The following is a 1,153,433-nucleotide window of genomic DNA, read 5'->3' as shown; positions in this document are numbered from 1 at the left end:
GGTTTGGTTTTGGTATTTTTTGTCTAGGAGGACTTTTACTGTATTTGCTCATTCTTTTTTTAAAATTTTTATTTTACATTGGAGTATAGTTGATTTATGTTGTGTTATTTCAGGTGTACAGCAAATTGATTTAGTTATACATATACATATATCTCTATTTTGTTTCAGATTCTTTTCCCATTTAGGTTGTTACAGAATATTGAGTAGAGTTCCCTGTGCTATACAGTAGGTCCTTGTTGGTTATCTATTTTATACACAGTAGTGTGTACAAGTCTATCCCAAACTCCTAATTTATCGCTCCCCTGCCTTTCCCCTTTGGTAACCATAAGTTTGCTTTCTACTTCTGTGGGTCTATTTCTGTTTCGTATATAAGTTCATTTGTATTGTTTTTTTAGATTTCACGTTTAAGTGATACCATATGATATTTGTCTTTCTCTGTCTGACTTACTTCACTTAATATGATCATCTCTAGGTCCATCCATGTTGCTGCAAATGGCACTATGTCATTCTCTTTTACAGCTGAGCAATATCCCATTGTGTATATGTGCCACATCTGCTTTATCCATTCATCTGTCGATAGACATTTAGATTGTTTCCATGTCTTGGCTATTGTACATAGTTCTGCGATGAACATAAGGGTGCATGTATCTTTCTAAATTATAGTTTTATCTGAATATATGCCCAGGAGTGAGATTGCTGGATCATATGGTAGCTCTATTTTCAGTTTTTTAAGGAACCTCCATACTGTTCTCCGTAGGGGCTGTACCAATTTACCTTCCCACCAACAGTGTAGGAGGGTTCCCTTTTCTCCACATTCTCCCCAGCATTTATTGTTTGTGGACTTTTTGATGATGGCCATTCTGACTGGTGTGAGGTGATACCTCATTGTAGTTTTTGTTTTTTTTTTTTTTTTTTTGCAGTACGCGGGCCTCTCACTGTTGTGGCCTCTCCCTTGCGGAGCATGGGCTCCGGACGCGCAGGCTCAGCAGCCATGGCTCATGGGCCCAGCCGCTCCGCAGCATGTGGGATCTTTCCGGACCGGGGCACGAACCTGTGTCCCCTGCATCGGCAGGCGGACTCTCAACCACTGCGCCACCAGGGAAGCCCCTCATTGTAGTTTTGATTTGCATTTCTCTAATAACTAGTGAGTGGTGTTGAGCATCTTTTCAGGTGCTTTTTGGCCATCTGTATGTCTCCTTTGGAGAAATGTCTATTTAGATCTTCTGCCCATTTTTTGGTTGGGTTGTTTGTTGATATTGAGCTGCATGACCTTTTGGTATATTTTGGAGATTAACCCCTCTTCAGTCACAAATAAATTTGAGGCCTTATTTTCTGAACATTGAGTTGTTAATAAACAATTTAGTCATATCCATGTAATACTTCAGACCAGGGATCCCTAAGCTCCAGGCCATGGACCAGTACCGGTCTGTGGCCTGGTAGGAACCGGGCCGCACAGCAGGAGGTCAGCAGCAGGCCAGCGAGAGGAGCTTCATCTGCCGCTCCCCATCGCTCCCCGTCTCTCCCCGTCGCTCCCCACTGCTCCCCACCGCTCCCCGGCGCTCCCCGTCGCTCCCCGTCGCTCCCCGTCGCTCCCCGTCGCTCCCCACTGCTCCCCGTCGCTCCCCACCGCTCCCCGTCGCTCCCCATTTCTCCCCACTGCTCCCCACCGCTCCCCATCGCTGGCATTACTGCCTGAACCCCAGCCTCCTTCCCGTCCACACCCCGCCCCAGTCCATGAAAAAATTGTCTTCCATGAAACCGGTCTCTGGTGCAAAAAAGGTCAGGGACCGCTGCTTCAGATCACTTTTTAATCAAGACAAGCTGCAATAAGTCCATCCCAGTATTGGGGGCTTAATTTCATCCTCAGACAAATTAGGTGATTATTTATCCCCAGGTGCTTTAACTTGTATTTAAATCATCACATTTATTAAACAAGATGACCTTATACAGTATCCACTCCCTAGATGTACTGGTTTGCTCGGGCTGCCATAACGAAATACCATAGACTGGGTGGTTCAAATAACAGAAATTTATACTCTCACGGTTCTAGGGGCTGGACGTCCAAGATCAAGGTGCAGTTTCCTCTGAGGCCTCTCTCCTCATCTTGCAGGTGACCGCCGTCTTGCTGCCTTTTGGCATCGTGGCCTCTCTGTGCGTCCTGATCTCCTCTCCTTGTAAGAACACCAGTCACATGGGATTAGGGCCTCCTTAGGGGGCTGATTTTAACTTAATCACCTCTTTGAAGGTCCCATCTCCAAACACAGTCGTACTGTAAGGAAATGAGGGTTAGGACTTCAACCTATGAACTGGGGGCAGGGGGTGGGGAGTGGGACACAGTTCAGTCCAGGCCATGGACACGCTTTAGGAAGATGGAGGCTGTGAAGTCAAGCGGTTTGCAGCAGTGAGGTGTCCAGCATGTGAATGCCCCTCCCTGATGCTTCTGGCCACAACAGGATGTGGGGCAGATGGTGTGTTTCTGTGACTGTCCACCTCTTTACCTAAATATTTGGGGGCAGCCTTATTAAGTTTAATATGCAGATTATGTAAAAGCCCATCTTGGACTTGGTCTTGCTCACGTTTTCACCAGCTGGGCAAGAGGAAAGGCTGAGGTCGCAGTAGCAAACGTTTTGCTGGAAAGCTCAGTATGGTGAGTGGACTAAGCTGGTCTGACAGCAGGTGTTCTGGGAGCTCAGAACGATGTGGGCTTCTCACCAGAGAACAGCTGTTAGCCACAGATGGGCTGGAAAGCAAAGGTCAGTGATCAGCACGGACCAGCCCCTTTTCTAAAGCCATATCTGCAGAGAGCTTAAGGTGCATGGCAGCAAAGGAAACACCTTGCCTCTTTCGGGTTATGGGAATGGAATAAGAGAGCTTGGCTACATCACTGGGAAAGACTGGAAGAATTCTGAAAATATCATCAAGGGCACTTATTCCATCCACCTCACAAAAAGATTCTGAACGATCCTATTTTTAGCTTTTTGAGCACTGTGTATCTTTCATTATAAACCTCTTTGGAAAATGGGAAGAGGAAAGAGAAACAGTAGACGTTATGGCTTGTAGGATTAAACTGGAGAATGAATGAGGGAAACCATAAAAGTCCAAGAACCCTCATGTGATGTTCTAAAAATATTCTTCAGACCTATGAAACTTTTAAAGTTGCACTTATCTTGCATGGGATGAAATATAATCAAGAACCTTGGCCCAGCACAAAAGGAACATTTTTGTTTGTTTGTTTAAAAATTACCCCAAAACCCTACTATGGCACTGTTGGAACCGACTGCCTAATAAAACTTTCCAACTATGTGGTCACTACGACACTGAAAGCATCTGACACCAACAGAATTGCTGGGTCTTTTCTTGTAAAGAATGGTCTCTGGAGATCTGTGTTGTGTTGTACATAATACAAAGTACACACAACTGTGTGCGGTTAATGCTGGGACTGGGAGGACCAAGACCTTGAGGTCAATAAGAATCAATACTAATATAACATCAATACTAATATAACAGCCGCCCCAATGGTACCTAACCATGCATCCTGAGAGCATCAGGTCGGAGGCCACGTGAGGGCCTCCCAGGCTGCACCCACCACTCACTGAACTCGGGTCAACCTGGAAATGCATCCATCTCAAGGGGCGATGCTCCCCAGCACCTCAGGACCTTTACATATGCTGCTCTCTTGGCCTGAAATATAAATCCCCCTTCACCATCGGCGTGGAGTTAAAATTTCCTTTGAAAATCCCTTGGATTCCAACCTGTGGTGTCTCAAGGAGTCCAATCCTGTCAGTTGGATTGTTTTGCTGCTGCTTTGTTTGCACAGCAGATGAAGTAGTTGGTTTATGTTTAGGCAGATGATTTTAGAGCTCATCATAAACTCTGGAATTCTCCTCAGGAACTGAAATAAAGGGAAGGAAGAGAACGTCTGCATTTCTCACCTCCTGATTCTGCTAGTTTATGAGCTCATTCAGTGTCAGAGCAAGCCACAGACCCCCCTCACTGTTTAAACTGTTCCCTCTCTCGCCCTCTCCTCCTCTCTCTGTATTATTGCGTTTACGTAAAGTAAATACCTAAAGCCAAACAGATATAAAATAAATCCTCCGTGTTGCACTGACACTGAATCACAATTAAACAGGTACTTGCCAGCCTCTCCTACGAGGCCATGAGCTGCTTGGAATCAGGGCCTCTTTCCTTTCCACGTTTATATACACAGCACTGGCCTGAAGCACTCAGGAAACAGTTCCTTGAATCAGTCAATAAAGGAGTGAATGAACAAAACATATTAGATTATCCACAACAACTTTCCTGTTAAAAATAACTGAATTTTGTCACTGTACATATAAAAAAGTAAATCTTATTGCTGATCCCATGTGTTACTTTCAGGGTCACCAAAAGCTTGCACTTACTCTGTAGGTTTCTCTGTGTGACTTGACGGGACATTATTACTTTTATTAATCTTTTGGACTCCAATTGTTTAATCCATTAGGTGATATTCTTTTACTGATTCTTCCAGTTGATGGATGGAATTGACTATTCGTTTGGCATTAGAGGCTGCTCTGGCTAAAAGATGATTTATTGGACATGATCTATCTTTATCCACCTCTCCAACCAATAATATTAGACCCGGAACTGTTGTGTTTCATCCTGTGCATTTGTCGATTCCCCTCTGCATAGAAACAAGCTCTGATATCACACGTCTTAAAACATAGACAACCTGCTCTCATCCTATGTGACTCTCCAGATACTCTCAATGACTGCAGACCTTTCGGAAACGGTCCAGGCGCTGCTCTGCAGTCTCATCTCTCACCCTGTCTTCTGATTGATGGTTCCCCTCAGGCCCCCAAGCCCCCTCGAAATCAGCGATACCCATGGAGGCAGGCACTGTCATCGTGTCTGTGTGTCTGTTCCAAACTAAAATTCTAAGTAGTAATCGAGCCTTAATTATTTTACTTCCTGTAACACTTCACTCTTCTGATTTGTGCACCGCGACACTTACCTCTTTTTCTCCGAACCTTAAAAGGTCTTCCCTTGGAGACCCCTTAGCAGTCTTGATTTTCTTCTGGACCTTTAAATGTGGATGTATCCCAGGCTCCGCTGCCCTGCCCCCCTGTTAAACACTGGTCTTTATCCCACCTGCATGCCCAGGCCGGTGCGTCCTCTCTGTCTGTCTGCTGCCTCCCAACCTCTCCAGCCTTGAGCTGACCCTCGTGCCCGGACTTGTACATCTTCTTCCTGCTTTACTCTCACTGGCGCCGCTATCTCGGGGACCCCCCCCGAACGTCCACCAGAGAACTCAGAATGTCGACCCCCTACAACGAGTTCCTCTCCCTTTCCAGTAAGTGGCACCGTCATCCAGCTAGTTATCCTAACTGAAAACCCAGACGCTCGGGATTGTTGCAGTTTTCCTGGTCCAGAGCGCGCTCGGGCTGTCAGCTCCACCGCAGGACAAGCTCAAAGCCCCTCCTCGCGTATCCCTGCGGCTCCCCCAGCCGCGACCGCCGTGTTTTCTCTCCTTAGGTAGGAAAGCTTCCCCGGCCCCTGCTTCTTCCACTCCTACTCTTGCAGTTTAGCTCGAGGGGCCTTTGGAGAAGGGAGATCAGACCGTGACCCTCCCCTTGGTTTCACGGTCAGCGCAGAGTCCCCGCGGCCGCCCAGCGCACGTCTCAGACCCGCCGGGGAGGTCAGGCCCTCCTCAGGGTCCGCCTCTTGCTCCTCTGCCTGGAATATCCTTCCATCAGACCCTTGCACGGCGGCCTCCTTTTCTACAAGTGGCCTGCCCCGCCCAGCTGATCAAAAGGAATTCACTCGACTGAGACGGGCTCTTCATTATTTTTTTATGATGATTACCAGTATCTAAAATTATCATTTTTAAACAATAATTTATATTATCTTTATTATATAAGTTATATTAATGTATGCTATCTTTTTTTTTAATTGAAGTATAGTTGATTTACAATATCATGTCAGTTTCAGGTGTACAGCAGAGTGATTCAGTTATACATATTCCTATCTATCTATATAACTATCTAATCTTTTTCAGATTCTTTTGCATGATAGGTTATTACAAGATACTGAGTAGAGTTCCCTGTGCTATACAGTAGGTCCTTGGTGTTTATCTATTTTATATAAAGTAGTGCGTATATGTTAATCCCAAACTCCTGATTTATCCCTCCCCCTTTGGCAACCCTAAGTTTGTTTTCTATGTCTGTGAGTCTATTTTTGTTTTGTAAATGAGTTCATTTGTATCTTTTTTCTCAGAGTACACATGTAAGTGATATCATGTGATATTTGTCGAAAATTATCATGTTACCCGACCTGTTTCAGTTATTTATGGTATGTGATATCCTATCTTATTACTGGTGTAGCTCCAACACCTAGAACGATGCCTGTTAGATTATAGGCCCTTGGTGCTTAATGAGTATTTATAGAATGAATTAATAAGTCAATAAGTTGTTTCTAATTATAGCATCTCTAGGGCTTCGCTGGTGGCGCAGTGGTTGAGAGTCCGCCTGCCAATGCAGGGGACGCGGGATCGTGCCCCGGTCCGGGAAGATCCCACATGCCGCGGAGCGGCTGGGCCCGTGAGCCATGGCCACTGAGCCTGCGCGTCCGGAGCCTGTGCTCCACAACGGGAGAGGCCACAACAGTGAGAGGCCTGTGTACCGCAAAAATAAATAAATAAAATATAGCATCTCTAAATGTGAAAAGTGAGAGTTCATATATAAATAGGACACATTTTGAAACATTCTGTGAGAGAAAATCTGCTCTTCTAAAGCATGTGTAAAATACTTACCCCCAATAATTGGATTTTACTAATTTTTGTGTGTTTGTGAATGTACGAGCTTTCTAATCCTTTTGTTCTTTGTATAGTACTTAGGACAGAAGTTTCAAGTCAAATGTTTCATGACATAATTTGATAGCAAACTTCACGTCTTATCTGTTTAATGATTCTTCAGTGGATACAAGTTATTATTAAATACTGGTGGTATCTTTAACAGACATAACAGTATTTTCTAATATTTAATGGTTTAATACATTATATTGGTATTAAAAATGACATGTAACACATTTATGCTATAATTATAGAGAGGTGAATACAAATAATTATGTACACTTGTATAGAATATATGTGCTTCTAACAATGATTTCAGATGAACTTGTAAGCCCTTATGAAAATGTATACATGAAAATATCTGTGTAGCTAAACTATTGTTCTGTTTGTAAAATTAATCAGATCAGACACTGTGTTTTCCTAAACTGTGGTATAATGGAATGATCACAAGACTGTGGTTCAGAAAATCAGGTTTCTCATCCAACTTCTGGGCTAACGAGGAGGATGCTGAACAAGACTTTGTTCCCACTAGAATGTAAGCTCCATCAGGCAGAGGTTTGTGTCGGTTGTGCTCACTGCTGTATCATCAGCATCCAGAAAAGGCAAGGACCAGTGCAAGTGCTGGACAGATATTTGTTGCATGAATTATGCTTCTCCAAATGTACAGTTTCCACATCTATAAAACAATGTTCCTTCCAACCCTTACATTCTGGATAATAAGAGAGCCCTTTGAATATAAATCAGACAGATTCATGGCTGGAATTGTTTACCCAGCTGTTACCCGGGCTTTTCTACAATTGTCTAGTGCATCAGAACTCTTTGTGATGCATATTTATTAACACGGGTAAGACAAGCGATATCGGTTCATGATTGCCATCTTCAGAAGGACTAAAACAAAAACTTTAAAATTAAAAACTATTATTCAGGGCTTCCCTGGTGGCGCAGTGGTTGAGAGTCCACCTGCCGATGCAGGGGATACGGGTTCATGCCCCGGTCTGGGAGGATCCCACATGCCACGGAGCGGCTGGGCCCGTGAGCCATGGCCGCTGAGCCTGCACGTCCGGAGCCTGTGCTCCGCAACAGGAGAGGCCACAGCAGTGAGAGGATTGAGTACCGCAAAAAATAACAAAAACAAACATAATAATAATAATAATAGCTATTATTCAAATCCACAAAATTAAGTAAGTATAAAAGAAAGTTCAATAACCAACCTCTTAAATGATGGTCTTGCAAAGTGTGTAGCACTTACATTTTGAAAGCTATGAAGGTTTAAAACTGTTGTAAGGATTTGGGGACACCCTGTAGATACACCTTTCTTTGAGAAAACTTGATATCGCCATAAAAAATGCAAACTGATAAAGAACTCTTCACTTTTAATTTTTTTCTTTTCATTCATTGAACAAATATGTCATGACAACCACGTGTAGCAGGTGTTAGGAAATGCAGGAGAGGCCAGGCTCTGACAGTCTCTCCCCATCATCTGGATGGCCAGGCACACAGAGCCTCCTGGCCGGACTCAGGATCAGCACCGGAAACACTGCAGAGGAAACCTGAGGACTGGGGACTGATGACCAGACAGAGGCCCCTCCTGACCGCCGTCACTCACAGCCTCCCCAGTACAGCCACCAGGACCAACCCAGCCATGGGGGCCACCATCCAGTCCCTTCACGTCCTCCAGACCGATGCTTGATGAGACCCCGACCCCCTTTTTAATAAAACCATTGCTGCTCTGCCCCCAACACTCTCCATCCCCCTTCTCCTGCCTATTTTTATCTGTAGCACAGATTACCAGGTCTATAATGTATATTTGTTGATTTGATCATTGCCTTGCTTGTATACACACACGTACGTAAGCTCCATGACGGCAGAAAATTTGTTACTCATCAGTATATACCCAGCACCTAGAACAGTGTGGGACACCTGGTTGGTGCTTAGTAAATATTTGTTGGATGGATGGATGCATGGATGGGTAAATAAATGAACAACTGAATGAACAGATACTCTAACCAGAACCCCTTGCAGCTGATTCTCTTAACTGTTTCTCTCCAGTTTTCAGTATTCCCCCACCATATAGATTTACAATTTGCCCTCATTTTTCTAGCTATCAACCTCATTATTTTCAATAGAATTTGGTGTTCTACCCTTGTTTATTGCCTCAGGCTGCCTGGGGTAAACATTTTTCACGATTCTAGTTGGCTCACTTGGGTAATACGCCCTGGGAGCTTGACCCTTCCCCTCAGGTGGGGTGCAGCCAATATGCACGCAGGGATGGAACATTGCTCTACACGGTGACTTCATACAGGAACTACATCTAAGAAGGAGGCACAGGATACACATAAATAAACACCCAAACTAAGCTAAACGGCACCCAGAGTGGCCAAAGGTGAAGTCCCTGCCTTGAGGAAGTGTACAAATTCTACAATGACAAGTCCAGTGGGCAACACAGAGACCAGAAAGAGGACAGGTGGAGAATTCAGAGCCATAGGTGAGAAAATGGGTACGTCCATGGGAAGGTTGCTACCAAGGTTTCTAAACGACAAGTTAGAAACAGTTAATAAGATCAAACAGATTCCCACCCCTTCACTAGCATTTCAACTTCTAAATATTTATTCTATAAAAACTCCTGTAACAACTGGAAACATCCCAAATGCTCATCAGTAAAGAGGTGGTTTAGTTGTGATGCCACATAACCATACAATGAAACAGTACCATCTTTAAAAGAATATAGACCTGTTTGTATTGTATTGTAATTGTGTTAACTGGGATGAGAAAATGCACTTTCTTATGAGAGCTGTGATTCATACCACTGTTCTAGATACTAAAGAAAATGGTGAGGAATATTCCCCACGTCCCCCTCCTTGTAGAAATTAAATTCAAATTGGTGAAACAACAACAAACAAACAAATGAAGTTTACTAGCAGACGGAGCAGCGTCATGAAGAAATATAAAGCGTGGCAAGGGGATAAAGAGTGATGAGGGTCAGAAAAAGCCTCTCTGAGGAGATGATGTTGGAGCAGAGCCCTGAATAAACAAGAAAATCAGGAGGACAGACAGAGGGCAAAGGGCCCAGAAGCAGCATGCTTGGGGTGTCCAAGCAAATGCAAGGAAGGCAGAGTTGAGGGGAGGACAGCGACCACGTGGGATGGGGGGAGGGAGGTTCTGAGAGTCAGCCAGGGACCCGATCATATGCATTTTGGAGCCATGATAACAGTTTGGACTTGCTTTTAATTTTGATTGATAAACCATCAGAAAATCTTGAGTAAGGGAGTGACATATTCCAATTTACTCAGCATGGCTGTTATATAGAGAATATTCCACATTGAGTCCATAGGATATAACCCATGACATCTTTTATTAGACAATTTACAAAAGTGTTGCAGTGGCCCAAAATGAGAGGAAAGCGTTCAGTTTTCATACAGTTTATTTAGGAATGTGTTTAGGCATCTTCTTCACAGGGGTTTTATGAGGATTGAAAAGGTTATGTGTATAACGTATGTATGTATTTTATGTATGTGGTTATGTACATGGAGCATTTTTCATATATTATTCATGGGTATTAAATGATACTATGTGAAAATAAAATGGAAAGAATACGAGAAATACATATAGAATGTGTAGGTAGAAACAGCATGGCAGGTTGTAAAAGTCTAAGTTTGTCTAACCTTTCGATATTGCTCTAATTAAATAAATGTTTTAGAAATCCATATCCTTGCTATGAATAGTATACTGGCTAGTGCATTTCAAAGGGGCTCAAGAAAGTTGCTCTGAACTTAGAGTTTATCAAAGAAATAATCAGCCAGTATGATTCACAGTGCAAAAAGAGACTCAGCCCAAAACTGCAGTCAGAAGGCTACAGCTGGGTCGAAAGGCCATGCATAGCTGTGAAGCCTGGAATTAAGATAGTACCTGGGGCTTCCCTGGTGGCGCAGTGGTTGCGGGTCCGCCTGCCGATGCAGGGGACGCGGGTTCGTGCCCCGGTCTGGGAGGATCCCGCGTGCCGCGGAGCGGCTGGGCCCGTGGGCCGTGGCCGCTGGGCCTGCGCGTCCGGAGCCTGTGCTCCGCGGCGGGAGAGGCCGCGGCGGTGAGAGGCCCGCGTACCGAAAAAAAAAAAAAAAAAAAAAAAGATAGTACCTGTACAGCCTACATAGGTAACCTCTGTGTCATGTCAGATGAGATCGTCTATGTTACAGTGTTGCAAAAATCTTTAAATAAAGCGCTGTTTTTTTTTCTTTGTGAGGATTGCCAATACCTGGCAGTACCAACACAGCAGTATTTTTCATGCTGAGTTCCAGGTGCCTCTTCTCTTTTAAAGGATATGGTCCATTCATTTAAGTTTGTCCCTATGCAGTTGGAGCATCCCAGATTAGGAGAAACCTGTTAGGTTCCACAGAACAGTTCAGTCCAAAATCCAGTTTTTCACTGAACTTGACAACTTCAGCAGCAGTAATACAGGGAGTGCATTTTGCCTCATTGGGATACAGGCAGCTGGTCTGCCTTCCGCCGCTACCCCCTTGGCCAAAGCATCCTTTGGCAAAGAGATTTAATTAATCAGAGTATTCTCTTAGACACTACTTTTCTTCGTAGATTTTTAATTACATGCATAATTAACTATCGTACTTGCAGAATCAATCGACATTCAGGGGGAATCGTCTAAAACAAACTTAGAGTTTCTTTTACTCTCTCCTGCCAGAGTCAGGCCACAAGAAGTTAAAAAGCACCATCCAGAGAAGCACAGAGACGGGAATGGCGGCCGAGATGAGAAAGATGGTAAGGCAGCCGAGCCGGGAGTCTACGGATGGCAGCATCAACAGTTACAGCTCCGAGGGAAAGTAAGTGGCCTCTGCACATCCACGTGGCCCGGGGCCAAGGGTCCTGTAGTCACAGGGCAGATAACAAGGCCCCCAGGGTGATCCTGCAACTTCTTTATACAGCCAGGAGGTCAACCATCCATTTGAAAACAGCCTGACCTCTTTGGATACACACACACAGACACACCTCTGCACCTGGTCACACAGACATTTCAAAGGGATGAAGAAATTGGCGGGTGAACGAGAATAAACTGACTTCTATCATCCAGGAAATCTCAGAATAGTCCATGACCGGATGTTTATTGTAGACATGCCACATTTAATGGATTCTTTTATATGGGAAATTCATTGTCTGGCCCAGTTACCAAAATCTGAATTAAAACTTAGAAGTGTGGAACTAATTGCCCATATTCCTACTTTTCTCCAAACTATTTTGGGCTCTAAGATGTTGTAAGTCTAACGTTCTCATAATAGCAACTTGAAACTTCTTGTTTTTAAAACATCACAAATTCATTTTTACCTTAGGAAAAAAAGCCCAGGAGCTATCTGCTTCATTATTTTTCTGATTAAAGAATTTTAGCTAATCCTGAAATTAGTTAATTTTGAAAAAATATAACTAGATTTTTGTTTTGGTTACTTGACATGATTTTTACCATTTCATATAAATCTTGCACAAAACCTGCATTTTCCTATGCTTGAGAATTTTTTCTGGTAAAATTGAACTTTTACTAAGGTGATAGATAACAAGTAATTCATATCCTACAGTGGGTTACTTGGGGACTGACCATGTACAAGTTTTCTGTAATTATTTATTACCATTCAAATATCTTTTACCAATTAATATTAACAATTTATTTTATTTTACTGGCATTTTTCTATTCTGTTCAGAAAATGAAGTACATTCTGCCAAGTTAATGTTCATGATAGGCTTTCCCATTCCTAAAACTAGTGAATCCCTTTATTTGCTCCAATGAGTGATATGCATACTCCCAGCAAGATACAGCCAAGAACAAAAATCAGCAGGCATGATGTTATGTAGTTAAACTTGCTGACAAAATACCAATATTTGCTGAAGTACCATGAAGCAATCTACAAATAAAAAACTAGAGACACTATTTTCAGATATAAAAATTAACAAATCTAGATTGGGATTGACATATACACACTACTGTACATGGAATAGATAACTAATAAGGACCTACTGTATAGCACAGGGAACTCTACTCAATACTCTGTAAAGTCCTATATGGGAAAAGAATCTTAAAAAGAGTGGATATATGTATATGTATAACTGATTCACTTTGCTGTACACCTGAAACTAACACAACATTGTAAACCAACTCTACTCCAATAAAAATTTTTAAAAAGTAAAAATTAACAAACCTAATAATATTTACCATGAATAAGCCACTTAACCTCTCATAGATTTATTTTATATTCTCTAGATGGGATAATAGTTAATACTCTATCTAATTCCTTTGATTGTGAAGAAATAATATGTGTGAAAGCACACTGGAAACAATCAATCCTTATAGAAACCTGTTTATTCAAAAAAATACTTATTGAAGTCCAACTATGTAACAAGCCTTGTTACCCAGGAGATGTCAGTAAACAAGAGCACAGTCACTGCTCTGGGAGAGCCTGTAGCCGGGGGCTTCAAGCAGTCCTGATGTTGTGAGAGATGTACGTTAACCAATTCATTTCCATTTGAATTAAATAATAATCTCAGGTAATATGAAATTTTAATTCTTTCAAAAATGAAGAAATTAAACATTTTGATTTGTAAATAAGAATTTATACCATGCTATAATATTTATTCAAGGAATTATTAACCATTTCTTAACATTTAGCATTAATGTTACTTAATGCTCATGAGCAATTATTTATGTATTAGCTCATGACATAAAATTTTGCACCTTGTATCTTATGTCAGTGACACATTTATGTAGGGATTTGTATTTTTAAAGTGTGCAGAAAAATTACTACATTAAAAACTATAACTGAGCTCTCCTGAATAGAAGATCAGGTCTTTTTTTAAACTTTTTATTTTTTATTGGAGTATAGTCGATTAACAATGTTGTGTTAGTTTCAGGTGAAGTTATGGTTACCAGGAGGGAAGCAGGGGAGTGATAGACAGGGAGTTTGGGATTGTCACGTACACACTGCTATATTTAAAATGGATAACCAACAAGGACCTACTGTATAGCACAGGGAACTCTGCTGAATATTATGTAACAACATCAGGTCTTAAATTGATAGTTTAGACCTTTTCGCAATCAGTGCTGAGCTTCGTGGGCTTGGTTCAGAGGAAATGCAAAGAATCAGTAAGTAAACCAATTGCCTGAGTACTGTTTGATTCATGATCAGAACTCATCATCTAATGGAAACTAATGAAAAGAATTCTAGAAGATCTAATGTCTTGATTTTTGTCCTTTTGGTAATAGCTTGATATTTCCTGGAGTGAGACTAGGAGCGGATAGTCAATTCAGTGATTTTCTCGATGGACTGGGACCAGCCCAGCTTGTTGGCCGCCAAACCCTCGCCACCCCTGCAATGGGTAAGAATAATGTTTTTCTGTAGGAAAACTGATGTTTTATGCTTGATAAGATCATTTAAAGTAGCATAATAAAAAAATAATAAAAAAATAAAGTAGCATAATAGTAATACAAGCGAGAAGCAACATTTTAGCTCAGGTGTTGCTGGTTTCAAATGACTATTCTAATTTCTAATGCATTTTTCTAACTTGAGATATGCAAAATGAATAAAGTTAGTCATTAATCTCTGAATTATCAAAATTCTGTTAAGACAGAGAGTCTACAGTAAGTCCAAATGTAGGAGAAGGGTAGAATTTTATAGCACAGAAAAAATGATGGATTATTCAATAAAGGAGATTGGCATAAGTGTCTAGCTATACAAAAAAATATTAATGAAATTACCTCCCTACTTCAGAGCTTAAAAAAATAATGTTTTGGGGGCTTCCCTGGTGGCACAGTGGTTGAGAATCTACCTGCCAGTGCAGGGGACACAGATTCAAGCCCTGGTCCAGGAAGATTCCACATGCCACAGAGCAACTAAGCCCGTGTGCCACAACTACTGAGCCTGTGCTCTAGAGCCCGCAAGCCACAACTACCGAAGCCCGCGTGCCTAGAGCCAGTTCTCTGCAACAAGAGAAGCCACCACAATGAGAAGCCCGCACACCACAACGAGGAGTAGCCCCTGCTCGCCGCAACTAGAGAAAGCCCGTGCGCAGCAACAAAGACCCAACACAGCCAAAAACAAATTAATTAATTAATTAATTTAAAAAAAATTTGGACTCAATTGTAAAGGAGAAACGGGGTGGAGAAAGACACTGGAAAATACTGAAAATCACTTAAGTTAATGTTTCTATACTCTTGGTGTGGGAAAGAACTTCCAGACCAAAGCCAGATAAAATTCTACTAGCAAAATATGCCATATGTAAAGTTTAAAAAGATGATAAATGGAGAAAATTATATGCAGCATGTGAAATAGGTATTTCCTGAAGGACATGAGATTCCAGCTTGAAAGAACCCGTAGAGTAGTCAGCAAAATGCATGAGAATAGGTCAACACAAAAACATCATCGTGAGATTTTACAGCACCAGAGGTTGATAGAACACCCCACAAGTTTCCTAAGAGGAAAAATAATTTTATGCAGACTATCAAAAATCTGCTTCTCATTGGACTCTTCAATAATAATACTGGAATCCAGAAGATGAGCATTGCCTTCGAAATTCTGAGTAACAATTGATTTCCAATGAAGACTAAAATAGCCAGTCAAATCATCAAGTAAGTATGAGGCTAGAATAAATACATATTCAGACAGGAATGGTCTCAAAACATTTTCCTTATACCCAACATTGCTTGGAAAGCTATTGGAGGATATACTTCAACAAAATGAACTAAGTGAATGTAAAAATTGTGAACTAAAAAAGAGGAATATGACATCCAGTAAATAAATGCTTCCACACAAGAGAGAAATGGGTGGGATACCCAGGACGGTAGTGAAGGAAAATGTAATAAAACAGCTGCAATGGGCTTTATAAGCAACCTGTCCAAGCTGTATCAATAGCATGTCAGATTTGTAAGATAAAATCTATAGAATACCTAATATACTTGATTTTGTGGAAGAGATAAACAACCAGGAGAGAGTAAGGGGTTGAATGAGTGATACATCCATAAAAATGTCAGCAAGGGCTTTTTAAAAGACACTTAATGGGTGTAGGGAAAAAGAAGAGTGTCTAAGAAATGAGAAGTAATCATGGTACTCCAGTTCACTCGGCTACAAATAAAGTTGCCTAATCATGATATAAATATTAATATTGGGAGAAGAGGGTGACAGAAAATGTCAAGTATATGGTGGGGGTAGGAAGCAGTGAGAGAGAGCAAAATTGGGGGTCAATAATGATATCTAAAACTGAAGAAAAAAGGAAAATATATGTACAGTATTTAGAGATAGGGATGCAAATGCCAAAATGTAAAAAATAAATCAGTTAAAATACTGAGGATTTTGAAAACAGTGACCTTTGGAAGGCAAGAGGTTGAGAGAAAGGCCGGGAATATTTTATACTAATAACAAGTCTTAGAGAACAGTTTGAGTCTTTAAACTATGTGTGTATGTGATTGAAACAAAAACAAAAGCCCAAGAGTCCAGGAGCTAAGGTCTGAAACAGAATTATTATAAACAATAAACGATAAACAATCCAGAACCACAACATTGATCAATGGACCAGGCAAGTAAAAGGAATTCACAACTGAGAAAGTAGAGATGATTCAACCAACTAAAAACAACTTAGAAATAATTATATTTAATATTTTCGGGGATAAAGTATCGTATGGTTCAGAAAAAGTTGAGCATCTTATAAAAATAGGTAAAGGACATGAACAGGCAATACAAAAGAAGGAATGAAAACTGAAAATATTTAGAAATATGTTCAACTTCTCTAATAATCAAAGAACTTCTAATTATAACTTTTTGAATGTCCGATAGGCAAAAAGTAGGCATGTTTCTCATAACAGCATTGTGGGCTGTGGGAAATGGGAAAGACAGATTCTTCTGGTCACAGTACAAACTGGCACAACCTTGCTGAAGGATGTTGGCAATACACGTGGCATTTTTAAATGCCCATTCAATTAGACCTAACAATTTAAAATCTGGGAATTTATGCTCAAGAAACAATTGACCAAGGGTGCAAAAATTCTTTGTAAAGCTGTTCATTCTAATGCTGCTTATGATGACAGCAATGTAGATAACCTGTATTTTCATCCAGAGGGATCTGGTTAAATAGGTAATGACATGCCCATTCAGTGGTTCATACAGTCAATAAATTGAGGATGTATGGTCATGATGGATAGATAGATAGATAGATAGATACACATATAGTTAGAGAGATAGAGATGGATAGATTGATATAGTGATAGAGAGAGAGATAAGGAAGGAAGGAAGGAAGGAAGGGAGGGAGGGAGGGAGGAAGGAAGGGAGGAAAGGAAGGGAAGAAGGAGGAAAGAATGAGTGAACTTGTGAAATTGCTAAGATATTTACCAAAACATTAATGGAGGTTTTCTCTGGATAATGGAAACACAGATAATTGTACTTTTTATTAAGAAGTATTATATAATAGATGACATAAAGGATAAGAAATCTTATTAGAGTACAAGAATCACTTAAATACTTCAGTATTGTTGCAGTTAAGTAATTTGTAAACCAGTATGGGACTCTCGTAAGTTAGATTAGCACCAGAAAAATGAAGAGAAACATTTCAAAACCTGACTTGGATGGAGGCAGGGAAAGAAAATGGTGGAGGCGAGCTCAAAATATTCGTTATTTATGAAGATCATGGGGATCGTAATTTGGAGTCTCTTATGGACCTCTATTTTGTTAACTGCATGTGACTGCAAAGAAGCTGAAACATTTTGCTTCCTCCACTCACAGGTGATATACAAATTGGAATGGAGGATAAGAAGGGCCAATTAGAAGTTGAAGTGATTAGAGCACGAAGCCTCACGCAAAAGCCTGGTTCCAAATCCACACCTGGTAAGGAGCGGTGTCACTCTTTGGACAAGAGAGTCTTACATGGGCAAAAACTCAAAACATTTGCTGCATTTGAATTTCACATGCTCTATTTTGCATTATCTGATTGATTAACAAGGCAGCTTTTCTATGTTCTTTCATTGTGGATCAAAGAAAAGCGGATCTCCGGAGCCTGTGCTCAGCGGCGGGAGGGGCCACAGCAGTGAGAAGCCCGCGTACCGCAAAAAAAAAAAAAAAGTAACAACAAAGAAAAGCGGATCGGGCTTCCCTGGTGGCGCAGTGGTAGCGAGTCCGCCTGCCGATGCAGGGGACACGGGTTCGTGCCCCGGTCCGGGAAGATCCCACATGCCGCGGAGCTGCTGGGCCCGTGAGCCATGGCCGCTGAGCCTGCACGTCCGGAGCCTGTGCTCCGCAACGGGAGAGACCACAACAGTGAGAGGCCCGCGTACCGCAAAAAAAAAAAAAAAGAAAAAAAAAAAAAGAAAAGCGGATCATAAAAGTGGATCTGGGTTTTCCTTGCACAGTTTTTCTGTCAAGAAGTATTAGGCAGAGTCTTGTTGTATTAAGACAAAGTTTAGTTATGATGGCTTCTTAGCTGTGTCAGTTATTTTTTTTTCTGCCCATTTATAAATGCGGGATAAAAATTCAGTTCTAATCACAAAAAGGATGAGCTTTTAGATATAAAATGTGCTTTAAGATATAAACCTGTTTTGAATTGCCAGTCATAAACCAAGTCAGTCAGAATCTTATGATAACTTTGCATGCATTTACTTCAGAAGAGGAAAATGGCGTTAGTGGTAACATATGGGTTTTAAGGGATAGAATTTATGGAGCACTGAAAATTTTAAATGGTTTAAATAATCAATGGGAAACTTTCAACAAGCATCTCTATTTGTCTAAGGAAGCATTCTCTAATAAAAACAATTTAACTTGAAGGATTAACTTCTTATCTGTTAATGTTACCTTTGTTCAGCTCCATATGTCAAAGTGTATCTTTTGGAGAACGGGGCCTGCATAGCCAAAAAGAAGACAAGAATTGCACGAAAGACCCTTGACCCCTTGTATCAACAGTCCCTGGTTTTTGACGAAAGTCCACAGGGTAAAGTCCTTCAGGTCAGTAATAGCTGGTTTGACATTTTCCACTGTAACAGGCCCATTATCCATATCAACATTGAAGAGGTGGTCCAACAGGAAGAGAATAAAGTCCAAATTGTTCATTTACAATATAAGTAATATATAGTATCAAAATATCTTTTGGTTCTAATGGAAAACAAGATTTTAATTTTCACTCTCCTTTTCTTCCTCCTCTCCATCCTCTCCTTTTACTTCTGCTCTATTTCCCACCCATTTCCTCTCCTAGATAGATAGATAAATAGATGATAGATAGATAATTGATAGATAGATAATCAGGGCAACCAATGCTAATACTAGTTTATTGAGCTAGACATGGGATTCAAAGAGGAAGAAAGGAAAGGACCAGAAAATATTCAGGATGGGTTGAATGTCAGGTGCATTGTTAGGTGCTTCCTTTTCTAAATGTTTTGACCACAATTATTCCCATTTTAAAGATTATGTCTGAGGATCACAGGGATTAAATAATTTGGCAAGGTTACTCAGTAAATTGAAAAGGCAAGATTCACCATCCCTGCCCGTGTAAAGCAGTTGAGTGAGTTCATTTGGGAACCTCCACTGGGGATTAAAGTGTTGGAAACAGAACCTGGAGCAAGTGTAATGGAAATCTTACCTGACACCAAAAGGAGACAGAAGGTGGTAATTGTCAGTGAGCTCACTGACTTATTAACCTTCTGATCAAGTCAAAATTGTCAGGCAAGTCCTCAAAGGCACCAGCTTACAATTATTGTTCAACTTGCCCCTTCACTAACAAGTCTATAATATAAAAGAAATTTAATGAATATTCTCATCCTTTGCACATACTCCACCATCCACACACGCCATGGTACAGGGAGTTGGGTTGTTTCACCCTCCTAGCTTGCACACATTTTCATTTGTATATCTCTGTGACCCTGCACTTTGCTTACTAGATCGTAGTTGCTAAAGATGGTTTTGAATTTATACATACATAAACTTGTGTATTTATTTTTAACATAGTTTATGTAGACAATACCCTCATTGACTAGGGAAACGTGATTTGCGTTCCATCACACCTAAAAATTCTGGTGAAGTGTCTCTCGGAGTACCTGAAGGATAGTACCTTTTTATTATTATACCTCTTTGGTCTTAGTTATATTCACTTCCCCCACTTCCCTCACTGGCTCACTTTTACAGAATAGTTTGCTTTAAACTGTTCACACATGAAGGAGAGAAGCTCTCAGGCTTTACTGCTGTTGTCTGTCTCTGCAGGTGATTGTCTGGGGAGACTATGGCAGGATGGATCACAAATGCTTTATGGGCGTGGCCCAGATCTTGTTGGAGGAACTGGATCTTTCCAGCATGGTCATCGGCTGGTACAAGCTGTTCCCCCCGTCATCACTGGTTGAACCCACGCTCACCCCTCTGACCCGCCGGGCTTCCCAGTCATCTCTGGAAAGTTCCACCGGGCCCCCCTGCATCCGGTCCTAATGAACTCACACCAGTAAGACTCTACCTTCAGGATAATAATCTGAACCAGATATTTCATGATCGAAAGAATGGTTGGAGACAGACAATCAACTTGTGTTTTGCTGGTAGTCATGTTTCAATAATACGTCCCTATCGTTGTTTAAAACCTGGCTTCACATGACAGAACAAGGCAGTTATCAAATACAGGAAGTCCACGTGCTAGTGAGAACCACTGATGCTTCTGACAAATGAGAGAGGGGAAACTGCAAATTCACACACACACACACACACACACACACACACACACATCCCAAATTGAACTGGAAACTCTCACTCTGTGAAAAGCTGTATTTTAGCTGTTTTTTGCACAAACCACAAGCAGTGTTATTTCCCTGGGGTTGACAAGTTTTGTTTATTTGTGTGTTGTTTGTTGATTTCGGTTTCTTGATTTGTTTTGTTTCGGTTTGGTTTTCACTGTATTTGTTATTTCCACTCATTTTTGGCTGTGTCATGACAGACAGGCCTAGTGATAATTACAGAGACCCTTCCTTTCTTTTTCCAAAAGCACCAAAAAAAGGGGCTGAAGCAGGCTCTGTAGCATCTCCGCAGAATGTGTACAACAAGACAAGATGAGGCCAATGCAGGGTTTCACTAGCTTTCACTTTATAATCCTTCAAGGTTTTATGTGTAGAAACCCAGAAAACAAAAAGTTATCTTCCAAAAACAAATAACAACAGAATCACCTTTTTTGAATGAAGCGCATATCTGTTTGCATTCTAAAACATTAATTTATGTTTTCCACTGTTTTGCATTGAATACTTTTACAGAACCGAGTCTGCAGCTAGTGCTGGGAGCTAAACTAACAGCATCAGGGTACCTTGGAAACACTCCTGGTAATGCCTTTTCCTTCCTGACATCCAAAAAAGAAAAAAAAAAAACAAGACAAGTATATGCTCATGTGTACAAACCATATGTTGACTTCCCAAAATGGTGACTAGAAATGGACTTGAGCCTCAGACCTTTGAGCAATGCCCGGGCTCCTCAACCATGTCTCAGTGTAGACACACCACCTGTCCTGGAAAGAGCATGGTATGGGCTGTTAATATTCCACTGGAAATTCCAGTCAAAATATTCTGCACTAAACGAATGTTTTTTATCCAATTTTAATTTACATTTCTTTGAGATTGATGCAAGCACAAAGCTTGATTTTTTTAATGCAAAGTATCTTACTTTTGGGGGGGGGAATGAAACAAAGTCCAATTTCAATTTGCATTTTCTTCATCTGAGTTTTTCTCAGCTTTGAATTCCCTTGTGACCTTCTGTATATGTGCTACCAACTGCAGTCTCTGCAGGTGCATTGAGATCTTCTCCCTCCTTTTATGGGTCCGTCCACTTTTGTGATTTCACAGATAGAGCAGCATGACTTGGAACTGTTCAAAGCTGCATGCACGTTTTGTAAAAAAAAAAAAAAGAAAGAAAGAAAGAAAAGAAAAGAAAAGAAAGAAAGAAAAAAAGAAAAGAAATAAAAGGTTATTTAATAATGTATGTTAGTTCCACATAGGCCAGCTTGTATGTTGCATGTACTTGTACAGTTTGCTTGTTAATTACTCTACTGAAATAACCAAGAAATCTAAGCCATCCATTTTTTTGTTATAGACATTTTGCAGGTTTCAGCCAGACTCAGTCTATGAGTCGAGAGTGAAATGTCTATAGATGGACTTTATTTTTTACCCTCTGGAAAATGTGATGTAGTATGGACCAAATTCCTTCTAATAAATATTTTGGTGTAGACTCCTCCTGTGGGGCTGTAACACATGTAGACACTGTGTACACATAGATTTTAATCCATAGACATACTGCCTGCACCAAGTGAATTATTTATTATTTACACACGCCAGAACGACCTGCCCATCATTCCCAGGGCACAGATTGACCACTGGTCACCATGCTGAGCAGGAAGGACTGAAGCATTGGTGTACTTCTACTAGATTCCGTTCTGTCTTAGTGGCCAACAATCAACTGATTCTAATTGGGTAGTATCTTTCTATTTTGACCACTTGTCTTAACACTCCCCTGTGCTTTTAAATGAACTTCCAACTCATGTATGTAAACATGTTTAATAAAATTTACTTTTCATGTCAGTCGGCAGCCATCTGTGTTCTGTGTTTTGCCAGATATTCATTGTGGGTTCTACGGGGCAAGATGGGAGCCAGATCGCAGGAAGGGAGGTGGGGTTTGTCATCTGCTGGGGGCACTTGACTTGTCACCACACCATTTGTGTCTTAATCTCCGGCCCAAAGGGTACTTTGCATCACGTACAAGTTTTCACTTTGTCAGCCTGTCTAAGTGAGCACGTGACTATACTTCTGAAAAGTGGCATTATTAAAAACAATAAATCTCAGTAAGAATCAAATGGAAGGTTGTTTTTCTGCTGCTGTTTAGGTGCGCTGTTGTCCAATTGCCAAATCATTTCAAGTACAATGCAACATGTCAAAAGTATTAATTCCTGCATCTCTCATGGAGGTGTCTGGTTCCTCTTTCCGTCGGTTCCTTCTGGACCCCTGACCAATTTGTAGAACTTTGCCTTAGAGTTGGTCAACTTAACCAACCAAGCAATGCATTAAATCGTCTTCAACAGAAACTTAGGGAAAAAAATATATCTTTAAAGATAATAGATGAGTCTCCAAAAGTAATATGTTAAAGAAAAATTATTGACTTTCTTAATTTAATTTCATGATATTTTCTTTTCTTCCCCCAGAACGTGTTCATATATGATGCTAAACCTGGTCTCTGTATACCTGCACCTAATTAAATCTCAGAGACAGAGTTTTGAGTGAAAGAGGAAAGAATAGCTTTATTGCGTTGCCAGGCAGAGGGGACCACAATATGCTAATGCCCTCAAAACTGTGTGCCCTGCCCTGGAGTGGGTAGTGAATGCTCAAGGAGCAGGGCATGATCAGCTCATGGACATTCTTTTGATTGGTTGGTGGTGAGGTCATCGGGAGTCGGCATCATTAACCTTCTGGTTCCAACTGGTCTGGAGTCTACGTGCTTATGGGCAGTGTACCGTTAACTTCTCCCATCTGTTGGGGGTTCTGGTATCTGCAAAACAGCTCAAAGATATTGTTATGTGTATCCCTTGAGGGGAACCAGGACCCTGCCCCAAGGCTGCACTGTTGTTTCTTGGCTGCTCCTCCTGTGTCTCTGCATCCCCTCCCTTCCCTGATTAGCTGTTTGGACCTGCCCATTGGAACTCAGGGAAGGTTCTGGAGGCTGAATGAAGCCTATTTCCTATAATCAAGAAATGGAGGACACAGGAAGGCTTGTGTGCCCAGAAAGGCTTTTGCACCTAGGGTCCTGCTCGGTTTCATACATTTCATCACCATCACCCTCACAACACTTGGTGATCACTGATTTCATGTTGCATTCCTGTAAAATAACTGTTGTGATCTAGTCGACACATTCTAGGAGACCTTAAATTTTTATAGACCACACGGGCTTTAACTTTGTAAAGCACAGTAAACACAACTAAATCAAAATCAAATTTGAGGCAATCAGTTGTTTAAAGTTTTTTAGACAGTTGACTGAATTTTACCCTATCAAGTCAGCCATTTGTTTGGTCTAAAAGTCTTTGAATTATCTGTGAGGCTGGGTCAACAGGAGACAAAAACAGCTTATCAGTTCATTGTACAACACACTATCAGAGCAGAGCTGTTTAACGCACCAGCAGTCAGAAGGCACAGGCTGGAGGCTGGCAGGGGCTGCCACCGAAAGAGAAGGCAGCTGAAGGCAGCTCGAGAATTCTTCTGTCTAGACAAGCACAGAAGCAGAAACCGCTCTTCACATCACACAGGTTTGCACAGCGTTATGATTTCAGGGCCTGCATGATGGAGAGGAAGTAACCGAAAGGACAGTCATTTTGCTAAATCCTCAGGGTTTCTTGCCGACTCTGACAATTTAATTTCTGGAAATCCCAGCCTGAGATATGTGATCGGATTTTACTTAACCAACAGTATTAAGGACTTTGTTGTGTACTAGATATTAAGTAAGTACTTAGGATATAAAAATAAAAACAAAAAACTAAATGGACCCTGTCTTAAAGGACCCCCCTGTCTACTAAGAGTGATCATTACCTAAAGAAATAATTACAATGACATATATTTGATTTGCATACAAAGGGCTATGGGATTACAGTTAATTCTCACAATAGCCCTATGAGTTACGTATTCTTATGACCCCTATGTCACATAAGGGATCTGCAGCGTGGACCTGTAGCTAAGGTGCAGGTCAAAGTTTGCAGTGTGGGTCTAGTGATGGAGCTGGAATAGGCACCATGGTCTGCTGACTCAACACTCGGCATCCTGCCTATGTGCTCACAGCTGAGCTCGACCTTCAAGAGCAGAGAGTCCACTAGATGGGAAAGGATGGAAACCCAAACCATTCTCCCACCTCAAGGCGGGAGTAAAGGAATGAACAGAGGTGTCTTTGGCTGAGTCCCAGACTCATCCTTGGGTTCCAAGGCAACATTGTCTTGGGTACCCTCCCCAACTGTCCCCAGGCCCAATGCAGCGACTGTACCCCTCAGTTCTGCATCAGTCACAAAAATCTGCACCTTGGGGTTGAATTCAGGCCCATGGAGCTGTCGTGTCCTCCCGACTCAGTCCGCACACCCTCTAAGTTATTTGCTTCCAAAGGAGATTCCATGGTCATCAGCTAGGTGTAGAGTGCCCTGTCTTCAGAGGCAGCCAGTGGTCATCTGTCCGCTGTGCAGCCCCCATGCCCAACCTGTGCTGCCACCCCGAGTCTCCTTGGGAACCTCTCAACAGGGCACAACAGACAAGTCTTCACATCTTTGAAAACCAGAGGGGAGCAAGTCAAGGCCACCATGTAATGACATTTTTAGTAATTGGTCCCATGAAGGTTACTCTAAGCTCATAGCTTGGGACAAAGTCTTAGGAGTCGTGTGTGGTTTGGTTTTAATTGCCACAAAGAGATGCTGTGGGGTCACTGTATCCAATTACTGCTCAAATTTTTTCCTTCATCCCATCAGCTCCCAAAATGTGAAATGTTAGCCCACACACACTCACCATGGGTGTATGTGAGACGATCTCTGATAACGTGGGTTAGTTCTTTGCTACTAAGAGAACCCTTCACTACTATATAGACCCTCCAGTTTATCCCACCCTCCCTCCATCACCAAACTTCAAAAATGGTCTTTTCAGTCCTTCTTCCAATACGTCACCTTCTGCTCATTCATGACCCCAATGTAAGGCTGCCAGATCAAAATACAAGATACCTATGTTAATTTCAATTTCATATAAACAATGACTAATTAGAGCTAAATATCATTTTTAAATTAGTTTTTGTTTATCAGAAACTCAAAGTCTACTCGGGGGGCTTCCCTGGTGGCGCAGTGGTTAAGAATCCGCCTGCCAATTCAGGGGACACGGGTTCGAGCCCTGGTCCGGGAAGATCCCACATGCTGCAGAGCAGCTAAGCCCGTGCACCACAACTACTGAGCCGGCACCCTAGAGTCCGTGAGCCACAACTACTGAGCCCACGTGCCACAACTACTGAAGCCTGCATGCCTAGAGCCCGTGCTCTGCAACAAGAGAAGCCACTACAATGAGAAGCCCGTGCACTGCAATGAAGAGTAGACCCTGCTCACCGCAACTAGAGAAAGCCCACACACAGCAACGAAGACCCAACACGGCCATAAATAAATAAATAAATTTATTTTTAAAAAGTCAACTTAGGGGCTTCCCTGGTGGCGCAGTGGTTAAGAGTTCACCTGCTGATGCAGGGGACACGGGTTCGTGCCCCGGTCCAGGAGGATCCCACATGCCACCGAGTGGCTGGGCCCGTGAGCCATGGCCGCTGGGCCTGCGCGTCTGGAGCCTGTGCTCTGCAACGGGAGAGGCCACAACAGTGAGAAGCCACAAAAAAAAAAAAAAAGTCAACTTGGCATCCTATATTTTTATTTGCTAAATCTGGCAAGTCTACCTCTATTGCTGGGTGGTTTGTGCTCTCACCACTTTGCTGAAATGCTCTCCTAAATGATACCTAACCACAAACACATCCAACAGCCTTTCCTCAAGGTAGGTATTGACCCTCTCTGCATCTACTATTGAAGACTTCCTTCTTGGAAGGAAGTCTCATTGTCCTAGTTCTCCAACTTGAAGACTGGATTTTCTGTCCGATTTCTCCCTCCTCCTGAAAGGATCACACACTCAGACCTGCCGCCGTGTTTTTCCCAGCCCCTCACAGTAGAGAAAGATGAGAAGAAACATCTTTGGGCCACTGACTTGGGCTTGGCCAGATGACTTGCTTCTTTTTATAAAATTTATTTTATTGAAGTATAGTTGATTTACACTGTTGTGTTAATTTCTGCTGTATAACAAAGTGATTGAGTTATATATATATATATATACACACACATATATATATATATATATATATATATACACACACACACACATAGTAGTTGTGGCTCATGGGCTCAGTAGTTGCGGTGCATGGGTTTAGTTGCTCTGAGGCATGTGGGATCTTCCCAGACCAGGGATCAAACCCATGTCCCTTGCATTGGCAGGAGGATTCTTAACCAGTGTGCCACCAGGGAAATATATATATATATATATATACATATATATATATATATATATATATATATATATATAACTGAATATATATATGTATATATGTATATGTATATATGCATTCTTTATTCTTTTCCAATATGGTTTGTCACAGGATATTGAATATATTTCCCTGTGCTATACAGTAGGACCTTGTTGTTTATCTATTCCCTGTATAATAGTTGGCATCTGCTAATCCCAAACTCCCAATCCTTCCCTCCCCCACTCACCTCCCCACTGGAAACCACAAGTCTCTTCTCTATGTCTGTAACTCTATTTCTGCTTTGTAAATAAGTTCATTTGCGTCATTTGTTAGATTCCACATATAAGTGATATCATATGGTACTTGTCTTTCTCTGTCTGACTTACTTCACTTAGTATGATCATCTCTAGGTCCATCCATGTTGCTGCAAATGGCATTATTTCATTATTTTTTATGGCTAAGTAATAGTCCATTGTATACATATATAACACATCTTCTTTATCCATTCTTGTGTTGAAAGAAATGTAGGTTGTTTCCATGCAGATGACTTGCTCCTGTGTTAGTCGGTGAGTTCGTTGGTTAGTTCCCTAACAGGGAATGTTAGTGAGTGTGACACAGCTGAGGCCATTCTCCAAGGGAGGGGCTTTCCGCAGGTGGGCACTGCTCGTTCAACCTAGTCCTTGAATGAAAGTCACGTGGAGCAGACCTGCACCCACCTCCCAGACTGAAACAGAGCTGCTCCCAGATCTGTGCACAATAAAAAGTGTTCTTGTCAGCCACAAAGATTTAGATGTTGCTTGTTATGCAGCACTGTTACAGGAAAATCCATTACAGCATCCTTTACTGGGTCCTCTTCATCAGCATTCACCATGTATAGTTATTATGTTGGGCGCTGAGTAGGGCACAGAGTTGAACAAGACACAGATTCCATAACAATCCTTTATGTTGTTTATTCCACAATAGTATGACATTTTTTCTCTTTTTCTGCCCTCTTTCCAGGATCTAATATACTCCCAGATTTCAGTTACTGCCTCTGTGTTCATCTTAGCACAGCCATTTCTACAGTTCACAGGTCTGACTTCCAGACTGTTTGCAGGATATCTTTTTTTTTTTTTTTTGCTGCATTGGGTCTTCATTGCTGTGCACGGGCTTTCTCTAGCTGCAGTGAGCAGGGGCTACTCTTCGTGGCAGTGCACGGGCTTCTCACTGCGATGGCTTCTCTTGTTGGGGAGCACAGGCTCTAGGCGCACGGGATTCAGTAGTTGTGGCATGCAGGCTGAGTAGTTGTGGCTCGCAGACTCTAGAACACAGGCTCAGTAGTTGTGGCACATGGACTTAGTTGTTCTGCGGCATGTGGGATCTTCCCAGACCAGGGATCGAACCCGTGTCCCCTGCATTGGCAGGCACATTTTAACCACTGTGCCACCAGGGAAATCCCAGGGTATCTCCTTAATGACTCAGTATCACAAACTGAACACATCTCAAGCAAAAATGTGATCATATACCCCTAAAATCATGTTATTTCTGTTGTCATCACCCTTTCCCGGTTTCTGATATTTGATTTAGTCTTGATATTGATGGTATAGGGAGTGAGAAATAATTAATGAATAAAGTCCATGAGGAGTTGGAAGAGGATGGGGTCCATGTACACCTTACCCACTCAACAAATTTTTACTGAACATTCTCTACCAGGTACCTTTCCAAGTAACCAACCACATGATGTTAAAGAAAATGAAACAGAGCCCTGACCTAAAGGAACCTATAGTCTAGGAGGGAACTAAGATAGTATCAAATAATATCACGTATAAAATGGCAAATTATAATTAATGCTATAAAGGAAAACTATATAAAATATAAATATAAAAATACATAAAATGGTATAAAAATATGAAATGGTTATCTTGCCCATTCTTGTGGCTGGACTGTGAAGGCTTTCAAGGAGAAGCAAAGTTTCAGTTGAGACCCACACAGAGGGAGGAATGAGACATTCTAGGCAGAGGAAATGTGTACAGAAGTCAGAGACAGGAGAGAACCTGGCACATTCTGCGAATGGAAGGAGGCCCCTGTGAGTGAAATGCAGAGAAGAAGAGGCTGCCGGGTGGGCAGGGCAGGTCATGCAGAGTTCCCTTCAGCCCCGTGGAAAACCCAGAGGGGTTTATAAGGCTTACCACAGAGCTGCCTTAATTAACAGAGTATGCCTATCTGACCTCATACTTGGTGCTCAACACATTTAGGTAAATGTATTAGTTGGGGGGGGTAACTATGGTAAAGAGTGGACCCCAAATGTACAACAGAAATTTACCCCTTACTGGGCAGCAATAATGGGAGAGTGAACAGGTGACCACAGGGTTTGGGGACCCAGGTTGGTGGATGCCCAGGCATTTTGCACACGGGACTTTGAAGGCTCCCTGGAAATTGGCCTGCCACACAGTGTGAGTGGGAAAAGCCATGGAGAGTGCATGAAGGTCGGAAGGGGCACACGGCTTCCAGTTCTACTCCATCTGCTAGAATTCGGTCACACGGCCTCACCCAATTGCAGGAGAGGCTGTGAGTGATGGGAAATAGAAGAGCAAGGGCTTTGATGAGCAGCTCAAGGGCTCTATCCCAGTGAATGAGTGAATACACGGAGGTCAAAGCAGACTCTGTACCCACACTAGAGTCTGTGGTTCCCTTTGGTTTCGGCAGCATGACTGGCCCACTTGACACAGTTAGAAGACATCCTGAGGACAGGACGACCATCCTATGACACATACATCATCTGTTTGAGAAACACCCAGCTTGGGAATTACTGGTCCCAAGACATTCTCTCTTTTCTTCAACAGGATCCAAGCAATGGGATCCACATTTAACCAGTGGTCAGTATTTTCAGCTGTTCTGGTAAGTTCTGTTCTCTAGGAATAAGCTTTCTTGGGCAAAGGCAGGTTGCTTGGGCCCAGTGGGTACTGGGCCAAGCAGCACGTGAGGATGACCTAACCCACTGCAGACGGACCACTGCCCGGAACCAGCAGTCAGCTTGCTACCCTTCATGCAAACACCATCCCAGTTGCCTCCTAACTGAGATGTCAAACAGGCTAAGGTCCTGGGTCAGAATGCTTTGGGATGGAATGATCGATAGAAAGGTGAAAAGGCATATACCAAAAAAGGGGATCTGCAGACTCACATGAGTGAAAAGTCTACAGGTTGATCTGGTTTCCGGCACAGGCTGGAGTTAGTGTATAAGAGATACACCAGAACCTGGTCTCCATCTTCTAATGGTGATTCCTCTCTGCTGGCTTCATGCTCAGATAGGCACTTCCAATGTACAGCAGCTGCTCGCAGTCCCAGACTCATAAATCTTAGCTTAGCAACCTCAAAGGATAAAACACATGGGATGGGCTGTCTCCCCATCATCCCAGCAAAATGCCAGGCTTGACCCTTGTGGACCAACTTGAGTCATTGCCTGACACTGAGCCAATATCTCTGGCCAAGGAGATGAAACACAGATGGACAGGCTTGCATCAGGAATCCCACCCAGAATCCAGAGACCCTGACAGTCCACCTAACTACACGGTGCCCTGAGACCAATCCAGATACTATTTGAAGGAGAAAGATGCTGGAAAGTCCTGTCTGCTCTAGACCCGTTCTTCCTCTTCTCTCAAAACCTGGGGCAGTTGGGACAAGAGTTCTCAAGGCCAACCACACCCAGTCACACCCACCTCTCTCTCCAAGGACACCCATCTTTCCCTATCTTCCAAATTAAGGAGTCCTTGTCTGGTACCTTGAATATTCTAAGATGCACGGCTAGAATTTTGATGGATATGCCATTGTAAAAATATCAATAGTAATTGATTTATTTTTATTTATACAAGAACTTCTAAGACTAAGTTAATAATTTCCTTTGTTCCCACATCTGGGAATGCCTGAAACTGGGGAAGCTGCCCTCACCACAAAGTTGTATTAAGAGAAGAATAAATAAACATACTAAAGAACATATCTGTTCAATGGAATAATGACACCACCTGGAATGACACCACCAATTTCCAGGTTCATAGCATTATTTTGGAGATTGAGGTAAGTAGTAAATATTAAATTCTTAGGACCAAATCTGAATTCATAGTAAATAGCCAATAAATGTTAGCAGTTATAACTATTATGCATCATTTTACCAAAGTCACCACTGTTTTCTTTCCCCAACCCTGGACCAGGCCCAGTCTGGACTTCTTTGAGATGCTGGATCCTGTTTCCTCTTCCTCTCCAGGTGCTTTATTCCTGCACTGATTTCCCAATCATATGTCTCCACAAGACACGGCCACGGCCTTTCTGACCAGCTTGTGTTTCGTTATCTCTTCATTCCTCTAGATTTTCAAGTTCTATCAACACATAAAGTAAAATCCCAAGAAACTGCACACCCAGTTCATGCTAACTTGTTCCTGTCATCGTGTTCACTCCACCATAAATTCACTAAGTTTTTCCCTAATGCTTTGCCTTTAGTTTTTATTAAATGTTAATTAAAAATTCTTCTCACATTGACTATGCATTTTTGTCAAAATATTTTCCAATACGTCACTCCGTATCTTTCTTTTGCAAATAGATGCACATGATATTTTTGTTTGTGTGTTCTACACTTTATTATCTTGTATCTGAAGAAGATCTTTCTTCTGTGGACTATGCTTCTTTCTACCACAGGTTTCTTTTTTTTTTCTTTTTTTTTTTTTTTTGCGGTACACGGACCTCTCACTGTTGTGGTCTCTGCCATTGCGGAGCACAGGCTCCGGACGCGCAGGCTCAGGGGCCATGGCTCACGGGCCCAGCCGCTCCACGGCATGTGGGATCTTCCCGGACCAGGGCACGAACCTGTGTCCCTGCATCGGCAGGCAGAGTCTCAACCACTGTGCCACCAGGGAAGCCCTCTACCACAGGTTTCTTAACCATGTGTATGCTTTGGACCCCAGTGGTGGCTGGTGAAGCTTGGTGGATGCATCAGAATAATGTTAAACTCATTTTAAAAATACATAGCCAATTAGAGGCAGGAAAAGAAAAGTAAAGGCACAGTATTTTCTCACCCAGGTTCACAGACCTCCTGAATTCACTCTGGGACACTGGGGGAATCATATAACCCATCATCGGGTCCCCATTCGCCCCAGTGACCCAGAGCACCACACGACAACTACACTGTCACATCACGTAGCACAGCTCATGGCTAATATGTTTATTTTTTCTTTCTTTTTAGGCCTTATTCCAATAATGTTATAATGAAATGGCTTGGTACAACTCTTAGTAAATCCTTTTGCAATTATTCAAGGATAAAAACAATGACATGAACTAGTCCTTCAGCGACAGGCGCATTGAATGTGCACAAAACCAAGATGGCAGAAGGAATGGGTGCAGGACGGCCGAGAATCGCATGTTCTCCTGGGTCACTGTTTCTCGGGCTGTTAAAACTCCATCTCCCTTTTGATAAGTGAAACGTTCTCCTCCAACACTGCTGCAGTCACAACACTCCAGGGGCAGTAGACCCCGAAAGAGCCCTTTCTTCAGTTGAGATAGTAAATTCTATACTTTTTTGTTGCCTCTAGCCAAGAGTTTTATTGCCTGCTGTTCTCTAGCTTGTATTCCAAAAACAATACTTCTGCTTTGTTTGGTTTGCCTTTGCTTTTCCTTTATCTAGTTGCATCGACACATCAAAGACGTTGCTTTAATTTCTCAAATGATGCATACCAGTAGGGAGATTTCTACACTGGAAATGGAACAATCCGGCTCCTTAAAACTGCAGGGACAACCAAGATGAACCAATATTCCTAGTCAAACATTGTTTGTAATTATTGCAAGTGTACAATTTTAGATTATAAACCGATTTAAGCTCTATAAACCCACCACCACTATTTCTAGCAGGTGGCCTATTGGAGCCTTCTCCTGGGAGATTTTGTGTTCTTCGGAAAGCAGTGAAGCCTGTGGTCAAATTCTCTCCCAATCTGTTCTTCTGTAACTGTGGAAATTCCCTGATGATGTAAAGCAACGTGTACCTGTCCAGAGAGAAAGAGGAGCTTTGAGATCTAAAAGGGAAATTGAGGGGGAATTTCCTAGAAAGAGTGAGGATACAAAGAGGAAGTTGCCCCTAGTAGCAGGGATTCCTGCCCCATTCCAGGAGAGAGCAGTAGCTCATCAGCGGTCTGACTAGCCCCAAAGTCAAAGGCTGGGCCCATTCACTGTTCAGTTCTCCTTTTCTCCTCTAATCTTAGAATTGAGTTGCTCAAATCTTCTGACATGTCACTGAGATTTAAAGGAAATGGTTCTGAAGAAGCTGTTCCCTGGATTATACAATACTTTCCCTTACTCTCCTTCTCTCTCCTCCAATTTAATCATCTCCCAACTTCAGATTCAACTTTTGGAAGTCTGAGGTGGGGCCTCAGATTATGGATTTCTAACAAACTCCCAGGCAGGACCTGTTGAGTAATTTGAAAGGCTCAGTGAAAAATAAAAATGCAGGGGCCCTTGTTAAAAAATCATTGAGAATTTCAAGATAGTGACAACAGAGGAATATGCCAAGCACCAGGCCTTTCCAAGTGCAGGGCCCACGGGACTGCACAGGTCCATGCCCTCCTACAAGGCCAGCCCCAACTCTCGATGTTGCAGGTGTAGGTGGAACTCACTCTGAGGAGAAAGGTGTGAGAAGAAAGGCCTGGAAAGCAGAACCCTGTGGTTGGTCATCCTTTCCAGGGGTAAAACTGGTCATGACTTTTCAGCCATTTAGATCCCTGATTCATTTGATTGAAATTGGTAAATAGATATCCCTGAAACAATGCTGTAGGAATTCTCTCCCTCCCCCCACTTTGGAACACTTTCTCTCTCTCTCTCTCTCTCTCTCTCTCTCTTTTTTTTACTGAAGTATAGTTGATTTTCAATTTTGTGTTAATGACTGCTGTACAGCAAAGTGATTCAGCTATACATATACACTGTTTTCTTTATATCCTTTTCCATTATGGTTTACCCCAGGATATTGAATATAATTCCCTGTGCTGTACAGTAGGACCTTGTTGTTGATCCAGTTTATATATCATAGTTTACATCTGCTAATCCCAACCTCCCGATCCTTCCCTCCCCCAACCCTTGGCAACCATAAGTCTGTTCTCTATGTCCGTGGAACACTTTCTCTTGACAAGAACTTTTCATGTGACGTTCTAGAGTACTAAGGAACAGTCTCGGAGCTTGTCTGCAGGTATTGGTGGAAAAGGTAGAAGGCCCCAGAACGTCCCCCTTGCTCCAGCCAGAGCTCTGAGCTTTCACCTGCCTGACAATCTCACTGTAGGCTGGAGGGGGAACTGGCACAGGTCCGTCAGGAAAGTTCCACTGTTGTGAAGTAAGGTGGAGGCCAAGAGAGAAAGATTCTTTTAATCTAGTGGCAGCCACGCAGCAAATATTTCTGAGCCAGGTAGATTCCATTTCCAGGGAAATCAGGCCATCAAAACCCTAGTTGTTGGAGAGTGAAACCAGCACTCAAAAGTTCCAGCCGTTTAGGGAGAGGTGACTGTCCGTGCCAAATGTCACAGAACACACAGAGCAGGCAGAGGAGGTATTAGCGAGGTTCTGACCCTCATCCTCTCCCCAGCCCAGGTGCCTGCCTGCTGGCTACCGCTGCAGCAGAGGGCCGGTAAAGGATTGGAAAGGTAAACTAGCACCTCCAGCGGTATGTTTCACCTCCGGGGAGGCCGCGCGGTGTTTGTGAATTTCCACAGCCTTAATAACAGGCAAACAGACGTCGTATTATATAGTTCTTCTCGGTATTCGGTTTCAGATAGCACCCTGTCCTCCTCGCTAAATGCCAGAAGCTCAAGGTTATAAACAAGGATTTCAGTCTCCAGTCCAGAGCCTCAATCCCTGCCTCTGGATCAGAGCAAGAGCCAGCCCAGTGGGTGTGCTGGCGCATCCCAGCCACACGATGGCAGTGGTACTGCACAGCTCAGGGAGGTCTCTAGGATGGAGGACCTCCTATGGCTACTTAAAGACGCTGTGCGGGTCTCAAGAAGACTCGGACCAGGGCGAGCTAGATCTTAAGGTTAAGGACAAAACCTGTGGGGAAACAGCCTTTTGAAAGTATAAAAATATTTGAGAGTAAAAACATTTGCTGACAATAAACAGGCCCAAAGCTTTTCCCTGTTCATCTCCATCAAAGAGTCATTAAGATGTTGCACTCCTGAAACAAACACAATATTGTAAATCAACTATACTTCACTTTTTAAAAATTATTGAAATAAAAGAGCCATGTTGCAATGGAACCAATTTACTTTAAAAAAAAAAAACAGAAGAAGTAATCAAGAGGTCTTATTTTGTTGAATGAATTCTGAGTTGTGAGTTCCCTTCCCTGAGGGTAGGGCAAGCTCGTTTTCCATCTGCAAACGTGTCTGGACAGAGACTATCATTTCCATGTATCGAACTGTAAGTTGCCCTGTCCCCAGGGTTGGGCCCACCATGCTCCCTGAGGTCACCATGTGGACCTCCAAGCTGAAGCCCAGAGCCTGGGACACCAGGATGGGGCAGCCCGGGGACAGGTCCCCAAGGCTGGACCACTTTGACCCTGGGACTGTGCATTGGCTTCTCAGAGAGACCCCAGCAGATTGCTACCACCTCCGTGGCTCAAAGTAACAAAAAAGTGTATTGTTCTACAGTCCTGGAGGCCAGAACTCTGAAATCACAGTGTGGGCAGGGCCGCGTTCCCCGCAAAGGCTCTAGGGAGGCTCCGGCCCGCCCCTTCCTAATCCTGTTGCCTCTGGGCACCCTTGACTCCTGACAGCATCACGCCTTCCTCTGCTTCCATCTTCATGTGCCTTTCCTCCCAGGGTCCCTCTGCATCTCCTCCTTTTCGGTCTCTTAGAAGGACACTCGTCACTAGATTTAGGCCCACCCTAATCAGGATGGATCTCATCTGGAAACCCTGGCCCAAATTAAACCTACAAAAACTCTTCTCTTCCGAATCGGATCACATTCTGAGGTTCCAGGTGGACTTTCATGTTGGGAGAAGGGTACACCTTTCAACTCACTACAGCTTGGAGGCAGGTTATTCCCTGACATCTCTCAATTATCCTCACCAGAATTATGGAATTTCAGTCAAGCTGGACAGCAGCCAGTAAATACTGGGCCAAGGCAACATAGTCCACTTGACTATGAGTATGGGACTTTGAGGGGTAAAGAAACCCCCCTTCCCAGAGGTGTCTCTGTGATCCCCCACTGTGATGCATGAAATAACTTCCTGGTAACCTAAGCCCACTTAGATTTAGAGCATTTCAATATTATGTGTGTGTGTGTGTGTGTTTAATAGCAGCCATAATACTGATTTTCTCATTTATATACAAATACTATAATAATGACCAACATAATAGTGACAGAAATATTCTATTTGGATTAGTCTTTTGTGGCAAAAAGGTGTGAAGATTTGGATCTGGAATCTCATTGGTTATGTGTCCCTGGGCAGAACAATTGGACTAATTCTACCTACTCTGCTACCTAAGAGGCACATACATGAAAACGCTTTTTTGACAACACTGCAGAATGAAAGCCGAGCTTTCCTTTCTCGTCCACTTTCGCAGCGTGAACTGGCACACATGTGGTCATGTGAACACAGACACGGAGCCTGAACTCTGGCTCCTGTGAGTTCAGCATCACCGGAGAACTTGCCAGAGATGCAGACCCTCCAGTGCCACCCCAGACTGATGACACCAGCACCGGCTGTTTAACAAGCTCCCTGGGCGATTCCTACAGACGCGAGGGCTTTGGGAAGTCCTGCTCTGGATGGTCCCTGTGTGGTAAGTTGCATATTCCACGACAGGGACCCTCAATCTTTTTCTCACCATTAGGGGCTGGCTCTTTAAGGACACCCCAGTCATGAGCAGTGATGGGGGTCACCCTTGTCACTGACAATCCCCCCCGCAGCCAGAGCATGAACTGCAGCCATGACGCCTGGCTTGGACATCAGTGCTTGGGTTCAGCTTTGATTACTGTGGAAGATCGATGGGGTAATGATGGGGAAACACAGAATATTCTATGATCTTCACCCCAGCACTTTAGTGTGACATTTTCACAGGAAACTGAAAGAGTAACTGCCAGGGTGTGTCAAGGGCATTGCTTAAAATGATAAAAAAAAAAAAAGGAGAGAAAATGAAAGAAAGGAAGGAAGAAAAAGAAAGAAAGAAAGAATGAATGAAAGAAAGAGAGAGAGAGAGGGAGGGAGTAAGAAGGAAAGGAAGGAGGAAGCAAAGAAAAGAAAAGGGAAGAGAAGAAAAGAAAAGGAGAGGCCAAAAGAGCCCTTTGGAGAAGCCCTTATGGAACTATGTGAATAACGATGCTGCTCCACTCAATAGGGTGAGGCCGGGCTCTGAAAGCATTCCTGCTCTGAGCTGCCCAGATGGAAGGGGCTCTACAGACACAAAGTGCTGGCAGCTGCGCTGGCAGTTTTGCAGGAGAACGTGTCTCCAGGGTGGTCTCTTACTCTCTCAAAGCAGAAAGCAAGCTGACACTCCCGCAGGGTTTCACTTGGTCCCACTGTGGCTTGGCGAGCTCTCTGGCTGGACCCTGGTTGCCAAGGAAACTGCTGCCAGTGATATGGGGCAGCCCAGGTTCTTGGTTGATGGGTTGAGCTGGGAACAGATTTCACGTAAAAGACGTGTATTTCGAGTGACCCAGGGCGATAGCAAATTATGGCCAATGAAAGGGACCCATCTTCTGCCCCAGCAGACCGCATTAGGACAGGGAGGGAAGTAGCCTTCTCAGGAGGAATAAACAGAACAGAGGATCCTCAGGTCTGGACTTTTGTGCTCTATGGGGAGCCATCGTCAGCCAGACGTGAAGTCTTCCCACTCTTCTGCAGGCAAACCTGGGAACACACAGACGAGGGCAGCCTCAGATCACATCTTTGCCTTGTCTTGGCATGATGCTCATGAAGGTCCACAGAGAGACTGTCTTGCCGTCTTCTTCTTCTGGAGGGGCTCAGGATTTGGATCCGCTCTTTATTTGCCTTGCTGACTGCACATCTGTGAGCTCTTCTTGACTGACCCCAGATATAATTAGTTGTCCCTCTGTGCTCCCAAGTACAATATTCCAGCCTTCATTATCACATTTGACTGTAACAATTTTGGGTCGACTCCTTTGACCAGTCAAGTAATTTCCTGAAGGTCAAGGATGATGCTTATTTCTCTATTCTGAGCGTCCGGCAGAGTGAGTTCTCAATCTTTATTGGAATGAATGACCCTCCCTCAGTTTAGGCTGAGAAAAGAGGCAGCAAGCACAGCTAAACAATGACGAGTTTTTCAGAAAACCTCAGTGAAGCAGAAACAAAACAATCATCATATGGAAGCCTTACTAGCTGCCAGGATTTTATATCATTACTACATTGAATACTCATGTTCCCACCAATCCTGTAAGGTAGGTGTGGCTGCCTACACTTTTAGAAAAGGAAACAACCTCTGCAACTAAACAAGTAACTTAGATGTGCCTCCCAACTAGTCAATTCCTGAGCTGGGTTTGTACCCAGGTCCACCTGATGTAAAGTAGTATTCTCAGCCATTACACCAGACTGTTCAGGGTCTCATGACAAGTCATTTGGGGCCTCTCAGATGGCCTTCTCCAGAGGGCAGGATGCAGACCTCAGGTGGTGGTGAAACCATCCTGGGTGAGAGGGCGTGAGCTCAGATTCAACTGAGAACAGGTGCTGTGTGATCACTAACCCGGCACCGTTACAGACAAGGCACAGTGGAGGGAAATCCACACTGCAGGAATCACTAGCTTTGGAGTTTTTGCAAGTAAACACTGTTCTTTAGATCCCTCACACCCAGACTGAGGCACACAATATTCCTTTCCTAAAAGGATTACGGTGAGAATTACATTAGACGATACATGCAAATATGCTTAGTACAATTTACAACACATAATAGGTGCTCAACGAGTTATTTTTATCATCTGTATTATCAACACATCATACTAATTCTTGAGCTTACTTTTATTATAAAAAGTGGGGTTTTTTTAAAGGCTTAAAGCAATTGTCCCCAACCTTTTTGGCACCAGGGACCAGTTTCATGGAAAACAATTTTTCCACAGACTGGGTGTGTGTGTGTGGGGGGGATGCTTTCGGGATGATTCAAGTGCATTACATTTATTGTGCACCTTACTTCTATTATTATTACATTGTAATATATAATGAAGTAATTATACAACTCACCCTAATGCAGACAGGAGGTGGAGCTCAGGCAGGAATGCGAGCGATAGGGAGCGGCTGTAAATACAGATGAAGCTGCGCTGGCTCACCTGTCCACCACTCACCTCCTGCCATGAGACCCGGACCCCTGGCTTAAAGAGCTGCACAAATTTGAGTGTCACTGGAGTATCATTTCAAAATCACCCCTCCTTTAAAATCTTAGAGAAGCCGGAAGGGTGCTCCCCGAGAGAAGAGGAAGGGTTCTGCCTGGTGAGCCAGCATTCTCATCACAACCTGCCAACGAATCATTGTGGGATTCGCATCAGCCCTTCGACATCCTTTCTACATCTGTGAAAGGAAGTGGTCAGCGGGAAGAATAATTTGAGGAAGTGCTCTGAAAACTAAGAAGTACCGGGCTTCCCTGGTGGCGCAGTGGTTAGGAATCTGCCTGCTAATGCAGGGGACAGGGGTTCGAGCCCTGGTCTGGGAGGATCCCACATGCCGCAGAGCAACTAGGCCCGTGAGCCACAACTACTGAGCCTGCACGTCTGGAGCCTGTGCTCCGCAACAAGAGAGGCCGCGATAGTGAGAGGCCAGCGCACCGCGATGAAGAGTGGCCCCTGCTTCCCGCAACTAGAGAAAGCCCCGGAAAGAAATGAAGACCCACACAGACAAAAAATAAATAAATACATTTTAAAAATAAAAGCTTTAAAAAAACAAACAAACAAAGAAGTACTACACAGAGGCTCTTAGTCCCTGTTCACCAGCTCAAATTCACAAAAAAACATTTCCGTTTTTCTTCCCTATTTAATGTGGACAGGTGGGAAAACCTGTCGGATCTCCTCACCTTTCCACGTGCCCCGCCCTAGCTTGTCAGGGCCAGGAGAGGAGGAAAGCGTGCTTTCTTTGCACAAAACTCATTAAATAACAGCTTTTTTAAAGGACGCGGTCTTTGCTTTTTATGTCTTGGTGGCTTTGCTATTTCTGTAAATTCATTATCACACACTAATCCATGTACCCCGTAAGTAGAAGACTCTGCACCCGGGAGAGCCCTCTAAGTAATTTGATGGTCCAGACGCAGTCTCACCTGTCACTAGGCAACCACCAGCTGCCAATCAGCAGCCCCGCTGACTCCCGCGGCCCTGCCTCCTCCTTGGAGAAGGAGCCACTTTGGTCCTTACGACTTACGTGCTCACCAATGATGGACAGCTCCCCTTGCTAGCGTTCTTCAGCACCATCACTGTGCACTTTAATCGGGCCTATTGGTAACATCCCCAGAAAGCTAGTACTTTCTCCAACCCAGTGGTGGCTTCCTGGGGGCTTCTTGACTGCCACAGTTCCAGAGCTGGCTGGCCTTCACCCTATAGAGTTTATGTGATTACGTTTGCTTTGCTCCCAATTTTGCTTGTTTGTTTGTTTGTTGCACACTGCAAAAAGGTAATCTATTTACGGAAGACTGATTTAAAGATATTATATTTTCTTTACAAACAAATGTAAGAACAGGGATTGTCCACTTTTAAAAAACTCTACATTTCAACTCTCCACTATTATTATTATCCATTGAATTTCCTGTATCAAAGGCAGGTCCCCCTTCTCCGCAGCCTGCATTTGACTCTGCAAACACATTTCCATCCTTTCACCATCATCCCTGGTTGAGACTCTCCTGAAAAGTCTCTGGGCACAAGCCATAGAAGGGCACGTTTTCGGCCTGCAATTAAAACCAAAACTAGAGATACCTCCCCACACCCTGGCCCCGCCAAGACCCCCTCCCTCTGCAGCTGGAGCACCACCATGCCACAGCACGTCCTGCTGTGGTGACAGCAGCGGGGTTCCCGAGCCCAGACCCTGTTCCTCGGTAAGGGGCTGCTTGTCCGCAGAAGAGGAAGCATCCCACAGCCTGAGGGTTGTTAGGAAACCAGTGGAGCCTTCTGAGGCCCACGTGGACATCTGCCTGTGCGCCTCCCACCCTCTTAAGGTACAGAGGAGACCCGAGAGGGCCAGTCGGTTCCTAGGTGGCCTGGCCCAGAGATGGAGGTGGGGATTTCCTGCTGGTCAGTTGGTGGGACCCTGGTTAATAGAGGCATTTCAGCCCAAATATTCACTCAGTTAATAACAGCCCTTTTCTTTGCAGTTTATCTGGTTATTCAGACTATAGCCCCGCTTGAGATTCCTGCTTCTTTTCCATGGACAATTCCAGAAAGGCTGCAGTTACAGGCAGTGCAGTTTGAACGTGCTCAGCACACCCGGCTGTCTAGCTTTGAACCAAACAAGCTCATCTTGGCTTAGTCAAAGGAGCCATAAGCAGAGACAGAAATGCAGTTAGAACTTTATATTTAGCATTGCATATGCTTAGGTCAAAAGCTGCCTTACAAAAAGCAGTGCCAGGAATCTGATTTAACTCCCTAAGTGTGACTGAATCTGAAATTGCTAAAGCTGGCAGGAACTCCTCATTCTCTAGAGGAAGGAATGAGAGCTGGACAGGTGAAGTGATCTTCTCGAGCTCCTTGTTGGAGAAAGAGCCAGGACTATAGGACCAGCCATCCTGAAGCCCAGGGACAGCCCCCCTCCACTAGATCTCCCGGTTCAGACTCTTCACAGACCTTATCTCGTTTGAGCACGCGCATGTTGTATTGATGTCTACACAGCAGTCTTAAGTGAAGATGGAAGCTTCCTGAACTGACTTTTTGATTCCCTTCCTCTGCCTCTGGAGAGATTCCATTTTGGGGCCATTCTGGGAACGAGGAAATGCCAGGAGTCACATCTCCGTGTGCACAGAGGTAGCTTGGCCGCCTTCCTTCTCCTCAATACAGGCTCAGGGCTTTAGAGTGATGTGAGCCAGCTCTGGGAGCATTATTCAGTGACAGCCACACAAAGGAAAAAGACAGAAAGGACAGCGCATGAGAGAGGTTCGTTTTGGAAGTCTTTGCTGCACATTCCTGGCTTTTGTTGACACGCAAAGGGATGAAGACGGAATGATAGAAACGTGACTAAGCCGGAAGGAAGCCTGCTCACCTCCACGGGTGCAGTTCCTGCGGGTCCCTGCGTCTCAGGGTGGGTCGGAAGTGGGCGGAACCACCGGGGAGGCAGCCAGGCCAGCACACCTGCACAGACCTGCGCCCAGTGTGGTAGGAGCATTGGAGCTCTGCACAGCCCGTGCCACGCTTGCGCAAGTCACCCACTCCCACGGAACCCCTCTCTCAGGACGTGGGAGAGCTGAACCACATCAGCCGTTTTAAAACATTATGATGACTGTTGTTACTGTTATCATTATTAGTCTTTGCAGCAGCAGCAGCCTGTCTTCCAAGGAAAGCAGAAGCCTCATCTGGAAAAGGGATCTTGTCACAGGAGTGGCTTTCTGCCTGTGGGTCCTCCCTGCTGGTCCCTGGAGCAGCCCAGCCCGCTCTGCAGGGCAGAGCCTGAGCAAAGGGTTGTTCTCTGAGAGGCTCCCTTTTCTCACCTTATTATTTCTGCTTCTGTGGAAATCTGTTCTCTGTGCCTTCTGACCTTCTGACACGTCACCAGGAGGGCATCCAGACGGTCCCCAGAGTCAAAGTGAGCATTGCCATCCGGATGCCACTGAAAAGAAGACTCCCTGCCCCCAACCCAACTGGATGGTTTACGAGCCATGGCTGAGAGGCGGAACTTAAGAAGATTTTGCTGTTGTTAGGTATAAAATGCCTCGGGATTTCTAAGCAGCCATTTGCTGAAAGGCTACCCCTCTTAGTGACTACAAGATAGGAGGTACATGTAAGTTGACGTGACAGTCCCTTTTTAAATAAGAGTGATGTCGAATACCTCAGTTCATCTCTGGTCATTCCTGGTACCCGAGTTTCACTAGGTCCTGTATTTTCTGTTGGGACATGAACTTTCTCTGGTAGGTGTTAGTCCCTGGCATCTTCCCCTCCAGCCTTTTTATTCTTGTCTTATTTTTCTGCATCTGGTATGAAAAAAGTGGGGTCCTATATCATGTATATCATGATTTAATGTGACAAAGATTTTTCTCAGTTGTAATTGGTGGGGTAGTAGTAGTGAGACTTCCCCAACCTCCATGGATATCTCTCCATCCCAGTCTTTAAAATCTCGAATCCAGTAATTTGTCGATGCAAATGGTCAGCCATCTTCTGTAAATGCCTGCATCTTTCTCTCAGTGTCCTGCACCTCTGATGTTTATTACCCAAAATATGATTTTCACTAAATCCTAAGAGGCTTTACAAAACAACCACAAATCACACTGTGTAATACATTTGTGTTTTTTCCTGAAATGTCTTGGGTACCATTGCCTTAAAATAATCTCAAAGGCAAGCCAGGAGGGCGCTAAATTTGATTTCCCTGTTGTTTTAGAATTTTGGCTGAGGTTTCAGAAGGAAGCTGATAAGGAGGGGTGTTAATTGCCTTCACATTCTAAGAGGAGATGCCAGAGCACTTAGGCAAAATTTGCAAAGTGGTAATTCAAAACACAGTTTGGCCACCTTTAACCCAACGCTCTGCTTGTAGGGTATTTACCAAAAAAAAAAAAGAAACTGTGAGAAGGTTAGGATTGAAGATTTTCTCTGGGGAGAGTAACTAGAGTGCAGCGTCTCTCCTTTTGGGGTAAGAAAAGAGGGCTGGGTAGGGAGAGCTCCCAGGACCCGCTCCTGTGGGAAGCTGCCTCCCGGCCCAGGCTGGTTGGTAAGAAGCAAAAAAATACAGGCCTTCAGTCTCCATTTCTTACAGATGCTGCCGTGCTTAGCTGGAGTGAGGGCCCGAAGGATGGGCATTTGACTCCTAGCTGAGGGGTCTGGGGTCTAGATCCCCTCCAGGCAGGGAGAACAGAGCCCTTGCAGAGTGAGCAGTGCTCCTATTCTGGGTTTCTCTCCAGCCCAGTGGATGCATAAAAATTAACTGATCTTGAGCCACATTGACAAAGACCCTGCTCTGAGGCTCCCTCCAGGACTGAGGCATCCCTGGCAGAAGGAGACTTGGGGCACAGAGTTAGAGGGGCTGAAGGTGGGAAAGGTGTTGTAAAGGGCCAACCAGAAATGGACCTCACCACTGGTCTGGGAGTTAGGGCTGAGGGAGGAGGTGGGCGGGGAGGACTGGGATACACCCACCCTGTGGAGGGCAGAAGGCTGGATCACCACCCTCTCAGGTCCCTCACCCTCTCACCAGCTCTCAGCACAGCCCTGGAACAGCTGGGAGCCACAGAGAGGAGGATTTAATGGAAACAGGAGAGAAACTGATCATGCCCCACTCAGCACCGCAGATTTCTGAGCAAAAGTGAGAAGTTTAAATTGGGTGAGAGGTTGAAGTTTTGATATTAGACTGGACCAGAAGACTTTTTTTAAACTTATGGAATGCTCAACTTCACTAATTAGTAGAGAAATACAAATTAAAACTACAATGAGGTATCACCTCACACCAGTCAGAATGGCCACCATCAAAAAGTCTACAAACAGGGGGCTTCCCTGGTGGTGCAGTGGTTGAGAGTCCGCCTGCCGATGCAGGGGACGCGAGTTCATGCCCCGGTCTGGGAGGATCCCACATGCCGCGGAGCGGCTGGGCCTGTGAGCCATGGCCACTGAGCCTGCACGTCCGGAGCCTGTGTTCCACAACAGGAGAGGCCACAGCAGTGAGAGACCCGCGTACCGCAAAAAAAAAAAAAAATCTACAAACAATAATCCTGGAGAGGGTGTGGAGGAAAGGGAACCCTCTTACACTGTTGGTAGGAATGTAAATTGATACAGTCACTATGGAGGACAGTATGGAGGTTCCTTAAAAAACTAAAAATAGAACTACCATAAGATCCAGCAATCCCATGCCTGGACGTATATCCAGAAAAAAACATAATCCGAAAAGATACATGCACCCCAATGTTCATTGCAGCATTATTTACCATAGCCAAGACATGGAAGCAACCTGAATGCCCATCAATCGACAGATGAATGGATAAAGAAGATGTGGTATGTATATACAATGGAATATTACTCAGCCATAGAAAAGAATGAAATAATGCCATTTGCAGCAGCATGGATGGACTTAGAGATTATCATACTAAGTGAAGTGAATCAGACAGAGAAAGAGAAATATCATATGCTATTGCTTATATGTGGAATCTAAAAGGAAATGATACAAATGAACTTATTTACAAAACAGAAATAGACCCACAGACAGAAAACAAACTTATGGTTACCAAAGGGGAAAGAGAGGGGAGGAATAAATTAGGAGTTTGGGATTAACATATACACACTACCATATAAAAAATATATAAACAACAAGAACTTACTGTATAGCACAGGGAACTCTACTCAATATTTTGTAATAACCTGTAAGGAAAAATAATAGATACATATATATGTATAACTGAATCACTTTGCTATACATCTGAAAATAACACAATATTGTAAATCAACTATACTTCAATAAAAATAATAAAAAGTAAAATAAAACTTATAGCAAATTTCAAACATACCAAAACAGAAAAGTATAATAAACTTTCACCTAGCACAAATGGCCATCATCTATTTATACCCAACCCACACCTGTCTGCATATTAAGTTGAGCCAAACCATGCATGTCTATTTTCACACCTAAACGCAGTGACTCCATTCTGATGTTTGACCCCTGGTGGCTCCCAGGCCCACTCTTCCCTACCCAACTTGTGCCCCAGCAGAAACCAGTAAGGAAGCCTGGGTGCAAATGTGTGATTGGACAGACTCTGTAGACCTTCTGGTCTCTTTCAGGTATTAATCAGCAGTCTTAGATTTAGAGTTTTGTGGCCATCCCACTGAGGGAGGGATGGATCCCACACTCAACATTCGTTTGGGTGTCAAGACCGATGGTGCCACACTGGCACCCATGATCTCGGGTGACCTCAGCCTGCAGCGGCTTGAAGTACGGTTTCAGTTCCCGGCCAGTGATTGAGGTCGGGTCGCAGCAGTGAGAGCACCGAATCCTAGCCACTAGACCTGTGGTCAGTGACAAGGCCCTGGCCCTACGGCTTTGCAGAAGAGGATTCCCACAAAGACGGAAAGTAGTGAAACAAGAAAAAGAAGTACAGTACGTGTGAACAGACACAAAGGCAGGTTCAGAGAGAGAGTCGCTACCTCATGGCAGTTTGAATCACTTTTATGGGGCATTTCTTCTGGGTTTCCTTTGGCCAATCATTTTGATTTGTCTGGTTCTGAGTCCGTATTTGGTATAACTCAGGATCGTGCCATATGTGTGTGAGCCTCTCTTAGCCAAGATGGATTCTACTGAAGAGCCCTACGGGTAGCTTAGCATTGCTCCCCTTTTGACCTCCAAGAAGCCTTTCTGCACATGTGCAGTCGGGGAGGTCTCCTGACTTCGAGAATGAGGAATATGTGGTCTCTTATCTTCTATCTGGGCAGGGCCCAGCCTCCGCTCTCCATTGTCCTGTTATTCCCTTCTCGGAGTATCAGTCCACTGGAAGGAAATCCAACCATCTACCCCAGGGGCCCATCTGTCTCCTGCCTCACCCCGAGGCTGTGAAGAGGTTTATTTCTCACATGCTCACTCTGGGGAGAGAGTGGCAGCATCCGCTGTCTTGGAAGCACCCAGCCACTTGAGGAACAAGTGTTTGGGTTTTGGCTGTAGCAGAGGTAGAGCCTGGGTGCGTGTCCTGCAGCCCACGGAGGCACCACACACCCAGGTATCACCTGGGAGTGCGCAGGGTTCCTGTGTTTGTCCTCCTGGCTGGCTGGGTCCTGAGCATGTGAACGGAGAGCTGAGAGTTGCTGCAGAAAGCAGTTCTTTCCAGCCCACAGGGCTGTGCCAGGATGCAGAGGCCAGCGGTGGGATGGCACCTGGCCCAGGACCTCTCTCACTGGGAATGCTAAATGTACATCACAAGTTATAGCCCTTCACAGACGAGTTTCTAGGAATATTTTTGTTTCCTACTTTCATTACTGATTCCTCCCTATGAACAGATGCTAGGGCCCTAATTGGCCCACAGGAGAATTAATTCAGCAAATCACCCAGCAACAACGTCAGACGTCTACCTCTGGCTTCTGCAGCTGGATAGAATCACTGTTTGCAATCCTAGGACTTTGGAATCAGCACATCACCTGAGAAACTACTCAAAGCCCTGCTAGGTTTTGAAAGGAATACCACAAAATCTACTGGGGGAAATTGCTTCTCTCTGGATACTCAATGTACCAAAAATATCAAAGGGCATAAACCTCTCAACCCCCAGTTTCCTTGTGGAATTTATCACTTCTCAACGACTAAGTGCCCATTCTGATGGGGTAAAAACAATGGTGTCGGAGCCAGTTTACAAGAACGAATGGTGTGTATGACTCCCCAACTCTGTGTTCAGTTAGATCACATCGGAAGCTTGAAATCAGCCGTGGTGGGAGTGTTTACACCACGGAAATTGGCAAGTGCTATAAGTCGGGGCTTTTTATAGAGAAAGCATACCGTCAGTTAAGGTAGAATGAAGATGGGGAAGGAAAGGAAACTTTGAAGGTTTTACTAATATGTGGCAAAACTGTATAACTTTTCAAGTAGAATGATTTGATTCTCATCTCTCTTTCCTTAGCTCTCACTCGACTTATTTCCCTGCTTCTTTCATTTATGAGAACAAAGTTATGCATTGCAAGGCAGCTTCCTAATTCCAGGTTTAATGAGGCAGTGTGACCTCTGTTTTAAGAGCTTGGTCTCTGATCAGAATCCTAGCTCTGTGTCTCTCTAATTCTCTGATGATGGGAAACTTCATTAAGCTCGAAAACCTCAGGCTCCTTGTCAGAAAATATGGATAATAAGAACTCTTATTTTATGGAGTTATAATGAGAAATAAATAAGATAATGCCTGGCATATAGTGGACATACATTAGATGTTTGTTTAGTAAATGTTGTATAAATGCCTGTAAATCATTTTGTCAGTGCCTGGAATAAACTAAATGCTTCATAAATGTTAAATAATATAAAATTAATTTCGATAACCTAGAATTACTCTCATTATTCATTCATTCATTTTCTTAATCTTTTTTCCATATACACACCGGTCTCTCAAAATGTTATGGCAAGATCCATTTCTGAAAATATTTTAACTAGTCATTCTCAGATGAAACAATAGACATTTATTTCCCACCCAAACAAATGTCCATTCACAGCTCAGACAAGCTGGAGGAATGGAGAGGCGAGCTTAGGGGCGGCAGGTGAGAGCTGGTGCACCCACCCAGGACGGCTTGATATTCTGGGTGTACTGAGCATATTCTCAGGCAATAGTCATCAACCATCCCTTGGACCTACAGCTTTATATATTTGGCAACATGACCTTTGAGCATGGTCATTGCAACACCCATTTTTATATTTGAATTTTAGTTGTATCCAGGCAAGCCACTAACAACTTTAGCTCTTAAGGTATTGGATTATCTTAGAGATTAAAAAAAAAAAAAAAAAAAGATTTAACTAAAGAATACAACCCATTGCATATAAAATAACATTTTAAAAACCATGTTCCTATCTTTTGTTTTTCTAATAGACTTTGTTTTTCTGAGCAATTTTAGGCATACAGAAAAATTGAGCAGGGGTACAGAAAGTTCTCATGTGCCCCCTATCCCCTCACCTTTCCCAGGCTCACCTGTTGGTAACATATTGCATTAGTGTGGTACGTTTGCTACAATTGATGAGCCAATATTGATACACTATTATTAAGTAAAGTCTGTAGTTTACATTAGGGTTCATTTTTTGTGTTGTACATTCTACGGGTTCTGACAAAAGTACAATGACATGTACCTACCTTTACAGTATCACACAAAAGACATTCACTGCCCTAAAAATGGTCTTTGCTTCACCTGTTCATCCCTCCCTCCCTCCCTCCTTCCCTGTGAAGCCCTGGCAGACAGTGGTCTTTCTACTGTCTCCACAGATTTGCCTTTTCCAGAATGTCACAGAGCCAGAATCATACAGAATGTAGCCCTTTCAAACTGGCTTCTTTCACTTAACAATATGCATTTAAGGTTTCTTCTTGCCTTTTGGCGGCATGATTGCTAGTTTTTAAAAAATAGCTGAATAACATTCCATCATTCGAATGGACCCATGTGTTTATCCATTTACCTATTGAAACGCATATACCAATTGAAAGGCGTCTTTCAAATTTTGGCATGCTCATCTTTTAGAACTGAAACGCTTGAGTAAATGAAATGTCCTAAATTTCATTTGTTTACCTTATAGAACAGATTATTTGTTATTTCTTTTTTTTTTTTTTCCATTAATGATCCTGGTTTAGTTTTGGAAACAGGTAGGTACTTTAGAACTTCTAGTGTGTCAAGAGAAGAAAGGTAACACATGATTTTATGGGGGTTTTTGATTGTATTTTTAAAATTTATTTATTTTTTGCTGTGTTGGGTCTTTGTTTCTGTGCAAGGGCTTTCTCTAGTTGCAGCGAGTGGGGGCCACTCTTCATCGCGGTGCACGGGCCTCTCACTATCGCGGCCTCTTGTTGCGGAGCACAGGCTCCAGATGCGCAGGCTCAGTAGTTGTGGCTCACAGGCCTTGTTGCTCCGCGGCATGTGGGATCCTCCCAGACCAGGGCTCGAACCCGTGTCCCCTGCATTAGCAGGCAGATTCTCAACCACTGCGCCACCAGGGAAGCCCTTGTTATTTCTTAATGTGCAGGAGTGTGAAAAAGGAGTCATGAGTAGTCAAATAAATTGATATACAACTTTTCAGAAAAGAATGCAATCCAGCTTAAAATTGCATCATTTTAAATTTAAGTATTTATATATTTCCTTGAGTGTCTATCTTATCTGGTATTGAGGGTGGATTTATGCCTCCCTGTAAAACTTATGGGAGAGATTAATGGTAGCAATATCTGTTACAGAAAATAGAGACAATAACAGCTATTTCCTTTGGCTAAAAAAAAGGAATAATAGAAACAAATTGAAAATTTACTACACTAGCAGTCAGCTGTCAGAAGAAGCTATGCTTTCACATAGCAGTGAGTTTTTAGAAGCTTATAAATCATATGTAGGGCAGAGAGCATTTTCATAGGAAAAGTCACAAGAATGAATGAGAGTCTAACCACATTTTCTTTATCTATTCATCTGTCGATGAACATTTAGTTTGCTTCCATGACCTGGCTATTGGAAATAGTGCTGCAATGAACATTGGGATGCATGTGTCTTTTTCAATTATGGTGTTCTTTGGCTATTTGCCCAGTAGTGGGATTGCTGGGTCATATGGTAATTCTATTTTTAGTTTTTTAAAGAACCACCTTACTGTTCTCCATAGTGGCTGTATCAATTTACATTCCCACCAAAAGTGCAAGAGGGTCCCCTTTTCTCCACACCCTCCCCAGCATTTATTGCTTGTAGATTTTTTGATGATGACCATGCTGACTGGTGTGAGGTGATACTTCATTGTGGTTTTTTTTTTTTTTTTTTTGAGGTACGCGGGCCTCTCACTGTTGTGGCCTCTCCCGTTGCGGAGCGCAGGCTCCAGATGCGCAGGCTCAGCAGCCATGGCTCACGGGCCCAGCCACTCCGCGGCATATGGGATCCTCCCGGACCGGGGCACGAACCCGTATCCCCTGCATTGGCAGGCAGACTTTCAACCACTGCGCCACCAGGGAGGCCCCTCATTGTGGTTTTGATTTGCATTTCTCTAATGATTAGTGACATTGAACATCCTTTCATGTGTTTGTTGGCAATCTGTATCTCTTCTTTGGAGAAATGTCTCTTTAGGTCTTCTGCCCATTTTTGGATTGGGTTGTTTGTTTTTTGTTATTGAGCTGCATGAGCCGCTTGTAAATTTTGGAGATTAATCCCTTGTCACTTGCTTCATTTGCAAATATTTTACCCCATTCTGAGGATTGTCTTTTCATCTTGTTTGTGGTTTCATTTGCTGTGAAAAAGCTTTTAAGTTTGATTAGGTCCCATGTGTTTATTTTTGTTTTTATTTCCATTTCTCTAGAAGATGAGTCAAAAAGGATCTTGTTGTGATTTATGTCATAGAGTGTTCTGCCTATGTTTTCCTCTAAGAGTTTTATAGTGTCTGGCCTTACATTTAGGTCTTTAATCCATTTTGAGTTTATTTTTATGTGTGGTGTTAGGGAGTGTTCTAATTTCATTTTTTTTACATTTAGATGTCCAGTTTCCCCAGCACCACTTATTGAAGAGGTTGTCTTTTCTCCATTGTATATTCTTGCCTCCTTTATCAAAAATAAGGTGACCATATGTGCATGGGTTTATCTCTGGGATTTCTTTCCTGTTCCATTGATCTATATTTCTGCTTTTGTGCCATTACCATACCATCTTGATTACTGTAGCTTTGTAGTATAGTCTGAAATCTGGGAGCCTAATTCCTCCAGCTCTGTATTTCTTTCTCAAGATTGCTTTGGCTATTCGGGATCTTTTGTGTTTCCATACAAATTGTGACTTTTTTTGTTCTAGTACTCTGAAAAATGCCAGTGGTAGTTTGATAGGGATTGCATTGAATCTGTAGATTGCTTTGGGTAGTATAGGCATTTTCACAATGTTGATTCTTCCAATCCAAGAACATGGTATATCTCTCCATCTATTTGTATCATCTTTAATTTCTTTCATCAGTGTCATAGTTTTCTGCATACAGGTCTTTTGTCTTGTTAGGTAGGTTTATTCCTAGGTATTTTATTCTTTTTGTTACAATGGTAAATGGGAGTGTCTCCTTAATTTCTCTTTCAGGTTTTTCACCATTAGTGTATAGGAATGCAAGAGATTTCTGTGCATTAATTTTGTATCCTGATACTTTACCAAATTCATTGATTAGCTCCAGTAGTTTTCTGGTAGCATCTTAAGGATTCTCTATGTATATTATCATGTCATCTGCAAACAGTGCGATCTTTACTTATTCTTTTCCTATTGGGATTCCTTTTATTTCTTTTCCTTCTCTGATTGCTGTGGCTAAAACTTCCAAAACTATGTTGAATAATAGTGGTGAGAATGGATATCCTTGTCTTGTTCTTGATCTTAGAGGAAATGGTTTCAGTTTTTCACCATTGAGTATGATGTTTGCTGTGGGATTGTCACATATGGCCTTTATTATGTTGAGGTAGGTCCACTCTATGACCACTTTCTGGAGAGGTTTTATCATAAATGGGTGTTGAATTTTGTCAAAAGCTTTTTCTGCATCTATTGAGATGATCGTACGGTTTTTCTCCTTCAATTTGTTAATATGGTTTACCACATTCAGTGATTTGTGTATATTGAAGAATCCTTGCATTCCTGGGATAAAGCCCACTTGATCATGGTGTATGATCCTTTCAATCTGTTGTTGAATTCTGTTTGCTAGCGTTTTGTTGAGGATTTTTGCATCTATGTTCATCAGTGATATTGGCCTGTAAATTTCTTTCGTTTGACATCTTTGTCTGGTTTTGGTATCCCGGTGATGGTGGTCTCTTAGAATGGGTTTGGGAGTGATCGTCCCTCTGCTGTATTTTGGAGGAGTTTGAGGAGGATAAGTGTTAGCTCTTCTCTAAATATTTGGTAGAATTCGCCTGTGAAACCATCTGTTCCTGGGCTTTTGTTTCTTGGAAGATTTAATCACAGTCTCAATTTCAGTGCTTGTGATTGGTCTGTTTATGTTTTCTATTTCTTCCTGGTTCAATCTCGGAAGGTTGTGCTTTCCTAAGAATGTGTCCATTTCTTCCAGGTTGTCCATTTAATGGTATATAGTTGCTTGTGGTAATCACTCATGATCCTTTGTATTTCTACATATCCATATCGTGTTCTACATATTCATGATCCTTTGTATTTCAGTTGTTACTTCTCCTTTTTCATTTCTAATTCTATTGATTTGAGTGTTCTCCCTTTTTCTCTATATGAGTCTGGCTAATGGTTTATCAATATTGTTTATCTTCTCAAAGAACCAGCTTTTAGTTTTATTGATCTTTGCTCTTGTGTCCTTCATTTCTTTTTCATTTATTTCTGATATGATCTTTATGATTTCTTTCCTTCTGCTAATTTTGGGGGAGGGGTTGCTATTCTTTCTCTAATTTCTTTAGGTGTAAGGTTCAGTTGTTTATTTGAGATTTTTCTTGTTTCTTGAGGTAGGCTTGTATTGCTATAAACTTCCCTCTTAGAACAGCTTTTGCTGCATCCCATAGGTTTTGGGTTGTTTTGTTTTCATTGTCATTTGTTTCTAGGTATATTTTGATTTCCTCTTTGATTTCTTCAGTGATCTCTTGGTTGTTTAGTAGTGTATTGTTTAGCCTCCATGTATTTGTATGTTTTACGGATTTTTTCCTGTAATTGATATCTAGTCCCATAGCATTGTGGTCAGAAATGATACTTGATACGATTTCAATTTTCTTTAATTTACCAAGGTTTGATTTGTGATTCAATATATGATCCATCCTGGAGAATGTTCCATAAGCACTTGAGAAGAAAGTGTATTCTAGTATTTTTGGATGGAATGTCCTATAAATATCAGTTAAGTCCATCTTGTATCACTAAAGTTTGTGTTTCCTTATTTATTTTCATTTTGGATGATCTATCCGTTGGTGAAAGTGGGGTGTTAAAGTCTCCTACTATGATTGTGTTACTGTCGATTTCCCCTTTTATGGGTGTTAGCATTTGCCTTATGTATTGAGATGCTCCTATGTTGGGTGCATAAATATTTACAATTCTTATATCTTCTTCTGGGATTGATCCCTTGATCATTATGTAGTGTCCTTCTATGTCTCTTGTAATAGGCTTTATTTTAAAATCTATTTTGTCTAATGAGAATTGCTCAGCCAGCTTTCTTTTGATTTGCATTTGCATGGAATATCTTTTTCCATCCCCTCACTTTCAGTCTGTATGTGTTCCTAGGTCTGAAGTGGGTCTCTTTTAGACAGCATATATATGGGTCTTGTTTTTTTATCCATTCAGCCATTCTATGTCTTTTGGTGGTAGCATTTAATCCATTTACATTTAACGTAATTATCGACATATACCTTCCTGTTACCATTTTCTTAATTGTTTTGTGTTTGTTATTGTAGGTCTTTTCCTTCTCTTGTCTTTCCTGCCTAGAGAAGTTCCTTGAGCATTTGTTGTAAATCTGGTTTGGTGGTGCTGAATTCTCTTAGCTTTTGCTTGTCTGTAAAGGTTTTAATTTCTCCATCGAATCTGAATGAGATCTTTGCTGGGTAGAGTAATCTTGCTTGTAGGTTTTTCCCTTTCATCACTTTAAATATGTCCTGCCACTCCCTTCTGGCTTGTAGAGTTTCTGCTGATAGATCAGCTGTTAACCTTACAGGAATTCCCTTTTATGTTATTTGTTGTTTTTACTTTGGTGCCTTTAATACTTTTTCTTTGTCTTTAATTTCTGTCAGTTTGATTACTCTGTGTCTTGGTTTGGTTTTCCTGGGGTTTATCCTGCTTGGGACACTCTGCACTTCCTAGACTTGGGTGGCTATTTCCTTTCCCATGTTAGGGACTTTTTCGACTATAATCTCTTCATATATTTTCTCTAGTCCTTCCTCTCTCTCTTCTCCTTCTGGGATCCTTATAATGTGAATGTTTGTGCATTTAATGTTGTCCCAGAGGTCTCTTAGGCTGTTTTCATTTCTTTTCATTCTTTTTTCTTTATTCTGTTCTGGAACAGTGAATTCCAACATTCTGTCTTCAGGTCACTTATCTGTTCTTCTGCCTCAGTTATTCTGCTATTGATTCCTTCTAGTGTATTTTTCATTTCAGTTATTGTATTGTTTATCTCTGTTTCTTTGTTCTTTAATTCTTCTAGGTGTTTATTCTTCAATACTTCCAAATCTCTTTTAAACATTTCTTGCATCTTCTCGATCTTTGCCTCTATTCTTTTTATGAAGTCCTGGATCATCTTCACTATCATTATTCTGAATTCTTTTTCTGGAAGATTGTCTATCTCCACATTTTTTAGTTGTTTTTCTGGAGTTCTATCTTTTTCCTTCATCTAGTGTATAGCCCTCTGCCTTTTCATTTTGTCTATCTTTCTGTGAATGTGGTTTTCGTTCCACAGGCTACAGGATTGTAGTTCTTCTTGCTTCTGCCGTCTTCACTCTGGTGGATGAGGCTATCTAAGAGTCTTGTGCAAGCTACCTGATGGGAAGGACTGGTGGTGGGTAGAGCTGGGTGTTGCTCTGGTGGGCAGAGCTCAATAAAACTTTAATCTGCTTGTATGCTGATGGGTGGAGCTGAGTTCCCTCCCTGTTGCTTGTTTGGCCTGAGGCAACCCAGCACTGAAACCTACCTGGCTCTTTGGTGGGGCTAATGGCAGACTCTGGGAGGGCTCATGGCAAGGAATACTTCCCAGAACTTCTTCTGCCAGTATCCTTGTCCCCATGGTGAGCCACAGCTGGCCCCCGGCTCTGCAAGAGACCCTCCAACACTAACAGGTAGGTCGGTTTCAGTCTCCTATGGGGTCACTGCTCCTTCCCCTGGGTCCCGATGCACACACTACTTTGTGTGTGCCCTCCAAGAGTGGAGTCTCTGTTCCCCCCAGTCCTGTCAAAGTCCTGCAATCCAATCCCGCTAGCCTTCAAAGTCTGATTCTCTGGGAGTTCCTCCTCCCATTGCCCGACCCCCAGGTTGGGAAGTCTGACATGTGGCTCAGAAACTTCACTCCAGTTGGTGGACTTCTGTGGTATAAGTGTTCTCCAGTCTGTGAGTCACCCACCCAGTAGTTATGGGATTTGATTTTATTGTGATTGCGACTCTCCTACCATCTCATTGTGGCTTTTCCTTTGTCTTTGGATGTGGGGTATTTTTTTTGTTGAGTTCCAGTGTCTTCTTGTCGAAGGTTTTTCAGATGTAATATTTGCCCTTTGTTCCTGACACAGAGATCCTGAGACCCTTGCAAATTCCCTGATAAGAACACTAAAAACTTCTTTTGTTGCAATATTTGGTCTCCCTGGTTCCTGATGTAGGGTTCCCAAATCCTCTCTAATTTTTTGGGCGATACGAGTGTCTTTTATTCTAACGAGGTGAATCTGGGTGGGCTCCTAGATGGCTCCTGGATGGTGATCTGTCATCAGAATGACCAAAGCCATGATTAGAAGCTTGGAAATTTTAGCCACACACCCCACCCTCCAGAGACAGGAGAGGGGGCTGGAAGTGGAGTTAATAACTTATCATACCTCCATGAGGAAGCCTCTGTAAAATCCCAATAAAATGGGGTGTTGGGAGCTTCCAAGTTGGCGACCAAACCCCTGTTCCAGGAGGTTGATGCATCCCATCTCCACGGGGACAGAAGCTCCTGCACTGGGGACCATCCCAGACCTCACCCTTTGTATCGCTTCACTGGGCTGTTCAATTTTATCATGTCCTTTAAACTGGTAGATGTAAGTAAGTGTTTCCCTGAGTTCTGTGAGCTCTCCAAGGGGGAGGAGGTCATAGGAATCTCCAGTTTGTAGGGAAGTCGCAGTAGTGGGTAATCTGGTGACCTACGACTTGGGACTGGCATCTGAAGGGAGGCAGTGTCGAGGGACAGAGCTGTAACTGGTAGGACCTGCTGCTGCCTCCAGGTAGATGGTGTCAGGATTGAGTGAGATCGTTGGATACCCAGCTGATGCCACAGCATCGCTAGGTGCACCGAAAAGACCCTACACTACACACCTGGCATCAGAAGTGCTGAGTGTGGCTGTCAGGGAGAAACACAAGAGTAGTAGGGCTTCCTACACAACACACCAGGCAGACAGAAGCACACATTGGTAAGACTTTGAGTCATTAGGAAGGACCCTTGAAATGGTCTGACCATAATATATAAGCCATAAAGTGAAGCCAATAAGGAATTGATCAATCAGAATTAGAGAGCAAACAAAGACCTAGAGGTTTAGTCAGTCAAAGATCAGATTTGGTGAAAGTAAATGAGACTGGGAGACAAGGAGGGTGTGGTTGCAGAGGGGAAGGTCACAGTTACTGTTTTTCATTTAATAATTCAAAGAAAAATATTGATTCATAAGATAAAAGTAATTTGACTAAAAATGATCGTGTAACAGCTTCATCCATGGGATATTTTTTTTTCCTTTGGAAATTGAATTCTTCCAGGTTAGGGCAGGAGCGGGGGTGGGTGGGGGGGGAGATGTGAAAATCCTTGCAGTGTGTGTAGTGAAGTGATTACAGTGTCTGTGACCAGGGAGGTGGAGCTGCACAAAGTAAGCCTGGAAATAATTCTTTATTTTTTTTAGAGCCATATGGGAAAGCATGGATTCCAAAGTGGCAACAGAAAATAGCATAAATATCTTCAAGATGCTTTTAGGAGTGGGACAAGAAGAATACTGTTAAGAATACTGCTAAGTCGAAATGCCCTCCAAATAAATATAATATTTTCAAATATGCTACTTTTTATAACTCAAATGTTTCATTTTTAAGGTACTGTCAATATTTGGAAAACAGAATAATAAGTAAAAGAAGTCCTTAAATTTAACTATGAGGGTAATGGAAGGCTTACTGTCTTGTGAGGAATCAGACCTATTTGGTGCTAAATTAGGGGTCATCCTCTTTGTGGACAGAAAAGTCCTCAGTTCCTGTATTGTTAACATTTTACGTTAGCAATAGAAAAAATATCCTTGAAACTCTAGAAGGGTTGCCACCTAAGACTAGTGTACCTTTCCAAGTGACCTGGGGTAAGAGGTTGTTAAAAACACCAAAAAGTAATGGAATGCCCTCCGGAAACTATTTGTAAGAGCAGGTGGCTTTTTGCTTCCAGGAAGTCATCATTTCACTTGTCAGTGTCCTTGACATGCTTCTGTGAGCAGGGGCTTCGGGAAAGAATGACATTTCAGGCTTATAGAGCCAGGCCTGAGTGCCCACAGCTCAAAAAAGAACTTTTCTGGCCTCTGTTTCCAGTCAGGGAACAATTAACTAATGATTACATTTATGAATGGTTATGTGTCATTATAAAATGTTCAAAATATTAGAGAATCCCTTGATAAATTGTCAAAATATTAGGAAGTCATTCTTTGGGAAAAAATTTAAAAACAGAAAATAACACCAAAATGCAAACAGAGGTTATCTCTGGGTTGAGGGGTTACAGGTGCTCTTTTCTGTAGCTTCTAAATTCTCTCTCTTGTAGAGAGGTAATGAACCCCGATCAACAGGTTCCCTTCTGATGATTGCCAACTTCTGATGCTAAATGTGGAGCATTCCTTTTGTAATCAGAAGTAAGCAATAAATGCTACTAAAATAAATAATAAAAATAAAAGATGAATTATGTACGCAGAAAGTTGTTTCTAAGTTGCTAGGTACAAAATTTGGAAAAATGCCAAAAAGAGAAACATTTCTAATATTTGGGTTTTTTCATCAGATTTGGAAAAATGAAATTATGTTAAAGAGAGCTCAAGGTTAGGTGTTTGGTCATCCCCTTATGGTCCCTCCTTCTCTCCCCAGGACCAACTCCAGTTGCTTGCATCCTCCAGCCACCTAGATCTCTGCAGCACTGGGTGCATCAGTTAACTTAGCACTTAAGAATTTTGTGATATTAAAGATAAAGTGCTAATAAATCCACACTTTCCTTTACAAAATACACACACAGATGTGCACACGGTACCAAGGCCATAGGTTCTTCTTGCTAATCGGCTGCTGACAGTTGTCTCCAGAACCCTGGCCAGTTTAGGGTTCTCTCTGGGTTGAGAAGAAACTGAAGTCTGGGTACACCAAAGGCTGACTGAACACTTGCACCTGAGGAGTCACCCATCAGCAGAGTCAGCTCACTGAAGAGTGGGGAAAAGCATCCTTTTTGAGAGAAGCCTGAAGACGTGCCACTCTTTCTGCCTGGAGATTAGTGGCATTAAGATATTTAGAAAGAGAAAACTCTGGCTTTGACGGCACCAATTAGAACGTTTCAAGAGCTTGCTCGGAGAGTAGCCAATTTGTAGGATGGGATTACTCTTCCCAGGAGATTTGCTGAAACGCTTCCTCTGCCCTGGGCCACCCAAATACTAATCCTGTATAGACATACTTTTAACAATTTGATGTAAGAATTCATAGCTTTTTTTCATTCCAGAAGAACAGAGTGCCTTGCTATTGTGTGCATATGTGTGTATTTGGTAAAGGAAAATTGTGGATTTGTTAAGCTTTCATCTTTAAAATCACTTTCAAATGCAGCAAGCAAGCCCTCTTTGCTTGGCAGGTACTTGGCATTTGGTTTTGTTGACCCAGGTAATGCACAGAAAGGAGAATTAAAAACACTCTGAAAGTCTAGATTAATCTAGATCACAATGAAAGAAGAACATTTGATGGACAGTTTAAGAGAACAAAAGATGGTAGAAGGTACTTGACCTAAGAGAAACTTAGTTTGGGGACAGTGTTGTAGGGTAGAGAAGAGAAATTTCCCAACAGCTTGCTGGATAATAGGAGAGAGATGGGGAAAGAGACTTTGAGGTTATTTCCTGTGTGATATGAACAAAAAACCCTTTTGACAGTGGGTTCAGCCTCGGCAGTAGAGATGCACATCACTTTTCAACTATTCTGGACTTCATACTTGTGTTTCTGTGACTGACACAGCATGTTGAACCTGACTTTAAAGCTGCCTGGCTTTGTGCAGCTGACACCAAACCATCAACTGGGAAAGGCTTCCCAATAATCTGAAATACTAAACATGAGCGAAGGTGTCACCCTACAGATAATGACTGTCCTCACTTCTACTGAGAAGCAATTTTCCAACCAGGAGTTTCACCACGTGTGAATTTCCGGGGAAAATGCAACGGTGGAGATTCCTAAGCAAACGGAAGAGATGACATAGAGGTGGGGGCATCCTGGCAGAAGGAGACAGAGGGGAGAGCTCCTCCCTGCCTCATAGGCAACTGAGTCTTCCTGAAAAGAGCAAGTGAATCCAAAGGCACAGAAGGATGGAAAACAGGGGAGGTGCCGGCTTTCTGGGAAGGGACGAGCTTCTGCGTTGGTACAGTGAGTTCCACCCCTTAACTGTGCTTAATTGATCTTGATTCTCTCCTGCTGTCCCGCTGGCATCTTTTAATACTAACAGATAGTTAATTTCCACCTTTCATTTGGCTTTGTCCTTGGAAAAACTAGTTCACCATTTTCCCTCATCTTTACTGCTGAACCACTCAAGCCACGAGTGGCACTGTCAGGTGTCCTTGTTACTTGGCCCTGAGGGATGCGGTTCAGGAAGCAGCCCTTACATTCTCCATCCCTGACCCCTAAATTATGTCCCTTCTTGTCCAGTCCCCCTACCACACAAAAGATATCTGTGAATTTTTTACCTAAGTTAATTATTGATGTCCTGACCACAGATGAAGAGAGGATTCTTTTATTTCTCTACATCCAAATAAGTTATATAAAATTTTTTCCTAAACTTCACCAATAGGGTTATACTTCTGTTTTTTTCAGAAGATATACTGTTCTGATAAGAGTACCAGGGAATCACCAAAGGTAAGTACTAGCAAGAAGGGAATTTGGGCAAAAGACCCTTCCTCGAGGCCCTCAGCCCTGCCTGACAGAGAGAAAAGAAGTTAAATATTTCTAAACAAGGGATACAATCCAATGAAAGTCATTCCAGAAGAGCCCCATATGGTGCACAAGACAGAAGGCTTGTGTGCTGAGTGAAGCACACAGATTCTGGAAATCAAAAATGAAAGCCCCACCAAACAGGTCATCTCTCATAATCAGACTCCAAGACCACATTTCAATATGCACTGACGTCTCATAAGCATGTCTATTAAAAGCAAATTCAATTCTCACCTCAGCATGGATCATATTTGTGCTGTAGCTAAATGGCTTCGTCTGATGAGTGATGTCGTGGAGCATATGTTATTCAATTATAATAGCATCTTCTGATCTGAGCAAGAAATGAGATAGAGATGCACGTCTGAACTCACTTGGCAAGCATTTATATGCAACATTACTACCTTGTACAAAAGCACCTAGCATTGGCACAATGTTGTAAGCAATAGGTTCAGAAGTAGGAAAATAACTTTTCTTGCTTCCTTCTGGACAAGGTTTTTCTAACTTGGTCCTATTGACATATGAGGCTAGATAATTCTCTTTTTTAAAAAACAGACGATTTTTTAGAGCAGTTTTGAGTTCACAGCAAAACTGATCAGAAAGTACAAAGAGTTCCCATTTACCCCTTCCCTGCCATAATTCTTTTTTTTTAGGGAACTGATGTATGCATTGTAAAATGTTTAGCATAGTCCCTGGCCTCTGTCCTCTAGATGCCCGTAGTATCCCCCAACTGTGAAAAACACAAATGTCACTGGACATTGCCAAAGGTCTCCTGGTGGACAAATTCATCCTTGGTTGAAAACTGCTGTTTCAGAGTTTGACCTTCTCCCTACAGGAAAAATAGAAGCTAGATTCTGTCTTCAAGTTTCTTAAGAGGCATCATTTGAGCCCTGGTTGACTAAAACAGAAGAACGTGGCTAGATGTTTTATATTTATTTAATCTCTTCAGACAAAACAAACTGATTATAAATATTAGAGAAAGACAAGACAATTGGGTCGGGGAGAAATTATCGCAGGGAGGAGACCAGAGATGAGACTGCCCGCAGGGATCATCCGGCGTTTCTCCAGCCTTGCATATTCACATGTGTGATACACTTAAAAGAATTCTTAAAGAATTGATCGGACTCGGGGTTCCAATTCACAGGAACACAGCTCACAAGAGATTAGTAAACAGAGCAACCAAGACTATTTGTTAATTGGCAATGAGAAACATTCTGAAAAGAACGGAACATCACATTGGCTGTATCAGTCCCCTCCAGTAGGTTAGCTACAGTGGAAACTGAATTCCAGAGGGTTCCTAGTGAGCACGGATTCGAGACATGTAATCTGACAGTTTGAAGCCTCCGATGCCCGTCTCCACACGGGGACCCTCCCCCTGTCCGGGGAGCTCTGGGCAGGGGCACATCTGAGTCAGTGCTCCCAAGGCTGATGGGCCAAGGAAACATCAGAGAAACGTGCTAAAACTCAGATCCATGGCTCCACTGCTAGAGATTACGATTTAGTGACACTGAGATGGGGCCTGGTCACCAACATTTTTTTTTTTTTTTTTTTTTTTTTGCGGTACGCGGACCTCTCAGTGCTGTGGCCTCTACCGTTGCGGAGCACAGGCTCCGGACGCGCAGGCTCAGCGGCCATGGCCCACGGGCCCAGCCGCTCTGCGGCATGTGGGATCTTCCCGGACCGGGGCACGAACCCGTGTCCCCTGCATCGGCAGGCGGACTCTCAACCACTGCGCCACCAGGGAAGCCCACCAACATTTTAAACAAGCGCCCCAGGTGCTTGAGAAACACTAAACTGTGGTCACCTTTGTAACTGCCCTGCTGTCTCTGCTTCTGTAGGATTCTGCCCAGTCGGGCCCTGGTCAGCACAGTCTTTCACGCTGTTGACACCTTCAGAGGTTGCAGTAAAGACGGCCAGCCTGGAAAACTCTGTCTCTGTAGGTGACAATCAAAAGTTCAGTACAACTCCCTTATTTCCTTACCGGGAACAGAGAGCAGCAGGTGGGGACAGCACAGCCTCAGCCCCAGGTGACACCTCACGTACTAAAAATTGTTCTCCATAAAATAGTGTTGAAGGCAATTCACTTGAAGGAAGGACATTCCTCTCAAGCAGATTGAGACTTTTCTGTTGTTGGTTTCAGGTGATTGGTTTTAGTGATATTACAAACGGGAGAGCGGATCTTACGTGCTGGGTCGCAGGCATCTCCACTTCTCTCCCAGGCCCCCAGTTACTGAACAAAATGCTCTGTTTCTCATATTAACAATCCATCTGTTCATTCGCTCTAGAAACATGTATTGAACGTTTATGGCGGGGCAGCTGCAATGTTCAGGTTTCGAGACATAAAATGAGCTGTAGGCCGAGGACCAGGAGGGAGCAGAGAAGTGAGCTCAGGGTCTCTGGGTGTCAGGAGGGAGTAAGCCGTGGGTGAGGGGGTGGGGGAGGGGCAGGGCTCCTCAGAGCACGTGACAGCTGAGCCGAACCGAGAGGTGGAGAGGCGCTCACAGCAGAGCAGGGAAAGACAGCACGCCAAGGAAGGAGAGGCACCTGCGAGGACAAAGCTGGGTGAGGGATTCTGGTGCTTCCCGAGACCCCCAGGTACTGGTTTGGCTGGAGCGTGGTTGCACCAGGGACGTGGGATAGAAGGGCGTGCGTGGGTAAGCAGAAGCCATCCATCAAGGACCTTGTACAGAATACTGGGGACGTGTGACAGTGAGGACGTGAGTCCTTAGGTGCTTTTAAGCAGAGGAAAAGGACGTGATCCAGTTCATGTTTAAGAGCGATCTCCCTGTGGCCAGGAAGAGGTTTCGGAGTGAGAGACTTGAGCAGGGTTGAAAGTTTGTCACGTGTCGGAGAGCATGGACAAGGGGAAGGCACAGGATCGCCCAGGGCTGTTGAGCATATTGCTGCAGGTTTTTAAAAGTTTAAATGCTTTGAACAATCCATTTGTTTGGGGGACTTTTTCTGGCAGTGAGCAGAAGTCCAGTTGTAGAGCACAGAAAGATGGTGGGTGAATTAATTCACGGTTGTCACATGTAATTTTTGTATAAATCGGGGGGGTGAGAATTTGTAGGTTTAAAGAAGAGATGTGGTAGAAGAGGTGATGGAAGGAAAGGAGGGGGAGGGTCTGATCTACGAGGCCTTCATGAATTTGAAGTTAAAATGCTGGGGAAATAGGCTGTGACAGAGGAGCACTGAAGAGCAACTCTATACAGGCAGAACAATTCCAGCTGACGAGTCAAAACTGTGTATGACGTTCATGGGAAATCCACGCGGTAGGGACAGTTTTGGGTAACTTCCTAAACCACTACTCACCGCCTTCCTTCTCCTACCCCTGAAGCTACAGCAAGTAGGATGCAGGACCCTGTTTTCACAGTGCTCATACTGTGGAACCGTCGACTAACTGGACCCATCAGTGTCTCACTTCTGAAGATGTAAAATCAGAATGTCACCGTTTCGCTTGCACTCTGGTGCTGTGGTGCGTCGTGATCTTTGCCGGTATCATCTAGTTCAGCAGAGAGAGCTGATTGAGAGAAAGACAGAGAGAGTGAAAACAGAACTGACAGCCCTTAGAGCCACGAGAGGGAAACTCCGTTTTTCCCAATGGCCCTCCAGTTCTCAGTCTATTTCCTTGGATGTCTTTTTAACAGTTGGTTTTGTGAGCTGGTCCTGAATAATATCATTCCTTAAGAAAAAAAAAAGGCTCACCCACACTCATAAATTAAGCAGTTCATATCTAAACATTATTCACTCATGGGATTGGCTGAAGTGTTACCATTCAGTACAGGTTCAAGGGTCTGGGAATTCAGTCCCTCTCTGGACAGTCCCCTCCTAACAACAATTTTACCCTTTATGTAAAGGGCAGAGTGAAGCTTTAGCTGCCTATGTCACAGCCATCTATGTCATCTGCTCCAGGACATGGAGAAAAAATGAAAGAAAAGGTACAGAAAATAGAGAAAAAGTACTCTCATATTCATTTAGAAAGGAATAGGAATTGGCGCCATCTTTTTGAAGGACAGTTTGGCAACATCTTATAAACATTTCTTTTTTATTCTTTAAAATTTTTTTCTTTTTTTTGGTTTTGTTTCTTTTTTTCTTCCAGTTTTATTGATATATAACTGACATACAGCACTGAGTAAGTTTAAGGTGTACAGCATAATGATCTGACTTACATACGTCATGAAGTGATTACCGCTATAGGTTTAGTGAGCATCATCATCTCATACAGATACAAAATTAGTGAAATAGAAAAACAATTTTCTTTGTGATGAGAACTCTTAGGACTTACTCTTCTAAGAACTTTCACATATAACACACAGCAATGTTAATTATATATGTCATGCTGTACATCAAATCCTAGTAGTTATTTATCTTATAGCTGGAAGCTTGTGTCTTTTGACCCCCTCCATCCAGTTGCCCCCCGCCTCTGGTGACCACAAATCTGGACTCTTTTTCAATGAGTTTGTTTGTTTGTTTTTGAAGTATAATTGACCTACAACACTCTGTTAGTTCCTATTACACAACATAGTGATTTGATATTTCCATGTGTTTCAAAATGATCGCCACAATAGGATGTTACAACCTGTCATCATACTAAAATATTACATTGTCTTTGATTCCTCACATTGTACATTTCAGATGTGTGATTCTTTTATTTTGCAATGAGAAGCTTGTACATCTCAATCTCCTCACCTAATTCTTTCCTCCCCCTACCTGCCTCCTTTCCAGCAAAAAACTTTTGGCTCTCTGTATCTATAAATGTTTCTGTTTTGTTATATTTGTTCATTTGTTTTGTATTTTAGATTCCACATATAAGTGAAATAATACAGTATTTGTCTTTCTCTGTCTGACTCATTTCACTTAGTATAATACCCTCTAGGTTCATCCATGTTTCCAAAGATAGCAAGATTTCATTCTATTTTTATGGCTGAATAATATTCCATTTTATATGTATATGTATAACTTCTTTATCTGTACATATCTGTTGATGGCCATTTAGGTTCCTTCTATATCTTGGCTATTTTAAAGAATGCTGCAATGAACGTAGGGGTGCATATATCTCTTTAATTAGTGTTTTCCTTCTCTTTGGATAAATACTCAGGATTGGAATTGCTGGACCTTGAGGTCATTCTTTTATAATTTTTGAGGACCCCCCCACACTGTTCTCCATAGTGGCTGCACCAATTTACATCATTCTGACAAGTGTGAGGTGATGATATCTCATTGTAGTTTTGATTTGTATTTATATAATAATTAGTGACGTTGAGCGTCTTTTCATGTGCCTGTTGGCCATCTGTATGTCATCTTTGGAAAAACGTCTATTCAGATCCTGTACCCATTTTTTTAATCAGGTTTTTTGTTTTCTTGGTGTTGAGTTTGCATGAATTCTTTGGATAACTTGGATATTAACCCTTTATCAGGTATAATGTTTACAAATATCTTCTCTCAGTAAGTGGCTTTTTCATTTTGTTGATAGTATCCTTTGCTGCACAAAAGCTTTCTAGGTTGATGTAGTCCTTTTTTTTTTTTTTTTTTTTGCTTTTGCTTCCCTTGCCTGAGGAGACACATGCAAAAAAATATTACTAAGATGAATGTCAAAGAGCTTACTACCAATGTTTTCTTCTACGAGTTTTATGGTTTCAGGTCTTACATTTAAGTTTTTAATTCACTTTGAATTTGTTTTTTTGCATGGTGTGAGAGAGTAATCCAGTTTGGTTCTTCTGCATGTAGCTCTTCACTTTTCCCAATAGTATTTATTGAAGAGACTGTCTTCCCCATTATATATTCTTGCCTCCTTTGTCATAGATTAATTCTCTTACAAGTGTGGATTCAGTGTTCAGTGTTCTTACCCTAGATTACCTTTTTTTTTTTTTAACAGCAGGAAGTACTCATCAGCTAAGGAAGATGAGATTCTTATTTTCTCAGTTGGCCTTTGTACGAATCCATAAAAATGTATCCCGTTTCTACAGTTCCCATCTTATTCCCAACTCTTGCTTCTCCCTCTCTCTCTGTCCTCTCTTTCCTCTGCCTGATCTTACTTAAACTGATATTATAGGCATGCAGCCCCATAAATCAAATTTGTTTATTCTAATGGAAACTTGAACTGGTGACTGTCATTTGCTCTCAGTCTTATTATAAGTGAAATTGATTCTGGATTTCTAAATTTCTCCTCCTACAAAGGGTGATCTTAGATCTCTAGTCTTTTATATGTTATTGCTTTGTACAATGGGCTTTTTAAAGAGTTATAGACTTTTACAGTAAATCTCTTATTGCTCACTTAAATGTGATGGTTATGTGTTTAATCATTAATGGTTATATCAAGCAATCTCATATGTATGTAAGATATGTATGTCTTATATACATATTTAAAACAAACAAACAAGCCATTCCACCCATGTTTGACTGTGTAGCTTAGAGGATTTGTGTTTAGAGTTCAATCTCCCAGCATCAAGCTAAACTGGAAATTCACAATCCTACTACTCTTCTTCCCTCTTCTATTAACTTGTGCTGCTTTTTTTTTTTTTTTTTTTTAATTTCTCTGAGTTTCAGTTTCTTCCTCTGGGAAATCAAGAATATTCAACTAAATAGTTCACAATGTCCTTTCTAACACCAAAATTCTTCTTACTTTGTTAATAAATCAGCAGATTTTCCTTGATACAAGCATCTTTAGAATCCCCACAGAGAACTAATCCAGAGTATGTGCTAATATTGTGATTCATTACCCAAGTCATTTCTCTAAGCACTAGTTTTCACATAGGTAGAATGAGATGATTTTTAGACCCATTTAAGACCTATGATGCTGCCATACACATGACAGATTCTTGTTGCCATTTCCATTTAAGATTTTTTTTTTTTTACTAGAGACAAATTTATATGTTTTCTGTTGTCAGAAACTGAAAACTCCAGAACCCTAGCACATTTCTTGGCTATACGAAAGCTTACACTCAGATTCATTGTCCAAATGTCACAATATGCTCAATGCTGTGTCCAAAGAAAGCATCTATTCCCTTTCAAATGGATTTGTTCTCTGTTGTCCTCAAATGCCTTACTTGGAGAGTTGTAATTCGAAGGTGTGAGCAGAATGCAAGACTTCAGTTCAATTCACAGTAGAATCTCCAATTTCATGCTGCTACATTTAACCCACTCTCTTCCCAGTCTCTTGGGACATTGGAAAAGTGGACAAATTATCCAGAGACTGTAGTGGTTTATGCAAGAATCACCTGCTCACCTGTGCACTAATGGAACTGCTTTGCATAAGCAGATCCTGTTCCCTGAGGCTACACAGTTTCCAATCTTCTATACCCCAGGGGACGTTGCCAGTGCTGCAAAAGTGCCTCTGTTCTTAGGCTGAGAACTACAGATACTTGGTTCCTTTCTATCTCAAAGGATTTCCTTCTGGGCACAGGATTATGGTGTTTTCTCATCAAGCCATAGCAGCCACATACAAGGTTAATAGTGCCCTGAAGATGTACAGTGCACAACCTGTACAACTGTCAACAGCTGCCTTGTGGAGTTGTTGGGGAGAAAATATTTTCCTCTAACTCTAGGTCTGGCTGGTCTGAGGATTAATTTACATGAGACAGATTAACATATGTGTACATGGGAGAGACCCAGGAAGACTGAGCAGCTGGCTAAAAAGTCTGAAACCCTCCCCTTAAATACCGTCTTCAGCTAAAGACAAAAGAGGATGTGGGGGGGGGCGGGGTTTGGAATTTCAGAGGCAATTCACATGGAGATGGAAAAGCACATGTTTGCTAGGACAGCAGAGACCCTGGGACACAGAGTGGCCTCTGATAGCTAAGTCCCTCTGGTACCCCCCAACACCCTATTCTTTGATGGCATCTCCATCCCAGGTGATGGCACCTCCATCCCAGGTGATGGCACCTCCATCCCAGGTGATAGCATCTCCATCCCAGGTGATAGCACCTCCATCCCAGGTGATAGCACTATTCCTTTATCCAAGTTCTTCCTGTAGCTAAGGGGGAGGTAAAGAGAGATTTACTGAGTCGTTTCTTAAAAATAATCAGCCTAAATTAATCCTCATGCCCAGAAGACACATTTTGGGCTGCCAGATTCTGCTCCATCACAGTCCTGCCTTTGAAACTTCTCCAAGAAGTCTCACAGTCCAGAAGCTGAGTTGGTAGATTGTTCCAGCTCATTAAACCAGTCTCATAGTCCTGACAATGAGTCAGCCCTGTTAAGTTCATTTCAGGAGGCTATGAAGCAGGTGGTCTTCCAAAGTTAGGCCTATGAGGTGCAAGCAATTAAGTTTTAATATGAGCCATTTCTATGGAGATGAAAGAAAAACAACAGTTATTGATCAGAGCAAATTATAACGCAGTGTCTGAGTCCTGAGAGCTGCCAGTTGAGAACATTTCTAGGTGTCAGCCTTGAAGCATCTTGAGATGGAGTGAGGACAGAAAGTGACAATCTGACAGATTTTCTTGGTTTGTCATTTTAATGTCTCTGACGACGTCATCAGCGTGGAGGTAAGCTTTCTGAGTGGCTTACACAGCAATAGGCACGAAGACTGTCTAACATGGGCTATCGTGGTGATCCCTCTTAAGTTTGTATCAAGTTGTTCAGCTTCAGTTTTGAGGGCTTCAGGAGAAGGAAGCTTTAGTTTTCAAAATTCCAAACCGAAAGTGGGAGAAAAGTTGGAAACGTTAGTTTGGAGAGCTATGGCTCAATATTTTAGGAAAATAGAAAAATTCAGGGTTCAGTCCAGTTTACAGGTGGAAAAGCAAAACCTCAAAGAAAATTAACAGAACTAAAATCTAGTATCTATGATTGTGTATTATAGTTTCCACTGAAACACAATTTTTCTCTCTAAAATTACCCTTATTTTTACCAAAGAGAGCCAAAGTAAGGCTAATTTGTTCGCCAAATAAGTGTAGTTTCAGTAAAATTGGCCTGATTATTTGCATAAGGCCAGCAAGAATAGTGATTGACCTTAAAGGCTTTTTAAAATCTGCTTTGCTGGAACTTTTCATAAGGAATCTCCAGATTGAATTTTAAATGTCTCTTGAGGCCGGGAAGCCAAAGCAAAGACTTACCATCAGACTTGCCTGTAATAACTATAGATTTAGGTGAATTCCTCTCTTCTTGAGATCCTCCCAAATATCCTGAGGTTTCTGCACCTACCAGGAAGTGACCTTCCTTACTCACCTGGTAGGGCTGCTGGGAACCCTGTAAGCAATGTGCCTGCCTGTTTTTCCAAGGGGCAATATTGCTCCATAAGGTCAATCTTATTTCCTTAAAGCTGTCTGGTCATATCTGAGTCTATGCACATCCTCAAATATGACATTCCAGTCAAAGCCTTGGTAATGTAACCAATGTTTGCAACTGTGTCCTGTTACAAGAACAAATTCTTAGTGAGCTTATGTAAATAGCTATATTGCCATGAAAATAATAATACATACGAAGAGTTTCCAAGTTCTGGAGGGATCAGGTAGGGAGAAAAAGATAAATGTTTCAGTTCTGCTTACAAAGGTATAATTTACCAAATTGCTGTAGGTCATAGTTAGTCTAAGAGGAAAGATTTCCTTATATCTGGAAAATAAGGATTAAAAAGTAATATTTCAGCCAAAAGTCATAAAAATTAATATCATATTCATCAATTCATTCAGCCCCATGTACACTAATTAATTCTTGTTGATCTTGATTTTTTTTTTCTTGGCTGGACCACGTGGCTTGTGGGATCTTGGTTCCCTGACCAGGGATGGAACCCAAGCCCTCAGCAGTGAAAGTGCAGAGCATTAACTACTGGACTGCCAGGGAATTTCTGATCTTGATCTTTTGTTAGCAGTTTATGAAGCCAACAGTTTTTTCATTAGAGTTCTGTAATTTCTTACCCAGTTGAGTGGTATAATCTGAAAGTTATCAGAAACCTATATTTATCAAAAAATCTTTTCTGTGAATCTTCTTGAAGATAAACATTTTTGCAAAAACATGAGATTAAAACAGTAGCTGTCTATAAATGACAAAGACTTAAAATGGCCTGGTTAAAGATCTGATTCATTATAATACAATTGACCTGGAAATTTTGTTATTTCTGTGACACAGAGCATTATAAGATAATAACTAGAATTATGACTAATAACATTATACCAAGACATACCTGAATTTTAGGAATTTTATATAATTTCCAGAGCATTTATATTAAAAAACATTTACCCATACAATATAGCCTAGGAAGGTTTATCATTATTCATTTGACAATGCTTACCATGTAATTTAATACACCAAATAAGCCTAATTAGATTAATAATGCTCTTTTATAAGGAAAGAAAACATATCTTTTCAAGTGTTCTAGGGGCTGTCTGGAAAATCCCAAACTTAGTTTCAGGTCCATAAGACTTCATTTAAAATTTGATTTGGGGGAAGTTTGTCAAAAATACCAAAAAGGTCTTAAAACACTTGGTCAAATAAGAACATACGTCACTGCAAAACAATTTATCCAAAACGGCAAAAACTTCACAGGCAAATACAGAAGGTTTAAAAGTTGTAAAAAGCCATAGCTCTTTTAATATTGAAAAGGTTCAGTTTAAGCATTCAACGACCTGATAAAAACAACATAGGCAATTATTTTGATAAAACATAATCCCTCCCTGATGTTTTTAGGCAGACTACTAAAGGTAAAGAAAAACCTTTTACTGTTTCTTTACAAGCACAGACTTCTGTCTTTTTAACAGAGAGAAAAACAAATTGTAATTTTGCACCAACTTACTTTGATATTAAAATTCATTCACTTAAATTCTTTTCGATCTTAACCAGCTTAAGCATGCATAAAACACTTTTCTCAAGGTTTCTTTTTGACAAACCTTCTACAACATTCTATTTCCATTTTAGTTTATCCCTTGTCCTTTTCTTTTTTTCCCATTCTTGAAATAACCAGCCTTATTTTAGGCAAGATCATTTTCATTTCCCTCAACAAAATTGTATCTCCATTTCTCATATCTTTCTTACCCAAAAATACAGCTTACTTTTCTTACATACAGAGATGTCTTTCATATAATTTTCAGTAACTTTAATCACATATATTAATTATAAATCTTAACCCCTAGAAACCTTAACTAAGAAGTAAACAACTCTGAACTGTCTTTTACATTAGTATTTTATGGCTTGGTAAATTTATAAATACATTTTATAATTCTAGAGACATAGACTACTTCATACTATAATCTTTCAATAAAGCACAAGACATGTTTACTAATAAACCCAAATTTACCTTTACTTTGTAATAGGAAGCTAAAAGCAGATATACCTATGTTTAGTAATTAATCTTTCACCATTATGTTTTATTTGGAAATCATCTAGACATTCAATAAATTTACTTTATAATTTAACTCATCTTAGCAAAACTTTAAGGTTTCTAGGAACCAAAAATATTTTGACAGCTATTTTTAAGAACACATAAACCATAACACATAATAAACATTTATAAGTTTACCTAAAACCCTTTTATCGTATATCTAACTTTACTTGCTCTTAACAATTGTTTATATAACCTATGAAAACTTCATGACACATTAGACAAGGTCAAACATCATCTCCAGCTATTTCTTCTTCTTTTGTTGGCAAATTTTTGTAACAGATAACATGACTTTTAGTAAACTTAGATAGAATAAAAGTATTATACTTAATGCTGATAATTAAAGACTTGTTTTAATTAAACTAAAAACCTTAAACTTGCTATTATTTATTAAAGATTAATCCTAGACCACATGGACTTGAAAAACATTTGGGTTGCTTTCTATGATACTTCTGAGACTTAGAAATATTTATTTCATAAGCACTCTTTTTAAGCCAATTAAATTGAGCTACTTTACAAAGTGATTTTTGTCAGTTCCGTCTGAAGGTAGAAAAAGGCCCTATGCGTAATGTACAAAGACACACATACAGATGTAATCAGAGATTTCATAGCTTTCATTTTAAGACCTTAGTCATGAATCAGGTATAAATATAACACCTATGTTATATAAAAGTCACTAGTTTATAAATAATGGTTGGAATAAATTAAGTTTATCTGTTCAGATGGCCAAGCCTCTTTACTTTTGTGGAAAAAAATTTTAAGATTTGTATTTGTCCTTGACAAATAATCTTAAGGAAGCTGTAGGCTAGATTTTGGGCAAGGGAGATTTTCCAGTAGTTTGTCCTTTTTTAAAGGGCATCTTTCCCTCCAATTTTCCCCCTGGTGTCAGGTTCTCCCAATTGTGTTAATTGGGCTCAGTCTCAGGAGACAGTGGGCTGTGTTTACATTTCTGATTTTGTAGATATTTGCAAGACAAAGACAGCTGTTTTTAATTCCCCAAAGAACTGGGCTGCTGCCTAAGTGATATCAAAAGTCTGTTTGCCCATCCAACTATATTTCCTTTAATATGCTTCTTTGTATCAGGGAGAAGATTTCCAACTAAAATTGCAAACTGAAAGATTTCTATGTTCTAGAACTTCAGGGTTCAATTATCACACCTAAAAAAAATCTGCATGAGGCATTCAACAATGGCCCTTTGTTCCAGAGCACAATTCAATAGACCAATTCCCCCCAGGGGGCAAAAAGCCTCCACCATCTCCCCTATTAGGCCTTGACTATCAGTCCCACATTCTGGGGGCTCAGGCAACCCTACTGGCTCCCCTTGGCAAGTTCACTTAACATTGCCTGAAGGACAGACTCCTGCACCCTGTTTGACAATTCCAGGAAGGGGGAACATTCCCAGTGACACACTATGTCCATCCCTACAGTACAGTCAGGCAAAAGAGACACAACCACTTTACAAAAAGCGTGTTCAAATACATCAGATTGCTTCCAAGCTTGCACCTCAATTTCATTACCTCTAACCAGGACCCTATCAACAGGCCTCAGTCTTACATACTGAGAAGGGGGAGCATTCCTAGCCAGACAGAACCCCTAGGCCCATAAAACACTCAGGCAACACTGACCTGACCTTTTCACACAACTCCTGCACAAACATTCCAACCTCTGTCATCCTCTCAACCCTTGCACTTTTCATTTTTTCAGTCTAACTGCAGCCCAAGCCAGGGCCCCGACAGTGGGTTTTGGTACCACAGCTCATGGGGCTTCTGCCTCAAACACTCCTGGAAATTCCTCCTCTTTACCCTTCAGCCATTTAACCCCCTCCTGTGAGAGAGAACTTGAGTCCCCAGAGAGGGGTGGGGCCAAGGGACCCTTTTGTCAACTTTAGTGGGATTCATTGGTCTCACTGCTGCTTCAAGCAAATTCTGGCCCTGTTTCTCATTGTAATTTTTGCCTCAGGCATTTAAAATTTCTCCAAACTGGGGTAAATAGAGTGGACATTTTGGGGGCCCTTTCATGTTGGGGGACCACTGGGGCCCTTTTGGCTCACCCAAACTTAGGTAGTACTGTATTAAAACCTTTGTTTTTACCCCATCAATGTCCATTTCATTCATCCCATGTCTTATTAACCAACTAAATATTTCCACCTGTAGAGATGAGTCCTGTGGCTCTTCCTTTCCTGATTCCTCTTTGCTCCACCTTTTAATACTTGCTTTATTTACCTTATTTCTTAATAAATTTTATATTTCTTTAAAAATGTCCACCTGTTGGGAAGAGTCCCTTGACTTTCCCCTTGCCTTCTTCCCATTCTCTTGTTAGTTAACCTAATGACTTTATTAGCATCTGTATAGACCCATGAGGGGAAGCAAACTTGATAATGTTCCCCAAACCATTCTTTAAATTAAGCAAGTTCTTCAGACTAGCTGGTATATTTCTTTGTATCCACCTTTTAATTTAGTCTTTCCATAAGTACCAATAAAACAGCTGTTTGCCATGAGAGTTCTCTAAAAATTTACCAATTTAGAAGTTTTTCCAATTCAAAGGACCCATTGTCTGGCCATTGATGAGGAGGATGGTAATAGTGAATCAAACCAATAAGATTTTTTATGGCTTAACCAAGGATGCAAGATGTATTTCACAAGAGAGTGCAAGGGATGCAGCCCTCACAAGATCCAGAAAGGTAACTTCCCCAAATAGCCTAGGAAAGCAAAGACCCTTGTTGCCCAGGTGTTAAGGATGGTGTAGTGCCAGCACTAACAATGCAAGGAAGGTTGAGATGACAAAGGCCCTTTATGGGACCCCTTATGACAAACTACACTGAGCGCCGGCACAGCTCAGGTTGTTACCTGTGTTTCAGACCGACTGGCTACAGCTGCTCAGACTCCCAGCCTACTTGACTGACTGCCAAGTGCCCGCTGGCACACACACCTTTCTGATGGCAGAGACCAGAGAGAATATTCTCCCTGGTCATAGAGTCAAGCTCTCAGGACATAAGACAAGACAAATGACACAACAGACAGAGACAAAGAAAAACAGTGACCATCTCTGGGAGTAAAAGGATCTCTAAGTCCACCACATTTACCAGAGTTGCTAAGTCCAAGGAACCAGCACCAAAAATACTTTCTCCTGCTAAATCTAAATTTAGAAAAGAGAAGAGAAGGGAGGCTTTTGTCGGTTGTCCCAAGATCTCTGAGCCGCAGCAGCTTCAGAGTGAACACTGTTCAGCCGGTAAAGTTGAATTCTGTCAGCTGTGCCAACTGTTGAGGACGAAGACTTTCCCTCTGCCCTTCTGGGTTCTTCTGTCTGGTCTAAAGATTAAATTGACATGAGACAGATTAACAGGATAAAATCAAACAAGAGTTTGACAACAGGTATACACGGGAGAATCCCAGGAAAACTGAGTAATTCCCCCAAATGGACAAAACCCTCTCGTCAAACACCATCTTCAGCTAAAGACAAAGGAAGATGTTGTGGGTGCTAGTTTGGGACTCAGAGGGGAGAAGCGTAGTTCACACGGGGATGGGGAAGCGGGTGTTTCCTGGGCCAGAAGAGACAAGGGACAGAGTGGACTCTGGTCTTCAGGTCTACTGAGTCTGTCTCCCGACGCCTGGCCCGTATTCCTTGGAGACATTTCTGATGACAGCTCTATTCTGGGAACAGAGCCTTTATCTCAATTCTTTGAGGCAATTAAGGTGTAGGTTACAAAAAAACCAAAAACACAACTTCCTGAGTCTTCTGGTTCTTAAAAATAATCAGCCTAAATTACTCCTCACGCTAAAGAGACACTTTGGGGGGCAGATTTTGCTCTCTACAGGATTCTTCTCATAATCGGCTTCAGGAGAGCTCTTTTTGGTTCCCTCTTGCAGTTTCGATCAGTCCAGCACTAGTCAGACTCCAATAAATGTTCAGAAGTCTGTTTGTAACTAAGGAAACTCTTGATGCCATTCAAAAATCACACAACAGATACTACTCCCTGAAAACAGTAACCAGTTCTTTTAGAAGTACTGGCATTCCTGTACCTCTTATGAACACAGCAGCTAAGGAGAACAGCAACAACAAACTAGTGATGGTGACTTTTGAGAAACAGTTAAGAAAAAAAGAGATGTGTCAGCTTAAACTCAAGAATGTATTCAGGCACTGTTTATTTTAAAAATAGTTGTCTAAAATAAGTGTTATTCATTAAGTACTAGAAAAGTGGATATGGGTCCATTTTTTTCTACTGGAATTTCGTTTAGTTTAGACTTCTAGTTAAGCTGTGAAAATGTCTCCAAGAAAGACGTAGGCATATCCATCTGATGCTTGCTAAAAAAGCAAGTGAGACCTAAGAAGTTTTCAGACTTATAGGTGCTTCACCTCCAAGTCCTACAACAAGGGCTAAACTCGCGGGCTATAAATAACCTTTGCTCAAATCTTTCAGGTTTTGAAAGTGCTTTTATTCTATGCATTTATTTGTTTATATTTGCTATGTTCCAGTTTTAGGGAGAAGGGGTGCCCTATCACAGAGATCATGTTGACACTCGTCAGAGGTGGTCCCAGCCTGTACACATCTAGTTTACTTCTCTACTGCATCCAAACCTAAAGATGGTCAGCTGCTGTTGAAAACAATGTCACAGCATATGAGGGTATCAAACATCCACACATGGTTTAATCATCTGGATTTAATCATTCTTTAACAGGTAGCAGTTTAATAAAATAATTGCACGATTTAGAAAGAATTTCAATAGTAAGAGAAAAGAAGTTTTTAGCTGACCCCTGAGTTATTTATTACTTCCCAACTTTGTTCCTTAGAAAATAAAAATCTCATAATGTTGTGTGAATATAGCAAAGAGCCCCACAACCTCTTATTGAAACTAGTTCACGGAAAGCCTGAATTGAAAAAGGTGGATGAGGTACTAGCTTATTTCTTGAAGTTTGTCTGAGAATCAAATAGAAATTTTCCCCATACACAGAGTTTGTAGCTTTCCCATTCCTGAAGAATACCCAGTGTCGACTAAAAAATTGTTCACAAACTAAAAGTTGAGAGTAATGTTTTCTTGGGCGCGAATTCCTAGGACTTCAAGCCTGGGAAGCAGCATCTCAAGTAACCCTGAGAGAACTGCCCCAAGGAGGTAAGCGGGGAGCCAGGATATATCGGAGTTTTTGCAACAAAGACTAGGTAGTCAGAGCATCAAAAGATCACTGTTAATTAAAGAAAACCAGACCTCTCAAGTTAAGGAATGTAGCGCTTTTCTGTGTATGGGAAGATGCAAGAGTCTGAACTCACTGAAATCATTCCTTTGATAAGCACCTCAGCTACCTGGGGCCAGTATCCAGTGCTTTCACATCCTGAGTTTCCTCAGGGCTCACCGTTGGGAGTGGCTGCAGTCTGATGGCTGCTAGATGGCAGGTATTCTTTCCTTCCTGAGTTTCTGTAGGTCTCACACATTCACGTCAGAGGGCTGCAATCGCTGATGACTGTGATGTCCTTGGTTTACTAATATGGCAGGAAATATTCCACTTCTCACCAGCCTTCCATACTCCTGGAGACACTTCTAGCATGCAAAATCCATCTGCTTTCTGAGGAATTGCCCTATCCACCTCACAAGAAGACCCACATTCAGCATTCCACCCTATCTGGGTTTGTATCCTCACCCTCTCTCTGCCGCTCCATCCTGCTTTAGTTGTCTTCACAGCACTTATCACTGCCTGACAAGATTTTAACTATTTGTTTCTTACCTGTCTTCCAAATGAGAATGCAGACTCCAAGAGAGCATGGATTTTTGACTGCTTGGTCTGTTGCCATAAACTGCACACTTAGAACAGTGCGGGGTGCAGAGAAGTCACTTGATAAATACTTTTGGAATAAATGTATAAATACATTTTGGCAAATTCCACTAGTGAATTGTCTCTTATTCAGTTTTATTATATATATAGGAAGAATCAGAATGCTAGGTGAGATTGGGATTGACATACATACACTGATATGTATAAAATGTATAACTAATGAGAACCTTAATCATATGTAATATGTATAGGAAAAAGCATAGTATATATGGGGTTCAGTGCTGTGTGTGGTTTCAGACATCCACTGGGGGTCTAGGAACGTACACCTCCGAGGATAAGGGGGATGACTGTATACCTCCCGTACACATGGGAGATACTCAGGAGAACCAAGTAACCCTGAAATGGCCCAAGCCCTCAATTAAATAACACCACTAGCTAAAGACCAAAGAAGATGTGCAATGGGGGGCAGTTATGGGAGGTGACCGGGGAAAATGCTGTAAACAAGAGTGAGGTGGTTATGCGGATTTCAGTCCTTGCCTTCTCTCTTGATAAAAGTTTCTAGAACCAACCTTCTCTTTCTGGTACAGAGAGAGAGACACCCTTACAAAGGGAGATTTCCCTTACAAATGTGAATGTCTCTTACAAAAGGGTAACTTTTACTTAGTTGTCAGAGCTTCTCCTGTGTCTGCAGTTTCTTAAAAAATAACCAGCTTAAAATAATCCTAACGTGAAAGAGGCATAATTGGGTGACATATTCTGCTCTCCTTCAAGGTTAAATTTGTCTCTCTCTCTCTCTCTCTATATATATATATATATTTTTTTTTAATTGAACTATATTTGATATGTAATGTGTTAGTTTCTAATGTACAGCAAAGTGATTCAGTTTTATATATACATATATATATATACTTTTCATATTCTTTTCCATTATAGTTTATTATAAGATATTGATTATAGTTCCCTGTGCTGCACAGCAGGACCTTGTTTTTTTATCTATTTTATGTATAGTGATTTGTATCTGTTAATCCCAAACTCTTAATGTACCCCTCCTCCCCCTTCCTCTTTGGTAACCATAAGTTTGTTTTCTATGTCTGTGAGTCTGTTTCTGTTTTGTAAATAACTTCATTTGTATAGTTTTCTTTAGATTCCACATATAAGCGATCTACTGTGATATTTGTCTTTCTCTGTCTTACTTCACTTAGTATGATAATCTCTAGGTCCATCCATGTTTGCTGCAAATGGCATTATTTCATTATTTTTTATGGCTGAGTAGTATTCCATTATATATATGTACCACATCTTCTTTATCTATTCATCTGTTAATGGACATTTAGGTTGTTTCCATGTCTTGGCTATTGTAAGCAGTGCTGCCTATGGGTGCATGTACCATTTTGAAGTAAGGTTTTCACCAGATATATGTGCAGGAGTGGGATTGCTGGATCATATGGTAGCTCTATTTTTAGTTTTTTGAGGAATCTCCATACTGCTTTCCACAGTGGCTGCACCAATTTACATTCCCACCAACAGTGTAGAAGGGTTCCCTCTTCTCCACACCCTCTCCAGTGTTCATTGTTTGTAGACCTTTTGATGATGGCCATTCTATGCCAGCTCCTTGTTTTGTAAGGTTTTATAGGAACATATCCATGCCCATCACTTAGAAGGGGATAGATAAAATTGTCATTATATGCAGATAACATGATATTATAAATAGAAAACCCCAAAGACTCCACACAAAAATTACAAGAACTGATAAACGAATTCAGCAAGGTAGCAGGATACAAGATTAACATACGGAAATCTGTTGCATTTCATTACACTAACAATAAAATATCAGAAAGAGAAAGTAAGAAAAAATGCCTTTTAAAATCACATCTAAAAATATAAAATATTTAGGAATAAACCTGATCAATGAAGTGAAAGACTTATACACTGAGAACTTATAAAACATTGATAAAGGGAATTGAAGATAATTTAAAGAAGTGGAAAGATATCCCATGCTCTTGAATTGGAAGAATTAATACTGTTAAAATGGCCATACTACCAAAAGCAATCTACAGAGTTAATGCAATCCCTATCAAATTACCCGTGACATTTTTCACAGAACTAGAACAAATAATCCTAAAATTTATATGGAGCAATAAAATACCCAGAATTGCCAAAGCAATCTTGAGGAAAAAGAATAAAACTGAAAGCATAACCCTCTCAGACTACAGTCATTAAAAGAATGTAGTACTGGAACAAAAACAGACATACGGATCAATGGAACAGAATAGAGAACCCAGAAATAAACCTACCCACCTATGGTCAATTAATCTTTGACAAAGGAGGCAAGAATATAAACTGGACAAAAGACAGTGTCTTCAACAAGTGGTGCTGGAAAAGCTGGACAGCTGCATGTAAATTAAAGAAATTAGAACACTCCCTAACACCATACACAAAAACAAACTCCAAATGGCTTAAAGACTTAAACATAAGATATGATACCATAAAAGTCCTAGAAGAGAACATAGGCAGAACATTCTCTGATATAAATCGTACCAATGTTTTCTTAGGTCAGTCTCCCAAGGCAATAGAAATAAAAGCAAAAACCATGGGACCTAATCAAACTTACAAGCTTTTGCACAGCAAAGGAAACCATAAACTAAAGTCATGAAGATATTGTTCTATATTATTTTGTGAAAGTTATTTTGTTTTGATTTTCATATTTATCATATATCTACATATCATATATCTATAGATAGATATATCTATCATGTATCTACAATTTTTTTGTGAATAATGTAAGGTAGAGGGTCCAATATTTTCCCCATATAAACCCAATTGTTCCAACACCATTTATTGAAAATGTTACCATTTCCAAGTGCTCTGATGTGCCACTTTTATCATAAATCACATGATCATATATTTATGGGTCTGTTTCTAGGCTCTTTATTATATTCCATTCCTCTTTTATCTATTCTTATGCCAATTCCACACTTTTTTAATTGCTATAGTTACTTAGTTCTGAATTGCTAGAACTGGGGTGGGGAGGGCGTGTCTAAGCATTGAGGAACCTGAAGCTTATACAGTTTTCTGCTCTTCTACTAGAAAAAAATCTAAAATTAGGCACGGAAGTAAATGAGAAAATAAACCACAACAAATTATAAACTTTTAATAGCTGACAAATACCATAAACATCATGAAATCCAAAACCACTTAAGAGATTTTTCTCTATATTTTTGGCTCCATATTCTTTGATTGACTTTTCCTATAATTATAATTTTATAATACCATTTTCTATTTAAAAAATGAAAAGCAAATTCAGTCTTTCCTCTAGCTAATCAAAATTTATTTTTTTTATTTTCATGAATTTAGGAAGGTTTTCAACGCATTGTTACTTAAAGATTAAATATTTTTGTCAAATTTCAAAAACATCCACCAAAATTTTTACGTCTGAGTTACAGATATACTCACCATTTGTATACTGCTACAAGTTTGTGCCCTACAAATGGAGGAACTTTGATCATTTCTGCTTTGCGTGGTCCCCATAAAAAATGTATAGTGGGGCTTCCCTGGTGGAGCAGTGGTTGAGAGTCCACCTGCCGATGCAGGGGACACGGGTTCATGCCCCGGTCTGGGAAGATCCCACATGCTGCGGAGTGGCTGGGCCCGTGAGCCATGGCCACTGGGCCTGCGCGTCCAGAGCCTGTGCTCCGCAACGGGAGAGGCCACAACAGTGAGAGGCCCGCGTACCGCAAAAAAAAAAAAAATGTATAGTGAACTTATGATTATACCCTGCATTGTCAGGTATATGCCTGAAACAAAAGAACTTCCATTTCGATTTAATCATCAATGAGAACTGAATTCTCTTCTTCATGTTTTACATGTGTGTCATTGGGAAACTTTCCCACAGAGTAGCTTTAGGCACCACTTTTTCCATCTGATTTCTCCTCCTCCACCCACCAGATATCACGAGGAAAACCATGCTGTGATGTAGCCTCTGGTCTCACCTTCAGGTCACATGACTGATGAGCTAGCGCAGGGGCCTTCAGTGCATTCCTAGAAGCCATTCTTCAGCTGAAGGCTAGCCATTAAGTAACTACATATGGAAGTCACAGAGAGGTACATACATATGCCACTACACTAATTTTAAATAGATCCCCAGCTCAACTCTTCTCATTCAAACCCCTCAAATGCCACAGCAATTCCAAAGCCAGCCAACATGAGTAGGTGTATAATGGAGGTTAATTTAGAGAGAAAAGACCTAGCAGTTAACTGTCTATGGTTAAGTTACCTTGCGTAAGTTACCTTACACATTTTACAGAAACAGGTGATCATGTGCACACAGTGTTAGGACAGCTCCAGGGGTCCTGAAAGTGGACAGTGTAGGCTCCATAGTAAATCTGCCTCTGACCATACCTTTATAATAGGAGTTAGGAGCCCTTAGAACCTGTTCTCCCACTTTGTTCTGCAGAGTGTTTGTGTTACTCTTGACCTCTGCATTTTTGTATGAATTTAAATTCACTTTCTCTTGCTCCACAGAGATCTGTGTTGGGATTTGGATGAAGATTCCACTGAATTTATAAATCAATGTTGGAAGAACTGACATCTTTACAATATTATGTTCCCTGATCGATGCACATAATATATATCTCCATTTATTTCAGTCTTAAAATTTCACTTAAGTGTGTATGAATTTCTACAAAGAGGTCTTACACATAGCTTCCCAATTTCATTAATAGTTCATAATATTTTTGTTAGAGCCGTTTGGGCTTGAAGTTTTTTTTAAGGTAAAAAAAATTTTATTACTATTTCTTTAATAGTTGTAGGGTTTTGGTTTTTTGGGTTTTGTTTTTTTGTGTGTGTCAGTTTTGGCAAGTTATATAAATTTTATTATCTTTTAACAGGACAAACTTTTGGCTCTTTTGATTCCCTCCATTTTATGATTAGTTTATATTTCATGAATTTCTGCTCTTATCTTTTTTTCCCTCTTTTTACTTTCCTTGGCTTAATTTGCTTTTCTTTCGATAACGTCTTGAGATGGTTGCTTACTTCACCTATTATCATCATTTCTTTTCTAATAAATGTATTTTAAATGAAATATCCTCTAGGTAATGATTTACCAGGACTTCACAAGTTATGAAATCTTATATTTTCATTGTTCAATTTGAAATATTATTTAATCTATTATAATTTCTTATTTGAACCATACATTATTTTCATGATTATTTCTTGAATTTCTAAGCATATGGATATGTCCTAGTTTTATGGTTGTTTTCCATTTCTAACATAATTGCCTTATGATAAGGAAACATAGTCTGTAATATTTCAATACTTTAAATGTGTTGAGACATACTTTATAGCTAATATATTGTTAATTTTATAGCCAATATATGACTAATTTTTCTAAATATCAGTATGTGCTAGAAAAGACTGTGATTTCTGCAGTGAGTTGTATAAAGTGCCATGTAATACTATCAAAGCAAAAAAAATTCAAGTTACCCAAACAGAATTAGAAATTTCTCTTGTTCTTCCTTTGCTCTCTACATTCCTAGAATTTTTTAAAGCTGCTGTCGTGAGATAGCAAAGAAATGGCCAGTTTTGTTTGCATATGAGTCTTCCAGCATTGCTCTGCTTAGAGACACACAGCAGTGTGGTTATGCACAAATTTTGTTTTTTTTTTTTTTCCCATAAGCCAAGAGACAGCATATTTTTAGAGTTTCAATGTCAGTAAATAAATGATGCATCTGGGAAAGAAATTTTGCTGTTAGTAACACACCTACTAATCTAAAATGAATAACTTATACATTCAATGCGGTTCCTTAGAAAGAAGTCTCAAAGGGTAATATTTGAGATCACTAATTTTTTAAACCTGGGAATTCGTTTTTAGCTTAACACTCTTGCGAACAGAGTCAGTTTTATTTTCCACCTAATGTTCTAAAGAATCTTTTATAGGAAAAGTCATTTCATTGTGTATTAATAACATACATAAAATACAGTGTTATCAAAACACTGGGGATGCCATATTAAAGGCAAGAAAATGAGACACCAAAGCGCCCAAACACTGAATTTCCTGTGAATTTACGTAACCAGAAATGCATAAGACCAGTTCCCATGACACTGATTGATGTCCAGAGAGTACCAAGCATAGTGACAGGATATGTCTTGTGAATCTTGTTTTAAGTTGCCCAAGCTCAGGTAGGAATCCCTGAAAGCAGCAGCTCCATTTTTATTCCGAGTGAAAGGGCTGGAACAATAGCCCCTGAGGATGGTGGTAGTAATAGGAGAGTGGGAACAAAGAAGCTGAGTGGAAATGACTCTTCCTATCCCTTCCCCTAGTGGCTGTGCGACCTTGAACAGGAGACAACTTTTGTAGCCTCGTTTTTCTCATCTGTAAAGTTAGAAAAATCAGACAAACGTTGCAAGGTTGCTGCTGAGAGTTACATGTGAGCAATCCTGCACGTGACTACACAATGTACGCAGTCGTGTGTGCGTAGCGTTCTGAAGATGGGATCGTTTCTGTGATTATTAGATTAGTATTAGCTTCTGGGTGGGCGCAGAACCTGCCACATACGGGAGGACTTACTGGTATTAGGAGACAAATGGATCGAGTCTTTTAAATGCAGGCTTGAATCCTTATGGCTGTTTCCCAAAAGCAACAATTTCCACTTAAATCTTTGGAAATGCAACTAGATGAGGCGCTTTTCAGACGACAAGGTCCACTCCAAGACACGAGTGGCTTTTACACAGAAAATAATGGGATAATGAAAACAATATCCAAAGTCTCCTGGCAGACATCGTCCTTTTCCTGATTCATTTTACTGCAGGTACAGACGTCTCAGTGTCATTGTGTGGTCTGGTTCCTTTTAGACATCCTTCCCAATGGAAAGAAAAATGATTGTTTAGGTCTTCTCAGACAGAAAAATGAAGCTAACTTATTTATGAGTCTATTTTGTTCAACTCTTTTATTTATGATTCTATTTTGTAAGTGTATTTTTTTAAACTTTCTTCCGGAAAAATAAAAATATGGTTCTCCTTATCAGAAAGATTTGAGAAGGGAGTGCTTTCTGAATGCCACCAAGTAATTAATCATGTTACTTAGGAAAAGCTACCAAGTTACCTCTCTCTGACATTCTACCATAGAAAAATGATAAATTTCATTGGCATATAGAAAGACATTGAATGCTAGGGCTGAACACATTTTACATGTATAACAACAGTTAATAAAGTTTATTAAATTTTCAAAAATTAAATATAAAAAAGAAAAATGGATAATAATAATTTGTTTCTTCTTTAGGCAAAAAGAGGCAAAAAGACAAGGTTAATACAGTCATAATAGTAGCTGATAATTATTGATCACTACCTACGAGCCATGTACTAACCCAAGCACCCCACATGTAATTAATTATGTTTAATGGGCTTCCCCGGTGGTGCAGTGGTTGAGAGTCTGCCTGCCAATGTAAGGGATGGATTCGTGTCCCGGTCCGGGACGATCCCACATGCCGCAGAGCGGCTGGGCCCGTGAGCCATGGCCGCTGAGCCTGCACGTCCGGAGCCTGTGCTCTGCAACGGGAGAGGCCATGATACTGAGAGGCCTGTGTACTGCAAAAAAAAAAAATAATAAAATTTTAAAAAATTATGTTTAACCCTCATTATAACATCATATAGAAGAGTCCCCATTGTCAGATGAGGAAAGAGGGGAACAGAGAGGTTAAGTAACTTGCCTAAAGTCACAGAACTAGTAAGTGGGATATTCAGACCCAAGCAGCCTGTCTCCGGAGCCCAGAGAATTTTGCTGCTTTTCCAGTGAAATGACAGCTCTCAGTTCTAATGCCCAATACCAGACATTTAGTGCATCAGCAGAGATGCAAAACTTTCAGTGTTGGAATTTCTCTGCTAAAGTTTGTTTAAATATGGTATGCTCCTCATTGCTTGGCTAAAGCTACGTGTAGGCTTACTTTTCTCTTCTGACAAGTAAACCTGGTTCTTGGTAAACATCCTGACGCACAGAGGGTAAACTTCAGTGTGGTCCATCCTCTGAGTTCTAAGGCCTTATTTCACATACTTTCTTGTAAGCTTTTTTTCTGGAAATTTTGGTTCAAACTGACTTGCCCACCTCTCAGCCCCCTGTCCACGTACCTGGAATCACCACAAAGCCAGGGCCCGCGGGGCTTCGGTTACTGAACCCGGTTTGTCTTACGTGAAAACCCTGAGATGGTGAGGTTTGCAGCAGAGAGAGGGTTTATTCACAAGGTCGCGGGGGAAGGAGACAGGAGAACAAGTCTCAGGGTCGCCTCCCCAAGGCAAGGGGCTGGGGCATTTACGGGGTAGTGAATAAAGAAGCAGGGCCGCCCGGCGTGGGGAGCACGGGGGAAAGGTGATTGGGAAAAGGTGCAGAAATCATCGTTCTGCCTCAGGCGTTAACTAAGCTACAGGCCTCTCCACGATCAAAAATGCAGGTGCTTAGCGTGATATGCAGGGGGCTTTCTGGCCCTCAGATGTCAAAGGACCACCGCAGCAGACACTCACGCCGGCCGGATCGGAGGGTCACTGGTCCTATCCAGTCGTAACCAGCTCAGCTTGAACTGGGCGCCCGTAACCCCAAGCTCCTAGAAAACACCTGGGGTTAACATCTTATTGTTTAGGGTCCATGCCCCTTGGAGGACACACAGATCCTAAAGCTGCCCGGATTAGTGATCTCACTAATCATTACACAGGGATTCCCTTCATCATATTCTTGCAGAGGCACCCCACGCCCACAGAAGCATCGCGCTTCAGCTGAAAACAGTGGGCACACGCGCCCACCAAGCCGGGCAGAGGTGAAATTGATGCCACCTCACTTGAGTTTCGCTTCTGTCCTATCTCACGTTCTGCTGTCAGTGTGACCTCCCTTGAGAAGCAGGCAGTTTTATCGATTTCCATTTTCCTATCACAGAAAAGGAATGTATCCCTTCCTTCCCGGGCCTCCTTGAGTGGATTCTGCCCTGACCTCCACCCTTAGCCTTGCATCTCTAGTTGGGCTAGGGTACTGCCCAGCACAGTTTTGCCTTTGCTGGTGCATTTATTTCAGTAAATATTTCATGAGCAGCTACTACGTCCCAGGTGTAGAGCAAGCCCCTTGTCAGGGATGACTTCCTCTCCGGGTCTATCCTCACCCATATTTCAAACTCCACTTATTCCATCCTTCCCAGTAACACTGCCTGGATTTTCCAGGACTCACGCTTCTTTATGAATTTAACTGTCTCCTCAATTAGGAAATAGCTAGATGCTCATAGGCGTTAGACCTCTGCATCCTTCCAAAGGACTTAACATGGTGCTAGGTAGATGCTAAGTGAGCAAAAAGTGCTTGTTAACAGAGGAACTTCAGTGAAGCCTTAGCCTTATTAGAACTTCAATCCAGTGAAGGTCTCCTGCCGTAACTTAGAGCATGCTGGTGGCTTGTTCAGAAATGGATGAATTATTGTTCCATCTGTGCAGATGTAAGTGGGAGACATGAAGTCTCTTTTCTCTTTAAAAATGTATGGTGTTGACGTGTGTCTGAGGACAGCAGTGGTGGGATGAGGGGAGAGAAAGAATGTACTTTTTTTTTTTTTTTGCAGTACGTGGGCCTCTCACCACTGTGGCCTCTCCTGTTGCAGAGCACAGGCTCCAGACGCGCAGGCTCAATGGCCATGGCTCACGGGCCCAGCTGCTCCGCGGCATGTGGGATCTTCCCGGACCGGGGCACTAACCCATGTCCCCTTCATCGGCAGGCGGACTCTCAACCACTGCGCCACCAGGGAAGCCCAAGAATGCACTTTTCATCTTACACAGCCGGGTCCAAATCCCTTGGTTTTCTACGTTTGCATCTTTCCACCAGTATGAAATGGTTTCAATACCTCCTGGTTTCCATTTCTCTGCATTTTCTAATCATGGTTTTGCGTGTTCTTTATGTTAGAGCTAGGAATTAACCCAGCCCTCTGACCCCTGCCTTATACCTCAAGATCGACTTTCTACAATTCTTATTTTATGCTGGCCCAATCTAGCACTGTACACATAGTGTTTTCTTCACCTATTTTGCAATCTCTTTAGCCATTCCAACACATGATCATCCTGAAAGGAGCCTGGCTTAACTCATTTAGTCAAAAGCCCACTTTATTCTTTTTACTTTGTAATTCAGTCCTCCGTGTGTCTTTTGCAGTACAATTGTGAGGAATTTTCAATGGATTTTATATCTAATTTTATAACTGCCACTTCTACAATGTGGCAAGCTTTTTTCCCTTAACGTTAAAAACATCATTTCCGAAAGAAAGCTGTTCTGAAATCTGGCTTTTTCAGCAAACCGAACACCCACACGATAAAGACAGAATGACAGGAGTTAGAGGTGGAAAAGATGAATAAGGTCACCTTGTCTAATTTTTTAGCAAACACAGAGATGTGTACACGGTGGTGCTTGAGTCTACATAACCTAGCATTTTAACTTTAGAAAATATTGCTGACGACCCTACAGCCCCCCGCCATTATACAGTCTCTTATCTGTGGGTTTTGCTATTAGTTCGCATTTTCTTTGAAATCAATGTTTATCTTTGTGATAGAATGTAAGTCTGATTGAGTCCAATTTTATTTTGCCTTTTAAATGATAATAATAACTTTATTTTTACCCCTCCCCCATTTTTAGGAGTAGCATCCTCCTTACCTATGGAAACAGATCACCTCAAAACCTTAACCATTTAAAATCACAGCAATCTCTTCTTCTTATTTCTCATTGTTTGTCAGGGAAACTGGGCTCAGCTAGGGCGTCCTTGTCCAGGGAGCGGTATTCAGCTGCAAACACTCGGTGGTGGCAGCCGGCATCATCTTAAACGCTTTCTCACACACCTGGCTGTTGGCTGGAACCTTCGCTGGGCCTCCAGCCAGAATACATACCTACACGCGGTCCTTTGGGGCGGCCTGGGCTTCCCTCCCAGTAGGGAGGCTGATTCCAAGGCAAACAGCCCAACACAACAGGGAGGCTGACTGCCCTTTATGACTCAGCCTGTGAAGCATCATCTCACCAAACAGTCACAGAGGAGCACCCAGGTGTAAGGACAGGGTGAGGAGCGGAGCACGTGCAGAAATCAACCTGCCTCTGGATGAGGACAACGGGATGAGAGGTTTGGGCACCACCAACTTCTTCCATGAGTAGTTACACAATCAACTGCTAATTCTAAATACAAAGTGGATACGAAACTGAGAAGGACCCTGTGGGGCTCCTGGGCACGGAAACCTTTCAAACAGTTTCTAATCAGGGAAGGGAAGAGATGCAGAGACAAGGGAGGAGCAGTCAAGAAACAATAGCGCAGCCTTGAGGCAGGGTCCTGGTTCCACCTCAAGGGATACACATGAAAATATCTTTAAGCTCTTCACAGAACTAAAACCCCCAGCAAATGGAAGATGAGCTACTTGATGAAGCATTCTTCATTCCAGAGAGAAGATCATGGCTTGATAGACTCAAGAACCAGAGAAGCTCATCAGGAGACCACCTGAGACCAGATTAAAGGAGTGCAGGTCCTGTGTGCACCCTGATCCTTCTCAGCAACCCCACCCTTGAACTACTGCTGTAAAACTCCTCACCAAATCCCCCCAGGTTGGGACACACAGTTCTCCAGTGCACAAGCCTGCCCTGTCCCCCTCTGCCTGGCAAAGCAATAAAGCTATTCTTTTCTACTTCACCCAAAACTCTGTCTCTGAGATTCAATTCAGCACTGGTGCACAGAGGCCACATTTTCGGCATCAGAGAGAGAAGGAAAGATTTTGGCTTAGATACCAGTTTCAGCTTCTTTTCACACCAAACCACATGCAGTGCTCATAACAGATCTTGCAATGAGAACAGTGCTTCACTTACTTTGTCTCAGTGTTTCCTGATCTCTCCCCCTAAGATAGTGAAAAAGATAAGAAGGAAGGGCTTGCTGTTTCCTAATCTGTACACCTGTCTCTGGTCAGTTGGTTATCATCATATCTTCAGTGAGTCTGGGCTATTTCTTTACTCGCTGTGTGACCTTGAGTGACAGCTCACTTCCCTGGTTAAATTGCCCCCAAATTCTCTTTCAGTTCTAATGTTTTGGAATTCTAACTTATATTTGCAGGTCAAAATCTATTTTCATCTGCTAATTAAATATCATTACCAGTATCACCAGATACTTATCTTAATTCACGTGCATGTGTTTCTTTTTCTATTTTGAACCCCATGGAAAACCATGAAATCAGTTCCTGTCACATGCTCCCTTCTCACAAATAACAGGATTATGTTTCTACTTGGAGTAGAGTTTATCTAAGTTACACACATTACTTTTCCTTTCCCTTTATCCTAGAATAAGGCATCAAGCCTCAGAAGTTTCTTTCCCATGAAAATAATAATACTGCACAGACAAAGTGTCCTTACTAGGCTTGTTGAGAACCTCTTTCTTCATCCAACATGAATCTGTGGACATGATGAAGTGAAAAATCTGGCATCTGTCAGAAGCATGAAACTCACTTGGGGATCTAGTGATGAGTGTGCGGGGTTTCTCACAACACAGCAATCACCCTGTGGGTTTACAGAGAAACATGAAACCCAAATCTCCAGAACGGCAACTCAAGCTATTTGAACCAATGTCTGGCAGAGGTGGCAAAGCACTGGTCTCCAGTGTCACTCATGGCTAATCTTTCATTACCTGGTGCAGTCACGCTGAATAAAATACATTGTTAAGTATGGAGAAGATCTTCTCTTTCCCCATCAATTACAGCTTTCAGAGCTTAATTCACATGTTCCTCCATTTACTTCAAACATTTCTTTATCCTCCCAATCAAGTGATTTACTCTATCTTGCTGTTAAGGAGAGGATTCACGGCCACAATTTTCCTTTACCATTTTGCCTTGAAACCAACAAGGCCTTCTCCCAGCTTTTCCACCATAAACTCTTCCCTCTAACAAATTTTTCTATTTACACCTGTGTCTAAATCCAAATTACAATCATAGGTCAGTTCCTCTGTGAATGTCTCTGCCTGCATACAGGGCTCTACTTAGAAGCCGTAGACCAACATGGAACTAGATGTTGGGGAAACGGCTCATCCTTCCCATCTCTGTTCTAGCAACAGTCTTGACTGTGCCCTCACTGACTCATGGGAGCCCCGCCACAGCTGGCTGAGGACCTGTGCAGCCCGGGTTGAGGCCCAGGGCACTGTAGGAGCATCACCAGGAGACTGGAGAATGCAGACTGTCAAGTCTCTCCCTGAGCCACCCTGACTCAGCTTCCGAGAGGGGGAACACCAAGGGCTGTGCTGGCATCTCTCTCCATACCCCAGCACTCCCGGTAAGGACAACATTTCTAAAGGCAGCTTGAAATTAGGGGACAAAAATGATTGCCACAGCCTGTTGTCCATGTCAGTGTTTGGAAAATGGTGGAATCAATACCCCATCAGCGAATCCTGTTTACTTAATGACTCATCCAGAAATATCTGGCCAAGGAAAGAAGCGGAAGGGATACAGCTGTCCTGACCTGATCAACGAGCTGTACAGGGAGGGTCCCCAGGGCAGGCAGACCCCCGGGTCCCCCACTGCAGCCCTAATGCTACTCTTCCCCTTGCTGGAAAAAGTCCTTATTAAGCAGCCCGTTAGGGAATATACGGAGGTTCCTCTCTTCTTACCTGTCTCTTAAAGCAAAAATGCTATTTTCAACATACAGAAAAAAAAGATCAAAAATTCATAAAAATCAGCTTGCTCTTATGCTTCTTTTCTGCCATCCCCTCAAAACCGTCTTTTTAAAAATAGCCAGCGAGAATCCATAAATATAACTGGATTAAAGATATGTTCTTAAAATGTGCAGAGAATACTTATAGTGTGAGAATATTCTGTCAAAAAGAAAAGAAATAAGCACAATTTCCCTAAGACACATGGTTAAAATAAAAACATGGAAAGGAAATTAGAGGAAAGACATACACACAGTCTATACTGATGCTAATAAAAATTAAAATCAAAAGCATATTGGAATACACAGATAGGTCTGGCTGATAGAGAATGGAAATGAAAAAATATTAAGGAGCCTTGGGAGTTTGCATTGTTTCTTAAATGTGTGTGTATGTCAATATACATATGTATTGATACATATATATGTGTGAGCATCTGTGTGTGAATATAAATATATAATATATGTATAATTTTAAAATATTGAAATTACAATCAATTTCAATTGAAATCTAAAAAAAAAATGATACAAATGAACTCATTTACAAAACAGAAACAGACTCACAGACATAGAAAACAAACTTACGGTTACCAAAGGGGAAAGGTGGTGGGGAGGGATAAATGAGGAGTTTGGGTTTAACATGTATGCACTGCTATATACAAAATAGATAATCAACAAGGACCTACTGCACAGCACAAGGAACTCTACTCAGTAGTCTGTAATAACCTATGTGGGAAAAGAGTCTAAGAAGGAATAGATACATGTATATGTATAACAGATTCACTTTGCTGTACACCTGAAACTAACGCAACATTGTATAGCAACTCTACTTCAATATTAAATAAAAATTTTAAAACATATTGAAACTGAGTTGAAATTCTGATGTCTCTAATGTGACCTGAATTTTAAAGAATGGATATGGCATTGAGGTGGGACCCAAGCCAGTGGCCTCCTCCCCTTGGAGCTCTGGGGTGGAGCAGCCTACCTCCCACCACCCTGAGTGGCCCACCCAGGGTAACCTACACCGGGGCTAATGAACACCTGTCCCTCAGGACCACAGGTACGGACTTGGCTTAGCCGGTGAGAGGTAGCCGTGTTCGTGGCCAAACACACACACTCCCAGACTGGAGCACACAAGCCAGTGATGCTGGTGGGTGATTCGGGGGGAGAGGATAAGTCCACACATCATAAGAAGTCACGGAGCACTACTCTTCCTGGTATAAGAACATGTTGGGCAAGCTCTAAGATGACGTGATTAAGTACGGTACACCCTTTACTCTTTTTATATATATATAAATTTATTTATTTTATTTATTTATTTTTGGCTTCATCGGGTCTTCATTGCTACACTAGGCTTTCTCTAGCTGTGGCGAGCGGGGGTTACTCTTCGTTGCAGTGTGCAGGCTTCTCATTGTGGTGGCTTCTCTTGTTGCAGAGCACGGGCTCTCAGCACACGGGTTTCAGTAGTTGTGGCTCATGGGCTCAGTGGTTGTAGCACGCGGGCTCAGTAGTTGTGGCTCGTGAGCTCTAGAGTGCAGGCTCAGTAGTTGTGGCACATGGGATTAGTTGCTCTGCGGCATGTGGGATCTTCCCGGACCAGGGCTCGAACCCGTGTCCCCTGCATTGGCAGGCGGATTTTTAAGCACCGCGCCACCAGGGAGCCCTACACTTTACCCTTAAAATGTCAAATTTGCCCGAGTTTGTGTTCTTGAATGGGTCTGCATATTTCTGTTTGGATGTAAAACAGTGGGCTACTGGATGTTTCAATGCTTATGTTAGGGTGTGGGGTGGAGAGCTTCTGACATGAGGCGATTACCCCAGAATGACAATTCTGATCACCCAGAAGTCAAATCAAAATTGACAAGATTTTATTAAATTTACTAAATAGCTGTATGTTTTGACCTCTGTCTACAAAATGATGTCCCATCAATTTTAAGATCCCAGCATCCTCTCTCGTGATGACAGCCCCTTCAGAGGGTCCAACAGTGAGTGGTCAGCGTCTCCAGAAGGAGGCTGGCAGGAAAACAGCACTGGTCAGTTGGCTGCAGCTCTGGGTCAGTGGCTTCCAGCTGGTTCTCTGGCCCTAGCGCCCACGCGTCCATCATTTTTGGCCATGAATTGTCCTAGAGACCCACAGGCATTGCTGACTGTGCTCGTGGTGAGGACACCATTGTACACACCAAAGCCGGGTCTCTCCAGTTTCCCGAAGCTGCTGGTCTCAGGGTGTCGGGGTCACCTAGTTCTGTGAGGGAGGCGGACAAGAATGTGCACACCTACCGTCTATCTTTCCATCCACTGAGACGCAGCTCTCTGGAAACAGTTTCTCTCTGATGGCATTCTTTTCCCTCTGAAGAAAATGTTTTTCTGCTCAGAGCCACAAAAGCAGTGCAATCTCCATTTCAGCTGTCGGCTTTCCCTTACCTTGGCCAAAACAAAACAAAGCAGCACGACTTGCTCCACACTAAAAATTAAAAAAGAAAAAAAAAAAAAGACAGCACTCTTTGATCTAAAAAAGTCGGGAGCAAAAGAGATTTCCAGTCTTTAGCTCCGATACAAAGTAACTGGAAGTTTTGAAATTACAGGGTTTGGGAATTTTTTTTTCTTTCATTTTCTACCCACCACCCACCACCCACTTCCCCCACCAGAAGGTTCTTGGTTTAATTAAAGCTACTTACAAGGTAATGTGTACTTCTCTCCTCGGCAGCCTCTGATAACACATGGTCTTAAACGAAGAGCTCAATCTTGGCAATGATGATGGTGGATTCTCAAATGATGATCCATCCAAAGCTCTAGAAATCATGGCCCTTTGTTCTTACGTATGCTAAGTACCATGCCAGATGCTCTGAAACATGCAAAGACACCTATTCTCCATGGGCTTATAGCCTAGAAGAAAAGGGGGATGTATATTCAGACCTGTGTGTATGTGTGTGTGTGTGTGTGTGTGTGTGTAATTCCAAGGCAATCTGTGAATAACCATGATTATCTAAGGTAAGAAGAGCTCACATTTGAGTTTTTAAGACAAATTCTTGGAAGAGTTGAGTTTCGACTTACGAGTTGAAAGATGATGACGCATTGCCAGGCAGCTGTATAGGGGACTGGCGCTGTGGGCAGCCCCGCATCCATCAATGGTCAGAGGCACAGATGCAGCCAGGGTGAAAGGATGGAGAGAAGGAATGTGGTGAAGGTCAAAGGCAGGTAACTGGGGTCATCAAATTATGAGACATTGAGCATCTGGCTGAGATGTTTGAACTTTGTTCTTATTTAAGTGAATGCTGTTGAATTTTTGGAGTAAAGGAATAATAGATAATAGAATAAAGATTTGAGTTTTAAGAAAAATATAAAACCTAGAGCTTCAAAAGTAACTGACAACCTTAAAGTAGAGAAAATGGGACAGGACAAAAGTATAGCATTTATTCCAATGTTAAAAACAAGGGATCCATACCAGAGACACACAGCCTCTGGGGATTGCCACACAACACCCAACAGTAATGACTATTGATAGGAAATGTGTACCCAACCTCACTTAGCTCAGGGTCAAATCTCAATTTATTTGATTCTTGGGAAGAAAGCAAAGATGAATGTTGTGTTGAATTACATGAAGTTAAATGAATCACACTCAGAAAAAAACTGCCTTGTTTTCTCCAAACAGTTTCATTGTTTATAATATAGTAATAACAATCATGAATTATTCTTGTAGGCTTCAGTATGGAATTGTCTTTAGATACCATTACCTTGAACCATACTATGGCAGTCTGGAAATATTTTCAAAACTGTTATCCCCTGGAATCTAGAAATACGCCTGATGACCGTTAACTGTGAGACCAGCTGAAAATGAAATGCATATTATTTTTTGCAGAGACGATTAGGCTAGTCATGCTGTAATCAAACTATCAGTCTTATATAGAGCTGCTCCTTTTCCATGATGGCTTCATTACACAGCTAAGTCAGAAGGAAGATGCTATCAGTAAAAGGAAGAATCATTTCCCTTAAAATCAAAACCACTGGACGTGGAGATGCAGGAAGGGAGAAGTAGCTGATGTATCCATAAGGAAAATTTCACTTCCTTACTGAATTATCAGGGCTATATTTAACTTCAGAAAGTTTAATTCCAAAACCTCTTCATGATATTAATCTCTGGTTATAATCAGTAAATGTTGCTTAATGATTAATTCAAGCAGTGGGCACTAGACATTCACATAGCGCAAGAGGTTGAAATGATTAAGTGTAGTTTCTTGATATTTTGCTGTTAGTCCTCAGGGTTTTACTTGGTGTTCTTACAGCTTTTCCATGGGAAATAAACAGTCTCCATAGAGCTACAGTGTTGTTTCACTGATGCCTCTGTATAGCACACACTTTCTCTAATTGAAAGAAATGTATTAGTAGCAGAGGTCAGCAAACTACAGCTCATGGACCAAAATTGGCCTGCTGCTGCCCACTTATGTAAGGCCTACAAACTAAGAATGGTTTTTATATTTTTTTAATGGTTGGTAAAAAATCAAAAGAAGAATAATATTCCATGACACGTAAAAATAATAAAAAACTCAAATTTCAGTGTCCATAAATAAGGATTATTGGAACAAAATCATGCCCGTTTATTTATGTGGCTGCTTTTAAGCTACAACAGCTGAGTTGAGAAGTTGAAACAGAGACCCAATGACCCACGATGGCAAAAATATTTATTATTTATCCCTTTACAGAAAGAGTTAGCCAAACTCCAGTTTACAGCATTCCCGGAACAAAAATTTATATAAGAAAAATTGAAAGTCACTTTTTTTAGAGCCAACAAGTTTTTTTAAAAAAAATTATAAGTATTTAACAAGAGAGTAAAAGTTGCCTTTAACAAGGTTTTGGTTTGTGGGACATCAGTGAACTCTCACTCGAAGCTGAAAGTATGTGATTTTGAACCATGTGGAAAAATCCGGGTGTGCCAGTAAAATAATGCATGAAAGCACACAGTGTAGGCTTGAATCCCAGGGAGACTTGAGAAAACACAGCGAGCTACAGGAGGCTGGCCTGTTTATGTTTCTTGCTGGCAGGCACGTGAAACTGAGTTATATATAGTGTCAGGCAGTGGCTAAATGCATGTTAGCTGCACAACCACCTTAGAAAAGAACCCGAACAGTTCTTAGGGGAAGGGAAGGGGCACAGAAAAGTCTCCCTTAAATGATCCAGAAGAGAAAAACGTCAAAGTAAAAGGAGAACGTGATACATACTTGGAAACATGAGAGGGCATGGCCAGCATCTAATGGGAAAATTAACTAATTCCGAGGACCTAGCTGTCCCTCCAGAGTGTCACCGGCATGGCCAGGAGATGTTGAGGGGCTCCATCCTCCGATCGGGCACCTAGACCCACTCCAGCACACACAGCTTGTGTTCCCAGGGCCTGTTCAAGGCATTTCTCTGACAGAACTGGGAGAGCTCCGTCCAGACAAGGACCAATGAACCATTGGAGCTCAGCTGACAGCACGCACTCCCCCTTAGGAAGCAGGAGAGGAGACAGAAACAACCTTTTGAGGTGTCTGTGTTCATCTTCTGCTTCCTACAGATCAAGAAAACAGAACCAGGCTAAATGGCTTCAGGCCTCCACGGCAGGTTGTGGGATTTACTAACATCACAGCTCAAATCAAATGAGAAAATCCGGACCCAGGGCCTCCTGAGGCTTCTAGAGCCAAGGACCTTCACTGTGAGCACATTTTAATAGACATCACTAGGATGCATCTTCTTCTTTAGGTCACAGGACCAGCTCCGTGCTTCTGGACTCAGGCCCCAGACGTCGGGACCATGCGTCCGAGCAGCGCAGCTGGCAGCACGGAATCAGAACATGCCACTTTGGGGACAACTGTTGCTCTGGGGCAGGCATCATCTTATTGCTTCCTCGGCATGGCCACTGGCTGTGTAACTACCTTAGCTTTGTGGCTGTTTTGATTTGATTGCCCTGATTTTTCCTTCAGTTCATTGAATTTGAGCAGCTGCTCCAAGGTCCACTCAGCCTTTTCCTGCTTTCAGCTCTCTTTGCATAAAGCTCCTTGATTCCCAAGCATTGAAATAAGAAGTATTTTCCTTTTGCTAAAACAAGTAAATTGTTCTTAACTAACTGGGTGCGTTGAATCCTATAGATCTGATTCTACACTTGCCCTGGGTTGATTCTACCGTTATTCTGAGGTCTTGCACTAGTTTTGCTGCCGTTTCCAGTAATTGAACAGGCAACATAGCATAATTCAGCAATTTGCTTTTAGCTGCCGGTTACCTTTTCTCCAAGTGTAACCCCTCAAGTCTTCATCTCTCGCACACAGGCTCAGTTAGGACCTTCGCTTAAACTCAGAAAGTCATTGCATGAACCAGTAATATTTTTAGCACTGTTGGAAAATTGACAATCGCCACCCACAATGCAATGAAGATGAAGAAGAAAGCAATAATGGGAAATGAAGTAAGTGCTTTTCATTGCAATCAATGAAAAGTACTGAGAATGCCAGTGTGTCTGACACTTGCAAATGTGAAGTGGTTAAGTCCAGGGAATACAGAGGAAGATTCTTTATCTATTAGGAACATTATATGAAGTGTACATGTATAAAGTGCTGGAGGTGTACCAACTTTATTTTAGAAACAACACATAGAGAAGAGAATTTTAAAATTACCCCTCATTCTATTGCATTGTAAACTCTAAAATAACACTTATCTAGAATCTACCACTTTAGCCAATGGTTCAATACTGTGTTGATGGCTAAAAATGGAATTACCTCTTTGTGGAAAAAGGAAATACAAGGTATTCAAAAGGAGTCATTACCAAATCTCTTCAATTAATCAATTGAAAGTGGCAGACAGTGAGATTGTGTGACGGTTCCAACAAATACAGAAGCAATGTCTAATGTGTGCTAATTGGTCTGTAAAATTATGACGGCTGAACCCACAAGATTTGGAATAAAGGGGCCTGTGTGGTTTTGGACAAGTCACCTAAATTTCCCAAATCTTAGTTTACTAGGTTTTAAAAGCAGGTATAGAAATACTGGCCTCCAGAGTTTGAAAATGAGATAAATATGTACAAGGTATTTACATAAGATCTATTTGTAAACTGGGGAGCAATTACATGAAAGAAATTTTGGTTCAACAGACTTTCTTCTGTCTGATGCCAATGTTACTGACATTGGTAATACTTTTTGTTTCTTGAGCACCTGTTGTACGCTAGGCCCTCTGCTAAGGGCTCATAGCACACTTTTTCTAATCTTTAAGACAACCTTGAAAAATTAAGTATTATTATTACTACTCTGACTATAGGACACATTTTCTAGGACCTAAGTTTCTATTTGTTGTACACACGTACCTTCTTCACCTGCTGGGTTTAGATAAAGACTTAAATACTGAAGCACCTCTTATTTATCTTTTTATTGTTTAATTGAAGTATAGTTGAACTACAACATTGTGTTAATTCATCTTTTAAAAACTAGCTTCAGTGTCATCATGTCCCCCATGATGGGCCTAAGACCCATCCTCTTTGCTCCTTTAGTGGCAATTCTTCTCTCCTGTGAGAGTTTCGACAATTTCACAGACAACGAACGTGAGGGGTACATAAGGACTTTTGGGAGGGAGAGAGAGAAAATCTTCTCAGTTTATACATATGACAAAAAAGCAGTGATCTGGGCTTCCCTGGTGGCGCAGTGGTTGAGAGTCCGCCTACCGATGCAGGGGACACGGGTTCGTGCCCTGGTCCGGGAAGATCCCACATGCCACGGAGTGGCTGGGCCCGTGAGCCATGGCCGCTGAGCCTGCGTGTTCGGAGCCTGTGCTCCGCAACGGGAGAGGCCACAACAATGAGAGTCCCGCGTACCGCAACAACAACAACCAAAAAAAGTAAAAATCATTTAAAATAGTTTCTCCAGATTTTGGTAACTATTACTTGCCTCTTGGTTGTCACTAGAAATTAAGGTTTTTAAGAGTCGGGGTTTCTAATTTAAATATACAATTAAAGCTACTGAAAATAATAAAAGATTTCAGTATGGTAGAATGTGTGTTTTCAGTTAAGAAGGTATGAGGAATGAAATTACATTTTACTGAGAAACTTTTGTATATGGTCAGGATTAACTCAATTTAGATTGAAGTTAAGTAAATGGGTTTTGTTAAGTAAGCTAATAGGAGACTGGAATTTGATCTCCCTCTCTGTTAGAAGTGCTCCTTTTGATAACAGATTATATGAATTTCTGTGTCCTTAGGTGACCCGTATTTGCTTTCTTTTAATCATTTTGTGACTTTGGTTAAATGAATAAGTACTGCTTCACAGTGACCTATGATCCTGTTGTGTTTTAAAACCTTCTTGATATTTTCAACAGACTTCCCAAATATCAAAATCTGACTAGAGCTTTTTAGCCTCCAGTTGATTCCGGGATGCTTGGAAGGAATATCTCTGAGACATCTCAGAGAGAGATGTCAAACTAAGTTTATTTGGTATGTTAAATTACTTCAAAAACGTTGTCAAATAATTGGAGATGAACTTTAGATTACAGTGTATGGATAAATGTCATTTATATCGATATTCCAAAATGTATATGGAATCCCTAACTTCTGATATGTCCTGATATGTTATCAATCATTATACCAGTTATTCTAAAATGTTATATCCAAGTTTCCTGCTAATTTCATTGTACTCAAATCTTTAAACATGCTATTTTAAGTTTTTTGTCCTGATGCTTTTACAAAATAAAATCTTTTTCAAGAAGACTGATAAAAAGGAAATTTTTAACAAATATAAGTTTCTGATAGCCTTTAGGTGATATCACTGGACTGGGTAACAAATGACAAAACTAATGGGAAATGTGATTATTTCATCCAGATCAATGGGAATTAATGACATGGGACTGAATGAACTGGTAAATATGATTTATAACTTAATGACTTTGGGAAATATATTAGCTTTAATCTTTGTTTTTCGGAAAAACCTTTTCTCTTATGCTATAATCTGCAATAGGTTGATAAAGTATGTCTTTGTAAATAAAGATGAAACATTTATCTTTTTCTCTCTACTTGATCCTGCCAGAATTTGTTGTCTCCAGCTGGCTCTCCTGTGGACTTGATACTATGGTAACCATTGTTTTAATTTGTTCTTTTTTTTTTTTTTTTTTTTGCGGTACGCGGGCCTCTCACCGTTGTGGCCTCTCCCGTTGCGGAGCACAGGCTCCGGACGCACAGGCTCAGCAGCCATGGCTCACGGGCCCAGCCGCTCCGCGGCATGTGGGATCTTCCCGGACCAGGGCACAAACCCGTGTCCCCTGCATCGGCAGGTGGACTCTCAACCACTGCGCCACCAGGGAAGCTCCTAATTTGTTCTTTATTTCCAAATTGTTTGTGCTTTGTGTCTCCCTGCTGCACTATGTCTTTGTCAGTGTTAACTAGCTACATCACTTATATCGTGTATATTTTATAAGATTGTTGTCTCTTGCAGTACCCAGTGTGTATCCAGGACTCCAATAAAACTTCTATGGCTAAACATCTTAAAGAAATAGATCACATTTATAACATAAAATAATTGTAATAATGTGATTCTAGGTATGGGAAGAAGCAACAAGGGAAAATGTCTCCTGGATCATAATTAGACAGAGAATCTAGAGAATCTTTAATTATCAATAGGGCTTAATCCGAAAATTAGCACCTCGAGTGGCATGTCAAGAATTTTCGCGTGAACTGGTGTGAGCCTCCCAGCACCGTGGGACCAAATTTGGTCATGAATTGTCTCCCAAATATTGGTCAGATTCCTGACCAAGAGGAGAGGATCAGTCATCAGCGATTGCAGCCCTCCAATGTGAGCTGCTGAACCCTGAGGAAACTCAGGAAGGAAAGAATACCTGCCATCTAGCAGCCATCAGACTGCAGCCACTCCCTATGGTGAGCCCTGAGGAAACTCAGGATGTGAAAATACAGCACATAGGCCCCAGATAGCTGAGGTGCATATCAAAGGAATGATTTCAGTGAGCCCAGACTCTTGTATCTTCCCATACATGGAAAAATGCTAAATTCCTTAACTTGAGATGTGGTCTTCTGGGCTTGAAGCCCTCAAAATTTCTGATAACTCTCAACTTTTAGGTTGTGAATATTTTTAAGTCTACAGGTGTAAAGTAGACACTTCCAAAGAGGAACAAAAGACAGATCTCAACATTTGGGACACTGACACCAATGGCAGGCACTCCCAGAAGGTTCCATCTGATGGAGCACTTAGAACATTGTCACCCCTTTTTCCACATGATCGTGGAATGGACATTGACAGTGGGGAAGTGTAAGAGGGAAGAGCCAATTTTCATTGCTTTTATTATAATCATACAATATGACCTGCCTCAGGGAACCCTGTCCACCTGTGAATGGCTGCAAGAAAGAAGAAATTAATACCTCCCCTCCCTGAGGCTGGTCATTCCAGGAAGTGTTTTGCAAGACTGATGGCCCTTTTACATGACTTCCTCACCACCTCTCCCTCTCTGATTCTGTAAAAGAAACTGGCATCCAGACCCCGATAAGATGGTTTTTCAGAGACACTTGTCTGCCATCTTCTCAGTCAGCTGGCTTTCCAAATAAAGTTGTATTTCTTGCCCCGGACACCTTGTCTCCAAGATTCATTGGCCTGTCTTGTGGCGAGCAGAGCGAGCTTGGACTCAGTAACACAACCTCTGGAAAGACTTTCCTTCACATGCCTCCTTCATCGGCCTCGGGGGCTGTTGGATGCCCCATGGTGGATGCCAAATTCCATGACAGTCTGGACTCTTCACCCAAGTTATTGTGTGACTGGCACACTTCATTTTGCCTTTTGAGACTTTTCAACTTGCTCACTTGAAAAATCAGGGTTCTAATCAAATAAGGTCTAAGACGTCTTCTATCACTGGCATGCCATGATTGCATGAATCTTTGCCATTAAAGATGTTTCCTCAAAATGAATTTGGTTGTGTGACAACTATAAGACTCCAGCATTCCCAGTACCTGCAGATAAGGCCTGATATTCATATTTGATCTTACAACATACAGCATACATTCTGTCAGCATGTACCTCTTAAGAATTGTACATTGTGTATCTTAAATATTACAACTAAGATACATTTCCAGATATAAAGATGTATACGTAGGCTGTGGCCTTAGACTTTGTTGTGGTTTAACTTTCATTTTTTTGGATGAAATTAAAAACACTTTGAATGGATAAAAGAAATTATTGTGTACATTATAGTAAAACAATATTGACTAGAAAAGAAATCTCCTTTTCCTATAAATCTCTATTTTGATATAAATAATTTGACCTCAAGAAAAATATTACTCAGTAAGTTGACAGGAATACTTTTGGCAAATAAGAGGTTAAAATGGTGTATAAGGCACACATCAGCCTAGAAATCATAATGCTGGTGAATATTTTTGCTGTGCTTTGTGGATTTCAACTTCCTCTCTCTACTGTTAATATTACAACTGTGCCTTGAGAGTTTCTCTCATCTCTGGAAGCAGAATTCAATTTTTCTCCTTCTTCTGATTATGATGGAAGAGTGATTTATGAAGAAATATATAAAAAGAAGAAAATATTTGTCCAAGTGTGATGTCTCAGGCATTCTCTTATCAATCACCTCATCTCATTTTCACACAGTCTTTCTATCCTTATTATTATATAATGAAAGAAACTGAAGCTCAGAAAAGATAACAGGCTGATAAATGGGAGAGAAAAAATTGAACTCTAGGTGTGTCTGACTTTACTATATGTAACATATAATAAGATTCTAGAAGGAAATAGTAAAATGTCCTTTTCTTGTAATTAGGAAAGTGTGAACAGTTTGTAATATGATTTATAGAACATTTAGAAACCAATACCAGCTTCAAAATTGATTGCAAATCAATTTTTGTTTTTGTTTTTGCTTTTCACCCATAGTAACAAACAGCTGCCATGCACTTACTGCACTTCAGGCATTGTATAAGGAATTGTATATGTATGACCTCATTCAATCCTTACACAAACCCTGTGTAATAAGAACTATAATTATCACCATTTCATAGATTGATATTTTAAGATTCTGAGAAGTTAAGTAATTTAATTTGCCCAAAGTGCCCTGTTAGTAAGTGGAAGAAGTGAACCTGAACCTCAAGGGCTTCCTGACTTAAAATTCTAAGCTTAATCACTGGACTATAAAGTCAGGCACTAGGTCAAATGGAGAACTACTTCTATGCTGGCCTTCTGCTAACACATTGAGTAACTTCTTATAATGATTTTATCTTCTCTTGGCCTTGGTTTTTTCCTCTGTAAGATTAGAAGGTAGAACGAGAACATTTTTTTTTTTTAAATAAACTTATTTATTTATTTATTTTTGGTTGTGTTGGGTCTTCGTTGCTATGTGTGGGCTTTATCTAGTTGCAGCGAGCGGGAGCTACTCTTCGTTGCAGTGGGTGGGCTCAGTAGTTGTGGCTCATGGGTTCTAGACTGCAGTCTCAGTAGTTGTGGTGCACGGGCTTAGTTGCTCCGTGGCATGTTGGATCTTCCCAGACCAGGGCTCGAACCCGTGTCCCCTGCATTGGCAGGCAGATTCTTAATCACTGTGACACCAGGGTAGTCCCTAGAATGAGAACATTTTAAGAGTTTCTTCCTCTTTTCAACATACAATGAGTTTCCATGGCCCAAAACAATTCTCAAATGTACAGCGATCAAATTAAACAGACTTCTTCCATCTGCCTTTTTTTTTAATTAAAAAAAATGGCTCGGCCTACCATCTCTGAACTTGAGCCCCATGTGAACTTCTGATTTGGGAAACACCATTGGTTTCACTCTACCTATGAAATAAATGCTGATAGAATACTTCACTCTCTCTCTACAAGCCATCCTCCTGAGCACATTTAAGGCGGGGTGGGGCTGGTCGTGTGATGAATTGGGAGATTGGGATTGACATATATACACTAATATGTGTAAAATAGGTAACTAATAAGAACCTGCTGTATAAAAAAATAAACAAAATTAAATTAAAAGAAAAGATTAATATGAGAGAGTGTAATGGTTTCTAGAAGAAGGACTTTGTTTTTATTTATTTATTTATTTATTTATTTTTGCTGTGTTGGGTCTTCATTTCTGTACGAGGGCTTTCTCTAGTTGTAGCAAGTGGGGGCCACTCTTCATCGTGGTGCACGGGCCTCTCACTATCGTGGTCTCTCTTGTTGCGGAGCACAGGCTCCAGACACGCCGGCTCAGTAGTTGTGGCTCACGGGCCTAGTTGCTCCACAGAATGTGGGATCCTCCCAGATCAGGGCTTGAACCCGTGTCCCTTGAATTAGCAGGCAGGTTCTCAACCACTGCGCCACCAGGGAAGCCCAGAAGGACGTTTTAAAATGTTGACTTCCTAAACAGCAGAGAAACAGCAAAACCTACAGCAAGCCCACTAGAATTTTTAACCTTTAAATAAAAATTAGGATAGGAAGTAGAAAAGTCTCCATCCATTTTAATCATAAAAGTTGTTGGTTGGTAGAGATCACAAACTGTCCTTTTGCACATTTCCTCTTGCAATTTCTTTGAAAATTGGGAAATATACACACAGGTATATTATACATGCACATGCAGTGTATCCACATCATCCATCTTAAAACACAGAATATCAGGAGCACCTTAGAATATATGTCTCTCTCAGATCTCATCCTCACCCATCCTCCTGAGCTAACCTCTAACCTGAGGTTTGTGTTAATCATTCCCTTGCTTTTCTTTATAATTTTTTTATTCTTGTATGCACCATTGATGTAATTTTTGGTTTTGCCTGTTTTTGAACTTTATATAAATGGAACAATCATACTGTATGCATTCTTCCACAACTTGCTCTTCTCACCCCCATCATTCCTTTAAGACTCATCTATGTAGAGGATTTAGCTGTGGAGTTTTCTTTTGCTACTGTTAGTAGTATTCCATGGTATTAAATATAGTACAATTTATTTACCTGTTCTACTGTTAATGAGTCTGTAGCTTAGTTCTGTTTTTGTTTTGCTATTATGAATATACATTTATCTGTTTCCTGGCACACACATGCCACATTTTCTCTAGCATCTATATATGGAAGTGGGATCGTTGGATTTTAATATATGCTCATTTCAACTCTACTAAGCTAGTTTGGTATCATTGATAGCTTAAACTTTTAAAATTAATTTATTGTAAATATTTAACATCCTGGAGCATGAAAGAAGTCATAATCCTGTTGGACTGTAAAGTCTGGCTTCCTAGCTGTACTTCAAACACAGCAAAAGAATACTGTGCTCAGTTAGACTTAAATGGCTTTAACCAAGATATTAGTAAAACCTACTAGAAGAGCAGGTTGTTACCTTGAGCTGGGCTACTGAAATAAGGAGAAATTGTCATTGCATAAAAACTAAAAGAAAATCAGCATAGGAATGGATAAATGAAGAATACAGGAGACCCTTCTGTTTCCAAAAAAATAACTTAGAAAGATGGGCAGTCTTGCTTCTTCTCTGTTACTATGTAGATATTTATGCTATTTCAGCCCCCTGAAGATGATCAGCGTCCTGTGAATTCTAGGCCAAGGAACGCAAGCTTACAAACCGGGACCACCAAGTAAAGCATTGACACCGAATCCACTTCCCCATCCTTCTTGCCTGTGCCCCAGCCTTCCCCTCCCCTGCCACTTCCATCTATTCCCCTGTAGTCATCACGGATTCCAGGGATAACCCGAGTCACGCTCCTGGTGAAACTCCCTGAGAGTTACAGTGCACAAGGGAAATAGTGCAGAAGTTTCTAAGAAATTGACATCTTAAGGAGTATGTTCTTAGACATGTAAAAGGTAATACAGAGTTCATGTGCACTTCATGAGTTTAAACCTTTTTTCCATTATGGAATCTCTTGGAAGTCATCCCAATGGCCCTCAGAAAGAAATGCCTGCGTGTCTCTCTTCAGTAAATATTTCCAGCCTGGACGGATGCCATGAAACTTGGTGGGCACTGAGCTATTCCTAGTGAGTGGTGACTCGTGTGCACAAATACCATTGTCCTGGGCTAAATAAAGGGTAAAGAGCATCTCACACACCTATGGACAGCGGCTAATCCAAGTATGTAGATAACATTGTGATGAATGAAGGACAAAAGTATTTAACATCATACATTAATCCTAGGTGGTTTTTTATCCTCTCAATCAATGGATATATAGATTTCAGCTATTATGGAAATGAGAAGACATTTTTGATATTAAAATTGTTTTTGAGATCTAAAAGTCTGGGAACTACTGCTGTGTAACATACATCTGCACCTCTAACATTATGTGTGTGTGTGTGTGTGTGCACATGCAAACACACATGTACATATCTCTAGATATATTTTATAAAAATCCACATTGCCAGAGGATGGGAAGACATTAAGAAAAATTTTTCTGCAGAGATGTACCTTCCAGCCCTCTCTGAGACAGCATTTTAAATTATTAAACAGAATACTTAACTTTGCACTTGAATCTTGTTTGTAAACAGAAACATTAGAGTACATCATCATTCAACAAGATTTCTCACACTGCAGATGGAACATAGCATCCATTTGAGTTGCATCTTTGTAAACATTATTTGTAAATCACTAAATACTTAATAGAAAGAGGATCAAAAAGCTGATTTGCTTATATATGAATCAGAAAATAAAATGAAGCAACAATTGAATAGCAGTAAGTATCTTTCCTTATTTATTGTCCAGGTTTTGAAAAACTGAGTTTCATTTTTTTTTTATTTTGCCAATTCAGTTTTGTTTTTCAAAGACACACAGTTTCTTCCAGACCAGAGAGTAATTATTAGCAGCCCTGAATATACACGTGAGTGCATTGATTTTCTCTTGATTTGAGAAAAAAATTTCCTTGAGTGAAAGAGACTGATCTTTCCTAATTAGCATAAAAATGACACCCTTCCTTACAACTCAATTTTATAATTAAACTCTCAGAAGAAAATAAAAATAAAAAGAACGATTCCTCACATAGCTAAGACTCAGCATAATGATTTCTCTTGTTAACGTCCCTCAAAGAACTAAATCACTAAACCGGCTACTGACAGTGTTTTCATATTTAAAACAAAACATAAATGACAGTATTTTCATTACTGCTAATAATGAAAATATTGATATCTAAATGTTTATACTCTGGAAAAATGTGAGACAAGAGCTTGACTGAATAAAACACTTGTTGATCACTGAAATAGATTTTTTTTAACTTATAAAACAATCAGCATCTAATATCTTACGTGGGGTTACGTCTTCTCCCCTGATGATGCTTAGGAGAGAGAGAAAGAGTAAAAAACAAAGTGAAGCAAATACACCAAGGAAAATGATAAACTTAAAAACTCATAATTAGATGACCCATGAGGTTCCTACCTTTGCTTGTATTTCTTCCCCCACAGGTGATTCAATAAATCGCGTGCCTGAGAGCATTCATGTATGCAGTGTCTTGGCACCAGGGAATGGTAAGTTTGGAACTGACCCCTGCAGTCGGTCCTGGCAGCCTTGCTAAACTGAGCAGTTCTTTGGTGTGAGTTGATGCACAGGAGATCATGTGCAGGACAGATCATCCTTCATATCTGCTGTATCTACAGATGTGAAAATATAAATACTGTAGCACATGAAGATGAATAACCCATGTGAAGTTCAAATCTATTCCTCCTTGAACAGAATTATTCCTTGCTTTGGCCCTTCAGTAGAAACTTTTCTCTTCCCACATGCAAACAAAATGTCGCCACGCAAAGACCTTGCTAATGAGAAGTGAGTGTTTGCCGATGCTTGTTTGGAGAATGAGGGTGGCTTTTGTGGAAATGTCTGGAGTCCCTGGCAAGCCCTATCTGCTCATAAACAAGGGGCATCTACCAAGTCTGGCTCCTTGTAAAAGGATGAACCTGAGTCTTAGAGGGAACCACCCCAGAGGAGTTCATCTACTAGGAAAGACACAATTTCCTTTAGAGCAGACAGTTCCAGACAGTTAGCAATTATTTCTCATTTTGAGAGGACGATGGAAACCCATATTTTCCTTCTAACACTTGCACATTGCTTCCACACTGCAGCAGGATCCCCTTGGCTACCAGATACCTACCTCACAGGAATTTTATAGTCTTTCATCCACTAGAGTAAACCATTTTCTCACCCAAAGCAAGAGGGTGTGTCTTTTTACACTTTCAAACTTTGCTTCTACCTTAAAGATCAACTTACTCAACCTGGTTTTGATTAGGCATAAAACAGACTTAGAATGACAATGCTTTGCTTCTATTTCCTAAAAAATGCATAAACAAGCAAGCACGGGCCACTAACAAACCATTTCTAATATTCCTTGGCATTTGAGGTGTTTTAGTTGTTTTTTTAAAATTAATTAATTTTTTGGCTGCATTGGGTCTTTGTTGCTGTGCGCGGGCCTTTTCTAGTTGCGGCGAGCGGGGTTTACTCCTCGTTGCGGTGCACGGGCTTCTCACTGCGGTGGCCTCTCTCGCTGCAGAGCACGGGCTCCAGGTGCACAGGCTTCAGTAGTTGTGGCACGCGGGCTCCAGAGCGCAGGCTCAGTAGTTGTGGCGCACAGGCTTAGTTGCTCCGCGGCATGTGGGGTCTTCCCAGACCAGGGCTCGAACCCATGTCCCCTGAACTGGCAGGCAGATTCCCTACCACTGCACCACTAGGGAAGTCCGAGGTGTTTTAGTTTTGACTTCTTTAAATGCATGCAGATTCATGGCATTGTAATTTAGGATTTGTCTGAATACAGTGTTGAATTGTGCCATCTTCACAGTTAATTTTAGGAACAAGTCACTTGGGCCAGCTGAATGGCCTGGAGTAAAGAATTATCTAATTAAAATTGACTCATGTTATAGGGTACATAAGTCTCATGCAATGATAGAAACATTTTTTTTCTTGGAAAAATAATTCTCCAAAGAAACTATGCCTAAAGTTACAGAAATCCTCCAAACCAAGGATGTGAAAGACCCAAGACATACCTTGCAAATATCAGGGGTCTCCTGAATGAATGAATATTTCATGTTTTCATGGTACAAATTCTTGAAAGCACCAGTATTAGCACTCTGAGTTACAAGTGACAAAAAATAAAAATAAAAAATAATAACACTTCATAAAGGATAAAAAATACAAAGGGAATCCAATGCTTCACATGACTGAAGAGGTCGGGGAACAGGAGGGTTTCAGGAGAGTCTTGATGCCAACAAGACTCTTCCCTAGGTTCTTCCTCCCTGTGGATGCTTCTTCCATGTGGATTCTTCTTCCATGTGGATTCCTCTTCCATGCAGATTCTTCTTCCATGTAGATTCCTCTTCCATGTGGATTCTTCTTCCAGGTGGATACCTTTTCCATGGAAGTAGGATGTCTGCAGCATCTACAGCCTCATATCCTTCCAGCCTCAGGTCTAATGGAAAGATGACTTGTCCCTGTCTCAATACCCCAACTAAAAGTTACACTCTGTCTCATCACTGCCCATCCTTCCATCAATTACTGTGAGCAGGGGATTATGGGAGCACAGTGCACTGTTAGACTTGGGGCTCTGTCACCCTGTGTTCCACTTTAGAGCTGAGGACAGAGGCCCATCCGGCCTAAAAGAATGAGGATGGGGAAGAACCTTAAACTAAAACTAAAATTGGAGGCCTCTGTCATGAGGAGGATGGCCAATGGTGATGCAAGCCCCACTCTCCCAGAACCCTTTGCCATCAGCTCATCTCCTACTGTTCCTTACGCGACAAGGATGTTTAAAAATGCAGGGACTTCCCTAGCAGTCCAGTGGTTAAGACTCTGAGCTCCCAGTGTAGGGGTTGTGGGTTTCATCCCTGGTCAGGGAACTAAGATCCCACATGCCACACAGCCAAAAATTAAAAAAAAAAATCATAAGTGGGGGATAATTTTATAAACCTACTAATTAGTACTCTAACACAATGTTTAAATTTTTAATATAATTATTAATTATATTGTACTCAGTATTAGCTATTTCTTAAGTGGGTTCTTTATATTAACATGCACAAGGACTTGCAACTTTCATCCAGAATGCAGAATTCAAATTTCATTTTAGTCAATTTGAGGCAAAGGATACTGTTAGGACAATTTACACGTGCATAGTTGTAAACTAAGTCATCAAGCTCTTCCCTCCCTGCCAGGAAAGCATTTTGTGATCCTGTGCTTAATTTGTTTTATTAAAGACCCCTCCAAAAAATAGGAAAAGCAAGCATTGATTAAAAACAACATGGCCTACAAATAGTAGAGAATGCAGAAAAAGCATATTACTTGGTACAAACACTCCAAATAAAGTATAAAGACACTCATATTTAATATCATATTAAGTAGTAATTTTTCATGGCTGGAAGGACCACAGAGATCATTCAACCCTAAAACTTCTTAATAAAGATGCTTTCTCAGTAAGCTAGTTGTCATTATTTTTCCCAGTTGTCAGGATGGCCAGGAACATTCACATCAGCATATCCTGGGGCTTGTTCCATAAAGAACTCTCTGCTCCTCCAAGAGGACACCTGTGACCCCAGCTCAGCTGATTGCTTCCCAGGCTCCATTCATTCCAAGTGGCTTTGAGCCCCTCCGTGTTCCTAGCTCTGTGCCAGGTGCCGGGATACAAAGATGAATAGGATGACGGTGGCCCCTGACCACCTGGTGCTTCCAGCCCAGTGCAGGCAACAAACATCACTCATGTTATCACACAAGTACATTCGTCAGTACAAAGTGTACTTTGTGTGATAAAGGGAAGTTTCAGCATCCTGTGATAGGGTCTCAGGGCCTGTCCAGCCCGGCCTAGAGACTTAGGGAAGTTGCCTTTGAGCTGAGAGTAAGACAAGGATGAAAGTCTGAGCTGTACCACACACTGAAGGCCCTCCCTTCCCAGAGCACAGGGAAGGAAGTTCTGCGGGCCACATCATGCAGGAACATGTAGACTGCAAGGATTTGAGTCTTTTTTTTTTTTTAAGAGAAAGGGTATGTTTTATTTTAAACACCAATGATTTACAGCCAAATAAATAGCCGAAGGAAAATTATGAAATACACTGCATATTATATTTAGATTTAAAAATTTAAGATAATTAGAAGGATTTGAGTCTTTATTCTGAAGTTTTAAGCTAAGGGTGACAGAATCAAATTTGCATTTGAAAAATCACTCTGGCTAGTGTGCAGGGAACAGATTGGTGTCAAAATGATGGAGAACAGTGAGGAAGGTAGTAGGTCAGTCCAGGTGATGGAGGACGATGGGGTGGTGGCCTGTCCTACTGGAGAGGAGAGGTCGGACAGATTTGAGAGAGATTTTGAACTTAAAATTAAAAAGACACTTTGGTTGTCACAGTCTGAAGAGTCACCAAATGCTGGAATGTTTTTTTTGCAGTGTACTTTCTGAGAGCTCCAATAACTGATCCCAGTTTCCCTAATGAGACTGTCATCCTCCAGCGGCCACATCCCTGCAGTTCTTCACCATGTGTAGATGCTCCAGGAGCAGAGATGTTCACACTCTGTAACTTTCTGGTCACTGCAAAAGCCTTTGGATTCCCAGCCCTGTTTATTCAAGTCACTTTGTTTCTGATTAACTCATAGATGTCTTCAAAATGTGAAAGCATCCAAAAACCCAGGGTGCCTGTGTGTCTGAAGATCTTTTGAGTCATATCATAGTTTCTAATTATCCGTTCCTTAAATCCTTACGCCAGCGTGGTCTGGAGGACTTTACAACTGAGCAAAGATAGCTGACCTCACATAACACGCCGTATGAGTATCGTTCCTTAAGTGGATACTGGGTCTTGAAAGTAAACATTCACATTTACACCAAAGTGATGCAGACCTTCCATTCTTCCCCCACTTTCCCTTCTCCTCCCTGCTTCCAACTGTACCGGTGCTGCCCAGAATCTTCCCGCAGGCTGTTTTCTCTTTCTCCAAAGCAGAGGTTCGCAAACCACTGATGCTGGTCCTGAGCTTTCCACCTTCAGGTTCAGATGCTCATATACCCGTTCAGCCAGGACATGTTCTTCAGAGCCTATTCTATGCCAGCCCCTATTAAATATCTCCAAGAGATGGTCCTCCAACAACTCTAATCCACATATCAGAAGTTAAATTGATCATCAGAATGCCCCAAATCTACCCCTTACTTGTGTTCACCGTCTCAGCAAAGGTTAACATAACCCACTTTGCTTTAGCTCCGCCAACGCCTACCCCCATCCCTCCCACCCTCCACAGCCCAGTCACCAAGTCCTCTTTCAAGTCCATCCCCTTTCCTGCCATCCTTCCCTGTCAGGGCCTCTGTCCACACCCTTGTCATTCCTAGTATAATAAGCCACACCGAGTCTCCCACAGCCAATCAATGTTTCCAATGCAAGCCGTCTATTATAAAGACTGATCCTGTCACTTCTGTGCCTGAAAATCTCCAGGGCGATGTTTCCTCGTCTCCTTTAGGATAAAATCCTAGCATCCCCGTATAGCAAACAGGACCCTTAGGACTGTGCTCCTTCGCCCTTTGGCTGCATCCCAGCATCCCCCCGGCAGAGCAGTCATGACTGATTCCTCATTCTGCAGTTTTACAACAAGTCCATGTACATGCTCTCTGTGCCTCCTGCTACTGCCCGTCACCCTCATGGTCCTGTTCTAATATTACTTCTCTGCACAGGATCCTCGGGGTCAGGTCCACGTGTGCCCCTGTCATTTTACTTTGTCCATCAATCTACTAAGACACTCGGATCACCACTTACTCTGATCCTGTGTCCTGTCTCTCTCTCTTTCCCACTCAACCCAACCTTCTGGAGCACAGACCTCTGATCCCCTAGGACCGACCACCATACAGGAAACGCAGTAAGTGACCAACCAGCACTTGCTGAACCAGGACTGGCGATTGTAATAAACTTAAAAATGATCAAATGCTTTTGTGTGCTCAGTGCTTTAGCAAGTTCAGGAGAAATGCACACATACCCGTTAAGGAAACAGAATTAGATCTTGAGTGAGACAATGAACAGGTAAGTGTAAAAAACTCAACTATGGGATGCCCTGAACAAAATGACTTTCAAGATATCTTTTTACACAATCAATAGTAAAAATACTTTTTCTATCACAAATTCTCCCCATCCAATCATGCTTAATAAAGAAATTTAAAATTTTACAAATATAATACTTCCTCTCACTATATAGGATGCCTTCTGATATTTTTTCTGTAAATATTTTTTCTTTTTTTTTTTTTTTTTTTTTTTTTTGCGGTATGCAGGCCTCTCACTGTTGTGGCCTCTCCCGTTGTGGAGCACAGGCTCCGGACGCACAGGCTCAGCGGCCATGGCTCACGGGCCCAGTCGCTCCGCGGCATGTGGGATCCTCCCGGACCGGGGCACGAACCCGTGTCCCCTGCATCGGCAGGCGGACTCTCAACCACTGCACCACCAGGGAAGCCCCAATATTTCATTTTTTAAATGTTGGCTCTAAGCCACTCAATTTATTTTATGACTCATTTTGGAAAATACTGCTTTAGTATATTTACCATATTTTATTTACACAGATTTCTATTCACCCAACTTCTGGAAATAATTAAGGCTGTATGTAAAAAGTAAATAAGTAATTTCTCTAATTTTTAGGGCTGCTTGAAACTCATCAATTTCCTTAACAGGAGATCCTCACTGCCAAAGCCACACTACTTTTTTTCTTTTTTTCATGAGATTCATATTTGTTTACTTATTTATTTTTGGCCGTATTAGGTCTTCGTTGCTGTGCGTGGGCTTTCTCTAGCTGCGGTGAGCGGGGGCTACTCTTTGTTGCGGTGTGTGGGCTTCTCACTGCGGTGGCTTCTCTTGTTGTGGAGCACAGGCTCTAGGCACGAGGGCTTCAGTAGTTGTGGCTCGCAGGCTCTAGAGCGCAGGCTCAGTAGTTATGACTCACGGGCTAAGAGCACAGGCTCAGTAGTTGTGGTGCATGGACTTAGTTGCTCCGCGTTATGTGGGATCTTCCTGGACCAGTGCTCGAACCCATGTCTCCTTCATTGGCAAGTGGTTTCTCAACCACTGTGCCACCAGGGAAGTCCTATACTACTTTTTAATGACAGCCAATAGCTTGTGATGAGAATTTTTGGAGATATTTCACACACATTGAACTCAATGGAAGCGGGCTGAGACTTGAAGCAGGATTTGTCATCACCAGGTTGACATTTTCTGTCTTCTAGGTCGATTATAAACATTTTGAACCATATTTCCTATTACAAAAAGCTCTCTGATTGTTCTCCTTTTCTATTAGTGTGATTTATTTTTTATTTGTTTCTTAACGTGATACTTTAATGTAAAATACGATTATGGGATAGTTTTCTTGAAATGAAGCTAGTGATAGGAATAATTCAACATTGATATGAAGAATCATTCCAGAATATTATTCTTTTTTTTTTTCCTATTTCTAGACAACTCTATTACTTGGAATAAAGGACATATAGTTCTCCTATCAGCTTGGTACTTGGCGAGGAAATTTGCAATGTTTCTTCTTTAATCTTAAGAAACACGTATCTGCCAACCATTATGTTGCCTTGTGAAAAGTAATAAATGTTACACTTCATATGTCAGCATTTAAGTTCCCAGTAAAGGAGAGTGTTCATTGTTTTCTAAATGAAAGAGCAAAAACTTGAGAAAGATAAAAAGATTTTGCCAGTGTTTCACGGTAGAAACATTTTTCTCTTAAAAAAAAAACAACCTGTTACAAGAACTATACCTGAAATGAGGATATTTGTCACTATATATATGCCTTCATGACTAAAATTGTGAATATTTTAAATTGAGACTTTGAAAAGCACACTTATATAAATAATTGTTTTGTTTTTAAATAACTTATATTTCAAAACAAGATTTAAGCTCTGCTGAGAAATTTGTCAAAGTTAAGTTTCTACCCATCTTTCTGCAAGTATAGTAGCACAGCTGCCGTGAATTCAAAATCTGAATACACAACTTTTATAAGTGAGACTTAGAGCGCCATTTTCAACATATAGTATGGGAACCTCTTGATGTTTCAGGGCCATGGATTTCCTCACTACATTTAGTGGTGATGCTACCTCTGAAGACTTGAGAAGAGTATAAAGAAGGAGGCTATGTGATTTCATATTCATGTAGGTATTGTTCTATTTCAGGTGAATTAGAACTGTTTACACAAAACAATGTCAAAACTATTTATTGGGAATTTTCCATATTGTTTTGTGGACCATAGGACCCAGAGTGGGCAGCGTCCACGAAGGGGGGAGGACCTGCAGAGGCCACTGTCCAGTGAGGTGTAGTACCCCAGTGGGGAAAGAGATGTCTGGAGTGCAGTGACGAGGATGCTGTGGCGACACTGGGGCGTGTAAGTGGCTGGGCAGGGGACGGCAGTGCTGACAGTCTGGGAAGAGTAAGGAGGGCACCGGTGCAGGGAGACGGGGTGGCAGCGGTGATGATCACAGGTCACACAGAGGAGTGTGATCCAGTAGAGACTATGCCAGGGCTGGTGAGAGCCAGGTTTCTCACTGTCAGAGGAGGGGGCACAAGTATGGAGAGGGAGAAGACGAGAATGAATCTTGTGGTGTGGCATCAAAATTGGACATCTCGGCTTGAAGTCATGTTTTCCAACATAGGTGACATAGAAATAGATGCAGAGGTAAATGTGTGTGTATCAGGGTTCTCCAGAGAAACAGAAGCAGTAAGATGTTCGTGTGTGTGTGCGTGCGTGCGTGTGTGTGTGTGTGTGTGTGGTTTACTCTAAGAAAATGGCTCAGGTGATTATGGAGGCTGGCAGGTCTCAGGACAAGCAGTTGGCCAGCTAGACCCTGGGAGAGCTGATGGTGTACTTCCCGTCTGGACGTAGCAGGCTCAAGACTCAGAAAGAGTCGGTGTTTAGGTCTGAGTCCAAAGGCAGGAGAAACGGATGTCCCAGTTCAAAGGCAGTCAGACAGGAGGAGTTTCCCCTTGTTTGTGGGAAGATCAGGGTTGTTCTATTCAGGTCTTCAACTGATTAGACGAGGCACCCACACTGCAGAGGGCAACTTGCTTTACTCAGGGCACTGCTTCACGGGTTAATCTCACCTGAAACACCCAACACCTTCACAGACACACCCAGAATAATGTGTGACCAAGTGTCTGGGCACCCCATGGCCCGATCTCATTGACACATGGAATTAACCATCACAGTGTGTGTGTGCTTGTGTGTCTGTGTTTAAAATACCTACCACCCAGATCTTGGTTACTAAATAGTATTCTCCCTTAAAAGAGCTCCTTGGAGAAATGACTGAATCCATGGCTGGGCAGGGAAAGCATAAGATAATCCTGGACCATCTTGCTGTGCTTTAAACAAGTGCTGGAGGAATAGTGAAGGTGCGTCAAAGGACACAGGGGCCAGCCTGAAAAGACTCCCACTGGCCAAAACCAGGACAAAATAAGTAATAATAGCAACAGGCTATAACATCAAATAGAATAAGAATCCATGAGCCCATACTTACATAAATTAATAGAAAGTTTGATGAGGCCACTCTCATACTTACATAATCTCAAAGTACATACACACTAAATATGTAGTAATTACGAAGGGAAAATTGGTAATTTCTCATGCCGAATCCTGGCAGACACCACTTTATACAAATGATTGACATTAATAGTCAATAGGACAAATCAAATCAAGGACACAATGAGACAAATGTAGTGCCCCTTCTAGGGTACTCCTGCAAGGCATAAAATGCATATTCTGAATCTAATCATGAGGAAACACAAGACAAACCAAAATTCAGGGACATTCTACAAAATAGTTGACCTTTATCTTTGAAAGTGCCAAGGTCATGAGGTCAAGGAAATACTGAGGATCTGTCCCAAATTGAAGGAGAGTAAAGGGATATGAAAACAAGATGCAACATGTGATTCTGAACTGAATCCTTTTCTCGTAAAAGACATGGTTTGACAAAATGTAAATGAGATCTGAGATTATACATGAGTGGTATATTTATATTAATTTCCTGATGTGGGTGGTCTGTAGCAACATAAGGTAATGTCTTTATTTATAAGACACACTCATTGACGTACTTGGGGTGATGGAGCACCACGTCATTAACTTACTCTTTGCTCTGTTCTTGCAGCTTTTCCCCATGTTTGAAATTGTCTCAAAATTTATATATATATATAATGGAACATTTTATTCCATCAGCAATCTGAAATATTGCTGGTTTCTTTGAGAATACAGTTCTTTGGGTACACTCCCTTAACCATTATGTCTGTTTACTTTGGAGCGAAAAGGCAGTAATTACTACACCTCATCTTTTTTTTTTTTTTTGGCCTCTCCCATTGCGGAGCACAGGCTCCGGACGCGCAGGCTCAGCAGCCATGGCACACGGGCCCAGCCGCTCCGCGGCATGTGGGATCTTCCCGGACTGGGGCACGAACCCGTGTCCCCTGCATCGGCAGGCGGACTCTCAACCACTGTGCCAGCAGGGAAGCCCCACTCTCATCTTATAAATTACTAGTTATGATTTTTTAAATCTGAAACAAATTCTTAGGTTTGGATTTTCATTATGCAAAACCTTATCGAGCTAGTCATGGTACTTGAATACATGTAGTTGTGAGGGGACGGTCTCATCATTTTCCTCCTTGTGTTACCGAAAGTGGGGTCCAGCTGCTTGCCGCTCAAAAGCCAATAAAGAGGTAAAGTTGGTGGAAAGGAAAGTTTGCTTTATTTTGGATGTCAGCCACTGGGCGGGTGGGCACAGGGCAGATGCCTGTCCAAAGGCCAACTCCCTTCACTGGCAACCAGTGGCCAAGAGCTTTTATAGGCAGAGGGAGGGGGCCACATGCAGAAACAGCACAGGCAGCTCTGACCATCACCTTGAAATTGGTCATCAGTAGTCTGACCAGCGTCATCTTGATTGTTTTAAGCACAGTTAATCTTCAGGTCCAGGGTCAGTTTGTTCCCCGTTCCTTGAGGCCAGTTCTCGAAATTGTGGCAGCTTGTGTCATGGCTCCAGTCTGGTCTTCATGTAGTTAACTTCTTCCACCCAGTGGGGCTTCCAGTATCCATAAGATAGCTCCCAGGATATAGCTCAGAATATTCTCTATAGCCCTTGAGAAGGAACTAAAGGGTCCTTGATTTTGCTTAATGACTAAACTTTATTATTTAGTCTTGTTGGACTGTTTCCCTTTGTTTCTGCATTTTCTCACTTCTCTGATTCTTTGGCTAAAGTTTTTCCACAGACAAAAGGCAGGCTGAGGGCATGGGAGGCAAGGACCATTGAGTCCTGCTCTGTTTCACTTGGATATCCCTCTTCTTTTTAGAAACTTTCCCACTGCCACTTCAGTGAAGTTGCTTTAGCAGTTGTTCTCACCTATCTCTTTATTATTAAACTCTGAGGACACATCAGTCCTTGCTTGATGTCTCCGAAACTTTTATACCCTTGACCTCCATGTCCTTGCAACTCTCTTGTCACTGGCCTCTGTGACAGACCTCCTCAGCGCTGGCCTCTCCAGGAATTGCTTCTCCATAGCATCCTTAGACTCCGTCCCTCCGATAGGCCCTGAAATGTCGATGCTCCTGAGTCCTGTTCTCCTGTGTCATCTCATCCCGTAATGCACACCTTTCCTGACTGCCTCTTCAATCTTGGTCACCACCTGCTTGCTGATGGGCTCGAGTCTCTCCTGCAGCCAGAGACCACGCCTGAGGGTGACCTGAATGGCCCACTGCCTGCTGGACACGCCCACATTATGTCCCCCGAGCATCTCACAGTCTTTACATCATTTACGCCATCTCCCATCCCCACCCCCTTAAATCCTCTTCACCAGGCTTGCTGCTCTGTTTATCCCTCCCACAGTGAATCGCATCACCATCTACCTAGGGGCCAATCAGCCAAAAGGATCTTTTGTAACTTTCTTATTATTTATCAAATCCATAGGTTTCTTTCTCTCCCCTCCCACCGTCTCAGTTCAGACCACCGTTACCTCTTCTCTGGATGACAGCCTGAGTTGGTGTCCTGCACAGAAGGTTGGTTTTGCCCTCTCCAATGTGCCTTCGTGGTGATGCCAGGTATGCAAGTGACAGTACCATCCTGCCAGGAAAATCCTCTGATCACAATATCCTCTGCTGTCTTCCCATTGCCTTTGGGCAGAAATGTGAACTTCTTAGCAAGACGGGAGCGACCCTTCCCAATCCAGTCACCACTCGCCTCTTCAGCTTCATCTTTTCTCACCCTCACCGTCTCATCAACATTGTGTCCCTTGCTGCCCCGTGACAAAGCCATACTTTACCCAACTTCTGACTGGAACACGCTTCATGCCCCATTTCTTTTCTCCTTCATCGTCTGGTTAATTGTTGGCCATAACCCAGAGGCCCCAGGTGCTTCCCAAGAGTCCCTCAGTCCCTGCTTCTTCCCTCAGAGTCCTGTGATTGTCCCATCTTTCGATCAAAGCACTTATCGTACCGTATTACTATGTTCTGTCTTTACCCTTGTAACCACAATCAAGCTTCAAATCCTTCCATAGCTTCGCACAACTCTCATAGTGAAATCCACTTCTTTCCTCTGGTTCTCGTAACTTCACATTATCTGACCCTTCTACAAATCTCCCACGCCCCCCCAGCCCACTCCCTACCATTCCCAGTGTCCTCACATGCTGCTGGCCCATGTTCACTTGGAGGTTAGCTTGCGTCCCCCGGTCTTTCCGTGGGCGATCCTTCCTGCCATGCATACTGACCTTAAATGTCATCTCAGCAGAGAGGCTCCCCAGACCACCCTATCTGCGGCAGCCCCTCCATCATCCTCTGCCCTCTACACCATTTTGACTCTCGGCATTGGACCCATCACTACTGTTTATTTATCTTCTTTATTAATCTGTTTATTTCTTACCTGTGTGCCCCCAGCCAGAAGGTCAGCTCCATGAGAGTGCACACCTTGTCTGCTTTGTATCTTTACATGTTCCTAATGCCAAGAAAAATGCCTCAATAGATAATTAGTCGAATGAATGACTGCCCTATAGGACTACAGGCTTCTTGATGACAGACTCTATCATTAATCTCTGTTTATGTGACACCATCCTTAGCATATCAAAGGTAGGACTCTCACTAATTCATTCAACAGATACTTGGGTTATCTGTGGATCCAAGCTCTGTGCAACAGACGCAAGTGAGCAAAACACAGTCCAGTGACAAAAACTCATCTTCCGACGGAAGAGACCCCAATTATGCAAATGCAGCCCAGTTTTCCCAAGTTGTCCAGCCTTCCAGAATCACCCTTCACTTTGATCACATAATATAAAATCGTTCAAAAGTCCAAGCCAAGTGAAATCCAGCCAGCTGGCTGATGCTGCTAAAAATCCATCAGGGGACAGGAGTGATTGGTTTCAGCAGTGCTTTGTCACCTCTTTGCTCTAATCCCTGCCCCACGTTCCACTCTCCACTTCCTACAGCTGCTGCCCACTGTCCCCCACAAGAGAATTTCCCTTCTTTCTTCCACCAAACACAAGCCTGCTGTACATTACTGATCTGTAATGAAGATTTGGGGATTTAAGGGGAAATTATAATTCAGAACAGAAAACAGTCTACTATTAAATAGCAATTCCGAAACCTCACAGGCTTTTTTCCAACGAGAAAGCTCTCACTCATCCTGGTCTTTTTTTTCCTTAGTTCCCAGCCTGCCACTGTATTGCTAGACCCTATGTCCACCTACAAAGACCTTTCTCCCAGAAAGTTCCCATTAGTTTATTATCCAGAGCATTTAGCTTCCCCAGCATCCCACTTTCTCTCCTAAATAAGTCACCTATGCCATTCACAGGGGGCCACGAATAGGTTTTCTTGAAGGAAAGAGTTGCCCACTCCCCTTGATGGGAGGTTGGCTGTGTTTAAACAGAGTGGAGCTATTACCTCCCACATTTTAGATAATGGACTTCTCTTAAAAATGCTTAAAATTCCATTTAATTTGGAGTTAAACGTACTGCACGACTGACTCACTGACACAGTTGAGAATGAAGTCTTTAAGTCTTTCGGAAGAGCTGCTTTTCAAGAGAATCTCTGCCACTTTGTACTTGTTGATTTGGAATTCTAACCAAAGTACAGACGTTTATCCCTATTCAGTTTCATCTTATTATATTTGGCCCATCATTTCAGACTGTCAAGATCTTCCAGGAGCTTGGTTCTGGCACACAGTAAACTCACTACCCTGCCAACTTTGTGTCAAATGCAACTTGCTGAACTACGTTCTCTATCCTCTCAGAAGCCACCAAAAATGGCTGGTAGACATGTGCTGTTCTGTTACAGGATTCCAAGAGCTAAAGAAGATGAAAATCACCAAATGAGACACATAAGGACAAATATCTTTAGATGGAGGGTGAAGATCTCACGTTCAGGCGTGTGTCTCCCATTTCTCTAGAAAATCCCATCACTACTTATCTTGAGGTGTAGGTCGTTCTGGGGGAGGGGATGAGGCTGGGAGCAGGCAGCTGCCCTAAAACACGCTTTACTGTGGCAGGCAGGGCAGGGTGGTCTCAGGCAAGTGTCAGGCAAGAGCAGGGTGGACTTGCACGGCTTTGGGAGGCAGCAGCCCCTGAAATTGTGCAAACTAGACTTCCCACCTGTCATCCCATCCAAGGTCCCAGAGTGTGGAGAAACATTCACTTTACAGAAGGTGTCTTTACCAAAGTTTACCCCATCAGCCCGAGCTTGAGCTGTCAGATTACCATCTTCTTTTCTCTGCTGGCTGAAACCCCACCATTAAGCTCATTTCTCTAGGGATCCAAGACCACAGTTATTGACGGAGAGTTCCAGGCACCAGAAATGATAATAGGGTCAACACACCTTTTTATTAAGAACCTAAACCAAAAAGGCCAGTTTATTCAATGCATCTTGCAACCTCCTGTGTCAGCCTCTGTATTATTTTCTTTGTTCTGCTTTTCCCATTTCCTTGCAGTTGGGTCCATCAGTACCATCACTGTCAAAAAAGCCAGGTTTGAAACCAATTCTGGCTTAGTTAGGTGTGTTGGGGTCCTCTTGGCAACCCTGTATTCGTGCATGCAATTAACTTGCTCTATCCAAACCTGCTCGGCCGTGCTTTCTGGGGGTCTGGGTCACTACTCTGTGCCAAAATATCTGTTCCCCAGGACAGCCGCCTCAGTGCCCCTGTAGCTGCAAGTCACGCTGCCCCCTCTCCTTCCCCACACCCATCGCTGTGACACCAGTGCTACTGAGCCTTGGAGGTTGTGTTCTCAGCTACAAAATTGTGTCTCTTCACCCATGCTGTTCTTATATAGCTGTTTACTGGGTTGAATACACACAAATTCTCTTTTACATTTTAAATAGTAGGTAATTCATAGTTATTTGATGAATGAGTGAAAGAGTAGTAGTCACTGGGTGTTCAACACTCAGGAAGCCGTGAGTAAATTAACTGAGCGGCTAATGGTCCTCACAGTGTTTGAATACTTGGGAGCCGGACAGAGGACAGCTCTGCTGGCCAGGGGTCTGCAGTTCAGTTATGCTTCACCAGCTCTAAGCATTGCTTCACTTAACACTCTAGTTGGCAAAATCATGGTTGACAAGTTCAGTGCCTAGTGAATACAGGGAATTCACAGAAAAATAACAAAACCGAGTTTGGAATTGACAAGTACACACTGCTATATTTAAAATGGATAATCAACAAGGACTTACTGTATAGCACAGGGTACCCTGCTCAATATTATGTAACAACCTAAATGGGAAAAGCATATGAAAAAGAAGAGATACATGTGTATGTATAACTGAATCACTTTGTGTCCATCTGAAACTATCACAACAGTGTTAATCAACTATACCCCAATATAAAATTAAAATTTTTAAAAATTCTTAAAAATAACAAAAATGCATTCTGTGTAGCAGACAAACTTATGGTTACCAAAGGGGAGAGTGGAGGTTGGGGTTGAGGGAGGGGAGAGATAAATTAGGAGTTTGAGATTAGCTGATACTCACTACTGTATATAAAATAGATAAACAACAAGGTCCTACTGTATAGCACAGGGAACTATACCCAATATCTTGTAATAACCTATAATGGAAAAGAATCTGAAAAAATATACATATGCATAACTGAATCACTTTGCCATATACTTGAAACTAACACAACATTGTAAATTAACTATACCTCAATTTTAAAAAATTTTAAATAAAAAAAAACACAATAGGGTTTCCCTGGTGGCGCAGTGGTTGAGAGTCCGCCTGCCGATGCAGGAGACACGGGTTCGTGTCCCAGTCTGGGAAGGTCCCACATGCCGCGGAGCGTCTGGGCCCGTGAGCCATGGCCGCTGAACCTGCGCGTCTGGAGCCTGTGCTCCGCAACAGGAGAGGCCACAACAGTGAGAGGCCCGTGTACCGCAAAAAAAAAAAAGAAAAAAACCACAATAAATAAATATGACTTCCCACTGGGGGGAAAAATGGACCATGTGCGCGTTTGCACGCACACACACACACACACACACACACACACACAGATTTAAATTCTTAAAGGGCAGTAGCTCCAGAACAGGCCAAGTTCTTTGCCACTCCTCTTGCTCCAGTATCGCTCTTTTCAGTATACAGAAACAAGCAGCTAAGGTCGACTCTTATGTTAACTTTTTGCAAGGCAGGTTGTATCCCTTCTTAATGTTTTAAAATTTGACCCAATGACTTAAAATGTTTTAAAACAATTCATGTCTAAGATGTGATTAAAAACAGTGGTTTTATTTTTGCAATGGCACTTTCCCTGAAGATGTTTTCACAAGTCCTATTTGCTCTTTCAATAATTGTATTTTTAAAATTAATTAATTAAGTGATTTATTTATTTTTGGCTGAGCTTGGTCTTTGTTGCTGGGGGCGGGCTTTCTCCTATTACGGTGTGTGGGCTTCTCATTGCAATGGTTTCTCTTGTGGAGCACTGGCTCTAGGGGTGTGGGCTCAGTAGTTGTGGTGCATGGGCTTCAGTAGTTGTGTCACGTGGGCTCCAGAGCACAAGCTCAGTAGTTGTGGCACACAGGCTTAGTTGCTCTGCAGCATGTGGGATCTTCCCAGACCAGGGCTCGAACCCATGTCCCCTGCATTGGCAGACAGATTCTTAACCACTGCATCACCAGGGAAGCCCCAATAACTGTATTTTAAGATGTTATGTGACATTACTATAGGCACTAGGAATACAGCAGTGAAAACATCCATAATTCCTACCTTCATACAGGTTATAAACTAGAGGGACAGGCAGAATAAACCTGCACCTAGGAAACATGTGGTTAAAGATGCGTTACATCTTATATCCAACACCCCCATTAAAATTTTATGAACCTGCTATTTAGAAAAAGAAGAGGGGATGGGTCATAAACATGAGAGATTTTAGCAAATTTATGGAATTCATAAAAGAGGTGAAGTATTAACTGGGAATTAGGTCAGAGGAAATCTCAAGCCTGGGATACACAGAGAAGCTTATAGTCTAAACTCATCTGTAATGCAGAATCCAGGTGATACTTAGGACTGAAAAATGCTACTTTCAATTGAGAGCAAAGTTAGGCATGAGGCTAAAAACAGGAGGGAGAATAGAAAATCTGTATGTGGACCAGGGACTGCACCACACACCCATCTCCCCAGCCTCTACATGAAGTACACTCAGAAGCAGGCTTCTATCCACTGAGCAGGAGGGAATTTCTCTAAAGAAGCTGAATGATACTATTAAAAACAGCTTATTTAAAAGAAATTTAGGGACTTCCCTGGTGGCACTGTGGTTAAGAATCTGCCTGCCAATGCAGAGGACATGGGTTCCAGCCCTGGGCCAGGAAGATTCCACATGCCACGGAGCAACTAAGCCCATGTGCCACAACTACTGAGCCTGTGCTCTAGAGCCTGTGAGCCACAACTACTGAGCCCACGTGCCACAACTATTGAAGCCCATGCACCTAAAGCCTGTGCTCTGCAACAAGAGAAGCCACAACAATGAGATGCCCGCTCGCCTCAACTAGAGAAAGCCTGCGCCCAGCAACAAAGACCCAACTCAGCCAAAAATAAATAAAATTAAAAAGAAAAGAAAAGAAATTTAATGTTGGGTTCCCACCCCCCTATCCTGTCCCCCCCTCATTACTCTAAAGTGTTTGCCTGTCCACTAGCCCTGTCCACATACAGAGAGCTACCAATCAACCTTTTCACCAGGTTATTTGTAAAAAATAAACAACCAAGATGCACCAGAAGCCTGAAGAAAGCCTTCAATGTAAAAGAGTGACCAAAATAAACTAACATAAAAACCAACTTAAAAAAAAAGAGAAAACAACAAAATGCTACTAACTGTTATTCTGAGAGATGCATAAAGAAATCACATCCACAAAACAAGAACAGGAAGTTACAAAAGAAACAACCAGAGAATTAAAATGAGCTCTCATCTAGGAAATACTTTGCTGCCCAAAATGTCACAGGTGGATTGAAAGGTAAAGATGAGGAATTCTCCCGGAACATACAGCAAACAAACAAACCAAAAAAAAAAAAAAAAAAAAAAAAAACCCTAAATACCTAAAACCAAAATAAAAACAAAAAAACAATGGACTGAAGATGTGAGAGACAACAGAAGCATGGAGAAACAATCCAGACGGTTCAAACACCTGATTAATAGAATAGAATCTCTAGAGATAAAGAGCAAAAGAGACAAGAGAAATTACCAAATAAACACTGAAGACAAACCTCCAGGGTTAAAAGATGCAAAGTCTCCAGGTGAAAGAAGCCTCTGAAAAACCAGAGCCGTGAATTAAAATAGACCACATCGGGATTCCTCCATTCTAACATTTTGGAGCACCAATTACAAGGTTTTAAAACCCTCCGGAAAGAAAAAGTCTGCACACGTTCAAAAGAGAGAATCATGAGCATGAGCTTTTTTTTTTTTTTTTTTTTTTTTGGCAGTACGCGGGCCTGTCACTGCTGTGGCCTCTCCCGTTGCAAAGCACAGGCTCCAGACACGCAGGCTCAGAGGCCATGGCTCATGGGCCCAGCCGCTCCACGGCATGTGGGACCTTCCCGGACCGGGGCACGAACCCGTGTCCCCTGCATCGGCAGGTGGACTCCCAACCACTGTGACACCAGGGAAGCCCAAGCACGAGCTTTTTTTGTTTTCGTCAGCAACAGTGGTTACTGGAAGATATGGAAGCAATGTCCTGGGCACTCTGGGAGACAATTATTTTCAGCCTAGAGCTCTATAATATACAAGTCATATCAGACTTATCAGGATACCAGTATCCTTCTCTCACTCTTCCTCAAGACAAGAGCCCTCTGGGCTTTCAGGTGACTGCTGCCCAGCCCTGTTGTTGCCACATACTGCATCAAACCCCTAAAACCGAAAAGATGCCCCTCTCTGTCACCACAGAGCTTACTGTCTGGGGAGACACGTTCATTCTCCCTGAGGTAAGAAGGGAAAACCTTCCATACCTAAGAGACAGTCTCTAGGGAGTCACGAGTCCCAAGGGACTTCCCAGCTCAAAGCTGAGAAGAGCAACCCATGCCCCAGCAGTGAAAAGCCAAACCCATGTTCAATCTTTAACAAGTGATGTTACTTTTATCTTCGCCTGGACTGCCTGCTACAGACATTTTTCCCAGTGAATTTAACCAAAGACTTTATTTTCGGGCAAAACTGTGAATGTGAACAAGTTGTCCTGGCAATAGGCTTTTATCTTCCTAGGAATAGGTCAACAAAAGCATTTTGTGAGCGTGCATGTGTGTGCGGGGCACCGAAGGAGGTGCTGTGCGATGAGAAGGAGATGGCGGTGACTAACAGCAGCTAGAAAATATTTATGAAGAGGCATCTAGAGTCCTCGCGTCCTCTCCCCTGCACTTTCTTTAGCCTCTTGAAACAGTGGCAAAGGCAGTTATGAAGAGGAAGCTTTTAGTAACCAGGATATTTGAGAGAAGAACATGATGGAACATGGCTTCTCAGAGGAATTGATTACTAACAAGCTTTAAGTTCTGTGCATTTCCGATAAGACTCCTAACACCAAAGCTTGTGTTCCGCTTTATATATAAGACATCTTGTGACGACTTCACTTACCTCAGCAACCATACTTCACAAGAACCAGACAAGCTTTAGACTCAAAATATATCCCCCCTCTTAGAAGGGAGTCTTGCAAAGCTTGAATCATTTCCTATTAGTTCATTTCTGTCTCACTATGTATTTCTCACTTACTCAGTTCTCTAAATTCTCAAAAAGCATTTTTATTTTTCCTCCTTCCTTTGGCTTTTCTTCCCATGTCAGTAAGAAATCCCACTCCCACACTTGTTGCCTTCTTTTCTGCAGGAGTAAAGAGCTCTAACATTATTGCGTTGTGGCCGGTGGTGAGGTCTCTTCAACCTCTAATGAAACGCTGTTTGCAGAACTTAAGCCAGTGTCACAAAACGTATAGTCTACAGACTCTTCCCTCATTTGTAAAGTTAACTTTTTACCTTTCAAAACTCTGTTCCAAGTTGAGCGTAGCTACCAAGAATCAAATAATGTGTGGAGAGTGAGGGGAGAGCTCTGAGGTCTGGCCCAGAAAAGTATAGGAGTGTTTCACGTGCTAAAATATCTATATGTATTTAGAGAGATGTAACTGTGCGTTGCAAATGTCAAAGAAAGTTTATTTACGCAGAAGGATTGTGGTCACTCACTAGATCAAAATTAGGAGAATGATCATTGGTACAAATTACATGAAAGGGGCTCTTTCACCTCAAACAGAGTTTAGCAATTACCTTTTTGCAGGCTCTCCACTTGAAGGATCTCCCAGCAATTCAGGATGGGAGGGCTTAAACGGCCCCCAGATATAACCACATCCCTGAAAATTAGATCTTTTGGCCTATTTCTAACTACCTTTAACAATGGAAAACACCATTGCCAAACACTGCCTTTTTCCTTGAATTTGTGGGTTTCCTGGAGTCACTCAGTGCCTTTAAGTATAAACACAGCAAATAAACACTACCCCCTCCTCATTATCTATAACATTCCTCGTAGCAAGCCAGTAGTTTTATCCCTAAAACTTGGACCCTTGGGTTCCCGCTTTTCCTTCTTACATCACCCAGAAGAAATGGAATCCATCTCCTGTGTGCAAACAGTGTCCTCGAGGGCCACCCATCATGGGCTTTCCTCAAAGTCCTAATCCTGCTCTCCTACACGTGGGCTCTGATTTCTAGACGACTCGCTATTCCAGACACCTCCCACTGGACACCTGTCAGGAGGCTCTTGACCTCTCCTTGAACAGATGATTCCTGGTGAGGTCTAATCAACACAAAATCCAGCAAGACCACTTAGACACTTTCTATAAACCCGGACTAACCCCCCAGAGCTTTCTTAGCAAACACATCTGCTCGTTGTTCATTGAGCTCACAGTTGGCTAAGCCAAGTACCCTCTAACCTAGAAACGTCTTACTTGACTTCTGAACCCGAGCACATCACTTTGCATTTAGACCTCTTACATGTCTTTACGTTCTATTTAAACGTTCTAGCCTTTAAAGTTATTTTTGATTCCTGCTTCTTTAGCCAATGCATTATTTATTCTTCCTAATTTTTTAAATTTCTGAATTTGATTAACATGCCGTCAAAAATATGCATTTTTAAAAATCCATTTATTTAAACTGTTCCATAGAACAGGATGAAACAGAATCTTTTGTCATGTCTCTACAGAAGTAAGCCTGGATTGAGATCAGTCCAGTAAACTTTCCATTCTCTTTTGGGCATAGCCACTCTGGCCTCACTATTCCAGCCTGAGCTTCTGAAATAAGCACCCCTCTCCACCGTTTCCTCAAAACATGGGAAGAAATAGGAACTTTTATCAATGCTACCGAGTTTTTATAGACACATCATCTCTTCTCCCAGGCCCTCAAAGCCATACAGACCTACACTCTGCAGGACACAGCCAGGATGGTTATTAATTACGAGTAGCTGGATGCATACATATGGGGATTCTTTTTGTTCCAGCATCCTTTGCATCCTGTATATATATCATCCCAGCTGCCCTATACTCTGTACAGAAACAAAAACAGATGCTACAAGTGTTTGACCCTAAACCAAATTCTGTGTGGTCTAAAGGGACAAAGTTAGAATCAATGAGTCCAAGTTTTATGGGGAATGATTATAGATCAGTTTCCTGGCTGTGGGGAGTGGTTATTTGACATATTCATATTAAAAGGCACTGAGTTACTGCAGGGAAAGAGACATGGGTAAGCATCATCGCATTTCCTGTCTGCACTGTATCACTCCCAGCATCTACGCCCTGTCCACGAAAACAAGCAAGGGTCTTCATCCCAACTACCACCCTTCAAGCTGAGTGTGCAACCTGAATCCTTCAACACCAGGAATGCCCTCATACCCCAGACCTTTCTTTACTCCACACATCTCCAAACTGAGAGGATACAGCCCATGTCAAGTGTTCTCCTAAAAGCTGAGCCTAGTACTAAGTCGACCTTATATATGCACTTGAGTTAAGGGACGAATGTCGACAGTAATGAAAACATCAGTGTGCCAATTAATATCTGCACTTTAACAAAAGGTGTCAATGCCTTAAACCATATTGTGTATGTTGTGGGTCCTTGGCAACCCTGTCAAGAAAGCAGCTGTGTTCCTCCACTGACATGCAAACCAGCCCCTAAATCATTACCATCCCTGTGAAGCTGGAAACGCTGACCCATATGTGCACACTCCTCGCAAGTACGATTGATTGCTATCTTTATTTCTATTTTACATATTAATGATAAGCCCCATTAACCTCCCCTAGTTAGAATTAAATAGATGATTTTATTTTAAAAGGGGCGGGGGGAGAAATTGGGAGATTGGGATTGACACATACACACTACTATATATAAAATAGTTAACTAATAAGGACCTACTGTATATCACAAGGAATTCTACTCAATACTCTGTAATGGTCTATATGGGAAAAGAATCTAGAAAAGAGTGGATATATGTATATGTATAACTGATTCACTTTGCTATATGACAGAAACTAACACAACATTGTCAATCAACTATACTCCAGTAAAAATTAGTTAAAAAAAATAAAATAGGGCTTCCCTGGTGGCGCAGTGGTTGGGAGTCCGCCTGCTGATGCAGGGGACGCGGGTTCGTGTCCCGGTCCGGGAGTATCCCACATGTCGCGGAGCGGCTGGGCCCGTGAGCCATGGCCGCTGAGTCTGCGCGTCTGGAGCCTGTGTTCCACAACGGGAGAGGCCACAACAGTGAGAGGCCCGCGTACAGCAAAAATAATAATAATAATAAAGTAAGTTAGAAAATTAAAAAAATAAAAAATAAAGCCTGCCTGGTTAGTAAAGAGCTTTTACTCCAAAGTTCGGTTTTCTATATATTTAAAACATCTTCACTGAGAATAAAAATCTCAGAAAGATTTCAGAAGCAACACCCCAAAACCAAGTATACACAAAAACAATAATAACAATACCAATGTCACCAAGGCGTTGCAACAACCGGACTAGAATGTCAGCTTTCGTTATACAAGATCTCAAGCACCGTCCCCTCACTCAAAGCTGTAGCCCATCTTCACATTCAAATGTAATCAAGTTTTTAAAACTGTCACAACCACATCTGTTCCCACAAAACAATTTACCAGATCTTGAGTGTTTTAGGATACTTTTCACCCATTTGATTGGAATTAAGCTAGTTCCTATGTACGTAAACACAAATGCACAGTTTTGGATTGCTTACAAGAGATTTCAGTCAAAAGTTCATTAATCTTTAAAAATTTTCTGGTGATCCCAGCAAGTTTAATAATAAAAAGGCTTGTTTTCAAGGGTTTATTAAAGAAAAATTATCATTAAACATGGATAGCATCACAGTGTCATAAGGATTTAGAAGGGATTTAGAAAGTCATCTTCCGCTATGAACCCCATAGGTTTAAGCCAAAGCTAATCTCAGAGAGATGAGAAGTCTTCCCTTCTGTGGAGGCTGACAGGAAAGATTTCATAAGCAAGAGCTTCCATGGTGTGACATAATCTCTGTTATTTAATAAAGGTCCTAGTCACTGACCTGGATCATAGCAACCCTTCCTTTCTGCCTGCCCTCGTGCTGGCTGTCCTAGTGCCAGGGGCACATGGGGAAGCAGCTCCCTCCACCCTCCAGGGTGCACTGGAGGCTCCCCTTGGCTGAGTGTGGATTCAGCAGGGATCCCAGGGAAAGACAGAGAAGGGATTGGTACCGCTTTTGTCTCCCAGAAGATTGTTTGCAGGGGCTCTGTAGTCTTAGATGAACCCCTGAGTGTGTCTCGGGGTGCTGACCTCTGCTCCCGCAGCCCCTCCATATTAGTTATGATCCCCATCTTGTGGGAGGATGGCAGATCATAGCACGGATCATAGAATCAGACCCTGTGGGTTCAAATTATTAACTGGTTCCAATACCGGTTAACTCAGCAAGTCATATAAACTATGTAAGTTTCTGTTTCCTCATTCAGAAACCGAGGACGATAAGCAGGTTGATGTGAAACGTGAATGACAAGATGGATAAGACTTAACCCCTGAGTCACAGACTAGGGGTTTAAGCTGGACCCTCGGACTCTAAATCCCAGGCTTTCCCCCTTACCATGCAATCTCCGTTACGTGTAACCTTGAACAGCATCAGGGCAGGACAGAAGATAAAATAAATGGAGCGTCACCAGGGAACCCTTAAACTAGTAGGTGAAATGCACCACTTATCAAGAACCAGCTTGATCTAGTTCAGTGATTCTAGTGTAATGAGGGCAAAACATCACCTCACCCACCACATAGGAGGGGACCCTAAATCTCCAATGATGTGACTTCTCTTCTGACCCACACAATCACCTGTGAGTCAGACAGGGCAGGCAACTGTATCCTGGACACGGGTCCAGAGAAGATCCCCAAGCTACTAAATATGAAACTGGGACCCCAAATCAAGTCTCTGGCTTCCAAGCTTGGAGCTTTTACAACTGCCTATTACCCACATTTCTTACCACAAATTATTTGCTTGAAGCCTCACTTTACTTTCATCATAGCCACAGTGATCTGTACATAGTGGGCTGACCTTGCTCAGTAAAATGGGCTCATTGTATTTCCCAGAGGAAGCATCACCATATAGAGCATCACTGGGGAAAATCATTTCTCCATTCCAAATGTAGGAAAGCCTGCTGCTTTTCACGCCGCCCGTGAGTTTTCCGCAGGTCCTAACTTGACTCAATTAACATTGGTCTTTCTGTTGATGGCAATGGATTTGGCTGACAGTTTACCAGATATGCAGTGCCAGCATCGTCTGAGTCAGCATCCCATACCACTGCGATCTTGGCCCCAACTATGAATTACTTAAATAGTAATTATTTGGCTATGAGACTTTCAGTATAGTTGGTTAAGTCTAAATCGTGCTGATCAATCTTTTTTGCTTCTCTGTTTTTAGCTATCTGTGTTTACAGTACTGTGCCACCCTCAGGACTTTTTTTTATTACAAAAGAGTTGCCTATATAAAGATTTTGTAAACCTTGTAGAGTTGAATTTTGGTACAAAATCAGATTATCTTAGAGACATATGTTAAGAACATTCACAAGTGCATTTATTAATATTTGCTGCACTTAAAAAAACAGAGTGAGGGTGGGTGGAAGCATCTGTGGTGAGATGAACATATGTAGCAACTTTGTTCATTGCTTGTTTGAGACTGGTGATCTGTCAATATATACACGGGGTAATTACTCAACTTGCAAGTGTTCAATCTGGGGGATCTGCTAAGAGAAGAACTACAGTAAAGCAGAATAAGTTAGCTAGTATCCAATAAGAGAAACTATGAAAATGTATAGAGAAAGATGTTCCCAACTCCGTTTATAGTTATCCTTGTTCAACCGTGGAAGAAACCATGGATCTAAATTATTTTAGTCAACACTTAAGAAGTAGAAACAAGGGCATAAGGGAGAGATGATGTTTTCATTTCTTATGAAAAAGGTTTCTGATAAACTTTGATGCTACCCTCTAAATATTCCGTGCACTGTAATTAGTTCTGCAAAAAATGGAAAAAGCCATGAGAGTGCATTAAAAGCAGAATGAACGAGATATGGAAGCAAATGTTAGAAAGCAATTTGGGGCTTTTGGGGGGGAAGAAAAGTGATGTGTGTTTACTTAACATCACCTTTGCTTAACAAAATGCTGATATTGCAGCTGGCCTGAGGAATGCGCCTCCCTTGAAAGGCTGCATTTGGACTACAAGCTACCCAAGGTTTGGTTTTCAAATACAAACATAAACATACACCACCGCAACAATCCATATTCCCCCAACATTATTACATCAAGTTTCACTTTATGCCTAGATATTTTTAGAAAAAAACCTATTTCTTTTGCCAACACAGTATGGAGTGATTATTTAATTACTTTTAAGCTTCATGTGTTCACCCAAAATGTGTCCCTTGTGCAAAGTATGTAATTTTCTAATAGAATGTGTGGCTACTTTTCAAGATGCTCTATTAAGCCAATTGCTCATGAAAACCCTTATTGGCTCTTTCCTCTTCACAAGGGGGAGGCAGTTAGAAGTTTACCACCACCAGATGGCGTGGGAAATGTACGCCCAGGCTGGGTAATGCTACTCTGACATTAAAGGATAGAAGAGTTTCTAGAAAACTCTCTGAAAGTGGAGGAAGTGCTCACTCCACTTGTTTTGTTTCTTTTTTGCTGTTGTTTTCCTTCCCTTGCTGTTTTTAAATTGGAGTATAGATGATTGACAATGTTCTGTTAGTTTCTGCTGTATAGCAAAGTGAATCAGTTAGACACATACATATATCTGCTCTTTTCTAGATTCTTTCCTGAGTGAAGTAAGTCAGACAGAGAAGGAAAAATATTGTATTATATCGCTTATATGTGGAATCTAAAAAAATGGTACCAATAAACTTATTTACAAAACAGAAATAGAGTCACAGGTGTAGAAAACAGTCTTATTGTAGAAAACCAGGGGGGAAAGGATAAATTGGGAGATTGGAATTGACATATACACACTACTATATATAATATAGATAATAAGGACCTACTGTACAGCACAGGGAACTCTACTCAATACTCTGTAGTGGCCTATATGGGAAAAGAATCTAAAAAAGAGTGGATATACATATATGTATAATTGATTCACTTTGCCGTACACCTGAAACGAACACAACATTGTAAATCAACTATACTCCAATAAAAAAATTTTAAGACATATCTGCACCCCTATAGTCATAACAGTATATATATATATATATATATATATATATATATATATATATATACACACACACACACACATAATGAAATTTTATTCAGCCATAAAAAACTGAGAAACCATTTGTGACATGGATGGACCTTAAAGGCATTATGCTAAGTGAAACAAGTCAGACAGAGAAAGAGAAATACTGTATAATCTCATTTACACATGAAATCTAAAACAAACAAAAACCTCTCTTTGATATGGGTCTTGTACAGGACAGTGTGCATAAGCCACGTTTCCCAGATTACTGCCCCTAAGTGAGGGCGGCAGCCGTGGCTTCTCAGCGGCACGCATCAGCGCCACGCCATCTGTCCCCCACGTGGAGGGTCCCACGGCAGCTCACAGCCATGCCCTACTTGCTGTTAAACCTGCTGACCTCCTGTGCCACAGCCAAAAGGCTCCGTACTTCCGCTCCCACCCGCAGGGCTTCTTTCCTCTGCAGCAGTGCTGTTCTGGCTCCCATGGTGGCCACGATGAGAGGCTCTGGGGACGCGACCCTGTGCCCCCAGCCAGGGCTCTGCTGAGGCCCCTCCATCTCCACGTGTCACACTGCTGAGCACTGGATGCGTGCAGCCAGGCTGTCTTCCTCGGGTCGCTGACAGCTTGTTTGTGTCCCACGGGCTGGACCAGTGCTCTGGGGTAGAGTGTGGGCTTTGTCCCGGGGCTGATCTGCTTCTCCTGGACGTAGGTTCCCACGCAATGCCTCCCCTCACGCTGTGGGAGTCATACCTCCTCTCTATTCCCAGGAGCTTGGGGGGACCCTCCTTCAACTCTACCCTCAAAGTCTGAAGTTCTCCTCATCCTGCCCCAGAGATGATTTTCCATTACTCTAGGATTTCTTCCTGCAGCTCAGCAGCATCATAATCTTAATTGTTTTTTATGTTTTTCTTGTGAATTTCTCTTTCATTGGAAACCTAACTTAGAGCCAGAAAGAAAAGTGAAGTTGATTCAGCACCCAAGGTATATAATATAGAAACAGAGCAGGACCCAATGGTCCTTGCCTCCCACGCCCTCTGCCTGCCTTTTGTCTGTAGAAAAACTTAAGCCAAAGAATAAGTTTAATCAGAGAAGTGAGAAAAATGCAGAAGAAAAGGAAAACAGTCAAACTGGACAAAATAATAATAGTTTAGTCATTAAGCAAAGTCTGTGACCTTTAGTTCCTTCTCAAGAGCTATTGAGAATATTCTGAGCTATATCCTGGGAGCTATCTTATGGATACTGAAAGCCCCACTGGGTGGAAGAAGTTAACTACATGAAGACCAGAGTGTAACCATGACACAAGCTGCCACAATTCCGAGAACTGGCCTCAAGGAAAAGGGAACAAACTGACCCTGGAACTGAAGATTAAGTGTACTTAAAACACTCAAGATGACGCTGATCCAACCACCGCAGGACCAATTGCAAGACGACTGTCAGAGCTGCCTGTGCTGTTTCTGCACGTGGCCCCCTCCCTCTGCCTGTGCACCCCTGAAACTCCCTTTTAAAAGCTCTTGCCTACTGCTTGTCAAGGGGGGTGCGAGTTGGCCTCTGGACATGAGTCCACCTTCTCCCCCAATTGCCGGCCTCTGAAATAAACTTTCTTTTCCACCAACCTTGCCTCTCGAGCACTGGCATTAGAGCAGCGAGCAGCCAGACGGGAAAGGAGTGAGGCCTGGGGATGAGTGGCACAGAGGTACTTTTTTTAGTGTTGACAACAAAGGCTCCAGAGCCAAGTTTAGAAGTGCTGTCTCAGATTTGCTTGGGCCCCAGAACTCATGTCTACCTTCCCTCTGCTCCCATGTTCAACTGAGTGATTCAAAAATCCTCCAGAAGCTGCATCACAGACATCCCCCTCTATCTTATAAGTGTGAAGCAATTACTTCTCTTGATCTTGCTGGAACCTCCCGTTGGTAGCCTGTGAGTGACTCAGTGTTGCTCAGTCATCTGAATTTTAATGCTGTAGACAAGAGAAAGTTTTGTCAAGGTTAATGAGTCTTCATCAGCTCTACTGCAGTGTACTGGGCTGACTTCGCTTATCGGCACAATCAGAGTTTGGGGTCCCTAGAGACTATGTCCCATGAAAATCACAATCGCCCTTTTCACCACAGAATCACTGGTATGTTAGCTTAGCACCTGGTACCTAAGAGGCACTCAGTCAGTACTGAATGAATACATGAAAGAATGCTTTTATTTGAAAAACATGTATGTGTGAGTGAAGAAAGATGTAAAAGTACAATAAAATATTAAATATACTGCAATAATGATCTCTGCTGAGACCTGACTACACAGTAATGTGCACACCAGACACCTCAGTCTACCGTGTTTCCCCCAACACCGATCCACTCGTGAGTCACACTTCCCTGAATATCCTCATGTTCCCCTATCCTGACTCACTGAGGGTCTCTCATTTGTTCTCCCTCAGTACCTTGCTCTTAAGGCTTACAGTACACAGCATGTACTCTATTCACCCATTTACTTACCTGAATCCCTCACTGGTCTGTATCCTTCTAGAGGGCAGAGTGTCCTACCTGTGTCGTACTCATCACTGTATTTGCAGCCCCCAGAAGACCGCCTCACTGCCTAGTACCTTGCTGGCTCTCAATTAATATTTGTTGACTGACTAAATGAACACTTGATTGACTCAAGTCTTTCAGGGTTTTAGCCCCCATTGAATTTTCTTGACCTTTTTACCTTACATTGAGAGAGATTAGTCAAAATCACATGTAAACAAAAATGTGTGGGGAAAAAGGTCTCTTTCCAGTAGTTTTAAACTCTTTAAATCACCCCTAAAGCAGTGGGCGGTGGAGTTGAGCATGTGTGTTTGTGTGTGGAAAGGGGGGAGAGCAGGACAGAGAACTGGCCTGAGCACAGGGACTGAACTTTGCTCCCGGACTGCAGGTTGTCTCTCAGGGGTGACAGCTCAGCTTTTGCCCCGTGAGATGTCAGGTCCTGTCAAGTGAGAGGTAGACCCGAGTGTCCCCTGCTTTAATGACAGCCCACACTCTCCCTCGGGAAGCATGTCCCCTGGACGAGCCCTGGGTAGGACGGCTCTCCAGCTCTTCAAGTGCTCACAGGGTTTAGCTATGTATGTTCTGAAACAAAAATTCTTAATCCCCATAAAACTTACAAAGCAGCACATTGATAGGAAGTTTTTTTTTTTAAACTAACAGATTTTGTTTTCTACTACTTTATCACCTTTGTATTTTGCCTATTTGCTTGGAACCCCAGATGTCCTTTTGAGTTTAAAGACCATCCTTGGGAAAAAATGCTGATATCTCCATATGCCTAATGCCCTAAAAACACTGCTGCTTGCAACTCAACCAAACCATAGTCTGAAGCTTCTTCCAGAAGAGCTGCTAGGGCAGACTCAAAGAGAGCTCTGGCGAGCTGTCAAAATAGCGCAGTCATCTCATCTTGAGGTTCACTGAGGTGGTAAGCAAAAAAAAAAAAAAAAAAAAAAAAAAGGAAAACTTGGACATGAAATGGCAAGGATGCCCCGTAATACTGTGTTATAGAACAAGAAACAGGATGGATAGACAAGAAGATGGAAGAAAGCAGGAGTTGGCAATTTTCTAAGTGAAGCAGCAGGTAGTTAAAGCTGAGGCTATAGAAATGGAGAGATCTCTGGGGGAGAGATTCGCTGTTTTCACTAACCACTAACATAGCTCAGGGATTCACTACCCATCTCCAGCATCAGCTTATGAACCCGGAGATCCACATGGCTCCATCTCAGAGCAAGGTTTTTTGTTTTTGTTTGTTTGTTTCTTTGTTTTTGCGGTACACGGGCCTCTCACTGTTGTGGCCTCTCCCCTTGCAGAGCACAGGCTCCGGACGTGTAGGCCCAGTGGCCATGGCCCATGGGCCCAGCCGCTCCGTGGCATGTGGAATCCTCCCGGACCGGGGCACGAACCCGTGTCCTCTGCATCAGCAGGCAGACTCTCAACCACTGCGCCACCAGGGAAGCCCTAATTTTAATTTTTACTCAAAGTCTTTACTCACATTTTTCTAAGACAATGAAAAGGATCCAGATGTATAGGGTTAAAGTAGCATGCAGATCTTCCTCAGCTTGTGATGGGGTTATATCCTGATAAATCCACTGTAAGTTGAAAATATCATAAATTGAAATGCATGCAATACACCTAACCTACTGAAGATCATAACTTAGCCTAGACTAGCTTAAATGTGTTCAGAACACCTACGTTAGCCTACAGTTGGGTAAAGATCATCTAACACAAAGCCCATTTTATAATGAAGTGTTGAATATCTCATGTAATTTATTGAAGACCATGCTGAAAGTGAAAAACAATGGTTGTCTGGGTCTAGAATGGTTCTAAGTATCTCAGTCATTTACCCTGTGATCACGTGGCTGATGGAAGCTGCCCGGCATCACTACAGAGTGATCATCACCACAAGAGCTGGCCCAGGAAAAGATCAAAATTCAAAAGTCAGAGTATGGTTTCCACTGAATGTGTATCGCTGTTGCACCACCATGAAGTCGAAAAATCGTAAGTCAAACCGTGGTTAAGTCAGGGACCGTCTGTATTTAGATCCCACGTGTCCCCTGTGCTCTCCCGCACACCCTGCTGCACTGCTCCAGCATCCCTCTTTAAATCCCCCCCCAAATCCCTTTCCCTTTCCCTCCTTTCCCAGCCCCAGCCCAACTCTTGATCTTTGTAACCCTCTACTTTTCTTCTTATCTTTCTATCTTCCCCTCCCTGTTAACTTTGTTTTTTTGTCACATGATTCCAAAAAGCTGCTTGGGCATCTTCAGATTATTTCTCAGGGACTGGAGGAAGGAGAGTCACTGGTGGGCAAAGTCAAAACTTCCCTTTTCAGGGAGATTGAAAAAGCAAGACTGGATTCAGAATGTTTGTCCTAACACGACAACCCATCTCCCTGCCTTCAGTTTTTTCAGGGTTACATGGTGCAGAAAGGGGAAGGGTCGTCAGGGAGAGGCACAAGCTGAGGATTCCTCAGATGGCAGAGTAAGCGAGTGGATGATGCTAACAGATGATGTAAGCATGGCCCCTGGTTCTCCAGTTCCCACCTGGGAGTGTAGACTAGAAGGATCCTGAGTGCTTGGCTCTCGGTCCTGGAACGATTGGAACCCATCACACTTCCTTTGTCTTTGCAAGTGTGAGCATACATACTTTCTTTAGTAACCATCACATTTCCTTCACAGTGGGTGATGGGTAGACTTTCCTGGTTTGCTTTCCAACATCATTAGGTAAAGTACTCATAGATACTCTGAATCCAGCCTTGGATTTTCATTGCCTGGATTGTTGGCAAGAGTGAGACTAGTCCGCGATGTTGGTACCTTTCTCCCTATTTTTGCCTTGACTTGAATCTGCTTAGTGGTACGATCATCTATACCTTTGTATGTTGATTGTGTGTTGTGTATACGTGTGCGTGCATGTTTTAAGCAGCATAAAGGTCTTGTAAATGTTTGCCTCAAGAGTTTTTGATGATCACAGAACACTTCTGAGTTGAACCTCTCTCTTCGGAGACCAACACATATGAACTTCAAAGCTGTAACTAGGCTTGCACCACTCTTCAGCATGGGAGATCTGAAATCCTTGGACCCCCCTTTATCATTTCCAATGTCAAGTAAAAGTCTACACAGATACTTTAGACACATTCCCTGTACTCCTGAAAGCGTTATTAAGTTTTCCAAAGGTTGCAGACAGTTTTCTTTATGATCACCATAGTTTTTCACTGCAATCCTGGCATGTTTGTCAATAGGACACCAATTATTTTGGTGATTCCTATATTTTCAAAAACATCTTCTCTTCTATAAGGAAAACTTCTTCTCTCTGTGGTGGCCTCTAAAATTTATGCTGCTCCCAACTTGTCAACTTCAGGACTACACATCAGGTTGGTTTGGATGTGATGGTCACTTTAGATTTTTCACCCTACCATGTTCACACAAGGTCTCTCTTATTAATTAACCCCAAATCTCAATCCAGGATTCTATGTATGGCTTATTTGTAATAAACTTACCCTACATCAAATTTTAAATATTCATTAGTTTTGTGAAGGCAATTGCTATGAAATGATATGTTTCTACAATTTGGGGGTAACACATACTCAATTGTGGAAAACAAGAAACCAAAAAAAATCACATTAGAAAATAAAAGTCATCCTTAATAACACTAAGAACTTAACTAATGTTTATTATGCACCAGGGGTGTATTTATCAACTTACTTAGCTCTCACAAATATCTTAGGAAATAGATGTAGGCATTTGTATGGTCCTAAAAGAAAAACAGAAAAACAAAACAACTTATGTTTTGAAGAATCACACTCTAAACATAACAGAATTTATTGGAAAAACAGTGTTAGGACAGTCAAAATTCATGTACCATAGCAATATATACCATAACACATAAGAGAAACATTAATTGGTATGCTCAGCGATGACTCTGACAGCTGGAAAGGCAGTTTGGAGTGGCTGGAGGCTCTCTCTGGGGTGGGAAATGCTGATGTGTGGGCACTGGCCATGCAGGTGAGCCTGTGGCATTTAGAGTAGGCACAGGGGAAAGTGAAACCCACCAAGGGCCAAAGTCCATGCAAGACTGGAGCTGTACTGATGATGTCAGCCTGGTGTTTTCTTTGTGAGTAGTTTTTTGGTTACTAATTCAATCTCTCTACTTTTTGTAGATTTATTCAATTTTCCTATTTCATTTGACTTAGAGAGAGTTAGTGTCTTTTTGAATTTGTCTATTCCACTGAGGATGTCTAATTTTCTGCCATACAATTGTTCATAGACTTATGTTCCCTTATCATCCCTTTTATTCTGGAAGATTAGTAGTAAATTACCTAGTCCATTCCTGATTTTAGTAATTTGATATCTTTTTTCTTTGTCAGCCTAGCTAAAGATGTGTTAATTTTTATGATCTTTTAAAAACACAAGTTTTGGTTTTATTGATTTTGTCTATCTCGATCTCATTTATTTCCACTCTAATTTTTATTATTTTCTTCTTTGTGTTTGTTTGGGTTTAATTTGCTTTTCCTTTTCTAGTTTCTTTCAGGAGAAAATTGTTATTGATTTGAGTTCTTTCTTCCTTTTAGTATAGAGATTTATAGGTATAAATATACCTCTGCACACTGCTTTTTCTGCATCTCATAAGTTTTGGAGCCAATCCAGAAAGTGTTCTTGTTGTCCAGTACCTCTACTTGTCCAGCCAAAAGACTAGCAGCTGGTATCTATCTTGTCCTTTAAAGGCTCGAGAGGTAGCAGCTTTATAGATGAGGGCAGTCCTGACCATAAACCCGACTGCATTTTCACAGGACAGTAGAGTTAGGCTATCCTGTCCAGCCTTATACCCTGGTGCTTGCTCCTCTTCCTTACTAATAAATGCCCTTATGACGCTTTTTTTCCAGAATAGGGCACTTTCATCTGTATTAAAACCTGTCAGGCAGATGTCCTTTCTCCTCAATGACTTTCTTATGTGTCTGGGAGCTCGTCTGCTGCCTCTTGGTCAGCAGAAGATGCTTCTCATGTTCTCTTGACATTTTTTAAACCAAACCTCTTCCTAAGATCATCAAACCAGCCTCTGCTGACATTAAATCTCCAGCTTTAGTTCCTTCACCTTCCTTTTGCTTTAAGTTGTCATATAATGACTACGCTTTTTCTCAAATCATATTAGAGTCTACAGGTATGTCTTTCTTATAGCAATTCTGCACTCACAGAAAAGCTGCATTTTCAATGATAAAAAGGTATTTGAAAAAAAGTGCAAAATTTTCACACCTGCCAGCATAGTTGCAGTGACAGCTTCACGAATTTCCTTTTCTTTTTTTACACTGGTCCCTACACTGAATTCATTTATTTTGAAATGGTGGCAACTGCAGCTGCAGACCTCAATCTACAGTCCATGTCAAGCAGTTCAACTTTTTCTTGTAATGTCGTGACTTTGCTTCTTGGGAGCATGTCCAGCATCACTAGCAGCATTTATTATGGGCCCATGGTGTTATACAAGGTTCATGGTATTGCACTAAACACGATGAAAAATATGTAAGAACCATGAGAGATCACTTTTTACAGCAATACACAGCTTACTGGAGAGAGGAGCTGCTCAAGTTGAGATGATGGGTGTCACGTGGTGTTTCAAGCAGAAACTCGAAACACCTGAGCTCAGCACAACAGCAACAAGAGAGGCCAAGAAATTATGACAGCAGCACAGTATGTACCACAGTTCACTTTATGCAGTTGTGATTTAATACTGAGTCTTTACATTTGCCACATTTCTCTAGACTGAATGGTGCCATGGTGCCACGTTCAGTCTGTGTTCGTGTGCGTACATTTTTATAAATTTTAACTTTTTATATAAATTTGTCTGTATTTTATGGTAGTAAATAATAAAATAGACTATGACCTGCATATATTTTACACATCCATGACATACCTAACATTTTCTTAATTTTTTTGATATTTCTACATGACACAGTTTGTCTACAAGTTTTTACAAATTGTCAGAAATCTCCAAAATTTTTCCCAATGTATTTATTGAAAAAAATCCACATATTAAGTGCACTGGTGTGGTTCAAATCTGGGTTGTTCAAGGATCATTTAAAATTAAATATACAGGCAAATTGTTACATAGATTAACATTTATAGGTGTGCACACAGTGGTTAGTATATAAACATATTTCCTTGTGTTGCCAAGCAGAATGGGCCTAGAGACAACACCGCCCTGATACTCCCTTGGTGGGTTACATTTTCTCCTGTGCCTACTCTAAATGCCACAGGCTCACCTGCATGGCCAGTGCCCACACACCAGCATTTCCCACCCCGGAGAGAGCCCCCAGCCACTCCAAACTGCCTTTGCAGGTGTCAGATTCATCACTGAGGGTACCAATTAATGTTTCTCGGATGTGTTATGGTACATAGTGCTATGATACATGAATTCTGACTGTCCTAACACTGTTTTTCCCATAAATTGTGTTATGTAAGGTAAAAAAAAAAATGGTAAAGCAGAAATCCAGTGAAGTAAACAGTCATTCATGCTCACACGAGACCTAAGAATGTAACCTAATTTGTAATCCAAAAATACTTGAGAAGGTCATACTGGAATAGTTTGGGCCCTAAGTACAATGACTGGTTTCCTTACAAGAACAAAAGGTACAAAGAGACACAGAGAAGAAAAAGTTATATAAAGACAGAAACAAAATCGGGAGTGATGAGTCAACAAGCCAAGGAATGCCAAGGATTGCCAGCCACCATCAGTAGCTGGAAGAAACGAGGAGGATTCTTTCCTGCAGCCTTCAGAGGGAGCATGGCCATGCCAATGCCTTAATTTCAAACCTCTTGCTTCCAGACTGTGAGAGAATACAGTCTGTAGTTTCAAGCTCCCAAGTTTCTAGAACTTTCTTACAGCAGCTCTAGGAAACTAACACAAAAAGGATGTCAAAGAGGCACAGAGAACTGAAAGAAACCCAATGGCCTAAGCTAGAATATTTACACAACAAAACAAATGAAACAGTATTGGATTATAACACACAAAGTATAAAATATTCACAAGTCCATGCTAACATAAATAAGTGACTTAATAAATAAATATATGGGGAAAAGAGGCAAATCTTCCATGCAGAAGAATGTCAAACATTTTACCAGGAGCTGGAGCATGATTCTCAATCCTTAATTAAATGCGGGCCATGCATAATGGTTTTATTTCAAATAGGACAGTATGAGGGAGTATAACTTTACAGTGGAAAATCTGATAAACGCTGTTTCAGCCAAGTAATCAAGCTCAACATTAACAATCATAAGTCGTGTTTATAGCATGTACCCTTGATATGGTGTGAAGAAAATGATGTTTTAATTCTGTGGTCTTCCTCTCAAGAACACATAAATCCAGTCAAATCATGAGCAAAACATCAGACACACCCCAGTTGAGAGACGTTCCGCAAAATACCTGATCAGTACTGCTCAAAACTTTCACGGTCATCAAAAACAAGGAGAGTCTGAGAAAGAGTGATTTTTGTGCTTTATTACCTCCCTCTTGTTTGGGGACTCTACTAGTGTGTGCATTAAAGCTACGTGATATTATTGCATAGGTCATTCTTCCTCTAATTTCTGCTCTGTTTCTCAGATTATCATTTCTACTGCTCTAACTTCCAGTTTACTAACCCTATTTCTGACATCTCCAATATGTTGTTAAGCTCAACAGTGAACTTTTTTTCCTACGTTGAACTTTTCAGGTAATGAATTTGCATTTGCTTCTTTTCTCTTTCCATTTCTCTGTGGAGATTTATTGTCTGTTCACTAGATTCCTCATGGCTCTATTTTTCCTTTTGGTTCTTGAATAAGATTATTATAAGTTCATTAAAGTCATCATCTCTAATTCTAACATCTGCACCATATTAGTCTTTTTCTATTGACTCCTTTCTCCCTTGACTATGAGCACGTATTCCTATTTCTTCACATACCTAATAATTTAAAAATTTTACACTGAACTTGGTGAAATACCTGTTGTAGTGATTGAATTCTATTGTTGGCTTCTGAAGAGTGTTGATTTTTGTTTTAGGAGGGAGTTCACTCAGCTGGACTCACACTGCAGGTATCTGGAGTAGCTGAAATTGCAGCTTCTGGTTCTTTAGTTTCCTTGTAATCACTCTCATGCTTGCATAATTCAGGTTCAGCCAAGGACTTGTATATGGCATTTTGTAGACTTTAGGGCTTCCACTCTGTAGACCCCTCCTTCCCAGCATGCACCCCTCCACCACTCTTCAATCTTTATGGCAGAACCTCACTTCATCCATTGATTCGTCAGGTCAGCAAGACAGTGGTTTCCTGTTTCAGTTCTAACTCCCTATCACTGTAGACTAGAAAAAAGCCATAAAAATGGGAATCTTTCCCAGATCTCTTTTTTTTCAAAGATGATTCCCCTCAAGTTTCTACCTCCTAGTATCCTACTCCTGTGCCTTCAAATAATTGCTCTTTAAAGTAGCATTTTGTACAGAGCTTATAATTGTGATCTGCAGTAGCGTCAGCCCAAATCATGATAATCCACCATTAGCAGAAGCAGTACCTCTGTCTATTCATTTGTGGTGATTTCTTAAGGACGCTTTTCTATTTTTATTTCCCTAAACATATTAAACGAACTCATTTCATCTTTTGTGTCTAATCATTCTGATTCTTGATTTTATAGTTCCATTATTTCTTTTTTCTCATAAGTTGGGTTTTGTTGTTTATCTATTTGTACATTTTTTCTTAACATGGGTTCTTATTTGTTGGTGCTTCCTTATCCATTGAGGTCTGCATTTAATGTTTTTCTTTTCTGGAAAGTTTCAGTTTACTTTTCTTTTACTTTCAGTTTTTGGTTTGTTTGTTTTTGTTAAACATGAAAATGATCCTCCAATTCAGGATCACTTCAAACTAAATTCTTTTTTTTTTTTTGCCAAAGAAATAAGTAGTGAGAATTTTGTCTTCAAACACACATAAGGAGTTTTTCCCCTCCCTATCAAGAGCCAGATCTCTGGGAGGCAAGTTTATTTACGTAGCTCACCCTGTAAGCCTGGGTGTTGCCCTTTAGGGATTCTGGCTCTGTAACAGGCTGTCTAACCCAAATGTCCCTCTTACACACACGCTAAGCACTGCCTCATAAGTTCACCCCCCTTGCCACCAGCACCACGTGTGGGGCTCACTTCTAGGTCACTGAGGGTTGAAAGATGCTCAGAGCATCCATGGCTTCTGTGACTGCTTACTTCACTAGCTTTCTACTTTACCTTTTTTTTTTTTTTTACTTTTTACTTTTCCTTTACTTTCTGGCTCATTCAGCTGAGCATTTAGAAAGATGTATTTTTTTAAACCAAGAATTTGAAGTGTTTGGTAGCTGAAGGATTTTTTTAGGATAACTAATATACAGGTTGTCAGAAAGAGAGCTTTTTATTCTAATTTTACTTCATTTTCTTTTATGTTCATTTTTTTACAGTAGGTTTTTGTTGGTTACCTATTTTAAATACAACAGTGGGTACATGTCAATCCCAAACTCCATGGCAGTCCAGTGGTTAGGATTCCATGCTTCCACTGCAGCGGGCATGGGTTAAATCCCTGGTCAGGGAGCTAAGATCCTACAGCCAAAAAGAAAAAAAAAAAAAAAGAAAAAACACAATCCATAATACAAAACATTGACAATTTAGACTTTATTCTAATTTTAAATACATGTTATTTTAGAGTGCTTTATTTACATTTAATTTATTTACATTGTCAATCCATGTGTTGACAATGCTGTGAAAAAACAACTTATTCTGCACATCAGGTGGGTCTTTTGGGGACTTTTTCAGTCTAGTAGCTTGTACACCACATATAGCAGAAAGTTTGCACTTTTGATGATACATTTCTATAGTTTCCCAGGCTGAGCTGGGTTTCATGTTTTTTTTTTTTTTCTTAAGTGATAAAATGTGGTTGTCACCTATAATCATGTTAATGACTTTCTTAGAACTATCTTAGTAATACTACTTATCCACAAAAATTGATAAAATTAAGTAAGACTGTTTAAGGATTAAATTGTGTCTCATGAGCACTTCTGTTTCTAAGAATTTGTGAGTTTAGAGAGAGTTATGATCAGAAAAACATGATTCTCCTGCTTCACTTAAATGAAACTTGAGTAGTCATCTAATCCATTCATTCTAGTCAAGCAAAATGATAATAAAATTCTTTTTATAGATTAGAATATATTCTGTTTAAATGTTTCCAAAGAAAACCACAATTTCTTAAATTTTGTTATAGTATTTATCATCTCTGACTCTAAAAGAAAGCTTCTTTCTTCTACAAGCATAGCCTTAATCCCATCTGTCCTACCCTAGTCTGCCTCTTGGTTACCAAAGTTTTCTTCTGACCTACCTGAAGAAAAACATCAAAGGTATTTGTAAATATTTAGGAAGAAGTGAGACTAATTCCCTTTCCTATCTTTGACCATTAAAAATCAAAATCATTGTAACTTTACAAGATAAGGATGGCACAGCTCTCTTGTTTCCTGCCACTCTCACAGAGGTTGCTTGTCACAGCAAAACCACCACACCTGCCCCACCTGGTCTTCCACATTTTTGAAGTAGCTTACTAAAATGTCTCTGAGAAAGAAAACAATGTAATCAAAATCCAGCATTTTCTCTAGCCTGTAAATGCTACGGCATTCTTTTATTTCCCAAGGTGGTTATGTTTAACACAGTACTTGATTCCAGCTATTAAATCACTTTTCACTTTATTCTCCACAAGGCAAGTTGATCCTGTTCTTTTCATCTCTTCTCACAGATTCAACTTTCTTATCCTTTAATCATGTCATTTGTTTTTTCTCTGAAATCACTTCAAGATATGATCTTCATGCTCATCTCAAGATGAGTCACCATCATTGTCCCTTTGCATCTCAAGAAATAATACACCCACCCCACCCCTGCCCCCTCACATCTGCATGGAAACATCCCAGTTGATATTCAGTTCTAACTGAATGTTGTTAGACCTTTTAATTGTAGGTTCACTTACACATTTATAAATGCTCCAAAACCAAAGTTTTTCTGATACCCAAAGCCTTGATGTTTAAGATAACACTAAAGTGGAAACAAAACCATACGTTGAATCTAGAAATTTAGAGTTGATAGACATATATATATATATATAATTTTTCTAAGTTGTGCCATATACTTCTTTGGTTGTAAATACACACGACATAAAATTTGCCATATTAAGAGTAAAATTCAAGGGCATTTAGTACATTCAAAATGTTGTACAACCGTTACCGCTATATAGTTCCAGACATTTTTATCACCCACAAAGGAAACCTGGTATCCATTCAGCAGGCTCTCCCTTCTCTCAGCCCCTGGCTACCACTAATCTGCTTTCTGTCTCTACAAATTTGCCTTTCCTGGGTATCTCATATAAGTAAAATCATATGTCCAGAATATGTAGCATTTTGTGTCTGGCTTCTTTCATTCAGCAACATGTTGTCAAGCTTCATTCATGCTGCAGAATGTATTAGTATTCCACTCCTTTTATGACTGAATAATACTTCACTGTATGGATTTAACACAGTTTTTCATCAATTCATCAGTTGTTGACATTTAGGTTTTTTCCACTTTTTGGCTATTACAAATAGTGCTGCTTTGAACCTCCTTGTACAAGTGTTTGACCACATGTTCACATGTTTTAAATTCTTCAGGGAACTGCTGGGTCATATGGCAAGTCTACGTTTAAGTTACGGAGGAACTTTCAAACTTTTCCAAAGAAGCTGCCCATTTTACATTCTCACCAGCAATCCACAAGTGTTTCAATTTCTCCTCATATGCATCACCACTTCTTATTTTCCATTTTTTAATCATGGCTAGCTTAGTAGATTAAAATGCTTTCTCATTGGGAATTGGATTTGCATTTCCCTAATGACAATTGATGTAGAGCATCTTTCCATATGTTGGCCATTCGTATATCCCTGTTGGAGGAATGTCTATTCAAGTCCTTGGTCCATTTTTAAATTGGGTTCTTTGTCCTTTGTTTTTGGGTTGTAGAAGTTCTTTACATGTACTAGACACCAGACACTCATCAGATATATGATTTGCAAATATTTTCTGTCACACTGTGAGTTGCCTTTTCACCCTCTTCACAGTATATTTTGATGCACAAAATGTTTTCTTTTTGATAAAGTCCAATTTCTACATTTTGTTATTGTTATTGCTCCTGCTTTTGGTGTCATATCTAAATATCTGTAGCCAAGTCCAACATCACGATCAACTCGTATTTTTCATTCTAAGAGTTTTATAGTGTTAGATCTTATACTCATAATATTGATCCATCTCCTCCCTCTTGCATCTCCCTCCCACCCTCCCTATCCCACCCCTGTAGGTGGTCACATAGCACCAAGCTAATCTCCATGTGCTATGTGCTGATCTCCCTGTGCTATGCAACTGCTTCCCACTAGCTATCTATTTTACATTTGGTAAATGTGTATATATGTCCATGCCACTCTCTCACATTGTCCCCACTTACGACTCCCCTCCCTATGTCCTCAACTCCATTATCTACGTCTTCCTCTTTATTCCTGTCCTACAACTAGGTTCGTCAGCACCATTTTTTTTTTTTTAGATTCCATATATATGTGTTAGCACAAGGTATTTGTTTTTCGCTTCCTGACTTACTTCACTCTGTATGACAGACTCTAGGTCCATCCACCTCACTACAAATGACTCAATTTTGTTTCTTTTTATGGCTGATTAATATTCCATTTGTACATATATACCACATCTTCTTTATCCATTCATCTGTCGAGACACTTAGGTTGCTTCCATGTCCTGGCTATTGTAAATACTACTGCAGTGAACATTGGGATGCATGTATCTTTTTGAATTATGGTTTTCTCAGGGTGCATGCCCTACATGCCCAGTAGTGGGGTTGCTGGGTCATATGGTAGGTCTATTTTTATTTTTTTAAAGAACCTCCATACTGTTGTCCATAGTGGCTGTATCAATTTACATTCCCAACAACAGTGCAAGAGGGTTCCCTTTTCTCCACAGATCTTTTGATGATGGCCATTCTGACTGGTGTGAGGTGATACCTCATTGTAGTTTTGATTTGCATTTCTCTAATTATTAGTGATGTTGAGCATACTTCTTTGTGTTTGTTGGCAATCCGTATATCTTCTTTGGAGCAATGTCTATTTAGGTTTTCTGCCCATTTTTGGATTAGGTGGTTTGTTTTTTTGATATTGATATGCATGAGAAGCTTGTAAATTTTGGAGATTAGTCCTTTGTCAGTTTCATCATTTGCAAATATTTTCTCCCATTCTGAGGGCTGTCTTTTCATCTTGTTTACGGTTTCCTTTGCTGTGCAAAAGCCTTTAAGTTTCATTAGGTCCCATTGGTTTATTTTTGTTTTTAATTCCATTTCTCTAGGAGATGGGTCAAAAAGGATCTTGCTGTGATTTATGTCATAGAGTGTTCTGCCTATGTTTTCCTTTAAGACTTTTATAGTGTCTGCCCTTAGATTTAAGTCTTTAATCCATTTTGAGTTTATTCTTGTTTATGGTGTTAGGGAGTGTTCTAATTTCATTCTTTTACATGTAGCTGTCCAGTTTTCCCAGCACCACTTACTGAAGAGGCTATCCTTTCTCCATTGTATATTCTTGCCTCCTTTATCAAAAAAGGTGACCATATGTGTGTGGATTTATCTCTGGGCTTTATATCCTGTTCCATTGATCTATATTTCTGGTTTTGTGCCAGTACCATACTGTGCTGATTACTGTAGCTCTGTAGTATAGTCTAAAGTCTGAGAGTCTTCTAAAGTCTGAGAGCCTGATTCCTCCAGCTCTGTATTTCTTTCTCAAGATTGCTTTGGATATTTGGGGTCTTTTATGTTTCCATATAAATTGTGAAATTTTTTGTTCTAGTTCTGTGAAAAATCCCATTGATAGTTTGATAGGGATTGCATTGAATCTGTAGACTGCTTTGGGTAGAATAGTCATTTTCACAATGTTGATTCTTCCAATCCAAGAACATGGTATATCTCTCCATCTGTTTGTATAATCTTTAATTTCTTTCATCCGTGTCTTATAGTTTTCTGCATACAGGACTTTTGTCTCGTTAGGTAAGTTTATTCCCAGGTATTTTATTCTTCTGTTGCCATAGTAAATGGGAGTGTTTCCTTAATATCTTTTTCAGATTTTTCATCAGTAGTGTATAGGAATGCAAGAGATTTCTGTGCATTCATTTTGTATCCTGCTACTTTACCAAATTCATTGAATAGCTCTAGTAGTTTTCTGGTAGCATCTTTAGGATTCTCTATGTGTAGTATCCTGTCATCTGCAAACACTAACAGCTTTACTTCTTCTTTTCTGATTTGCACTCCTTTTATTTCTTTTTCTTCTCTGATTGCTGTGGCTAAAACTTCCAAAACTATGTTGAATAATAGTGGTGAGAGTGGGCAACCTTGTCTTGTTCCTGATCTTAGTGAAAATGGTTTCAGTTTTTCACCATTGAGAACAATGTTGGCTGTGGGTTTGTCATATATGGCCTTTATTATGTTGAGGTAAGTTCCCTCTATGCCTACTTTCTGGAGGGTTTTTACCATAAATGGGTGTTGAATTTTGTCAAAAGCTTTTTCTTCATCTATTGAGATGTTCATGTGGTTTTTCTCCTTCAATTTGTTAATAGGTGTATCACATTGATTGATTTGCATATATTGAAGAATCTTTACATTCCTGAGATAAACCCCACTTGATCATGGTGTATGATCTTTTTAATGTGCTGTTGGATTCTGTTTGCTGGTATTTTGTTGAGGATTTTTGCATCTATGTTCATCAGTAATATTGGCCTGTAGTTTTCTTTCCTTGTGACATCTTTGTCTCTTTTTGTTATCAGGGTGATGGTGGCCTCATAGAATGGGTTGGGGAGTGTTCCTCCCTCTGTTATATTTTGGAAGAGTTTGAGAAGGATTGGTGTTAGCTCTTTTGTAAATGTCTGATAGAATTTGACTGTGAAGGCAGTTGGTCCTGGCCTTTTGTTTGTTGGAAGATTTTTAATCACAGTCACAATTTCAGTGTTTGTGATTGGTCTGTTCATATTTTCTATTTCTTCCTGGTTCAGTCTTGGAAGTTTCTGATTTTGTAAGAATTTGTGCAATTCTTCCAGGTTGTCCATTGTATTGGCATATAGTTGCTTGTAGTAATCTCTCATGATCCTTTGTATTTCTGTGGTGTCAGTTTTTACTTCTCTTTTCTCATTTCTAATTCTACTGATTTGAGTCTTCACCCGTCTTGATGAGTCTGGCTAATGGTTTATCAATTTTGTTTATCTTATCAAAGAACCAGCTTTTAGTTTTTTTGATCTTTGCTATTGTTACCTTCATATCTTTTTCATTTATTTCTGATCTGATATTTATGATTTCTATTCTTCTGCTAACTTTGGGGGCTTTTTGTTCTTCTTTCTCTAATTTCTTTAGGTGTAAGGTTAGGTTGTTTATTTGAGGTGTTACTTGTTTCTTGAGATAGGATTGTATTGCTAAAAATTTCACTCTTAGGACTGCTTTTGCTGCATCCCACAGGTTTTGGGTTATCATGTTTTCATTGTTTTTTGTTTCTAGGTAATTTTTGATTTCATCTTTGATTTATTCAGTGATCTCTTGCTTATTAAGTTGTGTATTGTTTAGCCTCCATGTGTTTGTATTTTTTACAGATTTTTTCCTGTAATTGATATCTTGTCTCATAGCGTTGTGGTCGGAAAAGTTAGTTGATGTGATTTCAATTTTCTTAAATTTACCAAGGCTTGATTTGTGACCCGAGATATGGTCTATCCTGGAGAATGTTCCATAAGCACTTGAGAAGAAAGGGTATCCTGTTGTTTTGGGGTGGAATGTCCTATAAATGTCAATTAAGTCTCTCTTGTTTAATGTAGCATTTAAAGTTTGTGTTTCCTTATCTATTTTCATTTTGAATGATCTGTCCATTGGTGAGACTAGGGTGTTAAAGTCCCCTACTATGAATGTGTTACTGTCGATTTCCCCTTTTATGGCTGTTAGTATTTGCTTTATGTATTGAGGTGCTCCTATGTTGGGTGCATAAGTAATTACAGTCGTTATATCTTCTTCTTGGATTGATCCCTTGATCATTATGTAGTGTCCTTCTTTGTCTCATGTAATAGTCTTTATTTTAAAATCTATTTTGTCTGATATGAGAATTGCTACTCAAGCATTCTTTTGATTTCCATTTGCATGGAATATCTTTTTCCATCTGTATGTGTCCCTAGGTCTGAAGTGGGTCTCTTGTATACAGCATATATATGGTCTTTGTTTTGTATCCATTCAGCCAGTCTATGTCTTTTGGTTGGAGCATTTAATCCATTTACATTTGAGGTAATTATTGATATGTATGTTCCTATTACCATTTTCTTAATTGTTTTGGGTTTGTTATTGTAGGTCTTTTCCTTCTCTTGTGTTTCCCGCATAGAGAAGTTCCTTTAGCATTTGTTGTAATGCTGGTTCAGTGGTGCTGAATCCTCTTAGCTTTGGCTTGTCTGTAAAGGTTTTAATTTCTCTGTCGAATCTGAATGAAATCCTTGCTGAGTAGAGTAATCTTGGTTGTAGGTTTTTCCCATTAATAACTTTAAATATGTCCTGCCACTCCCTTACGGCTTGAAGAGTTTCTGCTGAAAGATCAGCTGTTAACCTTATGGGGATCCCCTTCTATGTTATTTGTTGTTTTTCCCTTCCTGCTTTTAATATTTTTCTCTGTATTTAATTTTCTATAGTTTGATTAATATGTGTCTTGGCATGTTTCTCCTTGGATTTATCCCGTCTGGGACTCTCTTTGCTTTCTGGACTTGATTAACGATTTCCTTTCCCATATTAGAGAAGTTTTCAACTATAATCTCTTCAAATATTTTCTCAGACACTTTCTTTTTCTCTTCTTTTTCTGGGACCCTATAATTCAAATGTTCATGCATTTAATGTCATCCCAGAAGTCTCTGAGACTGTCCTCAATTCTTTTCATTCTTTTTTTCTTTATTCTGCTCTGCAGTAGTTATTTCCACTATTAAATTTCATGCCACTTATCCGTTCTTCTGCCTCTGATATTCTGCTATTGATTCCATCTAGAGAATTTTTAATTTCATTTATTGTGTTGTTCATCATTGTTTGTTTGCTCTTTAGTTCTTCTCGTCCTTGTTAAACGTTTCTTGTATTTTCTCCATTCTATTTCCAATATTTTGGATCATCTTTAGTATCATTATTCTGAATTCTTTTTCAGGTAGACTGCCTATTTCCTCTTCATTTGTTTGGTCTGGTGGTTTTTTACCTTACTCCTTCATCTCCTGCATGTTTCTCTGTCTTCTCATTTTGCTTACTGTGTTTGGGGTCTCCTTTTCACAGGCTGCAGGTTCGTAGTTCCTGTTGTTTTTGGTGTGTGCTCCCAGTGGCTACGTTTGGTTCAGTGGGTTGTGTAGGTTTCCTGGTGGAGGGAACTAGTGCCTGTGTTCTGGTGGATGAGGCTGGATCTTGCCTTTCTGTTGGGTAGGTCCACGTCTGGTGGTGTGTTTTGGGGTGACTGTGACCTTATTATGATTTTAGGCAGCCTCTCTGTTAATAGGTGGGTTTGTGTTCCTGCCTTGCTAGTTGTTTGGCATAGGGTGTCCAGCACTGGAACTTGCTGGTCGTTTAGTGGAGCTGGGTCTTAGGCGTTGAGATGGAGATCTGTGCGAGAGCTTTTGCCATTTGATATTACATGGAGCTGGGAGGTCTCTGATGGACCAATGTACTGAACTCAGCTCTCTCACCTCAGAGGCACAGGCCTGATACCAAGCCGAGCACCAAGACCCTGTCAGCCACACAGTTCAGAAGAAAAGGTAGAAAAAGAGAAAGAAAGGAAGGAAGGAAGGAAGGAAGGAAGGAAGGAAGAAAGAAAGAAAGAAACAGAGAAACAAAGAAAGAAAAGAAAGTTATTAAAATAAAAATAATTATAAAAAATTAAAAATAATAAAGAAAAAATAAAGGAAAAAATGAAGAGAGCAGCCAAACTAAAAAACCAATCCACCAATGATAACAAGTGCTAAAAACTGTACTAAAAAAAAAAGAATAAAAACGTCCTAAACTCAGTTCTCCCACCTCAGAGGCACTGGCCTGACACCTGGCTGGAGCACCAAGACCCTGTCAGCCACACAGCTCAGAAGAAAGGGAGAAAAAAAAGAAGAAGGAAATAGAATAATAAAATAAAATAAAATAAAGATATTAAAATAAAAAATAATTATTAAATATAAAAATTTAAAAAAAGAAGGAAAAAGAGAAGAGAGCAACAAAACCAAAAAAAAAATCCAACAATGATAACAAGCACTAAAACTATACAAAAAAAAAAAAAAAACGGACAGACAGAACCTTAGGACAAATGTAAAAGCAAAGTTATACATACAAAATCACACAAAGAATGATACACATACACACTCACCAGAAGAGAAAAAGGAAATATATATATCTACATATATATATATATATATATATATATATATATATATATATATATATATAGGAAGAGAGCAACCAAATCAATAAACAAATCTACAAATGATAATAAACTCTAAATACTAATATAAGATAAACAGAAAAACAGAAGCAAATTAGATGCAGAAAGCAAACCCCAAGTCTACCGTTGCTCCCAAAGTCCACCGCCTCAATTTTGGGATGAATTGCTGTGTACTCAGGTATTCCACAGATGCAGGGTTCATCAAGTTGACTGTGGAGATTTAATCTGCTGCTCCTGAGGCTGCTGGGAGAGATTTCCCTTTCTCTTCTTTGTTTGCACAGCTCCTGGGGTTCAGCTTTGGCTGAACTTCAGGATTTGGCCCCGTCTCTGTGTGTAGGTCTGCTGAGGGTGTCTGTTCTTGGCTCAGACAAGATGGGGTTAAAGAAGCGGCTGATTAGGGGGCTCTGGCTCACTCAGGCCATAGGAAGAGAGGGGTATGGAATGCAGGGCGAGCCTGCAGTGGCAGTGGCTGGGTTGACATTGCCTCAGCCTGAGCCTGAGGCATGCTGTGTGTTCTGGGGAAGTTGTCTCTGGATCATAGGACCCTGGCAGTGACGAGCTGCAGAGGCTTCTTAGAGGGGCGGTGTGGATGTGACCTGTGCTTGTACACAGACTTCTTGGTGGCTGCAGCTGCAGCCTTAGCATTTCATGCCCATCTCTGGGGTCCACGCTGATAGCTGCAACTTGCGCCCGTCTCTGGAGCTCGTTTAGGCGGTGCTCTGAATCTCCTCTCCTTGCCCACCCCAAAACAATGGTCTCTTGCCTCTTAGGCAGGCCAGACCTTTTCCTGACTCCCTCCCGGCTAGCCATGTTGCACTAGCCCCCTTCAGGCTGTGTTCACGCAGCCAACCCCAGTCCTCTCCCTGGGATCTGACCTCTGAAACCCGAGCCTCAGCTCCAGCCCCTGCCCGCCTCAGTGGGTGACCAGACAAGCCTCTCCGACTGGTGGGTGCTGGTCAGCACCGATGCTCTGTGTGGGAATTTGTCCACTTTGCCCTCTGCATCCCTGTTGCTACGCTCTCCTCCATGGCTGGCAGCTTCCCCCCACGCCACCCCCATCTCCACCAGTGAAGGGGCTTGCTAGTGTGTGGAAACCTTTCCTCCTTCACAGCTCCCTCCCAGAGGTGCAGGTTCCTTCCCTATTCTTTTGGCTCTATTTTTTCTTTTTTCTTTTGCCCTACCCAGGTATGTGGGGAGTTTCTTGCCTTTGGGGAGGTTTGAGGTCTTCTGCCAGTGTTCAGTAGGTGTTCTGCAGGAGTTGTTCCACATGTAGATATATTTCTGATGTATCTGTGGGGAGGAAGGTGATCTCCACATCTTACTCCCCCGCCATCTTGAAGGTATCTCTGTTAATTTTTTATATGATGGGAAGTACAGATCCAATTTCATTCTTTTCCATGTGAATATCCAGTTTTCACAAAATCAAGTCTATTCTCTCCCTCACTGAAAGATCTTTGCACCACTGGCCAAAGACGTGAGTGTTGATTTCTGAACTCTTCATTCTATTCCATTGATCCATATGTCTATCCTTATGCCAATACCAATCTCTTCTGATTACTGTAGCTTGTAATAAGTATTGAAGTTGAGAAGTATGAGCCTTCCAACTTTATTTTCTTTTTCAAGATTCATGTTCTCTGTGAAAAATTATAGTTTTACCTCTTCCTCTCTGAGGTGGATGCCTTTTATTTCTTTTTATTGCCTAATTGTTTGGGCTAGAACTTGCAGTATACTGTTGAATAGAAGTAGTAAACTAAGACATTCTTGTCTTATTCTTGATTCTGTAGGGAATGCCATCAATATTTCATCATTAAGTATGATGTTAGCTGCATTTTCCAAAAATTCTCTTTATTATTTGGAGTAACTGTCTTTCTATTTTTGTTTGTGGTATATTTTACACATGAAAGATTATTGGATTTTATCAAGTGCTTTTCTGCAACAATTAACATTATCATGTTTTTTTTTTCTTCATTCTATTAACATGGTACATCCTATCTATTGGTTTTCATATGTTGAAGCATCTTCACATTCCTGGGATAAATCTCATATGGACTTTGTATATAACACTTTCAATACACTGCCGAATTCAGGATGCTAGTATTTTGTGGAGGATTGTGCATCTATATTTATAAGAGATATTGGTCTATAACTTTCTTTCCTTGTAACGTTTTTGGCTTTATTTTCAAAGTAATTCTGTCCTCATAGAACCATTTAGAAAGTGTTCCCTCCTCTTCTGTTGTTTGGTATCATTTCCTTTGTTCTTCCCCCCCCACCCCGATCCTCAGACCAGATTTTTTCAATTGTCCTATCTTCAAGTTCACAGGTTCTTTCTCCTGCCTACTCAAATCTGGTGTTGATATTCTCCAGTGAATTTTTCATTTTAGCTCTTATACTTTTAGTTCCTGAGTTTACATTTTTTATAATAATTTCTCTTTATTGGTATTCTCTATTTGATGATACATCATTCTCTTGTTTTCCTTCAGTTTTTTTTTTTTTTTTTTTTGTCCATTGTTACATTTAGCTCTTTGTCTAGTAAGTCCAATGTGTGGGCTTCCTCAAGGACAGTTTTTATTCTTTTCATTGCATGTGTGTGTGTGTAAATAGACTACACTTTCCTTTCTTGCCTCATAACTTTTGCTAAAACCTTGACATTTTAAATATTATTATGTGGTAACTTTGGAATTCAGATTCCCCCTGCTTCCTAGATTTTCTCATTGCAGTTTGTTGTGGGTTATAGTTGTTTGTTTAGTGACTTTTATAAACTATTTTTTGGGAGACTAAATGCTTTGTGGAATGATCATTGGAGTCTCTAGATGTCTGGAGCAAAAAAATAATAATAATAATTCCCAGTCTCTGGAGCTGGGCTCTATGAGTTTGTTGGGACATGTCTTCAATACTTAGTCAAGCTGTTTACAATTCTGCCTTGCCATTATTTTCCTACTTGCATGGTCTTAACTGCCAGCCACAGGTAAAATCTTATGGTCTGCTCAAGTTTTTTCCAAGATTTCCAACCCTGAGCATAAGCATGGTCCATTGATCTCAGTGTGGCAAAGAAATTTCTGAAGACAGAAAGAAATGCCAGAAGGGAAATATTGATAAATCTACTTCCAACTAACTATATCTATAATTTAGCCTTTGTGTATGAGTGTGAGATTTTTACCATAGATTGCACATCTCTCTATTATTAAACTTTCCATACAAAAGAAAACTTATGTCCTGTACTGAAAATTATGGCCTGAAATAAAAAATAAAATTGCAGTATCAGAAAGGATGAATTCTAAATTTCCAGTATAGGCTTGGCCTAAGGTGAAGAAGAGTTGTATGTATCAAGTCAAAGAATGATATTATACACTTTCATGATGATTATTTAGAAGCATAGCAATTTGGCACCAGACTAGACATTGCCTGATATACTAAATTTTAAAAGCAAGTAAGTGGATGAAACTAGAGTCTGTCATACAGAGTGAAGTAAGTCAGAAAGAGAAAAACAAATATAATATATTAAGGCATATATATGGAATCTAGAAAAATGATAGTTATGAACATATTTGCAGGGCAGGAAAAGAGACACAGACATAGAGAATGGACTTGTGGACATGGGGGGAAGGGGAGGGAGGGACAAATTTAGAGTAGCATGGACATATATACACCACCATATGTAAAATAGATAGCTAGTGAGAAGTTGCTGAACAGGGAGCTCAGCTCAGTGCTCTGTGATGACCTAGAGGGGTGGTATAGGGGGTGGGATGGAGAATCAAGAGGGAGGGGATATATGTACACATATAGCTGATTCACTTTGCTGTATAGCAGAAACTAACAATACATTGTAAAGCAAATATACTCAATTAAAAATAAATAAATAAGTAAAGTAGGAGGTAGAATGAAAAAAATAAAATAGATAACCAACAAGGACCTACTGTATAGCACAGGGAATTCTACTCAATATTCTGTAATAACCTATATGAGAAAAGAATCTGAAAAAAATGTGTATATGTATATGTATAACTGAATCACTATGCTGTATACCTGAAACCAACACAACATTATAAATCAACTATATTTGAATAAAATTATAAATAAATAAATATATAAAACACTTGGGGGAAAAAAAAAAGAGCAAGTATGTCTACCCAGAGACACAAAGAAACTGGTGAGGATTATCTTGCTGACCTCAAGAAGGAAAAGAATTAAGCTTATATGTCACTAGCACAGTTTACTGCAGGAAGGACACACTTTTCTTCATCAGAAAGAAGAAATGAATATTATAATAGCACCAGTGCAGAAGTGGGACCCAAGAAACAGAACATGAGCACCATCAACATTTTAGCTATAACTCTCTTCAGCACACCTCTGATCACAGGGTTTTTTGTTTTTCTTTTGTTTGTTTTGTTTTGTTTCTGGCTTCTGGGCACAAAATTTAGAAATAAACATGATTTCTTTGCATGCTTGAGAACAAAGATCAGCACTGGATAGTTTTCTAGAAAGTTTTTAAACTCACTTCCATAAAATCTGAAATAATTACATAAAAACATTTCTTCTATACATTACCACAAACTTCTAGAAGCATCGCTGGCTTGTAAAAAGGCATAAAAGAATATGCTTTTTATTGTCTTTCTTAATTTTAAATGAATAACTGGTTTAATTAAAACAAAATTTTTAGAGCAAGACTCAAATCATCTATATAAAGCAATGTATTCCATGACCCCTAAGGATACCACATTATGTTTGTGGTATTCACACAACACTGTAAGAATGGCAATTAATATCAAATTAAATCCAAGATGGACACAGTAAATTCCCATTGATTTGAACTATTTCTTTAGATGTTTTTGAATGTGGTACCGCTGGAGATTTTCTGGCAATTATTGGAGAGTGTTGACACTTCGGAAGTTGAATCTCTTCCTCACATGTCTATACTGCTTTCCAATCATCTGAGTGTGATACAATTTTAATTGGAAATCACAGGTGACAATGGAACAGAGCAGGACCCTCAGGTCCTTGCCATCCATGTCCTCTGCCTGCCTTTTGTCTGTGGAAAAATTTTAGCCAAAGAAAAATTTAATCAGAGAAGTGAGAAAATACAGAAATAAAGGGAAACAGTCCAACAAGACCAAATAATAATATTTTAGTCATTAAGCCAAGTCAAGGACCTTTAGTTCTCCTCAAGGGCTATAGAGAATATTCTGAGCCACATCCTGTGAGCTATCATATGGATACTGAAACCCCCACCAGGAGTAAGAAGTTAACTACATGATGACCAGACTGTAGCCATGACATAAGCTGCCACAATTCCAAGAAATGTGCTCAAGGAAACGGGAAGAAACCAACCCTGGAACTAAAAACTAACCGTACTTAAAACAATCAAGATGACAGTGGTCAAACCACTGATGACCAATTTCAAGATGACTCTCAGAGCTGCCTGTGCTATTTCTGCATGTGGCCCCCTCCCTTTGCCTATGAAAGCTCTTGGGCACTGGTTGTCAGTGGGGGGTACTTGGCCTTTGGACAGGAGTCTGCCCTGCCCCTGACCCCTGTTGCCGGCATCCAAAATAAAGCAAACTTTCCTTTCCACCAACCTTGCCTCTTTATTGCCTTTAGAGCAGCGAGCAGCCGGACCCCTACTTTCAATAACAATGAGACTGAGGAGGAAGCTGGCTGAAGCAAACCAGACACCAACAGCTGTAAAATCAGAAACAAGATAGCTTCACCAAGTGGCAACTGCCAGTGGTTACACAAGAATGACACTTTTAAGGTGGAAATTTATTCAGGCCTAGTTTGAAAACCACAGATTATTTAGCTATTCAACTGCTCAAAATGGTTAGTAACAAAGACACAATTACAAAGAGGTTACAACTTTGCAACAGGTATTTTCCATTTGTTTTGTTTGTATATGTTTTCAAGAAGTTTATTTTTGTTTGTTTTGCATTTGTCCTATGGCATTGAAAACAAGGGGCTCTTAAAACACTGTCCCCCTGTGCTCAGCTCTCTGCAGGAAGCCGTCTCTTCTCTCTGCCTGGACTCTAGTTTTCACCAGGCTTCATTCGATGTGAGGAGCACCAGCAACTCTGGCTGAGGGAGACTTCAACAGTATTAGAAAACAACAACAGCAACAACATCCTAACGTCACAGATGCAGGATCAGGATGCAGAGCTTATAAAGGAACACCAGTACCCAGATAAGATTGTGATCATCTATTTGATAGAGAAAGAAAATTAGTTCATTCAAATTCACTTTCACATAATCATAGAAGTCAGAGATCACTGAAGAAATCAAAGAGGAAATCAAAAATTACACAGAAACAAATGACAATGAAAACTCAACGATGCAAAACCTATGGGATGCACCAAAAGCAGTCCTAAGAGGGAAGTTTATAGCAATTCAATCCTACCTCAAGAAACCAGAAAAATCTCAAATAAACAACCTAACCATACACCTAAAGCAATTACAGAAAGAAGAACAAACAAAACCCAAAGTTTGTAGAAGGAAAGAAATCATAAAGATCAGAGCAAAAATAAATGAAATAGAAATGAAGAAAACAACAGCAAAGATCAATAAAACTAAAAACTGGTTCTTTGAGAAAATAAACAAAATTGATAAACCTTTAGCCAGAATCATCAAGAAAAATAAAAAGGGAGAGGACTCAAATCAATAAAATTAGAAATGAAAAAGGAGAAATTACAAATGACACTGCAGAAATACAAAGGATTATAAGAGAGTACTACAAGAAACTATATGCCAATAAAATAGACAACCTGGAGGAAATGGACAAATTCTTAGAAAGGTATAATCTTCCAAGACTGAACCAGGAAGAAATAGAAAATATGACCAGTCACAAGTAATGAAATTGAAACTGTGATTAAAAATCTTCCAACAAACAAAAGTCCAGGACCAGATAGCTTCACAGGTGAATCTATCACACATTTAGAGAAGAGCTAATGCCTATCCTTCTCAAACTCTTCCAAAAATTTGCAGAGGAAGGACTATTTCTGGACTCATTCTTTGAGGCCACCATCACCCTGATACCAAAGACAGACAAAGATATCACACAAAAAAAGAAAATTAAAGCTCAATATCACTGATGAACATAGATGCCAAAATCCTCAGCAAAATACTATCAAACAGAATCCAGCAACACATTAAAAGGATCATACACAATGGTCAAGTGGGATTTATTCCAGGGATGCAAGGATTCTTCAATATAAGCAAATCAATCAATGTGATACACCATATTGACAAATTAAAAATAAAAATCATATAATCATCTCAATAGATGCAGAAAAAGCTTTTGACAAAATTCAACACCCATTTATGATAAAAGCTCTCCAGAAAATGGGCATAGAAGGAACCTACTTCAAGATAATAAAGGCCATATATAACAAACCCACAGAAAACATCGTTCTCAATGGTGAAAAACTGAAAGCATTTCCTCTAAGATCAGGAACAAGACAAGGATGTCCACTTGTGCCACTATTATTCAACATAGTTTTGGAAGTCCTAGCCACAGCAAACAGAAAAGGAAAAGAAATAAAAAGAATCGAAATTGGAAAAGAAGAAATAAAACTGTCACTGTTTGCAGATGACATGATACTATGATATATATGCATCCTAAAGATGCCACCAGAAAATTACTAGAGGTAATCAGTGAATTTGGTAAAGTTGCAGGATACAAATTAATGCACAGCATTCTCTTGCTTTCCTATATACTAACAACAAAAGATCAGAATGAGAAATTAAGGAAACAATCCCATTTACCACTGCAACAAAAAGAGTAAAATACCTAGGAAAAAACCTACCCAATGAGGTAAAAGACCTGTACACAGAAACCATAAGACACCCTTAAAAGAAGTCAAAGATGACATAAACAGATGGAGAAATATACCATGACATTGGATTGGAACAATCAATATTGTGAAAATGACTATACTACCCAAAGCAATCTATGGATTTAATGGAATCTCTATCAAATTACCAATGGCATTTTTCACAGATTTAGAATAAAAATTTTACAATTTGTATGCAAACACAAAAGAACCCAAATAGCCAAAGTAATCTTGAGAAAGAAAAAAGGTGCTGAAGGAATCAGGCTCCCTGACTTCAGACTATACTACAAAGCTACAGTAATCAATACAGTATGGTACTGGCACAAAAACAGAAGTATAGATCAATGAAACAGAATAGAAAGTCCAGAGATAAACCTACACAGCTATGGTCACCTAATCTATGACAAAGGAGGTAAGAATATACAATGGAGAAAAGACAGACTCTTCAGTAAGTGATGCTGGGAAAACTGGACAACTACATGTAAAAGAATGAAATTAGAACACTCCCTAACACCATACACAAAAATAAACTCAAAATGGATTAAAGACTTAAATGTAAGGGCAGACACTATAAAACTCTTAGAGGAAAATATAGGCAGAACACTCTATGACATAAATCACAGCAAGATCCTTTTTGACCCACCTCCTAGAGAAATGGAAATAAAAACAAAAATTAAAAAATGGGACCTAATGAAACTTAAAATCTTTTGCACAGCAAAGGAAACCATAAACAAGGCAAAAAGACAAACCTCAGAATTGGAGAAAATATTTGCAAACAAAGCAATGGGCAAGGAATTAATTTCCAAAATATGCAAACAGCTCATGCAGCTAAATATCAAAAAAACAAACAACCCAATCAAAAAATGGGCAGAAGATCTAAATAGAAATTTCTTCAAAGAAGACATACAGATGGCCAAGAGACACATGAAAATCTGCTCAACATCACTAATTACTAGAGAAATGCAGATCAAAACTACAATGAGGTATCACCTCACACCAATTAGAATGGCCATCATCAAACCATCTACAAACAATAAATGCTGGAGAGGGTGTGGAGAAAAGGGAACCCTCTTGAACTGTTGGCGGGAATGTAAATTGATACAACCACTATGGAGAACTGTATGGAGGTTCCTTAAAAAACTAAAAATAGAACTACCATATGACCCAGCAATCCCACTACTGGGCATATACCCTGAGAAAACCATAATTCAAAAAGAGAACTACACCCCAATGTTCACTGCAGCACTATTTACAATAGCCAGGTCATGGAAACAAACTAAATGTCCATCGACAGATGAATGGATAAAGAAGTTTCAGTACATGTATACAATGGAACATTACTCAGCCATAAAAGGGAAAGATACTGTGTCCTTTGTAGAGGTGTGGATAGACCTAGAGTCTGTCATACAGAGTGTAATAAGTCAGAAAGAGAAAAACAAATATCATATATTAACGCATATATGTGAAATCTAGAAAAATGGTGCAGATGAACATATTTGCAGGGCAGGAATAGAGACGCAGATGGAGAAAACGGGTGTATGGGCACAGTGGCAGAAGAGTGGGTGGGATGAATTGGGAGATTGGGATTGACATATATACACTACCATGTGTAAAACACATCACTAGTGGGAACCTGCTGTATAGTGCAGGGAGCTCAGTTTGGTGCTTTGTGATGACCAGATGTGTGGGATGGGGGGTTAAGAGGTTCAAGAAGGAGGGGATACATGTATACATATAGCTGCTCACTTTGGCGTGCAGCAGAAACTAACACAACATTGGAAAGCAACTATAACCCAATAATAATAATAATAATAATAATAATAATAATAATAATGATAAACCAGATCTGGTATTATAAAGAAAAAAAATCTATTTTTTGATGTTTTAGTACAAGTAGCAGGGATTTTTTTCCAATTTTTTAAATTTAAGTATAGTTGATTTCCAATGTTGTGTTAGTTTCAGGTGTACAGCAAAGTGATTCAGATGCATATACATATATCTATATCTATATATTCTTTTCCAGATTCTTTTCCCTTATACATTATTACAAGATACTGAGTATAGTTCCCTGTGCTATACAGTGGGTCCTTGTTGTTTATTTGTTTTATGTATAGTAGTGTGTATATTTTAATCCCAAACTCCTATTCCATCCCTCCCCCCACCTTTCCCTTTGGTTACCACAAATCTGTCCTCTATGTCTGTGAGTGTTTTTGTTTTGTAAATAAGTTCATTTTTATAATTTTTTTTAGATTCCACGTATGTGATATCATATTATATTTGTCTTTGTCTGACTTACTTCACTTAGTATAATAATCTCTAGGTCCATCCATGTTACTGCAATTGGCATTATTTCACTCTTTTTTATGGCTGAGTGGTATTCCATTGTATGTATAACACATCTTCTTTATCTGTTCGTCTGTTGATGGACATTTAGGTTGTTTCCATGTCTTGGCCATTATAAGTAGTGATTCTGTGAGCATAGCAGTGTGTATATCTTTTTGAATTTCTAATTTCAGTTTTGAAAAAGAAAGAGAAAGTGATCTATCTTAGAAAGACTCACAGAAGCTGAGCTTAATTTTCGGCTCTGAAACAAGGGGTTGCAGGATATCACATGTGAGTTGTCAGCATTGCTCACTAGGTTTGGTGTGATGAGGGATTAGAGTGATACCCAGAATGACTATGAGAGGGTAAATTTAGTGGGATTAACTCCAAATGAGTTGGACAAAACTCATAAGAAATGACCATGAGATGCTGTTAAAGGATGACCAGTATCACTGGACCTTTCCTCCTGGTCTGTGGGAACAGAAATGAGTCGGATCTACTTAGAGCAAATGAGTATGTATCCAGCTTTTGCAAACAATATGAGATGCCATAAACAGAAACTATAACTAAACACCATGGGGAAAGAACAGAAGTCCTGTCACACAGCCATCTTTTCACCTATGTTAGCACTTGGAATAAGAGACCAGAGAAACCAAGAGCTCAACGAACCTTAGTGATGTTCTGGATCATCACATTCTGGGTTGCAGATAAGGAAACCGAGGTGCAGAGTGGCTGGTGAACCAAATTTATATGTGCGTGTGTGTACACAGGACAGCATATGCATGCACACACACACACACACACTCCTTGCCCTGATGCGAGCCCACAGTGTAGCCGTCTTCAATCTGATAATCAAGCCCAGTGCAAAAGGTCTTTCAGCAGCAGCATTGTTTTCCCATCCAACACTGACAAACATAGCAGGCTGGGCTTATTAACACATACAGAAAACAGCAAAGTCAAATCTCTGTGAGAAAATGCACTGAAAATCCCCTGAAAGGACCCACACAAAAACAACAGTGGTACTTACCTCAGAAGGGGTGGAGGTGAAGGGAGAAGAATCAGGGTGGTGGGCAGAGGCAGTTTTAGCCTCATCTATAATGTTTTAAATTTAAAATCAATTTTTAGAAATGGTGTTTTAGCAGACATATAAGTTAATCTTAGCATACCTACATACTCTTTTTGCTCTCTTAGATCTGTATTTTTTAAAATAAACATGGAGAACACACATCAGCATCTCCCCAATTCTAGTTGTATTATCCCAAATAACTATTTCTGAATAAGCATATCGAGTCAGTTATTTCCCCTGAAACTTTTACCATAACCTCATGTGTATTTTTTTCTATCGAACTGATGGATTACTACATTACAAAATGCCACAGAAGACAGATTTCCTTCCTATGGTACCTACTTTCAAACTGGGCACCATAAAATAGAAGTTACTGTCAATTAAAATTTTCTCTGAAACTTTTACGAACCACCAGGAAACTAAAATATTTATAAAGAAAGAGAGGAACAGCATTTCAGACATACAAAAATTTCATGAACATGTGTTAGAAATAGACAAACCTAAGATATTAAACCAGTGTTCCATCTAATTTAAACAGGTCTGTTCTAATTTGATGGGAATCAGTCTCGTCTATAGAGGCTAGCTTCCAATGCTGTCATGTTTCCCAAATTTGGGGCTCGTGTTCACATTTACATTTGATAATTTTGATATTTTGGACATACTGTAGATATCATAGTCTAATCTAATGTGCATAGGCATGTAACAGAAGTCAACGTTTAGACCTGGTAAGAACCTTCAAAATCTTCTAACATAGTTTCTTCAGATGAAAAATAGAGAACCTAAATCGTGTGGTTATTGACTTATAATCGCTCAGCAAAGCACTTCCCAGGTGGTGAAGTGGTTAAGAATCCGCCTGCCAATGCAGGGGACACGGGTTCGAGCCCTGGTCTGGGGAGATCCCACATGCCACAGAGCAACTAAGCCCCTGCGCCACAACTACTAAGCCACATGCCGCAGCTACTGAAGCCTGCATGCCTAGAGCCTGTGCTCCACAACATGAGAAGCCAGCGCAATGAGAAGCGTGTGCACCCACAACGAAGTGTAGCCCCCACTCACCGCGACTAGAGAAAGCCTTCCCAGGAGTCCATTAAGTAGTCTAAGGCACACCTAAGCAGAAGCCTGCCTCTGATATAGAAATTTTAATATATTATTTCTCTGTTTAACTAACCTTGCTTTCTCTCAGTTAATATTCTGCATTGATCAATGTTTCCAAACTACAGTTAAATCCCTAACACTGTTCCTTACAGATAGAGCAGTATTAGAACAATTGGACTCTTACCAATTCTCCCAACCACTTGTTTTGTACAACTTTCTATTTTTTGCTCTCCTCCTGTGATTAAATCAAACCTAGGAAGTCCTACTGCATAACTCCCCTTCATCTTGTATTGAAAAGTGCTCTCCCTCCTGAAATCTGATGGACAATTGAAATTTTCAAACTGCCAAGAAACAGCATGGATTCCGGGGTTGGGAAGCAGACCACCTGTATGCCAAACACCTGGGTGTAAAGAAGGAAATCCCAGGGCTTCCCTGGTGGTGCAGTGGTTGAGAGTTCACCTGCCGATGCAGGGGACATGGGTTCGTGCCCCGGTCCGGGAAGATCCCACATGCCGTGGAGCGGCTGGGCCCGTGAGCCATGGCCGCTGAGCCTGCGCATCCAGAGCCTGTGCTCCGCAACGGGAGAGGCTGCAACAGTGAGAGGCCCGTGTACAGCAGAAAAAAAAAAAAAAAAAAGAATGAAGTCTCTCATTATTGATTCAAAGCATGAATATAAACTGGAGAACTCTGGAATGTGACCAGACAATACATCAGAAGGTGCTAATAAACTAGAAACTTCACACGGTGAAGTAGACGTTGCTTTAAATTCTCTTCATTGCCCTTCTTTTCATCCTCTTATAGAGAGGGCTGTCAGATTTAGCAAATAAAAGCACAAGATGTCCAGTCAAATCTGAATTTCAGAAAAATAAATAAATGTTTAGTGTATGTCCCATGCAATATTTGGAACATACATATATCAAAAAAATCTTTGCAGTTCTTCTGAAATTCAAATTTAACTTAGTGTCCAGTGTCTTTTATCTGGCAACCCTGTTTGTATGCAAAATACCTTTGTGGTATCTCTGAAAATAATCTGGCCTTTCCTGAGTTAATATGTGATTTTCACAAATTGGGGGAAAAGAGATTTTCAGATATCAGGCTGAACTTCTGATAAACTTTGCCTCGAGACGTAACCAGGGACATTTTCCAGGCCTGGTGTGTGGGGTAGTCCACGAGTACACAAACATTTTCTTCTAGTGTCAGACAGCAAATATTTTAGGCTTTGCAGGGCATAGTCTCTGTAGTGTGAAAGCAGTCACAGACAATACATAAAAAAATGAGTATGGCTGTGTGTCAATAAAACTATTTACAAAACAGGTGTCAGGCCAGATTTGACCCACAAGATTCAGTTTTCCAACTCATGTCACATTTGAACTGGCACTTAGCCAATATTCCAGAGACATTCAATTTAACTTATTGGAAAATCAGTCCCACTAATTGGATATAGCTAGACTCTCCCAAATCAGAAAAATAGCACGATTGTTAAGAGAAATAGAAATCAAACTTTTGCACATATACTCTGAAGATCTGTACTATATCCCACTGCTATTGGAGGGAGAGCAGAACGATCACAGGACCACTTGGGTTTGAAGCACTAATTAGAACTAATTAAAGTTAGCACCTTATACCATTACCCAGGTCATAATTGAAAGAGACACTGTCATTCAGCCAAATTACTACTTTTTTAAAAAGAAATTAAAGAGGGCTTCCCTGGTGGCGCAGTGGTTGAGAGTCCGCCTGCCGATGCAGGGGAAACGGGTTCGTGCCCCGGTCTGGGAAGATCCCACATGCCGCGGAGCGGCTGGGCCCGTGAGCCATGGCCGCTGAGCCTGTGCGTCCGGAGCCTGTGCTCCGCAACGGGAGAGGCCACAACAGTGAGAGGCCCACATACCGCAAAAAAAAAAAAAAAAAAAAAAAAAAAAAAAAAGAAATTAAAGAAAATATTTTAAAATGGGGGTGATGGCTGGTAATTCAAAGACAGAAATTTTAAACAAGAGAAATAGCACTGAAGAAGGCATATTGTTCCAAGGGCAGCTGAAAGACAAACACATAACAGGATATGGCTGGAGGATAAACCGGGAGACATGGGTCTTGAGTAGTTTCCATGACTCACTGCTCAGCCACAGAAACCAGAGAGGGGCAGACGGATGCAAAAATGGACACAAGGACAGTGAATATGGCTGGGAGGAGGGAGACAGAAAGAGTCAAGGACCGAGAGAGGGTGAAGTGGAGTGATGGCTCGGAGAGATACCTTTCCTGGAGAGACTTGTGGAAAACAGAGACTCAGAGACTGGTTTTGTTTGTGATCTCTTGACAGCCTCTGCTTGTTTACAATCCAAGGGTTAAGTCAGACATGACGGTGTACCTGCCAGTGACAGGAAAGCCTTTTTTACAGTGTGTTTTGCTGTCCTAGGGTTCAGTCTTGTAAGAAAGACTCAGGCGTTCATTTAGAATCAATCATGCATGTGACAGCCAGCCCTGTATTTCAGATCATCCCTGGGAACAAACTTTTCACTTGCTAAATTTGAGGCACAAAGAGATGCAAAGCAAATTGAGCAGAAAAGAGGCACTTTATGAAAAAAAGTTTCTCTTTTCCTTTTCATCAGCATCAAAGCCCGAATCAACCTGTCACCACAGTAACTGTGGAAATGACTGAAACAAAGTAAAGCGGTTATTGTCATTGAATCGCTATTCTCATAGCAATAGGAATAGATCGTGTACATCAGAGAGCAAAGAACAGAATGAATTATGCATAAACACAGCACATATTCCGAGAGAACTCTGAGTCCAGCTGATGCTTGTGCAGGCCTGCCAACAAAGATACCCAGGAGTCAGGATATCAGAAGTGACAAATATTTTCACTTTGTTAAAACTGGCTATTCTGTGAAATGAAACTGTCCCTAAGTTAGAATACTAATTTAGAGGAAATGGTCTAGGATGGCTTTATGCTACTGCCTGGTTATTATCACAAAAAGAGCAAACTAATTTTAACAACATACAGTAAGTCCCCTACGTGTGAACCTTCAAGTTGCAAACTTTCAAAGATGCAAACGTGCATTGGTGTGTCCAATCATGAAAGTTAGTTCATGTGTCTGGTGTACATTGTCACGTGCCTGCATCCTCTAAAAATGGTTGTGCTTTTGTGTACTTTACTGTACTGTACGGTAGCACAGTATCTTTATTTCAAGCCCAGAATGTCTAGAAAGAAGTGTAAAAGCAGCGGTGATGTAGCTGGTACTGCTAAGAAGCGCCAGGAATTGGAGGCCCACAGAAAGGACAAAGAGAGACAAGAGGAAGAAGAAACTGAAGAACCAAAGTGATTCACAACACAGGAAATGGCAGGGGATTTTCTTTATTTAAGGAGGCACTGTTAGTTTTTGAGGTACAGGACCCGAACATAGAACGGTACATGAAGGTTGCAGCAGCCGTTCAGAATGCAATCCAGTGCTACTGTGTCATCTATGACGAGAAAAAAAGAGCTGCTACCCAGACATCACTGGATCATTTTTTCGAGAGGGTAAATAGCATTGAATCCAGCAAGGAACCGGAACCTGTGCCATCAACGTCAGGCGTGAGTGAAAGTGCAGCTTGCCCTCCGTCTCCTGTTGCTGATGATCCTTCAGCTCTACCATCTCCCACCTCCTCTCCCTCCTCCAGTCAGTAACTCTTCTTGCCTGTTCACTCGATGCCAGCCCCTGGATGCCAGCTGTTGTACTGTACTACTGTACCTTTCAAGGTACTGTAAGATTAAAAAGGTTTTCTTTATTTTTTATTTGTTTTTTTATGTATTACTTATGTGAAAAGCATTATAAACCTATTACAGTACAGTACTATCTAGCCGATTGTGCTAGTTTGGTACCTACGCTAACTTTGTTGGACTTACGAACAAATTGCACTTATGAATGCGCTCTGGGAACAGAACTCGTTCATTTGTAGGGGACTTGCTGTAATTTACATACTCTGATCAAGTGAACTCAAAAAAAAAAAAAAAAAAAAAAAACTTCAGCTCCTGTGTGAATATTTTGCATTTGTCACAATAAGGTGTGTAAGAAAGTCTTTATTCTGATAAAGTCGCTAGATATCATCAAAGGCAAAATTTATCTTGCTGGAAGCATAATAAGTAATCTTTACTGAGCATTTTTAGATGCCAGGCACGGTGATAAGTGTTTTTATGTGTCTCACAACAACCCCGGGAAGAAGGCACTTTAATATCTCTAGTTACATATGGAAAATAATGAGGGTCGGAAAGGCTAAGGAACTTCCTAAGGGACGCAGCTAAAACATGACAGTGCAGGTCCTGCACCCAGGCTGCCCCACCAGAGGCCGGGGTCTTGGTCACTTCTCTGCCCTGATGGGTTCTCTGCATGCCCTGACAAATAGCAGGTCACTCACCACAGCTGGCACAGCCAGGGTGGCCCTTATTCATTGCCACTGGTATCACCCAGGTTCTGTGCTTGGGGTTTCCCATTCGGGGTCACAAACGTCGCTCATCTATTTGTTCAGGATGCTGGTTCCTGGATGGAGAGGTGATCTGCTGTCATCGACCACACTGAATCCCAGAGTCAATTTTGCTGATCTTACTGGCTGGACAGAGGTGCCCTTGGTCCCTCTCCAGCCTGTGGGCAGCCTTCCAGAGGCCTGTTCTTTGGTTGTGAATATTCATTGAAGCCGTTCTGGTTTCCTGATGGAATTAAGTGTGGTACAGGGACTTCTTAGGGCTGTTCCATTCAAAGTCTAGACCGCAAAATAACAGAGCAGTGACACCTGGAAGCTTGCTGGAAAAGCAGCTTCTCGGTGCCCTCCTACCCCCCGACTCAATCTATCAGTAGCTCTGGAATCTGCATTTTACCGAGATCCCCAGGAGAGTCGTAAGCACAGGAAAACGAGAAACACCAGCTTCAGGGGCTTCCTCTGGCCATCAATTTTCCTCCTATTCAGAAGATTCATGGCTCTGTGTTGGGAGATCTTCCAGGACCCCAGGCCCAGGGCAGCCACTCTCCATCCCAGTGAACCAGAGTTTCTCTGGCTAGAGAGAGTAGAGAACAGTGGTAGCCACACTTGGAAATGCCTCTTCGTCACAGAAGTGTAAACTGTATATTTTTCTGGGAATCCTAGTTCTCCTCAGATTCCCAACAAAATCAATGACATGGAAGCTTCCCCCTGGAATCAGACCTGTCACAGCTCCATGTTACTTCTTGGCTCTAAGGTGCTTCCTGCATAAAAGAACTCAAAGCTTTGTAAACAATTTCATTTGTACTCTTTTTTTTAGATTCCACATATAAGCAATATCATATGGTATTTGTCTTTCTCTGCCTGACTTACTTCACTTAATATGATAATCTCTAGGTCCATCCATGTTGCTGCAAATGGCATTATTTAGTTCTTTTCTATGGCTGAGTAATATTCCATTGTATATATGTACTACCTCATCTTTATCCATTCATCTGTCAATGGACTTATCTGCAAAGCAGGAACAGAGTCACAGATGTAGAAAACAAACATATGGTTACCAGAGGGTAAAGCTGGGGAGGGAAAAATGGGAAGATTGGGATTGACATAAACACTACTGTATACAAAATAGACAACTAAGTAAGAACCTACTGTATAGCACAGGGAACTCTACTAATACTCTCTAATGACCTATATGGGAAAAGAATCTAAAAAAGAGTGGATATACGTATATGTACAACTGATTCACTTTGCTGTACAGCAGAAACTAACACAACATTGTAAATCAACTATACACCCATAAAAAATAAAAATGAGTAAATTAAAAAAAATAAAATTAAAAAAAGGACTCAAAGCTGAGCCTGAAAGACCACATAGAACTCAGTTCAGTGTAAGAGGGTGGGCGCCCTGGCAGCCAACAGTGATATTTCAGTGACAGATCTCCCACCCATCCTTTTGCTTTATTCCTCACTGCCTCAGGGATCACCTTTCCTGGATGTTTATTTAATATCCAAGAGATTAATTTTGACTGAGTGCCTAGTGCCAGAGTCTTATCCTGTCAAAAAGAATTTATTGTCTACTTAAAGGGATGCCTTGAGTGCATAGATTGCAGAAAGATAATACAAACAGAAGCACCAATTAATTGTATTACAAGCTAGATGCAAGCTCTATTGAAACAATCCGGTGGCCTTATTTATGAGGAAGCCCCAGCAAACAGCCCATGATAAAATAAGAAAACTAAACTTGAGTTTTAATTGTCCAGAACAATGAAAATTGTTAGTGTAGATTTCCTTTAAAATTAATTTTCTTTCTATTTTTCATCTTGTACTAAAATTTTACCCCCATCCATCTCCACATCTCACTTTCTCCTTGTCTATCTTCATATCTGCCACCCTATCCTTGAAGTTTTTACATCTCTCTCCCTGTGATCAAACAACTTATTTTAGATCTAGCCAGAGTCCCTTCAGAAGGTTTCAATCTGCACTCCAATCACCCAGAATTTAAATTCATTCTGCATCTTGGACAAAGCAAGAGTGAGAGACTTGTAGAGACAGACATGACATGATGTGAAGACAGATGCCAAACAAGTGTGGGTTAAGGAAAGACAGTTGTTGAGGGAGGGCAAAATTCAAGCGGGAGGGAGGTGAACCAATAAATACGTGAGCAGCCAATAGGTGATCAAGGAGAATGAAGACCCTGTAAAAAGGACCACAGGGCTTTACAAGATCCAGATGAGAGATCCTCAACTAACCACAGTCTCGGTACCTGAAATTAGCACTTATACTTACAGTCAACTTAATTATGTTTTAAATTAAACAGCATAATTATTTCACTTGTGAAAGCACTTGACTATTCGTTCAGGTAGAATGGTCAAAGTCATTGTTATGTCAAAATTTGAATTTAATATGTTTTTATTTTCTAATTATGCTATTAACGCCAGCAAAATTATTGCATATACTGCATGTAGCTTTTCAAACAGCAAAAGTAAAGAAGTACTTTGGCAAATGGGCAGTATAGGATACATGGTCCATATGTAGTTTTCAGAGCATCTTCTTAACGGATGGTGGATGCAAACAGAAGCAGACCGTCCAGGGTGCAGTCGGTTCACTTGCTTAAAGGAATTTGCCATGGAAATCTCCATTTTGGCCAGCTTTTCTGATGTTTACCTCATTTTTTGAAAATGAAAATATACAAACAAGCATAATTAATCTATTATTTAGGGATACTTACATACGTGGTAATAATATTCTTGAAAGGAAATATTTAATATTCTTTAAAGGAAATAAATAATATTCTTTAAAGGAAATAAATAATATTCTTTAAAGGAATTTTATGCTAAACATAAAATTCAGGATGAAAATTGCCTCCCGAAAAGGAAGGCAGTGGAAGGTCACTAAGGAAAACCACAGTGACCTTGGTGATATTCTTGTTCTCAAACTGAGCGGTGAGTGTTCCTTGTACTACTAGCATCATACTTTATATGCTACATGTCTTCATATGCAGAGAATGTTACATAATAAAAATTTTAAAAATCATCCAAAAATTTTGCTTTGCTGCCACATAAATCCTTAGAATGCCAATTCAGAAACACCCCAGTTATGAAAATTCATGTTTGAACGCTAATTATGTGAGAGGTTAAAGAAGGCTCATGCTTTGAAATGTTTTCCTAACTGAGTTGAAAGCAGAGAAGACATCACTCTGACAAAGAAATCAAGCAAAGGACACCCGGCCCTTCTGTCTCTTGGTTGTTCATCAGTGTAAAAATGACAGTTTTGGTTTTTTCCAGGAATAATTCTAGCAATTTTTTCCCAGAGAAACTATAAGCTTTTCAGATAGGTCGCATGGGTTTTCTTTTTTTTTTTTTTTTTTCCTGCGGTACGTGGGCCTCTCACCACTGTGGCCTCTCCCGTTGCGGAACACAGGCTCCGGACACGCAGGCTCAGCAGCCATGGCTCACTGGCCCAGCTGCTCCGCGGCATGTGGGATCCTCCCGGACCGGGGCACGAACCCGTGTCCCCTGCATCGGCAGGCAGACTCTCAACCACTGCACCACCAGGGAAGCCCACATGGGTTTTCTTAAATACTATTCCAGCTATGTGTTTTGGTCAGAATAAATGCCCAGAAATGCCACAAGGGAGTTGAAGAACAAACTGAAATAAAGAATCTACTATAATTGTTTTTAAATCTTTTGCCTTTTAAAAACTAAGTTTATGAGAATAATCAGAAAGTAATAAAGACATGCTGAAGAGCACATTAGGTATCTTAGGAAGCAAGATTGGGAAGGAGGAGGTGAATGTTTACCTCCTTGAATGACCAAGTCCTCTGGGCACAGGCTCACTGTTGAGTGCTGGGCAATGGCTCTTTCTCAGACTCTGCTGATGAAGCAGAAGTAACCTTCATCAGTGTAGCAGATTACATGAAAATGGAAAAACTAGCTAAGAAAATGTAGGATACAACCAGTATTCCAATGGTCTTGACAAGTTACAGTGGTGGACCAAATCCAACACAGTACATTCAATAAAGTCTACGTAAAGTCCAACACTTACGTTTTAAATATGTAGTAAGAAAGTACATGTGAAAAGTTACCAAAAATGATTTTGATCTCTGTCTCTATTAATGGAATTAAAGTGTCCAAAGGAAATGGGGTGATCATTTCCTACTCTGAATGGGTCATTAGGAAATTTTGCATTCATTGCTGAGTGCTGCATCTTAATGTTGAAAAAAACAACCAGGGTAATGAGCTGCCTTGAACCAACCTCGTAAACAGAACAGTGGCTATCCAAACAAAAAGCAAAGGCTAAAGTCAAAGAAACAGATGCAACATGGAGTCAACCTGTTACAAGATTAATTTTAAGATTGCTTCCAAATCTAAAGACTGTGTGTGTATGTGATTTTTAATTTATGTATTTTCCCAATTAATACAATTTTTCAAAGATTTAAAAAAATGTATTAGTACAATAAAATTTTGACTTAAACCATAGCATAAAGGCAGAACTAAAACCAGAATCAAGAGAGTCTAGAGGAACTGATGTTAAGAAAAAGATCAAACCAAAGAAAATTCAAACACGGTGACCAAGACAGCCTTCACGTTCCCCTCAGTTTGGAACTTTAGAGCAGGCATCTTTTTGACTCTAGGCCTTGACCTCCTTTTCTGAGAGCATTTATTTTAGAAAACTTGTAGTCCTAAATTCTTTCTCTGCCCCTTTGAGATGTAAATCTCCTCCCAACCTCTCCCCAGGTTTACTACCTCAGAATGTAGGTAGTAAAGGACCTGGGAGTCACCCCTTTGAAATGTACTCATTAGGAAAGAGCCCTGACTGATTTCCCAGTCTCTGCGGGAAAATAGGAGCCTGACTTGCAGATGCCATAGTCACAGAGACGAACACTTGCAAACTCAGGAGTAACTCAATGTTACACACACCCCGTTACTCAATCTCCCCCCTAACATCTTCCAGTGCTTTTCTACCAGCTCACCTGGCACTTAAAAAACACTCCTATGATAACACTTATATGTGGAATCTAAAAAAAAAAAAAAAAAAATGATACAAATGAACTTATTTACAAAACAGAAGTAGAGTCACAGATGTAGAAAAAAAACAATGTTACCAGGGGATAAGGGGCGAGGAGATAAGTTAGGAGTTTGGGATTAACATATACACACTACTTTATATAAAATAGATAACCAACAAGGACCTAGTATATAGCAGAGAGAACTATACTCAATAATTTGTAATAACCTATAAAGGAAAAGAATCGGAGAAACAGTGGATACGGAGATATATATATATATACATATATATGTATGTATAACTGAATGACTTTGCTGTACACCAGAAACTAATACATTGTAAATCAACTATTTCAACAAAAAAAAAGAGAAAATGAGTACCAAATATCTCAGTCTAAATTAAAAATTTTTTACAAAAAGAAAAAAACCTCCTGCCTTTTGTTTCAGCAGAAATTAGTTCAGACTGAGTCTCCGCCACACTGAAATAGCCTTGAATAAAATCTTCCTTGCCTGTTTCACTTGCTCCAGGACAAGTTTTGCTTTGACAATGGCAGCCAAGGTAAGACCCAAGAGTAGGAAGCCAGGAAAGAAACCAGGGGCTGTGCAGGTACCATCATCCGGCGAACATTTCCAAATGCCTATCTACCCACTGCCATGACAAAGAATATAGTATTTATGGTCTCCCAGCACATACGGTGTGACCACAGGTGACTTCAATGCAGGGTAGAAAATGAACAGTGGCTTGAGATCCTATCAAGTTCTCTGAGGGAATCATAAATTTCTATGATTGGCACTGGAGACAAAAGGCCCAAGATGCATATGTAAAACTCCAGCAAGAACAAGAACAAAGCAAAAAGGCTTTGACCCAGCTAACGCTGGGGCAACAGCCAATGACCAGGTTTAAGCAGGAGCAGGGCTGCTGAGTAGGTGATGTGCAAAGAGTGGGAGAGCCTGCCTCTCCTCGTGTCTTGGTTATTGTGTGGTCGCCAAGGGCTGTACTTTCGCTCTCTCTCTCTGCCTCTCGCATAAAGAGAAGAGCCTATATTTTGCGCATTGGTCAGTCACTCCATCGCTTAGACAAGCACACATCTGCTCTGGACTGGGCTCTACAGGAGGTCACAGAAGTAGTCCAGGTCCTGGCCCGGCCCCCAGAAGGACACCCAACATCCAGCTCCCTGACCGGTTCCAGCCACAGCAGCAAGGACTTCAGAGTCGGGAAGAAGATGCCGTGCCACCCTCCGCAGCTGTTCTTGTACTCAAGTGCTCAGCAGCCTGGCTGCGCGACATGAGATGATGTAAATACCGTGGAGAGAGAGAGAGCTGTCCCAGAGGGCCAGAGGAACCAGCGAGGTCAGCTGTGTGTGTTAATGATACAACAACAGCCAGTAAGAGTACCACATGTCACTGCACCCTTCTTATACTCCAATGAGGAGGATACTATTGCTATTCCCTCTTCTCTAAGGAAACTGAAGTTCCCACATTTACTGAGGCTGACATTTAAACTAACGCTGATTCTGGTTGTCAATTTTAGCTGAACATTAAAATCACCTGGAGTGCTATTTAAACTATCAATATCTAGGTCCCATCCCCAGAGATTCAGATTTAACTGGTTTGGCCTTAATTACTATTAAAAATTTTTAAATAAACCCTTCTGAAGGCGACTGCAATGCTGAGAACTGTGTCACTGAACTATTCTGTTTCTCCTCCCGCCATTTCTGTGGTGGAAATAACAGCAGACATCGATGCCAGCAGAGACAAAGCTAGCTTTTCACCACGTCCCCGCTCTAACTCACCTCAGAGAGTGGGAATCCGGCCTCCACACTCGCGGTCCACCCAGACTGCACCTGCTAAGGTCACCTGTTAACTCCTACCTGACACATCCACAGTCCCTTTTTTTTTTTTTTTTTTTTTTTGCAGTACACGGGCCTCTCACCGCTGTGGCTTCTCCTGTTGCGGAGCAAAGGCTCCGGATGCGCAGGCTCAGCGGCCATGGCTCACGGGCCCAGCCACTCCGCGGCATGTGGGATCTTCCCGGACCGGGGCACGAACCCGTGTCCCCTGCATCGGCAGGTGGACTCCCAACCACTGTGCCACCAGGGAAGCCCATCCACAGTCCTTTTAATGCTCATCTTCCTGCATCATTTGACACTGTGATTGGAGCATCGTGCTTGAAACTAGACCTCTTCCCCGTTTTGTAAAGCATGCTCTCTAAGTGTCCTGCAGTTCCAGTGGATTTCCTTCTGCGGCTCATCCCTGTCCCCTTGGTGCTTCCCAGGGTCCTGTCTGGACCCTCTACCTTTCTCATTCGGTGCCTTTGCACCCTGCAGATCTAGTTCACCAACCCCGCCCCTGACATTATCAGCTACCCCCCAAGAAAAACAAACTCATCCTTCCTGTCTCCAGACGGTCTGTGTCCTGGGCCTCCGTTCCCTACGTCCAGCTGCGTGTTCCAAATGTCTCCGCATGCTTCATTGCAGACCCAGGATGCTGGGCCACGGGGGCATTACAGCCCAGGGGCCTAGGGTCTCTCATGTCACGCAGGGCCTGTTGTATGCCTTGTGCAGGGGCTGGGTGGGCACCCAGTCCTCAGCTCCGAGGGGGAGGTAAACCTATCATGCCTTCCAAGCATACCTCTTTAGATCCGAGGGCATTGTTCTGCTGATAGTGAGGAAAGCTTACCAAGAATAGCATTTTAATAGAATGTTAAGGGAACAGAAATCAAGAGAAGTGTATTCTCTCGGGTGTTTGCCTATTTCCAGGTGTCAGGACTCAAGCCAAAGGAGAATTGTTCAGACTCATGTTGATTTGCTATTTCTCAGATTTCTTTATCCTGACTCTTTGTACTGCTGGCTAGAACAAGTATACTCAGGTTTCATCCTTTTTTTCACTTCAGATATTTAAGTAAAGAAATATAATTTGTCTCCCAGTTACTTAATTATATATAGTTGATGTATTTTTCTGTTTTTTTCTCATTTCTGAGATCACTTTTGTTAAAACACGCTGCCTCAATAAAGATATATTGTTAGTTCTAAGTCTCAGTGTTTGATAAAGTAATGTTCATTCATTTTACCCTGTAAGGTAATAATACTCTGAAGAAATCACTTTATTACTGGTTATTTTAAAATTGTATAGCATTATTCTGAACAGTTATGATACTGGCAATACTAGCGATAACAGTTAAGCTATTTTCTTTAATGAATTTTTTTATAATTTATAATGCCTATTACTGTAGTGCCCATTTTAAATTTTTCTCCCTAATACATGAGAACAGAAGAATGTTATAGCATCCCATCCTTTATTTTACAAGAGTTACGATAGAGTAATAACATAAAGATACATACATTGAGCCCCTGGTTCAATAGTCAAAGTCCAAATTTATATGAGTTACGAGCCCAGAGGTGCTTGCTCCAAGTTAAGTGATAATTACCTGGGCAATGCTCCATTTCATTTGTAATAAAGTGCAAGTGCTATAAAGACAAAAATCCAATTAGGAGGTTTGCATGTGTAGGCATTGCCCTGCTGAACATACTAACTTTGTCAAATTAAAATAATCTCCCCAGCATTACATCTTTAAATCAATTTCTGTTATAATTTCCTTTTGCTCTCAGTTAATATGCATACTGTGAATACTGGACACAAAAGCATTCCATAGATTCTCCCTTTTTGCTTCATGAATTTAACATAAAAATATTATTTTCTCTGTGCTCCACATAAGACTTGGGGAAACTTGCCCATGAACACAGAGATTTTCAGGATATTACTCACTTCAAGCATATCTCTAAACTGAAAACTTTAGGTTAGATGGTTTATAGTCTAACTTTCATAGGAAAATGTGAATCAAGAATTGGAACCTATTGTCTTTTTTCATACTAATCTTTTTTATAGATAATTGACAGGAATAAAAAGTCAAGCAGTTTCCAAATACGACTCATGATATTCAGTTGGGTATGAAATAGATGAATTAAGGATGGATTTCACTCTCCTTCCCACATGGAACTAGGACCTACTCTGTAAAATAAAAAGCCTCATGAGAAATGTGACTGGCTGGTGTATTTCTGAGTAATAGTTTTAGGGAGGAACAGGATTTACCTATTAAAGAGTAGCTTTGGTCAATCACAGGAGTCAGGCATTTGACCGATGCCCATGTGGCCTTCCATGAGAAAAAAATTGCACTGACCACCAGGGAGTCAGCCAGACACTTTTTCCTGCAGCCTGTGGACCACAGACATGCAGATTGAGAGAGAAACGCCCTGGCTGCCAGCACAAGTTCTCTTTGTTATCCAGCAGGAATACTCAGCCCAAATCGACAGTTTCTGACCTCCATCCCCCATCTCACTTTCCCCAGCAGGGCAATTCGCAGTTATTAACAGTGGAGAAATCTTAGTTTGATAGAGACTCCAAAAATTAAAAACAAGAAAATAACTTAATAAGTGGAATCTTAAGGGTAGAAACCAGGAGTGCTGGTTTCTATGTGTGTAGGTTAGGATTTTGTAGTCACATGCCAAGAAAAGGGGAAGTCGGAAGACAATCCTAGGGACTTCCCTGGTGGTCCAGGGGTAAAGAGTCCACCTTTCAATGCAGGGGACGCTGGTTCGATCCCTGGTTGGAGAACTAGGATCCCAAATGCGGGGGGGCAACTAAGCCCGGGCACCACAACTACCGAGCCACGTACAGCAAACTACAGAGCCCATGCGCCCTAGAGCTCACGCACCCTCGAGCCCACACGGCACAACTAGAGAGAAGCCCGCATGCCACAACTAAGACCAAATGCAGCCAATATATACATAAAAAAAATAAATAAAGTCAACATTTAAAAAACAAAAACAAACAAAAAGACTATCCTATAGCTCTAAGCTAAAGGAGTGAGATGCTCCTGGATTATGAAACTGAATTTCAGGGATTGCTAACATCTTAGTTTTCACTGAGAGAAAAGAGGTATCTGGTAGTCTCCATCAATTAAGAAAACACCAGCAAAGTAAGCACTCTGGAACTAGGTCTCTGCAGAGAGAGACCGAGCTTCCATGCTAAGCCCCTCCCTGAGTGCTTCCTTCTAGAAGTCAGGAACCAGGTAGGTCCAGGTGTCTTGATGTTCTTTCCAGCACATCTCTTGTACAAGGGAGACAGCATGCTGCAGTGGTTAAGAGCATGGATGAACTTTGGAATCAGACAGCATGGATCCCTTTCATAGCACATACTAACCAGGTGACCTCAGGAAGTTTATCCAACTTTACTAATCTTAATTGTTTTCCAACTATAAAATGGAAATAGTAATCCCTAACTGTAAGAGCTGTTGAAAGAACCAACTGGGATGTCTTGTGCAAAGGAAATATCACCATGCTTACACTTAAGAAATACTCAAATGGCTGCTAGAGTCCAAGCTTTTTCATATGCTGTGATGATTTTTGTACTCATTAGAAAGGGAGAGAAGAAATGAGTCCTTCTACCTGAATGTCCTGAGTTGTAGCTCCCTTTCTTCCAGTCCCAAGCATCTTTCTTGGTTTCTTTCTTTTTTTTTTTTTTTTTGCATGGTACATGGGCCTCTCACTGTTGTGGCCTCTCCCGTTGTGGAGCACAGGCTCCGGACGCGCAGGCTCAGCGGCCATGGCTCACGGGCCTAGCTGCTCCGCGGCATGTGGGATCTTCCCGGACCGGGGCATGAACCCATGTCCCCTGCATCGGCAGGCAGACTCTCAACCACTGCACCATCAGGGAAGTCCTTGATTTATTTCTAATAATCAATTATACCATTTTGCAAGCTTGTAGATTTTTGTGAGTTGGATTTCTTAATTTTTTCCCATTTCTTTCTGATATATTCTCTGTAGAATGAATTCCGTGGTCAAGGACCTCATCTGTAAAAGGTTTTCTAATTCTTTCAGAAGAACTGCTAGCTTCCTCCCCTGTGTTCCTGCTAAGAGCGGGGTATTTACTTGACTGTGTTTGGTTGGTTGTCTGACTCTCTCCCTTGATACACGGAAGCTCCTTGAGGGCAGAGGCCATGGTTACTTGTCCTTATTGAACTCAAGAGTGTGAAAAACAGCTTTAAAGTACACGCTTTGGGAAAACAAATACTGAGAATCATTCTGGCCAGCAATGTCATTTGGCATTTGAAGAGCCACTGGGGATGGAAAAGCACAGTCAGACATTCTGTGAGATTTTCTACCATAAATGTCACCGTGAAAAGTGACCAGGCATTTGGGAGCCCCTGAGAGCATCATATTTGAAGCTATTTGAAGCAGCAGCTTAGGAGTGCTCTTTTAGGACTCATATCTGTTCTTGATATTTTGTTGTTCAAAGACTATGCACAGCAGAATGTAAAATATCAGGAAATGGTCTTTTAATCCTTTGTGTTCTTACTTTTTTCTCTTAAAAAATAAGATAAAAGTATCTTTATTCTTTAAATATAATTAACTACTTAAGACTTCAACGATAATGACAATATGTTCTTTGTTCCATTTATAAAATTCTCAAGACACAGATAAAAGTTAATTCAAAACTCAGCTTATATTTCTAAAATATAAGAAATATGAAAACTGAATAATCACGTGAGGTCAGTGTCATTAGTGATAGCAAGTTGAGTATTAATTCACACTTGCTGGGTGTGTAAAAAATATAACAAACTTTATCTTTTGTAAAACTTGTTTTTAAAAAATTATTGGTGACCTTGCCACTCAATCTAATAAACACTTTGTTTACATAAATGGGATTTGGAGGGAAATGTTAAGAAAATAAAATACAATTAAGCAAATCAAATAACTATTTCAGGAAAGGTATATGTCATCTCTTCAGGTTTAGAGAGGAAAGATCACTCTACTCTCAAATGCAGCCCCTTACAAATACAAAAGCAACATAATTATACTAATAGAGCAGGTAAATAGTTGAAAAAGGAGAAGTTAGGGGAGCCACTGATTTCTCCATCTTATCCAACTACAACTTTTATACAAAACTTTAAATGAACCTACAAAGCACATTCCAGATTAAAATAAAAACTGAATTTTTACCAAAATGTATTCTACTATGACATAACAGATGTGGAACAAAATGTATCATTTGTCATTCTGAAGACTAATGACTTCCAAGTACATGAATGTTTAAATACATTTTAACAGAAATAAAATTTCTGAAAATTATCATAAATTTTACTGTATTTAGAAGTACCTAACCAAGCCTCCTGTTAAAAACAAATAAATCAGTTGAAATATTTAGAGTGGAAATTTATACCCATTTCAGAGAAAATATCCTTACGTACAATTCCTCGACCTGTGATTTCTTTCAAATTTATTGTGGGAAATTACATGCTTATCAGTCTAGTTTTTCTTCTTGAAAACAAAGACTGACTTTGGAAAATTTAGAAAAATTAATTCTAAGTATTTCCATGGTATCTAAAATTCAACTATGAAGCTATATTCCAAACTAGCTTATAACATAATGCCTTCAACAACATTTCAAAAAGTATAACTTTATATTAAAAGTGCTATTTTGGCAACTTAAGAAATCTTTACAAGAACAAGAACAATGAATAGAAAACAGTAACAAATATGGTAGACATTAATCCAAGGGTATCAATAATCACTTTAAAAGTCAGTGATCTAAATACAACAATTAAAAGGTAGAAGTTGTCAGAGTGAATAAAAAAATAAAAGTCAACAATATGTTGTCTACAAGAAACCAAATTTAAGTATAAAGACAGATATAAATTAAAAGGAAAGAGATAGAGAAAGATATACCATGCAAACAGTAATCAAAAGAAAGTGAGAGTATCCATATTAATTTCAGGCAGAGCAGACTTCATAACAGGGAAAGTCATTAAGGATAAAGAGAGCATTACATAATGATAAAGAGAGAATACTTCAAGAAAATGTAACAATCCTTTGTGTATATGCACTTAACAACAAAACATCAAAATACATGAGGCAAAACTACAAGGAGATAGACAAATCCACTGTTACAGTTGGAGACTTTTAACACTGCTCCCTCAGAAATGGATGGATTCAGAAGGCATAAAATCAGAAATAACATAGTTAACAGAGCTATCAAGCAATCAGGTAGTATAGACATCTATAGACGACTTCATACAACAGCAGAATACACATTCTTCTCAAGCTCACATAGAATATTTAACAAGATAGACCACATTCTGGGCCATAAATCACACCTTAAACACTTAAAAGAATGAAATTCTACATTTCAGACCACAGTAAATTAAGCTAGAAATCAATAACAGAAAGATAGCTAGAGAATCCCCAAATACTTAGAGATTAAAAAACATACTTAAAAATAACACATGGTTCAAAGGAGAAATATCAAGAGAAATTTAAAAATATCTTGAACAAAATGAAAGTAAAAATCAACTTACCAGGGCTTCCCTGGTGGTGCAGTGGTTGAGAGTCTGCCTGCCGATGCAGGGGATGCGGGTTCATGCCCCGGTCCAGGAGTGTCCCGTATGCTGCAGAGTGGCTGGGCCCATGAGCCATGGCCACTGGGCCTGCGTGTCTGGGGCCGGTGCTCCACAGTGGGAGAGGTCACAGCAGTGAGAGGCCTGCATAATGCAAAAAAAAAAAAAAAAAAAAAAAAAAAATCAACTTACCAAATTTGTTAGATGAAGTGAAGCACTTCCTTCAGAGGGAAATTTATAGCATTGAATACATGCAATAGGAAAAAAGAAAGACCTAAAATCAATAATCTAAGTTTCCACCTTAGGAAACTAGAAAAAGAAGAAATTAAATCCAAATTAAGCAAAAAAACAAAACAAAACAAAATAAAAATAGTGCAGAAATCAATGAAATTGAAAACAAAGAAATCATTACATAAAATGAACAACAAAAAAGCTAGTTCTTTGGAAAGAGCAATAAAATTGATAAGCCTATAGCCAGACTGAGAAAAAAGAAGACAGAAATCATGTATATCAGACGTGAAAGAGGGAACAGCACTACAGATACCCTGGGCTTTAAAAAGATAACAAAGAGATGCTATGACCAACTCTATGCCCACAAATTTTACAACCTAGATGAAATGGACCAATTCCTTGAATGACACAATCTGCTAAAACACACAAGAAGAAACAGACAACCTGAATATACCTATTAAAGAAATTGGATCAATAATTAATAATCTTCTGAAACAGAAAGCACCAGGCCAAGAAGGGCTGAATGCTACTGCTGAATTCTACCAAACATTTCAGAAAGAAATTATACCAATTTTCTACAATCTCTTCCAGAAGATAGAAGCAGAGGGAATACTTCTTAACTCATTTCATAAAACCAGCATTACCCTAATATCAAAACCAGACAAAGACATTGCAAGTAAAGAAAACTACAGACAAATCTCTCTCATGAACATAGATGTAAAAATTTCAACAAAATATTAGAAAATCAAATCCAACAATGTATTTAAAAAATGATACACCACAAAAAAGTGAGATTTATTCCAGGTATGCAAGGCTGCTTCAACATTCAAAAATCAGTTAATGTAACATGTAACGTCAACAGGCTAAAGAAGAAAAATTACATCATCATATTAATAGATGCAGAAAAAAACATTTGACAAAATCCAACACCCATCCATGATAAAAAGTCTCAGCAAATTAGGAACAGGAAGGAAGCTCCTCAACTTGATAAAGAATATCTACAAAAAACCATCTACAAAAACCAGCTAACATTATACTTATGTCAAGAAACCCAAAGGTTCCTCACTAAGGTCAGGAACATAGAAAGGATGTCCTCTCTCACCACTGCTTTTCAGTATCATACTGAAAGTCCTAGCTAATATTGTAGGACAAGAAAAGGAAATAAAAAGTACATAGACTGGGAAGGAAGAAATAAAACCCATTTTTAAAAAATGTAGATGGTATAACCATCCATGTAGAACATCTGAAAGAATCAATGACAACAACAAAATCATGGAACTAATAAGCAATTATAGCAAGGTGGCAAGATACAAAGCGAATATACAAAAGTCAATCACTTTCCTATCTACCACTAATGAACAAGTGGAATTTGAAATTAAAAACACATTGCTATTTATATTAGCACTCAAAAAAATACTGAGATATATTTCTAATATATACAAGATCTTTGTGAGGCAAACTACAAGGCTTAGAAGAAAGATGTCCACGAAGAACTAAATAAATGGAGAGATACTCCAAGTTCAGGGATAGAAAGCGAATGTTGTCAAGATGTCTGTTCTTACCATTTTGATTTGTAGATGCACCAGAATCCCAGTCAAAATTCCAGCAAGTTATTTTGTGGATATTGACAAACTGATTCTAAAGTTTATATGGAGAGTCAAAAGACAAACAATTGCCAACTCAGTACAGAAGGAGAAGAATCAGAGAACTGACACTACCCAACTTGAAGACTTACTATAAAGCTACAAAGATCATTAGCAAAAGAATAGACAAACAGATCAATGGAACAGAATGTAAAGCCAGAAGCAGACTACCATAAATATAGTCAACTGATCTTTGACAAAGGAGCAAGGATGGTCTTTTCAAAAAATGTATGCTGGAACAGCTGGACAATTACAGGCAAAGAAAAGAATCTAGACACAGACCTTACATCTTTCACAAAAATTAACTCAAAATGGATAATAAATCTAAGTTTAAAATGTAGAACTTTAAAACTCCTAGAAGACAATATAAAAGAAAATTGAGGTGACCTTGAGTATGGTAATGAGTTTTTACAGATAGAACACCAAACGCACAATCCATGAGAGAAGAAACTGGTAAGTTAAACTTCATTAAAATTCAAACCAAAAAAAACCACACAAGACATTTTTCAGTAAGTGACTGGATAAATAAACTTTGGTACATCTAGACAATGAAATATTACTTAGCACTAAAAAGTAATGAGCTATCAAGCCAAGAAAAGACGAGGAAACCTCAATGCATATATTAGTGAAAGAAATCAATCTGAAAAGACTAAATTCTGTAGGATTCTAACTTTATAACATTCTGGAAAAGGCAAAATGATGGAGACAGCAAAAGGATTAGTGGCTGTGGAGGGATAAATGGGGGGAGAGAGGAATGAACAGGTAGAGTACAGAGGAATTTTAGGCAGTGAAACAATTCTGTATGACAGTGGATACGTGTCATTATACGTTTGTCAAAACCCATAGAATGCACACCACCAAGAGTGAATCTAATATATACTATAAACTTCGAGTGATAATGAGATGCCAGTGTAGGTTCATCAATTGTGAAAAGGGTACCACTGTGGTTCAGGATGTTGACAGTGGGGGCAGAGGGTATAAGGGAACTCTATGTACTTTCTGTTCATTTTGCTTTACCCTAAAACTGGACTGAAACACGAAGTTTATTAATTCAAAAAAATCTTTAAGTAACAATACCACTTATTCTCTGTAGACTAGTAGTTAAGAATTTGAAATGTTATCAAAACAACTGTGGCAAAATTGAAAATAATGACTTTATTATATGTATACAAAATTGCTATTTATCATATAAGGTGTGAAAATTTTTTGTTCATGTTTCTCTTCCTCTAAATAATGTGCAAATTTTGTTATTCGTTGTCCATTGATAACTGTAAAATTGCTCTCTAGAGCTGCATATCTCACACTTATTTGATCCAAAAACTATTTTTAAATTATGATGTATTGTCAGAACCCCAACAGGAACTCATTAATCTGTGAGCATTTCATATGCCTTCAGCACTGAAAATGTCACCATCATGTGGTAAAGGTCCAAGACTGGAAGGTGCCACACAAGCAGAAGGTCAAGGTTGGTCTTCCAGCACCAGAAATATGTGGATGCTGCCTCTGCTTTAACACACTGGTCAAACAGTCTGTGTCAGGTTCTTTCTTTTTGACTTCTTAATACTCTTGTGAATTTTTCTTAGAGTTAGATTCCAGAATAATGATAAAACAAATATATAAATATTTTAATCTTTTTCTAACATTTAAAACAAATGCAGCTAACACCAGCCCCAGGAAGACTGCAGTTCTGAAGCTTGCCATACCAGGACACAGCCCACTGACCAGCAGGCCGGCAGCAGCCACAGGAATGCCTGGGCCCCAGCCCTGCCCACCAGTGGACCAACCCCAGCTTTGGGACACCCCACACCTGGCAGCCAGCCATGTCAGGAACTGGCCCAATCCACCAGCAGGTTGACATTAGATCCATGACCCCCAGCCCACAAACCACCCACTCCAGAAACTGGCTCTGCCCACCAGTGGCCAGCACTAGTCCTGGGACCCCCTGGTTTCCCACAGCCAGCATCTTCATGACCCAGCCCCACCCACCAGTGGCCAGCAGCCTCCTCACAAGGCAGGGCCTGGCAACCAACTGGACTGGGGGACAGCCACACCTACCAGACCGCCCACATAGTCAGCCCACCACACAGAAAGACCCACACAGCTCACATAGGGGGCACCCCTGGAGCATACAGCTCTGGTGACCAGAGGGGAGTGCACTGCTGGGACATATAGGATGTCTCCTACATAAGGCCACTTCACCAAAGTAACCAAACTACCAGATACATAGAAATAAACATTAGACAACAGAGGAATACGTTCAAAGCTAAAGAATAAGATAAAACCCCAGAAGAACTAAGTGAAGTGGATCTACCCAACAGAGAGTTCAAAGTAATGATCATAAAGATGTTCAAAGAACTTGGGAGAAGAATGTAGGAATAGAGTGAGAAGTTATAAGTCTTCAACAAAGAGTTAGAAAATATAAAAAAAAATAACCAAACAAAGATGAAAAATACAATAACTGAAATGAAAAATACACTAGAAAGAATCAACAGTAAACTAAATGATACTGAGGAACAGATCAGTGAGCTGGAAGACAGAATAGTGGAAATCACTATTGCAGGACAGAAAAAAGAATGAAAAGAAAATGAGGACTGTTTAAGACACCTCTGGGACAACATCAAGCACAGCAATATTCACATTATAGTGGTCCCAGAAGGAGAAGAGAGAGAAAAAGGGGCAGAGAACATATTTGAAGACATAACGGCTGAAAACTTCCTTAACCTGGAAGAGGAAACAGTCACCTAAGTCCAGGAAGCACAGAGAATCCCAAACAGGATCAACCCAAAGAGGATCACACTAAGACATATTATAATTAACATGGCAAAAATTAATGATAAAGAGAGAATATTAAAAGCAGCAAGGGAAAAGTAACACAGTATGTACAAAGGGAACTTCCATAAGGTTATCAACAGAATTTTCAGCAGAAACCCTGCAGGCCAGAAGGGAGTGGCATGATATACTGATATTTAAAGTGATGAAAGGAAAAACCTACAACCAAGAATACCCTACCCAGCAAGGCTGTCATTCAGATTAGATGGAGAGATCAAAAGTTTTACAGACAAGCAAAAGCTAAAAGAGTTCAGCACCACCAAATCAGCTTTACAACAAATGCTAAAGGAACTTATCTAAGTGAAAAAGAAAAGTTCACAACTAGAAACATGAAAATTACAAAAGTAAAAATCTCATTGGTAAAGGCAAATGTACAGTAAAGGTAGTAAGTCAACCGCATATAAAGCTAGTAGGGAGGTTAGAAGACAAAAGTGGTAAAATCATCTATATCCATAATATGTAGTTAAGGGATACAAAATCACAAAGATGTAAAATATGATGTCCAAAACAGTAAACGTAGGGTAGGGGAGAGAAATGCAGGGTTATTAAAATCCGTTCAAATTTAGAGATCAGCAACTTAAAATAATCATAGATAGATATATAGAGAGAGAAATAGATAGCCATGTACAGTGTGGAGAATATAGTCAATAACTATGTACTGTCATTGTATGGTGACATATTGTAACTAGACTTCTCTTGGGGATCATTTTGAAATGTTATAGAAATATCAAACCACTGTGCTGTACCAATAACTAACATAGTGCCGTAGGTCAATTAGACTTCAAAAGCAAAGAAACAAGCAAACTCATAGAAAAAGAGATCAGATTTGTCTGCCCCAGAGGCAGAGAGTGGAGGTTTTGCTAAAGAAAAGTACGAGGTAGAGAAAAAGCACATAACTGTGACAAAAAAAAATTCCACAGCACTGCTTCGGAGGAAATCAGAGAAGGAAGGAACAAAATGAAATCATGGACAACAGATATTGCTTTGCCATCTATTGTATGAGTCATCCTTTTTCTTGGAATATAAAAATTACACACATTGTATTTTACATTTACAAAGTGAAAACAAATGAGTGTGTTTCATCTGACAATGAAAAAGTAATGGCTATGAGAGCTCACATGTCAGAAAGTATCACAATATTCTGATTCATGAAGAGGCTCCATATGGCATTACTTCTGTGTTTATTTTGAATCCTGTAATTTCTTCTGAACAGAGAGGACAGTGTTTGGAACTTGCAGATCTAGTCTGTAACTTTGTCGGGAAGGGCTCTGTTCAGTTAGTTAGTGTAGCTTACTTTTCAGGCAATTCTGTGACCCTGAAGAGCAATTTAAGGTAGACCTCTGCTTTGCTAAGTGTTCTTAGTGCCATCTGCTGCATGCTTCCGGCTACTGTAGGGCGGCCACTCAGGTTAATAGGAGTTAACGAATCTACAAAGTGCCGACATCATATTTATCAATTTACAATCCATGTGTGGAAAGAAAACACAAGCTAACAGCATTCTGACATGGAAAATTCTTCTGAAACTGTCTTAGAAATAGTTAGCAATAATGATTAGCTTTGTGATTCTTACACTAAAACGATGGCTTTAATGTACTCTATTTCCTCTGTTTTAAAAGTTTATGTGTAATAATTTCACCTAATACTTATCAGTAGTATCAGCTTCAGCTCTTCTAAAGTTATGCTATTGTTCACAGGGAGCTATACTCAATATCTTTTTATTTATTTATTTATTTTATTTTTTTGCGGTACGCAGGCCTCTCATTGTTGTGGCCTCTCCCCTTGCGGAGCCCAGGCTCCGGACACGCAGGCTTAGCGGCCATGGCTCACGGGCCCAGCTGCTCCGCGGCATGTGGGATCCTCCTGGACCAGAGCACGAACCTGTGTCCCCTGCACTGGCAGGTGGACTCTCAACCACTGCACCACCAGGGAAGCCCCTCAATATCTTATAATAACCTGTAATGGAAAAGAATTTTTAAAAGAATAGATAGATAGATAAATATATGTATAAAATGGAATCACTTTGCTGTACACCTTAAATTGACACAACACTGTAGATCAACTATATTTCAATACAATTTATAAGAAAATAAAGTGAAGCTATTATTATCTTTCAGCTTGCTCCTAGAAAGGTAAAAAATCTATTGTATTTGGAAGCAGCAAAGATCACTTAATGGCACTAATAATACAGTTTAGTGGGAAATGCTCATATTGTTTGTTCTTAATTAAAGAGCTTATTTTTTAGCTGAAAATTAAAATAGGACAGATATAGAGAGACATAAAAAATGGTTGAGTCCATTATTCTGAAGAGTATTGCCAAAGATCCGTACTGGTAGCTAATGTCTATCTAAGTGGAGGGAAGAGTCTGCTCGTGATCAGATCACCTTGTATACAACAGGGAAAGTCACACACAAGTGCACAGCCCTGAGACTCCTTAACCAGCAACCCGTTTGGAAGCGCGGTCTGTAACTCCTCTGAAAACTGGTACCTACCACGTCACTACTTATAACCTTTGATATTTTATTTTCTTACTTAGGTTGCCTTTTCCTGAACAAAATCCATCACCATGAGACATGCTGTGTGCTAGGGAGACTGCCAGGTAAGCCTGAGCTCCTGCATCAACTCCGGTTCCAGTCTCTCCCCTTCTTCTGACACCAGGGGTCCTGATGTCCTTCAGGTCCAGGGACGTCTGCTGCCTGGAGCGGCTCCTTGATTTGGGGGATTCTATTCCAGCCTCATCTTGCCTGGGGGGGCCTTTTTGCATCACTTGTGATGGGCTTAGTAAGTGGTACATTTCAACCAGATTTTCACACTTGCTGTAAAGAGCATCATGAAACACCCCCTGTTGAGATAATGGCATAGTTCAATCCGCAGTCTTTGAGTGTATTAGCTAGATTTGTGGGTTTAAAATGCCCAGAGAGGATTGCCACAGTCTTTGTGTCTCAAACTAACTGTCCTCAACAGTTACACTGTTACAATCCCTTGAGTTCATCTTTCCTTTTATTCCAGAGAATTATGCCTTTCCTTCACTCTGTCTAAAGACTGTCCTCAGCTGGTGAATAATGAATCCAAGGATCCTGTTTCCTGGAGTGTTGTAAGATCATAGCCTCCTAAAATGTACACAAGCCATTTCCTCTACGTTGGAAATGAGGCAGACTGTGTGCAAATGCAAAGTGTTTAATTATGTATAAAACAAATCACAGTTGCAAAATAATAAAGAAATTAGAAGCATTAGGGTAAAAGGCTGCAAGGATAAATATGATCAAAAGCCTGGCAAGGCAATAACAAATATATCACAAAAGTACTTAGATTGTGAGGACTCTTGAAAGAAAGTGTCAGTTTATTATTTCTAAAAGCCAGTAGACTGGGATTGATTGAAATCTTCCTTAGTCACTATGAAAATAAAGTAATACAGTACTTAGATTTTCTTTTTTAGTCCCTGAGAATTTTAAACGTTATTCTGTGTACAGTAGAGACGGAAGGTCACAATGTTTAAACTGAGCCTAGGTGTATCCTTCCTAGGAATCTTTCTCACGTGCACCCCAAGATGATTAGGAAGAGAGCACTTCTCGGCCTAGAACACCTAGAATATCTGCCCTAAGACTCCCCATTGAATAGTTAATAAAACCATGAGATAGGTATTGTTCTTCTGTCCGTCATAAATCTCCCTCTTTCGTGGTGCGTCCAGTGCCCACGTTTCTGTGCTCTCCTGACACCTCTTCTCCTGGATGTAAGGGATCTGACAAACCCATTCTCTCTACACTGTAGTGCCTTGATGCGTTTCCTTTCATGGGAGGTTATACATGATAAGAACCCACCATGCAGGCAGGGTAATTAACATGCAAAACCCCCACATGCGCAGAGTGAGACCGACCCGGACCGTAGCTGTGTGATGGGCCGGTTAGCTTATCTGTTATGGTTGGAAAGTGTTTGCTGCCCCTACGATTCATTCAGGTCGTTATTTGACATTATTTAACCCATAATTGCTCAAGAGACAATAGTAGTGAAAATGGTGTTTGAACCCACTGGGGTTGAATCCACTGGGGCTCCGAAATATATTCATTATTCAGAGAACTACACCTACAAATATCAAGAGAGCTATGCAAAAATCAGGGTTAGACCCAGGGCATCTCATGGGTTTCTGCCAATGACCTAGCCTAACCAAGAATAAAACCCCGATATTTAGGTTTATTTTTCCACCTTCAGTTCGATTTAATTCTTTAAAAATATCCCTTAACTCAGTCACCTGCCTTCTGTCCTGACATACTTCACTTCTAGTCGGAATCAGGATATATGTTATCCTAAAGCATTTTCTGTCAGCCCGTCTGGGCCGCACTTTTACACGAAATTCAGTCTTTCCTTCCTGCTTCTCCCCATTTGCCTTCCCTCTTGGACTAACAGCCCACATCGTCCTCCACGCCAACTTCTGCCTCGTATTTCTTTTCTACCTTTCAGAAGAGAGATGTCTGAAGACGTTTCACAGAAGACAGAAAAGGTCAAGAAATAAATGTAGTTAAACCAATGAAGTGAATATAAGACGACATTTGCAGGGAAATAGGTTGGGATAATGAAACGGAAAAGAAATTCAGGATTTCCTGTGTTGAAGGAATGGAGCTGAGCATCTCTAGGCAATAGTGACTCAAAACAAAAAGCCTCTTGAAAACCAAACTGCTTCTGAGAGAGCCTTTCTTAGTGTTTTATCAAGCATAAAATGTCTAATAGCTATCAGTAGAAATGTGGAAAAGCACTCCTGCGGCCTTCTTGAGTTCATGCTGTGTTCAAAGTCTAGGAATTAAATGTCAGATCTACCCCATAACAAAAGCAGACCCTCAGGGGTCTCCAGGAATGAGACTCGAGCCCTCAGGAGACGGGTGGGCAACCTCCTCCAGCTCCGCCATGAGTCTGCCACGGGGTAAACACCCTTCCCACTGAAGAACGTTCACACAGTCCTGTGCTTGGGTGAGATCATCTGCGTGCTTTTTCTTCTCTCTATTGTACTGGATCTTACTTTAGGATGGTATAACTGCTTTGCTTTCCTTTACCATTCATCTTTCTGATTGTAATGTTCCCTCTCTATGTTACGGAATACATTGGATCAGATTAATTTTCATCGTATAAGAAGTAGCATAGAAATATTCTTTCTGTTTTGTTTCATAATAGCATTACACAATACAGTAGAACCACTTAAAAATGTAAGGAATGTTTCCTGATGAGCATGGCTGTAAAAGTCAGCATTCCTCCTTCTTCTACTGGAAAACGTAGAAAAGCAACCAAAACATGAATCTATTTTTTAGTGAAACTAGGAGACAGATAAATTTCAGGCTCAACATACAAGTAAGGCTGCAGAGAATTATTTCTGCCAGCGGTGGATGAGAGTTCCATTCCTTCTACCTGCGCAGCAACACCTGGCATCTTGGTGTGGTCAGGATTTGTAAGTTTCTCTCTCTGGATAGGTGTGTAGTTGTATTTTGCTGTGATCTTAATTTGTACTTACCTAATGACCTGTGATGTTGAGCACCTTTTTATGTGCTTATTTGTCACCTGAATATTTTTGGTGAAGTGTCTGTTAAAAAATTCTTCCCATTTTAAAATTGAGTTGTTCTTCTTTTATTGGGTTTTGAGAATTCAAACCTTGCCAATCTGTTGGTGAGCACTGGGGGGTAGTATTGTTATCTCATTATGATTTTAACCCACATTTCTCTGGTTGTAAATGAAGCTCAGCACTTTTTACAAAAGTTGATTGGCCTTTCGGACTACTTGTCTGGGCAAGTGCCTATTCATGTACTTCGCCCATTTTTTTCTATTGGATCTTCTCCCTTTTATTGATTTGCATGAGCTCATAGTATGTTATGAATATGAGTCCTTTACCTGTCAGCAAATATTTCTTCCACTCTCGCTTGTCTTATAGTCATTTTTATGGTACCTTTTGATGAGAAAATTTTGTAATTCTAAGATAGTCCTAATTTTTTTATTTTTTCCTTTTTGGCTTGGGCTCTTTGTGTCTCATTTGAGAAACATTTCCCTCCCCAGATGCCATGAATATGTTATGCAAACATTTCTATAAACTTTATCATTGTGCCTCATCCACTTGTGAATGGTGTAAGTAGGGACCCACTTGCATATTTTCCCACCTAGGTACCCATTACCGCTTCCTGCACTGTTTATTTAAAAGATATGCTTTTGGGACTTCCCTGGTGGCACAGTGGTTAAGAATCCGCCGCCAATGCAGGGGACACGGGTTCAAGCCCTGGTCCAGGAAGATCCCACAGGCCGCGGAGCAACTAAGCCCGTGAGCCACTACTACTGAGCCTGCACTCTAGAGCCTGTGAGCTACAAATACTGAAGCCTGTGCACCTAGAGCCCGTGCTCCACAACAAGAGAAGCCACCGCAGTGAGAAGCATGCGCACCGCAACAAAGAGTAGCCCCCACTCGCCACAACTAGAGAAAGCTCGTGCACAGCAACGAAGACCCAACACAGACATAAATAAATAAATAAATAAATAAATAATAAAATAAAAAATAAAAGATATGCTTTCCCACTGCTCTGTACTGCTTAATCCTGTTTCCAGGCTCTCTCTTCTGTCCCACTGGGCTATCTTAATTATTCCACACAGTCTTAATGTTACTAAGTCTTGATATCCCATTGAGATATCTGATACCTTGTCGTATTTCACAAACTATCACTTATCATTGTGACTGCTTTTTATTCCCTTGTGTATCTCAAATCTTTCACCCAGGGTCATTTTTATTCTTATGAAATACATCCTTCAGAATTTAGCATAGCTTTGTGGGTGTTGACCACTTCCAAATTTTGTTTATCTAAAAATGTCCCTATTTTATTTCACCTTCATTTCAGAGGATAACTTCACCAGCTGTCTATCTATCTTAAAATGTTGACGATATTATTCTACTGACCCCTAGCATCCTTGGTTGCATTAAGGAGTGAGCTGGCAGTCAAGCTGCTGGGCTCTTTCTTGGAGGTAATCTACCTTTTCCTTCTCCTGTTGTGTTTGCCTTAGGTATTCTGCATTTTCATTATCATGTATCAAGGTGTGTGCTTCCTTTTTTATTCAAATTTTATTGAGATAATTGTAGATTCACATGTAGTTGTAAGAAATAATACAGAGAGATCTCACTGTGCACTTTTCCTAGTTTTCCCCAATGTTAAAATTTTATAAAACTATAGTATAACAACGAGCAAATTAACATTTGTACAATCCTCTGATCATATTCATATCTCTCCAGTTTTACCTGTACTTGTTTGCATATGTGTGTGTGCTGAGTTTTATATAGTGGTATCACATATATAAGTTTGTGTTTCCCTTACCCTAGCAAAGGTAAAGAATAGTCCCAATACCAAAAGGATCCTTCATGTTGCCTTTTTATAACCACACCCACCTCCCTCCACAGCCTCCTGGGTCTAGAGGGACAAACGACAAAAATCAATTTCTACCCGAGTTATTTGAGATCTTCTTCATCTATGTTCTGTGTTTCTTAGTGTGTCCTATGCATTCTCCATCTTTTTGTTTCTTCATGCTGCAACCTGGATAATTTATTCCTAACCAGGCTTCTAGCACACTAATTTTCTTTTCAGCTATTTCTATTCAGTTGTGAAATCTTTCCACTGAGTTCTTAATTTTAGTTACAGTTTTAGGATGAGAAGATTGATTTGGGTTTTATAAAATCAGTGTCTTTCTTAAAATAATTTTTATTTTTTCTGCCCGGTGTTTTTTATAGTGTTAGTTTGTCACCATAAGTTGTCTTATAATACATGTCTGTTAATCTAAATATCTGAATTCATTATAATCTCTTTCTAATGTCTACTTTATTTGGCTGGTGCTAATTTATGGTATTTTCTTTTTAGAGTGTCTGATCATTGTATCTGAAAAAAAATAATTGCAGGAATAATTCAAGGCCTCAAAAGATTTCATTCGCTTTCATCAGGGTCTTGGGGGCTTTACAAAAGTGTCCTCTGCAGAGCCTGCAGGTTCTAGTAAGGGCTCCTTTCTTTCTGGGTCACCCTTCCTCAGAGGGGATAGCTCTTTTCAGACTCTGCAGTTGGGTAGGAATTGATTTTTGAAGCCTGTCTTTTTGCCTCAGGAGGCTGCCAAAACCACAGCTCAGTTCCACAGCTGTTTCTTTCAATAGACAAATACCATCTGGGCAAAAGCAGCTTTTAGTTTTGAGCTTAACCCTCTGAATTTTCAGTTTCTCCTAGATTTTGGCCAGGTAATTCTTCATTATCTTGTTAGCACTTTTATGCTTTTAGAAAAATTTTAAACATTTTACCCAGCTTTTTTTAGTTACCATTTCAGGATTCTGAGGGCCACTAGATATCATTTTTTTAAAATTTTTTTGAAATTTTGAGCCATGTTAATGTAATACCAATTTAGGAATTACACATGGGTGCACGCACACACACGCATGTGCACACGCACACACACACACACACACATTATGGAAAGATTCCAAAGATGCACTTGTAGGGGTAGAAAGATTTGGGAGAATTTTATCACAGTTCTCCATGCCATGATACTCTGTAAAATCAGCCACAGAACCATGGAGTCTGTGTTTTGTTATTTACTTTTGAGGTTTATAAAAAAAAGATGTACAGATTGCCAAAACTTCTTGGCACAAATACAACTAAAACACAGAATGGAGCATGGGGGTAGGGGAGAGCAGACTTATTTTCCATATTAATCATAAAAGTTCGTTTACTACTGAAAGTTTTTCAGGAAGTCAAATTCAAAATAGTGTATCAGTTATCTTTTCTTTAGTTTAAAAACTGTGCCTTCCAGTTAACTATGAGGAAAGTATCATGACTGGTACTGCTATATTCAGTTGGCTTCAGTTGCCTGGTGAGCTCTGGAAAAGTCACTATGAATATAAGAAAGTATATATAAGAATATAAGCAAGAAAGCTTGTACCTTGATCTACGATTAAGTGAAGGCACATCTCTACAAGGCAGCAGCAACTTCAAAAAGCAATAGCTTAGGGCTTCCCTGGTGGTGCAGTGGTTGGGAGTCCGCCTGCCGATACAGGGGACGCGGGTTCATGCCCCGGCCCGGGAGGATCCCGCATGCTGCGGAGTGGCTGGGCCTGTGAGTCATGGCCACAGCAGTGAGAGGCCTGCGTACCGCAAAAAAAAAAAAAAAAAAAAAAAAGCAATACCTTAGTGCCTCTTAAGTGTGGCTCCTTGGTGAGCCATTATGCCTTAAGCAGAGAGTTACAGATTATAAGCTCCCTGAAGACAGAAACAGTTAAAATAACACGAATAGAGACATAAGGACCTACATAAAACTGAAATTAAAAAACCCAAGAGTTCCTATTTAATAACCTGTAAAATAAAACAACAGTGGTGGGTAGTTCATAATATTGACAGAAAACTGTAAGATGTTTTTCACGTAAAAAGAATTATAGTTTAAATTAAGACAAAAGATGATATGGAATGTCTGTAAGTCAATCCCATTTCATATTGTCTATAAGTGCATCCCCAGACAGCAAATTCACTTAGTGATCAAGCTGTGCTTTATCCTCCAGGTATTTTAACCCTCTTCTTACAGCAATCTGAAGAAGGCAGAGAACAGTGATGATTTGTGCGCTGTCATTGCCCTGCTGTTCATCCCTTCTCCCTGTCAAAATGGTTCTACATTGAGAAAACACAGTTAAGAAGTTGCACCAGGGTTGACTTATTTAGAATCACATCTGCTCTGATAGGCCCTGGGATGTTCTCAGGTAACATGAATATCTCACAGGGAATGATTAGATGAAGGTCTGCAGTTATCACATTACGAATGTGAGTTTGATGCACAGCACTTATTGAAGGTAGTCTTTTTCAATTATTTTCATTAAATATTGTGTAGATACCAAAAAAGAATAAAATACATGTAAAGTACAAAAATAGCAATGCAACACTTGGACAAACACCTGTTGACCTGCAACCCAGCATTGATAACGCTTTCTAGGTCTAAATGCTGGTCTCCAATCTCATCCCATTTCCCGACCTCTCCGCTCTATCCTAAGTAACCATCACCATATTTTCTGCATCTTTCCTTTGCTTTTTAAAGTTGTCAGCAAGTATATATATATGCAAACGGCATACTGTTTACTTTAGTATCAATACTTCATATAAATGGAATTATCGAGTGTCTTCTTGAATTTGGCTTTTTTGCTCCTGAGGTTCATCCACGTCGGATATGGTTGTAATTCACTTGTTTTCCTGTAGTTTACTAGTCCCTTGTACGAATATTCCACAATTTATTGATTCGGTCTACTATTGGGTTGTTTCCAGCTTTTTGCTGGTAACAAGCAGTGCTTCTAATAACATTCTTGCACACATTTCCTGGTAATCCGTGTGCACGTGGTTTTCAGGAATAGAGACGAGGGTGGAATGCATAGGTCCTAGGTATGGTGTATCTTCAACTCAGTTGGAAAACACCAAATATTTTTGGTTTCAATTCACACTTCCTTCTACCACAGTGTTCTGCTGGTGTCATACTCAAGGCAAAACATCATCGCCTCACATTACAATTTTTTGCCAATCTAGTGGGTATGAATTGACTTCTCATTACAGTCTTAATTTCCATTTGCCTGAGTCTTAGTGAGGTTGAACATCTTATATTTTCTAGTTGCCTATTTTTCTCAAGTGAAATGACTACTTTTTTCCCTTTTTTTTTTCTTTTTGGCCCATTTTATTGGATTGTTTGTCTTTTTCCTGTTGATTTTTGTGATTTCTTTATATGTCCTGAAATCTAATTCTTTGTCAGTTATATATATTGCAAGTATCTTCTGCATTTGGTTGTCTTTTTAGTTAACTTATGGATATTTTGAGCAGAAGTTATTTAATGTATCCATTAATGCATTTGGGCCTTGTTTTAGAAAGCCTTCCCTATGCTGTAGACATAAAGATATTCTCCATCAGTACAACAACTGGAAATTATTTATGTGTTTCTGTTTAGGCCCAATTTTATTTTCACCATAGTTATCCCAATGCCTTTTCATTAAAAATCCATTTGTCTCCATTAATATAAAATGCCAACTTACCATCAAGCAAGTTTATATATGTTTTATTTCTGTTTCTGGGCCCTCTTCTATTTTGTTCACTGGCTTGATTATTATAGTTTTATAATTATTCTTAACAATTTATCTCAGTGACGCAAGTTTATTCTTTCCAGGGGTGTCTTAGCTATTTTGGACTTTTTGCTCTTCAATAAAAATTTTAGAATAAGTTGGTTTGTTAAGTTCTATAACAATAACATATACACAAACACAAACCAAAATTCATCAGATGTTTTATTAGAATTGCATTGAATTTACAGATTCACTAAAGGGAAAGTTGATTTTTTATGATGTTATATCTTCCACCCTATAAATATGGTGTTTCTTTCCATTTACTTAGGTCTTGCTTAATGCTGTTTGATTACATTTTATAATTTTCTCAATGAATGTTTTGCATATTTTTTGATAATTTATCCTTAAGTACTTGATTTTTATAATGGCATGGTAAAGGTTATATTTGTTTGATTCCATTTTCTAACTCTTTGTTGCTAATGTTTAGAGGTATGACTGAAGGTTTTCACTGCTATGTGTGTCCAGCAATCTTACTAAATTTACTCAGTGATTGTTTAGAGGATTCTACACACACACACACACCAAACAAAAAACAAACAAAAAAATTATACCATCTGTGAAAAGTAAGAGATCCATTTTTTCTTTTTAAATTTTACATCTTTTCTTGTCTTACTTTGCTGTCCTGATAAAATGTAACTGTGGTGATAGAAGGAACCCTTGTCTCTGTCTTATCTTAAAAAGAATGCTTTCAAAGTTTTATCTTTAGGTATTCTCTCCCCTGCTTTTGACAATACTTCAAATTAGGAAAATGTTTTGCTTTCACTTCTCAGTTCCATAAGCATTTTAACACAGAGCAATGTTTATCAAGTTCTTTATATCTGCCACCATTTATATGATTTTACATTTCTCCTTAATTTGTTAATATGGTATATTATTGAAGTTTATTTTCTGTTAAACCACCTTATATTTCTGAATCAACATAAATTTGTCAGATGTTAAGGTTTTAAAATCTATGTTCACAAGTCAGTTTGACCCATAGTTTTCTTAGAATGTCCAGGTTTTGAAATCAAGGTCAGGAGAGACACATGAAATGAACAGGGGATATTTCCTCTACTTCTATACTTTAGAATAGTTTGTGTAAAGCTGGAATGAATTCATCTGTTGAATGTTTGATGGAAATTAGAAGTAAAATATTTGAGCCTTTTTGGGAAGGTACAGGGGAGGGAAGAGTTTTTAACTATTGATTCAATTTCTTAAGAGTGAAAATTCTATTTAGTTTTTGTCTCCCTATTTCTCTAAAGTTAAATTTATACTTTGAGAATTTGTTCACTTTATGTAACGTTTTACATTCATTAGAATAATATTTGAATATTAACTTATCAAACTGTACAGAGTATCTTGTTATACCCTCCCCCCCTCTTCATTGTTAATATTATTTTTTCACTTTTGTTTTCCTTGCTCAGTCTCACCAGAGTTTGTCAATTTTGTTATCTATTTCAAATAATCAATTCTTGGCTTTATTGATTCCCTCTATTGTATGTCTGTTTTCTTTCCACTGGTCCTCTATTCTTTCCTGCCTATTTTTAGGAGGTGAATGCAGATTGTTTGTCTAATTTCTTGAGTTCATTTACTTTGAGGCTTTTCTATTTTCTAACATAATGACTTAAATCTCTGTATGTCCTAAGAACCACATCAGCTTCATCACATTAGTTTGATATGCAGCATTTTCATTACCATTCAGTTCTCAGGACTTTCTAATTTTCATTATGAATTCTTATTTGACCTATGACTTTTTAGAAATGTTAAATTTCCAGAAGTATGACTTTTATCTTATCTTTTGGTTAATTATTTCTAACATAGTCCCACTGTGGTCAGAGCATGTGTCCTATGTAACCTCAGCCGTTTAAAGTTTGGTGAGTCTGGCTTTACAGCAGAGTATGTGGTTAGTCTTGTGAAGGTTCTAAGTGCCCTTGAACAGATGAGCATTTTGCAATTCACCCGTTAAGCTAAATTTGTTAATCATGTTATTCAGACCTTCTGTACACTCACTGATTTTATGTGCCTCGTCTTTCAGTTACCAGATGAATGTGTTAAAATTTTCCAGTTCTGATAGTGTATGTCTTTTCATCTTTTTCAGTTCATGCATATATGAAGACTGTATTATTAAGCAGATGTATACAGATTAAAATTCTTAAATCTTGCTAGTAAATTGAAACATTTCTCCACTTATAATTACCCTTTCATCTCTACTACTGTTTTTTGTCCTAAAATCTATTTTGTCTGATGTTTAAAGAGTTACAGCTTTCTTTCAACTACTGCTTGCCCAATGTATCTTTATTCTACCCTGCATTTTCAGACTGTATCCTGAAGTTTCAGGTGGGCCTTTTATTTTTTAATCAAGAGTAAAAATTCTTGTCTTTTAAAGGATCTTTAATTTTTTTATACTGTTATACTCCTGCAAATAAAATTAGGCAAAAAATAATAATACAAAAACTGAGGTCAATTTTCCCAGGCATCACTGAAACACTCTGAAACTCAGTGTAACAAAGCACCAAAGATTTCTGCATTGTACAGAACATTTTAAACCCAATTTATCTAATTATTTAGTGCTTCATGATGTTAGTGAGTATGTTGTGTCTGCTGTGTGTTTATTCTGTGGAGTAGTGACTGCAAACTAACTTGACGTCCTATGCTTAATAATAAACATGTACTGTTACATAACTAAACAAAGAAATCATATGTTAAATATGGTAGGGATACTATCTAAATTGGATCTAGGTATTAGTGCCCCTAGGTAACCTACAGAAAGAAACAGAAGCTAAACCCTCAGGAAAATAACATTAGCAAGAGATCAGACATTATCAGGAAAACAGCTGAGATACAGAAAAGCCTCTTTCCTGAACATACACAGAACTTAACATTTTTGCTGATACATATGTGGTTATATCTTAGTTGGTTTTCATTTCAGAGAGTACATTTTTGATAAAACATATGCAAGTCATTATTGCAAATACCTAACTACTGAGAGCTCAGATGTGAGGGATATTGATTTGTATTACTTCTACTATCTTTGGGTGCTTTCTATTTGTCCCATCTTATCTCTTTTTTGTTTGTTTGTTTTACCTTTTAAAAATATTGATTGGATGGTTTTCCTCACTCATTTTTCTCGCTACAGATTTGAAAGTTAAACCTTCTACGTCCATTCTTTTGTTGGTTATCTTAGCATTTCCAGCCTGCTTACTTATCAAAATCTGAAATTATAATTTTCACTCTTTTTAAACAATGACCTTAATTAAGACTTTAAATCTACTGATGTCTTTCTGACTTACATGTAGTTATTATTGAATACCATAGCTCTACTGTTTTGAACCACAAAAGAAGTATTTTTTAGTGTTGTTTATGTTTCTCCACATATTTACTACTTTCTTTGTCCTTTATTCCTCTTTACATCTTCCACATGAAATTGGTTTCCTTTTGCCTGGAAGCCATCTTTTGAATTTTTTAAAGAGTTTATCTTTTGTGACAAATTCTCTCACTTTTCTTCATCTGGCAATATTTTTTTTCTTTTTTACTTTCTTCAAAGTGATTTTTGCTCAGTATACAATTCTAGATTGACAGATATTTTCTCTCATTCCACTGTTTTCTGGCTTCCACTGTTGTTGCTGAGAGGTCAGTTTTCAGCCTGATTATACTTTCCTTTTCTCTGGTAGTTTTCAAGATTTTTCTTTTAGTCTATGGCCTTCTGTGCTTTGAGCTAGATAACCTATGTGTTCATTTATTTTGTATTTACCTTGGATTCGTGACCCTATAGATTGCTATTTTTCATCAGACTGGCAAATTCCTCAGTCTTTTTCTTTTTAAATGTTACCAGTACCTCATTCTTTGTCCTCTATTTCTAGAACTCCAAATATTTGAATTATATTGGCATTTTCACTCTCTTCTACCTGTCTCTTTTTTGTGTTATATCTTCTCTTTTTCTCACTGTCCTACCGTAAGGATAAATTCCTCAGATCTATCATCTAGTTCATCATCATGTAGATAATCTCATGAAGTCTCTAATTACCCATCAAACCTAGCCACTGGTTTTATTTCAATATATATATTTTTTATTTCTGAAAGTATTATGTATCTTCTTCAAGTCTGCTTATTTAACTTTATAGCACTTTATATTTTAATCATCTCCTTTTTTTAATGTCTTTACTGGAGTATAATTGCTTTATCATGTTGCATTAGTTTCTGCTGTATATCAAAGTGAATCAGCTATATGTATACATATATCCCCATATCCCCTCCCTCTTGCATCTCTCTCCCTCCCACCCTCCCTATCCCACCCCTCTAGGTGGTCACAAAACACGGAGCTGATCTCCCTGTGCTATGCGGCTGCTTCCCACTAGCTATCTATTTTACATTTGGTAGTGTATATAAGTCCATGCCACTCTCTCACTTTGTCCCAGCCTCCCCTTCCCTCACTGTGTCCTCAAGTCTGTTTTCTACATCTGTGTCTTTATTCCTGCCCTCTGACTAGGTTCAACAATATTGGTTTTTTTTAGATTCCATATATGTACTTTAGCATACAGTATTTGTTTTTCTCTTTCTCACTTACCCCTTTCTGTATGACAGACTCTAGGTCCATCCACCTCATTACAAATAACTCAATTTCGTTTCTTTTTATGGCTGAGTAATATTCCATTGTATATATGTGTCACATCTTTATCCATTCATCAGTCAATGGACACTTAGGTTGCTTCCATGTCCTGGCTATTGTAAACAGAGCTGCAATGAACATTGTGGTACATGACTCTTTTTGAATTATGGTTTTCTCAGGGTATATGCCCAGTAGTGGGATTGCTGGGTCATATGGTAGTTCTATTTTTAGATTTTTAAGGAACCTCCATACTGTTCTCCATAGTGGCTGTATCACCATTCCCACCAACAGTGCAGGAGGGTTCCCTTTTCTCCACACCCTCTCCAGCATTTATTGTTTGTAGATATTTGATGATGGCCATTCTGACCGGTGTGAGGTGATACCTCACTGTGGTTTTGAGTTGCATTTCCCTAATGATTAGTGATGTTGAGCATCTTTTCATGTGTTTGTTGGCAATTTGTATGTCTTCTTTGTAGAAATGTCTATTTAGGTCTTCTGCCCATTTTTGGATTAGGTTGTTTGTTTTTTTGATATTGAGCTATTTTATATTTTGGAGATTAATCCTTTGTCAGTTGATTTATTTGCAAATATTTTTTCCCATTCTGAAGGTTGTCTTTTCATCTTGTTTATGGTTTCCTTTGTTGTTAATCACCTCTTTTTAAAAGCAAATATTTTAAGAATGCTAAACACAGCCATTTTATGATCTGTCTGATACACTCAATATCTGGAAGTTTTGCCCGTTTGATTCAGCTGTTTGTTTACTCTTTTTTTAAAATTAATTAATTTATTTATTTATTTGTGGCTGTGTTGGGTCTTCGTTTCTGTGCGAGGGCTTTCTCTAGTTGCAGTGAGTGGGGGCCACTCTTCATCGTGGTGCATGGGCCTCTCACTGTCGTGGCCTCTCTTGTTGTGGAGCACAGGCTCCAGACGCGCAGGCTCAGTAGTTGTGGCTCATGGGCCCAGTTGCTCCACGGCATGTGGGATCTTTCCAGACCAGGGCTCGAACCTGTGTCCCCTGCATTAGCAGGCAGATTCTCAACCACTGTGCTACCAGGGAAGCCCTGTTTGTTTACTCTTATGGTGCTTGTTTGTGTTGTCCTCTTTTCTTGTGTGTCTGCAGTTTTGACAACAAGCTTTTTTCGACATGACATCTGCGAGTCATGTTTTTTGACATGACATCTGCGAGTATTCCTTGAGGCCTTGGTGGAGGGTACTATGTTTGCATTTGGTTCTTCCAGACTCACGAGGCCACCTTTATACCGAAATACTGCTGACAGCCATTTTGAACCACCCGGATGACAGGACTGCAGTCTGCAATGCTGTGTACTGGTTTGTTAAGAATTAATGGGAAAACCTTCTTTCCCACAAACCTAATGCCAGTTTCAAGACAGGTAATTTTCCTTCAATGTTCTTCCAATTCACTTTGTAATTGAGGACTTAATGTGCTGAGGTTCTATGCAAGGAGAATCACCTAGGAGACCCCAAGCTTGAGTAGGTTTGCCTCCTGACTCGACCTGCCCCCAACCTGACGCCCTATGAAACCTGAATTTCAAGTTCACTTAAATTTTACAAATATCTTCAGGGTGGTAGCTCCACTTACCTGTCAGAGTACTCACTGTCATCAGGCTTTGGCCCTTGAGGGAGGCTGGATCAGGGTGTATTTTCTTTCACCATGTCAGACACAGACATCAATAGCACGTTTCCTTATTACTCCCATTAATGTACATATGAGTGTGTGTGTAAAAATATCTGCTCTCCACTGTTCATTAAAAAGTCAGTAATTATCTAATGCCTATGTCTGAGGGTAACAGTAAGGTATTTTTATTTATTTAACTAACATTTTTGATCACCTACCATTTTCATTTTGTGTTGTTTCCACGTTCATTGCCCCTCAAGAATATCTTTTCTGTGGAGCCTGGGACCCCTGACGGCACCATGTGGTAGTTTTTCCTTCTGGAAAGAAGATGAAATAAAACTCAGTTTCTTGTGACCTTCCCCAGAAGACAGAGAATATAAAATGTCATCAAATTCTCTGTTAAGTCTTTCTTTCTCTCTGTTTTCTGTTTGCTTATCTTTGAACTTACATTTGCTTGTGATTTATGTTTCTATAAAATACTAGAGACAAACAAGCACCTCAGTGTCCCAAAGGAGGTAAGAAACTTGTGTTTAGCTGTGACTAAAAGTGATAAAGGGAATGTGAACACCCACCATTTTGGACTAATAGCTCATTCTGGCTATGGAAACACAGCCCATGGCGGTTTAGAATAAAAAGTTTAAAAAGAAAAAAGAAAGAAAGAACATAGAGCAGGAGGGAAAGACTAAGCCTGTTTAGGTCCATGTACTTGAACGTTTTCATATATTTACTTCAGTTTGGGAGCAGCTAAAAAACATATGAATCTGTATGACTGAGCAATGTTGGATTTGCTGGTTAACCATGTTCCTTTATAGGAAAAGTTTTTAATGAATAGATAAACATTTCAACATGTTGTAACTCTTAATATTTTTTCCTAAAGTACCTTCTTTATTTTCCCTTAAAAACTAGAAGTATCCATAAGCTATTTAACATTGCCAGAGCACTGACAGGGTGCAGGGAAATTTGCATACATTATATAATTTAATTCATCTACCAGCAACTCTTGTCTCCCATTTTGAAAGTGAGAAAAATGAGGAATAAAGAGATTAAATAATGTGTCTAAGTTTACTTGTATGTTAAATAAAGTATGATTTAAGCTAATCCAGTAAACCTCTGACTTTTCCAGTTTAATTCATAACAGAAAAAAATCTAGCACAAGTTAAATCATTTTTATTTAAACCAAAAATTGGAATACCGTTCAAGGAGTGTTAAAGAAATAGGAATACTTTATAATTCAAGTTTGAGGAAGTTTTATTTTTCTTAAAGGAATTACTTGCTCTTCCACAGTGAAGAAGCTTAAGGAGCTTAGTAGATCAGTGAAGGTGGAAATAAAGCTAATATTTTAGAGGATCTATGTACCCATGTGTTTGTAACCAACTTGTATATGCATATGTATATACATAAAAAAATAAATACTACTTATAGAAAACTTGTCTTTGATTAAGAAAAGAGAGCTTAAAAACAAACTTTGCCATGAAAAATAGGTAAATTTATTCATGAATAACATGACAGTAAGAAAAGGCATTGTCACTTCATTCCTTCTGATATTTTCCCATCTGACAGGTTTCTTTCTAACCCAGAGACCATTGTTATGCAAGAAAATTATTAGCCACTATAATACATTCATATATTATTAACTGAAGTAAAGAAATATTGTCAATTTGATGTAGCTTTTTAAGGCTATGATTACCACAAGCAATGTATGTGTTTTTATTAAATTTCTCAAAAAAAAAAAAGATGCCGTAACCCACAATGGAAATACTTGCATTAAAATGGCACTTAGACCAAATGTCCATGCTTGAATAGCTCATAAAATATCTCCAGGAAAGTGGTGAATGGTTAGCTGTAAACCATAGTTATTCTAATCTGCTTGTTCACATTTTATCACCATCCTAACCTAAAGGGCTCTTGTATAAATTTATGTGAAATTAGATAAATCTTGAATAAATCTGTGGCATCATTTGAATGATCTATACTCAAATGCAACAAGAAAGAATGTCTCACAGAGTCCTCAAAACCCTGAACCAATTGGCCATTCCTTTGTTCCATGGCTCTTTTGCTGCCTCTTTCATTTCTGTCTGTGGTAGAGGCAGAAAGATATGCTAATTTTTAGGTAAACAGAATACTGATGTTGCTCTAACCTTCTAGAATATTACTGAGCTAGACATGCTTATTTACCTATTGACTTTCTCTGGTATTGTAGACATTGAAATATTTTATTTTAAATGAGAAAATAGTTTTCCTATGAATATCTAGCATCCTTTCCTCAGGTGCATACTAAAAACTAAAATTCTAAATATAGAACTATATGGTGCATAGAGCAACATATATTACCAGATGACAGCAAGAAAAACTCCCTTCCTCAGTGCCTTCAAAGGTTGGCTTAAAGGGTTTCTCTATAGTGAGGTTTCTCAACCTCAGCACTATTGGCATTTGGGGAAGAATAACTCTGCTGCGGGGATTGTCCTGTGTGTTGTAGGTTATTTATCAGCATCCCTGGCCTCTACCCTCTGAACACCATAGCAACACCTCCCCACTGCCTCTCTCACTTGCCCTGTGCCCACCAAAAATGTCTCTAGGTGTTGCAAATTCCCCTCAGAGGCAAAGTCACCACTGGTGTAAAGAATGCATAGAGGGGCTTCCCTGATGGTGCAATGGTTCAGAATCTGCCTGCCAAGTCAGGGGACACGGGTTTGAGCCCTAGTCCAGGAAGATTCCACATGCCGCAGAGCAGCTAAGCCTATGCGCCACACTACTGAACCTGCGCTCTAGAGCCCACCAGCCACAACTACTGAGCCTGCAAGCCACAACTACTGAAGCCCATGCACCTAGAGCCCGTGCTCCTCAACAAGAGAAGCCACCACAATGAGAAGCCCACACACCGCAACCAAGAGCAGCCCCTGCTCGCCACAACTAGAGAAAGCCCATGTGCAGCAACAAAGACCCAGCACAGCCAAAAATAAGTAAATAAATAAATAAGTAAAATTTTAAAAAAAGAGAATGCAAAGAGGAATGCATAATTAAAGAGCATATTCATTGGTCTTGGATTATCAAGTTCAGATAATTTTTCTATCATTCTATGTTATATACGGTTTTAGATCATTTTTCTATCATTCCATGTTATGTATAAAACTCTGGTCTAAAAAGGGTTTAAAGCTTTTGAAAAATTACAGTACACTGCAGGCTGCATTACACAGAGATAATAAGTGTTCTAGAGTTTTCACACATGTAGGCACTCAGTTAAGAGTTGTTGCATGAACTGATGCGTGGATGAGTGAATAAATTCTCACTAAGAGAATGAGATGGGGGTCTTCTCTAAACTCAGGTATTACTAGTCATGATCCAGCTGACCACTGCCAAGCTGAACACTGAGAGGCCCACCTAGGGGCCCTGGTGAGGAATTGTTCATTTAAGTCTCATGCCGTAGAGCAACACAGTAGCAGACTATCATATATATATATTTGCTGCTATAGGTTCATTTTCAAAAGCTTAATCTGGACATTTGTGGGACAAGTTGCAGAGCAGAGGAACCTGAGCTCACCTCCTTTCATGGAAACACCAAAATCACACCTAACTGCTGAACAGCCATCAACAAAAAAGACTAGAACCTACCAAAAAGACCTTCTACTTCCAAAGACAAAGAAAAAGCCACAAGGAGACAGTAGGAGGGGTGCATTCATGATACAAAAGTCTAAACTGATTAAGGAGGTTGCTTATGCTTACTATCTTGCTAAAAAAATTTTGTACTCATCAATGCATAGATGTTGAATTTTACTAAATTTTTAAAACATTTATTCAAGATGATAGTTTGATTTTTTTTTTTTTTTGCTGATGGAATGATTTACATGATCTACTTTTTTTAACCTTTTTAATTGAAGTATAGTGATGTACAATATTATATGTTACAGGTGTACAATATAGTGATTCATAATTTTTAAAGTTTATACTCCATTTATAGTTATAAAATATTTGCTATATTCCCTGTGTTGTACAACATATCCTTGTAGCTTATTTATTTATTTAAATTTATTCATTTACTTATTTATTTGGCTGTTGGGTCTTCATTGCTGTGTGCAGGCTTTCTCTAGTTGTGGCGAGTGGGGGCTACTCTCGTTGCAGTGTGTGGGCTTCTCATTGCAGTGGCTTCTCTTACTGTGGAGCACAGGCTGCAGTAGTTGTGGCTCGTGGACTCTACAGCACAGGCTCAGTAGTTGCGGTGCACGGGCTTAGTTGCTCCACAGCATGTGGGATCTTCCTGGACCAGGGCTGGAACCTGTGTCCCCTGCATTGGCAGGCGGATTCTTAACCATTGTGCCACCAGGGAAGTCCCTGTAGCTTATTTATTTTATACATAGTAGTTTGTATCTCTTAACCCCCTACCCCTATCTTGCCCCTCCCCACTGATAACCATTAGTTTGTTCTCTATATCTGTGAGTCTGTTTCTTTTTTGTTATATTCATTAGCTTGTTTTATTTTTTAGACTCTACATATAAGTGATAGCATACAGTATTTGTCTTTCTCTGTCTGACTTATTTCATTTAGCATAATACCGTCCAAGTCCATCCATGTTGCTGCAAATGGCAAAATTTCAAACTTTTTTATGGCTGAATAGTATTCCATTACAAATATATATACAATTGTAACTGGTGCTGCAATGAACATTGGGATTCATGTATCTTTTTGAATTAGTGTTTTCATTCTTCTCAGATATATACCCAGGAGTGGAATTGCTGGATCATATGACAGTTCTATTTTTAGTTTTGTGAGAAACCTCCATATTGTTTTCCACAGTGGCTGCACCAATTTACATTCCCACCAACAGTGTACGAGGGTTCCCTTTTCTCCATATCTTCGCCAACATTTATTTGTGTTCTCTTTGTTGATGGCCATTCTGACAGGTATGAGGTGATATCTCATTGTGGTTTTGATTTGCATTTCCCTGATGATTAGCAATGTTGAGTATCTTTCAATGTGTCTGTTGGCCATGTGCATGGAGTCCTTGGAAAAATGTCTATTCATGTCTTCTGCCTATTTTTATTGGGGCGTTTGTTTTTCTGATGCTGAGTTGTATGAGCTGTTTATATATGTTGGATATTAAGCCCTTATCAGTCATATCATTTGCAAATACTTTCTCCCATTCAGTAGGTTGTCTTTTCATTTTGCCGATGGTTTCCTTTGCTGTGCAAAAGCTTTTAAGTTTAATTAGGTCCCATTTGTTTATCTTTGCTTTTATTTCCTTTGCTTTAGGAGAAAGATCTGACTTAATTTTGAATGCCAATACACCCTTGCATTTTTTAGTTTATCCCACTTGGTACTGATGTATGTATTTTTATATATGGCTACATTCATATAATAATATTTTTCTTAGAATATATATATATCTGTTTATGAAAGAGATGATCTAAAATTTTATTTTAATAATATGATGCAACTACGGTATCAATTTTATACTGGATTCATAAAATAAATTGAAAAGTATTTTAAAAAAATATGCCTTAAAGGAATGCTGTAGCCAAGATGATCCACAGGTTCCAGTGGGTGAGTGGGCAGGCAGCTGGCAATATGGAGGTGGTAAACTGGTGATGGGATGCTTTTGAGACACAATGTCAAGACTTTAATTCCTGGAGAACAAAGCTGAGGTTTTCCCATGTCAGGATATTAATCAAGAGTGAAAGGAATTTAAGTATAGAAATGACTATGATCCACTTATCAGAGTTGAAGCCCTGGGTGGGCTCATAATCTTCCCTGTATTGCATAAGCAGATGGTTCTTGGTGGATTTATGTGCTGGTGGGCAATATTTTAAAGCACTGGATTGCAATTATATTAATACATACTTATATGTGTTTATATATACATACACTAAGCTACACACACAGACACACAGAGTGATACTGTTGGATTTATAATATCCAAACTCTGAACAATCTGTGTCATCAGGGTATTCCTAACTACAGCTTGAGAAATAAAATTGGTTGTTCCGGGGAGGGCGAGGAACTTTCTGCTGCTCCCATTACCCTCATACACCCAATACAAAACGTCCTGAAGACAGGCTCCAGAGAGCCCTTGTAAAATGAATTCCTTTAAGAATACAGAGCAAGGACTCACAATCTGGAATCCATAAACTCCAGGTTTTATGAATTGTTTCAGAGTGTCTGTGAACCGTAGAGGTTGTATGCAAAGTTATAGGTATGCTTTTCAGATGTTTTCTGAGACTTTCACCAAATTCTCAAACCTCTCTCATCAAGAAAAATTTCAGAATCATAAATTCACAGATATTCTAGAGTGATGAATTCAACATCTATCACCAGACATCTAAAATGTCACATATATTTTAGAGTGAAAGAATTAAACACCCATCACCACTTGAATATTGCTATTAGAAGTATAATAATATCCAAAGCTAAGTATGTTAAAGGTTTACTTTGTTTAATTATATCTAGTCACCTTTAATAAAGTATTATTAAATAAAAAATGAATGCATAACCTGGAATATTATCAGATATGGCTGCTTTAATTTGCTTTTAAACTTCACAAACAGTTCACTGAAAGCTGTCATCTGCAAAATTTAAAAGTTTCACTTCTGGGTTATCTCAAGGTTTACCCAGAAAAGCCGTGTCTATGTACAAGTTCATGTTTCTATTATTTTTATGTGTCTGTTAAATTTCAGTTAATGTTTAAAACTTCGGAAGTTAATGTTTCAGAAAATTCATTAGCTATTACTTTCAAATTGTGGTGTGAATCACAAACTGAACCTGAGGTAAGTCTTGCAGTGAATGATCATTAAGAGCAGTGGTCAGATTTACTGTCAGAGCCATGCTAAGTTCTTACATCAACTCTTTCATTTAACCCTCTCAAAAGCCCTGTGATGAGGATACAATTATCTCCACTTTCAACAGGAAAGAAATGAAGACAGAGAAATTCAGTAACTCAGCCAAGAACCAGGATCCCATAACTTAGAAGTTTTTTCTGACACCCAAATCCCAACCAGTTTAAAAGTAACTTATTGGCCATACAACTAGATACAAAATAGATAAACAACAAGGACTTACTGCATAGCACAGGGAACTATACTTGGTATTCTGTAATAACTATAATGGAAAAGAATCTGAAAAAGAATATATATATGACTGAGTCACTGTGCTGTACACCTGAAACTAACAAGACATTTAAATCAACAATACTTCAATTTTTTTTTTTTTTTTTTTTTTTTGCAGTACGCGGACCTCTCACTGTTGCGACCTCTCCCGTTGTGGAGTACAGGCTCCGGACGTGCAGGCTCAGTGGCCATGGCTCACGGGCCTAGCCACTCGGCGGCATGTGGGATCTTCCCAGACCGGGGCATGAATCCGTGTCCCCTGCATCGGCAGGCGGACTCTAAACCACTGCGCCACCAGGGAAGCCCTATACTCCAATTTTAAAAATTCAAATAAACAAACAAATAAATAAAAGAGAGTCCTTCCAGCCTCTCACCCCACAAAAAGTAATTTATTGCTAATTATTTGTCCACTTCCGATTCTCATCACCCAAAACAACATTGAGTCTTGTGGCCCCCAGTTTCTTCCTCATTTTAATCTTCTTATACAAATCAGGAAATATCTTCTGCCTTAAAATGACTGTCAACTTCGTCCCTCTTTTTCTCAAAATGCCTCAGTTTCACATAAATAACAAGCAAAAACAAAACCAAAAATTTTGAAAAGTCACAAAGTAGTAGTCCCTCTACTTCATTGACCTTTTATTGTATCTCGTCAAAATTTTACACCATAGTAGTAAAAAAACATTCAAAAAATAATAACTAAAACAACTTGGTTGCAATCCCACTTTCCCCTCTGTTTATCAGGACACTTGCCTCTCACACGAATTAACTCTTCTTACGTTCAAGATTCCGACACAAGGTCCAGTCTCTTCGTACACTTGGATCCTAACCCTCTCCACAATCCAGAGCATCCCAGCCACTAAGCTGCAGAACTCAGGATGGCCGGAGCCTCAGGCCATCAGCTCTGGCTGTCCTTAGCCTCTCCCTACACCCCAGTGGGCAGTGACTCTTCCCATTTTGTAGGCACGACACAAAAAGTCAGCAAGCATGACCCTCAGTAGCCCAACAAACAGGAATTATCTTTAAAAATAATTTTAACAGCCTTTCTGTAAGTATAATTTTATTCAGAAACCTTATATTAAAAAAGAGAAAAACAGGAGAAAGGGGGAAGATGGTGGAAGAGTAAGATGCGGAGATCACCTTCCTCCCCACAGACACATCAGAAATACATCTACACGTGGAACAACTCCTACAGAACTCCTACTGAACGCTGGCAGAAGACCTCAGACCTCCCCAAAGGCAAGAAACTCCCCATGTACCTGGGTAGGGCAAAAGAAAAAAGAATAAACAGAGACAAAAGGATAGGGATGGGACCTGCAACAGTGGGACGGAGCTGTGAAGGAGGAAAGGTGTCCACATGCTAGGAGCCCCTTCGCGGGCGAAGACTGTGGTTGGCGGACGGGGGAGCTTCGGTGCAACGGAGGACAGCACAGCCACAGGGGTGCAGAGGGCAAAGAGGAGAGATTCCCGCACAGAAGATCGGTGCCGACCGGCAGTCAGCAGCCCGAAAGGCTTCTCTGCTCCCCCGCTGGGGCGGGCGGGGCTGGGAGATGAGGATCGGGCTTCGGTCGGAGCGCAGGGAGAGGACTGGGGTTGGCGGCATGAACACAGCCTGAAGGGGTTACTGCGCCACGGCTGGCCGGGAGGGAGTCCGGGAAAAAGTCTGGAGCTGCCAAAGAGGCAAGAGACTTTTTCTTTCCTCTTTGTTTCCTGGTGCGCGAGGAGAGGGGATTCAGAGCGCTGTTTAAAGAAGCTCCAGAGACGGGCGCGAGCACCAACACCAAGCTTCACTCAACGACCAGCAAGCTACAGTGCTGGACACCCTATGCCAAACAACTAGCAAGGCAGGAACACAATGCCACCCATTAGAAGAGAGGCTGTCTAAAGTCATAATAAGGTCACAGACACCCCAAAACACATCACCAGACGTGGACCTGCCCACCAGAAAGACAAGATCCAGCCTCACCCACCAGAACACAGGCACTAGTCCCCTCCACCAGGAAGCCTACACAACACACTGAACCAAACTTATACACTGGGGGCAGACACCAAAAACAACGGGAGCTACGAACCTGCAGCCTGCAAAGAGGAGACCCCAAACACAGTAAGATAAGCAAAATGAGAAGACAGAAAAACACACAGCAGATGAAGGAGCAACATAAAAACCCACCAGACCTAACAAATGAAGAGGAAATAGGCAGTCTACCTGAAAAAGAATTCAGAATAATGATATTAAAGATGATCCAAAATCTTGGAAGTAGAATAGAGAAAGTACAAGAAACATTTAACAAGAACCTAGAAGAACTAAAGAGGAAACAAGCAATGCTGAACAATACAATAAATGAAATTAAAAATACTCTAGAAGGGATTAATAGCAGAATAACTGAGGCAGAAGAACGGATAAGTGACCTGGAAGATAAAATAGTGGAAATAACTACTGCAGAGCAGAATAAAGAAAAAAGAATGAAAAGAACTGAGGACAGTCTCAGAGACCTCTGGGACAACATTAAACGCACCAACATTCGAATTATAGGGGTCCCAGAAGAAGAAGAGAAAAAGAAAGGGACTGAGAAAATATTTGAAGAGATTATAGTTGAAAACTTCCCTAATATGGGAAAGGAAATAGTTAATCCAGTCCAGGAAGCACAGAGAGTCCCATACAGGATAAATCCAAGGAGAAACACGCCAAGACACATATTATTCAAACTATCAAAAATTAAATACAAAGAAAATATATTAAAAGCAGCAAGGGAAAAACAACAGATAACATATAAGGGAATCGCCATAAGGCTAACAGCTGATCTTTCAGCAGAAACTCTGCAAGCCAGAAGGGAGTGGCATGACATATTTAAAGTGACGAAAGGGAAAAACCTACAACCAAGATTACTCTAACCAGCAAGGATCTCATTCAGATTTGATGGAGAAATTAAAACATTTACAGATAAGGAAAAGCTAACAGAATTCAGCACCACCAAACCAGTTTGAAAACAAATGCTAAAGGAACTTCTCTAGGCAGGAAACACAAGAGAAGAAAAAGACCTACAATAAAAAATACAAAACAATTAAGAAAATGGTAGGGGCTTCCCTGGTGGCGCAGTGGTTGAGAGTCCGCCTGCCGATGCAGGGGACATGGGTTCGTGCCCCGGTCCCGGAAGATCCCACATGCTGCGGAGCAGCTGGGCCCATGAGCCATGGCCGCTGAGCCTGTGCGTCTGGAGCCTGTGCTCCACAACGGGAGAGGCCACAACAGTGAGAGGCCTGCGTACCGCAAAAAAAGAAAGAAAAAAAAAAAGAAAATGTTAATAGGAACATACATATCAATAATTACCTTAAATGTAAATGCACTAAATGCTCCCACCAAAAGACACAGATTGGCTGAATGGATACAAAAACAAGACCCATATATATGCTGTCTACAAGAGACCCACTTCAGACCTAGAGACACATACAGACTGAAAGTAAGGGGATGGAAAAAGATATTCCATGCAAATGGAAATCAAAAGAAAGCTGGAGTAGCAATTCTCATATCAGATAAAATACACTTTAAAATAAAGACTATTAGAAGAGACAAAGAAGGACACTACATAATGATCAAGGGATCGATCCAAGAAGAAGATATAACAATTGTAAATATTTATGCACCCAACATAGGAGCACCTCAATACATAAGGCAAATGCTAATACCCATAAAAGGGGAAATCGACAGTAACACAGTCATAGGAGGGGACTTTAACACCCCACTTTCACCAATGGACAGATCATCCAAAATGAAAATCAATAAGAAAACACAAGCCTTAAAGGATACATTAAAGAAGGTGGCCTTAATTGATATTTATAGGACATCCCATCCAAAAGCATCAGAATACACTTTCTTGTCAAGTGTTCATGGAACATTTTCCAGGACAGATCATATCTTGGGTCACAAATCAAGCCCTGGTAAACTTAAGAAAATTGAAATCGTTTCAAATATCTTTTCCAACCACAAGGCTACCAGACTAGATATCAATTACAGGAAAAAAGCTGTAAAAAATACAAACACATGGAGGCTAAACAGTATACTACTTAATAACCAAGAGATCACTGAGGAAATAAAAAAATACCTAGAAACAAATGACAATGAAAACACGACCCAAAACCTATGGGAGGCAGCAAAAGCAGATTTAAGAGGGAAGTTTATAGCAATACAATCCTACCTCAAGAAAAAAAGAAACATCTCAAATAAACAACCTAATCTTACACCTAAAGCAATTAGAGAAAGAAGAGCAAAAACACCCCAAAGTTAGCAGAAGGAAAGAAATCATAAAGATCAGATCAGAAAAAAATGAAAAAGAAATGATGGAAATGATAGCAAAGATCAATAAAACTAAAAGCTGGTTCTTTGAGAAAATAAACAAAATTGTTAAACCATTAACCAGACTTGTCAAGAAATAAAAGGGAGAAAACTCAAATCAACAGAATTAGAAATGAAAAAGGAGAAGTAACAACTGACACTGCAGAAATACAAAGCATCATGAAAGATTACTAAAAGGAACTATATGCCAATACAATGGACAACCTGGAAGAAATGGACACATTCTTAAAAAAGCACAACCTTCTGAGACTGAACCAGGAAGAAATAGAAAATATAAACAGACCAATCACAAGCACTGAAATTGAAACTGTGATTAAAAATCTTCCAACAAAACAAAGTCCAGGACAAGATGGCTTCACAGGCGAATTCTATCAAACATTTAGGGAAGAGCTAACACCTATCCTTCTCAAACTCTTCCAAAATATAGCAGAGGGAGGAACACTCCCAAACTCATTCTACGAGGCCACCATCACCCTGGTACCAAAACCAGACAAAGATGTCACAAAGAAAGAAAACTACAGGCCAATAACACTGATGAACATAGATGCAAAAATCCTTAATAAAATACAAGCAAACAGAATCCAATAGCATATTAAAAGGATCATACACCATGATCAAGTGGGATTTATTCCAGGAATGCAAGGATTCTTCAATATATGCAAATCAATCAATGTGATACACCATATTAACAAATTGAAGAATAAAAACCATATGATCATCTCAATATATGCAGAAAAAGCTTTTGACAAAATTCAACACCCATTTATGATAAAAACCCTCCAGAACGTAGGCACAGAGGGAACTTACCTCAACATAATAAAGGCCATATATGACAAACCCACAGCCAACATCATTCTCAGTGGTGAAAAACTGAAAGCATTTCCACTAAGATCAGGAACAAGACAAGGTGTCCACTCTCACCACTATTATTCAACATACTTTTGGAATTTTTAGCCACAGCAATCAGAGAATAAAAAGAAATAAAAGGGATCCAAATCAGAAAAGAAGAAGTAAAACTGTCACTGTTTGCAGATGACATGATACTATACATAGAGAATCCTAAAGATACTACCAGAAAACTACTAGAGCTAATCATCAAAGTTGGTAAAGTGACAGGATACAAAATTAATGCAGAGAAATCTCTTGCATTCCTGTACACTAATGATGAAAAATCTGAAAGAGAAATTAAAGAAACGCTCCCATTTATCACTGCAACAAAAAGAATAAAATACCTAGGAATAAACCTACCTAAGGAGACAAAAGACCTGTATGCAGAAAACTATAAGACACTGATGAAAGATGATACAAACAGATGGAGAGATATACCATGTTCTTGGATTGGAAGAATCAACATTGTGAAAATGACTATACTACCAAAAGCAATCTACAAACTCAATGCAATCCCTATCAAACTACCACTGGCATTTTTCACAGAACTAGAACAAAAAATTTCACAATTTGTATGGAAACACAAAAGACCCCAAATAACCAAAGCAATCTTGAGAAAGAAAAACAGAGCTGGAGGCTCCCTAACTTCAGACTATACTACAAAGCTACAGTAATCAAGACAGTATGGTACTGGCACAGAAACAGAAATATAGATCAATGGAACCGGATATAAAGCCCAGAGTTAAGCCTACGCACATACGGTCACCTTATTTTTGATAAAGGAGACAAGAATATACAATGGAAAAAAGACAGCTTCTCCAATAATTGGTGCTGGGAAAATGGACAGCTACATGTAAAAGAATGAAATTAGAACACTCCCTAACACCATACACAAAAATAAACTCAAAATGGATTAAAGACCTAAATGTAAGGCCAGACACTTTAAAACTCTTAGAGGAAAATACAGGCAGAACACTCTATGACATAAATCACAGCAAGATCCTTTTTGACCCACCTCCTATATAAACAAAAATAAAACCAAAAATAAACAAATGGAACCTAATGAAACTTAAAAGCTTTTGCCCAGCAAAGGAAACCATAAAGAAAATGAAAAGATAACCCTCAGAATGAGAGAAAATATTTGCAAATGAAGCAACTGACAAAGGATTAACCTCCAAATTTACAAGCAGCTCATGCAACTCAATATCAAAAACCAAACAACCCAATCCAAAAATGGTCAGAAGACCTAAATAGACATTTCTCCAAAGAACATATACAGATTGCCAATAAACACATGAAAGGATGCTGAACATCACTAATCATTAGAGAAATGCAAATCAAAACTACAATGAGGTATCACCTCACACGAGTCAGAATGGCCATCTTCAAAAAATCTACAAACAATAAATGCTGGAGAGGGTGTGGAAAAAAGGGAACCCTCTTGCAGTGTTGGTGGGAATGTATATTGATACAGCCACTATGGAGAACAGTAGGGAGATTCCTTAGAAAACTAAAAATAGAACTACCATATGACCCAGCAATCCTACTTCTGGGCATATACCCTGAGAAAACCATAATTCAAAAAGATACATGCACCCCAATGTTCACTACAGTAGTATTTACAATAGCCCGGACATGGAAGCAACCTAAGTGTCCATCGACAGATGAATGGATAAAGAAGATGTGGCACATATGTACAATGGAATATTACTCAGCCATAAAAAGAAACGGAATTGAGTCATTTGTAGTGAGGTGGATGGACCTAGAGTCTGTCATATAGAGTAAAGTAAGTCAGAAAGAGAAAAACAAATACCGTATTCTAACACATATATATGGAATCTAAAATAAAAAATGTTTCTGAAGAACCCAGGGGTGGGACAGGGATAATGACGCAGACGTAGAGAATGGACTTGAGGACACGGGGAGGGGGAAGGGTAAGCTGGGACGAAGTGAGAGAGTGACATGGGCTTATAAATACTACCAAATGTAAAATAGATAGCTAGTGGGAAGCAGCCACATAGCACAGGGAGATCAACTCAGTGCTTTGTGACCACCTAGAGGGGTGGGATAGGGAGGGTGGGAGGGAGACACAGGAGGGAGGAGATATGGGGATATATGTATAAGTATAGCTGATTCACTTTCTTATAAAGCAGGAACTGACCCACCATTGTAAAGCAATTTTATTCCAATAAATATGTTTTAAAAAATAGAAGAAAAAAAAAAGAGAGAAAAACAAATGTCTGGTTAAATCTCCAGGAACTTGGATGCCCGGACCCCTGCCATTTCCTGACCTGTCTGAGATACCCCAGGCATTCCCCATGGCTCTTGGCAGCACTGCCTGAAAACTGTGTTGAATATTTCACAGATATTAGAGATATATGCATAGTTTTTCCTGAATGATCTGGTCAGTTCCACAGCCTTTCATTATAAATAAAATCAAAGAATAATGTATCATTTTTCCAACATGCATCTTCCTTCCAGATAAAACTATACATGAAAAATGTGTATGTATTAAATTCAACTTTGGGGGAAATGCTAGAAATGAAAAAGTGATCTTTTTTTTAAAATTAAAAATGCTATAAAAGTACTGAGCAAAATCAGTAGATGTTTTCCAAGTTGTCTGAGACCTCGCAGCTGGCAGTGAAATACTGTCAGTGTAATTGCAGCTCAGACTCAGCCAGGGGACCTGTGAGCCTGGCTGCGACGGCCAGCCACTCAAGTGTCCTGAGTCAGTATCGTGTTATGTTATGTTCAGAACCTTCGTCAAACCCAGAGCCTCTGCCTGCAGGGCCCTCTCTCCTCCCCTCCAGAATCATCGTCTTCACTACCTCACCTTTGAATTCCTTCCTGCCCACTCTGACTTGTTTTTTCTTTCTACAAGGAATTCTGCAAGAAAACAAAACCCAGAAACAGCTTCTTCCAATGGCCTCCTGTGGCCAAATCCCGAATTCTTATTTCAACTGGTCTCTGTTCGGCATTTCCTTGCTGAAGCGTCTTTTGTGGCTGCCGAGGCAGTGGTCCTCGGTGGTCCTCGGTGGTCCTCAGTAATCACTCAGCCTCCTCTTCTCCTTCCTCCTTCCCAACCCTCAATGCTCAGGCTCCCACTTTCAGGCTGGGTCCTTATGCCTCTTCTTTCTTAAGCCAATCTATGTATTTTCCCAGGCAATCTGACCCCAACCCATCACTTTCATCATATATATGAAACTATATATATATACACACACATATGATGCTGGTGGTTATATCTTTTATATCTGTATATACATACATATGCTGGTGATGCTCGAATTTTGAATCCTAGCTCCCCCTTGAGCCGAGAGCCGTATACCCACTGGACGCTTCCACTGGGCTGTCTCAGCAGGCGGGCCACACTCAACGTGAAGTTGAACTCCCCATCTCCCCCCTCCCCAGATGGCCGCGCCAGATGTTCTCTCCTAGTTTACTCAGAGACTCAGGCCTGAAAACGGGAGGTTTTGCTCGACACCCGCCCAAGGACTGGCAGTCATCACTACTCTCCACAGACGCATCATCTCTGAATCCCAGCCTGGAACAGTGTGTGCCATGCATGGGTGCTCAAGCCACACTTTTTTCTTTTTTCATTAAGCTGAACTAATATCAAGTGCTTTTCTGCAAGTGGAAAGAGGAGCAAGTAGAGTTTCTTGCTTTACATTCTTCAGTGGCTCCCTGCTCAAGTGAGAACAGAATCCTGAACAACCACTTGCCATTCTCAATGCACGATCAGCTCTCAAGCCTTCACATTTTTTCAAGTATTTTTTCTTTGAACACCCCGCCCTGATGTCACCTAAATCCAGCTTTTCCTTAAGACTTAGCACAGCATTATACTCCTCAGGAAACCCTCTGCAGCTCCCCATAACGTCCTGTGCAAACCTCTGGGAACTCACCACGTCAGAATTACTTATTCATCCGTCTCTCCCCCACCAGCCCAGGAACATAAGAATCAAGATGCTTTTTCCTCTCTGTACCCACTCCAACTAGCACAGCACTGCTGATTAATGATGGCTTGCTGAAGAGATGAATAGGTTTAGGGAGATTCTTAAAGGATGCTTTCTTATTTCCTCTTTGAGAAAGGTTATGGTAAAATGTGAGTGCCACTAGGGGGCACAGAATTATAACAGAATTTTCCCGTCCACTTGCTCAAAGGAGAGGTTTGCCTCCTGTATCAACCTCTTCACGCAGTTTCTAAGTATATGTATCTTAGAAAGATCAAGTAACCGTATTCAAATTATTTCCAGAAAGAAGTGTTTAAGCAGTTGGCTGAAAGAAAAACAGTAGCACTGCCGTCCTAACATGTCAGAAAAAAAATGAAATCAGCCATAGCCAAGCACGATAAACAGGATTTTGTGAATAAAACTGAAGGTAATGTTAGGAAAAAGCTAAAAATGTAAATACAATTCCAAGACATTGATACTACACGATTTGGGACTATTTTAAAACGTTGAATCCAAAAAAAAAAAAAAAAAAAAAAAAAAAACCTATCTATGCGGGGAAGCCCTATTTCTGCAGGAAAAGTGAACAGGAATATTAAGTCTATTTCTGTGTTTAGAATAAAACCCAAAGTCTTGCTGTACAACAGCTACTAGAAACTTTCCAACACTTCTCTTCTGGTAAGAAAAACAGTCAAAATTATTAAGACAATAATAGGCTAAAGCTTTTTATTTCAAAAGTTACTATAGTTTCATAGTTAAAAATCTGGTTTTGTTTTTTGTTTCTGTGGGGTTTGTTTGGTTCTGTTTTTGCATTGAATACCTGTAAGTTTGAATCCAGACTCAACTGCTTATTAGTTCTTAAAAATTATTAACTTGTTCACACCTCAGTTTTTTCCCTATAAACTGGATACGATTGCAGTGCTCACCTAAGAGGCTGTTGTCAGAATCAAGTGAAATAATTCTTGGAAATCACAGGGCCTCGTGCACAGTAAACACGTGCTAAATATTTGCTATTATTTTGTTTTGACAATGGTGACTGACACATTATTTTAGTAATTCCTAGGAAAGTAAATTTTGATAGTTCCTGGGATGAAAATGGTGAGAATTTTTGAGTCCTTCCCACACTATCTGTCTGGTCCCCGAGCAGCTTCTCTTCACACCTGCATCCACTCACACCTGCACCTTTTCTGCATCCCTGGGCAGAAGCTGTTCTGAAGGGGCCATGCCTCATCCACTGAGGGCAGGGCTGCTGTGTTAGAACCTTCGCGTAGTCTGGCCAGGCTCTTACGATCTCTAATGTTGCCCTGGGATCTCTAATTTCTACTTGTTGGTGAAACACATTGAGGATCTCAGCATCATGTCTCCTAGATAAGAATCCTCGATGGACTAAAAATGATATCCATGGTACACAATGCTGATACATTTGAAATAATAAGAGGAAGTAAATATATTTAGTGTATCAATGGTTATAATAAGATACCTGAGAAACACAATTATAGTTGCTATGCTTGTGAGTTTGGTGATGATCTGATAGGAGGGAAATAAAAGCTAAGGGAAAGGGTGGCATGGCTTAAAGGGCATTCCACTCAAGAGTTAGGGGACTTCGGTCCTTCCTCCAAAGGCCAACAGCCGAGTCTTGGGCAAGTCGCTGAACAGCAGCCAACAATGGATTTCCATTTCTTCATCAGCGAATGTCCCTTTTGCTCTAAGGTTTGAGGATTCTATTTGTCATTACCATCTGGTTGACCCAGCAACTCACAGTGGGTCAAAGTGCATTCATATCTCTACAAAGTAGCACTTCCATCCGTCACTAGATGATCAGAACCATGACAATGACTTGATGAGAGGTGTGTTGAAGTGGTAGGGCTGTGGCAGAGGGGGAATTGGGCAGGGGGTGGCGGCACAGACAAGAAGGAAAGGGAGAGAGTCATGGGGTCACTGACATTCTGTGAAAACAGCTCTGCCTTAAAAGTCTTCCCTGGGCACGTCTAGCTCTTGTATAGAATTTTCCATATTACTATTTTAGAGTACCCTTCAGATAAAAATATAATGGGATAGAAAACACATTGAAGTAAAATATTTCTAGTAACTATTTTCAATTGAAACTATCTCCAGGTAGACTTCAGAGGATAAAAGTTTCCATGGACATAAATTCCAGGCAGGCATCTTACAATGCGTTGAAAGCACTCCCATCTTCAAAGGATGGGGAGTAGAAATCACTTCACATGCTCTACACTAGAAATAAGCATTTGCTTCGAAAAAGGTGGTCATCTTTTACTCTTATACCTCTTTATAATGCTCTAATGTGATTATTATGGTTATAATACACACTACTATATTGTTTTACTCTTTGTGCTATATGCCACCCTCCCTTGTGATATTAGGTTTTAATATTTCAACAAAAAGAATGAAAGGCAGTTTCCTAGCAACATCTGTATTCAAAGGCACAAATAGAGAAAAAGCTTGATCACAACACTCTGTTTTCCCCACAGTTAATTCTTGCCTTTTGAGGGGAGTTAGCTGGTAGTGAAGAAGCCAGGTCCACACAAAGAATCCGGGGTGAGAGGCCGTGCAGCCTCACGTGGCCTTTCCTTCCGAGCACGTGCAGGCCGGGTGTTAGGGTTTGTGGCTGAACGCCTCTTTCCCAAGGTAGCAGGCAGAGTCTGTGAAATACAACCATATGCTGTTTTGTACATGTTCTATTAAAGATGCGGAACCAGCGCTGGGGTGGGGTGGGGAGGAAGGGATACTAAACTGGGAGGCGAGGTTGTTGGGTTCCTAGTAACCCTCATACCAACCACCTGTGAGCGCTCGGTCCGGTCCCCTCTGGGGTGTCTGGTCCTTCCCACCTCTAAACCTCTGCTGATGACCACCTTTGATGCTGTTTTAAAGTTCCATGCATTTACTTCATCAACACCACGCCTTCACTAACATCATTGCCGCACCCCCGTCACCCAGCATCCCTGGGAGATCAGGCAGCTGGCTCTTTTCCGCGAAACGTGTCCCGCCTTCCCGAACCTTCCTACCTGCACGCTGGGCCCGGTGCGCCCGTGAGATGGAAGGGACCTGACCTTCGTGGTGGGGCGGGGCAAAGTCTGCAAGAAGGAAAACCCGCTTGGTCAAGAGGATATGGTTTTCGTTCTCCTGCCTGCAGAAAAGACAAGATGTTCACGTTTAAAGCGTGCGCACGAGTCCTTTTAGGCCTCTAGGGCTTTGACCCTGAAAGTCCCCGCGCAGAAACTCCGCGGGGGCGGGTGTGGCTAAATATAGCGACGGCCAACTCCCCGCCCTCGGCCGGGTCCTCGCGCTGCTCGGGGACCGCAGCGCTCGCTCCGGGACGCGCTCTGCCTGGACCTGCACATCGGGCCACCGGGCGTCCTCCTCGCCCCTCCACGCGCGCGGGTGGGAAGTGAATTAGGGGACCGGAGAGCGACTCCAGGGGCCGGAGCTCAGCAGTCACGTGGCGCCGCCGCCAGCTGCACGGAGCGCCGCGGGGAAGTGTCCGCCGCCGCCGCCAGGCTTGGGGACAAGGCGGGATGGAAGCGGGGTCCCGCCGGCGGCCTGGAGCCGGCGAGAGGGCCGCGCGGGCCTCACAGCGACGACAATAAAAGGAAGGACAAAGCGTGGAGGCGCCGCGGCTGCCGAAGGCAGACGGGAGCAGCCGTGGGTGTGCGCCCAGAGCGGGGCCGGCAGAGCATCTCCCTCCGAGGGGCGGCGACCGCCGCCACCGGACTCGCGCCTCGACTTTAGGCTTCTGGAAGGGAGAGGCACTTGGACGCACTACCTCGGAAGCGTCTGCTCTGGCTTTGTGGTGGAACCCAGTTCTTCCTTCAGTTTAACGTGTGATCCTTTCCTTCCTATGTGTGTGTGTGGGGGATTCCACTCTGTTGGAAGAAGTTCCCAAGCCCGGCTTCCTTTCGGCGTCCCCAGCTGACTGCGAGGTTGAGCGGATTACGGTTTTTGACGCGGGCTCACTGAAGGCCAGAGGCGCAGCCAGGGACCCCGCGGCCTCCCTCCTCCCCGGGGGCTGGGGGCCTGGGGGCGGCAGGAGATCCAGCTACTCGTCGCTCGCGACGCGTCTCTCACCGCGTAAGTGGCGGCAGACGGCGGTGGGGAGGGCACCCCGCGAAGCCGGTGCCCTGGGCTCTCCATCCTCCAGGATTTTCCCCCCAAACTCTGGGGCCGCCGCCGCCACTGCCGAGACTCGGCCGTTGTATGACTATCTCGGACATCAATGAAAATTTCTTGACGGAGGGACCCGGTTTGTCCTCCCATGCTTCGCGCGGCTGCCAGGCGCAGCTCGGGGCCGCTAGTTCACCGCGGAGGAGCCACTCTGGAGTTCTGACGCCCTCCCCACACTCCACCCCCGGGCTGGGAGGAATGCCCGGCTACTCCTGCCTGATGCCGGGATGGAAAGTCACAGCCCGCCAGCTGGAGTGAGCGGCGGGGAGATGCCCGGTGCCCACCTCGCCGGCTCGGCGGCCGTGTCCTGCGGGTCAGCACCCTGAACGCGGGGACCCGAGCGCCCCCGCCCGGAGCCTCGGCCCGCGCGCCCGGGGACGGGCTGGTACCTGGAGGGAAGGGCCGGGCCGTTCCCGCGCACACCCCTCGCGGAAGGACGGCGGGACCAGCCCGCGCGGCGGCGTAGCGGCGGCAGGGAACGGCGCCTGCCTCTCCCGTCCCTCCTCCAGGCACAAGGCGGGCCGCACCTTCCGGACACCTCCAAAGCGCCGGGGAGAACACGCCGAACTCGGCCTCAGAGAGGGGCTTCGGGGCCCGCCCCCCTCTGGCGTGGGGAGCCCGGGGCCGGGCGTGCGCGCGGGGGAGCTCCCGTTCCAGCCCCGGGGGCGCTTCGCCAGGAGGGAGTATCCGCCACGGGAACGGAGGGGCCGGAGAAGCCCTCTTGGAGTGACGCCCCCGACACGTCCTGATTACGCATTCGAAGCTAAAGGCTGCTCGACCCCGGGACTCCTCCGTCTCCTCCGCGCGCCCTTCCGCCCCCGCTGCTCCCCCTTCCCCGGCGCGCAGGTCGAGGGCCGCCGGGCGCCCCGTCCGCCGCCGCCGCCTCCTCGAAAGCGGCCGGCGCGCATGAGGCCGCGGCCCCCGCCGGCGGCGCCCCCCTCGCGGTGCCCGCGGTGATGCCATGCCCCGCCAGCACGCGGGCGGAGAGGAGGGCGGCGCCGCCGGGCTCTGGGTGAGGAGCGGTGCGGCGGCGGCGGCGGCGGGCTGGGGGCGCGCGGGCTGCGGCATGAAGGATGTGGAGTCGGGCCGGGCCAGGGCGCTGCTGAACTCGGCGGCCGCCGGGGGCGACGGGCTGCTGCTGCTGGGCACCCGCGCGGCCGCGCTGGGCGGCGGCGGCGGCGGCCTGCGGGAGAGCCGGCGGGGCAAGCAGGGCGCCCGGATGAGCCTGCTGGGGAAGCCGCTCTCCTACAGCAGCGGCCAGAGCTGCCGGCGTAACGTCAAGTACCGGCGGCTGCAGAACTACCTGTACAACGTGCTGGAGAGACCCCGCGGCTGGGCGTTCGTCTACCACGCTTTCGTGTGAGTACCCGCGCCCCCCGCGCGCCCCCCGCCACCGCGGCGGCGGGGGCCCTCTTGCCTGGCCCCCCGGACGCCCGGCGTAGACGCCCTGGCCGGGCGCGCGCGTGCACACACACACGCGCGCACACACGCGCACACACACTCGCGTGCGCACACGTGGTGGCTTTTATTTCTTTGCACGTGTTTAGGGTCTTCCTCCTAGAGCCTTCCAGCTCCCTGAGCCCCACCTCTCCCGCCTCTGCGGACGGAGCCTGCCCGTCGGGGCGCCCCCGCTGAGCCACCCGGCCGCTCTGGGCGCCCGGGGGTAGAGCCGGGCAGGCGCGGGACCCCGGCTGCGCGGATAATTGGGAGCGATTAGGTCCCGAGATACGTCCACTCCAACCGTGGGGGGCGCCCGGGAGCTGGGCAAGGCTCAGGGAGGCGGAGCGCCCGCGTGAGGCTCGGGAGAGTGTGTTGGAAAGGTTAGGAGGTGATGGCGGGGTAGAGGCGGCGGGGAGAGGAGAGACGCAGGCCCGGGTCCTGGTCCCCGGGGCGGGGCTGGGGGGGCTGCCGCTCGCGGCGGGGGGTGGGGGGGCAGCAGCTAGGTTTCCAGCGCGCCCGGAAACACGCCTCGCAGCTACCTCAACTGCCACTAACGGAAAGTCTGTCAGTGCACGTAGTCCTTCCTGCCACAGTGGTGGCCGAGGCCCGGAGGAGGCGAGCAGGGCCGGGCGAGGGGATGCTCGCTCGGGCATAGTAGCTGAGGCTGGCGGGGAGCCCGGCGCGCAGGGGCGCGGGCCGAGGTGCAGGGCCGGCGTGCCGCCCGGGACGGGATCAGGCAGTGGGAGAAGCAGGCAGTGGGAGAAGCAGGCTGTGGTGGCTTGGAGTCAGAGCGTGTGTTAAGGCTTCATCATCTAACAGAGGATGCTTAATGAGAAAATGATTGGAAGCAAACGTTTATTTTTCCCTTAGGCATTTAAAATCTTTCAGTGCGTTTGAAGTTTACTACTATTTTTCCCACGATGACCATTCATTCAGTATCCTGTTAGAGTTAGATTTATGTGGACATTTTAAGGTAGTTTTTATGCCATTACGCCATCATCTTTTCTTCTTCTTTTTCTTCTCTTTTTAGTTCCCCTTTTTTGCTTCTTTATGTTAAAATGAAATATAAAGACAGCAGCCGTCGGAGGCCAGTAGAGAAAGTTTAAGGCACTCACTGACAGGTTCCTTGTTTCCTAGTAAAAAAGATTTGCAACACGTGAATTAGATGTCTTTTAGAAATGAGGCATGTCATCCAAACATAGCCCTCACCTGGGATGGAGGATGGGCATGACTCCAGAAACATTTTTTGAAATAACATGGATGAAGTGGCTGGTTTGGTAAATAGGTGAGCCTGGAATTTGACCACATAGTAGTCAGGAAATTGGTGGAGTCTACAATCTGTGTGACTCTGGTGTCTGGAAAATTTTACAGCCCCAGATTGATGTGAACTTGTAGCATGAGATGGAATATTCCAGCCAACTTTCCATCTTACAGTGTACACAAGGAGGACGTTGTGTAGCATCATTATTACATCAGAAGGTATAATGTGTGTAAGATTCACATTGCCTTAGATGTGGTTATTGCAGTAAATGCTAGACTTAGAGAAGCACTACTGGTACTTTTCATGTTCATGCCCTCTGAGTTGATATATAATGAATCCAATTACCTAATGAGCCTGAACAATTATTTTGACCTGTCAGGATCCACTAAAACATTTAGCAATATGATCTGTGCTCAGTTTGGCAGCAAAATATATACTGTATGGAAATTGGTTTTTTGTTTTTCGTTTTTTTACACAAGAGTTTGCTCAGAACATTCATAGCTTTGACTTTACAATACGATGCTATTTATCGGATTTAATTTTTGGTAATTTATGTATTGTATATCCAGAAAGGGTGAGAGACAACTTTGGTTGGTGCTCAATGCTTTGTATCTCCTAAGTGCTGCTCTTGAACATGAATGAGGACTTCTTGTAATGCAACGTTCTCTTTTCAATATGTTGGGGTCTAAAAGGGTTTTCTGGCCTTACAGAATCTTAAATTTTTGACAAATCATTTTTGGAGAGGTTCAAGTTCGAATAATTCTCTACTCACCAGGCTTTATTGGTCAATCATTGCCTTCAGTGGTAGATACAAAATAAATTATGTACTTGTCATTGCCACCTGCTGCTGTGAAGTTTTGCGTTACTGATTTCTACAGCCTGAAATTGTAATGCTTGAGCGATCGGGTAGGGGTGCTAGACCCACATTAGCACAAAGACAGAAGCATCTGCACAACTACAGCTGATGTAGTAGTGGGGGACAGGCCATCTTTGTCAATTGGTACTTATGATTTTAAATAAGCTTTAGAGTAGGTGGATTTCACACATTAAATTAATAAAAGAAAGTTACTTTGAGCTGTAAGTCTAACAAGACCATTAATAATAAAGGAAGTTATAAGAAAACCATTTCTAAAGCAGTGTAACTAACTAATTCCTTGCCAGCCTGGGAATCCCCAAATCTTACTTTAATAACAGGTTTTGTAGCACATTAAGGCTCTTGCCAAGAACAAGTGCACTGTGATTAATGAGGTACTTCAGGGATGGATTTACTTGGTCGACCCATGTTTCCTTGCCAAGAAGCAAGAAAAGTATGTTTATAGTTATGTTTCAGGTGACGAAACATTTCTGTTAAATATGCAAAAACCATGATTATAATGGTATTTTAATGGTATACAATGTGGTTTCAAGTGTTTATGTCCCAGCCCACTGATGAGATGGCTGGCGAGAACAAGAGATGGCCTGCTGTAAATCCTTTCTTCCAATCTTTATAAATCGGTGGAAATTAGGAGAGTCTGTTCTCTTACTGTTCTTTAGGATATTTCCTGGTTTCCTGTTTTCAGCTGTCCTTTAGTTTAATGGAGGAGCTATTCAAATATGAGGTGACATACTTCTTTGAGCATTGTTTGTCCATTTTTAATCCCTCATCTTTTTTGGGAAAAGTTTAGAGTAAATGGTGGTAATAGAAAAACACACGATGGGCTCCATATATAAATTTGCGCTGACGGAACAAATATGTTTCTGAGAAACAGCAAAGGCAACAGTGTGGCAGACACATGTAACTCGCCACTTTGTCCGGTGCATCTTTGCCAGGCATAATGCCATGGATCAGAATGTATATATATTTTAAACTAGAAGAAATCCTCCAGTCATCCAAGCTAGGAGCCCGGCAGGCATCCTTGATGTCTTCATTTTTCTCAGACTCGCTCCCGCTGTCCACCCAAATGATCATTGAAGTCTGTGTGTTCACTCTATAAATATTTTTCAAATCCATTCCCTTCTCTCCTTTGCTACTGCTACCCTCCCTCTCTGTTTCTCCATACATCCCCACTGGATCATTTATAATGGTCTCCAGCTTCTGTTCTCAGCCTTCCAGCTCTTTGCTCTGACACCACAGTGTTTTTCCTAAAATGCACATCTTATCATATCCCTTTGCCTCTAATCTTTCCATGACTCTCTACCATCTACTCATCTGTTCACTCATCCATCCATCAGCAAACATGTGAGTGTTCACGTGTGCTAATTCCCAAATTCATGAGGCGAAGGCCTCCACCCTCAAGAAGGGAAAAGACTCCAGCAGGGGATGAGTGCAAGCCAGTGAACAGGAGTGAAACCCTGCTGTTACAGAGGTGAGTACAGAGTCATGTGGGAAGAGAGGAAGTGGGGCTGAGAGCACAAAGGTCAGCACAGGCTTTCGAGAGGAAGAGAGGTATGAGCTGAGTTTTGACCAATGACTAAGTTTTCAAGTGTAAGAGCAAGGAGGGGATAAGCAATCTTGATGGAGAAGATAGCTTAGGTAAAGACGTGGCACTGGAATCAACATGGTGATCCTGGGCACCGGTGAGTATCTGCAGGACGAGCACGACCTCAGGAAAAGAGGGTAGAGCAAAAGGCACACGTGCCTGACCTTGGGCGGCTTCAGACGCCGGCCATGGAATCTAGTCTTTATCCTGTAGCTGGCACTGGTCAGTGAATGGTGATAATCAGAGGGTTGATGTCATCGGACGTGTATTTTGGGAAGATGTGTCTTTCCTTCATTCGGTAAATGGATTGAAGGGTGCCAGGTGGGACCAGGGTGGCCTGTGAGGAGATGACAGAAACTGTCCGAGTTTTCCACTCATTCTCGTATTCTTTTATCATAAATTCGTGCCACGATGTCTGTCAACTGTCTCCTTTGTGCCATGGACTGTTCTGGAAAGGTGAGAGATGATTACCTGAGGAGGCAGTAACCGTAGGGACGAGACGGAGGGATTTAATTAGAGAGCAGTTATGTAGGTACCAGGCAGATTGTTTTCACCAGTCCCACGTGCGGTGTGAGTAAGATGACCCTGAGCTGGGTGATCTGGGGAACGGAAGTACCATTCACTAACGTATGGGACAAAAGGCAAGGGGCATGCTTTCAGGGAATATAATGAGTTCCAACTTGCATTTGTTGAGTTTGAAACGTTTGTCAGACGTTTAGGGAGAGATCGTAAGTGGTAAACACACAATAGTGAACCAGGTACGCATGGCCTCTCTCCATCGGGTCTTGGATCAGCAGGCAGAACCATTTCTGTCGCAAAGAGAGCAAAAATAAATAAAATATATTTCAAAGAATGACTGCCTTTACAAATCTAGAGCAAAATCTAGATGTCTCGATTAGATATTCAGATTTAGAAGCTGCCAGCAGTTTTGTGCCGGTGAAAGCAATGAGTGGGACAAGTGAGTTAGCCCAGAGGTGCAGGGCGGGACGAGGACGTGACGGAGGATGGAGTGGGGACGGCACCAGCCAGCAGGGCATCGAGCTCTGGAAGAGATCACAGAAGGACCTGGGAAACCTCGGCAGTGACCACAATGCCACAGAGGAAAGCCAGGAGGCCTTCTCTTTATGAAAGCGAAGGCAGGAAGGCGTGTGCAGGAAGGAGCTGCAGTGGGCATTTCCTGTGCTGCAGAAAGAACTAGAAGAGGTGTGTTAGGATTTCATTGGTTGGTGACGAAGGAGGTTCCCTGGTGGCCTTTGCCGAAGCAGCAGCAGTGGGATGGTGTCATGACTGGGATTTAAGTGGGTTGAGGATGGCTGAGAGCTGGGACGGTGGGACAGGAGTGTAGATTAACTCTAGATTCCTTGGACCAGCTCGAAAGACCCCTCGTGATGTGGCCTCTGCCATCTTTCCTGTCTCATCTCTAATATACTCCTGAGCCCCAGCCTTGCTGAGCACCCCCCCCCCCCGCCATCCTGTATCTGCCACCGGACACAGTATTTGCTCATGCTCTTCTCTGGGGCTTTTCCCACCCCTTGCATTCTGGCTGCACAACTCCTACTGTTTCTTCAAAACACAATTCAAGGGTCGCCTCCTCTTGGGCACATCTCCCACTGCCAGGATAATTTAGGTGCCTCTCCTGTCAGCTTCCATGGGCCGCCGGGAATGACATTACCCTGGTGCTTGCCCCGCCTTGCGGTCCTTGTGAGCCACTTGGTGTGTCTCTCCCACGGGAGGGTAAACTTCCTGTACAGAAAATCTTCTATTTATCTCTGAATCCCAAGCACCTAGCAAGGTGCCCTGTATGGAGTAGACCCTCCGTTACATGCCTGCTTCATGAGTAGGTAAATCATTTCCCTTGGAAACCTTCCATACAGGAGTTGCAGAGTGAAGCAAAGCTGAAGGAATTACCAGGTGTTTTTGATTTGCTTAGAAGTAAGATACTGATGATTCATTTAGAAGAGGAAGGTATGGGTCCAGAAGCAGGAGATCTTTGCTTTGCTTCCAACTTGCCCACTAATTCGCTTTGTGACTTGGAATAAGTTACTTCCCCCCTCCTGGGTCTCCAAATCTCATCTGTGAAACGGGCACAGAGGTATTTGTGATGCAGCCACGGTGATGGAGGCTACTGAGGAGGGTCTGAAATGTAATCGGAAGGGGAAGGAGTATTTGTAATTAGTGACCTGATCTCTTAATCCTTTCCCTTCCTCCGCCCCGAGCTGCAGGCCCTCTTCCTGATTGTTCGCGTTAACTCCAAACTCCTGGGGGCGGGGGGGCAGTGAGCCACACATTAGCCAAGGGGGTCTTTCTAAGGAGTTAAACAGAGCACAGCACTCCCCTGTTGGACGGAGGATCTGCTGATCGCCATCTCTACCCAGCTTCTTAAGGGCAGGGGCTGTCGTCTGGTTCTCTGCTGTATCACCAGCACCCAGCCCATGGTCTGGCACGTAGAAGATGCTCCATGCTTGCAAACTGATTCACGCCCCTCATCCCCCAAAATACACTGCTGGTTTCCTGGTGGAAGATGGAATGTGACCCTCTTGGCCATTCCCTGTGTCAGGACTCAAACAGATGTGATGAACAACCTTATTATTTACATATATATTCTGTTCAGTGCTAAATCTCTGTCTATAGAAAGTGATGTTTGCATTTTATTTTCACTCCTGCATTCCTTAAAACCCAATGATTTCCCTTAAAGACAGAGAGGGCTTCTACAAGTTATGCTGCTTTTTGCCCTGCTAATCTAGGAACATAAAATCCTCTATATAAAATGCTCAAATCAATCCGTTTTCAGAAATTGAAACAATGCTGTAATATTTGTGGATCATATTCCAATTAGAAATGTTGAAAGTGTTAAAATCTTAGCACTGGGAACATTACGGCCTAAGAGAAATGAAACATAAGAAAAAAATATGTCAAAGTGGCATGAAGTCTTGATACAAGAACCACTAAAACAAGGAAGGTAGCCAGCAGTCTTTTGATAATAGCTTGCGAAGAGGAGGTGCCAGTTTTAATTTTTAATTGCAAATGGCTATTTTGGCAACTGAGAGCGCCAGCAGAGTGAGTTTTCGCCCAGCCCACTGCTGTGAAAGTGCTTGAAATGGCCCAATTGCTGGGCCACCATAGCTTCTAGTTGTGTTTAACGACAGGTACATGTTTTCACTTCAATTTCCTTTTCCTTCAACCATTTCAAGGGTGCTATTTGAGGTTTTATTTGGTTTCAACCTGGTAGACAGATTGGCTACAGAACTGCATTTTTTCATAATTTTTAAAATTCTTTGATGGCTCTCAGAGTCTTAGGTGATCCTTTTGATACTTTGTTATCAGTCTGTGGAAATAGTGAGTTTCCGAAATGTTACTGAGGTTATCTATTTATAAACTGAAAAATACTTTGTGCTTTTTCCATTTTATATATCTGTATTTCTCTCTATATATATATACACACACATGTATTCAGCCCTGTGAATACACACATGTATTCCATACATACTGTGTCCTAGCACAGAACTTGTTAGTGCAAATATTTATGTTTACCTTATTTTTGCTCCTCTAAAAGTAAATAAGACATTTGAATAGAATGCACTTGAAAATAAAAAGATCATATGGAGATTATATCATAACTTGAAAGATATTTAAATTTAACTGTGTATGAAGAAAACACTTGACAAACTTAGTCATAGTCTTCATTGCTTCCATTTTTAGTACCTGGGAGGTAATTCTAGAAACTCAGTTCCATCTTCAGTCAGTGGCAGAATCATCCTTTATAATTATCATGTTATAATTTCTCTGTTTTTATTTTTAACAATCAATTCAGATGAATACTTAACAGTCATTGTGTGTACCACTGAATGTTCTAGGTGCTGGTGGTGCAAAATGGGGAACCATGGTGGACCATGACCTCAAGGAAAGGACAATATGATTAGATTCGGATCCAGTTATCAACTTTACTGATTTTGTGACTATGAGCAAGTTGCTTCCAATACCATCAACTTAACCTGTAAAACAGAAACAATAATATTACATCAGTGTATTGCGATATTTTATGCGTATGTAATATATATGCATATAATCACAATGAGCACATGGTCATTATTGAAACAGGAGAGAAATACAGAGGCAAAGTGATGGAGGGAGGGACGGCTCTGTCAAGGTCCAGGATGCTCTCCTATAGGTGCTGGGCAGGTTTTGAATTTGGTGGGTTTAGGCAGCTGGTAATGTCCTTGAGTTTACATTGTATATTGTCCAGACTGCCAGCTCTAGGTATGATGGCTTAAAGGGGACAAACGAGGTGGGAGATCCATTTCAAAACTGTTGTTTCAACGGAGGCAAGAAATAATTAGGACTTGGACAGGGGGCAGTGGTAGCAAAGATGGAGAAGAAGATATGGCCCTGGTGGCGCAGTGGTTAAGAATCCGCCTGCCAATGCAGGGGACACGGGTTCGAGCCCTGGTCCGGGAAGATCCCACATGCCACGGAGCAACTAAGCCCGTGTGCCACAACTACTGAGCCTGCGCTCTGGAGCCCACAAGCCACAACTACTGAAGCCCCGGCTCCTAGAGCCTGTGCTCCGCAACAAGAGAAGCCCGTGCACCACAACAAAGAGTAGCCCCCGCTCGCCACAACTAGAGGAAGCCCGCGTGCAGCAACGAAGACCCAGTGCAGCCAAAAATGAATAAATTAAATAAATAAATAAATTTTTTAAAAAGGAAAATATGGTGATAGAGTTGCAATGTATTAGAGGGGTCAATGTGGAAGATGAAGAAGAAGGATGGATTTGCTGTTTCCCGGTTCCTGGTTTGGGTGGTGGGCTACGTAGTGGGGGCCGTTAAATGAGATTGAGAATACAGGGGGGACAGCAGGCTGCAGGGAACGTTGGGGTGATAGATGAGTTTAGTTTGAAGATGCTGAGCCTTCGGTGACTGTGGGCTCCTCGCTATATACGTCTGGCAGCTGTGGATGAAGATTTAAGAGACACGGAGGTACCGACAGTGCTTAAAATCACAAGGAGAGTGTGTAAAAGAGAGAGGATGGAAACCTGGAGAACGTAAGGGTGAGCAGAGAAAGGGGAATAAAATGGAGCAGACAGTGAGATGGAAGGAAACACTGGACAGAAGGATGGCCAGGAGGTCGTGGAAACCAAGGGTACCGAGAGTTTCAAGAAATAGTCCACTATGAAATATAGGCTGTGGTTACCACTGGATCTGACGGCAGCACGGGAGGCGTCCGTGAAGGAAGCGCTTAGGGCAGAAGCCAGGATGCTGTTCGCTGGGAAATGAATCGGAAGTGACGAGAGGAATCGGTGAGCGTGAGCCCCGTATTCAGTTAGCTTAGTGGGAATATTAACAAGGGAGACTGAACTCTAGCTTGAAGGAAACACCGGACTAAAGGGGAGAACAAGGGAGGGGAACTTGTAGGAAACAAGATTATTTACCATCCACGGTGGTCATTGTAACTATTGATTATATGCTGGACAGTGTTCTTAACGCCTTACACACATTCAGTCTTTTACTCTCAGAACAGCCCTAAGAGGTGCTATTTAGGATCATCATCTCCTGTGAACAGACCAGGATGCTGAGGCAGGGTGAGGGTCAGTGACCTGACCATGGTCAGCCAGCCACCGAGTTAATGGCAGAACAGGACTTTGAACCGGGCAGGTTGGCTGGCAGCCCGTGTTCTTAACCATTGTCATCACCACTACTGTGGATGATGCCTGTGGGCCCAGGGCCCCTCCTATTACATGGATGGCATCATTTAAAAATGGCTTTGGAGGGTGGGGTGGGATGAATTGAGAGATTGGAATTGACGTATATACACTGTTGATACTATGTGTAAAATAGATAACTAATAAGAAACTACTGTACAGCACAGGGAACTACTCAGTGCTCTGTGGTGACCTAAATGGGAAGGAAATCCAAAAAAGAGGGGATATATGTGTATGTACAGCTGATTCACTTTGCTGTACAGCAGAAACTAACACAACATTGTAAAGCAACTGTACGCCAATAAAAGTCAATTTAAAAACATAAAAATTTAAAAATGCTTTGGGGTGTGGTATAGCTCTTAGCAAAATAGCATATGCACAATAAATATTGTTGAAAAAAATGAATGATGGTTAAAACCCCTTATAACTTAGTATCAGAGAATTACATGTAACTTAACAGTATTAAGTATTATTAACAGTTTCTGTCTCCAAATTCTAACCAGCTCAAGTTTTAATTTTTCCATAAAGTTTCTCTTGATAGCTCTGGGTTATTTCCTTACTTTTATTTACCTCACATAGCTTTTATTATTTGGACCATGTATTTTAGCCCTTAATTACATTCTCGCATTGCTTTCTAATTGGATCATTTAAATAATTCTTCAAAAATAATTTGTGTCTAAAGAAACCAAAGCACCCTTTTTATTTGTATCTCCTCTGGCATCAAGCCTAGATTTTTATCCTTTGTTTTTAATGAAAATTTACCTAGTTTATCGCTACCAGGGGGACTATTTGAATGTTATAACTTTTTGTTTTTCAAACAGGGATTTCCTTAAGTTCTACTAGTTTAAATTGTGGAGCCACTTACATTGAGGACCCAAATTGCTATAATAACTTCTTAATAGCATTTCCTATAAACATTAAATTTTGAATTTATACTTTCACTGCAGAATGCCTAAGATTCATTTAAAATAGCAGCAGTTGCTTCATTTATGTTTCACAATGGCTGAATGTACCATAGAACCATTTGCTCCAAACTGATTTTACCGGATTTTCTTTCTTTAAACTAATAGAATACTCATGTTTTCTTCACACTAACATAAATATCTTCCATTTAGTCTCCATGCTTCCTTCTCCCCTCCCCCATCCACATTTTTCCTGGATGTTTCTTCCTTTCTTTATCTCATTTGTCCCATCATCTTTCCCCCTAATTAAACTATTCCCAGTTGGTTTTTTTTTTTTCCTTCCTCTCTGGGCATCTATATTTCTGAAATGAGTTTTCTCTTTATTTCTTTCTACCAGGTTGTATAATTTGATTTCTCTTCCTCTTAAAGCTGTCTGCTCTTAATCAGGAGATGGGCTGACCCTGTAATTGCTTACAGGCTGCAGGAGTGTCCTGCATCAGCAGACCGGGACACCTAATGTACACATCGCTCTGCAGTGATTCCTGAGGCCTCCAGAAAGATATGGGGGTTAGAGAACCCTACTTTTCTAGGAGTTTTAGTTAGGCTCAGGTTTCTTAGGAAATAAGAGAGTGAAGCCTTACAATTTCTCTGAGGCTTTCTAATATCTACCTATTATTTCTGAAATCCGGGAGAACTCAGATATTCCGTGAATAACTTTTAAAGATCATACTTTCCATTTTGGAAGTTGACTACTGTATACAGCTGAGAAAGGAACTATTTTTATTCCTGATGGAATTATTGTAGGAAAAAGCACATTGAAGAAGTCAATATGTCTGTCACGTAGAGTTAAATAGCAGGTAACTTAAAATCATTCATCGCATGTCCATCAATAGATGGATGAAGAAGATGTGTTACAAATATACGATTGAATATTCCTCAGCCATAAAAAAGAACGAAATCTTGACAGTTGTGACAACAAGGATGGACCTTGAGGGCATTGTGTTGAGTGGAATAAGTCAGACAGAGAAAGACAAATACCACATGATCTCACTTATATGTGGAATCTAAAAAGCAAGACAAGTGAACAAACAAAACAAAATATAAACAGAGTTATAGATACAGAGAGCAAACTGGTGGTTGCCAGAGGGAGCAGGGGGTTGGGTAAAATAGATGAGGGGGGGTTAAAAGGGCACAAACCTTCAGTTATAAAATAAATAAGTCACAGGAATGTAATGTATGGGATCGAGAATATAGTCAATATATAGTCTATAACACGGTAATAATTCTGTCTGGTGACAGACGGTTACTAGACTTATCATGGTGCTCATTTCATAATGCATTTGATTGTCAAATCACCCTGCTGTACACCTGAAACTAACATAATATTGGATGTCAACTATACTTCCATAAAACAAATATTTATCATGTAGACTGTTTACAGTCGTTAGCAGTTTCCTTTCTCAGTGATCCAGGAAATAGTTCTATAATTTGGCAACAGAGAGCCGCAGTTCTCCTGTTTAATTGGAGGTTAAAGCATGGACTCAAAATGCAAGTTGTCAGGGGAGTACATAGGAGAGAGAAAACCACCTGTATTTTTTCCTAGTTGGAAATTTTTCCAAAGCATAGGCTTTGTGAAAGCTATTCCCACAATCTTTTATGCAATAGGTACCAAGTTTAGGGCTCCCTTTTCTCTGAACCTGTTTCCCCTCATACCTGAATGAATCTGGGACTAGATGGGATTGAGAATTTGGGTTCTTCTCCCATGTTTGGGTCATCGAATACATTTCTCAGCTTTCTGAGTTGTACAGTTAAGACATAATTCTTCACTGTTTGTTCAATAACGTGACCTCATGCTATGTATAAGGACCTAAACTACACAAGAACTACAGAAACTGAATGGAAATAAGACACAGCCTATTCCCTCAAGGAATTTTTACTCCAGAAGGGTGTGAGTTTACTGTTTACTGAGCTACAAAAACCACCTCTCTGAGTTGACAGAATGAAAGCATAGGTTGGCCTTTCTCCAGAGACATTTAGTTACTGCTCCTATTAAAGGGATTTTCAGGGTAAAGTCTGATCACCGTACAGAGAACTACTGACTGCCAGCTCTCTTGACCCCTTGGGAAACTTGGAAGCTGGGTGCCCAGCTGCCCATGCAGGTGGGCATTCAGTTCAGTGCATCCCACACGGAGACCAAACCCAGGACTTCCCACTGATCACAGTAATTTCCAAAGAGCAGTAATTAAACTAGTTAAACTAAATGTTCTAGTTAATACAACATTCTGAGTATGTTTAATTTGCTCTCAAGTGTGTTTAAAAATAGAAAAGAAACCAATGCTGCTTCATAGTACTTTGTTTGGGGATGTTATTTTTTTTCTCCCCAAAATGACTTACAAAAAATAATGCAAACCGAAAGTTTGTTTTTTTAAAAAAAAAAATCAAATGAAATACCTGTTTATCTTCAGTATATATGCTAAATTTCTACTCTTGTTAACTTTCTTTATTTTAGTACATGGGGGAAGATATTACACTGGGTCTTCCATGGGGCCTAGAATTCATTCATTCTTTATTTCACTCATTCAGTATTTGAGTGCCCACCTCATGTCACGTCCTTGGAACACTTTGGAAATACTCTTTCCCATTTGATCGACTTTCTCCAGGCATGTGGGAAATGGCTCTTTTTCTTCAACCAGAGAGTGGCTCCTCAGAGTGAAGGTAAAGCCACTGAGTGTCAGAATGTGTGTTCACTGCAGTCCTTCAGGGGCACTTGGCTCTCTCCGTAAGACGACAGCCTAACCTTCAGATGTGTTTCTGAACTCGATGGGCAGTCCGGTGACAGAATTACACGGTGGCATTAAACTAGTTTTAAGTTTACCAGAGCCAGATGATTAGATCCTATAGTTCTTCTCTGCTCCGTCAAATGGAAAAGGCGAGGACGTTGGATGTCAATACATGTGACTTTGGGCGAACTCATTTATAACCTTCAAGATAAGATCATGTGGTCCTGGACACCTGGAAGAAATGACAGTCACTCTGTTTAGGGTCAACATTATCTCCAAGCTTGAACATTCAAATTGGCACCCAAGTGTTTTTCCCTAGAAGAAAATCAGATAAGTCCTTTAGATTCAGATCCACCAAAGAATAACACAAAGAGATGGTTGACAATCAGCACAAAGGAACCAGCTAGGCACTGAGATGGCCCTGCAGGCCTTCCAAAAGTAGCACAGGAGACACACAAGGAAAGGAAAAAGTATGCAGGTCACATTTGCGCCAATGGTGTTGACTTCTGCACGGTCACTTGGGCCACCAGTTTGTTGGGACCACATTTCAGTTATTCTGTCTCTCAATGGAAGGGACTGTAGTCATTCCACTGAAAATGGAAGTTATCTTTAGCAGGAAAGATTCCCTTACATGGATCCAGAGCTTTTCCTCCAATGTTGGACCTGATGAGTTACTTTACAAATGACTGTTCCCAAACTAGTTGGGTCATGCTGTGGAGAGCTGTTTTTCGGAGCTCATGGGTATGGAGTTTTATTCCAGGCTTTGGGGCAGAAAGTGGATAATACAAATAAATTTATAGATGGCACCAAAGGAAGGTGGCTTAGACAACCATAAACAAGAATAGTTAAGAAACTATCACATTGCGCCGCAGAAAACAGAATACTCATCTAATTCAAGGGTAGGTACCATAATTCACAATGGTCATTAATGAGAAAGCACTCTTTTTTCCTCCAAAAAAGGTGAAAGGCAATTACCCGAATTTTTTTCTGTTTGTTATTGGTCCAAAGTCCCTTTCCACGTTGCAGCCTTAATATAGATTTCCAAAGCACATGACAATACACTGAAGAGACCTAGTCACGTTAAATCTATCGTGTGTGTGTTTTTCATACTTGTTTGCAGAGCCCCATGTGAAGCTGGTGGTTATGCCAGAGTTAGTGTCTGGGGGGTGGGATGTAGGGGGGTGCAGTGACACAGCACCATGAGGGCCTGGCCTGGAGCATCAGCCATGGGACAGTGAAGGAGGGGAGGACAGCAGAGAGTTCAGAGGGAGAACCAGAGTTCCTAGCCCTGGATCAGCGTTTGATAGACAGAAGAGATGAAAGAATCATAGTTTTCATGGTTTCAAGCAAATGTGACTGTGACTAAGCAAAGATACTCAATTCTGTTTGAGGGAGAGATGGGATGCACAGGTGAGCATATAACCTATTTGAGATTTGGGAGAGGGAGGAGAGGGTCATTAGTTAGTGATGTAGAGGTGCTGGTGACAAAATTGAAAAGCTGTTGGAGAAGAATGTAGGGAGAGAGGTTTAGGGAATACTGGCATTTGGGGAGAAAAGAGGAGAAAAGGGGCTTGTGAAAGAGACAGAGAAGAGAAGGACTCAATACAGGGTAATACAGCATCCACAGGGGGACCAAGTCTCAAAGAAGGAGTGCAATGGGCTGAGAATATTATAAAGAAAAGAAATGAAGCTCTGAATGTTGGGGTGTATATGTCTTGTCTTTTTTCCTTCTTTTTTTCCAAATTAATTAATTAATTAATGTATTTATTTTTGGCTGTGTTGGGTCTTCGTTGCTGCGCGTGGGCTTTCTCTAGTTGCAGCGAGCGAGGGCTACTCTTCGTTGTGGTGTGCGTGCTTCTCATTGCGGTGGCTTCTCTTGTTGCGGAACATGGACTCTAGACACGTGGGCTTCGGTAGTTGTGGCACGCGGGCTCAGTAGTTGTGGTGCACAGGCTCTAGAGCGCAGGCTCGGTAGTTGTGGTGCACGGGCTTAGTTGCTCCTTGGCATGTGGGATCTTCCCGGACCAGGGCTCGAACCCGTGTACCCTACACTGGCAGGCGAATTCTTAACCACTGTGCCACCAGGGAAGCCCCGTATATGTCTTTTCTAATTAGTGATTTCCTTTCCTTTGGATATACACCCAGGAGTGGAATTGCTGGATCATATGGTAGCTCTATTTTTAGTTTTTTGAGGACCCTCTATACTGTTCTCCATAGTGGCTGCACCAATTTATGTTCCCAGCAACAGCATAGGAGGGTTCCCTTTTCTCAACACCCTCACCAACATTTATTATTTTGCTTGTCTTTTTGATGATGCCCATTCTGACGGGTGTGAGGTGATATCTCGTGGTGGTTTCAGTTTGCATTTCTCTGATGGTTAGTGATGCTGAGCGTGTTTTTATGTGTCTGTTGGCCATCTGTATGTCTTCTTAGGAAACTTGTGTATTCAGGTCATATGCCCATGTTTTAATTGGACTGTTTGTTTTTAGATATTGAATTATGTGAGCTCAGTATATACTTTGAATATTAACCCCTTATGAAACATATCATTTACAAATCTCTTCTCCCATTCAGTAGGTTGTCTTTTTGTTTTGTTGATGGTTTCCTTCACTATGCAAAAGCTTTTAAGTTTAATAGGTCCCATTTGGGTTGTTTTTTTCTTTTTTTCTTTTTTTTTTTTTTTTTGCTTTTTTGCTTTTGTTTCCCTTGCCTCAGTAGACAGATCCAAAAAAATATTGCTAAGACTTATGCCAAAGAGTGTACTGCCTATGTTTTCTTCTAAGAGTTTTATTGTTTCCCGTGTTACATTTAGGTCTTTCATCCATTTTAAGAACCTAAGTGTTCATGAACAGGTGAATGGATAAAGAAAATGTGATACATACACACGCCCACACCCACCCACCCAAACACACACACTGGAATACTACTCAGCCATAAGAAAGAATGAAATTTTGCCATTTGCAACAACATGGATGGATATGGAGGGTATTATGCTTAGTGAACTAAGTCCAAGAAAGACAAATACATTGTTTTCACTTACATGTGGTATCTTAAAAAAAATGAATGAATATAACGAAACAGAAACAAACTCATTGATATGAGAACAAATTAGTGGTTACCAGTGGGGAGAGGGCTAGGGGTTGGGGGAAGGGCAAGAGATTAAGAGGTGCAAACCACTGGGTATACAAGAAGATCCAAAGATGTAATCTGCAGCACAGGGAAGAGAGCCAACAGTTCACAGTAACCTTACGTTGAGTATCATCTATAAAAATAGTGAATCACTAGGTCGCACACCTGAAACCACGGATAATTAACATTGTACGTCAACTATGCTTCAACATAATTACAAAATGCTACTGACCGAAGTTTCTTAATTTCTAGAGGAAAAAAAAAGAGTAGACATGAAGATGTAGGTGTACAAAGAGGCAGTGATGTAGACAAGCAGCATAGAGCAGGGGCGGCCGGAACCCGGAAGGGGGGCCACCTGGGAGGGGACAGGTCTGCAGCCCCACATGCTCCGAGGACATCTGTGTCACAGGGAAGAAATTGCGTCCTGGGAAAAGGGCCAAAGTAACCCAGCAACCAGACAGTGTGGAGCACAGCAGTCAGCATTCAGAAGGCATCCCGCAGGTGTAAGGGATGTCCCGAAGGTGTAGCCTGAGAGACGGGGGTGTCCAGAGAGCCTCTGTGAGCAGACAGGGAAGTCTGGTGTGGGAGCAGCCTTGCAGTCCAAAGAGAGACACGGGGAAGTGCAAGGCAGTTCCAAAGAGCCTGTGATACAGCGCCGGCGCTGGGAGAGGAAGGAGAAGACAGACTGGGCTGCATAACTGACAATTAAATTGCTGCAGAGAGAGGGGTACGGGAGATTAGGGAGAGACGGAGTACAACCAAACGCTTCTTTATTGCTCCAGGCAGCTGGAGGGCTGCACAAGTATAAAAGCCTAGGGAAGGGCACCCCAGGTGGAGAAAGGTGAAGGTGATTGAGAAGTGGGGAGGGACAAAGACGCTGGAGGAAGACAGCTAGGGATGGATGGTAAGTGAAGGTCTGGGATGGCGGCTTTGGGTGTGAAGAGCAAGCCCCAGGAGGCAGGTAACAAGGTTTTTGGACAGCGACAAACGCCCTGATGCAGGTAGAAGGCTCTACATGTGACATAGTCAGGTCTCCCCGACGGTGGTGCACAGGCGAGATTTAAAAGGCGTAGGGACCCTGACGCAGAGCTGGCAGCTGCCTCCCAGGTAAAGGGAAGGAGGGATGCTCTGGAAGTCACACGGTGACCTTGGGCAAGTCCCCGGCTTCTTGGGGCCCGAACACCTGGTAAATGTGGAAATGTGCCGGTGTGAAAGCACCTTACTGTAACAATAGGCATGTGTAAAAACACATGTTTAATGAATAAATCAAGGAACGCATTACTTATTTTACAGTAGCATTGTATTTGGTGCTAGGATTACATACCAAGAGATTTACTGTTGTCTCTAGAAGCTCTCTGCACTGGAACAAAAAGATTTTTCTATAATCTCTCTGTTTTTGAATCTACAGAGAATAGCACATTCTTAAAGCTTAAAGTTGGAAAAATTGTCAGGGACTACCGCCTTGACACATTTAGTAATATGTTCACAGAGCTGCAAGGACCTTTGGTGACCTATTCCTACACTGTCCTTTCTTAGCTGGGAAAACTGTGGCTGCAGAAAAGTCAAGTGACTTGTTCCACATCAAACACTGCCAGGGGCAGCCCTGGTGGCCGGGCCTCCCATCAGCCTTACAGAGATGACTTCGCGATCTGCCCTAAGCTCCCTCTAGTAAAGGGTCTCTGTGATTTTAATACAATGAGAAGTGGGGAGGGACAAATTAGGAGTTTGGGATTAACAGGTACACACTACTATATATAAAATAGATAACCAACAAGGACCTACTGTACAGCACAGAGAACTTTACTCAGTATCTTGTAATAACCTGTAGGGGAAAAGAATCTGAAAAAGAATATGTGTGTGGGGTGTGTGTGTGTATGTGCGTGTGTGTGTGTGTGTGTGTGTGTGTGAAACTGAATTACTTTGCTGTACACCTGAAACTAACACAACATTGTAAAATCAATAAAACGAAAACAAAAAAATAAGTAGTGACATTTCAAATCCTATTGTTTGTTCAACTCTTATATGAAGCATATTCTTTTTTCTTTTAATAAATTTATCTATTTATTTTATTTTTGGCTGCATTGGGTCTTCACTGCTGCACGTGGGCTTTCTCTGGCTGTGTGAAGCATATTCTTTTAAAAAGCAGTTTAGAACCTTTTCTCTCTGTATATTAACAGAGAAAATATTCCTCTCTGTTACAAATTCCTAAAAGCCAGCAAAAGACATTATTTTTTATGACTTTTCTTTCCTCTGAAGGAGTCAAATTCTGAAGCAGGGGTCTCTTTAGGGGTTAAAACATATATTGACTTGCTCTTCAAAGGCTCCAATAAATGGAGAGAGCAAATAAGAAACAAAGTAGTATTTAGCACCTTAGTATTAATATTCAGTAAACCACAGTTGCAGCACTGTGGCTTCTTTCCAGATAGGAAAATTTTGTGAGAGATAGCCCCAGAATTCGAGGGAGTGGGAGTGGGAGAAAGTACATGTAAACATCATATGAGCATCCAAAAGCCCCTCTTTCATTCTGTGTCTCTCTGTCTCTGTCTCTGTCTGTCTCTGCTTCTGTCTCTGTCTCTGTCACAGACACACACACACACACACACACACACACACACAGACAATCTAATTACACTTGATAAATTCATGAGGGGAAAGCAGATGTGTTCATCCAGAAATTCAGATGAGCTCACACATCTGTACATAGGTGCACCCAGCGCCCTGCTTGTGTGCCCAGGAGGGCCTGGACCCGGACAGTCAGACCCAGGCAGGAGAAGCAGGGTGAGGTCACCCTCCTGACGTCTGAAAATCCTTGCCCTGTTCATGGGGTGAGGCACATCTCCAGCTTTGCAAGCACAGTGTCTTCTTCTTTTTTAATGTGAGTGGGTAAAATTAAGTTGAACTTGGTTTCCACCCTCCTGGTGTTTCTTTGTCTATATCTAATATGCTTTTTATAGTTCATATTGTCATTGGAAAACTAATGGTTTCACTAGCGAATTATGAGGGAGAGGAATTTGGGTGGGGTTTAAACTGCTGGCTTAAAGATGGCCATTTTTGCATGAGTCATGTACCTATACTCACTGCAAGGTTGTCGTGTCCTATAGGTGCTTCTTTCAGACATCTTTTTAGCTAAGAAAATTCTGAGGCAGAGAAGTGACTTGGAGAAAATGAAGGGCTCTCATTTAATTTTATCAACAATTCTTTATTGTTACTCCCGTGATCTTTGAATACCTAGGACATCCTTTCTCGGGCGTCAGAACCCTTCCCTAGTGGTCCTGATGCAGAGCTGCTTCATGGACCACCCAGCACAGCCAGCGGGGCATGGGGGGTGGGGACAGATGGAGCGGAGGGTCCGTTCTCCTTGAAACATGGCTGTTGCTTTTTTCCTTAGAGAAGAGGCGCCACAAAGCAAAGAGCACTTTACAAAGGCCTCCATTTGTACACAAATGCAAAGCACTTACCCTGGCCCTCAAATAAAGGGACCCTGCAGTTAATAAACTCTGACCGTCTGTATGAAAGAAAGTCTGATCCTGTGACATTTGTGAAACATCCTCACGGGTCAAGCCAACAGGCCACATCCACACCCCAGGTAGTGTTGTCAGTCTTTTTAAAATCTTTGATGGCTCCTAAATACGGCCCCAGTAGTTATGCGCTTGTTACAGAGGCCAGAAGTTTCTTTCATTCAGAGATCTGTGTCCTTTGCAAAAGTGTAAGCGTAAGAATTTCCCTGAAGCGTTGTTTTGTTTTCAAAAAAGTACAGAAACAACTAGATAATCAATGATGGTAAACTTGTCCAAGGGAAAACTGTGCATCCTTTGAGAAAAAGGAAGGAAGTATGCATGACGTAGTTTCTAAAGTGAATTATTAGGTGAAAAAGAATCAAGGTATAACATACCATATGTAGTGTACACAAGATCCACTTTTGTAAATTAAAAACACACACACACACACAGTAGATTCTCATTGTCCATGCTAGTTAGGGCCTATGAATTCACTGCGAACACTGAATTAGCTAATACAGAATCATTGCTCCTAGCAGAAACAGGGGAATAGGCTCCTTGGAGTTTTTGGTCACATTCCCATTAAACAATCGATACATAACCTTGTTTTATGTGTGTTTCTGTTTAAAGACACATTATTTAAGATTCAGTGGATTCATTAACATTGATCTCGTAGCCAGTAACACTGGAACTCCATCTGAATGAAGCTTACCTTACGTGTCTTTTCCCCAGGAAGTCACATCACAGCTTTCTTGCACTTAACACTGGACAGTGCTTCAGCACTACAGTGGACCCATTTTAAACAGCAAAATTACACACACACACACACACACACACGCACGCACACACAGAGCACACAAATGTAAAAATCATGACATTAAATAGACCCTGAGATGGACACTTGTTTACAATCTGAGCTGAAATCAGAAAGCGTAGAATCGCCTTGTTCAGTGGCAGCTGGGAACGTGGGCATTGAGAGGGAGACTAAGTTTTTGGCTCCCGTTTGCATGTCCGCAAATGACCGTGAATGCCCAGTGAGCATTGATGCTGGAGTTTCAAGTAACTTTTAGGGGCAGGCAGATCTGCAAACACAGAAAGTGTGAGTCATGAGAATCGGCATATATGTATGCACACACACACACACCCCATTTATGTGTGCATACAAATAAAAGGACGAAAGCAACTGCTGCCAGGAAGTGATCTGTCGAACAGGACGGGAGGTGCACCTTCTAGGGTCACACTCTCTGGCCCACGTGATTTTTTACTGTGTCCATAACCCATACCTCCTTCTGTGTCTTCTTCCTTCCTGTCCCACTTCCGCCACCCCATTCTCTCAACAAGGAGTGTGTATTTTCTGAGGAGCTCTACGGACAAGATCTTATTGGAGCCAGATTTATCATAATGAATACCCACTGAATCAGGCTCTCTGCAAAGTTGGTCAATATAATTTTGCAAATGAAGAGCGTTTTACAAATGCTGAGTGTGACACTCCGAATATGAGTTCTCTGGGTAATTTGTGTTACAGAATATTACCCATCTCCCTGCACCTTGGGAAGCCTAGACTTCAGGGCACTTGAACTCTGCAAATACTCTTGCTTAAATTCTTACCTGGTTCTCAGAATGGACACTTAATAAGTAGGAAACAACTTGACTAATATTAAAGCTGTAATGGCAGCTATCAAGTTGTATGTGACACACATGTGGAAATTCCCTTCAAGTAGATTCCAGTTTCTGTCTCTCCCTCCAACCTCGTTGGTGGCAGAAGAGGTGACAAGTCCCCAGATTTGGTCTCCACCTTCCCCAGGATGTCCAGAACTCAAAAGCATCCTTTTCTGGCTTGTCCCAGCTCCTGTGCTTGGTTTCTTGGATTATTTTTGAAGGCTTGCCATTCATAACGTGTAACTTTAGAAAAGAGAGAAAAGCTTTAATTTTGTCTAATGTTTCCTTCCTTGCATATATCACAGTGTTCTTTTCTTTTACCACCTATGGAAAGCCTGACTAGAAAGTAACCTCCCTGAAAGACTTTCTTCCTAATTAATCAGGAGATTTTCACTTTCCCCCAGGTACTTCCTGTGATTTATTGTAACCCTGGTTAAAAGCATGCTGAAGCTGAGCTGACAATGGGTAAAGAAAAAGATGTATAAGGCATGCACACATCCAATTATATTTGGGATTCATTAGTATTAATGGTCTCCCGTGGGCTGTTACCCTCTGTCCATTGTTAGTTTGTAACCTAAAATCATTCAAATTTCTGTGTAATTTGATTTCTGCCAGATGGATCGATTCCATCCATCACCGTATTTCTTCTCAAACATTGAGAATACTGTCTTTTTAAAAATGTTTGTATGCCTATACACATATATAATCAAAATGTGTAAAAACACCCCTTTGTTTGAAAAAAAAAAGTTTACAGCCTTGTAAGGAATAACTTTGGCAACAAATGGTGAAGTTTATTTTAAGAATAAACTTTGTTCATATGTGGACCTCTGAAAATAAAAATAGGAAGATTTATCAAGTGTTCATTTTTCTTACCAAATATAACAGTTACCCACAAGTAGAACAGGTTGTAGTTACTGCAGATCCTGTGTCTGTAAAACCACAGGTTTTTAGGAAGAAGCATTTGGACACCTCGTGGTCTGCATCGTTTACAGCTGCATCTGTACATAGGAGACATTGGTAAAATGAAATGGACCTTTTTGGAGCAGAACCAGTGTGCTCCACTGGCCAAGGCTTTCTGGAGTTACTGAGGATGCTCTGGCTAGGAACTCACTGGGATCAAGTTCTCTGTGGTTGGTTTAGTGTCTTTGTCCTGTGAGTGTACATTGCAAGGTGATGCTGCTGTCCACGGTGAAGTGCACACCCTTGGTGCTTTGTCCCATTTACACATCACCATCCAGCCAAGTCGGTGAGCAATGATGTATGAGCCACCATGACCTTGTACACCTGAGTCACATTTGAAGGGGTTCTTCTTATTTACTAGCCCTATAAATCTATAAATGACTACAGATAAATGACTTAGACTCCTCCAACGCACACAACCATCCAATTCTCTTCCTAAAAGCAGAGACCAGGTGCAGCACCAAAGCATCATCAGATGATGCCTTGGTGAGCATAAGCACAGGACAGTCAGATGCTGGTCCTGTCCTATGGATCCAGGGACCATTGCCTGTTCCTATTCTGATTCTATATAAGGGATGTGGGGAGATGCCTCCCTCCTGAGACCACCATTCCTTAGGCCAGGGGTAGCACACCACAGGCCACATCCAGCCTGCTACCTGCATTTCTTTTTTTTTTTTTTTTTTTTTTTTTTTGCGGTACGTGGGCCTCTCACTGTTGTGGCCTCTCCAGTTGCGGAGCACAGGCTCAGCAGCCATGGCTCACAGGCCCAGCTGCTCCGCGGCATGTGGGATCCTCCCGGACTGGGGCACGAACCCGCATCCCCTGCATTGGCAGGCGGGCTCTCAACTGCTGCGCCACCAGGGAAGCCCCTGAATTTTTTTTTATTGGCGTATAATTGATTTACAATGTTGTGTTAATTTCAGGTGTACAGCAAAGTGATCCAGTTATACATGCATATATATCTATTTTTTTCAGATTCTTTTCCCTTATCGGTTATTACAAAATATTGACTTTCCTGTGCTATACAATAGGTCCTTGTTGGTTATCTATTTTATATACAGTAGTGTGTACATGTCAATCCCAAACTTCTAATTTATCTTTCCTCTTTCCCCTTTGGTAACCATAAGTTTGTTTTCTATGTCTGTGGGTTTAGTTCGGTTTTGTAACGTAAGTTCATTTGTATCTTTTTTTTTTAGATTCCACCTATAAGTGATATTGTATGATATTTGCCTTTCTCTGTCTGGCTTACTTTACTTAGTATGATAATCTCTAGGTCCATTCACGTTGCTGCACATGGCATTATTTCACTATTTTTATTGCTGAGTAATATTCCATTGTGTATATGTACCACATCTTCTTTATCCATTCATCTGTCAATGGACATTTATTTTTTAATTTTTTCTATGAGTGAATTATAAGTGATTTTGTCTTTTTTAAAATTTATTTATTTTATTTTTTTAAATTTATTTTGGGCTGTGTTGGGTCTTCATTGTTGCGCGTGGGCTTTCTCTAGTTGCACTGAGCGGGGGCTACTCTTCGTTGCAGTGCGTGGGCTTCTCATTGCAGTGGCTTCTCTTGTTGTGGAGCACAGGCTCTTGGCACGCAGGCTTCAGTAGTTGTGGCACTCGGGCTCAGTAGTTGTGGCTCGCCGATTCGAGAGCGCAGGCTCAGTAGTTGTGGCTGGAATACTACTCAGCCATAAAAAAGAAAGTGATTTTGCCATTTGCAGCAATATGGATGGACTTGCAGGACATTGTGCTAAGTGAAATAAGTCCGACAAAGACAAATACTGTGTGATATCACTTATATACGGAATCTAAAAAATTCAGCAAGCAAACTAGAGAATATAGTAAATAGAAGCAGGTTCACAGATGTCGAGAACAAACTAATGGTCACCAGTGAGGGGGTGGGCAATATAGGGGTGGGAAGGGGCAGGTACAACCACTGGATGTAACACAGGCTCAAGGGTGTAGTGTACAACATGGGGAACAGAGCCAGCGTTTTAAAATAACCATAAATGAAGTATAACCTTTGAAAATTGTTTGAGAATAAAAAATTTAGAAAAAGAGAGACCAGTGTGTGCTTGTCCATCATGAAGCAAAATTAATTCCCATATTTCTCAGTTCCTATGCTTATAGACCCCCCTTTAGGTCCCAGTATTGACAATAAGCACCAGTAAATTCGCTTGGGTGGAACAGTCGTGTGATGTAGTGGATGAGAACCGTGTTCACAGAAAACTGAAACGTAAAGTCGTCTGCAGTGAAGATACCTCACACTTCATGACATTAACATTTCCCCTTTCATTTCATCAGTTTAGTCATTCTGTAAATATTGAGGACCTACTAAATATAAAGAGCCTGTGAATGACAGTTTGATGGTTGAGAACATGACATAACAAGACCCACTCCCAGGGAACGTAATTACACAACCCTGTAAGAAGATTGGACTGGGTACACCGACAACCGACATATAGGGAAATCAGCGGTGATTAAAGGTGATTGAGTCAGTATTTGTAGCAGACTCAGGATGCACTGATGCATGTGCCAGGCACCATGGGGACTGACCTGGGTGAGGCTGAGCCTTTGGCTTTGGAAGAACAGTCCTGCTGCCCATCAGGAGGAGGAGTTGCTCCCTGCTTTAGAGACAGGGAAGCCGTCCTGCAGGTGAGCATCACTGGTGCGTCCATAAAGGGAGGAAAGGGTAAATCGTACAATAGAGTACCATCCAGTAGCTGAAGGAAGTGAACTAGAGCTACGTGGATCAATACTGATGGATCTCAAATCTAATGAGCTAAAAATAAGGTGCAAAACATTCTTACAGTATGAGACCAACTATATGGTATTTGAAAATATGGAGGGATAAATTAGGAGTTTAGGATGAACGTACACACACTACTGTACATAAAATAGATGACCAACAAGGACCTACTGTATAGCACAGGGAACTAGAGTCAGTATTTTATAATAACCATAAGGGAAAAGAATCAGAAAAAAAAAAACCCATGAAACCAATACTTATATATTGCTTAGCCTAGCATGCATATGTGCTGTGAATATATTTTTTAATGTTTAGAATTGATAGCTACCTGGATAGCTTGTAAGTCTAGGGAAGGAAGGAGGGAAATGGGATTGAAGAGGCATATGCTGGGTTTCAACTATACCTGAACATTTTAATTCTCCTTTAAAAAAACAAACAAACAAAACCAAAAAGAACAAGTCCTAACCATGAAGGAAATACAGTAAAATGGCTGTTGGGAACATGCACATTTATTTTATTAGTCTCAGACCTTTTCTTTTTGAAACATCTCAGAAGAGAAAAGGAGAAAAGCCCGAGTGTGTTTATAGTGAAAACAATCCCAAAGAAAGGAAGCATGGATGGTTACACTCAGGGCATCTCCCAGGCCGGATGATGTGGATTAGGACCCAGTTTGAGCTCTGAGTTCCTCAGTTTTCTTATGTGCTGAATCGTACTGGTCGAGAGAGTGAAATTCGCTTTGTGATGGCATGACGGCACCACGTCCTGTGGTCAGAGTTCATAAGTGAAGCCTGGAGGCGGCCGTGTGTGAGCCCAGGCCCTGTGCAGCCCACGGGTGGGCAGCTGAGCCAAGGCCTCTTCCAGATTATGAAAAAAGTTATGAGCCATCTCCTTAGACAAACATGCGCACGAGTGTACATCCATAAACACATGATTGCGTCCATTTCCAGACGCTCAGAGACCATGGCATCTGAGAACCTTGGTTAAGGACCTCATGGGTAGACACATTGCCTTGGATAAATTTGGTCAAATTCTCCAGCGAAGACAACTGTGCTGCAGCTTCTGTGACGACACGGGACTCTGGACTGCAGACTCAGGAAAGGGTTTGGGCCACTAGGCGTTGACCTAGACACCCTGCGAACCGCCTTGGAGCACAGATGACCCAAATGCACAGAATCTGTCCTTGCTCTAATTGTTCTGTGATGATTCTTGAATGGTTCTTTAAAGAATGAAGCTACCAGGCATAGGAAATTCTTCAGCTTGTCTGTCACCTCGTATGCCACCTTGTGTGCAGTCATCTGGGTGGTATCATCCAGCCGAAGGATTGCATGGGAAAGCGAATTCAGATGGCAAGCATATTCTTGGCAACTAACTCTGACCACCAATGAAGAATGTGACTAAGGAGTGACATTTTTAGTAAAAGGTCACAGACAACATGAACTTAACACATTTTTATTCACTAGGTGGCAAACAGAAATAAAATCTTAGAAACTGCGTTCATTGAATAAATATTGCAAGTGACTGATGTATCCAAATATGCTTAATACAGACAGTCTCTCATCCCAAGTGCTATGTTTTTTTTTTCTGACTGTTACACATTTTAGTTCATGATTTAAATACTTGACACTTTTATAACATCCATTTCTCAGTCATCTGATATAATATTTACATGATTGTTAGTTTGATTGGACAATTAAAATGCACTTAAGTGAGATATAAACTGTTTCTTTTTCTTCTTTCTTAGACAATTCATCTAGTCATTGTTGTTCAAATACTTTAACCATTGTTTTCCTCTGAACTGGCCAACCAGCTACAGTATATAAAACCAGTGATTCAAGTCGTCTATTTTGAAATAACCAGTATAAATAGGTGCAGTCTGGTTACACCACATTTTAAACAACTGTCCAGCCAAATGAAATGCAAAAAGGAAAAAGAAAGGACTGCAAATACCTTGAAATGTGTGCTTCCAGCTGACTTTCAGAACAGGTCCACATTTATATAGCCGTGTAAAAAGCAAGGAAAAGAAACCAGAAATTCCAGAATATTTTCAAACTGCCTTAGACATTTTGACACTGTACTATTTTTCTCTGCCAAGAGAATAAATGAGTGGTTTGCCCTCTGGGGGAAAAATCTATTTAAAAGAGAAAATATTTTAAATTCTTACTGTTAGAGGGGAAAAAAAACAGGAGTTCTTCGTAGTGGGGGGATGGTATATATGTGTTTGAGGGCACAGTGACATGTATTAATGTGGGGTCTTCTTTGCTTGTAGTTATTTTCTTTCTTCTTCTGTTGATCACACATTTCTGTGATGAGTACTAGTCATACAAATGTTCCCTGCCTTTATGTAGTTACAGTTTTAAGGAGGAACCTGAGGGAAGAGCAGTGTGTTATGAGGGTGAAATAATCCCTCATTAATCCCATGGGGAACAGAGGCCAAAGGCAGGACAGATTACATTGTAAACTGCGTTAGTGAAGCATAAATTGTCCCTGGTGTGTGGAGGTGAAGGAAGAGGTGAGGCTTCTGCCTTCACAGAGCCTGTTTTCACACCTTTTGTCCGTATAGTTAACGGAGCTGCCCCCTCACTGTGCTATAATTACCTGATTACCCTTTAATCTGCTCTGTAAAGTTCTCCAGAGTTGGAACAGTATTAATTCATCTCTGTTTCCTAGTGATTAGCACAGGGCCGGGTGCCTGGTGGGTACAAAATGCATGCTCTTTTTGTTTAATTGAATGAATGAAAGGATGGATGGATGGATGCATGCAGGCATGGAAGGATGCTTTGTATTTAGAAAGAAATGTACTTGGGCTATGATTACTTCAGTGGAAATGACAACACAGAAGAAAAAAATGCAATACATTGGGTGTGGTAGTACATAAAAATATTTTGACTTGGATTTTACAAATTATAAATTATTTCCCCCATGCCTGGCCCTTCCAAAATTTCACACTCATGCATACACCAGTATGCTTGTTAAATTGTTGGACTAAACTCTCCTTCGATTTTGAAGTATATTCCTTCATTGAGATGACAGTTTTTAACTAGTAAAGAAAGTTTTCCAATTAAAACACGCATTTTGCAATGTGTACCTCAGTTATGTGAAAATAAACTGCTTAGTACATTGGAAAAAACCTTAATTCTGTTAAACTCTTTCAAATGGTATTACATACCAAAGCAGACACCTTTAAACTACCCATGGAGGAAAAATAAAATAGCTCTGGAGAAACAAGGACAGCAAGCAGACAGCTGGAATTTTGGGGAAATGTCTGCGGTATTCGGGTTTATTTTTAAGGGAAAGAAAAATTTTCCATCAAATTTTATAAGACAATAACATTAAAAAAAACTCATGCTCAATAAGAATCTTCATAATACTGATGTAGAACTCAGATTATATTTTATTCATGAATTATAGGTTTTTTGGATGGAGGTGGATAGGGTAAGAAACAGGTTTTTATAAGCTTCTTCCATCCCCTTTAATTACCTTCTCACCCTACCTCAATGCATACACTCACATGGACACTCACATCATTTTATTTTTATTTTTCATGGGACCCATGTGTCCACACCACCACACCAGACGTAAATTGGGCAACACACCAGATATTCACCGGGACGTGAAGAGGAGATCACACATAAAACATTGAGTAACGTGTAGGCAACTTGAAAAGTGCTTGAGACAGAAGCAAAAAACAAAGTAGGGAGAAAGAGGCTTTCTAGTCTTGGATCTTTTTTAGCTGATGTTTCAGAAGGTGAAGAAGTTTTTCTTTTTTTCTTTCTGCGATACGTGGGCCTCTCACTGTTGTAGCCTCTCCCATTGTGGAGCACAGGTTCCAGACGCGCAGGCTCAGCAGCCATGGCTCACGGGCCCAGCCGCTCCGCGGCATGTGGGATCTTCCTGGACTGGGGCACGAACCCGCGTTCCTTGCATTAGCAGGCGGACTCTCAACCGCTGCGCCACCAGGGAAGCCCCAAGAACTTTTAATGATGTGCGTCCTCAGCAGAGGGGGAACCATTCTCTGTGCCTCGCAGCCCCGCTCTGTTTTTCTCTGTCCTTCTCCTCCAACTGCCCGCCACTCCTTCCTGCACGTCCCCACCGCTGCAAGCTCCAGAGCTCGTGGTCCCCTCAGCTGGAGCAGGATGGAGCTGAGCCCTGCCCTCTCCCCACCGGGTCTCAAGCGCGGCTTCAGGACAGGAAGAGGACTTGTCTACACTTGGGTCCTTCAGGCTCTCACCGTTCCTGTCACAGCTCACCTCTCCCCTCACCCTGCTCATGGGAAGGCACACTGATTAACATCAAAATTGCTGTATTCTATTACTCAGCCATAGAAAAAGAATGAAATAATGCCATTGGCAGCAACATGGGTGGACCTAGAGATTATCATGCTAAGTCAGACAGACATCATATGTTATCACTTGTATGTGGAATCTAAAATAGGACACAAATGAACTTATCCATGACACAGAAACAGACTCACTGACAGAGAACTGACAGGTTGCCAAGGGGGTGGAGCTGGGGGAGGGATGGATTGGGAGGTTGGGATGAGCAGATGCAAACTATTCTATAGAATGGATAAACAACAAGGTCCTACTATACAGCACAAGGGAATTATTGGGTTGGCCAAAAGGTTCATTTGGGTTTTCCCAGAAGATGTTACGAAAACCCAAATGAACTTTTTGGCCAACCCAATATATTCAATATCCTGTGATAAACCATAATGGAAAAGAACATGAAAAAGAATGAATGAATGAATAAATAAATAAATGCTGTATTCTGTTTCAATCCTGAAAAGAGGCTCTATGCTAGGGATAAAAGAGCACAGTCCTAGTCAGAAGGCAGAGTTCAGTTCCGCTTCCCAGGCTACTCTGAGGAGATCTCAAAGGGGGAGACCTCCAGGCCTGGTTCCCTCGTCTGTGAGTCGAGGATGGTCAGGAGGACCTCACCCAGTGTCTTGTGGCTCCAGGAACCAGTGCCTGGTCCTGCTGTCCCTCCCTCTGTGCTGGTGCCCATAGCTCCCAGCCCCCTGGCACCAGACAGTCACAGGCATCACAGGTGATAAGAATCAGGACAGCAGTTGCCCCCTGGCATTTGTTTATTCCATGAGAGTAGTTTTAATTTGCTTCCAAAGAGAACCTCTCCCTTGGGTTTTCTTTGGCAGCCATGCTTTCTGAAACGTCCACTGTGTCAGTATTTGGTAACCAGCCTGCAGGTTGTCAGAATCACTGGAAAAAGCCATTTACTGTGTCTCTTACATACACTGAATGAGTCTCCTGCTGCTTCAGTTGTTGCTTTAAGGGTCTCCCTTGGTTTGAGTATACTATCAGTGTCTGTTTACATAATTGCATCTTCATCTCTAACCGTGAATTTGTTTCATAGATGTTCATTTCTTTCAATACTATTTAAGGGGGAGAAGATAGTGGATGGTACCCAAAAGAGGAGCTTAAAAAAAATGCCTTTTTTGCATTTTTACTGTATTTTGGCAAGTTTTATCAACTCCATTATTTTATAGCTGTGGTCATTATACTGCTTACTAAAAATAGTTATTTGGAATTACTGCATTAATGTTGATCTCTGAATAACATATTTGCAAATATGGCATTTTATTTTGCCAGTGCAAATATGTATTAAATAACAGTTCCTGTTGCTATGTGTGGATACAAAAAGAGTAAGCTGGGACGAAGTGAGAGAATGGCATGGACGTATATACACTACCAAATGCAAAATAGATAGCTGGTGGGAAGCAGCTGCATAGCACAGGGAGATCAGCTCGGTGCTTTATGACCACCTGGGGCGGGGGGAAGGAAGACACAGAGAGAGGGGATATGGGGATATGTGTATGCGTATAGCTGACTCACTTTGTTATACAGCAGAAGCTAATGCACCATTGTAAAGCAATTATAGTCCAATAAAGATGTTAAAAAAAAAAAAACCAGTTGGTTCTCTTGCTAAAGGTAATTATTTATCCAAGTCAAGTGACATTATCTTAATAATTTTTTCAAGACAACCATTTCCAAATGTTTATTAGAGAAAATGTTCTAGGAAAAATAAAATTATAGATATGAACATATTTAACCATGTGTTGGAAACATATATACCTGGAAATCAGATGGTTTCATATACAATTACATGCACTTGTACTCAGTAAATATCTGAAAGACTTTTCTCATCTGTAAAATAGAACTAATAGTAGCATCTTCTCATTGAGCAACTTTGAAAATTAATAAAAAGACTGTATATAGAGCTCCACTCAGTGCCTGGCAGGTGGTAAGTACTTAGTCAATGGTAGATACTACGATTGAATTCATGCCATAAACAAAGCCTAGAATAATACCTTAGGAATACAACAATAGGAATAATCAATATTTTAGATAGGGGGAGACAGGAAGGAAATAAACAGAGATGACTCCATATTTTGGGACCATGTAATATAAAAATAGGTATAGAAGGAAACGGGGGTCTGGGGCTGGGAGAGAAGAGGAAATACTGAGTTGTGTTTAGGATCTGTTGAATTGGAAGTGATAGAAGGTCACTGCGGTGAAGATGCACTGTCACCTTCTCATGGGTTGGACCAGAACCTCTATGTTGTTGTCATTTACTTGTTTTTCCAAGAGTTATATATTGTGAGCCAACTATGTACTAGAGACTGCACTTAGGGGAGAAACCGGGAGGGAAGTGTGTGAGTTTGTGAGTCAGTTTTCTGGGGGAATGAGACGTGAGGATGACTGTGCCAGGTGTGAAGAGTTGCTGGATGACAAACAGGGGAGGAGAAGTAAGTGGAGGGAACCTCCAGGGAAGCAGTGCAAGAGTCTGAAGATGCATCAAGAACACTGTGTGAGGGGAGAAGAGGGCTTCCAAGAACGATGCGTGTTCAGGAGCCTCACTTCTATCGGCCTCGAATATGGTTTTTAGAGGTTAGGATCATCCTTGTAAGTTACAGTGATAGAAAGTGAAGCTAAAGATAGACTATTCTTGGCTTGTATCTACCGTATTTACAGATGAAGAGGATTGCACGTGTCTACGTTCTGTCGTATGAAATCATTGTTTTCATGAAAGTGAGGGTATTAAAGCAGTTGTTCAGGGAACAGTGAAGGATGTGCTTTTGCCTGAATCCTGAACGTGCGTTGCTCAAAGGCTCGAAAATGCTCAGTTCTGCAATTTTCTGCATCGTTTGTAGTAAACCAGATCTATTTCTGATAAATAATGCTTTCCTTCTTTTGTTACGTGTAGTAGCACAGGTTTTCTTTTAAAGGAAAAAAAAAAAAAACACCCGGATGTTCTGTCTCAGTGGCTGTGTGCAAACAGAAGAGGAAAGTGGGGGAAAGGTCTTCAGAATCCACTGTGAGGGACTATGTATGATGTCTACAGGGCAACACCCCATCACCAGAGGAGCACTCTGATCCTGCTGGGTTCAGCTCAAAGCAACAAATCTGTACTGACCACCCATTTCTGAGCAAACCACAAGCTCACAATCTTCAAGGGTGAGGAGACAATTAGGTAAATAACCTTGACACAAAGGAAGCATGTGGGTCACCATGAGACGTTTCCAAAGGACTGCAGGTTCTAAGGAGAAAAAGCCCACCTGGTTGAGGGCGAGCAAGAATAGCCTCCTGGAGAAGGTGAATTCGAGGGAAACAAAGAGCCAGGAACCATGTAAACAAGGAGTGGAGACAGGCTTGGTGCCCTGTGCTCTTGGGCGATGAGTGTCCTATTGGCTGGAGGAGAAAGGACATAACAATGGCAGCGCTAAGAGATTAGGACGGAACAGATGGGGGGGCACCCTGAGTGCCAGTGTGCAGTGTGGGGAATTTCTGGCCCATTGCGGGGCGGTGAGGAGGCCTTGCTGGATTCTGAGTGGGGGAAGGACGTTTCTGGAGCAGAGGTTTAAAGACTGACATGTTGCAGTGCATGCTGTGCTCTGCAGTGAAGACAGAGGGGCTGAAGGAAGTGGCTGGAACTTATGGTTGTAGCCTCCCAGTCCGCGGAAGCCTGAACAGGATGGAAGGAAATGGGGAGGCCCTCCACAGGGGTCTTCCGAGATGCAGGCCTCTGGGAACATTTCCTGTGGGATTCTGCAGAGCACATGTCTGCAGGGTTGTCTTCACTTTCCACTTTGCCCCCGGTTATTTGGTGCAGGCAGAGCTGTGCTCTGATTTGCACAGGGGAACCTTGGCTGTAGAAGACCTCTTTTTTTCTATGTCAATGGGCTCTTCTCACCTTCTTGGGCCAGGAAAGTGAATCCTTAAGTCAAGTCAGTTGCTGCTTCTCGTCTGCATATCCTGGGTCCTCATGTGGCTAAATTCCACCAGGGGTTCAGGACCATAGAAGACAGTATGGCTGCCCCAGGAGCTTTAGAGATGCTTCTTCACTACTCTAGAAGGACAGCTGCTCCCCCTCATCCACTGTAGCTTGGACATCGCATGTCTGCCCTCTGGGTTCAGGCCTCAAATACAGCTCTACCTGGTACTCCATCAGGAGCAACTGGTGTGCTTGAAAATGTATTGCTGTATTTATTTTTGATGAATCTCAGTCTCCTACTCAGTGAAGAGGATAATCTCTTGCAAAGAGCATTTTAGTTAGTGATATCATATTATTTATTCACCTATTATATCTTTGCAATATTGGGATGTGTTTAATTCTACTAAAACTTCTAACACAAATAACTGTAAAACAAGAATCAGTGTGTAACCGAACCCACGTTTGGCTGCTTGCCACTCATAAGCCAACAGTTCAAGAGGCAAGTGTCAGTAGAAATGAAAGGTGCTTTAATCAGAAAAGCCAGCAGCCTGGGAGAAGGTGGACTCATGTCCTGGGACCAACTCTGAAGATTCTGCTCAGCAATGACAGTTTTTAAAGGGAAAATGGGGGAAGAATTTCAATGAATCATTGAGGCAATGGGTTGGGTTCTGCATTATTCTCCATTGTGTGCAGACTGGCTGACTCTTTTTCAGATGTTATCTGCGTGATCTGCCTGCAGGATTGCTAAGGGGGCTGTTAGGGGGTAGAGAACTAGCCATTCTTTAACTGCTTAATTCTTCATTCTTTCTTCTTTCAATCTAGGAAAAGAATCAACAGGTTAGACAAGGCATGGTGTACATTCAGGAGAGCACAAGTCAGGAGTTAGTTTCAATCGCTTAGTGATCTCATTCCTATAATTAGGTTCTTTTAAGGTTAGAGGGGAACAGAAATGAGGAAACAGAAAAGGGGCAAAAGAGCTGCTTTCAAATGATTAGCCAATGGTTCTTGGCCTTGATTTTCTCGTCCTTTCCCCTAGTGAAAAGCAAATTTAGTTTTCTTCATTTATGAATCAAATGAACATCCTAGACTCATCTTCCTGACCTTTGTGCCCCATGAGGGATTCACCACCACACACATGCGTGCCCACCGTGAGCCCCTCAGCTCTGGCTGCAAGGCTCTGGGCTTGGACCTGTCACCCCCATTGACCAGTGTGCCTGGGATACATCTGGCTCCATCGCTAGGTGCCTTAGGACATTATTACACAGCATCCTAAAGTAAATTATTTTATTTTTTAACCAAAATCCTATGAATCACAGGACAATTTAGAGCCAAATAAAATGACAGAAATGAGCAAAAAAATATGAGCAAAAAAAAAAAATAAGACCCTGAATAAAAAATCCATTTCACAATTTTTTTTTAGCGTCTGCTTAAATACAGTGAGTAATCAAGTCATATTTTTTAATTGGGAGAAGTCTTAGGCAGGTAGTATGATTTTTAGTATTTTTTTCTCTTCCTCTTTCAAAATCTGTCTCCTCATTAACTCATCCAGTTGATAACTGGAGCCTTTTTCAGTGAAGTCGATTTAAGTATTATAGTGTACTTTCTTAGAACAACAAAAGATAACTCATTTTACTTCCAAAGCTTTTGGAGTTTGTCTCATGGGCTGTTAGCGCCTGTGAGAAGAACAGAGTCGTCCACTCCCAGTGCTTCTAGGAGGTGCTTAGTGGTTTCCTCAGTGCTGCAGAATGACCAAGGCTGTGAAACTCTTCCCTGAAACAAAGGCCTTTGTTGGTAGAAATTCATAGCTTATTTGCAAGTGATTCTGTGATTACGTTTATGAATATAAATATATATCAAACCTGTATCACCGTCAGGATTTTACTAGAGAATTTAATGCAGCCTATAAAGCAAAATTAATTTCTCTTTAATTTTCCCAAATCTACCCATCTCGGTTGTTATTCTTACCTAGCAACCTCTCCAACTTCACTTTTCTTGGGAAGGTCCTCAGAATCAGAAGCACTCAAGTGACATTAAGATGTAACTATCACCAGACTTCTCACGAAGTTTGCATTTTTATCCACCACTTAGATTCAAATGAGTCACAGGCTCGAATGATATTTGGGGCACCTGCAGGCTAGGAGGTGAGATGGGAAACCCAAGGAGCTTTTCTGGAACTTCTAAAGTCCTTCCTGTCTGTGCTTAGGTCTTTGACAAAGGTTCCATTTACATTCCAAAATACCTGTCTTGAAAGAAGAAATGTCCACATAGGACCCTTTGAAAATAAAGTCAGTTTGTTCTGTGAATCAGTAATTTACTTTAGTCAACTTTAAGAGTCAGTTGCTTCATTTTTAATGACGTGAAGACAGTTCAGTTTCAAAAATAAGGATAGGACAGCTACAGGGGCCAACGCGGAGGCCATGGACATGAGTTCTTCCTTGTGCACGCCCTCCTCTAGCATCTACTTCCACTCCACATTCTCAGTCTGCAAGCTCCACCTTCTGAAAAGTCACCTCCTCCCAGAAGTCTCCCAGTACTTCATGGATTCAGTGACTGACTCCACCTCTGTGCTTCCTCCACACCTTGAGAGCCTGGGGTGGAAAGCACGGGATTTCTCCTCACTGGGCTCCTCGCGGCTCCAGCTTTGATTTGTCATCATTATTCCCAGTGACTGACTGGCTGAATGAATAATTGCTATTAAGTTCTTAGGGACGACAGCCAGCTGCCCATTTGAATTGTGGAGAGTTATTTTGGTGTTTGAATCTTGTAACTAAGCCATGATTAGTGTTCCTTGGATCAACAGTTGAGATCTGGTGACTGAACATTTTTTCTTGAGTATTGGCCACTTCCTGTGTTCTTACTCAAATATGCATGTTTCCTGACAGATGTTTCTTAGAATTGTGATTTTTTTTTTTTTACAGTGGTCTGTGGCTTTGAAAGAGTGTGAGATTTCCAGACATATTTAATACCATCCAGATAATGCCAAAGTGTGTCATGCACACAGCTTAGTGATTATTCAGATCATTTAAGGGTTAAAAAAAAAAATTCCTATTGAGGGAAAAATTAGTTTACCTTGTGGTTAACTACCCACTTGGGATTGCCTTCTTTCTACTTGCCATCTCACATATGAGTCTCAGTCCTGACCATATAATTTAATCAGCGGTGACTCCACATTTGAATCTTCAGCCCAGACCTCTTCTCTCGTTTATCTCACTGTCTCCTTGGCCTCTTCACATGGATGTGTGATGGACATCGCTCCCTGAACATGTGCAGAACCAGATTCCTGGTGGTCCTCATCTCCTCATCCCAACCTGCACCTGCTGCATAAGCATTCCTATCCAGGTATCTCGCCACTTCAGACTCCGTCCTCATAATCACTCAGGCAAAAGCAAACAAAGACCCTCAGCAAACAAGCAAATAACCCCCTCCACGAAAAACAAAACCCCAAATCAACAATTTTAACTCTCTTGACTCTTCCTCAAGCCCTGGGCCCTGTCGATGAGGCCGTCCTTCCCAATGTCTCTGGTGCCACTTGGTGCCACAGGCTCCATCCTCGAGCAGGGAGTTAATGCAGTGGCAGTTGAGGTTCATTTTCCTGCTTCTGCTCCCGTCCCCTCCAGTCTGTTCTCAGCACCGGAGCTCAGGTGAACCTTTTAAAACCTGAGTTAGAGCGTGTGCTTCCTCTGTTGAAAACCCTCCAGTGACATCACTGTCATGTTGTGTACACGATTGTAATAACCGAAGCTAATCTGTGTTGATCACGTACTATGTAGCTGGACCTGTGCTAAAGCATGCATGCCTGTTCTCACTTTATCCTGACCTCAATCTCTTATTATCACCACTGACTTACCCGTGAGGAAACCAAGCTAAAGCAGAATGGAACCACTCTCTGAAGATCATTCGGATAGCGAGGGGGCGGAGCTCTGCTTTGCACTGAAGCAGTCAGATTCGGAGCAGGGACACTAGAAAACAAAGCTCAGTCCTCTCATTCCTGGTAACCTCTTGGCGTGGCATGGTTGTTATAAACAAGACTTAGCTGATAATCCATTTTTAATGATGAAAAGTGCAAATAGTAACATGTGACACATTTTGAAGGGTAACTTTGTGATGAAGTTTCTTATCTTAGCATCCTGTTTATTTAAGAAGTACTCAGCAGCACTCTCAGTCACCACCCAGTATTTCTCTTGACACTGATGGCGCCGGTAGTGTTTTGGTCTCTTGCTGAGCTACCCTTGCTGAGTTCTAACCTTATATTGCAGTTTAGTCCTCACTGAAATTCTGCTATTAAGTTTGACTTTTTCACCATCCCTGTATTTTTAAAATCATTGTTCATTAAGGTGAGAAGTGAGCGCAAGTGATGAATGCTGTTCTCAGAAAAATGCATGAATAAATTCCATTCTTTAATGGGTACTAGCAAGAACTAAAAGAAATGTAATTGTAGATAAAGAAGAATTTTAGTTCAGCTGGATAGTGTTAGTGTTACTGTATCTTATCAGACTAATAATGATTGGAACCAAAATCATTATAATCTAAATATTGGCATATAATAAAAAGCACCGTTAAAAATGTATTGGAGATTCATTTTTTTATGGGTGACACAATTTTAAAAATCACATCTGAATTTTTCCATGAAGTTTAAGCAAAGGTAAATATCATCCACTACCCAGTTCTAATATATTTCTTCTTTTCCAGTATTTATTAATGTAGCCACGTCTAAATGACTGTCCAAAGGAAACTCATAATATATAGTGAGACCGAACTCTCTTGCCAAGAACTAAGCCACTAATATGTTCTTCAGTCCCTATAGTTTTAGAAACGCTTAAAATTCTGCATAATTGATTAATATTTCTATTTAAATTATAATAATCACATATTGTGAATTTACTGAATTGAGTACAACATAAAATTGACAAGATTATCCATCCTAATATACTTTTAAAACTTAATTTTCTTTAGTCTTACCTTGCAGGCTTATCAACTCATGTAGCATGATCACCGGTGCTCAATTATAAAATCAATGTAATAAACAGTGAATGCTTGCCTTGAGCTATTATTCCTAAATTGAGAGTTACTCTTGGAAAAATACAAGTTAATCCACCAACCATAATATTATCAAATTACCCTAACATAGTTAAAAGCACATTGATGATTTTTTCCCCATAGGAGTCAGGTTTTTTTTTACATTCATTTCCCACTCATTTGGCTTTACGTTTTTGTTTTGATTTAGGCTTGGAAATCATTTTAATATTGTTCTGTATTCTTGATGACACATACACCATTTTGGATCACTGCTGTAGTGATCAGATGAGCTCTAGGGACAGAAAGCCTTGGGCTTAAAGGCTGGCCTGGTACTTAATGAGTTGTGTAGACTTTGGTATTTGGTCAAGTTATTTAATCTTCCTAATAGTGCTCTTCATGGCTTCATGTCTGTAAGGCATGTAGCAGACTGCTTGACACATACTCAGCAATTGTTTCTGGATTTATCTCATCATGGGCTAGAATAAGCTTCATGAGATGAAGGCTGGGCTGCTCCTACATCATGGGTGTATGTAGCCATCACATCACAGCAGCTAACCCTGTAGAAGGGCCACATTCAGACCTGTCTTCCAATTTCTCTCCTATTTTGAGAGCAATGTTTATTATCACTTCCTTCCTCTCGGCACATTTACATCCTGAACCTTGTGGTGCAGCAGAGAAGAATTATAACCAATAGGCACATTTGCTTTACTTGCAATTACTGTTTAATATTTTTCAATGATTAAAAGTCCCCCCCCAAGAAAAATAGATATTTATATTCCAGGAATAAGAGGAAAAGTCAATGAAATCTTGTCCCTGCCCTGTGTAGAAATGTATCTGTGCTTTCTATTTTGTTATTTATAGCCATTCAAAAGGGTGGTGGTGATGTGATGACATAAGTAACTTTCATCTGGAATGTTCTTATTTATTGAAAGGCAGGTGTGGAGCAGCTACCAGGTAGATAACATTACACTAAGCCCATGAGAGACAAAAAAGAAATTAAAAATTAAATAATGTTCACAAATAATCACACTGAAACACGTGAGTGATCAAAAACTCAGGTTACCTCCTGGGGAAGGAGGTTTTTTTATACGTATACCTAACGGGGTATTTTTCTCTTACCCATAGAAAGGGCTCGCGGTGTCATTTAGCAAACACAGTGTTTTGGGCAACTTAAGAACTGGCATACGCTTCATCCTTTTAGATTGCCTTTTTATTGTTACTGTTTTGTCCAAACTACCCTAATGATTGGTACAAGAAAACTAAACAAGGCTGCTTTGACAGCTAAAACCCATAAAAGTGATGATCTAGAATCATTGCCAAACTTTCTCTGAACTTATAAAGGCATAGAGAGTAATACTGGTGAGTTTTCATGTTGCTCTTTTAAGAACCTGCCAAGAGGAAAGATGAAACATTTTAAAGGCCTTCCGGGAACTCTTGCAGGTACAGTAGAGTTGCCTGATCATTAAAACAGTCATGTTTCCAAGGCGGCTTAAAGTTTCATTTCATTAAGGTTTGTCATAAGATGTGAAGATCACCTACTGCAGTTATCGTCATACTTGGTATTTAGCGTAATGCGCTTCTGGAGGGACATCCTTTCGGGTCAGGGGTTTCAAACTATTCTTTCTTCTGTGTAGAAATGAGGGCTCTGGGTTGTGCTGAGGCTTCCCACCCGGAACCTCTCTCCCCCTTCCTCTGCCCTCGTCCCCCTGTTCCCCATCCCAGGGTTTCCCGTTTCTCCTGGGCTGTCCCCTCATCTGCAGTGGCTGCTCCGAGCATGGAGGGGACTTTGACCCCCACCCAGAAAGTAGGGGACAGTTTTAGGAAGTCGAATCCCTGGCCCCTTCAGGACCAGACACTTTGCTGACTTTAGTTCAAGCCCCACTCGTCCCATCCTCCTCCCTCCAGGCTGGCCCTGAAGCTCCTCCCTGAACTCCTTCTCCTCCAAGCAGGTCCTTGGAGGGCCTTCAGTAGTGACCAAGGTGGTGCAGTTTCTCTAGAATTCACTCCGTGGACACTTCTCCTCTGGTTTCAAAAGATCTAAGAGCATCCTCCTCGGAGGTCAGCCTTACATCATCACACCACAAGGTGGAATGAGAAGAAAGCCTCGTGCGTCATCACCGCCCCGGACACTGGGGAAGCGGGGCAGGTGAGGGGTTGATCCAACAAGGAGAAGCACATGGCAAGTAATGTTACACTTGTCCTCGTGTTTCCTTGTATGGAGCTGACACAAAAGACCCAAATATATGTTGGTCTGGTATCTCACACTCTAGGATTCGTGGAAGAATGCTTCTGATGTGGGAAAAAAAAGAGAAAATGCCTACATTTTCCAAAGGGGTGTGTGTGTGTGTGTGTGTGTATGTGTGTGTACATATATATATATATATATATATATATATATATATATATATATATATATATATATATATAGAGAGAGAGAGAGAGAGAGAGAGAGAGAGAGAGAGAGAGAGAAGGCAAGTTTATTGCAAAGCAAATGAACCTTAAGTTTCACAGTCCCTCACTCGCCCAGCCCCTTGCAAGCCTCTGAATTTAATTTCCCAATTTTATATTTATAATTTTGCATTCTTTTTCTCTCAAAGAGAGATCTATCTTTGGACCCACCTTATGGTCCTGTGATAAATTCTACCTCATTCTTTAATGTAACCCTAGTCCAATGTGAAGAAACTCTAAGAAATAAGCTCTGTGATTTGCTGAACAGCACAGTCTTGTCTCTAACACTCATAATCAGGGTCCTGAAATTGCTGAAGTCTGGGGTTACCCTCCAGCAGCAGATTGAGCCCTCGGGCTCCCCCATCTCCGATGCCTTCAGCCACCTGCAGTGTTGACCAGGGCTGGGAGTGGGACAGGTGTGCACGCTCTGAGGTCACACCCCTAGTTCCCTTACCCAACCTGAAGTTCTTAGGATGTCACACGTGTCTAAAATTAAGTGGAATTTCCTCAAAGTAATGTTCAGATTTGGGTTCTAAGGATGTAAGCCAAGAATAAGTCTGAAACTGGCGTACCATGTCAAAAATATCTCAAATATAAGTTCCCAAGTGAAGAAATCAGAGTTCAGAGAAGTGAACTGATTCTGGGACTTTCCCACTCAGGTGCGGTGCTTTTAAAATGCATACTTCCGTTCTAAAATCAGGTTTTCTTGGGAATTCCCTAGCAGTACAGCGGCTAGGACTCGGCGCCGAGGGTGCGGGTTCGATCTCTGGTTGGGAAACTAAGATCCTGCAAGCTGCCTGGAGTGGCCAAAAATAAAAATAAAAGAAAATAAAGCCTTCTTTCAACGATATGTCTTTTTCAGCTTTTATGGGGTGAAATACAAAATGTATCCTATAAAAATACATCTCATATTCATGAAATGCAATATTAGTAAATGTGTGGAAATCTGTGTGAGAGGCAAGGAGAATAAAATTAGAACTCAGGAAATGACAGGCTGAGAAAATAAAGGGATCAAACCTTTGATTTAAGGCCATGAATCAAAGGGACTTTATTGGAATACTGTGAATTAAGTAAATAAAAAAGAAATGAGGCTTGTTATTTAAAACTGTTACTTTCACTGTTACCATTAAATCTGTTTGTCGTTAATCTCACGAATCTCCCCTGAATTGCTAAAAGCGTGAAGTGGTTAGCAACATAGATATTTTATCAGATAGGTAGACAGACTGTCGTTTACTACATGCAAATATATTTTAGGATAAAAGCATTGTTTTTGAGAATAAAACAGAGCCTTTTAAGATATACAGCGAAGTCTTGCCTATAAATTTAAAAATGTTCCCCTTTTCACAAGATGGTATTCATATAGTACATATTGCAACCATTAAAATGTTCAATTCTAAGACTGTAATTTGGGGACAAAATCCACTTGTGTAGTCTAATGTTTGCAAATTACCAGAGTCTAAGGATCTGTTGTCATCATTTAGATCCACCCAAGAATTGCCAAGAATTTCTGGAAGGAGAATCGGTAGCATCTTCGTAAGCCTGTAATTAGCTCAGTGTGGATTATTCACATTGTAGATTGGCCATTACATAAGAATCCACTTTCAGAATCAGGGATCCTCTGAGGCCTTTAGAAGCATGGTAACTCTGCCCAAAGCCATCAGGAGACTTCCTTCCTTTCCATTTCGCTGTAGTTTTCATGGATAGCCCACCTTTTCAAATTTCCCCTTGTTTACCCTCATTGGTGCACATTATCAAGAGCTGTTTGTGGGAGGGTGGATACACTGAGCCAGGGGTTATGTATCCCCACCCCGTTGTCCTTGGAGTGACATCCCCAGGAGGCCATACCACTGGTGGATTATATCATGGCGAGCTATTTTCAGCCTGGATGGAATTGTCTTCAGTCACTTAATGAACCACATAAAGATTTCAGTCATCATTTGGCTTCTGGTCATGAATGAAACCCCAAACCTGTCACCCACTTTCCAAATTCCTCACTACTCTTGGCTTCTAATGACTTCATCTTTGTTTCCATCATCAAAATAAAAGGAAACAATTCCAAACCAGGAGTTCCATAAATGGGGTCAGCGTAGGAGTACAATAAACAATTTTACAGCTTCTGATATGATTGCACCTCATATACATGAGAATATTCAAGGATTTGATGAGGTTATTTCTATGCGTTAAAAAATAAAATTAAATATCATTCATTTTTCAGAAGTTAATAACAATAAAGAAATAGAGCCATATATTGTGAATCAAAGGGTTTTAATGCCATTATTTAAAAATTCCACCTCTAAACTTGTATTTATTCATTTGATCAGTCTATAAAGAGAGTATAACAAATGAAATAAATTTACTTATTGATTTGTGGGGAAGCCAAGCCTTAACTTCTTGATATTATCAAGTCATGAGTGTCAATGTTGTAAAACAGAATCATTTAAAAATGAAGGAGAATTTAATATTTTTCACCAAATTTAATAGACTGATAAGTGATTTACTCTTATTTTGAATCAATTTAGATACATAAGTTTAAATCTTATTTATGCCTTTAAAAATTATTTAATTTCTTTTACATAACAAAGTACTGAAATTATATGTGTGTATGAAAATGTTCTAAATATTTACAAAATATACTAGAAGGTGATCTGAAATATAGATTTATTAAATGTTAACATGAAAACATGAGACATACTTATTTTAATAATTAACTACAATAACTTCCTTATAATTATTTTATTATGAACATTTATGCTTAAAACTTTTAAAATGCATTATTGTAAAATTCACAATAAAGTAGAAGAAAGTCCAAAAAGAAAAGTATCAGGTAAAGTCGTAATATGGTGGTGAACTAAATGTACAATTTTTAGGTTACTGTTTTCATCTTCCACAATTTTATGTTTCATAAAATTGTTTATAGATACACCACGATAAACATTTCTAAAATATTGACCAAGATCAATCACCAAACAAATCAATTAATAAAACTTTAAAAAGATGTTTGCTACTGTAACATTAGCAAATATTCATTAAGAAACTAATGAAATACTGTTTTTTTTCAAAGAGGAAACAGCTACTGGTGAGAAAGATGTCTGATGGCTTTTCTCTCCCTCTCCCTCCACCTGTTTTCAGTTGCGTTCACAACAAGCCTTCAGGCTAACTCAGCTCAAAAATGGGGTCCTACCATGAAACAAAGAGAAAAGGGGTGGAATGGGCTTGATCTATCAAATTAAAGCAGCCACCAAAGCTACTTATGCCTGGTATCTTTCCTTGCTCTGGACGTGGATGCCCAGAAGCCCCTATTGTACTTGTGTTGAGCCCTTAGACCTTTTATTTGACTTGATCCCTTACTTCCATAGGCAGGGAAACTCAGGCCTTTGCCTTTTGTGCCTCTGCAGAGGAATGCAGTTGATCAGTTTGTTTTGAAGCTTGACAGATCAAAAGAATGAGGAAAAATTTAAATTACCATTAGGTGAACGCTACAGAAACAATTGTTTCTAGCAGGATCTGCCAATGGATGCTAAAAGGAGTAAATGAAAGTTGGAGGAGAAGCAGGATGTTTGAATAGTCTCAAAGTATTCCCCCCCAAAAGGTATTAAAACATAGTCACTTTATAGTGGAGAAACCCAGAAGACATCACTTTAACCAAATGATCAAGGCTAACATCAGCAGTAATAAGATATATGTGTCATGTTTCCCAAAAGGATGCTAATAGGACATACTAAAATCACGTATCCTTGTATGATGGCTTTCATGTTAATAATGCATAACTTCCATCTAACAAAAAGAAAATATCGTAAAAACCCAACTCGAGGAATAGTCTACAAAAGAATTGACCAATAATCTTCAGAAGTTCCAAGGTCATGAAAGGGAAGGAAAAACTGTCCCAGCTTGAAGGGGGCTAAGAAGATAGAACAAGTAAATGCAATGTGGGATCTTGGTTTGGACCTGAAAAAGAATTGACATTAGAGGAAAAACTGGTGAAATTAAAAACAAAGAAACAACTGCAGTTAATTTATAAGAATGTACTAATATTAATTTCTTGGTTTTTATAAATGTGCTGTTTACATGGGACACTGCCACTGAGGAGGCCAGGTGAAGGGTATATAGGAACTCTGTGTAATATTTTTGCTTCTTCGTAAGTCTAGAACAAATGCAAAATTTTATGTTATTTTTTAAAAAGGAAATCTGACAGTTCACATAAGTACAATTCAGTTGCCGGGACTAAACATAATTACTGAGCACCCACTATGTGCTGAGCACTGCAGAAGATAGGGTGATGGGTAAACACAGTTTCTTGGCTCAAAGAATTATAGTTTGGTGAGAGCAATAAAGTAAACTAAGCAAGTGGCTTGAGAGCTGACACAGAAGAGGCAGAGATGATGGCCTTTTGGGGCTGCGTGTGTGCGTGTGTGGGCTCGAGCCTGTTTGTGTGTGCATGCACGCACGTGTGTTTGTCTGTTGGGCATGGTAGGTTTAGAAAAGCTTTCTGTGAGTAATAACGAACATTTAGAACTTGAAGAGTAGATTGAATCTTGACAGAAGATAGAGAAGAAGGATTCCAGGCTCAGAGACCAGCATAAAGAATGGCAAGGAAGTGCCGGTGTTTGGAACTAAGAGATGCCCCATTTGTGGAAGCAGAGAGTGTTCCTTGTGTTACTCCAGGCAGTTCCTGGCAATTGTGGAAGCAGAGAGTGTTCCTTGTGTTACTCCAGGCAGTTCCTGGCAATTGTGGAAGTAGAGAGTGCTCCTTGTGTTACTCCAGGCAGATCCTGGCTGTTTTCATCAGCTCGGAAATCCCATAGACTGGGTGGATAAAACCATAGGAATGAATTTTCTCACAGTTCTGGGGGCTGGAAGTCCCAGATCAGGTGCTGGCCAGTCAGGTTCCTGGTGGGAGCTGTCCGTCTTCTCACTGCATCCTCAGGGCAGAGACCAGGGACTCCCTCCTGTCTCTTTTTCTGGGGAGAGGAGGAGAAGTAAAATTATCTTTATTTGCAGATGATATGATCCTTATTCTTAATTGAAGTACAGTAGATTTACAATTTTGTGTTAGTTTCAGGTATACAGCACAGTGATTCAGTTATACATACATATATATCCAGCTACACATACATATAATATATGTGTTCTTTTTCAGATTACTTTCCCTTATAGGTTGTTACAAAATATTGAGTAGAGTTCCCTGTGCTCTACAGCAGGTCCTTGTTATTTATGTCTTTTATATATAGCAGTGTGTATAGGCTAATCCCAGACTCTTAAGTTATCCCCCCCTGTACCCCTGGGTAATCATAAGTTTGTTTTCTATGTCTGTGAGTCTATGTCCATTTTGTAAATAAGTTCATTTGTATCATTTTTTTAGATTCCACATATAAGCGATAAACCATATGATTTTTGTCTTTCTCTTTCTGACTTACTGCACTTAGTATGATCATCTCTAGGTCCATCCATGTTGCTACAAATGACATTATTTCATTCTTTTTTATGGCTGAGTAGTATTCCATTGTATATACGTACTACATCTTCTTTATCCATTCATCTGTCCATGGACACTTAGGTTGCTTCTAAGTCTTCACTATTGTAAATAGTGCTGCAATAAAGACTTTAACTCTGCCAGATCAGGGCTGTGCCTTTATGACCTTGTTTAACATTACTACCTCCATAGAGGCCCTGTCTTCAGGTTCAATCTGGGAGCTGGGACTTCAACTTATGAATTTGGGGGGACACAAACATTCAGTCCATAACATTCCACCCCTGGCCCTCCCAAATTCATGTCCTTCTCTTATACAAAATACATTCATTCTGTCCCAACAGTCTCAAAAGTCTTCACTTGGACCAGAACCAACTTTTAAGTCTGAAATCCAAAGTCCCATCTATGTATCGTCTAAGTCAGATATGGGTAGGATTCAAAGTACGGTTCATCTGGAAGCAAAATTCCTCTCCAGCTGGAAACCTATCTGTCTCCCGACAGACACACTAAAAGTGCCACACCTCTAGTGTTTCCTTGGATAGGTTGAGAATTTTCCAAACCTCCAGATCTTTCTTTCCGCCTAACAGTTCTTTCTTCGGGTTCATCTCTCCTCTCACATTTTGCTGTAAGCAATCAGAAGGATCCAAGCCACACCTTCAGTACTTTGCATAAAAATCTCTACTGTTGGGCTTCCTTGGTGGCACAGTGGTTAAGAATCTGCTTGCCAATGCAGGGGACACGGGTTCGAGCCCTGGTCCGGGAAGATCCCACATGCCGCGGAGCAGCTAAGCCCATGCGCCACAACTACTGAAGCCCGTGCGCTAGAGCCCGTGCTCCACAACAAGAGAAACCACTGCAATGAGAAGCCCAAGCACAGCAACGAAGAGTAGCCCCCGCTCACCGCAACTAGAGAAAGTCCACGTGCAGCAACGAAGACCCAACGCAGCCAAAAATAAATAAATAAAATAAGTAAATTTATAAAAAGAAAAAATCTCTTCTGTTAACTATCCAGCCTCATGAATCACAAATTCTACCTTTTCAGAAAACACTAGATTGTAGTTCAGCCCTGTTCTCTGCTGTGTTTATAAAGGCCACTTTATAACAAGGGTGCCGTTTTTCCAGTTTCCAATAACCTGTCCCTCGTTTCTGTCTGAGCTCTCAGCAAAGTGGCCTTCAACATCCATATTTCCACCAACATTCTGTTGATGGTGATATGTATCCCCTAAGAGGATGAAAGCTTTCCTTCTAGCTCTCCTCTTTTCTTTCCGAGCTCCCACCTGAATGACCTTTAACACCACAGTTGTGCCAGCGGTCCATTGATGGCCATCATGAATTTCTCTAGCCTGCACTCAAAAACTCTTCCAACCTCTACCTGTCACCCAGGTCCAAAGCTGCTTCCACATTTTTAGGTATTTGTTACAGTAGTACCCACTTCTGGGTCCAGGAATCTGTCTTAACAGATGTAAAGACCCTGTCTTCAGATATAGTCACGTTGGGGATGGGGTCTTCAACAGATGAATTTAAGGGAGACACAACATTCAGTCCGCACAAGTGGACCATGTTTATGCTGAGAAAGCTGAGTGAGTCAGTTCTGAGAGGAGGTGGGATGCTGTTGAATTTCAAGTGGAATCCACAGTGAGGTCCTGCAGGGCTGAGGCTTAGACGTGTTTACTGTCAGAATAGCCAGAAGGGTTTCTCATAGTTTTGTCACCAGTGTTTAGATAGTCTCCGTAGCTGGGATTACTCAACTGGTCTTGAGCCTTATCTCCAAGCGTCATAACTCTGTGTTCATGATTTTTATTTTCTAGAGAGACAAGATAATGACAGTGAGCACATTTTTATTCATCTGTTTAGAATTGGGCTGCCTCTTGGGTTTAAATTTTCTAATATTATTTACTCAAGATATAGCATCAATTTCATACAATATATAGTAATTTCCCCTTTATACATAACAAAGTGTATAGGGATTATCAAAGTAACCATGACAACAAGCTTCCTCACAACCCAATCCATGATGGCAGAGCACATGGGCACTCAGATCCTTAGCAGGAAATATTTCTTTGTGGTGATATATAAATATATAGATACAGACATATATAGAGATATATACATTAGAAAGAGTGTCAATATATGTATGTATACATGTATAGTAATAATTTTTTTAACAAAAGAAAGATCAAAGATTCCCTAAGAGTGTATCACAGGCTTTGGCATGAATAGGCAGCCTAGCATTTTTAGAAATATAAAGTATAAGAGTTTAGGTGTCAGAAGTCCCATGTTCTAGGTCAGTCTTTGGCACTACATGGCTGCACATTCTTTGGAAAGTGACAACCACCTGGGGCTTCAGTTTCCTCATCTGAGGAAAACAGGAGCAATACACTGTGCAAGACCTACCCTGCAGATTTGTCAGGGTCAGAATACATCTGGCCCAAGAGAGGGCTTTGTAAAGCATTACATTTATTTCCCTCACTATTTCATTTCTATAATATTGATTATTTTCTAATATTTATTACTTTTTTGTTTCATAGTTAAAGGTAGTGAAAGTCTAGAGGTATTAGTATTACAGTTAAAAAGTCATAGGAGGGACTTCCCTGGTGGCGCAGTGGTTGAGAGTCCGCCTGCTGATGCAGGGGACACGGGTTCGTGCCCCGGTCCGGGAAGACCCCACATGCCACGGATCGGCTGGGCCCGTGAGCCATGGCCGCTGAGCCTGTGCGTCCGGAGCCCATGCTCAGCAACGGGAGAGGCCACAACAGTGAGAGGCCTGCAAACCGCAAAAAAAAAAAAAAAAAAGAATCCACCTGCCAGTGCAGGGGACACAGGTTTGAGCCCTGGTCCGGGAAGATCCCACATGCCGCAGAGCAACTAAGCCCGTGTGCCGCAACTACTGAGTCTGCCCTCTAGAGCCCGCGAGCCACAACTACTGAGCCCACGTGCCACAACTACTGAAGCCCGTGCACCTGGAGCCCATGCTCTGCAACAAGAGAAGCCATCACAGTGAGAAGCCCGCGCACCGCAACGAAGAGTAACCCCTGCGCACCACAACTAGAGAAAGCCCGCATGCAGCAACAAAGACCCAACGCAGCCGAAAATAAATAAATTTTTTGAAAAAGTCATAGGAGTAAGAAAAAGCACTTGTGAAAAGGTTCAGTGATTTGTAGAGATTGTGCAGGAGGAAGGAAAGGCCAGTAGATAATCCAATAGTCGTCACCAAGCAACAGTGAAAACTCCTCCAGGGCGTGGGTAACGGTGAGAATGGGGAAGTTAGGCATGAGTTATTTAGGCGAATTAAACAAAACAACCATGCAACAGTGAGTGTCACTGCAAAGTAGAACCAGCTTCCAGGTGGCTGTGGGACCGCTTTTGTGGCAGCTGTCCCATTGGCTGCGGACCCTTGAGCTTGCCTTGGAGTCGGGGACCCAGATGCCCAGACCCAGGGCTCCCTTTGAGCTCAGGTTCTGTGTGCCTCCCTTTGAGCTCAGGTTCTGTGTGCCTCCCTGTGAATCTCGGGTGTTGGGATGGTGAGCAAGGAGACTTCTGATTGTCCTGGTAAAGGTTGTTGACCTATAGAAAAATAAACCAACACGGAAAGTCACACGTTGAATACACAACACAGCAAGTGTATTTCCCTCCTTGAAAAATCAAATGTTCCGTTTTTCTTGTAAAATATTGGAAAGAATGTATTCAATGATGACAGTAAATAGTAAAACATACTTCTTTCCAAGGGAAGTTGTATTCATTTAAAGTGGTGGAGTTAGGGGAGAAGATGAGAAAAAGGGGCGGAGTGGGGCGGGGGAGGGAGCCTGGAGGGGGAGGGGCTCAGGCAGAGGAGGGTCCAGCCTCAGGGAGGAGGGATGGGTGAGAGGACGGGGAGGCGGAGGATGGGAAGTGAGGTTACTGTAGGCTTAACGAAGGGCACACCTGCTGTCCATTTAGACTGTGGAAGTCAGCATTGCTAGCCTTTATCTTCTGCCTTTGAAAGTCGGTTAGCTGGTTAACGACTTTGTCCAGATGTTCAGCCCTCTGATTCCTTTACTTTGGGGCAATAACTCGAGAGGGCCACCTGAGTAGCCACTGGACATTATTTTCTGGACTGCAGAAGCAGTGACAAAGCAGTTTCATCTGTATGAGATCAAACCAGATGTTCACAAACCAGTTCTCCACTTCAGCTGTAGGAAGAACTTAACATGAATCAGTTTTTTGTTTCTAGAATTTCTACCAGTCTTCATACAATATGTGACATGACAGGGATTGACAAATTATTTATTGTATTCTAATGAAACATTATCATATAAGCTACCTTTGAAGATATGAACATTGACATGATGCAATGAATAGTAAGTGTCACTCCGGATCCTTTTTGGAAACAAGAGAAGGAAAATCTATCTATCTATCTATCTATTTTCATATCTGTATCTATCTATCTATGTCTGCCTATCTATATTTATGTATCTATCCATCTATCTATCATCTCCAGTGTTTTCTTTTGTTTTTTAGGAGAGATTATTTTTTTACCTTCCCAAAGCCTTGATAATAATTAGAGTTAAATTTCTTAACTAGATGGGTTGAAGAATGGATTCAAGAGATGCTAAACAGGGGTCCTTAACAAGGTAGGAAGTAGGTGTGGCCGATTGTCTTTTGACAACCTAAATAAGGCTTTGCTATCAACTAATTCCCGTCCTCTGCTTCACAGCATAGCACTATGTTCTTTATTGATCAGTGAGTAAATATGTGTGTGAGAGTAGCTGCATGGATGCTTCTAGAGTTCTTTCTTTACTTGATTGTTACATAAGGACTATTTTGTAGAAAGTTCTCTCTATGTTGCACTTTATATTGCTCACTGTGTAAGACACTGTAGTTCAATCCTTAAAAGATCCAGTAATATTTGCTTTGCTCAGGTCTTTCTGAGACAAAAACTCAAACCCAAACTAAACAAACCTTTTAAAAGACTGTTAAGGACACATAAAGCTTGGTCATGAACTTATTTGTTAAATTTTCAAGTTAATTATACTTCTTATCCAAGGGCATTAAAAGAAATGATTAAATTGTCATCTGGTGCACATACAAGTTTAAAAGTTTAATTCCCAGGGAGAATTGTAGAAAGAGATCTAAGTTGTATGAACTTATCTTGGAATTGAAGTAATATCTAGGTTAAAACACTGTGCCTTTGATCCTGATGTGGAAAGTCAGTCTTAGTGTGTGGGCCACTGATTCAATTCTCAGTTCAGGCCCTCGTGTCGGCTCCCACTTGGTCCTGCAGCCTTGCTTTCTACTCAGACAGACAGGGACCATCTGACCTTGACCGTCGGTAGTTCAGATTGAATGACTGGATGGTGGTGAGAATTTCCAGTGAGGTAATGACTGTGAACTTTCCTGGCAGCTTCTGAAAGTCTGTGTCGTGCTTTTCCAGAATGACCCTCGGTGACACTCTGTCTTTGTGGAATTCATCTCCCTTGTTCCACCATAGATTCTTTAAAACTAAGCCTTAGGGTTTTATATTCCTGTAGCCTTATGTTATCGATTTTCAGGGTGGTGATGTTATGAGATGATATCCATGTCTTCAAAGAATTGATGCACTTCAGAATTGAGGGAGTGAATCGCTGGACATTCTAACCTAGCTTACTAGGACAGTCTTTCCTTTGTTTTTAAAATATATCCAGTCTGAGCCTCTTATTGATTTTGAAACTGTGTTGCTCCTTATGTAACTGTTTACATAAATGGGAGCTACTATTATAGGATCTGTTTTCATTAAACCTTAACAAAGACCCTCTGACTTTGGAGGTTACTGATGGGACCTGACTAACCTGCCTTGCTTTAGTGCATCCCATTTAGACTCCATGGAAAGGACTAGGTATTCCCTGCTCTTCTCTTGGGCCCAGAGACACCTCTGAGCCTATGAGCTAAGGATAGGAGAAGAGTGTCAGGGTGCAATACGTCCAAAATATGGAAATGTGACTCTCCCTCTTTTTTCCTGGATGGTTTTAATGTTGTTTTTCTCTCTCATGAATAATAGAATAAAAGTCCCATTATAAAGTATTTCACTCCATTATAAAATCAATTACACTGAGTCAGAGCATAGTCACAGATGACGTAGGAGGGATCAGTATATTTCTGTTTTATGCGAAGTCCAGGAAGCAGGTGGTTAACCATGTCCCTACTTTGCAAAGTGAATTTTTGGAGTAAGCATCTCAAACTTTCCTAGATTAAAAAATAATATAAAGATCTCTGTGTGGCCATGATAGAAAATAAGACTCTGGTAATTAGAAGGAAGCTTTGCTATTTCTTTCTTTATATTGCAGCTGTGACATTAATGGACCAGCATGACTTTTTTAAAAATTCTATCACTCAACTTAATATCCTGTTTTTGCATCTTCCCATAAATTTGACATTTTCTTTAACATCTGAGTGAAATCTTTGTTATGCTAAATTTATCCTGATTCTTTATAAAATTCTGACTTTCTAAACCTCTTTATTTGGAGATGAAATTGATGTGTCTAAATCTTTCACTTTGCTTTCATTCAAAAGCCTGATGGAGAATCACATAGGACCACATGTGATTTAGGAGTTTACTTAGGAGTGATTAGGAGTTCTTGTTGGCCTAAATCCAAAGCAGTTATTTGGATACCAGGGAGTGCTTAGGTCTTGGGTACAATTGCTTTTTGGTTCGTATTTTTTCTTTTCAGCTTTGTTTTTGGCTTGATTTGTGTGTGTGTGTGTGTGTGTGTGTCTGTGTCTGTGCCTGTGTCTGTGTGTCTGTGTTTCCATAACAAGCTTTGATATGTTTCAGGCTTCTCTCCTTGGGCCACCAAATCAAATTAGTTCAGTAATTGTAGTCTCAGTTGGTTTTGTCTCCCTAACAATGGGTCAGCCAAAACCTGGTTCTCGGGATCAAGTGCACACACGCCACACTAGTCTCTGAACCCTCCATGGCCCTGCTTCCCAGCTGGGGCGTGTGACAGGCCAGTGGGGTTCCTCACATCAGACCCATCGGTAACTGGTTTCCCTTTCAGATGCTGCCCTCCAGAATCACCAGCACCAGCCTTAGCTTTAAGATCCCCTGATAAGAGGCTCTCCAGGAATGGTACAGGTGGGATAGTCCCCAGAGAACTGGGGAGCATCAGGAATGAGGATGTTTATATTAGGATAACATCAAATAATTTTTTGACAGGGAGGCATCTTATGGTAAAGATTACCTGCTGTTTGTCACACCATGAACTCTTCTAAACTACTTGAACTTATATTGGAATGGGATCCGTGTCTGATGTCACAGAGAATAAATGTATCCAGCTTGAACATTTTACTGATGCTTGTGTTGCCTTGACTAAACCTTACCTTGTCATTGAAACACTTTCCTATTTTTTGTTCTGAAGACACAGCCCATTTCAGAATAAGGTTTAGAGGAGGGACCAGGTTTTAGCCGTAGTTTGTATCTGTGACACCCGGCACAGTGCAAGGGCATTCAAGTGAAGAAGAAATTTATTCTGGGCACCTACCATGTTCAAAACACACTGGGTACCTAAGAGTGACTTGTAGACTTGCTATAAGGCTGCTGAACTGTAAGTCAGACACGGACACACAAAGTGGGACGAGCAGCCTTGTTTGCCTCTTTTTGTTTTTCATTACATGGATGGAGACCCATGTCTTCCTTAGGTGTTTTTTTTTCCGGGTGGTTAGTAATTACTGCCATTTTCATGTGTGATGAGGCAGTGCTCAGATAACAGCTATTCTGCGTAGAATCAGATGAACAAAATATTATGTTTGGCTTTGTTTATGGGAAAAAAAAGACCTTTTATAAAATTGTGTTAGCAAAAAGGATGAGTGGTTTCTTGGAATTACAATTTGAATTTTTGAGGGAAACAGAGGAAAGTGTCTCCCTGTAGGGCTGAATGGGTGGGTGTTCTTGCTTCTCTGGCTGAAATCTGGGGATTCTATCAGAAATGTCACTGGAGTAATAAATGGCCCTATAAAAGGGCATTAAGCAATGCTGAAAGCAAGATGAGGACGATGACGACAACACGTCAGCTCAACCTGAACCCAGCACCACGTTAAGCGCTTTGAAGGTATCGTCACATTGAATTCTCTCAACGCTCTATCCCCATCCTCATTTCACAGATAGAGAAACAGAGGATTAGAGAAATTAAGAGACTTTCTCAGGGCATAAGTTGGGGCATCAGGATTCAAATCAGCCTGAGGCCAGGGCTTGTCCTCTTAACATCAAGTCCCTGCACATTATATGTGAAACCTTGTGTTAATGGCACCTCTAAATGCATTACAGTAAGAACTAAAGGAAAAGGTGGGGGAGGGATGGAGTGGGAGTTTGGGGTTAGCAGATGTGAACTAGTATATAGAGAATGGATAAACAACAAGGTCCTACTGTACAGCACAGGGAACTATATTCAATATCCTGGGATAAACCATACTGGAAAAGAATATGAAAAAGAATGTGTGTATATGTATAACTGAATCACTTTGTATACAGCAGAAATTAACACAACATTGTAAATCAACTATACTTCAATAAAAAAAGAAAGAAAAAGGAACAGCGATCATAATGTATGTGTACGTTTTTAATGAAAATTACCTTTTTCTTCCTGTTTATCTGGAAATTTTCACTGCATTAAGTTGCTAGAAGACTAAAATATAAAACTTGGCTTTTTCTCAACATGTGTGTGTGTGATGCTCCAGGAAGTGTTTAAGATGTCTTTGGAACAACATTTAATTTGTGAGGTCTTTTTTATTAATGTGCTCTATTAAGTAATTATTTCTCTCCCACTTTGGGTATGTTCCGTATTTGATCTGCTGCTGTTTTCAGGGAGCTGCGTAATATAATTCTTACTTAATTCCATCTTGACTCCACTTCATTCCAAAAACAACAACAAACAAAAAAGAAATGCAAGCACTTCTTTTATCCTACGAGAAGAGCCAATAAAAGGAAAGAATCGCCCAAAGCAATTTTTTTTCAAAATTTAAAATTGGCAGGAAATTTTGTTTATAAAACTATGGAGATGAACTTGAGATTTACATACAAGGATTTCTAAACTTGTTTTGCTAATGCAATGTCACTGCAGAATTCACTGAACCTCACAAGGTAAGCTTGCAGTGAACATTTGCTTTGGAATATGATGATGATGACAGGGAAGAATTTTCTACGTAGAGTATTGAGATATAATTCACATACCACATGATTCATCCCTTTAAAGTATAAAATTCACTGGTTTTTAGTATATGCACAGAGTCGTACAACCATCATCACTATGTAATTCCAAAAAGTTTCTGTCATTCCAAAAAGAAACCTCACACACATTAGCAGTCACTCCCCACCCCTTCCACAACCACTGCAGCCCTGGGCCACCTCCAATCCACTTTCTCTCTCTGTGGGTTTGCTTATCCTGGACACTTAGCATAAATGGAATTATACAATATGTGGCCTTTTGTGCCTCGCTTCTTTTATTTGATACTGTTTTCAAGGTCCATCCGTGGTGTGGCATGGTTAGTACTTGATTCCTTTTTGTTGCTGAATAATATTCCACTGTATGGATAGACATTTTATTGATCTATCAGTCAGTTGATGGATGTGTGGGTCATATATGTCTTTCATACTAAAAATCTGAAGACTGGAGCCAGAATGCAATCCATGCTAGTTTCCAGCTGGACAAGAATTAACACTGTTGCCTTTGCTCTCATATTAACAAAATCACAGTCTATGACAAGAAGATACCTTTAGAAAGAAAAACCCTGACTTCCATTATTCAGGCAGTAGAGAACAGGAGAATTTGTTTTCTTATGAAAGCACCTCAGTAGGCTAATTTTGCTTTTCCTTACTTTGCCTGATGTTTGATAGTATAAATTCGTTGGCTGGAAACCCACCCCCCAAAATCCACATTAACGAAAATATAGAGGAAATATATCTTTTAATTCTTGCGCACCAAATTAAGTCTGAAAATAATCAGTGTAGTATTATGAAACCAAGAGTAGAAATTAGTGTTATGTTCTCTTCATTGTCTGTTGGATTATTCCCAGATATCCCAAAAGGAAACATAAATTTCAATTTGTAGTGAGTTTCATGATCCAATACTTTAAGTGGGTGTTTAGCAAGTGGCAGTAGAAGAAAGAGCTCTAGACTACAATTATTTATTGCCAATCACAAGCTTCTAGAAATACCACTGACTAATTGTGTACCAAGGAGCTTGAATTAAAAAATGTGGACTGGCGATGAAGCTTTGCTCATCCCGTTACTTGCTTCTGCGAAGCATGATGCGCGTGGAGTGAGCTGTGCAGTTATCACAGGTCTTCCAGGAAACACGCAGGTCCTGTGTGTTTGGGAAACCCCAGCATGAGGGGTGAGAAGCAGGCGTGAGGCCTTGCTGGGTGATGGCACTTGTCTATGACTAATACAACGATAAAATCACAAGGATAAGTCGCGATCGTGGCAGCAGATACCCACTATCTGCTGGGTATTCTGCATCTATATTTTACCTCCCAACTTCCCAACCTCCAGAGTAGGTTTTAGTATCACCATTTTACAGGTGAGGAAGTGTGACACTGAAGAGTGGGGTGATTGTCCCTGTGTCCCGTGACTAATAAGTGATGGAGGCGGAATTCAGACACAGGCTGGACCAAATCCAAAGCCAGTCTCTTTGAACTAGTCAAAGAGGGGTAATTCATGTTTGATATTAAGACTACGTCACACACCCATAATGTTGACAATAACATGGATCCTGTGGCCCAAAAGATCCAGACGCTGCATGTGTGCTGCAAATAAACCCGTCTCACCTGCTTGTGTTCTGGGCCCTACGTTCCTCTCTGTCATTCCTCCTGCTGTGACCTTAGGGTTTTCCGGAGGAGGTTCGATAGAGTTTTAATGCGATCAGCCTGTGAACCTTCCCCTTCCACTAACTTCAGTGCCCGCTTCTGCCTTATACTAGTATCACGCTAAAATGCTTTCATTTTCCTCTGAGGAGTCTCTAAATGTACTCAGGACTTGCTGCTGGGTTGCCTTGGAGGAGGAAAGGAGTTTTCACCTGAAGGGAGAACTGGGAAACCCCTGAGGTTCTCCTGGGTTTGAGGGTTTCCTGGAGTAGCGGAAACTAATCCACTTCTTATGAGATCTTCAAATCTGACCCAACTTTCAAGTCCTTGGAGAAAAGAGCCTGATGGAGCTATTTCTGTACAAGGTCACATCCTAAAATATTTCTTTATATATACTTTAATGCTTAGCGATTCCGTTGGTAACATTGAAGGGGCTGGACCGATCGCTCCACAGCCAAATCCTTTTGTCCAGCACAGCATGATTACTACTGTTAATTTCATTGTCTCTAGGAAAGCCACACTTGCTGGCTCTCCACAGTTCCCTCTGGTGGCTGTTATGTTCACATCCATCCCATTTCCTTGATTGATATTCTCTGCCTGAGCCCTGCAGACATTCGTTACTGAAGCCCCCGGAAGACCCAGTCTCCCAAACTTCTGGCTCTGCTATCTCTGATTCTCTGATCATTTCCAGTTTACAAAACAAGACTCGCATTCTTTTTCTTTTGACACCAATATGTGACCCTCCTGGCTTCCTCCACCCTGCTCACCGCCCTTCCCTTCGGTGCCCCTGACACTCTTGGCTGGGACAGTCCTTCCCTCGTACCTTGCCGCAGCCCCCAAAGTACTGCTCATAGACGGCCCCCTCCCCACTTTACTCTGTTCATTAAATTGTCTGTCTCTTTAAGGAACCATGAAAATAAGCTGTTTGAACTGATTCACACTGAGAGTGAGTGACCCCTGGTACCTCTTACTTTGCTGTTAGGAAAGGGGTGGGCTGGGAAGTCCTTATGAATGCGGGTGATTCTTTAATTGGTGGAATGCCAAGGTGGTGAGGGCAAAGGGACTGTTGCGGGGATACTTCTGCTTATTTTTCATCCTTGGCAAAGAGAACAGAGGGGGAGGGAGAGGCCGTGGCCCCAGCTCCAGGAGGCTGTCGTTTCTGGGCTGCAGAAGGAGCTGACGGCTACCCCACACCCACATGCCCCGCTCCACCCCTCCTGAGTGTGCAGCCCCTCTAGGGACTGCTCTGCCCGCAACCGTATCTGACCCGGGACCTCACAGCGTCCACCTTGACCTGATGCAGCGGATGGAAGACGCTTGATTCTCCATGTTTGATTTGATTTGCATTCCAGTCTACAGCCAGTTCTGTGGGGCGTCTTTATCACAGCCTTGTAAGTGGGGAAATGAAGTGCAACTCGAGGTCACACAGATGGAAGGTGCTAAAAGTGGTCTTCACGCTGAAGCCAAGCCTTTGTCTCCAGACCTCCTCGGGCGGTCGGTACATCCATCATCAGAGAACTGTGGTCAGAGGAATGGGAAATGCCCACACATCCCATCCACTCCTGGACTCTGGTCTCCAGGGGAACCTTGACACAAGCTCCGATTGGACGGGTACCCCTTTTCTCTCGCCCGCCTCATCTTAACAGGGCTTGGCTGTCTCTTAACTGCCCCCGGTTAGGCTGCCTGTGTACCTGCTTACCAGTTAACTTACCTAGTTATGATGAGCAGAATGACTATGTCAAAATGTTCAGATTTACAGTGCCTGGAGTTTAATTTTATAATTGTTCTTGACAACTAGCTTTTTTTTTTTTAATTTTTTTTTTTACACATCCACATAAATCATCACTTTCGTCCTCAGAGGAAACCTTACCAGTAGGATAGCTTTTAGTACTTTTATTTTACCAGTAATGCCACTGAGACTTAGGGAGTTTGTGTCAACACACAGACTATGTTGATCTCAACTCCCGCAAGGCGGTTCCGCTCACGTGGTTCTCCCAGCCCCCGACCTCCACCCCGTTGTGGACAAGCCTCGCTCCTCGGTCAGGTCCAGGAGCTCTTGTTTTGTATCAGCAGAGACCACATCTCCCACTCCCCTGACACCTGGAGTCCCTGACAGAGGAGACCCTGGCCCTCATCCACGTTAAAGCACATCCACACAGTGGGCTGAGAGGCTGCAGTGACAAAGCATTTAGGTTTCTGCCCAACGTGTTACTTAATTCACCGTGTTGCCTGGGAAACTCTGTCCACCCTGACAGACAGTAAAAGCTTCCGAAAACTTTCATCGGGGTCTTTTTGAGCAGAACTGCCTCTGCCCCGGGCGTTATTATCAGACTCCAGGCATCGCTCCGTTCCTCCTCAACATGGCGCTTTAAAACAATTCCCTCTGGGCTGCATTTCTTGGCATAGCACATTGTTCCTCCTCCATTCTGGTTGTTTATACATCAGGCCCAAACCAAATAAACACATAGAATGAGAAAGAAAACAGGGCAATAAAAAAGGGTTGCAGAAATACCATCAAGAATGTCTTTTGCACAGCACAGAACCTTTCTGGGGCCATTTGGGACCTCCCGGGTGACTTGGGTCACGAAGGTCACTCTTTTAAGAGTTTTCTGTCTTCTCCATTGTCCCAGTCCAGATTGGGATCTGAGGCTTGACTCAGCACGTTTTCTCTCTGCCCTTTCTCATTTGCTCTTCTTCCCATGGCTGGTTGGGGAACACGGGTGAAGACGCTGGTCAGAATTACACCTGAAAGAAGTGACAGGAGCCCTGTAACAGTGTGATGTTCCTCCTACATCTGTCATCCAATCTGTTATGAAAATTATGGTTAATTTTCGGCAACATTCAATACACTTGAAGTTTCTAGATAAGTTATCTGGGGATAAGTGAGGTATGATCATACATAACAAGTGAAGTACAAAAGTTTTCCAGAACACGTTTAATGACATGCTTTCAAACCCTTTCTTAAAATTGCATTATATATCTATTAAAATATTTACATTTTATTATATTTATCCATCTAACTTGTTTCAATGGTATACAACAGTGAAACCTTCCTATGATTGAAAAAAAGTGAGTTTTAAAAAATTTCAGTCTCTTGGCATATTTTCTCACTGTCCCTGAATTGCCAAAAATAGAAGCTTAATAAATACTTATCACCTCCAGAAATATTTCATGTCAAAATAGATCACATGTAAAATGAAAACAATTCTTTAGGATGAGAGAAGCATTGCAGCAATAAAAAACAATTGAAGGGTTTTGACTATTAAAAATGTCACATTGAGGGCTTCCCTGGTTGCGCAGTGGTTGAGAGTCCGCCTGCCGATGCAGGGGACACGGGTTCGTGCCCCGGTCCGGGAGCATCCCACATGCCGCGGAGCGGCTGGGCCCATGAGCCGTGGCCGCTGAGCCTGCGCGTCTGGAGCCTGTGCTCTGCAACAGGAGAGGCCACAACAGTGAGAGGCCCGCGTACCACAAAAAAAAGAAAAAAAAAGTCACATTGAGTCATTAAATATCTTTTTCTCCTTCGAGCTCCTGGAAATTGGGACCTTAATTTTCTGACGGTCTTTTATACAGTTGGTTTTGTGGTTTAAAGTAAGCTTCACAGAGACAGCCCCTGGAGTCCCCTGGTTGGGATACAAACTTTGCAAATGTGTGGAGGTTTCTGATGTCAGCCATCGGGACAGAACGAGTGACAAGGAAGCAGTGACTAGCGGGCCTCAAGTCAGGAGGCCGCTCCCCCGCCGATGGAGTCGGCCTTCACGCAGGAACAGCAGGACAGCGCGAAGAGATGAGCTTCAGTCTCAGACAACATCCCCGGGTTCCTCCAGGCATCTCACAGACTTCACCGTTTATCACAAGGGAGGCCGGGTGAGGGCTCTGAGCGTTCACTCAGAAAGACTAGGAGCATCCTGGTGGGTGGAGGGTCGGTAGCAGCATCCTTGACCACAGAGTAAAACGCACCGCTATAGGTCCACACCATGAGACTGCAGTCTCCTTGGAGAGGGACACTTCAGAGGTGGCCGACTTTCCGGTAGCTCAGAAGTTGTGTTCAAATAAGAATCAAAGACCATATATGTACTCATGCTTACGAAGTATTGAGCAAACTGTTTATCTGTGTGAATTATATTAAGTTTTTTGTTATTGTTGTTGAGGAAAAGTTCACATACAAGAAATGCACTACAATTCAGACATTACGTGGATTTTTTAAGTAGTTTAATTATATTTAGCTTTTTTAGTTGAAAACAACCATTTTTGCTCTATGAATACTGTTTTATTCTCTGTGTCTTTTAAAAATTTTATTTTATATTAGAGTATAGTTGATTTACCATTTTCTCTTAGTTTCAGGTGTACAACAATGTGATTCAGTTATACATGTACATATATCCACTCTTTTTCAGATTCTTTTCCCACATAGGCCATTACAGAGTACTTAGTAGAGTTCCCTGTGCTATGCAGTAGGCCCTTGTTGATTATCTATTTTATGTATAGTAGTGCGTATAGGTTAATCCCAAACTCCTAATTTATTCCTCCCCCCACCTTTCCCCTTTGGTAACCCTAAGTTTGGAAAACAACCATTTTTGATTCATCCTCAATGCTGAAGGAAAAATGAGAAACAAAACCAAACTCAGTAGTAAGTTGACAGTGTCTGCTTCAGTAACTGATTTAGCTTCTATTTCAAGAGTGATTAAGAGTTAAAAAGTACAAGATTAAATTTGTAGCATGTGAATTTCAGAATTTAGCTGGAAAAGCTTGCAAAAGTGGGAAAACATGCTGTTTCTATGGAATCCTTTTGCCATACAGAAATGCACAGACACTCTTATGCTGATTAGTATAACTTCATCATCATAATCATATTTACAAGTCGCTTCCCTGAATTTTTGACCTGCTTCCAATTCTATGTGCCTTAGTTCCCATTTGCTCTTTGCCTTATCTCCCTGCTAAATCATGTTTCATAAAATATGCTTGCATCCTATTTAGGCTGTGAACAGACCACTAGTAAAATTCCTTGTCATACATAGTTGCATTGAATCCACTTAAACATTGTAAAACATTGATGTTAGCAATGACCAGGCATCTTCCTCTTGCCAAAAAAGCCAAACAGCCTGAGGGTTTAGATTTCTTAAGCCACAATAATGGAAGTGTATTATTTTTATTTTGCATAAAAATAAAAATTTTTATCTTTTCATTCTTTGACTCATGAGAAGGATATATATTAAATATCATTTAGAATACTATACATGAATTAGATATAAGTGGGCTTCAAAGAGTGAAAATTACATTTATCCCTTATTTTTCCTTAGTAGTAGGTAAACAATTGTCATATATCAAATAGTGATTCAAAAATATCCAAAATCATTAGCTGTTCTATCATCGAATTTATTAGCCTAAACTAATAACAGACAGCAAATTGGCTTTGCTTCTTAGCATAGGTTCTTGGAAGCTTGAACTCAAATTTTAAAAGATCAGTGAATTCAACAGGAGTATAGTTTCAGAGTACTTGACATACTATATCTGAAATGAATATGTATTCCTTTTACCTATCTCTCTGTTTGCCTTAGTCTTGTGTCAATTGTATGGTTTCTCTCTGTAATCTCAATAATAATGAGATTTCAGGTTGGACTGTATAGTTCTATTTTTACAAGTATTGTTTAGAAACCAATGTCTAAACCCTGTGATTTATGAAATATTTGTGAACAAAACTCTCAGTGTCTTTGGAGTGATCCAGATGAAAGAGGGGCTTGTACTGAGCGATTTGCCAGTTTGAGACCTGCCTTTCACAATTGCTCTGCAGTTGACCCTTCAGTCTTATTTCGAATCACCAGATGAAAATAAGGTTTCCCTTCAAGTCGTGGTTACTAAGGGCAACCGGTACTGACGCCAAAAGATGAATACTCTACCTCCTTAGTATAAAGCCTACTTTGTGAGCTAAATAAAGACCTAAACTGCAGGGAAAGCACTCGCATAAATGTGAAATATCGGGAAAGGAATATAAAGAGGAATTTGAGAGAGGTGAAAATCAGAAAGTGAATTCCTATCAGCACTTTCTTGGTCACCACCTGGCATTTTGGACAGATGTCCTAACCTCCTGTGGGCTCTGTATTTCCTCCCTTATAGCTAGAAAATCAGCATCGTTTACTGGGGCAAGACTTCCCTTTGTAAGACAAACGTATGTCATTGGTTCTTAGTGGATTTTGAAAAAATGCAAAAGAGCTTCTGATGGAATTGCATAGGGCGGTATTTGTCAAGTTTTTTTTTTTAACATCTTTATTGGAGTATAATTGCTTTACAGTGGTGTGTTAGTTTCTGCTTTATAACAAAGTGAATCAGCTATACATATACATATATCCCCATATCTCCTCCCTCTTGAGTCTCCCTCCCACCCTCCCTATCCCACCCCTCTAGGTGGTCACAAAGCACTGAGCTGGTCTCCCTGTGCTATGTGGCTGCTTCCCACTAGCTAGCTATTTTACATTTGGTAGTGTATATAAGTCCATGCCACTCTCTCACTTGGTCACAGCTTACCCTTCCCTTCCCCGTGTCCCCAAGTCCATTCTCTATGTCTGTGTCTTTATCCCTGTCCTGCCCCTAGGTTTGTCAGAACCATTTTTTTTTTTTAGATTCCATATATATGTGTTAGCATACAGTATTTGTTTTTCTCTTTCTGACTTACTTCACTCTGTATGACAGACTCTACGTCCATCCACCTCACTACAGATGACTCAATTTCATTTCTTTTTATGGCTGAGTAATATTCCATTGTACATATGTGCCACATCTTCTTTATCCATTCATCTGTCAATGGACATTTAGGTTGCTTCCATGTCCTGGCTACTGTAAATAGAGCTGCAATGAACATTGTAGTATATGACTCTTTTTGAATTATGGTTTTCTTCCATATGAAATATGGGTATATGCCCAGTAGGGGGATTGCTGGGTCATATGGTAGTTCTATTATTAGTTTTTTAAGGAACCTCCATACTGTTCTCCATAGTGGTTGTATCAATTTACATTCCCACCAACAGTTCAAGAGGGTTCCCTTTTCTCCACACCCTCTCCAACATTTATCGTTTGTAGATTTTTTTATCATGGCCATTCTGATCAAGTTTTTAATCTTGTATCTTCGAGCACAAATAGCTTGCACCATTACAGTTGCTTTAAGTTATTTGGAAAATTGTTTCTGGAACATATTGGTTTAATGAGAGAGACTTCACAGGATGTGTCTATAGCAGCATTCATAATTTCTTTGACCAGATTGTACTGTTTTAATATAGCCATTGCTATGATTGCAGAGAATCTTAAAGATGCTTCTTCATTGTATCCAAGGCATTGCTAGGCTTGAAGGGTGTGCTTGTTACTCTATCAGCATCTGCTCTGTGCTAGGGGTCACAGATGGATTGGGGAAATGGACATAGAATCAAGAAACGACAGATTAGTATACTATGAGCTATAACCAAGGCATGAACTAGATGCTATAGGAATGCAGAAGATGCAGAAGGACTGTTCACTGATTAAGTCAGATTTATCTTGTGGACGTGTGAGAAGCATCTGCCGGCTGCAGGTCACTTCCTTGATTATCAAGGCTCATCCAAGTGGTCTGTTTGTTTCTCTGCCCGTCTCTTTCCTTCCTCTCCACTTCTGGAACTAATTTGTTGGTTAGAGAAGATAACCAGGGAAGATTCTTCCTCCCAGAGTGGAGAGTCTAGAATTTGGGTTCCTCGACCCAAGATTCTGCAAATACATTCTATGTGAGCATGATGTTGTTGACATTTTCTAAGATGACAGATGAAGAGGCGAAAGAACTCTGTAGGCACAGCCAGGAACAGTCTCTGTTTCCTAAGGCAGTCTGAACTTCAGCTCAGTCTTTTTACCTGGGTAAGAACCTGCTTATCAGGCTTTATGCCCTGACACTGTTGATCCTGTAAATATGGTCAACATAGCAAAGACACAGAGGAGTGAATGAGTGCTGCTGAGTCCCTGCTGCGGTATGGGGCAAGCTTTAGGGTGAGGATCAGTAAGGATGGATACTAGGAAGGAATATAAGGACGCACTGTAGAGGCTTTGTCTGTGGCACTAGGATATTTGGACATCATCCACCAGGCATAGGAGTCATCATATGTTTCAAGAGAAGAGGTGTGATCATTTTTTTAAAAGAGAATAATTCCAGTAGCAAGATGGGGAACGTATCGAGTTTGGGTTTTCAGGAGACAGCCTGACTTGGAGGAATAAATGTATGTATTGCTAACTGACAGATAATAAAGCCGTGGATGGGAGGACGGAGGAAAAGCTGGTAGAATAGGAAGACGAATGGGAAGGAAGGAAGGAAGGACTCTTTAGAAGTGTCTGTGATTGGAGGTAAAGGAGGAATCTTGGGAAGGAGCGATGGGGAAGCTGAGAACCAGGAGGCTGTTTGGGAGCCGAGTGAGCAGACCGTTGAAGACAGAGGAGCCTCGAAGGGTGCCAGATGCCGCCGAGAGCCGAGTAGGATGGAATTGCAAAAGTACCAGTGGATTTGGCAACTGGAGGTCATTTGAACCTTAGGGACGTTGGGTTCACTTCATAAGGTCTCGTTTGTTAGAAAAAAAACCTCGTTAGTAATGGAGAAAAGGATTTTCTTGGGGGCAAGAGAGGGAACCTAATGGAGGAAAAGTTTTTCTCTGGAGGAATAAAAGGAAGGATTCCAGGAAAATGAAACTAAACTGATGCAGATCGAGGAAGCCCTCATCATAGAATCATCACAGGATGCCGGAGCACTGGTGTTTACACTGCACACCCTGGGCCAGGACACCACCTAACGAATTTCAAAGAGCTGAATATTTTAATTCCTTACACGGAATCCAAATTCTGAGCTAATAAGCAGGGATTTTAAAACTAGGACCCCACAGATTTGCTTTGGAGAGAGACATTATATTCACTGTTTCTAAGACTTTTCTTTCAACCTTTCTCAAAACCATAGTTATTTCATGATTGGCCCTTAATATTGTGGGTGTCAGCTGGTGAGACCCAGGCCTCTGGTACCTCTGGCAGCCTGTCAGGGGTATTGTGGATGTCTCCACCTGCGATCTGAATATTGGCATTGTGGTTAGCAAAACCCGTGGCCTTCAGATGCCCCAATTCTTGCTGGTGGTGACCTTCAGTGAGGGGGGATGAGCATAGGAGGATTAGTCCAGTGCTTTTCTGCAGTGCCAGGGGGGAAAGCTTTATACAGTCTCTCTGCTGGATACTGTATACTCTATGCTATTAGTGCATCACAGTCAAAGAAATCCTTTACAGTAGTCTTATTTAGGGTTCTCTGCTCTAAGAAATCTGGCATATTAAACCATGGGCTTGGACTTCCCTGGTGGTGCAGTGGTTCAGAATCCGCCTGCCAATGCAGAGGACATGGGTTCGAGCCCTGGTCCGGGAAGACCCCACATGCCATGGGGTTAATAAGCTCGTGTGCCACAACTACTGAGCCTGCGCTCTAGAGCCCAAGAGCTGCGACTACTGAGCCCCAGTGCCACAACTACTGAGCCTAGAGCCCGTGCTCCACAACAAGAGAAGCCACTGCAGTGAGAAGCCCACGCACCACAACAAAGAGTAGCCCCCGCTTGCCGCAACTACAGAAAAGCCCACGCACAACAATAAAGATCCAACGCAGCCAAAAATTAATTAATTAATTAATTAACTAACTGAAAAAAAAAACAAAACATGGGCTTAAAAGAGAAGGATAACAGGATTTACAGTTATAAACATCTTTGCATAGGGACACTCATGGGATCTTAAGTATCATTCGATGTACCAACCTTATTTTCAATGCTTCAGTAACACATCTATTGCACAAGGAAGAAAGGTACATCCATAGTTTGGAAGGTAGTAGTTTTAGCACTAATCCATGATTGACACTTCGGTCCACACCTTAGTAACTGTGGTGATAAACTCCATTGAGGAAGAGGGTAAGCAGGTTCCTACAGCCCCTTCCAAGCCTCAGAGTTGCGTCAATTGTGGTTTCATTCTTCATTTTCTCGTCTTGTCATATCCATCACTGGGAAGCTGATAGAATATTGTCTTCATTTTTCATTCTGTAAAATGAGAATGTTATAAATCTGGTGATCAAGCAGGGTTTAGTTTTGTGGTTTTAGTCAACCCAAGGACCACCGAGTGACCTTTTCCTTGTGAAACAGTATTTCAGAGTATTGATTCAGCAGCTCTATTAGGATGGGTTTTTTTACCGGCCACTCAGACTATTCCCTTATTCCCTGGCTCTTGCCAATGATGCGTTCCTGGGTGCCATTTGAAATGAAGAGGGAGCCAGTGGGATGCAGGGGCGTGGGGAGGAAGGGCCATGTAGAGTAATTAGCAGATCCAGTATAATTCATGATGGGTCACAGCTGTATTTCTTTCCGCGGCTTCTGCTGCTGAAATTTGGAATACAGATTCAAGGCTTATTCCTGGAAGAACATTTTTCTCTAAACTATATGCAAAGAAAGCAGGTGAGGGCAGCAAAGCAAACTGTAATCCAAGATGAATTTCAGAATTGGAAAACTGAGAGGAAATTAGGAAGTGAGAAAGTTTTGCTCAAGTCTTCTTTGTGGTATGAAATATTATCTATCAGATGACTGTGTCAGATTGAAACTAACAATGTCTGAAAATGAGGTCAGTGGTAAAATGCTAACAAACTGCTATTTAGAGTTTTGCAAATTGCTCCACTGGCCAAAAAGGCATCGAAACGATTCCTTTATTCATGATAGCTGAGGAAGACTTTGCTTAGCTCTTCTCTTGACCTCTCAAATGAATGATTTAGCTCAAATATTTTCTTACTATGAGAGTTAAATTATCCTCCTTGGCTGCCTGTATCATCAAGGTCATTAGAAGACTGCCAAAGCCCCGACTTCATTGTGAGCTATATAAATATTACACTTGAAGAACAAATGATGATTCTGTTAATCTTGAGAATTTACAATTTGATGAGTTGAAGTTTTATTTAATATAAGAACCCTTTAACCACATAAATTTCATTCTTAGCCACTTAGTTTGGTTTATATTGAGATGAAATGACTAATTTGAACTTTGGTTAATTTGAAAACAATGTAGAGTAGACTTAAGTACTCTCATACTGGAGTGTTCCTTGTTACTTACACTGTTAGATTAAACTTCTGTGAGCAAAACAGTTATAACATTTTTGAATCTGTGTTTCAGGCATTGTACTTTCTGTGCATCACACCTGATTTTTCATGCATCATTAATTATTCCTTATTCTGCTTCCTCATCTGTAAAGTGGAGGTAATAACTAGACCCATCTCAAAGACTCGTTTGAGAATTAAGTAAGCTCATTTACATAAAGCACTTAGAACAGTAGAGTAAGCACTTGGTCAATGTAAGATATTAAAATCAGCTATTTTGATAACCAAAACAGCTATATGAGATAAGCAGTGTTATTACTGACATTTTTAAATGTGCTGGTCGCTCACAGAGCAAGGAGCTGGCAAAGCTGAGAAGCAAACACAGTCCCTTATCTGCATTCAAAGAGCTAAACAGCTACCGAATTCTTTTTTTACTGTAACATACTCCAAATTCTTCACACCAACCCTGCCTTGAATAACCTCATCACCTTTGTCACAGTCCTAGCTCTGCTCAGACCCATTCAGCCCTCTCCAATTCAAGTTTTTGTTTGTTTGTTTTCTTATTTTTTTTTAATATTTATCTGATTTAGATGGAGTTTCTACTTTTAGAAGACAATATCTAATTCTGTGGTTCTCAACCACAGCTGTGTCATAGGTAATTTCACTCATTATAGTAAAATAGTACAATAAAGAACTAAAGTTTACAAAACCCCAACTTTAGACCCTCTGATACAAACTCTGCTTGGTATAACCTCAAAAGATGCTAGTCTGGGCCCGCCCTTTTTTTTTTACTTCTGAAAAACAAATACCAAATGTTTTGCTATCAGTTTTGCAAATAAAGTACTATCCAGGAATTAATTTAACATGTGGTAGTTTTATAAATAGACAGTATTATAAATTCTATAGCTAAGAATTATTTTGTGTTTCATGCATACAGAAGGAATAAAAGAGTATTATGGACTGGGTTTTTGATGTAGTCAACAAACTCTGGGTTACATCACTGTCCATGAGTAGTAAGAGAATGTTGAACTATGTTAAATTATTCCTAGAATAATTTAGAGCGTTAGAATTATAGACTCATTCAAAGCACATACAGTATTGTTTTCTTGGCTGCTTTTCTTAATTTTAGAACACTTTTCCAGAGAAAAGCCAATAATCACAAACTAATGCCTTTTCAATGAAGATACATTATGAGAGTGAGAGTGGGGTTGAGCGAAGGTAACATACTAGCATCTATGCAGCAGTGTGAAGCGCCATTGGACAAAAGGTAGAAGCCAAATGCAATCACCAGTTCATGTGGCTCAAGGAAAATAAAGGTGGGCATTCCTGAAGTATTGGCCAAGCTCACAGAAATATAGATTTCCTTTTTTCTTTTTAAAGGAGTACATAACAGGGGTTAGGAAACAGGTAGTTTCTGCAGGTGATAAAAAAAATATTAAGTTCCTGGAATGTTGCAATAAATAGCCATGTAGAGAAAGATGCGTTTTCGAATTTCAGGGAACAAAAGCTCCCTTTGTTTTACCCCACCCTCTGTGGAAATACTTTAAGACTCAGTCCCAGGACAGGGTGCAGTGTCAGGTAAGTTTGCTGTCGTGGTCCCATGTCCTCAGCAAGTTACCCCTTCACGCAGAACACTGACTCCCGTTGTCAAGACTTCATTGCCATTGAAAACAAAAATGGTGACTTTCCAGTAAGATTTCACTTCGTAAAGCTGTACTTTTGACAGATCCAAGTGAAAAACAATCATTCTTATTTATTATTGTTCCAAGTGTTCAGCCTTTTCATCTCCTTGGAATCAGTCTTGATTCCTTTCAACGTACTGACGAGTCCTCCTGCCCCTCTGATCCCTGTCACCCCTGACCTGTCACAGGTCAGCCCTCTCCAGCCAGGCTCCTGGCTGGCTGGCTCCTCCTCCAGCCTTGTCCTCCCAAAAGCTGCAGAGTGCTGTTATCTTAGGGTGCAGCTCCGTTGCTGTCATGCCCTGCCGGCGCCCTGCAGTGGCCCTGACCCTAACCCCCAGGACCAGCAGACAGAGGACAAGCTCTAATGAGCTTGACCCTTTACCGTCCTCCACACTGTTTTGTCCTTATTTGTCCTTATTAGTAAGTCGGCCTCCCCCATAGGTTAACTTTGGGGGGATAAGGACAGTGTCACAAAAACCAGCAAAACCAGAAGTGCTGAAAAGGCGGAGTTAAACCATTTCTTAAAAAATATTTTATTTGGCCAGAACCAGGGTACACAGCCTTATATTCTTGCAAAGAAGCATTTGCAAAGAAGCCGACTCAGTCTACAAACTAGCAGGTTCAGGTGGTCAGTGTCTTTAAGTATTTCTTCATTTGTTCTGATTTTTTTTCCATTTAACCAGTTCTGTTTGTAATGTATGCCTTAATTTTCAGCTACGTTGCAAGAATGTACACGGCCCTGCGAAGGAAGTAATTACCCAGAATAAGAATATCTGATATGTTTGCTCTTCTTGTGTAACTTGTAAAACTACTCATTCTGAGAGATTTTCTCTTAAAGTAAGGTTTTAAAATAGGGCAAATCCAATAAATGGTTTAATTGTGGCTGATTTTAAATACCAATATTTAGTACCACATTTTTGTGTGCCTTACAAAATATGGCCAACCCATACTATTCTGCGAAAATAAAAGTGAATCCTATCTTACTTCTCTCTGAATACAGATAACTGCACATAGCGTGTTAATTGTGTTTTTAAAATTCTGTCAATTGTTTCTATTCTAGGGTTGAGCTTCACATTTTTAGATATGTTTTTGGTATATCATAAATAGTTTGGGGGAAAGATTATTTCCTATTTTCTTTTTTTTAATAGTTTTGGGGAAAGATTATTTCCTATTTTCTTTTTTTTAATGTATCCATCATAAATCTTTCAAAAATATTTCTTCCTATATTTATGGAATGATTAAAATGTTAAGTATATAAAAGATACTGTTTTCTAATACCCACCCATAAAGTCCAAACTGAAGTATTTGCAAATCTATTACTTAAGTCTTTATTTTTTTCTTTTTCTTTTTTGATTGAAGTATAGTTGACATACAATATTATTTGCATACAATATTTGCATACAATATTATTTGTAGTGATTTACATACAATATTATAAATCACTACAACGTAGTGATTCACTATTTAAGTCTTTAAATGATACATTAACAGCATGCATGTTCTCCTGTGTCTTTATAAATTGCCCTGTTTCTCATTTCTCGGAGATTATCTGTTGAGAAGCCTGGAGAGGTGTCTGTAAGAGATGCTCAATCAATTATTTTAGGCAATTGCAACAATGACTTTCTTTACTTAGTATGATATAGTTAATATTTTTCTAAAAAATAAAGTCACATATGGAATGATATATGCCAATAGCAACTTTAGAGTTTAAGCAGCTCCTTCCTAAGAAAAAGGAAACATAAGTTTAAACTTTTCATACATCTTATTCTTGCTTTTAAAAAAGGTAATCTTGGTTTTTCTGAAAAATAATTGTTGCAAGTGTTGAAAAGTTATTTACATTCATATAAAAAATTTTCCTCTTTGCTTAGAATTATAATTTCAGTAACTAGCAGTCTTTTTAAACATGGAAGGCCGTTATTTGATCTTCGTGTCTCCGACTTCGGCTCTAGTCCATTACAAAGCTTTCAATTTGGTGATACTGTGTAAGACATGCTCTTTCTTTCCCTTTTTCTTCCTCTACTCCATTAAGTTTATTGCATTTGAAAGATGATTACGGGCTTCCCTGGTGGCGCAGTGGTTGAGAGTCTGCCTGCCGATGCAGGGGACGCGGGTTCATGCCCCGGTCCGGGAAGATCCTACATGCTGCAGAGCGGCTGGGCCCGTGAGCCATGGCCACTGAGCCTGCACGTCCGGAGCCTGTGCTCCGCGGCGGGAGAGGTCACAGCAGTGAGAGGCCCGCATACTGCAAAATAAATAAGTAAATAAATAAAAGATGATTACGTGCTATTGCATTGAATATAAAAGTTCTTTACAGAGAAGATGTGACAGTTGTCGATTTTGTTATGACCCCTCGGTTCAGAAACAAAGAGAGGCCTCCATTGCCTACACAATGGCTGTGGGCTTTCAAGTTATTTCTGACTTCACTCTTGGTGTTGTAGCTCCAAATGAACTGAATTAGTCAGCGTTTCTCCAATGATTTCTGACCTTTTCTGTTTCCCTGCCTTTGCTCAATCTACTTCTTTTACCTGATGTGCTTTCTTCTGTTTTGAGTCCATTTAAATCCCATCCACATCAGTTCCCTTGACCACACAGGTGGTAAGTTTCTTATTACTTGCACCCTGGTGTGTCCTAAAGAACTAGTTATCCACCTTGATTTCGATGGTTAAGTTGGAAGGATGTCTCCTGGGTCATTAGAATTCACTGCATATCTATCAATCATCAGTAAAGTTAAACAGTAGAAGCTCAAGCTAGCCTGTGTCTTCATATTGAATCCATTTACTACTTTTATCAGTGTTTAATAAGTATGAATAGGACAGACATGCTTGGTCGAGAGATAGATGGTAGAATTGCCTTGATACAGTAAGAGAGATGCCAGTTGCTTCTCCGTGGGAACTTCGTGTTTTCCTAAAAGTAACAGAGTTTGAGTAGGTGCAGTTTGAAATGTTGAAGTGCTTTTAACTGTGCAACTATTCTTTAAAATATGCCCACAGGTTTTACTGTCAAAGTATATTTCAGATAAAGCACAGCCAATAAGAGAATTGAAAATTTGTAAAACTCGATTTCTCCTCCTGCAGGATTTTGTGGTCCCTTTAAAAAGTAAGGGGGTATTTTCAAAGCAATTATCATTTCTAATTTTTAACATGAAAAGAGCTGTCAGATTTTATGCCTTAATTACTTCAGTTTGAGAGCTAACTTGTTATATTGTTACAATGTTGACAGGCTCAAATTCCCTGAAGTAAATGATCAAAATAAGAAGTCTAGTATAAGATAAATTTTTTTCTTTTTGATACTGCCATTCTACTAAAAAAAAATGAGGATTTTTGTGGGAAAAGTTAAACAAAACAAAAAAAATAGCAAACTGACTATGAAAATGTGGTGTTACATTTGCATAAATTATTTTGCAGTATTTGACAAATGTTAACTGCACAAAAGGCTTGGTTAATTAGCCTTGGAATTTTGATAAAATGAGGCAGCAGAAATCAGAAATATTAAACATTATAAAATTAAATTTGGTAAAATGCCACTCAAAGTGTAGTTGTATTTTCTTTTTAGAATGAGTTATTGAGTGGTTCAAAAAAGAAGCATCTTATTGGCCACTGTAAATCTAGTGATCATTCTCTTTCCTTTTGTTAAAACAGAAGCATTAAGATATTCTGAGTACAAACTGTGCAATGGAAAGAATGTTCCTGTATAAGCTGAGAAATTCTGAAAAATTTAACATTTAAAATGTCTTGTTATAATTGAGATTTAAAAGATATTTCTAAGGTAAGAATTAAAAAAAGTCAAATTCATTCATCCATTAGGCATTTCCTGGGGCTTTCTCTTTGCCGGACACAGTGGTAGACACTCGGGATAAAGAGATGAATTATAACTATCATTCCTCAGAGATTTTCAAAAGAGGGAGGGTAACAGACTTGTAACCAAACAAATACAATAGAAATAATAACTGTTATGTAGATGATTGTATGGGATATAATAGAATCACAAGGGTAGTGACCTTTTTTGCCCATGGCCTTGTGGGGCAGTTCCAAAGTATTGATTTTATATGCTATAATATATTCACATATACGCATATATCTATAATTGCAAAAATCTGAGCATCTATGTGAATGTGTGTACATGGGTGTGTATATATATACATATTCATGTTTTTAATCAGTTTATGAATATCGGACCATAACCACCTATTTAATATTCTTCCCCTGCCCAAGCCACTTCTTGCTATTAGATTAAGTAAATAAGAAAGCACATCAACTCCATAAGGCAACAGATTCTTTATTTTAGCTGATTCCTAATGTGACACTCTACATTGGTGTCACGATGGCCTTGAAAGCATCAAGGTGCCTTCCTAAAATATCTAAATTGAAACCAAGGCACAATTTAACCAAAAAAGGAGAATGTGACTACTGCAAATGTTCAGAAAAAGAAAAGCACAGAATAGTTTTTCTATAGTAATCCACACCGTTAATGATGATAAAATGTCATCTTTATCTGTTCCTTTCTTGTCAAAAGAACAGGAATTAGAACCACATGCACTAATTTTCACTCATATTCATAAACATGAAGACTCCCACGTTTACATAATCATTCTACCTGTATTATACTTAAGATATTTGGGGGGGGAAATTTGTTATCTTAGTTGTTTCTTGGTTTCCACATTAGGGACAGAGATGTCTAAGTATCACAGTCATGCAGACCATGAGTGTGTGTGCATGTAGGTACACCCACTTAGACATGTGTACCAACTAGGGTTTCCAGCTAGGGATGGCAACTAGCTACTTCATACGTGGTTTTTAGATTTGGGTGTATATTCACAAAGCCACCTGATTTTTAAAAAGTATTGACCATTTCTGTTACAAAATGTGAACTGTGGAATCTCACAGATGTTGCCTATCTCACTAGGGAACTGGTGTTGAAACATTTTTAAATATCAAGGCAGAAAGCCCTAATTAAATTAGAAGTGTCCTGTATGTGATCATTCTTCCTTCCCCAGCAGGCATTATCCAGCCTTTCATTATGTGTGTATGTGTGTGTACACGTGTGTGTGCATTTCAGATTTTTTAATAAATGACATTATTATATTGTATATCTGGATTCAGTAGGAAATGAAATAAAGTTTGTATTTGTCAATTGAAATGAATAATATTGAAAAAACAGCCAAAATAGTGCTTGAGATAAATTACAGCTAAGATAAAGTGCTTGAGAATGTTCAATTTATTCCATGATCCTGAAATCTCCTGGAATTTAAATTATTCATTAACCTGATAATAGTTCATTTAAGACAGAATAGGAACTAGATACAAATTATCTTTTTTTTTTTTTTTTTTTTTTGGGATACGTGGGCCTCTCACTGTTGTGGCCTCTCCCGTTGTGGAACACAGGCTCCAGATGCGCAGGCTCAGTGGCCATGGCTCACGGGCCCAGCCGCTCCACGGCATGTGGGATCCTCCAGGTCCGGGGCACGAACCCATCTCCTCTGCATCAGCAGGCGGACTCCCAACCACTGCACCACCAGGGAAGCCCCAAATTATCATTTTTATATGAACATATTTAATCGTTCAGCAGCCGTAGAACTTCTTAATGAAATCTGAATCAAAAAGATTTTTTCCTAAGAGCTGTCCAGAGCAAGTGGACAAGGGTTCAGGGTCCACAGCGACATGCTGGCATTTACTTAATCAGCCAGGACAGTCAGAGTGTGATTCTTAACTGGTCTTTTCCTAAACTCAGCTCCCAAACTGTAGTTCTTCCCAGTTTAAGATTCAGACCTTCCCCTCCACCTCGTTGATCAGTCCTAAAGCTGCAGTCCCATACCACTCAGCCAGGAACTTAGACCAGGTTTGAGGAAATCACATCACTTCCTCAAATTCCAGCCACACTTTTTAAGAAACCCACTCCTTCGCAGCCAGACCTTCCATTTTCCCTCCATTGACATCCTATCGTATTTCCAAAGGAACTGCCTTCTGTCAGCTCCTAGGGAATTCTCTTCACGCTTTATTTCACTGGTTTCTCTCACATTCACCTCACCCAGTTCTGCGTTAGGCCCTTGCAAATATGTGTTTTCCATGACACCCATGAAATGTACTTTCCTCTTAATTCTGTCTTCCACATCCCATCCAATCTTCAGAGCCCATGCCCAGGAATGCCTTCCAGAATCTTCCCTCATCACTCTCCACTACTTTGCATAGTCTCTAAATCACTGAAATATTTATTGCCAGTACAGGCCATCTAGACCTCAGTGATAAGTGTTTTCTATTTTACTCCAATGATTTTGTCTCTTTAACGTGGACTCAGCTTTTTAAGAGAAGGAGCTGGATCTTATTCTTCCCTTAATCCCTAGTGGAACACAAAAACCTTATCAGGCACTCAGTGAATGCTCATTTAATGAGTAGATTACCAAGATCATTATGAAACTTTAAGTCACTGGTTTTCAACCAGGAACAGCAGGAGACATTCAGCAATGTCTGAAGACATTTCTGGTTGTCACAATTAGGAGAGAGGTCCTATGGCATCTAAGGGGCAGAAGCCAGGGATGCTACTAAACATCCTACAGTGCACGGGACAGCCGCACAACAATGAGTTATCCCCACCTCCCAGTGTCAGTGGTGCTGAAGTTAAGAAATCCTGCTTAACTAAATGTTACATCTGACTGTAAATAATCAAGGATTTTATGTATTTCCTCAAAAGAAAGAACCTCTAGGGATTCAGTCACGGGACACAATTATATGCAGTTCTCCTTTTTCTTCCCACTATTTATGGAAGATCAAATAAATACTACAGAGATATCCAGAGGTGACTTAGAAATTTAGTTCTTAAAATCCTCATATGGCTACCATGCAATAAAATCAAAGATAAACTGAGTCTACATTGTATTTATCAAAATATGGTGGGGACCAACTTCATCCTTTGTTAGCAGCTTTCTTCTTCCTAAATTTATTCTTTGTGCTATTCAGTGGCTTTTACCCTTTATTTTTGTTTCACTGAAGTGTAATTGACATATAGTATTATATTAGTTTCAGTGTATAACATAGTGATTTGATATTTTTATACATTACAAATTGACCACCACAATAAGTTTAGTTACCATTTGTTAACATACAGTTATTACAATATTATTGGCTATGTTCCCTACGTTGTATAGTACATCCTCATGACATAGTTACCTTATAGCTGGAAGTTTGTACCTCTTAATCCCCTTCATCCACTTCACCTGTCCCCCCCCAGCACACTCCCCCTGCAGGCAACCAGCAGTTTGTTCTCTGTATTTATGAGTCTGTTTCTTTTTTGTTTTGTTTGTTCATTTGTTTTGTTTTTTTAGATTCCACATATAAGGGAAATCATATAGTATTTGTCTTTCTCTGTCTGACTTATTTCACTTAGCCCTCAAGGTCTATACATGTTGTTGGAAATGGCATGATTTCATTATTTTTTATGGCTGAGCAATATTTCATTGTGTATATATACCACACCTTCATTATACATTCATCTATAAGTGGACACTTAGGTTGCTTCCATATCTTGGCTATTGTAAATAAAGAACATAGAAGCACATATATCTTTTCAAATTAGTGTGTTCATTTTCTTCTTATAAATATCCAGAGAGAAATTGATGGATCACATGTTAGGCTACAAAACAAGTCTCAATAAATTTAAGAATACTGAAATTATATCTATCATGTTTTCCAACCACAATGGTATGAAACTAGAAGTCAATTATGTGAAGACTAAACAACACACTACTAAACAAGGAATGGGTCACTGAAGTAATAAAAGAGGAAATAAAAAAATACCTAGAGACAAATGAAAATAGAAACAAAAATCTCCAAAATCTATTGGATGCAGCCAAAGCAGTCGTAAGAGGGAAGTTCATAGCAATACAGGCCTACAAGAAACAAGTAAAATTTTAAATAAACAATCTAACTTTACATTTAAAGGAACTAGAAAAAGAAAAGCAAAGCCTAAAGTTAGAAGGAAGGAAATAATAAAGATCAGAGTGGAAATCAATGGAATAGAGACTGAAAAAAACAGTAGAAAAGATCAATAAAACTAAGAGCTGGTTCTTTGAAAAGATAAACAAAAATTGACAAACCTTTAGCCAGACTCATCAAGAAAAAAAGAGAGAGGACCCAAATCAATAAAATCAGAAATAAAAGAGGAGAAATTATAAGCAATACCACAGAAATAGAAAGGATCATAAGAGACTAATATGAAAAATTATATGCCAACAAATTAGACAATCTAGAAGAAATGGATAAATTCCTACACATACATACGATCTTCCAAGACTGAATCATGAGGAAATAGAAAATCTGAATAGACTGATTACTAATAATGAAATTGAAACAATAACAATTTTTAAAAGTCCCAACAAACAAATGTCCTTGTCCAGATGGCTTTCCAGGTGAAGTGTACCAAACACTAAAAGAAGAGTTGACACCTGTCCTTCTCAAATTATTCCAAAAAATTGAAGAGGAAGAAACACTTCCAAACTCATTTTATGAATCTACCTTGATACCAAAACCAGACAAAGACATTACAAAAAGGAAAATTACAGGTCAATATCCCTAAGGAACATAAATGTAAAAATCCTCAGCAAAATATTAGCAGATGGAATTCAAAAGTACATTAAAAGAATTATACATTATGATCAAGTAGGGTTCATTCCAGGGATGCAAGGACGCTTCACCCTTTCTTACTCATATTATCTCCTGCAATAAGGTTTTTTGTTGTTGTTGTTGTCAACTTATTTTTTATTGAAGTATAATTGACTTAAATATTATCAATATATTAGTTTCAGAGGTACAACATAGTGACTTGATATTTTTATAAATTACAAAATGATCACCATGATAAGTCTAGTTATCTCCTATCACCATATAAAGTTATTACAGTATTATTGACTATATTTACTATGCTGCACATCACATCCTTGTGACTTATTTATTTTATAATTGGAAGTTTGTACCTCTTAATCCCTTTCCCTTATTTTGCCCATCCTCCACCCCCCAAAATATTGTATTTTGATTACAACTAAGTGTCAGTGCATTCGAAAGTTTGATTTTTTCCAATTGTGCATATCAGTACATAGTTCATACATATTAAAATATGAAATTAAAGGGAGTGAGGGCAGAAAAAAATTTAGGAAAAATTTTTGAAATATAAAAGGGAGAATTCTTGAAGATGTTCTTAAAGACATGAACATTTTTGGAGTTTTACCCTATTGTAAAGGGATTAAAAAGTTATATTTGAGCTTATTAAACAAATACTTTTTTCAAACTTTCCTCTAGATGGAGGGACAAATCAAAATGATGATAAATATAGTTCCTTTTTTGGTTAACGTACTTTTCAATGAGGAATCAGTTTCCTCCTACCAGGGTACTTTGGAGGAGAAAGAACACAGTTCTCTAAGAAATTGCAAATATTATGTATATAGCTTTTATTAAGTTACACCTACTTTTGACAAACTCCAAATATACTATCCAAATATTAATCAGTTTTTCTCCCTCTTAAGATTCTCTAAAAATAAAACAGTCATAAAGAACATATTCACTTTAAAAATAATTACTTGGTTTGTAGTAGGAGTCATTCAAAATGTGTATTGCCTTGTTTTTAAGACCTTTATTTCAATCCGTACAAAATATCCAAATAATTTGGTCCTGGAATCACATTCATTGGTGAACAAAAAGACCATCCAAGTAAATAATAATCTTGGATTATGCTTGGTCCTTGGAAAGGAAATATTTCTAAAAATAAAAATACTGTTATTCTCTTTCTGCTGTAATTTTCATAGCACTCTGATGGCAGTTTCATGGCCCCTCACAGAGATTTGGCCCAGAAAGCCATGTGTAAACTGAGGGTGCACCTCTGATGAATCAAATTGAATTGTGAACTAGCCAGAAATGCCACAATTTCTCTTCATGTTCTTCAAATTGTTTCAAGATGTTTTCCATAAACTCTTGCTACTTTTGCTTTTATTTTTTTATTCATTCATTTGGCAAGTATTTGCTAAGAATGTACCATGTTCCAGCCACTAGTCTTGAGTGCCCAGTCACTGGTAAGCATAGCAGAATTCTTCCCGTTTGACAGAGATTACAGTCTGATGGGGTAAACAGAGAAGAATCGAAGAATCGTATTAATAAACACACTCATCTATTCACTCAAAAAATGTGTCTTGGGTGCTTCCAGTGTTCCAAACCTGTTCTAGACTTGGAGGATACAGTGCCAAAACCTAGTTAGCCTACATTCTGGCAGGCAAATAAGATAGTAAGTGAATGAAAAAATAGGTATTATCATGGCAGGGCACAGGAATTGGGAGTTGGGGTAATATGTTTAGAGACACAGGGGTCAGGGATGGCCCCTCCAGGGGCTGTTAGAGACCAGGATGAAGAGGGGGAAAGAGCCATGGGAGGAGGATTCCAGGCAGGAAGTGTCTGACATCCTAGAGGACCAGTGACGGGAGCGGAGGGGATAAAGTGTGAGAGGCAGGAAGGAGCCGGATCTCACGCATGGCGAACGGGTTCAGTTATTACAAACTGAGGAAAGTGCTTTGTAACAAACGAAAGGCATTACAAGTACAGGTAAGTGGGAGCCTATCCTGACTTGGGGATTTAGGGGAGGCTTCTATTGGACACTGGATTGTGTCCCCAAATTCACATGTTGAAGCCATAACCTCCTGTTTGACTCTATTTAGAGATAAGGCCTTGAAAGAGGTAATTAAAGTTAAATGAGGTCAGAAGGATGGGGCCCTAATCCAGTAGGACTGGTGTCCTTAAAAGAAGAGGAAGAGAAACCAGGGATCCTTGCACCCAGAGAATGGGCCATGTGATGATGCAGCAGGAAGGTGACCAAGGAGAGGCCTTGGGAGAAGCCAAACCTGCCTTCACCTGGATTTGGACATCCAGCCTCCACAGCTGTGAGAAAGCATTTCTCTTGTTTAAGCCACCCAGTCCTTAGAGTTTTGCTATGGAAGCAAGAGCAGAGTCATACAGCTTCTCCGAGGATGTGAACTTTGGGCTGAGAGCTGAAGGATGAGTAGGAGTTAACCACTTGAATGAAGCATAAGGGGACAGTGTGTGCAGAGACTCTGAAGCCGAGCAGGACCCCATGGGGCCCTCCAGGGTACAAAAGCCCTTTGGGGTCCCATTTCCTTATTTGCAAGACAAAGGCTTCAGCCTCCTGGACCTTCCTGAATAGCAAAGAGCAAATTCAAGCAGTTACTAATCAGGGAAGTGAGGCAATATAGAAAAAAAGGAGGAGCAGTCAAGATATGATAGTGCAGTCTTGGGGAAGGGCCCTGGTTCTTCCTCAAGGGATACACCTGACAATATCTTTGAGTTCCTCTGCAGAACTCAGGCCCCCACCCAGGTGGAGGATGGTAACTTCAGGCTGAGTGCAAGATTTCCAGAGCACTGCCCTTTTACCTCGCCATCAACCAATCAGAAGAAAATCACACACCCTGAAGCCCTCACCCTCAATGTTGCCAAAACAAAGTTCTCCCTGCCAAACCATTGGTGAGTTCAGGGGTTTTGGGGCATGAGCCACCTGGTCTCCTTGCTTGGTCCTGCAATAAACATTTCTCTGCTCCAAACTCCCAGGTTTTGGTTCATTTGGACTCACTGTGCATAGGGCACACAGACTTGTGTTCAGTAACCACTCTACCTTTGGAAGCATGTAGCCTGTTTGGGAACCTGAAAGAAAGGCCCATGGCTGAAGCTCCGAGAGCAAAGATGCAAGCAGTTGGTGGAGACATGAAAGAGGCTGTGGGGGTCACATCAGACAAGGCCTGGTAGGCTTTGGTGAGGATTCTGGCCTCCGTCTTGAAGGGGCTGACATGATCAGGGAAACATTGGGTCAGAGAGACCCACTGCAGAGGCCCCTCAGAAATGAAGTAGCTGGACTGGAATGGTGGCAGTGATAATGCAGAAAAGGGGACTGATATTTATGGACAGAGTTGACAGGGCAAGGGTTGCTCCCACATTTCTGGGTTTTGCAGATGGAAGGAAGTTGATACAATTCTTGAGGTGGGGAACACTGGACTCATAATTTTATCCCCAAACCTGACCAGTTACCATTCTGGACATGTTGAATTTGCGATGCTTCTAAAATATCCAAGTGGAGAATTGGTCAGTGGATGAATCTGGAGCTCAGAGAACGGATGGAAGCTGGAGATATAAACTCAGGTGTCACCAGCCTATTCAAAGAGTAACTGAAACCTGTTGCAATGTAAGTTCTCAGTGGACAGGGATCTTCTTTGTTTTGTTCACTGATGAGTCGCAGGTGCATCGAACATTACCGACATACAGGAGACACTCAGTCCACATTTACTGAGTGAAGGAATGAATAGATTACCTAAGGAGAAAATTTAACACAAAAAGAGAAACAGGTCTAGAATGGAACCTTGAGGAATGCCAACACTTTACAGGTGGGGTAGAAGAGGATGAACTTACAGAGAAGCAGCAAAGGAACAGGGAGGGAGAGGAAGAAATCAGTCTGAAGTTCAAGAGACCAGGGAAGAGGGCTTTTCTAGGAGAAGGCAAGTCTGTCTCTGCAGTGAGTGGCATGCAGCAGCAAGTCCAGCACATGAATGCACACTTTTCAACCTTAACAGCTAGACAGGCTTTCAAATTCTTGAATGTATTTATCATTGTTGTCAATCTTTGAATCCGAGAAGATTTGACTTCTTAGGTGTAAGATTTACCTTAGATAATGGTCTTCTGGAACTACCTTTTTTTTTTTTTTTTTTTTGAAATTTTAGTTTTATTTATTTATTTATTTACTTTAAAATTTATTTATTTTTGGCTGTGTTGGATCTCCATTGCCGCACACTGGCTTCCTCTAGTTCGGCGAGCAGGGGCTACTCTTTGTTGTGGTTTGCGGTCTTCTCAATGCCGTGACTTCTCTTGTGGAGCATGGGCTCTAGGCACGGGCTCAGTAGTCATGGCACGTGGGCTCAGTAGTTGTGGCTCGCGGGCTCTAGAGTGCAGGCTCAGTAGTTGTGGTGCACAGGCTTAGTTGCTCCGCGGCATGTGGGGTCTTCCCGGACCAGGGCTCGAGTCCGTGTCCCCTGCTTTGGCAGGCGGATTCTTAACCACTGCGCCACCAGGGAAGTCCCTGGAACCACCTTTGAAGGCTCATCTCTGACACATTCCCAGCCAGGGCGGGTATAATTTCATCACCATTCTTTGTATTAAACTATGATTATAGTGACAGTTGCAAAAAGATGTATTCAAGTCATAGAATTCCAGTAGCTTTTCTTGACAAGTTCACGTGGCGTCTCCTCTGTGATGAAACTTCCACGTGCCTGGTTTCCTCCTCCCCTCCCCTCCACTTCTGCACCACGAAGACTCTATTAGCTTCATGCAAAACCCATGATGAGTCACAATTAAGATTTGGATGAGGGGTGAAAAAGTAATTTTATTTCACCACCTGTGTACCTTCTCGAAAAGAAAAGGTAGACTGATTCAGAGAAAAAAATGATATTTTGGTACCTTTTGTACTTAATTCCCAGGGTTGTGAGGATACTTCAAATCCTAGTTACTCTCACACAGATTCCCTTCCTTGGAGCAGCACAGTGGAGCCCTTGGGACCATCTAAGTTGGGGTCAAGGTCTCCACCTAGCGATCTGGGATATTCAGCAGAAATGCAGCTTTCTGAATGGCCTTTTCCTTGAGGCAGATAATCCACGTGACTTTTACATGTTCTTATCGGCAGTGGAAAGAATAAGGTGAAAAGTCATTAATTAGTCCTTGGTTTAAATCTCAACCTTAGACTGTAAATATTTAGTTTAAGAAGTACTTTTCCCTCTTCCTCCTGCTTTGTTTTCCTTCAACACACTTCTCCTACTTGAAATGTTATTATATGTTTATTACTTTATTTGGTCTCGGGTCACTCTTCCCTTGAAAGATAATCTGCCTGAGGACAGGACCATTGGCTCCACCCCCAGCTCCCAAACTCCGCCTCCATATTGTAGGTGCTCTGTAATTTAGAGAGTGAATAGATGCTTAAAGCTAACGGCAGGAGGTAGGTATAAAACTGTTGATTGAGTTTCCAGTTTAGTCTGAAGAGAAATGCCAGAGATGAAGTCACACATTTGAAATCCAGGCAGAGTTTGGCTTGTTCACATCTCCAGCTGACTCCTGCTAAGCTCCAGCCCCAAGCTGGATGTTTCCACCTGAAGATCCAGCAGGTACTTTGGACTCAAGGTGTCTCCACCATCCAACCCTCCCATCTCCTTCTCCTCAAGGCCTTTCTTCTCTTTGAAAGAAGCATCACCATCTGCCTGCTCATTTGCGTTATAAACTCCTCTCTCTCTCATTCAGATACCCAACCCAGTCCTGTTCATTCTGCTCTACCGGCCTCTTACATCCACCTTCCAAACTACACGACCCCTGCCCTGGTTCATGGGATAAGTCCCCTCTTCCAGCAGTGCGGTGGCCCGCTGAGGTCCCCGGGGGCCTTAGTCTTGTCCGATCTTTATTACATACTCTCAGCCGAGATCTGTTAAAATAAGGTAACAAGGAACTGATGTGAACATGAATTCATCAATAAACAAACATTGAATTCCTTTCACGTGTCTGTTCGAGGCTCTAGGACTTGTCCATGCCCACCACGGGGCCCTTCGTCTTATAGAAAGAAGGGCGTAGAGACCAGAGATCTCACGCCACTGCGCTTCACAAAAACGTTCAGCCTTGTTGCTTACAGGAGACTAAAATGTAAGATGGTCTCCCCAAACTCTGTCGCCTTTCTGGCTCCATTCCAGACTATTCCCAAGACCCTAACCACAGACGCTCCACATCGCTCCTCGTGTTGTTTTGAAGGGGTGTGAACTTGCATCCTGGGTTTGCCTCTTATCATCTTAATCCTCTAACTGGAGTGAATGCCCCTCTCCTCTTACAATGTAATAAAATCCCATTCATTTGTAGAAGCCCTACTCAAGTGTCAGCTCACCCGTCAGGCCACATGTGCCCCCCCAGGCGGGACTCAGCCTTTTCCGTTTGCTCACAGACTCGGTTCATCCCTCTGTAGAAGCACTTACACTTGCTGGGGAGTTGATTCTGAGCATCTTAGAAACATATGTGCTTGGTAAGTCCTTTTTTCTGTGTAAGTCCTCTTATTACTAAGGCTTAATTTCTACCTGATTACCTATGTGAGATTTCAATTTCATATCATAATCTATTTCTAAGGCATCCCCAGATTCCCTCAGTGTGCTCTGGGGTGCTCACCTCGGCTTTACAGCAGGACTAACTGCTGTGCTCTGTTTCCCTGGCACTCTGTGTCTCTGAGCAGTAGCCACAGAGGAGGTTTTACAGCCCATTTGCTAGGAAGCCTCACACTGTGTTCGGAGTCAGAATGGAGATAGACCCTCCACTGGTCTGAAAAAGAGCCTTCATGCAACGTTCTAGGCCACATGGCTGATACTTCCTTTCTCTGATGGAGCCTAGGAGCAGTTGCTGTGTCTTCATGCCTAATACTGTGTGGTGACAAAAGGACATAAAAATCTCTTTATGATCAATATGGGTAGTGGTAGCCTCGGTGTTATCTGATAGCTGCTGTGCTTTCACTAATGACCATCAGATTCAGAGCTTAATTGTCAACTGATACACGTCAGAGCTCCTTCATGTACTGGCTGATTTCCGTTGGTTCCTAAATGATATCCACTAATGCCAAGGCAGTTCAGAAATAGCAAAAATGTGATTTCCCCTAATATCCTAAGGAGCATATTCATGGGCACCAAAGGAGTCTGGGCTATAAATCTGATGGATTTTTGCCTTTATATTTAGAATAAACAAATTAATGCTAGAAACAGTTTTCTAACAGAAGATAATACAGGAAATGGACAAAAAAATACATGTTACAAAGGAAAAATATAGTCTCGGTGAACAGATTAATTGCTTTTGGAAACTATTAATACATGGATCTTTATAAATGTAGGCAAGAGTTTTAAAATTATACATTTCAGCTAAATAACATAGTATTTGCTCCTATCATTAAATAAGTTGTCTTTCTATTGGGACCAAAACTGATGTTTAAATGTTTTATGGCCAAGAAGCACTTGCCAAAAAATTTACTAGTGAATAGTTTTTTAATTGGATTGAGGTAAGTGAGAATGTGATTCATCCCTAAAGTGGTCAATTTTAGGCAGGTCATCGCAGGGTGGGTGTGAAGATTAACTCCATTCCCCTATCTACCTACCTACTGACTCCACCTACCTACCTCCCTAGCCACCTACCCACCTACTACCTACCTACTCACCTACCTGTCCACCCACCTACCTACCTACCCACCAACTACCTACTCACCTACCTGCCTACCCACCTACCTACCTACCCACCTACCTACCTACCTACCCACCTACCTACCTACCCACCTACCTACCTACCCACCAACTACCTACTCACCTACCTGCCTACCCACCTACCTACCTACCTACCCACCTACCTGCCTACCCACCTACCTACCTACCTACCCACCTACCTGCCTACCCACCTACCTACCTACCCACCTACCCACCCACCTACCTACCTACCCACCTACCTACCTACCCACCTACCTACCCACTCACCTACTTACCTACCCACTTACCTACCTACCCACTTGCCTCCCTCCCTCCCTACTTACCTATCCACCTACCTAACTCCCTACCCACTTACTTACCCACCTACCCACCTACCCACCAGTTTGATCACTGAAGAATGCACTCACACTCTTAGGGTGTTCAAGTACAATCAAATTCCCCCAACCCATCCCAAATCCCCAGGCCAAGCCCCCAGGGCTCTGGCTTTCACTTGCAAACTGTGACTGTTAATCCCAGTCCTGTACCTGTAGGCTTCCAGTAAGTATTTGCCCTTTGATTATTACGAAAGCTTACTTGGTACAGAGGTTTCAGACAAGACCCTGAAGCATAGGATGAAAAGAGGACCAAGCAGAAGAAGCTAATTCTCAATTGGTCCCTCCCTAATAGGTAAAGAGGATGGACCCTCTCCCCAGCCGAGGCCGTGAACCAACATAATAACATGTAATTTACTCTGTTGTTGTTTTTAAAATAAAAGTCCTATATATTTAAGGCTATAACATGATGTTTTGGTATACACACATGGTCGGTTCTCTATATTCACGTGTTCCCCATCTATGGATTCAATCCACCCGTGAAAAAAAATTCCAGAAAGTTTCAAAAAGCAAAACTTGAATCTGCTGTGCACCAGCAGTTATTTACATAACATTTACATTGTATTAGGTGTTATAAGTCATCTAGAAATGAATTAAAGTATACAAGAGGATATACATGGGTTTTATGAAAATACTATGCCATTTGATATAAGGGATTTTATATAAGTGTCTGTGGATTTGGGTATCTGTGCGGGGTCCTGAAACCAATTCCCTGTGGATACCGAGGAACAACCATGCAGAGTGAAATGAATACTGTAGTCAAACTAACCAGCATGTACACATCCTCACATAGTTCCCTGTGCGTGTGTGTATTGAAAGCACCCGAGATCTACCATCTTAGCAGATTTTCAGTGTGCAATAGACTACAGATGGTCCCTGGTTTACAATGGTTCAACTCTTTGACTTTACAGTGGTGCAAAAGCAATGTGCATTCAGTAGAAACCGTACTTCAAATTTTGAACTTTGATCTTTTCCCAGGCTAGCAATATGTGGTCCAACACTGTCTCGCGATGCTGGGCAGGGGCAGAGATCCACAGCTCCCCATCAGCCCCAGGATCACAGGGTGAACCACCCATATGCTGACAACCATCCTTTCAGTACAGTCTTCAATAAATTACATGAGATAGTCAACACTCTGTTATAAAATAGGTTTTGTATTGATGATTTTGCCCAACTGTAGGCATATGTAAGTGTTCTGGGAACATTGAAGGTAGACTGGGCTAAGTATGATGCTGAGTAGGTGAGGTGTATTCAATTCATTTTTGATACAGTATTTTCAACTTACAAGGGGTTTATTGGGACGGACCCCAGCATAAGTCAAGGAAGACCCATATTATTAATTATAGTCACCATGCTGTACATTAAGTCTCTAGAACTTATTCATCCTGTGTAACTGCTTACTTTGATGTGTAGACACATTTAAATTAAAAAAGGAAAATTATTTATAAGATGACATTTATAAAATATCTTAAAAATAATATTTGGTTTGGGTTATGGCATTTTAATTGTAATTAGATAATAATAAAATGTTATGAAATTATAATGATATTCTCATACTGAGTTCTTAAGGATAGTTATTTCACAATATCTGAATGTTCTAATATTGTCTCAGTTTTTCATCTGCCTTGTGAAATCGTACATCTACTAAAATAATCTTCCCCCATGACATATATCAAAATTTAAAAGTTCATGACTGATGTTTATGGTATAATTTCTTTTATGTCATTACATATAAAATCATAAAAATATATTTGAGATTATAATTGTGCACCTATTTTAAGGCAAAGAGAACTCTTGTACAGTTTGTTAAGGATGAAATAAATGAAATGCAAATGTGAGAGAATATTTGCCTCATAACACTAGAGTCTGCATCTAGAAACATGATATTTATGTATATCAGACAAAATAATGCAGTGGATTTTATGGGAGGGTCTTTTGTTTTGAAAAATAGACAGCTTCAAATAGAACACTTTTAGTTCATGTGATTTATAACAAATTAAAAGATAGCTGATAAGTTTATTTTAATCTTCTCACACGTTAGTTCTCAAGAATAAATTGTTTGCGCTCTTTAACTTTTCATATCCCTTCTGCTCTTTCATTTAATACATTTTATAACTCATGTACACATATTTAAAGAAAATTCACTACCATTTTATAATAACTTATGACAATAATTTTATGGATGTCATTTAATGAATCCTTTATTCTAAAGAACTTCTAAATGATAATGAAACACCAAGAAACCTTACTTTCTGGGATTTGACATAAACAGATAACAAACTATATATGTCTATTTGGAAGAAAGGCCTAAAACTTAAAGGAAATGATACAAAGAACTGGTTGTGGGAAAAAAAATCCTAAATTGAATTTAAAATACCAGATCAGATCAAACACAGGCCAAATCTTCATTTCCTATAGACCCTCTTGGGGACATAGTTTCCATTATATTTTAAATTTTAATACATTTTCTCTGCTTATGGGTTATTTTAGCCCTATTATTAAATTTATCTTTCACTTTTAAGTATGAAATTTTGAAAGGTTTGCAGCAATGTCCTATGTGTGATTTCTTTAGAGAAAAAAATAATAATAATGTGATGAATAAATAATTATTCTTTTAGGAACACATCTTTAAAGGTAAGTATAAAAGACTGAGATTTCATCTAAAATATGACACAAATGAACTTATCTGCGAAACAGAAACAGACTCACAGACAGAGAACAGACTTGTGGTTGCCAAGGGGGAAGGGGTGTGAGGGAGGGATGGATTGGGAGGTTGGGATTAGCAGATGCAAACTATTATATATGGGATGCATAAACAACAAGGTCCTACTGTATAGCCCAGGGAACTATATTCAATATCCTGTGATAAACCATAATGGGAAAAACACTTTAAAAGAATATACATATATATATATATATATATATATATATATATATATATATGACTGAATCAATTTGCTATACAGCAGAAATTAACACAACATTGTACATCAATAAAAAACATACTGAGATTCAAGAACACATACATTTAAATAAGACAGTGGGAGCTGATCTTAACAATAGTCAGCAAAATAAATTTTCCACGTACTCCAATGATATTGCTATTGTTCAAAATTATTTTAGAACTCCTCTTTTGGATTTGCCTTTATGACTAGCTTATTAACTATATAAAAAGGTCCCTAACATGTTATAGTTGCATCTTGTTCCCAAATGTCATTACCCACCTTGATTATGTATATTGTTTGTCACAGGAAACTCCAAATGACCTTTTACAGGCTCCCCAAATAAATTTTATAATTTTTGTATTTTAAAGAATGGGACATAGTTCCAAAGAAAATTAAAAAGTGACTTTGACATACTTAATTGGCTGTTCATGGAAATAAACCTATGTCTCACGCGGTAAATGTTTTATAAAGGAAAGCAATTATTTGGGTGTGTAAGATAAGGTATGTGCAGTCATATGTTTTTATTCATTTATTTACTTATGAATGCATTACCATAATAGCACAAAAAACTCTTCTTAGCATTAAGGAGGCTTTTAAAACCTTTCTAATTTTGTTTTAGGGTTTTTTGCTTCATTGAATATTCATTCCGGTTTTGCAATGAGGGAGGTGAGACCCTCTATCAGAGACGCTACCATGGTCTTTAACTGTTACTTTTTAAAGTTTATTTTATTATTTTTAAAAATTGAGGTATAGTTGATTTACAATGTTGTGTTAGTTTTGGGTGTATATCACAGTGATTCAGGTACAGTTGATAGATAGATAGATAGATAGATATAGATATATTCTTTTTCAGATTCTTTTCCCTTATTGGTTATTACAAAATATTGAGTATAGTTCCCTGTGCTATACAGTATGACCTTGTTGGTTATCTATTTTATATGTAGTTTTAATTGTTAGTTTCAGCAGAAGTTTTACTTTCTAATCCTGGACACCACATTTTGTAAAGTCTGGTTCAATACCACAAGATTAAATTTATTTTCACATTCTTATGACATGAATAAGCCCACATCTGTTTGGTTCACTGGTGTGTGGCTGTCAGAGTACCCAGGATACAGTAGGCATTCAGTTACTGTCTGTGGGGTGAATGTCTGCTGTCAGACACGTACCTTGTCATGCTTGGGTTTCCTGGCATTTGAGAGAAGTGTTCAACTTTGGAGAGACAAGAGAGAAAATTGTGTTTTCACAAAAGCAATCTTTCAAGAAGAGATTTCAGGGCTACTTATTCATAGAGTGACATATAAACCTCTTATTTTCTTTAGCCGCTGTCTCCCCTGTGCCATTTGAAAGAAGCAATTTAAATTCTTTTATGCATTTGATCAACACCATGTTTATTAAGCACCTACTATGTGCAAAAGGGTGTTGTAGGGACTGGGAAAATAGCCTTAAACAAAACACAGCTCCCGAGGAATCTGTATTCTAGTGGAGGATGGGGATTCTCAGGATATTGTAAGTTATTTGTGAGCACTGTTTCTAATTATTGACAAAATGTGAGTGATGAGCCCAGTGCAGTGGGGTCTCATGGGCATAATTTGATGAGCTTCATAAACTAGAGCACAGAAGGGAGCTCTGAACAATTCCAGACAATCTGGATGCCTGACACTCATCCTTCTTTCACCGGTGCTGTAAATGGCCTGTTGCAATCCCACAGTTGCCCACCTTGGATTTGCCAGGAGTTACCAAACCATGTGTTATGGGAGAAGGATCTTGGGTGACATATGCTTTCAGAAAATACACATGTGAAGGGTCAGTGTAGGAACCCGTTTCTGGTACAATCTTTAATGAAGGCTGGGCTCTTTTCTCAGCATCACCCACATGTTTAAAGGCACAGCATCACTAAGGCAGCCTCCACAAGGATGCCTCTGGATTTTTTTTTTTTTTTTTTTTTGCGGTACACGGGCCTCTCACTGTTGTGGCCTCTCCCGCTGCGGAGCACAGGCTCCGGACGCACAGGCTCAGCGGCCATGGCTCACAGCTCATGCTCCGTGGCATGTGGGATCCTCCCGGACCGGGGCACAAACCCGTGTCCCCTGCATCGGCAGGCGGACTCTCAACCACTGTGCCAGCAGGGAAGCTCCCAACCTCTGGATTTTTTGACATGTATCTAAGCCACAGAAATAAAAACTGAGTGGATACTTTTGTTTATGTATTCACGTATAAGTTTCCCTAAAAGCATGAACAATATCCCTAACATTAAGGAGGCGTTTGAAAAATGCTTTTATTTTTTCAAGTCCATTTGTTGAGTCGATCTTCACTCAGCTTTGACTGCACAGTAGCACCAGAAGAAGCTGGAGCCCTGCCCTGGAGCCTTTCCCTGCGTGACTTCATGATTCTCTCCACCAGACACCACAAGGCTAGTCCTGAGCCCTAAGTGTCTGGAGGGCAAAGGTTGTGTTTCATGCACCCTGCTACTCACCACAGCCACCCCAGGGCTTACCCACACCTCGTGCATGGAGCAGCCTTAGGTTTTTACAAACTGGCTTTGGTGAAGAGCTGTGAAGAGCAGCTAAAAATGTCCCTTGAGAGGCTTTCCTGAGAAACTGAGGTTGCCCTGGCAGCCAGCGTTTACTTTTTCTCATTTCCTTTTGAGATCCGTGATCTTATAAAGAAGTTCCTGGGAACTGATCTCTGAGAGGGTTTGAATAGTTAATTATGTTACAGAGGTAGGCCCCCTTTGCTGGTCTGCCTGCTTTGCTCACCAGTTTTCCATCAGCAGTTGGTGGCATTATGCAGCAGCTGCCTTATCTGTGTCTTGTCTTTTTTTTCACTTGGAGATTCGGGAGCTAAGCCAGATCTTGAGATTCTTCCCTTCTGCTCTTTCTGATGGTCTTATTTGAAATTCTTTCACATTTTTGAGGGGGTACCCAGGCAAGGAAGGACAAAAAAACAAATGACAGTTTCTCCCTGCAGCCCAATAGAAGTCCCATTGCAGGCCTGCTTTTGTATGTGCTTGTATTTTATCGGTTGCTCCTTTTGTGTTGAAATGTAAAAATATTCTAGCTTTATTTTCTAAAAATGGCTCCTAAGAAATAGCTCAAACATGGATGTAAATTACAGTCAATGGGGGAAGAAAAGGTGCTACTGGCATCAGAGGGGAGAGTGCTCATCCAGTATTCATTCATTCATTCATTTATACCTTCTTTCAAAGACTATTTGTTGAGTATCTGCTATTTATTAGGATCTGTGGGGCATACAGAGATGAACAAAACATAACTGTGCTCCCCTAAAAAACGCAGCCTGGATGGAAGAACTGTAATCTTGCCCCAAACCAGCAGGAGTCTGAACTCCCACTCGGATTTTCACACCCACACTCTGCTAGGTTTTCGGATGGAAAGTGTTATTCTTTCTTCGCTCTGAGAAGTATTTTAAAAACCTCAAGATGAATTGTCCTGTGTGGACGGCAGAGGCGGGGGTCCCTGCAGACGTGCGGTGCCCCTCCGGGCCCTGGGCTGTTTCTGCTCACGTGGGTTCCTCAGCTTGCACCCCGAGCTTCTCAAGTCGTGATGGGAGCTGAAGATGCGGCAGCTCTCGTAGGTTCCTCTTCTCTGCCTGGTTCCTCCCCTCACGTCCTCCAGGGTCCTCGGGATGGGCGGTGCAAGGGTCGTCTCTGCACATCCCCAGAGCCCTCTCGTGCCGGGAACCGTCTAGACCTCTCCCAAGGCTCCTCCTCAAGGACGCCTGGACTCAGGCCTCCTGGCGAACCCCAGGGAGACTGAAGGACCGGGAAAGAATCTCATATTCCCCCTCATGCCCATCCTTCCTGGCCTCCTGTAAACCAGACTCGGGGGATGACTCAATGCAGTTGAGTCAGCGTTAGACACGAGATCCCAAGCCATCTGTCTGTCTGGCTTCTGAGACACTGCCGATCATCATTCTACCACTGCCCTCTGCAGTGACCTTTGTCCCACAGTCACTCAGGGGCTTTGGGCCCAGGCCTTTGAGTCACTGTGTCAGCCTTTTATAGGTTTGCTTTCCCCTCCATTGCTTTTTCTGCTGTATTTGCCCAGCTCAGTTAGGCTTCTGGCAGGCTTGCTGCTTTTAATCGGCAGTGGAACTCACGCTTTTTCACACTGTGTCTAAAAAGAGAGATGACAGGACTCCCAGGGAAGGGCTTCTCTGCGTTTGCTTAGGTTTCCGAATCTACCGAGTTCATTGTCACCTGTTCCGAAGACGGTTCTGCCTCTGAGGCTCTCAGCTGTATTCTGTTATTTGTGTTGCTGCACCCTTGGAATAAGTATGTGGTAAAGGATATTTTCTTTTCCCTTTGTTCCCACCAATTCTAGGCAAGGTTGAGCATGTAATTTTCTTCAATTTCTTTCTTATTTAGTCATTTTTCAGCCAGAGAGGTTTCTGCTAATACATAGAAGTCTTTCTTCGAGGAAACCATGATGGAATCAGTGTGGAGCGATGGGTGATGTTTGATGTGATTCGTAATTGTTACCATCATAAAACTCCTGGACATGTCAAGTAGGAAGGGATTTTAGAGATTGCTTTTTCTGGTCCTCTTATTTTCAGATTGCGAAGACACAGACCACAGAGATGAAGGGCTTTGCTCACGGCCCAGGGATGGTGGCCCAGCACCAGTATAAGACCCCAACCTCTGCTTCTTAGTCATTGCTTCCGCCTCTTTCCACTCTTCTCTCTCCCTCATCTTAAAAAGAATCAGGGATATCTACTAAGTGATTTGCAGATTTATATTTACATTTGTGAGTGGAGCAGTTAATCTCCAGTGAGGTAGCATCCTTCAGAGGACAAAGCAGCCAAGTAAGGAGTGTATTTATTTAGAAGCCACACAGACAATGACAAAACAGTAATTCCATCATTTTTCTAGCTGTGTGATATTGGGCCAGCTATTCAGAACCGCTAAACTTCCATTTTCTTGTCCATGACATGACATAAATACTAACCATGAAGAGAGAAGTAAATGACTGGACACTGTGTAATGCTTAGAATTGTACCCGACCCATAGTTAGTGTCCAGTAAGCAAGACACAGAATAATTCTAAGATGTCCTCTTCCCCTTTATCAGAAACAGGTAACTTTTTTTTCCCTTTATGCTTAAAATAGTGACTTTTTATTGTATTGCTATGATTTCAGGTTTTTGATAAATCTTACAAATAAATTTGTAAATAGGTTAAAATATGCATTTTATTTTTGTGGCTTACATGTTTTTTTATCCTGATCTGATCCCTGCATGGAGTGACGGAGTGGGTGTAGATTTATGAAGGTGTGTAAGTGTCATAGACCAGCATCTCTCAAAGCATCTCTTAGATCACCTGCATCAGAATCACCTGTGGGGCTTCTTTTTTTCAAAGGAAGATTCCTGGGTTGCACAGCCCGCTTAATAAACAGGAATCTCTAGCAATGAGGGGACCTAGAAATCTCTATTTTATGACAAACTCAAAATGTGATTTTTATGCACTCTAATTTTTGAGAACCACTGCTATAGATGAATCAATCTAAATGTCAGATTCCTAGACCTAAACTATTGCTTTAATCATGTTACTCCCTTGTTTAAATAAACTTCAGTAATTCTCACTAATCTCCAGTTTGGCCGAGAGGGTCATCCACTATCAGGTTGTGTGAACCTGACTGTATAGTTGTGGGATAGGCTGAAAAGTGTCCCCTCAAAGATACCCATGTCCTACAGATGGCCAACAGGCACATGAAAAGATGCTCAACATCACTAATTATTAGAGAAATGCAAATCAAAGTATCACCTCACACCGGTCAGAATGGCCATCATCAAAAATCTACAAATAATAAATGCTGGAGAGGGTGTGGGTGGGAATGTAAATTGATACAGCCACTATGGAGAACAGTATGGAGGTCCCTTAAAAAACTAAAAAAAAGAGTTACCATATGAGCCAGCAGCCCCACCCCTGGGCATATATCTGGAGAAAAGCATAATTCAAAAAGAGTCATCTGGGCTTCCCTGGTGGCGCAGTGGTTGAGAGTCTGCCTGCCGATGCAGGGGAAACGGGTTCGTGCCCTGGTCTGGGAAGATCCCACATGCCGCGGAGCGGCTGGGCCCGTGAGCCATGGCCGCTGGGCCTGTGCATCCGGAGCCTGTGCTCCGCAACGGGAGAGGCCACGACAGTGAGAGGCCCACATACCGCCAAAAAAAAAAAAAAAAAGAGTCATGTACCACAATGTTCATTGCAACACTGTTTACAATAACCAGGACATGGAAGCAAGCTAAATGTCTATCAGCAGATGAATGGATAAAGAAGATATGGTACTCTCACTTCGCCCCAGCTTCCCCCTCCCCCATGTCCTCAAGTCCATTCTCTATGTCTGTGTCTTTATCGACATATATACACTACCCAATGTAAAATAGCTAGCTAGTGGGAAGCAGCCGCATAGCACAGAGAGATCAGCTCGGTGCTTTGTGACCACCTAGAGGGGTGGGATAGGGAGGGTGGGAGGTAGGCTCAAGAGGGAGGGGATATGGGGATATATGTATACATATAGCTGACTCACTTTGTTAAACAGCAGAAACTAACAATATGGTAAAGCAATTATACTCAATAAAGATCTATTTAGAAAAGAAGAAAAATGAACAAAGAGAATAAAAAATCATTCACAAAATAAGGAAAAAAAGGATATGGTATATATATATACAACAGAATACTACTCAGCCATTAAAAAAACTGAAATATTGCCATTTGCAGCACAGTGGATGGACCTACTGATTATGATACTAAGTGAAGTAAGTCAGAGAAAGACATATTATATGATATCACTTGCCTGTGGGGTCTACAAAACTGATACAAATGAACTAATTTACAAAACAGAAACATACAGACATAGAAAACAAACTTATGGTTGCCAAAGGGCATAGTGACGGGAAGGGGGAGGTAAATTAGGAGTTTGGTATTAACAGACACACACGACTATATATAAAATAGATAAACACCAAGGACCTACTGTATAGCACAGGGAACTATACTCAGTATTCTGTAATAACCTATAATGGAAAAGAATCTGAAAAAAGAAAGAGAACATATATATATATATATAAAACTTATTCACTGTGCTGTGCACCTGAAACTAACACAACATTGTAAATCAACTATACTCCAATTAAAAACAGATGTCCATGTCCTCCTGTCCAGAAACTGGAAATAGGGTACTTTACGTGGCAAAGGGACTTTGCAGTTGTGCTTATATTAGGGACCTTGCGATGGGGAGATTGTCCAGTCGTCCACGTGGGCCTGTGTAATCATGAGGGTCTTTACCTGGGAGAGGCCGGCGGACCAGTGAGTATGTCAGGACAGAAGCAGGAGATGGGAGTGGTGGCAGGAAGGGGTCCTGAGCCGAGGAAGACACACAGCTTATAGTAGCTGAAAAAGCAGAGGAAACAATTCTCCCCTCCAAGCCCCAGAGGGAACCAGCCCTGCTGACACCTCAACTTCAGCCCAGTGAGACTGATTTTGACTTCTGACCTCCAGCACTATAAAACACAGATGTGTGCTGTTTTAAGCCAGTAAGTTTGTGGTAATTTGTTATAGCAGCAATAGAAAACCAATCCTTTTATTTTTCCAAGTGCCCCTCTTTTCATGCCCTCGCTCCTCCATCTCTGGTCCCTGCACTTTCCCTGGACTGACCTGTGCTTTCGCATCTCTGAGCTCTACCCACTTTCCTCCTCCAGGCACACCCTTTTTTTGTTCTCCTTCATCTGTCAGTTCAGCTAATTTTTCAAAGCTCTGAATAAATCCTTTCTCCTATTTGTTCAAAAGCCTTCCTCTATCCTCCCATCCAAGAGAGACTTTCCCTTCTCTGGAGTCCTAAGGCATTTGGGATCTGTGTGTCCAGTTATGAAAATCTCCACCCAGGAGTGGTTAGTGCAAAAATCTCTCAAATCAGAGCATCTGGGTTTAAATCCTGATTCTAACCTTGGAGAAGTTTCTTAAACTCTCTATCTCAGTGTCTTTGTTGGAATCAACCTTGTAGGGCTGTGAAGTTGAGAGATGCTCCACATAGAAGTGAACTGGCTGAATCAGAATAAGGACCCCGCATGTGCTGGGGACCCTGTGAATTACCTCTCAGTAGATCTCTAACTGTTGCCTTGAAGAGCTACTCAACCACGTTGTTTATATTTTAATGTGTTTGTGTTTTTGTTTCTCTACCTGTTAACTCCATGAAAGTGAGCATGATGACCAATCATTCAATCAATCAACAACAGTAACAACAACAACAATAATAATAGCAAAGTGATATAATGAAAGGAGCGTCAGACTGTTTCAGTTCTAGCTTCACAACTTACTGGCTGTCTCAAAAGAAAAGAAATAGACTTTTGGTTACCAAAGGGGAAAGGTGGAGGGAGGGATAAATTAGGAGTTTGGGATTAACATATACACACTGCTATACATAAAATAGATAAACAACAAGGACCTGCTGTGTAGCACAGAGAACTCTACTCAGTACACTGTAATAACCTATAATGGAAAAGAATTTGAAAAAGAATAGATAAATATGTATATGTAAAACTGAATCACTTTGCTGTACACCTGAAACTAACACAACATTGTAAATTAACTATACTCCAATATAAAATAAAAATTTAAGAAAAAGGAATTGAGTGTTTTCATCTGTACAATGGGAATGATAATGGTATTTACCTCTTAAAACTGTTTGTCAGGAATAAGTAAGATGATGAATTTAAAGTCTTAGCACAGCACCTGGAATATAGTAAGAGTTGAGTACATGGTAACCATGTTAGTCAGTATTTAATTTTCTTTTTACTTCATATTCCAAATATAAATCTTGATATCCCTGTTACTTTATATGGCAATAATATGAGACATGGGAGGAAGAAACCTGAGACTCTATCTAATACCCGAACCCCTGCTTTGCAACCACGTGCGTTACGGAACACAGAGCTATGCTCCAACCACAGTGAGCCTGCCTCTCTCCGTCCTGTTCTGGCTTCTTTCCTTTCTTCCTCCCTTCTCTTTCTTTTATCTCAGGTGATCATATGAATCCTTTGGTATTTTAAGTACTTTGAATACATTAGATTTTAGAATCATTTTTGGGACAAAAAAGAAAATATCTGTGATTCAGTACGTTGCCATTCATCATTACCTTCCTGTTACAGCCCTTCTTGCTATTTTGGTAGGGATGAGGGCTCTCCTATCCCAGCTCATTTGAATTCATGTTTCAGATGCAAGTTCCCAAGCTCCAATGCTGAAATTAACATCTATTACATCTTCTGCACTTCCTTTGTCTGCTAATGTTGTAATATGACTTTTAAGTAATTGAGTTTCTTTTGATGTGATTTCTTATTTAGAAACTCAGGCTTATTTGCAAGTCTTTTGTCTCTATACATGTGTATATAATTTGTATAGATATTTTCTCCTTGGTTGCCCTCTAATTGTTTTAGAGAGACTTGGAAATAGTCATTTTTATTTATTTTATAAATAGCTCCATATCACCAAGGAAATTTGATACAAGAATGCTAGGGAAAATGAAACTAATTTTTATAAAGGGAAAGAATAAGTATACTCAAATGTACTAAGTAGATGTCTCAGAACTCACCCCTTGTCATTTGTTATTTTTAAAGCAAAGAAAGATTAACTCTCTTCTTTTTCCTTTGGCCTCTATTATTCAAAGAAAGACTTAATTTTGTAAACAATGTAGGGGATTAAATTTACCTAAAAGGCAACTGGGAATTTCCCCTAAAACCTGTGGGACAGTCTGTCTTTGCGTGTTCTTGCTAGAATACAAAAGAGGCTGCGGGTTTTCCCTGGAAGCCTTGCCTGGTAGCCCAGTGTCTTGGAGAACTGTTCCTTTTGCTCTAGGGAGGCAGTCTGAAACCTGGATTCACTCACACGCCCCAGAGGTGCATGTAAAATGAGAAAGGGAGGAGTCATTTGACAAAGTGGAAAACGTTTGCTGAGTTGAAAGATGTATACATGCATCTTCCTGTTTGACCACCAGGCGTAAGAACCACCGCTGAGAAGTGAGAGGTGGGGCTGAACAAAGCCCCTCTTACTTTATGGACTTGATGACCTGTGGTTTATGAATAGGCGACAGCTCATGTTTGCACAGAATGTCTGTCTGTGCACACTCAGTGTAGGTCCTTCAGTTAAAAAGACGCATTTGACATCAAACAGAAAATATATAGTTTAACTTACCATAGACTTCAGAGCAGAAATACAAGCTGTTTTACTTAAGACATGGTTGCATTAGGACACAACAAATTTAAACAACTCAGTATAATCCTAATAATATGTTAGTTCACCCATGAAGAAATTAACAAACCATCCTAAAGAATATGTTAAGAATTGATTTGTAGACTAAAATAGTGATTTTTTCCCCTAGACATGATTCATTTAAAAAATCAGCTAATAGAGGAACCATGTTATCCTTTCAAATAGTCTTTTTAATGAGGTGTCAAATTATATGATAATTTAGTTGAGGATAAAAATAACACTGAGTTGCATTCAACTCTTAATATATAAACATATATTCTAAAAATGTATAAATTCTTAATATATTTAATGAAAGTCAAGTAGCAATCATTTTTCCTATGCTTACAAAAGTTTCCCCAAAACCGATGGATCATATTGATTGCTAGTTCAGGGAAGGAAGTTCACTGATTAATTTAAAAGTAGTGTATGTGGTGAGACATGACTTTTCTTTAATAAGTATAGTAGGAAAAATAATTCCTATAAGAATTATTTTTAATCACAAAAGATAGTATAACCTAGTTATTTTTATTCTTAGCAAGAATCCATTTTGGTTTAAAGTACTTGAATTTTTCAGTGAAAATAATTTATAAAATCAGACATATATTCATCAGATAGCTTACTTAAAAACAAAAATGGTTGCATCATCATCATGTCTTAGATAGTACAGTTTCCAGAAATGCCTTACTCCCAAAGTCAGTTACATGCAGAGCACATGGATTTCATTGTACATAAAAGTCCTCATTTCACATAATCTAAAATAAGCAGAAATTTGATAAGAAAATGTTTGCTTAATAATAATAGCATGGTCCCGTAAATTTATCCAGGTATTTTTCAATATTATCACCTTCTCACGACAAATGACTTCTTTTCATAAATTTCAATGTTAAAAATAAAGAGGGCACCTTTTAAATTCTTGTCAAAGGTGACTGGCCAATGCAAGGGTTGCAAATATGGGGAGATGATAAGGCGATTAGAAAGAAAAGTTAAGTGGAGAATAGATTATGAAATGTTATTGAATAAACACAGAAAATAGGTAATACCCTTTTAAAGTCTGTGCTGTGGTTGAAGGAAAGGAAGAACAGTGAGGAATGAAAGTTAGAGAATGCTGTAGGTGGAATGTCTGTCTCTTCCCCAAATAAGTATGTTGTAATCCTAGCCCCCCACGTGGTGGTACAGGGTGGAGGTGGGGAGATCAGGTCATGTGGGTGAGGCACTCGCAATGGAATCAGTGCCCTCGGAGAGTGGACAGAGGGTGGTCCCTGGCCTCCTGCCCCCCACCCTATGAGGAAACACAAGAGGATGACCATCTGAGGGCCAGGAGGCAGGCCCTCTAGACTTATGCACCTTGATCTTGGACTTCCAGCCTCCAAACCCTGAGAAACAAACATCTGTGTGTGACCCACCCAGTCCTTGGTGACTTGTTAGGGCAGCCGGAGCTGACGGAGATGGAGAAAGAGGGATTAACATCAGGGAGACAGAAGGTAGGCTGGAGCTCTGTGGTGTGAGCTCACACTTAGGCACGCAGGAAAAGTGACTCTTCTCAGAATAGTCATCAGCTGGTTAACTGCCATAGCAATGCAGTTCTCACAGATGGAAACGTTTTCTTGAAGTGGGCAGATGAACCCCTCGGTCCCCATGTAGCACAGCAGGGTCCTTGCCCTGAGGGCAGGAGGATGAGCCTGGAGCCGTTCTGAGCAGCAGCTCTTTGCAGAGTCACTTTTAGCTCCTGGGCTGGAGATTTCTACTTTTCATCTGGATCAAAATTCATAATAAGTGCAGAAAATGTCAACTGCATCTCTGAGATCATGATTTCCAGTTTCCATTTAAGACTTATTTCATAATAAACATTGTCCTTCATATTAAATGAAAATGTTTTCATGTTTCAATTCAGTTACAGCGTTTATGTCCGCAGTGCCCCTCCCTCTCAGAGACTATCTCCATTATTTCTGAGAAGCAGCCACTTGGTTTCATAATTTTCTGGATCTTTCTGGACTTCTGTAGACATATTCCAGGTAGAGATGACTTAGCAACAATTGCCCCTAAAATAAGTTGGAATCAATATCAAACAACTCTTACTCCTTCAATAATTCTTTGGATTCCTGGTTGTTGTATTAGCTAGCAGTTACCACAGTAATACTGGATAGTAGATGACGTAAACCCAGGGGCATTCAAGAAGCATTGATTTCTTCTTTGCACGAGTGTTGGGCCGGTTGAAATTTGGCTGATCTAGGCTGCCTCGGCTGGACTCGGCTTTAGATTGCAAGTTTGTTCCAGGTTGGCTTCACCTGTCTTTCATCCTCCTTGGACCAGAAGCCACATGAAGCATAGTTTTCTCATGTGCCAGAGCCCAAGCAGGAAGAACATTTAGCCCTCTTCTTGTGTACGTCTGTCAACAGTTCACTGCCAGAGCAAGTCACGTGGCTGCACATCAGTGAGAAAAGAAAATATGCTTTGATTGTGTTTCTGCACAGTCACACGGCACATGGCACAGCTCTGGAAAAGCAGGTAGCATAGGGAACAGTAGTGCAGTCTGCCTTGCTCCACCTTCTAGATCACAGTTAGTCTCAAGTCTTCCACACACAAAACACCTTAATTTTAATAATCTGCTTTCCCCCAAATCCCATTATCATTAACTTATGGAATCAGGTTCAAAGTCCAGAATTGTATAATTTAGATCAGTTATCGATGCAGCTCCTCCTGATGCGGAGACTTGTGAGTTTAAAAGACAAGTTGTTTAATCTTCCTCCACCCCCCTGACCCCTACACACCCAACACACAATTGTGAAACACAGACAGGACAGTCACAGTGACACTGCATTCACAAGGAGACAGTGAGAGTCATGGAGCAGTCACTGGTCCCTAGCAGTCCTGCAATCCCTCTGGACCAGTGTTACTGGGTCTCCCTACCCTGGAGGAAGGGAATATCCCTTGACCCCTTGAGGTACTGATGCTGCTCCCTGGGGAGTAGCCATGTAAGAAAGGAGGTTGTATCAGCTATTGTCTTGGTGAATGTATTCAGAAGCCATAAGGATTTTCAAGACAAGGAAAGAAAAAAGTTTTCCTTTCTATTTATTTTTGACACTTTTTATGCTTCTTTAATATGACAGCACATAGGTCTCCAGATTTGTAAAGTTCTCAGTAATATGTACACATATTCTTTATTTTATGAGAAAAAAATATTTTATTATTTTTTTAATTGAAGTACAGTTGATGTACAATATTATGTAAGTTATAGGCATGCAATATAGTGATTCGCAATTTTTAAAGGTTATACTCCATTTAGAGTTATTATAAAATATTGACTATATTCCCTGTGTTGTACAATATGTCCTTGTAGCTTATTTTATACCCAATTGTTTGTACCTGTTAGTTTCCCCACCTATATACCGCCCCTCCCCCCTTCCCTCTCCCGACTGGTAACCACCAGTTTCCTCTCTATATCTGTGAGTCTGCTTCCTTTTTTGTTATATTCACTTGTTTGTTGTGTTATTTAGCTCTTTGACTAGGTGATATATTTTAATGTCCCAAACATCAAAAAGTATACAAAGATGTATACACAACAAGGCCCTACTGTTTAGCACAGGGAACTATATTCAATATCCTGTGATAAACCATAATGGAAAAGAATATGAAAAAGAATGTATATACGTATAACTGAATCACTTGGTTGTACAGCAGAAATTAACACAACATTGTAAATCAACTATACTTCAATAAAAGTAATAAAAAAGTATACAAAGATGTAATGTGAACAATCTACTTCCCAATATATTTCCATTTTTCCTCTCTTTATTTTAAACAGTAAATAGTATTGTGTTATACTAAAGGTGTTTTGCAATGTTCTTTTTTCCGGTTAACATATCTTATAGATTTTTCCATATCAGTACAGAAAGAGCTCCCTTATTGTTTTTTAGAGCTGTGTATTATTCCATTGAATGAATATACATAATTTTATTTATTTGTTTACTTATTTATTTATTTTTTAACCATAATTTCAAATCAGTCCCACATTAAAGGACAGTTAATGTGTTCTGAGTGTTTTGCTGTGACAGATAACGTTGCAAGGAATAATCATATATAAGTCTTTTTACACACTGGTGACTATATTTGCAGGGAAAAAAATCCAAAAGTGGAAATGTTGAGTCAAAGTGTTTATGAGTTTATAATTTTGAAAGAAACTACCAAATTGCCTTTGATGGTATTTCTAACAATATTACTCCCACCAACAATATAGGGAGATCCTCTGTATTTACAGCCTTACTAGAAATGTGGCCAATTTCCTAACTGAAAAATGAAGTTGCATTTCTTTTATTATAAATGAAGAAGAATTTATTTCATGTATTTAAGAGCTATTTGTATTTTTTAAAACTTATTACCTGTTCTTAGACTGAGACCAAATTCCACTGAGCTGTTGGATTTTTTCCTACTGCCTTCAGTAGATATTGACTAAGGAGCTGCATATATATCAAGGAAATTAGTCCTTTTCAGTTATTGGAATTGCAAATATTCTTCATAGTTATTAACTTTGCTTATAGTTTTTGTTAAAAGACTATTTAGAATTTTATTTATTTTTCCTTAATGTATAGCCTAATTTATCAATTTTTCTTTTGTGCCTTCTAGGTTTTGTGTAATAGAAAAACTTTTCTCTAAGTTGATAAAAAAAATTCTCATGTACATTTCTTCTTGTAATTTTATAGTTTCGTTTGTTTTGTTACATTTCATCTCTGATCCTTTTAGAACTTGTTCTGGTGTATGTCTGAGATAAAGCCCCAGCTCTTTTCTATATAGCTACCCAGTTGTCTACACCACTTGCTGTATAGTCCATTTTTTCTCCACAGATATGAAATGCTACTTGTATCATATACCAAAATTCTATATATTTTGGTGTCTACTTCTGAACCTTTTTTAAAATTTTCCATCTCTACTCAGGCATGCCATCTTTCCATGTTGGTTTAATGACTGAGGCTTTAAGGTGTGTCTTATGTGGTAGAGTTACTTCTTCCTCATTGCTCGTTTCCTGAATTTTCCTGGATGTTCTTGTTTATTTATTTTTCTATATAAACCTTATAATGAACTTACTGTGTTCTAGGGAAAAAAATACTGACTTCTTTTGGGTGCAGTTACATTTACAAATTAGCTTTGAAAAGACAAATGTCTTTAGAGTGAGTTTTTCTATCCAAGAACATAGTATGTGTTTCTGATTGTTCAGGTTGTCTTTTATGTCCTTTAGAACCCTTTTTAAAGTTTCCTTCATATGGTTCTTGCATATTTCTCATTAAGTACTTTTCCTTCAGATTCTTCTTATGGCTTAGCATATGTGACGCTGAGAAGGAAGGGAGCTGTTTTAACCCTGGCTCTACATCCAGATTCCTGAAGGATTAGTACAAACAGACAGATGATGTTGTAAGAAAGCAGACAAAAGTTTTAAGTGAAAATGAGGGGACAGTTGGGAAGGTATGGCATACTGGGTGTTAACTAGCTGTTGTCATCCTATCCAGCAAAAGCCACTAGGTGAAGCACAATGTACATAGAAGGGCCCTGGAAGACAGAACAGTTGTCATTTAGAAGCAAAAAGGAAATGAATTTAAGAATTTGTGTCAATTAGGCTTGGCTGCATATAACAGCTCTCCCAAATAACAGTGAGTTTCAACAAGATAAAGGTTTATTTCTCTCTCTTATACATACGTTCTGGGTGTTGGCACTCCAACATTGGTGGGATAATTCCATAAACATCAGTGATCCAGGGTCCTTATTTCTTTTTCTGCTACTATTCATAGTGTGTGATTTCCATCATCAAGTTGGCCTCGTGGCTCAAGATGGCGGCCAAAGCTCCTGCCAACACGCACTTTTCAGGCATGAGGACAAAGAACAGGGAAAAAGCGTGTGCCGCCAAGCTGATCCAACCCTCTTCTAAGACCTTTCAGAAGCCCTACTCTTTTTCACTTCATCCCATCCTTATCTGTACAAGGGACTGCTCTCAAGAAAATAGAGATTCTGTTACTAAGGAGGATGGGAAAATGGATTCCAGGAAGGCAACTTCTGGTCCCTGACAGGACCAGTAAACATTCTTTTAAAATTTTCCTCCTCTAAGTGTATTGAGGTGGGGCAAGAAAAACACCTAGAGGGATAATAAGTGAATAAAGTGAGTACAGTCTGATTATTTTTTCACCTTTTAGGATCATTTTAGGCAACTTAGTGTTGAGCAAAGTCTGAGCTGGAAATCACTGCTTTGGGCTTGCAGTTGTAACTCTAAAATGTTTTCAGGAGGAATTGAACCTCATGTTCTCTTTTTCTTCTTTAGAACTGAAGCACCTCAGTAATTAGTTAAAATACAGTCCCCAAAGGGCACAGTTTGTACAAGGCTCACAAAGAGGGTTAAGACGTAGTCTCTGCCTTTGGATTCAAAGGGCTTCCAGAAAATACAGGTGATGGTTTTTTCTCTTCGGAAGCCACCAGACTGGCCAGAGTTGGGAGCAGCTTCCTGATGGGGAGCTTGGGTGGGCTCTGGAGGGGTTTCATCCTGTGGCTCTTGTAGATGGGATTGATGTAGATTTAGTGCATAAACAACAGCAAGATTGTTTCTGCTTGTTTTTTTTTTTTATTGAACTGAGGTCCTTTTTCTCTTTTATTTAAATATGAATGAAATCACATTTAATATTGACTTTATTATGTTTTTACTTTATCACAATACCTATAGGTAACTATTGTTTCATGAAACTTGTCTCAGTTTTGTGTTGGGGGATGGAGATGGAGAATATTAAATGTACTACTTACAATCTGGGTGAAAAACATTTGAAAAATGCTGCCTTAGAGGGCAAACATAATCTGTCAATGAACGAGGCCTGAGGACATTGATGTCTAGGTCCCTCAGACTCCAAAGAGCCCTCCCCTCACCTGGAGGAGGGACCGGAGCCTGCTTTCACTTCTCAGAGACTCCATCCAGGATCCAGATATTCTGGTGTGTGAAATAATGTTATTCTGTAAATAACTATAAATATACCAAAATATTACATTACATTTCAGGTTCTCAACTGTAGCCGTTCAATACTTCTCAGTATATCCCAAACTATATGTAAATAAACTAGTAAGACTTTCAATTCACATAGTCCAGGGACAACCTTACTTTTCTTAATTATTTTTGGTTCTGCTGTTGTATTGAATTTATTATATTACTTTCCATGGTAAATTACAAGAAATTGCATGGTAGCACAGAAGAAAAAAGAGTTTTAAAAGGAATTAGGGCACCCAAGATGTCTTTCAGTAGGAGAATGGAGAAATAAATGGTGGTACGTGCAGACACTGGAATATTATTCAGCACTAAAAAGAAATGAGCTATCAAGCAATAGAAAAACATGGAGGAAACTGCAGTGCCTGTTACCAAGTAAAACTGCTACACACTGTATGATTCCAACTATATGACATTTTGGAAAAGGCAAAACTATGGAGACAGTAAAGAGGGCAGTGGTGTCAGAGGCTGGTGGAGGTGGGGATGAGCAGGTGGAGCCCAGAGGATTTTTAGGGCAGTGAAACAACTTTGTATGATGTTATAATGGTGGATACAAGTCATTATACATTCATCCAGACCCATAGAATGCACAACACCAAGGGTAAATCCTGATGTAAACTATGGACTTTAGGTGACCATGACATGTCAGTGTAGGTCCATCAGTTGTAACAAATGGGCCACCTGGTGGGGATGGTGACAGTGGAGAAGGCTGTCCATGGGTGAGAGCAAAGCCTACATGGGAAATCTCTACTTTTCTACTCAATTTTGCTGTGAACCTAAAACAGCTCTAAAAATAAAGTCTATTTAAAACACTTTTTAAAAAAAGAAATTAGGGATTAATATAAGAATTGTGAGAAGGATGCAGTTGTGGGGAATTGTAGAAATCTGTTCTCTGGGGGGTGCTTCCATGGAGTAACTGCTGAAAAATGCTGAGAATAATGCTGCATCCAAAGGACAGAAGCCACCATTTGTGATGTGTTACATGGGACCAATAAATAAGACAGAAGGAAAAGTTTAAATCTTACCACAAGCTGTTCTATCAATGACCTTTCCACTCATGGCTCGTTTGGTGTTCCTCTACTTGGTCTCTATTGATTCTGAACGTCTTTCATTTCATAACAGCAACTCGGAGCTTTTGCGCTCCACTAAATTTCATTTTAAAACCTATTCTTCCTTAGAAATGATAATACAGACGCCACTCTTACAAGCACAAAATTTAAAGAACATCAAATCCCCTAAATAATTTGTTCCTCTCTCAGAGGAGGCAATGGAGCTGCAGATGGTGTGCTCAGTGAGCTGAGAACTTGGACCCGAGAAGCTATTAATTCTCACAGCAGCTCTTCTGCTAATTTATGGTCCCAGGAATTGATGTCATTCAGAGTCAGCTTCATACACTATAAATCTATAAAATGAGAAAATAAAATTCTCTTGTATTTTAAGAATACTTACAGCGCTCTAAGCTTAGGCTATTGTATTAGTTATCTATTGCAGTGTAACAAATTACCCCAAATATAGGGGCTTAAGGCAATATGAGTTCATGATCTCAGTTTCTGTGGGTCACGAGGTGTCTGTGCACAGCTTCTCTGGGTTCTCAGATCCGGGTCTCACCAGACTGAAAGGCAGTCGTGGGCCACCAAAACACTGAAGTACTTACCAAAGAAATAGCTTTTTCCAATGTTTATTACAATAATCCCATAGCCTTCTCAAAAAGTTTGAATTTCTGCCCTGGATAGAGTAGCATCTACAGAGACCCACTCTAGTTTTTCCATTCCAATTGCCTTCGGTTCACAAATATTTATTGAGTGCCTCTTATTTGCCAGTTCAAGGCACTGGACACATGAGATGAATAAGAGGACCTGATCATAGGGAATGAGTGGTCTTGTAGTGAAGCAGGTTGTGGGAGGGACATTAAGGGAGGCCAAGTCTGAGGCGTTTTGAGAGGAGGAAAGAGACTCAGAGTGGTTGCCAGGATCGGTTTGTCTTAGCGAAACTTCCCTACTAGTGAATAACTGGGCATCCTCTGCTAATGATAGATTTGCCATGGGCAGCTGCTATATCCGGAGACTACAGAGCAGCCAGCCAAGGTCATCTGAGTCGACAAGGACCGTTCCAAGGCTGAAGGGCTCACATGAGATTCTCAGTGAAAGACCCAGTGCAAGGAGCAGCTTCGTGACAATGTTATCACTGGAATGTACTCATGTTTCCCAGCCCACGAGGAGGAGGGTATTCTGCATAGAGGATCGAAGGTGGATGAAGACTTTTCTGAGCACAGTTACACAGATGGAAGGAAAGTCTTAGGAAGGAGAACTGTATGCTGAAAGTATCAACAAACTAGTGGTCCCATCTGGTACCTTGGACTCTCCTAGAACCCTGGGATCTTAACTGCTGCATCCTGTCAGCTCTCATGTCCTCCTCCAGCCCTTTCCTCTGTCCTCTAAGCACGACTTGATTGATGCCAGAATTGGGCATCTCTGGGGAGGCAGACCAGGGAATTGTTCTGGGATGATGTTATGTTGGAGATGATGTTCCTGACTGAAGAGCTTGCATTCCCAGGCTTGCAGTGTGATGAACCCTGTAGCAGGAGCCACAGGTGGAGGTGCTTCCTTCCAGAAGGGCTTGAAAATGTGAAGCTGGCATTGGGTCTTCTATCGGTTAGGGAAGAGGGTCTGTGATGGGAGTTTGGGTGGAGCAGTCAATGCACTAGTCCTTTCCTTAAGGGGACGTCCAAGAACGTTGAATTGGGAATGAATTGAACTTTAGCTGCCGCTTGAATGTAACATTGCCCAGTCAACGGGCTCCCAGAGGGAGCTCCAAGGCTAAGGTCTCGAGTGTCACAGGAGATCCCGCAATGTTTCCTTTTCTGTTGCCTTTCTAACAGTCATGGGTCACCAGGAAGACTGATTTCATTGAAACGATGGCGCCCTTCAACTTTCTACCCCCTTTACGAGGCAGCCTGTAAGAAAGAGCCTCCAGCGTGAATGACACTCAGTCTCTCAGATGGGGAAGCAAGAGTCCAGATGTCTCTTAAGGCATCATTTCTCAAGCCTATATGCTCCTATACATCCCCTGGGCATCTTGTTAAAATGCAGGTCCTGATGTAGTAGGAGTGGCGGGTGGAGTGGTGAGAATTTGCATTTCTAACACGTTCCCAGGTGATCTGCAGACCTCACTTGAAGTAGCAAAACTTGGGAGCTATAGAATAGGGAAAACGTACCTTAGAAGACATGATCAGGGTCTACATACACTATAAAGCCACAGAATTAGAGGAGGCTTGGCTTATCCCATGAAGCTGAAGTGAGAATTTAAGAACACTTCAGGAAGACTCACAGATCAGCAAGGAAAAGACAAAACCCAAGCAAATACAGTTTGCTGAAGCGAGTCTCTAGAGAGGGCATCGGGAAAGGACAAGAAGTCTGGCAGTGGCTGGAGAGGTAGACAAATTAAACTCCATTAACCACTGACTCTGAAGGATATGATCTTCTGGCTGAAATTTTAGGGGCCACTTAATTCCAGCTCCACACCCCCCATGACCCATCCTGTTCCCACATACTGGCTCTCAGATGCTTCCATACAGTAGGGAAACAACTGAAGTTTCCTGGCTTGTGGATGAATTTTAGGTTGTCAAATATTCATAGAGCGATTTGGTGGAGGCAGGGTGGTGAGTGTGAAACCTCCCTGGGGGAGAATAATGATGGAAGGCTGGTTAGAAAATAGCTTCAGTATCCTTTCTTGTAAGAGGTCATTTGAATATTAATACAACGCAACTCAAAGGTCACCAAAAGATTTGTATTTCTCTTAAAACATAATGTGGCAAAACTTCCCTTGTGTAACAGATGCTGTCGTAATACTGTCGTAGAAATAGTTTTCAAAGTTCGTAAGGGCTGCAGAAGTTCTACTTGATCTGCTCACATATAAAAATGTGACTTGCCCGGCTCTTCTTTCTACTGCTATTTATATCAGCTGTCCTCCGGGAGATCAGCTTTCTTCACAGCATAGGATATAAATAACCACAGTTCTCTTAAGTATGATCTGCTCAAGATTGCCAGGTAACATAACTGATATCTGCTTACTTATATTCATGATTTGTCAGTGATATGCTTTGTTACTTATATAAGTTAATACTTTTCATATACAATTCAATAACCATTATGCCTTACCGCAATGATTTTATTAAAAACTTTACTATTCTCGGTGAGCAGGTAAGTTGAGTTTAAACACTACAGGGACATTCAGAAACAAGCCCAGTGGAGGTCTTTTGAGGCCATGCCCTTGAGCTGGAATTTCTGTGAGAGACTTGGGTCAAGTACAAATGCAGAAGTGAGCATATGTACCCAATAGGTGCAGCTGTCTGATGTGCCTCAAGTCTGCTCTGATGTCTTTCAAAACTAGGGAGTGTGGGCTTCTGCTTCTTTTCATGCCCCTTACACTGTGACTAAAAGAAAGCTGAAGTATTCTTGCTTCTGTGAGAAAAATCTCAGTCAACAAAAGCTGGGATAGAAAACGTTTTCACGGGCAAAACCAACCTGTAACATTTTCATCTTAAAATTGTTCACGTTGAAGGCTACTCTGTCTAGCTTCTGCATAAGACTCTTCAAAAACCTTTGACATTTAGACCACTTTAGATGTAACTTGATCTAAAATGCAGTCTCGACCTCAGGTCATGTAGCAGCAATCATTAAATACTTAGAAAAATTAAAGATCAAAGTATGAAGTAACAGTAGAAATGTAGCTATGTACATAAAAGCATTAATAAATAAGCTATAGTTTTTCTCTACTAGTGATGAGTCCAAATGTTATTAAATCTAATTAATGAACTCCTTCATAATATAAATAATGTATTTCATTAAGTATTCTTCATGATTTTAGTCATTGAAATGTAATTTAATTATGTTAATAGAATTTTAATGGAATTTAATTTAACATTACCATGCAGCTTCATAATTTGAATTTTAAAATAAATTTGTTGTAAATATAAGCCCATTTTATTTTCATTTTTCATTATAGAATATAATGGATGAAAAGAGAGCATAATGAAAATTTCACAAATTCAATTTATTAACGTCTCTAGTAGTGACCATACCAATGTTATGATGCAATAAACATGTGCCCTTTTAAAATCCAGATACCATTAGGGATCTATTAGGACTATGCTTCTGTTCACTTTGCATCTAATACAAGCAGGTTATAAAGGAGAGAAGGCTGGAGCTGGATGCAGCTTTCTGCTTTGTATTCTTACAAGGGCTGTAGTTTTAACCTTCTATCTAGTGAACCCTGCCCATCTCATGGACAAGTCGAAACTGAAATGAAAATAAAGTATTAGATGTAGTATGAATTGTTGTTATTGCTGCCCTCATGATAAGCCAGGTTTTGCTGCAATAACAAAAGAAAATCAAAGCCCCAGATCTCAGTGGCCTAAAGAGCAGATGTTTGTTTCCCTCTCTCCTGCTGGTCTGCAGGAGCTTGGTCAGCTCCTTATGCCCTGCGAGGCCCAGGCCAATGGATGCTCCAGCCAACCTGTGCTTCCACAACCACCAGCCGAGGGGAGGCTGCCAGCAATTATGTCCTGGTGATTAAGCCTCCCTGCCAGACAGGACACACCACTGACTCTGCTCATGTTCATTGGCCAAAGCAAGTCCAAGGCCACACCGTACTTTACAGGGAGTGGAGAAGTCTGGTCCACCGGAGGCCTGGAAGGAGGGGGTCAGGCACACCTTTGACCAGTGATGGGCCGTAATGATTATCACAGGTATTTTATCCTGGAACTGGAGCTTGTTCATCCTGACATGGATTGAGTGAAGAAATTAGGTTTGTCTTGCAATGGTAGGGAGGACCATTATGTAACTTTCTACTCTAAATTGTGTATATGTGCACCCAAGATTTGAGAAGAGAAGATGCTCTCATATAAAATAAATAAAGATCAGGATACATTTTTTGAGACATATACAGAGTTATTAGGAACATTTTGTATGTATGTTATATATATAAAATATACTAGAAATATATATATAATATATAAGGAATATTTTATGTTTATATACTAAAAAATATATATATATACACTAGAAACATTATTTATATTAGTAACATTTTGTATATATATACACTAGATATATATATATTATATATATATAGTGCATATATATATAAATATATATACTATATATATACTATATATACTAGAAATATATATATTATAGATATACTAGAAATATATATTGAAAAAATATATATAATGTATATAATATACATTAATGTATATTATATACATATATTAGTGTATATTATATATACTAGAAATGTATTATAATATATATGTTATATATACACTAGAAATATATATATACGTATATATTAGAAAAACTAGTAAGAAAGACAGAAGGTCACCATACTTGCTAAGGCATCCTATAGCGAGACTGGGGAAGAGTTTTTGGAGAAACACCAGTTAAGAACTGGATGTTGAAAAATGGGAGGCATATGGATTTACGGAGAGGAAAGGATGAACTAAAATACAAAGAAAAATTCAACACAGAAATTCTGATTTCTGGGCTATTCTTAATGAGCACATTTATGTTGTTTTTGCTAAAATATCAGTACCCTTTACTCTAGTGACTCAACTTTTCTGTCTCCGTTTCTCCTGCACTTTGCCTTATTGCTTTGCCATTTAAAAGCCTAGCAGTGAGAGGGATTTTGGAAAGTGTGTCTATTTCTATGTGCACAGTGGCTCCTTAAAGCTGGAAAGATCAAGTGAGGAATCATTGGCTCCTGCATACTTTTGTCGCCTCTGATTTTTTTTAATAGATTTATTGTATTTATTTTATTTTTGGCTGCATCAGGTTTTCGTTGCTGCGTGTGGGCTTTCTCTAGTTGCGGCAAGCATGGGCTACTCTTCATTGTGGTACGCGGGCTTCTCATTGCAGTGGCTTCTCTTGTTGCGGAGCACAGGCTCTAGGCCTGCAGGCTCCAGTAGTTGTGGCTCGCGGGCTCTAGAGCACAGTCTCAGTAGTTGTGGTGCACGGGCTTAGTTGCTCCGCAGCATGTGGGATCTTCCTGGACCAGAGCTCGAACCTGTGTGCCCTGCATTGGCAGGCAGATTCTTAACCACTGTGCCACCAGGGAAGCCCCTGTTGCCTCTGATCTTAATTGCTTGAATTGTGCTGTCTAAACTTAGCAATGCATCATAGTATCAGATCAACAAAAGACTAGACTGAGTGTTTCAGTCAACTGGGTGTAACTGTCACACTCTATAGTCTCAGGACACTCACCCCAGGGTTCAGCAATCAAGGCCAGGATCGGTCAGGGTACTTGCAACTTTTCCTTAGTTTTACTACATTTTAGCCTCTATTAATGGGAGAATTTCAGCCATGCTCTCTTTAAACTGAGTTAATACTTTGCTATGGAATTAAAGCAACTTTTGGAGATAAAAACTAGGTGCTGACTTAATGCTAGTCATAGTGAATGTCCAACTCTTCTTAAAGGATGTGGCTGTGTTTGTTCTCTAGGGTTGTCATAACAAATTACCACAAATTGGATGGCTTAGAACAACAGAATTGTATTCCCTCACAGTTCTGAGACCAGAAGTCTGAAGTCAAGGTGTGGGAAGGTCATGTTTCCTCTGAAGGCTCCAGAGAAGAATCTTTCCTTGCCTCTTCCCAGCTTCTGGGGATTCCCATCAACCCTCAGCATTCCTTGGCTTGTAGCACATCACTCCAGTCTCTGCCTCTGTCATCACATGGCTCTTCTCCCTCTGTCTCCCCTGTGTATCTCTGTGTCTCTGTCTTTAAATTTTTTCTCTTCTTCTGAGGACACCAGCCATTGGACTGAAAGCCCACTGTGACCTCATCTGAACTATATTACATCTGCAAAGACTATTTCCAAGCAAGATCACATTGACAGGTACCAAAGGTTAGCATTTCAACATCTTTTGGAGAGACACAGTTCAACGCACAACAATGGCATTACTGAAACTTTCTGTAATCTGTGGCACACTGCTTATAAAACCCTGTGGAATGCCTCCTCTCCCAGCACCGAAATCCATGACTTAGACTAATTTCATTAAGGAGGTTCCCCGTGCTTCTGATTGCCACTTTATTTAAAATTCTGCAGCATTGTTTAGTTGCCCTAAGGCCGAGTTCCTTGGTAGCAGTTCTTCTCTTTCTCACGATTTTCTCGATGAGACTTGTCAAACTTTCACCTTCCTTTTTTAAAGTATCTGAGGCAGTTCAGATGAACCAGAGGAGACATGCCAGTGATAAAGGGTGAGTCATTCTTCCCCGCCGACCCCCATTTCTGGGATCTGCTGACAGATACTAAGGGTAGCTGTCATTGAACTAAATCTGAAGCAGTGGTAAAAGAAAATAAGGCTTGCACTGCTTTTAGTGAAGATACTTCGAATTGCTTTTCCCTCTTGCTTTTCAACTTTTACTTGGATACAATTAGCTAAACACTTTTTTTTTTAAATCTAAGTGAAATCTTGGAGCACTATCTTTTCATTCAAAGTAACATTAATATAATTTTGCATATAGGACTCAGGAAAATAGTTAGAAAATTCCGTTTAGGATAATAAATTGAGACTCCGTAGATCCGGATAATACAGTAGTTCCCCCTTACCCACAGTTTCCCTTTCTTCGATTTCAGTTACCTAAGGTAAACTGTGGTTCAAAAATATTCATTGGAAAATTCCAGAAAGAAACAATTTATAATCTTAAATTGCATCCCAGTTCTATGTAGCATGAGCAAATCTCATCCCGTCCCGCCCGGGATCTTCAACTGTCGACATCGTCCTGGCTCCCTGGTCCAGCCTCACCTGAAGCAGATGGGCCTTCTGACTTCTCATCAGAAGGTCAGCAGTATCCTAACACTAAGTCACAATGCCGACATCATTCACTCACTTCACCTCAACATGCAGGCATTTTATCCTCTCACATCAGCACAGGAAGTCTGAGCACAGTACAATAAGATATTTTATATCTTTTCTGCATAACTTTGATTACTGTTTATTGTTATAATTATTCTATTATGTTATTAGCTATTGTTGTTTATCTTCATCTGCCTAATTTATAAGTTAAACTTTATCATAGGTATGTATTTATAGGAAAAAAACATAGTACATATAGGGTTCAGTACGGTCCATGGTTTCAGGCATCCGTTGGGGGTCTTGGAATGTATCCCTTGAGGATGAGACGGGATGACTGTAAATTGAGACCCAAGAGCATCCTTCTATATTAAACTATGTTACTATGTTAAAGTGATATATGCCATACATTGTATATACTAATGTAGTGATTGCCCACAGGAGTGAAATGACTTGATTCTATCTAGCAGAACTGCAAACCCTTTCAATTATAGTAATGAAATATGATGTGTTGGAATGTAATCCTGCCTAGGAGGAGACAAGGATATGAATTTTGAGGTCTCTTAAGGATTATATTACTTTATAATTCTTATATTTACCTGTCCCTAGTTCAGGGAGCTTTACTTGGCAGCCTGTTATAAATGAGGATCTTGAGCCCCCTCCCAAATTTACTGAATCAGAATCTGCATTTTAAGCAAACTCTTATATAGAGAATGGATAAACAACAAGGTCCTACTGTAGAGCACAGGGAACTGCATTCAATATCCTGTGATAAACCATAATGGAAAAGAATATTAAAAAGAATATATAGTTATGTATAACTGAATCACTTTGCTGTACAGCAGAAATTAACAGAACATTGTGAATCAACTGTACTTCAGTACATTTTAAATAATAAAAATTTTAAAAAAGAATCTGCATTTTAACAAGATCCTCAAGTGATCTGAATGCACATTAAATTTTGAGAAGCACAGATGACTTGACTATACCTGAGAGATGACTAAATTCCTACACTCTCTCTTCAGTAGTTCTTTTTTTTTTTTTTAGCTGCTGCTTATACCTTTGTCAAGAGATATGAGGCCCCTGACTAATAAAAATGCTTTTACTAATTACTTTGGGTGAAAATCTCATTAAATCAGGCAAAAGTTCTAGAAGAGCCTGTAAACAGGTTTTCATAATGGAGAGCACAGTGGATTAGAAAAACCAACCCCTGTCAACACCACAGACTTGCCAGGAGAGCTCAGTGGGAACAAGAGGGCCCCAGTGTTGCACTGAAGCAAATCAGAAGTGTCTAGTGTGCCAGAGAAAATTCATGTTTTTCCCGCACCAGCTCTGACATGTTCACACATGAATGTATTTCATTCAGAAAAAGTCAAAGCTCTAGAATGGCACAGTGTGGCTCTAGAATGGCACAGTGTGGCTCTATGAGAAACAGATGTGTCATGGTCTACCCACCCCCTGACCACCTGTGGTTTGCCCATGACTCAACTCTCCTGAATAAAAGGGAGTTAACTCTTGGATCTAGAACAAATTCTAAATTACGGATTTATTTTCTTCCTTCTCATATTTCTCCTCCTTGCTCATTGCCATGACAGAACCTTACAATTCAGAGAAGTTTGAATGAACTACAAAAGGAATTCTCAGTGCTCCAAAGCATTTTATTTCAAAGGCAGGTCCTGGGGCTTCCCTGGTGGTGCAGTGGTTGAGAGTCCGCCTGCCGATGCAGGGGACACGGGTTCGTGCCCCGGTCCGGGAAGATCCCACATGCCGCGGAGCGGCTGGGCCCGTGAGCCATGGCCGCTGAGCCTGTGTGTCCAGAGCCTGTGCTCCGCAACGGGAGAGGCCACAACAGTGAGAGGCCCGCGTACCGCAAAAAAAAAAAAAAAAGGCAGGTCCTGGCTCTGATACTTAGGTTGAGGTTTTGTGAAAAGTTCAAACAGAATACCAACTTCTCCAGCCAATTAGAGAGACTGATTTTTGTTTATACTTTAAAGCCACCTGGTTGTGAGGTGTTTTCACTTTCTGCTTATTTTTTTAGTCGAGGGTAGGCATTATTCTCATTCAGAAATATGCTTTGGATGCCATTGGTCATTCACTTAATCTTCAGCTACCCCTGTTCATGGAATCGTGTGCACAAATTAAAACCATTAATATTCCTCAAACTTTAGTCCCTGCTGTTAAAACTCGCCCTCAGCCACTTCCTCCAGCTGCTTACAAGTAGCCAAAAGGAAGGATTTGAACGTCATTATGATTTGTTTCTCCCGCCATGCTCTGCTTTCCATTCCACAGAAAATGGGCAGGGAAATGGTCCCAACATGGGTAGGTGGATGGAAAAATACAAGGCACAAAAGCCCACACAGAGAATAATCAAGCCCTCAAGAGTCACTGACAGTTTTTCAAAATATTTTCATTTCCATTTATGTAATCAACTTAGGGTTGTTTTGACATACCATTGAGGTCTTTGGTTTTTCTTTTCATAGAATATTTCTTTATTTGTTTCTTCAGAAAGCATTATCTAATTAAAAGCAAACATATAAATCAAGGAAGTACTCACCATTCATGGTCCAGTTATAATTACAATGACAATACTATCCAAAAAAACAAAACCTTTTAAAAACCCATAATTACTTCATTATTTATAATTTTTAAATTGAAATGCAAATAACATGGAATTTAAATTCCATAAAACCTTGGTCTGTATATCTTGCTATCAAAATGCTATTCAGAATAACAGGTGGTAAATTCTACATGCTTTTTATAAATGGGGAAACTTGAGTGACAAAGAAGGAAATAACCTGGCCTCAATGTGAGTCATTCACAAACGTTGGAAAGAAACTTCCAAATGCATCTCCTAAAAGAGTGTTTTGTGGGTTCACATGTACTACGTATATCCAGAGTGAAAGAATGTCCTAGAAATAAATAATCTATGAAGTCTGATGGTTAAGTATTAATTATTTAATAATAAAGATTTACTAGAAACCAAATGCAGTGTCATTTTAGATTTAGTTTTCAAAAGAGAAAATATTCTGTTTCAACACACAGGTTTGGAAACAGCACAACTTAAAGTTTACTCAGGTCAGATAACCCTCAGTGAATTATCAATGTACTTTGGGAATATTTTATGAACAATAAAACCAGATGATGGCAGATTTTGGTCACAGGCTGAGCTATAGAAAAGTAATGAGCTTTTTTTTTTTTTTCCATTGAAGTGATTTTTCATATTGCCACAATGCGGTGCTTTCTAAGTCCAGTTGGTTAAAAAAGCCACAACACCGATAATTCAGAATGTAAAGCCACCCTATGATCAAGTATACATTTGATACATTAAAATCACTGAATTTGAAATTAAAAAGCTCTGAATTAAATAGATACATAGCTCTTAAAAGCCTGATCCACTGGTCACACTTAGACTGATCTTGTATCTTGTAAGCAAAGCGACAATGATGCCAAGTGTGATGTGCCTGAGATCAATCCTTTCACCTGAGTATAATATCCTAAAACAGACTGTACTGTTACATCCTCCCACTTCCATCCCTTCAACATGCATTTAGTGACTTTCACCAATTTGTGTCACTCAAAAATCTACACCTTCAGAGTATGCTGGTTGACCAAAGATATTATTCTAGATGTTCACTTGGACAGAGCTGGCCGTGAGTGCCAAAAAATGGCTGACACGTTGTTCCTACCGTTGAGAAGCCTACAATTTGGCTCAATAAAAAAACCTGTGCAAAATTAGCTTTAAAACAGGAAGGATTATCCAAGGCAGTGGTGGGAGAGGGCAAGGCATAGACGAGGAGTAAGAAACAACATCTGAACTGGATCTAAAGGGCTAGACAGTGGTTTTGATAGAAATGTTGGAAGACAATTCCAAGGAGTGGGTCTGTGTGAACCAAGGCACAGACTCAGGAAAGTCCAGGGTGCATTCAGGTAATGAATCACCTGGTAGGATTTGGGCTCAGAGTGGAAAAGGGGACTAGAAAATATGTATGAAAATGTAAGTTGAAGCCAGATTTGAGACAGCTTAGCAACACGCTATGGAGTTGACTATTCCTATTGGTAATGGGGGACCACGAAAATATGTTTGGTGAGTTTTTCTGTCATCAGATCATATTCACATTGGTTATAACAAGGATAAACGTAGAGAAAATATGCATACTTGTAATACAAAATCATCAAATAGCTTGGATCACTTGAAGTTACCAGTTTTGAAAATCAGTAATTGTCAAATATCATTAGTTTTCACCTTAATAAATTCATCCTTGAGTCAGAAATGTGTATTTTGTCTTTAACTTGTTTTATGAAAAGACATTCTTAAAATGTAATCTAATTAAGATTGAGTGAGGCATCACTGTGCTTTAGTGAAAAGCGCTGGATTGATTCTACACTTTTTTTGACCACCTTCTATGTCTTAAGCACACATATTACATACCTCTATTCATTACCTGGTGCTAGATTCCTATAAAGGATTAATTATGGTCAGAATGTTTATTAAGTTTCCCCAAATCATTAGCAAGTAAATGACTGTGTTCGATTTCAGGGTTACATCTTTTGCTTTTTATTTGGGACTTGGGCTTTGATTTTTGCTGAATACGGGGGCTAAGCTATTTCTGCAGCATGGCCAGCAATTCCTTAGTGAAAAATCATAGGTGTGTTGAGCGAATGTCCTGAATTACACACAGAATCAGGTCCTGGGTGAACAGCAGTCACCAAGAAAGACATTGTCCTTTTACTTGTGGAGTTTATATTTGAGTTGGGAAACAGATTTTAAATTATTTGTACTGGGAGACAGATTTTTAAAAAGACACTAATTACAAACTAATTGCTTCTCTCAAATCAAACTGTGTGCTACAATTCAGAGTACAGGTGAGTATAAAATGCGTAAGAGGAGGATCTTGATGCCAGGGCAGGAAGAATGTCCTCGGGCGTTTAAGCTAAGACCTGAGGATGAGTAGGCGTTAACAAGTAAAAAAGATAAGAGGATTTTAGGCAAAGAAAATAGCTTTTTCCTATTTTTGCTTTCTTCAAGAAGTAGCTCTATCTCAAGGCAGATGAGCTTGGCAGTAAAAGTCAGGGTGTTAAGAAAATATTAGTTTCACCCTGGCCCTGCCTCACCCACTGACATGGGCGCCATCATCAACCTCAGCACCACCGCGATCCATCACACAAACAGGATCGCCACACCCGCCGGAATTTTCTCCCTCCTACTTGGCACACAGTTTATACTGACAAACTGGGACAGCCAGTATGTGTCAAGTAGGAAACTAGATGAGATTATTCCGAAGCTCTGTTTCTGTCCTAGGAATCTGTGACACGGTGTTTCTGGTCCTTATACTGCTGTCATTTGAATAAGTGGTTTTATCAGAAACAGGGCACAACATGCCATGACAAAGGGCAGGAAGGGAAGAATCAATTGCTATAGATTCTTCTAGATTCTAGAAGAATGGTTTTTGAAGAGACAGGAAAACTGTGCCCACTGTGAATGTTGGAATGTTATTTATAAATTAATAATTAAAATACAATGCAATTTCTTACTTGCTAGGAAGATGGAAAATTTGCTTTCATATAAGATAGCTTTTAATTTCTTTGTTATTAAAACAAACAAAAGATGTCAAATATTAACTTAAAATATGTAGGCTAATAGGAGAAAACTGTGAGATGTAGGGGAAGAAATTGTGGAGTCAATCTGGTTTTTTGTTACTTTTCAATCCTTTCTTTATTCTGGTACTGAATTCCTGAACAGAGCAGAATTCATACTCCAGCCCCTTTATATACTGTTGGTTTCATTTAGAGATATTTTCCCTCTGAATGTTCCACAAAACACAAGTCCAATACTAATGTATTTCTAGGTTTTGGTGACTATGAATAAAACTGCTATAAACATTCTCAGAGAGGTCTTTGTGGGGTATTTTTTGTGGATAAATATGTAGAAGAGATAATCCTGGGTTGTATGGTAACTTTATAGGAAACTGCCAACTATTTTTCCAAAGTGGCTCTATCACTCTGCATTCCAGTCAGCAAGGTGAGTTTCAGTCCCTCGGTATCTAGACCAGCACATGGCAGAGGCAGTTTTTGAAATTGTAGTCGTTCAAGTTGTCTTATAGTGATGTCTTATTGTAGCTTTAATTTGCATTTCTCTAATACCTGATGGTGGTGGGCATCTTTGCATGTTACTTGCCACCCATTTCTCTGCTTATGTGAAGTATCTTTTAAAATATTCTGCCCATTTTTAAAATGGGTTCTTTGTTTTTCATTATTGATTGTAAGAGTTCTTTATAAATTCTGAATAGAAGAGTTTTTGATTGAATGTGTTTTGCAAATTTTTTCTCAGAATCTATGGCTTCTCATTTTCTTAGCAGTCTATTTTTAAATTATGTAGATTCTTTGAGCTTTCCTACATAGACATCATGTGGTCTGCAAATAAAAGACAGTTTTATTTATTCCTTTCTGATCCATGTACCTTTTACTCCTTTTTTATACTTTATTGCATTGGCTAAGATCTCTACTATGAGGCTGAATAGGAGTAGTGGAAGCAGTCTTGCCGTGTTCCTGATCTTAGGTGAAAGCCTTCATTCTTCCGTCATTAAGTGTGGTGTTAATTGTGGGTTTGTTGTGGGTGCCCTTTATCGAGTTGAGGAAGTTCCTTTCTACTCCTAGTTTCCTGATGGTGTTTACTATAAAGGATCCTGAGATGATCATGTTATTATTAGTGCAGCTGTTGTCAGTCACCAAATATTGACTCAATCCTGCATTTCTAGGAGAAAAGCACTTTGGCATAAAATATTATCTTTTTTCTGTACCACTGGATTTTTGTTGTGTTTTGAGAACATCTTTTACATCAGCGATTCCTAACCTGGGGACAGTTTTGCTTCCCAGGGGACATTTGACAATGTCTGCAGACATGTTTGGTTGTCAAAACTAGGAAGAGGGGGACGATTTGCTACTGGCATCTAGTGAGTAGAGGCTGGGGATGCTGCTAAACCCTCTAAATTGCACAGGAAAGCTCCCAATAACAAAAAAAAATTATCTGGCCCCAAATGTCAATGGTGACAAGTTTGAGATATCCCGCCTTACAGTCTTCCAAATCTTTAAAATTTGTCCACATATGTTTTATGGCCCAGAATATGACTATCTTAGTGAACGTTCAGTGTACATGTGAAAAGAATGTGCATTCTCTTGACGTCGAGGGGCTGCTGTTAAATGTCAGTTCCGTCAGGTTGGTTGATGGTGGTGTTAAAGCCTCCACAGTGTGGCTGAATCTTTCCCCTCCTTGCTCTGTGGATGGCTGAGCAAAGGGTGCTGCTGTCTCCACCTGCAACTGTGAGCCTGTCACCTCCCCTTTCAGCTCTGTCAGCTTTGCTTCACAGATTCTGAAGCTCGATTGTAGGGTACTTTCAGGCTTTTATAAATTCTTGAAAAATTGACCTCTTTATCATTGCAAATGTCCCTCTTATTCCTAGTAATATTCCTTGTTCCAGAGTCTACTTTCTTTTATGTAGTCATCCAGCTTTCTTTTCATTAGTGTTTATGTGGCATATTTTTCATCCTTTGATTGTTAACCTATTCATGTCTCTATAAAGTGTGCTTCTGTACACATCCTCTAGGTGAGACCTTCTTTAATCCAAGTTGACAGTCTCTGTCTCCGAATTACAGTGTTTAGAGCATTTACATTTTTTTAACATCTTTTTTTTAACATCTTTATTGGAGTATAATTTCTTTATGATGGTGTGTTAGTTTCTACTGTATAACACAGTGAATCAGCTATATATATACATATATCCCCACATCTCCTCCCTCTTGCGTCTCCCTCCCATCCTCCCTATCCCACACCTCTAGGTGGTCACAAAGCACTGAGCTGATCTCCCTGTGCTATGCGGCTGCTTCCCACTAGCTATCTATTTTACATTTGGTAGTGTATATATGTCCATGCCACTCACTTCGTCCCAGCTTACCCTTCCCCATCCCCGTTTCCTCAAGTCCATTCTCTATGTCTGCATCTTTATTCCTGTCTTGCCCCTAGGTGCTTCAGAACCATTTTTTTGTTAGTTTTTTTTTTTTTTTTAGATAACATATATATGTGTTAGCATACAGTATTTGCTTTTCTCTTTCTGACTTATTTCACTCTGTATGACAGACTCTAGGTCCATCCACCTCACTACAAATAACTCAGTTTTGTTTCTTTTTATGGTGGAGTAAAAATCTATTGTATATATGTGCCACATCTCCTTTATCCATTCATCTGTCGATGGACGCTTAGGTTGCTTCCATGTTCTACCTATTGTAAATAGAGCTGCAGTGAACATTGTGGTACATGACTCTTTTTGAATTATGGTTTTCTCAGCGTATATGCCCAGTAGTGGGATTGCTGGGTCATATGGTAGTTCTATTATTAGTTTTTTAAGGAACCTCCATAGTGTTCTCCATAGTGGCTGTATCAATTTACATTCTCACCAACAGTGCAAGAGGGTTCCCTTTTCTCCACACACTCTCCAGCATTTATTGTTTGTAGATATTTTGATGATGGCCATTCTGACTGGTGTGAGGTGTTACCTCATTGTAGTTTTGATTTGCATTTCTCTAATGATTAGTGATGTTGAGCATCCTTTCATGTGTTTGTTGGCAATCTGTATATCTTCTTTGGAGAAATGTCTATTTAGGTCTTCTGCCCATTTTTGGATTAGGTTTTTTGTTGTTTTGAAATTGAGCTGCATGTGCTGCTTGTATATTTTGGAGATTAATCCTTTGTCAGTTACTTCATTTGCAAATATTTTCTCCCATTCTGAGGGTTATCTTTTCATCTTGTTTATGGTTTCCTTTGCTGTGCAAAAGCTTTTAAGTTTCATTAGGTCCCATTTGTTTATTTTTGTTTTTATTTCCATTTCTCTGGGATGTGGGTCAAAAAGGATCTTGCTGTGATTTATGTCATAGAGTGTTCTGCCTAGGCTTTCCTCTAAGAGTTTCATAGTGTCTGGCCTTACATTTTGGTCTTTAATCTAGTTTGAGTTTATTTTTGTGTATGGTGTTAGGGAGTGTTCTAATTTCATTCTTTTACCTGTAGCTCTCCAGTTTTCCCAGCACCACTTATTGAAGAGGCTGTCTTTTCTCCATTGTATATTCTTGTCTCCTTTATCAAAGGTAAGGTGAACATATGTGCGTGGGTTTATCTCTGGGCTTTCTGTCCTGTTCCATTGATATATATTTCTGTTTTTGTGCCAGTACCATACTGTCTTGATTACTGTAGCTTTGTAGTATAGTCTGAAGTCCAGGAGCCTGATTCCTCCAGCTCCATTTTTCTTTCCCAAGATTGCTTTGGCTATTTGGGGTCTTTTGTGTTACCATACCAATTGTGAAATTTTTTGTTCTAGTTCTGTGAAATGTGCCATTGGTAGTTTGATAGGGATTGTACTGAATCTGTAGATTGCTTTGGGTGGTATAGTAATTTTCACAATTTTGATTCTTCCAATCCAAGAACATGGTATATCTCTCCATCTGTTTGTGTCATCTTTAATTTCTTTCATCAGTGTCTTATAGTTTTCTGCATACAGGTCTTTTGTCTCCTTAGGTAGGTTTATTCCTAGGTGTTTTATTCTTTTTGTTGCAGTGGTAAATGGGAGTGTTTCCTTAATTTCTCTTTCAGATTTTTCATCATTAGTGCATAGGAATGCAAGAGATTTCTGTGCATTAATTTTGTATCCTGCTACTTTATATTTAATGTGATTGTTGGTATAGTGGACTTAAATCTACCATGTTGCTAGTTGTTTTCTATCAATTCCATGTGCTCTTTCTTCCTTTTTCTTCTTTTCCTATCTTTGAATTAAATGTTTTTTATTATTCTGTTTTATCTCCATTATTGGCCTATGAGTAGTTGTTCTTTTAAAATATTTTACTTGTTCTGGATTTTACAGTATACATCTTTAACTTATCACAGTCTACCTCCAAATAGCTTTATAGCATTTCACCTGTAATTTGAGAACCTTCAACACATACTCCATTTACTCCTTCCCATCCTTCGTGCTATTCTTATCACCGGTTTCACTTCTCTAGATAAACCTCACAATACATTGTTACTGTTTTTGCTTTCGGCAATCATATTATCTTTAAAAGTGAGAAAAGATACCTCTCATATGGACTTTCTTTTTGCCATCTCCAGTGCTATTTATTTCTTTGGATAGCTCCAGGTTGCCCTCTGGTATCACGTGCGCTCTGTCTGAAGAACTTCCTTTAACTTTTCTTTCTTGTGCCGCAGGGCTGCTGAGTCCATGCCTGTTCCCCAGCTGGTCACCTGCAAGCTTCTGCCTAGACAGGGACCTCTCTCTCATTCCTGCTTCCCACCTTTCCATGGGCACCGGGTGGGGGCCCGGGGACAAGAGTTGATGAGCCAGTGTGGATTCCTTGTGTGTGGAGTCCCTGGCTATTTCAAACTGCCGTATTAGTCCATGCTTCTTCCTTACAAATTCACTAGAATTTTAGCTAATTTCTTCTTGCCCTCTGTAGGGAGGCCCCCTCTTCCTCTGATGCTTTGCCAAAGATGAGACACTTGTGTGATACTCTTAGGTGGGCCTGTCACTCTTTGGAGTTCGGTCTACTTGGTTGCCTTGCACCTCAGCTCTCTAAGGGGCTCAAGAGAAGTTGGAATTTTGTGCATCTTCTTCTGGCTTTGGTCTTTGAAGAAGGGGAGCTTCGTCTTGTGGTTTTCGGTGTCCTCTACCTCCTCTGTTGAAGTGGACCTCCCCTTTCCACCTCTTAGACAAACACAAGTGTTAACAGATTCTGGGTTTGAAATGGCTCAAAGCATTTTGGAACTCCATTTTACATGTGTTTTAGAATGGAGCCTATATTGCCGGGAGCATCTTTTCTTATCTTAGTTGTTAATTATTCAGAAGTATATTATTAGTTCCTTGTGGGGTTTTTGATTTTAGAGATTATTTATCATGACCCCAAAGGATATAGTTCTACATATGCATTAGAATCATTTCCCCAAAAGCAGTAATTGTGAAAGTGCTATAAATTCCATGGCTCAAGGTTGAGGAGCATTGGGGGTTGACGGCTGTGATGAGATTCACCTTGTGATCTGCCTAAATTCCTATTTATTACATTGTACTTATTTTAATTCCTATAAATTTTATGTGTAAGCTTAATAGCTAACTGATCTCTAGAACATATTTAGCATTCCCTGTTCATATGTACTCAAATAATTCAAAGATACATACTTGATAAAAGTAAATTAAATCCATTAAAAAACTGTAGTTATTTTTAATTCCTCTGAATCTGGACTGCATACAAGAAAACAAAGTTTCATGATTCTCTTGAAATGCTTATATGTTATTATGTCAGAAACAACACCAGCTTCTGCATAGTGAAAGCCGCCTACTAGGTGTATGGAATTAATATAGCAATTCAAATATAAAGAATAATGTTAACGTCCATGAAATAATATTATTTTCATTTATGCTGGGATGTTGTGAAGAAATTTAACATTATTATACAAATTATTATAAAAGGAAACTGTTAGTTTGTAATAAGGCATTCAAATTGAATTTTTCATGCAGCATACTTCTACGTTAGCCCTTTAGAAAATGCGATCAGATTAAATCATAGCAGGAATGAGAGATAAAACAAATTTCATTGAGTAAGGCACCCTAGGAAAACGCTATTAACGTGACATTTCCTGGTCAGTGTGCATCGAAGGCGTCTTTTAAGGAAAATATATACATCTTTTGTGCACATACCTTTGTTGGTTTCCTTTTTAGAATTTCCACCATGAAAAATTAATATAATTGGGGAATTAACACTTGTTTAAATCCATCTCTAAGAATAAAAGAAAATGAACAAAGTCAATTATGACTTTACAAGGCATGTCAATTAGCTCTTTTTGGACTTTGAGGGGCTTAGCTTTTGATTCAGAGTAAATCAAGAAATATTTATTTGCCAGGCACAGACCAGGTTGTTCATCCACCACGGTAGCGTAGTCTCTGCTCTCAAGTGGCTTCTGGTCTGGTCAGCGGGTGGAGGAAGCTCAGCACAGACCGAGCCACAAGGACTGCGTGAGTCTCACACGGAGTCAGGTTGCCCAGAGGTCCCCACGCAGCCCAGGGAGGAAAGCAGGATGCAGACACTGCAGGATGCTGCAGGAAGAAAATAAAAAAGTATCCCCGCTTCTCAGCCCAGGACACTGTTCAGAGGATTATGACCTCAAAACTGAGCTTCCTAAGTTTTCTATAAGAACGTGGAATTCTATGTGTGACCCACATGCATCACCCCAGCCCTCGTTTCTCCCATCAGCAATGACCTTTCTGTTTTGCTGTTCATGTGAGTGCACTTTAAAGCTATGCTATTTTAGAACGATTGCTTTTTTTATTTTTCCTGTGTCTTTATTTTATATCACTTTTCAGGATCTTAAGACATTTTTACTAGACAATTTTATTAATTTGTGTGAAAAAGCATGCTTTATCAAATCTGTAGCCACAGATAGCCCAGAATGGTTCAGGAGAACAGGTGTAAATGTTCTCTTTGTGTCTTCACCAGATACCCAACTACAAGGGGCTTAGGTCAAAGCAGACTTCTAGGCAGAGCTGAAGCCTGAACTGATGGCTAGGATATAGCAAGACGCCTTTGACATTACCAGTTGGCAGTTAGGGAAGTGGAAGAAGAGGTGTGCAAACAAGCAGAGGAATAGGAATGTGAGTTAGGGCAATTGTCATATGTTTACGCAGTGTCTATAATCATCTTTGAATGCATTCACTTATTTAGAGTGCACCCTCTGTGCTGCATATTTATTTACATTTTAATTTTTCCATTAGCTTACCATTATAAAAAAAAATAGGAAGTTATGCATCTGTAAGAAGGAGGCGTGTCAGAGCAAGGCCCTGTTGACCTAAAGGTACAACCAAAGGAATGAAAGTATGTTAAGAAGAGGTTATTAACATTGCCCAGAATGGCCAGAAATTTCACCATGGATAATTATGAGAGAGAATCTGTTGAAACTAGAGGTTGAATAAGTGGGGAAAGGGTATCTTTGACTTTCAAGAAGCTTCTGTCAGACAAAACACTTTAAAGCCAAAAGACAGTCAAAGGCACCACGTGATGCTTCTTATTTCGGGTGAACCTGGCTGTCCGGCCACAAACCACTGCTGGGCAGTGATCAGAAGTGCATCACATCCTTAGGAGATATGTGGTATCCTCATTACAATTCCTCTCTAAGAAGGAAGAGATGTGGAGATGTGTCTCAGTCCCAAAACTGATACATAAATCTTGGTGCTGTGAGTCTGAGGTCAAAAGACATGTCTTAGCAAACAAAGTCCCTTTTCTCCTAGGCTTTCAGTCTCTTTCCCATTTCAGTTATAAGCGCAAAATAAATATTACAGCTGAAGGAGGAGAGATCAGTTCAAGCTGATCTTGGCTGAGGTTGAAGGAGGAGCGGATCTAATCTCGGCTTCAGGTGAAGCCTCTTCCCACCTCTATGCTGCCCCAGAGAATGGTGAGCCGGCAGCTGAGGATTTGGGAACAACTGTTTCCAGTGAAGGCATCGCCTGGGTCTTACCTGTACATAAACAGAGGACTGTTTCCCCGTGGGTAAGTAACCGTGCCTCCCAGTTTACCTGGAACAGTCCCGGTTTATGCCTCTTCCATTCTCAAAATACGGTTTGGATGAAAATATAAAACCACAGGTCACCCTGCTAACAGGCGTTCCCTCCAGAGAAAGCCCCTCTCTAGAGGGGATACTACCAGCTAAACACACCCACAGAGATACTGCTAAATACTGCTGAAAGGTAAACGTCGTACATTTAATAGTCACATTAAAAAAAAAGTTAAACTTAAATAAATAAATAAACTAAAGTAAAAGAAGCACAATACAAGTAAAGGGACAAAGCTTCACACACACACACACACACATGCACACACACACTCCAGTCTTTTTTTAATCCAAGTGTCTGTGAGAATTAAAAGCATGGTCAGAAGAAAAGGAAGAAAGTAGAAAAGATGTGCAGATGAGAAGGCCCTCACTGCAAGGGTTGGGGGCCCCTGTTTCTGGGCAGAGCAGACGATGACCCTGGGCTCCTGGAGCAGACAGTCATGGGGGAAAGGAGCCCCTTTCTGGGTGACAGGCTTTCCCTTCATTCTATTGGGCTTCGTCCTCAGTCAGTAACTTTCATTGATCAACCAGGTCTGTCAGTCCAGCTGCACCGGGAAAGGGCCTGTTGCGAGTGCAGCGCTGGCCTCCAGATTTAGGTCTAATCTCCGAGGCCTCCGGCTCCTGGGTAAAGCTTTAGGAGCAATTAGAGCTAATTAAAAAGGCAGGCTTGTCAGCCCCTGAATGATGTGGAAAAAGAGACCAAGTGACTGGCTTTGGATTTCAAGCTGCACCCAAGTTCAAGCTGAATACAATCACTTTTTTCAGGAGTGTGTGTAGTGGTGTGTGTGTGTGTGTGTGTGTGGTATGTGCATGCGGTCAGAGGGTCCATAATCGTAGATACCAGATCAGCTTTGGAATAAAAGTGAAAGGCATTCTTAGTTGCTTTCAAATCCTCTAAAAATAGCCGCACGTCTCTGCCAAAGCTAATATAGACAGGATTCCCATGGAAACCCTCTGGGCTACAAGAGGCGGGTGTTATTTCTTCAGCAGTTATTGGTTGGATACTTCTGCCCATTTACACATCACTTTTCTTCATAACATAAGACTCTACCTATTGTCAGAACTGATGAGCCAAACCCTAAAGGCACTTGCATATCTGGTCTCTTCATCTGAAGGGAAGAAAAGTACAACAGTGACTCTACTTAATAGAAGGTGTTCACAAAGGCAGCTCAACAGAAAAAAAAGAAACACATCTGCCTTGTTTCACATTCTGTGCTTATACTTTTAGTTTTTGTAACTAATTTCTAATTCCTAGTTTGAGTCCATGGTCATGGCCAGATTTTATTATATTATTTGTTCCATATATTTATCAATGATAGTAGTCACTCTCCTTTACATTGTCACATTCTGTCAGGGGGTGGTCCTGTTTTTGGATACTTTTGTTGACTCCTAGGAACTAAAAAAATTAAAGTATATAAGGTCTGTGTGGAATATGACATTGTTACATTGGCCCTTGGGCAGTCTTACTTTGTTCACTTTCAGATGGAAAATAAAAATTGCAAAAAATATTAAGAGCCAGGAATGGTCAATTTATTTGTCTCTTTTCTCTTGGAATTTATAGCCCTTTTGGGAAAAGAGGTTTAACAAAATAACTAGCTGTAATCACTATCATTTTACAGATTCTGAGATAAGAAGAACTTAAATATTTTTAAAGATTATAAAAACGCAAGAGTACATAAAATTATACGGTAGTTTCCACAAGTTTAAGTAGATAAAAATCATGACTAATTTTATGACTAACTGGCAGTCTCTAAAATTTTTTTACAGCTTCATTCTCTCCTTTTATCTTTCCGTCTTTAGCCTTCTGTCTTTTTTTTTTTTTAAACATCTTTATTGGAGTATAATTGCTTTACAATGGTGTGTTAGTTTCTGCTGTATAACAAGGTGAATCAGCTCTACATAAACATATATCCCCATATCTCTTAGCCTTCTTCCTAATAATATGTTTTCTAAGCTGCACTATAAATAAAAATTAACATATGTACGTGTTTCTTAATAACCTACCAAAACACAGCCATATAAGTATGATTTAATCATCACAAATATAAACATAAAAGGTTATAAAGTCATAATTTTCCACAATGCTTCCAGGATTATTAAATAATATACATATTCTCCAAATGTCACTTCGTTTCTTTACGTGGCTAATTTGACCTCTGGTTCTCAAAGACCTCTTTGCAGTACTGCAATATGCATATTTTCTTGTTTAGTATTTACATCTTTGAATAAGGACTGGGGAGAGGGAACAATAATGTAAAATTTTGCAGCTAGCTCTCCCCAAGTGTGCGGTGGAGTTACACTTAAGATATTCTTACCCCCAATAGCAGCAGGAGCAATTGGATACCTTTGATAAGCAGGAGGCCTCAAGATTCCGAGACGGTATCTGGAGTGTCCAAAGCCAGGCTCTGGAAGGGCCTTTTCCTCCCCGCCACAGTGGCCGCGAGGCCCACCCACCCCCTTCATCGCTAGAGCCGGGTCAGGGGCATGATCAGGAAACATGTTCCTTCTTCCCAACCCCACCTGCAGGAGGTATTCACTCTTAGCCAGAGGCACCCCATTAGAGGGCCCAGTCAATCAAACATATCAAATATGAAGAGTTCATAAAATCACATTAAATGCTGGGGGGAAACAAAGAATAGGGTAACACAATCAGGAAAAATGCTTTTCTTTGTAATGTGACAGAGGTAAAAGTATCAGTGTGTAGGTTCAATTCAGTGAGAAAGCGCAGGGAAGCAAGAAGGAGAAGACTTGGCCCCTGACTAACTGGGTAACCTTAGAGTGTTTTTTTCAATAGGTTTTTAATTCAGAGGCTTCACGTCTCTTGAATGAAGATGACACATTTAATGATGTGACATCAGATCATTCATCATTTTAATCAGACATGAGCTTTCACGGTGGTCAACCAGTGCTCGACACTGGTGGATTTGGAAAATGTCAGGAACAAGAGGCAGTGCAGTACGGCCAGAAATGTGATACTGTTGGAATCCTCCAGGAATCCAATTTAGATTAGCATCCAAAGCTGGGCGAATTTTCCTAGATCCTAGAATAAACACAACCTATTGTCCAAACAGGAGGAGGATGGCCCTCTGTGGTGAGGAAATGAGTAAGTAATCCTACACATTGTTTGCTGCTGTTTGAACACATTACATTCACTGCTATGTCTCAAGAATTACTTAAGTTAGTATATCACACTCATCCATTTGAGTAAAAGTTGCCTTTTATGCTTTCTGCTAAATTCGCTTCTCATTGTCATTTGAATCTGATTTAAACATTTAATGTCATCTTCCCAAGATATAAAGCTAATTGAGTAGCACTGAACCATTTTAGTTATGCTTGTAGTAAACACACAAAACAACCCTACACAATTAGATTGATGAGCTATTATCCAGAATCAGACCTGTTTTCATATAACAGCAATAAAAATTCGTTCCATAAGTGGTAGATTTTCATTACCTATGAACTGCGAACGATGTAATATCATATATTACAAACATTAAAATTATCCTTCCTATAAAGAAATATCTTCTTATTTATTTTTCTGGAAAGGCGCTAGTGTCCTGGTCCCTGGGTGTGTCACTTCCACAGCACATTGAAAAATATCAACAAACTTACCTTAATTATTTTTTAAACAGGTGTCATTAGCCCCCCAGGCAGGCTGTGCTGGCTTGAAAGGGATGAGTTATGATAAACAGAGTGGAGACGTTTGGGAGAAACAGAGTGGGAGTTTAAATTACAGGTTCAAGAACGTATTTTTTGTCTTTCTCCCACACATTTACTCATCTCCTGTCATATTCTTTCCCCAAAGTTTGCAAATTTCCAGTGTTTTGCAATAAATCCTTCTTTTAAATAAATGCATAAAGTGTCAGTTACAAGTCATGTTTGGTGCCCTTTCTTGTCTTGTGTCAAGATCCTTCGTATTGGAAAGCCTAAAATATAAATTATTTTTTTTCGAAGTATAGTTGATTTACAGTATCATGTTGTTTCAGGTGTACAGTGTAGTGATCCAGTATTTTTGCAGATTATATTCCATTATAGATTATTACAAGATAATGGCAATAATCCCCTGGGCTGTACACTACATCCTTGTTACTTATCTGTTTTATACATAGTAGTTTGTAATTGTTAATCCCGTGCCCCTAATTTGTCAGCTTGCCCTCCCTCCCCTTTGATAACCACGTTTGTTTCCTGTGTCTGTGAGTCTGTTTCTGTCTTGGATATATATTCATTTGTACTATTTTTTAGATTCTACATATATGTGAGATCATACAGTATTTGTCTTTCTCTGTCTGACTCATTTCACTAAGGATAATATTCTCTAGGTCCATCCATGTTGCTGCAAATGGCAGAATTTCATTCCCTTTTACGGCTGAGTAATTAAAATATAAATTCTTGTAATTCTAATATGTTAGTACCAGAACAAATTAAGTTATCAGAGGAGAGGTGTTCATTTCAAGTTCCATGACTTCTATGGTAATTTCTGTCACAAAAGGAAGGGTCCAGCCAGTGCTTTCTCTGAATTCCATAGTATTCTTTTTCATTTATTAATTTAAAAAAATTTTTTAATGAATTCCATAGTATCCTAGTAAAGGTTTTGCAAGTAAGGAGAGAGAAAACCTGAAGGGGGGAAGATGCATTTTTAACATTCCATGTTTCCAAGAAGTCCCTTGACGGGTGATCATGTGCTATTGTGGACAGAGCAAGACGTGGGGAGAGAAGAGAAACCTGGACGGAGCTCCTTGCCCTGTGTCCTTGGGAAAGTCATTCATCTCTTTGCACTTTCTCTCAATCTCAATATACAACCCTAATGAATACAGGGTTTGGGGACAGATCAAGAGCTTGCTTTTGTGAGTGACTCTGTGACTCCAAGTTACTGTACAACTAGAAGGGCTTATGATCATTATGTGGGTAATAGCCCCCCAGAAGAGGAAGAGAAACTCTAGGTGACCCAAGTCACTAGAAAGGTCCACTCAGAACACTAAGCAGATATTGTCGATCTGTGACTCTTAATCCTGAGGAAACACTCACTAGTTTAATTGGAAATCTTGTCCCGATTCAAAATTGTGCTCATTTGGAGTGAATGGCAAAACAAGCAAACAAACAAACAAAAAACTGTATCAGGATTTACCAGAATATACTCCTCTAACTAGAAAAGGCATTTGCAATCAGATAATATTAAAAACTACAAACTATTTGATGCAAGAAATAAATATTAAGCATCAAGTGTGTGTCGATGACTGTAGTAGGTGACGGGGATACTGTGTCAAACAAGGAAAACACAATCATCTCTCATCTCTTGGAGCTTATATTCTAGTTGGGGGTGGGAGGGGGCAAGGCAGACAATCATCAGTAAGAGCGAAGACTATCAGGTCAAGATAAGGACTATGGAAACGATGTTTGTTTTCTATGTCTGTGGATCTATTTCTGTTTTGTATATAAATTCATCCAAAGGGGAACGGTTGGGGGGAAGGACAAATTAGGAGGTTGGGATTAACATATACACACCACTATATGTAAAATAGAGAAACAACAAGGACCTACTGTATAGCACAGGGAACTCTTGTAATAATCCATAAGGGAGAATCTGAAAAAGGATATGTATAACTGAATCACTGTGCTGTACACCTGAAACTAACACGACATTGTAAATCAACTACCCTTCAACAAAAAATTAAATTAAACAAATAAGAGCTATGGAGAGAGCAATGAGTCAGAGTGACTGGTGTTTGCATTGCACTAGGTGGTCAGGAAAGTCCCTTCTGATGAGGTGATATTTAAACTGCAGTCTCAGTGACCAAAAACAAGCCAGCCCTGTGAAGCCTGGGGTATGAGTGTTCCATGAAGAAAGACAAGTTAGCACAAAAGAAGGCCCTGAGAGGGAAGCGAGCTGGGGGTGTTTGAGGGTCCGTCTGACTGGAGTTACTGATCAAGGTGGAAGTGTGGACTTGGATGCTGACACTTGGGCAGGAGACAGCTCCTGTGTGCCTCCTATGCTACATGGAAGGGGTCTGGATGTAGTGCACGGAGGCAGTAGATGGATTGTATTGTATTGGGACTGCATTGTGTGACGGCTTGGACCGAGAGAGGCAAAGTGGAAGCCAGAAGACCCGTTAGGAAATTACTGAATTGTCAGGCAGAGACCACAGTGGCTTAAACTAGGAAGGTCGTAATAAAGACGTTGGTTTATTTGTTCTTTCATTCAACAGTATTTATTGATAGCCCAATATTGGATGCCCAATCCTGTTCTGGGCATTGGACATGCAGTAAGGATCAAAAGCAAAGAACCTGTCCTCATGTAGTCTATATTCTATGGAGAATATTGCCAGTGGAGGGGACTGATGGGAAGTGGGCCTGTATCAGGTGGGCTGGTGAAGGAAGTCCTCTGATCAGACATAAGTGAAGTGAGGAACCAGCACTGCAGTGTCTGAAAAAGAAGGACACGGGCACAGGGCCAGCCAGAGGACCCCAGGGTGGGGTGTGCTTGAGAGTGACCACAGCAGCAAGCTGGAGCACAGCTGGGAGGAGGCGAGGGCAGGATGGTGCACAGCCAGGTAGGCCACAGTGAGGACTGTGGATTTTGTTCTGAATCGTATGAAAAGCCATTGGAAGCTTCTGGAGAGAGATTCTATATTTTAAAAGAATTGCTCTGGTGGCTGTATAAAAAATAAAGGCAATGGGCGTGGGGAGGTAGAAAAGAAGTGGAGGGACTATTTGGAGAATAAAAGATGATGGTGGCTTGGCCAATGTTGGTAGCATTGTAAGTAGTAAGAAGTCGTCATGTTCTGGATGTAATTCGAAGGGAGAGCCTGCAGGATTTGCTAAACAATTGGATATTGGGTGTGATAGCAAAGTAGCCAAGAAAATGCCAAGGCTTTTATCCTGAACAAATAGGTGAATGGTGGTACCATTTGCTGGAGATGGGAGCAGGAAAATATGGAATGTACGGAGCAGTGGTGGTGGTGGAGTGGGAACCAAGTGCTTTATTTTGGACATGTTAAGTTCAAGATGCCTGTTAAATATCCAAATGGAGTTGTCTACTGGACAGTTGTATATATATATAAGACTAAAGTTCAGAGCAGGAGATGAAACTAGGGATATGAATTTGTGTTATCACAGTGTGTATAGCATATAGATAGTATTTAAGCCATGGAACTAGGTGAAATTACCTGAAAAGTGAAGATAGATAGAAAAGAGAAGAGATGATAAAGAGAATGGATTTAATATGTGTTTTGAAGATAGAGGTAAGAGAACTTGCTGATGGATCAGGTAAAGAAGACAAGGGTAAATTATTGGCTGGAACAAGTGTCTGTAATGATATCATTCACTGAGTTGGGGAAGACTGGAGAAGGAGCAGTGATAAGTTAGTAAGGAAAACTCGAGAATTCTCTTCTTGTGTGTTAAATCGGAGATACCTGCTACGCATGGGGATGAACTTGTTAATATGCAATAGGTATTTAAAACAAGGAGGTGGTGACATCAGCCATTGGTGCTAGGACAACTTGATAGCCACATGCAAAAGAATGAAGTTGAGCCCTGCTCTCACACCATATACAAAATAACTCAAAATGGATCAAGACCTAAACGTAAGAGCTAAAACTATAAAGTTCTTAAAAGAAAACTTAGGGGTAAATCATCAAGATTTGGGATTTGGCAAAGGATTCTTAGATATGACACCAAAATCATGAACAACAGAAGAAAAAATAAATTAATTGGACTGCATCAAAATTTAAAACTTTTGTACTTCAAAAGGTACCATCAAGAAAATAAAGAGTATTTGCAAATCATATATTCGATAAAGGTCTAGTGCCAGAATATATAAAGAACTCTTACAACTGAGTAATAAAAGGACAAATAACCCAATTTTAAAAATGAATAAAGGATCTGAATAGACACTTCTCCAGAGAAGATATAAAAATGACCAATTAGTACATGAAATGTACTAGTAATGGTTTGACACCATTAGCCATCAGGGAAATGCAAACCAAACAAAAATGAGATACCACTTCACTTCAACTAGGATGGCTATAATAAAAAAGGTGGTTGACAGTGAGTGCTGGGGAGGATATGAAGAAATTGGAACCCTCATACACTGCTAATGGGAATATAAAATAGTGCACTGACTCTGGAAAACAGTCTTGCAGTTCCTCAAAGGGTTAAACATAGATTCACCATATAACCCAGAAATTCCACTTCTAGATATATACCCAAGAAAAATGAAAATGTATGTCCACACAAAAACTTGAATATGAATGTTCATAGTAGCAATATTCATAATAGTCCTAAAGCAGAAGCAACCCAAATGTCCACCAGCTAATGAATGGATAAATAAAATGTGATGTAAAATGTGGCATAATTCAGCAATTCAAAAGGAATGAAGTACTAATACATGCTACAACATGGATGAACTTTGAAAATGGGATCACAGGGATTTCATTTATATAAAATATCCAGAATAGGCAAATCTAGAGAGACAGAGTGGAAATTAGAGAAGACAAGGAATAATATGAATTAGAGCAGAAATCAATAGAGAAAATCAATGAAACCAAAAACCGGTCATTTAAAACAGTCAAAATCTGTAAGAGAAAAAATGGGAGGACACAATTACAAATATCAGAAATGAAAGAGAGACATCACTACAGATCCCATGAACATTGCAAGATAATAACAGAATATTATGAACAGCCCTATGCCCATAAATTTGTTAAAGTAGGAGAAATGGACCAATTCCTTGAAAGGCACAATCCGCCAAAACTCACACAAGAGGAAATAGTAAATGTGAATAGGCCCATATCTATTAATGAAATCAACAATTACTAACCTTAAAACAGAAAGCACCAGGCATAGATGGGTTTACTGGTGAATTCCAGGTATTTCAGAAAGAAGTTATAGCAATTATCTACAATCCTTTTCAGAGGACAGAAGCAGGAGGGATACTTCCTAACTCATTCTATGAGGCCATCATTACCCTAATACCAAAACCAGACAAAAATATTGCAAGAAAAGAGAACTACAGACCAATATCTCTCATGAACACAGATGCAAAATTCTCCAATAAAATATTAGCAAGCCCAGTCCTATAATGTGTAAAAAGAATTATACACCACAACCAGGCATCCCAGATATACAAGGCTGCTTCAACATTCAAAAATCAATTAATGCAATTCATCACATCAATAGGCTAAAGAAGAAAAAAAATCACATGATTATATCATAAGTAGAAAAAGAACTTGACAAAATCCAATACCTGTTCCTGCAGGTAGGTTAGTGATTGCCAAAGGCTGGTGGGAGGGAGATGATTAAAAGGAAATGAGGAATGACTGCTAAAAGGTATAAGGTTTCATTCTGAAGTGATGAAATGTTCTAAAATTTATTGTAGCGATGATTGCACAACTCTGAATACACACACACAAAAAACACTGAATTATACAATTGAAATGAGTGACTATATGGTATGTGACTTATATCTTGGTAAAACTGTTACCAAAATATTAGTTAATTAAAGCAGAAAAAGCAGAGCAGCAAAGCAGCAGGCAGTGTCCTGGAAGGAGAGCTAGTGAAATGCATTGTCACAGGAGCTGGAAAGAATGAGTTTCTAGAAAGAGGGGATGGTCAACTGGGCCAGATGCTGCAAAGAGGATGAATACAAAGAGACCAGAGAATGGACTGTTGTGTTTGGCAACATGGCAGCAGGTGGTGAAGAGCCTTCCTGGTGGAGTTGAGGGGGAAAGACCAGCTGGGGAAGAGAAAAGGAGGTGAGGAGGGGAAGATAACGACTTATAGCTTCTGCAAGAAATTTTGCTTTGAACGTGGGTGGAGAGATGGGACTGGAGTTGGGTTAAGGCCGGGTGATTTTGCTGCTTTTTGTTTTGCTTTGTTTTCTTTTATTTTAAAGCAACTTTGCTCTCTGATGTGATTCTTCTAGTACAGAAGGAGAAATTGATGCTACGAGAGATACAGGATAATTACGAGAGAAAGTCTCTGAGAGAAGATGGGATTTGTAGCCTGTGAGGAAAAGGGATGCACCCTGGATAAGGGTTGGAATACTTTATCCAACATGATTGGAAGGAAGGCAGATAGAGTGGGTACAGATGAGTGGTCCCAGTAAGCATACCACAGTCTAGTTCATGAGGTTTGTGGGCTTCTTTGTAGCTGCCTTGTTTTAAAAACATTGTGTGTGTGTGTGTGTGTGTGTGTGTGTGTGTGAAATTTATTTCAGTTGTAAAACCCAATTTTGGGTTCCCTTTCATCATGGCCCAATCTGGGGCCATCTCACAAGGTTTACAGGCATAAATATTTCACTGGCCGATTCACTCCTGGACCTCTCTATTGGGCTTCAGCCAACAATTCTTGCCGTGGAGGAGCAGAGAGCATTTCACCATGTGCAGAAGGATAGCTCCCCAGACAGCAGGTCTCCCTAAACCTGACCCCAGCCGGGAACTTCCCAAATTGTCCTCTTTCCCCAAATTCTCCTCTTTTCCTATTTTCATTCATTTAGTGGTCAGAAAAGGATGAACTACCAGTAGAAGAACAGAGCAGAATAATTTTAAAGTAAAACAGAAATACTGTGGCATACCAACACATGAGCAAAGAACAAGTGCATGTATTCTCTGTTTTGTTCATCTTTTCAGAAGTGATTTGGGATTTTTGAAAGTAAGATGGGAATAAAATGAATGTTATAATGTTTAATGCCCTGTGCATAATAAAAATATAGCCTTTAAGGTAACAGTTGTGTTTGGGGTTGTTTGATAGAATTTTGAAGTATCAAAATATATCTAAGCACAATCAAATGCAAATTCATACACCATGAATTGTAAAAAGCTATCTGTACTTTTCAATCTTTAGAATCATCCGGTGAGGTTTTTAAATACAATACCAATGCCTAAGTTTCACCACAGATCAGTTCAATCAGAATCCTGGATAGAGATCTAAGCATCAATTTTTTTAATTTTTTATATAATTTTTAAAGGTTGCTTTCCATTTATAGTTATTACAAATTATTGACTCTGTTCCCCATGTTGTAAAATACATCCTTGAGCCCGTCTTACACCCAGTAGTTTGTACCTGCCCCTCCCCCGACACTGATAACCCCTGGTTTGTTCTCTGTATCTGTGAGTCTTAAGCACTGTTTTTTTTTTTAAGCGCTCCAGATGATTCCATGTAGGGGAGAGTTGAGGACCATTGTACTGAACATTGAGAATGCCTACTAGAAATGCACAGTCTTTATCCTGAACTGTGTCCTGGTCATTGCAAACTGCCTATTAAGACATATAGAAGGGGGGAAAATCCCACTAAAATGCAGTCCTACACCTTCAGAAACTTCTTACTTCATAGCTTTGTCTGAAAACAGTGTGTATAAAGGACAAGAAGCTAACTGTTGGGGTTTTCTCTTGGTTTGTTTCAAGATGGGGAAATAGAAGAAAAAGTTCAACAGACTTGGGAGATGCAAAGGACTCAACAGCTGTTAATTAGTTTGAAGCGGGAAGTCAGCAGATTATTTAAGAACTATTTTAGCACTGTGCTGACAGGTGACCCCTTTTGTCACATCCTGCTGGAGAGGGCTTGCCTAGAGTACGTACAAGTTTTTAAATCACGTTCAATAAAAGAAACAGAATCCTGTAAATCTATGAACAGACCCAGAAGCGTAGAAACCCTCTCAGTACCATCTTGAGCAACTGGATGAGGAAGGGCAAATGGAGGATATGGTTTAAAGATCGATTTTACTGGCTGATTTGATTGCAAAATTTTTTTTCAGAAGAAATAAATTCTAGACAATGTTAGTTATATCAGGTGAAATTATTCTATGATCAATAGTTCCCAGAAGAGAAGCAATGAGAGGAGAGGAAAGAGGCAGGATGGCTGGGTCTCGTTCTCCAGGTGACGGCAGGTATGAGCCCAGAGGACTCGGCAGGCTTCTCACCTGCTCTTCTGCTTTTGTGCTGAAGACACAGAAGCATCAGCAGACACTTGAGAGAAGTTTCTATGATGACTTGGAGTCTGAGGAAGAAGTTTGAAAGGAAAGAGATAGAATGAAACTAAATATTACTGTCTTTGAAAGGAATAAAATACACTAATTACAATCTGAAAAAAAAAGTTTTGTTTTTAACACCTGTGAGATGACCTGAATTATATTTAAATCAAGAACATTCCAGTGTGAAATCAATAATTATCCCAAGTAGAAAGGAACCATAAATCATATATGTGGGTCCACTTCATTTTCCATGCGTTTGGCGTGCTCTGTTGCATGCAGACTTAAATATTACAGTTCTTTGTCTATTATTGCGATTCATTCAGTCCTTCCGTGTAAATATCATAGAATAAACTGAAAACAGGTACTTGAGGGCTCCTTTGTGTTTACAGTCATAAATTAGCAAACGTTAGCCCCTGAGGGAGCTTTGTGCCCGTAGTTCACAGTACCCTATTGTGATGTAGAGAGTAGATCCCCATGCTGTGTTCTTATCACACTAAAAAAATAATTTAGGTAAATGTACAAATACAGAAAAGATTCCTTCCTTCATGTATTCATCCACAAACTTTTATTGTTTGTGCGAATAAATGTGCTAAATGCTGGCTCAGGCATTCAGGTGTATATATATAAAGAAAGATGAAATCTCAGCCTTCAAGGGACCCTTGGTCCAGAGATGAGAGTCGGGAGAGGGATTACATCCAAGAAAGGCAAGGACTGCGAGGCACTGAAAGAAGTTCTTGGGCGCTAGAGGAGGAGCAGGTGAAGGAGAGGGCAGCCTTCCTGGGAAGCTGAGCGGGGAGTGCGAGCGAGAAGAGCGGGGGGATGCAGGCTGCGCGCCAGGAAGGAGGTCTTGGGTGGGGGATGGGGGAGCAGGTCTCAACGTTCCGGTGGGATGCGCATGCGTTCATTTATTCCAACGCAAGAAATTAACACTGCATTACTCTCCCTTCAATTAAACTTACTTTTTGGAATAAAGGGCTTGAAGAATACGATGTTTAACACATTAGGAAACCCAACTAGTTTACAGTAGTTGATAAATGGCTGTTGATGGTGATGTGATTCATAATTAAGAACTTTTGTTCAGCCTTCATGAAACAGACTTCTGTGGTTTTGATAACAGATTTATGTAACCGTTCTTGTGGTCTGAGAAACTGGGGAGGCAGGTACAAGGGAGCAGAGGACGGGATCTACCGGCGGGGAATTTATGGCTAAGGAACAATGTCACTGAGAGTTCCTGAACTGTTGTATACAAATAATGTGTGTGTGTGTGTGTGTGTGTTTTCTGGGGAGATAGTCTGTAGTTTTCAAAAAATTCTAAAACTATTCATATCTCCAAAAAGGCTAAGATCTACAGGAACTTATTTTACATAACTTACGATAGAGACGTTTCACGAATTCATATCCTTATTATTCCAAGTTTATCAAACATACTGCACTCTAAAATGTGGCCCTAAATTAGTGAATGATATATCTTGAGATAGTTTACCCTATGAGCTTCCTTTTTATCCTAGTAAAATAAATGGGCTTTGTAGAAGTGAACATTCTTAACACATTAACTGTTGCTTTTGGGGTAAGAAGACAATACTACTTTTAAAGCAAACTTCACTGAACTGCAGCATTCAGAAAAAAAAAACAATGCAATCCAACCACCCCCCCCCCAAAAAAAAACCCGCTGAGAAATGTTCAGGTAGAGCTTTTTTCCTGAGAATACAGAAGATACCCCAAAAGTGGTCTTTATTGAAAATATAAGGTCAGCACACCCACCACACCTGAATTGTGATGGTTACTTTACAGGTCTCAAACAGGACATTTTTAAATTGAACTAAATTGCCAAGGATATCTTTTATTTCAATGTCACAGATAATCTAGATTTTAGCTTCTCAATAGTACTTTATTAAATGCACACTATTGAATATATCAATAAACAAAAGTAATAATGTATAGAAACTATTCACTAGTCTCAATATTTTTAAATTTCAAATTCACATCTGTTTGAAACTTCCTTCTCATATCTGAAAGTTATATTTTTAAAAGGGAAACCTTTTTTTCCACTTCCTCAGCAATCAAAATATTTGTCAAAAATCAATATCAAACCGTCTAAAATGCATGTGGAAATGCAAAGGACCAAAATAGCCAAGATCTTTTGGGGGGTTTGCATTACAAAGTATAAGACCTGTTATAAAACCATAGCATTTAAGATAATGCAGTATTAGTGTAAGGACGGACAGCAATAAATCAATGGAACAGAATAGAGTCCAGATACATACTCACACATACAGGTCCCCTGATTTATAACAAAGACAACTTTGTGGTACAGTGGGCAAAGGACTGTTTTTCCTAATAAGATCTGCAAGGTGAATTGGATAGCCTTATGGAAAAAAAAAATCTTTACCCCTTATCACAACATACATAGAAATCAAATCTAGATAAATTGCATATCTAAATGTAAAGTCAAAAAAAAAAAGCTTCTAGAATAAGAGTTGGCAAACTCTTCTTAAAGGGCCAAATAGTACATATTTTAGGCTTCACAGATTATACAGTCTGTGTTGTGACTACTCAGCTTTCTGTTGTTGAAAAGAGAAAGCAGCCATGAATCACACAGAAGTGAATGAACCTGTCTGTGCACCAATAAAACTTTATTTACAAAAACAGATTTGGCTTGCAGGCCATGGTTTCCCAACATCTGTTCTAAACATCTTTCTGACCTGGAGTAAGCAAAGATTTCTTAAACTAAACACAAAAGGTGCTAACAAAAAATAAAAATTTGATAAATAAGACTACATTTAAATTTTTAAATCTAGTCATCAAAAGTCACTGTTAAGATTGTGAAAAGCATCCCACAGAGTAGAAGAAAATATTCAAAATACATATATTCAACAAAGGATTCATAACCAGAATATATAAATGCACACGCCCCCCCCACACACACCCCCAATAGATTTTTTTTTAAAAAGACAACCCAATAGAAAAAAAGGCAAGAAATTCTTGAATGAAAGTTTTACAAAAGGAATGCCACAAAAGTTAATATCCAAATGGCCAATAAACCTATGAAAATGTCTCAGCCTCATTAGTTATCAGGAAAATAAAAAAATAAAGCTTCAATAATATTCTACTATGTAGACACAGATTTAAAAGGTGGGCAACCCTAAGTGTTGTCAAGGACGCAGGACAAATGGGTCTCTCACATCCTCTGGGGAGAATGTAAATGGGGTGTGATCCCTTTGGAAAACTGGACTATCTACTTGATGTAATCATAGGTACATCCTGTGACCCAACAATTCTATTCTTTGCTATAAAATCAACATAAACCCGTCCAATATGTTCAACTAAAAGATGCGTACCTGAATGTCCCCAGTGACACTCTCCTTAACTGTCACAAGCTGGAAACCACCCAAACCACATCAACCAAAGAACATAAATACATGTGGTTTAGTCACACTATGGTTACAGCATTGAGAAAGATCTACAACTACACACAAGGAACTGCGTCGTGGTGCACTCACCCAATATATTTTCCTAGTAAGTAGCGATAAGAATAATCTACAACTATATGCAAAACATGGGTGAACGTCTCCCCAGCGCCACCCTCCAAAAAATATTGAGTGAAAAAAGCCAGACACCAATAGAATACGTGTGATATGATTTCCATTTGTGTGACATTCAGAAACAGGCATAACTGATATGTGCTGTTGGAACTGAAGTTCCTGGTTACCCTGGGGTGGAGAACACAGTGACTGAAGGGATTGAGCATGTGGAGGGGCCCGGGGGCTGGTGACATTCTGTTTCTTGAACAAAGTACTGGTGTCATCCTTTTGTCCAGTGTGTGGGGATGAATTGCAATGTGCGTGTAGGTGTGCACTCTGCTGTGGTGTGCTGTACAGGCTTGACTCAGTTGCAGAGCATTAGATTAAGGATAATGGATGGAGATGCCTCTGGGCTCTCTGTCCCCTTCCTTGCTTTGTGTTTATTTTGTTCTCCTTTTACTTCTATTTAATGTAAGTCTGATGTTCCAAAAATAACCCACAATCTATAAGTCCATGCGGATAAGAATAAATGTTGAATAAATTAATAGATGGGAGAGAAGAGACACGCCTCCCCTGCAGAAGAATTCCAATGATCTATGTAGATATTCCACCCTCAAGGAGGTGGACGAAGACCCCCCCTCCAAGGGTAGGCTGAGCACAGTGATTTCCTTCCAGAGAGTGCTGTATGGAAAGGAAGGAAAAGTGTGACTTCACAGTGTGGAAACCTGATGAACACTACCTTAGCAGGTGATCAAGGTCAACATCATCACTGATACTCATATTGACAGGTGTGTACACATAATATGATGAGATAAGAATAATGCTTTACCTCTGTGGTCCTCCTCCAAAAGCCTATAACCCCACTCTAATCATGAAAAAACATAAAACAAGCCCAAATTGAGGGTCATTCCACAAAACAGATGACCAGGACTCCTCAAAACTGTCAAAGTCATCAAAAACAAGGCAAGTCTGAGAAAATATCAGAGCCAAGAAGAGCCTAGGAGATGTAACATCTAAATGTCATGTGGTATCCTGGATGAAAAGAAGGATACTAGGTAAAAACTAAGGAAATGTGAATAAAGTATGGACTTTAATAATAGTATATCAATATTCATTCATTAATTATGACAAACAACTCTACTACTTAACATGTTAAAAATAAAGGAAACGGGACTCTATGTACTATCTTTGCAGCCTGCCTGTAAATCTAAAACTATTACATGGAAACAACCTAAATGTCCATCAACAGGTGAATGAACAAAGAAGATGTGGTGTGTATATATATAAATACACACACACAATGGAATATTACTCAGCCATAAAAAAAGAATGAAATAATGCCATTTGCAGCAACAAGGGTAGACCTAGAGATTATCATACTAAGTGAAGTAGCTCAGACTGAGAAACACAAATATCGTATGTTATTACATGTATGTGGAATCTAAAATAGGACACAAATGAACTTATCTGTGAAACAGAAACAGAATCACGGACATAGAGAACAGACTTGTGGCTTCCAAGGGGAAGGGATGTAAAGGTTATGGGGTAAGGGAGGGATGAAGTGGGAGTTTGGGATTAGCAGATGCAAACTATTGTATATACGATGGATAAACAACAAGGTCCTACTCTAAAACACAGGGAACTATATTCAATATCCTGTGATAAACCATAATGGAAAAGAATCTGAAAAAGGATATATATATAAAACTGAATCACTTTACTGTACAGCAAAAATTAACACAACATTGTAAATCAACTATACTTCAACTTAGAAAAAAGAAAATTATTACAAAATAAAAAGTTTATTTAAAAGAAAAATAACCCACATAAGAAGCACTGGGTCCTAAACTAGGAAGCATACCCTGTGGGATCAAGTTATTAACAAAAAGGAAATACAAAAGTAGGCAACAATGACTAATTTTATAACCAAGTTGCCTTCTCTCCGAGTCTGAAGGCATTTCAAGCGATTGAACTTTATGAATGTGAATTTCTTTTGTTTACTTCAACACATGAAGGTGGGAGCTTTCTGTGCTATAACTCACTCAGAGATATTTTCAGTTAAACACTTCAAGTGTTAAACTTCATGCAGAAGAACAGAGTGATGAAAGAGGAACTGTTTTCGACATTTAATGACAGGCTATTAAAAATAAGTTTTCACTCCAGTACACTCTTTCAACAAACATAATAGTAGCATCATAGAACATTGGAACTGAAAGGGACGTTTAAGAGATTAGCTCAGCTCCTTCATGTTACATGAAATAACTGAGTGCCAGAGAGTTTGGACTTGCCCAAGGTCATCATAGGTTGGCAGGAGAGCTGGAATTTACTTGTTCACTTGAACAAGTATTTCCTGAGTATTTATTATGTTTCAAGTGCTGTGATGGGTGCTAAGGATATACAAATGAGTAAGACTTTCTCCCTCAGGAGGACAAGGCAGGGGCAGGGGTGGCAGCCAGCGGGTGGACGGGAGTACAGGTGCCATGACAATGGAGGAGCAGGTCACCTGACACAGCAGGGCATCACTTGAGCCTTGGGAAGGTGGCAGGATTAGACAGGTGAGGAGGCCGGGGACAGGTATTCTGAGCAGAGCTGATTACATGAGCCAAACGCAAAGAGGTGAGTAAGGTGTCCTACAGGAAACTCTGTGCTGCCTGCTGTTACTGACTAGTGCAGGCAAGAAGCAGGGGCAAACTATGAATTCTAGGCTGGGGGAGGGTTTGTGCCATTTAATGATCTGCGTCTTTATCCTACAAGAAGTGGAAAGTTATTGAACGATTTTGAATTTGGGGTCACTCGGATGGCTTTGTGGAGAACAGATCTGAGGACAAGACTAATTACTGGGAACTCTGAGAGGTGACTACAGAACTCAAGAGACAGAGGGCAAAGGGCTGGTTTAGGAAGATGGTAAGTGTGGAGAGAAGGGGGTGCGTTCAGTGTATGTACACACTGCTGTATTTACAATGCATAACCAACAAGGACCTACTCTGTAGCACAGGGAACTCTGCTCAATATTATGTAACAACCTAAATGGGAAAAGAATTTGAAAAAGAATAGATACGCATGTAGGTAAAACTGGATCACTTTGATGTTTAACTGAAACTAACACAACATCGTTTACTATACTTCAATATAAAATTAAAAGTTAAAAAAAAAAAGATAAACCACAAAAAAAAAGAAATGAAGAAAAGTGATTGATGATTAATTGGGTGGGCAGGATGAGTGGGGAGGGGGTTGGATGAAGGTGCTGGCCGACCCTCATTGTCTCTGGAAGATGTCAAGGAACACACAAAATCCCCAGGCCCCTTGGGCCCACGTGTCCACCTCCACCCAGGAAACAGCTCTGAAGACAAGCAAGAGAAGCAGTTTGACAGACATTTGAAAGAAAACAAACAACAACAACAATAAAACTCATCCTGGGACGAGAGGGACCTTCTCGCCCTGTATTCACAGAATCAAGAGAAAACATCAAGGTGATTCTCTGCAGACCCAAGAGGATTTGCTTCCAAGGCTTTTGTCTTCACTCTGAGGCTACAGAGAGCCCACCCTAAATTTGAAGTGTACCCCAAAAGAAGCACTGCCTTGGATCCGTGCCCTGATGCATCCTGTGTTAGGCTGTGGTGACCAGATGACCGACCTGCCTGTAAAGACAGAAAATGGAAAGAGGATCAGGAGAAAAGATAATGACTTTAGCTTTAAACAAGCAAAATTTAAAATGCCTGAGAGCATTCAGTTAGAGAAATTCAAAAAGCAGTAGGAAAATCATGTCTGAAATCCAGGGAAGACATACCCATGTGAGAGTCATAAGTTACGGCGAGGAAAGAAAAAACATGAAAGTGATGCCATTTCTCATGGAGAAGAACAGTGGAAAGAGGGCAGGCCAAGGAGGCCAGTCTCCAGGTCACAGCATTTGGAGCAGAAGAAAAGTCTTCAGTGGACGGTTCAAGGAAATAGTAAAAAGTCTACCAGGAAAACTAGAAGAGAGTTGTATCCCAGAGCGTAGAAGTTTGATAGTTTTCAGGAGAGAGTGATCGATGGTCTTGAATGTGGAAAAAGAGTCACTAGAAACAGTACCCAAAGGTATCCATTGAATCCGGCAATGCGGAGGACATGGGTGACTTTAGTGGCAGAGGTTTCCGTGGCGTGGTCGTCCTTAACTGCAGTGAGGTGGGTGATGAAAACGAGGGCCCTGCTTTTCTGGGCTGTTCTGTGAAGGTTTGGGTGAGGGTGAAAGGAGAAAGGCAAGAAAACGTCTAGAGGCAGAGCGAGACTCTTTGGCTGCTGTCTGTTTTATTGGGGATGAGATGTGTAGTGTATTTGTAGGCTGTACAGAGACATGCCCACTAGGAAGGCAGGTAATGGGGGAAGAGATCGTGATAAGGCAGAGCCCTGGCAGAGACAGGAGAGACCAGGGTGAGGGGCACACAGGAGGGGCTGCCATCCAGCAGGGAGGGACTATCTCCTTCTCTGGAGGGAGGGAAGGGAGGGAAATGAATATACAGATGTGTGTGTGTGTGTGTGTGTGTGTGTGTGTGTGTGTCCCAGAAAGGGTGGTGGGGCAGTACGGGGCTGAAGATCATGTTGCAGACTTTATTTACTTGTTTAGTTTTTCTAGTAGGAGGTAGAGTCATCCGCTGAGAATGAAGTTAAGTAGACTCCCGGGAGAGCAGAGAGGATTTGGAGGAAGATGAAGGCCTAGGGGTAAGGGAATTACTGAGGATGAAAATAAAAAGACTAATCTGAGGCTGTTAAGATGGGAGACTCAATGTCTGACACAATGATCTGCAAGCTTGTATGATTTTTTTCAGTTGTACCAAGCTAACAGAATTTTTTAAAGGCTTTTATTAAGTATCCCTTAATAAATTATTGGCTTTATGCATTGCAAACATTACCTAAACCCCAGTAGGTGGATATATTTATTACCCCGATTTACGAGTTAAGAAACTTCTCCAAGTTTGCACAGCTGGTAAAAAGGCAGAACACCAACACCAAACCCTGTGCTGTTCACCAAAACACTCTACTTCCTCGCAAGGAGTCAGAATCGATCTTTAAGAATCGACATGACATTTTGTGTAGTCTCAGGGAACTTCTAATCCACAAAAGAAGTTATGTCAAATGGAAACAACCTAAATGTCCATCGACAGGTGAATGGGTAAAGAAGATGTGGTACATATATACACTGGAATATTACTCAGCCATAAAAAAGAATGGAATAATGCCATTTGCAGCAACAAGGCTGAACCTAGAGGTTGTCATACTAACTGAAGTAAGTCAGAGAAAGACAAATACCATATGATATCACTTATATGTGGAATCTAAAATATGACACAAATAAACTTATCTACAAAACAGAAACAGACTCAGACATAGAGAACAGACTTGTGGTTGCCAAGGGGGAGGGGTGGATTAGGAGTTTGGGGTTAGCAGATGCAAACCATTACATATAGGATGGATAAACAACAAGGTCCTACTGTGTAGCACAGAGAACTATATTCAATGTCCTGTGATAAACTATAATGGAAAAGAATATATGTATGTATAACTGAATCACTTTACTGTACAGCAGAAATTAACCCACATTGTAAATCAACTATATGTCAATAAAATACATTTTTAAAAATAGCAAGTCGGGCTTCCCTGGTGGCGCAGTGGTTGGAAGTCTGCCTGCTGATGCAGGGGACACGGGTTCGTGCCCCAGTCCGGGAAGGTCCCACATGCCAAAGAGCAGCTGGGCCCGTGAGCCATGGCCGCTGAGCCTGCATGTCCAGAGCCTGTGCTCCTCAACGGGAGAGGCCACAACAGTGAGAGGCCCGCAAACCGCAAAAAAAAAAAGAAGTAGCAAGAAGTGTTAGGTAAAAACAGGTAGAAATGGAACAAAAAAAAACAGGCATGAAAAGGAACCAATTGGGGGTTGAAAGAAAAATAAAAACCAATAGGAAATCTTAGGGAAAAAAAGAAGTTATGTCAATAAATGATCTCAAGCGAATGTGAGGGACTGCCGTGCCCAGCGTGGAAGAGGGGCCTGTCACTGCGCTTCAGGGAAGGGTCCTCCCTCCAGGCTGATATCTGAGCCACGCGGGCAGTGCTCACCGGGTGGATGCGGAGGGCTGTGTTCCACGCTCGGGGGCTGTGAGTGCCAAAGCAAGAAGCCATAAGGAGGGTGCTGATTTTTGCTCAATGCTTCTGGGAAACAGGGAGACTGTGGAGTGTGGGGTGGGAGGGTTGGGTGAGATATGGGACTGATATTACAGGCGTTGAGTGGGCTGAGAACTTCCTTTATCTGGGAATCAGCTGAACATGTTAGGTCTTACAGAAGAGATGATATCAGATTTCAGTTTTAGAAACATGACCCTGCCAGGAACAGGCAGGATGGATTATACAACGGAGAGACTGATAACTATCAGAATGATAAGCTGTCACTTGCTCCGGGTCAGGCACTGTGTGAGTGATGGACACAGATTCCGTGATGCGATCATCCTAGAAACCCCATGAGTGAGTATAATTATCCCCATCTCACTGGTGAGGAAACCAAGGTACTCATGGGCTAAGTAACTTGCCAGGGTCTCAAAGCTAAAACGTAGCAGAGGCAGAACCTGGACACAGGCAGGCTGGCTGAGGCAGGAATCTTGGTGGGGGGCCTGATGCAGTGACCTTAGGTAAAAGACACAGCAGTGGGGGTAAGGAAGCGAGGACCAGCCCCGGGTCCTAGATCTGAGCCAGGGTTTCCTGATTTTTCATAGATTCCCTGTTGATATCTAAACATGGATCTCATGACGCCTGTAGTGAGCTGACTGGTGTCCCCCATAACCTTTACATCTATCTAGAGCCTCAGAATGTGATCCTACTTGGAACCAGGGTCTTTGCAGATGTAATCAGTTGTTAAGCATGACCTCACCTAACTCCAGTGACCAGTGTCCTTGTAAGGATAGGAAAGGACATGCGGAGAAGAATGAGAATGGACACGGCTTGAGATGACTCGGCTCAAAGCCAGGGACGAAGAGGGATTACCAGCCCCACAGACACCAGGGAGAGACACGGACGAGTCGATCTCTAGAACCTTCCGAGGTAGCGTCTCCCTGCTGACAGCCGGGTTTCAACCTTCTAGCTCCAGACTGTGAAAGTCTAAACTTCTGTTCTTTTAAGCCTAAACGTTAGTGGTAATTTGTTGCAGCAGCCCTAGGAAACAAGCACCACAACTTTCTGTGCTCAAGTTAAAGTTCTGCTTACAGCTACATTCTCATATACATATATATATGCACTTATGTGGACACAATTATATACATAATATTATAATCATAACATATATTATAAATATAATTAATTATATTAATGTAAGTATATAGCAACATATAATTATAGTATATATTTATATATACTATAATTATAATATACATATATTATATATGTATATTTAAATCATATATAATTATTAGATAAAACATATAATAACAATAATATATAATATAATATAATGATATATATATATATATATTATTGTGTCCAATTAAGTGCATGGTTTCAGAAGGAAAAATCCTTCAGGACCGAGGCTCTCCTCAGGCCGCCATCTTTATTACGTCTCGCACCATTTGCCCAGTAGACTAACCTCATTTGGATTCCCTGGGGCGAGTCCTGCTTTCCCCGTCTCTTGTTGCCACACTTTAACTATTTGGGGCTTCAAAGACAGAATTCTTTTTTTACCCTAACCTGGCAATAACACGGAGTTAGGATTTACTTTATACCCACAACATCAACCTCTGGTGCTTGTAACAGGGTATGAAAGTGCTCAAGCCTGCTTCAGGCTTGACTTTTGCCTCGACCTAGGAGTTGACCGGAGCCTGCTCTCCTTCAAGACTGGAAATATTAGAAGCTGTTTCCCAAGCTCATGATAAGCAATGTTAAGCAATCAAACACAAAGGGAGTCTTTTCACATCATATTTGAAAGACCGAGTTTCTGCAACAGTGCATCATAGAATTTCAGAGCTGGCCAAACAGAAGTGGCACGTCACTCCTATGTAACAAAAGGAGTTAAAGTCGTTTTAATTTCTACTAATACCATGGCGTGGACGTAACTTTAGCATCGTTTATCCTTTTCTCTGCAAGCCATTTTCTTGTTGACGTGTCATATATATTGCTTACCTATTTCACAGATGCTCTGGGATTGGTTCTGTTTACCATTCATTTTTCACAGAGAAAAGCTGGATGCAAGTGTATTTGAGGTTTTCTGGGGCCGCCTACGCAGATGCATCAGTCACAGAGACACCTACACACACACACACACACACACGTGCGCTCAGCACACACACGTGCGCTCAGCACATATACGTGCACACACGTGTGCGCACGCATGCATACACACATATGTGCGTGCACACACACACACACACACACACACACACCCTCCCAGGAGAGCTGGAGGTGCAGCCTGATGGTACCAAGAGAGACGTGGTGACTTGAGCAGTTCTGCTCGGAGCATCTTCTCTTCTCTGCACCTGCTTCCCTGACTCCAGACGATACTGTTCATTTCATGCTTTCCAGAGAGCAAGAGTATTGTGAGCTGTGTGTACATATGGAGGTTAATAACAGCCCTGTTCTCCAGAAACCAAATACACAGTAACAGAGCAGGTACCACTTCCCTGTTAAAATCCATTCCTGCAAGGTTTTTGCAGTTGTTGTTCTGATGAATTAGTAATATTACAGCACAGACTGCAGATCCTAAGTTCAGCGGTAAGCAAGTTGTTCTTGACCTTCAGATCCCAGCTGAAATAGCTGATCCTTGGGGAGCTCTGTTTATTTGATCATAACACTCACCTCAGTTTTCTCATTCGTTAATTTGTTCATTGGTCTATTTTCCGTCTGTCCGGACTTACAGGCTCTGACTCGTCTTCCTTGGTGCATCCTCTACAGAGCTGAGCACTGTGCCTGGTGCTGCTCAAGGATCTGCTCAGTGACTGAGCCCCTGCTGCAGGGCAGGCTCCCGGGAACCAAAAGGCGAGGATGGAGAGAGCGAAGCCATGTCATTGAAGACAGAGGCATAGAAGCACGGTCTCTAGTGGGGACCTGGGCAGAATCTTGGGTCGTGCTGGGAAGGGCTTGGCTTCAGGATCTGTAGAGACACAGGAGGGAGGCACCCTGAGCCAGAGCACAAGGCAGCAGTGAGTCAGGGACAACAGGGCACGTCCTAAGTCAGTGTCCTCTGGGCAGGTGTATGGAGGGGTGGGGAGCGGGAATGGAAGCTGAGCATTTCTAACGCTGGCCTATAAAATGTGACAAGTAAATGAGACTCTCAAAGAGAACTGCTGGATTCCCAAGTGCAATTTCCGGGGGCTTTATTAAAAAAATATGCACTTTAAAATCTTACGTGTATGTATACACTTCACGTATAATGGCATCATAACAGGAGTGGTGCACAGTGAAATAACAGGCTGGAAAAAGCTATTTGGACTTTGAAATAAAATAACTGAGCTGAAATGTGCAAAACACTTTCAGGCAAATATTCGGGTCAAGGCACCTGGCTTGGGGATATGCCTTTGCCTGTTCTCTCTCCATCTGATCCCATGTGGCTTTTTATAGGAAACAAAAGAGGCTTATTTCACCAGAAACAACCTAGGTATGTATTGCCAGGTGAAGAAATTGGGGAAAGAAAGCAGAGGATGTCACCATGTTGAAGGAAAAGTGGAGACCATAGCTGTATCAACATTACCCAGTGTCACCTGGTTACGTTAGAAAGTTCTGAATAAACAGCTCCAGGGGAAAAAGACACTTTCCTTTTCTGAGTTAATATGTCTCTGTGCTGTTGTCTGGGCATCTTTTCAATTTTCCTTTGTTGACTTGGCTGTTTTTGGATTGGAGACTCCTTTTTCTTATCTGTGGGAAGGAATGCTTTTCTAACTGGAGCCTCGTGGCTTTGTGGGGCTGACAGGGCTCATGTGGGTTTACCACAGAACACAAAAGCCTGTGTCGCCGTGAAGAACTGAAATATGTTGAAGTCTGTCCTGTAGTGCCCGAGGGCTCACCAGATGGGGAAATACGGTGAGCATGCCAACCGGGCGGCTGCCACCACCACCCTCCCTGCGTCTGTAGTGCTGGTGATGACTTCACCCTCCTTCCAAGGCCCCAACTCACAAGTGTTCTGATGGACACTTTGCTTCGGGAGGGGTGTGGAGGAGAGCAGTGGGGGCCAGGGGCTTGGTGTCACATGTGTTGTGTCGCATGTGATGCAGTTCAGGGCACTGTGTTTCTCCTTTATGCTACATTTCCGGAGAGTTTGGAACCTGCTGAGGCAAGACGTGATGGGGAGGAGAGAGGCAAAGGGGTCGAAGATGTGAGAGAGGCACAGTCATTGAGAGACTTCCAGGAAACAAATGAACAAAAAAAAAGACTTATTATGATATCACTATAAATAATCCTTACTGTGTTAGTTAAGATTATATTATCTGCAGGTAATAGAAATTGGACTAACAGTGGCCTATCAGGTTCAGGATTTGTTTTTCTTACACAACAAGAAGTCTGGAGGAAGTCAAGCCTCCACAGTGTCATTAAGGACTGGGCTCTGTCTGCCCCACCCTCCTCAGTCTGTCATCCTCATGTTTGTCCTCTCATGGTCACAAGATGGCTGCTTCACCTCCAACCTCACAGCTGCATTCCAGTCAAGTGGCAAAGAGCCCTACGGGCTCCTAACAAGGTTTGACCTTCTAAAGGGAAAAGATCCTTCTCCAGGGATTTCTACCCATGTGCCTTTGGCCAGAACTGAGTTACATGGTAACCCTTATGTGCAAGGGAGACGGAGAGCTTGGGGACTTAGTTTTCCAACATCTAGGGCAGATGGCAGCACTGAGACAGAAGTGGGTGGTAATAGGTGTTGAATCAACCACAGTGGATCAAGGCCAAACTAGCAAACAATACAAGGAAAATAATTCAGCAGACCTTGTTTTATTGCACTTCATTTTATTGTGTTTTTTACAAAGTGAAGATTGTTGGCAACCCTGCCTTCAGCAAGTCTATTAGTGCCATTTTTCCAATAGCACTGGCTCACTTCGTGTCTCTGCATCACAGTTTGATAATTCTCTGAATATTTGAAACTTTCTCATTATTATGATATTTGTTATAGTGATCTGTGATCAGTGACCTTTTTATTGAAGTATAGTTGCTTTACAATGTTGTGTTAGTTTCTGCTATACAGCAAAGTGATTCAGTTATATGCATATATATATTCATTTTCAAATTATTTTCCATTGTAGCTTATTACAAGATACTAAATATAGTTCCCTGTGCTATACAATAGGACCTTGTTGTTTGTGATTACTGGTCTTTGATGTTACTACCATGACTGGCTGAAGGCTCAGATGATGGTTAGTATTTTTTACCAATTAAATATTTTTAAATTAAGGTTATACATTGTTTTTTTTAACATCTTTATTGGAGTATAATTGCTTTACAATGATGTGTTAGTGGCTGCTGTATAACAAAATGAATCAGCTATACATATACATATATCCCCACAACTCCTCTCTCTTGCGTCTCCCTCCCACCCTCCCTATCCCACCCCTCTAGGTGGTCACAGAGCACAGAGCTGATCTCCCTGTGCTATGAAGCTGCTTCCCACTAGCTATCTATTTTACATTTGGTAGTGTATATATGTCCATGCCACTCTCTCACTTCGTCCCAGCTTACACTTACCCTTCCCTGTGTCCTCAAGTCCATTCTCTACATCTGCATCTTTATTCCTGTCCTGTCCCTAGGTTCTTCAGAAACTTTTGGGGTTTTTTTAAGATTCCATATATATGTGTTAGCATACAGTATTTGTTTTTCTCTTTCTGACTTACTTCACTCTGTATGACAGACTCTAGGTCCATCCACTTCACTAAAAATAACTCAATTTTGTTTCCTTTTATAGCTGAGTAATATTCCACTGTATATATGTGCCACATCTTCTTTATGCAATCATCTGTTGATGGACGCTTAGCTTGCTTCCATGTCCTGGTTGTTGTACATAGAACTGCAATGAACGTTGTGGTACATGACTCTTTTTTAATTATGGTTTTCTCAGGGTATATGCCCAGTAGTGGGATTGCTGGGTTGTAAGGTAGGTCTATCCATAGTTTTTCAAAGAACCTCCATAGTGTTCTCCATAGTGGCTGTATCAATTTACATTCCAACCAACAGTGCAAGAGGGTTCCCTTTTCTCCACACACTCTCCAGAATTTATTGTTTGTAGATTTTTTGATGATGGCCATTCTGACTGGTGTGAGGTGATACCTCATTGAAGTTTTGATTTGCATTTCTCTAATGATTAGTGATGTTGAGCATCCTTTCATGTGTTTGTTGGCAATCTGTATATCTTCTTTGGAGAAATATCTATTTAGGTCTTCTGCCCATTTTTGGGTTGGGTTGTTTGTTTTTTTGATATTGAGCTGCATGAGCTGCTTGTATATTTTGGAGATTAATCCTCTGTCAGTTGCTTCATTTGCAAATATTTTCTCCCATTCTGAGGGTTGTCTTTTCATCTTGTTTATGGTTTCCTTTGCTGTGCAAAAGCTTTTAAGTTTCATTAGGTCCCATTTGATTATTTTTGTTTTTATTTCCATTACTCTAGGAGGTGGGTCAAAAAGGATCTTGCTGTGATTTATGTCATGGAGTGTTCTGCCTATGATTTCCTCTAAGAGTTTTATAGTGTCTGGCCTTACATTTAGGTCTTTAATCCATTTTGAGTTTATTCTTGTGTATGGGGCTAGAGAGTGTTCTAATTTCATTCTTTTACATATAGCTGTACAGTTTTCCCAGCACTACTTATTGAAGAGGCTGTCTTTTCTCCATTGTATATCCTTGCCTCGTTTATCAAAAATAAAGGCCATGACCATATGTGCATGGGTTTACCTCTGGGCTTTCTATCCTGTTCCATTGATCTATATTTCTGTTTTGTGCCACTACCATGCTGTCTTAATTACTGTAGCTTTGTAGTATAGTCTGAAGTCCAGGAGCCTGATTCCTCCAGCTCCATTTTTCTTTCTCAAGATTGCTTTGGCTATTCAGGGTCTTTTGTGTTTCCATACAAATTGTGAAATTTTTTTTGTTCTAGTTCTGTGAAATATGCCATTGATAGTTTGATTGGGATTGCGCTGAATCTGTAGATTGCTTTGGATAGTATAGTCTTTTTCACAATATTGATTCTTCCAATCCAAGAGCATGGTTTCTCTCTCCATCTGTTTGTATCATCTCTGATTTCTTTCATCAGTGTCTTATAGTTTTCTGCATACAGGTCTTTTGTCTCCCTACATAGGTTTATTCCTAGGTATTTTATTCCTTTTGTTGCAGTGGTAAATGGGAGTGTTTCCTTAATTTCTCTTTCAGATTTTTCATCATTAGTGTATAGGAATGCCAGAGATTTCTGTGAATTAATTTTGTATCCTGCTACTTTACCAGATTCATTGATTAGCTCTAGTAGTTTTCTGGTAGTATCTTTAGGATTCTCTATGTATAGTATCATGTCATCTGCAAACAGTGACAGTTTTACTTCTTTTCCGATTTGGATTCCTTTTATTTCTTTTTCTTCTCTTATTGCTGTGGCTAAAACTTCCAAAGCTATGTTGAATAACAGTGGTGAGAGTGGACAACCTTGTCTTGTTCCTGATCTTAGAGGAAATGGTTTCAGTTTTTAAACAGTGAGGACGATGTTGGCTTTGGGTTTGTCATATATGGCCTTTACTATGTTGAGGTAAGTTCCCTCTATGCCTACTTTCTGCAGGGTTTTTATCATAAATACATGTTGAATTTTGTGGAAAGCTTTTTCTGCATCTATTGAGATGATCATATGGTTTTTATCCTTCAATTTGTTAGTATGGTTTATCACATTGATTGATTTGTGTATATTGAAGAATCCTTGCATTCCTGGGAGAAACTCCACTTGATCATGGTGTATGATCGTTTTAATGTGCTGTTGGATTCTCTTTGCTAGTATTTTGTCGAGGATTTTTGCATCTATGCTCATCAGTGATATTGGCCTGTTGTTTTCTTTTTTTGTGGCAACTTTGTCTGGTTTTGGTATCAGGGTATGATGGCCTCATAGAATGGGTTTGGGAGTGTTCCTCCCTCTGTTATATTTTGGAAGAGTTTGAAAAGGATAGCTGTTAACTCTTCTCTAAATGTTTGATAGAATTCACCTGTGAAGCCATCTGGTCCTGGACTTTTGTTTGTTGGAAGATTTTTAATCACAGTCACAATTTCAGTGCTTGTGATTGGTCTGTTTATATTTTCTATTTCTTCCTGGTTCAGTCTCTGAAGTTTCTGCTTTTGTAAGAATTTGTGCAATTCTTCCAGGTTTTCCATTGTATTGGCATAGAGTTGCTTGTAGTAATCTCTCATGATCCTTTGTATTTCTGCAGTGTCAGTGTTGCTTCTCCTTTTTCATTTCTAATTCTATTGATTTGAGTCTTCTCCCTTTTTTTCTTGATGAGTCTGGCTAAGTGTTTATTAATTTTGTTTATCTTCTCAAAGAACCAGCTTTTAGTTGTATTGATCTCTGCTATCGCTTCCTTCATTTCTTTTTCATTTATTTCTTATCTGATCCTTATGCTCTCTTTCCTTCTGCTAACTTTAGGGATTTTTTTTTTCTTTCTCTAATTGCTTTAGGTGTAAGTTTAGGTAGTTTATTTGAGATTTTTCTTGTTTCTTGAGGTAGGCTTGTATTGCTATAAACTTCTCACTTAGAACTGCTTTTGCTGCATCCCATAGGTTTTTGGTCATCATGTTTTCATTGTCACTTGTTTTTAGGTACTTTGATTTCCTCTTTGATTTCTTCAGTGATCTGTTGGTTATTCAGTAGGGCTTAGCCTCCATGTGTTTGTATTTTTTACAGTTTTTTTCCTGTAATTGATATCTAATCTCACAGCACTGTGGTCAGAAAAGATACTTGATACAATTTCAATTTTCTTAAATTTACCAAGGCTTGATTTGTGACTCAAGATATGATTTATCCTGGAGAATGTTCCATGAGCATTTCAGAAGAAAGTGTAACCTGCTGTTTTTGGATGGAATGTCCTATAAATATCAGTTAACTCCATCTTGTTTAATGCATCGTTTACAGCTTATTAATTTTCATTTAGGATGATCTGTCCATTGGTGAAAGTAGGGTGTTAAAGTCCCCTACTGTGATTGTGTTACTGTCAATTTCCCCTTTTATGGCTGTTAGCATTTGACTTATGTATTCAGGTGCTCCTATGTTGGCTGCATAAATATTTACAATTGTTATATCTTCTTCTTGGATTGATCCCTTGATCATTATATAGTATCCTTCTTTGTCTCTTGTAATAGTCTTTATTTTAAAGTCTATTTTATCTGATATGAGAATTGCTACTCCAGCTCTCTTTTGATTTCCATTTGCATGGATATCTTTTTCCATCCCCTCACTTTCAGTCTGTATGTGTCCTGAGGTCTGAAGTGGGTCTGTTGTGTACAGCATATGTACAGGTCTTGTTTTTATATCCATTCAGCCAGTCTGTGTCTTTTGGTGGGAGCATTTAAACCATTTACATTTAAGATAATTATCAATATGGAGGTTCCTATTACCATTTTCTTAATTGTCTTGGGTTTGTTATTGTAAGTGTTTTCCTTCTCTTGTGTTTCCTGCCTAGAGAAGTTTCTTCAGCATTTTTTGTAGAGCTGGTTTGGTGGTGCTGAATTCTCTTATCTTTTGCTTGTCTGTAATGGTTTTAATTTCTCTGTCGAATCTGAATACAATCCTTGCTGGGTAGAGTAATCTTGGTTGTAGGTTTTTCCCTTTCATCACTTTAAATCTGTCCTGTGACCCCATTCTGGCTTGCAGAGTTTTTGCTGAAAGATCAGCTATTTTCCTTCTGGGGATTCCCTTGTATGTTATTTGTTGCTTTCCCTTGCTGCTTTTAATATTTTTTCTTTGTATTTAATTTTTGATAGTTTGATTAATATGTGTCTTTGTGTGTTTCTCCTTGGGTTTATCCTGTATGGGACTCTCTGGGCTTCCTGGACTTGACTGACTATTTCCTTACCCATATTAGGGATGTTTTCAACAATAATCACTTCAAATATTTTCTCAGTCCCTTTTTTTCCCTCTTTTTCTTCTGGGACCCTTATAATTCGAATGTTGTTGTGTTTAATTTTGTCCCAGAGGTCTCTGAGAGCGTCTTCAATTATTTTCATTCTTTTTTCTATATTCTGCTCTGCAGTAGTTATTTCCACTATTTAATCTTCCATGTCACTTATCCATTCTTTTGCCTCACTTACTCTCCTATTGATTCCTTCTAGAGAATTTTTAATTTCATTTATTGTGTTGTTCATCATTGTTTGTATCCTCTTTAGTTCTAGATGCTTGTTAAATGTTTCTTGTATTTTTCTCCATTCTATTTCCAAGATTTTGGATCATCTTTACTATCATTACTCTGAGTTCTTTTCCAGGTAGACTGCCTATTTCTTCTTCATTTGTTTGGTCTGGTGGGTTTTTTCCCTTGCTTCTTCATCTGCTATGTGTTTCTCTGTCTTCTCATTTTGCTTAACTTACTGTTTTTGGGGTCTCCATTTCACAGTCTGCAAGTTCGTAGTTCCCATTGTTTTTGGTGTCTGCTCACAGTGGCTAAGGTTGGTTCAGTGGGTTGTGTATGCTTCCTGGTGGAGGGATCTGGTGCCTGTGTTCTGGTGGATCAGGCTGGATCTTGTCTTTCTGGTGGGCAGAACCATGTCCTGTCATGTGTTTTGGGGTGTCTGTGAATGTATTATGATTTTAGGCAGCCTCTATGCTAATAGGTGGATTTGTATACCTGTCCTGCTAGTTGTTTCGCATAGGGTATCCAGCTCTGTAGCTTGCTGGCCATTGAGTGGATCTGGGTCTTAGCATTGAGATGGAGATCTCTGGGAGAGCTTTCACTGTTTGATATTACATGAGGCTTGGAGGTCTCTGGTAGACCAAGGTCCTGAACTCGGCTCTCACACCTCAGAGGCTCAGGCCTGACATCTGGCCAGAGCACCAAGCCCCTGTCAGCCACACGGCTCAGAAGAAAAGGGGGAAAAAAAGAAGGAAAGAAAGAAAAAATAATAAAATAAAATAAAGTTATTAAAATAGAAAAAAATATTAAAAATAAAAAAGTAAAAAAAAAAAATGAAAGAGAGATAGAAAGAAGAAAGTAACCAAACCAAAGAACAAATCCACCAATGCTAATAAGTGCTAAAACTATACTAAAAAAATTTAAAAGGACAATGAGAACCCTAGGACAAATGGCAAAAGCAAAGCTATACAGACAATATCACACAAAGAATCATACACATACACACTCAGAGAAAATGGAAAATATATATATATATATAAGAAAAATTTTAAAAGGAAGAGAGCACCCAAATCAATAAACAAATCTACCAATGATAATAAGCTCTAAATACTAAACTAGGATAAACATAAAACTGGAAACAAATTAGATGCAGAAAGCAAACCCCAATTCTACAGTTGCACCCAAAGTCCATGCCTCAGTTTTGGGATGATTCGTTGTCTATTCATGTATTCCACAGATGCAGGTACATCAAGTTGACTGTGGAGGTTTACTCTGCTGCTCCTGAGGCTGCTGGGAGAGATTTCCCCTTCTCTTCTTTTTTCTCACAGCTCCCGGGGTTCAGCTTTAGATTTGGCCCCGCCTCTGCTTGTAGGTCTCCTGAGGGCATCTGTTCTTGGCTCAGACAGGACGGGGTTAAAGGAGCAGCTGATTCTGGGGCTCTGGGTCACTCAGGCCTGGGGGAGGGAGGGGTACAGAGTGCGGGCCGAGCCTGCGGCAGCAGAGGCCGGCGTGACGTTGCACCAGCATGAGGTGCACCGTGTGTTCTCCCACGGAAGTTGTCCTTGGATCACGGGATGCTGGCAGTGGTGGGCTGCACAGGCTCCTGGGAGAGGAGGTGTGGACAGTGACCTGTGCTTGCACACAGGCTTCTTGGTGGCTGCAGTAGCAACGTTAGCGTCCCACGCCCGTCTCTGGGGTCCACGCTGATAGCCACGGCTCGCGCCCGTCTCTGGAGCTCGTTTAGGCGGCGCTCTGAATCCCCTCTCCTCACGCACCCTGAAACAATGGTCTCTTGTCTCTTAGGCAGGTCCAGACTTTTTCCCGGACTCCCCCCCACCGCGGCTAGCTGTGGAGCACTAGCCCCCTTCAGGCTGTGTTCACGCCGCCAACCCCAGTCCTCTCCCTGCGCTCCAACCGAAGCCCGAGCCTCAGCTCCCAGCCCCTGCCCACCCCGACAGGTGAGCAAACAAGCCTCTTGGGCTGGTGAGTGCTGGTCGGCGCCGATCCTCTGTGCGGGAATCTCCCCGCTTTGCCCTCCGCACCACTGTGGCTGCGCTCTCCTCCGTGGCTCCGAAACCGCCCCCACCGCCACCCGCAGTCTCCACCTGCGAAGGGGCTCCTAGTGTGTGGAAACCTTTCCTCCTTCACGGCTCCCTCCCAGAGGTGCAGGTCCTGTCCCTATTCTTTTGTCTCTGTTTATTCCTTTTTCTTTTGCCCTACCCAGGTACGTGGGGAGTTTCTTGCCTTTTGGGAGGTCTGAGGTCTTCTGTCAGCGTTCAGTAGGTGTTCTGTAGGAGTTGTTCCACATGTAGATGTATTTCTAATGTATTTGTGGGGAGGAAGGTGATCTCCGCATCTTACTCCTCCGCCATCTTGAAGGTCTCCTACATTGTTTTTTAGACACAATGCTACTGCACAACTGATAGACCACAGAATAGTATAAACATAACTTTTATTTGCACACAGAAACAAAGTATTCAGGTGACATGCTTTATTGCTATGTCTGCTTTATTGCGGTTGTCTGGTACCAAACCTGCACTGTTTCTGAAGTGCACCTGTATCTCTGAGTGCCAAACTATGCAAAGTGAAGCAGGAGTTCTAACGATCAAAGGCCATCAGATAGAGAGGTGCACATCAGCCAGGAAAGAGGACAGCAAGCAAAGGCCATTGACCAAGCGCTCTAGAGTTTCTCTGCTTTATGTTTCCATCTTGTAAAATGTTTCTTTTCTCGCACTGCTAAAGGACAAACAGGATGACAATGTTTTATAACTTACAAAGGCAGTCTTCTCTCCCGGAAGGTTGGGGGCCAAGTCCCCATACACTACGTGCTCCTTTGGTTTAGGTCAGAGATGCTGGTGGCAAAGGCTGGAGATGCTGTAGAGCTAATCCAGTGAGCAGAAACCATGGCAGGGCTGGGGAGTGAGTAAAGAAACTGGGGCAACGAAGCTTTTTCTTCTGCTTTTTCTCATCTCTCTTCCTCTTTGGCCCCTGATTAATTTAGCCTCCCAGTGCATTATCCCCCTCCTCGGGGTCTGCTTGCATCTCTCCTCCATGGCGGTCTAAGTCACTCCTCTGTGCACCCGTGACAGCTGGTGTCCCCCCAGTTCAGGCCCGCATCCTTCCCCAGCAGCCTGCGACGTGGAGTCCATCATGCTCCGAGCTCTACCGAAGCTCTGAGTTTAGTGCAGCTCAGCCCCTGCCCTACAGCAGCACTACCCAACTGAAGTGAGCCCCACGGGTACTTTTAAGTTTTCCAGTATCCACATTCAAAAAGGTAAAAAAAAAAAAAAGGTAAAAAATTAATTTTAACAATATATTTCATTTAAACTAATATCTCAAAAAATTATTGGTCTAAATAACATTTATTAAATTTTATCTCAATATCATATTGACATAATATTATTTGACATGATAATGATTATTCCATATAAAATTATTCATGAGATATTTTACATTCTTTTTTGCACACTGAACCTCCAGAATCCCATGTGTATTTTATGCTTATGGCATATCTGAGTTCAGAACAGCTGGCAGAGCTACATGTGGCCAATGGCTGCCACGTGAGACAGTGCTGCCCCAGAGCATAAATAATGATTTATTATAAAACTTGTGAATTATGTCTGATAAGTGTCCGATATACAAGTTTGTGGCATGTGATAGTGAGGGAAAGCCCCTGGCCCCCCTAGTCTGTTCCTCAAAAGTAGGCGCTTATCTTAGTGACTTTACCATCCCCCGGAGTCTAGATCTCAGCCTCATAGATTCAGAAAAACCTGATTTGTTCCAAGTCCTAAAGTTGATTTACTTCAGAATCCTGATCCTAGTAACAAGATTCTGAGACCGGTGGATAAAATTGAGAACCCCAGTCCATTTGCCATGAGGCATGCCAGGTGCCTTGGTGTCACCTCTGTGGACTGGGGTCTGGCCCCTGACCTGTTTCTGTACAGCTGTGTCATAATCACCTGAGGAGATACTTTAGAATCCCAGTGCCTGCCCGGCCCCAGATCTGAGGGTGGAGTCAGGCATCACCCGTTTTCAATCTTCCAGATGACACCAGGGTGCGGCCAGCCTCAGGAGCCACTGATCTGCCCCAACCTGTGTGTACACACATGAGAGAAGATGCAGCCCAGAGGTTAAAGGATTGGCCCAGTGCCCCTCGGCTGAACTGGAGCTGAATCCCAGTTTTTTCTCCTCCAGACCAGTATCCAAGCTATTCCCAAACCCAGAACTTAGGATATGCAGTTTTCTTGATGCGTGCAAAAACCTCACTATATGGGATAGTGCTTAAATTAACTGAAATGTATGGATATCAAGAGAGGACCAGTGATACAAGCATTAAGGCATATATGTTCCATTCATTTCTTAGTTCAATTAAGCGCCATTTATGTATTTCATATGGTGACTCTTTAGTCATTGGGTCTGTTTTGTGAGCTGACTACCACTGCTCCCATTTTTAAAATGAGGAAATTGATACACAGAGAGGTCAATAGACTTGCCTGAGATCTCACAGATGGTGAATGGACAAGTCAGGAAACAAACCCAAATCAGAGGACTCAGTCCTGTCTTTCTGTTCTTTTTCCAAAAATAGAACCTTATATTTGTACAATTCTTCAACTTTTTTTTTTCCATCAGGCATTATTATTTCATTTGATTTGGTCATTTCATTAACTGTATGGCAACATTCTCTTTAGTCAGAAAACTAGAGAAAGATGCACGAAAAGGTGAACTTATAAATTTTCAGGCTATGCCTAATCGTTCCAGGTTGTACTCAGAAATCATGTAAGGCATCTCAGGAAGATTTTATAGGGCTATTTCTCTGATAAATTAAGTATGTGGGCATTTTCTTCTTCTGTTTTCTTTTGGGGCACTGGGTGGAAACGCTCCATGGAAAACGGGTGTGAGCAAGTTGTGCTTATGTTTCTCAAAAGCCATGTTAACACTGAACTTGGATGGGTCCCAGTCCAGGAGAACAGACTTGTATGGCTTCGCGGGCATCTTGGTGTCCAAATAGAATCAGATCTAGGCTCAACTCGTCAAGATAAATGTTGAATCTACTTGTCTCATTAAAATGTTGATTTAAACATTAACAGTTTCTGAAAGCAATACCTTTAGTGCTTAAAAAGTTATACTAACGAGCTTTTCTTTATGCTTCCTTCAAGTTTAGATTTTTTCCTCTCTATAGAATGAGAGTTGCCATGAGAAATGACAAGCCCCAGGGTAGGACAGGTCCTCTGTGTACATGAGAAGGCAGGGAGCTCAGAGAAGCCAAGTGTGTCACATGAACCGGCATGAGGTGATGGTGTGTCTAGTGGCTACTGCATCAGTTTGAGCCACAGATTAAATATACAATAATAACTTGTTTAGTTATTTATCTCTGTGGAGGTTAAACCTATTTGGGAAAACTAAAGTGAAGGTAAAGGACAGAACTTTTAGATCTAAAGAATTATATTCAATGTTTGCATATTCAACAAATATTTTTTTGAGTATCTTCAAAATGCCGGGAATTGTTCTAGGTCTGAAAGTAAGAACGGTAAACAAAACAGACAGGGACCTTGCCCTCCAGCGGCTTACATTCCAGTAGGGGGAAATCATCAGTGAACAGACAGTAACAAGATCAGTGCAGCCTTTTTTAAAAATTCTTTTCCATGATGGTTTATCTCAGGATATTGAATATAGTTCCCCGTGCTATCCAGTAAGACTTTGTTGTTTATCCATCCTATATATAATAGTTTGCATCTATTAAACCCAAACTCCCAATTCACCCCTCCCCCAGCCCCGCACAAGTCTGTCTATGTCTGTGAGTGTTTCTGTTTCGTAGATAAGTTCATCTGTGTCATATTTTTGATTCCACATGTAAGTGATATCATATGGTGTTTGTCTTTCTCTGTCTGACTTACTTCACTTAGTCTGATCATCTCTAGGTCCATCCATGTGCATTGAGGCTTTTTAAATGCCATGAAGGAAAAAATGACTGGTGGTGGGTGAGAATGGCGTCTTTACATAGAGAGTCAGGGAGGGCTTCTCCGAAGAGGTGATATCTGAGGGCTGAGAACCACCCACCTGACAAGTTGATGGCCGAGCGTTTTGGGCAGAGGAAGTGGTTTATGTAAATGCCCCATGTGACCACTTTACATACAAGAGGAAGGGGGGACCATCGTTCCTAATACTGTGTGTGTGCTGTGCAGAAGCGCTAGTGCACGCACACACACACACACTCTAAATTGTGACAGTGTGACATCAGCTAGACTACTCTCTAGAAATCAGGATGGAAAAATTCCCTTGATGTCGTACTTTGAGGTGTTCTAAGTCCCACCATTCTTTCCCTCCATCTCAAACGCACACATGTAACTTGCAAAAAGAGTTACAATATCGACATCCGGAAAGGTGCGTCACTGTCTCTAGTTCAGAAAATCGGAGCAAATGACGCCTGTCTATGCTTGGTTGGTGGGCAGCTTCTGTAAGTTCAACTATTTGGAAGTCATTCATTTTCAAAGGCTAGCATCCAGTAAAAGAAGTTATCTATATTTTCATGGGACAAAGGAACTAATATGACATACTGTCTAAATTAAGACTTCCACAAAATAATCTTCTTTGGATACTATGAGTATTAAACCCTGTTTTGACTTTCATTTCTTAGTCATGGTGGCAAGTCAAATTGTTGAATACGTTTGTGACTCTATGGGAAAAGCTAGTGTTTTACATTTGAAGAGGCTTTAAATTTTGTTTCTTTTATTCTTTTTTTAATGTCTCAGAGTCCTTTTTTTTGCCATTTCCACTTATTTCCCCAAATCACTGTTCACGAAACCTTTGCAAAATCTCATTTTAAATTCGAGTTTCTTTTGGCCATTTTTTCCACTTTGATAGGGAAAATCTTGCCATGTTTTTCTTTTGAAGCACAATAAAATAAACATTCGAGATATTTTCTTGTACCAGTATTTTGGAATCAATGTTTTTCTAGGTGCCTTGCAAGTAAATCAGCTCTTGAATGAAATAGATCTTTAAATAAACATGGCTCTTAAAATCGCTATGTTCTGGTAATCGCAGAGTCATGAATCAGAGCATTTCAGTGACTGGTCATGGGGTTTTTTTTTATCTTAATTTAGGATTTTTTTCACTTGACTTTGAGATGCTGTTACAATTCAACCTGCCTCTGGTGTTTTATGTGCCTAAAAACTTGTTGCTACTGTATAATAACCAGGAAAACATAACTGCATGGTTCCAATTACTCTGGCAAAGGAAGTTTATTACATTGTCTCTAACTAAGCGTGTAATTAATGTCTCTATTTCAAGACCATTTCAGCAAACTCAAAACCCAGAAACTATCCATACATATACAGGAATGCAGAGGAGCACCGGTGACGTCTTCATTGCAACGGACAACAATGCCAGAAAACTTTATCATGTGTTGCAAATATTTTATTAGAATTAAAGATGTGGTTTGAAATAAAATGTGTCACTCTAAAAAGTCTCAATGAGGATAGAATCGCCCCCTTAAGGAGAGTTTTTTAAATGGGTGAGATGCTTCTGGGTTGTCACAATGTCTGGGCAGAGATCAGAAATGCTGCCTGTCTGCAATGCAGAGGGCATTTGCACTTTGAAATCCTGATGGACATTTATGTAGGTAAGAAGCCTGTTTATAGTTGTCTGAACTATATTCAGAGCCTACTTGCATTTTGCAAATAAATGCAAAAATAATTTTGCACAATTTTATCACCAAATTTTTCAGGAATTCAACTACTGTGTAAATCAAGAGACAACTGTTGTTAGCTTTATTTGGAATGTTACAAAGAGGTGGTTATTATTTCCAAAAAAAAGAAGTGGTTATTATTTCCAAAAAAAAAGAGGTGGTTGTTATTTCCAAAAAAAAAAAAAAAAATGTCATTGATGGCAACACACCTTGGGGCATTGGAGTTGCCAACAAATCATTCCTGAATGGTTATACATTTACAACAGCTGCCGTCATGAGGGTTCTGTGTCTAGGTGCCACCACCCGACATTTAATGGTGTCTTCTAATCAAGTGTGTCATGCCCAAACATTTACCTATGGAAATATATTTTTACTATGAATTCCTTTCCTTACGTGTTTCCTTTATGTTAGGGTTTGGGGGTTATTCTGTGTTTTGGCAAATTATTTTATCTGTGATTTTCATTTCAAGGTATTAGCAGGGCCTTATGAAGTAATTATGTCTTTAAAAGAGAGTTAGGTAAGATAAAGTTAAGGACAATTCCTCTAAAACACATTGCTCCTTCCGGAGAAGGGGGATGCAGCATGCCTGCACTTTAGTGCAAAGAAAGAAAAGGCAGGAAAAACAGGTGGGAGAGTTGGCCTTGATTTCGGCTCCTACTGTGTGTCAGGCACTGCACCCAGCCCGTCAGATGCATGATCTCATTTCTGTGCCCGATGCTGAGAACTGCCAGGTGTGCTTTGGGTCTTCTGGCCCTGGCACGGCCTGTTTGGAGCCGTCTGCTTGGCATGTGGAGAGCAGAGAATGGGAGGAACTGAATAGATGACTATTCTTGACATTGCTGGGCCGTTAAAATTATTTAAATAAGTGACAGTCTCAGTGCCTGATTTATGGTAGCTAATGAAATTTTCACCAAGGAGTCTTCTCATAAAATTTGGAAAAAGATCTTAGTAGATGCAGGCAGGAATTCACATGCATATGAATGTCAGTGCACACCCAGTGCCGTACTCCCTATTTATAGCTTCCGGGACACATCCACCCGTGATAAATGAACACTGAAATGCTACACATATGTTTATACCTACTTTTAGCTGTGGAGTTGTTTCAAGAGTGGTGTCTCCACTAAGCCAACTCCCAGGCATTTAGAAAGTACAAAAAAATTTAAATTTCTAAAGTGAACCAGAAAGTGAAAAAAAGAGAGAGAGAGAGAGAGAGAGAGAAAAGAGGCTGAGACCGGGAGAGATGGCAGTCATAAATCTGACAAAATTATTTTTTAAAAGCACTGTATGAAACTTAAACCTTATCAGAATTCAGTACTTATCCTCCTTTGTTGGCTGATATAGTTTTGAAAGACTGACAAAAGAGGACCTTTCCGATACATAGAGATTGCCTAGGCATTTTTGAGCATCGAAGATTACTTCAGTATATAACATTTCAGAGATGTCAACTTAAACATATTATAATTTTGAGTAGGTGACAGGTTGCTTTCTTTTTAAAATGCAAAGGTAAGGCTAGAGGTTGGTACTTAATGAGGTGTGTGTTTCTGCGCATCTTGTTTTTTACTGACCAGAGTATTGTCTTAAGAAGGAATAAAACAGCGTAGGAAGGGCTGACTTCGAGACAGAGGGTACCTATGCTGAAAAGGTGGCACGTGGCAGCCACTGTGATGAAACTGAAGACGCCCAGCATCAATCTTTATAAACCCCTTTTTCTTAGGTTCCCTTTGGTTAAAAGTTGTAGAAACCCAAATAATACTGGTTTAAGCACAAAGGAGCGTGCGCTAGCTTGCTTAACTGAAAAGTCCTAGGGTCTTCCTTGCTTCCGGCATAGCTGGATACAAGGACTCAAATGCTATTGGCTTGGTGTCTGTCTGTCTTTCCATTTCTGGACTCTGCTGTGCTTCCTCTGAATTGACTTCACTCCAGAGTAGACTTTTTCAACATGTCATTGACAGAATCATCCTGCCTAAATTTTCCTTATCCAAGCAGACTGAAATGTCCTTTTTCCAAAAACTTTAAAAAAAAAAAAGTGTGTGTCTTATTGAACGAATTCAGGCAACATTCCCATGAAACAAATACTGTGGACCGGGGGTGGAGGGAAGATGCTGGCTGCCGGGCCAAGGTTATGTGCCTTCAGAGAGGGAGGGGTGTCAGCTCCAGCAGAACTTGAGCCAAATGCACTGAAATCTGAGGAGATGAGATTGCATGTCCTCCAACTGCTAACAGCCCAACCCCGGAGGAACAGCCAGATATTGAGAAAATCTGTTTTACTTATATGACAGTTACATAAATCCTAATTTTGTTCATCTTCCTTTTGAGATGTAAGGATGCATAGTTAGGGAATGACAGAATTTTAGAACTGAAAGAGACTTTGTAAATTATGTAGTTGAAAACCATCAATTTTAGTAATTTTTGAGAATTCGCTCATCTTTAAATTGAGTCTTGCTAATTGTGAGAGCTGGTTACCTTCCAGCAGTGCAAAGTGCTTGAGAGGAGTGATGTAAAATATGAATCAGAATTTTATTAAAAGCATTCAGTGTATATCCCAAAGATATTTCAGGAATGGCACCTAAGTAGACTACAGGGATTATTACCAAAAGCTTGCATAAAATAATTTTTTTAAATCCCATCTTTTTCACTTCCCAGCTATGTTTATCATTTCTAAAGTTTTATTATTATCATAACTTGTTAGTCAGTCTAAGATGTTTATTGAAGAGTAGTTCTGACTTTTTCTTCTTTATATTCTTGCTTCTTTGATCACTGTCTCTCCTCATTATTGCAGATAAGCACTGCTGGTATGCTCTCTTTGTTAGCAGAAATAATCGTTCTGTAACTGTATATGTGTTCATTTCAGAAAACGTACACCTTTAAAAGGAATAGAAAATGAACCCCCAATGGACAAATTCTCCCAACTCTAACTTTAATGTGAAGCGGGTGTCATATTCAAAGCTAGCTATGACTGCAGGGAACCAAAGGCACCCTTTGTGTCTGGAGCTGGTCTCTCAGTTCATTAGAGCTGGTGGAGGTCAGGGTTCCTACCTCTGGGATACCTGGAGCACCCTGGATCTGAGGCCACAGACTGGCACTGTCGTTGCTATTAGGGGGAACCGGGCTTGAAGGATGTGGAGAGAGTAACACAGAGCATCCAGCCCTTATAAGCACGTCTGCACACCCTCCCTCCTGAGCCGGCAGACTCTTCATTCCAGGGGCATTTCCCTCTCACGTGGAAATTCTGAAAGGATGGGGAAGGTATCCAACTGATTTTTGCTGACCCACGAAAGTTTATGTAAGGTTTCAACATAATTAGGTGTCTTCCTCATATTAAAAACAGTAATATTAAATTTTGCAGGAAATACTGCTTTTAAATTTTGCAAAGGTCAAAAATTGAAATGCAGACAGAAACTGTAATAGGATTAGAGGGCAAGAAGAGCCAGTGGTGAATCTGTTCATTGACTGTAATGAGATTATTCTCAGGCAGATGTGTCCTTAGCTTAAACAGGAAAATGAAGATACAGAGCAGACATGATAGTGTTGATATAGTTTAATCCTGATTTTGCTTTTGACACCAGAAACATTTATCATAGAATCTCACCAAAGCCTCATGGAAGTAACTCAATTTGTATTTAATCCTACGTTTACCTTTATTAACTATTTATTAACTATTCTAGTTCATCAGAATAGCGTATCAAATAAAACTCATGACTCTGAACTATGTCAGTGTTTTTATTTATTAAAATCTTAAGCATAGGGGCTTCCCTGGTGGCGCAGTGGTAGAGAATCCGCCTGCCAATGCAGGGGACACAGGTTCAAGCCCTGGTCTGGGAAGATCCTACATGCCGCAGAGCAACTAAGCTCGTGTGCCACAACTACTGAGCCTGCGGGATGCAACTACTGAAACCCGCGCACCTAGAGCCCGTGCTCCACAACAAGAGAAGCCTCCTCAATGAGAAGCATGCACACCGCAACAAAGAGTAGCCCCCACTCACTGCAACTAGAGAAAGCCCGCATGCAGCAACAAAGACCCAGCACAGCCAAAAATAAATAATAAATTAATTAATTAATTTAAAATAATCTTAAGCATAGATACTATTTGTTATAGTTACATCGGCAAATATCCCAATATGCTGTCAGAGCTTAGCCAATTAAGTTAATGATATATTTAATAGGTTATTATAATGGTATTATTTAGTTCAGTTGAGATTTTAATTGTGTGAATCGGCTTTATTACATATTAAGAAATTTTATTAAAGTTTTATAGAATCGGGACTTACTTCATTAGATACAACATAGATTTATGGTGTAAATAAATAATAAAATAAAAATCAAAGTTTGGCTAGTATTTTTGGCAGGAAAAAATCAACATATAAGTTATTAGGATTCTATTTACAGTTTTTTAAACTCTTATTAATTCTTTCTTAGAATTATACTTCCTATCTTCATTATTAGTTACCATGAGTCAGTTCTTGAGTACCTAAAATAAGAATGTCACCATGTGCAAGACATTAAACCAGTCACTATGAGGAAACAAATAAATACATATATCATTGATCTTAAGGAATTTACAGGCTAGATGGGATGCAAGACATGAAATTCTTAAAATAACAACAGTGTAAATCATTCTGTGATACCCAATGAGTGATTTGGAGAGTGAATGCTCTATTCATTGAAAATCAGAGCAAGACTATTATGGGACTTGAGCCTTGAGAGATGAATAGAATTCATATTAGTGGAATGTGTTTGAAAGTTCACAATTATGTCCAGATACCTCTTATCCTAATAGTCCCTTAGAAGTAATCAGTCTACATTTTTGAAAATATCATTTAAGCTGATATTTCAGTTTTGGGCATGAGGTTTCACTAAGACATGTTATTACACATAATGTGATTTATAAATGTGAATATTCTCAGGCGGGCACAGAAAGGGACTATTCAAGCCCTCAGTTTGTGGTACACTGGTATTGTTAGTCCAAAGACTGCCTTTCTTTAATATAGAATACTCAATTTTTTAATTGTGTTTTTCTACTTCATCTCCTGTTTTCAATCCCATTTTCCCACTTAGGCCCCTCTTTGTGTATATTTAATGTAAGACTTTCACATTTATGTACATATATACACAAACATGTATACATATGTACACACAACATATAATAATGTGTGGGATGTATTTTTAAACTTACAAACAGTTATTTACACAAATGGAAGGGCATGGTATATTAGTTGGGGTTCTCCAGAGAAATAGAACCCACAGGATATTTAGAGAGAGAGAGATTCATTTCAAAGAACTGGGTTGCATGAATGTGGGGACTGGCAGGTCTAAAGTCTGCAGGCCAAGCTGGACAGGCTGGACACCCCCAACAGGAGCTGATGCTGCAGTCTTGAGGGAGAATTTCTTCTTTCTCGGGGAAATCTCAGCTTTGTTCTTCAGGCCTTTCAACTGATTAGATGAGGCCCACCCATCTCATCAAGATAATCTCCTTTCCTTAAAGTCAACCAGTTGTAGATGTTAAGCATGTCTACAAAATACCTTCACAGCAGCGCCTGGACTAGTGTTTGATTGATAACTCAGTCCTATAGTTTTGACAAGTCAACACATAAAGCTAGCCTTCACACCTGGCTTTCTGGTGTCCTATTCTGCTGAGGAAGCTCTCTCTCACCCTGTTAAGTAACTTTACTTTGTATTCATTTTTTATTTTTTAACTGAAGTATAGTTGATTTACAATGTTTCAGGTGAACAGCAAAATGATTCCATTATATATATATATATATATATATATATATATATATATATATATTCTTTTTCAGATTCTTTTCCATTATAAGTTATTACAAGACACTAAGTACAGTTCCCTGTGCTATACAGTAGGTTCTTGTTTATCTGTTTTGTATATAGTAGTGTGTTTATGTTAATCCTAAAGTCCTAATTTATCCCTCCCCCACTTCCCCTTTGGTAACCATAAATTTTTCTATGTCTGTGAGTCTGTTTCTTTTTTGTAAATAAGTTCATTTGTATCGTTTTTCTTAGATTCCACAGACAGGTAATATCATATGATATTTGTCTTTCTCTGTCTGGCTTACTTCCCTCAGTATGATAATCTCTAGGTCCACCCATGTTGTTGCAAATGGCATTATTTCATTCCTTTTTATGGCTGAGTAGTATCCCATTGTATATATGTACCACATCTTCTTTATCCATTCATCCGTCAATGGACATCTAGGCTGCTTCCATGTCCTGGCTATTGTAAATAGTGCTGCTGTGAACATTGGAGTGCATGAATCTTTTCAAATTAGCGTTTTCATTTTCTCTGGATTTATGCCCAGGAGTGGGATTGCTGGATCATACGGTAGCTCTATTTTTAGTATTTTAAGGAACCTCCATACTGTGTTCCATAGTGGCTGCACCAGTAACTTTATTAACTTAAATTACGTGCATAGCTTCAACAAGAAAATAGACTTGTGCATTTAACTAAGTTAACCATTTTGACTCATGAAGAAAGCAGAGTCTGTGTTCTATACAGCACGGTCTGGTGACATCGTCCAGAGATCACATGTACCGGCTCCAGGACTGGAGTGAGAAATAAATGGCTGTGAGGCAGGCACGGCCCTTCGTGAGAGTCGGTGGCATGAGAGTCCTGACTTGGGTCTGCCCGGCATCCTGCTCTTGAATGAGAATGAAAACCAGCCTTCCCTGAGCAGGTCCCCACTCACCTCTCACGGCAGCCTTGTCAGACTCGCCCATGAGGCAGAACCGAGATTTAGGTTTGTGGCCCCCAGGTGCTGCTGAAGAACTATCAAGTCTGCTTTGCAAAAATATATTTCTGATTTTATTTATCTATACTTATTATATCCAAACTTCCTAATTACTGCATTTTAGGGCCATTCAGAACAATTCAGATTAAAGCTGGGGGAGGGAGGTGAACAACAATTTACTTTGATTATCAGCACCTTATCATGAGCGCTTTAGATCACGTGATCTTAATAGCCAGACTAACAAATCATTACCAGAGACAGCCTGCCTTCAGTCCCACCCCCAGTACACTCCCCAAGTTACAGTTGGAGTTTCAACAAGTAAAGCCACCCTTTTTTATTTTTTTAAGCTTTAGTGCCTTTAATTTTATTTATTTATTTAGTTGTTTGTTTGTTTGTTTGTTTTTGGCCATGCCCCATGGCATGCAGGATCTTAGTGCCCCGACTAGGGATGGAACCTGAGCCCCAGCAGTGGAAGTGCAGCGTCTTAACCACTGGACCGCCAGGGAAGTCCCAAGCCACAGGCTTCTTAATAAAATCTTATTTAATCTCTTTATCCCGTACTCAAGCATTTTATTCAACAAAATAAACCATCCTCTTCAAACTTAACGTGCTGATGAAGTTAACCACTGGTCCCTCAGGCAGGCAAAGCAAAACTCGACCTCATCGCATTATTTTAACTTATAAATTCTATTGATGTTACCTGTAGTTTCAGTCATGAAGATCAATGAAGACATACTTCTGAAGATGGGCTTTTTGTGTACTTCTGCAACAAAGTATTTGGTTTATGTTGATTAGATAATTTTTAAATCTTCCTTTCTTCACCATTGAACAAGCTACCTTTTTTTTTTTAAGATCTTTAAATTAATTTATTTATTTATTGGTTGTGTTGGGTCTTCGTTTCTGTGTGAGGGCTTTCTCTAGTTGTGACGAGCGGGGACCACTCTTTATCGCGGTGCGCGGGCCTCTCACTGTCGCGGCCTCTCTTGTTGCGGAGCACAAGCTCCAGACGCGCAGGCTCAGTAGTTGTGGCTCATGGGCCTAGGTGCTCCGCGGCATGTGGGATCTTCCCAGACCAGGGCTCGAACCCGTGTCCCCTGCATTGGCAGGCAGATTCTCAACCACTGCACCACCAGGGAAGCCCTGAACAAGCTACTTTTAATAAATGTATTAGTTTATGGTTTTGGTTTGTTTTTAAAAAGTATTTGGTTTAGAAAGAGCCTCAGGGTTCCTAGAGCAGGATCCTGTTAATAAGGTCCAAGGGCCCACATCCCACACTGGTAGAAATAGAGCAGGGAGGGATTCACACCCCCAGCTGCAGCCCAGCCAATGACACTGCCCTCTGTTCCCTCTTAGAGCTCAGTCCGGTGAAAGCCCTCCTCCTTGTAAGCTCCTTCCTTGAACGTGCATCTCTGCGCTAACCCTGAGGGCCCCACCAGGACGCTGTATCAGAGTCAATGAGCCTGTTTCCTCAGGGCCCTGCCCCAGTCCTGTCACCCTCCAGACTGCACCAGCATTCGGTTCCCCAGAGACAATCAGGGAGCGGTTCTAAGGTATTTCCCCAGGGCATCTGCTCTATCTCTAACAGGAAGACGTGGCCTTCTTCTCCTTTTTTTCTTTTCTTTTCTTTAATTTTGGCTGCGCAGCCTGCAGGATCTTAGCCCCCTGATGACCAGGGGTGGAACCAGGTTTGGAGTCCTAACCCCTGGACCACCCAAGAAGTCCCCTGACCATCTCCTTGAGGCCACCGCAGAGGCCAGTCTTAGGCCAGTGACACTCCATGTTTGTCTTGGGCATACTCTGTTCCTATGTTTCTGCTCCCACTGACCCCTCTGCTTCAGGAGAAACTTCATGTCTGACGTGGAGGGGGTGTAGGCTGGCATCATGCACAGGTTCATTCTCAGTGCTTTAATGTTTGCATATCCAAATCCATGCAGTGGACCGAAGATAAAATCGGGGCAAGGAACAGACGCTTCCTGGGGGAAGAGCCCCCATACTGCCTCCTCACTGCCTTCATGCCCCCCACGTCCGGGGTGGGAACTGCCAAGCTTGTGCATTTCTGCAAGGATCTAACTGTCATGGGCTTTTCCAAGAGTTTATGCTTAACGGTTTCAGTTTCCAAAAGTAGAGCTTGTTATCTGTACCAATGAGGTCTGACCAATGTATCCACAACAGAAAGTCCCTACAGGCATTCCATCTGCCCTATAAATTAGTCTCATACCATATTCCCCTCCCGAATTCTGGAGCTTTGGCTACATTGTGTTAATGCTTTAAATGTTTTATATGCTTGCTAAAAAGAAAAAGAAAAAGAGATTCCTAATATGTTCACAGACAGTAGTCACTGGCAAGCATTGGCTCTACTTGTTGTCAACAGATAATTTTATTTAATTGAGTCCTTGACCGAATGCTTCATTCTGCAGTCTTTCTCATCTTCTGTATTCTCCTGAAGTGGTTTTTCAGAGATCCCCAAAGAGTCTTCTTTATTCTTAGAAATAATACTTTTGTTTGTGAGAAATGTAAGCCCAGTAATCATTGCTTGATAACTTTCTCAGCTCTAAGTAGACGCATTTTAGGAGATGAGAAAAGCATAACATTTATAAAACTTAGACTCTTGAATAAACGCAAAAGCATTTATTAGTCACATTCATAGGACCGTACATGTCACTGCTCTGGATTTTTGAGAAATGCTTCATAGGGCACATTACTTCTTGCTGGTGCCTAAAATCTACTGTGAGGCAGCTGGTGACCTGAAGCAGAAATCAGGGCAGACGTGGAGCCCAGAAATATCTTGGGCTGTGATTTCGTCTCTTTCTTTGACAGTTTGCTGTAGTTTGCACTTATCGACTTTCGTGATGGTAAACAATTCCACGTGCCTAGACAAACTGAAGCTTCCAAGACTGTTTTCTCTTTTTTTTTCTTGACATTGACTGGGATCCTTGCCAGATAGTGCTAATTTCCTAACTATCTTTTTAATCATAAAAGGAGACGCAGTCATCATTCCCAACAATGTTCGTGGAGCCAGTTGACGAAAGAAATAAAACAAGCAAAAGTGCAAAAGGTAATACAACCTGCATCCATGAGGAAAAGGGTTGGTCACCATCTGTGTAATGCCCTTAAACATAGGGCTGCTGCCTTATCTTACTGGCTGAAATAGTGATATACATTTACTGGGTAAAATTCGAAAACTAGGAAAAATAGAAGGAATAAAATTTGCTAATAATCCCACTATACTGAGTACCACTACTTCTAACATGCTGCTATATTTTCTTCTGATCTTTTTAGAATGTATGTGTTTGGACCATTTGGGGTCATACTATATATTCTACTCATATTCACTTAACTTCGCAACATAATCATTTATCTGTTTTCTTGAACAATGCTTCACAAAACTCATTTTAATGGCTTGGTAGTAATTCATCATGTGGAATTTCCCTATTGATTAACATTTTGTTTATTTCCAATTTTTCACCATTACAAGTTTACAATGGTGAACACCTTTGTATTAATACCATCGTGTGTGTGTGTGTGTGTGTGTGTGCGTGTGTGTGTATCAGATTATTTCTTTGGGATAGATTTCTAGAAGAGGTATTAATGGTTCATAAGGCTATCTCCACACACATAAAAAAAACAAAGGGTCGTAAGCAATGTATAATTTACCCTTTTGCCACTCCTTTTATCAAAGTCTTAATTATGAAATCCATTTGTGCAGCAAACGAGGGGTACATTTTCCAGTACGAATGTAAATGTGAATTTTGAAAAGCATTTACCTAAGCGCTCTTTGGTAACATGGTATGTGGTGTGCCCTTTCACAGTGACACGAGATGAAATATGGAAAGGTTAATTTTAAAAGAGGACTTAATTGACAGGTACCACTGATTATCATTAGTGAATTACATCATTATATTCTCGGATATAAGCACTCAGACACTGAAAGAATTCAGTACAGACTAGTGAGAAGTAGCCCTTTTTCATCTTGTTTGCTGTCGGTTGTTTGTTTCCTCTTAATGAGTGTGTGGCTTTTCTAAGACTCATAAAGCACAGGACAGAGTATGTGTTTTTTTTTTTTCTCCTTTTATTTTCATCCATAGCTAGTCATCATGGTTCGCATGCTGCTTTTGCCCTTAAATGCTTTGGATGAACTTGGAGGAAGATCTTGTGAGCTCCAGTGCAGTGGTTTTTAGTTCAGGGAGCAAAAATGGGACTGCTTTGAGGAAATTGTAGCGGGAACCCAGTAATAAACTTACTGGCCAAATTAACAGTATGGGAAATGCAGGACAAACATTTAATTCCCTAGTTATAGAGGCATCGGCCAGATAGCTTGGAGTCTTGGAATTTTCAGACAAAGTTGTTTTCTCATACAGGTCATTGCCAGATGACCTCTTGAGGATGCTTAAGCGTTATGAGTCTATGCTTACTGCTTTACTTTCTCTGTTGCTATGTTTTTCCTCTGGTTTTGGTCCTTAAGGCTTTTGTTAAATTGACTCTAACGCCTTACCTCATCTTTCTGAGGGTGAATCATTTTCTTCTTTTTAATTGTATTTGTTAATTTTTATTTTCCAATGTATGGGAATAAATCTATAGATGGTTTTACAGTTTGAAAATCTCTTTTCTACACAAAGTAAATATTCCACACCATAAGTAGCATTTTCTTTCTTCTTATTTATTATAGGTGTGTCTCATTTCTCAGGAGATTTGCCAGTGAGAATTGTCTCAATCCATGTGGTACAGTGCTTTGATTCCAATTATTTTTTTGTGTGTGTTTTGGTTTATATTTGATATCGGGAAATCCTACAGTTGAATTCTTTAAACCAGTCAACACAGTAAGTGTTGAAACATCGCAGGTTTTGATGTCAGAATATCTGGGTTCAGGTACCAGCTACCTCTTTCTACTACATACGATATTTATACTATAGGACTTGGTTCGTAATAAGCACTCAACAAATTTTCATTACTACCTCGTCATGTTTATTTACTATTTACTATGTATTGCCATATGTAGCAATAGAATAGATGTTTCAAAGGTATAATTGATTTACACAGTAGTCATTCTCTCTCTCAAGCAGAGACAAAATCTATTAAATTATAATCTATAAATTTTCATCTAAGATCAACATCTTTTGTACTTTGAAATTATTTTTCTCTATGTATTATCTTCTTTCCTGATGACTTTTGAGCTGAAGCACTGGTCCTTGAAGTTTGGTGTGAAACACAGCCACCTGGGGGAGTTTGTCAGATTGATGTCCAGGACACACCCCAAACCTACTGCCCGTGGGGCTCAGGCAATTGCAAGGCCCCCTAGAGCTTACAGACCACGGAGGTACATTGTTACGCTTTACGCTCCTACGTGGCTTAGCGGGCTATGCAGCCAACATACCCCTCCCTTGGCCCCCACCAAGACCAGCCCCCCAGGAGAAGGGACATGCGGGGTGGGAACTGCAGGATGGGAGGAGTTACTCTGAGCAGGAGGGCCTTCCAGGCAGAGGAAGCCGCAAGTGCAAAGGCCAGTGCAAGTTCTTTGGGGGTAAGTAGAAGAAGTTCCCTATGGAAAAAGGGAAGTAGGGAGGAAGTAGGAAATAAGAGTGTTGAGGGCTTCCCTGGTGGCACAGTGGTTGAGAGTCCACCTGCCGATGCAGGGGACACGGGTTCGTGCCCCAGTCCGGGAAGATCCCACATGCCACGGAGCAGCTGGGCCCGTGAGCCATGGCCGCTGAGCCTGTGCGTCCGGAGCCTGTGTTCTGCAACGGGAGAGGCTGCAACAGTGAGATGTCCGCGTACCACAAAAAAAAAAAAAAAAAGAGTGTTGATACTTTGGGCTTTATCCTGACAGTAATAAGTTGGTAAAGAAGAGCTAGCGGGAGATTCATGTAACCAAATGCTTGTCTTACAAAATCCTTCTTCTGGCAGCAATCAGAAGAGTTTACCGGGGAAGAAATTGGAGGAGAGTCGATGGTAGCCTTATCTGGGTTAGTGGACAGAAGTGGGCTGATTTGAGAGATTCTTAGGAAAATCTAAGGAAGAAGTGGTTGCATGTAATTTTGAATTTTCGACTTCAAACGACTGAATGCTCGGTTAAGACAGGAAACAGGCAGAGCATCCACCCTGGGGTGGGCAAAGGCGGCAAAGCCACATAAAGAAGCAGCAGCTAAATTGATGTCTCTTTGTTTGGTCTGGAATATTCAGGGAAGGCATCTACATCCCCAAAATAAAACACACACTTGTTAGGCCTCCGTGTCAGTGGGGGAGGGGTGATGGTCACCAAAACCACGTGACCTTTGGATTAGCTGTCACTTTATTTCTTGCGTTAGTCATCCTGATGGTCCACTGTGTCCACCTAAAATAAATCAGTTTAAAGCTAGAAAAACCAAAGACCCTTTTTGTCTGCTACTGTCATGTCTTGTGCCTTGGAATGACAGAGGAGCCTCTCCCAAGCCAGTGGGGAGTGAAAGTGACTGCAAAAGCGACACCACATGTGTTGAGTCACAGCCATGTGGACGGGGCAAAACCTTGCACACAGAAGAGCACGTGTGAAAACAGTAACCCGCGTGGGCTGGAGGCGAACCGCATTGGATGCAAATTTGCACGTAGATCACTTCCCTACCGTTTAATCCTTGTTATGTCAAGACAAAAGGAGCTGTTTAGTGACGGTCAATCTGCCCCATAGGAGATACGGGGGTTTCTAATGCTTCCCGGGACTTTCACTTTTTTCTAGAGTTCGCAGACGTGCCCTTGATGGGGTCCGGGTATTTTTGTGAACTGCTGGAAAATTTCACTCACACACTCACGGTTCCAATGAACACAAAATACCTCTTCCAGGGAGCAGTTGCCAATAAGCAGTATTTTTAGAGGCACATGTCACAGTTTCTGTTTGCCTCTGTTGTGACTGTTAATGGGCCCCAAAGGATTAAGAAACATCTGATAAAAGGCATTGCCCACCGCTTCATTATATACTCTGGGCAGTGAACATTTACTACACTTTAGGCTGGAGCTAACATGTCATTAAACAAGCTCCCAGCTCGTAGCTGTTACTCTCTGCACCACGTTCCCCTGGGTCTGAAATAGCGAATCAGTCCTCTGGGTTTCTACAGCTAAATGTCCCTTCACAAGGACGCCACATCATTCGCGCCTGCTTCCTCCAGAAGTATTTTAGTTTGCTTTCTGAATTCTTTAGTAAACTTTGCCAACCATAGCCTTTGACCTGCTGAGTAAAGGAATCCTTTTCAGAGAAGTAGGAGGTGAAAACCACCCAGCACACAGGTCTAAACCCTGACCTGCTGTGGCATCTTATGTCACAGAATGCACAGTCTAGGATATTCTGGTTTGCTGGGCATAGAGTTCTCCTGGGAATTGGAGAACCAAGATTTCTAGTTATCTGACCAGACTAGAAATCTCTTTTCCTTTCCTATCGTAGGAGTGGTGACAGTACCAAACTTTCTCACCGTCCAGCTCTGCAGGGAACCTTTTTTTTTTTTTTTTTGCTGCGCTTGAAATGAAAAAGGAAGTGCTTTGCTATTGCAGACAGCCCCAGCTACTACAACGTGCTAGAAATTACGGCCCTAAGCAATTAGAGGGGAGAAGTCATCCAGGTGCTATTGGCTTTCTGTTAAGCACGGCTATAAAAATGAAGTGCTTCTTTGGGCATGCTTAGGCGTTATTTGGGGGTTAAGACTGGAGACAGGGGGGAAAATATCTGAAACGTAAACACGTGTTTTTCATCCTGACATGTAGAGTTAATATTATTTTCCACAGCTACAGTTCAGAAGGGTTAGTGTCTTTTCATCTATTTTCTAAAGCAACACAGTAACATTTTTCTGCCAGCTAACCTGGACGTCTGGCTGTCTCAGGTACAGGGTACACACTTGCATAAGTGGATGAGGTTCATTTCCACGTGTGTATTCAAGGACCAGAAAACCACTTCTTGCCTAAAGGTCAGGCCGGGCATCACTGCGCATGGCTTTGCTCAAGCCCAGACCTCGCCAGGTTGCTTCAGAGTGCAGGGTTGGAGCCCGAGGGCAAAATAAGCTGCCACCGTTGGCAACAAACTTCCACGATGCTTCCCTGGGCTAAGTCTGAAGCAAAGGAAAATTCTGCTGATGGTCAATTCTGGAAAGCGTACTTCTGGTAGAAAGGAATACTCATGGAGGGAGTTTTTTTTTTCTTTCCTCCTCTTCCCAGAAGAATCCGTTGCTCATGCTTCCTGAATCCAAGAAAGTCTAATAAATTCTGAATACTAGAGAATTTCATGAAGGCTCATTTGAATGTCATCAACCACTCAGATTCTATGCATCCTCTTTTAGGAAAGGATCATAATCTATTTTTCCTGCATTTGTGCATAAATATACTGTAAATGATAGATGTGGGTATCTCTTTCCTACTAAAAAAGGACACTCTCTTCCACCAGCAGTTTTCTTAAGAATTTCTCAGAATTACTCTTCTGCATTCCCACGGCACGTCTTGTGGTCGGCATGTAGTAGGGTTATTGAAGGATAAGTCCTTCTTCTCTGCTGGATGATAAGCCTGTGGCTGCTAAGTTCCAGGGCCCCTCACCAGACTCGCCCTACGATGCACAGAGCACATTACCCATAGGAGGTGCTGAACTCTTGTTTACTGAATGAGATCACATGGAACAGGGACCCCACAGGAGCATCATTCATACTCTGCTGAAAAACATTTGCTGTCAGAATTCTTTTTTTTATTTTAACATCTTTATTGGAGTATCATTGCTATACAATGGTGTGTTAGTTTCTGCTGTATAACAAAGTGAATCAGCTATACATATACACGTATCCCCTTATCCCCTCCCTCTTGCGTCTCCCTCCCACCCTCCCTATCCCACCCCTCTAGGTGGTCACAAAGCACCGAGCTGATCTCCCTGTGCTATGTGGCTGCTTCCCACTAGCTAGCTATTTTACATTTGGCAGTGTATATATGTCCATGCCACTCTCTCACTTTGTCCCAGCTTACCCTTCCCCCTCCGCATGTCCTCAAGTCCATTCTCTAGTAAGTCTGTGTCTTTATTCCCATCCTGCCCCTAGGTTCTTCATGACCTTTTTTTTTTTTTTTAGATTCCATATATACGTGTTAGCATACGGTATTTGTTTTTCTCTTTCTGACTTACTTTACTCTGTGTGACAGCCTCTAGGTCCATCCAGCTCACTACAAACAACTCAATTTCGTTTCTTTTTATGGCTGAGTAATATTCCATTGTATATATGTGCCACATCTTCTTTATCCATTGTCAGAATTCATTTAATGGCAAAACCCCTTCATACTCTGTCACGGACCTGCTGCTTAAATTGTGTACAGAGTTAACTTGGAACTGTCGTGATAAAAATCATTGAGAAGGAGGTAAAAAGCCACTTTGCATGAGGAATGTCACTCCTGGTCCGGGCTGGAGGCTGGGAGGCTGGTTAGCTTCACACAGAATGGAGTGAGGCTGCTTGGACTGGCTTCCAGGGCAAGACTACCAAGAATGGCACAGTACATGCACCCAAGCTTCACTTCTAACTGCACAGAAACATTGCACAGGTTTCAGGAACAAGCAAGAGCAAATTACAAAATAAGCCGCAGGCCAGGGCTGAGCCCAGAACCTTTGTCATGAGAACTGCTGGGTCAAGGGAGTGGCATTTTTAATTAGAAAATTTGTTTTTATTTAAATTAACCAAAATGCATCTTTCCCTAGGTGACTTACAACGTATTGAGAATTTACTTCTAAGCTAATGTTACAATATGGTGAAACTGTTTTGGAAGCATTCTAAATGTGATCACTTTCCTGGTGAAATCAAGCATTCTGGGGTTTGTCTGGCTTTTTCTTTTGTATTTCTTACCTAGAGATGCTATTTTTTTTTAATTGAAGTAGAGTTGATTTGCAATGTTGTGTTCGTTTCTACTGTACAGCAAAGTGATTCAGTTATACACATAGATATACATTCTTTTTTCATATTCTTTTCCATTACGGTTTATTCCAGGGTATTGAATATAGTTCCCTGTGCTCTACAGTAGGCCCTTGTTGTTTATCCACCCTATATATAATAGTTTGCATAAAAAATGCTATTTATTCATCAGTAAGGAACTGTGACATTTCATTTACTTAATTTTTGTGGTTCATTGTATTTGTTTTTATCAGCTACCTTCGACTAAAGTGAGCGGTCTGAGCAATATATATTTAAACCAAATAAAACTTTTAAATAGCCTTCTTTGCAGAGGCCTGCTTCTAGAACACCACCACCCCCGCCCCAGCATGAAGCTCTCACCCTGAGAATAAGGTCGGCCCCCTGGGGAGACAGTGATGTTTGAAGGCTGCTTAGTGCTGGGTAGCAGTCATAGGCGTTTACAAGCTTTTTCAGTGGTTTACTTGCATGCGCTTGTACCTGGGAAGAGAGAAATAACCTTTATCCACATGAGCCTCTGCTTCTCACAATTACAGACGTTACTGTATCTCACGGCACCTCACACACCACCTTTTTAAGTGAAGGCTCTCATTCAGTCACCTAACTGTGCCCCTTGGATCAGGCGTTTAGCAGTGGGCGCTGGGCTGGGGCTGGGGATGGGATCCCGGGACCACTGACTGTCCTGAGCCTGGGCTTGTGCTGCGGTCACCCAGGGCTCATGGGGCCAGGCAGGATGAGAGCAGGAAAGAGGGCACCAGGGCTGCTGCTGCCCGGCCAGCCCCGTGCCCGGCCCAGGGCCACTGATGCACAGTGGGGTGGGGACCCGAATGGAAGGAAAGCACAGGGGGTGGACCACAAAGTGTCGTACAGCAAAAGGGGCAGGAAAGGGCCAGTTCCTGGTGGAGGATGGCAGAGCCACCCTGCCGCCAGGAAGAGCCTGCCTCTGGGGAACGTGGACCCTCTGAGAATAGGGCGAACTTGCGACATCCCACCGCAGCCCCCGGTTCTTGGCTGCGGGGCCATTCACCCCTCAGCCTGTGCTCGGGCTGCCTGGCTTCAGAGCCCCCGCTCTGCAACCTACCGATGGTGCCACCTTAGGAGTATGCCTCAAGCTCTCCTCATCCCTGTGTCTTCCTTATAAAATAGATGTAAAATCATTACCAACCTCAGAGATGCCTGAAAAGGTTACTTAGAGAATGCCCTGGCTCTCCCCTGTGAAGAGCAGCACCTAAGCTGGAGACAGCATTCTGGCATCGTGTTGTCTGTTGAACTCCAAGGACGTGCTATTGAACGCTTTACCTTCTATGTGGCTTTCTTCCACCAGTAGCATTGGCGAGGGTTTTTGTTTCCTTACCAAACCCTTTGGAGTAAATTGATTTTAAAGTCTAAATCCAGAGGTATCCTCATGTGGAACGCCACAACATGGAGGTGTTCCTTCCTTTATCTTGTAAGTTGGAGAAGGTAAAAGGATGCTACCAGTCAAGGCCCCAGTGACAACAAGAAGTGCAACTTTTCCTTGGCTGGTTTTGTATGCATTTCTTTTAAAGCAGAATAAAACCCTTTTTAAGAATTTTAAGCAGGAAACAATTTGGTATGATATTCGTAATTTTGCATGGATTTTCACATAGACCTTGTCAACTGAATTCTGAAATCCAAGAGCAGATATCAAGCAGAGTGCACGGGACGGAGGTGGGAGAAGGGACCATGGTCAGGAAGCTTGGGACTCAGTATTTGATCATCCATTTAAATGATGTGTGCATGGGTGGCATTCCAATGCTCGATGTTTCAGAAGCTGCAGAAAAGAATGACAATTTTTACTCTCGAGAAGCTTATAGAGTCAGGTAGGTGACATATCATATGTACATGGGAACTTCACATGCCCAGAACCTAACATATACCTGGGACATGGGAACTCTGAGTTGCTCATTTTTTATCCCCAGAACACAGCAAAGTGAGAAAATGTAGTAAAAAGTTACAACCAGGTTTTTATAGGTGACCTGAGAAGAGATGTAAAATTCTACACAGAGAAGAGGGAAAGTCATGGGGGGTGAGCACCTGGGCCAGGTCCTCACTGACGTGCAGGACGTGTGGCCTTGTGGGCGGAGGACACACCAGCAAAGGCAGTGAGGTGGAAAGATTCAGGACACGTGGGCGTAACTGTAGGCAGTTTTCTTTGAGGAAAGGGAAGTGGTGAGAAAGGAGGTCAAAAAGTAGTTTGGCTCCTGGCCAATCAGGACCTTGAACGTTAGGCTTGGAAACTTAGACTTGATTCTCTAGGCAATGAGGACCCAGGGGAGACGTCAGAGCAGGGTAATGGCCAGATCAGAGCTGAGCTTCAGGAGGATGAGTTATTTAAATGAATCAGTAGGTTTCCAGTGTTGAATACAATAGGGGTGAGAGTTGAATCATCTGACAGTGAGCATAGGAAGGAGGGGACCAGTGCATTTGGAAGATGACACTGATATGATTCATTTTGAGCTCCTAGTGACAGACGATGGTGCCATGAGCAGAGCTGGACAGCCCAAGAAGGAAGAGCTGGCTTGACGGGAGAGAGGGTGAGTTTAACCAGGGATCTACGAAGTTGAGTTGCTGGCAGGATATTCATGAGAGAGACTTCCAGTGGGCAGATCATTCGCAGACAGAAGATAACTGAAGCCTTATAATTAACTGCCAAGGGAGAAAGTGCCTGAGAACGGGAGACTAAGGGCAACTCCTTGACGGACACTCCAGTACAGAGCAAAGACACACAAAAATGCAATGACAAAACGATGGCATGAAGACCTTGGCGTGTCGAGGAAGCTGCAGGGGCAGAAAGTGTCAGAAAGAAAAGTGCCGACAAGAATCTTAGTGTCGCGAATAAATATGGGACCTGAGAATATACGCTGAGTTTGGTGAGCAAGAGGAAACTGGTGACCTTTCATGAGGGCAGAAGAGCCATGATGGCCAAAGCCACACTGCAGGGTTAAGGAGGGGTGTGTGGTGAGGACGTGGAAGCAATGAGCACGGAAGATTTTATCAGGATGTTACGAGGAAAGTGATAGATTTATTTAATTCCACTCCCTTGGAAGTCACCAACCTCGCCTGGCAATTGAGGGGAATAGTAAAATGAGAGTAACTTTGTAAGGACAGGAAGACTGCAACAGATTTATAAACTGAAAGAAAGTCCCCCATACACCGTAAGGGATTCATTTTGAAAACTAATAGTGAGGAGTGAAAGATCTCAAAGCAAGAGGTAACATATGAGACCAAGGACATGACTGTGATAGGTTCCAATTTTACGAGCTCCACATTGCGCATATATATAACTGTTCACGGGTTATGGATGAATGTGTCTCCCCAGCTGCTCGGAACTGACCGTGAGCACCACCCCAGGGCTGAAGGAGCCGTGTTAGGGTCCAGCCCTGCGCTTGCCCGAGGAAGGTGGCTGGTCTTCCCATGGACGAATGACCTTATCTCTTTGTTACCGTCCTCCTTCCATGGCCGTTTCTCAGAAACATCAGAGAAACAGACTGAGTATCTCTTTGCAAGGGCTCCTCGAGACGGAAGAACCCAGAATCAGTACTGCCTTCAACAAGGGCCTGGGAGCAACAGTCCTCCTAAAACCTGTCTTGTGTCTAAAGGATAGGAGTCTACACAAGTATGTCACGGATTTGAGAAGTACAGAAGGTTATTTGGCATATCGTCCAGGAGCTGCTAGGATGTGTTTATTCCTGATGCTGAGTTAGAATTGCTTCAGAGTAAAATATTAGGGAAGATATAATAAAGATTTTTCTACTTCTACAACCAAGAAGGGATTTAGAGAAGCCTCTATCTTGAAATCACATTCAAATGCTATAATCAATGTGGTTATTATTATTTTTTTATTGAAGTACAGTTTACAGTGTTAAGATTTGCACTGATATGTTACTTTTGCTGTATGGAAAACTGATTCAGTTATGCATATATGTACATTTTTAAAAATTCTTTTCCATTATGGTTTATCATAGGATATTGAGTAGAGTTCACTACGCTATACAGTAAGACCTTGTTGTTTATCCATTCCATATATAATAGCTTACATCTGCTAACCCCAGCCTCCCACTCCACCCCTCCCCCAGCTCCCCTCCCGCTTGGCAACCACAAGTCTGTTCTCTATGTCTGTGAGCCTGTTTCTGGTCCATAGATAAGTTCACTTGTGTCATATTTTAGATTCCAGACGAGTGATATCCTATGATATTTGTGTTTCCCTATCTGACTTACTCCACTTAGTATGATAATCTCTAGGTCCATCCATGTTGTTGCAAATGGCATTATTACATTCTTTTTTATAGCTCGGTAATATTCCATTGTGTGTGTGTGTGTATCTATCTATCTATCTATATGTATATATAAAATGTGGTTATTATTATTAATGTTGTCAGCTTTAGTAGAAATGGTGACAACGTATCTTCCCACTTGCTACTGTATATCTAATCGAGAAATAGTGGGGATAAGGTACAATTTATCCTAGCTTAACAATGACTCAATTCATGACAAAAAAATCGTCATAGTAGGTTCATTTTAAATACCTAAACCCCCCAAATTCAAGGATTTACTTAGGTATACGTTGCTCAAAATTAGGTTCTAAAAAATGTGAAACATGTGGCTAGAGCACAAGTACAAAGGCAGCTAAGATTATAGCATAAAAGTAGAGATAATACTTCAGAAAAATGCATCAAAATTGAGCACAAGTTGAAGAAAGTCCAGCTCAGCCCAAACATGGAGCCATAATTAAAGCTGGACGGGAAATTGGAGGCTCCTCTGACAGCGTCCTGGCTTTATAATCGAGGAAAGAGAGGCCCGAGGTGCCTGAGAGCCCATTAAATGATGCAGATAAATCAAAGTCCCTTCAATAAATCAATAGGGTACATTAAATTGACACATTTTATAGTTTTATATTCATCAGTTAATTTTTGAAAAGATATCTAAGCTCAGTCTGAATGAAGCTTAACTCACAAGCAATAGGATTAGCCCATTTCATCACAAGAGTTAGAAGAAGTTGTGAATAAGCATTCACACAGACTTATTTAAACTTGTATTGAGTGTGAAGAAATGCTGATTAATGAAAAAAAATCCCTTGAGAAGTTGTTTGTTATTTTCAGCATGGTTTTAAAAATTAACTTGCTTTCTCTGTTTACTAAAATCGTCATCTCATAGTTCAATAAATTTTATGGACACTAATTAATACAGACTGCATTATTTTTGTACTGTTAAGAGGTTTTTAGAATTTTAAGAATCTGTATTTGTTTATTATTCAAAGTGAGCATATTGCAAGGAGAAAACAGCTAGGAAGGGTATTTTTCTTAGTTATATACATTTTAGTTGTGTTGACAGTGCATATGGGACTGTTTTGAATATTGGTTTTATGAAAGCTAAGATCAGTGAATTTGAAATTTATGTGAACATTTCCATTAATATTTAACTAAAATCTATGCATTACCTATAATGGGTGTGTTCTATTTGAGTTGTATTTTACAGAAGTATAAATATTGGGTTGGCCAAAAAGTGTCTCCGGTTTTTAAGTGAAAATAAAAGACACATTTTTCATTTTCACCAAGAACCTTATTGGGCAACGTATTCACCCTTTTGTTCCACTACCTTCTGCCATTTTTCAGGCAACTTCATAATTCCATCTTGAGCAAAGAACTGTTCCAGGTGCCTTTTACAGTCTTCCAGGGAATTGAATGTTTTTCCATTAAGAGAATTTTGTAAAGACTGAAATAAATGGAAATCCGAAGGTGCAATGTCCGGTGAATACAGCGGATGAATCAGAACTTCCCAGCTAAGCTATAACAGTTTTTGCCTGGTCATCAAAGAAACATGCGGTCTTGTGTTATCCTGGTGGAAGATTATGCATTTTCTGTTGCCTAATTCCGTATGCTTTTCATCAAGTGCTGCTTTCAGTTGGTCTAATTGGGAGCAGTACTTGTTGGAATGAATTGTTTGGTTTTCCGGAAGGCTCTCATAATAGAGGACTCCCAATCCCACCATATACACACCATCACCTTCTTTGGATGAAGACCGGCCTTTGGTGTGATTGGTGGTGGTTCATTTCGCTTGCCCCATGATCTCTTCCATTCCACATTATTGTACAGTATCCACTTTTCACAGCTCGTCACAATTTGTTTTAAAAATGGAACATTTTCATTATGTTTAAGTAGAGAATCACATGCAGAGATACAGTCAAGAACGTTTTTTTTGCTTAACTCATGTGGAACCCAAACATCAAAGTGATGAATGTAACCAAGCTGGTGCAAATGATTTTCAACACTTGATTTGGATATTTTGAGTATGTCGGCTATCTCCCATGTGCTATAACGTTGATTGTTCTCAATTAATGTCTCAATTTGATCGCTATCCACTTCAACTGGTCTACCTGACCGTGGAGTATCGTCCAGCGAGTAATCTCCAGCATGAAACTTTGCAAACCACTTTTGACATGTTCGATCAGTCACAGCACCTTCTCCATACACTGCACAAATCTTTTTTTTGCATTTTGGTTGTGTTTTTACCTTTCTTGAAATAATAGAGCATAATATGCTGAAAATGATGCTTGTTTTCTTCCATCTTCAATATTAAACTGGCTACACAAAATTCATCAATTTTGATAAGTCTTTTTTTAAACACATGCTGATATGTCAGCTGTCACATATCATCTAACAAAATTGTTTTGAATGAAGTTAAAGACAACTAAGTGCTCCTAGAGCCATCTTACAGAAAAAAATGAATAAACCTTTTGGCCAAACCAATATTACACCATGTGGGTGAGTCTCTTGACCCTGATGTGTTAGCAATTATTTTAGAGGTATTTTGGAATCTTTAATAACAGAAATAGTTGACTTGTTCCCTATTTCACAGTAATAGTCCAGTTGGATATGTGTGTGTGCTTAGATACGACATACGCTCTGAAAGAGAGTTAATGTCTGTTCGTTCGTTCATTTTGCAGCAAAAAGCTCTTATGACAATTGATGTCCAATATTTCATGATTTGAAAACTTGAGAAGTTAGTAATTTGTGCAATAGATACAAGGAATTAATATTCATCTGGTGATAAAGCTGCTAAAAAAACCCCAGTAAATCTGTTAATAAAAATACCAAGACTTAAAATGAAATCATGATATCACATCACTGAGTTCATATTTCTTCATAGTTTGAAGTTCTTTTTTATAAAATCACTACTAAAATCAAAGCTGTTTGGTGTTTCTTGCAAGAGTATTTAAAAGTAAGAATTATCTAATATTCCAAAAGCAAACCCAAGTGAGGACCAGCACAGATGAATACTCAGTAAAACTGCTGGGGCCCTGTGGACGGTCCTCTTGCTCCAGAAAAGACTGTCCCCCTTGTCACCCCCACCCGCCCCTCCAGCCCAATGCCCAGGCCTCTGTGGTGGATCCACTGGGTGAACCATCACACTTGTCTGGTGAGTTTACTTGGCGGACTAACTTCTCACCTATTGGGTTTTGCCAGCTCAGCTCTGGCCCAGCGCCTCTGGGGCTTCTCTAAAGGTAACCTGTGTTTACCCTCTGTCTGCCTGTTGCAGTGGCTCCTGATTTCGACTCCCTGGGCAGCTGCTGCCAGGCGGGCAGCCCCACACTGGGGTCCTGCTCTTGGGCCCTCTCTCTGCTTCCTCTCTGGTACCTCTGCTCCCACCCTGGCCTCTGCCCTGTGCTTTACAGATGCCCTTTACAGAGGCCCCTGCAGCCGGCACTGAACCCCTCCCTCACCCCTACTCTCCACATCCAAGGCCCCAGGGCCCCTCCCCTTACACCAACAAAGGCCCATTGGGTCACCTCATAATCGAGTCTCCCTTTAGGTTTTGCAGGGGGACACCTGTCAACTCCCTGTATTGTAGCGTGTGGAAGTTCAGGTTGACCAAATGGAGGAGGTCGTGGTTCCCATTTGAGGGCCAAAATACAGTTCTCATTACCTGTATATGTGGGAGGAGCTGAGCTCCATGTCCTTCTCCTCTGCCATTTTGATCCCCTCCCCCCATTAACTGGAGAGATGGGGACAATCAAGGTGTAGGGAGGGTAAGACGGGCTACCGGGTGGTGAGAAGTAGGGCTGAGATTCGGACTCAGAGGGTCAGAAGGTCCAAGTGTGGGCCCTTAAGCCCTTACCTTACCCTCTGAGGGTAAGTGGGAGGGGTGGAATACTGAGGAGACCACTAACTAACTACTAACCCCTTACAAGTCACCAGCAGGGCCTTACCTTCCCTTTTCTAAGTAGTTTTAATAGGTTGTGAACTTATGCATGCATTCCAAAAAGTAGGTGTGTTCTGTAAGAAGTCGTCTATTTGAATATCTCATTTCCCTATAGTAGGGAGAATGAAATGCATTGCAAACAGAAACACAGAGCAGGCCTGGGGGAAGCATTCAGAGAAAATGGCAGTTTTGCTCTTTCTGGCAGCAAATCAAAGACAGACTCACAAAGAAGACATAGGCCACCCTGGAGATATCGCTGAGCTGTACCCTTTCCTCTGTCCTGAGGATCTACCAGGGGAGCCTCAGAGCTGGACACTAGTGTTTATGAAGGTAGCATTTTATAGAAGTGGTGTAAGAATCCTCGTTTTCCAAGTAGTGTCTGGCGTGTGCATCTTGTGATTGCTGGGATAAGGCATGAGCACATTCATAAATGTGCAGAAGCCGCATTAAATTACATCACTGGACTTTTAGCGGGACAACTGGGGTAGAGAAGCTGATAGGGAGTGAATGTGTGCGTTGTGACAGCACTAGAGCAGAGAAAGAACAGCGCCGGGTCCCACCAGCGCTTGGATGGCTTGATGAGGATGTGAGGATGCTGAGATGAAGAGACGGATAAGCTTCTAGTAATGGCGGGACCCGTGTTGGCAGCGTGGCAGGCTTGCAGCTGCATTTTGTAAATGGTGGTGAAAATATTCCGCAGAGTTACGGAACATGAGTGTTCCAGACAATTCATAATCTGTCCACAAAAGGTGCTCTCTACTACAGTTTCTGTTCCACACACCCTCCCAGCTCCAACCCACCCCTTACAGCCACGCCAGGAAGAAACGCCAGGGCTCAGTCCTGGGTTCTAATTTTCTTCTCTGACATTTGCACACTTAGACACATTGCCCTTTCCCTTGTGCCCGACTGCAGCATGCGTATAAATGAGAGATAAATCTACTTGTCTTCCTCCCCAATTGCCTTCCACTGAGTTTCATAGATTATGTCCTGTCACCGTGAGAGACATTTGGAGCTAAATCTTCCATCTCAACTGAAATGCCACAGCCATTTATCTCTCCTTGTGAAGGGTGTTTATTGCAGCATCTCCGCTCATGAAGTTTCAAGGGATTTTTTAAAATGTATTACAGTCTCCTCCACATCTCCAGTCGGCTGCTGATTTCTGACATCACGCTTCTCTCAAATCATCCCTCCATCTCCTTTGCTTCTACTTTTATTAAAAACCGGTTATTTCCTACCTGGACATCATACTCGTGTTATTGTGTTTCTCGGGGTCTGGGACGCTCGTACCCGTGCTGCCGAAACTGCACTCACGCAACTCTGTTGGATGGTTTCTAGTCTTTCCCTCCACACCTCTTGCAATGCTTCTGAATGCCTAATAAACAAAGACCAAGAACTCAGTCCCTGCATCCAGGCTCTCATCACACCTGAGCTGCCCCATTGTATGACTTCTGCCTTTTCTCTGCTAATCTCAGGAAGGCTATTGATTTCCTGATCAGTCTCATCTTCTAGGACCGAGGCAGAGAGCATGCTCCATGCCACCCTCCTGAAAAATATATCTCCTGCATACACCATTTCCTGACCGACTTGGGGAAACTGTCAAATTCCTGAAGTGACTAAGGATGCAGCCTCCTGAGCCTCTACATCCTTCAACGCCAGTTTGAACTTTCCTCATAGGAAACGTTGTTATTGCTCAGATGCTATAACAAGGTACCATAGACTGGGTGGCTTGAACAACAGAAACTGATTTCTCTAGAAGTCTACGATCAAGGTGCCAGCTGAGTCTTCCTGGCTGGCAGAGTGCCTTTGCACCGTGTTCTCACACAGCAGAGACAGCTCTGTTCTCTGTGCCTCTTCTTGAGAAGACACGGATCCAGTCATGGGGGCCTCACCCTCATGATCTTATTGAAGCCTAATTACCCTCCCATAGCCCCGCCTCCAAACACCATTACATTGGGGTTAGGGCTTCTGCATATGTCTGAAGGGACACACATTCAGTCCATATCACCTGGTCAGCTCCGGCTTGGATGGGTGACTGTACATCTGCAGACTCTCAAGGAGCCACGAAGGATGTTCGTAAAAGACACTTAGGGTTTTACTGCTTGATAAAGTTGTAGGATCATGTGCCGAGCCGCTTCTGAGGCTGCTGCACCTCGAAGGCTGCACCCTGAAGACCAAACCACATGCTGGCTCAAGGCCTGAAAAATAGAGAACAAGGGAATGAAAAAACCTTTAATTACCTTTTTTTTTTTTTTTTTTTTTGCAGCTGTGTTGGGTCTTTGCTACAGCACGCGGGCTTTCTCTAGTTGCGGCGAGCGGGGGCTACTCTTTGTTGCGGTGCGCCGGCTTCTCTTGTTGCGGAGCACGGGCTCTAGGCCTGCAGGCTCAGTAGTTTCAGCACGTGGGCTCAGTTGCTCTGCAGCATGTGGGATCTTCCCAGACCAGGGATCGAACCCCTGTCCCCTGCATTGGCAGGCTGATTCTTAACCACTGCACCACCAGGGAAGTCCCAGAACCTCTAATTAACTTTGTAAACCAAATATAATGGGTAGACTGTGGATGGTGAGGACAACATATCCAAATACATTTCACCTGGTGAAGCCTGGCCACCTTCTGATCAATTGCTTTGATCTACTTCATCCACATTTGTCTATGATTAATTTTCTTTTTAAAAAATTTTTATTGAAATAGAGTTGATTTACAATGTTATGTTACTTTCAGGTGTACAGCACAGTAATTCAGTTATATATATATATATATATATATATATATATATATATATATATTTCCCTTATAGGCTATTACAAGATATTGAGTATAGGCCCCTGTGCTATACAGTAGATCCTTGTTGTTTACCTATTTTATGTATAGTAGTGTGTATCTATTAATCCCAAACTCTTAATTTATATCCCCCTGCCACCCCTCACCCTCCTCAATCCCCTTTGGTAACCATAAGTTTGTTTTCTATGTCTATGAATCTATTTCTGTTTTGTAAATAAGTTCATTTGTATCATTTTTTAGATTCGACAGGTAAGTGATATCATATGACATTTGTCTTTCTCTGTCTGATTTACTTCATTTAGTGTGATAATCTCTAGGTCCATCCATGTTGCTGTAAATGGCAATATTTCATTCTTTTTTATGGCTGAGTAGTACTCCAGTGTGTGTGTGTGTGTGTGTGTGTGTGTGTGTACATCTCCTTTATCCATTCATCTGTTGATGGACACTTATGATTACTTTTCCTCCATAGTACATAATACATAGAATACTTTCATGTGTTTTTGTTAGATTCATTTTAATTTTTCCAAATTATTTCTATTAATAAGTACCATGTTTACCTCTCTTATCTGTAATTCTTATTTTAAAAAGGATCACTGTATTCCAATGAGATAAAAATTAAACATCAGAGATTTGTCTCCCATGTTGTTTCAGAAAATTAATATTTGAAGATTATGAGTCATAAACTAATTGCAAGCTCCCTACCTACTATTTTAGAAGTATTTGGACAACAGAAATGGTCTTCAGATTTATGAACTCTTGATCTCATGAATTCAGAGGGGAGTCTATGAAATAATGAAAAAGGAAATTTTTGATTTTTTTTAAAAAGAGAACAAAAGTGGTAACTAAGTTAAGAAATTATTAGTTTTGTTTCTTGTATCAAGTTATTAATTAATCTCGACGTTCGCTATGTATTCTTAAAAGATCTTTTTCTCATCTGTGTTCTTCTTTTCTCGTTGGCAGTTGTAATTTTCTATTGCCTGAGTCAGTTGAGACGTGGCAAAGTTAGCCTGCCTTTCAGTTTACACATTTACTTAATAGGGTAAAGTCAATATTTTTGTCCTAGAATGGAGCATGGACTTTGCAGTCAAATGGTCAGGAGCCAAATTATTCAAGAAGAATCGAGCTGTGCTCTGCAGGGTTGGGTGGAGGAAGTCAGCTGACAGCTTGGTACTTAGGTTAGGAGGGACCAAGCCCGTGTTTCATCTCTCCATCTCTGTCTCTCATCTTTCTGCTGCAGTTAGTAACATTTGGATCCAGGCACCATCACCCCACTCATTTCTAACACGATTCTGCAGTAATGTTCCCTTGCCGGCATGGAGAGCGTGCCTTGTTTTCAAAGCTCCTTTGCAGCCCTCTCTCCTTTGATCCTCACAGCATCCCTGAGAGGCAGGCGGGAGGGACAGTGATAGCCCCATCTTGACACATGAAGATCCCTCTCCAAGCTGCAGCATCTTGGAGGACCCCTAGGCAATGTTGTCTTGTAAATGCCAGGTGAGCTTTGTTTAAAGAGCAGCCTGGGGAGAAACAAAAAGCAAAACACCCGTGCTGGCCTGGCGCACCCCTGGTGCCCCCGATGTGCTTTTCCCTTTTTCTCCTGGTGTAATGTTCGCCCCCAGCCTTCGAAGGTTCCAGGCCTTCAGGCTGTTTCTCCCCTTCCCCCTCCAGGTCTGCTCTGCAAAGTGATGATGACTTCGTCCCTACGCCCGACACTCTGCCCCCCTCTCTTGCCTGCTGCTTTTCCCACCACGCCGACCACTTCGGGACGTACTATACATGTCACGTGTCTGTCATCTGGCTGCCCCGCCGGAATGTCCGATCCTTGAGGGTCAGGCTTTCTGTCTGTTTTGTACGTGTCTCCCCAGCAACCGGAATAGTGCTAGCAAAGGGCACGGTCAAGGCCAGCAGGAGTGGCCGTGTGCAGTCTGGGGGCAGGAGCATCAGCGGGGGGCTCCCCTGGGCGGCGGCAGGGGTGGGTCTCTCCTTCTCAGAGGCCAGAGGGAGGAGTCTGATGAGCCAGGCAAATACAGCTTGAGTTAGAGTCACCAACAGTCTGGCCGTAGGGATCAGCCCTTTACAGAAGCCCACGGGGCCGCGTAGCATAACATGTGGACCCTCGGGGCCCATGATCCGCTGAGTCTGGGGCAGCCACTCAGCCCAGGGTCCTCCTTCCCGGGTGACCTGAAGAAAGTTGTGAGGGTCACTCCTGTCTGTCCACCCACACCGGCACACGCGGGGCACCGCATTTGTCCAGTGAATGAAGGAATGTTCGAACGAATGAATAATAGATGGATGACACCAGCCACTTTTATGTTAAAGTCCATCGATGTTGTGGAAAAGCTTTATCCTTAATTGTGGAGGGAAAGCCTCCATCAGGCCAAGTCAGTAAGTAAAGGAGGGCTGTTTGGAGTCTGGGAGGCCCCAGCTCAGGTGTCCGATCACACCTGCCTTCACAGGGTCAAACGTGGTGCTGTGCCAGCGCGCGTCACAAGCTCCCGGGCTGCAGAGCCCGTCTGATTTTGGGGCGCTGCTCCCTCCTCTTTGCTGTCATAGCCCCACCCCGGCCAGGAGCTCCGGCTCTGGGGGCTGTAATTTACACACAACAGTTCAGGGTGTGTCTGCAGAACTGCTCACCTGCAGGGTCCAGATGCGAGTTTAATCTGCTCTAACCATCAGAAGAGACATATACTCATATATGACACTGGGAATACATTAGTCACCAGCCGTCCTTCTTCTGAGATCAGTCATTAGACCCCCTGGTTAGCCTAATCAGGTGAATCAGGCAGGTTTGGGGAAAAACTAGATAATTATAATGAGCTAAATTTAGAAACAAGTCATTTTTTGTAGCTTAGAAATAGTGAAAGTTGGTGTCTGTCTACCAGCCTTTCGCCTCAGAAGCTACAAGAACATCATAAGAAATAATGAATAGAAAGAAATATATCCTTCTTCTAATTGGGAAAAAAATGACTTTTATTTCAGCTCTCTTGCATGCCTGTCTGCCTAATATAAGCATATTTATCTTTCATATTATCTCTTCAGTGTCCCCGCTATGATCTTAAATTTAAAAAATATATATATTCCTGATTTTAATCCAACCCACAAAATAAATGTGGGTTGTATAATATGTAATAAGGTACATATACACACATACACGTATATGTATGCATTTCTAGGTATATATTTTTACATACAGGTATGTTGACGTATATATATATGATGCACTCATGGTAAACCAGTTCGGCTGTGATGTGTCCTGCATCCGCTGTCGCTGGCTCATTTATCCTCCCCGTGAACCATGGCTCTCATCCCCAGGGACCCAAAAACAGTCTGCAACAGGACCTCTTACGAAGAGATCCTTATCAGCTAGCCTCTGCTTATTTCAATACATTCTTAAAATCTGAAAAAAACTCAAGACAACAAAGGAATTTATTTTTGAAAGTGGAGTTTCATGCAGCAGTTAGTTAGATGAGTTGTTTGGGGCCCAAGGCATTTTTGCAACACACACCAGGCAAAGGGGCCTCCTTGATTCCACTTGCAAATGACTTGACAATTGTCTTGAAGGCCTTGCTCTTCCTCTCCCGTTTAAGGCCTTCTTCCATCCATCCAACACACGCATTCTACGTGGAAGGCCCCGTGCTAGGGACTGTGGGACAGGCTTCAAGGCATAAGTCACATACCCCAAATTCTGCAGTATGGATTTGCCACGTGAATAGTTTAGGCCGCTCTGCAGATGCCATGGGGTTCCAGGAGAAAGGATGCTCTGGTCCAAAGGATCAGGGGAGCATTCTGGGAGGAGGTGGCATCTATCTGAACCAGCAGCGAGGTCATCAAAGATAAGTAGAGGCCCAGTCGGGGGAGAAGAAAGTGTGGGAATTCTAGGAAAAGGGAAAACATGATGAAAAGCACACAAGTGAGAGAGTGAGTAGGTGTTTGAGACAAGGCAAGTTTTCACGTTTACGTGAGATCTAGGAAGATTGGTGGACAGATTGCGGACAGCCCCAGGTGTGGGCTGGGGGACTTACAATTCGTGTATCGACTGATGAGGCGATATTTGAAAGAATGAGAGCAAAGAGAATAACTGAGCAGCATCTTGGTAGGTTTTACCCACATTTTAATGACCAGCCCTAGTTTTATGTGACTCTACACCAGCAGTTCTCAACCAGGTCGAGGATTTTGTTAAAAGCACAGCAGGGGGGCAGTGTGTGGTTCTCCTGGGTGAGCCCAGGGAAGCTGGTGAGCATCCTGCAGCACAGAGGATGACACCACAGCAGAGTGATCTGGACCAAAATGTCAGTAGTGTGGAGGTTGAAAAACTCTGCTCTGTGTTTGCCAAGGGAAAATCCCTTCAACGTCTTGTCTAGTCAGACAAACACTGTCTCTCAAAGGCTCTCATCTCCTACAAGAAGTAAAAAATAGAAATCCTTTCAGAAGCAAACAAACTCTCCTACCAGGGCCTCCAACTCTTCCCTCACGTTTCCCTGAAAAAAACAACAAAAAACAAAACTAAATAGTCAATGTAAGAAGGCCAGTTTTATATAGACCATTTAGAATTATTTGATTTTTTCTTCTTATTTTGATGACAATATATGACATAAAGATTGTCATTCTAATTGTACAATTCAGTGGCAGTAAGTACATTCATAGTGTTGGACAACCATCACCACTATCCAGTTCTAGAACCTTCTCATCACCCCAAGCTGGAATTCTGTCCCCATTACTTAGTAACTCCCATTGTTCCCTTCCCCAGCTCCCTGCTACTCATTGTTCTTTCTTTTTTTTTTAATTTATTTTTTGTTGAAGTATAATTGATAGTAATGTTGTCATTGTCCTACTACCTTTTGTCACTATAAACTTGGCTATTCCAGGGACCTCATATAAGTGGAATCATACAGTATTTGTCCTACTGTGTCTGGCTTGTTTCACTTGCCATATGTTTTCAAGGTTCATCCATTTGCAACATGTATCAGAATCTCATTATTTTTTATGTCTGAATAATATTTCGTTGTAGGTATATTCCACATTTTGTGTGTATATTCATCTGTCGATAGACTTCTGGGCTATTTCCACTTTGGGATAATTGTGAATAATGGTGCTATGATTGTGAATAATGCTGCTGCTTCATTTTATTTTGGATTCTTAGGAGTTATTAATAGCAAATTATATAAATATTAGTGTATAAAAGTTTAAAAAAATGAATGCCAGTTTTGTACCAAATAGTTTACACAAAAGCAAGCAAACACCCATCTTTTTTCAAGTAATTCCAGTTTAACACGTGTATGTAAAACCACCGAGGGATACCAGGAAGGAGTTCACACGTGGTCACATTCGTCCAGGGTGTTCACAGATGCACAAGGTAAATGAAGAGCACATCTGTGTGCTTCTTGCTGAAGGTCCCCTTGCCTGATCACCAGTGCATTGCCCAGGCTCCTAGTGATTCTGCACTTGGAAATAAGATTTTATTTTGATAACTTTCCTCAATAGATGCCTTCTTAATTCATTGTGATCAAATTAGGATAAGGAAATGTGAAAGAGTCAAAATATTCATGGACCCCTTGACAACTAGCCTGTATACTGGGATGTCATTTTTGTAAATGTGTCTCCTTGTTGATTATCTATTTTATATATAGTAGTATATACATGATTTTTCAGTTGATTCCAAGTCCCATTTGCTTTATATCATTTTCCAGCTGCCCCCTCCCAAAAAACTGTTGAACTGAGCCAGTTTTGTCTTCTTGCTCTATGAAGAGACTATCTTTTCTCCATTGTATATTCTTGCCTCCTTTGTCATAGATTAATTGATCATAGGTATGTGGGTTTATTTCTGGGCTGTCTATCCTGTTTCATTGCTATATGTGTCTGTTTTTGTGCCAGTACCAAACTCTTTTGATTACTGTAGCTTTTTAGTATAGTTTGAAGTCAGGAAGCCTGATTTCTCCAACTCCATTCTTCTTTCTCAAGATTGTTTTGGCTATTTGGGGTCTTTTGTGTTTCCATACAATTTTTAAGATTTTTGTTCTAGTTCTGTGAAAAATGCCATTGGTATTATGATAAGTATTGCATTGAATCTATAGATTGCCTTGGGTAGTATGGTCATTTTAACTATATTGATTCTGCCAATCCAAGAACACGGAATATCTTTCCATCTGTTTGTGTCATCTTTGATTTCTTTCATCAGTGTCTTATAGTTTTCAGAGTACAGGTCTTTTGCCTCCTTAGGTGGGTTTATTGCTAGTTATTTTATTCTTTTGATGCAATGGTAAATGGGATTGTTTCCTCAATTTCTCTTTTTGATCTTTCACTGTTAGTGTATAGGAGTGCAACAGATTTCTGTGTATTAATTTTTTATCCTGCCACTTTACAAAATTTCATTGATGAGCTCTAGTAGTTTTCTGGTGAAATCTTTAGGATTTTCTATGTATAGTGTCATGTCACCTGCAATGAGTGACAGTTTCACTCTTCTTTTCCAGTTCAGATACATTTTATTTCTTTTTCTTGTCTGATAGATGTGGCTAGGACTTCCAAAACTATGTTGCGTAAAAGTAGTGAGAGTGGGCATCCTTGTCTTGTTCCTAGGATAAAAGACTTGGTTTTCTAAAGTAGAGATTCTAAAGAGAATACTCTGGAAGATGTTTGGAGGACATAGGCATTGATGTTTATGATTTGAGGAACCTGGTTCTAGGTAACATGGTACCTCTCAAGGGTTCTACACAAAATCACCCCACAGAACATAAATTACCTCTTGGTAAAATGACCAAGACACAATTAAATTCTACCCTCTTCACTTAAGGAAAGTTTGGAATTGACCTTCTGCTGCAAGACCCCACTGTCCTTGCTTTTCTTATGTGGAAATAGGATTGTCCTACTGTGTGGAAAGCCAAAGCAAACCCTATAATCATTTCTTGAAATGCAGGTATAACTTCCATTAACACATTTCCCCAATAATACTTCAGCATCACTATTTTTTGTGAATGGCTCTCGAATGGAATGAAGGAAAATGTTGAGTTTTCTGTTGATTCCAAGTGCCATTTGCTTTATATCATTTTCCTGGTGCCCTTCTCCCCAAAAAACTGTTGAACTGAGCCAGTTTTGTCTTCTTGCTCTATGACCATAAATTGTGTAAATTTTTTATAAAGTCATCACCATATTTCAGTCAACCTCAATTTCAAATATGTAAATAACCCCCAAACTCAGGACCATGTTATATATTTTTTCTTCCTTTCTTTTGCAAGTAGCGTACAATATAAATTTTCTACAAGCATTGTAGGCATGGACATAGGTCAAGGGTGTTAAAGTACATGTTGTGGTTTCTTTCCTCTCCATCATTAACTACAATGACTATTGTTTGTTTATATATTAAAATGCTCTCTCCAGCAAGCATGGAGGCCACCTCAGAATCCTCCCAACATTCAACTTCAGTCTGATGCTCAGTTAACCAGAATTATTACATGAGATGAAACCTCTTACTGCAGGTGTAACGATTCCAGAATGTAGGGAATCCCTTTCTGCTTCACCATCCAGCTCATAAAGCACTGCTTCAATCATATTGGTTGAGACTTTTTTTTCTCCTTTCAGTTTCTAGTAGCAGATTACCATCTGCTGTCTAGGAAGCAAAACTGCTGTCTCTTCATAGATCACAAAATAAGAAATATATTTTCTCATCAGTAAAATTTCAGTGTTTTTTTCCAGTGTGAACAAAGTAATTTTACCAACAATGTATTGTGGTAGTAAAAATTTATAACAATACACTGAGTGAATTATTATTATGTTTCTGACATTGTGCTAAGTATCATACAGGTATTTCCTCACTTTATCTTTGCAACATCTCTATGAAATAAGTACTGTAACTACACAGATGAGAACACTGAGGTGTAGGGAGATTAGGTTATTTGACCAGTAATGCCTGGAGGTCCAGCCTCAGTCCGTGTGCCCTGCATTTGAACAACTGCACTGCACTCGAACAACTGCACTGCACTCAGGGTGTGCTGCCTTCTCGTATTGGCTCACAAGAGCCCACCAAAGAATTTTCAGGAAATTTGTACTTTGGCCACTGTTAAAAATTAAATTATATAAACTTAAAATTCAGTAAATTACATTAAAAATAAAGGCAATAAATACTCAGAGTCCATCACATCCTAATTATGTACTACACCTTACTATTATAACTCTCGATGTTATTTACATCCGTCATGCCTTTCTGGTGGACAGACAGTATAACAGTGTATTGTTGCACTTTTCTCCCCAGCTCTGCATTCAGGGGCATTACATAGGTAGCTTGCAGTCAGCCACGGATGGAGAGTTTATGCCACGGAAAATGGCAAATGCTACCAAGCAGGGTTCTGTTTAATTGTGTTTTGTCTGAGAGCCAGTTGTTAAACACGCACCACTGACCACACTGGTGGGCGTGTTCATGTTGTGTTTGTCGTTGTTTTTGGCTCCATTGGGTTCCTCACTGTTCACATAATTTGGAGTGAGTTTAGATTTGGGTGGATATGTCTAATCGGAAAGTGAGAAGAGTGATGGGCCTCATTACAATGTTACTAATGAAACGATCCTGAATTTTAAGAACAGAATATGCATTAGATGACAAATAGGAAATTAGAAAATGGGTCTTCTGGACATAAACTGATGATTATATGACTCTCAGGTAAGTATCTGAAATTCAGAGTGCATTTATTAGAGCAAAACTAGAGGAGATTTGCACTTTTTTGTGTGTGTATCTATATATACATTTTTAGGTATATATCCATTTTTATACAAGCATGATGATGTATTTTATAATCTCTAGCTACCCCCAGTGTCTGGGACCACTGTCCATACCAGATAATCTATTGTTTCAATTACTAAGTGAAAGTTTTTCAAAACAGGGCCATGTCTTTTTTTTTTAATATTTATTGGAGTATAGTCACTTTAAAATATTGTGTTAGTTTATACTGTACAGCAAAGTGAATCAGCTATATGTACACATATACCCCCTCTTTTATGGATTTCCTTCCCATTTAGGTCACCACAGTGCATTAAGTAGAATTCCCTGTGCTATACAGTAGGTTCTCATTAGTTATCTATTTTATATGCAGTATCAATAGTGGATATATGTCAACCCCAATCTCCCAATTCATCCCACCCAGGGCCATGTCTTTTTATCTTTATATTTCCATCCTCCTATTCTACTCTTTGTCTTGGGATAATGTGTTGAAATTTGTAGGTGCTGATAAATAATTGTGAAATTTATCTGGTCTTAAGATTCATAGCAGGTATTCTCTTTATAAATGCTGTTATATATTCTATTTCCTGGAAGTCTGCTAGAATATGGAACTAAGTGGAAAATTTGCATATTTTAGTTCTCACCTAGGGTTGCCAAATAGTGTTTTAGTTCACTTTTTATGTGAACTTTCAAATGAACAATTTAGCACTTCTTGGATGTCAATATAAGATAAAATTTTCAAAATTTTCAAATTATGTCATTATTCATTAATTTGTTCATTCATTCAATGAATTTTTTACCAAGTACAATAATAATATAAACATAATAACGACCTTTTACTATATTTCAGGTCCTAATATATGCACTTTACCTGCTCTGTCTTATACAAAATGTGCAACAACTTTATGAAGTGATTATTCTCATTTAAAAGATGAGAAAACTAGGGCTTCCCTGGTGGCGCAGTGGTTGGGAGTCCGCCTGCCAAAGCAGGGGACATGGGTTCGTGCCCCGGCCTGGGAGGGTCCCACGTGCCACAGAGCGGCTGGGCCCGTGAGCCATGGCCTCTGAGCCTGTGTGTCCGGAGCCTGTGCTCCGCAACGGGAGAGGCCACAACAGTGAGAGGCCAGCGTAACGCAAAAAAAAAAAAAAAAAAATGTAAAACCTCAAAAACCTGACAGTCAGCCCATTCTTGTTGCTTCCTCCAAGTCTTTACTCCCTTCAAAATATTCTTACTTTTGTTCACTCTTCAGAGTCTTCAGGTAGTTGTTCTTTTTGTATTTTGTTCAGAATTTATAGTTATTTGTAAAAGGTTCAATTAGGAACTTGTTCCTCCTACGAGAAGGGGAAACGCCTATATTGACTTTATGGAACAAAACATTTTACTGCCATTTACCAGAAGCATTGCCATAACATGTAAATTCAGGAAGGCTGTGATTCACACGCCTCCCTGAGGGTCAGGCAGTAACAGCCGTCCGTCTGTAACAACCCTGAGAGTACAAGCATATTACGTCGCAAGCACAAGGTTACTTTGACACCGTCATACCAGTGAGCGTATGGGTGACATTTTACACAAACTCTAAGGCTAGGTCTTACTTTTGTCCCTGCTCCTTACCTTCACTGAAATACTCACCTGAAGCACCCAGATGGCTGGGCAATCAACTGCGATCCCAAGTAACTGCAGAGAGTTTTTCCATCACTTCCAAATAATCCATCACAATGCTTACTATAGGATTGCTGGGAAAATCTAACTTAAACTGGCTGGCTGCCTGTCCCAGCATAGTGTTCACTGATTAATTTCTATAAAAGTATCATAATTCCCATTAATTTTGTAAAAACACTCTTGTGATTGTGAACGTCTGATGATGAAGACCAGCCAGCTACTTATCACTTGAGTCAAAACTTCTATCTATCTTGAAAAGACCCTCTTAAAGTGCATTTATCCATTCTTCCAACTTTCTTTACTATTATGTTATGAACAGGCCCTCATCCTTATTCTGTCATAGATACACCATGTCACTCTCTATCCAGATCTTTGTAACAAAACACTTGGGCTATCGAAAGAAATACCTCTAGATTTCTACATTCTTTTTGTTTATTTGTTTTGTTTTTTTATCACTTTATATCATATTCTTTACTTCTTTAAATTCATTTTTATTGGAGTACAGTTCCTTTGCAATATTGTGTTAGTTTCTGCTGTACAGAGAAGTGAATCAGCTATATGTGTACATGTATTCTCTCTTTTTTTGGATTTCCTTCCCATTTAGGTCATCATAGAGTACTGAGTAGAGTTCCCTGTGCTATACAGTAGGTTCTCATTTGTTATCTATTTTATACATAGTAGTGTATATATGTCAATCCCAATCTCCCAATTCATCCAACCCACCCCCTCCTAGGTATCCATACATTGGTTCTCTACATGTGTCTCTATTTCTGCTTTGCAAATTAGTTCATCTGTATCATTTTTCTAGATTCCACATATAAACAATATTATAAGATATTTGTTTTTCTCTTTCTGCTGGAGAGGGTGTGGAGAAAAGGGAACCCTCTTACACTGTTGGTGGGAATGTAAATTGGTGCAGCCATTATGGAGAACTGTATGGAGGTTCATTAAAAAGCTAAAAATAGAACTGTCATATGACCCAGCAATCCCACTCCTGGGCATATACCCTGAGAAAACCATAATTCAAAAAGATACATTCACCCCAATGTTCACTGCAGCACTATTTACAATAGCTAGGACATGGAAGCAACCTAAATGTCCATCAACAGACGAATGGAGAAAGAAGATGTGGTGCATATATACAATGGAATATTACTCAGCCATAAAAGGGAACAAAACTGTGCCATTTGCGGAGTCATAGATGGACCTAGAGACTGTTGTATGGAGTGAAGTGAGTCTACATTCTTTCTTATTTTTATTCCTCCCAGAACTGTAGTGCCATATTTCTTACATGTGGTCTTTATTCACGATAAACCCGTAGCTCTTTCTCTGCCAATATTACACCCGATTATTCCTTCAAAACCACATAAGTATGAAAATGCTCCTTCTTTCATTTATATACTGGATGCTAATTAAACACTGAATCCCAGTACTTAGTTCCTAAATGATGTAAAACTCATATGCCCACTTGTTTTGATAACAGGTTAACTGCATACATTACTGCAATTACTATGAAACATTTAAGGGATATTCAAATTAAATACAGCATAAAGGAAATGTATTAAAAATATGTTGAAATTAAATACTTTTAGAAGATTGTTTGTGGCTCTTGGTTGTCAAGAGGTCCCTACTTGCTATCCTATTACCTCTTGATTAATGCACACAAAGTACAAAAATATTTTTTTTAGTTTTTTTTGTTGAAGTATAGTTGATATACAATATATGTTACAGGTCTGTAATATAGTGATTCAAATTTTTAAAGGTTATACTCCATTTATAGTTATTATAAAATATTTGCTATATTCCCTGTGTTGTACAATATATTCTAATTTTATACCCTATAGTTTGTATCTCTTAATCCTCTACTACTATAATGCCCCTCCCCTCCCCTCCCCTCCCCCCAGTAACCTAGTTTGTTCTCCGTATCTGTGAGTCTGCTTCTTTTTTATTATATTCACTAGTTTGTTGTATTTTTTAGATTCCACATATAAGTGATAATATACAGTATTTGTCTTTCTCTGACTTATTTCACTTAGCATAATGCCCTCCAACTCCATCCATGTTGCAGCAAATGGCATTATTTCATTCTTTTTTATGGCTGAGTAATATTCCATTATATGTATATATGTGTGTGTATATATATATATATATATATATACATATATATATATACATATATACATATATATATATATATATATATATATATATATATATATATATACATCTTATTTATCCATTCATCTGTTGATGGATACTTAGGCTGCTCCCATATCTCAGCTATTGTAAATAGGGCTGCTATGAATATTGGGCTACGTGTATCTTTTCAAATTGGTGGTTTTGGTTTTTTTTATATATACCCAGGAGTAGAATTGCTGGGTCTTTTGGTATTTCTATTTTTAGTTTTTTGAGTACAAAAATAATTTTAATCACAACTAACTGAAGAATAGAATAAATTAGATTCCATGAACTGGAGATTACCACACATCATAAAGCAAGGGTTCATTAGAGATCAGGCTGAAAAGTTTCCTGAGCAGGGAGGGTCAACTGTAAGAAATGACACTTGGAAGTTACTGGGGTGTAGAATTGAGCCTGACATGAGGCATGGACATCATCTATTGAAGGGATTTCCCGAAAGAGAGTGAAACAGCTTTCTCTCTTTGTAAGTTCATTGACAAAATAGCTGGAAAGTATCCCCTCTGCCTTTGGGGCTAGGTAGTAATAGCCATGATCACAAGAAGAATTAAAAACTGTGATCCATTGAGTGGGTGACAAATGCAGACACCAGCCCATTTGTATGGTTGGTATGGCTGGACAATCATCATCCACATTTTCAGAGGAAGAACCCAACCCTGAGAGACATTGTGTAGTTCATCCAAGGCCATGCTGACGGAGGTGGCAGAGCTGGGATGACAGCGAACAGCCACCTAAGTCTCAGGCGTGGATGTGACTCAGGCCCCTACACTTTGGGGGGATGAGCTCATCCAATGAGAACAGACCTTGTGAGCTCTCCGTGGAAAGATTGCATCATGGATGTGAAAAGCCTTCCAGAGAATCCTGTGGAGGCGCAAGGCATTGTTCCTTCTTGTTTGCTTATTTGTCTTTGTTTTTCCCCTCTTCTCTCCTCGCACTTGGTAAATAGGTGAGTCATCCTGAAAATGTGCAATTCTCTTCAGTTTATTCATCTCTAAATCTATCCCAAAATGAAACCTACTCTTCAAAAACTGAAGACAGTATAAAAATAGTAGAATTCAGATAAAATAAACCTTTATAATTCACACACTACGTATTAGTCTATATTTTCTATTAATCTAACTTTCTGTGATGATTCACTGTAACAGAAAACATGGGAATCAACTGATAAACTTTCCTCAAGTCTCCACTTTCAAGGGATGCAAAATTGTAAGGATAGGAGTAAAGTCCCTCAACATAGAAAACAAACTGTGGTTACCAAAGGGGAAGGGGGGAAGGGATAAATTAGGAGTTTGGGATTAGCAGATACATACTACTATATATAAAATAGATACACAACAACCTCCTACTGTATTGCACAGGGAACTATACTCAATATCTTGTAATAACCTATAATGGAAAAGAATCTGAAAAAGAATAGATATATATGTATAACTGAATCACTTTGCTGAAACCAATACAACATTGTAAATCAACCATATTTCAATTAAAAAAAAAAAGATATAAGGTCCTACAAAAAAAAAATCCCGCCAAGTACATACTTAAAAAAATAAAACAAATTGTGAAGCAATCAGTTGTATAGAAATAATGTCCCTAACCTTTCCTTAAATTACATGAACGTTGTGACATTTCATGGCCACTGGCACAGCTAAATATAAACAGACTATGCTGGGCTGCCCCCTGTGCTTTTGCTGACTGACACAACAATTAAGGGAACAAGTTTCCTTTGTAAATTAAAGCTCCACACAGCTTTGAATAGGCAGAGAGTGTACATTAGAAATATTTTTAGCTTGACATGAAACTTTCCAAGGGCTCCTAATTAAGCGTTTAAGCCCAAGGAACTATAATTGCAACTGCCAAAATAACTGGGAAATCATACCTTCTGTGGGATCAATCTTAAACTAAAACTATTGTTTGGAAAGCCTTATGGAAAGGCTTTATTATTCTTCAACATCCTCTTAAACAGAAGGCCACTTCTAACACCAAGACCACTTGGTGAGCAATGCAGACGCACTGTTTATATGCAGGGAGTGTATGCAATAAATGTAGAAACACATACAAGGGAAAAGAATGTCTGTGAACATCAGTCCTCTGTAACTAAAGAGAAAGACTCCAGTCTTGTCCTACTGAATTCCACCATGGAGCATCCCATTTCCATGAGTCAGATGTGGTTCTGGCTGTGGCAGTTCAGCTCTCAGCATCACTGGGAGGGGCCTTATTAGAATAGTGTCTCACTTGCTATCTGACCCCAAAACTCTTGCATCTTTGTAAATGTGCGATATCTCTAGAAGAATAATACCATAATGGGGTTTTATGCAGAGTATTTCTCTACAGCTCGTACTTCAAAGATTGTTATATGAAGGTAAATTCTTTGTCCAGTTTAAATGCTAAGAGCTTTCAGATGAAAACATCAGTTGCTTTTAATGAGGATTTTTCAGGGCCATTTGCATATATGAATTTAAAATAACTATCATCTAGCTACCATTGTCAGAACAAGTCATGTTTTGGTCACTTGGTGCAATTACCCAGATCAATCTTCTGCGAGTATCTTTAGAGACTTTTGTCTTCGTGCAATTTTAAATAAATAATCAGATGAAAGTGATGTTGTTTATTTCAATATTATTTTATTGGAATGTATTTAAGTTCTCAATTATTGTTATGATTCATTTCAATCCCAAACCAAGAGTTTCAGCAGCACAGTGAGTGGCACTGTGGGTTTTCAGTAAAACTTTGTTGATGACCGTCATGTACGAGTCATGCCTGTGGGCGTCAGGCAGTGTGTGCATTGATCACTGAGCCACCAACAGCGCTAACATCATACCCATTCTGCTCAGATTAAGAGACTAGCCCAAGGTGAGGTTAGGTAACCTAGCCCAAGGTGACACAGTACAAAGTATCAGAGTTGTATTTGGAGCCAGCCAGTCTGGCTCTGGGCCCTTCTCTTAACACCAACACGATGTGGATGAATACATCCTTGTTCAATGAGCAAATAACTAAATGAATGATCCTCCACTGCTTAGAGGAAGACATCAAACTACAATAGAATATGTATGACAGTAAAGTAATGAGGCTTGTTGTCCAACAAATGGTACACCCCGTTGGTTTCATTTGCATACAGGTTCAGAATAGGCCCCTGGGATTCTCATCTTGTACTAATGGCACCACCAATTCTCAAAACAGTTGCAGCATTATCCTTGGAGGCTGACTTCAGACTCAGTTTATAAGCCACAAATGCACACGGCTTAGCCTAATGGCTTTATATCCCCCCCTTATTTCTTAACCAAAGAGGCTCAGCCTGCATGATCATGCACATTCCTCACCAGAGTTGGCTCTGGATGACATTTGGCTGTAAAAAGAGTCGAAGCCATCTTCCAAGGGTGAAAACATGCCAAGAGGCAAAGTGTTCATAGGGATTCTGTCGTAGTTTATTTTAATCAGTTCCAAAGTCGTTCTGAGTAACACGGGCATTGCTCTAAAGGTTTAGTCCACTAAGTTGGAAGCCCATATGGGGATCCTACTTATTTGGATAAATGAGTTATTCAAGAAAAGCAGAAATGGGACTCGTTCTTTTTTTTTTTTTTTTTTTTTACATCTTTGTTGGAGTATAATTGCTTTACAATGGTGTGTTAGTTTCTGCTTTATAACAAAGTGAATCAGTTATACATATACATATGTTCCCATATCTCCTCCCTCTTGCGTCTCCCTCCCACCCTCCCTATCCCACCCCTCTAGGTGGTCACAAAGCACCGAGCTGATCTCCCTGTGCTATGCAGCTGCTTCCCACTAGCTATTTATTTTACGTCTGGTAGTGTATATATGTCATCATTCTTTTAAAATCCAAGTTGAAAACCTCTGCCTTGCTCTAGGTTTGCTCTCTCTAGAAAATAAGGGATGGAGTAGAGAGAGAGGAGGGTAGCTACTCATTTTTTTCCTTCCAGGATGTTACAAGATTGAGGTCCCTGGGAAAATTCCTTGCCCTCCATCTGAGTCTTAATGGTGATGGTAGGAGAGCAGGAGACAACAATTTAGTAAAAAAGTGGGAGTGAAAGGTTTTACCAGCAATAGGGAATGAGTCTTAGGCAAAAGTTAAGTAGAAAGTTTGATTTTTGAACCCCTGTGAGGTGCCCCCATCAGGCTCCCCTGATTTCATCTCCCAATGAGACGGCACCCCCATTTCTCCCCGCATCTCAATTCTTGTTTACGCCGGATGTCAGAAAGGTACTAGCTAACGGCAGTTTGCCATGTGATTAACTGCTAGTATTTGCATCATGCAAGAAACTTTTATAGAAGGAGAAAGCAGCCGAATTCTGCCACCGAGGAACGCCTCTATCTTCTGTACCCACTTTCTTCACCAGTGAATCAACGGAGGCTTGTAAGCCACCTCTGAACGGCAGAGCTCCTTCCTTAGAGAGAGAAATAGCTTAGAAATAGCTATAGAAATTTAAATCAGACTTGCTTGTATAACCAGAATAATGCATCACAAGCAGCAACTATCTGAAGAGGACCTTGAATTTCTGGCACTGTATCTCTATCCAGAAAAGCCAGGAAAGACAACCCCTGGTGAAAATCATCCGGTTTCAAAGGAAGTATCTGAAAGTAGTCTAGCCCGTGTCTGGAAGGGGCCAAGGATACTGGGGCTGTGACATTTGCTGAGCACTTGAAGCGCCAGTGTGGCCTCCTGCTATAATGTCTTCATGAAAAGCTCTCAGGATGGCCTTTTAATATTGATAAGATAACTAGTGAAAAAGATTGTAATACTGATAAACATTTACATTGGTCAATGTTGATTCATTCATCACAAATGTACTTAGTTAACAAGATTAAAATTAATGTTTTCTTGTGCAATTTGGAATGAAGAAAAGCGTATTCTGATCTGGCTTTGTAACTCAAATAACCCTTCACGCATCCCTCAAAGTCTATCTAACCCCAAAGGAAAATGGTTGGCAGGCAGCTTATAAAAACAGCCTTTCTGGGCTTCCCTGGTGGTGCAGTGGTTGAGAGTCCGCCTGCCGATGCAGGGGACACGGGTTCGTGCCCCGGCCCGGGAAGATCCCACATGCCGCGGAGCGGCTGGGCCCGTGAGCCATGGCCGCTGAGCCTGCGTGTCCGGAGCCTGTGCTCCGCAACGGGAGAGGCCGCGACAGTGAGAGGCCCGCGTACTGCAAAAAAAAAAAAAAAAAAAAAAAAAAAGATTCCAGCAATTCCAAACTCAAATGGTGCAACCACGTTTCCATGGCTGTTGAGAGAGCCCTTCAGCAGTGGGAGAATCCAGGGACCTACCGCTGACCCCGCCGTGTCCTCCCTGCCCACTCAGGAATTTCCCCATCCCCGCCCATGGGAGATTTACTTCCAGTGAGTTACAAACAACCCCAGAGCCTCTACATCCCAGAATTTATAATAAACGCTCAGAATTTTAAACACTCTGATGTTTAAGAACATTTTTCTGCATCTTAATATATTGGTTTACTGAGTATGTTTTTTGAAGATCCGAACTTTTGCTGGTTTCCTCACAGAATCAAAGGCCACACTTGGTTTAATGCTTGCAATAGCCCTTGAACAAATAAAGTTAACTATCATCGTGTGAAAATAAGAAAAAGGGAGGGAGAAGAGGCAGACTACTTAGCTCAGGCTGTGATTCAGCTCTGTTACTGGCATTTATTGAGCACCTACTGCATACATGGCAGAATCGCTCTGTCCATTTCATCGTGACTCCTGGCAAACTCATCTCCTGTACGGCTCTTGCCCCCAACTCTCCTGTGAGAAAAATCATCTTTCACACTGTCTGGTTCCTGGAGACGCTGTGAAAATTGACAAGTGCATGTTTGTGAAGTACGCGAAATCCTCAGACTAACGTGTTATGTAAACACAGAAGTGTGCAGCCTTTCCAGGCCACAGCCCACGTCTGTAGCTTCTCTAATAAGCCAAGTTTTCCTGGTTGGGTGCTGTTTCATTCTGAGATAGCTGATGTGCCTTTTATTAATACATGTCCATGACTCATTGCCCAATAGAAGATATGGCTACAAAGATCAAATTGTATTTTACATGGACTAAAAGTCTCCTAATCTCTTTTGTTCAAGTAAAGTGCCTCAAATCTTCATGATTCATTATACATTAGGAAAAAAAAAACACTTTCTTCTTGGCTAACAGATATTCCTTATGTTCATGAAGATTTTTTCACAGATGTTCAAAACCCAAAAGTAATTGATTGCTTAGAAGTTGGTCCATATATAATTGAAATAAATAATTTTTAAAGTCCTATGAATTCCATAACAATTGAAGAAGTTTTAGTATTAAAATGATGCATTATCAGATTAAAGACCATATTGTTATCACCTTTTCAAGTAGTTCAAACATTAGAAAACAATTCATATGCAGGTTTTTTAATAGACTTGCTGAACATTTTGCAAATGCATTTTTTAAGTTGCCAAAAACCTCTGCTATTTAAAATTGTCAGCATCTATCTGAAATTATTAGCTCAATGACACTTTTTGAAAAATACAATTTTGTGCCCCTTGTAATGAGTGTCAACAGTGAGTGGTATTAATTAGCACGCAGCAGTCATGGACCCAGCTCGTTTCCAGCTGTTAATCTGGGACCAACTCAACAAAGACTCCTATAAGCTAATCAAGTCTAGCTACTGGTTCTTCAATTCACCGTATGTCATATTTCTCTGGGTAAAGCTTTATTCCCATTTGCTTTCTTCATTTCTACGTCATTATTGCCATTGCTTGCAATTTACTGAAAAGGTCACTTTTTGAGGAAATTGGCATGTACATGCCAAAATATAAACTCTTATCTAAGGTAGATGGCAGGTTATTTATATTTTTGATACATATTCTATTAATTCGAGTTCACTAATTTTTTTCCACCCACCATAGTTGTTTGCATAAAATAGAAATTATTCTGTAAATACTGTAGGGGAAAATTAATACTTTTTAAAAGGTATCTATACATGTTAATAAACTTAAGAATATTTATGAATAGTTTTGTAAAATCATATTTTGTAGAGTTATTTTTCTTGGAAATGATTGAGATGCTTTTTCCAGAACATAGTTTATATTCATATATAGATCAATAGAGATAGATCTCTCACAATATTAATCTATGTATCTCAATAGTAGATAGATGATAGACTATAGCTATAGTGAGATGGAGGTATTTCACTACATATATAAATAGACATATACTTAGTATTTGTGGATAATAAACTATCCCTTTCATTTCCCATTTTTCTTCAAGAACAATTAATTAGCAAACAGCAAGTTTCTTTGTGGCCTTTCTAATAATGTTTAAAATTAACTCTGTAACAAAACTAAAGAGAACACAAACAATAATTTAAGCATAAGTAGGACATGCTTCACTATATTTGTAAAAAATAAAATGATAAAAGTCCCCCTACCCAGCAATGTGCTAAGCGTGGCTCACAGCAGCTTGTAGGAGCTGAATGTTAAATTTTCAGGAATTTTGTGAACCAGTTGGCAAACACACATTATTAAATTTTAACTACATGAATTTATACATAAATAAAGTACATTTAAACCAAAATTAATAGATACTCAAACCTCATCCAACCCTAATTTTCTTGTGTGTGGTCTAAGTTCCTTATTGTGTCCCTGTGAAGGGGTTTTGGTCATGAGCTAATCTGTTCCTTGATGTCACATCCAGTGACATCAAGGGGGTAGCTTGAAAGTGGCCAGGGTGGGGTATTTACACCTCGGAAATCAGCACACCTATAGATCAGGGTTTCTTTCACTAGAGAGTTGATTAATAAAACATTTACCAGCTTGCCCTTGGCCTATCCTAACTAAATTACTGGGTGAATGTCTAATTCTAATGATTCTTCATATCATTTTATCCTTCTCCTTCTCATAGACTTTAGTGAAAATGAGGAAACAACAATATTGTGTCTTCCAATCTGTCAAAAGTGCTCTGAGATTTGATGATTCTAAGCCCTCTTTCTAACTTGAAAGTCAGATAGGATCTTAGGCAACACTGAAAAATGTACTTCAGGTGTAGGTTGGCGGATCATTTTTGCACCCCTCAGTGAGGCAGCCCTGGCTGACATGCAAGCTGCTCAGACAGCTTGCCCTTGTGTCCAGTGGCAGAAATGAAGATTGGTCAATATTCACTGAAAAGAGCAACCTTGGGAGGTTCTCGATCTAGATGTAGCTCATCGAAGTCACACATGAGTAGCCCTCTCCAGCAGTGCCCTGAGCCCTCACAATTCAGTTTCTATTCATTTTTATTTTGTAGTATATTATCCTGTTTCTTGTAAAACAGAGATAGACATTTAGAGAAATGTGTAGTTGCATGATTAATATATACACTGAAATCTTAAAGCCAAACTACATGTACGACTTACTGTACACTTCCTGGATGGGATCAGTTTGTCTTTTGTGTAACCCACTTCCAGCAGGGATCACACAGACCTGATCATACCAATGCCTACTTTGTAGTGAGCTGTCTGTGCAGTGAGGTTTCAATGACCTGATAAATAGAAACACAACAAGACTGCTTTTTAAAAATATGAATGCAACATTACATTCAGGATTTAAATTGGGTTCTTTTTTTTATTGAAGTATAGTTGATTTACAATGTTGTGTTAATTTCTGCTGTACAGCCAAGTGACTCAGTTATACACATATAGACATTCTTTTTCTATATTCTTTTCCATTATGGTTTATCACAGGATATTGAATGTAGTTCTCTGTGCTATACAGTAAGACCTTGTTGTTTATCCATCCCATATATAATTGTTTGCATCTGCTAAACCCAGCCTCCCACTCCATCCCTCCCCCACCCCCCTCCCCCTTGGCAACCACAAGTCTGTTCTCTATGTGTTTCTGTTTTGTAGATATGTTCATTTGTGCCATATCTTAGATTCCACATATAAGTGATATCATGTGTTTTTTATCTTTCTCTTTCTGACTTACTTCACTTAGTATAATAATCTCTAGTTGCGTCCATATTGCTGCAAATGGCATAATTTCATTCTTTTTTATGACTGAGTAATATTCCATTGTATGTGTGTACCACATCTTCTTTATTCATTCATCTGTTGGTAGACATTTAGGTTGTGTTCTTAAATTGGATTCTTAAATGAGTTCTCCTTCTAAAATATAATACAGATTTTTTACAGTGTAGTAGAAAAACATTCCTGTCCCAACTAGTAAAGTTATAAAAAGAGGGGGAAAAAGGTGTATGAATGTCAGTAAATCATGTTTTTCAATCTGGTTGTATTGAAATTTCAAATTAACCAACTAATGTTACATTCAGAATATTTACAATCACACTTTACTGAGACAACACTAAATATGGGATGATCAGAATATTGTTCATGGTGGCAAAACCCTTATGAGATTATGGAGCTTTAATGGATGGAAATGTTTCTTTTTACTATTAATATATGTTCATACATGTAAAAAATATTCAATAGTACTCTAAAATTCTGTCAGTCTTTTTTTAAGTAATCCAGAGAAGTTTCCAATATCTGTCATTAATTCTTTAAAGAGAGAAGAATTGTGTGAATAAAAATTAAAGGATTCTTTTATCATACTTTGGTCCTCTAAGGGACTGTATTTTCTATCCAAACTTTTTATAGTGTCAAAGCATGCAGAAATTATATCTAAATGACTTGATAAGAAGTTGGTAACAGAAAGAATACATATGTGTATGTATATCTATATAGATATAGAAATATATACATACCAAAAACCATGTTACATGGATGATCAGAGCAAGGAGATTAATTTTATCATGCCAGATGAGAAGTGTCATTTATGGATTCACAATTTTCCTATTGTAATTACATGGCCTTGTGGAAGAAAAGACATAATTATCATTTTCAACGTCCCTGGCCTGGCCTCATTGAGCAAACGGCTTTTGATATTGACATTTTGTACTGTGAATAATGATACTCTTCCTTCATTCAGAGGAACAAGAAGTGCCATAAAAGCACTCACTCATCAATGGCCATTGTTTTATCATCAATTTTCACACATTAGAAAAGAAACAGCACCAAGCCTCACCCAGTGCAAATTATTATGTTCTCACTAAGCCTCACCAGGATTAAACATTCAAATTAAATTCATGCTTTTGATAGGAAGATAGTAGCTATGCCATGGGATACCAAAGTATCTTTTAACAGATCTAGCATTTTAAGTAAGATAAATTAAGACTATTTGAAATTTAAAAGTTTATTTTTAAGGAACATAAAATGGCCGATATAAATTCGCTAGAAACTAGAAAATTGCTCGTCAAGTCATTAAATGCATTATTTTACTAAAATACTGGGTTTTAGAAATAAAGACTTATTAAAACAAATAGCAATTCAAATAAGGACAGGTCATCTTTGTTTCTGACTTTCTGAGTGTAAACACATACACACACAAAATTCATGCAGAAGTAAGTAGGTGTTAATTTTATACACCACGGTCTAGACATGGCAAGAATACAAACATGTTATTCAGTTTTTAAAAATATTTTCAGTTATTCCAACAAGACACAAAGGAAATGATATTCATATGGCTAATGTGGTTTGGAAAGGCACTCTGGTGAAATTTTAGCTGATGTTAGACTGGGGCACATAAGCACTATTATGGAAACCAAAGACTTGGAAGTAAGTGGTTTATGAGTCAGGAGCGTATTAAGCTGTAGAAATAATAAGCCCTACCATCTGAGAGATAAAATTCACCATGCAGAGTTCAGCCTCTGGTATAGATGAGAAATTAAATTAAATTTGAGCTAAAGACCTATCTTCTGAAAATCTTAACTTAAAATGTTGCTTTGAATTTGTCAGTATATCTGAGTTTACCTTGAGATTTGATTAACCAAGAAGTACAAGATAGGATCACTGTTTAAAGTATGTAATTCATATCTATCCCTCCCAACAGAAGCTAAAATGAGGGATTTAGTTCTTTATGAATTGAGGAACGTATACACTCCTACTGTTTAGATTTTGAATGAGCATCTTTAAATATGTTTATTAGATACAGTTGCATACAAATGCTGTTTCTATTTTGGCTCTTTTCTGTTACAGATTCTATCATTTCTGTCTTTGACTTTTTTCCTCATCTTCTTCAGGGATTCTAAAGAGAGGTCTTCTGAAAAGTCAGCACACACGTGGAACTTTGGCTTAGATCACAGCCTACCTGACATGTATTTACTTACTGATTTGTTTGTTTGTTTGTTACAATAATGCTTGCAGTCGACAGTGACATCATTTGGGGGAGGCCCTTCCCTTAAAATAGCGGTCCTTTTTTGGCACCAGGGACTGGTTTCATGGAAGACAATTTTCCCACAGACGGGGTTGGGGGTGGGTAATGTGAGCGATGAGGAGCGATGGGGGGCGGCGGATGAAGCTTCGGTCGCTCCCCCGCCGCTCACCTCCTGCTTTGCGGCCGGGGTACGTGTCTGCGGCCCGGGGTTGAGGACCCCTGCCTTAAAACGTTCCAAGATTCCCTACCTGGGGTTTAGTCTCTTAGACAAAGGTTCTTACATAGTTGGAAGATGTATGATTTAAGAAAAATTAATAATAAAAGTAGGCCAATTGTAATTTCACCAAATCCTTGACAGCAAAACATTTACTATATCTACATATGAGCTGTGTGCATATATTCACAAAACTGAACAATGAAAATGCCAACAAAAATGAAAATTCAGCAAAGAAACAAAAAGTAATAATGCCAGAAGTGAAATTTAAATCAAATGTAAATGGAATTGTGGAAGAAGTAGCTGACTGTGGAAATGCTGACACCTCCCCATTCCATGGGAACTTCAGGGAAGCAAACCTATTGACGTATGCGAGGAAGGTGGGGCAGTGGGATGGGAAAGATGAAGACGTCCCAGAGAAAGTGACCAAAAAATTCACATTGAAGGGATTCTCAGAGATATTTCATCCCATAAAAACACAAAGGACAAAATGTTGGCAGGTAATCCAAACCTAGAAAGCAGGGTGACAATTTTCCAAGCCATGGAGAAGATGCTTTTTCCATATCGTGCATGTTTCACCATCCACTGGGTGGCCAGGCTGTGTGGCCAAGGTTAAAAGGCAGGTAAGTGCCACCCAGGGAAGGACCGGTGCAGGTTTCAAGGTCCCTGAGAACAGACAAGGCACACACCAGGTGTAAATGGCACAGCATTTACTTGCAGCAAGAGGAGAGAATGTGCACAAGGCCCAGCCCCTTGTGATGCATCAGTTCCCACAGGCAGTGTCCATGTTGCCTAAGGCAGTGGGGCTGACACACCCCACTTCGAGCTGGAGTAAAAGGGATCAGGGAAAGATTCTCCCTCCAAAGGCCCAGGGAGCTCTTCATCTCCCAGTGAGGAGGTGTCAGGGCCCCCGACCACTCTTTATGATTTTTTTTCACTTTATTGAGTAGGTCTTAAGCATTCTTACCACACACACACACACATACACACACACACATGGCACCCCGTTACCTCTGTAAGGTGATGGATGTGTTCATTGCCAAGGCCACTCCTCTTAAGAGCTCATGTACCAACCAGAAGCTGGCATGACAGTGTTTCCCCACAGAAACAGGAAGAAAGCACTATTCAAACTGCTCATGTTTGTTTTACAATGAAGTAAGTCACTTTAATTCATGTTTCTAAAGTTTTAAGTTATACTAAAAAAAAAACTTGTTTCACCCTTTTTTTCTTTCCCTATACCTTTATAACCAACAATCAGAGAATTTTGAATGTTTTGACAAAAATGTTGAAATATCACGGTCAGTCGTAATTTTCCCTTGGTTATTCAGGTCACTTTGCATGGCTTCAGCTGTGATTTCACAGCCTGCACTGATGCTGGCAGCTTCCACTTTAAGTACCGAGCAAGTTTACAAGATGAAGGCTTTGCAATTATCCCGATTAATCTACCTTTTGGTTTAAGCATAAAACTAAATGACTTTAGAGTATAAATGAGCATTTGCCCAGTGAAATAATTTGTGGTTATTGCATATTTACAAGTCCAGAGAGAGAAAACAATGGTGGTTTTGTTGAGCCAGGACACTGACCTGTGACCTAAAATAATGGGAATTCTCTTGACATGTTTTACATCATCCAACCTGTTTATTAACAATTATTTCTTCAGAGCCCACTATGTATGCAGGAGATGATACAGAATGACATGGACCCTACTCTCAAAGAGTTTGCAGTTTAGAGGGTAAACTATATTCCTTAATGTATTCAATAAACATCTGGAAGCTGACTGTGGGCCTGGCACTGGGCAGATTCTTGGGCTACATAAGAGGACAAAATGCACAAAACTCTGCCTCAAAGAACTTGCATCCCACACCAATGTGTGAGGAAAGTGTAGTTAAGTGGACAATGATGTGGATCCAGAAGGGAGACCAGACAGTAAGGACCTGAGAGGCTGGGGACAGTCATTGAAGAAAGAAGACTTTGAGCTGATCATGACCAGTAGAACTATGTATGGAGGATACATTGGAACAAAATTATTCTAGATTTTCCTATGGCACTTAACTTTAAAATATTCTTTGGCTTTGAAAAATTCATTTATGAATAGAAAAATCTTTCAGATACTGATCTATAGTTTACGATTTTCTATATTTCTGCTAAACTATACAAGAGCAGCTTTGCCAGGGAGGCAGCTATCGTGAAATTCTCTCTGCTTATGTGGTGCACGACAGCCAGTGGAGAAAGTGATTTCTGTTGGATGAGTCCTTCCCCTCCTACAGGCGTCATCTAAGGTTAATGGCTTAAACCATCCTTTCTCAATACATTCAACTCCTTTCGCAAATGAGTGCAAACTTTTGGTAACTGAGACAATGGCATTCCTGGAGAGAAATATCATTGCTCATCCAAATGTAGTGATTTTCCTACATTTACAGAATTTCCTGTCCCCTTTTTCTCCTTTTAGGGGAGAGGAAACATCACAAACCCACATAATATGGATGTTTATTGTAGATGTGTAGCATACAGACCGAATCATTCATAACCATAAAGCCAGAAAATGGCCTTTCTCTTGCCAGGCAATCTCATACTTCCACGTTCTATGGTTGAAAAATATATTTAGCCATTGAATATATTTACAAAGGAACAGTCTTCAGATGCACATTTACATTTTTATTTTTTAGTATTTCAGTTCCCTTTTCATATCTGCCTTCACCACCAGCACCCCCAAAATCATAAATTCCTTGGTGTAAAAAGACAAAGCTTCCATATGGATTCTTTTCCATCTCCAAGATAAATGGATGGGCTGTTCGTTGGCCCATTCTTGGCTTTCAGTCATTTACAGTCCATGTATTCATAGGTAATTTGTTGGAGGCGATATTGAATAAAAGACATAGTGTCATGTTGGCACATGATAAAGTGTTTAGTAAGTGACTGCTGCATTTCTGCTGGATCTTAGTGACTGACTCAGTCAGGGTGCTTTGGCCTCAAGTACGAATCTGGCCATACTTGGCCAAAACAATAGGGTTTTATTTGATCAAATAAAAAGAAGTCCAGAGACAGACTATAGCCAGAGTTAGTTCGGTAGACAGAACTATGGTTCAGCTTCTCTGGGACTCTCCTGTCCTCACCTCATGGTTGCAAGATGGCTGCAGCAGATCCATCCTGTCCTCATAGAACACCTTGTCCTCACAGACCATCAACAGCAGGAGGGAGAGAGGGCTTCTTAGCTCTTTTTCCTGTTTCTCAGTCTCTTTCTCTCCTTTTTTAATCCAGGAAGAAATTCTTTCCTGGAATGCTCTCTAGCACACTTTCCTTTCACTTCTATCAGCCAGAATTGGATTGTAGGTCCGTGGACCAGCTGCAAAGAAGGTTGAGGAAGCAAGTTTAGCTTGTGGACACTGTTTGCAGCTTGGCGTACACATTGTAAAAGTTATTTTATTGAAGTATATTTGATTTACAGTGTGTTAATTTCTACTGGACAGCAAAGTGACTCAGTTATACATATATATATTCTTTTTCATATTCTTTTCCATGATGGTTTATCCCAGGATATTGAATATAATTCCTCATGTTATACAGTAGGGCCTTGCTGTTTATGCATACACATTTTAACAACTATGCAAATGTATGATTCCGTGAGCCTTTTAAAAATTCTCATTTTATAGCTGTAGTCTGTATCACCCATTTGTTTTGAGTAATGAAATTGGACAACATTTTTTCTTAATATCTATATCTCTGTGGCCATAGAAATTTGTTTCAAAAATTAATTTGCATTTCCTCAATAAGATCAGATGTTCCTATGTTTCTGTCACTTCACGCCCTTTTTTCAAGAAAAAAGGCTGTTTTCCTGACATGTTAAATTTTTATTGGGTTTGACCCCTTCGTTGTGCAATGTGTCTCATATATATTTATATTTCCCAGGTCTTCTGAAGGTAGTAACCTTCAAAATGTGATTTTTACATCATTGCACCCCAACCTTTATATTTATATTTTCAGGTTTTTTTATTTTTTATTTAATTTTTCCAAATTTTTCCTTTTAATATTTCTGGCCTGTCATCCCATTGATTTGTCTTTCTTAGAATAGCTTTCTTATATGAGGCATCTCTCTATTATCTGATCTCTCATTTTAAAGGGTGTTCTCCAGTTCTCTATCTTGACTGTGGTGTTAGTGGCACAAATCTATGCATGTAATACAATTTCATAAAATTATACACACAGATTCAAAACAGCATGAAAACTGGTGAAATCTGAGAAAGGTCTTAGTTTAGTTATTTACATTGTGTCAATGCCAATTTAGTTTTGATAAAGTATCATAGTTACTTAAGGCATTACCATTGGGAGAAGCTTAGTGAAGGGTACCTGGGAGCTCTCAATATATTTCTGCAAATTCTATAAGTCTATACTTATTTCAAATTTTTTTAAATTTTAAGGTGTTCTCTCATTCCCATCTTTCTTCAGACTGAGCACATTTGTGCCATGTAAATTTAAGAACTTTATGTACTCAAAGAGTGTATAAACTTCCTCATTAAAAAATTCCAAGGCTCTCTTATGATAATAAAGTTTTATTGTAATAGAGTCCTGTAACAATAACAATAAAGTGTTCCTTTTAACTACAAGAAATAAAACCCATCAATGGCATTTTAAAAATCTAATGGTAGAAATAATACTGGGCTTTTTTAAACATGGGTATAATTAACTTTAATCCAATGTGTAGAAATCACTGACAAATAATTTATAATTGTTTTCCCCACATTTTAAAATTTTTCTTTCAGGTTTACCTCATCATTCATCACTTCTTCCAATATGACTTTATCTTTGCTTCTCCTAAAATATCTAAGCTCTGTGCTCATCTTATTTTTATATCTTTGTGGCTGTCTCCTTTATTTATTCCTGATTCTTAAATACCTGTTTGTCCTCCTCTTCTGTTATTTAATTATAATTTTGTAATCTTACTGTTTTAAAAAAATCTCTTTTTTCCTCTTGTAATCTCTGCCCTCAGTAAGTGATTATGGACCTTCTTCTCTGTGTCAGAGACTGGACAGGACACCAGAGGGAAGACAGTGCCCTTTTCTGAAAAGCCAAAGCCCAGGGGAGAGAGAAGAAAGACAAGTCCTCAGATAAAATGATTCGAGGTTCACCATGCTATGTGTCACACACATGGTGACACTTCCCCTGGCCCACCCCCATTTCTGTTCTCTCTTGTCTCCCTCTGAAGTGCCACCCGCAAGGTAGCAGAATGTCACAAGTATTATACCTGAGACCCAGTCCTCTTCAAACTTCAGTCCTGGCTGATCATTTAGACAAGAACTTAGCAAAGTGCTTGGTCTTTCTTGGGGGGAAATGGTTTTTAAAAGCCCTGGCATAGAGAATCAGTTTATTAATTCTCTACTGTCAGAAAGTTAATCAAGCAGTATCCACTTTGCCTGTAAAGCCCATTCATTCCAGGTAGAGTTCTTCCTTCAAAACATTACAGTATTGTGTTTCATACACTGGGGTATGGATTTAATTCCTGTGATCTTTATTTCTTTTTTGTCTTAGTGTTAATGTATTTCTGGCTCACTGCTCCCCTTTAGGGCTCTAAAATCTGGATGTGTATGTGTGCACATGTGTGTGTGTATTTTGGCGGGACAGAGGGAGGGAAGAGGGATCACCCTCCATTCTGAGTGGTTTTCCCTTTGGTTGTATTTTCTGTACATTTCATGGAGCTTGGTATTGACATACACAACATTAGAAGCTTTATCTGAAGCATCCTGTGTAGCTTGGGCTAAAGAGCTCACCTTTTCAAACAGCAGCATCAGCGTTACTACCCAGTCTCCTAAAGTATTCCCAGGTTCACAGGATTAAAAGAGTGGCCACAAAGCCATTTGAAATCTTTCTAGGATGTGCCCAGATGGAGAAGTGCAGCCAAACAGAGACACAGCATGTGCCTCATAAATTTTCCCTTTTTCTTAATAATGACTCCAGAAGAAAACACGTGGTTTTAACTATGCGGACCAACCAGCAAAATTCCAAATACAGAAAATAAACATCAGAGATCCCTTTAAAGGATAATTTAAAACACAAGTAAATTCCCAGAGGGCTAGCAGCAAAATTGAAATAGTCATAGGACCAGAGATATGTGTGTGGGGGGTGGGCAGAGATGAATTAGTGAGTGTCGCCCTCGGGGTCCCAGGAGCAAACAAGGCTTCCAGATTTGGAGTGGCCAAAGTAAGGGCCTTGCCCTGATTCCCCCTGGGCCCTTGGTGTGGTTCTGGCTGCCTTGGTCAGAAACCTCTCGATCATAAAGCCAGGGTACCTGTAGGGTAACTGAGCTTGAGCTTCGGGGCCCTGCACCGAGTTTTGTATGGCGACTGAAATCTTCTGGAAGAAGGCTCCACAAATGGTGCTATGATTCAGGACCCACAAAACATGGATCCTCTCCCACCCCCGTTGTCAAGTCGAGAAACTCAGTTAAACCAACTCGAGGGGCTCATCTCTCGTGGGGTCTTTATTCTGTGTCCCCCACCCCATTCCTCCCTCCCTCTGCATCCCTGTCCTGCCGCTCTGGCCTCCCCGGCCACCATGCGATCCTGGCCTGGGCTGGCCTGTGGGCTACGCTGGTGGGAAGTCTGGCTCCTACTCTGCAGGTACTTTCAAAGCAAACCCCTGCAGGCAAATCACTGACGCCTGTCCTTAGGCTTCGATTCCAGATTCCTCAGAGAGGGGCCGGCAGTCCAGCCCTGTCCACTTGTCACCCGGATCCCATCAGCTGAGACTGGGCAGCAGGGGCCTGTCCTGGGGGAGGGGAGGCCTATCTTGGGGGACGGAAGGCGATATCTCTAAGGAGGAGCCGGTGGGTTGGCAGGAATGTCACGTCTACCGTATCTAAAAAGGAAGTTGACTCAGCGTACTGGATCTACTTAGGACACACTGATGGCTGGATGAGGAAGCCCAGTAGCGCGTGGCCGGCTTTCTCCCTATTATTCACCTTTGCTTTCCTGCAGTCTCTCTGTTTAGATTTTTAATCATTTTCCAGACTCTCAGCAAACAGCTTTCAAAAAACGTTTGTGCTAATTTGCAGAGTATCTCATGAGCTCATTCCAGTGTTAGATCAGCCTTCCAGCAACTCTGTTACACTAGGGGAAAACTCAACCGGTGTCTTTTTATATCTAAAGATAGTAACACTTGTTTGTTTTTCTCTCAGTGAAATACCTTTGCGCTGTTATTCGTAGGCACACAGCCAAAAGAGAGAAATGCTGTTATTTTCTGGAGAACACAGGCTGAAAAACTGCACGTTGCTTATGGCAGCTCATGGACTCACTTGATTTTGTGTGTGTGAACACACTCTATCATGTGCAGAGAATGCATTTCTCAGCAAGCAGGCGTGTCTGAAATGTGGTGGATGGGGATATAGGACAGGCATGATCCCAGACTTCTAGAAAAATCAGCCTTTCCTGGTCTCTCTGTTTGCACACCCATACTGTTTACCCACAGAGAGACTACACGTTTTCCAGCCCCTCCTTTATATATTAATCCTTACAAAAAAGTCACCAGAGAGCTCAACACAAACCGGGTCAAACAAGTCTGTCCTCAGGAGGCGAGACTTGTCAGCCTAACACCAAAAGTCATACCCTCTTTAGAAATAAATATTTCTTTGTGTTTTCTCAATAATGCATTTCCTGAAACTTACATTTTTAGATTCTTATTTTTGCATATGACTGCACAATATTTTTCTCATTAAACCCAACACATTTTATTGAAAAGACTCTAAAGGACTTAGGGAAGGGCAAATTTCTCTGCTAAGACAGCCAGCTGCACAACCATTCTGAAAACCAATAAAAACTAATATTTGGGGCTTCCCTGGTGGCGCAGTGGTTAAGAATCCTCCTGCCAATGCAGGGGACATGGGTTCGATCCCTGTCCGGGAAGATCCCACATGCCATGGAGCAACTAAGCCCGTGTGCCACAAATACTGAGCCTGCGCTCTAGAGCTTGTGAGCCACAACTGCTGAGCCTGCGTGCTGCAACTGCCGAAGCCCATGTGCCTGGAGCCCGTGTTCCGCAATGGGAGAGGCCACTGCAGTGAGAAGCCCGCGCGCCGCAGCAGAGTAGCCCCCGGTTGCCGCAACTAGAGAAAGCCCGCGCACAGCAACGAAGACCCAATGCAGCCAAAAATAAATACATAAAATTAAAAATTGAAAAAAAAAAAACCTAATATTTGAAAATAGCTCAATGGTAGGTAAGGGGGACTAGGTGGACCCAAAGAAGACTGGTTAAACTCTATTTGAGGGCTTCCCTGGTGGCACAGTGGTTGAGAGTCCGCCTGCCGATGCAGGGGACACGGGTTCGTGTCCTGGTCCAAGAAGATCCCACGTGCCGCGGAGCAGCTGGGCCTATGAGCCATGGCCGCTGAGCCTGTGCATCCGGAGGCTGTGCTCCACAACAGAAGAGGCTACAACAGTGAGAGGCCCGTGTACCACGAAAAAAAAAAAAAAAAATTCTATCTGAACAACATTAGTTTCATCAGATACAGGTATTTCTGTAACAAATACTTCTTTAAGGTATTATTTTTTAAATTTTGTTACAGTGTTTTGTTTATTCAAAAAATAAATTTCTTTCAAACTATGGCTGAATATGGTAGTGTAAAAATTACAGCTGGCAATATCAAATATTTAAATTCATATTGCACAGACATAAGCATTGTGTGTTGTAAGTGTAAAGTGTGAATTTCTTTTGATCACCACTTTCTCCCCAGGGGACTGACTGTTTCTCTGTCCACGGCAGAGGGATTGCACCCTCAATAAAACACTCAGATATCAAAACTGGGTCCACACGCTGCTGCCCAGCTGCATAAATGCTTGTATCTTGACATACCACTCTCGTCCCACATGCTTTATGGTTTTTAATTTTCCAGTTTTTCCGTTTAGGTTTATTTTATTTTTTTTATGGGGTAAAACTGCTTTACAATCTTGTGTTAGGTTCTGCTGTACAATGAAGTGAATCAGCTATATGTGTACAAATATCCCCTCCCTCTTGGACCTCCCTCCCACCCCCCATCACACCCATCTAGGTCATCACAGAGCACCGAGCTGATCTCCCTGTGCTATACAGCTCCTTCCCACTAGCTATCAATTTTACACATGGTGGTGTATTTACATCAATCCTAATCTTCCAATTCATCCCACCCTCCCCTTCCCCGCCTGTGTCCACATGTCCATTCTCTACGTCTATGTCTCCATTCCTGCCCTACAAATAGGTTCACCTGTACCATTTTTCTAGATTCCACATATATGCGTTAATATATGATATTTGTTTTTCTCTTTCTGGCTTACTTCACAATGTATGGACTCTGTGTGGAGTCCACTGTGTGGACTCTAGGTCCATCCACACCTCTACAAATGACCCAATTTCATTCCTTTTTATGGCTGAGTAATATTCCATTGTACATATGTACCACATCTTCCTTAACCATTCATCTGTCAATGGGCATTTAGGTTGCTTCCATGACCTGGCTATTGTAAATAGTGCTGCAGTGAACATTGGGGTACATGTGTCCTTTTGAATTATGGTTTTCTCAGGGTATATGCCCAGTAGTGGGATTGCTGGGTCATATGGTAGTTCTATTTTTAGTTTTTTAAGGAACCTCCATACTGTTCTCCATAGTGGCTGTATCAATTTACATTCCACCAACAGTGCAAAAGAGTACCCTTTTCTCCACACCCTCTCCAGCATTTATTGTTTGTAAATTTTTGATGATGACCATTCCCACTGGCTGTGAGGTGATACCTCATTGTAGTTTTCATTTGCATATTTCTAATAATTAGTGATGCTGAGCATCTCTTCATGTGCCTCTTGGCCTTCTGTATGTCTTCTTTGGTGAAATGTTTATTTAGGTCTTCTGCCCATTTTTTAATTAGGTTTTTTGTTTTTTTTGATATTGAGCTCCATGAGTTTTTTGTATATTTTGGAGATTAATCCTTTGTCCGTTGCTTCATTTGCACATATTTTCTCCCATTCTGGGGCTTGCTTTTTGTCTTATTACGGTTTCCTTTGTGTACAAAAGCTTTTAATTTTAATTAGGTCCCATTGCTTTATTTTTGTTTCTATTTTCATTACTCTAGGAGGTGGGTCAAAAAAGATCTTGTGGTGGTTTATGTCAAAGAGTGTTTTTCCTATGTTTCCCTCTAAGAGTTTTATAGTGTCTGGTCTTACATTTAGGCCTTTAATCCATTTTGAGTTTATTTTTGTGTATGGTGTTAGGTAGTGATCTAATTTCATTCTTTTACAAGTAGCTGTCCAGTTTTCCCAGCACCACTTATTGAAGAGATTGTTTTTTCTTCATTGTATGTTCTTGCTTACTTTGTCGTAAATTGGTGGACCATATGTGTGTGGCTTTATCTCTGGGCTTTCTATCCTGTTCCATTGATCTATATTTCTGTTTTGTGCCAGTACCATACTATCTTGATTACTGTAGCTTTGTAGCATAATTTGAAGTCAGGGCGTCTGATTCCTCCAGCTCTGTTTTTCTTTCTCAAGATTGCTTTGGCTAATCAGGGTCTTTGTATTTCCATGCAAATTGTAAAATTTTTTGTTCAAATTCTGTGAAGAATGCCATTGGTAGTTTGATAGGGATTGCATTGAATCTGTAGATGTCTTTAGGTAATATAGTCCTTTTCACAGTATTGATTCTTCCAATCCAAGAACATGGTACATCTCTCCATCTGTTTATGTCATCTTTGATTTCTTTCACTAGTGTTTTATAGTTTTCTGAGTACAAGTCTTTTGCCTCCTTATGTAGGTTTGTTCCTAAGTATTTTATTCTTTTTTCTGCGATGGTAAATGGGATTGATTCTTTAATTTCTCTTTATGATTTTTTGTTGTTATTGTATAGGAATGCCAGAGATTTCTGTGCATTAATTTTGTATCCTGCAACCTTACAAATTCATTGATTAGTTCTAGTAGTTTTCTGGTGGCATGTATAGCATCATGTCATCTGAAAACAGTGACAGTTTTATTTTTTCAATTTGGATTCTTTTTATTTCTTTTCCTTTACTGATTGCTGTGGCTAGGACTTCCAATACTGTTGAATAAGTGTGGCGAGAGTGGACATCATTGTCTTGTTCCTGATCTTAGAGGAAATGTTTTCAGTTTTTAGCCACTGAGTATGATGTTTGCTGTGGGTTTGTCATATATGGCCTTTATTATGTTGAGATAGCTTCCCTCTGTACCCATTTTCTGGAGAGTTTTTATCATAAATGGGTGTTGAATTTTGTCAAAACTTTTTCTGCATCTACTAAGATGATCCATATGGTTTTTATTCCTTAATTTGTTAATATGGTGTATCGCATTGATTGATTTGCACATATTGAAGAATCATTGCATTCCTGGGATAAATCCTACTTGATCGTGGCGTATGATCCTTTCAATGTGTTGTTGGATTTTGTTGAGGATTTTTGCATCTATGTTCATCAGTGATATTGGCCTCTAGTTTTCTTTTTTTGTGACATCTTTGTCTGATTTTGGTATCAGGGTGATAGTGGCCTCACAGAATGAGTTTGGGAGTGTTCTTCCCTCTGCAATTTTTTGCAAGAGTTTGAGAAGGATCAGTGTTAACTCTTCTCTAAATGTTTGATAGAATTCACCTGTGAAGCCATCTGATCCTGACTTTTGTTTGTTGAAACACTTTTAATTACAGTTTCAATTTCATTACTTGTGATTGGTCAGTTCATATTTTCTAATTCTTCCTGGTCCGGTCTTGGAAAATTATACATTTCCAAGAATTTGTCCATTTCTTTGTCATTGTCTGTTATATTGGCATATAGTTGTTTGTAGTAATCTCTTATACTCCTTTGTATTTCTGTGGTGACAGTTGTGATTTCTCCTTTTTCATCTCTAATTTTATTGATTTGCATCCTCTCCCATTTTTTCTTGATGAGTCGGTCTAAGTGTTTATCAATTTTGTTTATCTTCTCAAAGAACCAACTTTTAGTTTTATTGACCTTTGCTATTGTTTTCTTCATTTCTATTTCATTTATTTCTGCTCTGATCTTTGATTTCTTTCCTTCTACTGACTTTGTTTTCTTTCTCTAGTTGCTTTAGGTGTAATGTTGGATTGTTTATTTGAGATTTTTCTTGTTTGCTGAGGTGAGATTGAATTGCTATAGAACTCGATGTGTCCCATAGGTTGTGTGTTGTCATCTTTTCCCTCTTAGAACTGCTTTTGCTGTGTCCCATAGCTTGTGGGTTGTCGTGTTTTCATTGTCATTTGTTTCTGTGTATTTTTGTCTGTAATTTCTTCAGTTATCTCTTGGTTATTTAGTAGTACACTGTTTAGCCTCCATGTATTTGTGTTTAGCCTCCATGTATTTTACAGTTTTTTTCCTGTAATTGATTTCTAATCTCATAGTGTCGTGGTCAGAAAAGATGCTTGATACGATTTCAATTTTCTTAAATTTTCCAGGGCTTGATTTGTGACCCAAGATTTGATCTATCCTGGAGACTGTTCCATGCGCACTTGAGAAGAAAGTGTATTCTGCCACTTTTGGGTGGAATGTCCTATAAATATCAATTAAATCTATCTGGTATATTGTGTTATTTAAAGCTTGTGTTTCCTTATTTATTTTCTGTTTGGATGATCTGTCCATTGGTGTAAGTGGGGTGTTAAAGTCACCTACTATTATTGTGTTACTGTCAATTCCCCCTTTCATGGTTGTTAGCATTTGCCTTATGTACTGAGGTGCTCCTATGTTGGGTGCATATATAATTGTTATATATTCTTCTTGGATTGATCCCTTGATCATTATGTAGTGCACTTCCTTATCTCTTGCAACAGTCTTTATTTTAAAGTCCATTTTACCTGATATGAGTACTGCTACTCCAGCTTTCGATTTCCATTTGAATGGAATATCTTTTTCCATCCCTTCACTTTCAGTCTGTATGTGTCCCTAGGGCTGAAGTGTGTCTCTTTATATATGGGTCTTGTTTCTGTATCCAGTCAGCCAGTCTGTGTCTTTTGGTTGGAGCATTTAATCCATTTACATTCAAGGTTATTATTGATATGTATTTTCCTATTACCATTTTCTTAATTGTTTTGGGTTTGTTTTTGTGGGTCTTTTTCTTCTCGTGTTTCCTGCCTAGAGAAGTTTAGCATTTGTTGTAAAGCTGGTTTGGTGGTGCTGAATTCTCTTAGCTTTTCCTTGTCTGTAAAGCTTTTGATTTCTTTGTTGAATCTGAATGAGATCCTTGCTGGGTAGAGTAATCTTGGTTGTAGATTTTTCTCATTCATCACTTTAAATATGTCCTGCCAATCCCTTCTGGTTTGCAGAGTTTCTGCTGAAAAGTCAGCTGATAACCTTATGGGGATTCCTTTGTATGTTATTTTTTGTTTGTTTGTTTGTTTGATTTTGTGGTACACGGGCCTCTCACTGTTGTGGCCACTCTTTGCAGAGCACAGGCTCTGGATGCGCAGGCTCAGCAGCCATGGCTTACGGGCCCAGCCACTCCGCAGCATGTGTGATCTTCCCAGACTGGGGCACGAACCCGTGTCCCCTGCATCAGCAGGCGGACTCTCAACCACTCCGCCACCAGGGAAGACCTGTATGTTATTTTTTGCTTTTCCCTTGCTGCTTTTAATATTTTTCTTTGAATTTAATTTTTGTTAGTTTGATTAGTATGCGTCTTGGTGTGTTTCTCCTAGGGTTTATCCTGTATAGGACTCTCTGTGCTTCCTGACTTGAGTGACTGTTTCCTTTCCCATGTTAGGGAAGTTTCCCACTATAATCTCTTCAAATATTTTCTCAGACCATTTCTTTTTCTCTTCTTCTTCTGGGAACCCTATATTTCCAATGTTGGTGTGTTTAATGTTGTCCCAGAGGTCTCTGAGATTGTCTTCAATTCTTTTCATTCTTTTTTCTTTATTCTGCTTCTCAGCAGTTATTTCTGGCATTCTCTCTTCCAGCTCACTTATTCATTCTTCTGCCTCGGTTATTCTGATATTGACTCCTTCTAGTGTATTTTTCATTTCAGTTGTTGTGTTTTTCATCTCTGTTTGTTCTTTAGTTCGTCTAGATCTCTGTTAAACATTTCTTGTATTTTCTCTATCTGTGTCTCCATTCTACTTCTGAGATTCTGGATCATCTTTACTATCATTACTCTGAATTCTTTTTCTGGTAGGTTGCCTATTTCCTCTTCATTTATTTGGTCTTGTAGGTTTTTACCTTACTCCTTCATCTGTGACATATTTTTTTGTTGTCTCATTTTCTTTTTTGATGGGTGGGATTGTGTTTCTGTCTTACTTGTTCTTAGGTCTGAGGCTTCCAGCACTGGCTGTTGGGTAGAGCTGGGTCTTGGTGCCGAGATGAGGACCTCTGGGAGACCTCACTCTGATGAATATTCCCTGTGGTCTGAGGTTCTCTGTCAGTCCAGTGTTTCAGACTTGGAGCTCCCACCGCATGACCTCTGGCCCAACTCCTGGCTCGTGAACCAAGATCCCACAAGCAGTATGGGGTGGCAAAAAAAAAAAAAAAAAGGAGCAGATCTATAACAAAGAGTAAAAAATAAAGTAAGATTAGAAAACTAACAGATATGTTAGAAAGAATAACAAAAAATTTATATAGATGAAACAATAACTGGAAGGTAAAACAGAACCACAAATAAAAAAAGAGGAGAAAAGAAAAACCAGAAAAGGCCTTGGCTGTGGGGTGTGGGGCTTAGGCAGGGGCAGGGTTTAGGCAGTGGGTGGGGCCTATGCTTAGGACCAACTGGGCCAGAAAAGGCCCTGGGGAGTGGGGGGCTTAGGCTCAGCAGGAGAGACCCAGGAGTGCCTCTGGTCTTGGAGGACGAGGACCAGGTCCAGGACCTCAGCAGGCTCACTGGGCCCGAGTGGGCGGGAGAAAATGCTAGGCTCGTTCCCCCTGATCTTCTGATTCCAGACGGCCCCTCCCTGTTGGCCTCTCTACTTCTTCCCCCCTCCAGGCTCCTAGGACCCACACAGCCAGGGGGGGTCCCTGAAGGCAGGGTACCAGATCTGAAGCCCAGTAGGCTTCCTGGGGCCAAGCAGGTGGGAGAAATGCCTGCCGTGCCTCCCCTGATCCTCCGATCCCTCCCCGTCCACCTCCCCTCTTCTCCCCCAGCCTCCCTCTTATGCCCCTAGGACCAACATAGCCCAGAGGGTCCTCGGAGAGTGGAGGACCTGGCCAGGGAGCCCTGCAGACTTCCCGGGCCCCGATAGGGTGGGGAAATGCTAGGCACACTCCCCCCGATCCTCCAAGCCCCCAAGGGTCCCTCCAGGCATAGGAAACCTTCCCCCCTCCCAGCCCCTTTGGGGGGCGCCTGTCCTATCCAGCCTCTATTTCTCCTCCCCCTTCACTCCCCCCACGTCCTACCCAGTCCCTCGGGCATTCCTTCCATCTCCTTGGGTGTCAACGTCCCCCCACCAGTGTCTGCAGGTGCCCTAGCTGAGGGGAGAGGCAAATGCCACATCCTCCCCCACCACCATCTTGCCTCTATCCCCCCATATGCTTTACTTTTACTTACACTTTCCTTGTTCCTCTGCCCTTTCCCTTGTACTTGAAACCGGCTTGTGGTGCAGTGCATGCTTTGGCCACATCTGTGTCCCATTAGGGTTGCTTCCAGTGCTGCCTGACTCTCTGTGCTTCTTTCTATAATCACTAAGGTATTAATAGACCATCAGTACTACTCAGGACACAAAGCTACTTAGTACACATATATAATAAATTACAAAGTACTGTCCTAGTAAGTATTATCCTAGTAGTTGTAGTAACTTAATGCCAATTCCAAAATACCAAACTCTTTCCCCGGAAGCAATGTTTGCTCACTAAGAAAATCTAGGTCAGAACCTGACCATAATTAAGCCACTTGTCTTTCCTTCATCTGTTTTTTTTTTCTTTTCCTGAGGTGTTAGCCTGGTTATTTGCAAAATAACCTGATAGTCTCATGAGGTAACATTTATTAAACATAAAAATGTTGGCAGTAGCCAAAGCTTGAATGAATTTGACTTTAGGAAGCCATGCAGAATTATCTGAAAATACTATTTTCTATCAGTAATAACACCTGTACATAACTTAGTTTCACACACACACACAGGGTGCCAAACATTCTCATGACCTTTAGGCTTCATTAACTTAGAAATATAAATGCTACAAAGTTACAGAAAACATCTTTTGAAAGTTTAATTACTTAGGTTTCTTTTTCATTTATGTATTTTTATAAATTTTGAATAATAAATTCTAGTTTTTTTTTGTTTCAGATGCTTGACACCTTCAGTCAGAGCATCTGATATGTATTCCACGTAAATGGAAAAACTAGAATCCTAAGGGTCACACAGAGCTTTTCACATCTGAACCAATATTTGTACATTGTTTCAATTAGCAGCTCATACAGTTTCTGCTATTTGGAGAACCACCCGTGAGAAATATTTCATGCCTTTGATCCAGGAAACACTTGTTGAGAACGTTCTACCTTTAGGGTCTCTGTTACATTACTTATATTCCTTTGTGTGACCCTTACAGAATCTTTGGAGGTGGATATTGTAACCCCTTTTCTGTCGATGAGGACACTGAAGGCCAAAGTAGGGAAGTGACTTTGCCTTGAAACCTACAAGTTGTCTGTGCAAACCTAACCTGAACCCCAGTCTGTCTGACTCCAAGTTCTTTCATGCCATTGTGTTGTCACTCCTTTCTGTGTTGTCATTCAAGTGTAGGTATGTCTAAAATTCATCATGAAAAAGTATGCTGAAAGACAGTCTTGGCCAAAATACAGAAAATTAATAGGCAAACTATCTCATAGATATAATCTCCCTCATCCACCATAATTAAAGGAATCAAGTGGAATTAGTAGATTCAATACAAAGTACTGACCCTGTCTCAGAGTCACACAATGGTCCTGTCACAACCCTACTCTGTGTAGGATTCAGTGCATTATCTCTTTGACAGGCTAATCCTCATGCTGAGTTCTTTTGATCATAAGGGGTCCTGGACAGGATGTTTTCCCAACCAGAAAACCAGCACTACTAGGATGCCAGCTGGAGACATGACATGAAAACTTGGCCCCTATTCCAAAGCCAACAGTGTGTTGAAATTAGGACATATCATTTACTTGGTTCCTGGCTACATCCTTCACAACTGACAACTGGAGATCACTAATACTTCTGCTGGTACAGAGCCTCATCCAGGAGGGTTCCAAGTCATCAGCTCACTCTGTAGAAGTCATTTAACTCCTGATTGTAAGGAGGTTTTAGGTCCCCAGAATCTTTAAAGTGGGGCAATGGGGAAAGAAATACTGGTTTTCTGCAGAGAAGGGCTGCTGTACACAGGTCTTCTGCGTGTGCTAATGGAAACTGCACAGCACATCCCTTTAAAGTGAAAGAACAAAACCCAGCGTTTCTAAACAGCATTGGAACCAAACAAAAATTATGAATTAAAGATCTAAACCCAGCTAGCCCCTGCTTTAGACAGCTCCTGGTACCATATTGCCTGTGTCAACTTTCCTGGGAGATAAACATTTTATTGAACATATTAGTATATCCTGGTATATTGAACATATTAAATGTTAGTATATTGAACATATTAGTATATCCCGGGAGCTTTTTATATATATTTACATAATAAAATCTTAATTAATTCTTCCAAAAGTACTTCAAAGTAGCTATTATTAACCCTGTTTCACAAATACAAATACTAGTATTCAGATACATTAGGTAATGTGGCCAGATGTCACGCGGTATAAAATGACAGAACTATAAATATGTTTACAGCTTTGTTATGTCACCTCGGAATCTCCCCGTCATGCCCATTTCCCTTCCCATCACCCTCTGTATTTCATGCATCTCCCTCTTGGGCCTCTTCTGCGAGGATCTTAGTCTGATCTACAGGAAAAGCCCCAAAAGGTGATGCACATGTGTGTCAACAACTGGACACATAGGTCTGCCTCTGAACCACATTTTTGTCAGACCATCTAGGTAGTTCAATCATTGCCATGTATCCAACCATCAGTCAATGACTTTAAAAGCATGAAGACAGTTTCAGGATTCAGACAGCACTGTGATTTAATACACTGCCTACAGACTTGAACTTCATGACCTCTATCATTAACACTTCAATACCACTAAATTAGAAGATCCTTTCTTAATATGGAAAACTACAAAAATCTCTTCATTTTTTCCATCTCCCCTTTTTCTGCATGAAATATACTCCTCCCAAAATACATTTAACTTTTTTCTGTCTAGTCTTTTTTTTTGAAAACACTATTTTTTACTTGAATGGAAAAAGGGGTCTTTTAACAATATTGCTGATCTAACTGGATATAACATATAGAAAAAAATTAAACCATGACCCATACTACACCATACAGAAAAATCAACTTTACATGGATTACAGAACTAAATGTAAGAGCTAAAATTGTAAAGATTTCTTAGAACACAGAGTACTAACCATTTAAAAAATCAGTAAATTGTATATATCAAAATTGAAATATTTTCCTCAAAAAGATATTAAGAAAATGATCAAGCAAGCCACAGACTAGAAGAAAATATTTGAAAGCATATATCTGAAAAAGGACTTATAAATATAGTTCATATAAATAAATTCTACAAATTAATAATAAAATGACAATACAATTGAAAATGGGCAAAAGACTTTGAAAGACATAATTCACCAAAGAAACTGTGTGACTGATCAATAAATACATGAAAAGGTGCTCAATATTGTTAATGTTAAGGGACCTGCAAATTAAAACCACAATGGATAACAATACACATATTCTTAAACAGATAAAATTTTTAAAACTAAAATACCAAACATTGGAGAGGATACAGAATGACTGTAAATCTCTTACATTGTTAATGGGAGTGAAAATGATACAACCACCTTGGAGAACTATTTGGAGGAATCTCAAAAAAGTTTAAGCATACATCTACCCTATTACTCAGCAGTTCCATTCCTAAGAATTTAAATAAGAGAAATTTAAAAATCTCTCTAGAAAGGGTTTCATAGCAGTTTTATTCATAATAGCTCAAAACTTGTATGTAACTTGTTGCTTTTCCCTTGCTGCTTTTAAGAATCTCTCTTTATTTAAATTTTGCCATCCTAATTACATTGTGTCTTGGTGTGGATCTCTTTGGGTTGATCCTGTTTGGAACAGTCTGTTCTTCCTGTACCTGGATGTCTGTTTCCTTTCATAGGTTAGGGAAATTTTCAGCTATTGTGTCTTCACATATGTTCTCTGCCCCCTTTTTCTTCTGTCTAGACTTTATGAAATTATTCTAACCCATTAAGCTCTGACAGTGTGACCACTGATATGAAGCACAGACTGCATATTATTTTAATAATTGATAAATATATGTGTGTACATGGACTTGAAGGAAGAGAGTTTGAAAATATGTACATAAATCAGTATTTGCTTTATGGAGGGAAATAAGCTGGTAAACCTTAACCTAATCAGATTTCTCACATGAAACCAGATGAGCTCTTGCTTTCTCAGAGTAACTCACAACTTTCTTTATATTCCTTTTTGAGAAATGATCTTAAGAAAATATAACTTTGGTTTTGTTCTGTTCGTTAGTTATTTACCTTAGAATACTTGGTATTTAAAGCTCAGAGTCTCTCTTGCCAGCCTCTTCCAACTTGCTGCCATCTTAGGCTGATTTCAGAGAAACAGAGAACATTGTAGAACAAGAGGAATTAGAACCCCACTCCACTCCATTTTGGTGAAACCAACCTACAGTCCTGTTGTGTTTGGTTCATAGTGCACTTGAAGAAAAATACAGATAAATGAAAGCATGTTCCAAACAAAGCCAACAGCGAGGTGAAGGGGTTTGAAACATTTGTGAAGAGGAATAATTGAAGGAAGTAGAGATGTTTAACCCAAAGAAGAGAAGTTGCAGAGGAAATAGAATAGCTGTTACCCAATAATTGGAGAATTCTTGTATGAAAGAGCCGTTTAAACCTGTTATTTGTGACTCAAAGAAGCAGAACCAGAACCAATCCACAGACCACCGTGTAGCATTGCCTGGGCTTGTCTTGCTCAAGGGCACCCAGCCAAGGGGTCAGGACTGAAATTCTGTCCACACTCATGGCTCAGCCCTATGGCCTGGATTAGGCTGTGGGATGCAGAGGCCTTTTTTGAAATTGGTCTGCCTGAAGAGGGAACTTCTTCCACTTTGCACAAAATCACTGTGTGTGTTATGTAGGCCCTGATTTCAAGTTCATATAATAAGAACATTTCTGTTAGTCATTGGTTTTCATAAGATAAAATGTACTTCCTCAAAAACTAGTGCATCATCAGACCTCGCAGACTCTAGCAATTGAATGACCACTTAATAAAAATTACGTTCTAGTTGAGATCCCAAAAGGTGTGTGCACCAAGGCCATCTGGGAAAGCCAGGACCTGAGCCTCTCTTCTGACACTGGCAGTGGTTGTTGAGAGAGTGGGCCTCACTGCACAGGAGAGAACGGATTCAGGCAGGTGCCAGGCTGTATTCAGTGAGCCCTGTGACAGGCAGCAGGTGGCCTGCCCTGCACAGGTGACAGACAGCTGCAGCATAATCCCTGGAGAGACAGGAGCCAGGAAGCTCCAGAGATACAGCCGAATGGATGTACATAGACATCAGAAAGATAACGTCTGGAGTTGGCAAAGCTCCCATAGAAGGTGGTCTTCTAGTGCCAGTGAGGGTGTGGAGAAAAGGGAGCCCTTGTGCGTGGAATGTAAACTGGTGCAACCACTATGGAAAACAGTATGAAGCTTCCTCAGGAAATTAAAGATACAACTCCCTTAAGATCCAGCCATTCCACTTCTGGGCATATGACCAAAGGAAATAAAATCAGGATCTTGAAGCAGTATCTATCTGTCCTCCTTCATTCATTGCCACACTATTCACAATTTCCAAGACACGAAAACAACCTAAGTGTCTATCTACAGATCAATGAGTAGAGTAGATGTGGTAAATGTATACAATGGAATACTACTCAGCCATACAGACAAGGAAATTCTGCCATTTACAACAGCATGTATGAACCTTGAGGGCGTTATACTAAGTGAAATGAGCCAGACAGAGAAAGACAGAAACTGCGTGATGTCACTTGTATGTGGGATCTGAAAAAGCTGAACCCATGGATGCAGAGTAGAACTGTGGTTTCTGCGGGTTGGGGGCTGGGGGAGGAGGGCCATGTTGGTCAAATGGCACAAACTTCCAGCTGTGACGGGACAAAGTTATGGGATCTAACGTACAACACAGTGTGGTGTACTTGAAAACCCCTGAGAGAGTAAATCATAAATATTTTCACCATGACAACAATAACAGCAAGAAAATTATGTGAGATGAAGGATGAGTTAACTAACAAAGTAAATACATAAAATATAAAAATAAATTTTAAATTAAAAACTGTACTAATGTGTTAGGAGGGACATGGGGAGAGGGGACAGCCCCCATTTCCTAAGAAAATGACAAAAATAGAGATTCAAGTACAAGAAAATGTGTCAGGAGCAAGTTTCTGGCCAGGACTTAGTCTCGGCGGTAGGAAAATGCCCAGTTTAGCATTCGTGCTCACAGTGGAACGGGATTTGTGATGGGGGAGGGTCAGGGACTCTTATCTGGAGGGGGAGCACCCTTGGGAGCCCAGGGACCAGGCCACCTGTGGGTAACTCATGTGTGGGGTCACTGTCCAGACTGCAGGCTCTCCAGGTATTTCCCAGTCCTGAAGCCCTCTGATTCTGTAATAATATATGGACTCTCTTGTACTTCGTTTTTCCATTTTTGCAGGTACTTTAGGCAAATTCACGAGGGCCTTTTCTTCTGCAGTTTCCTCTCTCATCTTTGACAAGCATATCACTTCTGCAGACAGCACCTTTTGGCACAGTCTTTTTGACATTCAGTCATTTCAAGATGTAAGATTTTTAAAAAAAAATATGGAGGGGGGTGATGTTTTCAAGTGGGCATAAGATGTGCATCCTTCACGATACCCTCCACGGGGTGAGTGAGGCCCAAGGTCAAGGTCAGGCTGAACATGGGCTCCATGTGCCTCCACACAGTTCAAGCACCAGGGATGTGATGACAATCAGGGAAGAATGTGGATGACTTTTGTGCAAAGAACTTGGCATTTCAAGAGGATGATAATTTAATAGTTTGCTCTTTAGGGCATGTCAAATGTTCCCTCGCCAAAACTCCTGCATTGAAAATTCCATTGGGAGACCTTGAAGATGACGGAGGAGTAAGACGTGGAGATCACCTTCCTCCCCACAAATACATCAGAAATACATCTACACGTGGAACAACTCCTACAGGACACCTACTGAACGCTGGCAGAAGACCTCAGACCCCCCCAAAAGGCAAGAAACTCCCCACATACCTGGGTAGGGCAAAAGAAAAAAGAAAAAACAGAGACAAAAGGATAGGGGCGGGACCTGCACCAGTGGGAGGGAGCCGTGAAGGAGGGAAGGCTTCCACACACTAGGAAGCCCTTTCGCAGGCAGAGACTACGGATGGTGGAGGGGGGAGCTTCGGAGCCACGGAGGAGAGCGCAGCAACAGGGGTGCGGAGGGCAAAGCGGAGAGATTCCCGCACAGAGGATCAGTGCTGACCGGCACTCACCAGCCCTAGAGGCTTGTCTGCTCGGCCGCCGGGGCGGGCGGGGCTGGGAGCTGAGGCTCGGGCTTCGGTCGGAGCGCAGGGAGAGGACTGGGGTTGGCGGCGTGAACACAGCCTGAAGGGGTTAGTGCACCACAGCTAGCTGGGAGGGAGTCCGGGAAAAGTGTGGACCTGCCGAAGAGACAAGAGACCATTGTTTCGGGATGCGCAAGGAGAGGGAATTCAGAGCGCCGCCTAAACAATCTCCAGAGATGGATGCGAGCCGCAGCTAGCAGCGTGAACACCAGAGACGGGCATGAGACACTAAGGCTGCTGCTGCCACCACCAGAAAGCCTGTGTGCGAGCACAGGTCACTCTCCACACCTCCTCTCCCAGGAGCTTCTGCAGCCCGCCACTGCCAGGGTCCCGGGATCCAGGGACAACTTACCCGGGAGAACGCACGGCGCGCCTCAGGCTGGTGCAACGTCACACCGGCCTCTGCCACCGCAGGCTCGCCCCGCCTCCGTGCCCCTCCCTCCCCGCGGCCTGAGGGAGCCAGGGTCCCCGAAGCAGCTGCTCCTTTAACCCCGTCCTGTCTGAGCAAAAAACAGACACCCTCAGGCGACCTACATGCAGAGGCAGGGCCAAATCCAAAGTTGAAACCCGGGAGCTGTGTGAACAAAGAACAGAAAGGGAAATATCTCCAGCAGCCTCAGGAGCAGCAGATTAAATCTCCACAATCAACGTGATGTACCCTGCTTCTGTGGAATACCTGAATAGACAACAAATCATCCCAAAATTCAGACAGTGGACTTTGGGGAAAATGATATATATATTTTTTTTTCCATTTTCTCTTTTGCTGTGTGGCTGACACTGTCTTGGTGCGCCAGCCGGGTGTCAGGGCTGTGCCTCTGAGGTGGGAGAGCCGAGTTCAGGACACTGGTCCACCCAAGACCTCCCAGATCCACGTAATATCAAATGGCAAAAGCTCTCCCAGAGATCTCCATCTCAGTGCTAAGACCCAGATCCACTCAATGACCATCAAGTTCCAGTGCTGGACACCCTATGCCAAACAACGAGCAAGACAGGAACACCACCCCACGCATTAGGAGGGAGGCTGCCTAAAATCATAATAAGGTCACAGACACCCCAAAACACACCACCAGACGTGGACCTGCCCAGCCAAAAAGCAAGATCCAGCCTCATCCACCAGAACACAGGCACCAGACCCATCCACCAGGAAGCCTACACAACCCACTGAACCAAACTTAACCACTGGGGGCAGACCCCAAAAAGAATGGGAACTACGAACCTGCAGCCTGTGAAAAGGAGACCCCAAACACAGTAAGATAAGAAAAATGAGAAGACAGAGAAACACACAGCAGATGAAGGAGCAAGACAAAAACCCACCAGACCAAACAAATGAAGAAATAGGCAGTCTACCTGAAACAGAATTCAGAGTAATGATAGTAAAGGTGATCCAAAATCCTGGAAATAGAATGGAGAAAAAACAAGAAAAGTTTAACAAGGACCTAGAAGAACTAAAGGTCCTTGGCAAACAAAGGCAAACTAAAGGCAAACAAACAATGATGAACAACAAAATAAAGGAAAATAAAAATTCTCTAGAAGGAATCAATAACAGAATAACTGAGGCAGAAGAACGGATAAGTGACCTGGAAGATAAAATAGTGGAAATAACTACTGCAGAGCACAATATAGAAAAGAGAATGAAAAGAATTGAGGACAGTCTCAGAGACCTCTGGGACAATATTAAACACACAAACATTCGAATTACAGGGGTCCCAGAAGAAGAGAAAAACTAAGGGACTGAGAAAATTATGAAGAGATTATAGTTGAAAACTTCCCTAATATGGAAAAGGAAATAGTTAACCAAGTCCAGGAAGCCCAGAGAGTCCCATACAGGATAAACCCAAGGAGAGACACGCCAAGACACATATTACTCAAACTATCAAAAATTAAATACAAAGAAAAAATATTAAAAGCAGCAAGGGGAAAACAACAAATAACATACAATTGAATCCACATAAGGATAACAGCTGATCTTTCAGCAGAAACTCTGCAAGCCAGAAGGGAGTGGCAGGACATATTTAAAGTGATGAAAGGGAAAAACCTACAACCAAGACTACTTTACGCAGCAAGGATCTCATTAAGATTCGACTGAGAAATTAGAAACTTTACACACAAGCAAAAGCTAAGAGAATTCAGCACCACCAAACCAGCTTTACAACAAATGCTAAAGGAAATTCTCTAGGCAAGAAACACAAGAGAAGGAAAATACCTACAATAACAAACCCAAAGCAATTAAGAAAATGATAATAGGAACATACACATTGATAATTACCTCAAAGGCAAATGGATTAAATGCTCCAACCAAAAGACATAGACTGGCTGAATGGATACACAAAGAAGACCATATATATATGCACTCTACAAGAGATTCACTTCAGACCTAGGGACACATACAGACTGAAAGTGAGGGATGGAAAAAGATATTCCATGCAAATGGAAATCAAAAGAAAGCTTGAGTAGCAATTCTCATATCAGACAAAATAGACTTTAAAATAAGGACTATTACAAGAGACAAAGAAGGACACTACAAAATGATCAAAGGATGAATCCAAGAAGAAGATATAACAATTGTAAATATTTATGCACCCAACATAGGAGCACCTCAATATATAAGGCAAATGCTAACAGCCATAAATGGGGAAATCGACAGTAATACAGTCACAGTAGCATCCTATGGGATGCAGCAAAAGCAGTTCTAAGAGGGAAGTTTATAGCAGTACAATCCTACCTCAAGAAAAAAGAAATATCTCAAATAAACAACCTAAGCTTAAACCTAAAGCAATTAGAGAATGAAGAACAAAAAACCCCAAAGTTAGCAGAAGTAAAGAAATCATAAAGATCAGATCAGAAATAAATGAAAAAGAAATGAAGGAAATGATAGCAAAGATCAATAAAACTAAGAGCTGGTTCTTTGAGAAGATAAACAAAATTCATAAACCATTAGCCAGACTCATCAAGAAAAAAAGGGAGAAGACTCAAATCAATAGATTTAGAAATGAAAAAAGAGAAGTAACAACTGACACTGCAGAAACACAAAGGATCATGAGAGATTACTACAAGCAACTATATGCCAATAACATGGACAACCTGGAAGAAATGGACAAATTCTTAGAAAAGCACAATGTCTGAGACTGAACGAGGAAGAAATAGAGATTATAAACAGACCAATCACAAGCACTGAAATTGAGAGTGTGATTAAAAATCTTCCAACAAACAAAAGCCCAGGACCAGACGGCTTCACAGGTGAATTCTATCAAACATTTAGAGAAGAGCTAAATCCTTCCTTCTCAAACTCTTGCAAAATATAGCAGAGGGAGGCACACTCCCAAACTCATCTATGAGGCCACCATCACCCTGATACGAAAAACAGAAAAAGATGTCACCAAGAAAGAAAACTACAGGCCAATGTCACTGATGAACATAGATGCAAAAATCCTCAACAAAATACCAGCAAACAGAATCCAACAGCACATTAAAAGGATCATACACCATGATCAAGTGGGGTTTATTCCAGGGATGCAAGGATTCTTCAATATATGCAAATCAATCAATGTGATACACCATATTAACAAATTGAAGGAGAAAATCCATATGATCATCTCAATAGATGCAGAGAAAGCTTTCGACAAAATTCAACACCCATTTAGGATAAAAACCCTCCAGAAAGTAGGCATAGAGGGAGCTTACCTCAACATAATAAAGGCCATGTATGACAAACCCACAGCCAACATCGTCCTCAATGGTGAAAAACTGAAACATTTCCTCTAAGATCAGGAACAAGACAAGGGTGTCCACTCTCACCACTATTATTCCACTTAGTTTTGGAAGTTTTACCTCAGCAATCAGAGAAGAAAAAGAAATAAAAGGAATCCAAATAGGTAAAGAAGAAGTAAAGCTGTCACTTTTGCAGATGACATGATACTATACAAAGAGAATCCTAAGGATGCTACCAAAGACTACTAGAGCTAATCAATGAATTTGGTAAAGTAGCAGGATACAAAATTAATGCACAGAAATCTCTTGCATTCCTATACACTAATGATGAAAAATCTGAAAGAGAAATTAAAGAAACACTGCCATTTACCATTGCAACAAAAAGAATAAAATACCTAGGAATAAACCTACCTAAGGAGACAAAAGACCTGTATGCAGAAAACTATAAGACACTGATCAAAGAAATTAAAGATGATACAAACAGATGGGGAGATATGCCCTGTTCTTGGATTGGAAGAATCAACATTGTGAAAATGACTATAGTATCCAAAGCAATCTACAGATTCAATGCAAACCCTATCAAACTACCAATGGCATTTTTCACAGAACTGGAACAAAAAATTTCACAATTTGTATGGAAATACAAAAGACCCTGAAATACTATCCAAAGGAATCTACAGATTCAATGCAAACCCTATCAAACTACCAATGGCATTTTTCACAGAACTAGAACAAAATAATTCACAATTTGTTTGGAAACACAAAAGACCCTGAATAGCCAAAGCAATCTTGAGAAAGAAAAATGGAGCTGCAGGAATCAGGCTCTCTGACTTCAGACTATACTACAAAGCTACAGTAATGAAGACAGTATGGTACTGGCACAAAAGTAGAAATACAGATCAATGGAACCGGATAGAAAGCCCAGAGATAAACCCATGCACATATGGTTACCTTATTTTCGATAAAGGAGGCAACAATATACAATGGAGAGAAGACAGCCTCTTCAATTCATGGTGCTGGGAAAACTGGACAGCTACATGTAAAAGAATGAAATTAGAACACTCCCTAACACCATACACAAAAATAAACCCAAAATTGATTAAAGACCTAAATGTAAGACCAGACACTGTAAAATTCTTAGAGGAAAATATATGCAGAACACTCTATGACATAAATCACAGCAAGATCCTTTTGGACCCACCTCCTAGAGAAATGGAAATAAAAACAAAAATAATCAAATGGGACCTAATGAAACTTAAAAGATTTTGCATAACAAAGGAAACCATAAACAAGAATAAAAAACAACCCTCAGAATGGGAGAAAATATTTGCAAATGAAGCAACTGACAAAGGATTAATCTCCAAAATATACAAGCAGCTCATGCAGCTCAATTTCAAAACAACAAAAAACCTAATCCAAACATGGGCAGAAGACCTAAATAGCCATTTCTCCAAAGAAGATATACAGATTGCCAACAAACACATGAAAGAATGCTCAACATAAATAATCATTAGAGAAATGTAAATCAAAACTACAATGAGGTATCACCTCACACCAGGCAGAATGACCATCATCAAAAAATCTATAAACAATAAATGCTGGAGAGGGTGTGGAGAAAAGGGAACCCTCTTGCACTGTTGGTGGGAATGTAAATTGATACAGCCACTATGGAAAACATTATGGAGGTTCCTTAAAATCTAAAAATAGAACTACCATACCACACAGCAATCCCACTACTGGGCATATACCCTGAGAAAACCATAATTCTAAAAGAGTCATGTACCACAATGTTCATTGCAGCTCTATTTACCATAGCCAGGACATGGAAGCAACCTAAGTGTCCATCGAGAGATGGATAGATAAAGATGTGGTACATGTATACAATGGAAAATTACTAAGCCATAAAAAGAAACGAAATTGAGTTATCTGTAGTGAGGTGGATGGCCCTAGAGTCTGTCATACAGGGTGAAGTAAGTCAGAAAGAGAAAAGCAAATACCATATGCTAACACATATATATGGAATCTAAAAATAATAATAATGGTTCTGAAGAACCTTGGAGCAGGACAGAAATAAAGATCCATGTGGAGAGAATGGACTTGAGGACCAGGGAGAGGGAAGAATAAGCTGGGACGAAGTGAGAGAGGGGCATGGACTTATATACACTACCAAACGTAAAATAGATAGCTAGTGGGAAGCAGCCGCATAGCACAGGGAGATCAGCTCAGTGCTTTGTGATCACCTCGAGGGGTGGGATAGGGAGGGTGGGAGAGAGATGCAAGAGGGAGGAGATATGGGGACATATATATATGTACAGCTGATTCACTTTGTTATAAAGCAGAAGCTATCACACCATTGCAAAGCAATTATACTCCAATGAAGATGTTAAAAAAAAAAATAGTCCACAGCATCAAATTGGCCACATCAAAATTTCACCTGCATATGCTCCTTTTGGAAAGTACAACTATTTCTGAGTTGCTGGCATTTTGATTATAACTTTCTTAGACTACTTTTTTTAAAATGTTGAAATTTGGAATCCCGGTATAATTATTACATTACAGAGTCAGATAACTGGATTTCTGTTGTGACCACCACGACATCAGGATAAGCCTGCTACTCCATGCTGATATGCCCTGGAAGCCTGGCAAAAAATATAATAAATTCCTCATTGTTATTAAAATGCATCCAAATATTTATTAGACCAACTGATCATCATTTTATTTTCTTGAAAATATTATATTATTTCTCTGCATGCCCTTGTATCTAACATGTAACCAGGTGAAAATTTTATACCTGGGGGAAAAAGTTATACATTGCACAAATAATCCAGTAATGCACACTTGTTGTGTATATCATCATAATGACTATGATTTATTCTATTTATATTACACAGATTTTTTAAAGCCAAATACTCAACAAAGAGGATGATGGTTATTTCTCTGCTGCTTCAATTTTCTCTTGTGTTTATTTTTCCTTTTCTGTGTTAACCACTTGAGATCTATACTGTTGAAAAGAACAGGTTTCCTAGTTTCCAAGTGGATGCCCTGAGAACTTACACACATCGGCCCCGGGTTGGTCTCCCTGATGCCTTTACAAGCAGTCATATCTACGGCCACTGAGGGTCTCCTGTACCAAGAGCAGCATCCTAGATACCCGACCCCTGTCTTCCTAATCATCACCACACATTTTAAAGAAAATGTATGGGTAATTTCAGTATGTATCACTTCTGTGGTTTAACTTCTAACTTTTTTATTTGACCATGTAACACACTGTTACTGATTATGCAAAACCTGGTAGGAAACTCTGGGCAACAAAGAGAAGTAGGTTCTTAACTTTTTCCTTTTTCTTTTATCCCCCTCTTTGTTGTATATTTACATCTGTATGTAGGAAGTACTGTGAGGATATGGCCACCAGCTTCTTTGTCCTTTAACGTGTTAAATAAACAAACGTGTGCCAGAACCAATCGCTAAAGAAGTAGCTACCCACTGAAGTTAAAGATTGATTTTACTTTGAGTATAATAACTCCCTTGTAGCAGTAACAAGCTAAATTAAACAAACAATATTCTAAATTATACTTGCCATATTAATCCACAGAGAATGATATTTAACCTAAATGTAAACCAAAAGCTACCTTGCTGCTTCACTAAATACAGAATAATAAAAGCTGGAAGAAAATCAAAGACACTGCCCTAAGTACCATGTAAGGTACTCTGGTTCTGTAATAAAGATGCCTCTTCCTTTCCCTCCCATTGCTCTGAATGTCTGCTCAAGAATACTTTCCGTCTAGCAGACTCTGGGATTGGGCTGGCATTCATCTGCAGCCTCAGATTTTTTTTCTCAGACAGTCTTGAATTTTGTGCTCTAACTGATAAGAATTTAAAACAGCTGTTAGGAAGAAATCCAGCAAGCTACAAGAAAACTCAGAAAGATAATTCATTTTGAGCCTCTTAGGAGAAATTTTACTCTCCTTCCTTCTGCCAAATAGGAAGTTCCCCCTAAAGAGTAAAAAACAAAACCAAAAATCAACCAAGAACAACAACAAAGCAAACAAGCCTAGGACTCCAGGGAAGCATGCAAGCTTCTAGACAAAGTTTCTTCAGTATTTTCAGCCCCATGTTGATTTTCTATAAATATTTGATGGATAGAAGAATGGTTGGGTAGATGGATGGATGGATGGAGAGACAGGTGGATGGATGGACAGATGGAAAAGAAAGTGATCATAATTAATGACCACTGAATGGCTTTATCCAAAATCATGACCTCAGGACCTCTCCCTTCCCTTTATTTCCTAAAAGAAATGTTCTCAGAAGAACTAACTCTGTCTTAGTCTACTGGGACGTGTGTTCTTATTAGCCTGTTACTAAAATCAAGTGCTGAGGTTTTAAAATTATTTCTTAAAGTTAGAACAGATTCAGGGTTATCTCTGTAATGATGTCACTCTTGCTTATTTGCATTACAATATGATATTTGCCATGAGAGAGTGAGGAAGGCTGCTTTGTAGAAGTTGAACCCACAGGGTGTGTGACATCTATGGACATTCTCTGTCTTGTGAGTCTCAGCAAAAACAAAATGTTAGGGGTTACTGCTCTGAAATGGCAATCATAATTGATGTTTATTGATTTCTCTGTGCCAGCCAGTTTTCCAAGGGCTTAGAGTGAATTATTTCACTTACTACTCTCGACAACTTTCTTAGGCAGGTATTATTACCCCTATTTTACAGCCCAGTGCAGTGGAGTAACTAGACCAAGGTCACGCAGTTAGGAATTGGTAGAGTCACATCCTGAACCCAAGCTGTCCAGCACCAGAGCCTTTGCTTTTCTGGGGGGGTCTGCATTCAAAGCTCCCCTAACGAAATGCTCTTCATTGCTACCATCTTGGGCAAGTATTCAAAGTGTGTATTATGTCACCAAAATTGAAAAAAAAAAATCTTGAAATTGGTGTCCTTATTTTACATTAAATCATTTTGATATGGAATCAGTCATTCATTCATATCGGTTTTGGAAAGCCTATGTAATCCTTGCAGACAACAAATAGCTCTTCTACTAAAACAAAATCGGAAAGATATGCATGACTCTTCTGCTTTAAGTCTCCAGAAATGACAATACTCACATTTTTCTTGAGACCCTTACATGCTTAGAGGAAGAATCTCCTTTCCTTTTCATCTAAACCTTCCTAGAACGAGTATAGCTTTCAATTTCTCTTAAATCAAAGAGATCGGATTTTCATTCTCTCTGATATATTCAGATAATTTTTCTATTCAGCTTTGCTCTCTGGCATTAATATTACTAAACCTAAAATAAAATGTACCAATTGGAGGTGATATTTAAATTTAACGACATTTTTATTGTTGTTTGCAACACTTACTTATTGGAACTTGTAAGTTATGCTCTTCAGCTCAGGCAATTTAACAATTATTGTAGTCCATGGTTCTGTGTTATATCCACCACAAACATGATGTGCCCTCCCTAAAGTGTAGGATCAATTTTGGCAAAACAATCTCAAACTCCCCTAAAAAAAGCAGTTCTGAAGGTACCTGCACAGTCTGGGTGAGACTTCATTTGACTCCATCAGAAATCTTATTCTAATTCAATCTTCCAACCTTTTATGGACAGGACAAGAACAGAAATGCTTACCTGGTATTTCTGCTTCCAGATATCAGTTGTGATTTGTTACTGAGTAAGCAGCAGGCCCAATGGCTTTAACTGGCTTAGAAAAGCCTAGCTGTTCTTTCGCCTTAATCCTATTAGTAGTCATCTTGGTATTTAACTACGTTCCCAAAGTATCTCAATAAGAGTAGTGTTTTTAGTATATTATGAATAATCTTAGACAATGAGATGAGCTAAGGTCCATCCACCAGAAACAGTCTAAGTAGTCATTTTAACAGGCACACGTGTATATTTTGAAGTGCTTCCCCAAATTACGTACGTGTATATCCTTCACGAAACTCTGATGATGTCAGTGAGTATACTGATAGCACGAGGTGGTAGAAGACTGTATAAACCATGACACTCGGTGATGAATAGACTCTGAAAATGTATATTTGGATTAAAGCTCCACATTTTACATGTGAGTAAACCTAAAACCAGCAGATATTATACTTAGTGTCTTAATTATGATATCACTGAAGCATTAAAAATCATAGTTATTTAACCCAAATGAGAATGCGTCCTCCAATCTGGTAAGAGAAATATCTTAATAACATAAAACTTATGGTTACCAAAGGGAAGAGGGGGCGGATAAGTTAGGAGTTTGGGATGAACACATGGAAACTACTATATATAAAATAGGTAAACAACACGAACCTACTGTGTAGCATAGGGAACTCTACTCAGTATTTTGTAATAACCTATAAGGGAAAAGAATCTGAAAAAGAATAGATATATATATACACATGTATACACACACACACACACACACACACACACACATATATATATGAACCAAATCACTGTGCTGTGCACCTGAAACTAACACAACATTGTAAATCAACTATCCTTCAATTTAAAAATTCCTTTAAAATAACGCAAAACATAATTCATCTTTGCTATATTCAGAGAAGGAAAATAAAGGAGGATCATAGTTTTAGTTTTCTGGAAAATGGTATCATTAATTTAACCAAATTATTATTTATTTATTTATTTTTGCGGTACGCGGGCCTCTCACTGTTGTGGCCTCTCCCGTTGCAGAGCACAGGCTCCGGACGCCCAGGCTCAGTGGCCATGGCTCATGGGCCCATCCACTCCGCGGCATGTGGGATCCTCCCGGACCGGGGCACGAACCCGTGTCCCCTGCATTGGCAGGCGGACTCTCAACCACTGCACCACCAGGGAAGCCCAATTTAACCAAATTAGATAAGCTAAATACAGGTTTGTTGTTGTTTTAGAAAAAAAAAATAATAAGTGAACACATTCATTCACCTGGAAGAATTCGATATCAACATCACACTGAGTATCTTTGACTAAGTAGAGTGATTGTGTTGTATATAGAAATGGTGGGGAATATAACTCTGGGACTTAGTAATCATACGATGAGATTTTTCAGGGAAATTTATTTTTACTTCAATCAGTAAAATAACCAAACTCAATACAGAAAAGTATATCATTTCTCAAGTCTAATGGGAGTAATTTAATGAGAAGAAAAAAGTTGACAGGTCTTTTGTCAAATGAATACTATCATAAAAAATAGCCATTGTAATCATAATAGCTACCTCTGAGTGTCTGCCACAGACCAGACACTGTGATGGATCCTGCCTTGCCTCCCACTGCAGTCCGCTCATCCCCGCTGCAGACGCAGAAACTAAGTCTCATATACCACTTAGTGGGCAGAACACGAATTCAACCCCTAGCTGAATTCATAGCCCAGGTACTTCATTAAGTTATATACTCTCCTGAAATATTTGTCTTTAAAAGTGTAGCAAAAAGGGGACTTCCCTGGTGGTCCAGTGGGTAAGACTCCACGCTTCCACTGCAGGGGGCTCGGGTTCGATCCCTGGTTGGGGAACTAAGATCCCACATGCAGCAAGGCAGGGCCAAAACAAATAAAATAAAAATACAAAAAGAAGTGTGTCAGTATCAAAACAAATAAGGATGTAAAATAGTTCTAGAGCAATCTTTAAAAAAAAAAAAGTTTACCAAAAGAAAACATCATATCATATTTGTGCAAAACGGAATCACAAATTTCTCAGAAAAACATAGCAGGGCTTACAGTCAATTTTTATTTTCTTTAAATAGCACTATGTATAGTTCTTCCAATAATGCTGCCATCCATGAAAGTACTGGGGGATCTGGCACTGGAATTGCACATTCCCTTGACAGTCTTCACTGATGGAAAGTCTTTGTCCATTAGAGATGGATTTCACGTTTAGAAGCAGCCTTGAAAGCTTTCAGAACCTGGTTTTATGCATAAGGTGGGAGATTAAGGCAGGTACTACAACATTTGCACAGAAACTCTTTTACCAAAAGCCCATAGAGCAACGTCAGCATAGTGAAGGCAGACACACACACACACACACACACCCCGCAATCCCCTGGTTTTGTTTTACACAAAATCTTTCAGATGCATCATGATTTCTCATCACAATGAATTTAATTGAGTATTTTACCCAATACTATGAATTCTCCATGAATAATGTCATCGATATCACAGAAATACATCAACAACCATTTCACTTAGATTTTGGCAAATAAACTTTTCTCCTCGTTGGAGTTTCTACTGCAGACTTTTATGATGTATTTCCAGGTTTTATTGGAAACAACATATTCCATCACCAACTATTATTCTCAAATACACATTATTTTGTCCACTTTACTTGAAAGAACACAACAAATCTCAAACTGTTTGCTCAGATCAGTCACAATGTGTGAGACATCTTGGCAGAAACTTCATTTTTTTCTCTTTTTTTTAATTCAAATTTTGCTCCTTTCAGCCTTAAGTTGTTTTGTTTTAAATGCAAATGTTTTCTTTTATAATTTTAATTATTCAGTCATTATCCTCACAATTAATCTACTTAAATAGCTCAAGTCTCTGTCCAATTCACTATATTATTGGTCCCTTGGGTTCTTAGTGTACTATGACTTGAATCTTTACATTAGAGATATTTTAATTGAGAAAAATTAAAAACACAATGGATAGTAAAATAATTACCAACATAAATGCCACAAATAAATAAATATTAACATTTTGTTATGATCATCTTAGATTTTTTGACAATTTACATCTCACTAAAATTTGATGTCTGCTGTATTCCACTCTTTAGTTCACATTTTCATACTTTTTATTGCTCTCTATATGTTAATCCATATATAATACATGAAATTTTTAATTTTTCTTCATTTATAAAAATTACATCATAAGGTATATTATTTTCTATAACTTGCTTTTTTCATTTAACCTAGTCAATTGCCTTTTTAATATCTTGTGGGGAAGTGGCCTTTGTACACAGAGTTTAAATTAATATCCTGTTTAATAGAGTTTTAACTTTAAAGCCTAGCTTTTCATAAGATTAAAAAGTAAATTTATAAATCTATTTTCTAAAACCAGCAATTTTGTGAATAAATTAAAATACTAGCCTGTATTTGTTCCTGAATTAATATTCGATTTATTTATGCATTTGGTACAGTAAATATTTTAAAATATTTACAGAAAATTTAAGCAAACTGTCCTAAATGTTTTTAAATAAAACCACAAATATGATATAGCTGATACTTTCTAGCACTTTAAAACATCCAGGAAGTCAGACTTTCAAATACTCATAAGGAATCCAAACAAAAAAAACTTCCCAAGCACTCAAATGCTGCTTATACATACAATACATCTAAATGGATGGTTCTAAGAAGTCAGATTGCCTTGAGCATCTAAATATTGATCCTAAAGTTAAGTTAAAAATTCCTGAGTATTTCAATTAAAATCTCAAATCCTTTTTGTCAGATTCCTTTACATCAGCGGTCCCCAACCTTTATGGCACCAGGAACCAATTTCGTGGAAGACAACTTTTCCACAGCCCTGGGGAGGGTGGTGTGGTTCAGGTGGGAATGCGAGCAATGGGGAGCAGCAGATGAAGCTTCCCTTGCTCACCTGATGCTCACCTCCCGCTGTTCGGCCCAGCTCCTAACAGGCCACCAACTGGTACCAGTCCGAGGCCAGGGGGTTGGGGAGCCCTGATTTACATGCTACCCTTTAAAAAGCAGCACAAATACAAGTTAACAAAGTGATTACAAGTCATTACTACACTTGCACTGAATATAAAATTGATGCTGAATTTGGTTTGTTTCTTTTTTTGGCTGTGTTGGGTCTTCTTTGCTGTGTGTGGGCTTTTCTCTGGTTGCGGTGAGTGGGGGCTACTCTTCGTTGCGGCGCTCAGGCTTCTCATTGCGGTAGGCATGCAGTCTTCAGTAGTTGTGGCACACAGGCTCAGTAGTTATGGCTCGTGGGCTGTAGAGTGCAGGCTCAATAGTTGTGGTTCACAGGCTTAGTTGTTCTGCGACATGTGGGATCTTCCCGGACCAGGGCTCAAACCCCTGTCCCCTGCATTGGCAGGCGGATTCTTAACCACCGTGCCACCAGGGAAGCCCTGGTTTGTTTCTTTATCATCTGCATAATTTATTTGACAAGGAAACAAAATGACCATGTCAAGGTGGCTATTTGGTTAGAGATTAAGTTTACAGATTGTACCAATAGATTTAGGACCTCAATATGTTTATAGATTTAGATTATTAGACAGAAATTTGAGACCAAAACATAGGAACCTAAATGTTCCTTCTTATATGGTCCCACAGAGCCAGTGATTATTGGGATGGGGTTTGCTGCTAGGTGTCAGTTGGCCTGTTACTGAGAAAAGGTTTCTTGCAATGCATCCCATGGGCATTTCTTTTTTTTTTTTTTTTTTTTTGCCGTACGCGGGCCTCTCAATGTTGTGGCCTCTCCCGTTACGGACCACAGGCTCCGGGCGCGCAGGCTCAGCGGCCATGGCTCACGGGCCCAGCCGCTCTGCGGCACGTGGGATCTTCCCAGACTGGGGCACGAACCTGTGTCCCCTGCATCGGCAGGCGGACTCTAAACCACTGCGCCACCAGGGAAGCCCCCATGGGCATTTCTTAATGGTCACCCTTACCCATTTTTTTCTTAGCATCTCATACTCAACTTTTTGACAAAAGCTTCCTCCTTAATTTTTTACCCTCTGATTTTTCCTAGTGGGACCGATGAAAATAAAATACAATATACTTACATAGTTTCTGTTGATATACCTATTTTCTGTAGACATTGTTGGAAACCCATAGATGCCTCTGTTTCTATATACTTATGTCTATTTTGAGTAATTATATTATAAACTTGTGCCTCTGACTGGATCTTTATTTTCTTTTCTTCTCCTCTGATTGTCACAACCCCTGGAGGCACTTTCCTCCATAGTACTGTCTGCAGACATCTTTGAAAGCATTCTCACTTTCTGGTAAGAGCTACACATTTCAAGTACAACTTTATCTTCCCTACCTTGTCACAGGGAAGCAATTACTCTTCAAGAAGCCCTGGTTCCTTTTATGGAAAAGAGAGGCCAAAATCTGGGTATCAGGGGTGCACATCAGATTGTGATTTATGAGGACTGGAGGAAGACACAGTGGCATTTTAACAGAGCTGGCAGGGACATTTTTTGAAGTTTATGTGGACTGCATGAAGTTCATTTTACCTTTAAATTCAGTTTTACTAAGGTCTGTTTAATATCTGTGTTCTAAGGTAAAATGCCTTATCTCTTTTTTCCCTTTCATACTACCATTATTTCACCAGTTTGAAAATGTCATATAAACTATATCAGATTATATGATTAAGTTATGAGCATATCTAACCTTTGTCTAACTAGATGTGATTTGCTAGCTCCTGTATCCATCTCAGCTGCAACTGGGTCTTCTCTTTCTTTAGATAAAGCATTATTTTATAGTCATTTTTGGATAAATATGTTTTTGGGGTCTTTCCATATATATCTACACTATATATATTTATACAGTATAAATAGATAGATATCATACATACATAGTGGTTCCTAATATGACTATATCATTATTTATCCATGAGATTTAGTGTTTCTAATTTTTTCACTATTAGAGACAATGCTATAAACAAATATTCTTAAACATGTCTCTGCTATCAGGTGCTGGATTTTCTCTACGGTCTGTATCTAGAAGTGTAATTATTAGGTTATTCACGCTTCACTTTTAACTTTACTAGATATTGATAAATTGCACTTCAAACTGGGTTGACAATTTTCACTTCCACCAGGGGCATATAAGATTGTCAATTTCCTCTCATTCTAACCAACACTTGATGTTGTCAGAGGTTTTAATTTTTTTCCACTTCTGATCACAGGAAATGGCTCTGCTTCACTGTTTTGCTTCACTGCCTTGATTACAAGATTGAGCATCTTTTCATAAGCATCATTAATTGCCATTCAGGGTTCCTGCTTAGGGATTTCCTGTCCTCATCCTTACCCATTTCTCTTATTTTTTTTCTAAATGATGTTATATATTCTAAATATTTATGACATTATATATGCTAAAATATATATGTTTCAGGTACTTTACTTTTAGCATTGTGATGTCTTTTATTGTAAAGAAGTTTCATATTTTGATATAGTGAATTCATCAATTTTTTATCATCTATGTTCTTTGTCTTATATAAAAAACCCTTTCTTGCTCTGATATAATAAGGATACTCTACATTTTCAAGTCATTTTATTTTGTTTTTATCTGCAAAGGAAGTTGTCCCAATACTCCCAATATCATCACTGTCCATTTTCCTATTTTCCTTGCTAATTTGTAATGCCTCCTCATGATGTAACAAGATCCATGTGTGTACATACCTATGAGTAGGCTTCTGGGCTCTCTGTGCTTTTGTACAGATCTACTTTTTGTCTATCCCTGTGCCCACCAATACACTTGATTACTGTATATTTAAAACATCTGGTAAGTCAACTCTCCCCTCCTTTGTTTTCTTTTTTCTAGTAGTCTTGGTACTGGTACTCTTCTATAAGATAATTAAATCACTTTGTTAATCTACCCCCTCTCCAATAAAAACCACTTATAATTTGCTTGGAAATTAACAAAATTTATTTTAAAATTTGAAAGAATTATTATCTGAATAATACTGGGTTTTCTTATCCATGCATTTGACCTAACTTGCCATTCATTCTGGTCTCCTGAGAATAACAATAAATATCACAGATACCTGCATGTTTTGTTATATTTATGCCTGGAAACTTAAATGTTTTGTTGCCATGGTGTCTTTTTTCTATTTCATTTTGTATTTAGCTATTGCTGCTGAATAGAAACACTACTAGTTTTTATATATTGGTCTTATATCCTGCCACCTTGCTGAATTTCCTAATTAGTTTTAATAGATAGTTTTATATTATCTTGGATTTTTTTTATAGATGATCAAATCCATCAGTCATGTCAACTTTTTTCTCTGCCTTTCCAACTCAGTTTCTTGCCTTATTGCTTTGGCTACCACCTCCAGTACAATGTTAAATGGTAGGATTAATAGCATTCAAAGGGAAAATGACAAGAACAAAACAAAAAAATGGACAGTTGGTTTGATTCAAGGTTAATGGAACAGAAAGGAATTAAGGAATTAAATATTATATTTGAAACTATTGATTGTGGTAATCCAGTTTGATGGTAATGATGATGATTATGATGATGGTAATGATGATAGCCAACAATTAATGAGTGAGTGTTACTACATCTCAGACACTGCTAAATATTTTGTATTTGCATCATATTCAATCATTAGGAAAACATATGAGGAAGGTAATTGTTATTATCACCATCTTAGGGGTGCAAAAAATGGGTCCTAGAGAAGTTTAGTGACTTGCTCATGGTGGGACAGCTAGGGACTGGTGGATACAGGACACAAATCCAGTCTTAGAATCCTCAACACCAGACCATCAGCTAATTTCTTTAGTTCTAAGGACAGGAATAGAGGTAATGGACAACTCCAGCATAAATCATTTTAAAATCATTTTCACTCCTTTCTTGGGTATGTTTCTGATTATTTTCTCTGGAAGTTTTTAAAAAACAGGATAGAAACCGATGTTCCTTAGATTTCACTTAACAAATAATTCTTGAACATCGATTATGTGCTAAGCATGAGAGGATATTCAAAAATAAAAACCCAATTTCCTCAGTGAGATTTCAGTATACTGAAGCAGATAAATGAGGATGAGACTAACCATAATTTCAGGCAGAATAAAAGAATTGTTACAAATAAAAATATAAGCAAAATGCTACTTGGGATAAAAGCCAGGAATAAATTCAGTTACCTTTAAGACACATTCCAGATGGTGATTCTGCAATTCATTCTTTACTTTTCAGCTTTTTGATTGTATGGTCACTGACAAAAGAGGGAAAAGGATAGAGACAGGTGAATTTCTATGGAGGCTTGCCCATGCACTTAATATTTTTAATGAACAGAATAGGAAAATAAAAGACAGTATACCATCCCACTAAGTAATACTTTTATAAAATATATAATTGCCACTTCAAAAGCCAAAATATCCCAATTTAAATTTTAAAAGTCCAGCACTAGTACAGATATATTTAATCTCTGAATTTTAGTCCTACTGTACAGAGAGAGCTTCATGTTAGAAGTGGATGTGGGTGGTTCTAAAGTTCATTTGCATAATTATTACTAATGCAGAGCAGTGCACATGCAGTAACTAGGACGTACTCTTTTTCAAAAGGCCTGAATTTGCACAAGCAAATCTTTGGGAACTTCTTTTAAATACATAGGACGTCATAAAAATAAAGAAAAGTGCTGTCAGATGTTGTGGAGTGAAATGAGAGAATCCATCAGTAATGTCTTCAAGGAAAGCAAAAGGCACTGATATTACATAAAGTTGTTAAAAGAATCAGATTTAAGTACTCAGAAATGTTGATACGTTTTACTTGGCTTGTCTTTAATTTTCAGGTATTCATGTTTCTAAAGATCAGTACTTTTAAAATTCACTTTTGACAGTATTGGAGTAATCGTGCATATTGACATATTCCTATTATTCTTTTCTTCTCTCTTCAGCACACACTGCACATATTCTAGGGATGGTTTAACTCATTTCTCTGCATTCTGTTGGTTTTACGTTGACTGTGAGATGCTTTTCTGAAGAATTGAGGGAAGCCTGACAACAGCCTAGGCATCATTGTAGGAGCTATATGGTCGTTCATGTTGGAAACCACTTTTACTTTTTCATGTGGGAAAAATAGAGCTTTGTTTTATTTTCAACTTGACTTAGATAGAGTTTTAATGTGACTAAGAAGTTATGACTCATGCAGTTGTTGGCCTTTAATTATCACAAGCCTAAGATCCATCCAAAACCCACTCTTCTGTGGGATTTCCAGCAGTTGTGAGCCTTGGGCACACCAGGCTTCCTTCTCTGCCCTCAAGGTGTGCGGGAATCACTGTCTGATCAGAGCTGATGAAAGTCAGAACAGCATCTGTGCTCTCTGCACTCCTCAAAATGTTCCTCAGGGTGACTTTTCCTCTGACACTCTTTTTGTCTATTTTCTTGTACCATAATTTCCTTCTAGAACAGCTGATGGCTCCGTTCGCAAATGAACAATGTGTTTTTGCCTGGGTGTACTGTCTTTCTAAAACAAAGTGAGAAATTATAACATGAAACATCCTGATAAGACTACTTTTCCTGCTGAGCTCATGCTCTACTAAAAATCCCTGAGGCATCCATTGTTGGGTTTTATAGACTACTCTTGAAAATTCACAACCAAAACTTTTTAAAGTGTTTAGCAAAAGAAAGAAAAAGAAAAAAGAAGGAGGAATCCAAAATGAAACAAATACACTTGGGATGGAACTGACTCAGAAAAAAAAATCATCAGAATAGAGCATTTGCAAGCAACAGGGAAGGATAATGTCAGAAAGAGAGTGTTGTGTATGCCTAGAGGCCAAGGGTGCAGGAAAATGGAATGGAAAAGTTCCCATTGCTACCCACAGGAACTTCTCATGCTACAGCTCATCACACAGCAGGCCATGAGTGAGAATAACAGGCGGCCAGGTAGCTGCCTCAGCTGCCAAGAAAGATAAGGAAGTGCAAAGAACAAAGGATGAAAGAGGTTGGAACCTAAAATAAGGTAGACTAAGAGGAGTGGGGGGCCTTTAAATGTGAACCACAAGTGAGGCTGAACAAAGTACAAGTTGCTGCTGAAAGGATGTTGTTAATAAAATTACATGCAGCTACATACTGCATAGAGATCTATTGTCATTGCATGATATGTATGAAGATCCCATACCATTAAGGGCATAACCAATATGTCTTCTTCATTTTCTCAGAATTTATATGATGAGATAAATCAAGTAGGTGTCCAAAGATATGACTCAGTTAAAAATTCTGATACATGTAAAATAACCGAGGTTTGATCCTTTTAGCAAAAGGTTTCATGCTATGATTGGAATAGTGCTCTTGCCTGGAGTTACTTACTCTTTGCTCCAGGATATAATCTAGAGCCTACGACTGGGTCCACCTCAAGGATGCCTCCACACTTTACAAGAGTTCAAGTGAACCTCTGAAACTGTGTATTATGGTGAGTTTCCAGCAACAGGCAACCATGAAAAGAATTCAATAGAAAGATCATTTTAAATTTTAAAAACTGTGGCATGACCAGCTTATCTAATAATCAGCACTCTCTTATTAAATACAAGTATCTTCTCACCCTCCATTTTCTCATCTATGGAAGGAAATATTCAATAGCAATAATGGCAAACTCATTGGGTAATTGTGAAGATTAATATGAGACAATAAACATAAAGCACTTATCAGAAAAACTGGCCATTTGTTGAACTAGAAATGATTCAAAAAACATTAGCTTTTATTATTTTTATATTATCAGACCATTTCCATTTAGACCACCTTTGTATATACAACAACTAACAACACATCAGTGCAGAGTTACTAATAGAAACTGAATAACACTTCCTGACTGAATAAATTAGTACATGGAAAGAAACTGTTCCTGCCCCCAGGATGAGCTTGATCAACTGGGATAGATAAAACAGTTAATTGACATTTACAAAAGAATGTACTAGATGCTATCAAATGAGCAATTCAGAGTACTGAAAGTGAGACTTACCTTTCTAACAATATAATGGAACATGTAACCTGAAATCCTCTTAAAATATCACTTAAAGAGCCCATAACTGAACTGGCAAGAATGTAAGGGAGCTCCTCAAAGGCCAAGATTAAGGGGAAATCATGCCTACAGAGAAGGTAGTTGGCATCTGCCATGTGCTTCTGCCAATGCTCAGAGGCCTAGAGCTTAGATCACACATACATAGGGGAAAGGAGGCAGATCCCAGGGGTGTGGTAGGAGTGTCCCGAGTAAAGAAAGAACTCTTTGAGGACAACCACCACAGAGAAATAGTAGACTGGGGTGGGAAAACTACTCTGCAAAGTGAGAGACTAAAGAAATTAATTTCTTTCAGCAATGGGTCTCACTTGAGGGAAGAAAAAGTCTGTGCTGAGAACGCCAATGTGTGAACAATTTAGAAAGAAGGGTTGAGGTACACTTCATCAGAATTCCATAAAGAATAAAAAATATGGGGAAGAGGGAATATTCCCGAACATGATTGTTAAGAAATTTCTAGAATTAAAGATGCCAATTTTCTGATTTAGGTAGCCACGTTTATCCCAAATGGATAAATACAAAGAAATACATACACATCACAGGCAAACTGTATAACACAGAAGATTCTTATAAGAAACCCAAACCAATAGGAAAGTAAATAACCTAAGAAGGAATGACGCTTAGACTATAACTTCTCAATGACAACAAGGCAATACAGAAGGCAGTAGAATAATGATTTTAAAGTTCCAAGGGATAAATTACTGACAAGTATAATTGTATGTCTTTCAAGAACAAAGTCAAAACAAATATATTATTAGTCATTCAAAAAAATAAATCCAAAACCTAAAACAAAAGAATTTCTGACCAGACACTCTCACACATGTATTTGTCTAAAAGTATTAAGTGTTAAGTATTTGTACCTAAATAAAAAGGCAAATGATCCCAGAAGAAATACCTTGCTTGAAAGAAAAGAAAGAATGGTGAGCATAATTAGGCAAAGATAAGCAAATAAATGCAAAAAAAAGCTAATTTTAATAGTGTTAAAAACTATTGAAAACAGCTCTACCCACCACCAGTCCCTCCCATCAGGAAGCCTGCATAAGCCTCTTAGATAGCCTCATCCACCAGAGGGCAGACAGCAGAGGCAAGAAGAACTACAGTCCTGCAGCCTGTGGAACAAAAACCACATTCACAGAAAGATAGACATGATGAAAAGGCAGAGGGCTATGTACCAGATGAAGAAATAAGATAAAACCCCAGAAAAACAACTAAATGGAGATAAGCACCCTTCCAGAAAAAGAATTCAGAATAATGACAGTGAAGTTGATCCAGGACCTTGGAAAAAGAATGGAGGCAAGGATTGAGAAGATGTGAGAAATGTTTAACAAAGACCTAGAAGAATTAAAGAACAAACAAACAGAGATGAAGATTACAATAACAAAATGAAAACTACACTAGAAGAAATCAATAGCAGTCTAACTGAGGCAGAAGAACGGAAAAGTGACCTGGAAGACAGAATGGTGGAATTCATTGCTGCAGAACAGAATAAAGAAAAAAGAATGAAAAGAAATGAAGACAGCCTAAGAGACCTCTGGGACAATATTAAACGCAACAACAGTCACATTATAAGGGTCCCAGAAGGAGAATAGAGAGAAAAAGGACCCGAGAAAATATTTGAAGAGATTATAGTTGAAAAGGTCCCTAACATGGGAAAGGAAATAGCCACCCAAATGCAGGAAGTGCACAGAGTTCATACAGGATAAACCCAAGGAGAAACATGCCGAGACACATATTAATCAAATTGGCAAAAATTAAAGAAAAAGAAAAATTATTGAAAACAACAAGGGAGAAATGACAAATATCATACAAGGGAACTCCCATAAGGTTAACAGCTGATTTCTCAGCAAAAGCTCTACAAGCTAGAAAGAAGTGGCATGACATATTTAAAGTGATGAAAGGGAAAAACCTACAACCAAGATTACTCTAACCGGCAGGGATCTCACTCAGATTCCATGGAGAAATCAAAAGCTTTACAGACAAGCAAGAGCTAACAGAATTCAGCACCACCAAACCAGCTCTACAACAAAGCTAAAGGAACTTCTCTAAGTGGGAAACACAAGAGAAGAAAAAGACCTACAGAAACAAACCCAAAACAATTAAGAAAATGGTAACAGGAATTTATAAATTGATAATTACCTTAAACATGAATGGATTAAATGCTCCAACCAAAAGACACAGGCTCACTGAATGGATACAAAAACAAGACCCATGTATATGCTGTCTACAAGAGACACACTTCAGACCTAGGGACACATACAGACTGAAAGTGAGGGGATAGAAAAAGATATTCCATGCAAATGGAAATCAAAAGAAAGCTGGAGTAGCAGTATTCATATTAGATAAAATAGACTTTAAAAATAGACTTTAAAATAAAGAATGTTACAAGAGGCATGGGAGGACAGTACATAATGATCAAGGGATCAGTCCAAGAAGAAGAAACAGCAATTATAAATATATATGCTCCCAACATGGGAACACCTCAATACATAAGGCAACTGCTAACAACTATAAAGAGGAAATCAACAGTAACTCAATAATAATGGGGGACTTTAACACCTCACTTACACCAACAGACAGATCATCCAAACAGAAAATAAATAAGGAAACACAAGGCTTAAATGACACAATAGACCAAAAAGATTTAATTGATATTTATAGGACATACCATGCAAAAACAGCACATTACACTTTCTTCTCAAGTGTGCATGACACATTCTCCAGGATAGATCACATTTGGGGACACAAATCAAGTCTCAGTAAATTTAAGAAAACTGAAATCATATCAAGCATCTTTTCAGACCACAACACTATGAGATTAGAAATCAATTATAGGGAAAAAATTTTTAAAACAGAAACACATGGAGGTTAAACAATACCTTACTAAATAACGAAGAGATCACTGAAGAAATCAAAGAGCAAATCAAAAAATACCTAGAGACAAATGACAACACGATGATCCAAAACCTATGGGATGCAGCAAAAGCAGTTCTAAGAGGGAAGTTTATAGCTATACAAGTTATACTCAAGAAACAAGAAAGATCTCAAATAAACAATCTAACCTTACACCTAAAGGAACTAGAGAAAGAAGAACAAACAAAACCCAAAGTTAGCAGAAGGAAGGAAATCATAAAGATTAGAGTAGAAATAAATGAAATAAAAACAAAGAAAACAACAGCAAAGATCAATAAAACTAAAAGCTGGTTTGTTGAGAAGATAAACAAAATTGATAAAACGTTAGCCAGACTCATCAAGAAAAAGAGGGAGAGGATTCAAATCAGTAAAATTAGAAATGAAAAAGGAGAAGTTACAACAGACACCACAGAAATACAAAGCATCCTAAGAGACTACTACAGGCAACTCTATGCCAATAAAATGGACAACCTGGAAGAAAGGGACAAATTCTTAGAAAGGTAGAACCTTCCAAGACTGAACCAGGAAGAAATGGAAAATATAAACAGACCAATCACAAGTAATGAAATTAAAACTGTGATTTAAAATCTTCCAATAAACAAAAGTCCAGGACCAGAGGGCTTCACAGGTGAATTCTATCAAACATTTAGAGAAGAGCTAACAACCATACTTCTCAAATTCTTCCAAAAATTTGCAGAGGAAGGAACACTCCCAAACTCATTCTATGAGGGCACCATCACCCTGATACCAAAACCGGACAAAGATACTACAAAAAAAGAAAATTACAGACCTATATCACTCATGAATCTAGATGCAAAAATCCTCAACAAAATACTAACAAACAGAATCCAACAACACATTAAAAGGATCATACACCATGATCAAGTGGAATTTATCCCATGGATGCAAGGATTCTTCAATATATGCAAATCAATCAATGTGATACACCATATTAACAAATTGAAAAATAAAAACCATATGATCATCTCAATAGATGCAGAAAAAGCTTTTGACAAAATTCAACACCATTTTTGATAAAAACTCTCCAGAAAGTGGGCATAGAGGGAACCTACCTCAACACAATAAAGGCCATATATGACAAACCCACAGAAAACATCATTCTCAATGGTGAAAAACTGAAAGCATTTCCTGTAAGATCAGGAACAAGACAAGTGAACTCTCACCACTATTTTTCAACATAGTTTTGGAAGTCCGAGCCACGGCAATCAGAGAAGAAAAAGAAATAAAAGGAATACAGATTGGAAAAAAAGAAGTAAAACTGTCACTGTTTGCAGATAATATGATACTGTACATAGAGAATCCTAAAGATGCCACCAGAAAACTACTAGAGCTAATCAATGAATTTAGTAAAGTTTCTGGATACAAAATGAATGCACAGAAATCTCTTGCATTCCTATACACTAATGATCAAAAATCTGAAAGAGAAATTAAGGAAAAACTCCCATTTACCATTGCAACAAAGAGAATAAAATACCTAGGAATAAACCTACCTAGGGAGACAAAACACCTGTATGCAGAAAACTATAAGACACTGATGAAAGTGATTAAAGATGATACAAACAGATGGAGAGATATACCATGTTCTTGGACTGGAAGTATCAATATTGTGAAAATGACTATACCGTCCAAATCAACCTACAGATTCAATGCAATCCCTATCAAATTACCAATGGCATTTTTTACAGAACTAGAACAAAAAATCTTAAAATCTGTATGGAGACACAAAAGACTCCTAATAGCCAAAGCAGTCTTGAGGGAGAAAAGCAGAGCTGGAGGAATCAGACCCCCTGACTTCAGACAATACTACAAAGCTACAGTAATCAAGACAATATGGTACTGGCACAAAAACAGAAATATAGATTGATGGAACAAGATAAAGAGCCCAGAGATAAACCCATGCACCTGTGGTCAACTAATCTATGACAAAGGAGGCAATGATATACAATGGAGAAAAGACAGTCTCTTCAATAAATGGTGCTGGGAAAACTGGACAGCTACATGTAAAAGAATGAAATTAGAACACTCCCTAACACCATACACAAAAATAAACTCAAAATGGATTAGAGACCTAAAGGTAAGACCGGAAACTATAAAACTCTTAGAGGAAAACATAGGAAGAACACTCTTTGACATAAATCACAGCAGAATCTTTTTTGACCCACCTCCTAGAGAAATGGAAATAAAAATAAACAAATGGGACCTAATGAAACTTAAAAGCTTTTGCAAAGCAAAGGAAACCACAAACAAGCCGAAAAGACAACCCTCACAATGGGAGAAAATATTTGCAAATGAATCAATGGACAAAGGATTAATGTCCAAAATATATAAACAGCTCATGCAGCTCAATATTAAAAAAACAAACAATCCAATCAATAAATGAGCAGAAGACCTAAATAGACATTTCTCCAAAGAAGACATACAGATGGCCAAGAATCACATGAAAAACTGCTCAACATCACTAATTATTGGAGAAATGCAAATCAAAACTACAATGAGGTATCACCTCACACCAGTTAGAATAGACATCATCAGAAAATCTACAAACAACAAATGGTGGAGAGGGTGTGGAGAAAAGGGAACCCTCTTGCACTGTTGGTGGGAATGTAAATTGATACAGCCACTATGGAGAACAATATGGAGGTTCCTTAAAAATCTAAAAATAGAATTTCTATATAACCCAGCATCTCACTATTGGTCATATACCCAGAGAAAACCATAATTCAAAAAGACACATGCACCCCAATGTTCACTGCAGCACTGTTTACAATAGCCAGGTCATGGAAGCAACCTAAATGTCCATTGACAGACGAATGGATAAAGAAGATGTGGTACATATATACAATGGAATATTACCCAGCCATAAAAAGGAACGAAATTGGGTCATTTGTAGAGACGTGGATGAACCTAGAGACTGTCATGCAGAGTGAAGTCAGAAAGAGAAAACAAAATATCGTATATTAACGCATATATGTGGAACCTAGAAAAATGGTACAGATGAACTGGTTTGCAGGGCAGAAATTGAGACACAGATACAGAGAACAAACGTATGCACACCAAGGGGGGAAAGCAGTGGGGGGTAGGGGTGGTGGGATGAATTGGGAGATTGGGATTGACATGTACACACTAATGTGTATAAAATGGATAACTAATAAGAACCTGCTGTATAAAAAAATAAATAAAATTAAATTTAAAAAATACTACTGAAAGACAACAACAAATACATTTTGATGGGATTATCAGAATAAAATTGTTTCAAAGAAATGGGAAAATTTCCTTCAAAGGAACATCTCGGATGCAAGAAAGAATGGTTAGCAAAGAAGAGTAACCACATAGATAAATCTAAACAAACTTTGACTAAAAATGATTGAACATACTATTTAATTTGCACATTAAATAAAATCACTTAAAACCTGGGCAACAAGCATATCAGTTGCTGTTGGTGGTGGTGGTGATCAGCGGTAAGGTGCTCAAAGGTCCTTGTATGATTCCAAAGGAGGGTAAATATATTGATTAAATTTAAACGTTAAGTTAAATATGCATAGCAGAAGTTATAATAAGCACCAGAATAAAAGAATTCAAAAGTACAATTCCAAAACTAGTAGACAAGAAAAATAATCTGATTAATTCATAAAGTCTGAAAGTAGAAACATTAGAAGAAACAAAATAAAACAACTAGATTACTAACCTAATTAGTTGAAAACAGACTACATGCTCCAATTAAAAGACAAATATTGACAGATTTTTTTTAACTCACTATATTATACTTATAAGAAACCCACCACAGTAATATTGAGAAGAAAATTATGAGAAAATATATAACAAGAAAACTAACCAGAAGGAAGTTGGTGTAATTATATTAAAGGCAGACAAAATAGATTTTAAAACAAAAAAAGTTGTGAGAGATAAAGAGGGTTGTTGCACAAAATAAAACATTGAAAATTGGCAGAACTACAAGAAGAAATGGACAAATCCAGTATGCTAAGAAGTCAAGGGTAACAATGCATCCTCCGCAATTCTTAGAAGGCTTTAGGAAAGGAAGGAAGATTCTGTGCTGGGCCTCGAAGGATCCCAGGTGTTGGCCAGATAAGTAGGATAAAACTGATAACAGAAAACAACTGCGCAGACACAGAGAACATAGCATTTTTGAAAAACTGCAAGTACCTGGGTGTGATTCAGTGCACACAGCGCAAGCTGTATCGAGGAGAAAGTGAAGGACCACAAGTAGGAGTTTACGTGCTTTGTTAAGACTTTATCCTGAAACAAGTGAGACCAGTGAAGGATGTTAAGCAGATGAGTGCCATGATCAGATTTTGATTTGAGGTCAGTCATTCTGGTGGCCTGAGCGTGGTGGCCCAGGCTGGACTGATGATGAACCATAAGTGTTTCTGGTCTCAGGAGTGGGGGACGCTGAATTAGTGACAGCAAACCCCCAAACCACTGTCATTCCACGTAACGTGGCATTAGTTCTCTCAGGTGTTCCCAGATGATAACAGTTTCCTGCTCAACCTAGCCTTGGCAATGTCCATGGTCTGGCCATTTACAGGGATGCTCTGCTTTCCTGCCACATTTCATTCCTAGAGCATCCTTCATTCACCCATCTATCCCCTATCATTCAATATTTGTTGAGCAAACCACTGCAAGGCACACTTTTGCAGGCATTGGGGATACAGCAGTGGGCAAAAGGAGGAAAATCCCTGCCTGCATGGAGCCACATTCTTTGTGTCTGTGCGTATGTCTGCGTGTGTGTAGGAGGATACAGACAATAAACACAATACCCAAGTGACTTCTAAAGGACATTAGAAAGTGGTAAGTACTGTGGAAATATTTAAAAAGGCTAGAGAGTTAGAAAGTCCCTGAGCAAACAAGGGATTACAGTTTTAAGTAGGAGATCACAGCAAGCAGTCTTGCTGAAAAGGAAATATCTGAACTAAGACTTGAAAAAGCAGTGAGGAAGGAAGCCATGCAAATATTAATATCTGAAGGAAGAGTTTCCAGGCAGAAGCAGAGTTGCTTGAACATTTGTATTCTCTTGATTCAAATGAGTCAAAACAATTATTCTGACACTTGAAATTTTGCCTTTGATGCTTCCTAGGAAACATGTATGTTTTACATGCCTCCCCCTCCTGTAGGATCAATATATCACATTTAAAGAGGAAGTGATTTAGAAAACAGCCATGAAGACACAGTTACCCAGTGCCTTGATGTTTTCCTGTTTCTCTGCTGGCATTCAGCCCAACAGCTGTCACCCTTACCTCTGATAATTTGGGTCCTGCTCAGCAGCTTGAGTGGCACTGAGCTTTGAGAGATGGTCATAACATCTTTGTCAGAAAAGATGTGCAAATTGCTCCAAGAGATTACATCTCAAGTTTTTTTTCTGAAAGCAAGAAAAGACAAATTTCTTTATAAATCAAATGTTAAGAGTTGGTGAAATGAATTTCCCTCCAGCTTTGTCCTGGTTGACAATTCTTCTGGGATAACGTGGATTGTTTTTATGATTTTTCATGGAGACTGTCAGATCTGTCAGATGAAGTGAAAACTAGCAAAACGATATAAAGAATATTATTCACACAAAATAATTCCTCTTAGATGCTAAAGAAGAAAATTTGTTTTACATAGAAGGAAATGCAGGTACTTTAGGTTGGTTGTCGTATATTGATTACCAAAAATAATATTTTGAATTCGGTATGATAACCTCAGAGTAGGAATTAATCTCGGAGAGTAAATAACATGGTCACACAACTGTCATGTGTTCAGATAGGGATTTGAATTGGATCTTCCCCCGGAAACTAATGCCCAAACTCTAAAGCAATCAGATACTGTCAGCTAAGCCACACCCATAGCCATCAGCGGTTTCCTTCTCCATGGAGAAGGGCAAGCAGTGCTTATCACCTGGGGTGCCCATGAGAACACACACATGCAGGCCTCAGTAGGTTTATGGCGGGGTCCAGACTTTGTTTGTTTGTTTTCTAATTTAGGTAATTCATGTATTTTTTAAATTGAAGTATAGTTGATTCACAATGTTGTGTTAGTGTCAGGTATACAGCAAAGTGATTCAGTTATATATATGTATCCTTTTTATATATAAAAATAATCTTTTTCAGATTCTTTTCCCTTATAGGTTATTCAAAAATATTGAGTATAGTTTCCTGTGTTTTACAGTAGGTCTTTGTTGTTTATCTATTTTATAAATATATAGTAGTTTGTATATGTTAATACCAAATTCTGGACTTATCCCTCTCCCCCTTTCTGCTTTGGTAAGCATAAGTTTGTTTTCTACATCTGTGGGTCTATTTCTGTTTTGTAAATAAGTTCACTTGTATCTTTTTTTTTTCAGATTTCACACACAAGGGATATCATATGATATTTGTCTTTGTCTGGCTTACTTTACTTAGCATGATAATCTCTAGGTCCATCCATGTTGCTGCAAATGGCATTATTTCATTCTTTCTTATGGCTGAGTAGTATTCCATTGTATATCTGCACCACAGCTTTATGCATTCGTCTGTCAATGGACATTTATTGCTTCCATGTCTTGGCTATTGTAAATAGTGTTGCTATGAACATAGGGGTGCATGTATCTTTTTGAATTATGTTTTTTTCTGGATATATGCCCAGGGATGGGATTGCTAGATCATACGGTAGCTCTATTTTTAGTTTTTTAAGGAACCTCCATACTGTTCTCCATAGTGGCTACACCAACTTACTTACCAACTACTCCCACCAACAGTGTAGGAGGGTTCCCTTTTCTCCACACCCTCTCCAGAGTTCATATTTTTAAAAAGCTCTACAGTGATGTGGATGCTCAGCCCAGGTCAAGAACCACCACAGAACATGCTGCTTAAACCTCAGCTGGGCTGCAAGATGACAGGGATGCTGCCTGTGCTTCTCATGAGCTATTCAGATGCATGCCATCGAAAGCCTGCTTTTTTGTGTGGGGTAGCAGGGGGAGAGCAGGACTTTTTGAAGAGGAAAAAGACAGCATGCAGTTATGAAGTTTCTCTAAGCAAATACAAAACCAAAGGCAGTTAGGACAGTAACTGATACTTTGAATTATTAATTACATGTACAATATAATGCACTCAATTTACATGTTATTCAACCACTGATGATGTATTTATAACCTACCTGTAATAGGCCTAACGCATTTATTTAATGTTTAACTATATTGAAATTGTTAGTCTTTTTTAAAAATGGATAAAAGGACTTTAAAGGCTGTTCTCTTACATCCAAAACAATCCTTCATTCTCAAAGGATTTATAAAGTGTTACAACTCAAAGTTTTTGTAGCTACTCCAGAAAACTACTTACTTACTAGAAAATTCAGTAAGATCTTTACTAGGTGAGTTGGACAAATTCCAAACTCCAAAGAGTTGGAGAGTGCAGAAATTTTTCTTTTATTTTCAAACAGTGTGCTTGAGTTACAAAACTTAATGGTCTCAATATAGATATGAGTTGAGTTCTAAAGGCTCATTTCTTACCAAGCCTATTAAATTGTAACGATGTTATTTGTAAGTTACAATAACGTACCCAATAAGAATTTTAAAGGTCACATTGTAATTGAAATGTAATATAATTGCCCTGAAAGATAGTAGAAAACAATACTTGTATAATGCTAGTTTTTAAATTGAATACCTATAGTGGGTATAAAAGCATTGTTGGAAATATCAGACTGAAAGCCAGTTTTAAGTTTGTATGTGTACTGTACCCTAAAGGCACTCTGTACAGAACACTTACTCAATAAAATGTGTTGATGATGATCTCCATTATATGTTAGAGGAAGATTCTTGAAGATGATCACAAAGAAATACCTAGGTATTGGAGGAAAAATAAAACCTTTAGAGTAGCGGTTCTCAAATCTAAATTAATAAGCAACTAAGGAGCCTTTTTATTTTTTTATTTATTTTTTTTATTAGTTTCTGCTTTATAGCAAAGTGAATCAGTCATACATATACATCTATTCCCCCATCCCTTCCCTCTTGCATCTCCCTCCCTCCCACCCTCCCTATCCCACCCCTCCAGGCGGTCACAAAGCACCGAGCTGATCTCCCTGTAAGGAGCCTTTTTTAAATGCAGATTATGAGCCTCATACTCAGAACGTCAGAAATCCAGGAGCCTATATTTTTAACAAATACACAGTAAGAGTCAGTAAAAGTTTGTCCAAAACCGTTCTGCTTTTCACTTGTTATCCTTGTATAATTTTTAATAACACCCACTTCTATTCTCAGTGTGCTAGTTTGAATGCTAAATTATGGTCAGCTGGAGTTTAGAGTGCCTGAAATTTCCTAAACTCTCCCAAGAGGTAAAAAGTGATGCTGCTAGAATTCTTAGGCATGTCCCCTCCCCCCCCAATAGTCACTGGTACCCTCAGCTGTGTGCTGGTCACTGAGGCACCCCTCAGAAATGTACAGAAAGTACTGTAGTGTTTCAGAAGTTCTGTAGAAGCCACTCTGAAGGAAGGCCCATTTGGTGTTCTGTTGCTGAGAAATTCTGAGTCCTTTTTTTTTCCAGTAATTTCTTAACCCCCATATTCTGGTGTGACAGTCATCTTAGAAGGTCATTCCAAGTAAAATGGAAGGAAGAGTAAGACACCCAATGCAGAAAGCAGAAAGCAGAACACAGTTGGGTAACAGTGAGAAAAGCAAACTATTCCAGGAGGAGAAGAAGAGGGTGAAAGCATAACATTGGTTCACTTTGGGGCCCAAGATAATGGGGAAAAGAATTGGAATTTCACTGTACTTGTCATGGGAGTTTTTGCAGATTTTTGTAAGAAAATGAGGGCCAGTGAGAGCTGAAACCATTAGTTTCTTTTTTCTTGGTTAACTAAGAGAATATGTATGAAATACTTGGTAAACAAGGAAGGCTGGGAACCATTTTGAGAGTTATGAGGTCCAACAAAAATAGAACCAAGAGAAGACGTAGAAAAAGAGAAGGAAAAAGGAAGAGAGGAAGCCCTAAATGGTTGCGAGCCAGCTGGGGCTGCAGCAGGACAGGCCCTGGAAATGTGAGGAGGTCCAGGGTCACAGCCGAATGTTCATGTGGGCAGCAGGGGTTGGGTGGAAACTTTTCGAAGACTAATTTTAAGATTAAATGACCTTCCTAGGCAATGTTTTTACCTGATGATACCTTTATTTAAAGACTGAAGCTGGGCTTCCCTGGTGGTGCAGTGGTTGAGTCCACCTGCCAATGCAGGGGACACGGGTTCGTGCCCCGGTCCGGGAAGATCCCACATGCTGCAGAGCGGCTGGGGCCGTGAGCCATGGACGCTGAGCCTGCGTGCCTGGAGCCTGTGCTCCGCAACAGGAGAGGCCACAACAGTGAGAGGCCCGCGTACTGCAAAAAAAAAAAAAAAAGTTATTTTTAATAACCATATACTATTTCAACTTAACCTGTCCCGAAATTTCTCAGCAACCATCATTCTTCCTTGAGACACTTAAGATTCTTTTTCTCTTATACATAATATTGAAATGAATATTGCTGTGCATAAGGCTTTTCCTTATTCCAATTGTTTGCTGAGGCTACATTCATAATAGTAAATTACTGGGTCAAGTGGCAGGAGTATTTTTGAGGCAACATGATACATATTTCCAAATTACTTTGAAAATAGACTTGTACTCTTTACACATATTCTGCAGAGTGTAAAATTCTTTATCATGTTTTACTATTTTGATAACAAAATACATTATTTTTCTTAATTTACATCACTGATTACTAGTCGAGTCAAACTTATTTACCTGTCATTCTCCTTCTTTGTAAGTTTGCTATTTGTGTTACTGCCTCTTTACTAATTGGGATCATAATGTTTTTCTTAAAGGTTTGAAAGAGTTTTGTTTTGGGTTTTTTTTTTCAAAGAGTTTTGTAGTCTATGGCTGTCATATATTATTAACGGTACTATATATTTTCCAGCCTGATTGTGATCTACCTTTTTGATTTCAGTGTACTCTTTTGGATCACACAGAAATTTAACGGTTTTTATTGAAGTATAGTTGATTTACAACATTGTGTTAGTTTCAGGTGTACAGCATAGTGATTTGGTTTTATGCAGATTCTTTTCCATTATAGGTTATTGCAAGATATTGGGTATAATTCCTCACTGTGCTATACAGTAAATCCTTGTTGTTTATCTATGCTGTGTAGAGTAGTTTGTATCTGTTAATCCTATAATCCTAATTTGTGCCCCCTCCTTCTCCTTTGGAAACCATAAATTTGTCTTCTATGTTTGTGAGTCTGTTTCTACTTTGTATATAGATTCATTTGTATTATTTTTTAGATTCCACATATAAGTGATATATAGTATTTGTCTTTCTCTGTCTGACTTATTTCACTAAGCATAATGTCCTCTAGGTCCATCCTCATTGCTGCAAATGGCATTATTTCATTCTTTTTTATGGCTGAGTAGTATTCTGTTGTATATATGTACCACATCTTCTTGTTTCCATGTCTTGGCTACTGTGAATAGTGCTGCTATGAACATAGGGGTGCATGTACCTTTGCAAATTAGAGTTTTCTCTGGATATATGCCCAGGATTGGGATTGCTGGATCATATGGCAATTCTATTTTTAGTTATTTGAGGAACCTCCATACTGTTCCCAGTGACTGTACCAATTTACATTCCCAGCAACAGTGTAGGAGGCTTTCTTTTTCTCCACACCCTCTCCAGCATTTATTATTTCTAGACTTTTTGGTGATGGTCATTCTACTGTGTTATTTTGTACAGGCTTTTAAAAGTACATTCTCATATTGATTTTCTATATTAATAATTGATATTTTTAAGTATTTTAGAATGTTTGGGGCTTCATTATTTACAGCTAGCCCCAATACATATGGAATTTCCTTTTGTTGGTGAACTGTGTGAGACAAAGATTTAAGATTATTTTTTCTGCGTAAATAACCACTTGCCCTACAATTTATTAATCTTTCCCTTCTCCACTATATTTCCTTCATTTTAAGTAAAATGACCTTTGTGTATATTTCATTCTGGGCTATTTCTTTTACTTCTTTGATATGTGTATGTATTCTCATGATGTTGCAGACCATCTTATACTTTATATTTTTATAAAAATATAAACGTTCAGAGCAGTTTGTGACAAGTCAGGTTAAATTATTCTGCTTTACTTGGAGTAGAGATTCTGAGCTTCAACCTTTATGTACAAAATAGGTTAGCTCAGGGTTCTAAGCAACCAAGTGAAAACTTTTCATAAAAAGTGAGTTTTAGGAGGAAGTCACTTAAAAGACGTAGTGCTTGAAACCCACATCATTAGAGATTAAAGGCTTAGCGGTACCTCTCTTCTTTAGTTATTTCTAAGCACCTTTCATGCTGTGACACCAGTGGAGACGGAGGCTTTTCTTTTCCTAAGTGATTAGTATATACAGTGAACCAAGACAAGTAATTATCGTGACCCTTGAAATGTTAACATACAGGAACATTGCCAGGGTATTATTTTTAGACAGGTCTCCTAAATAGCTTTCTACTTAATCTTTTCAATAACACATATTGTGAAAATTGTTAGCCTTCAGTTTAGTTCTAAAGCTGCCTGAGAGCCGGCCTTGCATCTTACCGCTGGAGGGTGAGGATGGAGAATTCCCGTGAGAGACCAGCTCAGAAGGCCAGAGCCACCACTGGCAAAGCCAGAGCTTGAGGCCACGCCTCCTGAACACCATTAATTACCCTCAACCCATTAATCAACCCTGCCCTCACAGCCTTCGTACGTTTCCATGCCATTGTTCCCTTGGCTCATTGAGACAGAGTCATAGTAGCTCTTCATCCTCATTCAGCATAGATATGTGTATTTTCTTGTATTGGAAACAAAAGTACCACACAGCCCAGTCTGAGCCAGCAATGTTAATGGAAATGTGATGACAAGCAAAGACATTTTCTTCCACAAGTGCCTTTACCTAGTATATACATTTGTTCAACTTTTTTATCATCTTTATTTTCCCCTAGACATTTAAAAATATGTGAAGGAATATAGTTTATCTGCAGCAGATTTTTCATATCCATTTCCATTTAACCATGTCTCCAGAAAGCACTTATCAACAGAAGCTAAGCATATGGACTTTCTAAAATTAAGAAAAGCTTTTTGGAACTTGAAGAGACTTTTTCTAGCACTGAATGCAGCAAGCCATAGTGAATTATTCAAATACAGGAGGTCAAAGGAGCGGAGGAGACAATTTCATGCTTTAGAACCAAAATTCTATAAGTTAACATATGATGATATTAAGGATTATTTAATTTGGGGGCATGGATGAGAATCAGTGAATTGAAGAAATTCTTACAAATCTTTCTATCTTCCTTTTTAAAATTAAAACGTATCTGCTAATTTGAATATAGCACCTGTGCTCTACTCTGATGTTCAACATTCTTTTTATAAGTTTAGAAAAATGCATCTAATTTCACAAATATTCCTCACGGTCTGCAATTTAAATTATATACATATAAGTTAACATTCTTATGGAATTGAATATGTAAAGTAGAAAAATCCTGAACAGACCTGACCTGCAAGCATCCTTGTGATATTTTAAATCTGTGCATATTTTTAAAGTAAAGCTATAATGTTTCAGTGGGGAGGTTTTCAAAAATAAGGCAAAACTATCGAGGCATAGTCAGATCTTAAATCACTTGAAAGAAAAACATAGGTGTAAGGGAGAAAGTTACAGATCATAAGATTTAATGGTTGTGAGAAATATCAGACAAAAACTGATAGTGTTCTCTAGAGAAAATGGCTTTGGGGCAGACAGAAGAGAAATGAGGTGTGATACAGAGTGAGGTTTTAGAAATAAAGAAACAGAAACAGTAACAGCAGAGAAAGAGCAAAATTAAAGAGAAGATTAAACCAGAGGATAGTATGTAAGGGCTGCCAAGCTTTTTCCTTGATCAATCTGATGGAACATTAAAGGACTCAGTGTAAATTTTTCCAAAGTGTGAATGGTGATCTTTGGCCACCAGCAGATTGTTTTCGTGAATGGGGGCTGAGACATTTTACGTGGGTAGACGACCAGCCTGCACTGTGACTAATCCAGGACTGGGGTCCTTAGGACCATGGCAAGAGCCAGCACTCCTATGTGAAGGTCACACGTATTTGGAGGTTTCTTAGCTTCCCCAGTATAGAAGACAGACAATTTAAAGCTAAGATACCTACAGAAATATCTGGGATTTTCTAAGTAGACTTGCTGTGGCTAATACAGAAAATAAAAAGTTCTGAACTGAACAACTGCCATTCAGTAAGATCAAAGATTTAAGACATCTCATCAGAACTTCAAACACCAAGCTCATATTCAGTAGGTACAGTAAAAGGTGATCATCAGTGAGAAGAATCCCAGGTTGTTCCATAGTGTTAAATGTTACTGAATTTCTTTAGTGCAGAGTTATATCTTTGATAATAAAATGTAAGAAAATATATGAATCCTTTTATCAAATACAAATCAGTTTTTTAAATACTTGAATTGCATGATACAGCACATTACTGCTACCTGATGGAAATCCACCTGAATTGCAGGAATAGTATTTAACAGTAAAGCTAATCTGATCATTGTTTATGACATTAAGTGCTAGGATTCATTATGGCTTTTTTTTAAAACACATGTGCTTTGGGGGTTTTTTTTTTCTTTGCTCAGATCCTATTTATTTTTATATATACATCTTTATTGGGGTATAATTTCTTCACAGTGCTGTACTAGTTCTGTTGTACAACAAAGTGAATCAGCCATATGCATACATATATCCTCATATACCCTCCCTCTTATGTCTCCCTCCCACCCGCCCATTCCCACCCCTCTAGGTCTTTGCAAAGCACTGAGCTAATCTCCCTGTGCTATGCTGCTGCTTCGCCCTAGCTATCTATTTTACATTTGGTAGTGTATATATGTCCATGCTACTCTTACTTCGCCCCAGCTTTCCCTTCCCTACCCCATGTCCTCAAGTCCATTCTCTGTGTTTGCATCTTTATTCCTGCCCTGCCATTAGGTTCATCAATACCATTTTTTTTGATTCCATATATATGTGTTAGCATATGGTATTTGTTTTTCTCTTTCTGACTTACTTCACTGTGTATGACAGACTCTAGGTCCATCCACCTCACTACAAGTAACTCAATTTCGTTTCTTTTTATGGCTGAGTAATATTCCATAGTATATATGTACCACATCTTCTTTATCCATTCATCTGTCAATGGACATTTAGGTTGCTTCCATGTCCTGGCTATGGTAAATAGTGCTGCAATGAACATTGGGGTACATGTCTCTTTTTGGTTTTTTGGGGGTTTTTTTTAACATCTTTATTGGAGTATAATTGCTTTACAATGGTGTGTTAGTTTCTGCTTTATAACAAAATGAAGCAGTTATACATATACATATATTCCCATATCTCTTCCTTCTTGTGTCTCCCTCCCTCCCACCCTCCCTATCCCACCCCTCTAGGTGGTCACAAAGCACCGAGCTGATCTCCCTGTGCTATGCAGCTGCTTCCCACTAGCTAGCTATTTTATGTTTGGTAGTGTATATATGTCCATGCCACTCTCTAACTTTGTCACAGCTTACCCTTCCCCCTCACCATATCCTCAAGTCCATTCTCTAGTAGGTTTGTGTCTTTATTCCTGTCTTGCCCCTAGGTTCTTCATGACCATTTTTTGGTTTTTTTTTTTAAGATTCCATATATATGTGTTAGCATACGGTATTTGTTTTTCTCTTTCTGACTTACTTCACTCTGTATGACAGACTCTAGGTCCATCCACCTCACTACAAATAACTCAATTTCGTTTCTTTTTATGGCTGAGTAATACTCCATTGTATATATGTGCCTATATATGTGCCACATCTTCTTTATCCATTCCTTTGTTGATGGACACTTAGGTTGCTTCCATGTCCTGGCTATTGTAAATAGAGCTGCAATGAATATTGTTGTAATGACTCTTTTTGAATTATGGTTTTCTCAGGGTATATGCCAAGTAGTGGGATTGCTGGGTTGTATGGTAGTTCTATTTTTAGTTTTTTAAGGAACCGCCATACTGTTCTCCATAGTGGCTGTATCAATTTACATTCCCACCAACAGTGTAGGAGGGTTCCCTTTTCTCCACACCCTCACCAGCATTTATTGTTTGTAGATTTTTTTGATAGTGGCCATTCTCTGACTGATGTGAGGTGATACCTCATTGTAGTTTTGATTTGCATTTCTCTAATGATTAATGATGTTGAGCATCCTTTCATGTGTTTGTTGGCAGTCTGTATATCTTCTGTGGAGAAATGTCTATTTAGGTCTTCTGCCCATTTTTTAATTGGGTTGTTTCTTTCTTTGATATTGAGATCCATGAGTTGTTTCTATATTTTGGAGATTAATCCTTTGTCCGTTGTTTCATTTGCAAATATTTTCTCCCATTTTGAGGGTTGTCTTTTCATCTTGCTTATGGTTTCATTTGCTGTGCAAAAGCTTTTAAATTTAATTAGGTCCCATTTGTTTATCTTTGTTTTTATTTTCGTTACTCTAGGAGGTGGGTCAAAAAGATGTTGCAGTGGTTTATGTCCAAGAGTGTTTTTCCTATGTTTTCCTCTAAAGTTTTATAGTTTCTGGTCTTACATTTAGGCCTTTAATCCATTTGGAGTTTATTTGTGTGTATGGTGTTAGGGAGTGTTCTAATTTCATTCTTTTACAGGTAGCTGTCCAGTTTTCCCAGCACAACTTATTGAAGAGGCTGTCTTTTCTCCGTTGTATGTTCTTGCCTCCTTTGTTTTAAATTAGGTGACCATGTGTGCCTGGGTTTATCTTTGGGCTTTCTATCCTGTACCATTAATCTATATTTCTATTTTTGTGCCAGTACCATACTGTCTTGATAACTGTAGCTTTATAGTATAGTGTGAAGTCAGGGAGCCTGATTCCTCCAGCTCCATTTTTCTTTCTCAAGATCACTTTGGCTATCTGGGGTCTTTTGTTTTGTCATACAAATTGTACAATTTTTTGTTCTAATTCTGTGAAAAATGCCATTGGTAGTTTGATAGGGATTGCATTAAATCTGTAGATTGCTTTGGGTGGTATAGTCATTTCACAATATTCATTCTTCCAATCCAAGCATATTGTATATTCCTCCAACTGTTTATGTCATCTTTGATTTCTTTCATCAGTCTTTTATAATTTTCTGAGTACAAGTCTTATGCCTCCTTAGGTAGGTTTATTCCTACATATTTTATTCTTTTTGTTGAGATGGTAAATGGGATTGTTTTCTTAATTTCTCTTTCTGATTTTTTGTTCTTAGTGTGTAGGAATGCAAGAGATTTCTGTGCATTAATTTTGTATCCTGCAACCTTACCAAATTCATTGATTACCTCTGCTAGTTTTCTGGTGGCACCTTTAGGATTTTCTATGAATAGCATCAACTCATCTGCAAGCAGTGACAGTTTTATTTCTTTTCCAATTTGTATCCCTTTTATTTCTTTTTTTTTCTCTGATTGCCATGGCTAGGACTTCCAAAACTATGTTGAATAAGAGGGGCGAGAGTGAACATCCTTGTCTTGTTCTTGATCATTTGTAGTTCTGCAGTGTCAGCTGTGATTTCTCCTTTTTCATCTCTAATTTTATTGATTTGCATCATCTCCCTTTTTTTCTTGATGAGTCTGCCTAAGGTTTTATCAATTTTGTTTATCTTCTCAAATGACCTTTTAGTTTTATTGATCTTTGCTATTGTTTTCTTCATTTCTGTTTCATTTATTTCTGCTCTGATCTTTATGATTTCTTTCCTTCTAGTGACTTTGGGTTTTCTTTCTTCTTCTATCTCTGGTTGCTTTAAGTATATGGTTAGATTGTTTATTTGAGATTTGCCTTGTTTCTTGAGGTGAGATTGAATTGCTATAAACTTCCCTCTTAGAACTGCTTTTGCTGTGTCCCATAGGTTTTGGGTCATCATGTTTTCGTTGTCATTTTTTTCTATGTATTTTTTAATTTCTTCTTTGATTTCTTCAGTGATTTCTTGATTATTTAGTAGTGCACTGTTTAGCCTCCATGTATTTTTTATTTTTACAGTTTTTTTTTCATGTAATTGATTTCCAATCTCATAGCACTGTGGTCAGAAAAGATGTATGATACAATTTCAATTTTCTTTAATTTTCCAAGGCTTGATTTTTGACCCAAGATGTGATCTATCCTGAAAAATGTTCCATGTGCACTTGAGAAGAAAGTGTATTCTGCCACTTTCAAGTGGAATGTCCTATAAATATTAATTAAATCTATCTCGTCTATTGTGTCATTTAAGCCTTGTGTTTCTGTATTTATTTTCTCTTTGGATGATCTGTCCATTGGTGTAAATGTGTGTTAAAGTCCCCTACTATTATTGTGCTACTGTCAATTTCCCCTTTCATGGTTGTTAGCATTTGCCTTATGTATTGAGGTGCTACTATGTTGGGTGCATAAAAATTTATAATTGTTATATCTTCTTCTTGGATTGATCCCTTGATCATTATGTAGTGTCCTTCCTTATCTCTTGTAACAGTCTTTATTTTAAAGTCTATTTTATCTAATACGAGTATTGCTACTTCACCTTTCTTTTGATTTGCATTTGCATGGAATATGTTTTTCTATCCCTTCACTTTCAGTCTGTATGTGTCCCTAGGTCTGAAGTGGGTCTCTTATAGACAGCTTATATATGGGTTTTGGTTTTTTATCCATTCAGCCAGTCTGTTGCTTTTGGTTGGAGCATTTAATCCATTTACATTCAAGGTTATTATCAATATGTATGCTCCTATTACCATTTTCTAATTTGTTTTGTGTTGGTTTTTGTGGGTCTTTTTCTTCTCTTGTTTTTCCCACCTAGAGAAGTTCCTTTAACATTTGTTGTAAAGCTGGTTTGGTGGTGCTGAATTCTCTTAGCTTTTGCTTGTCTGAAAAGCTTTTGATTTCTCTGTAAAATCTGAATGAGATTCTAACTGTGTAGAGTAATCTTCGTTGTAGGTTTTTCCCTTTCATCACTTTAAATATGTCCTGCCACTCCCTTCTGGCTTGCAGAGTTTCTGCTGAAAAATCAGCTGATAACCTTAAGGGGATTCCTTTGTATGTTATTTTTTGTTTTTCCCTTGCTGCTTTTAATATTTTTCTTTGAATTTAATTTTTGTTCGTTTGATTAATATGTGTCTTGTTGTTTTTCTCCTAGGGTTTATCCTGTATGGGACTCTCTGCGCTTCCTGGACTTGAGTGACTATTTCCTTTCCCATGTTAGGGAAATTTTCCACCATAATCTCTTCAAATATTTTCTCAGACCCTTTCTTTTTCTCTTCTTCTTCTGGGACCCGTATAATTCAAATGTTGGTGCATTTAGTGGTGTCCCAGAAGTCTCTGAGATTGTCCTCAATTCTTTTCATTCTTTTTTCCTTATTCTGCTCCTCAGCAGTTATTTCCAGCATTCTGTTTTGCAGCTCACTTATTCGTTTTTCTGCCTCAGTTATTCTGTTATTGATTCCTTCTAGTGTATTTTTCATTTCAGTTATTGTGTTGTTATTCTCTGTTTGTTCTTTAATTCTTCTAGATCTCTGTTAAACATTTCTTGTATTTTCTCAATCTGTGCCTCCATTCTATTTCTGAGATTCTGGATTATCTTTACTGTCATTACTCTGAATTCTTTTTCAGGTAGGTTGCCTATGTCCTCTTCATTTATTTGGTCTTGTAGGTTTTTACCTTGTTCCTTCATCTGTGACATATTTTTTTGCCATCTCATATATATATATATATTTTTTGTTGGGTGGGATTGTGTTCCTATCTTACTTGTTGTTAGGCCTGAGGCTTCCAGCACTGGAGTTGTTAGGCTGTTGGATAGAACTGGGTCTTTGTGCCAAGATGACCTCTGGGAGACCTCACTCCAATGAATATTCCCTGGGGTCTGAGGTTCCCTCTTAGTTCAGTGGTTCAGACTCAGAGCTCCCACCACAGGAGCTTTGGCCTGAGCCCAGCTCGTGAACCAAGATCCCACAAGCTATGTAGGGTGGCAGAAAAAAAAAAAAAAGATAAAAAGGAGCAGAACAATAACAGAGTAAAAAATAAAATTAGACTAGGAAACTAACAGATATGTTAGAAAGAATATAAAAATAAAAGTATAGATGAAACAACAACCGGAAGGGAAAACAGAACAACAATAGTAAAAAGGATGAGAAAAAACTAAACTAAAATAAAATTTTTTTCTTTTTTTTTTGCGGTACGTGGGCCTCTCACTGTTGTGGCCTCTCCTGTTGCGGAGCACAGGCTCCGGACGTGCAGGCTCAGTGGCCATGGCTCACTGGCCCAGCCGCTCCGTGGCATGTAGGATCTTCCCGGACCGGGGCACGAACCCGTGTCCCCTGCATCGGCAGGCGGACTCTCAACCACTGCGCCACCAGGGAAGCCCTAAAATAAAATTTTTAAAAATTTTAAAAAGGCGGAAAAGTCCTTGGCTTTGGTGGTGAGGCTTAGGCCGGGGCAGAGTTTAGTCGGTGAGTGGGGCCTATGCTTAGGACCCACAGAGCTGGAAAAGGCCCTGGGTGTGGTGGGCATGGGGCTTAGGCTCAATGCAACAGAAAGGGCCCAGGCATGTCTCTGGTCTTGGAGGGCAGGGGACCCGGCCTGGGAGCTTAGCAGGCTTCCAGGGCCTAAGTGAGCAGGGCCAACGCCCTCCACACTCTCCTGCTCCTGGGGTCCTGGAGGGCCCCTCCTGCCTGCCTCTCCCGTTCTCCCCCAACCTCCTTCCTATCCATTATATTTTTATTTCTTACACATTTCTGAGAAAACGCCAGTGAAAGTATTGAATGAGCTGGACATGACATTAAAGTTCACTTCTTTTAACCTTCTCATCTTACAGTTGGGGAAATAAAACCATAAAGGTTAAGTCTGCCCTCAGTGTTACAGAGTGACAGAGATAGAAAAAGAAACCATCTGCCAGTAAACACAGTGTTTATATATTGATTATCGAATTTTATTACTGTTACCCGTGAAGCATTGTCTTACCTATCATTCTTCAGCTGATTAGCTGATTAATGTGTAGATGTTCTTAAGTTGAAACCCTTTTCTTGGTAATCACTTTTATAGAATGGAAAGGATTCTTTTGTCTGTTTGAGGCTGATAAATCATTATTCCCTGTGTCCTGTTCCCCCATGCATGCTCCTCCACCTTCTCCCTGGTCCTACTAGTTTTCTTACTCGAATACCCTTGAACTCTAAACTTGAATGTTCTGAGTCTCCAGACAGCTTCCTACAGGAGAAGCTGATTAACATCAGTAAAATACATATAAAGTGGTGAATCTGAGTGTGAATTAGTACTCACTGCATGATGGAGACTGACGCAGGTATGGAGATTCATCAACTTCATACCAACTGATCCCCTCAAGAAGCCGAAATTGGAAGGTACACATTGTCTTAGACGTTTGCAGGGGGACTGTGTGGGAGAGGCCTGAGGAGGGAAGACCTGCATCTGTGACTCTAGATGGGGCCAAGTTCAGGTGTGAACTGTGTTGTTAGCTACACTGACTAAGGAGGTTTGAACTTTATCCCGAGGGCAATGGAAAGCCCAAGAAGAGGGACCAGAAAAATGACCAGATTTAGGTTTTAGAAAAATCATCCTGGCTTTTACGTGAAGGATGGAGAAAGACAGGTCCAAAGTATGAGTGGTGAGTCAGACAGGTGCCTAGAATGGTGCATGGCCAATAAGAGGGGATCCATCAATGAGTCCTGAGTGTGTGGTGGTGGAGAGAACAGTCCTGGTGCTGATGCAGAAATCCAGGCAAGAGAGAGGTTTACCAGCCAGCATGCTGGCTGGTCATCGAGTCTGCCTTAGCATGAAGTGTGTGATACAAGTCTGCAAACCTAAGAACCTCCTGTGTATTTATGTTGCGTGCTGAATCCAGGGCAAAGGAAGTTTTCTATTTTGTTTGACAGAAAAGCATTTCCCTTCTGGCAGCTTCCTTTCCTTAGAGAGGTTGCACTCTTTTACCACTAAAGTTGCATTACTTCTGAGCTGGCAGTGTTGCTGATGGCGTCTGTGCTTTGGAAGGCTTGCCCATGCATTTTCTTCTTCCCATTTGGAAGTGCACATTTTTTCTTTCTTTCTTCACAGCAAGGTTCAAACACATAAGATTTCTAGTTATTAACATCTAGGAGAGGGAGAGACTGGAGAACAAACATGAGAGAGTAAGCAGATGCACACCTAGCAGTTCGCGCAGAGTGTTTTTTTGTTTGTTTTTTTGTTTTTTTTTTTTTGCGTTACGCGGGCCTCTCACTGTTGTGGCCTCTCCCGTCATGGAGCACAGGCTCCAGACACGCAGGCTCAACGGCCATGGCTCACGGGCCCAGCCGCTCCGCGGCATGTGGGATCTTCCCTGACCGAGGCACGAACCCATGTCCCCTGCATCGGCAGGTGGACTCTCAACCACTGCGCCACCAGGGAAGCCCTCACAGAGTATTTTTATTAATCGGTGGCATTCTCATCCCGAATGTTGATAGATTAAGTTTGGATAAGATCCAAAATATTCATCATCACTGAAAATCATGACTTGGGGGAATTACATGTTGCTGGCAACACAGGGCTATGCACATAGAAGGCAAATGAAAAAGATTTGTTGGGTTTATTAATGCATAACTTTTTTATAATGAGCATGAATGGATTAGATCTGTTTACTAAGTTTATAGATATTCCAACAGAAAATAGAGATTTCTGCCTCCTTGTTAATCCAGGGTCCCTCTTGCTTAGTTTCAGAGCTGTCTATGATTTCTCAGACTGGCAACAAGTGTTTCCTTTATGCTGAATTTATTGGAGAAGTTTGTAGCCTCATGTGATGCAAAATGCTCAGGCTTCGTCATTACACTGATTTGGGTGTAAATTCAAATCATGGGACCTTCAGCTTGGCAACCATGCACCGGTGGTCAAACTTTTCTGAATCTGATGTTCTACTTCTGCATTCTTCATTCATGGTCTAGACTTCAAACTTAATTTAATTTGGATGAAATACTAATGGAAATGTTTGTGATGTAAGCTACACTCTGAAATTCCATGTGTCTTTTTCAACTTTCTCTTTTCTCCCCACCAGTAGATTCCAGTTAGATCTTGATCAGTGGTGGTGTTGATGCCTGACAAACTTGGGAAACTCTCACTTCATTCCCTGCAGTAAAAGTATAGAAATTCAGACTTGAATTTGATCTCAAGGCCACCAGAACATCATGAGAGCTGAGAAATATATGTCACCTTGACTATTCCCTGGAGCAGGGGCCCCACTGTATGTTCACACACTGTATGTGTGCCCACGGGTCTAAGTGCTGTGGCTGGAAAATCAATATTAGGTATCCCATGTATGTCTACAGATGTTTTTCAACGGCGTCCAGATGCTATTGTGATTAGAAAAACTCATTCAAAAGCCGTACTGAATGTGAGTAGTTTTCTCCTGTGCTTTCTCAACTCACAGCTGCATAAAGTACAGCTGCCCTCCTATAGAGCCTTTTAAATGGGGTCCTTATACTTGTAGGTCAAGGACTTGGAACATAGCAACTTGGAACAGTGAAACTATAGCCTGTCCAGGTGGCACCTGGAGAGGTTACTCACCAACTCCAAGCTGGGGAAGGTGGCAAGGAGGAACTTTATAAAATAGAATAATAAACATACTAGAACACGGCTATATTTAAACTAGATAACCAACAAGCACCTACTGTATAGCACAGGGAACTCTGCTCAGTGTTCTGTAGTAACCTAAATGGGAAAAGAATCTGAAAAAGAACCGATACATGTGTATGTAATATAGCTGAATCACCTTGCTGTACACCTGAAACTAACACAACATTGTTAATCAACTATGCTCCAACATAAAATTAAAATTTTTAAAAATAAAATAAACATACTAGAGAAAATCTAGGAAGGATCCATGGGCTTGTTTTCTTGGTAAGGGAAAGGGAAAGAGGGTAATTTTTTAGCCTACAAATGTGTTCATTTGTTTTATCACCACAGGCAGGTGCTTCAGGGATGGCATTGTCAAGGCTCAGCAGAGGGGCCATGTTCCAGAGCCAGGTTACCTGTGAGACTCCACCTGCCGGTGCTGATGGGGGGAAAAGGGGGGCGCACAGCGGGTCTCACGTTTTGAGACCCCAGCTTCCCACTGACACATCTGCTAGGCCACAGGGCTCTCTTTTCCCCGTTTGAAGCATGAAAATACAAATACAAGTATAAAACACAGTAAAAGCAGGTCTCAAAAAAGTAAAATAAAACAGGAAAACTTCCAATGCAATGATAAAAGAAAGCTCAAAAGAGCTGGAGTCTCAATCTTGGTTTTTTGATGGAGGAGAGGGTTTTATGAGGCTACGTCATGGAGGTGAGGGCAGCTGTGGCTCCACGAGAGCCCGGCTGACTCCCTGCCCTGACCTGGGCAGCTCTGGATTTCTTGTACCTTCACAGGGCGGGGAACCTCTGGAGGGTGCAAGCTCAGCAGGTCTCGTGGTCAAAGGAACATGCAAAACCCAAACCAAATCAACCCTCCTGGCCGGCTGTCCCTGGCTTGCTCACCCCACTCAGTGGAGAACGTTGCCTTTTCCATGGCTTTGCCTTTTCACAGGAAGATGTGGGAAAGAAACTTACAAGGATAGCAAAAGAACCAGAAAATAGAACCTATTAATTTAGAAAAGGTAGAGGAGCTGAGGTTATTTAGTCAAGACAGGAGATGACAAAGGAATGATTTAGTAAAGGCTTTGCCTTTAGTAAAAAAATAAAAAATTATATATATATATATATATGTAGCAGCAAAAATGCAGATCTATTTTTTTTACGGACATATATTTAGGTTAGACACGAGGAAGAACTTCTAGGCTTACAGGGGTGTCTGTTCTAATTAAAAGGGGTGTAGAGCTTGCCTGATGATGATACAGTCTGGCTTCAAAGATGTTTTGCCTCTTACTTTAAAAAGATTAAATAACCATTGCTTCTTTGCTCGCAAATAAAAAGGTCTTAATTTTTTGCTTTTGTTTGTCTAAAAAAATGACCACAAAGAATCAGAAAAATTGATCAAATGGCCTCCATATTGAGTAATTTTCCTGAATTCCCCTAAAATAAATATTCCTTAAATCTCCCTGAAAATAGGACATTCTATCTTAAGTATTTAAATTTTAGAAAACCTTATTTCTTTAAAATAAGAAATGTATGTGTCTGTGCTAAGGGCTTGAAGATTGAAAGGGTAAAGAAGATGAACAGCAGAACTTTTTCTGTGTGATGTGCTTCACCGGTACACACACACACACACACACACACACACACATAATCACACACAGGCACACTGACTAAATTTTAAGTGCTTTAAAAAATTGCTAACCATTAGAAAAATGACAAATTCATTCATTGTACTTCTGCTTTCCTATCTAATCTTGTATAATTATTTATGTAAGATCTTGCTTGGATATTAACACATAGACATGAATCTGGCTTGAAATGTAAGACCTATGAAATGCATAGACACTACTAAAACTCATAGTCAGTACCAGGGTTCTCACCTAAGCCTGAACTTGTACAGAAATTTGAGTGCAAACAGAGCCCCATACACGAATTAGCTAATGGAACCACTCTTTAGACTGTGGCTATTAAGTGACTTTGGTTTTATCCCTGAGAGATAATCTTGGGGAACTGAGACATAGCTATGGAATCAGTTGTTTGAAGGCAAGTCATTTATTTTTAATGTTAAATTATTAAACCTGAGCTCTTTCACACAACCTCAAAAACTACAGTGACAAAACAGAATAGTTGGCAGTTTCTATGGCAGCAATTTCTCATTTTATGTCTTTTTTCCAGCCACTTTATTATTTACACAGGATTAGTAATGGGTATTAATTCCTAATACAAAGCAAACACAATTCAGGTTTCGCCCTGAGCATTATACGGCTATAACCCAATAACTTGTAGATATTGTGCCTGCCTGGAAATATTTAAGATGAAACTGATATTAGCACACACTGTCCCAGACCTTCCGGGGTGGGGGGCGGATCTCGGTGAGCCAGCAGGGACACAGAATAGGGGCTGCAGGATGATTTGGGGGAGGGGATGGCTGCTCGGGGGTCAAGGCACAGGGTCCCCTCCCCCTCCTTAGGACAGCTCTGTGGACCCACTGCTTCCCTAGCACTCGGGGACAGGAACGAGCCTGCGTCCAGCTTTCGTTCTCCAGCTGTTGGTCTTAGCTGTCAGCCTTCTCCAGTCTGAAAGGGAAACCATGTTCCTGTGGTCAGTTCCTCTGTGATGGAAGTGGAGTCTTCCCTTTAGTATCTTACCGTTCTGTAAATCAGAAGTTTTCCTACATGACTACAGTCTTCTGCAAGATTTGATTGAATAATTTTGCTTTTATTTGCTGAAAAAAAAGATTGACCTTAATACATAATTGTATTAACAATGGCCTATTAAGAAGCAGATTGGAGGGGTGGTCCAGCTTTCTTTCATTTAAGCTTGAAGAAAATGGGAGAAATATCTAATGCTTAATACCTCTCAAGAGCCGTCTGAGCTGTGGGAACACAGCTTTTCTGTACACAGCTGGCCAGCTCCAGTGGTCAGCCAGAGAAAGCAACTATCTCCCTGCAAAGGGCCGGGAGAGATGGGCCTGTGAGGATGCCTTTCCCAGGCATCTCAGGATTCTCAGGGTGCCACCACCCCAGGACACACTGGGGACCTCCACGGTGCTCAGGGAGACATGGTACAGAGAGGGCGCAGGGGGAGTGTCCCGAGGGTACTCAGATGGGCCGTTTCTGCCTTTGGTGATGACATTTCTTTATGATGAATGATACCTCCGAAAGGCCCCCTCAAATGTCAGAAGTTTCAAGTTCTCCAATCACCTACAGGACAGACTTGGGAGGCGCTTCGCAGACCCTGCACAGAAGTACAGACGCCGAGCGCTTTTGCTGGAATGTTCATTCCCTCGTCTCTCTGCACCAGGAACAGATGCCCCCGGCACGGAGAGGTCACACGCTCGTGCCCTTACACACTCACATGAACGGGTTCCCGTCTGGGAAGAGAGGCAGGGTGACCCCAGAGGGGCCCAGGGCACTGAGGCAAGAGTGGACCCAGGAAGATGGTGAGGAGGGGCCAGTCCTCAAAATCTCCTGGCAGGGGTCACCAGCGACACCTCTGCAGCTTATCACCCAGGGCACGCTGTAGAAATAAATTAGACTGAACAAATCTTGAGAAAGCTTGAGGCCAGGAAAAAACCACCAATACTGATTTCACCCTTACTTTCCCTCTTACGTTGTAAATTTGAAATATTTTTAAAAGAATGAATAGAGTAGGACTGAGAGACATGAGAAAGCTCTTTGTTGAACTGGAAACATTGGGGACCTGCAGAGAACTTATTCTGGTACCACTTCGGGGAGACTGGAGAGCTTTTCACAAGGTGTTTTTCCCAGGGAAGGGAGGCTGTGGGCAGGTGAGGCCACCCCTCAAGTCACTGCTAATGCTACCAGATCAAGTTACTCTGATCTAGACCAGGATTTCTCCATCTCAGCGCTATTGACATTTGGGGGCAGATATTCTTTGTCGTAGGTGCCTGCCCTGTGCTTTGTAGCATGTTGAGCAGCGTTGCTGGCCTTTGTCCACTCGATGCACTAATAACGTCCCCACTCCCCAAGTCGTGACAACCAAAAATGTCTCCAGGCATTGCCAGATGTCCCCAGAGAGGGTGGGAGACGTGGGTGGACAAAATGATCTCTGATTGAGCACCATTGGTCTAGATTCAACTTTCCAAACCGGGTTCCTTGTGTCACCATCATGCATGAAAAAATGACGTCTTAAAGATTCCTAGAGCACAGTAGCATCCTAAAATCTCTCGGTCCTGCTTGGCTTTGTTTAAACCCAAGCCAAATCTAGTTAAGGATGGTACCGCTGTTTTCCACTAATATCTGTCAGTATTTTGTGAAGCTCCTCGTCCTTGAAAGGCATTTTGGATGGGCTTTGACTGACAGACCCTAGTAGAGAGGACAATTTCTGTTATTATTTTAATGGTTCCTGTGATGAAAAATCTCCGAACATGAAATGAACCATTTTTGTGAATATGTTTCAGAGTCATGAGAGAGAGGTCATTTTATGAGGACAGGCAAATTCTATTCCTCCCAGAGCCTTGAGAACTGGCGGGGGGCGGTCAGAGCAACAGAGAAGAGGAGAAGACCATCTGTCAAGTTCCCGATCAGAGCTTCCAAGGACACTGGATGCTGGCTGTCCTACATTCCCTTCCCCCCAAGCATCCAACCAAACAAAGGAAGACAATGAGAGGGGGATACATCACAGTACCTGGTCCAAATAGCTACCAAGGAAAACTTGGGGGTCCTGTCTATTCATCGGGGGCCCCTCTGTGTATTACTTATGGCATTGTAATAGGTTACAGGGAAAGAACAAAACTCATGTTGACAAGCTCAAGTCAACACTCTGAAAGCATTGAAAAGAAAAGTTGCACGAGGTCCAGAAAGAATTCCTGGAGCCTAGAGCTGGGGTCTGGGAACCCCTCAAGGTCTGCAGTCCCCTCTTCCCTGCTTGTCTTTTCCCTTGGCTTCCCCTCCTTCCCCCAGATTCTCCCTCCCCCCGATTTGTCAAGATGGCTACTCCATCTTCCTCTCCATGGACAGGCTTCTGCTGCCTCACTGTTTCCATTCCTACAACTTCAGTTGGCACGAGACTTTGGCCTGATGTCGGCCCTAATTCTATAAGACCTTTTCCCAAATGACTTGAATATCCACAGCCACCCAATGGAATAGTTGGCCCTGGATCGGGTGTTTGCCCCTGGTCTAGTGACCTCACAGCCAGGGGAAGGGAGGGCAGGCACAGAATATTTATAGGGTCACCTCAACCTGCCCCTTCTGCAGGCTCTAAGGGCCAAGGCAGCTCTTATAGAGAGAGGTTATGGGTGACACAGGAACCCCAAAACATAGCTCTTACAGCCCATTGTTGTGCTTAGTTTCCAATGGTACTGACGTAAATCTTCATCATAATAACAACTAGCATGTGTTGAGTGGTCGTGCTAATAACTCTATGTATGTCTGATGTTTTTCCAAATGCTTTTCAGTCACTTGCTCAGTTTATTCTCATAACAAACCTGTGAGGTAGATATCTTTATTCTTCCCATTTTACAGGTGAGGAAACAGGGAACCAGGGAAGAAGTTCCCAAAACCAAGCAGCTAATAAATGATGGAACCAGGAATCCAGCCCAGGCATCTGACTTGGTCTTTTAGTTACTCTGCTGAGCTCCCTCTCTGGAAAAAAAAAAAAAATCGGAAAGTGAAATAATAACTTCAGGCAGTTAGGTGCCTAGAATTTGTCAAACTGTTCTGGGTAGGCTGGTTTTTCATAAAAAGCATCAGCCGGTATTAAAAGAGACCCGCCAGTGGTGGCAGATCCTCCCTGTAGCTTGTGTTGGAATTTCCATGCCCAGGATGGGTGTGCTCACTGGTCATTTCCAGCACTCAGCTTGTGTCCAGTGCAGGGGGACCAGTCGTCACCATCCTGACCACGTCCCAGCTGCTCCCTGAGGCCCTTGACCTCCACCTCCTCACCATCCTGTCTGCCTGTGTCATGACCCATGTCTCCCTTATCCATTGATTAATCAAAAGAAAGTCAGATCCCTTTAAGTATAATGGGCGTGACACCCCACACCTCAGACCAGCTGTGACTTGTGCAGGTAGTTTACACCACCACCCTCCCTCATTTGTTCTGTTGCTGATTTGGTGGCCAAGAGAGCTGCTTCCTGGTGACTTTACTGCCCCTCCGGTGCTATTTCAGAATCCAGAAACCCTAACCTTGAACATTTCCCTGATGTTCATTTCAGCAAAGAAACAGCCCCGCCGGATGCCCTTTCCTTTTTCTACTTTCTACATTTTTGCTCAGAGTAATGTTAATGGTTCCAATCCCTTACCCAATTCCAGTCTGTCTTCTAGAAACACTTTTCTTACTAAATCTTAGCCAATCCTTTTTATGTTTACATTTAGTCTGATTTTTTTTAAACGTAGTGGTTTTGCTACACACGGAAATTTGGATCAAGCATCTCCTTTAACCAGTGGTCAAACGTAGGAGCAAAGACGCATATGGAGCACGTTTAGAAAGTGGTGTGATGGGGGTCGAGAGCACGTTAGGTGTGGAGGACGAGCCAGAAATAGGGCGCTGGGGCGTTTCCAGAGGCCCGAGCGTGCAGTGAGTGACAAAGAGCAGGAGAGTGCAGCTGGGGTCAGGGTTTGAGTCCTGGCTCTGCTTCTTGCTGAACACACAACCTCACTGGAACACGAGAATCTCTTTGCGCTTCCATTTCTTTGTCTGCAGAATGAGAAACATAAGAGACTCTTTCACTGGGTTGTACTAAGAATTACATGAGCTAAACCATGTTAAATTCTTAATAAGTACTTAGTAAATACTTATTACTAATACTCAAAATCTGTTAGCTAATCTTTCATCCTAGGGAGCCTTGAATTGAATATTCTCATTGACAGTTTCCCAGTGGAGCAAATCAAAACTGGGAATGAATGATTCAGAACTCATTGACTCATTGAACCTAAGTTGGCTTTGTGACCCTTATACGTGTAGTAACTTTGTCAGTTAAGGATGTAAAGAAAAATTTAAGACGTATGGCTCCTCAGCTTGAAATTCTTGATACTGTCAAAGGATGTTCCTCCAAAAGTGGCTAGGTTGGGGAGCGTTTGCAGGGAAAAATGTCAGAAAAATCCAGTTACTTACAGATTACAAAACAGTGGCAATGGTTTAGTAATTCACTCAGAAGATATCAGAGGTGCCAGCCCCAATTTTGTATGACTGACTTTGTTTTGGTGGCCTTATTTTATGTATAAACTTCCTAAGTATTCTAAGCATATAGCAAATGCTGTCAATTCTAGTAGGTTACTTAACAGAAGAGCACCATTTTCTAGGTGTGCTTTAGTTACCTAGTATTTACTATTCTACTTCTTTATATGATCTTCAAATAAAAGAGACCTGGAAACACAGTTTTCGTCTTTGGGGATGATTTTGAACACAACGGTTTCCTTTTCAGGTCAAGATGAGTTTGGAAAAAGATATTAAAATAATTAAATCTCAGTTTACTAAATTAGAACAATTTTTAATACTTCACATGTAACATCAATAACATTCAACTTGGGAAATATTTATACTGTTTTCTATTTTAGTTCCTTTTTCTAAAAAAGTTTGGCTTTTTCTTTTTCTTGTAGTTCATCTTCTAATTATTACGTGCCATATCATGCTCTTCTGAGACTTACCAATCATTTTCAAAACAACTTCCAATGTAGCTGAGATATGAATTCATGACAGGTTTTTTTGAAACCATAAAGCAGAATTAGCAATTGTTTCTGAGCAGCAGTTAATACTGGAAATGTGGAGTCAGTAATTATATAAAAGTCAAAGCTTTTAGTGAGGTCTTCCAAGTGAGATAAAGTGTCTTCTTGGGTGAGTCCTGTAAGGGAGAGAAAAGTTTTCATCAGTCCTCTTAGAGTCCCCAGCTGGGTCCGAAAAAGAAACTGACAAGACCAGTTAACAGGAGAAAAGCATGCAAATTTCTTTAATATAAATTTTACAGGACCCGGGACCCTTCATAAGGAAATGAAGACTCCAGGAAGCAGTTATTCATGTATCTTGTCCTGCTGGGGTTGATAAGGAGAGGACAGTCGTGGAGGACAATGACAGGCTAAGGGGTACAAGGTCATCACAGTGAACGGCTGTTGGTTTGGACTCTTCTTGGTCCCTTTGTCCTCAGGGATAAAGGAGAGGAGAGGAGAACTCCTCTCCTCCTGGTACAAAGGGGACACCTCCCACAGGAGGGCTTTATGACCTCTTTCAGGGAAGAAGTTGGAATGACCTTCCTGCTTCTGCTGTTTTCTCAAACTCCTTCAGCTTAAACTCTTCAGTATACCAGGTGCCATACTCTGGGGTAGCATGTCCTCAACCCTATCAGTCCTCATCCCCACCTTGGTTATGGACATCATCCTGTCCTTCCAGACCCCCGACCCTGGTCTGATCGCCATCCACAGTACCTCACCAGCTCCGTGATGAGCTCGGTGGGATCTTTGGAAATCAACTCTTCAATCTCAAAGCCTTCCTCAGGGGACAGGTGCCTCCCTGCCTCCGCCCCACACACACTGTCACCCCGTTGACCTCCCTTGTAGGGTGAGCAACTGCTATCCCAGTTTGCCTGCAACTGAAGGGTGTCCTGGGATGTGGAATTTCCAGCTAAAACCAGGACGGCTGGTCATATAGGCAAGGGGTGGTAAGGGGAGAGGTGGGGAGTGTTCCTGAGGGAAGTCCCTCACTTTCTTCTTTTAATTTTTTATCTTCCCTCAAGTACATGAAAAAGGAAGAGAGGGTGCTTTTACTGTTCATTTATTCTCGTATTGTATCATTTTGGGGAATGATCCTCTGAACCCATTTTATAAACCATGGAAGTGTTTATTTTTATTTGATAATATGCAGCAGAAATGGATGAACCTACCATTGAAAATTATCTTTTAGTGAAACATTAGCAACTCTTAATAAAGGGAGTAATTTTAATGATTTTTTTTTCCAGAAAAGTGTATAAATAAGTTTGCCTCATATCATGGATAAGGAGGTCATGTAGCTTCCTGGGAAAAGGTGAGAAGGGAAAAGTGGCAAACTATCAACATATGTGGAGCTTTGGACATCTCCATGAGATCTCCCCAAATGGAGATCTTCAGTCCAAATCTGTCAACTCAGTAGATATGTTTACAAAAATCACTCAAAACAGCTGTCTTGTATCTGAATAAATTAATTAAATGTTTTATAACACAGATAGTTCTTTTGTATACTGCAATTACATTCCTAAGAGACCAACATCAATCAGAATAATCATCCAACAAATAAATAATCATCCCCTTATGCATCCAAACATTTTTTAAATTGAGCACCTACTCTTGTGCCAGTTGCTCTTCCGGCATGTTCCAGCCAAAACAGCCTTGGTGCTTGGCCTCATGGAGTTTATATGACACTAGGGTATAGAACAAAAAACAAATACCCAATAGATATATAATTAGAGCTCACAATATGGGCTTTGGAGGAAAATAAATGAGAACGACAACAGGGAGAAAAAAACAGGTGGCCTTGTTGAAATCTGAAGGCGGCATCATCCAGGCAAGGGTGAAGGAAGATTCTGGGCAGAGAGCAGTTTGTGGGAGGGAGGAGCTTGCTCAGTAGTTCAAGGAACCCATAAGGGAAGCTCCAGCCCGAACCTTGCAGACAAAGGCAAGATTCTGCTGCAGGTGACAGCCTTTGACCACACGGAGCCTTGTGAGCTGAGGCAGAGGTTTTACATTTTATATGAAATGTAGTGAGAAGCCAGCTATGGATTTGACACTTTGATGCTTAGCTGTGTGGTTCCCTGGATGTTGGATAAAGATTACGCCATCTCTCATGGTGAAAAGAGACATGGAAAGGCAAGAGAAATGGCAGGAAGCCAAAAGAGGCTGCATCTCGGCCACGTGGTGGACCCAGGAGCGGTCCTGCAGGGTTCCCTTCAGGCAGGAGAGACTGCACAGATGGAGCACAGACGGAGTGTCTGCTTGCTCACTGTTTTGCCTTCAGGGATCCACCTTCATTCATTCCATTAACTGCCGGGGAGGATGATAAACCACTCTGCCCCACAGAACTGTATTGGTTTGGGACCCAGAACTGGATAGAAAAAGATTAATTAATATTACAGCCGTGAGAAATTATCAGCTCGTGAAAAGCGACACTGAATTAAAAACGAACATGCTTACGTTGTTTATGGGAAACATCTGTCCACAGTGTCTGCTGAGGCATGATTTCTTCCCTTTCTCTCCTTTCTCTTTGGCATCATATCCTGGTTTTTGGAAGTCAGTATATTTTTAACTACAATGATTACTTCTGGTCATGTAGGTAGTTATGTAAGCAATGGTATCTAAGGACTCCCTAAGCCCCAAATTATATTAAAAGACAATGAGAAATATATAAGCTGCCAACAGCCCTAATGGTCCTTAGAATTTTCCATTTAATTCTTGGGAAGGGTTGGGGGACACTTCTCATTGTGCAAATTCAAAATCCTCTTCATATAGCATCTATAAGGGAAATATTTTTATTGAATTATTTTTATTGAAAATACTTAGGGACAAATGATGTGCTCCAACAAGTTTCCGTGACCATAGCCACTTCTTATTTTTTAAGTTCAACAGATCATTTTTACTACTTGGTAAACGTTAAGACAGAGTCAAGCCTCCGAGGTTTCATTTAAAAAATAAAAATCTAAGTCTCAGAAAACACTGACACAAGGAATTAAAATCTACAAAACTGGCTAACTTTGGTCTCACAGCAGGAAGTTTTGTAGTAGTTTCAGTAGTACTTAGTGTTTTTTTATTAGCCATGTAGAAATGCTAAAACTTTTACAACCCAGAATTCTGTAGTTTTAATGTGTCAAATATCCCTGGACTAAGTCCCACTGAGATCCTCAGATATGTCAACTATGACAAGCTTAAATTTTTTTCAGAAAATATGATTTGTTCATATCTCACTCTGGAAAACGTTTAATTTGTTTATACTACAAATCAGAGAAGCGTGTGATCTCTTATTTTATAAGGACTTGTTTTTCCAAGTGTCCTCCTTTGACCCTGCTGAGCTTAGAGGTTTCCACAAACAAAGATTTTTAGCTCAGTGTAGCTGACAATGAGACTAACTCAGTAAGCATTTCAAATAAATTCAGTGTCTCAAAAAATATGATCATTTCAGTCTAGGGAAATGATAAAATGACGGGAGAGAGGGAGAAGAATCTGGCTAGTTTGTACCTATTAGCAAAGAAAATATTTAAAGATCATGGTGCAAATAGTGTGAATGCCAACCTAACCATGCCCCGTACCTGTCATTAATATTGCATACATACTGCTTTCATTCATTGAATTTTCTATCTAGGATTGCACTGCATTTATCAATTTATTACTCTAAAGCTCAACGTTTTACTCCTTCCAGCACATCTTATGTTTTTAATGTCACAGTTTACATCTTTTTGTTTCATATATATCCCTTAACTAATTATTGTAATCCTAGTTATTTTTATTACTTTTGTCTATTAACATTCATACTAGCTTTTAAGTGACTAATCTGCTACTTTATTACTGTGTATTTACCTTTCCAGTGTTTTCTTGTTCCTAATTAGCACCCTTGCCTTTCAGCTAAAAAAAGTCCCTTTAATGTTTCTTGTAAGGCTAATTCACTGGCAATGAACTCCTTTAGCTTTTGCTTGTCTGGAAAACTCTTTATCTCTCCTTCAATTCTGAATGATAACTTTGCTGGGTAGAGTATCCTTGGTTGGAAGGTTTTGGGGTTTTTTTCTTTCAACACTTTGAATATATCATGCCACTCTTCTGGACTGCAAAGTTTCTGCTGAAAAGCTGCTGATAGTCTTATGGGGGTTCCTTTATACATAACAAGTTGTTTTTCTCTTGCTGCTTTTAATATTCTCTCCTTGTCTTTAACTTTTGAATTTTGGATTGCAGTGTGTCTTGGTGTGGGTCTCTGTGGGTTCATATTATCAACAAGTTTCTGGACTTCCTGGATCTGGATGTCTGTTTCCTTCCCCAGGTTAAGGAAGTTTTTGGCATTATTTCCTCACATAAAATTTCTGTTCCTCTCTCCCTCCGTTCATCTGGGAGCCCCATGATATGAATGTCCATTTGAGGCTGCACCATAAGTCTCTTAATCTAACTTCACTTTTTTTCATTCTTTTTTCTTTCTTCTGGTCTGACTGAATGAGTTCCACTGCCTTGTCTTCTAGTTGACTGATCCTTTCCTCTGCTTCATCTGGTCTGCTGTTAAATCTTTCTGGTATATTTTTCAGTTCAATTATTGTGTTCTTTAGCTCTGTGACTTCCATTTGGTACTTTCATATATTTTCCATCTCTTTGTTGAAGTTCATCCATCCTTCTCCCCAAATTGGTGAGCATCTTTCTGACCATTACCTTGAATTCTTTTTTAGGTAAATTACCTATCTCTTTCATTAAAGTATTCTCTTGAGGTTTTCTATTATTCTTTCATTTGGAACATATTTCTCTGTTTCTTCATTTTACTTTGTCCTTTGTGTTGGTTTCCATACAGTAGTTGAGACAGCCACCTCTTCCAGGCTTGCAGTAGTGGCCTCGTGTAGGAGATGAGCCTTGTCACTCAATCCTGCCTCAGCTGTTTGTTTTCTCTCAAACCTCTGTGATTTTCCAAGAGCCTATTACATTCTCAATCGTTCACAGTAGTTGAGGGTGTAGCAAGACCTGTCAGGTCCCCAGGAGAGGATCTCAGCACCTAGATTCAGGCTGATTGGAAGCCAGACCCTCAGGCAGCAGCTTTTTAAAGTGTGCAAATATATACAGTCCTGTGGGACTGCAAGTATACTGGCCACCGGAGCCAGGAGATACGCAGGTGTCCCTGGCTGGCAAGGCAATTGCAAAAACCTGGGGCTCCAGAGGGGTGCCTAAGCTCTCTTCTGATAGACACCAGCAGTCTGGGGCAAGGCAGAGGGAGGGCGGCAGGGTAGCGTCCACAGCCTGCCTTCCTGAGATCCACTCTGTCAGCCACCAGACGTGAACCAGGCCTGAAGCCTGCCACTCAGGCCGAAGCGCCAGGACGCCAAAGAGGCCTCCTTCACACAAAGAATGGTGGGGGGCAGGGGCTCGGTCTGCTGTCTGTGCAGTGCCCTGCCAGGGGGTGGGGGGATGGGGAACCTGTCGAGAAACATCTCTGATGGCCACAGTCCTGTGGGACCAGGGAATGCAAGCACCCCGGCCACTAAAGCCAGGTGACCAAAGGGCATCCCATGGGCGCAGCCACAAAAACTGGGGCACCATGTGTAAAAACCAGGGCCCGAGATACTGGTAAAGCTTCCCCCCAGGAGACACTGGTGCCCTGGGGACCAGCAGAGGGAGAGGGTGAAGATAGCACCCACCTTCTGACGTCTCAGGAAGGGACTATGGTCAGCCCCAGATGGTGTTTAATTAGAATCCTGCCCCTCAGGCCACAGGCATGACGATTAACAAATAGGCCTCCTTGACTGGAAGACCAAGCTCCTGCGTCTGCTTCCTCCTGCTGTGCTCTGGGGGCGACAGCCATTTAAGAAATCATGCCATTGCTTGCAGTCCTACGGGACCCTGCTGGCTGCCAGAGCCAGGCAATGGAGAGGTGTCTCCTGGCAGCAGCCGTGAAACTCAGGGCACCAGAGAGGAGTATGCATGCCTTTCCGTGAGCCACCAACTAGGAGAGTCCCATGAGAGCGGGAAGGCCAGATCCCCTGGCCTGCAGAGCCAGACAGTTGAGAGATGTCCCCTGGGTGGTGGCCACAACCATCAGGGCACTGGGCATGTGGACGCTCTCTCTGGAGCACAGCAAAGGGACAGCACGGGGCTGGCGCCCTCCTGTCTCCATCCCAGAGAGTGGCTGGCAGGCTCCTGCGTGTGTGCTGGCCCCGGGCCTTCTTTACTATCAGCAGCTGAGCCTCCTTCACTCTGAGCCTGGGCATGATCACCTTTGAGCTGGGCCCTGGGGCCGCTGAGTCCAAGCACACAAGCCCTTTCAAAGCTGTTTTTCAAATCACTTGTCTCGTGGGTCTCAGGAGAGAAACCTCGTAGGCTTTCAGAGTTAGATGTTTTGGGGGCTCATCTCTCAGGCACAGGTCTTAAAAGCCAAGATGCCTGATCTGGGGCTCCAACGTTTCACCCCCCAGGGAGAAGCTCCGGTCCCCAAGCCAGAGGTGTGGTTTATGGCAAAACTGTGCCCCAGTGTCTCCTACCGCCGATGTGGTTTTCTTCTCTACCGCCCCGTGTGTAGTCGTCACTCAGCCAGAAGTTAGTTTTTTTAAGGAGGAAACCGTTCCGTGTGTAGGTATAGGTTTCAGCATGTCCATGAGAAGAGGTGAGTTCAGGATCTCCCTACATTGCCATCTTGAACTGGAACCCAGTGAGTTTGTCTTATTTTAATTAAACATATTGATATTAATTTACAGTCATTTATAGGTGACCAATGCAGGTGTGTTTTTCCACCTATTTTTGCACCAGTTAATTCTGGACTCACAGACCTCTAGGCACTGTTCCTGATCATAACAGCTGTTCAACAAACCTTCGTTCCCATTCCTGTACCTGAGAACTTTAAAGCATCAAGGGAAGAAAAATATGACCTTGAAAATTTTAGTTCAGGGAATAAATACATGAAAAGGAGGAAGAATACAAAAATTACATGATAAAAAGTGTATACTGCTTAGAACTCTTTAAGCCACAAAATTCTTTCTATTAAATGTATATTTGAAAAGTGCTAAGAGAGTAGATCTTAAAAGTTCTCATAATAAGAAAAAAAATTGTTATGATGTGAGGTGATGGATATTAACTAAACTTATTGTGGCGATCATTTTACAATATATATGTATATCAAATCATTATGTTGTATAACTTAAACTAATGCAATGTTTTATGTCAGTGGTATCTCAGTATAACTGAGGAAAAATGCAGGTAGGTAAGGTTACCAGAGAAGAAACTAAAGCTTTCATGTCAATCTTTCTAACATGCATCAAGTCCTTAGATACACAAAAGATTGCAAAGTTCTTAGTCTGAGATATTCTCATTTAACCGGCTAAATCAGAAATACAACCGTGCTTTTAGGCAGTTTGCTTGGGCAAATATTTTACTGGCTGTTTCCCTGAATTTAGGGAAGAAAATGATCTAAAATATGCCCAAACATTCAATGTTATGAGAACTATATACAGTTGAAGAACCCACGCCAAAACAACTCAGAGAAACCTTGGAGATTCCACAGGCTATGCTTTATAACTGCTCTGTGGGTTACATTTATATTCATATCTTCTCTCCACGGGAAGAATCTCAGCATTCAGCCATTTTCTGTTATCCTTTAACCATCTCATTCTATAAAATGTTGAAGAAACTTCACTTAAATTAATTTTAATATCAGAGAAAATAAACCGAAGGCCTGATATGTTTTAGATCTGTGGTAGCATAAGAAGCCGTCATTTTATTTTCAAATAAGCCTTAATTTAGAAAAAAGAAATTCCTAGATAGACATATAATAGAGATAGAGAGTAAACCCTAATGTCTGTCTACACGTGTATCAGTGAAGAAATTCAGTCTAATTACCGTGGAAGTTAGACATTAGGACGAACTGGTAATACCCCCAACGAAGTTCCCTACTCGGCAGGTGCCAATAAGGTTTTGATTTTTCGTTTATTAATTTCTTACTCAATCAACCAACATTTACTGAACCTGCTGCACCAGGCACTTTCACTCGGTGCTGGAGATAAGTGAGACCTGGTTGCTGCATTCAGAGGCTCACAGAGCATCGTAAGGTGAGCTGCCGATTCTCAGTCCTGCGTATGGGACTCTAGGAGGGTCACGTGTATGTGAGTTTAGGAGGGCCGTTATGATCACATAATTCATCAGTTACGGAAGTGATCTTTTAAAACCCTAATTTCATAAATGCTGACTCATAACTGAGGCTGTTTAACTAGTTGTAAAGCAATAAACAAGTCCTTCCTCCTCCCAATGACCTGAGAAGCTTGAAGTGTAGAATGTGATGCTGAAACTGAGGTCCCTTCTGTGTGTATAGGATGTAGCTGTGGATGATGGTTGATCGAATGCCACATTGATGTGGATGCAGAGAGGAGGGATAAAAGCTTGTGTCAGTTAATCAAAGGGAAGAGAAAATAAATATTCAGTGGGAGAAGACCAAATGCACAGCGTGAACTGCCCGCCCTCTCAAGCCGCCCACCTGCACAGAAAGTCACCGCCATGAAAGGCACTTTCATTTGTCTGGGTGTGAGGAAATCTCTGGCAGAGTGTCTTGTTTAGTAAAACCTGGAGTATATGAGTTAAGAAACTTATCTTTTGGAGTTACAAAGCCAACCCCATGTGTTTCATGTGATTTTAAACTGCAAAGCTGTCCATTTACAAACCCTGGGTTGTGCTGAATGTATATAAGATCCGTTAGATTAAAACAGACATTTAATAGGACATAGGAAAATGGCTCAGGATAAGAATATGCAAAATCCAAAGCATCAAAAATGTTCATTTCATCTAGGATAATTCAAAGTGTGCACCATTTGTTAAATATAATTTTTGACAAAGTATGATCATTGACAAAATTGTTCAGAAAGAACATGAAGAAAACAGTTGGTAGATGTGCATATTAGTCACAGCTTTGTGACAGGAAATACCAAGGGCAAGCACCACATCTGATTCTTTTTTTTTTTAGATGAAATGTATGTAATTAACTTTTTTGGTTTTGTTTTTGTGGGTGGGGAGGGGTTTCCTTGAATGTCAAGAAGTTTAGTGTAAAATTTGATGCATGGTCATAGCAGCTAGTGAACATTTGTGTTGTTCTCCTGTGCTTACATCTGATTTTCTTATTCTGCGCTGAACTCATTTGAAAGTGTGGCCATTTTTATAAGCTATCTTAAATCATCTTTGCAAAAAGGTGTACACGATAAGAAAAAATACGTACCTACATATCACAGAGTTGACAGAGTTCTTTACGTATAGTAGCATAACACACCTGTGCCACATTACGTATTAATTTATTGGTGGAGTCATATAAAGTAAATAAAGAGAAAAAGACATCAAACAATGTACTTAAAGCAATTCAAGTTCATCTGGGAGAAGCAATTATGGTATATTTTATAGCCTTACAATTTACAAAGGGAAGTTTTTCTTTAAATATAAAATATATCAGTTATTTCCAGAAAGACTGATCCCTTGATTTGGCTTTTATGTATTTTATCCAGTCTTGGCTTTTGGAATCATCTTGAAAACAAATAGAGCATTTGAGCCATGTTTGCTGCTAACTAAGGAATGAACCATGAGGCTTTGGCTAATTTTTGGAGGTCATTACTAAAATGCAGTTAATCACCTTAGTTAAGATATACAGGCATTTTACCAAAAAAAAAAAAAAAAAAACTGTGCCAATGGTCCTTGAAATAAGGTTAAGTAGATCTAATTTATGTTAAACTTTAATTAACCATATGCACTACCGCATGAGAATGTTCATGCATATGTTGCTTACATTAATTGTTTTCATAAGTTAATTTCTGCCACACACTTTTGGTTTCTATTCATTTGTAACTTAACAAATGTTCATATCAGCTGTGGAAGTGATTGCAGACAATAAAGTAAACCACTGGTTTACTTGTTTAAATTAAATCTGCCGTCTCAAGCTGTCCTGTGTCTTAATACATTAGAAAAGATACTCCACAAGCGATGCTCTTGTTAATCCAGTTTTAATCACTGTTTAGTCATACCTGGTTAAGTAATAGAGTCATGAACCTCTACATCTGTTAGCTATCTTTTTCTCTGTAGTTAATTGGGTGATCATTGACTGCGGTTTACTATTATTGTGGCAGAATTGATCTGTACTTTTCATACAGTCAGACATACACCTGGTCCTTATACAGAAATAGGCAAACTATGTCATGCCTAATATTCTTTATTTTTATTGAAGTATAATTGATTTACAATGTTGTGTTAGTTTCAGGTGCACAGCAAAGTGATTCAGTTATACATATAGACATATACCTTTTCAGATTCTTTTCCTGTATAGGTTATTAAAAAATATTGAGTATAGTTCCCTGTGCTGTGCAGTAGGTCCTTGCTGTTTATCTATTTTTTATATAGTAGCATGTATATGTTAATCCCAAACTCCTAATTTTTCCCTCCCCTGCCTTTCCCCTTTGGTAACCATAAGTTTGTTTTCTATGTCTGTGAGTCTGTTTCTGTTTTGTAAATAAGTTCATTTGTATCACTTTTTTAGGTTCCACATACAAGCGATGTCATGTGATATTTGTCTTTCTCTGTCTGACTTACTTCACTTAGTATGATCATCTCTAGGTCCATCCATGTTGCTGCAAATGGCATTATTTCATTCTTTTTTATGACTGAGTAATGTTCCATTGTATATATATGTCCCACATCTTCTTTATCCATTCCTCTGTCAATGGACATTTAGATTGCTTCCATGTCTTGGCTATTGTGTATAGTGCTGCTATGAACATAAGGGTGCATGTATCTTTTCGAAGTATGGTTTTCTCCAGATATATGCCCAGGAGTGGAATTGCTGGATCATATGGTAGTTCTATTTTTAGTTTTTTAAGGAACTTCCATACTGTTCTCCATAGTGGCTGCACCAATTTATATTTGGCCCACTTTTTTTTATATTGAAGTATAGTTAATTTACAATGTCGTATTATTTTCAGGTGTACAGCAAAGTGATTCAGTTATACATACATATATCTATTCTTTTTCAGATTCTTTTCCATTACAAGATATTGAATATAGTTCCCATGGCCCAGTTTTAATTGGATACTACAGTTTGTGCTTAGAGAGATGATTCCTATAGACAAATGACATTTTTTTTTTTTTTTTGCTGTATGTGGGCTTCTCACTGTTGTGGCCTCTCCCGTTGTGGAGCACAGGCTCCGGACGCGCAGGCTCAGTGGCCATGGCTCATGGGCCTAGCCGCTCCGCGGCATGTGGGATCCTCCCAGACCGGGTCATGAACCCGTGTCCCCTGCATCGGCAGGCGGACTCTTAACCACTGCACCACCAGGGAAGCCCGTCAAATGACATTTTTTAAATAATAGAACTCATCTTTTATTAAAGCAAAAGTTTACTATTTTATTCCATCAGTTTGTTCCCCACGGTCTGCATCATGTTGGCTAATATACTGTGCTAACACCCTCCTAGTGTAATATCTCATATAAAAACCTATGTTTTTCTTAAATGCTATTTAAATCACCTTTGTGAAGAATCAAACTTCAGGATGTTTGGATAAAGATGGTGGATTGAATATGTGCATTTGCCTCTGATCCCTTTCTGAAATCCCAATAAAATGAGTGTAAAGAGGTTTTTAAAAGGTCCTAATTCACTAGGACACAGGAAATAAAAGAAAGAACACAACAAGGCTGGAAAGCATATAGGGCCAGTGGGAACTGACTGAACAGAACATAGAGAGTGAAACCCTGAACCAGCAGTAGGGTGATTATACCATGTTGCTGAGGAAAGGTCTCCTGGAAGAGGAAGGGAGGGGCTAAAACAAAAGGCTTCTTGTAAGTTTGTTAAGAGGCCCTTAGACCCCAGGGACACCCCCAACTCCACACGTCGGGTGGCTCACCCTCCCCCAGCCTGACAGACACTGGAGAGATGCAGACCATGGTGCCAGCGCCATGGGAGACAGGGGTGGGTGGATACTGTGCTGAGAACAGGCAGGGAAGGCGGTTAGCACACCCAAAACCATTTCCAAGAGGACTGCACCCCCATCCCAGCACTGCGGATGCCTTCCCTGGGGAATTTCCATAGCCTGGCAAGGAAGATTTGACTCCATAGAGGTGACGGGTAGGGGATCAGTGCCCACGGACAGGCTCACCAGCCCACGGAGCTCCTGTCAGCTCATAGGCTCCCTCCAGAGTATGGGACAGTGTGGGTGGAATAGGATCTCTGAACACGGATTGTACCAAATGTGTCCTAACTTTGTTGGCAGAGGGAGAGCTGGGACACAGAAAATGTGTGTGTGTGTGTGTGTGTGTGTGTGTGTGTGTATGGTGAGAGTGCAGGGAAATGAGGAGAAAGGGAGCTACTTCCTCATCCTAGTAAGAGAAAGTCAATAGATAACGTGTGAAGAGCCAAGAAGCAGCAAAGGAGCATCTTATTTAGATTATTTTTTATCAGACTTGAAAGCAGTTGGTTTGGGAGCAGGAAATTATCTGAATCTCTCAATTGCATGCATGTATCACTTTGATTTTTTTTAAAGAAGCCTAAATTTAAAATTATAAGAGGTGTTTAAATAGTTCTCATTTTAAAAGCAAACATTATAGAAAGTAAGAAAAAGCCGCTATTCTTTCTTTACCAATTCCCAGTTTGTCCTTTATAGCTCATTTTCATATATAGCCTCATGATTCTCATCTTAAGATCCACATAGCCCTAGGAGTTACCATGTAGAGAAGCCCCATCCATCGTCATATCAAATATCCTACATTAAATATAAATTATATGTGGTATAAAATTTAAGAGAATTTTTGTAAATTTGCTTTTTAAATTATTATTGCTTCAAGGAATTCATTTCCTAGATGGTTTATTTGTTAGCATTACAGGGTTTTTGTACTTTATTTTACACTAAAACTTCTTTTTTAAATGCCTGGGGAATGTGTTTTTTTAATTCTTATGAACCAATGTATAACATTGTTTTTCCTAAGAATATGTCTGTCAGTTGACTATGATTTATATGAAACACAAATTAATTGTATTGCTTTAAAACATGTTTGAGCATGAAAAAACAAACGCAGTGCTATTCTGGAGCAACCATCCTCAATAAAGCAGCAAGAAGCGAAAAACCTGACTTTTTATGAGCCAATATATTTAGGAGTATGTTAAATGAAAACCACCTTCAGATGCTCAGACTGGAAAGAACTCTGCACTGAATTTACTATGTTAAGAATTTTAGGAATTTAAGATAAAAGGCTTAATTAGATTAGGGTTTACCTTGTGAGATATTATGAAAACTATAAGTGAGAGTCAAAGCAAGTTAGGAGATTAACCTTTCCTGGCCAGAATGTTTCATCCCTATGTCAGGTAAGTTTCTGTCATCTGTTGAAGGATGATGCCTTTGCTACTGGTCCAGGGTACGTCTAGGATGATCGTCCCAGTTTGTGGGAGTGGGTGTTGGAGGGGGAGTGGCAGCAGCATGCTTATCCTTCTGGAGATTCTACCTTGCCTCTGACCACATTCATGATCTTCTGTCTTGGGTCACAGGTAATCGACTCTACTTGATTATTTCAATCTAGGTCTGATGAGTTGACCAGTACTTGTCTTCTACTCCATAACTCTTAAGAGTTGAAAGTTTTCTCAAAAATAAATATATACGGAACATGCTTCAAAAACACAATGCCTAAATCAAGTGCGTTCTCTTTGTGTTACCAACTATTTCTTTCTTTAAGCTGGCTGTACTGAGGTCACACATCTGCTCCCAATAATAACAATAACTGTAGAGGATTTTACAGTTTACCTTTTCATTCACTGTTACTATAAATAAGACATTGCTGTAATCTTTAGGCAATGTGTCTGATCTCATAGAAATTTTTCTTGAAAGAGGAAATACAAAAAATAAATAACTAAACAAGTAAATGTATTAGATCTCCCATTAAAATGATAATTGCAGATTATAAATACCGTAAGGAATAAAATGGGGTGTTTAGGAATAGAGTGTCAGAAGGTCCTCCTTTAGTTTGAGTGATTGGGATTCTCTGAGGAGGTGACATTTGGGGACAGAGTATTCCATGCAGAGCCAGTGGAAAGGCCCTAAATAAATGATAGCAACCTGTATACAGGCAATAATGATAATGGTGATGGTGATGTCAGTGATATTGGTGAGGAGGAGGAGAAGGTGAAGGAAGATGATGATGATGATGATGACATTAATAATGGTGAGGATGATGATGGTGACAGTGGTGATGATGATGATAATGGTGAGGATGATATGGTGGTGATGACGTTGATAATGGTGAGGTTGATGATGCTGGTGATGATGAAGGTGATGGTGATGACAGTGGTAATGGTGAGGAGGAGGATGTTGTTGACGGTAATGACAATGACAATGATAATGGTGAAGATAATGACAGTGATGATGATGATGGTGATGACAATGACAATAGTGAGGATAATGATGATGTTGATAATGGTGGTGGTGGTGGTGGTGATGGTGATGAGCTTCTTTTATAAAAGAAGCTCAGCAAAACTAAATTAAATGCCATGGTCACACAATTAGTGAATGATACACGCCCAAACCACAATATTTAATAAGGATGAGATTTAGAAGGTGACCTGAATTTTGGCCTTTGAGCTGTTATTTTAGAGGAGCTCCTAGAGACTTGGCATGTCTTTTCCGGGATCCCCTGTAAAGTACTCCATCAGTACTTGCAGGAGTCAGGGAGCCCATCATCTGTTGAAGGACCCTCGACTTCAGCTTGATGACCAGAACCCAGCCCCTTCCGTCTGGGTTCTCATCACCTGCCTAGCTCAGCTGTATCATTTCACTCCACCAATCAACAGGGTCACCAACTCTGAAAACTTGATTCCAAGGATCTCACTTCCTACCTTTGCAGCACTTATTTTGTTTTCCACAATGCCATAAATCTCCAGCCCACTGGAACTTCCAATCCAGTGACCCAGACACTTTACACTACCATCTCCACCCTTGTGTGCTCACTTCCTTCTTTTAACTAATGTAAATTCCATGTATCTTCACTATGACACTCCCTCGCAAGCCCCTCTCTCCAGAAAACCCCAAGCTTTGACTAAACCCAAATATTGGCCTCCTCTTATCCCATGCCTGAGAAACTAAACTGCCTTTGAGTAAGTCACACAGGTTTCTGCTGGCCATTTGTCTCAACCGGGTCCTCACAACCCTGCTACGGAGACAGCAGCATCAAACTTTTTCTCCTTGGCAGGTTTAGTTGTTTCCTTTCTATTGCAACATTCTTATCAGCAGTAAAGTGCGATTAATATCTCCTGTTAAAAATAAGAACAAGAGCAAAACAAAAGAAACACCTTCGATCCCCTACCCCTGTTCACTTTTGCCTCCTTGTCTGTTCCTCTTCACAGCAAAACTCCCCAAGGGAATGGTCTGCACTTGCTGCCTCCTCTCCTCAGCCTCCGTCCACTCTAGTTCATTGCCGATGAGCTTCTGTCTCTGCTTTTGCCAAATTCAGAATCCTCACGAATCTCAGTTCAGTGGCCTTGGCTGGCTCTGTGCTCCTTGCACTCGCCTCAGGGCAGGATTCCATGCAAATGACCAGCCTCCTAGAAGCCGTCCTCTCCTGCATTCTGAGATTCCACACTCTCCCGGTTTTCTCCTCCCTCCTGGAAGGACCCTTCTCAGGCTCTTCAGTGGCTTCTCTTCTCTAACTGTCTTCTACACTTGGGATTGTCCCAGGACTCAGCATGGGAACGCCTCTAGTTTCAAATTTCCCATGGATGCTATGCCTTCAAATCCCATCTCTAGGAGGATAACGCCCATCTTTTATTGGCTGCCGTGTCTCTCGCCTGATCTCCAGGCTCACACAACTAGAAGGCTCCTTGACAATTCCACTTATGTGTCTGAGGGTCACCTTAAACTTAGCGCAGGCACAGAACTCTTGATGTCACCCCCAAAACGGTGCTGCCTCTTCTAGTGATCCACGTCTCAGTAACTGGCCCTTTCCACTCAGTTACTTATACTGACAGCAAGCATTCTTGATTCTTCCCGTTTCCTCATTCCACATCCAGTTTATCAGCAAGTCTTGTCCATTCTCCTCAAATATTTCACATCTGTCCCTTTCTCCAACTCTCTTACTTCTCCCCTCCCCCACTGCCATTACAAGCTCCCATCTTGTTAGCCTGGGTTATACTTTTTCATTTATTTTATTGAAGTAGAGTTGATTCACAATATTGTGTTAATTTCCACTGTACAGAAAAGTGGCTCAGTTATACATATATACATTCTTTTTCATATGCTTTTCCACTATGGTTTATTATAGAATATTGAATACAGTTCCCTGTGCTACACAGTAGGACCTTGTTGTTTATCCATCCTATACATACTAGTTTGCATCTGCTAATCCCAAACTCCCACTCCATCCCTCCCCCACCCACCTTCCCCTTGGCAACCCAAAGTCTGTTCTCTATGTCTGGATCTCTTTCTGTTTAGTATATAGAATCACTTGTATTATTTTTTAGATTCCATATACTAAGTGATATCATGTGATACTTGTCTTTCTCTGTCTGACTCACTTCATTTTTTTTGTGCCTGAGTAACACCCCATTGTATATATGTACCACATCTTCTTTATCTATTCATCTGTCAATGGACACTTAGGTTGTTTCCATGTCTTGTTAGCCTGGGTTTTTGCAATAGCTTACTAATGACTCCCCTGCTTCCAAGGCTGCACCCTATAATCCAATCTCCAAACGGCAGCCAAAATAACCTGTCTTAAACGTGTAAATCAGATTATGGCTCTGTTTTGTTTAAAACCCTCTTGACTTTCTTTTGCCCTTAAAATAAAATTCCAGCTTCTCAGCGTGGTGGCCCCTGACTATTTCTTCATATTCCTCCACCACTTTTCCTCCCCTCACCGCTTTCTGGCTGCCTCATCTTCCTGTTCCTCAAACACATTAAGTTTGTTTCTGCCCCAGGGCCTTTGCACTTGCTGATCCCTCCACAGGGAGGGCCCTTCCGTCCTTGCTGCTCTGAGAACCGTCTTCTCCATTCAGGTCTTAACTCAAATATCCCCTCCATACAGAGGATTCCGCTGACGGTCTGATCTAAAATAACTTCCCCAGGCACTCTATGTCCCGTTGCCTCTTTTTTCCCCTCAGTTGTGCATGTCGTTAATCAGGAATTCTCACTCACTCATTGATTTTCTGGTGCATGATTTGCCTCCTCACTAAAATGTAAGCTCCAGAAGGCCGGGGAACCTGTCTGACTTATTCTGGCTTTAGTCCCAGAGCACAGAGGAATGCTTGGTTCATAGCTGACATTCAGTAAATATTTTTTGTAAAATGAATCAATGAATGAAAGAGTAGACATTTCAACTTTAACCGTAAATTTAACTCAGTAATCCACCTGAAGGGTTTTCCTAGAATAAGAGAAAGTACCATGTTGTGCTAAATGAGTCACCTGCACAATTTTGAACTGATAAATGTATCATTTTTCCAATCTCTCATAACTGATATTTCAACCATGGCAGATATTATATTTTTATTATAATTTATAAAATATATAAAGTATATTTATATAATTCAGTCATATATATAATCTGGTTTTTAATTAATAAATCTACATAACTCATTAAATTATAAATTCTGTAGCAAATTCTTAGCTTTGGTCAAAACTGCCTTCTTGCCTCTCAGCTGCTGGACTTCAACTCCTACATGTTATTTAATCTCTCTAGACCTTAGTTTCCTCATCCTTGGACTTGGTGACTTCCAGCTTTCAAGTTCTCTGACTCTGTCTTAACATTACCATCCTACAAATGTGTTCACGTGTTTGCTTGTCTCCGTAATTTCTCCACATTTTCTTTTTTTTTTTTAATTTTTGAATTTTATTTATTTATTTTTTATACAGCAGGTTCTTATTAGTTATCCATTTAATACATATTAGTGTATACATGTCAATCCCAATCTCCCAATTCATCACACCACCACCACCCCCGGCCACTTACCCCCCTCAGTGTCCATACGTTTGTTCTCTACATCTGTGTCTCTATTTCTGCCCTGCAAACCAGTTCATCTGTACCATTTTTCTAGGTTCCACATATATGCATTCATATATAATATTTGTTTTTCTCTTTCTGACTTACTTCACTCTGTATGACAGTCTCCAGATCCATCCATGTCTCTACAAATGAACCAATTTCGTTCCTTTTTATGGCTGAGTAAAATTTCATTGTATATGTGTACCACATCTTCTTTATCCATTCATCTGTCAATGGGCATTTAGGTTGCTTCCATGACCTGGCTATTGTAAATAGTGTTGCAATGAGTATCGGGGTGCATGTGTCTTTTTGAATTATGGTTTTCTCTGGGTATATGCCCAGCAGTGGGATTGCTGGGTCATATGGTAATTCTATTTTTAGTTTTTAAAGGAACCTCCATAGTGTTCTCCATAGTGGCTATATCAATTTACATTCCCACCAACAGTACAAGAGGGTTCCCTTTTCTTGACACCCTCTCCAGCATTTGTTGTTTGTAGATTTTCTGATGATGCCCATTCTAACTGTTGTGAGGTAATACCTCGTAGTTTTGATTTGCATTTCTCTAATAATTAGTGATGTTGAGCAGCTTTTCATGTGCTTCATGGCCATCTGATATCTTCTTTAGAGAAATGTCTATTTAGGTCTTCTGCCCATTTTTTGATTGGGTTGTTTGATTTTTTAATATTGAGCTGCATAAGCTGTTTATATATCCTAGAGATTAATCCTTTGTCTGTTGATTCATTTGCAAATATTTTCTCCCATTCTGAGGGGTGTCTTTTCATCTTGTTTGTAGTTTCCTTCGCTTTGCAAAAGCTTTTAAGTTTCATTAGGTCCCATTTGTTTATTTTTGTTTTTATTTCCATTACTCTAGGAGGTGGATCAAAAAAGATCTTGCTGTGATTTATGTCAAAGAGTGTTCTTCCTATGTTTTCCTCTAGGAGTTTTATAGTTTCCAGTCTTACATTTAAGTCTCTAATCCATTTTGAGTTTATTTTTGTATATGGTATTAGGGAGTGTTCTAATTTCATTGTTTTACATGTAGCTGTCCAGTTTTCCCAGCACCACTTATTAAAGAGACTGTCTTTTCTCCATTGTATATCCTTGCCTCTTTGGTCATAGACTAGTTGACCATCAGTGTGTGGGTTTATCTCTGGGCTTTCTCTCCTGTTCCATTGATCTATTCTTCTGTTTTTGTGCCAGTACCATATTGTCTTGATTGCTGTAGCTTTGTAGTATAGTCTGAAGTCAGGGAATCTGACTCCTCCAGCTCCATTTTTATCCCTCAAGGCTGCCTTGGCTATTCAGGGTCTTTTGTGTCTCCATACAAATCTTAAGACTTTTTCTCTAGTTCTGTAAAAAAATGCCATTCGTAATTTGATAAGGATTGCATTGAATCTGTAGATTGCTTTGGGTAGTATAGTCATTTTCACAATATTGATTCTTCCAATCCAAGAGCATGGTATCTCTCTCCATCTGTTTATATCAACTTTAATTACTTTCATCAGTGTCTTATAGTTTTCTGCATGCAGGTCTTTGGTCTCCCTAGGTAGGTTTATTCCTAGGTATTTTATTCTTTTTGTTGTAGTTGTAAATGGGAGTGTTTCCTTAATTCCTCTTTCAGATTTTTGATCATTAGTGTATAGGAATGCAAGAGATTTCTGTGCATTCATTTTGTATCCTGCAACTTTACCAAATTCATTGATTAGCTCTAGTAGTTTTCTGGTGGCATCTTTAGGACTCTATGTATACTATCATGTCATTTGAAAACAGTGAAAGCTTTACTTCTTCTTTTCTAATCTGTATTCCCTTTATTTCTTTTTCTTCTCTGACTGCCGTGGCTAGGACTTCCAAAACTATGTTGAATAATAGTGGCGAGAGAGGACATCCTTGTCTTGTTCCTGATCTTAGAGGAAATGCTTTCAGTTTTTCACCATTGAGAATGATGTTTGTTGTGGGTTTGTCATATATGGCCTTTATTGTGTTGAGGTAGCTTCCCTCTATGCCCACTTTCTGGAGAGTTTTTATCATAAATCGGTGTTGAATTTTGTCAAAAGTTTTTCTTGCATCTACTGAGATGATCATATGGTTTTTCTCCTTCAATTTGTTAATATGGTGTATCACATTGATTGATTTGTGTATATTGAAGGATCCTTGTGTCCCTGGGATAAATCCCACTTGATAATGGTGTATGATCCTTTTAATGTGTTGTTGGATTCTGTTTGCTAGTATTTTGTTGAGGATATTTGCAACTATATTCATCAGTGATATTGGTCTGTAATTTCTTTCTTTGTAGTATCTTTGTCTGATTTTGGTATCAGGGTGATGGTTGTCTCATAGAATGAGTTTGGGAGTGTTACTTCCTCTGCAATTTTTTGGAAGAGTTTGAGAAGGATGGGTGTTAGCTCTTCTCTAAATGTTTTATAGAATACACCTGTGACGCCATCTGGTCCTGGACTTTTGTTTGTTGGAAGATTTTTAATCGCAGTTTCAATTACGTTACTTGTGTTTGGTCTGTTCATATTTTCTGTTTCTTCCTGGTTCTGTCTTGGACGTTTATACCTTTCTAATAATTTGTCCATTTCTTCCAGGTTGTCCTTTTATTGGCATAGAGTTGCTTGTAGTAGTCTCTTAAGATGCTTTGTATTTCTGCGGTGTCTGTTGTAACTTCTCCTTTTTCGTTTCTAATTTTATTGATTTGAGTCCTCTCCCTCTTTTTCTTGATGAGTCGGGTAATGATTTATCAATGTTGTTTATCTTCTCAAAGAGCCAGCTTTTAGTTTTATTCCTCCACACTTTCAATTGTGCATTTTGCATAATTAGGATAAAACCGTAGCTGTAACTGGGGCTGTGAAATGTCCCCCGAGGAGCTGAGAGCACACACAAAATAAGCCAGCTCATAAAAACTAGTCATATTAGTAAAGTATACAGATAAGCTGGGATTTTAAGAGAGTGAAGTAAAATTTTACTGTAGTAATTTGTAATAATGCTCCACAAAGGGGGAAATAGGGGTTCAGGTGTCCAGAGAAGCTCACCCTCCCCTCGTTTTGGGGGATATTCAGGCAGCAGGACTTGAAGGTCCTGGGAAATTGTCTGTGAGCCCAGGAGATATTCAGCAGTCACGTGAAGCCTGAGGCACTTGGGGCAAGGAGCTATGTCATCCTTTGTTTGAATCACCTAGGATCTGCCCTCAGGGACAGGAGAGCAAATCTCTACAGGCAGGCAGCAGCCAGACCACATTTAAAGGAAGTTATGCTTGTTTCTGGCACAGAATCATACATCTGTAAAACACAGCATGCAGGAAAATAAGATAATTTTGATCAAGTTTAAAAAGTATATTTTACTGAAAAGCAATTTCCTTTTCTTTTGTACACCATTTCATAATTCTTTCCCATGTCACTGTGGTGGTAAAGGCAGAGGTGAGCCTCTTTGCCCAAAATGAAGGGCAAGGTTGGACTGCCAGCCACACAAAGGGTCCCAGGGGCATGGGGTGAGGAGGGGGACTGTGCACTCTTGAATTAACCAAATGACAGAAGCAATGCGTGTTCTTAGAAACCCTAAATAATTTCTTCCATTCTCCATGTTATTTTGCCCTCGTAAACCTCATTTTAAGGTAAAAATATTTTTTGTTGTTGTACTACTTCAAACAAATTCAAGGTTAAAAATAGTGGGAGTTTTTCTTTCAAGTAAAATTCCAAATATATTTATGTAGAACCCAAGTTTTCTCAATATTCTGTCACCTCTTTTGATGGGGATGGAGTGAACACTGGCTGTGGAGTCAAAGGCACAGCATTATCACCTGCAGGGGGTAATGGGACCACACCATTCATCCTCTCTAGATCTGTCTATCGTCCTCAGAAAGTGTCACCCTGTGCTGACCACTTCCTGACTTGTTCTGATAAAGTGTGAGTCCATATTCAAGTACTTGGTGGACAAACGAAAAGTTGGATTTCCTTGGCAAAAAGTGCCCTGTCCCGAGGACCCCGATGATAAGTTCATAAGACCTTGATCGAACAAACTCATATTGAGCTCCTAGTAGGCACCCAGCGTTTCCTCAGTCACTGGACTTTTTAAGAACGACCTGGCCAGAGGGAGGATTCGCGGTTGTAGGACTGCGGGTGGGGTGGGCGTGAAGACCCTTGAGTGTGATGGAAGTGATCTGAAATAAGATTGGGATGACGGTTACACAATTCTGTAAAGGTGCTAATAATTGTAGAACTGCATTTACAACATCACGGAACAGGCGGAACAGGAGGGCCTGGGCGAGTGGCGAGCCCAGACGCACCCCGGCCAGGAGCTCTGCTCCACTTGGAAGGAGGGGACGGATTCCAGGCAGCACTGTCTGTATCCAGAGACACTTTTCTGCCTTAGGAATATGGAAAGGACTCCCTTGCTCTGGGTTTGAAGTTGGATCCCAGCTCTTCCAAGTTTTCTTGTATTTCCAGCAGTTGTCCTAGTTTAACTCCTTTGCCCCCAACCTCCTTTTCCACTTACAGACGAGTGCCCCTTAGAGAGAGAGCTCTCCGCAGTGTCCGCTCCTGAGCAGCCCCTGGAGGTCATGTCCTTCCAGCCTGAGCCGCCCACACCATGTGGAGGAGCCCCACGCGTGCTCGCTGACCAGATCGGGTGTTCCCTCATACTCCCAACAAGCATTTACTAGGCTTTCTTACCTAGTGAAAGTTGATGCAAGCCTATAAAATCAGGTGATGTCTCTGGCACTGAACCATATAAGCCCGTGGACATCTCCCAGCTGAGACCCTTGTGCTTGGGCCCCAGCAACTCCATAAGTACAAGCTCCCTTAGCAGAGAGAGGTGGGCCTTTCTTTATACTCACTTCTGCAGAAATGACTAAAAAGAGTAAAAGCAACCATCATTTACTTACTGGTTTTCTCAAGTTTGTAACTAAATGTGAGGGCAGTTCGTGAAAAATGTTTATTGTCTGTGGTGTCTTTCTCTCTGGGTCATTTTAAGGTTTGAAAGAAGTCTTCATTCTTCTTAAACTGTCCTCTGGGCCTCAGTTTTCTCTGTTATAAAATCAGGGGGTTGGATTCGTGACCTCCTTGGATTTAAATCCTCTTCGAGCTTAAACACTCTTTGACACTCTGAAACATACCCTGAAATTCAGCCCTTAGCTTCATGATGAGAAGTGCAGGTTTGAAGAAGAACCAAGTGGGCCTGACTTTCCCCCAAAACAAGGCTTAACAACTCCCTCACCTAGCAGAAGACCCCTTTTATCTGGCGGAATTATTTGCACATTATTATTGAAATGGTTATCATTTCAGTCAAATTATTCAAGTTTCAGCAAGAACATTTCTTTGCCCAGCCCTGTCTGTTTCCATGCCCAGGAGGGAGTCATGCAGTCTGGCCAGAATCATGTCTGACCACAGCATGTGTCCATCCCTCGCCAACCCCTGGGGCCATAGTGCTCACGTCCATTCCTTGGTGGCATGGTCCTTGGGCCACTGGGAAGACAGGCCGGGCATGACCAGGACTCTGTGACACTCCCATCTGTCAGTCGGCACCCGCAGAGGCGGGCAGCGGTGGCATTAGTGTGGATGTCCAGCTAAACCATTTGGGCCAGAAACATAGACACTGAGACAAGTCACGTGTCTGCTCCACACAAAGGGGCAGTCAGAGACTGTGATCAGCACATGCGCTCCGAGTCTGTTCTTCTGGGGCTGGAGTCGTGGCTTCTGTGACTCTCAGCCTTGGTAAATGGGAATAATAATAGGGCTGTTTGGAGGATGAAATGAGGTAGTCTGTGCAAAGTATTCAGAAAAGTACCTGGCATGTGATAAACACTCTGTGATAGTTATCTGTGTTGTACCTGCATGTGGAGAAAACTTAAAATCAAGCCACAGAGAAAAGGATATTTCGATGGGCAAAGAAAACGCGGTCTTATGCGAAGGCCACTGGCCGTTGGGTGGGATCTTACAGAGCAAGATTCCTTTTTGTATGGTTGTCATGAGGCCAAACTGAGATGCTTATCAAGTGACTAGACTAAGGTAGGTCTCCTAAGTACTGGTTCCTGTCCCCTACCCTATATCTTTAATTGCATTCCCTTTACTTTCTTTTCTTTCTTTGTTTTTCCTTTCTTTGTGTCCTGTCTCCCTCCCTTCATTTGTTCTCTTCTCTTTCCAGTGATGCACTGGAAAGATTTGGGGGAAAATATCACAATATCTAGCAAAAAGTCACTTTGCCTTGCTGATAACCAAACGGTCTCTTGTGACTTATTAAGTTTCTTTTCCACTTACAGAATCATTCATTTTAAAATATGTATATTCATTCACTAATTGACCTGGAGTATTAAAATTAAACTGATTTCTCTTGTTCTACATAAACCTGTGTTAATATAATTATCAATAATTACCCCCCTACATAGCCAAATATTCATCGAGGATTTTACAGTTATAAAAATCGAGACATGGACCCATTCTTGACACCTCAGCTCTGTAGCTGTCAGGTAGGCATCCAGAAGAGGCTCAAAAATCTATTTCACAGATAAAAAAATTAAAGAGATTGACAGATAATAGAGTTAAAGAAATCATAACCTCAGTTGCAGAGAGATTCTGCTTTCGGTATACTAATTGCCTTCTAACTTTTCAGATTATTTGGGGAAATTTTGAATAGAGATTTGAAGCTTCAGAAGTTTCTGAAGTTTTCCAAGTAGAAAGACAGGTTTCTTTAATTTTTCCTCGAATATTCACTGTGCTTCTGCAGGGGCTCCCAGGTGACATGGAACATGCACAGCAGAGGCATCATGTAGCCCTGAAATGACCACTTAAGTCAGCCAAAAAGTTCACCATTTCAGCCTTGGCCTGCATTGCTGTGTAGCCGCGTATTTGGCTGATTTCAGGAAGGAACATCGTTGTCATTTTTAATGGAAAATAACCTTTTTGAAGCTTCAGTCTTTCTCTTTATAAATAATGTGTTTGATGCCAGGTTTCACAGGCTGTTTAAACTTACAAGGTTAAACTACTCTAAGAGGAGATTTGGAAATTAGATCATCTATATTTTTTATCTTTTTCATAATCGTACCATGGGTGCGACCCAAGAGGCAACATGACATTTAGACAAACACAATATCTTCTCCTTCAATCTTAAATAACTCTGCATTGTTAGTAACGTATGTTACTGTTCCACTTTTTTTTTTTTTTTTTTTAGGAAAAGTGTGGTTCAGTTGTTTTCAAAAGCACCAGTCCCTTACACAGTCACTGAACGATAACCTGCCCCTCCTGTGCCATGTGGAATCTGCCTGAATATGACCTAAACTACAGTTCTTGTGGGGAATCCATCGCCTCAGATAGGAATGAACATTGAGGGATTTTTAGTGTCAAATGAATGTAAAGCTGGTCTCACCAAGCTAAGGTTTATTTTCAGTTACTGCCAATTTTTGAAGACTAAATTACAGAAAACAGCAATCATTTCCTAGTGTGTTGGCTCTTAAGTTAATCAGGCAACTGTTAACACTAGCATGTTTTTATTAATAACCTACAGAAACACTTGTACTTATGTATCAGAAATCTTCAGAATGATATGCTAGTCAAGGAGTGTCAAAGTATCATTTGAAAATTATTGAATAAGTTCTAGGAACAGTTTACTACTCAGAATGAACTTACTACATTTTCAGTACATTCATTTGGGGAGATGCTTTAGCATAAAGTTTAAGGGCACAAGTTCTAGCATTCGACTAGGTGCTTCCAACGTTCATTTCAATACCTACCAGCTGTGTGATCCTGAGCAAGTTACTTCTCCGTGCTTCAGTTTCCTCCTTCGTAAAATGGGGATGACAATACACAATGATTGCTAACATTTACACAGCTCCTTCTTTGTGCCAGGCACTGTTCTGTGCAAGTGAGAGAGACAGACAGACAGACAGGAAAAGAGAGAGAGAGGCAAAGAGAGACAGAGAGCTGGTGGGTAGATATCACATGCCTCATACTGATCTGGGATCAGTCATGCACGTAATCTTCACATGGCTGGAGAAAAGCCATTGGAGTTCCAAAACACAAGCTGAGGACTTCAAAGTCCTGAGAACAGAATTTGAGGCTCATCTTATTCCCTTATGTTGTTTCCCTCCTGCACTTAGTTTGTTTTTTATTTTTCCATATTCTGCTACCATCAATTTCATGTGAAATGATTACTTATATTAGTGAAGTAGTGAAGGCTTATCATATCAGATGATGTCCTTTGACTATACAAGGAAAAACAACTCATTATTATAACAATATTATTATTCAAGGTACTTCTTTAGTCATTTTATATTTGGAGGGAAATTAATGAGCTTATAGGAAATTTAATCCCCTAAAAATTTAAAGGAGGAGCATGAGTGTTTCTTTATTCTGCAGTTCTGATGATCTATTCTTAAGATATGACAGGGGAGAAAGGAAGCTTATGTACATTGACCGCTCAGAAATTTAACATAATACATAATAATCTCCTTTAACTGTCACAGCAACTCTGGACGTAAGTACATTTAACCCTCATTTAACCACATGAAAATAGAGATTCAGGAAAGCCGTGGATCTGCCCAAGTTCACTGCAGTAGCAGAATCAGGCTTAGACCCGCGGTATCCAAAGGCCAGGTCTCTTCTGTGAAATCACAGTATTTCACTTGAGCAGAGATCATACCTATGATTACAAGGCCAGTGCCGTGCAAAGGAGAAAGAGGTTCCGAACTGTCTTTTATGGTGTCACATATATCACATCAGTATTAGCAGGAAGAATCATCTCTACATGCTTGCATGTGATCCCTCAAAAAACCATTGAGTGAATAGCTATCCACAACCATTTTAAGTCAGTTACACCTCTCAGATGAAGTGCTACCTTTTTAACAAATCACCTGATGATCCATTAAAAGGAATACAAGTAATGTAATTGGCATAGATGAGACAGCACGTTTCCTGTTCATGTTATGATGCACCTTTTAAAGTCAGCATCATCATCATCAAATAATATTTCACTGTAATTCCTAGAAAAGCAGAGTCTGGACTGGAAAACATAACTGAGATACAAGCAAAGCAAGACTTGTTGCTTATTTAATAGGTCATGAGCCATTTTAACTTCAATAGAAATGTACTGATTTGGAACATTTTTTTTTTTTTTTTTGCGGTACGCGGGCCTCTCACTGTTGTGGCCTCTCTCGTTGTGGAGCACAGGCTCCGGACGCGCAGGCTCAGTGGCCATGGCTCACGGGCCCAGCCGCTCCGCGGCATGTGGGATCTTCCCGGACCAGGGCACGAACCCGTGTCCCCTGCATCAGCAGGCAGACTCTCAACCACTGCGCCACCAGGGAAGCCCTGGAACATTTTTGTATCCATTTGTAGAAAGAGTTGGAAACACATCAAAAGGCTACAGAGATATTGTATGACTTTGAATTTAGCTAGTCTTTCTAAGAAACCAAACACATTTGTTTTTTCCTTACCTAAATGTCTATTAAATTTAATTGGCAAAGCAAGGAGAAAAGGAAATAAGTATGGACTTGTTGATTGGCAAAGTGCTTGGTCTTGCTGTTAATTATATTTCAATTCTAGAACTACTTGCATATGGAAATCTTTTTTTTAATTAATTAATTTATTTTTATTTTATTTTTTGGTATGTGGGGCTCTCACTGTTGTGGTCTCTCCTGTTGCGGAGCACAGGCTCCGGACGCGCAGGCTCAGCGGCCATGGCTCACGGGCCCAGCTGCATGTGGGATCTTCCCGGAAGATTGTTCTGAATCCGCTGGCTTCCCGGACCGGGGCACGAACCCGTGTCCCCTGCATCAGCAGGTGGACTCTCAACCACTGCGCCACCAGGGAAGCCCTGGAAATCTTAAAGTATCTAAAATACATTTGTCTCACTTACAACATATGGAGGAGGACATTTCCCTTCTCTTTTTCTCTACGTGAACATGAAGCACGGCCAGGTTTATCCAGAGCTCCGTGGTGAGCTGTGTCACCACACCCAGTGTCTAGACTTGGAGCCTGGTGGCCTGGTGGCCTCAGTCAGGCAGAGTTTCATGACTCTTCGTATCCCTGGGTTATGCACTTTGCTTTCCTACCAGTGATTATTTTAACAATATCCCCAGATGACAAACATCCACAATAGCCTTTGAACCACAGTACTAACTGCAACATATCAGTGAGCTGCCAGGGCCTTGTACATAGGTCCTCATGGATCCTAATTAATAGCGATGATGTCCGCACTTCCGTGATGGTGCAGTGGTTGAGAGTCCACCTGCTGATGCAGGGGACACAGGTTCGTGCCCCAGTCCAGGAGGATCCCACATGCCGTGGAGCGGCTGGGCCCGTGAGCCATGGCCGCTGAGCCTGCACGTCCGGAGCCTGTGCTCCGCAATGGGAGAGGCCACAACAGTGAGAGCCCTGCATACTGCAAAAAATAAATAAACAAACAAACAAACAAATAAACAAATAAATAAATAATGATGATGTCCAGAGAAAAAAGGTAAAAATTTTGAAACTAATAAATATACTCCATTTGATAAGCATTTCTCCTGAGCTTTGAACATGAAATATGAGTAGTTTCACACTGCAAATCTGAGGTCAGGCACTTTTTAACTTACTCTTTTGACCCTAAGTTGGGAGGGAAAGTTTGGAACATCTAAAGCTGTCATCATCATCAAATAATATTTATTACACACTGTGTTTCATAGTAGAACTGCAGGGTTTGGCCTGGTAAACGTAACTGAGATACAAGACTGCTTGTGTGTTTATTCTGTACTGATTTGGGGTGTCCAAGGTCAGGGGAGTGTCCCTAATGAAACACCAATGAAAGTACTAAAGAGCTTCTCAGTCTTAGTATAAAATCCTAATAGATACAATTGCACCTCATCCAGAAACATTATCTGTTTATCTGTCTGTACTTCAAAAAGCAAAAAATGTGATGTATCTTATAAAGAGGCCACATGGCATAGGCCTCTATCAGTCTATCAGTCTGTCTATCTGTAATAGCCACATTTGTTTGTCAAATATTAAATAATGAGATTTATCATTGCAGCTTCAGAGGACAGGTCTACTTGGAAAGTTATACAGATAAGTTACAGGGAGAGAGTTTGTAGTTAATTTTGTCTTACAGTATAATTCTTTAACTAGAACTTTGGCTTCTTTACAATTTAGATATGGTAAAAATATAAACAACTGGTTTTTAAAAGCTTCATAAAAGTCCTGAGGGTCCAATTATATGATGTTATAAAGAGGAACCAACATGTTGGGGATTTCCCAGAACACCAAAAAAATCAATTAATTTCAAATCATTAGTTTAAAAAGCAATTATCACCTTTCCCCTCTATATCAGGGTCAAATCTCATGGTGATCAGATCCTTAATTTAAAAAAATTGTTGGACTGAACTTCGATTGCCAATACCACAAATTTGAAGGAAACTTGTTAAGGTTCCTTGAGGTCATTCTTATGAGATTAAAAAGACAAACATGGATTGACTTCACAAACAGCCAGGACCTTTCCAAAACCAGCTAGCTTACGAATTCAACTGACCTGTCGTTACCATACTTCACAGTCAAGAATCATGAGAACAGCTTGTTCTGAATCCGCTGGCTGCCTACCCACGGGGCAAGAGCAGAGAGCGGCTTCTCTGATTAGCATATAAACGGTGTTTGATTAGGTTTTGGCTTCCTTTCTGACGTGGAAGGAAAAACCCTTTTTTCTCTTTAATGGATTTATAGTCCGTACCAATTTTTCCTCTCAAGGTATGTAGTAGGAGAAAAGAGAAAGTGGAGATTAATTTTATATTTTCCTTATACCCTTGCCAGTTACTAAGATCCTCAGTTATCTTAAGGCTGCATCTACCCCCAAGTAATGTATGTTTTTATATTTATGAAAAATATTTCCTTAAGTTATTGTCTATATATGTTTCAGTATTTAGGTTACTTACACTAATAGATTAACACATGCTAACAGTAACAGTTCATTTTAGTTTTCTTTAAATAGATTCAGAAAAGACCTGAAAGAGCCTAAGTTTTATCAAGAGAAGATGAAGATTTTATGTGCAGTTACTGTAATAATCAATGTTAACCATGTTATCTTCTTGAAATTCCGTAGGAGGGAATGATAGCAGATATGTGGACCTAAGGAAGTTTTAAACAGCAAACAAATGCACGTACACAGTCTCATTCAAATCACTACCCCCCCACACCACTTTTCTATTTTACTATTTTTTTTACTCTTTTCTCATTCGTGTTGCTCATGGATCAGAATTGCTCCTTGGCAGTGTTTGTATTTACTTATATTGACTCAGGAAAAAGCAGAAAGGAACACATATTTTTAACTCAGTACAATTAAGATAAAATGCAGACACGGGTCTTGGCCCTCTCAAAAGGGCACTCCAGTTTGGAAAGTTAAGCCCCAGCTGGCATTTAATATTAATTCTCTACAACATTATACACATCATCTGCCTGTGCTGTCTCTCAGGAACTATGAAGAGGAGAAGTATTGTTTCCTCTCTTGGAGATACTGTGGCACTTGTTTTTCATGGTCTGGAGTCCAATGATGCAGAATAGAATTACATGTGGCAAATAGTATTTCCAACCATGCCAAGTGGAGCAGGATACTTGAGTAGCCCATGTTGGAGCAAAGCCTCCCGGGTGTCTTGATGGGCAAGGACAGCTGTAAATGCCCTTGTGCTTTTAGGTCTCTCTCCTTTCTTTAAAATTGATTATGACGCGTCAATATTAGGCAATGTGAGCTTTTCCTGAGTTTATATGCCATGTGCTTTCATAGTGTCGGTATTACAAACTGTACAGAAGACATGAAACAACTGATACACTGGTATAGCTTTAAAGTATTCAGATTGTACTCATTTTCACTCATGCTTCAAGTCAATACTTTATCGTATCCGATTTGGCACTTCTGTTCAGTGGACTGTAAATGGACATTTCTGCAGTGATTAACAAATCATTCTTGACATTTTTTCATAAATCATAATTGGAATAAGTCTACCTGCTACTCTCACCAAAGTTACCCCGGGAAGCAAGGGTGATATTTGCCTTATCCTGCCCCCTCCCCAATAAACTAAATTTATTTTGAAAAATGATTACCCATTTAATGCTATATTTAATCATAAGGGAAGAACAAGACTTCTTTCTCTTTTTTCAAAAAGCTCTATCCTCTCAGATTGTTTTTTATTCAAAACTGTCATGAACAATCTTTGTATTCAAAACTTCTCCCTTTGTAAAATTCCCAAAGGAGATGCAAGAAATTTGCTTTTGTTCTTTCAGGAGCAGAATTGATATAAGAATAACACAGACATTTCTCTTGAATTTTTTCAACAACTATCCTGGTAAGTCAGATTACTAAAAATCAAGAATAGCTAAGAAAAACTAAAAATTGTGCCCTCAAAGGCTCTACAAATTTGTTCCCTTATGGCTGTTATTCAAAGTCTGTCTTGATAGTCATTTGTATTCAGTAGAGTATCCAATATCACTTTTTCATGAAATGCCACTAGCAGCCAATTTTAGTAAACAAACTGATTAAAAGATGATCTGTCACCCAGAATGTCATCATCCTCTCCACGGATTCACTTGTTTGGAGTCAGGGCACCGTTGGTGTCACTGAGTGGAGTTGATGAGGCTATAGATTTGCAAGAAAGAAAACTAAACTCGTTATCCAAAAATCGGGCAGAAAATCCTCAGCGATTATTGCCAGCCTGTGAGATGCATGAGAGAAAAGCCCACTGGATGGTGAGGCTCTAAGTGTCTGGTCTCCGTCTGTGAGTCACAGGAACCAAGGTGGTACCAGGTCCTTTCTGTCCCAGGGCTGAGCCAGCTGCGTGCCCTGTATCACCTACTGGCGGTGATGACTAAGAAGATGCCCATGCCTGTGGCAGCGCTCACACCAAGTGGGCAGTCGGTCCACAGCTGTGTGTGCTTCAGAGCCCATCGAGGGAGAGAGAATTCCAAGGGCTGGGGCAGTAGAGCGATCCCAGGCTGGCATGGTCCGTCTTGAATTCTAAACCTATGTTGGAGCTTGGAGGAAGGCCATATCGTGGAAGGGGAAACTCACATATTGACTCTTTCTGCCTGTGATGATGTCATCAGGATTAATCATCCACATGTAACTTTTTGTCCTCTATAAAAAGTCATGTGAAATCAAGTTCCTATTACTGATTAGATTAGATATCCAATCCCAAGACCTTAAAACAATTTTCTCTAGCCTGTTCTGTGGCTGCTTCTTAGATCTGAGAATGTAGACTGCTTTTCTGAAAACTTTGAGCCTGGTTTCCAGTTCCTGAAACATGCTGCTCCCCACATTCTGAAAACCAGTCTTGAGAATTTGAGTATTTTCACGAGCAGAAGAAGCATTTAAACTTGGAGCAAGAGAGGGACATTCTCCCCATGATCTGAAGTTTCAGCTCTCTCGTTCTTCTGATATCCTCTTTTCTTAATTCTTCTTTAATTTAATCCCTCAGCCTTCTCACATGGAAACCTATCCTCCTCTAAGACATGTAACCTGTCAGTAATCAGGAAAATATATAACTGTGCTCACTTTTTACCTGGTGGTGGTGTTTTGATTTTATCCTAATCCACAGCCATTTCCCATAGAACATCCCGGACAGCAAATACCTCTTAGGGAAGGGAATGATGCACCTAGAACAAAGGGCAAAGTTTAGGTCTTAACACATGACAAGACTGATCTCATTTCTGAAGAGTGTAGAGGAATGTACTTTTAGGACTTCATATTCTATCCAAATCCATTAAATTAAAAGAGAGATTGAAGGAACTGGATGGAAAAGTAGTTAACATTTCACCAAATAAAATGCTGGCCATATCTCTGGAATTAAGTAGTTTGGCTTGTATAACTGGGGCTAGATACGAAAAGATAGTGTTTGTGCCTGACAACCGAAGTCATTACCTAGGAGAAATTTGTCCGTGTGGAAAAGAAAATGGCCATTGTATGTCTGCCAAGTTGAAGTAAGTTAGAAGGGTGGGTGGTGAAATGCAGGCAAAGAGGAAGGATTCAATGAGATTAGGAAAGTATTTTTGAATAAGGACAGTTGCTATGTTACAGGAAGGCATCAACTTGAAAGTTTGACTCCAAAGGAAACATGCATGTGCATGTACGCAGATACACACAAAGCCAACGCAGACACCAAGTACAGGTGCATCGTTGGAAAGAAACTCTATTGGACATGATGCTAGATGCTAAGACCTTGCATTGTATACTTCTCTTAACGTACATAGAACTTCTCCTTCTAGAACTCAGTATTCTAGAATCTGTGTCTTGCAACTGCAAAATTTTAGAAAGAACATATTTTTATAGTGATGTGAAATCCCCTTAATAAAGTTGGAAATTTGATAAAAATATATTAGCCCCTTACAAAAATGCTGAGTTCTAAACCTAAGTTCATTTTGTAAATTATTTTCCAGCTTGAACTGGAGTCAGACATTGTGAGACTCAAAGCCAGATTATCAGATTTCACCTTCTTTGAAATTCTCTTTTCCACTCGATGGTAATTCCTTCCTTCTCAGTAATTTTCTAATTAGCAAAGCTCTTGGAGTGCTGTCTCAGGAATTTTCTCTACCATTCATTCCCCTTTTATCATCCTGACAAATTGTTCCTTAACTGAGGCTTTTTTTTTCTTAAAATAGCCCAATTTTATTGTTTTAAGTCAAAAGTCATAAACTCATATGCTACATCTAGATTGTAAATTCCAGAAACGGGCATCTGTTCTCTTACCTGCTTTTTCTTTTTCTTCTGGGGACCCAGGAATGTGCTCCCAAATGGATAATTGCTTAGGGGCCGCCCTGCAGGGGGCTGGTCCACAAGATCCTGTCATTCATTCACTCAGGGGCTGTGTGTTGAGAGCTAGTGTGTGCCAGGAGGAGTCTGGACTTGGAATGACCCGGTGAGGGAAACCTGCCCTCACAGGTCTTCCAGTCCAGTCCAGTGATGAGCTTTCATAATGAGAACCCCTGACACACCTTTATCCAGTAGAGACACATATATTTATATTAAAACTTTGATCGGTTAACATTTTCCTAAGTGGACTTCAGCCTGACTTGCAGCCAACTGGCTATAAACCAAGATTTCTTTCTTATGAAAGTGTATCCACTTAAAGAAGGGTTATTCATGCAGTTATACTTTTGTGAACGAGGAAGTAGGCTCTAATTGTATTCTCAGAAGATTTTTCAAGACTCTGTGTGTATGTGTGTGTGTTGAGAAAACTCTTACTTCTGGTAAACTTAGAATAAGCTTTTTTTGTTCATCTGTCATGGGTTATAGAAAATATTCTTCTATAGTAAAGGGTAGCAGGACTTTAAGCTGAAAGTATGACATGGTGACAAAATGTGCTTTTCTAGAAATGCAGCCCTTCCCCCCCAGAAAAACTTAGCACAGTAAGTTGGTTTGAATGGTTGGTTTCACAAGTGTGGCGAGATGGTGTCTGGCGTCTGTTTAATGAGCACAGTGCGTGCAAGGAAGGGCAAACCTTGGTGTTAAACGTGAGGGAACCTGGGGCCACGACGCCGCGCGCGTGTGTGTGTGTGTGTGTGTGTGTGTGTACGCAATTACATCATCTCACACGCTTTCCCAGTCTTGTCAGCTGTTACAACCTTGTTATCTGGATGCTGTGAACTTGAGATTTGTTCTGAGCTCATGGAAAAGTCTCCCTTTGTTTTCTTCCTCCAGATAGGAGAAGCCTCTTGGCAGAGTTCCTCAAAGGCAGTGAAGAAGTTAGTAGCATCATGGAAATTTGGCAGCCAGTCGCGGACTAGGGCAGATCTAAACATTAGTTTAGGTTATTTTCACAGGCAGCTGTTCCACAATTTTTCATCCCTTTATTTTAGCGCTGAGCAGAATCACTCACAAGCGTCACTCCTAAAGGGAGCCCCTTGTCCATTCTTATCATTGTGTAGTCTGAGCATTTGTGAGATTTAAATTTAAATTGGAAACATAAACATGATGACAGAACATGAATAGATCATCCAAAGTCCTTCTGAACTGTTCGGTTTACACTTCTTTAAAGTTAATACAAAAAGTCAAATGGAGGCCATTGATTAAATAAAAAACTGAACAACTAGATTACTTTGATGTATTTCATGTCGGGTAATTTTGTCCTTTCGCCTTTTAAATCATTTTTAATTGCTTTGAGTGTTGCCAAAATTCATGCTTACTGTAATCTGTTATAACTACAAGTAAGAAATGTGTGCCTATAATAAAACAAAGGCAACATATATCATAGGTGATTTAATCCACCTTAAGTGGTTGGGTTCCTTGGGGAGTGGCATGGACTGATGGAGAAGAAATTAGGACTTGTTTCTTGAATAGCATCTCAGATAGCATTGATCTTGAAATTGAATTATTTTGCTTTTTGTAATTTGGAAGCACTGTGATGCACCAAAGTACCATAAAAATGGGTCTTCTTAAGCTTATATTTTCTAAAGATACTATGCAAAAACAATAGTTATCAAAATAAGGCCACCCTTAAAATTTTTAATGTGCTAAGTTCTTTAGCCATTATCCTATGTTACCACTTAACAGAAACTTTTTCTTTGCTGTCAACTACAAGAGCAGAGAAGGGAATGAAGCTGATAAATGTTGAACGCACATTTCATGGGGGTTTTTTGGTTCGTTTTTAAATTAAAATAGAGTTGATTTACAATGTTGTATTTGTTTCCGGTTCTTTTTCATATTCTTTTCCATTATGGTTTATTACAAGATACTGAATATAGTTCCCTGTGCTATACAGTAGGACCTTGCTGTTTATTTATTTTATATGTAGTAGTTTGTATCTGCTAATCCCAAACTCCTAATCTATCCTTCCCGCTCTTTCCCTTTGGTAACCACAAATCTGTCTTTTGTGTCTTTGAGTCCATTTCTGTTTTTTAAATAAGTTCATTTGTATCATTTTCTTTTAGATTCCACATATAAGTGATATCATATGGTATTTGTCCTTCTCTGTCTTATTTACTTCACTTAGTATGATAATCTCTAGGTCTATGCATGTTGCTGCTAATCACATTATTTCATTCTCTTTTATGGCTGAGTAATATTCCATTGTGTATATGTACCACATCTTCTTTATCCATTCATCTGTCAGTGGACATTTAGGTTGCTTCCGTGTCTTGGCTATTGTAAATAGAGCTGCAGTGAACATTGGGCTGCATGCCTCTTTTCAAATTAGTTTTCTCTGGATATATGCCCAGGAGTGGGATTGCTGGATCATATGGTAGCTCTATTTCTACTTTTTTAAGGAACCTCCGTACTGTTCTCCATAGTGGCTCCACCAATTTACATTCCCACCTTCAGTGTAGGAGGGTTCCCTTTTCTCCACACCCTCTGTAGCATTTATGTTGAATGTGACATTCTGTGCTTTACTATGGGTTTTTTGTGCTAAATCCTTTACTGCATTTAGCATTTCATGTAATACTTGGCAATAACCCAGTAACAGTATCTTTATTTTACATATGAAACAACACCATGGCTCAGAGAGGTTGCTCAAATCTACACAGCATGTCAATTATCAGAGAAGAGTTCCAAACCAGGGCCAAACTATTTAACAACCTCGTAATTATATTATCTTTAATGTCTAGCGCCCCCCCCCCCCGCATGCATAAATACTCTTTCAAGGATAGTGGGCATAATTTAAACAATATCTAAACATGAACACAAGTTATCGTATTCCTTGAGGGTATGGAGGAGACTTTGGTGCTTTTTTAAGGTCCTTTTTAGCTTTTCTCTTGACATGAAAGCTTACAGGGAAAACCTGTATATTAAACAGATAAAAACTGAGATACTCTGATTGGAGGAGTGGCAGGGCAGGCTGGACCCCTACAAGTCTGGCTTTCCCCCCTCCGGCCAAGGTGAGCTTTTGGCAGCTCAACACTTTAAGGGATGTCAGACGTTTTGAATGTGTAATAGAACTACTGTTGGTAGACCACCCAAAGATTCCTCAACAGTCAGCATGGGCAAAAGCAGAAGTTTGGAGCACGCAGCGTTCAGACCCCTTGCATCACAGCATCCAGAAATGAGTGTGATCTCACCTCCCTTAGCCTCGGGCACCTGTGTTTCCTAAGCTTAGAGGTGAGTGAGGGCTGACCTAGAGTAGTGGATCTCTATCCTGGCTGCACGTGTGTACGAAGTGCTTTACAAACTTCAGTACCCAGGCCCCACCCCCAGGGAGTCCAGTCTGCTTTCATCTTTGGATGAAACCTGAAGGTGAAGGTGTTTAAACACTCCCCGGATGATTCTAAGGTGCGGCCCCAATGATCTTGATTTCTAAACCCATTGAAACGCTAATGAGGACATTCTTTTTTTTTGCAATTAAAAAAAATGTTATTTTACATTGGGGTATAGTTGATTTACAATGCTGTGTTAGTTTCAGGTGTACAGCAAAGCAATTTAGTTATACATATACATGTACCTATTCTTTTTCAGATTCTTTTCCACATAAGTTGTTACAGAGTACTGAGTCGAGTTCCCTGTGCTCTACAGTAGGTCCTTGTTGGTTATCTATTTTATATAGTCGTGTGTATATGTCAATCCCAAACTCCTAATTTATCCCTTGCCCTTTGCCCCTTTGGTAACCATAATTTGCTTTCTGTATCAAGGACCTTTACTTCTATCCTTATGATTTTGCTTCCCTTGAGAGTGAAGGCTTAAGGAAGGTATGTCATTTGATTCCCATGTTCTGTGTTACAGTGAATCATCACAGAAAGCTAGATTAATAGAAAATATAGACTAATACTTAGCATTATATGCTATGAATTATATGAATTATATATGAATTATAGAGGTTTATTGGAATTCTACTATTTAATGTGCAGCCCGGCTATAGAACCACCAGTGCCTTGATCTTCCATGTCTAGATCCACGGTTGTCTTGTTACCGAGATGCTAACTAGGACGTTCTGAAATGTCTCAGCCATCCTGTTCCAGAGCATCGGGAACTGAAGGAAGGTTCATTTTTAAAACTTTCACTCTCCTAGTGTCCACATTACTCAATCACATAATCGGCCTTTCCCACAGAAAACCTGCAAGAAAGGCTGACAGCCTAAGGGTCTCCCCAGAAAAATACTGCATTCTTGTCCTCATCTTCCTTTTCCAGGTCATTTCGATGTTTTCTATCAGTCATTCTTAAATGCTAAGTCTCACAAACTGTGAAAAAGAAAAATTCTGAGTCCTCCTTCAGAATGACTGCAGTATTTTACTAGATTCCTGAGGGCCTTATATGCCATATGAGCTGATAGGTACTCAGGGCCTAACAAGAGTACTTGACACCTAAGGGGTGCTCCATAGTTTTTCTTCATAAGTGAAAGGCTTCCAGTTTAGCCAATGGAATCTTGAGTTCTGAATAGTGTTACATGAATACGGTTCCCTCATGAAGCCTCCACTACCCACGATCAGAGAACAGTCTGAATGGAATATAAAACAAACGGGCCATTGAGGGACTCAGAGCTGGAACTTCCCCACTGTCATCTCAAGTTTACCAGTTGGGAAGATGAGTGGTTGATTTCATGGAATCATAGTATCAAGGATAGACATTGTCTCAAATATCCTATTCATAACAGAGATTTAGTAGAAACACAAAACCGTTGTTGTGTTCCATTTATGCACACTTTTCATGTGAGGTCTAACCCCAGAAATCTACACTTTCTCCCAACACATCCAGGGGCACAGCAAAACACTGTCCTCTATTAAAACGTCCTCACTTTCTTTCTTTTTGTTTTTTTAAAGGTACACTTTATTTATTTTATTTTTTTCTTTTTTTGTGTGTGCTGCACCGTGCAGCAGCCAGGATGTCAGGTCCCCGACCAGGGATCGAACCCGTGCCCCGGCAGTGGAAACGCAAAGTCTAAACTGCTGGACCGCCAGGGAAGTCCCCAAAATGTGCTCACTTTCAGTTGTTTGTCAGCTGTTAAGCCAAACACTGCCTCTTTATTAAACAGCATGGTAAGGGAATTTAGCTATTTTTATGCTGATATATTAAGGTACAACAAAATATGAAAACCATATTATGTGAGGACACATAATAAAGATGTGTTAGACTGGTGTTATAGGCCTTACATTAAAGTCAAGAATAGGTAACAATTCCATTGCCATTACGGAAGTAGCACTATTGAAACGTGATTTCCGACATTTTCAAAGTGTAATAAAATGTTATCTGACAACAGGAAAACATGTGGTGATCATCCATCAGTACCACATTAGATAGATATGTTAATGTTCCTGAATCACAGCTGGGACCCATTTTACTAATAACAACAAACAGACAAACTTCATGGAAGCCTGTTTACGGCAGGAAAAGTGAAGAGTTGGGTTTAGAACATGCTTCTCCTCCTCTTTTCTCCTATATATTCCTGAGTTATATTGTAACACTTAGGATGTTGCCGGCCAGGTAGTAATCGTTGCTTTCCTATTTGAAAATGTGAACTTTAAATCAGATTTTTTGCAGGAGAAAATTAATTTAGAAATCTCTGGTGTTGTTATAAGGCAGAGCCTGCATGGATAAGCAAAATAAAGTGCATTTAACTTTCAGGTGAGGTCTGGGCAGTAATGATCCTGCAAATCAGAGCTAGAATTCTAGATTCTCTGCCTGGGAACCTTGCCCAGGGCCTTTTTGGCTCTCATTTTTGCTGTCTCATATTTGCTATTTAATTTATATGCATCAAACTAACACTAGCTTTCATATTTGGGCAAGAAAAGGAAGATGCTTACAAATTGCTGGAGTTGAGAAACAAAGCTCCCAATCAAGTTTCAGGTTTCCGTATTTTTAGAAAACATGCATATATATGAATTACTACAAAGACATTCAACACAGATCCTTAATTGTAGAATTGTGCTACCAATTAAGGATGCCATGAAAATATTTTAGGAGACAAGATTTAGTTAGCACAGCATGTCTGAATCTAAAGAGCAGCAAGCAACTTTATTTTGGTTATATAATATTCTGGGCAGCCCTGAAATTCAGAAATGTTAAGGAAAACAAGAATACTTCCCCATAAATTAGGGGAAATGAATAAATCACACTTTCTCATTTCAGAGTTTATAATACAAGCAATAGTTTTATCATTTTTCCATTGTTTTGGGAGAAAACTCAGACTGAAATTGTTGGTGAATTAAAGTTTAGTTATAAACTTGAGGATCTAGGAGACTCACAATACAATTCAAATCTAATTACAGGAATGACATCCCAGAGCACAGAACTATGGGAAGTGTCTTGAGTGTGTTTAATTTTTTAACTAAACTTTCAGCAATAGCTCTTTTCATCTAACACTCTAGAACCAATAAATGTAATACAGAGTGATTTTGTGCTGGTGAGGATTTTTGAAAGGCTGCCAACCATAGACCAGAGTGAAAAGGAATGCTTTGATGCACATGATTTTGTGTGCACTGAGTTTCCATCTGTGGTAGATGGGGTCACAATGAAAGAAGCTTGACAACACGGGGAGGGGGTGTGACAAATGGACCTACAGAAGGATCTGATAGTAGGCCATTAAGACAATCTTTACCTATGATGTCAATTTATAAAAATATTTCTTGGGAATTCCCTGGCTGTCCAGTGGTTAGGACCCCGCGCTTCCACTGCAGGGGGCACAGGTTCGATCCCTGGTCAGGGAACTAAGATCTCACATGCCATGAGGCGCGACCAAAAAAAAATTTATTTATCAACTACTTCTCTATTTTTTTACTTTCTAAACTTTTTAATAAATATTTAAGTGTTTCCCCAATAGTCTATGTTTCAATGCCCCCAGATAAGTTATTTTTATACAGAAACATTATTTGACAGAGAATGGAAAGACCAAGTCCGGTCACTTATGACGACCTTGGGAGGCGGGCAGCACCTTGTTGGGTTCAAGACCAACAGGAGCCCCTGAAGGCTGTTGGAGGGAAGGGGAGAGGGAACTGATCAGAGGAGGATTTGTGGACTGCATGGCAGCAGAGGAAACGCAGAGCCCAAGAGACTGATAAGAAGCTGGTGGCAGCAGTTGTGAGGGTCTGGGAGCCTGGACTGGGTGGAGCCAGTTCTATTGCGTCTTGGGGCCACACACTGTCCCCTGCAAGGGACTGTAACTGTGTTACTAGGTAATGCCCAACTACATTCAACAACTATCTTGCATTTTGTCACCTGAGTAATTAGATTCACTGTAAAGATATTATTTTTTTCCTCTAAAGTGATGAGATTTACAGCTTACACTTTTCTGAGGAAGAAACAGTTTCATCCAAGTTCTAACATTTACAAGCGAAAACATTACACACATTAATCACAAATAAAGGTTAACTTACCTGTTTGCAAAAGAAAAGCATTTGTAGCTGGTTGAGTTTCAGTGACTGGAGATATTTTCAGACATTTTGGAGTCAGTCTCCTTTGGAGGCAGTGACATTGGCTTAAACTGCAGAGCTAAAGTAAAATATTTTAGAAAGGCTTCTTACCTTTGTTTATTAAAAGGTGGAAAGTTATCCTGTGGAGATGGGAAAAAAACCTGTTTGCTGGACCACAATGCAATACATGGGCTACATACATGGAATTCATATTTGTGAATGATCAATTTAAAGCCTGAGGGAAAATATGACTTTAATATATTTTAACTCCTGTTTTTCACAGAAAAAACTGTAGTCTTACTGGAATTAAACTTATTATTTATTTTAATATGATTATTCTTTCCTACTAAATGCCACAGAAAACCAGTTGACATCTGCATTTTTAATAGCACGAAAATGCCTAAAATCTGAAAGGAATCTTGCTTAACAAATACACATCACTTAAATGAGAGTAGAAAGCACTCACGGTAAAGACTGAGTTTGAAACCTCCAATTAGACTGCGGTAGCTATTCATCACAGCTCTTATTTTTAAGATGGCAAGCTTAAATTCCTTGTCGAGTTGGTCATGATGAGTTTCAGTGCCATGTTTGAGTTCCCACAATTATCTGTTGTTTGGGAAAATTAAAAAGAATGGACATCCACTTAAATAGATTACAGTGATGTTGTCTTTGGCACTTTTACCACTTTCATTCTCAAGTTGGAGTGAGTGCCTTGGCAGCTCTGTGCTTCAATCAATGGACTCAGTCATTGTAATTGTGCCCTGATAGACTTTTAAGTGTAAACTGTGAAACATTAAGAACAACTGCATCATCTAAGTTGCTCATTTTACTCCTCTCTCTGCCCTTTACAACTGTATGTGGATTATTGTCAGCACGTGGCCAAATGATTCGTGTCAGTAGTAAGAGGAAGCCTAATTACTCTCCAGTTCCTGAGTCTTTGCAGCTGCCCTAGTGTTTCATGTTGTAACTCCTGTTTAGTTGTTCACTCTAAAACCTTCATCCACAGTGAAAATAGGCTTTAGGGTACAGAAAGATTTGATTTCTATGTGAACTATAAACATTTTATTGATTTCGTATACTCTACATTTATAAGAAAGTATTCCTTTAAGCTCATATTTTACATGAGTTGATAATAATAATACCATTATTTGCTCGTTAAAAAAAGGAAGTTATATTTAGATATTTACATATTTTGAATTTCTATGCAGCTTACCCAATCCATCCTCATTATTCATGAGGTGCCTATTTACAGATTTGCTAACCAACATTTATTTGTGAGACAAAAGTCAATCCCTGTGGCCCTTCTGTATTCACTGGTTGAGCAGGAAGGATTTTAGTCTCCGATGTGTGTGTTTCCAGCTGAGATTGGACGTGGCTCTGCTCTGCCTTGCTTCAGCTCCCATACTGTAAACAAGTATTCTTTTCATGGTCTATTTACTGTCACATTTTCCACATTTTCATGCTTTTTGTTGATGATTTCACTATTTAAAATGGTCCCCAAGCTGGTGCTGAAGTGCTGTCTAGTGTCCTAAAACAAGAGAGCTGTGATGTGCCTTCTGGAGAAAGGGCGTGAGTGAGATAAGCTTCTTTCAGGCATCAGTTACGCTGCTACTGGCCCAGAGTTCAATGTTAATGAATAAACAACACACATTAAGTAAGATGTCTTGAAACAGAAACACACATAAAACAAGGGTATGTATTGAATGGTAGAAAAGACTCGTGTGACCACAGCTCCAGGAGTCTCACTCTACTTTCCCTGGTTCAGGACTCACTAACCCAGAGTTCAAAGCAACTTTACAGAACATACCACTACCACAAGCAACAGGAGTCTACCATCCTGTTTTTTCTTTCCTAGAAGCGACCTTCCAGGCATTTCCTCAAGAGCCATTACGGGAGGTTGTGAATGTCAGATGTGTCATTGGAGCCTATTTTTGCTGCACATCTTCAAACAATGTGCAGGAGGAAAGTGGCCCAGTAGTCTCCAGCAGAACTGTTAACCGCTGGACTCTCTCTCTATATATATATATTTTTTCTTTTTTTTGTGGTATGCGGGCCTCTCACTGTTGTGGCCTCTCCCGTTGCGGAACACAGGCTCCGGACGCACAGGCTCAGTGGCCATGGCTCACGGGCCCAGCCGCTCCGCGGCATGTGGGATCCTCCCGGACTGGGGCACGAACCCGTGTCCCCTGCATCCCCTGCATCAGCAGGTGGACTCTCAACCACCATGCCACCAGGGAAGCCCTCTCATATATTTTTAAACCCAAATTTCAACAATCAGGCTGCTATTGAACTTTAACTTATTAGGTTTAGACACCACTGATGCCAAAAACTCAGCCTCTGTTCACTGGTGCCGAATCGAATCTTGGAGATAGAGTTTTGGGTGAAGTAGAAAAGAATAGCTTTATTGCTTTGCCAGGCAAAGGGGGACACAGTGGGGTAGTGCCCTCAAAACTGTGTGTCCCAAATGGGGAGGATTTGGTGAGGAATTTTATAGCAATAGTTCAAGGGTAGGGTTGCTGATAAGATTAGGGTGTGTGCAGGGCCTGCACTCCTTCAATCTGGCCTCAGGTGGTTTCTTGGCTGCTCCTTCCTTGTCTCTGCATCCCTTCACTTCCCTGATTAGCAAATGTTTGAATCTGCCCTTTGGGACTCACGGAAGGTCATGGAGGCTGGAGTCTGTTCCCTACAAATAAGGAATGGGGGACAGAAAGGCTTCTGTACCCAGGAGCTCCACAGGGTCCTGCTTGGTTTCATCATCATTTAAATTTTTAGAAAAGGCTCATAAATGGGGTCAGTACAATAGAGTCATATGGCAACACCTAGCAGAGTGCCTTATGTAAAGAGATAGTAACTCTCTTTACGTCTGAGAGGGGCAAGAGCATGCTTTCTCATGGAGTAATAGTGTCATGGATTTGGATTTAGCTGAAAGTGATGCTTGAGCTTATGCAGATCATCCTCTGGTTTCACAGAAGGGAAGTGCCAAGCCCAAGGAAGTTAGGGTGTCTGCCCAAAGCCACATGCTGGGGCAGAGCTGGGAATCCTGTGAGTACGTCCGCCCCATCAGATCACCCTTCTGGTGAGTCCTGAGGCAAACTACAGAAGAGAAAAGACATTTTTACTACTTTGAGGTGTCATCCCAAGCCCCAAGGGAACTTCTTGTTGTTAGCTTGTAAATATATTACTTTTCTTCCTCATTATTTTAAGCACATTTTGTGATTAGAAGTCAGGTATTCCCAATTAACTTAGCTCAGAAATGTTATCTTTTCATTTTAAGAAAGCAAGCAATATTTTGAAAGGTACCCTTCTATTAGTTTGTGATGACACTCAAATACTCATACCAAAGCTGAACTTTCATTAGGAAAACAGAAACTCAACTGTGTTCAGTTTGAAACCCATGGCTGGATGCTGAGCCGGTCAAGCTGGGAGGCATCATGGACAACACTGCAAAGAAATGTTTTGAGAAGAATTTACTCGGTACAGACGGTGTTTGGGAGCCCAGAGCTCCCGGCTGCGACTCAGTAACCAGCACAGGTGATTGACACGGTCTGGTGATTGGCACGGTCTACCAACAGCTGATTTCAATAAAACCCACTTGATTATGCCTTGAAGATCTGTTTTTGGAAGGAGTTGAAGAAATTAATGAGAACTGATTTGTTTTATGCCTTGTAGCAGTCAGAGGAAGATATGCAGGGACAGGGATATACTTAAGGTACAATATGTCCTCCTACTGTACATTTTATTGCGTGGAGCAAAATTTCAGCCCTGGCTCCCTTCAGCAGTGACAACGGAGAAAGTCCACAGTTAAGATGAAAGTCTCCTTTCACACATAGGAAATGAAATGCCATAAACCTAATGATATTAATTTTAGGGTTTTATTTCCTCCTTTTTATTACCCTCTTTAGGACAGAAACACATTCTTAGCCCCATAAAAATTTTAGTCAATACATTTTTCAAGTTCTCTAAGAGATGATAGCCAGTCCCTGTCCCCTTCCTCTGTGGTGACTTTTGGTCAGCACAGTGAAAGGTAATGGTGTTATGGAATCTTAAGAGGTACGTCTAAAACAGAAGGCATCCCTTTATTTAATTAAAGATAAATAAGTCAATAAGAAAAAAAGTATGGTGAAAGCCTTTAGTACATATTTATCTTTTGATATATTTTTCATTCCTTTCTTCTTATTTTCCTTCATTCCTATGAAGCAATCAACAAATAATTTGGGGGTACTTTGATATCTTCAGACCATGCTATGCACTACAAGGTCTAGAAAGGAAAAAAGAACATACTCCCTGCTGTCAAGAATGTGATGTTTGCCACACCAGGTCCTACGAGATACAAGCGTCACTTAGGATATCAACAGGAGGATGGGTAACACCGGGTTCCTCGATCAGTTTTAGACACAGGGACACTGAAAGCCTCCCCCAGCCGCACCATTCACATTACATGTTAAACTGGCCCAAGTCTCACGGTAAAGAACTCCAGGTGCTGCTGCTGAACCCAGCATTCCCCCAAGTCTCGCGATAAAAACCTCAGGTGCTGCTGCTGGACCCAGCGTTCTCACAAGTCTCGCGATAAAGAACCCCAGGTGCTGCCGATGGACCCAGCATTCCCCCAAGTCTCGCGATAAAAAACCCCAGGTGCTGCCACTGGACCCAGCAGTCCCCCAAGTATCGCTACAAAGAGCTCTGGGTGCTGACCAGGGAGCCAGCTTTCCCCCGTGTCTTAACAGAGGAACGGTTTCCACGGTAAGGCAAGTGGTAGTCTCTTGGGACAGTGGTGTTTTGTGGGAAAAGGTTTGGGAAATGCCGAATTCGGGAGCCTCCGAAGACATTTTACAGCTTAACGTGTGAGTGCGAACTCAGCGTTGTAAGTGTGGAGAAGGGAAAGGTCAGTGTGCTGTAGGCTGGTGAAGAGAAGAACCTCAGGAGGTTGGACTTTAAAAGAAAAGTGTGGCTGAAAAAAAAAAAAAAGCAGAATACTGAGGCGAGGAAGGTAAAACTCAGGTTCTAGCTCCCGAAGTGGTGACGTTGCTCATTTGGAGGGGGGTATGGGCAAATGTGCGGATAGTGATTATTACTAGGAACTTGGTCTGTTACACATTTCTGTGTTATTTGTGTGCTAGTTTTTTTTGTTTGTTTGTTTGTTTGTTTTGCGGTACGCGGGCCTCTCACTGTTGTGGCCTCTCCCGTTGTGGAGCACAGGCTCCAGACGCGCAGGCTCAGCGGCCATGGCTCACGGGCCCAGGCGCTCTGCGGCACATGGGATCCTCCCAGACCGGGGCACAAACCCGCATCCCCTGCATCGGCAGGCGGACTCTCAACCACTGCGCCACGAGGGAAGCCCTGTGTGCTTGTTTTTAACAATGTTTATTCCATGAGACAATGACTTGTTTTTATAATCAGATGTTTTCCTAAACTCACTAAGGCTTTCCTATCAGAAGAACTAATAATGTGAATAGATCTTTACTTCCATGATTTTATATGTGTGTGTGTGTGTGTGTGTGCAGTATTTACAAGCAGGTGTGCAAATACACTATTTTGGCCCAAAAAAGCAGTTGAGACACCAAGGTCAACCTGTGTTGCAAGCATAGGTAGCACCTGTTCATTCCTCTTGCAAGTGTGCTGGCTCCAGGGATGAGAATAAACAGTGTGGGCTCCTAACTAAGGTTCCCTTTTGGCTGCCTGTCCAATCATGAACTAATCAACCTGATACTAATCAACTGAGGAGGAAGCTAAAAATAGCCAACTTGAACTTTGTCGTTCCTCTAATTTCAGTGTATCTTTTTTTAAGTATATCTCATTTTAAAGTATCCTTTAATATTTAATTAACTACTTATGCCTACGTGTTTTTGATCTGAAAACACAACCAAGTTTGAAAGTAACTGTAGAGAAAACCCTCGAGACACAGGAAGTATTTTATAAATATTGTCTGCTTGGAAAGCCATTTTTCCCTTCCTCGCCCTAAGATATTATTGTTAAGGGGATTTTTTAAATCTGGGAAAATGATATGTATGAACTTCTGTGTTGAGTGTATATAAATGTATATATATATATATATATATATATATATATGCAGCAAAGTATAAGGATAATAGGAATAACATGTAAGATTAGACCATGTAAAACTGCTGAAATTGGATTGTTTCTGAAGTCAAATAATGGCAATTTCCCTGTAAATCTGTAAATTTAAACCTAATAGTTTTGCTCACTCCATACCAGTCTCCTCACTTGGGTAGACAGTTTGCCAGTTGTGTTTGGAGGGTGGAGGGCATTTTGACTCCTGTCACATTCCCAGCTTGGTTCAGAACTTTTCTGGCCTCCTCCACTTCCAGGTCATTCTACTCTGCATCGTGCTATCTCCTAAACATTATTTATCAGGCTGATTACTTATAGCCATCCTTAAATGCTGAGCCATTTCCTGTGTTGAGTTCAGTATCACAGATACAGACTGAGTCAACTATTGTTGCTCTTTCTCTGTCATCTGTCCCTGTTTCTATGACTCTTGTTGTCTAAGAGCATCTAGAAGGTCCCAGAAATCAGGCACCTGAGAGGACTCTGTCCAGATATGACAGCCTCTGATTACCTAATGGCTCTACCGAATTGCTTGGCAGGAGTTCTAAAGGCCTGAGTAGACGACTGGCTCTAGGACAAATGCTCTCAAGAAAATATTCACCCCCAATTCAAGCACGCCTATTTCTATTTTGTCCCCTATATTTCATTCTCCATTGGCCCCCACTTTGATTATAAATCAGGATAACTACCAGCTTCCATGGATTACTACCATGTGTGTAATACATATGCACATGTATACAATATTGACACTATGATCTGAAAGTAGAAAATGGCAGTGGGTTTTCTCCACATGTGGTTTCAGTAGTATCAAATCTAATTACCCAGTGGAGGAGAATTAGACTTTATAGGAGGTGCTAAATATAATCTAATGAGCTTCGTGACAGACGTTTTTTCATAGAAACAGGAACAGTTGTTTGCCATGGCTTTTGCCTGCCGTCAAATGCTGCAGTGCCTTCCTAGCTACTGGTAAAGAAATTCTCTAACCATAACTATTTGTCACAGCTTCTACCTCGGCTATCTACTGTCAATTTGAATGCAAGCTGCCGTGCCAGAGCTAGTTGTCAGATCCCCCCTTTCAGAAATCTAATGTAGTCTTAGAAGGACCTTCATTTTTTTCACTAGTGAATAGATTAATCTCTCTTTGCTATTAAATATAGCATTTAACTAGTACAAGTCAATGAATAATTTTTGAGTGGCTTCTTCGTATAAGGCTGTGGTGGGTAATGCTGGTGCCTAGTAGGTGTTCAGTGAATTTTTCTTGAATTCCAAGAAGACAAAGGCTTGCTTTCAAAGACTTCATAATCCTCTCACAAGAGTACCATGCGTTTGTGTAATACTTTCATTTCATCACACATATAATCAGATCCTACCCACGTGCGGCAGGTATTAGAATTCTCATTTTACAAATGAGGAAACCAAAGCACAAAGGAAACAAGAGATTTGGCCAAGAGTTCTGTGTTACGGGAGATCAGCTCGGTGCTTTGTGACCACCTAGAGGGGTGGGATAGGGAGGGTGGGAGGGAGGGAGACGCAAGAGGGGAGAGATATGGGGTTATATGTTTATGTAAAGCTGATTCACTTTGTTATACATCAGAAACTAACACACCATTGTAAAGCAATTATACTCCAATAAAGATGTTGAAAAATAAAAAGGGGTTCTGTGTTAGTCAGGGCTATCCAGAGAAACAGACCAAGAGGAGATATATATATATAAAGGATATTTACTATGAGGAATTGGCTCATGTGAATATGGAGGCTCAGAAGTCCCACAGTCTGCCATCTGCAAGCTAGAGACTCAGGAAAGCCAGTGGTGTGGTTCAGTCCTAAGGCCTGAGAACCAGGGGCGCTGATGGCATAAACCCCAGCCCAGGGGGAGGAGGAGATGAGATGAGATGTATTGTCCTAGCTCAAGCAGTGAGGCAGGAAGAGAGGGTGAATTCCTCCTTTCCCCACGTTTTGTTCTGTTTAGGCCATCATCAGATTGGATGGTGCCCACCCACAGTGGAGAGGGCCGTCTACTTTACTGGTCCACCAGTTCAAATGCTAATCTCACCTGGAGACAGGCTCACAGACACACCCAGATATAATGTTTTCAACCTGGACACCCAGTGGCCAGTCAGGTTGACACATAAAATTAACCATCACAGGTTCCAAGCTAGGAGGTAGTGAAGCTAAACTAAAATCCAGGCTTTCTAATGCCTAATCCAGCGCTAGTTCCACCAAACCTCCCTGGCTCACAAAATCAAACTGAAAAGGAAACATCTCGGCAAAAGGAAGAGAGCAGTATCCACTTATTCATTCACTGATGCCCCAAAGGAGTAGAAAAAAGGGTCCCACTTTCAACAACACGTGGCCCTCAGTTAATATTTTGTGGCCACAGATTATTGTTTATCACAGTCATACCATATTTATAGGGCTATAAACTTTTTAGTTATAAAAAGAAAATCGATGTTTGAAAATTTTTTACTTTACCCAGTGGAAAGAAAATGTTAAAACCTTGGGGTCCACAGTAATTTTTGGAGATGCCATGGATTTTTTTCAAGAATTTAATGTTGGAGAGTTATTCTCAGATGCTTTTTTAAAGTATGTGTGTATGTATGTGCATTCAAGCATTTGTTTTTTTTTTATTGGAGGGTAAGGTTTTTGTAGAAATCCTTTAAAAGACTGAATTATTATGGAAAATCATTTTGAAATTTGAGAACATTAACTAACTTTTTATTTCCCAAAGCTTCGTGGCAAAGATAGATGCTCTGGAAAACTTTTCAAGCTCTTAAAATTTTACAGTGATGGAAAAGTGGCCTGAAACCTATTACAGATCATAGTACCTGGTTAATTTCCTATTGCTTTTCTCTCAGTTACGGTTTTCCACCAAGCAATATTAAACAGAGAAGACAAAGATCCCATACTTTTCGGATTGGCTGATACTCATTTTAGCTAATACAAATGGCAAAACAGGAATAATAAAGAAGGGAAATTGCTGTTCTCTTACTTCTGTCAACCACAAAATAAATTCAGTTCTTCCAAAAAAAATTTCAAGGTATGTGACATCATTTTGCTTTCATCTATTTGTTCTTTGGTTATTTTTGTATTTAATGAGGCAAAAAGCATTTAATACTGTACATAAAATTTTCCCGATGTTTTAAATTTATTTTGAATGATAACCTTTAAATCTGAAACAAATTCTGAGCCACTCATGATTGCCCTTTATCACAAGGACTTGAGTATCAGGAGACAAACTGAAAACCTTTCCGGAGGACAAACTCCAGGGCAGGAGAATTACACTTGTCAAGCCAGCTGAGAGCAGAAATCACATTGTTGCCCCTGAGCTCTAAATCAAGGAACTACAGTCTGTGGATCATATCTGGTCCACTGCCTACTTTTGTAAGTAAAATTTTATTACAACACAGCCACACCATTCATTTAGCTACAACTGCAGACCTGAGTAACTCCAAGAGAGACTGTATGGCTCACATAGTCTAAAATATTTATGATCTGGCCTTTTACAGGAAAAGTTTGCCAGTCTCTACTGTAAATCTTTGTCCTTTCCCTTCCTCTCCTGCAGAAGGCAATAACTAGTGGGAAGAGACATAGCCTAGACTCTCATACGGCAAGAAGGGGAAATAATGCATTTTCTCGCTAGACTGTGCAGGTGATACCTCTGGGTCCCTCCCAGCCTCGTGCCTTTTGAAGGGCCCCGGAATCAGAAGCCATTTCTGGCTCTTCAGCAACATAGCCTTGCTGCCACTGCTGTCTGATCAGAAGCAGAAACATCAGAGTACCCAGAAACAACTGAATTTTTAATTGATGGGGATGCTAGGGTTTATTTAGTGCATCCCTGTCACTTTACTAGTGAGAAAACTGAGATATTTTTAATTGATTTATTTATTTATTTTTGCTGTGTTGGGTCTTCGTTTCTGTGCGAGGGCTTTCTCTAGTTGCGGCAAGCGGGGGCCACTCTTCATCACGGTGCGCAGGCCTCTCACTATCGCGGCCTCTCTTGTTGCGGAGCACAGGCTCCAGACGCACAGGCTCAGTAGTTGTGGCTTATGGGCCTAGTTGCTCTGCGGCATGTGGAATCCTCCCAGACCAGGGCTCGAACCCATTTCCCCTGCATTAGCAGGCAGATTCTCAACCCCTGCGCCACCAGGGAAGCCCCAAAACTGAGATTTTTTTAGAGGATTGGGTGCCTATGAAACCCGAAGATCTGGAGCAAAACTCAACTATTCCCACTTTCAACTTTTATATTTTCCATCACTGCTTAATATGTTTTAGTTTCAATTATGTACCTGAAACAACAGAATTTAAGTAAACATCTCTAAAATTGTCAGTGAAGGGTATAATATTAAATTAAATACAGCCACATTTTGTCTCACGTTTTTTGTTCGTTTGTGGGGTTTTTTGGTTTCTTTTCATTGGACTATAATTGCCTTACAATGTTATATTAGTTTCAGGTGTACGACATAGTGATTCAGTATCTTTATACATTGCAAGATGATCACCGTGATAATTCTAGTTACCATTTGTCACCATACAAAGTTATTACAGTATTATCAACTATATTAGCTATGTAGTACATTACATCCCCATGATTTATTTCATAACTGGAAGCTTGTACCTCTTAATCTCCCTCATCTATTTCACTCATTGCCCCAGTCCCTCCCCTCTGACAACCACCAGTGTTTTCTCTGTATCTGTTAGTCTATTTCTGTTCTATTATGTTTGTTTGTATCATTTTTTAGATTCCAAATATAAATGAAATTATACAGTACTTATCTTTCTCCATCCCACTTATTTCACTTAGCATGATATCTTCTAGGTCCATCCATGTTGTCAAAATGGCACGACTGCATTCTTTTTTTATGGCTGAGTAATATTCCATTGTATATGTATACCACATCTTATTTATCCATTCTTCTGTCAGTGGACACTGAGGTTGCTTCCATATCATTCCGATTGTAAATAGCGCTGCATGAAAATAGGGGTGTATATCTTTTCCAATTAGTGGGGTTTTTTCTTTGAAAAATATCAAGAAGTGGCATTGCTGAATCCTATGGTAGCTTAATTTTGATTTTTTTTTTTTTTTTTTTTTTGCGGTACGCGGGCCTCTCAGTGTTGTGGCCTCTCCCGTTGTGGAGCACAGGCTCCGGACGCACAGGCTCAGCGGCCATGGCTCACAGGCCCAGCCGCTCCATGGCATGTGGGATCTTCCCGGACCAGGGCACGAACCCGTGTCCCCTGCATCGGCAGGCGGACTCTCAACCACTGCGCTGCCAGGGAAGCCCTTAATTTTGATTTTTTGAGGAGTCTCCGTGCTGGTTTTTATAGTAGCTCAACCAATTTACATTCCCACCAACAGTGCACAAGGGTTCCCTTTGCTCCACATCCTTGCCAACACTTACTTGTCATTTTCTTGATGATAGCCATTCTGACAGGTGTGAGGTAATATCTCACTGTGGTTTTGAATTTCATTTCCCTGATGATTAGTAATGTTGAGTATCTTTTCATGTTGGCCCCCTGTTTGTCTTCTTTGAAAAATTTCTATTCAGGTCCTCTACCCATCTTTAATAGGGTTGTTTGGGATTATTTTTTATGTTGAGTTGTATGAGTTTTTAAAATATTTTTGGATATTAACCCCTTATCAGATATACCATTTGTAAATATCTTCTTTCATTCAATAGGCTGCCTTTTTGTTTTGTTGATAGTTTTCTTCACTGATGTAGTCCCAATATTTATCTTTGTTTGGGTTTCCCTTGCTGGAGGAAACTTTCAAAAAGTGTTGCTGAGACTGATGTCAAAGAGCTTCCGGCCTATATTTTTTTCTAGGAGTTTTATGGTTTCAGGTATGACATTTAAGTCTTTAATCCATTTCGAGTTTACTTTTTTTTTTTATGGTATGAGGAAATGTTCTAATCTCATTGTTTTACAGGTAGCTGTCCAGTTTTCCCTGCACCACTTACTGAAGAGAATGTCTTTTCTCCACTGTATATTTTTGCCTCCTTTGTCATAGATTAATTGACCATAGGTGCATGGGTTTATTTCCAGGCTCTCTATTCTGTTCCATTGATCTATGTGTCTGTTTTAGTGCCAGTACCATGCTGTTTTGATTACTATAGCACAGCTTTGTAGTATAGTCTGAGGTCTAGGAGAGTGATACCTCTAGCTTTGTTCTTTTTTCTCAAGATTGCTTTGGAAATTCAGGGTATTTTGTCATTCCATAGGATTGTTTGTTCTAGTTCTATGAAGAATATCATGGGTATTTTGATAGGGACTGCATCAAATCTGTAGATTACTTTCAGTATTATGGACATTTTAACAACATTAATTCTTCCAATCCAAGAGCGTATCATCCTCTACTTCCTTCATCAGTGTTTTATAATTTTCAGAGTATAGGTTTGTCACCTTGCTTAAGTTTATTCCTAGGTATTTTATTCTTTTTGATGAGATTTTAAATGGGATTTTTTTTTTTTTTTACTTTCTATTTCTGATATTTCACTATTAGTGGATAGGAACACAACAGATTTCTGTATATTAATCTTGTATCCTGCAACTTTGCTGAATTCATTTATAATTTCTAACAGTTTTTGGGTGGAGACTTTAGGGTTTTCTAAATAAAATATTATATTATGTGCAAACAGTGCCAGTTTTACTTCTTCCCTTCCAGTTAAGATTTCTTTTTCTTATCTGATTGATGTGGCTAAGACTTCCAGTACTATGTTAAATAGAAGTGGCAAGAGTGGGCATCCCTGTTTTGTTCCTGATGTTAGAGGAAATGCTTCCGGCTTTTCACTGTTGAGTGTGATGTTGGTTGTAGACTTGTCACATACGACGCTTATTATGTTGAGGTATGTTTTTTATACTCACTTGTTCAGAGTCTTTATCGTGAAAGTATGTTGAATTTTGTCAAAAGCATTTTCTGCATCTATTGAGATGATATGATTTCTGTTCTTCAGTTTGTTAGTGTGGTGTATTATGTCAATTGATTTATGGATATTTAGTCATGCATCCCTAGGATAAATCCCACCTGATCATGGCATATGATCCTTTTAGTGTATTGTTGAATTTAGCTTTCCAATATTTTGTTAAGGATTTTTGCATCTATGTTTATCAGTGACATTGGCCCGTAAGTTTTATGTTTGTGTGGTGTCTTTGGTCTTGGTATCCTTTATTCTCTACTCTTATGATTTGGTGACTGTCTTTATTGTTATGTTTGGATTCCTTTCCGTTTTTTGTGTGTGTATTTGTTATAGATTTTTGGTTTGTGATTACCATGAAGTTCATATCTTAGTATGTGTATATATATATATACCCCCCCACACACATATATGTATACACACATATATATAAAGTTGAGATTATTTTAAGTTGATGATCTCTTAAGTTTGAATGTATTCTAACAACTCTGCATTTTTCCTCCTCCCCTTGCACATTTAATGTTTTTGACATCATATTTTAAAAATTTTTATTGTGTGTATCCCTTAACTACTTATTGTGGATATAGATGATTTTACTACTTTGTCTTTCAACCTCCCCACTAGCTTTATAAGTGGTTGATCTACTACCTTTACTGTGTGTTTGCCTTTACCAGTGAGATCTTTCCTTTCAAAATGTTCATACTTCTATTTGTGATCTGTTTTTTTTTTTTTTTCAGCTTAAAGAAGTCCCTTTAACAATTTTGCTGGTTTAGTGGTGCTGAACTCTTTTAGCTTTTGCTTGCCTTTAAAGCTTTTGAGCTCTCCATCAAATCTGAATGAGAGCCTTACTGGGTAGAATATTCTTTTTTTAAACCTTTTTATCAGAGTATAATTGCTTTACAATGGTGTGTTAGTTTCTGCCTCATAACAAAGTGAATCAGCTATACATATACATAATCTCCATATCTCCTCCCCCTTGCGTCTCCCTCCCACCCTCCCTATCCCACCCCCGTAGGTGGTCACAGAACACTGAATTGATCTCCCTGTGCTCTGTGGCTGCTTCCCACTAGCTATCTCTTTTACATTTAGTAGTGTATATAAGTCCATGCCACTCTCTCACTTCGTCCCAGGTTACCCTTCCCCCTCCCTGTGTCCTCAAGTCCATTCTCTACATCTGCATCTTTATTCCTGTCCTGCCCCTAGGTTCTTCATATTGTAGGTTTTTCCTCTCATCATTTTGAATATATCATGCCACTCCCTTCTGGCCTTGAAGTTTCTGCTGTAAGATCAGCTGATTGTCTTATGGGAGTTCCCTTGTATGTAAGTAGTTGCTTTTCTCTTGCTGCTTTTAAGAGTCTCTCTTTAACTTTACTTTTTGCCATTTTAATTATAGTATGTCTTAGTGTGGACCTCTTTGGGTTCATTTTGTTTAGGACTCTCTGTGTTTCGTGTACCTGGATGTCTGTTTCCTTCCCCAGGTTAGGAAAGTTTTCAGCTATATGTCTTCAAATAAGTTCTCTGTCCCTTTCTCTTTCTCTTCTCCTTCTGGGACCCCTATAACATTGATGTTCTCTCAGAAGTCTCTTAAACTATCCTCTTTTTTTTCATACTGTTTTCTATTATCTGTTGAGCTTGGATGATTTCCACAATTCTATCTTCCAGCTTGCTGTTCTCTTCCTCTGTATCATCTAATCTAATGTTGATTTCTTCTAGTTTTTTAAAAAATTTCAGTTACTGTATTCTTCAGCTCTGTTTTTTTCTTTATATTTCTAACTCTTTCTTAAACTTCACACTGTGTTCCTCCATTCTTCTCCCAAGTTCATTGAGCATCTTTATGATCATTACCTTGAACTCTTTATTGGCTATGTTGCTTATCTCTACTTTGCTTAGTTCTTTTTCTGGGGTTTTATCTTGTTCCTTTGTTTGGAACATATCCCCTTGTCTCCTTATTTTGCCAAGTTCTCTGTGCTTATTTCCATGTATTAGGTGGGTTGGTTCCATTTCCCATCTTGGAGAAGTGGTCTTATATAGGAGATGTCCTATGGGACCCAACAGCACACTACCCACCTGTCACCTGAGCTATATGCTCTAGGGGTGGGCTCTGTGGGCCCTTCTCTTGCGGCGGGCTGACTATTGTGGATGTGCTGGTAGGCAGGTTGGCCCCCGTCCCAGTTGGCTACCAAGTCCTGCCTTGTGCAGCAGCTGCTGGTACACTAGTTGGCTGGGCCAGATCCCAGCATGGCTGCCTGTGGGGCCCAGGGAGCCCAGGTTTGGTGCTGGCTTGCTGATAGGCAGGTAAACCCCCGGCGCTACTAGGCTGGAAGAAGAACCCCAAGCTAGTGCTTGACTGCACCAGTGTCCTCCTGATAAAATGAGCCCCCAGATGGCTGCTTCCAGCATCTGTGTCCCCAGTGGGAGTCCCCGTTGCCTCCTGCCTCTCTGGGCGTCTTTCTGAGATCAGCAAGTAGGTCTGACTCAGGCTTCTTTCAGATTACTGCCTCTGCACTTGGACTCGGAGCTTGTGAGACTTTGTGCACTCCCTTTCAGAGTGGAGTCTCTGTTTCCCCCAGTCCTCTGGCTCTCGTACGTAAGCCCTGCTGGCCTTTACGGCCAGCTGCTCTGGGGTGGGGTCTCATGTTTCCAGTGCAAGACCCCTGTGATTGGGAGCCCAGTGTGGGACTCAGAACCTCTGCAGTTGTGGTTACCCTCCTGTTCGTTGGTCACGTACCTGGGGATGCGGGTCTTGACTAACCATGTCTCTGCCCCTCCTACCCGTCTCGTTGTGGTTTTTTCTTTCTATCTTTAGTTGTGGGAAGTCTTCTCTGCTAGCCTGCAGTGGGTCCTGTAGACGGTTGCTGTGTAGGTAGCTGTGATCTTGGTGTACCCGTGGGAGGGAGGGAGCTCAGCCTCTTCCTGCCCCGCCATGGTAGCCACGCCCACCTCAGTTGTGTGTATTATATACGTGGAATCACCAACTTCACTGTTTTGGAAACAAACATAAAATATTCTTGATATCTATCTACATAGCGGCAAGAGAAAGCAGACCCTTTTACTTACTTACCGGGCCCTGGAAGAGTGTCTACCATTTTTTAAACTGACTACAGTATATTTTTAGAGGTGGGAAATATGTACTGTCTAGTGTCTGTCTATGCTTGCCAGCTTTGCTGGTCCATAAACTATTCAGCGGCTCCACTCAGTGTGATGCCGGCTTTCAGCTTCCATTCAGCTCAGGTCACCAAGAGCAACAAGTGCCATTGTAGGCCAGTCCCCAGAAGAAACATGCATCTTCCTTATCCCTTGGGCAGGTACTTACATGTGTAGTAGTTTCAGAGTTTATGGTTATTACTATGTGGAGACATCTGTTTTCTGGGTTTATTTTTTTCTGATGTTGTACCACATCATAAAGTCTACTGCCAAGAGTACTTTACTTGCAAAGATTTTGTTTTCTGCTGTTTTAGTCACTTTACTACTTTATTTCTGTAGGCCAAATAGAGAAAATCACTAGCAGTTACCCACTCCATAGCCCCCATAGCATAACCTGACGCCATTGGGTTGAAAGTTTTTATTCTGTGAGACTTCGAAGTCTCATTTCATGAGAAGTGATGGGTCCTCCTGGCATATGTGTAACAAAGAGCTGCACCGAGATTTCCCATGTAGTGTGACTGCTCTCAGGAAACCTTTTAAGGAAAATCTATTTTTAAAGTAAGTGGATCACATGGATCCACTTATGAAACAAATTCATAATTGATTTTTTATTACCAAATATAGTACTTTAAAATAACTTTTTCCTTAAAACTTGAAGCCTACTTTTATCCCCTTTTACTTTTCTTCCAATAAAAATATTTAAATAAATTACTTCAGAATTTCTGTTATTCACTTTCAGATAACATAATGGTTATTATCATATATTCATAGAAAATTGCAGTGATTAAATTATTATTTGCCTAATAAATTGACCATCTTTTTATGGAAAAATCATTCAGGCCAGACAACTGTTGTCAAACACCTTTTAACATATGTTTTCAACCTTTGCCATAGCTCACTTTCTTGCATAAACAGACCTTTTGAAACAAAGCATGGAAAATTTAATCCACATGGGTTCATATTATCAAAACTGTTGGACTGGATTATTTTTCATGGTGTCAGCACCAAAATTACCTCTTGAAAAGATGCCTTTAAAAGGAACATTCACATAGATTGTACAATGTTGTCTCTTCCTCAGCCTTTGCAGACAGCTTTTATTTCATTCATGGCTGTGGTTAGCATGCTCTTCTGCTGGGGCCCCTTTCTCAGTCGGGGAACTGCATGTGGCCTGTTCATCAGCAAGGCAGCCTTGGTCAGCAGTCCTTAGTGTTCATTTTAAGGGTGAATCTCTGCCTGGTCACTTCAACCGAGGCTCCTTCCCACGTACAGACTGCAGCCCGGCAGCTTCTCGGTGGTGCGACCTATTAATTCAGAGCAGCCTCGAGTCCTTTCCAGAAGCTGGAGTAGCGAGGGACGGGACGCTGAGGTCCAGCAGGCCAAGGCTGCTGTGTGTCAGGAATGCACTGCAGCCTGTCAGCCTGGGGAACGTGGTCACACCTTCCAACCCAACTGTTATATCATGTTGTCGTTCTCATGGGTTTGCCTAGACACACCATGAAGTTACATGAGCACCTCAGACCTTGCTGGGCATTGTCCCATGTTTTACATTTTCAGATGTCCTGCTTTATAAGCAGAGGTTTTAGATTATAAGTCACTTTAATAGTTTCATGATTTTATCCTTGTTAAAACTTGTAGAAATTGTGTAGCAATTATGTGTCAATGTGATGCTCAGTTGGCATTTTTAACTCAATTTGGTATTTATATACTTATTTGTTATGTTAAAACACAAATTCTGAGTTTGATGCTGCCTTATTGAGTCTTTAAAACAGCTCTAGGGGAGAGGCAGTGAGGTATGTGGACAGGGGGCTGGATGGGCCAGAAAGCAGGAGCGTGGGGACCAGCTGCCATATGACTTACTGGCTCAGAGGAGCAGCATGTGGAAGGGTGAAGTTCCGTTATTGTACCCCATTATCACATCACACATGGTATTGTGCAGAAAATAGAGCAGATGGGGCTGCCCAGAGGGTCTCTCTGGGAGAATGGAGGAATTAATGTTCCGGTGGGGATCTTAAAACCCAGGCAAAGGAGTTTGGATGTGACAGCAAGAGAAAGGAACCGTAACGTTTAAAACAGGGAATTGGCATGATAAAGCAGTGCTTTAGGGAGCAAGGCTGGGAAGACCTGTGCCAGCTGAGTCCCAAACGCACCATTGCTTTGGCTTGATAGGTCATGGGATGTCACTTCTGAAATTCAAAATTCAACAAATGTCACCTTCTTAGTAAGACCTTCCCGGGCACTCTGTCCAAACTTTCAAATCACTGAGTGTCTGCATCCTGTCCTGTATTTAGCAGTTATATCGCTCTCTCACATTGTATACATTTTATTTATGTCCCAACTCTCCTACTAGAATGTAAGGCACAGATTTTTGTCTGTCCTATTCACTACTATGCCTTCAGCACCAAGAACAGTGCCTGGTACATGGCAGGCCCTGAGTAATACATGTTACGTGAATAAATGAATTTGCTAGTACAAGACCTGATTCTGCTTACTGGTAATAACGTGGCAAATAAGAGAGATAATCTGTTCCTGCCCTCGTGAAGCTTACATTCTAACAGAAGAGACCAAAATAAACAAGCAAATAAGAATCCCAGATGACGCTGTTTGCTCAGAGGAAAATATAACAGGGTCACAAAGATACAAAATATCAAATAGAAAGCTCTCCTGTTGCATACATTCACTATAGGACAGTAGGAAAACTGGTTTTGTTTTTTATTTTAAATTGGTTGTCTCTGAACCATATACACTGGTTTTCAGTCTCTGTGGTGTTTCCTGGAAAGGACACTGAAACAGCTTGCAGAGGCAAGGACCTGACTGGTGGGTTTCTAAATTGCAGACCTCGGGCCCTTTAGGAAATAGTGTTCTGTTGCCTCTGAAGACAAGCACAGAACATCTGGGGACTCCTGGAGTAGGGAGTTGGTAGTTCATGCTAGGAATAAATGAATCAAGATTAACATAATAAAATGTAAAAACAACAAATGTAAACAGCTTTTCAGAAACTTAAGTGAGAGAAATTTAGGTTTAGTTTACATTGTTAAATTTGAGCCAGTGGTGTCATTTGCTTCTTTAAAAAGAGTGCAGCTTTAGGCTGCATTAATACTCCTACTCCAAGGAAAGAGGAGTTATAGACAAAATCACGCCTTCATCAGGTCTACCCCAGATACCCTGTATCATTCAGAAAGGACTTGAGGCTGCTAACAGAGGGATCTGCACTGTTATAAACGAGTCACAAATTCACTGCTGAGCTTCCTAGCAGCCAAGGCAAGGAGACAACTATGTTAAAAGATCGCTGCCTCCATAAAGTAAAACCCCATCATTTTTCCCAGAAGCAATGGATAGTGCTTTGGCTTGATGGATCATAGGATTTCACCTGTGTTCAAGACACAAGTGTTCAGAGTTTTCTTACAAACCCCGTGGCTCAGCTCTCCAGACTTCTCACCAGGTACACGACCTTCCAAGAGTTGTAGCGTCGTCTATCCTGCCTGAATTTCCACTTCTTTTCTTCAGGGATATTATAAACCACTTAACAGTGCTTTGCTGAAATCAAGACTTTTTATCTATACTCTATGCCCCTGATAGAGCAAGCTGGGAAACCAATCAAAACAGGAAATAAGCACAGGTCAGTGTTTCTTACTATTGGTGAACCTGTGTTGCTTTCTGGTAATCATAGCTGTTCTCTTGAATTTATTAAAATTCATTTGCGTATATTCTATCTGGGATATTTCTAGGAGTTGTGATTGAGCTTATCAATATACAAAGTCCAAGGTGCCCTACTTTACTCTTTTTTTTGACACTCAGAATATTTTCCTCGCTTTAGTCATTTAGGATCTATTACATTTTTCAAGATTTATTAACGTTTATCCATAAAAGTTTTTCAGTTTCATCCACAAACACTTCGATGCCTTATAACATAATAAATCTGGACCCAGCAACATAAAATCATTAAAAATGGCCAACAATTTGCCCATCATTTTACAAGAAGATGTTTCTTGTGATAAAATCCTGAGAAATTTCTTACATGATACCTCATTGAACAAATACAAGGTGAAGTACAGAGGAACTCTTAAAATATAGTAAATTGGTTAAAGGCTTTTTACTCCTCAAGAAAACAGCAGAAAAGCAAACATAGTTTCGTGAAAATAGTTCTATGAGCAATCAAGGTAATGAGCTCCGAGTACACAGGCTGTCAGTGGCCACGTTTGCTCCGTGCCCTGTGATGTGGCAGGAAAAATACAGGAAAATGAGCAAGTGTGTATCTTCAAGACAGTCTTTTTTGAAAGCAGACTTTTGCTGATAGCTGGGCAGTGGAAAGCTTGGATTTGGACTCCCTGGCCAGAACTGAGGGTGCAGATATTTCATGCTGATGATTAAATGCTCCATCTTTTGCTGAGACTGGAGGATAATGATGGGCCTGAGTCAAACTTGAGGGATGCGGGAATGAACGGGATGTGCTTTTCAACAGCAGTGACGAGGAGACAGACATGGACGCTGCTTCACTTGCGGGGTGTGTGTGATCTGAGGGCTGACGGGGAGTCGTGGTAAAGCCGCCTCCAGTGTCTGAAGAACAAGCATGGAGGGAGGGGCGCGTCCTCGGGGTCCAGACCCTAGAGAGGAGGGTGAGGTGAGGAGGGGCCCCGGCACAGGACACCTGGCTCCAGCAGGAGTGTCTGTCACAGGCCTGTGCTTCTCTAAGTGCTGGGGGCTCAGGAGCTGGGCCTGCACAGTCGTCCACCAGTGACGTCTTTACAACAGCCCCTGGCTCGAGGGGGAGCACAGTCAGATCTCTTCTCGCCACTGGGATTCCTGCTCCTGGGTGAGAAGCAGGCCCGATGCTTCTGCTCTGAGGGGGGCTCTTGTACCGCCCTGGGTCTTCTTTCTTGTTTTCACTCGCTGGCATCAGCCTGGCCCTCTGCGGAAACTCGCCGTGCAAGCAGAAACAGCCCTTTCCTGGATCCTCTGATCTCCTTTTCACCCCACACAGGTGTAAAAGGCAGCGTTTCTCTTTTTGAAACTCTTAGCTGATGACCTATTTTTGCAACTTCCCAGAGGTTACGGTGCTAGTATTTATTTTTCAGGGTCTTTATTAATGTGTAGGGCTCATTGCACCTGAAAAGCAATATTGTGCAGTGTTTTCAATCAAATATTCCAGCTCACCTTTAAAGACACCAAAAATGTCGTATTTAAGTTTTGCTGCTTTGCAGTGGAAGCTAGGGCATGCAGTGGAAAGATTTCATGTGCAAAATGCCCTTTTATGGAAAAATTATGCAGAAAGGACATTTTGCAAAGTGCCAAGTTTAGAAATAAAGGCAAATTTAGGATGCTGGAAGAAAAAAATGGTCTCCAGCCATTTCTCTTGTGGTGAGGTTTTGATTTCTTAGGGAGCATGTCCTCAGGCAAGTGCGGGGGCAGCCGGTGCGTCGTCTGTGGTCCCTGATGCCTGCGTGTGGGCTCCAGCCCTCATCATTCACAATGCACCTGTGAGGTCTTGCCTCAAATACGCACTCTATTAAGATTTCCCTGGTGGTCCAGTGGTTAGGACTCTGCGCTTTCACTGCCAAGGGCCCGGGTTCAATCCCTGGTTGGGGAACCAAGATCCCGCAAGCCACAAGGCTCAGCCAAAAAAAAAACCAAAAAAAATAAAACACACTCTATCAAAGCAATACTGAAAAATTTATGAGAAGTCAGAGCTAGGGTTGAATTTCCTTGGGAAGTTATTTCTGAAGAGTTGTTTTCTTTAAAAACTTCCTATCTACTTCCTGTTAGCCTTCTTTATTTTAATCCCATGATTCCAATCCATTTAAGACATTTGAGATCTCCCCTCCCCCAGAGTTTTCCGACCAGTTGACTCGTGGACAGTTACACATGGAAAGTGCATTGTCCCCCAAAAGACTCGCCAAGAGCACCTTCTAGGTGGGACTGTGTGGTTACGGCAGCCCACAGAGCTCGTGCTGTGAGTCTGCCTGCCAGCTGAGCTCGGCTCGCTGAGAGCCCATGGGCGGCATCAGCCCTGCGTCTCCTTTCTCCACGGCATAGTTCACAGTGGCTCCTGCGGGGCTGGGGTGTGTGTGTGTGTGTGTGTGTGTGTGTGTGTGTGTGTGTGTGTGTGTGTGAATGACGTTGCGTAACTTGCTTTATTTTCACATCACTTTAATTCTTGCAAAATGAACCCCTGCTCGAAGCATGACCTTGGCTTCCCAAGTCATGGACATCATCTGTTGCACAAGCCCCCATGATATTTCCAAGTAGAGCTTTCTACCAAAGTAAATCTGGCAAATTGGTTCTTAATTAGCCCACGAAAGCTGATGGTAGTTTTCTGGAATAAACATAGGCGGCTTTGAACTGATGGTATTTTGCATCATAAATGCCCTTCTCCTCTTAGAATAATCTCTGCCTTCTAAAGGACGAAAGGTCTACATCAAAGTGAATTTCCTCAGAAACGAAATAGAAATGATTGCTTCAGGCAAAATAAAAGCCAGTAGTTGTTACAGAATAATTTTGCAGGAATACAGATTTTATGATATCTCAGGATTAATATATAAAAGAAAGAATATTCATATTTTTTCAAAATTATTTTAAAATCTACCTCTAGGGGGGAAATAAACAATTAGGACTAAATATATGGAAATAAATATCTAAAATGCTCTAGGATTAAAAAAAAAAAAAAAAAACCTTACCTAAGTTGGTGACCTCTGCCAAACAGGCCATTTTGCAGCTCCCAGCCCCTGGCCTCCTCAGATATCTCCCACCACAGGCTTCTAATTTTTTGTGAGCCATGGATGCATCAGCAGTCTGGTAAAGCCTGTGAACCATTCCTCAGCATAATTTTTTTTTTTTTGAGTTAAATGCTTCTTTTTTTTTTTTTTTTTAGTTTCTGCTTTATAACAAAGTGAATCAGTCATACATATACATCTGTTTCCCCATCCCTTCCCTCTTGCATCTCTCTCCCTCCCACCCTCCCCATCCCACCCCTCCAGGCGGTCACAAAGCACCGAGCTGCTCTCCCCGTGCTCTGCGGCTGCTTCCCACTATCTATCTACCTTACGTTTGGTAGTGTATATATGTCCATGCCTCTCTTTCGCTTTGTCACAGCTTACCCTTCCCCCTCCCCATATCCTCAAGTCCATTCTCAAGTAGGTCTGTGTCTTTATTCCTGTTTTACCCCTAGGTTCTTCATGACATTTTTTTTTCTTAAATTCCTAGAGTCTGTCATACAGAGTGAAGTAAGTCAGAAAGAGAAAGACAAATACCATATGCTAACACATATATATGGAATTTAAGCATAATTTTTTGAATGCATAAAATACAGGTGATTACAAAAGAAAAAAATTACATTGAAATGCTATTGTTAAAATATTAAACAAGTTTCTGATATAGTAATACATGTGCTTCTTTATTAATGCATTAAAAAAACAACTCCCAGCAGTGGGTCTTATAACTACCATAATCTTGCAACGGTGATGCGGCAAAATCAGTATCTAAGATGAAACGTAACTGTTTCATCTACAGCTGTAAAATGGTATATGAAAATATCTGTGATTTCTCTGAGTGACAGAGTCACGAGTCACGCTGACGCCATCGTGGTTTTTGTCATGGTTCGTGACAAAGACGTAATTTTTTCCCATCCCCTTTCACAGCCCCTCAAAATTCTATCCGCAGACCCCTTGGAGGCCCGTGGGCCCTGGATTAAGACACCCCTTGTCCAGTGATTGTTGTCTCTGCTCCCACTTCTGTTCAGCCCACAGACAGGTGGAGAGGGGGCATTGAGAGCATGCACACAGGTGCGGGCCCCTCAGGAGCAGGGAGGTCAGCAGAGCCACACTCAGACCCAGCAGTGCAGGCTGTCCCCTCAGGGATGACGCTGTCAGCCCAGTGCTTCTCCAGCCAGGGAGTCTGTCTCTGACAGGGCCACCAAGAGCCACTTCACAGCAGCGTGTGTCCGTCCTTCTCCATGGTGTCACTCTCCACGATGAGGAAGTGTCCCCAGATATCCCTTATGCCACTTACCCAAACCTTCTGTGCTCCGTCTGCACTTTCTTCTCTGCTCGGTCTACACATCCACTTCCTCCAGGAGAAAAGCGCCTCCATATTCCAGCCAGACTTTGTGCCCAGCACTCAGACGCACAATTCCCCGTGGACTTCCGAGACTGGATTGTCCTCTTCTCCTGAAAATCGGTTTTTCCTCCTCACTCTCCTGACGTTTCCCCTCCTGGCTTGTTAGGAGCATCACCAATAACTATGGACAGACACCGCAGACCTCTCAGCCCCACCTCCCTTCCCAGCCTCTACCCCTGAGCCTCAGAGTTACCAAGTCAGGAAGCTCCTGTGTTCACAGCGTCCAGTCTGCCTCTCCGTCCTACCCTCATTTCTGCCAGTGAGTTCACAGCCTAACCTGGTCACCACCACTCCCGATCCTGCTTCTCAGGTACTCAGAGACTCGCCTGCCGACTTACTTTCCCGCAGAGCAACTCTGATGATATTAGCTTCCTGTTCAAAAATGTTCAGTGGTTCCCACTGTCTCCTGAACTACGGACAGGCCCTGACTTACCCACCATGGCCCCAGACTCCCAATTCAACCACCTGTCTCATCCTGTGCTACAGTTAAGCTCGATAACTTTTTGTTCCATGAAACAGGGAGCAAATACTTTATCTCATTCATATTCTGCCATGTTGCCTTTCTCCTATGGTACCCTCTTTCTGGAATGTGTTTCTCCAGAAACTTCTCTTGTTGAAACCCAACTGTTCCTTCAAAGACCAGCTCCAGCAACACCCATTTTTGGAGATTTTCTTGATGTGCTTCCATGATTCCCAACTGAAGAGAACCCCTCCCCACTTGCAAGCACTGGGGCATTTCTCCTAGCACACGTCTGTCTCTACCCTTTATGATGACCCTGTGTGTTCACCTCATACACCGCACTGGATCTTCAGTTCCTTACAGGTAGGGGCTGCTTTGATTTACGCTCGTCCCTCGGTTGTGCTTGGCATGACATCTTTCGCGGACATGTTTTCAGTGGAACCAAGATGATTCCTATGCAAAAAAATGAACTTGCAGGAATGACCTGCCTTACGTTTTTCATGATCCACCAGAGGATAAGCTAGCTAGCAGGTGTTCACTCACTCTACCCTGTTGATTACTTAGTGAATTTTGGTGACACTGTACTTGCACCTGGTCTTCACCCACACGGGTGAATGGCCTAGAGTGTCCTTCTCCCCAGCCACCCAGCCGTTGTGCTGACTAACTCCTCCTGGGCCTTCAGGGCTCGTTTTGGTCCATACGTGCTTCAGGAAGTTTTCCCAAACCCCAAGTTTGGCTTCATGGACATTCCACCTGTGCAGTCCTATGGAGCCCAGAACTTTGAAAGGTGCCACACTTGGTGTCATGCTCTGCTGTCACCGTCTTGAAACTCTTAATACTTTTTAAACAAAGGGCCCCCACGTTTTCACTTTGCACTCAACTCCACAAGCGAAGTAACCAGTCCTGCCTAATCCCTTCCCTCTTGTATGCTCCTGGCGTCCCCTGTACCTTCCCTATCCTTGCAATCATCACTCAGAATTGTAATTTTCTTTTTACATCTGTTTACTACCCTGTATGCCTCAACAGATCCTGAACTCTGAGAAGGCAAGAAAAGAAAATCTTATTTATTGTTATATCCCTGTGGCTCAGCCTGGTATTATATGCTTAATCAATATTTGCTGATTGGACAAGTGGATGAATGGTTGAGGAAAGGAAGGAATTCATTAATGAATGTATTTGTTCATCACAGCCCCTCAAGCAGCCAGGGCAGTGCAGGTATTTGGCTTGCTGTCGTCAGATGAGTCCCCATAGAAATAACAGAATTCTAGCACAGAAACTACTCTTATCAGAAATGAGGGTAAGATCAGCTCAAGAAAGAAAATGGGCAAAGTAGTGACATGAAGGGAAAAGATTAAGCAACACCCAACTGTTAATGAAGAAGCCGCTAGCAAAAGGGCTCGTGATGTAGGTCTTTTTTTGTTTTTGTTTTTAAATAGGATTTACTTTTTTTTTTAATTTATTCATTTATTTATTTATTTAGGGCTGTGTTGGGTCTTTGTTTCTGTGCAAGGGCTTTCTCCAGTTGTGGCAAGCAGGGGCCACTCTTCATCACGGTGCGTGGGCCTCTCACCATCACGGCCTCTCTTGTTGCGGAGCACAGGCTCCAGATGCGCAGGCTCAGCGGTTGTGGCTCACGGGCCCCGTTGCTCCACGGCATATAGGATCCTCCCAGACCAGGGCTCGAACCTGTGTCCCCTGCATTAGCAGGCAGACTCTCAACCACTGCACCACCAGGGAAGCCCCTGTAGGTGTGTTTTGAACAAACACGGAGATCATGAGGCCGCCGTTGGGATGCCCTTGGAAGAAGGTGTCTTAGTGACTGAGTCATCCCCTGCTTGCTTCTCTGAATGTTTTCTGCTGAACCTGGACTCAGGAGGCATCTACAGATAACAGCCCCTCACTGGAGGGAAACATCTGTCACTCGTTACTTGATGCCACTTCATCCTCCAAACTCCCTCAGTGATCCCTGGATTTCACTTTCTCGTGAATAGTTCGGGGGTCTGTAGGTGTGCTGGAATTTGATGTCTAGTTTACAATTCCCAGTCTGCTAGGGCCAATTTAAAATATAGTCCAAACAATTCTGAATCATCAGGTACATAAGACCAAAGTATGATGAGTTGTTATTAACTCACGTACCAGGTTTTCTCCCTAGTAGAGTCCTTCCTCTTGAAGGCTTCTGCTATTCAGAATAACTGCCTCCCTCTCAGTTGGAAGAGGTAGAGAAGTACCCCCAGAAGTCTTGCTGAGCCAAGAACAGCACTGCCGGCCTCCTCTGTGCTCCTCAGCGACACCTTGTGGCAACTCAAGGACACACAGTGCTTAAACCCCTCTTCCTGCCAAGCAGCCTGGGATGAGTCACAATATGTTCTTAATTCTCAGTTTCCATATCTGCAAAATGGGAACAATGAGATTTGTACCCCATAAATTTGAGAGGATAATGTGGATAGTGCATGTGAAAGGGGCTTAGCTCAGTATCTCGCTTATACGAAACCCTCCGAATGTGAGTAATTATCAGCATACCCACTTCGGGTTCTGTGCTGAAATAGATATAAAGAAATAAGGAATACATGGTATCAGTCAGGAGTCAGCAGACTTTCCTCTCAAGGCCAGAGAGAGTAAATACTTCAGTCTTGTGCTTAGAGCGCAAGTCTCAGTTCTGCAGTTCTTGTGTGAGCGCAGCCATAGGAATACACAAATGAACGGATGTGGCTGTGTGCCAATAAAACTTTATTGGCCAGATTTGTCCCCAGGCCATAAGTCACCAATCCCTGGCTATCAGCCCTTGGGAGCCCCCAGTCAAGTGTGGTAGAAAGACGTGCAGATTCATCAGGGCAAGTCAAGAGGAGGCAGAGGCCAGCTGTACTAAAGAACACAGAGCTGATGTTTTACAGGAGATTGTTGAGTAAAAGATGAGATGGGTAGCATGTGAGTAAAAGTAAGAAATATGACTTTTAGGGAAAAGAGCTCAGATATTGGGATTTTTTTTTTTTTGAATTTCAGGATAAGTAACTTCAACTTTAAAACCGAGCCTGCACTTTTTATTAGACGTTTACTTTGGGAACTCGGCTCCCCCGCCCCCACCGGACTCCAGAAGTTCCGTATTTCTAGGAATAAAAATGTCTGTAGGTGGACTAGTGGAAAATGCTCTCTGTCACTGCAGCACAAGTAGAGCTGGGGGCATTTCTCTAGGGGTTTGACCGGAAGGGAATGGGAAGCACGCGGGTAGCAGAGGAAGTCGTTTTCTGTTCTTGTTATTACTGTAAAGAAACGGCAAATGAGAATCCAGGAACAATACTAGACTCTGAAAAGGAGCCAGTGGCTTAGTAAGCACTTAGAACCCTTGACAGTTCACCAAAGTTGCCGAACATGAGTCTGCTCCTTTGACAGGAGAGCAGCTACCACCTGAGCTCCCGAGCAGGAGAACAAAACACGTCTGGGCCTTTCAGGACCCCTGCTTGGGAAAGCCCTTTCTAGGAAATTTGCAGAGTCTTAGCTGTGGACATTTAAGTACAGAACACGCATACGTACACATGCACAAACACATTCATCCTTCTCATCAGTAAAGTTGCAAAGGAGCCCCATTTGCACTGGACATCACATTGTATTTTGATATTCAAAATGGCTACTCCCTTTTAGGGCTGTTATGATTGAATCAATGCCAATTCAAATGGATCTGGTGCTTTATCCATTAGAAATAAGAGCTTAAGTCTGTCATGCTAAGGCAAGTTTCTCATCAGATCTCTTTTTTTGTTGTTTTACAGTTTCCTCCTTGTCTTTGGTTGCTTGATTTTGTCAGTGTTTTCCACCATCCCCGAGCACACAAAGTTGGCCTCAAGTTGCCTCTTGATTCTGGTAAGTGAAACATATGAACAAAAATGTACATAAAGTTTACATAATACAAGAATTGTCTATAATATTTATGCAATGCATTTTGTCCCACGAAAAGTTATCTCTAGAAAAAAGAAAGTTTCTGTGAAGTATAAAAGTTTCAAAGGTCATTGGAACATTTGCCTGCCGTTTTAACCTTTAGTCAATCCCCAAGAAAACATAGAAATAGTCTAGATTGCTATTATGTAGCAGTATCATGTGTTATAGTTGCATTGTAAGTAGAAGGCAATACTTGGAAGCAGGTTTAATTATGTTTCTCTATGGTAATAAATTACAAGAAGAATCAGCATCTCTGAGGTCTCTTACAATATTGCTAAAAGTTACAGGATAGAGAGCGTTTTCCAGTAACCACAATTTAGCAGTAACTATGTATAGTCGGCCAAGAGCTATGAGCATATGGCACCTCCTAAGAAAACAGAAGGCTTCGTGCTCTTTTCAGCCAGCAGACTGCATTATGAATTTTGCTGCTAATGAAGTTACCTGGTGAGAAATTCTGCAGTTTGCTCTGTTTCCATTATGCTGTCAATCCTCAACCACAGAGAACTGCTCAATTCATTTTAAAATGGAAAAATACCCCAAGATATTTTAGTCTGAATTATTCTGGGCCTTTTAAACTCTTATACTTTCTATTAGAACTGAACTACAGTGCTGTATACTCAAATCACATCTGATTGAATGTTTGGTTCATTTACATCCATTTTGACCCACTCACTCAGTCCCAAAATCAAACTTGACAGTCTCAGGACTGTCTGAATGAACTATAAATTGGAACAACTCACTTTTTCCATAAAACCTGCTTGACTAGAGAGGAAAAGAGGGAAAGAGTGGGTGGGGTAAGATGGCCATGTTCCTTAATAAACAGAAATTGGTTATGCGCAGCAGCGAGCATTTAATACAAGAAAAGTATTCTTACCTTGAAGGTGGGAAGTGAAGGATGTCAGCTTGTACAACCTGGGCAGCTGGTCTTTCACCTGTGCTCGCAGAGGTTGGTTTGTGCTTAGAGTGCCAAGACTTCATCAAGTCTCTGCCCTGGGACAGGGAGAAATCACTTTTGAACCTGGAACAAATCTATCCCAATTCGTCTCCATACAAATCGTGCTCAGCGGTATATTGCTAATGTCAAGGTTACTATGTTGAAACCCAAGATAGAAAACAGATAGACCGAAGAGCCCACTGGGGATTTGTTCCATTTACAAGGTTCCATTCGGGTAGTAAGTGGGCTTTCAGCCTCCTGCACCCCTTTGATAACAACAGATGGTCTGAGCCAAGGTCTAAGGCAGAGCTGGCTTTTGGGTACATATACAGAATGACAGCTAGGAATTTCAGATCAAAAATATAAATCTGATTTTTAGACCTGGGAGCATGAAAAACTGGATTTACTGCATGACCAATGATATATATTATGAGTAAATCAAGCATTAAGAATCTTGTAAAAAGGTTTCTTTTATAACCAGGTCAAGAACGCAAAATATGAGGTTTGCATCCTCCAAATCTCTGAAATATAAATTCAGTCATTGCTAATGAGTTTCTAAATAATCCAGAGAAACTCACGTTATTCAAAAGCTAAAAGCTGGTTAATATCATGATTTTTAAAACTTTCTGAGCAGTGGACAACTGACCAGAGTTCAGTAACTAGAGTGCATGTGAGTAGATAAAAATGTAGACGTTTTACACATCACTCATCTTTTTTATTTTGCCAGCTTTATTGAGATATAATTGACATATAATATTGTGAAAAGTTAAAGTGTGTAACGTGACAATTTTATATACATACATATTGCAAAATGACTACCACAGTGAAGTCAGTTAACAGTTCATCACCTCACATGGTTGCCATTGTGTGTGGTGTGTGTGTGCGTGCGTGTGCGTGCGTGTGTATGTGTGGTGAGAACTCCTAAGATCTACTCTTTTAGCAAAACGGCCAAGTGGACAGTTCAGTACTGTTAGCTATAGGCACCATGCTGCACATTAGATCCTCAGAACCCATTTGTCTTATAACTGGGAGCTTGTGCACTTTGACCACCTTCACCCATTTCCTCCACTCGCACCTGCACAACCACCAGTCTACTGTGTTTCTGCGAGTTCAGGGGTCCCACATAAGTGAAATCATACAGTATTTGTCTTTCTCTGTCTCACTTATTTCACTAAACATAATGCCCTCAAGAGCCATCCATGTTGTCACAAATGGCAAGATTTTGTTCTTTTTATGGCTGAATATTATTCCAGTGTGTGTGTGATATATATATCACATCACATCTTTACCCATTCATCTGTCAGTGGACACTTCGATTGTCTCCATGTCTTAACCACTGTAAATAGTGCTGCTGTGAACATCGGCATGCATGCATCTTTTCGAATTACAGTTTTCTAGGGATGTATGCCCAGGAGTGGGATCGCAGGATCATATGGTAGTTTTATTTTTTATATTTGGAGGAACCTCCATACTGTTCTCCACAGTGGCTGCACCAATTTACATTCCCACCAGCAGTGCAGGAGGGTTCCCGTTCCTCCACATTCTGTCCAGCACTTCTCTCTCGCTTTTTAATAATAGCCATTCTAACTGGTGTGAGGTGGTATCTTATTGTGGTACTGATGTGCATTTCCCTGATGATTAGTGATGTTGAGTTCTTTTCATATACCTGTTGGCCATCTATAAGTCTTCTTTTACCCCTCAGTCTTTTTTTTTTCCTCTAATGCCCTTGTTTTTAATCAGGTCTATTGAGGTACAATTTACATAGAATAAGCATCACCCATTTTAAATGTATAGTTTCATGAGTTTTGAGAAACACATATTGTCATGTGTATTCGTTTCTTAGGGCTGCTGTAACAAAAGTACCACTGTATATATCATATATATTTCATATATGTCATATATGATAATTATATACATCATTATGTTGAGTGAAAGAATTTGATATCATGGAGATAGTCTTGTGTTTGGCTTCTTTTACTCAACATAATAACTTTGATATTTATTTGTATATTTTTTAATTGAAGTATACTTGATTTGCAATGTTGTGTTAGTTTCAAGTGTGCAGCAAAATGATTCATATATATATATATATACTTTTTCATTATGGTTTATTATAGGATATTGAGTATAGTTCCCTGTGCTATACAGTAGGACCTTGTTGTTTATTTATTTTATATATAGTAGTGTGTATAGGTTAATCTCAAACTCCTAATTTACCCCTCACGCCTCCTTCCCCTTTGGTAACCATAAGTTTGTTTTCTATGTCTGTGAGTTTGTTTCTGTTTTGTAAATAAGTTTGTTTGTATCATTTCTTAGATTCCACATATAAGCGCTATCATATGTTACTTGTCTTTCTCTGGTTTACTTCACTTAATATGATAATCTCTAGGTCCATCCATGTTGCTGCTAATGGCATTATTTCATTCTTTTTTTATGGCTGAGTAATATCCCATTGTATATATGTACCACATCTTCTTTATCCATTCATCTGTTGATGGACATTTAGGTTACTTCCATGACCTGGCTATTGTATATAGTGCTGCTATGAACATTGGGGTGCATGTATCTTTTCAAAATAGAGTTTTCTCCAGATATATGCCCAGGAGTGGGATTGCTGGATCATATAGTAGCTCTATTTTTAGTTTTTTAAGGAACCTCCTTAAATTGGCAGTACGAATTTACATTCCTACCAACAATGTAGGCGTATCCTTCAGTCTTGAATGCCTTTAGATTTAGCAAAGTAGAAACCAATCCTTTTATGCAAGTTAGGCCTTTGTATTAAGCAGTGTAGTAAGTGCTGCAGATGGATTGTCTCTGAAAGCCGTTGCTACACGGCTTTCTGTAGGGAGAGAGTTTGCGTATCCTCCTATTTTTGTGCTATAGTAATAAATTGTCAAGGTGTATGTTTTAAAGCAAAGTGTAATCTTAAAACCTACCTAAAAATATTTGGACTGTGTTGTGGGTGTAAGGTTTTACTGATGTTTCTCTTTTCATCAGTGTTTTCTCCAAAGACTGTTGTGTTTTATTTGGACAAAAAAAGATCAAGTATATCCTTTGTTTTTTTCTTTTTCTTATTTAGTAATAAACTGGAAACGCATGTGTATTTTAATTCTTTTCACTATCAGTTCTTATAGTATATTATAAAAGTTCAGTCAGTTGTAGAATACTGGAAAAAGCCAAGAGAAATCTTAATTATTTAGGGACTGTTGTATTTATTCTTTTAGCATGTGTTTTTGAAACAGTTAATCTGATTTCAAAGTCTGTCTATCCTCTGAATTTAACCAAACAGAATACATAGAACAAAATTCTGACTAGCATTGTTTTTAGCTCCCAAGATGAAGCATATCTAAAGAATTGCCATCCAATAGTAATAGGAATGGCTTTTAAATGTCTGCAACAATTTACAGTAAAGTCACTTTTGTACACTTTTCGTCACAAATACAACACAGGTGTAAACTTTGAAGACTTATGTGTAAATCACATACCACAGTTGCGTATGTTTTCATAACTCTGTCCATTTGGGGGTTTTTTAAACATTTTAAAAGATATTCCCACATTCTAGCTAATTCTATTTCTGGCAGGTAGAAGACACCCACGCTTCCGGCAGGGAGCGCCTTTAGGCAGAGCGGCCCCTGGACAAGCTTCCAGGCGGCTCACCTCCTTGACACTCACGCTTTCCACTTGTTTCCTTGAGCGCACCAGCGTGTTAGGGGCAGGTGCCTCCTCGCCTCCTGGGGTCCCCACGGAGTCCTCCGCTCTCTGTCCCCCACCCCAAGGGGAGGCTCTCATCGTTCTCATCCCCCTGCTAGTGAGTTCAAGAAACCACTTCTCTGTGTCTTGGTTTTCTCATCTGTTAAAAGTGGGTAGTAATATCTGCTACTTCATAAAGTTGTTGTGAGGATTAAATCCCAGTGCTTAGCCCCGGGCTCAGCACAGAGAATGCATCAAATATTACGGTCACTGGCTCTTCCGTATACAGTGGAACCTAATGGGGGCACAAGGGCAGTGAACCGGGGGTATTTGAAAAGGCTGCATTTGAGATCATACTGTACTTTTGTAATAGAAAAGAAGTATCTCACCACAAACGCTGTAACTTACGGCAGCTCTTCACACAGGCGTGTCTGTCTAACCAGAAGTGACTCAGTGCATTGCTCACGTGCACAATAACCTCTTATGTTTGGTGACTAAGGAAACAGATTTCTACTCTTGTAGTTTTCTGGTAAATGCATCTGATGACCACGCTCATGGCTTTCAAAGCTCTTCCCTCAGTGTCAGCTGGCTCAGTGGAGCACTGCTGAGGGATAGCCCGGGATCTAACAGAGCGGTTTGCTCAGCTCACTCTGGGCACAGAATTTATGAACTCGAGAGGACAATGCAAAGCCATGTGCCCAAGTGCCAGGGACAGTGAAAAGCTGGTGTTGATTTCCTAGGTTTTGTAAATTCTTCAGAACTGTAAGGGAACTAGCTTTTTTTTAAGTACCTTTCACGTATCAGACTCCTTGATTTCTTATTAAAACAAAAAAAACTTGCTATGTAAGTATTATTCCTCCCATTTTACCGTACCAAGTTGTACAGGAGCCCAGGCTGCTTCCCAGGCCTGGCTGCCGCCTCGCACCCTCCTGTGCCTCAGTCCAGACCGATGAGTCTCCCCGGTGTATTTCCAGGGCTCAGGGAAGCCCTGCCAGCTGAGGCTTCCTTGTGGTTCTATATATGCCAAGTGATGCCCGCGACCCTCTCATTTAGATTAAGTTAGTTTCTTTTTTCTTACAGAGTCCATCTACAAAGTTATCACAAATGGGTGTATCCCTTCACACCACTAGCAGTTCTTTGTATCAAGAATTCCAAATCTGATTTTGCAAACAATCAACAGCCAATCTGTGGGGTAAACAGTCCCAGCTCGTTTTGTGCAGGTGAGCTGAGCACCGTGCTGGTGAAGGGAGCGCTCCTAGCTCCAGTTAAACTATTGTGGAAGGTTTTGTTTCGGTTTGTTTTGATTTCACGAGCCTGAGGTTGTATGTTTCTGCATTTCATATCCCACCTTCTTAACAGCAGTGCTGTTTTGGAGTACATTTCCTTTGTATTGGATATCTTCTTGTCTTCCAGATTAATTTTAAAGTATTCATTTTTGGCCTTTAAATGTAGATTGTCCAACATGATGATTTGACCATATTTCCGGTGACAAATCTTCACCAGATGACCTCTCCTCTTAATGAAAATGATGTATAGCATTTGAAAAATTTTCATTGAAGGTGGTCATTTCTAAAACTGCCCGCCCACAAGCAGTAAAAGGAATGTCGTTATCAGTTTTGGCAAGAAGAGAATATCTCAGCGTGTTTGCTGCCCTATGCCCTCCTGCTGTGTGAGAAGGGCTCCCAACCACAAGTGGATTGTGCTAATACACATCTGGACGAGACTCAAACACATGGTCAGAGATCCAGGTTTTCCCAAACATCTTAGCTGTTTGGCACCTTCTGAATAGAGTTTATGCATATTTGCTGGTTTCGCTTCGTGTAGCAAAGCAAACATGGGTTTGCTGTTTCTGTGCACAATGAATCAGTTCCTGAAATGTGTACAAATCCAACTTAGGCAGATCTAATTATATCTTCCATGCACTAGTGTAGCTTACTATTTAAAGAAAATCTGTAGTGCAGAGTCCCCCCTTGAAAAGCTAATAACTACATAATTAATCTGTGTTCCATGTTTGTTTTCTTTTTCTAATGTGGATACACGCGGGGGTTTTGTGTTGTGGTTTTTTTTAATTGCTATAAACTACCTATTATGTAACACGGTAATTGAAGAATTAGACAGGTTGTTAACCATTTCCCATCTGTCAGTATTGGCAGAGTGGGGAATCAGCCACACACATGTACCCATCCTTGCAAAGTAGAAAGGCTTGCGCATAAAATTATATGGATTTGATGTAGAAGATTACATGAGATCTTTACGTTTAAAGCTCTGGCATGAACATTGTGAGACAGGATAACAGAATGTCAGGACAAGGATCCGTTCGAGGGTCTTCAGTCTTCCATGGGTAGGAGATGTGAAGTGATCAGAACTGAGGAGTGAGCAGTGTTCCTGTCTGTTTATCTCATCCCTGTAATTTCCTGCAGAAAGCGCTCAGAATATCCCAGCCAACACTGAAAACTGCCGTTATTTTCCTTTGCTTGTCTTTCATCAAGGCAAATGCAAATAAACTTTAAAATGATTCATGGAGGCTAACGACCCTCATCAATCTGCTGATGACCGAAAAGAAAACACAGGAGCAGTTTGCACCTACACTGCATCTTAACCGAGGGATAATAATATAGTAGGGGAGTTGCTCTGTGAAAAGTACTTCAGATTCAGAGGGAAGAGTTGTTCACGTTGAAGGTAATGGAATTATGCCTGAACAAGACCATGTCTCTATCCACAAGTAAGGAAGCGAAGGACTTCCACACTTCCGACGTGAGCACCGGGTGGTCCACTCTGTGTCGCAGAACCGCTCTGCACGGTTCTATGTCAGGACATGATGAGCAGCCCTCAGCCAGGCCCACACTGACGCTGACCCGCTGTGCCCTTTGACACCACAGAGGCATATTCAGCCGAGAGGGACAGAGAGCAACAGGGTGGTGGTAGAGGGTTGCTAGAAAATGGTAGAGTCCTAGAGGGGTTGCAGCAGAAGGAAGAACGCCCTGCCCTCACCACCTTTCCAGGTTTAAGTAATTTCCACCGTTTGAAACCTGCTCAGACACCTGCTTCTGCCTGGAATGAACTGGCTCTAACCTCGGCTTCCCTCAGCAGCAGCCGCTTGACGGTGAATCTCCTCCCTTCTTCATTTACTCCACAGCATTTCGGTGGCTCCCAGTGTCCGTGAGGCTTTTTGGGGGGAAGCTGAGGATACGGCAGTGAGCAGAGCAGGCAAAACTCTGTCCTGGTGGAGCGCACGTCTGTGTTGGGGAGACATAGAGTAAACAGATGAACCAGTCAAGTGTTAAAAATAAAAGTAAAGCAGGAGAAAGGAATAGATAACTGGGTGTTTCCATCGCGTGTTCAGAGAGGTCCACCGGATAGGGCAGCTCCTAGCAGAGCCTTCAGTGAGGTGGGGCAACCCGCTGTGCAGCGATTAGAGGAAAGAACGTACCAGGCAGGTGGAGCATCCAGGGTGAAAGCCTCGGAAGGGCAAGAGGACCAGGATGACGGAGGGAGAGGAAGCCAGAGGCGGGTGGAGGAAAGTGAGACATGGCTCGGACTGCACATCTCTGGAGCACAGGATCCAAAGCTGACTCAGCGACAGCACTTCATACAGTGGGAGCTGGTGGCAAATCATCAAGAAATTTGATGAAAGAAGACGGCAAGACGGCCAGTGGTTTAATTGCACAGATTAGTATTGAAATGTTCACAGGATCATAGATAATGGCACCAAAATTAAGCCCCTATGCAGTGCCTGACCTAGAATGGACCGGAGCGGGGAGTCACTGGTGGCAGCCCTCAGCGAGCAGTTGACGTCATTCCCCCTCTCCTCATTCCCCAGGCTCCGGGCCTTAATTCGCTGCAGTTTTAACTCAATTTATATGAAGTGCCTCCTACCTTCCAGCCCCTGTGCCGGGGACTGGAGCCCCAGATATGAGTAAGGCACTGTCCTGCCCTGCAAGCAGGTCTAGAGCACATTCCTGTCTACAGGCTCTGACACAGAAAAAAATGAAAAGCCTTGAAATCATGCATATATAGAGAATAAATTACGAAATTAGGAGATGAAAGAAAACGGGGTTAGTTTGACATTTTAATTCCCACTTTAACGTATATGGACAGAGAATAAACCTATCTCACATCATTGATCTCTCATGAAAACTATGGACAAGATTACCAAAGTCTGTTTCCAATATAGGTACTACTGATCACGCTTATATAGGGAATTTGGGGTTGGAACTATATAAAGGCAAAGCTGGAAGCGATGGGGTGGCCCCCTGTTCCTGTGCAGGCCTGTGTCACCCTCAGATATCGAATACTGGGTTGGAATATGGCGGGGGCCCTGTTCCCCTGCAGGCCTACCTCACGCTCAGATATTGAATATTGGGTTGGAATATGGGGGTCCCTGTTCCCCGTGCAGGCCTGTATCAGGGGTCACGATTAAGGTGAAAAGACCCATCGTGCTTCTGCAAAGTAGAGAAAAAATTTCCAAGCTGTAAATGGCAGCTTGACAAACAACATTACAGGCTGGATTCCAGGAGAATGCTGCAGGCCTGGCTTCCTCTGGGGCTGGAAATCATAATGAATCCACAGAACATACTGGAAAATGGAGAACAGAATGGAGACTTGCTAGTGTGGCCAGCCCTCCAGCTGCGGCTACTGGAGACTGCAGGCGTATCGGTGCTGCAAGACCTGCGCATCCGGAGAAACCCTGGACAGCCCCCTCCGGAAACAGAGCAGCGTCAACCAAGACACCCTAGGGTGAGGCCGGGGGTGGAGGAGCACCAGCCCTGGGTGTGCAGGCAGGAGGGCCCCCCACTGCCTACCCCTAACTCTCCTGAACTTTACTTCCTTAAATCAGGTGGCATCAAGTACAAATCGACATCAAGTGCAGCCTTCAAAGAAAAGAACAATCCCAGCCTGGCCAGAGGGCATCCTGCACGGTGGGGGGTGGGGCGTCCTGCCTCTTTGGCCTCTTTGACTTCATGGATGGTGCTAATAATGGGGGAACATGTGACCTGGTGACACACCTGTGAATCTGACGGGGGCTGCAGGGTTCTGCCCCACTTGGCCAACCCATCTGCGTCTCTCCTGCAAGCTGCTTCCTGGGTCACTCGCTGGCTTTGCCCTGGGGTCCCCCACAGTGGAGCTTGCATGCTCAGGGTCACTGTAGCCAGGCAGGGATGGGCATCCCACCGCTCAGGCAGACAAGTGTGTGACCAGTTTGGGAAGCTTGTCTGCTTGTAGAGCCCAGGAAAGAGGTCCGGGCTGGGGTCAGAAAGGGGACACATCAGAAGGGCGTTCAGAGGACAAGTGCTTCCTTGAGTCCCCTCTGCAGCCTGAAGGGTATCTTTTACCTTGAGCTGCTCATCAATTCATTCATTCGTTTATTCACTCATCGAATATTCGCTAAGCACCTATCAGGGACGCTGTGAGCCAGAGGCCCTGCCCACAATACACACCAGCTGTACACTGACACTCATACCTTCCCTATCCCTGTCTGTCATAGTTCCTCAAAAGCATTTTTCTACTTAAATCAGGTGGAGAATTTTGAGTATTATGCAAATGCAATTTGTTCTCTTTCTTCACAGTTCCGTAATGCAAATTGCGTCATATGTGATGCTCAATTGGGTAATGATGTCAACGTAACGGAAGTTAAAGATGATTTTTCCAAACGGCAGCGGCTGAGCGTAAAGCGCGTCAGCCTAGCTGAACGCAGCGAGCCTGAAGGGGTGCACACCGCCGTGGCGCCTTCTTTATTTTGGAAACTCGCTCTGCCTTGGAAGTGCCCATGGGACAATTCTTCCCAACCTGTGCAAACGACACAAATGTAAAGCGATGCGTCTTTAGCACCACTGTATTTTGTGCAAACCCTGTGCCTCTCTACCTGTGACGTGTGATGCGGGGCCCTTGTCTCCAAACCCAGCGGCCTGCACCCTCCTGACACACCCCATCGGGCTCTCTCCACATTGATGTAGGTGACGGCCAGGATTGCTGAAGCAGTTGTTAGAACTCAACATCTCTTTTTAACTGTACTAATATCTTATTAGGATTGTTGTTTATGTTAGGTTTCTGTTTAGAAGGTTCCATAGGCTCAGAGTGGTTTGCCCTAACTCTATTTCTCTATTTTTGTCATAAGCCCTGATCTTTTTACTGAGCAATCTTACCTAAAACCTGGCTTTTTATCGATGCATTTATTTATTTTTTAATTGAAGTAGAGTTGATTTACAATGTTGTTAGTTTCAAGTGTACAGCAAAGTGATTCAGATATAGATAGATAGATAGATAGATATTCTTCTTCATATTCTTTTCCATTATGGTTTATTATAGGATATTGAATATGGTTCCCTGTGCTCTACGGTAGGACCTTGATATTTATCTATTTTGTATGTAGTAGTTTGTGTCTGTTCATCCCAAATTCCCAATTTATCCCTCCCCCCTTCCCCTTTGGTAACCATAAGTTTGTTTTCTGTCCGTGAGTCTCTTTCTGTTTTGTAAATAAGTTCATTTGTATCATTTTTTAGATTCCACATATAAGTGATATCATATGGTATTTGTCTTTCTCTTTCTGACTTACTTCACCTAGTATGACAATCTCTAGGTCCATCCATGTTGCTGCAAATGGCATTATTTCACTCTTTTTATGGCTGAGTAATACTCCATTTTGTGTATGTACCACATCTTTATCCATTCATCTGTTGATGGACATTTAGGTTGTTTCCATGTCTTGGCTATTGTATGTAAACAGTGCTGCTGTAAACATTGGGATGCATGTATCTTTTTGAATTATAGTTTTCTCCAAATATAGGCCCAGAGTGGGATTGCAAGATCACATGGTAACTCTACTTTTTAGTTTTTTAAGGAACCTTCATACTGTTTCCACAGTAGCTGCACCAATTTACATTCTCACCAACAGTGTAGGGGGGTTGCCTTTTCTCCACACCCTCTCCAGCATTTCATCAATGCATTTCTTGCACTGTGGTAGGAAAGCTGGTATAAGTGGATTCGAGTTTATCCATTCTACCAATTCAGAAGCACATGCTGCATTCTGCTCGATAATATGGACTTTTCAAGTGAAAGGCATCAGAGCATCCTTAGGTCATAAGGATGACATGGGAGGTGTCATTCTTAGGTCAAATAAATCACAGGGGTAAAAACCTGCGTCAGATGACGGTTTAGCGTATTCTTCATCCAAATTTTTCTACTCTCCTTTTTATCAAGCTATGTTAAAGAAATCTTTAAGCCTTACAAAGCTATTCATCAAAGGTTCAAAATTTTTTAAATTAGCCAAAATTTTAATAAAGGAAACTTTTATGCAGTTTAGATAGAAAAATAATGTTGCTGCAGGTTGAAACAAATTTTAAGACTGTTATAATAGAACAAATTGAGAATATTTTATTTAAAATATAAGTTGATTTAATAATTGTAAGCTTCATTTTTCGCCTTAACTCTATGAATTTTGACATCTCAGTACATAAAATCTGTAACATTTGGATTATTCTGTCTTTTCCTGCTTTTAACTTAAAGTAAAATTCCAAATAATTTTCAGACTTAGAAGATGCAGTTCTTAACCTTGCCGCACACAGCCTTCTCACATCTCTCTGGTGCTTCCTCTTTCTCTAGGCTTATTTCTGAACCAGTTTCCCTTAAAGGTGCCCACACAGGTAGCAGTGGGTGTATGCATACCTGTGTGCACATGTGTACACACACACTCACACACATACTCACAGTCACGCTTGACACTACAGCAATAGCAAACCATTCACACTTTCCAGGAACACTGCCTCTGTGTTTTCACAAATGGTAATTCTTCTACTTGAAAGCCTGGCGCTACCTCTTCCCTTCACCACCGTGGTAATTCTTACTTGTTTGTTAAGTCTCATGTCCCCTCTCCCTGGAAGTTTTCCCCGCCCAGGAGCTGTTACACTCCCTTCCTCTGTGTTCTGGGGTCCAGCACAGCTCCCAGAGGGTGGTCTGTAGCTGTCGATGGTGGATAACAGTGTTCGCCGTGTTCCAGAGGGATCATTGATTTCCAAACATTTTATTTCTGCTAGACTGAAAACTATCTAAGAATCGGAACTGCATGTTAGAGGTCTCTGTATTTCCTAGTTTGTACCACACTGCCTAGCAAGTAGTGGACGCTCAAAATACGTGCACATAAACTAAATGACCCAGCCCCCCAATCCAAAGTAACCCAATCCGGTTACATACTCCACGTGCAGTCTTGTTTCTTCATCTCTATGGCATTATCACGATTTTATTTATTTTTTTTGCATACTTGTGACTGTTTTTCATTATTCGTTTCTGCCCCCAGAATGCAAACTCCTTAAGAGTGGGCCTTGTTCTATTCACCACTCCCACCCCAATGTCTGGAACAAAAGAGGTACTCAATGCCTGGGAGAACAGAGGTGCAAAATAAAGCTATCACCTGTGGGAAACGAATGACTAGATGCAGATATTAGTGTATAAATTCAGTGCTTGCATGGAGACATTAAAGTACTCTGGCTCCAATCAGTCTTTCAATTTTAGCAGTATAAAATTCCAAAAACAATTTTTCATCCTTTGGAAGATCTGTAAAGGCAAGTATAATCAAGTGGTGTTGAGCACAAGTTTCAAGATATAAAATAAAATGACCATTTGCTAACTTTTGCCTCTTTTTTCCCCACTCGTCCTCGTTTTCTCCTGAGCTTCAACTACCCTTCTGAATCTGGGATCATCAAATGTTTATGTTATTAAAGCAAATACTCTTACCTAATATCAAAGCAGGCTGCTCATTAACATAAAACATGACTTTGTAGCCAACATTAAAAATGAATAGGATCATAAAACAAGAGAGAGTTACTGCAGTGACCAGTCAGTTATTCAACACTAACATATTTTAATTACAAAGTCATTTAGCAATGACTGACTCCTTCACTAATGATCTCTAGAGGCAAAAGCAGTAGGGACTAATGCCTCCAAACAGCTTCCTATGGTAGTGTTTTAGGTCAACTGCACCTAACCTAAGATGTAGTCATCACTGTCTCCTGGATCTCACGCAAACCGTTATTTATATTTCACTTTTGACGCAAAATTTTGCTTTAAACCTTGCACTAAACCAGCATTTCTTTAGTACCTATTATGTTCTAGGCTGTACGCCCTAGCCTCCTCCCTCATCTCATTTGGATTATTCTAACTATCTTTTCCCATTTTTAACCTGAAGTAAAATTTCAAATAATTTTCTGAATTAAAAGACCAAGTTTCTTGCCTGGAGAGAGAAAGAACCAAAAGTGAGTGAGAGAACCAAAAGTAAGTAGAATTAGAAATTATGTGATCCATCAATATGATGGTAAAATAGACATGGGTAAAAAGAACAATTGGTTACAACAGAGGAAGTGACTGATTCTCCACTGCAAAGTGAGGAAGCCTCCAGACGTGGGGACCTTTGAGCAGGGTCTTGAGTCCCAGAAGTCTAGGTCAGTCTGGCTCAATTGTAGGGGATTCAGGTTGACAGAGACTCAGAGGAGGGTTGGAACCAGACAGAGAAGAGCCTGGTTTTCTAAAGTAAAGTCATTTGGATTTTATGCTGTAAGTGATGAAAATCATAAGAGGCCTTTAAGCAGCACAATGACCTGATCAAATTTGGTTTTGAGAAAGATAATTTGGACTGCACCTTGGAGGATAACTGGAATAGGGAAGGAGGAGTGGGGGACAGATCTGTGTGTAAAGGAGTGACCATAAAGTGAGAATATTATTAAAGAGCTTGGGGATAAAATAATGCTATCAACCCCATCTCTCAACCAAACGCTGAGTGCTCCAGATGTTAATAAAAGCATATGTTGATACTGTGACTTAAATGTTGAAATCTTTGAGCATCAAGGAGACTGTTTTAAGCAGTGCTGAGCTGTGCAGAGGAGGTGGTGGGTGACACCTGGGCATGCGGGGTGCTTCTGCCATCTTAGCATCCTCAGGCTGGGGCATGCTTCACACAAGTTGAGTGTGGTTATTTGCTTTGATGATTTTTCCTGTCTGATGGAAAGAGAACCTATTTAAATAATGGTTTTGTTCATCTGAAATACCAGTCTTATAAAAAGTGGCTATCACCACAGTTGTTAGAAATTTCCATCTTATAATTTTTTTAAAAATTGTTGGCCATCAACAGAAACATAAAAATGAATTCTGGCTCTGGCTAGGGCCAAATCATGTTGAAATTTTATTTCATGCCTCTATATTTCTGAATATTACTGAGTCAAGAGAAAAAGTAATCCCTCATTTCAGATGGATTTTTCTTGGAGATTTTGCCAAGCAATTAATTCTTCTCTTTGGCCTTCCTGATCTCACCACCAGACAATCCCAAAATTTGGTTTTTATAATCCCCAACTATCATTTGATGACAAAAGGGAAGCACACATATTTAGGTAACCTAAAACTTTAAACAGTTTTTAAAATAATTATTTTCCTTTGAAATTACTCTGTCCTAATGATGTAAATGTTGATGCCAGTGACTGAACTCTTATATTGATATTTGCTGCTCAGGTATTTGACCAGATTTGATGTCAGAGGCTTAAGGCAGGAGGCAGGGCCTTGCAGCCAGAAGGGATGAGAACGAGCCCCTGCACACCAGCAGACCCACAGCAGTTGATCAGCAACAAAAGAAAGGTCCATGCAGCCCACAGAGGGGGGTAAAATTGCAGGGTTTTAGAAAGCATTCGAACTTAAGGGATCACCCACATAATCATATATGTCTATATAGATATAGTTACATATGAACCCCACAGTAACCACAAACCAATAGTCTATAACTGATACACATGCAAAAGAGAGAGAGAGAGAGAGAGAGAGAAAGGAATCCAAACATAACTAAAGATAGTCATTAAATCACAAAGAAAGAGAGCAAAAGAAGAAGAAAGGAAAAAAACAAGAACTACGAAACAACCAATAAAACATGAACAAAATGGAAATAAGCACATAGCTATCAGTAATTACTTTAAATGTAAATGGACTAAATGCTACAATCAGAAGACAAAGAGTGACTGAATGGATACAAAACAAGACCCATATATATGCTGCCTTCAGGAGACTCACGTCAGCTCTAAAGATGCACACAGACTGAAAGTGAAGGGGATGGAAAAACGTACTCCATGCAAATGGAAACAAAAAGAAAGCTGGGGCAGCAATACTCATATCAGACAAAATAGACTTTAAAATAAAGACTGTAACAAGAGACAAAGAAGGACATTACATAATGATAAAGGGATCAATCCAACAAGAAGCTATAACAATTATAAATATATGTGCACCCAAGAAAGGAGCAACTGATTACATAAAGCAAATATCAACAAACATAAACGGGGAAATTGACAGTAACACAATAATAGTAGGGGACATTAACACCCCACTTACATCAATGGACAGATCATTCAGACAGAAAATTAATAAGGAAACGTTGACCTTTAATGACACATTAGGCCACACAGGCTTAATAGATATATATGTAGAACATTCGACCAAAAGCAGTAAAATACACATTCTTTTCAAGTGCATATGGAACATTCTCCAAGATAGATCACAAGCTAGGCATGTTTCAATAAATTTAGGAAAACTGAAATCATATCAAGCATCTTTCCCAACCACAATGGTACGAGAATAGAAATCAACTACAAGAAAAAAAAAAAAAGCAAAAAACACAAACACATGGAGGCTAAACAGTACTACTGAACAACTAATGTGTCACTGAAGAAATCAAAGAGGAAATCAGAAAATACCTGGAGACAAAGGAAAATGGTAACACAGTGATTCAAAATCTATAGGATACAGCAAAAGCAGTTTTAAGAGGGAATTTTATACAAGCCTACCTCATGAAACAAGAAGCAGTGTACCTCAACATAATAAAGGCCATGTAAGCCAGCATCAAACCCACAGCTTTCAGCATGCTAAAAGCATTTCCTCTAAGATCAGGAACAAGACAAGGATGCCCACTCTCACCACTTTTATTCAACATATTATTGGCAGTCCAAGCCACAACAATCTGGCAAGGAAAAGAAATAAAAGGAATCCAAATTAGAAGGGAAAGCAAAACTGTCACTGTTTAGAGATGACATGATACTATAATTGGAATATTCTAAAGAGGCCATCAAAAAAACTATTAAAACTACTCAATGGGCTTCCCTGGTGGCGCAGTGGTTGAGAGTCCGCCTGCTGATGCAGGGGACACGGGTTCGTGCCCTGGTCCAGGAGGATCCCACATGCCGCGGAGCGGCTGGGCCGGTGAGCCATGGCCGCTGAACCTGCGCGTCCGGAGCCTGTGCTCTGCAACAGGAGAGGCCCGCATACCGCAAAAAAAAAAAAAAAAAAAAAAAAACTACTCAATGAGTTCAGTAAAGTTGCAGGATACAAATTAAGGTACAGAAATCTTTTATATTTCTATACACTAGCAATGAACTATCATAAAGAACAATTAAGAAAATAATCCCATTTACGATAGCATCTAAAATAATAAAATACCTAGGAATAAATCTAACCAAGGAGATAAAAGACCTGTACTAGGAAAACTATAAGAATTGATGGAAGAAACTTCAGGTGACAGAAACAAATGGAATCATACACCTTGCTCATGGATTGGAAAAATTAATTTGTTAAAGTGCCCAGACTACACAAGGCAATCTACAGATTCAGTGAAATCACTATCAAAATGCCAGTGGCATGTTTCATAATATTACAGCATATAATTCTAAAATTTGTATGAAAACACAAAAGACTCTGAGTAGCCAAAACAATTTTGAGAAAGAAAAACAAAGCTGGAGGTATCATGCTCCCTCATTTCAAACTATACTGCAAAGCTACAATAAGCAAACAGTATGGTACCAGCACAAAAACAGACACATAGATCAATGGAACAGAATAGAGAGCTCAGAAATGAACCCCCACTTATGGGGTCAATTAATCTACAACAAAAAACCCAAGAATATACAATGGGAAGAAGACAGCATCTTCAGTAAATGGTGTTGGGAAAACTGGACAGCTACATGCAAAAGAATCAAACTGAACTACTTTCTCACACAATATAGAAAAATAAACTCAAAATGGATGAAAGACTTAAATGTCAGACCTGAAATCATAAAACTCCTAGAAGAAAACATATGCAGTATGCTCTTTGACATTCATATTAGCAATGTTTTTTTTGGATATGTCTCCTCTGGTAAGGGAAATAAAAACAAAAATAAACAAGTACTGCATCAGACTAAAAAGCTTCTGCACAGTGAAGGAAACAATCAACAGAATGAAAGTGCAGGATTGCTTCAAGATGGCAGAGTGGAAGGACGTGCACTCCCTCTTGCAAGAACACCGGTATCACAACTAACTGCTGAACCATCATCAACAGGAAGACACTGGAACTCACCAACAAAAGCTAACCCATATCCAAAGGCAAAGGAGAAGCCACAAAGAGATGGTAGGAGGGGCGCAATCACAATAAAATCCAATCCCATAACTGCTGGATGGGTGACTCACAAACTGCAGAACACTTATACCACAGAAGTCCACACACTGGAGTGAAGGTTCTGAGCCCCACGTCAAGGCTTCCCAAACTGGGGATCTGGCAATGGGAGGAGGAATTCCTAGAGAATCAGACTTTGAAGGCTGGTGGGATTTGATTGCAGGACTTTGACAGGACTGGGGGAAACAGAGACTCCACTCTTGGAGGGCACACACAAAATACTGTGTGCATTGGGACCCAGGGGAGGGAACAGTGACCCCATAGGAGACTGGACCAGACCTACCTGCTAGTGTTGGAGGGTCTCCTGCAGAGGCGGGGGGAGGCTGTGGCTCACCACGGGGACAAGGACACTGACAGCAGAAGTTCTGGGAGGTACTCCTTGGTGTTAGCCTTCCCAGAGTCTGCCATTAGCCCCACCAAAGAGCCTGGGTAGGCTCCAGTGTTGGGTCGCCTCAGGCCAAACAACCAACAGGGAGGGAACCCAGCCCCATCCATCAGCAGACAAGCAGATTAAAGATTACTGAGCTCTGCTCAACAGAGCAACACCCAGCATTACCCACCACCAGTCCCTCCCATCAGGAATCTTGCACAAGCCTCTTAGATAGCCTCATCCACCAGAGGGCAGACAGCAGAAGCAAGAAAAACTACAATCCCGCAGCCTGTGGAACAAAAACCACATTCACAGAAAGACAAGATGAAAAGGCAGAGGGCTATGTACCAGATGAAGGAAAAAGATAAAACCCTAGAAAAACAACTAAATGAAGTGCAGATAGGAACCCTTTCAAAAAAATAATTCAGAATAATGATAGTGAAGATGATCCAGGACCTTAGAAAAAGAATGGAGGCAAAGATCGAGAAGATGCAAGAAATGTTTAACAAACACCTAGAAGAATTAAAGAACAAACAAACAGAGATGAACAACACAATAACTGAAATGAAAACTACAGTAGAAGGGGCTTCCCTGGTGGTGCAGTGGTTGGGGGTCCGCCTGCCAATGCAGGGGATGCGGGTTCGTGCCCCGGTCTGGGAGGATCCCGCATGCCGTGGAGTGGCTAGGCCCGTGAGCCATGGCCGCTGGGCCTGCGCGTCCGGAGCCTGTGCTCCGCAATGGGAGAGGCCACAGCAGTGAGAGGCCCGCGTACAGCAAAAAAAAAAAAAACTACAGTAGAAGGAATCAATAGCAGACTAACTGAGGCAGAAGTACGGATAAGTGACCTGGAAGACAGAATGGTGGAATTCATTGCTGTGGAACAGAATAAAGAAAAAAGAATGAAAAGAAATGAAGACAGCCTAAGAGACCTCTGGAACAACATAAAACACAACAACATTCGCATTATAGGGGTTCCAGAAGGAGAAGAGAGAGAGAAAGGACATGAGAAAATATTTGAGGAGATTATAGTTGGAAACTTCCCTAACATGGGAAAGGAAATAGCCACCCAAGTCCAGGAAGCACAGAGAGTCCAAGGCAGGATAAACCCAAGGAGAAACACACCAAGGCACGTAGTAATCAAACTGACAAAAATTAAGGGAAAAATATTGAAAGCAACAAGGTAAAAACAACAAATAACGTACAAGGGAACTCCCATAAGGTTAACAGCTGATTTCTCAGCAGAAACTCTACAAGCCAGAAGGGAGTGGCATGACATATTTAGTGATGAAAGGGAAGAACCTACAACCAAGATTACTCTACCTGGCAAGGATCTCATTCAGATTTGATGGAGAAATCAAAAGCTTTACAGACAAGCAAAAGCTAAGAGAATTCAGCACCACCAAACCAGATCTACAGCAAATGCTAAGGGAACTTCTCTAAGTGGGAAACACAAGAGAAGAAAAGGACTTACAAAAAAAACCCCATAAAAATTGAGAAAATGGTCATAGGAACATACATATTGATAATTACCTTAAACGTGAAGAGATTAAATGCTCCAACCAAAAGACACAGACTCGCTGAAAGGATACAAAAACAAGACCCATATATATGCTATCTACAATAGACCCACCTCAGACCTAGGGATACATACAGACTGAAAGTGAGGGGATGGAAAAAGATATTCCATGCAAATGGAAATCAAAAGAAAGCTGGAGTAGCAATACTCATATCAGATAAAATAGACTTTAAAATAAAGAATGTTACAAGAGACAAGGAAGGACACTACATAATGTTCAAGGGATCAATCTAAGAAGAAGATATAACAATTATAAATACATATGCAACCAACATAGGAGCACCTCAATATATAAGGCAAATGCTAACAGTCATAAAAGGGGAAATCGACATTAACACAATAGTAGTAGGGGACTTTAACACCTCACTTACACCAATGGACAGATCATCCAAACAGAAAATTAATAAGGAAACACAAGCTTTAAATGACACAATAGACCAGAAAGATTTAATTGATATTTATAGGACATTCCATTCAAAAACAGCAGGTTACACTTTCTTCTCAAATGTATACAGAACATTCTCCAGGATAGATCACATCTTGGGTCAGAAATCAAGCCTCAGTAAATCTAAGAAAATTGAAATCATATCAAGTATCTTTTCTGACCACAACACTATGAGCTTAGAAATCAGTTACAGGGGAAAAAAACGTAAAAAGCACAAACACATAGAGGCTAAACAATATGTTACTAAATAACGAAGAGATCACCGAAGAAATCAAAGACGAAATAAAAAAATACCTAGAGACAAATGACAACAAAAACACGATGATCCTAACCTATGTGGTGCAGCAAAAGCAGTTCTAAGAGGGAAGTTTATACCTATACAAGCCTACCTCAAGAAACAAGAAACATCTCAAATAAACAATCTAACCTTACACCTAAAGGAACCAGAGAAAGAAGAACAAACAAAACCCGAAGTTAGTAGAAGGAAAGACATCATAAAGATCAGAGCAGAAATAAATGAAGTAGAAACAAAGAAAACAACACCAAAGATCAATAAAACTAAAAGCTGGTTCTTTGAGAAGATAAACAAAATTGATAAACCTTTAGCCAGAGTCATCAAGAAAAAGAGGGAGAGGACTCAAATCAATAAAACTGGAAATGAAAAAGAAGTTACAACAGACACCGCAGAAATACAAAGCATCCTAAGAGACTACTACAAGCAACTCTATGCCAATAAAATGGACAACCTGGAAGAAATGGACAAATTCTTAGAAAGGTAGAAGCTTCCAAGGCTGAACTAGGCAGAAATAGAAAATATGAACAGACCAATCACAAGTAATGAAATTGAAACTGTAATTAAAAATCTTCCAACAAACAGAAGTCCAGGATCAGATGGCTTCACAGGTGAATTCTATCAAACATTTAGAGAAGAACTAACACCCATCCTTCTCAAACTCTTCCAGAAAATTGCAGAGGAAGGAACACTCCCAAATTCATTCTATGAGACCACCATCACCCTGATACCAAACCCAGACAAAGATACTACAAAAAAAGAAAATTACAGACCAATATCACTAATGAATATAGATGCAAAAATCCTCAACAGAATACTAGCAAACCAAATCCAACAACACATTGAAAGGATCATACACCATGATCAAGTGGAATTTATCCCAGGAATGCAAGGGTTCTTCAATATACGCAAATCAATCAATGTGATACACCATATTAAAAAACTGAAGAATAAAAACTATATGATCATCTCAATAGACGCAGAAAAAGCTTTTGACAAAATTCAACATCCATTTATGATAAAAAAAAAAACTCTTCAGAAAGTGGGCATAGAGGGAACCTACCTCAACATAGTAAAGGCCATATATGACAAACACACAGCAAACATCATTCTCAATGGTGAAAAACTGAAAGCATTTCCTCTAAGATCAGGAACAAGACAAGGATGTCCACTTTCACCACTCTTATTCAACATAGTTTTGGAAGTCCTAGCCACGGCAATCAGAGAAGAAAAAGAATAAAAGGAATACAAACTGGAAAAGAAGAAGTAAAACTGTCACTGTTTGCAGGTAATATGATACTGTACATAGAGAATCCTAAGGATGCCACCAGAAAACTACTAGAGCTAATCAATGAATTTAGTAAAGTTTCTGGATACAAAATGAATGCACAGAAATCTCTTGCATTCCTATACACTAATGATGAAAACTCTGAAAGAGAAATTAAGGAAACACTCCCATTTACCTTTGCAACAAAAAGAATAAGATACCTAGGAATAAACCTACCTAGGGAGACAAAAGACTTGTATGCAGAAAACTATAAGACAGTGATGGAAGAAAGTAAAGATGATACAAACAGATGGAGATATATACCATGTTCTTGGACTGGAAGAATCAATATTGTGAAAATGACTATACTACCCAAAGCAAACTACAGATTCGATGCAATCCCTATGAAATTACTAATGGCATTTTTTACAGAACTAGAAAAAAAATCTTAAAATTTGTATGGAGACACAAAAGACCCCGAATAGCCAAAGCAGTCATGAGGGAAAAAAACGGAGCTGGAGGAATCAGACTCCCTGACTTCAGACTATACTACAAAGCTACAGTAATCAAGACAATATGGTACTGGCACAAAAACAGAAATATAGATCAATGGAACAGGATAGAAAGCCCAGAGATAAACCCACGCACCTATGGTCAACTAACCTATGACAAAGGAGGCAAGGATATACAATGGAGAAAAGACAGTCTCTTCAATAAGTGGTGCTGGGAAAACTGTACAGCTACATGTAAAAGAATGAAATTAGAACACTCTCTAACACTCCCTAACACCATACAGAAAAATAAACTCAAAATGGATTAGAGACCTAAATGTAAGACCGGACACTATAAAACTCTTAGAGGAAAGCATAAGAAAAACACTCTTAGACATAAATCACAGCAAGATCTTTTTTGATCCACCTCCTAGAGTAATGGGAATAAAAACAAAAATAAACCAAATGGACCTAATAAACTTAAAAGCTTTTGGAAAGCAAAGGAAACTACAAACAAGACAAAAAGACAACCCTCAGAATGGGAGAAAATATTTGCAAATGAATCAACGGACAAAGGATTAATCTCCAAAATATATAAACGGCTCATGCAGCTCAATATTAAAAAAAAACCCAATCCAAAAATGGGCAGAAGACCTAAATAGACATTTCTCCAAAGAATACATACAGACGGCAACAAAGCACATGAAAAGCTGCGCAACATCACTAATTATTAGAGAAATGCAAATCAAAACTATAATGAGGTATCACCTCACACCAGTTAGAATGGGCATCATCAGAAAATCTACAAACCACCAATGCTGGAGAGGGTGTGGAGAAAAGGGAACCCTCTTGCACTGTTGGTCGGAATGTTAATTGGTGCAGCCACTGTGGAGAACAGTATTTTTTTTCCTAAAAAAATGAAAAATAGAGCTACCATGAAATCAAGCAATTCCACTTCTGCATATTTTTCCAAAGGGGGGATAAAAAACAACCCACTAATTCAAAAAGATATATGCATCCCTACATTCATTGTTAATTGCAGCATTGTTTACAATAGCCAAGATACGGAAACAACCAAATGTTCACTGATAGATGAATGGATAAATATGTGAGATAGATAGATAGATAAATAAGATAGATAAACACACACAATGGAATATTACTTAGCCTTTAAAAGGAATGAAACTCTGCTGTTTGCAGCAACATGGATGGACCTAGAGGGTATTATGCTAAGTGAAATAAGTCACAGAGAAAGTTAAATACCATATGATTTCACTTATATGTGGAATCTAAAAACAAAACAAGCAGAAATGAGTAAACATAACAAAACAGAAACAGACTCATAGATGCAGGGGATAAACTGGGGAGGGAGTTGGAGGATGAGTGAAATAGGTGAGGGAGATTAAGAGGTAGAGAGTTCCAGTTATAAAATAAGTCACAGGGATGTAAAGTACAGCATAGGGTATAGAGTCAATAATATTGTAATAACTGTATGGTGACAGTGGTCATTTCATAATGTATAAAATATCAAATCACTATGTTGTAACCTCAAACTAACATAATATTGTAAGCCAGTTATACTTCAATTAAAATATTAAATAAATAACTGAATAATTAATTAATTAAAACATTTCATGTGTTTGGAATTTCTATTTAAATTTCCCTTGGAACGTATAAAACTCAGATATAAGATGATTCTTTCTTCCTGCTGTTTTTCTTTCCTGTACTGCCAATAAATGTCACATCTCACATTGTTTCTCACCGCCTGAGAGCCACCCTTGGAAGCTTGTGAGTTTGGGGCCACATTGAACACTAAGAGTGAGGAAGTGTGGCCAGAATAGCTCCCCCCCTTGGAGATTCTGATCATTTGAGAAACCGTCTCTGAGGACGTGACATGTTTGCAGCTTCAGGCTTCCACTTAGCAGGTGTCTGGGAGAGCCTTCTTCTTGGCCTGGCGTCTCATTCCTCTCCTCTTGCCTGGAAGAGACACACCTGGGTCCTGCCCCAGTGTTCATTCCCGCTCCTGGACCCTCTGCGGGTGCCCGCTTCCTCTCGGGGAGCCCTCCCATCCCTCCCAACGCCAGAGCATGGCCCGAGCAGCTGTGTGAGGGGACACACGGCTCGGCCCGTTCTTCCTGAGGCCCTCGTTTTGGAGCAGCCCCCCTTCTCCGAGTAAAGCCAGGGTTCTTGCCGTTCCCTGAAGGGCCCTCCGCAGTCCCGCCCTCAGTTCCCACCTGTCAGCCCGGTATCTCCGGCTCCCCATCCACACGTCAGCTGAGCTCACTGCCTGGAAGCCTCTCTGAAAGGCCCACGGGCTCTCTTGCTCCAGGCCGGGTGCCTGCGCAGCCTCCCAGGACCGTCGGCCTCCTTGCCTGGTCTCTGCAGCTCTCACCTCCGCGCGGGCTGTAAAGAGCTTTTATCAGGGATACTATCTGCCTTCGTCACTGGAAGCTTGAAGCGGGCAGGGATTTTTGAGTCTTGGGTCACTTCTGTATCTCCAGCATCTAGAATACCACCTGGCACATAGGAATCCCTCAGTAAATATTGAATGAATGCATTATTTTACTTAGTAGTTATAAGAGGGATTTCTCTGTATCAGACACTGTCCTAAGCACTGTACAAGTATTAAGTCATTTAAACCCTGGTAACAACCCTTTAAAGAAGGAGTTTTATCTCCATTTTACAGAAAAGAAAAGTGAGATTCAGTGAGGTTAAGTTAACTTGTCTAAAGTCACACATGGCAGGGCCCCTCCATGCTTCTAACCCACGCTCTCTGCCAAATGAATGAATGAAGCATGGTGGAATCTCCATTTTCTAAGCTTTGTCCTAAGCGTTCTCCTGTGGCCACATGAGTGATCCCAGTGTTTGACAGTGACCTAGTCAAGGCACCGTGCTGCTTCCCTGGAGGGGGAGCGTGCAGCCCATTGGGTTTCCAGGGCCTGGTGATCAGGGAGAGAAAGGCCGTAGGCCATCTACTGGGGGGGGTCATGGAGAGATACGAAAGGATCAGAGCAGAGCATGTGGATGCAGAGCAGGGAGTGGGGGACACAGGGCTGGGGAAATGGGTCTCAAGCCCTGGGGTCAGCCGTGGACCCTCCTTCTGACCTTCCTGGTCTTGCCTCTCCTGGGCCAGGGGCTGCTTCCAGCCACCACAGGGACCCAGAGCACGTGTGGGACCAGTGACACGCGTTCGCACGCTGATGTATGCAGCTGGCTGTCGCTGGTTGGAGTGATCACCTCCGTGTTTGGGAAACAGTCACGACGATTGAAAGGGGGTGATGAGAATTGGGAGCAGGCCTATTTCTTACCGCTCGCCATCGAGCCGATACTGACTAACGGGGAATCTCTGCTCACAAGCTGTTGCCAAATAAAGATCCTGCTGGGGTTTCTTTAATTAATGGGATGGCTTGCTTGTAATTTTTCCATTAATTGTTTAAATGCAAATAAGTGTTTTTAAGGATCTTGAAAACTATTTCCTCTTAAATATGTTAAACCTTCTCTCTTATCCTCTCATTTCTGTTCTTAATTTGCCTAGTAAATCCCCCTTTAAAAATGGCACCCACACTCTAGCAGAATTCTCACAAGGTTTGAATTAGTGGAGTGTGAATGGAAGTGATGAACTGTATTTATGCTCTTGAGGAAGGTAAGATTCTACTGGATCTGCATTTACTGTGCAAACAAGCAGAGTAAATGAAGTGGAAGAAGTGAAGATAGGAACTCTCAACAGTATAAACAGTTTACGCCCTCTGATAAGGTACTAATTGGGGAACAGCAGCTAGTCTCTGAAACCTGTGCCTTTGGTGACTCTTAGATAGACTTCATTATGGGGCAGGGCAGTGCGAATTCCCTGCAGAATGCAATTCTACCCCCTGCCGGTCAAGGCGGGGAAACGGCAGGTGAGTCCTCCACATCCACACCTGCAAACGGCACCCGTGGGGCTTCGGCCGTGACCAGGGACTGCCCAGTGAGGCTGCCTTGAGGGGCCAGATGGCCCTTCCTCTCTGGAGGCTTCATGGGCCTGCCTGGAGGGTGAGCAAGGATGAAAAGGGGATGCAGACCTGAGGAGGAGAGAGCTGTTTCCATGGCAGCCAGGGAACTGGCAGGTCCTCCTTGCTTCAGGCCTCCCCTCCAGCCAAGCCCCCAGACCACAGCCCTCACTCTGAGTAAACGTGCTCTCACACTCCTTGCTGCTCGACTTCTCCTGTCTAGCTTCTACGGAGGATTCACGGACCACTGCGTAACGTTCCCTCTCTTCAGGCTTCCATGCTGCCCAGGAAGTGGCAAGGAAGGCGTTTTCTCCAGACCATTCTTTTCGGGGCAGAGCCTTAACTTCCGAATGGACAGTTATTTTTGCTCAGAGCCTACTTTTTGTTAATGTCCTGCCGAGTCAATGGGTCTGTATTTCCGCAGCTTTGGTCCCTAATTGTGTGCAGGATGCTTTATTCGTTCAAACTGTGGATCGATCCTCTCATATGTGGCTCAATGACGACCGTAGTCTCCAAGTGTCGTGTGGCCAGGGAGGAATGAGTCTACAACCAAAGAAAGGAGCAAGAGAGCAGAACAGGGTTTCAAGTTCCTATGACAGATCAGGTCCCTCCTACACGAAGTGATTTTCCAGATCAGTCTGAGTGATAGCCATGTGTCCTGTGAACGGAGGGCATCGCCTGTCAGAGGTTGTGTAGCAGGTGTGCGTGACAGGGGACCAGCAGGCAGTGGTGTATTAACCAAGACACATTGATGACCGGAACAGAGACATTCAACAAAAACAACATTATGGGCAAGTAAGAGTGGTGCCTTTTGTACAGTAGGAGCTGTCTCTGTCTAAGATGAACGCTAGACACAGCAAGAGGAGGCGTTTTCTCTCTGGCAGGGAGAGTTCAGCAGAACAAATTAGGATCAGAACATGGCCTGATGAATGACACAGCAGAGAAAAGAACTGTGATAGAAACAAGGGAGACCCCCAAGGATTCCTTGGAATCAGCTGTCAGGATAACTTGCCATTAAATCAAATCGATAAGTATTTGCCCTGTGCCAGGCCGTGTGCTTAGGGATCATAAAAGTTGGTGTTCTGAAACAGTTGGAAATCTCCCAAGTACTTTTCTTGTTTTTATCCTCATCTCAGTTTCTCTTAGGCCAGGGGTATAGAAGACATATTCATTCTTACTCTATTGTTTAATGATTCAAATAAACAACAGGCAGAGGAGCTCATTAAATTAATTCAGGTCGATCAATGAACAGGCCCTTCACCTTCCCCGTTTAAGAATATCCTTGATTTACAGCATGACTGGTCTTGAATGATTCTGATGGATAACTAGAGATGTAAATAAACATCCCCGAATCATGACAGGTTTTTTAAAGGATACAGTGTGAAGATTCACATGGTTAATAAAATAGAAACTAGTAAAACAAGTGATCTTGCATAGGTTTGATTTTTCTTGATCATGTAAATGTTCAAAGGGGCCGAAACCTTCCAATTTTTCTTCAATTCAGGAAGTGTTACAATGCCACTGATTTCCGTATTACTACTTTGGGGATAGCTAACACTTTGCGTTTATCAGACATTGCACAGAAAGCTGGTACACACCTTCTGTTGGTGGCGGCATGTGGAAGGAAAGCGGTATCTGATTCCTGCTGGACTTCCATCGCCCTGCCCCGTTCTCACAACCCACCAACAGCCGAGCGTCCCCACCCCGGACAGCTCGCCTGCGAGGGTCTCAGGGCTCTTCCTTCCATCAGCACAGCCTCTGCCATCACTGAGTAAATAAAACCCTGGCTGCTTTCTCCTGGGCTTTCAGGAGACACTTCGGCTCCACCCTGAAGTTCCACGTCTTTCAAAGACCAAAACCTTTGGGGATTCTGCCTAAAACATGCTCAGATAAAAGGAATAAACTGTCCCTTGCTTTCTCTTTCTTTTCCCAGCCTGTCTTAAGAACCTTTCTTAACCAATGGAGGAAAATCCTATTGTTCCAGTGAAATAGTAAAAGAAGAGAGATCTCATCACACGACCCCCAATGAAAACAAAATTGTTATAAGTCATAGGAGTGAAATTGGTAATTACTGTTACTGTCCTCTAGCTTAGATTCATCAAAACAAGCACGCTGACACCAGACATCTTGCTCACCAATCGCAATTAGTGTCAATAATGCTGAATAGGCAGCTTAGGAAAAACACTATCGGCTAATTAGCTCACTCCAGTTTTTCTTCTTCTAGCTAGCTCTTTTTCAGAACTTTGATTTTAATGGATTGACAAAGCAATATGCTAATTAGTTTTCGCTGAGCCTGAAGTTTTGAACTGAAGAATACTTCAAGGGGCATTTAGTGAGGGAGTCACCACAGTGGGTGAGGAGCTTCTCAGGGGACCTCACGGCACCTCACCGTGTGAGTTCTCTAGTGCATGTGCCTTATCATCCCAAACAGACGGTCACCTCCTCCTCCGGGGGGCAGACACACTGCTCCCCTTGATGTCCTGCCCTGCCACGATCTTCAGTATATGTTTGTCAAGTGACTCATGAAACCGACAAATGAAGTAGGTGTCACAGAGCAGTTATTGTACTAAACAACGCAAATACCCCAAAAGAAGAGGGAAGAGGAAGATCTTCTGAAAGGCAGGGCATCTCCCAGTACAAGAGCAGTTTCTTTGGTCCAAGCCCAGGCATGTGTAAGGCAGAGCTATAACTCCTCAGTAAGAAAAGCAAAATCCTGAAAGCTCTCCAAGAGCCCATGTGCTTGGTCCTGCCTGACCCCCAGCCTCTCAGTAGCACAGAAACCGGCCGCTCAGTCAGCCCGGCGGTTAGAACAAAATACCGCAGGCTGGGTGTGTTTGCCTCTCAGTTCTGGGGGCTGGAAGTCCAAGATCAATGTGCTGGCTGATTCAGGCCCCCGGCGAGAGCCTTCTTCCTGGCTTGTAGATGGCAGCCTTCTCGCTGTGTCCCCCGGTCTCTCTTCCTCTCCTTGTGAGGGCGCTAATCCCATCCAGGAGACCCACACCCATGACCTCATCTGCGCCTCCTCACCTGCCAGAGGCCCCACCTCCTCACACCACCACACGGGGCTCAGGGCTTCCGCACAGGGGCGTTCAGTCCATCACACTGCGTCCCAATGGCTGCCTTGTCACGGGCATCACTCCACCCACAGGAGAAATGCCACCAAAGGGCAACGTAACATTTGCTGTATGGTGACATTTACCTGCTGCTGAAGGCAGGGCTCTCTCTTCACTGAAATACATTGTTCCTTTGTTTTGCGGAATTTTATTTAAAATTTTATAAGTATTTTAAATTTTTATAAGTAAGAACCCATTGCCCTTGCATATTTTCTTGTTATAAAACTAATAGAATGGCCTCATTTTATTTCCAGTAGCAGTGTTCACTTTTAAAAAGTTTTTATTGGAGTATAGTTGATTTGCAATGTTGTGTTAGTTTCAGGTGTACAGCAAAGTGAATCAGTTTTATGTATACATACATCTACTCTTTTTTAGATTCTTTTCCCATAGAGGTCATTACAGAGGATTGAGTAGAGTTCCCTGTGCTATACATCAGGTCCTTGTTGTTTGTCTGTTTTATATATAGTCGTGTGTCTATGTCAATCCCAATCTCCCAATTTATCCCTCCCCCACCTCCCCTGGTAACCATAAGTTTGTTTTCTACATCTGTGACTCTATTTCCGTTTTGTAGATAAGTTCGTTTATACCCCCTTTTTTTAGATTCCTCATGTAAGCAATATCATATGATATTTGTCTTTCTCTGTCTGACTTACTTCATTCAGTATGACAATCTCTAGGTCCCTCCATGTTGCTGCATATGGCATTATTTCATTCCTTTGACATTTAGGTTGCTTCCATGTCCTGGCTATTGTAAATAGTGCTGCAATGAACATTGGGGTGCATATGTCTTTTCAAATTATGGTTTTCTCCAGATATATGCCCAGGAGTGGGATTTCTGGATCATATAGTAGCTCAATTTTTACTTTTTTAAGGAACCTCCATACTATTCTCCATAATGGTTGTACCAGTTTACATTGCCACCAACAGTGTAGGAGGGTTCCCTTTTCTCCACTCCTTCTCCAACATTTATTGTTTGTAGGTTTTCTGATGATGCCCATTCTAACTGGTGTGAGGTGATACCTCATTGTAGTTTTGATTTGCATTTCTCTATTAGTGATGCTGAGCATCTTTCCAAGTATTTGTTGGCCATCTGTATGTCTTCTTTGGAGAAATGTCTATTTAGATCTTCCACCCATTTTTTGATTGGGTTAATTGTTTTTTATGATATTGAGCTGCATAAGCTGTTTGTATATTTTGGAGAGTAATCCCTTGTCAGTTGCTTCATTAGCAAATATTTTCTCCCCTTCTGAAGGTTGTCTTTTCATTTTGTTTATAGTTTCCTTTGCTGTGCAAAAGCTCTTAAGTTTCATTAGGTCCCATTTGTTTATTTTTGTTTTTATTTTCATTACTCTAGGAGGTGGGTCAAAAAAGATCTTGCTGCAATTTGTATCAAAGAGTGTTCTGCCTATGTTTTCTTCTAAGACTTTTATAGTATCTGGCCTTACATTTAGGTCTTTAACCCTTTCAGCTTATTTTTGTATATGGTATCAGGGAGTGTTCTAATTGCATTCTTTTACATGTAGCTGTCCAGTTTTCCCAGCACCACTTATTGAAGAGACTGCCTTTTCTCCATTGTATATTCTTGCCTCCTTTGTCATAGGTTAGGTGACCATAGGTGTGTGGGTTTATCTCTGGACTTTCTATCCTGTTCCATTGATCTATATTTCTGTTTTTGTGCCAGTACCATACTGTTTTAATTGCTGTAGCTTTGTAGTATAGTCTGAAGTCAGGGAGCCTGATTCCTCTAGCTCTGTTTTTCTTTCTCAAGATTGCTTTGGCTATCTGTGGACTTTTGTGTTTCCAAATTGTAAAATTTTTTGTTCTAATCTTGTGAAAAATGCCATTGTCATTTGATAGGGATTGTATTGAATCTGTAGATTGCTTTGGGTAGTATAGTTCTTTTGAAAACATTGATTCTTCCAATCCAAGACCATGGTATATCTCTCCATCTTTCTGTGTCATCTTTTGTTTCTTTCATCAGTATCTTATAGTTTTCTGAGTATAGGTCTTTTGCCTCCTTATGTAGGTTTATTCCTAGGTATTTTATTCTTTTTGATGCAATGGTAAATGGGATTGTTTCTTTAATTTCTCTTTCTGATTTTTCACTGTTAGTGTATAGGAATGCAAGAGATTTCTGTGCATTAATTTTGTATCCTGCAATTTTACCAAATTCCTTGATGAGCTCTAGTAGTTTTCTGGTAGCATCTTTAGGGTTTTCTATGTATAGTATCATGTTATCTGCAGACAGTGACAGTTTAACTTCTTCTTTTCCAATTTGTATTCCTTTTATTTCTTTTTCTTCTCTGATTGCCATGGCTAGGACTTCCAAAACTGTTGAATAATAGTGGCAAGAGTGGACACCCTTGTCGTGTTCCTGATCTTAGAGGAAATGCTTTCAGTTTTTCACCATTGAGAATGATGTTTGCTGTGGGTTTGTCATATATGGCCTTTATTATGTTGAGGTAGGTTCCCTCTATGCTCACTTTCTGGAGAGTTTTCATCATATATGGGTGTTGAATTAATGTTTATTTTAAATTTAAATTTTAAATTCTTTGGGAACAAACTCCTATAGTTCTTGAGAAAAAGAAAAGCCTGTAGGATGATGAGAAATTGACAAATTAGCAACCCTAATCAAATGAAAACTTGGCTTGATTTCACTCATTTGGAAGATTCTCCTGGTGTTCCACTTTGATCTGATTTGGGACTTCTAGCTTCATTTCCAAGTTGAACTGGTTCTTTGGTGATTATTTGGCAAAACCTTAACAGAATGAATATCAGGTTCAGCTCAAGGTGTGGCAAGCTGTTTTTTATTTTTCTGGCTTGGAGTTCATGCCTCAGTGTTTTTGTTCTATCCCTGGCTATACACACACGTGGCTGCATGCAGACACACCTGTACACAAACCTTAAACCAATGAAGGTGTAATTTGGTTAGGGGTGGGGGACCAAAAGGCACTTGGTGAACCTGCCTTCTGTTCCTGCCAGGTGCACTGACAACCTGGGCGCCTCAGCAGAGAGCACTGCTGCTTTGGGTCCTGTGGACCGACCCCACCCTCCTTCCCAGGCTGGCGGAGGGAAAGGTCTAAGCCATCCTTTGCCCTGATGTCAGTGCGACTTTAAGAAGGTGACACATGAACACAGAGGGATCGTCTGGTGGCTCCCTCACATCAGGTGATCATGACAGCACTTGACAGCAACCAACCCATACCTCAGTGTCTAAATTCACTACTGGGGCCTCCCCTCCGCAACTAGGACATATGGGATCCCCTAGGCTGCACTGTGGGGAAGCCAGGAACATCCTCCGGTCCTGTCTACCTGCCAAGGGGTCACCTACCTCCTGCCCCTGTGGCCCCAACACCTGATGAAAACCTTCCCCTAGTCCTTCTTAGGTAACAAAGTGTGACTCAGTCATTCGGGATGGGACATGTTCAAACCACTCCCTTCCCTGTGCCCCTCTGAGAAACCTCTGGATAAATGAACCTCAGAATATAAATGTGGTTAAATGAATTATTTTTCAGAGGGAGATTTACATTTTAAACGGTGTGGAAAACTTGAAAGGACAAATTATTTATAGAGATATTTGGGGAATCAACCAACCAGTAAGGAGGAAATCTAAATTTTCCTGGTGCTCCTGAGACGAATTCTTCTACCAGTGTCTCCCTAAGCCCTCTGGCCAGTGGGGCAACCCAGTTACTGGCTTCAGAACCATCTCAACCATGGTTTACAAAGGTGGGAGCACCGGTGCCCCGTCCTCACCCCACTTGCACTTCTACGCCCCATCCTCTGATCACCCCACTCAGTGTCCGCTTAGTAAATGCTGTCACACCCTCACCACCACCTTCAGTACAGGCATGATCCTGTCCTCGACTTAATCCCTTTGGTAAAAACATTCATTTCCTCAAATTCTCTTCCAATTCACTAACCGTTAATATACCATCCCCCAAAATAAAAAGAATGTGAAGTCAAGCTAGGTTGATGATGGTGTGTGATGGCCTCTAGGTAACAGTAAGCATGTGTTGGGGTCTTTTTCTGTTCTTCAGAGAGACAAAAATCAAATGATTTACTTTTGTATTTTTATTTCCACATTCCGATTTAAGCATTGTACCATTTCTAGATCTTAACTTCATTTCCTCAGTATGTATTATACTAATAGAATTTTCCAAATTACAAAGAATTATAACTACAACCCCTGTGACTGATGCCTTTCTTTGTGATTCACGGCTCAGTTTACATCACAAATCCTTTCCCTGCAGGGGTTATGGGAGGAGGCATGCTCCTGCCAGCCCTGTGGTACTTTAAGTATACATACAAAAAAAGGAGCAAAGATAGCTGGAAACTGATTATGCTGGTATTCTGAGTAAGGACAGTACTTCCAATTTTGTACATTTAATTAGCCACAGCTCTTCAAGAATTGGTGAAAATGTCACGGGGTTTACAATGTCAGCATCTCATCTTCAGAAAAATGCTGTTTGCTGGCATGAAAACAGAAAAAATTAATAGTCACAGCAGACAGCTTGTAGATTAGACAAAGGTCACTGTGTTTTAATGAACAGTGCTATTGATTAATGAGAAAACAACCAGAACATGAGCTGTTAGGCTTGTGAATTTGTACCAAAAAAATCAGTCTGTGCCTAAAACCTCTTTGAGTAACTCAAACACAAGATAACTGCAAGAATATAGTTTAAATCTGAAGTTATACATATCAATGAAATAGCAACATACGAAGATTCTTCCTTAATAGCTAGAAAAGGGGGTTAATGCTGGTTAGTATTCTCAATGGATATTCAAAATAGAACAGAAGACTAGCTCTCCCCTGCCTCTTTTTCTTTCTTTCTTTCTTTCTTTTTTTTGGCTGTGTTGGGTCTTCATTGCTGCGCACGGGGCTACTCTTCGTTGCGGTGCACGGGCTTCTCATTGCGGTCGCTTCTCTTGTTTCAGAGCATGGGTTCTAGACGCATGGGTTTCAGTAGTTGTGGCCTGTGGCTTAGTTGTGGCTCACGCACTCTAGAGCACAGGCTCAGTGGTTGTGGCACACGGGCTTAGTTGCTCCGCAGCATGTGGGAGCCTCCCAGACCAAGGCTCGAACCCATGTCCTCTGCATTGGCAGGAGGATTCTTAACCACTGTGCCACCAGGGAAGTCCACCTCTTTGGTTTCTTAATTTCTATATGCACTTCCTAAGTCTTTAGGAAGAATAGGAAAGGTACTCTATGTTTCTCTGAGGACAAGTGAGGAAACACTACAACTCCTTCAAGACAGGTGATTAAAATAATAAACATTGCCTTTAGTTCTGTGGAGAGATGTCAAAGCAAAGCTTCCAGGATCTTAAAAGAAGAAATACAGAACCATACTTAATAACACCAGCTTTACATTGCAGCTTCCTCCTAGTAGGTCAAGTACTCTGATTATTATTCCCTAATCTCTTTAGCAACGTTTGAATAAAGGGCATTAGAATAGGAGAAAATATTTGCAAACAAAGCAGCTGACAAAGGATTAATCTCCAAAATATACAAGCAGCTCAATATCAGAAAAACATCCCAATCCAAAAATGGGCAGAAGACCTAAACAGACATTTCTCCAAAGAAGATATACAGATTGCCAACAAACACATGAAAGAATGCTCAACATCACTAATCATTAGAGAAATGCAATTCAAAACTACAGTGAGGTATCACCTCACACCAGTCAGAATGAGCAACATCAAAAAATGTACAAACAGGGGCTTCCCTGGTGGCGCAGTGGTTGAGAGTCCACCTGCCGATGCAGGGGACACGGGTCCGTGCCCCGGTCCGGGAAGATCCCACATGCCGTGGAGCGACTAGGCCCGTGAGCCATGGCCGCTGAGCCTGCATGTCCGGAGCCTGTGCTCCGCAACGGGAGAGACCACAACAGTGAGAGGCCTGCGTACCCCCCCAAAAAAAAAAAATGTACAAACAATAAATGCTAGAGAGGGTGTGGAGAAAAGGGAACCCTCTTGCACTGTTGGTGGGAATGTAAATTGATACCGCCACTATGGAGAACAGTATGGAGATTCCTTAAAAAACTAAAAATAGAATTACCATACAACCCAGCAATCCCACTACTGGACATATACCCTGAGAAAACCATAATTCAAAGAGTCATGTATCACAATGTTCATTGCAGCTCTATTTACAATAGCCAGAACATGGAAGCAACCTAAGTGTCCATCGATAGATGGATTGGTAAAGAAGATGTGGCACATATATACAATGGAATATAAAAATTCCACAATGGAATATTAGTCAGCCATTAGTCATATCATAAAAAGAACTGAAATTGAGTTATTTGTAGTGAGGTGGATTCACCTAGAGACTGTCATACTGAGTGAAGTAAGTCAGAAAGAGAAAAACAAATACTGTATGCCAACACATATATATGTAATCTTAAAAAAAAAAAAAGCTTCTGACAGGACAGGAATAAGGATGCAGACGTAGAGAATGGACTTGAGGACACGGAGAGGGGGAAGGGTAAGCTGGGACAAAGTGAGAGAGTGGCATGGACATACATGCACTACCAAATGTAAGATAGGTAGCTAGTGGGAAGCAGGTGCATAGCACAGGGAGATCAGCTCGGTGCTTTGTGACCACCTAGAGGGGTGGGATAGGGAGGGTGGGAGGGAGATGCAAGAGGGAGGAGATATGGGTATGTATGTATACATATAGCTGATTCACTTTGTTATACTGCAGAAACTTACACACCAGTGTAAAGCAATTATACTCGAATAAAGATGTTAAAAAAAAAAAAGTGAGAGAAAATGAGCTGATTGATCCTGAGGTACAGCAGCAAAGGCAGCAGAACCTGTGTCTCCGCTGCCCAGCAAAGGTCAGGAGAACTTCTTACCAAATAGAAGTCATTTCAAATGAGCATAACAGATGTTTGTATTTTTAGCTGATTGGAAGATAAAATAAGGAGACCCATCCAAAGGGTCATTTGGAGCCATGAAACCAAAACACAGTGAGCTCAGATCCAGTAACTGGACATGAAGAAGAACGTTTCCTCTTTGGGGGTGGCCCCACTGAGCTACATGATGGGGAATGACTTTTTTTTAATTGCATTTTTTGTGAGGTAATTGTAGGCCCACATGTAGTTGTAAGAAATAACATGGAGATATTCTATGTACACTTTACCCAGTTTCCCCAAATGATAACATTTTGTGAAACTATAGGGTAATATCACGACCAGGGTGATAACACTGATACAATCCACAGATCTGATTCAGATTTCCCCAGTTTTGCCTGGGGTATTTATATTTGGACATGCATGTGTTTGTATGTTGGTATTTAGTTCTGTACAATTTTAACACGTGTGGAGGCTCATATATCTCTGGTCACAGTCAACACACCAAACAGTTCCATCACCACAGGATTTCTCAGGTCGTCCTTCAATAACTGCACCCACATGCTCCTTCTCCCCCAAACACCCCTCCTCCCTCCATCCCTGACTTCCAGCAACCTCTAAGCTGTTCTGCATTTCTAAAATTTTTCAGTTTAAAAATATTTTGTAGATGGAATAACATGGTATGTAACCTTTGGGATTGCCTTTTTCCCCTCAGCATAATGCCCCAGAGATTCATCCAGGTTGTTGTGTGTGTCAATAGTTTGTTCATTTTTACTGTTGAGTAGTATTCCACTATATGGATGGGCCACAGCTTGTTTAACCATTCACGTGTTCAGGACATCTGGGCTGTTTCTGGGTTTTGGTCATTATGAATAAATCCACTATGAACATTCGTGTACAGGTGTTTGTATAAACATAAGTTTTCATTTCTCTGGCATGAATGCCCAAGAGTACAATTATTGAGTCATATAGTAACTGCATGTTTAATTATATAAGAAACTATCAAGCTGTTTTCCAGAGTGGCTACATCATTTTACATTCTCACCAACAATGCACAAGAAATCTAGTTTCTGCACATTCTCTCCAGCATTTTGTGTTGGCACTATTTTTAATTTTAGCCATTTTGATAAGTATGTGGTGTTATCTTGTGTTTTAATTTGCATTTCCTACATGGCTGATGATGTTGAATATTTTGTCATGTGCTCGTTTCCCATCCATTTTCCTCTTTAGTGAAATGGCTGTTCATGTCTTTTGCTCATTTTCTAGTTGAACTGTTTTTTACTGTTGAGTTTTGAGAGTTTTAATATTTTCTAGATACTAGTCCTTTGTCATATCTGTGCTTTGAGAATATTTTCTCTCAGCCTACAGTTTGTCTTTTCAACCTCTCTACTTTTTTAAAATTCTTAATAGTCATCCATTTTATACACATCAGTGTATACATGTCAATCCCAATCGCCCAATTCATCCCCCAACCACCACCACCCACCCCGTCACTTTCCCCGCTTGGTGTCCATACGTTTATTCTCTACATCTGTGTCTCAATTTCTGCCCTGCAAACTGGTTCCTCTGTACCATTTTCCTAGGTTCCACATATATGTGTTAATATATGATATTTGTTTTTCTCTTTCTGACTTACTTCACTCTGTATGACAGTCTCTAGATCCATCCACGTCTCTACAAATGACCCAATTTTGTTCCTTTTTATGGCTGAGTAATATTCCATTGTATATATGTCCCACATCTTCTTTATCCATTCGTCTGTCGATGAGCATTTAGGTTGCTGCCATGACCTGGCTGTTGTAAATAGTGCTGCAGTGAACATTGAGGTGCATGTGTCTTTTTGAATTATGGTTTTCTCTGGGTATATGCCCAGTAATGGGATTGCTGGGTCATATGGTAGTTCTATTTTTAGTTTTTTAAGGAACCTCCATACTGTTCTCCATAGTGGCTGTATCAATTTACATTCCCACCAACAGTGCAAGAGGGTTCCCTTTTCTCCACACCCTCTCCAGAATTTGTTGTTTGTAGATGTTCTGATGATGCCCATTCTCACTGGTGTGAGGTGATACCTCCTTGTAGTTTTGATTTGCATTTCTCTAATAATTAGTGATGTTGAGCAGCTTTTCATGTGCTTCGTGGCCATCTGTACGTCTCTTTTAGAGAAATGTCTATTTAGCTCTTCTGCCCATTTTTGCACTGGGTTGTTTGTTTTTTTAATATTGAGCTGCATGAGCTGTTTATATATATTGAAGATTAACCCTTTGTCCATTGATTCGTTTGCAAATATTTTCTCCCATTCTGAGGGGTGTCTTTTCATCTTGTTTATGGTTTCCTTTGCTGTGCAAAAGCTTTTAAGTTTCATTAGGTCCCGTTTGTTTATTTTTGTTTTTATTTCCATTACTCTAGGAGGTAGATCAAAAAAGATCTTGCTGTGATTTATGTCAAAGAGTGTTCTTCCTATGTTTTCCTCTAAGAGTTTTATAGTGTCTGGTCTTACCTTTAGGTCTCTAATCCATTTTGAGTTTATTTTTGTGTATGGTGTTAGGGAGTGTTCTAATTTCATTCTTTTACATGTAGCTGTCCAGTTTTCCCAGCACCACTTATTGAAGAGACTGTCTTTTCTCCATTGTATATACTTGCCTCCTTTGTCATAGATTAGTTGACCACAGGTGCATAGGTTTATCTCTGGGCTCTTTATCTTGTTCCATCGATCTGTATTTCTGTTTTTGTGCCACTACCATATTGTCTTGATTACTGTAGCTTTGTAGTATTGTCTGAAGTCAGGGGGTCTGATTCCTCCAGCTCCACTTTTCTCCCTCAAGACTGCTTTGGCTATTAGGAGTCTTTTGTGTCTCCATACAGATTTTACGATTTTTTGTTCTAGTTCTGTAAAAAATTCCATTGGTAATTTGATCAGGATTGCATTGAATCTGTAGATTGCTTTGGGTAGTATAGTCATTTTCACAATATTGATTCTTCCAATCCAAGAACATGGTATATCTCTCCATCTGTTGGTATCATCTTTACTTTCTTTCGTCAGTGTCTTATAGTTTTCTGCATACATGTGTTTTGTCTCCCTAGGTAGGTTTATTCCTAGGTATTTTATTCTTATTGTTGCAATGGTAAATGGGAGTGTTTCCTTAATTGCTCTTTCAGATTTTTCATCGTTAGTATATACGAATGCAAGAGATTTCTGTGCATTAACTTTTGTACCCTGCAGTTTTACCAAATTCATTGATTAGCTCTAGTAGTTTTCTGGTGGCATCTTTAGGATTCTCTATGTATAGTATCATGTCATCTGCAAACAGTGACAGTTTTACTTCTTCTTTTCCAATTTGTATTGCTTTTATTTCTTTTTCTTCTCTGATTGCCGTGACTAGGGCTTCCAAAACTATGTTGAATAATAGTGGTGAGACTGGACATCCTTGTCTTCTTCCTGATCTTAGCGGAAATGCTTTCAGTTTTTCACCATTGAGAATGATGTATGCTGTGGGTTTATCGTATATGACCTTTATTATTTTGAGGTAGGTTCCCTCTGTGCCCACTTTCTGGAGAGCTTTTTATCATAAATGGGTGTTGAATTTTGTCAAAAGCTTTTTCTGCATCTATTGAGATGATCATATGGCTTTAATTCTTCAATTTGTTAATATGGTGTATCACATTGATTGATTTACGTATACTGAAGAATCCTTGCATCCCTGGTATAAATCCCACTTGATCATGATGTATGATGCTTTTAATGTGTTGTTGGATTCTCTTAGTATTATGTTGAGGATTTTTGCATCTATATTCATCAGTGATATTGGTCTGTAATTTTTTTTTTTTGTAGTATCTTTGTCTGGTTTTGGTATCCGAGTGATAGTGGCCTCATAGAATGAGTTTGGGAGTGTTCTTTCCTCTGCAACTTTTTGGAAGAGTTTGAGAAGGATGGGTGTTAGCTCTTCTCTAAATGTTTGATAGAATTCACCTGTGAAGCCATGTGGTCCGGGACTTTTGTTTGTTGGAAGATTTTTAATCACAATGTCATTAATGTCATTTTTCAATGTCATTACTTATGATTAGTCTGTTCATATTTTCTATTTCTTCCTAGTTCAGTCTTGGAAGCTTATACCTTTCTAAGAATTTGTCCATTTCTTCCAGGTTGTCCATTTTAATGGCATAGAGTTGCTTGTAGTAGTCTCTTAGGATGCTTTGTATTTCTGCAGTGTCTGTTGTAACTTCTTTTTCTGCGGTGTCTGTTGTAACTTCTCCTTTTTCATTTCCAGTTTTATTGATTTGAGTCCTCTCCCTCTTTTTCTTGATGAGTCTGGCTAAAGGTTTATCAATTTTGTTTATCTTCTCAAAGAACCAGCTTTTAGTTTTATTGATCTTTGGTATTGTTTTCTTTGTTTCTACTTCATTTATTTCTGCTCTGATCTTTATGATGTCTTTCCTTCTGCTAACTTTGGGTTTTGTTTGTTCTTCTTTCTCTAGTTCCTTAAGGCATAAGGTTATTTGAGATGTTTATTTGAGATGTTTCTTGTTTCTTGAGGTAGGCTTGTATAGCTATAAACTTCCCTCTTAGAACTGCTTTTGCTGCACCACATAGGTTAGGATCATCGTGTTTTTGTTGTCATTTGTCTCTAGGTATGTTTTGATTTCGTCTTTGATTTCTTTGGTGATCTCTTCGTTATTTAGTAACGTATTGTTTAGCCTCTATGTGTTTGTGCTTTTTACATTTTTTTTCCCTGTAACTGATTTCTAATCTCATAGCATTGTGGTCAGAAAAGATACTTGATATGATTTCAATTTTCTTAGATTTACTGAGGCTTGATTTGTGACCCAAGATGTGATCTATCTTGGAGAATGTTCTGTGTACTTTTGAGAAGAAAATGTAACCTGCTGTTTTTGGATGGAATGTCCTGTAAATATCAATTAAATCTTTCTGGTCTATTGTGTCATTTAAAGCTTGTGTTTCCTTATTAATTTTCTGTTTGGATGATCTGTCCATTGGCGTAAGTGAGGTGTTAAAGTCCCCCACTACTATTGTGTTATTGTGGATTTCCTCTTTTATAGCTGTTAGCAGTTGCCTTATGTATTGAGGTGCTCCTATGTTGGGTGCATATATATTTATAATTGTCATATATTCTTCTTAGATTGATCCCTTGATCATTATGTCCTTTCTTGTCTCTTGTAACATTCTTTATTTTAAAGTCTATTTTACCTGATATGAGTATTGCTACTCCAGCTTTCTTTTGATATCCATTTGCATGGAATATCTTTTTCCATCCCCTCACTTTCAGTCTGTGTGTGTCCCTAGGTCTCAAGTGGGTCTCTTGTATACAGCATATATATGGGTCTTGTTTTTGTATCCATTCAGCAAGCCTGTGTCTTTTGGTTGGAACATTTAATCCATTCACGTTTAAGGTAATTATCGATATGTATGTTCCTATGACCATTTTCTGAATTGTTTTGGGTTTGTTTTTGTAGTTCCTTTTCTTCTCTTGTGTTTCCCACTTCGAGAAGTTCCTTTCACATTTGTTGTAGAGCTGGTTTGGTGGTGCTGAATTCTCTTAGCTTTTGCTTGTCTGTAAAGCTTTTGATTTCTCCATGGAATCTGAATGAGATCCTTGCCAGGTAGAGTAATCTTGGTTGTAGGTTCTTCCCTTTCATCACTAAATATGTCATCCCACTCCCTTCTGGCTTGTAGAGTTTCTGCTGAGAAATCAGCTGTTAACCTTATGGGAGTTCCCTTGTATGCTCTTTGTCATTTCTCTCTTGCTGCTTTCAATAATTTTTCTTTGTCTTTAATTTTTACCAATTTGATTACTATGTGTTTCAGCGTGATTCTCCTTGGGTTTATCCTGCCTGGGACTCTCTGCACTTCCTGGATTGGGTGGCTATTTCCTTTCCCATGTTAGGGAAGTTTTCGACTGTAATCGCTTCAGATATTTTCTCAGGTCCTTTCTCTCTCTCTTCTCCTCTGGGACCCCTATAATGCGAATGTTTTTACGTTTAATGTTGTCCCAGAGGTCTCTTAGGCTGTCTTCATTTCTTTTCATTCTTTTTTCTTTATTCTGTTCTGCAGCAGTGAATTCTACCATTCTGTCTTCCAGGTCATTTATCCTTTCTTCTGCCTCAGTTATTCTTCTATTGATTCATTCTAGTGTAGTTTTCATTTCAGTTGTTGTATTGTTCATCTCTCTTTGTTTGTTCTTTAATTCTTCTAGGTCTTTGTTAAACATTTCTTGTATCTACTCCATCTTTGCCTCCATTCTTTTTCCAAGGTCCTGGAACATCTTCACTATCATTATTCTGAATTCTTTTTGTGGAAGTTTCCCTATCTCCACTTCATTTAGTTGTTTTTCTGGGGTTTTATCTTGTTCCTTCATCTGGTACATAGCCCTCTGCCTTGTCATCCTGTCTATCTTTCTGGCAATGTGGTTTTTGTTCCACAGGCTGCAGGATTGTAGTTCTTCTTGCTTCTGCTGTCTGCCCTCTGGTGGATGAGGCTATCTAAGAGGCTTGTGCAAGTTTCCTGATGGGAGGGACTGGTGGTGGGTAGAGCTGGGTGTTGCTCTGGTGGGCAGAGCTCAGTAAAACTTTAATCCGCTTGTCTGCTGATGGGTGGGGCTGGGTTCCCTCCCTGTTGGTTTTTTGGTCTGAGGCAACCCAACACTGGAGCCTGCCCAGGCTCTTTGGTGGGGCTAATGGCGGACTCTGGGAGGGCTCATGCCAAGTAGTACTTCGCAGAACTTCTGCTGCCAGTGTCCTTGTCCTCACGGTGAGACAGGGCCACCCCCCACCTCTGCAGGAGACCCTCCAACACTAGCAGGTAGGTCTGGTTCTGTCTCCCCTGGGGTCACTGCTCCTTCCCCTGGCTCCCAATGTGCACAGTACTTTGTGTGTGCCCTCCATGAGTGGAGTCTCTGTTTCCCACAGTCCTGTCAAAATCCTGCAATCAAATCCCACCAGCCTTTGAAGTCTGATTCTCTAGGAATTCCTCCTCCCGTTTCTGGACTCCCAGGTTTGGAAGCCTGACGTGGGGCTCAGAACCCTCACTCCAGTGGGTGGACTTCTGTGGTATAAGTGTTCTCCAGTTTATGAGTCACCCACCCAGCAGTTATGAGATTTGATTTTATTGTGATTGTGCCCCTCCTACAATCTCTTTGTGGCTTCTCCTTTGTCTTTCGATGTGGGGTGTCTTTTTTGGTGTGTTCCAGTGTCTTCCTGTCAATGATTGATCAGCAGTTAGTTGTGATTCTTGTGCTCTCGCAAAAGGGGGTGATCCTCTCTACTTCTGATGAAGTCCAATTTATCAATTTTTCCTTTCCTTACTTATGCTTTTGGTGTAAAGTCAAAGAACTCTTTGCTTAGCTCAATTCCTAAAATTTTTCTCTTATGTTTTTTACTGAAAGTTGTATAGTTTTAACACTTAAGCCCATGATCCATTTTGAATCAATTTTTGTATAAAGTGTGAGATATAGATAGAGGTTCATTTTATTGTATATGGATGTCCAATTGTCCCAGCACTGCTTATTGAAGGGCTATTTCTTCTTCCTTTGAATTACTTATGTACCTTTATCAAATAATCCATTGAGCATGCTTGTCTGAGTGTATTTCTAGGTTCTCTGTTGTGCTCCATCATTCTCTATGTGTCTGTCCCTCTGCCAAGACCACACAGTACTGATTATTAGAGCTACATAGCGGGCCTTAATATCAGATAAAGTGATTCCTCCCACTTCATTCTCTTTTTTCAGGATTATTTTTAGCTATTCTAGGGCCTGTGCCTTTCCATATCAACTTTAGAATAAGTTTCTTTATGTCTACAAAAAAAGAAAAACTTGCTAGGAGTTTGATAGGAATTTCATTAAACCTACACATCAATTTGGGAAGAGCTGACATCTTTATTATGTTGAATCTTCCAATTCATGAACATGGTATTTCTATTTACTTAGGTCTCGTCTGCTTTCTTTTACCAATGTTTTGTAATTTTCAGCCTGCATACCCTGTTTGTTTGTTTGTTAAGTGCATAGCTAAACATTTAATTTCTTTGGAATGATCGTAAATAATATTGTGCTTTTAATTTTGGCTTCCACATCCTTACTGTTAGTATGCAGACATCTGATTGGTTTTTGTATATTGATCTTGTATCTTTCAACCTTACTGAACTCACTGATTATTTCTAAGAGTCTTTTGGTAGATTCCTTGAGATTTTCTCTGTAGACAATTATGCATCTGCAAATATAGACTATTTTATGTCTGTCTTTCCAGTTGTATGCCTTTTATTTCTTTTACTTGCCTTATTACTGTGACTATATTTTGCAACTATGTTGAATAAGAGTGATGAAACTAACATCTTTCTGTGTTCTTGATTTTTGGAGAAAAGCTTTCAGTCTTTCATCATTAAGTATGACATTAGCTGTAAGGGTTTTGTAGATTCTATTTATCAATTTGAGATAGTAAACCTCTATTTCTGACTTGCTGGGAGTTTTTATCATGAATGGGAAAATTGGATATCCATATGCAGAAGAATGAAATTGGACCCTTATCTCACACCACATACAAAAGTCAACTCAAAATAGATGAAAGACTTAAACATAAGGCCTGCAACTATAATACTATTAGAAGAAAACATAGGGAAGGAGCTTCTTTTTTTAAAAATTTTTATTGAGTATAGTTGATTTACAACATTGTGTTAGTTTTAAGTGTACAGCAAAGTGAATCTATTATACATATACATATATCCACTCTTTTTAAGGCTCTTTTCCCATATAGGCCATTACAAAGTACTGAGTAGAGTTCCCTGTGCTCTACAGTAGGTCCTTATTGGTTATCTTATATATAGTCGTGTGTATATGTCAATCCCAATTCTTTCAATTTATCCCTCCCCACCCCCGTACCCCCGGGTAACCATAAGTTTATTTTCTACATCTGTGACTCTATTTCTGTTTTAAGATAAGTTCATTTGTACCCTTTTTTTAGATTCCACATATAAGTGATATCATGATGTTTGCCTTTCTCTGTCTGACATAGGGAAGGAGCTTCTTGACATTGGTCTGGGCAATGATTTTTTTGTTTTTTAATTAAGGTACAGCTGAGGTACAATATTATATAAGTTTCAGGTGTACAACATAATTATTCACAATTTTGAAGGTTATATTCCCTTTATAGTTATTATAAAATATTGGCTCTATTCCCTGTGTTGTACTATATATCCTGGTAGCTTATTTATTTTATACTTAGTAGTTTGTGCCTCTTAATCCCCTACCCCTATCTTGCCCCTCCCCGTGTCCCTCTCCTCATTGGTAACCACTAGTTTGTTCTCTATATTGGTGAGTCTGTTTATTGTTATATGCACTAGTTAGTTTTATTTTTCAGATTCCACTCATAAGTGATATAATACAGAATTTGTCTTTTGGGTTTTTTTATATGACTCAAAATCACAAAAAACAAAAACAAAAATAAATACGTGGGATTGCATCTAACTTAAAATCTTCTGTACATAAAAGGAAACTATCAACAGAGTGAAGACACAACCTCTGGGATGGGAGAAGACATTTGCACACCAAACATCCGATAAGAAGTTAATATCCAAACATATATGGACCTTCCATAACTCAGTAGCAAAAAATAAAATAAAATAACCTGATTTAAAAATGGGCAACAGGTATTATGAAAAGGTGTCCAACATCACTAATCATCAGAAATGTAAATCAAAACCACGATGAAGATTGGGATTGACATATACACACTACTAATATATAAAATAGATAACTAATAAGAACCTATTGTGTAGCACAGGGAACTCTACTCAATACTCTGTAATGACCTATATGGGAAAAGAATCTAAAAAAGAGTGGATATATGTATATGTATAACTGATTCACTTTGCTGTACACCTGAACCTAACACAACATTGTAAAGCAACTAAAAATTAATTAAGAAATAAAAAGCACAATGAGATATCACCTCATATGTGTTAGAATGGCTGTTATCAAAAAGTTAACAAGTGCTGGAGAGGGTGTGGAGAAAAGGGAGCCCTCGTGCACTGTTGGTGGGAATGTAAATTGATGAAGCCACTACGAAGAACAGTCTGGAGGTTCCTCAGGAAATTAACAATAGAGCTGTCAGAAACCCACTTCTGGTCCTATAGCCAAAGGAAGTGAGGTCAGGATCTCAAAGAGATATCTGCACCCTCATGTTCATTGCAGCATTATTCACAATAGCCAAGATGTGGAAACAACCTTAGTGTCCATCAGTGGACAAATGAATAAAGAAGATGTGAGATAGATAGATAGATAGACAGACAGACAGAGACGGGAGTATTAGTCAGCCTTAAAAACGAAATCCTGCCATTTGCAATAACATGGATGAATTTGGAGGGTGTTATGCTAAGTGAAATAAGTCTGACAGAGAAACAAAAATACTGCATGTTCTCACTTATATGAGGAATCTAAAAAGTCCAACTCATAAAAACAGAAAGTAGAATTATTGCCAGGGACTGGAAGGTGGGCAGGAAGGAGAGATACTAGACAAAGGGCACCAAGTTTCAATTATGCAGGATGAATAAGTCCTGGAGACCTAACATACAGCCTGGTGACTACAGTTAACAATAGTGTTAGTGTGTCCTGGAAATTTGCTAAGAGATTACATTTTAAGTGTTCTCACCAAAAAAAAAAAAAAGTTACCTATGTGAGGTGATGGATATGTTAATTAGCTTGATTATGGTAAACACTTCACAATGTCTACGTACATCAAAACATGGCATTGTACAGCTCACATATGCAGAACTTTTATTTGTCAATTATACCTCAGCAAAGTGGAGAAATGAAAAAAGAGAGAAAAGGTGCTCTTCTTACAATTCCATTCCCCACCAGGTCTGACTGTCAGATTTGGAATCCTTTCCCCCCTCTTTCTCAATAGCACTTTGTTCCTTTTAATTGAAATAAGATGGAAATTTCAGGAAACGAGACAGAATCTGGTCAAAGTGGTTTTCATGCTTTTGCTCCCAGTCGAATCAGCTCAAGTCTCGGGAGGGAGCATCCCCACGTCCTATAGCTCCGGGCCTGAGAGAAATGCTGCACAGACACCTCCCTGCTGCTCACTCGGTGACCAGAGAGTTTGAGGTTATCGCTCACTAAGTCTAAAACCAGGCCCTCCTAAAGAATGCTAAGGAATGCTCTAGTAGGAGAGAATTCTGACCCTAGTCTTACTTCTCCAAGGCAGAAACTGTGACCCTGTAGTGAAATCCAATTACAACTTCCTCTTGCTTTATTTGGAAATGAAGGATTTTTCCCAACATAATTTAAAAAAAATTCAAGAGGCAGTATTCCTGAGCAAGGGACCCTGAATAAAGAATTTGTAGATGTAATTTATCTGCCTCAGGATACAACATAGAAATGATGCAGTGAGGACCTACCCTCCTAAAGTAATAGAATGTTACTTTATTCTAATATTCTTTATTCAATATCTAAAGATTATTGGCCATACATTGGCTGATAGCAGCTATTCCCATGAAAAAGTAAAATCATTCTACTGTAGTGCCAGTTGCTCAGGCCACATTTGGGATTTTCTTAGCTATCCCTGATAATAGGACCCCACAAGTGGAGTGCTAGACTTCCTGGCTCAAGTAGGAGGTGGCGGCCGGGGTAAAATGGCCCTGCCATTAAATGTGCACTGGACACACGGTTGCTGGACACTTGGGGCCTCAGCAGGCTCTGTTTCAGGAAAGAGAAGGATTAAACCAAGCGTGGCCTCCCCAGGGTTCACTCCCAGCTCTTCCTAACGTGGCACTTCAGCCACCTTAATGAATGAATAAACTCAACTACCTAGATATATACTCAAAACTAAAAGCAAAACAAAACAAAACCCTGATATCATCAATGAGTGTGCGTTGACCGTGGCTTTGGTTTTCTGCATAAAGTCGTCTGTGGAGATTTAGCCTACGGGTAGTTTTAAATCACTGTAAGTAAGCAGCCATGATATTGGAGATTTATTTCCCATGATGAGAAATATTTGTGGGTTACTTAGTGCAAAATAACAGAAGGAGAGAATGATGTATCTCTACTAGGCATTTCAAAAGTGCAGTATATCATCACATGCTCTAACTGAAGAAACAGACATTTGCCTGAAACTTGCAACAAAAATGCCATTTTTCTAAATTTGATAACAGTTTTTATCTTGGGACGTGAGAGGAGGGGGAGTGGCTTGGGACTACTTTGTACATTCAGCACGTCTGTGATGTTTAGAGACTTTAATAAAAACCATGTATCACTTTTATAATTAAGCAATTATAACAAAAATCAAGTAATAAATATTGTTCTACATCATAAGTGCTGACTCAACCCTTGTTTAAAGACGAGAGATTCAAAAAAAAAAAACAAGAGAGGGAAATATTTTTAAAGGAAAACAACTCAAATGTGATAAACTCAGTGCCTGCCCCTATAAAGGGACAACAAGGTGACTGTGACAGGTCTGCTCCAGAGGTGCTTTCTTCTGACAGAGTCCCGTGGTTTCTCAGTCTGTGACCCACATTTAATGAGCCTCTTTAGTAGGCCTTCCCCAGGGTTCACTCACAACTCTTCCTAGATAATCTCAAAGCCCTCCTGCTGGAGCAAGTGTTATTTTCTAGGCAGCTTTCACCAAAGGGCAGCCTAATAATTAAGAAGCTTCAGATCCAGAGGCTTCAGGGTCTCATTTCTATCAAAGGATGTATGTGCCACACACAACAACACTGTCAAAACTTGCTGTCTTATAAGGAGATTTTGAATCGTAACAAAAGAACTCAGTATCCTCCTAAATATTAACTTCTCCTTCTCTGAGAACAACTCTTAAGGGCTCAGGGATTATGTCACTCCTTGCAGCAAAATGAGGGTCTGTTTTCTGTAAAACTGTGAAGCTGTGTTTTCAGGGTTCGCTGTTTCATTTCACATATTTTACATGTTACCAGGTTCTAAGGTCAGTTGCACTGTATAGTCAGCTCTCCTTATCTGCAGGTTCCACATCCACAGATGCAACCAACTGTAGATCGAAAATATTTGGAAAAAAAATTCCAGAAAGTTCCAAGAAACAAAACTTGAACTGCATGCCAGCAACTATTTACAAATCATTTAATTGTATTAGGTATTATAAGTAATCTAGAAATGACTTAAAGTATATGGAAGGATGTGTGTAGGTTTTATGTAAACACTACTCCATTTTATATAAGGGACTTGAAATCTGAGGATTTTGGTGTCCATGGGGTCCTGGAACCAATCTTGAGAGACTGCGTATTCCAGACAAGGGGATCTGTAATTCAGCCTGCATATTTAGAATTAAAACAGACTCCTAAACTTGCAAAGCTTTAGAGACTTGAAGAGGAATAGCATTGCATGATAGGAAATACAATTCCATTGTTCTCCGGGTTTAGCTTGATTTGGAAAAAAGGCGATGTTAACTTCAGACTTTAACAACCAGATATTTTAGATGAAGTGCCTGCATGTCCAGACATATCCACAGAGCTTCCTGCTGTGGTTTGATCCGTAATACCTCTCTCTGACATGCCTCATTTGATATTTTAGGAGTTTGTGATGATCGTCGTCTTTGGTTTGGAGTTCATCATTCGAATCTGGTCTGCAGGCTGCTGTTGCCGGTACAGAGGATGGCAAGGAAGACTGAGATTTGCCCGGAAGCCCTTCTGTGTTATAGGTGAATATCAAAGTCCCGGATACCTAGATTTATGACACCGCATCCTTTTCTTCTTCTGTTTCCAGTATCGCAGCGTTTAGTTAATGTTAAAAGCTAACATTCATGGATTATTCACCATGGGCCAGCAATCTCGTGTTTTGAAAGTGCTGACTCATTTAATCCTCTTCATAACATGATGAGGTAGGTATTTTTATTATCCCCATTGTAAGATGAAGAAATTGGGGCACAGAGAGGTGAAGTGAGTTGCTAAAAGTCATGCAGGTACTTAGTGGTGGAGCTGGGATTTGAGCCAGATGGTCTGGCTCTAAAATACCCACTTGTGTCAGGTTAAGTTATGCTGAAATCCATGGTTCTCGAGTGTCGCCCTGAGTTTGGGAGCATTGATTTCCCTAAGTATAAAGACCCCTTTTTGCTCTACAGTGTAAGCAATACCCCTTTTATGCTCTTGATCTGCTGGCACGTATAAGTGTAGTTGTCCTGGTAAAGCATGTTAATGAGCATGCCTCAAGAATAATTACAAGTATGTTTATGCACTGTAACTGTTAGACCTGATGAAGTGTTTATCCTCTGAAATTTGAGTGCCCACCCTGCAGTCCCCGAATAAATATCACATCCCTGCAGCTCCCTGGCTGCTGTCCTTTCAAAGAGATTCCATTCACCTGGGTACCAGCCTGAAATTATAAAACATTCCAGAGTTAAGATCTGGCACCTCTAAGTAATATACTTAAAAGTGGATCATAGGGCTTCCCTGGTGGCGCAGTGGTTGGGAGTCCGCCTGCCGATGCAGGGGACATGGGTTCGTGCCCCGGTCCGGGAAGATCCCACATGCCGCGGAGCGGCTAGGCCCGTGAGCCATGGCCGCTGGGCCTGCACGTCCAGAGCCTGTGCTCCGCAACGGGAGAGGCCACAGCAGTGAGAGGCCCACGTAATGCAAAAAAAAAAAAAAAAAAAAAAAGTGGATCATAAAATTGAAAACCTTAGTCAATTATATCTCAATTTTCAATTAATCGATTAATTTTTTAAGTAAGTTGTCTACATCATGGCCCTTTATCCCTAAATATGTCAGTGTGGGTTTGCCAAAATAAGGACATTCTTTTACCTAACCTTCCATAAATTGGACATTAACACAATACCTTAACTAATCTGCTGGTTGTATCGCGCTTTTGCCAGTTGACCCAATAATGTCACTTGTAGCATTTTCCCTCCAGGGCGGGACCCAGTCTGGGTCACAACTGTGTCTGGTCATCACGCTTCTTTGGTCTCATTCATCTAGAACCGTTCGTCAGCCTTTCTCTGTCTTTCCCAACACTGACATTTTTGAAGAATTTGGCCTATTTTTAAGTAATAGAATGTTATTCCTTTGGGGAAAGCAAAAGAAAACCCTGAATACAAAAGCCTGTTGTTACTGTTGATGTTGTAGTTGCTGCTGTTATTCAACAGCTCCGTTTGGTTTTCTTGCTCTTTTTTCCTTCCCACTTCTTTGGTAGCCATTCAAATCCAAATGCTGAAAGTTCTCAGTGAGGTTTACTTATTTCAACTCTTCCAATCTGAGAAAGTGGGGTTTTTATTTACAAGCTAGTTTAGACTAAGCTCTTCATCAGCAGCTGGTTTGCCATTTTGTTTCAGGAGTTGGGAATTGTTGAGCACCTTTAGTTTCCTCCCTAACCCCTGTTCCTTAAGGAGGAAGTGGAGAAACCCCCTCCACGGGGACTGTAAGAGGAACCCTTTGGCCCATCCTTCCTCCCAGTGCGGTGTGAGTGGCGCACGTCCTGGGCACAGGGAAGCGGGAGGGCTCCCCACACGCATGCACGTTTCCAGAGCCACCGTTCCTTCAACCAGACGTTATGGACATGGGGCTGTGCGGGAAGCCCTGTGGTTACCGCAGTGAATCGAGTGCAATTCTAAGTTACATCAACCTTGAAACATCTTGTTTGGCCTTCACTAACGCAGTCTGTTTGTCCGGCTGCCCCTCTTCTGCCAGAGAGGCGTGGAGGAAAGTGGGCGTCAACACCCAGCCTTGCGGGTCCACCCAGCCCCCAGGCGGGCCCACCCAGCCCCTGAGGTGCATCAGTGAAGGCACTTGATTTTCCTCTGGAGGTTTTTCCTCTTTTTTAATTCCCTGCTCAAGCTACACCACAAAACACTGTAACTCAATGTGGAATTACGGCACAAGAACTTCCTGTCCTATGAGGGACCCAAACAAAACCATTCACAAGGCAGATGGTTTGGCCAGGGCTCACTCAGCTTCTACAGGATAAGGTTGGTTCACGGATGACTGCAGGAACGTTCCATTCCAGGCTTTAAAACCAATTTAAAATTGGTTTTATTCCAATTCCAGAGGCAATGCCAATGTATTTCTGGCTTCTAAGCTAAAAAGCAGATTCTTTCCCAGACGCCTGCTGCCCTTTGATAGCTGTTCTCAGCTACGGATACATCAGCACAACTTAGTCCTTTAATCTTTCTCTTCCTGTCTCGGTTCCGTTCAGGTCTTGTTGTAATGTATGGTTCTGAAGACGACGTTGTCATCTGTAACTTAGCCACCTTTGAGCCTGCCAACTGTGACCTTACAGATTTAGTGTGACATGGTTTAGGTGTGGCTGGAGTTTAGTTACCTCTTCAGGCCTTTTCTTCATTTGGTTATTTGACCTCTAGTGAATCTATTGCTTTGGAAGAAATTTTCATGGATAAATATATAATGAATCCCCATTAGAACAAAAACAAGATTTGTACTTACATTTAGGATAACTATGCGCTTTTCAGTCTTTTTTTTGAGGTATGTGTAATGGTTTGATTCATGGTCCAGATGAAGCAATGAAATAGTGAAATGTGTTCAAACGTGGGTCTTGAGGATGAGGTCAGTAAGATGTAACCTACACAGAGGAACTGAGGTCACCTGCCTGACGGCGGCAGGCTGTAGCACGTGGCTGCTGGGGCCCTTTCTAGGCCTGCTTAATAGGCCGATAAAAAAATGATTGATGTCGGGTTAAACAATAAAGCAAAATGTAAAGTGAACCCTGGATTTCCCTTGTTTTGCCTAATTTACCATGGCAAAATGGACAAAGAAGTAGCATCTCCCTCATCTGTCTGTGATAAATGTTGTGAGTTTGGAAATGTAGCTAACCTCTCTCAAGACTCCATGTATCTGTAAGATTTGGTTAGTCTGAACATGCCAAATACACACCCAACACTTTTAGAAGGCTTGAGCATTCAAGAAAGGATCCAGAGAAGACTGGTAGCCTGGCTGTGCCTGCAGCGTGGGGAGTGCTTTCTGGAAGCACCCCTGTGTTGCTCTCTCCAGTTGAGACAGACCAAAGCTACTACAGCCGTCACCTAGCGAGCCCTGCAGACCAACTGTTAGTATTTGGACACAAGGTGATAGAGGCCCATGAGCTGATTCCCAAAGACTGCAGAACTTCCCCTCCTGACCTGCCCACCTCTCCACCCCTGCACTGGAGCCAGAACCAGGGCATTTCCAAATATTGTTGATTTGAGAAATCATAAAATCATTATATTCTTGGGTTTGAAAAACATATTTTAAACAACTGTAACCTAAGGGAAGAAAAAAAAATCTATTCAATTGTTTTTTTATTAGATGCTCTTTTTCATTACCATGTTGATTTATCTCTGCTTGATTTGAGGAGTTTGCTTTGAAAATTGGTAAAAGCTTATCTTGAATTACAAAATTCTTCCTTATACCTATGTGTTCAATTTACATCTCTCCCCTAAGATGCTGTTGAAATAACATTTCTACATATATCTGGGGGCCATAATCGCTGCCCTACGACTGGGACAGTCAAGTACCTTTGAGGATATCTAATGAGCTGCCCTCATTTACCTGGACTGGCTGCTTTCTGATTTCTCTACATTCAAACACAACTCATTTACTCGTGACCTCAGTATTGAGAACATGTGAAATAACCTCGAAGACTGAGTTCATAGTCACTCCTTTTCTAACTTCTGTTAATGACCTATCTGAAAGTTGCAAACTGTAGCAAAGGCTGGTGCCTAGATCGTGATGATGAGCCTGATCTGTCAGGAGGCCAACCAATTCCCTGTAGCCACGGCTTTTCTGGATGCCCCAGTGACTCTGTCTAGAGACATATGTAACAGGGCCATACTTCTCAGTCTTGCAGTGCATTTCAGGGAAGCAGAAAACACCAGCCTGTGGTTAATCGTGGATCTGTATTTGATGCTAAATGTAAGTCGGTTTTTAATTGCTATTATAGCAGTTCTCCTTCAGTGTAATATTTCCACAAGAGGACGAAAGAGGCAAACCTCAGCACGGATATTTCCCCTTGAATGGAGCATATATGCCTTTGACATGAGATAACAGTCACTCCTGAAAATGCCAACAAGTGTATTTTTTTAATGAGAAGAAAATAACCAGTGTCTTCTTTGGCTAAAACAAAATTGGAACCTTTATTAAAATCAACCACACAGCCAAGGCCACTCTAATATATCTGTGAGTTTATCCTATTAAAAGGCAGCTTCAGCTGCTACTGTGTTGGAAAGCTGTATCAGAGACTCTCAGACTGCCACTGGTTCTGAACTGAAGATTGAGACACCATTTTTCTACCTCTCCAGGTTCTCTATCTTTGGTTCCAAGAGACATACTCTTCAACTGCGCCATTTTCTACACCTTCTAATCTCCTCTCCCCTTTAGTAGAAGTTATGTTCTCTTGGGTTACTTCCTGTCAGTCATATACTCTTCTGCTGTTTCTCTTTCCATCTAAGTGTTCAAACTCCGGTGCATGTGGTCGCCTCCATGTGATTAACTGGACGATCTGAGGACCATTGAACCCTGTTGGGTTGATTGAGCACAGAACATTAGAGCCATTTCAATCCTTCTAATTAATAAGAGCTGGTATTTATTGAAAGTTGCTATGTGATGGGTACTGCTCTTGAACTCTATAAATATTGTCTTATTTAATCCTACATGAGTTTTATAATATCCTTTTTAAGGATGAGGAAGTAAGCTAAGGCTTAAGAAACTTGTCCAAAGTTAGAAAGATGGTGAATGAAAGAACCAGGATTTCAGTCTAGAAAAATATACCTACCTGATGAGCTGTTTTCACTCACAACACTTCTGACACTTAATGTGTGGTGGTTTTTCCTCACACCAACCAATTCGCCAACTTCCCAGACACCAACTTGGTGTTCAGCAACTCAATACAATCCTGACACTAACAACTGGTATTAGCACAGACCCCACAGGTTCAGGGCTTAATCCCACAGGACTTTCCCTCCTTGACATCAGGTGCCAGCCACAGTGAGGTGCCCAGGCTAACACACTTCTGCCTGGCTGACTACAGTTTGGGGGCTCCAGTAACTCCCCACCTCACTAGAATGACACAGAACTCAAGAAAGTTCTGTACCTTATATTATATTATATTATATTATAGCTATAATTCAAGAACAACAGCCAAATGGAAGAGGCACACAGGGCAGGTATTTGGGGCAAAGGACTGGGTAATGTGCAGTTTCTGTGCCCCCGCCAGGTGCCCTGCCTCCCAGCACCCATATGTTTACCAACCCGGACACTCTCCAGTACCCATGGTTTAGAGATTTTCATGGAGCTTTTACTTCAAAGGCACACGTGATTAAATCATTGGCTACTGATGATGGAACTCCATCTCCAGGCTCCTTTCCCTCCCCAGAGGTCCAGGGTGGGGCTGGCCCTCTCATCACGCCTTTGTCTTTCTGGTCACCAGCCCCCATCTTGAAGCTCTCTAGGGACCCCCAGCCACCTCGTTATCGTACAAAAGGCACTTGTTATGCCAGAGTTTCCAAGGTTCAGGAGTGTGTGCAAGGAACCCAGAACAATGAGCAAGTATCTACTTCCCAGAGTACCACACTACCCAACTGTGAGAAGATTGCACTTACTGTTCATTAGTATTGTTAAATTAAATTTAGTTAACCTTGTCCATTGTCATCAACTTACATTTGTAATATTCATTATTTGTATACAAATATTATCATTTCTAATCTGAAATCTTTGAATGAGAAGCCAGACTTCACAAAATGACATTAATTGCAGTATCAGCCTTAAATAAAATTAGCCTTATTATTTCAACTAGATCAGGTTACCTGTGCTGCTCTCCAACCTAAAGAAATTAAGCCCTAAAGTAGACTTACTTGCCTCATATAGGACTGCATACCGTTTTGAACAATGTTATCATGAGGTCCCTGGGTATTTCCTAATTGGAGGCAGCTCCGGATAAGTGATATCACTCCCAGAAATGCCTTCGCATGTTTGTTCACATTAGTAGACCCTTGGAGACCTGTTTAAGTCACTGTTGACATGGTGCACAAATTTGAACTTATAGTTTGATCAGCTGGTAAGACTTGACCATATAGAGAATATGCTTAGAGAAAATGGATGGCTAAAGATTATTTCCCACTCCTTCTATAAACTTCAGTGGCTTACTACGATATATTGTACTAATATTCTGTACTTTCAAATGTTATGTAAGAAAATTCATTCGCAGACAGAGCACTTATTATGTGCCAAACATGACCTTAGGTGCAAAGGACCCAAAGATGGATAAAACATGATCCCTGCCTGTAAGAGTACGGTCTCCCATGCCCGTGGAGAAGGAGGGACACTAATTATGTTGATTCAGAGCAAAGGTGATGGAGGTAGACGTAGTCTGGTCAGAAAGGTGTAGAACATCATGACCGACTGAGCAGAGGAGTGAAAGATGCCCTGCATTCTGAGCTCAGTCACCCAGCAAACGTCTACACAGTGTCCACCATGTCCAAGCGCAGTTCTAGATGCCAGGGATGCTGTGTGGCTCTAAATGGGCAGTGTCCTCCTTCCTGTCAAGCTAATATTCCAGTGGACAGAGAAAAATAATATGCAAACATATTGTTTAGAAACAAGATAATGTCAACCAGAGATAGCGTTATGAAGGATATAAACAGAGAGATTGGGGGCTTCGTTAGATCGGGTGGCCCAAGGGGGTCTTTCTAAGGAGTGGGACACTCAAGTCAACCTGAGTATTAGAGAAGCCACAATGAGAAGATGTGGGCACAGATCTCTCCAGGCCAGGGAGCAGGCATTGCAAAGGTTCTTGAGACCTAGTGAGCATGGCTGGCACCAAGAAGAGACACATGGCCATTGTGGCTGGAGCTCAGTGAGAAGTTGGAGGTGATGGACAGCCACCCCTGGGGGCCGTGGGGGCCGCGTGAGGGCGTATAGTTGCCTGAGACAAGGTAGCATCTAGGATGGGCCACCAGGCAAAGGTCCAATAGATTGCTGGTGGGCCTAATGCTAAATATTTGGTTTAAAAAAAATTGATCAGGCAACGAACAGTATGGCTACATAAGGCTCTGGGTCTCTTGGTCATCTATCTATACCTGTCTGAACTTCATATCGGAATATACAAATCATTACCCATCCAGAAAAATATAAACCTGTCCCTCAGACTTTTCCACTCATCTATATATCTACCCTTAGAAAACATGAAATGTCCAAACTGAAAAGAAACGTGTTATTTCCCGTGAGCAGCAGGAATTAGGAGAAAGTGATGAGAGCTCTCCCATTCCCCTTGGAAACTATCACCAGGAAGCAATTCCCAAGGGCCTCTTAGCAAAGGACTCTGCGGCATATACTTAGTTATGGCTGCGACACAGATTTGTTTCATTAAAGGTTATTTACTTCCTTTGAGAAATTGTCCCTTTCTGCCTTGAGATGTTCTCTGAAGACTCGTGATCAGTAGGAAGCATTAAGCTGTCTCTCTGGGGTCATTCTTCTGAGTGGTGATTGGAATTTGCCAGTAGGAGCCCCCATAGCCTCAGTGGAAGTCAAGCAGTTCAGCACCTGTACGCGTTGTGGAGATATTCCCGGCACCTCTTTGCAGGGTTTGTGTCTTATTTTTAATAAATACCACAGAGCTCTCCATGCACAGCTGTGTGCAGCATTTGAGAGCTGGATAACGTGCTGTGAAGTGGGAGTTTTTAAAAATTAGATCTTAAAGCTTCTTTCATTCCTGCTAAGAATCTCAACAACAGTATAAATGCATCTTTAATTCATCAAAGAATACCTTTCTGTAACAGAATTTGGAGCTCAGTTAGAACATAGAGCTCGTAAAGCAGCACCATGTCCCTCTGAGACGTTGCTTCTCTCACTCTGTAGACAGAAAAATTGAGGCCTGGCACAGGGCGGGTGCTCCGTGCTCAACCCCCAAGTCACCAGTGGAGCTGGAGCAGAAAGCCAGCCTCCTGTGGCTCACGGCTCTAAAGCACTACCTCTTGAGAGTCAAATTTAATTACCATATAGTACATTTAATCTCCACACGCAAGAATTACGAGGGAGCAGGAAAAAGGAATTTATTAACAGGTTGGTGGGAGACCATGTGACATAGATTAGCAACTTTCTTGTCAGCATGTTCTAGGTGGTGTCCGTTGCCATGAGAGATTATCCTGATTCCATGGGCTGCAACTGGCAAAGGACTGCTTGATTTTTCTCACTTTGAAATATAAGTAAATGTTCCACTGGAAAATGTTGCAGAACCACCATTTTTTCAGAAATAAAACTTCCTGGTTTTTAAAAAATAACAATAATAATAATAATAAGAGAAAAAAGAGTGCATAGTTCCCCTCTGCACTCCTTCCGGGTAAAAAGAAAGAACCACATTGAATTAAATGCTCAACTCACAGCCTTCCTTGAAACAAGAGATGAAGTGAGCCTTTGCTTCATTTTTGAATTTTCATTACTTTTCCACTAATCCACAGTGGCTGTGAACTTGCTGGACCATCAATGGCTTCTTTACTGCACACGTATTAGAAAATGGACAACAGTTTAGGGCTGTATTTAGATAAGAACTCTTCCTTTGATGCTGAATATAACAGGAGGTTAGGATTTCGGCACTTGGTGTTACACGAACAGGAATAAAATTTCATGATTTAAAGTATAAATCGTATTTACAAACTATCTCATATAACCCCCATAGCAATCTTACTGAAATGGAAAAAGATGAGAATTCCCATTTTATATATTGAAAAACTGAGACTTAGATTAAGGGCCTTATCAAGGGTCACACTGCGTAAGCAAAAGAGTCAACAAAAAAAGAGAGATGTGCTCACGTCAAGTCCCAACATCTTTCTATGACACTGTGTCATCTCCCTGCATCGCTCACGTATGGCACCGCAGGAGCAAATCAATAAACCATGTGACAGTCTTAGTCCCATCCCCAGATCTTCCCCACCCCACAAGAGACACTGGCTAATCTGAAGTCTGAGAGAAAATAGATGTTCATTCCTTTTCCCAACAGTCATCTTCCTAACATCTGGCCCTTCGTTACAACTTTTTATTTTGAAGTAACTTTAGACTTCCTTAAAAGTTGCAAAAAGAATAGAGAGGCACATTCACAGAAAGATAGACAAGATGAAAAGGCAGAGGGCTGTGTACGAGATGAAGGAACAAGATAAAACCCCAGAAAAACTAAATGAAGTGGAGATAGGCAACCTTCCAGAAAAAGAATCCACAATAATGATAGTGAAGATGATCCAGGACCTCGGAAAAACAATGGAGGCAAATAATGAGAAGATGCAAGAAATGTTTAACAAAAACCTAGAAGAATTAAAGAACAAACAAACAGAGATGAACAGTACAATAACTGAAATGAAAACTACACTAGAAGGTATTAGTGGCAGAATAACTGAGGCAGAAGAACGGATAAGTGACCTGGAAGACAGAATGGTGGAATTCACTGCTGCGGAACAGAATAAAGAAAAAAGAATGAAAAGAAATGAAGACAGCCTAAGAGACCTCTGGGAAAACATTAAACACAACAACATTTGCATTATAGGGGTCCCAGAGGAGAAGAGAGAGAGAAAGGACCAGAGAAAATATTTGAAGAGATAATAGGTGAAAACTTCCCTAACATGGGAAAGGAAATAGCCACCCAAGTCCAGGAAGCACAGCGAGTCCCATACAGGATAAACCCAAGGAGAAACACGCTGAAACACATAGTAATCAAACTGGCAAAAATTAAAGACAAAGAAAAATTATTGAAAGCAGCAAGAGAAAAAAGACAACATACAAGGGAACTCCCATAAGGTTAACAGCTGATTTCTCAGCAGAAACTCTACAAGCCAGAAGGGAATGGCATAATATACTTAAAGTGATGAAAGGGAAGAACCTAAAACCAAGATTACTCTACCCGGCAGGGATCTCATTCAGATTCAATGGAGAAATCAAAAGCTTTACAGACAAGCAAAAGCTAAGAGAATTCATCACCACCAAACCAGCTCTACAACAAATGCTAAAGGAACTTCTCTAAGTGGGAAACACAAGAGAAGAAAGGGACCTACAAAAACAAACCCAAAACAATTCAGAAAATGGTCATAAGAACATACATATCGATAATTACCTTAAACGCAAATGCATTAAATGCTCCAACCAGAAGACACAGGCTTGCTGAATGGATACAAAAATAAGACCCATGGGGCTTCCTTGGTGGCGCAGTGGTTGAGAATCTGCCTGCTAATGCAGGGGACACGGGTTCGAGCCCTGATCTGGGAAGATCCCACATGCCACGGAGCAACTAGGCCCGTGAGCCACAACTACTGAGCCTGAGCGTCTGGAGCCTGTGCTCTGCAACAAGAGAGGCCGCGATAGTGAGAAGCCCGCACACCGCGATGAAGAGTGACCCCCGCTTGCCACAACTAGAGAAAGCCCTCACACAGAAACGAAGACCCAACACAGCCAAAAATATAAATAAATAAATAAATTTTAAAATAAATAAATACTCCTGTTCTCTGTTTAAAAAAAAAAAAAAAAACACCCATATATATGCTGTCTACAAGAGACCCACTTCAGATCTAGGGACACACACAGACTGAAAGTGAGGGGATGGAAAAAGATATTCCATGCAAATGGAAATCAAAAGAAAGCTGGAGTAGCAATACTCATATCAGATAAAATAGACTTTAAAATAAAGAATGTTACAAGAGACAAGGAAGGACACTACATAATGTTCAAGGGATCAATCCAAGAAGAAGATATGACAATTATAAATACATATGCACCCAACATAGGAGCACCTCAGTACATAAGGCAACTGCTAACAGCTATAAAAGAGGAAATCAACAGTAACACAGTAATAGTGGGGGACTTTAACACCTCACTTACACCAATGGACAGATCATCCAAACAGAAAATAAATAAGGACACACAAGCTTTAAATGACACAATAGACCAGATAGATTTAATTGATATTTACAGGACATTCCATCCCAAAACAGCAGATTACACTTTCTTCTCAAGTGTACATGGAACATTCTCCAGGATAGATCACATCTTGGATCACAAATCAAGCCTCAGTAAATTTAAGAAAATAGAAATCATATAAGCATCTTTTCTGACCACAACACTATGACATTAGAAATGAATTACAGGGAAAAAAACATAAAAAACACAAACACGTGGAGGCTAAACAATACATTATTAAATAACCAAGAGATCACTGAAGAAATCAAAGAGGAAATCAAAAAATACATAGAGACAAATGACAATGAAAACAGGATGGTCCAAAACCTATGGGATGCAGCAAAAGCAGTTCTAAGAGGGAAGTTTATACCTATACAAGCCTACCTCAAGAAACAAGAAACATCTCAAATAAAAAATCTAACCTTACACCAAAGGAACCAGAGAAAGAAGAACAAACAAAACCCAAAGTTAGCAGAAGGAAAGAAATCATAAAGATCAGAGTAGAAATAAATGAAATAGAAACAAAGAAAACAATACCAAAGATCAATAAAACTGAAAGCTGGTTCTTTGAGAGTAAACAAAAGTGATAAACCATTAGCCAGACTCATCAAGAAAAACAGGGAGAGGACTCAAATCAATAAAATTAGAAATGAAAACGGAGAAGTTACAACAGAAACTGCAGAAATACAAAGCATCCTAAGAGACTACTACACGCAACTCTATGCCAATAAAATGGACAGCCTGGAAGCAGTGGACAAATTCTTAGAAAGGTATAACCTTCCAAGACTGAACCAGGAAGAAATAGAAAATATGAACAGACCAATCACAAGTAATACAATTGACACTGTGATTAAAAATCTTCCAACAAACAAAAGTCCTGGACCAGATGGCTTCACAGGTGAATTCTATCAAACATTTAGAGAAGAGCTAACACCCATCCTTCTCAAACTCTTCCGAAAAATTGCAGAGGAAAGAACACTCCCAAACTCATTCTATGAGGCCACCATCACCCTGATACCAAAACCAGACAAAGATACTACAAAAAAAGAAAATTACAGACCAATATCACTGGTGAATATAGATGCAAAAATCCTCAACAAAATACTAGCAAACAGAATCCAACAACACATTAAAAGGATCATACACCATGATCAAGTGGGCTTTATCCCAGGGATGCAACGATTCCTCAATTTACACAAATCAATCAATGTGATACACCATATTAACAAAATGAAGGAGAATAACCATATGGTCATCTCAATAGATGCAGAAAAAGCATTTGACAAAATTCAACACCCATTTACGACAAAAAAAACTCTCCAGAAAGTGGGAATAGAGGGAATCTACCTCAACATAATAAAGGCCATATACGACAAACCCACAGCAAACATCATTCTCAATGGTGGAAAACTGAAAGCATTTCCTCTAAGATCAGGAACAAGAGAAGGAGGTCCACTCTCACCACTATTATTCAACATAGTTTTGGAAGTCCTAGCCACGGCAATCAGAGAAGAAAAAGAAATAAAAGCAATACATATTGGAAAAGAAGTAAAACTGTCACTGTTTGCAGATGACATGATACTATACAGATAATCCTAAAGATGCCACCAGAAAACTACTAGAGCTAATGAATGAATTTGGTAAAGTTGCAGGATACAAAATGAATGCACAGAAATCTCTTGCATTCCTATACACTAATGATGAAAAATCTGAAAGAGAAATTAAGGAAACACTTCCATTTACCATTGCAACAAAAAGAATAAAATACCTAGGAATAAACCTACCTACAGAGACAAAAGACCTGTATGCAGAAAAGTATAAGACACTGATGAAAGAAAGTAAAGATGATACCAACAGATGGAGAGATACCATGTTCTTGGATTGGAAGGGTCAATATTGTGAAAATGACTATACTGCCCAAAGCAATCTACAGATTCAGTGGAATCCCTATCAAATTACCAATGGCATTTTTTACAGAACTAGGAGATAAAGTCTTAAAATCTGTATGGAGACACAAAAGACTCCTAATAGCCAAAGCAGTCTTGAGGGAGAAAAGCGGAGCTGGAGGAATCAGACTCCCTGACTTCAGACAATACTACAAAGCTACAGTAATCAAGACAATATGGTACTGGCACAAAAACAGAAATATAGATTGATGGAACAAGATAAAGAGCCCAGAGATAAACCCATGCACCTGTGGTCAACTAATCTATGATAAAGGAGGCAAGTATATACAATGGAGAAAAGACAGTCTCTTCAATAAGTGGTGCTGGGAAAACTGGACAGCTACATGTAAAAGAATGAAATTGAACATTCCCTAACACCATACAGCAAAATAAACTCAGAATGGATTAGAGACCTAAAGGTAAGGCCAGACACTATAAAACTCTTAGAGGAAAACATAGGAAGAACACTCTTTGACATAAATCACAGCAAGATCTTTTTTGATCCACCTCCTAGAGTAATGGATATAAAAACAAAAATAAACAAATGGGACCTAATGAAACCTCAAAGCTTTTGCACAGCAAAGGAAACCATAAAGAAGACGGAAAGACACCCCTCAGAATGGGAGAAAATATTTGCAAACCAATCAAAGGACAAAGGATTAATCTCTAAAATGTATAAACAGCTCATGCAGCTCAATATTAAACAAACAACCCAATCAAAAAATGGGCAGAAGACCTAAATAGACGTTTCTCCAAAGAAGATATACAGATGGCCAAGAAGCACATGAAAAGCTGCTCAACATCACTAATTATTAGAGAAATGCAAATCAAAACTACAATGGGGTATCACCTCACACCAGTTAGAATGGGCATCATCAGAAAATCTACAAACAACAAATTTTGGAGAGGGTGTAGAGAAAAGGGAACCCTCTTGCACTGTTGGTGGGAATGTAAATTGATACAGCCACTATGGAGAACAGTATGGAGGTTCCTTAAAAAACTAAAAATAGAACTACCATATGACCCAGCAATCCCACTACTGGGCATATACCCAGAGAAAACCATAATTCAAAAAGACACATGCACCCCAATGTTCATTGAAGCACTATTTACAATAGCCAGGTCATGGAAGCAACCTAAATGCCCACTGACAGATGAATGGATAAAGAAGATGTGGGACATATATACAATGGCATATTACTCAGCCATAAAAAGGAATGAAATTGGGTCTTTTGTTGAGACATGGATGGATCTAGAGACTGTCATACAGAGTGAAGTCAGAAAGAGAAAAACAAATATCGTATATTAACGCATGTATGTGGAACCTAGAAAAATGGTACAGATGAACCCGTTTGCAGGGCAGAAGTTGAGACACAGATGTAAAGAACAAACGTATGGACACCAAGGGGGGGAAAGCGGCGGGGTGGTGGTGGTGGTGGTGGTGTGATAAATTGTGTGATTGGGATTGACATGTATACACTGATGTGTATAAAATGGATGACTAATAAGAACCTTCTGGATAAAAAAATAAATTAAATTAAATTAAATATTTAAAAAAAAGAATAGAGAAGGTTGCCTTGTACCCAAGTATCCTTCACCCAATGATAACATCTCACGTGAGTTCAGTGCAGTTATCAAAACCAGGAAGTTGATTGCATGTGTTACTAACTAAATTACAAACCTTATTCAGATTTCACCAGTTTTTGCTTGCACTCAATGAAATTTTATCACATGTACAGGCTAATTTAACCATCACCACCATCAAGATACAGAACCTCCCCATCCCCCTAAAGAAACTTGGGGTGCTATCCCTTTAGAGTCACTCCTAGCCCCAATCCTAACTCCTAGGAATCATTAATATATTCTCTATCACTGTAATTTTGTCATTTTTAGAGTGTTATGTAAATGCAGTCATATAGTCATAAATTCAATCTTTTGAAATTGTCTGGTTTTTTTCACTCAGCATAATGCTCTGGAGATCCAGCCAAGTCATTTCCTTATAAAAGTAGTTCAGTCCTTTTTATTTCTGACTAGTATTCCATGATATGGATTATACAGTTTGTTTATCCATTTACCTGTTAAAGATCATTTGGATAGTTTCTATTATAAATCAAGCTGCTATGAACATTTATGTAGAGGTTTTGTACTAACCTAAGTTTTTATTTCTTTAGGGTAGATACCCAGAAGTGGGGTTACTGGGTCATATGATGTTTGTTTAACTTTATCGGAAGCTGCCAAACTGTTGCCAGAGTTTGACTATTCCTTTTAAATATAAACATGCCTAAAATACTTCATGGCAGTAAATTACATCCAAGTTGACTTCAGTGACATTTATTACTTTCATAGAAAATGTGTGTTTCTGCTTCTTTGTTTTTCTATGAAAATTATTTTAATAAGCAGAAGTTTCTGAAATTCATATTTAACTACTTGGGTCAAGAAACAAATGAAAATATAGCCCATTAAGGAGCAGTTCTTCATGCTCTGGTAAATGAATGTAAATTTGATGTTTACATAGGTGAAGTGTTGAAAGACTAATTAATGTAAAAAGCCAATACCACAACTTCCTGAAGGACCATTACTTAAATCTAACTTTACTTTGTAGGAAGTCCTTATTCAAGCAAACTTTACTGAGACCAATACTAATTATACCTGCCTGCTAAAGGATACATATAATCACATCAGAGCCTCAAAGGTCAACTCCCATAGAATACAATGTTTAAAATTGTCACTGAGCCCCAATGGTGCTTTATAGCAAGTTGGACCCAATAATCATAGTCCTGATGTGCTCTAAAAACAGGTCATTTGTTCTCCCTAATCCCCCACCTTTCAAAAATCGCCCCTCTTCTTTTTTAACCATTTTTATTGAAGTATATTTAATTTACAATGTTATGTTTCAGGTGTACAGCAAAGTGATTCAACTTCTATATATTCAATTTACATATATATATGTAGTTTTTCAGATTCTTTTCCATTATAGGTTATTATGAGATATTGAATATAGTTCCCTATGCTATACAGTGGGTCCTTGTTGTTTATTTTATATATAGTGGTGTGTATACGTTAATCCCAAATTCCTAATTTATCCCTCCTCTCTTTCCCCTTTGGTAACCATGAGTTTGTTTTCTATGACTGTGAGTCTATTTCTGTTTTATAAATAAGTCTATTTCTGTTTTATATCATTTTTTCAGAGTCCACATATACGTAGTATCATATGATTTTTGTCTTTCTTCCTCTGACTTACTTCACTTCGTATGATAATCTCTAGGTCCATCCATGTCGCTGCAAATGGCAGTATTTTATTCTTTTTTATGGCTGAGTAATATTCCACTGTATATATGTCCCACATCTTCTTTATCCATTCATCTGTCGATAGACACTTAGGTTGCTTCCATGTCTTGGCTACTGTAAACAGTGCTGCAGTGAACACTGGGTACATGTGTCTTTTTGAATTAGAGTTTTCTCCAGATATTTGCCCAGGAGTGAGATTTCAGGATCTTATGATAGCTCTAAAAATCCCCCTATTCTTAAAATCTTCAAACCCCACCTCAATATCTTCCAATGAATCTTCCATCATAATCAACAAGAAAAGTCATTTTCTCAAAAGTTAGTAACAACCCTACAAGTTCATGAATTTCAACTCCGTCCTCACTCTGGTTTTAAGCAATGTTAGAACAAGTAATTACTCATTTGGGAGAAGATCAGGTTGGATCCATATCTATCTTACCATATTTCAAGATAAACTACAAATAAATCAAAGATTTAAATTAAATAAAACCCATAAATACTGGATGGCAGAAATGAGTAAATTCTCTTGTAACCTTGGAACCAGGAAGGCCTTTTTAACTATAACGAAAAATACAGAAACCATAGAAGAAAATGTTGATAAACTTAGACTACATAAGATTTTTAAAATATATGATTAGTTTGTATAAAGTCAAAGAATACCACATGATAAAACAACAAGCAAAAAGACAGATGTAGGAAAATATTTACAACATCTCTCAGAGACAAAAAGTTAACCTTCTTAAACTATAAGGAGCTCTAGAAATCTAGACGAAAAATCCAACAACCCAGTGGAAAATAAAAGATAGGAAATGAACATGAACAGACAGTTCACAGCAAAAGAAATACACATGCATCTCTTAAACACACTCAATCTCACTCATAAGAAAGATACACAAAAGACAGCATTTTCTCACCTGTCAGATGGGGAAATTCCAAAGTCTGATCACTTACTTTTTTAGTGAGACTCTGAGGAAACAGGAGTGCAAAGTGGTGTCACCTTTATGGAAAAGTGTCACTACTACCAAAATTACACAGCATTTACTCTCCTTCCTGATAGTTGCATCAATTTGTAGTAAGCAGTAAATACAGCTGAATAAACTGTGAACACAATGAAGAAGACCTTTTGGTTAGATACAGAAGGATCCAAGATGTATTAAATAAAAGAAAAAGGATGCTGCAATACTACATATATAGTGTGCTACTTTTTGTTTAAGACAAGAGAAAAATAAGAGTATATATTCACATTGCTTTTATTTGTAAAAAAAAAATTGGAGGAATTTTTTTAAGAATAAAATGTTCACGTAAAGATAATAAGTAGGAACGAAGTGAACAATCCTAGAATCAACAAATACAATCAGAAGAGAGTTCTCAACTCAGTAAGGCCTCTTGGTATGTTTCTGATTGTTTTTTCTTAAATTATCTCCCTCAGTACTAAATTCCTTGAATTTAAGAGTCCATGTGTCTTAAATAAGAATAAATTTTATTTTAAAAGAGGAGGAGTGGGGGAAGGAACCACCCAAGGTACTTTCTGAGTCTAGAGCTCTGTAGATGTGGTCATTTCAGAAATGGTTGTGTTATGGTCCCTAACGTATGTGCAGAGGGGTTTTGTAGCTTTGTTTTTGACTGGCTGTTCACTATGGCTTAACCCACGTTTCTCCCAGAGGGGCTTCCTTGGCCCTTTAACCAGGTTACCTGGGCCTTCCCTGCCCCTCGATTCTGCCATCTGAACAGGTAGCACCCTGGTGGTCACTCCCTTCAGTCCATCTTGCCAGCCGTCTTTTCACCTCTGCATGGGTATCGGACTCGTCCACCCATCCATGCCCTGTCCATGCCCTTTACTCTTAAAAGCCCAGGTCCTAGCAATTTCTGGCCACAATAAATGTGTATTGAATGAATAAAAAATTCAGAAAAATGGCAAGCTAGTAGGCATTCCCCTGCAGAACTTCACCCCTGCATTGCACCGTCTACATACACAAGGTAAACACAGTATGAGGAAATGAAAAACATGTGGCAGTTATCCAAGCAATGCAAGATAAAAAGTAACACCTTTACCTCAGTTATCAGGAGTTTTCAGAAGAATAATTTTTGCCTGAATTTTCTTAATCTAATTGCTTCAGTTCCCTACTTTAATTTGGTCATGTGAGTGTGATGATCTTGTTAAATACAGTATCAGTACTTATTTGCATGCTGGTAATTGCAGGCTCCTTTACAGGACGCTCTTCTGCTGCTTTTTTCTCAATTCTTTTACTTCTGGCTTTTGCAAACTGTTTTAAATATTTGATTTTAGCTCCTACCACAGACTCCAAATCTGTATTTGGAATGTGGAGATCAAAGTAGTGTAGCTAATCCTCAGGACGTTTGCCATCATGTGACTTCAGAATCCATCTCTTATCAAGTTTCTGTGGTTCTCTGGAATATTTGCTGATCATAACATGAAAACTGAAACTGTTTTGAATTATGCTTTCTTGCTGCCTCTCCACACTTGGTTTGTGGGGACATACCCTGCCCCGACGGGGCTGCCCTGAGGGGCGGTCTCCAGCTCTTTGCAAAGCGTCCCCAGGTTGTATCACCACATGCTTCCAATAAACCTTGTTCTTTGTTCTCCTCTAAACAGAGCGTGTCTTATTCAAAAATCTTGTGACAGTAGGAAAGGGATTGATAATGAAAAGAAAGTGAGCCCAGAGTGGGATCTGTCATCATGGCTTTAGGATTTGTCGTGAGACATCCCACAGTCTGCGCTGCAGGCTCATGTTGGTTCCCGTGAGTCCTACTGCTGTCTCTGGAAGTAACTTATTCTATCATCTTGTACAGGCCTCTCTGGGACTCTGTTTCTTTCCTTTTAAGCACAGATAAGAACAGCAATATACTTTGTAGAGTTCGACAACAGCAACACATAAAAGCAAAATTGAAATTAGAAAGCTCTAAAAACTGCCCTTTATCTAGTGCCAATGAGGATGAATTTTGCCACGGATATGATTATTAAAGGTGGAACTTAGGTGTGTAATCGTGATCTGTTTGATTAATAATCCCCCAAAAGTATGGATAGAAGGATATAATAGATCTGCACATGGCAACAAGTAGGAATTTCAAAATTATAGTGAGTGTCAGGTATTCATTTGTGGCTTGTATTTACTCAAATTCACTCTTTTAAAGCAGTATCTTTTCATTCTTCACAGAAGGAAAAGTCCATTTTCACACCCCAGGGTTTATCCCTAAGGATTATCCAGAAGCCTAAACTGTACCTATTTCTTATTTCTAAAAATAAGAAACTGTGTCTTGAAAAAGACTGAGAACCAGGTATACCAGGTAATTCTCAAAATCCCCAAATGACAGTCAATTCCCACCCACAGGTGTCCTTTGGTTACTGACATTTTAGCTGAAAAGACGTTTCCACCTGGAAAATGCAAATAGCACAGTCTATTCAAAGAACTTCTGAAGATATCCTTTCAAAGCTTTTAGTAGTAGGCAATGATTAATCAAAACCTGCATGTCATCTGAAAATAAGTATCAAGTTTCTCAAAGAGAAAGTACCTATCCCAATACTAGTAAACACAACTGCCCGCCAAGATTCAAAGAATCAGTGTCAAGTAACTACCAAAAAGTAGTATCGAAACCTAGATATTTTGTTTTTACTCTGTAAAGTTATACCTGTAATGACATCACTGTTTCACTCTTGGTGAATAAGCACTCAGGTCAGCGCACTGAACAAGACATCTAAGCATTAGATTTCATCGTAGGATGTTAGGGGATTTCCAGTGGAAGCTGTGAGCATGCGCTGGTGGGAATCCAAATCATTTTTTAGCCGTGTAGTCAAATACTGGTGTGGGGCTCTGCTTAGTTGAAAGTGACTGCAGGTTTTCCCTTTGGTGTGTATGAAAATAGGCGCTAGGTGAAATTTTTAAACATCTTCCTCAGATGTGTGCAAAACTGCTGCTTCTCAAAGCCATTCTTGTACTTTCTATATAAAGAAACACACTATACAGCCAATTTGTCATGGCCCTAAAACATGTTCTGAATCATCCAGAAATGCCCCTGTCTTTCCATCCTTTTGATTGATCGAGGACTGATGGGGTTACACCTAGGTAGTTCACTCAGGGTACCAGGGTGTGCCCTAAATAGGAGGTGTTTGCCTCCCACTCATTCACCGCGACTCTCAGAGGACAAATGCCTCCTCGCTGTTTCACAAGGAAAGAAACAGCTTCCTCACATCCTGCAGCCTGTACCGCATCTGAAGTTAAACGTCTGTACTCACACCCGGAAGATACTGGAGATTAGTCCTGTGGCACCGCATGCGCACGCGCGTGCACCACACGTGCACGCACACCGCACGCGCACACACCCCGCACACGTGCACACCACACACGCGCACACGCACATGTGCTGCCTGACTCTGCACCCCTGACCTCTCCCCGAAGGCAATTCATTCACTGTCTCCCAGGTGTCGAGAGGGCGTCTCAAACTTGATACGGCCAAAACCGGACTGCTGCTTTTAAACAGCCCTCTTTCTGCCCCCACCCCAAGCGAACTAGTCCCGCATCTCAACAGACAGCCTTTATTCACCGAATTGCTCAGGCCAGAAGTCCTGAAGCCACCCTTCGAGCCCCTTCTTTGTGTCGCACCCCACCATCAAACCTTCAGCGAGCCTTGACACCTTCCCCTCACGTGTCCCCAGTTCACCCCCTCCCTGGGTCCTCCTCACTTCGACCTGGCTCCGCTGAAGCTGCTCTCACCCTCAGTCCAGACACCGGCAGTAGCTTCTTCATTGGCCTGTGACCTCCGCTCATGTTTTCCAGCCCCTCCTGATCTGGTTCCCAAAGGCAACCAGAATGACTTGGAAAACACAAATCTGATCCTGCACTCTTCTGCCCCAAACCCACCACACCTGGAAGGACAGCTGAAGCTCTTCCCAGAGCCGCCACGGTGGGGCCCGAGTGCCCACTACTCCTCTCAAGCGACACTGGCCTCCTCACCTGCCCTTGTGCACACAACCTGCTCCGCCTCAGGGTCTTCACACCTCCTGCCTGGGACAGCTCCCCCAGACGGGGCCACGGCCACCCCATCACCTCACTAGACCTGGGCTCCTGCATCACCGCCTCAGAGACGTCCTCCCAGACCACCCGCCCGAGAGCACCGCTTGTCACCCTGTGGCCCCACCCCTTTTGCCCTGCTTGTTATTTCTCAAGAGTCTGTGTCACCACCTGACCTTGAATTCTGTACGTACTCATTTGTGCAACATCAGTCTACGATACACTGTATTATACATTAGCTCCTTGCGGGCAGAAAAGCTTCTGTTTTCTTCACTGCTCTCTCCCCCGTGCTCAGCGCACAGCAGACGTGCACTGAAAGCATTTGCTGAGTGAACTACTGCATGAATGAATGAATTGCCTTAACACTTAACACGAGAAAAATCATTTCCAGGAACTCCTGCTGATGGCTCGTCATTGAACCACTTAGTCTCCAAATAAAGAATGTACCACTTAGAATTCTAGGAATAGAGTCAGGAAGCGTCTTGGACCCTTTCCAGTTTAGTCCACCTCACTCTTGAAGATACGGAAACCAGCCCTAAGGGAACTGATGGTTGGACCAAGCACAGCTCAAGCTCCTGCTTCCACACTTTGTATCTCTGTTCTTTTTGAGAGGTTAGAATTTTGTATTTGTAGGAAAATACAGTGGGACCACAAAATTGCAATTCCTCCTGTCTTGCTGTTCTGTTGGCACTAAAGCATCTGGCACATGACATACGTGGTACACTGAAAATTTACAAATTCATGCACAAATGGTCCCACGTAGACAAGACAGGCTGACCACTACACTGTCATAGGCTGCATCCCATTGAGACAACCTAAAATATAAAAATTGGGTAATTATAAGATTTCTGCTAACTTTCCCTGAATGTAGACCATTTGCAAGTAGTTGTATTCCCTGTCCTTAATAATCCTTTACTCCGTGGAGATTTATATTTAAGCATGTAAGACTTGCCTACATCCGTGTTTACTGGTCTTTTTACAAAAGAAAGGTTATCAAAAAAGAAGTATGGAATAAAATGAAAGCACTTTAGAACCAGGCAGATATGGACTTGATGGCTGGCCCCATTTACTAGCTAAAAGACCTTGGATAAGATTCCTGAAATTCCTTGGTATCAACTTACTGATCTGTAAAAGTGTGTGTGTGTGTGTGTGTGTGTGTGTGTGTGTGTGTGTGTACAATATTTTTTTAAGCAGAGGTGTTAACATCCTGACAGGCACAGTGAGGCAGACCAAGGGCTTTCTGTGTATTATCTCACTGAATCCTCACAACAGCCCTGTGAGGAATGGTTCTCTCCCCTCCTTACAAGAGAACACTCCAAGACTCGTCTAGATTAGTAGGCCTGAGGTTCCACAGCTAGTAGAGGGCAGAGCTAGAGGACCTGGGCTCTCTCGCGCTAGGTCCACACTCACAGCCCTGTGCCTCCTCAGAGGGCTGTTATGGAGAAGGGCTGGAATAGAGTCTGTGTGCTGAGCGCCTGGCATAGCCCTGTACACCAGGGACACTCAGTGAATGCCTTTTCCCTTCTCTTTCCCACCACTGACTATAAACTTCCTTGGCCGATGTGCTAGCCTTCCTGGGCCATAGCTTCTTATTTTAAGTAAATAATAATGCTCCCTTTTCTCATTACAAAGGGAACACAGGCTTGTTATAGATCATTTGGACAAAAGAGATGTGCATAAAGAAACTAAACTTTACACATAATCCCACCACCCAAAGAGAGCCACTGTTAGCATGCAGCATAGGTACTTACGGTATTTAGTTTTATATGTACTGTAACAACACATAATTCTTCGGGGGCAAAGTTGGTATCAACCTTTGAATCCTGCTGTGTAAGCAGTTCTTTACATGATGATGTATTGGAGTAGTAGTATCCATGGTAATATTGCTACTAATGATAATAAATTAGATAAAATTTATTATGGGCTAGCACTGTACTAAGATCTTTTGAATGTGTTAACTTATTTAGTTATCACAACATCTCTATGATAGAGACACTTGTATGATTCTCCTTTTACAGATAAAGAAATAGACGCACAGAGAGGTTCACTGACTTAACCCGGGTAACCCAGCTAATAAGAGGCAGAACCAGGGTTAGAACTCAGGCAGACGGATTCCATAGTCCATGCTCCAGAGTAGATGGACTGGATTGTTTCTGATTAATCCATTTTTGTTAGAGATTTCAATTAGATCTAGGTTTTTTTAAATTTATTTATTTATTCATTCATTCATTCATGGCTGTGTTGGGTCTTCATTGCCACACGCAGGCTTTCACTAGTTGCGGTGAGTGGGATCTAGTCTTCGTTGCAGTGTGCGGGCTTCTCCTTGCAGTGGCTTCTCTTGTTGCGGAGCATGGGCTCTGGGTGCGCGGGCTTCAGTAGTTGTCGATCGCGGGCTCTAGAACGCAGGCTCAGTAGTTGTCGCGCACGGGCTTAGTTGCTCCGCGGCATGTGAGAGCTTCCCAGACCAGGGCTCGAACCCGTGCCCCCTTCCTTGGCAGGCGGATTCTTAACCACTGTGCCACCAGGGAAGTCCCTAGATCTAATTTTTATTTTATTTAATAATAGTATAATAAGGCTTCTTCTGCAAACCTTTATTGACATTACAATTTTGTTTACTAGGTTAAATTCCTAGAAGTAAAATTACTTAAATAATAGGTTTCACATAGTTAATACTTTTGGCCTATGATGCAAAAGGCCCCTCCTCCCAAAATTAAACCATTTTATTGTTCAATAAAACCTTCATGAAAGAACTTTTTCTCCTCCTCCTTGCCAATATTCACTATTTGTTTTTTAAACCTTGTTAGCTTGATAGCTTGAAATGGTACCTTGCTACTATCTTAAATTTCAAAACTAGAAATTATAAAGAACTTCTTTCCATATACTTATTGGCCATTTTTACTTCTTCTTAGGGTTAAACTTATATTTATGCCTTCTGTCCAATTTTCTACTAGCATGTTTTCTTATTAGTTTATTTTTATATATTCATGATGTTAATCCTTTGTCCATGATCATATGTGTTGCAAATATTTCTTTAAAGTATTTTTTTGCGTTTCAATCTATGTGGTTTTTTTAACATATTTTTTAACATCTTTATTGGGGTATAATTGCTTTACAATGTTGTGTTAGTTTCTGCTGTATAACAAAGTGAATCAGCTATACATATACATATATCCCCATATCTCCTCCCTCTTGCATCTCCCTCCCACCCTCCCTATCCCACCCCTCTAGGTGGTCACAAAGCACCAAGCTGATCTCGCTGTGCTATACCGCTGCTTCCCACTAGCTATCTATTTTACATTTGATAGTATATATAAGTCCATGCCACTCTCTGACATTGTCCCAGCTTATTACCCTTCCCCCTCCCTGTGTCCTCAAGTCCATTCTCTAGGTCTGCATCTTTATTTCTGCCCCGCCCCTAGGTTCTTCAGAAACTTTTTTTTTTTTTAGATTCCATATATATGTGTTAGCATACGGTATTTGTTTTTCTCTTGCTGACTTACTTCACTCTGTGTGACAGACTCTAGGTCCATCCACCTCACTACAAATAACTCAGTTTTGTTTCTTTTTATGGCTAAGTAATATTCCATTCCACATCTTCTTTATCCATCCATCTGTCAGTGGACACTTAGGTTGCTTCCATGTTCTGGCTATTGTAAATAGAGCTGCAGTGAACATTGTGGGACATGACTCTTTTTGAATTATGATTTTCTCAGGGTACATGGCCAGTAGTGGGATTGCTGGGTCGTATGGTAGTTCTACTTTTAGCTTTTTAAGGAACCTCCATACTGTTCTCCATAGTGGCTGTATCAATTTACATTCCCACCAACAGTGCAAGAGGGTTCCCTTTTCTCCATACCCTCTCCAGCGTTTATTGTTTGTAGATTTTCTGATGATGGCCATTCTGACCAGTGTGAGGTGATACCTCATTGTAGTTTTGATTTGCATTTCTCTAATGATTAGTGATGTTGAGCATCCTTTCATGTGTTTGTTGGCAATCTGTATATCTTCCTTGGAAAAATGTATATTTAGGTCTTCTGCCCATTTTTGGATTTGGTTGTTTGTTTTTTTGATACTGAGCTGCATGAGCTGCTTGTAAATTTTGGAGATTAATCCTTTGTCAGTTGCTTCATTTGCAAATATTTTCTCCCATTCTGAGGGTTGTCTTTTCATTTTGTTTATGTTTTCCTTTGCTGTGCAAAAGCTTTGAGGTTTCATTAGGTCCCATTTGTTTATTTTTGTTTTTATTTCCATTTCTCTAGGAGGCGGGTCAAAAATGCATCTTGCTGTGATTTATGTCATGGAGGGTTCTGCCTATGTTTTCCTCTAAGAGTTTTATAGTGTCTGGCCTTGAATTTAGGTCTTTAATCCATTTTGAGTTTATTTTTGTGTATGGTGTTAGGGAGTGTTCTAATTTCATTCTTTTACATGTAGCTGTCCAGTTTCCCAGCACCACTTATTGAAGAGGCTGTCTTTTCTCCATTGTATATCCTTGACTCCTTTATCAAAAATAAGGTGACCTTATGTGCGTGGGTTTACCTCTGGGCTTTCTATCCTGTTCCATTGATCTATATTTCTGTTTTGTGCCACTACCATACTGTCATAATTACTGTAGCTTTGTAGTATAGTCTGGAGTCCAGGAGCCTGATTCCTCCAGCTCCATTTTTCTTTCTCAAGATTGCTTTAGCTATTAGGGTTCTTTTGTGTTTCCATACAAATTGTGAAATTTTTTGGTCTAGTTCTGTGAAATATGCCACTGGTAGTTTGATAGGGATTACATTGAATCTGTAGATTGCTTTGGGTAGAATAGTCATTTTCACAATGTTGATTCTTCCAATCCAGGAACATGGTTTACCTCTCCATCTCTTTGTATCATCTTTAATTTCTTTCATCAGTGTCTTATAGTTTTCTGCATACAGGTCTTTTGTCTCCATAGGTAGGTTTATTCCTAGGTATTTTATTCTTTTTGTTGCAGTGGTAAATGGGAGTGTTTCCTTAATTTCTCTTTCAGATTTTTCATCATTAGTGTATTGGAATGCAAGAGATTTCTGTGCATTCATTTTGTATCCTGCTACTTTACCAAATTCATTGATTAGCTCTAGTCGTTTTCTGGTAGTATCTTAGGATTCTCTATGTATAGTATCATGTCATCTGCAAACAGTGACAGCTTTACTTCTCCTTTTCCTATTTGTATTGCTTTTATTTCTTTTTCTTCTCTGATTGCTGTGGCTATAACTTCCAAAACTATGTTGAATAATAGTGGTGAGAGTGGACAACCTTGTCTTGCTCCTGATCTTAGTGAAAATGGTTTCAGTTTTTCGCCACTGAGAACAGTGTTGGCTCTGGGTTTGTCATATATGGCCTTTATTATGTAGAGGTAAGTTCCCTCTATGCCTACTTTCTGGAGGGTTTTTATCATAAATGGGTGTTTTTTTTTTTGTCGAAAGCTTTTTCTGCATGTATTGAGATGATCATACAGTTTTTCTCCTTCAATTTGTTAATATGGTTTATCACATTGATTGACTTGTGTATATTGAAGAATCCTTGTATTCCTGAGATAAACCCCGCTTGATCATGGTGTATGATCCTTTTTGTGTGCTCTTGGATTCTGTTTGCTAGTATTTTGTTGAGCATTTTTGCATCTATGTTCATCAGTGTTATTGGCCTGTAGTTTTCTTTCTTTGTGACATCTTCATCTGGTTTTGGTGTCACGGTGATGGTGGCCTCGTAGAATGAGTTTGGGAGTGTTCCGCCCTCTGCTATGTTTTGGAAGAGTTTGAGAAGGATAGGTGTTAGCTCTTCTCTAAATGTTTGATAGAATTCGCCTGTGGAACCATCTGGTCCTTGGCTTTTGTTTGTTGGAAGATTTTTAATCACAGTTTCAATTTCAGTGCTTGTGATTGGTGTGTTTATATTTTCTATTTCTTTCTGGTTCAGTCTCAGAAGGTTGTGCTTTTCTAAGAATTTGTCCATTTCTTCCAGGTTGTCCATTGTATTGGCATAGAGTTGCTTGTAGTAATCTCTCATGATCTTTTGTATTTCTGCAGTGTCAGTTGTTACTTCTCCTTTTTCATTTCTAATTCTATTGATTTGAGTCTTCTCCCTTTTTTTCTTGATGAGTCTGGCTAATGGTTTATCAATTTTGTTTATCTTCTCAAAGAACCAGCTTTTAGTTCTATTTATCTTTGCTCTTGTTCCCTTCATTTCTTTTTCATTTATTTCTGATCTGATCTTTATGATTTCTTTCCTTCTGCTAACTTTTGGGTTTTTTTGTTCTTCTTTCTCTAATTGCTTTAGGTGCAAGGTTAGGTTGTTTATTTGAGATGTTTCTTGTTTCTTGAGGTAGGATTGTATTGCTATAAACTTCCCTCTTAGAATTGCTTTTGCTGCATCCCATAGGTTTTGGGTCGTCGTATTTTCATTGTCATTTGTTTATAGGTATTTTTTGTTTTCCTCTTTGATTATTTCAGTGATCTCTTGGTTATTTAGTAGTGTACTGTTTAACCTTCATGTGCTTGTATTTTTTACAGATTTTTTTTCCTGTAATTGATATCTAGTCTCATAGCATTGTGGTTGGAAAAGATACTCAATACGATTTCAGTTTTCTTAAATTTACCAAGGCTTGACTTGTGACCCAAGATATGATCTATCCTGGAGAATGTTCCATGAGCACTTGAGAAGAAAGTGTATTCTGCTGTTTTTGGATGGAATGTCCTATAAATATCAATTAAGTCCATCTTGTTTAACGTATCATTTAAAGGTTGTGTTTCCTTATTTATTTTCATTTTGGATGATCTGTCCATTGGTGAAAGTGGGGTGTTAAAGTTCCCTGCTATGACTGTGTTACTGTCGATTTCCCCTTTTATGGGTATTAGCATTTGCCTTATGTATTGAGGCGCTCCTGTGTTGGGTGCATAAATATTTACAATTGTTATATCTTCTTCTTGGATTGATCCCTTGATCATTATGTAGTGTCCTTCTTTGTCTCTTGTAATAGTCTTTATTTTAAAGTCTATTTTGTCTGATATGAGCATTGCTACTCCAGCTTTCTTTTGATTTCCATTTGCATGGAATATCTTTTTCCATCCCCTCACTTTCAGTCTGTATATGTCCCTAGGTCTGAAGTGTGTCTCTTGTATACAGCATATATATGGGTCTTGTTTTTGTATCCATTCAGCCAGTCTATGTCTTTTGGTGGGAGCATCTAATCCATTTACATTTAAGGTAGTTATAGATATGTATGTTCCTGTTACCATTTTCTTAATTGTTTTGGGTTTGTTATTGTAGGTCTTTTCCTTCTCTTGTGTTTCCTGCCTAGAGAAATTCCTTTAGCATTTGTTGTTAAGCTAGTTTGGTGGTGCTGAATTTTCTTAGCTTTTGCTTGTCTGTAAAGGTTTTAATTTCTCCGCCAAATCTGAATGAGATCCTTGCTGGCTAGAGTAATCTTGGTTGTAGGTTTTTCTCTTTCATCACTTTAAATATATCCTGCCACTCCCTTCTGGCTTGCAGAGTTTCTGCTGAAAGATCAGCTGTTAACCTTATGGGGATTCCCTTGTATGTTATTTGTTTCTTTTCCCTTGTTGCTTTTAATATTTTTTCTTTGTATTTAATTTTTGATAGTTTGATTAATGTGTCTCAGCATGTTTCTCCTTGGATTTATCCTGTATGGGACTTTCTGCACTTCCTGGACTTGACTGACTAATTCCTTTCCCATATTAGGGAAGTCTTCAACTGTAATCTCTTCAGATGTTTTCTCAGTCCCTTTCTTTTTCTCCTCTGCTTCTGGGACCCCTATAATTGGAATATTGGTGCATTTAATGTTGTCCTAGATGTCTCTGAGAGTATCCTCAATTCTTTTCATTCTTTTTTCTTTATTCTGCTCTGTGGCAGTTATTTCCACTCTTTTATCTTCCAGGTCACTTATCTGTTCTTCTGCCTCAGTTATTCTGCTATTGATTCCTACTAGAGAATTTTTAATTTCATTTATTGTGTTGTTCATCACTGTTTGTTTGCTCTTTAGTTCTTCTAGGTCCTTGTGAAATGTTTATTTTCTCCATTCTATTTCCAAGATTTTGGTTCACCTTTACTATCATTACTCTGAATTCTTTTTCAGGTAGACTGCCTATTTCCTCTTCATTTGTTAGGTCTGGTGGGTTTTTATCTTGCTCCTTCACCTGCTGTGTGTTTTTCTGTCTTCTCATTTTGCTTATCTTACTGTGTTTGGGGTCTCCTTTTCGTAGGCTACAGGTTCGTAGTTCCCATTGTTTTTGGTGTCTGCCCCCAGTGGCTAAGGTTGGTTCAGTGGGTTGTGTAGGCTTCCTGGTGGAGGGGACTAGTGACTGCTTTCTGGTGGATGAGGCTGGATCTTGTCTTTCTGGTGGGCAGGACCGCATCCGGTGGTGTGTTTTGGGGTGTCTGTGACCTTATTATGATTTTAGGCAGCCTCTCTGCTAATGGATGGGGTTGTGTTTCTGTCTTGCTAGTTGTTTGGCCCAGGGTGTCCAACACTGGAGTTTGCTGATCATTGAGTGGAGCTGTGTCTTAGGGTTGAGATGGAGATCTCTGGGAGAGCTTTTTCCATTTGCTATTATGTGGAGCTGGGAGGTCTCTGGTGGACCAGTGTCCTGAACTCGGCTCTCCCACCTCATAGGCAAAGGCCTGACACCCCTCCAGAGCACCAAGACCCTGTCGGCCACACGGCTCAGAAGAAAAGGGAGAAAAAATGAAATAAAGGAAGAAAGAAGGGAGGGAGGGAGGAAGGAAGGAAGGAAGGGAGGAAAATAAAGTTATTAAAATAAAAAAAATTATGAAAAGTTAAAAAGTAATAAAAAGAAAAAAAAGGGACAGACAGAACTCTGGGACAAATGGTAAAAGCAAAGCTAAACAGACGAAATCATACAAAGAAGGATACACATATACCCTGACCAAGAGAAAAAGGAAAAATATATATATATCTATAAATTTAAAAAAAGGAAGTGAGCAACCAAATCAATAAACAAATCTACCAGTGATAGTAAACGCTAGATACTAAACTAAGATAAACATAAAACCAGAAACAAATTACATGCAGAAAGCAAACCCCAAGTCTACAGTTGCTCCCTAAGTCCACATCCTCCATTTGGGATGACTGGTTGTCTATTCATGTATTCCACAGATGCAGGGCACATCAAGTTGATTGTGGAGATTTAATCCACTGCTCCAGAGGCTGCTGGGAGAGATTTCCCTTTCTCTTCTTTGTTCACACAGCTCCCGGGGTTCAGCTTTGGATTTGGCCCCACCTCTGCGTGTAGGTCACTGGAGGGCGTCTGATCTTCGCTCAGACAGGATGGGGTTAAAGGAGCAGCTGATTCGGCGGCTCTGGCTCACTCAGGCCAGGGAGGGGGGAGGGGCACGGAGTGCGGGGCGAACCTGCGGCGGCACAGGCCGGCGTGACGTTGCACCAGCCCGAGGCACGCCGTGCGCTCTCCCGGGGAAGCCGTCCCTGGATCCCGGGACCCCGGCAGTGGCGGGCTGCACAGGCTCCCCGGAAGGGGGGTGTGGATAGTGACCTGCGCTCTCACACAGGCTTCTTGGTGGTGGCAGCAGCAGCCTTAGCATCTCACACCCGTCTCTGGGATCCGCGCTTTTAGCCGCGGCTTGCGCGCGTCTCTGGAGCTCGTTTAGGCGGCGCTCTGAATCCCCTCTCCTCGCGCACCAGGAAACAGAGAGGGAAGAAAAAGTCTCTTGCGTCTTCGGCAGCTCCAGACCTTTTCCCGGACTCCCTCCCGGCCAGCCGTGGCGCACTAACCCCTTCAGGCTGTGTTCACGCCGCCAACCCCAGTCCTCTCCCTGCGCTCCGACTGAAGCCCGAGCCTCAGCTCCCAGCCCCGCCCGCCCCGGCGGGCGAGCAGACAAGCCGGGCTGGTGAGTGCCGGTCGGCACCGATCCTCTGTGCGGGAATCTCTCCGCTTTGCCCTCCGCACCCTGTGGCTGCGCTCTCCTCCGCGGCTCCGAAGCTTCTCCCTCCGCCACTCGCAGTCTCCGCCTGAGAAGGGGCTTCCTAGTGTGTGGAAACCTTTCCTCCTTCACGGCTCCCTCCCACTGGTGCAGGTCCCGTCCCAATCCTTTTGTCTCTGTTTTTTCTTTTTTCTCTTGCCCTACCCAGGTACTTGGGGAGTTTCTTGCCTTTTGGGGGGTCTGAGGTCTTCTGCCAGCGTTCAGTAGGTGTTCTGTTGGAGTTGTTCCACGTGTAGATGTATTTCTGATGTATCTGTGGGGAGGAAGGTGATCTCCACGTTTTACCCCTCTGCCATCTTGAAGGTCTTTTTAAACATATTTTTAACTTGTATATATTTTGTATATTCGTGCTTCTCAACTGAAAAATGATGGCTCTTTAACTGTATTGTTTCTAAGACCCTTGAAATTATAAAATGTTATCCTATTTCTGTGCTCACTATAAGCAAATAACCCATCAGATCAGCATTGAACATCTTACTATGACAGGTACTGAGCAGGCACTGAGGTTACAAGGAAAAATAAGTGCTTTGCCTGCCTTCAGTGTCTTACAGTTCCTGGGAGAGACCGGCAGGCAAGCAGATGGTACTCACAGTCGTAAGAGTGACAGGAGTGCACCCAGAGCCCCAGGCACCAGTGTGTGAGGGCAGCCTCCTTGACAAGTTGGCACCTGGGCTGAGCCCTAGCAGCAGCTGAGAGGTGGCCACACGGGGAGAGGGAGCGGCTTTGCAGACAGAGTAGCATTCTGTGGAGCACTTTGAAGCTGGGAAGCAGAATTTGATCTTTGTTCTAAGTAGTGGGAAAAAAAGGAAAAAAACTTTTTTTGATCAGAGAAGTAATATCATCACTTTTACATTTTAATCTGGCAAAAAAAATACGCAAGAGTTTAGAGAAAGCAAAGACAGGAGTGAGAAGAGCTGTTCGGAGTCTGTGGCGTGGCCGGGAGAGAGGGAGCCTCGCCCTGAGCTAGGGGACACGGGACCAGTGGGAGGAGGGAGAGAGGGGAGATACTTGGAGCAGAAGCAGCAGAAGTACACAGCTCGCTGGATGTGAGATGAGGGAAGCAGTAGAGAAGGTGCTCCCCTAAAATCGAACATGCAGTCTGTATCAGGATGCTGGGGTTTTAACTGGTACATTTATTCTGAAATGTACCTGGAGAAATAAATAGGTTTAGAATAATTCATAATTTTTTTTACAAAGGAGTAACATTGAAGGGATATTACCCTATCTAATATCTAGTGTCATACTGATGAGGCATAGGCAATAGAACAGAAAGAATCTAGAAACAGACCTCTCCATGAGTATATGGAAACATTTGGAAAAGAATAGGCTTTTGGGTTTCCCTGGTGGCGCAGTGGTTGAGAGTCCGCCTGCCGATGCAGGGGACGCGGGTTCGTGCCCCTTTCGGGAAGATCCCACATGCCGCGGAGTAGCTGGGCCCAGAGCCATGGCCGCTGAGCCTGCGTGTCCGGAGCCTGTGCTCCGCAATGGGAGAGGCCACAGTAGTGAGAGGCCCGCATACCGCAAAAAAAAAAAAAAAAAAAAAAAAAGAATAGGCTTTTTATTTAGGTGGTATTGGAAAAACTGGCTATCACATAGGATAAAAAGTAAGATTAGTTCTCTACTTCACCAGAGAGATAAACATAAATTTCATAAAAGTTAAAGATGTCTCAGTTAGAGTAATGTTAATTGTTATAACATACAAATCCTCAAATTCCAGTAACTTCTCAAAATAGAAGTTCATTTCTTCCTTGTGTGATAGTCCAATGAAGGTGCTTCTCGCTGGGGCTGGGGTGTGTGGTGGAAGCCCTGCTGCATGCAGTCACTCAGGACCCAGCTGACAAGGCCCTGCCATCTTCAGCATCTGGCCCCTAAGGACATACTGAAGGCCCACGTGGCAGACGAGAAAAGACAGCCCCTAAGGCCATCTGCTTCCCCTCAGCCTGGAAGAGGCACACACCATCTCCACTCACCTTCCATCGGCTAGGACGGGTCACATTCCCCCACCCAGAGGCGAGCAGACCTGGGAAATGACGTCCCTGGTAGGCAGCCCCTTCCCAGGGCTAGTTCTGCGCCTCAGAAGAGAAGCATGCATCTGTGGAGGACAGCTAGCTACCGTTGCCACAAAGAACATGCCAAACAGAGTACATATGTTAACTAAATGAGCAGCTAAATACACCAGACAGAATCTAGGAAGTAGTTTTATAATCTTGGGCAAAGGCCTTCTTGATGACTTGCCTTCTATGACTTCTTCATGACATGAATCTGTAAAAAAAAAGGTGATGTTTTGTCTATCATATTGGCAAAGATTACAAATTTATAATATTCCACATAATACTTGAAAATGCTTAGAACAGTATTACACAGTAAATAGTAAATTTTAGCTATTATTATTACTATCGTTATTAGCATTGCTTTTTATTAGCAAAGAGAGAGAAATACTTTCATACACTGTTAGTGATCATTGGTACTATCATTTGGAGGGCACTTTGATATCAAAACTCAAAACGTGCCAGCCTTCAACCCAGCAATGCAATCTCCAGGGGTGTATCCTTAAAGAGAATACCTACAAAAATTTGTGTAGGGCTTCCTTGGTGGCGCAGTGGTTGAGAGTCCACCTGCCGATGCAGGGGACGCGGGTTCGTGCCCCGGTCGGGGAAGATCCCACATGCCGCGGAGCGGCTGGGCCCGTGAGCCATGGCCGCTGAGCCTGCGCGTCAGGAGCCTGTGCTCCGCAACAGGAGAGGCCACAACAGTGAGAGGCCCGTGTACAAAAAAAAAAAAATTTTGTGTACAAGGCTATTCATTTCAGCATCATTTTAATAGCAAAAATTAAAGAACTTACAGCTCCTTAGTAAAGAATTAGCTAATTAAATTTACTTCTTATACATATGTCTAAGGTTTTGATATTTTATAGCAGCTATTACTTTTATAATTTTAAAACAGATATTTCATTAAAATTATCCAAATTTTAGCTTCTAGTGAAGTCACTGAAAAGAGCTCAAGGAATTAGAACAAAAATGGTGGTGGGAGAAGGGTAGAATCACCAGGAATGTAGTAATCGTTGCACTTCTGTTTTGCCCAGAGGCAACAAGATGAAATGACCTTAAAGTGCAAGAGGGAAATTTATGTTAGCTATTAGGGCAATCTTTCTGAGACTCTAACATAATTTACAAAAATGCTTAAAACCTTAAAGTGCAAGAGGGAAATTTATGTTAGCTATTAGGGGAATCTTTCTGAGACTCTAACATAATTCACAAAAATTCTGAAAACCTAAAGTCTCCAGACAGTTTCTGGATGTCAAGATGTAACCCCTTTGTGGTTCACCTCTAGAAAACTTATCTCTCCTAACAATTACTAGTATAAAAGTGTTCAACTATGCTTTGTTTAATCCATGTGATTTAGTTCTTCCCTTTATGATTTTAAATTAGGCCAAGCATACTAAAATATACTTTCTGATAGATGCATTGTATCACGTAATTGTAGCAACAAAACACAGCCCGCCAAGTTCAGATGTACAATTGACCCTGCTTTAACCCAATCTTAGGTCCGTGATAGGGTAACCTTGGATGTGAATCCACCTTATAATGAGGGCTTTTCAGTATTTCAGTGACTGATCCCTTTTACTCAGCATCCGGGGTGATCAATTTGTATTGATTTTGCTGACTAATCCTGGAGCCAAGTTACAGAGGGGTCTAATAATAACCTCATACACGCCCTACGTGTCTTAAACATCTCTACAGTATTTACTTCATTCAGATCTTTGCAGTCTCCTCAAGTCTCAAGAATTCATCCATAAGTCATTCTAAGTGACTCAGTGGATATGTGAGCCTACTTCCTAATCCCTTATAAGCCTATATTCCACGTCTCTAATGGGCTGCCTGTAACCAGTAACTATTTCTTCACTGCTTCCTGACTTGTTCCCCCACTGTTTCCGTTGGGAGGGGCATTTAAGAGCTCCAGATTACACTTTTTTTTTTCTTCATGCAGCTTGGAGCTCGTCCTTGTTTGTTAGCAGTTCTGTTTCTTTCTCTCGCCCCACTGTCTCTGGATGTATCCATTAAGGTACCATCTGTTTTGGTGCCATTTCATTTCTGCTTTATTCTCCCTGCACTTCTTTCTTTCGTCAGTGCTTTATCCTAACAATTTATTCTTGCTTTAGTTTCCACCTGCTTTTGCAGCCTACCCCTTTCACCCTCCCTGCCACCCCTACCCCCCAACCCATGTCACTCTAGATTTTCTTTATCCAAGGAATGGGGCACCATGACTCTTAAGGGCACAGCTTTGGAGTCAGGTAAGGGCCAGCTCAGCCGCTTGTAGGTGTTGTGCTTGGCTAGTTGACCCCCGCAAGCCTCAGTTCTTCATCTGTAAGGAGGAGATAGGAGTGATACTGTCTCCCTCATAGGGCTGTTGGGAGGACTAAATGAAATGATGGACCTCAGGGTTTCCCAGTCTTGGCACTGCTAACACTGGGGACTGGTACTTCTTTGTTCAGAGGGCTGTTCCCAGCATTGTAGGATGTTTTGAAGCAACCCTGGCCTCCACCACTAGATGCCAGCAGCAACCCCCTTCCCAGTTATGACAACCAAATATGTCTCCAGACATTGCCAAATGCCCCTGGGAGGCAAAATTGTCCCCACTGACAACCACTGGTGCACGTAAAGCATTTGGCACAGTGCCTGGTACACAGTAGGGACTTGATAAACATTTGCAATAGATTGATGATCAGATGGATGAATGAATATTCATTTCTAATGCAAGTGTCTAATACAGTGCTTGACCCTCAATTAACTTCTTCATACACGAACAGATGAACAAATGAATCTGAAGCCAATGAGCCTTGAGGGCTACCTGTAATTCCTACATTGTACTAAAAGGTGCTGTCTTCACTTAAAACAAATGCTCCTATGTTGCAAAAAACTTTTGGACAAATAACTAATTGTTATTAGTTAAATTGTTACTAGAGCAGCTTAAGCTGTTCTACCCAGTTTTTCCCCAGCTTTATTGAAATGTACTTGACAAAAACGTGGTGTAAGTTTGTGTACAATCTGTCGATTTGATACACTTACATACAGCAAAATGATTGTGAGATAACAACTCCATCACGTCGCGTAATTACCATTTCTTTTTTGTGGTGAAAATATTTAAGATTCACTCTCTTAGCAACTTTCAAATATATAATACAGTATTATTAACTATAATCACCATGCTGTACATTAGGTTCCCCAGAACTTATTCGTCTTATAACTGGAAGTTTACAGTCTTTCACCAGCATCTCCCCATTTCTCCCCACCCCCTACACCCTGGTAAACATGATTCTAGTCTCTGTTTCTATGAGTTTTACTTTTTTAGATTCCACATATGAGTGATATACAGTATCTGTCTTTCTCTATCCGGCTTATTTCACTTAGCTTAATGCCCTCGAGGTCCATCCATGTTTTTGCAGATATTAGGATTTCCTTCTTTCTCATGGATGTACAATATTTCGATAGATAGATAGGTAGGTAGATAGATAGATAGCTCTTCTTTACCCATTCATCCATTCATTGATGGACATTTAGGTTGTTTCCATATCTTGGCTATTGAGAATAATGCTGCAGTGAACACGGATGTGCAGACATCTTTCAAGATCCTGTTTTAATTATCTTTGGATATACACCCAGAAATAGGATTGCTGGGTCCTGTGATAGTTCTATTTTTAATTTTTTGAGGAACCTCCATACTGATTTCCATAGTGGCTGCACCAATTTACATTCCCACCAACAGTGCAAGAGGGTTCCCATTTCTCCACATCCTCACCAACATTTATCTCCTGCCTTTCTGATATAGCATTTTAACAGGTATGAGGTTTTGATTTGCATTCCCTAATGATTAGTGATATTGAGCACCTTTTCAATACACGTTGGCCATTTGTATGTCATCTTTGGGAGGATGTCTATGCAGATCCACTGCCCGATTTTTAATTTGATTGTTTGGGGTTTGGGGTTTGCTTTTCTTTTTTACTATTGAATTGTATTAGTTATTTGTATATTTTGGATATTAACTCCTTATCAGCTGTGTGATTTGAAAATATTTTCTCTCTTTCATTGCCTTTTCATTTTGTTGATGGTTTCCTTTGCTGTACAGAAGATTTTCAGTTTGCTATAGTTTCACTTGTTAATTTTTGCTTTTCTTGCCTTTGCTTTTGGTGTCAAATCCAAAAAATCATTGCCAAGGCAAATGTCAAGAAGCTTACCCCCATGTTCTTCTAGGAGTTTTATAGTTTCAGGTGTTTCATTTGTCTTTAATCCATTTTGAGTTAATTATTGTGAGTGGTAAGATAGTGGTCCAGTTTCATTCTTTTGCATGTGACTGTCCAGTTTTCCCAACACCATTTATTGAAGAGACTGTCCTTTCCCCATTGTATATTCTTGGCTCCTTTCTCATTAATTAATTCACCATATATGTGTGGGTTTATTTCTGGGCTCTCTATTCTGTTCCATTGACCTATGTGTCTGTTTTTATGCCAATATCATACTGTTTTGATTAGTATAACTTTGTAATATAATTTGAAATGAGAATGTGTGATGTTTCTAGTTTTGTTCTTCCTTCTCAAGATTGTTTTGGCTATTCAGGGTCTTTGTGATTCCATACGAGTTTGGGACTGTTTGTTCTATTTCTGTGAAAAACAGCACTGGAATTTGATAGAGATTGCACTGAATCTGTAGATTGCTTTGGGTAGTATGGACATTTTAACAATACAAATTCTTCCAATCCATCAGCATAGAATATCTTTCCATTTATTAGTGTCTTCTTCACTTTCTTTCATCAATGTTTTATAGTTTTCACCAAACAGATCTTTCACCTCCTTGATCAAACTCCTTCCTAAATATTTTATTCTTTTTGATGCTATTGTAAATGGGATTTTTTCCTTAATATCTCTTTCTGATAGATTGTTGTTAGTGTATAGAAACACAACTGATTTTTGAATATTTATTTTGTGTCCTGCAACTTTGCTTAATTCATTTATTATTTCCAAGAGTTTTTTGGTGGAGTCTTTAGGGTTTTCTATATATAATATGTCATCTGCAAATAGTGACAGTTTTACTTCTTCCTTTCTGATTTGTATGACTTTTATTTCTCCTTCTTGCCTAATTGCTCTGGCTAGGACTTCCAATACTAAGGTGAATAAAACTGGCAAGAGTGGGCATCTTTAATTTGTTCCTGATCCCAAAGGGAAAGTTTTCAGTTTTTTACTGAAAACATCATACTGAGTATGATGTTACCTATGGGCTTGTTTTGTGGCCTTTATTACGTTGAGGTGCATTCCCTCTATATCCACTTTGTTGAGAGTTGTTATCATGAAAGTGTGTGTATTTTGTCAAGTGCTTTTTCTACATCTATTGAGATGATCGTATAATTTTTATCCTTCCTTTTGTTAATGTGGTGTATCACATTGATTGATTTGCAGATGTGGAACCATCCTTGCATCCCTGGAATAAATCCTACTTGGTCATGGTGTATGATCCTTTTAATGTACTGTTGAATTCAGTTTGCTAGGACTTCATTAAGGACTTTTACATCTACATTCATCAGGCATATGTACTTTTATTTTCTTGTGGTGTCCTTATCTGGTTTTGATATCAGGGTAATGCTGACCTCATAAAATGAGTTTGGAAGTGTTTCCTCCTCTTCTGTTCTTTTTATGGAAGAGTTTGAGAAGGATTGGTACTTATTCTTTAAATGTTGGTATAATTCACCAGTGAAGCCTTCTGGTCCTGGACTTTTTTGTTTGTTAGGAGGTTTTTGATTACTGATTCTATCTCTTTATTAGTAACTGGTCTGTTCAGCTTTTCTATTTCTTCCTGATTTAGCCTGGTAGGTTGTATGTTTCTAGTAATTTAACTATTTCTTCTAGGTTTTCTGTTTTATTAAGATCTGTTTCTGGTAGTTTGTCTTGTTCTTTTGTTTGGAACATATTATTTTGTTTCTTCATTTTCCTTGACTCTTTGTGTGGGTTTCTCTGTGTTAGATAAACAGCCACCTACCCCAGTCTTGACAGACTGATCTTGTGTAGGAGATGAACATCATCAGTCAGCCTAGCCTTGGCTTCTCATTGTCTCTAAAACCTATGTGATTGTCTAATCACTTTCCCTGTTTTTAGTGGCTCCCAGTGGTTGAATATGTGCCCAGACTGATCAGTGTCCCAGGGGGAGGGTCACAGTCAGCTCCTAGATACAGGCCAGTTGGAAGCTGGACCCTAGGAGCAATGGGGAAAGTGTGTCATTAGGCCCCATCCAAGGAGAAACTGGGAGGTGGGCATTTCACCTGTCCCCTCTGTACTGGGTCCAGTTATACAGCCATGGAGTGGCGGAGGGGGCTATGGGGTCCGGAACCCATTATGAACTTCTTTCTTTGCTACAGGCCTATGGGATTCCTGAATAAAAGCCCCACTGGCTGTCAGAGCCAGGTGATCCAGGGGTTCTTCTGTCAAGCAGCAGCCTCAAAAGCTGGGGCACCAGATGTGTATAAAAGCTTCCTGAGGGAGATACTGGCAAACTGGAGCAGGCCAGAGGGAGAGGCCAGGGGAGGCGTCCACCCGCTTCTGTGGTCTCAGGAGAGAACTGCAGTCACTCCCTAGTTGGATGCTAAAAGTTAGAGGTCTGACTGGCAGGTGGCAGCTTTTAAAGTACACAAATAGAACCCTTTCAGGGAAGGTCGGGGAGACGGGCATTTCTGCCTGGACACGGGCAGTGGGTGAGCGGAGGCCCAGTGCTCACGCCTGCTAATACCTGCTTCTGTGTTTGCTGTAGTATGTGGGGCTCACGGATGCAAGCCCCACAGCTTTCAGAGCTAGGTGTTTGGGGGGGCCATCCCTCTGGTGGGAGTCTTAAAAATTGGGGCGCTAAAAATGGGGTTCAGACCCTTAGCCTCACAGGGAAAAGCTGGGAGTTGGAGGTCCCTGCTGTGTGCTAGGACTGGGGTTTATGGCGAGTGCGTCTCAGCCTCTCCTGCCGTTTTGATGTGAGCGTTTTCTCATTCTCCCAGTGCATAGGAGCCCCTTGGCTAGTTTCTGGATTTCCTGCAGAGGGAATTACTGCGTGTGTAGCTGTTCATTTGGTGTGTCTGTGGGAGGGCAGCGGTTCAGGGGTCTCCCATGATGCCATCTTTAAAGACCACGGCTGCCCACTGTCATAAAAGGTAAATCTTAGGGAGATTTGCTTTTTATATACATCAGTAGCTGACGGCTGTGAATTATTATATTGCTGTAGAATTCTGTGCTGGTTTGATTAACTTACAGGTATTTTAGATTGACGTTCCAGTTATTAAACCACTGATACGGTAAGAGAACAAAGCTCAAGCTACTTTTTTTTTTGTTTTGTTTTGTTTTTGTTTTTTTTTTGTTTTTGCGGTACGCAAGCCTCTCACTGCTGTGGCCTCTCCCGCTGCGGAGCACAGGCTCCGGACGCGCAGGCCCAGCGGCCATGGACCACGGGCCCAGCCGCTCCGCGGCACGTGGGATCCTCCCGGACCGGGGCACGAACCCGCGTCCCCTGCATCGGCAGGCGGGCTCTCAACCACTGCGCCACCAGGGAAGCCCTCAAGCTACTTTTAAATGTTTATTAACCTAAGTTTATTCTATAAACATATATTGAGTGCCTACCACGTTTCAGGCACTGTTCTAGATACTTCGGATACAAGTATCCAACCTTGTGGAACCTCCATTCTGCTAAGTAATGGTCTACAAAAATAATAAATACATAAATAAAAATGAAAGTCAAGAGTACTCATAACTTCTAAAATATTAACCTGGGAAATATCTCGGTGGTACTGACAGCAAAATTCCAGTGGATGACTGTAATCCAACAAGAAACATTTTTGTGGGTGCATTCATTGTGTGCCATTTGGTTGCTCATTTATGACTTCATTTCATTGAACTCTTTCTGATCTGAATTAAAATGAGCGTATTAAATCTAATCTGTGGTTACCTCTACATATTTTGTGACTTAAAACCTTTAGATTATGACTCACTGTGTGCATAATTTTTGAAACTGTCTCAAACCTACAGGGTTCCTTTTACTTTTTCTAGGTCTTCTCTAATGAACTGACTTTATAGCATACTTTTTGTGCTGTAGTGTAACAGGCCTATAGCTGATTTTTTAAAACTAAGACAATATATGTTTTTTGTGTCTCACTTTTTTCATCTGTAGAATACCTAACCAACACAGGTGTCATAAGAATTAAAATAATATAACATTTGTAAAAACCTAGAACTAAAGGAAGTGCCTGGCACAAAGTAAATTTTAAGTCTGTGCTTTCTGCACCCCTACTGGTCATTTACTTATTTCAATTTTTTCTAATATTTTAACATGGTCAATAGGGTATTGTACCTTTTTCTTTCCTTTGTACACTTGTGAGGAAGCAGGCCTACAGTGAGAAATAGAAGCAAAATGTATATCCATCAGGGCCATGTAAGGAGTGTCTCTTTGTCTGCAGACCTCTTGTCTTGGAAGTAAGTCCCTCCAGATGATGAAAACCAAGAGATGTTTTCACATTTTTAAAGTTTTTTCCTGATTTCAAAAGACATTTTCATTGTTATAAAACTCCAACATTACCAAAATTAATAACTTAGAAAGTGCTAAGTCCCTTTATCCACATACTCACCACAACTCTCTACCCCAGAGAGAATTCATAGTAATATTCTGTGTCTGTTCTCGCATGTCTTTTCTAGGTGTATAATACATGTTGTATTAAATAAGAGTACATTGTACACACTGCTTTGCAACTGACTTCAGTTCCTTAATGCCTTTGATGTCCGTATCAGCGTATGTAGTTCCTTCTCATCTCTGACAGCTATGGAGCGAGAGAAAAGGATGCATTTGTGGCTGGCTGTGCACCCAGCCACAAGCTCCCGCAGCGTGCAGATCCAACTGGAGGAGTCCCTTTGGCTGACCCACGTCCTGCCAACCCCTGACCCTCTCCAAGTCCTGACCCAAAAGGGCACCAGGAGAGTGAGTCTAAGGACACTCTCAGTACACACCAGGGGCCAGGCCTTCCTGAATGCAGGCACTACTGGGCTGGACAAAGGGTACACATTCACACAGCACGTACCCCTGAGGCTCCCAGAACCATCAGTAACTGCAAGCCCCTGAGGTGGAGCTCTTCTTTGGAGCGTGGCCACCTGGCCACGCACAGCCCGCTCGCAGCAGGAAGGACATCCCACTGAGGATGATGAGGTCACGCAAACCTACTGTAGAGTCTCCACTGGAAGCCATTCACCCCACTTCACCTCTCCCACTTCAAAGCCTCCCTCCCTCACTCAGATATTCACCCTTGCAGCGATTAAGTCATTCGTCTTTTCTATGCCCTTCTTAGCTGCTCTTTTTAGCTGACAAAAGGGCAGATATGATTTCAGCCAGATGTCAGTATGTCACACATTAAGTATCCCTTCCCATGCAGTGCGTAGTGTGTGTGATCACCTCCTCTGTTGTAACAAATGGAATGTTAATTGACTTGTGTACAGAACTTACCCAGAACTGGCTGGCGCCGTACAGAGCACGCAGAGCAGAACGCTTAGCGCAGCCCGCTCACTTAGGGCCTTTGGCTGAGAGGCTGTAAAGGTGCGGACCCCACAACACAAGTGAAGTTTCTGCAGAACGGAGCTACCAGCTTCTTCGGCGAGAAAACAGGAGACGTGATTATGCGAAGTAGCCCTTTCGCGTCTGGACAGGCTATGTACCCTCTGTGGCATCAGCCAGCAGGCCGCGGTGCCGGGGCAGAGGCAGAGGCAGAAGCCCCCTCCTACAGGCAGGACCACCCGTGCCGCCAGGACTGCCGTGGGGACGCTGCGCCAGCCCGGAGCCCTCCGGAGCACGGGACCTTCCAAAGGCGGTGTCCAGGCCTTTGAAGGTTAAACGGCGAGCGGTCCAAACCTGCGTGGCTAAAGCAGAGAACGGCCGAGGGTCAGACCCGGGGCAGCAGGCGCAGGAGGCCACGTCCTCCGCCTTCCCCTTCTTGGCGATCACAGAGCCCGCGTGGCGCGCGCCGGCCTGGGGCTCAAGAGCCGTTCCCTGGGCCCCGAACAGATCAAAGGGACCCTTTCTGTTTTGGGAGCTAGAACCTCCTGGTCGTGCTGCTCACGGCTGCTTCGCCCTGTTTCTTTCAGATACCATCGTCCTCATCGCCTCCATAGCAGTAGTTTCTGCCAAAACTCAGGGTAACATCTTCGCCACGTCGGCGCTGCGCAGCCTGCGCTTCCTGCAGATCCTGCGCATGGTGCGCATGGACAGGCGCGGCGGCACCTGGAAGCTGCTGGGCTCCGTGGTCTACGCGCACAGCAAGGTGGGGGGCCTCACCCAGGTGCGGGCAGGGTGTTCTTAACTTCTTCCCTTGCTGCCGTGCTATTGACTAAACCCATCGAAAGCAAACTTCATCTTTTCAGTAATTGGCTAAAGCAATGTGGGACACAAGGTGTAGTGGATTATGTGAAAGTCATCATAAATATCCAAGCAGTAGTCAAACACATGGAATCATGCTTGTATTTTTTTTTTCCTTTTTCAAAGATTTTTCACCTCTAAAAATCTCTCATTCCTTTTATATCTAGGAATTAATCACAGCTTGGTACATAGGATTTTTGGTTCTGATTTTTTCGTCTTTCCTTGTCTACCTGGTGGAAAAGGATGCCAATAAGGAATTCTCTACATACGCGGACGCACTCTGGTGGGGCACGGTGAGTATAAGGACCTGCTTTTATTTATTGGATGTTGTGAGATGCTTCCTTTGAATGTAGTGTAGGGACTCCCATGAGTGGTCTCAGTAAAACTATGAACTTCCAAAAGGGAGTTAAGTGAAAATGTACAGCACTTATAAGTATAAACTCTGAAGAGTTTCCCCGTTAAGTCCAACCAAGTTAAGTTCTCTTACAAATCATCAGTAGTATTTCTTGCATGCTAGACTGTTGCCAAAATAAAGACAAGTAATTTTTTAACCGTGATTAAAATGTTCATGGGCTTGTTCGTTTTAACTTTGTGGAGCACAGCTTTAAAGTACAAATGGTTGCATTGTTTTGCCACTCATCAAAAAGTTTATCTGAGGTTTAAAACAAAAAAGGAATACTAGCTGAATGAAAGAAGAGTAAAATTATGGTACAAAAAGGGAAGAAGAGAAGAGTGGTCACCATCTGTGAGATCAGAGACTGTAGGCCCTGAATTTCAAAACTTTCCACTCATAAACCTCTTTTTCCTTTATATTGTTGTTAAAGGATAGTTTTCCAAACAAATAAAAGTAAAATCACGACTCTCATACAGGCAGAAAATAAACATGTCCTCAGGATTTTATGTAAACTTTTAAGTATTCAAATGAATATGCAAACAGAGGCACACCTGGCTTCTTCCACAGTGAAAGAGGAAAGTCAGAGGAACCCGCACCAGACAGAATGTACTTACACGTCCATAGACAAGAATTATTTTGCATTGCTGCTACAACTTCTGTACTCCTAAAATAGCTCAAAGACCTGCAAGGTGCAGAGTGCGCCCCATGAAAGCAGGAACTGAGAACCTGGACGAGTGTACTCTAAACAACACATAGTTTTCCAGCAAAGCAAAAATTGTCTTGACAGGGTAAAGAATCTATAAAACAGTCGATGAAACGTGTACCCTATTAAGAATGTCATAGGATAAAGGAGTGCTTTATGCAATGTGTAAACTACATTTTTAAAAATTCTATTCCTTAAAACATTCCAAAAGGGTGAAAATACAAGAGCAGTTATAGTTGTTTGAAGACTTTCCCTGTCTCTTTGGTCCAACAAATTTGTTCTCTTATAAATCATCGGCAGTATTTCTTGAGTGCTAGATTGTTGCCAAAATAAAAATCTGTCATCTTCTTAAACTGTGATTTAAACATTGGTAAGTTTGTTTGCCGGTTTGCTTTGTGGAGCACAGATTTAAGTTCCCAATTGTTGCATTGTTCCACTATTTATCAGAAGCTCATCAGTGAGAACTAGAACTCTTGTCAAGGACATGGATAACTCGTCAGGGCCTGTAGTAAGCAGAACTTGGTATGTTTGTGGGTTGCATAGCAGCAATAATATGAATAAAAATCAAAAATATATTCATCTGAAGATTAAGATTTTTTTTCCTTAAATTATCAGAGTTAAATGTCTCCAAGACTGTGCCACTGATAACAAAGCATTCTGTTGGTTTAACAATTTGGTTTCCAACTCCTTCCCCTACCCCACAAGCAATAATGGCCACTTTGAAAGGAGGAAAGTGGAAAACCCAGAAGAGAGCAGTCATCTGACATTCTTAAAACACTTCTTATGTGTAGAGAACAAATGAAAATCTGTGACTCACGGTGGGATAAACTGTGTAAACTGAGCAAACAGGAGACTTTTCTAGCCAGCAAGGGGAAGACAACTGATCATCTCAGGCTTCAAAGCAGCGATTTGAATTGAAATTTAGATTTTGTGCCTCTGTGATAATTCTAACGTGCGTGAGTGACGGGACACTCAGAAGCCCCTTCTCTGAGGTGCATCTGTTGGTGGGTCCACCTGGCAGCTCTCTGGCCTTCTGGCCTTCCATCTTCCTTTCTCCTTCCTACTAATCAGAATCACTGCACTGTGTGTTGAACAGTGTGTGGGAAGCTCTGAATGTGCCTCTCACTTAGTCACCAGCTTGTTTCTTTTGCCAGAACAACGCATGTAGCAGGTTTCCAAAGGTCATCTCTGTTCGTTTCAGGGAAAAGCAACATCTATTCATTGATTTCATTCCAGTAGTGCTATTTGACTGAAGTTTAACCTGTACTTAACGGGATCTTTGAATGGCCTAATTATGTCTCTTTAAAGAAAAAAAAAAAAATCTAGCCTTGAATACAAGGGTAAAAATTTTCTAAGGTGTTGAGCTTCTAGGAATAAAAAAGGCCTTGTTTGTCCACAGTGGGTTTGTTGATATTAACTGACTCATTCATGAAATCGTGTGAAGCCACAAAAAGCAAACAAGAGAACTTATTAGTTCTATTCCTTATAAGAACATACTAGGTCTCCAGTGTGAAGTAAAACAAATTTAAAATACTGACTATACCTTTTATTATATGTTAATGAAGACCTTAATGAAATCTATGTCTGGATACTTTTTAGTTAAAATTGTCCATGTTCGAAGTGAGAGAGTGGCATGGACATGTATACACTACCAAATGTAGAATAGATAGCTAGTGGGAAGCAGCTGCATAGCACAGGGAGATCAGCTCGGTGCTTTGTGACCGCCTGGAGGGGTGGGATAGGGAGGGTGGGAGGGAGATGCAAGAGGGAGGAGATATGGGGATGTATGTATACGTATAGCTGATTCACTTTGTTATACAACAGAAACTAACACAGCCGTGCAAAGCAATTATACTCCAATAAAGATGTTTAAAAAAATAAAAATAAAGTTAAAATTGTCCATGTTGCATGTAATGGACACCTTGCTAACTACAGAAGTATCCAGAATACATATGGAAATGAAAGCATCCTGAGCTGGAGTGTTGCTTATTGCTAGGCTTTGGTGAAAAAAAAAAAAAAAAAAAAAGGAAATCCTCATTTCTCAAAAAAAAAAATGCCCGTAGTATCGACATTAAGTATAAAATGCCATTTGTAGGCTATGGATCCAGTGTTCCAGTGAATTCTAAACATTACATACGAAACCCCTTCCATTAATAAGGTGCTGAGGGCCGTACCCAAACCAACTGCAGGAGGAACACGTAGTGCCATCAGCACTGCTCAGAGCCAATAACAGTTCAGAGAACTTTGATACCTGAAAACAATGCCATACTAGCGAACAACAGCACTCAGCCCACTGAGTAAGCGGGATAATCCATACAAAGGGCTGGTCCTAAGCGCATGGCAGGTACCCAACCACAGATGCGGCTGCCGTGGATGTGAGGTGGGAGAACCGCTACAGCCAAGGAACACAGAGCGGTACCTTCCTGGCATACCCATGGCTTAAGCGCAGAAGGGGCGTGGGAACTGGGGTTTCGATGAAAAGATGTTCTGGCTTCTGAAGGAGCAACTGAAGAGGCGTTGATGACAGTGGACGTGCGGGGGCAGAGGGGAGGCTGAGGCCCCGGCTGCGGCTCCGGGACAGGAGGACCTTCTGGTTGCTGGGCGGAGTTCCATTTAACGTTATTTCCTATTGTTATTATCCGCCTTTCCAGTTGCTTTGGGTTTATTCTGAAGTAATTTAAAAACAGGTTTTCCCACAGTTATGTTTTATTATGATTTCCTTCTTTCCTGTTATTATTTTCTTCCTTTTGATTGGCTGAAACAACTTACGATCCCATCCTCCTGAAGTCATTTTTCCTGGTAATGACCTATTCTTGAAGGCCAGCTTGTCCTCTTTCTATTTACCACTATTCCTGTGACGAAGACAGTGTTCAACAGGTTTTTTTAAAGATGCAAACAACAGCGGATGGTATAAATCTACTCTTGAGCAAGCATCTGAAAAATACAGCCTCCACCTCAGACCTGTGCCTGAGATGATTCCTTCAGGCATGTAGAGGATTTGATGTCGGCCAGAGCTAGTTCCAGAATTCATGTTAAAACCTGACAATCTTTCTCCAAGCATCAGTATAGGAGTCTCTGCATTCAACAGGTTGTGCAGCCCAAATATATGCCATGAGTTTCATCCCCCTGCAAAATCTAAGAATAGGAAATGGTGCACATTTGTGGAAAGAGCTAAGATACCCTTGTCACTGATAGCATCTGTTACCCTTCCAAGAATCAACCCTCCTTCCATCAGGTTCACCAGGACAAAATTTTTTCTGCCACCTCATAGAAGCTGTTGCTTTTTGACTTATCTGAGTTGGATAATTAACTGTATCTGCTGGTACTATTAATTAAAGTTGTGTTTCTTACTACCAATGCATTACCCGATGGCATCCAAGCCTTACTTTACTTCTAACCATTCAAGATTATTAACAACCAAGTGAAAATTGAGACACACATAGCCCAGCCATTACCCCCCAAAACAGCTGAGTGGTCAATAACCTCTCCAAGTGCCACGCCTACCTTAAGGGCGTGTATGGGGTATACTGGTTATAAGTCTCTGTGGGGAACTCTTTCCTAAGATGTCTGTTCCTTGAAAATTGTCACCGCACACTCGACTCTGGACACTTTTGCTCAGTATTACTCCATAAGCACTGAGTACGTGCTGTATTGAAAAAAAAAAACCATATTATAGTCAGGGGACCAGGGTTCCAACCCCATTGTTATTGGAGGTGTGATATTAAGCAATTTTTTAATATCTCTCTAAAACTGAGAAAAGACTAGTGCCCAAAGACAAAGTTGCTGTGTGTATTAAATGAGATTAGGACGTGTAAATGTACTTTATCAAGCACTAGACGGATGTTAGTCACCACTATTACTACATATTTGACCACAGTCCTGGAAGAACAGTATGGAATGCTAATGCCCTGAGCTCCCTGCCACAGCAGAACCCAAATTTTATGATGCCACCATCACAGGAGTTTCTGATGTTTGAAGATCAAAAATCTTTCTGATGTACTAGTTCAAGGTGACCAAATTTCAAAATTGACTGTGCAGATTCTGTAACTACCCACTATCTGAAACCGTATGCTCAGGAAGTGGCCCAAAGAGAAGAGAAGGGAAGAAAAGAGACTCGAAAGAAGAGAAAAAGAGCAAAGAGGAGGAAAAGGGAAGGGGAGGGGGAGGGGGAAGGGGAAAGGAGATTGTTGACAACTGTCAACACGAATCGTCTTCCCTTGAAGGACCACCTGAGGAACCTTCATGCACTGTTGGTGGGAAGGTAACTTGGTGAAGCCACTGTGGAAACCAGTATAGAGGTTCCTCAAAAACATGAAGACTGGGCTTCCCTGGTGGTGCAGTGGTTGAGAGTCTGCCTGCCGATGCAGGGGACACGGGTTCGTGCCCCGGTCCGGGAAGATCCCACATGCCGCAGAGCGGCTGGGCCTGTGAGCCATGGCCGCTGAGCCTGCGCGTCCGGAGCCTGTGCTCTGCAACGGGAGAGACCACAACAGTGAGAGGCCTGCGTACCACAAGAAAAAAAAAAAAAAAAAACATTAAGACTAGAGAGCAGACAGCAGAAGCAAGAAGAACTACAGTCCTGCAGCATGTGGAACAAAAACCACATTCACAGAAAGATAGACAAGATGAAAAGGCAGAGGGCTATGTACCAGATGAAAGAACAAGATAAAACCCCAGAAAAACAACTAAATGAAGTGGAGATAGGCAACCTTCCATAAAAAGAATTCAGAATAATGATAGTGAAGATGATCCAGAACCTCGGAAAAACAATGGAGGCAAATAATGAGAAGATGCAAGAAATGTTTAACAAAGACCTAGAAGAATTAAAGAACAAACAAACAAAGATGAACAATACAATAACTGAAATATAAACTACACTAGAAGGAATCAATAGCAGAATAACTGAGGCAGAAGAACGGATAAGTGACCTGGAAGACAGAATGGTGGAATTCACTGCTGTGGAAGAGAATAAAGAAAAAGAATGAAAAAAAATGAAGACAGCCTGAGAGACCTCTGGGACAACATTAAATGCAACAACATTTGCATTATAGAGGTCCCAGAAGGAGAAGAGAGAGAGAAAGGACCAGAGAAAATATTTGAAGAGATTATAGTAGAAAACTTTCCTAACATGGGAAAGGAAATAGCCACCCAAGTCCAGGAAGCGCAGAGAGTCCCATACAGGATAAACCCAAGGAGAAACATGCCGAGACACATAGTAATCAAATTGGCAAAAATTAAAGACAAAGAAAAATTATTGAAAGCAGCAAGGGAAAAATGACAAAGAGCATACAAGGGAACTCCCATAAGGTTAACAGCTGATTTCTCAGCAGAAACTCTACAAGCCAGAAGGGAGTGGCATGATAAAGTGATAAAAGGGACGAACCTACAACCAAGATTACTCTACCCAGCAAGGATCTCATTCAGATTCGATGGAGAAATCAGAAGCTTTACAGACAAGTAAAAGCCAAGAGAATTCAGCACCACCAAACCACCTTGACAACAAATGCTAAAGGAACTTCTCTAAGTGGGAAACACAAGAGAAGAAAAGGACCTACAAAAACACACCCAAAACAATTAAGAAAATGGTCATAGGAACATACATATCAATAATTACCTTAAACGTGAATGGATTCAATGCTCCAACCAAAAGGCACAGGCTTGCTGAATGGATACAAAAACAAGACCCATATATATGCTATCTACAAGAGACCCACTTCAGACCTAGGGACACACACAGACTGAAAGTGAGGGGATGGAAAAAGATATTCCATGCAAATGGAAATCAAAAGAAAGCTGGAGTAGCAATACTCATATCAGATAAAATAGACTTAAAAATAAAGAATGTTACAAGAGACAAGGAAGGACACTACATAATGATCAAGGGATCAATCCAAGAAGAAGATATAACAATTATAAATATATATGCACCCAACATAGGAGCACCTCAATGCGTAAGGCAACTGCTAACAACTATAAAAGAGGAAATCAACAGTGACACAATAATAGTGAGTGCCTTTAACACCTCACTTACACCAATGGACAGATCATCCAAAATAAAAATAAATAAGAAAACAGAAAAAAAAAACATTAAGACTAGAACTAACACTGGTCCTGCAATTCCACTCCAAAGAAAACAAAAACACTAATTGGAAAAGATATATGCACCCCATGTTCATAGCAGCGTTATTTACAAATTATGGAAGCAACCTAAGTGCCCATCAGTGGATGAATGGAGAAAGAAGATGTGGTACGTAAATACAATGGAATATTATTCAGCCATAAAAAGAATGAAATCTTGCCGTTTGCAACAACATGGATGGACCTAGAGGGCATTATGCCAAGTGAAATAGTCAGACAGAGAAAGACAAACACTGTATGATGTCACTTATATGTGGAAACTGAAAAACAAAACAAATGAACAAACATAAAACAGAAACAGAATTACAGATATAGAAAACAAACAGGTGGTTGCCAGAGGGCAGAGGGGAGGGAGAGGGAAGAAACAGGTGAGGGAGATGGAGAGGTACAAACTTCAGTTGTGAAAGGTACAGTGTGGGAAATATAGCCAGTAACTATGTGATGTCTTTGTATGATGACATTGTAACTAGACATATTGTGGGGATCATTTTGAAATGTTATAGAAATACCAAATCACTATGTTGTGTAACAGGAACTAGCATAGTGTTGTAGGTCAGTTAAACCTCAAAAACAAACAGACTCATAGAAAAAGAGATCAGATTTGTGGTCACCAGAGGGTGGGGAGTGCAGGAGAGGGGAGATTGGATGAAGATGGTCAAAGGTACAAACTTCCAGCTATAAGTACTAGGGATGTGATGTACCACACAGTAAGTATAATGAACACTGCTGTACATTATGTATGAAAGTTGTTAGCAGAATAAATCCTCAGAGATTTTAAAACAATAAAAGTATTTTTCCATTTCTTTAATGTTGTATCTGTATGAGATGATGGGTGGTCACTGAACTTAGTGTGATAATCATTTCATGATGTGTGCAAGTCAGAGCATTATGCTGTGCACCTTGAACTTATACAGTGCTGTGTGTCAATAATATCTCAATAAAACTGGAAGAAAAAATAAATAAATAAAATAAAAAATAATTTTTTTAAAAGGACCCCCTTAGGGGTAAATTATGCTGTGCTGTGGAAATCTACAGACAGTATATTCTTAATTGTTCACATGAATGCATTAGCTATAAACTACTATTCATGACTGTATCCTCAAAACCAGACCAATAAAATTTTGTTGATTTGTTGCTTGAAGAAAAGAAGATAAAATTTATATCTCCTGGTCTCAAATTAATTCTGCTCTTAGAAACAAATAACTGTAGCCTAACCAATGTTTAGATTGTAATCTGAACACAGCATCTGCCATCTCATTAAAGGAAAAAAAAAAAAAATCAGGAAAGCCTGGGCCCAAATTTGCATTTGTTCTGCAGTATCGTTCCTGAGGAAGAAATAATTGATGGTTGAACCCAGTAAGGTGCGCCGAGCCGACCTCTGACTTTGCTACCACGATTACACCTTCATGCCAGTGTTCACAACCCACCGACTTTCAGAGAATACCGTTTCTCACCTGCATGACTGCAGTTGAGCTCAGGGGCAGGACGGCAAAACTGTATCTGAGCTGCTCCCACCTGCCACACCATCGTCCAGTCCACGTCCACCTGCAGAGACAGCATGAACCGCCGGCATCGCTGAGCCGGCCTGCTGGGGCAGCAGGCTGAGTGGGCCTGTCCGTCCGCGCCCTGATCTGTCCTGTCAGGCGGCTCTGCCAGCTTCCACCTCCAGTCGCAAAGTGTGACAATCAATGCGTCCTCTTGCTCAATGAAGGGATCACTTTGCTGAAACTGCACTGAAAAAGATACTGGAACCTTTTTAAAGTTTATCTTTTAATTGTTTAAAGTAAATTCAAAACTTCATGACCTTTCCAGTGATACTGTCAACACCTTGGTCAAAAGTCAATGAGTAGGGGCTTCCCTGGTGGCGCAGTGGTTGAGGGTCCGCCTGCCGATGCAGGGGACACGGGTTCGTGCCCCGGTCCGGGAAGATCCCACATGCCACGGAGTGGCTGGGCCCGTGAGCCATGGCCGCTGAGCCTGCGCGTCCGGAGCCTGTGCTCCGCAACGGGAGAGGCCACAACAGTGAGAGGCCCGCGAACCGCAAAAAAAAAAAAAAAAAAACCCCACTCTGAGCACTGAGCCACAAGGAGAACAGCTCAGATGTGTGATCGGAATGGAAAGCAGACGGAGAAGTGCAAAGTATTGCTGTGACCAAACCATGGCATTTCTCCTTCCCTTTATTATTATTAATAAACTACTGGAAAGGATGAAGCTATCTTGCAGAACGGGTATAACAAATTAAAATCAGGAACCTGTAATAAAACGGAGCCAGGAAGGCTGCTTCTGCAATCTCAAGGAATTCCTTTGAGAATCCTCTACCCATACTGCTGGTGGCATCTGATTCACTTGGCTGCTGGGTTCTACTGCCAGTTCCCTCACGCAGCCTCACAGCCTCACAGCCTGGGCCTTTCCTGTTCCAGGCCCTTTGCTCCCACAGGTGACCCTCCTCCTCCTTCACTGTCGACGGGAACTGGCCTGAGCTTTCCAGCCCTGCCCTCCTCTCACACTGCCAAGGCTAACCCTCCACCGTGTCCTTGACCCTATGCCGCTCCTCCTCGGGTACCCCCCATCATAAAGCTCCCCCCCGCCCTCCTCAGCCTTGGCCTCTCTGCAGACAGGCACAAACACACCCTAGAAAGCACCCACTCACATCAGAGATTTCCGGGAGTTCTGGCCCCATATTTCTCACTCTGTTGCCAGTGTTCTTGAAAGAATTCTTTATTTATTTACTAAATATTTATTGTGTTCCTCTTACTCTGGTGGCAAACATCATGCTGGATGTTAGAGAGAAAACAAAGAGTGAAGACACGGTCCCTCCTTCTAGTAGAGGAAATAAGGACCCTCCCCAGAGGAAAGTAAAGCAGTAGTAGACTACCCCTCGTGATGAGTGCTGACAGGAAACGAGCAGGACAGAGAGAGACCAGAGGCCGCCTATGGACAGTGGGCAGGGGAGGCCTCTCTGAGGACAGAGTGTTTTGGATAACCCCTGAAGGATGAGGAGCCCCAGGAAGACTGGGGGCTGAGGGAGCAGAACGTGCAAAGGCCCTGTGGCAGGATAGCCTGGCCCGTTGGAGGAGCTGAAAGGACACTGTAGTTAAAGTGCAGTGAGCAAGGGGGGACCAGAGGGACCTTGGAGACTTGGGCAGAGACCAGGTCACGAGGTCCATAGCTAGGAGCTTAGAATTTATTCTGAATTTGGTGAATAGCCATTGAAGGGTTTTTAGAGAGGAGTAAGAAAATAATAGCCCTTGCAGGTGTGCAGAGAAGGAAGTGAGAGCGGCCAGAGCAGAAGCAGGAGGAGCAACTGAGAGACGGCGGCTTATGATGCACATGAGTCAGGACACGGGGGCAGCCTCGGTGCACGGTGATGAGCGTGCAGGCAGGTGTGGTGTATACACGGCGGCGCTACTCAGCCATGAAGACGAGGAAACCCTGTCGTCTGCGACCACGTGCGTGGACCTTGAGCGCTAAGCGAAACAAGGCAGACAAAGACAGACACTGTGCGATCTCACTTACATGTGGAAGCTTACCAAAAAAAACCACGGAAAGAGATGACATTTGTGGTTACGAGAGGGGTGGCGGGTGGAGGAAGGTGGTCAAAAGGCACCAAGTTCCAGTTCTAAGATAAACTAGTACCAGGGATGTTAGTACCACATGGTGACTGTAGTTGACATTCCCATATGATATACAGGAAAGCTAAGGGAGTAAAGCCTAAAAGTTCTCATCACTCTTTTCTTTCTCTGCATCTCTATGAGATGATGGATGTTTACTAACCCTGTTGTGGTCGTCATTTCACAGTACGTGTCAATGAAACCATCATGCCGTACACCTTAAACAGTGATGTATGTCAACCATTCCTTAATAAAACTGGAATCGTTATCGTCTAAAAAAAATAAGAGGCTGCTCTAGCAGCCCAGTCTTCGGTGTTGGCTGTGATGACAGAGAGAAGGCAGTGGGACTGGGGAGATCAAAGCAGCGGAACCTGCTGAGGTATTCAGAGAGACACCTGCGGGGAGGGAGCGGCGGCAGTGCCCCAAGGCTTCTGACTGAGCAGCACGGTGGACGGTGGGGCTCTCGACCAGGAGGGGGTGTCATCGGGGGAGCGGCGGGTTTAGCATGATACAGTGTCCATTTTAAACATGTTCAGTTTATTTTTTTATTTGTTTCACATCCTTTAATTCACAGCACCTGCTTTTATTTTATTTTATTTTACTTTATTTTGTTGGCCGTGCAGCATGCAGGATCCTAGTTCCCCGACCAGGGATCCAGTCCACGCCCCCTGCAGCAGAAGCGTGGAGTCTTAACTGCTGGACCACCAGGGAAGTCCCTAGACATGTTCAGTTTAAACGACTGTGCAGCATCCCAACAGAATACCTGCTGCAGATGTGTGAATCCAAAGCTCAAAAGAGTGGTCTGGCCTGGAGGTAGAAACTCAGTGTGTTCAGCATAAACATGGTATTTATAGCCATGAGAGCGTTTCACGTCACTGGGGAAGAGAGAGAGGAGAGGGGAAAGGAAAGTTACAGAAGAAAAGAATTTTTTTATACAAAGTTATTTATTTCATTTACTTATTTTTGGCTGCATTGGGTCTTCATTGCGGTGCGCGGGCTTCTCATTGCAGTGGCTTCTCTTGTTGCGGAGCACAGGCTCTAGGTTCACGGGCTTCAGTACTTGCAGCACATGGGCTTCAGTAGTTGTGGCACACGGGCTCAGTAGTTGTGGCTCGCGGGCTCAGTAGTTGTGGCTCGCGGGCTCTAGAGCGCAGGCTCAGTTGTTGTGGTGCACGGGCTTAGTTGCTCCGCGGCAGGTGGGATCTTCCCGGACCAGGGCTTGAACCCATGTCCCCTGCATCGGCAGGCGGATTCTCAACCACTGCGCCACCAGAGAAGTCTCGAGAAGAGCAGAATTTTTAAAAGAGAAGAAGACCCAGAAGCAAAGCTTAAGAATCCAGTATTTGGAGGTGGGCTGGGGTAGGAGGAGCCACGTAAAAGGAGCCGCCGAAGATGTAAAAGGAGAAGCACAGAAGCACGGAGAGAGGAGAGGGGCTAGGGAGCGGTGGCCAGCTGAGCCGAGCGCTTCCGGAGGATCTGCATCACAGAGCACCTCGTCTTCCACCATTTCTGCCTCTCAACTTATTGGCCCTCCTTCAGAGCCCGGGGAGGACAACCGGCCTCAAACCGCCGCTGTTAGAAATCACCAGTGACCCCTGTCTCTGTGTCCACATCTTTTCTCAGTTATTCTCCTTGTTTTCCCTGAGCCTGTGGCATCAGGGCGCACCTGGTCCTCCATAAAACTCTCTTCATTGAGTTTCCGTTTCTATAACCCATTCGTAGTCCTCCTACTTTTTTTTTTTTTTTTTGGTTTTTTTTTTTGCGGTACGCAGGCCTCTCACTGCTGTGGCCTCTCCCGTTGCGGAGCACAGGCTCCAGACGTGCAGGCTCAGAGGCCATGGCTCACGGGCCCAGCCGCTCCGTGGCATGTGGGATCTTCCCGGACCGGGGCACAAACCCATGTCCCTTGTATCGGCAGGCGGACTCTCAACCACTGTGCCACCAGGGAAGCCCTAGTCCTCCTACTTTTGAAAAACTGTCTTCTCCTCTGACTTTCCTTTCCCCTCCATCCCTTACATGTCTGTGTCTCTTGAGGAGGTGCCCTTGGCCCCTCATTTCTTCACAGAGCTTAAAGAGTCACTCGGTGCCCTATTCCAAAACCCAGATTTCATGCCAACGTCAATTTCTCTCAAGACACAAGCTCTCCTTCTTAATTCGTTGCTCAGACATTTCTAGATCATCGTCATACTGATAGCTTAAAAACCCTCATTTGAAAGCCACTCTTCTTCTTGGCTCCAAACCCTCCTCTTTCTCATTATCATATTTCTATTTATGGGGCAATCATCTTCCCAGTTGAAACTTTCAAGTCATGTAGATTTCGTCTTTCCCTTCCTCTCAGACCCGCTTCTGTTGAACTTCCTCAGCTCATCTCTTTACTCTCCACCCGGTACTGTCCCACTCCCGCTGTTCCGGTTCAGTTGCCCCATCATTCTGCCAGATCAGGCAGAACCTCGTCGGTCCTGGAGCGGAGCCAGGGCTTTGTTCTAAGGCACATGGGCAGCCCCTGGGGCACTTGACCATCGGGGAGACATGACCCAGGGATCATTTTTCAAAGACACTCCCTGGTCTAGCTTCAGCGTAGCTGGTTAGCCTCCTCTTCAGACCCACCGTGCTCCAGCCCAACTGAATACATGTTCCAGAACCCACCCTGTTTATTTCACTGCTGTGCAGCTGGTCACCTGTTTCCCCTCCCTAGATCACTCTATCATTTCTGCCTCTCAAAATATTAGCCCTCCTTCAAAGCCTGGGTATGATGACATCTTCCCAACAAAGCTGCTTCAACACCCCAAGCTGGTAATAATCTCTTCTTTGAATTTGAGCAGCAAATTATTTTGTGCATTCATCATAATACCTGTCTTGCCCTATTTTGCATTTTAATGATTTGTGTGTGACATATCTCCCCTCTTATGCCATAAATATCTCAGGACAGGAACTACGTACCTCTCGTTTTTGTTCCACTACAAATCAAAACACATACCTTGCACACACCAGACCTTCAGGAAATGCCCGCCAAAGAAATAAATGGGCAGCCTGAATTAACATAAACTATTGTTTTGTGTACTGATCCAGTGCTGAATCCATAGTGTTATCATTTCTGTATCACTGATGGTTATCCAGTTACTATATAATATAGCCTTTCCTTAAATGCACTTAGAAAAGATGGAAAATTGTGTTATAAGGGAGGAACAAGTATGTAGTTTATTCCCTTCCTTAAACAAAGAGAAGTTCTGTTATGCGTCATGGAAAATTAAAGCACAGTAATAAAATGCACCAACCAGACTGGTTGAATGCTGATTTAGTGGAAACGTTGCTTTGCCTCCTGTTCATGGGTCCTGACTTTCCTCTCAAGTACTTAAGCTGCACGTCCTATTTATTTTGTTTTTAGATAACATTGACCACAATCGGCTATGGAGACAAAACCCCCCTGACCTGGCTGGGAAGGCTGCTCTCTGCAGGCTTTGCACTCCTGGGCATTTCTTTCTTTGCACTTCCTGCTGTGAGTATCTTTGCAAAAATTAAGCACTTTCAGTTGGATCTGGGAGGTTTATTAGCACGAGCTTTCACAAAACGGTATGCCCTAGAATATAGCTATATCATTTACTAATACCATTTTTCTGATGTAATGTTGACTTTTCTACATGTATCTAGTTGGATAATTTACAAAATATGGTCTTCCCTCGGAGTCGTTTAACCCAAGAGTCTTACACCAGCTGAGGCTTTAGGAGCAAATGATAATTCAGGCAACACCACCTCTCAGTCAGCAGGCTGCTAATGCATTGAAAATATGTGTAAAGATTTAAAGATATCCTCCTCTTAAACTGATGGCTCCCATTAGGTGCATAAGGTGTGCACTCCTGAAGAGATGCATGTGCCCACGTGGAGTATCTACCTCTCAGATCCACTTGAGTGAAAAGCATACGAATTTAAAGGGTTTTTATTAATGTGTCAGATGATTTATTCCTTGTGTCATCATTGATTTTTGCTAACACCCAGTTTCTTATCAGAATGAAGAACACACTTCCCTTCTCTTAAGCTTCTGATTATTTTCTCCGTACTGGATGAAGCCTTCCTTTCTGATTGTTTTATCCTCTTGTGTCTTCAAAGGCACTTGGTCAGAGTATTACCACTTGCCCCCCTCCCCAAGATCTCGCCTTTGGCTTCCCCTTATTGGAGAGGAGCCAACAAGCAGGACTGTGAGAGCCGTGGCCGCCGGCCCGCTTAGGGAACAGCAGCCTCGGTCTTGCCCCAGCCACAGGCTGGCTTACGTCACAGCCTCTGCTGCAGAGACCCCAGGGCAGCCCTCCCAGGAGCCAAGGGGGTGGGGCCTTCAGCACCACAGCCTGTAGCTGCCGGGGCACCCCCTGTGCCTGGGACCCCTTGTCCTTCCCATGGCCAGAGCTCAGCTCCAGACTGACCAGCTGGTTGCACCCCGGACCATCCAAGGTCAGAGAAGGGTCCCAAGAGACCACACGAGAGCATGGGCATCAGACCCCACTTTGAATCCGGGTTTGTCATGTGCTGCCCACGTGTGACTGTGTTGGTTTGCTAGGGCTGCTGTAACAAGGCATCACGGACTAGTTGGCTTGACTTAAACAACAGAACTTTATTGTCTCATAGTTCTGGAGGCTGGAAGTCCAGGATCGCGGAGCTGGCAGGGCCGGTTCTTCCCGAGGGCTGCAAGGGAGGATGTGGCCAGGCCTCTTCCAGGGCTCATAGGCGGCCGTCTGAGCACTGTGTCTTCACATCGTCTTCCCTCTGCCCATGTCTGTGTCCAGGTTTCCTCTTAAAAGGACACCAGGGGGGCTCCCCTGGTGGCTCAGGAGTTAAGAATCCGCCTGCCAGTGCAGGGAACACAGGTTCGAGCCCTGGTCCAGGAAGATCCCACATGCCGCGGGGCAACTAAGCCCGTGCACTGCAACTACTGAGCCCATGTGCCACTACCACTGAAGCCTAAAGCCCGTGCTCTGCAACAAGAGAAGCCACTGCAATGAGAAGCCTGCTCACCACAAGGAAGAGTAGCCCCCACTCGCCGCAACTAGAGAAAGCCCGCGTGCAGCAAGGAAGACCCAACACAGCCGAAAATAAATTAATTCATTAATTAATTTTTAAAAAAGGACACCAGACATGCTAGGTTAGGGCCACCCTAATGAGCTCACTGTAACTTGATCACCTTCATAAAGACCTTTTCTCCAAATAAGGCCACATCTGAGGTCCTGGTGATTAGGACTACAACCTATGAATTTTGGACACAAGTCAGCCCGTAAGAGAAACCCTGAGTACATTTCTTTATCAGTATCAGGTAGGAAAAATTATCACACCCAGAGAAAATCTGTTAAGACCAATGACGTAAGTCAGGTGCTTGTCACAAAGAAAATTTTCATGATGTGTGTGTTTCCTGCTGTGACAAAATGAAGCAGAGTCCAGAGTCAGCTGAATCTGGCAACCTCAGCAGTTCAGACCAGAATTCAATTCTCTGCCCAGCAATTCAGTGGGCAGAGACCCACTCAATAACCAGATCCCCTACAGGAAGATACCTTTAGAAACAGTAAAATGTAGTCTTGCGCTCTTTTCCCAAAATAATGGCACAAAAGATCTGCCTCTGTTGTGTTTATACTTATCCTGAGGCCACACGTATAACAACTCGTGTGATCCCTCGAAGAACTACAGGCAGGGAAGGAGGCCCCCTCTGGGCTGTCCCCATGGGCACCCGTGTATGTGCCGTCCTCCCAGGAGAGCCTCGAGGCTCATTCATAACCTTTGCTCAATTTAGAGAAAAGTCTGGTAAACTGAGCTCTGTGGTTTCATACCTCTGAGGATTATAGACAGCAATGTAGAAGTATGGTGATAGAACACACATTAGACCAGGAAGAGGTAACAGCAAGGGAGGGAAAAGAAAAGGGTAAGAAGTGTGCAGACATAAGTGTTCAAAGGTGTAAAGACCTGGGCCACTTGGCCTGAAGGCCAGCCCACCTCCGGGAGCTGGTGCTCCCGCCCAGGGAGGCGCCCTGACTCCATCCTGAGACCACGGACCATCACAGGAGGTTCAACTGTGTGGCTGTTAGGTTAAGGGTCAGAGACTAAGTGGTCATTCTTGTAAAGGTTTCCCGATAAAGTGATTACAATTTTATATGCAAATTAAATTAATACATGTTGGAGATCTGAACATCTTGCTTGCATAGAACATGCCCTAACAGTGCCAAGCAAAGTAGACTTCAGACCATGGATCTTTTTACTGCAGCCTCACGTTAGGTAATGAGTTCTTACTTGAATGAAAGACTCAGTGGTTCCTGCATACTTTTAAATTAAACAAGGTGGCTGGAAATGCCGTTATGTCTTGTGCACCCGCGGGCTGGCAGGGGTGTCGGATTGAAATTAGGAGAACACGTTGGCATTTTGCTGAGAAAAGTCAGAGGTGGATTGTGGCCCATCCCTGTTTGAGGTCCTTCTGCCCAGGAGACCGAGGACCAAGAAAGAGAAGCTCCTTTCCCCATCTTTCCCTCAAAGCAGAAGGACTCTCCCACACATCACAGAGTCACACAGACCACCAACTCCACCAGGGGTCCCCTTCCCTGAGACCCCTGCCCAACCTCGCCCTGCGGGGCAGGACTTTCTCCACCTGCGGAAGCCCCTTACCTCCTGCTGAGAGTATCTTTCTGTCTAGCCTGTTCGCCATGTGCAGGACTGGGGGGTACAGATAGGCTCTTCTAATCTGGAAGGGAGTATATTTTAGCTATAATTAAACAAGGGATAAATATTTTAAATACTGACCAATACATGTTTCCTTTTTATGTAGCACTTCTAAAACTTAAAACCTCAAAATTTAAGTTATCTGATCTTAGGAAATGAATTAAGACAAAAATCAGTTTCTGAGACTTTGTATCTATCGGTATGGATACTGGAAGGAATAGCATGTAAGTTATATTTACATGTATATACTTACGTAACTTACAGGATATGTATGTAACATAACAGGCTTTATTTTACCAGCCTTGTGTTTCTGTTTCTGAGCTGGGGACGGAGGGGGGTGGGGCCGGATTGGACAGCAGCCGTAAGAAGACGTTGAGCAGAGCTGGTGTGGTGACTGCTGTAATGGACAGTCTGGCTCAGGAGACATGCAGCCGACATTTGCCATCTACTAGCGAATGTTTCTAAGCGCTGCCAACGTGATTTTCACCACATTTTAGTTTGTTTGGCAGGTGCTAAGTCTGTGCTATGTAGGGCCTGGCCTGTCTTCATTTTCCAAAAGGGATCTAACTCTGAACTTCATATTTACATAATGAATGCTCAAAAATGGCAGCTATTGCTGCTAATTCAATGCCTACAAAATCTAAATTATGCTTCCTATGAGTGGATTATACACATCTACGCATATCATATGAATACATGTTATACATAATATAAATATATGCTATAAATTCTGCTGTTTCATAGTCTCTTACATGTTTAAACTTCATGAAGAATGACATTAAAAGGAAAATACTTAAATTTTTCCTTAATGCTTTAAAGAGCAGCAGGACATTTAGGAGTTATACGTGACTGAGTGTTGATTTGGATTTGCAAACAGAAGGCCATTTTTATAACCTCTAAATGGAGGGAAATGTTGTTTAAATCTACAGATAAGATCCTACAGACCAGGTTTTCATAGAGCTTGGCATGTTCAGTCGCAGCCTGCACGCGGTGAGAGCCTCAGGCTGCACAGCACAGTCACTAAGGGAGTGAGCTGGGACAGACCTCAGACGCCGTTCCTCATCCCGCGGTGCAGCCACCCGTCCTGACCATGGGGGAGTCAGTCACTGCTCGTTAAAAACAAGACTGTCGTCGTATAACTGCATTTCAAACAGAATTGTGTTATTTATTATCTGGTCATTGTCCCAGAGGTAACTCAGAATTGTGGAATCTCGGGATGAGAAGGAAGGTTAAAGGTTACCTAGAGCCCAAAAATGTCCTCGCCACGTTTTCATCCACTGAGACCTAACACCTCCCAAGGACTAGACCCATCACCCCCTTGAGCAGCCTGTACTATCTTTGAGTGACTTCAAACATGTGAAGAAAAGAAAAATCGGCGATCCTTACCTGTGGCAAATACTGACTTAGAGCTTATAAAATGCCCGGCTGTGACCTAAGGGTTAGACTCCTTGAAGTTTAATAAGAAGCTAATAATTTATAGCTAGCAACTAAAATCCCAGACTTGAAAGCAGAGGGGCTCCGCATCCCACACAGTAAAGTGAAGGCTTAGAGACAAAGCCCAGAGACTGAACTGAGCAAACTCCAAAGCCAACCTCAACTCAAGGCTGAGATGAAGCATCTTGATTCCACAAATTTAGACCAAAGCAAACTGAAAAGAGGGGCCATATCAGAGAGCCGGAAGTTTGGCAGATGGAGACAGCAGAAGGAAGCAAACCAGCAAAAGCTAGCATAAACCCAGAAGGCTCTGCTCACCTACCAACCCCCAGATCTGACAAGTGAGCCAGGGCCAGGAAGGCAAGCCACGCACAGAGTGTGCCGTTAAGACTCAGGTAGACAGGAAGGTCCTTTGCATTGACCTGTGCTCTTGTCTTTACTGGACAGACACGCAAAATGGCAAACCTTCGACGTCTCCAAAACTGAGTGTCTGTCTCATCAGGACAACTGTCCTTCGCCGCTGTTACTTTCCTTTGGTAGGTGTAGAATTATAGCATCGCTGAGGATTAACCTTAAACACTGCCTCCCCCACCATTTCGTGAATGGAATGTATAAAATCAGGTAGCGTCGTCAAAGTGCGAGGAAAGCTCCCACGTCCACATCCGCGAGACAGGAACAGCCCCAAGTTCTAATCCCCCTCTGTCCACCACTGGATAGGACCATTCTCTCTGACTTAGGTGTAAAGAAATGCCACAGAGAAGGCCACACAAAAACATGTTTTAAAATGGTGATTTTTATTTGGAATAGTGGTGACTCCTCCTACCCCATGGGAGGCCATAGGGCCTGATGACTTCCAGAAGGGTAGACATCCTTCTGCTTCCTGCCCAGCTGCTTGCCGTTGGCCGACGTGTTATAGTAGAGGAAGTCGTGTTTGTTTTAATGAGTTTAGGGACAGGTTGCATACTGTTTGCCTTTTCACAGACTCTTCTCAGAGGGTTTTTTAAAATACTTGTATTATTTAACAGTGTTTGGGGGGAAAAGGTTTTCAGCGCTATTTCTGTATTTTGTTGCAGGGCATTCTTGGCTCAGGTTTTGCATTAAAAGTACAAGAACAGCACCGCCAGAAGCACTTTGAGAAAAGAAGGAACCCAGCTGCCAGCCTCATCCAGGTAAACGTCAGTGTGCCGGGAAGACAGCAACACCTGTTTCTGCAGGCGCTGGGTCGTGGGCCGGTCCCTCTGTGCCCTTGCTTAGGGGAGCTGCTCTTTGGTTTTGTTTTTAAAAGCGAAGCTGGAACTTAATGTACAGTCTTAGATTTGGTCAAGTGCTCCCCACTCCCAAACAGAAAAAAATGCTATGTATTTTCAGCCAGTGGTCCACACTCTGTTCGGAGTAAGTAACGGCAGCAGCAGAGCCATGCGGGGGTCAGCAGTCGTGTCGCTCCTGGGATGACCTAGTGTGTGTCATGCATTACTTGGTGACAGATCACTGCTCATTCAGTGATGGAGCCGGACACCGCATCGGTGCCCGCCTTGCAGTTCCCTTCTGCTGCCCGATGTGTGCCACCGTTCTGAGGAACAACGTATTTGTTTAGAATGTCAGGGTTTAGTACTTGTGGAATCACTTTTAATGCCACCTAGAGCAATAACTGGAAATTCTTATTTTAAGAGCTGGAATTACGGAATACATCGATGCTTGAGCGTATGAAGTAGTAAGCATATTATTTGAAGCCAACTCATAATACACAGGTTGTTCAGCATTTAATCTTCGTTTCAGTAACTCCGGATTTGCTTCAGCAGTAAAAGGAATGCTTCTCCTTTTGTCATCCGTACCTTTGGGGAGTAAAGCCACCCTAGACACAGTTTAAGAATCACAAAATATGTTTTCCTCTGGATCCATGCTGTGAGCTCGTATTTAATTATAGACAAGGTGATTATGTAATATCCCTCCATGCCAGGCAGCGGATGCCCCAGACCTGCAGAACCAGAGGGCTCAGGGCGGTGACTGAGGTTCCTGCTGCAGTAGAAGGCCCGTTGTTCCCACGCACCTTGCAGGTTCCAGTCGGGGGTGGAGGGCAGCAACCACGACACAACCCCGACTCTGCAACCTCTGCCTGTGGCCACAGGGTGGGGGAGGCGGGGAGGGGCTACATCAGGAAGGAGACCCCTTTGTATCTGTGACTAAGTGAGGGTGTTAGTGTTTAGAGCAAACTGTTCTTTGACTCCTGACCATTGTGCATGATGTGTAATGCATACCACCGAGAGGCTCTTGTTTTAAAATTTCCGGGTTTTAAAGGGGTGCCAAAGATAAAGTAAACTTTGTTTTCCTGAAGGAAAGATCCCTGAGTCGTAGGAGTTTAAGATCTGAGGCAGAATGACAGGGCCATGATGAAAAGGGACGTCACGCACACCGGGGTGCACACAAAATGCCCCAACAGAGAGCCTCCACCCTTTGGTGCTTCTTAACTGCTTATGAGGTGTCCCCACACTTCTAAGGCATTTTTCTCCTTGCTATTTTTATCTTTCAGTTGCTCTTTAACGTATTCATCTTTCAGTTCTGGGAGAATGCTTTCCAGCCTGTGAATGCAGAGCTACTCCCTGGGTTCCTTGCATCCATTTGGGCAGCAAGCCCTGTCCACACAGGGAACCAGTGGTACACCTGAGACATACCTAGGCTGCCTGCTCTCAGGAGCGTGGCCGTGCTGTTGGCATGGATAAAGTTCAAACTTATTTAATATCCTCGCGAAATTATTTACTAGCTTTTTGTCTTGCATGTTTTCTCAATGAGCATGTACTCGAAGTACAACCACTTCTGTGTACAGATCCTTGATACTTCTGTGTATAAAAGGGGACTGCATCAAAAAAATCTTAGACCATTGGCCATCCTGTTGGAAAGTGAGCCCTTTGAGGAATTTCTGAGGCGTGGATCCCTTGTGATGACACAGAGCTTCCAGCTCTGCTGCCCAAAACAGTTTCCAAGAGCTGCAGGTGGCTGTTTACGTTTAGAAATTCAGTTCCTGGGAGGCACCAGCCAAGTCTCAGGTGTTCAGTAGCCATACACAGCTACTGACTATCATACTGCACAAGACAGATAGAGAGAATAATAGGAGAGACTTTATGATCTATCTCATCATTATTAACTACCAAATTGGGCAAAAAACAAATTTCCAATTGAACTTGAAAACAGATTACCATTCCTCCAGGCAATCTTTGGACCGGAGGCATTTATACCAACAGCCTTTGGCCAACAGCCAAAGCAAGGCAAGGCCTTCCTCTGAGGTCAGCTGTAAAAAGCGAAGAGGCTGATTGCAAAGTTTACTTAAAGATCTAGATTTTTATTTTATGGAACTGAGTTATGTAATATATATTGTGATCAATAATTGAACTTGTGCCAAGGTAGGTAACTGTGGAGTGAAATCATTAATTTTTTTTTTTTTACTTAAAACTCTAACTTATGTGTTGTTCTGAACAAAAAAGAATATAAAATGAAAGGCTTGGGGCTTCCCTGGTGGCGCAGTGGTTGAGAGTCCGCCTGCCAATGCAGGGGACACGGGTTCGTGCCCCGGTCCGGGAGGATCCCACGTGCCACGGAGCGGCTGGGCCCGTGAGCCATGGCCACTGAGCCTGCATGTCCGGAGCCTGTGCTCCGCAACGGGAGAGGCCACAACAGGGAAAGGCCCGCGTACCGCAAAAAAAAAAAAAAAAAACAAATGAAAGGCTTGAAATGTTCAAGAATACCTTTAAATCTAATCATAGTTTCATTAATTACCAATTTAAAAAGTGATCCTCTGTCCAAATGTAATTTATTAGACATAAGAATAATGATATAATTATTAAATGTATTCATTGTTTTTCCTTGCTGTAACCCATAGCCAGAAGTCAGGGCTTTAAGCTTTAGGTTATAGATTGTAGATGTTTATTTTAAGGATGCTTTAGATTAAACAACAAGCCTCGTTTGCTGATCCATGCATTTTCTTACCCAATAAAACTGCCTTGGTTTGCTGATCACACAAAGCATCAAGACCAGGACCAGTCTCGTTTGTTTGGAGCCAGAGCCGCTGTCTTTGTAAAGGGCACTGGAGATGTGCAGATTGCTTTGTCGTTCAGTCGGTGAGACAACTAAATTAACCAGCATTTCAGGGTTTTAGGGAAAAGTTTGAAACCCCAGCAACTTGCAGTAAACTCAGATGTGTCAACATCTTTGCATGATTCATTTAAATTAACTTTTCCTTTCAAGCGGAGCAGACTAGGAAAAGAAAGCAGCCCTCAGTAACGTTTTGAATACGTGCCCCAGTGTCACCACTTTTATTAATAATGCCTAAGACTTGCAAAGTGCTTCTATTCACAAGTGTGCAGAGTGTTTCTGCTACGTTATGCCACTTGATCCCCAGGACAAGCCTAGGGACTTGGCAAGAGGTAGGACTCAGGTCCCTGGTGTCAGAATCTGAATCCAGCACTCGAAGCCTCATATATACATCACTGAAGCCTGGGGATTAGCATTTCAAGATCCTTCAGAAGTTCTGTGTGAGCGGTTTCCTTCTAGAGAGGTTGGTCCAGTTCAGGGTGGAGCCAAGGTGCTTTATTGGAAACAGAAACAGGGAAATTAAGTACAAGTTTGTGAAATGAATGCTGACAGGTGGGCTTATTTTCCTGAGGGAAGAGAGTAGAAGATGCTGCTCTGGGGAAATTTGTTGGCCCAAAAGAAAAACAAATTATGTATTGAAACTTCAGCTTCCTCTAGGCAAAGAACTGAGCCTTCCAAAGTGAGGCCACTAAAATAAACTCAAGCCACATATACACATATACAGAGCTTATACAGCCTTTGTAATAATGCTTTAATCATGAATAAGGACAGATTCAGAAAAAAAATTCCTAGATGTGGAAAACATGAGAGCAGAAAAAGAAGAAAACAGAAAAGGAGATAAAACTGTGAAAATCTCCCCAAAAATAGAATAAAAAGACAGAGATGGAAAATAAAAAACAGTAGGAAAATTGGGTGACACTTCCAGGAGATCAAATATTCAGCCAACAGAAGTACCTCAGAAAGAATACAGGGAAACTAAGTGTGGAATTTTATCAAATAAATATTCTATTCTGGTTCCCCAAAAATGAAGAGCAGGAGGGGCCACAGTAAAAGGCCCCCCAAGGACCCAGCACTGTGAACAAAAAGCTTCACACTGAGGGCGCCCTTGTGAAATATGAGAACTCCTGCAAGAAAGGGGATCCTAAACGCTTTCGGAGCAGAACATACCCAAAGGGTCCAGAATCTGGATTCCATGGATTTCTCATTAGTAACCTTAGAATTAGAAGACAGTGGAACAATACTTTCAAAATTATGGAGGAAAATTATCTCCAATCTAGAATTCTGTATTCAGCCAAATTATCCATGGGGTATGGGAGTAACATGAAGACTCTTTCAGATATGCAAAACCTCAAAACTTTACCTACCATTTACCCTTACTCAAGAAGCTAATATCACATCTTCTTTATCAATTCATCTACCGATGGGCACTTGGGTTGCTTCCGTATCTTGGCTGTTGTGAATCATGCTGCAGTGGACATGGGGGTGCAGATATCTTGTTTTCATTTCCTTTGGATATATACCCAGAAGTGGGACTGCTGGATTATATGGCTGCCCTATTTGTAATTTTCTGAGGAGCCTCCATACTGTTTTCCTTTGCAGTATATATACACAATGGAATATTACTCAACCATGAGAAAGAAGGGAATCCTGCTATTTGCAACACACGGATGGACCTTGTTATTGCAGAGTGAGAGAACCAGACAGAGACAGACAACTACTGCATGGCCTCACTTACATGTAGAATCTAAAAAAATTTTTTAAGTCAACCTCCTAGAAAGAGAAGCAAAAAGTGGTTGCCAGGAGCTGGAAGGTGGGGGAAATAGGGTAAAAGGGTACAAACTTTCACGATGAGATGAATATGCCCTGAGGCTGTAATGTGAAACGTGGTGACTATAGTTGATAACAGCGTTGTATAATTGAAATCTGCTAAGACTGTAGAACTTAAATGTGCTCACACCAAGAAGAGATATATGTATGTGTATAACTGAATCACTTTGCTGTACACCTGACACTACCACAACATTGTTAATCAACTGTACTCCAATATAGCAATAAAATAAAAAGTCTTTAAAAATACATTTCAAAAAAAACCCCAAAACAAACAAGCAAAATGTTCTCACACCAAAAAACAAACAAGCAAATAAATACGTGAGGTGATGGATGTGTTAATTACCTAGATGGGGGAAACCCTTTCATAATGTGTACATATATTAAATCACCATGATGTAAGCTTAGAAGATCTCACAACTGTATATAGGTCAGTTATACCTCAATAAAGCTGAAATGGGAAAAAAAGGAAAAGAAAAAGAAAAACAGGAGAAGCTACTTGGGTAGAATTAATCCTCCAAAACAAGGAGATGAACCCAGAAAGGAAGGAGACGTTGGTGTTCCGGGAACAAGAGATCCCACCCAGGGAGGAGTGAGGGGACCTCTAGGCTGTTGCTGAGGGGCAGTCCCAGGGCCAGAGATGCAGGGCCGGAGAGCAGAGAGCCGGAGGGAGGTCGGCAAGGAGACCCAGCTTTCGCGATGTATCTGACAAGTGGAATTTTAGAGTTCTGTTGGAGAGTTCAGGCATGTTTTCCTCCTAGGTGCATAAAGGCAAATCAAGAAATTAAAATAGGGCAATACTAGCTCCAAGAGAAACCAAAATAAATTACACGGGAAAGAAAAAAGTAGTCAATGGTCCATCACATTGCTGAGCTGGGAACAGTAGTTACGGGGTCAAAGCAATGCAAACACTAAGTAGTGTTCACTAACTAAACACTTAACGAAAAGTTAACTAAAATTAACTAAAAACTATTGGTAGGGTGAGATCAGGGGAAGGTGTGTACATGGCTATGTCACTATCTTCCATGGTAAGAAAATTTAAAACTTCAAAGAAATATGAGAACAATCCTTAAAAACAAGGATTCTTAAAATTAGAAACAGAAGCTATACAAGTTGAAGGGGTTGCCACTAAGGAACAAAAATGAGTGAGAAGTAAAGTGGGGAAAGCGATATTACTGGTTTTCACCCTAAATCTTTTCATTCTCCGGCTTCTAAAATTCTATACCTTGAAAAAAATCATTCCATGTTGCTTATACCTTTGGATGCTCAGCTGGAATTAAGGTTTCCAGAAAGGGTCAAATGCGCCATAGCTGTAATGCTTCAGACAATGCAGACTAAATACTCCCTGAAACGTTAACTATACTGACATTGCGCTTATAGCTCTGGACCAAAGTGTGAACTTGTTTGGCTACCTTGAGCACCAGGGTCGCAGAGTAAATGGTGAGTTTGGCTTTCATGTTGCTTTGTGGTGACTTTTCCTTGGGAGTGTGTGTGCCATGTAAATTAAATCCCTCTGGGCACTTTCTCTTGCCAACCACTGTGTGATTTTAGCTTCAAGTAGAGGAACGCTGGCTCCTCGATCACATGCTTGTGGCCTTGGGTTCAGCTTCCAGAAGCTGAGGGAGAGCTGAGGCCAGGACAGTGTGATTAGAGGGTGAGAATAATAGGTACCCGCTCCACTGCCACTCGACTGCGGACTGGTATCAGCCCCGAGGGAGATGCCACTTGCCCTCTGTTCCTAATGAAGGGAATAAGAGCTTAGCTGTTGAGATCAACTTGATAGAAAAAGAGCAAGAACAGATCTCACTGTTAAGAAAATTTTCAGTTTTCTAAGCATGGCCACTTTTGCCCCCAGTTCTTTATAACTTCGGCAGGTAATGTCTTGGTCCCATTTTTTGTCATATTGTTGTTTGGGATTTTTTTCCACTGATATCTAGTAATGCCCAAGCCTGCTGTGTGCTTCTCACTTTTACGTGAGTCCTGCTCCCACAGTATCCAAGTCCACATATATCTGATGCCTTCTATTAAAGTTGTTTAATTAAAGCAGCCCTGGTGGGGCTCTGGCCTTCACTACAGAAGAAGCTGCAATCATAAACCCATGTGTCTTTATTGATGACTCTGAATCACTCTGTAGATTGTGAGTGTACAGCACTTGCCAAAACTAACATTTCAGGATGATACAATGACAACTGCTTTGTTCTCTTAGCACCTTGTAAGATACCAAGATGCTTAGCATAGTTCTGAGGGATTTGTAGTTTCAGCCAACATGAGCCATGGGATGAAGGCTCCAGGCAAGGAAGCTGGCTTCAATTATTTAAACCTTCCTTAATAATATAAAACCCCTCAGGTCCTACCATATATCTTCCGAGTTTTTTATATCACTTCTTGAACATCTTAGGTGTGTAGGGAATGCAGCACAGACCCTAGAAAACTGCGCTGCCGTTGTCACCAGCAGCCAGAGAAAGAAGCAGATGGTGGTCAGCACCCCATGCACCCTCGCTCCACTTCTGCCCCTGGGGGAGCTGCCCCACCGCCTTCTAACTGCAGGGATTGGTTTCCCTGCTTTTGTCCTTTATGGAAGTGGAGTCACACCACAGCTACTCTTTTGTGTCTTGTTCCTCTCACTCAGCAGTATTCATGTAAAGTCCATCCACACTGTTGGGTGTAGTTATAGTGGACTGTTCCTGTGTGCTGATCCACTGTGCTAGCAGTCCACAGCTCACCCATGTATGGGCCTGCTGACGGCTGCTTGAGCATTTCCAACTTTGGTTTATTAAGAGTACTGCTGTTTAGACACAGAAAACAAACCTATGGTTACCAAAGGGGAAAGGTAAGAGGGAGGGATAAATTAGGAGTTTGGTATTAACATGTACACACTACTATATATAAAATAACCAACAAGGACCTACTGTATAGCACAGGGAACTCTACTCAATACTCTGTAATGGCCTATAAGAGAAAAGAATCTGAAAAAGAATAGATATATGTATATGTATAACGAAATCACTTTGCTGTACACCTGAAACGAACACAACATTGTAAATCAACTATACTCCAGTATTTTAAAAAAAAAAAAAAAAGGGTAGTGCTGTTTGGACTCACAGATGGAGAGAACTACTTAGTGGTTACCAGTGGGGAGAGGGAAGAGGGAAGGGCAGGATAGGGGTCAGGGATTAAGAGGTGCAAACTACTATGTATAAAATAAATAAGCTACAAAAATATATTGTACAACATGGGGATTACAGCCAATATTGTATAACTGTAAATGGAGTATAACCTTTAAAAATTGTGAATCACTTTATTGTATACCTGTAACTTATATTGTACACCAACTATACTTCAATAAGTAAACAAATGAGAAAATTCATATTAAGATTTAAAAAAACAGAGTAGTGCTGTTTTGAACATTAGAGTACACATCTTTCGATGAGCTTGTGTAAGCATATTTGTTGAGTCTACATGCAGGAGTGTGTAGCTGTATCGTAGGGTATATATACTTCAGCTTTAATAGATACGGCCAAAGTTTTCCAAATTAGTTGTGTCAACGTTTAACTCTTTTTTCTGCACACACGTATTCAGTGATATTGTCAGGAAAAGGAATATTATTAGGTCACTGTTTTCTTCATTGTAGGTTTCAAAATCATGAGTGATGGTAGGACAGGGGCATGACCTGTTTATGTGAATTAGTCACACAAAATAGCATGTTCTGATTGATGAATTATAATAAAAATGTTCCCCTCAGGAGAGTGGCGTAAACACTTGGTCACTAGAGATGTTTGCAGACCTATTGCAAAGGAAGAGATTCACCAGAATCTCTATGGAAAGTAAGTTCAGGCAACCTCTGAAATGGACAGTTCAGAGGGAAGCTGTTCCAACCACGGTCACCCAGCAGTCAGCAAAGGACCGTGGAAGGGATTCTAAGACCAACAGCCAGGCAACCTGAGGTGATGTCTCACCTCTGCCAGCCTTCTGTTAACCTCTTAATTTATCTGAGCCTTTATTTTCTCTTCTACAAAATAAGGGTCATAAGGGTCTTAATCCACACTCAGTGGGGATTATGTGAAAATACTTTGTATTATATATATATCAGGTATAATTCTATGAAGTACACAGAGCTTGTGTTTCACATCAAAGAGCTCTAAACGTGTTCTTAGACCCCAGCGTTCAATCCTTACGTGCTTTACGATCATACTCCTGAGAATACATTTCCCCACCTTGTTTTAGGCCTGCCTTTTATCTCCACCTTCGTGGTTAGCCTTAGAAGTACCACATGGTTCAACCGCAGGGGATTTCACTACATCGTTAACATGCCCTGGCGGTCATCAGTTTACTAGCTAATTTACTAGTTGCCTTCTGGATTTCCAGGGTCCTCTGCCTCTGTCTTACAAGTGGTGATTAAGGGCACGCCGTGGCTCCCGGAAGGCACAGTCGGTCACGCTCGGGTAGCTCGCCTCCCACGTCTCTCCCTAACCAATCCCAAAACTCCTCTGTGTTATGCTTTGTGGTACTTCTGCTTCTGATGTGAGTTATTCTGAAAAGCAATTCTATGGATGTGGCGGAGTATATTTCACAGCCAGGCGAAAACACCCAAACCTCTTCACCCTTCGGACATTTATCGGGGCTGAACATGGCGAGGAAAAGATGCTTAATCTGTATTAATTTACTAATCTCCCTTTTCCTTGCATTCTCTCTCCTCCTCTCTTTTGTTTTTCTTTCTTATGTCCCCGCGTATGCTGCGTGCAGTGCGTTTGGCGTAGTTATGCAGCTGACGAGAAATCTGTCTCCGTTGCAACCTGGAAGCCGCACCTGAAGGCCTTGCACACCTGCAGCCCCACCAAGTAGGTGTCAGTGCGACAGTCGGGGCTGTAGTCGCGTTTCCTTAAGTTTGTAAAGCAAACCACACACACGCGCACACACACGCACACGCGGGTGTCGATTCGGGGCTTGTCTTATTCTCTGTTGCTCTTTGAAAGATTCAAAGCTGTTTGGTAACAACTCAGGTGCAAAACTAAATGGATTCTGTATCATTCCTCACCATCCACAGACTGGGCTTGAATATGAAAAGAATCTAAACTCTATAGAGATTTATTTTTACTATTTCATGCTTATTTTCTAATATCTCATTTCGTAAAGCCCACCAGAATTCCTAAGGTAAGTGCCTTGGTTCTTGAAAAACAATGACTGTTTAAAACTCCCCCCATCCCCTGACTCCAGGCGGGGCTGCTTGGGGAGCATCACGTCTGCACATTTAAGTCCCTTAAGGTCATTCCTCCTCGGGATCCCCTTACAGGATGGGCCTTGAGCTTTCACTTGCAGATCAAACCAACAGCAGCAGCGAAAAAAGAGAAGAGGTGGAGTACAGTGAGATGATAGGACCACTCAGAATACAGCTTGGAATTAACATTCAAAATTTTAAAGAGACGTTACTTCCATTCACATTTCATTGGCCAAAGCAGGTCACCCAGCCGTGCTTCAGCTCGGGGGTAGGGGAGGGTCCAGGGGGGAGGGCAGCCCCCCGTCCCTAGAAGGGAGGGGGCTGGAAAGGTCGCGCACCGGCCTGACGATCGCCTCAGCAGCTTGAATTCCCAAACAATCCTTAGTCCCAGAAGCCTGGACTCCAGTTCAGCTCGCAGACTAAACCATAATCACCATTTAATGAAAGAAATCCTCAGTGAAACAAGAAAAGTAAGCCAGGGACGGCCCCCTGTGCGTCATCTGCTGGACTAGTAGTCGGTCCCCCGGGTTGTGCAGAGTTCTCGGACAGCTCAGCTGACTTCGTGCGTTTGAGCACCTGCTGTTTCCTTTCGGAGCCCATCAAGGCCTTAGTCCCAGTGGCTTCACGGGATTGGAGGCAGCTGACTAGTGTGACTCAGAGAAACCTCTTTTCCCAAAGTGCAAGAGAACCAGCCGGGAAGACCCTCACGGCCGGTTCTCCGGAGCCGCCGCCTCCAAGGAGGTCTGCGGGGCCATCGTGAGCTCACGGGATCTGTCATTTGCTTCCCTGCCCAGCCCTGGGCCTTGGCTTCCCATGCACAAGGTGAAGGACCAGAGCTGGCCAAGGTCACCTCTGACCCTATGGGACACACCTCCTAGAGGTCAGGGTCAAACCTGTGCCAGCAGCTGTGACAGAGATTCATTGACCCCAGGATGTTAGAGCGGGTGCGGCCTAGTGTACATATGGATGAGAAGTCACTTTGCATTTAGATCTTAAAATGTAGGGAAATTCCCTTTTTGAGAATTAGACTCTTTCTAAGGTGTAGTATTTTAAAACAAAAAAGGAATATAACTCGTGTGCCATCTGTTCCTTGAGGGTATGAATCAAAAACGGGAACTGTATGGAAATTGTACATCTCGTCTTTATGAAGGTTGCTAGGTAATGTGTAAAAAGGCTAGTGGGGAAAAAAAAAAACAAAACAAAGTTCCCAAGTGACGGGGAGCGTGGGCTATTATTTTATTATATGTGATTATTTGGCTTCCCACTTCCTGCAGTTTTTGGATTAAAAGTCATCCTGCAGCCTAGAAAAACTATGCAATAATGAGTCAGATTCTCCCAGTGCATAAACTATTATTTTACTCCCGTAATTCTCTCTTTTTTCTGTTGTTCTCGCTGTTTCTAGTGGGGACGGGGATGGAGGAGCGTGTATGCGGACACCTGCCTCCATCCTGTCCCTCTGTAGCTACCAGTCCTCGGCCCCACCCTCCTCTCCCTGCGCCCTGCTTAGCCTCTGGGTCTCGTCCTTGTTTACTGAGGAACGCGGCTGTTGGCCCAGGAGGACAAGCAGTGCCCCTGCACCTCTCCCTTCAGCCGTAGTTACTGTTCCAAACTGCAGTGATTCTTAACCTTTGTTGTTCTTTGTTAAACCATTAAGAACATGGTGGTAATTATGGACTCTTTCCCAAGAAAAATATTCAACGCATAAAAAATCAAAACTCTGCCTACAAATTTTAGTGTATTCACAAACTCCCTGAAGCCAAGTTCAGAACCTTTGCTCTGGAAGCAATCCCGCTTTCATCAAATGTGTAGGTTTGTGAGGAGAATAATTTACAGTGACTTAGAGGGTTCGTTTTACATTTATAACTAACTGGCTCAGCGAGTGCAGGGTGATAACAGTAAGAAATAGACCAAAACTTCTTCCTTACATCGTGTATTTCCTATAACGTTTGGGGTTGAAGAACTTCTGAAGGGAAAGATCGTTCACTCATCCGTGCGTTCGTGCAGTCAGTGCTCACTGAGCACAGTCAGAGAGGAAAATTTTCCCTCTGCCCTTCTGGGTTCTTCTGTCTGGTCTGAGGATTAAATTGACATGAGACAGATTAACAGGAGAAAATCAAACAAGAGTTTAACAGCATGGGTACACAGGAGAGACCCAGGAAAACTGAGTAATTCCCCCAAATGGGCAAAACCCTCTCGTCAAACACCACCTTCAGCTAAAGACAAAGGAGGATGTTGCAGGGGCTAGTTTGGGACTCAGAGGGGAGAAGCGCAGTTCACACGGGGGTGGGGAAGCGGGTGTTTCCTGGGCCAGAAGAGACAAGGGACAGAGTTCCTCTGATGGAGACACTGTCACCTCCAGGCCCTGCTGAGTCCCCACCACACCTGGCCCGTATTCTTTACAGACCTCTCTGGCGACAGCTTTTTTTCAGGGGGAACAGGCACTTTATCTCAATTCTTTTAGGCAGTTAAGGGAGAGATAAGAAAAACTTCCTGAGACTTCTGTCTCTTAAAAATAATCAGCCTGAATTTATCCTCATGCCAAAGAGACACACTTTGGGGTGCCAGATTTTTGGGGTGCCACATTCTGCTCCCCTATAGCACCGACTGTGTGCACAGCACTGTTCAGGGAGTGTATATTCAAGAGATACTAGGAAGAGGCAGTAAAAATAAATAAGCAAAATATATAATAGCATAGATGATGGTAAGTGCTAAAGAGAAAAGTAAAGTAGGGAAGGGATTGGGGGAGCGTTCGGGGCTGCAATATTAAACAGCTGGTCAGGGGAGAGATGGTATTACCAAAAGCAGCAGCAGCACCGATGATGTTATGAGTAAAAACGCCCACCCTTGCTCTCGTCCCCCCAGTTTAGAGATACAGTGGGGTGCGTTGACTGCACAGGCTCATCCCAGGGAGTAGGGTGGTGTGACAGCTGTGTGGGGTGGGAGAGGCCATGCTGCTCAGACCTGCTGGACACCCTCCTTTCTGGTCCCGTTCGTCTCTCACGTGCACTTTGGAGGTCTTAGCAGTTGCTATTTCCAAGTTTTGTTTTAACGACAGAAGGATTTAGAGAAGGAACTCCTTGATTTTCATCACAAAGGGAGTGAAGGCTATGCAGGGGTGAAGCACAGGTAAACGTGCTATTCTGGGAAATGAGTCAGATTGTCTGTGAAGCTTCAGGGAGTCATCAAGCTCCTAGGGTGCCACGTGGTACCTTAGGGTTAGAATTCAGAGATTACCAACTCCAGCACCTTCAGTTTATTCATAAGAGCACCGAGACCCACAGGAAAGCAAGACTCCTGCCCAAGGACAGCACATTTGCCAAGAGCAGGGACCCCATGCCATGTTGCGTAGACCCGAACTTGCTCAAGTGGCTTATTAGACAGACCACCCAACACTGAGCTAGGTTGTCTGTGTGCCTGATGCCCTGCAAGGGCATTCATACTTTGTACAGCACAAAAACAAAATCTGCCCCAGCAAGTGACGGAGACACAAGACCACGGTCACAGATGAACTAACCCAGATTGAGTCTGCCTGAACCACAGGGGCTCCAGCTTCAGCACAACCCGCACCGCCCTTCTGGCGGTCTCTGCTGATGCTGGTTAGACCAGAACCACTTTGCCTAAACCATGGATAACCTAGGCTGATGAAGAGTCTATAGTTTTTGGTCACATGTGGGCAGTGTTGGTGCTGTGCTATCTCGGGTCTGTACCACCAAGAATATATGTCAGAAAGTTGGGTACCTTTATGATAAAGTGTCTTGCTTGTATGGCTCTTGCTCGAAAAGGATGAATCAAGGTACTTCATTCCCCAGTCTCCAATTTGGTCATTATCAAGGGCTATAAATGTATTCACCATTTGTCGTCATTTTTCTTCTGTCTGCACGCACCTGGAGGAAAGAGCAAGGGGAAGCGTCAAGCAGGTTTGTGGTTTCTGTTCTGCTTCGTGTTTGTTGATAAATCTGATGCCTAACAGATGTTTTAAATGCGTGTGGTGTGAGTAACATCAGTCAACAAATACAAGATGGTTACAAGGGACCTTTCACAAGCTTGCCTGCAAAGGTTGCTGTTCTACTGATTTTCCCCCACTGCCCTGCCTTGGGAGCATAAGTGTCTTTTCCTAACTCACTCACTGCTTTGTACAATCTGCAGAGCATGGGATGTTTAGGGTAAAAATAATAATTACGGTCTTTGGTTGTTCCTCGCTACTGTTTTCCCAGACAGAAGTCTTACGCAAGTATTCAACTCCCATGAAGCAGGATAAGATACACTCCCCTTCACCAGGGTCCTTCTTTTAAAGTGAGAAACTGTATGCTTTGGGGAGGGGGTAGGCGTGAGGGACAAAACGAACCCTGTGTCCAGGAGGTAAGAACACTCTGTGTGCAACATCTCCCGCTCATTCAGGGCTGAGGTCTACTCAGGTGATCTGATCCAAACGAGTAGCCCCCTTCCTTGAGGAAGAAGAGAATCCTCCTGGACACTTCACCACATCAGCTACACTGTATGGTCATTCTTTCGTGCCTTAGAAGGAAATGCTGTATCAGACTAAGTAGCAGAAAACTAGACCCAGAGGGCAAAGGAGCTGAAAGCGAACGGTTTAATCTGGGTTCCCGAGTGCCAGGGAGGGTCTGGCAGAGCAGAGCCCTGGGGGACAGGGCAGGCGGGTCCCAGCACAGGTGAGGCGACGGGGGACAGAGGCAGGACCGGCAGGGAGTCCCAGGCACCTGGAATTCCTCTCCACAAGGGACACAAGGCTTTTCCTGTCACTGCCACCCGTTCTAGTAATGAGGAAACACGGGCAACCCCTGCCCAGGGCTGGCCAGGGGTTGATCCTTTAGCTCGGCACTGATATACTAATGACACATTTATTCATGTCCTGAAATCAGTTTGGAGAGTTCTCTTGAGGTGATGAGTCTCTGGGTCATCCATTTCTGCATTATCTCAGTTAGCACTTAAAACGCTTATGAACCGAAACATAAACGCATTCGTGTACGATGGGAGGCTGGCATGGTCGGACGCACCCACTCCTCCAGGGTAGGGAAGCCTACACAGGGGGTGGTGCTAGAGACCCTTCTCTTACGTGGCAGATAGAGAGCAGAAGGCATGGGCTATTCCTGGGTGGTATTTCCAGAAAGTTTTAATAGCTTGAAGAGTTACTCTTCTCCATGTTAGAGATATTTGTGCCCAAAGAGAGGTTCTGGGCATTAGACCCTGGAAGAGGCAGGCTGAATAGCCCTGACGCTCTGGTCCTCCTTTGTGTAGACTCCACGCAAACCCCACCCTCCTTCTGTGTGGAAACTACTCAAAAAAAGTTAAACAAAATAAATTATAGCCATTATAAGCTGTTTTAGCCTCTTTGGGGACATTTGAAGTTTTCCTTGTCTCGGGAGCTATCCATTTACAGACTATCTCAAAGAGGAACCTATCAATTTACAGTTAATGTTAAAAAAAAAAAAAAAAAAGGAACCTATCTCCAAGTCCTAAGGGCAGAGACCCTCTTTGGCAGGGACTCTGCAGCTACCTGAGAATCAGGTCACCTGTCTCGGTTTCGTCCTCCAAAGGGGACATTTGCAAATCGTGTGGAGGTGTTTGCTTCAGCACAGCCTCCGTGGCGGTGCTGAGTGAGGGGCCACCTCGGGCTGACAGTGATGCTGCACTTCTTCCAAGGTCACCAAAGCAGACAGCACAGGCAGAACCCAGGTGGTCTAGCTGCCGCCCCTCGGTCCAAACAGGAGCCAAAGAGACTACAACCAAATGTTTTAAATGTCATGATGTTAAAATCTATTCTGCATGCTTGGGACTGAGGCTGTCAAAGATCACTCCCCTGTAGGCAGGTATGCATGGAATATACATGGAACCACTGAGCTGCACTATTGACTCAGAGAATCACACAGAGACTTCTGGCTTCTCTGTGGTCATTGGACATTTGGCAGAAATCACCATGAACACACCGTGTGTTCGTGCGTGGCACGCGTGCCTTACTTCACGCTTCACGCACACGCACTCGGGTCTGCTGCCTTCCGGTTACACATCACGGCACCGTGTGTGAAGCTATGACAGGGCATGTACTCGATAAATACCCCTTGGATGGAGTAATAAAATGCCCCTGACCTCCAGTACTTTATGCGAAGAGAGATAAAACACCAACAAAAGAGGTAAAGAGGAGGAATATAAAAAGAAAATTAAAAATTAAAAACATGTCAATAATCTGAAGGAAATAAACTGCAGCCCCACTTGAATATTACCTTCTCTTCCCCGTGCTGTGGCCCTGAAAAGAACAAGACTGCCTAATGGATGCAGTATATTGTAACAACAATAGCAACATCTCAGGAAATAACAAAGTTGCCCTCACGCCAGCGAATCCGCTCAAAGGAAATGCATCCTGATGAGAATTCCCCCTTGGAAGAAGCAGCTCTGGGTCCAGAATATTGCCGGTGGGCGCTGGACCCAAGTTCAGACGGACTGACCAGCACAGTCCAAGTGCAGAGCCTTTACTGCTTGGGCCAAGGCTGTATCGATGTGATTCAGATAGACCAGCGTAGATGTGCTGCAGCTAACTCTGTTATCCTCCAGAGCCTGGAATCTCCTAAATCCTTCCTTGGGGGGGGGTTCTCTGTTCTGAGAGCTGGGAGGGACCCAGATGTAGAAGAGTCGAATACAGCAGCCAGCGCCCCTCCCTGCACTGGTGCCCTCTGACTGAGGGGCCAGGATTGTAGATCAGGCCTCTCTCTGCAGGATGGAGTGGGCACCACACACGCTCACGTATACCCCTGGGGAACTGGGTTCCCTGCTTCGGGACATTCTTTTTAGATTTTGTCTTTCTACACTGAGGTTAGGATATGTTTTCTAAAAATTCATGTACAGCATCTTGGGCTAAGGAAAGACACCCAGCCCCAAGATGGTTACATGTTGTTTGTGACAGATCCAAAATTTTTCTTTAAAAATACAACTCGTCAGGGAATTCCCTGGCAGTCCAGTGGTTAGGACTTCCACTGCAGAGGCATGGGTTCAATTCCTGGTCATGGAGCTAAGATCCCAAAAGCCACACAGTGCGGCCAAAAAAGAAAAAAGAAAAAAATTACAAGAAAAAACAACTCGTCAGTCTCCAAAAGAGCTTTTTAATCTAGCTCAGCTGAACAGGAGTGAACATCGGTACAGGGTCAGGTGTGAATCCCCGTTCATCTCAGCTGAGCCTGCTTTGTTCCTCAGCTGAAGCCATAAACACAGCTTCTTGGGCATCATTTCATCATTCACTTGTTTCCCTCTATCTTCCCACTAAAACAGTTCTAATCTCATATGTGGTGGTAAATGGTGTGTATTGATTTTATTTTAATTCATCATTCCATTAAGTAATTTTTCCAACTCATTTTTTAAGCTAGACGGTTCTCTGTTTGGGTATCAATTGTCACTTTCTGAGAAGAGAATCTTCCTGTAAACCCATCCAGCTGGATTCAGCTGGTATCCTCACCTTTTTCTCTTCCTTCTTGACAAGGTTGATTAGGTTGTTAGTCATCACGATGGTACAAGAAAGCTTTTACTTCTTCCTACCTGTTAAGTTTTTATTGCTACAGGTATAGATCATACGTCAGAGATTTGGGGATCATCTGTAAATCTCATTGCCTCTGCTTTACTCTGTCTCCTTAATCAACACTTGGTGGCTCTATGCCTGCTTCGTAGTTAAACTGCCTTAACGCACTTTATGAGCCACTAAGGGAACCCTGTTGGACTTTCTAGTAGACTCTCTGAAGTTGCTTTAACAGGTACTTGTGAGACTGTTACAAAGATGGGTATCTTAAAAGTTAAAGCATAAGTGATACTCTTTTATTACATTTCATCCTGTGCTGTGATCCACCAGGTGCTTTGCCAGAACTGCTCCTGGCGTGCTTGCCTTTATTAGGTTCTGAGAAGTGTGAGTCTTGGGAGAGAATCTAGAACACTGGTGGAAAACTTTGTGCGCTCATATTTCTTCTGCATTTATTTTCCACTGTTTACATTTTCTTTCTTCTGTGTACAGTGAATGATCTACATGTGTTGTTAAACTAAACCCAGTGAGACAAGACCGCTTTTCCTTTTTCAGTGTAGTCAACTTGTATCCTTATTGGCAAAAGGCTAGGTTGTTTCAAAAACATTTTTTAAAATGGTCTCTCCTTCTGTTCACCTTTATTGATAGAGGGAAAGGATTTAGTCTTTTAAAAACACATAGTAAGACTTAATACAAGAAAAATGCTTTTTTTCTTATATTCAACCTAGAATATTTTCTTCTGTCTTTTGGCACATGCGTTCTTACAACTGGTTATGTATATTAACTACAAATGCAGGCTTCATACAAATCAAGATTATTTTTAATTTCAAAGCAATTAATGTTATTTATTTCATTGATTCCTATAATTATTTATCTTTAAAAGTTCTGGAATATTTTACTCCTCCATCATTTATACTATGTTGCATTGTTATTTACTACAAAGGTTGCTATATCCTAAAATATTTATATTCTTATTTTCGTGTGAAACAGATGCTAAGACATAGACTACCATCGTTTGGAATGCCTATGTCATCTAATTATTTCTACTTAACCATTAAGAGCACTGGATCTGTTTTGAGCAGCACAATTAAATTACACAGTTTGTCCTTAGTGTTTAACTAGTCCTTGTACTAACATATGAAAAACAATGAAGCCAAATGGCTTTGTTTTTCAAGAAAGACCACAAACCCCTGAGCACTTTCCTGGTGGTGACCACCTAGTAACTGCTGCTGTGTCTCCTCACTCCTAGTAAGGTCTGTAGTCATAAGCAGAAGCTCTTCAGAATACACACCTCATGGAAGCAGAGGTACCAGCATCCCGGCTACTGACATGAGATCTGAGAATGCCAACTAACCTCAGGTGCATGACCAGGTTACTCCGCCACCCTACTGAGCCCTGCTCAGACTCACTCTTCTAAGGACTCTTGAATGAGGTTTCCAACCCGCTCCTAATTCCCCTGCTGCCTGTTGCCTGCTTGGACCCTCTCAGCCCTGGGGACAAACAGGCAGGTCCGCACAGTGCCTCCTGGTGGTGGGACGATGCTGAGCTGTGCACGCACTGGGTTGTCCTGGTTCCATAGCCATATTGTGCCAGAGGCGAGAATTTGTAGGATGCTAATCCTGTGAAGGGCTAAAGCCCTAATTAAGCGTACCAGTAACTCCAGGGTTCTGAGTCCGAGAGGATTCCCATGGGGATGCCATGATGCCGCCCAGTCCCTGGCAGGGATCATCCAGTGGCCGGCTGCTTCCCAGCCATTTGAACTTGACAAGGGGCTGCACACCATCAATGACCACAGCAGCCTTTTGGTTACTTTCTCCAAAGAGAGACCTCTTTGTTGTCTCTTGGGGATAATCTTTGGCAATCTACCTAAAAACACTGTTACATAAACCTTCCTCAAAAATCATGTTCATAGGTATCACCAAAAAAAAGCCAAAAAATAATGAAAACTTCAGTGGACTAGTGAAGAGTCTATATTTTTAATCAATGTGTGTTTTCAATAACAGCCACCTAATCCGTTTAATAGTCATCTAGTCAAGATACTCTGTTGATTTCCATAGGGGAAGTGAACTAGAAAAATAAATGAAAGTGACTTTTTTGTAGGAGGACACAAGAACAGATCTTTGCCTTGGAAAAGGAAACTTTGTTTGGCTAAAAAGTTCTGGATTAGGATGTTATTCTTAACTGTCATACAATTATGTCAGAACAAAGACTGAAAACATTACATCTTTTTTTTTCTAATTTAGTGTGTAATATGTTGAGTTCACTTTAAAATAGTTCTAGAGAATTTTTTTAACATTAGACATTGGCAAACATTCATGTACTTTAGAAGGACAAAAGGGGAAGAGGCACCTAGAACTCATTGCTATCAACTTAAGTGCCTTAACTAGTACTAATATTCAGAAAATAATATTATTTCCACTTTCCATTAATTCTTAAAGACAATATTAAATGTTTTATAGGGGCAATTTTTAAAAAGATTCTTATAGGAGCAATTGTTTTTAAATATTTTGTTACTGTAAATAAACCATGGTGGATTTAATGCTGATACCTATTTTAGATTTTTTTTTTTACTTTTTTAGCAATTGAAATTTTTTAAAAAGAGAAAACTAAATTTCATATTAAATGGTTTTATGATGTTTTTATCAGTTTCCTCTTCATTCAGTTGGCAAAGGAAAGAGAGATATCTTGAAAGCTTGAGAAATAATTTGGTATTAACTAAACCCAACCTTCTATAGTAATTAGCATCTGTTAGTTCCAGGAAAGGTAATGGATTAGATAAAGTATAGTGAGAACACTTGTAATGGCAGCTCTGTTGACGAGCCATTTGTTATTCTAAATAAAGGTGCAGTGGTGTGTTCCTGAACCAGACCATCATAAATTTAAATGATGGAACAGATTGGCCGAAACTGAAAAGAGGTTTGAAATTTTTACTATTAAAAAAACAAGCTTGAAAAGAGTAGACACTTTGAGCACCATCCCTCTGAGGATCTGTTTAGATATTGTGAGTTTTGGATGACATGAAGAACCTAGCCTGGGAATAAGAAGATGCAGCATTACGGTGTTTTTATTGCTACTGCTGAATGAATCCACCATGTAATCACACATTGGTCAAGTACAGAGAAAGCCTTGCCTGATGGGATTGTCTTAAGAGCCCTGAACCGCCGACTCCCATTTCAACCCGCCTGCCTGCTCTCTGCATGTGCCTTCAGTCCGGCCGCTCAGCTGTGTCTGCCCTTCGGATCGGAGCTGTCAGCTGCATGGCCAGAGTGTTTATCATTGCCAGGACCTGCTGACCAGCACAGCTCATTGTTTGATGTGTTTTCACGTAAACACACACACAACGTGGTGTCTTTTTAGAACATCGTTTGTTAAGCAGCTAGGCATGGAAGAATCAGTGTTACTGTTCTTGTTACCTACACAGCACAGAGCCACTAAACACATCTGCTGTTTACACACTGCAGTTGGGGACAGTGGACGTGGCGGAACATGGAAAAGAAAGGGCCTCCACTTGGTCTCGGATAATCTGTATCTGTGAGAACACTGCCTCCATGTCCCACAAAGGCTGCAGCCAGACTGTGGGCCTCAGACCCTTTCTGTCCACTGCTTCAGGCCTGGAGAACCCTGGGCCCCTCACTCCATAGCAGCATCCCTTTTTTTTGGCATAAAAATAGAAATGCATTTTTTAAAATTTTTATTGGAGTGTAGTTGATTTACGATGTGTTAGTTTTGGGTGTACAGCAAAGTGAATCAGTTATACATGTACATATATTCACTCTTTTAGGTTCTTTTCCGATATAGGTTATTACAGAGTATTGAGTAGAGTTCCCTGTGCTATACAGTAGGTTCTTATTCGCTATCTATTTCATATATAGTGTTGTGGTCCGAGCGCGGGTTGGAAAAAGAATTTCCAGACTTGAGGTATTTTAGAAAAGAGTGAGTTTGTTGAGAAGAAAGAGCAGAGATGGTGAGGGGCGCTGTGAATCCAGCGGCCCGGCTTCCTGATGGACCAGGGAGAGCCGACCCCCTCTGTGGGCTAGTAGCCAACTTTTATAGCCTCAAGACAAAATTCCTGCTGGCAGGATGGCATTAGGTGATTGGTCAGGAGGATACAAGGTTACTACATGGTGAATATTTTGCCCAGTATGGAGTCGGGGTGGGGTGGGTGCTGTCCAGTTTAGATTAGGAGAGACCATGGCAACAGTTGTTATGGAAGCTCGGTTAATTCTGGAGTTTTTGTCCTGTGTCCTTGATGTAGGGCGTCCTTGATGTAGGGCTCTACATTCTCCCATCTTTTTATTTATGGGCCAAATCTTTGGCCCCTTAACACCCCGCTCATGACTAACTATCTGCCTATCCCCATCTCAGGCCATAGGAGCACAGGTCACTGGGGAAAGGGGCGATGACCATTCCTAGCTTCTTTCTGCTGGCCGGGGCATCATGGGGCCCTGAGGCCCAGTGCCCGCTCTCTGTCAGGATGTATTTACGGAGGGAAATGAGAGCCCGTGGAATGATAAGGCGGCTTGTTCCAACGTAGTCCCTGTGCCAACTGGCTGGTGTCCTTGTTGTAGCACCATCTGGAATTGAATCTTTTGAACCTGTCAGGAGACGAACTTAGATAATGTGTTAATAATGCAGGGGCCAAGCAACAAAACAGAGGCTATCAGGATTAATGGTCCCAACAAGGGCAATAGCCACGTCCATATCTGGATCCCCAGAGAGGAGAGGAGGCTGGAAAGCCAGCTGGGGCCCTGTCCTGCTCTCTCTTTTAAATCTTCTATTAATTTGATGTTTTTCTTTAGAATCTGAAGGTCCTCTTCAGCCTGGCCGAAGGTATTAATATAGAAGCAGCCTGTCTCGCTTACTAGGGCACAGACACCCCCCGCCTCAGCTGTTATACCACTAAGGGCCCTCCTGTTTCGTAAAACTCCCTCGGCCAGAGAGCCTGGGGCTGACTGCTGTTCCTCAGCACCTCAGCCTTCCAAGGTTCCTGGACCGTGATGGTGAGATGGAGAACACTCCTCTCTAAGAGGGGTATGTCTGCAAACCAGGAGAGCCCTCTAAAGATGCTACGTATTATTTCGGGCTGATCAAGAATTGGGTTATCATAAGCATCCCCGCCCCGCAATCCGCGGCTCGTTTTTGTCTCTCTGGGACAGGTCTTAAGGCCTCCTCGAGGAAGGACCCAAGTTGGGAACGCCCCCTGAGGAAGCTAAATCCTTTGTAGTCATAATGGTCGCCTCTGGGACCGCAGCATTAATTGTGCAGGGGCCCCTCCAAAGTGTGGGAAGGTCCAGTTAGACCCTGTTATGGCATAGAGATGAAAATCCGGTGCCCCTCAAGGATACCTCCCACCCAGAGCCAGGCCCTCACCTTTTGGGAGTTTTCCTCTGGAAATAGACTGGGCTCCCATGGCCTAGGATTGGGACCATGGGAAGGCCAAACTCCGAGGAAGTAATCATCTACACATAAAGGGGAGAATCCGGGCTCTGACTGATGATGAGTGTGACGGGGGGAATTGGCAGAACAAATTTCTGAATATTAGTTGAATTATGTTGTATTTTGGAGGAGAGTCTTGTCGGGAGGTTAAACTAAGTAAGCGTCTGGTGGTCACACCAATCCCCACATATTTAGTTCCCAGTGCCAAGCTATTTATGGGGATATGGTCTTCATTAATATATTTTCTTAGTCACATTTTTCCTTGAATTTCCCCAACACAAAGTGAAATTACCTTCATGTAATACATCATATTCAACCTCCTCTGACCAGGGACCCCACTCCAGGCTAGTCTGATTAAAATTGAGGGTATAGTTACAAAGAAAGCCATTTAGCCAGCCCAAAACGGGTCCCCATCCATCCAGCTTGCAGACAGTCCTTTAAATTATGTCTTTTCCAGTATGCATAATCCCCTGATTGTAGGTCTGGGACATCTGATCTTCATTCGAAAATAGATTACTGAGATAAGCTTTAGAAACAAACTAGAGTGTCCTTTAATAATTCAGTTAAACTTTTTAGCAACATAACATAACAGCAAGGAAATATCTGGGAAGTGAGTCTCAGTAACACAGACCTTAATTAATAAAACTAGAATTTAATATTCAGTGAAACGTAATTTTTTTTATTCATTGCGAGGGCATTAACCCTGCAGCCAGGGAAGGCTTTATCCCATCAAATGAAAAAACGAGGTTTGTCAGGGAGCTGGAAAAAGCAAAGCAGCCGTCTTGGATTTTCCATAGCCCTGACTGATTGACAGTTATTGTTTACCCATTTTAAATTCCCTGATTTAGGAGTAGACTGTTGCCATGTTTTAAGGACATCAGGATGGCAAAAGAATGGCAGTGAGGGGTTAATTTTTGTAGAAGCAGAATGAACTTTATCTGTGTGTGCCATGATCTTCATAGATCATTGTGAAATCATATTTATTTACTTTACCAAAGTAACAAAAGATTTTAAAAGTAAATACAAACTGCTTAAAGGCAAAGAAATTTACATAGTCTGTTATTAAAAGCAACATTCCAAGAAAACGTTGTTCTCTTAACAGAGAGAGAACGATATTTCAGCCTGGTCTCACTAAACTTGGCCTGATGATTTATATGACTGTAATTGATCATATAGGCTTTCTGCATGCAGAAATTTTTATAAGGAGTCTCAGACTGAACTTTTAAAAGACCTCTCAGGGCTAGGAAATTCACAGATTTCGCTTACCAGATCTAGGTGAATTCCTCCCTTTTCAAGGTTCCCAAAATACCTTGAGATTTCTGTACCTGTTAGTGAGGTCGCCTTCCTAATTTATCTGCTAAAGCTGCTGGGAACCTAAGAGTTTCCCATCTCTAGAGGGAGCAGACAGAGGCGAGAGGCAAATGTTTCAGTTTTGCTTACAAAGGTATAATTTACCAAATTACTGTAAGTCAGAATTAGTTTGAGGGGAAGATTTTCCGTACACCTGGAAAACACAGATTCAAACCAGTAATTTTTCAGATAGAATGCAAATTTCTATAATTATAGAAAATTATAACCATATTTACCAATTCATTCAGTCCTTGCCAATTAATCCTTTCTGTTAACAGCTTTAGGAAGCCATCAGGTTTTTCATTAGAATTCTTCAATTTCTTACCGAGTTTGGCATTATAGTCTGAAAGTCAGAAACTTGTATTTATCCAAAAGTCCTTTTTATAAATCTTCCTGAAGAGGAAGCATTTTTGCAAAGGCATTAGAGTGAAACTGTAAGTGTCTATAATGACGAAAGACTTACGAAGGCATGGTAAGAAGGCATGTTTAAAATCTGATCACAGTAAAATTAACAAAGTAACTTGGTTACTGTTGTGGAACACAGCACTTAAGGAAGCAATAGTTACTTACTTAGCCAAGGTAACAATAAAAGATTTCAAAAGCAAATACAGAACAGATCACTTAAGAGGTAAAGAAATTTAAAATCTGTTATCAGAGGCAGTTCAACATTTTAAGAAAACTTGTCCTCTTAACAGAAAGAAAAGCCAAATTCAAGTTTTGCACCAGCTTACTTTTAAAATTCATTTACTTAATTAAATTCATTATAAACTTAGTCCTGACCATGCATAAAACTCTTTCCTCAGGGGCCACTTTTCACAAAACTTTCTATCACTTTCTGTATCTCTCACTTTATTTTTCCATTCAGGAGCAGTCAACTCTAAATTAGACCTACGTCCTTTTTTCTTAATAAAATGTAATTCCATTCCTCATACCTTTTTTTACTAAAAACATACATCCTAGTGTCCTTAAGCAACCATGAACTGTCCTTTATATCAGCACTCTGTAGATTGGTAAACATACATCCAAATAATAATTTTTGAAGAATGTGCTTTCTTATAGAAAATATCTCAGTGTGGCACCAAACACATTTTTTTTAATAGTTCCAAACCTTTTGTTTCTGTGTAAAAGGAAGCCAGTGTTCAGTAATTAATGTTTCAGTATCTTATTTTATTTGGAAATGGCCTAGTTATTTAATAAACTTCCATCCTTTCACTTAATTTAGCACAACTCTAAATGTTTTAAGTAGTCGAATATCTGGGGAGATTATTCTTAAGTAGACATTCCTGAAACATAATTATTCCTAAAAGGTTCACCCAAAGCTCTTACCTCATTTGTATTTTCTTTTCTTAAAAGTTTCATCACATTGAGTTATTTTCATTGCTGACAAATTTGCAACAGATATAATAAGATCTTATTTAGCTTATATTAAACCTAGGCACAATAAAAGTATTATACTTAATGTTGATGGCTCGAGACATGTCTATATTAATTAGATCAACAAACATAAACATTAACACCAGGTATTAATTTAATATTGAATATTTCCCAGTTCACGTGAACCTGAAATGTATTTAGCTTAATTTTTCTTGTTTTAGAATTGTTTGATTTGTAAGTGCTTACTTTTCTGTTAAGCCAATTAAATGGAACTCATTTACAAATCAACCTCAGCAATATTATCCAAAGACAAAGACACATACTGAGACATACACTATATATCCAGACAGTCAGAGGTCTCATATTTTCCACTTGAGATTTAAAATGTCTCTTTGCCTCTTTTTTTTTCCCCCTTGGCTTGAAGTTCTACTAATTAACCCAAGGCTGAAGTCTCAGGCAAAGTGGGCTGTGTTTGTAGCTCAAGGACATGATTAAGAGTTAACTTCAGACTTTTTCCTAGGCATATTTTTGTTCTCTCAGGCTCAGGATTCTGAAAAAGCTATTTAAACAGACTAGGTTTTCTAATTGCACATGCAAAAAGAACCCCCTTTTGCAATCTTAAAAACTTTTTATCTTAACCAATTTTCTCTGGAGTCTAAAGAATATTGCGGCCATCCTGACTGAAGGAACCTAACTTGTTTTGAATTTGGGAAACGTCAGATGTGGGAAAGGGAACATGGACTCTAATAGTGCCCATGTCTCCATTTGCTACTTCCTGGCGTTGGGCAGTCCTGGATCTTGTGTGGGGGTGGCTGATGGGGAGCTGTGGGTTGAGATGGGGTCGGGGGCTGAAGCAGGGGGTTCATGGGGCGGGGGACAGGAGAGGTCGAGTGGAGGGTCGCCTAGGAGATCTGCTGGAGAGGGAGGCAGAGGGGGTCGGGGGGGATGAGGCGGCAACAGAAAGACAAGGCGGCATGAGTCCCTCGGCTCCGGACTCTGACTACGGGCCATAAAGGTCTGGACGTACGGAACCTCTGAGTCCTTTCCTTGTTTCCGCCAAAAGAGATCAAGTTGGAGGATCGTGTTATAATTTAGTGAGCCGTTAGGAGGCCATTGTTCTCGGCCCCCCAGTTTATACTGGGGCCAAGCCGTGTTACAAAAGAAAATGAGCCTCTTCTTTTTGAGATTTTCAGGGTCAAATTTTCCCAGTTCCTGAGGATACAACCGTGGGGTGAGTCTGAGGGAGGCTCCCGAGACGAACCAGAACCCATTCTTAGCCTGTACGCCGTAGAATGGGGGTACTGAGAGTCACCGGCTGACAGAGAGGCGTCCCCTTTGTCCCAGTGATCTCTCTGTGCGACTAAGGCACAAAATGGGTCGACCGTCTCAACAATCGCGTCCGACCGTGAGAGGTGACCCCTGAGCGTGCGACTAAGGCACCTTGTGACTCGGGCAGGGAAAGAGAAAAGAGAGAGAGATTCCCAGGACCCACCGGGTGACTCACCGCTTGGCGATGCCCTGAGACGTGAAAAGGCACTGCTGGGATGGCTCAGAGGCAACGCCTAGGCTCCTGTAAGTCAATCCGGACGGAGAAAAAGGTGAAAGTGTAACAGAGAGACAGGCTGAGGAATCGGCCTCGTAGTCCTGCCGGGCAGGCGGCGGCCAAGGGGAGGGGGCTCAGTGTTCCGCTTGAACCAATACGCGCCTCACGGTGCACGGAAGATGTCTTGCTGGGGACAGACGCTCTAACAACCTGGTCTGTTCCATGACCCCCTTATCCTTTCACGGGAGTCTTCAAGTGGCAGGCGCCCTGATGGCTTTTAAACGCCTGACCCGTGCCCGCATAATACCAATCGCCCTAGTCCGCAGTCAGGAGGAAGACAGAGGGACCCTCACCTGTTCTGGGCGGCAGTTACTGGGGCAAAGTGAGCCATGGAGCCTTCGGAACACACCAGGGTGTGGCCCTGGCCAGAGTTCCTCTGTAGCTTCCACGGCAGCCTGCCTGTTCACAGAGGGTCCCGAGAAATGAGGAGAGGAGGTCGGGGAGGAGATCCCCCCGGAGATGTCCCCGTACGGGCCACCAAAATGTCGTGGTCCGAGCGCGGGTTGGAAGAAGAATTTCCAGACCTGAAGAATTTTAGAAAAGAGTGAGTTTGTTGAGAGCAAAGGGCAGAGATGGTGGGGGCGCTGCGAATCCAGCGGGCGACTTCCTGATAGACCAGGGAGAGCTGACCCCCTCTGTGGGCTAGTGACCAACCTTTATAGCCTCAAGACTAAGAAAATTCCTGCTGGCAGGATGGCATTAGGTAATTGGTCAGGAGGATACAATGTTACTATATGGTGATTGTTTTGCCTAATATGGAGCTGGGGGGACTGTCCAGTTTAGATTAGGAGAGACCGTGGCAACAGTTGTTATGGGGGCTCGGTTAATTCTGGAGTTCTTGTCCTGTGTCCTTGATGTAGGGTGTCCTTGACGTAGGGCTCCACATATAGTAGTCTGTGTATGTTAATATCCCAATTTATCCCTCCCCCTGTGATATCACTTTCTAATGAATAGCACAGTAGTTTATAAATGAACAAGCACACAAACAAAATGGGTCCACAAAGCTTCATACAGTTCATCTGATGCCCACAAAAGTCCCTCGGCTATGTTGCTGTTTTTATCTCCAAGTTAGAGGCGAGGCCTCCAAACCCAGGTCTCTGAGGGCAGCCCGCCCTTTCCGGCCCTTCACACCCCACTCGTGCTCAGGAGGGCCCGGAGGTGCACTCTGGGTTTTGCTGCCTGGTTAACACTTCCTTTATCAACCGACCTCAGTTCAGGCCTCGCTGGCGTCTGAGAACTGAACGTGAACAAATATAATTTACCGGGAGCTGCCACAGCCAATCAATAACCTGTCAAATATCAGGAAACTGTTGGTGAACACAGCATCTCATTCCATCAGTCAGTCATCTCGTGCATTATAAGCTGTGCTTGTGCTACCTTGTGTGGTTTTTGTCTCACCAGAATGAACGTGGTGTTAAATGTTGTGTGTTTAATATTGTCTGCAGTGCCGCCAGCTGCTCTGAGACTGCATGGATCTGGAAATCGTAATCTTGCCTGGAGTATAAAATGCATGCAGCCTGTAAATACATGTGCATGTGTAACTGTCATCTCCGTTTTCCCATAGAAATGTTTTAGAAATTACAAAGAGATATGCTCCCCGCCCCCCAAAAAACCACAAAAAAACAAAACCTTTTTTTTTAGGTCTCAAAAGTTGAGGTTAAATCTAAAATCTGTTTCTAAGGCGAACACCAAACCAGTTCTCTGGTCTTTCCAGTGTCATTGTGCACCAACCACTGTGCTTGGTCTCAGGCTTCGTTGAATCCAGGAAGGGTGTGCAAAACTGTGGAATGAGACGGACTTGAATGCAAACAGAGAGGTTCAGTAAAGCTCAAATTTGCAATAAGGGAACACTGTATCGCTGTGCCCCTACTTGCTAAGAACATTCTGTGTATTGAAGTACATGGTCGTATGCAGTTTCATCCGAGCATTTACCCACGTGGGTGGACGGCACTGCCTGAAACGCGCTAACGCTGCCCTGTGCTCCGCCCGCAGCCAGAAGCTCAGCTTCAAGGAGCGCGTACGCATGGCGAGCCCGCGGGGCCAGAGCGTCAAGAGCAGGCAGGCCTCGCTGGGCGATAGGCGGTCCCCCAGCACGGACATCACCACCGAGGGCAGCCCCACCAAAGTGCAGAAGAGCTGGAGCTTCAACGACCGCACCCGCTTCCGGCCCTCGCTGCGGCTCAAGAGCTCTCAGCCCAAGCCGGTGGCAGATGGTAAGCCCATCCCTTTTCTCCGTAACCATTTCACTGTACGCTCGAGATGATGAGTGGTTAATTCTCCCCGGCGCCAATCGCAGAGAGAAGGAGACAACCCCAGGGGAAGAAATATTTGTTTGTTTTCTTGGAAATTTATTCCCTGCTTTGGGCGAGTGTACAGAAGTTTACTTTTGGAAGCAACTTTGACAGCTAAGTCTACATTTCAGGGAGGGCAGACACAGTGTTGTTCATTCTTCACTCATATCTCCAGCATATTGTTATTTCTCAGGCGAGGTCCGTATCAGGTCAACAGGACTGTGCTTTGGACGCACAGGACGTGTCTGACCTGCAAAGGCCCGAAGATGGCCAGGTGCTCGGGAACCTTGAGACCCAGGGAGAAGGGGCCAGAGCCTTTCTGGACCCAGTGAGGATGCTGTTCCTTTTCTGCTAGGCTCTGTTTTCCCCTAAATCAGAGACCATTGCTCATCTTTGTTAGAGAGATGCTCACTGGAAGTTCTTATCTAATGATAAGTGGAATTCAGGTTCTTCTTCTGAGAGGCATTAACCTATTTTATTGATCAGATTTTGTGGCAGAAGCTTACTTGCCAACACATTTTATTGAGTGCGATATAATTTCAGTGTTTATGAAGTAAAACATTTTGTTTTGCATTTAAGATTAGCTTGGCTTTCCTTTTAAGAACGACCCCCAGGATCTCTTATCCTGGGCAAAGAACCAAAGTCAAATCACATCTTCCATTAACACGGAAAAGCCCACAAAGACCGTCAGCCCCGCTGTGTGCACTCCCGAGCAGAACCTGCGTTCTCCCAGGCAGCGGGATAAAATTAACAACCCGGGCCCACAGTGACCTCAGGCTCCCTCAGCCCCCGGCCCTCCCAGCCCATTCAGAGCTCGTGGGGCCACCCCCCACTCTCAGGGATGCCCCCGGAGTTCCCTCCTCACACTTCCCACCCTGCACACCCGGGAACGTCGGGCTCTCCCAGCAGCGCCCAGTGGCTGACCCGGCACAGGCCCTCCTGGCAGAGCTCTCAGCTGCCATCTGGGCTGCACACTTGACCCGCCAGGTGCCCTCCTCCTGCCGCTGTGCTAAGGTGGGAAGTGCTCCCCCCAGCACCGACACCCCTCCCGGCCCTACACCAAGCCCCCGAGTGTCCCGAGTCCCTGGCAGCACAGATCTCAGTGTCCTCTGGTCTCCGCACTCTCCTCCCTAGGAATTGGCTGAAAGCCCGTGAACAGCTGAGTCAAGAGTTAGCAGTTACAAGGCTTGTGTAGCTCTCAAAATAGACTTGCTGGATATAAATGGACACATGATTTCTGGAAGGCAAGTTGGCAACATATCAAGAGCCTTTACATCTGCCTAAGCTTGGACGCCTCCCACCCACCAATTCCATTTCTAGGATACAGTCAATATAATGAAGTAGCAGACATTAGAAAAGATGCTATAAGTCTAAAATTATTGAAATAGAGAAAGGATCACAAAAAGAAAATTATTCCATTTTGGCTCTGTGTGGATGTGTGTGTAAATTCATATATTTATAGTAAAAGTTCTGGAAAGATTTATAACAATGAATGAACAGTTACCTCCAAGAGATGAGATCAAAGTTATATTTTGTTTCTTCATGTTGTTCATCTGTATTTCCTATTATTTCTACAATGAACATGTAAAGCTTTTGTGATAAAAAGGCAGAAGAGGATTTTCTATTAAAAAATCGGGTCCTCCTCTCAGACACTGCCCTTTTCCTCTCCCTCACTCTGGGGGCCCTTGGTCTAACTGGTGGCCACCAAACCCCTCTCCTTAGGTGGCGATCCTCCTGGTCTCGGTGCCAGGGACCAGCCTTCACTGAGGGTAGACGTGGACTGTCTAATGAGGTTTGACAGCTCCTGCTACAAATAGAACTGTATTAGGCTCCAGAACTGCCGTAACAAAGTACCACAGACTGGGTGGCTTAAACAGCAGACACTTACTTTCTCACAGTTCTGGAGGCTACAAGTCTGAGATCTCCTTAGGTCATAGACGGCCACCTTCTCCCTGTGTCTCCACTTCTTCCTCCCTCTGTGCATGTCTGTGTCCAGATTTCCTCCTCTTATAAGGACACCAGTCATACTGGATTAGAACCCATTCAGATATCCTCATTTTAACTTCATTATGTCTTTCAAGACCCTGTCTCTGAATTCTCAGGGACTGAGGGCCGGGACTTCAGCACATGGAATTTGTCAGAATGCCATTCAGCCCATACCGGAGCCCCTGCAAACTCACAGCACAGCATCCCCGGGGGTGCACACAGCTCCAACCCTCGCCCTGGGTCCACTCGCACTGGAAACGGGTCCTTACCCTTCCAACGTGGGCTTCAGAAAGCATCGCTTCCGTGCTGTGAAGTCCTTACGGTTGGCTGAGCACATCTAAATATAAAAGTCAGAGAATCCAGATTCTGAATGTGGAAGATAAATTCTACTTGTATGTTTGGCCAGAGGGGAAGCATTTTTCAAAGACTCCTAGAGTCAGAACTATCCATCACACTATTTTCAGTTTCTGCAAAGATGTCTCAGAGGTCAGACAAATAGAAACAGAAGTCCTGTTCTCTTCCAAACCACAAATTGGAAAGGTCTACCATGCATTTACATCATCATCTCGTACAAGTGCAGTTCTCTTTGGTTAGAAGGGAATTGCTTTTCCCTGGTTAATGCCTGTCTGAATTGGTTCTGAGTCCCCCAAGTGACAGGAGGCCGACTGCTGTCCTGTTGAAGTAGCTTTGTTGGCCGCCCACCCACAAGAGACCATGACTCCTGACTCCTTGCTCTGTACAGTAGCCCAGAACCTTGACCTCTGATTTACCTCATGGTTAGATCTTAGGAAAACAGAAATTCACTTTTTATAGAAAAAAAAAGCTGAAGTAGCTATCAAATAAATGTAGACTTCAATTTATACATTTTTATTTATAGCGCCTCTATATGTTTTAAATATTTCTAAAATCCACTTATTACCCATAGAAAATAATATATAATACTGCATCCAACTCCCAATTATTCTGGATCTATTTGCTCATTCACTTCTGGGGCTCTTTTTTTTCTACTTCTGTTTTCCCTTTACATGTTTTAGGCATTTCAATGCCCATTAACAGCTCAGGGAGAATGGATGAATAGCAGAAAGAAAAACAGAAATTCAGACTGGCCTTGAGGTTAATAACTAACTTACATTTGGGAAATAATGGGCCTGTTAACTAAAAGACACCATAATAGGAAAACAAAAAGAAATTTAAGGTTAATCTGTAAATTTTAATAATTCTCCCCAAATCTGATACCCTTTACTACAGATGGTATTATTGTTATAATTTAATGACTCTTACAAAAGGTTATTAAATATTCCATGTTGTTTTTATTTACTATCATTTTTGATGAAATTTACACATTACATTTTAAAGGACACAATTTTAAATTCCACATCCATGTGTACGAGAGAAGTGGAAAGTAACAGGCAGATGTTGCCACCAGAAATTTACAAAGAGCAAAAGGAAGAAGGTAAACTGTAAGGGACCTGGGTGGTGTTGCCATAGCAAACTGATTTTGATCAATATGATACGAATAGTATTTTTAGTTTATAAACCTAATAATAAGAGATAGAAATGTTCCACTAGTCAATCAATAGTATTTAAGCCTCTTCATACAATCTCAAAATTTAGGTGGGATATGACTTTTTTAGATTCCATATATAATGAGTGTGTGATCATGTATTTTGTGTCCTTCTGTGTCTGGCTTCAGTTGGCATAATGGCCTCCACGTTCATCCATCTTGTTGCAAATGGCAAGATATCTTTCTTTTTTAAGGATGAGTAATACTCCATTGTATAATTTATACCGCAATTTCATTTCACTATATGTATATGTATATCAAGTCATCATGGTATACACTTTAAATATGTACAATTCTCATTTTAAAAATAAAATAAGAATAAATTAGGTGGCTTAAAAATATTTATATTTTAATATACAAGAATAATAATGATGAAAGTAACATTTATTGGCTGGCACTGTTCTGAATGCTTTACTTTGATGGTTTCATTTAATTCTTCCAATAACCCTATGAGGAGGCAAGTCGTGATCCCCATCTTGTGAATGAGGGAGCTGAGAGCTGCCCAGATCTAAGAGCCGTGAGCAGGGCAGCCTCGGCGCACACCCAGACCGTCTGACCTCCCAGCCCTCCTGGAGGACACGTTCAAAGCTGCGCCCTCAGATGTCGTACCGGTTTCCCTTTAAGCATCTTTCATTTCTCCTTTTTCTCACTGTTGCTCTTCCATCTTCAGTTGGCCCGATCCCCCTCCCTTAGAAACCATTCGACTGAGCAACTGGCCCACCCCTCCTTCTCCCAGCCTCAGCTGCCAAAACTCTGAACTGCACCGTCTTCAAAGAGTGGAAGGGGCTTCCCTGGTGGCGCAGTGGTTGAGAGTCCGCCTGCCAATGCAGGGGACACGGGTTCGTGCCCTGGTCCGGGAAGATCCCACATGCCGCGGAGCGGCTGGGCCCGTGAGCCATGACCGCTGAGCCTGCGCGTCCGGAGCCTGTGCTCCGCAACGGGAGAGGCCACAGCAGAGAGAGGCCCGCGTACCGCAAAAAAAAAATAAAATAAAATAAAAGAGTGGAAGATCCGGCAAATTGGGAAACGGCCTTTAGATGACCCGTCTCTGTGTTGATCAGGTACCCGGCAGAGGCTCAGGATCACAGCCATCTGGCCTGCGTCTGCTACCCAAGGAGGGAGGCAAACCGTGAGGCCATCTGAGGCCTGTTTCCAGATACAGAAGGTGGTCTCAGGAGATGGACAGCTGTCAGCACAGACGAGCACACGGAACGTGGCAGAAGCAAGTCCAAGGAATGCCAGGCAGCAGAGCCCAAAGGATGAAATTAGGGAGAGCTAGGGGCAAGCCGAGGTTTCTGGTGACTAGTTAGTTTGCGATCAAAGAGGCTGTCGTGCCGGACCCTGCTGTACTGGGAATGCCTTTCAGAGTTGCATCAAAGAGCACGAAAATCTCGACAGAGATAAGGCAGTAGCTGGAGGTGGCTCCACCCTGTAGAGCGTAAAAAAATATATATATATATCTGTCTGGAATACTGCATGTAACGTGAACATCTCAACGTGTGTAACAGTGTTTCTGCTCAAGGGAAACGCATCAGTTCTTGTGGGAAGCCCTCAGGGGTTGCTGGCTGCTCTACGTTCATGAGAAAGACTAGCAGTCTTGGGTGCAGGGGTCCCCAAGCAGAGGCTGGGGGGCAAAGAGGCGAAATGCCTGCCGATCATGGGGGTCCCTGAGGCCCGTTCCCTTGTTCCAGGCACTGCAAGGAGCTCTTCTCTCTTCACTTCTCTTCTTTGCCTTTCTCCTCCAGCCAGGGTACCCGCTAGGGTGCCTCTGGCTGCGGGGCACAAGAGAAGCAGGCTCCACTACCTTAACCAGTAGCGAAATGTATCATCAACACCACGTGAGGAGAAGGTCAGAGGCGGGACAGCTCCCAGCCAGGAGGCAGGCGCCCTGGTTCCCCTGCTCTCGGTGCTCTCCTTTCGCTCTGCCCAGCTGTGGTCTGTGTGCCGCTTCCTCCAGGCCGGCAGCCAGATGGCTACGAGCACCTTCCCCACACACGGCGCTTTGAGAGGCAAAGGGGGGACCGCCCTAGGTTGTGAAGGAAACGGCCCACTCACGTCTTACGTGGCAAAACTGGGTCTCACGCCTGAAATGACCACGGGTGAGGAAAGTGGGCGCTGGAGTTGCCATTCGGCATCAAGCCCCTGGTCTGCGGCCAGACTCCTCCACGGCGAGTAGGTCAAGGGACAGGGCAGGGGGTGGGACTGGAGAGACGTGAGGGCTTCTGTTTGGGGATCGGCTCTTGGGAGAAAGCCTCCAGTGGCGTCTGACACAGCCAAGAAGTCTCTCCTGCTTTGTCGTGAAGGTGGCGGGGAAGAATGCCCTTAAACACGCTTCCTCCCCAGTATTCCGTCCACACGTCATTTCTATTCCTCTGAGTGTCTAAAAGCCAGATTGAGACATGTTTTTGGTTTATTTCTTGTTTATCATTATCTTTTATTTTTTTCCTCCTTTCTTTCATCACCTAATCTCCATGAGACCGTGACCGCAGACTGGCCTAACTCCTTGTATTTCAAAACAAGGACACAGCGGGTAAAGGAAAACCTAGGGAAAAATAAGTGAATTCGGATTCAGATAATACAATCTGTCCTCACGTGCAGTCGGCCCAGATTGTGGGTTTCCTAACCCCACGGCCACCAGGGGAAAACTGGGGCAGCCGCCTTCCTCAGCACCTCCTCACCGCCCCAGATGCCCCGTGCCTCAGGCTGCTTGCCTGGCACCCCACCTTCCCTGTGGGTGAATGACAGCCATCTGGGTCTCACCTGAAATGAGCAAAAGAGAAGAAATGCACAGCCCAGGATGCCGGAACCCTCAACTCCTCTTGAAGGTAGAACATCCATCCCCTTCCTCTCTTCTTTAACCTCTGGGTCCCCGGCCCACCATCTCGTAAACATCTTGTTTGAGATTGTCAGTAGAAGATCAACTGGAACACTGGCCAAAGGGAAGCATTTTAGTGCAGTGGTTTTGCAACCAGCCTCAACTAACAGACTCCTGTACCCACAACGGGGTATTCTCCTCCAAGCAGCATAAATCACAAGCTACCGGCATTTTATATTTCACCCAACCGTACACACGGCCCTTTCATCTGGTGCTGGGCCTCTTCTGCGCTTCTTTTCCAATGGCATCTGCTTCCCTCGTGTTTTTCTCAGTCTCCCCAGTTGACATTTTTGGTGTTTCCACAAAATGCCAAGCACAGCACTGCACTTAGCGTTTTTCCTGACTTCCTGCACTGTTGATCCAGCTTCAACCAGACTCTGATTATCGTTTTCCACAATACATGATACTTCTGGCACTTTCTGAAATTACCTGATGATGACTCTGCGTCGTGTTGACAGATTTAGTTCTTGTGAAGGCTGTGTTCCCTCAGGGCTTCAGCTGGACCCTGGAAGGGACCCCACTCCTCTGAGCTCCACCTGGAACAAAGCCTGAGGGTTTTCTTTCACACCAGAACAAAAGAATTTCCTGAGACTGACTGGGTTGAAAGTCTGGAAATTAAAAGTCCAGTCTATGGCCAACTTAACTGTTGGCATAATTCTGTGCAAAAGCCTGGAGGGTGTTTAGTAGGAATCTGAAACACACTTTCCATCCCTCACCAAGGTAACTGGTGAAAAGCATTACCTGGAGGAATCACTTCACTTCCTGTCCACGGGTTTCTTTTCTCCTTAGTTGTCCGGGTTCCCCATTTATTCAGCCAGGGACGGGTCCTGCCCCTCTCCTGGGTGTCCTGCATTCTCCCTGTCCCCCAGCATCTGCTCTTGTGTCCCAGGGTTCTTATCCCTGTGGGGGGTTGGGGAGAAGAGACCTTTCAATCTCTGGTTATAGACTCTAAGAGACTAAGTATTTATCGTATTTCTGGTAAATGGTTGCTTTTTCCAATACTTTTTGTGAAATGCCTGTTCCTGGTTTTTACTTACTGGGGAAACGCGTTTCTATTTTGACTGAACTGGAGATTGCCCTGGCTTTCTGTTCTAATCCAAGTACTCTGTATCACAGAACAAGATTTCTGTCCAGATTTCTCTAGGTTCTTCCCCAATGTTTGTTGTCACCCTACAGTTATAGGGAAAATTATGTTTGGTTTCTCGTGGCGGGGAAAAAATAGCTCCCTGCTTTAGATCTGAGTTTTGAATGGATTCTACCTCCTTTCTTCTGGCAGAATCTAAGCTGCCAGGTGACCTCTGAGTACAGCCTTAAGCCATGTCTTTCCACCTTCTGCGCATCCAGGTTTTATCGAGAATTGCAGGGTTGTGTAAACTGGAGCTCTGAATTTTGTTTCTCCAGCACAGCAAAGTGTGTGTGCATGTGTACGTGGGTGCTTTAAAATGAATTAGAATGCTGTATTCGTTGTCTGTTACTTATGGACACTTACACTCTCACAGTCTCTGAGGTCAGGAGCCCTGCAGTGACTTGGCTGGGTGATTCTGGCTCAGAGTCAGGCTCTTGCTGGGTCCAATGTCATCTCAAGGCTCAGCGGGGGGAGGGGGCGGGGGGGTGTCCATTCTCAGCTCACTGCAGCACTTACCGGCAGGTCTCATTCCCTTCTCTCATCGGCCCCTTCATTCGTTGCCTGGATGTCCTCGTGAGGTTCGGCTGCAGAGACAGTACACGCTCAAGAGAGGGAGAGAGTACCCAGGACAGAGGCTGCCGTCTTTTCAAAGAACCAGCTTTTAGTTTCGTTGACCTTTTCTATTGTTTGCTTCATCTCTGTTTCATTTATGTCTGCTCTGATCTTTATGATTTCTTTCCTTCTACTAACTTGGGGTTTTGTTCTTCTTTCTCTAGTTGCTTTAGGTATAAAGTTAGGTTGTTTATTTGAGATTTTTCTTCTTTCCTGAGGTAAGATTGTTTGCTATAAACTTCCCTCTTAGAACTGTTTTTGCTGTGTCCCATAGGTCTTGGATCATCGTGCTTTCATTTTCATTTCTCTCTAGGTAATTTTGATTTGCTCTTTGTTTTCATCAGCAATCCATTGGCTGTTTAGCAGCATATTGTTTAGCCTCCACATGTTTGTGTTGTTTACAGTTTTTTTTCTTGTAGCTGATTTCTAATCTCATAGTGTTGTGGTCAGAAAAAGTACTTGATATGATTCGTTTTCTTAAATTTACTGAGGCTCACTTTGTGGCCCAGCATGTTATCCATCCTGGAGAATGTTCCATGTGCACTTGAGAATAATGTGTATTCTGCTTTTAGATGGAATGCTCTATAAATATCAATTAAGTCCATCTGGTCTAATGTGTCATTTAAGGCCTGTGTTTCCTTGTTGATTTTCTGTCCGGATGATCTGTCCATTGGTGTAAATGGGGTGTTAAAGTCCCCCACTATTATTGTGTTACTGTCGATTTCCCCTTTCATGGCTGTTAGTATTTGCCTTATGTATTGAGGTGCTCCTACACTGGGTGCATATATATTTAAACTTGTTATATCTTCTTCTTGGATTGATCCCTTGATCATTATGTAGTAACCTTCTTTGTCTCTGTGGCAGTCTTTAAAGTCTACTTTGTCTGATATGAGTATTGCTACTCCAGCTTTCTTTTGATTTACATTTGCATGGAATACCTTTTTCCATCCCCTCACTTTCAGTCTGTGTGTGTCTCTAGATCTGAAGTGGTTCTCTTGTGGACAGCATATATATGGGTCTTGTTTTTGTATCCATTCAGCCAGTCTACATCTTTTGGTTGGGGTATTTAATCCATTTACATTTAAGGTAATTATCAATATGTATGTTCTTATTGCCATTTTGTTAATTGTTTTGGATTTGTTTTTTTAGGTCTTTTTTCTTCCATTCGTCTTTTGTTCTCTTTTGTGATTTGCTGACTAACTTTAGAATGGTATTTGGATTGCTTTTTCTTCTTGTGTGTATGTGTCTATTGTAGATTTTTGGTTTGCAGTTACCATGAGGTTTTGATATAGCAGTCTATATATAAACAAGGTTGTTTTGAATTGTTGGTCTTTTAACTTCAAATACATTTCCAATATCCTGCATTTTTACTTCCTTCTTCTCATGATTGCTGGTTTTGATATCATATTTGTGTGTGGATGATTTCCTACCTTTATTGTATGTTTGCCTTTACCAGTGAGCATTTCCATTTGTAATTTTCTTGTATCTAGTTATGGCCTTTTCTTTTCTGCCTTTTCTTTCCTTTATCATTTGTTGCAAAGCTGGTTCAGTGATGCTGAATTCTCTTAGCTTTTGCTTGTCTGTAAAGCTTTTGATTTCTCTATCGAATCTGAATGAGATCCTTGCTGGGTAGAGTAATCTTGGTTGTAGGTTTTTTCCCTTTCATCACTTTAAATATATCCTGCCACTCCCTTCTGGCCTGCAGAGTTTCTGCTGAGAAATCAGCTGATAATCTTATGGGAGTTCCCTTGTATGTTATTTGTTGCTTTCCCCTTGTTGCTCTTAATAGTTTTATTTTGTTTTTAATTTTTGTCAGTTTGATTACTATGTGTCTCAATGTGTTCTTCCTTCGGTTTATCCTGCCTGGACTTGGGTGACTATTTCCTTTCCCATGTTAGGGAAGTTTTCAGCTATTATCTCTTCAAATATTTTCTCAGGTCCTTTCTCTCTCTCTTCTCCCTCTGGGTCCCCTATAATGCAAATGTTGGTGCATTTCATGTTGTCCCAGAGGTCTCTTAGACCTCATTTCTTTTCATTCTTTTCTCTTTGCCCTGTTCCATGGCAAGTGATTTCCACCATTCTGTCTTCCAGCTCACTTATGCATTCGTCTGCCTCAGTTACTCTGCTATTGATTCCTTCTCATGTATTTTTCATTTAAGTTATTGTATTATTCATCTCTGTTTGTTTGTTCTTTAGTTCTTCTAGGTCTTGGTTAAACATTTCTTGTATCTTCTCGATCTGTGCCTCCATTCTTTTTCCAAGATCTTGATCATCTTTACCATCATTACTGTGAATTTTTTTTAGGAAGATTGCCTATATCCACTTCACTTAATTGTTCTTCTGGGGCTTTATCTTGTTCCTTCATCTGGGAAATATTCCTCTGCCATCTCATTTTGGCTAACTTTCTGTGATTGCAGTTTCCCTTCCACAGGCTGCAGGGTTGTAGTTCTTCTTCCTTCTGCTGTCTGTTCCCTGGTGAGTGAGGCTGTCTAAGAGGCTTGTGCAGGCTTCCTAGTGGGAGGGACTGGTTTCTGCCCACTGGTGGTTGGAGCTGGGTGTTGTCCCTCTGGCAGGCAGGGCCGTGTCAAGGGGTTTGTTTAGCAGGCTGCTGTGGGCTCAGGAAGACTTTAAGCAGCCCGTCTGCTGTTGGGTGGGGCTGTGTTCCTGCCCTGTTGGTTGTTTGGCCCAAGGCGTCCCAGTACTGGAGCCTGCAGGCTGTTGGGTGGGGCCAGGTCTTGGGGAGAAAATGGTGGCCTCCAGGAGGGCTCATGCCAGTGAGTACTTCCCAGAATTGCTGCTGCCTGTGTCTTTGTCCCCACAGTGAGCCACAGCTGCCCCCAGCCTCTGCAGGAGACCCTTCAATACCAATAGGTAGGTCTTGCCCAGGCCCTTATGAGATCACCACTTTTTTTCCCTAGGTCCTGGTGCACACAAGACCTTGTATGTGCCCTCCAAGGGTGGAGTTCCTGTTTCCCCCAGTCCTGTGGAATTCCTGCAATCAAACCCCACTGGCCTTCAAACCCAGATTCTCTGGGGGCTCCTCCTCCCATTGCCAGACCCCCAGGCTAGGGGCTCAGAACTTTCACTCTTGTGGGAGAACTTCTGCGGTATAATTACTTTCCAGTTTGTGGGTCGCCCACCCAGAGGATAGGGGATTTGATTTTACTGTGATTGCACCCCTCCTACTGTCTCGTTGTGGCTTCTTCTTTGTCATTGGATGGAGGATATCTCTTAGTACATTCCAGCAGTTTTCTTGGCGATGGCTGTCCAGCAGTTAGTTGTGATTTTTGGTGTTTTCGTAAGAGGTGAGGTCATGTCCTTGTCGCTACCTCTGCTGCACTCCTTTATAGCCTAACATCTCATCACCTCCTCCACCTCAGGGTCACACAGACCAACCCTGGGACAATGTAAAGGGGACTGCACAGAGCGGTGGGTACCTGGAAGTGGGCTCACTGGGAACCATCTCAATGTCTAGCTACACGGATGCCGTTGCACTGGCAGGTCTTTTAAGTGACAGGTTTCCACCACTGCCTGTTGTCTTTCTAGGAACCCCAACCACCAGCTCCCCGTCCCTTTCAGTCGTCTCCATTACCTGCCTCCCTCTAGAGGCATTTGGGTTTGGGCTCTCCAGTCTAACCACGTCACGTCCAGAGTCCTACATATCATATTTCAGAAAAACCCCGGCACATCCTGGTCAGCCTTGATCACATGACAGCTAGACTTTTGTGTTCCAATCTTAGTGCAGCCTTTCAAAAGTCATATGGAGCATTTGATTAGTGGGACAAGAAGTAAAAGAACATGAGGAAGCAGGAAGCCAACTGGTCGGAGCAAAACCAAAGTGCACTAACCTCTACCCCAGAGCTCTTTCTTTTATGATGTGTGGCCCACCTTTAGCTGCTTCAAGAGGTTGAAGAGACGTTCTTGGTCACTTCAAAGAGCAGCACAAGAACCCAGTGTGAATACCAGCTTTTAGCTCAGTATCAGGACAGTCTATCGATGAGAGACCCCACACCAATGGAAGAGTCCATCCCTGGACGCCTTCACCCCAAACCTGGATCATCAACACTCAGGGACTCCAGGCCCCGAGGAGGTCAAGCCAGACAGCCCCAGAGAGATCTTCTCAACCCGGGTTCTGTAACTGCCCTTCTGGCTCCTCCTCAACCCTCACCTCTTATCCTCCCTGAAAAGCAGAGGAGGGAGGGAAGGACCGGTTGAGGGATGCTGTTCTGACATCTCCTCTGATGCAGAGGAAAGTGCTTTGCGTGGCCTCTGACCTCTCATGAGCCCCACTCTTTCTCTTCCCTTCCACTATCGGCTGCAGCCCTGCATCTCCTGAGAAGTGTGTCCTCTGTGCCCTGCCTACCTTGACATGTGTGTGCCTGTGCATGTGCATGTGTGTGTGCATGCACGTGAGCGCTCCAGAGTGGAGCCTTCACAGGACAATGACTTCCCTTCAACTCCTGGGTTCCCATTCAAGTCACCGAATGGCGGGGGACTGCCCAGGGCCAGCATTTTTCTGGCACTAGAGGGGCCAGGTGAGTAGACATGACCCATTTGTCTGTAAGCTTTACCACCAGCCCCACCCCAGTGACCGTGTTGATTGGCCCTGGAGAGTGGGGACGCATCTTCCTCACTGCAGCCTTCACGCTTTCCACAAAGTAAGCACGAAGTCAGCTATTACACAGATCACAGAATTTAGCCCCTATATAAGGGGAGCGCTTTTCAGCTGCATGGTGATTTTTCATTCATATATTTCAAGCTATTTCCTTCAAAGGCACACTTAGTTCTCTGTTCCACAAAGAGAAACCAATAGGACACAATTTTTAAGTTATATTTAATTGCTCTCATGGAGTGTTCTACTGGGTAAAAAAGAAAGAAAGAAAGAAGAAAAAAAGGCCAGGATCCTTTCAATGGCTGACCCAGGAAAAAGCCAAGTTACCCAGGCTTTGCTTTCTGTTATCTGCAGTACGAAGCTCAAATTGTTCTAAATTCCTTTTATTTTCAACGTTTAATTTTTCCCAGCTTTTCTTCTCTTGCCATCTCTTTCCTCTGTTGCCATGTACAATGTATAACAACAGTTCCTAAACTCTGAAAATATAGAAAGCTCAGAAGAACATTGCCTGGGGTAAATTAATCCCTGTACCTCTTGTCACAAAGATTCATTTGCACATGAAACCCTGAATTCCCCCTGGTGAGAGATTTCCATCTTTCATTAATCTTGTGCAGTAGCAACTGGTGTACTACATCATTATGTCAGAGCCAGTTAGTAAGCTTTCCCCAAACCGAACCTGTGTTCCCATGATTTTGTGTTTTGCTTGAAAACAGTCATGACCTCACGTTGTCTTGTATTTGTATCAGTTATCTGCTCAGACAAAGCTGTCCCCTCCCCCCAGATTTAGTGGCTTAAAACAGCAAGCCTTTTTCAGCCTGCACTTCTGTCGGCAGTTCTTCGGGCCCTGGCTGGACTCACCTGTACACCTGTGACCAGCCTCCCGGACTCCAGCAGGTCGGGCAGATTCTCGTGGTGGTAGGTTCCTAAGAGAGTGTTACCAAATGCAAGTCCGTGTGCCTGACGCACAGTGAGGCCAAACGATACCAAAACGTCAGCGTTTGGAGCAGAGAAAGGTTTATTGCAGGGCCGAGCAAGAAGAACAGGTGGCTCATGCCCCAAAAAACCCCGAACTCCCTGAAGGGTTTCAGCAAAGCATCTTTAAAGGCCAGATGAGGGAAGGGTGTGGTTCCTTGTTGCAAACTTCTTTGTGTAGCATCCTTTGCTCTTGGAGCTGTCCATGTAGGTCGGGTCACAATGTTCCTGTAAACCTCCAACAAGACAAATGTTATTCTCTGTTCTTCAACTTTGTTATCTCTAAACGAATGTAAACCGTGTTATACTCTTAAAGGTCAGAGCCTTGAGAATGGGCTATTCTGTATATTTCCGGCTAGAGGCAACATTCTTAACTGGAAGCAAAAGTAGTAGAATACAAAGGTAAAAGTAAAAGAAGCAGATCCAGTATGGAGTCAAGCTTGTTCTTCTCTGTTAAAAGAGTAGAAGCGGAACCTGCAAGGTCTGCTGAGGCCTCGGCTCAGGTGCTCACTGAGTGACAGTCACTGCATCCTGAGGGTCACAGCAAATCACGGGGATGGCCTGACGTGAAGTGGGGACTCCACCGTCCCAACCCACACCCGCCACCTTAGCTTACTCACTCTTATTATGTGCAGTTGGTTCTGCGGACACGGTGTCGATGGATGCTGGCTTTGTGTTTCTCCCCATGGTTTCCTTCACTTCCAGAGCCTCAGAAGGGAAGGGAGGGAAGACAAAGTTGTTAGCACCTAATATACGACAGGAGTTGACTAGACATTTTCTTTTTTATTTTATTTTATTTTATTTAACATCTTTATTGGTTGGAGTATGATTGCTTTACAATGGTGTGTGAGTTTCTGCTGTATAACAAAGTGAATCCGCTATACATATACAAATATCCCCATATCTCCTCCCTCTAGCATCTCCCTCCCACCCTCCCTCTCCCACCCCTCTCGGTGGTCACAAAGCACCAAGCTGATCTCGCTGTGCTATACCGCTGCTTCCCACTAGCTATCTGTTTTACATTTGGTAGTGTATATAAGTCCATGCCACTCTCTCACTTCATCCCAGCTTATCCTTGCCCCTCCCTGTGTTCTCAATTCCATTTTCTATGTCTGCTTCTTTATTCCTGTCTTACCCCTAGGTTCTTCATAAACTTTTTTTTTTTTTTTTAGATTCCATATATATGTGTTAGCATACGGTATTTGTTTTTCTCTTTCTAACTTACTTCACTCTGTGTGACAGACTCTAGGTCCATCCACCTGACTACAAATAACTCAATTTCGTTTCTTTTTATGGCTGAGTAGTATTCCATTGTACATATGTGCCACATCTTCTTTATCCATTCATCTGTTGATGGGCACTTAGGTTGCTTCCATGTCCTGGCTATTGTAAATAAAGCTGCAATGAACATTGTGGTACATGACTCTTTTTGAATTATGGTTTTCTCAGGGTATATGCCCAGTAGTGGGATTGCTGGGTCGTATGGTAGTTCTATTATTAGTTTTTTAAGGAACCACCATACTGTTCTCCACAGTGGCTGTATCAATTTACATTCCCACCAACAGTGCAATAGGGTTCCCTTTTCTCCACACCCTCTCCAGCATTTATTGTTTGTAGATTTTTTGATGATGGCCATTCTGACTGGTGTGAGGTGATACCTCATTGTAGTTTTGACTTGCATTTCTCTAATGATTAGTGATGTTGAGTTTATTTTTGTGTATGGTGTTAGGGAGTGTTCTAATTTCATCCTTTACATGTAGCTGTCCAGTTTTCCCAGCACCACTTATTGAAGAGGCTGTCTTTTCTCCATTGTATATTCTTGTCTCTTTTACCAAAAATAAGGTGACCATATGTGCATGGGTTTACCTCTGGGCTTTCTATCCTGTTCCATTGATCTATATTTCTGTTTTTATGCCACTACCATACTGTCTTAATTACTGTAGATTTGTAGTGTACTCTGAAGTCCAGGAGCCTGATTCCTCCAGCTCCGTTTTTCTTTCTCAAGATTGCTTTGGCTATTCGGGGTCTTTTGTGTTTCCATACAAATTGTGAAATATTTTGGTCTAGTTCTGTGAAATATACCATTGGTAGTTTGATAGGGATTGCATTGAATCTGTAGATTGCTTTGGGTAGTATAGTCATTTCCACAATGTTGATTCTTCCAATCCAAGAACATGGTTTACCTCTCCATCTGTTTGTATCATCTTTAATTTCTTTCATCAGTGTCTTATAGTTTCTGCATACAGGTCTTTTGTCTCCACAGGTAAGTTTATTCCTAGGTATTTTATTCTTTTTGTTGCAGTGGTAAATGGGAGTGTTTCCTTAATTTCTCTTTCAGATTTTTCATCATTAGTGTATAGAAATGCAAGAGATTTCTGTGCATTAATTTTGTATCCTGCTAGTTTACCAGATTCATTGTTTAGCTCTAGTAGTTTTTCTGGTACCATCTTTAGGATTCTCTGTGTATAGTACCATGTCATCTGCAAACACTGACAGCTTTACTTCTTCTTTTCCGATTTGGATTCCTTTTCTTTCTTTTTCTTCTCTGACTGCTGTGGCTAAAACTTCCAAAACTATGTTGAATAAGAGTGGTGAGAGTGGACAACCTTGTCTTGTTCCTGATCTCAGTGAAAATGGTTTCAGTTTTTCACCATTGAGAATGATGTTGGCTGTGGGTTTGTCATATATGGCCTTTATTATGTTGAGGTAAGTTCCCTCTATGCCTACTTTCTGGAGGGTTTTTATCATAAATGTGTGTTGAATTTTGTGGAAAGCTTTTTCTGCATCTATTGAGATGATCATATGGTTTTTCTCCTTCAGTTTGTTAATATGGTTTATCACATTGATTGACTTGTTTATATTGAAGAATCCTTGTATTCCTGAGATAAACCCCACTTGATCATGGTGTATGATCCTTTTAATGTGCTCTTGGATTCTGTTTGCTAGTATTTTTTGAGGATTTTTGCATCTATGTTAGTCAGTGATATTGGCCTGTAGTTCTCTTTCGTTGTGACATCTTCATCTGGCTTTGGTATCAGGGTGATGGTGGCCTCGTAGAATGAGTTTGGGAGTGTTCCTCCCTCTGCTATACTTTGGAAGAGTTTGAGAAGGATAGATGTTAGCTCTTCTCTAAATGTTTGATAGAATTCTCCTGTGAAGCCATCTGGTCCTGGGCTTTTGTTTGTTGGAAGACTTTTAATCACAGTTTCAATTTCAGTGCTTGTGATTGGTCTGTTCATATTTTCTATTTCTTCCTGTTTCAGTCTCGGAAGGCTGTTCTTTTCTAAGAATGTGTCCATTTCTTCCAGGTTGTCCATTGTATTGGCACAGAGTTGCTTGTAGTAATCTCTCATGATCTTTTGTATTTCTGCGGTGTCAGTTGTCACTTCTCCTTTTTCATTTCTAATTCTATTGATTTGAGTCTTCTCCCTCTTTTTCTTGATGAGTCTGGCTAATGGTTTATCAATTTTGTTTATCTTCTCAAAGAAACAGCTTTTAGTTTTATTGATCTTTGGTATTGTTTCCTTCATTTCTTTTTCATTTATTTCTGATCTGATCTTTATGATTTCTTTCCTTCTGCTAATTTTGGGGGCTTTCTGTTCTTCTTTCTCTAATTGCTTTATGTGTAACGTTAGGTTGTTTATTTGAGTTGTTTCTTGTATCTTGATGTAGAATTGCATTGCTCTAAACTTCCCTCTTAGAACTGCTTTCACTGTATCCCATAGGTTTTGGGTCATCCTGTTTTCATTGTCAATTGTTTCTACGTATTTTTTTATTTCCTCTTTGATTTCTTCAGTGATCTTTTGGTTATTAAGTAGTATATTGTTTAGCCTCCATGTGTTTGTATTTTTTACAGATTTTTTTCCTGTAAGTGATTTCTAGTCTCATAGTGTTGAGGTCAGAAAAGATACTCGATATGATTTCAATTTTCTTAAATTTACCAAGGCTTGATTTGTGACCCAAGATATGATCTGTCCTGGAGAATGTTCCATGAGCACTTGAGAAGAAAGTGTATTCTGTTGTTTTTGGATGGAATGTCCTGTAAATATCAGTTAAGTCCATCTTGTTTAATGTATCATTTAAAGCTTGTGTTTCCTTCTTTATTTTCATTTTGGATGACCTGTCCATTGGTGAAAGTGCGGTGTTAAAGTCCCCTACTATGATTGTGTTACTGTCGATTTCCCCTTTCACGGCTGTTAGTATTTGCCTTATGTATTGAGGTGCTCCTGTGTTGGGTGCATAAATATTTACAATTGTTATGTCTTCTTCTTGGACTGATCCCTCGATCATTATGTAGTGTCCTTCTTTGTCTCTTGTAATAGTCTTTATTTTAAAGTCTATTTTGTCTGATATGAGAATTGCTACTCCAGCTTTCTTTTGATTTTCATTTGCATGGAATATCTTTTTCCATCCCCTCACTTTCAGTCTGTATGTGTCACTGGGTCTGAAGTGGGTCTCTTGTAGACAGCATATATATGGGTCTTGTTTTTGTATCCATTCAGCAAGTCTGTGTCTTTTGGTGGGAGCATTTAATCCATTTACGTTTAAGGTAGTTATCGATATGTGTGTTCCTATTACCATTTTCTTAGTTGTTTGGGGTTTGTTATTGTAGGTCTTTTCCTTCTCTTGTGTTTCCTGCTTAGAGAAGTTCCTTTAGCGTTTGTTGTAAAGCTGATTTGGTGGTACTGAATTCTCTTAGCTTTTGCTTGTCTGTAAAGGTTTTAATTCTCCATCGACTCTGAATGAGATCCTTGCTGGGTAGAGTAATCTTGGTTGTAGGTTTTTCCCTTTCATCACTTTAAATATGTCATGCCACTCCCTTCTGGCTTGCAGAGTTTCTGCTGAAAGATCAGCTGTTAACCTTATGGGAATTCCCTTGTATGTTATTTGTTGTTTTTCCCTTGCTGCTTTTAATATTTTTTCTTTGTATTTAATTTTTGATAGTTTGATTAATATGTGTCTTGGCATGTTTCTTCTTGGATTTATCCTATATGGGACTTCCTGTGCTTCCTGGACTTGATTAGCTATTTCCTTTCCCATATTAGGGAAGTTTTCAACTATAATCTCTTCAAATATTTTCTCAGTCCCTTTCTTTCTCTCTTCTTCTTCTGGGACCCCTATAATTTGAATGTTGGTGCATTTAATGTTATCCCAGAGGTCTCTGAGACTGTTCTCAATTCTTTTCATTTTTTCTTTTTTCTGCTCTGCAGTAGTTATTTCCACTATTTTATCTTCCAGGTCACTTATCCATTCTTCTGCCTCAGTTATTCTGTTATTGATTCCTTCTAGAGAATTTTTAATTTCATTTATTGTGTTGTTCTTCATTGTTTGTTTGCTCTTTAGTTCTCCCAGGTCCTTATTAAACATTTCTTGAATTTTCTCCATTCTATTTCCAAGATTTTGGATCATCTTTACTATCATTACTCTGAATTCTTTTTCAGGTAGACTGCCTATTTCCTCTTCATTTGTTTATTCTGGTGGGTTTTTGCCTTGCTCCTTCATCTGCTGTGTGTTTCTCTGTCTTCTCATTTTGCTTATCTTACTGTGTTTGGGGTCTCCTTTTCACAGGCTGCAGGTCTGTAGTTCCTGTTCTTTTTGGGGTCTGCCCCCAGTGGCTAAGTTTGGTTCAGTGGGTTGTGTAGGCTTCCTGGTGGAGGGGACTAGTGACTGCTTTCTGGTGGATGAGGCTGGATCTTGTCTTTCTGGCGGGCAGGACCACATCCGGTGGTGTGTTTGGGGTGTCTGTGTTCTTATTATGATTTTAGGCAGCCCCTCTGCTAATGGGTGGGGTTGTGTTCCTGCCTTCCCAGTTGTTTGGCATACGGTGTCCAGCACTGTAGCTTGCTGGTCTTTGAGTGGAGCTGGGTCTTAGCATTGAGATGGTGATCTCTGGGAGAGCTTTCGCCGTCTGATGTATGTGGAGCCGGGAGGTCTCTGGTGAACCAATGTCCAGATCTCGGCTCTCTGACCTCAGAGGCACAATCCTGACACCCAGCTGGAGCACCAAGACCCTATCAGCCACATGGCTCTTTTCCACCAACTGCCATGGTTAAAATCACTGCAGAAGACGCAGTGGGAGGCATGCAACCTAGTCTGCAACCCTTTTAAAAACCATTCATTAATGGGTGTGATTGACAAAAGCTGAAGAAAAAACCATATTGCTCCTGGGAAGAATGCAAGTGTAAAGATCTGAATAAAAAGATATAGTTTTATATGCACCAAAGCACTTGTCAGCTCCTCTGTATGTAATGATAGTCCACTGTTAAAGAATATTGTTGTGACAGCAGTGTAGGAGACTGTTATTTCTGGCATCAGCGGTCCCCCATTCACCCCTATGGATGGCTCCAGCTTTGTTCCAGCGATCGGCAATACTATTCCAATCATCTAGGCATTTTCCATCTGTTAACTCCTTCAACACCCACACAGCTGTTTTGCAGATAAGAAAATTGAGACCCAGAAAATGTAAATAACTTGCCCACGTAGCTCAATCTAAATACAGAGCTGGGGTTTGGAATCGCGCTTAGGCATGATTCCAAAGCTCTTCTTGTCCTACCATGCTGCTTAGCAGATTTCTTTCACATACGTCACATCACGAATGAGTGAATGCATGAAATGTGGAATAAATCAGCTATAAGTGTAGTGTTAGTCAAACGATTTATCTTCTTTTCCAATTAATGTGGCCAATCTGCTCAAGCCATGCTCCCTTAGTCATTACATAATCTATAAGTATTGTTTCCCACCCCTTCAAGCATCAAGGTAACACATCAGTAATTCCCATTATTTTTTGAAAGGCCACTCTTAAACGTTGCCATCTCTGGCCAAGCTCACCCAAATGGTACCAATGTCGACACGTTGTCATTTCCTGGCAGCATTGCTGCTAGCCTAATAATAATTGAAAGTTGGGGAATAGTTTACCAGATCTATTTTGAACTCCCCAACAGAATTGTTTAATGAATAGTGTAGATTTGTAATTCTGCAGTTTGTTGGGCCACTGCAAATCATGACTGTTTGACTGTGGTCAGATGTCTCTGAATATGGTTCAAAGGAGACATAACTCATCTTTTTGGAGATAAGATTAAGTAAGTTCTTTTAAGTCACTTTGCCATGTTTCAGAATGTTTCTCCCTATGGTGACGTACTGTCTGTCTTAGTGTAGAATAGCAGGAGCCATCCATCAGCCTCTTCCAATTTGACCTGGTTCAGTTATTTTACTGTACGAGGAGGCCAGCTGGGGTGGTGCCAGCAGGCTGGACCCACGGTTGTCTCAATTACCTGCATGTAGTTGGCCTTTGCTTTCTTATAATCACTTGGCTGTGCTAGGATTACCGGAACGTTCGTTCTAATAAAGGCAGTCCTGCTGGACTATGAATTTGCCTTGCTTTTATTGCACACACTGAGATCACTTACCGGCAGAACTATGAAAGTCTACAAAAGTCGATCTCTGTGTCTATGAGTAAAAAAAAAAAGTTTTCACAAAGCTGTGACTATTTATGTATTTGTTTTCAATTCAGTATGGTGAGTTCTCAAGAAATTTTTTTTTTTTTTTTTTTTTTTTTTTTGCGTTACGCGGCCCTCTCACTGTTGTGGCCTCTCCCGTTGCGGAGCACAGGCTCCGGATGCGCAGGCTCAGCGGCCATGGCTCACGGGCCCAGCCGCTCCACGGCACGTGGGATCTTCCCGGACCAGGGCACGAACCCGTGTCCCCTGCATCGGCAGGCGGACTCTCAACCACTGCGCCACCAGGGAAGCCCTCAAGAAATTTTTTATGAAAATTAAATTAATCCAACACAGTGGTTGAAAACACAGTTTGCGAATAAAAGGGAGCTTCTTTCCAGTCCCACTTCCCCCACGAGGTCGTTGGGGAGGAGGCACATGGCTTAACCTCATTGTGCTTGAGTTCCTTCTCTCTTTCTAAAGTAGCAGGAGGGAATGCCCTGGCGGTCCAGTGCTCAGGACTCGACTCTGCGCTTTCACTGCTGAGGGCCCGGGTTCGACCCCTGGTTCGGGGACTAAGATCCCACAAGCCATGCCATGCGGCTAAAGAAATAAAGTAGCAGCAATAAAACCTCCCTAGTAAGATTGTTTGTGCACTAATGAGATACAATGTGTGTAATATTCTTGCCTGACACAGAATAGGTACTCAGTACATTGAATGTATTGTTATTATTCGTTAATTCATTAATGCTAATTTCTGCATTAATTTTAATGAGTTAAAGTCCTGGGCTTGATTAATTTGCATGTTTTCATCTTCCTTTCTTCCAGCACTTGATGGCAATTTCTGTCAATGGTAAATGGAAGTTTAAAAGCTATATGTTGGGCTTCCCTGGTGGCACAGTGGTTGAGAGTCCGCCTGCCGATGCAGGGGACACAGGTTCGTGCCCCGGTCTGGGAAGATTCCACGTGCTGCGGAGCGGCTGGGCCCGTGAGCCATGGCCGCTGAGCCTGTGCGTCCGGAGCCTGTGCTCCGCAACGGGAGAGGCCGCAGCAGTGAGAGGCCACAGCATTAAGAGGCCTGAGTACCACACACACACACAAAAAAAGCTATATGTTCACACAAACTTTATTTCTTTATTCCTTAGGGTGAGTTTTAGGAGTCTTCCTGGTAAATAATTTATATAATCACAGAAAGAATGAAGTTCCTTATTATATCTCAGACTATTTTTTATCATGGATCATTGCCTTTATTGAAGATGACAGAAACAATGCATTTGTTCTGGAAGAGAGGCATTGATTTACTATATGACAGCACAGTACATGGCACATAATAGTTGCTTAGAAAATATTTATTGTAAATGGATAATTAACAGATAATGACCAAATAAATTATTTAATATTTATTTATTCAGGGGTCAGTTCATTGCACCTCTTTATAGAAATTGCTTTGGGATTGTAAAAAAACCCCATACAAATGAGATGCATCACTGAAGCCCAGAGTGTGATATTATTAAAAGTGTCTATTGCTGAATCACTGAACATTGAGATAGTCAATAAACTAGATATTTGAGTGATTTTTAAGAAGATAATGAAACTCCTGTATTGCCTTATCATTGCAATAATTTTAAAAGAAGTATAAAACATACTCCAATGTTCCCTTTTGAATAAAGATGGTGAATATATCAATAGTAACCTGTGCAATTCAAAATAATTTTTTAAGTATTTTACTAGGCACTTACTAGGCATTGTTATGGTGTGATCAGCAATTTTAGCATAGAGACCATGTCAGTTATTTTTGAACACTCTCCAGTGCTTCATATCATCACTCAAAACAGAAAGACTCCTTTTAATTAAGTGTCAGGAGCTATCCATGAATTTTTGCCAGCATTTCTGCTAGCCAGTAAGTAAGGTTAATTGACAATCCCTAATAGAGACTCTTGGAGAAATTCACATCATAATTAACATAATTTAAGATGCTGATAATGCATGAATTATCTACTCAATCAGTGTGAGTGGGGTCTTTGGTCTTCCAGAGAAAGTGCTCAAGTGTAGTAGTGTCTTACATAATAGATGCCTCATTAGTGTGAATTAGTATTTCTGAATGTTGCTAATTAGCAAGCCTGAGAACAAACACAAAAATCTGGTTTTCCAAATTGCAAGGGTGCTGTTTAGTGTGTTTGGTAAACACGGTTAGATTACCGTTTTGACTGAATTCCAACAACCAAGTTTCCCGTGGTCGGCAGGCACTATGTGTGGTATATTTTACCTGCCTGGGAGTAATCAGCTGTGTGCTACGTTTGCACTGAAATTTGAGATAAATCATATTTTAGGAAGTTATCAAGGATGTAGTTTGGTGAAGAATAGGGACGCAGTGTTCTATTTCTGAGGTGACTTAGAAACTTCAAAGAGAAAGTGATGAGAGTAACCCTCGTTTTCCCAGGCTGTAACTTATCTCAGCTGGTGTGGAGCCCACCCACTGCCCGCCCTTATGAGACGTGGGCTGCAGACTGCGTGCATTTCAGTGTGCCACCCGGCGGGGAAGGGCGTGAAAGGGACAAAAAAAGAGTTTTTATCTTTCGTGCCAAAGAGCAGTGGGTGATTTTTTTAAACATCTGAGAGAGAACTGATGATGGAGAAGTTAGAAAAGAAGAAATAATGAAGAGAAGTAAAAATGGGGGTTGCACCAGGCAGAAGAGACTGTCTATAGTCCTTTTCAATCTACGGTAGAGTGTTGTGAAATCAACTCACAAGGTGGGAGATGTGGGGTAGATGGGGTGAGGCAGGACAGAATAGGAAACAGACTGCATCACAAGTAGTGGGAGTCAGGATTATTTCATGAGCCTTTTAGATTTTTTTCAAAGAATTCGTATTTTACCAAAGTAATACATTTGCCTAGTTTTAAAAGTCAAATAATAAAGATGAACACAAAATGAATCATAGATGTAAAAACATAAAGCTATAAAACTTTAAGAAAAAACGTAACAGAAAATCTTCAGGATCTGGAGCTAAGCAAAAAGTTCTTAGATTCAGCACCAAGTGCACAATCCATGAAAGGAAAATTGACAAAGTGGACTTCATGAAAATTTAAAACGTCTGCTCTGCAAAGTACTTTGTTAAGAGGATGAAAAGACAAGTTGCAGGCTGAGGGAAAAGATCTGCAAACCACATGTCCAACATAGATAAGACTCAAGACTCAAAAAGAGTTTAAAAAAAAAATTTGAATTAGAAAATGGTCAAAAGATAAAAACAGACATTTCACTGAAGAGGGTACACAGATGTCAAATAAGCACATGAAAAGATGTTTAAATTCATTTGCTATTAGGAAAATGCCAATTAATACTACAGGAGAGGGCTTCCCTGGTGGCGCAGTGGTTGAGAGTCCGCCTGCCGATGCAGGGTTCACGGGTTCGTGCCCCAGTCTGGGAAGATCCCACATGCTGTGGAGCGGCTGGGCCCGTGAGCCATGGCCGCTGAGCCTGCGCGTCCGGAGCCTGTGCTCCGCAACGGGAGAGTCCACAACAGTGAGAGACCCACGTACCGCAAAACAACAACAACAACAACAAAATACTACAGGAGATATCACTACACACCTATCAGAATAACCAAAATAAAAAGTAATGACAGCACAAAATGCTGGGGAGAATGCAGAGAAACGATTTCTTATCTGTTGCTGGTGGGAATGTAGAATAATACAGTCAGTCAGGAAAACAGTTTTGTAGTTTCTTATAAAGCTAAGCATGACTAAGAAATCGTATTCTTGGGCGTTTATCCCAGAGAAATGAAAACTTTCGTTCATAGAAAACCTGTACACAAGTGTTCATAGCATCTTTTATTCATAATAACTAGAAACTGGAAACAACCCAGATGTCATTCAGTTGGTGAATTGGTTAGACAGACTCTGGTACACATGTACCAGGGGTACTCTTCAGCAGCAAAGGTGGACAAGCTGTTGATAGGCACAACTTGGCTGAATCTTGAGGGAGTTATGCTGAGTGGAAAAGAAGCCAATTTGAAAAGGTTGCATACTATATGATTGCATTTATATAGCATTCTCCAAATGACAAAATTATAGAAATGGAAATGAGATTAGTGGTTGCCAGGAGTCATGGCGGGTAGGGGATGGGGGGAAGGAGCGTGGCTGTAAAAGGACAACATGGGAACTCCTGGTGGTGATGGAAACATGCCGTATCTGGACTGTATCAGTGTTAACACCCTGGCCGTGACACTGTGCTGTAGCTTTGCAAGGTATTATCACTGGGGGAAACTGAATAAAGGGTACACAGGACCTCGGTATTATTTCTTGCAACTGCATATGATTCCACAATTACAAATTTGAATTTGTAGTTACAACTAACAAAACTGAAAGTTTAATTTAAAATAACAAATAAAAAGTCAAATAATATGAACTCTTTATATCAGAATATGATGTTTCCCTGCCTCAGCTCTCCCACTCTACCCCCCAGGATTTCTTTCCAGAAGCGACCATTTCTATTTTTCTGTTGTTTCTTCTGATACTTAATAAATGTCCATATTTTTTCAGTAGTATGTGCATACAGCTAACTTCTGATTAATCAATTTTGAACATTTTCTATTAAAATTCTAGTAAATGAAGATTTAGCTCTTTTTTCACTATTTACCTTCTGCAGACCCTCCCATCCCTCCAACCTACGTTTTGTAATTTTTTGATAAGTCAGAATTCAGGGTCTACATTATACCTATACGTATTATATTGTACTACTACTGTTTGTTTTTCCGGTAGTAAATAAATGCCTATTTCTTGCTGTTGTTGCTTTCATAATTCTTCCCACATCTTCCAATAATCTGTCAGTAAAACTGACACAGGGTCAGTTGTTTCAGTTAAATGATCCAGTTCCATGGTGGTGTTTCTTGGAGACGCCACCCTCCTTTCAGCCGGGCTGGCTGCTCAACAAGCCTGCTGCACAGACATCAGCTTCTGGCTTCCTTTTGATGTTCTTCTAGATTGCCTTCCCAGCCTACAGGGGCTCATGATTTTGTCTTTCTTGATTTAACCCCTGTGATGGAAGGCATATTGCTGACCTCCAACCACGTGCCTGCGCATGGGTCACGCCAGTCCTACATGGACGGAAGCATCTCCACCTGGCGCACGGCGACCACCCGGGGTTTCCTTCACCCTCATCCTGAGCCGTGTCTCCTGCACCGGGTCATCCTCTCTCTTGATTTACATCCCCATTTTGATGGGGTGCATCCTCCAGAACACTCCTGAGGAAGAGTACAAGGAAAGCAAATTTTTTTGGAGATCTTGCATGTCAGAAAATGGCTTTTTTCCATCTTCATGCTGCTTGATAGGTTGGCTTGGTATACAATTTTAGGCCAGAAATCATGTCACTTTGGAATTTTGAAAGCATTGTACCCTGGTGTGCTTGTTTTCAGGACTGTTAAGTCCAAAGCCATTCTGATGTTTGTATGTAACCAATGGTGTGATGTTGTCTGTCCTACGTTTGGAACTTTGTAGGATCCACTTTTGTCCCCAGTGTTCTGAATTTTCATAATGATTTTCCTGGGCACAGATGTATTTTTATCTACTATAGTGGGGACTCAAGGGGTCATTTCAAACTGGTAATTTGTGACTTTCTGTTCTAGAATGTTTTATTGTGTTTTTTTTTTAAAATGATCTCCTCCCTTCATTTTCTCTGTTGTCTCATGGAAATTTATTATTTAGAGGCAGGGCTTGGGGACCGGCCATCTGACTTTCTTCTTTTTTCTCCCATTTTCTACCTCTTTGTCTTTTTGTTTCTGTTTTGGGGGAGTTCTGGCCAACTTTATCATCCAAACCTATCATTTCTAAGGTTCTTTATTGTTGCTGTGGTTGTTGACTGTGTCCCTCTATTTTAGCTTCCTGTTTTTGCTTCACAGATATAGTACCTTGCTTTACCTCTGTGAAGATGTTAATAACAGTTTTTGGGGGGGTTTTTTTGCTTCATTTTGGGTTGATCTTGATCTCTTTGTACTGGATGATTTCCTCAGGCATTTAGTAAACTTTGGGTGTCTCCTCGCAGAGAAGTGTGAGATCCAACAAGGGTGACTGGAACTTCTGAGCATGTGGCTGGGGGCGGTCAGCTTGACCTTCCCCATGGGTGGATCTGGGTCAGCCATTTCCTGGGAAACCTCTGGGGTCAGGACCTTCAGCTGTTTCTTCTTGGGCCGGTCAGACTCCCAGAGAGGTCCTCTCCAGACTCCTACCTGGAGGTGCAGGTCCTGCTGCCATTGTTGAGATGGTGACCGGGCGCTAGCGGGTTCTCAGCATTCAAGCTGTATATGGTCACTTGGAACCCATGCCTGGGGACCCCTCATCCGAAGCCCCCCAGCCAGAACCCTGCTGGAAAAGGAGCGGAGTCCTGCCCAAGGCTGCAGGCAGGGTGCACACAACCTCCCTCCAGTCAGTCACCCCGCAGGGACCGAGTGCCGCCCTGACTCGTCTGAAGTGGGAATTTTGTTGTTTCTCGGCTTTTCCCAGCCTTGGCTTGGGGCTTTCTCTCTGGTGCCAGCTAGCCGGCTACCTCACTTGCCCAGCTGCTTTCCTACTTTCAGGATTATGTTGTTGCTGCCTCCTCTCCTGTTCTATCCTTTTATGTGTTTAAGTCTTTTTAAAACGTATCATCACTATAGTTTTAGTGAGCTTTTCAGAAGGATCAGGATTAGATGTGTATGTTCATTCTACCGTCTTAACCTACAAGGGAGCTTCTATTGTGTGTGTGTGTGTGTGTGTGTGTGCACGCTAGATCGCAATAGCAAGTGTATTTCTTATTGTGTCTAAAAGTCAAGCAGATTTGGAAACTGATGCTAGGCCATGCCAACAGCAAAGTGGTCAAGTCCAGTCAAAGGCCAGTTGTATTTTCTCTTTACTGTGAAAGTCTTCTAAGCAACTGAGGGAGTTTTCATGGTATATAGAGCCATTTTTTCAGAATGTGGTAGTCACAGGATAATCTAGATCTAACCCTTTTTTGGAAAAAAAAATTTTAAAAAGGTCAGCTGCACGTCCCCTGATAGTGTATTTGATTGTACCTCTTCATTTCTGTTATGGGTACCACGACTGTATTTTGGGTCCCAAATTTTCCGCTCCACATAGAGAATGTCACAACACCAAAAAATAAAATAAACAGCAAGCACAGCTGAGTTACGACGTCTCTATCAATCTGTAATCTTCAACTGTGCTAACATTTGCATCCACTTTGGTAAAAATACACAGGAAAATGCAGTTACCTGCTCAAAATATTAAAAGTAGCTCTTTAACTAGAATATTGCTTTAAAAACTCAAAAGGATGTTTTATTTTGAAACCAGTAGAGGCCACAGATATGAATACTGGGACTATTTTTCAATAAAAACAAATATTTATTTTTCAGAATTCTTTCCCTAGTACTATAGCATTTTATTTTAATTCTACAGCCTAGAAAAAAAACTCATGAGAAAATGTTCACAGACGGATCAAGAATTTCCTTATTTTATTTTTATCAGAATTATTGAGATGATTTCCTAATTCTTAATGAGAGCTCACTTTTAAGCTGTTTCCTCCAAACCTTCTAAGATTCAGAACTGAGTGAACAATGGTCACATGACTGAAATCTCACCCTTTGTCCCCCCTATGCTAACACTGTAAAGCACTGGATTAAAGGTCGCATTTGGAAACGCACAGGGGAGTGAGTATCCAGAAGTGATTTATGAAGTTACACTGTATCTCACTGTAATATATTTACATTTCCATTAGTCTACATTGTTCCTGAAGAGGAAAGTAAGTCAGGATGGGCTTCTTTATTATATTTATATGGAGGATGTGGGTAGAGAGCCCTCCTGCTCGTTGTACTGATGTTAAAATTCTTCTATTATTTACTAATCGTAAACTTATAGACTCAAGAATTTAAAGTGGACCTACAGGTTGCGTGTCAACCTAAAAGTAAAAGTGCAGTGTACCATATTTATTCAACGAGTATTTACTGAGTTCTACTCTAGAAGTTATTCATGCTTTTACTTTAAACTTATTTTGCCTCTTAAATATTTTCATGGACCACTGGGGGGAAATCCTATAAAAATTAAACACTTTGAGGAAAAGTTGGATCTTTTTTCCACAGTAGGATCTCAAAGTATATATCTAGTCATGAAAGATCACCAAAACATATAAACAACAACAACCAAAAAAAAAAAAAAACAAACAAACAGTAAAAGAGAAAACGATAAGGCCAAATCCAGAGGTTAACTAGTGCATTAAAGTTTGTGATCGATCAGAGAGATGGAGTGGACGGGTATCACTCACCCCGACTGGTTCCCTGAGTAAATACTAGTTTGCTTACCCTGTTCCAGGCACTCTGTTCCAGGCGCTTGAGATACATCAGAGAACAAGATGACACTCTTGGCCTTGGGTAAGGGAGTCCTGGTGGTTCTCTTGGAGAACAGACACTGAGCAGAGGCCTCAGCAGCTACGGAGCCCCCAGGCCCTCTGGAAGGGAGCATCCCCAGAGGGAGCCCTAGGGAGAGAGGTGCATGGTGCGCGGAGCAGCCAGGGGGCCTGGAGGGAACAGAGAGAGGGGAGCCCTGATGGGACGGTGGGAGAAGGAGCGGCACATGGGGCCCTGCAGGCCTTCTGAAGACTTGAGCTTTTGCTCCGCAAAACACGGGGAGATTTGTGTGCAGGGAGGCGCCATCTCAGTGTTAAAAGGACTGCTGTACCCTCACAACCCTGTATCTTGGGCAGGTCATCGAAGCTCACTGATATCAACCTACAAAAAACAGGAAACCAATTCAAGAGGCAAAAGCATTTATTTGGGATCAAAGAATTGCAGTTTGGGTACATGTACTGGGGTAGAAACACAAATAGTGTCCCTATTACGGGAGAGGGAGTCAGGGTTTTTAATGAAACAAGTAAGAGGAAGATGAGACAGGTTGCTCTGAAGAAGAGTCCATTGGTGCTGATGAGTAAAGCTGTTGGATTTGCACTTCACTGATTAGTCCGGCCAAGTGGCCACCAGGTAAAGGTTCATTTTCATCAGTCCCTGCAGCACCGTTTTCTCATTCTCGCTGACTTCTTGGGATGCTGGCAGTTTGGCCCAGTTCACGGGGTCAGAAAACAGGATGCAAGGCAGTTCCTCCGGGATGGCTGCTCTGGCCCCATTTTAAAAGCCCCACGTATGTCATTTTTCACTCCTAGCTGCAGCTCCTTCATTTGTGTAAAATGAGCACAATATTTCCAGTCTGGCAGTATAATATTTTAAATTACAGCTCACCTTTGTAAGCCATCTCACACACAAGGACTGAGTGAATGAAGGTCCTAAATCCAATCCTAAAATCCTGCATCCAGACTTACTGAGGTCAAGGGAAATGCTTCACTCACAAAGCAAACGTGCACCGTCAGGGCTCTGGGGGTGGTAGGTCCATGCATGACGAGATAAAGGGAAGATGGATGCGTGTATGGAGCATGTGGTCCCTGCCCTCGCAGCTCACTGTCTGCCAAGGAAAGGGGTTGTAAACAACAAATATAAGAGATATGTATGCAGAACAGGAGGACAGGGCTGAGTCAGTTTTGGGGGTCAGGCTGCATTTCCCAGAGGCCACAGACCCAAAAGCCTTGTGTCTGGAAAGCTGGATCTGAGGCTGTGAACTCTGTCCTACTGCCCTCATGCTCTTGGCTTTGGATAACTCAAAATCAACAGGAATTGCTAAACCACGAAATAAAATTCTAGTTTTCAACACGGCGCAAGAGTTATACGCATGCTGAAATGTAAGTGATTTGTTGTAAATATTCCGATATTCTTCTCATTTTGGGGTGCTTTTGGGGTGCTCTATGCATATAATCATCTGTCTACTGCAAATTCAGCACCCGCAGATTGCCAGCCAAAAAGAAAACAACGGAAAGGGGGTGTATAGAGGGTAGCCCTTGGGAGAGTAGCCAAAGGTAATAATGCTTAGACAGCACCTTGAGGAACTGTTCGTCGTCCGGTGTAGCTGGAGCATGAGATGAAACAGGCATATAATAAGATGAGGCTGAATAAGGTCTTTTGAGCTATCAAAGCAAAGCACCCCCCCCCATGGCAACCAGAGATGTACAACTTCTAATCGCTGTTGAGAAATTGACTTGGACGTTAAACATCAGTTGATGCACAGAAAGATACTGGAAGGGAAGAGGCCAAAATTTAATAGGACCTGCCCGAGTGTTAGAACTACAAAAACCTTTACTCGTTCTCCATGGTTTAATTTAAAATTCAAATTTTCAACGTTTCTAGGAGAAGCATGCATTACTGTCATAATGAGAGAAAAACAAAGTTAAAATAAAAACTATTTGAAAAGGCAAAAGTCTAGAACAAAAAATATATTATCTGGAGTATTTTTCTGGGTTTCTTATTAGTGTATTGAGGACACAGCAGCACCCAGCACAGAACAGAAGGAAAGTCCCCAAACAAGGACGTAGCAAAATAATATCGTGCTGCTGCATCAGGACCCAGGCAGTTATTCTAAACACAGCTGGATTAAAGGAGACGCCTTTGAACTAGCACGTGGCTGAAGTGGAGACTGTACATTTAAGATGATATTTAAGGTATCGGAAATGGTAGTGGAGAAAAGGTAATTGAAAGACAAGCAGCAGAAGAATTGGAAAATCAATTATACTTCATAACAGGTTGTAATAAATTAGTTATCACCACCATTGATAGTGGCCTTTTTAATGTGTGTTCCTTATAGCACAGTGGAATAGAATCATTACGTGGTCCATTTAAATGCCTAAAATGTATTGCAAACTTGTAGCTTTCACATTTTTACTATAAGAAACATATTACAGTAGTTGTTTATTTTAAGTTCTGCAACTTGGAAAGATTTTATTTTCTTCTAATTGTTTTCCTATTTTTCAAATACTCTATTTCAAAAAACATATATTTTTTTGTGATGGAAAAAAATCTTTAAATTCCTTAAGGAACATCTTACAGAAAAACCTGAACGAACTTTTTGGCCAACCCAGTAAAAGTAACGTAAATCATCTGTAGTCTCATGCCCTGATAGAGCTAATTTCATTTTTATATATTCACTTCTAGCTGGTTTTCTACTTCTAGCTGCTTTTCTTTTTATATATCATGGTACATAGTTCTAATCAACGTGAGTATTTGGTTTCATATTTTAATTTTACTGAACACTTAAAAATACTTTCATACTACCATGTACTCTTCATAATTATCATTTTCATAGCTGTGCAGTACATCAGCATGGTCAAATACTATAATTTACAGTTTCCTACTTCGGGACATTGAAATTTATATAACTATCTCTCTACAATAGGCAATGATGCAATAAAAATTATTACATTAAGCTATCTTTATTTTCTTTTTGAAATTATTTTCCAAAGATAACTTTCCTGGTATAAAATTATAAGACTGTTGATTTTAAATTTTTTTAAATTTTTTCTTGCCATAAAACTTTGTTCTGATTTACATTGTCACTAGCAATGTCAAAGTGTACCAGAGTCACCTCAGTTTTGTTAGTATTAGTTATTATTCTTTTGCTACTAAATAATTCCTCTTGGTGACCAAACATCAGGCCATTACTGTTTCCTCCACAGGCAAACAAATGTTTTCTGCTAGGTTTTGACAGTTTGATTTTATTTTTGTGTCTGAACATGTGAGTCTCTTGTGTGTAAGAACAGTAGTGACTCCGTTGAAAGAGAACAGGGTCACGGCCTGCAGAGCGGGTCTCAGGTGGCTGAGGGGTGGAAAACAGTGGCTGGAATTCAGAAAGCCGAGGTCTCCAGGCTGAACAATAAGATGATGAAACCTGTTCCCAGGTCACCAGCTCGTAAGGGATTTCTTTTTCTGTTTTTTATGATGTGATTATTTCCTGTTGTCTTGGGAAGCACCTATATTGTCTCAAACTGTGCAAAATACACTGGTGATACGAGGGGAAACATGGGGATGAGCCCAAGTCCGATGGCAGACTAGTCACACACGCACATGCCTCGGCTCCAGCTGGGGGAAACCAGGGGCACCATTTTCCACTTCCAGTCAGTGGTCCTTCTTGGCTGCACATGGACACCTCTGGGGAGCTTTTATAAACACTCTGAGGCCTGGGTTCCAGCCCATCCTGAGTACTGAGGTGTGATTCTAACATGCAGCCAAGGTTGAAAACCATTGAAATCATTTCGTCAAGAAATCTAATCTGTAAGAGCAGGTGACAAAGAGAAAGAACCAGAAACTACCTGTCCTTTTTCTCAAACACCTGCATCTTGATGGCAAAATTTATAGTGGGAACAGGAAGACAGTCTTTGGACGTAGCAGAAGTTTCCAGAATCTTCTCTTTACCTCCTCTCTATCGTGTAAGGTCCAAGTGGTTCTTTCCAAAAACTATGGAATAGAGTTTTCCAAAACCTGGGGGAACAAAGTATTTGAAAGCAAATCTTGAACACAGCTAATTACTAGGAGACAGAGTGGCTTGGGGGAGACAGAGGGCTGTGTATTTTCAGCTTCCTTTCTTCCCAGCACAGACGGGGTGTGCACAGGGCAGGTCCACCAGACACACAGGCTCGCCCCCGCGGAACACAATGCCAGCTTGGGGAGCACTGCGCGCTGCTGGCATGCGGCCCTTCAGGACTGGGTTTTTGCAGATTGGTGCTCACGTGAGCTCCTGTTCCCATGACCCACATTCTCCAAATGCCAGGGCAGAGGGCCAGCAGTGTGGTCGGAAAGCAGAGAGCAGAGAGCACAGAGCCAGCCGTGGCTGGAAGCTCAGCCCCGCCCAGGTGCCTCAGAGGTCACGCGGGTTTTAAGCCTCTAGGAATCATGAGAAGAACATTTAATTGTCATTAACCTCACTGGAAAGAATATGGACGCCTCAAGATACTTACAAAACAGAAAGATGGCATTTACCCCGTTTTTCTGGTTTTGGAATAAGGGGAAAAATTCTCTAACTCAGCCCTTGCTTCAACACATGGCAGCGAAGATGTATTTCCTGTTAGTTTGCCCTGACCAAACTTACAAAAAGACAAAACTTTTTTTAAAAACTGAGAGCTTGATTTATGCCTTGAATAATCAAGTTATAAGTGGTATAATGAAAGTCCCTAATAAAATGGCTTTGGATACAATGTCTCCCATCCACTGCCCAGCCTAATGCTAACCACGACAGAGCCAGAAGGTCTTACTGGGGTGCAGGACGGGGGCAGGGAGAAAACTGTCTTGTCGCCATTTGGGACGTTCCCCGCTCCACTTTACAGTCCATGTGAACATTATAGTTTCACTATCTTTACTTTTGTGCTTATTGGGACAGCACCTACCTGCAGAAGAAGTTTTCCACTAACCTCACAACAATAAATGGACCCTGACTTTTATGCTGTTTAATTATTATGCTTACCTTCTCAGAGCCTCAATATCAGCATCTAAAAACCAGGCATAGCATCACCAACCTGTACAGCTGCTGTAAATAAGAAAACTAATACGTGCAGAAGCTTTGTCTAAGCGCCGGGCATACATTTCAGCGAGTGGTTGATGTTTAGGATTGTTATTATGAGTTGGTGGTTCTGGAGAACCCACTTAGGAGGCTTGGGGGCCAGAAGGCCAGAGGGACCATGACAGAGAGCTGTGAAGACCCATCTGTATCTCTTCACCACACCACCCCTGCCCCCAGCACACCATCAACTGAGTAAACACACAGTGAATCATTGAATTGAGCAATGCACCAACTGCATCCCGGATGTGAGCACTCCTCCGTGAATGGGCCTCCTACAGCGTTTCAGGACCTGTATCCCAACCAGCCCAGCCCATGGCAAAGTCTCCTTTTATGACGTAGGAGATGATCACTGATCAGGGCAGGAGACAGAAAGCGGTTTTAGTCCCTTTGTTACGTCAACATTTAAAGAGGCTTAAATAGGGGAGTTCCCAGGTGGCCTAGTGGTTAGGATTCCGGCAGGGAACTGAGATCCCACAAGCTGTGCGGCCAAAATAAAAAATAATAAATAAAGAGGTTCAAGTAGTATTTGGAGGCTATATAACTCTTTTCTCCTGAGTATACTTTTGTTACTTTATTACCAGGATCATACATGTTCACTGCAGAGATTTTAGAAAATATAGCCAGGCAGAAAAAAATAAAATCATTCTTAATCCCAGATATAGATTGTTTCTTTAATAATATATTGTGACAGTTTCCAGTCATTAGTCATCATTTTTCACAGATTCTCAATATTCCATTAAATAAACCTACCAATACTTATTTAAACCTTTTCCTCGTTACAGGAATTTTAACCTGCTTTCAATATTCTGTTACTGAAAACCAAGCTGCAATGATATGCTTATGCCTTATTAATTTTATAAATTCTTAGCAATTTGGTGTTTATTGTAACCCTGCCTTTTTGTCAAACTTTGTGGTTAAGCCGAAAGATATTTTGCTCGGTTTACGGGAAACTGATTTTCTTATCCAGTCTGAGAATCTGCCCTCGGCCTTGGCAGTGCTATCATCAGCAAGCTCTGTCCTGGGCTGCCCACGTCCAGTAACTGACAGGGAGCCCGTGTGCTTGGATCCGAACGCTTAGCACACTCGTTCAGAGCGTGGGACGACTGGGGTCAGTGCCATGGGCTTCAAGCTCTATATATACAGGCCAGTTCATTAAATGTCCAAAAACTGCTTTCCTAACTCCAAACAGCTGTTATTTAAACTCTGGCTGTTAGTTTCAAAAGAACTGGGCAAAAGAGCGTGAGTGGATCGACACAAATCCATCACCTCTACCGGGAAGAAAGTGTGCCAGCAGCCCCATTTCCCCATGGAAAACAGCTCAGAAAGGCAGTCACGTCAAACCATGTGAAATCGGTTAGGTCGTAGGAAAAGGAGAAAGAATAATACTGGGAAAAACAATTGGCCGACCTTATACGTGTTGATTTATAAGCCGAGTCTGTGAGTTCCCCGCCATCCCTACGTGAGACCAATTCGGTAACGAGTTTTAAATTGCCACTGTGCTGCTACCTAACTGGCCCTTTTCTCTTGCAGCTGACACGGCGCTTGGCACCGATGACGTGTATGATGACAAAGGATGCCAGTGTGACGTGTCCGTGGAGGACCTCACCCCACCACTGAAAACTGTCATTCGGGCGATCAGGTTGGTGAAAACCTCTGACAAAATGATTCTGAAACCTCCCCCTGATTATCTGAATCACTACGTTGCTGAATTCTCTTTCCTGCAGGTAAATCTCCCGCAATAATTCCTTTCTCTTTTCCTATTCATCCACATGCCTATTACATTTTGAAATATTTTTTTAATACAAAACTTGACTGTGTTCAACACGGGGTGGGCTATAAAAGGTGGGTGGGATTTGAAAAGCCAGGCCATACCGGACAGATTACGTGAGAATTGGCTTGTTGTGTGAATTTGTCGCTTTAAGGACATCTGCGTATAGATACAACTGTACTTTTTAAATTATTTGTACGTCTCGGTGCTTCAATCCATGTTCTGTATGTCATGTCAAAGAAGAGTCCATCTTTGCTATTTCAAAGCAGGTTGACTTCTGAACATGGGAAGCCTGTGTGTTCCGCAGGGGGTTGCTCTGTCCTGCTGAAATATAATTGTAAAGTCTGACTGTAACACACTTCCTCTGCTGATGGCAGAAAACTGAGAGGGTCCCAAGCAACTTGTATTTGTATTTCCAGGATCCACTCCCCCAGACAATCCAGGATCCGGACTAAATGAACTGCGGCTGTTCAGCCTGCCCAGTGTCATCCCTTTGGGAGAACGTGTATCTGTCAGGGGATGCAGAGTGACAGCAAAGAAATATGCCTCTGCTCTTTGTGGCTTTTCCTGCCTCTTACCAGAAAGCCTGAGGAAAGCTGAAAATATCCAACCCAGTTTAGCTACCCAGATACTCAGTCTAAGCTCAGATATCAATATGATGGATTATGTGCTTCTGGTCTGAGCATCCTGTTAGACATTGTTGTACTCTGTGGTCGGGGGTCACTGGGAGAGTAGAGGTGAGTTATAAAGATTTTGGTAAATGTTTATGGGGGCAAAGAAAATCATGATATGATGAAAATGTGTGCCCAGAGGTACTTAAACATTATCTGTAGCAGCCCGCTAAACAGAAGTGAAGTCAAGCCTAGTTACTTCCCTCTAGAACCTGCGAGCAACAACCCTGTGGATGGGGGACCGTCCCGTCCCGTCCTATGTGTCCTGGGCCTCTTGTTTCATCATGACTGTTACTGACACTCCACGTCTTTCTCAAAGTCTCCCAGTTTGGACAATGATATGATCGCCCTGCCCCGGGGGATCCCAGAAGCCTTGGGTAATATTTAATCCCAGAAAACCCAAGGATACGTAGTGAAATAAGGTCTACAGCCTTCAGTTAAAGGGATGGAAAGGATCTGTCCTGCGCTGTCCAACACCGTAGCCACTGGTCACACCAGGCGATTCAAATTTGAATTAATTAAAATGGAATAAAATGTAAAGTTCAGTTCATCAATGGTACGGCCACATTTAAAGTGCTCAGCGGCCACGCATAGCCAGTGACTTCTGTGTTGGGCAGAGAAGACATAGTACGTTTCCATCATGGCAGGAAGCTCTATGGGGCATTGCTGGCCCCAAAGTGACCTTGACATTCTTTCCATCCGTTCCTTACAGCCAGCAGAGACTCCTGGTCTAATTTGCAGCAAGTACAGTAAAATCTTATCTAAGGGACCAGATTAAGTTTCCTAAAAGTCATACTTAACCCAATTTGTGTCATTTCCCGAGACCTTCTGAAGCTTTCTGCTTTTGCCTCACAACAAAGAATCCTGAGCTGCAAAAAAGAAAATGAAATAGGTTTATTCTGCCAGCTCAGCACTTGAGCAGCAGCTTGCGAGTTACTTTGTTATTACCCCTTCCTCTGGAAACTTGACTGATCTTTGTAAAGTCCCTTGCAGAATTCCCTTGCTCTTCAGAATTCTTTCTTGGTTCTTATTTTTAACAGGAACTTTATTATTTACACGTCTCTCCTTTTTGTGGATTTTGGAAGCTTTCTGCTTGCTACTTCATAACTCTTGATGGGCTGTTTTTCTTCCCTGTATCCCGATTCTTCTTGGTGCGTTTTTTTTTTTTAATCACTTCTAAGTTTCATTTAAAATTGTTGGATTCTATAAAAACATAATAGCTATACTCAGTAGTTAATAACTTAATTGGAAATCTTTGACTCATGATAGAACTTAATTTCTAAAAATTAAAGGACCAACTACCGCAGTTAGCACTTCCGAAAAGGATTTGCAGGTATAAGTCCCTAAATCATATGCAAAAGTGTCCTTTTCATGAGTTTAATTATATAACAAACTGAACATCAGTTGACTAGAGTGCTTTTGCCAGAACATGCCCACCACTCACAGCGCACCTTAAAGAGGATTTTCTGTGGATGTCACTGATGGCAAGTTCGAACCATCTATTCCTCAACTCTAAAACAGCGACTTTGTTTTTGGCATTTTCCTCGTTCTCTTTTGGTTGTTTGATTATTTAATATGACTACCTGAACATGCCTTTTGTCTTCCAGTAGTGCTAACAATAATAATAGTTTTCTCCTAAGAGACAAATTAAAATTCAAATGTGTAACAGAAAATATGTATGCGATGACAGCATGGAAAATAATATGATTACATTCACAAGAGCAAAGTAGGGATTCTTATTTTCAGTTATTAATATTTATTCAGCATCTGACATTTTCTAGTTATTTTTGAGAATAAATATTCTCAGGCAATGAGATGATTAAGGTCATTCTCTGAATTCATCTGGATTCTATTCCCCAAATTCACCGAGACTTGTTTTTTTAATGAATGACATCACTTTTTATAGTAGTGAACAACAGCTATTCTTAGGTATTTCCAAACTATGCCTTAAAAGACAGGAGAATACTTAGTTTTGTATAGTTCCTCCAGGATTTCCACATATTTTTTTCAAAATATTATTTAGTTGAGTGCATGAAGTTGTTGAAAATGTGTTTTCAAACTCATCTCGGGGGGTGAAAATTGAACTTATTTTTAACAAGAGTCCTATATATCTTGTTAATGATTTAATTCAAACAATGTTAAATTTATTTTCATCCACTCATACAAATTAATTTCTAAATAGAAAGATGAAATTAGCAGGGAAATAAACAGATTGACAAGCAAACTGATAAACTCTTGAAAATTCTACACACCCAACTCCCACTATACAGTTGACCCTTGACCAGTGCAGGAGTTAGGGGCCCTGACCCTCCATGCAGTAGAAAATCTGCATGTAACTTATGACTCCCCCAAACATAACTACCAATAGCCTACTGTTGACCAGAGGCTTCCCAATAACATAAACAGTCAATTAACACATATTTTGTATGTTATATGTAGTATCTACTGTATTCTTACCAAAAATTAAGCTAGAGAAAAGAAAATGTTATTAAGAAAATCACAAGGAAGAGGAAATACATTTACAGTATTGTACTGTGTTTATTGATACAGAAGTATGCTCACAAGATGAATCATCTATCAGTACCTACATCAAAATTGTCTTATACGATACAAAACACTATAGTTGTTATATGTGTTACTAACACTAGACATCAAAAATGAAAAGATAACGTGAAAAAGAAGTACATATTTATTTACAGGTATAACGATTCATGCACTGATAACGAAGAAGCAGCAGTATGATTGCTTCATGGTAGCTTAGCTTGTACACTAATGAAGGAATTGTTATTAAAAATTTTATTGCACACAGTATCACAGTTACATCCACAGTACAGTATTGAAACAGTGTTAGATTTTTAAAAAAAAACACTTTCCTGTGATGATAGGCTGATATGCAGTTTCTCCCATTATGAGAGAGAGGCATGCTGTACAGTAATAAAATTCTTTGAAAGTAAAGTCATAAAACAGTAAGAAAACTAACACATTATTTTTTTTATTAGTTTCTGCTTTATAACAAAGTGAATCAGTCATACATATTCATCTGTTCCCACATCCCTTCCCTCATGCATCTCCCTCCCTCCCACCCTCCCCATCCCACCCCTCCAGGCGGTCACAAAGCACCAAGCTGATCTCCCTGTGCTCTGCGGCTGCTTCCCACTATCTATCTACCTTACGTTTGGTAGTGTATATATGTCCATGACTCTCTTTCGTTTTGTCACAGCTTACCCTTCCCCCTCCCCACATCCTCAAGTCCATTCTCAAGTAGGTCTGTGTCTTTATTCCCGTTTTACCCCTAGGTTCTTCATGACATTTTTTTTTAATTCCATATATATGTGTTAGCATACGGTATTTGTCTTTCTCTTTCTGACTTACTTCACTCTGTATGACAGACTCTAGGTCTATCCACCTCATTACAAATAGCTCAGTTTCGTTTCTTTTTATGGCTGAGTAATATTCCATTGTATATATGTGCCACATCTTCTTTATCCATTCATCCGATGATGGACACTTAGGTTGTTTCCAGCTCCGGGCTATTGTGAATAGAGCTGCAATGAACATTTTGGTACATGTCTCTTTTTGAATTATGGTTTTCTCAGGGTATATGCCTAGTAGTGGGATTGCTGGGTCATATGGTAGTTCTATTTTTAGTTTTTTAAGGAACCTCCATACTGTTCTCCATAGTGGCTGTACCAATTCACATTCCCACCAGCAGTGCAAGAGTGTTCCCTTTTCTCCACACCCTTTCCAGCATTTATTGTTTCTAGATTTCTTGATGATGGCCATTCTGACTGCTGTGAGATGATATCTCATTGTAGTTTTGATTTGCATTTCTCTAATGATTAATGATGTTGAGCATTCTTTCATGTGTTTGTTGGCAGTCTGTATATCTTCTTTGGAGAAATGCCTATTTAAGGCTTCTGCCCATTTTTGGATTGGGTTGTTTGTTTTTTTGCTATTGAGCTGCATGAGCTGTTTATAAATTTTGGAGATTCATCCTTTGTCAGTTGCTTCATTTGCAAATATTTTCTCCCATTCTGAGGGTTGTCTTTTGGTCTTGTTTAGGGTTTCCTTTGCTGTGCAAAAGCTTTGAAGTTTCATTAGGTCCCATTTGTTTATCTTTGTTTTTAGTTCCATTTCTCTAGGAGGTGGGTCCAAAAGGATCTTGCTGTGATTTATGTCATAGAGTGTTCTGCCTATGTTTTCCTCTAAGAGTTTGATAGTTTCTGGCCTTACATTTAGGTCTTTAATCCATTTTGAGCTTATTTTTGTGTATGGTGTTAGGGAATGATCTAATCTCATACTTTTACATGTCCCTGTCCAGTTTTCCCAGCACCACTTATTGAAGAGGCTGTCCTTTCTCCACTGTACATTCCTGCCTCCTTTATCAAAGATAAGTTGACCATATGTGCGTGGGTTTATCTCTGGGCTTTCTATCCTGTTCCATTGATGTATCTTTCTGTTTTTGTGCCAGTACCATACTGTCTTGATTACTGTAGATTTGTAGTATAGTCTGAAGTCAGGGAGCCTGATTCCTCCAGCTCCGTTTTTCGTTCTCAAGATTGCTTTGGCTATGCGGGGTCTTTTGTTTTTCCAAACAAATTTTGAAATTTTTTGTTCTAGTTCTGTGAAAAATGCCAGTGGTAGTTTGATAGGGATTGCATTGAATCTGTAGATTGCTTTGGGTAGTAGAGTCATTTTCACAATATTGATTCTTCCAATCCGGGAGCATGGTATATCTCTCTATCTATTTGTATCATCTTTAATTTCTTTCATCAGTGTCTTATAATTTTCTGCATACAGGTCTTTTGTCTCCTTAGGTAGGTTTATTCCTAGATATTTTATTCTTTTTGTTGCAATGGTAAATGGGAGTGTTTTCTTGATTTCATTTTCAGATTTTTCATCATTAGTGTACAGGAATGCCAGAGATTTCTGTGCATTAATTTTGTATCCTGCTACTTTACCAAATTCATTGATTAGCTCTAGTAGTTTTCTGATAGCATCTTTAGGATTCTCTATGTATAGTATCATGTCATCTGCAAACAGTGACAGCTTTACTTCTTCTTTTCCAATTTGGATTCCTTTTATTTCCTTTTCTTCTCTGATTTCTGTGGCTAAAACTTCCAAAACTAAGTTGAATAAGAGTGGTGAGAGTGGGCAGCCTTGTCTTGTTCCTGATCTTAGTGGAAATGGTTTCAGTTTTTCACCATTGAGGACAATGTTGGCTGTGGGTTTGTCATATATGGCCTTTATTATGTTGAGGAAAGTTCCCTCTATGCCTACTTTCTGCAGGGTTTTTATCATAAATGGGTGTTGAATTTTGTCGAAAGCTTTCTCTGCATCTATTGAGATGATCATATGGTTTTTCTCCTTCAACTTGTTGATATGGTGTATCACATTGATTGATTTGCATATATTGAAGAATCCTTGCATTCCTGGAATAAACCCCACTTGATCATGGTGTATGATCTTTTTAATGTGCTGTTGGATTCTGTTTGCTAGTATTTTGTTGAGGATTTTTGCATCTATGTTCATCAGTGATATTGGCCTGTAGTTTTCTTTCATTGTGACATCCTTGCCTGGTTTTGGTATCAAGGTGATGGTGGCCTCATAGAATGAGTTTGGGAGTGTTCCTCCCTCTGCTATATTTTGGAAGAGTTTGAGAAGGATTGGTGTTAGCTCTTCTCTAAATGTTTGATAGAATTCGCCTGTGAAGCCATCTGGTCCTGGGCTTTTGTTTGTTGGAAGATGTTTTATCACAGTTTCAATTTCATTACTTGTGATTGGTCTATTCATATTTTCTATTTCTCCCTGATTCAGTCTTGGCAGGTTGTGCATTTGTAAGAATTTGTCCATTTCTTCCAGGTTGTCCATTTTATTGGCATAGAGTTGCTTGTAGTAATCTCTCATGATCTTTTGTATTTCTGCAGTGTCAGTTGTTACTTCTCCTTTTTCATTTCTAATTCTATTGATTTGAGTCTTCTCCCTCTTTTTCTTGATGAGTCTGGCTAATGGTTTATCAATTTTGTATATCTTCTCAAAGAACCAGCTTTTAGTTTTATTGATCTTTGCTATCGTTTCCTTCATTTCTTTTTCATTTATTTCTGATCTGATTTTTATGATTTCTTTCCTTCTGCTAACTTTGGGATGTTTTTGTTCTTCTTTCTCTAATTGCTTTAGGTGCAGGATCAGGTTGTTTGCTCGAGATGTTTCCTGTTTCTTAAGGTGGGTTTGTATTGCTATAAACTTCCCCCTTAGAACTGCTTTTGCTGCGTCCCATAGGTTTTGGGTCGTCGTGTCTCCATTGTCATTTGTTTCTAGGTATTTTTTTATTTCCTCTTTGATTTCTTCAGTGATCACTTCGTTATTAAGTAGTGTATTGTTTAGCCTCCATGTGTTTGTATTTTTTACAGCTCTTTTCCTGTAATTGATGTCTAGTCTCATAGCATTGTCGTCGGAAAAGATACTTGATACAATTTCAATTTTCTTAAATTTCCCAAGGCTTGATTTGTGACCCAAGATATGATCTATCCTGGAGAATGTTCCATGAGCACTTGAGAAAAATGTGTATTCTGTTGTTTTTGGATGGAATGTCCTATAAATATCAATTAAGTCCATCTTGTTTAATGTATCATTTAAAGCTTGTGTTTCCTTATTTATTTTCATTTTGGATGATCTGTCCATTGGTGAAAGTGGGGTGTTAAAGTCCCCTACTAGGAGTGTGTTACTGTCGATTTCCCCTTTTATGGCTGTTAGTATTTGCCTTATGTATTGAGGTGCTCCTATGTTGGGTGTATAAATATTTACAATTGTTATATCTTCTTCTTGGATCGATCCCTTTATCATTATGTAGTGTCCTTCTTTGTCTCTTGTAATAGTCTTTATTTTAAAGTCTATTTTGTCTGATATGAGCATTGCTACTCCAGCTTTCTTTTGATTTCCATTTGCATGGAATATCTTTTTCCATCCCCTTACTTTCAATCTGTATGTGTCTCTAGGTCTGAAGTGGGTCTCTTGTAGACAGCATATATATGGGTCTTGTTTTTGTATCCATTCAGCCAATCTGTGTCTTTTGGTGGGAGCATTTAGTGCATTTACATTTAAGGTAATTATTGATATGTATGCTCCTATTCCCATTTCCTTAATTGCTTTGGGTTCATTATTGTAGGTATATTCCTTCTGTTGTGTTTCTTGCCTAGAGAAGTTCCTTTAGCATTTGTTGTAAAGCTGGTTTGGTGGTGCTGAACTCTCTCAGCTTTTGCTTGTCTGTAAAGGTTTTAATTTCTCCATCAAATCTGAATGAGATCCTTGCTGGGTAGAGTAATCTTGGTTGCAGGTTTCTCTCCTTCATCACTTTAATTACATCCTGCCACTCCCTTCTGGCTTGTAGAGTTTCTGCTGAGAGATCAGCTGTTATCCTGATGGGGATTCCCTTGTGTGTTATTTGTTGTTTTTGCCTTGCTGCTTTTAATATGATTTCTTTGTGTTTAATTTTTGACAGTTTGATTAATATGTGTCTTGGCATATTTCTCCTTGGATTTATTCTGTATGGGACTCTCTGTGCCTCCTGGACTTGATTAACTATTTCCTTTCCCATATTAGGGAAGTTTTCAACTATAATCTCTTCAAATATTTTCTCAGTCCCTTTCCTTTTCTCTTCTTCTTCTGGAACCCCTATAATTTGAATGTTGGTGCGTTTAATGTTGTCCCAGAAGTCTCTGAGACTGTCCTCTGTTCTTTTCATTCTTTTTTCTTTATTTTGCTCTGCATCAGTTACTTCCACTATTTTATCTTCCACCTCACTTATCCGTTCTTCTGCCTCAGTTATTCTGCTATTGATCCCATCTAGAGTATTTTTCATTTCATTTATTGTGTTTTTAATCGATGCTTGATTCATCTTTAGTTCTTCTAGGTCCTTGTTAACTGTTTCTTGCATTTTGTCTATTCTATTTCCAAGATTTTGGATCTTGGAAATAGAATCTTGGATCATCTTTACTATCATTTTTCTGAATTCTTTTTCAGGTAGACTGCCTATTACCTCTTCATTTGTTAGGTTTGGTAGGTTTTTATCTTACTCCTTCACCTGCTGTGTGTTTTTCTGTCTTCTCATTTTGCTTATGTTACTGTGTTTGGGGTCTCCTTTTTGCAGGCTGCAGATTCGTAGTTCCAGTTGTTTTTGGTGTCTGTCCCCAGTGGCTAAGGTTGTTTCAGTAGGTTGTGTAGGCTTCCTTGTGGGGGGGACTAGTGCCTGTGTTCTGGTGGTTGAGGCTCGATCTTGTCTTTCTGGTGGACAGGTCCACGTCTGGTGGTGTGTTTTGGGGTGCCTGCGGCCATATTATGTTTTTAGGCAGCCTCTCTGTTAATGGGTGGGGTTGTGTTCCTGCCTTGCTAGTTGCTTGGCATAGGGTGACCAGCACTGCAGTTTGCTGGTCGTTGACTGAAGCTGGGTGCTGGTGTTGAGATGGAGATCTCTGGGAGATTTTTGCTGCTTGATATTATGTGGAGCTGGGAGGTCTCTTGTGGACCCGTGTCCTGAAGTTGGCTCTCCCACTTCAGAGGGACAGCCCTGACTCCTGGCTGCAGCACCAAGAGCCTTTCATCTACCCGGCTCAGAATAAAAGGGAGAAAAAGTAGAAAGAAAGAATTAGTAGAAGAAAGAAAGAGAGAGAGAAAGAAAGGAAGAAGGAAAGAAAGGAAGGAAGGAAGGAAGAAAGAAAGGGAGGGAGGAAGGATGGAAAGAAAGAAAGAAAGGAGGAAGAGAGGGAGGAATGAAAGAAAAAGGAAGAGTGAATGGAAGAAGGGAGGGAGGAAGGAAAGAAAGAAAGAAAGAAAGAAAGAAAAAGAAAGACAGGAGGGAGGGAGGAAAGAAAAAGAAAGTGAAAGGAAGAGGGGTGGGAGGGAGGGAGGAAGGAAAGAAAGACAGGAGGGAGGGAGGGAGGAAGGAAAGAAAAAGAGTGAAAGGAAGAAGGGAGGGAGGGAGGGAGGAAGGAAAGAAAGAGAGAAAAAAGGAAAGGAGGGGCGGAGGGAGGGAGGGAGGAAGGGAAGGTAGGAAAAAAAGAAAGAGCAGGTAAAGTAAAATAGAATAAAGTATGAAATATAGTAGCGTTATTAAAATTAAAAAGTAATTATTGGAAAAAAAAAACGGACAGATAGAACCCTGGGACATATGGTGGAAGCAAAGCTATACAGAGAGAATCTTACACAGAAGATTACACATACACGTTCACAAAAAGAGAGCAGGGGGAAAAATCAAAAATCTTGCTCTCCAAGTCCACCTCCTCGATTTGGGATAATTCGTTGTAAAAGGAGGAAAAGGGCGAGAAGTCTGAAATCTTGCTCTCTAAGTCCACCTCCTTAATTTGGGATAATTCGTTGTAAAAAGAGGAAAAGGGGGGAAAGTCTTAAATCTTGTCCTCAAAGTCCACTTCCTCAATTTGGGATGATTCGCTGTCCATTCATGCACTCCACAGACACAGGGCACATCAAGTGGACCGTGGAGCTTTAATCCGCTGCCTCCGAGGCTGCACAGAGAGATTTCCCTGTCTCTGCTCTCACAGCTCCCGGGTCTCAGCCTTGGACCTGGCCCCGCCTCTGCACGTAGGTCGCCGGAGGGCGTCCGTTCTTTGCTCAGACAGGACGGGTTTAAAGGAGCCGCTGATTCGGGGGCTCTGGCTCACTCAGGCAGAGGGAAGGGAGGGGCGCGCAGTGTGGGGCGGGCCTGCGGCGGCAGAGGCTGGCGTGACGTTGCACCAGACCGAGGCGCTCCGTGCGCTTTCCCGGGAAAGCCGTCCCCGGGTCCCGGGACCCCGGCAGTGGCGGGGTGCACAGACCCCCCGGAAGGCGGGGCGGGCAGTGACCCGCGCTCGCACACAGGCCCCGCGGCGGCGGCAGCAGCAGCCCCAGCGTCCCACGCCCGTCTCCGGGGTCCGCGCCTTTAGCCGAGGCTCGCGCCCGTCTCCGGCGCTTCCCCAAGCAGCCCTCTTAATGCCCTCTCCTCGCGCACCAGGAAACAAAAGGGAAGAAGAAGCCTCTTGCCTCTTCGGCAGCTCCAGACCCTTTCCCCGGACTCCCTCCGGGCTAGCCGTGGTGCACTAACCCCTTCAGGCTCTCTTCCTGCCGCCAGCCCCAGTCCTCTCCCTGCGCTCCGACTGAAAGCCGATACCCGAGCCTCAGCTCCCAGCCCCGCCCGCCCCGGCGGCCGAGCAGACAAGCCTCTCGGGCTGGTGAGTGCCGGTCGCACCGATCCTCTGTTCGGGAATCTCCCCGCTTTGCCCTCCGCACCCCTGTTGCTGTGCTCTCCTCCGCTACTCCGAAGCTTTCCCCTCCGCCACCTGCAGTCTCCGCCCGCGAAGGGGCTTCTAGTGTGTGGAAACCTTTCCTCCTTCACGGCTCCCTCCCACTGGTGCAGGTCCCGTCCCTATCCTTTTGTCTCTGTTTATTCTTTTTTTCTTTTGACCTACCCAGGTATGTGGGGAGTTTCTTGCCTTTTGGGGGGTCTGAGGTCTTCTGTCAGCGTTCAGTAGGTGTTCTGTAGGAGCTGTTCCACGTGTAGATGAATTTCTGATGTATCTGTGGGGAGGAAGGTGATCTCTGCGTCTTACTCTTCCGCCATCTTCCCAGGGTCCCCTAACACATTATTAATTTTATGTTAAATATCACTCATGCTTAGGTAAAGATCAACTAGTATCTACATATATTTTATGTATGACATACCTAACTTTTTCTTAATTTTTTCAGCATATCTAGCTACACAGTTCGTTTGTCTTTTCAAATTGTCACAAATCTCCAACAATTTTTCCAATATATTTATTGAAAAAAATGAACATATAAACAGACCCAAGCAGTTCAAACCTGTGTTGTTCCAGGGTCCCCTGTATTATGGTGTATTCACTTGCTCGGGCTGCCATAACAAAATACCACCAATTGGTTTAACCTTAACCACCAAAGGTTTATTTTCTCACAGTTCTGGAGGCTCAAAGTCGAAGATCAAGGTGTTCACAGGCCTGGTTCCTTCTGAGGCCTCTCTCCTCGGCCTGCAGACAGCCACCTTCTCACTGTGTCGTCACGTGGTCTTTCCTCTGTATGTGTCTATGTCCAAATTTCCCCTCTTATAAAGACAGCAGTCAGAGTGGGTTAGGGTCTGGGCTAACATCTCATATTAACTTATTCTCCTCTTTGAAGGCCCCATCTCCAAAGCCAGTAACATCCTGAGGTCCTGGGGCTTCAACAGGCACAATATCAAAATTTTCAGATTAAAAATAAGCCCATCAGTTACGCGGATAATCCTTCACAGTATCAGACATCCGGGAATATCTGAAGAGGTTGACTGGCTTACCTTTCAAGCTTGCACTTGGCACTGTGGAAACACTACATAAGTGTGAGTCTTGGGCAAATTTTCACGCAAAAATTAAGATATGCTCATGTATTTGAAATAATAAATTTTAAAGGTCATAGTCAATACAACTCTACATTTATAAAAGGGTCTTGGAATAATCATTTTTTAAAATACAAAAGAGATGTTTGTATTTGTTTTCCCACCGCATGGCAAGGGCTGGATAAATTCTCAGCTATGCACAGCAGGACAGCACGCGAGGGCTGTGTACAGGCCTGGGAGGCTGGGGAAACAGCTTGGTCAGTGGGAACCTTGTGGGCGAAGCTTGCCTGCTTCTCACAGGTAGTTTTTCCTAGAATCACTACATCTAGGGTCAGGGCCGCTCCTAACGAGATCCTCAGCAACAGTGGCTCTCAACATAACTGTGTTTTCTGTCAGTCGGCAAGAAATGAGTCAGAATACGGTGCAACCCGTTCTCCTTGTGAGGAGAACTGAAACCGGGCGGTGGAGATGACTCAGTATGTGTAGGAGAGCTGGCCCAGAAGCTGCGGGGTGTATCCTGTTCCTTACATCTCCTGGTAGCCCTGCGCTGTAATCTCCGCACCCCCCTGCTGTGTCTCCCTGGATGTGACCTCTTATCCCCCAGGCAGACCCAGCCTTCCAGGGAATCGGATGAATAAATGAGGTCTGGGGTGAAAACTCAGAGAATCTCATTTTCTAATGTTCATTTATTTTTATTGAAGTATAGTTGATTTACAATGTTGTGTTAATTTCTGTTGTGCAGCACAGTGACTCAGTTATACACATATATGTATTCTTTTTCATATTCTTTTCCACTGTGGTTTATCACAGGATACTGCATATAGTTCCCTGTGCTCTACAGTAGGACCTAGGACCCGTTGTTTATCCATTCTGTAGGTAACAGTTTGCACCTGCTAACCCCAGACTCCCAGTCCTTCCTTGAAGCTGCAGCCTGACTTTACGAGGCCTCACTGGCTAATGTTTCCTGCCCCACCCCGCACCCCCCAGGGCTGCTCAGGAAGGTGGTCCAAGAAACCCAACGTGCCGCTGTGCGACCTGGGGCAACTCACATCGCCTCTCTGTGGCGTTTCCTCATCGTGACGTGGGGACGGGGATGGTGCTGACCTTGGCTGCGGTGAGGATTTCACGGGTTACCGTGTGCAGAGCGCCGAGAGGCAGGCAGCGTGGGGACCCAGGGCTCTGGGCACCGCCCCCCCCACCCATCCTCCGCTCAGGCCAGACCCCTCCCCTCTGAGCTCCCCCTGCCGGCGCGGCCCACGTGAAAGGAGCGCTCCTTTTTCGCACCTGGGCGCGCCTGCCTGCCTGCACCCACCCCCTCCCCCGGGAAGCGCCCGCCGTTTCCCCTGGCAGTTTCCTCCCCAGCAGGCCCTGCGCTGAGGACTCGCCCAGAGCACCGCCGCCATTAGGGGCTGGAGGCAGCACGAGGCAGCGTCCCCACAGCCCCTGTGGGTGACTCGCTGCCGCGCAGCGCCGTCCCGCGAAGTCCAGTGGGCCTGAGAGGTGGGCGTGACTCTCCTCTGCCGCCCCCATCCACACGGGCCTCAGGACGCCCGTTAAAGACCCTCCCAGGGGGTCGGATCCTGCGCTGAAACAAGATGTATCACTTCTCCCTTGCGCTGGGCACAGGGGCAAACAGTAAGGGGGGCGGGCCTGCTTGGAGCCGGGAAGGGCCGTCGTGCGGGCCCCGCGTGTGTGTCTAGGCGGCTGCAGTGACCAAGAGCCAGGGGGCGGGGAGGGGACGCGGGAGGAGAGGCCAGGCCGGAGAGCTGGAGGGCGCACGTGCGGAAGTCACCCCCCCAGGCCGGCGCTGCGCTCCCGCACTCAGGACGGTGACTCTGACTGCAGCGCGGAGCGGGCTGGGAAGAGGGGACACTCGTTGTCACAAGCCCTGGATCTGCGGGCGCCGGGGCCACGCAGTCACGGTGAAGGGAAGCAGGGGGGACGCCGGCGCTCTTCCGACGGAAACAGTAGCGGGGTTTGGACTTAACATGGTTGGCGAGGACGGAGTGGAGGAGTCGAGGGTGAGCCGGACGCCCGGGCTGGGGCGGGTGGAGACGGCGCGCTGCTGCGAGTGCCACTGGAGGCGCTGCCCAGCAGGCAGGTGGAGCCCTGCATCTGAAGCCCAGGAGAGACGCCTGGAGCCAGGACAGCCTTGGTGGTCGTCAGCGCTGACGTGGATGGTTTCCAGAAGCATCCCCCGGAAAGCGTGGAGGCAAGAGAGACGGTGGTCCTCACAGAATCTCCAGCTCAGGGACCGTGAGGAGCTGTGGAAGAGAGAAGGCGCTGATCCAGAGGGACCCGGGGCAGCCGGACAGAGGGACCAGGAGACGGGGCGGAGGACGGCCCGGCGCAGCGTTGGGAGAGGAAGGCGGGTCCACCGTGTGAAAGGCTGCTGGAGGTCAGAAGAGCAGGGGACGTACTCCTTTCCAGGAGGTCCCTGGGAAGCGGCACCAAGGAAGTCACCGGGAGCTTTGGAGAAAAACTCAGTAGAGGCAAAAAAGGTTGAAGCCAAGGGGCTTCCCTGGTGGCGCAGTGGTTGAGAATCCGCCTGCCAGTGCAGGGGACACGGGCTCGAGCTCTGGTCTGGGAAGATCCCACATGCCGCGGAGCAACTGGGCCCGTGAGCCGCAACTACTGAGCCTGCACGTCCGGAGCCTGTGCTCCGCAACGGGAGAGGCCACAACAGTGAGAGGCCCGTGCACCGCGATGAAGAGTGGACCCCGCTCGCTGCCACTAGAGAAAGCCTTCACGCAGAAATGAAGACCCAACACAGCCAAACATAAATAAATAAATTTTAAAAAAAAAAAGGTTGAAGCCAGGTTGTAAAGCTATTTTTTCAAACTACCTATGAGAATCTTTCACCCTAATAGGAGCATAGGTGAGGCGTCAAGAATTTCTTTATAACTAGCAAAGACTCATCATCGGCTCTTCTAAAATCGCTCGGGTCTGATCAGTCAAGCGCAGAGCCGCCGATGACTTGTCAGCTTCTGAGGGTGGGCAAAGCGGGCCTTGCTGTCGCCCGGCGCGAGTGCCGAGGTTTTCGGGGTTTCTCGCCCTGTGCTCCACCTGCTCCAGGAGGCGTGCACGTTCTCCTCTAAACTGTATTTTCAGCTCTGCTTCCTTCTTAAACCTCACTTCACCCTTCAGGCAAGAATACCCCGCAAACGGAGAAGAAGAGGCACATGTTTGCCACTGTGGGGTTTGTTAAATCCGCAAGCTCTTTAATCATCACCAGTCCCTAACTTGGCTGATGGCGCCTCTGCTGTTTTAGCAGAGATGGTGAGTCTTTGTTTGCAAGTCGCTATGTAGTCATTCTGGACAGCCAAGTCTGTGACACATGACAGTACAGGACGCTGCTGGGGAACATTTTATGGATCATTTATGAGATTTTTTTAATCAGCTAATATACTCCCTGGAATATTCTTTTTTATATATACATTTATTTATTTAGTTTGGGCTGCATCGGGTCTTCGTTCCCGTGCTCAGGCTTTCTCTAGTTGTGGCGAGCGGGGGCTACTCTTGGTTGCAGTGCGCAGGCTTCTTGTTGCGGTGGCTTCTCGTTGCGGAGCATGGGCTCTAGGCACACGGGCTCAGTAGTTGTGGCACGTGGGCTCAGTAGTTGTGGCTCCCAGGCTTAGTTGTTCCTCAGCACATGGGCTCTTCCAAGACCAAGGATCGAACCCGTGTCCCCTGCATTGGCAGGCGGATTCCCAACCACTGCGCCACCAGGGAAGCCCTGGAATATTCTTTTTGTTTGTTTCTGTTTTGAAGATAATTGCTTGTGACCGCATTTTGCCCTGAGGCTGCATTAAACCAGTGTGTTCACCGAAAACACACTTACCTTGCAGCATCTACTTTTTAACCTTTTATTTGGGTATAAGTTAAACTGAATCTCCTATTCATTGCTGAGATGAAAACTATTCAAGAGCAATCAGCATGTATGGGCACTTTGTTTATTTACTTATTTGTTTCACACTTTAAAATTTACACAGGATTTTATACTCCTAGGAAAATAAAATGCCCAAATGTAGTTACCGTGTTAGTGCTCACAAAAATCCTAGGAAGGAAAGTTACCCATTTGTAGACTTGCTTGTATCCAGTTCTTACTTGCATTTTACTACTCTTATCTCTTTAAAAGAAGACCAAACAGAATGAACAGAAGAACTTATTACTCCTGAATATAAAACAATATTAAGCATTAGAAGAAAAACGCTACTCCCAGTGATGGGAACAATGTGACCACAGAACTTTCCTGACCCCTAAGTCAGCCAAGGGAGGTATCTGCCTGCCCCTTTAGTGACGACATCTGGTAGATTGTATACAGTGGGGCTAATTTACGTCTCTATCAAGAGCTGAAAGCAAGAAAATGAGACTGGCCAGCGCATCCGGGCAGCCCTGGGGTTCCTTAGTCGCTGGCTAGTAGCCCAGTCTGAGATGACAGGATGGTAAAGGAGTTTTGGTATGCGATTCTATAACTAGTTTCGAAGAGTGTCAAAGTCTAGATACCATATACACAAATGCAGACCTGTATTACCGAGTCATGATTATGTATTTTTTTTAGAAGGACATCAGCTCAGCTTTCATTTATTAATCAATTTATTTATTTTTGGCTGTGTTGGATCTTCGTTTCTGTGCGAGGGCTTTCTCTAGTTGCGGCGAGCGGGGGCCACTCTTCATCACGGTGCGCGGGCCTCTCACTATGGCGCCCTCTCTTGTTGCGGAGCACAGGCTCCAGATGCGCAGGCTCAGTAGTTGTGGCTCACGGGCCCAGTTGCTCCGCGGCATATGGGATCTTCCCAGACCAGAGCTCGAACCTGTGTCCCCTGCACTGACAGGCAGATTCTCAACCACTGCGCCATCAGGGAAGCCCATGATTATGTATTAACAGGAAAATAACATTAATGAATCATCCAACTAGTGATCCACACGCCTTCGGTGGTGACCCACATTATCAAGTTCTAAGCCTAGTTGGCTGCCGAATCTGCCCCGTGATCAGCACCACCCCTTGACTGGACTGTAAAAGGCTCGAGAGGGCTACCTCGGGAGGGAGTCAGCGACCAGAGGCCCTGGGTCACTTGCAGGACGAGCCCCGGGCCCCTCCTTTTCAGGCGGACGGATGCTGTATCTCTCCTAGGGAGTCAGAATCAGGGGACTGAATTTGCTGAACAGCGAAAGAGGTGGGTTGGGTATGGAACACTCATCAGTAGAGGTGACGGACAGGACGCACCGACATGAAGTGGGGCGCATCCACACCAAAAACATGAGGTCTAGGACATCAGGCGGCCATTTCTGAGCCCTGAGGAATTTGACCATCTCTCCCCAGAGATGGGGGTGCATGCAGGAGAAGTCTGGGGTACACACTCCTCTCCTGCTTGTCTGCCTGCCCTCCTGACCGATCCCCGGCCTCCAGCACGGAGCCTGGCACGTCGTAGGCGCTTAGTGAATGTGTGACGAGTGGCTGATTCGGTCCCTCTTTCCAGCATCACGCAGGGAAGCAACCACCCTGAGCTCATCCAGGGCCCCAGGCTCTGGGCACGTGGGCTCTTGAGTCCTGTTAGAGCTCCTGGCGAGGGGACTGTTCCTCCCACCCGGACACCGCAGAGGGATGGACGGGGACCACGTGGTCCCTGGAGGCTTCTGCAGCTCCTTCGCAGCACAGCCAGGGCCCCCACACACACCGTGGTAGGAGCTCGATGACTATTTATTGAAAGAATGAATGGACCCGTCACCCGGCACTTGCTTCCTTGAGAAGCTAATGGGACTTGTTAGCTGGCTCTTGCGTGGAACTTCGGGTCTTACTCCGGAAGCGGAGGCAGGAAGCACGGGGTGTGTGACTGGGGGGTCTGACACCCAGGCACACGGACGTGCTGCCTCGTGGGCACGATTTGTGTGACTAGGAAGATGACACAGACCCGCCGTCACGCTTTCGTGTGGAGGCCGTCCTAACCCAGCCCAGTTCCACCCCAGTCCCACCGCCTGTCGGTCGTTCTCAACCTGGGCTGCAGGTTCCAAATCACCCGACGAGGTTTATAAAGCCTCTGGATCAATTAAATAACGTTTCTGGAAGTGGGAGCCAGGCATCGGCGTGCTTTAGGCTCCCTGGCTGATGGCAAGGGGGCAGCGGGGGCTTGGGGACTCTGCTGCCTTTACGTAAAGCCCATCAAGCTGCCTCCCTGGTTCAGTCGGCTGAGCCCTCCGCCCGCACGAGGTCTGGCTGTCGGCCGCCCGTCCATCTGTCTGGTGGTGGCACAGTCACCGCCGCTTCTGTTTTCTAGCCGTTCTTATCTCTGCATATTCGTGTGCAGGGTTTCTACCCTGACTCAGAGGCCTGGGACAAGACTTTTGCGAGATTCTGTAACTAGTGGCAGCACAACAAATGCACCCACACTTCCTTGTAAGTGCACATGTGTTGTGTGTATATATAGCCTATATTCCACCCGGGGTTTAACTTCGCTTTGGTTATTTCTTCGTGCTCAGAGAATTGCTTGAGCAGATTTCTTCCGTTTCAAGCCAGTTGCCAGTTGAGGTTTGTGGCGAATCTCTGGCCCCCTCTAGCGGTCACAGCGGAGCATGTCTGTTTCGAACGTAGGTCTCCTCCGGGATGCCTAGCCTCTTAGGTACCCGCAGCATCGGAGGAGGCTGGCTTCAGGGTCTTTTGCCCTTTGCTGCTGTATTAGCTCCAGGGGTGCAGTTTGCCCTCATGAGGAAAAGACAGTGAGAGTGCAACCTAGTGCCCCGCCTTCTGTCCTCCTCCGAAGGCCCTTCCAACAGCACCAGTAAGAACAAGCCATTCACTGTGTGCCAGGCGTGCGAGCAAAAAGAGCCCTTTCATACCAAAGTATCTCTTCCGTGCGGTTATTTTGTGTTAAAATATTAACATCTTAACATTAAGACAATAGTAAACATTGTGATTAAGAGCTCAGCACTGGAGCCACACTGGCTCAGACCCCACGCATACCAGCTGTTTAACCTCAGGCGACTTACTTAACCGTTCTTGGCCTCAGTTTCCTTATCTGCAGATTGGGGCTGACAAGAGTCCCCATCTCACAGGCTATACTGCCAAGTGCCGCCTGGCAGTGTTGTCATTTTAATCACTAAATGTACTCTAAAGGTCTGAATTTTACTCCGGAATGATTTGCCCAAACACTCCTTTCTACCAGGCAATACATAGATCATATTAAACTTCTTTTATAAACGTCCATTAAAGTTTTTGGCCTCTTTTTCTGCCTGGCCTCAAGGCATTTCCTTGTGTCTACACCAGAGGTCAGCAAACCACAGGGTGGAGCCAAAGCCAACCCAATGCCGTGTTTGTAAATAAAGTTTTACTGGAGCACATCTACGTTCTCTTGTGTACGTACTGCTTGTGGCTGCTGTCATGCTACAGTGCAGACGTGGGTGGCTTTAGCAGAGATCATGTGACCTACAGCCTGGCCCTTCACAGAAAGAACTTTCCACCCCTTGTCTAGACTTTGGGTCCCTCTGATTTACATCCAGCTGCGTTAGGAGGGCAGAGATACATAGCATTCAGGATTGCCTGTGTGAACCAAGCTTCCTCCCAACTCGGGGGTCTCCAACCCCAGCTCTCATCTTTTCCCTTCACCATGTAGTCAGAAGGCTTAGTACCTGACATGGAATGGTCTGGGAGAGAAAAAAAATCAAAGAATTAAAAGGCCTTTCAAATTCATAGTCTAATAGCCACTTTGGACAGTTTCCTCGGTTGTCATCACCTTCATGTCTTTCCTGAAATCTAGAATTATTGAACTCTGGGCTTCATTTCTTCCTGCGAATAAGCAGAAAACGGCCTACTGACTCCACTTCGCAGAAGCTAAGTGCGTCGTGGGCAGCTGGTGGCTGGGAAACGTACACAGTAAAGCAAACCAATGACCAATGAGACCAATGTGTATATCCTACAACTTGGGTAAAGTAAGCAGAGGACCCCTAGACTTTGCGACAAAAGGGGAAACTTTACAATTATTGAGGGGTGGGGAACCCACATGGGCCCAGGCCTGATTCTTGGGAGGGGCCTTGGGGAGAAGGAAGGGGGCCAGTTCAAGGGCAGAGTGCACTGGACCCCCTGGGAGGACAGGGCTGGCGGTGAGGTGAATAGACTAACGTGGCCTCGGGTTGACTTGTGTGAGGGTCAGAGGGCACACAGAGGAGGCGGGAGGAGCTCAGTGGACAGCTGCACATTCCCCTGAACCTTTACAAGTGTGCCTGCCCAAGACCTGCCCTGTGGTGCAAGCTTAGTGGGGGTATCAGCAACACCAGCCTCGTACTAGCTGTGTGACCTTGGACAGGTTACCCGACCTCCAGAGCCCTCGCTACACCCAGATATCAAAGGTGGAAAACTCTTAGGGCTTCACGTTGACATAATGGAGGCAAAGGGCTCAGGGCAGGGCCAGCCATTCAGCAAGGGCACAGCGATGGGAGACCCACCCCATAGGAGGCGGCGGGGTGGGGTGGGAGGACGAGGCCTTCACTTCCCACCGTCCAGCTCCGTGTCCAGGACATGGACCCTGAGCACTCGGGTCAAGCTCGTTGTGGGCAGAGACAGAAGCCATTGTAGACGTCCAGCGGGACCGGGGAAGTGAGGGGGCTTAGCTTAGTCTCCCAGATCTTCCACTCTCTACCTTCTGATTTCAACCACGAAAACCGAGCGCAGTCCCTGGAAAGCCGAGGGGATTGGGTGGAGGGAGGGAAGCAGAGGTGACCGGATGGTATGAACATCTCGAATCGCCCGGCCCTGATGACCGGGGTCTTGGCTCAGAAGGGTCATCAGACAGTGGCCAAGATGGGCAGGGAGCACGCCTCCCATCCTCGCCCTCCTGGAGCAGGCCTGGCACGCAGGAGTTGTGGAAGCATCTACAGCAGGCTCTTAGGAACAGAAAACTGAGGTTATACTCTGTTTAGACTTTAACCACATACGTTCATCCCTGTGTCCTTGATGGTCCTGTGATACATAAAACTCGTTCAGCAACTGAACTACTCTCCCACCAGGCCCTCCCTTCCTCACCTTGGACAGTTTCGTTTTGCTGTCAGCACTCTCTTTACATTTGGTACTTGCTGGCTTATGGTGTCATTTATTCCTTGACTTTCAATGTTTTTTCCTTTCTCCTTAATTCCTCATAATGCTATCTTATAATTTGTGATTTAGTTGTTCTGTGAAATCCTAATTACGTTAGTAATTTGAGGGAAAGGAATATTATATTTTCGTGGTTTTCAGAAGCATCTTTATTTAAAGGAATCTTTTCTGAGTCAGGCAGGGTCCTAATTATTCATGAATACACAAACTTGTTTTACTTTAGAAAGTTTTTGGTATTCACGAAAGAGAGTCAGAGTCTTACGGTCTCCCCGAAATGCGCCTCGAAGGACTCAGATCTGTTCCGTTCAGAAGGTGTCAGGAGTCTGCCTTGGCACAGAACAGCATAAACAGCTTTGGGCGACCAAAGAGGAGCTGGTCCTCATCCGTTTCTTCAGCGAGCGTGTACTGAATGGCCGATCCTTGCCAGGGATCTTATGAGCTGCTGGGATGAAAAACACAGCTTCTGACCTCAGTGAATCTCCTCGAGAGGTCCGTGCTTGAGCTGAACCTGGAACAGTTAGCATTTTGGGTAGCGTGCCAAGACAGACCTCTGAGAAATGAGCACTTTGGTGACGAGAGAATCTGGAAGGGCTGGCGTGGGGCTGCAGGCAGAAGAGCAGGTGGAGATGGACGAACGTCTGGGGAGAAGGGGGGCGCTGCCTCCGCGCGTCACCCCCTTCCCTGGCCAGGCGGAGCCTCCAGACAGACAGAGACAGCCCTGCAGTCAAGGACCTCCTACAGCCTGGTGGAGGCCGTATATAAGCAAGTAATCACAGTGTGGCATGTTAGTTACTAAAACGAAGGTTAATAGACAAGTGACTAGGGCTTCCCTGGTGGCGCAGTGGTTGAGAGTCCGCCTGCCGATGCAGGAGACACGGGTTCGTGCCCCGGTCTGGGAAGATCCCACATGCCGCGGAGCGGCTGGGCCCGTGAGCCATGGCCGCTGAGCCTGTGCGTCCGGAGCCTGTGCTCCGCAACGGGAGAGGCCACAACAGTGAGAGGCCCGCGTACCGCAAAAAAAAAAAAAAAAAAAAAAAAAATAGACAAGTGACTAACTGCTTGGAGACAATCGCAGAAATTTCCATTAAAAACGCGACGTTAGAACCGAGTCTTCAGTATCCTGTAGGATTTCAGGAAGAAGAGGAAAGTCCTCGAGTTCCAAAGAGCAAGTGGACGAGGATGAGGTGACAGGGGTGGGCAGACGCCACGCCACCCACGGCCTTGCAGGATGTGCTGGGGAACGTGATGCTCACCCACTGGGCCAGGGAAAACCATGTGGTAGAGAAAGGGGGTAAGAATATTAAGGACAGGGCTTCCCTGGTGGCGCAGTGGTTGAGAGTCCGCCTGCCAATGCAGGGGACGCGGGTTCGTGCCCCGGTCCGGGAAGATCCCACATGCCGCGGAGCGGCTGGGCCCGTGAGCCATGGCCGCTGAGCCTGCGCGTCCGGAGCCTCTGCTCCGCAACGGGAGAGGCCACAACAGTGAGAGGCCCGCGTACCACAAAAAAGAAAAAAGAATATTAAAGACAAGTGATTCAGGGCTGATTAGGAGACAATCAGTTTGAAGTTAACAATACAATTCCAGGATCGAGTTTGGGGCTTTATAACCAGTAAAACAGTTTGGGTTTGTTGCAATCAGCTATCACTTAGGATAGGTAATTTTCCACTTAAACGCTACATTTGTCCCTAATCTTCCCCCTTTCCTCCAAGGAACAATAAAGTTTGGTTCATAGAGCCTAGTTGACTGATCTGCAGCCTGGGACCCATGAGCGTGATAATAAGAGTCTATGAGCCAATTAATAGTTGAATAAACACCAACAAGTTTAACATTTACCGGCAGTAAGGCTGCACAGATTCATTAAAATGCTGTGCTTCTTTGCTTTCCCCAGGAATTATATCAAGTTATTGCAGTAACTGGTTATCTTAAGCAGCTTAGCTGTTCATGACATCATGAAATTTATTGACGAAATATTGTTTTAAAACACGGAGTCCATGTTGGGGGAGACATTGTAATTAAAAAGACCTCTGGTCTTTTTAACCACTGGCGGTCCAGTGGTTAAGACTCCATGCTTCCATCGGACATGGGTTCGATCCCTGGTTGGGGAAATAAGATCCCATATGCCACTTGGTGTGGCCAAATAAATAAATAAATAAATAAATAAAACCTCTGGCTCTGAAGAGTTTAGACATCCAGCTTAGTTGATGAGTGTGTTATGTTTGGAAGAAAAAAAAAAAAAAACCCTTGGGTAGCTAATTGAGCAGTATTCTGCAGAAATAATTTATGAAATTTTTCATAAATTTCTATACAAATGTACATTTCCCTAGAGAGAATGAGAGTTTTGTAGCACATCTGCATCTCAAAAATGCATATAGTTACATAAAAGACCATTTTAACTACTTTCATATTTTTATAGGGATGCATTCACTAGGTGTTGATCTTGGACTTCTTGGGGTTACATGGAAAAGGTAGAATTGCATTTTGACTTTGATTTTAATTCAGGGTTTCAATGGACATTAAAAAGGTGCAAGAGTTAAGTATTAACGTTTAGTCTCTTTTTTAGTGTGTTTTTCTACATTCAAGCTGTGCCTCACAGGAGATATTCTTAAATTCTCCACTGTAACCTCGGGCTTTCATGTTGCATTTCTGCAGGAGCTTAAAATAATTTGATGCGTGACGTTTTCTCCCCCAGAGTTTCTTCTGTATACTAGTGAGCCATTTGGGTGACTTTGTTTTAGTGAAGTTATGATGATTCATATGTAGTATGTTCCTCTTACAGAATTATGAAGTTTCACGTTGCAAAACGGAAGTTTAAGGAGACACTACGCCCGTATGACGTAAAAGACGTCATCGAACAGTATTCTGCTGGTCACCTGGACATGCTGTGCAGAATTAAAAGCCTGCAAACACGGTGAGCAACGCGGGGGTTACTTGTTCTACAGGAACAGGCACAGAAACTGTCTGGGAGGAACGTCTCCCTAGTAGAGAAAACTCTTGAATTCCATGCTTCTAACTCTTTTTTTAGTGAACAGCTGGACTTTTGCGTTGAAACATAGATTTTATTTAAATGTAAATCGGACATTAAAAGCCTCAACGTATCGACAGTGTCTCAGTGTCTCACCTGTGAAAATGGGGTATTGGCAGTGGCCGCCTAGGGTCGTGGTGAGGATTGAATGAGTTAATGCAGGGTCACCGAGCACTCGGGGAATGTTAATGGTGGGCGCTGCTGTCGTTTCCGTTATCGCCTGAATCCTAACCATCCTTCAGGGAAGAGCTAGTCTTTCTCCTTCGTTAAACTTGACCCACCATCCAGCCCACAGGTCTGTCCCTCCTCTGACCCCCTAAAGCGAGTAGAGTCCACTGCAGGGAGTAAAAGCACCCCTCACCTTGGAATACTGTGCCGGAGAGTCAAACTGGGAAACGCGGGGTTGGCTCTTATACTGCTTCCCTGTGGGAAGTTTGTCCCCCTGGTCCTGGACCAAGTCTGGGCCCGTCCCTTCATGCCTGTCCTGCACGGGGCTAGATACACACCGTCTTTACAGGCAGCATCTTCTCTAGTGGTTGAAAGAAATGAGTTCAGTATGTTATGTCAAACATGTTTGATTGTGTCATCTTGAAGCCAAAATAGTTTCATTTTTTTAACAATCTTGCTTCACTATCAGGCCCAAACTACCAGCATTCGACTGAACAGTTCTTAAAACACAAGGACTGAGTCTTCAATGTTTGTCTATGCCAAGAGCACACTTAGCCCAGGGTGAGGCATATACTAGGCCCTTAGTAAAACACCTGTTGATTTCTATAACATTAGTTACAGAAATCACAGTTTTTTCATTCATTCATTCAGCAGGCAAGTATTGAACCTGCAATGTGTGCCGGGCACCCTGGGCACCCAGAGATGAACAAATGACCCAGTCCTTGTAGAGCGGCAGTTGAATAGATTAGATGTCATGACTGCCTGTACTCCTGTGCACACAAAGTAAACTGGAAAGTTGAGTCAATATTCCTTATAATTCAGTTCTAAATCACACAAAAAGGAAGAAAGTAAGTCCAATTTAGGCTGACTAGGTCTCCTTGGAAATTGTTTTAAATCACCTGTGATCCTGTTACAATCTCTGCCCAGGTAGCCAAGGTTTTCCAAGTCCTTTCATAGAACTACCTAAGGCTCCCAACGTTTTTGTTTGCTTGTTTGTTTATTACAAATGTAATTGGTTTTCTTTTATTTTTCTTCATAGTGATAGGGTCACTAGTTAAAATACACTGTAAAATCTGCAATTTAAATTTTATTTCATGCTGCATTGTAGAAATAGTTTACATAAATAGCATCCATTTAATCATTTAAAAGAAAGGTTAAATGTAAATTGGGATCCTGTTATTTATTCCTATGATTATTTATGGTTTTCTAGTAAAGTTTTATTTTTCTGAGGGTGAAGGAATTAATGTTTTTGAAAGTAAAATATCTTTAAACTAAATTGATAATTTCCAGAAATCAGTTGACCTGGAGAGAATGCCATAACATTACAAACAGGATTTTTTCATTTAACATATGTTTGTTCAATTGGTTTTTTTGTTTCTTTGTTTTTATTGAAGTATAGTTGATTTACAATGTTGTGTTAGTTTCAGGTGTACAGCAAAGTGATTCAGTTATATATGCATTTATATCTATTTTTTTTCAGATTCTTTCCCCTTATAGGTTATTGCAAAATATTGAGTATAGTTCCCTCCCAATGTTTCTATAAAGTTCAACTGCTGCAAGATTTGCAGAACTAATCTGGAGTTTCTTGCTTATGTGATGTGTGTATACTGTCCAACTAGAAATCCTGAGATGGAGACTACAGCTTTCTTATCTGCTTATCTTCCATATGTCAGACGTATGATAAATGGTCATTGAAAAATCTGTTCTATTATTAACATGAAATAGTCATAATTATGATTTTGTCATTTTTAAGTGGTTGAATTCAAGAAACACCTGGTCAGGGGTGGAAACAGACAAATTACTTGGTAGTTTAGGACATTTTTGCCTCCAGAAGATCAGCCATAAGTGATTTCATCATGGACTAGAATAATGAGAAAATTAACCTCGTGTAATTTTCATGTGAAGAAAATAAGCATGTCAACTGGAAGAAGTTCATTTTTATTTCCTCTTACGTAAATAGAGATAATTGTATTTTTCTTCTCAAAACCCTTCCTTCCAGCCTAGGGCAGTGTCCACCTTCAGCACTCATAATCAGATCTCTTTCTCTGCTAGTGTGGATCAAATTCTTGGAAAAGGGCAAATCACATCAGATAAGAAGAGCAGAGAGAAAATAACCGCAGAACATGAGACCACAGATGACCTCAGCATGCTCGGCCGAGTGGTCAAGGTTGAAAAACAGGTACAGCTCAACTAAACTGCTTAACTTTTTAGCCAGATTTTTCTCCAGTTTCATTGAGGTATAATTGATGCATATCCCTGTATAAGTTTAAGGCATACAACATAATGGTCTGACTTCCATACACTGTGAATGATGACCACAGTCAGCTTAGTTAGCCTCCATCATCTCATAGAGACACAATAGGGGCTTCCCTGGTGGTGCAGTGGTTGAGAGTCCTCCTGCCGATGCAGGGGACACGGGTTCGTGCCCTGGTCCGGGAAGATGCCACATGCCGTGGAGCAGCTGGGCCCGTGAGCTGTGGCCGCTGAGCCTGCGCGTCCACAACGGGAGAGGCCACAACAGTGAGAGGCCCGCATACTGCCAAAAAAAAAAAAAAAGGCCTTACATTGGAAAGGCACCTAAGACACAATAAAAAGGAAAGCACAAAAAGAAAAAAACTTGTTTTCCTTGTGATGAGAACCCTTAGGATCTACTCCGTTAACAGCTTCCTGGGTACCACACAGCAATATTAACTCTAGTCATCCCCTTGTGCATCACACCCCCAGCACCTGTTTATCTGTAACTCGGAATCGGTACCTTCCGGCCACCTGCCTCTGGTCCCCTCCCTCCACCCGCTGCCTCTAGTCACCATAAATCTGACCCTTTTTCTATGTGTTTGGGAAGGGGGTTGTTTTTTGTCGTAAATTCCACATAAGTGAGATCATACAGTATTCGTGTTTCTCTGCCTGACCTATTTGACTTAGCATTATGCCCTCAAGGTCCATCCCTGTTGTTGCAAATAGCAGGATTTCCTCGTTTTTTAATGGCTGAGTAATATTCCATTGTGTATATATATATATACACACACCACAACTTATTTATCCATTGATCTGCAATGGACACTTGTCTCTGAGTCTTGGCTGTGAACATGGGGGTGCAGACATCTTTTCGAGTTAATTTTTGTTTCCTCTGGGTATAGTCCCAACAATGGAATTACTGGATCATGTGGTAGCTCTATTTGTAATTTCCTGAGGAACCTCCATACTGTTCCCCACAGTGGCTGCACCCGTTGACATTCCCACCAACAGTGCAGGAGGGCTCCCTTTTCTCCACATCCACATCAGCATTTGTTATCTCTTATCTTTTTGATGACGGCCATTCTAACAGGAGTGAAGTAGCCAGAATTTTTTTTTAATCAAAACTGATTATAGGCAGTTGGATGTATTTTAATGAGTAATAGATTTTAAAAGGAATAAAATCAAGAAAGAGCAAATAAAATAAATTTTCTTTATGCATAGACAGTGTTTCTCTAAAACACCTGGATTTCCATATAAGAAATAGAAAATTTCCTCACATCAATTAATACTCGAACTGCAAACAACTATAGATTTCCAACAGTAGAATAACCAAGATCTAGTTTTTATTTGTGTTTTGGTTATTTTCATTGTCTCTTATGTCAAAAAAAAAGCATAATAACTATGGTAGTGCACTGAATGTTTGTTGACCCTGAGAGTGTATCGTTTCATACAAAGACAGTTTTTAGGAATCAAAATGCTCCCCCAATTTAATATAAATATTCCAAGCATTTTATACCTTTATTTTTAAATTTAGAATCACCTAGGTTGATATTTAGGGTCTTTTTTTTTTTTTTTTTTTGTCTGCACCGCACAGCTTGTGGGATCTAGTTCCCTGACCAGGGATGGAACCCGGGCCTCCTGCAGTGGAAGCGCAGAGTCTTAACCACTGGACCGTCAGGGAAGTCCCAGTATCTAGGGTCTTGATTTCTTCCAGAATAAGTTCCCTGCTAGGCAGCAGTAAAGTCCCAGAATGTCTTCAGGGAAGAGGCTGAGGAAGGGCAACCTGATCGGGGAGGAGGGTCTGGAAGTTGCTTTGTACAGCGCTTATATGGTTTTTGAAACATCCATTTTATTTTATTCTTTTTATAATTTATTTTATTTTATCTTTGTGTTGGGTCCTCATTGCTGTGCGTGGGCTTTGCTTTAGTTTTGTCGAGCGGGGGCTTCTCGTTGCGGAGCACAGGCTCTAGACGCGCGGGCTTCAGTAGTTGTGGCTCGTGGGCTCTAGAGCGCAGGCTCAGTAGCTGTGGCGCACGGGCTTAGCTGCTCTGTGGCATGTAGGATCCTCCCGGACCAGGGCTCGAACCCGTGTCCCCTGCATTGGCAGGCGGATTCTTAACCACTGCGCCACCAGGGAAGCCCCTGGAAATTAATTTTAAAGGCTGGGGAGGCAGAAGGGCGCCGGTGGAGACCAGGCGGACGGACGCCGCAGCGTCCCGCCTCTGAGCCCTCCGTTCCCGCCCTCACGGCTGGAAGGGGCATCCGGAGCTGGTGCCGAGTCAGGACTGCGTACGACTCGCCTCTCCGGACTTCCCTGTGCAGGCACAGCCGGACTGCTTTCTACATTCTTATCAACAGTGTACGTTTTCCCCTCTTTCAGGTCCAGTCCATCGAGGCCAAGCTGGACTGCCTGCTGGACATCTACCAGCAGGCCCTGCGGAAAGGCTCCGCGTCAGCCCTCGCGCTGGCCCCCCTGCAGACCCCGCCTTTCGACTGTCAGCAGACCTCGGACTATCAGAGCCTGGCCCCGCCCGGCGGCCGCCTGCCCCGCTCAGCCAGCGCGGGCCTGACTCGGGGCCTGCAGCTCATCCTCGCGCCCAGCGAGCTGGGCGCGCAGACCTTGTACGCGCTGAGCCCCACGGCGGCCCAGGGGCCCGGAAGCCCGGGGGACGGTCCAGCGACGGCGGGGGTGGGCGCAGCCCGGCCGGCGGCTCCCGCCACCCTGCAAATCCCGGCCCCGCTGCCCGCCCTGGGGGCCCTGGTCCCCGGCCCCGCGGGCCCGCACGAAGGCCTCCCTGACGTCTCCGCCCGCCTCGAGGCCGCCAAGGAGCGTGCACTGCGCCAGAGCCTCGACCTGGACGGCGCGGCCCTGCTGTCCGTCCGGCCCGCGGCGGCCCAGGACCGGGGCAAGTCGGCGTCGGTGCAGAACCTGATCCGGTCCGCGGAGGACCTGGACGTGCCGCTGTCGGGGAGCGAGTCCAGCGGCTCCAGGGGCAGCCAAGATTTTTACCCCAAATGGAGGGAATCCAAATTGTTTATAACTGATGAGGAGGCGGGTCCGGAGGAGACCGGGTCGGACGCCTTGGACGCGGGGCCGCCGGCCCGGGAACCCGCCCTGGCGTCGGACTGTCTCAGGACTGGACGATCCCGATCATCTCGGAGCGCGGGCCCGGTGGCGGGAGCTGCGGAGGCCCTCGGCCGGGCCCACGCCAGGCTGAAATGAGGCCCTCGTTCACTTCCCTTGCCCCGCAGCCTCTCAGCCATACATGTCCGCTGCATGAACTCTTCGGGAAGCCCTTCTCAAAAGTTGAATGCCCAAGAATCAGGAAGAGCAGGAAAGGCAGTTTCCAAGCCCGTTACCTTTTAATTGCATGACAGTGCATGTTCAGGGGACGGCTGAACTTCCCAGGTAGGACAACATTAGCCCTCATTCAGGAAGGTACCTCGAGTTAAAACTCCTGAGAAATCAACACTGCTGGTGCTGTGGTGTGTGTGAAAATGTCAAGGTCAGGTCATTTATAAGATTGGACTCTGTCTTTTGAAATGATGGGAGTAAGCGCCTTCAAATTTCAGGCATTTCTGCTTTGTGGTAAAACACAGAATACAGTTTCAGAATTAGGCCATGACGTGCGTACACATAAACATAGTATCAGCTGCTAATAGGGTGTCCAGTAAAGCAGAGTTGGGGCATCACAGACACGGCTGCCTGTCCGAGACGTACTCGCCAACCCGTTCCTATTCAGGCATTTTATTATTAATGTCATTTGAATGTCAATTCGTGTGCTTTTGGTGACTTAAGGCTGTGGCCAGCAACTTTGCACGTCATTTTCATGTTCCTTATGACGAGAATGTTCTTCGGTTAGAAAATGTGCAAACAATGAAATTCAAGGCCAGTGGGGCAAATAGGCTGACTCTGACACATTTGACTTCAGTGGAAACGTATTCCCTGATGGCTCGCTCCATCAGCTGCTACACAAGCAAACCAAGTCCTGAGAAGCGGACAGCCGGCTGGGCAGGGCTGATCTGTGTGCCCTGCAGCGCTCTCCACTAAAGGCAAGTGTGAGAGGCTCTTCCCACGGCTGATACACATGCAGGATCCTGGGAGCAGACGTGTGAGTGAGACGGGGATGGGAAAGGCTTGAAAAGAATCCAGACACGACACCGGGAAACAAGTGAAGCTCAAGAAAATGACTTCCCCCTCCAGGGCCATGAGAGGGAGGGAAACAAACCAAAAGAAAAGAACTTGATTTTTTAGAAAACGAATATTGGTAAGGAATTCAACTACCGAAACATCCCTTATTCTTATATATAAGCAGTGAATTTTGAAAGGCATTTATTTTTTAATATGCCCTGAATGTTTTTTGCTATTAGGTAGTACATTTTGCATATGGAAGGCTAAAACTAAACATCCTTTACTTTTTATACTGTAGCACACATTTTCTATTCTTCCCAAGAATGTTGCCCCCAATCTGAAATTACTGGCTCAGTTTCCTGGTACAAACGTTTTATGGTTCAAAGTCAGGTAACACTGGCAGGGTCTGCGAATCAAAACACTTAATAATATAGCCTGGCAGCAAAAACACCAAGGGACACCAAAGGAGAAATGTATGTACCAGAAAGCAAGCAAAATTGACCGCTTGTTAGAAACCAGCCTCGCTAGCCCAGACCGTCAGAACTTCAGTCAAGGTCACGGCACCCAAAGGGCCAGGAGAAGCGAGAGAACACTGGTTAAACTCTCACCACGGAAGGACTTAAAAAGGAAGAGTTTTTTCCTTGGCGGTGGTGCTGCCTCCAGGAAAACTTTCCCAGCAGCCAGGAGGACCAAGCAGGGCTCTCGCCGGCCACCCAGAGGCCAGAAGATGCCCTGGCACCCGCCAAGTCCCTCCCAACTCTCTCCCCAGCCGGGTTTCTCCACCCCAGACTCCCCCCGACTTTTCTTCTCCACAGGCTTATGGACTCCCTGCCACAAGTTCCCTTCTGGACTTCACCAGCCGACATCCCCAAGTAAACCGCTTCTCCACTCACCCAAAATGTGCTTCTCAGCCTTTTAAGACCCTGTCCTTTTTGATAAGCACTGAAATTTGGCACGATTCCTCTTCTCGCCCTACCGGGATCCTAGCACACTCCCCCAGAGCGTGTCATTCAGAGTGTGCTTGGGTGCTGGAGATATGCAGAAGAAAGTCTAAATTTTACACTCCAGTTAAGAAGAGGTTCTCAAGCTTTCGAAGCCATTATTTTCATTTTCGAAACATAGAGTGTTAGTAAAGTATTAAATGCAATGTTTCATCTACCCATGTCTCCACTCCAAGTTGTGATCCATCCTCCCAAGGAGGTTGTACACAAGAACACACACACACACACACACACACACACACCCTCCACTGACCCGAAGCCAGACCCCCGCCATGCACGGCAGGCCTCTCCAGGTGTCAGCCGGGGAAGAGGCAGGAGATAGCAGCCTTCAGGTAGCACTGAGTCTTGGACACACCCTGTCCGGGTCAAACCCCACTGGCAGCAGGAACTCTGAATGTACGGGGGACCCCTCCTTTGGCCCCTTTAGGCCTCAGACACAGTACAGTTCATCCGGCGTTGCTGAAGACAGAGGATTCAGACACCTAAGCCCATCACTGAGGGTTACCCACAGCCCCGCGTGGTAAATCATGTTAGGAAAAGCTTTCATACATCCAAGCCATGACCATTTTGTGTCTGTCTTACCCTAGAGCGCAAAAAGTCCTGGATGTCGAAAGCCGGTTGTCTTGTGTGAAAACTGGAGGGTTGTGTCTGCTCTCTTCCTCCCAGTGGGGCTGAGAGGGGCCTCCCACTTACACTTAGCGAAGTCCCTTCGGTCAACCCCAGACGGCGTCTCGAAGCACAATTTAGCTGAGCGCTGATCAGCCGCCGGCTTTCTCAGTCCGTGTTCGTCTGCCTTCTGCAGTTCGTGGGGCTGATCAAGCTAACGCTTCATGGCAAACATCCCTTCTAGGAGATGAACTGAGAAATCTTGCTCTGTCTGATCTAAATGTTTGCATTCTGTTCAACTAAATTAACATGTGTAGATTGCAAGTTTTGTTTAAAGAAGACACTTGACAGTTTCTAAGTCTTTATCTCCTGTTCTAAGGTGCCTTTCTTGCCTCCCCTTGGCTCAGTGATTCTGAACGTTCTTAATCTGCCAGTAAAACAAGTCTAACAGAGAGGAGGAAATCAGGCACAAAGTGACTAATTCTCATGCCTGTTTGCAAAGCAAACTATAAGGAATGATGCAACTGAGCAACTAAGTGAATAGGTCACTTCATCCAGATTGAGAAAATATCATAAATGTTAACTTATCTCCCCAGAAGCTATTTTTTTGCCTTAAAATGACATGGTTGTGTTTTTGTAAGAGAAACTTAATTTAATATAATTATGTGCATTTAAGTGAGCAGTTCTGGAAGTCGTGTATGACAATGCAGTTGTCTGTTTCCTGAAAACAAATAAATCAGGAATATCATATCCATTTCAAGCTACCATTCAAATGTAATTTCCTTTGCTCTCTTTTACTGGGATTATTTGTTTTAAAGTAAAACATTGAAAAGATGTCTATAAACAGTGTGACTGCTTTCATCTCGTACTAACTGGTTTGTTCTGAACAAACCGGGTGGCAGTCGATGAAACTGATCGTATACAGATTTGGGGTTGAAATTTAAAATTACCTTTTTCCAGTATTGATGAAGAAACCATCGGTAATTTGGGAAGAGGAGAGATTTGCAAATGTTGCTGAGGGTATCATAAGAAAAATGTACTTGGTATTATACTGAATATTTATTTGTATATGTTTTTTATTTCATATATCAAGACAGATGCCTGCGCATATGAGCCTTGTGTTAGCTATAATAAAAGGGTTTGCTAAACGAGTGCTAAGAAGTGGGGACCAGCAGGTCCCCAAATGCTGGAACCCCTGGCTGCTCAGAATGACCATTTGTATAGCACCTACCCAGCGCTGCCCAACCAGGGGGCGTCTGCTCCCAAAGGGATCTTTCCCTTCTGCCCTAGAACCCCCCCACCCCCGCTCCTTCGGTTCCACTAGCAGTTTTGCACGGTGTGCATCATTAACTGCAGTGGAATTATTCGAAAGGAGGCTCAGAATGTTAGAGCTCTGGAACGCAAAGCAACAAAGGCCTAAGAAAGCCGCCTTAGACGCAGGAGGAAGGATATGAGGGGCTGTCGCGTGAGGGGCCTCCCCCCATGTCCCTGAGGAGCGCACCCAGGTCTCCCTGCCTGTCCCGTCACCTTCCGGAGACGAGTGAAAATAATCAGCAAACTTGGAACGTGCTTGCTTGACCAACCCAAAAACGTAAACAGCTTCCAAACGCTTTTGCACCTACCTTACAGCCTCTCTCAGTCCCGCCTTTAAAAGCAAAATATACGTACAATTATTCTACCCTCATCATGGGTACAAGTAGCTTCCCAGACCTTGAAGTGCCCACTTCATCACCCTGCTTTCGACTACTTCAAGCACCTGGTACAAATAAAAATTGCTTCTTTAATTTTTAAAACATGTTAATTAGTTACAATAGGACTTCACCCTCTGGCCTACCTCACTCCAAGTCATTGAGGTTTTTACTACATTTCCAAGCAGGAATTTATCAGATACACTACGTGCAACCTACAGACTATGCACTGCCCTGAAATCACAGCACCACAAGACTGGTGAAGGGCAATTTTTCTGTTCCAATAAATAAATAGAAAACCCAAGGCACATTGGTGTGATATGTCTCTTTGCCCATTCCCATGGCCCGTTCATTCCTATCATGGTTTTGTTGCCTAGTTCAAGTCCAGTGCGCTCCGGGCTAATCATCGGGGTCCAGGGTCCCCACACACTGTCACCGACTTTCTCAGCTTCTCACCTGCTTGCTAGTTTTTTTCTTTAGTGAGGCCCATCTCTTTCCATTACTTGCTTCTACTTCCCCTTTGCTTTCCCTACAGTGGTGTGACTACCTTCCTGCACTGCCAAACCCTGCCCAGCCCGCGACCCCAGGAACTAGGTACTCGCACCCTCCCCTGGGGGCAGCCCCCGTGCCGAAGGCAGCACACCACACGCAGCCCAGGTCAACAGATGCTTCTGCGTATCTGCATCTCCTCGCCGAGGCCTCCGGGCCACATGCAACACCACCTCCTGCTTCCAGGACTCAGGAGCGGAAATGCCTCTGCCCCTCCCCAGGGGAGCTCTTCCCTTAGGGACGACTAATTCTCCTGCTCTGGATCCCGACCCCCTCCTTCCCCGTATCTGCGGCATCTCCCCCTCAGGAACAGAAGTGAGCCTCTCCCATGACCAGCACGGCAAGAACTCACCTTCCTCTTTCTTTCTCTCCACATCTCACCTTCTTTAGAACCAACGATTTATAGCGTAAGTTGTATAAGGTACTTCTGTTTCCCCAGCATCCGTCCACCAGCCAGCAGGACAGTCAGGCCCACGCCTGCCCACCCCCCAGACAACCAGCTCCAGCCCTCCAGCACGACCTCCCGGAAGTACATGCAGTCAGCATCCCTCTTGGCTTCTCTGGGGCCGCCAACGCTGTGAACAGTCTGCCTTCCTCTTAAAACTGCTCCCCCCGTTTGTCCCTGCTTCTCTGGATCGGTCCTCTCTATTCACTGTCCCAAGGTCCTTACTTTCCTTGCTTTGCGGTCAGTGTTCCAGATCCCACCCTTCTCTCCTCCCCTCACACCCTCCCCTGGTGGCCCCACCCGTGACCTCAGCTACTAACGCTGGGGTCCCACCCAATCGGGGGTCTCCAGCCCTGAGCATCAGCTCTGAATGTCTCCCTTGGGCCCGAAGTCACCTCGGTCGGACGTCCCAGACAAACTTCTTGAGGGGGACATGTCACAATATCCCCCAAGCGTCTCCCGCCAGGCCGCGCAGGCAGAAGGTGCTCAAGAACCCCGAATGGGTGAAAGTGTCCTGGTCTCTCTGGCCTTTTACTCAGCTTCAGCAGCTTCCAACCCCTAACTTCAGAGGCCTTTCTCTCAAGAAGGCTGTGAGCCTCAGCCTCGTTCACACTGTGTCACAGATTTGATCGGCTACTTCTCCCAGAGGTCTCTGGGCTTTTCCAAAGGGAAAGAAATTAATGGAATTAATGAATGCCAAATAGTGAGTAATCGTGTTTCTGCAGGACTGGGAGAAAAAGCCCCCTCACCACCCCCCCCAGGCCTCAGCATCCTTCACCTCTGTCCCTGCTCCATTGACGAATACACTGCCTCACACCCCACGGATGGTGCCCAGGCCTAGATTTTGCCCCTTCACCAGGAGGCCTGATTGCTCACACTTCCCTGGAGCTCCAAGGAGAAGAGGGGCTTTCGTCTCCCTTCCCTGCTCCCTGAGCCCCATGAAACCACATTCCGGCTCCCCAGCCCTCTTTATACCCTACCAATGCCAAGCCCATAGCCAGAGCTGGCCTACAGTCTGTGGACCCCAGACTTTAAAATAACTCATGAACACACTACTATATATAAAACAGATAACCAACAAGGACCTACGGTAGAGCACAGGGAACTCTACTCAATGTTTTGTACTAACCTATAGGGGAAAAGAATCTGAAAAAGAATGTATGTGTAACTGAATCACTTTGCTGTGCACCTGAAACTAACACAACCTTGTAAATCACATAAACTTCCAAAAAAGAGCTTAAAAAGTAGCGACTCATGCTGAGTGACTGCCCAGTGTTGAGCCAATAAGGGCTTTCCCAGGTGTTACCGAATTTAATCCTCACCATCTGACCACAGGTAACCTATCGGTTAGGATGGATTTGGCTGCGGGTATAAGAAAACCTGAGGACAGGGGCTTCCCTGGTGGCGCAGTGGTTGAGAGTCTGCCTGCCAATGCAGGGGACACGGGTTCGTGCCCCGGTCTGGGAAGATCCCACGTGCTGCAGAGCGGCTGGGCCCGTGAGCCGTGCCCACTGAGCCTGCGCGTCCGGAGCCTGTGCTCCGCAACAGGAGAGGCCACAGCAGTGAGAGGCCCGCGAACCGCAAATAAATAAATAAAATTAAAAATGGGACAATTTGTGGTTATCTTGGCAATTCTTAGGAGGCAAGGATATCAATTGGTCTTTTTTCTTTTTTTTAGCCCTGCCACCTGGCTAGTGGGATCGTAGTCCCCCAACCAGGGATTGAAACCAGGCCCTCAGCCGTGAAAACCCTAACCACTGGACCACCAGCGAATTCCCAGATTAATTTGTCTTGATTGCAGAGTGTCACTGTCTCTGCCTGGTTACAAACCTAGTTACAGAGTAAGTGGTCTTTCCCCATGTGTTCCATCACAATCACTGAGTGGTCTTGACTAGTGAAGATGTTCTGCAAGAGATGTTTATGTTTGGCAAGAAATGTTTGTTAGAGTTTATCTGCCAGCTTCCTGCTGCAACTTCTGGGTCTGTTTTTTCACTTTTCAGTCTCCCTTTTCGGCCTAAGGCAAAAAGACAGAAGACAAAGGACATTCATCTACAGGGTTCAGACCCACTATCCCATCATCAAAATCCATCGATCACACGGTTATTTGGAGAACATGGTCTGCATCTCCACTACAGTTAGTTCCATGTGCCTTTGGTTACAAGATGAGGTGATGAATCATTTAAAAAGATCATGAGGGGGCTTCCCTGGTGGCGCAGTGGTTGAGAATCTGCCTGCCGATGCAGGGGCCACGGGTTCTAGCCCTGGTCTGGGAGGATCCCACATGCCGCAAAGCAACTGGGCCCGTGAGCCACAACTACTGAGCCTGCGCGTCTGGAGCCTGTGCTCCGCAACAAGAGAGGCCGCGATAGCGAGAGGCCCGCGCACCGCGATGAAGAGTGGCCCCCGCTCGCCGCAACTAGAGAAAGCCCTCGCACAGAAACGAAGACCCAACACAGCCAAACATAAATAAATAAATAAATAAATAAAGATCATGAGGGAATTCCCTGGCAGTCCAGGTGTTAGTTAGGGCTCCACGCTTCCACTGCTGGGGGCACGGGTTCAATCCCTGGTCGGGGAACTAAGAGCCCACAAAGCCGCACAGCATGGCCAAAAAAATAATAGTAATAATACTTAAAATAAAAAACAAAAAAAGATCATGAGTGCACAGTAGCACTTAAGGCTGGACAAGATACAGATAATTACTAGAAACAAAGTGATTATCAATCCTATTAATAGGCTGCCAAGGAAAGAGCCTAGATTTCAAAACCAGGCCATGAAATCAAGTCCTATTCCATCTGAATCTGTTCTAGAAAGCCAGGTCATCTTTTCTTTTAACCAACCACAAATTATTCTCCCTGACCAATAGTGAACCAGGGTAGCAAGCAGTGTTTGCTAAAAAACGAAGTTCTTAGCTGGCCAAGAAGGAAACAAAGGCTGCGTAATTATCCGTAACCAGAGACAAATTTTGGACCACCTTTTCTAGTTAGGTTATTTCTACCACTGGAATGGGAGCACCCAGAATGGAGATGAAGAGGACTTGGTTATCTGGCGAGGTCTCTTGCAAGCTCTGCTGAATAGTCCATTCTTCCCTCGTTTTGGGTCTCTGAGTATCCTTCTCAGAGAAGCAGTTTTCTGTAGGAGTAGGTGTTTTAAAATTGGAAAGTTTCTAAACGTTACTCTATATATGCAAGATAGGTTTTGGTAATAATCAGGTGAAGTCCTGTTGTCCACATAAAAAGAGTACCTTATGCAGCCACTGTGGAGAACAGGATGGAGGTTTCTTAAAAAACTAAAAATAGAGCTACCATATGATCCAGCAATCCCACTCCCGGACAGATAGCCAGAAAAGACGAAAACTCTAATTCGAAAAGATTCATGCACCCCAATGTTCATAGCAGCACCATATACAATAGCCAGGACATGGAAGCAACGTAAGTGTCCATCAACAGATGAATAGATAAAGAAGATGTGGTACATATATACAATGGAATACTACTCAGCCACAGAAAAGAATGAACTAATACCATTTGCAGCAACATGGCTGGACCTAGAGATGATCATACTAAGTGAAGTAAGTCAGAAAGAGAAAGACAAATATCATATGATATCACTTACATGTGGAATCTAAAATACGATACAAATGAACCTATTTACAAAACAGAAACAGACTCACAGACATAGAAAATAAACTTATGGTTACCACAGGGGAAGGCGGGAGGGGAGGGATGGATTGGGAGCTTGGGATTAACATACACACACGCTACTATGTATAAAATAGATAAACTATAGCCAAGATGTAGCCAAAGATGAGGTCGATCCACTCGTGCAGGTGGGCGGACACATATTCTGACTCCAGGCCCCGACGGTGCTGCTGGATGAACCTGGGCTCACTGTGCTAAGGCCAGTGCTGGGACTCCAGACGGGCCCCCTGCCGGCGAGGGGCGGGGCTTCCTGGAGTGACATCGCCCACCAATCCCTGAGCTGGGCAGTGCTGGGGCCCCCGTCCACCCCCTGCCAGAGTGTGGGCTGGATGTCGCCCCTCCTCGGTTCCCGCGGACTCCGGGGCGGGGCCTCTAGGGGGCGGGGCCTCTAGGGGCGGGGCCTCCAGGGGAGTGGCCTCCGGGGTGGGGAGGGGCAGGTTGTCAGCGTGCCTCTCCCAATCTGTACTCTGTCTCCCCAGGCGACACCTGGGAGATGCGCCGGGAGGACCGCAACAACTCCTGCGCAAACTGGCAGCTGCGCACCTCAGAGGGCTGCCCTGCGCCTACCACGATAAGCTTGCCGTCTTCCAGGTCCGCGAGCACGTGGCTGCGCTCCTGGGTCACAGCCACGCTGCGGACGGGCACCTTCTGGGCGGGGCGGCGCGGCCGGCAGCAGTTTGTTCAGGGCACACTGGGCCGTGCCCAGCAGAACAGAGTCCCCTGTCACCGCGAGGGCTGTGGGCTGCTCTGCTAAGGGCAGTGAAGCTCGCAACCTCCCAGTCACCGAGTACAGGTGCAAGGAGTAGGTGACCTGAGCCCCCAGACGCTCCCGCGCTGAGCTCCACACCACAATCTGGCCCTCAGAGCCCAGCGCCAGGTGGGACACAGGTCCAGGCAACGTGGCTCCCGGGGGCCTTAGTGAGGCCACAAACTGGCCACGGCGTACAGTGTGGATGATCACAGTTCCATCCTCGGATCCAGACACCGCCGTGGCCTTAATCCTAAGGGCGGCCCCCCGCTCTAGCATCTCAGCAATAAACCTGGACTAGTTTTGTAACAACAACAACATATATATATATATTATATATATATATATACATAAATACATATAATTTCAATTTTTTAAAAAAGTAGCACGTCAGCGATGCACAACCGGAATGGGGAGTTTAAGTATCATTGATCACAGTGAAAAGCAGGACAATTATTAGTCCCTTAACACGGAGGCGGGGAGTCACCGAGGACACTTGTTTCTACTGCTGTAAGCTTGCTTCATAAGTCAGCGTAAGTATTAATAGTTCATTATTTGGGGGTCTTGTCCAATTTTGATAGAACAGAAGGTTAGGATTAACACTGTGAGGAAAATTCAAATTCCAAAAGGTACCTATAGAAGAAAATCTACCCTTTGTAGTGTTGAAAGGAGCAGCTATGTTTTTTAAAAGAAAGGAGCAGCTATTAAATTTTTCTTAGTTGAATCAGGTGGAGGAGGACAAATCCATTAATCAATTAGATTAGAACAATAGCTAAAGTCTGAAAAAAACACACATAAGAGAGTTTTGCCTTTTCTTAGGTGGCAGAGAAACGCTACAGAGGATTAGGTTTATTATTTTTTAAATTTATCTTATTGAAGTATAGTTGATTTACAGTGTCGTGTTAATTTCTGCTCTACAGCAAACTGATTCAGTTAGCATTAATCAGACTTGGCTTCTTTCCCTCGTGCTTCGTCAGAGGCAGGGCTCTCCTCTTAGTTCCCCCGTTTTCTGCAGGTAAGTCTTCTTTAGTCTCCTGGTTAGCCACTTCGGCCTGTTTTCCCTTCGCTCCCCTTTTCCCTTTTGTTTGCACTTCCTTGTCTGAAGATTTATCCTTTCCCGTCGCCCTTTTTGACTTTGGTTCCACTTTTGCAGGAGCCGGTTTAGCTGACAACCTCATCGATCTCCTTCGCCGCCCCCTAGGGGAGCTGACCTTGCTCTTGGGCGTCCTGTTTGGGGGGCGGGCGCCTGCTGGGTGCCTGGTGGTAGGCGTGGCGCAGAGAGCCTTCGGGAAGCCGGGCTGCTGGCCGCTGCCACTCCTCCCAGGCCCCACCCCCAGCTGCTGGGACCTGCCAACACACATTCTTTTGCATATTCTTTTCCGTTATGGTTTATCACAGGGTATTGAATAGAGTTCCCTGTGCTCTACAGCAGGACCTTGTTGTTGACCCATCCTATGTATAATACTTTGCACCTGCTAACCCCAGACTCCCACTCCACCCCTCCCCCAGCTCCCCTCCCCCTTGGCAACCACACGTCTGTTCTCTATGTCTGGGAGTCTGTTTCTGTTTCATAGATAAGTTCATTTGTGTCATATTTCAGATTCCTCATATAAGTGACATCACATGATATTTGTCTTTCTCTGTCTGACTTACTTCACTTAGTATGAGCATCTCCAGGTCCATCCATGTTGCTGCAAATGGCATTATTTCATTCTTTTTTATGGCTGAGTAGTATTCCATTGTATACATGTACCACATCTTTATCCATTCATCTGTCGATGGACGTTTAGATTGTTTCCATGTCCTGGCTCTTGTATATAGTGCTGCTATGAACATAGGGGTGCATGTATCTTTTCAAATTAGAGTTTTCTCCAGATATATGCCCAGGAGTGGGATTGCTGGGTTATAGGGTAGCTCTGTTTTTAGTTTTCTGAGGAACCTCCATACTAGATGCACCAATTTACATTCCTACCAACAGTGTAGAAGGGTTCCCTTTTCTCCACACCCTACAGAGGATTAAGTTTAAAAGTGTATAGGTGACCCCCGCTTCATGACACTTCACTTTATTGAGCTTCACAGATATTGCATTTTCTACAAATTGAAGGTCTGTGGCAACTCTGCATGGGTCAAGTCTGCCGGCACCATTCTTCCAACAGCATTTGCTCACTTTGAGTCTCTGTGTCACTCTTCAGCAATTTTCACAACATTCCAAATTTTTTCATTACTATTATATTTGTTGCAGTGACCTCTAATCTATAATTATTTGGGGGCTCCAAGAACTGCACTCAAACGAGCTGGCAAACTTAATAAATGTTGTGTGTGTTCTGACTGCTCCGTCGACTGGCCGTTCCTATATCTCCCTCCCTCTCCTTGGGCCTCCCTGTTCCCTGAGACACACAATATTGAAATTAGGACCATTAATATCCCTACAATGGCTTCCAAGTGTTCAAGTGAATAGAAGAGTTGCACGTCTCTCAGTATATATCAAAAGCTAGAAATGATGAAGCTTAGTGAGGAAAGCCAAGACAGGCTGAAAGCTGGGCCTTTTGCACCAAACAGCCATGTTGTGAATGCAAAGGACAAGTTCCTGAAGGAAATTTAAAATGCTGCTCCAGTGAACACACGGATGATAAGGAAGAGAAACAGCCTTATGGCTGATATGGAGGAAGTTTTAGTGTCTGGACAGAAGATCAAACCAGCCACAGCATTCTCTGAACCCAAAACCCAATCCAGAGCAAGGCCCTAACTCCCTTCAATTCTCTGAAGGCTGAGAGAGGTGAGGAGGCTGCAGACGGAAAGTCTGAAGCCAGCAGAGGATGGTCCATGAGGTTTAAGGAAATAAGTCGTCTCCATAACAACAAAGTACAAGGGGAAGCAGCACGTGCTGATGCAGAAGCTGCAGCAAGTTATCCAGAAGATCTGGCTAAGATAATTCATGAAGGTGGCTGCACTGAACAACAGATTTTCATGCAGACGAAACAGCCTTCTACTGGAAGAAGATGCCATCTAGGACTTTCATAGCTAGAGAGAAGTCACTGCCAGGCTGTGAAGCTTCAAAGGGCAGGCTGACTCTCCTGTTAGGAGCTAATGCAGCTGACAAATTTAAGTTGAAGCCAATGCTCATTTACCATCTGAAAATCCTAGAGCCCTTAAGAATTATGCTAAATCTCCTCTGCCTGTGCTCTATAAATGGGACAAAAAAGCCTGCATGACAGCACATCTGTTTACAATATGATTTAGTAAACATTGTAAGCTCACTGTTGAGACCTACTGCTCAGAAAAAAAGATTCCTTTCAATATATTACTGCTCGTTGACAATGCACCTGGTCACCCCAGAGCTCGGGTGGAGATGGACAACGAGATTCATGTCGTTTTCATGCCTGGCAATATAACATCCATTCTGCATCCCACGGATCAAGGAGTCATTTGATTTTAAGTCTCATTATTTAAGAAATACATTTCACTGGGCTTCCCTGGTGGCGCAGTGGTTAAGAATCCACCTGCCAATGCAGGGGACACGGGTTTGAGCCCCGGTCCAGGAAGATCCCACAGGCCGCGGAGCAACTAAGCCCATGTGCCACAACTACTGAGCCCGCGAGCCGCAACTACTGAAGCTCACGTGCCTAGAGCCCATGCTCCGCAACAAGAGAAGCCACCGCAATGAGAAGCCCCACACCGTAACGAAGAGTAGCCCCCGCTCGCCGCAACTAGAGAAAGCCCACACACAGCGACGAAGACCCAACACAGCCACAAACAAATAAATAAATTTAAAAGAAGAAAAGAAATACCTTTCGCAAGGCTACAGATGCCATAGATAGGGATTCCTCTGATGAATCTGAGCAAAGTCAGTTGAAAACCTTCTGGAAAGTATTCTCCGTCCTAGATGCCATTAAGAACAGAACATTTGTGATTCATGGGAAGAATCACACTAATGAACATTAACAGGAGTTTGGAAGAAGTTGACGCCATCCCTCATGGATGACATGGAGGGGTTCAGACTCCAGTGGAGGAAGTCACTGCAGATGTGGTGGAAACGGCAGGAGAGCTAGAATCAGAAGTGGAGACTGGAGATGTGACCGAATTTCTGCAGCCTCAGGATAAAACCTGAATGGACGAGCAGTTCTTTCTTATGGATGAACAAAGAAAGTGGATTCTTGAGATGGAATCTACTCCTGGTGAAGATGCTGTGAAGATCACTGAAATAACAGCAAAAGATTTCAAATGAGATTTTTTTATGCTTTATCAACATAAACTGTGCTGATAAAGCAGTGGTAGAATTTGAGAGAAACGACTCCTGTTTTGAAAGGAGTTCTACCATGGGTAAAATGCTATCAAACAGCACTGCATGCTACAAAGAAACTGTTCCTGAAAGGAAGAGTCAATGCATGTGGCAAACGTCACTGTGGTCCTATTTTAGAAACTGCCCCAACTGCCCCGACCTTTGGCAGCCATCACCCTGATCAGTCAGCAGCCACCAGCATGGAGGCAGGACCTTCTACCAGCAAAAAGATTAAGACTCATTGAAGGCTCGGATGATGGTTAGCATTTTTAGCAATTTAGTATTTTTAATTAAGGGATGTACATTTTTTAGATATAATGCTATTGCACACTTAATAGACTACAGTGTAGTTTAAACATAACTTTTATATGCACTGGGAAACCAAAATATTCATGTGACGTCTTATTGCGATATTCACTTTATTGCAGTGGTCTGGACACAAGCCTGTAGATCCGTGAAAGAGTCGTGAAATCTTTCCGTTCACCACTAGGTGGCACCAAAGGACAATGACAATAGAGCAAAATGAAAAGGGCTGCGCTGTTAACCAAAGATGTATCTTGTTTTCTTGTCTGGAGTTGAAGTTACCTACTTCATGTCATTGTTGGGTTCAGGGCGGAACAAAATATGCCTTCATGGCATGCTGACTATTTTGAATTAAAGTAATTTAAGAAAGAGCTGAGGCAAGAGGGAAATTCTGACCCTCCTGTCTCCCTGGAAGCAGGAAAGAAATCTCCCCTGTGAGAGGTGGATTCCTTGCCTGCGGGGTAGAAGGCACCCTTATCACCGGCGATGGGGAACTGGGGGCCGAGGAACCTGTATAAACACACCTTGTTGCTCCTTTACTACCCAAACCCAAACTCTGTTTAGATTCTTCACTAACTGAGCACCCAAAGCTTTCTTTTCGCTGTCAATTTCTCACAGAGTTATTGTTTCTTTGTCTAAAAATTATAAAAGCTGCCTCTTTGGCCACTTCCCAGGTCCCGTTTCTATGAGACCTCAGTGGCACAATTAAAATGTGTTTCTTTTTCTTCTGTTATTATGTCTTCTGTCGATTTTATTATTAGTGCAGCCACAAGAACTCAGGAGGGATAGAAGGGGAAATCTCCCCTCTCTAACATCATCATTGGCTTGAGCTGAAGCTCTTGGTCTGGTAGTTCTCTTCCAAAGATCATTTACTTCTGGATGATACATAAGGACCCTGTAACATTTCCCAATAAAATCCTTTCAGTCGGGCTTCCCTGATGGCGCAGTGGTTGAGAGTCTGCCTGCCAATGCAGGGGACACGGGTTCGTGCCCCGGTCCGGGAAGATCCCACATGCCGCGGAGCGACTGGGCCCGTGAGTCATGGCTGCTGAGCCTGCGCGTCCGGAGCCTGTGCTCCGCAACGGGAGAAGCCCGAACAGTGAGAGGCCCACATACTGCAAAAAAATAAATAAATAAATAAATAAGTAAATAAAATCCTTTCAATCAAGGCAATGATAGTTTTTCTCCTGATTTTTGAAAGTTCAGTCTCTTTCAAAAGACTAAATTTCCAAGTTTCCAATCATGTGGAGGCTGAATAGGTGGATATTTGGGGACGCTTGCTTATACCAATTGATGATAAAACTGGACACATCATAGAAGTCCTCTGTAATACTTAGAATTGTAAGCGTGCAATATGGCAGAGTCCACAGTCAGAGGTGATTTCCTAAATGCGTGGGTTACTCTATGTGATAGGGACAGAGTAAAGGGACAAAGTAGTTGATTAAGTAGATAATCCCACTAGGGACTGTAAGTAAAGAAAGACGTACGGGACACCCCTGTAAGTTAATGATCACTCAAGAAAGCAGGTTTTGGAAGAAATAGACAAATTCTTAGAAAGGTATAACCTTCCACGACTAAATCAGGAAGAAATAGAAAATATGAACAGGCCAATCACAAGTAATGAAATTGAAACTGATTAAAAATCTTCCAACAAACCAAAGTCCAGTACCAGATGGCTTCACAGGTGAATTCTATCAAACATTTAGAGAAGAGCTAACACCTATCCTTCTCAAACTCTTCCAAAATATAGCAGAGGGAGGAACACTCCCAAACTCATTCTACGAGGCCACCATCACCCTGATACCAAAACCAGACAAGGACGTCACAAAGAAAGAAAACTACAGGCCAATATCACTGATGAACATAGATGCAAAAATCCTCGACAAAATACTAGCAAACAGAATCCAACAACACATTAAAAGGATCATACACCATGATCAAGTGGGGTTTATCCCAGGAATGCGAGGATTCTTCAGTATACACAAAGCAAATTTTAGGATTACATGTTCTAGTTCTGTGAAAAAAGTCCTGGGTATTTTGATAGGAATTGTATTAAATCTGTAGATTGCCTTGGTTTAGTATGGTCATTTTAACGATATTAATTCTTCCACACCATGAATGCGGTATATTTTTCCATCTGTTTGTGTCATCTTCAATGTCATCAGGGTATTATAGATTTCCAAGTACAGGTCTTTTATCTCCTTAGGTAGGGTTATTCCTAGCTATTTTATTCTTTTCAGTACGATTGTGAGATTGTTTCTTTAATTCCTCTTTTGGATAGTTTGTTGTTAGTGTCAGTTCATCTTTTAACACATTGATGAACCAATATCTATAATTACTAGGAGCTAAAGTCCACACTTTATTCGGATTTGCTTAGTTTTTACCTACTGTTCTTTTCCTGTTCTGGGGTCCTGTATTACATTTAATCATCATGTCACCGTAGGCCCCTCTTGGCTGTTGTACTTCCTTAGACTTTCCTTATTTTTTACCTTGACAATTTTAAGGAGTACTGGTCAGGTATGTTATAAGATGCCCCTCTATTGACATGTGTCTGATTCTTTCCTCATGATTAGACTGGAGTTTTGAGTTTGGGGAAAGAAGCTGGAGAGGTGATGTGCCATCCCATCATATCAGAGGTGTGTACAATCAACCTGACTTCACTCTCCATGTTGACCCTGATCACTGTAGCCAAGGTAGGCTTGTCAGGTTTCTGCACTGGAAAGTTACACTCAAACACCCTTCCAGACCGCAGTCTTGGAAGTCAGTCACTCTATGCAGCCCACACCTAAGTAAAACACAAGGAGTCGGGTTCCACCTCCTGGAGGGCAGAGTATCTGCATGAATTTCTCAGAATTTTTCTGCATGGGAAGTTTGTCTATTCTCCCTGGCTTATTTATTCAGTCATTTATTTGTATCAATATGGACTCATGTCTCACTAATATTTTTAAAGAACCAGCTTCTGGCTTTGCTTTTCCTAGTGTGTTGTATTCCACGGGTTTCTGCTCTAACCGTTTTATTTCCTTAGTTGTTGTTTCCTTAAGATGATTCTGTTTTCTCTAATCTGGGGAGCTGAACATTTACCTCATTTGTTTCATTCTTTCTGGTAACTGTAGTATGAGAAGGGGTCAGCAGGTTTCCTCCCCAGCTCCCTCCACCCACCCAGGCATCCTCTCCAGGGCTCTGGAAACACTGCTAGGCTTGGCTGTGAGACTCCAAGTCTGCTCCCATGGCTGCCCTTTCTCTAGGGGTGTGAGCTGCTCCACCCTCCTGACCGTCCTCTTCAAGGATGCTTTGCATTATGTAAACATCCCACTCCCTTTAAATGTCCATGGGGCTTGCTTTGCCATAGAAAGACAACGAGTTACTTTTTATTGAGCTTTTTTCAAGCCTTGTCAAGAATTCCACAGCCCTGACAAAGACCACATTGACTCTGATGGTTTGGCCTCCATGCCCTTTTGCGGGCTTTTTTTTTTTCCTATTATTATTATTATTATTTTGTGCGTGTGTGGTATACAGGCCTCTCACTGCTGTGGCCTCTCCCATTGCGGAGCACAGGCTCCGGACGCGCAGGCTCAGCGGCCATGGCTCACAGGCCCAGCTGCTCCGCGGCATGTGGGATCTTCCCGCACCGGGGCACGAACCCGTGTCCCCTGCATCGGCAGGCGGACTCTCAACCACTGCGCCACCAGGGAAGCCCCTTTTCCTATTATTTTTAAGAGAAGTATGGCATTTCCAAATGTGGTCAATTTCTAGTCCTGAGAGCTGATCCCAGAGTTAGCCACCAGATGGAGGACCATCTTATCAATTACACATCAGGCTAGTTCTATAAAAGTAACACAGAAGGCCTCTTGCCTCAGAGTTTTACCAGTTTCCCAAAGCACTCTAAATGTTTAAATTTCCTGTACATAACCATATTTATAAAGGGACTAGGTAAAAGGAAAAATAAATAAGCTTATTTATCCACATCATTCAGCAAAACCATCTATTCAAGACTTGGGACTTCCCTGGTGGTTCAGTGTGTAAGACCAGGCTCCTGATGCAGGGGGCCCTGGTTCGATCCCTGGTCAGGGAACTAGGTCCCATATGCCGTGTGCATGCCGCAACTAAGAGTCCGCGTGCTGCAACTAGAAAGATCACATGCCGCAACTAAGACCCAGCGCAGCCTAAATAAATAAATATTAAAAAAAAAAAAAAAAGGTGAGACTTACAACCCCCGTGAGTAGCCGGTGAGAATTCCACACCTGCCCCCAGCCTTGCCCCGAAGCCAGAGCCCCCAGAATGTCTCCTGAGGGAGACCCTGGTCCTGGCTTAGTCCTAAATGGATTCGTTAGTTCGTTTGTTATTCAGCGAAGGAAAAATTCAGAACTCTGACAGAAATATAGCAAAAGGGATGTCCAGAAGAGTCCTCGGAATAGTCGACATGAGAGGACGTTGGTGATAACTGGATAATAACCCACCCTCTGCTCTTGAGAATGTCTTTCCTTGGACAACATGGAAACTCAGAACGAGGAAGGGAAAGAGGCCGATGAAGAAGACACCTCCCTGCCTCACCTGACCTGCAATGCACAGTCACTCTCAAGACCACCTCTTCATTTGTCAGTCAAGGCACGGAGACCCGCGCTCGTCTACCCGCTGAGGCGGCGGTGCACACACGAGCGGCCGCGCGCACGCATCACGGGACACACGGGCTTCCTCCCGCACCCAACCTCCGCCACGGCCCCGCACACGCCCGACTCGCTGGGTTCCCTTAACGCCAGCTCACCAGGCCCGGCTTCGTCCTCGTGAAGGCAGGAGCCTCGGTGGCCGCTGAGCTCCGGGCGTGTCAGCCCACCTGGCCTTCCAGAACGACCCCGGCTGCGGGAGAGGGAGAGGCACAAAGGCCTCGCCTGTAGGCACCGGGGCCAGACCTCGGCTGAACGGAGGCGCCCTGCGGGCGTCCTCACCTCCCACGGTGCCCGTCCCGCAGCCCCCCGCCCCGCCCCGCCCCGCCCCGCGTGCACTCCCACATCCGGACGCCTGACCAGGTGGAGGTGGAAGGCCGGGGGCCGCCTAACACCTGTCCTGGCCCCTGTCCTGCGTCTGAGGCCCACGTCCTCCTCTGCCCTCCGCACCTGCCGGGCCCGAGAGCGCTCCCTGAGGAGCATCTGCACATTATACCATCTCAGAATCTGCGTCCCGGGCTTCCCTGGTGGCGCAGTGGTTGACAGTCCGCCTGCCGATGCAGGGCACACGGGTTCGTGCCCCGGTCCGGGAAGATCCCACGTGCCGCGGAGCGGCTGGGCCCGTGAGCCATGGCCGCTGAGCCTGCGCGTCCGGAGCCTGTGCTCCACAACGGGAGAGGCCACAACAGTGAGGGGCCCGCGTACAGCAAAAAAAAAAAAAAAAAGAATCTGCTTCCCGAAAAACTAAACTTGCAATAATTACATCAGGAGTGGTCCCCCCCAAAACGGGCAAAAAGATGGGGTTTTGGTGCTGGAGCCCACACAGGTGTCTGGTGGAGCACAGACAGACTCGGGCACAAGGTCATGATCCACGTGGGAACTTCCATCACTAGTCAACTTAGTGTATAATGTCAAGGAAATGGGACAACAGAGGAATTAGGCGGCTTTGTTAAGCTTGACTGAAGTTCTGAAGGAGAACAGTAATTCTCGAGTTTAGAAGCATGAGTCACCCCGGGGACTGGTTAGAATACATTGTTGCGCCCCAGGCCCAGATTTTCTGGTCACTATGGGGCTAGTTCTGAGAATTTACATCTCTCACAAGTTCCCAGGTGATGCTGATATTGCTTTGGGGGGCCACACCTTGAGAACCACTGCCTAGAAAATCTCAATGAAAGGCTGAGTGCAGTTAACACACTTATAGACAAGTGTGAAAGCCAGAGCCTCATTGCTAGAAAAGAGGCTCTCACTCTCTGCAGGACAGCAGAGAATGCTGAGGCCCAGGCCTTCACCCACAGAGAGCAGCTGCGCTCCAGAGTGAAGCTTCCGCTGAAAGAAGGACGGCTCTGACAAGGTTGGAAAAGGTTGGGACCCGGATATCTGGGTGGATGCCCCTGAAAATCTTTGTTCCCAGATCTCTCCAAGCCTGCAGGAGGGGCCCAGACCTCCCTGTTAAAAGCTAACATCCCGGGGCTTCCCTGGTGGCGCAGTGGTTAAGAATACGCCTGCCACTGCAGGGGGACATGGTTCGAGCCCTGGTCCGGGAAGATCCCACATGCCGCGAAGCAACTAAGCCCATGAGCCACAACTACTAAGCCCGCGCGCCACAACTACTGAGCCCATGTGCCATAACTACTGAAGCCCATGCACCTAGAGCCCATGCTCCGCAACAAGAGAAGCCACCGCAATGAGAAGCCCATGCACCACAACGAAGAGTAGCCCCCGCTTGCCGCAACTAGAGAAAGCCTGTGCACAGCAACGAAGACCCAATGGAGCCAAAAATAAATAAGTAAAATAATTTTTTTAAAAAACACCAAAAACTAACATCCCTTGCTTGCTTGGAGACAATACAGACATAACATGTGCCTCCCCCAAACCCCCCAGGATCTGCTCCACAGGCTTTTAGGCCAATAACTAACCACAGGCTGGCTGGGTGTGTGCTGCCCTGTTAAGTTGCAGCAGAAGCTAGCCAGCTTGTGCCAGCAGGAACCTGGAGAGGATGCAAGGACCAGATGCTGGTGGTACTTGATGAAGAACAGGCAGAACATAAAGTTGGATAAGGGCGAGGTTATCCATTTTGTGAGCACTTTTGACAGACAGAGAGTTTAATACCTGACAAGGATCCCAAGATGAGGCAATCTCACTACTAGGATGGCTCCCAGAAACAGAGAAAACAGTAGCCCACACTAAGTGAAGCCGAAATGTTGGCACGTAGCAAAAGGTGGAAGAATGCATTTAAAGGCTCAAAGTCAGACAGCGGAATGTTATTCAGCCTTTACAAAGAACACAATCCTTTCAGAGAGACAGCTACACTCCCATGTTTGTTGCAGCATTATTCACAATAGCCAAGATATGGAAGCAACCACACTGCCCATCAACGGATGAGGACAAAGAAGCTAAGGTGTGTATACACACACTGGAATATTATTCAGCCAGAGAAGGGAGGGCATCCTGCCTTTGGCAGCAACATGGATGGACCCTGAGCACACAGTGCTAAGTCAGACAGAGAAAGACAAGTCAAGTATAGTATCACTTACACGTGGAATTTTAAAAAGCCAAACTCGTACAAACAGAGTGAAATGGTGGTTACCAGAGGCCAGGGGGTTGGGAGATAAGAGAGATGTAGTTTAAGTCACAAACTTACAATAAGTAGTAAATAAGCTATAGAGATCTAACACATAGTATAATGAATATAGACAACGATACTGTACTATAATCAAATTTTCTGAGACTAGAACTTTAAAAAGAAAGGATTGGTAAAAAGAAAGGATTAGGAGTGGCCCGGGTTCAATCCCTGGTCGGGGAACAGAGATCCCATGAGCCGTGTGGCTCAGCCAAAAAAAAAAAAAAAAAGGATAATTGTGTAATGTGATGGAGGTGCTAATTATCACTACAGTGGCACAGGTTGCATGCTAAACTAGGGTCTCTGAGAGCAGTCGGGGTGATGACCACCCTTCTTCAAACAAGAGGCCCAGTGATGCCACTCAACCCTCCAAAGCCAGGAAGATGCAATCATGAGTGGCCAGGTGCAAGGGTCAGTCTCACGGGGGTTAATGGAACATGGCATCTCTAGGGGGAAAATATCTGGGTAGCCAATAGGGGTACTACCTAGTCTGTACATAAAAAATCAAGCTGGATGATCAGGAGGCTGACGGCAGCAGCCACAGTAAAATGTTCTGCTGTTGCCCAGCCTCCAGATGGAAGCCAGTTTTCAAACCTGAAACTCAGTGACCTGCAGGAGGAAAGACCTGGCAGTACTGTGGCGACTGTACATGGTAATGATTCTGGAGTCCTTCACATCCAGGAGCCTATAGTCACTTATGCAGGTAATGTACACTGGAAAAAGAGAATACTCCAACATCGTAGGCAACTGGACACAAGGTCCTAGTTGACAAGGATACCTATGGGCTTAGGGCATCATCGTGGCCCCCTGCTGGAGTGCAACCTGTGGCAGTCACGTGTAAATGGAGTCCTGGCCCATCGGGGTCCACTGGATCCATACCCACCTGGTGGTCATCTCCCAGCTCCCATTTCCCAGCGTATGATTGGAATGTTCATACTTGAGGCTGGCACGACCCCAACACCAGAGCTGCACCCCAAGAAGGTTAAAACTCAGATGAATGCACCTGACCCCCAGACTTCAGTAGGTCTGGAGTGCGTTCTGAGAACTTGCATCTCTAACAGGCTTTAGTGGACTCGGGAGCAGAAAAGGACACTGGCGGGTCCAGGCTGTGCCGACGGCAAGCCCCGTTGTTTGGGGCTAAGTGATCCTGCACATCCTATAGTCTGAGGGGTATCAGTGGTGGGAAAATAATGCCATGTGGAATTTACAGCAAGCCCCCATGGGAGAGTCATAATGCAGACCCTGAGGCCCTGGAGGAAGGCCACAGTCGTCTGCAATGGAGATTCGCACACCTTTGGAAAAGCACTCCTGCCACGCTGGCCCTGGTGATGGCCATAGGGCACCACGTGACCGTGCAGCCACATCCAGAATCCCTGAGCTGGGTCCTGTCAGAACCACCAAGTCACTAGATCAGGTGGACCAAGCAGCAGTCCGTCATGAGACGGAAGTGGTGCAGCCGGGGCGTCACCAAAGCAGGACCGGAGGGCACAAGGAGCTGCATGAAGAGACCTCATCACCCACCACTGCTGCACCAGCCCTGCCCTCAGCTCACGCCTCTGGCTGCATGGGGGTGGCTGGGAAAGACAGTGGTTGGGGGGGGAATCCCCCCATGGGAAGGGCTTCAGATGGTGCCCCTGCTCATCCGCTGTGTGGAGAGGGACCCAAAGTTAAAACATATACAGCCTCATGCGCAGTGGCAGCGTACTCCCTATTAACTGCGAGAGAGTCCGTCCCACCACCAAAGGGCAACAAGAAACTAGGAGGTCTGGGTAGAGGCAGGTGTTTGGATCCATGCAGGTGTAGGCATGAGGTCCGAGTGTTTTTCTGGTGCGAGTTAACCATCCACCAGGCCAGGTAGACTAACCGACTTGGGAGCCGATGTTGGCCGGTCTCTGTCACTGGCCACCAGAGCATGCACGATGCACCGTGGACACGTGAAGGGATCAGCCACGGGGAAGGGAGGGATCCTGTGTGTGGACCCGTGGCCTCGGCTCTCAGTCACCCAGGCTGGTCTAGCGACTGCCACTGCTGAGCGCCAGTCTTGCCAGCAGCAGAGCAAAACTAGGTCCCCACTACGGCGCCGTCCCCTAGAAGACCACCCAGTCACTTAGGGGAAAGCTGAGTACCTTGGACGCCCCTCTCCTCTGGAAGCAGCAGCAAGTAATTTTGACAGGAAGAGACACATTTTTCGTATATGAGTTTGTCCACGGGACCTCGGCCAGCGTCACCAATACAGGATCCTACATATCACCTCAGACCCAGGGACCCACTTTATAGCACAGGGGGAGCAGAAGGGACACGTGGCCAGGCATCTCCAGTCCCATCAGATGCCACAGCACCAGGGAGCTGCCAGGCACACACAGCGACAGCATGATCACAGCCCAAGTGCCAGCTCGGAGATGACAGCCTACGAGATGACATGCCTTCCTCCAGGAAGCTGTCTATACCCACAGCGATGGCATTTATGAGGGGCTCTGTCACCAGCAGGTAGAACATAGGGTTGTGGAGCAAAGAGGGGAAGGTGACATGTCCTGTCCAAGTGACCCACACGGGTAATTGGTGCTTCCTATCCCTGCAAGCCTGGGGAAAATTGTACGAAGACCCTTTCTGTATTACTCTTAAATGTGCATGAGAGGGCTTCCCTGGTGGCACAGTGGTTGAGAGTCCGCCTGCCGATGCAGGGGACACGGGTTCGTGCCCCGGTCCGGGAAGATCCCACATGCCGTGGAGCGGCTGGGCCCGTGAGCCATGGCTGCTGAGCCTGCGCGTCCGCAACGGGAGAGGCCACAGCAGTGAGAGGCCCGCATACCGCAAAAGAACAAACAAACAAAAAAAAGTGCATGAGAATCTATAATTAAAACAATAAAATTTTCTATTAAATTCTAGGTACAAGTAGACCTCAGAACTATCGTGAGCTCAGTTCCAGACCACTGTAATAAAGCGAATACCACCATAAATCAAGGCACACAAATGGTTTTTTTTTTTTTTGGTTTCCCAGTGCATGTAAAAGTTCTGTTTATACTTCACTATAGTCTGAAAGTGTACACTAGCAATGTCTAAAAAAATCTACATACCTTAATTTAAAAATACTTTCTTGCTAAAAAATGCTAATCAACACCCGACAATGCAATGTTGCCCCAAACCTTCAGTTTGTAAAGAAACACAGTATCTTCGAAGTGCAATAAAGCAAAGCACAATAAAACAAGTTATGCCTGTTAATTTTATACTAAAGGCAAAAGTCAAAATACCTCGTGGGTGTCCTGGGAGACTGTTCTGGAATGAACTGTGTCTCTCCTAAAGGTTCCTATGTTGAAGCCCCACCCTCAATGTGACTGCATCTAGAGATAAGTGGAGTCATAAGGGTGGAGCCCTAATCTGATAAGACTGGCATTCTTATAGGAAGAGACACCAGAGCGCTTTCAGCCCCCTCCCCTGTCCTCTCCCGTCCCCCAGCTCATCCAAGGAAAGACCATTTGGATCCAGAGACAAAGTAGCCATCCAGGCCAAGGGCACTTTGGAACTTGGACTTCTAGACTCCAGAATTGTAAGAAAATGAATTTGTTGTTTAAATACCCAGTCTGTGCTATTTTGTTATGGTAGCCTGAGCTGATAAGTACAGACACATATACAAGAATATGCACTCTAGCCTTCATTATAATAGCCAAAAACTGGGGGAAAAAAAGTTCATCAATATTAGAATGGATAAATGACTTGTGGTATATATTTATACAATGAAATACTATACAACAAGGAAAATGAATGAAACATAGCTACAGGCAACAAAATGGATAAATCTCACAAACAATGCTGAATCAATAATGCTGGACATCTAATCACACAATATGTATTTTTCTACTTTTTCATAAATGAAGTAAAACTTACACATAATGTTTAGGAATGAATGCTTAGATGATAAATACAAACAAAAACAAGGAAGTGATTACCATAAGAGAAATTCTGTTAAGGAAGGAGCAACTGGGAAGGGCACAAGGGGGACCCCATGTGCCTGTGGACAATGGCTTTTTTTTTTTTTTAAACCTCGATGGTTGTTACATGGATAATCATATTGTGATATTCACTGACCTCTACATTCATGTTTTGTGCACTTTCCTACTTGTGTATTACATTTCACAATTTAAAAAAATTGTGATATTTCCAGGAATGACCAAAAATAAAAAAAACAGCAAACAAACACTTTGCTAGGAAGGAATTCATCCTACAAATATCCTCTCACATACATTGCTTATCGTAGAAAAAGATTAAAAGTTGTGACTTCCCTAGTGGTTAAGAATATGCCTGCCAATGCAGAAAACATGAGTTCAATCCCTGGTCCGGGAAGATCCCACATGCCACGGAGCAACTAAGCCCGGGCATCACAACTACTGAGCCTGCGCTCTACAGCCCACAAGCCACAACTACTAAGTTACACACCGCAACTACTGAAGGCCGCATGCCTAGAGCCCATGCTCCACAACAAGTGAAGCCATGCACTGCAACACGAAGAGTAGCCCCCGCTCGCCACAACTAGAGAAAGTTCACACGCAGCAACAAAAACCCAATACAGCCAAAAAAATAATAAATTTTTAAAAAGTTAAAGTAAATAAACACCTGCGACCTTTAAAAAAAATTAAAAGTTGCTTAAATGCCCATCAACAAAGACCAGTAAAATAGGCTGTACAACATCTATAAACTGGAACATTAGTTAACATTTTTAGATGGTTTATTTGTTTATGTACTGATATGGAATAATCTCCAAGATAAAATTAGGTTTAAAATAAACAGACCAATGTGTGAAATATGTTGACACCTATTAAAATAAATATACATATGCATAAATAAAATATGCATATATAAACATGTATATGGATATTTTAGCATCTTGTGGTACCAAAAAGTAAGGAAGTGCTCACAGATTTTTAAAGGATATATATGTTTGAAAGGACACACTGAAGGATCCAACCTGGAAGAACTCTATCTCTTCCAAACTATTTAATAATTACAAGGGGGAAAATAGTAAGCATACAGTGGAGAATCAAGGCAAATGATTACTTAGCCAAGCGATCAAGGTTACGATCACCATCAGCAGCTCAGACGGATGGCCTGCCTCCATGATATGATGTAATGAGGACACATGATCACATCACGTGGCCTCTTTCTCAACGCTGCATTGCCATCTAATCATGAAAGAGCATCAGCAAGTCCCAACTGAGGGATACTCTACAAAATGATTCACCAAAGTCAAGGTCACAATGGAGAAGGAAAGACTGGAGAACCATCAAAGGTGGGAAGAAACTAAGGAGACACGATGACTAAATATGAGGAGACACAGAACTGGATCCTCGAACAGAAAAACAACGTTACTGGAAAACTCGTTACAATCCAAACGACTTTGTAGTTTTCAAATATGTCCTATGGTTACATACGATGGTAACAGAAGTGGAAGTTGAGGGAAAAGTATGTTGGCACAGTACTATTTTCGCAATGCTTTTGTAAGTTTAAAATTAGTTCAAAATAAAAAACAAAGGTATAGAACAATGTATGAAATATCCTGCCACACATTACAATTCATCCATATATGTACATATAAAATATAGACATATAGGCAAAGATAAAATCTGAGTAGAGGCTGGATGACGGAGGGACAGCGAGGCTTACCTTTCTCCACGTACACTTTTGCATCTTCTGAATTTTCAACCATGGACATGTGTTCTACATTTCCAAAACTAAAATGTTAAGTACAGTCTCTGTGAAGTTGAAGACACCATGAGCAGCTTGCTAGTCTTCAGTATAAAAAGGCACTCAGGGGCTTCCCTGGTGGCGCAGTGGTTGAGAGTCCACCTGCCGATGCAGGGGACACGGGTTCCTGCCCCGGTCTGGGAGGATCCCACATGCCGCGGAGTGGCTGGGCCCGTGAGCCATGGCCGCTGAGCCTGCGCGTCCGGAGCCTGTGCTCCGCAACAGGAGAGGCCACAACAGTGAGAGGCCCTTGTACCACAAAAAAAAAATAAATAAATAAATAAAATAAAATAAATAAATAAATAAATAAATAAAAAGGCACTCAGCCTAATGATTGACTGAGGTTTCACAGGATTGTGAAAGGAGGTCCAGTTTCCTTCCAGAACCCATCTGCCATGTGGTCTGGGATAGTTTTCTTTTTTTTTTTTTTCAGGTCATAAAAATGACTGAAATCCAAAGAAAGCATGAATGTATTTCCTGATAATATTATTGCAGCTCTGGGAATATATATAATAAATTGTTTCCCACTAGGGTTTTAAAAAAAAAGTTTAGAAGTAATGAAGAAACTAATTTTAAAGTCAAAATATTAGCATTCCTCTAACCAGTTTTAATGAAACTGTTATAACTATTTTGTGGTCACCATAATGATAAAGGGGCAGGTGGCATGAGAGCCTAGATTCCAACCCCAGCTCTGCCACTCACTGCCTGCGTGACCGTGAACAGGTGGCTTGGCTCCCCTGTGTCTGAGTTTCAAGAAAATAATCAGAAGACCTATCTTTTTCTTTTTTTTTTTTTTGCGGTACGCGGGCCTCTCACCGCTGTGGCCTCTCCCGTTGCGGAGCACAGGCTCTGGACGCGCAGGCTCAGCGGCCATGGTTCACGGGCCGAGCCGCTCTGCGGCACATGGGTTCTTCCCGGACCGGGGCACGAACCCGCGTCCCCTGCACCGGCAGGCGGACTCTCAACCACTGCGCCACCAGGGAAGCCCAGAAGACCGATCTTATGTCATTGTTTTGAATACTGATAATATCACACATCTCAAGCAGAACAGGACCTGGCCCATAAGCTCTCAGATGTTAAGAAATCTATTTTTTAAATGTTCTAGCTACGTTCAAACGTTTTTGGCATCTAAGAGAATCTAATATATTAAATTTGTCATTTAATTAAACATTACAAGTTTCACTCACATAATCTATCCCTTAAAAATATGAGCTAATGACATTTGTTAAAGCATAAGTTTGGGCTTATTAGTTATGAAAGTAGAAACAAGAATTTAGTGTTTTTTATTAGAGAAGCGTTGGTTAATAGTCATAGATTAAGTAGTCAGATCAAAGAAGGTACAAGTAAGAGTGGGTATTCTTTCTCTTCAGGCAGAAGCAACCTCTCCACAAAGCTCCCTGAGGCCTCCTGCTCACACACGCCTCCTGCCAGAAGCTGGTCCCCCTCCGGGGCTCTGGGTTGCATCCCTCTGGCTTTCACAAGGGCTTGAAGGCCTCTATGTCCCCACCTGGCCCTAGGTGGGTGGCCTCTCCCTCCCCAGCCTCATCCCCAGCCCGCCATCTGGCCCTTTCCCTACAGCGGGCCATAAACTCACTCTTGACCCAACGCACTCCCCGTTACCAAGTATTTCTGTGTTCCCACCTCAACAAAAATTGCCCAGGTTTAACCACCCAGGAGCATGGGTCCTGCTTACCAAACAAGTCTACCAGACAGGCTCCAGACGCGGTTCAATCCACTCCATACCTGCTTCTAAGACCTCGCAGCTCCTGCAAAAGCTAGCCGAGAGCCTGGGGTACACAATGAGTCTCACCTGCCTGGGCTGCCAGGCAGCATTCCCACAGCAGGACCTCCCTCCCTGAAGCTCCCCACTCTTCCCGGTAGGGACCCCGGCAGGAAAGGATTCCAGAGCAGGGAAGGGGGTGGGGGAGGGGCTGGGGACTCCTCCAGAAATCCCACACAGGCCCCCCTCATCACAGCGAGGAGCTGAAAACACTTTCCGAAGTTTTTTTCTTTCCCCCATCATAACCTGGAAAGAACACTGATCAAGGCAAAACCAATGAGGGTCATTTTGTTATAAAACCACGGAAACTTTCCTTAAGAGGTCGAGCTTGCAGTCACTTGAACGTGACAGAATTGAGAAGAGCTGCCCCACTCCCATCCTCACCTTTCACGGCACAAACACAGCTGGATGGAGCCTTAGCCTCCCGACCTCCAGGTCAGCACCCCCGGCAAGCAACGCCATCCCCGTCCCGGGTCCGCCAGGAGCACCCATCTGGATGAGGGATTCCGGACTGGCCCCAACCTGAAACCGAGCGCCTCCAGGCCCACGTGGAACTTACCAGCCGCCGGCTCCGAGCTCTGGATAAAAAGAAAGCAGCTGGTCAGGTGGCGGCAATTTAGCAGCCGCCGGGTCCGAGCTCTGGATAAAAAGAAAGCAGCTGGTCAGGTGGCGGCTTTGTGGAGATGCATCAGAATCACCTGAAGGGCTTGTTAAAACCGAAGTCTCCGCGTCCCACCCCCAGGGTTTCTGGTCTTCTGGGTCTGGGTGGGCGCCAGTTTGCATTTCTAGAAAGTTCCCAGGTGAAGCTGATTCTGCTGGTCCGGGGCTGTACTTCGGAATCCCCCGTCCTAGGATATCTAAGTGATAGGCAGGCCCACAGAAGGGATTGGGCGGAAGACGTCCCCTCAAGATGCTGCTCCAAGGACTCCCCGGGGACCCTCATCTGGAGTCACGGATACGCTAGATTTTCCCCTGTGGGTCTCGCCAAGACTCCTTCCCAAACTCAGGAGCCGGGACCCACACCGGGGGTTTTTAGACTGATTGGTTGTTTTCAGAACTGTTCCAGGACCTCAGACTAAGGAACTGGAGTGAACCAAAAAGATGCGGAGACCCAAGCCCGCCTTCCCGGACCCCTGGGCCAAGGGCGGGTTCCCTGCCAGGGCCCATGAAGCCCCTCACTCACCTCGGTCCCGGTGGACCCGAAGCTGGAAAGACATTGCTACAATGAAGCGCGTCCTCACATCCTGGTAGAAGGGCGATCCGACAAGGAAGATCCGGCTCCGCATCCTGGGACCGCGCTGACCACGGGTGAGACCCTGAACGAACCGTAGAAGGCCGCCAGCATCTCGCCGCCCTGGCCTGGGAGGGAAGGGGCGCTGAGCCGCGGGAGGGGAAGCGAGGTTCCGGTCACGGAGGAAAGGCGCCCTCGGGGTCAGTGGCCCCTGGATAGTCTAGGATTCCAGAAAACCTCAGGGCACCTGGATCCGGGCCCCATCCCCGAGGAGGCAGCGGACGAGCTGCGGCCGGTAGGGCGCCCGAGGGCGCGAGCTCCGGGCTCACTCACCAAACAACGCGTGGAACATGCACAGCTCGACGTAAACGACCTCCGCGATGTGATCGTCGCCCCTAACCTGTCTCAGACTTTGCGCGCTAGGAAGCGCCAAACGCCTGAGGTGCGCGGGGAGGAACATGGACCCAGGCGGCGGGGAGGGAGCGCTCGGCCTCTTAGGCGGCCGGGCCCCGCCCCTTCCGCGCGCGCCGACCTGCGTCCGGCATCCCGCATTCCGCATCCCGCCTCCTCTCCGTGTCGTCTGCCCCGTGAACCAGCAGTTCCCGCGCTGGGATGGTCTCGGTCACCGCCTCTGCCTTCTAAGGCCCCGGAAGACCCCCAGGCCCGCCAGGCTGCATTGTGTCAGGGTCTCTGGCCGGCTGCACAGCCACGTGGGGCGGGGGTCGCCGCCGAGGGTCGGGCTCCTAGGATGCCAGGCAGAGGGAATCTGGAAATGGGGGCAGGGGGTGAAGGGGGGCGGCTGAAGAATGGAACCCGCGCCGGTTCTGAGGATTCCACTTCCTCAGAGCCTCCACGCCTTCTAGAAGGCCCTCCTCTCGCGCCCAGGTCTCCTGCGGCCTCAGGAACCAGCTGCCCTCCTAGCGGGGGACCAGGGGCTCGGAACCAAGCCTGGGGTAGGGGCGTCGCAGCGCGGACCAAGGGCCCGGCCTCCACCGTTCCAGTGACCACCTGCGAGGAGACCAACGCTCCCAGAACCTGAAACAGCTTGTCTGGAGAGAGAAACCTACAGGACGTGATGGAAATGGCGCTTGACCTCTCTGATCTTCCTCTCAAAACGTATAACCCCAGTAAATCATGAGCAAAACGTCACAGGACTTCCAAGAGGGGCATGCGGCAATACACCTGGCCAGCGTCCCTCAAAACTGCCAAGGACGTCGAAACCAGTAGCACTGGGAAAATGTCTCAGTCAAGAGGACCCTAAGGAGACAATGATAACTAAAGGTTATGTGTCCTGGATGGGATCTGGAACAGAAAAGGGATAGCTGGTAAAAATGAAGGAAATTTAATAAACTGTGGACTATTTAATAATAGTCCATCACTGTTGGTTCATTATTTTTAACAACTATGTCATATGTTTATTAACAATGTATATAATACACTCTATCATAGGGAATGTTAATAATAGGGAAAGCCATGAAAGGATATAGTATGGAACTCTACTACCTACTCAATTGTTCTATCAATATAAAACCTGTAAAAAGTTAAAATCTAGTAATAAAAATTAAATACAGTTGACCTTTGAACAACCTGGGTTTGGACTGCGCAGGTCCACTTATATGCGGACTTATTTCAATAGCAAATACTAAAGCATTACACTTGGCGGTTGACTGAATCCACAGATGCGGAAGGGCAGGTAGGGAGGAACCCAGTATATGGAGGAGTGACTAAGTTATGGGTGGATTTTCCACTGTGTGGAGGGTCAGTTCCCCTAATCCTGGTGTTGTTAGGAGCTATTTACAAATGAAATGATATGTCTAGAATTTGCCTCAAAACAATCTACATTTAGGAAATATAAAAACAAGATTATGGATACTTGTTGAAGCTGAACAATAGATTGGATTCATTACACTTCCTCCACCTCATTTGTGTGTGAAATTTTTCATAATAGAAAGTTTAATTTAAAAAAAAGAATGAGTTAAATCTATATGCCCAGATATGGGGGGGCGGGTCTGAGCATAGGTTACAAAGAAGTATGGTCAGGAAGGGGAATTTTGCTTGTCTTCTTGTATCCTTCCACACTGTTTATCTTCGTAAGTGTGTAATTAAAAATACAACATTAATGTGAGTACTGGCACACCTCCTAGAAGGAAGAAAGTCTATTCAAATGACAATTACATTTTTAGTTGATTCTACAATTTCAAGGAGTCTTTTTTAATCCCTTAAGAGAACACAAGTCTTCATTGCAATGACCAGACTATAAATCCCGTGAGTTTCCTGCCTTATGTTTTGGCAGTGTATTTGGTTTACCTAGCACATGCCTGGAACTGTGTGGAACTCACACTCACTGCATTAAAAAAACATATATATATATATATATATATATATATATATATATATATATATACACATATATATATATCACATCTATGTCAGGAAAAGTTTTGTTTTAAATAAATACATAATTTTTAGATGCAAAGGGAAAATAAATCTTCCTACCTGCCTGCCTAGACTAATGCTTCAGAAATTATGATCCATGAAGGAAGTAATGAAATCGTGGAAGCCATTTTAATAAATGAAAAAGTCCAGCAGAGGTACATTTACCGAGAATAAAGCTGCCCAGGATAATGAAAGTGCCAGGTAGTTTGGGGTGTTTTTGTTGTTGGTAGTTGATGTTCTTTCTTCTCCGCTTTTGTCTGGAATTGCAGCAGACTCTGTGGTGACTGCTCGCGTTCCGCAGAGCCAAGGTCTTGAGCAGCTGTTGTACCAGGAAGCCCTTGAACTAGCCCAGCTTGGTGGGTTGAGACTCATGGGCATTCCCCAGGTGACAATTCTTCCTATAAACAAGAAAAGGGACTTGGTAAATAACGACTAGAAGAGCATGACACTCAAGTCTTGAGAGGTTTACTCCCTTCCAAAAGAGAACTTACTCAATTTACAACCCACAGGGCAGAGGGCAGGGGGGAACAGGAAATCAAATGTTCTTCAGAATCTCTATCTGGTTCTATGTTATAGTCTCACTGGCCACTTTGTAAAGTTTTAATTAAAGTATAAAGAAAACCAGCATGCCATGACCTGAACGAAAGATAAAGTGTTGTTTTAAATGTCATCACTAACTCTGGTATAAGAAAGAGAAGAGTTTCCTCACCCCCCAGGAATCTATGACCAGGCTGTGTCCACGGGCTTGAGCATCAACCAGCCTCTCTTCCTACAGATCTACTACTACAAAGGAAAGACAGGGCTGCAACTTGCCAAATTCTTAACAATTCAAGTCAGTAAAAACCTCACTAGCAGAGGGCTGAGAAACCAGTGCGAGTAACATTTGATTATTACTAAATGTCTTGAGTAGCAAATAAAAGGATCTTCATCAAAAAGTGGTTTTGAACAATATGTCTGTAAAGTTCTCAATCTTATACTTAAAAGAGACAATCAGGGGCTTCCCTGGTGGCGCAGTGGTTAAGAGTCCGCCTGCCGATGCAGGGGACACGGGTTCGTGCCCCGATCCGGGAAGATCCCACATGCCGCGGAGCGGCTGGGCCCGTGAGCCATGGCCTCTGAGCCTGTGCGTCCGGAGCCTGTGCTCCGCAACAGGAGAGGCCACAGCAGTGAGAGGCCCGCGTACCGCAAAAAAAAAAAAAAAAGACACAATCAATCAGTGTAAGACCTGGTAAGGAAAAGGAGGTGTTCTTGATCTTTGGCTCCAAAGTCCCGTAAATCATCTTAGACAACTGGTGGGGGAGGCTGACTGTACCGAGAACCGTTCCCCCTCCCCACCCACAAGCTCAGGGCAGCTGTGAGACTTGTCCTCAAGTAATGGTAGTTATTATGCTGAAACATGATTGGCAGATGAGCTTGGAAGTTCTTTCCTTTCCTTTTTTCCCTTTATCTACTTGATGATCTGTGGGGAATTTAAAGATGAAGACTGCTTGGGAAAGTGTCCTAAAAATTATAAGACAAAGGCAACTTTACCTCTGAAATGGGACACCCAGGAATAGGGTGCATAGAAAACAGCATAGGGGCTTCCCTGGTGGCGCAGTGGTTAAGAATTTGTCTGCCAGTGCAGGGGGCATGGGTTCGAGCCCTGGTCTGGGAAGATCCCACATGCTGTGGAGCAACAAAGCCTGTGCACCACAACTACTGAGCCTGTGCTCTAGAGTCCGCGAGCCACAACTACTGAGCTCGTGTGCCTAGAGCCTGTGCTCCACCACAAGAGAAGCCACCGCAATGAGAAGCCTGCGCACCCCACTTAAGAGTAGCCCCTGCTCACCGCAACTAGAGAAAGCCCACGCACAACAATGAAGACCCAATGCAGCCAAAAATAAATTAAAAAAAAAAAAGAAAACAGCATAAATAAGGCTCCAGCCCTACCTGGTGGCCAGCAATGCATTTAACCACTGAAACTAGAAATTTACCAAACTTGCAGAGATGTAGCATTCCTAACTGAAGGAGGATGGGGGGTGTGTGTCCATATGTTAGGTTAAAAGGACACTAGGCAAAATAAGCATGATCACACATTCAGTCTTTGGCAAGGCTTGTGTTTTACAGCTACGCTCTTAAAAGATGACCAAGAAGAATTGATTTTCTCTCTATTGTGGAATTTGTCCCTAACCAAATGTTAGGAGAAAGTTGGCTATTTATAACACATATAAGTATATTAACAGAAACAGGACTTCACAGAAAACCCTTGCAAAGAGGAGGGTCTAGAACGGCAGAAAAGCCTCTTAGATAAATAATTTTTTGTACAAGTATGTCTCAAATACCCAAAACTTGAGGATATTTTTTCAACAAATGGCTGCCAAAGGTCGGGGTGGGTGAAGGTAAAAGGTACAAACTTCCACTTATAAAATAAATTAGCCCTGGGGATGTCACATACTGCATGGTGACTATGGTTCATAATACTGCACTGCATATTTGAAAGTTGCTAAGAAGGAGATCTTAGAACTTCCCATCATAAGAAAAAAAAATTTATGGGCTTCCCTGGTGGCGCAGTGGTTAAGAATCCACCTGCCAATGCAGGGGACACAGGTTCGATCCCTGGTCCGGGAAGATCCCACATGCTGCGGAGCAACTAAGCCCGTGCGCCACAACTACTGAAGCCTGTGCTCTAGAGCCCGCGAGCCTCAGCTACTGAGCCCATGTGCCACAGCTACTGAAGCCCACGTGCCTAGAGCCCATGCTCCGCAACAAGAGAAGCCACCGCAACAAAGAGTAGCCCCTGCTCGCCGCAAATGGAGAAAGCCCGTGCACAGTAACGAAGACCCAATGCAGCCAAAGGTAAATAAATATTTTTTAAAATGAAAGAAAAATTGTAACTATGTGTGGTGATGGATATGAACTGGACTTCTTGTGGTGATCAATTCACAAAATATACAAATATTGAATCACTATGTCATACACCTAAAATTAAGGTAATGCTATATGTCAATTACATCTCAATTAGAAAAACATTAGATGACATCACAAAGTTATCAAATGGATGACAGATTTGAATAAGATACTTGAACACCAAAAAGAAAGAAACAAACGAAAAAAAACAAGGTATTGATATGTAGACCATGTAAAGAATTGTTCCAAATAAACAAAAACTGGATGGAGATCGCAACAGAAAAAGGGACAAAGAACACAGCTAGGCAATTCACAGAAAAGGAAAATAAGTTACTTACAAGTATATGAGATGATCTACCTAACTACTGAGAATCATATATTAAAACAATAAGATACAGAAAAACAAAGTCTGAGGACTGACACTACCTGACTTCAAGACTTACTATAAAGCTACAGTAATCAAGACAGCGTGGTACTGGCAAAAGACTAGACAAATAGATCAATGGAACAGAGTCCAGAAATAGACCCACACTAATATAGTCACCTGATTTTTCACAAAGGGAGCAAAGGCAACACAATGAAGAAAAGATAGTCTTTTCAACAAATAGATTTAAAAAAAAAGAATCTAGACAGACTTTACACCCTTCATAAAAATTAACTCATAATGAATCAAAAACCTAATTTAAAATGCAGTACTATAAAACTCCTAGAAGATAACATAGGAGAAAATTGAGATGACCTTGGGTTTGGTGACAACTGGTTTTTGGCTATGGTATAATTGACACATAACACTATATTAGTTTCAGTTGCACAACATAATCATTTGTTATTTGTATACATTGCAAAATGACCACCACAATAAGTCTAGTTATCATCTGTTACCGCACATAGCTACAAATTTTCTCTTTCTTATTTTTCTTGTGATGAGGACTTTTAAGATCTACTTTCTTAGGAACTTTAACATGCAATACAGTATTTTTTTTTTTTTTTTTTTTTTTTTTTTTTTGCAGTACGCGGGCCTCTCACTGTTGTGGCTTCTCCCGTTGCAGAGCACAGGCTCCGGACGCACAGTCTCAGCGGCCATGGCTCATGGGCCCAGCCGCTCCGCGGCATGTGGGATCTTCCTGGACTGGGGCACGAACCCGTGTCCCCTGCATCAGCAGGTGGACTCTCAACCACTGTGCCACCAGGGAAGCCCACAATACAGTATTATTAACTATAGTCACCACATAGTATATAACATCCCCATGACTTTTTTTTTGGCTTATTTATATTATAGCTGGAAGTTAGTACCTTGTGACCCACGTCACCCATGTCTCCTACTTCCCCCAAACCCCCAGGCAACCACCAGTCTATTCTCAGGTATCTATGAGCTTGGCTTTTTTGATTTTTTTTTTCAGATTCCACATATGAGTGAGATCATATGGTATTTGTCTTTCTCTGTCTCACTTATTTCACTCAGCATAATGTCCTCAAGGGCCATCTGTATTGTCATAATTGGCAAGCTTCCATTATGTTTTATGGCTGACAGTATTTCATTGTATGTATTGATGATGACTTTCTAGATGCAACACCAAGGGCACGATCCATGAAAGAAATAGTTGATAAGCTGAACTTCATTAACATTTTAAATTTCTGCTCTGTGAAAGACACTGTCAAGGAAATGAGAAGAAATGCTACAGACTAGAAGAAAACATTTGCAAAAGACATATCTGATAGAGGACTGTTATCCAAAACATACAAATAACTCTTAAAATGCAACAATAAGAAAACAACAGATTTAAAAAAGAGAAAAAAGATCTGAAGAGACACCTCACCAAAGGAGATATAAAGATGGCAAATAAGCATATGAAAATATGCTTCATATGTCATTCCACATCATATGTCATTAGGGAAATGCAAATTAAAACAGCAACGAGATACTACCACACAGCTATTAGAATGACTAAAATCTAAACATTGGTGATGCCAAATGCTAGCCAGGATGTGGGGCAGCAGGCACTCTCATTCACTGCTGACGGAAGGGGTCCAGCCCCTTTGAAAGACAGTTTGACAGCTCTTTACAAAACTAAACATACTCTTAGCCCACAATTTAAGAGTTTCATTCCTTAGTATTTTCCCCAAAGGACTTGAAAACGCATGTCCACACAAAAGCCTGCACACTGATATCTATAGCAACTTTATTCATAATTCCCCAAACTTGAAAGCAACCAAATTGTCCTTCAGTAAGTGAACAGATAAATAAACAGTGGTCCAGCCAGATCATGGAAATGAGCTATCAAGCCACAAAAAGACATGGAGGTGTCGACAGAAAAAAATGCACAACCTAAAGGTTGAGAATTATGTTTTATTCAGCAGACTTACTGAGGACTTGAGCCCAAGATACAGCTTCTCAGATGGCTCTGAGGGACTATTCTGAAGAGTTAAGGAGGAGTCAGGATATATAAGAATTTTTGCAAAAAAAAAACCCAAACAACAAAAAATCCCCACCTCCCCCCACCAAAAAAAAAAAAAAAAAACCGGCAGTGGAACATGAAAAGATTACTGGTAATTAAAGGAAAACCAGGTATCTCAAATGAATGAATTTAGCACTTTTCTATGTATGGGAAAATACAAGAGCCTGAGATTATTGAAGTTATTCCTTTGATGTGCACCTTGACTATCTAGGGCTGTTACCAGCGGGACAGCAATTTCCTCTGTTCTTGTCCACTTCAGGGAAAGAATTCAGACGAGAGACCTAGAACAGTTTTAAGTAGCAAGGAGTTTTATTAAGCAAAGAGAAGCTATGCTCCCGAGAAAGGCTGGGAGCAGGCTATCTGCCCCGCAATGGGGGGTAGGCTTGGGTTTTTTAGAGTGGTGGTCCTTCCCTGTGTACTGTGTCATTTGACTGACAATTTGATTGACAGCTTTAGGTTATATAACTTTTTTTCCTAGTGTGCAGGCACTTACCCGTAAGCACCCAAGTGATACCCATGGTGGAGGGAGGCAAAAACCTCAATGCTAATTTATTACAAGTACAGTATAATGAACCCCGGGTTACTTTGAGCCACTGTTTAGGTGTTGGTGTGCCTGAGCCAAACTGTGCTGGCAGAGTTCTCTTGCCTGGTCCTAATAAGGCTAGAAACTTAGCAGTCCTTGACCACAAAAGGGATGATCTTTTCTGATCACCATTGTCCAGGTGGGGGAGGGAAAGATGATCCTGTCCAGGATGGGGCAAGGACTCAGTCATATCTGACTAACTACCTAGTAGGGTCAGTGTGCTGTCTCTTTCCAGTCTGAACCTCTTCAGGGTGTGCCTTCAGGCCAGCTACAGTGGCCAATAGCTTGACGGCCACTGCATCCTTTGTTTACTGAAATGGCATTCTTTCTCAACAGAGGAAACTTAAATGCATTTACTAACTAAAAGAAGCCAATCTGCAGCTTTCCTGGTGGCGCAGTGGTTGAGAGTCTGCCTGCCAATGCAGGGGACACAGGTTCGTGTCCCGGTCTGTGAAGATCCCACATGCCGCAGAGCGGCAGGGCCCGTGAGCCATGGCCGCTGAGCCTGCGCATCCGGAGCCTGTGCTCCGCAACGGGAGAGGCCACAGCAGTGAGAGGCCCATGTACCGGAAAAAAAAAAAAAATTCTTTTCCGATTTGGATTCCTTTTATTTCTTCAGTGATCACTGAAGAAATCAAAAAGGAAATTAAAAAAATACCTAGAAACAAATGACAATGGAGACACGACGACCCAAAACCTAAGGGATGCAGCAAAAGCAGTTCTAAGAGGGAAGTTTACAGCAATACAATCCTACCTTAACAAATAGGAAACATCTCGAATAAACAACCTAACCTTGCACCTAAAGCAATTAGAGAAAGAAGACCAAAAACAACCCAAAGTTAGCAAAAGGAAAGAAATCATAAAAATCAGATCAGAAATAAATGAAAAAGAAATGAGGAAACGATAGCAAACATCAATAAAACTAAAAGCTGGTTCTTTGAGAAGATAAACAAAATTGATAAACCATTAGCCAGACTCATCAAGAAAAAGAGGGAGAAGACTCAAATCAATAGAATTAGAAATGAAAAAGCAGAAGTAACAACTGACACTGCAGAAATACAAAAGATCATGAGAGATTACTACAAGCAACTATATGCCAATAAAATGGACAACCTGGAAGAAATGGACAAATTCTTACAAATGCACAACCTGCCAAGACTGAATCAGGAAGAAATAGAAAATATGAACAGACCAATCACAAGCACTGAAATTGAAACTGTGATAAAAAATCTTCCAACAAACAAAAGCCCAAGACCAGATGGCTTCACAGGCGAATTCTATCAATCATTTAGAGAAGAGCTAACACCTATCCTTCTCAAAATCTTCCAAAATATAGCAGAGGGAGGAACACTCCCAAACTCATTCTACGAGGCCGCCATCACCTTGATACCAAAACCAGACAAGGATGTCACAAAGAAAGAAAACTACAGGCCAATATCACTGATGAACATAGATGCAAAAATCCTCAACAAAATACTAGCAAACAGAATCCAACAGCACATTAAAAGGATCATACACCATGATCAAGTGGGGTTTATTCCAGGAATGCAAGGATTCTTCAATATACGCAAATCAATCAACGTGATACACCATATTAACAAACTGAAGGAGAAAAACCATATGATAATCTCAATAGATGCAGAGAAAGCTTTCGACAAAATTCAACACCCATTTATGATAAAAACCCTGCAGAAAGTAAGCATAGAGGGAACTTTCCTCAACATAATAAAGGCCATATATGACAAACCCACAGCCAGCATCGTCCTCAATGGTGAAAATCTGAAACCATTTCCACTAAGATCAGGAACAAGACAAGGTTGCCCACTCTCACCACTCTTATTCAACCTAGTTTTGGAACTTTTAGCCACAGAAATCAGAGAAGAAAAGGAAATAAAAGGAATCCAAATCGGAAAAGAAGAAGTAAAGCTGTCACTGTTTGCAGATGACATGATACTATACATAGAGAATCCTAAAGATGCTACCAGAAAACTACTAGAGCTAATCAATGAATTTGGTAAAGTAGCAGGATACAAAATTAATGCACAGAAATCTCTGGCATTCCTATATACTAATGATGAAAAATCTGAAAGTGAAATCAAGGAAACACTCCCATTTACCATTGCAACAAAAAGAATAAAATATCTAGGAATAAACCTACCTAAGGAGACAAAAGACCTGTATGCAGAAAATTATAAGACACTGATGAAAGAAATTAAAGATGATACAAATAGATGGAGAGATGTACCATGTTCATGGATTGGAAGAATCAACATTGTGAAAATGACTCTATTACCCAAAGCAATCTACAGATTCAATGCAATCCCTATCAAACTACCACTGGCATTTTTCACAGAACTAGAACAAAAAATTTCACAATTTGTATGGAAACACAAAAGACCCCGAATAGCCAAAGCAATCTTGAGAACGAAAAATGGAGCTGGAGGAATCAGGCTCCCTGACTTCAGACTATACTACAAAGCTACAGTAATCAAGACAGTGTGGTACTGGCACAAAAACAGAAAGATACATCAATGGAACAGGATAGAAAGCCCAGAGATAAACCCACGCATATATGGTCACCTTATCTTTGATAAAGGAGGCAGGAATGTACAGTGGAGAAAGGACAGTCTCGTCAATAAGTGTTGCTGGGAAAACTGGACAGGGACATGTAAAAGTATGAGATTAGATCACTCCCTAACACCATACACAAAAATAAGCTCAAAATGGATTAAAGACCTAAATGTAAGGCCAGACACTATCAAACTCTTAGAGGAAAACATAGGCAGAACACTCTATGACATAAATCACAGCAAGATCCTTCTGGACCCACCTCCTAGAGAAATGGAAATAAAAACAAAAATAAATAGGACCTAATGAAACTTCAAAGCTTTTGCACAGCAAAGGAAACCATAAAGAAGGCCAAAAGACAACCCTCAGAATGGGAGAAAATATTTGCAAATGAAGCAACTGACAAAGGATTAATCTCCAAAATTTATAAGCAGCTCATGCAGCTCAATAACAAAAAAACAAACAACCCAATCCAAAAATGGGCAGAAGACCTAAATAGTCATTTCTCCACAGAAGATATACAGACTGCCAACAAACACATGAAAGGATGCTCAACATTTTTACTCATTAGAGAAATGCAAATCAAAACTACAATGAGATATCATCTCACACCAGTCAGAATGGACATCATCAAAAAATCTAGAAACAATAAATGCTGGAGAGGGTGTGGAAAAAAGGGAACACTCTTGCACTGCTGGTGGGAATGTGAATTGGTACAGCCACTATGGAGAACAGTATGGAGGTTCCTTAAAAAACTACAAATAGAACTACCATATGACCCAGCAATCCCACTACTGGGCATACACCCTGAGAAAACCATAATTCAAAAAGACTCATGTACCAAAATGTTCATAGCAGCCCTATTTACAATAGCCCGGAGGTGGAAACAACCTAAGTGTCCATCATCGGATGAATGGATAAAGAAGATGTGGCACATATATACAATGGAATATTTCTCAGCCATAAAAAGAAACGAAATTGAGCTATTTGTAATGAGGTGGATGGACCTAGAGTCTGTCATACAGAGTGAAGTAAGTCAGAAAGAGAAAGACAAATACTGTATGCTGACACATATATATGGAATTTAAAAAAAAAAGGCATGAAGAACCTAGGGGTAAAACGGGAATAAAGACACAGACCTACTTGAGAATGGACTTGAGGATATGGGGAGGGGGAAGGGTAAGCTGTGAGAAAGCGAGAGAGAGGCATGGACATATATACACTACCAAACGTAAGGTAGATAGCTAGTGGGAAGCAGCCGCATAGCACAGGGAGATCAGCTCTGTGCTTTGTGACCGGCTGGAGGGGTGGAATAGGGAGGGTGGGAGGGAGACGCAAAAGGGAGGGAATATGGGAACATATGTATATGTATAACTTATTAAATTTGTTAAATTAAAAAAAAAAATTTCTGTGCCCTTTGGCCTCCTCTCTCCCCTCTGCTCTGCATCTCTGCATCGTGTATCAGCAATATGCATCAGCGGAGCTCCCCCATCTGCAGAAATACCCGCTCAACCATAAAGAGCAACATTCTCCCAAGATCACTGGGACAACTCTTTAAAAGGTAACATTCCTTCTTGATCTCCATAAGGGAGTCACATGGCCTTTAGATCTGGATTGTGTAAACTCTCAATAATACCTCATTTGATGTACAGCCTTACGTCAAAAAAAAAAAACATATAACTGTGCCTTGACTTTTTTTTTCTTTTTAGTTTTATTTTTTTGGCTGTACCATGCAACATGTGGGATCTTACTTCCCCCATCAGGGATCGAACTCTCACCCACTGCAGTGGTTGTGTTGCCCTTTCGCTTACCCTTGGCGGAAAATTGATCAAGAGCTTCAAACTCAAAAAAACAGGACCACCACAAGACAACCATTTTTTTTTTATCTTTCAGGTTACTATTTCCAAAACTTTTCTATGTATTTGCTCAAAGTCTTGTGTTGCTTAGGATTCTTTTTTTTTTTTTTTTTTTAGTGCTGAAAAATCTTCAGTCCAGGGCATGCATGGAATTTATAGCACAGTCTTAAATTTCCAAGCTTGATACTTTTGACACAGATTAACTAACCTAAAGCTGTTTTCTACATTTTGAAGCACTGCCCTTAGGGAATTTCTAGACTTAGAGGCAAGGGCAGTTTTTTATGCCCCCTCTACACTGCCAAATTGGGGTTCATAACTTTACAGTTTATATGCCCACACACAATCATTCACTGCCAACTGATTCTTTAACGGGTGCACTGGCTGAGGCTAATTTGGGGGCCACAACTGTTGGTCCATAAGGAGACTCAAGCAAGACGTACAAAAGGGAGACTGTTCACCTAACAGATCAGAAAAAAAAGTTTGCAGGTGTCCCTGGGTGAGATTGTAGGAAACTGTTGCAACTATTAACAGGTATCCAGAAGAATCTTGCCAAGGCCTTTGCATTCAAAATGTGCCCAAAGCCAGAAGGGACCCCCCTGAGGTGACCAGGATCAGAGGCAGTCTCTTCCCTGGAAACCGAGAGGCCTCCTGCCTAGACCCCACCTGATCCCAACACGAGCCACTCCTTGACCTGTAGCATCTTGGGCCCTGCAATAGCCTCCGATCTTGACACCCAACGATTGTCCCATGAGAGCCTATCAGCTCTTCTTACCAGGAAGGAAGCAGTCTGCAAGGTAGGTCAACCTTTGTAGATACTCTTGGCCTCTTTCCACACGGAGCTGAGCCAACTGTCCCTCCTGACCCTCCAAACAGGAGGAAAGTCATTTATGTGTGTCTAGTTCTTCAAAATCACAGGGCCAGTGGTTTTAACAATCATCATTTCTTGGGGATGTGGGAAAGGTGGGACTGATTTCGCCTCCGAAATCCTGGGCAGGAGCTGTGCTGAGTGGTCCATGACTTCCAGGCCAGAGTGCTGGTGCAATTCTCAAAGGTTGGAAGAGAGGCTGTCAGGATGCCAATAGGGTATCTGCCTAGTCTCTTCCTCTCCTCCAAATGAACTTCAGTAGCATGCCAAAATGTACCTTTGCTTCCTGGTGACCTGAAGGCTGTATGGCCTCCAAAGACACCAGGAAACAGACACACCCTCCTGCATTTCCAGGAGGCAGGAAAAGAGTGTCCTTGACAAAGGACTTCCCAGCTCGCCTCCCTGAGCCTTCAATATGAGAACAGGGGCTGGAGGCTGGAGTCCCTCCTCCATAAGCCTGGGAGGGAGCAATCCAGCTCCAGTCCTGCAGCCTGTCCTTCATGCATTCAAGAAATCATGTCTGACTGCCCATGGTGTCAGACATTGTTCTAAGACTCGATATCCTCACTACAACACATGCGAAACATCTTATCCTATTACAGACGGGGAACCAAAGCACAAGGCTCATGGTTCCATTGCTAAAGAGGCTAAGCCAAGATCCAAACCCAAGCAGCCAAGCTGGTGTCCTTGTCCTAGAAAACTCTCCTCAATATGTAATATTACATGCTGTCTATTTTTTTTAAATCTCAACTTTTCTAGATTTTATATTCCAGTGGGGCGAACGGTTAGCTTGTCAGTCATGTTTAAAGTGCCATGAACAAAATTAAGTAGGTCAAGCAGAGACAGTGGGGAAGGAGAGGACCTCTGCAGGGAACATGGACCACCGGGAGGAAGGGAACAGAATCATTCAAAAAAAAAGAGAGGGAATTCGCTGTTGTTGCAGTGGTTAGGACTCCACAGTTCTATTGCAGGGGGCACGGGTTCGATCCCTGGTTGGGGAACTAAGATCCTGCAAGCCACCTGGTGTGGCCAAAAAATTAAATGGAAACAAGTGAGGGGCTTCCCTGGGCGCAGTGGTTGAGAGTCCACCTGCCAATGCACGGGACACGGGTTCGTGCCCCGGTCCAGGAAGATCCCACATGCCGTGGAGCGGCAGGGCCGAGAGCCATGGCCGCTGAGCCTGCACATCAGGAGCCTGTGCTCGGCAACGGAAGAGGCCACAACAGTGAGAGACCTGCGTACCACAAAAAAAAGCAAAGAACAACAAAAAAAACAAGTGAGAAGTATTCTAGGCAGAAGAGCAAAAGATAAAAACCCTTAAGTGGAAACACGACGGTTTGTTTGAGGGGCAGCTAAAGGATATGGATGTGCAGCGGAGATGCAGGCAGGTGGCATGTTACACACGGCGTTCTACGTCAGGACCAGGAGCTTGGGTTAGGTTGGCTGGAAAACTTTGGAGAATTTTGGAGTTCCTTTTGCAGGAGGGGCCATCTGATTAACGTTGTAAGCATTAAGTCTGGTAGAGGAGCCGACTGTGAGATGACTAAAAGAGACCCCCCTGAGACCTGATAGGAGCCTCTTTCAGTAGTTCTGGCAAGGCAGGGTGGTGCCGGGGTGGGGTGGGCAGCTGGACCGGGTACACGTGCAGGAGGGCCTCAGGTTGGAAGTCAAGCTGACTGGGCTCGAGCAGGGAGTCCTTTTGGGTGCTCAGGCATCAAGGACAGCTTCTAGTTTGGGGCCTGAACCACTGGCCCAAATGCTGAGGCCATTCATTTACCGAGTGAGAACGAGAACGGCTGTCTGATGGATGGGCCACATGCCCCCTGCAGAAAATGGCTCCTTGCTGGTTTTTCTCCCCCATTTTTGTTCAATTGCTCCAAAAGATAGTCAACACTTGTTTCTGGTGTGATGCTTGCTCTAAGTACCCTACGTAAATCTCACAACTTCGCATGAGGTCAGATGCTATTATCTTCAATTTAGAACCTGAGCAGGGAGAGAGAGTAAGAGGGTGAATGTGGCTAAGGTCATAGGGCCAGAAAGCTCCCTGAGGGGATTCATTCCGGCTTGTGAATTACCAGGCTGGTCTCTACTGGGGAAAACTGTAGCCCCCGTTCTGATGGCCTCTCTACCCTCAGGAGTGAGCCCCACCTATGGTAATGCTTCCTCCACCCTAATCCCACTTACCCTTCGGAGGCCAGGGCAGCAATTCTGTAAGTGTGGTGGAGAATTCCAGAGACCATGTCGAGGGGTCTGTGTGAGGTTCTCCTTTCCTGTATACCTATCTGTGAGGCTGACTTTTCCTCAGGCTCCGACCTACATAATGTGCAGCAGGAGGCTGAATGCAAACGAGCACCCAGACAGCAGGCTCCAGTTTAGTTTACAAGGCTATGAAACCCTCAGTGCCAGAAGATCACATCTCTCCTAGGTTGCCTGAGTTTTCGGTCAGAGCTGCATCTCAGAACTTGACTCCTAGACTCTTTTCCCTGTTCTCTCCAGACCCTTTTTCCCCCTGTGCTCCGGAACCTCTTTCTAGCCTTAGGGGTTTCACTAAGGGTTAAGCTCCAGGGCCACCTCACCTGTGATGTTATCTCCAACACCTCAACTACACATCAAGACACAACAAGAAACCACTTAAAAGTTTATTCTGTAATTAGCAACCTTGGGGGGAAGGACATGAGGACTTAAAGGCAGAGGCAGAGACCAGAAACCCGCTGGGTGTTCCTTGTCAGGCTGGCGCAGAGCTTGAACCAGACCCCCTGCAGCTCTGGCTGCAGCCTCCTCTCCACCGGTTGGTCTGGCTGCAAACTGGCTTCCCTTCATCCGAGGAGCTAGGTCGAGCGAATTCGTGGCTTCCTCAGGTTGCAGCATCCCTGCACCAGAAAGCCACAGCAGGCAAGTGTGAGGGGAGAGGGTAAGAGCCTGAACGGTTCTCTGCCTCCTTCCAAGGTTCCTTTTCGGGACCTCCCAGCTAGGCGTCCTGGGCCTGGGATTCTCGGGAACCTCAGAACCTGGGGCCTACTGGGCTCATTCCAACATGGCGGGTGGGGAGGCCCCGCCCCAGGAGGCCAGCCCCGGCCACCTCTCACAGCCTTACTCCAGGGTCCCTAGGACCGAGGGCCGGCACTGCCAAGGAGTCTGGGGCACAGCCTGGACACAGAGGCCTCCCCGGGTGGGTGCTGGCCGAGGTGCTGTTGGTGGTTGCCCGGAGGGGATAGTTAGGGAGGGGTGAGGAGGGCTGCAGGGGAGGGAGCCAGGCCGCCTGCACAGGCAGGTCCAGGGCACCTGGTCATGAGGCCTCTCAACCTGCTTGTGCCGCTGGCGGTGCCGCTAGGCCACGGACTGGAGCATCCACTTGGTCTGGAACTTGCACAAGTAAGAGCCGTAAACCATGACTTCGGCGACGTCCCAAGTTTCCAGACCCTTCATCTGGAGCATGACTGTGCCCACCTGCTCGACGAATGGGATTCGAGATCCGTCGGGGCCTGTTTAGGCGAGAAAATGAGCGCTCGGGCCCAGGAGGGCCGGGGCACCCGGGTCAGGACTGGGCTCACTCACCGAACACGGCTTCCAGAAGCCCCGTCTGGACCTGGAACACCTCGGGCTCCTTCAAGACTTCGGGAGTCCCCACCCAAGGTGGGATGTCGTTCCGCTTGGGCAGCTTCCCCATCTTCAGGGCGTCGAAACAAAACCCTGCCTGGAGCTGGGACCTAGACTGGGTGGAACGATGCTTCCGGCGGAAAGTTAAGTACCTGGGCGGGCCACGCCCCACGCCCCTGGCCAACCCGCATCCAGGCCACGCCACGCCCCATCCAGGCCCCGCCCCCGGTCCGCTCCCGGCCCAGCAGTGCAATCCCGCACTCGCCACGCCCCGCACGTCCCGCGCCGCCTTGGTTTCCGGTTGACTGTCTAGGGCCCTTCCCCGCCCCACCTCCGGTTCCCGAGCGCGGGTGGGCCCAGCTGTCTCCGAGTTGACTCGGGCTCCCACCTGCTTTGACTCGTTTCCTCTGCACCAAAAGCCCTTCACCTTGGGAGTGAGTGGGGAGACGGCGCTAGAAACCCTTGTTATTCTAGAAACAGTGGCTGGGCCTGAACCTCGCAAAGCAGTACAGGTTTGGGGGTGCGACGGCCACCCAGCTGCCAAATCGAGTCCCTGCCTTCCCCGTTCCAAAGGAGGGCGTGTCTTCCCTTGGCCTAAAGGAGCCGGACCCCGGGACTTCACTGCAGGGCGACCCCTGCAACTTCAGGGGACTGAGGGGTCGCTCCGGCCACTTAACAAAGAGGAAAACGAGATTCCGATATTCATTTTCTTCCAGGGTCCTGATGGGGGCTCTGAAGTGCCCCACGGTTCACGTTCCTTGAAGCCCCTGAGTCTGGAACTTTGGAATCTACCCGGATTTCGAAGCTCACGTGGCCTACACTATGTGGTCCGGCCTTCAGGCCCTAAACAAACTTGTTTTATTCATTTAAAAAACAGATTGCTGGGTTTCCCTGGTGGTAAAGTAGTTGAGAATCTGCCTGCCAATGTAGAGGACAGGGGTTCGTGCCCCGGTCTGGGAAGATCCCACATGCCGCGGAGCGGCTAGGCCCGTGAGCCATGGCCGCTGAGCCTGCGCGTCCGGAGCCTGTGCTGCGCAACGGGAGAGGCCACAACAGTGAGAGGCCCGCGTACCGCAAAAAAAAAAAAAAACACTCCAAGAGTGAACCTTGATGTAAACTATGGACTTTCTCAGTGCTAATTACATGTCAATGTAGACTCATCTCTTTCTAACAGATTACCTCTCTGGTTGACTGAAAAAAAGAAAATGCACAACGTGAGAGTTGTGAGTTAAGTTTTATTTGGGGCAAATGAGAACTACAGCCCGCGAGATAGCCTCTCAGGTAGCTTTGAGGAACTGCTCCAAAGAGGTATTGGAGGAGACAGCATATATAGGAGTTTCTGTTGAAAAAAAAAAAAAATGTAGCTGAGCATCAGAAGACTACCACTAATAACAAAAAACAGACATCTCACGTTAGCGATATTAGTGCTTTTCTCTGGATGGCAAGATGTAAGAGTCTGGGCTCACTGGAATTATTCTGTTGAGATGCACCTTACCTGTTGTGAAGTGAAATTTGCATTTCATTGCAAGACAAGAAAAATTTAAACACAGAAAAGTTTCTGTGCCCTTTGGCCTCCTCTCTCCCCTCTGCTCTGCATCTCTGCATCGTGTATCAGCAATATGCATCAGCGGAGCTCCCCCATCTGCAGAAATACCCGCTCAACCATAAAGAGCAACATTCTCCCAAGATCACTGGGACAACTCTTTAAAAGGTAACATTCCTTCTTGATCTCCATAAGGGAGTCACATGGCCTTTAGATCTGGATTGTGTAAACTCTCAATAATACCTCATTTGATGTACAGCCTTACGTCAAAAAAAAAAAACATATAACTGTGCCTTGACTTTTTTTTTCTTTTTAGTTTTATTTTTTTGGCTGTACCATGCAACATGTGGGATCTTACTTCCCCCATCAGGGATCGAACTCTCACCCACTGCAGTGGTTGTGTTGCCCTTTCGCTTACCCTTGGCGGAAAATTGATCAAGAGCTTCAAACTCAAAAAAACAGGACCACCACAAGACAACCATTTTTTTTTTATCTTTCAGGTTACTATTTCCAAAACTTTTCTATGTATTTGCTCAAAGTCTTGTGTTGCTTAGGATTCTTTTTTTTTTTTTTTTTTAGTGCTGAAAAATCTTCAGTCCAGGGCATGCATGGAATTTATAGCACAGTCTTAAATTTCCAAGCTTGATACTTTTGACACAGATTAACTAACCTAAAGCTGTTTTCTACATTTTGAAGCACTGCCCTTAGGGAATTTCTAGACTTAGAGGCAAGGGCAGTTTTTTATGCCCCCTCTACACTGCCAAATTGGGGTTCATAACTTTACAGTTTATATGCCCACACACAATCATTCACTGCCAACTGATTCTTTAACGGGTGCACTGGCTGAGGCTAATTTGGGGGCCACAACTGTTGGTCCATAAGGAGACTCAAGCAAGACGTACAAAAGGGAGACTGTTCACCTAACAGATCAGAAAAAAAAGTTTGCAGGTGTCCCTGGGTGAGATTGTAGGAAACTGTTGCAACTATTAACAGGTATCCAGAAGAATCTTGCCAAGGCCTTTGCATTCAAAATGTGCCCAAAGCCAGAAGGGACCCCCCTGAGGTGACCAGGATCAGAGGCAGTCTCTTCCCTGGAAACCGAGAGGCCTCCTGCCTAGACCCCACCTGATCCCAACACGAGCCACTCCTTGACCTGTAGCATCTTGGGCCCTGCAATAGCCTCCGATCTTGACACCCAACGATTGTCCCATGAGAGCCTATCAGCTCTTCTTACCAGGAAGGAAGCAGTCTGCAAGGTAGGTCAACCTTTGTAGATACTCTTGGCCTCTTTCCACACGGAGCTGAGCCAACTGTCCCTCCTGACCCTCCAAACAGGAGGAAAGTCATTTATGTGTGTCTAGTTCTTCAAAATCACAGGGCCAGTGGTTTTAACAATCATCATTTCTTGGGGATGTGGGAAAGGTGGGACTGATTTCGCCTCCGAAATCCTGGGCAGGAGCTGTGCTGAGTGGTCCATGACTTCCAGGCCAGAGTGCTGGTGCAATTCTCAAAGGTTGGAAGAGAGGCTGTCAGGATGCCAATAGGGTATCTGCCTAGTCTCTTCCTCTCCTCCAAATGAACTTCAGTAGCATGCCAAAATGTACCTTTGCTTCCTGGTGACCTGAAGGCTGTATGGCCTCCAAAGACACCAGGAAACAGACACACCCTCCTGCATTTCCAGGAGGCAGGAAAAGAGTGTCCTTGACAAAGGACTTCCCAGCTCGCCTCCCTGAGCCTTCAATATGAGAACAGGGGCTGGAGGCTGGAGTCCCTCCTCCATAAGCCTGGGAGGGAGCAATGCAGCTCCAGTCCTGCAGCCTGTCCTTCATGCATTCAAGAAATCATGTCTGACTGCCCATGGTGTCAGACATTGTTCTAAGACTCGATATCCTCACTACAACACATGCGAAACATCTTATCCTATTACAGACGGGGAACCAAAGCACAAGGCTCATGGTTCCATTGCTAAAGAGGCTAAGCCAAGATCCAAACCCAAGCAGCCAAGCTGGTGTCCTTGTCCTAGAAAACTCTCCTCAATATGTAATATTACATGCTGTCTATTTTTTTTAAATCTCAACTTTTCTAGATTTTATATTCCAGTGGGGCGAACGGTTAGCTTGTCAGTCATGTTTAAAGTGCCATGAACAAAATTAAGTAGGTCAAGCAGAGACAGTGGGGAAGGAGAGGACCTCTGCAGGGAACATGGACCACCGGGAGGAAGGGAACAGAATCATTCAAAAAAAAAGAGAGGGAATTCGCTGTTGTTGCAGTGGTTAGGACTCCACAGTTCTATTGCAGGGGGCACGGGTTCGATCCCTGGTTGGGGAACTAAGATCCTGCAAGCCACCTGGTGTGGCCAAAAAATTAAATGGAAACAAGTGAGGGGCTTCCCTGGGCGCAGTGGTTGAGAGTCCACCTGCCAATGCACGGGACACGGGTTCGTGCCCCGGTCCAGGAAGATCCCACATGCCGTGGAGCGGCAGGGCCGAGAGCCATGGCCGCTGAGCCTGCACATCAGGAGCCTGTGCTCGGCAACGGAAGAGGCCACAACAGTGAGAGACCTGCGTACCACAAAAAAAAGCAAAGAACAACAAAAAAAACAAGTGAGAAGTATTCTAGGCAGAAGAGCAAAAGATAAAAACCCTTAAGTGGAAACACGACGGTTTGTTTGAGGGGCAGCTAAAGGATATGGATGTGCAGCGGAGATGCAGGCAGGTGGCATGTTACACAGGGCGTTCTACGTCAGGACCAGGAGCTTGGGTTAGGTTGGCTGGAAAACTTTGGAGAATTTTGGAGTTCCTTTTGCAGGAGGGGCCATCTGATTAACGTTGTAAGCATTAAGTCTGGTAGAGGAGCCGACTGTGAGATGACTAAAAGAGACCCCCCTGAGACCTGATAGGAGCCTCTTTCAGTAGTTCTGGCAAGGCAGGGTGGTGCCGGGGTGGGGTGGGCAGCTGGACCGGGTACACGTGCAGGAGGGCCTCAGGTTGGAAGTCAAGCTGACTGGGCTCGAGCAGGGAGTCCTTTTGGGTGCTCAGGCATCAAGGACAGCTTCTAGTTTGGGGCCTGAACCACTGGCCCAAATGCTGAGGCCATTCATTTACCGAGTGAGAACGAGAACGGCTGTCTGATGGATGGGCCACATGCCCCCTGCAGAAAATGGCTCCTTGCTGGTTTTTCTCCCCCATTTTTGTTCAATTGCTCCAAAAGATAGTCAACACTTGTTTCTGGTGTGATGCTTGCTCTAAGTACCCTACGTAAATCTCACAACTTCGCATGAGGTCAGATGCTATTATCTTCAATTTAGAACCTGAGCAGGGAGAGAGAGTAAGAGGGTGAATGTGGCTAAGGTCATAGGGCCAGAAAGCTCCCTGAGGGGATTCATTCCGGCTTGTGAATTACCAGGCTGGTCTCTACTGGGGAAAACTGTAGCCCCCGTTCTGATGGCCTCTCTACCCTCAGGAGTGAGCCCCACCTATGGTAATGCTTCCTCCACCCTAATCCCACTTACCCTTCGGAGGCCAGGGCAGCAATTCTGTAAGTGTGGTGGAGAATTCCAGAGACCATGTCGAGGGGTCTGTGTGAGGTTCTCCTTTCCTGTATACCTATCTGTGAGGCTGACTTTTCCTCAGGCTCCGACCTACATAATGTGCAGCAGGAGGCTGAATGCAAACGAGCACCCAGACAGCAGGCTCCAGTTTAGTTTACAAGGCTATGAAACCCTCAGTGCCAGAAGATCACATCTCTCCTAGGTTGCCTGAGTTTTCGGTCAGAGCTGCATCTCAGAACTTGACTCCTAGACTCTTTTCCCTGTTCTCTCCAGACCCTTTTTCCCCCTGTGCTCCGGAACCTCTTTCTAGCCTTAGGGGTTTCACTAAGGGTTAAGCTCCAGGGCCACCTCACCTGTGATGTTATCTCCAACACCTCAACTACACATCAAGACACAACAAGAAACCACTTAAAAGTTTATTCTGTAATTAGCAACCTTGGGGGGAAGGACATGAGGACTTAAAGGCAGAGGCAGAGACCAGAAACCCGCTGGGTGTTCCTTGTCAGGCTGGCGCAGAGCTTGAACCAGACCCCCTGCAGCTCTGGCTGCAGCCTCCTCTCCACCGGTTGGTCTGGCTGCAAACTGGCTTCCCTTCATCCGAGGAGCTAGGTCGAGCGAATTCGTGGCTTCCTCAGGTTGCAGCATCCCTGCACCAGAAAGCCACAGCAGGCAAGTGTGAGGGGAGAGGGTAAGAGCCTGAACGGTTCTCTGCCTCCTTCCAAGGTTCCTTTTCGGGACCTCCCAGCTAGGCGTCCTGGGCCTGGGATTCTCGGGAACCTCAGAACCTGGGGCCTACTGGGCTCATTCCAACATGGCGGGTGGGGAGGCCCCGCCCCAGGAGGCCAGCCCCGGCCACCTCTCACAGCCTTACTCCAGGGTCCCTAGGACCGAGGGCCGGCACTGCCAAGGAGTCTGGGGCACAGCCTGGACACAGAGGCCTCCCCGGGTGGGTGCTGGCCGAGGTGCTGTTGGTGGTTGCCCGGAGGGGATAGTTAGGGAGGGGTGAGGAGGGCTGCAGGGGAGGGAGCCAGGCCGCCTGCACAGGCAGGTCCAGGGCACCTGGTCATGAGGCCTCTCAACCTGCTTGTGCCGCTGGCGGTGCCGCTAGGCCACGGACTGGAGCATCCACTTGGTCTGGAACTTGCACAAGTAAGAGCCGTAAACCATGACTTCGGCGACGTCCCAAGTTTCCAGACCCTTCATCTGGAGCATGACTGTGCCCACCTGCTCGACGAATGGGATTCGAGATCCGTCGGGGCCTGTTTAGGCGAGAAAATGAGCGCTCGGGCCCAGGAGGGCCGGGGCACCCGGGTCAGGACTGGGCTCACTCACCGAACACGGCTTCCAGAAGCCCCGTCTGGACCTGGAACACCTCGGGCTCCTTCAAGACTTCGGGAGTCCCCACCCAAGGTGGGATGTCGTTCCGCTTGGGCAGCTTCCCCATCTTCAGGGCGTCGAAACAAAACCCTGCCTGGAGCTGGGACCTAGACTGGGTGGAACGATGCTTCCGGCGGAAAGTTAAGTACCTGGGCGGGCCACGCCCCACGCCCCTGGCCAACCCGCATCCAGGCCACGCCACGCCCCATCCAGGCCCCGCCCCCGGTCCGCTCCCGGCCCAGCAGTGCAATCCCGCACTCGCCACGCCCCGCACGTCCCGCGCCGCCTTGGTTTCCGGTTGACTGTCTAGGGCCCTTCCCCGCCCCACCTCCGGTTCCCGAGCGCGGGTGGGCCCAGCTGTCTCCGAGTTGACTCGGGCTCCCACCTGCTTTGACTCGTTTCCTCTGCACCAAAAGCCCTTCACCTTGGGAGTGAGTGGGGAGACGGCGCTAGAAACCCTTGTTATTCTAGAAACAGTGGCTGGGCCTGAACCTCGCAAAGCAGTACAGGTTTGGGGGTGCGACGGCCACCCAGCTGCCAAATCGAGTCCCTGCCTTCCCCGTTCCAAAGGAGGGCGTGTCTTCCCTTGGCCTAAAGGAGCCGGACCCCGGGACTTCACTGCAGGGCGACCCCTGCAACTTCAGGGGACTGAGGGGTCGCTCCGGCCACTTAACAAAGAGGAAAACGAGATTCCGATATTCATTTTCTTCCAGGGTCCTGATGGGGGCTCTGAAGTGCCCCACGGTTCACGTTCCTTGAAGCCCCTGAGTCTGGAACTTTGGAATCTACCCGGATTTCGAAGCTCACGTGGCCTACACTATGTGGTCCGGCCTTCAGGCCCTAAACAAACTTGTTTTATTCATTTAAAAAACAGATTGCTGGGTTTCCCTGGTGGTAAAGTAGTTGAGAATCTGCCTGCCAATGTAGAGGACAGGGGTTCGTGCCCCGGTCTGGGAAGATCCCACATGCCGCGGAGCGGCTAGGCCCGTGAGCCATGGCCGCTGAGCCTGCGCGTCCGGAGCCTGTGCTGCGCAACGGGAGAGGCCACAACAGTGAGAGGCCCGCGTACCGCAAAAAAAAAAAAAAACACTCCAAGAGTGAACCTTGATGTAAACTATGGACTTTCTCAGTGCTAATTACATGTCAATGTAGACTCATCTCTTTCTAACAGATTACCTCTCTGGTTGACTGAAAAAAAGAAAATGCACAACGTGAGAGTTGTGAGTTAAGTTTTATTTGGGGCAAATGAGAACTACAGCCCGCGAGATAGCCTCTCAGGTAGCTTTGAGGAACTGCTCCAAAGAGGTATTGGAGGAGACAGCATATATAGGAGTTTCTGTTGAAAAAAAAAAAAAATGTAGCTGAGCATCAGAAGACTACCACTAATAACAAAAAACAGACATCTCACGTTAGCGATATTAGTGCTTTTCTCTGGATGGCAAGATGTAAGAGTCTGGGCTCACTGGAATTATTCTGTTGAGATGCACCTTACCTGTTGTGAAGTGAAATTTGCATTTCATTGCAAGACAAGAAAAATTTAAACACAGAAAAGTTTCTGTGCCCTTTGGCCTCCTCTCTCCCCTCTGCTCTGCATCTCTGCATCGTGTATCAGCAATATGCATCAGCGGAGCTCCCCCATCTGCAGAAATACCCGCTCAACCATAAAGAGCAACATTCTCCCAAGATCACTGGGACAACTCTTTAAAAGGTAACATTCCTTCTTGATCTCCATAAGGGAGTCACATGGCCTTTAGATCTGGATTGTGTAAACTCTCAATAATACCTCATTTGATGTACAGCCTTACGTCAAAAAAAAAAAACATATAACTGTGCCTTGACTTTTTTTTTCTTTTTAGTTTTATTTTTTTGGCTGTACCATGCAACATGTGGGATCTTACTTCCCCCATCAGGGATCGAACTCTCACCCACTGCAGTGGTTGTGTTGCCCTTTCGCTTACCCTTGGCGGAAAATTGATCAAGAGCTTCAAACTCAAAAAAACAGGACCACCACAAGACAACCATTTTTTTTTTATCTTTCAGGTTACTATTTCCAAAACTTTTCTATGTATTTGCTCAAAGTCTTGTGTTGCTTAGGATTCTTTTTTTTTTTTTTTTTTAGTGCTGAAAAATCTTCAGTCCAGGGCATGCATGGAATTTATAGCACAGTCTTAAATTTCCAAGCTTGATACTTTTGACACAGATTAACTAACCTAAAGCTGTTTTCTACATTTTGAAGCACTGCCCTTAGGGAATTTCTAGACTTAGAGGCAAGGGCAGTTTTTTATGCCCCCTCTACACTGCCAAATTGGGGTTCATAACTTTACAGTTTATATGCCCACACACAATCATTCACTGCCAACTGATTCTTTAACGGGTGCACTGGCTGAGGCTAATTTGGGGGCCACAACTGTTGGTCCATAAGGAGACTCAAGCAAGACGTACAAAAGGGAGACTGTTCACCTAACAGATCAGAAAAAAAAGTTTGCAGGTGTCCCTGGGTGAGATTGTAGGAAACTGTTGCAACTATTAACAGGTATCCAGAAGAATCTTGCCAAGGCCTTTGCATTCAAAATGTGCCCAAAGCCAGAAGGGACCCCCCTGAGGTGACCAGGATCAGAGGCAGTCTCTTCCCTGGAAACCGAGAGGCCTCCTGCCTAGACCCCACCTGATCCCAACACGAGCCACTCCTTGACCTGTAGCATCTTGGGCCCTGCAATAGCCTCCGATCTTGACACCCAACGATTGTCCCATGAGAGCCTATCAGCTCTTCTTACCAGGAAGGAAGCAGTCTGCAAGGTAGGTCAACCTTTGTAGATACTCTTGGCCTCTTTCCACACGGAGCTGAGCCAACTGTCCCTCCTGACCCTCCAAACAGGAGGAAAGTCATTTATGTGTGTCTAGTTCTTCAAAATCACAGGGCCAGTGGTTTTAACAATCATCATTTCTTGGGGATGTGGGAAAGGTGGGACTGATTTCGCCTCCGAAATCCTGGGCAGGAGCTGTGCTGAGTGGTCCATGACTTCCAGGCCAGAGTGCTGGTGCAATTCTCAAAGGTTGGAAGAGAGGCTGTCAGGATGCCAATAGGGTATCTGCCTAGTCTCTTCCTCTCCTCCAAATGAACTTCAGTAGCATGCCAAAATGTACCTTTGCTTCCTGGTGACCTGAAGGCTGTATGGCCTCCAAAGACACCAGGAAACAGACACACCCTCCTGCATTTCCAGGAGGCAGGAAAAGAGTGTCCTTGACAAAGGACTTCCCAGCTCGCCTCCCTGAGCCTTCAATATGAGAACAGGGGCTGGAGGCTGGAGTCCCTCCTCCATAAGCCTGGGAGGGAGCAATGCAGCTCCAGTCCTGCAGCCTGTCCTTCATGCATTCAAGAAATCATGTCTGACTGCCCATGGTGTCAGACATTGTTCTAAGACTCGATATCCTCACTACAACACATGCGAAACATCTTATCCTATTACAGACGGGGAACCAAAGCACAAGGCTCATGGTTCCATTGCTAAAGAGGCTAAGCCAAGATCCAAACCCAAGCAGCCAAGCTGGTGTCCTTGTCCTAGAAAACTCTCCTCAATATGTAATATTACATGCTGTCTATTTTTTTTAAATCTCAACTTTTCTAGATTTTATATTCCAGTGGGGCGAACGGTTAGCTTGTCAGTCATGTTTAAAGTGCCATGAACAAAATTAAGTAGGTCAAGCAGAGACAGTGGGGAAGGAGAGGACCTCTGCAGGGAACATGGACCACCGGGAGGAAGGGAACAGAATCATTCAAAAAAAAAGAGAGGGAATTCGCTGTTGTTGCAGTGGTTAGGACTCCACAGTTCTATTGCAGGGGGCACGGGTTCGATCCCTGGTTGGGGAACTAAGATCCTGCAAGCCACCTGGTGTGGCCAAAAAATTAAATGGAAACAAGTGAGGGGCTTCCCTGGGCGCAGTGGTTGAGAGTCCACCTGCCAATGCACGGGACACGGGTTCGTGCCCCGGTCCAGGAAGATCCCACATGCCGTGGAGCGGCAGGGCCGAGAGCCATGGCCGCTGAGCCTGCACATCAGGAGCCTGTGCTCGGCAACGGAAGAGGCCACAACAGTGAGAGACCTGCGTACCACAAAAAAAAGCAAAGAACAACAAAAAAAACAAGTGAGAAGTATTCTAGGCAGAAGAGCAAAAGATAAAAACCCTTAAGTGGAAACACGACGGTTTGTTTGAGGGGCAGCTAAAGGATATGGATGTGCAGCGGAGATGCAGGCAGGTGGCATGTTACACAGGGCGTTCTACGTCAGGACCAGGAGCTTGGGTTAGGTTGGCTGGAAAACTTTGGAGAATTTTGGAGTTCCTTTTGCAGGAGGGGCCATCTGATTAACGTTGTAAGCATTAAGTCTGGTAGAGGAGCCGACTGTGAGATGACTAAAAGAGACCCCCCTGAGACCTGATAGGAGCCTCTTTCAGTAGTTCTGGCAAGGCAGGGTGGTGCCGGGGTGGGGTGGGCAGCTGGACCGGGTACACGTGCAGGAGGGCCTCAGGTTGGAAGTCAAGCTGACTGGGCTCGAGCAGGGAGTCCTTTTGGGTGCTCAGGCATCAAGGACAGCTTCTAGTTTGGGGCCTGAACCACTGGCCCAAATGCTGAGGCCATTCATTTACCGAGTGAGAACGAGAACGGCTGTCTGATGGATGGGCCACATGCCCCCTGCAGAAAATGGCTCCTTGCTGGTTTTTCTCCCCCATTTTTGTTCAATTGCTCCAAAAGATAGTCAACACTTGTTTCTGGTGTGATGCTTGCTCTAAGTACCCTACGTAAATCTCACAACTTCGCATGAGGTCAGATGCTATTATCTTCAATTTAGAACCTGAGCAGGGAGAGAGAGTAAGAGGGTGAATGTGGCTAAGGTCATAGGGCCAGAAAGCTCCCTGAGGGGATTCATTCCGGCTTGTGAATTACCAGGCTGGTCTCTACTGGGGAAAACTGTAGCCCCCGTTCTGATGGCCTCTCTACCCTCAGGAGTGAGCCCCACCTATGGTAATGCTTCCTCCACCCTAATCCCACTTACCCTTCGGAGGCCAGGGCAGCAATTCTGTAAGTGTGGTGGAGAATTCCAGAGACCATGTCGAGGGGTCTGTGTGAGGTTCTCCTTTCCTGTATACCTATCTGTGAGGCTGACTTTTCCTCAGGCTCCGACCTACATAATGTGCAGCAGGAGGCTGAATGCAAACGAGCACCCAGACAGCAGGCTCCAGTTTAGTTTACAAGGCTATGAAACCCTCAGTGCCAGAAGATCACATCTCTCCTAGGTTGCCTGAGTTTTCGGTCAGAGCTGCATCTCAGAACTTGACTCCTAGACTCTTTTCCCTGTTCTCTCCAGACCCTTTTTCTTTTTCCCCCTGTGCTCCGGAACCTCTTTCTAGCCTTAGGGGTTTCACTAAGGGTTAAGCTCCAGGGCCACCTCACCTGTGATGTTATCTCCAACACCTCAACTACACATCAAGACACAACAAGAAACCACTTAAAAGTTTATTCTGTAATTAGCAACCTTGGGGGGAAGGACATGAGGACTTAAAGGCAGAGGCAGAGACCAGAAACCCGCTGGGTGTTCCTTGTCAGGCTGGCGCAGAGCTTGAACCAGACCCCCTGCAGCTCTGGCTGCAGCCTCCTCTCCACCGGTTGGTCTGGCTGCAAACTGGCTTCCCTTCATCCGAGGAGCTAGGTCGAGCGAATTCGTGGCTTCCTCAGGTTGCAGCATCCCTGCACCAGAAAGCCACAGCAGGCAAGTGTGAGGGGGAGAGGGTAAGAGCCTGAACAGTTCTCTGCCTCCTTCCAAGGTTCCTTTCCGGGACTTCCCCGCTAGGCGTCCTGGGCCTGGGATTCTCGGGAACCTCAGAACCTGGGGCCTACTGGGCTCATTCCAACATGGCGGGTGGGGAGGCCCCGCCCCAGGAGGCCAGCCCCGGCCACCTCTCACAGCCTTACTCCAGGGTCCCTAGGACCGAGGGCCGGCACTGCCAAGGAGTCTGGGGCACAGCCTGGACACAGAGGCCTCCCCGGGTGGGTGCTGGACGAGGTGCTGTTGGTGGTTGCCCGGAGGGGATAGTTAGGGAGGGGTGAGGAGGGCTGCAGGGGAGGGAGCCAGGCCGCCTGCACAGGCAGGTCCAGGGCACCTGGTCATGAGGCCTCTCAACCTGCTTGTGCCGCTGGCGGTGCCGCTAGGCCACGGACTGGAGCATCCACTTGGTCTGGAACTTGCACAAGTAAGAGCCGTAAACCATGACTTCGGCGACGTCCCAAGTTTCCAGACCCTTCATCTGGAGCATGACTGTGCCCACCTGCTCGACGAATGGGATTCGAGATCCGTCGGGGCCTGTTTAGGCGAGAAAATGAGCGCTCGGGCCCAGGAGGGCCGGGGCACCCGGGTCAGGACTGGGCTCACTCACCGAACACGGCTTCCAGAAGCCCCGTCTGGACCTGGAACACCTCGGGCTCCTTCAAGACTTCGGGAGTCCCCACCCAAGGTGGGATGTCGTTCCGCTTGGGCAGCTTCCCCATCTTCAGGGCGTCGAAACAAAACCCTGCCTGGAGCTGGGACCTAGACTGGGTGGAACGATGCTTCCGGCGGAAAGTTAAGTACCTGGGCGGGCCACGCCCCGCGCCCCTGGCCAACCCGCATCCAGGCCCCGCCACGCCCCATCCAGGTCCCGCCCCCGGTCCTGCCCGGCAGTTCAATCCCGCACTCGCCACGCCCCGCACGCCGCGCGCCGCCTTGGTCTCCGGTTGACTGTCTAGGGCCCTTCCCAGCCCCACCTCCGGTTCCCGAGCGCGGGTGGGCCCAGCTGTCTCCGAGTTGACTCGGGCTCCCACCTGCTTTGACTCGTTTCCTCTGCACCAAAATCCCTTCACCTTGGGAGTGAGTGGGGAGACAGCGCTAGAAACCCTTGTTATTCTAGAAACAGTGGCTGGACCTGAACCTCGGCAAGCAGTACAGGTTTGGTGGTGCGACGGCCACCCAGCTGCCCAATCGAGTCCCTGCCTTCCCCGTTCCAAAGGAGGGTGTGTCTTCCCTTGGCCTAAGGGAGCCGGACCCCGGGACTTCACTGCAGGGCGACCCCTGCAACTTCAGGGATCTGAGGGGTCACTCCGGCCACTTAACAAAGAGGAAAACGAGATTCCGATATTCATTTTCTTCCAGGGTCCTGATGGGGGCTCTGAAGTGCCCCACGGTTCACGTTCCTTGAATCCCCTGAGTCTGGAACTTTGGAATCTACCCGGATTTTGAAGCTCACGTGGCCTACACTATGTGGTCCGGCCTTCAGGCCCTAAACAAACTTGTTTTATTCATTTAAAAAACAGATTGCTGGGCTTCCCTGGTGGTAAAGTGGTTGAGAATCTGCCTGCCAATGTAGAGGTCACGGGTTCGTGCCCCGGTCCGGGAAGATCCCACATGCCGCGGAGCGGCTAGGCCCGTGAGCCATGGCCGCTGAGCCTGCGCGTCCGGAGCCTGTGCTCCGCAACGGGAGAGGCCACAGCAGTGAGAGGCCCGCGTACCGCAAAAAAAAAAAAAACACTCCAAGAGTGAACCTTGATGTAAACTATGGACTTTCTCAGTGCTAATTACATGTCAATGTAGACTCATCTCTTTCTAACAGATTACCTCTCTGGTTGACTGAAAAAAAGAAAATGCACAACGTGAGAGGTGTGAGTTAAGTTTTATTTGGGGCAAATGAGAACTACAGCCCGCGAGACAGCCTCTCAGGTAGCTTTGAGGAACTGCACCAAAGAGGTATTGGAGGAGACAGGATATATAGGAGTTTCTGTTGAAAAAAAAAAAATGTAGCTGAGCATCAGAAGACTACCACTAATAACAAAAAACAGACATCTCACGTTAGCGATATTAGTGCTTTTCTCTGGATCGCAAGATGTAAGAGTCTGGGCTCGCTGGAATTATTCCGTTGAGATGCACCTTACCTGTTGTGAAGTGAAATTTGCATTTCATTGCAAGACAAGAAAAATTTAAACACAAAAAAGTTTCTGTGCCCTTTGGCCTCCTCTCTCCCCTCTGCTCTGCATCTCAGCATCGTGTATCAGCAATATGCATCAGCGGAGCTCCCCCATCTGCAGAAATACCCGCTCAACCATAAAGAGCAACATTCTCCCAAGATCACTGGGACAACTCTTTAAAAGGTAACATTCCTTCTTGATCTCCATAAGGGAGTCACATGGCCTTTAGATCTGGATTGTGTAAACTCTCAATAATACCTCATTTGATGTACAGCCTTACGTCAAAAAAAAACACATATAACTGTGCCTTGACTTTTTTTTTCTTTTTAGTTTTATTTTTTTGGCTGCACCATGCAACATGTGGGATCTTACTTTCCCCACCAGGGATCGAACCCACACCCTCTGCAGTGGTTGTGTTGCCCTTTCGCTTACCCTTGGCGGAAAATTGATCAAGAGCTTCAAACTCAAAAAAAAGGACCACCACAAGACAACCATTTTTTTTAACCTTCAGGTTACTATTTCCAAAACTTTTCTATGTATTTGCTCAAAGTCTTGTGTTGCTTAGGATTTTTATTTTTTATTTATTTGTTTATTTATTAGTGCTGAAAAATCTTCAGTCCATGCATGGAATTTATAGCACAGTCTTAAATTTCCAAGCTTGATACTTTTGACACAGATTAACTAACCTAAAGCTGTTTTCTACATTTTGAAGCACTGCCCTTAGGGAATTTCTAGACTTAGAGGCAAGGGCAGTTTTTTATGCCCCCTCTACACTGCCAAATTGGGGTTCATAACTTTACAGTTTATATGCCCACAATCATTCACTGCCAACTGATTCTTTAACGGGTGCACTCGCTGAGGCTAATTTGGGGGCCACAACTGTTGGTCCATAAGGAGACTCAAGCAAGAAGTACAAAAGGGAGACTGTTCACCTAACAGATCAGAAAAAAGGAAGTTTGCAGGTGTCTCTGGGTGAGATTGTGGGGAACTGTTGCAACTGTTAACAGGTATCCACAGAAGTATCTTGCCAATGCCCTTGCATTCAAAATGTGCCCAAAGCCACAAGGGACCCCCTTGAGGTGACCAGGATCAGAGGCAGTCTCTTCCCTGGAAACTGAGACGCCCCCTGCCCTGACCCCTCCTGATCCCAACACGAGCCCCTCCTTGACCTGTAGCATCTTGGGCCCTGCAATAGCCTCCGAACCTGACACCGAATGATTGTCCCATGAGAGCCTGTCAGCTCTTCGTACCGGGAAGGAACAAATCTGCAAGGCAGGTCAACCTTTGTAAATACTCTCGGCCTCTTTCCACACGGAGCTGAGCCAACTGTCCCTCCTGACCCTCCAAACAGGAGGAAAGTCACTTATGTGTGTCTAGTTCTTCAAAATCAGAGAGCCAGTGGTTTTAACAATCATCATTTCTTGGGGATGTGGGAAAGGTGGGACTGATTTCTCCTCCAAAATCCTGGGCCGGAGCTGTGCTGAGTGGTCCATGACTTCCAGGCCAGAGTGCTGGTGCAATTCTCAAAGGTTGGAAGAGAGGCTGTCAGGATGCCAATAGGGTATCTGCCTAGTCTCTTCCCCTCCTCTACATGAACTTCAGTAGCATGCCAAAATGTACCTTTGCTTCCTGGTGACCTGAAGGCTGTATGGCCTCCAAAGACTCCAGGAAACAGACACACCCTCCTGCATTTCCAGGAGGCAGGAAAACAGTGTCCTTGACAAAGGACTTCCCAGCTCCCCTCACGGAGCCTTCAATGTGAGAACAGGGGCTGGAGGCTGGAGTCCCTCCTCCATAAGCCTGGGAGGGAGCAATCCAGCTCCAGTCCTGCAGCCTGTCCTTCATGCATTCAAGAAATCATGTCTGATTGCCCATGGTGTCAGACATTGTTCTAAGACTTGATACCCTCACTACAACGCATGTGACGCATCTTATCCTACTACAGACAGGGAACCAAAGCACAAGGCTCATGGTTCCATCGCTAAAGAGGCTAAGCCAAGATCCAAACCCAAGCAGCCAAGCTGGTGTCCTTGTCTTAGAAAACTGTCCTCAATATTTAATATTACATACTGTCTATTTTTTTAAAATCTCAACTTTTCTAGAGTTGACATTCCAGTGGGGCGAACGGTTAGCTTGTCAGTCATGTCTAAGATACCATGAACAAAACTAAAGTAGGTCAAGCAGAGACAGTGGGGAAGGAGCAGACCTCTGGAGGGAACATGGACCACCGGGAGGAAGGGAACAGAATCATTCAAAAAAAATGAGAGGGAATTCCTTGGTGTTCCAGTGGTTAGGACTCCACACTTCCATTGCAGGGGTCACGGGTTCAATCCCTGGTTGGGGAACTAAGATCCTGCAAGCCACCTGGTGTGGCCAAAAAATTTAATGGAAACAAGTGAGGGGCCTCCCTCGTGGTGCAGTGTTTTAGAGTGCGCCTGCCGATGCAGGGGACATGGGTCCATGCCCCGGTCCAGGAAGATCCCACATGCCTCGGAGCGTCTGGGCCCATGAGTCATGGCCGCTGAGCCTGCGCGTTCAGAGCCTGTGCTCTGCAACGGGAGAGGCCACAACAGTGAGAGGCCTGCGTACCGCAAAACAAACAAACAACAACAACAAAAAAACAAGTGAGACGTGTTCTTGGCAGAGCAAAAATAAAAGCCCTGAAGTGGTAACAAGACGGTTTGTTTGAGGGGCAGCTAAAGGATACGGATGTGCAGCAGAGATGCAGGCAGATGGCACGTTACACAGGGCGTTCTACGTCAGGGCCAGAAGCTTGGATTAGCTTAGCTGGAAAACTTTGGAGAATTTTGGAGTTCCTTTTGCAGGAGGGGCCATCTGATTAACGTTGTAAGCATTAAGTCTGGCAGAGGAGCAGACTGTGAGATGACTAAAAGAGACCCCCCTGAGGCCTGATAGGAGCTTCTTTCAGTAGTTCTGGCAAGGCAGGTTGGTGCTGGGGTGGGGTGGGCAGCTGGACCGGGTACAGGTGCAGGAGGGGCTCAGGTTGGAAGTCCAGTTGACTGGGCTCGAGCAGGGAGTCCTTTTGGGTGCACAGGCATCAAGGACGGCTTCTAGTTTGGGCCTGAACCACTGGCCCAAATGCTGGGGCTATTCATTTACGGAGTGAGAACGAGAACGGCTGTCTGATGGACGGGCCACATGCCTCCAGCAGAAAATGGCTCCTTGCTGGTTTCTCCCCCATTTTTGTTCAATTGCTCCAAAAGATAGTCAACACTTGTTTCTGCTGTGATGCTCGCTCTAAGTACCCTACGTAAATCTCACAACTTCGCATGAGGTCAGATGCTATTATCTTCAATTTAGAACCTGAGCAGGGAGAGAGGGTAGGAGGGTGAATGTGGCTAAGGTCATAGGGCCAGAAAGCTCCCTGAGGGGATTCATTCCGGCTTGTGAACTACCAGGCTGGTCTCTACTGGGGAAAACTGTAGCCCCCGTTCTGATGGCCTCTCTACCCTCAGGAGTGAGCCCCACCTATGGTAATGCTTCCTCCACCCTAATCCCACTTACCCTTCGGAGGCCAGGGCAACAATTCTGTAAGTGTGGTGGAGAATTCCAGAGACCATGACAAGGGGTCTGTGTGAGGCTCTCCTTTCCTGTATACCTATCTGTGAGGCTGACTTTTCCTCAGGCTCCAACCTAAATAATGTGCAGCAGGAGGCTGAATGCAAACGAGCACCCAGACAGCAGGCTCCAGTTTAGTTTACAAGGCTATGAAACCCTCAGTGCCAGAAGATCACATCTCTCCTAGGTTGTCTGAGTTTTCGGTCAGAGCTGCATCTCAGAACTTGACTCCTAGACTCTTCCTTGTTCTCTCCAGACCCTTTTTCCCCCTGTGCTCCGGAACCTCTTTCTAGCCTTAGGGGTTTCACTAAGGGTTAAGCTCCAGGGCCACCTCACCTGTGATGTTATCTCCAACACCTCAACTACACATCAAGACACAACAAGAAACTGCTTAAAATTTTATTCTGTAATTAGCAACCTTGGGGGGAAGGACATGAGGACTTAAAGGCAGAGGCAGAGACCAGAAACCTGCTGGGTGTTCCTTGTCAGGCTGGCGCAGAGCTTGAACCAGACCCCCTGCAGCTCTGGCTGCAGCCTCCTCTCCACCGGTTGGTCTGGCTGCAAACTGGCTTCCCTTCATCCGAGGAGCTAGGTCGAGCGAATTCGTGGCTTCCTCAGGTTGCAGCATCCCTGCACCAGAAAGCCACAGCAGGCAAGTGTGAGGGGAGAGGGTAAGAGCCTGAACGGTTCTCTGCCTCCTTCCAAGGTTCCTTTCCGGGACTTCCCCGCTAGGCGTCCTGGGCCTGGGATTCTCGGGAACCTCAGAACCTGGGGCCTACTGGGCTCATTCCAACATGGCGGGTGGGGAGGCCCCGCCCCAGGAGGCCAGCCCCGGCCACCTCTCACAGCCTTACTCCAGGGTCCCTAGGACCGAGGGCCGGCACTGCCAAGGAGACTGGGGCACAGCCTGGACACAGAGGCCTCCCCGGGTGGGTGCTGGCCGAGGTGCTGTTGGTGGTTGCCCGGAGGGGATAGTTAGGGAGGGGTGAGGAGGGCTGCAGGGGAGGGAGCCAGGCCGCCTGCACAGGCAGGTCCAGGGCACCTGGTCATGAGGCCTCTCAACCTGCTTGTGCTGCTGGCGGTGCCGCTAGGCCACGGACTGGAGCATCCACTTGGTCTGGAACTTGCACAAGTAAGAGCCGTAAACCATGACTTCGGCGACGTCCCAAGTTTCCAGACCCTTCATCTGGAGCATGACTGTGCCCACCTGCTCGACGAATGGGATTCGAGATCCGTCGGGGCCTGTTTAGGCGAGAAAATGAGCGCTCGGGCCCAGGAGGGCCGGGGCACCCGGGTCAGGACTGGGCTCACTCACCGAACACGGCTTCCAGAAGCCCCGTCTGGACCTGGAACACCTCGGGCTCCTTCAAGACTTCGGGAGCCCCCACCCAAGGTGGGATGTCGTTCCGCTTGGGCAGCTTCCCCATCTTCAGGGCGTCTAAACAAAACCCTGCCTGGAGCTGGGACCTAGACTGGGTGGAACGATGCTTCCGGCGGAAAGTTAAGTACCTGGGCGGGCCACGCCCCACGCCCCTGGCCAACCCGCATCCAGGCCACGCCACGCCCCATCCAGGCCCCGCCCCCGGTCCGCTCCCGGCCCAGCAGTGCAATCCCGCACTCGCCACGCCCCACACGTCCCGCGCCGCCTTGGTTTCCGGTTGACTGTCCAGGGCCCTTCCCCGCCCCACCTCCGGCTCCCGAGCGCGGGTGAGCCCAGCTGTCTCCGAGTTGACTCGGGCTCCCACCTGCTTTGACTCGTTTCCTCTGCACCAAAATCCCTTCACCTTGGGAGTGAGTGGGGAGACGGCGCTAGAAACCCTTGTTATTCTAGAAACAGTGGCTGGGCCTGAACCTCGCAAAGCAGTACAGGTTTGGGGGTGCGACGGCCACCCAGCTGCCAAATCGAGTCCCTGCCTTCCCCGTTCCAAAGGAGGGTGTGTCTTCCCTTGGCCTAAGGGAGCCGGACTCCAGGACTTCACTGCAGGGCGACCCCTGCAACTTCAGGGATCTGAGGGGTCGCTCCGGCCACTTAACAAAGAGGAAAACGAGATTCCGATATTCATTTTCTTCCAGGGTCCTGATGGGGGCTCTGAAGTGCCCCACGGTTCACGTTCCTTGAATCCCCTGAGTCTGGAACTTTGGAATCTACCCGGATTTTGAAGCTCACGTGGCCTACACTATGTGGTCCGGCCTTCAGGCCCTAAACAAACTTGTTTTATTCATTTAAAAAACAGATTGCTGGGTTTCCCTGGTGGTAAAGTAGTTGAGAATCTGCCTGCCAATGTAGAGGACAGGGATTCGTGCCCCGGTCTGGGAAGATCCCACATGCCGCGGAGCGGCTAGGCCCGTGAGCCATGGCCGCTGAGCCTGCACGTCCGGAGCCTGTGCTCCGCAACGGGAGAGGCCACAACAGTGAGAGGCCCGCGTACCGCAAAAAAAAAAAAAACACTCCAAGAGTGAACCTTGATGTAAACTATGGACTTTCTCAGTGCTAATTACATGTCAATGTAGACTCATCTCTTTCTAACAGATTACCTCTCTGGTTGACTGAAAAAAAGAAAATGCACAACGTGAGAGGTGTGAGTTAAGTTTTATTTGGGGCAAATGAGAACTACAGCCCGCGAGACAGCCTCTCAGGTAGCTTTGAGGAACTGCACCAAAGAGGTATTGGAGGAGACAGGATATATAGGAGTTTCTGTTGAAAAAAAAAAAATGTAGCTGAGCATCAGAAGACTACCACTAATAACAAAAAACAGACATCTCACGTTAGCGATATTAGTGCTTTTCTCTGGATGGCAAGATGTAAGAGTCTGGGCTCACTGGAATTATTCCGTTGAGATGCACCTTACCTGTTGTGAAGTGAAATTTGCATTTCATTGCAAGACAAGAAAAATTTAAACACAAAAAAGTTTCTGTGCCCTTTGGCCTCCTCTCTCCCCTCTGCTCTGCATCTCAGCATCGTGTATCAGCAATATGCATCAGCGGAGCTCCCCCATCTGCAGAAATACCCGCTCAACCATAAAGAGCAACATTCTCCCAAGATCACTGGGACAACTCTTTAAAAGGTAACATTCCTTCTTGATCTCCATAAGGGAGTCACATGGCCTTTAGATCTGGATTGTGTAAACTCTCAATAATACCTCATTTGATGTACAGCCTTACGTCAAAAAAAAAAAACATATAACTGTGCCTTGACTTTTTTTTTCTTTTTAGTTTTATTTTTTTGGCTGCACCATGCAACATGTGGGATCTTACTTTCCCCACCAGGGATCGAACCCACACCCTCTGCAGTGGTTGTGTTGCCCTTTCGCTTACCCTTGGCGGAAAATTGATCAAGAGCTTCAAACTCAAAAAAAAGGACCACCACAAGACAACCATTTTTTTTTAACCTTCAGGTTACTATTTCCAAAATTTTTCTATGTATTTGCTCAAAGTCTTGTGTTGCTTAGGATTTTTATTATTTATTTATTTATTTATTTATTTATTTATTAGTGCTGAAAAATCTTCAGTCCAGGGCATGCATGGAATTTATAGCACAGTCTTAAATTTCCAAGCTTGATACTTTTGACACAGATTAACTAACCTAAAGCTGTGTTCTACATTTTGAAGCACTGCCCTTAGGGAATTTCTAGACTTAGAGGCAAGGGCAGTTTTTTATGCCCCCTCTACACTGCCAAATTGGGGTTCATAACTTTACAGTTTATATGCCCACAATCATTCACTGCCAACTGATTCTTTAAAGGGTGCACTGGCTGAGGCTAATTTGGGGGCCACAACTGTTGGTCCATAAGGAGACTCAAGCAAGAAGTACAAAAGGGAGACTGTTCACCTAACAGATCAGAAAAAAGGAAGTTTGCAGGTGTCCCTGGGTGAGATTGTAGGGAACTGTTGCAACTGTTATCAGGTATCCAGAAGTATCTTGCCAAGGCCCTTGCATTCAAAATGTGCCCAAAGCCACAAGGGACCCCCTTGAGGTGACCAGGATCAGAGGCAGTCTCTTCCCTGGAAACCGAGAGGCCTCCTGCCCAGACCCCACCTGATCCCAACACGAGCCCCTCCTTGACCTGTAGCATCTTGGGCCCTGCAATAGCCTCCGAACCTGACACCGAATGATTGTCCCATGAGAGCCTATCAGCTCTTCGTACCGGGAAGGAACAAATCTGCAAGGCAGGTCAACCTTTGTAGATACTCTTGGCCTCTTTCCACACGGAGCTGAGCCAACTGTCCCTCCTGACCCTCCAAACAGGAGGAAAGTCACTTACGTGTGTCTAGTTCTTCAAAATCAGAGGGCCAGTGGTTTTAACAATCATCATTTCTTGGGGATGTGGGAAAGGTGGGACTGATTTCTCCTCCAAAATTCTGGGCAGGAGCTGTGCTGAGTGGTCCATGACTTCCAGGCCAGAGTGCTGGTGCAATTCTCAAAGGTTGGAAGAGAGGCTGTCAGGATGCCAATAGGGTACCTGCCTAGTCTCTTCCCCTCCTCTAAATGAACTTCAGTAGCATGCCAAAATGTACCTTTACTTCCTGGTGACCTGAAGGCTGTATGGCCTCCAAAGACACCAGGAAACAGACACACCCTCCTGCATTTCCAGGAGGCAGGAAAACAGTGCCCTTGACAAAGGACTTCCCAGTTCCCCTCACGGAGCCTTCAATGTGAGAACAGGGGCTGGAGGCTGGAGTCCCTCCTCCATAAGCCTGGGAGGGAGCAATCCAGCTCCAGTCCTGCAGCCTGTCCTTCATGCATTCAAGAAATCACGTTTGACTGCCCATGGTGTCAGACATTGTTCTAAGACTTGATATCCTCACTACAATGCATGCGACACATCTTATCCTATTACAGATGGGGAACCAAAGCACAAGGTTCATTGCTCCATCGCTAAAGAGGCTAAGCCAAGATCCAAACCCGAGCAGCCAAGCTGGCGTCCTTTTCTTAGAAAACTGTCCTCAATATGTAATATTACATACTGTCTATTTTTTTTAAATCTCAACTTTTCTAGAGTTGACATTCCGGTGGGGCGAACGGTTAGCTTGTCAGTCGTGTTTAAAGTGCCATGAACAAAATTAAAGTAGGTCAAGCGGAGACAGTGGGGAAGGAGCGGAACTCTGGAGGGAACATGGACCACCAGGAGGAAGGGAACAGAATCATTCAAAAAAAAACGGGAGGGAATTCCCTGGTGTTCCAGTGGTTAGGACTCCGCACTTCCATTGCAGGGGGCACAGGTTCAATCCCTGGTTGGGGAACTAAGATCCTGCAAGCCACTTGGTGTGGCCAAAAAATTTAAAAAAAACAAGCGAGAAGTGTTCTTGACAGAACAAAAATAAAAGCCCTGAAGTGGTAACAAGACGGTTTGTTTGAGGGGCAGCTAAAGGATACGGATGTGCAGCAGAGATGCAGGCAGATGGCACGTTACACAGGGCGTTCTACGTCAGGGCCAGAATCTTGGGTTAGCTTGGCTGGAAAACTTTGGAGAATTTTGGAGTTCCTTTTGCAGGAGGGGCCATCTGATTAACGTTGTAAGCATTAAGTCTGGCAGAGGAGCCGACTGTGAGATGACTAAAAGAGACCCCCCGAGACCTGATAGGAGCCTCTTTCAGTAGTTCTGGCAAGGCAGGGTGGTGCCGGGGTGGGGTGGGCAGCTGGACCGGGTACAGGTGCAGGAAGGGCTCAGGTTGGAAGTCAAGGTGACTGGGCTCGAGCAGGGAGTCCTTTTGGGTGCTCAGGCATCAAGGACGGCTTCTAGTTTGGGCCTGAACCACTGGCCCAAATGCTGGTGCCATTCATTTACTGAGCGAGAACGAGAACGGCTGTCTGATGGATGGGCCACATGCCCCCTGCAGAAAATGGCTCCTTGCTAGTTTTTGTCCCTCATTTTTGTTCACTTGCTCCAAAAGATAGTCAACACTTGTTTCTGGTGTGATGCTCGCTCTAAGTACCCTACGTAAATCTCACAACTTCGCATGAGGTCAGATGCTATTATCTTCAGTTTAGAACCTGAGCAGGGACATGGGGTAGGAGGGTGAATGTGGCTAAGGTCATAGGGCCAGAAAGCTCCCTGGGGGATTCATTCCAGCTTGTGAACTACCAGGCTGGTCTCTACTGGGGAAAACTGTAGCCCCCGTTCTCATGGCCTCTCTACCCTCAGGAGTGAGCCCCACGTACGGTAATGCTTCCTCCACCCTAATCCCACTTACCCTTCGGAGGCCAGGGCAGCAATTCTGTAAGTGTGGTGGAGAATTCCAGAGACCATGTCGAGGGGTCTGTGTGAGGTTCTCCTTTCCTGTATACCTATCGGTAAGGCTGACTTTGCTTCACGCTCCAACCTACATAATGTACAGCAGTAGGCTGAGTGCAAATGAGCACCCAGCAGGCTCCAGTTTAGTTTACAAGGCTATGAAACCCTCAGTGCCAGAAGATCACATCTCTCCTAGGTTGCCTGAGTTTTCGGTCAGAGCTGCATCTCAGAACTTGACTCCTAGACTCTTTTCCCTGTTCTCTCCAGACCCTTTTTCCCCCTGTGCTCCGGAACCTCTTTCTAGCCTTAGGGGTTTCACTAAGGGTTAAGCTCCAGGGCCACCTCACCTGTGATGTTATCTCCAACACCTCAACTACACATCAAGACACAACAAGAAACCACTTAAAAGTTTATTCTGTAATTAGCAACCTTGCGGGGAAGGACATGAGGACTTAAAGGCAGAGGCAGAGACCAGAAACCCGCTGGGTGTTCCTTGTCAGGCTGGCGCAGAGCTTGAACCAGACCCCCTGCAGCTCTGGCTGCAGCCTCCTCTCCACCGGTTGGTCTGGCTGCAAACTGGCTTCCCTTCATCCGAGGAGCTAGGTCGAGCGAATTCGTGGCTTCCTCAGGTTGCAGCATCCCTGCACCAGAAAGCCACAGCAGGCAAGTGTGAGGGGGAGAGGGTAAGAGCCTGAACGGTTCTCTGCCTCCTTCCAAGGTTCCTTTTCGGGACCTCCCAGCTAGGCGTCCTGGGCCTGGGATTCTCGGGAACCTCAGAACCTGGGGCCTACTGGGCTCATTCCAACATGGCGGGTGGGGAGGCCCCGCCCCAGGAGGCCAGCCCCGGCCACCTCTCACAGCCTTACTCCAGGGTCCCTAGGACCGAGGGCCGGCACTGCCAAGGAGACTGGGGCACAGCCTGGACACAGAGGCCTCCCCGGGTGGGTGCTGGCCGAGGTGCTGTTGGTGGTTGCCCGGAGGGGATAGTTAGGGAGGGGTGAGGAGGGCTGCAGGGGAGGGAGCCAGGCCGCCTGCACAGGCAGGTCCAGGGCACCTGGTCATGAGGCCTCTCAACCTGCTTGTGCTGCTGGCGGTGCCGCTAGGCCACGGACTGGAGCATCCACTTGGTCTGGAACTTGCACAAGTAAGAGCCGTAAACCATGACTTCGGCGTCGTCCGAGGTTTCCAGACCCTTCATCTGGAGCATGACTGTGCCCACCTGCTCGACGAATGGGATTCGAGATCCGTCGGGGCCTGTTTAGGTGAGAAGATGAGCGCTCGGGCCCAGGAGGGCCGGGGCACCCGGGTCAGGACTGGGCTCACTCACCGAACACGGCTTCCAGAAGCCCCGTCTGGACCTGGAACACCTCGGGCTCCTTCAAGACTTCGGGAGTCCCCACCCAAGGTGGGATGTCGTTCCGCTTGGGCAGCTTCCCCATCTTCAGGGCGTCGAAACAAAACCCTGCCTGGAGCTGGGACCTAGACTGGGTGGAACGATGCTTCCGGCGGAAAGTTAAGTACCTGGGCGGGCCACGCCCCGCGCCCCTGGCCAACCCGCATCCAGGCCCCGCCCCGCCCCATCCAGGTCCCGCCCCCGGTCCTGCCCGGCAGTTCAATCCCGCACTCGCCACGCCCCGCACGCCGCGCGCCGCCTTGGTCTCCGGTTGACTGTCTAGGGCCCTTCCCAGCCCCACCTCCGGCTCCCGAGCGCGGGTGGGCCCAGCTGTCTCCGAGTTGACTCGGGATCCCACCTGCTTTGACTCGTTTCCTCTGCACCAAAATCCCTTCACCTTGGGAGTGAGTGGGGAGACGGCGCTAGAAACCCTTGTTATTCTAGAAACAGTGGCTGGACCTGAACCTCGGCAAGCAGTACAGGTTTGGGGGTGCGACGGCCACCCAGCTGCCCAATCGAGTCCCTGCCTTCCCCGTTCCAAAGGAGGGTGTGTCTTCCCTTGGCCTAAGGGAGCCGGACCCCGGGACTTCACTGCAGGGCGACCCCTGCAACTTCAGGGATCTGAGGGGTCACTCCGGCCACTTAACAAAGAGGAAAACGAGATTCCGATATTCATTTTCTTCCAGGGTCCTGATGGGGGCTCTGAAGTGCCCCACGGTTCACGTTCCTTGAATCCCCTGAGTCTGGAACTTTGGAATCTACCCGGATTTTGAAGCTCACGTGGCCTACACTATGTGGTCCGGCCTTCAGGCCCTAAACAAACTTGTTTTATTCATTTAAAAAACAGATTGCTGGGCTTCCCTGGTGGTAAAGTGGTTGAGAATCTGCCTGCCAATGTAGAGGTCACGGGTTCGTGCCCCGGTCCGGGAAGATCCCACATGCCGCGGAGCGGCTAGGCCCGTGAGCCATGGCCGCTGAGCCTGCGCGTCCGGAGCCTGTGCTCCGCAACGGGAGAGGCCACAGCAGTGAGAGGCCCGCGTACCGCAAAAAAAAAAAAAACACTCCAAGAGTGAACCTTGATGTAAACTATGGACTTTCTCAGTGCTAATTACATGTCAATGTAGACTCATCTCTTTCTAACAGATTACCTCTCTGGTTGACTGAAAAAAAGAAAATGCACAACGTGAGAGGTGTGAGTTAAGTTTTATTTGGGGCAAATGAGAACTACAGCCCGCGAGACAGCCTCTCAGGTAGCTTTGAGGAACTGCACCAAAGAGGTATTGGAGGAGACAGGATATATAGGAGTTTCTGTTGAAAAAAAAAAAATGTAGCTGAGCATCAGAAGACTACCACTAATAACAAAAAACAGACATCTCACGTTAGCGATATTAGTGCTTTTCTCTGGATCGCAAGATGTAAGAGTCTGGGCTCGCTGGAATTATTCCGTTGAGATGCACCTTACCTGTTGTGAAGTGAAATTTGCATTTCATTGCAAGACAAGAAAAATTTAAACACAAAAAAGTTTCTGTGCCCTTTGGCCTCCTCTCTCCCCTCTGCTCTGCATCTCAGCATCGTGTATCAGCAATATGCATCAGCGGAGCTCCCCCATCTGCAGAAATACCCGCTCAACCATAAAGAGCAACATTCTCCCAAGATCACTGGGACAACTCTTTAAAAGGTAACATTCCTTCTTGATCTCCATAAGGGAGTCACATGGCCTTTAGATCTGGATTGTGTAAACTCTCAATAATACCTCATTTGATGTACAGCCTTACGTCAAAAAAAAACACATATAACTGTGCCTTGACTTTTTTTTTCTTTTTAGTTTTATTTTTTTGGCTGCACCATGCAACATGTGGGATCTTACTTTCCCCACCAGGGATCGAACCCACACCCTCTGCAGTGGTTGTGTTGCCCTTTCGCTTACCCTTGGCGGAAAATTGATCAAGAGCTTCAAACTCAAAAAAAAGGACCACCACAAGACAACCATTTTTTTTAACCTTCAGGTTACTATTTCCAAAACTTTTCTATGTATTTGCTCAAAGTCTTGTGTTGCTTAGGATTTTTATTTTTTATTTATTTGTTTATTTATTAGTGCTGAAAAATCTTCAGTCCATGCATGGAATTTATAGCACAGTCTTAAATTTCCAAGCTTGATACTTTTGACACAGATTAACTAACCTAAAGCTGTGTTCTACATTTTGAAGCACTGCCCTTAGGGAATTTCTAGACTTAGAGGCAAGGGCAGTTTTTTATGCCCCCTCTACACTGCCAAATTGGGGTTCATAACTTTACAGTTTATATGCCCACAATCATTCACTGCCAACTGATTCTTTAACGGGTGCACTCGCTGAGGCTAATTTGGGGGCCACAACTGTTGGTCCATAAGGAGACTCAAGCAAGAAGTACAAAAGGGAGACTGTTCACCTAACAGATCAGAAAAAAGGAAGTTTGCAGGTGTCCCTGGGTGAGATTGTAGGGAACTGTTGCAACTATTAACAGGTATCCAGAAGTATCTTGCCAAGGCCCTTGCATTCAAAATGTGCCCAAAGCCACAAGGGACCCCCTTGAGGTGACCAGGATCAGAGGCAGTCTCTTCCCTGGAAACCGAGAGGCCTCCTGCCCAGACCCCACCTGATCCCAACACGAGCCCCTCCTTGACCTGTAGCATCTTGGGCCCTGCAATAGCCTCCGAACCTGACACCGAATGATTGTCCCATGAGAGCCTATCAGCTCTTCGTACCGGGAAGGAACAAATCTGCAAGGCAGGTCAACCTTTGTAGATACTCTCGGCCTCTTTCCACACGGAGCTGAGCCAACTGTCCCTCCTGACCCTCCAAACAGGAGGAAAGTCACTTACGTGTGTCTAGTTCTTCAAAATCAGAGAGCCAGTGGTTTTAACAATCATCATTTCTTGGGGATGTGGGAAAGGTGGGACTGATTTCTCCTCCAAAATCCTGGGCAGGAGCTGTGCTGAGTGGTCCATGACTTCCAGGCCAGAGTGCTGGTGCAATTCTCAAAGGTTGGAAGAGAGGCTGTCAGGATGCCAATAGGGTATCTGCCTAGTCTCTTCCCCTCCTCTAAATGAACTTCAGTAGCATGCCAAAATGTACCTTTGCTTCCTGGTGACCTGAAGGCTGTATGGCCTCCAAAGACACCAGGAAACAGACACACCCTCCTGCATTTCCAGGAGGCAGGAAAACAGTGTCCTTGACAAAGGACTTCCCAGCTCCCCTCACGGAGCCTTCAATGTGAGAACAGGGGCTGGAGGCTGGAGTCCCTCCTCCAAAAGCCTGGGAGGGAGCAATCCAGCTCCAGTCCTGCAGCCTGTCCTTCATGCATTCAAGAAATCACGTTTGACTGCCCATGGTGTCAGACATTGTTCTAAGGCTTGATATCCTCACTACAACGCATGCGACAGATCTTATCCTACTACAGACGGGGAACCGAAGAACAAGGCTCATGGTTCCATCGATAAAGAGGCTAAGCCAAGATCCAAACTCAAGCAACCAAGCCGGCGTCCTTGTCTTAGAAAACTGTCCTCAATATGTAATATTACATACTGTCTATTTTTTTAAATCTCAACTTTTCTAGAGTTGACATTCCGGTGGGGCGAACAGTTAGCTTGTCAGTCATGTTTAAAATGCCATGAACAAAACTAAAGTAAGTGAAGCAGAGACAGTGGGGAAGGAATGTAACTCTGGAGGGAACATGGACCACCAGGAGGAAGGGAACAGAATCATTCAAAAAAAAATGACAGGGAATTCCCTGGTGTTCCAGTGGTTAGGACTCCGCACTTCCATTGCAGGGGACACGGGTTCAATCCCTGGTTGGGGAACTAAGATCCTGCAAGCCACCTGGTGTGGCCAAAAATTTTAATAAAAACAAGTGAGGGGCTTCCCTGGTGGCGCAGTGGTTGAGAGTCCGCCTGCCAATGCAGGGGAAATGGGTTCGTGCCCCGGTCCGGGAAGATCCCGTGTGCCACAGAGCGGCAGGGCCCGGGAGCCATGGTCGCTGAGCCTGCGCGTCCGGAGCCTGTGCTCTGCAACGGGAGAGGCCACAACAGTGAGAGGCCCGCGTACAGCAAAATAAATAAATAAATAAATAAATAAATAAAGCGAGAAGTGTTCTTGGCAGAAGAGCAAAAAATAAAAGCCCTTAAGTGGTAACAAGATGGTTTGTTTGAGGGGCAGCTAAAGGATACGGATGTGCAGCGGAGATGCAGGCAGGTGGCACGTTACACACGGCGTTCTACGTCAGGGCCAGGAGCTTGGGTTAGGTTGGCTGGAAAGCTTTGGAGAATTGTGGAGTTCCTTTTGCAGGAGGGGCCATCTGATTAACGTTGTAAGCATTAAGTCTGGCAGAGGAGCCGACTGTGAGATGACTAAAAGAGACCCCCCTGAGACCTGATAGGAGCCTCTTTCAGTAGTTCTGGCAAGGCAGGGTGGTGCTGGGGTGGGGTGGGCAGCTGGACCGGGTCCAGGTGCAGGAGGGGCTCAGGTTGGAAGTCAAGGTGACTGGGCTCGAGCAGGGAGTCCTTTTGGGTGCTCAGGCATCAAGGACGGCTTCTAGTTTGGGGCCTGAACCACTGGCCCAAATGCTGAGGCCATTCATTTACCGAGTGAGAACGAGAACGGCTGTCTGATGAACGGGCCACATGCCTTTTGCAGAAAATGGCTCCTTGCTGGTTTTTCTCCCTCATTTTTGTTCAATTGCTCCAAAAGGTAGTCAACACTTGTTTCTGGTGTGATGCTTGCTCTAAGTACCCTACGTAAATCTCACAACTTCGCATGAGGTCAGATGCTATTATCTTCAGTTTAGAACCTGAGCAGGGAGAGAGGGTAGGAGGGTGAATGTCATAGGGTCAGAAAGCTCCCTGAGGGGAGTCATTGCGGCTTGTGAACTACCAGGCTGGTCTCTACTGGGGAAAACTGTAGCCCCCGTTCTGATGGCCCCTCTACCCTCAGGAGTCACCCCCACCTATGGTAATGCTTCCTCCACCCTAATCCCACTTACCCTTCGGAGGCCAGGGCAGCAATTCTGTAAGTGTGGTGGAGAATTCCAGAGACCATGACAAGGGGTCTGTGTGAGGTTCTCCTTTCCTGTATACCTATCTGTAAGGCTGAATTTTCCTCACGCTCCAACCTACATAATGTGCAGCAGGAGGCTGAATGCAAACGAGCACCCAGACAGCAGGCTCCAGTTTAGTTTACAAGGCTATTAAACCCTCAGTGCCAGAAGATCACATCTCTCCTAGGTTGCCTGAGTTTTCGGTCAGAGCTGCATCTCAGAACTTGACTCCTAGACTCTTTTCCCTGTTCTCTCCAGACCCTTTTTCCCCCTGTGCTCCGGAACCTCTTTCTAGCCTTAGGGGTTTCACTAAGGGTTAAGCTCCAGGGCCACCTCACCTGTAATGTTATCTCCAACACCTCAACTACACATCAAGACACAACAAGAAACCACTTAAAAGTTTATTCTGTAATTAGCAACCTTGGGGGGAAGGACATGAGGACTTAAAGGCAGAGGCAGAGACCAGAAACCCGCTGGGTGTTCCTTGTCAGGCTGGCGCAGAGCTTGAACCAGACCCCCTGCAGCTCTGGCTGCAGCCTCCTCTCCACCGGTTGGTCTGGCTGCAAACTGGCTTCCCTTCATCCGAGGAGCTAGGTCGAGCGAATTCGTGGCTTCCTCAGGTTGCAGCATCCCTGCACCAGAAAGCCACAGCAGGCAAGTGTGAGGGGGAGAGGGTAAGAGCCTGAACAGTTCTCTGCCTCCTTCCAAGGTTCCTTTTCGGGACCTCCCAGCTAGGCGTCCTGGGCCTGGGATTCTCGGGAACCTCAGAACCTGGGGCCTACTGGGCTCATTCCAACATGGCGGGTGGGGAGGCCCCGCCCCAGGAGGCCAGCCCCGGCCACCTCTCACAGCCTTACTCCAGGGTCCCTAGGACCGAGGGCCGGCACTGCCAAGGAGTCTGGGGCACAGCCTGGACACAGAGGCCTCCCCGGGTGGGTGCTGGCCGAGGTGCTGTTGGTGGTTGCCCGGAGGGGATAGTTAGGGAGGGGTGAGGAGGGCTGCAGGGGAGGGAGCCAGGCCGCCTGCACAGGCAGGTCCAGGGCACCTGGTCATGAGGCCTCTCAACCTGCTTGTGCTGCTGGCGGTGCCGCTAGGCCACGGACTGGAGCATCCACTTGGTCTGGAACTTGCACAAGTAAGAGCCGTAAACCATGACTTCGGCGTCGTCCGAGGTTTCCAGACCCTTCATCTGGAGCATGACTGTGCCCACCTGCTCGACGAATGGGATTCGAGATCCGTCGGGGCCTGTTTAGGTGAGAAGATGAGCGCTCGGGCCCAGAAGGGCCGGGGCACCCGGGTCAGGACTGGGCTCACTCACCGAACACGGCTTCCAGAAGCCCCGTCTGGACCTGGAACACCTCGGGCTCCTTCAAGACTTCGGGAGTCCCCACCCAAGGTGGGATGTCGTTCCGCTTGGGCAGCTTCCCCATCTTCAGGGCGTCGAAACAAAACCCTGCCTGGAGCTGGGACCTAGACTGGGTGGAACGATGCTTCCGGCGGAAAGTTAAGTACCTGGGCGGGCCACGCCCCGCGCCCCTGGCCAACCCGCATCCAGGCCCCGCCCCGCCCCATCCAGGTCCCGCCCCCGGTCCTGCCCGGCAGTTCAATCCCGCACTCGCCACGCCCCGCACGCCGCGCGCCGCCTTGGTCTCCGGTTGACTGTCTAGGGCCCTTCCCAGCCCCACCTCCGGCTCCCGAGCGCGGGTGGGCCCAGCTGTCTCCGAGTTGACTCGGGCTCCCACCTGCTTTGACTCGTTTCCTCTGCACCAAAATCCCTTCACCTTGGGAGTGAGTGGGGAGACAGCGCTAGAAACCCTTGTTATTCTAGAAACAGTGGCTGGACCTGAACCTCGGCAAGCAGTACAGGTTTGGGGGTGCGACGGCCACCCAGCTGCCCAATCGAGTCCCTGCCTTCCCCGTTCCAAAGGAGGGTGTGTCTTCCCTTGGCCTAAGGGAGCCGGACCCCGGGACTTCACTGCAGGGCGACCCCTGCAACTTCAGGGATCTGAGGGGTCACTCCGGCCACTTAACAAAGAGGAAAACGAGATTCCGATATTCATTTTCTTCCAGGGTCCTGATGGGGGCTCTGAAGTGCCCCACGGTTCACGTTCCTTGAATCCCCTGAGTCTGGAACTTTGGAATCTACCCGGATTTTGAAGCTCACGTGGCCTACACTATGTGGTCCGGCCTTCAGGCCCTAAACAAACTTGTTTTATTCATTTAAAAAACAGATTGCTGGGCTTCCCTGGTGGTAAAGTGGTTGAGAATCTGCCTGCCAATGTAGAGGTCACGGGTTCGTGCCCCGGTCCGGGAAGATCCCACATGCCGCGGAGCGGCTAGGCCCGTGAGCCATGGCCGCTGAGCCTGCGCGTCCGGAGCCTGTGCTCCGCAACGGGAGAGGCCACAGCAGTGAGAGGCCCGCGTACCGCAAAAAAAAAAAAAACACTCCAAGAGTGAACCTTGATGTAAACTATGGACTTTCTCAGTGCTAATTACATGTCAATGTAGACTCATCTCTTTCTAACAGATTACCTCTCTGGTTGACTGAAAAAAAGAAAATGCACAACGTGAGAGGTGTGAGTTAAGTTTTATTTGGGGCAAATGAGAACTACAGCCCGCGAGACAGCCTCTCAGGTAGCTTTGAGGAACTGCACCAAAGAGGTATTGGAGGAGACAGGATATATAGGAGTTTCTGTTGAAAAAAAAAAAATGTAGCTGAGCATCAGAAGACTACCACTAATAACAAAAAACAGACATCTCACGTTAGCGATATTAGTGCTTTTCTCTGGATCGCAAGATGTAAGAGTCTGGGCTCGCTGGAATTATTCCGTTGAGATGCACCTTACCTGTTGTGAAGTGAAATTTGCATTTCATTGCAAGACAAGAAAAATTTAAACACAAAAAAGTTTCTGTGCCCTTTGGCCTCCTCTCTCCCCTCTGCTCTGCATCTCAGCATCGTGTATCAGCAATATGCATCAGCGGAGCTCCCCCATCTGCAGAAATACCCGCTCAACCATAAAGAGCAACATTCTCCCAAGATCACTGGGACAACTCTTTAAAAGGTAACATTCCTTCTTGATCTCCATAAGGGAGTCACATGGCCTTTAGATCTGGATTGTGTAAACTCTCAATAATACCTCATTTGATGTACAGCCTTACGTCAAAAAAAAACACATATAACTGTGCCTTGACTTTTTTTTTCTTTTTAGTTTTATTTTTTTGGCTGCACCATGCAACATGTGGGATCTTACTTTCCCCACCAGGGATCGAACCCACACCCTCTGCAGTGGTTGTGTTGCCCTTTCGCTTACCCTTGGCGGAAAATTGATCAAGAGCTTCAAACTCAAAAAAAAGGACCACCACAAGACAACCATTTTTTTTAACCTTCAGGTTACTATTTCCAAAACTTTTCTATGTATTTGCTCAAAGTCTTGTGTTGCTTAGGATTTTTATTTTTTATTTATTTGTTTATTTATTAGTGCTGAAAAATCTTCAGTCCATGCATGGAATTTATAGCACAGTCTTAAATTTCCAAGCTTGATACTTTTGACACAGATTAACTAACCTAAAGCTGTTTTCTACATTTTGAAGCACTGCCCTTAGGGAATTTCTAGACTTAGAGGCAAGGGCAGTTTTTTATGCCCCCTCTACACTGCCAAATTGGGGTTCATAACTTTACAGTTTATATGCCCACAATCATTCACTGCCAACTGATTCTTTAACGGGTGCACTCGCTGAGGCTAATTTGGGGGCCACAACTGTTGGTCCATAAGGAGACTCAAGCAAGAAGTACAAAAGGGAGACTGTTCACCTAACAGATCAGAAAAAAGGAAGTTTGCAGGTGTCTCTGGGTGAGATTGTGGGGAACTGTTGCAACTGTTAACAGGTATCCACAGAAGTATCTTGCCAATGCCCTTGCATTCAAAATGTGCCCAAAGCCACAAGGGACCCCCTTGAGGTGACCAGGATCAGAGGCAGTCTCTTCCCTGGAAACTGAGACGCCCCCTGCCCTGACCCCTCCTGATCCCAACACGAGCCCCTCCTTGACCTGTAGCATCTTGGGCCCTGCAATAGCCTCCGAACCTGACACCGAATGATTGTCCCATGAGAGCCTGTCAGCTCTTCGTACCGGGAAGGAACAAATCTGCAAGGCAGGTCAACCTTTGTAAATACTCTCGGCCTCTTTCCACACGGAGCTGAGCCAACTGTCCCTCCTGACCCTCCAAACAGGAGGAAAGTCACTTATGTGTGTCTAGTTCTTCAAAATCAGAGAGCCAGTGGTTTTAACAATCATCATTTCTTGGGGATGTGGGAAAGGTGGGACTGATTTCTCCTCCAAAATCCTGGGCCGGAGCTGTGCTGAGTGGTCCATGACTTCCAGGCCAGAGTGCTGGTGCAATTCTCAAAGGTTGGAAGAGAGGCTGTCAGGATGCCAATAGGGTATCTGCCTAGTCTCTTCCCCTCCTCTACATGAACTTCAGTAGCATGCCAAAATGTACCTTTGCTTCCTGGTGACCTGAAGGCTGTATGGCCTCCAAAGACTCCAGGAAACAGACACACCCTCCTGCATTTCCAGGAGGCAGGAAAACAGTGTCCTTGACAAAGGACTTCCCAGCTCCCCTCACGGAGCCTTCAATGTGAGAACAGGGGCTGGAGGCTGGAGTCCCTCCTCCATAAGCCTGGGAGGGAGCAATCCAGCTCCAGTCCTGCAGCCTGTCCTTCATGCATTCAAGAAATCATGTCTGATTGCCCATGGTGTCAGACATTGTTCTAAGACTTGATACCCTCACTACAACGCATGTGACGCATCTTATCCTACTACAGACAGGGAACCAAAGCACAAGGCTCATGGTTCCATCGCTAAAGAGGCTAAGCCAAGATCCAAACCCAAGCAGCCAAGCTGGTGTCCTTGTCTTAGAAAACTGTCCTCAATATTTAATATTACATACTGTCTATTTTTTTAAAATCTCAACTTTTCTAGAGTTGACATTCCAGTGGGGCGAACGGTTAGCTTGTCAGTCATGTCTAAGATACCATGAACAAAACTAAAGTAGGTCAAGCAGAGACAGTGGGGAAGGAGCAGACCTCTGGAGGGAACATGGACCACCGGGAGGAAGGGAACAGAATCATTCAAAAAAAATGAGAGGGAATTCCTTGGTGTTCCAGTGGTTAGGACTCCACACTTCCATTGCAGGGGTCACGGGTTCAATCCCTGGTTGGGGAACTAAGATCCTGCAAGCCACCTGGTGTGGCCAAAAAATTTAATGGAAACAAGTGAGGGGCCTCCCTCGTGGTGCAGTGTTTTAGAGTGCGCCTGCCGATGCAGGGGACATGGGTCCATGCCCCGGTCCAGGAAGATCCCACATGCCTCGGAGCGTCTGGGCCCATGAGTCATGGCCGCTGAGCCTGCGCGTTCAGAGCCTGTGCTCTGCAACGGGAGAGGCCACAACAGTGAGAGGCCTGCGTACCGCAAAACAAACAAACAACAACAACAAAAAAACAAGTGAGACGTGTTCTTGGCAGAGCAAAAATAAAAGCCCTGAAGTGGTAACAAGACGGTTTGTTTGAGGGGCAGCTAAAGGATACGGATGTGCAGCAGAGATGCAGGCAGATGGCACGTTACACAGGGCGTTCTACGTCAGGGCCAGAAGCTTGGATTAGCTTAGCTGGAAAACTTTGGAGAATTTTGGAGTTCCTTTTGCAGGAGGGGCCATCTGATTAACGTTGTAAGCATTAAGTCTGGCAGAGGAGCAGACTGTGAGATGACTAAAAGAGACCCCCCTGAGGCCTGATAGGAGCTTCTTTCAGTAGTTCTGGCAAGGCAGGTTGGTGCTGGGGTGGGGTGGGCAGCTGGACCGGGTACAGGTGCAGGAGGGGCTCAGGTTGGAAGTCCAGTTGACTGGGCTCGAGCAGGGAGTCCTTTTGGGTGCACAGGCATCAAGGACGGCTTCTAGTTTGGGCCTGAACCACTGGCCCAAATGCTGGGGCTATTCATTTACGGAGTGAGAACGAGAACGGCTGTCTGATGGACGGGCCACATGCCTCCAGCAGAAAATGGCTCCTTGCTGGTTTCTCCCCCATTTTTGTTCAATTGCTCCAAAAGATAGTCAACACTTGTTTCTGCTGTGATGCTCGCTCTAAGTACCCTACGTAAATCTCACAACTTCGCATGAGGTCAGATGCTATTATCTTCAATTTAGAACCTGAGCAGGGAGAGAGGGTAGGAGGGTGAATGTGGCTAAGGTCATAGGGCCAGAAAGCTCCCTGAGGGGATTCATTCCGGCTTGTGAACTACCAGGCTGGTCTCTACTGGGGAAAACTGTAGCCCCCGTTCTGATGGCCTCTCTACCCTCAGGAGTGAGCCCCACCTATGGTAATGCTTCCTCCACCCTAATCCCACTTACCCTTCGGAGGCCAGGGCAACAATTCTGTAAGTGTGGTGGAGAATTCCAGAGACCATGACAAGGGGTCTGTGTGAGGCTCTCCTTTCCTGTATACCTATCTGTGAGGCTGACTTTTCCTCAGGCTCCAACCTAAATAATGTGCAGCAGGAGGCTGAATGCAAACGAGCACCCAGACAGCAGGCTCCAGTTTAGTTTACAAGGCTATGAAACCCTCAGTGCCAGAAGATCACATCTCTCCTAGGTTGTCTGAGTTTTCGGTCAGAGCTGCATCTCAGAACTTGACTCCTAGACTCTTCCTTGTTCTCTCCAGACCCTTTTTCCCCCTGTGCTCCGGAACCTCTTTCTAGCCTTAGGGGTTTCACTAAGGGTTAAGCTCCAGGGCCACCTCACCTGTGATGTTATCTCCAACACCTCAACTACACATCAAGACACAACAAGAAACTGCTTAAAATTTTATTCTGTAATTAGCAACCTTGGGGGGAAGGACATGAGGACTTAAAGGCAGAGGCAGAGACCAGAAACCTGCTGGGTGTTCCTTGTCAGGCTGGCGCAGAGCTTGAACCAGACCCCCTGCAGCTCTGGCTGCAGCCTCCTCTCCACCGGTTGGTCTGGCTGCAAACTGGCTTCCCTTCATCCGAGGAGCTAGGTCGAGCGAATTCGTGGCTTCCTCAGGTTGCAGCATCCCTGCACCAGAAAGCCACAGCAGGCAAGTGTGAGGGGAGAGGGTAAGAGCCTGAACGGTTCTCTGCCTCCTTCCAAGGTTCCTTTCCGGGACTTCCCCGCTAGGCGTCCTGGGCCTGGGATTCTCGGGAACCTCAGAACCTGGGGCCTACTGGGCTCATTCCAACATGGCGGGTGGGGAGGCCCCGCCCCAGGAGGCCAGCCCCGGCCACCTCTCACAGCCTTACTCCAGGGTCCCTAGGACCGAGGGCCGGCACTGCCAAGGAGACTGGGGCACAGCCTGGACACAGAGGCCTCCCCGGGTGGGTGCTGGCCGAGGTGCTGTTGGTGGTTGCCCGGAGGGGATAGTTAGGGAGGGGTGAGGAGGGCTGCAGGGGAGGGAGCCAGGCCGCCTGCACAGGCAGGTCCAGGGCACCTGGTCATGAGGCCTCTCAACCTGCTTGTGCTGCTGGCGGTGCCGCTAGGCCACGGACTGGAGCATCCACTTGGTCTGGAACTTGCACAAGTAAGAGCCGTAAACCATGACTTCGGCGACGTCCCAAGTTTCCAGACCCTTCATCTGGAGCATGACTGTGCCCACCTGCTCGACGAATGGGATTCGAGATCCGTCGGGGCCTGTTTAGGCGAGAAAATGAGCGCTCGGGCCCAGGAGGGCCGGGGCACCCGGGTCAGGACTGGGCTCACTCACCGAACACGGCTTCCAGAAGCCCCGTCTGGACCTGGAACACCTCGGGCTCCTTCAAGACTTCGGGAGCCCCCACCCAAGGTGGGATGTCGTTCCGCTTGGGCAGCTTCCCCATCTTCAGGGCGTCTAAACAAAACCCTGCCTGGAGCTGGGACCTAGACTGGGTGGAACGATGCTTCCGGCGGAAAGTTAAGTACCTGGGCGGGCCACGCCCCACGCCCCTGGCCAACCCGCATCCAGGCCACGCCACGCCCCATCCAGGCCCCGCCCCCGGTCCGCTCCCGGCCCAGCAGTGCAATCCCGCACTCGCCACGCCCCACACGTCCCGCGCCGCCTTGGTTTCCGGTTGACTGTCCAGGGCCCTTCCCCGCCCCACCTCCGGCTCCCGAGCGCGGGTGAGCCCAGCTGTCTCCGAGTTGACTCGGGCTCCCACCTGCTTTGACTCGTTTCCTCTGCACCAAAATCCCTTCACCTTGGGAGTGAGTGGGGAGACGGCGCTAGAAACCCTTGTTATTCTAGAAACAGTGGCTGGGCCTGAACCTCGCAAAGCAGTACAGGTTTGGGGGTGCGACGGCCACCCAGCTGCCAAATCGAGTCCCTGCCTTCCCCGTTCCAAAGGAGGGTGTGTCTTCCCTTGGCCTAAGGGAGCCGGACTCCAGGACTTCACTGCAGGGCGACCCCTGCAACTTCAGGGATCTGAGGGGTCGCTCCGGCCACTTAACAAAGAGGAAAACGAGATTCCGATATTCATTTTCTTCCAGGGTCCTGATGGGGGCTCTGAAGTGCCCCACGGTTCACGTTCCTTGAATCCCCTGAGTCTGGAACTTTGGAATCTACCCGGATTTTGAAGCTCACGTGGCCTACACTATGTGGTCCGGCCTTCAGGCCCTAAACAAACTTGTTTTATTCATTTAAAAAACAGATTGCTGGGTTTCCCTGGTGGTAAAGTAGTTGAGAATCTGCCTGCCAATGTAGAGGACAGGGATTCGTGCCCCGGTCTGGGAAGATCCCACATGCCGCGGAGCGGCTAGGCCCGTGAGCCATGGCCGCTGAGCCTGCACGTCCGGAGCCTGTGCTCCGCAACGGGAGAGGCCACAACAGTGAGAGGCCCGCGTACCGCAAAAAAAAAAAAAACACTCCAAGAGTGAACCTTGATGTAAACTATGGACTTTCTCAGTGCTAATTACATGTCAATGTAGACTCATCTCTTTCTAACAGATTACCTCTCTGGTTGACTGAAAAAAAGAAAATGCACAACGTGAGAGGTGTGAGTTAAGTTTTATTTGGGGCAAATGAGAACTACAGCCCGCGAGACAGCCTCTCAGGTAGCTTTGAGGAACTGCACCAAAGAGGTATTGGAGGAGACAGGATATATAGGAGTTTCTGTTGAAAAAAAAAAAATGTAGCTGAGCATCAGAAGACTACCACTAATAACAAAAAACAGACATCTCACGTTAGCGATATTAGTGCTTTTCTCTGGATGGCAAGATGTAAGAGTCTGGGCTCACTGGAATTATTCCGTTGAGATGCACCTTACCTGTTGTGAAGTGAAATTTGCATTTCATTGCAAGACAAGAAAAATTTAAACACAAAAAAGTTTCTGTGCCCTTTGGCCTCCTCTCTCCCCTCTGCTCTGCATCTCAGCATCGTGTATCAGCAATATGCATCAGCGGAGCTCCCCCATCTGCAGAAATACCCGCTCAACCATAAAGAGCAACATTCTCCCAAGATCACTGGGACAACTCTTTAAAAGGTAACATTCCTTCTTGATCTCCATAAGGGAGTCACATGGCCTTTAGATCTGGATTGTGTAAACTCTCAATAATACCTCATTTGATGTACAGCCTTACGTCAAAAAAAAAAAACATATAACTGTGCCTTGACTTTTTTTTTCTTTTTAGTTTTATTTTTTTGGCTGCACCATGCAACATGTGGGATCTTACTTTCCCCACCAGGGATCGAACCCACACCCTCTGCAGTGGTTGTGTTGCCCTTTCGCTTACCCTTGGCGGAAAATTGATCAAGAGCTTCAAACTCAAAAAAAAGGACCACCACAAGACAACCATTTTTTTTTAACCTTCAGGTTACTATTTCCAAAATTTTTCTATGTATTTGCTCAAAGTCTTGTGTTGCTTAGGATTTTTATTATTTATTTATTTATTTATTTATTTATTTATTAGTGCTGAAAAATCTTCAGTCCAGGGCATGCATGGAATTTATAGCACAGTCTTAAATTTCCAAGCTTGATACTTTTGACACAGATTAACTAACCTAAAGCTGTGTTCTACATTTTGAAGCACTGCCCTTAGGGAATTTCTAGACTTAGAGGCAAGGGCAGTTTTTTATGCCCCCTCTACACTGCCAAATTGGGGTTCATAACTTTACAGTTTATATGCCCACAATCATTCACTGCCAACTGATTCTTTAAAGGGTGCACTGGCTGAGGCTAATTTGGGGGCCACAACTGTTGGTCCATAAGGAGACTCAAGCAAGAAGTACAAAAGGGAGACTGTTCACCTAACAGATCAGAAAAAAGGAAGTTTGCAGGTGTCCCTGGGTGAGATTGTAGGGAACTGTTGCAACTGTTATCAGGTATCCAGAAGTATCTTGCCAAGGCCCTTGCATTCAAAATGTGCCCAAAGCCACAAGGGACCCCCTTGAGGTGACCAGGATCAGAGGCAGTCTCTTCCCTGGAAACCGAGAGGCCTCCTGCCCAGACCCCACCTGATCCCAACACGAGCCCCTCCTTGACCTGTAGCATCTTGGGCCCTGCAATAGCCTCCGAACCTGACACCGAATGATTGTCCCATGAGAGCCTATCAGCTCTTCGTACCGGGAAGGAACAAATCTGCAAGGCAGGTCAACCTTTGTAGATACTCTTGGCCTCTTTCCACACGGAGCTGAGCCAACTGTCCCTCCTGACCCTCCAAACAGGAGGAAAGTCACTTACGTGTGTCTAGTTCTTCAAAATCAGAGGGCCAGTGGTTTTAACAATCATCATTTCTTGGGGATGTGGGAAAGGTGGGACTGATTTCTCCTCCAAAATTCTGGGCAGGAGCTGTGCTGAGTGGTCCATGACTTCCAGGCCAGAGTGCTGGTGCAATTCTCAAAGGTTGGAAGAGAGGCTGTCAGGATGCCAATAGGGTACCTGCCTAGTCTCTTCCCCTCCTCTAAATGAACTTCAGTAGCATGCCAAAATGTACCTTTACTTCCTGGTGACCTGAAGGCTGTATGGCCTCCAAAGACACCAGGAAACAGACACACCCTCCTGCATTTCCAGGAGGCAGGAAAACAGTGCCCTTGACAAAGGACTTCCCAGTTCCCCTCACGGAGCCTTCAATGTGAGAACAGGGGCTGGAGGCTGGAGTCCCTCCTCCATAAGCCTGGGAGGGAGCAATCCAGCTCCAGTCCTGCAGCCTGTCCTTCATGCATTCAAGAAATCACGTTTGACTGCCCATGGTGTCAGACATTGTTCTAAGACTTGATATCCTCACTACAATGCATGCGACACATCTTATCCTATTACAGATGGGGAACCAAAGCACAAGGTTCATTGCTCCATCGCTAAAGAGGCTAAGCCAAGATCCAAACCCGAGCAGCCAAGCTGGCGTCCTTTTCTTAGAAAACTGTCCTCAATATGTAATATTACATACTGTCTATTTTTTTTAAATCTCAACTTTTCTAGAGTTGACATTCCGGTGGGGCGAACGGTTAGCTTGTCAGTCGTGTTTAAAGTGCCATGAACAAAATTAAAGTAGGTCAAGCGGAGACAGTGGGGAAGGAGCGGAACTCTGGAGGGAACATGGACCACCAGGAGGAAGGGAACAGAATCATTCAAAAAAAAACGGGAGGGAATTCCCTGGTGTTCCAGTGGTTAGGACTCCGCACTTCCATTGCAGGGGGCACAGGTTCAATCCCTGGTTGGGGAACTAAGATCCTGCAAGCCACTTGGTGTGGCCAAAAAATTTAAAAAAAACAAGCGAGAAGTGTTCTTGACAGAACAAAAATAAAAGCCCTGAAGTGGTAACAAGACGGTTTGTTTGAGGGGCAGCTAAAGGATACGGATGTGCAGCAGAGATGCAGGCAGATGGCACGTTACACAGGGCGTTCTACGTCAGGGCCAGAATCTTGGGTTAGCTTGGCTGGAAAACTTTGGAGAATTTTGGAGTTCCTTTTGCAGGAGGGGCCATCTGATTAACGTTGTAAGCATTAAGTCTGGCAGAGGAGCCGACTGTGAGATGACTAAAAGAGACCCCCCGAGACCTGATAGGAGCCTCTTTCAGTAGTTCTGGCAAGGCAGGGTGGTGCCGGGGTGGGGTGGGCAGCTGGACCGGGTACAGGTGCAGGAAGGGCTCAGGTTGGAAGTCAAGGTGACTGGGCTCGAGCAGGGAGTCCTTTTGGGTGCTCAGGCATCAAGGACGGCTTCTAGTTTGGGCCTGAACCACTGGCCCAAATGCTGGTGCCATTCATTTACTGAGCGAGAACGAGAACGGCTGTCTGATGGATGGGCCACATGCCCCCTGCAGAAAATGGCTCCTTGCTAGTTTTTGTCCCTCATTTTTGTTCACTTGCTCCAAAAGATAGTCAACACTTGTTTCTGGTGTGATGCTCGCTCTAAGTACCCTACGTAAATCTCACAACTTCGCATGAGGTCAGATGCTATTATCTTCAGTTTAGAACCTGAGCAGGGACATGGGGTAGGAGGGTGAATGTGGCTAAGGTCATAGGGCCAGAAAGCTCCCTGGGGGATTCATTCCAGCTTGTGAACTACCAGGCTGGTCTCTACTGGGGAAAACTGTAGCCCCCGTTCTCATGGCCTCTCTACCCTCAGGAGTGAGCCCCACGTACGGTAATGCTTCCTCCACCCTAATCCCACTTACCCTTCGGAGGCCAGGGCAGCAATTCTGTAAGTGTGGTGGAGAATTCCAGAGACCATGTCGAGGGGTCTGTGTGAGGTTCTCCTTTCCTGTATACCTATCGGTAAGGCTGACTTTGCTTCACGCTCCAACCTACATAATGTACAGCAGTAGGCTGAGTGCAAATGAGCACCCAGCAGGCTCCAGTTTAGTTTACAAGGCTATGAAACCCTCAGTGCCAGAAGATCACATCTCTCCTAGGTTGCCTGAGTTTTCGGTCAGAGCTGCATCTCAGAACTTGACTCCTAGACTCTTTTCCCTGTTCTCTCCAGACCCTTTTTCCCCCTGTGCTCCGGAACCTCTTTCTAGCCTTAGGGGTTTCACTAAGGGTTAAGCTCCAGGGCCACCTCACCTGTGATGTTATCTCCAACACCTCAACTACACATCAAGACACAACAAGAAACCACTTAAAAGTTTATTCTGTAATTAGCAACCTTGCGGGGAAGGACATGAGGACTTAAAGGCAGAGGCAGAGACCAGAAACCCGCTGGGTGTTCCTTGTCAGGCTGGCGCAGAGCTTGAACCAGACCCCCTGCAGCTCTGGCTGCAGCCTCCTCTCCACCGGTTGGTCTGGCTGCAAACTGGCTTCCCTTCATCCGAGGAGCTAGGTCGAGCGAATTCGTGGCTTCCTCAGGTTGCAGCATCCCTGCACCAGAAAGCCACAGCAGGCAAGTGTGAGGGGGAGAGGGTAAGAGCCTGAACGGTTCTCTGCCTCCTTCCAAGGTTCCTTTTCGGGACCTCCCAGCTAGGCGTCCTGGGCCTGGGATTCTCGGGAACCTCAGAACCTGGGGCCTACTGGGCTCATTCCAACATGGCGGGTGGGGAGGCCCCGCCCCAGGAGGCCAGCCCCGGCCACCTCTCACAGCCTTACTCCAGGGTCCCTAGGACCGAGGGCCGGCACTGCCAAGGAGACTGGGGCACAGCCTGGACACAGAGGCCTCCCCGGGTGGGTGCTGGCCGAGGTGCTGTTGGTGGTTGCCCGGAGGGGATAGTTAGGGAGGGGTGAGGAGGGCTGCAGGGGAGGGAGCCAGGCCGCCTGCACAGGCAGGTCCAGGGCACCTGGTCATGAGGCCTCTCAACCTGCTTGTGCTGCTGGCGGTGCCGCTAGGCCACGGACTGGAGCATCCACTTGGTCTGGAACTTGCACAAGTAAGAGCCGTAAACCATGACTTCGGCGTCGTCCGAGGTTTCCAGACCCTTCATCTGGAGCATGACTGTGCCCACCTGCTCGACGAATGGGATTCGAGATCCGTCGGGGCCTGTTTAGGTGAGAAGATGAGCGCTCGGGCCCAGGAGGGCCGGGGCACCCGGGTCAGGACTGGGCTCACTCACCGAACACGGCTTCCAGAAGCCCCGTCTGGACCTGGAACACCTCGGGCTCCTTCAAGACTTCGGGAGTCCCCACCCAAGGTGGGATGTCGTTCCGCTTGGGCAGCTTCCCCATCTTCAGGGCGTCGAAACAAAACCCTGCCTGGAGCTGGGACCTAGACTGGGTGGAACGATGCTTCCGGCGGAAAGTTAAGTACCTGGGCGGGCCACGCCCCGCGCCCCTGGCCAACCCGCATCCAGGCCCCGCCCCGCCCCATCCAGGTCCCGCCCCCGGTCCTGCCCGGCAGTTCAATCCCGCACTCGCCACGCCCCGCACGCCGCGCGCCGCCTTGGTCTCCGGTTGACTGTCTAGGGCCCTTCCCAGCCCCACCTCCGGCTCCCGAGCGCGGGTGGGCCCAGCTGTCTCCGAGTTGACTCGGGATCCCACCTGCTTTGACTCGTTTCCTCTGCACCAAAATCCCTTCACCTTGGGAGTGAGTGGGGAGACGGCGCTAGAAACCCTTGTTATTCTAGAAACAGTGGCTGGACCTGAACCTCGGCAAGCAGTACAGGTTTGGGGGTGCGACGGCCACCCAGCTGCCCAATCGAGTCCCTGCCTTCCCCGTTCCAAAGGAGGGTGTGTCTTCCCTTGGCCTAAGGGAGCCGGACCCCGGGACTTCACTGCAGGGCGACCCCTGCAACTTCAGGGATCTGAGGGGTCACTCCGGCCACTTAACAAAGAGGAAAACGAGATTCCGATATTCATTTTCTTCCAGGGTCCTGATGGGGGCTCTGAAGTGCCCCACGGTTCACGTTCCTTGAATCCCCTGAGTCTGGAACTTTGGAATCTACCCGGATTTTGAAGCTCACGTGGCCTACACTATGTGGTCCGGCCTTCAGGCCCTAAACAAACTTGTTTTATTCATTTAAAAAACAGATTGCTGGGCTTCCCTGGTGGTAAAGTGGTTGAGAATCTGCCTGCCAATGTAGAGGTCACGGGTTCGTGCCCCGGTCCGGGAAGATCCCACATGCCGCGGAGCGGCTAGGCCCGTGAGCCATGGCCGCTGAGCCTGCGCGTCCGGAGCCTGTGCTCCGCAACGGGAGAGGCCACAGCAGTGAGAGGCCCGCGTACCGCAAAAAAAAAAAAAACACTCCAAGAGTGAACCTTGATGTAAACTATGGACTTTCTCAGTGCTAATTACATGTCAATGTAGACTCATCTCTTTCTAACAGATTACCTCTCTGGTTGACTGAAAAAAAGAAAATGCACAACGTGAGAGGTGTGAGTTAAGTTTTATTTGGGGCAAATGAGAACTACAGCCCGCGAGACAGCCTCTCAGGTAGCTTTGAGGAACTGCACCAAAGAGGTATTGGAGGAGACAGGATATATAGGAGTTTCTGTTGAAAAAAAAAAAATGTAGCTGAGCATCAGAAGACTACCACTAATAACAAAAAACAGACATCTCACGTTAGCGATATTAGTGCTTTTCTCTGGATCGCAAGATGTAAGAGTCTGGGCTCGCTGGAATTATTCCGTTGAGATGCACCTTACCTGTTGTGAAGTGAAATTTGCATTTCATTGCAAGACAAGAAAAATTTAAACACAAAAAAGTTTCTGTGCCCTTTGGCCTCCTCTCTCCCCTCTGCTCTGCATCTCAGCATCGTGTATCAGCAATATGCATCAGCGGAGCTCCCCCATCTGCAGAAATACCCGCTCAACCATAAAGAGCAACATTCTCCCAAGATCACTGGGACAACTCTTTAAAAGGTAACATTCCTTCTTGATCTCCATAAGGGAGTCACATGGCCTTTAGATCTGGATTGTGTAAACTCTCAATAATACCTCATTTGATGTACAGCCTTACGTCAAAAAAAAACACATATAACTGTGCCTTGACTTTTTTTTTCTTTTTAGTTTTATTTTTTTGGCTGCACCATGCAACATGTGGGATCTTACTTTCCCCACCAGGGATCGAACCCACACCCTCTGCAGTGGTTGTGTTGCCCTTTCGCTTACCCTTGGCGGAAAATTGATCAAGAGCTTCAAACTCAAAAAAAAGGACCACCACAAGACAACCATTTTTTTTAACCTTCAGGTTACTATTTCCAAAACTTTTCTATGTATTTGCTCAAAGTCTTGTGTTGCTTAGGATTTTTATTTTTTATTTATTTGTTTATTTATTAGTGCTGAAAAATCTTCAGTCCATGCATGGAATTTATAGCACAGTCTTAAATTTCCAAGCTTGATACTTTTGACACAGATTAACTAACCTAAAGCTGTGTTCTACATTTTGAAGCACTGCCCTTAGGGAATTTCTAGACTTAGAGGCAAGGGCAGTTTTTTATGCCCCCTCTACACTGCCAAATTGGGGTTCATAACTTTACAGTTTATATGCCCACAATCATTCACTGCCAACTGATTCTTTAACGGGTGCACTCGCTGAGGCTAATTTGGGGGCCACAACTGTTGGTCCATAAGGAGACTCAAGCAAGAAGTACAAAAGGGAGACTGTTCACCTAACAGATCAGAAAAAAGGAAGTTTGCAGGTGTCCCTGGGTGAGATTGTAGGGAACTGTTGCAACTATTAACAGGTATCCAGAAGTATCTTGCCAAGGCCCTTGCATTCAAAATGTGCCCAAAGCCACAAGGGACCCCCTTGAGGTGACCAGGATCAGAGGCAGTCTCTTCCCTGGAAACCGAGAGGCCTCCTGCCCAGACCCCACCTGATCCCAACACGAGCCCCTCCTTGACCTGTAGCATCTTGGGCCCTGCAATAGCCTCCGAACCTGACACCGAATGATTGTCCCATGAGAGCCTATCAGCTCTTCGTACCGGGAAGGAACAAATCTGCAAGGCAGGTCAACCTTTGTAGATACTCTCGGCCTCTTTCCACACGGAGCTGAGCCAACTGTCCCTCCTGACCCTCCAAACAGGAGGAAAGTCACTTACGTGTGTCTAGTTCTTCAAAATCAGAGAGCCAGTGGTTTTAACAATCATCATTTCTTGGGGATGTGGGAAAGGTGGGACTGATTTCTCCTCCAAAATCCTGGGCAGGAGCTGTGCTGAGTGGTCCATGACTTCCAGGCCAGAGTGCTGGTGCAATTCTCAAAGGTTGGAAGAGAGGCTGTCAGGATGCCAATAGGGTATCTGCCTAGTCTCTTCCCCTCCTCTAAATGAACTTCAGTAGCATGCCAAAATGTACCTTTGCTTCCTGGTGACCTGAAGGCTGTATGGCCTCCAAAGACACCAGGAAACAGACACACCCTCCTGCATTTCCAGGAGGCAGGAAAACAGTGTCCTTGACAAAGGACTTCCCAGCTCCCCTCACGGAGCCTTCAATGTGAGAACAGGGGCTGGAGGCTGGAGTCCCTCCTCCAAAAGCCTGGGAGGGAGCAATCCAGCTCCAGTCCTGCAGCCTGTCCTTCATGCATTCAAGAAATCACGTTTGACTGCCCATGGTGTCAGACATTGTTCTAAGGCTTGATATCCTCACTACAACGCATGCGACAGATCTTATCCTACTACAGACGGGGAACCGAAGAACAAGGCTCATGGTTCCATCGATAAAGAGGCTAAGCCAAGATCCAAACTCAAGCAACCAAGCCGGCGTCCTTGTCTTAGAAAACTGTCCTCAATATGTAATATTACATACTGTCTATTTTTTTAAATCTCAACTTTTCTAGAGTTGACATTCCGGTGGGGCGAACAGTTAGCTTGTCAGTCATGTTTAAAATGCCATGAACAAAACTAAAGTAAGTGAAGCAGAGACAGTGGGGAAGGAATGTAACTCTGGAGGGAACATGGACCACCAGGAGGAAGGGAACAGAATCATTCAAAAAAAAATGACAGGGAATTCCCTGGTGTTCCAGTGGTTAGGACTCCGCACTTCCATTGCAGGGGACACGGGTTCAATCCCTGGTTGGGGAACTAAGATCCTGCAAGCCACCTGGTGTGGCCAAAAATTTTAATAAAAACAAGTGAGGGGCTTCCCTGGTGGCGCAGTGGTTGAGAGTCCGCCTGCCAATGCAGGGGAAATGGGTTCGTGCCCCGGTCCGGGAAGATCCCGTGTGCCACAGAGCGGCAGGGCCCGGGAGCCATGGTCGCTGAGCCTGCGCGTCCGGAGCCTGTGCTCTGCAACGGGAGAGGCCACAACAGTGAGAGGCCCGCGTACAGCAAAATAAATAAATAAATAAATAAATAAATAAAGCGAGAAGTGTTCTTGGCAGAAGAGCAAAAAATAAAAGCCCTTAAGTGGTAACAAGATGGTTTGTTTGAGGGGCAGCTAAAGGATACGGATGTGCAGCGGAGATGCAGGCAGGTGGCACGTTACACACGGCGTTCTACGTCAGGGCCAGGAGCTTGGGTTAGGTTGGCTGGAAAGCTTTGGAGAATTGTGGAGTTCCTTTTGCAGGAGGGGCCATCTGATTAACGTTGTAAGCATTAAGTCTGGCAGAGGAGCCGACTGTGAGATGACTAAAAGAGACCCCCCTGAGACCTGATAGGAGCCTCTTTCAGTAGTTCTGGCAAGGCAGGGTGGTGCTGGGGTGGGGTGGGCAGCTGGACCGGGTCCAGGTGCAGGAGGGGCTCAGGTTGGAAGTCAAGGTGACTGGGCTCGAGCAGGGAGTCCTTTTGGGTGCTCAGGCATCAAGGACGGCTTCTAGTTTGGGGCCTGAACCACTGGCCCAAATGCTGAGGCCATTCATTTACCGAGTGAGAACGAGAACGGCTGTCTGATGAACGGGCCACATGCCTTTTGCAGAAAATGGCTCCTTGCTGGTTTTTCTCCCTCATTTTTGTTCAATTGCTCCAAAAGGTAGTCAACACTTGTTTCTGGTGTGATGCTTGCTCTAAGTACCCTACGTAAATCTCACAACTTCGCATGAGGTCAGATGCTATTATCTTCAGTTTAGAACCTGAGCAGGGAGAGAGGGTAGGAGGGTGAATGTCATAGGGTCAGAAAGCTCCCTGAGGGGAGTCATTGCGGCTTGTGAACTACCAGGCTGGTCTCTACTGGGGAAAACTGTAGCCCCCGTTCTGATGGCCCCTCTACCCTCAGGAGTCACCCCCACCTATGGTAATGCTTCCTCCACCCTAATCCCACTTACCCTTCGGAGGCCAGGGCAGCAATTCTGTAAGTGTGGTGGAGAATTCCAGAGACCATGACAAGGGGTCTGTGTGAGGTTCTCCTTTCCTGTATACCTATCTGTAAGGCTGAATTTTCCTCACGCTCCAACCTACATAATGTGCAGCAGGAGGCTGAATGCAAACGAGCACCCAGACAGCAGGCTCCAGTTTAGTTTACAAGGCTATTAAACCCTCAGTGCCAGAAGATCACATCTCTCCTAGGTTGCCTGAGTTTTCGGTCAGAGCTGCATCTCAGAACTTGACTCCTAGACTCTTTTCCCTGTTCTCTCCAGACCCTTTTTCCCCCTGTGCTCCGGAACCTCTTTCTAGCCTTAGGGGTTTCACTAAGGGTTAAGCTCCAGGGCCACCTCACCTGTAATGTTATCTCCAACACCTCAACTACACATCAAGACACAACAAGAAACCACTTAAAAGTTTATTCTGTAATTAGCAACCTTGGGGGGAAGGACATGAGGACTTAAAGGCAGAGGCAGAGACCAGAAACCCGCTGGGTGTTCCTTGTCAGGCTGGCGCAGAGCTTGAACCAGACCCCCTGCAGCTCTGGCTGCAGCCTCCTCTCCACCGGTTGGTCTGGCTGCAAACTGGCTTCCCTTCATCCGAGGAGCTAGGTCGAGCGAATTCGTGGCTTCCTCAGGTTGCAGCATCCCTGCACCAGAAAGCCACAGCAGGCAAGTGTGAGGGGGAGAGGGTAAGAGCCTGAACAGTTCTCTGCCTCCTTCCAAGGTTCCTTTTCGGGACCTCCCAGCTAGGCGTCCTGGGCCTGGGATTCTCGGGAACCTCAGAACCTGGGGCCTACTGGGCTCATTCCAACATGGCGGGTGGGGAGGCCCCGCCCCAGGAGGCCAGCCCCGGCCACCTCTCACAGCCTTACTCCAGGGTCCCTAGGACCGAGGGCCGGCACTGCCAAGGAGTCTGGGGCACAGCCTGGACACAGAGGCCTCCCCGGGTGGGTGCTGGCCGAGGTGCTGTTGGTGGTTGCCCGGAGGGGATAGTTAGGGAGGGGTGAGGAGGGCTGCAGGGGAGGGAGCCAGGCCGCCTGCACAGGCAGGTCCAGGGCACCTGGTCATGAGGCCTCTCAACCTGCTTGTGCTGCTGGCGGTGCCGCTAGGCCACGGACTGGAGCATCCACTTGGTCTGGAACTTGCACAAGTAAGAGCCGTAAACCATGACTTCGGCGTCGTCCGAGGTTTCCAGACCCTTCATCTGGAGCATGACTGTGCCCACCTGCTCGACGAATGGGATTCGAGATCCGTCGGGGCCTGTTTAGGTGAGAAGATGAGCGCTCGGGCCCAGAAGGGCCGGGGCACCCGGGTCAGGACTGGGCTCACTCACCGAACACGGCTTCCAGAAGCCCCGTCTGGACCTGGAACACCTCGGGCTCCTTCAAGACTTCGGGAGTCCCCACCCAAGGTGGGATGTCGTTCCGCTTGGGCAGCTTCCCCATCTTCAGGGCGTCGAAACAAAACCCTGCCTGGAGCTGGGACCTAGACTGGGTGGAACGATGCTTCCGGCGGAAAGTTAAGTACCTGGGCGGGCCACGCCCCGCGCCCCTGGCCAACCCGCATCCAGGCCCCGCCCCGCCCCATCCAGGTCCCGCCCCCGGTCCTGCCCGGCAGTTCAATCCCGCACTCGCCACGCCCCGCACGCCGCGCGCCGCCTTGGTCTCCGGTTGACTGTCTAGGGCCCTTCCCAGCCCCACCTCCGGCTCCCGAGCGCGGGTGGGCCCAGCTGTCTCCGAGTTGACTCGGGCTCCCACCTGCTTTGACTCGTTTCCTCTGCACCAAAATCCCTTCACCTTGGGAGTGAGTGGGGAGACAGCGCTAGAAACCCTTGTTATTCTAGAAACAGTGGCTGGACCTGAACCTCGGCAAGCAGTACAGGTTTGGGGGTGCGACGGCCACCCAGCTGCCCAATCGAGTCCCTGCCTTCCCCGTTCCAAAGGAGGGTGTGTCTTCCCTTGGCCTAAGGGAGCCGGACCCCGGGACTTCACTGCAGGGCGACCCCTGCAACTTCAGGGATCTGAGGGGTCACTCCGGCCACTTAACAAAGAGGAAAACGAGATTCCGATATTCATTTTCTTCCAGGGTCCTGATGGGGGCTCTGAAGTGCCCCACGGTTCACGTTCCTTGAATCCCCTGAGTCTGGAACTTTGGAATCTACCCGGATTTTGAAGCTCACGTGGCCTACACTATGTGGTCCGGCCTTCAGGCCCTAAACAAACTTGTTTTATTCATTTAAAAAACAGATTGCTGGGCTTCCCTGGTGGTAAAGTGGTTGAGAATCTGCCTGCCAATGTAGAGGTCACGGGTTCGTGCCCCGGTCCGGGAAGATCCCACATGCCGCGGAGCGGCTAGGCCCGTGAGCCATGGCCGCTGAGCCTGCGCGTCCGGAGCCTGTGCTCCGCAACGGGAGAGGCCACAGCAGTGAGAGGCCCGCGTACCGCAAAAAAAAAAAAAACACTCCAAGAGTGAACCTTGATGTAAACTATGGACTTTCTCAGTGCTAATTACATGTCAATGTAGACTCATCTCTTTCTAACAGATTACCTCTCTGGTTGACTGAAAAAAAGAAAATGCACAACGTGAGAGGTGTGAGTTAAGTTTTATTTGGGGCAAATGAGAACTACAGCCCGCGAGACAGCCTCTCAGGTAGCTTTGAGGAACTGCACCAAAGAGGTATTGGAGGAGACAGGATATATAGGAGTTTCTGTTGAAAAAAAAAAAATGTAGCTGAGCATCAGAAGACTACCACTAATAACAAAAAACAGACATCTCACGTTAGCGATATTAGTGCTTTTCTCTGGATCGCAAGATGTAAGAGTCTGGGCTCGCTGGAATTATTCCGTTGAGATGCACCTTACCTGTTGTGAAGTGAAATTTGCATTTCATTGCAAGACAAGAAAAATTTAAACACAAAAAAGTTTCTGTGCCCTTTGGCCTCCTCTCTCCCCTCTGCTCTGCATCTCAGCATCGTGTATCAGCAATATGCATCAGCGGAGCTCCCCCATCTGCAGAAATACCCGCTCAACCATAAAGAGCAACATTCTCCCAAGATCACTGGGACAACTCTTTAAAAGGTAACATTCCTTCTTGATCTCCATAAGGGAGTCACATGGCCTTTAGATCTGGATTGTGTAAACTCTCAATAATACCTCATTTGATGTACAGCCTTACGTCAAAAAAAAACACATATAACTGTGCCTTGACTTTTTTTTTCTTTTTAGTTTTATTTTTTTGGCTGCACCATGCAACATGTGGGATCTTACTTTCCCCACCAGGGATCGAACCCACACCCTCTGCAGTGGTTGTGTTGCCCTTTCGCTTACCCTTGGCGGAAAATTGATCAAGAGCTTCAAACTCAAAAAAAAGGACCACCACAAGACAACCATTTTTTTTAACCTTCAGGTTACTATTTCCAAAACTTTTCTATGTATTTGCTCAAAGTCTTGTGTTGCTTAGGATTTTTATTTTTTATTTATTTGTTTATTTATTAGTGCTGAAAAATCTTCAGTCCATGCATGGAATTTATAGCACAGTCTTAAATTTCCAAGCTTGATACTTTTGACACAGATTAACTAACCTAAAGCTGTTTTCTACATTTTGAAGCACTGCCCTTAGGGAATTTCTAGACTTAGAGGCAAGGGCAGTTTTTTATGCCCCCTCTACACTGCCAAATTGGGGTTCATAACTTTACAGTTTATATGCCCACAATCATTCACTGCCAACTGATTCTTTAACGGGTGCACTCGCTGAGGCTAATTTGGGGGCCACAACTGTTGGTCCATAAGGAGACTCAAGCAAGAAGTACAAAAGGGAGACTGTTCACCTAACAGATCAGAAAAAAGGAAGTTTGCAGGTGTCTCTGGGTGAGATTGTGGGGAACTGTTGCAACTGTTAACAGGTATCCACAGAAGTATCTTGCCAATGCCCTTGCATTCAAAATGTGCCCAAAGCCACAAGGGACCCCCTTGAGGTGACCAGGATCAGAGGCAGTCTCTTCCCTGGAAACTGAGACGCCCCCTGCCCTGACCCCTCCTGATCCCAACACGAGCCCCTCCTTGACCTGTAGCATCTTGGGCCCTGCAATAGCCTCCGAACCTGACACCGAATGATTGTCCCATGAGAGCCTGTCAGCTCTTCGTACCGGGAAGGAACAAATCTGCAAGGCAGGTCAACCTTTGTAAATACTCTCGGCCTCTTTCCACACGGAGCTGAGCCAACTGTCCCTCCTGACCCTCCAAACAGGAGGAAAGTCACTTATGTGTGTCTAGTTCTTCAAAATCAGAGAGCCAGTGGTTTTAACAATCATCATTTCTTGGGGATGTGGGAAAGGTGGGACTGATTTCTCCTCCAAAATCCTGGGCCGGAGCTGTGCTGAGTGGTCCATGACTTCCAGGCCAGAGTGCTGGTGCAATTCTCAAAGGTTGGAAGAGAGGCTGTCAGGATGCCAATAGGGTATCTGCCTAGTCTCTTCCCCTCCTCTACATGAACTTCAGTAGCATGCCAAAATGTACCTTTGCTTCCTGGTGACCTGAAGGCTGTATGGCCTCCAAAGACTCCAGGAAACAGACACACCCTCCTGCATTTCCAGGAGGCAGGAAAACAGTGTCCTTGACAAAGGACTTCCCAGCTCCCCTCACGGAGCCTTCAATGTGAGAACAGGGGCTGGAGGCTGGAGTCCCTCCTCCATAAGCCTGGGAGGGAGCAATCCAGCTCCAGTCCTGCAGCCTGTCCTTCATGCATTCAAGAAATCATGTCTGATTGCCCATGGTGTCAGACATTGTTCTAAGACTTGATACCCTCACTACAACGCATGTGACGCATCTTATCCTACTACAGACAGGGAACCAAAGCACAAGGCTCATGGTTCCATCGCTAAAGAGGCTAAGCCAAGATCCAAACCCAAGCAGCCAAGCTGGTGTCCTTGTCTTAGAAAACTGTCCTCAATATTTAATATTACATACTGTCTATTTTTTTAAAATCTCAACTTTTCTAGAGTTGACATTCCAGTGGGGCGAACGGTTAGCTTGTCAGTCATGTCTAAGATACCATGAACAAAACTAAAGTAGGTCAAGCAGAGACAGTGGGGAAGGAGCAGACCTCTGGAGGGAACATGGACCACCGGGAGGAAGGGAACAGAATCATTCAAAAAAAATGAGAGGGAATTCCTTGGTGTTCCAGTGGTTAGGACTCCACACTTCCATTGCAGGGGTCACGGGTTCAATCCCTGGTTGGGGAACTAAGATCCTGCAAGCCACCTGGTGTGGCCAAAAAATTTAATGGAAACAAGTGAGGGGCCTCCCTCGTGGTGCAGTGTTTTAGAGTGCGCCTGCCGATGCAGGGGACATGGGTCCATGCCCCGGTCCAGGAAGATCCCACATGCCTCGGAGCGTCTGGGCCCATGAGTCATGGCCGCTGAGCCTGCGCGTTCAGAGCCTGTGCTCTGCAACGGGAGAGGCCACAACAGTGAGAGGCCTGCGTACCGCAAAACAAACAAACAACAACAACAAAAAAACAAGTGAGACGTGTTCTTGGCAGAGCAAAAATAAAAGCCCTGAAGTGGTAACAAGACGGTTTGTTTGAGGGGCAGCTAAAGGATACGGATGTGCAGCAGAGATGCAGGCAGATGGCACGTTACACAGGGCGTTCTACGTCAGGGCCAGAAGCTTGGATTAGCTTAGCTGGAAAACTTTGGAGAATTTTGGAGTTCCTTTTGCAGGAGGGGCCATCTGATTAACGTTGTAAGCATTAAGTCTGGCAGAGGAGCAGACTGTGAGATGACTAAAAGAGACCCCCCTGAGGCCTGATAGGAGCTTCTTTCAGTAGTTCTGGCAAGGCAGGTTGGTGCTGGGGTGGGGTGGGCAGCTGGACCGGGTACAGGTGCAGGAGGGGCTCAGGTTGGAAGTCCAGTTGACTGGGCTCGAGCAGGGAGTCCTTTTGGGTGCACAGGCATCAAGGACGGCTTCTAGTTTGGGCCTGAACCACTGGCCCAAATGCTGGGGCTATTCATTTACGGAGTGAGAACGAGAACGGCTGTCTGATGGACGGGCCACATGCCTCCAGCAGAAAATGGCTCCTTGCTGGTTTCTCCCCCATTTTTGTTCAATTGCTCCAAAAGATAGTCAACACTTGTTTCTGCTGTGATGCTCGCTCTAAGTACCCTACGTAAATCTCACAACTTCGCATGAGGTCAGATGCTATTATCTTCAATTTAGAACCTGAGCAGGGAGAGAGGGTAGGAGGGTGAATGTGGCTAAGGTCATAGGGCCAGAAAGCTCCCTGAGGGGATTCATTCCGGCTTGTGAACTACCAGGCTGGTCTCTACTGGGGAAAACTGTAGCCCCCGTTCTGATGGCCTCTCTACCCTCAGGAGTGAGCCCCACCTATGGTAATGCTTCCTCCACCCTAATCCCACTTACCCTTCGGAGGCCAGGGCAACAATTCTGTAAGTGTGGTGGAGAATTCCAGAGACCATGACAAGGGGTCTGTGTGAGGCTCTCCTTTCCTGTATACCTATCTGTGAGGCTGACTTTTCCTCAGGCTCCAACCTAAATAATGTGCAGCAGGAGGCTGAATGCAAACGAGCACCCAGACAGCAGGCTCCAGTTTAGTTTACAAGGCTATGAAACCCTCAGTGCCAGAAGATCACATCTCTCCTAGGTTGTCTGAGTTTTCGGTCAGAGCTGCATCTCAGAACTTGACTCCTAGACTCTTCCTTGTTCTCTCCAGACCCTTTTTCCCCCTGTGCTCCGGAACCTCTTTCTAGCCTTAGGGGTTTCACTAAGGGTTAAGCTCCAGGGCCACCTCACCTGTGATGTTATCTCCAACACCTCAACTACACATCAAGACACAACAAGAAACTGCTTAAAATTTTATTCTGTAATTAGCAACCTTGGGGGGAAGGACATGAGGACTTAAAGGCAGAGGCAGAGACCAGAAACCTGCTGGGTGTTCCTTGTCAGGCTGGCGCAGAGCTTGAACCAGACCCCCTGCAGCTCTGGCTGCAGCCTCCTCTCCACCGGTTGGTCTGGCTGCAAACTGGCTTCCCTTCATCCGAGGAGCTAGGTCGAGCGAATTCGTGGCTTCCTCAGGTTGCAGCATCCCTGCACCAGAAAGCCACAGCAGGCAAGTGTGAGGGGAGAGGGTAAGAGCCTGAACGGTTCTCTGCCTCCTTCCAAGGTTCCTTTCCGGGACTTCCCCGCTAGGCGTCCTGGGCCTGGGATTCTCGGGAACCTCAGAACCTGGGGCCTACTGGGCTCATTCCAACATGGCGGGTGGGGAGGCCCCGCCCCAGGAGGCCAGCCCCGGCCACCTCTCACAGCCTTACTCCAGGGTCCCTAGGACCGAGGGCCGGCACTGCCAAGGAGACTGGGGCACAGCCTGGACACAGAGGCCTCCCCGGGTGGGTGCTGGCCGAGGTGCTGTTGGTGGTTGCCCGGAGGGGATAGTTAGGGAGGGGTGAGGAGGGCTGCAGGGGAGGGAGCCAGGCCGCCTGCACAGGCAGGTCCAGGGCACCTGGTCATGAGGCCTCTCAACCTGCTTGTGCTGCTGGCGGTGCCGCTAGGCCACGGACTGGAGCATCCACTTGGTCTGGAACTTGCACAAGTAAGAGCCGTAAACCATGACTTCGGCGACGTCCCAAGTTTCCAGACCCTTCATCTGGAGCATGACTGTGCCCACCTGCTCGACGAATGGGATTCGAGATCCGTCGGGGCCTGTTTAGGCGAGAAAATGAGCGCTCGGGCCCAGGAGGGCCGGGGCACCCGGGTCAGGACTGGGCTCACTCACCGAACACGGCTTCCAGAAGCCCCGTCTGGACCTGGAACACCTCGGGCTCCTTCAAGACTTCGGGAGCCCCCACCCAAGGTGGGATGTCGTTCCGCTTGGGCAGCTTCCCCATCTTCAGGGCGTCTAAACAAAACCCTGCCTGGAGCTGGGACCTAGACTGGGTGGAACGATGCTTCCGGCGGAAAGTTAAGTACCTGGGCGGGCCACGCCCCACGCCCCTGGCCAACCCGCATCCAGGCCACGCCACGCCCCATCCAGGCCCCGCCCCCGGTCCGCTCCCGGCCCAGCAGTGCAATCCCGCACTCGCCACGCCCCACACGTCCCGCGCCGCCTTGGTTTCCGGTTGACTGTCCAGGGCCCTTCCCCGCCCCACCTCCGGCTCCCGAGCGCGGGTGAGCCCAGCTGTCTCCGAGTTGACTCGGGCTCCCACCTGCTTTGACTCGTTTCCTCTGCACCAAAATCCCTTCACCTTGGGAGTGAGTGGGGAGACGGCGCTAGAAACCCTTGTTATTCTAGAAACAGTGGCTGGGCCTGAACCTCGCAAAGCAGTACAGGTTTGGGGGTGCGACGGCCACCCAGCTGCCAAATCGAGTCCCTGCCTTCCCCGTTCCAAAGGAGGGTGTGTCTTCCCTTGGCCTAAGGGAGCCGGACTCCAGGACTTCACTGCAGGGCGACCCCTGCAACTTCAGGGATCTGAGGGGTCGCTCCGGCCACTTAACAAAGAGGAAAACGAGATTCCGATATTCATTTTCTTCCAGGGTCCTGATGGGGGCTCTGAAGTGCCCCACGGTTCACGTTCCTTGAATCCCCTGAGTCTGGAACTTTGGAATCTACCCGGATTTTGAAGCTCACGTGGCCTACACTATGTGGTCCGGCCTTCAGGCCCTAAACAAACTTGTTTTATTCATTTAAAAAACAGATTGCTGGGTTTCCCTGGTGGTAAAGTAGTTGAGAATCTGCCTGCCAATGTAGAGGACAGGGATTCGTGCCCCGGTCTGGGAAGATCCCACATGCCGCGGAGCGGCTAGGCCCGTGAGCCATGGCCGCTGAGCCTGCACGTCCGGAGCCTGTGCTCCGCAACGGGAGAGGCCACAACAGTGAGAGGCCCGCGTACCGCAAAAAAAAAAAAAACACTCCAAGAGTGAACCTTGATGTAAACTATGGACTTTCTCAGTGCTAATTACATGTCAATGTAGACTCATCTCTTTCTAACAGATTACCTCTCTGGTTGACTGAAAAAAAGAAAATGCACAACGTGAGAGGTGTGAGTTAAGTTTTATTTGGGGCAAATGAGAACTACAGCCCGCGAGACAGCCTCTCAGGTAGCTTTGAGGAACTGCACCAAAGAGGTATTGGAGGAGACAGGATATATAGGAGTTTCTGTTGAAAAAAAAAAAATGTAGCTGAGCATCAGAAGACTACCACTAATAACAAAAAACAGACATCTCACGTTAGCGATATTAGTGCTTTTCTCTGGATGGCAAGATGTAAGAGTCTGGGCTCACTGGAATTATTCCGTTGAGATGCACCTTACCTGTTGTGAAGTGAAATTTGCATTTCATTGCAAGACAAGAAAAATTTAAACACAAAAAAGTTTCTGTGCCCTTTGGCCTCCTCTCTCCCCTCTGCTCTGCATCTCAGCATCGTGTATCAGCAATATGCATCAGCGGAGCTCCCCCATCTGCAGAAATACCCGCTCAACCATAAAGAGCAACATTCTCCCAAGATCACTGGGACAACTCTTTAAAAGGTAACATTCCTTCTTGATCTCCATAAGGGAGTCACATGGCCTTTAGATCTGGATTGTGTAAACTCTCAATAATACCTCATTTGATGTACAGCCTTACGTCAAAAAAAAAAAACATATAACTGTGCCTTGACTTTTTTTTTCTTTTTAGTTTTATTTTTTTGGCTGCACCATGCAACATGTGGGATCTTACTTTCCCCACCAGGGATCGAACCCACACCCTCTGCAGTGGTTGTGTTGCCCTTTCGCTTACCCTTGGCGGAAAATTGATCAAGAGCTTCAAACTCAAAAAAAAGGACCACCACAAGACAACCATTTTTTTTTAACCTTCAGGTTACTATTTCCAAAATTTTTCTATGTATTTGCTCAAAGTCTTGTGTTGCTTAGGATTTTTATTATTTATTTATTTATTTATTTATTTATTTATTAGTGCTGAAAAATCTTCAGTCCAGGGCATGCATGGAATTTATAGCACAGTCTTAAATTTCCAAGCTTGATACTTTTGACACAGATTAACTAACCTAAAGCTGTGTTCTACATTTTGAAGCACTGCCCTTAGGGAATTTCTAGACTTAGAGGCAAGGGCAGTTTTTTATGCCCCCTCTACACTGCCAAATTGGGGTTCATAACTTTACAGTTTATATGCCCACAATCATTCACTGCCAACTGATTCTTTAAAGGGTGCACTGGCTGAGGCTAATTTGGGGGCCACAACTGTTGGTCCATAAGGAGACTCAAGCAAGAAGTACAAAAGGGAGACTGTTCACCTAACAGATCAGAAAAAAGGAAGTTTGCAGGTGTCCCTGGGTGAGATTGTAGGGAACTGTTGCAACTGTTATCAGGTATCCAGAAGTATCTTGCCAAGGCCCTTGCATTCAAAATGTGCCCAAAGCCACAAGGGACCCCCTTGAGGTGACCAGGATCAGAGGCAGTCTCTTCCCTGGAAACCGAGAGGCCTCCTGCCCAGACCCCACCTGATCCCAACACGAGCCCCTCCTTGACCTGTAGCATCTTGGGCCCTGCAATAGCCTCCGAACCTGACACCGAATGATTGTCCCATGAGAGCCTATCAGCTCTTCGTACCGGGAAGGAACAAATCTGCAAGGCAGGTCAACCTTTGTAGATACTCTTGGCCTCTTTCCACACGGAGCTGAGCCAACTGTCCCTCCTGACCCTCCAAACAGGAGGAAAGTCACTTACGTGTGTCTAGTTCTTCAAAATCAGAGGGCCAGTGGTTTTAACAATCATCATTTCTTGGGGATGTGGGAAAGGTGGGACTGATTTCTCCTCCAAAATTCTGGGCAGGAGCTGTGCTGAGTGGTCCATGACTTCCAGGCCAGAGTGCTGGTGCAATTCTCAAAGGTTGGAAGAGAGGCTGTCAGGATGCCAATAGGGTACCTGCCTAGTCTCTTCCCCTCCTCTAAATGAACTTCAGTAGCATGCCAAAATGTACCTTTACTTCCTGGTGACCTGAAGGCTGTATGGCCTCCAAAGACACCAGGAAACAGACACACCCTCCTGCATTTCCAGGAGGCAGGAAAACAGTGCCCTTGACAAAGGACTTCCCAGTTCCCCTCCCTGAGCCTTCAATGTGAGAACAGGGGCTGGAGGCTGGAGTCCCTCCTCCATAAGCCTGGGAGGGAGCAATCCAGCTCCAGTCCTGCAGCCTGTCCTTCATGCATTCAAGAAATCACGTTTGACTGCCCATGGTGTCAGACATTGTTCTAAGACTTGATATCCTCACTACAATGCATGCGACACATCTTATCCTATTACAGATGGGGAACCAAAGCACAAGGTTCATTGCTCCATCGCTAAAGAGGCTAAGCCAAGATCCAAACCCGAGCAGCCAAGCTGGCGTCCTTTTCTTAGAAAACTGTCCTCAATATGTAATATTACATACTGTCTATTTTTTTTAAATCTCAACTTTTCTAGAGTTGACATTCCGGTGGGGCGAACGGTTAGCTTGTCAGTCGTGTTTAAAGTGCCATGAACAAAATTAAAGTAGGTCAAGCGGAGACAGTGGGGAAGGAGCGGAACTCTGGAGGGAACATGGACCACCAGGAGGAAGGGAACAGAATCATTCAAAAAAAAACGGGAGGGAATTCCCTGGTGTTCCAGTGGTTAGGACTCCGCACTTCCATTGCAGGGGGCACAGGTTCAATCCCTGGTTGGGGAACTAAGATCCTGCAAGCCACTTGGTGTGGCCAAAAAATTTAAAAAAAACAAGCGAGAAGTGTTCTTGACAGAACAAAAATAAAAGCCCTGAAGTGGTAACAAGACGGTTTGTTTGAGGGGCAGCTAAAGGATACGGATGTGCAGCAGAGATGCAGGCAGATGGCACGTTACACAGGGCGTTCTACGTCAGGGCCAGAATCTTGGGTTAGCTTGGCTGGAAAACTTTGGAGAATTTTGGAGTTCCTTTTGCAGGAGGGGCCATCTGATTAACGTTGTAAGCATTAAGTCTGGCAGAGGAGCCGACTGTGAGATGACTAAAAGAGACCCCCCGAGACCTGATAGGAGCCTCTTTCAGTAGTTCTGGCAAGGCAGGGTGGTGCCGGGGTGGGGTGGGCAGCTGGACCGGGTACAGGTGCAGGAAGGGCTCAGGTTGGAAGTCAAGGTGACTGGGCTCGAGCAGGGAGTCCTTTTGGGTGCTCAGGCATCAAGGACGGCTTCTAGTTTGGGCCTGAACCACTGGCCCAAATGCTGGTGCCATTCATTTACTGAGCGAGAACGAGAACGGCTGTCTGATGGATGGGCCACATGCCCCCTGCAGAAAATGGCTCCTTGCTAGTTTTTGTCCCTCATTTTTGTTCACTTGCTCCAAAAGATAGTCAACACTTGTTTCTGGTGTGATGCTCGCTCTAAGTACCCTACGTAAATCTCACAACTTCGCATGAGGTCAGATGCTATTATCTTCAGTTTAGAACCTGAGCAGGGACATGGGGTAGGAGGGTGAATGTGGCTAAGGTCATAGGGCCAGAAAGCTCCCTGGGGGATTCATTCCAGCTTGTGAACTACCAGGCTGGTCTCTACTGGGGAAAACTGTAGCCCCCGTTCTCATGGCCTCTCTACCCTCAGGAGTGAGCCCCACGTACGGTAATGCTTCCTCCACCCTAATCCCACTTACCCTTCGGAGGCCAGGGCAGCAATTCTGTAAGTGTGGTGGAGAATTCCAGAGACCATGTCGAGGGGTCTGTGTGAGGTTCTCCTTTCCTGTATACCTATCGGTAAGGCTGACTTTGCTTCACGCTCCAACCTACATAATGTACAGCAGTAGGCTGAGTGCAAATGAGCACCCAGCAGGCTCCAGTTTAGTTTACAAGGCTATGAAACCCTCAGTGCCAGAAGATCACATCTCTCCTAGGTTGCCTGAGTTTTCGGTCAGAGCTGCATCTCAGAACTTGACTCCTAGACTCTTTTCCCTGTTCTCTCCAGACCCTTTTTCCCCCTGTGCTCCGGAACCTCTTTCTAGCCTTAGGGGTTTCACTAAGGGTTAAGCTCCAGGGCCACCTCACCTGTGATGTTATCTCCAACACCTCAACTACACATCAAGACACAACAAGAAACCACTTAAAAGTTTATTCTGTAATTAGCAACCTTGCGGGGAAGGACATGAGGACTTAAAGGCAGAGGCAGAGACCAGAAACCCGCTGGGTGTTCCTTGTCAGGCTGGCGCAGAGCTTGAACCAGACCCCCTGCAGCTCTGGCTGCAGCCTCCTCTCCACCGGTTGGTCTGGCTGCAAACTGGCTTCCCTTCATCCGAGGAGCTAGGTCGAGCGAATTCGTGGCTTCCTCAGGTTGCAGCATCCCTGCACCAGAAAGCCACAGCAGGCAAGTGTGAGGGGGAGAGGGTAAGAGCCTGAACGGTTCTCTGCCTCCTTCCAAGGTTCCTTTTCGGGACCTCCCAGCTAGGCGTCCTGGGCCTGGGATTCTCGGGAACCTCAGAACCTGGGGCCTACTGGGCTCATTCCAACATGGCGGGTGGGGAGGCCCCGCCCCAGGAGGCCAGCCCCGGCCACCTCTCACAGCCTTACTCCAGGGTCCCTAGGACCGAGGGCCGGCACTGCCAAGGAGTCTGGGGCACAGCCTGGACACAGAGGCCTCCCCGGGTGGGTGCTGGCCGAGGTGCTGTTGGTGGTTGCCCGGAGGGGATAGTTAGGGAGGGGTGAGGAGGGCTGCAGGGGAGGGAGCCAGGCCGCCTGCACAGGCAGGTCCAGGGCACCTGGTCATGAGGCCTCTCAACCTGCTTGTGCTGCTGGCGGTGCCGCTAGGCCACGGACTGGAGCATCCACTTGGTCTGGAACTTGCACAAGTAAGAGCCGTAAACCATGACTTCGGCGTCGTCCGAGGTTTCCAGACCCTTCATCTGGAGCATGACTGTGCCCACCTGCTCGACGAATGGGATTCGAGATCCGTCGGGGCCTGTTTAGGTGAGAAGATGAGCGCTCGGGCCCAGGAGGGCCGGGGCACCCGGGTCAGGACTGGGCTCACTCACCGAACACGGCTTCCAGAAGCCCCGTCTGGACCTGGAACACCTCGGGCTCCTTCAAGACTTCGGGAGTCCCCACCCAAGGTGGGATGTCGTTCCGCTTGGGCAGCTTCCCCATCTTCAGGGCGTCGAAACAAAACCCTGCCTGGAGCTGGGACCTAGACTGGGTGGAACGATGCTTCCGGCGGAAAGTTAAGTACCTGGGCGGGCCACGCCCCGCGCCCCTGGCCAACCCGCATCCAGGCCCCGCCCCGCCCCATCCAGGTCCCGCCCCCGGTCCTGCCCGGCAGTTCAATCCCGCACTCGCCACGCCCCGCACGCCGCGCGCCGCCTTGGTCTCCGGTTGACTGTCTAGGGCCCTTCCCAGCCCCACCTCCGGCTCCCGAGCGCGGGTGGGCCCAGCTGTCTCCGAGTTGACTCGGGCTCCCACCTGCTTTGACTCGTTTCCTCTGCACCAAAATCCCTTCACCTTGGGAGTGAGTGGGGAGACAGTGCTAGAAACCCTTGTTATTCTAGAAACAGTGGCTGGACCTGAACCTCGGCAAGCAGTACAGGTTTGGGGGTGCGACGGCCACCCAGCTGCCCAATCGAGTCCCTGCCTTCCCCGTTCCAAAGGAGGGTGTGTCTTCCCTTGGCCTAAGGGAGCCGGACCCCGGGACTTCACTGCAGGGCGACCCCTGCAACTTCAGGGATCTGAGGGGTCACTCCGGCCACTTAACAAAGAGGAAAACGAGATTCCGATATTCATTTTCTTCCAGGGTCCTGATGGGGGCTCTGAAGTGCCCCACGGTTCACGTTCCTTGAATCCCCTGAGTCTGGAACTTTGGAATCTACCCGGATTTTGAAGCTCACGTGGCCTACACTATGTGGTCCGGCCTTCAGGCCCTAAACAAACTTGTTTTATTCATTTAAAAAACAGATTGCTGGGCTTCCCTGGTGGTAAAGTGGTTGAGAATCTGCCTGCCAATGTAGAGGTCACGGGTTCGTGCCCCGGTCCGGGAAGATCCCACATGCCGCGGAGCGGCTAGGCCCGTGAGCCATGGCCGCTGAGCCTGCGCGTCCGGAGCCTGTGCTCCGCAACGGGAGAGGCCACAGCAGTGAGAGGCCCGCGTACCGCAAAAAAAAAAAAAACACTCCAAGAGTGAACCTTGATGTAAACTATGGACTTTCTCAGTGCTAATTACATGTCAATGTAGACTCATCTCTTTCTAACAGATTACCTCTCTGGTTGACTGAAAAAAAGAAAATGCACAACGTGAGAGGTGTGAGTTAAGTTTTATTTGGGGCAAATGAGAACTACAGCCCGCGAGACAGCCTCTCAGGTAGCTTTGAGGAACTGCACCAAAGAGGTATTGGAGGAGACAGGATATATAGGAGTTTCTGTTGAAAAAAAAAAAATGTAGCTGAGCATCAGAAGACTACCACTAATAACAAAAAACAGACATCTCACGTTAGCGATATTAGTGCTTTTCTCTGGATCGCAAGATGTAAGAGTCTGGGCTCGCTGGAATTATTCCGTTGAGATGCACCTTACCTGTTGTGAAGTGAAATTTGCATTTCATTGCAAGACAAGAAAAATTTAAACACAAAAAAGTTTCTGTGCCCTTTGGCCTCCTCTCTCCCCTCTGCTCTGCATCTCAGCATCGTGTATCAGCAATATGCATCAGCGGAGCTCCCCCATCTGCAGAAATACCCGCTCAACCATAAAGAGCAACATTCTCCCAAGATCACTGGGACAACTCTTTAAAAGGTAACATTCCTTCTTGATCTCCATAAGGGAGTCACATGGCCTTTAGATCTGGATTGTGTAAACTCTCAATAATACCTCATTTGATGTACAGCCTTACGTCAAAAAAAAAAAACATATAACTGTGCCTTGACTTTTTTTTTCTTTTTAGTTTTATTTTTTTGGCTGCACCATGCAACATGTGGGATCTTACTTTCCCCACCAGGGATCGAACCCACACCCTCTGCAGTGGTTGTGTTGCCCTTTCGCTTACCCTTGGCGGAAAATTGATCAAGAGCTTCAAACTCAAAAAAAAGGACCACCACAAGACAACCATTTTTTTTTAACCTTCAGGTTACTATTTCCAAAATTTTTCTATGTATTTGCTCAAAATCTTGTGTTGCTTAGGATTTTTATTTTTTATTTATTTATTTATTTATTAGTGCTGAAAAATCTTCAGTCCAGGGCATGCATGGAATTTATAGCACAGTCTTAAATTTCCAAGCTTGATACTTTTGACACAGATTAACTAACCTAAAGCTGTGTTCTACATTTTGAAGCACTGCCCTTAGGGAATTTCTAGACTTAGAGGCAAGGGCAGTTTTTTATGCCCCCTCTACACTGCCAAATTGGGGTTCATAACTTTACAGTTTATATGCCCACAATCATTCACTGCCAACTGATTCTTTAAAGGGTGCACTGGCTGAGGCTAATTTGGGGGCCACAACTGTTGGTCCATAAGGAGACTCAAGCAAGAAGTACAAAAGGGAGACTGTTCACCTAACAGATCAGAAAAAAGGAAGTTTGCAGGTGTCCCTGGGTGAGATTGTAGGGAACTGTTGCAACTGTTATCAGGTATCCAGAAGTATCTTGCCAAGGCCCTTGCATTCAAAATGTGCCCAAAGCCACAAGGGACCCCCTTGAGGTGACCAGGATCAGAGGCAGTCTCTTCCCTGGAAACCGAGAGGCCTCCTGCCCAGACCCCACCTGATCCCAACACGAGCCCCTCCTTGACCTGTAGCATCTTGGGCCCTGCAATAGCCTCCGAACCTGACACCGAATGATTGTCCCATGAGAGCCTATCAGCTCTTCGTACCGGGAAGGAACAAATCTGCAAGGCAGGTCAACCTTTGTAGATACTCTTGGCCTCTTTCCACACGGAGCTGAGCCAACTGTCCCTCCTGACCCTCCAAACAGGAGGAAAGTCACTTACGTGTGTCTAGTTCTTCAAAATCAGAGGGCCAGTGGTTTTAACAATCATCATTTCTTGGGGATGTGGGAAAGGTGGGACTGATTTCTCCTCCAAAATTCTGGGCAGGAGCTGTGCTGAGTGGTCCATGACTTCCAGGCCAGAGTGCTGGTGCAATTCTCAAAGGTTGGAAGAGAGGCTGTCAGGATGCCAATAGGGTACCTGCCTAGTCTCTTCCCCTCCTCTAAATGAACTTCAGTAGCATGCCAAAATGTACCTTTACTTCCTGGTGACCTGAAGGCTGTATGGCCTCCAAAGACACCAGGAAACAGACACACCCTCCTGCATTTCCAGGAGGCAGGAAAACAGTGCCCTTGACAAAGGACTTCCCAGTTCCCCTCCCTGAGCCTTCAATGTGAGAACAGGGGCTGGAGGCTGGAGTCCCTCCTCCATAAGCCTGGGAGGGAGCAATCCAGCTCCAGTCCTGCAGCCTGTCCTTCATGCATTCAAGAAATCACGTTTGACTGCCCATGGTGTCAGACATTGTTCTAAGACTTGATATCCTCACTACAATGCATGCGACACATCTTATCCTATTACAGATGGGGAACCAAAGCACAAGGTTCATTGCTCCATCGCTAAAGAGGCTAAGCCAAGATCCAAACCCGAGCAGCCAAGCTGGCGTCCTTTTCTTAGAAAACTGTCCTCAATATGTAATATTACATACTGTCTATTTTTTTTAAATCTCAACTTTTCTAGAGTTGACATTCCGGTGGGGCGAACGGTTAGCTTGTCAGTCGTGTTTAAAGTGCCATGAACAAAATTAAAGTAGGTCAAGCGGAGACAGTGGGGAAGGAGCGGAACTCTGGAGGGAACATGGACCACCAGGAGGAAGGGAACAGAATCATTCAAAAAAAAACGGGAGGGAATTCCCTGGTGTTCCAGTGGTTAGGACTCCGCACTTCCATTGCAGGGGGCACAGGTTCAATCCCTGGTTGGGGAACTAAGATCCTGCAAGCCACTTGGTGTGGCCAAAAAATTTAAAAAAAACAAGCGAGAAGTGTTCTTGACAGAACAAAAATAAAAGCCCTGAAGTGGTAACAAGACGGTTTGTTTGAGGGGCAGCTAAAGGATACGGATGTGCAGCAGAGATGCAGGCAGATGGCACGTTACACAGGGCGTTCTACGTCAGGGCCAGAATCTTGGGTTAGCTTGGCTGGAAAACTTTGGAGAATTTTGGAGTTCCTTTTGCAGGAGGGGCCATCTGATTAACGTTGTAAGCATTAAGTCTGGCAGAGGAGCCGACTGTGAGATGACTAAAAGAGACCCCCCGAGACCTGATAGGAGCCTCTTTCAGTAGTTCTGGCAAGGCAGGGTGGTGCCGGGGTGGGGTGGGCAGCTGGACCGGGTACAGGTGCAGGAAGGGCTCAGGTTGGAAGTCAAGGTGACTGGGCTCGAGCAGGGAGTCCTTTTGGGTGCTCAGGCATCAAGGACGGCTTCTAGTTTGGGCCTGAACCACTGGCCCAAATGCTGGTGCCATTCATTTACTGAGCGAGAACGAGAACGGCTGTCTGATGGATGGGCCACATGCCCCCTGCAGAAAATGGCTCCTTGCTAGTTTTTGTCCCTCATTTTTGTTCACTTGCTCCAAAAGATAGTCAACACTTGTTTCTGGTGTGATGCTCGCTCTAAGTACCCTACGTAAATCTCACAACTTCGCATGAGGTCAGATGCTATTATCTTCAGTTTAGAACCTGAGCAGGGACATGGGGTAGGAGGGTGAATGTGGCTAAGGTCATAGGGCCAGAAAGCTCCCTGGGGGATTCATTCCAGCTTGTGAACTACCAGGCTGGTCTCTACTGGGGAAAACTGTAGCCCCCGTTCTCATGGCCTCTCTACCCTCAGGAGTGAGCCCCACGTACGGTAATGCTTCCTCCACCCTAATCCCACTTACCCTTCGGAGGCCAGGGCAGCAATTCTGTAAGTGTGGTGGAGAATTCCAGAGACCATGTCGAGGGGTCTGTGTGAGGTTCTCCTTTCCTGTATACCTATCGGTAAGGCTGACTTTGCTTCACGCTCCAACCTACATAATGTACAGCAGTAGGCTGAGTGCAAATGAGCACCCAGCAGGCTCCAGTTTAGTTTACAAGGCTATGAAACCCTCAGTGCCAGAAGATCACATCTCTCCTAGGTTGCCTGAGTTTTCGGTCAGAGCTGCATCTCAGAACTTGACTCCTAGACTCTTTTCCCTGTTCTCTCCAGACCCTTTTTCCCCCTGTGCTCCGGAACCTCTTTCTAGCCTTAGGGGTTTCACTAAGGGTTAAGCTCCAGGGCCACCTCACCTGTGATGTTATCTCCAACACCTCAACTACACATCAAGACACAACAAGAAACCACTTAAAAGTTTATTCTGTAATTAGCAACCTTGCGGGGAAGGACATGAGGACTTAAAGGCAGAGGCAGAGACCAGAAACCCGCTGGGTGTTCCTTGTCAGGCTGGCGCAGAGCTTGAACCAGACCCCCTGCAGCTCTGGCTGCAGCCTCCTCTCCACCGGTTGGTCTGGCTGCAAACTGGCTTCCCTTCATCCGAGGAGCTAGGTCGAGCGAATTCGTGGCTTCCTCAGGTTGCAGCATCCCTGCACCAGAAAGCCACAGCAGGCAAGTGTGAGGGGGAGAGGGTAAGAGCCTGAACGGTTCTCTGCCTCCTTCCAAGGTTCCTTTTCGGGACCTCCCAGCTAGGCGTCCTGGGCCTGGGATTCTCGGGAACCTCAGAACCTGGGGCCTACTGGGCTCATTCCAACATGGCGGGTGGGGAGGCCCCGCCCCAGGAGGCCAGCCCCGGCCACCTCTCACAGCCTTACTCCAGGGTCCCTAGGACCGAGGGCCGGCACTGCCAAGGAGTCTGGGGCACAGCCTGGACACAGAGGCCTCCCCGGGTGGGTGCTGGCCGAGGTGCTGTTGGTGGTTGCCCGGAGGGGATAGTTAGGGAGGGGTGAGGAGGGCTGCAGGGGAGGGAGCCAGGCCGCCTGCACAGGCAGGTCCAGGGCACCTGGTCATGAGGCCTCTCAACCTGCTTGTGCTGCTGGCGGTGCCGCTAGGCCACGGACTGGAGCATCCACTTGGTCTGGAACTTGCACAAGTAAGAGCCGTAAACCATGACTTCGGCGTCGTCCGAGGTTTCCAGACCCTTCATCTGGAGCATGACTGTGCCCACCTGCTCGACGAATGGGATTCGAGATCCGTCGGGGCCTGTTTAGGTGAGAAGATGAGCGCTCGGGCCCAGGAGGGCCGGGGCACCCGGGTCAGGACTGGGCTCACTCACCGAACACGGCTTCCAGAAGCCCCGTCTGGACCTGGAACACCTCGGGCTCCTTCAAGACTTCGGGAGTCCCCACCCAAGGTGGGATGTCGTTCCGCTTGGGCAGCTTCCCCATCTTCAGGGCGTCGAAACAAAACCCTGCCTGGAGCTGGGACCTAGACTGGGTGGAACGATGCTTCCGGCGGAAAGTTAAGTACCTGGGCGGGCCACGCCCCGCGCCCCTGGCCAACCCGCATCCAGGCCCCGCCCCGCCCCATCCAGGTCCCGCCCCCGGTCCTGCCCGGCAGTTCAATCCCGCACTCGCCACGCCCCGCACGCCGCGCGCCGCCTTGGTCTCCGGTTGACTGTCTAGGGCCCTTCCCAGCCCCACCTCCGGCTCCCGAGCGCGGGTGGGCCCAGCTGTCTCCGAGTTGACTCGGGCTCCCACCTGCTTTGACTCGTTTCCTCTGCACCAAAATCCCTTCACCTTGGGAGTGAGTGGGGAGACAGCGCTAGAAACCCTTGTTATTCTAGAAACAGTGGCTGGACCTGAACCTCGGCAAGCAGTACAGGTTTGGGGGTGCGACGGCCACCCAGCTGCCCAATCGAGTCCCTGCCTTCCCCGTTCCAAAGGAGGGTGTGTCTTCCCTTGGCCTAAGGGAGCCGGACCCCGGGACTTCACTGCAGGGCGACCCCTGCAACTTCAGGGATCTGAGGGGTCACTCCGGCCACTTAACAAAGAGGAAAACGAGATTCCGATATTCATTTTCTTCCAGGGTCCTGATGGGGGCTCTGAAGTGCCCCACGGTTCACGTTCCTTGAATCCCCTGAGTCTGGAACTTTGGAATCTACCCGGATTTTGAAGCTCACGTGGCCTACACTATGTGGTCCGGCCTTCAGGCCCTAAACAAACTTGTTTTATTCATTTAAAAAACAGATTGCTGGGCTTCCCTGGTGGTAAAGTGGTTGAGAATCTGCCTGCCAATGTAGAGGTCACGGGTTCGTGCCCCGGTCCGGGAAGATCCCACATGCCGCGGAGCGGCTAGGCCCGTGAGCCATGGCCGCTGAGCCTGCGCGTCCGGAGCCTGTGCTCCGCAACGGGAGAGGCCACAGCAGTGAGAGGCCCGCGTACCGCAAAAAAAAAAAAAACACTCCAAGAGTGAACCTTGATGTAAACTATGGACTTTCTCAGTGCTAATTACATGTCAATGTAGACTCATCTCTTTCTAACAGATTACCTCTCTGGTTGACTGAAAAAAAGAAAATGCACAACGTGAGAGGTGTGAGTTAAGTTTTATTTGGGGCAAATGAGAACTACAGCCCGCGAGACAGCCTCTCAGGTAGCTTTGAGGAACTGCACCAAAGAGGTATTGGAGGAGACAGGATATATAGGAGTTTCTGTTGAAAAAAAAAAAATGTAGCTGAGCATCAGAAGACTACCACTAATAACAAAAAACAGACATCTCACGTTAGCGATATTAGTGCTTTTCTCTGGATCGCAAGATGTAAGAGTCTGGGCTCGCTGGAATTATTCCGTTGAGATGCACCTTACCTGTTGTGAAGTGAAATTTGCATTTCATTGCAAGACAAGAAAAATTTAAACACAAAAAAGTTTCTGTGCCCTTTGGCCTCCTCTCTCCCCTCTGCTCTGCATCTCAGCATCGTGTATCAGCAATATGCATCAGCGGAGCTCCCCCATCTGCAGAAATACCCGCTCAACCATAAAGAGCAACATTCTCCCAAGATCACTGGGACAACTCTTTAAAAGGTAACATTCCTTCTTGATCTCCATAAGGGAGTCACATGGCCTTTAGATCTGGATTGTGTAAACTCTCAATAATACCTCATTTGATGTACAGCCTTACGTCAAAAAAAAAAAACATATAACTGTGCCTTGACTTTTTTTTTCTTTTTAGTTTTATTTTTTTGGCTGCACCATGCAACATGTGGGATCTTACTTTCCCCACCAGGGATCGAACCCACACCCTCTGCAGTGGTTGTGTTGCCCTTTCGCTTACCCTTGGCGGAAAATTGATCAAGAGCTTCAAACTCAAAAAAAAGGACCACCACAAGACAACCATTTTTTTTTAACCTTCAGGTTACTATTTCCAAAATTTTTCTATGTATTTGCTCAAAATCTTGTGTTGCTTAGGATTTTTATTTTTTATTTATTTATTTATTTATTAGTGCTGAAAAATCTTCAGTCCAGGGCATGCATGGAATTTATAGCACAGTCTTAAATTTCCAAGCTTGATACTTTTGACACAGATTAACTAACCTAAAGCTGTGTTCTACATTTTGAAGCACTGCCCTTAGGGAATTTCTAGACTTAGAGGCAAGGGCAGTTTTTTATGCCCCCTCTACACTGCCAAATTGGGGTTCATAACTTTACAGTTTATATGCCCACAATCATTCACTGCCAACTGATTCTTTAAAGGGTGCACTGGCTGAGGCTAATTTGGGGGCCACAACTGTTGGTCCATAAGGAGACTCAAGCAAGAAGTACAAAAGGGAGACTGTTCACCTAACAGATCAGAAAAAAGGAAGTTTGCAGGTGTCCCTGGGTGAGATTGTAGGGAACTGTTGCAACTGTTATCAGGTATCCAGAAGTATCTTGCCAAGGCCCTTGCATTCAAAATGTGCCCAAAGCCACAAGGGACCCCCTTGAGGTGACCAGGATCAGAGGCAGTCTCTTCCCTGGAAACCGAGAGGCCTCCTGCCCAGACCCCACCTGATCCCAACACGAGCCCCTCCTTGACCTGTAGCATCTTGGGCCCTGCAATAGCCTCCGAACCTGACACCGAATGATTGTCCCATGAGAGCCTATCAGCTCTTCGTACCGGGAAGGAACAAATCTGCAAGGCAGGTCAACCTTTGTAGATACTCTTGGCCTCTTTCCACACGGAGCTGAGCCAACTGTCCCTCCTGACCCTCCAAACAGGAGGAAAGTCACTTACGTGTGTCTAGTTCTTCAAAATCAGAGGGCCAGTGGTTTTAACAATCATCATTTCTTGGGGATGTGGGAAAGGTGGGACTGATTTCTCCTCCAAAATTCTGGGCAGGAGCTGTGCTGAGTGGTCCATGACTTCCAGGCCAGAGTGCTGGTGCAATTCTCAAAGGTTGGAAGAGAGGCTGTCAGGATGCCAATAGGGTACCTGCCTAGTCTCTTCCCCTCCTCTAAATGAACTTCAGTAGCATGCCAAAATGTACCTTTACTTCCTGGTGACCTGAAGGCTGTATGGCCTCCAAAGACACCAGGAAACAGACACACCCTCCTGCATTTCCAGGAGGCAGGAAAACAGTGCCCTTGACAAAGGACTTCCCAGTTCCCCTCCCTGAGCCTTCAATGTGAGAACAGGGGCTGGAGGCTGGAGTCCCTCCTCCATAAGCCTGGGAGGGAGCAATCCAGCTCCAGTCCTGCAGCCTGTCCTTCATGCATTCAAGAAATCACGTTTGACTGCCCATGGTGTCAGACATTGTTCTAAGACTTGATATCCTCACTACAATGCATGCGACACATCTTATCCTATTACAGATGGGGAACCAAAGCACAAGGTTCATTGCTCCATCGCTAAAGAGGCTAAGCCAAGATCCAAACCCGAGCAGCCAAGCTGGCGTCCTTTTCTTAGAAAACTGTCCTCAATATGTAATATTACATACTGTCTATTTTTTTTAAATCTCAACTTTTCTAGAGTTGACATTCCGGTGGGGCGAACGGTTAGCTTGTCAGTCGTGTTTAAAGTGCCATGAACAAAATTAAAGTAGGTCAAGCGGAGACAGTGGGGAAGGAGCGGAACTCTGGAGGGAACATGGACCACCAGGAGGAAGGGAACAGAATCATTCAAAAAAAAACGGGAGGGAATTCCCTGGTGTTCCAGTGGTTAGGACTCCGCACTTCCATTGCAGGGGGCACAGGTTCAATCCCTGGTTGGGGAACTAAGATCCTGCAAGCCACTTGGTGTGGCCAAAAAATTTAAAAAAAACAAGCGAGAAGTGTTCTTGACAGAACAAAAATAAAAGCCCTGAAGTGGTAACAAGACGGTTTGTTTGAGGGGCAGCTAAAGGATACGGATGTGCAGCAGAGATGCAGGCAGATGGCACGTTACACAGGGCGTTCTACGTCAGGGCCAGAATCTTGGGTTAGCTTGGCTGGAAAACTTTGGAGAATTTTGGAGTTCCTTTTGCAGGAGGGGCCATCTGATTAACGTTGTAAGCATTAAGTCTGGCAGAGGAGCCGACTGTGAGATGACTAAAAGAGACCCCCCGAGACCTGATAGGAGCCTCTTTCAGTAGTTCTGGCAAGGCAGGGTGGTGCCGGGGTGGGGTGGGCAGCTGGACCGGGTACAGGTGCAGGAAGGGCTCAGGTTGGAAGTCAAGGTGACTGGGCTCGAGCAGGGAGTCCTTTTGGGTGCTCAGGCATCAAGGACGGCTTCTAGTTTGGGCCTGAACCACTGGCCCAAATGCTGGTGCCATTCATTTACTGAGCGAGAACGAGAACGGCTGTCTGATGGATGGGCCACATGCCCCCTGCAGAAAATGGCTCCTTGCTAGTTTTTGTCCCTCATTTTTGTTCACTTGCTCCAAAAGATAGTCAACACTTGTTTCTGGTGTGATGCTCGCTCTAAGTACCCTACGTAAATCTCACAACTTCGCATGAGGTCAGATGCTATTATCTTCAGTTTAGAACCTGAGCAGGGACATGGGGTAGGAGGGTGAATGTGGCTAAGGTCATAGGGCCAGAAAGCTCCCTGGGGGATTCATTCCAGCTTGTGAACTACCAGGCTGGTCTCTACTGGGGAAAACTGTAGCCCCCGTTCTCATGGCCTCTCTACCCTCAGGAGTGAGCCCCACGTACGGTAATGCTTCCTCCACCCTAATCCCACTTACCCTTCGGAGGCCAGGGCAGCAATTCTGTAAGTGTGGTGGAGAATTCCAGAGACCATGTCGAGGGGTCTGTGTGAGGTTCTCCTTTCCTGTATACCTATCGGTAAGGCTGACTTTGCTTCACGCTCCAACCTACATAATGTACAGCAGTAGGCTGAGTGCAAATGAGCACCCAGCAGGCTCCAGTTTAGTTTACAAGGCTATGAAACCCTCAGTGCCAGAAGATCACATCTCTCCTAGGTTGCCTGAGTTTTCGGTCAGAGCTGCATCTCAGAACTTGACTCCTAGACTCTTTTCCCTGTTCTCTCCAGACCCTTTTTCCCCCTGTGCTCCGGAACCTCTTTCTAGCCTTAGGGGTTTCACTAAGGGTTAAGCTCCAGGGCCACCTCACCTGTGATGTTATCTCCAACACCTCAACTACACATCAAGACACAACAAGAAACCACTTAAAAGTTTATTCTGTAATTAGCAACCTTGCGGGGAAGGACATGAGGACTTAAAGGCAGAGGCAGAGACCAGAAACCCGCTGGGTGTTCCTTGTCAGGCTGGCGCAGAGCTTGAACCAGACCCCCTGCAGCTCTGGCTGCAGCCTCCTCTCCACCGGTTGGTCTGGCTGCAAACTGGCTTCCCTTCATCCGAGGAGCTAGGTCGAGCGAATTCGTGGCTTCCTCAGGTTGCAGCATCCCTGCACCAGAAAGCCACAGCAGGCAAGTGTGAGGGGGAGAGGGTAAGAGCCTGAACGGTTCTCTGCCTCCTTCCAAGGTTCCTTTTCGGGACCTCCCAGCTAGGCGTCCTGGGCCTGGGATTCTCGGGAACCTCAGAACCTGGGGCCTACTGGGCTCATTCCAACATGGCGGGTGGGGAGGCCCCGCCCCAGGAGGCCAGCCCCGGCCACCTCTCACAGCCTTACTCCAGGGTCCCTAGGACCGAGGGCCGGCACTGCCAAGGAGTCTGGGGCACAGCCTGGACACAGAGGCCTCCCCGGGTGGGTGCTGGCCGAGGTGCTGTTGGTGGTTGCCCGGAGGGGATAGTTAGGGAGGGGTGAGGAGGGCTGCAGGGGAGGGAGCCAGGCCGCCTGCACAGGCAGGTCCAGGGCACCTGGTCATGAGGCCTCTCAACCTGCTTGTGCTGCTGGCGGTGCCGCTAGGCCACGGACTGGAGCATCCACTTGGTCTGGAACTTGCACAAGTAAGAGCCGTAAACCATGACTTCGGCGTCGTCCGAGGTTTCCAGACCCTTCATCTGGAGCATGACTGTGCCCACCTGCTCGACGAATGGGATTCGAGATCCGTCGGGGCCTGTTTAGGTGAGAAGATGAGCGCTCGGGCCCAGGAGGGCCGGGGCACCCGGGTCAGGACTGGGCTCACTCACCGAACACGGCTTCCAGAAGCCCCGTCTGGACCTGGAACACCTCGGGCTCCTTCAAGACTTCGGGAGTCCCCACCCAAGGTGGGATGTCGTTCCGCTTGGGCAGCTTCCCCATCTTCAGGGCGTCGAAACAAAAACCTGCCTGGAGCTGGGACCTAGACTGGGTGGAACGATGCTTCCGGCGGAAAGTTAAGTACCTGGGCGGGCCGCGCCCCGCGCCCCTGGCCAACCCGCATCCAGGCCCCGCCCCGCCCCATCCAGGTCCCGCCCCCGGTCCTGCCCGGCAGTTCAATCCCGCACTCGCCACGCCCCGCACGCCGCGCGCCGCCTTGGTCTCCGGTTGACTGTCTAGGGCCCTTCCCAGCCCCACCTCCGGCTCCCGAGCGCGGGTGGGCCCAGCTGTCTCCGAGTTGACTCGGGCTCCCACCTGCTTTGACTCGTTTCCTCTGCACCAAAATCCCTTCACCTTGGGAGTGAGTGGGGAGACAGCGCTAGAAACCCTTGTTATTCTAGAAACAGTGGCTGGACCTGAACCTCGGCAAGCAGTACAGGTTTGGGGGTGCGACGGCCACCCAGCTGCCCAATCGAGTCCCTGCCTTCCCCGTTCCAAAGGAGGGTGTGTCTTCCCTTGGCCTAAGGGAGCCGGACCCCGGGACTTCACTGCAGGGCGACCCCTGCAACTTCAGGGATCTGAGGGGTCACTCCGGCCACTTAACAAAGAGGAAAACGAGATTCCGATATTCATTTTCTTCCAGGGTCCTGATGGGGGCTCTGAAGTGCCCCACGGTTCACGTTCCTTGAATCCCCTGAGTCTGGAACTTTGGAATCTACCCGGATTTTGAAGCTCACGTGGCCTACACTATGTGGTCCGGCCTTCAGGCCCTAAACAAACTTGTTTTATTCATTTAAAAAACAGATTGCTGGGCTTCCCTGGTGGTAAAGTGGTTGAGAATCTGCCTGCCAATGTAGAGGTCACGGGTTCGTGCCCCGGTCCGGGAAGATCCCACATGCCGCGGAGCGGCTAGGCCCGTGAGCCATGGCCGCTGAGCCTGCGCGTCCGGAGCCTGTGCTCCGCAACGGGAGAGGCCACAGCAGTGAGAGGCCCGCGTACCGCAAAAAAAAAAAAAACACTCCAAGAGTGAACCTTGATGTAAACTATGGACTTTCTCAGTGCTAATTACATGTCAATGTAGACTCATCTCTTTCTAACAGATTACCTCTCTGGTTGACTGAAAAAAAGAAAATGCACAACGTGAGAGGTGTGAGTTAAGTTTTATTTGGGGCAAATGAGAACTACAGCCCGCGAGACAGCCTCTCAGGTAGCTTTGAGGAACTGCACCAAAGAGGTATTGGAGGAGACAGGATATATAGGAGTTTCTGTTGAAAAAAAAAAAATGTAGCTGAGCATCAGAAGACTACCACTAATAACAAAAAACAGACATCTCACGTTAGCGATATTAGTGCTTTTCTCTGGATCGCAAGATGTAAGAGTCTGGGCTCGCTGGAATTATTCCGTTGAGATGCACCTTACCTGTTGTGAAGTGAAATTTGCATTTCATTGCAAGACAAGAAAAATTTAAACACAAAAAAGTTTCTGTGCCCTTTGGCCTCCTCTCTCCCCTCTGCTCTGCATCTCAGCATCGTGTATCAGCAATATGCATCAGCGGAGCTCCCCCATCTGCAGAAATACCCGCTCAACCATAAAGAGCAACATTCTCCCAAGATCACTGGGACAACTCTTTAAAAGGTAACATTCCTTCTTGATCTCCATAAGGGAGTCACATGGCCTTTAGATCTGGATTGTGTAAACTCTCAATAATACCTCATTTGATGTACAGCCTTACGTCAAAAAAAAAAAACATATAACTGTGCCTTGACTTTTTTTTTCTTTTTAGTTTTATTTTTTTGGCTGCACCATGCAACATGTGGGATCTTACTTTCCCCACCAGGGATCGAACCCACACCCTCTGCAGTGGTTGTGTTGCCCTTTCGCTTACCCTTGGCGGAAAATTGATCAAGAGCTTCAAACTCAAAAAAAAGGACCACCACAAGACAACCATTTTTTTTTAACCTTCAGGTTACTATTTCCAAAATTTTTCTATGTATTTGCTCAAAATCTTGTGTTGCTTAGGATTTTTATTTTTTATTTATTTATTTATTTATTAGTGCTGAAAAATCTTCAGTCCAGGGCATGCATGGAATTTATAGCACAGTCTTAAATTTCCAAGCTTGATACTTTTGACACAGATTAACTAACCTAAAGCTGTGTTCTACATTTTGAAGCACTGCCCTTAGGGAATTTCTAGACTTAGAGGCAAGGGCAGTTTTTTATGCCCCCTCTACACTGCCAAATTGGGGTTCATAACTTTACAGTTTATATGCCCACAATCATTCACTGCCAACTGATTCTTTAAAGGGTGCACTGGCTGAGGCTAATTTGGGGGCCACAACTGTTGGTCCATAAGGAGACTCAAGCAAGAAGTACAAAAGGGAGACTGTTCACCTAACAGATCAGAAAAAAGGAAGTTTGCAGGTGTCCCTGGGTGAGATTGTAGGGAACTGTTGCAACTGTTATCAGGTATCCAGAAGTATCTTGCCAAGGCCCTTGCATTCAAAATGTGCCCAAAGCCACAAGGGACCCCCTTGAGGTGACCAGGATCAGAGGCAGTCTCTTCCCTGGAAACCGAGAGGCCTCCTGCCCAGACCCCACCTGATCCCAACACGAGCCCCTCCTTGACCTGTAGCATCTTGGGCCCTGCAATAGCCTCCGAACCTGACACCGAATGATTGTCCCATGAGAGCCTATCAGCTCTTCGTACCGGGAAGGAACAAATCTGCAAGGCAGGTCAACCTTTGTAGATACTCTTGGCCTCTTTCCACACGGAGCTGAGCCAACTGTCCCTCCTGACCCTCCAAACAGGAGGAAAGTCACTTACGTGTGTCTAGTTCTTCAAAATCAGAGGGCCAGTGGTTTTAACAATCATCATTTCTTGGGGATGTGGGAAAGGTGGGACTGATTTCTCCTCCAAAATTCTGGGCAGGAGCTGTGCTGAGTGGTCCATGACTTCCAGGCCAGAGTGCTGGTGCAATTCTCAAAGGTTGGAAGAGAGGCTGTCAGGATGCCAATAGGGTACCTGCCTAGTCTCTTCCCCTCCTCTAAATGAACTTCAGTAGCATGCCAAAATGTACCTTTACTTCCTGGTGACCTGAAGGCTGTATGGCCTCCAAAGACACCAGGAAACAGACACACCCTCCTGCATTTCCAGGAGGCAGGAAAACAGTGCCCTTGACAAAGGACTTCCCAGTTCCCCTCACGGAGCCTTCAATGTGAGAACAGGGGCTGGAGGCTGGAGTCCCTCCTCCATAAGCCTGGGAGGGAGCAATCCAGCTCCAGTCCTGCAGCCTGTCCTTCATGCATTCAAGAAATCACGTTTGACTGCCCATGGTGTCAGACATTGTTCTAAGACTTGATATCCTCACTACAATGCATGCGACACATCTTATCCTATTACAGATGGGGAACCAAAGCACAAGGTTCATTGCTCCATCGCTAAAGAGGCTAAGCCAAGATCCAAACCCGAGCAGCCAAGCTGGCGTCCTTTTCTTAGAAAACTGTCCTCAATATGTAATATTACATACTGTCTATTTTTTTTAAATCTCAACTTTTCTAGAGTTGACATTCCGGTGGGGCGAACGGTTAGCTTGTCAGTCGTGTTTAAAGTGCCATGAACAAAATTAAAGTAGGTCAAGCGGAGACAGTGGGGAAGGAGCGGAACTCTGGAGGGAACATGGACCACCAGGAGGAAGGGAACAGAATCATTCAAAAAAAAACGGGAGGGAATTCCCTGGTGTTCCAGTGGTTAGGACTCCGCACTTCCATTGCAGGGGGCACAGGTTCAATCCCTGGTTGGGGAACTAAGATCCTGCAAGCCACTTGGTGTGGCCAAAAAATTTAAAAAAAACAAGCGAGAAGTGTTCTTGACAGAACAAAAATAAAAGCCCTGAAGTGGTAACAAGACGGTTTGTTTGAGGGGCAGCTAAAGGATACGGATGTGCAGCAGAGATGCAGGCAGATGGCACGTTACACAGGGCGTTCTACGTCAGGGCCAGAATCTTGGGTTAGCTTGGCTGGAAAACTTTGGAGAATTTTGGAGTTCCTTTTGCAGGAGGGGCCATCTGATTAACGTTGTAAGCATTAAGTCTGGCAGAGGAGCCGACTGTGAGATGACTAAAAGAGACCCCCCGAGACCTGATAGGAGCCTCTTTCAGTAGTTCTGGCAAGGCAGGGTGGTGCCGGGGTGGGGTGGGCAGCTGGACCGGGTACAGGTGCAGGAAGGGCTCAGGTTGGAAGTCAAGGTGACTGGGCTCGAGCAGGGAGTCCTTTTGGGTGCTCAGGCATCAAGGACGGCTTCTAGTTTGGGCCTGAACCACTGGCCCAAATGCTGGTGCCATTCATTTACTGAGCGAGAACGAGAACGGCTGTCTGATGGATGGGCCACATGCCCCCTGCAGAAAATGGCTCCTTGCTAGTTTTTGTCCCTCATTTTTGTTCACTTGCTCCAAAAGATAGTCAACACTTGTTTCTGGTGTGATGCTCGCTCTAAGTACCCTACGTAAATCTCACAACTTCGCATGAGGTCAGATGCTATTATCTTCAGTTTAGAACCTGAGCAGGGACATGGGGTAGGAGGGTGAATGTGGCTAAGGTCATAGGGCCAGAAAGCTCCCTGGGGGATTCATTCCAGCTTGTGAACTACCAGGCTGGTCTCTACTGGGGAAAACTGTAGCCCCCGTTCTCATGGCCTCTCTACCCTCAGGAGTGAGCCCCACGTACGGTAATGCTTCCTCCACCCTAATCCCACTTACCCTTCGGAGGCCAGGGCAGCAATTCTGTAAGTGTGGTGGAGAATTCCAGAGACCATGTCGAGGGGTCTGTGTGAGGTTCTCCTTTCCTGTATACCTATCGGTAAGGCTGACTTTGCTTCACGCTCCAACCTACATAATGTACAGCAGTAGGCTGAGTGCAAATGAGCACCCAGCAGGCTCCAGTTTAGTTTACAAGGCTATGAAACCCTCAGTGCCAGAAGATCACATCTCTCCTAGGTTGCCTGAGTTTTCGGTCAGAGCTGCATCTCAGAACTTGACTCCTAGACTCTTTTCCCTGTTCTCTCCAGACCCTTTTTCCCCCTGTGCTCCGGAACCTCTTTCTAGCCTTAGGGGTTTCACTAAGGGTTAAGCTCCAGGGCCACCTCACCTGTGATGTTATCTCCAACACCTCAACTACACATCAAGACACAACAAGAAACCACTTAAAAGTTTATTCTGTAATTAGCAACCTTGCGGGGAAGGACATGAGGACTTAAAGGCAGAGGCAGAGACCAGAAACCCGCTGGGTGTTCCTTGTCAGGCTGGCGCAGAGCTTGAACCAGACCCCCTGCAGCTCTGGCTGCAGCCTCCTCTCCACCGGTTGGTCTGGCTGCAAACTGGCTTCCCTTCATCCGAGGAGCTAGGTCGAGCGAATTCGTGGCTTCCTCAGGTTGCAGCATCCCTGCACCAGAAAGCCACAGCAGGCAAGTGTGAGGGGGAGAGGGTAAGAGCCTGAACGGTTCTCTGCCTCCTTCCAAGGTTCCTTTTCGGGACCTCCCAGCTAGGCGTCCTGGGCCTGGGATTCTCGGGAACCTCAGAACCTGGGGCCTACTGGGCTCATTCCAACATGGCGGGTGGGGAGGCCCCGCCCCAGGAGGCCAGCCCCGGCCACCTCTCACAGCCTTACTCCAGGGTCCCTAGGACCGAGGGCCGGCACTGCCAAGGAGTCTGGGGCACAGCCTGGACACAGAGGCCTCCCCGGGTGGGTGCTGGCCGAGGTGCTGTTGGTGGTTGCCCGGAGGGGATAGTTAGGGAGGGGTGAGGAGGGCTGCAGGGGAGGGAGCCAGGCCGCCTGCACAGGCAGGTCCAGGGCACCTGGTCATGAGGCCTCTCAACCTGCTTGTGCTGCTGGCGGTGCCGCTAGGCCACGGACTGGAGCATCCACTTGGTCTGGAACTTGCACAAGTAAGAGACGTAAACCATGACTTCGGCGACGTCCCAAGTTTCCAGACCCTTCATCTGGAGCATGACTGTGCCCACCTGCTCGACGAATGGCATTCGAGATCCGTCGGGGCCTGTTTAGGTGAGAAGATGAGCGCTCGGGCCCAGGAGGGCCGGGACACCCGGGTCAGGACTGGGCTCACTCACCGAACACGGCTTCCAGAAGCCCCGTCTGGACCTGGAACACCTCGGGCTCCTTCAAGACTTCGGGAGTCCCCACCCAAGGTGGGATGTCGTTCCGCTTGGGCAGCTTCCCCATCTTCAGGGCGTCTAAACAAAACCCTGCCTGGAGCTGGGACCTAGACTGGGTGGAACGATGCTTCCGGCGGAAAGTTAAGTACCTGGGCGGGCCACGCCCCGCGCCCCTGGCCAACCCGCATCCAGGCCCCGCCCCGCCCCATCCAGGTCCCGCCCCCGGTCCTGCCCGGCAGTTCAATCCCGCACTCGCCACGCCCCGCACGCCGCGCGCCGCCTTGGTCTCCGGTTGACTGTCTAGGGCCCTTCCCAGCCCCACCTCCGATTCCCGAGCGCGGGTGGGCCCAGCTGTCTCCGAGTTGACTCGGGCTCCCACCTGCTTTGACTCGTTTCCTCTGCACCAAAATCCCTTCACCTTGGGAGTGAGTGGGGAGACAGCGCTAGAAACCCTTGTTATTCTAGAAACAGTGGCTGGACCTGAACCTCGGCAAGCAGTACAGGTTTGGGGGTGCGACGGCCACCCAGCTGCCCAATCGAGTCCCTGCCTTCCCCGTTCCAAAGGAGGGTGTGTCTTCCCTTGGCCTAAGGGAGCCGGACCCCGGGACTTCACTGCAGGGCGACCCCTGCAACTTCAGGGATCTGAGGGGTCACTCCGGCCACTTAACAAAGAGGAAAACGAGATTCCGATATTCATTTTCTTCCAGGGTCCTGATGGGGGCTCTGAAGTGCCCCACGGTTCACGTTCCTTGAATCCCCTGAGTCTGGAACTTTTGAATCTACCCAGATTTCGAAGCTCACGTGGCCTAAATTATGTGGTCCGGCCTTCAGGCCCTAAACAAACTTGTTTTATTCATTTAAAAAACAGATTGCTGGGCTTCCCTGGTGGTAAAGTGGTTGAGAATCTGCCTGCCAATGTAGAGGTCACGGGTTCGTGCCCCGGTCCGGGAAGATCCCACATGCCGCGGAGCGGCTAGGCCCGTGAGCCATGGCCGCTGAGCCTGCGCGTCCGGAGCCTGTGCTCCGCAACGGGAGAGGCCACAGCAGTGAGAGGCCCGCGTACCGCAAAAAAAAAAAAACACTTCAAGAGTGAACCTTGTTGTAAACTATGGACTTTCTCAGTGCTAATTACATGTCAATGTAGACTCATCTCTTTCTAACAGATTACCTCTCTGGTTGACTGAAAAAAAGAAAATGCACAACGTGAGAGGTGTGAGTTAAGTTTTATTTGGGGCAAATGAGAACTACAGCCCGCGAGACAGCCTCTCAGGTAGCTTTGAGGAACTGCACCAAAGAGGTATTGGAGGAGACAGGATATATAGGAGTTTCTGTTGAAAAAAAAAAAAATGTAGCTGAGCATCAGAAGACTACCACTAATAACAAAAAACAGACATCTCACGTTAGCGATATTAGTGCTTTTCTCTGGATGGCAAGATGTAAGAGTCTGGGCTCACTGGAATTATTCCGTTGAGATGCACCTTACCTGTTGTGAAGTGAAATTTGCATTTCATTGCAAGACAAGAAAAATTTAAACACAAAAAAGTTTCTGTGCCCTTTGGCCTCCTCTCTCCCCTCTGCTCTGCATCTCAGCATCGTGTATCAGCAATATGCATCAGCGGAGCTCCCCCATCTGCAGAAATACCCGCTCAACCATAAAGAGCAACATTCTCCCAAGATCACTGGGACAACTCTTTAAAAGGTAACATTCCTTCTTGATCTCCATAAGGGAGTCACATGGCCTTTAGATCTGGATTGTGTAAACTCTCAATAATACCTCATTTGATGTACAGCCTTACGTCAAAAAAAAAAAAACATATAACTGTGCCTTGACTTTTTTTTTCTTTTTAGTTTTATTTTTTTGGCTGCAACATGTGGGATCTTACTTTCCCCACCAGGGATCGAACCCACACCCTCTGCAGTGGTTGTGTTGCCCTTTCGCTTACCCTTGGCGGAAATTTGATCAAGAGCTTCAAACTCAAAAAAAAGGACCACCACAAGACAACCATTTTTTTTTAACCTTCAGGTTACTATTTCCAAAATTTTTCTATGTATTTGCTCAAAGTCTTGTGTTGCTTAGGATTTTTATTTATTTATTTATTTATTTATTTATTAGTGCTGAAAAATCTTCAGTCCAGGGCATGCATGGAATTTATAGCACAGTCTTAAATTTCCAAGCTTGATACTTTTGACACAGATTAACTAACCTAAAGCTGTGTTCTACATTTTGAAGCACTGCCCTTAGGGAATTTCTAGACTTAGAGGCAAGGGCAGTTTTTTATGCCCCCTCTACACTGCCAAATTGGGGTTCATAACTTTACAGTTTATATGCCCACAATCATTCACTGCCAACTGATTCTTTAACGGGTGCACTGGCTGAGGCTAATTTGGGGGCCACAACTGTTGGTCCATAAGGAGACTCAAGCAAGAAGTACAAAAGGGAGACTGTTCACCTAACAGATCAGAAAAAAGGAAGTTTGCAGGTGTCCCTGGGTGAGATTGTAGGGAACTGTTGCAACTATTAACAGGTATCCAGAAGTATCTTGCCAAGGCCCTTGCATTCAAAATGTGCCCAAAGCCACAAGGGACCCCCTTGAGGTGACCAGGATCAGAGGCAGTCTCTTCCCTGGAAACCGAGAGGCCTCCTGCCCAGACCCCACCTGATCCCAACACGAGCCCCTCCTTGACCTGTAGCATCTTGGGCCCTGCAATAGCCTCCGAACCTGACACCGAATGATTGTCCCATGAGAGCCTATCAGCTCTTCGTACCGGGAAGGAACAAATCTGCAAGGCAGGTCAACCTTTGTAGATACTCTCGGCCTCTTCCCACACGGAGCTGAGCCAACTGTCCCTCCTGACCCTCCAAACAGGAGGAAAGTCACTTACGTGTGTCTAGTTCTTCAAAATCAGAGAGCCAGTGGTTTTAACAATCATCATTTCTTGGGGATGTGGGAAAGGTGGGACTGATTTCTCCTCCAAAATCCTGGGCAGGAGCTGTGCTGAGTGGTCCATGACTTCCAGGCCAGAGTGCTGGTGCAATTCTCAAAGGTTGGAAGAGAGGCTGTCAGGATGCCAATAGGGTATCTGCCTAGTCTCTTCCCCTCCTCTAAATGAACTTCAGTAGCATGCCAAAATGTACCTTTGCTTCCTGGTGACCTGAAGGCTGTATGGCCTCCAAAGACACCAGGAAACAGACACACCCTCCTGCATTTCCAGGAGGCAGGAAAACAGTGCCCTTGACAAAGGACTTCCCAGTTCCCCTCCCTGAGCCTTCAATGTGAGAACAGGGGCTGGAGGCTGGAGTCCCTCCTCCATAAGCCTGGGAGGGAGCAATCCAGCTCCAGTCCTGCAGCCTGTCCTTCATGCATTCAAGAAATCACGTTTGACTGCCCATGGTGTCAGACATTGTTCTAAGGCTTGATATCCTCACTACAACGCATGCGACAGATCTTATCCTACTACAGACGGGGAACCGAAGAACAAGGCTCATGGTTCCATCGATAAAGAGGCTAAGCCAAGATCCAAACTCAAGCAACCAAGCCGGCGTCCTTGTCTTAGAAAACTGTCCTCAATATGTAATATTACATACTGTCTATTTTTTTAAATCTCAACTTTTCTAGAGTTGACATTCCGGTGGGGCGAACAGTTAGCTTGTCAGTCATGTTTAAAATGCCATGAACAAAACTAAAGTAAGTGAAGCAGAGACAGTGGGGAAGGAATGTAACTCTGGAGGGAACATGGACCACCAGGAGGAAGGGAACAGAATCATTCAAAAAAAAATGACAGGGAATTCCCTGGTGTTCCAGTGGTTAGGACTCCGCACTTCCATTGCAGGGGACACGGGTTCAATCCCTGGTTGGGGAACTAAGATCCTGCAAGCCACCTGGTGTGGCCAAAAATTTTAATAAAAACAAGTGAGGGGCTTCCCTGGTGGCGCAGTGGTTGAGAGTCCGCCTGCCAATGCAGGGGAAATGGGTTCGTGCCCCGGTCCGGGAAGATCCCGTGTGCCACAGAGCGGCAGGGCCCGGGAGCCATGGTCGCTGAGCCTGCGCGTCCGGAGCCTGTGCTCTGCAACGGGAGAGGCCACAACAGTGAGAGGCCCGCGTACAGCAAAATAAATAAATAAATAAATAAATAAATAAAGCGAGAAGTGTTCTTGGCAGAAGAGCAAAAAATAAAAGCCCTTAAGTGGTAACAAGATGGTTTGTTTGAGGGGCAGCTAAAGGATACGGATGTGCAGCGGAGATGCAGGCAGGTGGCACGTTACACACGGCGTTCTACGTCAGGGCCAGGAGCTTGGGTTAGGTTGGCTGGAAAGCTTTGGAGAATTGTGGAGTTCCTTTTGCAGGAGGGGCCATCTGATTAACGTTGTAAGCATTAAGTCTGGCAGAGGAGCCGACTGTGAGATGACTAAAAGAGACCCCCCTGAGACCTGATAGGAGCCTCTTTCAGTAGTTCTGGCAAGGCAGGGTGGTGCCGGGGTGGGGTGGGCAGCTGGACCGGGTCCAGGTGCAGGAGGGGCTCAGGTTGGAAGTCAAGGTGACTGGGCTCGAGCAGGGAGTCCTTTTGGGTGCTCAGGCATCAAGGACGGCTTCTAGTTTGGGGCCTGAACCACTGGCCCAAATGCTGAGGCCATTCATTTACCGAGTGAGAACGAGAACGGCTGTCTGATGAACGGGCCACATGCCTTTTGCAGAAAATGGCTCCTTGCTGGTTTTTCTCCCTCATTTTTGTTCAATTGCTCCAAAAGGTAGTCAACACTTGTTTCTGGTGTGATGCTTGCTCTAAGTACCCTACGTAAATCTCACAACTTCGCATGAGGTCAGATGCTATTATCTTCAGTTTAGAACCTGAGCAGGGAGAGAGGGTAGGAGGGTGAATGTCATAGGGTCAGAAAGCTCCCTGAGGGGAGTCATTGCGGCTTGTGAACTACCAGGCTGGTCTCTACTGGGGAAAACTGTAGCCCCCGTTCTGATGGCCCCTCTACCCTCAGGAGTCACCCCCACCTATGGTAATGCTTCCTCCACCCTAATCCCACTTACCCTTCGGAGGCCAGGGCAGCAATTCTGTAAGTGTGGTGGAGAATTCCAGAGACCATGACAAGGGGTCTGTGTGAGGTTCTCCTTTCCTGTATACCTATCTGTAAGGCTGAATTTTCCTCACGCTCCAACCTAAATAATGTGCAGCAGGAGGCTGAATGCAAACGAGCACCCAGACAGCAGGCTCCAGTTTAGTTTACAAGGCTATGAAACCCTCAGTGCCAGAAGATCACATCTCTCCTAGGTTGCCTGAATTTTCGGTCAGAGCTGCATCTCAGAACTTGACTCCTAGACTCTTTTCCCTGTTCTCTCCAGACCCTTTTTCCCCCTGTGCTCCGGAACCTCTTTCTAGCCTTAGGGGTTTCACTAAGGGTTAAGCTCCAGGGCCACCTCACCTGTGATGTTATCTCCAACACCTCAACTACACATCAAGACACAACAAGAAACCACTTAAAAGTTTATTCTGTAATTAGCAACCTTGCGGGGAAGGACATGAGGACTTAAAGGCAGAGGCAGAGACCAGAAACCCGCTGGGTGTTCCTTGTCAGGCTGGCGCAGAGCTTGAACCAGACCCCCTGCAGCTCTGGCTGCAGCCTCCTCTCCACCGGTTGGTCTGGCTGCAAACTGGCTTCCCTTCATCCGAGGAGCTAGGTCGAGCGAATTCGTGGCTTCCTCAGGTTGCAGCATCCCTGCACCAGAAAGCCACAGCAGGCAAGTGTGAGGGGGAGAGGGTAAGAGCCTGAACAGTTCTCTGCCTCCTTCCAAGGTTCCTTTCCGGGACTTCCCCGCTAGGCGTCCTGGGCCTGGGATTCTCGGGAACCTCAGAACCTGGGGCCTACTGGGCTCATTCCAACATGGCGGGTGGGGAGGCCCCGCCCCAGGAGGCCAGCCCCGGCCACCTCTCACAGCCTTACTCCAGGGTCCCTAGGACCGAGGGCCGGCACTGCCAAGGAGTCTGGGGCACAGCCTGGACACAGAGGCCTCCCCGGGTGGGTGCTGGACGAGGTGCTGTTGGTGGTTGCCCGGAGGGGATAGTTAGGGAGGGGTGAGGAGGGCTGCAGGGGAGGGAGCCAGGCCGCCTGCACAGGCAGGTCCAGGGCACCTGGTCATGAGGCCTCTCAACCTGCTTGTGCCGCTGGCGGTGCCGCTAGGCCACGGACTGGAGCATCCACTTGGTCTGGAACTTGCACAAGTAAGAGCCGTAAACCATGACTTCGGCGACGTCCCAAGTTTCCAGACCCTTCATCTGGAGCATGACTGTGCCCACCTGCTCGACGAATGGGATTCGAGATCCGTCGGGGCCTGTTTAGGCGAGAAAATGAGCGCTCGGGCCCAGGAGGGCCGGGGCACCCGGGTCAGGACTGGGCTCACTCACCGAACACGGCTTCCAGAAGCCCCGTCTGGACCTGGAACACCTCGGGCTCCTTCAAGACTTCGGGAGTCCCCACCCAAGGTGGGATGTCGTTCCGCTTGGGCAGCTTCCCCATCTTCAGGGCGTCGAAACAAAACCCTGCCTGGAGCTGGGACCTAGACTGGGTGGAACGATGCTTCCGGCGGAAAGTTAAGTACCTGGGCGGGCCACGCCCCGCGCCCCTGGCCAACCCGCATCCAGGCCCCGCCACGCCCCATCCAGGTCCCGCCCCCGGTCCTGCCCGGCAGTTCAATCCCGCACTCGCCACGCCCCGCACGCCGCGCGCCGCCTTGGTCTCCGGTTGACTGTCTAGGGCCCTTCCCAGCCCCACCTCCGGTTCCCGAGCGCGGGTGGGCCCAGCTGTCTCCGAGTTGACTCGGGCTCCCACCTGCTTTGACTCGTTTCCTCTGCACCAAAATCCCTTCACCTTGGGAGTGAGTGGGGAGACAGCGCTAGAAACCCTTGTTATTCTAGAAACAGTGGCTGGACCTGAACCTCGGCAAGCAGTACAGGTTTGGTGGTGCGACGGCCACCCAGCTGCCCAATCGAGTCCCTGCCTTCCCCGTTCCAAAGGAGGGTGTGTCTTCCCTTGGCCTAAGGGAGCCGGACCCCGGGACTTCACTGCAGGGCGACCCCTGCAACTTCAGGGATCTGAGGGGTCACTCCGGCCACTTAACAAAGAGGAAAACGAGATTCCGATATTCATTTTCTTCCAGGGTCCTGATGGGGGCTCTGAAGTGCCCCACGGTTCACGTTCCTTGAATCCCCTGAGTCTGGAACTTTGGAATCTACCCGGATTTTGAAGCTCACGTGGCCTACACTATGTGGTCCGGCCTTCAGGCCCTAAACAAACTTGTTTTATTCATTTAAAAAACAGATTGCTGGGCTTCCCTGGTGGTAAAGTGGTTGAGAATCTGCCTGCCAATGTAGAGGTCACGGGTTCGTGCCCCGGTCCGGGAAGATCCCACATGCCGCGGAGCGGCTAGGCCCGTGAGCCATGGCCGCTGAGCCTGCGCGTCCGGAGCCTGTGCTCCGCAACGGGAGAGGCCACAGCAGTGAGAGGCCCGCGTACCGCAAAAAAAAAAAAAACACTCCAAGAGTGAACCTTGATGTAAACTATGGACTTTCTCAGTGCTAATTACATGTCAATGTAGACTCATCTCTTTCTAACAGATTACCTCTCTGGTTGACTGAAAAAAAGAAAATGCACAACGTGAGAGGTGTGAGTTAAGTTTTATTTGGGGCAAATGAGAACTACAGCCCGCGAGACAGCCTCTCAGGTAGCTTTGAGGAACTGCACCAAAGAGGTATTGGAGGAGACAGGATATATAGGAGTTTCTGTTGAAAAAAAAAAAATGTAGCTGAGCATCAGAAGACTACCACTAATAACAAAAAACAGACATCTCACGTTAGCGATATTAGTGCTTTTCTCTGGATCGCAAGATGTAAGAGTCTGGGCTCGCTGGAATTATTCCGTTGAGATGCACCTTACCTGTTGTGAAGTGAAATTTGCATTTCATTGCAAGACAAGAAAAATTTAAACACAAAAAAGTTTCTGTGCCCTTTGGCCTCCTCTCTCCCCTCTGCTCTGCATCTCAGCATCGTGTATCAGCAATATGCATCAGCGGAGCTCCCCCATCTGCAGAAATACCCGCTCAACCATAAAGAGCAACATTCTCCCAAGATCACTGGGACAACTCTTTAAAAGGTAACATTCCTTCTTGATCTCCATAAGGGAGTCACATGGCCTTTAGATCTGGATTGTGTAAACTCTCAATAATACCTCATTTGATGTACAGCCTTACGTCAAAAAAAAACACATATAACTGTGCCTTGACTTTTTTTTTCTTTTTAGTTTTATTTTTTTGGCTGCACCATGCAACATGTGGGATCTTACTTTCCCCACCAGGGATCGAACCCACACCCTCTGCAGTGGTTGTGTTGCCCTTTCGCTTACCCTTGGCGGAAAATTGATCAAGAGCTTCAAACTCAAAAAAAAGGACCACCACAAGACAACCATTTTTTTTAACCTTCAGGTTACTATTTCCAAAACTTTTCTATGTATTTGCTCAAAGTCTTGTGTTGCTTAGGATTTTTATTTTTTATTTATTTGTTTATTTATTAGTGCTGAAAAATCTTCAGTCCATGCATGGAATTTATAGCACAGTCTTAAATTTCCAAGCTTGATACTTTTGACACAGATTAACTAACCTAAAGCTGTTTTCTACATTTTGAAGCACTGCCCTTAGGGAATTTCTAGACTTAGAGGCAAGGGCAGTTTTTTATGCCCCCTCTACACTGCCAAATTGGGGTTCATAACTTTACAGTTTATATGCCCACAATCATTCACTGCCAACTGATTCTTTAACGGGTGCACTCGCTGAGGCTAATTTGGGGGCCACAACTGTTGGTCCATAAGGAGACTCAAGCAAGAAGTACAAAAGGGAGACTGTTCACCTAACAGATCAGAAAAAAGGAAGTTTGCAGGTGTCTCTGGGTGAGATTGTGGGGAACTGTTGCAACTGTTAACAGGTATCCACAGAAGTATCTTGCCAATGCCCTTGCATTCAAAATGTGCCCAAAGCCACAAGGGACCCCCTTGAGGTGACCAGGATCAGAGGCAGTCTCTTCCCTGGAAACTGAGACGCCCCCTGCCCTGACCCCTCCTGATCCCAACACGAGCCCCTCCTTGACCTGTAGCATCTTGGGCCCTGCAATAGCCTCCGAACCTGACACCGAATGATTGTCCCATGAGAGCCTGTCAGCTCTTCGTACCGGGAAGGAACAAATCTGCAAGGCAGGTCAACCTTTGTAAATACTCTCGGCCTCTTTCCACACGGAGCTGAGCCAACTGTCCCTCCTGACCCTCCAAACAGGAGGAAAGTCACTTATGTGTGTCTAGTTCTTCAAAATCAGAGAGCCAGTGGTTTTAACAATCATCATTTCTTGGGGATGTGGGAAAGGTGGGACTGATTTCTCCTCCAAAATCCTGGGCCGGAGCTGTGCTGAGTGGTCCATGACTTCCAGGCCAGAGTGCTGGTGCAATTCTCAAAGGTTGGAAGAGAGGCTGTCAGGATGCCAATAGGGTATCTGCCTAGTCTCTTCCCCTCCTCTACATGAACTTCAGTAGCATGCCAAAATGTACCTTTGCTTCCTGGTGACCTGAAGGCTGTATGGCCTCCAAAGACTCCAGGAAACAGACACACCCTCCTGCATTTCCAGGAGGCAGGAAAACAGTGTCCTTGACAAAGGACTTCCCAGCTCCCCTCACGGAGCCTTCAATGTGAGAACAGGGGCTGGAGGCTGGAGTCCCTCCTCCATAAGCCTGGGAGGGAGCAATCCAGCTCCAGTCCTGCAGCCTGTCCTTCATGCATTCAAGAAATCATGTCTGATTGCCCATGGTGTCAGACATTGTTCTAAGACTTGATACCCTCACTACAACGCATGTGACGCATCTTATCCTACTACAGACAGGGAACCAAAGCACAAGGCTCATGGTTCCATCGCTAAAGAGGCTAAGCCAAGATCCAAACCCAAGCAGCCAAGCTGGTGTCCTTGTCTTAGAAAACTGTCCTCAATATTTAATATTACATACTGTCTATTTTTTTAAAATCTCAACTTTTCTAGAGTTGACATTCCAGTGGGGCGAACGGTTAGCTTGTCAGTCATGTCTAAGATACCATGAACAAAACTAAAGTAGGTCAAGCAGAGACAGTGGGGAAGGAGCAGACCTCTGGAGGGAACATGGACCACCGGGAGGAAGGGAACAGAATCATTCAAAAAAAATGAGAGGGAATTCCTTGGTGTTCCAGTGGTTAGGACTCCACACTTCCATTGCAGGGGTCACGGGTTCAATCCCTGGTTGGGGAACTAAGATCCTGCAAGCCACCTGGTGTGGCCAAAAAATTTAATGGAAACAAGTGAGGGGCCTCCCTCGTGGTGCAGTGTTTTAGAGTGCGCCTGCCGATGCAGGGGACATGGGTCCATGCCCCGGTCCAGGAAGATCCCACATGCCTCGGAGCGTCTGGGCCCATGAGTCATGGCCGCTGAGCCTGCGCGTTCAGAGCCTGTGCTCTGCAACGGGAGAGGCCACAACAGTGAGAGGCCTGCGTACCGCAAAACAAACAAACAACAACAACAAAAAAACAAGTGAGACGTGTTCTTGGCAGAGCAAAAATAAAAGCCCTGAAGTGGTAACAAGACGGTTTGTTTGAGGGGCAGCTAAAGGATACGGATGTGCAGCAGAGATGCAGGCAGATGGCACGTTACACAGGGCGTTCTACGTCAGGGCCAGAAGCTTGGATTAGCTTAGCTGGAAAACTTTGGAGAATTTTGGAGTTCCTTTTGCAGGAGGGGCCATCTGATTAACGTTGTAAGCATTAAGTCTGGCAGAGGAGCAGACTGTGAGATGACTAAAAGAGACCCCCCTGAGGCCTGATAGGAGCTTCTTTCAGTAGTTCTGGCAAGGCAGGTTGGTGCTGGGGTGGGGTGGGCAGCTGGACCGGGTACAGGTGCAGGAGGGGCTCAGGTTGGAAGTCCAGTTGACTGGGCTCGAGCAGGGAGTCCTTTTGGGTGCACAGGCATCAAGGACGGCTTCTAGTTTGGGCCTGAACCACTGGCCCAAATGCTGGGGCTATTCATTTACGGAGTGAGAACGAGAACGGCTGTCTGATGGACGGGCCACATGCCTCCAGCAGAAAATGGCTCCTTGCTGGTTTCTCCCCCATTTTTGTTCAATTGCTCCAAAAGATAGTCAACACTTGTTTCTGCTGTGATGCTCGCTCTAAGTACCCTACGTAAATCTCACAACTTCGCATGAGGTCAGATGCTATTATCTTCAATTTAGAACCTGAGCAGGGAGAGAGGGTAGGAGGGTGAATGTGGCTAAGGTCATAGGGCCAGAAAGCTCCCTGAGGGGATTCATTCCGGCTTGTGAACTACCAGGCTGGTCTCTACTGGGGAAAACTGTAGCCCCCGTTCTGATGGCCTCTCTACCCTCAGGAGTGAGCCCCACCTATGGTAATGCTTCCTCCACCCTAATCCCACTTACCCTTCGGAGGCCAGGGCAACAATTCTGTAAGTGTGGTGGAGAATTCCAGAGACCATGACAAGGGGTCTGTGTGAGGCTCTCCTTTCCTGTATACCTATCTGTGAGGCTGACTTTTCCTCAGGCTCCAACCTAAATAATGTGCAGCAGGAGGCTGAATGCAAACGAGCACCCAGACAGCAGGCTCCAGTTTAGTTTACAAGGCTATGAAACCCTCAGTGCCAGAAGATCACATCTCTCCTAGGTTGTCTGAGTTTTCGGTCAGAGCTGCATCTCAGAACTTGACTCCTAGACTCTTCCTTGTTCTCTCCAGACCCTTTTTCCCCCTGTGCTCCGGAACCTCTTTCTAGCCTTAGGGGTTTCACTAAGGGTTAAGCTCCAGGGCCACCTCACCTGTGATGTTATCTCCAACACCTCAACTACACATCAAGACACAACAAGAAACTGCTTAAAATTTTATTCTGTAATTAGCAACCTTGGGGGGAAGGACATGAGGACTTAAAGGCAGAGGCAGAGACCAGAAACCTGCTGGGTGTTCCTTGTCAGGCTGGCGCAGAGCTTGAACCAGACCCCCTGCAGCTCTGGCTGCAGCCTCCTCTCCACCGGTTGGTCTGGCTGCAAACTGGCTTCCCTTCATCCGAGGAGCTAGGTCGAGCGAATTCGTGGCTTCCTCAGGTTGCAGCATCCCTGCACCAGAAAGCCACAGCAGGCAAGTGTGAGGGGAGAGGGTAAGAGCCTGAACGGTTCTCTGCCTCCTTCCAAGGTTCCTTTCCGGGACTTCCCCGCTAGGCGTCCTGGGCCTGGGATTCTCGGGAACCTCAGAACCTGGGGCCTACTGGGCTCATTCCAACATGGCGGGTGGGGAGGCCCCGCCCCAGGAGGCCAGCCCCGGCCACCTCTCACAGCCTTACTCCAGGGTCCCTAGGACCGAGGGCCGGCACTGCCAAGGAGACTGGGGCACAGCCTGGACACAGAGGCCTCCCCGGGTGGGTGCTGGCCGAGGTGCTGTTGGTGGTTGCCCGGAGGGGATAGTTAGGGAGGGGTGAGGAGGGCTGCAGGGGAGGGAGCCAGGCCGCCTGCACAGGCAGGTCCAGGGCACCTGGTCATGAGGCCTCTCAACCTGCTTGTGCTGCTGGCGGTGCCGCTAGGCCACGGACTGGAGCATCCACTTGGTCTGGAACTTGCACAAGTAAGAGCCGTAAATCATGACTTCGGCGTCGTCCGAGGTTTCCAGACCCTTCATCTGGAGCATGACTGTGCCCACCTGCTCGACGAATGGGATTCGAGATCCGTCGGGGCCTGTTTAGGCGAGAAAATGAGCGCTCGGGCCCAGGAGGGCCGGGGCACCCGGGTCAGGACTGGGCTCACTCACCGAACACGGCTTCCAGAAGCCCCGTCTGGACCTGGAACACCTCGGGCTCCTTCAAGACTTCGGGAGCCCCCACCCAAGGTGGGATGTCGTTCCGCTTGGGCAGCTTCCCCATCTTCAGGGCGTCTAAACAAAACCCTGCCTGGAGCTGGGACCTAGACTGGGTGGAACGATGCTTCCGGCGGAAAGTTAAGTACCTGGGCGGGCCACGCCCCACGCCCCTGGCCAACCCGCATCCAGGCCACGCCACGCCCCATCCAGGCCCCGCCCCCGGTCCGCTCCCGGCCCAGCAGTGCAATCCCGCACTCGCCACGCCCCACACGTCCCGCGCCGCCTTGGTTTCCGGTTGACTGTCCAGGGCCCTTCCCCGCCCCACCTCCGGCTCCCGAGCGCGGGTGAGCCCAGCTGTCTCCGAGTTGACTCGGGCTCCCACCTGCTTTGACTCGTTTCCTCTGCACCAAAATCCCTTCACCTTGGGAGTGAGTGGGGAGACGGCGCTAGAAACCCTTGTTATTCTAGAAACAGTGGCTGGGCCTGAACCTCGCAAAGCAGTACAGGTTTGGGGGTGCGACGGCCACCCAGCTGCCAAATCGAGTCCCTGCCTTCCCCGTTCCAAAGGAGGGTGTGTCTTCCCTTGGCCTAAGGGAGCCGGACTCCAGGACTTCACTGCAGGGCGACCCCTGCAACTTCAGGGATCTGAGGGGTCGCTCCGGCCACTTAACAAAGAGGAAAACGAGATTCCGATATTCATTTTCTTCCAGGGTCCTGATGGGGGCTCTGAAGTGCCCCACGGTTCACGTTCCTTGAATCCCCTGAGTCTGGAACTTTGGAATCTACCCGGATTTTGAAGCTCACGTGGCCTACACTATGTGGTCCGGCCTTCAGGCCCTAAACAAACTTGTTTTATTCATTTAAAAAACAGATTGCTGGGTTTCCCTGGTGGTAAAGTAGTTGAGAATCTGCCTGCCAATGTAGAGGACAGGGATTCGTGCCCCGGTCTGGGAAGATCCCACATGCCGCGGAGCGGCTAGGCCCGTGAGCCATGGCCGCTGAGCCTGCACGTCCGGAGCCTGTGCTCCGCAACGGGAGAGGCCACAACAGTGAGAGGCCCGCGTACCGCAAAAAAAAAAAGAACACTCCAAGAGTGAACCTTGATGTAAACTATGGACTTTCTCAGTGCTAATTACATGTCAATGTAGACTCATCTCTTTCTAACAGATTACCTCTCTGGTTGACTGAAAAAAAGAAAATGCACAACGTGAGAGGTGTGAGTTAAGTTTTATTTGGGGCAAATGAGAACTACAGCCCGCGAGACAGCCTCTCAGGTAGCTTTGAGGAACTGCACCAAAGAGGTATTGGAGGAGACAGGATATATAGGAGTTTCTGTTGAAAAAAAAAAAATGTAGCTGAGCATCAGAAGACTACCACTAATAACAAAAAACAGACATCTCACGTTAGCGATATTAGTGCTTTTCTCTGGATGGCAAGATGTAAGAGTCTGGGCTCACTGGAATTATTCCGTTGAGATGCACCTTACCTGTTGTGAAGTGAAATTTGCATTTCATTGCAAGACAAGAAAAATTTAAACACAAAAAAGTTTCTGTGCCCTTTGGCCTCCTCTCTCCCCTCTGCTCTGCATCTCAGCATCGTGTATCAGCAATATGCATCAGCGGAGCTCCCCCATCTGCAGAAATACCCGCTCAACCATAAAGAGCAACATTCTCCCAAGATCACTGGGACAACTCTTTAAAAGGTAACATTCCTTCTTGATCTCCATAAGGGAGTCACATGGCCTTTAGATCTGGATTGTGTAAACTCTCAATAATACCTCATTTGATGTACAGCCTTACGTCAAAAAAAAAAAACATATAACTGTGCCTTGACTTTTTTTTTCTTTTTAGTTTTATTTTTTTGGCTGCACCATGCAACATGTGGGATCTTACTTTCCCCACCAGGGATCGAACCCACACCCTCTGCAGTGGTTGTGTTGCCCTTTCGCTTACCCTTGGCGGAAAATTGATCAAGAGCTTCAAACTCAAAAAAAAGGACCACCACAAGACAACCATTTTTTTTTAACCTTCAGGTTACTATTTCCAAAATTTTTCTATGTATTTGCTCAAAGTCTTGTGTTGCTTAGGATTTTTATTATTTATTTATTTATTTATTTATTTATTTATTAGTGCTGAAAAATCTTCAGTCCAGGGCATGCATGGAATTTATAGCACAGTCTTAAATTTCCAAGCTTGATACTTTTGACACAGATTAACTAACCTAAAGCTGTGTTCTACATTTTGAAGCACTGCCCTTAGGGAATTTCTAGACTTAGAGGCAAGGGCAGTTTTTTATGCCCCCTCTACACTGCCAAATTGGGGTTCATAACTTTACAGTTTATATGCCCACAATCATTCACTGCCAACTGATTCTTTAACGGGTGCACTGGCTGAGGCTAATTTGGGGGCCACAACTGTTGGTCCATAAGGAGACTCAAGCAAGAAGTACAAAAGGGAGACTGTTCACCTAACAGATCAGAAAAAAGGAAGTTTGCAGGTGTCCCTGGGTGAGATTGTAGGGAACTGTTGCAACTATTAACAGGTATCCAGAAGTATCTTGCCAAGGCCCTTGCATTCAAAATGTGCCCAAAGCCACAAGGGACCCCCTTGAGGTGACCAGGATCAGAGGCAGTCTCTTCCCTGGAAACCGAGAGGCCTCCTGCCCAGACCCCACCTGATCCCAACACGAGCCCCTCCTTGACCTGTAGCATCTTGGGCCCTGCAATAGCCTCCGAACCTGACACCGAATGATTGTCCCATGAGAGCCTATCAGCTCTTCGTACCGGGAAGGAACAAATCTGCAAGGCAGGTCAACCTTTGTAGATACTCTCGGCCTCTTTCCACACGGAGCTGAGCCAACTGTCCCTCCTGACCCTCCAAACAGGAGGAAAGTCACTTACGTGTGTCTAGTTCTTCAAAATCAGAGGGCCAGTGGTTTTAACAATCATCATTTCTTGGGGATGTGGGAAAGGTGGGACTGATTTCTCCTCCAAAATTCTGGGCAGGAGCTGTGCTGAGTGGTCCATGACTTCCAGGCCAGAGTGCTGGTGCAATTCTCAAAGGTTGGAAGAGAGGCTGTCAGGATGCCAATAGGGTACCTGCCTAGTCTCTTCCCCTCCTCTAAATGAACTTCAGTAGCATGCCAAAATGTACCTTTACTTCCTGGTGACCTGAAGGCTGTATGGCCTCCAAAGACACCAGGAAACAGACACACCCTCCTGCATTTCCAGGAGGCAGGAAAACAGTGCCCTTGACAAAGGACTTCCCAGTTCCCCTCACGGAGCCTTCAATGTGAGAACAGGGGCTGGAGGCTGGAGTCCCTCCTCCATAAGCCTGGGAGGGAGCAATCCAGCTCCAGTCCTGCAGCCTGTCCTTCATGCATTCAAGAAATCACGTTTGACTGCCCATGGTGTCAGACATTGTTCTAAGACTTGATATCCTCACTACAATGCATGCGACACATCTTATCCTATTACAGATGGGGAACCAAAGCACAAGGTTCATTGCTCCATCGCTAAAGAGGCTAAGCCAAGATCCAAACCCGAGCAGCCAAGCTGGCGTCCTTTTCTTAGAAAACTGTCCTCAATATGTAATATTACATACTGTCTATTTTTTTTAAATCTCAACTTTTCTAGAGTTGACATTCCGGTGGGGCGAACGGTTAGCTTGTCAGTCGTGTTTAAAGTGCCATGAACAAAATTAAAGTAGGTCAAGCGGAGACAGTGGGGAAGGAGCGGAACTCTGGAGGGAACATGGACCACCAGGAGGAAGGGAACAGAATCATTCAAAAAAAAACGGGAGGGAATTCCCTGGTGTTCCAGTGGTTAGGACTCCGCACTTCCATTGCAGGGGGCACAGGTTCAATCCCTGGTTGGGGAACTAAGATCCTGCAAGCCACTTGGTGTGGCCAAAAAATTTAAAAAAAACAAGCGAGAAGTGTTCTTGACAGAACAAAAATAAAAGCCCTGAAGTGGTAACAAGACGGTTTGTTTGAGGGGCAGCTAAAGGATACGGATGTGCAGCAGAGATGCAGGCAGATGGCACGTTACACAGGGCGTTCTACGTCAGGGCCAGAATCTTGGGTTAGCTTGGCTGGAAAACTTTGGAGAATTTTGGAGTTCCTTTTGCAGGAGGGGCCATCTGATTAACGTTGTAAGCATTAAGTCTGGCAGAGGAGCCGACTGTGAGATGACTAAAAGAGACCCCCCGAGACCTGATAGGAGCCTCTTTCAGTAGTTCTGGCAAGGCAGGGTGGTGCCGGGGTGGGGTGGGCAGCTGGACCGGGTACAGGTGCAGGAAGGGCTCAGGTTGGAAGTCAAGGTGACTGGGCTCGAGCAGGGAGTCCTTTTGGGTGCTCAGGCATCAAGGACGGCTTCTAGTTTGGGCCTGAACCACTGGCCCAAATGCTGGTGCCATTCATTTACTGAGCGAGAACGAGAACGGCTGTCTGATGGATGGGCCACATGCCCCCTGCAGAAAATGGCTCCTTGCTAGTTTTTGTCCCTCATTTTTGTTCACTTGCTCCAAAAGATAGTCAACACTTGTTTCTGGTGTGATGCTCGCTCTAAGTACCCTACGTAAATCTCACAACTTCGCATGAGGTCAGATGCTATTATCTTCAGTTTAGAACCTGAGCAGGGACATGGGGTAGGAGGGTGAATGTGGCTAAGGTCATAGGGCCAGAAAGCTCCCTGGGGGATTCATTCCAGCTTGTGAACTACCAGGCTGGTCTCTACTGGGGAAAACTGTAGCCCCCGTTCTCATGGCCTCTCTACCCTCAGGAGTGAGCCCCACGTACGGTAATGCTTCCTCCACCCTAATCCCACTTACCCTTCGGAGGCCAGGGCAGCAATTCTGTAAGTGTGGTGGAGAATTCCAGAGACCATGTCGAGGGGTCTGTGTGAGGTTCTCCTTTCCTGTATACCTATCGGTAAGGCTGACTTTGCTTCACGCTCCAACCTACATAATGTACAGCAGTAGGCTGAGTGCAAATGAGCACCCAGCAGGCTCCAGTTTAGTTTACAAGGCTATGAAACCCTCAGTGCCAGAAGATCACATCTCTCCTAGGTTGCCTGAGTTTTCGGTCAGAGCTGCATCTCAGAACTTGACTCCTAGACTCTTTTCCCTGTTCTCTCCAGACCCTTTTTCCCCCTGTGCTCCGGAACCTCTTTCTAGCCTTAGGGGTTTCACTAAGGGTTAAGCTCCAGGGCCACCTCACCTGTGATGTTATCTCCAACACCTCAACTACACATCAAGACACAACAAGAAACCACTTAAAAGTTTATTCTGTAATTAGCAACCTTGCGGGGAAGGACATGAGGACTTAAAGGCAGAGGCAGAGACCAGAAACCCGCTGGGTGTTCCTTGTCAGGCTGGCGCAGAGCTTGAACCAGACCCCCTGCAGCTCTGGCTGCAGCCTCCTCTCCACCGGTTGGTCTGGCTGCAAACTGGCTTCCCTTCATCCGAGGAGCTAGGTCGAGCGAATTCGTGGCTTCCTCAGGTTGCAGCATCCCTGCACCAGAAAGCCACAGCAGGCAAGTGTGAGGGGGAGAGGGTAAGAGCCTGAACGGTTCTCTGCCTCCTTCCAAGGTTCCTTTTCGGGACCTCCCAGCTAGGCGTCCTGGGCCTGGGATTCTCGGGAACCTCAGAACCTGGGGCCTACTGGGCTCATTCCAACATGGCGGGTGGGGAGGCCCCGCCCCAGGAGGCCAGCCCCGGCCACCTCTCACAGCCTTACTCCAGGGTCCCTAGGACCGAGGGCCGGCACTGCCAAGGAGTCTGGGGCACAGCCTGGACACAGAGGCCTCCCCGGGTGGGTGCTGGCCGAGGTGCTGTTGGTGGTTGCCCGGAGGGGATAGTTAGGGAGGGGTGAGGAGGGCTGCAGGGGAGGGAGCCAGGCCGCCTGCACAGGCAGGTCCAGGGCACCTGGTCATGAGGCCTCTCAACCTGCTTGTGCTGCTGGCGGTGCCGCTAGGCCACGGACTGGAGCATCCACTTGGTCTGGAACTTGCACAAGTAAGAGCCGTAAACCATGACTTCGGCGTCGTCCGAGGTTTCCAGACCCTTCATCTGGAGCATGACTGTGCCCACCTGCTCGACGAATGGGATTCGAGATCCGTCGGGGCCTGTTTAGGTGAGAAGATGAGCGCTCGGGCCCAGGAGGGCCGGGGCACCCGGGTCAGGACTGGGCTCACTCACCGAACACGGCTTCCAGAAGCCCCGTCTGGACCTGGAACACCTCGGGCTCCTTCAAGACTTCGGGAGTCCCCACCCAAGGTGGGATGTCGTTCCGCTTGGGCAGCTTCCCCATCTTCAGGGCGTCGAAACAAAACCCTGCCTGGAGCTGGGACCTAGACTGGGTGGAACGATGCTTCCGGCGGAAAGTTAAGTACCTGGGCGGGCCACGCCCCGCGCCCCTGGCCAACCCGCATCCAGGCCCCGCCCCGCCCCATCCAGGTCCCGCCCCCGGTCCTGCCCGGCAGTTCAATCCCGCACTCGCCACGCCCCGCACGCCGCGCGCCGCCTTGGTCTCCGGTTGACTGTCTAGGGCCCTTCCCAGCCCCACCTCCGGCTCCCGAGCGCGGGTGGGCCCAGCTGTCTCCGAGTTGACTCGGGATCCCACCTGCTTTGACTCGTTTCCTCTGCACCAAAATCCCTTCACCTTGGGAGTGAGTGGGGAGACGGCGCTAGAAACCCTTGTTATTCTAGAAACAGTGGCTGGACCTGAACCTCGGCAAGCAGTACAGGTTTGGGGGTGCGACGGCCACCCAGCTGCCCAATCGAGTCCCTGCCTTCCCCGTTCCAAAGGAGGGTGTGTCTTCCCTTGGCCTAAGGGAGCCGGACCCCGGGACTTCACTGCAGGGCGACCCCTGCAACTTCAGGGATCTGAGGGGTCACTCCGGCCACTTAACAAAGAGGAAAACGAGATTCCGATATTCATTTTCTTCCAGGGTCCTGATGGGGGCTCTGAAGTGCCCCACGGTTCACGTTCCTTGAATCCCCTGAGTCTGGAACTTTGGAATCTACCCGGATTTTGAAGCTCACGTGGCCTACACTATGTGGTCCGGCCTTCAGGCCCTAAACAAACTTGTTTTATTCATTTAAAAAACAGATTGCTGGGCTTCCCTGGTGGTAAAGTGGTTGAGAATCTGCCTGCCAATGTAGAGGTCACGGGTTCGTGCCCCGGTCCGGGAAGATCCCACATGCCGCGGAGCGGCTAGGCCCGTGAGCCATGGCCGCTGAGCCTGCGCGTCCGGAGCCTGTGCTCCGCAACGGGAGAGGCCACAGCAGTGAGAGGCCCGCGTACCGCAAAAAAAAAAAAAACACTCCAAGAGTGAACCTTGATGTAAACTATGGACTTTCTCAGTGCTAATTACATGTCAATGTAGACTCATCTCTTTCTAACAGATTACCTCTCTGGTTGACTGAAAAAAAGAAAATGCACAACGTGAGAGGTGTGAGTTAAGTTTTATTTGGGGCAAATGAGAACTACAGCCCGCGAGACAGCCTCTCAGGTAGCTTTGAGGAACTGCACCAAAGAGGTATTGGAGGAGACAGGATATATAGGAGTTTCTGTTGAAAAAAAAAAAATGTAGCTGAGCATCAGAAGACTACCACTAATAACAAAAAACAGACATCTCACGTTAGCGATATTAGTGCTTTTCTCTGGATCGCAAGATGTAAGAGTCTGGGCTCGCTGGAATTATTCCGTTGAGATGCACCTTACCTGTTGTGAAGTGAAATTTGCATTTCATTGCAAGACAAGAAAAATTTAAACACAAAAAAGTTTCTGTGCCCTTTGGCCTCCTCTCTCCCCTCTGCTCTGCATCTCAGCATCGTGTATCAGCAATATGCATCAGCGGAGCTCCCCCATCTGCAGAAATACCCGCTCAACCATAAAGAGCAACATTCTCCCAAGATCACTGGGACAACTCTTTAAAAGGTAACATTCCTTCTTGATCTCCATAAGGGAGTCACATGGCCTTTAGATCTGGATTGTGTAAACTCTCAATAATACCTCATTTGATGTACAGCCTTACGTCAAAAAAAAACACATATAACTGTGCCTTGACTTTTTTTTTCTTTTTAGTTTTATTTTTTTGGCTGCACCATGCAACATGTGGGATCTTACTTTCCCCACCAGGGATCGAACCCACACCCTCTGCAGTGGTTGTGTTGCCCTTTCGCTTACCCTTGGCGGAAAATTGATCAAGAGCTTCAAACTCAAAAAAAAGGACCACCACAAGACAACCATTTTTTTTTAACCTTCAGGTTACTATTTCCAAAATTTTTCTATGTATTTGCTCAAAGTCTTGTGTTGCTTAGGATTTTTATTATTTATTTATTTATTTATTTATTTATTTATTAGTGCTGAAAAATCTTCAGTCCAGGGCATGCATGGAATTTATAGCACAGTCTTAAATTTCCAAGCTTGATACTTTTGACACAGATTAACTAACCTAAAGCTGTGTTCTACATTTTGAAGCACTGCCCTTAGGGAATTTCTAGACTTAGAGGCAAGGGCAGTTTTTTATGCCCCCTCTACACTGCCAAATTGGGGTTCATAACTTTACAGTTTATATGCCCACAATCATTCACTGCCAACTGATTCTTTAACGGGTGCACTGGCTGAGGCTAATTTGGGGGCCACAACTGTTGGTCCATAAGGAGACTCAAGCAAGAAGTACAAAAGGGAGACTGTTCACCTAACAGATCAGAAAAAAGGAAGTTTGCAGGTGTCCCTGGGTGAGATTGTAGGGAACTGTTGCAACTATTAACAGGTATCCAGAAGTATCTTGCCAAGGCCCTTGCATTCAAAATGTGCCCAAAGCCACAAGGGACCCCCTTGAGGTGACCAGGATCAGAGGCAGTCTCTTCCCTGGAAACCGAGAGGCCTCCTGCCCAGACCCCACCTGATCCCAACACGAGCCCCTCCTTGACCTGTAGCATCTTGGGCCCTGCAATAGCCTCCGAACCTGACACCGAATGATTGTCCCATGAGAGCCTATCAGCTCTTCGTACCGGGAAGGAACAAATCTGCAAGGCAGGTCAACCTTTGTAGATACTCTCGGCCTCTTTCCACACGGAGCTGAGCCAACTGTCCCTCCTGACCCTCCAAACAGGAGGAAAGTCACTTACGTGTGTCTAGTTCTTCAAAATCAGAGAGCCAGTGGTTTTAACAATCATCATTTCTTGGGGATGTGGGAAAGGTGGGACTGATTTCTCCTCCAAAATCCTGGGCAGGAGCTGTGCTGAGTGGTCCATGACTTCCAGGCCAGAGTGCTGGTGCAATTCTCAAAGGTTGGAAGAGAGGCTGTCAGGATGCCAATAGGGTATCTGCCTAGTCTCTTCCCCTCCTCTAAATGAACTTCAGTAGCATGCCAAAATGTACCTTTGCTTCCTGGTGACCTGAAGGCTGTATGGCCTCCAAAGACACCAGGAAACAGACACACCCTCCTGCATTTCCAGGAGGCAGGAAAACAGTGTCCTTGACAAAGGACTTCCCAGCTCCCCTCACGGAGCCTTCAATGTGAGAACAGGGGCTGGAGGCTGGAGTCCCTCCTCCAAAAGCCTGGGAGGGAGCAATCCAGCTCCAGTCCTGCAGCCTGTCCTTCATGCATTCAAGAAATCACGTTTGACTGCCCATGGTGTCAGACATTGTTCTAAGGCTTGATATCCTCACTACAACGCATGCGACAGATCTTATCCTACTACAGACGGGGAACCGAAGAACAAGGCTCATGGTTCCATCGATAAAGAGGCTAAGCCAAGATCCAAACTCAAGCAACCAAGCCGGCGTCCTTGTCTTAGAAAACTGTCCTCAATATGTAATATTACATACTGTCTATTTTTTTAAATCTCAACTTTTCTAGAGTTGACATTCCGGTGGGGCGAACAGTTAGCTTGTCAGTCATGTTTAAAATGCCATGAACAAAACTAAAGTAAGTGAAGCAGAGACAGTGGGGAAGGAATGTAACTCTGGAGGGAACATGGACCACCAGGAGGAAGGGAACAGAATCATTCAAAAAAAAATGACAGGGAATTCCCTGGTGTTCCAGTGGTTAGGACTCCGCACTTCCATTGCAGGGGACACGGGTTCAATCCCTGGTTGGGGAACTAAGATCCTGCAAGCCACCTGGTGTGGCCAAAAATTTTAATAAAAACAAGTGAGGGGCTTCCCTGGTGGCGCAGTGGTTGAGAGTCCGCCTGCCAATGCAGGGGAAATGGGTTCGTGCCCCGGTCCGGGAAGATCCCGTGTGCCACAGAGCGGCAGGGCCCGGGAGCCATGGTCGCTGAGCCTGCGCGTCCGGAGCCTGTGCTCTGCAACGGGAGAGGCCACAACAGTGAGAGGCCCGCGTACAGCAAAATAAATAAATAAATAAATAAATAAAGCGAGAAGTGTTCTTGGCAGAAGAGCAAAAAATAAAAGCCCTTAAGTGGTAACAAGATGGTTTGTTTGAGGGGCAGCTAAAGGATACGGATGTGCAGCGGAGATGCAGGCAGGTGGCACGTTACACACGGCGTTCTACGTCAGGGCCAGGAGCTTGGGTTAGGTTGGCTGGAAAGCTTTGGAGAATTGTGGAGTTCCTTTTGCAGGAGGGGCCATCTGATTAACGTTGTAAGCATTAAGTCTGGCAGAGGAGCCGACTGTGAGATGACTAAAAGAGACCCCCCTGAGACCTGATAGGAGCCTCTTTCAGTAGTTCTGGCAAGGCAGGGTGGTGCCGGGGTGGGGTGGGCAGCTGGACCGGGTCCAGGTGCAGGAGGGGCTCAGGTTGGAAGTCAAGGTGACTGGGCTCGAGCAGGGAGTCCTTTTGGGTGCTCAGGCATCAAGGACGGCTTCTAGTTTGGGGCCTGAACCACTGGCCCAAATGCTGAGGCCATTCATTTACCGAGTGAGAACGAGAACGGCTGTCTGATGAACGGGCCACATGCCTTTTGCAGAAAATGGCTCCTTGCTGGTTTTTCTCCCTCATTTTTGTTCAATTGCTCCAAAAGGTAGTCAACACTTGTTTCTGGTGTGATGCTTGCTCTAAGTACCCTACGTAAATCTCACAACTTCGCATGAGGTCAGATGCTATTATCTTCAGTTTAGAACCTGAGCAGGGAGAGAGGGTAGGAGGGTGAATGTCATAGGGTCAGAAAGCTCCCTGAGGGGAGTCATTGCGGCTTGTGAACTACCAGGCTGGTCTCTACTGGGGAAAACTGTAGCCCCCGTTCTGATGGCCCCTCTACCCTCAGGAGTCACCCCCACCTATGGTAATGCTTCCTCCACCCTAATCCCACTTACCCTTCGGAGGCCAGGGCAGCAATTCTGTAAGTGTGGTGGAGAATTCCAGAGACCATGACAAGGGGTCTGTGTGAGGTTCTCCTTTCCTGTATACCTATCTGTAAGGCTGAATTTTCCTCACGCTCCAACCTACATAATGTGCAGCAGGAGGCTGAATGCAAACGAGCACCCAGACAGCAGGCTCCAGTTTAGTTTACAAGGCTATGAAACCCTCAGTGCCAGAAGATCACATCTCTCCTAGGTTGCCTGAGTTTTCGGTCAGAGCTGCATCTCAGAACTTGACTCCTAGACTCTTTTCCCTGTTCTCTCCAGACCCTTTTTCCCCCTGTGCTCCGGAACCTCTTTCTAGCCTTAGGGGTTTCACTAAGGGTTAAGCTCCAGGGCCACCTCACCTGTAATGTTATCTCCAACACCTCAACTACACATCAAGACACAACAAGAAACCACTTAAAAGTTTATTCTGTAATTAGCAACCTTGGGGGGAAGGACATGAGGACTTAAAGGCAGAGGCAGAGACCAGAAACCCGCTGGGTGTTCCTTGTCAGGCTGGCGCAGAGCTTGAACCAGACCCCCTGCAGCTCTGGCTGCAGCCTCCTCTCCACCGGTTGGTCTGGCTGCAAACTGGCTTCCCTTCATCCGAGGAGCTAGGTCGAGCGAATTCGTGGCTTCCTCAGGTTGCAGCATCCCTGCACCAGAAAGCCACAGCAGGCAAGTGTGAGGGGGAGAGGGTAAGAGCCTGAACAGTTCTCTGCCTCCTTCCAAGGTTCCTTTTCGGGACCTCCCAGCTAGGCGTCCTGGGCCTGGGATTCTCGGGAACCTCAGAACCTGGGGCCTACTGGGCTCATTCCAACATGGCGGGTGGGGAGGCCCCGCCCCAGGAGGCCAGCCCCGGCCACCTCTCACAGCCTTACTCCAGGGTCCCTAGGACCGAGGGCCGGCACTGCCAAGGAGTCTGGGGCACAGCCTGGACACAGAGGCCTCCCCGGGTGGGTGCTGGCCGAGGTGCTGTTGGTGGTTGCCCGGAGGGGATAGTTAGGGAGGGGTGAGGAGGGCTGCAGGGGAGGGAGCCAGGCCGCCTGCACAGGCAGGTCCAGGGCACCTGGTCATGAGGCCTCTCAACCTGCTTGTGCTGCTGGCGGTGCCGCTAGGCCACGGACTGGAGCATCCACTTGGTCTGGAACTTGCACAAGTAAGAGCCGTAAACCATGACTTCGGCGTCGTCCGAGGTTTCCAGACCCTTCATCTGGAGCATGACTGTGCCCACCTGCTCGACGAATGGGATTCGAGATCCGTCGGGGCCTGTTTAGGTGAGAAGATGAGCGCTCGGGCCCAGAAGGGCCGGGGCACCCGGGTCAGGACTGGGCTCACTCACCGAACACGGCTTCCAGAAGCCCCGTCTGGACCTGGAACACCTCGGGCTCCTTCAAGACTTCGGGAGTCCCCACCCAAGGTGGGATGTCGTTCCGCTTGGGCAGCTTCCCCATCTTCAGGGCGTCTAAACAAAACCCTGCCTGGAGCTGGGACCTAGACTGGGTGGAACGATGCTTCCGGCGGAAAGTTAAGTACCTGGGCGGGCCACGCCCCGCGCCCCTGGCCAACCCGCATCCAGGCCCCGCCCCGCCCCATCCAGGTCCCGCCCCCGGTCCTGCCCGGCAGTTCAATCCCGCACTCGCCACGCCCCGCACGCCGCGCGCCGCCTTGGTCTCCGGTTGACTGTCTAGGGCCCTTCCCAGCCCCACCTCCGGCTCCCGAGCGCGGGTGGGCCCAGCTGTCTCCGAGTTGACTCGGGCTCCCACCTGCTTTGACTCGTTTCCTCTGCACCAAAATCCCTTCACCTTGGGAGTGAGTGGGGAGACAGCGCTAGAAACCCTTGTTATTCTAGAAACAGTGGCTGGACCTGAACCTCGGCAAGCAGTACAGGTTTGGGGGTGCGACGGCCACCCAGCTGCCCAATCGAGTCCCTGCCTTCCCCGTTCCAAAGGAGGGTGTGTCTTCCCTTGGCCTAAGGGAGCCGGACCCCGGGACTTCACTGCAGGGCGACCCCTGCAACTTCAGGGATCTGAGGGGTCACTCCGGCCACTTAACAAAGAGGAAAACGAGATTCCGATATTCATTTTCTTCCAGGGTCCTGATGGGGGCTCTGAAGTGCCCCACGGTTCACGTTCCTTGAATCCCCTGAGTCTGGAACTTTGGAATCTACCCGGATTTTGAAGCTCACGTGGCCTACACTATGTGGTCCGGCCTTCAGGCCCTAAACAAACTTGTTTTATTCATTTAAAAAACAGATTGCTGGGCTTCCCTGGTGGTAAAGTGGTTGAGAATCTGCCTGCCAATGTAGAGGTCACGGGTTCGTGCCCCGGTCCGGGAAGATCCCACATGCCGCGGAGCGGCTAGGCCCGTGAGCCATGGCCGCTGAGCCTGCGCGTCCGGAGCCTGTGCTCCGCAACGGGAGAGGCCACAGCAGTGAGAGGCCCGCGTACCGCAAAAAAAAAAAAAACACTCCAAGAGTGAACCTTGATGTAAACTATGGACTTTCTCAGTGCTAATTACATGTCAATGTAGACTCATCTCTTTCTAACAGATTACCTCTCTGGTTGACTGAAAAAAAGAAAATGCACAACGTGAGAGGTGTGAGTTAAGTTTTATTTGGGGCAAATGAGAACTACAGCCCGCGAGACAGCCTCTCAGGTAGCTTTGAGGAACTGCACCAAAGAGGTATTGGAGGAGACAGGATATATAGGAGTTTCTGTTGAAAAAAAAAAAATGTAGCTGAGCATCAGAAGACTACCACTAATAACAAAAAACAGACATCTCACGTTAGCGATATTAGTGCTTTTCTCTGGATCGCAAGATGTAAGAGTCTGGGCTCGCTGGAATTATTCCGTTGAGATGCACCTTACCTGTTGTGAAGTGAAATTTGCATTTCATTGCAAGACAAGAAAAATTTAAACACAAAAAAGTTTCTGTGCCCTTTGGCCTCCTCTCTCCCCTCTGCTCTGCATCTCAGCATCGTGTATCAGCAATATGCATCAGCGGAGCTCCCCCATCTGCAGAAATACCCGCTCAACCATAAAGAGCAACATTCTCCCAAGATCACTGGGACAACTCTTTAAAAGGTAACATTCCTTCTTGATCTCCATAAGGGAGTCACATGGCCTTTAGATCTGGATTGTGTAAACTCTCAATAATACCTCATTTGATGTACAGCCTTACGTCAAAAAAAAACACATATAACTGTGCCTTGACTTTTTTTTTCTTTTTAGTTTTATTTTTTTGGCTGCACCATGCAACATGTGGGATCTTACTTTCCCCACCAGGGATCGAACCCACACCCTCTGCAGTGGTTGTGTTGCCCTTTCGCTTACCCTTGGCGGAAAATTGATCAAGAGCTTCAAACTCAAAAAAAAGGACCACCACAAGACAACCATTTTTTTTAACCTTCAGGTTACTATTTCCAAAACTTTTCTATGTATTTGCTCAAAGTCTTGTGTTGCTTAGGATTTTTATTTTTTATTTATTTGTTTATTTATTAGTGCTGAAAAATCTTCAGTCCATGCATGGAATTTATAGCACAGTCTTAAATTTCCAAGCTTGATACTTTTGACACAGATTAACTAACCTAAAGCTGTTTTCTACATTTTGAAGCACTGCCCTTAGGGAATTTCTAGACTTAGAGGCAAGGGCAGTTTTTTATGCCCCCTCTACACTGCCAAATTGGGGTTCATAACTTTACAGTTTATATGCCCACAATCATTCACTGCCAACTGATTCTTTAACGGGTGCACTCGCTGAGGCTAATTTGGGGGCCACAACTGTTGGTCCATAAGGAGACTCAAGCAAGAAGTACAAAAGGGAGACTGTTCACCTAACAGATCAGAAAAAAGGAAGTTTGCAGGTGTCTCTGGGTGAGATTGTGGGGAACTGTTGCAACTGTTAACAGGTATCCACAGAAGTATCTTGCCAATGCCCTTGCATTCAAAATGTGCCCAAAGCCACAAGGGACCCCCTTGAGGTGACCAGGATCAGAGGCAGTCTCTTCCCTGGAAACTGAGACGCCCCCTGCCCTGACCCCTCCTGATCCCAACACGAGCCCCTCCTTGACCTGTAGCATCTTGGGCCCTGCAATAGCCTCCGAACCTGACACCGAATGATTGTCCCATGAGAGCCTGTCAGCTCTTCGTACCGGGAAGGAACAAATCTGCAAGGCAGGTCAACCTTTGTAAATACTCTCGGCCTCTTTCCACACGGAGCTGAGCCAACTGTCCCTCCTGACCCTCCAAACAGGAGGAAAGTCACTTATGTGTGTCTAGTTCTTCAAAATCAGAGAGCCAGTGGTTTTAACAATCATCATTTCTTGGGGATGTGGGAAAGGTGGGACTGATTTCTCCTCCAAAATCCTGGGCCGGAGCTGTGCTGAGTGGTCCATGACTTCCAGGCCAGAGTGCTGGTGCAATTCTCAAAGGTTGGAAGAGAGGCTGTCAGGATGCCAATAGGGTATCTGCCTAGTCTCTTCCCCTCCTCTACATGAACTTCAGTAGCATGCCAAAATGTACCTTTGCTTCCTGGTGACCTGAAGGCTGTATGGCCTCCAAAGACTCCAGGAAACAGACACACCCTCCTGCATTTCCAGGAGGCAGGAAAACAGTGTCCTTGACAAAGGACTTCCCAGCTCCCCTCACGGAGCCTTCAATGTGAGAACAGGGGCTGGAGGCTGGAGTCCCTCCTCCATAAGCCTGGGAGGGAGCAATCCAGCTCCAGTCCTGCAGCCTGTCCTTCATGCATTCAAGAAATCATGTCTGATTGCCCATGGTGTCAGACATTGTTCTAAGACTTGATACCCTCACTACAACGCATGTGACGCATCTTATCCTACTACAGACAGGGAACCAAAGCACAAGGCTCATGGTTCCATCGCTAAAGAGGCTAAGCCAAGATCCAAACCCAAGCAGCCAAGCTGGTGTCCTTGTCTTAGAAAACTGTCCTCAATATTTAATATTACATACTGTCTATTTTTTTAAAATCTCAACTTTTCTAGAGTTGACATTCCAGTGGGGCGAACGGTTAGCTTGTCAGTCATGTCTAAGATACCATGAACAAAACTAAAGTAGGTCAAGCAGAGACAGTGGGGAAGGAGCAGACCTCTGGAGGGAACATGGACCACCGGGAGGAAGGGAACAGAATCATTCAAAAAAAATGAGAGGGAATTCCTTGGTGTTCCAGTGGTTAGGACTCCACACTTCCATTGCAGGGGTCACGGGTTCAATCCCTGGTTGGGGAACTAAGATCCTGCAAGCCACCTGGTGTGGCCAAAAAATTTAATGGAAACAAGTGAGGGGCCTCCCTCGTGGTGCAGTGTTTTAGAGTGCGCCTGCCGATGCAGGGGACATGGGTCCATGCCCCGGTCCAGGAAGATCCCACATGCCTCGGAGCGTCTGGGCCCATGAGTCATGGCCGCTGAGCCTGCGCGTTCAGAGCCTGTGCTCTGCAACGGGAGAGGCCACAACAGTGAGAGGCCTGCGTACCGCAAAACAAACAAACAACAACAACAAAAAAACAAGTGAGACGTGTTCTTGGCAGAGCAAAAATAAAAGCCCTGAAGTGGTAACAAGACGGTTTGTTTGAGGGGCAGCTAAAGGATACGGATGTGCAGCAGAGATGCAGGCAGATGGCACGTTACACAGGGCGTTCTACGTCAGGGCCAGAAGCTTGGATTAGCTTAGCTGGAAAACTTTGGAGAATTTTGGAGTTCCTTTTGCAGGAGGGGCCATCTGATTAACGTTGTAAGCATTAAGTCTGGCAGAGGAGCAGACTGTGAGATGACTAAAAGAGACCCCCCTGAGGCCTGATAGGAGCTTCTTTCAGTAGTTCTGGCAAGGCAGGTTGGTGCTGGGGTGGGGTGGGCAGCTGGACCGGGTACAGGTGCAGGAGGGGCTCAGGTTGGAAGTCCAGTTGACTGGGCTCCAGCAGGGAGTCCTTTTGGGTGCACAGGCATCAAGGACGGCTTCTAGTTTGGGCCTGAACCACTGGCCCAAATGCTGGGGCTATTCATTTACGGAGTGAGAACGAGAACGGCTGTCTGATGGACGGGCCACATGCCTCCAGCAGAAAATGGCTCCTTGCTGGTTTCTCCCCCATTTTTGTTCAATTGCTCCAAAAGATAGTCAACACTTGTTTCTGCTGTGATGCTCGCTCTAAGTACCCTACGTAAATCTCACAACTTCGCATGAGGTCAGATGCTATTATCTTCAATTTAGAACCTGAGCAGGGAGAGAGGGTAGGAGGGTGAATGTGGCTAAGGTCATAGGGCCAGAAAGCTCCCTGAGGGGATTCATTCCGGCTTGTGAACTACCAGGCTGGTCTCTACTGGGGAAAACTGTAGCCCCCGTTCTGATGGCCTCTCTACCCTCAGGAGTGAGCCCCACCTATGGTAATGCTTCCTCCACCCTAATCCCACTTACCCTTCGGAGGCCAGGGCAACAATTCTGTAAGTGTGGTGGAGAATTCCAGAGACCATGACAAGGGGTCTGTGTGAGGCTCTCCTTTCCTGTATACCTATCTGTGAGGCTGACTTTTCCTCAGGCTCCAACCTAAATAATGTGCAGCAGGAGGCTGAATGCAAACGAGCACCCAGACAGCAGGCTCCAGTTTAGTTTACAAGGCTATGAAACCCTCAGTGCCAGAAGATCACATCTCTCCTAGGTTGTCTGAGTTTTCGGTCAGAGCTGCATCTCAGAACTTGACTCCTAGACTCTTCCTTGTTCTCTCCAGACCCTTTTTCCCCCTGTGCTCCGGAACCTCTTTCTAGCCTTAGGGGTTTCACTAAGGGTTAAGCTCCAGGGCCACCTCACCTGTGATGTTATCTCCAACACCTCAACTACACATCAAGACACAACAAGAAACTGCTTAAAATTTTATTCTGTAATTAGCAACCTTGGGGGGAAGGACATGAGGACTTAAAGGCAGAGGCAGAGACCAGAAACCTGCTGGGTGTTCCTTGTCAGGCTGGCGCAGAGCTTGAACCAGACCCCCTGCAGCTCTGGCTGCAGCCTCCTCTCCACCGGTTGGTCTGGCTGCAAACTGGCTTCCCTTCATCCGAGGAGCTAGGTCGAGCGAATTCGTGGCTTCCTCAGGTTGCAGCATCCCTGCACCAGAAAGCCACAGCAGGCAAGTGTGAGGGGAGAGGGTAAGAGCCTGAACGGTTCTCTGCCTCCTTCCAAGGTTCCTTTCCGGGACTTCCCCGCTAGGCGTCCTGGGCCTGGGATTCTCGGGAACCTCAGAACCTGGGGCCTACTGGGCTCATTCCAACATGGCGGGTGGGGAGGCCCCGCCCCAGGAGGCCAGCCCCGGCCACCTCTCACAGCCTTACTCCAGGGTCCCTAGGACCGAGGGCCGGCACTGCCAAGGAGACTGGGGCACAGCCTGGACACAGAGGCCTCCCCGGGTGGGTGCTGGCCGAGGTGCTGTTGGTGGTTGCCCGGAGGGGATAGTTAGGGAGGGGTGAGGAGGGCTGCAGGGGAGGGAGCCAGGCCGCCTGCACAGGCAGGTCCAGGGCACCTGGTCATGAGGCCTCTCAACCTGCTTGTGCTGCTGGCGGTGCCGCTAGGCCACGGACTGGAGCATCCACTTGGTCTGGAACTTGCACAAGTAAGAGCCGTAAACCATGACTTCGGCGTCGTCCGAGGTTTCCAGACCCTTCATCTGGAGCATGACTGTGCCCACCTGCTCGACGAATGGGATTCGAGATCCGTCGGGGCCTGTTTAGGCGAGAAAATGAGCGCTCGGGCCCAGGAGGGCCGGGGCACCCGGGTCAGGACTGGGCTCACTCACCGAACACGGCTTCCAGAAGCCCCGTCTGGACCTGGAACACCTCGGGCTCCTTCAAGACTTCGGGAGCCCCCACCCAAGGTGGGATGTCGTTCCGCTTGGGCAGCTTCCCCATCTTCAGGGCGTCTAAACAAAACCCTGCCTGGAGCTGGGACCTAGACTGGGTGGAACGATGCTTCCGGCGGAAAGTTAAGTACCTGGGCGGGCCACGCCCCACGGCCCTGGCCAACCCGCATCCAGGCCACGCCACGCCCCATCCAGGCCCCGCCCCCGGTCCGCTCCCGGCCCAGCAGTGCAATCCCGCACTCGCCACGCCCCACACGTCCCGCGCCGCCTTGGTTTCCGGTTGACTGTCCAGGGCCCTTCCCCGCCCCACCTCCGGCTCCCGAGCGCGGGTGAGCCCAGCTGTCTCCGAGTTGACTCGGGCTCCCACCTGCTTTGACTCGTTTCCTCTGCACCAAAATCCCTTCACCTTGGGAGTGAGTGGGGAGACGGCGCTAGAAACCCTTGTTATTCTAGAAACAGTGGCTGGGCCTGAACCTCGCAAAGCAGTACAGGTTTGGGGGTGCGACGGCCACCCAGCTGCCAAATCGAGTCCCTGCCTTCCCCGTTCCAAAGGAGGGTGTGTCTTCCCTTGGCCTAAGGGAGCCGGACTCCAGGACTTCACTGCAGGGCGACCCCTGCAACTTCAGGGATCTGAGGGGTCGCTCCGGCCACTTAACAAAGAGGAAAACGAGATTCCGATATTCATTTTCTTCCAGGGTCCTGATGGGGGCTCTGAAGTGCCCCACGGTTCACGTTCCTTGAATCCCCTGAGTCTGGAACTTTGGAATCTACCCGGATTTTGAAGCTCACGTGGCCTACACTATGTGGTCCGGCCTTCAGGCCCTAAACAAACTTGTTTTATTCATTTAAAAAACAGATTGCTGGGTTTCCCTGGTGGTAAAGTAGTTGAGAATCTGCCTGCCAATGTAGAGGACAGGGATTCGTGCCCCGGTCTGGGAAGATCCCACATGCCGCGGAGCGGCTAGGCCCGTGAGCCATGGCCGCTGAGCCTGCACGTCCGGAGCCTGTGCTCCGCAACGGGAGAGGCCACAACAGTGAGAGGCCCGCGTACCGCAAAAAAAAAAAAACACTCCAAGAGTGAACCTTGATGTAAACTATGGACTTTCTCAGTGCTAATTACATGTCAATGTAGACTCATCTCTTTCTAACAGATTACCTCTCTGGTTGACTGAAAAAAAGAAAATGCACAACGTGAGAGGTGTGAGTTAAGTTTTATTTGGGGCAAATGAGAACTACAGCCCGCGAGACAGCCTCTCAGGTAGCTTTGAGGAACTGCACCAAAGAGGTATTGGAGGAGACAGGATATATAGGAGTTTCTGTTGAAAAAAAAAAAATGTAGCTGAGCATCAGAAGACTACCACTAATAACAAAAAACAGACATCTCACGTTAGCGATATTAGTGCTTTTCTCTGGATGGCAAGATGTAAGAGTCTGGGCTCACTGGAATTATTCCGTTGAGATGCACCTTACCTGTTGTGAAGTGAAATTTGCATTTCATTGCAAGACAAGAAAAATTTAAACACAAAAAAGCTTCTGTGCCCTTTGGCCTCCTCTCTCCCCTCTGCTCTGCATCTCAGCATCGTGTATCAGCAATATGCATCAGCGGAGCTCCCCCATCTGCAGAAATACCCGCTCAACCATAAAGAGCAACATTCTCCCAAGATCACTGGGACAACTCTTTAAAAGGTAACATTCCTTCTTGATCTCCATAAGGGAGTCACATGGCCTTTAGATCTGGATTGTGTAAACTCTCAATAATACCTCATTTGATGTACAGCCTTACGTCAAAAAAAAAAAACATATAACTGTGCCTTGACTTTTTTTTTCTTTTTAGTTTTATTTTTTTGGCTGCACCATGCAACATGTGGGATCTTACTTTCCCCACCAGGGATCGAACCCACACCCTCTGCAGTGGTTGTGTTGCCCTTTCGCTTACCCTTGGCGGAAAATTGATCAAGAGCTTCAAACTCAAAAAAAAGGACCACCACAAGACAACCATTTTTTTTTAACCTTCAGGTTACTATTTCCAAAATTTTTCTATGTATTTGCTCAAAGTCTTGTGTTGCTTAGGATTTTTATTATTTATTTATTTATTTATTTATTTATTTATTAGTGCTGAAAAATCTTCAGTCCAGGGCATGCATGGAATTTATAGCACAGTCTTAAATTTCCAAGCTTGATACTTTTGACACAGATTAACTAACCTAAAGCTGTGTTCTACATTTTGAAGCACTGCCCTTAGGGAATTTCTAGACTTAGAGGCAAGGGCAGTTTTTTATGCCCCCTCTACACTGCCAAATTGGGGTTCATAACTTTACAGTTTATATGCCCACAATCATTCACTGCCAACTGATTCTTTAAAGGGTGCACTGGCTGAGGCTAATTTGGGGGCCACAACTGTTGGTCCATAAGGAGACTCAAGCAAGAAGTACAAAAGGGAGACTGTTCACCTAACAGATCAGAAAAAAGGAAGTTTGCAGGTGTCCCTGGGTGAGATTGTAGGGAACTGTTGCAACTGTTATCAGGTATCCAGAAGTATCTTGCCAAGGCCCTTGCATTCAAAATGTGCCCAAAGCCACAAGGGACCCCCTTGAGGTGACCAGGATCAGAGGCAGTCTCTTCCCTGGAAACCGAGAGGCCTCCTGCCCAGACCCCACCTGATCCCAACACGAGCCCCTCCTTGACCTGTAGCATCTTGGGCCCTGCAATAGCCTCCGAACCTGACACCGAATGATTGTCCCATGAGAGCCTATCAGCTCTTCGTACCGGGAAGGAACAAATCTGCAAGGCAGGTCAACCTTTGTAGATACTCTTGGCCTCTTTCCACACGGAGCTGAGCCAACTGTCCCTCCTGACCCTCCAAACAGGAGGAAAGTCACTTACGTGTGTCTAGTTCTTCAAAATCAGAGGGCCAGTGGTTTTAACAATCATCATTTCTTGGGGATGTGGGAAAGGTGGGACTGATTTCTCCTCCAAAATTCTGGGCAGGAGCTGTGCTGAGTGGTCCATGACTTCCAGGCCAGAGTGCTGGTGCAATTCTCAAAGGTTGGAAGAGAGGCTGTCAGGATGCCAATAGGGTACCTGCCTAGTCTCTTCCCCTCCTCTAAATGAACTTCAGTAGCATGCCAAAATGTACCTTTACTTCCTGGTGACCTGAAGGCTGTATGGCCTCCAAAGACACCAGGAAACAGACACACCCTCCTGCATTTCCAGGAGGCAGGAAAACAGTGCCCTTGACAAAGGACTTCCCAGTTCCCCTCACGGAGCCTTCAATGTGAGAACAGGGGCTGGAGGCTGGAGTCCCTCCTCCATAAGCCTGGGAGGGAGCAATCCAGCTCCAGTCCTGCAGCCTGTCCTTCATGCATTCAAGAAATCACGTTTGACTGCCCATGGTGTCAGACATTGTTCTAAGACTTGATATCCTCACTACAATGCATGCGACACATCTTATCCTATTACAGATGGGGAACCAAAGCACAAGGTTCATTGCTCCATCGCTAAAGAGGCTAAGCCAAGATCCAAACCCGAGCAGCCAAGCTGGCGTCCTTTTCTTAGAAAACTGTCCTCAATATGTAATATTACATACTGTCTATTTTTTTTAAATCTCAACTTTTCTAGAGTTGACATTCCGGTGGGGCGAACGGTTAGCTTGTCAGTCGTGTTTAAAGTGCCATGAACAAAATTAAAGTAGGTCAAGCGGAGACAGTGGGGAAGGAGCGGAACTCTGGAGGGAACATGGACCACCAGGAGGAAGGGAACAGAATCATTCAAAAAAAAACGGGAGGGAATTCCCTGGTGTTCCAGTGGTTAGGACTCCGCACTTCCATTGCAGGGGGCACAGGTTCAATCCCTGGTTGGGGAACTAAGATCCTGCAAGCCACTTGGTGTGGCCAAAAAATTTAAAAAAAACAAGCGAGAAGTGTTCTTGACAGAACAAAAATAAAAGCCCTGAAGTGGTAACAAGACGGTTTGTTTGAGGGGCAGCTAAAGGATACGGATGTGCAGCAGAGATGCAGGCAGATGGCACGTTACACAGGGCGTTCTACGTCAGGGCCAGAATCTTGGGTTAGCTTGGCTGGAAAACTTTGGAGAATTTTGGAGTTCCTTTTGCAGGAGGGGCCATCTGATTAACGTTGTAAGCATTAAGTCTGGCAGAGGAGCCGACTGTGAGATGACTAAAAGAGACCCCCCGAGACCTGATAGGAGCCTCTTTCAGTAGTTCTGGCAAGGCAGGGTGGTGCCGGGGTGGGGTGGGCAGCTGGACCGGGTACAGGTGCAGGAAGGGCTCAGGTTGGAAGTCAAGGTGACTGGGCTCGAGCAGGGAGTCCTTTTGGGTGCTCAGGCATCAAGGACGGCTTCTAGTTTGGGCCTGAACCACTGGCCCAAATGCTGGTGCCATTCATTTACTGAGCGAGAACGAGAACGGCTGTCTGATGGATGGGCCACATGCCCCCTGCAGAAAATGGCTCCTTGCTAGTTTTTGTCCCTCATTTTTGTTCACTTGCTCCAAAAGATAGTCAACACTTGTTTCTGGTGTGATGCTCGCTCTAAGTACCCTACGTAAATCTCACAACTTCGCATGAGGTCAGATGCTATTATCTTCAGTTTAGAACCTGAGCAGGGACATGGGGTAGGAGGGTGAATGTGGCTAAGGTCATAGGGCCAGAAAGCTCCCTGGGGGATTCATTCCAGCTTGTGAACTACCAGGCTGGTCTCTACTGGGGAAAACTGTAGCCCCCGTTCTCATGGCCTCTCTACCCTCAGGAGTGAGCCCCACGTACGGTAATGCTTCCTCCACCCTAATCCCACTTACCCTTCGGAGGCCAGGGCAGCAATTCTGTAAGTGTGGTGGAGAATTCCAGAGACCATGTCGAGGGGTCTGTGTGAGGTTCTCCTTTCCTGTATACCTATCGGTAAGGCTGACTTTGCTTCACGCTCCAACCTACATAATGTACAGCAGTAGGCTGAGTGCAAATGAGCACCCAGCAGGCTCCAGTTTAGTTTACAAGGCTATGAAACCCTCAGTGCCAGAAGATCACATCTCTCCTAGGTTGCCTGAGTTTTCGGTCAGAGCTGCATCTCAGAACTTGACTCCTAGACTCTTTTCCCTGTTCTCTCCAGACCCTTTTTCCCCCTGTGCTCCGGAACCTCTTTCTAGCCTTAGGGGTTTCACTAAGGGTTAAGCTCCAGGGCCACCTCACCTGTGATGTTATCTCCAACACCTCAACTACACATCAAGACACAACAAGAAACCACTTAAAAGTTTATTCTGTAATTAGCAACCTTGCGGGGAAGGACATGAGGACTTAAAGGCAGAGGCAGAGACCAGAAACCCGCTGGGTGTTCCTTGTCAGGCTGGCGCAGAGCTTGAACCAGACCCCCTGCAGCTCTGGCTGCAGCCTCCTCTCCACCGGTTGGTCTGGCTGCAAACTGGCTTCCCTTCATCCGAGGAGCTAGGTCGAGCGAATTCGTGGCTTCCTCAGGTTGCAGCATCCCTGCACCAGAAAGCCACAGCAGGCAAGTGTGAGGGGGAGAGGGTAAGAGCCTGAACGGTTCTCTGCCTCCTTCCAAGGTTCCTTTTCGGGACCTCCCAGCTAGGCGTCCTGGGCCTGGGATTCTCGGGAACCTCAGAACCTGGGGCCTACTGGGCTCATTCCAACATGGCGGGTGGGGAGGCCCCGCCCCAGGAGGCCAGCCCCGGCCACCTCTCACAGCCTTACTCCAGGGTCCCTAGGACCGAGGGCCGGCACTGCCAAGGAGTCTGGGGCACAGCCTGGACACAGAGGCCTCCCCGGGTGGGTGCTGGCCGAGGTGCTGTTGGTGGTTGCCCGGAGGGGATAGTTAGGGAGGGGTGAGGAGGGCTGCAGGGGAGGGAGCCAGGCCGCCTGCACAGGCAGGTCCAGGGCACCTGGTCATGAGGCCTCTCAACCTGCTTGTGCTGCTGGCGGTGCCGCTAGGCCACGGACTGGAGCATCCACTTGGTCTGGAACTTGCACAAGTAAGAGCCGTAAACCATGACTTCGGCGTCGTCCGAGGTTTCCAGACCCTTCATCTGGAGCATGACTGTGCCCACCTGCTCGACGAATGGGATTCGAGATCCGTCGGGGCCTGTTTAGGTGAGAAGATGAGCGCTCGGGCCCAGGAGGGCCGGGGCACCCGGGTCAGGACTGGGCTCACTCACCGAACACGGCTTCCAGAAGCCCCGTCTGGACCTGGAACACCTCGGGCTCCTTCAAGACTTCGGGAGTCCCCACCCAAGGTGGGATGTCGTTCCGCTTGGGCAGCTTCCCCATCTTCAGGGCGTCTAAACAAAACCCTGCCTGGAGCTGGGACCTAGACTGGGTGGAACGATGCTTCCGGCGGAAAGTTAAGTACCTGGGCGGGCCACGCCCCGCGCCCCTGGCCAACCCGCATCCAGGCCCCGCCCCGCCCCATCCAGGTCCCGCCCCCGGTCCTGCCCGGCAGTTCAATCCCGCACTCGCCACGCCCCGCACGCCGCGCGCCGCCTTGGTCTCCGGTTGACTGTCTAGGGCCCTTCCCAGCCCCACCTCCGGCTCCCGAGCGCGGGTGGGCCCAGCTGTCTCCGAGTTGACTCGGGCTCCCACCTGCTTTGACTCGTTTCCTCTGCACCAAAATCCCTTCACCTTGGGAGTGAGTGGGGAGACAGCGCTAGAAACCCTTGTTATTCTAGAAACAGTGGCTGGACCTGAACCTCGGCAAGCAGTACAGGTTTGGGGGTGCGACGGCCACCCAGCTGCCCAATCGAGTCCCTGCCTTCCCCGTTCCAAAGGAGGGTGTGTCTTCCCTTGGCCTAAGGGAGCCGGACCCCGGGACTTCACTGCAGGGCGACCCCTGCAACTTCAGGGATCTGAGGGGTCACTCCGGCCACTTAACAAAGAGGAAAACGAGATTCCGATATTCATTTTCTTCCAGGGTCCTGATGGGGGCTCTGAAGTGCCCCACGGTTCACGTTCCTTGAATCCCCTGAGTCTGGAACTTTGGAATCTACCCGGATTTTGAAGCTCACGTGGCCTACACTATGTGGTCCGGCCTTCAGGCCCTAAACAAACTTGTTTTATTCATTTAAAAAACAGATTGCTGGGCTTCCCTGGTGGTAAAGTGGTTGAGAATCTGCCTGCCAATGTAGAGGTCACGGGTTCGTGCCCCGGTCCGGGAAGATCCCACATGCCGCGGAGCGGCTAGGCCCGTGAGCCATGGCCGCTGAGCCTGCGCGTCCGGAGCCTGTGCTCCGCAACGGGAGAGGCCACAGCAGTGAGAGGCCCGCGTACCGCAAAAAAAAAAAAAACACTCCAAGAGTGAACCTTGATGTAAACTATGGACTTTCTCAGTGCTAATTACATGTCAATGTAGACTCATCTCTTTCTAACAGATTACCTCTCTGGTTGACTGAAAAAAAGAAAATGCACAACGTGAGAGGTGTGAGTTAAGTTTTATTTGGGGCAAATGAGAACTACAGCCCGCGAGACAGCCTCTCAGGTAGCTTTGAGGAACTGCACCAAAGAGGTATTGGAGGAGACAGGATATATAGGAGTTTCTGTTGAAAAAAAAAAAATGTAGCTGAGCATCAGAAGACTACCACTAATAACAAAAAACAGACATCTCACGTTAGCGATATTAGTGCTTTTCTCTGGATCGCAAGATGTAAGAGTCTGGGCTCGCTGGAATTATTCCGTTGAGATGCACCTTACCTGTTGTGAAGTGAAATTTGCATTTCATTGCAAGACAAGAAAAATTTAAACACAAAAAAGTTTCTGTGCCCTTTGGCCTCCTCTCTCCCCTCTGCTCTGCATCTCAGCATCGTGTATCAGCAATATGCATCAGCGGAGCTCCCCCATCTGCAGAAATACCCGCTCAACCATAAAGAGCAACATTCTCCCAAGATCACTGGGACAACTCTTTAAAAGGTAACATTCCTTCTTGATCTCCATAAGGGAGTCACATGGCCTTTAGATCTGGATTGTGTAAACTCTCAATAATACCTCATTTGATGTACAGCCTTACGTCAAAAAAAAACACATATAACTGTGCCTTGACTTTTTTTTTCTTTTTAGTTTTATTTTTTTGGCTGCACCATGCAACATGTGGGATCTTACTTTCCCCACCAGGGATCGAACCCACACCCTCTGCAGTGGTTGTGTTGCCCTTTCGCTTACCCTTGGCGGAAAATTGATCAAGAGCTTCAAACTCAAAAAAAAGGACCACCACAAGACAACCATTTTTTTTAACCTTCAGGTTACTATTTCCAAAACTTTTCTATGTATTTGCTCAAAGTCTTGTGTTGCTTAGGATTTTTATTTTTTATTTATTTGTTTATTTATTAGTGCTGAAAAATCTTCAGTCCATGCATGGAATTTATAGCACAGTCTTAAATTTCCAAGCTTGATACTTTTGACACAGATTAACTAACCTAAAGCTGTGTTCTACATTTTGAAGCACTGCCCTTAGGGAATTTCTAGACTTAGAGGCAAGGGCAGTTTTTTATGCCCCCTCTACACTGCCAAATTGGGGTTCATAACTTTACAGTTTATATGCCCACAATCATTCACTGCCAACTGATTCTTTAACGGGTGCACTGGCTGAGGCTAATTTGGGGGCCACAACTGTTGGTCCATAAGGAGACTCAAGCAAGAAGTACAAAAGGGAGACTGTTCACCTAACAGATCAGAAAAAAGGAAGTTTGCAGGTGTCCCTGGGTGAGATTGTAGGGAACTGTTGCAACTATTAACAGGTATCCAGAAGTATCTTGCCAAGGCCCTTGCATTCAAAATGTGCCCAAAGCCACAAGGGACCCCCTTGAGGTGACCAGGATCAGAGGCAGTCTCTTCCCTGGAAACCGAGAGGCCTCCTGCCCAGACCCCACCTGATCCCAACACGAGCCCCTCCTTGACCTGTAGCATCTTGGGCCCTGCAATAGCCTCCGAACCTGACACCGAATGATTGTCCCATGAGAGCCTATCAGCTCTTCGTACCGGGAAGGAACAAATCTGCAAGGCAGGTCAACCTTTGTAGATACTCTCGGCCTCTTTCCACACGGAGCTGAGCCAACTGTCCCTCCTGACCCTCCAAACAGGAGGAAAGTCACTTACGTGTGTCTAGTTCTTCAAAATCAGAGAGCCAGTGGTTTTAACAATCATCATTTCTTGGGGATGTGGGAAAGGTGGGACTGATTTCTCCTCCAAAATCCTGGGCAGGAGCTGTGCTGAGTGGTCCATGACTTCCAGGCCAGAGTGCTGGTGCAATTCTCAAAGGTTGGAAGAGAGGCTGTCAGGATGCCAATAGGGTATCTGCCTAGTCTCTTCCCCTCCTCTACATGAACTTCAGTAGCATGCCAAAATGTACCTTTGCTTCCTGGTGACCTGAAGGCTGTATGGCCTCCAAAGACACCAGGAAACAGACACACCCTCCTGCATTTCCAGGAGGCAGGAAAACAGTGTCCTTGACAAAGGACTTCCCAGCTCCCCTCACGGAGCCTTCAATGTGAGAACAGGGGCTGGAGGCTGGAGTCCCTCCTCCAAAAGCCTGGGAGGGAGCAATCCAGCTCCAGTCCTGCAGCCTGTCCTTCATGCATTCAAGAAATCACGTTTGACTGCCCATGGTGTCAGACATTGTTCTAAGGCTTGATATCCTCACTACAACGCATGCGACAGATCTTATCCTACTACAGACGGGGAACCGAAGAACAAGGCTCATGGTTCCATCGATAAAGAGGCTAAGCCAAGATCCAAACTCAAGCAACCAAGCCGGCGTCCTTGTCTTAGAAAACTGTCCTCAATATGTAATATTACATACTGTCTATTTTTTTAAATCTCAACTTTTCTAGAGTTGACATTCCGGTGGGGCGAACAGTTAGCTTGTCAGTCATGTTTAAAATGCCATGAACAAAACTAAAGTAAGTGAAGCAGAGACAGTGGGGAAGGAATGTAACTCTGGAGGGAACATGGACCACCAGGAGGAAGGGAACAGAATCATTCAAAAAAAAATGACAGGGAATTCCCTGGTGTTCCAGTGGTTAGGACTCCGCACTTCCATTGCAGGGGACACGGGTTCAATCCCTGGTTGGGGAACTAAGATCCTGCAAGCCACCTGGTGTGGCCAAAAATTTTAATAAAAACAAGTGAGGGGCTTCCCTGGTGGCGCAGTGGTTGAGAGTCCGCCTGCCAATGCAGGGGAAATGGGTTCGTGCCCCGGTCCGGGAAGATCCCGTGTGCCACAGAGCGGCAGGGCCCGGGAGCCATGGTCGCTGAGCCTGCGCGTCCGGAGCCTGTGCTCTGCAACGGGAGAGGCCACAACAGTGAGAGGCCCGCGTACAGCAAAATAAATAAATAAATAAATAAATAAAGCGAGAAGTGTTCTTGGCAGAAGAGCAAAAAATAAAAGCCCTTAAGTGGTAACAAGATGGTTTGTTTGAGGGGCAGCTAAAGGATACGGATGTGCAGCGGAGATGCAGGCAGGTGGCACGTTACACACGGCGTTCTACGTCAGGGCCAGGAGCTTGGGTTAGGTTGGCTGGAAAGCTTTGGAGAATTGTGGAGTTCCTTTTGCAGGAGGGGCCATCTGATTAACGTTGTAAGCATTAAGTCTGGCAGAGGAGCCGACTGTGAGATGACTAAAAGAGACCCCCCTGAGACCTGATAGGAGCCTCTTTCAGTAGTTCTGGCAAGGCAGGGTGGTGCCGGGGTGGGGTGGGCAGCTGGACCGGGTCCAGGTGCAGGAGGGGCTCAGGTTGGAAGTCAAGGTGACTGGGCTCGAGCAGGGAGTCCTTTTGGGTGCTCAGGCATCAAGGACGGCTTCTAGTTTGGGGCCTGAACCACTGGCCCAAATGCTGAGGCCATTCATTTACCGAGTGAGAACGAGAACGGCTGTCTGATGAACGGGCCACATGCCTTTTGCAGAAAATGGCTCCTTGCTGGTTTTTCTCCCTCATTTTTGTTCAATTGCTCCAAAAGGTAGTCAACACTTGTTTCTGGTGTGATGCTTGCTCTAAGTACCCTACGTAAATCTCACAACTTCGCATGAGGTCAGATGCTATTATCTTCAGTTTAGAACCTGAGCAGGGAGAGAGGGTAGGAGGGTGAATGTCATAGGGTCAGAAAGCTCCCTGAGGGGAGTCATTGCGGCTTGTGAACTACCAGGCTGGTCTCTACTGGGGAAAACTGTAGCCCCCGTTCTGATGGCCCCTCTACCCTCAGGAGTCACCCCCACCTATGGTAATGCTTCCTCCACCCTAATCCCACTTACCCTTCGGAGGCCAGGGCAGCAATTCTGTAAGTGTGGTGGAGAATTCCAGAGACCATGACAAGGGGTCTGTGTGAGGTTCTCCTTTCCTGTATACCTATCTGTAAGGCTGAATTTTCCTCACGCTCCAACCTACATAATGTGCAGCAGGAGGCTGAATGCAAACGAGCACCCAGACAGCAGGCTCCAGTTTAGTTTACAAGGCTATGAAACCCTCAGTGCCAGAAGATCACATCTCTCCTAGGTTGCCTGAGTTTTCGGTCAGAGCTGCATCTCAGAACTTGACTCCTAGACTCTTTTCCCTGTTCTCTCCAGACCCTTTTTCCCCCTGTGCTCCGGAACCTCTTTCTAGCCTTAGGGGTTTCACTAAGGGTTAAGCTCCAGGGCCACCTCACCTGTAATGTTATCTCCAACACCTCAACTACACATCAAGACACAACAAGAAACCACTTAAAAGTTTATTCTGTAATTAGCAACCTTGGGGGGAAGGACATGAGGACTTAAAGGCAGAGGCAGAGACCAGAAACCCGCTGGGTGTTCCTTGTCAGGCTGGCGCAGAGCTTGAACCAGACCCCCTGCAGCTCTGGCTGCAGCCTCCTCTCCACCGGTTGGTCTGGCTGCAAACTGGCTTCCCTTCATCCGAGGAGCTAGGTCGAGCGAATTCGTGGCTTCCTCAGGTTGCAGCATCCCTGCACCAGAAAGCCACAGCAGGCAAGTGTGAGGGGGAGAGGGTAAGAGCCTGAACAGTTCTCTGCCTCCTTCCAAGGTTCCTTTTCGGGACCTCCCAGCTAGGCGTCCTGGGCCTGGGATTCTCGGGAACCTCAGAACCTGGGGCCTACTGGGCTCATTCCAACATGGCGGGTGGGGAGGCCCCGCCCCAGGAGGCCAGCCCCGGCCACCTCTCACAGCCTTACTCCAGGGTCCCTAGGACCGAGGGCCGGCACTGCCAAGGAGTCTGGGGCACAGCCTGGACACAGAGGCCTCCCCGGGTGGGTGCTGGCCGAGGTGCTGTTGGTGGTTGCCCGGAGGGGATAGTTAGGGAGGGGTGAGGAGGGCTGCAGGGGAGGGAGCCAGGCCGCCTGCACAGGCAGGTCCAGGGCACCTGGTCATGAGGCCTCTCAACCTGCTTGTGCTGCTGGCGGTGCCGCTAGGCCACGGACTGGAGCATCCACTTGGTCTGGAACTTGCACAAGTAAGAGCCGTAAACCATGACTTCGGCGTCGTCCGAGGTTTCCAGACCCTTCATCTGGAGCATGACTGTGCCCACCTGCTCGACGAATGGGATTCGAGATCCGTCGGGGCCTGTTTAGGTGAGAAGATGAGCGCTCGGGCCCAGAAGGGCCGGGGCACCCGGGTCAGGACTGGGCTCACTCACCGAACACGGCTTCCAGAAGCCCCGTCTGGACCTGGAACACCTCGGGCTCCTTCAAGACTTCGGGAGTCCCCACCCAAGGTGGGATGTCGTTCCGCTTGGGCAGCTTCCCCATCTTCAGGGCGTCTAAACAAAACCCTGCCTGGAGCTGGGACCTAGACTGGGTGGAACGATGCTTCCGGCGGAAAGTTAAGTACCTGGGCGGGCCACGCCCCGCGCCCCTGGCCAACCCGCATCCAGGCCCCGCCCCGCCCCATCCAGGTCCCGCCCCCGGTCCTGCCCGGCAGTTCAATCCCGCACTCGCCACGCCCCGCACGCCGCGCGCCGCCTTGGTCTCCGGTTGACTGTCTAGGGCCCTTCCCAGCCCCACCTCCGGCTCCCGAGCGCGGGTGGGCCCAGCTGTCTCCGAGTTGACTCGGGCTCCCACCTGCTTTGACTCGTTTCCTCTGCACCAAAATCCCTTCACCTTGGGAGTGAGTGGGGAGACAGCGCTAGAAACCCTTGTTATTCTAGAAACAGTGGCTGGACCTGAACCTCGGCAAGCAGTACAGGTTTGGGGGTGCGACGGCCACCCAGCTGCCCAATCGAGTCCCTGCCTTCCCCGTTCCAAAGGAGGGTGTGTCTTCCCTTGGCCTAAGGGAGCCGGACCCCGGGACTTCACTGCAGGGCGACCCCTGCAACTTCAGGGATCTGAGGGGTCACTCCGGCCACTTAACAAAGAGGAAAACGAGATTCCGATATTCATTTTCTTCCAGGGTCCTGATGGGGGCTCTGAAGTGCCCCACGGTTCACGTTCCTTGAATCCCCTGAGTCTGGAACTTTGGAATCTACCCGGATTTTGAAGCTCACGTGGCCTACACTATGTGGTCCGGCCTTCAGGCCCTAAACAAACTTGTTTTATTCATTTAAAAAACAGATTGCTGGGCTTCCCTGGTGGTAAAGTGGTTGAGAATCTGCCTGCCAATGTAGAGGTCACGGGTTCGTGCCCCGGTCCGGGAAGATCCCACATGCCGCGGAGCGGCTAGGCCCGTGAGCCATGGCCGCTGAGCCTGCGCGTCCGGAGCCTGTGCTCCGCAACGGGAGAGGCCACAGCAGTGAGAGGCCCGCGTACCGCAAAAAAAAAAAAAACACTCCAAGAGTGAACCTTGATGTAAACTATGGACTTTCTCAGTGCTAATTACATGTCAATGTAGACTCATCTCTTTCTAACAGATTACCTCTCTGGTTGACTGAAAAAAAGAAAATGCACAACGTGAGAGGTGTGAGTTAAGTTTTATTTGGGGCAAATGAGAACTACAGCCCGCGAGACAGCCTCTCAGGTAGCTTTGAGGAACTGCACCAAAGAGGTATTGGAGGAGACAGGATATATAGGAGTTTCTGTTGAAAAAAAAAAAATGTAGCTGAGCATCAGAAGACTACCACTAATAACAAAAAACAGACATCTCACGTTAGCGATATTAGTGCTTTTCTCTGGATCGCAAGATGTAAGAGTCTGGGCTCGCTGGAATTATTCCGTTGAGATGCACCTTACCTGTTGTGAAGTGAAATTTGCATTTCATTGCAAGACAAGAAAAATTTAAACACAAAAAAGTTTCTGTGCCCTTTGGCCTCCTCTCTCCCCTCTGCTCTGCATCTCAGCATCGTGTATCAGCAATATGCATCAGCGGAGCTCCCCCATCTGCAGAAATACCCGCTCAACCATAAAGAGCAACATTCTCCCAAGATCACTGGGACAACTCTTTAAAAGGTAACATTCCTTCTTGATCTCCATAAGGGAGTCACATGGCCTTTAGATCTGGATTGTGTAAACTCTCAATAATACCTCATTTGATGTACAGCCTTACGTCAAAAAAAAACACATATAACTGTGCCTTGACTTTTTTTTTCTTTTTAGTTTTATTTTTTTGGCTGCACCATGCAACATGTGGGATCTTACTTTCCCCACCAGGGATCGAACCCACACCCTCTGCAGTGGTTGTGTTGCCCTTTCGCTTACCCTTGGCGGAAAATTGATCAAGAGCTTCAAACTCAAAAAAAAGGACCACCACAAGACAACCATTTTTTTTAACCTTCAGGTTACTATTTCCAAAACTTTTCTATGTATTTGCTCAAAGTCTTGTGTTGCTTAGGATTTTTATTTTTTATTTATTTGTTTATTTATTAGTGCTGAAAAATCTTCAGTCCATGCATGGAATTTATAGCACAGTCTTAAATTTCCAAGCTTGATACTTTTGACACAGATTAACTAACCTAAAGCTGTTTTCTACATTTTGAAGCACTGCCCTTAGGGAATTTCTAGACTTAGAGGCAAGGGCAGTTTTTTATGCCCCCTCTACACTGCCAAATTGGGGTTCATAACTTTACAGTTTATATGCCCACAATCATTCACTGCCAACTGATTCTTTAACGGGTGCACTCGCTGAGGCTAATTTGGGGGCCACAACTGTTGGTCCATAAGGAGACTCAAGCAAGAAGTACAAAAGGGAGACTGTTCACCTAACAGATCAGAAAAAAGGAAGTTTGCAGGTGTCTCTGGGTGAGATTGTGGGGAACTGTTGCAACTGTTAACAGGTATCCACAGAAGTATCTTGCCAATGCCCTTGCATTCAAAATGTGCCCAAAGCCACAAGGGACCCCCTTGAGGTGACCAGGATCAGAGGCAGTCTCTTCCCTGGAAACTGAGACGCCCCCTGCCCTGACCCCTCCTGATCCCAACACGAGCCCCTCCTTGACCTGTAGCATCTTGGGCCCTGCAATAGCCTCCGAACCTGACACCGAATGATTGTCCCATGAGAGCCTGTCAGCTCTTCGTACCGGGAAGGAACAAATCTGCAAGGCAGGTCAACCTTTGTAAATACTCTCGGCCTCTTTCCACACGGAGCTGAGCCAACTGTCCCTCCTGACCCTCCAAACAGGAGGAAAGTCACTTATGTGTGTCTAGTTCTTCAAAATCAGAGAGCCAGTGGTTTTAACAATCATCATTTCTTGGGGATGTGGGAAAGGTGGGACTGATTTCTCCTCCAAAATCCTGGGCCGGAGCTGTGCTGAGTGGTCCATGACTTCCAGGCCAGAGTGCTGGTGCAATTCTCAAAGGTTGGAAGAGAGGCTGTCAGGATGCCAATAGGGTATCTGCCTAGTCTCTTCCCCTCCTCTACATGAACTTCAGTAGCATGCCAAAATGTACCTTTGCTTCCTGGTGACCTGAAGGCTGTATGGCCTCCAAAGACTCCAGGAAACAGACACACCCTCCTGCATTTCCAGGAGGCAGGAAAACAGTGTCCTTGACAAAGGACTTCCCAGCTCCCCTCACGGAGCCTTCAATGTGAGAACAGGGGCTGGAGGCTGGAGTCCCTCCTCCATAAGCCTGGGAGGGAGCAATCCAGCTCCAGTCCTGCAGCCTGTCCTTCATGCATTCAAGAAATCATGTCTGATTGCCCATGGTGTCAGACATTGTTCTAAGACTTGATACCCTCACTACAACGCATGTGACGCATCTTATCCTACTACAGACAGGGAACCAAAGCACAAGGCTCATGGTTCCATCGCTAAAGAGGCTAAGCCAAGATCCAAACCCAAGCAGCCAAGCTGGTGTCCTTGTCTTAGAAAACTGTCCTCAATATTTAATATTACATACTGTCTATTTTTTTAAAATCTCAACTTTTCTAGAGTTGACATTCCAGTGGGGCGAACGGTTAGCTTGTCAGTCATGTCTAAGATACCATGAACAAAACTAAAGTAGGTCAAGCAGAGACAGTGGGGAAGGAGCAGACCTCTGGAGGGAACATGGACCACCGGGAGGAAGGGAACAGAATCATTCAAAAAAAATGAGAGGGAATTCCTTGGTGTTCCAGTGGTTAGGACTCCACACTTCCATTGCAGGGGTCACGGGTTCAATCCCTGGTTGGGGAACTAAGATCCTGCAAGCCACCTGGTGTGGCCAAAAAATTTAATGGAAACAAGTGAGGGGCCTCCCTCGTGGTGCAGTGTTTTAGAGTGCGCCTGCCGATGCAGGGGACATGGGTCCATGCCCCGGTCCAGGAAGATCCCACATGCCTCGGAGCGTCTGGGCCCATGAGTCATGGCCGCTGAGCCTGCGCGTTCAGAGCCTGTGCTCTGCAACGGGAGAGGCCACAACAGTGAGAGGCCTGCGTACCGCAAAACAAACAAACAACAACAACAAAAAAACAAGTGAGACGTGTTCTTGGCAGAGCAAAAATAAAAGCCCTGAAGTGGTAACAAGACGGTTTGTTTGAGGGGCAGCTAAAGGATACGGATGTGCAGCAGAGATGCAGGCAGATGGCACGTTACACAGGGCGTTCTACGTCAGGGCCAGAAGCTTGGATTAGCTTAGCTGGAAAACTTTGGAGAATTTTGGAGTTCCTTTTGCAGGAGGGGCCATCTGATTAACGTTGTAAGCATTAAGTCTGGCAGAGGAGCAGACTGTGAGATGACTAAAAGAGACCCCCCTGAGGCCTGATAGGAGCTTCTTTCAGTAGTTCTGGCAAGGCAGGTTGGTGCTGGGGTGGGGTGGGCAGCTGGACCGGGTACAGGTGCAGGAGGGGCTCAGGTTGGAAGTCCAGTTGACTGGGCTCCAGCAGGGAGTCCTTTTGGGTGCACAGGCATCAAGGACGGCTTCTAGTTTGGGCCTGAACCACTGGCCCAAATGCTGGGGCTATTCATTTACGGAGTGAGAACGAGAACGGCTGTCTGATGGACGGGCCACATGCCTCCAGCAGAAAATGGCTCCTTGCTGGTTTCTCCCCCATTTTTGTTCAATTGCTCCAAAAGATAGTCAACACTTGTTTCTGCTGTGATGCTCGCTCTAAGTACCCTACGTAAATCTCACAACTTCGCATGAGGTCAGATGCTATTATCTTCAATTTAGAACCTGAGCAGGGAGAGAGGGTAGGAGGGTGAATGTGGCTAAGGTCATAGGGCCAGAAAGCTCCCTGAGGGGATTCATTCCGGCTTGTGAACTACCAGGCTGGTCTCTACTGGGGAAAACTGTAGCCCCCGTTCTGATGGCCTCTCTACCCTCAGGAGTGAGCCCCACCTATGGTAATGCTTCCTCCACCCTAATCCCACTTACCCTTCGGAGGCCAGGGCAACAATTCTGTAAGTGTGGTGGAGAATTCCAGAGACCATGACAAGGGGTCTGTGTGAGGCTCTCCTTTCCTGTATACCTATCTGTGAGGCTGACTTTTCCTCAGGCTCCAACCTAAATAATGTGCAGCAGGAGGCTGAATGCAAACGAGCACCCAGACAGCAGGCTCCAGTTTAGTTTACAAGGCTATGAAACCCTCAGTGCCAGAAGATCACATCTCTCCTAGGTTGTCTGAGTTTTCGGTCAGAGCTGCATCTCAGAACTTGACTCCTAGACTCTTCCTTGTTCTCTCCAGACCCTTTTTCCCCCTGTGCTCCGGAACCTCTTTCTAGCCTTAGGGGTTTCACTAAGGGTTAAGCTCCAGGGCCACCTCACCTGTGATGTTATCTCCAACACCTCAACTACACATCAAGACACAACAAGAAACTGCTTAAAATTTTATTCTGTAATTAGCAACCTTGGGGGGAAGGACATGAGGACTTAAAGGCAGAGGCAGAGACCAGAAACCTGCTGGGTGTTCCTTGTCAGGCTGGCGCAGAGCTTGAACCAGACCCCCTGCAGCTCTGGCTGCAGCCTCCTCTCCACCGGTTGGTCTGGCTGCAAACTGGCTTCCCTTCATCCGAGGAGCTAGGTCGAGCGAATTCGTGGCTTCCTCAGGTTGCAGCATCCCTGCACCAGAAAGCCACAGCAGGCAAGTGTGAGGGGAGAGGGTAAGAGCCTGAACGGTTCTCTGCCTCCTTCCAAGGTTCCTTTCCGGGACTTCCCCGCTAGGCGTCCTGGGCCTGGGATTCTCGGGAACCTCAGAACCTGGGGCCTACTGGGCTCATTCCAACATGGCGGGTGGGGAGGCCCCGCCCCAGGAGGCCAGCCCCGGCCACCTCTCACAGCCTTACTCCAGGGTCCCTAGGACCGAGGGCCGGCACTGCCAAGGAGACTGGGGCACAGCCTGGACACAGAGGCCTCCCCGGGTGGGTGCTGGCCGAGGTGCTGTTGGTGGTTGCCCGGAGGGGATAGTTAGGGAGGGGTGAGGAGGGCTGCAGGGGAGGGAGCCAGGCCGCCTGCACAGGCAGGTCCAGGGCACCTGGTCATGAGGCCTCTCAACCTGCTTGTGCTGCTGGCGGTGCCGCTAGGCCACGGACTGGAGCATCCACTTGGTCTGGAACTTGCACAAGTAAGAGCCGTAAACCATGACTTCGGCGTCGTCCGAGGTTTCCAGACCCTTCATCTGGAGCATGACTGTGCCCACCTGCTCGACGAATGGGATTCGAGATCCGTCGGGGCCTGTTTAGGTGAGAAGATGAGCGCTCGGGCCCAGGAGGGCCGGGGCACCCGGGTCAGGACTGGGCTCACTCACCGAACACGGCTTCCAGAAGCCCCGTCTGGACCTGGAACACCTCGGGCTCCTTCAAGACTTCGGGAGTCCCCACCCAAGGTGGGATGTCGTTCCGCTTGGGCAGCTTCCCCATCTTCAGGGCGTCTAAACAAAACCCTGCCTGGAGCTGGGACCTAGACTGGGTGGAACGATGCTTCCGGCGGAAAGTTAAGTACCTGGGCGGGCCACGCCCCGCGCCCCTGGCCAACCCGCATCCAGGCCCCGCCCCGCCCCATCCAGGTCCCGCCCCCGGTCCTGCCCGGCAGTTCAATCCCGCACTCGCCACGCCCCGCACGCCGCGCGCCGCCTTGGTCTCCGGTTGACTGTCTAGGGCCCTTCCCAGCCCCACCTCCGGCTCCCGAGCGCGGGTGGGCCCAGCTGTCTCCGAGTTGACTCGGGCTCCCACCTGCTTTGACTCGTTTCCTCTGCACCAAAATCCCTTCACCTTGGGAGTGAGTGGGGAGACAGCGCTAGAAACCCTTGTTATTCTAGAAACAGTGGCTGGACCTGAACCTCGGCAAGCAGTACAGGTTTGGGGGTGCGACGGCCACCCAGCTGCCCAATCGAGTCCCTGCCTTCCCCGTTCCAAAGGAGGGTGTGTCTTCCCTTGGCCTAAGGGAGCCGGACCCCGGGACTTCACTGCAGGGCGACCCCTGCAACTTCAGGGATCTGAGGGGTCACTCCGGCCACTTAACAAAGAGGAAAACGAGATTCCGATATTCATTTTCTTCCAGGGTCCTGATGGGGGCTCTGAAGTGCCCCACGGTTCACGTTCCTTGAATCCCCTGAGTCTGGAACTTTGGAATCTACCCGGATTTTGAAGCTCACGTGGCCTACACTATGTGGTCCGGCCTTCAGGCCCTAAACAAACTTGTTTTATTCATTTAAAAAACAGATTGCTGGGCTTCCCTGGTGGTAAAGTGGTTGAGAATCTGCCTGCCAATGTAGAGGTCACGGGTTCGTGCCCCGGTCCGGGAAGATCCCACATGCCGCGGAGCGGCTAGGCCCGTGAGCCATGGCCGCTGAGCCTGCGCGTCCGGAGCCTGTGCTCCGCAACGGGAGAGGCCACAGCAGTGAGAGGCCCGCGTACCGCAAAAAAAAAAAAAACACTCCAAGAGTGAACCTTGATGTAAACTATGGACTTTCTCAGTGCTAATTACATGTCAATGTAGACTCATCTCTTTCTAACAGATTACCTCTCTGGTTGACTGAAAAAAAGAAAATGCACAACGTGAGAGGTGTGAGTTAAGTTTTATTTGGGGCAAATGAGAACTACAGCCCGCGAGACAGCCTCTCAGGTAGCTTTGAGGAACTGCACCAAAGAGGTATTGGAGGAGACAGGATATATAGGAGTTTCTGTTGAAAAAAAAAAAATGTAGCTGAGCATCAGAAGACTACCACTAATAACAAAAAACAGACATCTCACGTTAGCGATATTAGTGCTTTTCTCTGGATCGCAAGATGTAAGAGTCTGGGCTCGCTGGAATTATTCCGTTGAGATGCACCTTACCTGTTGTGAAGTGAAATTTGCATTTCATTGCAAGACAAGAAAAATTTAAACACAAAAAAGTTTCTGTGCCCTTTGGCCTCCTCTCTCCCCTCTGCTCTGCATCTCAGCATCGTGTATCAGCAATATGCATCAGCGGAGCTCCCCCATCTGCAGAAATACCCGCTCAACCATAAAGAGCAACATTCTCCCAAGATCACTGGGACAACTCTTTAAAAGGTAACATTCCTTCTTGATCTCCATAAGGGAGTCACATGGCCTTTAGATCTGGATTGTGTAAACTCTCAATAATACCTCATTTGATGTACAGCCTTACGTCAAAAAAAAAAAACATATAACTGTGCCTTGACTTTTTTTTTCTTTTTAGTTTTATTTTTTTGGCTGCACCATGCAACATGTGGGATCTTACTTTCCCCACCAGGGATCGAACCCACACCCTCTGCAGTGGTTGTGTTGCCCTTTCGCTTACCCTTGGCGGAAAATTGATCAAGAGCTTCAAACTCAAAAAAAAGGACCACCACAAGACAACCATTTTTTTTTAACCTTCAGGTTACTATTTCCAAAATTTTTCTATGTATTTGCTCAAAGTCTTGTGTTGCTTAGGATTTTTATTTTTTATTTATTTATTTATTTATTAGTGCTGAAAAATCTTCAGTCCAGGGCATGCATGGAATTTATAGCACAGTCTTAAATTTCCAAGCTTGATACTTTTGACACAGATTAACTAACCTAAAGCTGTGTTCTACATTTTGAAGCACTGCCCTTAGGGAATTTCTAGACTTAGAGGCAAGGGCAGTTTTTTATGCCCCCTCTACACTGCCAAATTGGGGTTCATAACTTTACAGTTTATATGCCCACAATCATTCACTGCCAACTGATTCTTTAAAGGGTGCACTGGCTGAGGCTAATTTGGGGGCCACAACTGTTGGTCCATAAGGAGACTCAAGCAAGAAGTACAAAAGGGAGACTGTTCACCTAACAGATCAGAAAAAAGGAAGTTTGCAGGTGTCCCTGGGTGAGATTGTAGGGAACTGTTGCAACTGTTATCAGGTATCCAGAAGTATCTTGCCAAGGCCCTTGCATTCAAAATGTGCCCAAAGCCACAAGGGACCCCCTTGAGGTGACCAGGATCAGAGGCAGTCTCTTCCCTGGAAACCGAGAGGCCTCCTGCCCAGACCCCACCTGATCCCAACACGAGCCCCTCCTTGACCTGTAGCATCTTGGGCCCTGCAATAGCCTCCGAACCTGACACCGAATGATTGTCCCATGAGAGCCTATCAGCTCTTCGTACCGGGAAGGAACAAATCTGCAAGGCAGGTCAACCTTTGTAGATACTCTTGGCCTCTTTCCACACGGAGCTGAGCCAACTGTCCCTCCTGACCCTCCAAACAGGAGGAAAGTCACTTACGTGTGTCTAGTTCTTCAAAATCAGAGGGCCAGTGGTTTTAACAATCATCATTTCTTGGGGATGTGGGAAAGGTGGGACTGATTTCTCCTCCAAAATTCTGGGCAGGAGCTGTGCTGAGTGGTCCATGACTTCCAGGCCAGAGTGCTGGTGCAATTCTCAAAGGTTGGAAGAGAGGCTGTCAGGATGCCAATAGGGTACCTGCCTAGTCTCTTCCCCTCCTCTAAATGAACTTCAGTAGCATGCCAAAATGTACCTTTACTTCCTGGTGACCTGAAGGCTGTATGGCCTCCAAAGACACCAGGAAACAGACACACCCTCCTGCATTTCCAGGAGGCAGGAAAACAGTGCCCTTGACAAAGGACTTCCCAGTTCCCCTCACGGAGCCTTCAATGTGAGAACAGGGGCTGGAGGCTGGAGTCCCTCCTCCATAAGCCTGGGAGGGAGCAATCCAGCTCCAGTCCTGCAGCCTGTCCTTCATGCATTCAAGAAATCACGTTTGACTGCCCATGGTGTCAGACATTGTTCTAAGACTTGATATCCTCACTACAATGCATGCGACACATCTTATCCTATTACAGATGGGGAACCAAAGCACAAGGTTCATTGCTCCATCGCTAAAGAGGCTAAGCCAAGATCCAAACCCGAGCAGCCAAGCTGGCGTCCTTTTCTTAGAAAACTGTCCTCAATATGTAATATTACATACTGTCTATTTTTTTTAAATCTCAACTTTTCTAGAGTTGACATTCCGGTGGGGCGAACGGTTAGCTTGTCAGTCGTGTTTAAAGTGCCATGAACAAAATTAAAGTAGGTCAAGCGGAGACAGTGGGGAAGGAGCGGAACTCTGGAGGGAACATGGACCACCAGGAGGAAGGGAACAGAATCATTCAAAAAAAAACGGGAGGGAATTCCCTGGTGTTCCAGTGGTTAGGACTCCGCACTTCCATTGCAGGGGGCACAGGTTCAATCCCTGGTTGGGGAACTAAGATCCTGCAAGCCACTTGGTGTGGCCAAAAAATTTAAAAAAAACAAGCGAGAAGTGTTCTTGACAGAACAAAAATAAAAGCCCTGAAGTGGTAACAAGACGGTTTGTTTGAGGGGCAGCTAAAGGATACGGATGTGCAGCAGAGATGCAGGCAGATGGCACGTTACACAGGGCGTTCTACGTCAGGGCCAGAATCTTGGGTTAGCTTGGCTGGAAAACTTTGGAGAATTTTGGAGTTCCTTTTGCAGGAGGGGCCATCTGATTAACGTTGTAAGCATTAAGTCTGGCAGAGGAGCCGACTGTGAGATGACTAAAAGAGACCCCCCGAGACCTGATAGGAGCCTCTTTCAGTAGTTCTGGCAAGGCAGGGTGGTGCCGGGGTGGGGTGGGCAGCTGGACCGGGTACAGGTGCAGGAAGGGCTCAGGTTGGAAGTCAAGGTGACTGGGCTCGAGCAGGGAGTCCTTTTGGGTGCTCAGGCATCAAGGACGGCTTCTAGTTTGGGCCTGAACCACTGGCCCAAATGCTGGTGCCATTCATTTACTGAGCGAGAACGAGAACGGCTGTCTGATGGATGGGCCACATGCCCCCTGCAGAAAATGGCTCCTTGCTAGTTTTTGTCCCTCATTTTTGTTCACTTGCTCCAAAAGATAGTCAACACTTGTTTCTGGTGTGATGCTCGCTCTAAGTACCCTACGTAAATCTCACAACTTCGCATGAGGTCAGATGCTATTATCTTCAGTTTAGAACCTGAGCAGGGACATGGGGTAGGAGGGTGAATGTGGCTAAGGTCATAGGGCCAGAAAGCTCCCTGGGGGATTCATTCCAGCTTGTGAACTACCAGGCTGGTCTCTACTGGGGAAAACTGTAGCCCCCGTTCTCATGGCCTCTCTACCCTCAGGAGTGAGCCCCACGTACGGTAATGCTTCCTCCACCCTAATCCCACTTACCCTTCGGAGGCCAGGGCAGCAATTCTGTAAGTGTGGTGGAGAATTCCAGAGACCATGTCGAGGGGTCTGTGTGAGGTTCTCCTTTCCTGTATACCTATCGGTAAGGCTGACTTTGCTTCACGCTCCAACCTACATAATGTACAGCAGTAGGCTGAGTGCAAATGAGCACCCAGCAGGCTCCAGTTTAGTTTACAAGGCTATGAAACCCTCAGTGCCAGAAGATCACATCTCTCCTAGGTTGCCTGAGTTTTCGGTCAGAGCTGCATCTCAGAACTTGACTCCTAGACTCTTTTCCCTGTTCTCTCCAGACCCTTTTTCCCCCTGTGCTCCGGAACCTCTTTCTAGCCTTAGGGGTTTCACTAAGGGTTAAGCTCCAGGGCCACCTCACCTGTGATGTTATCTCCAACACCTCAACTACACATCAAGACACAACAAGAAACCACTTAAAAGTTTATTCTGTAATTAGCAACCTTGCGGGGAAGGACATGAGGACTTAAAGGCAGAGGCAGAGACCAGAAACCCGCTGGGTGTTCCTTGTCAGGCTGGCGCAGAGCTTGAACCAGACCCCCTGCAGCTCTGGCTGCAGCCTCCTCTCCACCGGTTGGTCTGGCTGCAAACTGGCTTCCCTTCATCCGAGGAGCTAGGTCGAGCGAATTCGTGGCTTCCTCAGGTTGCAGCATCCCTGCACCAGAAAGCCACAGCAGGCAAGTGTGAGGGGGAGAGGGTAAGAGCCTGAACAGTTCTCTGCCTCCTTCCAAGGTTCCTTTTCGGGACCTCCCAGCTAGGCGTCCTGGGCCTGGGATTCTCGGGAACCTCAGAACCTGGGGCCTACTGGGCTCATTCCAACATGGCGGGTGGGGAGGCCCCGCCCCAGGAGGCCAGCCCCGGCCACCTCTCACAGCCTTACTCCAGGGTCCCTAGGACCGAGGGCCGGCACTGCCAAGGAGTCTGGGGCACAGCCTGGACACAGAGGCCTCCCCGGGTGGGTGCTGGCCGAGGTGCTGTTGGTGGTTGCCCGGAGGGGATAGTTAGGGAGGGGTGAGGAGGGCTGCAGGGGAGGGAGCCAGGCCGCCTGCACAGGCAGGTCCAGGGCACCTGGTCATGAGGCCTCTCAACCTGCTTGTGCTGCTGGCGGTGCCGCTAGGCCACGGACTGGAGCATCCACTTGGTCTGGAACTTGCACAAGTAAGAGACGTAAACCATGACTTCGGCGACGTCCCAAGTTTCCAGACCCTTCATCTGGAGCATGACTGTGCCCACCTGCTCGACGAATGGCATTCGAGATCCGTCGGGGCCTGTTTAGGTGAGAAGATGAGCGCTCGGGCCCAGGAGGGCCGGGACACCCGGGTCAGGACTGGGCTCACTCACCGAACACGGCTTCCAGAAGCCCCGTCTGGACCTGGAACACCTCGGGCTCCTTCAAGACTTCGGGAGCCCCCACCCAAGGTGGGATGTCGTTCCGCTTGGGCAGCTTCCCCATCTTCAGGGCGTCTAAACAAAACCCTGCCTGGAGCTGGGACCTAGACTGGGTGGAACGATGCTTCCGGCGGAAAGTTAAGTACCTGGGCGGGCCACGCCCCGCGCCCCTGGCCAACCCGCATCCAGGCCCCGCCCCGCCCCATCCAGGTCCCGCCCCCGGTCCTGCCCGGCAGTTCAATCCCGCACTCGCCACGCCCCGCACGCCGCACGCCGCCTTGGTCTCCGGTTGACTGTCTAGGGCCCTTCCCAGCCCCACCTCCGGTTCCCGAGCGCGGGTGGGCCCAGCTGTCTCCGAGTTGACTCGGGCTCCCACCTGCTTTGACTCGTTTCCTCTGCACCAAAATCCCTTCACCTTGGGAGTGAGTGGGGAGACGGCGCTAGAAACCCTTGTTATTCTAGAAACAGTGGCTGGACCTGAACCTCGGCAAGCAGTACAGGTTTGGGGGTGCGACGGCCACCCAGCTGCCCAATCGAGTCCCTGCCTTCCCCGTTCCAAAGGAGGGTGTGTCTTCCCTTGGCCTAAGGGAGCCGGACCCCGGGACTTCACTGCAGGGCGACCCCTGCAACTTCAGGGATCTGAGGGGTCACTCCGGCCACTTAACAAAGAGGAAAACGAGATTCCGATATTCATTTTCTTCCAGGGTCCTGATGGGGGCTCTGAAGTGCCCCACGGTTCACGTTCCTTGAATCCCCTGAGTCTGGAACTTTTGAATCTACCCAGATTTCGAAGCTCACGTGGCCTAAATTATGTGGTCCGGCCTTCAGGCCCTAAACAAACTTGTTTTATTCATTTAAAAAACAGATTGCTGGGCTTCCCTGGTGGTAAAGTGGTTGAGAATCTGCCTGCCAATGTAGAGGTCACGGGTTCGTGCCCCGGTCCGGGAAGATCCCACATGCCGCGGAGCGGCTAGGCCCGTGAGCCATGGCCGCTGAGCCTGCGCGTCCGGAGCCTGTGCTCCGCAACGGGAGAGGCCACAGCAGTGAGAGGCCCGCGTACCGCAAAAAAAAAAAAACACTCCAAGAGTGAACCTTGTTGTAAACTATGGACTTTCTCAGTGCTAATTACATGTCAATGTAGACTCATCTCTTTCTAACAGATTACCTCTCTGGTTGACTGAAAAAAAGAAAATGCACAACGTGAGAGGTGTGAGTTAAGTTTTATTTGGGGCAAATGAGAACTACAGCCCGCGAGACAGCCTCTCAGGTAGCTTTGAGGAACTGCACCAAAGAGGTATTGGAGGAGACAGGATATATAGGAGTTTCTGTTGAAAAAAAAAAAAATGTAGCTGAGCATCAGAAGACTACCACTAATAACAAAAAACAGACATCTCACGTTAGCGATATTAGTGCTTTTCTCTGGATGGCAAGATGTAAGAGTCTGGGCTCACTGGAATTATTCCGTTGAGATGCACCTTACCTGTTGTGAAGTGAAATTTGCATTTCATTGCAAGACAAGAAAAATTTAAACACAAAAAAGTTTCTGTGCCCTTTGGCCTCCTCTCTCCCCTCTGCTCTGCATCTCAGCATCGTGTATCAGCAATATGCATCAGCGGAGCTCCCCCATCTGCAGAAATACCCGCTCAACCATAAAGAGCAACATTCTCCCAAGATCACTGGGACAACTCTTTAAAAGGTAACATTCCTTCTTGATCTCCATAAGGGAGTCACATGGCCTTTAGATCTGGATTGTGTAAACTCTCAATAATACCTCATTTGATGTACAGCCTTACGTCAAAAAAAAAAAACATATAACTGTGCCTTGACTTTTTTTTTCTTTTTAGTTTTATTTTTTTGGCTGCAACATGTGGGATCTTACTTTCCCCACCAGGGATCGAACCCACACCCTCTGCAGTGGTTGTGTTGCCCTTTCGCTTACCCTTGGCGGAAATTTGATCAAGAGCTTCAAACTCAAAAAAAAGGACCACCACAAGACAACCATTTTTTTTTAACCTTCAGGTTACTATTTCCAAAATTTTTCTATGTATTTGCTCAAAGTCTTGTGTTGCTTAGGATTTTTATTTATTTATTTATTTATTTATTTATTAGTGCTGAAAAATCTTCAGTCCAGGGCATGCATGGAATTTATAGCACAGTCTTAAATTTCCAAGCTTGATACTTTTGACACAGATTAACTAACCTAAAGCTGTGTTCTACATTTTGAAGCACTGCCCTTAGGGAATTTCTAGACTTAGAGGCAAGGGCAGTTTTTTATGCCCCCTCTACACTGCCAAATTGGGGTTCATAACTTTACAGTTTATATGCCCACAATCATTCACTGCCAACTGATTCTTTAAAGGGTGCACTGGCTGAGGCTAATTTGGGGGCCACAACTGTTGGTCCATAAGGAGACTCAAGCAAGAAGTACAAAAGGGAGACTGTTCACCTAACAGATCAGAAAAAAGGAAGTTTGCAGGTGTCCCTGGGTGAGATTGTAGGGAACTGTTGCAACTATTAACAGGTATCCAGAAGTATCTTGCCAAGGCCCTTGCATTCAAAATGTGCCCAAAGCCACAAGGGACCCCCTTGAGGTGACCAGGATCAGAGGCAGTCTCTTCCCTGGAAACCGAGAGGCCTCCTGCCCAGACCCCACCTGATCCCAACACGAGCCCCTCCTTGACCTGTAGCATCTTGGGCCCTGCAATAGCCTCCGAACCTGACACCGAATGATTGTCCCATGAGAGCCTATCAGCTCTTCGTACCGGGAAGGAACAAATCTGCAAGGCAGGTCAACCTTTGTAGATACTCTCGGCCTCTTCCCACACGGAGCTGAGCCAACTGTCCCTCCTGACCCTCCAAACAGGAGGAAAGTCACTTACGTGTGTCTAGTTCTTCAAAATCAGAGAGCCAGTGGTTTTAACAATCATCATTTCTTGGGGATGTGGGAAAGGTGGGACTGATTTCTCCTCCAAAATCCTGGGCAGGAGCTGTGCTGAGTGGTCCATGACTTCCAGGCCAGAGTGCTGGTGCAATTCTCAAAGGTTGGAAGAGAGGCTGTCAGGATGCCAATAGGGTATCTGCCTAGTCTCTTCCCCTCCTCTAAATGAACTTCAGTAGCATGCCAAAATGTACCTTTGCTTCCTGGTGACCTGAAGGCTGTATGGCCTCCAAAGACACCAGGAAACAGACACACCCTCCTGCATTTCCAGGAGGCAGGAAAACAGTGCCCTTGACAAAGGACTTCCCAGTTCCCCTCCCTGAGCCTTCAATGTGAGAACAGGGGCTGGAGGCTGGAGTCCCTCCTCCATAAGCCTGGGAGGGAGCAATCCAGCTCCAGTCCTGCAGCCTGTCCTTCATGCATTCAAGAAATCACGTTTGACTGCCCATGGTGTCAGACATTGTTCTAAGGCTTGATATCCTCACTACAACGCATGCGACAGATCTTATCCTACTACAGACGGGGAACCGAAGAACAAGGCTCATGGTTCCATCGATAAAGAGGCTAAGCCAAGATCCAAACTCAAGCAACCAAGCCGGCGTCCTTGTCTTAGAAAACTGTCCTCAATATGTAATATTACATACTGTCTATTTTTTTAAATCTCAACTTTTCTAGAGTTGACATTCCGGTGGGGCGAACAGTTAGCTTGTCAGTCATGTTTAAAATGCCATGAACAAAACTAAAGTAAGTGAAGCAGAGACAGTGGGGAAGGAATGTAACTCTGGAGGGAACATGGACCACCAGGAGGAAGGGAACAGAATCATTCAAAAAAAAATGACAGGGAATTCCCTGGTGTTCCAGTGGTTAGGACTCCGCACTTCCATTGCAGGGGACACGGGTTCAATCCCTGGTTGGGGAACTAAGATCCTGCAAGCCACCTGGTGTGGCCAAAAATTTTAATAAAAACAAGTGAGGGGCTTCCCTGGTGGCGCAGTGGTTGAGAGTCCGCCTGCCAATGCAGGGGAAATGGGTTCGTGCCCCGGTCCGGGAAGATCCCGTGTGCCACAGAGCGGCAGGGCCCGGGAGCCATGGTCGCTGAGCCTGCGCGTCCGGAGCCTGTGCTCTGCAACGGGAGAGGCCACAACAGTGAGAGGCCCGCGTACAGCAAAATAAATAAATAAATAAATAAATAAATAAAGCGAGAAGTGTTCTTGGCAGAAGAGCAAAAAATAAAAGCCCTTAAGTGGTAACAAGATGGTTTGTTTGAGGGGCAGCTAAAGGATACGGATGTGCAGCGGAGATGCAGGCAGGTGGCACGTTACACACGGCGTTCTACGTCAGGGCCAGGAGCTTGGGTTAGGTTGGCTGGAAAGCTTTGGAGAATTGTGGAGTTCCTTTTGCAGGAGGGGCCATCTGATTAACGTTGTAAGCATTAAGTCTGGCAGAGGAGCCGACTGTGAGATGACTAAAAGAGACCCCCCTGAGACCTGATAGGAGCCTCTTTCAGTAGTTCTGGCAAGGCAGGGTGGTGCCGGGGTGGGGTGGGCAGCTGGACCGGGTCCAGGTGCAGGAGGGGCTCAGGTTGGAAGTCAAGGTGACTGGGCTCGAGCAGGGAGTCCTTTTGGGTGCTCAGGCATCAAGGACGGCTTCTAGTTTGGGGCCTGAACCACTGGCCCAAATGCTGAGGCCATTCATTTACCGAGTGAGAACGAGAACGGCTGTCTGATGAACGGGCCACATGCCTTTTGCAGAAAATGGCTCCTTGCTGGTTTTTCTCCCTCATTTTTGTTCAATTGCTCCAAAAGGTAGTCAACACTTGTTTCTGGTGTGATGCTTGCTCTAAGTACCCTACGTAAATCTCACAACTTCGCATGAGGTCAGATGCTATTATCTTCAGTTTAGAACCTGAGCAGGGAGAGAGGGTAGGAGGGTGAATGTCATAGGGTCAGAAAGCTCCCTGAGGGGAGTCATTGCGGCTTGTGAACTACCAGGCTGGTCTCTACTGGGGAAAACTGTAGCCCCCGTTCTGATGGCCCCTCTACCCTCAGGAGTCACCCCCACCTATGGTAATGCTTCCTCCACCCTAATCCCACTTACCCTTCGGAGGCCAGGGCAGCAATTCTGTAAGTGTGGTGGAGAATTCCAGAGACCATGACAAGGGGTCTGTGTGAGGTTCTCCTTTCCTGTATACCTATCTGTAAGGCTGAATTTTCCTCACGCTCCAACCTAAATAATGTGCAGCAGGAGGCTGAATGCAAACGAGCACCCAGACAGCAGGCTCCAGTTTAGTTTACAAGGCTATGAAACCCTCAGTGCCAGAAGATCACATCTCTCCTAGGTTGCCTGAATTTTCGGTCAGAGCTGCATCTCAGAACTTGACTCCTAGACTCTTTTCCTTTTTCTCTCCAGACCCTTTTTCCCCCTGTGCTCCGGAACCTCTTTCTAGCCTTAGGGGTTTCACTAAGGGTTAAGCTCCAGGGCCACCTCACCTGTGATGTTATCTCCAACACCTCAACTACACATCAAGACACAACAAGAAACCACTTAAAAGTTTATTCTGTAATTAGCAACCTTGGGGGGAAGGACATGAGGACTTAAAGGCAGAGGCAGAGACCAGAAACCCGCTGGGTGTTCCTTGTCAGGCTGGCGCAGAGCTTGAACCAGACCCCCTGCAGCTCTGGCTGCAGCCTCCTCTCCACCGGTTGGTCTGGCTGCAAACTGGCTTCCCTTCATCCGAGGAGCTAGGTCGAGCGAATTCGTGGCTTCCTCAGGTTGCAGCATCCCTGCACCAGAAAGCCACAGCAGGCAAGTGTGAGGGGAGAGGGTAAGAGCCTGAACGGTTCTCTGCCTCCTTCCAAGGTTCCTTTCCGGGACTTCCCCGCTAGGCGTCCTGGGCCTGGGATTCTCGGGAACCTCAGAACCTGGGGCCTACTGGGCTCATTCCAACATGGCGGGTGGGGAGGCCCCGCCCCAGGAGGCCAGCCCCGGCCACCTCTCACAGCCTTACTCCAGGGTCCCTAGGACCGAGGGCCGGCACTGCCAAGGAGTCTGGGGCACAGCCTGGACACAGGGGCCTCCCCGGGTGGGTGCTGGCCGAGGTGCTGTTGGTGGTTGCCCGGAGGGGATAGTTAGGGAGGGGTGAGGAGGGCTGCAGGGGAGGGAGCCAGGCCGCCTGCACAGGCAGGTCCAGGGCACCTGGTCATGAGGCCTCTCAACCTGCTTGTGCCGCCGGCGGTGCCGCTAGGCCACGGACTGGAGCATCCACTTGGTCTGGAACTTGCACAAGTAAGAGCCGTAAACCATGACTTCGGCGACGTCCCAAGTTTCCAGACCCTTCATCTGGAGCATGACTGTGCCCACCTGCTCGACGAATGGGATTCGAGATCCGTCGGGGCCTGTTTAGGTGAGAAGATGAGCGCTCGGGCCCAGGAGGGCCGGGGCACCCGGGTCAGGACTGGGCTCACTCACCGAACACGGCTTCCAGAAGCCCCGTCTGGACCTGGAACACCTCGGGCTCCTTCAAGACTTCGGGAGCCCCCACCCAAGGTGGGATGTCGTTCGGCTCCGGCAGCTTCCCCATCTTCAGGGCGTCTAAACAAAACCCTGCCTGGAGCTGGGACCTAGACTGGGTAGGCAGTTGCCTCAGCCGGAAAGTTAAGTACCTGGGCGGGCCACGCCCCACGCCCCACGCCCCACGCCCCACGCCCCACGCCCCTGGCCAACCCGCATCCAGGCCACGCCCCGCCCCATCCAGGCCCCGCCCCCGGCCCGCTCCCGGCCCGTCAGTGCAATCCCGCACTCGCCACGCCCCGCACGCCGCGCGCCGCCTTGGTCTCCGGTTGACTGTCTAGGGCCCTTCCCCGCCCCACCTCCGGCTCCCGAGCGCGGGTGGGCCCAGCTGTCTCCGAGTTGACTCGGGCTCCCACCTGCTTTGACTCGTTTCCTCTGCACCAAAAGCCCTTCACCTTGGGAGTGAGTGGGGAGACGGCGCTAGAATCCCTTGTTATTCTAGAAACAGTGGCTGGGCCTGAACCTCGCAAAGCAGTACAGGTTTGGGGGTGCGACGGCCACCCAGCTGCCAAATCGAGTCCCTGCCTTCCCCGTTCCAAAGGAGGGCGTGTCTTCCCTTGGCCTAAGGGACCCGGACCCCGGGACTTCACTGCAGGACGACCCCTGCAACTTCAGGGATCTGAGGGTTCGCTCCGGCCACTTAACAAAGAGGAAAACGAGATTCCGATATTCCTTTTCTTCCAGGGGCCTGATGGGGGCTCTGAAGTGCCCCACGGTTCACGTTCCTTGAAGCCCCTGAGTCTGGAACTTTGGAATCTACCTGGATTTCGAAGTTCATTTGGCCTAAACTATGTGGTCCGGCCTTCAGGCCCTAAACAAACTTGTTTTATTCATTTAAAAACCAGATTACTCTAAACACTGCACTAGATCTACCCGATGGGGGGGGTGTTTCAATGTTTAGGGCTTCACAGACAGAGATGAAGCTGGCTTTTCGCAAGATCATGTTCTGATACCATCTAATGTCCCCTCAGCAGCCTTCATGGCCACTTATTAGGGCAGACCTCTTTACCTGCAATCAAAACCTGTGGGTTGGTTGTTCTTTTGCAGCCACCAGTGTAATCAATTCACATAATAATCAGTGGCTAACTATCAAATGAAAGGTTATTAACTGGATATTGAAGAGTTCTGGAAAGCCTAGCCCATAGATTATGAATGACAAAGAAGAAAATATTCCTTCACAATAGCGACTTGGAGGGCAGATGCCACCTTAACCAAAGACCACAATTAGCATCACCAACAATGGGACCAATGGACTAGTGGTTTGTCAAAGCCATGAAAACAAAAAAGCAGAAGATCATCTTATTAATAAAGAGACAACCAAGTGCTATGCATGATTCAAACCCTGAATCAAAGACAGAGAAAGAACATTTCAGGACAGTGGAGGAAATTTTAACATGGGCTATATTTGTAAAGTAGTATTTGACTATGTTCTATAATATACAATTTCTGGAGTGTGGTGCCTTTATTACATAAGAAAAGGTCCTTGTTCTAACAAGAAACATGTTGAAATATGTAAAGTGTTGATATCTCCAGTTCACTTACAAATAGTTCAGCACCCCACAAAAATGAACCCCCCAAATTATATATAAATAGAGAGAGAGAGAGAGAGGGAGGGAGGGAATCAGTGTGACAAATATCAACAGTTGGTTCTCAGTGAAGGATACACAGAATTCTTTCTACTCTTCCGGAGTTCTCAATTTCAATGAAAGGGAAATAAAGTACTAATGTGTCAGGCAGCTAATAAAAAGTAACTCTTCTGAGGGAAAAACAAAGTGTAAACCATCCCCTAGTGAGGACTTCCTTTATCATGGTTTCTAAATATCCCCACCCCCCATATACACACCATTTCTTTGGCTGGAAGTTCAACATGGTATTTATTTATTTATTTTTGGCTGTCTTGGGTCTTCATTGCTGTACACGGGCTTTCTCTAGTTATGGCAAGCCAGAGCTACTCTTCCTTGCTTCTCGTTGCGGTGGCTTCTCCTGTTGCGGAGCACGGGCTCTAGGCGTGTGGGCTTCAGTAGTTGTGGCGCACGGGCTCTAGAGCACAGGCTCAGTAGTTGTGATGCACGGGCTTAGTTGCTTGGCAGCATGCGGAATCTTCCCAGACCACGGATCGAACCCATGTCCCCTGCACTGGCAGGCAGATTCTTAACCACTGCACCATCAAGGAAGTCCCTCAATATGGTATTTAAAGAAGCAGATAGATGAGCACAGGATTGCGTCCAACTTAAGAGTATTAGAGAGGAGCCTGCGTAATTATACACACTTATTTCAAACTTGTAACATGGTACAAACTTATACAATAAACAACCAGGACTTAAATTACAGGCTCAAAAAGTATGACTATCAAACAAATTTGTATACTAATGACTAACATCCTTTCTAAGGAGTTTGTGTACGCTTAGAATCAGCACAGGTGTGGCACATCAGCAGTTTATAAGCACCCATTTCCCCACTCCTACCAAGGATTCTCAGCTGTTTGCCTTGCCACTGGGAGAAGTGACTCTGGATTGATTTTTCATTAACAGATGTTGAACCTAGAAATGCAGATTCAAATTGCTGGTAGGAGAGTAGTGTGCTTTACTAAGGGGAGTTAGATTCCCCCTCCCTGAGCCCTCCTCAAAAAGGTGCCACCAGCTCCTTCCTGCGTGGGGGATAGGGATTCCTATCTTAATTTTTTTTTATCCCCAGGAAGCAGTTGTTTCTGTGTCTCCAGGCCCACCTTTAGCTTCTGAGCCTGGCTCTGTGAGTACACGTGAGCCGAAACCACTTGAAATTCACTCTCAATCCCAAATATTACCTGCCAGCAGCTTCTCATTTGAAGCAGGTGGGAACCTCAGGTTCAGCCAGAGGGAGGGGACGCTCCCTCTCTCCCACCCTGAGTACATAGACTGCTGGGCAGGGAACATGGAAAGTGGGCAGTTGGCAGGGAGCTCACGATGTCCCCCCACCACGGAACTCAGAGGTCAGGCAGGTACGTGCCAGGTGCACTGAACCAGAGGTGCCAGAGGCAGCCAGGGCTCTTCCTCTGGGCCTTCTGGAAAACTCAGGGCACCTCCTGGTCAGCCACACCTGGAGTTCCAGCCATCCGTACCCCTTGGCGTGTCAGTGTGAGCCCGAGGGGACCCCCCGAGCGCATGGCTGGGCACGGTCCCCAGAGGGTCACGCCTTGCAGCCCGAGGACACACAGCGGCCTTTCATCTGGACCATCACTCAGGAACTGACCCAGGGCCCCTAGGGCAGGGCCAAACTGAGAGAAGTCTGCAGAATCCCAGGACGCTGCCACAGTAAAGGCAGTCCCGGCGACACCCATTCCTCCCTCCTCTTTCTGAGGAAAAGGCCAGCATCTCTTTGGCCAGCGACCCTCCGCCCTGCCACGGGCGCGGGATTTTACCAGAGTTTCCAGGAAGTGCTCCCCCAGGCACAGAGCAGTCACCGCAGCCCAGACCCCCATGAGCAGTCTGTCTTCCCCCTCCTTAGCCCCTGTGCGAAGATTCTAGCCCATCACTTGGGTCCGATCCAAGGTTTGCGCGCGGGGAGCGGGCACGACCCCCACGAACTTCGCGCTTGGGTCTGGAAACACAGCCACCGCCGGCACCCGAGCGGCCCTGGCTTCTCCAGTCTCCGGACGCGACCCGCCCGGCGCCTGCACCTCGTCTCCCGAGAGCCCAGCACCGGGAATGCCCAGGCCTCCAGCGCCCGGTTCCCGCGACGCACGTCCGGGGACGTGCTTCCCGGCTCCGGCTCTGGCTCCGGAGCTCCCGAAGACTGCGGCAGTGCCCGAGCCGAGAGTCCGGGGGAGACGGAGCGGCGGGGCCGGGGGTGGAGGAGCTCCGGAAGCGACTGTGAGGGCGCCTGCGGCCGGAACCTGCGGACCCTTGGCCCGCGCCTTTCCTTCCACGGGCGCCGAGGATCGCGACCTCGCGTCGCCCAGCGCGTGGGGCACTGCCGAGTCCAGAAGTCCCTGGTTCCCCCTCGGGAGGAGCCTGAGGAGAGGAGAGCGGGCGCGGAGCCGCGCCCCGCAAAGCGCCGTCGCAGGGAGGGTGGCGAGTGGGGGTCACGCCGGGCGGAGTGGAGCCCGCAAGCCCGGCCCTAAGCGCAGCGCAGACTCCAGCAAGGACGGCGACCAGGGACCCAGGCGCAAGGCCCACCGCCTGTTAAGTTCCCGGCCCGACTCGCTCCGAAGACGGGCCCAGGCAGCGACACCCCGACGTGCGTCCCCGGGGGCCCCGCGAGCCTGCGGGCTCCGGCCACCACCCGCGCCTGCCAGGCCTCCGCGGCAGTGGGAGCCCGGGAGGCCGACGCACTCTTCCATTTCCACTTGCTCCGCCTCGGCTTCGGCCACGTGCAGGCCGCGGTGGGCGGAAAGGGTGCGCTCTTTCCACGGGGCTCTGGGGACCCCAAGGGCCGATGAGCGAGCCTGGCGCTCAGTCTCAGCGCGACCCCGCCCTTCCTGAAGGCCTAACCAGGCAGCTGATCTCAGGCTGGCTTAGGGCCAAGAGCAATGAGCAGGGACACTCACTGAGCCACCCTCTGCCACAGGCCGCTCGTGGCAGCTTCCAGCCCTGCACGACTGTCGGGACTTCCCATTTCTTAGGTCTCAGTGTAACCCGCGAGGGAGGGGGCACAGTGCGTCTGAAGCCTGAAGCCTGAGGGAGGGGACGACCTGAGGGAGAGTATAGTGAGAACTCTCCAGTAGAATATGTCGAACTCTGTATCTTATTTACAAACGATATTAAGTTGCTTCTATTACGGCTCTATCTATGATACTCAGTCCAAATTTACTATCCGATTTTGCTGGCTTCCATTTATCTACTGCCCTGAACAAATCAAAATAAACCATTAGGCTCATTAAACATATTTGAGAGTGCTTCCTTTATAGATAAAAGGACACAGAAAGAATTAGAGATAAAAGGACAGGAGAATTTTTAATACTCTGGGCAGCAGTTAATAGGCAATGCTTTCAGCTAGACAGAAAAATCAAGAAATGGAGCTATGATCGTGTTAGTTTCAAGGGATTTCCCTCTGGGGTGCAAACCACACGGACCAGGCGCTGTTGGGTGTGCGCAGCCGTCTCTAACAGGTTAAGGCCGAAGCGGGAAATGCAGTGGCCTCTGGGGAGGGTGCTCAGTGGTCAGGGTCCAGGAGGAAGTGGGGAGGAGCTTACTTTGGCCTCCGAATACCTTTTTCTGCTCCTTGAGCGTTTGTTTTTCCGACGTACTTAATTAGATTTTCCATTAAAATTTATTCCAACCCGTCGGGAACGCTCAACTGGTCCCATTAGAACTGTCTGAAAGGCACCCGGGTCTCTGCAAATACCGATTAGCTCCTCTGAAAGCTGTCGGCCCGTCGTTGGATCTTCCTTACGTCTCCGGGGCTGTCCTGGCCGCCCAGCGTCCACAGTTATGGCTTCCGCAGCTTCCCGGTTGTGGCCTCCAGGCTGGCGCGCGGGGAAGCGGTAGGATCCAGATGCTACCGCCCAGCGAGAGCGCCCTGGGCGCGCGCCCCAGCGCAGCTGCGCCTTCCGGGGAAGAAGCCCCGGCTGCGGGCTTCGGAGGCGAGGCCTGGAGTCCAATGAGGAGGGCGCGGGTGGGGGAGGGGCTTGCCGAAAGCCCAGGATATAAGGCCGGGGGGGCCCTTGCGGCGGCGGGTCTGACGCGCGGCCGGCGGTTGGCAGCGGACCCACAGTCCCCTGCGAGGCTCGCCGCGGCATGGCCGCCCCCAAGCGGTTTCCCACGCTCGTTCAGCTGGAGCAGCGAGAAGGGACCCTCTTCGAGGTGCTCGGTAACCTCACCAAGCGGCCCTACTGGTTTCACTCCGAGTACCTGAAGAGTCCGAGGGCAATTCACCTGGAGGCCTGGCTGGTGGAAGCAATCTTCGGTGAGCGGGCCCGAGCGGTGAGGCCGAGGCCGCCGCTCACCGCAGGCTGGCCGCGCCCAGGCAGCTTCTTCGCGGCTCTGGCTCGCATGCGGGCCCCCTGCTGCCTCCCCTCCCAGGCCCCACTGCTCAGGACCTCGTTGCTTCCTGCGCAGGCCTGGGCGGAGAGCACATCCCGCATGTCGAGTGTGTGTCGCAGACCCTGCTTCACGTTAATCAGTGGGACCCGGACGGCGAGGCTGAGATCTTGATATTTGGACGGCCTTATTACCAGAAGGATGTATACACGATGATCATGAACTTGGCCGACTATCACCGCCAACTCCGGGCGCAAAGTACGGGGCCGGGAACAATGAAAGGTACCCTAGGCAGGCCCCGGGTTCCTTGGGAGGGATTCTGGTGCGTCCTGGCTGTGCCGGAGCAGCGGTCTCATCCTCTTAATTCGACTGGAAGAGGGTTTCCTCTTTGCAAGGGATCCAGAGGAGCAAATTGACCTCGTTCTCTGATTCCGGGGTCCCACCCCTGCAGCCCGAAGGGGTAACTCCTATGTGGAGAGTATGTGGGACACAGGTGCGACCTCCTCTCGTTGTTCTTCTTCCAGGTTCTGAGAAGCCTCCTGCCCGGGAGGCGGCGACCCAGCGGTCCCCCAGTGCAGTCCGACAGGCGGCGACCCATCTGTGCCCCAGCGAAGCCCGGGAGGCCGGGACCCAGCGGTCCCCCTGCGCGGTCCGACAGGCGGCCACCCAGCGGTCCCCCGGCGCAGCCCGGGAGGCGGCGACCCAGCGGTCCCCCGGCGCAGCCCGGGAGGCGGCCACCCAGCGGTCCCCCGGCGCAGCCCGGGAGGCGGCCACCCAGCGGTCCCCCGGCGCAGCCCGGGAGGCGGCCACCCAGCGGTCCCCCGGCGCAGCCCGGGAGGCGGCCACCCAGCGGTCCCCCGGCGCAGCCCGGGAGGCGGCCACCCAGCGGTCCCCCGGCGCAGCCCGGGAGGCGGCCACCCAGCGGTCCCCCGGAGCTGCCCGGGAGGCGGCCACCCAGCGGTCCCCCGGCGCAGCCCGGGAGGCGGCCACCCAGCGGTCCCCCGGCGCAGCCCGGGAGGCGGCCACCCAGAGCTTCCCCGAAGCTGTCCAGGGTCCGGTTACCAGGTTCTGAACGCGTTTCGGGCCCCGGAGCAAGAGAGCCAGGCAAGGTCAAAGTGGAAGCCCCTCCTGGAACCCTATGCTGCTGCAGAAGCTGAGAAAAGAATGGTGTGGGTTGTTCTTGGTTTCCCCGCTTCCCGCCACTCCCTGTTAAATGTTTGCAAACACGAATCTAAAGAGTTCTAATAAAGCATCGAATTTCCCTAACGTCTGTTAATTGGCAGGGGGAAGGGGAGAGATAGGCACGTCCCTCCAGCAGCCACTATCTGCTCCAGGTGGCTTTCTACCCAGAGGCAGGTGAGAGCTTTTGGCTTTCTAGCCGCCCCGGGCTGCAGTCTCTCGCGCCTCGGGCAGGTGCTTCCCCTGTGCTCCTTCACCGTGCGCATCTGGCTTTGCAAGGTGAGGGACCTCTCGGGCCGTCGAGTCTGTCCTCATGGGAAACCTTTCCAAGCCTGAGATATTTCTACTCAGAGACAAGGGATGCGAAAACTTGGTTTCAACGGGCCTCACGGGTGGGCGTATCATAGCGCTGCAAGCAGAGACTTCCCAGCTCAGGCAACTGCTGGCGACTAGGGGAAAACTGAAATGGCCAGGACAGCGCAGCTGTCGTCTCCAAGTCCTGCCCGGGTCACTCGACCTCCAGTGATGTTTGAAGCCAGCGAGACACAAGCAGTGCTGGTGACTCTTCCCTGCTAACTAGTAACCGCAGCAGTGGGGAGCCCTCCTTGTCACTTTTTAAAATTGAAATATATTTGACATATAATACAGTGTAAATTAAGATGTACAACATGTTAACTTTATACACTCACATGTTGTACTCTGAGTACCACCGTAGAGAGAAGTAGTATCTCTATCAGTTTGGCTTCCTGTTCCTGGCTGCTGGCTGGGACGCTGGTGCCCTGGCTAGAAGTAAACTGTTAACAGCTGGGTGTTAGGATTTTTTTTAAATAGTACAAGTCAATTTAGTGCTATGAAAATTTTCATTTTAAAAATCCAAGGAAACCTAATTTTAAAGAGCAGGGAGTGGTATGTCTATTGTAGACCCTTTGGTCACCAGTAATGATCACTCCAATTTTGAATAAGCCTTTAGTTTATAACAAGGGAAATATAAAGATGCAAAGCTGAATTTACAAATAGGCTATTAACTATTTTCAGAAGAGGCAAGGCTGAGTGAACCTTAAACATTTAGACTCAATCAATGCAGACTCAAAGTTTCAACTGAGGCTAAATCAGAGTAGAATTAAGACTCAATCTTGATTTTTCCCCCCTCTAAGTAGCACCCACATGACCAGAACATCAAATTCTGTCCTTTACAAGAAAGATTATGAATAGCAGGTAGCAAGCCAATGGAACATTTAGGAGTCTCTGTGACTGTCCTGAAACTAGGTTTAAAATACCCTACATATACACACATAGACATGTCTGAGATGATCTTATGAAAGAAAATGGTAAGATACAGTAAACATCCTTGGTTGGAGATGAGCCAAGGAAAGGAGACTGAACTTTAAATAAAAGCATTTAGATGTGATGGCACTTAGGTAAAATTCCTTATGCCTATAAAGAGTTGATCTAAAAAAAAAAAAAAAAAAAAAAAAAAACCTTACTAGTTTCCTCTCCAAGCAGGGCATGGACCAGTGACATCCAAGTTTTCACCCAGATCAAAGTCCCCAGACCTTCCTATCTGCCATTTCAAGCTTACTGTCTTACGGAAGTAACAGTTTAACTTGCACTTTTACGTAATTGTACACACCTTTTTTTCCCTTCTTCTAGCAGCTTGATTTTTCTCAGGATGGGTACAGTTTGATTTAGCCCTTCCCTTAGTGGTTGATTAGTTTGTTTCTCCAATTACTCAATTACGAACTGCTGTCTTGAATTTCTACGTGCATCCTTGAGTCCACATTGGAATATTTCCCTAAGAGAACTTCCTAGAAGTGGAACTGCTAGTTAAAGAATGAGTGCCTTGCAGATTTTATATTGCCAAACTGCCCTACAAAATCGCCATACCAATTATCTTCGTACTACATGGTACAAAAGCTACTTTCACTATACTCACCCAAACTCAAGATTAGCAATCTATTTTATGTCCATGTGTATCATTTTTTCTATTTTTTTCTATCTACCCCACTGTTTTAACTATGTATCTTTATACAATGTTTTAATATCTGAGAGGGCTAACCTACTCACTGTTCAATTGTCAGACTTGCAATTTATTAAAATGCATACAAAATTAGTTGAGGGAAAGGTGTATACAGATGGCTTCCCAAAATATTGATTTTATTCTATTAAGGTATGCTGTAGTGCTCATTTTATTCCTTAAACGACATGTATACTATATATACAGAAGAATGTATTTTACCCATTAAAAGAAGATGGAGATTAGATAGGAAGATTCTGTTTGGAAACTGAGGCCCAAGGCCGTCCATGGAAGTTGTCAAGGAACGAAGGCAAAAACTACAGAAGTCTCCTATGGAAAAGATACACGCTTCCCAATTTTCATACCAGCATTATTTACAGTAGCCAAGATATGGAAGCAACCTAAGTGTCCATCAACAGAAGAATGGATAAAGAAGGTGTGGTGTGTGTGTGTGTATATATATATATATGTATATATATGTATATATGTGTGTGTATATATATATGTATATATATGTATATATGTGTGCGTATATATATGTATACACACAGTGATATATGACTTGGCCATAAGAATGAAATTCTGCCATTTGCAACAATGTGGATGGACCTAGAGAGTATTACGCTTAGTGAAATAGGTCAGAGAAAAACAAATACTGTTATCACTTATATGTAGAATCTAAAAAATAAAACGAATGTATGTAACAAAACACAAACAGACTCACAGATACTGAGAAAAAACTAGTGGTTACCAGTAGGGACCAGGCAGTGGGAGGGGCAAGATAGGGGGATGGGATTAAGGGTTACAAACTACTATGTATAAAATTGATAAGCGGGCTTCCTGGACTTCCCTGGTGGCGCAGTGGTTAAGAATCTACCTGGGGCTTCCCTGGTGGCGCAGTGGTTGAGAGTCCGCCTGCCGATGCAGGGGACACAGGTTCGTGCCCCGGTCCGGGAAGATCCCACATGCCGCGGAGCGGCTGGGCCCGTGAGCCGTGGCTACTGAGCCTGCGCGTCCGGAGCCTGTGCTCCGCAACGGGAGAGGCCGCAACAGTGAGAGGCCCGCGTACAGCAAAAAAAAAAAAAAAAAAAAAAAAAAATCTACCTGCCAATGCAAGGGACACAGATTCGAGCCCTGGCCAGGGAAGATCCCACATGCTGCGGAGCAACTAAGCTCGTGCTCCACAACTACTGAGCCTGAGCTCTAGAGCCTGTGAGCCACAGCTACTGAAGCCCGTGCACCTAGAGCCCGTGCTCCGCAACAAGAGAAGCCATGACAATGAGAAACCCGCGCACCGCAACTAGAGAAAGCCCACACACAGCAACAAACACCCAACACAGCCAAAAATAAATAAATTCATTTTTAAAAAATTGATAAGCAATAAGGATCTCTTGTGCAGCACAGAGAAATATAGCCGTTATTTTGTAATAAATGGGGTATAAGCTATAAAAATATTGAATCACTATGTTGTACACCTGAAACTAATAATAATATTATAAATAACTATACTTCAATTTTTTAAAGTTAAAAAAAACTAAAGAATTCTGGGAACAGTGACTCTTATTTGTCCATTTTTGCAGGTAAAATGTTTGAGGGCTAGTAAAGAGGTCAGTCTGAACAGTTTTTTTTTAATTTATTTTTTATTTATTTATTTTTGGCTGCTTTGGGTCTTCCTTGCTGCACGTGGGCTTTCTCTAGTTGTGCAAGCAGGGGCTACTCTTCATTGTGGTGCACGGGCTTCTCATTGTGGTGGTTTCTCTTGTTGAGGAGCACGGGCTCTAGGCGCACAGGCTGCAGTACTCGCACCATGTGGGCTTCAGTAGTTGTGTCTCACGGGCTCTAGAGCGCAGGCTCATTAGTTGCAGTGCACGGGCTTAGTTGCTCCGCGGCACGTGGGATCTTCCCGGACCAGGGCTCAAACCCGTGTCCCCTGCATTGGCAGGCGGATTCTTAACCACTGCGCCACCAGGGAAGCCCCAGTCTGAACAGTTTTTGAGTAGGCTGACTAGAGGCACCCAAGAAGAAGGTTCACTGTTGACAGCCTGTGTGGAAAACGTCTGGGCTCAGCTGTGGAGCACATGCTGACAGTCTGTCCCAGGTCCTCCTGCCACTCCACTGTAGTTACACCAGGTTGGCACTATTTCCCTCATCAGAATTTCTGAACTCCACACTTCTAATCAAAACAAGGCCTTTTACAATATCACTAAGAGTGGGGAAAAAACAAAACAAACCATGTGCCTCCTGATGTGATGCTCTGAGAAAGACACAATATGATTTACCCAGTATTTTTGCCAAACATATATAACTTAGATCTAACCATGAGGAAACATCAAAAAACAAGAGCAGGATTTGTAAGCAAGAAAGACCACAGGCAGTTTGAGAAGAGAGAATCCTGTCTACACGTTTTGGGGGCAGGGTAAACTGGTTAGCAGCAAAAATTTAGTGTGGACAGTGTCTTGGAGTGTGCTCACTAAAGGTATCAAAGAATACAATTTCAGCTGTTTATGGGTTCTCTGGAAATCCTGGGGGCAGGGTAAACTGGTTGGCAGCAAAAATTTAGTGTGGACAGTGTCTTTGAGTGTGCTCACTAAAGGTATCAAAGAATATAATTTCAGCTGTTTATGGGTTCTCTGGAAATCTTGGGAACATAGCTGTGGAGCATAAGTGACAGGCTATTTCTGTTATGTCCACCTGCATACTTCGGTTTAGTGAATACACATCTGCCCTATTTACCTCATCAGAATTTTTTACTAGACGCTAGTTAAAACCTTATTATAGAACTTCCCTGGTGGCGCAGTGGTTAAGAATCTGCCTGCCAATGCTGGGGACACGGGCTCGAGCCCTGGTCCAGGAAGATCCCACATACCGCAGAGCAACAAAGCCCATGCGCCACAACTACTGAGCCTGTGCTCCTAGAGCCCACGAGCCACAACTACTGAGCCCGTGTGCCTAGAGCCTGTGCTCCGCAACAAGAAAAGTCACTGAAATGAGAAGCCTGTGCACCGCAATAAAGAGTAGACCCTGCTCGCTGCAACTGGAGAAAGCCTGCACGCAGCAACAAAGACCCAACACAGCCAAAAATAAATAAAATAAAATTATTTTTTAAAAAACCAAAAAAAAAAAAAACCCAAAAAAACCTTATTATAGCCTTCTCGGGTCCCTCTGAAGCAAATGTAAAATCAGACTTTAAGGACTCTCATCCTACAGCCTCAGCCCCTAAAAACTGGCTGTGACTATAATTGGAATTGCACTGAGTTCTGGGAAGAACAGACCACAAATAGGCAACACTTGACTTTGCTATCTAAGAACATAGTGTCTCCACTTATTCAACTGTTTTTCCTTCCTCCTTCCCTCCTTTTCACTAATCGGAAGCAGAATGTAATGAGTTAAGATTTTTATAATCCCTAAGGCAAAACAAAGGGGAAAAAAAACACTTTAAAAGTGTACACAGGGACTTCCCTGGTGGCACAGTGGGTAAGAATCCGCCCACCAACGCAGGGGACATGGGCTCGAGCCCTGGTCTGGGAAGATCCCACATGCCTCGGAGCAACTAAGCCCGTGTGCCACAACTATTAAGCCTGTGCTCTAGAGCCCATGCTCCACAAGAGAAGCCCCCGCAATGAGAAGTCCACGCTCTGCAACTAAGAGTAGCTCCCGCTCGCCATAACTAGAGGAAGCCCATGCGCAGCAATGAAGACCCAACGCAGTCAAAAATAAATAACATTAAATCTTTAAAAAAAAAGTGTATATAAAAATTTATCTAACATAAATGGAGGAAAAAAACAAAAGACATGATAGGAAACAAAGCAAAATGGCAGATAGAAATCCAATCACACTGATGATTACATTAAATTAGAATGCATTAAATCCCCCAATCAAAAAGCAGAGACAGTCCAACAAGATAAAGAAGTCAGATGTAAAAGACTACATTGAATATTATTCTACCTATCTTAAATGTTCAGAAAAGGCAACTTTGTGGAGACAGCCAGCAGACTGTCTGCAAACAGGCATAAGGGAACTTTGTGAAGTGATGGAAATGTTCCCAAACTGGTCTCTGCTGATGGTGGCACAACTCTTAAGTTTACTAAAAAAGAAAGCGAACTGTACACTCACAATTTTATATTATGGAACCAATGAAGTGATTACATTTTTAAAAACTGCAGCGCAATAGCACTAATACCTAAATTCTCCAAAATAAAAATCGCTGTTGACAAAGATGTAGAGCAACTCGAAGTCTCATACACTGCTGAAAGTCAACTGGTTCAGTCACCTTTGCAACTTGAACTTACGCACGTCCTATAACCCAGCAATTCCAATCCCAGACATATACTGAAGAGAAATGCACATATGCATGCACCAAGTCATGTACAACAATTTTCATAGTACCCCTATTCATTATAAGTCCAAATAGGAAACAATCAAAATGTACATCAACAGGATGGAAAACTAAATTAAGGTTTATTCATACAATGGAACTACAACTGCTGGCAACATGGACAAATCTTAGATTGAGTCCATTTATAGTTAAGTCACAACAGTAGTTATCCTTGGGGAGGATGCAAAAATGGGGGCTTCTGGAGTGCTGGTAATATCTTTTCTTCTCTGGCTGCTGGCTACATGCATGTGTCCCCTTTGTATTGTTTGATGAATCTTTTCACACTGTGGATGTACATGGTTTTGGTATGAATGGAATGCTATACATAAATATTTACTAAAATTATAGAGAAATATTTGGAATAATGGAAAGTTACTTGAAAGGAGCATATGAGCAGTGAGATTTTTTGAGTAATTATTTTAATACTTTTTATATTGCCTTATTTAAAAATATTGAGGATGTAAGTATGTTTATCATCAGAAAAATCAACAATGCTATTTTTCAGTGTGGTACTAGTAGATACTTCTACCTTAGCAACTTGTTAGGAAAAAAAACATTGTCTTGTCCCTCAATAGAATAACAAATACTGTGGAGTCTTAACAAATTAAGTGTATTCTAATTCCTCTTACACACACTTACACACACACACACACACACACACATAAAGAGAATGAGCTGAAATTCAGCTGTGGAGAAAAATAAAAGCAGGTGGGAAAGTATATTATAGAGGTAAGATCCTAGAATCAACGTTTTGGTTCAAATCTCACCCACCCCCAAGTCCTAGCTCTGTGATCTCAGCAATTTACTTAGGCTCTAAGAATCCTACTTTGGTGCTTAGCTCAAGGGCCTGGTATGTGATACAAGCTCTTAACAATAAATATATAGCTAATATTACTCCCAAATTCTGAAAGTTAGAATGACAGAACAACTACCCTTTTTAGATATTAAATGTTGCATGAGTTTGCTAGGGCTACTGTAACAAAATAATTAACTGGGTGGCTTAAACAACAGATATTTATTTTCTAAAAGTTCTGGAGGCTAGAAGTCCAAGATCAAGGTGTCATCAGGTTTGGTTTCTTCTGAGGCCTCTCTCTTTGGCTTGCAGAGGTAGCCGTACTCTTGCTGGGTCCTCACCTGGTCTTTCCTCTGTGTATGCACATACCTGTGTCTGTATTTCCTCTTCTTATTAAAAAAAGTCATACTGACCCACCCACATGACCTCATTTTACCTTAATTACCTCTTTAAAGACCCTATTTCCAAATACAGTCACATTCTGAGGTACTGGGGGTTAAGACTTCAAGATGCTAACGTGTATAGAGGATAGAAAACAGGATCATTTACTAACTTAGTTTTGAATAATTTTTGGAAAACTGGACACGTATTAAGCATAATTCTCTTCCTCCAAATGTTGAACAGTCAAAAATAGTCCGATTTTGTAAAAATCCCACCAGGAAAAAACCTGTAGTGATATTCATCAAATTTCTATAAACGGAGAAAAAGTAGGCACTCTAAGCTTAAATGTAAAACATGAGGATGGGGGGGAAAAATCACACAGAAAACAGTAACTGGTTTAACTACATACAATAAACATTTTTCGTATGCAAAAAATTTGAGAAGCAAAGGGGTGGACAGTATTGGTTGTAACAGACCATTATTTGTTACAAAAGCTTTTACAGATAATAAAAATCCTTATCTTCAGAGTTGAAAGAAGTAATGACAGGAATGAATAAAGAAAAATGTATAAAAGCGTTTAACAGAAATGTGAAGTGAAGTAGAATAACGTTCAATATCCCTCGTAATCAAAGATTTGTGTATCTGTGTGTTTAAAATCCTTGCAAACGGCTAGAATCCACTACTGCTAAGGGGTGAAGAAACTGCATGAGTTCAATCAACTCCAACTTTGTGTCTAAAGCCACAGAGCTCTTGGCAATCATTCCTCCAAGAATTCTGCTTCCTGAAAGTGGAAGCAGCATGGGATTGGAACTGTTTTGCAGAGATTGGTCATAGCATTGTAAAGGGTAATGGAAAAACAACCCAGCCCATGCAGGACACCTGCTTGGGGAGGGGGGCAGAGGAGACAGCCGGCTGGAAGGCCACCTGCCAATGCACAAGCTGCCCATTACAGGTGATTCTTACACACATTAAAGTTTGAGAACAAATGATGCAAAAGAAACCCAAAGCTGTCTGACCCTGCATTTCTGCCCCCTGTGCATGAGGGCCTGACTCTGACCATAAAGTCATAAAAGGGTTAGTAGTTTCAAAACGATAGAAACTAAGAAAAAAACAAAAATAAACCCACCACCTATCAGCCTCTCACATCAAGATATGAATGAACAGAGTCAATCTTTTATAAATTTGCTTAATTTTGAGTGAACCAAGATCTTTATGCCATTGGAAAAAAGGAAATTCATTTATTTACTAGAATGGCACTACAAACTCACGTTTGCAGCAAAATAATCAAACCGCTATCCATCGAGATACAGGAAAAAAATAAATGCACAGATTTAAGGATATTTGCTTCTCTTGAACTTTAGTAGTGGAAGGAGGACTGTTCTCATGCCCCGGAGAGCACTTATGCAACAGGACTCTGGGGGACCTGGGGACCTGGTGCCTGGGCCTTCAAGAACTCCTCGAGTTGTTCCATCTTCTCAGCTGGAGAAGGAAAAATGCTCACTGTTTCAAACTGCTCCTTCATGGGGGTGGATGTGTGCTGGCAGTACCATTTTTCGGGGTGGAAGCTCTGAACCTAGGACCTGGAAACAGCGGCGCGACCAAGCTGAGGCTGGCACGGGCAGTGAGGGGCCTGAATGCATCCCATCTCAGCCTACTTTCCCAGGGTCCTGTTTGGACTCCACTCACAAGGGATGCCCAGGGACCACGTGTAGCATACTGGGAGTTTTGGGAAGACGGAGGCTGGGAGGAGACCAGGCACGGCCAGGTGGCTCCCCCGTGGCTCCCTCCCCACGCACGTTTTCCATGCCCCTCACCTCGGGCGCGCTGCTCCCGGTGACTCGACGCCAGGCTCAGGAGCACGCTCTTCACCCGGCGCTGGACAGCTGGCCGCCCGAAGACGGTGATTTCCACCAACTTCCCGGCGTGAACTGCGTCCACCGTCAGCAGGGCCTGGCTCATCCACTCCATTTCCGGAACCACGGCTCGGTCTGGGCCTGAACGCGAAAGGAGAGACTGAGCGGGGCACGGCGAAGGGCGGGAGGAGCTGGCCCGAAGGGGACGGGACGGGCAGGGCAGAAAGCCGGGCACCGCGCATCACACGCGGCCCGCGCGCCCGGAAAGGGCTGCGGAGCGCGGCTCATTGGCCTCTCCCGACTCGGGGGCCACCACCACGCCCCGGGTCGCGCACCGAAGATCGAGTCGGCCAGCCACGCCTCCAAAGAAAACACCAGCGGGTTCCTTAGCTCCTGCACAGGAAACCACCACGGCCGGGAGCGAATCCGTGGCGGCGGAAGTGGGAACCCCAGCAGCCCGTCCCCCCGGGCCTCGGCGGCGCCCGCGTCGTCGACCATGCTCGAACCGGCAGCCAGCGGTAAGGGGCAAGCAGCTCTCGCGGGATTTGTGGAGGCGCGAAGTTGGGCCCTTTACGGCTTGCGGCCGGCCCCGCCCCCTCCGGTGCGCCTGTGCCCTGCTCCCGGGCGGCCTCGTGGGCGCTGGCTCCGGGGGTTGCTGCGCTCTTCGTACCGCGAGCCGTGGCGTCGACCCGATTTCTCTTCCGCCTGGAACCCCGGCGGCTCTCGGAGGCGCCGCCCGATCAGGTAACGCCCGGCCCCGAGGCGCCCGGGTTGATGGACGGTGTGGTTGGCTGGAGCGGGGTCCCGTCCAGGCCCGGTCCAGGTTCTAAGGTTCCGCCCGAGGCGGGTCAGGCCGAGGGCGGGCTCGTGGAATCTGCATCTTCTCTTTCATCTCCTGCCTCTGGTTCGTTACCGCTTCAGAATCATTCAAACAAGTGCGTCGTGTTTAAAATACAGACGTCAGACGTGGGCATTCTAGAAACGTAGCAAGTGGAGACAAATCTCGCTTATTTCCAAAATCCTGAGACGACGAGTGTTGATGCACATTTCTTCCCAATGTTCTTAATTTTAGTTAAAAGTTTAAATTGTGAAAGATTTAACACATTTTAAAAAGTTGTATAACGAACACTGATATACCCCCCACCCCCCATTTAACAAGATGTTAATATTTCCCACATTTGCCTCGATCTCTCTCCTTTAAAACAGATGTCAGTGAAGACCTTTCCTTCCCTCCCCGCAGGAAATCATGTCCTGAAGTTGGTGTGTGTCACCCGTGCGTGTTCTTATACTTCTCCTAGTGCATTTCTACAAGTTTGGTAGTTGTTTTAGAATACACAGCGTCTGCTGTACAAACGACTTTGTTCTTACAATTAGTTATGAAGTGTTTTTTAAATCTTTTTCACGGAAAGTGTCGATCATTTACATAAGGGGGATGGTACTAATGTACTGAATTCCCTCATCTGCATCATCTAGGCCTCAACAGTTGTCTGAGAGGAGATATTGAATCTAACTTCAGTGGATATTTTTATTTCTTCAATTTAATTTAAAAAGTCAACATAATAATACATGCACATTGTAAAAAAAAAGTCTTGAGGATATAAGGTAGTGTATGAAAGTTCTCTCATATATTCTCCCTCAATCTCTTACTAATTCTTTTTCAGTGGTGTATACTGTGAATATCTTTTCAGTTTAAATTGTCTTTTCGCCTTCTTTAAGGTTTCTTTTGATGAATACAATTCTTAATTTTAGTGTAGTCAGATTTATCAGTCTTTAGGGTAAGTACATTCTGTGTCTTGCTTAAGAAATCCTTTCCTGCCCTGAGGTCTAAAGACATTCACTATACTTTTGAAGTTTCCATCATAACGTTTAAATTCTTCAACCACTTGGGGTTAATTTTTTAAATTGGGCATAATGTAGGGATATGATTTCATCTTTTTATAAATTGATAATTTTTTCCTTGAGCCATTCTCTTCAGGATGCATCCAATTTGAGTCCTCTTCAGATTACATCCTTGAAAATTTTCAGACTCTTGCATGTAGCATGAGTTAGCCACAAGGCTGGTTTGTGGTAGTTAATCATTAGATCAAGACATACGTGAGAAAGGCAACGTCAAGAAAAGTTCCTTTGGCATTCTCATCTGGATGGCAAAGTTTATTTCTGATTCACTTTTGTTTTGGAAGTGTAGTCATATGGGGTCTTACGCAGAGACCCCATATTAAGTTTCCTACACATGGCAAGCCTTGAGTTTTATTAGCTGACCCATGCCAGCTTCAAAACGGAATTGTAAGGTTTTTAGGCTTTAGCAGAATCTACCAAGATGAATCAGTTTTGTCACTCTGTATCTTCAAGGCTTCCTGCTTTGACTCTGATTGGTGGGACAGAGGCATGATCTGAATACTGGCTCCAGCATTTTCTAGCTGTGTGACCGAATGCAAGTTATTTGAACTTTCTGCACCCCATAAAAAATTTCAAAATACTAGCAAGAAGACTTCCAGGGGATCGCTTGCTTTCATTTTATCTGCTTAGCCCTCGAAGAACCAGTCTGAGGGTATTTGGGTTCAGTCAATAGTATATGAGTGAACTGGTTTTGTAATTTCTCATTGAGAATCTATTCTTCATCACTTCACTTCTTGTAATCTTCAGTTCCTAAGATGACATCTCTATACAATGAAAAATGTTACAAAGCACAATGAACCCAGTTTTTTTGTACCAAAGAATAACATCAAAATGTACGTCACAGGGCTTCCCTGGTGGCGCAGTGGTTGAGAGTCCGCCTGCCGATGCAGGGGACACGGGTTCGTGCCCCGGTCCGTGAAGATCCCACATGCCGCGGAGCGGCTGGGCCCGTGAGCCACGGCCGCTGAGCCTGCACGTCCAGAGCCTGTGCTCTGCAACGGGAGAGGCCACAACAGTGATACGCCCGTGTAACGCATAAATAAATAAATAAATAGATAGATAGATAGATAGATAGATAGTTCAAAAATTCAAACAAAAGAAATAGCCAAATTGAATAGGCCTACATTTATTAAATAAATTAAATCAATAATTAATAGCTTGTGAAACAGAAAGCACCAGGTCCAGATGTGTTCACTGATGAATTCTAACACATAGTTAAGAAAGAAATTATACTAACTTTGTACAATATCTTCCAGAAAACAGAACAAGAGGGAAAACTTCCTAACTCATTCTGTGAGGCCAGCATGGCCCTAATACCAAAACCAGACAAAGACATTGCCAGAAAGGTACAGAGCTATTTCTCGTGAACATAGATGCAAATACCCTCAACAAAATATTAGCAAATCTAATCCAACAAAACTTCTTTTTAAAGATCATTAATACAACCCACTTCAGAGTAAGGATTAGAGAAAGGAGACTAAATACATAAAACATTAATCTTTTTATGTGTTTCCTGGGTGCTGCAATAACATTGTAATCCGATTAAGTCCAGAGTTTATTGCATTAAGAGTTATAGTTAATTCCATGTTAACCCATTCAACCCAGGATGGACCATGAGTAGTACTTTTTTTTTTTTTTCAATCCTGGGCACAGACCACAGTACCCAGCATTATAATAGATGTGTACTATGTTTGATTAACACATGATCAAACAGAGATCTCTTCAGAGAATTTGAAGATCCTAATCAAAGTAGGGGCACTCCCATCTGGACTGTATCCTTGGAATAATATGTCCAGCCACAGAGCCAGCCTGCAAAAATGGGAGTGCTTCAGGCATTTATTCAATTTATTTCATTAGCCCTTAATTACAGCAAACATTTGGGTCAAGTGTTGAGTATAGTTCCCTGTGCTATACAGTAGTTTGTTTTTATCTATTTTACAAATGGTAGTGTATATATTTTAATCCCAAAGTCCTAATTTATCCCTCCCTCTGCTTCCCCTTTTGTAACTATAAGTTTGTTTTCTATGTCTGTGAGCCTATTTTGTTTTGGAAATAAGTTCATTGGTATCATTTTTTTTTTTTAGATTCCACATATAAGCAATATCGTATGATATTTATCTTTGTCTGGCTTACTTCACTTAGTATGATAATCTCTAGGTCAAATCATGTTGCTGCAAATGGCATTATTTCATTTTTTTATGTCTTAGTAGTATTCCATTGTGTATACATATCACATCTTCTTTATCCATTCATCTGTGGATGAACACCAAGGTTGCTTCCATGTCTTGGCTATCACAATAGTGCTGCTATGAATGTTGGGGTACATGTATCTTTTCCAATTATGACAACCACCATTTAAAAACCTAACATATGCTTAACTATATCAAAGTGTTGCTCACACAGCAATGGTGAATGCTTTTGTCAACCTTTTGTTTCAAATTTTTAATGACTGTATTGGGTCCGGCTGTTAAACGTGACTGCGCTTTCTGCGCCCCTGAAATGCGGGTCCCTGGAGCGGGTGTGTAGCCGGAAAGCACAGAGACCCCCGGACAGCCCACAGCAGAGAAGAACAAGGCCCGCGCAAGGACTTACTCAAGCGCGCGCGCAGGATGCAGGGAGTGCAGGATGGAGGCAGCCCATTGGACCAGCCCCGCTCACAGCGCCGCGTCCGCCAATGGGCAGCGGCCTGGGCGGGGCGTCGGCGCGCGCGCCTTGAGCAGCGGCTGCGTGGCTGCCCTCGTGGACCAGCCTTCGACGGCATATCGAGTGTGCAGGGCCTGCCGGAAGACGTTGGAGGTGCCGGATCCTGTTCGCGGAGCCATGTCTCGGCCGGAAGCCGGCGCCAACGCCTCCTCCTGGGTCATTGCTTGTCGGCGGGGCGCGGCTATGCCTCGGGCTCCGGAAAGGAGGCCGGAGAAGGAGCCGAGCCAAGGCGGTCGCAGAGGCCACAAGGCCGGCGGAGGTGGCGGCTGGAGGGGCCACTCCGGCGTCCAGCAGCCCGTGGGAGCTGGTTTCCAGGAGCCGCCGCTCTCCTTCAGCCTGAATAACGACTGGGTGGGCGCGGTGATCGGTGAGAGCGGAGGGCGTGCGCGGGCGGGCCGGGGTGGGTGAGGTGGGGCGGGGCCTGTGGCATCCCCGCCCCCCCCCGCCTCGCCTCCAATCAGTGGCCACTGGGGCGGCTCGGGTCCCCACGGGACCTTTGTGATACGCTTTGGTGCTAGAGTGATGGCGTTTAATGTATCTCTGTATAGTTTTATAGAGACGATGTTTTGGGAGACCCAACTCTTAGACTTAAGAAATCTTTGGGATGAAAGGTCAGACCTTTGGCAGCTTACCCCAAAATGAACAACAAAGGGGTCAGTCCGTTTGAGCACCGGGGAGAGCCATTAACCCAAGATAAGAAGGCGTAGGGTATTAAAGGGCTGCTTGGAACATTAGCCATACCTTGCACTTAGTTTCTGTTACTTGAATATGATTACTCTGCCGAAAAAAGTGTTCTTTTTCTTAGTATAGCGTGAGTCTTACAAATTCGTTTTTGAAAAGCATTTGGAAATGATTGGAAGTAAGGTTTGCCCCCCTTTTAAAATTGTGGTAAACAACATACATTTGCAGTATTGTTGACCCTAAGAACAACGTTCTTAGGTGTGGTAGATTTGCAGAAGGTTTTCATATTGCACGACTGAATCTACCTCTCAACAACTCATTTCCCCATTCCCCCATCCCTGGCAGCCACCAGACACCTCATAGAAGTGGAATCTGCAGTTTTTTGTGATTGGCTTATCTCAGTGTAATGTCCTCAGGGTTTATATGTGTTGTCACAAATGGCAGGATTTCCTTTTAAGGCTGAAAACTTGCATTGTATGCATATGCCACATTTTTGTCATCCAGTCGTCTGTTGACAGATATTTAGGTGATTTCCACCTCTTAGCTATTGTGAATAATGATGAATATGGGAATGCAGATATCTTTCTGAGATCCTAGTTTCAATTCTTGTGTATAAGTTCCCAGAAGTGGGATTGCTGGATCACATGGTTGTTCTGTTTTTAGTTTTTAAAGGACTCTGCATACTGTTTCCATAGTGACTGCACGAATTTACATTCCCACTCACAGTGCATAAGGGTTCCCTTTCTCCACATCCTCGCCAACTTGTTATCCCTTGTCTTTTTTTTTTAATAAATTTATTTATTTGTTTGTTTTTATTTTTGGCTGTATTGGGTCTTCGTTGCTGTGCCCGGGCTTTCTCTAATTGTGGTGAGTGGGTACTACTCTTTGTTGCAGTGCGTGGGCTTCTCATTGTCATGTGCGGGCTCTAGAGCGCAGGCTCAGTAGTTGTGGTGCATGGGCTTAGTTGCTCCGCGGCATGTGGGATCTTCCCGGACCAGGGCTCGAACCCGTGTTCCCTGCATTGGCAGGCAGATTCTTAACCACTGCGCCACTAGGGAAGCCCCATATCCCTTGTCTTTTTGATGAGAGCCATTCTAACAGGTGATATCTCATTGTGGTTTTGATTTGCATATCTCTGATGATTTCATTATCTTTTCATATACACCTGTTGGTCATAAATATGTCTTCGAAGAAAGGTCTATTCAAGACCTTTGGCCATTTTTTAATTGGACTTTTTTGGTTGAGTTGTGTGTAAGGGTTCCAGTTGCTTCACATCCTTGCCAACACTTTGGATCCAATTAGTCTTTCCTTGGCCTAGTGGTGAATCCTTAGTATCTACCTCTGGGAAAGGAACCTCCTACCACCCACCACAATTTGGAATAGAGAGCGCCTGCTTCCCTTTTTCCAAACTGAAAGTGATTACTGAACCCTAGGAGCCTTTGTTTGGATGATTTGGGAAGAACTAGAGGAGGCTTTGAGCAAAGTCGGTAGGAGGTTCCCCATAACTGATTTCAATTAAAAAAATTCGTTTATTTTTATAAACAGGGCGTGGTGGGTCAAAAATAAAAGAGATCCAGAGCTCAACATTCACCAAAATACAGGTAAATTATTTGGGTTCTTAAATCCTTAAAGAGGATGAACTGCGGTTCATTCCTAACTCTAATTTCTCTTCAATTATTAACATACTGTTGTAACTTAGGTAAGTTGCCAAAGCTCTTCATACTTCTTTTTAAGAACTCACCTAAGCTGTAGTCCATTCATTATATCTTAGATGCTGATTGATAGCAATCCTGTATTTCCTTTACACTTTTGTTCTATTTGAGGTTGAGTGCCGGGGGGGCGGGGGGACGGTGAAGGGACTTATCTCACCTATTTCCCCCCTTGTATCTAGATAATAAAAGGGTACCCTGAAGCGGAAGTAAGAATTTTTGGCACCAAGGCAACGCAGAGCAAAGCGAAAATAGTGATAGATAATCTTGTTCAACAACAACAAGACTACAAAACACAACCCAAAGTTGGTAAGTAATTTTTGCCCACTAAAGCCCTGTAAAATTTTAAATGTTTTATTCAGTGTTATAAGCCATATTATAACTGCTTTTCCTGATAACAAAGCTTTGGCTTGCCATCATTAAATCTAGTCTGTTACAGAATTTTTTTCTATGAAATCCAGGATACTTTTCCTCAAACTAAGACACTTAATATCTGCTGTTAAGCCTAGCAGTTTTACTTTTGAGTAAAAACAAAATAACCTTTTAATACACTTCACTATTGATGGTACAGCAAGGATTAGTCCTGGCCTCCTGTCTATGGTCCCTTCCCTGGAATGTGACTGACTTTGGAAACTGCCTAATTGTTTGATATTTAAAAAAATCTCAGATCTACTTGGACTAGAGAAAAAGCCATTATTGAACTATTTCCAGAAGCAACAAGGAGAAGAGTCTTGGGTTCAGATGGCAGCATTGCCTCTTGGTGTTTCTTGGGAAAGAACCTCTAAAAAGCCTCTAAGACACTGTTTCTTCTGTTTACCTGGGGTAACATCTGCCACACAGAATTATTGTAATGATAAGTGATGTGTTATTTATTATCAGACACTCGGTTCTCATGCTTTTTAACTGCTCCAGTAATTTTTTTTTTTGCATTTCAGAAATCTGAAGTAAATAACTGGCAAACCATGACCAGAATTGTCATGGCACTGTGGTACTAAATCCCTGAATTTAATGTTTCAAGCATTATTATTGTTGGGTTATTAAAACAGAAAATAATAAAATTGTTTTGGATTTTATACTGGTAGGATTTGTTTGGAAACTAATTTGGAATATTTTTAACAGATGTTGCTGTTGTCCAACCTTCGGATGGAAAAGATGCAAGGAAAGATGTTTCAGGAAATCAGAAATTGGTTGATTGGGATAAGTTCCGAGAAAATATTTTGAAACACAGCAAAGAAAAGTGGGCAGGTTAGTGCTGGATCCCAACACTTACCTGTGGTATTGTTGTTCCTAGTAATTGAGGTTTTAGCCTCTATAAAAAATGTGTTGCTCTTAGTAATGAAATCTATATGCAAAATGACAGTAGAATTTGAAATGCTGCCATTAGTCTCTAGGACATGATATTTCTATGTCTGTGTTGCAGTTTACGTTACAAATGGAAAGTTAAAACTTATTAATACCTTGTCTTATTTGAGGTAACTCGCTGCACAAGTTTAATAAAAATGGAAAATTGGGCCAAAAGGGCAATGAAGTGAGTACACATGCAAACCGGGAGTTAACATTTTGCTATGACTGAGCAAAAATTGATCTTATAGTGTCCTGGCCAAGAAGGGCAACGTAAAAAGGGAAAAACGTTTAATAAGTTCATACAGTTCTTGAAGAAATGGGTTTTTTAAATTCTCACTTGGAATTATATATGGAGTATAATGTTCTACATTATTCACTGAATTTCAGAGTAAATTCAGGCATTAATTTGATCAGAATGAGGCAGTGGGACAACATCATTTATTTAAAGTTAAACAGTGAACACTACCATGTGACAAATATTAACAAGGGTTCATTCCACTCTGGTGGTCAGCCTATCCCATGCCATCTCAGCCACATGTGTTGGGAGATTTGGGTGGAGGTGGGGCGCAGAAAAAGGATTTAAGTTTGATGGAAGTATGATAAGCATTTAAAAAAGGAAACAAAGTAGCTTCAAAGTAGAGGATAGAATAAGGATAAATATTTTATTCCTAAACAGTAATGGGATGGACCCTCAAAGAAAAGAAAGTTAGCTTACTATGAGAGAAGGTTCGTCACTTGTGATGGCTGTGTGTCTTGTGAAGCATGGTTTCTTTTATTTTATATTTAATTATTAAAGATCTCTTTCTTGGGTGAAAAATGTAATTGAAAGCCAAAGCAAAAATGGAGATCTCTTAGAGGCTGGCAGAAGCTTTGCTGGCAAAGTGTGGGACGGCTGCCTAGAACTGTATCTGTGCAAGGTGAACCTGATACATATTTTGTTTGATTTCTGTTGCTTTGAATAAATGTCAGTGAAATGTAAATGCTCATTAATCATCCAAGTTAAAATTTTGGTTTTTGTCCCAGGTTTACCTCCAATTAAGAAAAACTTTTACGTGGAGTCAGAAACAACAAGTTCAATGTCACAAGACCAAGCAGACAATTGGAGGTGAATAGTTTTACTAGTTTTTATTGAGTATTTGTAGAGTTATGCTGGTAAATTAACCCATTAGGAACAGATTTGAAATGATTGCATTTGAAACTGTAGCTTCCTATTCAAAAGAAAACTTGGTTGCACCCTACATCATATACATTAGAGCATTGCTATCCCATAAAACTTTTGGCGAAGAGGGAAATGCGCTATATTTGTGTCTAGAGTAGTTACTATCCATATGTGGCTATTAAACACTTAAAAGGTAGCTAATATAATTGAGGAACTGAATTTGAAATTTTAAATTTAAAGAGACACGTGGTTAGTGCCTGCTGTATTAGCAGTTTTTGAGAATTATTTTTACAAGTGTTGAAAATCATGAGAAATTGATGTGATATCTGAATATTAGAAAAATTTCTTACTCTTTGGTCCGTATTATCTGGAATTATAGGTCATAATGGCAACATTTTTTCTATTAATATCTGTTATAAAACTAAGATAGTATGGTATAGCAGACAGAGCAGTTATTCTAGGATTGGGGTAGGGCCCTGAGCATGGACAGGTGACTAAAGATCACCTGTCGAATGAGAATAATTCCCACTTCAAAGTATTGTTGAGGATTAATTAAGGAAATGTGTGTGAAACATTATAGGCCCTCAGGCGTTTGCCAAATGTGACTTTGATTCATGAAGCGTATAATTTTCAGGCTCTATTCTTAACCTTTCCATGAAATTTTCATTGGCCCATTCATGCATACAGTGTAATTTTTTTCCTTCTCTGGAACTATTCTGGTACAAAAAGATGGGCTGGCTTCTATTTCTTACTACATTTTACTGTAACTTAACCAGCAGTCTAATTTTAATCAGTTGAATTTCTAGATATGACCTGAACTAATGTTGGAGAAAATTTCTTGCTTGGGGAGTAAAGTGACCAAAGCCACTAATCCTTGTTCCTGTTTCCCTAAAGGAGGGAAAATTATAATATAATGTGTGATGACTTGAAAGGTGGTGAGAAACGTCCTCTTCCCAACCCTGTTGGTAATTTTGAGGATGCATTTCACTGTTATCCTGAAGTTATGAGAAACCTTCAAAAGGCAGGTTTTCAAAAGCCAACACCAATTCAGGTATGCTTTCTTTAATTCTAACATTTCATCGACTTTCCCCCCTCAATTTCTGGTCGTTAGAACACCAAGGAGCAGCTGTCTCTTATAAGTGTCCCCCCAGCACCTCCACCGCTGCCAGCACTCAAAATGCTGAGAAGTTTGGAGCTGGGAGAGGAGGAAGGAATGTTTGACAGAAAGAAATGCACTTTTTATTTTAATATTTCTCATTCTGTTTCAGTCACAGGCATGGCCAATCATTCTACAAGGAGTAGATCTTATAGGAGTAGCTCAGACTGGAACGGGGAAGACATTGTCCTACTTAATGCCTGGATTTATTCATATTGACTCACAACCTCTGTAAGAATTATTACATCTGGGTTCTCTTTAGAGGTTTAACAGATATGGATTCCAAAAATGCAATGAAAGTTTCTTCGATTGCCTTGGTCGAAAGGTAATGCCTAGTCTCGGGCAGATGCACTTGTGTTGTTCTGGTAAGCTATAAATGGACAAAACATTTTTAGGAAGCAATAGGTAGTGTCCACCAAAAGTCTTAATAGTGAAACACTGGAAACAAATTGTTTAAATTACCGTGTCCAGTACAATTCTGTGAGAATGTCTGACACAGGAAAGCTCTGGCCCTGTTTAATGAAAAGGCTGGTGTCTGGACCCTAGGATTTTTTTGTTGGCTGTTTTTCTTTATTTCTCCACTTTTTATGTATGGTGCTTGTTTGTGGCTTTGACACTCATTGCTGCCTTTTTTTTTTTTTTTTCCTTTGGCTGTACCTCGAGGCTTGTGGGATCTTAGTTCCCTGACCAGGGATTGAACCCAGGCCCTCAGCAGATGAAAGCTTGGAGTCCTAACCAGTGGACTGCCAGGGAATTCCCTCATTGCAGGCACTGAATGAAGGTCCTGTATATCTGAGATGGGTATTTTACTAACGTTTTCTCTCCAAAGAGCCAGGAATGGGCCGGGCATGTTAATCCTCACCCCAACTCGAGAACTAGCTCTGCAAGTGGAAGCTGAGTGCCGTAAATATTCATATAAAGGTCTTAAAAGGTGAGTCTTGTCTTTGACCATTCCTGCATCAGCATTCAAACCATTTGTAGCTGTAGACATCCTCCCCGTTATTTTCACACATCCTGAGAAGCTGATTGGCTCAGCGTGGGTCAGGCTTACTTACCCCTGATCCACATCGACTGTAACCTGGGTGGTGGGGTCATATAACAAGGATGCGAACGTGGCTCTCGTAGGACACGTCCCTGTGGGTTGGTGGGTGTGGATGGTTCTCAGAAAGGGGCCAATACTGTACTACCTGAGACTTCTGATTTATGTACTTTTTATTTTATACCCAAAATGCTTAGGTTGGTTGGGATTTTGAATTGTGATGGGATATTCCCCACGTGGACATGAACCTCTGTATTTTTTTTTTAAGTGTTTGTGTATATGGTGGTGGCGATAGAGATGGACAAATAAAAGACTTAGCGAAAGGTGTCGATATCATTATTGCCACTCCCGGAAGACTCCACGATCTACAAATGAATAACTTTGTGTACCTGAAGAGCGTATCCTACCTGGTAATCGTGGAGCAGGGGTTCAGGGTCCCGGGAGGAAGAACTGAACTCTATCAAACCCTTTAGAATGGCTCTCCATTTCATAATGGTTTTAAATCCTAGGAATGTTTCTCATTCTCTCTAGTTTGTTAAAATATGGATTTTAAGATCATTCCATTTTAGTATTATATAAATATTAGAAAATGTAGGTAAGTACAAAAGAATTCCACATGAATGAATATTTTATTTATTTTTTAATTTTTTTATGAATGAATATTTTAGACACTGAAATTGTTTTGTCATTAAATAGATTTAGAAACTGTTAGTTGGCAAACTTAACTCAATCTGTGTTGCAACTACAGATAGCTTAGGTAGTGGAGGAAATGAAAAAAATTACCTTAGCATTCATAAAGGCAGAACATACATATTAGCTACCTTCCATACCTAATCTAGCCATCTTTTTTTTTTTTTGGCCATACTGCACAACTCGCAGGATCTTAGTTCCCTGACCAGGGATGGAACCCGGGCCCTCAGCGGTGAAAGCGCAGAGTCCTAATCACTGGACCACCAGGGAATTCCCCTAATCGAACCATTTTTCATGCAGGTCTTAGATGAAGCTGACAAGATGCTGGATATGGGATTTGAACCCCAGATAATGAAGATTTTATTAGATGTACGCCCAGACAGGCAGACAGTTATGACAAGGTAGGTATATGTTTAATTTGCTAGTCTGCAAAGTAGAAATCAGTGGAACCAAATCCATTTGATTTTAGAGCCTTTCTTAAAAGTATTTTGAGATCCTTTGGTGAAAGATATGTCGTCACTTAGTATAGCAACTCAGTGTAACAGTTTAGCAATGACTATTGGGTTTCCTGAATTAAAAATAAGATTTCTAGGGACTTCCCTGGTGGTACAGCGGTTAAGACAGTGCACTTCCAATGCAGGGGGCCCGGGTTCGATCCCTAGTCAGAGAACTAGATCCCACGTGCTGCAACTAAGACCTGGCACAGCCTAAGTAAATAAATAAATGTTTGAAAAAGAATAAGATTTCTATAAAAAAATGCAGGGGAGACTGTTTCATAGGGGGGTCTCAGATTGGAAAAAGTAATCACCTGTCCAGAATACTTCTTGGCAAAGATAAAGCTGAGGCAGCAGAAGAGTATGTGATTGGGGAAGAAGACTAAATTTATTCATTTTGTTTTCTTACTAAACCTCCCATCTTTGTAATTAGTGTGAAAGTACAGAAGGTGGTTACTTTCATAATATATGGTTGAAGAAACATCTGAATTAACATATCCAATCATCGGTACAGTTAAAATGTTTTTATTTGGCATGAGCATTTGGTTTTACCTGCTAACAATGTATGAAAAATACTGGGGTTTTTTGCCTTATTTATAAAGGCTGAGAGAACACTAACACCTCAATTCACTGTACCTTTTCATAGATTAGAAAGGTATAGCTTTTCTTCACCTTTTGTTTACAAACCTGTTGAACTTATTTAAAGGTTTAATCTAGTAGCTTCATTGAGCAATTCATTGTGAAGCAAATGTTTTCTGTGAAATTGGCCTCATTAAAAAGTAGTAAGTTTGTCTTTCATCAGTAACTTGGTTCATAGCATTCTTAGGGAAATTTAGTAATGTTTGCTTTATAATAAATTTTTAATGTTTATGTATTATGTTTTATCTCCAGTGCAACGTGGCCATGTGCTGTCCGTAGACTCGCACAATCTTATTTGAAAGAGCCCATGATTGTGTATGTTGGTACTTTGGATCTAGTTGTAAGCTTGTTTTTAATTACTATTTATATCTTATTAATTATGGAAATGTTTTGCCATTGTAAAGCTCTCTGGCCTTTCACTTCATAATTGAGATTGGCCTTTCAACTAATCATTAATGAAAATTGACGTTTTACTTAAATCACTGGTAATTAATAATGGGTTATTGCCCTAGGCTCATTTCATGAGATTTCACGAAAGACAGGATAAATCCTTCAGAATCTATTTCATCTCTGGGTCAATAAAATGGTACCAGTGATACTTTGAAATTTTGTGTTGTCAAAATACTTACTGAACGGAAACTCTTTGTGTCATCAGCTGAACATCTTTATTGCAAAGGCTATATCCAAATTCATGGCGATAGTTTTGTAAGCTTGGCCTCAAACCGTGGTTATTCCTTTTCCAACAGTAGTAACCAGCTGCTTTCAACACACTGCCACGTATTCAAGAGTTCCCAGCTTAGCGTAGGTGACTCAGTGGTAAAAAGTGAAAGACTGAGCCATAAATCCTTGGGTAGGAACCGGTGATTTTGCAAGAACCTGCCATTTTTCCTGCTAGCAGTTTATTAGAACACTTAACCAATGATAGAAATAAGATGGATTTCGAGCCAATATATGGGGTTTGTCCATTAATATTGATGAACTATGATATCTGAGTCCTTTAGGCTGTAAGTACCGTGAAGCAAAATATAATTGTCACCACAGAAGACGAGAAACGATCGCATATCCAAACTTTCATCGACAGCCTGTCTCCCAAAGACAAAGTCATAATATTTGTTAGCCGGAAAGCTATGTGAGTATATATTTTTTACATTCAAATCATCAGTCATGGTTTGTTTTGGCATTGTTCTATGTGTATACGCATTTCATATGGGGGTGTGTGTATGTCTTACAATATGCACATTACTTCAGACTCTTGCCAGTGGAAGTAACAGTAATGAATTGATGGTGGTATGAGAATAAGCACTTAGACCCCTGACTTTATCTTTTGCTTCAGGGCTGATCATTTATCAAGTGACCTGAGTATCCAGCATATATCAGTAGAGTCTCTGCATGGCAACAGAGAACAGAGTGATCGAGAGAGAGCATTAAAAAACTTTAAAACAGGTACATTTATACAATTAGTATTGCAGTTTAAAAGTGTCCAGTGCCTGGGGCTTCCCTGGTGGCGCAGTGGTTGAGAGTCCGCCTGCCGATGCAGGGGGCACGGGTTCGTGCCCCGGTCCGGGAAGATCCCACATGCCGTGGAGTGGCTGGGCCCGTGAGCCATGGCCGCTGAGCCTGCGCGTCCGGAGCCTGTGCTCTGCAACGGGAGAGGCCCAACAGTGAGAGGCCCACGTACTGCAAAAAAGAAAAAAAAAAAAAAAAGTGTCCAGTGCCTGGACTTGCTTGAGTGAGGGCACCTCTCCATGGATCCCATGTCTAAGATCTGCCCTCAGCTTGCAGATCCCAGAACTATACTTGTTCTAAATATTAATCAGATTCTCAGGACTATCTCAAGCTAATGTTTAAAACCTGAATACAAAGGCAGTAATTTGCAGCGAGGGTGTTATCTTAATTTACTTGAGAGGCATATATCTTTGCCGTGGTTCATGGACTCTTTGAATTTTGGAATCTATTGTGTTGTAACTTGCCAGCAGTTAAAAAAGGCTAAGTAACCCTTTCCCGTCTTCACTGTCTTTAAAAGAGTTTTAATATTAAAAGCAAGGATAGTTCACCTGATCAGATATTAGGGGACAGACATGTCTTGGGTTGGTTTGTACCAACATGTATCTCTATTCTTTTGGCTTTACTCTTTAGGGAAAGTGCGAATACTGATTGCTACCGATTTAGCATCTCGTGGTCTTGATGTCGATGATGTCACACACGTCTATAATTACGATTTTCCCCGGAACCTCGAAGAATATGTGCACAGAGTAGGGCGCACCGGGAGAGCAGGGTAAGTCAGTCCATCCAACCTGGCTCCCCATTCTCTTCACAAAAAGGACCTTTTTCCCCTCTGAGAGCACTACCATAAAATCCCCATAACATGCTGTTTAAACAACTGCAGATTAGGTTCCAAACTGATGTTTGAACGGCTAACTCTTTTTTTTTAATCGAAGTATAGTTGATTTACAATGATGTTGTGTTAATTACTGCTGTACAGCAAAGTGATTCAGTTCTACATATATATATACATATTTATATACATTCTATTTTTTTAATATTCTTTCCCATTATGGTTTATCATAGGATATTGAATAGAGTCCCCTGTGCTCTACAGGAGGACCTTGTTGTCTATCCATTCTGTATATACAAGTTTGCATCTGCTCACCCCAACTTCCCACTCCATCCCTCCCCCAACCCCTTCCCCGTTGGCAACCACAGGCCTGTTCTCTATGTCCATGATTCTGTTTCTGTTTCATAGATAGGTTCATTTGTGTCATATTTTATTTATTTTTTAGATTTTTTTTTTGATGTGGAGCGTTTTTAAAGTCTTTATTGAATTTGTTACAGTATTGCTTCTGTTTTGTTTTTTTGGCCATGAGGCATGTGGGATCTTAGCTTCCCGACCGGGGATGGAACCCTCACCCCCGGTACTGGAAGGCGAAGTCTTAACCACTGGACCGCCAGGGAAGTCCCTTGTGTCATATTTTAGATTCCACATATAAGTGATACCATATGATATTTGTCTTTGTTTGTCTGGCTTACTTCACTTAGCATGATAATCTCTGGTGGCATCCATGTTGCTACAAATGGCATTATTTTGTTCTTTTTTATGGCTGAGTAGTATTCCACTGTGTATATGTACCACATCCTCCTTATGTGAATGGCTAAATCTTTTTAATTAATTAATTAATTAATTTTTTGGCTGCGTTGGGTCTTCGTTGCTGCGTGCAGGCTTTCTCTAGTTGCGGCGAGCGGGGGCTACTGTTCGTTGCGGTGTGCAGGCTTCTCATTGTGGTGGCTTCTCTTGTTGCGGAGCACGGGCTCTAGGCGCGAGGGCTCAGTAGCTGTGGCATGTGGGCTCCGTAGCTGTGGCTTGCAGGCTCCAGAGCACAGGCTTAGTAGTTGTGACGCATGGGCTTCGTTACTCCACAGCATGTGGGATCTTCCTGGACCAGGACTCGAACCCATGTCCCCTGCATTGGCAGGCGGATTCTTAACCACTGCTCCACCAGGGAAGTCCCTGAATGGCTAAACCTTAATGTATCATACGTAGTTGGGCTTGTGAAAGAGTTGAGGTTTTGCTGCTGCTGTTTTTGTTCTATTTTGCTAGCTGAATCATGAATATAAATTATAAATCAAATTAAATTGACTTTTTCCCCCTTGAAGGAGGACCGGGGTATCTGTTACCCTTATCACTAGAAATGATTGGAAGATTGCCAGTGAATTAATTAATATTCTGGAAAGAGCAAATCAGGTAAGAATATGCAACTCTGTTTTCTAAGGTTCAAATTTCATTTATTCCAAGTACTGGGGCTTTACTGCCTGTCAGGAAATACAGATATTAAACAAGTAATTAAGCGTGTTATGAGGGCTGTAGCATGGCAAAGATGAGCACTATTAATATATAAGTGGGGAACCTCATCTAATAGGGGTGAGCATCACTGAACCCTGCTGAGGAAGAGCCCAGTGGGGTGGAGGTTGGAGAGAACAGAGGAAGCAGGGGACACACTCAGGCCTCGAGGTGAGAAAGTGACACTAGGCAAAGGCACCAGGAAGCAACTGAAGGGCCACGCTAGCAGGAGGGCTGCGTACTTACTGATGGGCTTTTTTAAGACTAGGCTGGTTTTCATACCTTGAAGATTCGGTGTTGCATATGCAGAGGGACGCATTCCACTCTGTTTGGAAGATGTCATGTAATCAGTTGTGGAGATTCTCTGAGGATTGTTGAAAAGCTGTTATATAATGAGAATCGCCTCAATCCTAATAACACGTTTAATGGCTTCAGAGTGTCCCAGAGGATCTTGTGGTGATGGCTGAGAGATATAAAGCAAATAAACTGAAAAAAGAAATGGAAAATAAATGGGAAAGACCCCAAGGAAAACCCAAGAAGTTTTATTATTAACATCTATGTTGAAAAGTGGTACCAGCCTACTTAAAAGAGGTAAAATTTGAATAACACATGGACTTTCAAACACCTGGTTTCCTTAACTAGGCTTTGTTAGTGCGTTTATTACAATCAGCATTATCTCTAATAGTCACTAACATAATAAATGAGATCTTATTCTTTATCTGTTACCTAAATTCTAGTTACTATATCTTAGAACTGATTCACTTTGTTATAAAGCAGGAACTAACACACCATTGTAAAGCAATTATATTCCAATAAAGATGTTTAATATATATATATATATATATCTTAGAAGTATTAATTCAGAGGTGAGAAAAAAACTTTAAGTTGTATAGTCGTAAGAGTGTAATGGAATATAATAGAACTGGTGGAGGTGTAAATTGGTATAACCTCTTCTGAGCAATCAGGTGGTAATGTATCAATTGTAAATACATATACCTTTTGATCCAGCAATTCCTCTGGACATAAATGTCCAGTAGGGAGCCATATGAATAAACTATGGAGAAAATCATATCATATAAGGGCCTAATGCCTATGACATAGGAAACTCCTAACACTGAACAAAAACAACCTGATTAGAAAATGGGCACAGGACTTGAATAGACATTTCTCCAAAGACATACAAGTGTCCAACAAGTTACAGATGCTCAGCTTCACTAATCACTAGGGGATTCAAAGATCACCTCACCCCCATTAGAATGGCACAGTATGTCAATTATGGTTTTTCCTGCTTATTTTTCAGAATTCAAGATTTTTTTGAGATATATTTATTTAAGACACTGTGGAAGTATTGGAAGCATGCTGGCAGTATGAAGAAATGACTGAATCTTAAAATAATAGTGTTTAAAATGTAGAATTCAGTATTTTATACTTTAATAAGATCAAAAGTATTTAAACTTGAGTTGGAAATTTTTTGTCGATATTAAGGAATGTAGCATTAAAATTTCACTTTTTGCTATCTTTATTTAAAAAAAAGAAATAAAAGTAAATTTTGTCTCCTATAATGTTGCTGTATTGAGGTCCATCTTTAAAGGGTTTCAAGCTCGTTCAGATGTCATAGCAGTGAAAATGCTGTTAACACAATAAATTTTTTTCTGTGATAAAAAGACAAGCTGATCCGTCTTTCTCAATAGCCCTTTAATTTTGTGTTTACCACATAGTGTTTTATTTGGTGGTACTTTTCTTACTACTTTATCTACTTTGAAATGAAACAGTAAAAAGATTTCATGGGGCCGAACTATGCAACAGCTGTTTGTTAAATTTTAGCCTAGCGCTCCAGGATCAAGTAAATCCTGGGTAAATTCATTTCCCCGAAAGCTTCTTTGACTAATCATGGTCCCCTACTTTCCCTTATAGTTTTGTGTAGTTTTCTGTTCCCTACATGAATTACTTATACCATGTTATCATCTGTCGGAAGTTGAATAGTAAGGAAATATGTTCATGATACAAGAACCACAAACACCCACCAAAAGGTGTATGTAATGAGCATAAATTTTTGTAATAAGTTTCATTACGTGAAAATGCATTAAAATTAGTGAAATACTAACATTAATTTGGGCTACTGACAGGTTTTCAGCGAAGCTGAGCTAGGCTAACAGCTAGGAGCCCATCTTTCCCTAAAAGTGCAGAGTGAAACGTAAAAAGAATACACAATGGGGACAAAAGACAGTCTCTTCAGTAAGTGGTGCTGGGAAAACTGGACACCTGGTTATAAAAGACCACAATCAGAACACGCTGGGGAGTGTGGGGAGGGCAGCCCCGGGGCTGAGGGGCTCGGGATGCAGCCAGGGGCTGCAGGGACCCGTGGGCTGGTTGCTGCCGGTTCAAGGCCCGCCCTGCTGCTGCCCCGGCCCATGGGCATCACATCCTTCACCAAGAGGGTCCAGAAGAGCATCTCGCAGAAGAAGGTCCAGGTGCACATGGACAGGAGCCTCAGGTGAACACTCTCCGACGCTACAGAGGACACTACAAACTGCAGAGCAGGCCAGGCTTCAGTAAGGCCCAGTGAGCAGAAACCATCAGCCAAGGCTTCAGGGACAGACCTGTGAGTGAAAAGGAGACCCTCCTTACTTTTCTACCCGGTGAAGAGTGACCACAGCAAACTGGACCAGCAATGAGGGGCGGCAAGCGGCTCCAGTGAGCCTGGAGCACATCTCCAAGGGGTAAGTGCAGTGCTTAATGCAGTGATGTCGGCTGTATTTAAGCCCATGATGAAAGCTGTTCAATTTTGCTGCAGATAAAAAGCTTGATGAATACTGTAAATCTTTTAGGTCAGGAGGATTACATCCTCCTGATCCAGCATGTTTATATGCAGACTTTTAAGGCAACTACTGAACTAAAAAAAAAGAAAAAACATGGTCAGAAAAAGAATGAAAGGAAAACAATGTATGGCCGCATCAACGAAGCATGAAGTCAGTTCTGGAAATGTGGGTGACAGCAATCTTGGCAGTCACTGTGTGATTCCACGCTGCCTCACGCAAGGTGTAGCCCTGGACCAGCAGCCTGCGGCTGGCGGTGGACCTGCATGAGCAGAGCCGTCTGCTGGGGACACAGACCCCCGCTTTGCTGCCAGCTTTGTCGCTTGTCAGCAAGTCCGTTTGACGCGGGTCCCTCGCTGGCCCTGTGCCTGGCACACAGTAGGCACTCAGGCGGCATCTGCTGGCTAATCGAGCTGTCACTACAGTGCCAGACTTGTCACATCTGGTCCCCAGCTCCAGGCGCCGAGGCCCCTGCCGTTTCTCTTGCTCAGCACATGTAGTAGAGGAAACCCTGATGCACCAACAGGAGGTTTCGGGTCAGGCGAGGTTTCAGGCAGTCCCATGCGCCCAGCCGTACTGTGGAGGGTCCAGAAACACACATGCGGAGCCCCTCCCGGGAGCCGCGGCCCCCGGTGCTCCCCCCCACGCTTCATGCTGCGGGCAGAGTTACAGGTCACGGCCTCAGCCGTTCTCCTGGGCCAGAAGTGCTTTGACTAATGGGTGCATGTAGTGGTTTGGGGCTCACGTTTTCAGAAGTACTAATCCTTAATTGAGAACCACAAGAAAGCTGCCAAGGACCGTGTGGTTCCTGCCCCAGAGTCCAGCCCTGGGGTGGAAGTTCTGACCAGCCTTGACCTTCTGCCCTGGGGGGTCAGCAACGAAGCATGGCTTTGAGCAACACAGGCCGGTGCCATCTGATGCTCATTCTTTTTTTTTTTTTTTTTTTTTTTTTTGCGGTACGCGGGCCTCTCACTGCTGTGGCCTCTCCCGTTGCGGAGCACAGGCTCCGGACGCACAGGCCCAGCGGCCATGGCTCACGGGCCCAGCTGCTCCGCGGCACGTGGGATCCTCCCGGACCGGGGCACGAACCCGTGTCCCCTGCATTGGCAGGCGGACTCTCAACCACTGCACCACCAGGGAAGCCCAGATACTCATTCTTGTGAGCACTTTGCCTCTCTTTTAGGGGGAAAGATTGCTAACACAACTTTTTTAAGTATTAACAATTACCTGATTTTTTTCTTTATGTTCAAAAACTCAGATCCCTGTATCTAATTCTATCAGAACCAAAGTATCCTTTGAAAATAAAGTTTTATATCCAAAAGTATGCTTTTGCAAAATTTTCTAGTCAGTGTGTTGGGGGAGCAGAGAGTGTGAACAGGGAGTAAGAAGGAAAGAGAAGAAAGGACTTGAATTCTAATTTCTGACCATCTTGACATATATTGTGTTCAAAGTTATCACCTTCTTACTCAGTTTTAATTCTGAGTTCTTTCTTAAGCCTCAAAGAATAAAAGCAGCAGTGGACAGCCTGGCCTGGTGGAGCGTTTTAGTGTCTCATGGATGGATTCATCTGAGCATCCACCCAGAGAAGTCAGAACAAACCCCCCCCACAAGCAGGGAGGTGGAGTGGCCAAAGTTCTTGGTTCCATGGAGCATGCTTTCCGTGGACAAGGACAAGGACACCACTCTTACTAAATAAAATGTGGTGTGTCCATGGCAGCCACGCTTTCACCAGTGCTCACGATGCATGTCTAGCAGAATGCAGCCTTTTAAAATATGCATCATTGAATGTACATAGAGCATCCTCTAGACTCTGAGGGGATCGTATTTTCGTACACCTGAACATGGTTGGCACATCGGGGTGCTCTCTGTGTTTCCAGTTGTGCAGATTCAGTACGTATTCAGAGAGCGTCTCACTGCTCACAGCTGAAAGCTGTTGATATGTAGGCACCAAGAAGGCTCTAAAGTATGTGGCTTATGTAGGTTTTTCCTAAGAAGCTGAGTTAGAAAGGGTTTGAAGGAATCAAACACCAAACCCCCTTTGTCAAGGGGAGTGTTTTGTTATCAGGCTGGAGTTTGGGGGCAGGTGGGGTTAAGGCATTGGTAACCTGCTCTCTGGAAATATCCACATACTATTAAGAAAAAAAATGTAGCTGTCAGATGTTTGAGCCACAATTGTGGATGTGTAGGTCATGTCACCGTGTCTTCAACAGCAGATCTGTGTTCCCGGTTGAGAGACTCTGGACAAGAAGCTGTGGTGTTAGGCTCTATCTGTTCAGGTGTGTCTGGAAGAGCGCTTTCATTCCCACGGGAAGCCTGGGACACTTTTCACCCTCAGCCAGATGCTGTGCGCACGCAGTCCTCTAAGGAGAGGTCCTTTGGAAAGTGGAGGTTGTGTGTGTCTTTTCAACCTCTGAAAGCATGTCAGGTGAGAGAAGAGACAAAACTCTCTGAACTCATGTTTTTCTTGGGTGCAGAAATCTGTTCTTTCATCGGACCACTAAGCCACGTGCCTTAGCCTCTTCTGCAGTTTCCCACAGCTTGATCTGGGGCAGGAGACTTCTGCCTCTTAGAGGTGGCCGACTCTCTAAAGCAACCTGGTCTGGCTTTGGGGAGCAGTGGTGCTTGGGGAAAGCAGCCCTCACCGTGACTGTCTGCATTTTTAAACCACCTGTCAAGAACTTGCGCTTCTCTCCACCTGTAAGGTTGCAACATTGCCTTCTCTCCGCTTGGTGCTCCTGGGCACAACTGGCGTGTGCCGTCCAGAACTGGTCTTGTCTTCTTAAGGAGCCCGGCTCCTGCCTCGGCTCCGGCCTGCTGTGCTTCTTTCACATGGCCTGAAGGGTGTCACATCTTGCCATTCGTGTTGCTTCATTTTAAGGTTTTTTAAAAAACAGACTTCTTATTTCAACCTCTTAGGTTGGCAACAGCATGTGAGAAAGATCATAGCTGAACCCCTTGAAAGATTGCAGCCAAGGGACTCAAGACCAGTGGTGTCAAAGGAAGAGGAATTTCACTTGTGTGGTACAGCTGCCAAGTTGTTAGATGTTCCTGACTCCGCTAAATAGGCACAGCTAGTCTTCCAGGGAGCAGATGTTAATAATTGTTCGCAGTTAGAATGCTGCCTCTAACCTTGGCATTTTAGCTGTTTATTTTGTGGGAATCTTTGCTGCTTTCTTGCAGGGCACCTGCCTGTTAGAAAGGAGAAAGTAGGGGAGGGAACTAACTCAGGGGCCCGACGGTGGATCCCAGAGTTGTTGCTGCATGGAAATCACCTGAAGGCTCTCAGGCATTACAATGACAAGATGCAACAGTTGAGAAGGGGCCTTTTAGCCACCTGGTCCAGACATACTGCCTGCAACCTGCCACCAGGGGTTTGAGCAGCCTGGGCTTAAACACCTCTGAGGACAGAGAACTTACTGCCTCCTAGGGAAGCCTGTTCTTGGTTTTTGGGTTTGTTTGTTTGTTTGTTTGTTTTTTACAGTACGCGGGCCTCTCACTGCTGTGGCCTCTCCCGTTGCGGAGCGCAGACTCCGGACGCGCAGGCTCAGCGGCCATGGCTCACGGGCCCAGCCGCTCCGCAGCATGTGGGATCTTCCCGGATCGGGGCACGAACCCACGTCCCCTGCATCAGCAGGCGGACTCCCAACCACTGCGCCACCAGGGAAGCCCCTTTTTTTTTTTTCTTTATATAAAGTTATTTATTTATTTTTGACTGTGTTGGGTCTTCATTGCTGTGCTCAGGGTTTCTCTAGTTGCGGCAAACGGGGGCTACTCCTCGTTGTGGTGCGCGGGCTTCTCATTGCGGTGGTTTCTCTTGTTGCGGAGCATGGGCTCTAGGTGCGCGGGCTTCAGTAGTTGCGGCTCACGGGCTCAATAGTTGTGGCTCACGGGCTCTAGAGCACAGGCTCAGTAGTTGTGGCGCACGGGCTTAGTTGCTCCGTGGCATGTGGGATCTTCCTGGACCAGGGCTCGAACCCGTGTCCCCTGCATTGGCAGGCGGATTCTTAACCACTGCACCACCAGGGAAGCCCCTGGTGTAAGTTTTAGAGTTTGAGTCTATATTTATTTATTTACTTTTTTTTTTTTTTTTTTTTTTTTTTTGCGGTACGCGGGCCTCTCACTGTTGTGGCCTCTCCCATTGCGGAGCACAGACTCCGGACGCGCAGGCTCAGCGGCCATGGCTCACGGGCCCAGCCGCTCCGCAGCATGTGGGATCTTCCCGGACCGGGGCACGAACCCATGTCCCCTGCATCAGCAGGTGGACTCTCAACCACTGCGCCACCAGGGAAGCCCTGTTGTTGTTTTTTACAATGTTGCAAAAGCTTGCATTCAGCTGATAGTGCTTAGCTGTTATTTTGGGGCTTCATAGTATGCTGATAATTTTGGCAAAATTCACGGGAACTGTCCAAATGAGACAGACTTTAAAATTACAGAAAGCATCAGGAATTCTTGAAGCACTTGTTGGGAGGGAGTTAAGTGTTTTCAATCCCTTCTGTTAGCTCTTCTCACAGCAGACCCAGATGCTGAGGTGAACTCCTGGTTAATGACCTTCATCAAGGTCACCGAATATATCAGTTTCAGCCCTGGGGCTTGACTTCTAACCTCAGAGTCCTTATATGTAGCCTGCCTCCTGAGCTGAGTTGCCATTAATAGACTCGTTAGATACTTTGGGTTTTCAAATGTGGTTTAAAAATTCCATGTGATTAAACCAGGAGAAAAGATAACACGTGCAATTTACATACTTTGCAACATTGTTTAGTGCTAAGTAAAAATCTAGACGCCCTCGTATCCAGACAAATCCAGCTTTAGAAATGCTTTGTTTTGGCCAACAAACTGTTGAAAACTTTGGTTTTCAACTTTTGGTTTTCTAATTTTATCAACATTGAAAAATTAGAAGATTCGTGGAGCTGGCTTTCTGGTTTCTTTTACAAATTTTAAAGATCTGATCTAACGCATAGTATAGTGAACATAGACAACAATATTGTACTATAATCATCAAACTTGCCGTTCCCAGTTTTTCCCTCCTAATTGTAGTACATCTGCATCCATCAATCTGTATTTTTTAGGACTGGTTCCTATAAAGTGGAATTTGGGGAACACAGTTCATGCGCATTTTTAGGTGTTGACTGCAGTTTCCACAATCTGTGTCTCTTCATCAAGTTTGCGCCTTGTTTGGGAAAGCAGGGGCTCCCGAGAGCCCGGAGCTCCACCTGAGGCAGGGAGGTGGCCGAGTGGGCAGTGGAGGCCGTCAGGGTGCCTGAGAGTGACTCGCGGAGCAGGGAGGGCCACCCCAGTCCCCTGGCCCAGGTTTCCCGCCACACCACCCCGCTCCGTTCCACGGAGCTCATCTCAGCCCGGCCCGTCCAGTGACACACCCAGCCCTGGAGGCGGCACAGCCCCTGAGCACCCCTCGGGCTCCCCCAGCAGTGACCCCTGGCTCGGCCCTGCGCCAGCCCCCAGCCCTGGCACCCCTCACATTCAGCTTCTGTGTGGGGGTGGGGTTCGGCTTCCCGCCCAAGACGCCAGGTGAGGAAAGGGGCGAGCCCTCCCCTCCCTCAAGGTAAGGACAGAGGGCGCTCAATCTGCGGCTGCGGGTCAGCGACCTCCCTCTCCTCGGCCAGGAGACGGGTCCCCATGCACAGAGCACACACCTTCACAGGGAGGACACTCAGGGCTCCCCTGAGGGTAAGAGGGGGACGCGCCTGATGGAACCGGGGTGGAGAGCAGTGAGGACCACGGGGCAGGGTCCCCACGGCGCAGGCAGTGCCATCACGGTTACGGGCTCAGGCTCGGTGTTGGTTCGTACCAAGGGGCCTGGATTCTTCCCAGTGTGATTTCCATTAAAGACTAACATCTTCTCCAGAAACTGACTTTGAATATCGACCCGCGAGAAGACACTGCCCCCCGCCCCCGGTGGCTGCGGGACCCTGAGATGCTGTCTCGGGGGGAGGCGCCCCAGGGAGCTCAGCGCAGCTCACTTTGGCTGCTTGGAAGGAGGGAGCCCCTTTCCCGGGCGCCCCGGCCTGTGGTCCGAGGAGGAGACGGCACTGTGCACGGAGCTCCAGGGTCAGCTCTGCACACTCAGAGCCTCACCGTCCACAGGCACAGGCTCATGTCCAGCGCCAGGGATGCCCGGGTCTGATGGCGTGAGCCCCAGTGCTGTTCCCCACCGCCGGCCAAGGGACACCCCAGCCAATGGGAGTGAGAAAAAGGCTTCCTGGAGAATCATCTGAGTCTGAGGGAGCTGGGCCCTCAGCAGAGGGAACAGGGTGGGCAGAGGCAGGGAGCCCAGGGCAGCAGAGGGCTTGCAGGGAGGCCATATCAGCAGGTACAGCTAAGGAGTCCTTACCGGGTCTCTTTTCCAGACCTGACTCATCTCACTGAATCTCTTAACAACTCCAGGAAGAAGGTGGAAACACTGTCCCTGTTGACTGACGAGGAAATGGAGCTTAAAGAAACTGCCCTCTTTTCTGCCCCACAGACCGGCCAAGGCAGGATTTGAGCCCAGTGTTCAGTAGACGCCTGCAGGGCCCACCTGACAAGCAGGCGAGGACCCGATGCCCCAGGGGGACCTCTCAGCTCTGAGGATACAGGAACCTTTATTCCTGGAGCTCATAGAGAAACATCTTCTGCCCAGATATCGGGTGATCCTGGGCCTGGGAGGGCCCCCAGTGGCCAGGGCAGGCCACTCCTGGCCAAGGAGTCCAGCCTCAGGCGTAGGTGGTGACACTGCCCCAGAGCTCAGTGAGTTCTCAAGGCCTGGGGATCCGATCTCTGGAAGAATCCAGGAAGGAGCAGTGTGGAAGGAGCATGGGGTCCAAAGGCAGAGAGAGTGCAGTCTGGTCCCTGCTCAGCCTCGTCTTAGCAGGGTGATCCCAGCAAGGCTGTGAGCCTAAGTGGCCCCATCTCTAAAATGAAGAAAACAACTGCAGCTGCTTAATGGGTTTGGGGAGAATTACTGAAGGAAATGCCTTGTGTAATTCTCGTCTGGTGCCAGGGGTACCTTAAGAGCCAGATGGAAAGCAGTCATGTTGGTGACCCTTTATCCAATGTATCTGTTTTAATTTTCGTTGACTTGATGTCATGTTTAAGACGCTGATGCCAAATCCAAAGTTGTGAAGATTTGCTCCTGTGTCGTCTTCTATAAGTTTATAGTTTTAGCTCCTAAATTTAGGTCTTTGACCCGTTTTGGATGAGTTTATTTATTTATTTGTTCGTTTGTTTGTTTGTTTGGCTGTGCTGGGTCTTAGTTGCATCACTCAGCATCTTGGTTGCTGCGTGTGGGATTTTTAGTTGCGGCATGTGGGATCTAGTGTCCTGACCAGGGATCCAACCCGGGCCGCCTGCATTGAGAGCGCAGAGTCTTAGCCACGAGTTTTAAAATTTTATGTCAGGCAAGGTTCCACCATCATTCAGACACTCATAAATTTATGTGTCTGTATGTGTAAGAGGGGGCATCGCCCATTCAGTGCATGACCTTCAGTTGTTATTTGTAAGGAGTTTTCATTAGATTCCAAAGGATTAAAGAATAAAAGGAAATTAAATAATTCATAAAGAAATCCTCTAAGGATATAAAACATGTTCTGAGGAAGATTAACTAGGGACTGTGTGATTGTCACAAATAGCCACGCACTGCCCTCTGATGGTCACATGAGAAATGGCAGGAGTGCTCAGGGTTTCCTGGTTCTGTGGCAAAAGAAGCCCACATCTAAACTCAGACATCTTCACAGGATTGCAGGTAGATAAAACCAAATTTGTAAATTCAGTGTTTTCAGGGGATCTTTTAGTGGAAGCAATTGTCTTGTTATTTCACACTATGGAAAAATAGGCTTCTTCCCAAGTGCAGTATGTCAGGGAGCATCTATGGAGCCCCTGGGTCAGGCCCTGGGCTCCAGGACAGAAAGCCAGTGCCTCCCAGGACCCACAGGGGGTGGGGTTGGAGTGTTGGTAATACCTGGTCTGCATCACAGCTCTGTGTATCTGGTTGAAAGAAAACAGAATATCAAACCAAAGTATATTGATGGACTCCTTCAAATTATATTAACACTAAACCATTTTTTAAAATTTGAAAACTGTCACTCAACATATCTATACTTTCATCTAAACTAGATGGGATCATCCTATATTCCTGGTTCCTTTTTCACATTATATTAGTACTTATCCATGTCATTAAAACTTTTTGAAAATATGATTTTAATAGCTGCATAGTATTCCTTAATATCTTATACATAAATTACATGTTTCAGTTTCACCATAGAAATATAGTGCCAAAAAAAGTTTTAAATTTTAACCTAAAGCATGCCTTTTAAGTTTATTTCAATGAGAATTCCTCTGAAGAACTAACATTCTTTTTTTTTTTAACATCTTTATTGGAGTATAATTGCTTTACAATGGTGTGTTAGTTTCTGCTTTATAACAAAGTGAAACAGTTATACATATACATATGTTCCCATATGTCTTCCCTCTTGCATCTCCCTCCCTCCCACCCTCCCTATCCCACCCCTCTAGGTGGTCACAAAGCACCGCGCTGATCTCCCTGTGCTATGTGGCTGCTTCCCACTAGCTATCTATTTTATGTTTGGTAGTATATATATGTCCATGCCACTAAAGAGTTAACATTCTTATGAAAAGTACGTTATTTGGAGTCCTTGTTCCTTTCATCTGTTATGCCTCATTATCATTTACTTCTAAGGACTTTCACTTTCTTGATATTTTTGCATTTAACTGTAATTTTTCACTGAGACAACATTTTAAATTTGGATTTTAAGAATGTCAAGAAGGACCCTGATGTACATGGATGCAAAAATCCTCAACAGAATATTAGCAAACCAAATTCAAGCATACATTAAAAGAACCATACACCTTGATCAAGTGGAATTTATTCTAGGGATGCAAGAATGATTTAATATCTGCAAATCAATCAATGTGATACACCACATGAACAAAACAAAGGATAAAAATCATATGATCATCTCCATACATGCGGAAAAAACTTTTGACAAAATGCATCATCTATTTATGAAGTCAACTCTCAACAAAGTGGTTATACATGGAATATACTAAAGGCCATATAAGACAAGCCCACAGCTAACATCATACTCAGTGGTGAAAAGCTGAAAGTTCTTCCTGAACAATCAGGAATAAGACAAGGATGCCCACTCTCACCAATTTTATTCAACATAGTATTGGAAGTCCTACCCAGAGTAATTAGGCAAGAAAAGGAAATAAAAGGCACCCAAATTGGAACAGAAATAAGTAAAACTGTCACTGATTATGACATGATGTTATATGAAACCCTAAAAACTCCCCCCCAGAATAACTATTAGAACTAATAAACAAATTCAACAAGGTTGCAGGATATGACTCAGTATACAAAAATCTGTCGCATTTCTCTACACTAATAATAAGCCATTAGAAAGAGAAACAAAGAAAATAATCCCATTTATGACTGCATCAAAAATAATAAAATACCTTGAAATAAATTTAACCGAGGAGCTGAAAGACCTGTGCACTGAGTCATGGAGTCTGAGACATGGAGTCTGGGGCCACACAGCCTGGGCTCAAATGCCAGCTCACTCACTGACCTGCTGAGTGACCCTGGGCAAATCACATAATGGCTCTGAGCCTCATCTTTCTTAACTGGAAAATGGGCACAAAACCAGTATCTCCTCACAGGGTTGTGAGGCTCCAAGGAAAGGCTTATTTAGACCAGGGGGTGGGAGGGCCTCCGATAGCCTCTCCTGGTGTGAAACTGTCCTGGAACTGGGTCCTGCTGACCCTGTGGGCAGGGGTCAAGGGCGGAGCCTGGGAGCCAGATGGGGCTGGACGAGAAGCAGGGCAGAAAAGCCAGGGGGCTGAACCAAGTGCTTGCTACTGGCTGTGGGTCAGGGAGGGGAGGCCACCTCCTTTCTAGACCTCAGAGTGGGGCCTGCGCCAAGGGCCCGGGGGGATGCATGATCGGAAGCCATAACTCCAAACCCCCATAGCAGGGATGGAGCCTTCCTGGCGAGAACGTGTCTCTCTGGTCCATGCTCAAGTGTGATGGGTGCTGCTCCCAGAGCTCTCCATCTCCCTACAGGGTGAGGAGCTGGCAGGAGTAAGAGGGGGGGAGTCTGTTAAACCACAGATGCCTTATTGTCAAAATGATGCAAGGACTAACACAACATTGAAAATCAACTATATTCAGAAAAAAATAAAGACACAAGGAGAAACAAAGCAGCGAGCACCTCTCAGACCTTTAGGAAAGATGTGTCCAAAATGTCTCCACAGCAGCTCAGTGGAGCCCACAGGAGGGAAATGAATGGAAAAGCAGGCGATGGGGTCTAATCTCTCCACCGCTGGCCCCAGAGACCCAGGTCCCAATCCACCAGCCCTGTGGTGCACAGCCAGACACCAAGAGGAAGAAACGCAGACCCTGCCTTAGGAAGTCCCAGCCAGACTCCATGTTGGGGTCGCTCAGCACAGTCACATGGTCATTATGGACTCAGCCCCTCTTCCATGCTCACATCCCCTGTCCTCACAGAAGCATCCATGGGCTTTCTGGGGCACTTGTGCATACCAGAAATTGAAACAGTAAAAAGAGGGGAGAAGACACAGACAGGAAGCATGACTTCGGGTGCTGTACAAATTACCAAAGACCTGAGGTCCTTAATACTTAGGATTTTTAAAAAGGCTTCTTAATATGTAAACGGAGAAAGGAGGCTCAGTTAGCAAATGGTGCGGGACAATTTGGTATCCATATGGGAATCTAAGTTGGATCCCTACTTCACAAAACACCACCAAGCCAATTACAGACACATTAAGAATCTACGTTTGAAAGGGAAAACTTTACAACTTTCAGAACAATTTTCAATGACAGAATATCTTTTTTCTTAAATTGAGGTAGAGTTGATTTACAATGTTGTGTTAGTTTCAGGTGTGTAGCAAAGTGATTCAGAGAATCAGTATCCCAGGTGCTTCCTCAGACTAAATTCACTCCCTTTGCGAGGACCCTGGGCGACGCCCAGTACTCAGAACAGCTAACAGTCCTGAGAACCCACAGCAGCGCGTGGTGGCGCTCAGTGGATGTTTGTTGACTGAATAAACGACTGTAATCAGACACTAAAAGCCAGCCGTGAGCCTGGGAGGGGTCCCCAATCCTGTCTTCAGAGAGGAGAGCTTGCTCCTTTTTGGTGTGGGTGGGTGAAACGGGGCTTGGGAAGGGAAGAGGTGGGTCCTGACTTCTTTTGTAAACAGAGGACGATGGGGTGTGGGAAGAGGATGTGAGCAGGCACATCCCAGGAAACGAAGCACAGAGGACGCAGCGGCTGCACCCTCATCCCTGCTCTCCGCGCCTCACACTGTCTCCCATCCCGGACACAGGGTTACCCGCTCACAGGTTTCCCGGAGAGGATGGTCCCATGACCTCGACATGGCCAATCAGCATGTTCCATCCTCAGTGGGCACCGTGAATGGCTCAGGGCTGGGCTAGTGGCCAATCAGGGCCCAGGGCGGGGCCTCCTGCTGGAATCCTGGGCAAGAGAGGCTCGCTTTCTGTTGGGAGTGGAGGGGACGTGACCTCAGCCTGTGGCCATTGGTGGCCGTCTTGCTCCCATCGGGGCAGGGCCACCTGCGTGAGGAGGACGCCAGTAAGCAGAGCCCAGAGGTCGGGAGAGACGGATCCTGCTGACGTCCCTGAGCTCCAGGTGCAGCCCTGCCGGAAGCCCGCTGCCGGTGGACTTAGGTACGTAAGTCATTCTCTCCCGTCTTGTTCGTTAGCCTGTTTGAGCCACTTTGGGTTTTCTGTCCAGCTAGCAAAGTGGAGACCCTGGAACTACAACTGTGTGGGTTTTGGCTAGCTTCAGGGAAGAAATTCCAGATAACACCGCGAGACTCTTGTTTAATCTGGAGATCCGAATGGGTTCAAGCGGTATCTCTTAGGGCCAGCTGTTAATTCTAGGATTACCCAAATTAGTCCTCATGGAATTAGTCCTATTAAGGTAGCAATCGATGTCTCCATTTTAGAGGATAAGACTGGGGCTCGGAGAAGGGAGGTGACTGAGCTACAGTGAGGAAGTGTGGAGCCAGACAGTACCCCCAGATCCTGCTGCTTGAACTCTGGGAAGCCACATGGTGTGGCCTGTTCTTGTGACAGGGCTGAGGCACCCAGCACTGCTTGGGCCAAAGTGACTCCACAGGGGTTTTGGTGGTCGGAGGCTTCTGGCCATGGTGGGGTGGGGTGAGGTCCCTGAGGCTCTGAAAGCCCACTGTGTGCAGGCTCAGGGTGCACAGAGAAGAGAAGGCAGAGGCCTGCCCCGGAGGTGTTCACAGACCACATATGGATGAGCCAGACAGGCAGACAGGGCACCTTAGTGCCTGAGCTGCTTTAACGGGTGAAGGGTGTGGGGACAGAGGCAGAGACCCAAGTCTGCTGGGGAACTGGCTAAGGACAGAGAATTTTCAGCTGAGACTTGAAGGCTGTATCAGTTAGTTGTGTGTTTGGCTGAAGTGACAGAAATCCCTACCGAGAGTGACAAACTACACAGGTGTCTAACATTTAATGTTTAAAGAGTGTGAGAGATGGGAGGTCCCGAGATGGGTCTGGTGGCCCAACAGTGTCATCAGATGCCACTCACCCCTCTACTCTATCATCACTAGAATGTTGGCATCATCCCTCGTGGATGCAGGGTGGCTGCCTCTATTCCAGCCATCACCTCTGCATAGTTAACACATGGGCAAAGTTTTCTTACCAAATCCCTGGGTTTGACTCATCACCAGAGGCAGGTTTCCTGGGAAGCTATGGAGGCTGAAACCGCAGGGTCCTCACTTGTTCAGCCCCTTCTTTGATCCCAACGTAATTCTGGGTTCTTTCTCTTAAAAAACGTCACCCAAAACTATATAGTTCTACGTTTTAGGCCCCCCAAGGTGTGGATCAGCCCCAAACCCCAACTGACCCAAGGCTGTTTCCCACTTCCTTCCCCATCACCTTTCAAGAACCCCAAACTCAAGGGCATTGTCATAAACCTGAAATATGTGCTGAAAGGCCTTTGCTTCTAGGGTACCTCTGCTTGTCCTCAAGGGTAGTTATTTTCCCTAGTTTTGATGATTTAGGCACTTTGTTATGCAAACGACATCTACAGAGGTCCATTCTGTGAAATGCTTACATGCCTCTTTCAATGTCTTCTGCTTCATCTTAAACATAAACCCAAATGCTCTTGCTTCTCCCTGGGCCAGTGCTCGGGGGTCCCAGCCTGCAGAAGGGGAGAAGCCCGTGAGAAGCTCCTTGGCCATCCACCCAGTGACTCATGAGAGCACCTGCCACCCACCCCCTGGCCAGTCAGTGCCAGTCAGCTGAGAGTGGACTGTGTTTCATGGGTAAAATAGCTCCACATCGTCACATGTGCTCCTGTCTGTCGGTGCCTGCCACTTCACAGGAAGCATCTGCAAAGCCCAGCTTGGTGCCTGGTCCTGGGATGGATGCTGACGAAACTCAGCAGGGAGCCACCTGCTCTAGGCTGGGTGTGCTCGAGGCTCCCGGAGGGGACACAGGTGTGGGCAAATGTCCCAGAGCAAAGGGTCGGGGGGCAACGAGAGGCTTCTGGGAGGAGACCTGGGGGCAACCACCTCCCGGAGGAGAGCATGAAACGTGACTGCACTCCTCCAGAGCCTGCGGAGGGATGCAGCCCCCACCCCACATTAGCTCACGTGCAGGATGCACGTTATAGAAGCAGTGTCTGCAGGTAGGACATATCCTTCCTGTCCAAATCACATTTTGCAAAAAATAAAATAAAATGTTTGACACTTTCTTCCCCCTTTTCCCCAGCCGAGTCCTCCCAGGACAGTGGGGACCCAGCCTCCAGCCTGCTGACCACTGGTGGACAGGGCTGGGTCTGGGACAACTGGCAGCAGTTTTGCTTTTCTATAAAACTTTAGATCTCTCCAGCAAATCTGAACGACAGCCTTGCTGGGTAGAGTACATTTGATTATAGGATTTTCCCTTTTATCACTTTACATATACCATGCCATTCCTTCTGGCCTGCAGAGTTTATCCTGAAAAGTCAGGTGATAACCTTATGCAAGCTCCCACGTATGTAACTTATTGCTTTTCCTTTGCACCTTTTAATAGTCTATATCTTTACGTTTTTGCCATTTTAATTACGAGTCTTGGTGTGGTCCTCTTTGGGTTGATCCTGTTTGGGGCTTACTGTGTTTACTGGACTTGGATGTCTGTTTTCTGAGCTGAAGTTTTCAGCTTTTATGCCTTTAAGTATGTTCTCTGCCCCTTTCTCTTTCCGTTTTCCTTCTGGGACCACAAATGTTAGTACACTTGATGTTGTTTCAGAGAAACTGTCCTCATTTCTTTTCTTTTTTTTTTTTAGTTTCTGCTTTATAACAAAGTGAATCAGTCATACATATACATCTGTTCCCACATCCCTTCCCTCATGCATCTCCCTCCCTCCCACCCTCCCCATCCCACCCCTCCAGGCGGTCACAAAGCACCAAGCTGATCTCCCTGTGCTCTGCGGCTGCTTCCCACTATCTATCTACCTTACGTTTGGTCGTGTATATATGTCCATGCCTCTCTTTCGCTTTGTCACAGCTTACCCTTCCCCCTCCGCATATCCTCAAGTCCATTCTCAAGTAGGTCTGTGTCTTTATTCCCGTTTTACCCCTAGGTTCTTCATGACATTTTTTTTTAAATTCCATATATTATATGTGTTAGCATACGGTATTTGTCTTTCTCTTTCTGACTTACTTCACTCTGTATGACAGACTCTAGGTCTATCCACCTCATTACAAATAGCTCAGTTTTGTTTCTTTTTATGGCTGAGTAATATTCCATTGTATATATGTGCCACATCTTCTTTATCCATTCATCCGATGATGGACACTTAGGTTGTTTCCAGCTCCGGGCTATTGTGAATAGAGCTGCAATGAACATTTTGGTACATGTCTCTTTTTGAATTATGGTTTTCTCAGGGTATATGCCTAGTAGTGGGATTGCTGGGTCATATGGTAGTTCTATTTTTAGTTTTTTAAGGAACCTCCATACTGTTCTCCATAGTGGCTGTACCAATCCACATTCCCACCAGCAGTGCAAGAGTGTTCCCTTTTCTCCACACCCTCTCCAGCATTTATTGTTTCTAGATTTCCCTCATTTCTTTTTATCCTATTTTTTTTTCTGTTCATCTTCAGTGATTTCCAGTACTCTGTCCTCCAGGTTTCTGATTTGTTCCTCTGTATCATTTCATCTACAGTTGTTTCCTTTTAGTGTATTTTTCATTTCAGTTATTGTATTCCTCATCTCTGTTTGGTTGTCCTTTAAGATCACCTTTTTTATAAATTTATTTATTTTTGGCTGCGTTGCTGCGTGCCGGCTTTCTCTAGTTGCGGCAAGCGGGGGCTACTCTTTGTTGCGGTGCATGGGCTTCTCATTGCGGTGGCTTCTCTTGCTGCCAAGCATGGGCTCTAGGCACGCGGGCTTCAGTAATTGTGGCACACAGGCTCAGTAGTTGTGGCTCGTGGGCTCTAGAGTGCAGGCTCAGTAGTTGTGGTGCACGGGCTTAGTTGCTCCAAGGCATGCAGGGTCTTCCCGGACCAGGGCTTGAACCCATGTCCCCTGCATTGGCAGGCGGATTCTTTTCATTCATTCATTCATTCATTCATGGCTGCATTGGGTCTTTGTTGCTGCATGCGGGCTTTCTCTCGTTGAGGTGAGCGGGGTCTACTCTTCGCTGCGGTGCGCCAGCTTCTCATTGCGGTGGCTTCTCTTGTTGCAGAGCACGGGCTCTAGGTGCACGGGCTTCAGTAGTTGTGGCACACAGGCTTCAGTTGTGGCTCGTGGGCTCTAGAGCTCAGGCTCAGTAGTTGTGGCGCACGGGCTTAGTTGTTCCGTGGCATTTGGGATCTTCCCAGACCAGGGCTTGAACCTGTGTTCCCTGCAGCATTGGCAGGCAGATTCTTAACCACTGCGCCACCAGGGAAGCCCCTAGATCACCTTTTTAAAAAACTTCTAAGGGACTTCCCTCATGGTCCAGTGGTTAAGACTTTGCCTTCCAATGCAGGGGTACGCATTTAATCCCTGGTCAGGAAGCTAACATCCCACATGCCTCGCGGCCAAAAAACCAAAACACAAAATAGAAGCAATATTGTACCAAATTCAATAAAAGACTTAAAAAACCCCACAAACTTCTAACTTCTTGCTCTGATTGTCCATTTTTCTCCTGAGTTCTTTGATTATCTTTACAATCATTACCTTGAACTCTTTCTTGAATAGATTGGCTATTTCCATTTCGTTTAGATTTTCTTCTTCTGGGTTATGTTGTTCCTTCATTTGGATAGTGTTTCTCTGTTACCTCATTTTTCTTAACTTGCTGTTTTTATTGCTGTGTATCTGGTAGGTTAGTTACATTTCCTGACCTTGGAGAAGGGCCTTTTGTAGGAGAGGTCCTACGTGTCCCAGCTGCCCACTCTCCCCTGGTCACTAGAACTACATGCTCTAGGTGTACCCCCTATGTGGGCTGCCTGGGCTCTTCTGTTGCGGTGGGCTGACTACTGTAGATGGTCTAGTAGGCTTGGCTGCCCCCAGTCTGGTTGTTTGCCAGGCTCTGCCTTGCTTGGAGGCTGTCAGTGCTGCTTGATGGGAGAGAATAATGAGGCAGCTGGCTGGACAACCGTGGGTGACATCGAGACTAGCACTGGCTCGCTTGTGGGTGAAGTTGGGATCCAGGAGATACCAGGGCTGGTGCCCAACCATGGGTGTGTAAAGCCAAGTCCTGGGGCTATCCTGGCCCACAGGCAGGCAGAGCCAGGTCCTGGGTTCTGCTTGCAGGTACCAGGAGAACCAGAGCTGGTATCACACCACTGTTCCGGACACAGCTGTCTGCGGGGTCCTGGGTGTCCTGAATCTTGTGTTGGCATTCTGATGTGCAGGGTCAGGACCCAGCCAAGTCCATAGTTCGTCCTTGCCTGCTGGTGTTTGGGCTGGGTCCCTGGGCTGCTGGGCTGTGGTAGTCCTAGGACTGCTCTCCGTCCACTGGTGGGTGAGGCTGGTGTGAAGCTCGAGCAGGCTCAGTGGTGGTTAGCTCCAGGGCCCAGCCAGTCTTAGGACTTGTTCTGGCCTTCTAGGGAGTGGGCGGGTTCCACAGGCTGTTAGACAGCAGTGTATCTGGGACTGGTGTCTGCCTCTTGGTTTGTGAGGCTGGTCCCAAGGCTAGAGCATGTTTGCTGTTGTGTAGGGCCAAGCTCCAGCCCATGCCTGGGTGGTGCCGATGGGTGAGTCTGGTCCCGAGGCTGGAGCAGTCTCACTTGTGCGAGAGGCCAGGGATTCTGGGGCTGGTGCCTGCCCACTGGTGAGTGGAGCTGGGAACCAGGTCTCTGGCTGGAGGGTCCTGGTGGCCGTGGATCTAGTTCCTGTGCACTGGTGTGTGGAGCCTGGTCCTGGGGCTTCTGGTGGTTGGGAGCCAAGTCCAGGGGCAGCTGTGGGCTTGACAGGGTCTGAAGGCAGCCTGATTGCTGATGGATGGGGCTGTGTCCCTGCTCAGCTTCGTGCTTGGCCTGTGGCATTCTGGGACTTGGACTAAGGGTACCTCTGGGTACATTTCTAAGGGTGACCCCTCACACAACCCTGAGCCCAGCATGTGATTTCCACCAAGCCAGCAGCATCTACCCTAGGCGACAACAAGGCCACACCTATTCCAGGAGGAACTCAGCCCCTAGGGAGTTAGGCCCAGGGAATCTGCACTTCTGGAAGTTGTTACCTGAAACCTTCACGCTGCTCACTGGTGTCAGGTGTGCTATGCCTAATATGCCTATAGAGAATAAAACATAAGCTTCAGGAAATTGGATTAGGTATTCAGTAATATGTTCAATACACCAAAAAGTTAGTAACAGATTATACGTTTTAAATGTGATATGATTTGTCCTCATTTTTAAAATGTATAATTCTGGCCAAAGTGGTTAGTTGACACTTGAACACATAATATATTGTAGCAAATTCTGGATTAATAAGATAGCATCTTTTTGTTGTTGTTGTTTGCGGTACGTGGGCCTCTCACTGTTGTGGCCTCTCCCGTTGCGGAGCACAGGCTCCGGACGCGCAGGCTCAGCGGCCATGGCTCACGGGCCCAGCCGCTCCGCAGCATGTGGGATCTTCCCAGACCAGGGCACGAACCCGAGTCCCCTGCATCGGCAGGCGGACTCTCAACCACTGCGCCACCAGGGAAGCCCCAGTTGCCTTATGTATTGAGGTGCTCCTATGTTGGAGCACTACCCTTATGGGAGTTCCCTTGTATGTTATTTGTCATGCTTTCAATAATTTTTCTTTGCCTTTAATTTTTGCCAATTTGATTACTATGTGTCTCGGCCTGTTTCTCCTTGGGTTTATCCCGTATGGGACGCTCTGCGCTTCCTGGACTTGGGTGACTATTTCCTTTCCCTTGTTAGGGAGGTTTTCGACTATAATCTCTTCAGGTATTTTCTCATGTCCTTTCTCTCTCTCTTCTCCTTCTGGCACCCCTATGATGTGAATGTTGGTGTCCCAGAGGTATCTTAGGCTGTCTTTATTTGTTTTCATTCTTTTTTCTTTATTCTCTTCCACAGCAGTGAATTCCACTATTCTGTCTTCCTGGTCACTTATCCGTTCTTCTGCCTCAGTTATTCTGCTATTGATTCCTTCTAGTGTAGTTTTCATTTCAGTTATTGTATGTTCATTTCTGTTTGTTTGTTCTTTAATTCTTCTAGGCCTTTGTTAAATATTTCTTGCATCTTCTCGATCTTTGCCTCCATTGTTTTTCCGAGGTCCTGGATCATCTTCACTATCATTATTCTGAATTCTTTTTATGGAAGGTTGCCTATCTCCACTTCATTTAGTTGTCTTTCTGGGGTTTTATCTTGTTCCTTCATCTGGTACATAGCTCTCTGCCTTTTCATCTTGTCTATCTTTCTGTGAATGTGGGTTTTTTCCCACAGGCTGCAGGATTGTAGTTCTTGCTTCTGCTGTCTGCCCTCTGGTGGATGAGGCTATGTAAGAGGCTTGTGCAAGTTTCCTGATGACAGGGACTGGGGGTGGGTGGAGCTGGCTGTTGCTCTGGTGGGCAGAGCTCAGTAAAACTTTAATCTGCTTGTCTGCTGATGGGTTGGGCTCGGTTCCCTCCCTGTTCGTTGTTTGGCCTGAGGCGACCCAACCCTGGAGCCTACCCGGGCTCTTTGGTGGGGCTAATGGCGGACTCTGGGAGGGCTAACACCAAGGAGTACTTCTCAGAACTTCTGCTGCCAGTGTTCTTGTCCTCACGGTGAGACACAGCCACACCCCACCTCTGCAGGAGACCCTCCAACACTAGCAGACTCATCTGGTTCAATCTCGTAGGGGGTCACTGCTCCTTCCCCTGCGTCCTGGTGCGCACCCTACTTTGTGTGTGCCCTTCAAGAGTGGAGTCTGTGTTCCCCCCAGTCCTGTCAAAGTCCTGCAATCAAATCCCGCTAGCCTTCAAAGTCTGATTCTCTAGGAATTCCTCCTCCCGTTGCCGGACCCCCAGGTTAGGAAGGCTGACATGGGGCTCAGAACCTGCACTCCAGTGGGTGGACTTCTGTGGTATAATTGTTTTCCAGTTTGTGAGTTACCCACCCAGCAGTTATGGGATTTGATTTTATTGTGATTGTGCCCTACTATCGTCTCATTGTGGCTTCTCCTTTGTCTTTGAATGTGGGGTGTCTTTCTTGGTGAGTTCCAGTGTCTTCCTGTTGATGACTGTTCAGCAGTTAGTTGTGAGTTGGTGCTCTCGCAAGAGGGAGTGAGAGCACGTCCTTCTACTCTGCCATCTTGAACCAAATCCTCAGATTTGTTTATTGATTTGGTTGCTCTTGTCCTCCTCTTTTAAAAAAAAAATATATATATATATATATATATATATATATATATTTCCTTTTTCTTTTTGTGTGTATGTGTATGCTTCTTTGTGTGATTTTGTCTGTATAGCTTTGCTTTTACCATCTGTCCTAGGGTTCTGTCTATCCGTTTTGTTTTGTTTTTTAGTATAGTTTTTAGTGCTTGTTATCATTGGTGGATTTGTTTTTTGGTTTGGTTGCTCTCCTTTTTTTTATTACTTTAAAATTTTATTTTTAATATTTAAAAATTTTTTAATTTTAATAGCTTTATTTTATTTTTTATTTTTTTCTCCCTTTTCTTCTGAGCTATGTGGTTGACAGGGTTTTGGTGCTCCAGCCAGGTGTGAGGCCTGTGGCTCTGATGTGGGAGAGCCAAGTTCAGAACATTGGTCAACCAGAGACCTCCTGGCTCCAAGTAATATCAAATGGCGAAAACTCTCCCAGAGATCTCCATCTCAATCCTAAGATCCAAATCCACTCAATGACCAGAAAGCTACAGTGCTGGACTCCCTATGCCAAACAACTAGCAAGACAGGAACAAAACCCCACCCATTAGCAGAGAGGCTGCCTAAAATCATAATAAGGTCACAGACATACCAAAACACATCACCAGACGCGATCCTGCCCACCAGAAAGACAAGATCCAGCCTCATCCATCAGAACACAGATACCAGTCCCCTCCACCAGGAAGCCTACACAACCCACTGAACCAACCTTAGCCACTGGGGGCAGACACCAAAAACAACGGGAACTACGAACCTGCAGCCTGCGAAAAGGAGACCCCAAACACAGTAAGTTAAGCAAATGAGAAGACAGAGAAATATGCAACAGATGAAGCAGCAAGGCAAAAACCCAACAGAACAAACAAATGAAGAGGAAATAGGCAGTCTAACTGAAAAAGATTTCAGAGTAATGATAGTAAAGATATCCAAAATCTTGGAAATAGAATGGAGAAAATGCAAGAAACGTTTAACAAAGACCTAAAAGAACTAAAGAGCAAACAAACAATGATGAACAACACAATAAAGGAAAATAAAAATTCTCTAGAAGGAATCAATAGAATAACTGAGGCAGAAGAACGGATAAGTGACCTGGAAGACAAAATACTGGAAATAAGCACTGCAGAGCAAAATAAAGAAAAAAAGAATGAAAAGAATTGAGGACAGTCTCAGAGACCTCTGGGAGAACATTAAACGCACGAGCATTCGAATTTTAGGGATCCAAGAAGAAGAAGAGGAAAAGAAAGGGAATGAGAAAATATTTGAAGAGATTATAGTTGAGAACTTCCCTAATATGGGAAAGGAAATAGTCAGTCAACTCCAGGAAGCACAGAGAGTCCCATCCAGGATAAATCCAAGGAGAAACACACCAAGACACATATTAATCAAACTATCAAAAATTAAATACAAAGAAAAAATATTAAAATCAACAAGGCAAAAATAACATACAAGGGAATCCCATAAGGTTAACAGCTGATCTTTCAGCAGAAACTCTGCAAGCCAGAAGGGAGTGGCAGGACATATTTAAAGTGATGAAAGGGAAAAACCTAGAACCAAGATTACGCTACGTAGCAAGGATCTCATTCAGATTCAACAGAGAAATTAAAACCTTTACAGACAAGCAAAAGCTATGAGAATTCAGCACCACCAAACCAGCTTTACAACAAATGGTAAAGGAATTTCTCTAAGCAGGAAACAGAAGAGAAGGAAAAAACCTACAATAACAAACCCAAAACAGTTAAGAAAATGGTAATAGGAACATATATATCGATAACTACCTTAAATGTAAATGGATTAAATGCTCCAACCAAAAGACATAGACTGGCTGAATTGATAGAACAAGACCCGTATATATGCTGTCTACAAGAGACCCACTTCAGACCTAGGGATACATACAGACTGAAAGTGAGATGGAAAAAGATATTCCATGCAAATGGAAATCAAAAGAAAGCTGGAGGAGCAATCCTCATATCAGACAAAATAGACTTTAAAATGAAGGCTATTACAAGAGACAAAGAAGGACACTACATAATGATCAAGGGATCAGTCCAAGAAGATATAATAATTGCATATATTTATGCACCCAACATAGAAGCACCTCAATACATAAGGCAAATGCTAACAGGCATAAAAGGGGAAATCGACAGTAACACAATGATAGTCGGGGACTTTAACACCCCACTTTCACCAATGGACGGATCATCCAAAATGAAAATAGATAAGGAAACACAAGCTTTAAATGATACATTAAACAAGATGGACTTAATTGATATTTATAGGACATTCCATCCAAAAACAACAGAATACACTTTCTTCTCAAGTGCTCATGGAACATTCTCCAGGATAGATCATATCTTGGGTCACAAGTGAAGCCTTGGTTAGTTTAAGAAAACTGAAATCGTATCAAGTATCTTTTCTGACCACAACGCTATGAGACTAGATATCAATTACAGGAAAAGATCTGTAAAAAATACAAACACATGGAGGCTAAACAGTACACTTGAGAAAGTAAAATGGAGCTGGAGGAATCAAGCTCCTGGACTTCAGAGTATACTACAAAGCTACAGTATTCAAGACAGCATGGTACTGGCAGAAAAACAGAAATATAGATCAATGGAACAGGATAGAAAACTCAGAGATAAACCCATGCACATATAGTCAGCTTACTGTTGATAAAGGAGGCAAGAATATACAATTGAGAGAAGACAGCATCTTCAATAAGTGGTGCCAAAGAACTGGACAGCTACATGTAAAAGAATGAAATTAGAACACTCCCTAACACCATACATAAAAATAAACTCAAAATGGATTAAAGACCTAAATGTAAGGTCAGACACTATAAAACTCTTAGAGGAAAACATAGCAGAACACTCTATGACATAAATCACAGCAAGATCCTTTCTGAGCCACCTCCTAGAGAAATGGAAATAAAAACAAAAATAAATGGGACCTAATGAAACTTAAAAGCTTCTGCACAGTAAAGGAAAACATAAAGAAGACAAAAAGACAACCCTCAGAATGGGAGAAAATATTTGCAAATGAAGCAACTGATACAGGATTAATCTCCAAAATTTACAAGCAGCTCATGCAGCTCAACATCAGAAAAACAAACAACTCAATCTGAAAATGGACAGAAGACCTAAAGAGACAGTTCTCCAAAGAAGATATACGGATTGCCAACAAATACGTGAAAGGATGCTGAACATCACTAATCATTAGAAACATGCAAATCAAAAGTACAATGAGGTATCACCTCACACCAGTCAGAATGGCCATCATCAAAAAATCTACAAACACGGACTTCCCTGGTGGTCCAGTGGTAAAGAATCTGCCTTCCAATGCAGGGGACGCGGGTTCGATCCCTGATTGGGGAACTAAGATCCCACATGCTGCGGGGCAATTAAGCCCGTGTGCCACAAACTACAGAACCCACGCGCCTTGGAGCCCGCGTGCCACAACTAGAGAGAGAAAACCTGCACGACACAACTAGAGAGAAGCCCTCATGCCACGATGAAAGATCCCACGTGCCGCAACTAACACACGGTGCAGAGACAAAAAAACCAAAAAAAAAAACCAAAACTAACTAACTAATGTTTTAAAAAAAATCTACAAACAATAAATGCTGGAGAGAGTGTGGAAAAAGGGAACCCTCTTGCACTGTTGGTGGGAATATAAATTGATACAGCCACTATGGAGAACAGTATGGAGGTTCCATAAAAAACTAAAAATAGAACTACCATTTGACCCAGCAATGCCAGTACTGGGCATATACCCTGAAAAAACCATAATTTAAAAAGAGTCATGTAACACAATGTTCATTGCAGCTCTATATACAATTGCCAGAACATGGAAGCCACCTAAGTGCACATCAACAGATGAATGGATAAAGATGTGGCACATATATACAATGGAATATTACTTAGCCATGAAAAGAAACGAAATTGAGTTATTTGTAGTGAGGTGGATGGGCCTAGAGTCTGTCATAGAGTGAAGTCAGAAAGAGAAAAAGAATACCATATGCTAACACATATATATGGAATCGTAAAAAAAAAAAAGGTTCTGAAGAACCTAGGGGCAGAACACGAATAAAGACGCAGACATAGAGAATGGACTTGAGGACACGGGGAGGCAGAAGGGTAAGGTGGGACAAAGAGAGAGTGGCATGGACATATATACACTACCAGATGTAAAATAGATAGCTAGTGGGAAGCAGCTGCATAGCACAGGGAGATCAGCTCAGTGCTTTGTGTCCACCTAGAGGGGTGGGATAGGGAGGGTGGGAGGGAGACACAAGAGGGAGGAGATGTGGGGATATATGTATATATATGTAGCTGATTCACTTGGTTATAAAGCAGAAACTAACACCATTGTAAAGCAATTATACTCCAATAAAGATGTTAAAAAATTTTTTTAATGTAGAATTTAATATTTTATACTTTCATAAAATCAAATATAACCTTGAGTTGAAAATTTTTGTATGGATCTTAAGGACTGTAGCATTAAAAGTTCACTTTTTACTATCTTTATTTAAAGAAATAAAAACAAATTTTTTCTCCTGTAACATTGCTGTTTAAGGTCAGTCTTTAAAGCATTTAAAGCTTGTTCAGATGTTGTCATAGCAGTGAAAAAGATGCTGTTAACACGGTAAATTTGTTTCTATGATAAAAGACAAGCTGATATGTCTTTCTCAATAGCCCTTTAATTTTGTGGTTATCAAATAGTATTTTATTTGGTACTTTTTAAAATATTTATCTATTTTATTTATTTAGTTTTGGCTGCATCGGGTCTCAGTTGCAGCCCACGCGATCTTCGTTGTGGCATGCAGGCTCTTGTGGTGAGCAGGGTCTTTGTTGTGGTGCGCGGGCCTCTCTCTAGTTATGGCGTGGGCTCCAGAGCGCGAGGGCTCTTCGTTGCAGTGCGCGGGCTCCAGAGCGCATGGGCTCTGTAGTTTGTGGCATGCAGGCTCTCTTGTTGAGGCCCGCAGGCTCAGTAGTTGCGGCGTACAGGCTTAGTTGCCCTGTATGTGGGATCTCAGTTCCCCAACCAGGGATTGAACCCACATCCCCTGCATTGGAAGGCAGATTCTTAACCACCAGACTACCAGGGAAGTCCCTTGGTACTTTTCTTATACTTAACCTACTTTGAAATGAAACAGTAAAAAGATTTCATGGGACAAAAATACACAACAGCTGTTTCTTACATTTTAGCGTAGTGCTCCATGCTAAAATAAATCCTAGGTAAATTGATTTCCATGAAAGTTTCTTTGACTAATCATGTTCCCCTACCTCCCCTTATAGTTTTGTGTACAGTTTTCTGTTCCCTATATGATAATTACTCATATTAACATTTAGTATTTATATTTGTGTATAATTAGTTAGACCCTCATCACCTAATCCTACATTATTCATTTATGCACTAATAATTTCCTGGTATTACTGATAGGAAGACTGATAGGAGAAAAGAAGAAACGTAAAAGCAGAAATTAACAAATTAGAATATACAGTGTTCAGTGAAAACCAACAGCTGATTCTTTAAAGAACACTGTATGTCAAATGTGAATTCACAAGTGTGACTATATTTTCCTAAATTACTAAAATTAACTCAGGTAGTTAAGCTGAATAGATAAAACAGAAGAAACAGGAAAAGTAATCAAGGGCTTTCAAGAGGGTAAATCTGACATACCCTCTGGAAATAAAAGATGAAAAGTTGAAAAACTCTTCAACTCATAAAGCTAAGATAACTGATACCAAAACTGAAAAACAGCATTAAATCAAGCCAACCACTGAGCTCCAATAAAAACTGTGAACACTGCAGCTTAGGTGAGCTTCCCTGGTCAGCAATATTCCATGTGTATTGTTATACATTGATGCCAAGAGATAAAATGTATCCATGGCTCCCCAGGGAAAAAAGAATGCCTGTGTTTGGTACCCTCATGGACTCTGCTTTCTGTGCTTTTTCCCTTAGCTAATTTTAACCTATATCCTTACTCTGTAATAAACTGTAACCATAAATACACTGGTTTCAGTTGAGTTCTGTCTTTCTAGTGAATTATCAAACCTGAGAATGATTTGGAGAATCTCCTGAAACTGCAACTGATGTCAGAAGTGAGAGTAGTCTTGTGGGTAGTGTTTTCCCCCAACTATACAGTTGTTTAAACTGACATAACACTCTTACGTGATTCCCCTCCCCTTGAGCATGGGTGGGACCAATCACTTGCTTCCAACCAATTATCTGGTAAAGGTTATGGGATGTACATGATCATGTGTATGTAATTATGTTAAATAAGACTTGCACCCTCTTGCTGGAGTCTCTCCCTCTCTCCCAGCTCTGAAGTGCTGCCATGTTATGGGCTGCCAATGCTGGGAGTTTACATGGCAGGGAACTGAAGGCAGTTTCTAGCAGCTGAGGGCAATCTCTGGCCAACAGTAACTGAAGTTCTCAGTCTTAAAACTGTAAGAAACTGAATACTGCCAATAAAAGTGGATCTTTCTCCAGTCAAGCCTCAGATAAGACTGCAGTCCCAACTGACACCTTGACTGAAGCCCTGTGAGACCCTGTGCGGAACCATGCCCAGAATCCTGATCCACAGAAACTGTGATAATAAATATGTACTGGTTTGTTTTGTTTTGTTGCGGTACGCGGGCCTCTCACCGCTGTGGCCTCTCCCCTTGCGAAGCGCAGGCTCCAGACACACAGGCTCAGCGGCCATGGCTCACGGGCCCAGCCGCTCCATGGCAGGTGGGATCCTCCCGGACTAGGGCACGAACCAGTGTCCGCTGCATCGGCAGGCGGACTCTCAACCACTGCGCCACCAGGGAAGCCCCAATGTATACTGTTTTAATCCACGAAGTTTGTGGTAAGTTGTTATACGGCAGTAGGAAACTAATATAGTCCAACCCCCTCTACCACCGTCACTCACAAGCACTCAGGCCCTATCCTCTCCATATAACTAATCATAATCCTGATAAGGTTAATAGTCAATAGTTATAATATTACTTTGACTTCACAAATACTTACAGTTGAGTAATATTCTCAAATTAGACTATGATTAGTTTTCTTGCGCACATTCATTTTTTCCTGGAGTTAAAAGTAGCTTGGATTTTTTTGTTTGCCTAAGTTTCTATTTATTTATCACACACTGTCCCCAAAACTCTCCTCCAAATGTCCAAGTTTTAGTATGTTCAAACACATTAGGTTGTTGAAGATACATAAAATGCACAAGCATAAAGAAGACTGATACATTCAAAATTTAAATTTTAAAACCTTTCTCACTAGAAGACACAAAAATTGGTATAGACAGTCTACACAGAAGTTATTCATGATATGAGAATGACAACAAAATGACAATGAGAAAACAATTTAAAAAGCCAGTAAGAAAATGTGCAAAATATCTGAATAGGAAAAAGTTAACAGACAGCAACTGCCTCAAGTTGAATGCTGCCTAAGTGCAGAGGAGAGAGGATGGCATTTTATTCCATACCCTTTTCTTTGAGTTTTGTACCATGTGTGTATTGCCTTTTCAGAAATACATATAAAAGTGTTACTTAAAAGAAAGTAAGTTATGTTTTATATTTAGCCATGTGTAGAAAAGTATCCTATATTTTTCTATGAAAGATTAAGAACTTCCCGGGACACACAGAACCTATTTTTTCATTTCCTTCTTACCTATCCTAACACATAGGACAGGACATGGCTTCCAAACATATTTGTATGTTAAACGAAACCTACCAGTTCATGGAGGCAATGACCTTGCCTCCTTCCACACATCTGTGCTAGGTAAGAAGTGGTGTTCAGTCAGTGCTTGATGAATTTAATTGAGGTGATATGTATTTTGTCTTTTTCATGCCACTCTGGTAAAGCTTTTATATTTTAAATACTCCTTTGCTTCTTATTCCTTGAATAATCTGTTTCCTAGGATAATCCATCCTTTTTTTATTGATTAGAGTTTATGAAGAGAAACGGAGAGCTGAATAATCATTTACATTCATTTTAGTCAATCATTGCTGTGACACATTTCAATGATTATAAAGTCAATCTAATTCTTGATTCTTTTTAAAAATATAATTTCAAAATTCACCAAAAACTGGAAATCCATTGTTTCTTTCATATTCAATTTGCTTTGACAGAAATTCTTTACTTAGCTTGTCAATATGGTCTCGAGAGAAGAGATTGACTTTAGGAATGAAATAATGCTCAAGTTGTTCTGTCTGGAGGCACTGAAGAAAGTATGTCACACAGTTATCAAAGCAGAGCTCCAAATCCTTGGACTGCCACTGACTGTCATCTGGGTCCTGGGTACAGACGTGAAAGAAGGCAGTTTTCACATGATAAGAACAGAACTTATCCAGTTCCTTTCGGTTTCCAAACTTTTTTTTCAGTTGTTCTAGAAGATATTTCATTAGTTTTAAACACTTTTTCCTGTTGAATAAAAAAGAAAACCATTTATTTTTACTTCTTTACAACCTGTTTCATTCCACAAAGAACCTTAGGTATCTTACAGGAAAAACATATAGATATAGTAAACAATACAGATATTATAATACATATAGATACAAACAACAATAAAGATATTGGGTTGGCCAAAAAGTTCCTTTGGTTTTTAAATAAAAATAAAAGACACATTTTTCATTTTCACCAAGAACTTTATTGAACAACATATTGTTTTGCTCCACTACCTTCTGCCATTTTTCAGGCAACTTCGTAATTCCATCTTCCCAAAACTTTTTATCTTTTTGAGCAAAGAACTGTTCCAGGTCCCAGAACATTACAGTCTTCCAGGGAATCGAAATTTTTTCCATTAAGACAATTTTGTAAAGACCGAAATAAATGGAAATCCGCAGGTGCAATGTCTGCTGAATACGGCGGATGAATCAGAACTTCCCAGCCAAGCTGTACACAGTTTTCGCCTGGTCATCAAAGAAATATGAGGTCTTGCATCATCCTGATGGAAGACTATGCATTTTCTGTTGACTAATTCTGGACGCTTCAGATGAATCAGAACTTCCCAGCCAGGCTGTAACAGTTTTTGCCTGGTCATCAAAGAGACATGTAGTCTTGCGTTATGCTGATGGAAGATTATGCGTTTTCTGTTGACTGATTCTGGACGCTTTTCGTCAGTGCTCCTTTCAGTTGGTCTAATTGGGAGCAGTACTGTTGGAATTGTTTGGTTTTCCGGAAGGAGCTCATAATAGGGGACTCTGTTCCAATCCCACCATATACACAACATCACCTTCTTTGGATGAAGACCAGCCTTTGGTGTGGTTGGTGGTGTTTCACTTTGCTTGCCCCACGATCTCCTCTGTTCCACATTATTGTACAGTATCCACTTTTCATCACCCATCACAAATTTGTTTTAAAAACGGAACGTTTTCGTTACATTTCAATAGAGAATCGCATGCGGAAATATGGTCAAGAAGGTTTTTTCACTTCACTTATGTGGAACCCAGAAGTTAAACACCAAAGCAGTGAACATAACCAAGCTGGTGCAAATGATTTTCAATGCTTGATTTGGATATTTTGAGTATGTCGGCTGTCTCCTGCGTGGTATAACGTTCATTGTTCTCAATTAATGTCTCGATTTGATCACTATCAACTTCAACTAGTCTACCCAACTGTGGAGCATTGTCCAGGGAGAAATCTCCAGCATGAAACTTCACAAACCACTACTGACATATTCGATCAGTCACAGCACCTTCTCCACACACTGCACAAATCTTTTTTTGCGTTTCACAGTTGCGTTTTTACCTTTCTTGAAATAATAAGGCATAATATGCCAAAAATGTTGCTTTTTTTCCTTCCATCTTCAATATTAAAATGGATACACAAAAATTCACCGATTTTGGTAAGTTTTTTTTTAATGCACATTGATATGACAGCTGTCAATACAATCTAACAAAATTGTTTCAAATGATGTTGAAGACAACTAAGTGCTACTAGAGCCATCTTACGGAAAAAACTGAATGAACATTTTGGCCAACCCAATATATATAAATAATATAATTACAGAGTCATTCTAAAACCTAATTATTTTTTCAAATACATGCTTTAAAGTTTCAAGAACCTATTTTTTCCTTTCCTCTTCCCCATTCCTGGCTTAAATATTTTATTCTATCAGGATTAATTCAACTACATGAAACCGGCAGATATTTATATTATTCATCCAGTTATTTAGTACCTAGAAAAATCTTGTTTTAATTTTTATAAAATGATTTTGTCTTACTTTGGTTTACATTAATCATCCAGTTATTTAGCAGTTGACAAAATTTAATGTTATAAAATTACTAAGCCTAATCAACAATATATTTTTCTTAATGCTTCCTTCAAAGCCTGCATATGAAGCCTTAAAGAACTTCCTGTGCCTGCACATTGGGCATTCTTGTTTTAACCTTTTAACTTTTGTGATCCTTATTCCAGACAACTTTAGAAACTCAAATGAATGATTCCTTTTCAAGCTCAGTTCTTTATGGTGTCTATGCTACCAGAAAAATAATTACCCATCTCTCAGTGTTGTTTCAAATTTACCTGGTCAGTCCCTGGCCTTCAATACAGCCAAACCACCTCAAAGCAAGCACCAGCATCCAATAAGAGTGGTCCTTTGGTCTCCTCCCATTATGCAACACTAATATTCATTACCTTGAAGCAACCAGAACACTAAGACAAATCCAATTGTCACGGCTAGTCATGACTAGTGTTCACACCCTTCGCTCTGTCCTACTTTCATACATCCACATCCATATAATCCAGGCTCAGGACTATGCTCCCCAGCATTGCCTTCTTTTTTTTTTTAATTTTAATTTTAGTTTTTATTATTTATTTGTTTGGCTGTGCTGGGTCTTAGTTGTGGCACGCATGCAGGATATTCGTTGCCGCGTGCAGGATCTTTTAGTTGTGGCATGCAGGCTCTTAGTTGTGGCATGCGGGATCTAGTTCCCTGACCAGGGGTCAAACCCGGGCCCCCTGTGTTGGGAGCTTAGAGTCTTAACCACTGGACCACCAGGGAAGTCCCACCATTGCCTTCTAACAACACTCTTTGCTTAGTCCCTTGGACCTGGCTTCCTTGGTTTCATTCTTACACTCTAATACTCCAGGTCAATCCAGCCATGCACTGCCCCCAGGACTCAACCCACCAAGGATCATCTTCAGGTTTAAACTATGGAGTCAACAAAGAACTAAGCATTCTATTGATAATCTGTCATTTCACAAAATAAGGAGGTTACCTGCAACATTTCACTCCATCAATTTCACAGCATGTTTTAGATTGTCCGTGATTTTTCAAAATTTCCTTTTCAATGTGAGAGAAGGACAGACGCCATGTTTCTTCTTAATTTCCAAAAGAAAAATAGAAAAGCACTTTACCAAAAACAAACAATATAAACAACACAATATTTAAACGATTTCCTTCATTAAAATATCATCCTGAAAAATTTCTAGGGGGAGATAGACCAAAAGAAGTGAACAGATAAATAATGTGATTACATATTAAAACAAGTGATTGGAACAAGCAAACAATGTGCCAAGATAGAAAAAAAATTGGGGGGAGAACTCAGAGCTTAATACATTTAGCCATGGTAAGATGTATTACCTTTTATATATTGCTAAATACAGTCTGTTGACATTTTGTTTCAATAATAATTTGAATTGATTGAAGTTTTTTGTTTATCCTTTTATATCATGCTTGCAAGTTTGGGTATTCATGTAAAATGAACCAGGGAACATTTCCTTTTTTTCTATTTTTTGGGAGTTTATGTAAGAACAGAATGATCTCCCCCTTCTCCCCAAGTTTTAACCATGGATAGCTCTTTTAAGCTCTGACCATCCTATCACTATCTGGTTTTAATCAGAAATTGGTTTATAATTTTAAAAATCAATCAATATAATCTGTCACATTAACAGAACAGGGGAAAAACATATGATCAACTCAACAGAAGCAGAAAGTACAGCTAATAAAATTTAACATTCATTCATCATTAAAAGAAAACACCTCTGAGTAAGTTAAATGTGGATGGAAACTTGATCTAATAACAGGTAGATTATAAAAAGAAACCCACAGCAACATGATAATCTAATGTAAAAAGTTGAAGTTTTTTCTTTGAAATCAGGAAGGCAGGCTGTGTGCTATCCCCATTTCTGTTCAACATGCATTGGCTAACCTAGCAAGCACAGTAAGAGAAGGAAAAATAGGGTTATATCCCTGGAAAGAGAGAAACAAAGCTATCATTACTGATAGATGATATAACTGTATATGTAGGAAATACAAAAGAAGCTGGGTGACAGGTATGCGTGAGTTGAACATATTCTTCAGTCTACTTTTCTATTGGTTTAAAATTTTTCATAATAAAAAGTTACAATTGCCTATGAGTAAATCTAACAAAAGACATATAAACTTTCTGTGGAGAAAATTCAAAAACCTCACTGACGGGCTTCCCTGGTGGTGCAGTGGTTGAGAGTCCGCCTGCTGATGCAGGGGACGCGGGTTCGTGCCCCGGTCCAGGAGGATCCCACATGCCGTGGAACGGTTGGGCCCGTGAGCCATGGCCACTGAGCCTGCGCATCCGGAGCCTGTGCTCCGCAACGGGAGAGGCCACAACAGTGAGAGGCCCGTGTACCGCAAAAAAAAAAAAAAAAACTTCACTAAAAAGTATTAGAGGATATCTAAATAAATGGAGATGTGCACCTGCACATGAATTAGAAGACTCGTTATTGTAAATATATCAAGTCTCCCCAAATTCATCTATAGAGTCAATGCACTCACAATCAAAACTCCAAAAAAAAATGTTTCTGTAGACCTTGACAAGATAATACCAGCATTTTTATGAAAATAAAAGGGTCAAGAATATCTAAAAACACTCTTTAAGAAGGACAAAGTCAGAGAGCAGATATCAAGACTTATAAAGTCACATTATGTATGACAATATGGTATAGCTCAAGGACAGACAAAGATTTTGGGGGTACAGAATAAAGAGTATACTAAAGCCTACACAATATATACAGACAATAAATATATGGAGAAGGTGGCACAGAGATACGTGTGCTCATAGCTGCTGTATAAATCCATTTACAACATCCATTTATGCCATTCTGAAAAAGGCAAACTATAGAGATGGCAAACAGGTCAGCGGTTGCCAGAGGTTTGGGCTGCAGAGGGTTGAATAAGTGAAGCACAGGGACTTTTTAGGGAAGTGAAACTATTGTTATCATGTAATGGTAGATACACGATGCAATGCATTTGTCAAAACCAACAGAACTTCATGGCACAGAGAGTGAACCTTAACATACACAAACTGTTAAGTCACTTGGAAGGTCAAGGGATCTCAAGAAGTAATGCAGACTGTGAAAAGGGACTCTAACTGTATTACGAATGTGTGACACAAACTCCCTGAAGGGCACGGGGGCAAAAGGTGTTGACCTAAGTTACTTTGGAAATGGGGTCTGTAAGACTGAAGGCAAAAGGAACTGTACACATGCACTGTGCACACAGGGGAATGGATTTACAGTTCCGAACCATCCATACATGTGGGCTGGAACTGAACAAGGAACGATGGAGTAGGTGGGTGGCAGATGGTGGGAGCCAGGTTTCTCACTGTTGGAATGAGAGGTTACAGAGAGCAAGGAGAGAAGGTGGAATGGTCCACGTGGTAATGGATTCAGTTAGAGACATCACTGTGAACTCATGTACCACTTAAAACAGATACAGGTGGTGACACATGGAAATACCTATAGAGCTGTGCATGTGCTGGGGTTAGTAATCATACATATATTTCCTTGCTACCCCAGCTGAGAGGGATGACACCCCAGTAGCAGAGCACACATAGCACCCAGGTCATGGTTCTAGTACACTCTCCAATAAAAGGATACAGCGTTCCTTGGAGAAATGGCTGATTCTAGGACTGAGGCAAGAAATACCCAAGATGAGCCTGGAGCATCTTGTAGTACCAGAAAGTGAGTTAGTGCTGAAAACAAAACAAAACCCACAATTATGAGACGTTTGTCAAAAGGACACAGGAGACAAATGAAAGAGCTCCTCAAGGCCAAAGCTGGAACAATTTAAGCAACAAAATGAAAGCAGTATTGAATTATAGCCCCAAATACGAGACAAATATCCATGAGTCCATACTGATATGATTTTAGTAAATAAATAAATGGGAGAGAAGAGATAAATCTCCCATGCAGAATATCAAATAATTTGTGTAAATACTCTGCTCTTAAAGGGGTGAGCTTAGGGACTTCCCTGGTGGTACAGTGGTTAAGACTCCACGCTCCCAATGCAGGGGGCCTGGGTTTGATCCCTGCTCAGGGAACTAGATCCCATATGCATGCCGCAACTAAGAGTTCACATACCACTGCTAAGGAGAACGGGAGCCACAACTAAGACCCGGCACAAGCGAATAAAAATAAATAGATAATTTAAAAAAAATAAAGAGGTGAGCTTAAGTGTGAGCTGTGCACAGTGACTTCCTTCCAAATAACACAGTGTTGAAAGGGGGAAAGAAAGGATCTTAACAGTGGAGAACCCTGGCAAACACTCCCTCAGCCAGGTGATCAAGGTCCACACCAGCAGTGCTAAGTCATACTCATGATGTACCCTTGATGTAATATGATGAGAATGGCATTTCAACTCTGCGGTCCTCCTCCACCAAACTCAGAACTCCAGTCTAACCCACAAGAAAAGCATGAGAGGGCTTCCCTGGTGGCACAGTGGTTGAGAATCTGCCTGCCAATGCAGGGGACACGGGTTCGAGCCCTGGACTGGGAAGATCCCACATGCCGCAGAGCAACTAGGCCCGTGAGCCACAACTACTGAGCCTGCACGTCTGGAGCCTGTGCTCCGCAACAAGAGGCCGCGACAGTGAGAGGCCCGCGCACCGCGATGAAGAGTGGCCCCCACTTGCCACAACTAGAGAAAGCCCTCACACAGAAACGAAGACCCAACACAGCCAAAAATAAATAAATTAATTAATAAAAAAATTTACTAAAAAAAAAAAAAAAGAAAAGCATGAGACACATGCCAAACGAGGGACGTTCCACAAAATATCTGACTGGTACTCCTCAAAACTGTCAAGGTCATCAAGTACAAGGCAAGACTGAGAAACTGTCACAGTCAAGAGGAGGCTAAGGAGACGTGACAACTAAATGCAATGTGGCGTCCTAGATGGTATCTTGGAACAGAAAAAGGACATTAGGTAAAAACCAAGGAAATCTGAGTAAAGTATGGACTTTAATTAACAAGACTACATCAATATTGGTTCATTAATTATGACAAATGTGTCATATTAATGTAAGATGCTAATAATGGGAAATAGGTATGCGGTATATAGGAACTCTCTATATCATCTTTGTACTTTTTCTGCAAATCTTAAACTATTCTAAAATTAAAAGTTTATTTTAAACAACTATGTTGAAATATCATTTCTCTCTTTTTGGATTATTGGCAAAAATTCCAAAGGGTTTAATGAGTTCTGTTGTTAAAGCTGAGGGTGAAATGGGTCCTCTCATACACTTCTGTGGGAATGCAAATTGGTGAATTCTGTATGGAGGTGATTTTGGCAATACCAGCAAAATTAGATATGGCCTTATTATTCCTTGACCAGCTGGAAAAACAGACTGTAAAAAGGAATGGGTGCTCAAAAAAAAACAAAAACACTAATTCGAAAAGATACATGCACCTCAATGTTCACAGCAGCATTATTCACAATAGCCAAGATACAGAAGAAGCAACCTAAGTGTCCATCAACAGATGAATGGATAAAGAAGATGTGGTATATATATATACAGTGGAATACTACTCAGCCAAAAAAAGAACGAATTTTTGCCATTTGCAGCAACATGGATGGACTTGGAGGGCATTATGCTAAGTGAACTAAGTCAGAGAAAGACTAATACTGTATGATGTAATTTACATGTAGAATCTAAAAAATAAAACAAACTAGTGAAGATAACAAAAAAGAAGACGACTCACAGATACAGAGAACAAATGAGTGGTAATCAGTGCGGGGGGAGGGGCAGGTACAAACTACTGGATATAAGATAGGCTACAAGGGTGTAGTGTACAACACGGGAAGTACAGCTAATATTCTGTAGTAACTGTAAATGGAAAGTAACCGTTAAAAACAGTGTAAAAGTTTTTTTAAAAAAGGAACCAGTGCTATCTCTACACAGAGCTATGGAGTGATAACCTAGATATCTTATTAAGTGAAAATAAAAAAGTGTACATTTTATCTTAAAGAGGGGGTGTTGCATATGAATATATATATATATATATATATGTATTTACTTGTACATTTTAAAAATGAAAGGTGAACTGAAAACAATTATAGGGTTTCCAATCAGGGAAGGAGAGAAGAGTTTAGAGGGAACATAAAGGGAAGCTATGTTTCCCTAAGAATACTTTTTTCTGTAGCTTTGGCTTTGGAACCATGTGAATGCTTTACAAAGTTATGAAACAAAGCTAAATTACAATTTAATTCCAATACCTAAAATTAGAAACAATAATGAAAACAATGAATTTAAGCATACTAAGTTGGGTAGCTTAACCACCTGGAGGAATTTTTTCAAGTGGGTTTAAACTTAATATTTTGAAATCCTTCAAAAATATACAGAAGGGCTTCCCTGGTGGCGCAGTGGTTGAGAGTCCGCCTGCCGATGCAGGGGACACGGGTTCGTGCCCTGGTCCGGGAGGATCCCACATGCCACGGAGTGGCTGGGCCTGTGAGCCATGGCCACTGAGCCTGTGCGTCGGGAGTCTGTGCTCCGCAACGGGAGAGGCCATGACAGTGAGAGGCCCGCATACCGCAAAAAAAAAAAAAAAAATATATATATATATATATATATATATATACAGAAAAAGTTGAAAGAATTTTATAGTAAACATTCATATGCCTACCACCTACATTCTACAATTAATGTTTTGCTATATTTGCTTTATCACATATTTATCCATCTATCCATCCATAAATTCTTTTTTTTAAAGAAAACTGTTATTTTAAAACAAGTTGTGGATGGGGACTTCCCTGGTGGTCCAGTGGTTAAGAATCCACCTTCCAATGCAGCGGATGTGGGTTCGATCCCTGGTCGGGGAATTAAGATCCCACATGCTTCCAGGCAACTAAGCCCACGCACCAAAACTACTGAGCCCATGTGCTCTGGAGCCCACGCACCACAACCAAAGATCCTGCATGCCACAACAAAGATTCTGTGAAGACCTGATGCAGCCAAATAAATAAGTAAATATTTGTTTTAAAAATTTAATAAATAAGATAAAACAAGTTGTGGAACTAATTAGAATACTTTACCCATAAACACTTCAGCATGAATATTATGAACTGGAGTTCAATATTTATTTGCGTGTGTGATTTTTTAGGTAAGATTTGCAAACAGTGAAACGCACACATGTTAAATGTAGCATTTGATGAGTTTTGACAAATGACTGCACCTGTGTCGTTTGTTTTTTTGTTTTCTTTATTTATTTGGTTGTGTTGGGTCTTAGTTGCAGCACGTGGGTTCTTTGCTGCCACACGTGTTCTTTGTTGCCGCGTGCGGGATTTTCCTTGAGGCAAGCAGGATTTTTAGTTGCGGCATGTGGGATCTTTTTAAACCCCCATCAAAAAGTTATCATCACCCCAGAAAGTTCTCTCCTGTCCCTTCCTAATCAATCTCCAGCACCTCAGGCAACCTCTGCTCTAATTTTTTAAAAAACCATAGATAAATTTTGCTTGTTCTAGAACTTAATATAATTGAGATCATACAGTATGGACCCTTTGTTTCTGTTTTCTTTCACTTGTCTTAATGTTTTTAGTATTCATCCATCCTCTTATCAGTGGTTCATTGCTTTTTGTTGTTGAGTAGTATTCCATTTTACAAATATACTACAGTTTGTTTATCCATTATCTTTTGATGGACTTCTGGGCTATTTCCAGATTTTGGCTATTATATATATTCTTATATAAATGTGAATGTTTTTAATATTCATCCGTCCTCTTATCAGTGGTTCATTGTTTTTTGTTGTTGAGTAGTATTCCATTTTACGAATATACTACAGTTTGTTTATCCATTATCTTTTGATGGACTTCTGGGCTATTTCCAGATCTTGGCTATTACATATATTCTTATATAAATATGTTATGGACTTAATGCTGGATTAGGGAAGATATATGTTTAACCTTTTAAGAAACTGCCAGACCTTTTCTCAAAGGGATTGTACCATATTACACTTCCACCAACAGTGTATGAATTATTATTTTTTTTAAATAAAGCTTTGCATGTTCATTGATTGGAATGTCAGAATTGAAATTGATGAATAACTTTTAAAATATTTAAATAAATTTAAAATGCTGGGCAGATAGTTTAGATATCTGGGAATACTGTAGTTTTATTGATTTTTTTTTCTATTTTAGCACTTATTGCATATATGCTTTGACATGAGGTATTGAGAAATATGATGAAATGTATATACAGTCCCTGCCATGCTCATAAAGTATCATTCTGAAAATGATCTTCAATGCAAAGACATACCTTCTAGGTTTATTTTACATGTAACGATACTTGTACTTAGTTGACATTCAATCTCCTATGTTAGGTAAAGTAAACTATGGATGATTACAAGTTTGAAGGAATTTGTATATTAATGTTTGTATATTTTTTAGTGTAATAAAAACATATACAGATGAGCAAACAGGTTTAGCAGGGTTTGATAACTAGCCCCAGGTCACACAGCTAGTAAGGGAAGAAGCCTCAGGATTCAGATCCAGGGCAGTCTGACTGCAAGGCCAGTACTTGCTTTTCTTTATTAAAAACAAACAAACAAAAACAACATTCAAACATGGGCTAGCAGACATTTTAAAGCTGAGTATTTGATATTACTATTACAATTATGCCCTTTTCAATTCCATCTCTCACCAAACTCCCATCTTGTAGCCTATTTAGCCTAATGGCTCTTGAAATGCCAATAGCACTAGTTGACCTTTCACTGCCCTAGTATGTAACATTAACGACTCTTTTATATGGACGTCTTTTAAGTTAACCTTCATAGTCAAGATACCTTGAAAACCACTTCCTTCCTTTGCGTGCTTGGGTACGAGGTAAAATGGCTGTCGTCTTAAACTGTTCTTAACTTTTGCTCCAAGCCAGTTACTGATGGGCAGGCCTCCCTGGGTGCTAGCAGGCCAGCTGCTTTTAGATTCCAAAGCCAGGATTATATCGACAGATATTTCTTTAGGTTTTCTAACCAGAAGTGTTACTGCAGGGCTCCCTCTTCTCTTCCTCTCCACCATGACATCTGTATCTGTTTAAACATATTAATAAAGAAGAAAGGGCTTATCAATCCAGTTTTCTCTAAAAACACAGGGAAAATAACATAGCTATAATTGGAGATCCATAGTACTAAGTGTAAGATGAAAATTAGTTCTAAAGAAAAAAATGACCCCACAAGGCAGTGTTTTACTCATTTAGCCAGTATTTATTGATACCCATTATGGGGTGTGAGTACTATCAAGATTCTGTCTGGTATATAAAACGAGTAGCCCCCGAAGACTTTGGGGTTTGGGAGTGCTGTGATTAAATTTTCATTTAAATTTGTGTATGGTGGTTTGGAGGGAAGCCTGCATAAGAGGCCAGATGAGCAGCAGGGAGGAGAGAGGTGATTCAGAAGACCTCAGCGGGAATTCCCTGACGGTCCAGTGGTTAGGACTCCACGCTTTTGCTGCCGAGGGTGCAGGTTCAAGCCCTCGTCGGGGAACTAAGAACCTGCAAGCTGTGTGGCACAGCCAAACTGAAAAAAACAAAACAGCAACAGCCCAGCCCAGAGGCTGGAGGCATGTCATACAGAGAGGCAGTGAGCATCAGGACACAGAGAGCAAGCACTGTTCACTGCAGCGTTATTCACAACAGCCAAGATGCTGAGACAACCTAGGTGTCCTCTGATGAATGAATGGGTAAAGAGGTTGTGGCATATACAGAAAATGGAATATTATTCGGCCTTAACAAGGAAGGAAATCCTGCTATTTGTGACAATATGGATGAACCTGGAGGTCATTGTGCTAAGCAAAGTGCATGACCTCATTTATATGGAGAAGCTAAGAAAGTCAAATGTATAGAAGCAGACTGTAGAATGGAGGTTACCAGGGGCGGGGAGGTGGGAGAAGTGGGAAGATGTTCATCAAAGAGTACAGAGTTAGGGCTTCCCTGGTGGCGCAGTGGCTGAGAGTCCGCCTGCCAATGCAGGGGACGCAGGTTTGTGCCCCGGTCCGTGAAGATCCCACATGCCGCAGAGCGGCTGGGCCTGTGAGCCATGGCCGCTGGGCCTGCACGTCCGGAGCCTGTGCTCCGCAGCGGGAGAGGCCACAACAGTGAGAGGCCCGTGTACCACAAAAAAAAAAAAAAGTACAGAGTTGCAGTTATGTAGGGTGAGTAAGTCTAGAGACCTAACGTACAGCATGATGACTGTTAATATGACTGTACTGCATACAGGAAATGTGCTAAGAGAGTAGATTTCAGGTACTCTCACCTCACACACAAAAAGGTAACTATGTGAGAAGATATGTTAATTAGCTTGACTGTGGTAGTCATTTCACTATGCATATCAAAACATCACGTTGTACACCTTGATATGTACAATTTTTATTAAAAAAAAAAAAGACCCAGGTCGCAGAAGTGAAAGCAATTAAAGAGATTCAAACTAATAGAACTGGTGGATAAACTGAATCCGTGAGGTAAGGAAGAAGGCAGGAGTCTGGGAGGCCGTCCCACGATTCTGGCCTGGGAAATGGTTGATGTTGAGTCTACTCTTCAACAGAGTTGGGCGGGAAGAAGAAAGACTGGGCTGAGATGAACTTCATTTCAGATACACTGAGCTCTAGGTGCCTGGGGGAGACCCAACAGGAGATGGCCACTGAGAAGCTGGCCAGCAACTCGGGAAGGATGTCTGGATGAGAGATCCTGGTTCAGGGATGTGGGGTGCACAAGCAGTAAAGGCCACTCCCAGGTAAGACTTCTGGAAGGCACAACAACGGGAGAGAAGACAGAGCACGAAGGAGAAAATCTTAGAGCATCATTCTCTTGTCACTAAATCCACCAACCCACCGACCTGTTACCCATCATCTTCTCTTTTCATCCTACTACCACCTAGGAAGTGTCTGTCCACCTTTCAGAGGCCACCGTGCACATGGTCTCTGGGTCCCTTCCTTCTCACCTTGCTCCTTCAGTCACTCCCTCTCCCGCATCAGTGGCCTCCGCCTCCCTACTGGAGCGTGCCTGTCTGCATACAAAGGGATCCAGGGTCTCTCACTCTACAGGACACGTCTCCCTTGACCCTGCATCTGCTGCGCCCCCATACTTACCCCTCTTTCTACTTCCTTCGCACCCAGTACTTTCCAGAGAGTTGCCACACCTGCTGACCTACTCTCTTGTGTGCTCAGGACTCCCCCGACACTGCTATGTCAAAGTTACCAACACCCCCAGAAAACAAACTGAAGACCAAACTCCAGTGGCTTTCTGGATGTCAGCAGCATTGTCAACACTGACCACTCCTGCAGAATACTCAGTCACATTTTGCTCCCTCTCTTCTCCCCAACCTCCAATGGGATCCTCTTCTAACCACTCTACTCAACACTGCAATTTCTCCCCTGTGCCACCCCCAGCATTCCTGAACCCTCTCACTTCGCTACACTTTTTCACCGTAGGACTTACTACTTTCTACTATACAAGGTAATTATGTTTTCCATTTGCTACTAAAGGCGTGTATGCCTTACATGGTTATAAGGTACAGACGGGTGAGGGTCTTCATCTATTTGTTCATTAATAGATCCCAAACACCTACAACACTTAGCACATCAGATGACCAATGACCATTGATTACATTAATGAAAAATGAATCTACACTCTTCACCTAGGTGCTTTCATCCATTGTCAACGCCAGTTATATGTTTACCTGCAGCCCAAACATACCCTCTGAGCTCCAAACCCATATCCAACTACATACTTGACACATTCATTTCAGTGTATCATAGGAATCTCTAACTTAACATATCCAAACTCTCAATTGCCTTCTGATAATATCTTCTCCAAAAAAAGAGCAAATTTTTTAAAACAGAAAGCCAATCATTACCCTCTAATTAAAACCTGGCTTCTCAATGAACATGACATAAAATCTAAACTCCTTTCCAGGATCTACAAGTCCTCCTAGAATCTGGCCCCGGCCTCCTCTTCTACTTCATTTCATGTCACTCTTCCCCTTGTCCACATGGACCTTTTTGCTTCTAGAGCTTATCAAGCTCTTTTCTGCCTCAGGGCCTTACTCCACCACCCACTCTACCCCAACTGCTACCACTTCTCCCAGTTCACTCCCTTCAAAGCATGCATTGCAACTTGTGTTTACAAATTTCAGAGGGGCATCCCACCAATTTTATTCAACCACATACACCACGTGGTGCAGGCAGCATTTCAGCGAATATTCAGTGGAGGCCAAAATAGAGCCAGTCAGAAATTCCCCAGTGGTTCAGTGGTTAGGACTCCACAGTTTCACTGCCGAGGGCCCAGGTTCAATCCCTAGTCAGGGAACTAAGATCCCACACAGCTGCATGGTGCGGCCACAAAAAAAAAACAAAAAAAAACAAAATAGAGTCAATCAACATTTAGGAAGAATACCAAGAAAATATAGTAGACTAAAATCAAGAGCAAAGAGTTGTTTCTAGGAGGTAGTAGTCAACAGTCTGCTGCACGGAGATCAAGAAAGATCAGGAGAGGCAATTAGTAGATATGATTAGATCTTTAAGAATCAAAAGTCAAAGATCTTACCTTCAATATTTTTAATTTCTTCCTTAATGATTTTCCTAAACTTGGACAGCATCTTAGAAGCTGATAATATTTCCCCTTCTAAAAACTGACCCAGAGGATTTCCTTTGGGATTTCTTTTGAACTTCACAAAGTAATGAGCAGCACTGTTGCAATATTCTTCTAGCTGAATTCGGGGGACCTCCAGTTTGAACATAACGTCAAATTCATTAGGAGCAGAAATCTAAGAAACAGTAAAAATAGCACTGATGTGTTTGCTTGTGAATATTTTCCAACCAACTACAATGTTTTTTCTTAAAATTTCCACTTAAAATCCTACTATGAAAAGCAAGATTTCTAATATTTATACCCTCTGGGAGTGAGACTAGGAGAACTAGGTGAAGAGTATTGGCTTCAGTTTGTACGTTCTATACTCATTTTCTTAAAAACAATTAAAAGTAGTATGCAAGCTTTAAAAATCTGTACCAGTTTTTTCCTGAGATTAAAGCTTGATAAAATTAAAGAAATTTAAGGTGCTACCTTTTAAGTTACGAGCTACACACTGAGCCAGACCCCTGTCACTGGTCTCAAAAATATGTGTAGTTACCTCCTGACTAGTTGAGCAAGGGCCCTCTCCTTACAGCTAACAGTCAGCCAAATGAGTATGAGCTCCAAGTCATACACTAACTACATTAATGTGTTTGAACCACAGCATTTTAAGAGCTTCAGGGAATTCCCTGGCGGTCCAGTGGTTAGGACTGCGCGCTTTCACTGCCAAGGGCACAGGTTCCATCCCTGGTCAGGGAGCTAAGATCCCACAAGCCGTGCAGCGTGGCCAAAAATAAATAAATAAATAAGAACTTCAAAGAATCTTCTTCATCACCACAATAATAGTTACAGCAATTATAATAAATGATTATTTTCCTATATTAAAAATGCACAAGTATTTTACTCATTAGGAGTATGCTTCAAGTACAGCTATTGGACTGTACTATTCAACACGGCATCTGGTAGTTGTGGTGAGCGGGGGCTACTCTTCGTTGTGGTACGCGGGCTTCTCATTGTGGTGGCTTCTCTTGTTGTGGAGCACGGGCTCTAGGCACGCGGGCTTCAGTAGTTGTGGCTCTCGGGCTCTAGAGCGCAGGCTCAGTAGTTGTGGCGCGCGGGTTTAGTTGCTCCGCAGCATGTGAGATCTTCCCGGACCAGGGCTCGAACCCGTGTCCCCTGCATTGGCAGGCGGACTCTTAACCACTGTGCCACCGGGGAAGCCCTGCCCTATGTCTTTTGACCATGTGAACGTGGCTAGTCCAAACTGAGATGTACCATGCTGTGCAGTGAACCGTGTCCTCTCAAAATTCATGTATTGCAGCCCTAACCCCCAATGTAACTGTACTTGGAGACAGGGCTTTTAGGAAATAATGAAGGTTAAATGAGATCAGGAGGGTAGGGTACTAGTTGATAGGACTGGTGGACTTAGATGAAGTGAGATCGGTTGCTGTGTCTCTGCACACGTGCTCTGAGAAACACAGCGAGGACACAGGGAGAAGGTGGCTATCTGCGAACCAGGACGACAGCCCTCACCAGAACCTAACCATTCTGGCACCCTGATCATGGACTTCCAGCCTCCAGAACCATGAGAAAATAAATGTCTGTTGTTTAAGCCACTCAGTCTATGATATTTTATTATGGCAGCCCAAGCTGACTAGGACGTACTATGGGGGTGAAACAAACACGTGAAGTGCCATCAGTGGGAATGAAGTAAGAGCCTCTGAAAATCCACTTTTCCATAAAAGTAACAAGAACATGGGCAGAAAAGGTCAAATTCAACTTTTTCAGGTCTCTGTAAATTAACCAAAGGCTTGCAACAATCCAAGGAGGATTTATTCAAGAAAAATGGTTGAATCCCAGTAAGGACAGTGAGCCTTGAGGGCATTCTAAATTGCCCTATTCCCATCCCCAGCAGCATTCCCACTCCTGATCAGAAGCCCTCCACCAAGAGCGGCCAGAACTCCGACTTCTAATACCATAGGTTAGGCTTGCCTGTTTGGGAACATCATATAAACTGAATCATATAGTAGGTACCCTTTATACCTGATTTCTTTCATTTAACACTGTTTGTGAGATTCATCTATATCGTTATGTCTATAGTGGTAGTTTGTTCTTTTTCATTCTGTGTAGTATTCCACTGAATTAATGGAATATACCAAAATCGATTTACTTATTCTGTTGTTGAGTATTTGGGTTGTTTCCAGTTTTTAACTACTACAAATAGTTCTGAGTTTAACTATTATGAAGTTGTTCTGAGCATTCTTACATATGCCTTTGGGTGGCCATGAGCCCTCATTTCTATTGTACATGTACCCAGGAGTGGGACTGTTGGACCACAAGACAGGCGAATCTTTAACTTTAAAAAAAAATGTCAGTTTTCAAAAGAGGTAGTACCAATTTATCCTCCCAGCATCAATGCAAGGGAGTTTCAGTTGCTCCACATCTTCTCCAAACTTGGAATTGTCAAGTCTTTTAAAATTTTAGCTCAAGGAACAAAAATCAGTCCATGTGGACAAGGGGAAGAGTGACATGAAATGAAGTTGAAAAGGAGGCCGGGGCCCAGATTCTGCGAGGACCTGTAGATCCTGGAAAGGAGTTCAGATTTTATTCCATCATGTTCATTGAGAAGCCAGGTTTTAGCTTTGTATTTTTAAAAATTTACTCTGGCCTCTGTGGAGATATTATAAGAAGGCAAACAAGGAGATTGGAAAGGCAAAATTCAGGTGAAAGATGATGGTGGCTTAGACGGAGGCGGGGGTGAGGTGCTGGGGATGGACAAAAAGAACATTATGAACTGGAAATCCCACAGGAAATTTCTACAAGAAAACTTCCAGATTTTCACCTAGAATTTGATAATATTACAATAAAATACATGAATGGAAATGTGTCAATATGAATCCAAGTAAAAGAGTTAATGAGAAGTGTCTTTTGTCTATCCCCTTACCAATTATAAAGTTTGGAATCCAACTTTGAAATTCAAGTGTATGCATAACAGAAGAAAATACACCAAAATAACGGTGAATAAAACAAACAGGAATAATACTGTTCTTCTATATGCTTTTCTGAATTTTCCAGGGACATCAACACGGAACAGGGGCAAATACGGGAGAGGCTGAGGAAAGAAGTATGGAGCAGGGGTACTGTTGTGCTGCGGGAACCTACTGAGGGCAGGCACTGGGTCAACTCCACAATGAACACGTATATACCTTTTACAATCAGTTTTTTAAAAGCAATACATGTTTTAGATAAAACAAATTTCACTGGATTTCTTTCCATCCGCTTGATTTTCAAAAGGAGAGGGGTACTGCTATATTTAAAATGGATAACCAACAAGGACCTACTGTATAGCACAGGGAACTCTGCTCAATATAATGTAACAACCTAAACGGGAAAAGAATTTGAAAAAGAACAGATACATGTATATGTATAACTGAATCACTTTTCTGTACTCCTGAAACTAACACAACATTGTTAATCAACTATACTCCAAAACGAAATTAAAAAGTTTAAAAATAAATAAATAAATAAAAAGGAGAGTGGTTCTGATGGGAGACTGTTCTCTAAGTGTCTTCTTGTTCTCTAGTTCTAACTAATAACTTTCTCTTCCCTTTGGACCCTCCACATAACAGAACTGATCGACATTTATGTAGTAAGAATCATGCTCCAGGCAGATTAGTCTGATGCAAGTTCTGCTCACTTGTCTTTCAAGAAGCTTTAGATGGAATTATATGAGTGGTCTTCAGTGCTAAAAGAGTTTAAGATTCAAAGACCGATACATACACCATCTTTCTGCGATAATCAAATATCACTGAGTCCACAGCAATAAATTGAGCAGCCGTATAAGGGTTTAAAGTTGTGCAAAACGTTCTGTGACAGTGGAGCTTGCAATCTAGATGGGAAGCCAAAACAAAACAGCTATGTCACAGGCCACAAAAGAACACGAGTGTGAGTTACTTCCGAAGGGAAGTGAGGGACGCGTAAGGAGGTGGGTATGAGCCGCGGGAACTGCAGCGGACGCGCGGCGCAGCTCACCTTCACGCGCTCATAGTAGCTCCCGGTGCGCAGCAGCGCGACGCCTTTGAACTCGGACTTACAGCTCTGCAGTCTCCGCAGCAGGTGGTCCGTGATCCTGTTCACCACCTCCACCGCCGCAGAGATTTCCGGGCGGCTCAGCCTCAACTTCTCCAGTACCGCCCGGGGCTTCCAGGCGCCGGGCGCCTCCTTCCCGCACCCGAGACTGGGGACTGGGGCCAGCGGGCCAGGGACCTCCGTGGGCCCGGGCTGGGGCCTCCGCTCCCGAGCGGAGCGCGCGGTGCCCTCGCGGCGAGATGCAGGCCTGGGAAGGGGCCGTCCCGGGGCCGCGGGAGGCATCACCCCTTCGGTCCGAGCAGCCGGACCCTCCGCCTGGTCCTCGGCGCGGGCAGCCCGCGTGCGTACCTGCCGCTTCTCCTGGGAGTCCGGGCCGCTCTTCTCCCTCCGGGATCCCGACGGCCTAGCGGGGCCGCACCTCCGCGCGCTGGGCCGGGCGGCCTCAGGGACGGCCGGGGACTCTCTAGGCTTGGTCGGGGCGCCCTTCACACGCGGCGCCGAGACCCTGGGGGCGGCGGCTTCCGCCCCCGAAGCTGCTCCCGTCGCCTTTCCGCGCCGCGGGGCCATGGCTGGCGCTCTCGGCTCCCCAGAGGGAGAAGACTCGGCTTCGGGAAAAGGCCTTGGGAGGAGGAGCCAGCAGTGGCGATTGGAAATGAAACTTCAACATCTGGCGGGAACTTAGCAAACGCGGTGCGGAAGAAGAGGCCAAGGCGAGGCGGTCACGGGGAGCCACGCCCCCGCCGCGGAGGGCGGGCCCACGGCGCTCACGCAGTCGCCCGCTTTCTCTCCTTCGCGTGGAGCGGTGCCGGCGGCTTGTGAACCGCGCAAAACTGAACCCAGGGCAGCGCATAACACTTTCACGAGCTTTGAAAGCGAGACGCATTTGCCGGCGTAGCGCCTATAAATTTTGGGGGAAACTGTAACACCTTCTCGCACACTGAAGTTGACAGAGAAACTTTTACAGTGTAAGTTTAAATAAAGCATTTTTTTTATTAAAGGGAAATAGAAAAAAATTTTTTACTAGATGGAATGAGATGCGGATTGACTGTAATTGGAATAAATATTTCACATTATTTAACTTTGTAAAAGCACGCACAATCTTAAACTGTGAAGTTCCTATTGGTGAGTTTTAGCCACTGGTTCTCAAAAGCCCATCAAAAAATGGCACTTGCATTTTAAATAATCCACACTGCTTTGGCGTTGTGATTCAAGAGTATCTCAATACAGGCTTTCAAGTATCGCTATCTAAAGCCAAATCGTTTACAGAAATACGTATTTGACAGGAAGCCCCTAAGTTTAACGTGCCTGGTACTTTTCTTTTTAACCATCCTAACCATTTTTAAGTGTACAGTTCAGTGTGAAACCATCACCGCTATCCATCTCAGAACTCTTCATCTTGAAAAACAGAAACTCTACCCACTAAACCATAACACCCCATTCCCCCTGCTCTCTCCGGCTTCTGCTAAGAGCCCTTCTGTTTTCTGTCTCTGAATTTGACACTCTGGGTACCTCATGTAAGTGGAGTCATACAGTATTTGTCCTTTTGTGATGGGCTAATTCACTTAATATAAAGTCCTCAAGGTTTATCTATGTTGGAGCAGGTGTCAGCCTTCCTTTTTAAGGCTGAATAATTTCATTGTACGTATGTACCACATTTTGTTTCCCATTCATCTGTCAATGGACAAAAATGCCTTGATTACTTTTTCAAAAGTTTTCTTTGAAACCAGTATTTTGATATGTCCTTCTCTCTGAACTGTGATGTGAGAGATGTTTTTCTTTTGTAAAATGGAAGGAGGACTATTGTGTAGTCAGACTTGTTGTCAAGCAGACCAATTTCAGGGAAGAGTTAAATGTAAGTTGAAATGTGGAAAGCCGTTTCCTTAGAACTGCAGGTGCACTTGGGCTGTCTTCCAGGATGTGCAGGAGTATGCCTGCTCCAGACTGAAGACCTCTGCTCTGTGGGTCTATTTTTGTTCTCCAAGGGCTCCATGCTTGTCATGGAATCCTGTAAATGCCTCTATAGCTGGCTTAATGCTGTCTTCCAGCTGTTTCCAAAGTCTTCTAAAGTGCACTGGTGTTAGCTTAACCGAAAACGTGCAAGCAGCAATCAGCCAGACCAGAATCAAATACCTCTTCTGCTGACCCGTCAAAGGAGGAAAACTTGTTCCTTGCTCAATCTTGCAGCAGCAATATGTGTCCAAATTCTAGAAGGAATGACTTTTTAGTTGAATCTTGATAACGAGTTTGGATTTTATCTAGTAGGGAGAAACAAGAGATGTGGGTATATATTTTAACTAGATGATTTTATATCTTCCCCTTTATATCTCATGTTTGTCTCAGTAATTCACTTAGTCACTCAACAAATGTTTGGCACAAATACTATGTGCCAAGCTCAGTTCTAGGCTCTTGGGATAGATTGATAAACAAAGATCCTTGTCGTCCTGGAGCTTGCATTCTGGCAGGGAGAAACAGACAATAAACATAATACATATATAAATTATCCCATATAGTAATAAAGGATGAGCTATATTGAAAAAGGAAAAAATAGTGCAGTAATAATCAGAAGTGAGGAATGGTACAATACTAAAATAGTGAGAGAATGACATTTGAGCAAAGATTTAAAGGAGGGGATACCCAGGGGAAGAGTGTTCCAGAAGAAGGAAAAGTTAATGCAAAGGACCTAAAATGGGACTATGCCTAGTTGTTCAAACAACAACCAGTGTGGCTGCAGCTTATGAACTTTGAGGTGATGTGCGGGTTATCAACTTACTGCCTCTCAGCTCCAAACACACCCTTCAATAAATGCTTTCTGATAAACAACAGAATTCCTTTAAGCATTTCTCTTTTAAAGGGCCCACTGTGTTAGCTTTTCTCAGTAGAAGTTGCTGGAGGAACACTGCAGGAGAAAGAGGTTTCCTGCAATCTCCAACATAACAGAGGGAGTGGAAGGGGATTGACAGGGTGAAGGTCAGACTTGTGGGTGTGAGAACATCTCGTAAAGCCTGCAAAGTGATCCCTCTGGGACCCTGCAGCCTTGGCCTGGCCATAACCTATCTACAGCCTACTAGGCAGGGAAACCAAGATTCCTGCCTGAACTGCGTACAGCTGCCTGTGATCCACAGGGTCCCATACCAGGCATTTGATCCTTCTGCAAGACCCCTATGTTAGGTAGCCCATGCTCTCTAAAGGCCTCCTGCCCTTGAGATCTGAATCCCTTCTTAGTTTATTCTTCCTTGGGTACTCTCCCTCAGCCCTAGGGTACCATATATAGTTTCCTTATATATATAGTTATTCTTTTATTATAGTTAATTATTATTATATTAAATATCTCCTATTTAATCTACTGAGTGATTTCTATCTCCTGATTGGACCCAGACTGCTACAGAATTGTAGCACTCCTGGGAGTGGTCCCAGGAGATAAAACCCTCAAGATGGGATTTGGGGATTGGTTTCGTTGTGCCCTTGGGCTAGAGTGCAGTACTCAAGGAGGAAGAACCAGCAAAATGAGAAGAAGAAACCAGAAAAATAGGAGGAAAACCAGAAAATATTGATGTCTTGGAAGATAAGAAAGTGAATCAAGAAATGGCTGTGGGGCTTCCCTGGTGGCGCAGTGGTTGAGAGTCCGCCTGCCGATGCAGGGGACACGGGTTCGTGCCCCGGTCCGGGAAGATCCCACATGCCGCGGAGCGGCTGGGCCCGTGAGCCATGGCCGCTGAGCCTGCGCGTCCGGAGCCTGTGCTCCGCAACGGGAGAGGCCACAAAGTGAGAGGCACGCGTACCGAAAAAAAAAAAGAAATGGCTGTGAACAAGACACGGAAGCAACCTAAATGTCCATCGACAGATGAATGGATAAAGAAGATGTGGTGTATATATACACAATGGAATATCGCTCAGCCATAAAAAAAGAATGAAATATTGCCATTTGCAGTGACATGGATGGACCTAGAGATTATCACACTAAATGAAGTAAGTCAGACGAAGAAAGACAAACATTACATATCACTTATACGTATAATCTAAAAAATAATACAAATGAATCTATTTACAAAACAGAAACAGATTTGCAGACATAGAAAACAAACTTATGGTAACTGACTATACTGCTGAACTGAGCGAATAAGCATTTTCAGAACTCTAATGGAAAACTGATGAATTCATAAAAGTGCTAACAAAAGATCAAGATAAAAAAACTGAATTACATGGGACTGAGTGAACTGATGAGGATGATTATAATTTTTGTGACTTTCTGTTTGAATAAAAAAAAAACTTATGGTTACCAAAGGGGACAGGGGGAGGAGAGGGATAAATTAGGAGTATGGGATTAACAGATACACACTGCTATGTACAGACTAGATAAGCAACAAGGAGTTACTATATAACACAGGGAATGATATCTTGTGATAACCTATAATGGAAAATAATCTGAAAATATATATATAAACGAATCACTTTGCCGTACACCTGAAACTGACACAATATTGTGAATCAACTATACTTCAAAAAGAAAAAAGAAATGGCTATAAAGAAGTACCATATGATCCAGCTATTCCACTTCTGGGTATTTATCTGAAGAATAGGAAAACACTAATTTGAAAAGGCATATGCACCCCTATGTTCATCACAGTATTATTTACAATAGCCAAGATATGGAAACAACCTAAGTGCCCACTGACAGATGAATGAATAAAGATGGGTCTATATGTGCAATGGAATATTACTCAGCCATAAAAAGATGAAATCTCTCCATTTGCAGCAACGGCATTGAGGATATTATGCTAAGTGGGATAAGTCAAACAGAGAAAGAAAAATAGCATGACTTTACTCATATGAGGAATTGAAAGAAAAAAACAATTAACCAAACCAAACCAAACCAAACACATAGCTACAGAGAACAGAGTATTGGTTACCGCGGGAAAGGGGAGTGGGGGGAGGGTGCACGGGGTACACGGGGGGGTCGACTGTACGGTGAGAGACGGGAACTGCACCTTTGGTGGTGAGCACCCTTCCGTAGTGCATACGGAAGAAGAGATACAATGCGGGACACGTGAAACAGCGCATGGTATCAACCAGTGTTACCTCAAGAAACAAAAACAGCGCTTCCCTGGTGGCACAGGCATTAGGGATCCACCTGCCAGTGCAGGGGACATGGGTTTGGGCCCTGGCCCGGGAGGATCCCACATGCCACGGAGCGACTGGGCCCGTGCGCCCCAACTACTGAAGCCCACGTGCCTAGAGCCCGTGCTCCATAGCGAGAGGAGCCACCACGGTGAGAGGCCCGCGCACCGCAGCGGAGAGTAGCCCCCGCTTGCCGTAAACAGAGAATAGCCTGTGCGCAGCAATGAAGACCCAACGCAGCCAGAAATAAAATAAATAAAATAAAATAAATAAATTTATAAAAAAAAAAAAAAGAAACAAAAACAGGGCTTCCCTGGTGGCGCAGTGGTTGAGAGTCCGCCTGCCGATGCAGGGGACACGGGTTCGTGCCCTGGTCCGGGAAGATCCCACATGCCGCAGAGCGGCTGGGCCCGTGAGCCATGGCTGCTGAGCCTGCGCGTCCGGAGCCTGTGCTCCGCAACGGGAGAGGCCACAACAGTGAGAGGACCGCGTACCGCAAAAAAAAAAAAAAAAAAAAAAGAAACAAAAACAACCACCACCAAAAAACAAAAACCAAACAAAAGAAGAAAGAAACAAGTGGCTGTTTAGAAAATGGACTTGAGGACACGGGGAGGGGGAAGGGTAAGCTGGGACGAAGTGAGGGAGTGGCCTGGACGTATATACACTACCAAACGTAAAATAGATAGTTAGTGGGAAGCAGCCACATAGCACAGTGAGATCAGCTCGGTGCTTTGTGACCACCTAGAGGGGTGGGATAAGGAGGGTGGGAGGGAGACGCAAGAGGGAAGAGATATGGGAACATATGTATATGTATAACTGCTTCACTTTGTTATAAAGCAGAAACTAACACACCACTGTAAAGCAATTATACGCCAATAAAGATGTTAAAAAAACAAAAGAAAGAAAAAGAAATGGCTGTGAAGGGAAAAAGCATTAACATACAAGATGCCACCATCTTGCCTATGTGTAACTTCCTTTTGTGTTGAGTGACATAATTCTCATTTGAAGCATGAGATACCGTAAAGTTTGTGGGCAGGTGAGGGTGCAGGGCAAGGGAAGAGGAAAAATGTATTCCAGGCTGAGTTAACAGCAAATGCAAACGAAAAACGATTAAGGAAGGTATTTGGAGGCCAGATATTAAGGACTCTTCAATCATTTTTCTTTCCTTTTATGATAAATTACTTCAAGTCCATTTCATAAATCAATTCTTTTAAGAAGCAAGCATCTCCTATCATCTGTCGTGGTGGACAGGATCATTCCCCCTCTAATTGCAGCTCACTGTGGCTTTATTATAGGATTTAATGCATTGCCTTATAACTGTGTGTGTGCCAGTCAGTAGTCTGGGAACTCTTTGAGGGCAAGGACTGAGATTTTTCATTTCTATAAATCCAACCTTTCTCCAAAATGGAAGTAAAATTGATCAATTTATAATTGATCACCTTTTTCTTCTATTGCTTATACCCTGCCTAAATTGCCCATGAAACTATATGCCTCTCAAAAGCAGAGATTTGATTTTCTATTTTTCAGATTACTCAACGGTAGATTTGAAACTAAGTATAGAGTAGAAGGAAATTCATTAACAATTAAATTATCTGTTTTTTAAAAATAGTATTTGTGGGCTTCCCTGGTGGCGCAGTGGTTGAGAGTCCGCCTGCCGATGCAGGGGACGCGGGTTTGTGCCCCGGTCCGGGAGGATCCCACGTGCCACGGAGCAGCTGGGCCCGTGAGCCATGGCCGCTGAGCCTGCGCGTCCGGAGCCTGTTCTCCGCAACGGGAGAGGCCACAGCAGTGAGAGGCCCGCGTACCGCAAAAAAAAAAAAAAAAAAAGTATTTGTAAGGCCAAAATGTTTTCTGGTAATGTGTACGTTTCTTATTATTAATTCTCTTTTCTATAATCATGGTAGTAAAAAGGCTTTTACGACCCAGGACCTTGACAGTGTGTCTCAAGGTGTCCTGTAATTTTGCAAGATATCTCTTAACATAAAAATCAAGCCTGAGGTAAATATTAAGAATCTGAAACAGTACAACTTAATGAGGATTCCCTTAACTCAGGACTTCTCCGGTGGTCCAGTGGTTAAGACTCCACGCTCCCAATGCTGTGGGCCAGGGTTCGATCCCTGGTCAGGGAACTAGATCCCACATGCTGCAACTAAGAGCCGGCGCAGCCAAATAAATAAATAAATATTTTAAAAAAGGAAAAAAAAAGGATTCCCTTAACTCAGGGGCCCCCAACCTCCGGGCCGTGGACCAGTACCAGTCCGCGGCCTGTTAGGAACCGGGCCTCACAGCAGGAGGTCAGCAGCGGGCAAGCGAGAGAAGCTTCATCTGCCGCTCCCCATTGCTCCCATTACCGCCTGAACCAGCCCCCCACCAGGCTCCGTGGAAAAATTGTCTTCCATGAAACCTGTCCCTGATGCCAAAAAGGTTGGGGACAGGACCGCTGCCGTAACTCAGAAAAAGGGTGTTCAGTAAAGGATCAACTCCGCAGACTTCGGGTGTTCAAACTGCACATTCCAAAAAAAGGACTGGCCCCTAACAGGTTCATGGGAGATAACTTTAAGGCCCTTGGAATATTCTGCCTGATAAAAGTGTCTTTGTATATACCTGGGGGTGTGGACCGTGTTAGACAGTTTTTTGTTCTTGTTGTTGTTTGTTTTCGGTACGCAGGCCTTTCACTGTTGTGGCCTCTCCCATTGCGGAGAACAGGCTCCGGACGCGCAGGCTCAGCGGACATGGCTCACGGGCCCAGCCGCTCCGCGGCATGTGGGATCTTCCCGGACCGGGGCGCGAACCCGTGTCCCCTGCATCGGCAGGCGGACTCCCAACCACTGCGCCACCAGGGAAGCCCCGTGTTAGATAGTTTATACGAACAATGTGATCCATGCTGTATCAGTTTGACCTCTGGAGGGGCTGGAGACTAAGTAACTAGGTCAGTCATGCAGGCACAGAATCATGAGACTCCCAATAAAAGCCCTAGATACCAAGGTGTAGATTAGCTTCCCTGGTTGGCACTACTGTGTGTTGTTGCACATCATTGCTAGGAAAACTGAGTCCTGTCTCTGTGACTCCATGGGAGAGACAACTGGAAGCCTGTGCCTGGGTCTCTCCTGGATCCCACTCTACGTGCCTTTTGGCTTTACTGAATTTAATCTGTATGCTTTCACTGTAATAAACCATAAATATGAATATAACAGCTTTTCTGAGTTCTATGAGTCCTTCTTACTTATCACTAAACCTGAGGATGGTTCTGGGCATCCTCAACACAAAAAGTAACAGACTAACTTCAGCAAAAAGAGCTTTGTTTTCTTTTACAGCAGAAATCCAGTTAATCATATACCTATCCCTGCCTAAACATCTTATCTTTGGGTCTGTCATTAATATCTCTGTAGGAAAGAGAAGGGTCTGATTTAAATATACACCATGTGAAGGGAATAGTGAAATTGAAAATGTAGGCCTGTGATTCTCTAATCAAAGGCTCAAGCTATTGATTTTAAAATACTTATTAATAAAACAGTACATGTTGTAGCCCTTAAAAATGACATAAACCTGTATTTGTTAGCATAGAAAAATGTCCATGATAATCTATTATGTAAAAAGCAGATCACAATACAGTGTATATAGGTCATAGATAGTATGATCACATTTTCATTAAAAAATAATGAAAATATATTTAAAAATTAAAATCCAGTGCTGGCTACAGTGTGATGAAATAATCTTACACAGTTCATATAACCTGATACAAAGTTTTTAGAAAGTTAATTTAGCAGTTGTCAAAAATTTAAACACCGAAGAGTCAGTACTTCCCTGGTGGTACAGTGGTTAAGAACCCGCCTGGCAATGCAGGGAACACGGGTTTGAGCCCTGGTCCGGGAAGATCCCACATGCCGCGGAGCAACTAAGCCCGTGCGCCACAACTACTGAGCCTGCGCTCTAGAGCCCGCGAGCCACAACTACTGAAGCCCGGGCGCCTAGAGACCGTGCCCTGCAGCAAGAGAAGCCAGCACAATGAGAAGCCCGCTCACCGCAATGAAGAGTAGCCCCCGCTCGCCGCAACTAGAGAAAGCCCGCACACAGCAACGAAGACCCAACGCAGCCAAAAATATAAATAAATAAAGAGTTCCATAATTTTAAAAAGATATATGTACAAGGATGATCATAATATCAAAAAATTAGAAACGTGAACTAAGAATGCTGCCTGCCATATTGGTAAACAAAGGATGTTGCAGCCATCAAGCCCACATGCCCAGACAGTGAGCCCTGAGGGAACTCAGGATGGAAACCAGGAATGCCCACAACCTAGGAATCAACTGCTGCGGCCACCCACCCCCCAACGGTGCACCCTGAGGAGACTCAGGATGAGAAAACACAGGATACTGGCCCCAGATAGCTGAGGTGAATATCTAAGGAATGATTTCAGTGATCCAAGACTTTGCATCTTCCCATACATAGAAAAGTGCTAATTTTATTAACTTGAGATGTCTGGCTTTCTTTAATTAACAGTAATCTTTTGATGTTCCAACTTGTACCTGCCCTTGGTTGCAAAAACTCCTATATATCCTGGCTTCCCCCATGCCCAACTCTATGGAGCAGTCTCTCAGAGTTATCTGAGATGCTGTCTCCCTGGCTTGAAGTCCTCAGAATGTCTGCTAAATAAAACATAACTCTCAACTTTTGGATTGTGCACTTTTTTTCAGTCAACAGAAACAATCCAAATGCTCAGTAATTGGAGTTGATTAAATAAACTATGGTTCATATAAACAACTGATTATAATACTAAAAAGTGAGATAGATTCATATATACTGGCATAGAGATAGTAAAAAAAATACATCGTTTAAAAAAGAAGCAAACTGAAAAACAATATAATCAGTATTATACATGCAAAATAATAGTAGCATTAGTATAAGTATGAAACACTAGGAGGCATTAGCAACAAAATGCTGACAATTATTATGGAGATGACAGCCGGAAGGCCTGATGGAAGTTACGGGTTCCTTAACTCTCAAAGTTTTTGTATTTCTGTAAGCTTTAAATTGTGTATAAAGAATGCTTATTAGTAATGTAATAAGAAAAAAATTATGCATTCGATAGATGTTAATCATCAGAACAATTAAACTGCCACATGGGCTGTTTCACTATCTAACCAGTCAAAAGTTTCCTCTCTAAGAGAGGTGTTCGGCTGCTCCCCCATGCCTGCAAGGCCTCTACTTGCCCAGCTTCAAGACAGAAGAAACAGCCCTGAGTCAGCAACAGAGACATCAGTGGTTTAGTGGATAGGGGGAGCTTACCTGTCTGAATCAAGGTCCTAGAGTGACACCCCACTGTGTACGGCGGAGGGCGGGCAGGACACAGGGCAGTCTTTGCTCCCAGGGGCAGGGGAGGGTTAGCAATTATAGGGGGAAGTAACTACAGGTCGACTCATTACCAGGGAAACCAGCCGAGGGGCACGCCCCCTCGCCAGCCCTTTGCTAAGCTATCACTAGCTAGGGCCTGGGGCAAGTATGTAGGAAGGTCAGTCCTGTGAGTCGGGTGTGGGTGAGGCAGGAACCGGTTAAGCAGGGAATGTACAGAGAGCAAGAGAACAGCTACCTCCAGCGGCCTAACCATACAGAAGGTTTTAAAAATATCCACTGCAAAAGGCTGGACATTTAACCTTCAACGCTGCCATTCACCTAATTAGCCATCATGAATCTTTCATCCACAAATACATTTGAAGGCCTTTGAAATCGATTCCTATTCAGACTCTAGCCTTCATAAACAGAAGTCAAGGTGATAGCTGCACCAGAAAGTTCAAAGAATCTGATAAAGCAGTCATCCAAATTCTTATTTGTAGGTGGCCACCTGGTGATCCGGGCAGCAATTCGCTGAAAAGGACAAAAGATGACTGAGTAGGAGTCCCCCCAATCCACAGCCATATGGAATCAAACCGCCTGCGCCGAGCAAGAAAGGAGGCACACACCTCGCTGGCCACCTGCACAGCTGCCGGGTCTTGTTTCATCAGTAAAGTTTCGCCAAACTGCCAATCAGCGGCGACGCTGGACGTAGACGTGCTACGCTGTGACATCAGAACAAGATGGCTGCTCCCTGAAGACTCTCTTCTCCAAAATGTTTGCCCCTCGCTTGTGTCAGGCTCCGAGTTAAAGACTCGGCCTTTCTCCAACCATGTTCTCCTTCCGAAGCTGTGGTCGCTGGGTCGTGGCTTCACTCACCAAACAGCACCATCCGTCTTCCCGGTTCAGCGGTGACAGCGCGGCGCCCTGGACTCCGCACTTCGACGTGGTAGTCATCGGCGGAGGACATGCGGGGACCGAGGCCGCTGCCGCCGCCGCTCGGTGCGGCTCCCGGACTCTGCTGCTCACGCATCGAGTGGACACCATCGGTGAGTAGCGCGGTGTGGGGCTTGCCTGGGACGCAAGCAGCCAGTGCCCTCCTCCTCCCCCTCCCAGTGCCTGGGATGTGGGCAACCTTTTCCCTGCCTTAAGGCTGGTGAGAATCCTGCCGACTGTGGTTTTAGCCTGATTTGTGTTTCGCAGATCAAGCGGGCCCGGGCCAGAGCTCTAAGACTAGGGGCTATTCTGTGGACCGTGGATTGTGCTGCTGCTGAAAAGTAATTAGTGGGGAGGGTGCGGGGGGCTGGGGAGAGGGGGTGCCTTGAGAAAAGGGCAAACTGTAGGAATACTGGCTGATACCTTATTTCATTGTTGCCATTTGCCCTTACTAGCTTGTTGCTTTGGTTAAAGAGTGAAGTAGGACTTCCCTGGTGGCGCAGTGGTTAAAAATCTGCCTGCCAACGCAGGGGACACTGTTGGATCCCTGGTCTGGGAAGATCCCACATGCCGCGGAGCAACTAAGCCCGTGCGCCACAACTACTGAGTCCGAGTGCCACTGAGCCAGCGCTCTGGAGCCCGTGAGCCACAACTACTGAAGCCCCCGCGCCTAGAGCCCGTGCTCCGCAACAAGAGAAGCCACCGCAATGAGAAACCCGTGCACCGCAACTAGAGAAAGCCCATCCATGCGCAGCAACCAAGACCCAACGCAGCCAAAAATAAAAATATATAAATAAATTTATTTTTTAAAGTGAATTAACATTATTAGTACTCGTTTATTAAATGACCATTGTGTTTTTCTCGAGAGTTTGTGAAGCCCTTTTGAAGAACGAGGGTACTTTTTTATTGCATTCTGTATTCCTACTGAATGTTTATTCCCCAGTTTTGTGCTTAGGACGACCCGACAGTGCTTTTTTGCACTTACAGGCTGTGGTTGGACGGCCATAATTTAAACAAGACTCCTCTCTAGCATCATCTTAGATACTAGCTAGGACATTATCCTGTAAATTATGCATGCCTATGTCTTTCCTCTTGCATTTTGCTTAAGAGTGAATAGTAACTGAAATGTTAACTGTGCTTTGTGTACTGAAATACTTTTTAAAACAACCATTCAGCTCATAACTGTGGAGAAATATGCACTGTTAACGGCGATTCTTTTGGAGCGAGGCTATATGATTACCCGAGTAAAAACCAGGAAAGACAATTTAAAAAATCTAATGAACAAAAAAGTATTGAACTAAGATGATCATTAAATAGTATAAGTAATGTAGTTCTGTCAAGGATAAAGGAATTCCCATCAAAACCCATATTCATTAAGTAGTCATTAATATCCTATAAAAATACCCATTGTATTTATACCAATACAATATGACCTAAAGTTTCTTTTTAAATAAATAGATTTCGGAGATATTTTAATAGCTCTTATAGTAATAGATGAGCTTAGTAAATGACAATTCTATCTTAAAATCAAAATCTCATTTTTTTAAGGTAATTTGATGTAGTAGAGTATCAAGTATTTCTGCTTGTCCTCAGAAAGATAGCTTTGGCTGAGAAAGTTGAACTTCCGTAAGAATACAGAATGCAGGAATTGTCCTCTTTCAGTTCAGTCATATCATCTGCAAATAATGAAGTCAGAGTCAGAAAATCTTTTATTTTATACTAACCTGGAAAATAATGCTTTTCGACAAACTATTTTTTGACATTCATGACAAAAGAGCAAAGTCTTGTGACGCTAAATCGGACACTGGCAGGTAGGGTTACCATGATTACTTTAGATCAATAAAGCTTTACCCCTCAACTGAATTTAGGTCGTACTCCCCAAACAGAGCCTCATAGGGAATAGTGTTTACCTAAGTAAATAGTGATTCTGTGTCAAAGGAAGGAGGGAAATAATCTACTGCAGCTGTCATCCCTGTTTTTAGAGCAGGGATGCTGAGGTATAGAATATTAGATAACTTGCCGAGATCACATGGAGCTTATAACTGGTAAATCTAGGAACTGAGCCAGATCTCTTGCTCACTCCTAACCCATGCTCCTAATCACAGCACGATTCAGCCTCCCTCTGGAGACCATGAAAACTTTTGGACGGCTTGTTGGTGGCCACAGCGGATCAGCAGATTGTTGACATAGCTTTCCCACTCTGTACCTCCCGTAGGACTTGGGGGATTTAAAGAGAAGGTATAAAATGTGAATTCTGCTTTCAGGGGGCTTATAATTTATTTATGCAAAATAAGCATAAAGAAAACAGCAGATGGCATTTATGGAAGACACACTTGATTATAACTGAACCAGTGCAAAGGAACTTCTTAAAATTATGCTTGATTTAGGAAGGTTTCATGAGGTAAGAATTTCAAGGTCACATTGAACAGGAAGAGGAAAAGGCAATGTAATGAATGTGTACAAGGGAAAGATTCAAAAGAAACTTCCAGCAATGGTTTGTCTTCCAGGATGCCCTGCATAACTTTTTCTCTTTTTTATATTTTATTTATTTATTTATTTATTTTTGGCTGCATTGGGTCTTTGTTGCTGCGCGCAGGCTTTCTCCAGTTGCAGAGAGCGGGGGCTACTCTTCGTTGCGGTGCGCGGGCTTCTCATTGCGGTGGCTTCTCTTGTTGCAGAGCACGGGCTCTAGAGCGCAGGCTCAGTAGTTGTGGCGCACGGACTTAGTTGCTCCACGGCATGTGGGATCTTCCCGGACCAGGGCTCGAACGCAGGGGGATTCTTAACCACTGTGCCACCAGGAAGTCCCGCCCTGAATAACTCTTGCATCCTGTTGGAACTCGAGCATTTTTAGTGTTTGCTTCAAGTTCTTTTATTTTATCAAGACTCACTATATGCAAGATGCTCATATTTTTATTTTGTTTCTGTCTGTTCTCTTTAGGTCAGATGTCCTGTAATCCTTCCTTTGGTGGCATTGGAAAGGGGCATTTAATGAGAGAAGTTGATGCCTTGGATGGCCTGTGTTCTCGAATCTGTGACCAGTCTGGTGTACATTACAAAGTATTAAACCGGCGCAAGGGACCAGCTGTTTGGGGTCTGAGAGCTCAGATTGATAGGAAACTTTATAAACAGAACATGCAGGTAAGAACAGGGCATGAAAACAGGAAAGATTGTAGTGATTGTTTAACTGTTATGTTTCAGCTTGCGTTCTATTTTGACAGAAAGAAATTCTGAATACACCGCTGCTTACTGTGCAGGAGGGAGCTGTAGAAGACCTCATTCTTACAGAACCAGAGCCTGAGCACACTGGGAAATACCGCGTCAGTGGTGTTGTTTTGGGTGTGTACTGCTTATAGATGATACTAATAGTATCAAACTCCATGTGAGAAATTTATTTTGAGCAGAGTATGGAGATGTTTTGCTTATTCTAGGAAATTGTTGTGTTTTCTGTTCATACATGAGGAAAACTGTATAAAAAATCATACTTCTCCTTTCATTTTGACAACGAAGCTCACATTCTGTACCATCTTATTTTGGGACTCTATAGCCTGCATAATTGTGTATTTGCCTCCTGGTATTTCTTATTTCTGACTTTAAATATTTATAGTTTATATTTTACAGGATTATTATATATGTTTTTTATTTGAGTTTCGTATTAATTTTTAAATTGAAATAACACATGCATGTAATTTTTACAAAAATCAAGTAGAATTTAAATTTGTATGGAAAAACAATTTATCTCTATTATCTCCCTCTACAGACTTAACCACTTAAACATTGATTGGAAGATTTGTGTGTGCACAGTTCATTTTATTGCTTGGGCAACTCTATAGTCTGGTGATTAGGGATTGAACTGGCCTTTTTGTTGGGAACTCCCAAACATCTATGTCTCTTAGTCCTCAGGCGAAGAATCGATCTTCTGCCAGGGGACTGGACTGTTGGCGCCTGCTAGCATTCTAGGAACAAAATGGTAGGAGGACCTGTGCTGAAGAATCTCAGTCATTTAAAATACAGAGATTAACTTATTTTCCCTATTTTAAAATTAATTTTTATTACACATTTATTAGTTTTTTTTGAATGGGGAATACATATAACGGTAAACGGTTTAAAGGAGATGAAAGAAGGTAGAATGAAAAGGTGGACTCTCATCTTGTGCCCCAGGCAGCCAGTTTCCTTCCTCGGGAGCATTACTCATCTCTGGTGTGGTCTTTCTGTGTGTGTGTTTATATTTCCCCCCGACACACATAGCAGTAGCATGTTGCACACACTATTCTGTACTTTTTTTTTTTTCAACCACTTAATCTGTGTTTGGTTTTCTTTGCTTTAGGGAGCTATGTTTCTTAAAAGTTCATGTTTTTGTTCTGTGATTACCTTAGTAACTATGATTTTGTATAATATACTTAACCTTCCCTTTCTTCTGTCAGTGTTGACTGACTTCCCCATGTTGAACACTTACTAGTTTTATTTTCATTTCCCTTTCTCTCCCCTCCCTCCTTTCCCCTCCAGATTTGATGATGATATTGTTTGATTAGTGGAAGGTAGATCTGTCTGCAGGCAAACCTTTATATGCAGATTTCAACTCTTTCTCTCATTTTCAGCCCCCTAGCTTCATTCCTACATTTCTTATATTCAATCCTCCAGTTTCTGAGCCTTTGCACGGCAAGTTGCTTCATTGTCATCAGTATGTTCTCTTCAGGTTCTTGAGTTAAGGCCTTCTCCCCTCTGCTAAATCAGTTATCACTCTTCCAACCACTTTTTTAAAATTTAATTTTATATTGGAGTATAGTTGATTTACAATATTGTGTTAGTTTTAGGGGTACAGCAAAGTGATTCAGTTACACATATATATATATCCATTCTTTTTCAGACTCTTTTCCCCTGTAGGTTATTACAGAATATTGAGTAGAGTTCCATGTGCTATACAGTAGGTCCTTGTTGATTATCTAGTTTATATGTTGTGTGAATATGTTAATCCCAGACTCCCTCCCCACTGCAACCACTTTCTATCTTCTGAAAATATTTTGAAATTTCTCATCTTTTGACAAGTTCTCTCCCATTACTTGTCCTGTGGTTTTATATCTTTTTTGCCCCTTTATTTCATTTTCTTGGAGTTTCAAGAGGGAGAAGAAATCATGTGAGGTGCTCTGTCATATTTAACCAGAAGTCTAAAATTAATTAATTAAAAAAATTAACTGAGAACAACAAAAAGTGTGCGGACGCTGGGGCCGGCCGCGCCGCGCCGCTCGGGGGGCATGTCTCACAGCCCGAACTTGACGGCGCACATGCCTGCCGCCTCCCTCAACGCCTCTGGGAGCGTCCACCCGCCCTCCACCAGTATGGCGACGTCTTCCCAGTACCGCCAGCTGCTGAGTGACTATGGGCCGCCATCTCTGGGCTACGCCCAGGAACCTGGGAAGAGCCAGGTGCCCCAGAGCAAATACGCGGAGCTGCTGGCCATCATCGAAGAGCTGGGGAGAGAGGTCAGACCCCCCCCTCCACGGGCAGCAGGAGCGCGATGGAGAGCCTGAAACGCGGCATCATCCACGCACGAGGCTTGGTGCGGGAGTGCTTGGCTGAAACGGGACGGAAGGCCGGGTCCTGGCTGCCTCGTGAGCCTGGAAGGTTTTCTCTCTTCTTCCGACAGAAGTTACAGTTCATCTCCCCTGTTAGGATGAAACTTTGTTTTCAAAATGGTAACAGTTTTGTTTCTCCTCCCCCCGCCCCTCCCGTGGTTCACCAGGCTCCGAATCTACAGCCTGTAAGATTGAGGAAAGATTTTGTAGTTGATGGGGAGTTTTTGTTTTTGTTTTTTTTTGCGGTACGCGGGCCTCTCACTGCTGTGGCCTCTCCCGTTGCGGAGCACAGGCTCCGGCCGCGCAGGCTCAGCGGCCGTGGCTCACGGGCCCAGCCGCTCCGCGGCACATGGGATCCTCCCGGACCGGGGCACGAACCCGTGTCCCCTGCATCGGCAGGCGGACTCTCAACCACTGCGCCACCAGGGAAGCCCAATGGGGAGTTACATTGTAAATAGTGAGGAACTACCCAGGTGTTTGTTGTTGTTGTTTTTTAAAGCATTGATTCAAAAGAGGCACGTTAAAATTACCTATCTTACAGCAAACTAGTTTGCCTCCAAGATCCCGGTGTCTCGCTCTCCTCTTGAATATATTTATGTTACCCGCATTGTTCTCTGGTCCTTTTCGTAAGCTGATACAAGCTGAAGGGGTTTTTTTTGTAGTGCGGACTTGACAGCATGCTTAACTAGTAGCTGGTCCCCTTGTTTCCCATACACTATAGATTCTGCTTAATGTAATTTCTTTTTTGCTTAAGCATTTGCATGACTATTAGTGCTTTGAAGTCAATTTTAAAACCCAATTTTAGAACCCAGAACCACCTAAATGGTCTTGTCAAAAGACTGAACCTGAGGGCTTCCCTGGTGGTGCAGTGGTTGAGAGTTCGCCTGCCGATGCAGGGGACACGGGTTCGTGCCCCAGTCCGGGAAGATCCCACGTGCCGTGGAGCGGCTGGGCCCGTGAGCCATGGCTGCTGAGCCTGCGCGTCCGGAGCCTGTGCTCCGCAGCGGGAGAGGCCACAACAGTGAGAGGCCTGCGTACCGCAAAAAAAAAAAAAAAAAGCACAAGTTATGAATACAGAAGAAAGAGCAACCTCCAAAACCAAGCCTAACAAGGATCCCAAAATTTTTCCTGAGACTGTATGTAGATTTCAGTTCTGCCTTTCCTGTAAGTTGATCCAAACATCTGGAAGAAAATGGAACTGTTTGCATCTTTTTATTTATTACTCGATGTAATAAGGCTTATTTTCATTAACAGCTTGTAAAAAAAGAAAAATTACCTGAGACTATTCAGTGCTGACAAGATTTTAGGAACATATGTATTGGTGAGAATACATTATGCTTTCCATCCCAGCTTTCTCGGATTCTTGAGATTGATAACATATAGGCTTCTTACTGATTTAAAATCTTTTTCAAGTTTCTAAAGACAAAATTTTTCTGTAGTTTTACTGCAAAATAGTCACGTTCCAATTTGATGCATGGTAACAATTAGAACCTGAGTTTTATTTTGTTTCCTATCCTTTAGTGGATGGAAGTACAGTGTATGCGGAGAGTGTGGTTCTAACTACTGGGACGTTTCTGAGAGGCATGATTGTAATTGGATTGGAGATGCATCCAGCAGGACGTTTAGGGGATCAGCCTTCCATAGGGTTGGCTCAGACTCTGGAGAAGTTGGGGTTTGTGGTGGGAAGATTGAAGACTGGGACTCCGCCCCGGATCGCCAAAGAATCCATTAATTTCAGCATTCTAAACAAGCAGACACCAGATAATCCATCCATACCGTTCAGCTTTATCAATGAGACAGTGTGGATCAAGGTGAGATAATTTATGAAAATCTGGCTTTAAACAGAGGATATAGACTAGCCCTTTTTTTTCTTTTTTTTTTTTTGGTAGCAATTCACTTTTCATCACTATTAGTGTGCAAAAAAAGGATCTTTAAAAGGATTAGCTGATTTGGCTACTTGGGTATTTCCCCATAAATTCTTAAATTTCATTACTTTGATAACTTTGCCTATTTAAACTTTTTGAAGTAGTTTCAGAAAAGTTGTAAGATTGTGAAACTCCTATAAGCCATTGAAATTCACCCATTGTTAATATTTTGCCCTCTCCATATATAGAGACATAGATACATGTATATATTTAATGTATAAAACAATAATATACACATTTATTTATTTTAAATTTATTTATTTTTGGTTGCATTGGGTCTTTGTTGCTGTGCACAGGCTTTCTCTAGTTGCGGCGAGCGGGGGCTACTCTTTGTTGAGGTGCGCGGGCTTCTCATTGCCGTGGCTTCTCGTTGCAGAGCACGGGCTCTAGGGTGCGTGAGCTCAGTAGTTGTGGCGCCCGGGCTGAGTTGCTCCGCGGCATGTGGGATCTTCCTGGACCAGGGCTCAAACCCCTGTCCCCTGCACTGGCAGGCGGATTCTTAACCGCTGCGCCATGAGGGGAGCCCCCCACATTTATTTTTATTCTTTTTTCTTTTCCAGAAACATTTAAAAGTTACAGAGATTATGACCCTTTACCTCGAAATACTTCAGTCTGCATCTCAACTAAGCACAAAGTCATCCTCTTTTATAACCTCAATGCAGTGATGAAATTTGGGGAATTTAACATTGACACAGTGCTGTTATCTAATACAAAATCCATAGATTTTGCTGATTGTCCCAATACTTTTTTTGTCCCAACATTTTTTTTTTCCAATCTAGGATCACATATTGCATTTAATTGTCATTTCCCTTTAATCTGGAACAGTTCCTTAGTCTCTTTTTTTTAAAATAAATTTATTTATTCATTTATTTTTACCTGCGTTGGGTCTTCGTTGCTGCACACAGGTTTTCTTTAGTTGCAGCGAGCAAGGGCTACTCTTCGTTGCAGTGCGCGGGCTTCACATTGCAGTAGCTTCTCTTGTGGAGCACGGGCTCTAGGCGCGTGGGCTTCAGCAGTTGTGGCTCGCGGGCTTCAGTAGTTGTGGCCCATGGACTCTAGAGCGCAGGTTCAGTAGTGGCGCACGGACTTAGTTGCTCCGCGGCATGTGGGTTCTTCCCGAACAGGGCTCGAACCCATGTCCCCTGCACTGGCAGGCGGATTCTTAACCACTGCGCTGCCAAGGAAGCCCGGCACTGATACATTTGAAGATACAGGCTACTTCTACCTATCCTTTGAATTTAAAAAACAAAAAACTATATTATGTGTTTAGAATTAAGGGCTAATATTTGATGGTCCTAGTTTCTGGTGAGTGTTACCCTGATGAGTGGCTCCAAGTGTTGTTATTTTGAGCAAGTGACTTTTGTATTTTCACTTTGGTAAAATGTAAATCATGATGATAGTTTCCTAGTGTGTATATTTTTAAACTTTTTGTTTTTTAGTTTTATTTTTTATTTTTGGCCATGCCACACAGCTTGTGGGATCTCAGTTCCCTGACCGGGGATTGAACCCGTGCCTTCTGCAGTGGCAGCGTGGAGTCCTAAGCACTGGACTACTGAGGAATTTCCTGTTTTGACATTCCTGGTTCACTTTCCTCAAAACTTTGTTCTTGCTTAGTTTTAAAGCAACAATCCCAGACATCACATCATTTCACTGAGATACACTTTGGTACATGTCTTTAACAAATAAGGACTTTGTAAAAATCGACACAGTACTATTATTCACACATAGCAAAACATAATTTCTTAACATCATCTGATATTCAGTGCTCAATTTTCCCTAGTTTTTATAGTTGTTTTTAAATGTTTATTTAAAATGTTTTTTTACAGTTGTTTTATTTGAACCAAGAACCAAATGAGGTCCATACATGACTTTGGATAATATGTCTTATAATAGTTTCCCTCTTTTTTTTTTTTTTTTTTTTACATTTATATGTGGAAGAAACCGAGTCATTTCTTTTCTGAAGTTTCCTACATTCTAGATTTGTCTGATTTCAACCCTCTGGTGCCTTAAACATGTTCCTGCATCCTCTGTATTTCCTGTAAACTGTTGATCTGGAGGCTTGTGTAAATTTAACTTCATCTTTTGGGTTGTTTTTAACAAGCATACTTCACCATTAGCATTTGGCATTATGCATACATTTAATGTCTATAAAAGTAAGTGCATATCATGTGTGGCATTTATTTGAATGAGAGGCAAACTAATAGAGAAGCAAAACAACGTTGTAACTAGTTCCTGTGTTTTAGCCAGAAGATCAGCTGCCATGTTACTTGACTCACACCAACCCTCAAGTGGATGAGATTGTCCTTGAGAACCTTCACCTTAACTGTCACGTTAAGGAAACTACAAGAGGACCCCGGTAAGGACAAAATATCAGTGCTCAGTTACTGTAAGGAACAATGTCAACCCTCTTTTGTTTGTTTCATTAAATTTTTAAATGTCAACGTCCTTTTCTAGATACTGTCCCTCCATTGAAGCAAAGGTTTTGCGTTTTCCAAACCGTCGACATCAGGTTTGGTTGGAACCTGAAGGAATGGATTCTGACCTCATCTACCCACAAGGGTTATCTGTGACACTGCCAGCTGAATTACAAGAGAAAATGATCACATGCATCAGAGGCTTCGAGAAAGCTAAGATGATTCAGCCAGGTAAAGAGAATGCCAGCTGCTCTTCAGTCTGAGCTCAGCATTGCTCAGCAGATGGTGAGGAGATTGCTTAGAGCCTCAGGACACAAAGCCCAACATCTGTGCGTTTAAAATTGTCTTCGTTTTTAAAGGGCGTTTCATGATAATCTTTGCATCTCTACCTTGAGGCAAATCCAGCACTGTTTTTATTACTTTTTTACCATTTATCCTTTGGCCAGGCTATGGTGTTCAGTATGATTACTTGGACCCCCGTCAGATCACTCCTTCTCTCGAGACTCATTTGGTGCAGCGGCTCTTCTTTGCTGGACAGATAAATGGCACGACTGGTTATGAGGAAGCTGCAGCTCAAGTAAGAGGTCGTTCAGATGTTACTGAACAGAAAAGGACTATTTAACTGGTGTTCCTCCTCTTGATGTCTGTTAGGATAGCTATATAGAGCTTAGATACAGCTCATAACTACAGTAGAAGACTTATTATTCTGTTTCAGAGTATACAACAGGATTTTAAAACCACTGTGCCTTTATTACTCTTTTCTGAGCTCCTAGATCCAATAGCATATTTCGATTAGATTTATTATATTGCTTCTGAAATTTAAAAAAAAAGAAAATTTAGTTCTTTTAAACTAACTTTATTGAAAATTACCCTATTATTATTCCTTTATAAGCAGAAACTTATGTTATTGTTAGTTGTAAGTAGGAAAAGGCTAAAAAAGTCTTACAAGTGGATTTTTTTTTTTTTTTTGCGGTACGCGGGCCTCACACTGTTGTGGCCTCTCCCGTTGTGGAGCACAGGCTCCAGACGCGCAGGCTCAGCGGCCATGGCTCATGGGCCCAGCCGCTCCACGGCACGTGGGATCTTCCCGGACCGGGGCACGAACCCGTGTCCCCTGCATTAGCAGGCGGACTCTAAACCACTGCGCCACCAGGGAAGCCCCTTACAAGTGAATTTTTTTAAAAAAAAGATTAGCCCACCTAGGTTTATTAGTAATATTAGATATTTTTGAAAACAGTGAATCATAGCATTCTAAACTGGTACATTACCCGTATTCTGTTTCTGAATATGGACCACATTTTCTGTCTTTGTTCTATCCCTGCTGGGCAGGGCCTGCTTTCTCACTCCCTGAGCCGTTTTTTCCAGGTAGTATCTGAATAGGATAGCTCTTTGTTCAGTTCATAATGGCCTTTTAAACATTTCAGTCCTCTTGTAGGGTGTGATAGCTGGAATCAATGCAAGTCTTCGGGTCAGACACAAGCCTCCTTTTGTCATTAGTCGAACAGAAGGCTACATAGGAGTCTTGATCGATGACCTCACCATGCTGGGTACCAACGAACCATACCGCATGTTTACCAGCCGAGCTGAGTTCCGCTTGTCACTGCGTCCTGACAACGCCGACAGCAGGCTCACGTTCCGAGGTAACTCTTCACTGAGTCTTGCAACCAGATTTCCTCTCCTTTAAGACCTCTTTCATTATAGTCTCTCCCTCCCCCTTCTAGGGTACAAGGAAGCTGGTTGTGTGTCCCAACAACGATATGAAAGGGCTACTTGGATGAAGTCTTCTTTAGAAGAAGGCATTTCTGTGCTAAAATCCATTGAGTTTCCAAGTTCTAAATGGAAAAACTTAATCCCAGAGGCTTCTATAAGTATTGGTAAAAGTCTACCTCTCAGGTATGCATTTTTAATGTAGACCTTTCTTACTTTTAAAGAAAAATGAAATCATTTCAGAGAGATATTACCTATAAATTCCCTACCTGCACATTTTAAATGAATGCAGCTAGTACATTTGCTTCTTTTCAGAATCCTTTAGATGTAACTTATCTCTTTATTCACTAATGACAATATATACGATTCTAAGTTATTTTCATTTTTTATTTAATTTCTCTGTGGCTCCCATTGAGTTCTTCTGGCTTGCCTAAGATTTAGGGGGTACAAACCAAGAAATAGAGTAATCTGCTTTCTTTTTTAGGCAGGGAGCAACTGGAGTGGTCTCATCTTGCCTGTGAGGTATAGCAGGGAAACTTCGACTAAGCATAGTGTTATAAATTCTTTGGACTTACTTGAAGAGTCCCTTGCTACATTTTAGGGTTCTTTTTGTCCTTGTTTTTACCATTCTGGTTATATGGACTCTTAAGTCTAAAGGGCATTAATATAGAGCTTTTTTGCCTCAGAGGTATGTTCCTGAAAACCTTGCATAATTCAAAATCTGCATCTTTCACCACTGCTTTTTCCCATTTAAAAAAATGTAAGCTAATTGGGGGTGCAGGGTGCTCAGAAGGCATAAATCTACAATCATTGTATCTTAGAAGCACACATGCTGGCTTGATCTTGCAACTGTGTCTCCAGTATGTTTTTCCTTTATAGTTTTCCTTGATTTCCAACCCCTGTTTTCCTTGTGAGGGATTCTGTGGACTTAAAGGTATACCCATTTTAATGCCACTTTTTATTATCTCTAATCTTTCCAAGTGCTCTCCCCTTAACTAACAGCCAGACATAGCATGTCTTTGTTTGGCTTTCATGTCATCACAGTGTTTTATTGTTTACGATTTCTGTTCCCAAATTTTCATTTTCACAGGAATTTCCCAAAGCACTGGCACTATGGTTAGAGGATAGTAAGCAGGTTTTTAGTTATAGTAACAGTAAGTAATAAATAACCTGCATAGTAGTCACCCAAACCGGGGGATCTCACTCACAGGAAAGACAGCCTGGTTCACAAATAAGGGTGCTGGATGTATTTGTTTACCAGCTAAGTGGTACTGGGAGATGGTAGTAGTATAAACATAGTTTTATAATTCGCTCAGTTGTCCAGCTTTTTGTTTGGTAAATTTAAGAGGGTTCACGTTATTTCAAACTTTGCAAAAGAATTTATAACATTATGCTTTGTTTAGATCAAATATTGCACTATTTCAAATTTTGTATAATTAGAATTTGCATTCAGTGTGACTAATGTGGATTGAGGTCTTGGTGAGAGCATGGGAAGTGACTGTTTTCAACACAGTTTAAAATGCGAACTGATGAATAAAAATATGAAAAAGGAGGCTGTCAGTTTTATGTTTTTACCTGACTAATCCCATGAGTAGCCATTTTGTTAAGGTGATTTTTTTTTAAAACAGTAATTTGGCCAAATGCTTTCCTTGTTTATTCAGGTGTCTTTCATTTCAGAAGGAAGCGGTGACAGTGACGGGGCCTCATGTTGATTTCATCAGAATATTTATAGTCTAGAGTTCAGCCTCCCTAAAAGAACCCACTTTATCAGTTCCTAGATATGTAAAGCTAAAAAGATAGAAACTTGGGCAAAGGACATGTGTTGCATCTGCGGCACACGTGGTGGGCTTTGTGCCGGCCCTGAGAAGTTGAGCTGGACTTCGAGCTGACAGTTTGACAGAAGAGATCCACAGGTGCACACACATCTCCTGTCATGATTACAGGGAAACGCGCTAACCTGCCAGGTAGCACAGAAACTGTCTCGTGTTCTGTGGAAGTGTGCGAGCTTGTCCTTCTGTGCCAGAACTCTGCACTCTGAGGCTTAGGCTTCGTTCAAAGCTGGTCTTGAAGTTTGGGCCTACAAACAGCTCCAAGCCTTATAAACAAATTATTTAAAACCTTTTTAATAGTTAAATGGTCACAGGCTTTTCTTTGAGGTCACTATCCTGCAAGATTCCACGGTAGCTGCGGAAGGTGTGTTCCAGCATGTTCTATAATTTCTCAAAGGACAACCCCTTTCTTTTGGAGTTTAGGGTTATTTGGTTTCATTCTAGCTTATCTGATGAGGCCTCTGAAATTAGTTGACATAATTCATTTCGTGGAGCACAACAAAGTTGACAGCTCCTTGTGGAGAGAGGGTGTCTGGCCTTTCCTGGGCCGTCTGAGGAAGAGATGAGTCAGGCATCTGTAGAGGGTGGTGATGCATGACCCTGGTGATAGGATGAGCTGTAAAGAAGGCATCTGGGAGGCCTGGAAGAACTTGGGACCCCAGGATGGGCAGAGCTGACTTTCTGTTGCCTAGATAATTAATTGGTTTAATTGGTTTTGGGTGGGCAGAGTTGATCAAAAAAGCAATCTGTTAAAAGAGGGAAAGATCGAAGTAAACAAAAATAAAATTAAGGAAGTAAATTTAGGGAAACTGTACAGATCAGTGAGGCCTTGTGAGAACCAAACAAAATGAGAAGGAAACTGCGGATATTTTGCAGTCTTAGAGCAAGCAGGAGATCTTCAGCTGGTTCCGAGCACACGTGCAAACGCATTCACAGGACGTGGGCTTAATGTGACTTAGATGTAAATTCTTACGGAGTTCAATCAAACCCTTGTTACCAGAGGACATTCTATCCTTACAAGAAAGGGACGACAGGGCTTCCCTGGTGGTGCAGTGGTTGAGAGTCCGCCTGCCGATGCAGGGGACGCGGGTTCGTGCCCCGGTCCGGGAGGATCCCACATGCCGCGGAGCGGCTGGGCCTGTGAGCCATGGCCTCTGAGCCTGTGCATCCGGAGCCTGTGCTCCGCAGCGGGAGAGACCACAACAGTGAGAGGCCCGCGTACCGCAAAAAAAAAAGAAAGAAAGGGATGACAAGTAGATTATTGCAGTGCTACCAGCAACTTATCCCTCATGATAAAGGAAGAGTTGAGAATCACATGCCAACCTTCTTGAGGTCCTACTGTGTTGCAGTTGCTGCTGCGTTTGCTCACTGTACTTGGGAAGAATTAGAAATATATTGATATTATTTATTCTGAGATTTGTATTATTTTCAGGGAATCTTGTTCTTAATCTGCTGGATATAATATGGACCCCTGTGTTAATGGAACTTTTGTGTACTTGTAGAGCTCTCGATGTTCTGAAGTATGAGGAAGTTGACATGGAGTTGTTGGCCAGGGCTGTCCCAGAGCCCTTGAAGAAGTACACCAGATGTGGAAAGCTCGCCGGAAGACTGAAGATAGAAGGTACAAAATACTTTTTACTTAGGATGTCTGTATGTTCTCCTTCCCTTTCGTGCAAATTGTGAATGGACGGCAGATCCACGAAGAGCTCTCTGTCAAGCGGAGCCATTATTACCATAGGACCAGCATCATCTTAGGTTCTGACCACTCAGAGTGGGGTTCCAGATAGCATTGCAACATGTGGGAGCATGCTAGGGATGCACAATCTCAGGCTCCACCCCAGACCCACTGAGTGAGCACCTGCTTTTTAACAAGATCCCTACATGATTTGTGTGTATATTTCATGTTTGGGAAGTGCTACTGTACAGCTCTCCTTTAAAACAAACAAACAAAAAAAAAAACCCTTTTTTTTACATCCCCCCTTTTTCTTTAGATTTTTTTTCCCTCCCCCACCCTGCTGCTAAATTATAAGATCTAATGCAAACATGATCAAGGTGTGTTCCAGACTTGTAAACTTGCCTGTTGTAAGAAAGTAATCTTTATTATTTTTTTTATATTTGTTAATTAATTTATTATTAATTCACTTATTTTGGCTGCACCAGGTCTTAGTTGTGGCATGCAGGGTCTTTAGTTGCAGCCCGTGGAATTCCTTAGTTGGAGCATGCGAACTCTAAGTTGCGGCATGCATGCGGGATCTAGTTCCCTGACCAGTGATCGAACCCGGGACCCCTGCATTGGGAGTGCAATGTCTTACCCACTGGACCACCAGGGTAGTCCCTACATTTTCCCCATTTTAATGTTCTAATAATGAGAAAAATAATGCTGTCTTTGACAATATATTGAAATACTCTTCCATTAACAAATACTTACCTTGTATCAGGCAAAGAAATCCAGTCTGCCCTTGTACATTATTATAACATTTGGTGTGCTCTCATACTCTTCATCAATATATTGACCATCAAAGTCACATGTGACTTTTGGAGTTGCACTGAATTTTTTTAAAGTTTTTCTTTATTTAAAAAAATTTCAAAGATAAACAGAAATACTGAAAATAACATTAGCTTGTGCATTGTGATAGATTTTTTTTCCTCCCATGGAAAATTATGTGGAGAAAAAGGCAGGGAACAGAATGAGATGGGGGAGAAGCGTAGGAAAAGCAGGATAATGATGGATTGTTCAAACAGGAAAGGACTTTAAGCTCCTTGGGGACCAGCGAAGGTGCTAAGAATGCTGCATTCCTTCTAGCAGTGATAATTTTCTTTCCGTTCCAGAGAGGTCTGTCACCTTGCTCTACTTTGGCTGCATATATAGGATGACCCAAGTGCTACCTATCATTCTTCCAAATGACCAGACCCTAGTCATTTGCTAACATGTAAGAAATATTGTTAACCTTTTATCTCAACGCCATGACCTTTCTATTGAGTAAAAATTACTTTATTGAACATTTAGGCTGTTAGCATCTGGCTGTTATACTTTAAACTTGGTGTGCAGTTTTGTTTTGTCCAATAAATCATCCAGAATAATTATCTTTAACTTGTTTATAGGAAACCCTGACTTCAGCCACGGAGTAGCTACTGTTTTGCCTTGTTCTTAAAAGACTCTGGCATATATAAAGACTCTAGTTTATATCCATGGCTTAAAAGAAACTACACTAAGTTAAAAAATAACACATATCAGTGGTTTTCAAATCACTGCCTGGATCCTCCACTAGACAAGTTTCTTCAAGAAACTGCGAGGCAGAAATTAGTTTCAGATTCTTTTTTGTAGTTATCTCTCACGTTTTGCTGTATACATATTTGAAAGATTAAATATATCTTTAACATATACATTACCTCTTCATTTATATTCTGTGATCCTACAAAGAGTCTATTCATGAGTCATAAAATTTCATTCCAATTTGTTGTACTAATTCGTTATATATTGTATTAATCACATGCATTATTTCATGTGATACTTAAATGTGTCCTGTGAAGGATAGCTATTCGCATTATGTCTTAATTGTACAGATAAGTAAGTGATAACTTGCCCAGCATCACCCAATTGGTGAGTGGCAGAACTGGGATCTGAACCTAGCATGTCTGACTGTAAGGCCTGTGCACCTCACAACCATCCTTTGTTGTCATAAAGACCATTGTGAGTCCTCCCAGTCATCCCTTAACATTTCTAGATAAAGCAGCTGAGGCCCAGAAGGATAATGATGTGTCCGTAGTTAGAGGGTAGTTTACTGGCAGAGCCAGGCTCAGAGCTGAGATTTTCTGGCTGCCAGTCAGGTGATGGAAGCAGATACTGCCAGAACCTTTAGGGAAGACTTGCTTTCTTAAACAGGACAGAATGACCACCTCAATTTAGGTTTTAAAACAGGTTTTGGATTTATTTTTCTAAGAACAGAATGCTTTAATTACAAAATAATTGCTGAATGATCTAACTTCTGAATAACACCTTAGTTAAATTATTTAAATTACGTTATCACCTAAGAAGATCTACTTTTTAAAATTATAGCTTTATATGGACATAATTTAGAAAACCATCTTCTTGGAGAAACATCTTTTTTAAAATTTATTTATTTATTTATTTATTTATGGCTGTGTTGGGTCTTTGTTGCTGCGTGCGGGCCTTCTCTAGTTGTGGCGAGCGGGGGCTACTCTTAGTTGCGGTGCGTGGGCTTCTCATTGCGGTGGCTTCTCTTGTTGCGGAGCACGGGCTCTAGGTGCATGGGCTCAGTAGTTGTGGCTCGCGGGCTCTAGAGCGCAGGCTCAGTAGTTGTGGCTCACTGGCTTAGTTGCTCCACGACATGTGGGATCTTCCCGGACCAGGGCTCGAACCCGTGTCCCCTGCATTGGCAGGTGGATTCTTAACCACTGTGCCACCAGGGAAGCCCTTGGAGAAACATCTTTAGGACTTAAAATTCAAACCTACGGCCTATTGAAGGAAATGTTCCACCAAAATTTGTACTGAGAAGGAAAGCAATTTCTTTTTTTACTTTTAATTTTCTAGATTTTTGAAATGAAAAGGACATGGAATAAACTACCATACAGAATGTTGTAGTTAATACGCAAGATACTCCCTCTCTTTATTCTAGCCTCAATGCCCTCATCTGTGAAAGGGAACACCTACCCCACCTGTCTCATGGTACTGAGATCATGTATGCAAAAGCTCTCTGTAAATTGTAAAAAACTAAAAATGTAAGTTGTTAATGTAATCTGCATATCATCATTAATTTTGTTCACCAGCCACATATGAATCAGTGTTGTTCCATCAGCAACAAGAAATAAAGGAAGTTCAGCGAGATGAAGCTCTCCAGCTGCCAGAAGACCTGGATTATTTGACTCTCAGGGATGTGCCTTTGTCCCATGAAGTTCGAGAGAAGCTACATTTCAGTCGCCCACAGACGGTAAGAAAACAGGCAGTGGGTAGGAACGGTTTATAAAGAGCCAGAGCTTTAATTTTTAAAACCTGGATTTACAGTGACCACGTAACTAATTTTTATTTCATCATAAACAGCTTAACCTCTTATTTTCATATTCTCTTTGTATGACAGATGTCAGTATGTTTTTATGAGATGAAAAAGCTTAGTCTAAATAAGTAACTGGAAGTCAAGAATTGGGTTGATTATAATTATCCTCTAGTCCCAACCTTGTGTTAAACTGTCAGTGCAAACTTGTATATATGCATGACTTAAAAGAAACTACTTTAGGTTAAAACAGAATATATATCACTAGTTTTCAAATCACTACTTGGATCCCTGCCCTAGGGATTCCATAGTGTTGTGTTCGGAGCCACTAGGAGGAAGAAGGGGGCCAAAGAGGCCCCCCACCCCATGCTCCTGCTTGTGTGTGTGTGTGTGTGTGTGTGTGTCTATGTGTGTTTTGCATTTGCGTGAGTGCATGTGCACCCAGCTGTAAACATCTGGCAAAAACTTTATAGTATATAATATTGGACTTGTAATAACAAATATTTAAAGACTGGTAGGCTGTATTTATTGATTCTGAGACACATTTTAACACCTCTGAAACTGGGTTGTATCTTAAAAATTGATGGTGTATCATAGTTTAATGGGCAGTGGGTTGTGTTTGTTTTGGTTTTGGTAATGGTTCATAAAAATAAAGGGGCACTTAACAAAACCATAGTCTGCAAAAATTTTTGAAAAAAATGGTTTTTAAAGGGAGGAGTGATTTCATGGTGTTCATGAATTTAACATGGTGTTCTTAGTAAAAGTCATTGTGGAAAGTGGGCAAAGAGGCTCTAAGTTTTTTTTTTTTTTTTTTTTTTTTTTTTTTTTTTTTTTTTTTTTGCTATACGCGGGCCTCTCACTGTTGTGGCCTCTCCCGCTGCGGAGCACAGGCTCCGGACACGCAGGCCCAGCGGCCATGGCTCACGGGCCCAGCTGCTCCGCAGCATGTGGGATCTTCCCAGACCGGGGCACGAACCCGTGTTCCCTGCATTGGCAGGCGGACTCTCAACCACTGCGCCACCAGGGAAGCCCGGCTCTAAGTTTTATAACTGTATCCTATTCATACTGGGTTATGTTTCTGTGGATACTCACGGGCTGCACTGCACAGTATGATAGCCATTAGCCAAATGTGACCATTGACAGTAATTAAAATTAAAAATTCAACTCTTCAGTCATACTAGCCACATTTCAAGTGCTCAGTAGCCACAATAGGCTATTGGCTACCATATTGGACAGTGCATTTTTACTGTGCAAATGTTATAGAAAATTTACATTATCACAGAAAATTGAATTGCATAGAACTGGTCATCGGAGTTCACCTCTTATCCAAAATTCTAAAATACAAAAAGCTCTGACACACGTTTGCTACAGACTCATTTGGTGGCAAAACAGACCTGAACTGATGACGTCTTTATACCACTTGGAGTGAATAATTCATACATTTCACTGTAAAAATATACCACAGAAATATCACTGAGATTAATTATAGGGTGCTGCCCAACACACTGCTAGTGATATTAGATTAGTTTAATGAAGAGAAAAGGTTAGGTACTCTAACATCTGTTAGTTACATGATCTTGGACAACTCATTTTAATGTCTCTGAGCCTCAGTTTCCCGTTTGTAAAATGAAGATATTAATTATAACCACATTTCTTTTATCTACTTTCTGAGTTATTTTGAAGATACATTAAGATAATAGTTTTAAAAATATTTCATAAACTGTAACATACAGATTGTTACCAGGAGGAAAATAGATTTGCTTATAATTGACATAGCTTATTTATGTTTCTCTTGCGGTTTTAATTCCTAGATTGGGGCTGCCAGTCGTATACCTGGAGTGACACCTGCTGCCATCATCAATCTGCTCAGATTTGTGAAGACCACTCAGCAAAGACAGGCAGCTATGGATAGATTGCCCAAAACTGATCAACATTTATGTAATACAGACAAACTTGAAGATAGACAGTTATAGCTTTCTATTCATAGAAGACTTTTAATCAATACAAGAGTATAGATAGGAGATAAGATGTATTTTTTTAGCTTACTATTAGTAACAAAGTTTATTTACCTAATTAAATCCAATCTAATCTTAATCGCTCCTGACAATGTACAAAATTCTTTTCTCAAAGTTCCTTTTTCACAAACGTTTTATCACTTTTTATATGATTTGTCCCTTAGTCTTCCCCATCCAGAAACAAACAGCTCTAGCATCCAGAAACAAACAGCTCTAGGACACAATTATTATCATCATTTTTCCTCAACAAAAATATCTCCATTCTTGGGCTTCCCTGGTGGCACAGTGGTTAAGAATCTGCCTGCCAACGCAGGGGACACAGTTTCAAGCCCTGGTCTGGGAAGATACCACATGCCGCGGAGCAACTAAGCCCATACGCCACAACTACTGAGCCTGTGCTCTAGAGCCCGTGAGCCACAACTACTGAGCCCGTGTGCCACAACTACTGAAGCCCGTGCACCTAGAGCCCGTGCTCTGCAACAAGAGAAGCCATCGCAATGAGAAACCCACGCACCGCAACCAAGTGTAGTCCCCGCTCGCTGCAACTAGAGAAAGCCCATGCACAGTAACAAAGACAAAATGCAGCCAAAAATAAAAATAAGTAAAATAAATTAAAAAAAAAAAAACTCCATTCTTTATACCTTCCCTCGCCGACGACACATATCCTACTTGCTTTACACAGTGAAATACTTCCCTTATCATTTTTAGTAGCTTTAATTACATATTACAATTTTTAACCCTTAAAAGCCTTAACAAAACCAAGAAACAAGTAATTCAACTGTTACACCAGCATTTACTGACTGACAAACTTATGAACATATTCCATAACCTCTAAAAAGTTAACATCTATCTCATAGCATAATTTCTCTTTAATGTGGTACAAGATACGTGTTTAATAAACCCAAACATCTTTTGAAGTTCTAATTAACCCAAGGCTGAAGTCTCAGGCAAAGTGGGCTTTGTATTTTACGGACATGATAAGAGTTACCTTCAAGCTTTCTCCTAGGCATATTTTTGTTCTCTCAGGGTCAGAATTCTGAAAACAGTATTTCATCAAGCTAGCTGTCTCTAAGTGCACTTCCCAACACAAACGGTCCTCAGTGTCAGACACATGTCAGAACCAATTGGCAAAATGCCCAAATAGCACTTCACGCTCAAAAAAGTAGTTTGCTGGGTGCACACCGGTGGACTTAACTCGGTCTTGGAGCTCGTCAGCTCGTTTGGTGGCATCTTTGCGTTCCACCAAGGAAAAGCGTACACTGGCAGCCAGTGCCAAGCAGGGGAGAAACAGGGAGGAGCCCCGAAACAAATGGTTTTGACAGCTGCTAGGAACGTCCCCCCAAATCCCCCTCCTGGGGCCAGTGAGCCACGAGCAGCGGGGTCCTCGCAGCCATCCCAGCACGTCGTCAAGGCAGCGGCTTTGCTCCAAGATGCATTTCTATTTAGCACCTGTTAAAGTACCCGCATTAGGTTATTATAGCTTCGTCATTAATTTATGAATAGGAGACAGATTATAACTGTGTTTTGTGTATCTGAAAAAATAGTTATAAACTCTTGACTTATACTCTTTCAGGTGCTCTAATACTATTAATATAAGTTTGGGCAGTGTTCATCAAAGAGAGATGGTGGAACTAAAACTAAATCTGAGCCTGCAGATAAGGACTCTGCCAGGAATTCCCTGGTGGCCCAGTGGTTAGGACGCTGCACTTCCACTGCAGTGGGCCTGGGCTGGATCTCTGGTCAGGGAACTAAGAACCCGCAAGCCGCGCGGTGCAGCCAATTGAATTAAATTATTTAAAAAATAACGACTATACAAAATTATCTCACTTAAAGGAATATTTCAAAACAGCCTACCTCCTCTTGCTGCCAGCCAGAAGCACTACAGACTATGACACCCTAGGAAAAATCAGCTAAAAATGTAACCTTAGTACAGTTACTTCATAGAAATCCCCCGACAATGATAATAGTCAGCCTCCAACAGCTGTCGGCCTTGTGATTTCCCACACCCACCACAGACCACATTGCCTGGTAGTTTGAAAAGCTGGGCACATACTAAAGTTCATTTCAACAGGAACACAAAAATTAAAAAGAGGAAATGACTAAGAAACAGTAAGCATCTGTCAAATCACTGGTTGAGGGGGGAGGGAGGGAAGATGAAGATAGGGACCTATGCTAAATTAAACCATCACGGCACTGAATTATGAAGTTACCTTATAGCCAAGAGTTTTAATTTTATTACTGATTGTTTTCAAATATTTTGTCAGGGACTTCCCTAATGGTCCAGTGGTTAAGACTTCGCCTTCAAATGCAGGGGGTGCGGGTTTGATGCCTGGTCGGGGAGCTAAGATCCCACATGCCTTGGGGCCAAAAAAACATAAAACAGAAGCAATATTGTAACAAAGACTTTTAAAATGGTCCACATCAAAAAAAAATTTTTAAATAAATAAATAAAAATAAAATATTTTGTCATTTTTGAGTTTCAGCCTCGATTGGAATAGCCATGGCTTTTCCCCTTCAGAGATTTCAACTCCTAGGACTTCCCTGGTGGTGCAGTGGTTAAGAATCTGCCTGCCAAGGCAGGGAACATGGGTTCAAGCCCTGGTCCGGGAAGATCCCACATGCCACGGAGCAACTAAGCCCATGCACCACAGCTACTGAGCCTGTGCTCTGGAGCCCGCAAGCCGCAACTACTGAAACCCACACGCCTAGAGGCCGTGCTCCGCAACAAGAGAAGCCACTGCAGGGCTTCCCTGGTGGCGCAGTGGTTGAGAGTCTGCCTGCTGATGCAGGGGACACGGGTTCATGCCCCGGTCCAGGAAGATCCCATGTGCCGCGGAGCGGCTGGGCCCGTGAGCCACGGCCGCTCAGCCTACGCGTCCGGAGCCTGTGCTGCACAACGGGAGAGGCCACAGCAGTGAGAGGCCCGCGTATCACAAAAAAAAAAAAAAGCCACTGCAATGAGAAGCCCGCACATCACAACAAAGAGTAGCCCCTGCTCGCCGCAACTAGAGAAAGCCCACGCGCAGCAGCGAACACCCAACACAGCCAATAAATAAATAAATAAATAAATAACTTAAAAGACCCGATGCAGCCAAAAAAATAAAACAAATAAATAAAATATATATATAAAAAAAGATGACACAAACTAAGAACTGCATACTTTTGTGTTTGCCGTTCTCTGTCTCCCTCACTCTTCTTTCTTCACATTCTCTTCAGCTTCATTTCCTATCTTTCTGTACTGTTATTCCTGCTTTTCACTGCTCCTAATATGATATTAAAGCTTATTTTTTACATTCATTTTATTTATTAAGCAGAAATTTAGTATTTCCTACTTTAAAAGCCAGATTAAAGACACAATCGAGGGAATTCCCTGGCAGTCCAGTGGTTAGGACTCAGCACTTTCGTTGCCAGGGCCTGGGTTCGATCCCTGGTCCTGAAAGCCACTCGCTGTAGGAAAAAAATTAAAAATAAACATTTAAAAGTAAAATGGGCAAAAGACTTGAATAGACATTACTCCAAAGAAGATATGCAAATGGCCAATAACCACGTGAAAAGGTGCTCAACATCAGTAGTCATTAGGAAAATGCAAATCAAAACCACAATGAGGGACTTCCCTGGCGGTCCAGTGGTTAGGGCTCCACGCTTCCACTGCAGGGGGCACGAGTTCAATCCCCGGTCGGGGAACTAAGATCTCACATGTGGCACAGTGTGGCCAAAAAACGAAACAAAACAAAAAACACAATGAGGTACCATCTCACACCTGTTAGGATGGCTGTTAACAAATAATCAGAAAATAGCAAATGTTGAGAACGCTGTGGAGAAATTAGAACACTTAGAACTGCTGGTGGAAACGTAAAATGGTGTAGCCACTTTGGAAAACAGTATGACGGTTCCCCCCCCAAATAAAAAGTAGAGTTACCATATGATCCAGCAATTCTACGCCTAGGTATATATTCAAAAGAACTGAAAGCAGGGTTGAAGACCAGTTCAAGGGTCATGTTCATAGTAGCATTATTTACAACAGCCAAAGGTGGAAGCAACCTAAGTGTCCGTCAACAGATGTATGGATAAACAATGTATATAAATACAATGGAATATTTTTCAGCCTTTAAAAGGAAGCAAATTCTGACACACTACAACTTGGACAAACTTTGAGGACATTATGCTAAGTGTATGATTCCACTCTTACTACTAGTCAAATTTACAGAGACAAACTAGAAAGGAGGTTGCCAGGAGTTGGGGGGACGGAGGAATGGGGAGTTATTGTTTGATAGGCAGTTTCAGTTTTGCAAAATTGAAAAAGAGTTCTGGAGGAGGATGGTGTTAATGGTTGCACAACAATGTGTGTGTATTTAATGCCACTTTACACTTAAAAATGGTTAAGATGTTAAATTTTATATTGTATTTTATCACAATTTATTTATTATTTATATATTATTTATTTATTTTTGGCTGTGTTGGGCCTTTGTTGCTGCGTTCCGGCTTTCTCCAGTTGCGGCGAGCGGGGACTACTATTTGTTGTGGTGCGCGGGCTTCTCATTGCGGTGGCTTCTCTTGTTGCGGAGCACAGGCTCTAAAGCACAGGCTCAGTAGTTGTGGTGCACAGGCTTAGTTGCTCTGCAGAATGTGGATCTTCCCGGACCAGGGATCGAACCCGTGCCCCCTGCATTGGCAGGTGGATTCTTAACCACTGCGCCACCAGGGAAGTCCCTGAACAATGATTCTTAAACCTAGTTGGACATCAGAATTCCCAATAGAGCTTGTAAAAGTAGATGGCCAAGCTTTATCACAAGCAATTCTGATCCAGTTGCCCTGGAAATGTCTTGGCATCTATGTTTAACAAGCTCCATAGGTTATTCTGATGCTCAGCCAACTGAGCTTGCCTTGCCTTCATAAATATCCTTCATAAATATCCACTGTCTCAGTGGCTTGTGGCAGAAACAAAGCTGTAATTAATTTTACAGTGTGTGCTGGCTCAGGAACTTAGAATACAAATAATTTGTATTGAAGTACTAGAGTAGTTCAGTTGTGCAGAAAAGTGAACTCATTCTGTTACAGAAATTCAAGTCCAAAAGCTATTCCAACTTCCAATGAGAGGTGAACTATGATGATTTGTGGGCAAGACCAAATGTTTTTCAAATGTAAACTTTGGGCCTACTTGAATGCCTGTGGACAAGTATATAGAGATCCTATACTTTTATGCCATAGAGAAAGAATGCAACTCTTGGGGCTTCCCTGGTGGCCAGTGGTTAAGAATCCACCTGCCAATGCAGGGGACACAGGTTCAAGCCCTGGTCCAGGAAGATCCCACATGCTGAACAATTAAGCCTGCGCGCCACAACTACTGGGCCTGCGCTCTAGAGCCTGCGAGCCACAACGACTGAGCCCGTGTGCCACAACTACTGAAGGCTGCGCACCTAGAGCCCATGCTCCGCAATAAGGGAAGCCACCGCAATGAGTAGCCCGTGCGCCGCAACGAAGAGTAGCCCCTGCTTGCCACAACTAGAGAAAGCCCGCGTGCAGCAACGAAGACCCAACACAGCCAAAAAATAAACAATTTATTTTTTTAAAAAAAAGAATGCAACTCTTTTGATCTAGAACATCCCTTTTTTTTTTCCTTTGGCTGTGCCACACAGCATGCAGGATCTTCCTTGACCAAGGTTCGAACGCGTGCCCCCTGAGTTGGGAGCGTGGAGTCTTAACCACTAAACTACCACCAGGGAAGTCCTAGAACCTCTTTTGACTGTTTCTGACCTAGATCAACATTTTTCAAACTGCTGGTTGCAATTCATTATCAGGTCATGAAATTAATTTTTTGTCATACGTAGCAAGTACTATTCTCTGAAACTTTTGTTTCAGTTATTCATATACACATTATATTTCATCCATTTTAAGATGCATTTTTTTCTATATTTATCATCTCTAAATTGGTGTATGTCCTATAATCAATATCATCTTACAATCATAATTGGCAGCAGTTGTGACTTCCAATTTGAAACATCTTAGGTGCAATGAAATATGATGTGTGTTTGTACTGTATTACAATAGAAAATATATTTCTTACTGTGGATCCTAATCACAAAAGTTTTGAACAGACTAATCTGTTTGCAGAGCGCTGCGCCCTGATGGGAAAGCCTCCAATACATCAGGATTCTTTGACATCCGTGTATTCCTCAAAGTAAATTTTCTAAAAAGCTTTTAAAAACAAGTCTTATTGGTCTCTTCCTATGCTGTAACTGAAGTGATGTGATTAAAATGTAATTCCAAGTCACTGTTGAGCATGGACCTCAGGTATTCTGACTTCCCAATGCCTTTGTCACTTTCAAGTGGGTTTTTTCCTCCTAAGGAAAGGTCCTCCTTTCCTTACCCAGAGGTCCTACACGGGATAAGAAGTGTCTCCGTCCCTCCTAAACGATCTGCTTCTTTTGGCTTAACCTTCAGTTCCCACTCCCACCCTTTGTTGACCATTTCATGCTAAGCATTTATGGAGTTGCTATGCTTTTCAAGTGTTCGCTAGACTAAACAACTATTTTTTAAAATCCAGTGCCTCATAATTAATTCATTTTTAGTCTTATGTTGGTTGCTCTTTGAATTCTCTTTTAGAGTTGGTCTGTACTCTGTTAATACATGGCCAATTGAAATTTTAAAATGCATAAATATACATAAAAAACACACCACCTAACTTTAAAAGGAAATATTTCTAGATTATACTGTATTTAATACAAGATCAGACTGTGTGTGTGTGTGCAGGCATGCAGTGTTTCAAACAATGAAAAGAAACTTACTGATGTTATTTCCAATTTCACACAGAACAACCTCAAGCAGGGGCGGGGAGGGGGCAGTTTAACGAACTTCAGAGACAGTTTTCAGAGCTTTCAAGAAAAACACCTATAAGGAGTTATATAAAATATGAGAAACTGAGTTCCAAGAGATGCATTCCCTAACCTCAACATAAAGACAGTATGAGAAAATGTTTTCTACACCCAACCATGACTGAATAAAAACCACATCATTTATCATTAGACGTTTACTGAGTTGCCAGTTTCTACACAGAATCCTGTAGGAGGGTAAACAGCGAAGTCCAAGGGGTCAATCAGGAAGGTAGGACAATAGCTAAAGTGAGGGGCTACAGGTCAAGTCTGGGTCAGGCCCTTGCTTTGTTGCCATGACATAGCTGCGCCCCTTACATCTAAATGGTTACAACCTAGGCCTCAGAAAATGTTACAGATGCCGTCACCAGCAGGCTGAGAGGACCACATCCTCAGCTTGGGTGGCTCCAGACAGCACTGGAACTCAAACTCAGACTGCTTATGTGGTAACCCACGTAACACCAACGTGGGTGTTCTCGCAACCACATGATTTTACTGAAAATTTAACCAAGTGGAATTTTTTTTTTCTTAAGTAGCCTTCCATTGCCTAACCTATGGAAACCACAGCTGCAGGATCATACTACGCTGTCTTGTCTTGGCTTTTGCTACCAGTTACTCTCACTAGAATAAACAAAACTACCTACTTTTGACAATGTCTATTTTAAAATCTATTTGGCTTTACACAAGCAATAACCTACACTTTACACAATGTCTCAAAAGAGATTGTGCTAGGGAGATCAGCTCGGTGCTTTGTGACCACCTAGAGGGGTGGGATAGGGCGGGTGGGAGGGAGGGAGATGCAAGAGGGAGGGGATATGGGAACATGTGTATAACTGATTCACTTTGTTATAAAGCAGAAACTAACACACCATTGTAAAGCAATTATACTCCAATAATGATGTAAAAACAAACAAACAAAAAAAAGAGATGGTGCTAAAGGCAGTATCCAAACTGTATATGTTGTGAAGTTTGACAAAAAGCCAAAACGACCTGAACTCTTTTAGGGAAACCATGATTGGTTAAAATAGAAAATGTAAATTCCTTATACGAAGACTTGACTCCCACCGTGACTTTATTACGTGGCAGAGCACATTTTTTGTGTGTGCTCTAAAGGGGAAGTAAATGTAAAGCTATCCCCTACTTCACCTGGCTTTAACCAAACATTGGATACAATTTTCATTATGATTACCTTGTGATTAAAATGGTAAAGTATGGCATAGATTATAGTATTATTAAGTGAATTTGCAATTGGCGAGACCATCAAAATTAAATAGCAGTCCTCTAGTGCAATACCACAGTTCCCTGTTTTGGGACCTGGTTTGTTTAGTACTTATCAATAACTTAAAACTACAGAAACATAAAATATTAGATGTGTAAATGACAAAGCCCACATTTTTATTTAACATGCTAGGTAGCAGGCTCCAAATTCAGAATTATCTCAACAAAATGATGAAGTATAGCAGAGATGTAAATATAAACTCCCAACAATTGAGTTTTTAAAATTAATCACACAGTTGGTGTCTTGGATTGGGTCCTGGGACAGAAAAAAGGCCATTAGTAGAAAAAACTGGAGAAATCTGAATAAAGTCTGGAGATTAACAGTAACCACCAATGTTGGTTTCTTAGTTTTGATAAATGTTCTGTGGTGATGCAGGATGATAACATCAGGGGAAACAAACTAGGTGAGGCATATATGGGAACTCTTACCTATCTTCACAACTTTTCTATAAATCTAAGTTATTCCAAAATAAAGGTTTATTTGTAAAAAAAAATAACGATGCAATAGTTTAAATATAAAATATATTTTATATTTAAAATATATTATATTTAAACTGTATATATTTTATATTTAAAATATATTTTATATTTAAAAGTATATTTTATATTTTTATAAATAGGACCTTTCCTTAGGAGGAAAAAACCCACCTAAAATATATTTTATATTTAAAAAATCAGGTAATGACTCAGTTCTCATGGCTGGTCAGTGAGAGTGAGGGCAGGGGTGTCCCACCGCTGTGCCCAGGCATGGGCAGGGCTGAGGATGGTGCGTAGTAACAGTGACTCTGGCTGTCACTTCTGTTTTCTGCCATTTTATATATACACATATATATGTACATATATATACACGTTTGCTTTTTTATGATATAATTTACCCTTTTAAAATGTACAATTCAGTGGTTTTTAGTAAATTCACAAGGTTGCACAACTATCATCACTATTTAATTCCGGAACATTATCATCACATCCCCCCCAAAAAAAGCCCATACCCCTTAATTAAAGGTTACTCCCTATTCCCCCCTCTGCCAGCCTCTGGCAAATACCAATCAACTTTGTCTCTATGGATTTGCCTATTTTAGACATATCATATAAATGGAATCATACCCCCCCAAAAAAATATATATATATATATATATTTATCAGGTAATGTTTGTTTACCATAATCCAGAAGTACAATGGAGTTGCTGAAAGTAACTGAGATCTTCCAAACAACTGTAATAATAAAAGTTCCCTTTTGGGACTTCCCTGGTGATGCAGTGGTTAAGAATCCACCTGCCACAAAAACAGAAAGATAGATCAATGGAACAGGATAGAAAGCCCAGAGATAAACCCACGGACATATGGTCACCTTATCTTTGATAAAGGAGGCAGGAATGTACAGTGGAGAAAGGACAGTCTCTTCAATAAGTGGTGCTGGGAAAACTGGACAGGGACATGTAAAAGTATGAGATTAGATCACTCCCTAACACCATACACAAAAATAAGCTCAAAATGGATTAAAGACCTAAATGTAAGGCCAGACACTATCAAACTCTTAGAGGAAAACATAGGCAGAACACTCTATGACATAAAACACAGTAAGATCCTTTTTGACCCACCTCCTAGAGAAATGGAAATAAAGACAAAAATAAACACATGGGACCTAATGAAACTTAAAAGCTTTTGCACAGCAAAGGAAACCATAAATAAGACCAAAAGACAACCCTCAGAATGGGAGAAAATATTTGCAAATGAAGCAACTGACAAAGGATTAATCTCCAAAATTTATAAGCAGCTCATGCAGCTCAATAACAAAAAAACAAACAACCCAATCCAAAAATGGGCAGAAGACCTAAATAGACATTTCTCCACAGAAGATATACAGACTGCCAACAAACACATGAAAGGATGCTCAACATCTTTACTCATTAGAGAAATGCAAATCAAAACTACAATGAGATATCATCTCACACCAGTCAGAATGGCCATCATCAAAAAATCTAGAAACAATAAATGCTGGAGAGGGTGTGGAAAAAAGGGAACACTCTTGCACTGCTGGTGGGAATGTGAATTGGTACAGCCACTATGGAGAACGGTATGGAGGTTCCTTAAAAAACTAAAAATAAAACTACCATATGACCCAGCAATCCCACTACTGGGCATATACCCTGAGAAAACCATAATTCAAAAAGAGACATGTACCAAAATGTTCGTAGCAGCCCTATTTACAATAGCCCGGAGATGGAAACAACCTAAGTGTCCATCATCGGATGAATGGGTAAAGAAGATGTGGCACATATATACAATGGAATATTACTCAGCCATAAAAAGAAATGAAATTGAACTATTTGTAATGAGGTGGATGGACCTAGAGTCTGTCATACAGAGTGAAGTAAGTCAGAAAGAGAAAGACAAATACTGTATGTTGACACATATATATGGAATTTAAGAAAAAAAAATGTCATGAAGAACATAGGGGTAAGACAGGAATAAAGACACAGACCTACTAGAGAATGGACTTGAGCATATGGGGAGGGGGAAGGGTAAGCTGTGACAAAGTGAAAGAGCGGCATGGACATATATACACTACCAAACGTAAGGTAGATAGCTAGTGGGAAGCAGCCGCATAGCACAGGGAGATCAGCTCGGTGCTTTGTGACCGCCTGGAGGGGTGGGATAGGGAGGGTGGGAGGGAGACGCAAAAGGGAGGGGATATGGGAACATATGTATATGTATAACTGATTAAATTTGTTATAAAGCAAAAAATAAAAAATAAAAATTTAAGATTTAAAAAAAAAAAAAAAAGAATCCACCTGCCAATGCAGAGGACACGGCTTGAAGCCCTGGTCCTGGAAGATCCCACATGCCATGGAGCAACTAAGCCTGTGCACCACAACTACTGAGCCTGTGCTCTAGAGCCCGTGAGCCACAACTACTGAGCCCCCGTGCCACAACTGTGGAAGCATGTGTGCCTAGAGCCTGTGCTCTGCAACAAGAGAAGCCACCGCAATGAGAAGCCTGCACACACTGCAATGAAGAGTAGCCCCCACTTGCCACAACTAGAGAAAGCCCGTGCACAGCAATGAAGACCCAATGCAGCCAAAAATTAAAAATAAATAATAATCAAAAAATTTTAAAGTTACCTTTTATTGGCTGCTTACAGTAGGCCAATCCACTACTCACTGCATCCTCACAACAATCTTAAGAGATAGATAGTATTGTGCCCATTGGCTAGATGACGAAAGGGACAACATTTTCCCGTTTGCAGCACTCTGATCATCTAGTCCAAATGTATTAATTAAGGAAACTAGGAAATTTAGGAAACAAGGTGACTTTATCTCTTGGGTCACATTAATAAAAGTACACTCTAGGTTAAGAAGCCAGTCTTTTATGCATCCGCAGCCATATGTTTAATTTTGGTGAAAACACTTTAAAGCTATAAACTGTCTGCGAGGGAGAATGGCATGGGAAGAATCTACGTCAAGAAACAGCTGTAGCCCACGACCAGCCCCTCCCATCAGGACGCCTGCACAAGCCTCTCAGATAGCCTCATCCACCAGAGGGCAGACAGCAGAAGCAAGAAGAACTACAATCCTGCAGCCTGCGGAACACAAACCACATTCACAGAAAGATAGACAAGATGAAAAGGCAGAGAGCTATGTACCAGATGAAGGAACAAGATAAAACCCCAGAAAAACAACTAAATGAAGTGGAGATAGGCAACCTTCCACAAAAAGAATTCAGAACAATGATAGTGAAGATGATCCAGGACCTCGGAAAAACAATGGAGGCAAAGATCGAGAAGATGCAAGAAATGTTTAACAAAGACCTAGAAGAATTAAAGAACAAACAAACAGAGATGAACAACACAATAACTGAAATGAAAAATACACTAGAAGGAATCAATAGCAGAATAACTGAGGCAGAAGAACGGATAAGTGACCTGGAAGACAGAATAGTGGAATTCACTGCTGCAGAACAGAATAAAGAAAAAAGAATGAAAAGAAATGAAGACAGCCTAAGAGACTTCTGGGACAACATTAAATGCAACAACATTCACATTATAGGGGTCCCAGAAGGAGAAGAGAGAGAGAAAGGACCAGAGAAAATATTTGAAGAGATTATAGTAGAAAACTTTCCTAACATGGGAAAGGAAATAGTCACCCAAGTCCAGGAAGCACAGCGAGTCCCATACAGGATAAACCCAAGGAGAAACAGGCCGAGACACACAGTAATCAAATTGGCAAAAATTAAAGACAAAGAAAAATTATTGAAAGCAGCAAGGGAAAAACAACAAATAACATACAAGGGAACTCCCATAAGGTTAACAGCTGATTTCTCAGCAGAAACTCTACAAGCCAGAAGGGAGTGGCATGATATACTTACAAGTGATGAAAGGGAAGAACCTATAACCAAGATTACTCTACCCGGCAAGGATCTCATTCAGATTCCATGGCGAAATCAAAAGCTTTACAGACAAGCAAAAGCTAAGAGAATTCAGCACCACCAAACCAGCTCTACAACAAATGCTAAAGGAACTTCTCTAAGTGGGAAACACAAGAGAAGAAAAGGACCTACAAAAGCAAACCCAAAACAATTAAGAAAATGGTCATAGGAACATACATATCAATAATTACCTTAAACGTGAATGGATTCAATGCTCCAACCAAAAGACACAGGCTCGCTGAATGGATACAAAAACAAGACCCATATATATGCTGTCTACAAGAGACCCACCTCAGACCTAGGGACACATACAGACTGAAAGTGAGGGGATGGAAAAAGATATTCCATGCAAATGGATATCAAAAGAAAGCTGGAGTAGCAATACTCAGATAAAATAGACTTTAAAATAAAGAATGTTACAAGAGACAAGGAAGGACACTACATAATGATCAAGGGATCAATCCAAGAAGAAGATATAAAATTATAAATATATATGCACCCAACATAGGAGCACCTCAATACATAAGGCAACTGCTAACAGCTATAAAAGAGGAAATCGACAGTAACACAATAGTGGTGGACTTTAATACCTCACTTACACCAATGGACAGATCATCCAAAATGAAAATAAATAAGGAAATAGAAGCTTTAAATGACACAACAGACCAGATAGACTTAATTGATATTTATAGGACATTCCATCCAAAAACAGCAGATTACACTTTCTTCTCAAGTGCGCATGGAACATTCTCCAGGATAGATCACATCTTGGGTCACAAATCAAGCCTCAGTAAATTTAAGAAAATTGAAATCATATCAAGCATCTTTTCTGACCACAATGCTATGCGATTAGAAATGAATTACAGGGAAAAAAACGTAAAAAACACAAACACATGAAGGCTAAACAATACGTTACTAAATAAACAAGAGATCACTGAAGAAATCAAAGAGGAAATCAAAAAATACCTAGAGACAAATGACAATGAAAACAGGCCGATCCAAAACCTATGGGATGCAGCAAAAGCAATTCTAAGAGGGAAGTTTATAGCTATACAAGCCTACCTCAAGAAACAAGAAAAATCTGAAATTAACAATCTAACCTTACACTAAAGGAACTAGAGAAAGAAAAACAAACAAAACCCAAAGTTAGCAGAAGGAAAGAAATCATAAATATCAGAGCAGAAATAAATGAAATAGAAACAAAGAAAACAATAGCAAAGATCAATAAAACTAAAAGCTGGTTCTTTGAGAAGATAAGCAAAATTGATAAACCATTAGCCAGACTCATCAAAAGAGGGAGAAGACTCTAATCAATAAAATTAGAAATGAAAAAGGAGAACTTACACCAGACACTGCAGAAATACAAAGCATCCTAAGAGACTACTACAAGCAACTCTATGCCAATAACTTGGACAACCTGGAAGAAACGGACAAATTCTTAGAATGGTATAACCTTCCAAGATTGAACCAGGAAGAAATAGAAAATATGAACAGACCAATCACAAGTAATGAAATTGACACTGTGATTAAAAATCTTCCAACAAACAAAAGTCCTGGACCAGATGGCTTCACAGGTGAATTCTATCAAACATTTAGAGAAGAGCTAACACCCATGCTTCTCAAGCTCTTCCAAAATATAGCAGGGGAAGGAACACTCCCCAAACTCATTCTATGAAGCCACCATCACCGATACCAAAACCAGACAAAGATACTACAAAACAAGAAAATTACAGACCAATATCACTGATGAATATAGATGCAAAAATCCTCAACAAAATACTAGCAAACAGAATCCAACAACACATTAAAAGGATCATACACCATCATCAAGTGGGATTTATCCCAGGGATGCAAGGATTCAATTTACGCAAATCAATGTGATACATCCTATTAACAAATTGAAGAATAAAAACCATATGATCTCAATAGATGCAGAAAAAGCTTCTGACAAAATTCAACACCCATTTATGATTAAAACTCTCCAGAAAGTGGGCATAGAGGGTACCTACCTCAACATAATAAAGGCCATATATGACAAACGCACAGCAAACATTATTCTTAATGGTGAAAAACTGAAAGCATTTCCTCTAAGATCAGGAACAAGACATGGATGTCCACTCTCACTATTATTCAACATACACAGCTGAATATTCAACCTATTCGACATAGTTTCCTAACCACAGCAATCAGAGAAGAAAAAGAAATAAAAGGAAAAGAAACTGGAAAAGAAGTAATACTGTCTCTGTTTGCAGATGACATGATACTCTAGAGAATCCTAAAGATGCCACCAGAAAACTACTAGAGCTAATCAATGAATTTGGTAAAGTTGCAGGATACAAAATTAATGCACAGAAATCTCTGGCATTCCTATAAACTAATGATGAAAAATCTGAAAGAGAAATTAAGGAAACACTCCCATTTACCATTGCAACAAAAAGAATAAAATACCTAGGTATAAACCTACCTAGGGAGACAAAAGACCTGTATGCAGAAAACTATAAGACACTGATGACAGAAATTAAAGATGATACCAACAGATGGAGAGATATACCACGTTCTTGGATTGGAAGAATCAATATTGTGAAAATGACTATACTACCCAAAGCAATCTACAGATTCAATGCAATCCCTATCAAATTACCAATGGCATTTTTTACAGAACTAGAAAAATCTTAAAATTTGTATGGAAACACAAATGACCTCGAATAGCCAAAGCAGTCTGAGGGAACAAAACAGAGCTGGAGGAATCAGACTCCCTGACTTCCGACTATACTACAAAGCTACAGTAATCAAGATAATATGGTACTGGCATAAAAACAGAAGCATAGATCAATGGAACAACATAGAAAGCCCAGAGATAAACCCATGCACCTATGGTCAACTAATCTATGACAAAGGACACAAGGATATACAATGGAGAAAAGACAGTCTCTTCAATAAATGGTGCTGGGAAAACTGGACAGCTACATGTAAAAGAATGAAATTAGGGTGTTACACTCCCTAACACCATACACAAAAATAAACTCAAAATGGGTTCAAGACCTAAATGTAAGACCGGACACTATAAAACTCTTAGAGGAAAACATAGGAAGAACACTCTTTGACATAAATTACAGCAAGATCTTTTTTGATCCACCTCCTAGAGTAATGGAAATGAAAATAAACAAATAGGACCTAATGAAACTTAAAAGCTTTTGCACAGCAAAGGAAACCATAAACAAGACGAAAAGACAACCCTCAGAATGGGAGAAAATATTTGCAAACGTATCAACGGACCAAGGATTAATCTCCAAAGTATATAAACAGCTCATGCAGCTCAATATTAAAGAAACAGCCCAATCCAAAAATGGGCAGAAGACCTAAATAGACATTTCTCCAAAGAAGACATACAGATGGCCACGAAGCACATGAAAAGCTGCTCAACATCACTAATTATTAGAGAAATGCAAATCAAAACCACAATGAGGTATTACCTCACACCAGTTAGAATGGGCATCATCAGAAAATCTACAAACCACCAATGCTGGAGAGGGTGTGGAGAAAAGGGAACCCTCTTGCACTGTTGGTGGGAATGTAAATTGATACAGTCACTATGGAGAACAGTGTGGAGGCTCCTCAAAAAACTAAAAGCAGAATTGTCATATGACCCAGCAATCCCACTGCTGCGCATATATCTGGAGAAAACTATAATTCCAAAAGATATATGCACCCCTATGTTCATAACAGCACTAGTTACAATAGCTAAGACATGGAAGCAACCTAAATGTCCTTCAACAGATGACTGGATAAAGAAGATAACGGTATATATACACAATGGACTACTACTCAGACATTAAAAAAAAAAAAGCCATTTGCAGCACCATGGATGGACCTAGAGATTATCATACTAAGTGAAGTCAAAGACAAGTATCATGATATCCCTCATATGTGGAATCTAAAAAAATATATCAATGAACCTATGTACAAAACAGAAATAAGACCCCCAGATAGAAAACAAGTGTATGGTTACCACAGGGGTAGGAGGTAGGGGGTAAGTTAGGAGTTTGGTGTTAACATACACACACTTTTACATGAAAAATAGGGTATTTTCCAAACATGGTCACCATAACATCTCCCCTCCCACACGCTCTTACTACAACATGATGGTGACACTCCTCTCACCTAGAGTTGGGGGTCTATGGAATGAGCCAGTGACTACAGCAGAAGTGACATTATATGAATTCCAAAGCTGAGTCCTATAAATGGTAATAAGGCTTCTACCTGGTTCCCTTGGGATACTCACTCTTGGAACCTAGCCGTCATGCTACAAAGAAGCCCAGGCCACATGAAACGGACACAGGTAGGTGTTCCAGCTGATAGCTCCAGCTGAGGTCCCAGCTGAGAGCCAGCATCAATTGCCAGACAAATGTGTGAGAAAGCCTTCTAGATAGCTCCAGGCCCTATCATGGTCTGACTGCAACTGTCTGAGAAATCCTAAGAACTGCTCTAGCTGAGCCCAGGGGACGCCCTGAGCCATGAGAGATAATTCTTGGGGTGATTAGGAGGCATTTAGCATAGAAAACTGGGACACCCTCCATCCTGTCCCCGCTCACACACACCTGAAGCCAGCCAGGGCCTGCTACACAGGTGATGCTACTCCAAGTCACTTTTGTTCACAAGCCATATTCCCACACACACAACCGCACTCCCCCACCAGTATCAGCCTACTTAGGGAAACTGAGGCCTCCCAACTGTGCACAGAGAGGTCTCTATCACGGCCAGGAAAGACGTCAACATTTTGTAGCAACAGCCTTGTATAGTGTGTTGATCAAAGACAAGACAGCATAATCAACCCATGATGGACACTTGGCCACAGGACACAGAGCTCTCCTGATCCATGACATTTTTAAAAGGCTTTTTTGAGATAAGATTCATGTAACATTCACCTCTTTTAAAAAAAAAATTTTTTTTTTTTTGGCTGCGTTGGGTCTTCATTGCTGCACAGGGGCTTTCTCTAGTTGCGGCGAGCAGGGGCTACTCTTTGTTGCGGTGCGCGGGCTTCTCATTATGGTGGCGTCTCTTGTTGCAGAGCACGGGCTCTAGGCACATGGGCTCAGTAGTTGTGGTGCACGGGCTTAGTTGCTCTGCAGCATGTGAGATCTTTGGCTCGAACCCGTGTACCCTGCATTGGCAGGCATATTCTTAACCACTGCGCCACCAGAGAAGCCCAACATTCACCTCTTTAAAGTATACAAGTCAATGGTTTCAAGTACATCTACAGTTGTGTAACCATCACTAAATTTTAGAACTTTTTTTTTTTTTTTTTTTGCGGTACGCGGGCCTCTCACCACTGTGGCCTCTCCCATTGCGGAGCACAGGCTCCGGACGCACAGGCTCAGCGGCCGCGGCTCACTGGCCCAGCCGTTCCACGGCAAGTGGGATCTTTCCGGACCGGTACACGAACCCGTGTCCCCTGCATCGGCAGGCGGACTCTCAACCACTGCGCCACCAGGGAAGCCCTAGAACGTTTTTAATCACTGCTTTCTCTCTGGGTCTGTTTAGTCTAGACATTTCATATAAATGGAATCATACAAAAAAAAGAAAAAGATACCCAGGGACTTCCCTGGTAGTCCAGGTTTAAGACTCCGGGCTTCCACTGCAGGGGCTGTGCAGGTTCAATTAAGATCCCACATGCTGTGTGGTGAGGCCAAAAACAAAAACAAACAGAAACAACAAACAAGTAGATAACCAACAAGGACCTACTGTATAGCACCGGGAAACTAACCTCAATATTTTGTAATAACTTATAAGGAAAAAGAGTCTGAAAAAGTATATATATATATATAAAACTGAATCACTTTGCTGTACACCTGAAACTAACACAACAGTTGTAAATCAACTATACTTCAATTAAAAAAAAAAGAAACAGCTGTAGGAACTGCAAGTGTTTAGCTCAGATGTGACTAAGAAGTATTCATTGGTGTCTTCAAGTAAATTAGTGGTTCTTACAGAAAAGAGAATGACATTGTTTAATTATTCCAAGAGAATAGCCTAGGTATGATCTTTAATTACCAGCAGTCAAGTTTAAGTAAATATCAACAAAAAATTTCATCCAGCAATGGGATGATTTAGAAGCCTCTCTCCATCCCTCAGTCTGCCATCTGTAATAGGAATACAGTATCTGCCCCTACAAAGACTGCTGTGAGGATTCAATGATATGTCTCTGCCCTCCAATATGACAACCACACACACTGATGAAGTAATCAAGCAAAAATTTCCATGAATATATTCAAAGTTTATCTGAGTAGCTTACATTAAAAGGCTTTTAGGTTTTCTTAGACTTTTCTGATTCTATGTAATTGTTATGAGGCCAAGGTAAGCCTCATATAATCTCAGTGTAACACTCATTTATAGGCAAATTAACTTTCTTCCTTGAAAAATTAGTATCAAAATAAAATTTAGGGGCTTCCCTGGTGGTGCAATGGTTGAGAATCTGCCTGCCAATGCAGGGGACACGGGTTCGAGCCCTGGTCTGGGAAGATCCCACATGCCGCGGAGCAACTAGGCCCGTGAGCCACAATTAGTGAGCCTGTGCTCCGCAAGGAGAGGCCGCGATAGTGAGAGGCCTGTGCACCGTGAAGAAGAGTGGCCCCTGCTCGCCGCAACTCGCACATAAAGACCCAACACAGCCAAAAATTTTAAAGATAATTAAAAAATTAAATTAAAAAAATTTTAAATTTCTCTTCATCTATTATTAACAGTTCATCCACTTTGCAAAACAGTTCAGCAGTTTCTTACAAAGGTAAGGTATATGCTTGCCAACGACTAAGCAATCCCACTCCCTAAGTATTTAAACAAGTAAAAAAATGAAAACTCAGTCACACACAAACCTATGTGCATATTTATAGCAGTTTATTCGTAATTAATCCAAAACTGGAAACAACCAACATCCCTCAGCTGTAAACAAACTTACAGTTATTAAAAAGAAACAGATTACTGATTATGCCGAACAGATGAATCTCAAATGCATCATGCTAAATGAAAGAAAGCAGACTCAAAAGGCTACATACTGTATGAATCCAAGTATGTGACACGGCTGCAAAACAAAATTAAAGGCACAGAAACATATAGGTCAGCGGTTACCAAGGGTTAGAGGTAGAGGAGAGGGGCTGACTACAAAGGGGCACAGGGGAATCTGGGGGAGGGGGAGGGGTGATGGACGTACTCTATACCTTGTGAACTGCATTTATCAGAACTTGCAGAGAACTACATACTTTAAAAGGGTGAATTTTAGTGTCACCTCAATAAAACAATGGGGAAAACTTCTCAATCTCTTGCTAAGTTTTCTAATAACTCTTTGCTTACCTGTAATTATTTTAACATTAATTTAACAGTATCTTTGTTGTCATGTCTTTCCCACGGAGACCACAAACTGAGCTCTAAATGCTTAAGAGATCCACGGGCCTCAGGGCTGTCCACGGTAAATGACAATTTCACTCATTTCTGATGACTACAGGACTACAGCATAACCTTCTATTTAGATAAGAACAAAGCCATATGACCTTTTCAAGGTTTCCACTGGATCAGAGGTCAGTGACCTTTCAGGAGCCATGTGGCAATTTCCTAACAAAGTTTTCTTTTTTCTAAATCACTATCAACTGAGCAAGCAATGTCAAACTTCAATTGTAGTTTTAACTAGTCATGGAACTTCCCAGAAGCTGGCAAATAACAGAGGACTCCGACGCCACCTGGGTGAGAGAACCTATGGGTTTAGAAGTGAAGAAAGCACACAAGTCACGAAATGTAAAACCAGATCAGGAAAAGAAAATTTCAGGTTTAAAAAAAAAAAAGGAAAATACATCTTATTCCTCCCTGTGTCTCATGAAAGTGCATGTTCTCCCCCAATCACAGGATTGAGCACTCATGCTGTTCACTCCCTTCAAGACACAGGTCCTAACTGTAACGTAACTTTAATTCTCAACTTACTGTACTTATTTCTGCAGCATTTCACGATGACAAGCATCTATCAATGGATAACATGAAAGGGCATCTTGACACACAAGAAATTAGTTGTCACCCCTTTTCTAGAGTTGCCTATTTCAGGAACTGTGAATATACAATACAGCCAGGAACAGCTTCTTGAGCTCAGTGCTCAACTCAGTGGAAAATAACATTAACTAAGGTAAATACATTTTAATAAAAATAAAACCCGTAGTCCTGTCCTGGTAATATTCACGATTTTTACACCGCATTCTTCAAATTACTGAAAACAAGAGCTCTCCACCACTTAGGCAGTTAGCCTTTGTTGGGCCTATCAGACAGAACGCAAATAACCAGATGAATTGCTCTTGAAAAAGCTGCTTCTTCAAAAACTGCATCTAACATCAGACCTCAGCCAGCCAAATTTGGCAATTTATTATTGACACTTTCCAACAAGATTTGTAAGGTGTAGTCAATTTACACTTTTGTCTAAAAAAGAACATTTAAAACAAATATTCAAAAAACTAAGGTGAAACTAAGGTGATTTCAGTTGTTTTGAGGGCCATAGGGGAATATTTAAACATCAGTCTCCAGTTAAAACATTTTGAAATTACCACACTGTTGCAACAGATTAATTAGTTCAGAGTAAATTGTGTCATCCAGATAGCTGAGCTCTTGATGCATCTGAGATTTGTGAGATAAATTATCAATAATTAACTGTAGGAGAATTATAAGCATAAAATTATTGAGTTCTGACCTAGCCAAAACTCACTTATTCTAGACTGCCTATTCTGGGAATAAAGGGTGAGTAATCACAATATTTTTGAAAATGAGACACACATTACTGGCAATCTGTTAATCTCCTGAACCAAAATGCCTTTCTTTTCATATTCTGAAATGACACCAGAATTCCTGGCAACAAATTTCAACAAGATTCCATTTGAGAGTCCTTACACTGTCATTTCAACAGCTGGCCAATGTAGAATGTGGTTTAGGGACTTCTTAGAGCAACTGAAGATCCTGCATGCCCCAACTGAGACCCAGAGCAGCCAAATATTTAAAAAAATAAAATGTGGTTTAAGGTCAAGCACCAGTTTGTTTTATAAATCTACTGGCTAATCAGCTCATATACATGGAAAGGCAATTAGTGGAAAAAATTCAAGTGAGCAAAACACTCCTTTATCCAGAACCTAGAAATCCATGTTTTAAAACTGTGGTGACCACCAGTAGGTGGTGCTCAAAGAAATTACATGCAGACTAGAATCCACGGAGGAGTATGCAAGCTGCCCTGTTCTCCCCTTCCTAACTCTTCCATTTAATGAAAAGCAATTTTCTGCAGTGAAACCTTCATTGTGGGGAAATCTCAAATCCCTTGATAAATCCCACAGCTGTTAGGTTTGTATCAGCTACCATTTATACTAACCAGCAATGCTTAAAAATCCTATTCTTGCCTCTAATCTTCATAGTAAACACCATTACTTGTCAAAACATTAAGGGGCTAGTTGGGGACAAAATCTTTTAATCATTTAATTTTAAAGCCCTTACCAATGGCCTCATGTATAAGTGAGAAGGCATTTTACCCAGGAAAATTCAAAAACGAGAAAAAAATTCTGCAATTGCAGTTAATTCACTTGTGTACACCTTATAGGATGCTTTCTATTAGCAAAAAAGGGCTATAGGATATGTAATCTGGTGATTTCACCAGTTCCAGCTATGTTCATTTCCCTTTCATATCCTAAAAGCCAAGACATCAAATACAGAATGAGACTGTTTCCTCAAATGCACAAGTGTTTAGATTCACCAAATATCAAAACCAGGTATTTACATTAGACAGTTGTCACTTATACCCTAGATCAATTACTATTAACTGCGACCACTTCGTCTTTCCCGTGACCAGTCCCTTGCAATTTACAGGTTACCAAATTATCATTGTAGTTTAAGAGCTATTTTCACCCTGCCCATGTCAAATTTCAGCAACTTTCAAATTATCATCTTCCAATGTTCCTTTCCAGTAGGTAATTTTTAAAATGTAACTTAACTTCATAAAACATTTTCAAACTAGAATTTAAGCTTCTCCTACACTCAGTCCCAAATGGACCTTAGTATTTACCACCATACCTCTTTAAACTGTTTTAATCTCCAGGGTAGCAATGTTCTTCTCTTCACCCAACCTTGCTCATTAGATGAAAATTCCTATAGAAAGTGAATTTCTATTTAAGTGACAGGAAACACACTTAGCTTCCAGCATCTTTTATTTTTTCCTAGAATCTGGATACAATTAACTCTAGCAGGGCAGTACTCAATACTACTTAGGCTTCACATTTTAGGTTAATTACTTGAATATTGTAAATGTGAATGCACTTTCCCATAACTGGGAAACTAAAGTTTGATGTAACTCATTTACTCAATACTTATATAACCATACAAAATTTTATATGCAACATGAGCTTTCATATTTATACAATTTGACCTTCTTACAAACTAGCTTATGTTAACAGTTACTTTGCTTATCTGTCCTAACCTGTTAAGTGTTGTACCAACGCCTTTCTATGATGTACTTAAACAGGTGAATTCTCCTTACGCAAGGGTAAGAAACCTGAAGCTCCAACCCAGAAGTATAAAATTCTTTTGTTTCAGCAGACTTAATACCAGAAATAGATTATGGGCAACTCTTACCTAAGTAGTTAATACTATAGGAAGTTACAGTGTTGACCAAAAGAAAACACAGGCTTCTCATTAAACTTTTTTAATGGGTCTCAAATTCTGTGACAGATTTTTGGTCAAGTTGTTTCCATTAAAAAGTACTGATTTTAAAAACTAATAACTTAAAACTGCCACACACAAAACAAATGGTCCACAACACATTCTCCTTTCCTTCTGAAGGTTTTACGATGCATTGTTATCATTAACCAGTCTTTTGCTATTAAACTTAAATGGCCAATTGAGACAAACAGTTCTGAGACCGTTCTTCCACCACTGATTAAGACTGGGGTGGCAGGTATTGGGGATAATATTCATTTAGCCTTCTGAGCTTTCTGGGCAGACTTGGTGACCTTGCCAGCTCCAGCTGCCTTCTTGTCCACTGCTTTGATGACACCCACAGCAACCGTCTGTCTCATGTCACGAACAGCAAAGCGGCCTATTAAAACAAATATTACCATTAGAAACACTTTTTTCCCCCCAAACCTTTAGAAAAGTTTTTAGTTACACCAAAAAAGCATCCTTACCCAGAGGAGGATAGTCAGAGAAGCTCTCAACACACATGGGTTTGCCAGGAACCATATCAACGATGGCAGCATCACCAGATTTCAAGAATTTGGGGCCATCTTCCAGCTTTTTCCCGGAACGACGATCAATCTTCTCCTTCAGCTCAGCAAACTTGCAGGCAATGTGAGCTGTGTGACAATCCAGCACAGGTGCATAGCCAGCACTGATTTGGCCTGGATGGTTCAAGATGATGACCTGGAGAGAAGACTTGCATTTAGTGAGTCTCAAAGACACTTAAAGACTTCCAGCAGTAAATAAAAACCTGTCACTTCAGTGTTACCTGAGCTGTGAAGCCAGCTGCTTCCATCGGTGGGTCATTTTTGCTGTCACCAGCCACATTGCCACGACGAACGTCTTTGACAGACACGTTCTTGACATTGAAGCCCACATTGTCCCCAGGAAGGGCTTCACTCAAAGCTTCATGGTGCATTTCAACAGACTTCACTTCAGTTGTCACATTGACTGGAGCAAAGGTGACCACCATGCCAGGTTTGAGAACACCAGTCTCCACTCGACCCACAGGGACAGTGCCAATACCTAAAATGTTTACAGCATGTAATAAATAACTCGTATGAAGGGACAAGACGTCATAACAACCCGAAGAGGTTCTGATCGTAACGTTCAACTTACCACCAATTTTGTAGACGTCCTGGAGGGGCAAACGCAAGGGTTTGTCAGTTGGGCGAGTTGGTGGCAGGATGCAATCCAGAGCTTCAAGCAGTGTGGTTCCACTGGCATTGCCATCTTTACGGGTGACCTTCCATCCCTTGAACCACGGCATCTAAAACACAAAAGACAGTCAGTGCTACCATCAAGCGTACCTTCCCGGGACAATCCTAAAACTCCTGAAAACCACTTACGTTAGCACTTGGCTCCAGCATGTTGTCACCATTCCAGCCAGAAATTGGCACAAATGCTACTGTGTCGGGGTTGTAGCCAATTTTCTTAATGTAGGTGCTGACTTCCTTTACAATTTCCTCGTATCTCTTCTGGCTGTAGGGTGGCTCGGTGGAATCCATTTTGTTAACTCCAACAATTAGTTGTTTCACACCCAGAGTGTAGGCCAGAAGGGCATGCTCACGGGTCTGCCCATTCTTGGAAATACCTGCTTCAAATTCACCAACACCAGCAGCAACAATCAGGACAGCACAGTCAGCCTTTGAAAGAAAACAAGGCCACATCCTGTTAAACAAAAGCTCTTCAAAAGGAGAAACTCATGGCTTTGCCAATGCAGAAGACAGGCCCAATTATTTTCAGATGTTTTTAATCCTACAAACCTGGGATGTGCCTGTAATCATGTTTTTGATGAAGTCTCTGTGTCCTGGGGCATCAATGATGGTCACATAGTACTTGCTGGTCTCGAATTTCCATAGGGATATATCAATGGTGATACCACGCTCGCGTTCAGCTTTCAGTTTGTCCAAGACCCAGGCATACTTGAAGGAGCCCTTCCCCATCTGAAAGGATTAAGAATGGTTACTTGGTAACTAAAACACGACCAAACTCCAGCATGAAATCCCTTCCCCCCACTTATTCCGAAGAGATGCTGCATTCCACTTAATACCGCTGAACTTGGGCGCACTCGCCTTTTTCTCGTAAGTTCGCGTTCTATGACTTGACCGCAAACTCCGCAACGTACCTTAACTAGTGCAAGTCGGATCTAGACCCCCTGGGGCCAGTTGCTGGAAAATTACCACTTGACGTAGTTGCCGACAAGCTCCTTACACCACCCTGTTGTTTCACCTACCTCGGCAGCCTCCTTCTCGAACTTTTCAATGGTTCTCTTGTCGATGCCACCACATTTGTAGATCAGATGGCCAGTAGTGGTGGACTTCCCCGAATCTACGTGTCCGATGACAACGATGTTGATGTGCGTCTTCTCCTTTCCCATTTTTGCTTAGGTTTAGCGGTGGTTTTCACGACACCTAAATTGGGGGGGGGACCCCTTCAGATCACTGTCCCGGAGGCTCGGGGAGAAGCCACGATCCCAACTGCAAGCAGCATCATAACCGGCGCCCAGCTGACCCAACTCTGGTCTCCAACCAGCGAACGTGGCGGGAACGCTCCCCCACCGCGAGGAAGGGCCCCCCTGGAGCCGCGAGGAACCGAGGTGCCAGGGCAGCGCCCGTCCGCCGCGGGGTCACAGGAAGCAGCGCCGGGCAGGCACCGGCCCGGTGCCTTTGTGTGGTGACTCACCCGCCGCTCCCCTCCCGGGCCGCCGCGTCCTCCATTTTGAGGCCGTGCAAGCGGGCCGGGGAGCGGCCATCTTTCCGCGCACGCAACTGGTGCCGGGCGGGGCGGCGCTCGGCTCGTCCTGCCGCCCGGCCGCCGCCGCGGCTCGCGAGCCCCGCCTCGCCCCAACGAGGCTGCGCCGACATGTGCGCCGGTCAGGCGGGCCCGCCGCCTGCCGCCCTCCGCGCCTCGCGGCCCCCCTCCCCCCCCGAAACCGACGAGCGCCGAAAAGCCCGTACTGTCAGACCCCGGCCGGCCTCAGCTGAACCGCACAGAACAGAAAAAATCCGCGGCTGCTAGAGATAAATAGCGGGGGCGAATGAGGCGGGCGAGAAGGCGCGGCGGGATCCCCACGCAGCGGCCACAGCGTCTCTGCCAGGCCTCCACCGAAGCACGAGGCCAACGGGTTTCGAGAAACCGCCAAGGCCTCCAACTCTACCCGCACCCAAAATTCGGCTTCAAGAACATGGGGAGGGGGCCCAAGGGCCCGGGGGGAGAGACAGGCACGCAAAGGCCGCGGCCGGCCGCCGAGGCCAGGCCCACGGAAGCCACGCCCGAAACTCACCTGTATCCTGGCGGCAAACCCGTTGCGAAAAAGAACGCTCACGGGGACTACGGCACTTATATATGGTCCTCCCCCACCCTCGGGAAAAGGGCGGAGCCAGCACACGACACCACTTTCCCAGTTTACCCCGCGCCACCTCCACCAGGCACCCATTCGATCGCAGTCCCCTCCCCCCATTTCTCGGGGACCGTGGGCTATGTGCTCTCAGCCCACTGACGAGCACACGGTGTCTCGCGCATGCTCCTCTTGACCCAGAGAATGACGAGAGCGTGTGGGAGGGGGGGCGGGGACGAGCGCTCCCTAGGCTCCAGGTTCGTGGGAGTTTATCGACGGTCCCTGGGATTCCCCCGGGCAGAGGCGAGTCCTCCTTTTGTATGAATTACTCTCAGCACAGCTGGGGGGCGGGGTGTGGAGCGGCGAGGAGGCGGCCCGGCGGGCACGTCCAGAATCTTCCCTGTACCGTTCCTGGTTTAACTGGAAAGGCGGACCGAGGTTGGAGTATTCCTTCACCCCGCAGTTCATCTCCAGTACTCAGCCTTGCCGTCTCGCAGGTCCGGGGCCAGCCCCTCGAGCCGCTTCCTCTGCCGGGGCTAGCTTCTCCCCCGCCCCTGCCCTCCGCGCCCCTTTCGGCTGGAGGAGTACAAGGCCCGTCTTTGGCCCGGGAATCCGCGAGTGATTCAGTTCCGAGGCCAAGAGCCCGCCCAATATGCTCTTGGGCTGGTCTCTTGGCTTTCCCAGCCCAAAGCTTTTATTCGAAGTTCGTATCACACATTCACACCATGTGGTACTCCAGACGTCCAGTTTTTCAGTTTAGAATAGACTTCAGTGCTACAGTTTGCTTTACTTCTAACACTAGTGTTATTACATTAACGAGACCCTGAGTGTGTGTCTACTCTCCTGGTACATTTTTTCCAGTGTACACTCATTTGATTGCAGGCATGAAAAACCTAAAAAGAATTTCTCAAATTCAGTCTTTCCACGTGATCTCATGTAGAGACAAAGATCCACAAGCATCAGCAAGCTTATCCAGCCAGTTTACTATCCCCAACACTTGCTGTGAAATCACTGCTTCTCAAAAATGGCCTACCCCATTCAAATAAATAGCTTCATTTTCCGTCGTCCTATTGATTATAACTGCCTTTTAGGCATAAATCTAGGGTGAGACTGGATTAGGCCTTTTCGCTTTGGCAATCAGGGCAGACAGACTCAGAAATACTCCTGACGGAAGAAGAACCTTTATTTTTAATGAGCTTAATTACTAGATAATTATGTCTCTTCTTCCACGTGTAGAACATCACGGCAACTTTTTGAGCCAATCTGTTAACAAATATTTGAGAACCTACTATGTGTCCAGGGCCAAGTGAAGAACTGTGGCTTGTGCAAAAGAAATACCTACCGCCTTTTGGACAGGAACCTACAATCAAACTGGAAGAGGAACACTAATATATAAAACAGTGGGAAGCAGTTAAAGGCAAATTTGTATAGTGCTTACTTACTTTCTATTTTATTGTAGAATATACTTCTTCCGGTCCTAGCTTTCAGTCACTTCTCACAGCCCAAATGCCGTTTTTTCTTTTTAAAAGAAAGTCTTTTGTTATAGCCTTCCTATATCTTGTTTTACCATCCTTTGTAGATACAAACATCTAAAATTAAGGTTTTTCTTTCTTCATTAGGAGTTTGTAGCCTTGTTTTAACTTTGAGATAAACGAGGCTATATAAAGTTTCCCTAGAAATACATATAACTAATCTTTTTCTAGCAACACAAGCCTTTTCTTTTCTTTTTAAATTTATTTATTTAATTTATTTTTGGCTGTGTTGGGTCTTCGTTGCTGCACGCGGCTTTCTCTAGTTGCGGCGAGCGAGGGCTACTCTTCCTTGCGGTGCGCAGGCTTCTCACTGCAGTGGCTTCTCTTGTTGCGGAGCATGGGCTTCAGTAGTTGTGGCACGTGGGCTCAGTAGTTGTGACTCACGGGCTCTAGAGCACAGGCTCAGTAGTTGTGGTGCATGGGCTTATTTGCTTCATGGCATGTGGGATCTTCCCGGACTGGGACTCGAACCCGTGTCTCCCGCATTGGCAGGCAGATTCTCAGCCACTGCGCCACCAGGGAATCCAAGCCTTTTCTGTAAGGTCTATATTTCTAGCTTTTCTCCTTTCACAAATTCTTTTTTCACAATGCATTTTCCTAGTGCCCTTACCCAGTCATACACATGTGGAATGAGATTATCTTGATATGCTAGTCCATGTTTGTAATAAGATGAAGATGTAAGAAGTACCAGTGAAAATCAATCACTAGCAATAGAACAATGCATATTACCTCATATTTATTAACTTGGAAATATTAATTAGTGGCTAATCTCTTGGAACTAGAGTCCCACAATCAGCCAAATCTGTATATCACAGTAATATTAACTGCACAGTGTTATTTCAAATTAAGATTAGGGTGCCACACTAGTTTTATAATTTTCCATGCTTCTTTACCATGCTTTCTTTCCATACACCTCAAATGGTTTAGGTTTGTACATTATTGGAGATAATACTAACTGGACTGGCAACATTTTGAAAACTTAACCAGTTATTTAGTGACAGGAGGGAAAGAAGCAAAACCCAAAGAAACCAACAGTTGAATATTTCAAAGTTCGACATGAAATCCAGAATTGTAGTTAACATCTACCCTGAGAAAGAAAAAGTCAGAAAGAAAACGGATGTTGGTAAGAGGAAAGCATCCCATGTTTAGAAAAAAGTGAAAGAAGTGATCTCTGTAAAATACACACAATTCATTGAAAGTTGTCCCCAAGGCCCTCTGCCTGCAGATTAGCGTATACACTTAAAATACCTTATGGAGAATCCTTTTTCCAAACAGCACCTACGGAACAGCAAAATTCTACATTACTCCTTGATTCGTACGTAAGTAACCTCCTGAGCACCACTGACGGGGTGCTCTTACTCATGTTGCGATAACGGCCGAGACTCTTGGGGACTGGAGGAATCTCGAGCCATACAGTGCGTTAGGGTCAGCCGGTGGCCACAAGCCTTTTCCCCGGGCAGTGTTCACATTTGTGCTCTCGGTGGGACGGGAGCGCGGCGGGAACGCGCGTCGCAGGGAAGCCCGGCGCGGCTCGGGGCGCACTCGCGTGGCGAGGAAGGACGGCAGCGGCGGAGCCTGCACTGCGGGCCGAGCCCTCGCCGTCCTTCCCCCGCGCCCGCGCCGTCCTTCCTCCGCGCGCGCTCGGACACCTGTGGGCCTGCCCGGCTCGCTGCGGAGGCGGTGGCTGGCAGGCTCAGCTCACTGGGGACCGAAGTCGCCCCGCCCCCGGCCACGCACCTCCTTGAGATCACTCTCTTTGGTCCTCCGACTGCGGAAGGAAGCGCCCGAGAGGAGGCCGAAAACCCCACGTGGCTTGGGGTGGGGGATGGTTTTCGTCACCGTGGCGTAGCCTCTAAAAGGTTCCCCAGACCCTATGTTTGGAACGTAATCCTAGAGCATTTTTTCCCATGACTTTACAGCAGTTACAGTGTGCTTTTTACTAACTTAGACGTTAAACCGGTAACAGTAACATTGTTGAGACTTGTAAATGTGTTTTGGGATCGTAATCCAAGGTCGTATTTTGTTTAAGAGTTTCCTTAAAGTTGCTTGTACCATTTAGAGTAGCAAACTGTTAAAATACATTGTAGTAACCATCTTCGCGACCCCTTTTAGGGGAAGAAAAAAAAAAGATCTTGGTAATAACCAAATAAATTTACTTAGTAAAAGGGTGAACAGTGCTTTGGTATCTGTACAGTAATTGTGATTCACCCAGCATCTTTCAGCATTGGCTGATCACTCTGCTTTGGGCCTAATTTAGAGCTGCTTTAAGTAATTAACATTTTGCTCTGGCTTGCCACATTTTCATCTTGCCTCTGCCAATTGAAAATGATTTTTAAAAGGGTATTTTAGAACATGATTATGCCAGGGAATTATTTGGATTGAGAATCCAAGTAAAATGGTACTTCAGTGTGCCAGGCACTGTTCTAATATTTGCAATATTTAATGTAATCCCGGCACCCACATTTTACAGATGGAGAGCCCGTAGGCAACTGATAGTTTATGTGTAATAAGCAAATGCAGACATAAATTCTTTTTTAAAGTCTCACTCTTTTCCCCACAAAAGTGGTGAAATACACCTTGCTTTTTTTCACTGAATACATATTGGAGATCTTTTCTGTGAGAACATTGGGGCCCGGCAGAGCAGCGTTGAAACCCACATGATCTGACGGGAGAGCTAGTCCAAACTTTTACCAGCAGGTCTAGGCAGCCCCGTCTAATGAAAATAACAGTGGTAATTAGGTCGAGGGACACAGTCCTCGATCTGCTGCTTACAGATCTGTGATAGGCAGCATTCTTGGCTTCTCAAGGCATCTGTTACAGGGGTCTGCTCATTACTCTTACTTTGTACCTACCTCACAACTGTTCGCCTAATATGAAATGACATAAAACGGTATCGGCACGGGCATTCAGTTATCGCATTTCTACAGGCTTTTTGGAGAACACCTTCCCTCAGTTGGTATGCCTTGTGACGCTAACTTGATTCAGTAGAGAAAGACTCATTGGTATCTTTTTAATTGTAAAAATTTTGAAATAGGTACATAGTAAAAAATTGTACAGAAGTTATATAGTGAAATGTTACTCTTTTTTTTTTTTTTTTTGCGGTACGCGGGCCTCTCACTGCTGTGGCCTCTCCCGTTGCGGAGCACAGGCTCCGGACGCACAGGCTCAGCGGCCATGGCTCACGGGCCCAGCCGCTCCACGACATGTGGGATCTTCCCGGACTGGGGCACGAACCCGCGTCCCCTGCATCGGCAGGCGGACTCTCAACCACTGCGCCACCAGGGAAGCCCTGTTACTCTCTTTTTAGTGGTTTAGAGAAAGTGTAAAAACTATACCAGGAAAATTAAGGGAACTAAAGATATTTCTGCTACTGCTCTCATGATTCCAAATCCAATACCTACCAGGATATATGCTCTCTCATTTGCTATGAAAGAAAGGATAAATAATCTTCCTCACTACTTTTTGTGAATCCACATTTTATAGGCAATATTCGTTTTTAGTATTTCTATGTCTTCATAGATAACATGGAAAGAACACTGGATTAAGAGAAGAGCTGGAGGCTGTTCCCAGCAATTGTATTTATTAGCTGTGTAATCTTGGAAAGAATCACCCTTGAGCTCATTATCCTACTGTAAAATATCTAATAGCAACTATTTTACAGAACTGATCATAGGATTAAATGAGATAATGTACCTGAAGATGCAGACCATTTTTACAAACGTTAGTGCTCTTTATACTTAGAAAATAATTGTTAGCTCTTTCAAAAAGCAAGAAAAATCTCTTCAAAACATAGAGAAATTTACTCTACCAATTGTCATTATTCATCCTAATAATGAGTACTTTAATCCATTTCTTGTAAGTATTAGAACTATAGATTCACCAATACATGTGACTGTGTGACTGTGTTTGTGCGTGCGCGTGTGTGTGTGTGTGTTCCATAAATGGCAGGGACTTTCAAATTATGGTGTTCAGTATGATATGCTAATTGTATAGGACCTCAGAGGTCAGTATTTATTCATCCATCCATCAGACATTAATTGAGGAAATTCTCTGGCAGTCCAGTACTTAGCACTCGGCACTTTCACTGCTGTGGCCCATGTTCGATCCCTCATCGGAGAACTAAAATCCTGCAAGCTCTGCACAACCACAAACAAACAAACAAAAAACATTAATTGAGCATCTACTGTGCGCCAGATGCTTAGCTAGACACTGAGGAGACAAAAAACAATCACTGTTGCATGGTGTCTGTGGCAGAGCCCTGGAGAGGTAGGGAGAAGGGACACAAACAGTAAGCAGATGACTCCAGGGGGGGCGTGAGTGCTGGAAGCAGGTAAGCCTAGGGTGCTTTTGAGCAGTCAGGAGGGACCCAGACTGGGGGAGTGGATAAGGACAGCAGACAAGAGAGCTGCTCAGAGTAGAGAGGGTCTCACCTGGTTGGGTAGGAACTGTGGGAGTCGGCCAGTGGAAGGAGACCATGGAGGGTGGGTGTTTTCGATGATTGCCCTAGAAAAGAAGGTGAGAAGGAGAGTTTGCTCCTCCACAGATAGGAACAGAGAGCAAGATCTATCTGGGGTATTCACTGAGCCCTGCAAAGAACCTGTGAAGAACACCGGGGCTTCAGAGACAAATGGACCTGGGTCCAAGTCTCGCATCTATCACTTACCAAATGTGTGTCTCTGGGCAAGTTTTTTGGCCTCTGTAAGCTTCAGCTCCCTCCTCTATAAAAAGAGGATGCTAGTACCTACCGCATAAGGTTGCTCTAAGAATTAGATAAGAATCTCTCAAGTCCTGAGTGTGGTTTTTTGCACCAAGTTAGAACAATAATTGGTAGGGAATTTTTTTTTTCCTTTTTGTTTTTACCTGGTGTGTGTATTGTATAGTGCTTTTAAAGTGAGGCAGCTCTGCTGTCAGAAAGCCTTCACTCAAATCCCTGTTGGCGCCACCACAGCTAGCGATGGGATGTTAGGCAAGTGATTTAACCTTTCTGAGCCTCAGTTTTCACATCTATAAAGTGCAGATAATAAATAATCTCTACCCTGGAGGATTGTGGTGAAGATTAAAGACAGTCAATGTAAAGTACTTAACCCAATGCCTGGCATCTGGTAAGCATCAACAACTCTAAATTGTTGTTTGTTACTCTGTTTTTTGTTATTTGAGAGTCCTCATTAGCTGGAATCTTGTCACAGAATGAAGTTTCTTTACTAAGAAGATGCCACAGTGACCTTGCTTTGAGCTCTGTGTTTAACATCCCTGCATTTTAGATTTGGTTATTAATTTCCCTATCAGATCCATTTTCAGAATCTTGAAGATGCTGTTTTAAATATTGTAAAGTTAGAAATGGCAAAGAAAACAGTTATTTTTTAAACTAGGATTTTTAAAAATTAAAGGCGGCTTAAACAGTCACCCCTAATTCTAAAGTCCTGTCACAACCTTGTACTTTCTAAGATTAAATGCCCTTTATCTTTTTAAAAAAGTATTTTAATATAGTATCTTTTGAATTGCTGCTATGTCATCTCCTCTGTTTTTCCAGTACTATCTGCTTTCCATATATCTACTGGCAAGCTGTTCTTGCTGCAAAAAGAACTTTAGAGCCTTATTTTTTAAAAACACCCAACAATCTTACATGTAATGATTGGGAAACAGCATGTCACACAGTCATACTGAAAAGGGAAAACCAGGTCTCAATAACTGGGGAACCACTATGGTAAGCTATTAGATCATCGTTTTTTTTAGAACACACTCACTCAAAATGAAAAAAGAATCTGAAAGCCATCGTGTGAATAGAGCTGTTAACAAGCTCTCCATGAATTTGTTTTAATTAATTAATTAATTAAGTTTTGGCTGCGTTGGCTGCGTTGCTGCGCGTGGGCTTTCTCTAGTTGCAGTGCGCGGGCTTCTCACTGCGGTGGCTTCTCTTGTTTCGGAGCATGGGCTCTAGGCGTGTGGGCTTCAGTAGTTGTGGCAAGAGGGCTTAGTTGCTCCGCGGCACGTGAGCTCTTCCTGGACCAGGGCTCGAACCTGTGTCCCCTGCATTGGCAGGCAGATTCCTAACCACTGCGCCACCAGGGAAGTCCCTCTCCATGAATCTGTGTATCTGCTACCTGTGGATCCACAGCAGCATGACTGCTACTGTCCTTTTTTGTATAGTACCCTGTTGTTTCCTCACTTGATTTCATTAATTCCGGCTAAGCTGTACTGGCCTTTGCTATCAAGGTCTACAATAATAAACTCTCCAGCTGGAAGAGAGTTTATCTTCTTTTTTTTTTTTTTTGGCCACACTGCACAGCCTGTGGGATTTTAGTGCCCCGACCAGGGGCTGAACCTGGGCCCCTCAGCAGTGAGAGTGCAGAGTCCTAACCACTGGACCACCAGGGAATTCCCAAGAGTTTATTCCTGATTTGCCTTGTGCTCATGAGGCTAAAGATAACGGCTGCCCATCTTTATGGCCTCCATTTTTTGCCTTCAGTCGTAAAGTGGCATGGATTTAAAGTGCACATCCTAGAGCCAGACTAGTTAGGTTCGAAGTCCAGCTCTGATATTTATTTAGCTATGTGACCTTTGACATATTACTCAACCTCTTTAAGTCTGTTTCTTCATCTGTAAAATGGGGATAATGTTACTTATACAGTTGTTATGAGAATTAATAAGTTAATGTTTTTTGTTCGTTTGTTTTGTTTGTTTGTTTGCTTGCTTGCTTGCTTGCCACGCCGCGTGGCTTGTCGGATCAACCAGGGATCGAACCCAGGCCCTCAGCAGTGAAAGCACTGGACCACCAGGGAATTCCTGGTTAGTGTATATTTTTAATGTTCCTTACATTCTCCAAGTGTTAACTATTATCATTTTGTCTGTTTTTTAAATTATTCTATCCTCAGCACCTAAAACAGTACCTGCTCAATAATTGTGTATTAAATGAGTCAGTGAATGGATAAAGGATGAGCTGTATCCCCATGCCATCATTGACTAACTTACTCTAAAAAGGTTTCTGTAAAAAATATTTTTAGTTATAGGAAGTATGTAAAAGCTATAGGTAGAACTACTTAAAAATTTTTTTTGGTCTACATTAATTAATATGATATGCAACAATAATGGCTGAACACTTTCCAAATTTGGTAAAGGGCAGAGTCAATCTGTTCAGTGAAACACATGGAAGACAATAAGACCCCTCTTAGGTACATCACAGTCAAACTGCTGAAAACCAAAGATAAAGGTAAAAACTGAATGTGCTCAGAGAAAAACAGGGGAGCACATATAGGGGAGCAACGATTGAAACGGCTGTGGACAAATCATGAGAAACATGGAGGCAAAGAGATAGATGAAATGTTGTTCATCTTAAAGTGCTGAGAAAAAAAAAATCAAACCTGTTAACCCAGAATTCTATATCTTGTGAAAATATCCTTCATGAATGACGGTGATAAAATCACAATGAGATATTATCACACACCCACTAAAATGGCTAAAATTAAAAAGACTGACAGTACCAATTTTTTGGTGCTCTCACATAGCTGGTGAAAATGTAAAATGGTACAATCTTTTAGGGAAAATGTTTAGCAGTTTCTTAAAAAGTTAAACTTATATCTACCATATGGCTCCTTCTAGGTGTTTACTCAAGAGAAATGAAAGCATGTATCCAGCCAAAGACTGGAGGCCAAATTTTCATAGCAGGTTTAATTGTAATCACCCAAAACTGAAAATAACCCAAATGTCCATCAACAGGTGACTGGATAAACAGATGATGGTATACCCATACAACAGAAAACTATTCAGCAATAAGAAAGAATAAACTATTGATAGATGCAACAACATGAATGACATTCAAAATGATTGTGCTGATTAAGGAAATGATACAAAAAAGAATACATATTGAATAATTCTTCATTGGTATAAAATTCTAGAAAATGAAAATTCATCTGTAGTGATAGCACACTAATGGTTGCTAGGGAATAGGGAGGGAGGTGGGGAGGAGAGAGAAGAGGGAATTACAAAGAGGTGTGAGGAAGCTTTTGCAAGTGATGAACCTGTTCCTTATTTTGATTGTGGTGATAGTTTCATGAGTGGATACATATGTGAAAACTTATCAGATTGTTTACTTTAAAGGTATGCAGTTTATCATATGACAATCATACCTGAATAAAATTAGGAAAAATAGAGAAAACAAAAAAAAATGAAAGCAAAACAGATATATTTTTGGATAAAAGAAAACTAAGAGAATTTGTTGCCAGCAGACTTGCACTATAAGAAATGCTACGAGTTATTTTCCAAGCTGAAGAGAAACAATACCAAATTGAAACTCAAATCTTCAGAATGGAATAAACTAGAAATGATAACTATCTAGGTAAATACAAAAGGCTCACCTTTCTCCTAATTTCTTTAAAATTTATGACTTTTTAAAGCAAAAATGATCACATTGTCTTATAGGGTTTTGCATATCATTTGCCACACTGGAAGGACACTTGATATGGCCTTCCTGCTCCTAGATTGCAAATTCCTTCTGAGCACCAATGTCTGGAGATGTTCCCAGCCCCCATCAGGGCCTGGGTGAACCCCTCATTTCTAGTTAAATCTGACTGGCTTAGAGCTCAGCCACCTTCTCAGGGAAGCCTGCACTGACTCCCTCCCCACCCATTCAATTGCTCCCTCTTCCCCCAAATCTAGGACAGTTTCCTTTACATAAAATTTTCTATACAAAACTTTCTGTATTGTCTTCCTTTGGGGCACTTGTCTTAGTTTATAAGGCAAACTGAGCCCACCCCCTCCAAGCCCTATAGGCCCCATAGACCCATGGGCCTCGAGAAAGCAAGGAGGGGCCAGGTATATATACCCAAAGGTTTACCTTTGGATTCTCTGTGCCTGAGGAGTCCTCACAGAGAATATAGGTCTTGGAAGATGTAAAGGATTTCTACTGTCATTCAAGGCCGAGAAAACAATAATTCAAATCCTGTAAGTTCATGGTTTGTATGTTTAAGGAAAGTTGAGTAGTCCTAGAATTGAGTGGTTCTAGAACAGTGGTTCTCAACCAGGGGCTGGGTAGCAATGTCTGGAGACATTTTTTATTGTCATGACCTGGGGATGCTGCTGGAATGGAGTGGGTGGAGGAGAGGCTGAGGGTGCTGTTCCCGTCTTGCCGTGCTTGCTCAGGACAGCTCCCGGAACAAAGGATTATCCAGCCCAACATGTCGATAGCGCTGAGGTGGAGAAATGCTGTTTTAAAATAAACACAGCTGGGAATTCCCTGGTGGTCCAGTGGTTAGGACTTGGCGCTTTCACTGTGGTGGCCCGGGGTTCAATCCCTGGTAGGGGAACTAAGATTCCCGCAAGCCAAGTGGCATGGCCAAAAAGTAAAAATAAAAATGAAATAAAATAAACAAAGCTGGATACACAGTTTGAGGCTTTATCATGGAAGGCCCTGAGTCCATCTTTACAACCTCCAACACTGATTAGGACACACTTGTACTAATAAATACTTGTGGAATGGATTTGAGACTTGGAAAACCAGTTAAATGTTAAACTTGGGGCAAATGTTTGAGGAGACAGTTTACCACATACAGAATGAAAGAGGAAATACCTTTCCTCTTCAGGCAGGCAGACATAAGTTCAGTTCTCTCTAGATATTTGCCATCTTTAAAAGGACTTTCCTCTAAAAAGAACCGCTTTCTATTTCCACAGAGGAATGGACATGTTTGAAACTTAATTCAGCAGTTTAAGTAACACTTAATTCTTTTAGTTACATTTTATTGGCAGTTTAATCCTTTGTGATAACTGACTGAGTGCAATCTAGTTAAATTTCAGAAATGGATAATGGAAACAAAAAAGTCCTTGGAAAGTTGAAAACTTGTGTCCACACAAAAACCTGCCCATAGATAAATAAACTGTGATACATCCAGACGATGGAATGTTATTCAGTGCTAAAAAGAAATGAGCTATCAAGTCCTGAAAAGACAAGGGGGAATCTTAAATGCATATTACTAAGTGAAAGAAGGCAATCTGAAAAGGCTACATACTGTATGATTCGAACTATATGACATTCTGGAAAAGGCAAAATTATGAAGACAGTAAAAATACCAGTGGTTGTCATGGGCTGGGGTGAGGGAGGCAATGACTAGGCAGAGCACAGAGGATTTTTAAGGCAGAGAAACTACTCTGTATGATACCATAGCGATGGATACATGTCATTATACTGCTGACTCAAAAAAAAAAGCACAACTTGAGAGCTGTGAGTTAAGTTTTATTTGGGGCAAAATGAGGACTATAGCATGGGAGACAGCATTTCAGATAGAGTTGAGAAACTGCTCCAAAGAAGTAGGGGGGAAGGTTCGTATATATGTGATTTTGGTGAAGGGGGAGTACATGCAATCAAGCACATATATTTTTTAAAATTTATTTAATT

General features: G+C 43.1%; 31 protein-coding genes, 1 long non-coding RNA gene and 1 pseudogene across 59 annotated transcripts in view; 6 read left to right on the top strand and 27 right to left on the bottom strand.

Moving 5' to 3' along the window:
* Positions 1-20,262, top strand: part of LOC307061171 (regulating synaptic membrane exocytosis protein 1) — a gene marked incomplete at both ends in the record, with an annotated part of 210,275 nt that extends 190,013 nt beyond the window's left edge. For all 27 annotated transcript variants that reach the window (XM_079716181.1, XM_079716200.1, XM_079716187.1 and 24 more), the window contains 5 exons: positions 11,517-11,655; positions 14,079-14,191; positions 17,584-17,685; positions 18,656-18,795; positions 20,044-20,262. In XM_079716181.1, coding sequence (XP_079572307.1) covers positions 11,517-11,655; positions 14,079-14,191; positions 17,584-17,685; positions 18,656-18,795; positions 20,044-20,262 — 713 coding nt within the window. The remainder of the gene's footprint in view (positions 1-11,516; positions 11,656-14,078; positions 14,192-17,583; positions 17,686-18,655; positions 18,796-20,043) is intronic.
* A 208,542-nt stretch (positions 20,263-228,804) lies between these two features.
* KCNQ5 (potassium voltage-gated channel subfamily Q member 5) lies at positions 228,805-805,429 on the top strand (the record flags this gene model as incomplete). Its single annotated transcript, XM_079716089.1, has 13 exons — positions 228,805-229,202; positions 595,417-595,507; positions 645,592-645,718; positions 689,327-689,502; positions 689,765-689,890; positions 703,829-703,939; positions 709,638-709,733; positions 719,218-719,312; positions 738,961-739,181; positions 775,420-775,528; positions 799,558-799,689; positions 802,024-802,150; positions 804,587-805,429. The coding sequence occupies 13 exons, from the start codon at positions 228,805-228,807 to the stop codon at positions 805,427-805,429; spliced, it is 2,652 nt and encodes an 883-aa protein (XP_079572215.1).
* Positions 805,430-852,663: 47,234 nt separating this feature from the next.
* Positions 852,664-853,003, bottom strand: LOC307061238 (developmental pluripotency-associated 5 protein-like; the record flags this gene model as incomplete). The annotated part of the gene is made up of 2 exons (XM_079716280.1): positions 852,664-852,818; positions 852,892-853,003. The coding sequence occupies 2 exons, from the start codon at positions 853,001-853,003 to the stop codon at positions 852,664-852,666; spliced, it is 267 nt and encodes an 88-aa protein (XP_079572406.1).
* A 6,127-nt stretch (positions 853,004-859,130) lies between these two features.
* Positions 859,131-859,470, bottom strand: LOC307061237 (developmental pluripotency-associated 5 protein-like; the record flags this gene model as incomplete). Its single annotated transcript, XM_079716279.1, has 2 exons — positions 859,131-859,285; positions 859,359-859,470. The coding sequence occupies 2 exons, from the start codon at positions 859,468-859,470 to the stop codon at positions 859,131-859,133; spliced, it is 267 nt and encodes an 88-aa protein (XP_079572405.1).
* Positions 859,471-865,604: 6,134 nt separating this feature from the next.
* Positions 865,605-865,944, bottom strand: LOC307061236 (developmental pluripotency-associated 5 protein-like; the record flags this gene model as incomplete). Its single annotated transcript, XM_079716278.1, has 2 exons — positions 865,605-865,759; positions 865,833-865,944. The coding sequence occupies 2 exons, from the start codon at positions 865,942-865,944 to the stop codon at positions 865,605-865,607; spliced, it is 267 nt and encodes an 88-aa protein (XP_079572404.1).
* A 6,115-nt stretch (positions 865,945-872,059) lies between these two features.
* Positions 872,060-872,399, bottom strand: LOC307061234 (developmental pluripotency-associated 5 protein-like; the record flags this gene model as incomplete). Its single annotated transcript, XM_079716277.1, has 2 exons — positions 872,060-872,214; positions 872,288-872,399. 2 exons carry the CDS (start codon positions 872,397-872,399, stop codon positions 872,060-872,062), a joined length of 267 nt encoding a protein of 88 aa, XP_079572403.1.
* Positions 872,400-878,304: 5,905 nt separating this feature from the next.
* LOC307061233 (developmental pluripotency-associated 5 protein-like) lies at positions 878,305-878,644 on the bottom strand (the record flags this gene model as incomplete). Its single annotated transcript, XM_079716276.1, has 2 exons — positions 878,305-878,459; positions 878,533-878,644. 2 exons carry the CDS (start codon positions 878,642-878,644, stop codon positions 878,305-878,307), a joined length of 267 nt encoding a protein of 88 aa, XP_079572402.1.
* A 6,114-nt stretch (positions 878,645-884,758) lies between these two features.
* LOC307061232 (developmental pluripotency-associated 5 protein-like) lies at positions 884,759-885,098 on the bottom strand (the record flags this gene model as incomplete). Its single annotated transcript, XM_079716275.1, has 2 exons — positions 884,759-884,913; positions 884,987-885,098. 2 exons carry the CDS (start codon positions 885,096-885,098, stop codon positions 884,759-884,761), a joined length of 267 nt encoding a protein of 88 aa, XP_079572401.1.
* Positions 885,099-891,213: 6,115 nt separating this feature from the next.
* On the bottom strand, positions 891,214-891,553 carry LOC307061231 (developmental pluripotency-associated 5 protein-like; the record flags this gene model as incomplete). Its single annotated transcript, XM_079716274.1, has 2 exons — positions 891,214-891,368; positions 891,442-891,553. 2 exons carry the CDS (start codon positions 891,551-891,553, stop codon positions 891,214-891,216), a joined length of 267 nt encoding a protein of 88 aa, XP_079572400.1.
* A 5,905-nt stretch (positions 891,554-897,458) lies between these two features.
* LOC307061230 (developmental pluripotency-associated 5 protein-like) lies at positions 897,459-897,798 on the bottom strand (the record flags this gene model as incomplete). Its single annotated transcript, XM_079716273.1, has 2 exons — positions 897,459-897,613; positions 897,687-897,798. 2 exons carry the CDS (start codon positions 897,796-897,798, stop codon positions 897,459-897,461), a joined length of 267 nt encoding a protein of 88 aa, XP_079572399.1.
* Positions 897,799-903,912: 6,114 nt separating this feature from the next.
* LOC307061228 (developmental pluripotency-associated 5 protein-like) lies at positions 903,913-904,252 on the bottom strand (the record flags this gene model as incomplete). The annotated part of the gene is made up of 2 exons (XM_079716272.1): positions 903,913-904,067; positions 904,141-904,252. The coding sequence occupies 2 exons, from the start codon at positions 904,250-904,252 to the stop codon at positions 903,913-903,915; spliced, it is 267 nt and encodes an 88-aa protein (XP_079572398.1).
* Positions 904,253-910,367: 6,115 nt separating this feature from the next.
* Positions 910,368-910,707, bottom strand: LOC307061227 (developmental pluripotency-associated 5 protein-like; the record flags this gene model as incomplete). The annotated part of the gene is made up of 2 exons (XM_079716271.1): positions 910,368-910,522; positions 910,596-910,707. 2 exons carry the CDS (start codon positions 910,705-910,707, stop codon positions 910,368-910,370), a joined length of 267 nt encoding a protein of 88 aa, XP_079572397.1.
* Positions 910,708-916,612: 5,905 nt separating this feature from the next.
* LOC307061226 (developmental pluripotency-associated 5 protein-like) lies at positions 916,613-916,952 on the bottom strand (the record flags this gene model as incomplete). Its single annotated transcript, XM_079716270.1, has 2 exons — positions 916,613-916,767; positions 916,841-916,952. 2 exons carry the CDS (start codon positions 916,950-916,952, stop codon positions 916,613-916,615), a joined length of 267 nt encoding a protein of 88 aa, XP_079572396.1.
* Positions 916,953-922,843: 5,891 nt separating this feature from the next.
* Positions 922,844-923,183, bottom strand: LOC307061225 (developmental pluripotency-associated 5 protein-like; the record flags this gene model as incomplete). Its single annotated transcript, XM_079716269.1, has 2 exons — positions 922,844-922,998; positions 923,072-923,183. The coding sequence occupies 2 exons, from the start codon at positions 923,181-923,183 to the stop codon at positions 922,844-922,846; spliced, it is 267 nt and encodes an 88-aa protein (XP_079572395.1).
* A 5,891-nt stretch (positions 923,184-929,074) lies between these two features.
* LOC307061224 (developmental pluripotency-associated 5 protein-like) lies at positions 929,075-929,414 on the bottom strand (the record flags this gene model as incomplete). The annotated part of the gene is made up of 2 exons (XM_079716268.1): positions 929,075-929,229; positions 929,303-929,414. 2 exons carry the CDS (start codon positions 929,412-929,414, stop codon positions 929,075-929,077), a joined length of 267 nt encoding a protein of 88 aa, XP_079572394.1.
* Positions 929,415-935,305: 5,891 nt separating this feature from the next.
* LOC307061223 (developmental pluripotency-associated 5 protein-like) lies at positions 935,306-935,645 on the bottom strand (the record flags this gene model as incomplete). The annotated part of the gene is made up of 2 exons (XM_079716267.1): positions 935,306-935,460; positions 935,534-935,645. The coding sequence occupies 2 exons, from the start codon at positions 935,643-935,645 to the stop codon at positions 935,306-935,308; spliced, it is 267 nt and encodes an 88-aa protein (XP_079572393.1).
* Positions 935,646-941,761: 6,116 nt separating this feature from the next.
* Positions 941,762-942,101, bottom strand: LOC307061222 (developmental pluripotency-associated 5 protein-like; the record flags this gene model as incomplete). Its single annotated transcript, XM_079716266.1, has 2 exons — positions 941,762-941,916; positions 941,990-942,101. 2 exons carry the CDS (start codon positions 942,099-942,101, stop codon positions 941,762-941,764), a joined length of 267 nt encoding a protein of 88 aa, XP_079572392.1.
* A 12,360-nt stretch (positions 942,102-954,461) lies between these two features.
* On the bottom strand, positions 954,462-954,801 carry LOC307061221 (developmental pluripotency-associated 5 protein-like; the record flags this gene model as incomplete). The annotated part of the gene is made up of 2 exons (XM_079716265.1): positions 954,462-954,616; positions 954,690-954,801. The coding sequence occupies 2 exons, from the start codon at positions 954,799-954,801 to the stop codon at positions 954,462-954,464; spliced, it is 267 nt and encodes an 88-aa protein (XP_079572391.1).
* A 6,124-nt stretch (positions 954,802-960,925) lies between these two features.
* LOC307061220 (developmental pluripotency-associated 5 protein-like) lies at positions 960,926-961,265 on the bottom strand (the record flags this gene model as incomplete). The annotated part of the gene is made up of 2 exons (XM_079716264.1): positions 960,926-961,080; positions 961,154-961,265. 2 exons carry the CDS (start codon positions 961,263-961,265, stop codon positions 960,926-960,928), a joined length of 267 nt encoding a protein of 88 aa, XP_079572390.1.
* Positions 961,266-967,380: 6,115 nt separating this feature from the next.
* Positions 967,381-967,720, bottom strand: LOC307061219 (developmental pluripotency-associated 5 protein-like; the record flags this gene model as incomplete). Its single annotated transcript, XM_079716263.1, has 2 exons — positions 967,381-967,535; positions 967,609-967,720. 2 exons carry the CDS (start codon positions 967,718-967,720, stop codon positions 967,381-967,383), a joined length of 267 nt encoding a protein of 88 aa, XP_079572389.1.
* Positions 967,721-973,624: 5,904 nt separating this feature from the next.
* Positions 973,625-973,964, bottom strand: LOC307061217 (developmental pluripotency-associated 5 protein-like; the record flags this gene model as incomplete). Its single annotated transcript, XM_079716261.1, has 2 exons — positions 973,625-973,779; positions 973,853-973,964. 2 exons carry the CDS (start codon positions 973,962-973,964, stop codon positions 973,625-973,627), a joined length of 267 nt encoding a protein of 88 aa, XP_079572387.1.
* A 6,110-nt stretch (positions 973,965-980,074) lies between these two features.
* Positions 980,075-980,414, bottom strand: LOC307061216 (developmental pluripotency-associated 5 protein-like; the record flags this gene model as incomplete). Its single annotated transcript, XM_079716260.1, has 2 exons — positions 980,075-980,229; positions 980,303-980,414. The coding sequence occupies 2 exons, from the start codon at positions 980,412-980,414 to the stop codon at positions 980,075-980,077; spliced, it is 267 nt and encodes an 88-aa protein (XP_079572386.1).
* A 6,115-nt stretch (positions 980,415-986,529) lies between these two features.
* On the bottom strand, positions 986,530-986,869 carry LOC307061215 (developmental pluripotency-associated 5 protein-like; the record flags this gene model as incomplete). Its single annotated transcript, XM_079716259.1, has 2 exons — positions 986,530-986,684; positions 986,758-986,869. The coding sequence occupies 2 exons, from the start codon at positions 986,867-986,869 to the stop codon at positions 986,530-986,532; spliced, it is 267 nt and encodes an 88-aa protein (XP_079572385.1).
* Positions 986,870-992,760: 5,891 nt separating this feature from the next.
* Positions 992,761-993,100, bottom strand: LOC307061214 (developmental pluripotency-associated 5 protein-like; the record flags this gene model as incomplete). The annotated part of the gene is made up of 2 exons (XM_079716258.1): positions 992,761-992,915; positions 992,989-993,100. 2 exons carry the CDS (start codon positions 993,098-993,100, stop codon positions 992,761-992,763), a joined length of 267 nt encoding a protein of 88 aa, XP_079572384.1.
* A 6,114-nt stretch (positions 993,101-999,214) lies between these two features.
* On the bottom strand, positions 999,215-999,554 carry LOC307061213 (developmental pluripotency-associated 5 protein-like; the record flags this gene model as incomplete). The annotated part of the gene is made up of 2 exons (XM_079716257.1): positions 999,215-999,369; positions 999,443-999,554. The coding sequence occupies 2 exons, from the start codon at positions 999,552-999,554 to the stop codon at positions 999,215-999,217; spliced, it is 267 nt and encodes an 88-aa protein (XP_079572383.1).
* A 5,704-nt stretch (positions 999,555-1,005,258) lies between these two features.
* Positions 1,005,259-1,006,573, top strand: KHDC3L (KH domain containing 3 like, subcortical maternal complex member; the record flags this gene model as incomplete). The annotated part of the gene is made up of 3 exons (XM_079716256.1): positions 1,005,259-1,005,427; positions 1,005,580-1,005,759; positions 1,006,026-1,006,573. The coding sequence occupies 3 exons, from the start codon at positions 1,005,259-1,005,261 to the stop codon at positions 1,006,571-1,006,573; spliced, it is 897 nt and encodes a 298-aa protein (XP_079572382.1).
* Positions 1,006,574-1,015,642: 9,069 nt separating this feature from the next.
* Positions 1,015,643-1,016,594, bottom strand: OOEP (oocyte expressed protein; the record flags this gene model as incomplete). The annotated part of the gene is made up of 3 exons (XM_079716255.1): positions 1,015,643-1,015,722; positions 1,016,058-1,016,237; positions 1,016,432-1,016,594. The coding sequence occupies 3 exons, from the start codon at positions 1,016,592-1,016,594 to the stop codon at positions 1,015,643-1,015,645; spliced, it is 423 nt and encodes a 140-aa protein (XP_079572381.1).
* A 4,218-nt stretch (positions 1,016,595-1,020,812) lies between these two features.
* DDX43 (DEAD-box helicase 43) lies at positions 1,020,813-1,033,993 on the top strand (the record flags this gene model as incomplete). Its single annotated transcript, XM_079716575.1, has 16 exons — positions 1,020,813-1,021,062; positions 1,022,922-1,022,977; positions 1,023,268-1,023,394; positions 1,024,205-1,024,330; positions 1,025,453-1,025,534; positions 1,026,483-1,026,639; positions 1,026,857-1,026,975; positions 1,027,574-1,027,675; positions 1,028,052-1,028,193; positions 1,028,774-1,028,874; positions 1,029,859-1,029,946; positions 1,030,608-1,030,735; positions 1,030,940-1,031,049; positions 1,031,743-1,031,881; positions 1,033,258-1,033,345; positions 1,033,877-1,033,993. The coding sequence occupies 16 exons, from the start codon at positions 1,020,813-1,020,815 to the stop codon at positions 1,033,991-1,033,993; spliced, it is 1,932 nt and encodes a 643-aa protein (XP_079572701.1).
* A 29,837-nt stretch (positions 1,033,994-1,063,830) lies between these two features.
* Positions 1,063,831-1,083,584, bottom strand: CGAS (cyclic GMP-AMP synthase; the record flags this gene model as incomplete). The annotated part of the gene is made up of 5 exons (XM_079716327.1): positions 1,063,831-1,064,537; positions 1,067,336-1,067,438; positions 1,075,153-1,075,395; positions 1,078,905-1,079,124; positions 1,082,961-1,083,584. 5 exons carry the CDS (start codon positions 1,083,582-1,083,584, stop codon positions 1,064,186-1,064,188), a joined length of 1,542 nt encoding a protein of 513 aa, XP_079572453.1. The 3' UTR covers positions 1,063,831-1,064,185.
* A 10,708-nt stretch (positions 1,083,585-1,094,292) lies between these two features.
* MTO1 (mitochondrial tRNA translation optimization 1) lies at positions 1,094,293-1,114,826 on the top strand (the record flags this gene model as incomplete). Its single annotated transcript, XM_079716180.1, has 12 exons — positions 1,094,293-1,094,509; positions 1,097,338-1,097,537; positions 1,097,618-1,097,735; positions 1,101,491-1,101,780; positions 1,104,138-1,104,250; positions 1,104,349-1,104,539; positions 1,104,755-1,104,885; positions 1,105,744-1,105,948; positions 1,106,030-1,106,201; positions 1,109,347-1,109,465; positions 1,112,633-1,112,793; positions 1,114,665-1,114,826. 12 exons carry the CDS (start codon positions 1,094,293-1,094,295, stop codon positions 1,114,824-1,114,826), a joined length of 2,079 nt encoding a protein of 692 aa, XP_079572306.1.
* Positions 1,099,649-1,100,734, top strand: LOC307061675 (cyclin-dependent kinase 2-associated protein 1-like; annotated as a pseudogene). The gene is made up of 2 exons: positions 1,099,649-1,100,005; positions 1,100,724-1,100,734. The product of its transcript is annotated as a cyclin-dependent kinase 2-associated protein 1-like (transcript).
* A 3,323-nt stretch (positions 1,114,827-1,118,149) lies between the features above and the next one.
* LOC307061239 lies at positions 1,118,150-1,121,749 on the bottom strand. The gene is made up of 2 exons (XR_013811175.1): positions 1,121,654-1,121,749; positions 1,118,150-1,118,315 (listed from the first exon to the last, which is right to left on the bottom strand). It is a non-coding gene; the product is annotated as an uncharacterized lncRNA (long non-coding RNA).
* Positions 1,121,750-1,138,129: 16,380 nt separating this feature from the next.
* Positions 1,138,130-1,141,479, bottom strand: EEF1A1 (eukaryotic translation elongation factor 1 alpha 1). The gene is made up of 8 exons (XM_079716528.1): positions 1,141,464-1,141,479; positions 1,140,414-1,140,591; positions 1,139,944-1,140,123; positions 1,139,527-1,139,823; positions 1,139,297-1,139,447; positions 1,138,947-1,139,203; positions 1,138,627-1,138,861; positions 1,138,130-1,138,538 (listed from the first exon to the last, which is right to left on the bottom strand). The coding sequence occupies exons 2-8, from the start codon at positions 1,140,555-1,140,557 to the stop codon at positions 1,138,414-1,138,416; spliced, it is 1,389 nt and encodes a 462-aa protein (XP_079572654.1). The 5' UTR covers positions 1,140,558-1,140,591; positions 1,141,464-1,141,479; the 3' UTR covers positions 1,138,130-1,138,413.
* Positions 1,141,480-1,153,433: the final 11,954 nt, after the last annotated feature.

The sequence above is a fragment of the Hyperoodon ampullatus genome (genome assembly GCF_949752795.1).
Source record: "Hyperoodon ampullatus genome assembly, chromosome: 12".
Lineage (NCBI taxonomy): Eukaryota > Metazoa > Chordata > Mammalia > Artiodactyla > Ziphiidae > Hyperoodon > Hyperoodon ampullatus.
This window is presented reverse-complemented; position numbering and strand designations above follow the sequence as displayed.

Coding starts and splice junctions, on each gene's coding strand:
- EEF1A1 (XM_079716528.1), bottom strand. CDS start 1,140,557: ATGGGAAAGGAGAAGACGCACATCAACATCGTTGTCATCGGACACGTA. Junction 1,140,124..1,140,413: donor TCGAGAAGGAGGCTGCCGAG/GTAGGTGAAACA, acceptor TAATCCTTTCAG/ATGGGGAAGGGCTCCTTCAA. Junction 1,139,448..1,139,526: donor TGCTGGAGCCAAGTGCTAAC/GTAAGTGGTTTT, acceptor TTTGTGTTTTAG/ATGCCGTGGTTCAAGGGATG.